Source organism: Ranitomeya imitator, chromosome 2 (assembly GCF_032444005.1).
Source record: "Ranitomeya imitator isolate aRanImi1 chromosome 2, aRanImi1.pri, whole genome shotgun sequence".
Taxonomy (NCBI): Eukaryota; Metazoa; Chordata; class Amphibia; order Anura; family Dendrobatidae; genus Ranitomeya; species Ranitomeya imitator.
Genome location: NC_091283.1, coordinates 335512531 through 336468795, shown reverse-complemented (window position 1 = coordinate 336468795; position 956265 = coordinate 335512531). Strand labels below are relative to the sequence as shown.

The 956265-nt window shown below is 45.7% G+C and overlaps 8 protein-coding genes and 1 long non-coding RNA gene across 12 annotated transcripts; 3 read left to right on the top strand and 6 right to left on the bottom strand.

The window, feature by feature from the left end:
* Nucleotides 1–29184: 29184 nt before the first annotated feature.
* LOC138666502 (zinc finger protein 721-like) lies at nt 29185–542814 on the bottom strand. The gene is made up of 15 exons (XM_069754718.1): nt 541887–542814; nt 117869–118033; nt 117663–117786; nt 117482–117579; nt 117193–117283; nt 100225–100272; nt 92995–94593; nt 82017–82324; nt 44255–44355; nt 43121–43199; nt 42818–42991; nt 42613–42736; nt 42432–42529; nt 42148–42244; nt 29185–30585 (listed from the first exon to the last, which is right to left on the bottom strand). The coding sequence occupies exons 1-15, from the start codon at nt 541956–541958 to the stop codon at nt 29309–29311; spliced, it is 4455 nt and encodes a 1484-aa protein (XP_069610819.1). The 5' UTR covers nt 541959–542814; the 3' UTR covers nt 29185–29308.
* Nucleotides 178877–249072, top strand: LOC138663615 (oocyte zinc finger protein XlCOF6-like). The gene is made up of 7 exons (XM_069749886.1): nt 178877–178921; nt 238497–238706; nt 238836–239015; nt 239098–239221; nt 239301–239398; nt 239595–239685; nt 245125–249072. The coding sequence occupies exons 2-7, from the start codon at nt 238635–238637 to the stop codon at nt 246648–246650; spliced, it is 2091 nt and encodes a 696-aa protein (XP_069605987.1). The 5' UTR covers nt 178877–178921; nt 238497–238634; the 3' UTR covers nt 246651–249072.
* Nucleotides 296746–335120, top strand: LOC138663616 (oocyte zinc finger protein XlCOF6-like). Of its 2 annotated transcripts, none has more exons than XM_069749887.1 (7): nt 296746–296786; nt 328225–328374; nt 328504–328683; nt 328774–328897; nt 328981–329078; nt 329599–329689; nt 333065–335120. In XM_069749887.1, the coding sequence occupies exons 2-7, from the start codon at nt 328297–328299 to the stop codon at nt 334501–334503; spliced, it is 2010 nt and encodes a 669-aa protein (XP_069605988.1). In that variant the 5' UTR covers nt 296746–296786; nt 328225–328296; the 3' UTR covers nt 334504–335120. The 2 variants fall into 2 exon arrangements, with proteins under 2 accessions (XP_069605988.1, XP_069605989.1); XM_069749888.1 differs by having other exon boundaries at nt 296750–297106.
* LOC138663614 (oocyte zinc finger protein XlCOF6-like) lies at nt 405170–443494 on the bottom strand. Its single transcript, XM_069749885.1, has 7 exons — nt 443367–443494; nt 411224–411374; nt 410915–411094; nt 410717–410840; nt 410538–410635; nt 410249–410339; nt 405170–407589 (listed from the first exon to the last, which is right to left on the bottom strand). The coding sequence occupies exons 1-7, from the start codon at nt 443414–443416 to the stop codon at nt 406058–406060; spliced, it is 2226 nt and encodes a 741-aa protein (XP_069605986.1). The 5' UTR covers nt 443417–443494; the 3' UTR covers nt 405170–406057.
* Nucleotides 542815–632288: 89474 nt separating the features above from the next.
* LOC138663631 (oocyte zinc finger protein XlCOF22-like) lies at nt 632289–633399 on the bottom strand. Its single transcript, XM_069749912.1, has one exon. It carries the CDS (start codon nt 633165–633167, stop codon nt 632331–632333), a length of 837 nt encoding a protein of 278 aa, XP_069606013.1. The 5' UTR covers nt 633168–633399; the 3' UTR covers nt 632289–632330.
* LOC138663633 (gastrula zinc finger protein XlCGF66.1-like) lies at nt 633301–663256 on the bottom strand. Its single transcript, XM_069749914.1, has 6 exons — nt 661740–663256; nt 661431–661610; nt 661224–661347; nt 661043–661140; nt 660761–660850; nt 633301–633433 (listed from the first exon to the last, which is right to left on the bottom strand). Exons 1-6 carry the CDS (start codon nt 661815–661817, stop codon nt 633401–633403), a joined length of 603 nt encoding a protein of 200 aa, XP_069606015.1. The 5' UTR covers nt 661818–663256; the 3' UTR covers nt 633301–633400.
* Nucleotides 663257–753883: 90627 nt separating this feature from the next.
* LOC138663620 (oocyte zinc finger protein XlCOF22-like) lies at nt 753884–823730 on the bottom strand. 3 transcript variants are annotated; one of them, XM_069749892.1, is made up of 8 exons: nt 823669–823730; nt 816950–817129; nt 805321–805470; nt 799257–799436; nt 799051–799174; nt 798872–798969; nt 798589–798679; nt 753884–755541 (listed from the first exon to the last, which is right to left on the bottom strand). In XM_069749892.1, exons 3-8 carry the CDS (start codon nt 805396–805398, stop codon nt 754271–754273), a joined length of 1842 nt encoding a protein of 613 aa, XP_069605993.1. In that variant the 5' UTR covers nt 805399–805470; nt 816950–817129; nt 823669–823730; the 3' UTR covers nt 753884–754270. The 3 variants fall into 3 exon arrangements, with proteins under 3 accessions (XP_069605993.1, XP_069605994.1, XP_069605995.1); XM_069749893.1 differs by having other exon boundaries at nt 823557–823697; XM_069749894.1 differs by lacking the exon at nt 823669–823730 and having other exon boundaries at nt 816950–817877.
* A 73806-nt stretch (nt 823731–897536) lies between these two features.
* Nucleotides 897537–901677, bottom strand: LOC138663632 (uncharacterized). Its single transcript, XM_069749913.1, has 4 exons — nt 901376–901677; nt 900871–901060; nt 899990–900332; nt 897537–899169 (listed from the first exon to the last, which is right to left on the bottom strand). The coding sequence occupies exons 1-4, from the start codon at nt 901412–901414 to the stop codon at nt 899076–899078; spliced, it is 666 nt and encodes a 221-aa protein (XP_069606014.1). The 5' UTR covers nt 901415–901677; the 3' UTR covers nt 897537–899075.
* A 2381-nt stretch (nt 901678–904058) lies between these two features.
* On the top strand, nt 904059–919777 carry LOC138663636 (uncharacterized). Its single transcript, XR_011318219.1, has 2 exons — nt 904059–904491; nt 919371–919777. It is a non-coding gene; the product is annotated as an uncharacterized lncRNA (long non-coding RNA).
* Nucleotides 919778–956265: the final 36488 nt, after the last annotated feature.

Here is a 956265-nt window from a genome sequence, read left to right as displayed (position 1 = left end):
TTTGGGGGTTAATCTTCCCTCCCTAACTATATCACTTCTTCTGACGAAGCTGCAGCAACCTCTCCCTATGCTACAATCAGCAGAAGTAAAATGGCGGTCAGCGTGCACGCCCCTTTACAGCCCCTGTGACGCCGCAGAAAGCAAGCCAATCACTGTCATGCCCTTCTCTAAGATGGTGGGGACCAAGATCTATGTCATCACGCTGCCCACACTCTGCGTCCTCCTTCAATGGCTGAGAAATGGTGCTGAAAGCCTCATACGAAATGCGACTTTGGCGCGAAGATCGCCGACCTCATGGCCGATCTCCCACATGAAACCCAACTTTGCCGAAAGTCGGCGATTTTTGAATATGTCCGATCCGTTTCGCTCAACCCTAATGACAACCAAAACATCCAAATAACCCTTATCAAAAGTTCACATACCCTGCTAAATTGGGCCTAATAACATGCACAGAAGTTGACACAAATAGGTTTGAATGGCTACTAAAGGTAACATCCTCACCTGTGGCCTGTTTGCTTGTAATCAGTGTGTGCATAAAAGCTGAGTGAGTATCTGGGATCAAGACAGACTTTTAAATCTTTCATCCAGACACTGACATTTCTGGATTGTGAGTCATAGGGAAAGCAAAAGATTTGTCAATGGATCTATAGGAAAAGGTAGTTGAACTGTATAAAACAGGAAAGGGATACAAAGATATCCAAGGAATTGATAATGCCAGTCAGCAGCGTTCAAACTGTGATTAACAAATGGAAAATCAGGGGCCATGTAAAAACAAAACTGTGGTCAGGTAGAAAGTCATTACTGCGCCATTGCCACAAATTATCTCGTCTACAATACGCAAAACAGCAAAGAGACAAGTCTCAAAACTTCTGGAAGAAGGTAAATTGTTGTGATGACACCAAAATTGAACTTTTTGGACACAATCATAAACGTTACATTTGGAGAGAGGTCAACAAGACCTATGATGTGTAGCAACTCTGCCAGGATCACTGCATGGCCTCCCATCCCTCACACACCATCTTACTCACTGCTCCAGGTCATGTTGTGATTTCTGTCTGCTGTCGGCTCCATGTTCTGTGCCTCTTGCTTTCTGGTTCTTATGGAATCAGGGTGCACCTGTCTAATGTGTTCCTGTCCAATTACCAAGAGGCCTCTAGTGTTTAGGGCAGCTCCACCCTGTGGAACTCACCTGTACAATGTGTTAACTCAGTGTCTTGCTACTGAGCTGCCAGGTCTTGCTCTGTGTTTTGTCTTCTCTGGAGGCTTCACTCCTAGCTTTGCCTTGTACTTGTCTGCCCACCCTCCAGGAGGCAGAATATCCTAGTCCCTGTGTCTTTGTTCCTTGTCTTGTACTATTACCTTGTCTGAACTTTATCCTACCTCTGCCGCCTTGTCTGTGGCTTCTTTCCCTGCCGTGTCCTCTCTGTCTGCTTGTGCCCCGTACTCTTGCAGCTCTGCTTATGTTACGCCCTCTTGCGGCTCTACCTGCTCAGTACTCTTGTGACTCTGCCTGTGCTCTGTATTTTGGCGGCTCTGCTCTTTTGCGGCTCTGCCTGCTCAGTAGTCTTGTGACTCTGCCTGTGCTCCGCACTCTTGCAGCTCAGCTTGTCCTGTACCCTTGTCTCTCTGGCTGCTCTGTACTCTTGTGGATTTGCCTGGGCTCCGTACTCCTGCGGTTCAGCTTCTGCTGCTGCAGAACCTCTTGCTGCTCTTCAGCTCTTATCCGCAACCTTGCAGTTCTCCTCCTGTGTGAACAGGTCCAAACCTGTTTCTTCATGCTCCATTTCTTCCTGCCTGTACCAGTACCTGTATTTGCTGTGTGAACAGGTCTCTACCTGTTTTTCCATACACCATTCCTTCCTATCAGTACCAGTATTTTATTATTATTAGACATTTTTATAGCGCCATTTATTTCATGGCGCTTTACATGTGAAAAGGGGGCAAATATACACAAATACAATTAAACATTAGCAAAAAACAAAGCACACAGGTACATAAGGAGGGAGGACCCTGCCCGCAAGGGCTCAAAATCTGCAGGGAATGAGTGAGGATACACTAGCAGAGGGTAGAGCTGGTTGTGCTTTGGTTCAGTAAGTTGAGGATCACTGTAGGCTTGTCGGAAGAGGTGAGTCTTCAGGTTCTTTTTGAAGGTTTCTCTGGTAGGCGAGAGTCTGATGTGTTGTGGTAGAGAGTTCCAGAATATGGGGGAAGCAGGGGAGAAGTCTTGGATGCAGTTGTGGGAAGAATAGATGAGAGGGGAGTAGAGAAGGAGATTTTGAGAGGATCGGAGGTTGAGTGTAGGTAAGTACCGAGAGACCATGTCACAGATATAGGGAGGAGACAGGTTGTGGACGGCTTTGTATGTCATTGTAAGGGTTTTGATCTGGAGTCTCTGGGCGATAGGAAGCCAGTGAAGGGCTTGGCTTAGGGGAGAGGCTGGGGAATAGCGGGGAGACAAGTAGATTAGTCGGATAGCAGAGTGTAGGATGGATTGGAGTGGTGCCAGAGAGCTAGAGGGGAGGAAAGAGAGTAGGAAGTAGCAGTAGTCAAGGTGGGAGATAAGGGCATGCACTAGTGTTTTTGTGGTGTCGCAGTCAAGGAATCGGCGGATCCTGGAGATATTTTTGAGTTTGAGATGGCAGGAGGAGGCAAGGGCTTGGATATGTGGCTTGAAAGAGAGGGCAGAGTCGAGGATTACCCCGAGGCACCGGGTGTGTGGGATTGGGGAAAGTGAGCAGCCATTGACATTGATGGATAGGTCTGGTGGAGAGGTAGAGTGAGATGGGGGGAAAGATGATGAATTCTGTTTTGTCCATGTTCAGTTTTAGAAAGCAAGCAGAAAAGAAGGCTGAGATAGCAGACAGTTGGGATTTTGGTAAGTAAGGAGGTGAGGTCATGTCCGCATAGGTAGGTCTGTGTGTCATTGGCATAGAGATGATACTGCATACCGTGGGATTCTATGAGCTGTCCCAGGTCGAAGGTGTAGATGGAGAAGAGTAGGGGTCCTAGAAGAGAGCCTTGAGGAACACAGACAGACAAAGGGTGGAGTGAGGAGGTGGTGGTGTGGGGGAGGGAGACACTGAATGTTCGGTCTGTCAGATATGACAAGATCCAGGATGGGGCCAAGTCTGTGATGCCAAGAGATGAGAGGATCTGTAGCAGAAGGGAGTGGTCCACAGTGTCAAAGGCAGAAGACAGGTCCAGGAGAAGGAGGACAGTAGTGTCGCTTGCTCTTGGCAGTTAGTAGATCATGGGTGACTTTAGTTAGGGCAGTTTCAGTTGAGTGATGGGTTAGCAAGTCAGATTGTAACCGGTCAAAGAGGGAGCAGGAGGAAAGGTGGGAGGACAGTTGAAGATGGACATGTTGTTCCAGTAATTTTCAGGCATAAGGGAGAAGAGATATCGGGTGATAGCTAGACACAGATCAAGGGAGGGCTTTTTGAGGATTGGTGTTATCATGGCATGTTGTGAGAGGTTGAAGAGGTGTGTTAGGGTTGGGATGAAGACCATGGCAAGGTTAGGGATGAGGTGGGATGAGAGCGGGTCAAGCGAGCAAGTGGTGAGATGTGATCTTGACAGGAGGGTGGAGAGCTGATCTTCTGCCATGGAGGAGAAGCTGGTTTTGGAGGAACAGGGTCGAGCAGCTAAGAGGGGCATTGGGCGCTGTGGGCCAAAGCTTTCTCTGATCGTATCGATCTTTTGTTTAAAGAGGCAAAGTCTTCAGCAGAAATGGAGGGGAGGGAGAGGGTGCGGGGAAGGACGGAGTAGAGAATTGAAAGTGTTGAAAAGCTGTTTAGGGTTGTGAGACAGGGAGGATATGAGAGATGAGAAATTTGTTTTGCGGCACTGAGTGTGGATTTGAAGCTGGCGAGGGACTGCTTGTATGCAGTAAAGTGGTCGGCTGAGTGGGATCGCTTCCATCTCTGCTCAGCGATCCTGGAAGTATGTTCTCAGTTCTCTGGTCAACCAGGGCTGCCTGTTGAGTGTACAACTTTTACTATGCATGAGCGGGGCAGCTGAATCGAGTGTTGCTGTTATTATGGTGTTATAAAAAGTGGCAGCAGCATCTGTGTCATGACGGGGGGGTTATGTCTGTAAGGGTATGTGTCCACGTTCAGGATTGCATCAGGATTTGGTCAGGATTTTATGTCAGTATTTGTAAGCCAAAACCAGGAGTGGAACAATTAGAGGAAAAGTATAATAGAAACATATGCACCACTTCTGCATTTATCACCCACTCCTGGTTTAGGCTTACAAATACTGATATAAAATCCTGACCATATCCTGATGCAATCCTGAACGTGGACACATACCCTAAGAGGGAGAAGGGACTCAAAGTGAGTGTAAATTGAGGTATTTGAGATTTCTGTGAGGGTGAGTTAGTTTGTGGAGTGGGGGTTGCACACTAGGAGAGGAAAGAGAATGTCAGTAAGTTGTGGTCAGACAGGGGGAGGGGTGAGTTAGTGATATTAGTAAGGGAGCAGAGGCGGGTGAAGATGAGGTCCAGCATGTGGCCATCTTTGTGAGTGGCCCCAGAGGACTATTTAGTGAGGCCAAAGGAGGCAGTCAGTGATAAAAGTTTAGAGGCAGCTGAGGTGGAAGTGTCAATGGGGATATTGAAGTCACCCATGATGATACTGGGGATGTCAGCAGAGAGGAAATGAAGTAGCCAGGTGGTGATGTGGTCGAGAAAGGTGGAAATGGCTAGTTCTGGGGGTGGTAGCTGACAGCCAGCTGGAGGTTGGAGGGGGAATAGATGTGGACGGAGTGCACCTCAAACGAGGCAAGAGTAGCGGAGGGTGGTAGCGGGATTGGAGTAAAGGAGCAGGTGTCAGACAGGAGCAAGCCAACTCCTTCACCACGTTTGTTGCTGGGGCAAGGGGTGTGAGATAGGTGGAATCCGCCATAGGAAAGCGCAGCAGGAGAGGCTGAGTCAGAGGGGGTGAGCCAGGTTTCAGTGATGCCAAGGAAGGAGTTTGTTGGTGAAGAGGTCATGGATAAATGGCAGTTTGTTGCAGAAAGAGCGTGCGTTCCTGCACCCGTTGTGGGCCTAATCCATACACCACTCCTGCCCTGTGTCTCAGCCGTGCTTGCCTGCCCTGTCTCTCAGCCGTGCCTGCCTACTCATCCGAGTTTCTGCCGTGCTCATCTGCCAGTCGTGCCTGTCATCCACACCTGTCATAGTGTTCCTGTTTCCCAAGTGAGATCAGCAGCCACAGCCAGACACCGCCTTGGAGTGGCACTTGGCAGCTGCCTGCCGCACAAGCCTAACCTCACCATCAGAGGCTCCAATGAAAACCAAGGCAGCTGTCCTTGTCACACCACTTCCAGGTTAGTCTGGTTTGTGGCACAGTGGGTCCACAACTCACTGGCTCACGCCCACCAGTCAGGGCGTGAGTGTGATATGATGAAAGGAACACCATTCCTACTGTAAAGCACAGAAGTGGATTGCTGATGTTTTGGGATGTGTGAGCTACAAAGGCACAAGAATATTGGTCAAAGTTGAAGGAAAGATGAATGCAGCATGTTATCAGCAAATACGGCAGGCAAATTTGCAATCATCAGCCTGGAAGCTGTGCATGGGACGTACTTGGATGTTCAAGATGACAACGATCCAAAACACAAGGCCAAGTCGACCTGTTATTGGCTACAGCAGAACAAAGTGAAGGTTCTGGAGTGGCCATCTCAGTCTCCTGATCTCAATATCATTGTGCTACTCAGGGAAGTTCTCAAGCTCGCAGTTCATGCTATACAGCCCAGAAATTTACAGGAACTGGAGGCTTTTTGCTAAGAAGAGTAGGCAGCTTTACCATCTGAGAAAATAAAGAACCTCATCTACAACTGCCACAAAAGTCTTCATGCTGTCATTGATGTTAGAGGGGGAAAGACAAGGTAATAAGAAATGGGGTATGTTAACTTTTGATCAGGGTCATTTGGATGTTTTGGGTTGTGATTGTGATTTAAAAAGTGAAAACAGTAGTTTGACAATAAATGGCTTCACCCAAACACCAACCATGAGTGGAGAAAAAGGTTTGGTGTTATCATTCATATTCTCTGAAAAAAGGCCAAAAAAAGCACAAAATCTGCCAGGGTATGTAAACTTTTGAGTACAACTGTACAGTGCACTTAATTTCATTTCAACCTTGATAGTGACACTCTCATAGTATACATTTTACTCTGTCACTTTTGCACATAGCCACTAGATGGAGCTACATTTGCCTAAATTTTTATATCTACACATGGTTTACACAGATTATATTTTCTTGTCTTAACTATAAACTATTTAACATAAGCGATGAGCGAGTGTACTCGTTGCTCAGGTTTTCCCGAGCACGCTTGGGTGACCTCCGAGTATTTGTAACTGCTCGGAGATTTAGTTTTCATCTCGGCAGCTGAATGTTTTACAGCTAATAGCCAGTCTGAGTACATGTGGGGGTTGCCTGGTTGCTAGGGAATCCCCACATGTAATCAAGCAGGCTAGTAGGTGTAAATCATTCAGCTGCCGCGATGAAAACTAAATCTCAGAACACTAACAAATACTTGGAATACACCTGAGCGTGCTCGGGGAAACCCGAGCAACGAGTACACTCGCTCATCACTATTTAACATTATAAACTGTGTTTTTGTAACTATTTGTATGTATACATGATTGATTACCACTTCTGTCTCTGTAAAAACAATCCCCTGTAATGCCTCTGTTACATCGGGCACAAATGTACGCCAATGTTTGACTCCCTCCCTTTGATGTGGGCTTCGGCGCTGAGCCCACAAATTTTCCGGCACGTCAGCTGTTTTGAACAGCGGATATGTGTCCCTAACAGCAGGATTTAACACGCACTTCCAGCAAGCGCACCGGAAATCCCGCCCATCTGTGACCCCGTCACATGATTGTGGGTCAATGATGGGTTGGCATGACAACCAGAGGTCTCCAGCCTCCAGGTCTCCGGTTGTCACTGCCGGATTGCCATGAGCGCCGCCCGGAGGGTTATGGCAGCTTCTAGTCTCCCATGGAGACTATTGAAGCATGCCTGTAGAGACATGGGGGAAAGAGGGGGTCGGCGTTCTCCCCGATCCGCTAGCCAAAACCGCATGGACCAGGGATTGTCAAGCCGCTCGCCCCCTCTCCTTTTAACATAGGCAAAGCGCTATTCAGACAACATAGGGTGAGGGTAAAACAGTGTGAATGCTTTATTGAATCACAAAACAGGCAGATAACACATAGAACAGTCCCAGCAAAATAGCCAAGATGGTGCACATTACAGAGTCTCATCCTTCCGCTGACTCGCTGGAATAATGGCAGCTGTGACGTCAGATTTTCAGGGTCATTCAGGAGGCAATGACTAGCGTAGGAAGCTGACAGTCTATTCAGTCCATACAAAGTCAGTTGATCCGAGGATCACAACCTGGTTTCATCTTCCAGGGTCAGTTACTCCACCTGTGGCATGCACATAGAGAGGAGGTAACGATAAGTGTAAGATGACAGTCCATTGAGTCCATACAAGGTACAAGGCCAGTTGATCCGAGGATCACAACCTGGCTTTTCCAATTGTATCCATGGCTCAGCGATGGCCAATGGAGCATATCTGTATTCTTCCAACAGAGGCAAAAAAAACCCTAGGTTGTTTCCTGTAAAATGATACATCCATGTCCCTCGTGATGGAGCCATGATGTAAAATGGCTGCTGTCCGGTCTCTGGTCCTTTGGATGCATCGATGTCTTGGCAGAATCTCTCTGGCTGTTTCTCTCTCTGTCTCTTTATACAGAATAATATTTTGAATTGAGAGTCCTCAGTGGTTGATAACTTTAATGGCTAACTAAAAAGATGGTAACAAATTGCAAGCTTTCGAGACTACTCGGGCCTCTTCATCAGGCATAGACTAGTCTATACTTGATGAAAAGGCTTGAGTAATCTCGAAAGCTTGCAATTTGTTACCATCTATAGTCTATACCTGATGAAGAGGCCTGAGTAGTCACGAAAGCTTGCAATTTTTTACCATCTATAGTCTATACCTGATGAAGAGACCTGAGTAGTTTCAAAAGCGTGCAATTTGTTACCATCTTTTCAGTTAGCCATTAAAAGGTATCAACTACAGAGGACTCTCAATTCCAAATATTATTCTATCTACTGGCTAACACGGTACCAAGATATATATCTTTCTCTTTATACAGAGGCATGTAACCTATGTTTAGACTTAACAAGTGTCCCTCATTCAGGGTTTACAAAAAAAAAGAAGGTAAGAATGATGATGAGATCAAGTAGCATTACTTGATTATTTAAACTATTTGCATAGTTTTTCCTCTCTGCTTACAAAGTCACCAAACCGGCTTAATAACACAATACGTAATTAGCATATCAGCAAACATCACTAGTGATCAAGGATAAGCGCACAATAAAAGTAAATATTACCGACTTAAACAAAAGTCTGTTTTCTTGACTAACGATACCTTCACACTGACCAACTTCACAACGATAACGATAGCGATCCGTGACGTTGCAGCGTCCTGGATAGCGATATCGTTGTGTTTGACATGCAGCAGCGATCTGGATCCTGCTGTGACATTGTTGGTCGGAGCAGAAAGTCCAGAACTTTATTTCGTCGCTGGATCTCCCGCAGACATCGCTGAATTGGCGTGTGTGACGCCGATTCAGCGATGTCTTCACTGGTAACCAGGGTAAACATCGGGTTACTAAGCGCAGGGCCGCGCTTAGCAACCCGATGTTTACCCTGGTTACCAGTGTAAATGTAAAAAAAAAACCAAACACTTCATACTTACATTCCGGTGTCTGTCGCGTCCCTCGGCGTTCTGCTTCCCTGCACTGTCAGCGCCGGCCAGCCGTAAAGCAGATTACAGCGGTGAAGTCACCGCTGTGCTTTACGGCCAGCCGGCGCTCACAGTCAGTGCAGGAAAGCACAGCGACGGGGGACAGACACCGGAATGTAAGTATGTAGTGTTTGTTTGTTTTTTACATTAGCACTGGTAACCAGGGTAAACATCGGGTTACTAAGCGCGGCCCTGCGCTTAGTAACCCGATGTTTACCCTGGTTACTGTTAAAAATCGTTATTGTGCAAAAATATCTAATCAAGACTTAACCAGGTGCGTTATTCTTAAAAGAAAAATGTCATGATATTCTGACGAAAGTATAGTGGTTTATTCACCATTGCAGCGAAACAGTTACGAACAGAGTGTCCATGTGTAAATATCAGCGCTTGTCTTGTTACTCATCTTTTCCAAGGTCCTGAATGGTAAAAGTCATCTGTCTGTGTGAAGTCTGAAGTCATCATGGCATGGAGTAGCTAACAGCTGTTGTTCCTCGTGTCTTGTCTCGTGTCCATGGAGAATGATGGTGAAGGCAGGGAGGTGACCGTCCCACGTGACAAAAAGCCCCCACACCCTCCTAAGAGACGTTTATATATGTTCAACACGGATCACGTGTCCTCTGTATATGGAGTTAACTTATACTCTGAGCTACATACACAGAAATAGCTTTTGATAGTGTCAGCAAGAAACCATGTGCTCGGTACAGAATAAAAATAAGAATAATTAATATTTAACAGTTACCAGGGGACTTCGCATAGTTGGTCACTGGAGAGCTGTCTGTGTGACAGCTCTCCAGCGACCACACAGCGACGCTGCAGCGATCGGGATCGTTGTCTAGATCGCTGCAGCGTCGCTAAATGTGACGGTACCTTAACAATAAACACTTTAATTTGAGAGCCAACAAATGGATAGCATTCTATTATTCTTCATTTGCTAAAAATAGGCGTCTGGTTTTAATTACAATACAATGCAGTATGTCTTCACAATGACAAAAGTAAAAAAAACAATTAAAATATAAAAAAAATATAAAAGTTTTAATCACCCCTCCTTTCGCCCCAATTCAAAATAAAGCAATAAATAAAAATCAAACATACACATATTAGGTTTTTCCGCATTCAGAATCACCCGATCTATCAATATAAGAAAATAATTAACCGGATCGCTAAACAGCGTAACGAAAAAAGTAAAAATGCCAGAATTATGTTTTTTTGGTTGCCACAACATTGGATTAAAATGCAATGACGCGCGATAAAAACATCGTATCTGCACCAAAATGGTTTTCATTAAAGGGACTCTGTCACCTGAATTTGGCGGGACTGGTTTTGGGTCATATGGGGGGAGTTTTCGGGTGTTTGATTCACCCTTTCCTTACCCGCTGGCTGCATGCTGGCTGCAATATTGGATTGAAGTTGATTCTCTGTCCTCCATAGTACACGCCTGCGCAAAGCAATCTTGCCTTGTGCAGGCATGTACTATGGAGGACAGAGAATGAACTTCAATCCAATATTGCAGCCAGCGGGTAAGGAAAGGGTGAATCAAACACCCGAAAACTCCGCCCATCTGACCCAAAACCAGTCCCGCCAAATTCAGGTGACAGGTTCCCTTTAAAAATGTCAGCTCGGCTTGCAAAAAATAAGCCCTCACCCAACCCGAGATCATGAAAATGGAGACTCTATGGGTATCGGAAAAGGACGCTTTTTTTTTTTTTTTTTTTTTAACAAACTTTGGAATTTTTTTTCACCACTTCAATAAAAAAGAACCTAGACATGTTTGGTGTCTATGAATTCTTAAAGACCTGGAGAATCATAGCAGCCAGTCAGTTTTAGCATTTAGTGAACATGGTTTAAAAAAAAAAAGCAACTATGGGATTGCACTTTTTTGCAATTTTACTGCACTTTTTTCTCATTTCCCAGTACGTGTTATGTTAAAACCAAATCGTCCCGCAAAACAAGCCCTCGCATGGCCATTTTGACGAAAAAAAACCTAAAAGTTACGGCTCTAGGAAGGTAGGGGAGCAGAAAATGAAAATGCAAAACCAAAAATACTTCGGGTGGTTAACCTCTGTTTTTAATTGTATGTTCTAATATGCTTTACCAAATAAATATGTTATTTTTAATGATAAATGTTTGTTTTGGGTAGTTTAATTTTCTGTTGGTATTTGGTTTATTAAAACACCCATATAATATTCCATCCTTGAATGAAAGCCACGCGCATCACATTTTTGTACAATTTGTCCATAGTATATCATATGTCGATAACCTATATAGTTTCTCCCCATCCGAGTTAGTTTTGATTGTCAATAAAATATGATTTTCCTGTAATTCATTTTTCACACACTAGATAATGACTTCTCTCTGTGTGGGATTTTTGATGTTTAAAAAGGCTACCCACTAGTTGGACAACCCCTTCTTGTTCCTAATGTCTGGTCCTGTTAAAATAAAACTACTTATACCAACCTCCCATGCTGGTACCGTTTCAGCGGTGTGGGCACGTGTGTTCTTTGAACTCTTTTGAGGTTTTTATGTCATGTGAGCCCCATTGCCCAATCAGCACTGGTGTCACTGTCCCCACCTTCGGACAAATAAAGCATCAAGAGACAATCAGAGACCAGCTGCGGCCCTGGCTTGCTGTTCATGTTCAATACGTCCAAAGGCGGGGACAGTGAAGCTGCCGCTGATTGGGCGCAGGGCTCGTGTGATGTAACAAACTCACATAAGCCCTGGGAAAGCAAGTCTCGACACCAATGAAGTGGAGCCGACAAGCCAGCGAACTTATGAGTGTGTGGCGCCCCTGGATCCTGGTTGTCACAGTGGTATTGCTTTCCTCCAGGGGAGGGTGATGCTACGTTTGGAGGCAAGGAAGGAACACTGCATTCAGGTACCACAAACATGCAACACATCCATACTCCAGGCCACCAGGGGGGAGCTTTTGATCTTATTTACTAGGTGACTCCCCATATACAGGGGTTGGACAAAATAATGGAAACACCTGGAAACATCAACAAGAGTTAGTTTAATATGGTGTAGGTCCACCTTTTGCGGCGATTACAGCCTCAATTCTCCGAGGTGTGGATTCATACAAGGTGTGAATTGTTTCTAAAAGAATTTTAGCCCATTCTGCAGTTAACCCCTTCATGACCTTGGGATTTTCCGTTTTTCCGTGTTCGTTTTTCGCTCCCCTCTTTCCCAGAGCCATAACTTTTTTATTTTTCCGTCAATATGGCCAGGTGAGGGCTTACTTTTTGGGAGACAAGTTGTACTTTTGAACGACATAATTGGTTTTAGCATGTCATGTACTAGAAAACGGGAAAAAAAATCCAAGTGCGGTGAAATTGCAAAAAAAGTGCAATCCCACACTTGTTTTTTGTTAGGCTTTTTTGCTAGCTTCACTAAATGCTAAACCTGACCTGCCATTATGATTCTCCAGGTCACTATGAGTTCATAGACACCAAACATGTCTAGGTTATTTTTTTATCTAAGTGGTGAAAAAAAATTCCAAACTTTGCTAAAAAAAAAAAAAATTGCGCCATTTTCCGATACCCGTAGCGTCTCCATTTTTCATGATCTGGAGTCGGTTGGGGGCTTATTTTTTGCATGCCGAGCTGGTGTTTTTAATGATACCATTTTGGTGCAGATACGTTCTTTTGATCGCTTGTTATTGCATTTTAATGCAATGTTGCCGCGACCAAAAAAAATTAATTCTGGCGTTTCTAATTTTTTTCTCTCTACGCCGTTTAGCGATTAGGTTAATCCTTTTTTTATTGATAGATCAAGTGATTCTGAATGCGGAGGTACCAAATATGTGTAGGTTTGATTTTTTTTTTTTATTTATTTATTTTTGAATGGGAGGTGATTTAAACTTTTATATGTTTTTTTTTTTTTTTTTACTTTTGCCATGCTTCAATAGCCTCCATGGGAGGCTAGAAGTTGGCACAACTCGATCGCCTCTGCTACATAGCAACGATCATCAGATCGCGGCTATGTAGCTGAATTGTAGGCGTGCTATGAGTGCCGACCACAGGGTGGCACTCACAGCTAGTCGGGATCAGTAGCCATAGAGGTCTCAAAGACCTCTATGGTTACTATGCAGAAGCATCGCTGACCCCCAATCATGTGACGGGGGGGTCAGGGATGCGATTATTTCCGGCCGGGTGGCCAGAAGGGCCGGTTAAATGCCACTGTCAGCGGCATTTAAGTAGTTAATAGCGGTGGGTGAATCGCGATTTCACCCGCCGCTATTGTGGGCACATGTCAGCTGTTCAAGACCTAAAATCATGTATCAAGTTATCCAAAACAGTCGGAAAACTAATCACATATTGGCAGATCCCAGACTTCAAACTATATACAGTACAGACCAAAAGTTTGGACACACCTTCCCATTTAAAGATTTTTCTGTATTTTCATGACTATGAAAATTGGTAAATTCACATCAAAACTATGAATTAACACATGTGGAATTATATACTAACAAAAAAGTGTGAAACAACTGAAAATATGTCTTATATTCGAGGTTCTTCAAAGTAGCCACCTTTTGCTTTGATGACTGCTTTGCACTCTTGGTATTCTCTTGATGAGCTTCAAGAGGTAGTCAACAGAAATGGTCTTCCAACAATCTTGAAGGAGTTCCCCGAGATGCTTAGCACTTGTTGGCCCTTTTGCCTTCACTCTGCGGTCCAGCTCACCCCAGACCATCTCGATTGGGTTCAGGTCTGGTGACTGTGGAGGCCAGGTCATCTGACGTAGCACCCCATCACTCTCCTTCTTGGTCAAATAGCCCTTGCACAGCCTGGAGGTGTGTTTGGGGTCATTGTCTTGTTGAAAAATAAATGATGGTCCAGCTAAACGCAAACCGGATGGAAAAGCATGCCGCTGCAAGATGCTGTTGTCGCCATGCTGGTTCAGTATGCCTTCAATTTTGAATAAATCCCCACAGTGTCACCAGCAAAGCACCCCCACTCCATCAGACCTCCTCCTCCATGCTTCACGGTGGGATCCAGGCATGTAGAGTCCATCCGTTCACCTTTTCTGCGTCGCACAAAGACACGGTGGTTGGAACCAAAGATCTCAAATTTGGACTCATCAAACCAAAGCACAGATTTCCACTGGTCTAATGTCCATTCCTTGTGTTCTTTAGCCCAAACAAGTCTCTTCTGCTTGTTGCCTGTCCTTAGCAGTGGTTTCCTAGCAGCTATTTTACCATGAAGGCCTGCTGCACAAAGTCTCCTCTTAACAGTTGTTGTAGAGATGTGTCTGCTGCTAGAACTCTGTGTGGCATTGACCTGGTCTCTAATCTGAGCTGCTGTTAACCTGCGATTTCTGAGGCTGCTGGCTCGGATAAACTTATCCTCAGACGCAGAGGTGACTCTTGGTCTTCCTTTCTTGGGGCAGTCCTCATGTGAGCCAGTTTCTTTGTAGCGCTTGATGGTTTTTGCAACTACACTTGGGGACACTTTCAAAGTTTTCCCAATTTTTCGGACTGACTGACCTTCACTTCTTAAAGTAATGATGGCCACTTGTTTTTCTTTATTTAGCTACTTTTTTCTTGCCATAATACAAATTCTAACAGTCTATTCAGTAGGACTATCAGCTGTGTATCCACCAGACTTCTGCACAAAACAACTGATGGTCCCAACCCCATTTATAAGGCAAGAAATCCCATTTATTAAACCTGACAGGGCACACCTGTGATTTGAAAACCATTCCCGGTAACTACCTCTTGAAGCTCATCATGAGAATGCCAAGAGTGTGCAAAGCAGTCATCAAAGCGAAAGGTGGCTACTTTGAAGAACCTAGAATATAAGACATAATTTCAGTTGTTTCACACTTTTTTGTTAAGTATATAATTCCACATGTGTTAATTCATAGTTTCTCTAGTAGCCTTCCACGACAGCCACCAGGAGGTTGTCTCCATTCCCTAATGGGGGACAGGAAGCACAAGAGGTTAAAAACCCCTCCCACCTCCCATTAACCAGTGTCTTTCCTGTCCCCCATGGGGCATGGAGAGGTTCCTGGTGCGCTGCTGCGGCGGCTCTAAGCAGAGTACCTGTGTTAAATTTCTTGCCGGGCACTTAAGGTTGGGCCCCCCGCGGCTTCCTCCTGCGCTGTGCCTCCCGTCTCCTCGGGATTCTGGGACCGCATTCCCCCGGCCTCCTGCGTCCTCTTGCGGGGATAAAGCTGGTCGGGGTGCCCGCCGGAGGCCTCCCTGAGCTCTCCGGCGTTTCCCCCTCCTAGCGCGCGCTGTTCGGCGACCCGGAAGTCAGGTGACGCTCCACTTCCGGGTCGGCGCTCCTGTGCAGGAGCGATACAGGCCAGATAATGGATTACCGAACGGCGTGCGAGGCACGCTGCATCCTCGCACGCCTGCCTGGGACTCTGGAGGGGGAGGGGCGGCTAATTGCCACGCGCTGGTGCAGGCTTATTTTCTACATAAGCTGCGAAGACGTCTCAGGTAAGCTGCTGTAAGCATGGATGCGTCTTGCCCTGCAGCTGCAGAGCCCAGCGCTCCCCAAGCCCTAGTAAGTACGGCAGAGGGGGTCCCATTTAAAGGCACATTTTTCAATATACCTTTTCTTACACGGCTTCCTCTCTCATTGCAGGGAGTCAAGCCTGGCCCTAAAAACATTACCAAGCGCAAATGTGCCACCTGTAATGTAAAAATGCCACCAGATTGGGAGAAAAAGTTATGCCAACCTTGCACGGATAAAATCGTCAGAGCGGAACACCCTTCTTTGATTGATGAAATTTGCTCCTTGGTTAGGCAGGAGGTTCAAACCTCTTTGGCCACACTCGCCCCACCTCCACCGCCACCACCATCCTCACCTGGTCCATCACTCCCTAAAAAGAGGAAAATCCAGGAGTACTCTGAGTCAGAGTCTGAGGGGTCTTATACGTCTTCCTCTGTCAAATGGGAAGATGCGGTACCACGTAAATCTGCGGAAATTAGGAAATACCTTTTTTCCTCTGAATATATTGAGGAATTGGTATCTGCAGTGAGGAACACTATGGGGCTAAAAGAGGAATCAGTTCCTCAGTCTATACAAGACGAACTGTTTGGCATACATACTGAAAAACAACCCGGGTTCCCCGTCCATAAAAGCATAATTGATATGATTAATAATGAATGGGAATTGCCTGAGAAACGGCTAACAACGCCTCCAGACTTTAAGCATCGGTTCCCTCTTGAGGAGGACCTAATAAAATGGGACATTCCAAAAATTGATGTCCAGGTGGCTAGAGTGGCTTAAAAGACGGCTCTGCCGTTCGAGGATTCCTCCCAATTAAAAGACCCCTTGGATAGGAAGATTGAGAGCCTTCTCAAAAAATCCTGGGAAACGTCTACCTCAGCCCTCAGATACAATATAGCATCCACCTGCGTGGCCCGCTCTCTCTTTCGTTGGATACAAGAGTTAGAAAGCCACATCTCTCAGGGTACCCCAAGAGAGGAGGTACTGGACTCTTTGCCTATCTTACACAGGGCAACAGGTTTCCTTGCAGATGCCTCACTGGAATCTATCCGGGTGGCCGCCAGATCCTTGGTCCAGACAAATTCAGCCAGAAGAGCTCTCTGGTTAAAGATGTGGAGCGGAGACGTTACGTCAAAAATAAAACTGTGTTCTATTCCCTTTAAGGGTGACTACGTGTTTGGGCCCTCCTTAGATGACATCTTAGAGAAAGCCACAGACAGAAAGAAAACCCTTCCTGAGCAGAGACCTCCCAGGAAGCGTTTTTTTCGACCCTCCCAGCCCCAGCCCTCCCAGGGTAAAGGGAAAGGAAAAACCGGGAGGTGGAGTTATGCTAAGGGGAAGCCTAAAAACATCCTTATTCCCCAACAAACACAACAAGAAAAGCAATGACTCCGATCCGGTGGGGGGGAGGCTTTCGAACTTCGTTCACAGTTGGCAGAATATCTCCAACAGCCCCTGGGTGGTGAGTGTAATCCAACAGGGTCTACTGATAGAGTTCGATGCGCCTCCTCCCAGGATCTTAAGAGTCACCTCCCCGTCATCTCGGGAGACTCAAATGTTGATGATGGCTGGAATACAGGACTTGCTAGACTCAAGAGCTATATCCATAGTCCCGGTGAACGAGCAAGGGGAAGGACACTATTCCCGTATCTTCATGATAAAAAAGCCTTCCGGGCAATCTCGTATTATAATAAATATGAAAGCTCTCAACAAATACATAACCTACCGCAAGTTCAAGATGGAATCAGTAAAAACAGCCATCCCTCTAATAGCTCCTCATTCATATATGGCAACAATAGACCTCAAGGATGCCTATTTCCATATTCCAATACATCCTCGGCACAGGAAATACCTGAGATTTGCGGTCCAATTCAACCAAAAAATCTTACATTTCCAGTACAATGTTCTCCCCTTCGGGATCTCCTCAGCCCCAAGGGTGTTTTCCAGAGTCATGGCGGAAGCAGTTGCCCATATCAGGAGCCAAGACATCGCTATAGTACCATACTTGGACGACCTGTTAATAATTGGTCCTTCCGCCGAAGTTCTCAATCAGAGAATTTCCAAAACTCTGAACATCTTACAGCTTTTGGGTTGGATTCCAAATCTAAAAAAGTCTCAGCTATCACCATCAAAGGTGAGGAAATTCCTCGGAGTCCTCTTGGATTCAGAAGGTCAAAAATCCTTCCTACCAGAGGAACATCGGATGAATCTAATTTCCAAGGTCTCACACTTCAGGAAACAACGTTCTCCGACCTTACGGGTTGCGATGTCTCTTCTGGGTTCGATGACGGCCTGTATACAATCAGTCCAGTGGGCTCAGAGCCACTCCAGAGTTTTGCAGGCGCACATTTTAGGGAACTGGAACGGGAATCCAAATTCCCTAAACAGAAGAGTTTACACTCCAGGGAAGGTAAAAGCCTCGTTAACCTGGTGGACGATCCAATCAAACCTACTGAAGGGGGTCGACTGGGTGCAAAATCCGCTAATTACAGTAACAACGGACGCCAGTCAAAAAGGTTGGGGAGCAGTGGTCTCGCAAATTCCATTCCAGGGTCTCTGGAATCAGAAGGAAAGCTCCGGTTCCTCCAACTCCAGAGAACTGTTGGCAGTGGAGAGGGCCCTTCTGGCAGCCAGCAGTCTCGTTATAGGTCAACATGTCAGAGTGTACTCGGACAATATGACGACTGTTGCGCATCTAAAACACCAGGGGAGTCCAAAGTTCAACCAACTGAAAGCAATTTCAAACAGAATATTTTGCTGGGCAGAGAAACATCTCCTCTCACTTTCAGCGATACACCTCAAGGGGTCGGTGAACGTTCAGGCAGATCGCCTAAGTCGTCACGTCTTACATCCAGGAGAGTGGAGCCTGAAGGCGGACGTTTTCAAAATGTTGACAGACAGGTGGGGTCTTCCCGATATAGACCTTCTAGCGTCCAGCCAGAATGCACAAGTCGAGAACTACTTCTCCCTAAACCCCAAGGACAGGTCTCAAGGAGTAGACGCCTTTGCTCATACTTGGAGGTTCCATCTAGCATATGGGTTCCCTCCAATACCGTTACTTGCGAAGACCCTCCGGAAGATCCGGGACGATCAGGTCCAGACTATCTTAGTAGCTCCAGCATGGCCGAAGAGGAGCTGGTACCACCTCATCGAAGAACTGAAGGTGGACGGTCCAGTCTTTCTTCAAGTATCAGAAGATCTCCTCTGCCAGGGCCCCTTTTATCATCCAGAACCACAGAAGTTCAAACTGGCAGCCTGGCTATTGAAGCCCAGGTACTAAGAGCTAGGGGCCTTTCAGAGTCGGTAATATCTACTCTACAGAAATCTAGAAAACCTATTACCAATGCCATATATGGCAAAATCTGGAATAGATTCTCCTCGTGGTGTCATCCTCATAAACCTGACCCTTTTCATCCTAATATTTCACAAATATTAGATTTTTTACAAAAAGGATTAGAGTTGGGGCTGAAGCCAAGTACCTTGAAAGTTCAAGTGTCAGCCTTAAGTTCCGTCTTTGATCGGGACCTTGCGGGTCATCGTTGGATAAAGAGGTTTATGGTCGCAGCATCAAGACATTGTCCAAGAAGACAAATTTTCGTGCCATCGTGGGACTTAACCCCTCTGTGACCTTAGACGTACTATCCCGTCGAGGTGCCCTGGGCTTATCTGACCCTGGACGGGATAGTACGTCATAGCCGATCGGCCGCGCTCACGGGGGGAGCGCGGCCGATCGCGGCGGGGTGTCAGCTGCTTATCGCAGCTGACATCCGGCACTATGTGCCAGGAGCGGTCACGGACCGCCCCCGGCACATTAACCCCTGGCACACCGCGATCAAAGATGATCGCGATGTGCCGGCGGTGCAGGGAAGCACCGCGCAGGGAGGGGGCTCCCTGCGGGCTTCCCTGAGCCCCCCGCAGCAACGCGATGTGATCGCGTTGCTGCGAGGGTCTCCTCACCTCCCTCCCTGCTCGAGCCCCGGATCCAAGATGGCCGCGGATCCGGGTCCTGCAGGGAGGGAGGTGGCTTCACAGAGCCTGCTTAGAGCAGGCACTGTGAAGGCTGCAGCGCTGCATGTCAGATCAGTGATCTGACAGAGTGCTGAGCAAACTGTCAGATCACTGATCTGTGATGTCCCCCCTGGGACAAAGTAAAAAAGTAAAAAAAAAATTTTCCAAATGTGTAAAAAAAATAAAAAAAAATATTCCAAAATAATGGAAAAAAAAAAAAAATATTATTCCCATAAATACATTTCTTCATCTAAATAAAAAAAAAACCAATAAAAGTACACATATTTAGTATCGCCGCGTCCGTAACGACCCGACCTATAAAACTGTCCCACTAGTTAACCCCTTCAGTAAACACCGTAAGAAAAAAAAAAAAAAAACGAGGCAAAAAACGCTTTATTATCATACCGCCGAACAAAAAGTGGAATAACACGCGATCAAAAGGACAGATATAAATAACCATGGTACCGCTGAAAGCGTCATATTGTCCCGCAAAAAAAGAGCCACCATACAGCATCATAAGCAAAAAAATAAAAAAGTTATAGTCCTGAGAATAAAGCGATGCAAAAATAATAATTTTTTCTGTAAAATAGTTTTTATCGTATAAAAGCACCAAACCATAAAAAAATGATATAAATGAGGTATCGCTGTAATCGTACTGACCCGAAGAATAAAACTGATTTATCAATTTTACCAAACGCGGAACGGTATAAACGCCTCCCCCAATAGAAATTCATGAATAGCTGGCTTTTGGTCATTCTTCCTCACAAAAATCGGAATAAAAAGCGATAAAAAAAGTCACGTGCCCAAAAATGTTTTCAATAAAAACGTCAACTCGTCCCGCAAAAAACAAGACCTCACATGACTCTGTGGACCAAAATATGGAAAAATTATAGCTCTCAAAATGTGGTATTGCAAAAAATATTTTTTGCAATAAAAAGGGTCTTTCAGTGTGTGACGGCTGCCAATCATAAAAATCCGCTAAAAAACTCGCTATAAAAGTAAATCAAACCCCCCTTCATCACCCCCTTAGTTAGGGAAAAATAAAAAAAAATGTATTTATTTCCATTTTCCCATTAGGGTTAGGGCTAGGGCTAGGGTTAGGGCTAGGGTTAGGGCTAGGGCTAGGGTTAGGGTTAGGGCTAGGGTTAGGGTTAGGGCTAGGGTTAGGGCTAGGGTTAGGGTTAGGGTTGGGGCTACAGTTAGGGTTGGGGCTAAAGTTAGGGTTAGGGTTTAGATTACATTTACAGTTGGGAATAGGGTTGGGATTAGGGTTAGGGGTGTGTCAGGGTTAGAGGTGTGGTTAGGGTTACCGTTGGAATTAGGGTTAGGGGTGTGTTTAGATTAGGGTTTCAGTTATAATTGGGGGGTTTTCACTGTTTCGGCACATCAGGGGCTCTCCAAACACGACATGGCGTCCGATCTCAATTCCAGCCAATTCTGCGTTGAAAAAGTAAAACAGTGCTCCTTCCCTTCCGAGCTCTCCTGTGTGCCCAAACAGGGGTTTACCCCAACATATGGGGTATCAGCGTACTCAGGACAAATTGGACAACAACTTTTGTGGACCAATTTCTCCTGTTACCCTTGGGAAAATACAAAACTGGGGGCTAAAAAATAATTTTTGTGGGAAAACAAAAAGATTTTTTATTTTCACGGCTCTGCGTTATAAACTGTAGTGAAACACTTGGGGGTTCAAAGTTCTCACAACACATCTAGATAAGTTCATTGAGGGGTCTAGTTTCCAATATGGGGTCACTTGTGGGGGGTTTTTACTGTTTAGGTACATTAGGGGCTCTGCAAACGCAATGTGACGCCTGCAGACCAATCCATCTAAGTCTGCATTCCAAATGATGCTCCTTCCCTTCCGAGCCCTCCCATGCGCCCAAACGGTGGTTCCCCCCCACATATCGGGTATCAGCGTACTCAGGACAAATTGGACAACAACATTTAGGGTCCAATTTCTCCTGCTAACCTTGGAAAAATACAAAACTGGGGGCTAAAATATAATTTTTGTGGAAAAAAAAATATTTTTTATTTGCATGGCTCTGCGTTATAAACTGTAGTGAAATACTTGGGGGTTCAAAGCTCTCACAACACATCAAGATGAGTTCCTTAGGGGGTCTACTTTCCAAAATGGTGTCACTTGTGGGGGGTTTCTACTGTTTAGGTACATTAGGGGCTCTGCAAACGCAATGTGACGCCTGCAGACCATTCCATCTAAGTCTGCATTCCAAATGGCGCTCCTTCCCTTCCGAACCCTCCCATGCGCCCAAACGGTGGTTCCCCCCCACATATGGGGTATCAGCGTACTCAGGACAAATTGGACAACAACTTTTGAGGTCCAATTTCTTCTCTTACCCTTGGAAAAATAAAAAATTGGGGGCAAAAATATAATTTTTGTGAAAAAATATGATTTTTTATTTTTTACGGTTCTGCATTATAAACTTCTGTGAAGCACTTGGTGGGTCAAAGTGCTCACCACACATCCAGATAAGTTCCTTAGGGGGTCTACTTTCCAAAATGGTGTCACTTGTGGGGGGTTTCAATGTTTAGGCACATCAGTGGCTCTCCAAACGCAACATGGCGTCCCATCTCAATTCCTGTCAATTTTGCATTGAAAAGTCAAATAGCGCTCCTTCCCTTCCGAGCTCTACCATGCGCCCAAACAGTGGTTTACTGCCACATATGGGGTATCAGCGTACTCAGGACAAATTGGACAACAACTTTTTGGGTCCAATTTCTCCTGTTACCCTTGGTAAAATAAAACAAATTGGAGCTGAAGTAAATTTTTTGTGTAAAAAAGTTAAATGTTCATTTTTATTTAAACATTCCAAAAATTCCTATTAAACACCTGAAGGGTTAATAAACTTCTTGAATGTGGTTTTGAGCACCTTGAGGGGTGCAGTTTTTAGAATGGTGTCACACTTGGGCATTTTCTATCATATAGACCCCTCAAAATGACTTCAAATGAGACGTGGTCCCTAAAAAAAAATGGTGTTGTAAAAATGAGAAATTGCTGGTCAACTTTTAACCCTTATAACTCCCTAACAAAAAAAAAAATTGGTTCCAAAATTATGCTGATGTAAAGGAGACATGTGGGAAATGTTACTTATTAAGTATTTTGTGTGACATATCTCTGTGATTTAATTGCATAAAAATTCAAAGTTTGAAAATTGCGAAATTTTCAAAATTTTCGCCAAATTTCCGTTTTTTTCACAAATAAACGCAGGTACTATCAAAGAAATGTTACCACTATCATGAAGTACAATATGTCACGAGAAAACAATGTCAGAATCACCAGGATCCGTTGAAGCGTTTCGGAGTTATAACCTCATAAAGGGACAGTGGTCAGAATTGTAAAAATTGGCCTGGTCATTAACGTGCAAACCACCCTTGGGGGTAAAGGGGTTAAACATAGTCCTAAAAGGTCTTACGGCTCCTCCATTTGAGCCATTATCATCTTGTTCCTCGCAACTTCTGTCCTACAAGACGGCCTTCTTGGTTGCAATTTCTACCGCAAGAAGAGTAGGGGAAATACAAGCCCTTTCAATAAGAGAACCTTATCTTACCATAAGAGATGATTCCATTGTGTTCCGTCCAGATCCTTGTTTCCTACCGAAAGTAGTGTCAGAATTTCATCGATCACAGGATATAGTCCTCCCATCGTTCTGTCACAATCCTTCAAATCCGGAAGAACACAGATTCCATACTTTGGATGTACGACGTATAGTGTTATATTACTTAGAACATACTAAATCATTTAGAATTGACAAAAATCTCTTAGTTCATCTTTCTGGCAGAAACAAAGGCAAGAAGGTAGCGAAGAGTACCATTGCCAACTGGATAAAAAAGGCCATTTCTGAAGCATACTCAACTCAGAATATTGCTGTTCCTGCGGGCCTAAAAGCCCATTCCACCAGATCTACTTCTGTCTCTTGGGCTGAAAGGGCTGGCACTTCATCGGAGCAGATTTGCAGGGCAGCAACATGGTCTTCCCTACACACTTTTACTAAGCATTATAGATTGGACTTCTGGTCCAATCGGGATCTTGCTTTTGGCCGAAAGGTTCTTCAAGCTGTGGTCCCTCCCTAAATACAGAATTGGTTGGCATTCCTCCTGGTGGCTGTCGTGGAAGGCTACTAGAGAAAATAGAATTATTCTTACCGTTAATTCGGTTTCTAGGAGCCTTCCACGACAGCATTAATTCCCTCCCGATGTTCTTGGATATTTTTCTGAGAACCTAAAGGTAACCGGTGCTATGGGTTCTGTTGTAAGTCACTGGTTAATGGGAGGGGTTTTTAACCTCTTGTGCTTCCTGTCCCCCATTAGGGAATGGAGACAACCTCCTGGTGGCTGTCGTGGAAGGCTCCTAGAAACCGAATTAACGGTAAGAATAATTCTATTTTTGATGCCTTCTGTGTGAATTTACAATTTTCATAGTCATGAAAATACAGAAAAATCTTTAAATGAGAAGGTGTGTCCAAACTTTTGGTCTGTACTGTACTTTGTAAGTTTATAAGCAACTGTAGTGTCAGGAATAGATTGTATGTGAAAATACAGTATATACCGCTCAGGGAACACTTAACTTCCAGAGACCATTTCCATATTCATACTAAATAGCACAGATATCCCAGACATTATGGTTGCACATATCCCTAGTCTTTATAATGATACTGCACTCATTCCTTGACAGACCGCAGCATGGCCATTAGTTAGAAGCTGCAAGTGATCTTCCATCCTCTGGAATTCCACACTTCAACACGTCCGATTATCCACCACCCTCGGATCCTTCAGACGGAACCTGAAAACCCATCTCTTCAGGAAAGCCTACAGCCCGCAATAACCATTCTGCCGCCTCACCAACCACCCGAGCTGCCGCCTCACCACCACCAGAGCTGCCGCGTCACCACCGCCAGAGCTGCCGCTCCCCGACCTTCTGTCTCTTCCCCATTATCGGCGTAGAATGTAAGCCCGTAAGGGCAGGGTCCTCTCCCTCTCTGTACCAGTCTGTCATTGTAAAATTTGTTTACTGTAAACAACATCTATAACTCTGTACGTAACCCGCTTTCTCATGTACAGCACCATGGAATTAACGGTGCTATATAAATAAATAATAATAATCTTTGGAGCAAGTAAGTTTTCCCTGAGTGGTACATATTGAGCCGTCTATAAACGGAGTTTAGTCTAGGACAATTTGTCTGCACTACTAATTGACAGCTGTTATAATTCCATACTAGGGCAGTCCCTATAGGAGAAAAACACAATAATTATACTTAATTTTCATAAACTTTCTATTCCTCACTGACCGCCACTGGAGTGGCTTATAAACTGACAAAGTATATAGTTTGAAGACTGGGATCTGCCTATATATGGCTAGTTTTCTGACTGTTTTGCATAACATGATACTAGGTTTTTTTTTTTGCCTAGTCTCGCTTAAATATAGGTCAATATTAAATAAAGTCTCCTAATGAGTCGCCTTTGGTGAGGACAGCGAAACCCGTAGAAATTAGAGACTTTGAGAGTGAGTGTGTATGTCACCTCAATACTAAAAGGTGGGGTATATGTTTTTTCTATTAGCTTCTGACTAACCTTCAGGGGGTGAATTATGGGTATAGTGTTACAATTGGAACTAATAAAGTTTAGTTTTATCCATTTGTCAGCAAACATGAATGAGGCAACCCATTTAAGAAGATCCAATTTTGGTTAATCCTGCTGTTGTGTTCGGGACATAGTGACCCGTAGAGAATTTGTGAGGCCCTGTAGATATTTTTCTATAAGTTTCTAAAACTTGAGGTAACTTGACTTTTCCTCATTTGGGGGGAGCTATCTATGAGTATTTTTTTGTGTGTGTGTGTTTACTTTTTGCTGCACGCCGATTTGTACACTTGTCATGTTAGGGTCATAGTGACCCGGCATCATTTTTTTACAGCTGTGATGCCATATTTTCAGTAAAATAAAGGAGTTATGACCTCAGTTGGGTCTATTTATTGCATCTACTATTGTATATCAGTTTATTTATTTCCTAAATTATTTCAATGGGGTCGTACACGCGCTCTGCCGGGTGTATGCATTGAGATCTGCGCACCATAAAAATGGCTTTATATTGATTAGTTTTGGTGCACAGTCTATACTAAAATGTAGACAGTTTGAACCTGTTAAACTGTAAAGCGCTGCGGAATATGTTGGCGCTATATAAAGAAAGATTATTATTATTATTATTAGAGCGCATCCAGAGAGATCAATAGGTGTGCACTACACGTGTATATTCTGCGCAGTACGCGCTGTGTAAGAGGGCCTTATTTTGTAAAGCTGAGCTCTAAAGGCCTGCAAATGATTTTTTTGGGCCAAGTAAGTCTGTCTTCCTGGCTTATCTCCTTGTTTTCTGAACGGAAGCAGCATCAGGCCTTGTACAGAGCATCCAGCAACATGCTCAGGAAAGTGAAGCCATGGCCTCCACAAGCACTTCTACCCCCATGGCCTCTACCAGCGGTGCTTCCAGAATAAAAAGAAAAAGGTGCAGCTATTGCCCTTATTCTTGTGATAATAAAACAAGTATTACATGTTCTGGATGCAAAAAATTCTTATGCAAAGCCCATGTTTATTGTTCTTCATGCAAGAATACATAAATTTATATTACCATGTAAATATGTTCAAATTGAAGTGTTTATTATCTTTAATTTTTTTTTCACAAAATGTTTGATTTGCTTGTTTTGGTTTGCTTTTTTTACCACATATGTGTAGTTTGCTATTTTTCGTTTTGCTTTTATTACTAAGTTTTTTTTAATAAAAAAATAAAGATTTCAATTTCATTTCTCTTATTTTTTTTAATTTCCAAACATGTTCCCATACAGTCTAGTAAGCAAAAGGTGTAAAAATAATTGAGTTAGAGTATCTAAAATCAAGATTTAATAAACCGGGTCATAGTGACCCAGGAGCAATACAAGTGTATAGTACATGGGAACAGAACAGCATGGTTAAACGATTCCAACATTCTGAACATAAAGAAGGCTTCTCCCCTATGTGACGTCTCTGATGTTTATTAGTAACATAGTAACATAGTTAGTAAGGCCGAAAAAAGACATTTGTCCATCCAGTTCAGCCTATATTCCATCATAATAAATACCCAGATCTACGTCCTTCTACAGAACCTAATAATTGTATGATACAATATTGTTCTGCTCCAGGAAGACATCCAGGCCTCTCTTGAACCCCTCGACTGAGTTCGCCATCACCACCTCCTCAGGCAAGCAATTCCAGATTCTCACTGCCCTAACAGTAAAGAATCCTCTTCTATGTTGGTGGAAAAACCTTCTCTCCTCCAGACGCAAAGAATGCCCCCTTGTGCCCGTCACCTTCCTTGGTATAAACAGATCCTCAGCGAGATATTTGTATTGTTCCCTTATATACTTATACATGGTTATTAGATCGCCCCTCAGTCGTCTTTTTTCTAGACTAAATAATCCTAATTTCGCTAATCTATCTGGGTATTGTAGTTCTCCCATCCCCTTTATTAATTTTGTTGCCCTCCTTTGTACTCTCTCTAGTTCCATTATATCCTTCATGAGCACCGGTGCCCAAAACTGGACACAGTACTCCATGTGCGGTCTAACTAGGGATTTGTACAGAGGCAGTATAATGCTCTCATCATGTGTATCCAGACCTCTTTTAATGCACCCCATGATCCTGTTTGCCTTGGCAGCTGCTGCCTGGCACTGGCTGCTCCAGGTAAGTTTATCATTAACTAGGATCCCCAAGTCCTTCTCCCTGTCAGATTTACCCAGTGGTTTCCCGTTCAGTGTGTAATGGTGATATTGATTCCCTCTTCCCATGTGTATAACCTTACATTTATCATTGTTAAACCTCATCTGCCACCTTTCAGCCCAAGTTTCCAACTTATCCAGATCCATCTGTAGCAGAATACTATCTTCTCTTGTATTAACTGCTTTACATAGTTTTGTATCATCTGCAAATATCGATATTTTACTGTGTAAACCTTCTACCAGATCATTAATGAATATGTTGAAGAGAACAGGTCCCAATACTGACCCCTGCGGTACCCCACTGATCACAGCGACCCAGTTAGAGACTATACCATTTATAACCACCCTCTGCTTTCTATCACTAAGCCAGTTACTAACCCATTTACACACAATTTCCCCCAGACCAAGCATTCTCATTTTGTGTACCAACCTCTTGTGCGGCACGGTATCAAACGCTTTGGAAAAATCGAGATATACCACGTCCAATGACTCACCGTGGTCCAGTCTATAGCTTACCTCTTCATAAAAACTGATTAGATTGGTTTGACAGGAGCGATTTCTCATAAACCCATGCTGATATAGAGTTAAACAGTTATTCTCATTGAGATAATCCAGAATAACATCCCTCAGAAACCCTTCAAATATTTTACCAACAATAGAGGTTAGACTTACTGGCCTATAATTTCCAGGTTCACTTTTAGAGCCCTTTTTGAATATTGGCACCACATTTGCTATGCGCCAGTCCTGCGGAACAGACCCTGTCGCTATAGAGTCACTAAAAATAAGAAATAATGGTTTATCTATTACATTACTTAGTTCTCTTAGTACTCGTGGGTGTATGCCATCCGGACCCGGAGATTTATCTATTTTAATCTTATTTAGCCGGTTTCGCACCTCTTCTTGGGTTAGATTGGTGACCCTTAATATAGGGTTTTCATTGTTTCTTGGGATTTCACCTAGCATTTCATTTTCCACCGTGAATACCGTGGAGAAGAAGGTGTTTAATATGTTAGCTTTTTCCTCGTCATCTACAACCATTCTTTCCTCACTATTTTTTAAGGGGCCTACATTTTCAGTTTTTATTCTTTTACTATTGATATAGTTGAAGAACAGTTTGGGATTAGTTTTACTCTCCTTAGCAATGTGCTTCTCTGTTTCCTTTTTGGCAGCTTTAATTAGTTTTTTAGATAAAGTATTTTTCTCCCTATAGTTTTTTAGAGCTTCAATGGTGCCATCCTGCTTTAGTAGTGCAAATGCTTTCTTTTTACTGTTAATTGCCTGTCTTACTTCTTTGTTTAGCCACATTGGGTTTTTCCTATTTCTAGTCCTTTTATTCCCACAAGGTATAAACCGCTTACACTGCCTATTTAGGATGTTCTTAAACATTTCCCATTTATTATCTGTATTCTCATTTCTGAGGATATTGTCCCAGTCTACCAGATTAAGGGCATCTCTAAGCTGTTCAAACTTTGCCTTCCTAAAGTTCAATGTTTTTGTGACTCCCTGACAAGTCCCCCTAGTGAAAGACAGGTGAAACTGCACAATATTGTGGTCGCTATTTCCTAAATGCCCAACCACCTGCAGATTTGTTATTCTGTCAGGTCTATTAGATAGTATTAGGTCTAAAAGTGCTGCTCCTCTGGTTGGATTCTGCACCAATTGTGAAAGATAATTTTTCTTGGTTATTAGCAGAAACCTGTTGCCTTTATGGGTTTCACAGGTTTCTGTTTCCCAGTTAATATCCGGGTAGTTAAAGTCCCCCATAACCAGGACCTCATTATGGGTTGCAGCTTCATCTATCTGCTTTATAAGTAGACTTTCCATGCTTTCTGTTATATTTGGGGGTTTGTAACAGACCCCAATGAGAATTTTGTTACCATTTTTCCCTCCATGAATTTCAACCCATATGGACTCGACATCCTCATTCCCTTCGCTAATATCCTCCCTTAAAGTGGACTTTAGACAAGACTTTACATAGAGACAAACCCCTCCTCCTCTCCGATTTTTACGATCCTTTCTAAACAGACTGTAACCCTGTAAGTTAACTGCCCAGTCATAGCTTTCATCTAACCATGTCTCGGTTATTCCCACTATGTCAAAGTTACCTGTAGATATTTCTGCTTCTAGTTCTTCCATCTTGTTTGTCAGGCTTCTGGCGTTTGCGAGCATGCAGTTTAGAGGATTTTGTTTTGTTCCAATCTCCTCACTGTGGATTGTTTGTTTATTAACAGTTGATTTCCAAGTAAAATATTTCCCACATTAAGAAAATGAAAAAGGTTTCTCCCCTGTGTGACTGCTCTGATGTTTAACAAGATGCGCTTTCCGGTTAAAACATTTCCCACATTCTGAACAGGAAAAAGGCTTCTCCCCTGTGTGAGTTCTCTGATGTCTAAAAAGATGCGATTTCCGGTTAAAACATTTACCACATTCTGAACAGGAAAAAGGCTTCTCCCCTGTGTGAGTTCTCTGATGTCTAAAAAGATGCGCTTTCCGGTTAAAACATTTCCCACATTCTGAACAGGAAAATGGCTTCTCCCCTGAGTGGGTTCTCTGATGTCTAACAAGATGCGTTTTGCAGTTAAAACATTTCCCACATTCTGAACAGGAAAAAGCCTTCTCCCCTGTGTGAATTCTCTGGTGAGTAACAAAATGCGATTTCCATGTAAAATATTTCCCACATTCAGAACAGAAAAAAGGCTTCTCCCCTGTGTGGGTTCTGTTATGGTGATCAAGATTTATTTTCAATTTAAAACATTTCCCACATTCTGAACATGAAAAAGGCCTCTCCCCTGTGTGGGTTCTCAAGTGGCTATCAAGAAACCATTTCCGGTTAAAACATTTCCCACATTCTGAACAGGAAAAAGGCTTCTCCCCTGTGTGGGTTTTCTGGTGGTTATCAAGAACCCATTTCCGGTTAAAACATTTCCCACATTCTGAACAGGAAAAAGGTTTCTCCCCTGTGTGAATTCTCTGGTGAGTAACAAACTGTGATTTACATGTAAAATATTTCCCACATTCAGAACAGGAAAAAGGCCTCTCCCCTGTGTGGATTCTCAAGTGGTTATCATAATACCATTTCCGGTTAAAACATTTCCCACATTCTGGACAGGAAAAAGGCTTCTCCCCTGTGTGGGTTTTCTGGTGGTTATCAAGAACCCATTTCCGGTTAAAACATTTCCCACATTCTGAACAGGAAAAAGGTTTCTCCCCTGTGTGAATTCGCTGGTGAGTAACAAACTGTGATTTACATGTAAAATATTTCCCACATTCTGAACATGAAAATGACTTCTTTGCTTTAGGAGCAGTTTGTTTTTTAATGCCTCTTTTGTGCCTTTGATTTCCCTTAGTAGTCGGTAATGAATCAGAAGATGGGTCCTGTTTCATAGGATCAGCTGACAGATCTTTGCTGTGAATAGATGATGTTATATCTAGAGTAATGGCACTCACTTCAGTTGTATCTTGTAGGATCTCAAGATCATCAGATTTAAAAATGGAAGATGTCAGCTGTCCCTCTGATCTCCTGGTACAGTCATCTGCTAAGATAAAAAAATATATATTTTTAATAAAATATCCTTGAGTTTTATATTTTTGAACATTTCCACTTAAACTGTCCATAAAATGGCAAGCTATGTACAAAAACTGTAATTATTTACCAAGACAATGACAGTTCACAGTCTAATGGAAAACCTTATTAGATGAACCAGTAGTACGTGGTGTTCAACTGCTTGTTCATTCTGTCTCCCAAATACAGAATAAAAAGAAAGTAATCAATGTTATGTAGGTGAAAATAATACCAATTCTCATCTCACAAAAAAACAAGTCCTCACTCAGATCAACATCTGTCAATGGAAAAACAGAGGTTTCAACACTATTAGTGGCTCAAAGACTGTTAAAAGCAAAAAGTTTTCTATAAACCAATCCAGCAAAATCCACTCTCACTTCTGAGTTTTGCAGTGTGCTCAAACAACCTTTAGGATCCCTGTATTTAGCAATACTATAGTGAGAAGAATCCACTTAATTAGCGGTGTGTACCCTGAAGCACAATCCAAGCACTTATGTGTTGGGTAACAAAACGGCAAATGTGTAATTTTCACTCTCCAACATCCACTGCGTGATAATTTCCGGAAAATGACTGTGGAGTTAAAATATTCACTCTCCCTATAGATTATAACCCACAGTAAATTTATTTATAAAATGGAATCACTTTGTGGGGATTTCAACTGTTCTGATTTGCTGTCATTTAGCTATATTAGAGCTTCTGCATATGGTGTGTCCAATCTCATCTGGGCTCTGGTCCTGTTGTCCAGCTGGAGTAATCTGCTCCCTACTTCAGCCAATTAGAAAGTACCACACCCTACTAAAGCTCAAAGCATATTTCCGGAATCTGCCTGAACCAGCGTTGTTCTCCTCTGGTTCAGTCCTCTAGTGCTCAGCTCGTGGCTTGTGTATTTGTTTCCTGTTGTGACTGTGGCCCCTTTACTGACTACTCGTGTCCTAGTTCTGACCCAGATACCTGATTACTCTTCTTGCCATCTAACACCACAGAATAGCAGGCAACACCATGGTCCAAGCCTAGGGGTCCCTGTGTAAGTCCAGATTCCATGTAAGGGTGTTAAAGGGCGATGAGCAAGGCAATCCTTGGGATATGGAAAGCAGAGAATATATTGCCAAGCATGTTCATGGTGGACATCTTTTGAGCTACCAGGTGACTAAGAAAAGTGCTCCCAATACATTGTGTCTGCAAAGTACTCCAGTAAGATCTGCATTCAAATAGCTAAATGGCACTCCTTCCCTTCTGAACCCTGCCATGTGCCCGGACAGTAGTGCACAACCGTATATAGGGTATTGTGCAAAGTTGGAAAATAGTTTGGAAGATCCATTCGATTTACTAGAAGCAGAAATATCAACAGGTAACTTTGACATAGTGGGAATAACCGAGACATGGTTAGATGAAAGCTATGACTGGGCAGTTAACTTACAGGGTTACAGTCTGTTTAGAAAGGATCGTAAAAATCGGAGAGGAGGAGGGGTTTGTCTCTATGTAAAGTCTTGTCTAAAGTCCACTTTAAGGGAGGATATTAGCGAAGGGAATGAGGATGTCGAGTCCATATGGGTCGAAATTCATGGAGGGAAAAATGGTAACAAAATTCTCATTGGGGTCTGTTACAAACCCCCAAATATAACAGAAACCATGGAAAGTCTATTTCTAAAGCAGATAGATGAAGCTGCAACCCATAATGAGGTCCTGGTTATGGGGGACTTTAACTACCTGGATATTAACTGGGAAACAGAAACCTGTGAAACCCATAAAGGCAACAGGTTTCTGCTAATAACCAAGAAAAATTATCTTTCACAATTGGTGCAGAATCCAACCAGAGGAGCAGCACTTTTAGACCTAATACTATCTAATAGACCTGACAGAATAACAAATCTGCAGGTGGTCGGGCATCTAGGAAATAGCGACCACAATATTGTACAGTTTCACCTGTCTTTCACTAGGGGGACTTGTCAAGGAGTCACAAAAACACTGAACTTTAGGAAGGCAAAGTTTGACCAGCTTAGAGATGCCCTTAATCTGGTAGACTGGGACAATATCCTCAGAAATAAGAATACAGATAATAAATGGAAAATGTTTAAGAACATCCTAAATAGGCAGTGTAAGCGGTTTATACCTTGTGGGAATAAAAGGACTAGAAATAGGAAAAACCCAATGTGGCTAAACAAAGAAGTAAGACAGGCAATTAACAGTAAAAAGAAAGCATTTGCACTACTAAAGCAGGATGGCACCATTGAAGCTCTAAAAACTATAGGGAGAAAAATACTTTATCTAAAAAACTAATTAAAGCTGCCAAAAAGGAAACAGAGAAGCACATTGCTAAGGAGAGTAAAACTAATCCCAAACTGTTCTTCAACTATATCAATAGTAAAAGAATAAAAACTGAAAATGTAGGCCCCTTAAAAAATAGTGAGGAAAGAATGGTTGTAGATGACGAGGAAAAAGCTAACATATTAAACACCTTCTTCTCCACGGTATTCACGGTGGAAAATGAAATGCTAGGTGAAATCCCAAGAAACAATGAAAACCCTATATTAAGGGTCACCAATCTAACCCAAGAAGAGGTGCGAAACCGGCTAAATAAGATTAAAATAGATAAATCTCCGGGTCCGGATGGCATACACCCACGAGTACTAAGAGAACTAAGTAATGTAATAGATAAACCATTATTTCTTATTTTTAGGGACTCTATAGCGACAGGGTCTGTTCCGCAGGACTGGCGCATAGCAAATGTGGTGCCAATATTCAAAAAGGGCTCTAAAAGTGAACCTGGAAATTATAGGCCAGTAAGTCTAACCTCTATTGTTGGTAAAATATTTGAAGGGTTTCTGAGGGATGTTATTCTGGATTATCTCAATGAGAATAACTGTTTAACTCCATATCAGCATGGGTTTATGAGAAATCGCTCCTGTCAAACCAATCTAATCAGTTTTTATGAAGAGGTAAGCTATAGGCTGGACCACGGTGAGTCATTAGACGTGGTATATCTCGATTTTTCCAAAGCGTTTGATACCGTGCCGCACAAGAGGTTGGTACACAAAATGAGAATGCTTGGTCTGGGGGAAAACGTGTGTAAATGGGTTAGTAACTGGCTTAGTGATAGAAAGCAGAGGGTGGTTATAAATGGTATAGTCTCTAACTGGGTCGCTGTGACCAGTGGGGTACCGCAGGGGTCGGTATTGGGACCTGTTCTCTTCAACATATTCATTAATGATCTGGTAGAAGGTTTACACAGTAAAATATCGATATTTGCAGATGATACAAAACTATGTAAAGCAGTTAAAACAAGAGAAGATAGTATTCTGCTACAGATGGATCTGGATAAGTTGGAAACTTGGGCTGAAAGGTGGCAGATGAGGTTTAACAATGATAAATGTAAGGTTATACACATGGGAAGAAGGAATCAATATCACCATTACACACTGAATAGGAAACCACTGGGTAAATCTGACAGGGAGAAGGACTTGGGGATCCTAGTTAATGATAAACTTACCTGGAGCAGCCAGTGCCAGGCAGCAGCTGCCAAGGCAAACAGGATCATGGGGTGCATTAAAAGAGGTCTGGATACACATGATGAGAGCATTATACTGCCTCTGTACAAATCCCTAGTTAGACCGCACATGGAGTACTGTGTCCAGTTTTGGGCACCGGTGCTCAGGAAGGATATAATGGAACTAGAGGGAGTACAAAGGAGGGCAACAAAATTAATAAAGGGGATGGGAGAACTACAATACCCAGATAGCTTAGCGAAATTAGGATTATTTAGTCTAGAAAAAAGACGACTGAGGGGCGATCTAATAACCATGTATAAGTATATAAGGGGACAATACAAATATCTCGCTGAGGATCTGTTTATACCAAGGAAGGTGATGGGCACAAGGGGGCATTCTTTGCGTCTGGAGGAGAGAAGGTTTTTCCACCAACATAGAAGAGGATTCTTTACTGTTAGGGCAGTGAGAATCTGGAATTGCTTGCCTAAGGAGGTGGTGATGGCGAACTCAGTCGAGGAGTTCAAGAGAGGCATGGATGTCTTCCTGGAGCAGAACAATATTGTATCATACAATTATTAGGTTCTGTAGAAGGACGTAGATCTGGGGATTTATTATGATGGAATATAGGCTGAACTGGATGGACAAATGTCTTTTTTTCGGCCTTACTAACTATGTTACTATGTTACTATGATTTCTATTATGCTTTGTGAATAATTCCAAAGTTATCACCACATAAAGGGACACATGTCAGATTTTAAAAATGGTGCCTGATTAGGAACACAAAGCTGGCTGCAGGAAGAGGTTAAATTAGACTATTTTGGACACTACTGTAGTCGAAAACTGTAGATAATAACACACCTACTGAAATGATCAAACTCAACAGTCTTCGTCAGAAATAAAGAGTAGCTAGTGCTGAAACCTCTCTGGGGTAATTAGTGTATGGGTCTCGGTGATTTCACAATCTAAACTAGTGTAAGGTCCAATATTTCCTGTCAGATGAGTTTCAAGAAGAAATATTACACATTTAAAGAGAACAGTGTATAATAGTGCAGAGCAGAGATGTCTTAAAGGGAACCTGTCAGCAGGATTGTGCACAGTAACCTACAGACACTGTCGGGTCGGCGTCAATACACTGATTACAATGATACCTTGGTTGATGAAATCCGTCTTGTGGTTGCTGTTTAATCTGTATTTGTAGCTTTCAGTTAATGAGATTCTCATGCTTTGGGGAGGGGCTGTAGGCGGCCTGTGGGTGGGTCTGTGGAAGGGGCTTTATGTGGTGCTCTGATTACATATGCATCTGTATTGGCTTATGACAGGTCACTGATCCCTCACTGACCTGCCCCCCATTTTTATATAATGCATATAATAGTGTTGATATTATTGTTGTTAATGCCTATAATATTGTGGCTATTGTGAGGCTTAGAAAAAAATTACGGCCAGCAAAATGTCGCGGTGGCGGCATCTGCGCAGTAGTACCTATAAGTAAGAGATAGATGCTACTGGACAGACGCCGTCGGTGCCATTTTCCTGGATGTAATTTCTTTTTCTACGCATCACAATAGCCACAACCCGCAGCTCCGCATACAGCCCTGCCCCAGAGCACAAGAATCTCATTAACTGAAAACTACAAATAAAGATTAATAAACAAATATGTAAAGTGGGCACCATCAGCTATTCTAAAAATATTATATGCATTCGTGGGATCACCTCAATGCATGAAAGACCTATATCCAATAAGCAAAGAAAAGCGCATGCATAAATACAGGATCACCACTATATAAGCAGTACAAAAAAGTTTTTATTACCAAACCAGAAAAACACTAACAAATTTAAAAACATTTAAAACATCCAAAAAGGTGCATACATAATAGATCCAATTTTGCAAAATATGAAATTCACAATAAATATGTATATAATTCAGCCACTGGCTACACAGATATTCTGTTACTATAGGTTTAATACAAGGGGTTACAAACAGGTCCTGCCGATCATAATACCCTCCATAATAGCTTTAGGCACAACAAAACCTAAATGCTCATGTTATTTTACAACCTGCAGTTCCATACATTTTTACTGGGGTATATATATATATACAGTTAGGTCCATATATATTTGGACAGAGACAACATTTTCCTAATTTTGGTTATAGACATTACCACAATGAATTTTAAACAAAACAATTCAGATGGAGTTGAAGCACAGAATTTCAGCTTTCATGTGAGGGTATCCACATTAAAATTAGATGAAGGGTTTAGGAGTTTCAGCTCCTTAACATGTGCCACCATGTTTTTAAAGGGACCAAAAGTAATTGGACAATTGACTCCAAGGCTATTTCATGGACAGGTGTGGGCGATCCCTTTGTTATGTCATTCTCAGTTAAGCAGATAAAAGGCCTGGAGTTGATTTGAGGTGTGGTGCTTGCATTTGGAAGGTTTTGCTGTTTAGTAAACATGCGGTCAAAGGAGCTCTCCATGCAGGTGAAACAAGCCATCCTTAAGCTGCGAAAACAGAAAAAACCCATCTGAGAAATTGCTACAATATTAGGAGTGGCAAAATCTACAGTTTGGTACATCCTGAGAAAGAAAGAAAGAAAGAAAGAAAGCACTGTGAACTCATCAATGCAAACAGACCTGGGCGCCCACGGAAGACAACAGTGGTGGATGATCGCAGAATAATCTCCATGGTGAAGAGAAACCCCTTCACAGCAGCCAACCAAGTGAACAACACTCTCCAGGAGGTAGGCGTATCAATATCCAAATCTACCATAAAGAGAAGACTGCATGAAAGTAAATACAGAGGGTTCACTGCACGGTGCAAGCCACTCATAAGCATCAAGAATAAAAAGGCTAGACTGGACTTTGCTAAAAAAAATCTTAAAAAGCCAGCACAGTTCTGGAAGAACATTCTTTGGACAGATGAAACCAAGATCAACCTCTACCAGAATGATGGAAAGAGAAAAGTATGGCGAAGGCGAGGTACAGCTCATGATCCAAAGCATACCACATCATCTGTAAAATACGGCGGAGACAGTGTGAAGGCTTGGGCATGCATGGCTGCCAGTGGCACTGGGTCACTAGTGTTTATTGATGATGTGACACAGGACAGAAGCAGCCAAATGAATTCTGAGGTATTCAGAGACATACTGTGTGCTCAGATCCAGCCAAATGCAGCCAAACTGATTGGTCGTCGTTTCATACTACAGATGGACAATGACCTAAAACATAAAGCCAAAGCAACCCAGGAGTTTATTAAAGCAAAGAAGTGGAATATTCTTGAATGGCCAAGTCAGGCACCTGATCTCAACCCAATTGAGCATGCATTTCACTTGTTAAAGACTAAAACTTTAGACAGAAAGGCCCACAAACAAACAGCAACTGAAAGCCACCACAGTGAAGGCCTGGCAGAGCATCAAAAATGGGGAAACACAGCTTCTGGTGATGCCCATGGGCTCAAGACTTCAGGCAGTCATTGCCAACAAAGGGTTTTCAACCAAGTACTAAAAATGAACATTTTATTTAAAATTATTTAATCTGACCAATTACTTTTGGTCCCTTTAAAAACAGGGTGGCACATGTTAAGGAGCTGAAACTCCTAAACCCTTCATATAATTTTAATGTAGATACCCTCAAATGAAAGCTGAAAGTCGGAACTTCAACTGCATCTGAATTGTTTTGTTTAAAATTCATTGTGGTAATGTCTATAACCAAAATTAGAAAAAAGTTGTCTCTGTCCAAATATATATGGACCTAACTGTATATATATATATATATATATATATATATATATATATACATATACTGTATCAGCCTCCAGACCCTATACAATAGAAACTGGGCTGGTAATAGCCCTAACACAGAAGATACATGGGTCCTATAAAAGACCAGTCAAGTAGAGTTATAAACTAAGGCAAGCTAATACTTCACCCTAGGCAGTCCTCAGAAGTCGCCCCATGTCCCTGCAAGCAGCAGTGTAACCTAGTGGAGAGAAAGGACCCACGCGTTCCGACACTCTCAGTGTCTTTTTCAAGGCGAGTCAACAACCACAAGACGGATGTCATCACCAAGTATCAATGTAATCAGTATAACGGCGCTGACCTGACACTGTGTGCAGGTTACTGTGCACAATCCTGCTGACAGGTTCACTTAAAATTTAGATCTTAGGCATTTGGAAAAGGCAATGGAGAGCTTTTTTTAAGACTATGAGGGAGTTACAGACTCACATAATTGTGGTGGGATTGATCTGCCTCAATCAAACTATCATACAGAATGAACAAGTTTTCAAACGTTTTTATTGGTATTTTCAATTTTAAACAGGTAGAAATAAGAGAAAGGGGAAGGAAATAAACATAGGGTAGGGAAAAGGAAAAGAATCCCCAAGTGAAATGGGGAATGAAATATCAGGCATTAGAAAACAGACCATAAAATGGTAGCTTAAATATACTACATATATATGTCACTAACAAAGGGACGAAAATTAAATTAGTCTAGCGATGCAGTATAGTAGAAATAAGCATTAGCAGTAAAGAAAAATGTTGCTTAATAACTAGGCCCAAGAGAATAGACAAAAGTATACAAGTCAGAATTAAAGTAGCCTGTGCGATGAAGTAGAATAATAATAAGCATTTACAGTAAAGAAAAATGTTGCTTAATAGCTGGGCCTAAAAGAGAAAACAACAATATACATGTCGGATTCAAAGTAGCCTAAGTATAGAGATATACTGTATGAATATGATGCCTACTTATAAACACAATAAGTGGAATATCAGATAAAGTCGCTGAAAAGTCAATATTATATGACGCTCAGTAATATTAGTATACACGTTTTTTATAGCCTGTGAGATAAAAGTAGATTAAAGGTCGCATAATGTGTGATATAATGCCTGCCCAAGTCCCAGAGTGCACATGACACCCCTAAGACCTAGTGGAGGAAAGTTCGGTTTTGATCCAAGAAACAAACAAGTAACGAAAAGAATTAAAAAAAAAACTTTTAAAGTGGAATTAAGTTGTTACAGCTAGTCAAATAACAGATCTTTGTAGATTGTTCAACCAGAACAGTTACCCTTCAAGTTGTTGGTAGGGAACTGGATGTGGCTTCAGAGGAGTTGATTCCAATGCGTTTTAAAAATTCAAAACCCTCGTCCGGAGAGGCAACATGAAATAAACCTGACGGAAGTCTCACCCGGAGGGTTGATGATCTTGTCCAGGAGTAAGAGAGGCCTGCACGCAGTAGTTCTCTTGTGGTATGGGAAAAAACTCTCCTGTTTTGGAGAGTGACTTTAGACAAATCCTTATAAAAAAACCAGTAGCTTGTAAGGGGAAGAGAGAAATCTTGGATTTTTTGAGATACCCAAGAGCGCGTTCCTGACCCAATTTGGGTAAAAAGTAACAATGACGTCACATGACAAATCCCTGGGAAGCGTGGGTGGTCTGCGTATTCTGACAACCTTTTCTATCAGAGGGCCTTCGGTAGAGTTAGGAAATACGTTAGAGATCATTGATGATACATAACTCTCCAACTGGGAAGCCTGAATTGAATCTGGTATACCCCTGATCTTAACGTTATTCTTCCTTCTAAAATCCTCAAAGTTGTTTAAATTGGCCTTTAGAAGATCCATTTTTTTCTGAATCCCCTCCAATAATTCTGAAGGCTTAGAGATTGCTTGAGATAAGTTTTGTTCATTTTTTTCAAGTTTGTTTTTATATGCAAATGATTCTTGAGCAAGTGAAGTTCCAGTAGCTATGGTAGGGGGGATTGACTCAGTGACAGAGTTTACAGATTTTATTATCTCTTGGAAAAGCTTTTTTATAAAAGCTTGGGAAGCCTTTGAATTAAATGATTGTTTAGGATCAGGGATGACATCTTTACCACAAATATTCATAGTGGTCAAAAATGATTTGAGGAGATACACCATAAAACCCTCAGTTGGATAGTCATCAGATGCTGGGATCCCTTCCAATGTTAATAAAGCAGGGGAAGAGTTTTTAAAGCTGCGCTTTTTAGGCACTTTAGATGACTCACAGGGAGCCTCACTTGATGTAGAATATCCGGAATAATTATCCGTTTCATAGTCAGAGAAATTAAAACCTTCACTATTCACAGATGACTCGTTTGATATTGAACGCTCTGATCCCTCTAAGGATCCATTACAGCTGTTAGATATATTAGTCATTACATCTTCTACTTCTTCCCCTTCCCCCTCCTACTTTCTTCCTGTAGCTCTGTTTCTATTAAAGTAAGTAATTAGGGACTCATAAAACTCAGAATTAAACCCAAGATCATCCATTATAATTTTTTGACTCCTAGGTATTTCTTCTAGTGGTGTTTCATTGGGATTCTCTCTCTGCAGCTCTAAGATGTTATGGCAGGGGGGGCTTACAACAGTAGGGCTGTGCTGTAATTGTACTTCAGTAGTGTCATGTTTCCCCTTAATGCTGGTAAACCCAGCTAAGCCCCCTGCAGTGCTGTTGTAAGGAGATGACTGTTCATTTAAAATGGGGTAGTGCAGCACATTGCTTACCCACGCAGAAGTCCCTTGATCCTCTCCATTCTTAAGTCCGTGTGTTTTATAATCCACTCCTGTAGTAGTAGCGCATTCTTCTTTATCCAGGTTCCCTTGGTTCAGCAACCTGTCACTCCTTTCCATATGCAGCAGCGCTCCCTCTTGTAATTCCAGTGTGAAACTCCCCTGGGGCGATCCAGCTCCCTCTTTCTCTGCATAGAGCGGCATTCCTTTCTGTGACCCCTGTTCAGCGGTCAGAGTCGCGGTCTCACTCCGGGTCCCGGCAGCTGTCAGTGTCTTCGGCACAAACTCCTGTGCCCTGTGGTATAGGCTGCTCCTCCGTGCTTGGCTGGGCAGCTGCAGCTTGCCGGGCACCTGTAAAGGATGAGTCATCTCTTTGTTCTCAGCTGTTGCTTGCTTCATCCCGGCGCCCAGTTCCACCACAGCTCCCTGCTTCTTTCTGCTGCCACTCACCAGTGACAGCACCGCTGGAAGGGGAGCTTTCTTGCTGGTCTGCACCCCGGAGATCAGCTTTACAGCTGTGCAGATATACAGAATGAACAAGTAAAAAAAAACCAAAAAAAAAAAAACATTTTTTTTTATTCTATGATACAGCCCCAAAAACCACATGTAAAAGGGGAGAACTCCAACAATAAACCGGAATTGCATTCATTTATAAACCATTGGAGCTACTATGAGTCCTCAACGGAATATTAGAGAAAATAATATTGCTCCCGATTTCAGGAGAGATTGTGCAGTAATCTGAATTCCTTAGGATAAAAAACAATGTAATTTATGACGTGGAGTGAAGCCATGAAACCAGGGCTCGAGCCAACACATCTCCTGCAGGCGTGAATTAATGTATATTACAGCCATCAGCCACACACAGCTTAGAGATATATAATGGCACAGGTGTAATGGTTTTCCTGTAGCTTTCTCACAATCCTCCTTGAAGTTAGTCAGTTTAAAAAGAAATTGAAAAGTCAGGATAAAGTAAAACACTGCTGTTATTATACAGAAATTCACACTTGGCCTCACTGCACATTTAATGTTGTCGATTATAAAAGTGAAGTTTGGCCACAAAGACTGGATCTGGTCTCGTAGGGACCATATGATCACATTCAGCAGCACAGAAGGGAGAGAAGGTAGATTCATCCAATAAGATATCAGGGATCTAGGAAGCCAACAGCATCATTACCCTCTGATTTCTCTTATAGGCCCATCATAATACTTTTCTTCAAGTGATTTTCTAACTACATTCTATGTACACTGTCGTTCGACTTTGTAGTTTACAGATCTGGGCAGGTAATGGCCAGCAACTTCTAATCACAAGGGTAGGTGGATCCTCCAGGTGGTAAGTTCTATAGAAAAGGGCTTTCAATGACCAAAGTCATTAGAATAGTTTTGGGAGAAGGAGAATGTTATGGTCTTGAGGCCAAATGGTGATCACATGATTGTGATACGACCGGAATACATCACCAATAAAGCAGCCACAGCCGATGACTGAGAAGAATCTGTGACTTCTCTGCATTTAGTGGTTACTACTCACCTGGGTAGTCATATGTAGCAATCTCCTCTTTACACCACTCATCACCCCTCACATATGTCTCTGTAGTATTAATATGGGTCAGATCTTCACCCTGAAACTAATATTGTAAAAGTCACAGAAGGAGAAGTCACATCAACGATCAGCTCTAATCCGCCATCTCCACCGTTCTCATTACACAAATATAAAACATATAATACTGGTGGATAAAACAAGACTGAGCACAAGACCTTCACAGCCGTCTACACATCATAGGGAAGATCTCATGACACCGTCTCTCCATCTACCTGATGATCCTGAGGAACATTGGGATCTTCTTGTTTACAGTCCTGTGGAAGAAGAGGACGGGGACATCTCTCTGGTGTTGTCATCTTACTGGGTAAAACTGGAGGAAACACATACAGGGACTGAATTTATTCTTTACATACAGATAATTATAGGCCATGTGTATTTAGTCCTGTCTATTACCTGGTGATGTGAGAGGCTGGGGATCCTCCATCATGACGTCCTTGTACAGATTTCTGTGTCCTTCTAAAAACTCCCACTCATCCATGGAGAAATAGACAGCGACATCCTGACACCTTAAAGGAACCTGACACATACAATGATACCGTCATCCCCGATCCCTTCATAGTGTTACTGTATAATGTCCCAGCATTCCCAGCAGTGTCACCTCTCCAGTCAGCAGCTCAATCATCTTGTAGATTAGTTTTAGGATCTTCTGGTCATTGATGTCCTCATGTATCAGGGAGGTAGATGGAGTGATTAAGCTCAGGGTTCCACGCCATCCCTCAGACACAGGGTCCTGAGAGCGCTCACTAGAAATCTTCTTCACTACTGTGTAATCCTGGTTATGGAGAGACACATTAATAAATCTCACTACAGACATTTCCAGAGTCCTCACCTCTCCAGTTCTGTCCATCTGTTATTCCCATAGACAAGAATGATGTAATGTGACGTCATCAGAATCTCTCACCTCTCCAGTAAGACGGAAGAGGATCTCTAGGGTAAGGTGTAATATCCTCTCCGCCATCTTGTCTCTGTCCATATCCATCCTTGAACGGTAATTCAGAAAAATTATTTTAATATACAAGATCTTCACTGAGAGGATCCGATATTGTAGAGACCTGAATGAGAAGAAGATGAGCCGATGTGACATCATAAAAATCCTGTGTAATAATACAATTACTGGAGATAATAAGGGAAACATATGAGATTTATTATTTTACAGTATTTAGTCTTCTTCTTTACATCTACTAATAAAACCTATATATTTTAGGCCACAGACAACAAGCAGTTTCTTCCTCGGAGTCGGCAGCTGAAAACGTTTCTAATAGACTCATCTTCCATAACGCTAATTCTCGTCTCATTTACCGACACTGGAATCGGCATTAGCAATACTGCAGGAGATAATCATTACACGTGACAGGAGAAATAACTACTTCATGATGAGGACGACATCTTCATCTTCTACTACGGCTCTAGAAACATATTTGTCCAGAGTCCGTCACTGACACCGGCCGTCTATATGCAGGTTTCCCGTCTTCCCCGCACTGTAATCTTCTATCACGTTAGATCTCAGCTCTGATTCACACACAGAAGTTTGAGGCTTTTATAAGAGATTTTTTTGTAAGAACCAAGACAGGAGATATTTGATGCCAATATCTACATGTACAGGGTTTTTTGTCTCTGGATATTATTTTTTTAGCATTTTCTTGTAGGATTCCATATATTACATGAAAAACACCAAAAGAAAAAAAATTGGGGGATGGAGATACTGTGGAAATATTATATAGTGTGGGGGAACAAAAAAAAAATGCACTGTATGGTATCAACAATGGGGATAAGTGAGAATGTGTTATCTAGTGGTATTGGTGGTAGCAGATTGTGTGGCATCTTGTATTATCATAATGTGGGGAGGATATCGATACTAGGGGAATATTATACTGTGTGTGGGGCGAAGAATGGGGCACCGTCCTATTAGACTAGACTTTCTTTCACCTCCATAAAGGGGCACTTTTCCGTGTTTGTCAGAACTGTCCGAGGATTATTAGAGGTGATAGTTTTTCCCCCAAGTAGAAGGGACACCTGTGGATATTGGGGTCTTTACCTGCTACAGTTCTGGTGTGGAGCCTCCACCCGCAAAGCCGCACTCCACATAGAGAATAATGGAGCCTCCAGCACCGACCTCGGATACCTCCACGGTAAATGCTAGACTGTATGGGCTCCTTCCAGGTGTGACGTCATTTCCAGGGGCGTGTTCTGACTTAGCAAAGGAAGGAAGAGAAGCCGTCATTACACATTTGTCTGAGCCGTCTAGGAGCCCATACAGTCTATCATGTTAGGAAGTCAGCTGGCTAGACTGTATGGGCTGCAGTCAGGGAACCCGGAAGGAGTCCATATCCATACAGTCTAGGCTCAACCCCACATATATGGCTGCTCTGTGCGCACAGGACCTGTGATGAGGTCACAGGAGGGGAGGAGTCAGGGGTCACATGATCAGGGGCCTCAGTAAATGATATCCGCAGTGCAGACACTACATGGAGACTTCTCCTCAGTCAGTGAGATTCCCGCCATTATTTCCCCTCACTACTGGCACAATTACCCCGCGCCGCCTTTTCTGCACAGTGTTATGTGTGGAATGTAACGTGTGATTTCTCTGGAGACAAATAGATCCCACACATGAGGGAATTATCACCAGTTACCGAACGTCTACTATATGGCGGTATATGATTGTGCTATCAACTCCATACCAGGAGCTAAAATGATGAAATGTCATTTATTTAACCTCTTCCTGAGTCTGGCTAAGCCTCATATTCAGACATCCACCTGTCCAGTCACAGTGGGTTTTTTCTTGTTAAAAGGTTGGATGTGTTAGGCATCGAGATTCTCCCACCACATGGGGTAGCTCACAAGCCTTTTCTGCCTCTGCAGTCTCCCATTCAGGTTCTGCCACTGCGGGTGCTGCTGAGTATAGACGTTGGTCCCAGCATCTTGCTCAGGCTTGTGCTGTTCATCTGGTTACTGCTGGCTCTCCAGCCAAGTCTATGGTAACCAGCGATAGGCAGCAGCGACCGGACGCTCTGGAGTCTAAGTCAAGAGATCCCCTTACTGAGCATGTCTGTTGTGAATTCTGCTTTTGGGCTCCCTCCGGTGGTTGTAAGTGGTAATGCAGTTGTCCCTGGGCTGCAGTCTTGGACTAAAATAGGAAAGGATAGGACAGAATACTGTGCGGTCAGTAAAAAACCCTTCCAAAAATATCCACAGCAGATTATACAAAAAATTCCTCCATCTAACTAAAGACGTGGAACGTATATCTGCAACTCCAGAGAATCCTACACACAGAGCAGAAATACAATCAAAAATCCAGCACACAGCATGTGTGCCAAAGAAAAAAAACAGACACTTATCTTTGCTGAAATGGCAGCTAAGCAGGAGAAACCAGAGGTCCAACACCTCCCAAGAACCATTGACAACTGGCAAGGACTAATGAATCCTGCAAACCTAAATACCCCAGTCAGAATTGCAATCAGCAGATACACCTGACCAGGACTGCAGCCCAGGGACAACTGCATTACCACCTACCACCGGAGGGAGCCCAAAAGCAGAATTCACAACAATGCTCCATATAACAATGTGCCACATATAATGCCCCATATTCAGTTCATTATGGCCCCATAAGATGCTCCATATAAAAATGTGCCCCATATAATGCCCCATACAGTTCATTATGGCCCCATAAGATACTCCATATAACAATGTGCCCCATATAATGCCCCATACAGTTCATTATGGCCCCATAAGATGCTCCATATAACAATGTGCCCCATATAATGCTCCATACAGTTCATTATGGCCCCATAAGATGCTCCATATAAGAATGCGCCACATATAATGCCTCATACAGTTCATTATGGCCCCATAAGATGCTCCATATAACAATGTGCCCCATATAATGCCCCATACAGTTGATTATGGCACCATAAGATGCTCCATATAACAATGTGCCCCATATAATGCCCATACAGTTCATTATGGCCCCATAAGATACCAGACCTATCCATCAATGTCAATGGCTGCTCCCTATCCCCAGTCCCTCACGCCCGATGCCTCGGGGTGATCCTCGACTCTGCCCTCTCCTTCAAGCCACATATCCAAGCCATTGCCTCCTCCTGCCGTCTCAAACTCAAAAATATTTCCCGGATCCGTGCTTTCCTTGACCGCAACACTGCAAAAACGCTAGTGCATGCCCTTATCATCTCCCGCCTCGACTATTGCAACCTCCTACTCTCTGGACTTCCCTCTAGCACTCTGGCACCACTCCAATCCATCCTACACTCTGCTGCCCGGCTAATCCACCTGTCCCCCTGCTATTCCCCAGCCTCTCCCCTGTGTCAAGCCCTTCACTGGCTTCCTATCGCCCAGAGACTCCAGTTCAAAACCCTCACACTGACATACAAAGCCATCCACAACCTGTCTCCTCCATACATCTGTGACATGGTCTCCCGGTACCTACCTACACGCAACCTCTGATCCTCTCAAGACCTCCTTCTCTACTCCCCTCTCATCTCTTCTTCCCATAACCGCATCCAAGACTTCTCCCGTGCTTCCCCCATACTCTGGAACTCTCTACCCCAACACATCAGACTCGCGCCTACAATAGAAACCTTCAAAAAGAACCTGAAGACTCATCTCTTCCGACAAGCCTACAGCCTGCAGTGATCCTCAACCTACTGAACAGCCGCACAGCCAGCTCTTCCCTCTCCTAGTGTATCCTCCCCCACCCCCTGCAGACTGTGAGCCCTTGCGGGCAGGGTCCTCCCTCCTTATGTACTCGTGTGCCTTGTTATCTGCTCATGTTTAATGTATTTGTCTATATTTGCCCCGTATTCACATGTAAAGCGCCATGGAATAAATGGCGCTATAAAAATGTATAATAATAATAATAAAAAAAAAAGATGCTCCACATAACAATGTGCCCCATATAATGCTCCATACAGTTCATTATGGCCCCATTAGATGCTCCATATAACAATGTGCCACATATAATGCCCCATACAGTTCATTATGGCCCCATAAGATGCTCCATATAACAATGTGCCCCATATAATGCCCCATACAGTTCATTATGGCCTCATAAGATGCTCCATATAACAATGTGCCCCATATAATGCTCCATACAGTTCATTATGGCCCCATAAGATGCTCTTATAACAATGTGTCACATATAATGCTCCATACAGTTCATTATGGCCCCATAAGATGCTCCATATAACAATGTGCCCCATATAATGCTCCATACAGTTCATTATGGCCCCATAAGATGCTCCATATAACAATGTGCCCCATATAATGCTCCATACAGTTCATTATAGCCCCATAAGATGCTCCATATAACAATGTGCCACATATAATGCCCCATACAGTTCATTATGGCCCCATAAGATGCTCCATATAACAATGTGCCACATATAATGCCCCATACAGTTCATTATGGCCCCATAAGATGCTCCATATAACAATGTGCCCCATATAATGCCCCGTACAGTTCATTATGGCCTCATAAGATGCTCCACATAACAATGTGCCCCAATATAATGCTCCATACAGTTCATTATGGCCCCATAAGATGCTCCATATAACAATGTGCCACATATAATGCCCCATACAGTTCATTATGGCCCCATAAGATGCTCCATATAACAATGTGCCCCATATAATGCCCCATACAGTTCATTATGGCCTCATAAGATGCTCCATATAACAATGTGCCCCATATAATGCTCCATACAGTTCATTATGGCCCCATAAGATGCTCTTATAACAATGTGTCACATATAATGCTCCATACAGTTCATTATGGCCCCATAAGATGCTCCATATAACAATGTGCCCCATATAATGCTCCATACAGTTCATTATGGCCCCATAAGATGCTCCATATAACAATGTGCCCCATATAATGCTCCATACAGTTCATTATAGCCCCATAAGATGCTCCATATAACAATGTGCCACATATAATGCCCCATACAGTTCATTATGGCCCCATAAGATGCTCCATATAACAATGTGCCCCATATAATGCCCCATACAGTTCACTATGGCCTCATAAGATGCTCCACATAACAATGTGCCCCATATAATGCTCCATACAGTTCATTATGGCCCCATAAGATGCTCCATATAACAATGTGCCACATATAATGCCCCATACAGTTCATTATGGCCCCATAAGATGCTCCATATAACAATGTGCCCCATATAATGCCCCATACAGTTCATTATGGCCTCATAAGATGCTCCATATAACAATGTGCCCCATATAATGCTCCATACAGTTCATTATGGCCCCATAAGATGCTCTTATAACAATGTGTCACATATAATGCTCCATACAGTTCATTATGGCCCCATAAGATGCTCCATATAACAATGTGCCCCATATAATGCTCCATACAGTTCATTATGGCCCCATAAGATGCTCCATATAACAATGTGCCCCATATAATGCTCCATACAGTTCATTATAGCCCCATAAGATGCTCCATATAACAATGTGCCACATATAATGCCCCATACAGTTCATTATGGCCCCATAATATGCTCCATATAACAATGTGCCACATATAATGCCCCATACAGTTCATTATGGCCCCATAGACGCTCCATATAGCAATGTGCCCCATATAATGCTGCTGCTGCTGCAATAAAAAAAAAAAAGACATAATCACCTCTCGTTGCTGCTCCTCAGCGTCCCGTCTCTCCGCAGTAACTGTTCAGGCAGAGGGCGGCATGCACACTAATACGTCATCGCGCCCTCTGACCTGAACAGTCACTGCAGAGGACATGGAAGATGGGCCGGCGGTGGAACGGGGAAAGGTGAATATGAAATACTCACCTGCTCCCGGCGCGGTCCCTGGCAGCTTTTTCAAGACAGATGTCTCCGGCGCCCGCAGCGCTTTCTCTGTTCAGTGGTCACTGGTACCGCTCATTACAGTAATGAATATGCGGCTCCACCCCTATAGGAGTGGAGTACATATTCATTATTTTAATGAGTGGTACCACGTGACCGCTGAACAGAGGACCAGACCATCTGTCTGGGAGAAGCTGCCAGGGACTGCATCGGGAGCAGGTGAGAATGTGACAGTCGTCGCTCCCCCTCACCCGCCAACCCCCCCTGCTGACCATGACTCATGTATAAACCGAGAGGTGTTATGACCTGGTGGTTAGGAGCACCCGGAATGACCTGATAGTTAAACCACATACAGGACGAACTCTGGGATGTGGGGACTCTGCTGACCGCAAGCCCTAATCCTATCACACACACTAGAAATAGCCGTGGAGCGCTCCTGACCAGACCTAGGCGCCTCGTCACAGCCTAAGGGCTATCTAGCCCTAGAGAAGGAAAATAAAGCCTACCTTGCCTCAGAGAAATTCCCCAAAGGTAAAGGAAGCCCCCCACATATATAGACTGTGAGTAAAGATGAAAGACACAAACGCAGAAATGAAACAGGTTTCAGCAAAGGGAGGCCAGACTTACTAAATAGACAGAGGATAGGAAAGGTAACTTTGCGATCAGCACAAAAACCTACAAAAGACCACGCAGAGTGTGCAAAAGACCTCCGCACCGACTCACGGTGCGGAAGGGGCCACTCTGCATCCCAGAGCTTCCAGCTAGCAAGACAAAATCATGATAACCAGCTGGACAAGAAAACAGTGAACATCTTATATGGCCCAATGAAACGAGGCTTAAGCTTAGGAGAGGAAACCTTCATAGGAACGTGACGAGATGACAACCAAACCAAATCCCCAACACGAAGTCGGGGACCAACACAACGCCGGCGGTTAGCGAAACGTTGAGCCTTCTCCTGGGACAATGTCAAATTGTCCACCACATGAGTCCAAATCTGCTGCAACCTGTCCACCACCGCATCCACACCAGGACAGTCCGAAGGCTCAACCTGCCCTGAAGAGAAACGTGGATGGAAACCAGAATTACAGAAAAAAGGAGAAACTAAAGTAGCCGAGCTGGCCCGATTATTAAGGGCGAACTCAGCCAAAGATAAGAAGGACACCCAATCATCCTGATCAGCAGAAACAAAGCATCTCAGATATGTCTCCAAAGTCTGATTAGTTCGTTCGGTTTGGCCATTAGTCTGAGGATGGAAAGCCGAAGAAAAAGACAAATCAATGCCCATCTTAGCGCAAAAGGACCGCCAAAACCTCGAAACAAACTGGGAACCTCTGTCCGAGACGATGTTCTCTGGAATGCCATGCAAACGAACCACATGCTGGAAAAACAATGGCACCAAATCAGAGGAGGAAGGCAATTTAGGTAAGGGTACCAAATGGACCATCTTAGAGAAGCGATCACAAACCACCCAAATGACTGACATTCTTTGAGAAACAGGGAGATCAGAAATAAAATCCATGGAAATATGCGTCCAGGGCCTCTTCGGGATCGGCAAGGGCATAAGCAAACCACTGGCACGAGAACAGCAGGGCTTAGCCCGAGCACAAGTCCCACAGGACTGCACAAAAGAACGCACATCCCGTGACAAAGAAGGCCACCAAAAGGATCTAGCCACCAAATCTCTGGTACCAAAGATTCCAGGATGACCAGCCAACACTGAACAATGAATCTCAGAGATAACTCTACTAGTCCATCTATCAGGGACAAACAGTTTCTCCGTAGGACAACGGTCAGGTCTATCAGCCTGAAACTTTTGCAGCACACGCCGCAAATCAGGGGAAATGGCAGACAAAATTACCCCTTCTTTAAGAATACCCACCGGCTCCGGAACACCCGGAGAGTCAGGCACAAAACTCCTTGACAGGGCGTCAGCCTTCACATTCTTAGATCCCGGAAGGTATGAAACCACAAAATCAAAACGGGAGAAAAAGAGCGACCATCGAGCCTGTCTAGGATTCAACCGTTTGGCAGACTCGAGATAAGTTAAATTTTTGTGATCAGTCAAGACCACCACACAATGTTTAGCTCCTTCAAGCCAATGTCGCCACTCCTCGAATGCCCACTTCATGGCCAACAACTCCCGATTGCCCACATCATAATTGCACTCAGCAGGTGAAAATTTTCTAGAAAAGAAGGCACAGGGTTTCATCACCGAGCCATCAGAACTTCTTTGCGACAACACAGCCCCTGCTCCAATTTCAGAAGCATCAACCTCAACCTGAAAAGGGAGCGAAACATCTGGCTGGCACAACACAGGGGCAGAAGCAAAACATCGCTTCAACTCCTGAAAAGCCTCTACAGCCGCAGAGGACCAATTGACCACATCAGCACCTTTCTTGGTCAAATCAGTCAACGGTTTAGCAATACTGGAAAAATTAGCGATGAAGTGACGATAAAAATTAGCAAAGCCCAGAAACTTCTGCAAGCTCTTCACAGATGTCGGCTGAGTCCAATCGTAAATGGCCTGAACTTTAACAGGGTCCATCTCGATAGTAGAAGGGGAAAAAATGAAACCCAAAAATTAAACCTTCTGAACTCCAAAGAGACACATTGACCCCTTCACAAACAAGGAATTCGCACGAAGGACCTAAAACACCATTCTGACCTGCTTCACATGAGACTCCCAATCATCCGAAAAGACCAAAATGTCATCCAAATATACAATCATGAATCTATCCAGGTACTCTTGGAAGATGTCATGCATAAAGGACTGAAACACAGATGGAGCATTAGAAAGCCCGAATGGCATAACCAGGTACTCAAAATGGCCCTCGGGCGTATTAAATGCCGTTTTCCATTCATCACCCTGTTTAATTCGCACAAGATTATACGCACCACGCAGATCTATCTTGGTGAACCAACTAGCCCCCTTAATCCGAGCAAATAAATCAGACAGCAGCGGCAAAGGATACTGAAATTTGACTGTGATCTTATTAAGAAGGCGGTAATCAATACAAGGTCTCAAAGAACCATCCTTCTTGGCCACAAAAAAGAACCCTGCTCCCAATGGTGACGACGACGGACGAATATGACCCTTCTCCAAGGATTCCTTTATATAACTCCGCATAGCGGCGTGCTCTGGCACAGATAAATTAAACAGACGGCCCTTAGGAAACTTACTACCAGGAATCAAATTAATGGCACAGTCGCAATCCCTATGAGGAGGTAGGGCACCGGATTTGGGCTCTTCAAATACATCCCGGTAATCTGATAAAAACTCAGGGACTTCAGAAGGAGTGGAAGGCGAAATTGACAGCAATGGAACATCACCATGTACCCCCTGACATCCCCAGCTGGACACAGACATAGATTTCCAATCCAACACTGGATTATGGACCTGTAGCCATGGCAACCCCAAAACGACCACATCATGCAGATTATGCAAAACCAAAAAGCGAATATCCTCCTGATGTGCAGGAGCCATGCACATGGTCAATTGAGTCCAGTACTGAGGCTTATTCTTGGCCAAAGGCATAGCATCAATTCCTCTCAATGGAATAGGATACTGCAAGGGCTCCAAGAAAAAACCACAGCACCTGGCAAACTCCAAGTCCATCAAATTCAGGGCAGCGCCTGAATCCACAAATGCCATTACAGAAAAGGACGACAGAGAGCAAATCAGAGTAACGGACAAAAGAAATTTAGACTGTACCGTACCAATGGTGGCAGACCTAGCGAACCGCTTAGTGCGCTTAGGACAATCGGAGATAGCATGAGTGGATTCACCACAGTAAAAACACAGCCCATTCCGACGTCTGTGTTCTTGCCGTTCAGCTCTGGTCAAAGTCCTATCACACTGCATAGGCTCAGGCCTATGCTCAGAGAACACCGCCAGATGGTGCACAGCTTTGCGCTCATGCATGCGCCGATCGATCTGAATGGCCAAAGACATAGACTCATTCAGACCAGCAGGCGTGGGAAATCCCACCATGACATCCTTAAGGGCTTCAGAAAGACCCTTTCTGAAAATTGCCGCCAGGGCACATTCATTCCACTGAGTAAGCACAGACCACTTTCTAAACCTCTGACAGTACACCTCCGCTTCATCCTGACCCTGACACAAAGCCAGCAAGATTTTCTCTGCCTGATCCACTGAATTTGGTTTATCATAAAGCAATCCAAGCGCCAGAAAAAATGCATCTACATCACGCAATGCAGGATCTCCTGGCGCAAGGGAAAATGCCCAGTCTTGAGGGTCACCACGTAGCAAAGAAATAATGATTTTTACTTGTTGAGCGGGGTCACCAGAGGAGCGGGGTTTCAAAGCTAGAAACAGTTTACAATTATTTTTGAAATTCAAGAACCTAGATCTATCCCCAGAAAATAAGTCAGGAATAGGAATTCTAGGCTCTAACATAGGATTCTGAACCACAAAATCTTGAATGTTTTGTACCCTTGCAGTGAGATGATCCACACAAGAGGACAAACCTTGAATGTCCATAACTACACCTGTGTCCTGAACCACCCAAAGGTCTAGGGGAAAAGAAAGACAAAACACAGTACAAAGAAAAAAAAAAGGTCTCAGAAGTTCTCTTATCCCTCTATTGAGATGCATTAATACTTTGGGCCAGCTGTACTGTTATGACCTGGTGGTTAGGAGCACCCGGAATGACCTGATAGTTAAACCACATACAGGACGAACTCTGGGATGTGGGAACTCTGCTGACCGCAAGCCCTAATCCTATCACACACACTAGAAATAGCCGTGGAGCGCTCCTGCAGGAGAAGGCAGGTCACCAGAGAGATCCAGGAGCGAACTGAACAAATGCAAAAACATTGACAGCTGGCATGGAGTAACGATCTGAGAGGAGTTAAATAGAACAGCCCACCAAAGGATAAACCACGTCACCTGTGTAAGGAACCTCAGAAGCCGCAGCTTCACTCATAGCCACCAGACGGAGCCCATAGACGGAACTCGCCGAAGTACCATTCACGACCACAGGAGGGAGCTTGACAACAGAATTCACAACAGAGAGGTGCACTTTCAGCCCACAAAAAATAGGCTGAAAATTTCGGCTTATACTCGAGTATATACGGTATATACCCCCTTAAGCCCCGGGGGTGGTTTGCACGTTAATGACCGGGCCAATTTTTACAATTCTGACCACTGTCCCTTTATGAGGTTATAACTCTGGAACGCTTCAATGGATCCCAGTGATTCTGACATTGTTTCTCGGGACATATTGTACTTCATGATAGTGGTAAAATTTCTTTGATATTACCTGCGTTTATTTGTGAAAAAAAACGGAAATTTGGCGAAAATTTTGAAAATTTCGCAATTTTCCAACTTTGAATTTTTATGCAATTAAATCACAGAGATATGTCACACAAAATACTTAATAAGTAACATTTCCCACATGTCTACTTTACATCAGCACAATTTTGGAACCAAAATTTTTTTTGTTAGGGAGTTATAAGGGTTAAAAGTTGACCAGCAATTTCTCATTTTTACAACACCATTTTTTTTTAGTGACCACATCTCATTTGAAGTCATTTTGAGGGGTCTATATGATAGAAAATACCCAAGTGTGACACCATTCTAAAAACTGCACCCCTCAAGGTGCTCAAAACCATATTCAAGAAGTTTATTAACCCTTCTGGTGCTTCACAGGAATTTTTGGAATGTTTAAATAAAAATGAACATTTAACTTTTTTTCACAAAAAATTTACTTCAGCTCCAATTTGTTTTATTTTACCAAGGGTAACAGGAGAAAATGGACCCCAAAAGTTGTTGTACAATTTGTCCTGAGTACGCTGATACCCCATATGTGGGGATAAACCACTGATTGGGCGCATGGGAGACCTCGGAAGGGAAGGAGCGCCGTTTGACTTTTCAATGCAAAATTGACAGGAATTGAGATGGGACGCCATGTTGCGTTTGGGGAGCCCCTGATGTGCCTAAACATTGAAACCCCCCACAAGTGACACCATTTTGGAAAGTAGACCCCCTAAGGAACTTATCTAGAGGTGTGGTGAGCACTTTGACCCACCAAGTGCTTCACAGAAGTTTATAATGCAGAACCGTAAAAATAAAAAATCATATTTTTTCACAAAAATTATCTTTTCGCCCCCAATTTTTTATTTTCCCAAGGGTAAGAGAAGAAATTGGACCCCAAAAGTTGTTGTACAATTTGTCCTGAGTACGCTGATACCCCATATGTGGGGATAAACCACTGATTGGGCGCATGGGAGACCTCGGAAGGGAAGGAGCGTCGTTTGACTTTTCAATGCAAAATTGACAGGAATTGAGATGGGACGCCATGTTGCGTTTGGAGAGCCACTGATGTGCCTAAACATTGAAACCCCCCACAAGTGACACCATTTTGGAAAGTAGACCCCCTAAGGAACTTATCTAGATGTGTTTTGAGCGCTTTGACCCACCAAGGGCTTCACAGAAGTTTATAATGGAGAGCCGTAAAAATAAAACAAAAATTTTTTCCCACAAAAATTAATTTTTTAGCCCCCAGTTTTGTATTTTCCCGAGGGTAGCAGGAGAAATTGGACCCCAAAAGTTGTTGTCCAATTTGTCCTGAGTGCGCTGATACCCCATATGTGGGGGGGAACCACCGTTTGGATGCATGGAAGGGCTCGGAAGGGAAGGAGCGCCATTTGGAATGCAGACTTAGATGGAATGGTCTGCAGGCGTCACATTGCGTTTGCAGAGCCCCTAATGTACCTAAACAGTAGAAACCCCCCACAAGTGACACCATGTTGGAAAGTAGACCCCCTAAGGAACTTATCTAGATGTGTGGTGAGCGCTTTGACCCACCAAGGGCTTCACAGAAGTTTATAATGCAGAGCCGTAAAAATAAAACAAAAATTTTTTCCCACAAAAATTATTTTTCAGCCCCCAGTTTTGTATTTTCCCAAGGGTAACAGGAGAAATTGGACCCAAAAAGTTGTTGTCCAATTTGTCCTGAGTGCGCTGATACCCCATATGTGGGGGGAACCACCGTTTGGATGCATGGGAGGGCTCAGAAGGGAAGGAGCGCCATTTGGAATGCAGACTTAGATGGAATGGTCTGCAGGCGTCACATTGCGTTTGCAGAGCCCCTAATGTACCTAAACAGTAGAAGCCCCCCACAAGTGACCCCATTTTGGAAACTAGACCCCCCAAGGAACTTATCTAGATGTGTTGTAAGAACTTTGAACCCCCAAATGTTTCACTACAGTTTATAACGCAGAGCCGTGAAAATAAAAAATCCTTTTTTTTCCCACAAAAATTATTTTTTAGCCCCCAGTTTTGTATTTTCCCAAGCGTAACAGGAGAAATTGGACCCCAAAGCTTGTTGTCCTATTTGTCCTGAGTACGCTGATACCCCATATGTTGGGGTAAACCCCTGTTTGGGCACACGGGAGAGCACGGAAGGGAAGGAGCACTGTTTTACTTTTTCAACGCAGAATTGGCTGGAATTGAGATCGGACGCCATGTCGCGTTTGGAGAGCCCCTGATGTGCCTAAACAGTGGAAACCCCCCAATTATAACTGAAACCCGAATCCAAACACACCCATAACCCTAATCCCAACAGTAACCCTAACCACACCTCTAACCCTGACACACCTCTAACCCCAATCCAACCCTATACCCAACCGTAAATGTAATCTAAACCCTAACCGTAACTTTAGCCCCAACCCTAACCCTAACTTTAGCCCCAACCCTAACGGTAGCCTTAACCCTAGCCCCAACCCTAGCCCTAACCCTAGCCCTAACCCTAACCCTAGCCCTAACCCTAGCCCTAACCCTAACCCTAACCCTAGCCCCAACCCTAGCCCTAACCCTAGCCCTAACCCTAGCCCTAACCCTAACCCTAGCCCCAACCCTAACCCTAGCCCTAACCCTAGACCTAACCCTAGCCCTAACCCTAGCCCCAACCCTAACCCTAGCCCTAACCCTAGCCCTAATGGGAAAATGGAAATAAATACATTTTTTTTATTTTTCCCTAACTAAGGGGGTGATGAAGGGGGGTTTGATTTACTTTTATAGCTGGTTTTTTAGCGGATTTTTTTGATTGGCAGCCGTCACACACTGAAAGACGCTTTTTATTGCAAAAAATATTTTTTGCGTTACCACATTTTGAGAGCTATAAATTTTCCATATTTTGGTCCACAGAGTCATGTGAGGTCTTGTTTTTTGCGGGACGAGTTGACGTTTTTATTGGTAACATTTTTGGGCACGTCACATTTTTTGATCGCTTTTTATTCCGATTTTTGTGAGGCAGAATGACCAAAAACCAGCTATTCATGAATTTCTTTTGGGGGAGGCGTTTATACCGTTCCGCGTTTGGTAAAATTGATAAAGCAGTTTTATTCTTCGGGTCAGTACGATTACAGCGATACCTCATTTATATTATTTTTTTATGTTTTGGCGCTTTTATACGATAAAAACTATTTTATAGAAAAAATAATTATTTTTGCATCGCTTTATTCTGAGGACTATAACTTTTTTATTTTTTTGCTGATCATGCTGTATCGTGGCTTGTTTTTTGCGGGACAAGATGACGGTTTCAGCGGTACCATGGTTATTTATATCTGTCTTTTTGATCGCGTGTTATTCCACTTTTTGTTCGGTGGTATGATAATAAAGCGTTGTTTTTTGCCTCGTTTTTTTTTTTTTTTTCTTACGGTGTTTACTGAAGGGGTTAACTAGTGGGCCAGTTTTATAGGTCGGGTCGTTACGGACGCGGCGATACTAAATATGTGTACTTTTATTGTTTTTTTTTTTATTTAGATAAAGAAATGTATTTATGGGAATAATATATATATTTTTTTCATTATTTTGGAATATTTTTTTTTATTTTTTTTTACACATTTGGAATTTTTTTTTTTAACTTTTTTACTTTGTCCCGGGGGAGGGACATCACAGATCAGTGATCTGACAGTGTTCACAGCACTCTGTCAGATCACTGATCTGACATGCAGCGCTTGTGCCTTCACAGTGCCTGCTCTGAGCAGGCTCTGTGAAGCCACATCCCTCCCTGCAGGACCCGGATCCGTGGCCATCTTGGATTCGGGCCTGGAGGGAGCAGGGAGGGAGGTAAGACCCTCGCAGCAACGCGATCACATCGCGTTGCTGCGGGGGGCTCAGGGAAGCCCGCAGGGAGCAACCTCCCTGCGGGAAGCTTCCCTATACCGCCGGCACATCGCGATCATCTTTGATCGCGGTGTGCCGGGGGTTAATGTGCCGGGAGCGGTCCGTGACCGCTCCTGGCACATAGTGCCGGATGTCAGCTGCGATAGGCAGCTGACACCCGGCCGCTATCGGCCGCGCTCCCCCCGTAAGCGCTGCCGATCGCATATGACGTACTATCCCGTCACTGGGAATTAAGTCCCAGGGCACCTCGACGGGATAGTACGTCATATGGGATAAAGGGGATACAACACACCTGTAGGAACAAATGCCCTGGTTCCTTTATTACCCCAGGCACTCTTTCTCAAAAAGGATCAAATAGATGATTTTTCCACCTAAAGCCAGGAAAAATAAAAAATTCATAAAGGGGATCCAGGGGAGGAAGAAAGAGAACAAAAGAAAGGGAAAATAACCCGCTCTTCCAACCACAAATAATTCAGCCTTCTAATATATATAATATATCAGGATATGTAAGGACGGTAGAATCCTCATTATTATCTAAAGGTCTCTCCTTTTGCCCCACTTTTAATCCTAAAGATTTTGACCTTTTTCTTGACCTCCAAGTATTCATTTGGAAAATGACACTGACACGACACTTAATTATTGCCATTGAAAAATCAAAATCCACTCTTCTCATACCACAGGATAATACTGGTTACCTGGTTAGGGAAGTCCAATTTTTATTCCACAGAGAATAAAGGTCATCAACTTAACACTTTCAATGACTTAGTCAATGACTTAGTCATGACTTAATCCGACCTGTGACGCATATGCTGTGTCACAGAATGATCGCGTCCCTGCAGATCGGGTGAAAGGGTTAACTCCCATTTCACCCGATCTGCAGGGACAGGGGGAGTGGTAGTTTAGCCCAGGGGGGGTGGCTTCACCCCCCCCCCCCCCCGTGGCTACGATCGCTCTGATTGGCTGTTGAAAGTGAAACTGCCAATCAGAGCGATTTGTAATATTTCACCTAAAAAACTGGTGAAATATTACAATCCAGCCATGGCCGATGCTGCAATATCATCGGCCATGGCTGGAAACACTTATGTGCACCCACCCCACCCCACCGATCGCCCCCCCAGCCCCCCAATCTGTGGTCCGCTGCCCTCCGTCCTGTGCTCCGCTCCCCCGTCCTCCTGTCCGCTCCCCCGTGCTCCAATCACACCCCCCGTGCTCCAATCAAACCCCCCCGCACTCCGATCCCCCCGCACAGCGATCCCCCCACGTGCTCCGATCCACCCCCCCGCACAGCGATCCCCCACCCCGTGCTCCAATCCACCCCCCCGTGTTCCGATCCACCCCCCATGCTCCGATCCACCCCCCGTGCTCCGACGCCCCCCCGTGCCCTGATCTTCCCCCCCCTTATACTTACCGAGCCTCCCGGGGTCCGTCCGTCTTCTTTCCTGGGCGCCGCCATCTTCCAAAATGGCGGGCGCATGCGCAGTGCGCACGCCGAATCTGCCGGCCGGCAGATTCGTTCCAGAGTGAATTTTGATCACTGAGATATAACCTATCTCAGTGATCAAAATAAAAAAAATAGTAAATGACCCCCCCCCCCCTTTGTCACCCCCATAGGTAGGGACAATAAATAATTAAAGAATTTTTTTTTTCCACTAAAGTTGGGGTAAGAACTAGGGTTGTGGGTAGGGTTAGGGGTAGGGTTAGGGGTAGGGTTAGGGTTAGGGGTAGGGTTAGGGGTAGGGTTAGGGTAGGGTTAGGGTTAGGGTTCGGGATGTGCACACGTATTCTGGTCCTCTGCGGATTTTTCCGCAGAGGATTTGATAAATCCGCAGTGCTAAACCGCTGTGGATTTACCGCGGTTTTTCTGCGCATTTCACTGCGGTTTTACAACTGCGATTTTCTATTGGAGCAGTTTTAAAACCGCTGCGGAATCCGCAGAAAGAAGTGACATGCTGCGGAATGTAAACCGCTGCGTTTCCGTGCAGTTTTTCTGCAGCATGTGTACAGCGATTTTTGTTTCCCATAGGTTTACATTGAACTGTATAGTAGAAATCGTGCCGGATTTTTTCTTACTACATTGAACTGTAAACTCATGGGAAACTGCTGCGGATCCGCAGCGTTTTCTGCAGCGTGTGCACATACCTTTAGAATTAGGCTATGTGCACACGGTGCGGATTTGGCTGCGGATCCGCAGCAGTGTTCCATCAGGTTTACAGTACCATGTAAACATATGGAAAACCAAATCCGCTGTGCCCATGGTGCGGAAAATACCGCGCGGAAACGCTGCGTTGTATTTTCCGTAGCATGTCAATTCTTTGTGCGGATTCCGCAGCGTTTTACACCTGTTCCTCAATAGGAATCCACAGGTGAAATCTGCACAAAAAACACTGGCAATCCGCGGTAAATCCGCAGGTAAAACGCAGTGCCTTTCACACACGGATTTTTCAAAAATGGTGCTGAAAAATCTCATACGAATCCGCAACGTTGGCACATAGCCTTAGGGTTAGGGTTGGGTTGGAATTAGGGTTGTGGTTAGGTTAGGGGTGTGTTGGGGTTAGGGTTGTGGTTAGGGGTGTGTTGGGGTTAGGGTTGTGATTGGGGTTACGGCTACAGTTGGGGTAAGGGTTAGGGGTGTGTTGGCATCAGAATTGAGGGGTTTCCACTGTTTAGGCACATCAGGGGGTCTCCAAACGCAACATGGCGCCACCATTGATTCCAGCCAATCTTTTATTCAAAAAGTCAAATGGTGCTCCCTCACTTCCGAGCCCCAACGTGTGCCCAAACAGTGGTTTACCCCCACATATGGGGTACCAGCATACTCAGGACAAACTGCGCAACAATTACTGGGGTCCAATTTCTCCTGGTACCCTTGAGAAAATAAAACATTGCTTGCTAAAACATCATTTTTGAGGAAAGAAAAATATTTTTTTATTTTCACGGCTCTGCGTTGTAAATGTCTGTGAAGCACTTGGGGGTTCAAAGTGCTCACCACATATCTAGATAAGGCACACAGGGGCTATCCAAACGCGACATGGTGTCCGCTAATGATTGGAGCTAATTTTCCATTTAAAAAGCCAAATGGCGTGCCTTCCCTTCTGAGCCCTGCCGTGCGCCCAAACAGTGGTTTACCCCCACATATGGGGTATCTGCGTACTCAGGACAAACTGGGCAACAACATTTGTGGTCCAATTTCTCCTATTACCATTGGCAAAATAGGAAATTCCAGGCTAAAAAATCATTTTTGAGAAAAGAAAAATTATTTTTTATTTTCATGGCTCTGCATTATAAACTTCTGTGAAGCACCTGGGGGTTTAAAGTGCTCAGTATGCATCTAGATAAGTTCCTTGGGGGGTCTAGTTTCCAAAATGGGGTCACTTGTGGGGGAGCTCCAATGCATAGGCACACAGGGGCTCTCCAAACGCGACATGGTGTCCGCTAACAATTGGAGCTAATTTTCCATTCAAAAAGTCAAAAGGCGCGCCTTCCCTTCCGAGCCCTGCCGTGTGCCCAAACAGTCGTTTACCCCCACATATGAGGTATCGGCGTACTCGGGAGAAATTGCTCAACAAATTTTATGATCCATTTTATCCTATTGCCCATGTGAAAATGAAAAAATTGAGGCGAAAAGAAATTTTTTGTGAAAAAAAAGTACTTTTTCATTTTTACGGATCAATTTGTGAAGCACCTGAGGGTTTAAAGTGCTCACTAGGCATCTAGATAAGTTCCTTGGGGGGTCCAGTTTCCAAAATGGTGTCACTTGTGGGGGAGCTCCAATGTTTAGGCACACAGGGTCTCTCTAAACGCGACATGGTGTCCGCTAACGATGGAGATAATTTTTCATTCAAAAAGTCAAATGGCGCTCCTTCCCTTCCGAGCCTTACCATGTGCCCAAACAGTGGTTTACCCCCACATGTGAGGTATCGGTGTACTCAGGAGAAATTGCCTAACAAATTTTAGGATCCATTTTATCCTGTTGTCCATGTGAAAATGAAAAAATTGAGGCTAAAAGAATTTTTTTGTGAAAAAAAAGTACTTTTTCATTTTTATGGATCAATTTGTGAAGCTCCTGGGGGTTTAAAGGGCTCACTATGCATTTAGATAAGTTCCTTGGGGCGTCTAGTTTCCAAAATGGGGTCACTTGTGGGGGAGCTCCAATTTTTAAGCACACGGGGGCTCTCCAAACGTGACATGGTGTCCGCTAAAGAGTGCAGCCAATTTTTCATTCAAAAAGTCAAATGGCGCTCCTTCCCTTCCAAGCCCTGCCGTGCGCCCAAACAGTGCTTTACCCCCACATATGAGGTATCAGCGTACTCAGGACAAATAGGATAACAACTTTCATTGTTCAGTTTCTCCTTTTACCATTGGGAAAATAAAAAAATTGTTGCTGAAAAATCATTTTTGTGACTAAAAAGTTAAATGTTCATTTTTTCCTTCCATGTTGCTTCTGCTGCTGTGAAGCACCTGAAGGGTTAATAAACTTCTTGAATGTGGTTTTGTGCACCTTGAGGGGTGCAGTTTTTAGAATGGTGTCACTTTTGGGTATATTCAGCCATATAGACCCCTCAAACTGACTTCAAATGTGAGGTGGTCCCTAAAAAAAATGGTTTTGTAAATTTCGTTGTAAAAATGAGAAATCGCTGGTCAAATTTTAACCCTTATAACTTCCTAACAAAAAAAAATGTTGTTTCCAAAATTGTGCTGATGTAAAGTAGACGTGTGGGAAATGTTATTTATTAACTATTTTGTGTCACATAACTCTCTGGTTTAACAGAATAAAAATTCAAAATGTGAAAATTGCGAAATTTTCAAAATTTTCGACAAATTTCCGTTTTTATCACAAATAAACACAGAATTTATTGACCTAAATTTACCACTAACATGAAGCCCAACATGTCACGAAAAAACAATCTCAGAACCGCTAGGATCCATTGAAGCGTTCCTGAGTTATTACCTCATAAAGGGACACTGGTCAGAATTGCAAATAACGGCAAGGTCTTTAAGGTCAAAATAGGCTGGGTCATGAAGGGGTTAAATCTATCACGGAAAAATCCGAGGAACAAAATAAAAAACACACATAGATACAATTATGCAAATCCATGTTCTGAACCTTGAAAGTCATCTCAGGGATACCTCTCAATTAATTCAAATATTGCAGGATATTGAATGGAAACCCACTTATGTTTTCATGACACTGGACGTGGCCTCACTGTACTCGAATACACAACATGATATTGGTCTTATGTGTTTCAAGAAATATCTGAATATGGATTTAAGACTTTCTGAACACCAAAGAGACTTTTTATATGAAAGTCCATCCATTATTTTCTATAGTAATTTCTTTACATTCCAAGGAAAATTCTACCATCAGTGACTTGGTACCGCAATGGGTAGGAAGGTTGCACCCATACACGCAAATTTATTTATGGGATTTTTTAAGAAGTATTTATTTATAATAATTTAAAAAAAAAACATAATTATTTATAAAAGATTCATAGATGACCTGGTTTTTATATGGGATAATTCTAGGGGGGATATTCAATCCTTCATCCAGGATATTAATATCAATGATTGCTCCCACCATCAATACTGAAAGCATTGACTTTTTGGACATTACAATTTTTATTTTGGATAATCACATCTGTACTCGTACATTTTAAGAAAGTGGATACTAGCAGTTATATACACTATACGAGTGGACATTACACCAAGTGGTTAGACAATATTCCTCAGAATCAATTTAAGAGAATTAGGAAGAATTGTACATTAGATTCAGACTGCAATGTTCAGTCTAATGTCCTAAAAGATCCCGGCGGCGGCATGTTTGCAACGGTGTTCCGTTGGTGGTACCGTGCAAGAGGCTGCGTATGGCGCATACAGTGTGTATGTGTGTGTATGGTGCGTACGGTGCGGGTATGTGTGTGGTGCTACGGTGTTCTGCTGGTGGTACCGCGCAAGAGGCTGGTACCACCAACACTTTCCATATTGAGACACCCATCACTTGGGTGTCTCAATATTGAGGTCGGTGAACTTCCGCAGCTTGGAATTCTGGGATTCGGATGTGAAGACATTACAAGGTAAATATATATTAAGATATTTATAGCATATATTTTACAACTGTTTTTACAATGATCGTATTTTTCATGAATTTTATCTGTTTTTTCTCCTTTCCACACAATTTTTATGTAATTAATTTTTTTAAACATACTGTTAATATTACAGACCTGTAATAGATACTAAAGGACAACATCAATATACAGCTCTCAAAGTAGGAGTTTTTTGATTGTGTTATGTAATGTGCAACTGCTAATACCCTTTGCCCCTTTTAAACATATTGTTTCATGGTCTGTTTTATTTATTTACTAGCTGTACTACCCAGCTTCGCCCGGGTTAATAACTGCTGTTAGCAAAATAGAATGTGTTAACAAAAATTTATTCTGCACACAAAAACCACAAAACAAATAGATAGAAATGTAATTATTAAAAAGGCAAAAACTAAGCTAATAGAAGCATTTCACAACATATATTTCAACACCAGAGATATTTCACACAGATTTAACTAAATTGGCCAAGTAATGTGAAGTAATCTTCTACTACTTATTCAAGAGCGTGTTGACAAACAACATTCTTAGTTTTTCCTTCAGGTGCAAAGATTAACAGATTTTTGGCTGTTCCAACTCTTGAACAGGCCACATAAAGTTGACCATGAGAAAAGCATGGAGATTGTAAATCGATTCCAACTACTTTCAAGGACTGTCCCTGAGCCTTGTTGATGGACATAGCAAATGCCAGTCGAAAAGGAAACTGGATGCGTTTAAAATCAAAAGGCAAATCAGTTGGAATTAGAGGAATTGTTGGAATGAAAACATCTCCTGTGGCACATCCTGTCAAATGGTTGCCTCAATTACATGTGGAAACAGGTTCTTAATCAAGAGTCTTGTTCCATTACACAGCTTTGGAGGATCCAAATTTCTCAATAGCAGAATAGGTGCTCCAGGTTTTAGAAAGAGGTTGTGAGGAGGAAGTCCTTGTCGCTCCAAGGAATAGATGAACTCAGTTGGATAAAATAATGCTTGAGCAGGGTCTATTACTGTATCCACTGACTTGTAGGTTGTGCACACACCTGGAAGGAGATTTAGAATTTGAAGATTGATCTTGTTGACGCTGTCATTTTTGGGAGCTAGAATAGCCCTTTCACACAGCCAGCCAGAATTTTTGAAGTGGAGTTGAATGTTTGGAAAAACCTTTGCTTTCAATTCCTCAATGGATGTCACAATGCAACAAAAGTTGCTTGGGAAGGTGGTCTGTCCAGTGGTTGAGTTTACTGGTGCCTTGCCATCTCCAATAGTCAACAGCTAGCTCAAAAACAGTCCAGCAGAAACATCGCCTGTGATGTAGACCCTCATGTTTGTGTTCAGTGAGATTTTCTTTACTTTTCTCCAAAGTTACGATGCTTTGAGACAGGCATTGAGTTCGTCTTCAGGGGTTGATCTTGGAATTTCAGGTAGTGTTTGGCGGAAGTCACCTGCCAAAACAACAACTACTCCTCCCATGATATATTTGTTGCTACGCAGGTCTTGCAGCAGTCAGTCCACTGCTTCCAGAGCCCTTTTGTGTGACATGGTGCATTCATCCCAAATGATGGCACTGCATTTTTGAAGCAATTTGGCCAGTCCTGATCCCTTGGCAATATTACACACGGGGCTGTCACTATGAGACAGGTTAAGTGGTAGTTTGAATGTCGAATGTGCTGTCCTGCCACCTTTTAAAAGCGTAGCTGCAATTCCAGAAGATGCCACTGCAAGTGCAATCTTTTTTTGTTGTCAAAATTTTGTCAGGAGCAAGTTGATTACAAATGTCTTTCCTGTTCCATCTGGAGCATCAAGGAAGACAATCCCACCTTTGTTGGTTTCACTGAAACTTAGTTATGTAGTTATAGGCGTCCCTTTGATCTGGTGCCAATATTGGCTCGTTCTGAGAAACAAATGCTGTCAGTTGATCAATATTGTAGTTTGTTTTTATGAAAATATCCCTACACATTTGGATGTCTTCAGGATTTCTTATTGGAGCAGGCAAACCAAGCAACTGTAAGGCTTTTCCTGACATTGCTATGCACTGATCTTCAAGGATCATTAAAGTATCATTGAACATTTCCTCAGTAAAGTTGATGAGTTGCTGAGGATTTTCCCTTCTAATCTGCATGAGGATGTCCTCACTGAGATCAGTTTTGTACTTTGTCCAAATCTCAAGAGGATTTGAAATGCTACAGGTTGTTAAAATAATAGCAAAGAGGTGTCTTAGTCGCTTTGGGGTTTGTGTGGCTGCTGCTTCACTGAGGGTCATGTCCCAGTGTCCATCATTTTCCAGAAGTCCTTTTCTTTGGCAAGCTTCCCTGAGTGTTTCACACACATGGCCTCCGACGGTCTTAAGGTCAGAAATTGATGTAGGGCCTTTGACAACATGAAGTAACATACGCAGGTAGAAGCACTCTGCATTTGGCGGATGAACAGTGTAGACGGGACCAAGAGTATCAGTTGCTTTCACCCCTGGATAGCCTTCAGTATCAAGCCCCCGTTTCCTCTGTTCCAGTATTTTTCTGGAGGCATTCCAAGTGTAGTACTTTGGTAAATCACAATAGAGAATTGTTTTTGCAAAAGGGTCTTGTTGACACAGCTCAAAAAATGCCACGAGGGTGGTCTTAGCTGCTGTTAGGAACTGCTGCTGCAAGTTTGCTGGGTTAAAGTAAATTCTCCGTCCATTTTCCAAGTGCACACTCAGATACATAACTGGTGGGTAGCGTTCATGAATGGAGAATCCTAGTATTCTCCAAACAGCTTCATTGCTGCTTATGTACCTGCCCATCTGGAATGCCTCCACTTCATAAATAATAGGTCCATTTTTCTGGAGTTCAAAAACTGCTTGATCACTTCCTTTGTGGACATATTTGCAGATATACTTGATTGATTTCACAGAGTGGCAAGATTCGACATTTATATGGACCTGGAAGATATTTGAGAGCAAAAGGTTGTAAGGCACTACCCACCTGTTGTCAATTTCTATCTCTTGGAGTGATGATCCAACATGCATTTTGAGCTTTGCTGTGAAACCACCATCCCCTGGCTTTCTTCTTTGGTAGACTGGATATCCATCTTGTCCTGTTTGGGTTTCTTGGACCAGGCATTGTGGGTAATGCTTTGAAAACCTGCCATCAATCATACTGGGAGAATTTTTGTTGAGACTCCCACACGGACCATGGATCATGTTTTTTGTGATGTGTCAAACAGCAATGGGTCAATTTGAAGGTCTGGCAATTCGGCACTGATGATATTGTCAATTTTGGTAGCCTGTATTTTTTGCTTCAGCCAGATCAAGATGTGGGCGTGAGGAAGGCCTCTTTTTTTGCCATTCAGCCGAATACATCTAGCACTGCGTCTCACCATAAATATGTGATTTTGTGATGAGAATAGTCATTTTTGAAAGTTTCTGTTTGAAAACCCGAGCAATAAGGTAATGGCGATTCACTGTTTTTTGGCCCGGCAACAGATGCCCTCCAATTTCCTCCCAGGCAGGATTGCAAGTAATAGTGATGAAAAGATCTGAACGGACATACTTTCTGACATAAGTAATTGCATCCTGTGTGTATTCATGCATGTGTCGTGGGCTTCCAGTGACAGTTGATGGAAGAATAACCATTTTCCCCAACTCTTTTGGATCAGCATCATTTGCAACAGCATCTCTAAGGTGAATATATTCCTCGGCCCTGAGCTTCTTTTGATTTAGTCGGATATATAAAAGACGTTCACTCTCAATCTTTGCATACATGTCAACAATAAATTGGTGGAAGAGGTGTTTGCATTTCAAGGTGTGATTTTCCTCTGCAAATCTTGTCATGATCCTATATGCATAGAAGTCAATGGCAGACACTTTTTTCCTGAAGGGTTGCCTGTTGTAGGATCTTTCTGAGGTATTCCAAAGTGATAGCCATCCTGTCCCTGCCAAAAGATGATTGGATATTGCAGACCATCATAGGACCTGTGAGTTTCTGCTACTCGTTGCAAACTATTGTTCCTTTTCTGAAGCACAATGTGACGGCTTTGAAAATCATTACCTACAATCAAGATAGCTACCTCATCAAATGTGGGAGAATTGAAACGTCACTGATATTCACCTTGTGGTGTTTTGTCAGCTCGAATGGCAACCTTGTAATCGTCATTTGGCATGCATTCAAGTGCAGTCTTGAAAAGTTGAACATATGGATTGATGGAGTGAAGGAACTGCTGCAAAATAGTGATAATATCAAGGCGAGTCTTAGGAATTAAAGAGCATCTCCGCTGAGCCTCTGCTTCTGCATTTCCCATGAAGAAGAGTTGAAGAAATTGAGGTTCTTCTTGTAATGGAAGCAGTGAGCCAATTGAGTGGTAACCCTGTCCTTGAACTTTAAATGTCGGCATACATATTGTTGTAAACATTTCTTTTGTTGCACCAAATGATGTCAGTTGGAAGCAGGAGTCGTACTTCCTGATGTTGTCCAAGAAATGCTTTGATATTATACTGGTACCTGTCATCAGAGACTTTAGGGGATCTGGTGGTGACAGGAGAGGTGGAAGTTTTATCTTGCCATTTGCACAGCATAGACCTGGCGGTTCATCTTTCCATTTCAGGGAACTGCAGTACATGCAGACCACATCCATTTTTCCTATCTGAACTTTAGGATTATCCTGATAGTTTATGTTTGACTGGTAACAAAAGGCAGCATGTTTCAAATCTCCAACCATTTCCTGTGCCCTGGTGGAAGAAATAGCAATTCTCTTAGGCTACTTTCACACTTGCGTTGGTACGGGGCAGTCGCCATGCGTCGGCCTGACGTACCGACGCACGTTGTGAAAGAAATGAACAACGGGGGCAGCGGATGCAGTTTTTCAATGCATCCGCTGCCCCATTGTATTGTCCGGAGAGGAGGGGGCGGAGTTTCGGCCGTGCATGCGCCGTCGAAAATGGTGGAATCGACGCACAAAAAAGTGTTACATGTAACTTTTTTGTGCCGAGGGTCCGCCAAAACACGACGCATCTGTCGCACGACGGATGCGACGTGTGGCCATATGTCGCAATGCGTCGCTAATGCAAGTCTATGGAGAAAAAACGCATCCTGTGGGCACATTTGCAGGATGCGTTTTTTCTCCAAAACGACGCATTGTGACGTACACCAAACAACGCTAGTGTGAAAGTAGCCTTAGTGGCAAGTCAGCCTTCTCTCTGCTGAGATGACTCATTGGACCTTGAGAAAGCAGCTCTTCTTCTCTTGTCTGCAAGCCTCGCTTCCGTCTCCTCAGAAAGTTCATTGGCCCTTGAGGAAGGAGCTCGTTTTCATGTCTGCAAGCCTCGCTTCCCTCTCCTCAGCAAGTTCATTGGCTCTTGAGGAAGCAGCTCTTGTTTTCATGTTTGCAAGCCTCGCTTCCCTCTCCTCACAAAGTTCATTGGCTCTTGAGGAAGCAGCTCTTGTTTTCATGTCTGCAAGCCTCGCTTCCCTCTCCTCAGCAAGTTCATTGGCCCTTGAGGAAGCAGCTGCTGTTCTCATGTGTTTCAGCCTTGTTTCTCGGTCTTCACATTTTTCATTGGCCCGTAATGCAGATTTTTTTTTCGCATCAGCTGACATTCGTACCATGGAATTCCTTTTCTTATGAGGCATTATTGTGGTAAAAATAGTCTGTAACTGGCAGTTTCTATATCCTCTCACATAGAGGTAATGTGACTGACATCAGCCTTTCCACCAACACACCCTAACTGTCATGGTGTTACCTCACACAAGCTTTGTTATACTGAGAATGTCCTTTGTTGCCTATATTAACCAATTAGAGCACAGATTAATTAACTGTAGCAAAATAGAAGCTGAGCTGTGATTGGTTGCTATTGGCAGCCTGATAAATCCTGTTGTGAATTCTGTGGCAGAGCTCCCTCCTGTGGTCACAAGTGGTACTTCGGCTGATTCTCTCTGTGAGCTTCCGTTGGTGGAGGAAAGTGGTACTGCGGCTTCTGAGTTTCCTCCCTCAGGTGATGTGGTGAGGTCATTAGGTACTGCTCTACTTAACTCCACCTAATGCTTTGATCCTGGCTTCCTGTCAATGTTCCAGTGTTGGACTTGTTTTTCCCTGGATCATTCCTGTGGCCTGCTGCTCTGCATAGCTAAGTTCTTCTTTGCTATTTGTTTGCTATTTTTTCTGTCCAGCTTGTCTAATTGTTTTGCTGGAAGCTCTGGGACGCAAAGGGTGTACCTCCGTGCCGTTAGTTCGGTACGGAGGGTCTTTTTGCCCCTTTGTGTGGTTTTCTTTAGGGTTTTGTGTAGACCGCAAAGTTACCTTTCCTATCCTCGCTCTGTTAAGAAAGTCGGGCCTCACTTTGCTGAATCTATTTAATCCCTACGTTTGTCTTTTCATCTTAACTCACAGTCATTATATGTGGGGGGCTGCCTTTTCCTTTGGGGTATTTCTCTGAGGCAAGGTAGGCTTATTTTCTATCTTCAGGCTAGTTAGTTTCTCAGGCTGTGCCGAGTTGCATAGGCAGAGTTAGGCGCAATCCACGGCTGCCTCTAGTGTTGTTTGGAGAGGATTAGGGATTGCGGTCTGCAGAGTTCCCACGTCTCAGAGCTCGTTCTATGATTTTGGGTTATTGTCAGATCACTGTATGTGCTCTGACCGCTATGTCCATTGTGGTACTGAATTGCCTTTCATAACAGTACAGGAAGCCCAAAGTGCTAATGATTCTCAATAGAGGGAAAAAAGAAGTTCTGAGACCATTTTTTTTTCTTTGCACTGTGTTTTGCCTTTTTTTTCCCCTAGACATTTGGGTGGTTCAGGACACAGGTGTAGCAATGGACATTAAAGGTCTGTCTTCATGTGTGGATCAGCTCACGGCAAGAGTTCAAAATATTCAAGATTTTGTGGTTCAGAATTCTTTGTTAGAACCGAGAATTCCTATTCCAGATTTGTTTTTTGGAGATAGAACTAAATTTCTGAGTTTCAAAAATAATTGTAAACTATTTCTGACTTTGAAACCTCGCTCCTCTGGTGACCCAGTTCAACAGGTTAGGATCATCATTTCTTTTTTGCGTGGCGACCCTCAGGACTGGGCATTTTCTCTTGCGTCAGGAGATCCTGCATTAAGTAATATCGATGCGTTTTTCCTGGCGCTTGGATTGCTGTACGATGAGCCTAATTCAGTGGATCAGGCAGAAAAAAATTTGCTGGCTCTTTGTCAGGCTCAGGATGAGATAGAGGTATATTGTCAGAAATTTAGAAAGTGGTCCGTGCTCACTCAATGGAATGAATCTGCACTGGCAGCTATGTTCAGAAAGGGTCTCTCTGAAGCCCTTAAGGATGTCATGGTGGGATTTCCTATGCCTGCTGGTTTGAATGAGTCTATGTCTTTGGCCATTCAGATCGGTCGACGCTTGCATGAGCGTAAATCTGTGCACCATTTGGCGGTATTACCTGAGCTTAAACCTGAGCCTATGCAGTGCGATAGGACTTTGACCAGAGTTGAACGGCAAGAACACAGACGTCAGAATGGGCTGTGTTTCTACTGTGGTGATTCCACTCATGCTATCTCTGATTGTCCTAAGCGCACTAAGCGGTTCGCTAGGTCTGCCACCATTGGTACAGTACAGTCAAAATTTCTTCTCTCCGTTACCTTGATCTGCTCTTTGTCATCGTATTCTGTCATGACATTTGTGGATTCAGGCGCTGCCCTGAATTTGATGGACTTGGAATATGCTAAGCGTTGTGGGTTTTTCTTGGAGCCCTTGCAGTGTCCTTTTCCATTGAGAGGAATTGATGCTACGCCTTTGGCCAAGAATAAGCCTCAATACTGGACCCAGCTGACCATGTGCATAGCTCCTGCACATCAGGAGGTTATTCGCTTTCTGGTGTTGCATAATCTGCATGATGTGGTTGTGTTGGGGTTGCCATGGCTACAAGCCCATAATCCAGTATTAGATTGGAAATCCATGTCGGTGTCCAGCTGGGGTTGTCAGAGGGTACATGGTGATGTTCCATTTCTGTCAATTTCGTCATCCACCCCTTCTGAGGTTCCAGAGTTCTTGTCTGATTACCGGGATGTATTTGATGAGCCCAAGTCCGATACCCTACCTCCGCATAGGGATTGTGATTGTGCTATCAATTTGATTCCTGGTAGTAAATTCCCAAAAGGTCGACTGTTTAATTTATCCGTGCCTGAGCACACCGCTATGCACAGTTATGTGAAGGAATCTCTGGAGAAGGAGCATATTCGCCCGTCATCGTCGCCATTAGGAGCAGGGTTCTTTTTTGTAGCCAAGAATGATGGTTCGCTGAGACCTTGTATAGATTACCGCCTTCTAAATAAGATCACGGTTAAATTTCAGTACCCCTTGCCATTGTTATCTGATTTGTTTGCTCGGATTAAGGGGGCTAGTTGGTTCACCAAGATAGATCTTCGTGGTGCGTATAATCTGGTGCGAATCAGGCGAGGCGATGAATGGAAAACTGCATTTAATACGCCCGAGGGTCATTTTGAGTATCTAGTGATGCCATTCGGACTTGCCAATGCTCCATCAGTGTTTCAGTCCTTTATGCATGACATCTTCCGAGAGTACCTGGATAAATTCCTGATTGTGTACTTGGATGACATTTTGATCTTCTCGGATGATTGGGAGTCTCATGTGAAGCAGGTCAGAACCGATTTTCAGGTCCTGCGTGCTAATTCTTTGTTTGTGAAGGGATCAAAGTGTCTCTTTGGTGTGCAGAAGGTTTCATTTTTGGGGTTCATCTTTTCCCCTTCTACTATCGAGATGGATCCTGTTAAGGTCCAAGCCATCCATGATTGGACTCAGCCGACATCTCTGAAAAGTCTGCAAAAGTTCCTGGGCTTTGCTAATTTTTATCGTCGCTTCATCTGCAATTTTTCTAGTATTGCCTAACCATTGACCGATTTGACCAAGAAGGGTGCTGATGTGGTCAATTGGTCTTCTGCTGCTGTGGAGTCTTTTCAGGAGTTGAAGCGTCGTTTTTCTTCTGCCCCTGTGTTGTGTCAGCCAGATGTTTCTCTTCCGTTCCAGGTCAAGGTTGATGCTTCTGAGATTGGAGCAGGGGCTGTTTTGTCGCAGAGAGGTTCTGATTGCTCAGTGATGAAACCATGCGCTTTTTTTTCCAGGAAGTTTTCGCCTGCTGAGCGAAATTATGATGTGGGCAACCGAGAGTTGCTGGCCATGAAGTGGGCATTCGAGGAGTGGCGTCATTGGCTTGAAGGAGCTAAGCATCGCGTGGTGGTATTGACTGATCATAAGAACTTGACTTATCTCGAGTCTGCTAAGCGGTTGAATCCTAGACAGGCTCGTTGATCGCTGTTTTTTGCCCGTTTTGACTTTGTGATTTCGTACCTTCCGGGCTCTAAAAATGTGAAGGCGGATGCTCTGTCTAGGAGTTTTGTGCCCGACTCTCCGGGTTTGTCTGAACCGGCGGGTATCCTCAAGGAAGGAGTAATTGTGTCTGCCATCTCCCCTGATTTGCGGCGGGTGCTGCAAAAATTTCAGGCTAATAAACCTGATCGTTGTCCAGCGGAGAAACTGTTTGTCCCTGATAGGTGGACGAATAAAGTTATCTCTGAGGTTCATTGTTCGGTGTTGGCTGGTCATCCTGGAATCTTTGGTACCAGAGAGTTAGTGGCTAGATCCTTTTGGTGGCCATCTCTGTCGCGGGATGTGCGTACTTTTGTGCGGTCCTGTGGGATTTGTGCTCGGGCTAAGCCCTGCTGTTCTCGTGCCAGTGGGTTGCTTTTGCCCTTGCCGGTACCGAAGAGGCCTTGGACACATATCTCTATGGATTTTATTTCAGATCTTCCCGTTTCTCAAAAGATGTCAGTCATTTGGGTGGTCTGTGATCGCTTTTCTAAGATGGTCCATCTGGTACCCTTGTCTAAATTGCCTTCCTCCTCTGATTTGGTGCCATTGTTCTTCCAGCATGTGGTTCGTTTACATGGCATTCCAGAGAATATCGTTTCTGACAGAGGTTCCCAGTTTGTTTCGAGGTTTTGGCGAGCCTTTTGTGGTAGGATGGGCATTGACTTGTCTTTTTCCTCGGCTTTCCATCCTCAGACTAATGGCCAGACCGAAAGAACCAATCAGACCTTGGAAACATATCTGAGATGCTTTGTTTCTGCTGATCAGGATGACTGGGTGTCCTTTTTGCCTTTGGCTGAGTTCGCCCTTAATAATCGGGCCAGCTCGGCTACCTTGGTTTCGCCATTTTTCTGCAATTCTGGGTTCCATCCTCGTTTCTCTTCAGGACAGGTTGAGTCTTCGGACTGTCCTGGTGTGGATACTGTGGTGGACAGGTTGCAGCAGATTTGGACTCATGTAGTGGACAATTTGACCTTGTCCCAGGAGAAGGCTCAACGTTTCGCTAATCGCAGACGCCGTGTGGGTCCCCGACTTCGTGTTGGGGATCTGGTTTGGTTATCTTCTCGTCATATTCCTATGAAGGTGTCCTCTCCTAAGTTTAAACCTCGTTTCATTGGTCCGTATAGGATTTCTGAGGTTCTTAATCCTGTGTCTTTTCGTCTGACCCTTCCAGATTCTTTTTCCATACATAACGTATTCCATAGGTCATTGTTGCGGAGATACGTGGCACCTATGGTTCCATCTGTTGACCCTCCTGCCCCGATTTTGGTGGAGGGGGAGTTGGAGTATATTGTGGAGAAGATTTTGGATTCTCGTGTTTCAAGACGGAAACTCCAGTACCTGGTTAAATGGAAGGGTTATGCTCAGGAAGATAATTCCTGGGTTTTTGCCTCTGATGTCCATGCTCCCGATCTTGTTCGTGCCTTTCATGTGGCTCATCCTGGTCGGCCTGGGGGCTCTGGTGAGGGTTCGGTGACCCCTCCTCAAGGGGGGGGTACTGTTGTGAATTCTGTGGCAGAGCTCCCTCCTGTGGTCACAAGTGGTACTTCGGCTGATTCTCTCTGTGAGCTTCCGTTGGTGGAGGAAAGTGGTACTGCGGCTTCTGAGTTTCCTCCCTCAGGTGATGTGGTGAGGTCATTAGGTACTGCTCTACTTAACTCCACCTAATGCTTTGATCCTGGCTTCCTGTCAATGTTCCAGTGTTGGACTTGTTTTTCCCTGGATCATTCCTGTGGCCTGCTGCTCTGCATAGCTAAGTTCTTCTTTGCTATTTGTTTGCTATTTTGCTGTCCAGCTTGTCTAATTGTTTTGCTGGAAGCTCTGGGACGCAAAGGGTGTACCTCTGTGCCGTTAGTTCGGTACGGAGGGTCTTTTTGCCCCTTTGCGTGGTTTTCTTTAGGGTTTTGTGTAGACCGCAAAGTTACCTTTCCTATCCTCGCTCTGTTAAGAAAGTCGGGCCTCACTTTGCTGAATCTATTTCATCCCTACGTTTGTCTTTTCATCTTAACTCACAGTCATTATATGTGGGGGGCTGCCTTTTCCTTTGGGGTATTTCTCTGAGGCAAGGTAGGCTTATTTTCTATCTTCAGGCTAGTTAGTTTCTCAGGCTGTGCTGAGTTGCATAGGCAGATTTAGGCGCAATCCACGGCTGCCTCTAGTGTTGTTTGGAGAGGATTAGGGATTGCGGTCTGCAGAGTTCCCACGTCTCAGAGCTCGTTCTATGATTTTGGGTTATTGTCAGATCACTGTATGTGCTCTGACCGCTATGTCCATTGTGGTACTGAATTGCCTTTCATAACAAAATCCCCAGCCAACAGAAAGCCCTCCCCCCTGGCAGTATATATTAGCTCACACATACACATAATAGACAGGTCATGTGACTGACAGCTGCCGTATTTGGTACATTTGTTGCTCTTGTCTGCTTATTAATCAGATTTTTATTTTTGAAGGATAATACCAGACTTTTGTCTGTTTTAGGGCGAGTTTCATGTGTCAAGTTGTGTGTGTTGAGTTGCGTGTGGCGACATGCATGTAGTGACTTTTGTGAGATGAGTTTTGTGTGGTGACATGCGTGTAGCAACTTTTTGTGTGTCGGGTTGCATGTGACAGGTTAGTGTAGCAAGTTGTGTGCAGCAAGCTTTGCGCATGGCAAGTTTTGCGCATAGCGAGTTTTATGTGTGGTGCGTTTTAAGTATGTGCAAGTTTTGTGTGAGGCAACTTTTGCAAGCGTTGCAACTTTTGTGCATGTGGCAATTTTTCCGTGTGTGCAAGTTTTGCGTGTGGCGAGTTTTCCATGAGGTGAGTTTTGCACGCGTGGCGACTTTTGCATGAGCCTAGTTTTGCCTGTGGCGAATTTTGCGCCTGTCGAGTTTTGAGTGGCGACTTTTGTGTTTCGACTTTTATGTGGCGAGGTTGGTGTATGTGTGATGAAATGTGTGCTGAGGGTGGTATATGTGTTCAAGCACGTGGTATTGCGTGGTGCATTTTGTGTGTGTGTTCATATCCCAGTGTGTGGTGAGTATCCCATGTCGGGGCCCCACCTTAGCAACTGTACAGTATATACTCTTTGGCACCATCGCTCTTATTCTTTAAGTCCCGCTTGTTCACATCTGGCAGCTGTCAATTTGCTTCCAACACTTTTCCTTTCACTTTTTTCCCATTATGTAGATAGGGGCAAAATTGTTTGGTGAATTGGAACACGCGGGGTTAAAATTTTGCCTCAACATAGCCTATGACGCTCTCGGGGTACAGACGTGTGACTGCAAAATTTTGTGGCTGTACAGACATACACACATTCAGTTTTATATATTAGATTTATTTTAATATTCACTGTCTCTTTTAGGAATTATCCCTAGAACAGAGGTCCCCAACCTTAATGACCTTGAGAGCCACATCCAACTATGAAAGAGGGTTGTGAGCCACAACCAGTTAGTTTCCCACTCATAGTAGTGACACCAAGAGCTTCCAATACTGGTATAATGACTACCAAAGCTTTCCCTCTGAAATCACATCAAGGCAGAATGACTAGCTCCACGGTTTCCTATCTCACCCCCATTCAGATCTGCTCTTCTGTACAGGGCTACACAAAAGTCACCAACTAGAGATCTGCTCTTAATAGTTATTTACACCTGGTGCTAATGCACCAAGCTGGCAAGCAACTGCGAGCCACACATCACGGTCTCGTGAGCCACATGTGGCTCCTGAGCTACAGGTTGGGGACCCCTGCCCTAGAATATAGAGATAACATACCAACAAAATAAGACCTCTAGATATCCTGTCTCTTCACTGCTCCCACAGGACTTTAATGGGAGTCTCTCTGTCGACACCGTTTGGAATATGAAGCAACTTCACTATATCAAAACCTTCTTTTTTCTTTCCTTATGTTTTTTCTTCCTCTCCATGGGATTTTTTATTTTTATTATGTTTTTTACTCACATCAAGGGGATATTCCAGGGTAAGCCGTTTTCAGTGGAGTTCAGCAGAGAGAGACTTTCCAGCTAACAGGTCACCTTGCTACGTCATTACACAGCCAGCACTGTTTGCAATTCACTCTGATTAATTCAGAACCCTTTGATTTTATTAAATCATTACGGCACATATTCACACATATTTGTTTCACTACTTAAAAATAGTCTTTTAATGAATGTATAATTATTAGGGTTCGCGGAACACACCAAATAATTAGGAAGATGGTATAAGGTGCGTTCGCAGCCCGGGGTCCACCGTGCAGCGATGGAACCTGCTGCAGAGTAATGATGGACTATATGGCGGTATAATGTGGATACACACACTACACAGACGGGTTAGCTTCACCCGGTATGAAGGAAGCGAACCCTGTTGCGTGACAGGGCTGCGTACCGCACAAAGAGCGCAAGCAAGAAGTCACAGAACTCTACCCCTAAGACTCAGGGAAAGAGTTCCTCTAGACCTCTTGTGCTTGACACCGCTACTGGGGTGTCATAGTTAAACAGAAATAATAATTTAGTGCACAAGAGTGCATGCAGTGCCGCTCTGGCGGACACCACTAACCACCCAGACTGTGGTCAGGAAAGCGCTCTATTGGTGCACGGTGCCGCACTGGCGGTCACTGCAATAAGACTCTGGATCGTGTGCTAGGTGTGCAGGTAGCACTGTTGGGTGCTAGATAGCAAGCATCCACCATTCACGAGCAGTCAACAACACTAGGAAGGGAATGATTAAAGAGCGACATTCACACATCTACACACACACATTATCAATTATCTACTAGCGCATGGCCATGCAAACCTTTTATAGCTGTAGCACTGAAGGACCTTCCTAGTGATCCAATAGGAGCTGCTACAGGACCTGAGTGTGTGACCCCCGACCTCCAATGGGAGGTTGTCCTGTGGGCATGCTCAGTATGGGAAAAGCAGGAATTTGTCCCTGAAATGCCTGCTCGCTGCTGATCAGTACTGGCTACAAAGGCAGAGCCTGGAAAGGCAGCAGTAACCAAGCGCACAGTATCAGCTTGAGCCAGACGCTCGGACCAACGTCTCTGCTGAACAGGCTCCACTGCGGCTGGAGGAGAATGGGAGACCACAATAGACATGGTTTGAGACTCCCCCTGTGCAGCGGTGGGAACTCAACTCCTATCATTACCCCCCAGGGCCCCCGCCTCGCTACGCTCAAAGGCCACAGTGAGCAGCGGAGCTCGAATGTGCTCTACAAGCTCCCAGGTCCTGTCCTCTGGGCCATGACCCTTCCAATACACCAGATAGAATTTTTTGCCATGTACCATTTTACACCCCATATCATTCACCTCGTAATCGTCTGTGGATGAGCCCGAAGTCCCGGCAGATGTTTCGGAAAACCGGGACATGTGAACGGGTTTTAGGAGGGACACATGAAAGGTGTTGGTGATACCTAGGTGTGGAGGAAGGGCCAACCGATAGACCGCAGGATTGACTTGTTCTGGGATCTTGAAGGGACCTATGTAGTGAGGCGCAAACTTAGTGGACTCAACTCGCAGCCTGATGTTACGGGCAGAGAGCCACACTAAGTCGCCAAGAGCAAAGGTCGGAGCAGGGCGCCGATGTGCATCAGCAGAAACATTCATTCTCTCCTTGGATGCCCGGATGGCATCCTGTGTGCGGCCCTAAAAGTCACGTGCCTCCACTGCCCAGTCTGCCACCCTAGAATCGATGGATGACACTGGCATGGGCACAGGGACACGCAAATGCTGGCCGTAGTTAAGGAGGAATGGGGTCTGCCCAGTGGAGTCGGCTACTGTGTTGTTCAATACAAACTCCGCCCATAGCAAGGATGCCCAGTCATCCTGCCTGGTGGAGACAAAATGTCGCAGGTATGTGACCAGAGTCTGGTTGGCCCTCTCTACCAACCTATTCATCTCGGGGTGGCACGCAGAACAGAGATTCAGCTCAATGCTGAGTAAACGACAGAGCTCTCTCCAGAACCGAGACGCAAACTGGGGACTCCGGTCACTGACAATTTTGTCTGGCATGTCATGTATGCGGAAAACATGTTTAATGAACAATGCCGCCAAGGCCCATGCAGAAGGTAACCGTGGAAGCGGCACCAAGTGCACCATTTTAGAAAAATGGTCGGTGACTACCCAGATAATGGTGCAGCTACGAGACTTGGGTAAGCCCATCACGAAGTCCATCCCGACCATCTCCCAGGGCCTGTCTGCCACCAGCAAGGGGTAAAGTAGCCCAGCAGGTCGTTGCAGAGGAGACCGATTCTTGGCGCAGGAGACACACGCCCGAATATAGTCCCTGATGTCACGGGCCATATGTGGCCACCAGTACATCCTCGCCAGAAACCCTGTCTCTTGGTCCCAAAATGTCCACCCACCCTAGATGAGTGAGCCCAAGAGAGAACCTCCGGTCGCAAGTTAGATGGAACAAAAGTCTTGCCTGGGGGCACAGACTCTAACAAAACCAGAGCCACAGTTCTCAGGCTCTCTAAAGGGACAATAAGCCGAGGCTCCTCCTCCTCATCTGATGACACAAAGGAGTGGGAGAGAGCGTCGACCCAAGTTTTCTTCTCCCCGGACAGAAAATGTAGGGTAAAGTGGAAATGGGAGAAGAACAGGGACCATCTGGCCTGGTGAGAGTTTAGCCGCTGGGCAGTTTGTAAGTACACCAAATTCTTGTGGTCGGTGAATACTTGGAAGGGGTAGCGAGCCCCCTCCAGAAAATGTCTCCACTCCGAAAAGGCCAACTCCATGGCTAGCAGCTCCCTGTCCCCGATGGAATAATTCCTCTCCACCGGTGTGAAGGTCTTGGAGAAGAAGAAGTAAGGATGTTTCTGACCTTGAGCATCCTTCTGGAAGAGGACTGCTCCAGCACCGACAGAAGAGGCATCCACCTCCAAGATAAATGGTTTATCAACATCGGGGCAATGTAAAATGGGAGCGCCAGTGAAATGTGACTTGATAGAGAGGAAGGCCTTGGAGACCTCCTCGAACCACAATTTGGGATTAGCTCCCTTCTTGGTGAGGACAACCAGGGAAGCTACCAAAGTTGAGAAGTGTGGAATGAACTGGCGACAATAGTTGATGAACCCCATAAAGTGCTGCACCGCTTTGAGAGAATGGGGTTCCTGCCAGTCCATCACAGCCTGTAGTTTGGGCAGAGATGATATAGCCCAGGAAAGGCAAAGACTCCTGCTAAAACACACACTTCTCCAACTTGGCATAGAGGGAGTTTGCTCGTAGGAGGTCGAAGACTTTGCAAACATCTCTCCGGTGGGAGTCAATATCTGGAAAGTAGATGAGAATATCATCCAGATAGTCTACAACCGAGGTGGAGAGCATATCCTGGAAAATATTGTTTACAAAGTCTTGGAAAACAGCTGGGGCATTACAAAGCCCGAAGGGCATCACCAGGTATTCATAGTGCCCATCCCTGGTGTTAAAGCAGTCTTCCATTCATCCCCCTTACGGATGCGAATCAGATTGTAAGCACCGTGCAGATCAAGCTTAGTAAATACCCTCGCTCCCCACAACCTATCGAAGAGCTCAGATATCAGGGGCAGAGAGTATTTATTCTTAATGGTGATGGCGTTAAGACCCCTGTAATCTATGCATGCACGTAATTCCCCGTTCTTCTTCTGCACAAAGAAGAACCCCGCTCCTGCAGGTGGCACTGACATCCTAATGAATCCTCTTGCCAGATTCTCCTGAATATACTGAGACATTACCTCCGTCTCCGGGAGAGATAACGGGTAGACTCGACCCCAGGGAGGCTCAGCACCAGGCAAGAGGTCAATAGGGCAGTCATAGGAGCGGTGAGGCGGAAGGGTCTCCGCAGCCTTTTTAGAGAACACGTCCGCATATGGCCAATAGTGCTTGGGGAGAGAGGAAAGATCTGCGGGTACTTCAGTTGTAGCAACCTGAGCACACTTTCTCAGACATCTACCCTCACAAGATTCACTGCATCCCAGAATTCTCTGAGGACCATTCTATATGAGGAGAGTGGTAGCGTAGCCATGGTATCCCCAACAGGAACTCATCAATTCCCTCGGGAATGACTAGCATGGAGATAATCTCCTAATGAGATGGAGACATGGATAGAGTAAATGGGATGGTTTTGTTTGTTATCTGAGAGGGCAGTGTCTACCCATTTACCACTCTTATGGTCACAGGTTTGGCGAGCATCACCAGGGGTATTGCGTGTCAAAGATAGATGACATAAAATTGCCCTCCACCCCGGAATCCACGCAAGGCTCTACCATAAGAGTGGATGGGCCTATGGTAATTGTCCCCTTAAAGGACAATTTGGAGGAAAACATCGCCGTGTCTAGTGTACCTCCTCCTACAACCACTAGACACTGACGTTTCCCAACTGCTGGGAACATCTGGAGGCAAAATATCCTGACTGCCGGCAAACATGACAGACCTTAAGTGCACGAGTGGTCAGGGACTTAGATCCCGCTCGTGACACCTCCATGGGCCCATGTGACTTGGCTGCCTGGACCAGAGATTCCAGAGGTTTGGTGAAGGTAGGAGCCAGCCGAAACCTCTGCCTACACTGGGCTCGCTCCAACCTTCGCTCGTTAAAACAAAGGTTGATGCAAGTTGATATAGCTATTAGCTCCTCCAGTGTGGCAGGAATCTCCCTAGTGGCCAAAGCATACTTCCCATGGTCAGCTAGCCCCCTCCAAAATACAGGGATGAGGGCTTTATCCGGCCACTCCAGCTCAGATGCTAAAGTCCGAAAGTGGACGGCAAAATGGCTGACCATGGACGAGCCCTGGGTCAATGCCAGCAGTTGGAGCGCCATATCATTGTTGACTCGAGATCCTAAAAAGACCTGTTTCAGAGTGCTCAGAAACCACAGAGCACTCTGCACCACATGATCGTCGCGCTCCCACAGCGGCGTAGCCCACTGCAAAGCCCTGTCCGACAAGAGGGATATAATGAATCCCACCTTTGCCCGCTCTGTGGGAAAACGTGCAGCCAGAAGCTCGAGGTGTATAGCGCACTGGCTCACGAATCCCCTACATGACTTGCTATCACCAGAATATTTATTTATCTGGCAGCGGGGGAGGCGGGATAAGGTCGGGACAGGGTTGGCAGTGGACAAACATGCTGCAGCCACGCTAGCAGCCTGAACAGCTACTGCGGTAACATCCACAGCTGAGGTTGAACGCTCGAGAGCCACCAACCTGCCCTCCAGCTGCTGGATGTACTGCTGCAGTCGCTGTTCATCCGCCATTACTAGCCAGATGCCAGTCTAGCCAGGCGCTAGTATAATGTTAGGGCTAATGGAATGCACCAAATAATTAGGAAGGGGTCCACCGTGCAGAGATGGAACCTGCTGCTGAGTAATGACGGATTATATGGCGGTATAATGTGGATACACACACGGTTTAGCTTCACCCAGTGTGAAGGAAGCGAACCCTGTTGTGTCACAGGGCCATGATAACGCACAAAGAGCGCAAGCAAGGAGTCACAGAACTCTACCCCTAAGATTTAGGGAAAGAGTTCCTCTAGACCTCTTGTGCCTCGGCACCGCTACTGGGGTGTAAGAGTTAAACAGAAATAATAATTTAATGCACAAGAGTGCGTGTAGTGCTGCTCTGGCGGACGCCACTAACCACCCAGACTTGGGTCAGGAAAGCGCTCTAGTAGCGCACGGCACCGCACTGGCGGTCACTGCAATAAGACGCTGGATCATGTGCTAGGTGTGCAGGTAGCACTGTCGGGCGCTAGATAGCAAGCATCCACCATTCGTGAGCAGTCAACAACACTAGGAAGGGGGATGATTAAAGAGCGACAGTCACACATCTACACACACACACACGTTATCAAGTATATACTAGCGCATGGCCGTGTGGCCATGCAAACCTTTTATAGCTGTAGCACTGAAGGACCTTCCTAGTGATCCAATAGGAGCTGCTACAGGACCTGAGCGTGTGACCCCAACCTCCAATGGGAGGTTGTCCTGTGGGCATGCTCAGTATGGGAAAAGCAGGACTTAGTCCCTGAAACGCCTGCTCGCTGCTGATCAGTACTGGCTACAATGGCTGAGCCTGGAAAAGCAGCAGTAACCACGCACACAGTATCAGGCTGAGCCAGACACCGGGACCGACATCTCTGCTGAGCAGGCTCCACTGCGGATGGAGGAGAATGGAGACATCAGCGGAGATGGTTCGAGATTCCCCCTGTGCAGCGTCGGGAACTCGACTCCTAACATTAATAATAGTTTTTTTTTGTTTAGTTATTTCTTTTATTTTCACATGAGGCTATGAATTCTTCTTGTTATCAGGGCACTCTGAGTTCAGTGCAACATAAGATTAGAACATTATCATGTCCTAAATTCAACTCCATTTTATCTACACAAATATATATTTTTACCTTTTAAATTCATATAAAACTTGTTTTTCTTCTTTGTTTCTTCTTCTGATAGAAATAAATACAAACGAAAGTATAAGTCTATACTACCAACCTGTAAAGAATCCTTTTTTCTCTTTTTCCTTGATGAACTTTGATGAACATTGACACATCAGGTGTCCATCATGTGTCTATCAGGGGTCCATCATGTGTCTATTTGGCTCCAAGATTTGCACTTTTATCGCTATAAATGTAACTGCATTGTGGTGTGAGCTCGGCTTTTCTTGTCCTGATGAAGAAGTCTGTAGTACTAAGAAACGCGTAGACTAAATTAAGAATAACCGCATGTACTTTCTGTCTGGATTTGGATTTATTATATGGGATACCAGCAGCGCAGATTATCCACAAACCCTCCTTATCTGTGTTTTCCCGATCTGAAGACCCGTTGGACCTGCAGCAGCTGGATGTATAAGTGATTGAAATGTTGTGTATTCACAACTAAATCAGGTTAGTATAACATTATTTATACAGCTTTACCTCCCTTGGATAAAACCCTATTGTGCTGTCTTTTTCCTCCTAGTATTTTTTTAAGTTTGAGCAATGGCTGTGCCCAGTGCCATATTTGGCATTCATGCTGCCCTAGGCTCGGTAACTGGTCACTCCCCCATTGGCTAGTCAGACAACAGTCTCATGCAGCCGTCAGTGTTACACGTACAAATTCTATCTGTATTTTTCACAACTACAGGTAACTATTATAGTCTATGAGGCAGTCCACATATCTGTGATTTTTTACAGACTGTGTCCCTGTGCAAAACTTATGAAGATTTGCCTGTTTTGTTTTACAGTACAACATATGAAAAGTGCTATTACAAATCTATGGATCCAGAAAAAAACCAAACATATCACACAGGTAGTATTAGCATACAGTCTGTGCGCTGTCCGTGCGCTGCCTGTGATTAACATTGCAAAGTATAGCAGAGGCTTCATCATTTATTTATCCATCTGTGAAAACCACTAAGGATAACTGATGGTAAATACGGGCACACGGACCGTACACTGATGATACACGGACTGTGTACTGATGACACACAAACCATAAACTGATGACACACGGACTGAGCACTGATGACACATGGCCCGTACACTGATGACATACAGACCGTATACTGATGACACACGGACTCTACATACACTGATGATGCACGGACCGTACACTGATGACACACAGACCGTACACTGATGACATACAGACCGTATACTGATGACACACGGACTCTACATAAACTGATGATGCACGGACCGTACACTGATGACACACAGACCGTACACTGATGACATACAGACTGTATACTGATGACACACGGACTCTACATACACTGATGATGCACGGACTGTACACTGATGACACACAGACCGTATACTGATGACACACGGACTCTACATACACTGATGATGCACGGACCGTACACTGATGACGCATGGACCGTACACTAATGACATACAGACCGCATACTGATGATACATGGACTCTACATACACTGATGACGCACGGACCGTACCCGATGATGCACGGATTGTACACTGATGACACCTGAACCATTTTACACATACGTGTTTAATCACAGACGAGTAAAAGATGCCGAAAAGTGCCCATTACCATTAAATAGTAGTTAATGTACCCATACACATTAGACTAAGGTCAGCCAAACCCGCAGATATCAATGTGCTCGGCCGACAATCTGATCCTAGATTAACACATCCATGTGTAACAATCTGAGAGAAGCCGAATGATTTTTTACTCAGTGGTCATCCAGGTTGCTTACATTTTTTTCTCCCGTTTTGTTTCACTGAAGAGGCGCTCACTTCCAGCCAATACAAAACCCTTGGAAGGTCACGCTTTTATTCAAGTTTATCACTAAGAAACAAATGCAATCAATTCACTTTTATTGAGAGAAGCCGAATACAACGAATTGGCATGTGACCCCAGGTCTGCAAATCACATGCATAAGGTCACAGGATCGCTTTCTTGTATCAGGGAATCGTAATGGTGTGAATACAGACTCTTTTTCTAAGTCTGGACTGCCCCTTTTTTGGTATTGGCTATATGTTTGGGCTTGTTGTCCTACTGCAAAATATGGAGCCAGATGCCTCCTTTCCACCTACCTGAACTAGGCGTATACAGCCAAAAATGATGCACGACAGAGCACGTGCTGACTCTGCATCAATGACCCCATCAGCGCATAACACTGAACGCTGTTTTGTGGAGGTTCAGATCTAAGCCCGACAGAGCCACCACATGCATTTACACAGAATAGACGGTCAGTCACACAAGGCACGAGCAAAATATTCATCCATTGAGTGAAATAAAGTATAAAATTGTTTAAAGAGGCCACTACTTTAACATTGATGACCTAAACATAGGACAGACCCTGTCCTAAGGGGATGATCGATGCAAAGCTGCCACTCCCATCAATCAAAGCTGCGTTTGTGCCAGCAAAAGGCGCGTCAGGTCTGACATCCGTCCTTGGAGTGACCACCTCTGTATCTCACAGACCTGGGTAAGCTTGTCCCCTTGCACTTTTTAGGTATTATCCTGTGTGATGTGTGTTTATTTAATTAATATGGGGGCATCCTTTTTCCGTGGTCTTGTTTTTGCATCATGACTATAATATTATGCCTGATACCTTACACTGCTGAGGTGGTTACCTCTCTTCCTGTCTGTACCTCTGTGGAGTATGGGTTCCTTTATTTAATGTGGTTTATTTGTTCTTTTTGATATTTAATAAAGATTTATACTGTTTTTTTTAGTAAAATTATCGCCTGTTTGCCATGTTTATTGGAGTTGGTGTAGCTGTTTTAGGGTGGTCCACCATAGGTGCCCCATTTTCTTAGCATTTGATATACAGCTGGGTTGGTTTCTATTCCAGTTAAGTTGGTAGACAGATCTTTTGGCCTATCGGTTAACTGGTTGATATGCGATGTGATGACACCATGGAATTCAACTCTGCACATGTTGCAGAGACTGTGGCAGCTGCGCCGAGACCTGGTCCAGTATGACAATTTGCACAGCCTGGCCCAACGCAGTACGGACGTGGTGCTATTCACACTTGCGGAGTAGACATAGATGAAGGACCTCTGAACCCTTCTGCACGTTTTTGAAATGGCTACTAAGATGGTTTGAATAGTCTGCAGAAGGAGGTTGTGGTGGTGGTTTCAGGGAAAGAGGAGGAAGCAGAGGAGGATGCGGAAGGGTTAACAATATCTCTAAGTTGCGGTCTGTCCTCTCACACGCGGTTGCCATGGGAGGAACAAATGGAGAAGGACGAGCAGAAAGGTGATGAAGAGGATAACTATTCCCTCTCTGTTGCCCATGCTTGCCAGGAGGGGATGGAGGAAGCAAACTTCAGTGTTATCTCACCATCAAAACACTATGGAATTGGACCTCATAAAAGAGACTAATCCATGACCGCCTTTTTGCAGCACTATCTGCAACATGATTGTTGCCTGTATTGTTAGCATTCAAAATAGTGCAGACTACTGGTTTGCCAGTCTGTTCGATCCAAGATACAAAAGTTAATTTTGCCAGTTGCTTTCCACCTGGAAAGGGATGCACCCATGCTGCAGTATCAAACATGCTTGAAGACAATTTTGACAGTGGTTTTCCCCAAGATGGCAGTAAGGCACAGAATGTACATCGCAGTGATAGGTTTCCAACCCCAAGAACATTGAGTCGTCAACGAGCAAACATGAGCTACCTTGCAATGCTAGAGTCCAGTGTTCCAACCCTACCAAGCATAGCATCTCTAAGGGTATGTGTACATGCTGCAGATTTTGCTGCGGATCTGCAGCGTTTCTTCAGCTGCGGATCCACAGCGGTTTCCCATGAGTTTACAGTACCATGTTAACCTATGGGAAACGAAATCCGCAGTGCACATGCTGTGGAAAAAAACGCGCAGAAACACAGCGGTTTATTTTCCGCAGCATGTAAATTCTTTGAGCGGATTCCGCTGTGGTATTACACCTGTTCCAATAGAAAACTGCAGGTGTAAAGCCGCAGCGGAAACCGCAATAAATCCGCAGGAAAAACCGCAGCGGTTTTCCACTGCGGTTTTTCCAAATCCGCTGCGGAAAAGTCTGCAGTCCTCCAGAATACGTGTGCACATACCTTAAAGAGTTTTTATGTTCTCCCCGTGTTTGCAAGGGTTTCCTCCCAGTACTTATTTGTCTACCCACACTCCAAAGACATACTGATAGGAAATTTAGATTGTGAGACCCATGTTTTTTTTTTACAATTTGTCAATAATATAGTTTGTCCCTGAGTTAGTTTTGAATGTCAATAAAATATGATTTTCCTGTAATTCATTTTTCACACACTACATAATGACGTCTGTGTGAGATTTTTGATGTTTAACCCCTTAGCGACCGCTGATACACCTTTTAACGGCGGCCGCTAAGGGTACTTAAACCACAGCGCCGTTAACTAACGGCGCTGTGGAAAAAGTAAATAGCACCCCCCAGAGTCGGATTTTCTCCGGGGTCTCGGCTGCCGGAGGTAGCCGAGACCCCAGAGAACATGATTCGGGGTTTTTTTTACCCACCCCGCTTTTGCGATCGCCGGTAATTAACCGTTTACCGGCGATCGCAAAAAAAAAACAAAAAAATGCGATTTCTTTTTAATTTCTCTGTCCTCCAATGTGATCGCACATCAGAGGACAGAGAAAAGGGGAGAAAAGGGGTCCCCGATACTCACCTATCTCCCCCGGTGCTCCTCGTGGCTCCCGGTGGGCGCCGCCAACTTCAAAATGGCGGGCGCATGCGCAGTGCGCCCGCCGGCCCCAGGAGAATCTTTGGGGTCTCGGCTACCGTGGGTAGCCGAGACACCAAAGAGCATGATCGGTGTCGGTTTTACCGACCCCTGTTTTGCGATCGCCGGTAATTAACGGTTTACCGGCGACCGCAAAAAAAAAAAAAGCTAAGTGTAATTCTCTGTCCTCTGATGTGATCGCACATCAGAGGACAGAGAAATAGGGGGATTCGGGGACCCTATTATACTTACCGGTGTCCCTGGGTCCTCCTGCTGCTCCTCCTGGCCGCCGGCGTCTTCTGGGGAAAAGAAAATGGCGGGCGCATGCGCAGTGCGCCCGCCATCTGTCTCCATCTGCCGGCCGGCAGGAGAAGAGCAGTTGGGGCTAAAATTAGGGGAAGGGGTAGGGTTAGGACTAGGGGTAGGGTTAGGGCTAGGGTTAGGATTAGGGTTAGGGCTAAATTTAGGGTTAGGGTTGGGGCTAAATTTAGGGTTAGGGTTGGGGCTAAATTTAGAGTTAGGGTTGGCGCTAAATTTAGGGTTAGGCTTCTTTCACACTTACGTTGGTACGGGGCCGTCGCAATGCATCGGCCCGACATACCGACGCACGTTGTGAAAATTGTGCACAACGTGGGCAGCGGATGTAGTTTTTCAACGCATCCGCTGCCCAAACTATGTCCTGGGGAGGAGGGGGCGGAGTTACGGCCACGCATGCACGGTCAGAAATGGCGCATGCGACGTACAAAAAAACATTACAGTGAACTTTTTTGCGCTGACGGTCCGCCAAAACACTGATCCAGTGCACGACGGACGCGACGTGTGGCCATCCATCACGATCCGTCGGCAATAAAAGTCTATGGGCAAAAAACGCATCCTGCGGGCACATTTGCAGGATACGTTTCTTGTCCAAAACGACGGATTGCGACGAATGCCAAACGACGCAAGTGTGAAAGTAGCCTTAGGGCTAGGGTTAGGGTTGGGGCTAAAGTTAGGGTTAGAGTTGGGATTAGGGTTAGGGTTTGGATTAGGGTTGGCATTAGGGTTAGGTTTGGGATTAGGGTTAAGGTTAGGGTTGTGATTAGGGGTGTATTGGGATTAGGGTTAGGTTTGAGGTTAGGGTTGGATTTAGGGTTTTGATTAGGGTTATGGTTAGGGTTGACATTAGGGTTGTTTTGGCGTAAGGGTTGTGATTATCGTTAGGGTTAGTGATTAGGATTATGGATCAGGTTGGGATTAGGGTTAGGGGTGTGTTGGGGTTAGGGTTGGAGCTAGAATTGGGGGGTTTCCACTGTTTAGGTACATCAGGGGGTCTCCAAACACGACAGCCAATTTTGCGCTCAAAAAGTCAAATGGTGCTCCCTCCCTTCTGAGCTCTGCCATACGCCCAAACAGTGGGTTACCCCCACATATGGGGCATCAGCGTACTCGGGATAAATTGGACAACAACTTCTGGGGTCCAATTTCTCCTGTTACCCTTGTGAAAATAAAAACTTGGGGGCTACAATATCTTTTTTTGTGGAAAAAAAAATATTTTTTATTTTTATGACTCTGCATTATAAACTTCTGTGAAGCACTTGGGCATTTAAAGTTCTCACCACACATCTATATAAGTTCCTTGGGGGGTCTAGTTTCCAAAACGGGGTCACTTGTGGAGGGTTTCTACTGGTTAGGTACATCAGGGGCTCTGCAAACGCAACACAACGCCCGCAGACCATTCTACCAAAGTCTGCATTCCAAAACGGCGCTCCTTCCTTCCGAGCTCTGCCGTGCGCCCAAACAGTGGTTTACCCCCACATTTGGGGTACCAGCATACTCAGGACAAATTGGACAACAACTTTTGGGGTCCAATTTCTCTTGTTACCCTTGTGAAAATAAAAACTTGGGGGCTAAAAAATCTTTTTTGTGAAAAAAAAAAAATATTTTTTATTTTCACGACTCTGCATTCTAAACTTCTGTGAAGCACTTGGGCATTCAAAGTTCTCACCACACATCTAGATAAGTTCCTTAAGGGGTCTAGTTTCCAAAATGGTGTCACTTGTGGGGGGTTTCCACTGTTTAGGCACACCAGGGGCTCTGCAAACGCAACATGGCGTCCGATCTCAATTCCAGACAATTCTACATTGAAAAAGTAAAACGGCACTCCTTCCCTTCCAAGCTCTGCGGTGCGCCCAAACAGGGGTTTACCCTCACATATGGGGTATCGACGTATTCAGGAGAAATCGCACAACTTTTGTTGTCTATTTTCTCCTGTTACCCTTGTGAAAATAAGAATTTGTGGGCGAAAAGATCATTTTTGTGTAAACAAAAGCGATTTTTTATTTTCATGGCTCTACGTTATAAACTTCCGTGAAGCACTTGGGGGTTCAAAGTGCTCACCACACATCTAGATAAGTTCCTTAAGGGGTCTAGTTTCCAAAATGGTGTCACTTGTGGGGGGTTTCCACTGTTTAGGTACATCAGGGGCTCTCTAAACGTGACATGGCGTTCGATCTCAATTCCAGCCAATTCTGCATTGAAAAAGTCAAACGGCGCTCCTTCACTTCCAAGTTCTGCGGTGCGCCCAAAAGGTGGTTTACCCCCACATATGGGGTATTGGCGTATTCAAGAGAAATTGCATAACAAAATTTATGGTTACATTTCTGTTTTTACACATGTGAAAATAAAAAAAATGGTTCTGAATTAAGATGTTTGGAAAAAAAAGTTAAATGTTCATTTTTTCCTTCCACATTGTTTCAGTTCCTGTGAAGCACGTAAAGGGTTAATAAACTTCTTGAATGTGGTTTTGAGAACCTTGAGGGGTGTAGTTTTTAGAATGGTGTCACGCTTCATTATTTTCTATCATATAGACCCCTCAAAATTACTTCAAATGTGATGTGGTCCCTAAAAAAAAAATGGTGTTGTAAAAATGAGAAATTGCTGGTCAACTTTTAACCCTTATAACTCCCTAACAAATAAAAATTTTGTTTCCAAAATTGTGCTGATGTAAAGTAGACATGTGGGAAATGTTATTTATTAACTATTTTTCGTGACATATCTCTCTGATTTAAGGGCATAAAAATACAAAGTTTAAAAATGGCAAAATTTTAAATTTTTTTGCCATTTTTCCGTTTTTTTCATAAATAATCGCAAGTAGTATCGAAGAAATGTTACCACTAACATGAAGTACAATATGTCACGAAAAAACAATCTCAGAATCAGTGGGATCCGTTGAAGCGTTCCAGAGTTATACCCTCATAAAGGGACAGTGGTCAGAATTGTAAAAATTGGCCCGATCATTAAGTACAAAATTGGCTCTGTCACTAAGGGGTTAAAAAGGTTGTCCACTAGTTGGACAACCCCTTCTTGTTCCTCGTTTGGTCCTGTTAAAATAAAAAACTTATACCAACCTCCCATGCTGGTACCGTTTCAGCATGTAAGTCCGCAAGGACAGGGTCCTCTTCCCTCTGTACCAGTCTGTCATTGTAAATTTTGTTTACTGTAAACGATATCTATAACCCTGTACGTAACCCCTTTTCTCACGTACACAACCATGGAATTAGTGGTGCTATATAAATAAATAATAATAATCTTTGGAGCAGGTAGGTTTTCCCTGAGAGGTAAATATTCAGCAGTCTATAAACTGAGTTTAGTCTAGGACAATTTGACTGCACTACTAATTATTAACAGCTATTATAATTCCAAACTAGGGCAGTCCCTATAGGAGAAAAAACACTAATTATACAGAATTATCATAAACTTCCTATTCCTCACTGACCGCTACTGGAGTGGCTTATAAATTTACAAAGTACATAGTTTGAAGTCTGGGATCTGCCTATATATGGCTAGTTTTCTGACTGTTTTGAATAACATGATACTAGGTTTTTTTTTTGGCTACTCTAGCTTAAATATAGGTCAATATTAAATAAAGTTTCCTGATGAGTCACCTTTGGTGAGGACGAAAAAACCCGTAGAAATTAGAGACTGAGAGTGAGTGTATATAGGTCACCTCAATACTGAAACGTGGGGTATATGTTTTTTCTATTAGTTAGCTTCTGACTAACTTTCAGGGGGTGAATTATGGGTATAGTTTTACATTTGGAACTAATAAACTTTAGTTTTATCCATTTGTCAGCAAACATGAATGAGACAACCCCTTTAAGATCCAATTTTGGTCAAACTATTCCAAGATTCTGAACATAAAAAAGGCTTCTCCAGTAATGTCTCTGATGTTTATTAACAGTAAAATATTTCCCACATTAAGAAAATGAAAAAGGCTGATTGCTCTGATGTCTAACAAGATGCGCTTTCCGATTAAAACATTTCCCACATTCTGAACAGGAAAATGGCTTCTCCCCTGTGTGGGTTCTCTGGTGTATAACAAGATGTGCTTTCCGGGTAAAACATTTCCCACATTCAGAACAGGAAAAAGGCTTCTCCCCTGTGTGGGTTCTCAAGTGGTTTTTAAGAAACCATTTCCGGTTAAAACATTTCCCACATTCTGGACAGGAAAAAGGCTTCTCCCCTGTGTGGGTTTTCTGGTGGCTATCAAGAACCGATTTCCGGTTAAAACATTTCCCACATTCAGAACAGGAAAAGGGCTTCTCCCCTGTGTGACTTCTCTGGTGAGTAACAAAATGCGATTTCCATGTAAAATATTTCCCACATACAGAACAAGAAAAAGGCTTCTCCCCTGTGTGGGTTCTCAAGTGGTTTTTAAGAAACCATTTCCGGGTAAAACATTTCCCACATTCTGGACAGGAAAAAGGCTTCTCCCCTGTGTGGGTTTTCTGGTGAGTAACAAAATGCGATTTCCATGTAAAATATTTCCCACATTCAGAACAGGAAAAGGGCTTCTCCCCTGTGTGGGTTCCCTGGTGTATAACAAGATGTGCTTTCCGGGTAAAACATTTCCCACATTCTGAACAGGAAAATGGCTTCTCCCCTGTGTGGGTTCTCTGGTGTATAACAAGATGTGCTTTCCGGGTAAAACATTTCCCACATTCAGAACAGGAAAAAGGCTTTTCCCCTGTGTGGGTTCTCAAGTGGTTTTTAAGAAACCATTTCCGGTTAAAACATTTCCCACATTCTGGACAGGAAAAAGGCTTCTCCCCTGTGTGGGTTTTCTGGTGAGTAACAAAATGTGATTTCCATGTAAAATATTTCCCACATTCAGAACAGGAAAAGGGCTTCTCCTCTGTGTGGGCTCTGTGATGGCGATCAAGATTTATTTTCAAATTAAAACATTTCCCACATTCTGAACAGGAAAAAGCCTTCATCCCTGTGTGAGTTCTCTGGTGAGTAACAAAATGCGATTTCCATGTAAAATATTTCCCACATTCAGAACAGGAAAAAGGCTTCTCCCCTGTGTGGGTTCTCAAGTGGTTTTTAAGAAACCATTTCCGGGTAAAACATTTCCAACATTCTGGACAGGAAAAAGGCTTCTCCCCTGTGTGGGTTTTCTGGTGGCTATCAAGAACCCATTTCCGGGTAAACCATTTCCCACATTCTGAACAGGAAAAAGGCTTCTCCCCTGTGTGAATTCTCTGGTGAGTAACAAACTGTGATTTCCATGTAAAATATTTCCCACATTCTGAACATGAAAATGACTTCTTTGCTTTGAGAGCAGTTTGTTTTTTAATGCCTCTTTTGTGACTTTGATTTCGCTTAGTAGTCGGTAATGAATCAGAAGATGGGACCTGTTTCATAGGATTAGCTGACAGATCTTTGCTGTGAATGGATGAGGTTATATCTAGAGTAATGGCATTCACTTCAGTTGTATCTTGTAGGATCTGAAGATCATCAGATTTAAAAATGGAAGATGTCAGCTGTCCCTCTGATCTCCTGGTACAGTCATCTGCTAAGATAAAAAACACAATTATTTTTTAATAAAATATCCTTGAGTTTTATATTTTTGAACATTTCTACTTAAACTGTCCATAAAATGGCAAGCTATGTACAAAAACCTGTAATTATTTACCAAGACAATGACAGTTCACAGTCTAAGGCCGGCGTCACACTAGCGAGTTTTACGGACGTAAGAGTGCATAAAATACATCCGTAAAACACGCCTAACAAACGTCCCAATTATTCTCTATGCCCCTGCTCCTATCTGCCGTATTTTACTGATCTGTATTATACGGCTTTCTACTGCCGTAGAAAATCGCAGCATGCTGCGTTTGTCACCGTATTGCGCAAAAAAACAAATCGCCAATGAAAGTCTATGGAAGCCAGAAAAATACGGATTACACACGGACCAGCAGTGTGACTTGCGAGAAATACGCAGCGGTGTTAGAGAGAAAAGCCGGCAATTCAGTGCGGTGTACAGTAAAGTTACACTGACAGCTTACAGTAGAATAAATGCCGGCTTTTGCAATCTTCTTCCTAAACCCGACATGATATGAGACATAGTTTACATACAGTAAACCATCTCATATCCCCATTTTTTTTTGCATATTCCACACTACTAATGTTAGTAGTGTGTATATGCAAAATTTTGCCGTTCTAGCTATTAAATTAAAGGGTTAAATGGCGGAAAAAAATTGGCGTGGGCTCCCATGCAATTTTCTCCGCCAGAGTAGTAAAGCCAGTCACTGAGGGCAGATAATTAATAGCCTGGAGAGGGTCCACGGTTATTGGCCCCCCCTGGCTAAAAACATCTGCCCCAAGCCACGCCAGAAAAGGCACATCTGGAAGATGCGCCTATTCTGGCACTTGGCCACTGTATGAAATATTAATATATACATATATGTGTCTACTGATATATATATATATATATATACACACACACACACACACACATACACACAGTATATATGTTTTAATGTTTTTTTTAACACTTGGATCCCTTGTATATCCGTATGTCGGTTTTTCAAGCCTGCGAGAAAAACACGCATGCCATACGGATTACATACGGAGGATGCCATGAGCAAAATACGCTGACACACCCTGCCTACGGAGGAGCTACGGACCACTATTTTGGGGATTTTTCTGCGTATTACAGCCGTAATATATGGACCGTATTGTCTTACGCCGAGTGTGACGCCGGCCCAATAGAAAACCTTATTAGATGAACCAGTAGTGCGTGGTGTTCAACTGCTTGTTCATTCTGTCTCCCAAATATAGAATAAAAAGAAAGTAATCAATGTTATGTAGGTGAAAATAATACCAATTCTCATCTCACAAAAAACAAGTCCCCACTCAGGTCAACATCTGTCAATGGAAAAACAGAGGTTTCAACACTATTAGTGGCTCAAAGGCTGTTGAAAAGCAAAAAGGTTTCTATAAACCAATCAATCAAAATCCACTCTCACTTCTGAATCTTGCAGTGTGCTCAGACAACCTTTAGGATCCCTGTATTTAGCAAGATTATAGTGAGAAGAATCCACTTAATTTGCGGTGTGTCCCCTGAAGCACAATCTGGGCACTTATGTGTTGGGTAACAAAACGGCAAATGTGTAATTTCCACTCTCCAACATCCACTGCGTGTTAATTTCCGGAAAGTGGCTGTGGAGTTAAAATATTCACTCCCCCTATAGATTATAACCCTCGGTAAATTAAGTTATAAAATGGAATCACTTTATGGGGATTTCAACTGTTCTGATTTTCTGTCATTTAGCTATATTAGAGCTTCTGCATATGGTGTGTCCAATCTCATCCATGCTCTGTTCCTGTTGTCCAGCTGGAGTAATCTGCTCCCTACTTCAGCCAATTAGAAAGTACCACACCCTACTAAAGCTCAAAGCATATCTGTTTTGAGTTAGGACAGGTCACTGATCCCTCACTGACCTGCCCCCCATTTTTATATAATGCATATAATAGTGTTGATATTATTGTTGATAATGCCTATAATATTGTGGCTATTTTGAGGCTTAGAAAAAAAAATTACGGCCACCAAAATGCCTGCGCAGTAGCACTTATAAGTAAGAGATAGATGCTACTGGACAGACGCCGTCGGTGCCATTTTGCTGGATGTAATTTCTTTTTCTAAGCCTCACAATAGCCACAACCAGCAGATCCGCATACAGAGCACAAGAATCTCATTAACTGAAAACTACAAATAAAGATTAATAAACATGTGTAAAGTGGGCACCATCAGCTATTATAAAAATATTACAAGCGTTCGTGGGATCACCTCAATGCATGAAAGACCAATATCTAATAAGCAAAGAAAAGCGCATGCATAAATACAGGATCACCACTATATAAGCAATACAAAAAAGGGAATTACACTTACCGGTAATTCGGTTTCCAGGTAGTCCCTCAGGACAGCACCCTGGAGGACGTCCTTCCTTGACCTATAGCGGGACAGGATCATAGAGAGGTTAAAAGGACCCTCCCACCTCCACCCTCCAGTGTTGTTTCAAAGTACCACCGAAGGATGGAAATAAATGGTCTATACATGCCCTTACAAACACGTGTGTAGTAAACCCTTTAACGCCTCCGTCTTAATTTCGAGCCACGGTGACCCAAAGGATGAACGATCTGCCGGTAGCTTAATCCCGTGCAAGCCTAAAAAGGGAACATAAGGGAGGGAACTATGGGTGCTGTCCTGAGGGACTACCTGGAAACCGAATTACCGGTAAGTGTAATTCCCTTTTTCCATTACGTCCCTCAGGCCAGCACCCTGGAGAATACCAAAGCAACTCTCCCAGGGTGGGTACAGAAGCCAGGAATCAAAGTCCAAGGCAAAAACCGGACTAGATGATAAATAAATGATCTGAAAGATCAGAAAAACCATAGATATCTAAAGAGATCCGCAAAGAGAAACACCGTAGTGTCTGATATACATCTATAATGGCCAATTTCAGTATGAAATGTGGTAAACGAAATAAGCATCAGAAGTAGAGAGTGAAATACACCCATTGTACTCCAATACCAATAATGAACCACAGCAAGTTATTTATTGTGATAGATACTTATAGCGGTGTTTTGCTGGTCGGCGTCCGAGCCGAGAGCCCCCCACTGGGAGGAGGCGGCTCTACCCAGGAGCCCGTCCGCTCGACTGGTCTCTGGGGCTGAGGGACTCCCCACCGGGGAGTTTCCACCCTGGGCTACTTGACAGGGGGGAAGGATTGGACCTGCCGCACGATCCCCCTAAGCCCATTACACAGGCTGTTGGCTGAGGAACCTCTCAAAGAGGAGTCAGCCATGGTCCGTCTGACCAGGAAAAGGGAAGGCTGAGACCCCCGAACTCTGAGTCCATCTGGTACAGCACTGATAGCTGAGGGACCTCTACCCAGTGAGGTGTCAGCCACGGACCACTTGACAGGGGGAAGAGAATCCACAGGCTATCTTCGCTCTAGGAGCAACCTCTCATACAACCGTCCCTGTAGGGACAGGAAAAACACTGGAGGGTGGAGGTGGGAGGGTCCTTTTAACCTCTCTATGATCCTGTCCCGCTATAGGTCAAGGAAGGACGTCCTCCAGGGTGCTGGCCTGAGGGACGTAATGGAAAAAGTTTTTATTACCAAACCAGAAAAACACTCACAAATTTAAAAATATTTAAAACATCCAAAAAAGTGCATAAATAATAGATCCAATTTTGCAAAATATGAAATTCACAATAAATATGTATATACGGTAATTCAACCACTGGCTATACCGATATTCTGTCATTATAGGTTTAATACAAGGGGTTACAAACAGGTCCTGCCAATCATAATACCCTCCATAATAGGTTTAGGCACAATAAAACCTGAATGCTCATGTTATTTTACAACCTGCAGTTCCATACATTTTTACTGGGATATATATATATATCAGTCTCCAGACCCTATACAATAGAAACTGGGCTAGTAATAGCCCTAACACAGAAGATACACGAGTCCTAGAAAAGACCAAGCAAGTAGAGTTATAAACTAGGGCAAGCTAATACTTCACCCTAGCCAGTCTTCAGAAGGCTATCACTTAGCGAACCTGTATATACAGAGGTATATGCGCCACAATATTGCATGATTTAGTGTTCACTTTTCCACCTTATTGGGTTGGCAGCAGTGTCATTTGTGAACATGTGCGACTTATGGACAGACAGAAAGGATAGGATCTCCAATATCCAAAGATTTTTTAACTCATCCCAACATCAAACAACTCCTAATCCTATAAAAGAAGACATCACCCACATTAAGGAATCACTTAAAACACTGGAACAGTTACTCCTAAAAGAAATGCGAGATATGTGGGAGGTGGCCACTTTGGAACGATATTTAACCTATGTTTGTATTCCTAGAGGCCTCAAAGTCTAAAAGGCGCTTTCAGGAGATATTGGGGATCCAGACACACTTTTACAATGGAACTCTATGTTCAGATCGTTTTCAATACAGGCAGTGGAGTGTATTAGAGACAAAAGGAAAAAACAACTGGTTAAAAGCAAAAAATCCATCTCTAAGCTCTTTGAAGATAATAGACCATTCAAAAAGCATCCAGAAATTATAAAAATTTCCAACAGTATTGGGATTAGGATTAAACACAAAGAACAGGAGATTATTGATAGAAAAAAAGAAAAAAATTGGGAGGGATGCTGTACCAGTATGTACCGTTAGATATACTCCACCAAATGAATCAGCCTTTGAAACCATCGATAAAATAGATGGTAGTTTTTGGGAATCCAGTTCTATTTTTGAAAGGTTTTCTATACATCCAATCCCCCCCCCCAATCTCCAAGGGTAGTAGTTTCTAATGCACCTCAGGAGACTAACAGCCCTTTTAATTCCTCAATAATTACACAGGAGGTTCAGCAACAACCCCAGGTAACTTTTCCCTCCACTTCCACAACTACCCATAATTGTTTCCAAACTCTAACTGATATATGTCAATCACCACTAGATTGTACGAATAGATCTCCAACTAATCCTGGAACAAGACCTAAAAGAGGTAGATCTGGAAACGTGACAGGCCGATTGAACAATAATACCAAGAAAAACAAAAATACGAAACATCCTTTTTTTCAATTAGACGGAAAAAACACGCAAAAGGGGTTGCAGAGGCGGGAAATTCGCCAAAAAGAACAAGACATTAGATATCCATACCACGAATGAACCTACTGTTTTTAATTTAAGTAAATATAACTTGAAGACTGAGGAACTTTTGTTACTTAAAAAAGGCTTAAAGTATGCTCCAGCAAGGGGGTTTAATAAATAAATAAATACATAGGCATTAAAATGTTTAAGAGAAAATTAGCAATCCAAAGGTATTATATAAAAAATCCCTACGTTAATAATTTAGGATCTGTGCAGGGTAAATCTTATATCCATACCAACTTGAGAAATAAATCAAAATTTCACCCTATGAATGAATATTCGGAGCAAATGGAAACATTTCAAACCAATGTAACAAATGAGATACGTAAAATAAGTGACAAAAAAATGTAGGAAATATAAATATAACTTAGCACATAGGGAAAGAAAAGCCATCATTTCCTTACAACAGAACAAAGATCTGGTCATTCGACCAGCCGATAAAGGGGGGGGGGTCATTTTGGATCAAAACTTACCATAAGGAAGTCCTCCGCTTGCTTGGTGATTCTCGAACCTACAAGAAACTGAAAAGAAATCCGACGGATGAATACATCAAGGAAATGAAGATTTTAACTAACAAGGGTCTTGATATGGGGTTCATTGACAAGCAGGAGTTTGAATTTATTAATGACGGACCTCCAAGATTGGCAGTATTCTATTATCTACCCAAAATACACAAGAATATCATAAATCCACCGGGTAGACCAATTGTATCCGGTATTAAACGTTTAACAGCCAATATGTCAAAACTGGTAGATTCCCACCTACAAAAAATTGTCCCGCTTCTGCCATCACATTTAAAAGATAGTTTACATATTTTACAACTTCTACAAAAGGTGGAGTGGGAGAAGGAATTTATACTGGGTACATTAGATATCACCTCTTTATATACAGTTATTAATCATGATATAGGATGCGAGGCTGCTAAATATTTTGTATCCAAATTTTCTGAGGTTCCCTCTGAACAAATTGAATTTTTAGGTGAACTTATGCAATTTATTTTAACACAATTATTTTTTATATAAGGAGGACTACTACTCCCAGCAGTGGGGTACTGCTATGGGGACCAGGTTCGCGCCCAGTTATGCCAACCTTTATGAGGGGAGGTGGGAAGAGCAAGCCATCTACCCGGGGGGCTGCCTGCGTGGGGGCCTGGTCCTCTGGCAGCGTTTTATTGACGATATTGTTTTTATCTGGTCTGGTGGGTGGGATTCTCTTAACCAGTTTTTAATGGACATTAATAAAAATCAGTATTTTTTAAAGTTTACATCCATCACCAGTACCACGGAAATTAATTTTTTAGATTTAAAAATATTTATTGAAGATTCCAAAATTCAAACGTGTACCTTTAATAAACCAACTGACACGAATAGCTACATCCCCCTGGACAGCTGTCACCTTCCTCGCTGGTTGTTAAACATTCCAAAAAGTCAGTATATGAGGATTCATCGGAATTGCTCAAGGCCTCAAGACTTTGATGTGGAGGCAAAAATACTCAATGATAAATTTTTGGAGAAAGGATATAACACAAAAATGCTTGAGGAATCAAAAGGAACTGTTCTGGCCAAATCCAGACAGGAGCTCATTAATCCAGTTTCTACATCTAGAGACATTATGAATATTATTCCCATAATAACACAGTATAATGCCAATTCTAACCTCCTTCGCAAGATAGTCAGCAAACACTGGCACATTTTGAAAAATGCTAAAATACTGAGGGATAAAATCACCAACCAGCCCCAATTTGTGTATAAAAAAAATCTCACAATTTGGGAAATTTGATTGTCCCTACAGTTCAAAATAAAAATGGTCTTAAACAGTCCTCTATTTTTCAGGGTAAACTAGAAGGGTTCTTCCCATGTAGAAAATGTAGTATGTATAAACAGACCATTGTGCATAAATGCACAAAAATTGGAAAAGGTGATAAGGTACTCCAAATTAACCCCTTCATGACCCAGCCTATTTTGACCTTAATGACCTGGCCGTTTTTTTGCAATTCTGACCAGTGTCCCTTTATGAGGTTATAACTCAGGAAAGCTTCAACGAATCCTAGCGGTTCTGAGATTGTCACGAAAAAACATATTGGGCTTCATGTTAGTGGTAAATTTAGGTCGATAATTTTTGTGTTTTATTTGTTAAAAAATGGAAATTTGGCTACAGTTTTGAAAATTTCGCAATTTTCAAATTTTGAATTTTTATTCTGATAAAAGAGAGAGTTATGTGACACAAAATAGTTAATAAATAACATTACCCACATGTCTACTTTACATCAGCGCAATTTTGGAAACAATTTTTTTTGCTAGGAAGTTATAAGGGTTAAAAGTTGACCAGCGATTTCTCATTTTTATAGCAAAATTTACAAAACCATTTTTTTTAGGGACCACCTCACATTTGAAGTCAGTTTGAGGGGTCTATATGGCTGAAAATACCCAAAATTGACACCATTCTAAAACCTGCACCCCTCAAGGTGCTCAAAACCACATTCAAGAAGTTTATTATTAACCCTTCAGGTGCTTCACAGCAGCAGAAGCAACATGGAAGGAAAAAATGAACATTTAACTTTTTAGTCACAAAAATGATCTTTTAGCAACAATTTTTTTATTTTCCCAAGGGTAAACTGGACACCAAAAGTTATTATACAATTTGTCCTGAGTACGCCGATACCCCATATGTGGGGGGAACTACTGTTTGGGCGCACAACAGGGCTCGGAAGGGAAGGAGCGCCATTTGACTTTTTCAATAAAAATTGGCTCCAATCTTTAGCAGACACCATGTCGCGTTTGGAGAGCCCCTGTGTACCTAAACATTGGAGCTCCCCCACAATTGACCCCATTTTGGAAACTGGACCCCCCAAGGAACTTATCTAGATGCATAGTGAGCACATTGAACCCCCCCGTGCTTCACAAATTGATCCGTAACAATGAAAAAGTACTTTTTTTTTTTTCACAAAAAATTTCTTTTAGCCTCAATTTGTTCATTTCCACCTGGGCAACAGGATAAGATGGATCCTGTTGTGAATTCTGTTATCGAACTCCCTCCTGTGGTCATGAATGGTACTTCGGCGAGTTCTGTCCATGGACTCCCTCTGGTGGCTGTGAGTGGAGCTGCTGCTTCTGAGGTTCCTTCCACAAGTGACGGAGTTTATGCTTTGGCTGGCTGCTCTATTTAACTCCACTCAGATCGTTACTCCATGCCAGCTGTCAATGTTCTTGTACTGGTTCAGTTTGCTCTTGGATCTTTCTGGTGACCTGTCTACTCCAGCAGAAGCTATGTTCCCGCTAGATAATTATTTGTTCATTGTTTTCTTGTCCAGCTTGCTATTATGATTTTGTCTTGCTAGCTGGAAGCTCTGGGATGCAGAGTGGCACCTCCGCACCGTGAGTCGGTGCGGAGGTCTTTTTGCACACTCTGCGTGGCCTTTTTGTAGTTTTTTGTGCTGACCGCAAAGATACCTTTCCTATCCTCAGTCTGTTTAGTAAGTCCGACCTCCCTTTGCTGAAACCTGTTTCATTTCTGTGTTTGTGACTTCATCTTAACTCACAGTCAATATATGTGGGGGGCTGCCTTTTCCTTTGGGGAATTTCTCTGAGGCAAGGTAGGCTTTATTTTCTATTTCTAGGGCTAGTTAGGTCTTAGGCTGTGAAGAGGCGTCTAGGCCGAGTTAGGTACGCTCCACGGCTATTTCTAGTTGTGTGATAGGATTAGGGGTTGCGGTCAGCAGAGTTCCCACTTCCCAGAGCTTGTCCTGTGTGAGTTTAACCATCAGGTCGTTCCGGGTGCTCCTAACCACCAGGTCCATAACAGGATCCTAAAATTTATTGGGCAATTTCTCCTGAGTACACTGATACCTCACATGTGGGGGTAAACCACTGTTTGGGCACACGGCAGGGCTCGGAAGGAAAGGAGCGCCATTTGACTTTTTGAATGAAAAATTAGCTCTAATCGTTAGCGGACACCATGTCGCGTTTGGAGAGCCCCTGTGTGCCTAAACATTGGAGCTCCCCCACATGTGACCCCATTTTGGAAACTAGACCTCCCATGGAACTAACCTAGATGTGCGGTGACCACTTTCAACCCCCAAGAGCTTCACAGAAGTTTATAACGCAGAGCTGTGGAAATAAAAAATCATTTTTCATTCCTCAAAAATTATTTTTTAGCCCGCAATTTTTTATTTTCACAAGAGTAACAGAAGAAATTGGACCCCAAAAGTTGTTGTCCAGTTTGTCCTGAGTACCTTGATACCCCATATGTGGGGGGGAACCACTGTTTGGGCACACGTTGGGGCTAAGAAGGGAAGTAGTGACGTTTTGGAATGCAGACTTTGATGGAATGGTCTGCGGGCATCATGTTACGTTTGCAGAGCCACTGATGTGCCTAAACAGTAGAAACCCCCCACAAGTGACCCCATTTTGGAAACTAGACCTCCCATAGAACTAACCTAGATGTGCGGTGACCACTTTAAACCCCCAAGTGCTTCACAGAAGTTTACAACGCAGAGCTGTGAAAATAAAAAAATAATTTTTCTTTCCTCAAAATGATGTTTTAGCAAGCAATTTTTTATTTTCACAAGGGTAACAGAAGAAATTGGACCCCAATAGTTGTTGCCCAGTTTGCACTGAGTATGTTGGTACCCCATATGTGGGGGTAAACCACTGTTTGGGCACACGTCGGGGCTCGGAAGGGAAGTAGTGATGCTTTGAAATGCAGACTTTGATGGAATGGTCTGCGGGCGTCACGTTGCATTTGCAGAGCCCCTGATGTGCCTAAACAGTAGAAACCCCCCACAAGTGACCCCATTTTGGAAACTAGACCCCCAGGGAACTTATCTAGATATGTGTTGAGCACTTTGAACCCCCAAGTGCTTCACAGAAGTTTACAACGCAGAGCTGGGAAAATAAAAAAATCATTTTTCTTTCCTCAAAAATGTTTTAGCAAGCAGTTTTTTTATTTTCACAAGGGTAGCAGGAGAAATTGGACCCCAATAGTTGTTGCCCAGTTTGTCCAGAGTATGCTGGTACCCCATATGTGGGGGTAAACCACTGTTTTGGCGCACGTCGGGGCTCGGAAGGGAGGGAGCACCATTTGACTTTTTGAACGCAAGATTGGCTGGAATCAATGGTGGCGCCATGTTGCGTTTGGAGACCCCTGATGTGCCTAAACAGTGGAAACCCCTCAATTCTAACTCCAACACGAACCCCAACACACCCCTAACCCTAATCTCAACTCTAGCCATAACCCTAATCACAACCCTAACCCCAACACACCCCTAACCACAGCCTAAACCCCAACACACCCCTAACCATAACCCTAACCCCAACACACCCCTAACCCTAATCCCAACCCTAACCATAAACCTAACCCTAATCCAAACCCTAACCCCAACACACCCCTAACCACAACCCTAACCCCAACACACCTCTAACCATAACCCTAACCCCAACACACCCCTAACCATAACCCTAACCACAAGCCTAATCTTAACCCTATTTCCAACCCTAGCCCTAATTCCAACCCTAACCCTAAGGCTATGTGCCCACGTTGCGGATTCGTGTGAGATTTTTCCGCATCATTTTTGAAAAATCCGCAGGTAAAAGGCACTGCGTTTTACCTGCGGATTTACCGTGGATTTCCAGTGTTTTTTGTGCAGATTTCACCTGCGGATTCCTATTGAGGAACAGGTGTAAAACGCTGCGGAATCCGCACAAAGAATTGACATGCTGCGGAAAATACAACACAGTGTTCCCACGCGGTATTTTCCGCACCATGGGCACAGCGGGTTTCGTTTTCCATAGGTTTACATGGAACTGCAAAGCTGATGGAAAACTGCTACGAATCCGCAGCGGCCAATCCGCTGCGGATCCGCAGCCAAATCCGCACCGTGTGCACATAGCCTAATTCTAAGGGTATGTGCACACGATGCGGAAAACGCTGCGGGTCCACAGCGTTTTCGCCGCTGCGGGTCAGCAGCAGTTTCCCATGAGTTTACAAAAAACGCTGCGCACATGCTGCGGAAAAAACTGCGCGGAAACGCAGCGGTTTACATTCCGCACATTTCACTTCTTTCTGCGGATTCCGCAGCGGTTTTACAACTGCTCCAATAGAAAACCGCAGTGAAATCACCAGAAAAACCGCGGCAAATCCGCGATAAATCCGCAGCGGTTTTGCACTGCGGACTTATAAAAACTGCTGCGGAAAAATCCGCAGAGGACCAGAATATGTGTGCACATTCCCTAACCCTAACCCTAGTTCTAACTGTAGTGGGGAAAAAAAAAATTCTTTATTTTTTTTATTGTTCCTACCTATGGCGGTGATAAAGGGGGGGTTTCATTTACTTTTTTTTTTATTTTGATCACTGTGATAGGGTTTTATCACAGTGATCAAAATGTACATGTAACGAATCTGCCGGCCGGCTGATTCGGCGGGCGCACTGCGCATGTGCCCACTGCGCATGTGCCCACCATTTTGGAAGATGGTGGCGCCCATGAAGAAGACGGACGGACATCGGGAGCCTGGGTAAGTATGAGGGGGGGGGGAGATCGGGGCACGGGGGGGTGGCATAGGAGCACGGGGGGAGCGGGCAGGAGGACGGTGGAGCGGAGCACAGGACGGAGGGGAGCGGAGGACGGGGGGGGGGATGGGGCTATCAGTGGGGTGGGGGCACATCAGTGCTTCCCGCCATGGCCGATGATATTGCAGCATCGGCCATGGCTGGATTGTAATATTTCACCAGTTTTTTAGGTGAAATATTACAAATCGCTCTTATTGGCTGTTGAAAGTGAAACTGCCAATCAGAGCGATCGTAGCCACGGTGGGGGGGGGGGGGGCTGGGGTGTTGAAGCCACCCCCCCTGGGCTAAAGTACCACGCCCCCTGTCCCTGCAGATCGGGTGAAATTGGAGTTAACCCTTTCACCCGATCTGCAGGGACGCGATCTTTCCATGACGCCACATAGGCGTCATGGGTCGGATTGGCACCAACTTTCATGACGCCTACGTGGCGTCATGGGTCGGGAAGGGGTTAAGGACTTAATCACATGCTCCACGAAAGGGGTAATATAGAATATACAATGCCCATGTGGAAAATTGTACGTGGGGAGGACAAAAAGGCCCCTGAAAACAAGGATTAACGAACATATACGTAACATTAAAAACAAATTTATGGGAAATCCACTTTCCCAACATTTTATAGAGCATCACAATGGACTGGCACAACATATGGCGATATCAGGTATAGCAGTGGTGCACCAACATTGGAGAGGAGGGAATTACATCAAAGCCATGTCGAGGGAGGAAACAAAGTAGATTTTTATGTTAGACTACATGGTGGCCCGATTCTAACGCATCGGGTATTCTAGAATATGCATGTCCACGTAGTATATTGCACAGCCCACATAGTATATTGCACAGCCACGTAGTATATTGCGCACCCACCTAGTATATTGCGCAGCCACCTAGTATATTGCCCAGCCACCTAGTATATTGCCCAGCCACCTAGTATATTGCCCAGCCACCTAGTATATTGCCCAGCCACCTAGTATATTATCCAGTCACGTAGTATATTGCCCAGCGACGTAGTATACAGCACAGAGCCACGTAGTATATTGCCCAGCCACGTAGTATATTGCCCAGCCACGTAGTATATTGCACAGCGATGTAGTATACAGCACAGAGCAACGTAGTATACAGCACAGCCACGTAGTATACAGCACAGCCACGTAGTATATTGGCAAATCACGTAGTATATTGCCCAGCCACGTGGTATATTGCCCAGCCACGTATGTCACAGGTTAAAAAATAAACATATACTCACCTTCCGAGGGAGCCCTTGTAGTCATGTCGCCTGTGTGCGGTGCACTCGGCAGCTTCCCAGGGTTGGTAGCGCAGGACCCGTGATGATGTCGCGGTCACATGACTGTGACGTCATGGCAGGTCCTTCTCGCGCAGGACCTGTGATGAGGTTGCGGTCACATGACCGTGACGTCATGGCTGGTTCTTGTCACATACCATCCTTGCCACCGGAACCTGCCGTTTGCATGGAGCAGTCACCGGAGCATCGCAAGGAGTGGGAAAGGCGCCGGAGGGTGAGTATATGATTTTTTTATTTTTTTTTATTTTTAACATTAGATCTTTTTACTATTGAGGCTGCATAGGCAGCATCAATAGTAAAAAAGTTGGTCACACAGGGTTAATAGCAGTGATAATGGAGTGCGTTACACCGCTGTTACCACCTCCGCCGCTGCCCTGCATCGCTGCTCTTCTGCTGCGGGGTCCGGGCGCGTCCTCTCTCTTTCCTCGCTTGCGGCGCCTGATGCAGTCGCTGCACGCTCCAGCCGCTCTGTCTCTGGGCGCGCCGGTCCTTCTCTCCCTGCTGCTGCGCGTTCCCGGCGCTCTACTTCCGGGTCTGGACATGTCAAGCCCTCTCCATCACTTCTGGTGCCTGTCTCTCCTGAGAGTATGCAGGGTCTGCGCAGGCGCTCTGGATTCCCCAGAGGGCGCAGGCGCATCTTTTCTGTTTCTCCTTCCTGGGGTCAGCCAGGTCAGTAACCTCTGCAACCAATCCCGCTCCTGCTATAATAGGCGGGTTCTCCTGTTCCTCTGCGCCCGATTGTCATAGCCCTTCCTGCTTTAGTATATTACTCTCTCCGTTAGGTTGCTCGCCTTCGTCTCTCCGTTCGTTCGTGTCCTCCTGGTTTTCCTTGCTGTTCCTGGTCGTTCCCTTTTCTTGTGTCTTATTTTACCTTTCGTCTCTCCCTCAGTCTCCCTCCGTTCCGGCTTTCCAGTCCTCCTGATCATCGTCTGTCTTCCTGGGTCTCCCACCAGCGCTTCCTCTTCAGCGTCTGCAGACTCTCCTTCTTCCTTCTTGGAGACGTCCCTCTTGGTACTCCACCGTGGGTAAGTGACCTCTGGGCCTGCTCCTGACGGTCCCTGTATAGGGGTCGGTTCTACTCTAGGTCCGCTCACCCAGGGGTAGGTCTCCCCACGGTCCAGAGGGTCCACTCTAGTGTTCTGTTCAGCCAGTTATATTACAATCAGGCCATGGATCCCGCAAGTACCCCTTTTTCGGCCCAGAAGGAATTGGCCCATTTACGAGATAACCAGCAGCGTATAATGGCCTTCATGAAAACTATGGAGTCACGCTTGACCTCTCTTCAAGCTGCAGACCCTGTAAATGCCGCTCAGCTGGCAAGCCTCCAACAGGAGCTCACTCAGCAGCGAGATACTCAGTCTCGCATGCTGAGTTACATGGCGTCTATTGATGATCGCCTGTTTAATTTACAGTCCGCTCCTGCTGCTTCTGTACAAGCATCCCCTCTTGACACCAGTCTTTTGTCCACTCCTTATCCTCCTCCTCGTCTGGGTAAACCTCCTAGGTACGGTGGCGATCCTAAGCTCCACAGAGGGTTTCTGAACCAATGCCATCTCCATTTTGAGCTCCTGCCCCAGCAGTACCCCTTGGATCGAGCTAGAGTGGCATTTATTGTGTCTCATTTGGAGGGAGAGGCTTTAGCTTGGATTAATCCTTTGTGGGAGCATGATGATCCCGTAGTCTCCCACTTAGAGGATTTTCTTGAGACCTTTCGTAAGGTTTTTGATGAGCCCAGACGTTTGGCTTCTACTACTGAGTCCCTCTTTAATTTACGTCAGGGATCCTTATCAGTCGGACAATATGCCATTCGTTTTCGTACTTTGGCTTCGGAGCTCGGGTGAAACAATGAGGCCCTTGTAGGAGCTTTCTGGTGGGGTTTGTCCAGCCAGATTAAGGACGAGCTTGCTGGACGTGATACTCCCACTACTCTGGAGGATCTTATCTCCCTCGCTACTTGGATAGACCTCCGCTTTCAAGCGCGGTCTCGTGAGTCCACTAGAGAGGAGACCTAATTCTTCTACATCCACTTTTTGTCAGCCTAGTAGTCCTCGTGTCCCCGTCACTACTTCTTCTATTTCTCCTATTCCTGAACCCATGCAAGTGGATCGATTAAGGACGGCAGAACAGCGCCGTAAGGAGAGGCGTACCCAGGGTCTCTGTTTTTATTTTGGTAGTGCCGCTCACTTGCTTCGCAGTTGTCCAGATAGAACGGAAAACTCCTCCGCCTAGGACAGGTAAGAGAGGCCTCCCTAGGTGATCCTGTTTCCTCTCAGCCTTTGACTCTTCCAGTTTTACTTGTTTCCAACCAGGATCGTTCCTCCGAGATCGCGTATGTGGATTCGGGCGCGGCAGGCAATTTTATCAGTCTTGAGGCAGTCCAGAGGCTTCGCATCCCAGTTATCTCATTGGACTCTCGTCGCCTGGTACCGTCGGTGGACGGAAGACCTCTGCAGGAAGCAATTTCTTTAGTCACAAGAGGTGGAATTACAAATCGGGGCTCTTCATCGTGAAAAGATCGCCTTTTATGTTCTGCCAAGTCTCTCGCCCGCCTTTTTGCTTGGACTTCCGTGGCTCCAAGTTCATGAGCCTACCCTTAATTGGCGTTCAGGAGACGTGCTACGATGGGGTCCTACTTGCCATGATCGATGTCTATGGTCCGTGCGCCCTGTGTTCCCTCTTCTATCCACTAGTGTTCCTGTTGGTTTACCGTCTTCCTATTGGTCATATGCCGACGTCTTCAACAAGAAAGAGGCCGAAAATCTTCCTCCACATCATTCCTACGATTGTCCGATTGATCTCCTCCCCGGCTGTCCTCTTCCTAGAGGAAGAATTTATCCTCTCTCGGCTGCTGAAACCAAGTCTATGTCTGAGTATATTCAAGAGAATCTGGTGAAAGGATTTATCCGAAAGTCTTCCTCCCCTGCAGGAGCAGGGTTTTTCTTTGTAAAGAAAAAAGATGGATCTCTGCGACCATGTATTGACTATCGTGGATTAAACAACATTACAGTCAAGAATAGGTTATCCTCTGCCTCTAATACCTGAACTCTTTGACCGTCTTCGAGGAGCTCATCTTTTTACTAAGCTTGACTTGCGAGGAGCTTATTTTAGTCCGTATGCGCTCCGGTGACGAGTGGAAGACCGCCTTTAACACCCGGGATGGACATTACGAATATTTAGTTATGCCCTTCGGCCTCTGCAATGCTCCTTAAGTTTTCCAAGAATTCATCAACGACATTTTCCGAGACCTTCTCTACACATGCGTAGTAGTTTATTTGGATGACATTCTTGTATTTTCTCCAGATCTTCCATCGCATCGAAGGAGTGTTCGCAAAGTTCTGCAACGTCTGCGGGATAATCACCTGTATGCCAAGTACGAGAAATGTGTCTTCGAGCAAACCTCCTTGCCTTTTCTTGGTTACATCATTTCGGATTCTGGTCTCAAGATGGATCCCGAAAAGGTGAATGCCATTCTTAATTGGCCACAACCCTGCGGAGTAAAAGCCATCCAACGGTTTATTGGATTTGCCAACTACTACAGGCAATTTATTCCGCATTTTTCTTCGGTAATCCATCCTCTTACTTCCCTCACTCGTAAAAGCTCCTGCCCCAAAGTATGGACTCCGGAGGCTGAGAAGTCCTTTGTTTTGCTAAAGAGTCTTTTTCCTCCACTCCCGTCTTCCATCACCCGGAGGTTAACAAGCCCTCCATTTTGGAGGTAGACGCCTCTTCCACGGGTGTCGGAGCTGTGCTCTCTCAAAAGACTTTCGAAGGTCGAATGGCTCCTTGCGGTTTCTACTCTAAAGCCTTTTCGACTTCAGAACGGAACAATACCATTCGGGATCGAGAATGGTTAGCCATCAAATTGGCTTTGGAGGAATGGAGGTATCTACTAGAGGGATCGGTACATCCATTTGTAATCTTTTCAGATCATAAGAATATTGCATATCTGCAAACTGTGCAAAGATTAAACCCCCGACAAGCCACATGGTCCTTGTTTTTTGCCCGTTTCGAATTTGAGCTACGCCTTTGGCCAGGCATTAAGAACATTAAAGCAGATGCTCTGTCAAGGTCTTTTCAGCCGTCTGATACTGAGGAAGATCCTACACACATCATTGATCCTTGTAAGGTCATAACTGTAGCTCCCTTACAGTTGATTCACCCTCCACCGGGTAAGACCCTAGTCTCGGACTCCGACACAAGAAGGGTGTTATCTTGGGGTCATTCTTCTAAATTGGCGGGGCACGCTGGTTCCAAGAAGACTTTCCTTCTCATCTCTCGGTACTACTGGTGGCCTACCTTACGTCAAGATGTCAAAGAATTTGTCGCTTCTTGTCCCTCTTGTGCCAGGAACAAGGTACCCAGACAACTACTATTTGGAAATCTGCTCCCTCTTCCTGTACCATCTGCACCTTGGCAACACATTGCCATGGATTTTATTACCGACTTACCCAGCTCTTCCGGATGTACAGTCATTCTTGTCGTGGTGGACAGGTTCTCGAAGATGGCTCACTTTATTTCGTTGCCTGGTTTACCCTCTGCTCCTGAGTTGGCGGACATTTTTATCCAGAACATCTTCAAACTGCATGGTTTCCCTCTACACATCGTGTCGGAAAGAGGAGTACAATTTACTTCTCGCTTTTGGAGAGCTCTGTGCAAACTCCTAAGGGTGTCTCTGGACTTTTCTTCTGCATATCACCCTCAGACTAACAGTCAAGCAGAAAGAACCAACCAGACCTTAGCCGCCTATCTGAGACACTTCACTAATGCTCATCATAATGACTGGGTTAATCTTCTCCCTTGGGCAGAGTTTGCCTACAATAACCATTCCAGTGAAGCCTCTGCGAGAACTCCTTTCTTCGTTGTATTTGGACAGCATCCTGGTGTGCCTCTACCCGTCTCTCCTGCCTCCGGCGTTCCGGCAGCCGATTCTTTAGCTTCAGAGTTTTCCACAATCTGGAGCGAAGTCAAGGAGACGCTTGACAAAGCATCTTTAAGAATGAAAAGGCAAGCTGACAAGAGGCGTTTAGATCCACCTTCTTTCTTGCCTGGTGATAAGGTCTGAATTTCTTCGAGATTCATCAGACTCAAGATCCCATCCTACAAACTTGGTCCACGTTTTATAGGTCCTTTCGAGATTCTGCGTCGAGTCAACGATGTCGCTTACAAGCTGAGATTGCCTGCCTCGCTCCGTATTCCCAATACCTTTCATGTCTCTCTTCTTAAACCTACAGTCTTTAACCGCTTTCATACTTCTTCTAGCACCACTTCTCAACCAGTCAGCACTGACAATGTCTTTGAGGTGAAGGATATTTTGGCTGTTAAGAAAGTTCGTGGTAAGGATTTTTTCTTGGTTGATTTTTTCTTGGCCCTGTGGAGAGATCTTGGCAACCTCGGGAGAATATTGATGCCCCTCGTATTCTTTATGAATTTTTTGCCGGTTTGCATAGGGGGAGTTGTAAGGAGGGGGGTACTGTTACCACCTCCGCCGCTGCCCTGCGTCGCTGCCCTTCTGCTGCGGGGTCCGGGCGCGTCCTCTCTTTCCTCGCTTGCGGCGCCTGATGCAGTCGCTGCACGCTCCAGCCGTTCTGTCTCTGGGCGCCCTGGTCCTTCTCTCCCTGCTGCTGCGTGTACCCGGTGCTCTATTTCCGGGTCCGGACGTGTCAAGCCCTCTCCATCACTTCCGGTGCCTGTCTCTCCTGAGAGTATGCAGGGTCTGTGCAAGCACTCTGGATTCCCCAGAGGGCGCAGGCGTATCTTTTCTGTTTCTCCTTCCTGGGGTCAGCCAGGACAGTAACCTCTGCAACCAATCCCGCTCCTGCCCCTGCTATAATAGGCGGGTTCTCCTGTTCCTCTGCGCCTGATTGTCATAGCCTTGCTATTGCGTCTGGCCCTTCCTGCTTTAGTATATTACTCTCTCCGTTAGGTTGCTCGCCTTCGTCTCTCCGTTCGTTCGTGTCCTCCTGTGCTTCCTCTCCAGCGTCTGCAGACTCTCCTTCTTGGAGCCGTCCCTCTTGGCACTCCACCGTGGGTAAGTGACCTCTGGGCCTGCTCCTGATGGTCTCTGTATAGGGGTCGGTTCTACTCTAGGTCCGCTCGCCCAGGGGTAGGTCTCCCCATGGTCCAGAGGGTCCACTCTAGTGTTCTGTTTAGCCCGTTATAACCGCGGTCCATTAGCGCTGCCGTTAACCCTGTGTGAGCGCTGACTGGAGGGGAGTACGGAGCGGGCACTGACTGCGGGGAGAAAGGAGCGGCCATGTTGCCGCCGGACTGCGCCCATCGCTGATTGGTCGTGGCAATAGTTGTGGGCGTTTTGCCACGACCAATCAGCGAGTTGGATTCCATGACAGACAGAGGCCGCGACCAATGAATATCAAGGACAGACAGAAGGACAGATGGATCGCCCCCATGTAAGGGCAATGGGGTAATCGGTATCGGGTCCTTCAGTTCCCTCAGAGAGGATGTCACGGTGGCCCGACCCGGACTGTGACCCTATGAGGGGCGCCCAATAAAAGGCAGAGTTCGTAGATAACGGCAGTGTTCGTGATGCCACCTGTGGTATTCGGTCAGAGTGCCCGACTCTGCTTGGGGATCCGCTGGGGTGATGTTATGGCAGCTAGATGGTGTACCTTCCCACAGGTGAAGTATTTTCCCAGGGCTTCCCAGAAGTGTAGATGTTGATGGTGGATGATGTAAGGCACGGCGAATAACGAGGACACAATGGGTGCAGTCTCTTTACTGAAGGCTTCAGCATCCACAGTCCAGAGTGCCAGATGACAGGGTAGGCAGGGTCCGGCCGGTCTGATGGCAATTCCAGAGTCCCCTTATCCAGGAGGAACTCAATAGCCTTCCCCTTGCGCACAGTAACGTAGTAGGTCCTTACTTGCATAAGCCACCATAAGATCCTCACTGTTGTTACTCCTCTCTGTCCCCCAGATGGATAGGACAAAACCCGTAAGATGGTGATGGCCTGAGGCTATTTTATAGGGACACTAGAGATGCCCCTCTTCCACAATTGCCACCGTGTCTGCTTAGGTGTTTAGGTCGGACAGCCAACTTGGAATTAACTGCCTTGCCGGTCTCTGAAGTAAAACGTAGAGTCTATTACTCCCTCGGTGTTCGGGCCACCGGATCTGCGCTTCAGATGGAGGCAGCCTGCTTCTAGCTGGTCTCCCACTGACGTTTCACTCCTGTTGCTATGACTTCTTTTCTCACTCACTACAACACAATTCCTTTCGTGTCCTTTCTTAGGATGCTGCCGCATGGGTTCAGTCTGGATCTGACTGTGGATCACTCCAGCCAGCTCGACCTGGAGACCTTTCCTCGTCGGCCTCCAGCCAGGAACTCTCCTCGTTCTGCCTGTTCTCACTAACTTCCTACCAACCCTCCAGTTTTACCCTATGTGAGGAGTGGCCTAATAGATAGAACCCTTAGCTCCCCCTGGTGGACTGGCGTGTGAAGTGTGTGTGTGTGTGTGTGTCTGTGATACCTGGTAAGGTGAACTCCTTTGGTGCCATCAGACGTAATATCACTCCCCCCTGGTGGAAGAACAACACTACTGCAACGACCAGGACTCTGGGGCGCTGCACTGACAGAAGGACAGACAGAAGGACAGACAGAAGGACAGACAGAAGGACAGACAGAAGGACAGACAGAAGGACGGAAGTGACCCTTAGACAATTAAATAGTAGACACTGTAGCCCCAAGAGGATTGAATATTGGTGCGAACCACTTACATTATGGAAAGCTGTATAAGAATAACCATCACGGGGTAAGGACCATCCCTGAGGAAGGAGACAGGTGTCTCTGAAACGCGTTGGTTGTTTGGTCCTTACCGTGTTCCGTTCACTCCTTCGGGTTTAGCAGCGGGCACATGATGCACTACGCCACGGAAGGTCCTGCGCACCAGCCGGAAACACCGCTAACACTACACACGGCGCCGGCTTTGCAAGATCCAGCTCTCACCCGAAGGTTAGTTTGCGGTGGCTGCTGCCAGCCGGGGCAGCCACCTGCTTAAAGAAGTTCTTCGTTCCGGACTCATCTTATCACAAGGACATTACACTGTGATTTATTAACCCTTGAATTAATCTAAGATTCTGCCATGTTGTTGTATCAGGACGCGATTTTTATTGGTTATCACTTAGCGCGAACCTGTATATACTATTCATTTATTTGCATTTTGCTGGACAATTTTTTGGTGGATAATTATTGATTTCGCTGCAAAGAGACAAAGCCATATTGGCACTTTACGCCACTATATTGCAAGATTTAGTCCTCAGAAGTCACCCCATGTCCCTGCAAGCAGCAGTGTAACCTAGTGGAGAGAAAGTACCCACGCATTCCGACACTCTCAGTGTCTTTTTCAAGGCGAGTCAACAACCACAAGACAGATGTCATCACCAAGTATCAATGTAATCAGTATAACGGCGCTGACCTGACACTGTGTGCAGGTTACTGTGCACAATCTTGCTGACAGGTTCACTTAAAATTTAGATCTTAGGCATTTGGAAGAGGCAATGGAGAGCTTTTTTTAAGAGTATAAGGGAGTTAGAGACTCACATAATTGTGGTGGGATTGATCTGCCTTAATCAAACTATCATACAGAATGAACAGGTAAAAAAATACATTTTTTTAATTCTATGTTACATCCCCAACAACCACATGTAAAAGGGGAGAACTCCAACAATAAACCGGAATTGCATTCATTTATAAACCATTGGAGCTACTATGAGTCCTCAACGGAATATTAGAGAAAATAATTGTGCTCCCGATTTCAGGAGAGATTGTGCAGTAATCTGAATTCTTTAGGATCGAAAACAATGTAATTTATGATGTGGAGTGAAGCCATGAAACCAGGGCTCGAGCCATGCCAACACATCTCCTGCAGGCGTGAATAAATGTATATGCCATCAGCCATGTACAGCTTAGAGCTATATCATAGCACAGGTGTAATGGTTTTCCTGTAGTTTTCTCACAATCCTCCTGGAAGTTAGTCAATTTAAAAAGAAATTGAAAAGTCAGGATAAAGTAAAACTCTGTTGTTATTATACAGAAATTCACACTTGGCCTCACTGCACATTTAATGTTGTTGATTATAAAAGTGAAGTTTGGTCAGAAAGACTGGACCTGGTCTTGTAGAGACCATATGAGAACATTCAGCAGCACAGAAGGGAGATTCATCCAATAAGATATCAGGGTTCTAAGAAGCCAACAGCATCATTACCCTCCGCTTTCTCTTACAGGCCCATCATAATACTTTTCTTAAAGTGATTTTCTAACTTGTCAGCACATTCTACGTACACTGTCGTTCGACTTTGTAGTTTACAGATCTGGGCAGGTAATGGCCAGCAACTTCTAATCATAAGGAGTAAGCGGATCCGCCAGGTGGTAAGTTCTATAGAAAAGGTCTTTCAGTGACCAAAGTCATTAGAACAGTTTTGGGAGAAGGAGAATGTTATGGTCTTGAGGCCAAATGGTGATCATATGATTGTGATACGACTGGAATACATCACCAATAAAGCAGCCATGGCCGGTGACTGAGAAGAATCTGTGACTTCTCTGCATTTAGTGGTTACTACTCACCTGGGTAGTCATAAGTAGGAATCTCCTCTTCACACCGGCCATCCCCCCTCACATATGTCTCTGTAGTATTAATATGGGTCAGATCTTCACCCTGAAACAAATATTGTAAAAGTCACAGACAGATGGAGAAGTCACATCTATGATCAGCTCTAATCCTGCCATCTCCACCGTTCTCATTACACAAGTATAAAACATAGAATACTGGTGGATAAAACAAGACTAAGCATAAGACCTTCACAGCCGTCTGCACATCATAGGGGAGATCTCATGACAGCTTCTCTCCATCTACCTGATGATCCTGAGGAACATTGGGCTCTTCTTGTTTATAGTCCCGAGGAAGAAGTGCACGGAGACAACTCTCTGGTGTTGTCATCTTACTGGATAGATCTGGAGGAAACACATACACTGACTGAATTCATTCTTTACATACAGATAACTATAGGCCATGTGTATTTAGTCGTGTCTATTACCTGGTGATGTGAGGGGCTGGGGAACCTCCATCATGACGTCCTTGTACAGATTTCTGTGTCCCTCTAAATACTCCCACTCCTCCATGGAGAAATAGAAAGCGATATCCTGACATCTTATAGGAACCTGACACATACAATGATACTGTCATCCCCCGATCCCTTCATAGCGTTACTGTATAATGTCCCGGCATTCCCAGCAGTGTCACCTCTCCAGTCAGCAGCTCAATTATCTTGTAGATTAGTTCTAGGATCTTCTGGTTATTGATTGGGGTAGATGGAGGCCCCGTGATTAAGCTCAGGGTTCCACGCCATCCCTCAGACACAGGGTCCTGACAGCGCTCACTACAGGTCTTCTTCACTACTGTGTAATCCTGGTTAGGGAGCGACACATTAATAAATCTCACTACAGACATTTCCAGAGTCCTCACCTCTCCAGTTCTGTCCATCTGTTATTCCCATAGATAAGAATGATGTAATGTGACGTCATCAGAATCTCTCACCTCTCCAGTAAGCCGGAAGAGTATCTCTAGGGTGAGGTGTAATATCCTCTCCACCATCTTGTTTCTGTCTATATTCGTCTTTGATGGGTAAATCAGGTAAATTCTCTTCTATAGAAGATCTTCACTGAGAGGACCCGATGTTGTGGAGACCTGAATGAGAAGATGAGCCGATACAACATCATAAAAATCCTGGAGATATATCTCCAGTAATTTATATATCAGGATCCTGTCAGCACCGGCACACAGCCACGGCTGAACAGGGTGACTCACCCACACTGCGGGAGAGCCCGGGGTCAGACACAGGGAAAGCTCAGGCAGACGGGACATGAGCAGCGTGCAGAGGATGGCAGAAAACAGAAGGACCTACAGTCATGTGACCACAGAGGGCGGGTCTTAGTGTCCTGCTGCTGGAGATGAGTGCAGGATTCTACAGGGACCCTGAAGTAGTGGAGAGGGGAACTCAGGTCAGACAGGCGGGGGTCATACACGGAGAGGGCAGCGCGGTACAGGAGGGGCGATCAGAGAATAGTCAGAATATAAGCAAGGAGTCATACACGTAGATAGCAGCGCAGTTCAGGAGGGACAGACAGAACTCTAAACGGGGACCGAACCAGATCAGAACCAGACAAGAATAAAGTTGCACAGGCACAAAGCACAGACACAGGCGTAATAGGGTCACACACAATCGGCCAAGGGTCAGAGTATAAGTGACGAGGAATTACCCCACAATGAGGCTATAAGAAGCCTCCCAGAATAGTGAGGCCATCCGGATTAACCTCTGAACTACATAATCCCACAAACTAAGCAAATCATGACAAGATAATAAGGGAAACGTATGAGGAGATTATATATTATTTTACAGTATTTTGTTTTCTTCTTTACATCTACTAATAAAACCTATATATTTAGGCCACAGACAACAAGCAGTTTCTTCCTCGGAGGCATCAGGCACTGTAATCTTCTATCACGTTAGACCTCAGGTCTGATTCAAACACAGAAGTTTGAGGCTTTTAGAAAAGCTTTTTTTGTAAGAACAACAAGACAGGAGTTATTTGATGCCAATGTCTACATGTACAGTGTTTTTTGTCTTCCATATATTACATGAAAATCCTCAAAAGCAAAAAAAAATTTGGGGATGGAGGTACTGTGGAAATATTATATAGTGTGGGGGAACCAAAAAAATGCACTGTACGGTATCAACAATGGGGATAAGTGAGAATGTGTTATCTAGTGGGTTCGGTGGTAGCAGATTGTGTGGGGCATCTTGTATTATCATGTGTGGAGGATATCGATACTAGGGGAATATTATACTGTGTGTGGGGGCGAAGAAAGGGGCACATTCCTGTTAGACTAACACACGTTTCCTTCACAAAAACCCCTAAATATAACATTCTATAACAACCCCACAATCTGTGACTCTTCAGGGTAAATCGCTCTCTCACCATTGGATTAGAGCTGATACTATGAAGCTAAAGTGACTAAACAGACTTTCTGTCACCTCCATAAAGGGGCACTTTTCCGTGTTTGTCAAAACTGTCCGAGGATTATTAGAGGTGATAGTTTCCCCCAATTAGAAGGGACACCTGTGGATATTGGGGTCTTCACCTGCTACAATTCTGGTGGGATTTACTCTGTAAAGTGCTGGAATCACTTTCTCCCAAAGGATAAATGGCGTCTGTAACTTCAATGTCTTTCTATGAAGCTTCTTCTCTGAACTTTCTTCCTCTGTTTTCTGCCGTATTTCTATTACTCTCTGGAATCAGGAATGTATTAAGTCCTATAGAAACTGCGGAGAAAGAAACATTTCTAATTCTGTGTTTCCAGGGAATTGGCTGAGATATCCCCTGTGCAATATATTCCTAGTATTAATGCGCCAGTAATGGGGAATCTCCACATCCCTCCACCTGCAGAGCCGCACTCCCCATAGAGAATAATGGAGCCTCCAGCACCTACCTCCACCCGCAGAGCCGCACTTCACACAGAGAATAATGGAGCCTCCAGCACCGACCTCCACCCCCAGAGCCGCGCTCCACATAGAGAATAATGGAGCCTCCAGCACCGACCTCCACCCGCAGAGCCGCACTCCACATAGAGAATAATGGAGCCTCCAGCACCGACCTCCACCCGCAGAGCCGCACTCCACATAGAGAATAACGGAGCCTCCAGCACCGACCTCCACCCGCAGAGCCACACTGCACATAGAGAATAATGGAGCCTCCATCACCGACCTCCACCCGCACTTCACACAGAGAATAATGGAGCCTCCAGCACCGACCTCCACCCGCAGAGCCGCACTTCACACAGAGAATAACGGAGCCTCCAGCACCGACCTCCACCCGCAGCGCTGTACTCCACATAGAGAATAATGGAGCCTCCAGCACCGACCTCCACCCGCAGCGCTGTACTCCACATAGAGAATAATGGAGCCTCCAGCACCGACCTCCACCCGCAGAGCCGCACTCCACATAGAGAATAATGGAGCCTCCAGCACCGACCTCCACCCGCAGAGCCGCACTCCACATACAGAATAATGGAGCCTCCAGCACCAATCTCCACCCGCAGAGCCACACTCCACATAGAGAATAATGGAGCCTCCAGCACCGACCTCCACCCGCACTCCACATAGAGAATAATGGAGCCTCCAGCACCGACCTCCACCCGCAGAGCCGCACTCCACATAGAGAATAATGGAGCCTCCAGCACCGACCTCCACCCGCAGAGCCGCACTCCACATAGAGAATGGAGCCTCCAGCACCGACCTCCACCCGCAGAGCCGCACTCCACATAGAGAATAATGGGGCCTCCAGCACCGACCTCCACCCGCAGAGCCGCACTCCACATAGAGAATAATGGAGCCTCCAGCACCAACCTCCACCCACAGAGCCGCACTCCACATAGAGAATAATGGAGCCTCCAGCACCAACCTCCACCCGCAGAGCCGCACTCCACATAGAGAATAATGGAGCCTCCAGCACCGACCTCCACCCGCAGAGCTGCACTCCACATAGAGAATAATGGAGCCTCCAGCACCGACCTCCACCCGCAGAGCCGCACTCCACATAGAGAATAATGGAGCCTCCAGCACCAACCTCCACCCGCAGAGCTGCACTCCACATAGAGAATAATGGAGCCTCCAGCACCGACCTCCACCCGCAGAGCTGCACTCCACATAGAGAATAATGGAGCCTCCAGCACCGACCTCCACCCGCAGAGCAGCACTCCACATAGAGAATAATGGAGCCTCCAGCACCGACCTCCACCTGCAGAGCCACACTCCACATAGAGAATAATGGAGCCTCCAGCACCGACCTCCACCCGCAGAGCCGCACTCCACATAGAGAATAATGGAGCCTCCAGCACCGACCTCCACCCGCAGAGCTGCACTCCACATAGAGAATAATGGAGCCTCCAGCACCGACCTCCACCCGCAGAGCCGCACTCCACATAGAGAATAATGGGGCCTCCAGCACCGACCTCCACCCGCAGAGCTGCACTCCACATAGAGAATAATGGAGCCTCCAGCACCGACCTCCACCCACAGAGCCGCACTCCACATAGAGAATAATGGAGCCTCCAGCACCAACCTCCACCCGCAGAGCCGCACTCCACATAGAGAATAATGGAGCCTCCAGCACCGACCTCCACCCGCAGAGCCGCACTCCACATAGAGAATAATGGAGCCTCCAGCACCGACCTCCACCTGCAGAGCCGCACTCCACATATATCGCTGCTCTGTGCGCACACGCCGCACAGGACCTATGATGAGGTCACAGGAGGGGAGGAGTTAGTGGTCACATGATCAGGGGCCTCAGTGAATGATATCCACAGTGAAGACCCTACATGGAAACTTCTTCTCAGTCAGTGACATTTCCGCCATTATTCCCCCTCACTACTGGCACAATTACCCCGCGCCGCCTTTTCTGCACAGTGTTATGTGTGGAATGTAACGTGTGATTTCTCTGGAGACAGATAGACCCCACACATGAGGGAATTATCACCAGTTACCGGACGTCTACTATATGGCGACATGATTGTGCTATCGACTCCCTACCAGGAGCTAAAATGCAGAAATGTCATTTATTTAACCTCTTCCTGAGTCCGGCTAAGGCTACTTTCACACTAGCGTTAACTGCAAACCGTCACAAATCGTCTTTTTTCAGAAAAAACGGATGCGTCAAAAAAAGTGGAAAACGTATGCAACGCATACAGCATTTCGACGGATCCGTCGCAAATCCGCTAAACGGTTCTGTCGAAATACTGGATGCGTTGCATCTGTTTTTACCATCCGTTGCATCCGTTTTTACGACGGATCCGTTTTTAAAATGGGAGGCACCCAAAATTGATTGGCTACTGGAAAATAAGGAAAACTATATACTGACTGTATTTACAGCCCATCTTTGAGGGTTAGTTTAGTGGCAGAGATGGAAGGTGTACTTGGTAGGATTGCAAGTTTGGTAACTGACGTTATATTTGAGACGAATCGCCTGGATATTATAGTGCGGGAGAAGGAGGCGGCAGGCTCGGGTCTTGCTTGCACGCTTCTTCTCTCTCTGTCTTCTTGTTGGCATATGTGGGGTTGAAGGCCCAGGCCAGGTTTATATAGATTTGGGGGTGTCTGGCCAATTGGCAACAAAATGCTCAGTGTAAAAAAAACGTATTGCAGCGCTGCATTGCGTCGTACGACGTGTCCCGACGCATCCGTCGCTCATAGGCTTCCATTGTAGACAACGACGCATGCCGCCCAATTTCGACACGTACGACGTACACGACGTATGACAATGCGTCGCCAATACAAGTCTATGGTGAAAAAGCGCATCCTGAAAGCACTTTTGCAGGATGCGTTTTTTCTGAAAAAAGACGTTTTGTAGTTAACGCTAGTGTGAAAGTAGCCTAAGGCTCATATTCAGACATTCACCTGTCCAGTCACAGTGTGTTTTTTCTTGCTGAAAGGTTGGACGTGTTAGGCACCGAGATTCTCCCACTGCATGGGGTAGATCCCAAGCCTTTTCTGCCTCTGCAGTCTCCCATTGAGGTTCTGCTGCTGAAGGTGCTGCTGAGCATAGATGTCGGCCCCAGCATCTTGCTCAGGCTTGTGCTGTTCATCTGGTTACTGCTGGCTCTCCAGCCAAGTCTATGGTAACCAGCGATAGGCAGCAGCGACCGGACGCTCTGGAGTCTAAGTCCAGAAATCACCTTACTGAGCATGTCCATGATGTGGCGTCTTCCTTTTGGTGGTTGGACATCTCCAGCTCTGGTGATGTGGCAGCTCCGGATTGTCCCGCGCGATGTCTCGCCCGAGTGGGCGTAAGTGTTTGGGATGGAGCCTTATGTATAAAATGCCCCCAGCAGCGCATGTGGGTGCGCTAGTATGATTTATGTGCAGCTATGTGAGTGGAGGCTCTACAACTCTGCACGTGTATGTCTATCTAGCTCTGGACTGTACACGTACGCGGGCAGCTAGCATCAGTGGGGGCAAATAGCCGCTTGGCTTAGCATCTGTTACCTACATGTGTTAGCACAGTAGAGTTTCAGAGCAAGCACAACCCTAGTCAGGGTATTGAGCTCAGAGCATCTGTTCCATTTCTGTGTGCGAGTGACACAGCTCAGTTGCAGAGCATCTCTTTCGTGTCTGTATGCAAGTGATACAGCTCAATCTTACAGCAGCTTTCTTTTCCGTGTGAGTGACAAAGCTCAGTTGTAAGCAGCTCTTTCGTTTCTGCATGCGAGTTACACGGCTCTCTTGCAGTGCGAGATTAGTCCATGTGCTTGTCCTGTGACACTTAATTGGACATAGCACTCTGTACCCGTTTGCTCTGTTCCTCTGGAGTAACAGAGCTTCGAACTCAGCCTCCTAGTCACACTGATTGGCAGAAACTCTGTGTGTACAAGAAATCGTTCGCCATGTGTTCCGTCATTGCTCACAAATCAACATCTCGGCACGGCGGACCCCGGATTGTGATTGCACTTTATTATTTATTTTATTTAGTGCAATCCGCCAACCCTAACAGGAGGTTTGCGTCCATGCTTGGATTTTAGAGAGATTAATAAAATCATGGTTCACAATCCCTATCCTTTACCCATTATACCTGACCTGTTTAACCAAATATCTGGAGATAAATGATTTTAGAAACTCAGCCTGAGTGGGGAATATAACCTTATACGTATACGCCATAGTGACAAATGGAAGACCGCATTCAGTACACCTGAGGGTCATATTGAAAATAAATTATATATTTCTCTCAATGGTGTGTAAATTTGCGGTAGTTTACCTGGATGATATAGTGAGTTACTCACGTACTCTGCAGGAGCATCATGAGCATGTCAGATAGCTGGAGTGGGAAAAAGCATTACCTAGCAATCCACTTTGACCTTTCAAATAGAGCTCCATCATTAAAAAATGTCCTAGCACCAAGAAAGATAAAAAAAAAGATGGAAGATTCGCTAAAAGTGGCATGTCCTCCAAATGAAATCATTAAATGCAATCTGAAAAATTGTCTGTTGTCACGCGATCTGCCATGATCTCTCTGAATTCACCCTTATTTCTATAGGTGAAATTTTCCCTATCAAAAGTCCCATGTCATGTTCCACCAGTTACAGTCATGGCCAAAAGTATTAACACCCCTGCAATTCTGTCAGATAATACTCAGTTTCTTCCTGAAAATGATTGCAATCACAAATTCTTTGGTATTATTATCTTCATTTAATTTGTCTTAAATGAAAAAACACAAAAAGGAATTGTCCTAAAGCCAAATTGGATATAATTCCACACCAAACATAAAAAGGGGGTGGACAAAAGTATTCACACTGTTCGAAAAATCATGTGATGCTTCCCTAATTTGTGTAATTAACAGCACCTGTAACTTACCTGTGGCACCTAACAGGTGTTGGCAATAACTAAATCACACTTGCAGCCAGTTGACATAGATTAAAGTTGACTCAACCTCTGTCATATGTCCTTGTGTGTACCACATTGACCATGGAGAAAAGAAAGAAGACCAAAGAACTGTCTGAGGACTTGAGAAACCAAATTGTGAGGAAGCATGAGCAATCTCAAGGCTACAAGTCCATCTGCAAAGACCTGAATGTTTCTGTGTCTACCGTGCGCAGTGTCATCAAGAAATTTAAAGCCCATGGCACTGTGGCTAACCTCCCTAGATGTGGATGGAAAAGAAAAATTGACAAGAGATTTCAACGCAAGATTGTGCGGATGTTGGATAAAGACCTAGACTAACATCCAAACAAGTTTAAGCTGCCCTGCAGTCCGAGGGTACAACAGTGTCAACCCGTACTATCCGTCGGCATCTGAATGAAAAGGGACTGTATGGTAGGAGACCCAGGAAGACCCCTCTTCTTACCCCGAGACATAAAGAAGCCAGGCTGGAGTTTGCCAAAACTTAGCTGAAAAAGCCTAAGACATTTTGGAAGAATGTTCTTTGGTCAGATGACACAAAAGTAGAGCTTTTAGGGCAAAGGCATCAACATAGAGTTTACAGGAGAAAAAAAGAGGCATTCAAAGAAAAGAACACGGTCCCTACAGTCAAACATGGCAGAGGTTCCCTGATGTTTTGGGGTTGCTTTGCTGCCTCTGGCACTGGACTGCTTGACTGTGTGCATAGCATTATGAAGTCTGAAGACTACCAACAAATTTTGCAGCATAATGTAGGGCCCAGTGTGAGAAAGCTGGGTCTCCCTCAGAGGTCATTGGTCTTCCAGCAGGACAATGACCCAAAACACACTTCAAAAAGCATTAGAAAATGGTTTGAGAGAAAGCACTGGAGACTTCTAAGGTGGCCAGCAATGAGTCCAGACCTGAATCCCATAGAACACCTGTGGAGAGATCTAAAAATGGCAGTTTGGAGAATGCACCCTTCAAATATCAGGGACCTGGAGCAGTTTGCCAAAGAAGAATGGTATAAAATTCCAGCAGAGCATTGTAAGAAACTCATTGATGGTTACCGGAAGCGGTTGATTGCAGTTATTTTGGCTAAAGGTTGTACAACCAAGTATTAGGCTGAGGGTGCCAATACTTTTGCCTGGCCCATTTTTGGAGTTTTGTGTGAAAAGATCAATGTTTTGCTTTTTGCTTCATTCTCTTTTGTGTTTTTTCATTTAAGACAACTTAAATGAAAATAATAATACCAAAGAATTTGTGATTGCAATCATTTTCAGGAAGAAACTGAGTATTATCTGATAGAACTGCAGGGGTGTTAATACTTTTGGCCATGACTGTATGTTATATATGTGATTATATGCTAATGCCAGAATTTATATGTGGGAAGGATTGAGGAGATTCCCCCACAGGTTCAGAATCGCATTGAACAACTAAATCAGAAAGAAATTGTTTAAATTTATAAACTAAACATCCTTACTCCACATGGACCACATGGTGGTTTATTTATAGAAGGATAGAAGGTTATATATATACTAGATCAGTGGTCCCCAACTCCAGGCCTCGAGGGCCGCCAACAGTGCAGGTTTTCAGGATTTCCTTAGTATTGCACAGGGGTTGGAATCATCACCTGTGCAGATGATCACATTACCACTGATGCAATACTAAAGAAATCCTGAAAACCTGCACTGTTGGCGGCCCTCGAGGCCTGGAGTTGGGGACCCCTGTACTAGATGGAGGCCCGCTGCTATCAAATTGGGAGGGCGGTAATGTCACCATGGGGGCAGGCTTTGCAGCATTGAGAATCTCCCCCCATGTGCTCACCCACCTATCCACTCTCTCTTTCCCCATGTGCTGACTTCTCCCTTCTATGTTCTACCACATGTGCTATCCCCCTTGTCTGCTGCCTGTCTCCTTCCTGTGCTGTGTTCTCCCCTCAAAGACAATACTGACATTACAGCAGGAGATCGCAGAGGATACATTTTGTGAGGTAAAATATTGTTTAAAAACAGTCAGTGACATATTTTACCTGACAAACGAAATCTTCTGTGATCCCTTGCTGTAATGTCAGCATTGTCTTTTGCTTCCTCCCTGCCCAGGAGATGTGGTATGCTCTGTACACGGTCAGGCACAGACAATTTTTAAAATGAACTTTTGTTTGTGGGAAAACCCCTTTTAAGTGACCAGCTTCCTCTGCCTGTAGACATGTCATGCATCTGCCGCTGGGATCAGCAGAATGATTCACTGACCACCGCCATCTTTGTGCAGACAGCGGCGGTCACTAGGGTTGAGCGACTTTTGTTTTTATAGGATCGGGTCGGATTTCACGAAACCCGACGTTTTCAAAAGTTGGGTCGAGTGAAATCGGCCGATCCTATGGAAAAGTCGGGGTCGGGGTCGGCCGAAACACGAAACCCAATGCAGTGCATTGGGTTTCTAATGGTTCCCAGGGTCTGAAGGAGAGGAAACTCTCCTTCAGGCCCTGGGATCCATATTAATGTGAAAAATAAAGAATAAAAAAAAAAATATTGCTATACTCACCCTTGGACGCGCCCTGGTTGTAACCGGGAGCCTTCCTTCCTAAGAATCAGCGCTTGAAGGACCTTTCGATGACGTCGCGGCTTGTGATTGGTCGCGTGAGCGGTCACATGGGCGTCACGTGACCAATCAGAAGCCGTGACGTCATCGAAAGGTCCTTCAAGCGCTGATTCTTAGGAAGGAAGGCTGCGGGTTACAACCAGGGCGCGTCCGAGGGTGAGTATATTGTTGTGAGTTCCGTTCTGGAGCTCCCTCCTGTGGTTGCTAATGGTATGTTTGCGAGTTCTGCCCTTGGGCTCCCTCTGGTGGTTTCGAGTGGAACTGCTGCTCCGTTAGGTAGCTGTAGCAGCTGCCTTCACTAATCACCTTGCCTGGGTTTATTATTTAAACTTGCTCTGGGCTTTAGTCCATGCCTGCTGTCAATGTTCTTGGTTGGATTTGATTCTTCCCTTGGATTTCTCATATGGCCAGTCCTTGTCTGCAAAAGATAAGTTTTGCTAGTTTGTTTGTCCATTTGTTTGGACTCTATTGCTTTGCATTTTGTCTCTTTTGTCCAGCTTGTCACTATGTCTTATTTAGGCTAGCTGGAAGCTCTGGGAAAGCAGATTTGCCCCTCCACACCGTGAGTCGGTGTGGAGTTCATTTTTGTAAACTCTGCGTGGATTTTGTAGTTTTTAATACTGACCGCACAGTATCCTTTGCTCTCTGTCTATCTAGTTTAGTATTGGCCTCCCCTTTGCTGAATTCTAATTTAATTTCTGTGTTCGTCATTTCCCTCTCCTTTCACAGTCAATATTTGTGGGGGGCTATCTTTCCTTTTGGGGGTTTCTCTGAGGCAAGATAGCTTTCTATTTCCTTCTTTAGGGGTAGTTATATCTTAGGCTGTGACGAGGTGTCTAAGGAGTGTCAGGAACATCCCACGGCTATTTCTAGTTGTGTTGTTAGGATTAGGGACTGCGGTCAGTAGAGATACCTCCTTCTCAGAGCTCGTTCAATGTTGTGTTTTAGCCACCAGGTCATTTCAGTGTGGCCTCTTAACCACCAGGTCATAACAGTATATAACTATTAGGAATATACTCACCCTCGGATGCGCCCTGGTTGTAACCCGCAGCCTTCCTTCCTAAGAATCAGCTCTTGAAGGACCTTTCGATGACGTCACGGCTTCTGATTGGTCGCGTGACGCCCATGTGACTGCTCACGCGACCAATCAGAAGCCGCGACGTCATCGAAAGGTCCTTCAAGCGCTGATTCTTAGGAAAGAAGGCTCCCGGTTACAACCAGGGCGCGTCCGAGGGTGAGTATAGCAATATTTTTTATTTTTATTCTTTATTTTACACTTAAATCTGAATTCCGATACCAATTCCCGATATCTTAAACATATCGGGAATCGGTATCTGAATTCCGATTCCAGTTCAGAAGATCGCCGACTTTATAGCCGACCCCACACAGGGGTCGGGTCGGGTTTCATGAAACCTGACTTTGCCAAAAGTCGGCGACTTCTGAAAATGGCCGACCCGTTTCGCTCAACCCTAGCGGTCACTTTAAAATTGCGCATGCACTCCTCCTGTACAAAGATGGCGGCGGCCAGTGAATCAATCGGCTGATCCCGGCGGCGGTTGGTGGTACTGTGCAAGAGGCTGCATACAGCATATACAGTGTGTATGTGTGTGGTGTGTACAGTGTGTGTGTGTGTGTGTGTGTGGTGTGACAGTGTTCTGCTGGTGATACCGCACAAGAGGCTGGTACCACCAGCACTTTCCATATTGAGACACCCATCACTTGGGTGTGATAGGGAAATCAGGGACCACCTTAATGTATTCTCATAATTCATACATATGTCTCTGAATATGTCCAGACATGTTTCACCTTGCTTAGACTGATTCTGCTGACTATTGACTAAAGTTGTTGACAGGGTAAGGACAATCTAGATGGGACTTAGGACCTCCAACACTACATGTCTATCCATAGTCCACTTCTGTGTAAGGATCACCTATCTACAGTTCTGCCCTCATTAGGAATAAACCTGATCAATTAAGAATGATCTCATATGTAATAAACAGCTGATTTGCGCACGAACATGATGTATACGCCTACTCAAAAGTGTATATAACTGAATGTCCTTCCTTGAATAAATTTACGGCTAATACAGATCCACATCTGTCCCTGTCCGTCATTTCTCTGGAGAAACTCACACATTTGGCAGCCATCCAATATCCCTGAGGGTCTGACTTGCAGACCACCCTAACATTTTTGGTGTCCCTTTGGGTGGGCGGCCAGAACGGCAGCTCACCAATATCTGATGCCGGGCACATCGCAGACCTGAGATCAAGGACACACAGACAATCCGCGGAAAAGGTAAGAACCAATAGATTCTTACAAAATCTCTCTATGTCTCCATCTGTCTCATAATCTGCAGCCGAGCCTCTAAGGTATGTTATAGTTAAGGTCTGTCTACAAAGCCGCCCATATTGTTTGGCAAAGAACCATAGAATATCCACGTGATATTTAAAAGGCATATTGGATTGGTCAATTTTATGTGCTGCTATCTCTGTTATATGTCTTGTTATATGTCTAGCATATGACTGAAGAGTGCATGAGTGTGTGAATTCACCCATGAGGAGACGTCCTTTTGGGCGAGTAAAAGAGATACGGTGTAAAAAGCTGGTTGAATCGGGATAGGGCATATGCAGTTCCCTCCGGCGACTCTTAAGGGGCACCCTGGGTCACAGGTCAGTCAGTCCGTCTGTGTTTGTCCTGCCTTGTATGTACGCACAAGCTGCCCCTCGTTTAGGAGGAGATTCTGACCACATCAAATCTGCCTGCGCTAGTTAGTTCTGTTCTCTGGTTAGTATGTAGGATTTCTGTGTTTGCCATAGTAAGTCTGAAGGGGGTGCCCTTAGATAGACCAGGAGGCCTGAGTGGGATTAGTGAGTGACGCTGCGGCGGTCACAAAGGGCCAAATCACTAATCATTATCCTATGCACGCCTATTGACCGTGTGTCGGCATAGGTTACGAAGGAGCAGAGAAGGGGAATTACGTTCCTAGCACACCAAACACCGCTACGTAGGTGTTGGTCAGGAAGTTGCTAATAGTTAAAGGCCGTGAGAGGTGGGCACAAAAGAGGTAACACATGAAAAGAATAGCGAGTTGTCAGGAAAGCCAGAGAACGCAGGGATAGGAGTGGCAGATAACAGAAAGTCAGTAGAAGACGCTGATGTGGTATCAGGCAGCAAGGAGAAGCAGGTCATAGTACACAGATAAGGACAGGCAATGAGAATCAGGTAGCTGCAGAAAGGGAATTAGTGTTATCTAAGTGAATAACTGTGTGTGACAGAAGGTGATTGATATATGATATTCCCTGTTTGATTTTTGCAAGACGTATGTATGAGAATTGAGGATTTAAGCATAAAAATCCTGCTTGTATAAGGGAATCCAATTAGGTGTGGTCCTTGGTCGACTGGTGCCAGGACAAACCTGAGAAACGCTAATAGTGAAACACATAGTCACATGTGTATGAGATAAGCTGAAACCAAATATTTGTTACTTGTCTAACTGATATTTGGGGAGGCTGCAAGTGAACAACTGTGCTGAATGCTTTGCAGGTTCTGTGTGGGTTCTGCAAGTTTTAGGAAGAGAACAGATGAGAATCGTCTTCTTTATGGCACGAGGGTACTATATAATATATATCAGACAACCACACGGCCACATATAACGTACGCTAAACGAAGAAATCTTCGGTGGGCATTCCTCTATCTGAATACCCATGTCCAGATCAGTAACTCTCATTTGCACTGTCCCATAGCAGAACTAAGAGAAGACGCCACATATATGCGTCAGAGTCCAGACGGTCAGGTCCTTCACGTCAAGCGTATATGCGTTAGAAACAGAGCTCCTTTCTAACACGCATACGTATATAGGTTCTGATGTTTTAGTCATATGGAATATAGTACCAAGTATTGTGAACAACCATTGAAGTACATTAATCTGTATTGTACTGAAGGGTTTGCTTTTGTTTTTCTGGGACTTTTTGTATTTGCATGGTTGATAGGAATTAGGATTACTTGGAACCAGGGGCTGGCTGGCACTTTTCAGCCTGGGGGGCAATCACAAGGCAGTGGCCCACCAGTTGCGGTGGACCACCCCTGCCCTGCTTATCTCTGGTCCCTGCATTAAAGCAGCAGAAATAACATGCTTTAAAAAACGGGATGGTATATAGATATGGGAACAGAACGGAGCTTGCTGAATAGATATGGGAACACAAGCAAGCTTACTACCTACATAGATACTGCAACAGAAGCAAGCTGACTGCATCAACATGAGAATGGAACCAAGATTACTACATACATACCTGAACTGAAATGAGCTTACAAAAAAGATATGTGAGCAGAATCAAGCTTACTACAAAGCTATGGGAAAAGAACAGAGCTTACTACAGAGATAAGGGAGCAGAGCCAAGCTTTCGCTTACTAAAGCCTCCGTCACACAAAGCGAGATCGCTAGCGAGATCGCTGCTGAGTCACAAGTTTTGTGACGCAACAGCGACCTCAGTAGCGATCTCGCTATGTGTGACACGTAGCAGCGACTAGGCCCCTGCTGTGAGATCGCTGGTCGTGTCGGAATGGCCTGGACCTTTTTTTGATCGTTGAGGTCCCACTGGGTAGCACACATCGCTGTGTTTGACACCTTACCAACGACCTCATGACAGGACATCCCTCATTGAGGTCTGTTAATCGTCATGAAATAGCTGCCATGTGACATCGTTGTACAGGTCGCTACAGGTCGCCGCATCGCTGCTGCGTCGTTGGGGAGATCTCACAGTTTGACATCTCACCAGCGACCACATAGCGACGCAGCAACGATCCCTGACAGGTCGTATCGTTGTCGGGATCGCTTTAGCGTCGCTAAGTGTGACGGGGCCTTAAGTCTACTACATAGATAGAGCAATAAAACCAAGACTCCTACGTAGATATGGGAACAGAACCAAGCTTACCGCATACATATGGTACCAGAATCTAGATTACTACATTGATACAGTACCAGAACCAAGCTTACTGCTTACATATGGTAACATAACTGAGCTGATTTACAAGCATACATGCAACTCCAGAAACACAGCCATGTAAAACACACAGTATGGCAGGGGTGTTGCTACGGTCATAAAAGATCAGGGGCCCAAGCCCCAAAGTGCATGTCTCCCCATACGACCCCCCCTATAGCTATTTAAAATAGCATCTATACATGTATAATTACAGTATATACTGTTGCTAACCAAAAACACACAATGCAATGACCAATATTATAAAATTACGGCTATAAAATGCCAAATAATACGGCTACACAATGTCAACTACCATAACCACTACATAGCGAATACATAACATTATAATATCACCATTACCTCTACATAACAAAACACTTTATATAAATACCAATGACACCACTATGCACCTTCTACTACATAGTGACTGAAACACATTAAACTGTTACTAAATAAAAAAAGAAAACAAAAATGCTACTAAAGAGCAATAATGCCACCTTATAGTAACCGTATATTGGTAGATCACAGTCCTGCACATACATGTGATTACAGTACAGTCATATATAGTAACTTACAGATGACGTTTTTTCTCATTCAGGTGCCGCTATGAAAACTATTAATTTCCCTATTTATAACAAATAATGTCCTCTGAGTTCCCACCCAGCTCTGCATACAGTGGGTACGGAAAGTATTCAGACCCCTTAAAATTTTTCACTCTCTTTCATTACAGCCATTTGGTAAATTCAAAAAAGTTTTTTTTTTTCACATTAATGTACACTCTGCACCCCCATCTTGACTGAAAAAAAAACAGAAATGTAGAAATTTTTAAAAATTTATGAATAAGGAAAAACTGAAATCTCCCATGGTCATAAGTATTTAGACCCTTTGCTCAGTATTGAATAGAAACACCCTTATGAGCTAGTACAGCCATGAGTCTTCTTGGGAATGATGCAACAAGTTTTCACCCCTGGATTTGGGGATCCTCGGCCATTCTGCCTTGCAGATCCTCTCCAGTTCCGTCAGGTTGGATGGTGAACGTTGGTGGACGCCATTTTCAGGTCTCACCAGAGATGCTCCATTGGGTTTAGGTCAGGGCTCTGGCTGGGCCAGTCAAGAATGGTCACAGAGTTGTTCTGAAGCCGCTCCTTTGATATTTTAGCTGTGTGCTTAGGGTCATTGTCTTGTTGGAAGATGAACCTTCGGCCAAGTCTGAGGTCCAGAACACTCTGGAAGAGGTTTTCATCCAGGAGATCTCTGTACTTGGCCGCATTCATGTTTCCTTCAATGACAACCAGTCATCCTGTCCCTGAAGCTGAAAAAACCCCCATAGCATGATGCTGCCACCACCATGCTTCACTGTTGGGATTGTATTGGGCAGGTGATGAGCAGTGCCTGGTTTTCTCCACACATAATGCTTAGAATTATCACCAAAAAGGTCTATCTTCCTCTCATCAGACCAGAGAATCTTATTTCTCATAGTCTGGGAGTCCTTCACGTGTTTTTTAGCAAACTATTGGGGCTTTCATATGTCTTGCACTGAGGAGAAGCTTCCGTCGGGCTACTCTGCCATAAGGCCTGACTGGTGGAGGCTGCAGTGATAGTTGACTTTGTGGAACTTTCTCCCATCTCCCTGCTGCATCTCTGGAGCTCAGCCACAGTGATCTTGGGGTCCTTCTTTACGTCTCTCACCAAGGCTCTTCTCCCACGAATGCTCAGTTTGGCTGGATGGCCAGGTCTAGGAAGACTTCTGGTGGTCCCAAACTTCTTCCATTTATAAGCGACTGTTCTATAAGGAACCTTGAGAACTGCAGAAATTCTGTTGTACCCTTGGCCAGATCTGTGCCTTGCCACAATTCTGTCTCTGAGCTCCTCGGCCAGTTCATTTGACCTCATGATTCTCATTTGGTCTGACATGCACTGTGAGCTGTGAGATCTTATATAGACAGGTGTGCGCCTTCCCAAATCAAGTCCTATCAGTTTAATTAAACAGCTGGACTCCAATGAAGGAGTAGAACCATTTCAAGGAGGATCACAAGGGAATGGACAGCATGGGACTTAAAAATGAGTGTCTGAGCAAAGGGTCTGAATACTTATGACCATGTGATATTTCAGTTTTTCTTTTTAATGAAATTAGCAAAAAGTTCTACATTCCTGTTTTTTTCAGTCAAGATGGGGTGCAGAGTGTACATTAATGAGAAAAAAAATTAAGATTTTTGAATTTACCAAATTGCTGCAATAAAACAAAAAGTGAAAAATTTAAAGGGGTCTGAAATACTTTCCGTACCCACTATGTATACAGGATACTATGTGACTACAGACATCAGATATTACACCAGTCACATATCCAGTATACACCATCAGATATCTGTGCACGTAGTATATTACATACAGTATACAGGATGGTATGTGACTGGTATACTGTGTATTATACTACGAGTACAGACATCAGGTATTTGACCATTACATACAATATTATCTACTATATAACATCTGATGTCTGTACACATAGTATAAAGGTATGTTTCCATGGTCAGGAAACGTAGCGCTTTGGATGCAGCGGATACCCCGCTCCGCCGAAAGTGCTGCCCCCCTTTGTACGCGTGGTGATTCCGCCTGTGTTCATTGAGCACATACGCATGTGGAATCACCGCATCCTGTACATAGAGTGGGTTATTTATCTTGCGGAGACGGAGCGTCTTCTCCGCAAGATAGACATGCTGCGGTCTAGAAAGACGCGCCGCATGTGCGTAAATGCAGGGCCGCCAGATGCGTCCCTGCACGCATAGTGGAGATGGAATTTCATAAAATCTCCTCCACTATGCTGTAATATCTGGACGCTGCGGATATACACAGTGTCCAATCCGCAGCAAATCCTGATTTATTATGCCACGTGGAAACATGCCCTTACACATATAGGATAATATATTACTTGCATATGAAACACTGTCATACAAACATCAGATGTTATACAGTATACACATGTGTATGTGTGTAGATACGTATACATGAGAGTGTGTATACTGTATAACATCTTATGTCTGTACGCAAAGTATAAGGCCATGTTCACACTTGCGCATCACATCTCATGTCTGTACACAAAGTATACAGCTATATTCACACTTGCGCATATTTGCCATGTTTTTTTCTGCGCAGATTTGTTAACAAAACCTAAAGCAAAACCTAATGTCAGCAAAGTGAATGAGAAACCTGAAGTGTCAGGCAGATGTTGAGTATTCTTGACTTAGTTCACACAGGGCTTTTCTACAATGTATGTTATTGATGCTTTTCTTATGCAAATTTTCAGCTGCATTTTACAGAACCAGCAAAGTCTATAAGATTTCAGAAATCTCATGCACACATTGTTTTTTTTTGGTCATCAGGATTTTGTGCTTTGCATGTTTTTTTGCACAATGGAGCATGTCACTTTCACCATTTGTTTACCCACTGAAATGAATGGGTGGTGAAAAAATGTTGACAAAACACACCAAAAACTCAGGTATCAGGTTTTGCTGCGTTTTTTTGTGCCAAAACCCTGATTCTATAGAATAGGACTTTTTTTTCAATACTAAACTTTATTAGCATGCACAAGAGACAAATCTAGCATGCAAAAACCTCATAAAAAAAACGCAGCAAAAACCGCAAGAAAAACATACTTTTTTCTGCAGCTTCTTTCCTGCCAAGAGATCAGGTTTTGCTGCAGAAAAACCGCATAGTGTGAACTTACCCTTTCACATTCGGTGCAGAGAATAATCTGCAGCATGTAAATTCTCTGTGCATTTTTCCCTGCGTTTTTCCCCATTGACTTCAGTCAAATCAGTTAAAAACGCAGGGATAAAAAGTACCGGTTTTGTAGCTGCGTGTTTCCTGCCAAGAAAGGCTGAAATTTTACTTTGTGCGCATACCCCAAGGGTATGTCCACAGTATTTGGTGCAGAAATTTCTGCCCCATTTCTGTCTTTCTTTGCAGGAAAAAGGCTGCATATAGTAGTTTTTGAGGTGTTTTTTTTACATGCATTTTTATTGCAGATTTTTCCCCACTTACAGGTCCTTCTCAAAAAATTAGCATATAGTGTTAAATTTCATTATTTACCATAATGTAATGATTACAATTAAACTTTCATATATTATAGATTCATTATCCACCAACTGAAATTTGTCAGGTCTTTTATTGTTTTAATACTGATGATTTTGGCATACAACTCCTGATAACCCAAAAAACCTGTCTCAATAAATTAGCATATCAAGAAAAGGTTCTCTAAACGACCTATTACCCTAATCTTCTGAATCAACTAATTAACTCTAAACACATGCAAAAGATACCTGAGGCTTTTATAAACTCCCTGCCTGGTTCATTACTCAAAACCCCCATCATGGGTAAGACTAGAGACCTGACAGATGTCAAGAAGGCCATCATTGACACCCTCAAGCAAGAGGGTAAGACCCAGAAAGAAATTTCTCAACAAATAGGCTGTTCCCAGAGTGCTGTATCAAGGCACCTCAATGGTAAGTCTGTTGGAAGGAAACAATGTGGCAGAAAACGCTGTACAACGAGAAGAGGAGACCGGACCCTGAGGAAGATTGTGGAGAAGGACCGATTCCAGACCTTGGGGAACCTGAGGAAGCAGTGGACTGAGTCTGGTGTGGAAACATCCAGAGCCACCGTGCACAGGCGTGTGCAGGAAATGGGCTACAGGTGCCGCATTCCCCAGGTAAAGCCACTTTTGAACCATAAACAGTGGCAGAGGCGCCTGACCTGGGCTACAGAGAAGCAGCACTAGACTGTTGCTAAGTGGTCCCAAGTACTTTTTTCTGATGAAAGCAAATTTTGCATGTCATTCGGAAATCAAGGTGCCAGAGTCTGGAGGAAGACTGGGGAGAAGGAAATGCCAAAATGCCTGAAGTCCAGTGTCAAGTACCCACAGTCAGTGATGGTGTGGGGTGCCATGTCAGCTGCTGGTGTTGGTCCACTGTGTTTCATCAAGGGCAGGGTCAATGCAGCTAGCTATCAGGAGATTTTGGAGCACTTCATGCTTCCATCGGCTGAAATGCTTTATGGAGATGAAGATTTCATTTTTCAGCACGACCTGGCACCTGCTCACAGTGCCAAAACCACTGGTAAATGGTTTACTGACCATGTTATTACTGTGCTCAATTGGCCTGCCAACTCTCCTGACCTGAACCCCATAGAGAATCTGTGGGATATTGTGAAGAGAAAGTTGAGAGACGCAAGACCCAACACTCTGGATGAGCTTAAGGCCGCTATTGAAGCATCCTGGGCCTCCATAACATCTCAGCAGTGTCACAGGCTGATTGCCTCCATGCCACGCCGCATTGAAGCAGTCATTTCTGCCAAAGGATTCCCGACCAAGTATTGAGTGCATAACTGAACATTATTATTTGATGTTTTTTTTGTTTGTTATTAAAAAACACTTTTATTTGATTGGATGGGTGAAATATGCTAATTTATTGAGACAGGTTTTTTGGGTTATCAGGAGTTGTATGCCAAAATCATCAGTATTAAAACAATAAAAGACCTGACAAATTTCAGTTGGTGGATAATGAATCTATAATATATGAAAGTTTAATTGTGATCATTACATTATGGTAAATAATGAAATTTAACACTATATGCTAATTTTTTGAGAAGGACCTGTATTAGTCTGAGTGAAATCTGCAGCAAAAGCACTGATAAAAGTGACATGCTGAAGATTTACATCTGTACCAAATCTGCAAGGAAAAAATATAAGGAATGTTTGCACGAGACATCAGCATTCTCAGTCACTTGCTGGCATTAGGAATCCCTTTAGGTTTGGTGAGAAATCTGTGCAGAAAAATCTGCGACAATCTGCAGCGTGTGCACAGGCCGCAACACATACAACATAACACATAACTGGCATTTGATATACTGTTAGGCCTGGTTCACATTAGCTTTTTAGTCCACAGCGTGGTGCTGAGAATCCAAAGAGAAAAGCATTACTGCAACAATTCGCACACCTGCAATTAATGAGCAACAAAATACAAGCTGATTTTATTGACAGATCAAAGAAAAAAAACACACCATAAACAATAAAAACATAATTAAAAACATATAAGCACCATCAAAAACACAGGAAAAGCGGACCATAATACAGTGTAATAAGGTAACCCAAAATTAACCCAAATGGCTCATGGGGTACAGCGCAAAATTGTAAATAGCGGGACGGTGCCAAAATAGTAAGGCAGGATGCACACAGTGCCAGGCCAACAAAACAATAGTAGGCACAACAATATGTCCCAAGCAGAAGTAAAAAGAGGTGAGCCCAAACAATGGCTAATGGGAAACCTATATATGGTGAAATCACTGGGTCACAGAAGGTAAACGGGAGATAACCTCCCACAAAGATACAACCTAATGTGGTGATGCCCCACGCGTATCGCCCGGCGGACCAGGCTTCGTCAGGGAAGATGTGTGCTTGAGCTATCACACAGCCTTAAATAGTGTGAGCCAAATAGCTAATTAGAAACCGGTGTGGGCAGTCAGCTAACAGGGAAGCGGCATTAGTAGATAATGCTGACTGCAAGCCTTAGCTATAGATGCGGACATGCACCATATTCAGGTGGACAATTACAGACCGGAAGAGGCAGGTGTCCATAGAGAATGTGTAAAGGGCATCGAGGCCATAATGTGCCGAAGATGTATGGTGGCACCGCTGGAACCCACCAAACAGCGGCAAACTGAAAAAGGCAGGCACTCACCATATAGGAATCGGGGGAGCCGCAGCCATATAGCGCACGCAAGCGCAGTGCGCAACAACACACTGCGCAAGCGCCGATCGAGCCCAATAAAGAAATGAGCAGGGCGCCTGCGTATAAGGCAGGGAACACGGCCACAGGTCCAAGAGATGCCTGCAGACCCGGATAAGGAGACCTAAGCAGGAGGAGGGGACGCAACACGGCAGAATGACCGTGACAAAGCTTATACAAAGCCTAATAATAATGAGTATTAAATACATAATAAACAGCCCTAAGTATATAAATATCGGCTATCTGCAAATAATGAAATAAAAATTGCAGATATAATGGGAGCCTGTGTGAGAGGAAAAAAAAAAAAAAAGGGATCATAGACATATATGAGCACTGAAGGGTAAAACCACTCTTAAATGCAAATATATAGCAAAGGGTAGATATAACTGCATGGAGCCAGGGTGGCAAAAAAATGCCAAAAGACTTAGTACGAATAACAAGGTGACCTGAGACCTGAAAAGATATATCAATTTTAATATATAGATAGGTCATGGAGCCCATATAAACCCAGACAACCATGCAGCCAGTTACTAAACACAAAGCATTCCCCCGGGGGCATACAAATACACACATTTGTACACGCTCTCATAATGTGAATAAAGTAGTAAAACATGCTGCATGATGACAAGACATAGTTTTATTAGAACAAAAATATAAACATCATGAATACATAATAGATCATATGAATGTTTAAATATAATTATAAACTAATCACATATAAATATAGTTATAAACTAGTCAGAACCTGCCAAGAGCCGAATTACCCATCATATAATGGAAATCCAAAAAAGTGGTGGAAATCACAAAGGAGGAGGACCATTATGGCCAATAACCACTGTGTTGGAAGACAGCACCCCCCATGAGCCAACACAATATTATGTGTCTTAGTGCAAAACCCCTTGAGCCATTATATAATACAAATAGAGCCGAAAATACAAAATATATATATATATATAAATATGCATATAAAAACATACACATGTATACACACATACATAAAACCACCCTCTCTCTATTACCCGGACTAATGGGAAAAAAAAAAAAAAGTGACAGTTCTGAGATGGACGACAACATGGACACCTCTACTCTTGGGCCAAGCACACCTGAAGGGATGCTGTGGAAACAATTTTATTCTGAAAAAATCAAATAAGACAATAAGATGTAATAAGCCCGCCGCTGATGTTAGAGGCAATACATTTCCAGTAAGGTCCATAAAAATTGCAGCCGGATAATGGTTTGTATACACGATTTCAGATGGAGAGCAGAAAATGTCCAGATTCTGCAGACACCCAAGGTACAATAGGTACATATCACTAGGGCCGATCCATGATGAAGCACAAGGAGACTTAATTATCCAAGAAATCCAGTAAATAACAGTTCTTCGTTGAGGCCTGCGGGAGCAATGGAACCGAGATTAAAGATCCATCTAGCCTCCATACGTAACAACAACTGTTTGTAGCAACCACCCCTATTCGAAATTCGTACTTTGTCCAACCCAATGACCTTGGTACCTGAAATCTGACCATCGTGTTGTGCCAAGAAATGGGATGCCACTGGAGTGAGTATTCTGCCCTTCAAAGAGTCACTGCGTGCCAAACTAATGGTAGAAAAATGCTTTTGCATTCTATGCCTTAACTCTTGGGAAGTCTGGCCAACGTAAACACGTTGGCATGGGCAGATAAGGGCATATACAACAAGGGTCGTCCTACAATTGATGTATGAAGCTAACCTATGTCTACTCTGATCGGTGGGGTTCACAAAATAGTCTCTAGTAGGGCACATATGTGAACAAATGCTACAGCTACCACACGCAAATGAACCATGAAGTACAATGCCCCGATTAAGCCTGATAGTCTGTCGTTTGTAGTGGCTGCTTGTCAAGAGATCCCTAAAATTAGGCGCTCTCCTGGCTGTAAGTTGTGGTAGGTCACCCACTATTCTAGAGGTAGAAAGGTCTGTAGTTAGAATGCCCCAGTGCCTTTGAAGAATGGTTCTAATTTGCGACCAATTGTTGTTAAAATTGGTGATGAATCTCGGTTTTGGGTCGCGTACCTTATTGTGAGGCACCAGCAGGGACTCCTGTGTATGGGCGTTCACCCGCTGAAAGGCTGCAGAGATACTTCTCCATGGGTAGTGCCTTTGTCGAAAACGATTAGTCAGTTTGAGAGCCTCATGGCGAAAGTCTCCATCTGAAGTGCAGTTTCTTCTGATTCTCAGGAACTGCCCAATGGGAACCCCATTCCTGGTGTGCATAGGGTGAAAACTCCTATAATCCAGGAGGCTGTTAGTCGCAGTTGGTTTCCGAAACAACTTGGTGTGGAGAAAACCATCTCTAGCCATAACCTGCAAATCCAAAAAGGTCACTGTCGTAGGAGAAAAAGAATAAGTCAGCACGATATTATGAGAATTCCTGTTTAGAGAGTTGATGAACTGCTGACACTCGTCAATGCTGCCAGTCCAGATAAAAAAATATATCATCGATATATCGACTCCAGTGGCAGACATGACGTCTAAATTCCTCCAAGGGGTAGACCATGGTGGCCTCCCACCAACCAAGAAAAAGATTGGCAACGGCCGGGGCACAGCGCGCCCCCATGGCCACCCCTGAGGTCTGGAGGTAATAGGCCCTGTCAAACAGGAAAAAATTGTGCTTCATGATAAACTCCAACAGATCGACCACTAGGGAATCGTGCATTCTGTCCGAATGCCCCAATTGATCAAGGAAATACAGAGTAGCAGAAATTCCATCATCATGGCTAATATTGGAGTAGAGCGACTCCACGTCGCACGTAACCAAAATAAAGTCAGTGGGCAGAGACACCTCTCGACATATGCGGATGAAATGCGATGAATCTTGTACAAAAGATGGTAAATTCCTAGTTAGAGGCTGCAGAAAGTGATCCACATACATACAAGCTTTCTCACAGAGACTGCTAATGCCGGCCACAATGGGTCGGCCGGGCGGTCTCTGTGAGTACTTATGAATTTTCGGCAGCATGTAGAAGGTTGCCGTAATAGGAACCTCTACCCACATAAAATCCAACTCATGATGACTAATTATTCCAAGATCCCTTGCCCTCTCTAAGAGCTGTCTAAACTTGCCCGCAAAAACAGCTGTGGGGTCAGACGGAAGTTTCCTGTAAAACCGACAATTCCCAAGCTGGCGATGTGCTTCCTCAAGATAAAGTGAGTGTGGCCAAAGGACCACATTGCCCCCTTTATCTGCTTCTTTAATTAAGAAGGTTTTGTTGGACCTAAGGTCTCTAAGAGCACGTCTTTCTTCCCCACTGAGATTGCCCAGGGTAGATGAACATGGACGCCACAATATCCCTTTTAGTGAGCTCAAAGAACACCCTAATGGCGGGAACTAGGGAAAACGGTGGGGCTACTTTAGACTTGTTCCTAAAAGGACGAGGATCCTTACCATCATCAGGACCATTTTCTTGCAGGAGTTGTAGTAAGTCACGAAAAACTTGCTGGTCGGTTTGATCAAGTCCCTCCGTCATATGTGGTCTAATGTGTAGTACCTGTAGTAAGAGACGCCTACAAGATAAGTAAAGGTCCTTAACCACAGTGAACTTATCTAGTTCATGGACTGGAGAAAAAGTTAGGCCACATTGTAATACAGATAACTCTATAGGAGACAGGACATGGTCAGACAGATTGACAACCTGTAACGTATCAGAAGGTACCTGAGCAGAAGTGGGAACATCCATCGAAGAATCCAAAACCATTACTTGCGTTGGGTCTTGTAGGGCCTCTGAGAGGTCGGTCGGCGACCCCCGTATCTCGTCGTCCGTGGTGGCAGGAATGCGGCGCCTCCGCCCCCTACGTGTCCGGTGTCGGGGTCGCTCTCTACTGACGATAAAAAATCGCTCTCTGAGATGCCGGTCATCCTTGCCACAGCAGTTTGTTTAGTATCGACAACTTTTTGAGGCTGAGAGCCGTCTCCTATTCCCCTGATGCCTCCATTTAAATGCCCTCTTAGAGTCGAAGTCGTTCCGATCCCTAGAAAATTTGGATTTCTTCTTTGACATTACTTTGCGGTCATATTTGTCCAGGCCCTCCTTTAATTTGATCCTAAAGGGCTGCACCTGTATAGTATTGTCAAAATTCACCAACTTAGCTCCTAAATCCTTGATGTCACCTTTTGTTTTGGCCAATAACTCACGGTCGTGCTCCAAAAGCATATTCATGATGATACTGGAACATTTTAAAAGACCTTGTTCCCATGTGTCCCGAAACCCAGAGGAGGGCTCCCATGCTGGATATATGGAAACTCTAAGGCCCCGAGGAGCAATACTGAGTTTAATATACTCCTCAAGGCTGCGGATGTTCCACCAAAGTCTGATACCTGCCCGATGTGCAGCTGTCAACTCCGAAGCAAGTTTATTAAAATCAGAGTCCGGAACCGTCTGCTCTCCTGATGAGAATACATCCATAGATTGAGCCCGCCATGCGGCTTCACGGGCATCCCAGTCCATAGCTAACCGTGCTGGCTGAACACTACCGGTAACTAAAAAAAAAAAAAAAAAAAAGCGTGGTGCTGCGGACTTCTCTCCTTAAGCTCTGCCTACTTCCACATGCGTCCTGCGTATCTATCTTTAACATTGTGTATGCAGGGACATGTGTTCTATGTGGTGCGTAAAGGTCAACTGGTTATACTCAGTGCTTACCATGGTCCGTAGAGGTGCCTCAGGGGTCTCGTGTCGCCATATTCCGGCAGCTTCCTTGGCTGCTTGGACCTCCTTACTCGTGCCTCGTGCCTTGTTGGTAGAGAGCTTCCTGTGTGATCTTACCTCAACTATGGCAACCTCTTTCGGGAGCAGTAGTGCGTCCATCACCTGCTTAATAAGGTGCCAGTGTTTGACAGGAATGCCTGCTGCTGTAAGAAAACCTCTTGCCCGCCATATGGGGCCAAACTGGTGTGTCACTCCAAAAAGATATTCTGATGTCACATTAATGTTGCATCGCTTCCCTTCAGCCCCTCTAAGCGCCTCAATGAGTGCTGTCAACTCCACTTCTTTTTTGGACATGTAAGAAGGGAGTGGTTCTGCTTCTATTACCTCATGCTGTGTGACCACTGTATACCCAGCGTAGAACCGTCCATCCTTCCCGATGCTCCTTCCACCATCTACAAATAGCTCAACATCTGCATTAATGAGAGGTACACGAGAGACATATGAGAAATCTGCAGTGGCTTGAGCCATAAGGGCTATACAATAACACCAAAAACACAATAATTTACTAGTACTCCTTGGGGGCTCATCATTGAGGCGCTTAGAGGGGCTGAAGGGAAGCGATGCAACATTAATGTGACATCAGAATATCTTTTTGGAGTGACCCATAAGTTTGGCCCCATATGGCGGGCAAGAGGTTTTTTTACAGCAGCAGGCATTCCTGTCAAACACTGGCACCTCATTAAGCAGGTGATGGACGCACTACTGCTCCCGAAAGAGGTTGCCATAGTTGAGGTAAGATCACACAGGAAGCTCTCTACCAACAAGGCACGAGGCACGAGTAAGGAGGTCCAAGCATCCAAGGAAGCTGCCGGAATATGGCGACACGAGACCTCTGAGGCACCTCTACGGACCATGGTAAGCACTGAGTATAACCAGTTGACCTTCAGTATCTTGCAGGCTCTGACTCGGGGATCCACCGGGAAGGAGTCAAAGGTCTGGTCACAGAGTGGTACTTGGGACCATGCAGGTTTGTGGAAGGTGGGACAGCGGGTGTGTCTGCCAAGATCTGTGTACTCTGTGACGACCCAAGAGGCTCACAACCCAATACACTGGTCTAAGAACATTTGTGCCACGGTAGATGAGAGGGTCACTTACAATTTCATAATGCTCCCTTTTGGATTCTACTCAGGCATATATCCCACTACACAACACAGGTAGTATAGGCAATGCACCATAGACACATGCCCAAGCCTCTCTACCCGTTTCAATGACTGTAGACTGCCTTCATACAACTACCGCCGGGTAGGAATGTATGTGCTCGTGTGTGTTGATCTCTTCCCAGGATGACCAGAAGCCTTCCAGATGCCAAGAAGCTACAACAACAGGGAGGTAATACGCAATGTTGTGTAACTGAGGTCACATAGGAAAAATGCCCCCTTCCAGGCAACCAAATAGCCGTGTCCAGAACCTCAGGGCGAGACTGTTGTTTATGCATGAATACGTTTTTGATTCTGTTCCAGGAGGTTGAGTAGTATTCTAAAGACACACAAGGAGACTTCTGGAGCCAGAATCTTACGGTCCTCCCGCTACTGCTACACCTGTACTGTTTGAAGGGAGACCCTGCTTGGAAGCATGCAAGCCAGAGTATTGTCTGTGAGTGGAACAATGATAATCCTGCTCCTGATGATGTTGACAGCCTCACAGCAAGAAGAAGAATGGACACCAACTATGCCTATGCTGACTAGGGATGCCTCGGGGATGCCAACAATTTGGTTTGATGCCTCTGAGAAAGTGGCTACTTTTAGAATTGACTTTTGTGAAATAGTAAAATGTCAATGGAATCTTAAATTTGGGAGAAAGAGCAGTAATCCCAGTTATAAATTTATAACGGCGCTTGAAGGGGCTGTGGTATATATATCTGTGTAACCAGGCCAGGGAATGAGAACTGTGCTTCATGGTCTGATGCAGCTTGGAATACAGGAAATCCATGGGGATATCAGCCAGAAGAAGCCAAAACTCGCCTTAGTGCATCAGGGAAGCCTCTCCTTGACAGACTGTAAATTACACTATGGGGAGCCAGGTGGGACTGCAAGGTAGAGGACCCCCGCAACTTTCCCTGTAACCCTCTTCTCGTAACGATTAGTGAACCCTCTCGGGTGGACAAAGGTCTTTATGTACTGGGACTACATTCCCTGGGTAAAAGGGCTCAGCTAGGACAATTTTGGCTAAGGGCTATCCGTCAACAGAATAAGACTGAAGGAAAGGAGCCCCAAGCAACAACAGTAGAAAGGCCAAAATTCAACATGTTTGGGGAGGTGAGCTACGAGGAGAAAGTGGCCATAGAAACAGGCTATACTGAAAGGAATGAATGGCTCATGTGGATGAGATTTACCGCAGGGCAGCATAACAAGTCTAACTGTATTGCATGTGCTACTGCCAGACCTCACTTGGGGACCATTCCTCTCAGGTCCTCAGAACCAGACCAAACAGACTTGCAGTGCATTTTAGCCTTGTATGATGCTAAATATGACCCCTCTGACAATGCTCTGTGTTATGCTCTTTCAGCTTTGCATCCACATGTAAAAATGGACCAAATACCCCCTAGAGTTTCTGCATATCCGGGAAATTACACCTGTTTCCAGAGACAAGGGACGGGAACGGGAAAAGCAGTATTCGTAGGAAACCTAACGTCAGAGTTTTGTGACACTACCATCCCCATAGATCATGATACAGGGAGCTTCAAGGCTAAATGGTTTCAGGGACAGACTGCAGCAAGAAGTGACATATGGTGGATATGTGGAGATATGCAACTTAGAGCCAGATTGCCAGCAGATTGGGCTGACACCTGTGCCCTAACGCAGATACTCATGCCATTTCAAATAATCTCATCAGAAGAAATACAAAGGGGTAAACTGAATGCTGATACTCTGCGTAGAAATAAGAGATCAGCACCGGCTGGATCCTTTGACCGAAGGATCTACATAGACAGCATAGGGGTTCCTAGAGGTGTACCAGATGAATACAAAGCTAGGAACCAGATCGCAGCAGGGTTTGAGTCAGTTTTCTTCTGGTGGGTTACACTTAATAAGAATGTGGATTGGATAAATTATATATATTATAATCAACAAAGGTTTATAAATTATACAAGAGATGCTATAAAAGGAATAGCAGAACAATTAGGCCCTACTTCCTTAATGACATGGCAGAATAGAATGGCTTTAGACATGTTACTAGCAGAAAAGGGAGGTGTTTGTAAAATGTTTGGCACTTACTGTTGTACTTTCATCCCGAACAACACAGACCCAGACGGGAGCATCACTAAAGCACTGGAGGGTCTTACATCACTGTCTGAGGAGCTGGCAGAGAACTCGGGTATCGACAACCCCATCACAGATTGGCTCGAGTCATGGTTCGGAAAATGGAGTCACCTGGTGTCCAGTTTCCTCATCTCCCTCGTCGTCGTCACTGCAATACTTGTGGTCGTCGGATGCTGTTGTATACCTTGCATTAGAGGACTCCTCCAGAGACTGATCGATGCTTCCATTACTAAGACTATGTACATGCAGATGAAACTCCTCAATGATGATTATGAGCAAATGCTATGATTGAGAATAGGATATTATCTCCCCATCCTATGGGGGATTCGGCCGAAGAATTGACAAGAAAGTCCGACATTGGCATTAGGCCAGTGACAGCACCTGTGGGTTAGGGGTAGAATCATATCTAATCTCAAAAGGGGGGACTGATAGGGAAATCAGGGACCACCTTAATGTATTCTCATAATTCATGCATATGTCTCTGAATATGTCCAGACATGTTTCACCTTGCTTAGACTGATTCTGCTGACTATTGACTAAAGTTGTTGACAGGGTAAGGACAATCTAGATGGGACTTAGGACCTCCAACACTACATGTCTATCCATAGTCCACTTCTGTGTAAGGATCACCTATCTACAGTTCTGCCCTCATTAGGAATAAACCTGATCAATTAAGAATGATCTCATATGTAATAAACAGCTGATTTGTGAACGAACTTGATGTATACGCCTACTCAAAAGTGTATATAACTGAATGTCCTTCCTTGAATAAATTTACGGCTAATACAGATCCACATCTGTCCCTGTCCGTCATTTCTCTGGAGAAACTCACACATTTGGCAGCCATCCAATATCCCTGAGGGTCTGACTTGCAGACCACCCTAACAGGTGTCTCAATATGGAGGTCGGTAAACTTCCGGAGCTTGGAATTCTGGGATCCGGACACATCTGGCCAGAACAGGATGTGAAGACATTACAAGGTAAATATATATTAAGATATTTATAGGATATATTTTATAACTGTTTCTATAATGAACGTATTTTTGCATGAATTGTATCTGTTTTTTTCTCCTTTCCACACAATTTTTATATAATCTTTTTAAACATACTGTTCATATTACAGACTTCTAATAGATACTAAAGGTCAACATCAATATACAACTCTCAAAGTAGGAGATTTTTGATTGTGTTATGTAATGTGCAGCTGATAATACCCTTTGCTGCTTTTAAGCATATTGTTTTATGGTCTGTTTTATTTATCTATTTAATTATTTATTTTAATCTTCACTTTCTCTTTTAGGACATATCCCTAGAACATAATGATAACATACACACAAAATAAGACTTCTGGATATCCTGTCTCCTCACTGTTCCCACAGGTCTTTAAGGCCGGCTTCACACTTGCGAGTTTTACGGACGTAAGAGCGCAGAAACTACGTCCGTAAAACTCGTAAAAAATACAGCACAATTATTCTCTATGCCCCTGCTCCTATCTGCCGTATTTTACTGATCAGTATTATACGGCTTTCTACGGCCGTACAAAATCGCAGCATGCTGCGTTTGTCACCGTACTGCGCAAGAAATACGCCAATGAAAGTCTATGGAAGCGTGAAAAATACGGATTACACACGGACAAGCAGTGTGACTTGCGAGAAATACGCAGCGCTGTTAGAGAGAAAAGCCGGCAATTCAGTGCGGTGTACAGTAAAATCACACTGACATCTTCCAGTCCAATAGGTAGAATAAATGTGTACACATAGAATAGGTATATATATATATATATGTCAGTGAAACATATATGTATATATATTAATATTTATTCCAGCGCTATACAGCTTGAAAGCCGGTAATTCAATTACCGGCTTTTTCTTTCTCCTTCCTAAACCCGACATGATTTGAGACATGGTTTACATACAGTAAACCATGTCTTCTCTCCATTTTTTTTGCAGATTCCACACTACTAATGTCAGTAGTGTGTATCTGCAAAATTTGGCCGTTCTAGCTCTTAAAATAAAGGGTTAAATGGCGGAAAAAATTGGCGTGGGCTCCCACGCAATTTTCTCCGCCAGAGTAGTAAAGCCAGTGACTGAGGGCAGATATTAATAGCCTGGAGAGGGTCCACGGTTATTGGCCCCCCCTGGCTAAAAATATCTGCCCCCAGCCACCCCAGAAAAGGCACATCTGGAAGATGTGCCTATTCTGGCACTTGGCCACTCTCTTCCCATTCCCGTGTAGCGGTGGGATATGGGGTAATGAAGGGTTAATGCCACCTTGCTATTGTAAGGTGACATTAAGCCTAATTAACCCCTTTACCCCCAAGGGTGGTTTGCACGTTAATGACCAGGCCAATTTTTACAATTCTGACCACTGTCCCTTTATGAGGTTATAACTCCGAAACGCTTCAACGGATCCTGGTGATTCTGACATTGTTTTCTCGTGACATATTGTACTTCATGATAGTGGTAAAATTTATTTGATAGTACCTGCGTTTATTTGTGAAAAAAACGGAAATTTGGCGAAAATTTTGAAAATTTTGCAATTTTCAAACTTTGAATTTTTATGCAATTAAATCACAGAGATATGTCACACAAAATACTTAATAAGTAACATTTCCCACATGTCTCCTTTACATCAGCATAATTTTGGAACCAATTTTTTTTTTTGTTAGGGAGTTATAAGGGTTAAAAGTTGACCAGCAATTTCTCATTTTTACAACACCATTTTTTTTTAGGGACCACGTCTCATTTGAAGTCATTTTGAGGGGTCTATATGATAGAAAATGCCCAAGTGTGACACCATTCTAAAAACTGCACCCCTCAGGGTGCTCAAAACCACATTCAAGAAGTTTATTAACCCTTCAGGTGTTTAATAGGAATTTTTGGAATGTTTAAATAAAAATGAACATTTAACTTTTTTACACAAAAAATTTACTTCAGCTCCAATTTGTTTTATTTTACCAAGGGTAACAGGAGAAATTGGACCCAAAAAGTTGTTGTCCAATTTGTCCTGAGTACGCTGATACCCCATATGTGGCAGTAAACCACTGTTTGGGCGCATGGGAGAGCTCGGAAGGGAAGGAGCGCTATTTGACTTTTCAATGCAAAATTGACAGGAATTGAGATGGGACGCCATGTTGCGTTTGGAGAGCCACTGATGTGCCTAAACATTGAAACCCCCCACAAGTGACACCATTTTGGAAAGTAGACCCCCTAAGGAACTTATCTGGATGTGTGGTGAGCACTTTGACCCACCAAGTGCTTCACAGAAGTTTATAATGCAGAACCGTAAAAATAAAAAATCATATTTTTTCACAAAAATTATATTTTTGCCCCCAATTTTTTATTTTTCCAAGGGTAAGAGAAGAAATTGGACCTCAAAAGTTGTTGTCCAATTTGTCCTGAGTACGCTGATACCCCATATGTGGCAGTAAACCACTGTTTGGGCGCATGGGAGAGCTCGGAAGGGAAGGAGCGCAGTTTGACTTTTCAATGCAAAATTGACAGAAATTGAGATGGGACGCCATGTTGCGTTTGGAGAGCCACTGATGTGCCTAAACATTGAAACCCCCCACAAGTGACACCATTTTGGAAAGTAGACCCCCTAAGGAACTTATCTAGAGGTGTGGTGAGCACTTTGACCCACCAAGTGCTTCACAGAAGTTTATAATGCAGAACCGTAAAAATAAAAAATCATATTTTTTCACAAAAATTATATTTTTGCCCCCAATTTTTTATTTTTCCAAGGGTAAGAGAAGAAATTAGACCTCAAAAGTTGTTGTCCAATTTGTCCCGAGTACGCTGATACCCCATATGTGGCAGTAAACCACTGTTTGGGCGCATGGGAGAGCTCGGAAGGGAAGGAGCGCCGTTTGACTTTTCAATGCAAAATTGACAGGAATTGAGATGGGACGCCATGTTGCGTTTGGAGAGCCACTGATGTGCCTAAACATTGAAACCCCCCACAAGTGACACCATTTTGGAAAGTAGACCCCCTAAGGAACTTATCTGGATGTGTGGTGAGCACTTTGACCCACCAAGGGCTTCACAGAAGTTTATAATGCAGAGCCATAAAAATAAAACAAAATTTTTTTCCCACAAAAATTATTTTTTAGCCCCCAGTTTTGTATTTTCCCTAGGGTAACAGGAGAAATTGGACCCCAAAAGTTGTTGTCCAATTTGTCCCGAGTACGCTGATACCCCATATGTGGCAGTAAACCACTGTTTGGGCGCATGGGAGAGCTCGGAAGGGAAGGAGCGCCGTTTGACTTTTCAATGCAAAATTGACAGGAATTGAGATGGGACGCCATGTTGCGTTTGGAGAGCCACTGATGTGCCTAAACATTGAAACCCCCCACAAGTGACACCATTTTGGAAAGTAGACCCCCTAAGGAACTTATCTGGATGTGTGGTGAGCACTTTGACCCACCAAGGGCTTCACAGAAGTTTATAATGCAGAGCCATAAAAATAAAACAAAATTTTTTTCCCACAAAAATTATTTTTTAGCCCCCAGTTTTGTATTTTCCCTAGGGTAACAGGAGAAATTGGACCCCAAAAGTTGTTGTCCAATTTGTCCTGAGTACGCTGATACCCCATATGTGGGGGGGAACCACCGTTTGGGCGCATGGGAGGGTTCGGAAGGGAAGGAGCGCCATTTGGAATGCAGACTTAGATGGAATGGTCTGCAGGCGTCACATTGCGTTTGCAGAGCCCCTAATAATAATAATAATTTTATTTATATAGCGCCAACATATTCCGCAGCGCTTTACAAATTATAGAGGGGACTTGTACAGACAATAAACATTACAGCATAACAGGAATACAGTTCAAAATAGATACCAGGAGGAGTGAGGGCCCTGCTCGCAAGCTTACAAACTATGGGGAAAAGGGGAGACACGAGAGGTGGATGGTAACAATTGCTTTAGTTATTCGGACCGGCCATAGTGTAAGGCTCAGGTGTTCATGTAAAGCTGCATGAACCAGTTAACTGCCTAAGTATGTAGCAGTACAGACACAGAGGGCTAATACTGCATAAAGTGTATGAGAACATGATGCGAGGAACCTTTTTTTTTTTTTTTATTTTTTTTTTTATTATAAATAGGCCACACAGGGATCGTTAGGTTAATGCATTGAGGCGGTAGGCCAGTCTGAACAAATGAGTTTTTAGGGCACGCTTAAAACTGTGGGGATTGGGGATTAATCGTATTAACCTAGGTAGTGCATTCCAAAGAATCGGCGCAGCACGTGTAAAGTCTTGGAGACGGGAGTGGGAGGTTCTGATTATTGAGGATGCTAACCTGAGGTCATTAGCGGAGCGGAGGGCACGGGTAGGGTGGTAGACTGATACCAGGGAGGAGATGTAGGGTGGTGCTGAGCCATGGAGTGCTTTGTGGATGAGGGTACTAGTTTTGTACTGGATTCTGGAGTGGATGGGTAGCCAGTGTAATGACTGGCACAGGGTAGAGGCATCGGTGTAACGGTTGGTGAGGAATATGATCCTGGCTGCAGCATTCAGGACAGATTGGAGCGGGGAGAGTTTTGCAAGAGGGAGACCGATTAGTAGAGAGTTACAATAGTCCAGACGAGAATGAATAAGTGAAACAGTCAGAGTTTTTGCAGAGTCGAAATTAAGAAAAGGGCGAATTCTAGAAATGTTTTTGAGATGCAGGTAAGAAGAGCGAGCCAGTGATCGGATGTAGGGGGTGAATGAAAGGTCAGAATCAAGGATGACCCCAAGGCAGCGGGCATGTTGCTTTGGAGTAATGGTGGAACCGCACACGGAGATGGCAATGTCAGGCAAAGGTAGGTTAGTAGAGGGAGAGAACACGAGGAGTTCAGTTTTTGACAGGTTTAGTTTCAGATAGAGGGAGGACATGATGTTAGAGACAGCGGTAAGACAATCACTGGTGTTTTCTAAAAAGGTCGGTGTGATATCGGGAGCAGAAGTGTATAATTGGGTGTCGTCAGCATAGAGATGGTACTGGAAACCAAATCTACTGATTGTTTGTCCAATAGGGGCAGTATACAACGAGAAGAGTAGGGGGCCTAGGACTGAACCTAAACAGTACCTAAACAGTAGAAACCCCCCACAAGTGACACCATTTTGGAAAGTAGACCCCCTAAGGAACTCATCTTGATGTGTTGTGAGAGCTTTGAACCCCCAAGTATTTCACTACAGTTTATAACGCAGAGCCATGCAAATAAAAAATATTTTTTTTTCCACAAAAATTATATTTTAGCCCCCAGTTTTGTATTTTTCCAAGGTTAGCAGGAGAAATTGGACCCTAAATGTTGTTGTCCAATTTGTCCTGAGTACGCTGATACCCGATATGTGGGGGGGAACCACCGTTTGGGCGCATGGGAGGGCTCGGAAGGGAAGGAGCATCATTTGGAATGCAGACTTAGATGGATTGGTCTGCAGGCGTCACATTGCGTTTGCAGAGCCCCTAATGTACCTAAACAGTAGAAACCCCCCACAAGTGACCCCATATTGGAAACTAGACCCCTCAATGAACTTATCTAGATGTGTTGTGAGAACTTTGAACCCCCAAGTGTTTCACTACAGTTTATAACGCAGAGCCGTGAAAATAAAAAATCTTTTTGTTTTCCCACAAAAATTATTTTTTAGCCCCCAGTTTTGTATTTTCCCTAGGGTAACAGGAGAAATTGGACCCCAAAAGTTGTTGTCCAATTTGTCCTGAGTACGCTGATACCCCATATGTTGGGGTAAACCCCTGTTTGGGCACACAGGAGAGCTCGGAAGGGAAGGAGCACTGTTTTACTTTTTCAACGCAGAATTGGCTGGAATTGAGATCGGACGCCATGTCGTGTTTGGAGAGCCCCTGATGTGCCGAAACAGTGGAAACCCCCCCAATTATAACTGAAACCCTAATCTAAACACACCCCTAACCCTAATTCCAACGGTAACCCTAACCACACCTCTAACCCTGACACACCCCTAACCCTAATCCCAACCCTATTCCCAACTGTAAATGTAATCTAAACCCTAACCCTTACTTTAGCCCCAACCCTAACTGTAGCCCCAACCCTAACCCTAACCCTAGCCCTAGCCCTAACCCTAGCCCTAACCCTAACCCTAGCCCTAACCCTAACCCTAGCCCTAACCCTAGCCCTAACCCTAGCCCTAGCCCTAGCCCTAGCCCTAACCCTAGCCCTAACCCTAGCCCTAACCCTAGCCCTAGCCCTAACCCTAGCCCTAACCCTAGCCCTAATGGGAAAATGGAAATAAATACATTTTTTTTTATTTTTCCCTAACTAAGGGGGTGATGAAGGGGGGTTTGATTTACTTTTATAGCGAGTTTTTTAGCGGATTTTTATGATTGGCAGCCGTCACACACTGAAAGACCCTTTTTATTGCAAAAAATATTTTTTGCAATACCACATTTTGAGAGCTATAATTTTTCCATATTTTGGTCCACAGAGTCATGTGAGGTCTTGTTTTTTGCGGGACGAGTTGACGTTTTTATTGAAAACATTTTTGGGCACGTGACATTTTTTTATCGCTTTTTATTCCGATTTTTGTGAGGAAGAATGACCAAAAGCCAGCTATTCATGAATTTCTATTGGGGGAGGCGTTTATACCGTTCCGCGTTTGGTAAAATTGATAAATCAGTTTTATTCTTCGGGTCAGTACGATTACAGCGATACCTCATTTATATCATTTTTTTATGGTTTGGTGCTTTTATACGATAAAAACTATTTTACAGAAAAAATAATTATTTTTGCATCGCTTTATTCTCAGGACTATAACTTTTTTATTTTTTTGCTGATGATGCTGTATGGCAGCTCTTTTTTTGCGGGACAATATGACGCTTTCAGTGGTACCATGGTTATTTATATCTGTCCTTTTGATCGCGTGTTATTCCACTTTTTGTTCGGCGGTATGATAATAAAGCATTGTTTTTTGCCTCGTTTTTTTTTTTTTCTTACGGTGTTTACTGAAGGGGTTAACTAGTGGGACAGTTTTATAGGTCGGGTCGTTACGGACGCGGCGATACTAAATATGTGTACTTTTATTGGTTTTTTTTTTTATTTAGATGAAGAAATGTATTTATAGGAATAATATTTTTTTTTTTTTTTCATTATTTTGGAATATTTTTTTTTATTTTTTTTACACATTTGGAAAATTTTTTTTTTACTTTTTTACTTTGTCCCAGGGGGGGACATCACAGATCAGTGATCTGACAGTTTGCACAGCACTCTGTCAGATCACTGATCTGACATGCAGCGCTGCAGCCTTCACAGTGCCTGCTCTGAGCAGGCTCTGTGAAGCCACCTCCCTCCCTGCAGGACCCGGATCCGCGGCCATCTTGGATCCGGGGCTCGAGCAGGGAGGGAGGTGAGGAGACCCTCGCAGCAACGCGATCACATCGCGTTGCTGCGGGGGGCTCAGGGAAGCCCGCAGGGAGCCCCCTCCCTGCACGGTGCTTCCCTGCACCGCCGGCACATCGCGATCATCTTTGATCGCGGTGTGCCAGGGGTTAATGTGCCGGGGGCGGTCCGTGACCGCTCCTGGCACATAGTGCCGGATGTCAGCTGCGATAAGCAGCTGACACCCGGCCGCGATCGGCCGCGCTTCCCCCGTGAGCGCGGCCGATCGGCTATGACGTACTATCCCGTCCAGGGTCAGATAAGCCCAGGGCACCTCGACGGGATAGTACGTCTAAGGTCACAGAGGGGTTAATAATGGAGAGGCGTCAATTATGACACCTATCCATTATTAATCCAATTGTAGTAAAGGGTTAAATAAAACACAAACACATTATTTAAAATTATTTTAATGAAATAAAAACAATGGTTGTTGGAGTATTTTATTCTACGCCCAATCCAGTCACTGAAGACCCTCGTTCTGTAAGTAAAAAAACATACTAAACCAACAATATCCTTACCCTCCGCAGATCTGTAACGTCCAACGATGTAAATCCTTCTGAAGGGGTTAAAACATTTTGCAGCAAGGAGTTCCGCTAATGCAGGCTGCTCCTTGCTGCAAAACCCCGGGGAATGAGGCTAAATATAGATCAATGATCTATATTTAGCTTCATTTGCGGTGAGGCGCCCTCTGCTGGCTGTTCATAGATCGTGGGAACTTACCTAGAAAGCTCCCAGGCTTATACAACTTGCAACAAATTGAATATGGACTAAATTATGTCCCAGGGCAGTAGATTGTGGCACAAAGCCAGCTAAGAGGAAGTCCCCTGGGATCAGGTTTCGTATAGGGACTATCAAAAAGAACATTGCTGTACTGAGGTATATACACACAAAATGTAAAAAATGCAGCTAGCACTGTACAAGACACCATAATACACTGACCTTGGGTAGGAGGAGTAGTAAGGGAGAGAGGATATACAGAAGGAGCGTCCCCAAAGACTAGAGGGAAGCGGAGAGAGCGGAGTTTTATATGTTTCGCGGTTTTTGCATAGGAAGTTTTGTGTTTTTTTGTTTCTTTCTTTATGGATTGCAGTTTTTTTCTGTGTTACATGTATATCTGTACAGCACACTTATATATTGCATTTGTTTCTGCAGTGAGGTTTTGAGAAAGACCGTGCCTGGTCGAAACGTTACCTCGTTGTCCGCTATCACTTGCCATTTTTCTTTAAAATTATTTGGTGGTGCCTGTGCACTTGAATAAAAACAAAAATTCTCTACATTGAAATCAAGACTTGAGTGCGGCTGTTTTTCTTATATATTTGACGTTGGATGTCCAGCCAGCGCCTCCCTCATTGAACTTTACAGTATGCCCATTATATCTTCTTCTGTAACTGTAATTGTAACTGCATTGTGGTGTGAGCTCCGCTTTTCTTGTCCTGATGAAGAAGTCTGTAGTACTAAGAAACGTGTAGATTAAATAAAGAATAACCACATGTACTTTCTGTCTGGATTTATTATATGGGATACCAGCAGCGCAGATTATCCACAAACCCTCCTTATCTGTGTTTTCTCGGTCTGAAGACCCGTTGGACCTGCAGCAGCTGGATGTATAAGTGATTGAAATGTTGAGTATTCACAACTAAATTAGGTTAGTATAAACTTATTTAAACAGCTTTACCTCCCTTGGATAAAACCCTATTGTGCTGTCTTTTTCCTCCTAGTTTTTTTTAAAGTTTGAGCAATGGCTGTTTCCACTGAACCTGGAGCCAGGGAAGGCCATGTGCAACAACAGCGCACACCTGGTGGCGGCCCTACACCGGGGCAACCTGACACACATGCCTTGCATGGCTCACATCCTCAACCTCATGGTGCAGCAATTCCTCCGCCACTGTACAGTACAAGCCTGAATGCGCTTGTAAGGATTTGGACTGTACATCTGTTCCTGTCTGCTGTTGCCCTCAGTTCGGTTACTTTTGCCCTTACCTAAGATGGAGTCACTGGCCTCATAGGGGCCATCTTGCTTCCTGTCAGACTTTTCCCTGTTCCTGTCTGTGGTGTATATAAGGGAGCTCTGTATATTACTCATTGCTTGAGTATCTTGTTCCTGGACTTGTGATCAAGCTGGAAGAACTGCTATCTTGCTGGTTTCTTCGTTACCTTGGGATACCCTGTCTGTCTCCGGATCTACATCTCTTCATCGTAAGACTTGTTTCCCTGGATCTGCTCTCTCTGCTGCTGGACTGCTCCCTGCTAGGAGGCCTGCTCTGGTCTCCAGGTCTCTGGACCTGACATACTTGGACTTCCACGGTCTGTACACGTGCTTACTGCTTATACAGCTCTGTCTGCTACTAACCTGCTGTGTCATAGCTGTTTACCTGCATACCATCATAAATATTCTTGAACTCTTAACCTGTTGTCTCTCGGCCTCTTTTCTGACCCATGATACTGATCTTGCACTTAGCACTAAGTTTATAACAGCGCTACTGCAGAAACCACTGTCGTTGTGTGCTCACTTCCAACATTACACTTATGTTGGTATAGAGATCTTTCAGCCTATCTGTTAACCGGTTGCCATGTGATGTGATGACACCATGGAATTCAACTCTGCACATGTTGCAGCGACTGAGGCAGCAGCGCCGAGACCTGGTGCAGTATGACATTTTGCACAGCCTGGCACAACACAATATGAACCTGGTGCAATTCACACTTGCAGAGTGGACACAGATGAATGATGATTTACATCGTGGGACATGACTGTACAGCGGACAGGTATGGGATATTGTTGCTTTTTTATTTTCCTTTTTTTACAGAAGAACGAGGGTCTTCAGGTGGATTGAGCATACAATAAAGATATTAAAACCCCATGTGTTTATTTATTTCATTAAAATACGTTATTCATAATGTGTGTGTTTTTTAACCCTTTACTATTATTGGATTAATAATGGATAGGTGTTTTATTGACATCTCTCCATTATTAACCAGGCTTAATGTCACCTTACAGTAGCAAGGTGACATTAACCCCTTATTACCACATATCCCACCACTACAGGGGAGTGGGAAGAAAGTGGCTAAGTGCCTGAATAGGCGCATCTTACAGATGTGCCTTTTCTGGGGTGGCTTTGGGCAGATGTTTTTAGCTGGGTGGGCCAATAACCATGGTGCCTCTCTAGGCTATTAATATCTGCCCTCAGTCACTGGCCTTCCCACTCTGGTGGAGAAAACTGCACGGGAGTCCACGCTAGGTTTTTCCATGATTTAACCCTTTATTTTAACACCTAGACCTCCCAAATTTTGCACACACAAACTACTAACATTATTAGTGAGGAATATGTTAAAATATAACGGATATGAAATGGTTTACTGTATGTAAACCATGTTTCACATCCTGTCGGGTTGGGTAAGGAGTTAGCAAAAGCCGGCAATAGAATTACCGGCTTTTATGCTATCTAGCTCTGTATGAAATATATATATATATGTATGTATGTCTGACCCCGGCCTTACTGTCATCTACATGCTGGAGCACACTTTGAATAGTCTACAGGAGGAGGTGGTTCCAGGGAAAAAGGAGGAAGCAGAGGAGGATGCGGAAAGGTTAACAATATCTCTAAGTTCCGATCTGTCCTCTTACAGGCGGTTGCCATGGGAGGAACAAATGGAGAAGGACGAGAAGAAAGAGGTGATGAATGCGCAACAATTAGGTGATGAAGCGGATAATTATTCCCTCTCTGTTGCCCGTGCTGGCCAGGAGGGGATGGAGGAAGCAAACTTTAGTGTTATCCCACCATCAAAACACTATGGATTTGGACCTCATGAAAGAGACCGACCATGAGCGCCTTCTTGCAGCACTGTCTGCAACATGACTGTTGCCTGTATTGTTAGCATTCAAAATAGTGCAGACTACAGGTATGCCAGTCTGTTCGATCCAAGATACAAAAGTAAATTTTACCAGTTGCTTTCCACCTGGAAAGGGATGCACCCATGCTGCAGTATCAAAACATGCTTGAAGACAATTTTGACAGTGGGTTTCCCCAAGATAGCAGTGAGGCCTATAATGTGCATTGCAGTGATAGGCTTCCAACCCCGAGAACATTGAGTTGTCAAAGAGCAAACATGAGCTGCCTTGCAATGCTACAGTCCTGTGTTCCAACCCTACAAAGCATAGCATCTGTAAATAGTTTGTATGTTCTCCCCGTGTTTGCGAGGGTTTCCTCCCAGTACTTATTTTCCTTTCCACACTCCAAAGACATACTGATAGGAAATTTAGATTGTGAGACCCAATGAGGACATTGTCACTAATGTTAGTAAAGCGCTGTGGAATTATTGGTGCTATATAAGTGAGTAAAAATATAAATAAATAGAAATTTATGCCACCTTTTAGTGCAATCTGCCCATAATTTTTGGAAATGTTTGGTCCCCAAGTTGGGTTTCCTTAATTTCTGTTGCCTGAATTTGGCAGAGTTCTCCGAGCACTAAGGCTGGGTTCCCATTGCGTTATGGGTCCGCGTTTAACGGACAGCGTTGCACGGCGAAATTAACGCCGTGCAACGCGTCCGTTAACGCGCCCATTGAAGGCAATGGGAACGCGCTTCACTAGCGCGTGCCATGTTCGGCACGCGCTAGCGACGCGCCGGTGATTCCTGGCGCGCCGCGGACGCTGCTTGCAGCGTCCGAGGCGCGCCCGCGGTCCGTTCCCCGCTCTCGCAGATCGGGGATCTGCGAGAGCGGGGACGTTACCGCGACCCCGACCGCAGCCCCATAGAAAACATTGTGTTAGCGCAATCCGCTAGCGCTAGCGCTAAACGGATTGCACTAACGCAATGTGACCCTAGCCTTAGTCTTCACCTGTCACTCATCCACCAGCTACTGATCAAACTTTAAGCCAGAAATACTGCTCCAAGCCCTGTCCAAGGCCTAGATGTGGCATGGTTTAAAGACCACGCTATGAGCACTAATCATTTATATTGTGAAATGTGGACTCCTGGCTGGAACACAATACCAGCTCAAAATAATTTAAAAAAATGTGGCTGCTTTATGTAGCACGGTAGTAACAGAAAAAAAATAGATTTTTTTTTTTACTGTGAATAAGCATTGGCTACAGCAGAATCTCAGTATAAAAGAATTACAATGTCAGCATGGGTTTATGAGGAATCGCTCCTGTCAAACCAATCGAATCAGTTTTTATGAAGAGTTAAGCTATAGACTGGACCAAGGTGAGTCATTGGACTTGGAATATCTTGATTTTTCCAAAGCGTTTGATACCGTGCCACTCAAGAGGTTGGTACACAAAATGAGAATGCTTGGTCTGGGGGAAAATGTGTCTAAATGGGTAAGTAACTGGCTTAGTGATAGAAAGCAGAGGGTGGTTATAAGTGGTATATTTTCTAACTGGGTCACTGTGAACAGTGGGGTACCACAGGGGTCAATATTGGGAACTATTCTCTTCATCATATTTATTAACGATCTGGTAGAAGATTTACACAGCAAAATATCGATATTTGCAGATGATACAAAACTATGTAAAGCAGTCAATACATGAGAAGATAGTATTCTGCTACAGATGGATCTGAATAAGTTGGAAACTTGGGCCGAAAGGTGGCAGATGCGGTTTAACAATGATAAATGTAAGGTTATACACATGGGAAGAAGGAATCAACATCACCATTACACACTGAACGGGAAACCACTGGGTAAATCTGACATGGAGAAGGACTTGGAGATCCTAGTTAATGATAAACAGGATCATGGGGTGCATTAAAAGAGGTCTGGATACACATGATGAGAGCATTATACTCCCTATGTACAAATCCCTGGTTAGACCACACATAGAGTACTATGTACAGTTTTGGGCAACGGTGCTCAGGAAGGATATAATGGAACTAGAGCAAGTACAAAGGATGGCACCAAAATTAATAAAGGGGATGGGGGAACTACAATACCCAGAGAGATTAGCAATATTAGTATTATTCAGTCTAGAAAAAACAAGACTGAGGGGCGATCTAATAACCATGTAAGTATATAAGAGGACAATACAAATATCTCTCCGAGGATCTGTTTATACCAAGTAAGGTGACGTCACAAGGGGGCATTCTCTGTGTCTGGAGGAGAGAAGGTTTTTCCACCAACATAGAAGAGGATTCTTTACTGTTAGGGCAGTGAGAATCTGGAATTCCTAGCCTGAGGAGGTGGTGATGGCGATCTCAGTCGAGGGATTCAAGAGAGGCCTGCATGTCTTCCTGGAGGGTAACAATATTGTATCTTACAGTTATTAGGTTCTTTAGAAGGATGTAGATCTGGGGATTTATTCTGATGTAATATAGGCTAAGCTGGATGGACAAATGTCTTTTTTTGGCCTTGCCAACTATGTTACTATGTGGCCAACTTTTTTGAGCACGGTAGTAACAGAACAAATTAATATTTTATCATGTGTACCCCTGTATTGAGAACAATATCTGCACCAAAGAATTAAAAGATGAAATGTAGCTTGCTTTAGGAAAGGGAGAAAACCAATTTGGATTTTATCATCTGTACCCCTGAATAGGGAACAATATCAGCACCCAAAAATTTCAAACTGACATCAGGCCTGCTGAATAACAGTATTAACAGAAAAAAGTATTTTTTTTTACTCTGGATGAGGGCTGTATAACATAGAATATATGCTCCAAGCAATTTCAAAATCAGATCTAGCCTGCTGTATCACGTTTGTCTCAGAATTTTTTTTTTACTCTACATGAGCTCTTCAGAAAGATGAATTTCACTTGCACTAAATGACAAGGTGATATATGGCTTGCTGAATCACGTTAGCAACTGAAAAAAATAGTTTTCTTACTCTGCAACAGCTCTGCACACAGATTAATTTCACCAACACAAAATGAGATGGTGGGATACAGTATGTCTTGCTTTATCACGTTTGTAAGAGAAAAAAATAGATTTTTTTTACGCTGCAACAGCTCTGCGCACAGATTAAGTTCTGCGGCACTAAATGACAAGGTGACATATGCCTTGCTGAATCATATTTAGCAACTGAAAAAAATAGATTTTGAAAGGTCTACTCGTGCAAAGAGCACAATAGAAGCAGTGCACAACACACTTGTACAACTTGTCCCCCGCTGTCTTTGTGGATCTCTCTCTCTCTCTCTAAAAACGGATCCGGTGCATCAGTTTCCATCCATTTTTTCACAATTTACACCGGATCCGTTTTTTAGCAAATTTGCCGGATTGTGCCTGAAACCAAAAACCTGATGTGTGAAAGTAGCCTAAGAAACAACTGCCGTGCTAACTAGCTAATATCTATCAGCAAACAGTCCCATCATCAGGAGCAGCTTCTTTGTGCTGATATAGAGACCAAATCGAGCTAAAACAAGATGTCTGCTCTGTGTTAAGACATTGTTGATGTTTCCTGCACTCTGATTGGCTAGTCACAATGTGCATATATAAAGTTAATTTTTTTTTTACAAGCACACCACTCCTCTCATCTCTCCCCAACCACTCCCCTCATCAAACATGTGCCCCCTGCTCATCATACATTACCACTATTCTAGGCAAAGTGCTAAAAATAGTTTTGTGGCAAAGCAAATGCAGCACCCCAGGTAGCCGGTTGCTGCAGTGATGTTGCCTTCCATTCGATGAGGGTGATATTACGCTTGGAGGCAAGGGAGATTCTTTCTATCAGGTAAGGCACACTCATTCAACATATCTGAATCTAGGCCAGGAGGGGGAGCTCAGGATCCGGATTCAGGGGAGCTTCCTTACACTTTATTTATCTTGGTCTGGAAGAGGAGTCAGACAGTCTGAGGGAGACAGTGGAGTGAGACATTTGGTCTCCAGGAGAGGAGAAGGACGTCTGGAGCAGACGTGGGGGCCAAGCAGCCACGATGGAGCTGCTACCCCTGGAAGGAGAGATATCATGAGGAGTTGAATTCTGGAGGAGCTTAGAGGGAAGAAGCACAGAGGAGGAAGAGGGTCAGCAGGGGAACAGCGGTAGGACACCCTGGGAGCCAGAGCGTAGAGCCGGGTGCCGGGAACCTGAGGCTATAGTGGGACTCTAGGACACTTAGTAGAACCGGAGGGCATAGGACTGTATAGCGATTGCCTGCATCAAGTCTGAGATGAAGCAGTAACTTTAGAGCCTGGGGCATGATAGAGTCCCTATAAACAGGCTCAAACTGCCTATCGTTCAGACATCTGTCTTAGGACAAGAGAGAAGGGACTTGCACTGAGCTTCAAGTGGCATGGACCAAACCAACTAAACAGGGCAAGTAGGAAAGGCTTACGGACCTCACCTGGGAGAGGGATCTCCTATTGCCTCCAAGCCGGCTGGACCACAGCAACCCTGCACTTGGTACCCTGGACTGAGGACTACAACTACCATCAGTAAACCAGGTAAAGACTTTGCAAACCTGTGTCCTCGTTCTTTGCTCATTTATCAGCTTACACCATCTTGCCATATACTTGGGAAGCCCTGGGGTCCCTGCTTCACCTGTGGGAAGCGTCACCATCTTGCTGCATACCATCACCCCAGAGGACCCCTTTAAGCAGCGTCAGTCCTCACTGACCGAAAACCACAGTTGGCGTCATGAACAATAGACATTACAAATTCCCTTAAAAGACCTTCCCCTTTAATTGGATGCCCAGGGCCACGGACCGGGTCACAGCCACGTGACATCCCCTTTAATACCAGACCGAGTACCCCGCTGCCCTGGTTGGGGCGCTCCACAAATATTTTCCTGCACTTTTACCAAATGTTACCAATTTTTCCAGATTTTATGAAAATTTGCTCTTTGTCACAGGATTACTGCGACAGAGAGGAGCCAGAAGACCGCAGCATCTGATTGCTCCTACTCCTGCACTGAAAAGAAGCACTTCATCTTCTAAACGGTATAAATTTCTTTTGACAGTACAGAGTTAATCAGCCATGTTGGGAGCTCTGGGAGTCTGGGCTTTCAGCTGGGCATGGTTAGCCACTCCTATCCTCTATATACTCTGGGTTCTGAATGAAACACATCATCACACACTAGCTTATGCTGCATGCCTATGAGGATAGTTGTTTGGTGGTTGTATGAGAGGGAGTTTGGTGGAATTATCTGTGACTGTTGCTTGGATTTGTAAGTGTGATCATTCCCTTTCCTTCTCCTACTTTGTTTTTTCTGCATCCTCCACACTCTGGTGTAATCCTCAGTTATATGTGAGTGAATATTTGTATGCCTGGAATTTTTAGTTATCCTTGTTCGTGTTTCCTTATTCATCTAGTTGGTGTACTGCAGTTTACAACTGCTGCCCTCTTCCCATTGTGAGGGAAGAGAACAGACAGAGGACGGATTTAGGAGATAAGGCAAGGTACGTGGCCCTGGCATCTTCACCTTCAGAAGTAACATCATAATGAAACAAAAACAATTGTTAACAGCACTTAAACAAACAACAAAGTAGACAAGCAATAGACAACAAACAACAGGTACTTTCTTTTACCTGAGGGTTTTCCCGTTAGAAATCCCCAAAGACTGACTCAAGAAAGCCTCCTTTCCCAGAGAGAAAACTGTGTGAGTAATAAATCTACTCACTTACCCGGGATCTGGTTTTCTGTTCAGGAGTGAGGCAGTCAATTGTTCAGTCTAAGATGAAAGTTGAAATGAGAAATTATATTCCACTGTAGGCCCCCAAGTTGTTAGAGAAGGGATTTCTAACCTATTCAGGTTTTCTGTCTTATAGGTACCTGTTATGACCTGGTGGTTAGGAGCACCCGGAATGACCTGATAGTTAAACCTCATACAGGACGAGCTCTGGGATGTGGGAGCTCTGCTGACCGCAAGCCCTAATCCTATCACACACACTAAAAATAGCCGTGGAGCGCTCCTGTCCAGACCTAGGTGCCTCGTCACAGCCGAAGAGCTATCTAGCCCTAGAGATAGAAAATAAAGCCTACCTTGCCTCAGAGAAATTCCCCAAAGGTAAAGGAAGCCCCGCACATATATTGACTGTGAGTAAAGATGGAAGTCACAAACGCAGAGATGAAACAGGTTTCAGCAAAGGGAGGCCAGACTTACTAAATAGACAGAGGATAGGAAAGGTAACTTTGCGATCAGCACAAAAACCTACAAAAGACCACGCAGAGTGTGCAAAAAAGACCTCCGCACCGACTCACAGTGCGGAGGGGCCACTCTGCATCCCAGAGCTTCCAGCTAGCAAGACAAAATCATGATAACCAGCTGGACAAGAAAACAGTGAACAAATAATGACTATCAGGAACTTAGCTTCTGCAGGAGAAGGCAGGTCACCAGAGAGATCCAGGAGCGAACTGAACCAATGCAAAAACATTGACAGCTGGCATGGAGTAACGATCTGAGAGGAGTTAAATAGAGCAGCCAACCAAAGGATAAACCACGTCACCTGTGTAAGGAACCTCAGAAGCAGCAGCTTCACTCATAGCCACCAAAGGGAGCCCATAGACAGAACTCGCCGAAGTACCATTCACGACCACAGGAGGGAGTTCGACAACAGAATTCACAACAGTACCCCCCCTTGAGGAGAGGTCACCGAACCCTCACCAGAGCCCCCAGGCCGATCAGGATGAGCCAAATGAAAGGCACGAACAAGATCGGCAGCATGAACATCAGAGGCAAAAACCCAGGAATTATCTTCCTGACCATAACCCTTCCACTTGACCAGGTACTGGAGTTTCCGTCTCGAAACACGAGAATCCAAAATCTTCTCCACCACATACTCCAACTCCCCCTCGACCAACACCGAGGCAGGAGGATCAACGGAGGGAACCATAGGCACCACGTATCTCCGCAACAACGACCTATGGAACACATTATGGATGGCAAAAGAAGCTGGAGGGTCCAAACGAAATGACACAGGATTAAGAACTTCAGAAATCTTATATGGCCCAATGAAACGAGGCTTAAACTTAGGAGAGGAAACCTTCATAGGAACGTGACGAGATGACAACCAAACCAAATCCCCAACACGAAGTCGGGGACCAACACAACGCCGGCGGTTAGCGAAACGTTGAGCCTTCTCCTGGGACAATGTCAAATTGTCCACCACATGAGTCCAAATCTGCTGCAACCTGTCCACCACCGCATCTACACCAGGACAGTCCGAAGGCTCAACCTGCCCTGAAGAGAAACGAGGATGGAAACCAGAATTACAGAAAAAAAGAGAAACTAAAGTAGCCGAGCTGGCCCGATTATTAAGGGCGAACTCAGCCAAAGGCAAGAAGGACACCCAATCATCCTGATCAGCAGAAACAAAGCATCTCAGATATGTCTCCAAAGTCTGATTAGTTCGTTCGGTTTGGCCATTAGTCTGAGGATGGAAAGCCGAAGAAAAAGACAAATCAATGCCCATCTTAGCGCAGAAGGACCGCCAAAACCTCGAAACAAACTGGGAACCTCTGTCCGAGACGATGTTCTCTGGAATGCCATGCAAACGAACCACATGCTGGAAAAACAATGGCACCAAATCAGAGGAGGAAGGCAATTTAGATAAGGGTACCAAATGAACCATCTTAGAGAAGTGTTCACAAACCACCCAAATGACCGACATCTTTTGAGAAACAGGGAGATCAGAAATAAAATCCATGGAAATATGCGTCCAGGGCCTCTTCGGGATCGGCAAGGGCAAAAGCAACCCACTGGCACGAGAACAGCAGGGCTTAGCCCGAGCACAAGTCCCACAGGACTGCACAAAAGAACGCACATCCCGTGACAAAGAAGGCCACCAAAAGGATCTAACCACCAAATCTCTGGTAACAAAGATTCCAGGATGACCAGCCAACACCGAACAATGAACCTCAGAGACAACTCTACTAGTCCATCTATTAGGGACAAACAGTTTCTCCGAAGGACAACGGTCAGGTCTATCAGCCTGAAACTTCTGCAGCACCCACCGCAAATCAGGGGAGATGGCAGACAAAATTACCCCTGTTGTGAATTCTGTGGCTGAGTTCACTTCTGTGGTCACAAGTGGTATTGCAGTCTCTGGGCTTCCTCCCTCAGGTGTTTTGGTGAGCTCGTTGGCTGCCTTGCTATTTAGCTCCACCTGAGTCTGTCTTCCTTGCTCCTTGTCAATGTTCCAGTGTTGGATCTGGGCTACTGCATCTTTCCTTGGGCCTGCTGCTCTGCTAGATAAGTGCTTCTAGTTTGTTTTCTGTTTTTTCTGTCCAGCTTGCTATTAACTTTTGCTGGAAGCTCTGGGAAGCAGAGGGGTGCACCGCCGTGCTGTTAGTTCGGCACGGTGGGTCTTTTTGCCCCTTTGCGTGGTTTTCGTTTTAGGGTTTTTTGTAGACTGCATAGTTCTCTTTGCTATCCTCGCTCTGTCTAGAATATCGGGCCTCACTTTGCTGAATCTATTTCATTCCTACGTTTGTCTTTTCATCTTGCTAACAGTCATTATATGTGGGGGGCTGCCTATTCCTTTGGGGTATTTCTCTGAGGTAAGTCAGGCTTGTATTTCTATCTTCAGGCTAGTCAGCTCCTCAGGCAGTGCCGAGTTGCATAGGTAGTGATAGGCGCAATCCACTGCTGCTTATAGTTGTGTGAGGATAGATCAGGTACTGCAGTCTACAGAGATTCCACGTCTCAGAGCTCGTCCTATTGTTTTTGGTTATTGCCAGATCTCTGTATGTGCGCTGATTACTGCACGCTGTGTTGCCTGATTGCCAGCCATAACAGTACAAGGAGCCACACCAATGATTCCCAATAGAGGGAAAAAAGAAATCCTGACATCATTTTTTTTTCTTAGCTCTGTCTTCAGTCTTTTTTTTCCCCTAGACATTAGAGTGCTTCAGGACACAGCTGTGGACATGGATATTCAGGCTCTGTGCTCCTCAATGAATAATCTCGTTGTAAATGTACAAAAGATTCAAGATACTATTGATCAGAAATCGATGCTAGAACCAAGAATTCCGATTCCTGATTTGTTTTTTGGTGATAGAACTAAGTTCCTGAGCTTCAGAAATAATTGTAAGCTATTTTTGGCCTTGAAACCTCATTCTTCTGGTAATCCTATTCAACAGGTTTTGATTATTATTTCTTTTTTGCGCGGCGACCCACAGGACTGGGCGTTTTCTCTTGCACCAGGAGATTCTGCATTGAGTAATGTTGATGCATTTTTCCAGGCGCTGGGATTGCTTTACGATGAGCCTAATTCAGTGGATCAGGCTGAGAAAAATCTGCTGGCTTTATGCCAGGGTCAGGATGATGTAGAAGTATATTGTCAGAAATTTAGGAAGTGGTCAGTACTCACTCTGTGGAATGAATCTGCACTAGCGGCTTTGTTCAGAAAGGGTCTCTCTGAAGCTCTTAAGGATGTAATGGTGGGATTTCCTATGCCTGCTGGTTTGAATGAGTCTATGTCCTTGGCCATTCAGATCGGTCGTCGCTTGCGCGAGCGTAAATCTGTGCACCATCTGGCGGTATTGTCTGAGAGTAAATTTGAGCCTATGCAGTGCGACAGGACTATGACTAAAGTAGAACGGCAAGAACACAGACGTCTGAACAGACTGTGTTTCTATTGTGGTGATTCTACTCATGCTATTTCTAATTGTCCTAAACGCACTAGGCGGTTCGATAGCTCTGCCGTTATTGGTACTGTACAGTCCAAATTCCTTTTGTCCATTACCTTAATGTGCTCTTTGTCATCGTATTCTGTCATGGCGTTTGTGGATTCAGGCGCTGCCCTGAATCTGATGGATTTGGATTATGCTAAACGTTGTGGATTTTTCTTGGAGCCTTTGCGGTGTCCTATTCCGTTGAGAGGAATTGATGCTACACCTTTGGCCAAGAATAAGCCTCAGTACTGGGCCCAGCTGACCATGTGCATGGCTCCTGCACATCAGGAAGTTATTCGCTTTCTGGTACTGCATAATTTGCATGATGTGGTCGTGTTGGGGTTGCCATGGCTGCAAACCCATAATCCAGTATTGGATTGGAACTCTATGTCGGTAACCAGCTGGGGTTGTCAGGGAGTACATGGTGATGTTCCATTTTTGTCTATTTCGTCATCCATTCCTTCTGACATCCCAGAGTTCTTGTCGGACTTTCAGGATGTATTTGAAGAGTCCAAGTCTGATGCCCTACCTCCGCATAGGAATTGTGATTGTGCTATCGATTTGATTCCTGGTAGTAAATTCCCTAAGGGTCGTTTATTTAATTTGTCCGTACCTGAACACACCGCTATGCGCAGTTATGTGAAGGAGTCCCTGGAGAAGGGACATATTCGCCCATCGTCGTCACCATTGGGAGCAGGGTTCTTTTTTGTAGCCAAGAAGGATGGTTCGCTAAGACCGTGTATTGATTACCGCCTTCTTAATAAGATCACTGTTAAGTTTCAGTATCCCTTGCCATTGATTTCTGACTTGTTTGCTCGGATTAAGGGGGCTAGTTGGTTTACTAAGATTGATCTTCGTGGTGCGTATAATCTGGTGAGAATCAGGCAGGGAGATGAATGGAAAACGGCATTTAATACGCCCGAGGGTCATTTTGAGTATCTGGTGATGCCGTTCGGACTTGCCAATGCTCCATCTGTTTTTCAGTCTTTTATGCATGACATTTTCCGTGAGTATCTGGATAAATTCCTGATTGTTTACTTGGATGACATTTTGATCTTCTCGGATAATTGGGAGTCTCATGTGAAGCAAGTCAGAATGGTTTTCCAGGTACTGCGTGCTAATTCCTTGTTCGTGAAGGGATCAAAGTGTCTCTTCGGTGTGCAGAAAGTTTCATTTTTGGGGTTCATCTTTTCCCCTTCTACTATCGAGATGGATCCGGTTAAGGTTCAGGCCATCCAGGATTGGACTCAGCCGACATCTCTAAAAAGTCTGCAGAAATTCCTGGGCTTTGCTAATTTTTATCGTCGCTTCATCTGTAATTTTTCTAGCATTGCCAGACCATTGACCGATTTGACCAAGAAGGGTGCTGATTTGGTTAATTGGTCTTCTGCTGCCGTGGAAGCTTTTCAGGAGTTGAAGCGTCGTTTTTGCTGTGCCCCTGTGTTGTGTCAACCTGATGTTTCTCTTCCGTTCCAGGTCGAGGTTGATGCTTCTGAGATTGGTGCAGGGGCGGTTTTGTCACAGAGAGGTTCTGGTTGCTCAGTGTTCAAACCATGTGCTTTCTTTTCCAGGAAATTTTCTGCTGCTGAGCGTAATTATGATGTGGGCAACCGAGAGTTGCTGGCCATGAAGTGGGCATTCGAGGAGTGGCGTCATTGGCTTGAGGGTGCTAAGCATCGCGTGGTGGTTTTGACTGATCATAAGAACCTTACTTATCTTGAGTCTGCCAAGCGCTTGAATCCTAGACAGGCCCGTTGGTCGTTGTTTTTTGCTCGTTTTGATTTTGTGATTTCATACCTTCCGGGCTCTAACAATGTGAAGGCGGATGCTCTGTCTAGGAGTTTTGTGCCCGACTCTCCGGGGTTATCTGAGCCGGCGAGTATCCTCAAGGAAGGAGTCATTGTGTCTGCCATCTCCCCTGATTTGCGGAGAGTGTTGCAGAAATTTCAGGCTAATAAACCTGATCGTTGTCCGGCCGAGAAACTGTTCGTCCCTGATAGGTGGACTAGTAAAGTTATCTCTGAACTTCATTGTTCGGTGCTGGCCGGTCATCCAGGAATCTTTGGTACCAGGGAGTTGGTTGCTAGATCCTTCTGGTGGCCGTCTCTGTCACGGGATGTGCGTGCTTTTGTGCAGTCCTGTGGAATTTGTGCTAGGGCTAAGCCCTGCTGTTCACGTGCCAGTGGGTTGCTTTTGCCCTTGCCGGTCCCGAAGAGGCCTTGGACACATATTTCGATGGATTTCATTTCTGACCTTCCTGTTTCTCAAAAAATGTCGGTCATTTGGGTGGTCTGTGATCGCTTTTCTAAAATGGTCCATCTGGTGCCCTTGGTTAAATTGCCTTCCTCCTCTGATTTGGTGCCTTTGTTCTTCCAGCATGTGGTTCGTTTGCATGGCATTCCTGAGAATATTGTTTCTGACAGAGGTTCCCAGTTTGTCTCGAGGTTCTGGCGAGCCTTTTGTGGTAGGATGGGCATTGACCTATCTTTCTCCTCGGCCTTCCATCCTCAGACTAATGGCCAGACCGAACGAACCAATCAGACCTTGGAAACATATCTGAGATGTTTTGTTTCCGCTGACCAGGATGATTGGGTGTCATTTTTGCCGTTGGCTGAGTTCGCCCTTAATAATCGGGCCAGCTCGGCTACCTTGGTCTCTCCATTTTTCTGCAATTCTGGGTTCCATCCTCGTTTCTCTTCAGGACAGGTTGAGTCTTCGGACTGTCCTGGTGTGGATTCTGTGGTGGACAGGTTGCAGCAGATCTGGACTCAGGTAGTGGACAATTTGACCTTGTCCCAGGAGAAGGCTCAGCTTTTCGCTAATCGCAGACGCCGTGTGGGACCCCGACTTCGTGTTGGGGATCTGGTTTGGTTATCTTCTCGTCATATTCCTATGAAGGTTTCCTCTCCTAAATTTAAACCTCGTTTTATTGGTCCGTATAGGATTTCTGAGATTCTCAATCCGGTGTCTTTTCGTCTGACCCTCCCAGACTCCTTTTCCATACATAATGTATTCCATAGGTCGTTGTTGAGGAGATACGTGGCACCTATGGTTCCATCTGTGGAGCCTCCTGCCCCTGTTTTGGTGGAGGGGGAATTGGAGTATATTGTGGAGAAGATTTTGGATTCTCGTGTCTCTAGACGGAAACTCCAGTATCTGGTCAAATGGAAGGGTTATGCTCAGGAAGATAATTCCTGGGTTTTTGCCTCTGATGTCCATGCCCCAGATCTTGTTCGTGCCTTTCATATGGCTCATCCTGGTCGGCCTGGGGGTTCTGGTGAGGGTTCGGTGACCCCTCCTCAAGGGGGGGGTACTGTTGTGAATTCTGTGGCTGAGTTCACTTCTGTGGTCACAAGTGGTATTGCAGTCTCTGGGCTTCCTCCCTCAGGTGTTTTGGTGAGCTCGTTGGCTGCCTTGCTTTTTAGCTCCACCTGAGTCTGTCTTCCTTGCTCCTTGTCAATGTTCCAGTGTTGGATCTGAGCTACTGCATCTTTTCTTGGGCCTGCTGCTCTGCTAGATAAGTGCTTCTAGTTTGTTTTCTGTTTTTTCTGTCCAGCTTGCTATTAACTTTTGCTGGAAGCTCTGGGAAGCAGAGGGGTGCACCGCCGTGCTGTTAGTTCGGCACGGTGGGTCTTTTTGCCCCTTTGCGTGGTTTTCGTTTTAGGGTTTTTTGTCGACTGCATAGTTCTCTTTGCTATCCTCGCTCTGTCTAGAATATCGGGCCTCACTTTGCTGAATCTATTTCATTCCTACGTTTGTCTTTTCATCTTGCTAACAGTCATTATATGTGGGGGGCTGCCTATTCCTTTGGGGTATTTCTCTGAGGTAAGTCAGGCTTGTATTTCTATCTTCAGGCTAGTCAGCTCCTCAGGCAGTGCCGAGTTGCATAGGTAGTGATAGGCGCAATCCACTGCTGCTTATAGTTGTGTGAGGATAGATCAGGTACTGCAGTCTACAGAGATTCCACGTCTCAGAGCTCGTCCTATTGTTTTTGGTTATTGCCAGATCTCTGTATGTGCGCTGATTACTGCACGCTGTGTTGCCTGATTGCCAGCCATAACATACCCCCTCTTTAAGAATACCCGCCGGCTCCGGAACACCCGGAGAGTCAGGCACAAAACTCCTTGACAGGGCGTCAGCCTTCACATTCTTAGATCCCGGAAGGTATGAAACCACAAAATCAAAACGGGAGAAAAACAGCGACCATCGAGCCTGTCTAGGATTCAACCGTTTGGCAGACTCGAGATAAGTCAAATTCTTGTGATCCGTCAAGACCACCACGCGATGTTTAGCTCCTTCCAGCCAATGTCGCCACTCCTCGAATGCCCACTTCATGGCCAACAACTCACGATTGCCCACATCATAATTGCGCTCAGCAGGCGAGAATTTTCTAGAAAAGAAGGCACAGGGTTTCATCACCGAGCCATCAGAACTTCTTTGCGACAAAACAGCCCCTGCTCCAATTTCAGAAGCATCAACCTCAACCTGAAAAGGGAGCGAAACATCTGGCTGGCACAACACAGGGGCAGAAGCAAAACGACGCTTCAATTCCTGAAAAGCCTCCACAGCCGCAGAGGACCAATTGACCACATCAGCACCTTTCTTGGTCAAATCAGTCAACGGTTTAGCAATACTGGAAAAATTAGCGATGAAGCGACGATAAAAATGAGCAAAGCCCAGGAATTTCTGCAAGCTCTTCACAGATGTCGGCTGAGTCCAATCGTAAATGGCCTGAACTTTAACAGGGTCCATCTCGATAGTAGAAGGGGAAAAAATGAAACCCAAAAATGAAACCTTCTGAACTCCAAAGAGACACTTTGACCCCTTCACAAACAAGGAATTAGCACGAAGGACCTGGAACACCATTCTGACCTGCTTCACATGAGACTCCCAATCATCCGAAAAGACCAAAATGTCATCCAAGTAAACAATCATGAATCTATCCAGGTACTCTCAGAAGATGTCATGCATAAAGGACTGAAACACAGATGGAGCATTAGAAAGCCCGAATGGCATAACCAGGTACTCAAAATGGCCCTCGGGCGTATTAAATGCCGTTTTCCATTCATCACCCTGTTTAATTCGCACAAGATTATACGCACCACGAAGATCTATCTTGGTGAACCAACTAGCCCCCTTAATCCGAGCAAATAAATCAGACAGCAGCGACAAAGGATACTGAAATTTGACTGTGATCTTATTAAGAAGGCGGTAATCAATACAAGGTCTCAAAGAACCATCCTTCTTGGCCACAAAAAAGAACCCTGCTCCCAATGGTGACGAGGACGGACGAATATGACCCTTCTCCAAGGATTCCTTTATATAACTCCGCATAGCGGTGTGCTCTTGTACAGATAAATTAAACAGACGACCCTTAGGAAACTTACTACCAGGAATCAAATTAATAGCACAGTCGCAATCCCTATGAGGAGGTAGGGCACCAGATTTGGGCTCTTCAAATACATCCCGGTAATCTGATAAAAACTCAGGGACTTCAGAAGGAGTGGAAGGCGAAATTGACAGCAATGGAGCATCACCATGTACCCCCTGACAACCCCAGCTGGACACAGACATAGATTTCCAATCCAACACTGGATTATGGACCTGTAGCCATGGCAACCCCAAAACGACCACATCATGCAGATTATGCAACACCAGAAAGCGAATATCCTCCTGATGTGCAGGAGCCATGCACATGGTCAATTGAGCCAAGTACTGAGGTTTATTCTTGGCCAAAGGCGTAGCATCAATTCCTCTCAATGGAATAGGATACTGCAAGGGCTCCAAGAAAAAACCACAGTGCCTGGCAAACTCCAAGTCCATCAAATTCAGGGCAGTGCCTGAATCCACAAATGCCATTACAGAATAAGACGACAGAGAGCAAATCAGAGTAACGGACAAAAGAAATTTAGACTGTACCGTACCAATGGTGGCAGACCTAGCGAACCGCTTAGTGCGCTTAGGACAATCGGAGATAGCATGAGTAGATTCACCACAGTAAAAACACAGCCCATTCCGACGTCTGTGTTCTTGCCGTTCAGCTCTGGTCAAAGTCCTATCACACTGCATAGGCTCAGGCCTATGCTCAGAGAATACCGCCAGATGGTGCACAGCTTTGCGCTCACGCATGCGCCGATCGATCTGAATGGCCAAAGACAGACTCATTCAGACCAGCAGGCGTGGGAAATCCCACCATGACATCCTTAAGGGCTTCAGAAAGACCCTTTCTGAAAATTGCCGCCAGGACACATTCATTCCACTGAGTAAGCACAGACCACTTTCTAAACTTCTGACAGTACACCTCCGCTTCATCCTGACCCTGACACAAAGCCAGCAAGATTTTCTCTGCCTGATCCACTGAATTTGGTTCATCATAAAGCAATCCAAGCGCCAGAAAAAACGCATCAACATCACGCAATGCAGGATCTCCTGGCGCAAGGGAAAATGCCCAGTCTTGAGGGTCACCACGCAACAAAGAAATAATGATTTTTACCTGTTGAACGGGGTCACCAGAGGAGCGGGGTTTCAAAGCTAGAAACAGTTTACAATTATTTTTGAAATTCAAGAACCTAGATCTATCCCCAGAAAATAAGTCAGGAATAGGAATTCTAGGCTCTAACATAGGATTCTGAACCACAAAATCTTGAATGTTTTGCACCCTTGCAGTGAGATGATCCACACAAGAGGACAGACCTTGAATGTCCATATCTACACCTGTGTCCTGAACCACCCAAAGGTCTAGGGGAAAAGAAAGACAAAACACAGTGCAAAGAAAAAAAAATGGTCTCAGAAGTTCTCTTATCCCTCTATTGAGATGCATTAATACTTTGGGCCAGCTGTACGGTTATGACCTGGTGGTTAGGAGCACCCGGAATGACCTGATAGTTAAACCTCATACAGGACGAGCTCTGGGATGTGGGAGCTCTGCTGACCGCAAGCCCTAATCCTATCACACACACTAAAAATAGCCGTGGAGCGCTCCTGACCAGACCTAGGCGCCTCGTCACAGCCGAAGAGCTATCTAGCCTTAGAGATAGAAAATAAAGCCTACCTTGCCTCAGAGAAATTCCCCAAAGGTAAAGGAAGCCCCGCACATATATTGACTGTGAGTAAAGATGGAAGTCACAAACGCAGAGATGAAACAGGTTTCAGCAAAGGGAGGCCAGACTTACTAAATAGACAGAGGATAGGAAAGGTAACTTTGCGATCAGCACAAAAACCTACAAAAGACCACGCAGAGTGTGCAAAAAAGACCTCCGCACCGACTCACGGTGCGGAGGGGCCACTCTGCATCCCAGAGCTTCCAGCTAGCAAGATAAAATCATGATAACCAGCTGGACAAGAAAACAGTGAACAAATAATGACTATCAGGAACTTAGCTTCTGCAGGAGAAGGCAGGTCACCAGAGAGATCCAGGAGCGAACTGAACCAATGCAAAAACATTGACAGCTGGCATGGAGTAAAGATCTGAGAGGAGTTAAATAGAGCAGCCAACCAAAGGATAAACCACGTCACCTGTGTAAGGAACCTCAGAAGCAGTAGCTTCACTCATAGCCACCAGAGGGAGCCCATAGACAGAACTCGCCGAAGTACCATTCACGACCACAAGAGGGAGTTCGACAACAGAATTCATAACAGGTACCTAAGCGATGAAGAAATATTCAGAGAGACACACGCTCATTGTCTGTCCAAATAGTCTCTTTATTTTTAGGGCTGGGCTTTTAAAGCCGCAAGATCAAAAGGAAATATAGGGTTACATAGGAAGCCCCTGTCTGGGGTCACTAGGCATCCGAGTCGTGACACTTGTGTTTCCAATCATGAATTCATGCTTTAAAAAGAGGTATTCACATCTAGTCAGAAATTCAGACTTCAGCCTAAGAGAGGTATTCATACTAGACATGTCGGTTCCCAGCAGTTTTGAGACCGCTTTATTGTTGGCTGCTGGGCATGCATGAATTGGTCAAATTATGTGCTAAACATCTTAATATTTTCAATTTGATGGGGGTAGTAGTCCCATCACTCGATGCCAGCAGCGGGCTCACCCAATCATTTTGCAGCTCTCTGACCAGTGGTTATGATTTTACCACCGATCGGAGGCAGTGTTTGCTGCGCTGTCATGTACATGACAGTGTGGTAAATACCGGATGTTCGGGCCCCCCTATTCAAGTGAAAGGGTTCCGGGTTCGGGTACTGTTTTTAACTGTTCGGTTGAGCACTGAACTTCCAGGGGTTCGCCCATCACAACTCAGGAGAAATTGCAAAACCAATTTTGAGGTTCATTTTCTCCTGTTAACCTTGTAAAAATAAAAGCTTGGGGCCAAAAAGATTAATTTTGTTGGAAAAATTTTATTTTTTTTGTTTTCACAACTCAAGGTTACAAACGTCTATGAAGCACCTGGGTATAGTGAGCACCTGGGTGTTTAAGGTGCTCACTATACATCTAGATAAGATCCTTGAAAGGTCTAGTTTCCAAAATGGGGTCACTTGAGGGAATTTTCACTCTTTGGGCACTTCAGGGGCTCTCCAAACGCGACATGGTGTCTGCTAATGATTCCAGCAAGTATTTTGGATTCAAAAAGTAAAATGGCGCTCCTTCCCTTCCGAAGCCTGCCGTGCGCCCAAACAGTAGTTTTCCTCAACATGTGGGGTATCGGCGTGCTCAGGAGAAAATGTACAACAAATTTTGCAATTTGATTTCTCCTGGTACCCTTGTGAAAATAACAAAATGGTGTCTAATGTAAAATTATTTGTGAAGAACAGTTAAATGTTGATTTTTTTCCTTCCACGTTCCATTTATTCCTGTGAAACACTGGATGGTTAAATAAACTTGTTGAATGTGGTTTTGAGCTCATTGAGGGGTGCAGTTTTTAGAATGGTGTCACTTTGTGGTATTTTCTGTCATATAGATCCCTCAAAGTTATTTCAAATGTGATGTGGTCCCTAAAAAAAGGTTTTGTAAATTTTGCTAGAAAATTGAGAAATTGCTGATCAACTTTTAACCCTTATAACTTCCAAACAAAAAAAAAATTATCTTTCAAAAATTGTGCTGATCTAAAGTTGTCATGTGGGAAATGTTATTTATTAACTATTTTGTGTGACATGACTCTCTGATTTAAGGGCATGAAAATTAAAAGTTTGATCATTGCGAAATTTTAAAAATTGTCACCAAATTTCTGATTTTTTCACAAATAAACGCAAGTAATATCGAAGAAATTTTACCACTGTGATGAAGTACAATAAGTCAAGAGAAATATGCCGCCATATAGTAGACGTCCGGTAACTGGTGATAATTCCCTCATGTGTGGGGTCTGTTTGTCTCCAGAGAAATCACACGTTACATTTCACACATAACACTGTGTAGAAAAGGCGGCGCGGGGTAATTGTGCCAGTAGTGAGGGGGAATAATGGCGGAAATGTCACTGACTGAGGAGAAGTTTCCATGTAGCGTCTTCAGTGCTGATATCATTCACTGAGGCCCCTGATCATGTGACCCCTGACTCCTCCCCTCCAGTGACCTCATCACAGGTCCTGTGCGCACCGAGCAGCCATATATGTGGAGTGTGGCTCTGCAGGTGGAGGTAAGTGCTGGAGATTCCCCATTACAGGAATTACTTCATAAGAATCATTGCGTTTTTGTTCTGTTTCCTGTAATAGATACATACGACCCAACTGTGGAAGACAGGAAGTGAGGGAATGGATTGTTCTCATAGTACAGGACCCCTTTCTTGGCTCCACACAGTGTAATGCTCCAACAGTACCGCCATACCCCCACACAGTATAATGCTCCCACAGTACCGCCATACCCCCACACAGTATAATGCTCCCACAGTACCGCCATACCCCCACACAGTGTAATGCTCCCACAGTACCGCCATACCCCCACACAGTGTAATGCTCCCACAGTACCGCCATACACCCACACAGTGTAATGCTCCCACAGTACCGCCATACCCCCACACAGTATAATGCTCCCACAGTACCGCCATACCCCCACACAGTGTAATGCTCCAACAGTACCGCCATACCCCCACACAGTGTAATGCTCCAACAGTACCGCCATACCCCCACACAGTGTAATGCTCCCACAGTACCGCCATACCCCCACACAGTGTAATGCTCCCACAGTACCGCCATACACCCACACAGTGTAATGCTCCCACAGTACCGCCATACCCCCACACAGTATAATGCTCCCACAGTTATCGCCATCCTCTCACACACAGTGTAATGCCCCCATTATGTCCCTGTATTGAGTGACCAGATACCACACATAAACACAAGGCAGAAGTAACCAATATCATTATTTATTTCCCTGATGTGACAGAATTGTGATCACTATGGCAACAGTATATTATGCAAAACAGGGTGATTACGAGGTGAAATATACAATATCATGGATACAATGAATTCTCCGACTCACTCTAACTGTAGAAGCAGCTGTAAGGGTTGGCGGATTGCACTAAATAAAATAAATAATAAAGTGCAGCCCAGGGTCCACCGTGAAGAGATGGAAAACTGCTGCTAGTGAGCAAGGACGGAAGAGAAAGCGAGCGATTACCTGGACACACTGTGTTATCGCCACACAGTGTGAACGGAACACTAAGCACCAAACTCCGTTACTCCACAGAGAGGTACTGAACAAATGTATACTGAGTGCTATGCCCTGTTAAATGTCACAGGGAGAACATGAGGAAAAAGCTTGCTCTGCAACAGAGGTGTGTCAATCACACACAGAAGCGAAACAGATCCTGAGTAGTGATGAGCGAACGTGCTCGCCACTACTCGTTACTTGCCCGAGTATCACGGTGCTCAGTGTACTCGGCGAGCACCGAGCATTTCTAGTATTATTCGGCGGGAGCTCAGTGCTCCACCATGCAATTTTGGCGCTCTTTAGTGTGCCAATGGACATGCAGGGATTGTCTGCCACGCACTGTAATGCCACAGCCATCTTTGTTGTGGTATTACAGTGATTGGCTGGCCGCACAGCATTATCAGGTAAGAGACCTGGCGCCACCCTGCTTGGCGCATTCAGCTCTGGATTCAGCTAGTGTAGGGAGAGCTGCTGCTGATATAGGGTCAGATTTGTTATTTTATTAGTTAGTGTGGGTCTACTAGTGTTCAATTCACAAATCCTGATAAACCAACAATCCTTTTTAGGGCTAAATAGGGGGTATATTGATTGCAGTGCAATTTAAAACGGTGTTTTTTGTCCCAAGCATCAGATGTGAGAGCGCCGAAAATTCTGGCCTTATTTTTTTGGTACTGTAGTATTTTTTGGAGTGTTTTACAACATACTTGGACACCATTTTGTTGTCCAAAAAAATCTTTAGCTGGCCAAAAAATATTTAGCTACAGTTCTTATATTTATCACTGTGTTTTTTACGTCAATATTTTACAATTTTAGTATTCCAACATTTTTTTTTAGAGTCATATCCTACTTATTGACAATTTTGATGGGCCAAACAAAATCCAGGCCACATATTTAACAGTGTTCTATCTCCATCAGACGCCAGATCTATCTGTGGTCTACAAATTGTGGCATTTCTGGCCTATATTCCACTGTTTTTGCTGTCTGTTCCCATAGGTGTATACAGTATTTTGGGGTAAAAAAACCCCAAAAAAACCTCCAGGCCACATAATGAACAGTCTATTGTCTCCGTCAGATGCTTGGTCTATCGGTGCTCTGCAAATAGTTGCTTTTCAGGCCTACATTCCACTTTTTTTGCTGTCTGCTACCCTAGGTCTATACACTATTTTAGAGTAAAAAATAAAAAAATACAGGCCACGTATTGAACAGTCTGGTATCGCTGTCAGACGCCTGATGCATTTGTGGCCTACAAAATGTGGCAATTCAGGCCTACATTCCACTCTATTTGCTGTTTGTTACCCTGGTTCTGTAAACTATTTTGGGGGACAAAATAAAAACACAGGCCACATTTTACAGTGTTTTATCTCTGTAAAAATACTTCTGTTTCAAGTTGTTATTGGAGCGCCCCCATACACAGGGCCGTGGATTACTCAGTACCGGTTCTCTCTATCTCGGTTCCAGGGGTGTCGCGGTGGCTGGACCCGGTCCGTGACCCTGCTAAGGGGCGTCCAATGAAAGGGGTGATGAAAGTCGGCCAAGGTTTCGTGATGCCACCTGTGGTATTCGGTCAGGATGACCGACGCTGCTTGGGGCCCACTGGGGTGGTGTTATGGCAGCTAGATGGTATACCTTCCCACAGGTGAAGTATATCCCCAGGGCTTCCCAGTAGTGTAGGTGGTGATGATGTGAGGCGCAGTTAATAACGAGGACACAGGGTTGCAGTCTCTTTACCTTTTACTGGAGACTTCGGGATCCACAATCCAGAGGACTGCTAACAGGGCTGGCTGAGACCGGCCGGTCCGAAGGCACATCCAGAGTTCCCTTTGCAGGTGGAAATCAGTACCTACCACTAGCGCCTGTGTGTTGTAGTTCTTCCCTGCTGAGCATTCGGGATAGTCCTCACAACTTTCGAATTCGTTCTTTCTCTCTCTCCGTCCCCCAAGTTTATCTGGATAGGATGCACCCATTTGACGGGAAGGCTCGGAGCTATCCTGGGACCCTAGAGACGCCCCCCTCCACGCTTGCCCCCCTATGTCTTCTTAGGTGATGTATGGTAGACAGCCAACCTATAATCAACTGTCCTACCGTTATTTGAAGTAATGCTTGGAGTCAGTTACTTCCTCGGTGTTCCGGCCACCGGCTACGCGCTTCAGTAGGATGTTGCCGTTCTCGGGGCATGACTCCTACTGGCTCTCCTTGGTGCTTTGATCTCGTTTCTCACTTCTCCACAATATCCTTCTCTTCGTGTCCTTTCTTAGGATGCTGCCGCAAGGTAGTGCAGGCGCGGCTCCGTCACTTTCTACTCTTTCTGCTAGGTACCTGCCAGGAACCCACCCCTGACAGGTCCTCCCTGGAGCTCTCGCAGGCTGCGTTCTCACTAACTTCCTATCCAACCCCCAGTTTTACCAAAGTGTGAGGAGTGGCCTAATACATAGTGCCTTTTGCTCCCCCTGGTGGCCGGAGTGTGAAGTGTAATGTGTGACTGTGATACCTGGTCAGATGAACTCCTTTAGTGCAATCAGACATAACATCACTCCCCTTAGCGGCAGAGTGACATTACTGCAACGACCGGGACTCTGGGGCGCTGCATTATGGCTGCTTCAGGACTGTTTCTTAAATGCACCAACTACTACCACCATCATACTCATCTGCCTAGAGGCAGTCACTGCGCAGATAGAAAGCCTGAGGAGCAGAGAGTGACTGCTTGGGTGGTGTTGTACTCTGTCTCTGGATTACGAAGGCAAAATCTTCTAGATTAAATCATGACTGGAAGAGCAATAGCACGGGGCCAGGACTCGCAACTACTGAAGCCTTGTGTTCCTGGGCCGGATTCTGACAATCCATCACCTACTAATACTGAAATTGTTGTCCAAGGATGTAAAAAAGGAACTCCTGCAGTTTCTAGAAAAGAAGCTAGACATTTTGACATTTCGGCTGTATTTCAAGATGTATCACATGGAGAGCGTGGTGGTCGTAGATGTGACTTCTACTATATGGGTGTTTCCAATACACAATCCATCCAACATGTTATTGAATCAAAATCTTTTTTTTTTCTCGGAACTCTGTTCAGCTGTACACAAGCTATGTCAAATTGGTAGCTAGACCCCAGTGGTCTTGTCACAGTGTCATGTTGACTACAGTCCACAGATGTTATGTACATCCCTAATCTCACCTCTGCTTTACCAGCATGATGAATTAATAGGAAAAGCACGTGGTATTGATGGCGCTGTTGTTTTCTTGCCAAATAAACAAAATAAGATCAATGATGTGGTTAGCTGCACAAGCAATGGAGAAAAAGTAAAGATGACAATTACTTTCACATTTGAGCTAACACACACTTCACCAACTTGCTTTCACTTTTACAACATTATGTTCCGAAGTTTTGAAGGAGAAGATAAATATATTGTCAGGCAAATAGGTATGAATAATTATCACCCAAATGATGTTACCGAAGTCAGAACATACACAAACTATCTGTGGGGAAATGATTTTCCACGGAAATTTTGAAGTATGAGACTAGTGTCATCTTGTGGATTGATATGAGCCACAAAGTCCTTCAAAGTGAAACTGTTCTGGAAGTAATGTTCAATTTGTTCTTGAAAATTATAACATGCCTTCTATGATGCTTGCATTAAGGAACTGATTGGCCAGATATGTACGGACTCAGGATGACCGGACTGTTGGTACCTGTGCTGTGCCGGGTCTGGAAATGTCAAGGTTGCGTCCCGTTTCCCAGGGGAAGGAATAGGGGAATGGACAGGCCTTATTACCCAGGAAGAGGGGGCATGTTTAGAAAGGGAACCTGGCCGGAATCTGAGAGAAAAAAACATGTAAAGCAGGAGTGAGTCCCCAGCTGTCAGCGTGTGAGCCACAAGGGGGGCAGTGCACTATGCACCCGAAGCGCCGGCGCTGCTGCAAGCTGCAGCAGACAGACCCGTGTCCTAGAGGCAGGGGGGTCAGCTTTAGAGAAAGCAGGCATGAGAGCAGAGATTTTTGGCGTGGACAAGCAGCGCATAGGTGGCTGAGCAGCATGCTCCATCATTAGAGCACTGGTGCTGCAAAGGACTGTTCCCTGTTGTGAATTCTGCTTTTGGGCTCCCTCCGGTGGTTGTAGATGGTAATGCAGTTGTCTCTGGGCTGCAGTCTTGGACAGGTGTATCTGCTAATTGCAATTCTGACTGGGCTATTTAGCTTTGCAGGACTCTTTAGTCCTTGCCAGTTGTCAATGTTTCTTTGGAAGTATTGGATCTCTGCCTGGCCTCTCCTGCTTAACTGCCAGTTCAGCAAAGATAAGTGTCTGTTTCTTTTTCTGAAGCACATATGCTGTGTGCTTATTTTCAGTGCTGATCTTTTGTTTCTATTTGTCCAGCTTAGACTGTGTCAGTTGTTTTTCTCAGTCTGGTTGGATTCTCTGGAGTTGCAGATATACTCTCCACATCTTTAGTTAGGTGGTGGAGTTTTGTATTTTCTGCTGTGGATATTTTTGTAGTATTTTTATGCTGACCGCTTAGTATCTTGTCCTGTCCTTTTCTATTTAGCTAGAAGTGGCCTCCTTTGCTAAGCCTGTTTTCTGCCTGCGTGTGTCTTTTCCTCTCCAACTCACAGTCATTATTTGTGGGGGGCTGCCTATCCTTTGGGGGTCTACTCTGAGGCAAGATAGTTTTCCTATTTCCATCTTTAGGGGTATTTAGTCCTCCGGCTGTGTCGAGGTGTCTAGGTTTTGTTAAGCACACCCCACGGCTACTTCTAGTTGCGGTGATAAGATCAGGGTTTGCGGTCAGTATAGTTACCACTTACTCCAGTGAAGGTTTTCATGCTGCTCCAAGCCCACCTAATCATAACAGTACAACTGGCCAATAATGAGTTAAATGCATCTCAGAAGAAGGGAAGAAAGGTCTTGAGCCATTTTTTTTTCTTCAGTCTACTTTGTCTACTCTTCCCTCTTAATCCCTGGGTGGCTGAAGAGCCTTGTGCTAGCATGAATGTTCAGGAATTAGCTTCTCGTGTAGACCAGCTTGCTGCTAGAGTACAGGGTATTTCTGATTACATTGTTCAGACTCCTGTTTTAGAACCGAAGATTCCTACTCCTGATTTGTTTTTTGGTGACAGGTCCAAATTTTTGAGTTTTAAAAACAACTGTAAACTGTTTTTTTGCTTTGAGACCTCGATCCTCTGGTGATTCCATTCAACGGGTTAAAATCATCATCTCCCTGCTGTGTGGTGATCCACAGGATTGGGCATTTTCCCTGGAATCTAAGGATCCTGCTTTGCTTGATGTAGACTCCTTCTTTCAGGCATTAGGATTACTGTATGATGAACCTAATTCGGTGGATCAAGCTGAGAAGACCTTGCTGGCCCTGTCTCAGGGGCAAGAGTCGGCTGAATTGTTTTGTCAGAAATTCAGAAAATGGTCTGTTTTGACTAAATGGAATAATGATGCTTTGGCGGCAATTTTCAGAAAGGGTCTTTCTGAATCCGTTAAAGATGTTATGGTGGGGTTTCCCACACCCTCCAATCTGAGTGATTCTATGTCTCTGGCCATTCAGATTGACTGGCGCTTGCGGGAGCGCAGAACTGTGCGCGCTATGGCGTTATCCTCAGAGCAAATTCCTGAGCCTATGCAGTGTGATAGGATTCTGTCTAAAACAGAACGACAAGGTTTCAGACGTCTCAATAGGTTGTGTTATTATTGTGGCGACGCTTCCCATGTCATTTCTGTCTGCCCTAAGCGGACAAAGAGGATCGCCAGTTCATTTACCATCAGTACTGTACAACCTAAATTTCTGTTATCTGTGTCCTTGATCTGTTCATTGTCATCATTTTCTGTCATGGCGTTTGTGGATTCAGGCGCGGCCTTGAACTTAATGGACTTTGACTTTGCTAGGTGTTGTGGTTTTCCCTTGCAGCCTTTGCAGAACCCTATTCCTTTAACGGGCATTGATGCTACACCCCTGGCTAAAAATAAGCCCCAGTTTTGGACACAGGTGACCATGCGCATGGCGCCAGCCCATCAGGAAGATTGTCGATTTCTGGTGTTGCATAATTTGCATGATGCTGTCGTGCTGGGTTTCCCGTGGTTGCAGGTCCATAATCCTGTTTTGGATTGGAAGTCCATGTCTGTGACTAGTTGGGGTTGTCAGGGGGTTCATAATGATGTTCCTTTGATGTCAATCTCCTCTTCTGAAATTCCAGAGTTTTTGTCTGATTTTCAGGATGTATTCGATGAGCCCAAGTCCAGTTTCCTTCCACCGCACAGGGACTGCGATTGTGCTATTGACTTGATTCCAGGCTGTAAGTATCCTAAGGGCCGACTTTTCACCCTGTCTGTACCTGAACATGCCGCCATGCGGAGCTATATTAAGGAGTCTTTGGAGAAAGGGCATATTCGGCCATCTTCTTCACCGTTGGGAGCGGGGTTCTTTTTTGTTGCTAAAAAAGATGGTTCCGAGGGGGCGTGTCCAGCTGCTGGAGAAGAAGGACGCATGGTGGAGATCTCCTCCAGCAAAGAGGAGATATAGGTCTTTCCCCAGACCTCAACCAAGAACGGACCACCAGTTATTACCTGGCAACACACCTGGATCAAGGGGGACCCCTGGCCGGTGATCTCCCGCGGCGAGGAGCTGGCACACCGGACCCTCAGGCACAGAGCGGCCCTGCAGCACAGCCGCACTAGAAACAGGCCGGCACAGCAAGGACTCCTCAGGTACGGCAGACGGCAAGGGGAAGTCCGGCAGACGGCACATAGTAAGGTGCGAGGAGGCAGTGAGAAGACTGCGGACCCCCCGCTGAGCTAAAGGGGTGGTGAGGGAGAGGCCCTCTCGCCCTTGGATCTCCCTTGGCTCCCGAGAGGAGAGCATCGCAGGCGCGCTCAGCCGAAGCTCCTGCAGGGAAGACCCTGAAGAGTGCGCAGACCGCACCTCACCTAGGAGAAAGGCGATCAACGTAGGACTGGTACAGGTGGGACAGGAGACCCCCCCGGGGCGCCCGCCATTGTGTCCCCTGTGCTGGTCGTTTTCCAGCCAGTGGGAGGGTGGACACCATCTTGGGGACAGATCCCCTTACAGAGAAACACCATCATAGTGCGGGCATACCCAAGACTCTCGGCACGCCAGCATACTGTCCTGCTCACCAGCCTTGCTGCAGAAGCGGTGCAGTCACCCTGCCATTGCTCTATACGGGGCTGTCATTGTGCCTTTCTTACATTAATATTGGAAACACAGACTACCAGCATATTACTCAGTAAGCCTGCATTCTACAAATCTAGACCTCTGGTGACACCTAGTGTTGGGATCGATTATAGCATCCAGAGGTTCCCCCTTCCTGGCTCAGAACATTGTACATGCCCCACTAACCCTAAGATCGTAATCAAACGCACCTCGGAGGGGGCTTGCTGATGGGGGGGCTGAGCCTAATGTGGTGAACACTGCACCCCCATGTTCCCCTGAACACTATCACGGGCAATTAATAGCAGCAGACATACATGGGTAAAACTAAAAGGATTTCTGGACAACCCACAAGCTTACACAAGGAGCCTTCTCTAGAGGACATGGAACGGTTTTTAAACCAGCCACTCCAAACAAGGAATACCAGATCAACAATGTCGCAAACCCCGCATAAAAATGGTTCCTCCTCCAAAGAGCCTCAGTCTTCACATATCTCTCCTAAAAAATCAACAGACAATAGTAATGGAGACAAAGACCTGCCTGAGGACATGAATATAGCTGAGCTGAGTAAATATATTAAAGCTCTCCCAACCAAAACAGATCTAGAAAGCTTTGCGTGCAGACTTGAGAACTCGTATAAAAAGGAGATACATAATCTGCAGATGGAATTCACATCGCGTATAGAGGACGTGGAAAAGACACAAGAAGATATCTCACAAGAACTCCAGGCTCACAGAGAAATCTTAATGGATCATACCAGGAAACTGGAGGAAATGTCATCTGGCCTTGAGGACCTGGAAAACCGCAACAGGCGTAACAATATCCGTATACGAGGCCTCCCAGAATCCGTCAGTCCTCAGGATTTAGACCGCACAGTCCAGAGAATATTCCTGGACATTCTCGGCGATCACGAGGACAACACCATTGAGTGCGACAGGATTCATAGATCTCTTGGTCCTAAACCCACGTCTGAGTCACGCCCTAGAGATGTCATCTGCAGGGTGCACTACTTTAGAATTAAGGAGGCCATCATGATAGCTTCTAGGAACAAGGGATCTCTCCAGTTTGAAGGCCAACCAATACTCCTGTCAGATCTATCCAGACGCACCCTATTCCTGCGCAAAGCCTTGAAACCCTTGCTGGCGGCTCTCCAGGAAAGAGATATCCCCTACAGGTGGGGGTTCCCATTTCAACTAACAGCATCCAAAGGCGGCAAAAGCGCATACTTTCGCCGGATCGGGGACCTGGCTAGCTTCCTAGGCACATTTGAACTCCCACTAATAGATCTTCCAGACTGGCCTCTAACTCCAACACTCCCAGATGCTCCTCCAAGGTGGCTCAAGGTCCCCCGTTCCAAGAATCGACACACCAATGATTGCTCCTCCGACATTCCATGAAGTTCTTTTCTTTTGTTCCCATTTTTTTTTCTCTAGTTTTAATTAGTTTCTACTCATTGCTGCAATATATTTAGACACTCTGCTGCAGTTGAGTGGTCCCATGGATACTTATTGTTAATTGATTGAATCTCCTGATGGGGCGGATGGTTTCACAGTGGGTTCGCCTTGGAGGTTTAATCTTAATCCCTGGACATTTGAGCGCGTGGTGTCTTGCTTGTCATCGGTGTTTTTGTTTCCCCCCCCCTTTTTTTTTCTTCACTCTTATTGTTCTCTGATGGCACGTGGGACATCTTGCTTATGCAAGGGTTATTGTTATGCTTAACTAGATTTTACACGTTTGCAAGTTTTTCTTCATGGGACCTAACAAGTTCGCGGGGGGGGGGGGGGGGGGAGCCAGTGTTTCCCTTGGCTTCCCTTCTCCACTAAAGGTGCACGGGCGAGGGGAGGGGGGGAAAATTATTCTTCTCCTTTCTTTTGCCCTAACTACACAGATGCAAAGTCAGATTGGGTGCGTCAACCCTAACGCACCTTCTTCTATGTTTTCTATGTTCTACTATTTCTTCTTCACCCTGTCTTTCTCCCCTCCCTCCCAGTGTGTTTTCCCTACTACACTTGGCTGTCGTTTGTTTCGGCGGATGGAGCGCGTGGTGTCGCGAGATGGCGTAAAAGTAATTGATAATGGATGAAATTAAATTTTGCTCCTTTAACGTGAAGGGGCTAAATATCCCAGAAAAGAGAAGGCGGGTCCTATTTGATAGTCACAGGCAACGGGTCTCTGTGCTACTGCTCCAAGAGACACATTTCAAAACTGGTGTGGTGCCACACTCTATCACGAAAAATTACCCCAAATGGTATCACAGCACAAATCCATTTTCAAAGTCAAAGGGTGTCTCAATAGCCTTCCACAAATCCATTATGCCTGAGATCTTGGACTCAATAATCGATAAAAATGGTAGATATATATCTTCCTACTTATCCCATGGGCAGCTCATAAACTTGTAATAGTTAACGTATATTTCCCAAACCAAGGGCAGCAGAAGTTTGGAGCCGATTGCAAAAGACGTCTCGGGGAGTTTGCTGGTTCCTCTCCTGTGATACTTGGGGGCGACTTTAATATCCCAATGAACCCTGCGGTGGATGTCTCTTTGGGTAAGTCTTCATATCCTGCATCTTCTATTATTAAAATAAGATCCCAGCTGCGCAGCATGAGACTAAAGGTACCGTCACACTAGACGATATCGCTAGCGATCCGTAACGTTGCAGCGTCCTCGCTAGCGATATCGTCCAGTGTGACAGGCAGCAGCGATCAGGCCCCTGCTGTGCTGTCGCTGGTCGGGGAAGAAAGTCCAGAACTTTATTTGGTCGCTGGACTCCCCGTAGACATCGCTGAATCGGCGTGTGTGACACCGATTCAGCGATGTCTTCGCTGGTAACCAGGGTAAACATCGGGTAACTAAGCGCAGGGCCACGCTTAGTAACCCGATGTTTACCCTGGTTACCATCGTTAAAGTAAAAAAAACAACCGCTACATACTTACCTACGCTGTCTGTCCTCGGCGCTCTGCTTCTCTGGTCTGGCTGTGAGCACAGCGGCCGGAAAGCAGAGCGGTGACGTCACCGCTCTGCTTTCCGGCTACCCAGCGCTCACAGCCAGTACAGAGAAGCAGAGCGCCGAGGACAGACAGCGGTAGGTAAGTATGTAGCGTTTGTTTTTTTACTTTTTAGGATGGTAACCAGGGTAAACATCGGGTTACTAAGCGCGGCCCTGCGCTTAGTTACCCGATGTTTACTCTGGTTACCGGGGACCTCGGGATCGTTGGTCGCTGCAGAGCTATCTGTGTGACAGCTCTCCAGCAACCAAACAGCGACGCTGCAGCGATCCGGATCGTTGTCGGTATCGCTGCAGCGTCGCTTAGTGTGACGGTACCTTAATAGATGTCTGGAGGGTTCTTAATCCAACAACTAAGGACTATAGCTTCTTCTCAAAAATACACAACACTTATAGTAGAATAGACTATTTTTTCGTTTCACATAAGCTGCTTGATATGCAGGTGAAGGCGGATGTGGGGTCGATATTGTGGTCAGATCACGCTCCTATTTACTTAACAATCTCACTTCATTCTGCCTCGAGACCAGGTTTCTCCTGGCGTCTGAATGAAAACCTGCTCCAGGATCCCATATGTAAATCCAGGATTGAACAAACAATCACAGACTTCCTGACTGACCATGAGGAAGACACCACATCTCCCACTGTGAAATGGGAAGCTTTGAAAAGCATAGTAAGAGGCGTTCTCATCTCCCATGGTGCTCGGTTGAAAAAAGAAAGAGCGGCGGAAATACTTAAGGCCCCTTCACATTAAGCGATGCTGCAGCAATACCGACAACGATCCGGATCGCTGCAGCGTCGCTGTTTGGTCGCTGGAGAGCTGTCACACAGACCGCTCTCCAGCGACCAACGATGCCGGTAACCAGGGTAAACATCGGGTAACTAAGCGCAGGGCCGCGCTTAGTAACCCGATGTTTACCCTGGTTACCATGCTAAAAGTAAAAAAAAAAAAACACTAGATACTTACCTACCGCTGTCTGTCCTCCAGCGCTGCGCTCTGCTTCTCTGCTCTCCTCCTGTACTGTCTGTGAGCCGGAAAGCAGAGCGGTGACGTCACCGCTCTGCTTTCCGGCTCACAGCCAGTACAGGAGGAGAGCAGAGCACAGCGCTGGAGGACAGACAGCGTTAGGTAAGTATCTAGTGTTTGTTTTTTTTACTTTTAGGATGGTAACCAGGGTAAACATCGGGTTACTAAGCGCGGCCCTGCGCTTAGTTACCCGATGTTTACCCTGGTTACCAGTGAAGACATCGCTGGATCGGTGTCACACACGCCGATCCAGCGATGTCAGCAGGAGTCCAGCGACCAAATAAAGTTCTGGACTTTCTTCAGCGACCAACGATCTCCCAGCAGGGGCCTGATCGTTGGTCGCTGTCACACATAGCGATTTCATTAACGATATCGTTGCTACGTCACAAATAGCAACGATATCGTTAACAATATCGTTATGTGTGAAGGTACCTTTAGTCTAACAGAGCAAATTCACCAACTAGAAAATAAACATAAAAGACCTTGAGGCCAGCACACTTGCTCAGCTCTCCTCGGTCAGGCAAAAACTACTAACTATTATAGACCAAAAATCCAAATGCCTCAGGGAGAGACTCAAAAGCCGCTTCTATCAGCTCGGCAATAAAAGTGGTAGACTCTTGGCCAGAGCTCTTAATCAACGCAATCCCAATACATACATCCCTTTTATTAAAAACAAAGAGAGGAAAAAAGTGTTTAACACCAGAGATATTCTTTCCAACTTTAGTGAATATTACAAATCTCTATATAACATAGCGGGACACTATAAAGACACACCACTACATTCTCTCCGTAATAAAATCAAATCATACCTACAGGAAAACAAATTACCCATACTGCCTGAAGGTGATCTACTTGATCTTGAAAGGGAATTCTCAGTGGAGGAAGTATCTGAAACTATTAGCGCCTTGAAACAGGGAAAGAGCCCGGGTCCTGATGGGTTCTCAGCAGGCTTCTATAATTCATTCAACACAATGCTCAGCCCAATATTCCCGAAAGCTTGTAATTTTGTCTCGCTTGGGGGTTCTTTCCCTACACAGGCACTCACCGCCCACATAACAGTACTCCCCAAGCCTGGTAAAGACACTTCTACGTGTGATAATTACCGCCCGATTTCTCTGATAAATTTAGATATCAAAATTTATGCAAAAATGCTAGCAAACAGATTATGCCCCCTTTTACCAAAATTAATAAACCAGGATCAGGTGGGCTTTGTTCCAGGACGAAAGGCGAGAGACAACACAATCCGAACTATCTCTCTACTTGATAGAGCGGGCAGGGAGGGGGACCCCCTGTGTATCATGTCAATCGACGCTGAAAAGGCCTTTGACCGGGTTCATTGGGAATTTATTTTTCAGACTCTAGAGGAAATTGGCCTAAAAGAAAATATGCTGCGTAGGATCTCCGCTTTGTATTCCTCTCCTAGTGCCCAGGTCAAGGTTAACGGAGCATTATCTAATGTGTTCCCGGTCAGAAATGGTACAAGGCAGGGGTGCCCACTTTCTCCCCTCCTATACAGTGGGGCAAAAAAGTATTTAGTCAGTCAGCAATAGTGCAAGTTCCACCACTTAAAAAGATGAGAGGTGTCTGTAATTTACATCATAGGTAGACCTCAACTATGGGAGACAAACTGAGAAAAAAAAATCCAGAAAATCACATCGTCTGTTTTTTTAACAATTTTTTTGCATATTGTGGAAAATAAGTATTTGGTCAGAAACAAACAATCAAGATTTCTGGCTCTCACAGACCTGTAACTTCTTCTTTAAGAGTCTTCTCTTTCCTCCACTCATTACCTGTAGTAATGTCACCTGTTTAAACTTGTTATCAGTATAAAAAGACACCTGTGCACACCCTCAAACAGTCTGACTCCAAACTCCACTATGGTGAAGACCAAAGAGCTGTCAAAGGACACCAGAAACAAAATTGTAGCCCTGCACCAGGCTGGGAAGACTGAATCTACAATAGCCAATCAGCTTGGAGTGAAGAAATCAACAGTGGGAGCAATAATTAGAAAATGGAAGACATACTAGACCACTGATAATCTCCCTCGATCTGGGGCTCCACACAAAATCCCACCCCGTGGGGTCAGAATGATCACAAGAACGGTGAGCAAAAATCCCAGAACCACGCGGGGGGACCTAGTGAATGAACTGCAGAGAGCTGGGACCAATGTAACAAGGCCTACCATAAGTAGCACACTACGCCACCATGGACTCAGATCCTGCAGTGCCAGACGTGTCCCACTGCTTAAGCCAGTATATGTCCGGGCCCGTCTGAAGTTTGCTAGAGAGCATTTGGATGATCCAGAGGCGTTTTGGGAGAATGTCCTATGGTCTGATGAAACCAAACTGGAACTGTTTGCTAGAAAGACAACTTGTCGTGTTTGGAGGAAAAAGAATACTGAGTTGCATCCATCAAACACCATACCTACTGTAAAGCATGGTGGTGGAAACATCATGCTTTGGGGCTGTTTCTCTGCAAAGGGGCCAGGACGACTGATCCGGGTACATGAAAGAATGAATGGGGCCATGTATCGTGAGATTTTGAGTGCAAACCTCCTTCCATCAGCAAGGGCATTGAAGATGAAACGTGGCTGGGCCTTTCAACATGACAATGATCCAAAGCACACCGCCAGGGCAACGAAGGAGTGGCTTCGTAAGAAGCATTTCAAGGTCCTGGAGTGGCCTAGCCAGTCTCCAGATCTCAACCCTATAGAAAACCTTTGGAGGGAGTTGAAAGTCCGTGTTGCCAAGCGAAAAGCCAAAAACATCACTGCTCTAGAGGAGATCTGCATGGAGGAATGGGCCAACATACCAACAACAGTGTGTGGCAACCTTGTGAAGACTTACAGAAAACGTTTGACCTCTGTCATTGCCAACAAAGGATATATTACAAAGTATTGAGATGAAATTTTGTTTCTGACCAAATACTTATTTTCCACCATAATATGCAAAAAAATTGTTAAAAAAACAGACAATGTGATTTTCTGGATTTTTTTTTCTCAGTTTGTCTCCCATAGTTGAGGTCTACCTATGATGTAAATTACAGACGCCTCTCATCTTTTTAAGTGGTGGAACTTGCACTATTGCTGTCTGACTAAATACTTTTTTGCCCCACTGTATATTTTAACAATGGAGCATTTGGCTGTGGCACTGAGAAATAACCCCTCAATTAATGGTATAATATTACGTTCTGAGGAACATAAGTTAGCACTTTTTGCAGATGACATCCTCCTATACATCACGTCTCCCTCTACGAGCCTACCAAACATTATTTACATAAATTTGGTCTCCTAAGCAACTTTAAAATAAACTCCCATAAATCCAAAATCCTAAACATTATGCTACAACTCCCCTTGGTTGATCAATTAAGAACGGCCTTTCCATTTAAATGGCGCTTTGACTTCCTCACTTATCTGGGTATCAAAATTACAAGCAAAACGTCTAAACTGTTTGAGGCCAACTTTACGCCAGCCCTACAAAAAACAAACTTGGACTTGGAGAAGTGGCACGGGCTCCAATTTTCTTGGCTGGGTAGGATCAATGCAGTTAAAATGGACCTCCTACCTCGCCTCTTATATTTCTTCCAAACAATTCCCCTATACCTACCAGCGTCCTTCTTTTCCCGCCTCAAACAAATAATCACTCGTTTTATCTGGTCCCATAGTCGGGCACGAATTTCATATACATCTTTAAGTAGATCTAAACTGACAGGTGGTTTGGGCCTCCCAGATCTGGCGGTTTACAGTTATGCTTCAATAGGATCATGTATCCTGGACCTTTATCACAGTAAAAATAGCAAAAAGTGGGTAAATCTAGAAAGTGACCTTAATGGATGCGACTCCCAAGTTGTTCTTTGGTCTGGAGGTAAGGGGGTGGGGCCAGGGGTCTACATACCCTTCCTCACACGAAACATATTGCTTCTTATTAAAAACAGGAACAAAGACCTTCAGATTACAACTCTCCCGGGACCCCTGATTCCAATCTATGATAATCCTGCTTTTCCGGCAGGACTAAATAGAGAGATGTATCTAAACAAGAGAAAAGATTCCAAACCCATCATTCATGACTATTTAAAGGAAACTGGGATGAAGTCTCTTCGGGAATTATTCCCAGAGGAGGAAACACACTCTGTTGATTGGTTCTTCTATGAACAACTAAAAAGTTTTATTCACACAATTTCTAAACAAACCGGATCATACTGTCTCGCTGCTATATAAAATCTTCCAAGAGGGGAGGGCTCCGCTGCAGGGTTGGCCAATGTTTTTCTCGAAATGGGAGGGTGATCTGGGAAGACCCTTGTCATCTGAAGATAGGGGAAAAATTCTTCTCTTCTCGTTCAGATCGTCATTATGCGCGGTATCACAGGAGAGGAGCTATAAGATTCTAGCAAGATGGTATAGATGCCCTTCCATGGTGCATGCGGTGTTCCCCACGACTCCTGACACCTGTTGGAGATGCCTAAAGGAAATAGGCTCTTACATGCATATTTGGTGGGACTGCCCCCCCATAAAGGATTTGTGGTTGGCCGTCTTTGAACTTCATAATAGGATGTCTATCACACAGATCCAACCCTCAGCAAGTCTAGCATTGTTGTCTTTGTGTAACCTGTCGATGTCTGAGGATGCCCCTCTTGAACCTAGATACTTTCTTACTGCAGTCAGAAATCTAATCCCACATTTTTGCAAACAAGAAAAATTCCCTTCCCGTGCGGAATTTGTGGCAGAACTTAATGACATTTATAGAATGGAGCAGCTGATAAATCAGTCTACAGGTAATGCGGAAAAAACCTACAACACATGGGCTCCCTGGATTGCTTTTACGGAAACCTCCGAATTAGATCGCTGGATTTCCAGAACTTGACGCATTTTGTAGCTCATTCGCGTGCACTCCCGAGCCGTTTCTCGACCTGCGCTCTGGCCGCTGGAGCGGGTTGGCAGCCACACTTTTTTCCCACATTCCCCACTCCCCCATCCACTCCTCTCCTTCTTTCTACCCCTCTTTCTTTCCCTTATCTTACTTTGTGGGTCTTCCTCTTACCCAGTTTGAACGTATATTATACTGTCAAATGATTACAAAGAAATGTAATAATGGCTATCTACTATCTCTGCTGTTTTTTTATTATTAACACCTCATAATCTCGGGATAACCAACAACATTATTTACCAGAAAGTTGAATTACAAGACCTAAACGTTGTCACAATGCCTCACTTGACTTACTTGTAACCATTGTTTATCATTGCACTGATTTACTAGTTTGTATTGTTTACCTTTATTCTTTATTGCTATGACCAATAAAAATGATTTATACAAAAAAGATGGTTCCTTAAGACCCTGTATTGATTATCGCCTCTTGATGGATCCGGTTAAGGTTCAGGCCATTCATGATTGGATTCAGCCCACATCCGTGAAGAGCCTTCAGAAATTTTTGGGTTTTGCTAATTTTTATCGCCGTTTCATTGCTAATTTTTCCAGCGTGGTTAAACCCTTGACTGATTTGATGAAGAAGGGCGCTGATGTGGCGAATTGGTCCCCTGCGGCTGTCTCTGCCTTTCAGGAGCTTAAACGTCGTTTTACTTCTGCTCCAGTGTTGCGTCAACCGGATGTTTCTCTTCCGTTTCAGGTTGAGGTTGACGCTTCTGAGATTGGGGCAGGGGCTGTTTTGTCTCAGAGGGATCCTGTTGGTTCCTTAATGAAACCGTGTGCCTTCTTTTCCCGTAGGTTTTCGCCTGCTGAACGCAATTATGATGTCGGCAATCGGGAGTTGTTGGCTATGAAGTGGGTGTTTGAGGAGTGGCGACATTGGCTTGAGGGAGCTAAGCACCGTGTTGTGGTCTTGACCGATCATAAGAATCTGATTTACCTCGAGTCTGCCAAACGGTTGAATCCTAGACAGGCTCGATGGTCCTTGTCTTTTTCTCGTTTTGATTTCGTGGTCTCGTACCTTCCGGGTTCTAAGAATATTAATGCTGATGCCCTCTCGAGGCGTTTTTTGCCTGATTCTCCTGAGGTCTTGGAACCGGTCGGTATTCTGAAAGAAGGGGTGGTCCTTTCTGCCATTTCTCCTGATTTACGACGGGTTCTTCAGGAATTTCAGGCTGACAAACATGACCGTTGTCCTGTGGGGAAACTGTTTGTTCCTGATAGATGGACTAGTAGAGTGATTTCTGAGGTTCACTGTTCCGTGTAGACTGGTCATCCTGGCATTTTTGGTACCAGACACTTGGTTGGTAGGTCCTTTTGGTGGCCTTCTTTGTCGTGTGATGTGCGTTCTTTTGTGCAGTCCTGTGGGACTTGTGCGCGGGCCAAGCCTTGTTGCTCCCGTGCTAGTGGGTTGCTTTTGCCATTACCGGTCCCTGAGAGGTCCTGGACGCATATTTCTATGGATTTTATTTCCGATCTTCCTGTTTCCAAGAGGATGTCGGTTATCTGGGTTGTTTGTGACCGATTCTCTAAGATGGTTCATTTAGTGCCTTTGCCTAAATTGCCTTCTTCTTCTGATTTGGTTCCGTTGTTTTTTCAGCATGTGGTCCGTTTGCATGGTATTCCGGAGAATATTGTGTCCGACAGAGGTTCCCAGTTTGTTTCTAGGTTTTGGCGGCCTTTTGTGCCAAGCTGGGCATTGATTTGTCTTTTTCTTCTGCATTTCATCCTCAGACAAACGGCCAGACCGAGCGAACTAATCAGACTTTGGAGACTTATTTGAGATGCTTTGTGTCTGCTGATCAGGATGATTGGGTGGCTTTTTTGCCATTGGCCGAGTTTGCCCTTAATAATCGGGCTAGTTCGGCTACTTTGGTTTCGCCTTTCTTTTGTAATTTTGGTTTTCATCCTCGTTTTTCTTCTGGGCAGGTTGAGCCTTCTGACTGTCCTGGTGTGGATTCTGTTTTTGACAGGTTGCAGCAGATTTGGGCTCATGTGGTGGACAAATAGATGTTGTCTCAGGAGGAGGCTCAGCGTTTTGCTAACCGTCGTCGGTGTGTTGGTTCCCGGCTTCGGGTTGGGGATCTGGTTTGGTTGTCTTCCCGTCATGTTCCTATGAAGGTTTCTTCCCCTAAGTTTAAGCCTCGGTTTATTGGTCCTTATAGGATTTCTGAGATTACTAATCCGGTGTCTTTTCGTCTGGCGCTTCCGGCCTCTTTTGCTATTCATAATGTCTTCCATAGATCTTTATTGCGGAAAAATGTGGAGCCCGTTGTTCCCTCTGTTGATCCTCCGGCCCCTGTGTTGGTTGATGGGGAGTTGGAATATGTTGTTGAGAAGATTTTGGATTCCCGTTTTTCGAGGCGGAAGCTTCAGTATCTTGTCAAATGGAAGGGTTATGGCCAGGAGGATAATTCTTGGGTTTTTGCCTCTGATGTCCATGCCGCTGATTTGGTTCGTGCCTTTCATCTGGCTCATCCTGATCGGCCTGGGGGCTCTGGTGAGGGTTCGGTGACCCCTCCTCAAGGGGGGGGTACTGTTGTGAATTCTGCTTTTGGGCTCCCTCCGGTGGTTGTAGATGGTAATGCAGTTGTCTCTGGGCTGCAGTCTTGGACAGGTGTATCTGCTAATTGCAATTCTGACTGGGCTATTTAGCTTTGCAGTACTCTTTAGTCCTTGTCAGTTGTCAATGTTTCTTTGGAAGTATTGGATCTCTGCCTGGCCTCTCCTGCTTAACTGCCAGTTCAGCAAAGATAAGTGTCTGTTTCTTTTTCTGAAGCACATATGCTGTGTGCTTATTTTCAGTGCTGATCTTTTGTTTCTATTTGTCCAGCTTAGACTGTGTCAGTTGTTTTTCTCAGTCTGGTTGGATTCTCTGGAGTTGCAGATATACTCTCCACATCTTTAGTTAGGTGGTGGAGTTTTGTATTTTCTGCTGTGGATATTTTTGTAGTATTTTTATGCTGACCGCTTAGTATCTTGTCCTGTCCTTTTCTATTTAGCTAGAAGTGGCCTCCTTTGCTAAGCCTGTTTTCTGCCTGCGTGTGTCTTTTCCTCTCCAACTCACAGTCATTATTTGTGGGGGGCTGCCTATCCTTTGGGGGTCTACTCTGAGGCAAGATAGTTTTCCTATTTCCATCTTTAGGGGTATTTAGTCCTCCGGCTGTGTCGAGGTGTCTAGGTTTTGTTAGGCACACCCCACGGCTACTTCTATTTGCGGTGATAAGATCAGGATTTGCGGTCAGTATAGTTACCACTTACTCCAGTGAAGGTTTTCATGCTGCTCCAAGGCCACCTAATCATAACAGTTCCCGTTGGCTCCCGCCACTAAAAGCGGTACTGCCAGAGAGCGAGTCACCATATGCCCAGTGACCGCCAGAGAGCGATGTGCCGTGCACTCCATGACCATGAGTACAGCACACATGCGCATTAGAGAGAGCCAGTTCATGCCACGTGTTCAGCTTTGCTAATTAATAATTATAAGGTACAGAGGAATGACAGAGGACATTGGTATGGTCAGCAAGGTACTCCCTCAGCATCTTCCCAAACTTTGCACTCCTTGTGAAAGTCCCCCGCACCTCAGGGCGAGGTATTGTGAATTCCGCTCTTGGGCTCCCTCCGGTGGTTGTAAGTGGCACTTTTGTGAGTTCTGCTCTTGGGCTCCCTCTTGTGGTTTCTAGTGGTATGGCTGCTCCTTGGAGTTAGCTGTCATCAGCTGCCTCCACTTATCTTCTCTTCTGCTCGGCTATTTAGGTCTGGCTCTGTCTTCAGCCAGTGCCACTTGTAAATGGTTCCTGGTTGGATTCACATCTCTTTGGAGTTCCCTGTTATCCTGACCAGTTCAGCTAAGCTAAGTTTTTGCTTGCTCTTTTCTGTCCATAGATTGTGGACTTATCCATTCCGTGCTTTCTATGTTTGTCCAGCTTATCAGTGTTAATTAATTCTGTCTTGCTGGAAGCTCTGGGAGGCAGATTTGCCCTCCACACCTTTAGTCAGGTGTGGAGATTTTTTGTAAACTCTGTGTGGATTTTTGTAGTGTTTTATACTGACCGCACAGTATTCCATCCTGTCCTATCTATTTAGCTAGACTGGCCTCCTGTGCTCATCCTGGTTTCATTCTGTGTATGTCTTTTCCCTCTCCACTCAGTCATTATTTGTGGGGGGATAATCTATCCTTTGGGGATTTTCTCTGAGGCAAGATAGTTTTCCTGCTTCTATCTTTAGGGGTAGTTAGCTCTTAGGCTGTGACGAGATGCCTAGGGAGAGTTAGGAGCATTCCACGGCTACTTCTTGTGTTGTGTTGAGCTTAGGGACTGCGGTCAGTACAGTTACCACATCCTTCAGAGCTCGTTCCATGTTGCTCCTAGACCACCGAATCATAACAGCCAGGGCAATGGGAGGGTCTGAGAAAACTCTCCCAGAACTTTGCCAGTGTTCCACTGCCTCTGCTGGATTGGAGTTGTGTCTCTCTCACCTGTACTCCTTGCTTTGCCAACAAACGATGTATGTGACCTCTGCTGCCAGCATTTTCAGATGAGAATTTTTTAAATAATTCCGCAAGAAGGGCCCTCTGGTCCTCCCAACATTTTAGTACACCTGTCTGCCTCTGGAAAAAGATATATAAAGTTCTCCTTGTAGCGTGGGGCTAGAAGTGTCACCAATCAGTATTGCCTGTCACCCAAAATTTTGAGAACGCAAGGGTTCCTGGAGCAGTGTATGCTGAACTTTGAATGGTATGCTTCTGATTTCATAAATACCATGAGATACGGCCTTCCCAAAACCCTGTCTGATGACAAATGCACACTTAGCAGGATGCAGCAGGCCTCCACTGATAAAGGCTAGGAGCGGCACAGGTGCAAACTACTTGATAAAAACAACCACCCCAAACAAACATTGCAGGGGTTGGCTGCCTAGCAGAAAAAAATGCACATTGATATAACTCACATAGGACGCCAGTCACACTGATAGGTGCGGTGCACAGTGTCTGTATGCAACCTATTGATGACGCCCCTTGTATTAACAGGCGGGCTGCCCAGCACTATAAAATGCAGCGCACAGTGAAAGACGCCCAAGAAAAACCTAGCCAACATAAAGAGGCCTGGCCACATCCTGCAGAAAAAGATATGATATAGTGCAAAAAAAATGCATGCATATGATAAATACATACACTGTATGAGGTATTGGTTTAATATTTTGGCCAAAATAAAGTAAGCCCGCAACCCAACGTCAAGGGTCCCCATAATATTGCGGGTCCTATCAGTGTGACTGGCGTCCTATGTGAGTTATATCAATGTGCATTTTTTTCTGCTAGGCAGCCAACCCCTGCAATGTTTGTTTGGGGTGGTTGTTTTTATCAAGTAGTTTGCATCTGTGCCGCTCCTAGCCTTTATCAGTGGAGGCCAGCTGCATCCTGCTAAGTGTGCATTTGTCATCAGACAGGGTTTTGGGAAGGCCGTATCTCATGGTATGTATTTTTTCTGAGTTTTTTCTATGTTAGCTGTTTTTGATATTAGTGTTAGGACCCGCAATATTATGGACTTGGAGGCCTTCCTGGTGGCCTTCCGTAGAGTCTTTGACATACCTCGTCCTGCTGCTCCTGTGAAGTCTTCCCCACCTAGATCCGTGAGGCGCTCCAGACGGACGAAACCTGTGAAGAAACCTCCACGTCAAGCCATGACCATCTGTGATCCTCCAGTTCCTCTACTCGTGAAAGCAGCTACCCGAGTAAAGCCTAAGAAGGTTGATGACAGTGGGCTGGCAAAGCAGCAGCCTGAAATCAGCCATAAGAAGGGCATACGGTGTTGTTGCAGTTGTGAGGAACACCTGGATGGACTTTGTCCAGGGGATCTAAAGTTCCAAAACCTTGGGTCAGTAGGAGAGGCTGCCCTTGGTGAGAATAACTCCCTTCCGCTAAAGTCTTTGTCTGTTTCGGTGCCTTGTGGGAGCTTCGGTCCTGCAGATGTGTTCAAGCTGCAAACCAGACGGAGTCTAAGTGTGATTCCTGTTCCCCTGCTCCAGAATCCTGTGAAGGTGATTGCCGAGTCCTACTTATGAACAGTCCAGTGTCGAAGGGACAACTGCAGCTCCAAATCGGAGCATTATATGTAAAGAAATTTGTCTTTCACTTGCTGACCAGTTTGCCAATCGGTCGTTCTGAGCCGGGTACTCTACTGTCCAGTCCGGTCCGAAGACCTAGCATGGTGCTGCATTTTGAACTACCTAGTCTCCAGAGGTCTCTAGTTCCTATAATGCAAGGTCAGTCTACAGTGTTAAAGAAGTTGTCCACTACTATAAAGTTTTTTTTTTTTTCATAAATCTTGCTATTATGTGCCACTGAAAACATCTACTGTGTTTATTTTAGCAATATTACCTGTTATCATGCTGTAGCAGCACATCTTCAGTGCTGGATTCAGCTCTCATGGAGTTAATCGACAACTTCCTTTCTCCTGAGTCATTGTGCTCTAATACTACAAGTTCCATGATGCTTTGCACTGCCACTAAGCCCGAACCTAGCACACCCACTCCAGAACACACCCAAACCCCTCCCTCCTCTCCCTCCAAAAAGATTTGTGATGTCATTTCTGTCCGATAGATAGATGTGGGATAGATAGATAGATAGACAGACACAGACAGACAGAATTAGATAGATATGGGATAGATAGATACATACAGATATATCTATATATCAATTTCCATAGATATGTCCATATCCATGTTTCTTAAACCCCTTCACCCCTGGACCTTTTTTTGTTTATCGCTCCCCTTCTTTCCAGAGCCATAATGTTTCCGTCAATATGGCCATGTAAGGGTTTGTCTTTTGCGGGACAATTTCTACTTTTGAACGACACCATTGGTTTTACCATGTCGTGTAACAGAAAATGTGAAAAAAAATTCAAAGTGCGATGAAATTGCAAAAAAAGTGCAATCCCACGCTTGTTTTTTTGCTAGGTTCACTAAATGCTAAGGCTGTGTGCACACGTTGTGGATTTGATTGCAGATCGCAGCGTTTTTTGCCGTACAGAATTGCATCAAATCCGCAGTGTAGTGCACAACCAATGTAAGTCTATGGGAGCCGCAGACTTGTTGTGCACATACTGCGGAAAAGGCCACACCGAAATGCAGTTTTTTTTTTTCTCCGCAGCATGTCACTTCTTTTGTGCTGAACTGCAGCGTTTCTGCACCCTTACGCCGGGATCACACACAGCGAGATACAGCCGAGTCTCGCAGGTTAAAACCAAGCTCTGGCACTCTGGAGTGAAGTGTGCGGCTGCATAGCAATACATGGAGCCGCACGCTCCGCTCCAGAGTGCTGGTGCCAGAGCTTGTATTTAACCTGCGAGACTCGGCCGTATCTCGCTGTAGTGTGACTCCGGCCTTAGACTTTCATTGAGATGTAAAAAATATCTGCAGTTTTGCTGCGGATGTGGGTCCGAGAAACGCTGCAGTTCAGGAGGAGGGAAGTGTGTGGGCGGAGACCAGGCCCGCTGCCAGAAGGGCCGGTGCCAGTAGTGGGCCACTGCACTCTTTCCCCCCTACTCCCACCAGTGCCGCCGCCGCATTCAACTATACCGGCGTCTATGACGCCGGTATAGTTCAATGCAATGATGGAGGAGAGAGCGTCCGCTGACGCTCCCTCTCCCATCATTCCCCGCTCTGCCTCTGACACTGCGGGTGCGCAATGACGTCATATCATCGCACACCTGCTGTGTCCCAGGCAGACTGCAGCTGCCGAGACAGGAGACAGGAGCAGCGCGGGCAAGAGGAAAGGTGAGGAGAGTGTGGAGCCATTATCGGGGGGATGAGATGTGGGCTGTGCTGTGTATATACCACTGTGTGGGCTGTGCTGTGTATATACCACTGTGTGGGCTGTGCTGTGTATACTACTACGCAGGCTGTGCTGTGTATACTACTACGCGGGCTGTGCTGTATATACTACTACGCGGGCTGTGCTGTATATACTACGACCCGAGCTGTGCTGTATACTACTACACGGGCTGTGCTGTATACTACTACGCGGGCTGTGCTATATTATGCAGGTTGTGCTATATACTATGCAAGTTGTGCTATATTATATGCGGGCTTTGATATATACTATGGGAGGTATATTATATTCTATGGGGGAGGCCGTGTTATATACTATGGGGCTGTGTTACATACTATTGCGGGGGTATATTCTATTCTATGGGGGAGGCTGTCTTATATACTATGGGGGGCTGCATTATATTCTATGGGGGCTACATTATATTCAATGGGGGCTACATTATATACTATGGGGAGGTGGGCTGCATTATATTCTATGGGGGGCTGTATTAGATTTTATGAGGGATGATTGCATCATACTCTTTGATGGGGCTGCATTATATTCTATGGGGAGGTGGGCTGCATTCTATTCTGTTCGGGGCTACATTATATTCTATGGGGGGCTGTATTATATTTATATTCTATGAGGGGTGATTGCATCATACTCTATGGGGGGCTGCATTATATTCTTTAGGGGTTACATTATACTCTGGGGTGGCTGCATTATACTCAGCAAATTCAGATGTAAGGCTACTTTCACACTTGCGTCGGTACGGGGCCATCGCAAACCTTCGGCCAGACGTACCGACGGACGTTATGCTAAATTTAGCACAACGTGGGCAGCGGATGCAGTTTTACAACGCATCCGCTGCCCATTGTAATGAGCGTGGAGGAGGGGGCGGAGTTCCAGCCACGCATGCGCGGTCGGAAATGGCAGACACGTCTCACAAAAAAAGTTGCATTGAACTTTTTTTTGTGCGTTGCGTCCGCCAAAACACGACGGATCCGTTGCTAATACAAGTCTATGGGTACAAAACGCATCCTGCGAGCACATTTGCAGGATCTGTTTTTTTTCGTCGGATCTTTTTTTTTTCTGCCGGATCTTTTTTTTTCCGCTGTATCCGTTTTTTTCCACCTGATCGGTTTTTTTCCGCCATATCCGTTTTTTTCTCATAGAGTTGTATTAGCGCCGGAGTACGTCTGATGGCGACACGTTTCTTCAATTTTTTGCTAGATCAGTCGCTGTGCATTTTTTCGACGTACCGAAAAACCGTTCCTCTGTATGTGTTTTCCGTCCGGCGGAAACAGCTTTTTTGACGGATCCTGCAAAAACGGATTAAACGTGTGGCCATCAGGCGCAATCCGGCGCTAATACAACTCTATTAGAAAAATACAGATCTGGCGGAAAAAAAAAACATCCGGTGGAAAAAAATGGATCCGGCGGAAAAAAACGGATCCGGTTGAAAAAAACGGATCTGGCGGAAAAAAAAGATCCGGTGCAAATAAACGGATCCTGCAAATGTGCTCGCAGGATGCCTTTTACCCATAGACTTGTATTAGCGACGGATCGTGACGGATGGCCAGACATCGCCTCCGTCGTGCTACGGATCCGTCGTGTTTTTGCGGACCGTCGGTACGAAAAAACGTTCAAATGAAAACATTTTTGGCCGTCTCGCCCGCCATTTTCTATCGCGCATGCGCGGCAGAAACTCTGCCCCCTCCTCCCCGCACTTCAGAATGGGCAGCGGATGCGTTGAAAAACTGCATCCGCTGCCCACGTCATGCACAAATTTCACAACGTGCGTCGGTACGTCGGCCCGACGCATAGCGATGGACCCATACCGACGCAAGAGTGAAAGAGGCCTTAATGAGCGTTGAATTTAAAAAAAAAAAGGAAAAAAACGGTGTGGGCTCCCGCGCAATTTTCTGCCCCAGAGGGGGAAAGCCAACGGCCGGGGCCAATATCTGTAGCCTGCTATGAATACCAGCCCCCAGCTGTCTGCTTAACCTTTACTGGCTATTAAAATAGGGGGACCCCCCAAAAAAAAAATGACGTGGGGTCCCCCTGTATTTTATAGCCAGAAAGGCTACGCAGACAGCTGCAGGCTGCTATTCATAGCCTAGAGAGGGGCCATGGATATTGCCCCCCCCCCCCCCCCCCGCCAATTCCGGCACTTAGCCTGTTATGTTAAGCAATTCAGTAACACAATGGACATAGCGGTCAGAACACATACAGTGATCTGACAAACACCCAAAATTAAAGAACGAGCTCTGAGACGTGGGAACTCTGCAGACCGCAATCCCTGATCCTATCAAACCACACTAGAGGCAGCCGTGGAGCGCTCCTGACCAGAACCTAGGCACCTCGTCACAGCCTGAGAAACTAGCTATTCCTGAAGATAGAAAAATAAGCCTACCTTGCCTCAGAGAAATTCCCCAAAGGAAAAGGCAGCCCCCCACATATAATGACTGTGAGTAAGATGAAAACACAAACATAGAGATGAAACAGATTTAGCAAAGTGAGGCCCGACTAGCTGAATAGAACGAGGATAGGGAAGATAACTTTGCGGTCAGCACAAAAACCTACAAATAACCACGCAGAGGGGACAAAAAGACCCTCTGCACCGACTAACGGTACGGAGGTCGTCCCTCTGCGTCTCAGAGCTTCCAGCAGGCGAGAAAAAACCAATAAAGCAAGCTGGACTGAAAAATAGCAACAAAATAACAAAAGCAAAACTTAGCTCTGCAGAGCAGCAGGCCACAGGAATGATCCAGGGAAAAACCCAGTCCAACACTGGAACATTGACAGGAAGCATGGATCAAAGCATCAGGTGGAGTTAAGTAGAGAAGAAGCTAACGAGCTCACCAGATCACCTGAGGGAGAAAACTCAGAAGCTGCAGTACCACTTTCCTCCACAAACGGAAGATCCCAGAGAGAATCAGCCGAAGTACCACTTGTGACCACAGGAGTGAACTCTGCCACAGAATTCACAACAGTACCCCCCCCTTGAGGAGGGGTCACCGAACCCTCACCAGAGCCCCCAGGCCGACCAGGATGAGCCAAATGAAAGGCACGAACAAGATCGGGAGCATGGACATCAGAGGCAAAAACCCAGGAATTATCTTCCTGAGCATAACCCTTCCATTTAACCAGATACTGGAGTTTCCGTCTTGAAACACGAGAATCCAAAATCTTCTCCACAATATACTCCAATTCCCCCTCCACCAAAACCGGGGTAGGAGGCTCAACAGATGGAACCATAGGTGCCACGTATCTCCGCAACAATGACCTATGGAATACGTTATGTATGGAAAAAGAATCTGGAAGGGTCAGACGAAAAGACACAGGATTAAGAACCTCAGAAATCCTATACGGACCAATAAAACGAGGTTTAAACTTAGGAGAGGAAACCTTCATAGGAATATGACGAGAAGATAACCAAACCAGATCCCCAACACGAAGTCGGGGACCCACACGGCGTCTGCGATTAGCGAAACGTTGAGCCTTCTCCTGGGACAAGGTCAAATTGTCCACTACCTGAGTCCAAATCTGCTGCAACCTGTCCACCACAGTATCCACACCAGGACAGTCCGAAGACTCAACCTGTCCAGAAGAGAAACGAGGATGGAACCCAGAATTGCAGAAAAACGGTGAAACCAAGGTAGCCGAGCTGGCCCGACTGACATCTTTTGAGAAACGGGAAGGTCAGAAATAAAATCCATAGAGATGTGTCCAAGGCCTCTTCGGGATCGGCAAGGGCAAAAGCAACCCACTGGCACGAGAACAGCAGGGCTTAGCCCGAGCACAAATCCCACAGGACTGCACAAAAGTACGCACATCCCGCGACAGAGAGGGCCACAAAAAGGATCTAGCCACTAACTCTCTGGTACCAAAGATTCCAGGATGACCAGCCAACACCGAACAATGAAGTTCAGAGATAACTCTATTCGTCCACCTATCAGGGACAAACAATTTCTCCGCTGGGCAACGATCAGGTTTATTAGCCTGAAATTTTTGCAGCACCCGCCGCAAATCAGGGGAGATGGCAGACACAATTACTCCTTCCTTGAGGATACCCGCCGGCTCAGATAAGCCTGGAGAGTCGGGTACAAAACTCCTAGACAGAGCATCCGCCTTCACATTTTTAGAGCCCGGAAGGTACGAAATCACAAAGTCAAAACGGGCAAAAAACAACGACCAACGAGCTTGTCTAGGATTCAAGCGCTTGGCAGACTCGAGATAAGTCAAGTTCTTATGATCAGTCAATACCACCACGCGATGCTTATAATAATAATAATAATTTTTATTTATATAGCGCCAACATATTCCGCAGCGCTTTACAAATTATAGAGGGGACTTGTACAGACAATAGACATTACAGCAGAACAGAAATACAGTTCAAAACAGATACCAGGAGGAGTGAGGGCCCTGCTCGCAAGCTTACAAACTATGGGGAAAAGGGGAGACACTAGAGGTGGATGGTAACAATTCCTTTAGTTATTCGGACCAGCTATAGTAGTGCTTAGCTCCTTCAAGCCAATGACGCCACTCCTCGAATGACCACTTCATGGCCAGCAACTCTCGGTTGCCCACATCATAATTTCGCTCAGCAGGCGAAAACTTCCTGGAAAAGAAAGCGCATGGTTTCATCACTGAGCAACCTGAACCTCTCTGTGACAAAACAGCCCCTGCTCCAATCTCGGAAGCATCAACCTCGACCTGGAACGGAAGAGAAACATCTGGTTGACACAACACAGGGGCAGAAGAAAAACGACGCTTCAACTCTTGAAAAGCCTCCACAGCAGCAGAAGACCAATTGACCACATGAGCACCCTTCTTGGTCAAATCGGTCAACGGTTTAGCAATACTAGACAAATTGCAGATGAAGCGACGATAAAAATTAGCAAAGCCCAGGAACTTTTGCAGACTTTTCAGAGATGTCGGCTGAGTCCAATCATGGATGGCTTGGACCTTAACAGGATCCATCTCGATAGTAGAAGGGGAAAAGATGAACCCCAAAAATGAAACCTTCTGCACACCAAAGAGACACTTTGATCCCTTCACAAACAAAGAATTAGCACGCAGGACCTGAAAAACCGTTCTGACCTGCTTCACATGAGACTCCCAATCATCCGAGAAGATCAAAATGTCATCCAAGTACACAATCAGGAATTTATCCAGGTACTCTCGGAAGAGGTCATGCATAAAGGACTGAAACACTGATGGAGCATTGGCAAGTCCGAACGGCATCACGAGATACTCAAAATGACCCTCGGGCGTATTAAATGCAGTTTTCCATTCATCGCCCTGCTTAATTCGCACCAGATTATACGCACCACGAAGATCTATCTTTGTGAACCAACTAGCCCCCTTAATCCGAGCAAACAGATCAGATAACAATGGCAAGGGGTACTGAAATTTAACCGTGATCTTATTTAGAAGGCGGTAATCTATACAAGGTCTCAGCGAACCATCCTTCTTGGCTACAAAAAAGAAACCTGCTCCTAATGGCGACGATGACGGGCGAATATGCCCCTTCTCCAGGGATTCCTTCACATAACTGCGCATAGTGGTGTGCTCAGGCACGGACAAATTAAACAATCGACCTTTTGGGAATTTACTACCAGGAATCAAATTGATAGCACAATCACAATCCCTATGCGGAGGTAGGGTATCGGACTTGGGCTCATCAAATACATCCCGGTAATCAGACAAGAACTCTGGGACCTCAGAAGGGGTGGATGATGAAATTGACAGAAATGGAACATCACCATGTACCCCCTGACAACCCCAGCTGGAAACCGACATGGATTTCTAATCTAATACTGGATTATGGACTTGTAGCCATGGCAACCCCAAAACGACCACATCATGCAGATTATGCAACACCAGAAGGCGAATATCCTTCTGATGTGCAGGAGCCATGCACATGGTCAGCTGGGTCCAGTACTGAGGCTTATTCTTGGCCAAAGGTGTAGCATCAATTCCTCTCAATGGAATAGGACACTGCAAGGGCTCCAAGAAAAACCCACAACGCTTAGCATACTCTAAGTCCATCAAATTCAGGGCAGCGCCTGAATCCACAAATGCCATGACAGAATACGATGACAAAGAGCAGATCAAGGTAACGGACAGAAGAAATTTTGACTGTACCGTACCAATGGTGGCAGACCTAGCGAACCGCTTAGAGCGCTTAGGACAATCAGAGATGGCATGAGTGGAATCACCACAGTAGAAACACAGACCATTCAGACGTCTGTGTTCATGCCGTTCAACTCTGGACAAAGTCCTATCGCACTGCATAGGCTCAGGTTTAAGCACAGGTAATACCGCCAAATGGTGCACAGATTTACGCTCACGCAAGCGTCGACCGATCTGAATGGCCAAAGACATATATTCATTCAGACCATCAGGCATAGGAAATCCCACCATGACATCTTTAAGGGCTTCAGAGAGACCCTTTCTGAAAATCGCTGCGAGCGCAGCTTCATTCCATTGAGTGAGTACAGACCACTTTCTAAATTTTTGACAGTATACCTCTATCTCATCCTGACCCTGACACAAAGCCAGCAAATTTTTCTCTGCCTGATCCACTGAACTAATCTCATCGTACAGCAATCCGAGCGCCAGGAAAAACGCATCAATATTACTTAATGCAGGATCTCCCGGCGCAAGAGAAAATGCCCAATCCTGAGGGTCGCCACGCAAAAAAGAAATAATAATTCTCACTTGTTGAGCTGGGTCACCAGAGGAGTGAGGTTTCAAGGCCAAAAACAGTTTGCAATTATTTTTGAAATTCACAAACTTGACTCAATCACCATAAAACAAATCAGGAATAGGAATTCTTGGTTCCAACATAGGCCTCTGAACCACCAAATCTTGAATCTTTTGCACATTTATAACGAGATTATCCATTGAAGAGCACAGACCCTGAATCTCCATGTCCACACCTGTGTCCTGAACCACCCAAATGTCTAGGGGGAAAAAAAAGACAAAACACAGTGCAAAGAAAAAAAAATGGTCTCAGAACTTCTTTTTTCCCTCTATTGAGAATCATTAGCACTTAAGGCTTCCTGTACTGTTATGTTAACCAATTCAGTAACACAATGGACAGAACACATACAGTGATCTGACAAACACCCAAAATTAAAGAACGAGCTCTGAGACGTGGGAACTCTGCAGACCGCAATGCCTGATCCTATCAAACCACACTAGAGGCAGCCGTGGAGCGCTCCTGACCAGAACCTAGGCGCCTCGTCACAGCCTGAGAAACTAGCTATTCCTGAAGATAGAAAAATAAGCCTTCCTTGCCTCAGAGAAATTCCCCAAAGGAAAAGGCAGCCCCCCACATATAATGACTGTGAGTAAAGGTACCTTCACACATAACGATATTGTTAACGATATCGTTGCTATTTGTGACGTAGCAACGATATCGTTAATTAAATCGTTATGTGTGACAGCGACCAACGATCAGGCCCCTGCTGGGAGATCGTTGGTCGCTGAATAAAGTCCAGAACTTTATTTCGTCGCTGGACTCCTGCTGACATCGCTGGATCGGCGTGTGTGACACCGATCCAGCGATGTCTTCACTGGTAACCAGGGTAAACATCGGGTAACTAAGCGCAGGGCCGCGCTTAGTAACCCGATGTTTACCCTGGATACCATGCTAAAAGTAAAAAAAAAAAACACTAGATACTTACCTACCGCTGTCTGTCCTCCAGCGCTGTGCTCTGCACTCCTCCTGTACTGTCTGTGAGCCGGAAAGCAGAGCGGTGACGTCACCGCTCTGCTTTCCGGCTCACAGCCAGTACAGGAGGAGTGCAGAGAAGCAGAGCACAGCGCTGGAGGACAGACAGCGTTAGGTAAGTATCTAGTGTTTGTTTTTTTTTACTTTTAGCATGGTATCCAGGGTAAACATCGGGTTACTAAGCGTGGCCCTGCGCTTAGTAACCCGATGTTTACCCTGGTTACAGGCATCGTTGGTCGCTGGAGAGCGGTCTGTGTGACAGCTCTCCAGCGACCAAACAGCGACGCTGCAGCGAACTGAATCGTTGTCGGTATCGCTGCAGCGTCGCTTAATGTGAAGGGGCCTTAAGATGAAAACACAAACATAGAGATGAAACAGATTTAGCAAAGTGAGGCCCGACTAGCTGAATAGAACGAGGATAGGGAAGATAACTTTGCGGTCAGCACAAAAACCTACAAATAACCACGCAGAGGGGACAAAAAGACCCTCCGCACCGACTAACGGTACGGAGGTCGTCCCTCTGCGTCTCAGAGCTTCCAGCAGGCGAGAAAAAACCAATAAAGCAAGCTGGACTGAAAAATAGCAACAAAATAACAAAAGCAAAACTTAGCTTTGCAGAGCAGCAGGCCACAGGAATGATCCAGGGAAAAACCCAGTCCAACACTGGAACATTGACAGGAAGCATGGATCAAAGCATCAGGTGGAGTTAAGTAGAGAAGAAGCTAACGAGCTCACCAGATCACCTGAGGGAGAAAACTCAGAAGCTGCAGTACCACTTTCCTCCACAAACGGAAGATCCCAGAGAGAATCAGCCGAAGTACCACTTGTGACCACAGGAGTGAACTCTGCCACAGAATTCACAACATTAGCCCCTCTCTTCCCACTCCCGAGTAGCGGTGGGATATGGGGTAATAAGGGGTTAATGTCACCTTGCTATTGTAAGGTGACATTAAGCCGGGTTAATAACGGAGAGGCGTCATTAATCCAATAGTAAGAAAGGGTTAATAAAACACACACACATTTGGAAAAAAGTATTTTAATATTCTTCATTTAACCATACTTACCATACTTCAGCGCCTGCAAAAAAAAGTAAAATAATAAACCGTATACTACCTGTCCGCCGTAGTCCAATTAATAACGAGTGTCCCACGACGATGTCCCCTATAGAACAGTGACATCGGGTGATGTCACTACTCTATAGGACCCTCAGTGACACACTGACAGGAGACAATGGCTCCTGCAGTGCATCACTGAGGTTACTCTAGTTCAAAGTCTCACTTTATGGCAATTGCTGCGTGGGAAAATGTCTCACCCAGCAATGCCAATAGTGAGACTAGGGACTATTTTCTCACAGGGGCGTAGGAATACCTTGTGAGGAATACATGATGGAAGGATACCTTCCATCATTGTGTTACTGGAGCCCCTGGAGAGTGGTCGCATCAGCTGATGCTCCTGCTCTCCACGGGAGATCGTCGTGGGACACTCGTTTTAATTGGATTTCTGCGGACAGGGAGTATATTGTTTGTTTATTATTTTATTATTTTTTACAGGTGACACTGGCTTCGGGGAACAAAGTGACAAGTGATGGTGAGTATGTACTCTATGTTATATGTACTGTATGTATGTAGTATGTATGTACTGTATGTCACATGTCGTTGCATGGTGCATGTCGTCGCATGGTGCATGTCGCATGGTGCATGTCGTCGCATGGTGCATGTCGTTGCATGGTGCATGTCGCCACATGGTGCATGTAGCATGTCGTCGCATGGTGCATGTCGTTGCATGGTGCATGTCGTCACATGGTGCATGCTGTCACATGGTTCATGTCGCATGTCGTCGCATGGTGCATCACCGCATCACCGCAGGCACGCCAGCACACCGGATCCGCAGCGCATACTGGGAATTTGTTTCCCCTTTCCTGACCTACCTTCTTTCCGCATTTGCACTATACGTTTTCGCCTGGATCCTGCCTCATATCATTATCTGTCCCGCAACTTTGGGGTACCCTCCACTTTTTTTTTTTCTACAACAAGTGAGGTTTGACAAATGCCCACAACAGGGCCGAAACGTTACCTCAGTACCTTGATATATGATTGTGGTGACCCCAGCTTCGCAATACCACTGTGGTGAAAATAATAAATTACTTTATTTGCATATGAAAAAACCAAATATCGAGTGCGGCTGTTGTTTACTTATTTGCATGGTGCATGTTGTCGCATGGTTCATGTCGCATGTCGGCGCATGGTGCATGTCGTTGCATGGTGCATGTCGTCGCATGTCGTAGCATGGTGCATGCAGCATGTCGCATGGTGCATGTCGTCGCATGGTGCATGATGCTTGTCGTCGCATGGTGCATGTCACATGGTGCATGTTGCATGTCGTTGCATGGTGCATGTCGTCACATGGTGCATGTCGCATGTCGCCACATGGTGCATGTCGTCGCATGGTGCATGTCGTCGCATGGTGCATGTCGTCGCATGGTGCATGTCGTCACATGGTGCATGCAGCATGTCGCATGGTGCAGGTTTTCGCATGGTGCATGTAGCATGGTGCATGACGTTGCATGGTGCATGTAGCATGGTGCATGTCGTCGCATGGTGCATGCAGCATGTCGCATGGTGCATGTCGGCGCATGATGCATGTTGCATTTAGTCGCATGGTGCATGTAGCATGTCGTCGCATGGTGCATGTCGCATGTCGTCGCATGGTGCATGTCGTCGCATGGTGCATGTAGCATGTCGTCGCATGGTGCATGTCGTCGCATGGTGCATGTAGCATGTCGTCGCATGGCGCATGTCGTCGCATGGTGCATGTCGCATGTCGTCGCATGGTGCATGCAGCATGTCGCATGGTGCATGTCGTCGCATGGTGCATGTCGTCGCATGGTGTGTGTTGTATGTATGTACTGTGTATGTTTTTTTTTTTACATTCATCACATTAGCCGGATGATGGGACTACTACTGTCCCATCATTGGCTAATGTGTCACTCACTGTCAGTGTAGCAGGCAGAGCCCGATGGGACTTGTAGTCCCATCGGACGATGCCTGCACACACACATACAGCGCCGGCACACACGCACACGCACAGCGCCGGCACACACGCACACGCACAGCGCCGGCACACATGCACACGCACAACGCCGGCACACACGCACACGCACAGCTCCAGCACACACGCACAGCGCCGGCGCATACGCACAGTGCCGGCACACGGGCAGACACCGGCGCCGGCACACGGGCAGGCACCGGCGCCGGTCCACAAAAACATCGGTGCCGGCGGGCAGACCCCCGGCGACCGAAGCACAGCCCCGCCCGCACATCATGATCCCAACAGCAGTGAGCTGAGCACACACAGCCCCGCCCGCCCCAGCACAGCCCTGCAGGCAGCCCCCAGCACCGCCCACAGCCCAGTCACTCTTGCTGAGTGACTGCCTACTGTGGGGGATGGTCACGCCTGCTGCTGACGTCACGTCAATTTCTAGAGTCTGGAAATTGACGTGACGTCGGCGGAAATGAGCGACGGCTGCAGTCTGGGGGTCACGTGACCCGGACTCAGCAGCCGGAATAGCGCCGCTCACAGGCAAAAACGGCAATGGAAGGTAATGGCACAATTCATTAGGGGCCCCGGGGGGGTACATTGGGGGGTTAATTGAAAGTAGTGGACAACCCCTTTAACATCCTCTCCATCTGAGTTGCTGGCTATTGGATCACGGTGTGCTGACTTCACTGAAGTAAAGGAAGCAGTGGCGTCCTCTCTGCACACCTCCAGTGTCAATACCAGTGACCAGTTCCCAGGAACATCCCTGTCACTTAAAAGTTTCTCTCTGAACTATGGGCAGAAGATGCTTCCTGTAAAGATGCCTTTAGACTCCATGTGGCAGGTGGATGAAGAAGCTGAAGCAGAGGCTCTTGTATCTCTGTTCTTCACCAATCCGGAGGAAGAGATGGTCCAGTTTTGTCAGAGTAACAGGCTGATGGGGCTTCCTGAATGTATGCCTTCTGCTTCCAAGTGGCTACTTGATATTAAGACAGAGACTTACTCATCTTCTAATCTAGAAGAGGAGGTCCAGTTTTTTCAGGGTACCAGGCTGAAAATGTTTCCTGTATGTATGCCTCCAGCTTCCATCTGGCTATTGGGTGAAGATTCCAAGACAGAAGTGTTCTCATCTCTGCTTTCCACCAGTTTAAAGGACGTTCAATTTTTTTGTGATGATGGGCTTAAGTTGGATCCAGTGAACGTGTCTTCAGTTTCCAAAGAATCAGATTATGTTGTGGTCAAACTGCAAGCTTCCAAGTTCCTGCTTTCAGTTAACCAGGTGAAAGAAGTCCTGGTCTTTGCATCTTTTGTGTGGGAAGCTGATCTTACTGGACTCAAAGAGACTGGGCAACCTGAGATCTCTATTGTCTCATATACCTCATTCTATCAGAGGAATGTTGTGATGGCTCTGACTATGTGTGCTCCTATCCTTCTTCTACAAGTTATTCTGGCGGGCTTGAAGAAGAGGGGCCGTAAAGGGGGGGGGGGGGGGTACTGTAACAACTCTGCTGGCATCACGGCATGGCCTCACATCTCTCACACTATCTTACCCACTGCTCAAGGCCATGATGTGGTTTCTGTTTCATGCCAGCTGCATATTCTGTCTCTCTGCTCTCTGCATGCTTCATGGCTATGTGTATAGGGGGCCGGCGCCTGAACTCTCTGGTTCTTATAGGAATCAGGTGCATCTGTCTAATCAGTTCCTGACCAATTACCAAGAGGCCTCCTGTATATAGTGCAGCTCCACCCTGTGGTCTGGGCCTGTGCAATGTGTTAGCTCAGTTACTGTTTAGCTTCTGAGTTTGCCAGGTCCTGCTCTGAGTTACTCCCTCTCTGGAGGCTTTTCTCTGTGCTATTGCCTTGATCTTGTTGTCCGCCCTCCAGGAGGCAGAATATCCTGGTCCCTGTGTCTTTGTCCTTGTGTCTTGTTCCAGTGCCTTGTCTGTACTTTGCCCTATCTCGGTCTCCTTGTCTGTGGCTTCCTTCCCTGCTGTGTCTTTCCTTGTGTTCTCAGTCTGCTTACGCTCCGCACTCTTGCGGCTCTGCCTGCTCTGTTCCTTTGTGGCTTGATCTCTACTCCGCACTCCTGCGGTTCTGCTCCATTCTGCTCTGCTCAGCTCCCATTGCTGCACTAATCTCTTGCTGCAGCTTCTCTCCGCAATCCTTGCAGTTCCACTCTGCTTAGCTTCTGCAGTATCTCTTGCTGCAGCTCCTCTCCACATTCCTTGTGGCTCTGCTCTGCTTAGCTTTTATTGCTGTGCTATCTCTTGCTGCTCTAACGATCCTATTCACAGCCTTGCAGTTCTCTTCCAGTCTGAACAGGTCCCAACCTGTTCCCTCTTACTTCTTTCATACTACATTTCCATATCTGCACCTCCTGTGTGAACAGGTCCCTACCTGTTCCTTCATATTTCATATCCGTTCCTGCACCTCCAGTGTGTACAGGTCCCTACCTGTTCCTCCTAACTACATATCCGTACCTGCACCTTCAGTGTGAACAGGCCCCTTCATATACCACATCAACCAGTCCTGTGTTCTCTGCCGTGCCTTCCAATCCTGTGTTCCTGCCAGTCCTGCCATTCCTGCCGTGCCTTCCAGTCCTGTGTTCCTGCCATCCTAGCCAGTCCTGTGTTTCCTGCCATCCCTGTTCTCTGCCAGCCCTGTGTTCTCTGCTGTCTCTGCAAGCCCTGTGTTCTCTGCCGTGTGTCTGCCAGCCCTGTGTCTCAGCCGTGCCAGCCTACTCGTCTGAGTTCCAGCCGTGCTCTTCTGTCAGTCCTGCCTGATGCCCGCACCAATCCTGGTGTTCCTGTCTCCCAAATGGTATCAGCAGCCACAGCCAGACACCACCCTGGAGTAGCACCTGGCAGCTGCCTGCTGCACAAGCCTGACCTCACCATCAGAGGCTCCAGTGAAAACTCAGGCAGCTGTCATAGTCACGCCCCTTCCAGGGTAGTTTGGTTTGTGGCACAGTGGGGCCGCAAACCCCCCGAGCTCACGCCTACCAGTCAGGGCGTGAGCGTGACAAGTAGTATGGACTCTGGTGTTGACTGGTGCAGGTCTGGTTCTCAGGCCTTGGCTGGCGTAATCTGGATTCTGGGACTCATCTGATGCCACCTGGGTACTGCTTCCCGGCATGCCACAACCCGCTGCCTTGGGCACTTTACCACTGCCTGGTGCTTCGACCTCAGTTTCTTCCCCGACACACGTCCTGCCCGTTCTTTGCTTGCTGCCAAATTTGCTCCTTTTTTTGTGCTGGCTTTTTATATCAAGAATCTGCATCATCAAGGTACCATCTAGACTCTTCCTTGCTGAAACTCTCCCTCTTCCCATTGATTTCTCAGGGTCCCGCCTGGATGGCAGATGGCAGTCTTCTTGTACAAATGCAGCACATTGCTGAGAATTTCCTCTTCCTATGGCATGCCTTTTTAAACCTCTTATGCAGTATGCATGATGCCATTCACACAGTATAATGTTCAGAGAGTGCTGACACCTTACACCATGTGAGTATGAAAGACACCACCGGAGGCAGATAGTGGCATCAGGGTGGAAGTTCAGTGATCACCTGAGCAGCTACAGCCACCACAACAGGAGTTGCCCCTGCAGTCAGAGGAAAGATGCCTGTCACGTCCTCATGAGAGAAGGAAGCAAGCACGCTAGCAGCCTCGCTGGGCCAGGGACTGGGCAAGTACACACATGGGAGACTTGCTGGGAATCCCTGGTTCCGTTGACATCCTTCCCGGTGAATAAGCATGTATAGAATCTTACTAAAGGGAGTGGGAAAGACCGGATAGAAAGGGACAAGGTTTGGCCTCCCTTAAAAGGAGCAAATTTGGCAGCAAGCGTCCTCCTCGTGGAATAAAGCCCCAAAGTTGAACATGGCAGTATCCAAGATTTCTAGAAGATTTTCTCTCCCATTTGAGAGCTTGGGGTCATTAAAAGAGTCATTGAATAGGAAGACTGACAGCTTCCTGGGAGTCCTCAGCAGGGGCCCTGAGACGAGACTGGCCATCGCAGCCACATACACGATCAGGTCCCTGAAGGTTTGGTTGGACTATTTGGAGGACCAGTTAGAGCAGCAAATACTGAGGGAGACCATCCTGGTTTCAATCCCAACCATCTCGGCAGACTCGGTGAGATTAGCAGCTAGATCAGCCGTGCTGTCCAATGCAGGTCGAAGAGCGATCTGTCTAAAGTGTTGGCCAGGACATGCAGGCAAAGATTAAGCTTTGCTCTCTTCCCTGTGAAGGAAAATTTCTGCTCGGTCCAGCCCTCGACGAGATCCTCGCATTAGCAATACTGCAGGAGATATTCATTACACGTGACAGGAGAAATAACTACTTCATTATGAGAACGACATCTTCTACTGTGGCTCTAGAAATATATTTGGCCAGAGTCCATCACTGACTACATCACCACTGGCAATCTATATATCCTTGAGGAAGCAGGGTATAGGAAGAAAGGTTTCCCTAGAGCACCCTTTCCATCCTTTCAGCGGTCTTTTCAAAAGGGTTGCTATTCCCAGAAGAAACCACTGAAGGACCAGGACAGACTAGTGAGACTGCCTAAATGAGGGAGAGGTTTCTTCTTCGGAAAGCCCTCCCAGGAGACCAAAAAGCCCTCCCAATAACTCTGTTTCCCAGGTGGGGTCATGGCTGTCTCTCTTAGGCTGGGTTAACATTGCGTTGAACCCGTCCGTTAGACAGTCTACGTTACACCGCCGCATAACGCAGTGTAACGTTGTCCGGTAACGCTGCCATTGAATGCAATGTCGGATGCATCGCTAGCGCACGCCCACAATGGGCGTGCGCTAGCGATGTGCCGTCATTGAGTGATGGACCCCGAGATGCGGGCTGTAGCATTTCCGGGTCCGTCACCGCTAGCGCAGATGGAGCTAGCAGATGCTCTATCTGCGCTAGCACGCTGCCATACCAGCACTTGCGTTACAGCAGCCCGTTTAACGTATGTGTTGAACGGGCTGCTGTAAACGCAATGTGAACCCGGCATTACTCCTGGCCTTGGATAATTTTTTTTCCAGTGCCTGGATCCTTCACATTGTAGCATCAGGCCTGAAATTAAAATTCCACACTCCACCCCATGAGAGACATTTGGAGACTCCGGAGCAACCATCTTCGCACAAACAACTAGTGCTGGAAAAAGAGGTCCTGTCTCACAGAGAGAAGAATGTACTGGAAGAAATTCCCCTATCGGAAAAAAAGAAGGAGTTCTACTCCCCCTCCGTATTTCTGATTTAAAAAAAAACATGCATTTCTGAGGACTATTATAAATTTAAAGGCATTAAACAAGTTCTTCGTAGTGCCATCATTCAAGATGGAGTCGGTGAGGACAGCAGTGGAGGTCCTGTTTCCAGGCTGTTACTTGGCAGTCCTGGACCTCAAGGATGCCTATTACTAGAGATGAGCGAATTTGATCGGAAAACGATCTCCAAACATAAATTCAGCACGAATGTGGCACATTCGGATTCGTGATTGGAAACCTGAGCAAAATTTTAGAAAATTGGTAACATTTGGTAAAAGTGCGGAAAAATATTGTGTTGCCTCCAAAATATTTTCAGCACTTTAGCAACAGTAATGGTGGTGTATCATGATCTTTTGTCACGTGTTTGATGATGGGAGGGGGTTTGCAGAGCTCCAAGGTGCGGTGTTGTTAGAGGCACAGCACAGCAATCATTTTTTCCCCTAACTTTATGTGTGCACATTGCGGCTAGCCAATCAGGGTGCAGGAAACACCCACAATGTCCTGACACCACGGCTTGTGTCATTGGCTGCTGAAATCACATGGTCGTCTCCATATAAATAGCGGGCATGTTTTAGCGCCATTTTGACACGGATCCTACCCCACTATCTGAGCAACATGACTGGGAAAAAGCGAAGCCGTGGTGGAAGGGGATTTAGGCTTGGTGTTCAAGGTGTATGTGGGGTAGGTGGTAATGTTGGTAAAAGCACTAGTGAAGCAACGTCACGTCCTATGCAAAGACAACTGACAACTTAAGTAACTGGACAGGCTACACCACTACCTTTCTTTGGCAGCCGCACAGCAGTACGCTTTGTTGATGATGCCCAGAAAGAGCATGTACTCGAATGAATGGCAAGCGCAGCTTCGAGTGGCCTCTCCTCCTCTTCCTCCACCTCAACATCACACCCAATATACTCCACAGAGGTGGCACCCAAATTCCCCTTGCTTCTCCCTGCTTCCCCACTATCCAACCGTTCAACTGACATGTATGGAACAACAGATGGGTGATTCTGAAGAGCTGTTCACACATTCTATGCCATGTTCATCAGAAGTGTACTCAAAAGCTTGGCAGAGTTAAGATGAGGAAATCTGCACTGGTGCCCAAAATTTTTTCAGCTTGGATCCAGGGCAGGAAGAAGTACGGTCCCAACAGCAGCCTGACCCTCGTCATCAGACGTTAACCCCTGGTGGGAGGTGATCCTGATGAGACTCAGATATCTGAGGCTCACGCAGACTGTACTGTGCTGTCAGGGCAAGAAGAGGAGAGTGACTCCAATGGCCAGAAATGTGATAACACTGAAGATGATGATGAGGTGTTAGATCAAAGTTGGCGTGAACATAGAGGCACACAGCTGAGTAGGTCATCTGAGGAGGAAGACGATGAGGTTACGTTGCATCGTCCGTCGTAGACACGTAGTGATGCAGCCACGACGAGTGATGCATCCTAAGCCACAACTGTGCCTCTGACCAGCAGTATCTTTGGGTTTGTAGCTCACAGGGGTGGCAAGGATTGCCTAGCCTGGGCCTTTTTTGACACTGCAAAGGATGAGCCAACTCGCATAATCTGCCAACTTTGCGATCGTGTTAAATGCTGCTGTCAGATTGACAGTGGCATTAAACAGCTTAACAGCTGCGGGTGGATCACAATTCCACCCGTGGCTGTTAGGGGCACATGTCAGCTGTTGAAATCAGCTGACATGAGGTGGAAAAGATGTTGTCTCAGTGCCGGAGCCCACATCAAAAGGGAAGACCAGATATGTGCCGTACATGGACGGCGCATGTCGTGAAAGGGTTAACATCTGTTTTTGGGGTTTTCCTTGTAATATAGGAAAGTCTAAGGGGAGAAATAAACCCCATAAAACACTGTATGTATAGACTTTGGTATCAAATAATTTCTGTCCGTGGTGTTTATGCAAACAAAAAAGCTTTTATAAAAGCCTCAAACGTCTGTCTGTGAATCAGACATGAGATCTGACGTGATAGAAGAGTACAGTGCGGGGAAGACAGGAAACATTCATATAGATTGCCAGTGATGATGGAGTCCGTGATGGACTCTGACCAAATATATTTCTAGAGCCACAGTAGAAGATGTTGTTCTCATAATGAAGTAGTTATTTCTCCTGTCACGTGTAATCAATATCTCCTGCAATATTGCTAATGCCGATTCCATTGTCAGGAAATGAGATGAGAGTTAGCATTATGGAAGATGAGTCTATGAGAAATGTATTCAGCTGCCAACTCCGAGGGAGAAACTGCTTATTGTCTGTGGCCTTAATATATATCGTACATACTCGAGTATAAGCCGAGATTTTCTGCCCATTTTTTTAGGCTAAAAGTTTCCCTCTTGGCTTATACTCGAGTCATTATCCCAGTGGTTGGCGGGGGAGGGGGAGCGACAGGAGTGGTGGCTGTCACATCATAATCAACCTCTCCTGATGCAGTCTCTGCTTCTCAGATGGTCTTCAGCACTGTCAGCTCTTCCTGTGTTCAGTGATCACGTGGTACCGCTCATTAAAGTAATGAATATGGACGCGACTCCACTCCCATAGGCGTGAAACGCATATTCATTACTTTAATGAGCAGTGCCATGTGACCGCTCAGTACTGGAAGGAGCTGCAGGCCCCGAGACGAAGCAGGGAAGCAGAGGTGTATTTAGGGACTATGGCACCCGGGGCAAGAATTCAGTTTGGTGCCCCCCTCTCCCGACCAAGGACATATGCGATTCGCACTTAGTCATGTACCCACGAGCTTCTCTCCCTTAGGCTTCTTTTACACATCAGGTTTTTTCTTTCAGGCACAATCTTGCAGTTTCAGGCACAATCCGGATCCGCTTTTTTCTTACGCCGGATCCGTTTTTTTCCCATAGAGTTGTATTAGCGCTGGATTATGCCTGAAGGACATGCGTTTCATCCGTTTTGTGCCGGATCTGTCCCTTAAGGCTTTTTTGCCGGTCTCTCTCTCTCTCTCTCTCTCGTCAAAGATCCATGCGCAGTAAAGAGAGCCGGATCCAGCTAAAAAAAAACGGATCCGGTGCATCAGTTTTTCACAATTTACGCCGGATCCGTTTTTTTGCAAATTTGCCGGATTTAGCCTGAAACCAAAAACCTGATGTGTGAAAGCAGCCTAATGCTCTCAATGTTCAGTGAAAAGTTGAGAGAAGCAGAAAGAGAAGCTCCTTGTACGGGACCATAAGTATGAAAATCGCATATGAGTGAAGTGTCCATGTGATGACTACTGGAACCTGCAGAGCTGAATCCTGGCATTGCAGGATTCCGAATTCTCACAGCGAATGCACTGCACACTTTTAGGATTCTCCCTTGCCGATGGACAGTCATGTCAGCACAAGTATGTGATTTGTATACTTCTGACCACATTCCCACTAGGCGTGTCTGACCTCGCTCAGTTCATTTTCATTGAGTGAGTGTGGCACCCCAGAAGTTCGGGTACCACAGTAATGCTGCCTTCCTCTCTGGGAGGGTATTGCTATGTCTGGAGACAAGTGAGATTCCCTTTGGTAGGTTATCACACACACAACACCTTCCAAATCCAGGGCAGGAGGGTGAGCTCAAAACCCTGTTTTAGGCGGAGTGGTGAGTTTAGTTAGTGCAGACACTCTGTGTGCAAGGACAGACAGGGATGGAGCACAGTGGAGATATAGTGGACAGACAGGGATGGAGCACAGTTGACATATAGAGCTCCAGGAGGCCACGAGTAGGCCTCTGAAGAGTCATAGCGCAAGAAGCCGGGTACCGGGAGCCCGAGGCTTATGTGGATTATAATACACAGAGCAGAACCGGAGGGCATTGAATTACATGGACTTTGCCTATATTTACCTGTGGCACAGCAGCACCTTGGTGCCTGGAGTCACCGGGAAAGGACCCCAGTAGGCACTGCTCAAGCTGCCTGCCATACAGGTACCTGTCCCTGGACAGGAGAACGAATAAAGACTTTGCTTAGGACACTTAGTGGCAGCAGGAACCTCAGAGACAGTGAGTGGAGAGTGGAAGGCTCCTACTTGACCTGCCAAGGGGATTCCACTTGTCTTTGGACTACCCGGACTTCTAATCACCTGTTGCCGGTGCCCTGGACTGTGGCCTGTCACCCACAAGTAAACCAGATAAAGACTTACAACCTGTCTCCTGCATTTATTTGTCGGCTTCACCATCTACGCACACACCATAGGACCCCTGGGGACCCCGCTTCACCTGTGGGAAGTGTAACATCTGGGCTACCGCAACATCCCCCAGGGGACCCCTCTAATGCATCGTCGGTCCCCCTATTGACCGAACCCCACAGGTGGCGTCACAATAAACTTTGAACATATAACCCCCTTTAACATTGATGCCCAGGGCCATGGACAGGGTCGCAGCCATCGTGACATTCCCCCTTGCGACTGGACCTGGTACCGAGTACCCCTCTGCCCTGTGGGCACGTCATGAGGCCATACATATCTAGTCGCCTCGGGGTAATCCTACTCAAATCTCCCCCACACATTAAATCCCCCCATCCCCACTACAAATCTCCCCACACACAATAAATAACCCCATCCCCACTCAAACTCTCCCGACACATAATAAATCCCCCATCCCCACTCAAATTCCCGACACACAATAAATCCCCCCATCCCCACTCCAATTCTCCCCACACATAATAAATCCTCCCATCCCCACTCAAATTGTTCCCCCTGTGCACTTAATCTTTGGTGTCTTCAGCTCCACTGGAGCACTTACCACCAGTGTTCGCCTCTGCAGCGCGAGTGAGTGACATCAGCAGCGTGATCATATAATCTGATCATGCTGCTCGAGTCGCTCTGACCCGGCAGTCAATTGTACTCGCTTCTCTAAGATGCGAGTACAATTGATCCCTGGACGGGGCAGACGCTGACAGCTTGGGGTCCCTGTGCAAGAACTGTGTCTGGCCCTCCCTCCTTTTATGGCAACAAAGCTATATACTGTGTATATATATATATATATATATATATATATATATATATATATATATATATCTATATATATAGATATATATATATATATATATACGTGTGTGTATATAGATATATATATATATATATATATATATATATATGTTCTGTTTGATGAATCCTGTCATAAATCACACTCTGAGTATCTCCAGGCTCTTTATTCACATCATGTCTCAACCTCCATTACATGAATTCTGAGTACAACAACATCCAACAAGTTCCAAACACAGAAGATAGAACACACATAAAAGTAGTGAGACCCCTAGAGGCCACATGAACATATAACATATTGCTACATCCTTTGTCTTTTAACTAGAGGAACAATAAAAGATACTAAACTAATGTATACTATGACAAAGTTAGAAATTAACCTAGTACGTCCAGTTAGATATAATCTTTGAGGTGCGCCGGCTTTTTGCTAATTCTGCCAGCTCTGGTAATATAAGATGTGTTACTTTCTACATCTGGTACATCTGGTAGTTCTTCTGATATTGTCTGTCTCTGGCCAGAGTCCTCACCCTGATGGTCAGCTGTCACTGTTGTTGCCTGACTTGTACTTGCTGCCTCGTTGTCTTGGGTGTCTGGATACTGTTCAAAAGGCCATGAATCATCTCTTTCTTGCGTTTTCCTCAAATATCTTCTATTCCTCCTTAGTCTTCTTCCGTCGTCTGTTAGAATTTCGTAAGACCGAGGTCCCAGTTTCTGGACAACCTTTGCCTTTTGCCAGTGTTTGTCAAATGTGGTGCTTGGCTGCAGCCGAATGTTGTCATTTCTCTGGAGCTCAGGCAGATCCTTTGCAGATTTATTGTAATAGAAAGCTTGCCTAGCTTGATTCTTCTGTAATTTAGCTTCGATGTTTCCCAGCAGCTTTGGCTCTAACAGATGACACGCAGTTGGTACTAGTGTCTTTGTACGCCTACTCATGAGCCTCTGTGCCGGACTGCTGTCTAGGCCTTGGGTGGGTGTGTTTCTATGATCCAGTATAGACAGATATACATCAGCACCCGCCTGGTTTGCTTTCTGCATGAGTCTTTTGGCCGTTTTTACTGCTGACTCTGCTTTCCCATTACTCTGAGGATATCTTGGAGAAGACGTCTGGTGTTCAAATTCCAATTTCTTACTGAAAGTTTTGAATTCTTCCGACGTAAACTGTGCCGCATTGTCAGAGAAACCGATATCTGGAATGCCATACCTGGCAAAATGGGCCTTGAGTTTTTTTTGTATAAATCATTTTTATTGGTCACAGCAATAAAAAAAACGAAGGCAAACATTACAAACTGGTAAATCTGTGCAATGATAGGCAGTAATTTTAAGTCGAACAAGAGGAGCATAGTTACAGCATTTATGTCTTATGATTTAACTTTTCTGATCAGCAATGCTCCTGGCTATCCCGAAATCATGAGCTGATAACAATAAAAAACAGCCGGGATAGATGGTACCAATTGTTAGATTTCTTTGTGGATATTCAAAATACAATATGTATAATCGAACTAGTTATGAGGAGGACAAACATAGAAAGTAAGGAAGGGGAAAGAAAAGAGGGTGGGAAGAAGAAAAGAAGGATGGATGAGGGTGTGGGGAATTCAGGGAAGGAGTGTGGCTGCCCCCGCATCCCAGCGGACAGGACGCACGCCGAGGAACGGCCTGGAAGCATACGAGAATAGGCTATAAAGTGCGTCGGGTTCTGGAAACCCAGAGATCTAGTTCAGGAGTTTCCCTAAAAGCGATCCAAGGGGCCCATATGTTGTAAGTTTTCTCTGCGCTACCTGGTGACTGATTTATCAACTGCTCCATTCTATAGATGTCATTAAGTTCTGCCACAAAATCTGTACGGGAAGGAAATTTTTCTTGTTTCCAAAACCTAGGGATCAGATTTCTGACTGCAGTAAGAAAGTGTCTGAGGATACCCCTCTTGAACCTAGATATTGATAGGTCGCATAGAGACAACAATGCTAGACTTGGTGAAGGTTGGATCTGTGTGATAGACAGCTTATTATGAAGTTTAAAGACGGCCAGCCACAAATCCCTTATGGGGGGGCAGTCCCACCAGATATGCATGTAGGAGCCTATTTCCTTTAAACATCTCCAACAGACGTCAGGAGTCGTGGGGAATACCGCATGCACCATGGAGGGGCATCTATACCATCTTGCTAGAATCCTATAGCTCCTCTCCTGTGATACTGCGCATAATGACGATCTGGAAGAAAAGAGAAGAATTTTTTCCCTATCTTCAGATGACAAGGGTCTTCCTAGGTCGCCCTCCCATTTTGAGAAAAACAATGGCCAACCCTGCAGCGGAGCCCTTCCCTCTTGGAAGATTTTATAAAGCAGCGAGACAGTATGATCTGGGGGATTTGCTGATATGCAAAGCTTCTCAAAGGGAGTTAGCGGCCTGTTGATGTTGGCTTGTTTAGAGATTGAGTGGATATAACTTTTTAGTTGTTCATAGAAGAACCAGTCAACAGAGTATGATTCCTCCTCTGGGAATAGTTCCCTAAGGGACTTCATCCCAGTTTCATTTAAATAGTCATGGATGATGGGTTTTGAATCTTTTCTTTTATTTAGAAATGTCTCTCTATTCAACCCTGCCGGAAAAGCAGAATTATCGTAAATTGGAATTAAGGGGCCCGGGAGGGTTGTGATCTGAAAGTCTTTATTTCGGTTTTTGATAAGAAGCAACAAGTTTCTCGTAAGGAAGGGTATGTAGGTGCCCGGCCCTAGCCCCTTGCCTCCTTTCCAAAGTACAATTTGGGAGTCTCGTCCATTGAGATCATTTTCTAAGTTAACCCACTTTTTGTTGTTTTTACTGTGATAAAGGTCTAGGATACAAGTTCCCATTGATGCATAACTATAAATCGCGAGGTCCGGGAGACCCAGTCCACCTGTCGATTTAGATCTACTCAATGTTGTATATGAAATACGTGCTCGATTATGAGACCAAATAAAACGAGTAATTATTTGTTTGAGGCGGGAAAAGAAGGAAGCTGGTAGGTATAGGGGAATTGTTTGAAAAAAATATAAGAGGCGAGGCAGGAGGTCCATCTTCACTGCATTGATTCTACCCAGCCAGGACAATTGGAGCTTGTGCCATTTCTCCAAGTCTGAGTTTGTTTTCTGTAGGATTGGCGCAAGGTTGGTTTCAAACAGTTTAGACGTTTTGTTTGTAATTTTGATACCTAAATAAGTAAGGGAATCAAAGCTCCATTTAAACGGGAAAGCCCTCCTTAATTGATCCACCAAGGGGAGTTGGAGTGATATGTTTAGGATTTCAGATTTATGGGAATTCATTTTGAAGTTACTTAGGTGGCCAAATTTATGTAGCTCCGAAATAATGTTTGGTAGGCTCGTAGAGGGGGACGTAATATATAGGAGAATGTCATCTGCAAAGAGTGCCAGCTTATGTTCTTCAGAACGTAATTTTATACCATTAATTGATGGGTTATTTCTCAGGGCCACGGCTAAATGCTCCATTGTTAGGATATATAAGAGGGGAGAGAGAGGGCACCCCTGCCTTGTACCATTTCTGATCGGGAACATTTCCGATAATGAGCCGTTTACCTTGACCTGAGCACTAGGAGAAGAATACAGGGCGGAGATCCTACGCAGCATGTTTTCTTTTAGGCCAATTTCCTCTAGAGTCTGGGAAATAAATTCCCAATGGACCCGGTCAAAGGCCTTTTCCGCATCAATTGACATGATACACAGGGGGTCCCCCTCTCTGCCCGCTCTGTCAATTAGAGAGATAGTTCGGATTGTGTTGTCCCTCGCCTCTCGCCCTGGAACAAAGCCCACCTGGTCCTGGTTTATTAGTTTGGTAAAAGGGGGCATAGTCTATTGGCTAACATTTTTGCATATATTTTAATATCCAGATTTATTAAAGAGATCGGGAGGTAATTATCGCACGTAGAAGGGTCCTTGCCAGGCTTAGGGAGAACTGTTATGTGAGCGATGAGTGCCTGTGTAGGGAACGAGCCCCCAAGAGAGACAAAATTACAAGCCTTCAGAAGTATTGGACTAAGCAATGTGTTGAACGACTTGTAGAAGCCTGCTGAGTACCCATCAGGGCCCGGGCTCTTGCCCTGTTTCAAAGCGCTAATGGTTTCGGACACCTCCTCCACTGAGAATTCCTTTTCAAGATCAAGTAGATCACCTTCAGGCAGAGTGGGTAGTTTATGTTCCTGTAAATATGATTTGATTTTGTTCCGGAGAGAATGTAGTGGAGCCTCTTTATAGTGTCCCGTTATGTTGTATAGAGATTTGTAATATTCACTGAAGTTGGAAAGAATATCTTTGGTGTTAAACACTTTCTTCCCCTCTTTGTTTTTGATAAAGGGAATATAGGTATTGGGATTACGTTGATTGAGGGCTCTGGCCAAGAGTCTACCACTTTTATTACCGAGCTGATAGAAGCGGCTCTTGAGTCTTTCTCTGAGGTATTTAGATTTTTGGTCTATTATAGATAGCAGTTTTTGTCTGGCCGAGGAGAGCCTAGCAAATGTGCTGGCTTCAAGGTCTCGTTTAGGGCCTTGAGTTTTTTAATCACTGTTCTCGCCCTTGTGTCCTGCACCAAATCAACCTCCCAGAAGTTAGAGAAATAGTCCACTGTAATCAGGTATTCTTTGTCATTCCATGTGAACAAGTCTGTTCCTATTTTTGACCAAGGCCTATGTGGAGTTTCATGAGGTTGCAATGTCTCCTTTGGTTGCTTATCATTGCAGGATGCACATATTTCACATTGAGCTATGTAATTTTTTATGTGGTCATTCATTCCTGGCCAATAAACTGATTCTCGTGCACGACGTAGGCATCCTTCCGTGCCTAAGTGAGAAGAGTGCAATGTCTTCAATATGCCTCTTCTGAGAACTTCAGGTATAACAGCCCTGTCTCCTTTAAAGATGATTCCTTGCTGCACTGACAATTCATCTCTTATGTGGAAGAATGGTGAGACTTCCCTCGGAGCATGCTGCTTGTATTTTGGCCAGCCCTGCAAGATGACAGTCTTTAAACTCTGGAGACTTTTATCCTTCTCTGTAAAAGTCTGGATTTGCTTGACCTTTTCTTTTGACACTGCAAGGTAGTTACACATATTGATGGTTTCAGTGTCTTCCTCCTCATCATTTGAGATAGGAAGGTAAGCTCTGCTTAGCGTATCTGCAATCAGTAAGTCTCTTCCTGGACAGTACCCGATGTCAACATCATATTTCTGAAGTCGCAACAGCATGCGCTGTAGTCTCTTTGGGGCATTTAGTAATGGTTTCTTTGTAATGCTCTCCAATGGTTTGTGATCCGACTGCACTGTTACCCGTCGACCATAGGTGTACTGGTGAAACTTCTCCATCCCAAATACCACAGCCAGTAGTTCCTTCTCAATCTGCGCATATCCCTGCTCTGTTGTTGTAAGGGCTCTGCTTGCAAATGTAATTGGCTGTTTGTTCTGCATTAATGTGGCTCCAAGGCCTTTTTCCGAAGCATCACATTGTACCACCACTTCTCGATCTGGATCGAAGTACTTTAGGGTTGCTGTATCAGCAATGGCATTCTTTACTGCTCGGAAAGCAGTCTCCTGGCTTTCTGTCCATTCCCAGCGCACATCTTTGTGGGATAGCTGTCTCAGTGGCTCACACATGTCTGACAGATGTCTGCAAAATTTTGAGAGATAATTCACCATGCCCAAAAATCGTTGTACTCCAGAAACATCAGTAGGGGTAGGCAAATCTTGTATTGCTCTCACCTTTTCAGGATCCACTTTGACCCCAGTTGAAGTCAGTCGATGACCACTATAGGCCACTTCTGTCATTTTCAATTTGAATTTGTCCAAATTCAGCTTTATGTTTTTTTCTCTGCATCTGTCCAAAAATTGTATCATCTTCTGATCGTGATCCTTGATTGCAGATTCCATATTTTCACCTTCTCCCACTACTAGGATATCATCCGCTATTGTCTTCACTCCAGTAAGTCCTTCCAAAGCCTGCATCAATTTCTGCTGGAATATCTCTGGAGCAGGTTTTAGTCCCATGGGCATTTTCAGCCATTTAAAGCGTCCAAATGGTGAAGAAAATGTTGTCAATAAACTTGAATCTTCCGTCAGGGCTACATGCCAGAATCCATTTTTTACATCACATACAGAAAATATTTTAGCCTTTGATAAATCTGGTAGAACATCATCTAATGTTGGCATTGGGTAATGATTTCGTTTCAGCGCCTTGTTGAGTGGCTTAGGATCAATACATATTCTTAACTTGCCCGATGGTTTCTGCACTATGACCAAACTGCTGATCCAATCTGTGCTCTTATGGACTGGTGCTATCATGCCTCTTCTCTGTAGATCTTGCAGTTTTACTTTCAGCGGTTGCATTAAAGCTACAGGCACTCTTCTTGTAGGTAATCTGGTGGGCTGCATTGTGTTGTCAATTTCTAGCCTATATTTACCTTCAAAGCATCCATCACCTTCAAATACATCAGCATACTCTGCTTTTATTTTCTGCATGTCCAAGTTGTGCTCTGCATTTAGTTTTGGATTTTGTATATCCTGGGCAACTTCAACAGACATAATGTTCTGAGACTGTACTTTTATTAAGTCCATTGCCTGAACTGCTTTTACTCCCAGTAATGGTACATGGTTACCACCCCGTAACACGGTAAATTCAACTCTATAACTCTTTCTGTTACATGGGTTTCGTATTTTTAGCTTACATGTCCCCATTGGTTTCAGAACACTTTTGTTGTACATCACCAGTACCTTGTCAGTTGGCTCAATAGAAACCTGTTTGTTTAGCAGATCAAATGAAATTACATTGCAGCTTGCTCCACAATCCAGCTGAAATCTAACGGGCTTCTCATCCAACAAGAATGTTGCATAAAGCTGCTTGGCATCCTTCACTACTGACTGCCCGACTACATTGACTTTCTCTGTTGTAGACTGCATTTGTAGCCACGTAATGTCCTCTGCACTGTCAGTGTCTGGTGTCACAGTGTGGAGCTGTCTGTACTGTTTGCCTCTTCCTTGCCTGCAGACAGCAGAGGAATGATTCTTCTTGCCACATGACCTGCAGGTTTCCCCATATGCTGGACACTTGGTTTTGTCTCTCTCATGTCTTTTCCCACAATACTTGCAGTGGACAGTGTTTATAGGGTAGTCTGGTCCTGTCTTTCCTTTCATAGATACTGCATGTACCTTGTCATCATCATTCTCACTGGTGCCTGCCATCATCTTCAGGCTGTGCTTTGTGAGCTCAGCAGCCCTTCAGATTTGCATACATTTCTCTAAAGTCATGCCTTCCTCTCTCAGTAATCTTTCTTTGAGATGACTGTCCTTTATGCCACACACCATTCTGTCCTTGATTAGACTGTCCCTGATCTCTCCAAAGCCACATGTTTCTGCAAGTCTCCTCAGCTCTGTCAGATATCTGTCCACATTTTCACCATCCTCCTGATGTCTTGTGAAAAACTTATATCTTTCCACTGTCTCATTCTTCTTTGGGTCACAGTGTTTATCAAATGCTTGCACAATGTCTGCTAGGAGGAGGTTGTCTGTGTCTGGGAGCAAGGTGTGGGCTAATTCTCTGCCATTTTCCCCAATTAGGTAATAAAGCAGCTTTACTTTCCGTTTGTCATCAGTGGGGCCCACAGTCAGATCCACATACAGTGTAAACTCTTCCTTCCAATGTCTCCAAGTCTGGGACAGATTACATGAAGTGACATCCAGTCTCTGAGGGGGCTTCAGACCAGTCTCCATTTTTCTGTACTGTCAGGAAATCTGTACTTACAGTTGCAGTGATCTGTGCAGTTCCAGCCTCATATAAGGTCTAAGAATTTGCAGGTTCTGTGCCCGGCTGCCACCATGTTCTGTTTGATGAATCCTGTCATAAATCACACTCTGAGTATCTCCAGACTCTTTATTCACATCATGTCTCAACCTCCATTACATGAATTCTGAGTACAACAACATCCAACAAGTTCCAAACACAGAAGATAGAACACACATAAAAGTAGTGAGACCCCTAGAGGCCACATGAACATATAACATATTGCTACAATATATCTATATATATAATTGTCTAAGGGGTACTTCCGTCTGTTTGTCTGTCTGTAACGGAAATCCCGCGCCGCTGATTGGTCGCGGCCAGCAGACCGCGACCAATCAGAGACGGGCACAGTCCAGCCGCGAATTCGCCCCTCCCTACTTCCATCCAGTCAGTGCCCGCTCCATACTCCCCTCGAGTCAGCGCTCACACAGGGTTAATGGCAGCGTTAACGGACCGCATTATGCCGCGGTGTAATGCACTCAGTTAATGCTGCTATTAACCCTGTGTGACCAACTTTTTACTATTGATGCTGCCTATGCAGCATCAATAGTAAAAAGATCTAATGTTAAAAATAATAAAAAGATCGTGCTATTCTCACCTTCCGCTGTCCACCGATGCGTGTGTGGCTATCGCCAGCTTCCTTTCCCAGCGATGCATTGCTAAATTACCCAGATGACTTAGCGGTCTCGCGAGACCGCTAAGTCATCTGGGTAATTTCGCAATGCATCGCTGGGAACGGAAGCTGGCGGCCGCATCGCGCGCATCCGGACAGCTTCGCTGGATGCCGGAGAGTGAGTATATAACTTTTTTATTTTCATTCTTTTTTTAACTGGAATATGGTGCCCACACTGCTATATAGAACTTGGCCTGTGTTATATACTGCGAAGCTGCTATATACTACCTGGGCAGTGTTATATACTGCGTGGCCTGTGTTATATACTGCATGGCCTGTGTTATATACTGCGTGGGCAGTGTTATATACTGCGTGGTCTGTGTTATATACTGCATAGGCTGTCTTATATACTACGTGGGCTGTGTTATATACTACATGGGCAGTGTCATACACTACGTGGGCAGTGTTATATACTACGTGGCCAGTGTTTTATACTACGCGGCCAGTGTTACATACTACGTAGGCTGTGTTATATACTGCGTGGGCTGTGCTATATATTACGTGGCTGTGTTATATACTATGTGGCTGTGTTATATACTATGTGGCTGTGCTATATACTATGTGGCTGTGCTATATACTACGTGGGCTGTGTTATATGCCTCCTTCTCTTCCCACTTACGGGCAAACTGGGCCTTGTAGTTCTCCAAACTTAAGACCTCCACAGTCTCTCCTTTTTGTTTAGTGGTCCCGGGGAACCCGATAAGGTCAGGGCCTGGGTTAACCCATCGGTACACAGTTCGCTCTGCATATAACCCGCCCGGCAGGTTGGTGGGCGCAATTGGGGCCTTCATAAACCGCACCATTCTCGTGGCCTGGTCCCAAGGCTCAAGATGTTGGAGCCGGCTGGTACCGCGGGGAGGTGGCGCTGCTACAGGGCCTATCAGCAGTCCCTTGGTCACCGGGGCAGGGTCGGCATCCTTACCTGCCACAGCGGTGTCTTCAGTGCTGGTCGGTTCCACTGGTGGCGGCGTCTGCAGCGGTGCTGGCAGCGGCTCTGGAAGCGATGCACAGAGCGGTGCTGGAGGTGGTGCTGGTGGATCCTCCGCAGGCGCCGTCCGGCATATGGCCTTGGTGCTCAGCCGCATCTGAAGGAGCTGGTCTATTAACTCCTCCACGCCGGCTTGCAGGAAGTCAGGGCCAACGGGTGATGCCTGGCTGCGGTGTCTCTCCAGGTGGCTGGGGGAGTCCACGGCCTCTACCCCACGGTCTGGTTCCGGACGGCTGGCCTTGGCGTCACCCACGTGGCTTGCTCCTTCCTCGCCCTTTTCCCGCTCTCTTCTGCGGGGGCGGTTTCTTTTTCTTTGTCTCCACCCGCCATTGAGGATCAGGAGGCAGATCTCAGCTGCTGACAGACACGTCCTCAAGGTACAAAGATATTTGGACTGGGCGGCCATTATTTTTCACGCTCTCAGACAGTTCACGCCCATGATGGCACACCCTTCTTCTCCTGCGCTCCTCGTGGCGGCGGTTTTGGCGGGAATTTTGGCGGCCTTTTTCAATACACAGTCCTTTCAATAAATCACAGTTCCAGCACAATTCTGGCACAGTTCTTAGGCGCACATGACCTGATTTTCAGGCTTAAGTAGATCCTATTCGTGAAGCCAAAAGATTGGAGCGCCCCAAGGGCTAGGGATACTCGGTACCGGGTCCTTCGGTTCACAAGGGAATGTCACGGTGGATGACCCGGTCCTTTGCCCTAGGGCCGTCCGTGAAAAAGGGGGGAAAGGTCTTAAAAGGGATATGTTCATGACACCACCTGTGGTATTCAGTCAGGGTGACCGACGTTGCTTAAAGGGGTCCGCTGGGGTGATGTTATGGCAGCTAGATGGTATACCTTCCCACAGGTGAAGTGTAACCCCAGGGCTTCCCAGTGTGTAGATGGTGGATGGTGAGAGGCGCAGTGAAGAACGTGGACACAAGGTTGCAGTCTCTTTACCTTTTTACTGAAGGCTTCAGCATCCACAGTCCAGAGCACAGATCACAGGGCAGGCAGAGTCCGGCTGGTTTGAAGACAAATCCAGAGTCCCCTTATCCAGGTGGAAATCAGTAGCCTTCCTCTAGTGCCTGGGTGTTGTAGTACCTTATTACTGAGCCTCTCATAAGGTTCTCACAGATGTTGTAGATGTTCTAGATGTTATGTCTCTCTCTCTGTCCCCCAGATGGATAGGACAACCCGTATGACCGGTGGCTTGAGGCTTTTTACAGGGACTCTATCATGCTCGGGCCTCTCGTGAGTGCCACCTTGCCTCCTGGGTATGGGGCGGATCAGTAACGTGAAATTAGCTGTCCTGCTTGTCTCTGGAGCAAGGCATAAAGGACTGTTGCTCCCTCGGTGTTCCGGCTACCGGATCCTGCGCCTCAGAAGGAGGCAGCCTGTGCAGGGCAGAACTCCTTCTGGTATCCACCCTTTGCTATGACTTCGTTTCTCACCCTCTCTACAATACAGTTTGCTGTTTGTGTCCTTTCTTAGGAACTGCCGCACGTGGGGCAGGCGCAGCTCCGTGACCTTCCGTCTAGGCCTCTGACAGGCTCCCACCCCTGTCAGAGACCAACTACCTGAGCAAAGCTCAGACAGCATCTACCTAACTTCCTCTCCAGGCCACCAGTTTTATCTAAATGTGAAGAGTGCCCTAATAAATAGGAGCATAGCTCTACTAAGGAACTGTCTTAGACATAATAAGCGATAACAATATCTTCCTCCACCTCCCCCTGTTCCTAAGTCCATTATAAGTCCCCCTTCCTCCCATCCCAATCACCAACACCCCTCATTGCCCTCCTCCCCCTGCATCCCATTATTTTCCTCTACCCCACCCCATCATTGCCCTCTTCACCACCTCCATAGTTGCCTTCTCCCCCACCACCCCATCATTGTCTTTTCCCCCACCACTCTCATCATTGCCCATTCCTCCTCCCCCACCACCCCCATTATTGCCCTTTCCACCACCACCATCATTGCATTCTCCCGACCACCCCATAACTGCCCTCTCCATCACCCCCATCATTGCCCTTTCCACCACCTCCATCACAGCCTTCTCCTCCACCACCCCATCATTGCCTCCTTCCCCACCTTTCCCATCATTGTCTTTTCCTCTACCACCTTCATTGCCTTCTCCCCCACCTCCATCATTTCCTCCTCCCCCACCAGCCCCATCATTGCCCTTTCCACCACATCCATCATTTCCTCCTCCCCCACATCCCCATCATTACCCTTTCCACCACCACCATAATTTCCTCCTCCCCCACATCCCCATCATTGCCCTTTCCACCACCACCGTCATTGTCCTTTTTCCACCACCACCATCCTTGCCTATTCCACTACCTCCATCATTTCCCCCACCTCCCATTTCTTGCCCTTTCCATCACCTCCATCATTTCTTCCTCCCCACCACCATCATTGCATTCTCCCCCCACCACGATCATTGCCCATTCCACCACTCCATCATTGCCATCTCCCACCCCCATCATTGCCCATTCCACCACTTACATCATTTCCTCCTCCCCCACCACCCCATCATTGCCCATTCCACCACTTACATCATTTCCTCCTCCCCCACCATCCCCATCATTGCCCTCTCCATCACCCCATCATTGCCTTGTCCCCATCAGCCCCATCATTGCCCTCTCCTCCCCCTGCACACCCAACAGCATTTACCTCTCTTCACATTCCCCCGCAGTACTACGCATGCACGCACACACATACACAACACACACACACACACAGCTTTCTCTCTGGCACAGCCGGCTGCTGAATGATGACGTCATCCAACGGCGCCGCTGTCTGTGTGAGAGAGAGGAAGCGCGGGCAGGAAGCTGCACATGCGATATGTCTGCCCATGTCCTTGGGAGCCGCTGCGCTGCAGCTTCTCTGTGACGGCTGTCAGCTTGACAGTCGTCACAGAAAACACCCGACTCATTCCGGGGGAAACACTGCGGACCACCGCATTAGGCCGCCCGACTGCACCCCCCTGCCAGCTGCTCCCGTGGCACATGCCTCAGCTGCCCCCCCAGATATGCCTCTGCAGGGAAGTGCAGAGACTGCGCCAGAAGGGTGAGTATAACGGGAGAGGGTGAGTCATGTGATATTCACCTGTCCTCATTCCACCACCGGGCTGTGTCTTCCGCGTCCTCTGGCTGTGATGTTCAGGTCAGAGGATACGATGACGGTTTTAGTGCGCGCTCTCTGCCTGAGCAGTCACTGCAGAGACCCGGAAAACACAGCGGCACATTGCAGTGGAACGGGGACAGGTGAATATCGCAAGTGCTGGGTGCCTGAGCCAGCGGCGACTCCGGCACCTGGTCCCCATAGCGTGCCAGGTCAGGTGAATATGTCATTTTTTTTATCGCAGCAGCATATGGGGCACATTATTCTATGGAGCATCTTATGGGGCCATCAACCTTTATGGAGCAGCATATGGGGCATATTATTCTATGGAGCATCTTATAGGGCCATCAACCTTTATGGAGCAGCATATGGAGCATATTATTCTATGGAGCATCTTATAAGGCAATTATTAACCTTTGTGCAGCATTATATGGGGCATATTATTCTATGGAGCATCTTATGGGGCCATCAACCTTTTCGGAGCAGCATATGAGGCATATTATTTTATGGAGCATCTTATGGGGCCATCAACTTTTATGGAGCATCTTATAGGATCATCATTAACCTTTTATGCAGCATTATTTGGGGTATATTTTAATAGGGAGCATCTTATGGGGCCATTATTAACCTTTGTGCAGCATTATATGGGGCATATTTTTTGTATGAAGCATCTTATGGGGCCTATCATGAACTTTATGAGGCATTATATGGGGCGTATTTTGTATGGAGCATCTTATGGGGCCCATCATGAAATGTATGGAGCATGATATGGGGCTCCTGATTCAATATGGATATTCTAAAACATTTAACCTACTGATGTCTCAATTAATTTTACTTTTATTGGTATCTATTTTTAGTTTTGAAATCTACCAGTAGCTGCTGCATTTCCCACCCTAGGCTTATATTCGAGTCAATACGTTTTTTTGTGGCAAAATTAGGGGTCTCGGCTTATACTCGGTTCAGCTTATATTCGAGTATATATGGTAGGTTTTATTGGTAGATGTAAAGAAGAAATCTATAATAATAAATCTCAAATGTTTCCCTTATTATCTCCAGTAATTGTATGATCCTCAGGATATTTATGAAGTTACATCGGCTCATCTTCTTCTCATTCAAATCTCCACAATATCAGATCTTAACAGTGAAGATCTTCCATATAAGACAATTTTTCTGAATCGCCCATCAAAGATAGATATGGACAGAGACAAGATGGTGGAGAGGATAATACACCTCACCCTAGAGATCCTCTTCCGGCTCACTGGAGAGGTGAGAGATTCTGATGACGTCGCATTACATCATTCATATCTATGGGAATAACAGATGGACAGAACTGGAGAGGTGAGGACTCTGGAAATGTCTGTAGCGAGATTTAATAATGTGTCTCTCCAAAACCAGGATTACACAGTAGTGAAGAAGAACTCTAGTGAGCGCTGTCAGGACCCTGAGTCTGAGGGATGGGGAGGACTCCTGAGCTTAATCACAGGGCCTCCACCTCACCCCCTGATACATGAGGACATCAACGACCAGAAGATCCTAGAACTCACCTACAAGATGATTGAGCTGCTGACTGGAGAGGTGACACTGCTGGGAATGTTGGGACATTATACAGTAACGCTATAAAGGGATTGGGTGATGACAGTATCATTGTATGTGTCAGGTTCCTATAAGGTGTCAAGATGTCGCTGTCTATTTCTCCATGGAGGAGTGGGAGTATTTAAAAGGACACAGAGATGTGTACAAGGACGTCATGATGGAGGTTCCCCATCCCCTCACATCACCAGGTAATAGACAGGACTAAATACACACGGCCTATAATTATCTGTAAAGAATGAATTCAGTCCCTGTATGTGTTTCCTCCAGATCTATCTAATAAGAGGACAACACCAGAGGGATGTCCCCGTCCTCTTCTTCCACAGGACTGTAAACAAGAAGATCCCAATGTTCCTCAGGATCATCAGGTAGATGGAGAGAAGGTGTCATGAGATCTCCCATATGATGTGTAGATGGCTGTGAAGGTCTTGTGCTCAGTCTTGTTTTATCCACCAGTATTATATGTTTTATACTTGTGTAATGAGAACGGTGGAGATGACAGGATTAGAGCTGATCATAGATGTGACTTCTCTATCTGTCTGACTTTTGCAATATTTGTTTCAGGGTGAAGATCTGACCCATATTAATTCTGCAGGGACATATGTGAGGGGTGGTGAGCGGTATAAAGAGGAGATTCCTACAGATAACTACCCAGGTGAGTAGTAACCACTAAATACAGAGAAGTCACAGATTCTTCTCAGTCACCTTCTGTGGCTGCTTTATCGGTCATGTAGTCCGACTGTATCACCATTTTCTTCTACACTACAACATTCTCCTCCACCCAAAACTATTCAAATTACATTGGGCATTGAAAGCCCTTTTCTATTTGACTTACAACCTGGAAAATTCTCCTACCCCCTGAAATTAGGAGACGCTGACAGTTACCTGCCCAGATCTGTAAACTACAAAGTAAAATGACAATGTACGCAGAATGTGCTGACAAGTTAGGAAATCACTTGAAGAAAAATATTGTGATGGGCCTGTAAGAGAAAGTGGAGGGTACTGATGCTGTTGGTTTCTAGAACCTTGATATTTTATTAGATGTGTAGCACTATGCTTGGCTCCCCTGCATGGTGTCTCCTTCTGTTACCATTCGGGGACCCCAGCTTACTCGCCACCCCGGCCCGGCGATTCTAGGCATGCTCCAGTCCCTCCTACTTCTTTTGTGCACACCGCACTGTGTTTCGGCGGAGTGCTTAGGGCACGGGTGCGCGCTCTCCCCTGTTCTTGAAGGGACAGTACACACATGTTAAATGCTCCCAGCAGGTGCTTGGAAGCATTCACTAAAGTGTGCTTGCATCTGCAAGGTGTTTCCCAGCCTATTTCTGGGAAATATCTTGTATTAAAGGCACCCTCCCCTTATAGGTGGTTGGTGGTAACTGTATGTTGCCAGTTCCCCTTCCCTAGTCTGATAGTGTCCCGTATCCCGTGTACCCGTGAGTCTGCAATAGTTGCCCGTGTATTTCTGTGACTGATTCGGCAGTGTCTGTACCCCGTATTCACATTTGTGGTACCTGTTTGACACCCTGGGGGTTGAATACTCAGGTCAGAACTGTGAACTTGTCCCCGTGGCTGTCCTGTGTGAACTTGTCCTGAGAGACTGTTCTGTCTAATCTTTCCCCAAGAGGCTGTCCTATCTGAACTTGTCCCAAGTGGCCATCCTGGCTCTATCCAAGAAGCAGGAGTAGCGTCTCTGCTCTTTGGGGTCAGCAGCTATGGCCCGATGTCGCCCTACAGTGGTACCTGGCAGCTACCTGCCCCACAAGTCTGACCTCACCACTGGAGGCTCCAGCAAATACCAAGGTAGCTGCTTAGTCAGGCCCCACCAGGATAGCTCCGGACTGTGGCACTGTGGGTCCACAAACCACGTGCGCCACCTAGGATTATAACAGGATGTTTCTTCCATCTCTTCCTTCTGTGCTGCTAAATGTGCTCATAAGATCCATAAAAGATCAGGTCCAGTCTTTCTGCCCAAACTTCGCTTTTATGATTTAATGTGCAGTGAGAAACAAGATTGAATTTCTGTACAATAACAACAGAATTTCCCTTTATACTGAATTTTCAATTTCTTTTAAAACCAACTAACTTCAAACAGGATTGTGATAAACTACATAAAAACCATTATACCTGTGCCATGATATATCTCTAAGCTGTGCGTGGCTGATGGCTGTAATATACATTTATTCACGCCTGCAGTACGCGTTGGCATGGCTCGAGCCCTGGTTTCTTGGGTTCACTCCACATCATAAATTACATTATGTTTTCTATCATAAGAAATTCAGTTTACTGCACAGTCCTTCCTGAAATGAGGAGCACTAATACTTTCTCTACTCTTCTGGCCAGCACTAATTGCAACTCCAATGGTCCACCATAAATGAGTGCAACTCCAGTTTAGTGTTTGAGCTCTCCCCTTTAACATACATTATTGTTGAGAATATGGTTTTACAGGTTCACTCTGTATGATACTTGCAAACACATTGGAGTAAACACAAAGTCTCACAAATCATTCTAAAACACTTCATTTATTTAACAAATGTTACATACAAATATGTCAAAGTACATAGTATAATAAATACAGGACAGGACAAGGAACAAACTAGTGGTATACCGGGGAATAAGTGGGAAAAGAAGTAAGATCCCTCATGGTAACAGCCTAAATTTCTTATCACTGCACAAAGTGTCCAAGACACAGCCTGTCAGTAACCTATTGCACAATAGCATAGTAGCATAAGTATAAGCATCGCCGGTCTCAACGTGCAGCAACCAGTCAAAAAACTTACCCATGATATGGGGTGAGTCCCACGAACTCCCTGACACCCCTGACACGCGTTTCGCGGTCCAGCTTTCTCCCCTTCGAGAAACATTGTATTACTGTCTGGGCACATGACAGGGTTAAGAAAGGAAGGAGAGCCATTTAGCTATTTGAATGCAGATCTTGCTGGAATAGTTTGCAGGCACATTGTATTGGGAACACTATTCATAGTCATCTGGCAACCCAAAAGATGGCCACCACAAACTGGCTTGGTGCTGTCTACTCCATTTTCCAGAGTCCCCTAGGCTAGAGCCACAGTGTTACATTATATTTGGTAGTGGGAGATGGCAGTAAGAATTCTCAGGTAGCCAGGTCAGGCCAGGAGAGCAGAGAAAATACAAAATCAGAGTATCCAAGATCAGTCAGTAAATGGGCCGGGGTCACAACAGGAAACAAATACACAAGTCGGGAGCTGAGCACAGAGGACAGAACAAGAGGACAATAATGCTGTATCTGTCAGCTTACGACAGTATGCTTAAAACTTTAGCAGGGTGCGGTACTTTACAAATGGCTGAAGCAGGGAGCACATTACTTCAGCTGGGCAGCACACACACTCACACTGCCAGACTGGATGGTGCTACTGGTCCCAAGCACCCTAATCTTTATGGCTGGACAGAAACTCTGTTTCCAATGTCTCCTCTATTACCAGTGCCAATTGCAAAATGAATAAAGCTACGTATCATAGAAAAATTAAAACCTATAATATATCTCCAGTGAGATTCCCCACTCCCCTCACAAATTAACATGTGGTGAAGAGGGAGAATTACATATACAGTGCCATGCAAAAGTATTTGGCCCCCTGGAACTTTTCAACCTTTTCTCAAATATCATGCTTCAAACATAAAGATACAAAATGTATTTTTTTTGTGAAGAATCAACAACAAGTGGAACACAATTGTGAAGTTGAACAAAATGTATCGGTTATTTTACATTTTTTTGGAAATTCATAAACTGAAAAGTTTTGCAAGGCACTGTAGCTAGGAAGTAAGCAATACTAATTAAGACATAGGAAGATCTGACAATTTGAACTTATTTTGTAGTAAGTCCTCACAATGAAACATATGGGAAAGTGAGAGAAAATGCTTTCATTTATTTTGAAGCAGAGGACCCCTGTAGTGTGCAGGTAATTAAACAGGAAATGTCTTTAAGGGGAAAATAGATGCCAAAAGCAGAGGTGTTTACTTGAGAATTGTGCTCTCCCAGGCTCAGCACTTCTATTCACACAGCACAGATAGTAGCCAGCTCAGCTCCGGAGTTCAGATATGAGTACTGGGGTTGGTATCAATCCGATATATATGGGATATAGATTTTCATAATGAAGAGAATGATGTGATGCATTAATTCACATCGCCGGGTGGCATTAGAATCCCTCCAGTTGAATATCGGTCTGATAGATGGTGTGACCTATGTCATATTTGGTATCTATGTACATGTAAAATCATGATAAAAATATGTTGTCAATATCTAGTGCCTGTGATCTTTATAGGCTAAGATATCTTATAAGTTGGGGATATTCTAAAATCCTGAAGAGCTGACAACATTCCCAGATGAGGTAATCAAGGTGAAGTGTTTGGGCGTAACTTAAGAGCTAATAAAGAAGCAGATCCTTGGTCTAGGTTATTGTCAGTTCGCTGTGCAAATTCTGTCCAATTAGCAATCAAAGTGCTTCCCTTCGCAAAGCTCTGAGCCATTTCAGTGACTAAGTTTAGTAATTTTCTTCTGTTTTCTCTTTTATTTTATGTACTTTTATATATCTTATTGCTTTGTTGCCATTTTGTATATTTTTTACACTGCCTATCTTTCTGGATTAAAGATAACATTTTATAGCGCTGTTGCTTTTGCTCTGTAAACCGCACTCTGAAGCCGTACTCCATTGCAGTGGGTGTCCAATCAGCCTGTATAAATGATTGGTGGTGGCAATGAGTAGTTTCTGTGTTATAGTGAAGTTAGAAGTGACCGTATGGGGTTATATACATATAATTCATGCTTTGGAATCGGGGGTGTATATACCACATGCTGCCTGTTAGATACCTAATAATCGGCCTAGTAGTGGAAGCGGCTGCGGTCTCGTCCATCAATCATTGGTCAATTTCATACTTTCCTGACAATTGGAGTCTGCAGAGTTGCATTCCCATAATGAAGTGATAACAGCGGGTGGATCTACGTGACCCTCCCGGATGTATATCTTTGACGCCGCGTCTAGTGACAGAAGCAGATGTTGCAGGAGCAGATCCCAGAGAAGATGTTACATACCATTTTCAGAAGCTCTATTATGACAAAATGGAAGAAAATCAGAGCAGTAGAAATTCCCATAAAGTGGCTCCATTTTAGAAAATAAAACCCTCAGTGAATTAATCTATAGGAGTAGTGACTATTTTGACTCCACAGGCACTTTCCGAAAATTAGGATGCAGTGGAAGTTGGAGAGTTAAAATTGCACATATGCTATTTTATTCCCCACACATAGTGCCCAGATTGTGCTCCAGTAGACACACACACCATAAATTAAGTGGGTTCTTCTTACTATAGTAATGCCAGATACATGGATGATAAATATGGTTTGGGCACACTGCAAGGCTCAGAAGCAAGGGGAAGATTTGACTTTGGGACAGCAGATGGATGGGGTTATGGATCTCGCTCCCATCCCAGCCTGGTGCGGCAGGTTTGGTGGTGCAGAGGGCTCCGGCGACATTTTGCCAAGATCTCAATCTGCACATGCGCCACCTCTGGCAGCCATTTTCCTGGAGGCCACAGCATTGAGGTAATAGAAGTGCAGGGCTCCGGGCTTTCATAAAATGTCACCGGAGCCTCCCATACCACTGAGCTCCGTCGAACCTGCCACACCCGGCTGGCTTGGGAGTGAGATCATTGCCCTGCAGCATCAGACTACTGGAAAAATCACCTGACTCCTGCTGCCAACAGTGCTGCCAATCTCCCCCGGGTAAGGTGATTTCAGGACAGTAAGATGGACCCCCCATTTGACGCATTCATTTTTTTCCATTTTCCTACTGAAAATTTGCGGTGCATCTTATGGTCCGATTTGTCTTATAGTCCAAAAAATGCTGTAATATTGTTTGGGGGCATTTTATTCCGTATTTGTGAGGCAGAATGAATAAACAGTTGATCACCACGCTCTACTGGTTCATGCTATGAGTTCTTTAGACTGTGAACTGCCATTGTCTTGTCAATTCAATTTTTTGCATAACCTGCCATTTTTACGGACAGGTTAAATAGATTCAATGATATGTTATTCAAAAATAATAATTGGTTTTATTCTTGGCAGATGACTGTACCTGGAGATCAGAGAGACAACTGACATCTTCAATTTTTAAATCAGATGATTTTGAGATAACACAGGATTCTATTGAAGAGAATGCCATTACTACAGATTTACTATCATGCCTTCACAACAAAGATCTGTCATCTGATCAATTGAAACAGGTCTCGTCTTCTGATTCACTACCCACTGCTAAGGAAAATCAAACTCACAAAATACGTATTGAAAAAATAACTGGTCCTAAAGCAAATAATTCATTTTCACATTCAGAACATGGAAATAGTTTTCCCCTCAAAAAGTGTTTTCTTAAACCTCAAAAAATTCACAGGGCAGAGAATAGATTTTCTTGTTCCATTTGTAGAAAATGTTTTAAACATAAATCAAATCTTGTTACACACCAGAGAATTCACACAGGGAAGAAGCTTTTCTCATGTTCAGCATGTCTGAAATGTTTTAGCGGGAAAGAGCACCTTGATAGCCACCAGAGAACCCACACAGGGGAGAAGCCTTTTTCATGTTCAGAATGTGGGAAATGTTTTGTAAATAAAGCAAATCTTGTTACACATCAAAGAACTCACAAAGGGGAGAAGCCATTTTCATGTTCTGAATGTGGAAAATATTTTGCGAAGAAATCCTCTCTTCTTAGGCACCAGAGCAGTCACACAGGGGAGAAACCTTTTTTCTGTTCAGAATGTGGGAAATATTTTACACAGAAATATAGTCTTGTTCTACACCAAATTGCTCACACAGGGGAAAAGCCTTTTTCCTGTCTAGAATGTGGAAAATGTTTTAACCGGAAAGTGTATCTTGATAGCCATCAGAGAACTCACACAGGGGAGAAACGTTTTTCATGTTCAGAATGTCTGAAATGTTTTAGCCAGAAAGCGCATCTTGAAAGTCATCAGAGAACCCACACCGGGGAGAAGCCTTTTTCATGTTCAGAATGTAAGAAATCTTATAACCGGAAAGCGCATCTTGATAGCCACAAGAGAACCCACACAGGGGAGAAGCCTTTTTCATGTTCAGAATGTAAGAAATGTTATAACCAGAAAGCGCTTCTTGATAGCCACAAGAGAACCCACACAGGGGAGAAGCCTTTTTCATGTTCAGAATGTAAGAAATGTTATAACCAGAAAGCGCTTCTTGATAGCCACAAGAGAACCCACACAGGGGAGAAGCCTTTTTCATGTTCAGAATGTGGGAAATGTTTTCACCGGAAAACTTACCTTGATGGCCACCTGAGAACCCACACAGAGGAGAAGCCTTTTTCATGTTCAGAATGTGGGAAATGTTTTAACCGAAAAGCGCATCTTGATAGACACCAGAGAACCCACACAGGGAAGAAGCCATTCTCATGTTCAGAATGTGGGAAATGTTTTAACGAGAAATCAGATTTTGTTCGGCACCAGAGAATCCATACAGGGGAGAAGCCTTTTTCCTGTTCAGAATGTGGAAAATATTTTGTGAAGAAATCATCTCTTCTTAGTCACCAGAGCAGTCACACAGGGGAAAAGCCTTTTTCATGTTCTTAACCCCTTTACCCCGAGGGTGGTTTGCACATTAATGACCGGGCCAATTTTTATAATTCTGACCACTGTCCCTTTATGAGGTAATAAGTCTGGAACGCTTCAATGGATCCCAGTGATTCTGACATTGTTTTTTTCGTGACATATTGTACTTCATTGTAGTGGTAAAATTTCTTTGATATGACTTGCAAATATTTGTGAAAATTTTGCAATTCTCCAACTTTTAATTTTCATGCCCTTAAATCACACAGATATGTGACACAAAATACTTAATAAGTAACATTTCTCACGTCTACTTTACATCAGCACAGTTTTGGAATAATTTTTTTTTGTTAGGAAGTTATAAGGGTTAAAAGTTAAACAGCGATTTCACATTTTTACAATACCATGTTTTATTTAGAGACCACCTCACATTTGAAGTCACTTTAAGACTATGTGCACACGTTGCGGAATAGGCTTAGGAATTTCTGGTGCGGATTCTGCCTCTCCTGGCAGAAAATACACCTGCGGTTCCGCAGCGTTTTTTGTGCGTTTTTGCTGCGGCTTTCTTGCGGATTTGCTGCGGTTTTTACCCCTGTGGTTTTCTATAATGGAATGGGTACGAAAACACTGCAGATTCACAAAAAAGAAGTGACATGCTACTTCTTTTAAACCGCAGCGTTTCCGCAGCGGATTTTCCTCAAAGTGTGCACATTTTTTTTTCTCATTGATTTACATTGTACTGTAAATCAATTGCAGATCTGCAGCGTTTCTGCACCTCAAAAAATGCTGCAGATTAGCAGAGAATCCGCAACGTGTGCACATACCCTAAGGGGTCTATATCATAGAAAATACCCAAAAGTGACACCATTCTAAAACTGTACCCCTCAAAGTGCTTAAAACCACATTCAAGCTTTTTATTAACCCTTCAGGTGCTTCACAGGAATTTTTGGAATGTTTAACCCCTCTGTGACCTTAGACGTACTATCCCGTCGAGGTGCCCTGGGCTTATCTGACCCTGGACGGGATAGTACGTCATAGCTGATCGGCCGCGCTCACGGGGAAAGCGCGGCCGATCGCGGCCGGGTGTCAGCTGCTTATCGCAGCTGACATCCGGCACTATGTGCCAGGAGCGGTCACGGACCGCCCCCGGCACATTAACCCCTGGCACACCGCGATCAAACATGATCGCGATGTGCCGGCGGTGCAGGGAAGCACCGTGCAGGGAGGGGGCTCCCTGCGGGCTTCCCTGAGCCCCCCGCAGCAACGCGATGTGATCGCGTTGCTGCGAGGGTCTCACCTCCCTCCCTGCTCCCTCCAGCCCCGGATCCAAGATGGCCGCGGATCCGGGTCCTGCAGGGAGGGAGGTGGCTTCACAGAGCCTGCTCAGAGCAGGCACTGTGAAGGCTGCAGCGCTGCATGTCAGATCAGTGATCTGACAGAGTGCTGTGCAAACTGTCAGATCACTGATCTGTGATGTCCCCCCCTGGGACAAAGTAAAAAAGTTAAAAAAAAAATTTCTAAATGTGTAAAAAAAAAAAAAAAAAAAAAAAATATTCCAAAATAATGAAAAAAAAAAAAATATTATTCCCATAAATACATTTCTTCATCTAAAAAAAAAAAAAAAACCCAATAAAAGTACACATATTTAGTATCGCCGCGTCCGTAACGACCCGACCTATAAAACTGTCCCACTAGTTAACCCCTTCAGTAAACACCGTAAGAAAAAAAAAAAAAAACGAGGCAAAAAACAACGCTTTATTATCATACCGCCGAACAAAAAGTGGAATAACACGCGATCAAAAGTAAAGATATAAACAACCATGGTACCGCTGAAAGCGTCATATTGTCCCGCAAAAAACGAGCCGCCATACAGCATCATCAGCAAAAAAATAAAAAAGTTATAGTCCTGAGAATAAAGCGATGCAAAAATAATTATTTTTTCTGTAAAATAGTTTTTATCGTATAAAAGCGCCAAACCATAAAAAAATGATATAAATGAGGTATCGCTGTAATCGTACTGACCCGAAGAATAAAACTGATTTATCAATTTTACCAAACGCGGAACGGTATAAACGCCTCCCCCAATAGAAATTCATGAATAGCTGGTTTTTGGTCATTCTTCCTCACAAAAATCGGAATAAAAAGCGATCAAAAAATGTCACGTGCCCGAAAATGTTTTCAGTAAAAACGTCAACTCGTCCCGCAAAAAACAAGACCTCACATGACTCTGTGGACCAAAATATGGAAAAATTATAGCTCTCAAAATGTGGTATTGCAAAAAATATTTTTTGCAATAAAAAGCGTCTTTCAGTGTGTGACGGCTGCCAATCATAAAAATCCGCTAAAAAACTCGCTATATAAGTAAATCAAACCCCCCTTCATCACCCCCTTAGTTAGGGAAAAATAAAAAAAAATGTATTTATTTCCATTTTCCCGTTAGGGCTAGGGTTAGGGTTAGGGTTAGGGCTAGGGTTAGGGCTAGGGCTAGGATTAGGGTTAGGGCTAGGGTTAGGGTTGGGGCTACAGTTAGGGTTGGGGCTAAAGTTAGGGTTAGGGTTTAGATTACATTTACAGTTGGGAATAGGGTTGGGATTAGGGTTAGGGGTGTGTCAGTGTTAGAGGTGTGGTTAGGGTTACCGTTGGAATTAGGGTTAGGGGTGTGTTTAGATTAGGGTTTCAGTTATAATTGGGGGGTTTCCACTGTTTCGGCACATCAGGGGCTCTCCAAACACGACATAGCGTCCGATCTCAATTCCAGCCAATTCTGCGTTGAAAAAGTAAAACAGTGCTCCTTCCCTTCCGAGCTCTCCCGTGTGCCCAAACAGGGGTTTACCCTCACATATGGGGTATCAGCGTACTCAGGACAAATTGGACAACAACTTTTGTCGACCAATTTCTCCTGTTACCCTTGGGAAAATACAAAACTGGGGGCTAAAAATAATTTTTGTGGGAAAACAAAAAGATTTTTTATTTTCACGGCTCTGCGTTATAAACTGTAGTGAAACACTTGGGGGTTCAAAGTTCTCACAACACATCTAGATAAGTTCATTGAGGGGTCTAGTTTCCAATATGGGGTCACTTGTGGGGGGTTTCTACTGTTTAGGTACATTAGGGGCTCTGCAAACGCAATGTGACGCCTGCAGACCAATCCATCTAAGTCTGCATTCCAAATGATGCTCCTTCCCTTCCGAGCCCTCCCATGCGCCCAAACGGTGGTTCCCCCCCACATATCAGGTATCAGCGTACTCAGGACAAATTGGACAACAACATTTAGGGTCCAATTTCTCCTGCTAACCTTGGAAAAATACAAAACTGGGGGCTAAAATATAATTTTTGTGGAAAAAAAAATATTTTTTATTTGCACGGCTCTGCGTTATAAACTGTAGTGAAATACTTGGGGGTTCAAAGCTCTCACAACACATCAAGATGAGATCCTTAGGGGGTCTACTTTCCAAAATGGTGTCACTTGTGGGGGGTTTCTACTGTTTTGGTACATTAGGGGCTCTGCAAATGCAATGTGACGCCTGCAGACCATTCCATCTAAGTCTGCATTCCAAATGGCACTCCTTCCCTTCCGAGCCCTCCCATGCGCCCAAACGGTGGTTCCCCCTCACATATGGGGTATCAGCGTACTCAGGACAAATTGGACAACAACTTTTGGGGTCCAATTTCTCCTGTTACCCTAGGGAAAATACAAAACTGGGGGCTAAAAAATAATTTTTGTGGGAAAAAAATTTTGTTTTATTTTTATGGCTCTGCATTATAAACTTCTGTGAAGCCCTTGGTGGGTCAAAGTGCTCAGCACACATCCAGATAAGTTCCTTAGGGGGTCTACTTTCCAAAATGGTGTCACTTGTGGGGGGTTTCAATGTTTAGGCACATCAGTGGCTCTCCAAACGCAACATGGCGTCCCATCTCAATTCCTGTCAATTTTGCATTGAAAAGTCAAACGGCGCTCCTTCCCTTCCGAGCTCTCCCATGCGCCCAAACAGTGGTTTACTGCCACATATGGGGTATCAGCGTACTCAGGACAAATTGGACAACAACTTTTGAGGTCCAATTTCTTCTCTTACCCTTGGAAAAATAAAAAATTGGGGGCAAAAATATAATTTTTGTGAAAAAATATGATTTTTTATTTTTACGGTTCTGCATTATAAACTTCTGTGAAGCACTTGGTGGGTCAAAGTGCTCACCACACATCCAGATAAGTTCCTTAGGGGGTCTACTTTCCAAAATGGTGTCACTTGTGGGGGGTTTCAATGTTTAGGCCCATCAGTGGCTCTCCAAACGCAACATGGCGTCCCATCTCAATTCCTGTCAATTTTGCATTGAAAAGTCAAATGGCGCTCCTTCCCTTCCGAGCTCTCCCATGCGCCCAAACAGTGGTTTACTGCCACATATGGGGTATCAGCGTACTCAGGACAAATTGGACAACAACTTTTGGGGTCCATTTTCTCCTGTTACCCTTGGTAAAATAAAACAAATTGGAGCTGAAGTAAATTTTTTGTGTAAAAAAGTTAAATGTTCATTTTTATTTAAACATTCAAAAAATTCCTATTAAACACCTGAAGGGTTAATAAACTTCTTGAATGTGGTTTTGAGCACCTTGAGGGGTGCAGTTTTTAGAATGGTGTCACACTTGGGCATTTTCTATCATATAGACCCCTCAAAATGACTTCAAATGAGACGTGGTCCCTAAAAAAAAATGGTGTTGTAAAAATGAGAAATTGCTGGTCAACTTTTAACCCTTATAACTCCCTAACAAAAAAAAAATTTGGTTCCATAATTATGCTGATGTAAAGGAGACATGTGGGAAATGTTACTTATTAAGTATTTTGTGTGACATATCTCTGTGATTTAATTGCATAAAAATTCAAAGTTTGAAAATTGCGAAATTTTCAAAATTTTCGCCAAATTTCCGTTTTTTTCACAAATAAACGCAGGTACTATCAAAGAAATTTTACCACTATCATGAAGTACAATATGTCACGAGAAAACAATGTCAGAATCACCAGGATCCGTTGAAGCGTTTCGGAGTTATAACCTCATAAAGGGACAGTGGTCAGAATTGTAAAAATTGGCCTGGTCATTGACGTGCAAACCACCCTTGGGGGTAAAGGGGTTAAAAAAAATGAACATTTAACTTTTTTTCACAAAAAAATTAATTCAGACAAAGCATTTTTTATTTTAACAAGGGTAACATGAAATATTGGACCCCAAAAGTTATTGTGCAATTAGTCCTGAGTACGCTGATACCCAAGATCTAGGGGTAAACCACTGTTTGGGTGCATGGCAGAACTAGGAAGGGAAGGAGCGCCGTTTGACTTTTCAATGCAGAATTGGCTGGAATTGAGATCGGACGCCATGTTGCGTTTGGAGAGCCCCTGATGTGCCTACACAGTGAAACCCCCCACAAGTGACACCAAGTGCTTCACAGAAGTTTATAATGTAGAGAAATAAAAATAAAAAATCATATTTTTTTCACAAAAATTAACTTTTCGCCCCCCCAATTTTTTATTTTCCCAGGGGAAACAGGAGAAAATGGACCCCAAAAGTTGTTGTGCAATTTGTCCTGAGTATGCTGATACCCCAAATGTGGGAGTAAACCACTGTTTGGGCATATGGCAGAACTCAGAAGGGAAGGAGTGGCAGATTTTACTGTTATGGTTTGCAGGTGCCATGACCCACTGGAAGAGCCCATGAGGTGCCAAAACAGCAGAACCCCCATAAGTGACCCTATTTTATAAATTACATCTCTCTCAATGATTTCTTCTAGGGGTGCAATGATCATATTGACACCATGGGTGTAAGTCCGCAAGGACAGGGTCCTCTCCCCTCTGTACCAGTCTGTCACTGTAAACTTCTTTACTGTAAACGATATCTATAACTCTGTTTGTAACCCCTTTCTCATGTACAGCACCATGGAATTAATGGTGCTATATAAATGAATAATAATAATAATGGGTGTGTCACAGAATTTTATACTATTGGGCAGTGGTACCACCAGCGGAACACCGTCACGAACACACTACCGCCGGGATCAGCCAAATGAATCACTGACAGCCGCCATCTTTGTACAGAAGCGCATGCGCAGTTTTAATGTGACTGCTGCTATCTGTCTGCACAAAGATGGCGGTGATCTGATTTACTGCGTCTGTGTGAATTCCGCGCAGGCGTAGTGAATCATTGGGTGATCCTGGCTGCAGATAAAGGGGTTTTCTCACTAACAAAAGTTCATTTAACCCTGCTGTTCTGTTTAGATTTCACATACACTTGTACTGTTCCCGGTCATTTTTGACTGTCCTTATAAAATAATCATTTTTAGCTAATCTAAGTGTTTTTTTTAAACAGTTTTTGCACTATTATATTGCTTGTGAAGATGGTTGTTCAAATACCAGAAAAAAAAATAAATACAAAGCTTGTTTTATATTTTTTTTATATCCAAAAGGGAACATGGTATTTTTTCGATTTTTGTAAAAATTGATTATTTTTGCAGATAAAAAAAAAATCTTGATCTAAATGTTAACTATAAGTAATAATATCAAACATTATGTAGATATACTTTTTTCAAAGGCAAAAAAAAAAAAAAAAAAGCTTTTTTCTCTATAAAATGGCAAAAAACGTTGTTTTTTATACACTTATACTGTTCCCGGTCATTTTTGACCGGACCTAACATCCTCGTCTGTATCGGAGTCGTTTATAAACTCCTCCAATTCAGCTTGGGTGAAGTGTCTTCTTCTCATGCTGTAAGGCATCACTGTTGAATGAAAAAATAAAATATATCCATAAACAATGAATGAAAAAAAAAATCAAAACAATTTCGCAACAATACACACAATAACGTCCCGTCACACATTGAGATATGCCCTGTGATTATGGTGCTGGAGCGTCGCAAACAAAAATGAGGCATGCACTCATTCTATCACAGCAGTGAGAATATGTACTCATAAGCAGACATTGAGTCTACACAACCCTAATGCTAACCCCCTATCATCCATTCTATCACAGCAGTGAGAATATGTACTCATAAGCAGACATTGAGTCTACACAACCCTAATGCTAACCCCCTATCATCCATTTTATCACAGCAGTGAGAATATTGAATAATTTTAGAATAAAAGAATAATTTATCTGTAACATACCTGTAAAAATGGGACTTCAGAGCTCTGACGTCTGAACCTCTGCTCACTCTGTGTTGTCTCCAGCTGAACTGAAACTCTACACTGCTATGTTATCTGTCTACAGATAAGATCAGAGCAGACACCACCCTGCAGAAGGAAAAAGCTCACAGTACAACACTTTAGGTGAATTCTGCTTAGGACAGCATTGCACAGTGTAATACTGTACAACCAGCAAACACATGGAAAATCAGAAAATCATGATTTACAATATGAAATGTTGACAACTGAATGGAACTAGATCTATATGAACAGCAGGGTAAATAAAAACCAGTGAAATAAATTGCGCATAGCTATACTGGAAGCGAATCCGTCAGCTGTATCGCAACTTGAAAATGTTGGTATGTGTAAATCTTTTCTGACCAAAAGTAGTCAGATACATTGATAAATAGTAGTAGATGCAATATATAGTTCAAAATGAGGTGATAGCACCTTTATTTTTGTCAAAAATTGTCTGGAGAGCTGAATAAAGGCCTATCGGTAATTTTTGACCGAACAGTACAAGTGTAAAAAAAATTGTACCAAATAAAGTAAACAAAAATTAAAAAAAAAAAAAATTCCCACAGAGAGTACCCCCCTAATGACGAAAAGTCAGGGAGCCTCAAGTCTCAGAATCACACGCTGAATTTTTATAACATTATAGAATTTCAAAAACGGTCATTTTTGACCTAACAGAACAGCAGGGTTAAAAAATTGAGTGTGTCTGAGGCGCATGCACGGGACTTGGCGACAGACAAGCGCCGCTGAGCTCCGCCCCCCAGCAGGCTCTTTATAGCCCCTTCAAGCCCTCGGATCGTGACAATTTAAGCACAGGTGAAGTCTATACATGCCAGGTAGCTCCAGGGTGAGAGGCCAAAAAAGGGAGGCCCTGTACAGCCGGTAATCTAGCCGATTACTGAACTCTTCACAGGAGGCAGCGCTTCAAAGATGGCCGCCACCACTACAGCTTCTCCTGCTTCTTCCGCTCCTTCATTGCAGGTAAACACTGCAGTCAGCTCAGATGACTTTTCCCCTCAGGGGGACACCACAGTACGCACAGCAGAGCTAATTAAAGCACTGCAGTAAACTTTTAAGGCAGAACTCGCCTCTGCTATGCTGATATTGCGCAACGGACATCTACATTGGAAGAAAAGGTGGATGCTATGGCTGATTCATTAGAGGAAGCTCAGGGGGCTCTTAAACAGCTCATGGAACTTATCAATTAATTAGAATTAAAATGTGAAGACATTGAAAATATATCCCATAGGGGTAAGTTGCGAGGTCTACTTGAGGAAATCTTAGCCCTTAAAAACATGGCCTCCTTGCTTTTTGCTGCCTTACTCCCACAAACAGATCCAGCTCTGCTACATATAACTAGAATACATAGACCTGTGGGAAAGCCCCAATCAGACAATAATCCTAGAGATGTCATTCTTAAACCACTTCATGAGGAAACTCTGGACTTGATCTTAACGGCGACAAGAGGACTTTTCACACTGCTCGTTCTACCAAACACAGTTCATATTTTTGCAGACATAGCACCTGCTACTCACAAGGAGGAGAAATTTAAGACCAGTATCTGCTGCCTTGCAAGCAGCTCAAATTAAATACCTGTGGGGCTTCCCCTTCACATTACTTTTTTCAGCAAATAACAAAACCTATATGTGTAGGTCATTAGAAGAAGGTAGGCTGGCCTTAAATCAATCTGGTATCCCAGAACCGGATGTCCCTCAACCATTACCACCTCGACAATCAAGGCCTACAAGAGAATGGACAGAAGTCCGTAGACTACTTGATTTTCATCAATCAGCACATAACTATCTTTAGGGTGAAAACCCTATCTTTTTGTGCCTGAAGGACTCTCATGGGCTTAGTATAGCCTACATGTCTTAGACATTTTTGTCATGCTTTTATAGTTTAGTCCTTGGCACATTTTTCCCTATTGAGTACCATATAAGTATGCATAGCCATGGATAACCCGTCGGGATTTATAACTGATGAACATCACTGGTCGTATTCGAATATTATCAGTTTTAGCTGTTTTGATCCGTTTATAATAATATATACCAATTGTATTTGATTTTGTTCTGTTTGCCTAAGCTGGTTGTAACTGCCATAGAAATTTAATATAAGCCTGGGCTTTGCTTGCAGGGATAATACATGTTGCCTAATGATAGTAATTTTTGGATTGCCCTCGTTAATAAGGAGCTCCAGATCACTATGTGAAATGGACTTGTTGTCCATTTAATATTAATTGTCTGTTATTTGTTAGGTGTCTTTGTTTGCCCTCCCCCTGTCTTTCCTAATTGTTTTCCCACAGGAACATTTATATCCCTTGCATTTATCATCATCAAGGTTGTTTTACGCATGCTGGTTCAGGATTCTAATTCCACATTTATGGGGAGAATATATGAAGTGAGTTATTATCTAGCGTTGCAAATTTAACTAAATATGTGTAGGGTCCTGTGGAGAAATGGGGTCAGTGGGCACTCTCGTCTGCTGGCCCGGCTGTCTTTAGCAAGACTGCATGGACCAGAGCTCATACCACTGAACGCCCGCTCTATCTCCCGGTGGGCAATACACTACACAGACAACACAGGGTTAAGGTAAAACAGTGTGGCAATACTTTATTGAACTACAACACACAATAGCAAACAGAAAAATCTCAGCAATTACCCCAAGATGGTGCACATCACAGGGCCTCACCCTTCCACTGACTCGCCGAGATAATGGTAGATGTTATATCAGAGCTCCCAGGGTCGCTATTCAACCTGTGATATACACACAGAGAAGAGATATCGACAAGCATAGGAAGATGACAGAGAACAGTCCATAAAGTCCGAACAAGGTCAAAAGTCAGTTGTCATAATGTCAGAGCTCCCAGGGTCGCTATTCCACCTGTGATACACACAGAGAAGCGGTAACGACAAGCGTAGGGAGATGACCAGAACTGTCCATAGAGTCCATACAAGGTCAAAAACCAGTGGACACGAGAGTCACCACTTGGCTTATCTGACCATCTCCATGGAACCAGGCGACCAGCGGGTCCCAAACCTGGCTTTCTCCAAACATATCCATGGTTCAGAGATGGTCATTGGATCAGATCTGTGTCCTTCCAACTCGAGCCTAAAACCCCTAGGCTGTTTTCTATAGAATCATAGATCAGTGTCCTTCTTGATAGTGCCATGATGAATTGGCTGCAGTCCTTTCTCTTGTCTGTTGGGTGGTTTGCAGAATGTCCGGCTGGTAGCTCTGTGTTACGTCAGTCTCCCAGGATGTGATCTCAGAGTCTTTTTATACCCAAGGCATGTAAGCTATTTTTAGAATTACCCAGTGTCCTTAAGACCAACTTCAAGATAAGGTAAACAATGGTGATGGGATCAAGTAGCACAATTTGACTATTCAATCTATTTGTACAGTCTTTCCCTCTCTGCTTTTGAAGTCACCAAGCTGGTTCCAGAATATAATGCACTATTAGAATATCATATAATGAATATAATGCACTATTAATGCAGAATATAATGCACTATTAGCATATTAACACACATCAATAAACAAAGCTTAACACATCCTATGTAGTCACTATTACAGACCTACACAGTATGTTATATAGTATATCAATTGGCAAGTCTGTCTTCTTGACTCACCAGGCATAAACACTTAAATTCACAAGCCAATATACAGATAAAAAAATCAGTTCTATTTGGTTTACAAAAACATGCTTGTCTGGGAAATTAAGATACAATCTGGTTTCTGCACAGGTCCTATCACATAATGTTATAAAAAAAATAGTCCTGATATTATTTGTCCAGGAGACCCATTTTTCTAATTCTTCATACCTGAAGTATTTTGGTTCCGCCTATTGTCGCTTTTCTGTATCCGCCTGGGACCATAAGATGAGAGGTGTAGCTATTTTCCTTAAGAATAGTTTTCCGTTACAACCCGTAAACTCTTATGCAGATCAAGAAGGTAGATTTTTCATCCTTCAGGGAACGTTACAGGACAGAATATTTGTATTGTAAACAGCTATCTTCCAGCATCAGCTCAACTCTCAGTTTTTAAGTTGATATTATCCAAACTCAACACACTCTCATTCCATCACTTAATTTGGTGTGGAGATTTTAATTTGACTATTAACCCAACTTTGGATAGCAGTGCCGTGAGACGCTTCAATGTCACTATAGTAGAGAGGAAAAAAATTCTTAGTCTTATGAAAGAGAATCATTTAGCTGGACCTTTGGAGGGAATTTAATGGTATGTCAAGGGGTTACAGATATTTTTCCCCAGCACATAAAAAATACTCTAGAATTGACCTTCATTTGACAACAGCTACCTCGCTCCCAGCAGTTTTATATACACGTCACGTACCTTTCTTGTGGTCAGACAATGAGGCGATTATTTCAGTTTTCAAATTTAATATAGTTACGTCCAGGCTATATAGATGGAGATTAAATGAGTCTCTACTGGCAGATCCTGTTAACACTACTTTTGTAAAGGAGGATTTAGCAATTTTTTTTTTTTTAAACTAATGCAATGGAGGAGTCTTCACATGGAGTGATATGAGAAACACATAAAAAATATATTATCGGCTCCTTAATTAAGTTAGCGGACAACAAAAAATAAAAAAAGGACTGAGCTATGGACTAGATTGGAAAAAAAACAGCTAAAACTAGAATTAGCTAACCAACTGTCTACATCTCTATATTTAACTAAACAAATCCAAGATACGAAATTTCAATTAGATGCTATCCTCATTACCAAGACAGAGAGGGCTTTAACCTGGACTAAAGCCACATTCTATAAACACGCCAATAAACCCAAGAAGATGTTGGCTCGTAAGCTTAGTATGAGAAGTGTTGTGAATTCCGTTCTGGAGCTCCCTCCTGTGGTTGCTAATGGTACTTTTGTGAGTTCGGCCCTTGGGCTCCATCTGGTGGTTTCGAGTGGAACTGCTGCTCCTTTGGGTAGCTGTAGCAGCTGCCTTCACTAATCGCCTTGCCTGGGTTTGTTATTTAAACCTGCTCTGGGCTTTAGTCCATGCCTGCTGCTGCTTGGTTGGATTTGGTTCTTTCCTTGGAATTCTCATATGGCCAGTCCTTGTCTGCAAAAGATACGTTTTTGCTAGTTTTTGTTTGTCCATTTGTTTGGACTCTATTGCTTTGCAAATATGTCTATTTTTGTCCAGCTTGTCACTATGTGTTATTCAGGCTAGCTGGAAGCTCTGGGAAAGCAGATTTGCCCCTCCACACCGTGAGTCGGTGTGGAGTTCATTTTTGTAAACTCTGCGTGGATTTTGTAGTTTTTATACTGACCGCACAGTATCCTTTTCTCTCTGTCTATCTAGTTTAGTATTGGCCTCCTTTGATGAATTCTGATTTCATTTCTTTGTTTCCCTCTCCATTCACAGTCAATATTTGTGGGGGGCTATCTTTCCTTTTGGGGGTTTTCTCTGAGGCAAGATAGCTTTCTATTTCCTTCTTTAGGGGTAGTTATTTCTTAGGCTGTGAAGAGGTGTCTAGGGAGAGTCAGGAACATCCCACGGCTATTTCTAGTGTTGTTGTTAGGATTAGGGACTGCGGTCAGTAGAGATACCACCTTCTCAGAGCTCGCTCCATGTTGCGTTTTAGCCACCAGGTCATATCAGTGTGGCCTCTTAACCACCAGGTCATAACAGAGAAGGTCACTTAATATATCATATCTTCCATAAAAGATTCTTATGGACAGACTTCAGCCCACCCTGACACCATTTATAATACTTTTCATACGTATTATCAGAGTTTGTACTCCGCTCCACAATCTCCCACTCCTTTACTACTAGAGTCATTCCTCCACAATCTTCATCTACCCAAAATTGCTGAATCCATGGCACAGCAACTTCAATTAGATATTTCAGAAGAAGAAATAGTTTCATCAATTAAAAAATTAAAAAAAGGAAAGGCACCTGGACCTGAGTGCAATTTATAATAAAAAATTTAGTGAGACGCTCATACCATATATAAAAAGCTTTTGTAACTCTCTTTTAAATGGTTCACAAATGCCCCCCGAGTTTTATGTGGTGCATGTAACCGTGATCCCCAAACCCAAGAGAGATCATCTTCTCCCAAAAAACTATAGACCTATATCTTGTAACAACCCTGCTGGCATCACTGCATGGCCTTCCATTCCCCACCTCCCTGTTACATCTACTCACTCACCCAGTGCCATGCTGTGAGATCTGTCTGCTGCTGGTTCCATGCCATGTGCTTCATGGCGCCCTGCTCTGTGTACACTTCCTGGCTGTGTGCATAGGGGGGCGGAGCCAGCCACTCCGGATTCTTATTGAGACTGTGTGCACCTCCCTAAGGTGCTTCTGGCCAATAGCCTTGAGGCCTCTGATACTTAAGGCATCCTCACCCATTGGAGGATGCCTGAGCAAACTATTCCCCTCAGTTTGCATTTGCTACTGAGCTGCCAGGTCGTGTGTTTCCTGTCTCTGAGGGCTGCACTATTGCAGGCCTTCATCTGTGTTCTGTTTGTGTATCCGTGTCCGTTCCTGTCTGTACTCTGGTCTGTGTCCGTCCCTGCTCCTTCTTTGTCATTAGTCATTTCCCACTCAGCTGTGTGTACCTCTGCCTTATCTTTCTGCTCTGTTCGCCACTGTCTGTGGCTCTGCTTCTCTCTGCTCAGTTCTACCACAACCTGTGGCTCTGTGTCTTTCAGCTTTTCTCTCAGCTCTGCTCTCTGACCTTGCTCCGCTGTCTGTGGCTTTGCTCTACGGCTCCGCTCCTTGCGGTTCCACCTGGCACCGCTCCTTGCGGTTCTACGTCTTTAGCTCTTGGCTCCGCCTCCAGCGTCTCCGCTCTTGGGTCCGCCTCCAGCGTCTCCGCTCTTGGCTTCGTCTCCGCTCTTGGCTCCGCCTCCAGCGTCTCGCTCTTGGCTCCGCCTCCAGCATCTTGCTCTTGGCTCTGCCTCCAGCGTCCCCGCTCTTGGCTCCGCCTCCAGCGTCTCCGCTCTTGGCTCCACCTCCAGCATCTCCGCTCTTGGCTCTGCCTCCAGCATCTCCGCTCTTGGCTCCACCTCCTGCGGCTCCGTCCTTGGCTCTGCCTTCTCCTTCTCTGCTCATAGCTCCACCTTCTACTCGTACTCCGCCTCCTGCGATTCAGCTTTTCTTCCACTCTTGCTCTATCTTAATTCTGCAACTTTCCCTACAGGTCTCTACCTGTTCCTTTATATTCTCCAGTCTGAACAGGTTCTTACCTGTTTCCACACATCCATCTGAATACCAGTTCCTACCAGAGTATCAGTCCTGTCTGCCAGTGCCAGCCGTGCCCGCCTGTCTGCCTGAGTGCCAGCCGCGCCCGTCTTCCTGCCTGTATCTCCGTCAAGCCAGTCCGCCCGTCAGGGCCTCTGCCATACCCGTCTGTCAGCCAGTGTCACAGCCGTGCCTGCCTGCCCGTGTCTTGTCCCCGGTGGGATCAGCATCCACAGTCCGACTCCACCCTGGAGTGGTACCTGGTAGCTTCCTATTGCACAAGTCTGACCTCACCATCAGAGGCTCCAGCGAACACCTAGGAAGCTACTTAGTTACGCCCCTTCCAGGGAAGTTCGGTCTGTGGTCCAGTGGGGCCACACCCCCAGGTGCCCGCGCCAACCAGTCTCGGTGCGAGCGTTACAGATTGCTCAGGCCATGGTCCCCGCTGAGTCCCATGAGCCGTTGCTCTCGGACCAAAATGAACTCTCTTCTAGCCTGTATTGGCCCCCAGAAGGTTTTTATACTCAGTTGAAAGATCTGCCTACACCTACTCCTGGTGGTCCACTCATAATCTCTAGAGAGTTGTATGATTACATTGCCAGTAGAGAAAAACTCCTTCCACCTAGATACTATGGGGATCCAGAGGAGTGCATGGAGTTCCTGGAGCGTAGTCTGATGTATATCGAAGCTAATCCTTCCGAATTTTCTTCTGATGAGTTCAAGGTAGGATTTATCTTGTCCTATCTAGCAGGAGATGCATTGAATTGGATGAACCCTCTCTGGGAAGCAAGGGATCCAATCCTCTCAGACCTTGGGGCTTTCCTGGAAGCCTTTGTTAAAGCCTTCAAAGCGCCTAAACCTGCTCCTCCTGCAAAGTCTTCCCTCACCAGATCCCAGAGGCGGTCTAGAAGAGTTAATCCCCCAAAGAAATCGTCACGTCAGACCAAGTGCATCCAAGTCCCTGCTTCTTGTCTACCCAGAGGAAATGGTCCAGTCCATTGAGGAGGCTAACCCTATTGGGTACAAAGAGCCTTTGCTATCCGAGATTTCTGATGAAGCTAACCCTGTTGGGCACAAAGAGACTTTGTCTTCTGAGATTCCTGGTGACCCGTTTGCCTTATCCTACTCTAAAGATGTTATGACTTGGACTGTGAGTGGTTTCTTTCTTCTTCTATGGATCATTTTAGCGGGTTTGAAGAAGAGGGGGCGTAAAGGAGGGGGTACTGTAACAACCCTGCCGGCATCACTGCATGGCCTTCCATTCCCCACCTGCCTGTTACATCTACTCACTCACCCAGTGCCATGCTGTGAGATCTGTCTGCTGCTGGTTCCATGCCATGTGCTTCATGGCGGCCTGCTCTGTGTACACTTCCTGGCTGTGTGCATAGGGGGCGGCGCCAGCCACTCCGGATTCTTATTGAGACTGTGTGCACCTCCCTAAGGTGCTTCTGGCCAATAGCCTTGAGGCCTCTGATACTTAAGGCATCCTCACCCATTGGAGGATGCCTGAGCAAACTATTCCCCTCAGTTTGCATTTGCTACTGAGCTGCCAGGTCGTGTGTTTCCTGTCTCTGAGGGCTGCACTATTGCAGGCCTTCATCTGTGTTCTGTTTGTGTATCCGTGTCCGTTCCTGTCTGTACTCTGGTCTGTGTCCGTCCCTGCTCCTTCTTTGTCATTAGTCATTTCCCACTCAGCTGTGTGTACCTCTGCCTTATCTTTCTGCTCTGTTCGCCACTGTCTGTGGCTCTGCTTCTCTCTGCTCAGTTCTACCACAACCTGTGGCTCTGTGTCTCTCAGCTTTTCTCTCAGCTCTGCTCTCTGACCTTGCTCCGCTCTCTGTGGCTTTGGTCTACGGCTCCGCTCCTTGCGGTTCCACCTGGCACCGCTCCTTGCGGTTCTACGTCTTTAGCTCTTGGCTCCGCCTCCAGCGTCTCCGCTCTTGGCTCCGTCTCTGCTCTTGGCTCCGCCTCCAGTGTCTCGCTCTTGGCTCCGCCTCCAGCGTCTTGCTCTTGGCTCCGCCTCCAGCGTCTCACTCTTGGCTCCGCCTCCAGCGTCCCCGCTCTTGGCTCCGCCTCCAGCGTCCCCGCTCTTGGCTCCGCCTCCAGCGTCCCCGCTCTTCGCTCCGCCTCCAGCGTCTCCGCTCTTGGCTCCGCCTCCAGCGTCTCCGCTCTTGGCTCTGCCTCCAGCATCTCCGCTCTTGGCTCCGCCTCCTGCGGCTCCGTCCTTGGCTCTGCCTTCTCCTTCTCTACTCTCTGCTCTGCCTTCTCCTTCTCTGCTCATAGCTCCACCTTCTACTCGTACTCCGCCTCCTGCGATTCAGCTTTTCTTCCACTCTTGCTCTATCTTAATTCTGCAACTTTCCCTACAGGTCTCTACCTGTTCCTTTATATTCTCCAGTCTGAACAGGTTCTTACCTGTTTCCACACATTCATCTAAATACCAGTTCCTACCAGAGTATCGGTCCTGTCTGCCAGTGCCAGCCGTGCCCGCCTGTCTGCCTGAGTGCCAGCCGCGCCCGTCTGCCTGCCTGTATCTTCGTCAAGCCAGTCCGCCCGTCAGGGCCTCTGCCATACCCGTCTGTCAGCCAGTGTCACAGCCGTGCCTGCCTGCCCGTGTCTTGTCCCCGGTGGGATCAGTGTTGTGAATTCTGTGGCTGAATTCACTTCTGTGGTCACAAGTGGTATTGCAGTCTCTGGGCTTCCTCCCTCAGGTGTTTTGGTGAGCTCGTTGGCTGCCTTGCTATTTAGCTCCACCTGAGTCTGTCTTCCTTGCTCCTTGTCAATGTTCCAGTGTTGGATCTGAGCTACTGCATCTTTCCTTGGGCCTGCTGCTCTGCTAGATAAGTGCTTCTAGTTTGTTTTCTGTTTTTTCTGTCCAGCTTGCTATTAACTTTTGCTGGAAGCTCTGAGAAGCAAAGGGGTGCACCGCCGTGCTGTTAGTTCGGCACGGTGGGTCTTTTTGCCCCTTTGCGTGGTTTTCGTTTTAGGGTTTTTTGTAGACTGCATAGTTCTCTTTGCTATCCTCGCTCTGTCTAGAATATCGGGCCTCACTTTGCTGAATCTATTTCATTCCTACGTTTGTCTTTTCATCTTGCTAACAGTCATTATGTGTGGGGGGCTGCCTATTCCTTTGGGGTATTTCTCTGAGGTAAGTCAGGCTTGTATTTCTATCTTCAGGCTAGTCAGCTCCTCAGGCAGTGCCGAGTTGCATAGGTAGTGATAGGCGCAATCCACTGCTGCTTATAGTTGTGTGAGGATAGATCAGGTACTGCAGTCTACAGAGATTCCACGTCTCAGAGCTCGTCCTATTGTTTTTGGTTATTGCCAGATCTCTGTATGTGCGCTGATTACTGCACGCTGTGTTGCCTGATTGCCAGCCATAACAGTACAAGGAGCCACACCAATGATTCCCAATAGAGGGAAAAAAGAAATCCTGACAGCATTTTTTTTTCTTAGCTCTGTCTTCAGTCTTTTTTTTCCCCTAGACATTAGAGTGCTTCAGGACACAGCTGTGGACATGGATATTCAGGCTCTGTGCTCCTCAATGGATAATCTCGTTGTAAATGTACAAAAGATTCAAGATACTATTGATCAGAAATCGATGCTAGAACCAAGAATTCCGATTCCTGATTTGTTTTTTGGTGACAGAACTAAGTTCCTGAGCTTCAGAAATAATTGTAAGCTATTTTTGGCCTTGAAACCTCATTCTTCTGGTAATCCTATTCAACAGGTTTTGATTATTATTTCTTTTTTGCGCGGCGACCCACAGGACTGGGCGTTTTCTCTTGCACCAGGAGATTCTGCATTGAGTAATGTTGATGCATTTTTCCAGGCGCTGGGATTGCTTTACGATGAGCCTAATTCAGTGGATCAGGCTGAGAAAAATCTGCTGGCTTTATGCCAGGGTCAGGATGATGTAGAAGTATATTGTCAGAAATTTAGGAAGTGGTCAGTACTCACTCTGTGGAATGAATCTGCACTAGCGGCTTTGTTCAGAAAGGGTCTCTCTGAAGCTCTTAAGGATGTAATGGTGGGATTTCCTATGCCTGCTGGTTTGAATGAGTCTATGTCCTTGGCCATTCAGATCGGTCGTCGCTTGCGCGAGCGTAAATCTGTGCACCATCTGGCGGTATTGTCTGAGAGTAAACCTGAGCCTATGCAGTGCGACAGGACTATGACTAAAGTAGAACGGCAAGAACACAGACGTCTGAACAGACTGTGTTTCTATTGTGGTGATTCTACTCATGCTATTTCTAATTGTCCTAAACGCACTAGGCGGTTCGATAGCTCTGCCGTTATTGGTACTGTACAGTCCAAATTCCTTTTGTCCATTACCTTAATGTGCTCTTTGTCATCGTATTCTGTCATGGCGTTTGTGGATTCAGGCGCTGCCCTGAATCTGATGGATTTGGATTATGCTAAATGTTGTGGATTTTTCTTGGAGCCTTTGCGGTGTCCTATTCCGTTGAGAGGAATTGATGCTACACCTTTGGCCAAGAATAAGCCTCAGTACTGGGCCCAGCTGACCATGTGCATGGCTCCTGCACATCAGGAAGTTATTCGCTTTCTGGTACTGCATAATTTGCATGATGTGGTCGTGTTGGGGTTGCCATGGCTACAAACCCATAATCCAGTATTGGATTGGAACTCTATGTCGGTAACCAGCTGGGGTTGTCAGGGAGTACATGGTGATGTTCCATTTTTGTCTATTTCGTCATCCATTCCTTCTGACATCCCAGAGTTCTTGTCGGACTTTCAGGATGTATTTGAAGAGTCCAAGTCTGATGCCCTACCTCCGCATAGGAATTGTGATTGTGCTATCGATTTGATTCCTGGTAGTAAATTCCCTAAGGGTCGTTTATTTAATTTGTCCGTACCTGAACACACCGCTATGCGCAGTTATGTGAAGGAGTCCCTGGAGAAGGGACATATTCGCCCATCGTCGTCACCATTGGGAGCAGGGTTCTTTTTTGTAGCCAAGAAGGATGGTTCGCTAAGACCGTGTATTGATTACCGCCTTCTTAATAAGATCACTGTTAAATTTCAGTATCCCTTGCCATTGATTTCTGACTTGTTTGCTCGGATTAAGGGGGCTAGTTGGTTTACTAAGATTGATCTTCGTGGTGCGTATAATCTGGTGAGAATCAGGCAGGGAGATGAATGGAAAACGGCATTTAATACGCCCGAGGGTCATTTTGAGTATCTGGTGATGCCGTTCGGACTTGCCAATGCTCCATCTGTTTTTCAGTCTTTTATGCATGACATTTTCCGTGAGTATCTGGATAAATTCTTGATTGTTTACTTGGATGACATTTTGATCTTCTCAGATGATTGGGAGTCTCATGTGAAGCAAGTCAGAATGGTTTTCCAGGTACTGCGTGCTAATTCCTTGTTCGTGAAGGGATCAAAGTGTCTCTTCGGTGTGCAGAAAGTTTCATTTTTGGGGTTCATCTTTTCCCCTTCTACTATCGAGATGGATCCGGTTAAGGTTCAGGCCATCCAGGATTGGACTCAGCCGACATCTCTAAAAAGTCTGCAGAAATTCCTGGGCTTTGCTAATTTTTATCGTCGCTTCATCTGTAATTTTTCTAGCATTGCCAGACCATTGACCGATTTGACCAAGAAGGGTGCTGATTTGGTTAATTGGTCTTCTGCTGCCGTGGAAGCTTTTCAGGAGTTGAAGCGTCGTTTTTGCTGTGCCCCTGTGTTGTGTCAACCTGATGTTTCTCTTCCGTTCCAGGTCGAGGTTGATGCTTCTGAGATTGGTGCAGGGGCGGTTTTGTCACAGAGAGGTTCTGGTTGCTCAGTGTTCAAACCATGTGCTTTCTTTTCCAGGAAATTTTCTGCTGCTGAGCGTAATTATGATGTGGGCAACCGAGAGTTGCTGGCCATGAAGTGGGCATTCGAAGAGTGGCGTCATTGGCTTGAGGGTGCTAAGCATCGCGTGGTGGTTTTGACTGATCATAAGAACCTTACTTATCTTGAGTCTACCAAGCGCTTGAATCCTAGACAGGCCCGTTGGTCGTTATTTTTTGCTCGTTTTGATTTTGTGATTTCATACCTTCCGGGCTCTAACAATGTGAGGGCGGATGCTCTGTCTAAGAGTTTTGTGCCCGACTCTCCGGGGTTGTCTGGGCCGGCGAGTATCCTCAAGGAGGGAGTCATTGTGTCTGCCATCTCCCCTGATTTGCGGAGAGTGTTGCAGAAATTTCAGGCTAATAAACCTGATCGTTGTCCGGCCGAGAAACTGTTCGTCCCTGATAGGTGGACTAGTAAAGTTATCTCTGAACTTCATTGTTCGGTGCTGGCCGGTCATCCAGGAATCTTTGGTACCGGGGAGTTGGTTGCTAGATCCTTCTGGTGGCCATCTCTGTCGCGGGATGTGCGTGCTTTTGTGCAGTCCTGTGGAATTTGTGCTAGGGCTAAGCCCTGCTGTTCACGTGCCAGTGGGTTGCTTTTGCCCTTGCCGGTCCCGAAGAGGCCTTGGACACATATTTCGATGGATTTCATTTCTGACCTTCCCGTTTCTCAAAAAATGTCGGTCATTTGGGTGGTCTGTGATCGCTTTTCTAAAATGGTCCATCTGGTGCCCTTGGTTAAATTGCCTTCCTCCTCTGATTTGGTGCCTTTGTTCTTCCAGCATGTGGTTCGTTTACATGGCATTCCTGAGAATATTGTTTCTGACAGAGGTTCCCAGTTTGTCTCGAGGTTCTGGCGAGCCTTTTGTGGTAGGATGGGCATTGACCTATCTTTCTCCTCGGCCTTCCATCCTCAGACTAATGGCCAGACCGAACGAACCAATCAGACCTTGGAAACATATCTGAGATGTTTTGTTTCCGCTGACCAGGATGATTGGGTGTCATTTTTGCCGTTGGCTGAGTTCGCCCTTAATAATCGGGCCAGCTCGGCTACCTTGGTCTCTCCATTTTTCTGCAATTCTGGGTTCCATCCTCGTTTCTCTTCAGGACAGGTTGAGTCTTCGGACTGTCCTGGTGTGGATTCTGTGGTGGACAGGTTGCAGCAGATCTGGACTCAGGTAGTGGACAATTTGACCTTGTCCCAGGAGAAGGCTCAGCTTTTCGCTAATCGCAGACGCCGTGTGGGACCCCGACTTCGTGTTGGGGATCTGGTTTGGTTATCTTCTCGTCATATTCCTATGAAGGTTTCCTCTCCTAAATTTAAACCTCGTTTTATTGGTCCGTATAGGATTTCTGAGATTCTCAATCCGGTGTCTTTTCGTCTGATCCTCCCAGACTCCTTTTCCATACATAATGTATTCCATAGGTCGTTGTTGCGGAGATACGTGGCACCTATGGTTCCATCTGTTGAGCCTCCTGCCCCGGTTTTGGTGGAGGGGGAATTGGAGTATATTGTGGAGAAGATTTTGGATTCTCGTGTCTCTAGACGGAAACTCCAGTATCTGGTCAAATGGAAGGGTTATGCTCAGGAAGATAATTCCTGGGTTTTTGCCTCTGATGTCCATGCCCCAGATCTTGTTCGTGCCTTTCATGTGGCTCATCCTGGTCGGCCTGGGGGTTCTGGTGAGGGTTCGGTGACCCCTCCTCAAGGGGGGGGTACTGTTGTGAATTCTGTGGCTGAATTCACTTCTGTGGTCACAAGTGGTATTGCAGTCTCTGGGCTTCCTCCCTCAGGTGTTTTGGTGAGCTCGTTGGCTGCCTTGCTATTTAGCTCCACCTGAGTCTGTCTTCCTTGCTCCTTGTCAATGTTCCAGTGTTGGATCTGAGCTACTGCATCTTTCCTTGGGCCTGCTGCTCTGCTAGATAAGTGCTTCTAGTTTGTTTTCTGTTTTTTCTGTCCAGCTTGCTATTAACTTTTGCTGGAAGCTCTGAGAAGCAAAGGGGTGCACCGCCGTGCTGTTAGTTCGGCACGGTGGGTCTTTTTGCCCCTTTGCGTGGTTTTCGTTTTAGGGTTTTTTGTAGACTGCATAGTTCTCTTTGCTATCCTCGCTCTGTCTAGAATATCGGGCCTCACTTTGCTGAATCTATTTCATTCCTACGTTTGTCTTTTCATCTTGCTAACAGTCATTATGTGTGGGGGGCTGCCTATTCCTTTGGGGTATTTCTCTGAGGTAAGTCAGGCTTGTATTTCTATCTTCAGGCTAGTCAGCTCCTCAGGCAGTGCCGAGTTGCATAGGTAGTGATAGGCGCAATCCACTGCTGCTTATAGTTGTGTGAGGATAGATCAGGTACTGCAGTCTACAGAGATTCCACGTCTCAGAGCTCGTCCTATTGTTTTTGGTTATTGCCAGATCTCTGTATGTGCGCTGATTACTGCACGCTGTGTTGCCTGATTGCCAGCCATAACAGATCAGCATCCACAGTCCGACTCCACCCTGGAGTGGTACCTGGTAGCTTCCTATTGCACAAGTCTGACCTCACCATCAGAGGCTCCAGCGAACACCTAGGAAGCTACTTAGTTACGCCCCTTCCAGGGAAGTTCGGTCTGTGGTCCAGTGGGGCCACACCCCCAGGTGCCCGCGCCAACCAGTCTCGGCGCGAGCGTTACATATCTCCTAAAGATTGACTTAAAATTTTAACATCTATCATAACTGATAGGATTAACAAAATTCTTCTTTATCTCATTCATCGGGATCAGGTTGGCTTTATACCAATGAGACAGGCGCCAGATAAGATAGACGGGCGTTAAATATAATTCACACAGCTAATTTCCACCAAAAGCGACTCCTATTATTAGCCCTGGATATCGAAAAAGCTTTTGATACATTGTCTTGGTCATATCTTTTTGCTGTCTTACCTAAATTTAGGTTTTCCCCTAAACTTATCACGTATCTCAAATTGTTATATGACAGGCTCTTTGCTTATTTAAAACTCCCATCGTCACACCACACCAATAGATATTCAGAGAGGAACTAGGCAAGCAGGGCTGCCACTAGAAATTTCAGGGCCCCATACTGGCAAAATTTTCAGGGCCCCCTTAAGACTCCGGCCAGGCTCCACCCCAGCCCCGCCTCCATGCTCCACCCCTCAAACTGTCCACAGTCCCACCGCTCTCTCTTGGAAAAACTCCACTTCTCACCTATCACACATTAACAGTTCCCATCATCAGATCACACATATAGCCGGCAGCTTTTGTTTTGCCCAAAAGATTTTTTAAGCCGCCACCATAACACGGTAGACACTTTTGGCCGGGCCCTACTCTACTGTAACCTATTAAATATTTGTTAAAATATGCAATACAATTTAGGTATATTTTTATTTATGATGATGTGTGCAAAACTGTAAAGCGCTGCGGAATATGTTAGCGCTATATAAAAATAAAGATTTATTTATTTCGTTTTACAAGTTTTAAAATGACCAATAATATCACATACAAGGAACAAATACCGCAACACCATGTCCAGACCACATATTACCACCAGTGACCGAATAATATCACATACAAGGAACAAATACCACCGCACCATGACCAGACCACATATTACCACCGCACCATGACCAGACCACATATTACCACCACATAGTGACTGAATACTACAATTCTGATCAGTAATAAAAAAAAAAAAAGCACCATACTATCACCATAAGTGCCAGTATTCGCAGGAGATCTGTTCTTAGTATGCAGTGTCTTTGTACAGATAATACAGTGATCACTGGTGACATTATATACAGGAGCTCTGTATATAGTATACAGTGTATAGTGTCAGTGTATAGGTAACACTGACTCACCAGTGACGTCTCTAGGTGAAGTCCTTCATCTTTCATCCAGCACAGACCGCCATCACTTCATCCAGCCAGGACTCGTCTCTGCAGGAAATAATACAGTTATCTCGAGCTCTGCTTGCAGAACACATTACTTAATTTTTCCCAACTTCTACATTACACCACATGAAGAAAAAGAGGCGACATAGTATCACTCTGCACAGTAACCGGACCGCCCCCTCATTTAAAACAGTATCCTCAAAAAATAAAATAAATACATCACTGCAGTAATAATATCCCTAAATTAGTCCCTATGGTAATAATAATATCCCCCATCCTGGCCACCGTGTGTCTCATTCCTGGTGTCAGCCATATGTTCTCCCATCCTGCCCTCATGAGTATCCATTCTGCCCCATATGATCTCCCCATCCTGACCCATCTGTCTCCATCATATCCATCCTGCCCCATGATCCTGCACGATCTGTCTCCAATTCTGCCCCCAGTGTCTCCAATCATGCCTCCAGGTCTGCAATCCTGCCACTTGTCTCCAATCATGCCTCCTGTGTCTCCATTCTGCCCCATCTGTCTCCAATCCTGCCCCATCTGTCTCCAGTCATGCCCCCATGTCTTTCATCCTGCCCAATGTCTCCAATCATACCCCGTATCTCCATTCTGCCCCTGTGTCCAGCATTCTGCCCCTGTGTCCAGCATTCTGCCCCTGTGTCCAGCGTTCTGTCCCTGTGTCCAGCGTTCTGTCCCTGTGTCCAGCGTACTGCCCCTGTGTCCAGCATACTGCCCCTGTTTCCAGCGTACTGCCCCTGTGTCCAGCCTAATGCCCCTGTGTCCAGCATATGCCCGTGTCCAGCATAATGCCCCTGTGTCCAGGATAATGCCCCTGTGTCCATCATTCTGCCCCTGTGTCCAGCATTCTGCCCCTTTGTCCAGCATTCTGCCCCTTTGTCCAGCATCTCTGCCCCTTTGACCAGCATCTCTGCCCCTGTGTCCAGCATAATGCCCCTGTGTCCAGCTTTCTGCCCACGTCCAGCTTTCTGCCCCTTTGTCCAGCATTCTGCCCCTGTGTCCAGCACACTGCCCCTTTGTCCAGCATTCTGCCCCTGTGTCCAGCATACTGCTCCTGTGTCCAGCATAATGCCCCTTTGTCCAGCATTCTGCCCCTGTGTCCAGCATTCTGCCCCTGTGTCCAGCATACTACCCCTGTGTCCAGCATACTACCCCTGTGTCCAGCATAATTCCCCTGTGTCCAGCATACTGCCCCTGTGTCCAGCGTTCTGCCCCTGTGTCCAGCATACTGCCCCTGTGTCCAGCTTTCTGCCCCTGTGTCCAGCATACTGCCCCTGTGTCCAGCATACTGCCCCTGTGTCCAGCTTTCTGCCCATGTCCAGCTTTCTGCCCCTGTGTCCAGCACACTGCCCCTGTGTCCAGCACACTGCCCCTGTGTCCAGCACACTGCCCCTGTGTCCAGCACACTGCCCCTTTGTCCAGCACTCTGCCCGTGTCCAGCATACTGCCCCTGTGTCCAGCATAATGCCCCTGTGTCCAGCTTTCTGCCCCTTTGTCCAGCATTCTGCCCCTGTGTCCAGCATTCTGCCCCTGTGTCCAGCATACTACCCCTGTGTCCAGCATACTACCCCTGTGTCCAGCATAATTCCCCTGTGTCCAGCGTTCTGCCCCTGTGTCCAGCGTTCTGCCCCTGTGTCCAGCGTTCTGCCCCTGTGTCCAGCATACTGCCCCTGTGTCCAGCTTTCTGCCCCTGTGTCCAGCATCTCTGCCCCTGTGTACAGCATAATGCCCCTGTGTCCAGCTTTCTGCCCATGTCCAGCTTTCTGCCCCTTTGTCCAGCATTCTGCCCCTGTGTCCAGCATCTCTGCCTCCGGCCCTCCACCTCGGATCGCCGCTCTCAAAAAACAAAAAAGAATTCTTACCTGGCCGTGCTCTTGCGGCGAGCGAAGCTCACTTCCTCCAAGCAGGTGAAGGACGCACTCGCCGGCGTCAGATGCCGGCGATGTGCGACTGCGCACTGCGGCCGCTCAAGTCAGCTGCCAGCCTCCGACTGGCTGGCGGCGGCTGTTAACTATTGACGTGCGGGCACGGGCCCGCACGTCAATAGTGTGCCACAGCGCATGCAGGGGGGGCCCGGTGAGCAGATGAGACGGGGCCCGATACGGGCCCCCTCTGCCCACTGGGCCCCATACACCAGTCATGGCCGTAATGCCCTGATGGCGGCCCTGTAGGCAAGGCTGCCCTCTGTCCCCAGCCCTCTTTGCACTTGCAGTGGAACCCGTAGCAGAGGCTATAAGGAGAAATCAGAACATGCTGGGCCCTGAAGATCTGGGAAACCAATACAAAGCTAGCCTCTTTGCGGACATTCTCCTTTTAACGCTAACTAGCCCTCATACTACACTTCTTCACCTATTTTCCCTTCTCCATGAATTTGAGACAATCTTAGGCCTAAAAACAAATAATGACTAATCTGAAGCATTATTTGTAAATGCTCCAAAAGTGGAGAAAAATAATATAGCATCCCAATTCGGGTTTATGCAGAGAGCATTATTTAACTTATCTTGGTATCAACTTTACAGTTAATAGGGCACCTTTGTTCAAGTGGAATTGCACTCCACTGATTCAGGGTTTTCAGTCTGATTTAAATATATGTTCATCCTCGAAGTTGTCTTGGCTCGGTAGAATACATGCAATAAAAATGGTATCATTACCCCGTTTTCTGTATCTCTTCAGATCCCTCCTGGTTATGATACCAGCCAGAACTTTTTCTCAGTTACACACTATGATGTCCAAATTCCTATGGTTAGGAGAAAAACGCAGAATTGCACAAAAAAACATGTTCCTCCACAGGAAAGCAGTGGGGACAGATTGCTCAACTAATCAATACTTGTTCATATAATAATAAACCCATATGGGTTCTTTTAAAATCTTTTCTCTCTAGGCCATCATCGCTCCTGGCCTAATGTCCACAGAGCAGTTTCCACAGGGTCTAATAACTATGGCGCCTTTTACAGTTCTATCATTACTTCTTTGGAGGAAAGTATGGTTTAAATATAAACTGCAGTCTAATCCCTCCCCACTGACCGCTATATTGTACAATCCTATGTTTCAACCAGGTCTTGAGTCACAATTTTTTTCATGGTGGACGTTCAGGCGTGTACTATGGAGGACAGAGAATGAACTTCAATCCAATATTGCGGCCAGCATGCAGCCAGCGGGTAAGGAAAGGGTGAATCAAACACCCAATAACTCCGCCCATATGACCCAAAACCAGTCCCGCCAAATTCAGGTGACAGGTTCCCTTTAATTTGAAATAAAACAAAACACTGTTTTCCATTTTTATTATTACTCCTAATTCCCCGAAAACCACTGGTGAATGAGATGCAGAGAGCGAAGTCTCACTGATCAGGGGTGATGTCATAGAGGTAACCTCCGGTCACTGAGTGGCCCCAGCCGGGCTGAGCTGCGGTGACTTCTGTGAGATACCCGCTAGCACTGTGAGCCTTGAGCGCTCACTGTGCTAGCGGGGATCTCACTGGATCTCATCACAGCTCAGCCCGGCTGGGAACGGAGCTCAGTGATGGAAGGTTACCTTTATGACGTCAACCCCAGTCACTGAGGCTGCGCTCTCTGCATCTCATTCACCAGTGGTTTTCAGCCAGGATGGTCCCATTTTAGCACAGTCCAGGTTGGAAACAAATTATCCCCCAGACATGGATTACTGCATGGGACAGAACGAAGGACAGGTATGGTAAATTGCTTTTTTATTATTTTACTATTATAAAAGGAGATCGAGGGCTTCGGAGAATTAGGAGTAATAATAAAAATGGAAAACTTTTGATTTTATTTCAAATAAAGGTCCTTATTCTTGCTGTGTCTTTATTTAACATGCAACTCTAGGATTAGTAATGGATAGGTGTCTTATAGACTCTTCTCCATTACTAAGCCTTGGGCTTGATGTCATCGGTGACATCAACCACACAACTATTACCCCACTTGCCACCGCTACAGGGCAAGAGGGAAGAGCCGGGCTAAGCACCAGAATTGGTGCATCTAATAGATGTGCCTTTTCTGGGCAGCTGCGGGCTGCTATTTTTAAACTGGGGGATCAATATCCATGGCCCTTTACCAGACCTGAGAATACTTTCTCAGCTGTAATCTTTAGCAAGGCTGGTTGTCAAAAATTGGAGGTGCCCCATGCTGTTTTTTAAAATTATTTATTTAAATAAAAAATATGGCGTGGGGACACCTCTATTCTTGATATCCAACCTTGCTGAACCTGACAGCTGAGGGTTGCAGCCCCCAGCTGTGAGTCTTGTCTGGCTGGTTAACAAAAATATGGGGAGAACTGATGCATTTTTTTTTAAATTACCGTATTTATTTACAGCGCAGGAGCAGACGATGAATACTCCCATCCGCCGCGCCTGCTGTCACTGTTATTAGCAGCAGTAGGGGTAGGCTTATGGGAGTAGTAGTCCTATCGGCCGCCGCCTGCTGTCTCTTTTATTAAATGTAACTCATCATTCTACTCTGCTCATGCCGATTGCCGGCAGAGCAGGGGAGAATGATGAGAGCCGTGTTCAGCACTCAGCGCCGGAGAACAGCGCTTAGGGCTCCTTCTCACTTGCGCGAAACTCGTATGAGTCTCACATGGCAATACCCCGACACTGCACTTGGTACAGAGGAGCGGACCGTGCGGCTGCATGTATAGCTATGAGGCCGCACGCTCCGATCTGAGTGCCGGTTGCGAGCCAGATTTTAAACATGCGAGACTCATTCGAGTTGCTCGCAAGTGAGAAGGAGCCCTTACTCTAAGGTTGCCGTCACACTAGCAGTATTTGGTCAGTATTTTACATCAGTATTTGTAGCCAAAACCAGGAGTGGAACAATCAGAGGAAAAGTATAATAGAAACATATGCACCACTTCAGGATTTATCACCCATTCCTGGTTTTGGCTGCAAATACTGATGTAAAATACTGAACAAATACTGCTAGTGTGACGGCAGCCTAACGCTTCTTCCCTGGCGCCCATCCTTGTGGTACTGATGCATGCCACACATGTGCCGCAAGTATTACACAGACGGACACTGACATCTCCGGTACCGGAAATATCAGGACGTGTGAAAGAGGCCTTATAGCGGGTTTTTATATTTCGTAGCTGTCACACACTTAAAGGCGTTTGTTATTGCAAAAAATAGTTTTTGCATCACCATATTTTGAGAGCTACATTTTTTTTTCATATTTCGGCTGACAGATTCATGTGAGGTCTCGTTTTTTGCGGGACGAGTTGACATTTTTTTGGTACCATTTTCGGGCACATGTAATTTTTTGATCGCTTTCTGTTCCAATTTTTGGGAGGCAGAATGAACACAACCAGCAATTCATGAATTTCTTTTTTCTTGGGGGGGGGGAAGGGGCGTTTACACTGTTCCATGTGTGGTAAAATTGATAAAGCAGTTTTAGGGTATGTGCACACGTCAGGTTTTTTTCCTGACAAAATCCTGAGAATTCTGCCAGAAATTCGCGTTTTTTTTCGCGTGGATTTCTCGCGGAATTTGCGCGTTTTTTGCGCTGATTTTTTGCGTTTTTTTTTTTTCCTGAATGTCATTTTTGCTATGGAATCCGCAAAAAATCCGCAAAAAGAATGAGCATGTCCGTTCTTTTTGCGGAATGCGTTTTTTTTGCGGAAAAAAACGCTAACATTTGCACAAAAAATGCAGAATGCATTCTAAAAGATAGGATGCATAATGTTAGCATTTTTTTACCGGATTTATAGCGTTTTTATAGCGAAATTCCACAAAAAAAACGCTAAAAATCCGGACGTGTGCACATACCCTTATTCTTCGGGTTAGTACGATGAGAGCGATACCTCATTTATATTTTTTTATGTTTTGGCGCTTTTATACAATAAAAACTATTTTATGTAAAAACAAATATTATTTAGCATCACTTTATTCTGAGAGCAATAACTTTTTTATTTTTCCATTGATGGAGCTGTATGGCGGCTTGTTTTTGTGGTAGAAGATGACGCTTTCAGCTGTACCATGTTTATTTATATCCGACTTTTTGATCGCGTGTTATTCCACTTTTTTTTTAGGCAGTATGATGATAAAGCATTGTTTTTGCTTTGTTTTTTTATGGTGTTCACTAAAGGGGTTAACTAGTGGTATAGTTTTATAGGTTGGGTCATTGCGGATGCTGCGATGCCAAATATGTGTACTTTTATTGTTTAGATTTTTTTTTCAGTCAAATATTTATTTAGAGATTATTTTTCTTTTATTTTTTTTTTATATATATTTTTACAATTATTTAATTTTTTTTAACTTTTTTCTGACTTTTACACTTTGTCCCACTATGGGATAATAATTTTTTGCAGGCTGATCGCTTCTATAGCCTACAGGTGAATCTGCATCTGCAATGCATGCTATAGAAGCTGTCATCGCTGCACTGACAGGGAGACCTGGTGATCATGCACTCCATATGATCACTAAGTTTCCTAGCTCTGGTGAGCCGGATGTCATCATCACGGCATCCGCTCACCAAGCTAACGATCGGTACCCTGTGTCACGCTGTGGGGTCTTCCATGCAAAGGCAAAAGGGATATCAGCCGCTGCGCCAGCTTCCGGAATGCTGTGATCGTGTTTGATCGCAGCATTTTGGAGGGTTAAAATGGTGGGAGCAGTCTGTGACCGCTCCTGGCACCTAGTGCGGGGTGCCAGCTGTCAGAATCAGCTGACACCCGGCAGTGATCAGCCGTGTCCCCCCTGTGATCACAGCCAGTCGCTGAGATGTACTATTCCGTCCATGGTCATAGGTGCCCAGGTCATATGGACGGAATAGTACGTCTGATGTCAGAAAGGAGTTAATGTGGGAAATGTTTTACTGGGAAAGCAACTCTTTAACCCCTTAACGCCCGTAGGTATTTTCGTTTTTGCGCTTTCGTTTTTTGCGCTCCTCCTTCCCAAAGCCATAACTTTTTTTTATTTTTCCATCAATATGGCCATGTGAGGGCTTGTTTTTTGCGGGACGAGTTGTACTTTTGAACGACAACATTGTTTTTACTATGACATGTGCTAGAAAATGGGAAAAAAATTCCAAGTGCAGTTAAATTGCAAAAAAAGTGCAATCCCACACTTGTTTTTGTTTGGCTTTTCTGCTAGATTCACTAAATGCTAAAACTGTCCTACCATTATGATTCTCCAGGTCATAACGAGTTCATAGATGCCAAACATGTCTAGGTTCTTTTTTATCTAAGTGGTGAAAATAAATTTTAAAAAAATTTGCGCTATTTTCCAATACCCGTAGCGTCTACATTTTTTGTGATCCCGGGTTGGGTGAGGGCTTATTTTTTGAGCACCGAGCTGACGATTTAATTATACCATTTTGGTGCAGATGCGATTTTTAGATCGCCTGTTATTGCATTTCAATGCAATGTTGTGGCGACCAAAAAAAGCAGAATTCTGGCGTTTTGACTTTTTTCTCGCTACGCTGTTTAGTGATCAGCCAATTCTTTTTTTTTATTTATAGATCAAGTGATTCTGAACCTGACAATACCAAATATGTGTATTTTTGATTTTTTTTTAATTGTTTTATTTTGAATGGGTTGAAAGGGGGGTGATTTCAACTTTTTTGTTATTTTTTTAAAATTTTTAAAAACATTTTTTTAAGTTTGCCATGCTTCAATTGTCTCCATAGGAGAGTAGAAGCTGCCATATCCTGATCAGCCCTGCTACATATAGGTGATGATCTCGTCGCCTATATGTACTGTAGCTGAATCACTCCCATTGACCACAGGGCGGTGCTCACAGCAAGCCAGCACTGACAACCATAAAGGTCTGCTGTAGAGTTCCGGTTGTCATGCCAACCCACCGTTGACCTGCGATCACGTGACGGAGGTCATCGGTGTGCAGATTTACGTCGCGATTACCGGAAGCGCATGTTAAATACAGTATTTAAGGGGTTAATAGCCACGGATGGATCATGATTCCACCCGCGGCTATTACGGGTACTTGTCAGCTGTTCAAAACAGTTGGCATGTGCTGGGAATGATGTGGGCTCACTGCCGGAGCCCACATCAAAAGGAGGGAGTTTGACATCAGCGTACTATTACACATGATGTAAGAAAGGGGTTAAAGGGAACCTGTCACCAGCAAAAAGTTTATTAACCTGCATATAAGGGCATAATCTGCAGGTTAATTGCATTATTAACTTGATTAGCGCCTGCAGAACGCTGCTGGGAGAAAATGAACTTTATTCTACTTGGCAGCATTCAGTTTTATTATGATTATTATTACACATTTTTATTCCATGGTGCTTTACATGTGAAAAGGGGGCAAATATTTTAAACATGAGCAAAAAACAAGGCACACAGGTACATAAGGAGGGAGGACTCTGCCCGCGAGGGTTTACAGTCTGCAGGGGATGGGTGAGGATACACTAGGAGAGGGTAGGGCAGGTTGTGCGGCGGTTCAGTAGGTTGAGGATCACTGCAGGCTCTAGGTTTGTTGGAAGAGGTGAGTCTTCAGGTTCTTTTTGAAGGTTTCTATTGTAGGCTAGAGTCTGATGTGTTGGGATAGAGAGTTCCAGAGTATGGGGGAAGCACGGGAAAAGTCTTGGATGTGGTTATGGGAAGAATAGTTGAGAGGGGAGTAGAGAAGGAGGTCTTAAGAGGATCAGAGGTTGCGTGCAGGAAAGTACCGTAAGGTAAGTTTTAGTCAAAGGCGTGTTTCATCCACCGCTCTGAGGCTGTAACCGTGCCCCCTGCCTGCCTGACAATGGCTTTGCATTGGTACGTGCGGCCAGACAGTGTTGGGGTGTGGTTATAGCCACTGCTCTGTGTAATCAGAGTGGTGACTGAACCAGCCCCGGCGCCTCCACTCTGACTGAAGCCGAATGCTGCCTTTGAGAATAAAGTACATTTGTTTGTAGAAGCTTTCGGCTGCGTACAGGTGCTGGGCAGGTTAGTAATGAGGCTTGAGAAATGGAAAGGTCCCCCAAAACATCACCGCAGGTGTGTTTCCCTCATCTTCGGTCAGTGTCTCTGCTTTCCTGCTCAAAGAGATCACCCACACCCAGGATCTGTCTGTAAATCGGAAGCTTAGGCTAGGTTCCCATTGCGTTAATGGGACCGCGCTAACGGACAGCGTTGCACGGCGAAATTAACGCTGTGCAATGCGTCCGTTAGCGCGCCCATTAACAGCAATGGGGACGCGCATCACTAGCTCGTGCCATTTTCGGCACGCGCTAGCAATGTGCCGGTGTTTTGTGGCGTGCAGCGGACGCGGTCCGTTCCCCGCTCTCGCAGATCTCCGACCCCTTAACATGACCCCTTTATATCACATTGCGTTAGCGCAATCTGCTAGCGCTAGGCGCTAAATGGATTGCACTAATGCAATGGGAACCTAGCCTTACTCAACCCCATATACAGTCTGGATGATTTGTTAACAGTCGTGAATGTACTGCAAAGTTATTTCTATTATTTATAAATACAATGGGGAAAATAAGTGTTTGATACTTTGCAGATTTTGCAAGTTTCCTCAAAATGAATGGATAGGTCTGTAATTTTTATCGTAGGTACACTTCAATTGTTAGGCCCCTTTCACACATCAGTTTTTTGCCTTCAATTGTTAGGCCCCTTTCACACATCAGTTTTTTGCCATCAGTTGCAATCCGTCGTATTTTGTAAAAAACGGATCCGTCGCAGATTGTGAAAAACTGATGCAACGGATCCGTTTTTTCAACGGATCCAACTAGGGGGGGCTGGCTAAAGGATCCTAAAAAAATTGGAGCATGCTCAGTTAAAAAAAAAACGGTGACCTTGTGTCTGATGTAGGAATAAATGATGGGTGGAGATATAGAAACTGATACAGAAGGAAGTGATGTAGGACCAGATGTACAAAGGCCACTAAAAATAGAAGACAACTTAGAAGTCTCAGAGGCCCAACTCCAAATTAAGGTTAGTACAAATCTGTTTTCATACGCAGGAATGATTTTGCATAATTTTTACAAAATCCATGTGTGCAGATATTTAGAGATATTTGAGAGTTTTGTTGATAAGTTTGATTTAACTAATGAGGAGAAGAATCAAAAATGTGGCTCCTGTGACTTTTTCCAGACGCTTAACATTAAAAATGCAGTGTGATATTGAGTCGCATGAAGGATTAAACGATACAGACAGACTAAAAAATCTGATCATCTGCGCAATGAAAGATGATAGTCCAGATATTGATATTCTTCAAAAATTAAGGACTGGTCGGAAACAGAGGCTTAGCTACGGTTTTCGCTCGGGGGGGAGGGGGGGAGAGGCGGGGGAATGAAACTTCTGAGTGGCCCTAACCAGGTAATCTTGATTACAGCTGGGTGACGCCCCTAATAGTGGAGGAGAACCTCAGCAGATGACTAGGCTGACTGAAAATAATCTCTATATCAAGACCAACACTGATATTACTGCCATATGGTCAGTGGTAGATACCAGTCCTACATAACACATAAGAGATCACAGCACAGTTATAGATGGTGATTTACCACTGATGGAATCGTTCACTTTTCCCATCTTTTCCATTTGGCCCAGACCAACATGACGACTTCTTTGAGCCAGGACTCTGCTGCAGAGAATACAACAAAGACACGTTTCACGTCTCATATTTTCAGCACTGTCCCCAGTGGAACTATTCCCAATTTGCACAACTTCTTATCCTGCTGATACCCCAATACTGAGCTGTTGCTGTCGTATGTGTCCCTATTACTGCACCTGATATCCCAATACTGAGCCGCTGCTGCCGTATGTGTCACTATTACTGCCCCTGATACCCCAATACTGAGCTGCTGCCGTATGTGTCTCTATTACTGCCCCTGATACCCCAATACTGAGCCGCTGCTGCCGTATGTGTCCCTATTACTGCCCCTGATATCCAATATTGAGCCGCTGCTGCCGTATGTGTCCCTATTACTGCCACTGATACCCCAATACTGAGCCGCTGCTGCCGTATGTGTCCCTATTACTGCACCTGATACCCCAATACTGAGCCGCTGCTGTATGTGTCCCTATTACTGCACCTGATACCCCAATACTGAGCCGCTGCTGCCGTATGTGACCCTATTACTGCACCTGATACCCCAACACTGAGCCGCTGCTGCTGCCGTATGTGTCCCTATTACTGCACCTGATACCCCAATACTGAGCCACTGCTGCTGCCGTATGTGTCCCTATTACTGCACCTGATACCCCAATACTGAGCCGCTGCTGCCGTATGTGTCCCTATTACTGCACCTGATACCCCAATACTGAGTCGCTGCTGCTGCCGTATGTGTCCCTATTACTGCACCTGATACCTCAATACTGAGCCGCTGCTGCCGTATGTGACCCTATTACTGCACCTGATACCCCAATACTGAGCCGCTGCTGCTGTATGTGTCCCTATTACTGCACCTGATACCTCAATACTGAGCCGCTGCTGCCGTATGTGTCCCCATTACTGCATCTGATACCCCAATACTGAGCCGCTGCTGCTGTATGTGCCCCCATTAATGCACCTGCTTTGTGGTTCTCTGTGCCCTCTACATTCTAAAGCAACCCTCTAGATCAGTGATGGCGAACCTTTTAGAGACCGAGTGCCCAAACTGCAATATAAAACCCACTTATTTATCGCAAAGTGCCAACACGGCAATTTAACCGGAATACTGAGGTTTTAGATTCGAAAAACAACTCCTACATTAGCGCCCTATAGCGTCTGTAGCAAAGAGCTTGTACGCGCTGCACTCCAAGCCTAAGATACTAGCCACCGATTGCATTGGAGGTCTGTTCTTGAGAATGAAGGGGATTTTTATTGAAAAGTAAAATTGCCAAGTTGTTTGATTTTTACAACCTCTTTGCAATTGTAACTCTTTATCATGATGAGAATATCCCTTTAAGCATGGGATGTCAAACTAAATACACAAAGGGTCAACATTAAAAGCTTTAACAAAGTCGCAGGCCAACCTTGATATTTGTTAAAATAAAGGTCTACAATTGAGGAAGTTTTTCCTTATCAAATAAAATGATTAACTTTTGGAATTATAGTAGAATAATATAATATGTAACAGCAGTAAAAAGCAAATGGCCCAATGGCCAGATATAAATATGTAAAGGATACATAAACACAGTATTCCTCCATGAAGAGTATGATGACCCTACATTATCCCCCTCCCTCAATTCCCGCAAAAAAGAATGATGACCCCCTTACAGTGTAATTCTCCAAGGTGATCCCCACACAGCTCTGCATACAGTGTCATGTGCATATAATGTCGTCCATACAGTACGATGGTTCCACATAGTCCTCCATACAGTGCAGTGGGCCTCACATAGTGCTCCATAGAGTGTAATGGGCCCTACATAGTCCTGCATAAAGTGTAATGGGCACCACATAGTGCTTTATACAGTATAACGGGATCCTGAATTGCCTTCCATACAGTATTATAGCTCCACATAGTGCTTGATACAGTAGTATGGCCCCACATGATGCTCCATTCTGTATATTGGCCACACATACAGTAGCACTCCATACTGTATAATAGTCCCACATAAGGCTTCAAACTGTATAATAGCCCAACATAATGCTCTGTACAGTACAAGGGCCCCACATAGTGCTCCAACTGTATTATGGTCCCACATAGTGCTCCATACTGTATAATGGTCCCACATGATGCTCCATTCTGTATAATGGTCCCACAAGATGCTCCATACTGTATAATGGTCCCACATGATGCTCCATTCTGTATAATGGTTCCACATGATGCTCCATACTGTTTAATGGTCCCACATGATGCTCCATTCAATATAATGGTCCCACATGATGCTCCATACTGTATAATGGTCCCACATGATGCTCCATTCTGTATAATGGTTCCACATGATGCTCCATACTGTATAATGGTCCCACAAGATGCTCCATACTGTATAATGGTCCCACATGATGCTCCATTCTGTATAATGGCCCCAAATGATGCTCCATACTGTATAGTGGTCACACATGATACTGCATACTGTATAATGGCCCCATGTGATGCTCCATACTGTATAATAGTCCCATATACTGCTCCATACTGCATAATGGTCTCACATTAAAAAAAAAACTACTCACATCTGCCCGTTCCAATGCTGATCTGGTCTCATCATATATCAGTCCTACCTGTGGGCATGTGCGCCATCTTGGCAATAGTGCTGCCACTCTCCTCAGCCCACGCGAGATCCCTGTCCTCAGCCCACACGAGATCCTTGTCCTCAGCCCTCGCGAGATCCCTGGTGCAAGTGCCCTAGAAAACAGTGCCCACAATTTGTCCCCTTTGCATTTAATAATGTCCCGAGTGTCCCCCCTGTACAGCTCCCCTACACGCAGTATGATGGTCTCTTATACACAGTATAATGCCTCCTCACTGTATATATACTGACCCCTTAATATCCCCCCTAAATATTTGATGGCTCCAACACCGCATGATGGCCCCATCACTGTAATCTCTACATTGTATGATGGCTCCCTAGATAGTCTTCATATAGCAAAATACACCAGATAGTCCTCAATATAGTATAATGCACTCCCCATTGGTCTCCATATAGTATAATGCACTCCCCATAGGCCTCCATATAGTAAAATGCACTTCCCATAGGCAGACTCTATGTTATATAATGCACCCCATAGGCAGACTCTAATAAAATGCATCATCATAAAAAAATACAGTACTCGTCTCCCTTCTGCTTCCTCTGCTATTCTGAGCACCCGCTCATCTCCAGACCGCTGGCACCGAGTAGTGATGTCTTTGCGCCTGCTGTCAGGGATGTCAGACGCTGAGAGGGGGATGATGGGAGAGGGAGTGTAAGGGTTCATACTCACTTGCGCGAGACTCGGATGAGTCTCGCACGGCAATACCCGGCACTGCATCTGGCACAGAGGAGCGGAGCATGCGGCTGCATGTATTGCTATACGGCTGCATGCTCCGATCTGAGTGTCGGCAGCAGAACCAGGTATTGCCGTGCGAGACTCATCCGAGTCTCGCGCAAGTGAGTTTGAGCCCTAATGTTCCTTCTCTCATCAATGTGGTCAGATGTATCAGCATCCAGCCGATACAATTGATTCTGCAATGACGGGCGAGGGGCCCACTGCTGGCCTCGGGCCCCCCAGCCTGCTCAGGTTGTAATAACTGCATGATTTTATACACCTAACGCTTAAAAGAAATAATATATAACTAAGTGAATCTAAATTTATTTTTTTGTGTGTTAACATTTCCCAGAGGAGCATTGCGGCTTTAAGTCTCCTCATCTCGGCATGCTTAGCATGTCAATCTCCACAAGGAGAACCAATACTTCTTGGATATCGGTCAGATGCCTCTCACACAGCCAAGCCAGATTTCCACTTTGCACTGACGAGGGGCAGCACCCCGAAACACAGTGTCTGCAAATTGAGATTCTGGTTTGGCTATTATCCTAAGTCATGTGACAAGGCTCGATAAAGGATCAACATTGACTGTTAGGATTGCTACCTTCCAATAGGTGGCACTAGAGTTCTAGCTCTCTTCCTCTCTGAAGAGACAATTTGCATAATTAATGTATCAATCAATAGTAGCACTAGATATAGAGTGCTCACACTGGGATAACCAAAATAGGAATCTTGTCGGTGTGATACCTTTTAATGGCTAACAAAATATAGCAAATGATGTTACAAAGTAAGCTTTCGAGACTGCTTACGTACGTTAATCAGGCTCGTACAACAAAATATTTGAAGAAACCTAATTATATAAAGTATAGAGCACAGGCAAAGTGTGATACATGGACATTTAAATAAAAAACACTAGAGAGTCCTTAATAACATAAGATTAGATAAGTGGTGTGAACGTTTCATGGACCCCATATGCATGTGGGATCAAAGGGCTGGTGGTGCCTTCATTGTTTTTGGAGGAATTTGCTCAGATTTGGTAGTGGACCATAAAACCTCATGCCAAATTGAGTCCTGTGTGAACAGAACCAAAGATGTTAATGAATTTGTATTCCCAGACCCTGCGATGTTTCTGTGATTTGAAATTACCTTTCAAAATGACAACTCTCATATTGTCTATGTTGTGTCCTGGACCACAGAAATGTGTGGCCACAGTTAAATGTTAGGATATGTGCACACGTTCAAGTTTTTTCACTTTTTTTTTCGCTTTTTTTCAGTTGTTTTCCACGGAAAAAGCGCTACAGCTTATATAAGCTTACATAAGCATCCCATCATTTTCAATGAATTCCACAATTTTTGTGCACATGCTGATTTTGTTTTCAGCAAAAATAACCATTGCAGTAAAAAACGCATCATGTTTGCCGCTATATTATTCCATTGGGAGGCTCCGGGAAAAAACGCCAAAAATCCGCAAAAAATGCGATTAAAACGCGAAAAAAAACGCGAGCGGATTTTCTGCAGATAAAGTCCGGTTTTGCTCAGGAAAAATCTGCAGACATCTCCTGAACGTGTGCACATAGCCTAATTGCATGACGATGAGACCTCATCCTTGCTCTCAGTCTCTTTCCTGTTTCTCCAACATAGAGGCCACCCACAGCACATATATTGCATGGAATTAAACACACCACTTGGAAGAGGAACATTTGAATGTCCCGGGGATCTTATAGTCCTGCTGTGTGTTGGGCATTTGGATCTTGTCGTTGGTCTCTATATGAATGCAGGTTTTGCATCTCCTCCCATTGCAAGGATATGTCCCTCTTGGTGAATCCATGGGCGGACATACTGCCGGTTCAACCTGTGCAACTGCAGGACCGAGAAAGCAAGGTGGCGAATGACAGCTAACAGGAGAAACAGGCTGCCGCTCTGCTGCACGCATGTGATATGAAGGTCAAAAGGGCCCCCCTTCTGACCTCACCTGTTATTATACATTATGCTGCTGTCCGGCTGTCACTGGTGCGGTAGCCGTGGTGACGGCAGATGCTGCAAGAGAGGAGCGAGGGAAAGGGAGGGGGAGTTTCCATGAGTCACTGAAGCTTCCGTTCTGTTTGTGAGTCCCTGCTGCTGCTGTGCGTGTGGGCACTCAGTGATCCTCGGGGTGGGATACATGAGAATGGGGGGTGAGGAGGGATCACTAGGTTAGGTAGGAGAAGGGCCGGGTACTAAAATGATCCACTATATAGGGGGATGGGATGGTGATCCCCTGGTGCAATGTCTAAGATTACATGGAGTGCACAGTGACATCTGTGCATCATTACCTCGGGGATGTCTGTGCTCTGGAGTCCGCAGCTTGGAGTGGGAAGCTGCTGCAGACTCGGTGCAGAGGACGAGTGTGGACCAGTGTTCTGTCTCCGCCATCTAATATTGTTGCCCTGATTATTTGCTTGCATAATTGCAGTTTCCTCAGTATACAGTATTGATATATTCATGCCTTTATTCATCTGTGATGCTTTGGCTCCCTCTAGCGGTCAGAGTTATCTTGGCAGTTCAATCTTGTTTTTGTATTATCCATGTCTGATTCTCCTCCTCCTTTGCAATGCATTATGGTAGCTCAGCCTCCATTTCCCTCCATTTTTCCTTTCACTTTCCTCAGTCTGCCTTCAAGGAAAGACGCTTCAATTCATCCCCCTTGCGATTGCATTGCCGGTATGTCTTTATGCTTCATATAGATATTCCTGCTCTATATTAGCTTAGTTTAACCAGTTGTACTCCCAGTTAGTCACTAGCTTTCTAAATGTTATGCATAATGTATATCATGTGTATTATGTATCTGTTCTATGCCATGTACTGATTCTATGTATATCATTGTTCACATTTTCACCGCATCAATATACCACTACGTTTAATAAAGCACAGACTCAACCACAGTCTCCTTATTAGACCCCGGTATAGCAGTTTAGCTGACTGTATAGCTACGTATGAGCCTGCCTCAGCTAGTGAGGACAGAACAGTGAAACGGCAGCCATCCAACTAGTGGGATTCAAGTCACCGGCTACTCAGAGACTAAATACAGCTACAGCAATCTCTGCACAGCCAAGCACTTTCCCAAGACACCATGTCTCACAAATCGCATAGGACAAGATCTGTTACTTCCGTCTCCTCAAAGACAACATCCATCAGCAGCGCTGTCGCCATTGCCCGCGCAAATGCTGAAGCTGCCAAAATACGAGCGAGCTTTGCTGACCAAGAGATGCAACTTAAATTAGAAAAAGCACGCATAGATGAAGAGAGGGCCGATCAAGAGAGAAGGTCGCGCTTAGAGAGAGCCGATCAAAAGAGAATGTCGCAGTTAGAGAAGGCACGTATGGATGCCGCCTTAGAAAGCCTAGCAGCAAAAAGGGAAGCTGCCGCAGCCCTCGCCGAAGCAGAATCGCTAGAAGCCGCGCAAAATCCCAAGCTGCATAGCCGAAGCAGTACGTCGAGTCTGGAGTTTCCACTGCAAGACTCACCACAACGCACATCTCAGTATGTTAATGACCTTCCTGATCCAAACTATAACCCTGAACCAGTACCAAAACCAGAATACGACACCTCCAGCGAAGTGAGCGAGAGTCGTCACGAGGCTCAGGACAGAAACAAACTCGAAAATGTGAGGCAAAACAACTCTGCTAATGACTACCTTGCCCCTCATCAGGTAACCAACGTGGATCACCCTGCTGACGCACCGTACATCAGGCCGAAGCAATACGACACCGGCTGGCGCCACCATGAGGACACTAACAGGTACGAACGCACCTCACATCACTATCAGGGCGACCCATCACCAGTATACTCTGCTGACAACCGGTTCACGACAGAATTTGCCAAGTTCTTCACACGACGTGAACTGGTTGCCAAGGGACTCATGAAATTCACTGACCGAGCTGAAGGTTGTAGCTTGGAAAGCTTCCTTCCAAAATGTCATTAGAGACTTGGGGCTACAACACAGGGAAGAGATAGACCTGTTAGTCAAATACCTGGGAGAAGAGTCAGTCAAACACGCAGTAAGGATCAGAGACATTAATATAAACCGCCCTGAGACTGGCCTCAAAGAGATCTGGAAAAGGCTGGATGAGTGTTACGGCTCAGCAGAAGTAATAGAAAGAGCCTTGTTCAAAAGAATCGATGACTTTCCTAAAATATCTAACAAAGGTCTCCAGAAACTTAGAGAGCTAAGCGACTTGCTAAAGGAAGTCCAAGTTGCCAAATACGAGGACGACCTACAGGGACTTGCATTTCTCGACACAGCCAGAGGTGTTAACCCTATAGTCCAGAAGTTGCCCTACAATCTACAGGAGAGGTGGCTCACACATGGTTCCACGTACAAATACAAACACAGCGTTCCATTCCCTCCCTTCTCCGTTTTTGTAGACTTCATACACCAACAAGCAAGAATTAGAAACGATCCCAGCTTTGACTTTGCAATACCATATGCCACACCATCACCACCTGCAAATCCACGCAGAACATCTGTGGAAGTACACAAGACTTATGTTTCTTCTCCAGGTTCTAATTACAGGTCTGCTGGCTGCTCCCAATCAGAGACAAAGGTGCAGGACCCTGGCAAGCAGTGCCCACTTCATCAGAAGCCTCATCCTCTCCTGAAATGCAGAGCCTTCAGAGGAAAATCTATACCAGATCGCAGAAGCTTCCTGAAAGAAAACGGTATCTGCTACAAGTGCTGCTCGTCCACAGCTCATCTCGCCAAGGATTGCAAGGTCAGTGTAAAATGCACAGAATGTGGCACCACAGATCATAACACCGCTCTACACCCTGGCCCAGCTCCATGGAGTACACAAAACACGCCAGCTGACAGTGAGCATGGCGGGGAGGAAAGGAACACTGATACAGCTACGCCAGAGATCACTTCACAATGTACCGAGGTCTGCAAAGGGACAATAGACAGTAGGTCCTGTTCAAAAATATGCCTCGTCAAAGTATACCCGAAGGGCCATAGAGACCAAGCTGTAAGACTGTATGCTATCTTAGATGATCAAAGTAATCGATCCTTGGCTAGATCAACGTTCTTTGACCTATTCAACATCAAAGGGCCAAGCACTCCCTACTCCTTAAAGACGTGTGCAGGTACTGTGACAACAGCAGGCGGGAAAGCTACTGACTACCAGATCGAGTCTTTAGATGGACAATTCTGCCTACCACTACCTACGATCATCGAATGTAACCAGATCCCAGACAATAGATCTGAAATCCCTACACCAGATGTAGCAATCCATCACGCTCACTTAAAACGAATAGCACACCTTATACCAGAACTCGACCATCAGGCCCAGATAATTCTGCTGTTGGGGAGAGATATCCTGCAGGTTCATAAAGTGAGACGTCATATCAATGGACTCCACAATGCTCCCTATGCCCAAAGGCTAGACCTAGGATGGGTCATAATTGGCAACGTATGCTTGGGACGCATGCACGCCCCATCTTCTGTGACAAGCATGCTGACAAATACATTGGAGAAAGGACGTCCATCTCTGTTTCAACCTTGTAACAATGAGTTCCATGTCAGGGAACTGCCACACAGCATCCAACTGCCCAACCATTTAATAGACTTTACTCACGACAGCAGTATAGTGTTGGGAAGCTATGAGGATCAGTTAGGGTGCACAGTCTTCCAGAGAACTAAGCAGGACAACCAAATGGCAATGTCGGTAGAGGACAAGTTGTTCTTAGAGGTAATGGACAAGGGACTCGTTAAAGATGAGACCAACAGCTGGGTCGCACCTCTTCCCTTCAAAACCCACAGACCACGTCTACCAAACAACAGAAATCAGGCATTACAACGTTTCTCCTCTCTCATTCGTAATCTGCAAAAGAAACCAGAGATGAAAAATCACTTTTTCTCCTTCATGTCAAAGATTTTTGAAAACCGTCACGCAGAACTAGCTCCCACTCTCAAAGACTCTGAAGAATGCTGGTTCCTACCCATGTTCGGAGTATACCACCCTAAGAAACCAGGCCAGATCAGAGTCGTGTTTGATTCCAGTGCTAAATTTAATGATGTCTCCCTGAATGACGTTCTGCTGACAGGACCAGACCTCAATAACAAACTACTGGGTGTACTTATGCGCTTCCGTAAGGATTCCATTGCCTTCATCGCTGACATCCAGCAAATGTTCCATTGTTTCCTTGTGAGAGAGAGAGAGAGACAGGAACTTCCTAAGATTCTTCTGGTACAGAGACAATGATCCTACTAAAGAAGTCACAGAGTATCGCATGAGAGTGCACATCTTTGGCAACAGTCCTTCACCTGCAGTCGCCATTTACGGACTCAAAAGGTCGGCTCAGGAAGGAGAAGCAGAATACGGAGCAGATGTCAGACAATTCATAGAAAAGGACTTTTATGTCGACGACTGTCTAAAAGCCATGCCTTCAAATGTGACTGCCATCAGTCTTCTCAGGAGAGCTCAGGACATGCTTGCCTGCTCGAACCTTAGGCTTCATAAAATAGCCTCAAACAGCCAAGAACTCATGGAAGCGTTCCCTTCTCAGGACCTATGTAATGGTCTCAGAGACCTGGACCTGGGGTCAGACCCCGCACCAATGCAACGCAGCCTCGGGCTTCTCTGGAATCTACAATCAGACACTTTCACATTTCAGGTCAGCCAGGAAGAAAGGCCTTTCACACGTAGAGGCGTCCTGTCTACCATCAACAGTCTGTACGACCCCTTGGGTTTCGCAGCTCCTGTTACTATACAAGGCAAGGCCCTACTAAGAGACTTAACTAGGGAAACATCTGACTGGGATGCACCTTTGCCACCTGATAAGAGGATCCAGTGGGAAGAGTGGAAGAACTCGTTAGTGGCACTCTCCAACTTGCATATGCCAAGACCATACACCCCTGTGCCATCTACTGAGATACAGAGCCAAAGACTGTACGTATTTGCAGATGCTTCTGTCAAAGCAATTGCCGCTGTTGCCTACCTCAAAACTGTAGACTCCAAATGTCAGTGCCACATTGGTTTCGTCATGGGAAAGGCCAAACTCGCACAACCAGAGCACACTATACCCAGGTTAGAGATTTGTGCCGCAGTCTTAGCCGTTGAGTTAGCGGAGTTCATCGCATCCAAAATGGATATCGACCTGACACAAGCCAAGTTCTACTCAGACAGCAAAGTAGTCCTGGGATATATCCACAACGAAACCAGGCAATTCTACATTTATGTCAATAACAGAGTGCTACGAATCAGGAGATCAGTTCACCCACAGCAGTGGCATTACATAACCACAGACCAGAATCCCGCAGATCATGCAACTAGAGCAGTTGACGCAAGTCGACTAGGAAGCACAACGTGGCTCTCTGGACCAAAACTATTGTACATTGAGGAATGTTTTCCAGACACCTTCGAACTAGTAGGACAGGACTCAGATGCTGAAATCCACCCTCAGGTGTCTACACTACATACAATGACCTCTGTTATCCAGCTTGGATCTTGCAGGTTCGACAGATTCTCAAGTTGGAAGTCACTTACTCGAGCCATTACCTGCCTGACACATATAGCTCGCTCATTCATGGCTACCAGAACTCGTGACATGGAAAAATCTAAAGGAGCAGCGAGGCTTACCCACGAAAGCCTAATCACCTTCATGGCTGAAGCTGCAGCTATAATCAATGCAAGACCCCTGGTTCCAGTTCCTAACGACCCTGAGGAGCCCTTGTTATTGACTCCAGCTACTTTACTTACCCAGAAAACAGGACTGTCCAGGGCCCCTCCAGGAGGATTCGACGCGAAGGACCTCTACAAGCGCCAATGGAGACAGGTACAAAGTCTTGCAAATACTTTCTGGGACAGGTGGCGCAAACAATATTTGTCTACCCTGCAGCCACGGACGAAGTGGCAATCTACTAAACCTAATCTGAACATAGGTGACCTTGTTCTTGTGAAAGACTGTCAGATTCACCGGAACCAGTGGCCACTTGGTCTAGTTACCACAACGTTCCCGAGCAAGGACGGCAACGTCCGCAAAGTTGAGCTAAGGATGACCAAAGGGAATGAACCTAAGACATTTTCCAGACCGGTATCTGAACTGGTCCTATTGTTGCCTTCGGAAGAAAGGAGTAGTGACATCCGTTGATGCCAGACGGGGAGTGTTCTGTCTCCGCCATCTAATATTGTTGCCCTGATTATTTGCTTGCATAATTGCAGTTTCCTCAGTATACAGTATTGATATATTCATGCCTTTATTCATCTGTGATGCTTTGGCTCCCTCTAGCGGTCAGAGTTATGTTGGCAGTTCAATCTTGTTTTTGTATTATCCATGTCTGATTCTCCTCCTCCTTTGCAATGCATTATGGTAGCTCAGCCTCCATTTCCCTCCATTTTTCCTTTCACTTTCCTCAGTCTGCCTTCAAGGAAAGACGCTTCACTTCATCCCCCTTGCGATTGCATTGCCGGTATGTCTTTATGCTTCATATAGATATTCCTGCTCTATATTAGCTTAGTTTAACCAGTTGTACTCCCAGTTAGTCACTAGCTTTCTAAATGTTATGCATAATGTATATCATGTGTATTATGTATCTGTTCTATGCCATGCACTGATTCTATGTATATCATTGTTCACAGTTTCACCGCATCAATATACCACTACGTTTAATAAAGCACAGACTCAACCACAGTCTCCTTATTGGACCCGGTATAGCGGTTTAGCTGACTGTATAGCTACGTATGAGCCTGCCTCAGCTAGTGAGGACAGAACAACCAGGCTGACAGGATCTTTGCTGCCTTGTGGAAACGTCGTAAGTTTACAGTTTTGTTTTGAAAAATGAAGAAACAACAATTTATATATGAACCATGTTGGGAGTAGTGATCAAGTCATAAGCGAGCATGTTTGGATAAGGCGTTATCTGAGCATGCTCAAGTGCTAATGGAGCATCTTCGGCGTTGTCTTATAATATGTTCGAGTTTCCGCTGCTGCACGATTCGTGGCTTGTTGACATCCGCAACACAAGCAGGAATGATTCCCTGTTTGTTAGGCAACCCCTGCATGTGTGGAACAGCCGCAAGACATGAAGCGGTGGGGAGTCGAAAATATTATTCGAGCACACCAAAAACACTCCGCACACAAGCATGTTCGGATAATGCCTTATCTGGGCATGTTCACTCATCACTAATGTCGGAGACCTAAGGAAAGTGACATATCCTCATATTCAGTGCACAGTGGCCCGCTAGTGACAGCACCAGCCTGGTCTTTGTCCGCTGCAATCTCACATAGACCATAAGGGTGTGTTTCCACATGGCGGATTTGCTGCGGATTGGACACTGCGTTCATCCACAGCGGCAGATGTTACAGCATACTGGGGGATTTTATGAAATCCCATCTCCACTATGCGTACAAAGACGCAGGTGGCAGACCTGTGCATACGCACATGCGGCGCGGTATATGTATCTATAGTGTATGTATGTAGCGTCCACGTTTGGCATTTCTGAAGCTATGAGAGCCCACCTAACTTACAGGTGCATGCCTCCAGAAGCACGGGCTGGGCATAATGTACTGGTGACTGCAGCGCACTGGTCACTGCAGCGTACTGGTCACTATAATGGCAGTTTGTAATTTTCACCAGGCAACATTCATTGCTGCTTGTTTCTGGAAAATACCCATGGAGCCAAACGGAGAGAGGAGACAGGAGCAACGGAGGAGAGAGAGTCCCCCGCAGTACAACACCAGAGCTGTGCAGCTGCAGTGCTCCGGGCTCCCTATTCCTCCCTCTCCCCCCTTTCCCTCTGGTGAGGCGGCATGAGGAGGAGTACCCCCAGGCCGCCCCCAGTGCGAGAGGCTCGGAGCATAGATGCATGACATTCGGCTCCCAGTTGCAGCAGAGCAGGAGCCGGGGGTCATTAGCATATCGTATCCGATGCCATACGCTCATCTGACGCCAGCCTACGCAGCATACCAGGCAGGGAGGGGGGCCCAGACACATTTCTTGCACAGGGGCCCCAAGCTGTTAGTTTCTGCCCCTGGGTGAATCTGAGGGCATTGAACTTCGTTTCATGATGTTTATTAAATTAGGAGGTTGCCTGTAACATAGCAAGGGGGGTCTTTGAATAATATTTTTAACCAGTCATCCTTGTGTAGGATATGGTGAAGTTTCTTAGCCGTTTTTCTCAGTATTTCAAGCTGTGGGTTGTAGGTCACTACTAGAGGTACACAAAGATTTTCCTCTTTTGTTCTGTATTGAAGTACTTGACTTCTAGGGATCCTTGTGGCCCTAATGATCTGATCATCAATGAAGGTGTAATGGTAACCTTGATTCAAAAGTGACATTTTAAGCTGGGTTAGATGTTCATCCCTGTCCTTAGGACTAGAACATATACAGTTGTATCTGAGACAATGGATTTTTTAATGTGTTTAGGATGGAAGCTGTCCCATCTGAGTTATGTGGGATGGTAAATTGGTTTCCGATACACTGATTTTTGGAACAAACCATTTTGGACTTTTACGGTGGTGTCTAGAAAGTATATTTTTGGTTTTGAGTGGTGCAATGTCAAGTTTATGGTAGGATGAAATTTGTTGAATTTGTCATGGAAATTTAGAAATTCTTGTTTGGACTCAGTCCAGATTACTAAGATGTCATAGATGTACCGGACATAGGCAAAGGGTTTGATGGAGCAGGATGTTAAAAAGTAATTTTCCAGTTTAGCCATGAAGAGGTTGGCGTACTGGGGCACCATTTTACTTTCCATAGTAGTGCCTGTGCGTTGTAGCTATAGCTCCTCACCGAAAGAGAAAAAGATGTGTGTGAGAATTAATCTGGTAAGTGTTATTACAGACTCGGAAGGGATCCCACTGGCCTCAAGAAACATTCGGCAGGTTAATCCATCTTCGTGTGGGATGTGAGAATATAAGGATTTGACATCCATAGTGGCTAAGATGGTGCTGTCGGAGAAGAGACCTATCGTGGATAGCTTATTCAGGTCTGTAGTCCTGTATATAGCTGGCTGTCTTCCTTACCAGCAGCTTAAGGATGTTTTTTACCCACCCTGAGATTTTTTCAGTGAGTGTTCCCACCCCGGAGAAGACTGGCCTCCCTGGGATGCCTGGATTATGAATCTTTGGAAGCATATAGAAAGTTCCCATCCTTGGATTCTCAGGTATTAAGTCCAGAAGGTTTATGGAGTCTGTACACAGACATTTGATGACCCTTTTCAACTCCCTCAGATATTTTAGAGTTGGGTCATGATCCAGTTTGGTGTAGTACTGTATATCCATCGGTTATCTGTGTGCCTCGTTGATGTAGTCAATTGTATTGAGGAGAACTATGGCACCACTTTTATCTGCAGGCTTAATAGTGATCTCCCTGTTGTTCTTCAGGCCATGAATCACCATTCTCTCCTGCAAGCTGATATTAGATGTTTCCTTTTTTTTTATCCAGTATCGTGGACTGCACCAAATGTCTAAATGAGTCAATGTATTGGTCCAAAATGGTGTTACGGCCAGAAGGAGGTGTCCAGTCAAAGTAACACTCTTAATAGCATTATGTTTACCAGCACCAGCTCCACCAGCCTTTGTGTAATGGGCAGAGATATTCTGGGAGAGAAAAACCTTGAGTTGGAAAAAGTGAAAGAATTTGTCCCAGTAAATAAGCCTCTTCTGGTTGATGACCACAGATCGGGGGATTTGGCAATTATGGCTCAGATTCCAGGTGGGAATAGGAGACTGTTTTCCTTGATGCCCCAGGAGGTTCCGGTAAAACATTCTCATTAATTTGCTGCTCTCAGAAATTCCCTCCATCAATAACATTGCTCCGGCCGCTGCATCGTCTGGGGTTGTGGCCGCTCTCTTAGATGGAGGCGCACGGCTCAGTCAGCACTAGGATCACCCCTGAATCCAGCGCTCTTGGAATCTCTCGTCTGTAATATCACTAAGGTCTATGAAAGATCTGGGGGGATCCAATCACTTAATGGGGGGAATTGTTCTGCTTTTTGCAACGTTACCTGTTCTAAAAGGAGCAGCACCAGCAGAGGAGCTGAATACTTGTCAGCACAGCAGAGTCCTGCATACACTGAGGCCCCTGATCATGTGACCCCTGACTCCTCCCCTCCTGTGACCTCACCACAGGTCCTGTGCGCAGTCGCACAGAGCAGCCATAGATGTGGAGTGCGGCGCTGCAGGTGGAGGTAGGTGCTGGAGATTCCTCGTTACTGGGCCCAGGGGGGACACATTAACCCCTTCAGCACTGAGACGCTTTTGGGGTCCCTGTGTGGTGTGAACAGTGATGTAACATCTGAGGACAGAATGCGGCTTCGCTGGTTCCACATTATTCCCAGTCAGACACCTGCAGGATGAGCGGACAGAAGCCCAGAGAAGTTCTCCCACAATGCGATGACTCCTCTCCTGGCTCCAGCACAATAATGTAGATACCAGTGATGAGTGACCGCTCTCCACTACTCGATCCGGCATCGGGGGCTCGGACAAGCTTGTTACTGGAGTATCGCAGGTGATGGAGCGCCGTGCTCGAGTTCCCAGCCAATAAACATGCGGGGATTGCCCGCCATACACGGTGATGCTGTAGTCATGTTGGCTGCTGGTATTACTGTGACTGTCCGGCCGCATCACGTTATCGGGTTTATAGAAGACCCAGTGAGGCGATGCTCGGCACACCTTCCTCAGGAAGCAGCTCAGGGAGAGTTGTTATAGGAGGGAGCGCTTAGATTATTGTCAGCCCCCTGAGTATTATAAAGTTGTATTCTTTAGTGTCTTTCATGTGGCGCTATAGGGTGTATTTAACCCCTTCACCACAAAGACTGTTTTCACCTTCCTGACCAGGCCAATTTTGACCAGTGTCAATTTTTGAGGTAATAACTCTGGACACCTCAAGGATCCCACTGATTCTGAGAGTTTTTTCATGATATATTGTACTTCATGATAGTGGTAACATTTCTTTGATATGACTTATGTTTATTTGTGAAAAATTGCAAATTAGGCAAAAATCTGGAAATTTTGAAACTTTTAATTTTTATGCCCTTTAATAAGGGTCATATCACACAAGTAGTTAATAAAATAGTAGTTAATAAATAACATTTCCCACATGTCTACTTTACATCAGCACAATTTTTGAACCTTTTTTTTTTTGTTACGAAGTTATAAGGGTTAAAAGTGGTTCAGTGGTTTCTCATTTTTACAACAAATTTTTAAAAAACATTTTTTTAGGGGCCACATCACATTTGAATTGACTTAAGCTACTTTCACACTAGCGACGCACGACGCAATGCGTCGTAGCGACGTACCAACGCATGCTGTTAAAGCGCAGCACAACGTGGGCAGCGGATGCAGTTTTACAACGCATCCGCTGCCCCATTGTGAGCTCCGGGGAGGAGGGGGCGGAGTTCCAGCCGCGCATGCGTGGTCGGAAATGGCGGACACAACACACCAAAAAACGTTACATGGAATGTTTTTTGGTGCCGACGGTCCGCCACAACACGACGCAACTGTCGCACGATGGTTGCGACGTGTGGCAATGCGTCGCAATGCGTTGCTAATACAAGCCTATGGAGAAAAAACGCATCCTGCAGACAACATTGCAGGATGCGTTTTTTCTGCAAAACGACGCATTGCGACGTGCGTCGTACGACGTTAGTCCGAAAGTAGCCTTAGATGACATAAAGTACCCAAAAGTGACACCATTCTAATACCTGCATCCTGCAAGCTGATCAATACCACATTCAAGAAGTTTATTAATCATTCAGATGCTTCACAGGAACTGGAGCAACTTGGAAGGAATAAATTAACATTTAACTTTTTAGTCACAAAAATTATCTTTTAGCCCCAATTTTTTTTATTTTCACAAGTGTAACAAGAAAAAATGGACCACAAAAGTTGAGCAATTTCTCCTGAGAACGCCGATGCCCTATATGTGGGTGAAAACCACTGTTTGGGCGCATGGCAGAGCTCGAAATTGAAGGAGGGCAGTTTGACTTTTTGAACGCAAAATTGGCTGGAATTGAGAGTGGACGCCATGTCGCGTTTGGAGAGCCCCTGATGTTCCTATACAGTGGAAACCCCCAACAAGTAACCACATTTTGGGAACTAGATCCCTCAAGGAACTTATCTAGATGTGGGGTGAGCACTTTGAACCCCCAAGTGCTTCACAAAAGTTTGTAATGTAGAGTCGTGAAAACAAAAAATCGAATTATTTCCACAAAAATCTTTTAGCCCTGATTTTTTTATTTTCTCAAGGCTAAATGGAGGAAATGTATGGCAATAGTTGACAAATTTCTCCTGAGTACGCCAATACCACATACAGATGCATCTCACAAAATTAGAATATCATCAAAAAGTTAACTTATTTCAGTTCTTCAATGCAAAAAGTAAAACTCATATATTACATAAAGTCATTACAAACAGAAGTGTTTATTTCTGTTAATGTTGATGATTATAGCTTACAGCCAATGAAAACTCAAAAGTCATTATCTCAGTAAATTAGAACAAATATAGGCTTCAGCATCCACAGTCCAGGGTGCCGGATCACAGGGTAGGCAGAGTCCGGCCGGTCTGATGGCAATTCCAGAGTCCCCTTATCCAGGTGGAAATCAGTAGCCTTCCCCTTGCGCACAGTAATTGTTATGATCCAGTGACTTTGGAGCTGCATGAGAACTTTCACTGGAGATGGTGGCCACTGTACTGACCGCAATCCTGAACTTAACACCGCAACTAGAAGTAGCCGTGGAGTGTACCTAACACACCTAGACACCTCGTCACAGCCGGATGACTAATTACCCCTAAAGATGGAAAGAGGAATACTATTTTGCCTCAGAGAAAATCCCCAAAGGATAGACAGCCCCCCACAAATATTGGCTGTGAGTCGGAGAGGAAAAAACACACACAGGCAGAAAACAGAATTTAGCACAGGAGTCCACACTAGCTAAATAGGACAGAATAGGACAGAGTTCTATGCGGTCAGTAAAAAACCCTTCAAAAACATCCACTGCAGAAATAACAAAAATTACCTACATCTAACTAATAGATGTAATAGCGTAAATCTGCAACTCCAGTGAATCCTACAATCAGAGCAGGAATAAAACTGAAACCAGCACACAGCAGTGTGCCACAGATACTAAGAACCAAACACTTATCTTTGCAGAATTTGGCAGCAGGCAGGAGAAGCCAGAAAGTGATCCAACACTTCACAAGGAACATTGACAACTGGCAAGGGCTAATGAATCCTGCACACTTAAATATCCCAGTCCGAACAGCAATTAGCAGATACACCTGGCCAAGACTGTGACTCAGAGACAACTGCATTCCCACCTACAACCACTGGAGGGAACCCAAGAGCAGAATTCACAACAGTAATGTAGTAGGTCCCTACGTGCATTAGCTCCCATAGGGTCCTCACTCTTGTTACTCTTCTCTCTGTCCCCCAGATGGATAGAACAAACCCGTATGACGGTGGTGGCCTGAGGCTATTTTATAGGGACCCTAGTGTCACCCCTCCTCTGCGTTGCCACCTTGTCTGCTTAGGTTCTTGGGTCGGGCAGCCGACTTGGAATCGACTGTCCTGCCGGTCTCTGAAGTAAAGCGTAGAGTCTATTACTCCCTCGGTGTTCCGGCTACCGAATCTGCGCTCAGTGGGAGGCAGCCTGCTCCTAGCTGGTCTCCCACTGGTGTTATACTCCTGTTGCTACGACTTCGGTGCTCACTCACTATGGCACACTTCCTCCTTTGTCCTTCCTTAGGAGTCTGCCGCATGGGTTGCAGGCGCAGCTCCGTGTCCTTCTTTCCTTCCTGGGCCGAGCCCAGTCTGCTCCTCTCTTCCTGACTATCTCCTTCTCCCTCCAGTCAGAACTCCTCTCTCCTCCAACTGACTTCACTTCCTAACCAAACCCCCAGTTTTATCCAAGTGTGAGGAGTGGCCTAATAGATAGAACCCTTAGCTCCCCCTGGTGGCTGGTGTGTGAAGTGTGGCTGTGATACCTGGCAGGATGAACTCCTTTGGTGCCATCAGACGTAACATCCCTCCCCCTGGTGGAAGAACGACATTACTGCAACGACCAGGACTCTGGGGCACTACATACCTGTATCAGCAGATGACATGGCTCCCCAAACATCCCTAATTGTGGAAACTTCACACTAGACTTCAATAAGCTTGGATTGTCTGTTTCTCCACTCTTTCTCCAGACTTAGAGACCTTGATTCCCAATGTCTAGTAATGAACATTGGAAATTCCCCACATGTAACCCCATTTTGGAAACTACTCCGCATTTGGAATTTGTCTAGAGGCATAGTTTTATAGTAATGATTATAATGCTTTTGGTTTTACTAGTGTATGAATTTATAATGTGGTGTTATGTGTAAGATGTGTTGTGAATTCTGTGGCTGAATTCACTCCTGTGGTCATAAGTGGTACTGCAGCTTCTGAGCTTCCTCCCTCAGGTGTTCTGGTGAGCTCGTTAACTGCTTCATTACTTAACTCCGCCTGATGCTGCTATCCTTGCTCCTTGTCAATGTTTCAGTGTTGGATCTGAGCTTCTCCTGATTGTTCCTGTGACCTGCTGCTCTGTATAGCTAAGTGCTTTTTGCTTTTTTGTTGCTTTTTTTCTGTCCAGCTTGTCTTTTGTTTTGCTGGAAGCTCTGAGACGCAAAGGGTGTACCGCCGTGCCGTTAGTTCGGCACGGTGGGGTTTTTTTTGCCCCCTTTGCGTGGTTTTGCTTTAGGGTTTTTTGTAGACTGCAAAGTTCGCTTTACTGTCCTCGCTCTGTCCTAGAATATCGGGCCCCACTTTGCTGAATCTATTTCATCCCTACGTTTTGTCTTTTCATCTTACTCACAGTCATTATATGTGGGGGGCTGCCTTTTCCTTTGGGGAATTTCTCTGGGGCAAGTCAGGCCTATTTTTCTATCTTCAGGCTAGCTAGTTTCTTAGGCTGTGCCGAGTTGCCTAGGTAGTTGTTAGGCGCAATCCACAGCCGCTTTTAGTTGTGTTTAGGATAGGATCAGGTGTGCAGTCTACAGAGTTTCCACGTCTCAGAGCTCGTTCTTGTATTTTTGGGTATTTGTCAGATCACTGTGTGCGCTCTGATCGCTAAGCACACTGTGTTTCTGGATTGCCTTCATAACACCTGTCATTAGCAAACATAACAGTACAAGGAGCCAAACTAATGATTCTCAATAGAGGGAAAGAAAAAGTTCTGACATCATTTTTTTTTTTTTTTCTGCTCTGTGTTCACTTTTTTTTTTCCCCTAGACATTTGGGTGATTCTGGACACAGGTGTGGACATGGATATTCAGGGTCTGTGCTCTTCAATGGATAATCTCGTTATAAATGTACAAAAAATTCAAGATACTATTGATCGGAAATCTATGTTAGAACCAAGAATTCCTATTCCTGATTTGTTTTTTGGAGATAGAACTAAGTTTCTAAGTTTCAAAAATAATTGTAAGCTATTTCTGGCCTTGAAACCTCATTCTTCTGGTAATCCTATTCAACAGGTTTTGATTATTATTTCTTTTTTGCGCGGCGACCTTCAAGACTGGGCATTTTCTCTTACGCCAGGAGACCCTGCATTGAGTAGTGTCGATGCGTTTTTCCAGGCGCTCGGATTGCTGTACGATGAGCCTAATTCAGTGGATCAGGCTGAGAAAAATTTGCTGGCTTTGTGCCAGGGTCAGGATGATATAGAAGTATATTGTCAGAAATTTAGGAAATGGTCAGTACTCACTCAGTGGAATGAATCTGCGCTGGCAGCTTTGTTCAGAAAGGGTCTCTCTGAGGCTCTTAAGGATGTCATGGTGGGATTTCCTATGCCTGCTGGTTTGAATGAGTCTTTGTCTTTGGCCATTCAGATCGGTCGACGCTTGCGCGAGCGTAAATCTGTGCACCATTTGGCGGTACTGCCTGAGGTTAAACCTGAGCCTATGCAGTGCGATAGGACTATGACTAGAGTTGAACGGCAGGAATACAGACGTCTGAATGGTCTGTGTTTCTACTGTGGTGATTCCACTCATGCTATTTCTGATTGTCCTAAGCGCACTAAGCGGTCCGCTAGGTCTGCCGTCATTGGTACTGTACAGTCCAAATTCCTTCTGTCCATTACCTTGATATGCTCTTTGTCGTCGTTTTCTGTCATGGCGTTTGTGGATTCGGGCGCTGCCCTGAATCTGATGGATTTGGATTATGCTAAACGTTGTGGGTTTTTCTTGGAGCCTTTGCGGTGTCCTATTCCATTGAGAGGAATTGATGCTACACCTTTGGCCAAGAATAAACCTCAATACTGGGCCCAGCTGACCATGTGCATGGCTCCTGCACATCAGGAAGTTATTCGCTTTCTGGTGTTGCATAATCTGCATGATGTGGTCGTGTTGGGGTTGCCATGGCTACAAACCCATAATCCAGTATTGGATTGGAATTCCATGTCGGTATCCAGCTGGGGTTGTCAGGGGGTACATGGTGATGTTCCATTTTTGTCGATTTCGTCATCCACCCCTTCTGAGGTCCCAGAGTTCTTGTCTGATTATCAGGATGTATTTGAAGAGCCCAAGTCCGATGCTCTACCTCCGCATAGGGATTGTGATTGTGCTATCAATTTGATTCCTGGTAGTAAATTCCCTAAAGGTTGATTATTTAATTTATCCGTGCCCGAACACGCCGCTATGCGCAGTTATGTGAAGGAATCCCTGGAGAAGGGACATATTCGCCCATCGTCATCACCACTGGGAGCAGGGTTCTTCTTTGTAGCCAAGAAGGATGGTTCGCTGAGACCGTGTATTGATTACCACCTTCTTAATAAGATCACTGTTAAATTTCAGTATCCCTTGCCATTGTTATCTGACTTGTTTGCTCGGATTAAGGGGGCTAGTTGGTTCACTAAGATAGATCTTCGTGGTGCGTATAATCTGGTGAGAATCAGGCAAGGAGATGAATGGAAAACTGCATTCAATACGCCCGAGGGTCACTTTGAGTATCTAGTGATGCCGTTCGGACTTGCCAATGCTCCATCTGTGTTTCAGTCTTTTATGCATGACATCTTCCGTGAGTATCTGGATAAATTCCTGATTGTTTACTTGGATGACATTTTGATCTTCTCAGATGATTGGGAGTCTCATGTGAAGCAGGTCAGAATGGTTTTTCAGGTCCTGCGTGCTAACTCTTTGTTTGTGAAGGGATCAAAGTGTCTCTTCGGTGTGCAGAAAGTTTCATTTTTGGGGTTCATCTTTACCCCTTCTACTATCGAGATGGATCCAGTTAAGGTCCAAGCCATCCAGGATTGGATTCAGCCGACATCTCTGAAAAGTCTACAAAAGTTCCTGGGCTTTGCTAATTTTTATCGTCGCTTCATCTGTAATTTTTCTAGCATTGCCAAACCATTGACCGATTTGACCAAGAAGGGTGCTGATTTGGTTAATTGGTCTTCTGCTGCTGTGGAAGCTTTTCAGGAGTTGAAGCGTCGTTTTTGTTCTGCCCCTGTGTTGTGTCAGCCAGATGTTTCTCTTCCGTTCCAGGTCGAGGTTGATGCTTCTGAGATTGGAGCAGGGGCGGTTTTGTCACAGAGCGGTTCTGATTGCTCAGTGATGAAACCATGTGCTTTCTTTTCCAGGAAGTTTTCGCCCGCTGAGCGTAATTATGATGTGGGCAATCGAGAGTTGCTGGCCATGAAGTGGGCATTCGAGGAGTGGCGTCATTGGCTTGAAGGAGCTAAGCATCGCGTGGTGGTATTGACTGATCATAAGAACTTGACTTATCTCGAGTCTGCCAAGCGCTTGAATCCTAGACAGGCCCGTTGGTCGTTATTTTTTGCCCGCTTCGACTTTGTGATTTCGTACCTTCCGGGCTCCAAAAATGTGAAGGCGGATGCTCTGTCTAGGAGTTTTGTGCCCGACTCTCCGGGTTTATCTGAGCCAGCGGGTATCCTCAAGGAAGGAGTCATTGTGTCTGCCATCTCCCCTGATTTGCGGTGGGTGCTGCAAAAATTTCAGGCGAATAAACCTGATCGTTGTCCAGCAGAGAAACTGTTCGTCCCTGATAGGTGGACTAATAAACTTATCTCTGAACTTCATTGTTCGGTGTTGGCTGGTCATCCTGGAATCTTTGGTACCAGAGAGTTAGTGGCTAGATCCTTCTGGTGGCCATCTCTGTCACGGGATGTACGTACTTTTGTGCAGTCCTGTGGGATTTGTGCTAGGGCTAAGCCCTGCTGTTCTCGTGCCAGTGGGTTGCTTTTGCCCTTGCCGGTCCCAAAGAGGCCTTGGACACATATTTCGATGGATTTCATTTCTGACCTTCCCGTTTCTCAAAAGATGTCAGTCATTTGGGTGGTCTGTGATCGCTTTTCTAAAATGGTCCATCTGGTGCCCTTGGCTAAATTGCCTTCCTCCTCTGATTTGGTACCTTTGTTCTTTCAGCATGTGGTTCGGTTGCATGGCATTCCTGAGAATATTGTTTCTGACAGAGGTTCCCAGTTTGTTTCAAGGTTTTGGCGAGCCTTTTGTGGTAGGATGGGCATTGACCTATCCTTTTCCTCGGCTTTCCATCCTCAGACTAATGGCCAGACCGAACGAACCAATCAGACCTTGGAAACATATCTGAGATGTTTTGTTTCTGCAGACCAGGATGATTGGGTGTCCTTTTTGCCGTTGGCTGAGTTCGCCCTTAATAATCGGGCCAGCTCGGCTACCTTGGTTTCTCCATTTTTTTGCAATTCTGGGTTCCATCCTCATTTCTCTTCAGGACAGGTTGAGTCTTCGGACTGTCCTGGTGTGGATTCTGTGGTGGATAGGTTGCAGCAGATCTGGACTCAGGTAGTGGACAATTTGATCTTGTCCCAGGAGAAAGCTCAACTTTTCGCTAATCGCAGACGCCGTGTGGGTCCCCGACTTCGTGTTGGGGATCTGGTTTGGTTATCTTCTCGTCATATTCCTATGAAGGTTTCCTCTCCTAAATTTAAACCTCGTTTTATTGGTCCGTATAGGATTTCTGAGGTTCTCAATCCTGTGTCTTTTCGTTTGACCCTCCCAGACTCCTTTTCCATACATAATGTATTCCATAGGTCGTTGTTGCGGAGATACGTGGCACCTATGGTTCCATCTGTTGAGCCTCCTGCCCCGGTTTTGGTGGAGGGGGAATTGGAGTATATTGTGGAGAAGATTTTGGATTCTCGTGTTTCTAGACGGAAACTCCAGTATCTGGTTAAATGGAAGGGTTATACTCAGGAAGATAATTCCTGGGTTTTTGCCTCTGATGTTCATGCTTCCGATCTTGTTCGTGCCTTTCATGCGGCTCATCCTGGTCGGCCTGGGGGCTCTGGTGAGGGTTCGGTGACCCCTCCTCAAGGGGGGGGTACTGTTGTGAATTCTGTGGCTGAATTCACTCCTGTGGTCACAAGTGGTACTGCAGCTTCTGAGCTTCCTCCCTCAGGTGTTCTGGTGAGCTCGTTAACTGCTTCATTACTTAACTCCGCCTGATGCTGCTATCCTTGCTCCTTGTCAATGTTTCAGTGTTGGATCTGAGCTTCTCCTGATTGTTCCTGTGACCTGCTGCTCTGTATAGCTAAGTGCTTTTTGCTTTTTTGTTGCTTTTTTTCTGTCCAGCTTGTCTTTTGTTTTGCTGGAAGCTCTGAGACGCAAAGGGTGTACCGCCGTGCCGTTAGTTCGGCACGGTGGGTTTTTTTGCCCCCTTTGCGTGGTTTTGCTTTAGGGTTTTTTGTAGACTGCAAAGTTCGCTTTACTGTCCTCGCTCTGTCCTAGAATATCGGGCCCCACTTTGCTGAATCTATTTCATCCCTACGTTTTGTCTTTTCATCTTACTCACAGTCATTATATGTGGGGGGCTGCCTTTTCCTTTGGGGAATTTCTCTGGGGCAAGTCAGGCCTATTTTTCTATCTTCAGGCTAGCTAGTTTCTTAGGCTGTGCCGAGTTGCCTAGGTAGTTGTTAGGCGCAATCCACAGCCGCTTTTAGTTGTGTTTAGGATAGGATCAGGTGTGCAGTCTACAGAGTTTCCACGTCTCAGAGCTCGTTCTTGTATTTTTGGGTATTTGTCAGATCACTGTGTGCGCTCTGATCGCTAAGCACACTGTGTTTCTGGATTGCCTTCATAACACCTGTCATTAGCAAACATAACAAAGATGTGTGGAGTACATCAGATTATAAAAGTATGCCAATTGGATGCCAATTTTTTTGTACCATGCTTTAGTTTTTCGTATGGTACTATATGGTTTGAGAACATGATCTGAGAGATCTACACCCCCCCATGTACCAATTGTAATCCAAGTTACAATCTGGCTTTGGGACTTGTGTTGTGGTACCACGAACAGTGACGAGGGAGCTGTTGTCATGGTGTATGGTGGTGAAGATAAGGACATCCCTTTTGTCCTCATACTTGACCACCATTATGTTGTTGCTGTATTGGGCTCTGCTGTCGCCCTTTCTCAGCATTTGTTCAAATAGTGGCTTAGGCAGGCCTCTCTGATTTTTTTTGCACGGTGTTGCATGCCAATATGCCTCTGATAGAGAGGGTGTTGAAGAGCGGGTAGCTGGTGTAAAAGTTGTCAATGTAGAGGTGACCCTTACCCAGCAGGGGGTACAGCAATTCCCACACAATTTTCCCACTCATCCACAGGACAGGGGGCATTCAGGGGGTCAATTGGGGTGTCCTTCCCCTCGTAGACCCTAAATTTGTGTCTGTACCCTGAGGTACTCTCACACAGTTTCTACAGTTTAATTCCGTACCTGGCCCTTTTACTAGGCAGGTATTGTCAGATCTTTAACCCTCTTTGAATTGAACCAGAGATTCATCTAGAGTGATGTCCCTTTGTGGGTTGTACGCCTTAGCAAATTTTCTGCTGAAGTGTTCAATTTTGTATAGATGATCAAAGTTAGGATTGTCTCGGGCTGGACACTGCACATTATCATTATAATGCAAAGATGTTTGGGTCTCTTCAAATCGTATCCTTGTCATGGCCATAGAGAATATCGGTGTACTGTAGAGAATATCAGTACTCCAGTATTGCCGAATCTCTGTTTTTCTAAATATGCCCATATGCAGCACTATTCCCCAATATGTAGTCATCTCTGCCGCATTTACAGGGGTCCATCTGGTGTATTATGACATGGGATTTTGGATGAAAAATTGATCGACATACAAGTTTGTCTGGGGCACCATAAGATTTATTATTTCCTCACTGAAAAGGAATTTAAAGAAGTCAATGTTAGTGAGAGCCAGTGGTGTCAATCTGGATTCCTGAGCTGCTGGTGAAATCCGTAATAACAGGCTGATAATTTTTTTGGGGGGGTGCAATCCATATGGACTGGCGTGAGTTGAACAGTACAGAACTTTTTCCTGAGGGAAGGGGGCAGAAGGCCTAATTAAAGGTAATTAAGTTAAGCTAGGATTCCTTATCTTAGGGTACCGTCTCACAGTGGCATTTTGGTCGCTACGACGGCACGATCCGTGACGCTCCAGCATCGCTCCAATATCGCTCCAGCGTCGTAGACTGCGGTCACACTTCGCAATGCACGACGCTGGAGTGATAATTTCATGACGTATTTGCGATGTAGAAGCCGTTGGTTACTATGCGCACATCGTATACAATATCGTGCACACCTTTGTTACACCATGCGATCATGCCGCCACAGTGGGACACTAGACGACGAAAGAAAGTTTCAAACGATCTGCTACGACGTACGATTCTCAGCGGGGTCCTGATCGCAGGAGCATGTCAGACACAGCGAGATCGTAAGGATATCGCAGGAACGTCACGAATCATGCCGTCGTAGCGATCAAAATGCCACTGTGTGACGGTGCCCTTAGACAAACAGGATTTAAGCAAACAATCATATATACTAGAGAAGAAGCTACAGTGTCACCAAACTGGGAAATGAGCTATCCTACAGAGAGTTAAAGATGGAATGCGATAGCAAGGAGTGTGTTTCCCTTATCGAATGGACTTTGAGAGTACTAGTAAGAAGTCGCACTGATGTGGAGTGCCTGCTAGGACCATGGGGTACTCGGTATCGGGCCGATTCTGTTCTTAAAGGGGTGGTCACGGTGGCAGTGACCCAGTCCGTGGCCCTGAGCGTCCAGTAAAAGGGGGTTAATGAAAATGGAAATGCAGTCTAATGTAGTAATGTTCGTGACGCCACCTGTGGTATTCGGCCAGGGGTGGCCGACACTGCTTAAAGGGGTCCTCTGGAGCTGATGGTTTTGCAGCTTAGATGGTATAGCTCTCCACAGGTAGAGCTTGGTCCCCAGGGCTCCCAGTGTAGTTGGTAGGAGGGATGATTGACGGTGGGGTGCAGGAAATAATTACAGGACACAGAGATAGCAGTTTCCTTTACCTTTTTAATGGTAGAATTCAGGTACAGTCCAGGGTACAGGTAACTGGTGATGGTGGGGTCTGGGGCTTGGGATCCACTTAGCCTTAGCCAGGTGGGTTCGGAGGCCTTCCTTCCAGGCTGTATGTCTAATCCTTGCTGCCTGAAATTCTGTACGAGTCCTCTCTGCGTCTGTATTCTCAACCTGTATGGCTGACAGCCTGAACCTTTCATGGGCACTGCACTCTCTTTGGCAGCCCCAGGCTCCTGACTTTCTGTGGTACCTGCAGGTGTTAGATGGGACAGGAAACTTGCAATCTTCTGCCCTCCGGGTTCAGTGGCTGGGTCTGCAATTCCCACACCACCATGGACCCCGGTGTCTTGTCTCTTGGTGCTTTCCTCTGGGGTGAGCCCACTCGCAGCTCCAGACCCCAGGCTCCTCTCCTTTTGCCTCTTCTCCTCTCACTGTCCCTAACCGACTGTCTAACCCCTCCCCCAGGCCAGAATTTTACCGTGACGTGCCCCTGAAACCAGGTTTAGAGCTCCCCCTTCTGGTCTGGAGTCAGGATGGTGTTGCATGTCAGTATTACCTGATTAAGGGATCCCTCCTTGTTTCCAGGCATGACATCACCTCCCCCATGAGGAAGACAATATCATTGTGGCATCCGGACTCCTGGGGTGCCACAGATGTACTTTAGACTGTGAGGTCCTCACAAATCAATTGGGAGTGGAGAGGAGCTCTGAAGGGCCAAAGAAACACATCTCAGCCCGTATGGTGCCAATAGGGATGATGGGTCTTCCCATAATGGTTTGCTGGACTGTTGTACCTAGTAACAAAAGTTATGTACCGCTACATGTAACCGGAAAGTTCCTGACTCTGCATAATTCAGAAGAAGCATTTATAAAGTGTTGTGTCTGCTATATGATGTATATGAGTCGCTCGCCAGAGCCAGGTCCGGTCTTTACAGGGGGATGTCACGGTGGCGGCGGCCTGGTTCGTGGCCCTGAGCGCCCATGTAAAAGGGGAAAGTCTTTAAATGGGTTTGGTGAATAAAGTTTGTTCATGACGCTACCTGTGGTATTCGGTTAGTGGGGATGACGCTGTTTTAAGGGGTCCCCTGGGGTGATGTTATGGCAGCTAGATGGTATAACTTCCCACAGGTGAAGTATATTCCCAGGGCTCCCGGTGTGTAGATGGAAGATGGTGAATGGTGCAGTAAAGAACGAGGACACAAGTTTGCAGTCTCTTTTCCTGGTTTACTGTAGGCTTCAGGCAACCACAGTCCAGGGCACCAGATCACAGGTACAGGCATGGTTCAGCCGGCTTGGAAGCGAATCCAGAGTTCCCCTTTACCAGGTGGAGATGAAAGCCTTCCTCTAGCGCGGTGGTGTTGTAGTCCCTTACTGCCTATGGCTTCTGATAAGGTCCTCACGTTTCTTCTCTGTCCCCCATATAGGGTCTCTATCATGACCCAGGCTCTGTGTCACTGTGCCTGCTGGGTATTATGGAAGACAGGTAGCTTGCTGTCCTGCCGATCTCTGCTGTAAGCCTTTGAGTCTATTACAACCCCGGTGTTCCGGCTACCGGTGATCTGCACTTCAGAGGGAGATAGTTCATTCGTTGCTGTCCTCCCCTGATGTCACTCTCCTGTGCTTCGCTCTCCTTCACGCTCACTGAACGATGTTCTTTCCTTCTGTATGTCTCTTTCTGCAGGGGTTGTAATACTTCAGACTACAGGGCCCCTTCAGGCCTCCTGACACTCTATGTCGGTCTGCACTGCTCTCTGTAACTCACTTTCTGATCCTTTTCCCTCCAAATCAGAATTTATATAGGGAAGCCACCAATAAACAGGGTGTGGGCTCCCCTTCTGGCCTGGAGGGTGAACATGTTGTGTGCATTGTGATTACCTGATAGAGATATCCTTCATTGCTTCCAAGAGTAACATCACTCTTCCTGTGAAGAAAGCAATGTCACTGTGATTACCAGGACCCTGGGGCGTTACACTCCCCCCTGTTAAATCCAGTACTCCCGGACTGGGAAAAGAAAATAACAGTTACAGGTTAACCCCTTTCTGACATGTGATGTACTATCCCGTCGAGGTGGGGTGGGCCCGTATGACCACCGACAGGATAGTACGTCATGCCCTTTAATGCGACACAGCGACTTAAGTCGCGGTGATCGCATTAAAATTCCAATGCCATATTACCTTACGGAAGATGGCCTCGGGATCTTGTGGTATGGCGCCGCTCCCCGACCTCCCAATCGCTGTGATTGGCTGTTCAATTCTGAACAGCCAATCACAGCCTTTCTCATTGTTTCAGCCAATCAGATTGTCTGAAACAGTGAGGTCCCAGGCTAGGATCGAGTACCGATGCCAGGCATCGGCCAAAACCCTCCGGATTCGCGCAATCAACGATCACATCGATCGCGCCGATCACAGGGCACAGCGGCGGTGTTACCGCTCTGTGCCCTGCCTGTAAGTACCTGCTCCGGAGCCTTTAGTGCCTGCCTCCAGTGCCCTGCCTGCTGTGCCCTGCTCCGGATCTTGCAGTTCTGATTGGCGCGATCGATGTGATCGTTGATCGCGCCAATCACAGGGCACAGTAGCGGTGTGACCGCGCTGTACCCTGATGGTGACCTGCCGGTCACCTGCTGGTGGCCTGCCGGTGACCTGCCTATGATCGGAGCTATGAGCTCCGATCATAGGTTGGTGCCTAGCAACACCGACGTCACCAGGGCCTCCTCTGATTGGTGAAATCGATGTGATCATTCGATCCCACCAATGACAGGCCACAGCAGCGGTATGACCGCCCTGTGACCCGTCTCACCTCTCCCTGACCTGTTTGACTGCTCTGCAGGAATCCTCACACTTGTTGAGGATTCCTGCAGAGCGGTCACGCTGACAGATCCCCTCCTGTGCTGAGACTTGTGGTGCCACAGTAGCCTGTGACACCATAATTATTGCTAAAAAAAAAAGAAAGAAGACAGAAGAAAGAAGAGAGACTACAAACGTAAGTGTTCATCCCCGATCCCGGCCCGATCTTTCTTTCTTTCTTTCTGTGCCTTTCTTTTCTTTTTTTTCCACATCCCCTTGCGCGCACCCAGCCGCTGCATCTAAACCCGTGCCTTTCTTTTCTTTTTTTTCCACATCCCCGTGCGCGCACCCAGCCGCCGCATCTAAACCCGTGCCTTTCTTTTCTTTTCTTTTTTTTCCACATCCCCTTGCGCGCACCCAGCCGCCGCATCTAAACCCGTGCCTTTCTTTTCTTTTCTTTTTTTTCCACATCCCCATGCGCGCCCCCAGCCGCCGCATCTAAACCCGTGCCTTTCGTTTCTTTTCTTTTTTCCTCCACATCCCGTGCGCACACCCAGCCGCCGCCGCAGAACTTTGATAAGTGACGCGGTTCACTTATCAGAGCTCTCGTGCCTGCCATTTTTTTTTCACATCCCCGTTCACACGCCCAGCAGCCGCCGAACTTTGATAAGTAACACAGTTCACTTACCAGAGCTAGGGTCTGCTGTTTTAGACTTTTCCTTTCACAGGTATTTTTTTCTCCCTATTTGCTTTTTTTTCCTTTAGCTTTTTCTTTTCAGAATAGTTTGCACCAAACACTATCCCCCCCACACGTACACATAGTTATCAATAAATTACACCCAAGCACCATACTCACAAAAAAAATGTCCCGTTCATCCCAGCAGCACTATTCAGCGGAGGAGACATATTCTTTCCTTGCCTCCGACACTGATAGCGAGAGAGAGGATCCCACATTCCTTTACTCTTCAGATTCTTTATCCTCTTCCTCCTCCTTCTCATCTTCCTCCTCAGGTCCTGCGGAACCACCATGCAGATGCCCCAGGATAGAAGATGGGGCAGCGCCCACTCCTGAAGATGAACCAACGTGCCCCTCTTCGGACCCCATATGGATCTCGCCCCCCAAAAATTACGAGCCGCTGATTCCTGATTTTGTGGCAGAATCAGGAATCAAGTTTGACACCACTGGCCTCACAGAAATAGACTTTTTTAAAGTCTTTTTCTCTGAGGATTTTGCTAACCTCATGGTGGATAAAACTAATTTGTATGTTCGGCAATTTTTGGAGCAAAATCCCGGTTCATCATTTTCTAACTGGTCTCCTGTAGACGCAGTTGAAATGATGCAGTTTTGGGGCTTGGTCCTCCACATGGGGATCCTGAAGAAGCCAGAAATTTGGTAATATTGAAGTGTTGATATTTTATATAACACTCCAGTGTTCCGAATGGTCATGGTTTGGACGCATTTTGAGGCCATCCAAAAGTTCCTGCATTACAATGATAATGCACAGTGTCCTGTTGTGAATTCCGCTCTTAGACTCCCTCCGGTGGTTGTAAGTGGCACTTTTGTGAGTTCTGCTCTTGGGCTCCCTCCGGTAGTTTTAAGTGGTATGACTGCTCCTTGGATTTAGCAGTCTGCAGCTGCTTCCACTGATTGTCTTTCTGCTCGGCTATTTATGCCTGGCTCTTCCCTTCAGCCAGTGCCACTTGTCAATGGTTCCTGGTTGGATTCACATCTCTCTTGGATTTCCCTGATATCCTGACCAGTCCTGCAAAGTTAAGTCCTTGCTTTGCTCTTTTCTGTCCTCATGTTGTGGATTTATGCATTCTGTGCATTCTATGTTTTGTCCAGCTTGTTAGTATGGATTAATTCAGTTAAGCTGGAAGCTCTGGGAAGCAGATTTACCCTCCACACCTTTAGTCAGGTGTGGAGATTTTTGTAAACTCTGTGTGGATTTTTGTAGTTTTTAATACTGACCGCACAGTATTCTATCCTGTCTTATCTATCTAGCTAGACTGGCCTCCTGAGCTACATCCTGGTTTCATTCTGTGTATGTCTTTTCCCTCTCCACTCACAGTCATTACTTGTGAGGGGCTTTCTATCCTTTGGGGATTTTCTCTGAGGCAAGATAGTTTTCCTGTTTCTATCATTAGGGGTAGTTAGTTCTCAGGCTGTGACGAGGTGCCTAGGGAGTGACAGGAGCATCCCACGGCTACTTCTAGTGTTGTGTTGAGCTTAGGGACTGCGGTCAGTACAGGTACCACCTCCTTCAGAGCTCGTCCCATGTTGCTCCTAAACCACCAGTTCATAAGTGTCCCGCACGAGATGACCCCAATTTTGACTGTCTGTTCAAAGTTCGGCCGGTCATCGAACACTTCAGGAAAAAGTTTGCTGAAGTGTACATGCCCAAAAGGGACATCTGCATGGATGAGTCCTTGGTTCATTTTAAGGGGCGGCTCAGATTCCATAAATACCTGCAAAACAAGAGGGCCAGGTACGGAATCAAACTCTACAAGTTGTGTGAGAGTACCTCAGGGTACACCTACAGCTTTAGAGTGTATGAAGGGAAGGACAGCAGGATTGAACTGCCTGAGTGTCCTTCTATCCTGGGAGTGAGTGGGAAAATCGTGTGGGATTTGGTGCACCCACTGCTGGATAAAGGTTATCACCTCTACACCGATAACTTTCATTCCAGCATCCCACTCTACAAATCCCTCTCTGTGCGAGTTACCGCAGCCTGCGGTACTGTCTGCAAAAATCAGAGAGGCCTCCCGAAGACGCTACTTGGGCAGATGCTCAGAAAAGGTGAGAGCAAAGCCCAATGTAGCGACCACCTGCTGGTGGTCAAGTACAAGGACAAGAGGGATGACCTTCTCTTGACCACCATACACGGTGATGGCAGTGCCCTCAGCAGTGTACGGGGTACCTCTACACAGGTCAGCAAACCGGACTGTACTGGGGTACAACAAAAACATGGGGGCGTTGATCTCTCCGATCAACTCCTCCAACCATACAGTGCTTTGAGAAAAGTCATGGTGTGGTACAAAAAGCTGTCCATATACATCGTACAAAAGGCAATTCTAAACGCTTTCCCGCTGTCACAATGTGCACAACACACTGATACGTCGTACCGTCAGTTCCAGGAGGTAGTGGTTAAGGCCCTGATGTTTGGCACGAGGGAAGGAGCGGGCCCCAGTACTTCCGGAACTGAGGGTGCTCGTATCGTACCAGGTCAGCATTTTCCGAGTGTGGTCCCGCCAACTGATAGAAAAGGTAAGCCGCAAAAAAGGTGCCGAGTGTGCTACAAAAGAGGAATACGCAAGGACACCATCTATCAATGCGACACCTGCCCAGACAAACCTGGCCTGTGTATGAAGGATTGCTTCAAATTGTACCACACCTCCATGCACTACTAATTTACTTAACAGGAACCAGTAGATTAGTTCCAAAGAGGGGGCACATCTAAGTAAGTTCCTTGGGGGTCTAGGTTCCAAAATGATGTCACTTGTGTTTTTTTTTTTTTACTGTTTAGGCACATCAGGGGCTCTGCATACGGAACATGACGCCCTCAGACCAGTCCATCAAAGTCTGCATTCCAAATCCTCACTGCTTCCCTTCTGAATCCCGAAGTGTGCCCAAACAGTTTTTTCCCACATATGGGGTACCAGCGTACTCAGAACAAATTGGACAGTACCTTTTGGGGTCCAATTTCTCTTGTTACCCTTGGGAAAATAAAAAATTGGGGACTGAAAGATCATTTTTGTGGGAAAATAATAGAATTTTTTATTTTCACGCCGGGCGTCATAAACTTTAGTGAAGCACTTGGGGGTTCAAAGTTCTCACCACACGCCTAGATAAGTTCCTTAGGGGGTCTAGTTTCCAAAATCGGGTCACTTGTGGGGGGTTTCCACTGTTTAGGCACATCAGAGGCTCGCCAAACGCGACATGGCATCCGATCTCAATTCCAGCCAATTTTAGCTTGAAAATGTCAAACGGCGCTCCTTTCCTTCTGAGCCCTGCTGTGCGCCAAAAAAGTGGTTCCCCCTCACATGTGGGATATCAGCATACTCAGGACAAATTGGACGACAACTTTTGAGGTCCATTTTCTCTTTTTACTCTTGGGAAAATAAAAACATTATTGCTGAAAAATCATTTTTGTGACTAAAAAGTAAAATATAAATTTTTTCCTTCCATGTTGCTTCTGCTGCGGTGAAACACCTGAAGGGTTAATAAACTTCTTGAATGTGGTTTTGAGCACCGTGAGGGGTGCAGTTTTCAGAATGGTGTCACTTTTGGGTATTTTCTGCCATATAGACCCCTCAAAGTGACTTTAAATGTGAGGTGGTCCCTAAAAAAAATGGTTTTGTAAATTTTGTTGTAAAAATGAGAAATTGCTGGTCAAATTTTAACCCTTATAACTTCCTAGCAAAAAAAATGTAGTTTCCAAAATTGTGCTGATGTAAAGTAGACATGTGGGCAATGTTATTTATTAACTATTTTGTGTCACATAACTCTCTGGTTTAAGAGAATAAAAATAAAAAATTTGAAAATTCTGAAATTTTCAAAATTTTTGCCAAATTTCTGCTTTTTTCACAAATAAACGCAAGTTATATCGAAGAAATTTTACTACTGTCATGAAGTATAATATGTCACAAGAAAACATTCTCAGAATCGCCAAGATCCATTGAAGCGTTTCGGAGTTATAACCTCATAGAAAGACAGTGGTCAGAATTGTAAAAATTGGCCCAGTCATTAACGTGCAAACCACCCTTGGGGGTAAAGGGGTTAAATAATGCAAACATTTTGAAAAACATTTGAACAATTATAAACTTTGGCTTCCCTTTATGGGAGGTACTTTTGGCTTTGAACGTTGCAAAAACAAAGTTACAAATGTACATCTGTTCTTATACCAGGGTGTCCTTTTTTATAATTGAAAGTGCCTATGCGAGGGAACAGTCATAACTAGGGTTGAGCGAAACGGGTCGGCCACTTTCAGAAGTCGCCGACTTTTGGCAAAGTCGGGTTTCATGAAACCCGACCCGACCCCTGTGTGGGGTCGGCCATGAAGTCGGCGATCTTCTGAATCTGGTTTCGGAATTCCGATCCCGAGTTCCGATATGTTTGCAATATCGGAAATCGGTATCGGAATCCATATTTAAGTGTAAAATAAAGAATTAAAATAAAAAATATCGCTATACTCACCCTCTGACGCGCCCTGGTACTAACCGGGAACCTTCCTTCCTTCGAATCAGCGCTTGCAGGACCTTGCGGTGACGTCGCGGCTTGTGATTGGTCGCGCGGCCGCCCATGTGACCGCTCGCGCGACCAATCACAAGCCGCGACGTCACGCAAGGTCCTGCATGCGCTGATTCTTAGGAAGGAAGGCTGCCGGAAAGAAGCAGGGCGCGTCCGAGGGTGAGTATATACCTAATAGGAATATACTCACCCTCGGACGCGCCCTGCTTCTTTCCGGCAGCCTTCCTTCCTAAGAATCAGCGCTTGCAGGACCTTGCGTGACGTCGCGGCTTGTGATTGGTCGCGCGAGCGGTCACATGGGCGGCCGCGCGACCAATCACAAGCCGCGACGTCACCGCGACGTCACCGCAAGGTCCTGCAAGCGCTGATTCGAAGGAAGGAAGGTTCCCGATTAGTACCAGGGCGCGTCAGAGGGTGAGTATAGCGATATTTTTTATTTTAATTCTTTATTTTACACTTAAATATGGATCGCAGGGCCTGAAGGAGAGTTTCCTCTCCTTCAGACCCTGGGAACCATTGGAAACCCAATGCACTGCATTGGGTTTCGAGTTTCGGCCGACCCCGACTTTTTTATAGGATCGGCCGATTTCACTCGACCCGACTTTTGAAAAAGTCGGGTTTCGTGAAACCCGACCCGATCCTATATAAGTAAAAGTCGCTCAACCCTAGTCATAACCCCCAACATACAGTCATGGCCAAAAACATTGACACCCCTGCAATTCTGTCAGATAATACTCATTTTCTTCCTGAAAATGATTGCAAACACAAATTATTTGGTATTATTATCTTCATTTAATTTGTCTTAAATGAAAAAAAAACACAAAAAGAATTGTCCTAAAGCCAAATTGGATATAATTCCACACCAAACATAAAAAAGGTGGTGGACAAAAGTATTGGCACTGTTCGAAAAATCATGTGATGCGTCTCTAATTTGTGTAAATAACAGCACCTGTAACTTACCTGTGGCACATAACAGGTGTTGGCAATAACTAAATCACACTTGCAGCCAGTTGACATGGATTAAAATTGACTCAACCTCTGTCCTGTGTCCTTGGGTGTACCACATTGAGCATGGAGAAAAGAAAGAAGACCAAAAAACTGTCTGAGGACTTGAGAAACCAAATTGTGAGGAAGCATGAGCAATCTCAAGGCTACAAGTCCATCTCCAAAGACCTGAATGTTCCTGTGTCTACCGTGCGCAGTGTCATCAAGAAGTTTAAAGCCCATGGTACTGTGGCTAACCTCCCTAGATGTGGATGGAAAAGAAAAATTGACAAGAGATTTCAACACAAGATTGTGTGGATGTTGCATAAAGAACCTCGACTAACATCCAAACAAGTTCAAGCTGCCCTGCAGTCCGAGCATACAACAGAGTCAACCCGTACTATCCGTCGGTATCTGAATGAAAAGGGGCTGTATGGTAGGAGACCCAGGAAGACCCCACTTCTTACCCCAAGACATAAAAAAGCCAGGCTGGAGTTTGCCAAAACTTACCTGAAAAGGCCTAAAACGTTTTGGAAGAATGTTCTCTGGTCAGATGAGACAAAAGTAGAGCTTTTTTGGCAAAGGCATCAGAGTTTAGAGTTTACAGGACAAAAAAAAGGCATTCAAAGAAAATAACACGGTCCCTACAGCCAAACATGGCGGAGGTTCCCTGATGTTTTGGGGTTGCTTTGCTGCCTCTGGCACTGGACTGCTTAACCGTGTGCATGGCATTATGAAGTCTGAAGACTACCAACAAATTTTGCAGCATAATGTAGGGCCCAGTGTGAAAAAGCTGGGTCTCCCTCAGAGGTCATGGGTCTTCCAGCAGGACAATGACCCAAAACACACTTCAAAAAGCACTAGAAAATGGTTTGAGAGAAAGCACTGGAGACTTCTAAGGTGGCCAGCAATGAGTCCAGACCTGAATCCCATAGAACACCTGTGGAGAGATCTAAAAATGGCAGTTTGGAGAAGGCACCCTTCAAATATCAGGGACCTGGAGCAGTTTGCCAAAGAAGAATGGTCTAAAATTCCAGCAGAGCATTGTAAGAAACTCATTGATGGTTACCGGAAGCGTTTGGTCGCAGTTATTTTGGCTGAAGGTTGTGCAACCAAGTATTAGGCTGAGAGTGCCAATACTTTAGTCTGGCCCATTTTTGGAGTTTTGTGTGAAATGATCAATGTTTTGCTTTTTGCTTCATTCTCTTTTGTGTTTTTTCATTTAAGACAAATTAAATGAAGATAATAATTCCAAATAATTTGTCTTTGCAATAATTTTCAGGAAGAAAATGAGTATTATCTGACAGAATTGCAGGGGTGTCAATACTTTTGGCCATTACTGTAGGTCTTTGGCGGGCTACAAGGAAGGCATATGCAGACCCAGGGTTCGCCACACCCAACGATTTTGCTTCGGGTCTGTGAAGAAACGAGCAAACAAGGCCCTGCCCACGCTGGCAATGTGGGCAGAACCAGGGTGCACCTTGAGGGTGCCAACTACCGTATGTACAAATACAGTTTTTGAGTAATTCACTGTCCATTACCCTATTGTCCATTTTAAACCTGTAACAAATGTAAGCAAGCAATTCAAACAGGTAACATAAATTATTGACATTTTTAATCCCTGTACCTGGCTGGGATTTGACCTTTGGTACTATGGGTAGACCTACGCAGTTCCTCGGCTAACATGTCTGCTATTACTGTAGTGGACCCACTAGTGTGTGTACTACTTGTAGGTCTGCATTGTACTGGCAAATTGGTCAAGCGCCTGCGTCTTCTTAGATTCACTATAGGTCTGACAGATTCACCAATAGTAGAGGGAGGATTCTCTGGTCCCACTGCTGGGGTGATGTTTGCTGCTTGAGCCTGCTGGTGTAAAGTCTCTTCTAATTTAGGATGGTCTGGAATCACATTTTGTTCTGGTATTTGCAGCAGGGGAAAAGTAAAGACAGGTATTACTATGGCCTGATGTATTTGAGTCCAACACTGGGGAAAATCTCCAAGAACGGTGTAGATTCTCTTTTCTTCTTCCTCCATTGGTTGTGAAGTTCCTGGATTTTCTTCTATGTTCCTCAGTTTGCCAGGGCATACTTTAAGGTGATCTCTGGATACCGCAGTTGAAGTTTCTCCTCCATCTTCACTTATACGGCATACTTTTGTGTTGTAGAAGTTTGAAGGTAGGATAGTATACGGTTCTGCTTCCCACTGGTCGTCAAGTTTGTGCATTCTTTTTTTACGTTTTAGCACTTGTTCACCTGATGACAAGGGAATTGCAGGGGCATGTTGATTATAGTCTCTCTCTTGTTTTTGTCTCACTTGTGATAGACTTCTTTCGAAGCACTCTTGTACTTGGCGGTACTTTTGTTGTCTCTTAGTATCCCAATCTGCATCAGGTGAGGTATTTTCTGGGGTTAGGACACCCATGTCTAGATCAACTGGAAGTTTACTAGATCTTCCTCTCATCAGGTATGCTGGAGTGCAGTTGGTGGAATTCACTGGAATGTGGTTGTACAAATCTACCAAGTCTGTTAACTTTTCTGGCCATAAGTTTCTTTCATGTAAAGGCAAGGTCTTCAGTAAGTCAATCACCACTTGGTTCATCTTTTCACACATTCCGTTGGTTTGTGGGTGGTACGGTGTTGTTCTGATTTTTTTATGTACAGGTTGCAGAACTCTTGAAACACTTCCGCTTCAAAGGCTGGGCCTTGATCAGTGAGTACCTTTTCTGGGTATCCGTGTGGTCGGCAAAAGTGTTGCTGGAAGGCTTTGGCTGCTGTCCTCGCTGTCTTGTCCTTGACAGGTACGACTACCAGGAATCTGGGTTTAGGGTATGTGCACACGATGCGGATTTTGCTGCGGATCTGCAGCGTTTCCACAGCTGCGGGTCCGCAGCATTTTCCCATGAGTCTACAGTTCAATGTAACTCTATGGGAAACCAAAAACGCTGTGCACTTGCTGCGGAAAAAAACGAGCGGAAACGCAGTGGTTTACATTCCGCAGCATGTCACTTCTTTCTGCGGATTCCGCAGCGGTTTTACAGTTGCCCCTATGGAAAACCGCAGTTGTAAAACCGCAGTGAAAACTGCAGAAAAACAGCAGTAAATCCGTCATAAATCTGCAGCAAAAACGCAGCGTTTTTGCCCTGCAGATTTATCAAATCTGCTGCGGAAAAATCCGCAGTGGCCAAGAATACGTGTGCACATACCCTCATGGTCCACAATAGTCAAAGCTTAGACATAGCCTGACCGGCTTGGAGTTAGCTTCACGTGGACTAAGGCAACCAGTTCAAGTGGCTGTTTGGTGACTATGGGCTGTAGGAGTGCCCTTTGACTGTCACGGTCCATTCTGCACAGGTTACATGGGCCACACTCTCGGCACCACTTTTCGATTACTTTTCTCGTGCCAATCCATTAGAACCTTCCACGAAGTAGGATTTCTAACTTCTTCCATCTGAGGTGTCCTGCTCCATCGTGGTACGCTTCCAGAACCATCGGCGCATTTTGTCTTGTGACCACTATCTGCCAGACCAGCTCGTGAGTGCATGGGTCAATACTCCTCCAACACAGCTTACCATGGTACATAAACAGTTTGCCTTTCTCTTTCCACAGCTGTTGAGTCTTTTGTGGAGCATCTGGAACAGGGTGTGAATTGGCTTGCGTCAGCAGCTCCTTGACCAGACGGACTGCGGGGTCACTATGCTGCATCTCCGCCCATCCATGATGAGGCAGTGGGTTCATCGTTGTTTCTTGCTTGACCTTGCGCCTGTTCCTCACATAATGGGAATACTGATTCAAAAAGAAAAAAATGTCCAGCTTCATGAGGTCATGATTAAGGGAGCTTAGTCTCCAGAAACGCGTTGAGATTTGTACGCATATGGCTTGTGCTCCGTGATTAAGTTTGTGAATAAAGAAAACTCTTTTCACGGATTCGGTGAAACTGGACATTTTTTTTCTTTTGGATTCTACACGCCTGGATACAACAGTTTCCTGCTCCCAAAGCTCTGCTTATGCATCACGGGTGAGCTGGTTTATATTCCTTCTTTTCAGAATACTGAGTCGCCGTGGGGTGATGGAAAGCTGGTAACTCTATCTCTTCGAGTGTTTCTGAATCTTCTCCCATCTCTGGCAAGTTGAGCATCCTGGACAATGCATCGACATGTGCATTCTTGTGTCCTGCACGGTACTTGATGGTGAACTTATAATTGGACAACCGGGCCATCCATCGTTGCTCCAAAGCACCTAGTTTTGCTGTCTCCAGGTGTGTCAGCAGATTGTTGTCCATGAAGATGGTGAATCTTGCCAAGGCCACGTAGTGCTTGTATCTCTCTGTCACCGCCCAGACGATAGTGAGGAATTCCAGCTTAAAGGAACTGTAGTTTTCGGGGTTCCTTTCGGTGGGGCGAAGTTTCCTGCTGGCATAGGCAATTACCCTTTCTTTGCCTTTCCATACCTGGGACAACACGGCTCCGAGTCCCATGTTGCTGGCATCCATGTACAGCACAAACAGTTGGTCATATTCAGGGTAAGCCAGTACCTCATCTCCCATGAGAGCCAACTCCAGCCTGGCGTCCCAGTCAAATGGGGTATTATTTCCCTTGGTTTTCTTGGATTGGCCCACTAACAGGTCTTGTAGTGGTGCAGCTATCTTGGTGAAGTCTTTGATAAATCTTCTGTAGTAGCCTAGCAACCCAAGGAACTGCCGGACTTCATGGAGGTTGATAGGCTTTGGCCAGTCTCTGATCACGGTGACCTTGTCAGGGTCTGATGCCACTCCTTCAGCGCTCACCACATGGCCCAGGTACTGCACTTTGGACAGATGGCATTTGGATGGTTTTACATTTAGGCCAAAGTTGGACATAGCTTCGAACACCTCGGCCAGGTGTTTCAGGTGGTCCTCATAAGTCTTGGAGAAGACGATGACATCGTCTAGGTACAGCAAGATGGTTTTGAAATTCTTGTGCCCGAGACAGCACTCTATCATCCTCTGAAATGTTACTGGTGCTTTGCACACTCTGAACGGCATGTATTTGAATTCACAGAGACCCCTCGATGTGGTGAAGGCCGTCTTTTCCTTATCTGCCTCTACCACGGGAACCTGCCAGTACCCACTGGTGAGATCCAAGGTAGAGAAATTAGCAGATTTTAAAGCAGCTAATGACTCTTCTATTCTGGGCAATGGGTATGCATCTTTGTGTGTAATGCGGTTTATCTGCCTATAATCAACACACATTCTCATTGTGCCATCCTTTTTCCTGACGAGGACTACTAGAGCTGCGCAGGGGCTACAACTATCGCTGATTACCCCAGCCTCCTTCATCTCTCGTAACATGTCTTTGGCACACTGATAATGAGCTGGAGGTACAGGCCGGTATTTCTTCTTAATGGGCGGATGATCTCCCGTGGGGATATGATGTTGAATCCCATTTACCTGCCCAAAATCTAGTGGGTGTTTGCGGACCACCCAATAAGCCCCACGTTTCTGGTGTGATGGGGTAGAGTCAGTGCCCACGAGTAACTTCTGACACCAATCCTCTAACTGTTCTGCAGAGCCATTGTCCTCCGCCTGGTCTGATGGGATCAAGGGTTTTGTCGCCTGTATTAAATTATTATCAACAGTAAACCGTTTGGCAAGTGTGGCATATATGGTTAGGTGGACCTCTTTCTCTCCACAGTTAAGGACACGTACTGGTACCCTCCCCTTGCGGACTTCAATTACCCCTATGGCTGTCAGGATTGTGGGCCTACTAACTGAATATACAGGTTCTACCAGGGCCTGGTAGTCTTTACCTCTGAGGCCTATTGCTGCCGGACACCATATTGACATTTCACTCCTGGGGAGTATTGTGATGGGGATTGAATCACACACTGTGGCACGGCCAATTTCTCCACCAGATAGTTCTACCTGCTATCTCTGCACCAGAGCTCTGATTTCTTTCAGCAGAGACACGTTGTTCACTGGAACCAACAGTTTCGGCCACCTATTGTAATAAGACAATAACCTCTACAAGACAATTTTCTATGACATTAGTACCAATGGTCATCATAGGGTTATGTTCACATCGGTCAATATCAACAATCACCATTCCTTGGGCCTTCAATTCTACCCGCCCCACCTCAGTGGGGACTTCTTTGTACCCCACCTGTGGCAACAGCTGACCGTTACTGGCTACTATTGTCAAATCATCATCTGGGCCCCGAGTAATGTCTGTGTCAGCCCAGTACCATTTATATAGAATGTAAGGCATAGTTGTCACCTGAGAACCAGTGTCCAACAAAGCATTCATCAGGATGCCGTCGATCACAATAGGGAGGACTGGTCTACTTGGCTCTCCAGTTTTGTGGCCCTGGTCGTCCTATTTCTGGGGGTTGACCCTCTGCCCCAGGGGTCGCTCGTTTAAATGATAGTACCTTGCGATGTGCCTTGCCTGGTCACAGCGGCGGCAGATGGGTCGTCCATCCTGATGATAGCGATCGTTGTCTCATCCTCTGGTCAGCGGGATCCTCTTCTGTCGTTGCCAGGGAACGTCCTCCGGTCTGGAAGCCAGCTTGGTCTTCTCCTTCGGAGATTCCTGCAGGGACTGCACAGTCTTAGCTAGTGCAGCTACGCTTTTAGTCAGTTACTGGACCTGGAGGTGCAGTCCTGCTGAGGGATCATCATCCAGGATCTGTGCATCGGCCTCAGCTGGGACCTGATGGCAGGGTTCCACCTCTTGGTTGTACATGAGGGCTGGATGCATAGGGGGCACTGTGCGGCTGGGCTGAGGTTCGTACAGCACCCGGATGGCCCTGTCCTTAAATTGTGCAAAGTCGAGGTCAGGGTTTTGCAGGGCCAGGAAGCACAATTGTGTCCTGTGGGTGCTGGCCAGGAGACCCTCAATGAACTGTTCCTTTAAGAGCTTGTCTCCATCCTGCACGCTGTTAGGGTCATGTGTCTGATGGCCCGCAGTGCCTCCTGGAGATTAAGGGCATAGTCCCGTATGCTATTCTGTGCTCTCTGTTTGCACCCAAAAAACTTCATTTCTGCAGCGGTGCGTGTGTCAAAGGTGGTTTTAACGCCTTGCGCAGGCGTGTACTATGGAGGACAGAGAATGAACTTCAATCCAATAATGCAGCCAGCATGCAGCCAGCGGGTAAGGAAAGGGTGAATCAAAAACCCCAAAACCCCGCCTCCATGGCTGAAGATTGTTCCCTCCAAATTCAGGTGACAGTGTCCCTTTAATGTATGGAATTTCCCGGAATATTGTGGAAGCCAGGCCGCTCCAGGAATATAGGGCATGAACAGCGGCATGATGGGCACTGTAGCTGCAGCGGGGTCCGGCCTGGGGGTAGAAGCTGCGGGGCCTGCGGGAAGTATGGGGCCTGCAGGTGTGTCTGCGGCAGCTGCGTACCCCACAGGGTCTGGGGGTATCACAGGGGCTGTGGCTGTGTCCACCTCGAGGTCTTGGGGCATCACAGGGGCTGCGGCTGCGTCCGCCGCCATGTCTCCCCCCTGGTTTGACATAGCTTCTTGCCCTTGCTAACCTTATAGGGGCCGGCACCTCTTCTCCGGAGCCTGTAGCGGTTCTCTTATCAGCGGTCTGCAGCAGTTCCTTTGCGTGTGGTTGGGCACTTCTCCAGGCCCTCCGTCCAGGGCCTCTGCACGGCACCTTCACTTCCGACCCTGCTGCACGGCGTCCTCACTGCTGCGTTTCTCTGGCAGCGCGGCACCCTTTTCCTTCTTCGCTCTCTTTTTTGGCTGGCTCCGCCCACAAAGGTATGTCCCTACTTCCCTCGCGCTCCTAGTGGTGCTATAATGGCAGCAGTTTTGGCTGCAATTCACAATGCACAGTCTCTCAGCACAACACAATCTTTTAGGCACACATGACCCGATTTGCTGGGTCAGTCCATCCTGTTCGTGATGCCAAGATGAGTCGCCCGCCAGGGCCGTGGGGTACCCGGTACTGGGTCCGGTGTTTACAGGGGGATGTCATGTGGCAGTGACCCGGTCCGTGGCCCTGAGCGCTCATGTAAAAGGGGAAAGTCTTAAAAGGGGTTTGGTGAATAGAGTTTGTTCGTGACGCCACCTGTGGTATTCAGTCAGTGGGGACCGACGCTGCTTTAAGGGGTCCTCTGGGGTGATGTTATGGCAGCTAGATGGTATAACTTTCCACAGGTGAGGTGTGTGGATGGAAGATGGTGAATAGTGCAGTAAAGAAGGACACAGGTTTGTAGGCTTCAGGCACCCGCAGTCCAGGGCACCAGATTACAGGTACAGACATGGCCTGGCCGGCTTGGAAGTGAATCCAGAGTTCCCCTTTACCAGGTGGAGATGAAAGCCTTCCTCTAGCGCGGTGGTGTTGTAGTCCCTTACTGCCTATGGCTTCTGATAAGGTCCTCATGGTTCTTCTCTGTCTCCCATATAGGATAGGACACAAACCCTTATGACAGGTGACTCAGGCCTTTTTATAGGGTCTCTATCATGACCCAGGCTCTATGTGTCACTGTGCTTGCTGGGTATTAGGGAGAACAGGTAACTTGCAGTTCAGCTGTCCTGTCGGTTTCTACTGTAAGTCTTAGAGTCCCTTACAACCTTGGTCTTCTGGCTACCGGTGATCTGCACTTCAGAGGGAGATAGTTCATTCGCAGCTGTCCTCCCCTGATGTCACTCTCCTGTGCTTTGCTCTGCTTCACACTCACTGAACAATGTTCTTTCCTTCTGTATGTCTCTTTCTCCAGGGGTTGTAGTACTTCAGACTACAGGGCCCCTTAAGACCTCCTGACACTCTGTCGGTCTGCACTCCACTCTGTAACTCACTTTCTGACCCTTTTCGCTCCAAATCAGAATTTATATAGGGAAGCCACCCATAAACAGGGTGTGGGCTCCCCCTTGTGGCCTGGAGTGTGAACATGTTGTGTGCATTGTGATTACCTGATAGAGATATCCTTCATCGCTTCCAAGCATAACATCACTCTCCCCGTGAGGAAAGCAATGTCACTGTGACGACCAGGACCTTGGGGCGTCACATATATACCTCTCATCAAGTTCTTTTTAAGTAAAGAAAAGTTCATTTTTGAATTTTTGTTTCTCTCATTTATCTATGTACAATCTGTTCCAGGCCTGCCAAGTAGAACTGCAGCATGCGGTCTGGAGAGTCAGGAGATATGACTCCGCCAAATATAACTAATTTTTTTTCCTTTTGATGTTTGGAGCCCAATTCCAGCTGTTGCTGTGGGACCTGTGATTTCTATCTACACCACTGTATATAGGAAAATAGAGTATAATAAAGTTGTTATGGACGTGACTTAACTAACATTGTACAGTGACTTCAGATGCTGACAGGGGGATGATGGGGAAAGGAGCGCGCCGATGCAGTTACAGTAGCGTAGCTCCGGGTGGGCCCCATCAGAGCGCTGGGCCTCAGGCGATGGCCCCCTCTGCCACCCGTTAGCTACGCTACTGTTCAGACCCCTCATAGAGTATAATATAGTCACGTCATAGAGCATAATGCAGCCCCTTAAGAGTATAATGCAGACCCCTCAGAGTGTAATGCAGCTCCCTCAGAATATAATGGAGCCCCACACACAGAGTATAATTCAGCCCCCCAACAAACACTCACACACAGTATAGTGCAGCACCCTCACATACACAGTATAATGCAACCCCTTTAGAGTATAATGCAGCACTTTCAGACTATAATACAGCCCTTTAAGAGTATAATGCAGCCCCACACACATACAGCATAATGCAGCCCCCCAGAGTATAATGCAGCCTCCACATTATAAAGCATCCCCCTCAGAGTATAATGCAGCCCTACACACATAATAATGCAGCCCCCAATCACACAATATACTGCAGCCCCCACACACAGTATAGTGCAGCCCCAAAATGCACAGTATAGTTCAGCTCCCACACACACACACAGTATAATGCAACCCCCCACACAGTATAGTGCAGTCCTCTCACACACCATATAGTGCAGCAGACACACACTCAGCATAGTGCAGTCCCCCCACACACAGTATCGTGCAGCAGATACACACACAATATTTACCTCTCCTACCTGTTTCCCCACTGCTCTGGCTTCTGCAGAGCATCTCCGCAGCTGCACTGCTGGCACACACTGAGTCAGAGGCAGAGGGCACTACTTTATGCCAATAAGTTGAATGTGCGATGTGTAAAATAATACATTTCCTCATATGTTTTCCTTATTCTCGCCAGTAATTGTATTATTACACAGGATTTTTATGATGTTACATCGGCTCATCTTCTTCTTCTCGTTCAGGTCTCTACAATATCGGATCCTATCAGTGAAGATCTTCTATAGAAGAGAATTTTCCTGATTTACCCATCAAGGATGGATGTGGACAGAGACAAGATGGCGGAGAGGCTATTACACCTCACCCTAGAGATCCTCTTTCGGCTTACTGGAGAGGTGAGAAATTCTGAAGACGTCACATTACATCATTCTTATCTATGGGAAAAACAGATGGACAGAACTGGAGAGGTGACGACTCTGGAAATGTCTGTAGTGAGATTTATTAATGTGTCTCTCCATAACCAGGATTACACAGTGGTGAAGAAGACCTCTAGTGAGCGCTGTCAGGACCCTGTGTATGAGGAATGGGGAAGACCCCAGAGCCCAATCACGGGGCCTCCACAGCACCCTCTGATACATGAGGACATCAATGACCAGAAGATCCTAGAACTCACCTACAAGATGATTGAGCTGCTGACTGGAGAGGTGACACTACTGGGAATGCTGGGACATTATACAGTAATGCTTGCGAAGGGATCGGGATTGGGGGAATGACAATATCATTGTATGTGTCAGGTTCCTATAAGGTGTCAGGATGTCGCCGTCTATTTCACCATGGAGGAGTGGGAGTATTTAGAAGCACAGACAGATCTGTATAAGGACGTCATGATGGAGGTTCCCCAGCCCCTCACATCACCAGGTAATAGACAGGACTAAATACACACGGCCTATAATTATCTGTATGTAAAAAATGAATTCGGTCTCAGTATATGTTTCCTCCAGTTCTATCCACTAAGACGACAACACCAGAGAGATGTCTCCTTTCTCTTCTTCCACATGACTGTAAACAAGAAGATGCCAATGTACCTCAGGATCATCAGGTAGATGGAGAGAAGGTGTCAGGAGATCTCCCCTATGATGTGTAGACGCTGTGAAGGTCTTGTGCTCAGTCTTGTTTTATCCACCAGTTTTATATGTTTTATACTTAGAATCATAGTTTCAGTTTCATTCCATTGATCATCGGGTTTCCATGTGTAAATTAGAAAAGGATCATCCCTCTACACTGTGCCATCCCTTCAGATATTTGTAGACAGTTATTAAGTTTTCTCTTTGCCTTCTTTTTTGCAAGCTAAACATTCCCAGATCCTTTAACTGTTCCTCGTAGGACATACTTTGTAGTCCGCTGACCATCCTGGAAGATCGTCTCTGTACTTGCTCCCACTTTTCAATGTTTTATTTTTTAAATATGGTGCCCAGAACTGGACACAGTATTCCAGAAGATATCTGACCAAGGAAGACATGATCTAGACTCTATGCTTCTCCAGTGTAGATGGCAGGATTAGAGCTGATCATAGATGTGACTTCTCCATCTGTCCGTGACTTTTACAATATTTGTTTCAGTGTGAAGATCTGACCCATATTAATACTACAGAGACATATGTGAGGGGTGATGAGCGGTGTAAAGAGGAGATTCCTACGTATGACTACCTAGGTGAGTTATAACCATTAAATGCAGAGAAGTAGCGGATTCATCTCAGTCACCAGCTGTGAGTGCTTTATTGGTCGAGTAGTCCAGCTGTATCACAATCTTGCAATCACCAGTTTTCTTCTAGACCACAACATTCGCCACAAAATTTTGTTCAAATGACTTTGGACACTGAAAACCCTTTTCTGTAGAACATGCAACCTGGAATATCCACCTACTTCAATTAGAAGATGCTGACCCTTACCAGCCCAGATCTGTAAACTACAAAGCCAAATGACAGCATGCGTAGAATGTGCTGACAAGTTAGAAAATCACTTGAAGAAAGATATTATGATGGGTCTCTAAGATAAAGCAGAGGGTAATGATGCTGTTGGCTTCCTAGAACCCTGATATCTTACTGGATGAATAAACCTCTCCATTCTGTTCTGAATGAGCTCATATGTTCCCTACAAGACCAGGTCCAGTTTTTCTGACCAAACTTCGCTTTTATGATCGACAACATTAAATGTGCAGTAAGGGTCAAATATGAATTTCTGAACAATATCAACAGAGTTTCCCTTTATCTTGACTTTTCAATTTCTTTTGAAACCGAACTGCTTCAAACAGGAGTTGGAATTGAGATTACTGCACAATTTCTCTTGATACTGGGAGCAATAAATAATTACAGAAATCAGTAGCTCCAATGTTCCACCCTAAATAAGTACAACTCTGGTTTAGTGATGGAGCTCTCACCCCAAACTTTTCTTTTATTCTATGTCTTTTGTACAGGTTAATTTTGTATGGTAGTTCGATGGAGGTGGGATCGGATTGCCTCACTGTGTGAGTCTGTAACTATCTGGTAGCTTTTAAAAGAAGATCTCCATTACATATTCCAAAAGCCCAAGATCTACATTTAAGACACCTCAGCTCTGCACTATTATAAAAAGTTCTCTATGAATGTCTAATATTTCTTCTTGAAACTCATCTGACAGAAAATATTGGCCCTTACAATAGTTTAGATCCAAGATCCACCAAGCTACATACTCTAATTACCCAGAGAGTTTTCACCAGGATCATAGGAAACCAATAAACTTTCCAAATTATTTTCCAACTTCTCTTAAATCCGACAATACCTTATATATGTGGTTATACACTACTGTCAGGGCACATGGCAGGGTTAAAAAGGGAAGGTGTGCCATTTATCTATTTGAACAGAGATCTTGCTGGAATAGTTTGCAGACACAATTTATTGGGAGCACTGTTCATGATCACCTGGCAGATCAAAAGATTGCCACCACAAACAGGCTTGGCACTCCATTTAAGGTACCTTCACATTAAGCGACGCTGCAGCGATACCGACAACGATCCGGATCGCTGCAGCGTCGCTGTTTGGTCGCTGGAGAGCTGTCACACAGACCGCTCTCCAGCGACCAACGATGCCGGTAACCAGGGTAAACATCGGGTAACTAAGCGCAGGGCCGCGCTTAGTAACCCGATGTTTACCCTGGTTACCATCCTAAAAGTAAAAAAAAACAAACAGTACATACTTACCTACAGCCGTCTGTCCTCCAGCGCTGTGCTCTGCTCTCCTCCTGTACTGTCTGTGAGCACAGCGGCCGGAAAGCAGAGCGGTGACGTCACCGCTCTGCTTTCCGGCTGACCGACGCTCACAGCCAGAGCAGGAGGAGAGCAGAGCACAGCGCTGGAGGACAGACGGCTGTAGGTAAGTATGTACTGTTTGTTTTTTTTTACTTTTAGGATGGTAACCAGGGTAAACATCGGGTTACTAAGCGCGGCCCTGCGCTTAGTTACCCGATGTTTACCCTGGTTACCAGTGAAGACATCGCTGGATCGGTGTCACACACGCCGATCCAGCGATGTCAGCAGGAGTCCAGCGACGAAATAAAGTTCTGGACTTTATTCAGCGACCAACGATCTCCCAGCAGGGGCCTGATCGTTGGTCGCTGTCACACATAACGATTTCATTAACGATATCGTTGCTACGTCACAAAAAGCAACGATATCGTTAACAATATCGTTATGTGTGAAGGTACCTTTACTCCATTTTCAAGATCCCAGGGATTGCCTTGCTCATCATCCACCCTCTACATGGATCTGTACTTACACAGATACCCCTAGGCTTGGGCCATGGTATTACCTGCTATTGTATGGTGTCAGATAGTAAGATGAATAGTCAGGTAGTTGGGTCAGAACCAGGAGCCTAGAGAAAGAACAAAATCAGAAGATGCTATAGTAGTCAGTAAGCGGGCTGGGATCACAACAGGAAACACATACAAAAGCCGGGAGCTGAGCAGAGGACTGAACCAAGGCTGTATCTGGCAGCTTCTGGCAATATACTTCAAGCTTTAGTAGGGTTTGGTGCTTTCCAATTGGCTGAAGCACGTAGCAGGTTGCTTCAGCTGGACAGCACACAAACCCATACTGCCAGACTGGATGGTACTACTGGTCTCAGACACTGTAATCTTAGTGGCTGGACAGAGCCAGCACCATCCAGAGCCTCTGGTTTCTCCTCTGTTACCAGCAATACCAGCAGAATAAATAAGGTACCGCTTGGTGATTGAAGCAGACATCGCAGGAGCAGATTCCAGTGGAGAGGGGACATGCCAATTGCAGATGCCCTAATGTACTCAAATTGCAGAGAACTAAAGCAGGAAAAATCCCCATAAAGTGACTCCATGTTGGAAATTATAACCCTCAATGAATTATTCTATGGGAGTAGTGACTATTTTGACTCCATAGCCACTTTCCGGAAATTAGCTCGCACTGAATGTTGCAACTGGAAAATTGCACATTTACCATTTTATTATCCTACTCATAGTGATCAGATTGTGATCCAGGAGACACACACACCGTAAATTAAGTGGGACTGTCTCACTATAGTAATGCCAAATATATGGATGCTAAATGTGGTTTGTGCACACTGCAAGTCTCAGAAGCAAGTAGAAATTTGACTTTGGGAGAGCGGATATTCCTGGATTGGTTTATGGAAGCCATGTTGCTTTTCAAGAGCTTTTGAGCCACTAATAATGTGGAAACCATTTTTTTTCCCACTGACAAATGATGGACCTGAGTGGGGACTTGTATTTCGTGAGATGAGCAGATGTTTTATTAGTATAATTTTCACCTACATAACATTGTTTGGTAGCTTTTTATTCCATGTTTGGGAGGCAGATTGAAGAAATCCTTGATCACCACAATCCACTGGTTCATGCTATGAGGCTTTCGATTAGACTGTGAACTGTCATTATCTTTGTAAATAATTAAATATTTTTACATTACTTTTTTAACTAATTTTTACAAACAGCCTAAGTAGAAATGTTCAAAAGTATAACATTTGATGATATTTTAATCAAAATTAATAATTGGTTTTACTTTTAACAGATGACTTCCCCAGGAGATCAGAGGGAATGCTGACATCTTCAATTTTTAAATCAGATGATCTTGAGACCACACAGGATATAATTGAAGTGAATTCCATTACTCCAGATATACCATCATCCCTTCACAGCAAAGATTTGTCCTCTGATCCTTTGAAACAGGTTCTGTCTTCTGGCTCATTACCAACTACTAAGGAAAAGCAAAGTCACAATATAAGACTTGTAAAACTAATTGATTTTAAAGGAAAGAAGCCATTTTCATATTCAGAATATGGAAATAGTTTTCTTGAAAAGACTTTTCTTAAACATGAAAAACTTCACACAGCAGATAATAGATTTTCGTGTTCAGAATGTGGGAAATTTTTTAACCAGAAATCAGATTTGGTTAAGCACCAGAGAACTCACACAGGGGAGAAGCCTTATTCATGTTCAGAATGTGGGAAATGTTTTAACCAAAAATCAGATTTGGTTGTGCACCATAGAACTCACACAGGGGAGAAGCCTTTTTGCTGTTCAGAATGTGGGAAATGTTTCAACCGAAAATCAGATTTGGTTAAGCACCACAGAATCCACACAGGGGAGAAACCTTATTGCTGTTCAGAATGTGGGAAATGTTTTAATCGCAAATCAGATTTGGTTGAGCACCATAGAACTCACACAGGGGAGAAGCCTTTTTGCTGTTCAGAATGTGGGAAATGTTTTAACCGGAAATGGAATCTTGTTATACACCAAAGAAATCACACAGGGGAGAAGCCTGTTTCATGTTCAGAATGTGGGAAATGTTTTACCCAGAAATTGCTTCTTGATATCCACCTGATAACCCACACAGGAGAGAAGCCTTTTTCATGCACAGAATGTGGGAAATGTTTTAACCAGAAAGTGCTTCTTGATAGCCACCAGAGAACTCACACAGGGGAGAAGCCTTTTTCATGTTCAGAATGTGGGAAATGTTTTAACCAGAAAGTGCGTCTTGATAGCCACCAGAGAACCCACACAGGTGAAAAGCCTTTTTCATGTTCAGAATGTGGGAAATGTTTTAACCATAAATCAAATTTTGTTAAGCACCAGAGAACTCATACAGGGGAGAAGCCTTTTTCATGTTCAGAATGTGGGAAATGTTTTAACCAGAAATCAAGTTTTGTTAAGCACCAGAGAACTCACACAGGGGAGAAGCCTTTTTCCTGTTTAGAATGTGGGAAATGTTTTAACCATCAATCAAATTTGGTTAAGCACCACAGAACTCACACAGGGGAGAAACCTTTTTCCTGTTCAGAATGTGGGAAATGTTTTAACAATCAATCAAATTTTGTTAGACACCAGAGAATTCACATGGGGGAGAAGCCATTTTCCTGTTCAGAATGTGAAAAATGTTTTGTAAAGAAATCATCTCTTCTTAGTCATCAAATAACTCACACGGGAGATAAGTCTTTTTCATGTTCCTAATGTGGGAAATGTTTTCCACCTAAATCAATTCTTAATGAACATCAGGGTGCTCACATAGGAGAAGCCTTTTTCATGTTCAGAATGTTGGAAATATTTTAACTGAAAATTGTATCTTCTTAAAGGGGTTGACCACTCCTAAGATAATTCTTTTTCATTCCTCATGTTTGGTCACGTTAAAATAAAAGCACTCATTGTACGAGAATGAGCAGTACTAGATGTGTTGAACAGCCATGTCGCACTGAGTTGCCATTTTGGAGAAGCTTTCGATAACTAACTTTGCCGCTATTGAGATGCCGTTATGGGAGTTCTAGCCAGAATGGAGACATAAAATGACATCAGAATCATTAGCAGGGATGGTTGGCATACACAAAGGTTAATAGGAGTAGCTACAGGGCATTGTGAGAGTAAATAAATGGTGTCATATGGTAGTAGGTAGTATCTGTGACAAGGATAATACAGTTGCCAATATGTGAAGAGTTATGTGAGTAACGACATTTATTAAAAGGGACATGGGGATTTATGGATTGTAATGGAGTTTGGTGAAAAACTCCTAATTATTGTCATGTTGTATTATCACTTTCTTTGTTGTTCTAAAATAAATGTATTTCCTTGCAGTATGAGGTTATCATGTATAAGTCTTTTGCCGCAATATGTAGTTCCTTTGTCCAGGTACGGACTGGGGCTGAAATTCAGCCCTGGCATTTGAAACCACACAGGCCCATGTTGTCCTCGTCCCCAAGAACCAGATGGGCTATATTACTAATATTACCCTGGATGGAGGAAAGAAAGATTTACTACATGACCAATATTTCAAATGATACCCATGCCATGTTGGGTAAGTGACGGAGTCAGTGACTTTGTGCTTCATCACAACTGTTAACAGTATGGGTGTCCTGAGAACATCGATTCTGTTAACAATGTAGCAGACAAAGCAGCCCACAACCAGACCGGCCCTTCTGGCATTTGCCAGAATTGCCCAATGGCCAGTCCGGCCCTGCCTTTGTCTAACCATATATAAAAAGCCCAAACAAGGTCCAACATATATTCAGGAGTAGAAATCAGTAACATAGCCTAGAAACGTTACTCCCATAAACACAATTTCAGTATGAAATCTATATTTATTTCAACAAAACACATAAAAATAAGACATTATACAGGGAAAAATCATTAGGTAAGTATATAAAACGTGTTTAAATCTATCCCAAAGTATAATTTAGAAAAATCATTTACATATATATAATTTTAGGTGGAAAACCCATATGGAAGAAGTATAATAATTATACACCATATCATCCTATATCTTTATCAATCTCAGATGTAAGGTCTCCACCGAGTGGTAAATAGCAATTCACAATAAACCCAGATACAAAAGCATACGTAGAATAATATACAGTGGGGCAAAAAAGTATTTAGTCAGTTAGCAATAGTGCAAGTTCCACCACTTAAAAAGATGAGAGGCGTCTGTAATGTACATCATAGGTAGACCTCAACTATGGGAGACAAACTGAGAAAAAAAATCCAGAAAATCACATTGTCTGTTTTTTTTATCACTTTATTTGCATATTATGGTGGAAAATAAGTATTTGGTCAGAAACAAACAATCAAGATTTCTGGCTCTCACAGACCTGTAACTTCTTCTTTAAGAGTCTCCTCTTTCCTCCACTCATTACCTGTAGTAATGGCACCTGTTTAAACTTGTTATCAGTATAAAAAGACACCTGTGCACACCCTCAAACAGTCTGACTCCAAACTCCACTATGGTGAAGACCAAAGAGCTATCAAAGGACACCAGAAACAAAATTGTAGCCCTGCACCAGGCTGGGAAGACTGAATCTGCAATAGCCAACCAGCTTGGAGTGAAGAAATCAACAGTGGGAGCAATAATTAGAAAATGGAAGACATACAAGACCACTGATAATCTCCCTCGATCTGGGGCTCCACGCAAAATCCCACCCCGTGGGGTCAGAATGATCACAAGAACAGTGAGAAAAAATCCCAGAAACAGGCGGGGGGACCTAGTGAATGAACTGCAGAGAGCTGGGACCAATGTAACAAGGCCTACCATAAGTAACACACTACGCCACCATGGACTCAGATCCTGCAGTGCCAGACGTGTCCCACTGCTTAAGCCAGTACATGTCCGGGCCCGTCTGAAGTTTGCTAGAGAGCATTTGGATGATCCAGAGGAGTTTTGGGAGAATGTCCTATGGTCTGATGAAACCAAACTGGAACTGTTTGGTAGAAACACAACTTGTCATGTTTGGAGGAAAAAGAATACTGAGTTGCATCCATCAAACACCATACCTACTGTAAAGCATGGTGGTGGAAACATCATGCTTTGGGGCTGTTTCCCTGCAAAGGGGCCAGGACGACTGATCCGGGTACATGAAAGAATGAATGGGGCCATGTATCGTGAGATTTTGAGTGCAAACCTCCTTCCATCAGCAAGGGCATTGAAGATGAAACGTGGCTGGGTCTTTCAACATGACAATGATCCAAAGCACACCGCCAGGGCAACGAAGGAGTGGCTTCGTAAGAAGCATTTCAAGCTCCTGGAGTGGCCTAGCCAGTCTCCAGATCTCAACCCTATAGAAAACCTTTGGAGGGAGTTGAAAGTCCGTGTTGCCAAGCGAAAAGCCAAAAACATCACTGCTCTAGAGGAGATCTGCATGGAGGAATGGGCCAACATACCAACAACAGTGTGTGGCAACCTTGTGAAGACTTACAGAAAACGTTTGACCTCTGTCATTGCCAACAAAGGATATATTACAAAGTATTGAGATGAAATTTTGTTTCTGACCAAATACTTATTTTCCACCATAATATGCAAATAAAATGTTAAAAAAACAGACAATGTGATTTTCTGGATTTTTTTTTCTCAGTTTGTCTCCCATAGTTGAGGTCTACCTATGATGTAAATTACAGACGCCTCTCATCTTTTTAAGTGGTGGAACTTGCACTATTGCTGACTGACTAAATACTTTTTTGCCCCACTGTATATATATATATATATATATATATATATATGAGTATCTTACCTCTCTGGTTTCCTGTTCATGCTGTTAGTTGTGAGCGGAGTGAATTCCCCGTATTGAACTGAGTTGACCTTACTCTTTGAGCTTGGCACTAAGGGGAATTCCATCCCAGAGCTTCCCCCCTGACGCGGCGGTCAGCTCCTTCTTTTTCTCTGTTCTCGGTGCCTGCTCTTCAGGCAGTGAAGTAAGAGCTCAATTTGCTTTTTATTTAAATAAGTGCTTTTACAGAATTTTATTAAATGTGAAATAAATAAAATGAACATGGATATAAATATTTATGAATCCACTAAAACACATATCAGAACACGAGGAACATCCATCCCATAATTTACACTATATTTAGCTACCAGGTCATTTCACCTAGTATCAACCCAAAAGCAAAAACTAATCACACCGACCTATAACTCTCTTCTTGGTTCTATTATTCTCTTATTACCAGATCGCATCTCAAAAAGGACATGACCTCGATACTAATGTACTGTAACTAGTGTTCAGCATTCCGATACTGAAATATCGGTATCGACCGATATTCGCTGTATCGGAGTTCCGATACTGAGTTCCGATACTTTTAGAATATCGAATACCGGAATCGGAAGTTCCCATAATGCAATGAGCCAGTTTGATTTTATTCAGCCAATGAGGATCCTAAGAAGTGTGGGCACATCCTGTTAGGCATGTTAACTAATGGCATGGCTGTGATTGGCTGCTGAAATGATGTCATGATGCACTATAAAAGCCGCCGCCATTTTGGGTTCACTCTGCTGTGAATTTACTTAGGGACAGGATGCTGCTGTTCTGACTCTGAGGGACAGTTTGAGCTAGTGATTTGCTTTATTGTGCTTTACCCAGGCTACTTTAGCAACCGCTGTGTGAGAAGCTTTCTTTTGCCTTGCAGCGCTGTTTACGGCTGTCTGCGAGGTCTCTGTGTGTGAGTGCAGCTCACACTGTAGTGTGTTCTGCAGCCACCTCTGGTTGTAGTCCACTCAGTGTGCGTCACTGCCTCATACATTGTCCTTTTTTGCATTAGTGCTGCTCATTTTTCCTGATTTCTCCTATTAGTGTGGTTCCATCCGTATTCAGCTAGATTGCTTGCAAACACTATATAGGAGTAGATAGAGGAGCGTTTCTGCAGCCTTGCAGCGCTAGTGCACAGTTCTCTGCCCTGTTCACGGCTGTCTGCAAGGTCTGTGTGTGTGAGTGCAGCTCATGCTGTAGTGTGTTCTGCAGTCACGTCCAGTTGTAGTCCGCTCAGCATGCATCACTGCCTCATACATTGTCCTTTTTTGCATTAGTGCTGCTCATTTTTCCTGATTTCTCCAATTAGTGTGGTTCCATTGGTATCCAGCTAGATTGCTTGCAAACACTATATAGGAGTAGATAGAAGAGCCTTTCTGCTGGCTTTTGCCCTGCAGCCCCAGCCAGATTATTAGCCTATTTTTTGGAGCCTCATCTATTGCATTGTAGGTTACCTTCCTGCATTGTAATAGCTACAAAAAGTTTGTGATACTATCGGTTTTACATCTTTGGGCACATCCAGTGTCTTTTTGTGAATAATAAAAGAAAATAAAGTTCACCAAACACTCCACTTTACAGTTGTGTAGGCCACATTAGCTCATATTAAAGTCTAGTGCACACTTTATAAAATTAGTATTTCTTATACCTGTTAGCATCTGTTCAGGAATAAGCACACTAAGCCCTTAGTACTTTTCTGCCTATCTTTATCCGTCTACCAAGATGAAGAAGGCAGGGAGTAAGGCACGTGGTCGTGGGCGTGGAGTTTCTGCAGGGAGAGGATGTGGGGATTCTGTACCTGCTGCGGGCACCAGTGACTCAGCATCCCCCAGTTTTACCAGGGAACAGTCCTTTATGCGCAGCTTTATAGGAGCTCGCCATACCCCACTGCTGCGGGAGGACCAAATTGAAGCCGTTGTCGGATGGATGGCAGCTAATGCATCGACTTCAATTAGTTCCAGATCCTCTCAGGTCCTGAGCACTGTCTCTTCACCACCTGCCAAATTGCCCAGGCAGTCAGAGAGCCCTGGTCATGAGCCATCTCTACTTCTGTTCTCTGATTCTCTTGGCTTAGAAAGAGGTTGCCAGCCAAGTAGCATTCTAGAATTTGAAGAAGAGGTTGTATGCAGTGATGCGCAACAGCTTTGTCTCTCTGAATCTGAAGAGGCGGGTGGGCCAGTGCCTATGGTCAGCACACCTCAGTACGCATCTGATGATGAGACTCAGGTGCCACTTTCTGGTGCGTACTGTGCTGTCGCGACTACCCAGGAGAAGCAGTCGATTGAAGAGGGTAGTGTAGATGATGAGGTCCTTGACCCATCATGGCATGAGGTACAGGAAGTTGGTGGGAGCAGCTCTAAGGAAGAGATTCCCCGAATGGCCAAAAAAGGAGGGAGAGGGAGGGGCAGACTCGGTTGCCTGTAGCCTCCACTTCGGCACCCGTTAGGAGCATGCATCTTCCAAAACCCAAAATGGGCATTCCCAAGACTTGCAGTGCCTGGTCCTTTTTTGACACAGTTGCAGATGACATTTGCTTTGTCCAATGCAAGCTGTGTGATCAGAAAGTGAAAAGAGGGAAAAGTGTCAGCAACATCAATACCACAAATATGTGGAAACATGTGCGGACCAAGCACGTGGTGGAGTTGCAAAGACACACTGAAGACCTAGGCCAACCTACAGCGCCACCTACCACCTCTTCACCTCGTGTTGTAGCCTCTTCCTCCAGCTCACACACAGCTGGGTCGACTTTCTCACAGGATCGCCATGGAAGAAGCTCTGGCACTGTTGTACAGACACACAGTGTCATTCCACCCACAGCACCATGTTCCCTGTCATCCTCACACTCCCAGGCCATTCTAAAGCCATCGGTAGCACAGGCATGGGAGAAAAGGCGCCCATACTCAGCAAACCACCCCCGAGCAAAGGCTCTGAATGCTGGTATTTCAAAACTACTGTCACTTGAAATGCTATCATTCAGGCTGGTGGAGACTGACACCTTCCGTAACTTCATGGCATTGGCAGTCCCACAATACAATGTGCCCAGCCGCTTTTATTTCAGCAGGCAAGCCGTCCCTGCCCTGCAAAAGCATGTGAAGGGAAAAATTAAACATGTGCTACTAAACGCCGTCAGTAGCAAGGTCCACCTGACCACCGATGCGTGGACCAGTAAGCATGGACAGGGACGATACCTTTCCCTCACTGCCCATTGGGTAAATGTTGTGGAACCGGGTACAGATCTTGAGAGTGGTGCTGTACGTGTTCTGACAACTCCAAGGATTGCAGGAATCCAGTCTGTACACATTGACTCCTCCTCATATTCCAGTTCCTCTGAATCATTGCTGCAGGAGCCGTCACGGTCTACCTCCACATGGACCCGTGAACGCTTACCTGTTACGACCAATATGAGCACAGCCGTGGCCAAACGTCAACAGGCCGTATTGAAATTAATTTCTTTGGCAAATCGAAGCCACAGCGCAGGATCTCTGGAATGCCATCAAGCAGCAGAGCGACGTGTGGTTTGCGCCAGCGAATCTCCAGCCAGGCATGGTAGTGTGTGACAATGGCCGAAATCTGGTGGCAGCTCTGGGCCTAGGCAACCTCACTCACATCCCATGTCTGGCACATGTGCTCTACTTGGTCGTGCAGAGATTTTTGAGGTACTATCCGGATCTTGATGCACTGAGCACAAGGTCCGCATAGAGAGCGCTCCCTTGCGGCGTTCCAGCATGGCAAGATCGCGCATTGTAGCTCTGCAGCACCGATTCCGCCTTCTGAAACATCACATCATATGTGCCCTACCCACCAGGTGGAATTCAATGTTATATATGTTGGAGAGGTTGTGTGAGCAGCAGGCAGCAATAATGGAGTACCAGCTGCATCAGGCGCAAACAAGTCACACTGCGCGCCGTTCACACTTCACCACCACTGAGTGGGCCTCTATGAAGAAGATCTGCCATGTTTTGCGTGCCTTCGATGATTCCACGCAGATGGCGAATGCAGATGATGCACTAGTCAGCATGACTATCCCCCTTATCTGCCTGCTTGAAAAAACACTGCAAGCATTAAGGGAGGAGGTTTTGGAAGAGGTAGAGGATGAGGAGTCACAAATGCCATCTGCTTCTGGACAGTCTGCGCAACGTGGTTCCTTACAAAGGCCTAGGCAGGGGACACTTTGTGAGGAGAATGAGGAGGAGTCAATGGAGGAGGAAGACATCTGTCCAGAGGAGGGAGGTACACAATGCTCTAGTAATCAGTATGTAGAGCGAGGGTGGGGTGATGCAGAGCAGGCAGAGATCACGCCTCAAGCAGGGGACAGCATTTCTTGGCCAGTTGGCAGTCTGCAGCACATGGTTGATTTCATGCTGCAGTGCCTGAGAAACGACCGCCGCATCGCCCACATTCTCAACACGGCTGATTATTGGGTGTTCACCCTCCTAGATCCTCGCTACCGGGACAACTAACAAAGCCTCATAACACCGTTGAACTGGGAGCGTAAAGTGTGGGAATACCAAGACGCACTGGTGCATTCCATCATGTTTTCCATTCCACCCGAGAGCAGTGCTGCTAGTGCTTTACAAAGCAGCTCAGTGCGTCGAGGCAATGGAGGAAGCTCTGCACAAAGAGGGAGCAGAAGCAGTGCCTCAGTACAAGGCAAGACCAGTATGGCCCAACTGTGGCAAAGTTTTGTGTGCCCGCCACAAATGTGTACACCATCACAGACGGCTACAGTCAGCAGGAGGCAATGTTTCCGTCAGATGGTGACAGATTACATGTCTTACCCTCTCAGTGTACTCCCAAACGGCTCTTCCCCCTTCAAGTTTTGGGTCTCTAAGCTGGATACATGGCCAGAGCTTAGCCAGTATGCATTGGAGGTGCTGGCTTGCCCTGCTGCTAGTGTATTATCGGAAGGCGTCTTTAGTGCCGCAGGTGGGGTACTAACAGACCTTCGCATGCGACTATCCTCCGATAACATTGATCGGCTTACTTTTCTGAAAATGAACAAGGCCTGGATCTCGCAGGAATTTGCCAGTCCTCTTCCAGATTAAATAATTGGTTGGCAACAGTATCCAGGTCTCCTGTTGTGTTCATGTTTCTACCACCTGAACTGTAATCCCTGGGCTCCAACACCGCCAGTTGCTGCTCAGAAGTGCCGTCTGCACAGTCAACACATGCTCCAGTGTTATTGGGTTCAGTAACATCAGCTGATCCCCTGTTGTGTGTCCGGTAATTTCTCCTGCTCTGTCCACATTCACACTACTACTGGTTTTAAACTTGCTCCAATTAGGACTCTGCCTCCACTCTGTTTCTAGTATTTACCCTGGGCTCCAGCACCTCCAGCTGTTTCCCGGCAGTGTCTTTGGCACGGGTACTCCCTCCTGTGCAGCCTGGTTCCAGCACGCCAGCTTTTTCCGGGTAGTGTCAACGTCACTTTGCCTCCAATACGTTGTCCTATCGTGTTGCGGTCGGGTTAGCCGACTCTATGGTGCCTGCAGTTTAGGTGCTTCCTATGTCGGCTGCGGGATCTGGCAATGAAGGCTGGTTCCGTAGTGCCAATAGGACAATCACCCCCTGTAGGACTGTGGGTTTCGGTAACTCTGGCCGGCTCGCGGGCTTGCAACTTTTTTTCATGGGTACCTTCTGCTGCCTATCTGAGTTCCAGTACCATTAGCTGGTTCTTTGGAAGTCAATCTTGAATATGTCCCCCTGGGTTCCAGTAACATCAGCTGGTTCCAGGCAGTGCCTTTAGATTAGGTGCCTCCTTCTCAGTATGCGAGTTCCACCAACATCTGCTGGTCCTTGGTAGTGCTTTCTGGCACTGGTACCTCCTGCTTAGTAACCGGGTTCCAGTACCATCAGCTGGTCCTCGGTAGTTCCATTGGCTCTTGTACCTTCTGCTACCCATCCGGGTTCCAGTACCGTCAGCTGGTTCTCGGCAGTTCCTCAGCCTTCTTGTACCTTCTGCTACATTTCCAAGTTCAAGCTTTTTGAAATGGTTTTTGGTAATCACTCTGGATCTCCCTGATGATGGCCCTAAAGACGACGACCCTGACGACGACCCTAAAGCCGACGACCCTGAAGACCACCCCGAAGACGACGTCCCCGAAGATGACAACCCTGAAGACGACGACCCTGAAGACCACCCCGAAGACTATGACCCTGAAGACGATGACCCTGAAGACGACGACCCTGAAGACCACCCTGAAGAAGACGAGGACCCCGAAGATGACGACCCTGAAGACCACCCCGAAGAAGACGACGACCCTGAAGATGACGACCCTGAAGACCACCCCAAAGAAGACCAAGAAAATGACCCTGAAGAAGATGACCAAGAGGACAAAGAACAAGAAGACAACCGCCAAGATACAGAAGAACAAGAGACAGAAGACCAAGAAGCAGAAGAACAAGAAGCTGCAGAACAAAAAGCAGAAGAACTAGGGTTGAGCGACTTTTACTTTTATAGGATCGGGTCGGGTTTCACGAAACTCGACTTTCTCAAAAGTCGGGTCGAGTGAAATCGGCCGATCCTATAGAAAAGTCGGGGTCGGCCGAAACACGAAACCCAATGCAGTGCATTAGGATACTATGGTTCCCAGGGTCTGAAGGAGAGGTAACTCTCCTTCCGGCCCTGGGATCCATATTTAAGTGTAAAATAAAGAATTAAAATAAAAAATATTGCTATACTTAGCCTCTGACGCGCCCTGGTACTAACCGGCAGCCTTCCTTCCTTAGAATCAGCGCGTGAAGGACCTTAGATGACTTCGCGGCTTGTGATTGGCCGCGCGACCGCCCATGTGACCGCTCGTGCGACCAATCACAAGCCGCGACGTCACCGAAGGTCATTCAAGCGCTGATTCTTAGGAAGGAAGGCTGCCAGAAAGAAGCAGGGCGTGTCCGAGGGTGAGTATATACCTAATAGGAATATACTCACCCTCGGACGCGCCCTGCTTCTTTCCGGCAGCCTTCCTTCCTAAGAATCAGCGCTTGAATGACCTTCTGTGACGTCGCGGCTTGTGATTGGTCGCGCGAGCGGTCACATGGGTGGTCGCGCGACCAATCACAAGCCGCGATGTCATCTAAGGTCCTTCACGCGCTGATTCTAAGGAAGGAAGGCTGCCGGTTAGTACCAGGGCGCGTCAGAGAGTAAGTATAGCAATATTTTTTATTTTAATTCTTTATTTTACACTTAAATATGGATTCCGATACCGATTTCCGATATTGCAAACATATCGGAACTCGGTATCGGAATTCCGATACCAGATTCAGAAGATCGCCGACCTCATGGCCGACCCCACACAGGGGTCGGGTCGGGTTTCATGAAACCCAACTTTGCCAAAAGTCGGCGACTTCTGAAAATGGCCGACCCGTTTCGCTCAACCCTAAGAAGAACATTAAGCATAAGACTAAAAAACAGAGCAAAAGATATTATCTAAATTATAAGCAGAAGAAGACTAAGTAGTGTATGGTGGTGAGTCCGTTCCTCCTCTTGGTGCCCCTGGAAAATACCAGCTGCTGCAGGCCAAACTGAACGCGGACAAATCCTGTTGTAAATCTTTTGTGACAGGCAGAACGGAAGGTGTAATCTTCAAACTTTTATAGATAACAACTACAGGAATGCCTGTCACAAATAAGAATATGATGAAGAAGAAGAATATGAAGAAGATGAAGAAGTAGAATATGAAGAAGAATAATAGTTGAATATGAAGAATGTAAAAAAAAAGAATAATAGGAAGAAGGTGAAGAAGAATAAGATGAATAAGGTGAAGAAGAAGTTGATGAAAAAGATGCTGCTGCTGAGGATGATGAAGGAGAAAGTGTGGGAGAAATAAAAAAGAAGGTGAAGAGCATGGGAGTAGTGAAACATAAATATCTGACAAAATAAAAAAAAAGCTTAACATAGTCAATATCTTTGTAACTCCGAACGTCTTAAAAAAAAATGTAATTCCTGCTATTCCATTTGATTGGGCTAAACCTCTACGCCTTTAATGTCTCCTCCACCTCCCCCAATACATCCTACATTATTCTTCGTTGTTTTCCTTCATGTAGAATTAACCTACAAGGAAAGAAAGGGCTTATTTTCATTCCAATATTTGTGTCCAGAGGCGTAGCTAAGCGTTCAGCTCAGGGGGGGCGAAAAATCTGAGTCGGCCCCTAACCGGTAACCCCGATTACAACTCAGGTGGCGCACTCTAGTCGTGGATATTGGGGAATATCAGCAGATGACAGAGCTATAAAGTGACAAAAATCTCTATACAATGGCCAAGACTGATATTACCACCACATGGTGACCATATACTGGTAGATAACAGTGCTGCAGAATATACAAGAGTTTACAATAGAGTTACACATAACTTACAGGTTACGTATTTTCTGATAGTCGTTCATTTTGACATCTTACTCAGACCGACATGACAACTTCTCCAGCCAGTACTTGTATGCACAGATTACAACAGACACATCTGACTAACATTTCCAGCACCATCTCCATCTATTCCCAACATGTACAAATGCCTTAACGTGCTGTCACCCCAATACTGAGCCGCTGCTGCCGTATGTGTTCCTATTACTGCACCTGATATCCCAATACTGAGCCACTGCTGCCGTATGTGTCCCTATTACTGCGCCTGACACCCCAATACTGAGCCGCTGCTGCCGTATGTGTCCCTATTACTACACCTGATAACCCAATACTGAGCCTCTGATGCCGTATGTGTCCTCATTACTGCCCCTGATACCCCAATACTGAGCCGCTGCTGCCGTATGTGTCCCTATTACTCCACCTGATACCCCAATACTGAGCCACTGCTGCCGTATGTGTCCCTATTACTCCACCTGATACCCCAATACTGAGCCTCTGCTGCCGTATGTGTCCCTATTACTCCACCTGATACCCCAATACTGAGCCACTGCTGCCATATGTGTCCCTATTACTGCCCCTGATACCCCAATACTGAGCCTCTGCTGCCGTATGTGTCCCTATTACTCCACCTGATACCCCAATACTGAGCCGCTGCTGCCGTATGTGTCCCTATTACTCCCCCTGATACCCCAATACTGAGCCACTGCTGCCGTATGTGTCCCTATTACTGCACCTGATAACCCAATATTGAGCCTCTGCTGCCGTATGTGTCCCTATTACTGCAACTGATAACCCAATACTGAGCCTCTGCTGCCGTATGTCCCTATTACTGCCCCTGATACCCCAATACTGAGCCGCTGCTGCCGTATGTGTCCCTATTACTGCCCCTGATACCCCAATACTCAGCCGCTGCTGCTGTATGTGTCCCTATTACTGCCCCTGATAACCCAATACTGAGCCTCTACTGCCATATGTGTCCCTATTACTGCCCCTGATACCCTAATACTGAGCCACTGCTGCCGTATGTGCCCCTATTACTGCTCCTGATACCCCAATACTGAGCCTCTGCTGCCGTATGTGTCCCTATTACTGCCCCTGATAACCCAATACTGAGCCTCTGCTGCCGTATGTGACCCTATTACTGCACCTGATACCCCAATACTGAGCCGTTGCTGCCATATGTCCTTATTACTGCACCTGATACCCCAATACTGAGCCACTACTGCCGTATGTGTCCCTATTACTGCCCGATACCCCAATACTGAGCCGCTGCTGCCGTATGTGTCCTTATTACTGCACCTGATACCCCAATACTGAGCCGCTGCTGCCGTATGTGTCCTTATTACTGCACCTGATACCCCAATACTGAGCCGCTGCTGCTGTATGTGTCCCTATTACTGCCCCTGATACCCCAATGAGCCGCTGCTGCCGTATGTGTCCCTATTACTGCATCTGATACCACAATACTGAGCCGCTGCTGCTTTATGTGTCCCTATTACTACACCTGATACCCCAATACTGAGGCGCTGCTGCCGTATGTGTCCCTATTACTGCACCTGATACCCCAATACTGAGCCTCTGCTGCCGTATGTGTCCCTATTACTGCACCTGATACCCCAATACTGAGCCTCTGCTGCCGTATGTGTCCCTATTACTGCACCTGATACCCCAATACTGAGCCGCTGCTGCCGTATGTGTCCCTATTACTGCACCTGATACCCCAATACTGAGCCGCTGCTGCCGTATGTGTCCCTATTACTGCACCTGATACCTCAATACTAAGCCACTGCTGCCGTATGTGTCCCTATTACTGCCCCTGATACCCCAATACTGAGCTGCTGCTGCCGTATGTGTCCCTATTACTGCACCTGCTGTGTGGTACAAGTGCTGAGATCCTCTTTCTGCCTCATACTAATGCCACCAATGTGCCGTATACATAGTAGAATGTCCCTTTTGTGCCCTCACAGTAGCTCCCACACTGTATATAGACCCCAGTTTATGACAGCCCCCACAGTAACTCCCTCACTTTATATAGGCCCCGATACTTTGATGACGACCCCTACAGTAGCCTTTAAACTGTACTGTATAATGGCCCTCACATAGCTTCAACACTGTATAATGGCCCCCGCCATAGCTATAATTCAGTATACTGGCCCCCGCATTAGCCCTCATACTGTATAGTGACCCCCACATTTGCTCATCCGCTGTATAACAGTCCCTGAATTAGTTCTAACACTATAATTGCCCCTGCAATAGCGATCACGTTGTATACTGGCCCCTGTATTAGCTCTCACACTGTGTAATGGACCCCGCAGTAGCTCCCACGCCTTTGATTCTGCTCTGTCTGTGTGCTACAACTTGCACAGGCCTGATATATATGACAAGGAGCTAAATAGAAGAAAATAGAAACAGCCAGTAGGTGCATACAGAGTCCAGGATATGGGTAGAGCTCCCCGAATGTATCCAGGTAACCCTAAAAAATACTCTTGTCTGGACAAGAACCCAAAGAGGGAAATGGAAATGAGGGAATTTGAAGAGGGGGAGGTAGAATGTTACTCATGTAAAGAAGAAAGTGCACCCCTGGTACATCTCTTTTTTCCTTTTTCTGCCTTTGGGTGTCTTGTTGTCCAGACTGAATATAAGTTCGGGGGTCTACACCTATATGTGAATATTTATACGCACCTACTGGCTGTTTGTATTTTCTTCTATTTGGCTCTTTATTATATATATCTATATATATAATTGTCTAAGGGTTTTTCCGTCTGTCTGTCTGTCTGTTTGTCTGTCTGTCCTGGAAATCCTGGCTCTCTGATTGGTCGAGGCCGCCAGGCCTCGACCAATCAGAGACCGGCACAGCATCGACGTAGAAATCCCGTGTCTCTGATTGGTTGAGGCCGCCAGGCCTCGACCAATCAGCAACGGGCACAGCGACGATGATGTCATAAAGGACGTAGACATCTCACGTTTCTGATTCAGCGATGGGAACAGTATCGACGTAGATGTCATAATGGTTGCCATGGCGACGATGATGTCATAAAGGTTGCCTCGACCAATCAGCGACGGGCACAGTGTGCCGCGAATTCTGGAATCATCATTGTCCATATACTACGGGGACATGCATATTCTAGAATACCCGATGCGTTAGAATCGGGCCACAATCTAGTATATATATATATATATATATATATATATATATATATATATATATGTATATATACATCCATCCTCAACTTTATTGGATTTATTTTAATAAAAATATTTGGGTTTTCATGCTTGCCACCCTGGATTTACAATATGACATCTAGGAGCCTGACCCCAACTACAGGACTACGTCACATGGCGTGTATATACTGTACACGTACATATACGATATATAATATATATATATATTATATATACATACAGCAAAGAGATGTGAAAGCAGCACTAGCAAACTGTGTATTATACGGCTGCCAAACCTTCCAGGCATTTACTGATCCTCAATATAGTAGCAAAAAAATGAAAGCAGCACACAATTTAGACAAAATGAAAAAATAGTGTTTCGGTTCTCTTGGAAAAAGGTTCTCAGTAGAACCAAAATGTCGCTGAGCCCCAATAGGCTATTAAAACACTTTTTTTTTCATTTTGTCAATGGTGTAATCTCTGCTGTGCTGCAGCAGGGGTCACGTCTGTCAGTGCAGGGCATGATATTGACTACTCATGTCAGTCTCTATCTGGGGCACAAAGATTTATGGCCGCTGGATTGAAGTCTTTAACACATATGGTGATGCTCCAGAGATTTAAGACCCCAAACACAAGATAAGAAATCATCCAGGACTTGTCAGGAGGTGATAAGCTTTCTGGCACCTCCTCACTGCACAGACACCTCCGAGCCCCCTGATGCGGGCAGCAGCCTGAGCTCCTACTTACAGCATCACAGTCTGTCTGTCCTTTCTCCTGCTCCTCTCAGCAGGAAGAAGCCGATGCCCTGCACTGTGAGGTCTCCCCTGCAGACACAGTGTGCAATGTGGGGTGTCTGCAGTTTGACCCCTGCAGCAGAGGTACACAGTTCCGGGCCGGCATTCAGCGTCCCGGTCTATAGAACAGACAGCTGTAGTGCAGGCAGATCATGTCTCTCTGCACTACAGTGGAGCTTACCTATATCGGCGTGCTGTGCATGCTGATATAGTTAACATTGGCAGTAGCTCCAGGTGGGCCCCTGTTGTGAATTCTGTGGCTGAATTCACTCCTGTGGTCACAAGTGGTACTGCAGCTTCTGAGCTTCCTCCCTCAGGTGTTCTGGTGAGCTCGTTAACTGCTTCATTACTTAACTCCGCCTGATGCTGCTATCCTTGCTCCTTGTCAATGTTTCAGTGTTGGATCTGAGCTTCTCCTGATTGTTCTTGTGACCTGCTGCTCTGTATAGCTAAGTGCTTTTTTGTTGCTTTTTTTCTGTCCAGCTTGTCTTTTGTTTTGCTGGAAGCTCTGAGACGCAAAGGGTGTACCGCCGTGCCGTTAGTTCGGCATGGTGGGTTTTTTTTGCCCCCTTTGCATGGTTTTGCTTTAGGGTTTTTTGTAGACTGCAAAGTTCGCTTTACTGTCCTCGCTCTGTCCTAGAATATCGGGCCCCACTTTGCTGAATCTATTTCATCCCTACGTTTTGTCTTTTCATCTTACTCACAGTCATTATATGTGGGGGGCTGCCTTTTCCTTTGGGGAATTTCTCTGGGGCAAGTCAGGCCTATTTTTCTATCTTCAGGCTAGCTAGTTTCTTAGGCTGTGCCGAGTTGCCTAGGTAGTTGTTAGGCGCAATCCACAGCCGCTTTTAGTTGTGTTTAGGATAGGATCAGGTGTGCAGTCTACAGAGTTTCCACGTCTCAGAGCTCGTTCTTGTATTTTTGGGTATTTGTCAGATCACTGTGTGCGCTCTGATCGCTAAGCACACTGTGTTTCTGGATTGCCTTCATAACACCTGTCATTAGCAAACATAACAGTACAAGGAGCCAAACTAATGATTCTCAATAGAGGGAAAGAAAAAGTTCTGACATCATTTTTTTTTTTTTTCTGCTCTGTGTTCACTTTTTTTTTCCCCTAGACATTTGGGTGATTCTGGACACAGGTGTGGACATGGATATTCAGGGTCTGTGCTCTTCAATGGATAATCTCGTTATAAATGTACAAAAAATTCAAGATACTATTGATCAGAAATCTATGTTAGAACCAAGAATTCCTATTCCTGATTTGTTTTTTGGAGATAGAACTAAGTTTCTAAGTTTCAAAAATAATTGTAAGCTATTTCTGGCCTTGAAACCTCATTCTTCTGGTAATCCTATTCAACAGGTTTTGATTATTATTTCTTTTTTGCGCGGCGACCCTCAAGACTGGGCATTTTCTCTTGCGCCAGGAGACCCTGCATTGAGTAGTGTCGATGCGTTTTTCCTGGCGCTCGGATTGCTGTACGATGAGCCTAATTCAGTGGATCAGGCTGAGAAAAATTTGCTGGCTTTGTGCCAGGGTCAGGATGATATAGAAGTATATTGTCAGAAATTTAGGAAATTTAGGAAATGGTCAGTACTCACTCAGTGGAATGAATCTGCGCTTGTTCAGAAAGGGTCTCTCTGAGGCTCTTAAGGATGTCATGGTGGGATTTCCTATGCCTGCTGGTTTGAATGAGTCTTTGTCTTTGGCCATTCAGATCGGTCGACGCTTGCGCGAGCGTAAATCTGTGCACCATTTGGCGGTACTGCCTGAGGTTAAACCTGAGCCTATGCAGTGCGATAGGACTATGACTAGAGTTGAACGGCAGGAATACAGACGTCTGAATGGTCTGTGTTTCTACTGTGGTGATTCCACTCATGCTATTTCTGATTGTCCTAAGCGCACTAAGCGGTCCGCTAGGTCTGCCGTCATTGGTTCTGTACAGTCCAAATTCCTTCTGTCCATTACCTTGATATGCTCTTTGTCGTCGTTTTCTGTCATGGCGTTTGTGGATTCGGGCGCTGCCCTGAATCTGATGGATTTGGATTATGCTAAACGTTGTGGGTTTTTCTTGGAGCCTTTGCGGTGTCCTATTCCATTGAGAGGAATTGATGCTACACCTTTGGCCAAGAATAAACCTCAATACTGGGCCCAGCTGACCATGTGCATGGCTCCTGCACATCAGGAAGTTATTCGCTTTCTGGTGTTGCATAATCTGCATGATGTGGTCGTGTTGGGGTTGCCATGGCTACAAACCCATAATCCAGTATTGGATTGGAATTCCATGTCGGTATCCAGCTGGGGTTGTCAGGGGGTACATGGTGATGTTCCATTTTTGTCGATTTCGTCATCCACCCCTTCTGAGGTCCCAGAGTTCTTGTCTGATTATCAGGATGTATTTGAAGAGCCCAAGTCCGATGCTCTACCTCCGCATAGGGATTGTGATTGTGCTATCAATTTGATTCCTGGTAGTAAATTCCCTAAAGGTCGATTATTTAATTTATCCGTGCCCGAACACGCCGCTATGCGCAGTTATGTGAAGGAATCCCTGGAGAAGGGACATATTTGCCCATCGTCATCACCACTGGGAGCAGGGTTCTTCTTTGTAGCCAAGAAGGATGGTTCGCTGAGACCGTGTATTGATTACCGCCTTCTTAATAAGATCACTGTTAAATTTCAGTATCCCTTGCCATTGTTATCTGACTTGTTTGCTCGGATTAAGGGGGCTAGTTGGTTAACTAAGATAGATCTTCGTGGTGCGTATAATCTGGTGAGAATCAGGCAAGGAGATGAATGGAAAACTGCATTCAATACGCCCGAGGGTCATTTTGAGTATCTAGTGATGCCGTTCGGACTTGCCAATGCTCCATCTGTGTTTCAGTCTTTTATGCATGACATCTTCCGTGAGTATCTGGATAAATTCCTGATTGTTTACTTGGATGACATTTTGATCTTCTCAGATGATTGGGAGTCTCATGTGAAGCAGGTCAGAATGGTTTTTCAGGTCCTGCGTGCTAACTCTTTGTTTGTGAAGGGATCAAAGTGTCTCTTCGGTGTGCAGAAAGTTTCATTTTTGGGGTTCATCTTTACCCCTTCTACTATCGAGATGGATCCAGTTAAGGTCCAAGCCATCCAGGATTGGATTCAGCCGACATCTCTGAAAAGTCTGCAAAAGTTCCTGGGCTTTGCTAATTTTTATCGTCGCTTCATCTGTAATTTTTCTAGCATTGCCAAACCATTGACCGATTTGACCAAGAAGGGTGCTGATTTGGTTAATTGGTCTTCTGCTGCTGTGGAAGCTTTTCAGGAGTTGAAGCGTCGTTTTTGTTCTGCCCCTGTGTTGTGTCAGCCAGATGTTTCTCTTCCGTTCCAGGTCGAGGTTGATGCTTCTGAGATTGGAGCAGGGGCGGTTTTGTCACAGAGAGGTTCTGATTGCTCAGTGATGAAACCATGTGCTTTCTTTTCCAGGAAGTTTTCGCCCGCTGAGCGTAATTATGATGTGGGCAATCAAGAGTTGCTGGCCATGAAGTGGGCATTCGAGGAGTGGCGTCATTGGCTTGAAGGAGCTAAGCATCGCGTGGTGGTATTGACTGATCATAAGAACTTGACTTATCTCGAGTCTGCCAAGCGCTTGAATCCTAGACAGGCCCGTTGGTCGTTATTTTTTGCCCGCTTCGACTTTGTGATTTCGTACCTTCCGGGCTCTAAAAATGTGAAGGCGGATGCTCTGTCTAGGAGTTTTGTGGCCGACTCTCCGGGTTTATCTGAGCCAGCGGGTATCCTCAAGGAAGGAGTCATTGTGTCTGCCATCTCCCCTGATTTGCGGCGGGTGCTGCAAAAATTTCAGGCGAATAAACCTGATCGTTGTCCAGCAGAGAAACTGTTCGTCCCTGATAGGTGGACTAATAAACTTATCTCTGAACTTCATTGTTCGGTGTTGGCTGGTCATCCTGGAATCTTTGGTACCAGAGAGTTAGTGGCTAGATCCTTCTGGTGGCCATCTCTGTCACGGGATGTACGTACTTTTGTGCAGTCCTGTGGGATTTGTGCTAGGGCTAAGCCCTGCTGTTCTCGTGCCAGTGGGTTGCTTTTGCCCTTGCCGGTCCCAAAGAGGCCTTGGACACATATTTCGATGGATTTCATTTCTGACCTTCCCGTTTCTCAAAAGATGTCAGTCATTTGGGTGGTCTGTGATCGCTTTTCTAAAATGGTCCATCTGGTGCCCTTGGCTAAATTGCCTTCCTCCTCTGATTTGGTACCTTTGTTCTTTCAGCATGTGGTTCGGTTGCATGGCATTCCTGAGAATATTGTTTCTGACAGAGGTTCCCAGTTTGTTTCAAGGTTTTGGCGAGCCTTTTGTGGTAGGATGGGCATTGACCTATCCTTTTCCTCGGCTTTCCATCCTCAGACTAATGGCCAGACCGAACGAACCAATCAGACCTTGGAAACATATCTGAGATGTTTTGTTTCTGCAGACCAGGATGATTGGGTGTCCTTTTTGCCGTTGGCTGAGTTCGCCCTTAATAATCGGGCCAGCTCGGCTACCTTGGTTTCTCCATTTTTTTGCAATTCTGGGTTCCATCCTCGTTTCTCTTCAGGACAGGTTGAGTCTTCGGACTGTCCTGGTGTGGATTCTGTGGTGGATAGGTTGCAGCAGATCTGGACTCAGGTAGTGGACAATTTGATCTTGTCCCAGGAGAAAGCTCAACTTTTCGCTAATCGCAGACGCCGTGTGGGTCCCCGACTTCGTGTTGGGGATCTGGTTTGGTTATCTTCTCATCATATTCCTATGAAGGTTTCCTCTCCTAAATTTAAACCTCGTTTTATTGGTCCGTATAGGATTTCTGAGGTTCTCAATCCTGTGTCTTTTCGTTTGACCCTCCCAGACTCCTTTTCCATACATAATGTATTCCATAGGTCGTTGTTGCGGAGATACGTGGCACCTATGGTTCCATCTGTTGAGCCTCCTGCCCCGGTTTTGGTGGAGGGGGAATTGGAGTATATTGTGGAGAAGATTTTGGATTCTCGTGTTTCTAGACGGAAACTCCAGTATCTGGTTAAATGGAAGGGTTATGCTCAGGAAGATAATTCCTGGGTTTTTGCCTCTGATGTTCATGCTTCCGATCTTGTTCGTGCCTTTCATGCGGCTCATCCTGGTCGGCCTGGGGGCTCTGGTGAGGGTTCGGTGACCCCTCCTCAAGGGGGGGGTACTGTTGTGAATTCTGTGGCTGAATTCACTCCTGTGGTCACAAGTGGTACTGCAGCTTCTGAGCTTCCTCCCTCAGGTGTTCTGGTGAGCTCGTTAACTGCTTCATTACTTAACTCCGCCTGATGCTGCTATCCTTGCTCCTTGTCAATGTTTCAGTGTTGGATCTGAGCTTCTCCTGATTGTTCCTGTGACCTGCTGCTCTGTATAGCTAAGTGCTTTTTGCTTTTTTGTTGCTTTTTTTCTGTCCAGCTTGTCTTTTGTTTTGCTGGAAGCTCTGAGACGCAAAGGGTGTACCGCCGTGCCGTTAGTTCGGCACGGTGGGTTTTTTTTGCCCCCTTTGCGTGGTTTTGCTTTAGGGTTTTTTGTGGACTGCAAAGTTCGCTTTACTGTCCTCGCTCTGTCCTAGAATATCGGGCCCCACTTTGCTGAATCTATTTCATCCCTACGTTTTGTCTTTTCATCTTACTCACAGTCATTATATGTGGGGGGCTGCCTTTTCCTTTGGGGAATTTCTCTGGGGCAAGTCAGGCCTATTTTTCTATCTTCAGGCTAGCTAGTTTCTTAGGCTGTGCCGAGTTGCCTAGGTAGTTGTTAGGCGCAATCCACAGCCGCTTTTAGTTGTGTTTAGGATAGGATCAGGTGTGCAGTCTACAGAGTTTCCACGTCTCAGAGCTCGTTCCTGTATTTTTGGGTATTTGTCAGATCACTGTGTGCGCTCTGATCGCTAAGCACACTGTGTTTCTGGATTGCCTTCATAACACCTGTCATTAGCAAACATAACAGTACAAGGAGCCAAACTAATGATTCTCAATAGAGGGAAAGAAAAAGTTCTGACATCATTTTTTTTTTTTTTTTCTGCTCTGTGTTCACTTTTTTTTTCCCCTAGACATTTGGGTGATTCTGGACACAGGTGTGGACATGGATATTCAGGGTCTGTGCTCTTCAATGGATAATCTCGTTATAAATGTACAAAAAATTCAAGATACTATTGATCAGAAATCTATGTTAGAACCAAGAATTCCTATTCCTGATTTGTTTTTTGGAGATAGAACTAAGTTTCTAAGTTTCAAAAATAATTGTAAGCTATTTCTGGCCTTGAAACCTCATTCTTCTGGTAATCCTATTCAACAGGTTTTGATTATTATTTCTTTTTTGCGCGGCGACCCTCAAGACTGGGCATTTTCTCTTGCGCCAGGAGACCCTGCATTGAGTAGTGTCGATGCGTTTTTCCTGGCGCTCGGATTGCTGTACGATGAGCCTAATTCAGTGGATCAGGCTGAGAAAAATTTGCTGGCTTTGTGCCAGGGTCAGGATGATATAGAAGTATATTGTCAGAAATTTAGGAAATTTAGGAAATGGTCAGTACTCACTCAGTGGAATGAATCTGCGCTTGTTCAGAAAGGGTCTCTCTGAGGCTCTTAAGGATGTCATGGTGGGATTTCCTATGCCTGCTGGTTTGAATGAGTCTTTGTCTTTGGCCATTCAGATCGGTCGACGCTTGCGCGAGCGTAAATCTGTGCACCATTTGGCGGTACTGCCTGAGGTTAAACCTGAGCCTATGCAGTGCGATAGGACTATGACTAGAGTTGAACGGCAGGAATACAGACGTCTGAATGGTCTGTGTTTCTACTGTGGTGATTCCACTCATGCTATTTCTGATTGTCCTAAGCGCACTAAGCGGTCCGCTAGGTCTGCCGTCATTGGTTCTGTACAGTCCAAATTCCTTCTGTCCATTACCTTGATATGCTCTTTGTCGTCGTTTTCTGTCATGGCGTTTGTGGATTCGGGCGCTGCCCTGAATCTGATGGATTTGGATTATGCTAAACGTTGTGGGTTTTTCTTGGAGCCTTTGCGGTGTCCTATTCCATTGAGAGGAATTGATGCTACACCTTTGGCCAAGAATAAACCTCAATACTGGGCCCAGCTGACCATGTGCATGGCTCCTGCACATCAGGAAGTTATTCGCTTTCTGGTGTTGCATAATCTGCATGATGTGGTCGTGTTGGGGTTGCCATGGCTACAAACCCATAATCCAGTATTGGATTGGAATTCCATGTCGGTATCCAGCTGGGGTTGTCAGGGGGTACATGGTGATGTTCCATTTTTGTCGATTTCGTCATCCACCCCTTCTGAGGTCCCAGAGTTCTTGTCTGATTATCAGGATGTATTTGAAGAGCCCAAGTCCGATGCTCTACCTCCGCATAGGGATTGTGATTGTGCTATCAATTTGATTCCTGGTAGTAAATTCCCTAAAGGTCGATTATTTAATTTATCCGTGCCCGAACACGCCGCTATGCGCAGTTATGTGAAGGAATCCCTGGAGAAGGGACATATTTGCCCATCGTCATCACCACTGGGAGCAGGGTTCTTCTTTGTAGCCAAGAAGGATGGTTCGCTGAGACCGTGTATTGATTACCGCCTTCTTAATAAGATCACTGTTAAATTTCAGTATCCCTTGCCATTGTTATCTGACTTGTTTGCTCGGATTAAGGGGGCTAGTTGGTTAACTAAGATAGATCTTCGTGGTGCGTATAATCTGGTGAGAATCAGGCAAGGAGATGAATGGAAAACTGCATTCAATACGCCCGAGGGTCATTTTGAGTATCTAGTGATGCCGTTCGGACTTGCCAATGCTCCATCTGTGTTTCAGTCTTTTATGCATGACATCTTCCGTGAGTATCTGGATAAATTCCTGATTGTTTACTTGGATGACATTTTGATCTTCTCAGATGATTGGGAGTCTCATGTGAAGCAGGTCAGAATGGTTTTTCAGGTCCTGCGTGCTAACTCTTTGTTTGTGAAGGGATCAAAGTGTCTCTTCGGTGTGCAGAAAGTTTCATTTTTGGGGTTCATCTTTACCCCTTCTACTATCGAGATGGATCCAGTTAAGGTCCAAGCCATCCAGGATTGGATTCAGCCGACATCTCTGAAAAGTCTGCAAAAGTTCCTGGGCTTTGCTAATTTTTATCGTCGCTTCATCTGTAATTTTTCTAGCATTGCCAAACCATTGACCGATTTGACCAAGAAGGGTGCTGATTTGGTTAATTGGTCTTCTGCTGCTGTGGAAGCTTTTCAGGAGTTGAAGCGTCGTTTTTGTTCTGCCCCTGTGTTGTGTCAGCCAGATGTTTCTCTTCCGTTCCAGGTCGAGGTTGATGCTTCTGAGATTGGAGCAGGGGCGGTTTTGTCACAGAGAGGTTCTGATTGCTCAGTGATGAAACCATGTGCTTTCTTTTCCAGGAAGTTTTCGCCCGCTGAGCGTAATTATGATGTGGGCAATCAAGAGTTGCTGGCCATGAAGTGGGCATTCGAGGAGTGGCGTCATTGGCTTGAAGGAGCTAAGCATCGCGTGGTGGTATTGACTGATCATAAGAACTTGACTTATCTCGAGTCTGCCAAGCGCTTGAATCCTAGACAGGCCCGTTGGTCGTTATTTTTTGCCCGCTTCGACTTTGTGATTTCGTACCTTCCGGGCTCTAAAAATGTGAAGGCGGATGCTCTGTCTAGGAGTTTTGTGGCCGACTCTCCGGGTTTATCTGAGCCAGCGGGTATCCTCAAGGAAGGAGTCATTGTGTCTGCCATCTCCCCTGATTTGCGGCGGGTGCTGCAAAAATTTCAGGCGAATAAACCTGATCGTTGTCCAGCAGAGAAACTGTTCGTCCCTGATAGGTGGACTAATAAACTTATCTCTGAACTTCATTGTTCGGTGTTGGCTGGTCATCCTGGAATCTTTGGTACCAGAGAGTTAGTGGCTAGATCCTTCTGGTGGCCATCTCTGTCACGGGATGTACGTACTTTTGTGCAGTCCTGTGGGATTTGTGCTAGGGCTAAGCCCTGCTGTTCTCGTGCCAGTGGGTTGCTTTTGCCCTTGCCGGTCCCAAAGAGGCCTTGGACACATATTTCGATGGATTTCATTTCTGACCTTCCCGTTTCTCAAAAGATGTCAGTCATTTGGGTGGTCTGTGATCGCTTTTCTAAAATGGTCCATCTGGTGCCCTTGGCTAAATTGCCTTCCTCCTCTGATTTGGTACCTTTGTTCTTTCAGCATGTGGTTCGGTTGCATGGCATTCCTGAGAATATTGTTTCTGACAGAGGTTCCCAGTTTGTTTCAAGGTTTTGGCGAGCCTTTTGTGGTAGGATGGGCATTGACCTATCCTTTTCCTCGGCTTTCCATCCTCAGACTAATGGCCAGACCGAACGAACCAATCAGACCTTGGAAACATATCTGAGATGTTTTGTTTCTGCAGACCAGGATGATTGGGTGTCCTTTTTGCCGTTGGCTGAGTTCGCCCTTAATAATCGGGCCAGCTCGGCTACCTTGGTTTCTCCATTTTTTTGCAATTCTGGGTTCCATCCTCGTTTCTCTTCAGGACAGGTTGAGTCTTCGGACTGTCCTGGTGTGGATTCTGTGGTGGATAGGTTGCAGCAGATCTGGACTCAGGTAGTGGACAATTTGATCTTGTCCCAGGAGAAAGCTCAACTTTTCGCTAATCGCAGACGCCGTGTGGGTCCCCGACTTCGTGTTGGGGATCTGGTTTGGTTATCTTCTCATCATATTCCTATGAAGGTTTCCTCTCCTAAATTTAAACCTCGTTTTATTGGTCCGTATAGGATTTCTGAGGTTCTCAATCCTGTGTCTTTTCGTTTGACCCTCCCAGACTCCTTTTCCATACATAATGTATTCCATAGGTCGTTGTTGCGGAGATACGTGGCACCTATGGTTCCATCTGTTGAGCCTCCTGCCCCGGTTTTGGTGGAGGGGGAATTGGAGTATATTGTGGAGAAGATTTTGGATTCTCGTGTTTCTAGACGGAAACTCCAGTATCTGGTTAAATGGAAGGGTTATGCTCAGGAAGATAATTCCTGGGTTTTAGCCTCTGATGTTCATGCTTCCGATCTTGTTCGTGCCTTTCATGCGGCTCATCCTGGTCGGCCTGGGGGCTCTGGTGAGGGTTCGGTGACCCCTCCTCAAGGGGGGGGTACTGTTGTGAATTCTGTGGCTGAATTCACTCCTGTGGTCACAAGTGGTACTGCAGCTTCTGAGCTTCCTCCCTCAGGTGTTCTGGTGAGCTCGTTAACTGCTTCATTACTTAACTCCGCCTGATGCTGCTATCCTTGCTCCTTGTCAATGTTTCAGTGTTGGATCTGAGCTTCTCCTGATTGTTCCTGTGACCTGCTGCTCTGTATAGCTAAGTGCTTTTTGCTTTTTTGTTGCTTTTTTTCTGTCCAGCTTGTCTTTTGTTTTGCTGGAAGCTCTGAGACGCAAAGGGTGTACCGCCGTGCCGTTAGTTCGGCACGGTGGGTTTTTTTTGCCCCCTTTGCGTGGTTTTGCTTTAGGGTTTTTTGTGGACTGCAAAGTTCGCTTTACTGTCCTCGCTCTGTCCTAGAATATCGGGCCCCACTTTGCTGAATCTATTTCATCCCTACGTTTTGTCTTTTCATCTTACTCACAGTCATTATATGTGGGGGGCTGCCTTTTCCTTTGGGGAATTTCTCTGGGGCAAGTCAGGCCTATTTTTCTATCTTCAGGCTAGCTAGTTTCTTAGGCTGTGCCGAGTTGCCTAGGTAGTTGTTAGGCGCAATCCACAGCCGCTTTTAGTTGTGTTTAGGATAGGATCAGGTGTGCAGTCTACAGAGTTTCCACGTCTCAGAGCTCGTTCCTGTATTTTTGGGTATTTGTCAGATCACTGTGTGCGCTCTGATCGCTAAGCACACTGTGTTTCTGGATTGCCTTCATAACACCTGTCATTAGCAAACATAACAGTACAAGGAGCCAAACTAATGATTCTCAATAGAGGGAAAGAAAAAGTTCTGACATCATTTTTTTTTTTTTTTCTGCTCTGTGTTCACTTTTTTTTTCCCCTAGACATTTGGGTGATTCTGGACACAGGTGTGGACATGGATATTCAGGGTCTGTGCTCTTCAATGGATAATCTCGTTATAAATGTACAAAAAATTCAAGATACTATTGATCAGAAATCTATGTTAGAACCAAGAATTCCTATTCCTGATTTGTTTTTTGGAGATAGAACTAAGTTTCTAAGTTTCAAAAATAATTGTAAGCTATTTCTGGCCTTGAAACCTCATTCTTCTGGTAATCCTATTCAACAGGTTTTGATTATTATTTCTTTTTTGCGCGGCGACCCTCAAGACTGGGCATTTTCTCTTGCGCCAGGAGACCCTGCATTGAGTAGTGTCGATACGTTTTTCTTGGCGCTCGGATTGCTGTACGATGAGCCTAATTCAGTGGATCAGGCTGAGAAAAATTTGCTGGCTTTGTGCCAGGGTCAGGATGATATAGAAGTATATTGTCAGAAATTTAGGAAATGGTCAGTACTCACTCAGTGGAATGAATCTGCGCTTGTTCAGAAAGGGTCTCTCTGAGGCTCTTAAGGATGTCATGGTGGGATTTCCTATGCCTGCTGGTTTGAATGAGTCTTTGTCTTTGGCCATTCAGATCGGTCGACGCTTGCGCGAGCGTAAATCTGTGCACCATTTGGCGGTACTGCCTGAGGTTAAACCTGAGCCTATGCAGTGCGATAGGACTATGACTAGAGTTGAACGGCAGGAATACAGACGTCTGAATGGTCTGTGTTTCTACTGTGGTGATTCCACTCATGCTATTTCTGATTGTCCTAAGCGCACTAAGCGGTCCGCTAGGTCTGCCGTCATTGGTTCTGTACAGTCCAAATTCCTTCTGTCCATTACCTTGATATGCTCTTTGTCGTCGTTTTCTGTCATGGCGTTTGTGGATTCGGGCGCTGCCCTGAATCTGATGGATTTGGATTATGCTAAACGTTGTGGGTTTTTCTTGGAGCCTTTGCGGTGTCCTATTCCATTGAGAGGAATTGATGCTACACCTTTGGCCAAGAATAAACCTCAATACTGGGCCCAGCTGACCATGTGCATGGCTCCTGCACATCAGGAAGTTATTCGCTTTCTGGTGTTGCATAATCTGCATGATGTGGTCGTGTTGGGGTTGCCATGGCTACAAACCCATAATCCAGTATTGGATTGGAATTCCATGTCGGTATCCAGCTGGGGTTGTCAGGGGGTACATGGTGATGTTCCATTTTTGTCGATTTCGTCATCCACCCCTTCTGAGGTCCCAGAGTTCTTGTCTGATTATCAGGATGTATTTGAAGAGCCCAAGTCCGATGCTCTACCTCCGCATAGGGATTGTGATTGTGCTATCAATTTGATTCCTGGTAGTAAATTCCCTAAAGGTCGATTATTTAATTTATCCGTGCCCGAACACGCCGCTATGCGCAGTTATGTGAAGGAATCCCTGGAGAAGGGACATATTTGCCCATCGTCATCACCACTGGGAGCAGGGTTCTTCTTTGTAGCCAAGAAGGATGGTTCGCTGAGACCGTGTATTGATTACCGCCTTCTTAATAAGATCACTGTTAAATTTCAGTATCCCTTGCCATTGTTATCTGACTTGTTTGCTCGGATTAAGGGGGCTAGTTGGTTAACTAAGATAGATCTTCGTGGTGCGTATAATCTGGTGAGAATCAGGCAAGGAGATGAATGGAAAACTGCATTCAATACGCCCGAGGGTCATTTTGAGTATCTAGTGATGCCGTTCGGACTTGCCAATGCTCCATCTGTGTTTCAGTCTTTTATGCATGACATCTTCCGTGAGTATCTGGATAAATTCCTGATTGTTTACTTGGATGACATTTTGATCTTCTCAGATGATTGGGAGTCTCATGTGAAGCAGGTCAGAATGGTTTTTCAGGTCCTGCGTGCTAACTCTTTGTTTGTGAAGGGATCAAAGTGTCTCTTCGGTGTGCAGAAAGTTTCATTTTTGGGGTTCATCTTTACCCCTTCTACTATCGAGATGGATCCAGTTAAGGTCCAAGCCATCCAGGATTGGATTCAGCCGACATCTCTGAAAAGTCTGCAAAAGTTCCTGGGCTTTGCTAATTTTTATCGTCGCTTCATCTGTAATTTTTCTAGCATTGCCAAACCATTGACCGATTTGACCAAGAAGGGTGCTGATTTGGTTAATTGGTCTTCTGCTGCTGTGGAAGCTTTTCAGGAGTTGAAGCGTCGTTTTTGTTCTGCCCCTGTGTTGTGTCAGCCAGATGTTTCTCTTCCGTTCCAGGTCGAGGTTGATGCTTCTGAGATTGGAGCAGGGGCGGTTTTGTCACAGAGAGGTTCTGATTGCTCAGTGATGAAACCATGTGCTTTCTTTTCCAGGAAGTTTTCGCCCGCTGAGCGTAATTATGATGTGGGCAATCAAGAGTTGCTGGCCATGAAGTGGGCATTCGAGGAGTGGCGTCATTGGCTTGAAGGAGCTAAGCATCGCGTGGTGGTATTGACTGATCATAAGAACTTGACTTATCTCGAGTCTGCCAAGCGCTTGAATCCTAGACAGGCCCGTTGGTCGTTATTTTTTGCCCGCTTCGACTTTGTGATTTCGTACCTTCCAGGCTCTAAAAATGTGAAGGCGGATGCTCTGTCTAGGAGTTTTGTGGCCGACTCTCCGGGTTTATCTGAGCCAGCGGGTATCCTCAAGGAAGGAGTCATTGTGTCTGCCATCTCCCCTGATTTGCGGCGGGTGCTGCAAAAATTTCAGGCGAATAAACCTGATCGTTGTCCAGCAGAGAAACTGTTCGTCCCTGATAGGTGGACTAATAAACTTATCTCTGAACTTCATTGTTCGGTGTTGGCTGGTCATCCTGGAATCTTTGGTACCAGAGAGTTAGTGGCTAGATCCTTCTGGTGGCCATCTCTGTCACGGGATGTACGTACTTTTGTGCAGTCCTGTGGGATTTGTGCTAGGGCTAAGCCCTGCTGTTCTCGTGCCAGTGGGTTGCTTTTGCCCTTGCCGGTCCCAAAGAGGCCTTGGACACATATTTCGATGGATTTCATTTCTGACCTTCCCGTTTCTCAAAAGATGTCAGTCATTTGGGTGGTCTGTGATCGCTTTTCTAAAATGGTCCATCTGGTGCCCTTGGCTAAATTGCCTTCCTCCTCTGATTTGGTACCTTTGTTCTTTCAGCATGTGGTTCGGTTGCATGGCATTCCTGAGAATATTGTTTCTGACAGAGGTTCCCAGTTTGTTTCAAGGTTTTGGCGAGCCTTTTGTGGTAGGATGGGCATTGACCTATCCTTTTCCTCGGCTTTCCATCCTCAGACTAATGGCCAGACCGAACGAACCAATCAGACCTTGGAAACATATCTGAGATGTTTTGTTTCTGCAGACCAGGATGATTGGGTGTCCTTTTTGCCGTTGGCTGAGTTCGCCCTTAATAATCGGGCCAGCTCGGCTACCTTGGTTTCTCCATTTTTTTGCAATTCTGGGTTCCATCCTCGTTTCTCTTCAGGACAGGTTGAGTCTTCGGACTGTCCTGGTGTGGATTCTGTGGTGGATAGGTTGCAGCAGATCTGGACTCAGGTAGTGGACAATTTGATCTTGTCCCAGGAGAAAGCTCAACTTTTCGCTAATCGCAGACGCCGTGTGGGTCCCCGACTTCGTGTTGGGGATCTGGTTTGGTTATCTTCTCATCATATTCCTATGAAGGTTTCCTCTCCTAAATTTAAACCTCGTTTTATTGGTCCGTATAGGATTTCTGAGGTTCTCAATCCTGTGTCTTTTCGTTTGACCCTCCCAGACTCCTTTTCCATACATAATGTATTCCATAGGTCGTTGTTGCGGAGATACGTGGCACCTATGGTTCCATCTGTTGAGCCTCCTGCCCCGGTTTTGGTGGAGGGGGAATTGGAGTATATTGTGGAGAAGATTTTGGATTCTCGTGTTTCTAGACGGAAACTCCAGTATCTGGTTAAATGGAAGGGTTATGCTCAGGAAGATAATTCCTGGGTTTTTGCCTCTGATGTTCATGCTTCCGATCTTGTTCGTGCCTTTCATGCGGCTCATCCTGGTCGGCCTGGGGGCTCTGGTGAGGGTTCGGTGACCCCTCCTCAAGGGGGGGGTACTGTTGTGAATTCTGTGGCTGAATTCACTCCTGTGGTCATAAGTGGTACTGCAGCTTCTGAGCTTCCTCCCTCAGGTGTTCTGGTGAGCTCGTTAACTGCTTCATTACTTAACTCCGCCTGATGCTGCTATCCTTGCTCCTTGTCAATGTTTCAGTGTTGGATCTGAGCTTCTCCTGATTGTTCCTGTGACCTGCTGCTCTGTATAGCTAAGTGCTTTTTGCTTTTTTGTTGCTTTTTTTCTGTCCAGCTTGTCTTTTGTTTTGCTGGAAGCTCTGAGACGCAAAGGGTGTACCGCCGTGCCGTTAGTTCGGCACGGTGGGTTTTTTTTGCCCCCTTTGCGTGGTTTTGCTTTAGGGTTTTTTGTAGACTGCAAAGTTCGCTTTACTGTCCTCGCTCTGTCCTAGAATATCGGGCCCCACTTTGCTGAATCTATTTCATCCCTACGTTTTGTCTTTTCATCTTACTCACAGTCATTATATGTGGGGGGCTGCCTTTTCCTTTGGGGAATTTCTCTGGGGCAAGTCAGGCCTATTTTTCTATCTTCAGGCTAGCTAGTTTCTTAGGCTGTGCCGAGTTGCCTAGGTAGTTGTTAGGCGCAATCCACAGCCGCTTTTAGTTGTGTTTAGGATAGGATCAGGTGTGCAGTCTACAGAGTTTCCACGTCTCAGAGCTCGTTCCTGTATTTTTGGGTATTTGTCAGATCACTGTGTGCGCTCTGATCGCTAAGCACACTGTGTTTCTGGATTGCCTTCATAACACCTGTCATTAGCAAACCTAACAGGCCCCTGCGAGCTCCTTCCCTTCCGAGCTCTCCAGTGCGCCCAAACAGAGGTTTACCCCCACATATGGGGTATCCGCATACTCAGGACAAATTGTACAACAACTTCTGGGGTCCAATTTCTTCTCTTACCCTTGGAAAAATAAATAATTGAGGGTGAAAAGATCATTTTTGTGAAAAAATATGATTTTTTATTTTTACGGCTCTGCAGGGCCGCGCTTAGTAACCCGATGTTTACCCTGGTTACCATCGTTAAAGTAAAAAAAACAAACGCTACATACTTACCTACCGTTGTCTGTCCCCGGCGCTCTGCTTCTCTGCTCTGGCTGTGAGCGGCGGGCAGCTCCCTGCGCTTAGTAACCCGATGTTTACCCTGGTTACCCGGGGACTTCGGCATCGTTGAAGACGAAGTCTTTCCCCTGATCGTTGGTCGCTGGAGAGCTGTCTGTGTGACAGCTCTCCAGCGACCAAACAGCGACGCTGCAGCGATCCGGATCGTTGTCTGTATCGCTGCAGCGTCGCTAAGTGTGACGGTACCTTTAGACAGTGTAGGACTGTCCCGATGTCTTCGCTGGTAACCAGGGTAAACATCGGGTTACTAAACGCAGTTACCGTGACGAGGTGTGATGGCTTTTGTGCTATTTTTTGATAAAAAAAATAGTATTACTGAAAACTCTGTGTTATTTAAATGCACTTTTGCTTTTTTACTTAGTTACATCAGGGTTTTCGTTTACTTTTTCTCTTGTAGGTTTTAATGTTTTGTGGCCAATTAACATGCGTTTAACCTCTGCATGTGTACCAACTCAAGTTAAGCTCAGTTTTGTGTTTTTTTTTCCCCTAAGGAACTTATCTAGATGTGTGGTGAGCACTTTGAACCTCCAAGTGTTTCACTACAGTTTAAAACGCAGAGTTATGAAAAGAAAAATTATTTTTTTTTTCCACAAAAATTGTTTTTTAGCCCCAGTTTTGTATTTTCCAAAGGGTAACAGGAGAAAATCGACCCCAAACGTTGTTGACCAATTTGTCCTGAGTACGCTGATACCCCATATGTGGGAGAAAACTACTGTTTGGGTGCATAGCAGAGCTCGGAAGGGAAGGAGCGCCGTTTGGAATGCAGACTTAGATGGAATGGTCTGCAGGCGTCACATTGCGTTTGCAGAGCCCCTGATGTACCTAAACAGTAGAAAACCCCTACAGGTGACCCCATATTGGAAACTAGACCCCCAAGGAACTTATCTAGATGTGTTGTGAGAACTTTGTACCACCAAGTGTTTCACTACAGTTTATAACGCAGAGCCTTGAAAATAAGAAATAATTTTTTTCCCACAATAATGATTTTTTAGCCCCCCAAATTTTTATTTTCCCAAGGATAACCAGAGAAATTGGACCCCAAAAGTTGTCCAATTTGTCCTGAGTATGCTGATACCCAATATGTTGGGGGTAAACCCCTGTTTTGGTGCACGGGAGAGCTCGGAAGGGAAGGAGCACTGTTACTTTTTCAATGCAGAATTGGCTGGAATTGAGATCGGATGCCATGTTGCGTTTGGAGAGCCCCTGATGTGCCTAAACAGTGGAAACCCTCCAATTCTAACTGAAAACCTAACCCAAACACACCCCTAACCTCAACCATAACCCTAACCACACCCCTAACCCGAACATACCCCTAACCCTAATCCAAACCACATCCCTAACCCCAACACACCACTAACACTAATCCCAACCCTAACCACACCCCTAACTCCAACACACCCCTAACACTAATCCCAACCATAACCCTAACCACACCCCTAACCCTGACACACCCCTAATCCCAGCTGTAAATGTAATCCCTAACTTTAGCCCCAACTCTAACCCTAACTTTAGCCCCAACCCTAACCCTTACTTTAGTCCCAACTCTATACCTAACTGTAGCCCCAACCCTAACCCTAACTTTAGCCCCAACCCTAACTGTAGTTCCAACCCTAACTGTAGCCCCAACCCTAACTTTAGCCCCAACCCTAACCCTAGCCCCAACCCTAACCCTAATTGTAGCCCCCACCCTAACTGTAGCCCCAACCCTTACTGTAGCCCTAATCCTAACTTTAGCCCCAACCCTAACCCTAACTTTAGCCCCAACCCTAACCCTAATGGGGGTGATGAAGGGGGTGATGAAGGGGGGTTTGATTTACTTTTCTAGTGGGTTTTTTAGTGGATTTTTATGATTGGCAGCCATCACACACTAAAAGACACTTTTTATTGCAAAAAATATTTTTTGCGTCTCCACATTTTGAGAGCTATAATTTTTCCATATTTAGGTCCACGGAGCCATGTGAGGTCTTGTTTTTTGCGGGACGAGTTGACGTTTTTATTGGTACCATTTTCGAGAATGTGACTTTTTGATCGCTTTTTATTCCGATTTTTGTGAGGCAGAAAAAACAAAAACCAGCAATTCGTGAATTTCTTTTGGGGGGCGTTTATACTGTTCCACGTTTGATAAAATTGATAAAGCAGTTTTATTCTTCGGGTCAGTATGATTACAGCAATACCTCATTTACATTTTTTTATGTTTTGGCACTTTTATAGGATAAAATCTATTTTATATAAAAAATAATTATTTTTGCATCGCTTTATTCCGAGGACTATAACGTTTTTATTTTTTTGCTGATGATGCTGTGTGGTGGCTCGTTTTTTGCGGGAAAAGATGATGTTTTCATCGGTACCATGTTTTTTTATATCCCTCTTTTTGATCACGTGTTACTCCACTTTTTGTTTGGCAGTATGATAATAAAACATTGTTTTTTGCCTCTTTTTTTTTTACGTGATTACTGAAGGGGTTAACTAGTGGGACAGTTTTATAGGTCGGGTCGTTACAGATGCCGCGATACTAAATATGTGTACTTTTATTTTTTTTATTTAGACAAAGAAATGTATTTATTGGAACAGTATTTTTTTTCTTTATTTAGGTTTTTTTTTTACACATGTAAATATTTATTTTTACTTGTTTACATTGCCCCAGGGGGAACATGACTGTATAGTGTCAGATCGCTGATCTGACACTTTGCAGTGCACTGTGTCAGATCAGCGATCTGACAGACACTGCAGGGAGGCTTGCCGACACGCGCTCTGAGCAGGCGCTTGCAAGCCACCTCCCTGCAGGACCCGGAATCCGGGCCTTCAGGGAGGAGGAGGTAGGAGACCCTCGGAGCAATGTGATCATATTGCATTGCTCGAAGGGTCTCAGGGAAGCACGCAGGGAACCCCCTCACTGCGCAATGCTTCCCTATGCCGCCAGTACGCTGCGATCATGTTTGATCAGTGTCTTGGGTCCGTGACCGCTCCTGGCACATAGTGCTGGGTGTCAGCTGCGATAGTCAGCTGATACCCGGCCCCGATCGGCCGCGTTCCCCTCGTGAGCGCGGCTGATCGGTGATAACGTACTATCCCGTCGGTGGTCATAAGGGCCCATACCACCTCGACGGGATAGTATGTCATATGTCAGAAAGGGGTTAATGTTATTATACCCAATAGTACCTTATTAATATTTCTTTTTTATTAAAATGTGTGAAGAAGTATTGATGAAATGTGATGATGCAATCAGGATCAAAAACACATTTCCCCCTTAATACAAAAAATATTATTTTATGAAAAAAATTCATTTGTAAAAACCAAAATAAAAAAATAATTATTTTATAACTGTCATATCAGCTTCATACCATTTATTTGTCTGAAGATGTGACCATCTATGTAACCATTAAAAAAAACACTGTGTACTGTATACTGTATGAATATGTAAATATATCTACAAAACTATAGAATTACAGAATTAGACTGTTTAAAATAATTACAAATTACTAAATAATACATTGTATAACACTTTTACACAATTCCTAAACCAAATCTTATCTCTGTCGATAATGTCCTGAAAAGCTCTATTTAAAATTGCCATTTTTAAATTTACAGATTCTTTGAAGAGCTCCGATAATGGAATCTTCAGCTTACCTCCCATTATGTGGCTCTCTGAAGCCATCTGCTTCTGTCTGTCAATTTCCGCCATTTGTCTTTTTACAGAGAGATCTGAACCTTCAATTTTTAACTCTTTATGTGCAACTCCTTTAGTGGACCCTTGGATCATTTGGTAGGGCTTATAACAAATATGTAATTTTCTTCGTACTTCATAGATTTGATTTTGGTAATAACTCAGTTTTGGAGATTTTGATTTTGGCTTCTGATAAGATTTTATTCTGTCTGTTTTCAAAAACTTAGTATAATTTATTTTCATTTCAAGATTCTCATGTTTTCTAGAAAAATCAAGGGATTGCGCACATTCAAAATAAAGAATCTTTTTGTGACGCAATAACACAAGATACAGAATTTAGGAATCCAAATTTGTTTACAAAATATTTTATCATTGATTGTGTATTGACATTTTTAATCACAGTTTTGTGCAACCTTTTAAATATGGACATGAATGTAAAATTACATTATTTCCAGCCAATGCTTAATTTTAGAAGAATATCAATATCTGGATCATTTTCTTTTAATCCACAGAATATCAGAATTCTTAATCTTTCTATATTGGTTAACCCCTTCACCCCAAAGCCTGTTTTCACCTAAGTGACAGGGCCAATTCTGACCACTGTCACTTTATGAGGTCATAAGTCTGAAACGCTTCAACGGATCCTGGTGATTCTGACATTGTTTTCTTGTGACATATTGTACTTCATGAAAGTGGTAAAACTTCTTCGATATGACTTGTATTTATTTGTGAAAAAAACAAAAATTTGTCGGAAATTATGAAATATTAGCAATTTTCAAACTTTTAGTTTTTATGCCCTTAAATTAGAGAGTTATATCACACAATATAGTTAATAAACAACATTTCCCACATGTCTGCTGTACATCAGCACAATTTTGGAAACATAATTTTTTTTTGTCAGGGAGTTATAAGGGTTAAAAGTTGACCAGCGATTTCTCATTTTTGCAACAAAATTTGCAAAACCATTTTTTTTACGGACCACCTCACACTTGAAGTGACTTTCAGGGGTCTATATGACAGAAAATGCCCAAAAGTGACACCATTCTAAAAACTGCACCCCTCAAGGTACTCAAAACCACATTCAAAAAGTTTATTAACCCTTCAGGTGCTTCACAGGAATTTTTTGAATGTTTAAAAAAAATTTAACATTTAACTTTTTTTTCACAAAATTTTTACTTCAGGTCCAATTTGTTTCATTTTACCAAGGGTAACAGGAGAAATTGGACCACAAAAGTCGTTGTACAATTTGTCCTGAGTACGCCGATACCCCATATGTGGGGGTAAACCACTGTTTGGGCACATGGCAGAGCTCGGAAGGGAAGGAGCGCCATTTGACTTTCCAATGCAAGATTTGCTGGAATTGAGATCGGAGCCCATGTCACGATTGGAGAGCCCCTGACATGCCTAAACAGTGGAAACCCCCACAAGTGACACCATTTTGGAAAGTAGACCCTCTAAGGAACTAATCTAGATGTGTGGTGAGCACTTTGAACCTCCACGTGCTTCACAGAAGTTTATAATGTAGAGCCGTAAAAAAAAATTCTTATTAATTTTCACAAAAAATGATCTTTTTGCCCCAAATTTTTTTCCCAAGGGTAACAGGATAAATTGGACCCCAAAAGTTGTTGTGCAATGTGTCCTGAGTACGCCGATACTTCATATATGGGGATAAACCACTGTTTGAGCGCATGGCAGAGCTCGGAAGGGAAGGAGCGCCATTTGACTTTTCAATGCAAAATTGGCTGGAATTGAGATCGGAACCCATGTCGCATTTGGAGAGCCCCTGACGTGCCTTAACAGTGGAAACCCCCCACAAGTGACCCCATTTTGGAAAGAAAACCCCCTAAGGAACTTATCTAGATGTGTGGTGAGCACTTTTAACCCCCAATTGTTTCACTAAAGTTTAGAATGTAGCGGTGTGAAAATTAAAAAATAATTTTTTCTTTCCACAAAATGATGTTTTAGCCCGCAATTTTTTTTTCGCCAAGGGTAACAGGAGAAATTGGACCACAAAAGTTATTGTCCAATTTGTCCTGAGTACGCTGATACCCCATATGTTGAGGGGAACCACTGTTTGAGTGCATGGCAGAGCTCGGAAGGGAAGGAGCGCCGTTTGAAATGCAGACTTAGATGGATTGGTCTGCAGGTGTCATGTTGCATTTGCAGAGCCCCTGATGTACCTAAACAGTAGAAACCCCCCACAAGTGACCCCATATTGGAAACTAGACCCCCCAAGGAACTTATCTAGATGTGTTGTGAGAGCTTTGAACCAACAAGTGTTTCAGTACAGTTTATAACGCAGAGCCGTGAAAATAAAAAATATTTTTTTTCCACGAAAATGATATTTTAGCCCCCACGTTTTTATTTTCCCAAGGGTAACAGGACAAATTAGACCCCAAAAGTTGTTGTCAAACTTGTCCTGAGAACGCTAATACCCCATATGTTGGGGGGAACCACTGTTTGGGTGCACGGCAGAGCTCGGAAGGGAAGGAGCGCCGTTTGAAATGCAGACTTAGATGGATTGGTCTGCAGGCGTCATGTTGCATTTGCAGAGCCCCTGATGTACCTAAACAGTAGAAACCCCCCACAAGTGACCCCATATTGGAAACTAGACCCCCCAAGGAACTTATCTAGATGTGTTGTGAGAACTTTGAACCAACAAGTGTTTCACTACAGTTTATAACGCAGAGCCGTGAAAATAAAAAATATATTTTTTTCCATGAAAATGATATTTTAGCTCCCAGGTTTTTTGTTTCCCAAGGGTAACAGGACAAATTGGACCCCAAAAGTTGTTGTCCAACTTGTTCTGAGAACGCTGATACCCCATATGTTGGGGGGAACCAATGTTTGGGCACACGGGAAAGCTCGGAAGGGAAGGAGCACTGTTTTAGTTTTTCAAAGCAGAATTGGCTGGAATTGAGATCGGACGCCATGTCGCGTTTGGAGTGCCCCTGATGTGCCGAAACAGTGGAAACCCCCCAAATTCTAACTGAAACCCTAATCCAAACACACCCCTAACCCTAATCCCAATGGTAATCCTAACCCTAGCCCCAACCCTAGCCCTAACCCTAGTCCTAACCCTAGCCCTAACCCTAATGGGAAAATGGAAATAAATACATTTTTTTACATTTTATTATTTTTCCCTAACTAAGGGGATGATGAAGGGGGGTTTGATTTACTTTTATAGCGTTTTTTTGGCGGATTTTTAGGGTTGGCAGCTGTCACACACTAAAAGACGCTTTTTATTGCAAAAAATAGTTTTTGCATCACCACATTTTGAGAGCTATAATTTATCCATATTTTGGCTCACAGAGTCATGCGAGATCTTGTTTTTTGCGGGACGAGTTGACGTTTTTAATGGTACCATTTTCGGGCAGATGACATTTTTTGATCGCTTTTTATTCCGATTTTTATGAGGCGGAATGAACAAAAAGCAGCAATTCCTGAAATTCTTTTAGGGGGGGCGTTTATACCGTTCCACGTGTGGTAAAATTGATAAAGCAGCTTTATTTTTCAGGTCAGTACGATTACAGCGATACCTCATTTATATCATTTTTTTATGTTTTGGCGCTTTTACACAATAAAAACTATTTTATATAAAAAAATAATTGTTTTTGCATCGCTTTATTCTGAGAGCTATAACTTTTTTATTTTTCTGCTGATGATGCTGTATGGCGGCTTTTTTTTGCGGGACAAGATGACGTTTTCAGCGGTACCATGGTTATTTATATCCGTCGTTTTGATCACGTGTTATTCCACTTTTTGTTCTCCTGTATGATAATAAAGCAATGTTTTTTGCCTTCTTTTTTATTTTATTTTTTTGCGGTGTTCACTGAAGGGGTTAACTAGTGGGATAGTTTTATATAGCGGGTCGTTACGGACGCGGCGATACCAAATATGTGTACTTTTATTGTTTTTTTTAATTTACATAAATAAATGGATTTACTGGTAAAAAATTTTTTTTTCTTTATTTGGGGATTTTTTTAATTTTTTTTTTATACATTCTATTTTTTTTTTTTTTACTTTCTACCATTATCCCAGGGTGGGACATCACTGTATTAGATCAGATCATTGATCTGGCAGTGTGCATAGCACTCTGTCAGATCAACGATCTGACAGGCAAGTTCAGGAGGCTTTCCGGCGTCTGCTCTCAGCAACTCTCAGCAGGCGCCGGCTAGCCAGGTCATCTCATGACCCGGAAGGAGTCCCGCGGCCATATTGGATCCGGGGACTCCTTCCGGGTCACCGGAGCAACGCGATCTCATTGCGTTTCTCCGGTGGGAGAGCGCAGGGAGCCCCCGTCCCTGCGCGATCCCCCTCAATGCCGCTGTCACTACTGACAGCAGCATCAGAGGGGTTAAATGCCCGCGATCGGCGCTACCGCCGATCGTGGGCATTGCTGCGGGGTGTCAGCTGTCATATTCAGCTGACACCCGCACCCGATCACCGCGGCGCTCAGCGCGAGACCGCGGTGATCGGTGCGCCGTACTAGTACTGCTGCACAAATGCAGTGCCGGCAGCGCAGTACTAGCAGGGCCGGCGTCAGCACCCGGCGCAGCGGGCAAATGCCGGGGCCCTGGGGAGAGAGGGGGGCCCACTCACGCTGTCATAGATACAGCTGGGAGAGCAGAGCAGGATATAACATGCTCTCTCCGCCCACAAAGTCACTGCTGGCTGCGTTCTCTTAACCCCTATGTGCCAGCTCTGACACAAGCATCTTCTCACTCAGTCAGTGCAGCCAGGCAGGCACACATAGGGGTTAAGAGAAGGCAGCCAGTGTGACATTGTTTGTGGGTGGAGAGAGTGCATGTTCTCTGCTCTGATCTCCGCCCCTGGCTGGCTGCCGTGCTGCTGAAGTTATGAGGCAGATTCAGGAGGAGCTCCTAGTCCTACCAGTGACTGAGTGAGTGGCGCTGCTATATACTACGTGGGCTGCGCTGCTATATACTACGTGGGCTGCGCTGCTATATAGTACGTGGGCTGCGCTGCTATATAGTACGTGGGCTGCGCTGCTATATAGTACGTGGGCTGCGCTGCTATATACTATGTGGGCTGCGCTGCTATATACTACGTGGGCTGCGCTGCTATATACTACGTGGGCTGCGCTGCTATATACTACGTGGGCTGCGCTGCTATATACTACGTGGGCTGCTATATACTACGTGGGCTGTGCTATATACTACATGGGCTGCTATATGCTACGTGGGCTGCTATATACTACATGGGCTGCTATATACTACGTGGGCAGTGTTATATACTACATGGCTGTGTTTATATGCGATCATGAAACGGGGTATGTGTTAAAGGGGGGGGGGCACTGAGACTCTTTCGCCCGGGGCCCTCAAAAACCTGGAGCCGGCCCTGAGTACTAGTACGGCGCATGTCACGAAGGGGTTAAATCTCCACATGAGTCGTTATCCTAAGACATTTTTAATGATAACCTTCTGGAAAAAGTTACAGGAAGCCACATTTTAAACAACTGATTTTTCTTCTCATTAGTCAAATCAAACTTATCAGCAAAACTCTCAAATATCTCTGAATTTCTGCACACATGGATTTTGTTATCATATGCAGGAATAATTTTGCATAATTTTAACAAGTTTTTCCTAACTTTAATTTGGAGTTGGGCCTCTGTGTGGTCTTCTATTTTTAGTGGCCCTTGTACATCTGTCCCTAGTATGTCATCTTTGTCAGTTCTCATGCCTCCTCCCATGTTTCCTCCATCTTTTTTTTTCATCATGAGACACAATGTCAGCTTGAGATGGCCATTACAGACATGTGTCTCACATCTTGTTCACTGTCCACATTACCAGGGGTGAACCTAGCCTCTCTGCCGCCTGAGGCGAACTTTAAAACGGCACCCCCATAGTAAATTTTTAAAATTGGTAGAAATTAATCTGGTTCATACAGATTTATATCTATCCTGTAAAAATTTGTACAATAATGGACATTCAAATTTAGAGAAACAGAAAATAAGATGTCCGAACACAAGTATCTTAGCGCCATCACTGCATATACAAGAACCACACAGAAGAATCCAGAACAAGGATCATTTATGGCAATGGCAGGCTTGGCACAAGCATACAGACACACAGTGATGGCTGCAGTGCCGTGGCACACGCCTACAGAACTCTGGATGTTACGCCGCTATCTCATACTTACCTGTCCGGCCGGCGCACTCCCGATGCTCTTTCCTGCTCTCCGTCTTCCAGCTTCTCCGGCGCTCGTCCATTCTGCGGTCCGCGCATGCGCAGACGTGCTCCTTTCGTCGCTGGGGCTTCTGGGAGGTCGTGACCCCGCGGCTCCACCTCCAATATGGTGGTGCCCGTCGGGTACTTCTTCCCAGCGCCTGCCCTGCTCAGACGCCTTTGCGTCTATTGTGTTTGCTGTTTTTTTGCAAGCATCTCTGTAGGTTCTTTGGCTCCGGTCTCTGCATCCTTGCTGTGACTCTTAGGCTATGTTCACACCTTGCGGCGTCCCTCTGCGGGTTTTCCCGCAGCGGATTTGATAAATCTGCAGGGCAAAACAACTGCGGTTCTCCCTGCAGATTTATCGCGGTTTGTTCCGCGTTTTCCGCTGCGGGTTTCCGCCTATACTATTGATGCTGCATATGCAGCAATATGCAGCATCAATAGTAATGTTAAAAATAATAAAAATTGGTTATACTCACCCTCTGACGTCCCGATCCCTCGGCGCTGCACCCGGCGGTCCGGTTCCAGAGATGCTGTGCGAGAAGGACCCTTCGTGACGTCACGATCATGTGACCGCGACGTCACCGCAGGTCCTGGTCGCACAGCAACTCTGACCGGACAGCCGCGTGCAGCGCCCAGGAGCTCCGGACATCAGAGGGTGAGTATAACCAGATTTTTTATTTTTTAACCCCAAATATGGTTCCCAGGGCCTGGAGGAGAGTCTCCTCTCCTCCACCCCGGGTACCACCCGCACTTTATCCGCTTACTTCCCGCAATGTGGGCACAGCCCCATGCGGGAAGTAAGCGGTTCAATGTATTCCTATGGGTGCAGAATCGCAGCGATTCTGCACAAAGAAGTGACATGCTGCGGGTTGTAAACCGCTGCGTTCCCGCGCGGTTTTTCCCGCAGCATGTGCACAGCGGTTTGCGGTTTCCATAGGGTTTACATGTTACTGTAAACGCTATGGAAACTGCTGCGGACCCGCAGCATCAAAATCGCGGCGGTTCCGCGGTAAAAACCGCTAAGTGTGAATATAGCCTAATTAATCCCAGTCCTGTGTTCCTGCCTTTCTAGCAAGTCCTGTTTCCTGCCGTGCCTACCAGTCCTGTGTTCCTGCCGTGCTTTCCAGTCCTGTGTTCCTGCCTTTCCAGCCAGTCCTGTGTTCCTGTCGTGTTCCGTCAAACGTGTGTTTTCATCTTACCGGTCAGTACTTTATCTTTGCTGCCGCCGTCCGTCTTATGCCTCCGCCATACTGGTCTCTTCTGTAGCTCCAACCTTCCCCCATCTTCTGTTCTCCCTCAGTCCTATCCTCAGTCTTCCCTTTGGCTCCGGCAGTTGTGGCTTCACCATCCTTGGGCCTGTCCCTAACGCTCCCTGTACAGGAGGTGGCTCCATCTGGTTTGCTCACCCTCGGGGGCTCTGACGCCGTGACCAAGAGGGTCCACTTCTCTAGTCCTCATACTGGACAGCTCCAATGTGGCCGCTACCTGGCACTAACTAGTCATCCCACCATGCAGCATCGTCCACACACCACATACAATGACCTGGAGTCTGAGCATGAACAAGCCACCACTGCACTAAGCTGGTAAAATGGCATGTCTTCTCCAACAGACCACGCCTCATTCTCTTAACCAATTGCAAGTGCTGCACACAGGGCTGTCCAGAGCTAATAGCAGGAGCCTTCCAATGGGGAAAAATGTGAAATGTTTTCATATAGTATAATGCACCCCCATAGTTCTTCATATAGTATAATGCAAACCCATAGCCTTCCATATAGTATAATGCATGCCATAGTTTTCAATATAGTCCTCCATACATTATCATGCCAATCCCCATAGTCTTCCATCAGTGTACTCACAGATTTACAATAAAAATACTCAACTCTCTCCTTGCTGCTCCAGTCTCCTCAACGTGTGTCTCTCGCTCTGCACGGCTCAGTAAAGGGGCTCTAAGTGATGACAGTATCGCTCCCCATCGTGCTGAGCTGCAGAGGTTAGACAGCGGCATCCAGCACCTGGAAGAATTCATTTAAACTATAGAAGCTGGAGTGGCATCCACGGGGGGGCACATACTACCACTAGACCCCCTGCGGATGCCGCCCTCTGTTTACCAGCAGGTGAAGCAGCCTGAGGCAACCAATTCAGGTCACATCATGATGAGGGCGCCCCTGTCTCCCAGATGCCTAGAGATTAGCAAATCCCACTGAAACCTGGTGGATTGGAAGAGGAAGAGGTGTGAGGATGGTGTAATTGAGGTATGGAGTGGAATGAAAAGAGGCAGAGGTGGATATACCATGGATGCTGCCTGTGCAGCTGCACAGCAGACCAAGAAGCATGGGGGTCCATGTCTATGACCAAAGCCAGAGGAATTGTGCATTATGATGAGTTATTGGGCTCTAAAGACCCCTTATATTGTTCTTGCATAGACTCTGCTTCTGTCTGTGTCTGCTCCTGAAAAGAGTTGTTTCTATGGGTAACATTTTGGGTGTCAAACTTGGACACTCAATCTCTTACCTCTTAGGATGGTTTCACACTTCCAATTTTTTCTATGTGTTTGAATCCATCGCAAACTGGATGCACACAGATCAGTTTTTGGCCCCATTGACTTTCAATGGAGACGGAAACACTTGCGTGTGCATCCAGGTGTCACCGTTTTACCCTGGATCTGTGTGGATCCGTGGCAAAATTTATTTTTCATTGAGACAAAATCTGCAACGAGATGTGTTTTTGGTCTCCGTGAAAAGTAACATGATGCTGTGGATCTACATTGATCTGTAGCACCATGTGAAAATTTACAATGGGTGTCTATGGGCACGGAAACAGCTGGACAGTACAGACCCCGGCGGAGCCGTACTTCCAGGCTTTGATGCATGAACTGTGCATGTGCAGAGATGCAGCTCTAAATGACACGCCCCCTAGGGGGTGTCATTATGGATCCTATGGATCCATGAAACATACGCAAACAGATGCTGCTTGCAGCATCCATTTTGTATAGTGCGTGGGAATCCGTGGGCATACTGGGCTTTCCGGTTATGGGCCAGGTGCGAACTTTCAAATGGCCCCCGCCAAAATATTTTCCACCCAAATCCGCATCCTGCCCATGATCCTGCCCAATGTGTCCCCACATTCTGCCCCATCTCACTCCACATTTTGCCCCATCTGCCCCCACATTCTGCCCCATCTCACTCCACATTTTGCCCCATCTGACTCCACATTCTGCCCCATCTGACTCCACATTCTGCCCCATCTGACTCCACATTCTGCCCCATCTGACTCCACATTCTGCCCCATCTGACTCCACATTCTGCTCCATCTGACTACACATTCTGCCCCATCTGACTACACATTCTGCCCCATCTGACTCCACATTCTGCCCCATCTGACTCCACATTCTGCCCAATCCGCCTACACATTCTGCCCCATCTGACTCCACATTCCGCCCCATCTGACTCCACATTCCACCCAATCTAACTACACATTCCGTCCAATCTGACTCCACATTCTGCCCAATCTCTCTTCACATTCTGCCCCATCTGACTCCACATTCTGCCCCATCTGACTCCACATTCTGCCCAATCCGCCTACACATTCTGCCCCATCTGACTCCACATTCTGCTCCATCTGACTACACATTCTGCCCCATCTGACTCCACATTCTGCCCCATCTGACTCCACATTCTGCCCCATCTGACTCCACATTCTGCCCAATCTGTCTCCACATTCTGCCCCATCTGACTTCACATTCTGCCCAATCCGCCTACACATTCTGCCCCATCTGACTCCACATTCTGCCCCATCTGACTCCACATCTCACCGGAAAGGCAGGAACCGGAAATCTGCAGCTGGCTGATACCAGAGAACATGAGCTGCACACAACCAGGATGGAGCTGCTGCTGAGAGCAGAAGGACCTGTGGTGATGTCATCGTCATGTGATCAGGAGGCAGAGCTGATAAATGGTGAAGGGCCTATGATAATGATAACATCACCACAGGTCCTTCAGCTCTTGCTCTCTAAGGGTACCGTCACACTATACGATTTACCAACGATCACAACCAGCGATACGACCTGGCCGTGATCGCTGGTAAGTCGTAGTGTGGTCGCTGGAGAGCTGTCACACAGACAGCTCTCCAGCGACCAACGATGCCGAGGTCCCCGGGTAACCAGGGTAAACATCGGGTTACTAAGCGCAGGACCGTGCTTAGTAACCCGATGTTTACCCTGGTTACCAGCGTAAAAAAAAAACAAAAAAAACAGTACATACTTACATTCCGGTGTCTGTCCCTTGCCGTCTGCTTCCCGCACTCACTGACTGCCGGCCGTAAAGTGAAAGCACAGCACAGCGGTGACGCCACAGCTGTGCTCTGCTTTCACTTTACGGCCGGCAGTCAGTGAGTGCGGGAAGCAGACGGCAAGGGACCTGACGGACACCGGAATGTAAGTATGTACTGTTTGTTTTTTTTTACATTTACGCTGGTAACCAGGGTAAACATCGGGTTCCTAAGCGCGGCCCTGCGCTTAGTAACCCGATGTTTACCCTGGTTACAAGCGAACGCATCGCTAGATCGGTGTCACACACACCGATCTAGCGATGACAGCGGGAGATCCAGCGACGAAAGAATGTTCCAAACGATCTGCTACGACGTACGATTCTCAGCAGGATCCCTGATCACTGCTGCGTGTCAGACACAGCGATATCGTATGGATATCGCTGGAACGTCACGAATCGTACCGTCGTAGCGATCAAAATGGCACGGTGTGACGGTACCCTAACAGTTCAGGTGTTGGGTGGTCAGGTGGAGGGCAGGTCTGTCTGTTGCCATGTGGGAGGAATCTCCTGCATGGCAACAGATTTTAACTTTTTGCTGGTGATGGCATGCCTCTGACCTGCCTGGCCCCTGACCCCCCTGGGCCCAGTTGCAGTGGTGACTGCTGAGACTGTGGTAGCTACACCCCTGCCTGCTCCACAGAACCTGCACTTCCAATATCTGTTTATAAAGATGGTTTGCTGGAACCTTCTCTCCTTTCTTCTCTATCCATTCAGAGAGGAAATTTGAATAAAATGACCCCTGGGATTCTACTGCAGAAACATACGGTAATCACACACAAATCAGTGGTATACACTGTATACTACACACACCGCACTGTACCCTACATAAAGCAGCCAGTATGTGAGCTGAAAAGTTACCTGAAGTTGCACTGAGGGCAGGAACTGGTGTTGTGCTTGGTCACCATGTCCTGTGAGCAGTGTATCCCTTCACAAAGCTGCCAGTGCAGACTATGAGGGCATGGTGTGTAAGGTAACACAACCATGGTGACTCATCACTACAAGGGAGAGCATGCCTGTGCCACCCCAGGAGAATAGAAGAGGGAGCATTTATCTTCTGAAGGTCAGGTATGTGATGAACACACAGTCACTTGCTTCAGAGAGGTAATATGGCCAATCACACTTTCAGGGCTGGAGGGGGTGGAAGAGGCAGAACCAACTGCATTTTATATTAAAAGTGAAAGTAGTCAGGCAGCCTCCTCCCAGTCCTCCCTCCCGAGTTCCACAGCTCTTCTCTGTTATCTTCTTCTCACACAGTGACTCACACTGACAAACTGGATTGCTGGATCCACGTTATCTGACTGCAGGGTGGCTGCCGCCCTCTGTCTCCCTGCCGCCTGAGGCCAAATGCTCAACTGGCCTCATTATAGGTGCACCCCTGCACATTACAGTCAATCTTGGGAACATCACTAATTTCCTTTGACACTCTTTCTACACAGTCTTTTGGATTTCCCTCACACAAACTTGTGAAATACGTCAGCCAAATGTAAAATATTTTTTCAAATTTTATTTTTCTCTATTGTACATTAGCTTAGAATCTGTCTTTAGAGTTGCTATCTTGCATTCTGCATACAAAAACTGAGCCAAATGACTTCTACATTTTTAGACTCTTCATTTAAAGATATACATTTCAGTTGTCTTGACTTCGAATACAAATTAATTAAATCCATTTTTCTTACCTTGAAATATCTCAGCTTGTAGTTCCTTTGTTGGACAACACTGGGCTCTGGTCATCAGCATGTCTATCTTCAGTATGTCTGGCACTTGTAGTACTTCTAGTACTTGTCAATCCATCTGGCACCTGTTAGTGTCACTCATAGGTTCTGTATGATCCTTGTGACTTGAAGTATCTTAGTGGAATTTCTGAAAACTTGCACAACTAACTTTAGCGAAGCTCTACTCTCTTCCCCAGTGTGCAAGTAGAAGCAAATTCACAAAAATAGCACACAAAAAATCAGGTCTGGCTGGCTTGGCCAAATGTTAAATATGCTTATTTTGCATATGTATTTAATCAGGACTCTTTACCAGATGTCTCATAAAAATGTATTGGTTTATTGGATTGTCCATCAAAAACACATCATTGCAGCAAAACATAAAGTAGGTGAAATAGTTACAAAGAGATCAACAAGAAGATCAACTCTCCACTCTACTCTCAAGATCGCATCTCACCACCTGTGCACTTGACCCAATCTCTTCCCACTTCATCCCAAACCTCGCCACAGTCTTTCTCCCAATTCTAACCCATCTCTTCAACCTATCACTAACAACTGGTGTTTTCCCCTCAAGCTTTAAACATGCCTCAATCACACCTATCCTCAAAAAGCCCTCTCTTGACCCATCCTCTGTATCTAGCTATCGCCCTATATAACTTCTCCCCTATGCCTCAAAACTACTGGAACAACACGTCCATCTTGAACTGTCCTCCCATCTATCTTCCTGCTCCCTTTTCGACCGCTTACAATAAGGCTTCCTGTCACACCACTCCACTCAAACTGCCCTAACTAAGGTTACCAATGACCTATTAATCGCCAAGAGCAAGTGACACTACTCTGTCCTCCTCCTCCTGGACCTCTCCTCTGCCTTTGACACAGTGGACCATTCCCTCTTACTACAGACCCTATCATCCCTTGGCATCACAGACTTGGCCCTATCCTGGATCTCATCATACCTAACTGACCGAACATTCAGCGTCTCCCATTCACACACCAGCTCCTCACCTCCTATCTGTCGGAGTCCCGCAAGGTTCAGTTATAGGGCCCCTGCTCTTCTCCATTTACACTTTTGGCCTGGGACACCTCATAGAATCTCACGGTTTTCAGTATCATCTCTATGCTGATGACACAGATCTACATCTCTGAACCAGATATCACCACCCTACTAACCAGAATCCTTCAATGTCTATCCGCTATTTCATCCTTCTTCTCTGCTAGATTTCTAAAACTTAACATGGACAAAACAGAATTCATTGTCTTTCCACATCTCACGCGACCCCCCCAATGAACCTATCCATTACAGTAAACGGCTGTCCACTTTCCCCAGTCCCACAAGCTCGCTGTCTCGGGGTAATCCTTGACACTGATCTCTCCTTCAAACCGCATATCCAAGCCCTTTCCACTTCCTGCCACCTTCAACTCAAAAATATTTCATGGATCCGTACATTCCTAAACCAAGAATCTGCAAAAACCCTAGTTTATGCCCTCATCATCTCCCGCTCGACTACTGTAACCTCCTGCTCTGTGGCCTCCCCTCTAACACTCTCGCGCCCCTCCAATCTATTCTAAACTCAGCTGCCCGAGTAATCCACCTGTCCCCCCGCTATTCCCCGGCCTCTCCCCTCTGTCAATCAATTCACTGGCTCCCCATTACCTAGAGACTCCAGTACAAAAGCCTAACCATGACATACAAAGCCATCCACAACCTGTCTCTTCCATACATCTGTGACCTCATCTCCCGGTACTTTCCTGCACGCAACCTCTGATTCTCACAAGATCTCCTTCTCTACTCCCCTCTTATCTCCTCTTCCCACAATTGCATACAAGATTTCTCTCGCGCATCACCCCTACTCTGGAACTCTCTAACACAATACATCAGACTCTCACCTACCATCATAGTAACATAGTAACATAGTTAGTAAGGCCGAAAAAAGACATTTGTCCATCCAGTTCAGCCTATATTCCATCATAATAAATCCCCAGATCTATATCCTTCTACAGAACCTAATAATTGTATGATACAATATTGTTCTGCTCCAGGAAGACATCCAGGCCTCTCTTGAACCCCTCAACTGAGTTCGCCATCATCACCTCCTCAGGCAAGCAATTCCAGATTCTCACTGCCCTAACAGTAAAGAATCCTCTTCTATGTTGGTGGAAAAACCTTCTCTCCTCCAGATGCAAAGAATTCCCCCTTGTGCCCGTCACCTTCCTTGGTATAAACAGATCCTCAGCAAGATATTTGTATTGTCCCCTTATATACTTATACATGGTTATTAGATCGCCCCTCAGTCGTCTTTTTTCTAGACTAAATAATCCTAATTTCGCTAATCTATCTGGGTATTGTAGTTCTCCCATCCCCTTTATTAATTTTGTTGCCCTCCTTTGTACTCTCTGTAGTTCCATTATATCCTTCCTGAGCACCGGTGCCCAAAACTGGACACAGTACTCCATGTGCGGTCTAACTAGGGATTTGTACAGAGGCAGTATAATGCTCTCATCATGTGTATCCAGACCTCTTTTAATGCACCCCATGATCCTGTTTGCCTTGGCAGCTGCTGCCTGGCACTGGCTGCTCCAGGTAAGTTTATCATTAACTAGGATCCCCAAGTCCTTCTCCCTGTCAGATGTACCCAGTGGTTTCCTGTTCAGTGTGTAATGGTGATATTGATTCCTTCTTCCCATGTGTATAACCTTACATTTATCATTGTTAAACCTCATCTGCCACCTTTCAGCCCATCGAAACCTTCAAAAAGAACCTGAAGACCTACCTCTTCCGGCAAGCCTACAACCTGCAGTAATCACCGATCGACCAAACCACTAATGACCAGCTCTATCCTTACCTACTGTATCCTCACCCATCCCTTGTAGATTGTGAGTCCTGGCGGGCAGGGTCCTCTCTCCTTCTGTACCAGTTGTGACTTGTATTCAAGATTATTGTACCTGTTTTTATTATGTATACCCCTCCTCACATGTAAAGCGCCATGGAATAAATGGCGCTATAATAATAAATAATAATAATAATGAGATTGACACTGTGTCCATATCCCAGCTTGTTCCCCATCTTTCCTGAGATTCTGAATGGTAAATGGTGTCTGTCTCTTTCATGGAGTAGAATTGATCAAGAAGCACATGGCTACCAGCTGTTCATTCTGTCTGTGTGGAGTCTGTAGAGAGTGGAGAAGGCCCAAATGACAGCCCCCAAGTGCCAGCCCCCCTCCCTAAGAGTCGTGAATATATATGTCCCATAGAGCACATGTTCTATCTATATGGTGTTAACTTTTTCTCTGAGCTAAATATACAGAAATAGCTTTTGTAATGTTAGTGAACCCTTCCATGAGGCTCAGTACTGTAATTGAGTGTAATAATAATAATGCAATAATTAATATTTAACACACAGATGCGTGATGAATGCTGACGTCATCCAGCCACATGGCTGTGTCAGACAGGAAGCGCAGGCAGGAACCGGAGGATGGTTCCCTGCAGCTCTGCTGCCATTTTCTCCTGTAGGCAGTGGAGCTACAGGGATTGCTCCCTGCCTGACGCACATGAAGGCAATCAGGCCAGGGGCTCCCAAGAACCTTGGGTCCGGAGAAATAGGCCAGATTGCCCTCAGTGTTAGCCACCCAGCAGGGGCTTCCCTCTACCTCCGGTACCAATGCAGCTGCACCGGCTGAACATGCGGAATGTCCGTCCCAGGAATAACCTCGGTACTGCCAAAAGAAATTTACACCATTTAAAAAGAAGGTGAAGTGCTTCTTGTCAGCGCAGGAGTCAAAGTAATCAGACGCTGCAGTCTTCTGTCTCCTCTCTATTGTGGTAACTCCGTGACAGTTCCCCCTTCTACAAGGGACCTCCAGAATGTCAGGACCAGGCTTATCAGGGTGTGCCACATGAAAAGACCAGATCAGTCTTAGGCTAGGTTCCCATTGCGTTAATGGGACCGCGCTAACGGATAGCGTTGCACGGCGAAATTAACGCCATGCAACGCGTCCGTTAGCGCGCCCATTCACAGCAATGGGGACGCGCATCACTAGCGCGTGCCATTTTCGGCACGCGCTAGCGATGTGCCGGTGTTTTGTGGCAAGCAGCGTCCGCGGCGCGCCCGAGGTCCGTTCCCCGCTCTCGCAGATCGGAGATCTGCGAGAGCGGGGACGTTTAACGCGACCCCTTTACAAACATTGCGTTAGCGCAATCCGCTAGCGCTAGGCGCTAAATGGATTGCACTAACGCAATCTGAACCTAGCCTTACCGCATGGACGTCAGATGTTGGTACCCATATCCTCTCCTCAGGACCGTATCCCTTCCAATGTACCAAGTACTGAAGTGACCAACGAACTAAACGAGCAACCATGATTTTTGCTATCTGAAATTCTAAGTTTCCATCCAGAGTGACAGGAGATGGAGATAACGGTGATGGTACCGAAGAGAAGACGCAACATGTTTTTTGAGGAAACACATTATGGATACTAAAGGTAGGTGGCAAAGCAAGGCGGAATGCTATGGGATTGACGATGGCTACGATTTTATAAGGACCGATAAACCTGGGACACAGTTTCCAAGATGGAGCCTTCAACTTAATGTTCCTAGAGGACAACCACACAGGTTTGGACCTACTAAACATCTCTGATTAGCCACACTCATATTTGAACCCTATCTTCCTCAATTTATTAGTAACCCCCTGCCATATGGACTTAATAGATGATGAAAACCGTTCTTCAGGTAATCAAGAAGAACGATTCTTATTAAATGAGCTGAACTAAGGATGAAACTCATACACCCCAAAGAACGGGGACTTACCAGTAGACTCATGTCAATTATTTACTGCGAATTCGGCTAGCGGTAAGTAGGTAACCCAATCCTCCTGATTCTCAGACACAAGACACCTAAGTCTCCAGATTCTGGTTGACCAGTTCAGTTTGCCCATTAGACTGCGGGTGAAATGCAGAAGAGAATGACAGATGAATCCCCAGAGGGGTGCAAAATGCCCTCCAAAACTTGGAAACAAATTGTACCCCCTCGGTCAGAAACCATATTGGTTGGGATCCAATATAATTTTACAATTTACCTGATGAAAATTTGTGCCAACGACTTGGCGTTCGGTAAAGCTGGTAATGCAATAAAATGAGACATCTTACTGAATCTATCCACCACCACCAATATTACAGTATTCCCCACTGACACAAGTAGATCTGTGATAAAATTGACCGATTAAATGAGTCTAAAGTCTACTGGGAATCGCCAATGGTTGGAGAGACCCAGAGAATGAGTATGAGATGTTTAAGAAAGCGCACAGACACTGCAGGCGGCTACGTACTCCTGAACATCCTGATGTACCTCTGGTCACCAAAAATGCCAAGTAAGAAGATCAGTGGTGGCTTTATTACCAGGATGTCCGGCCATCATGATGTTCACAAAAGATTCTTCGATGAAGATTCACAGATTTACCTAACAGACGGGCAGCAGGGGAGCCCCCAGTGCGTCGACAACCTCTTTTTCAAGATCAGAGCATATAGACGCTATAACCACCCCTTTTTGTAGAATAGGTACTGGTTCACAACTATTTCCTTCCCCAGGAAAACAGCGAGTTCAATGCGAGAAACTCGGGACCGGAACGTATGGCTGCATAGAAATACATGCAGCAGCACGCTTTGGTCCTGAGTGCCAGCGGCAGTGCCGGGACTTGATGCGAGAGACTCGTGTGAGTTTCTCGCATTGAACTTGCAAGTGTGACCCCGGCCTTAATGTTTTTGATCTCCGGTCTATTAGTGACATAAAAGTTAAACCTGGTGAAGAACAATGCCCATCTTGCCTGTCAAGGCTTTAGACATTTTGCATATTCTAAATATGCAAGATTCTTATGATCCCTGATCACCATAACTGGATCAACTGCTCCCTCTAAAAAATGATGCCACTCTTCAAAAGCCCCTTGATAGCCAAGAGTTCACTGTTACCTATGTCATAATTTTTCTCTGCAGATGACAGTTTTTGCCAAAAAAAATATACAAACAGATGCCATTTATCAGGAGACATACCCTGCAACAATAAACCTCAGATGTAACCTCAGATGTGTCAACCTCGATGTCAGGCTGTTTGAGGATTGGTGCAGATGCAAAACAGCTCTTCAAGGTATCAAATGCCTCCCTGGCTGGACTGGACCACTTGGAAAAGTCAATACTTTTCCTAGTCATATCCATCAGAGGTTTAGCTATTATCCAAAAGTTTTTGATGAACTTACGGTAGTAGTTGTCAAAACCTAAAAACCTGTGTAACGCCTTCAAATCCTCAGGACAATCCCAATGCAGAACCGAGCAGACTTTCGCAGGATGTATGCAAAAACCGGTGGATGATAACACATATCCTAGAAAAGGAATCTCCTCAACTGAGAGCCTACTTTTCTTGGGTTTGACAAATACTCAGAGATAGAGTTGAGCGACCTTGACCTTTTTAGAGTCGAGCCGGGTTTCGCGAAACCCGACTATCTCAAAAGTCGGGTCGAGTGAAATCGGCCGATTATGACGTAAAGTCGGGATCGACCGAAACACGAAACCCAATGCAAGTCAATGGGGCAGCATAGTCGGCAGTGAGTGGGGGCCAGGAAAACACCTAGAGTGCCCATTTTAATGTCAAAACCATCCATTCTTCTTAATGAAGCTTGTCAAGCGTAATTTACCTTATAATAATTGGAAGGCATTTGAAATTGGGGTTCATTTGGCTAAAGTTGTGGTGGGTAGGGCTGGTTCAAGTAATTAGTGGGCCCAGGAAATCTGGACCACGTCACGGCAGTGGAGCAGGGAGAGGTAAGTATTTCAACTTTGCAAGTGCTGTGAACCTGAGCAAGCAGGGGGGGCCCACTCGTTGGCATTGGCACTGGCACAGGGCCCCTCAAAGTACAGCGGTGTTTGCACGGCGGGGGCGCCTCCCACCGGCAGCAACACTTTTGCGTACTATGAGAGGCCCTGTGCCAGTGACGTTGCCAACTAGTATTCCTCCCCCCACCTGATGAAGGAACCTGCACTTTCATCTGCACCTTCCTGTTTGTCCCCGTGTAAGGTGGTATGGTATGCGGGAAGGGGGACCTGACTTTCAGCAGGGTCACAATCTTGCAGTGTAGCGTGCACGGGAAATGTTGCGTTATGGGTCAATGTACCAGCAGACTCATCTATCACTGGCTGGGCAATGGGCAGGATGAGGAGGAAACACAGATATAGGCCCAAAGAATAAAGTGGGCTAAATGCAGTTCAAAATTGGTAACACAGGACTAATCAGGGGGCATTGCAGTGGAGGACAACTGGAATGAGAGGCTGACACAGAGAGTAGGCCCAAATCAGTAAGTAGTCGAAATGCAGTTCAAAATTGGCAACAGTAGTAAACAGGCGGCACAGCTTTGTTCAGTGGAGGAGAACAGCAAGGAGTGGCAGACACCGATAGTAGGCCCCAACCCAACTAGTAGGCCAAATGCAGTCTAACATTAACAACTACTTAACGAGCGCCTGAAAACGGAATTTCAGGACAGGAAACCAGGAGAACAGCAAGGAGCGGCAGACACCGATAGTAGGCCCCAAACCAACTAGTACGCCAAATGCAGTTGTTCCGTTTAACCACAATTTAATGAGAGCCTGAAGATAGAAGTTCAGGAAAGGCAACCTGGAGAACACCTTGGAGTGGAACACACCATCTCTCTACACCCCATACCCAATTTGTAGGCCTAATGCAGCGTAGTTTCCAACAACTACTAAACGAGAGCATGATGATCGAAGCATTGGCGAGGAAACCTGGGGAACACCTTGGAGTGGAACACACCATCTCTCTACAGTGGAACACACCATCTCTCTACACCCCATACCCAATTTGTAGGCCTAATGCAGCGTAGTTTCCAACAACTACTAAACGAGAGCATGATGATCGAAGCATTGGCGAGGAAACCTGGGGAACACCTTGGAGTGGAACACACCATCTCTCTACAGTGGAACACACCATCTCTCTACACCCCATACCCAATTTGTAGGCCTAATGCAGCGTAGTTTCCAACAACTACTAAACGAGAGCATGATGATCGAAGCATTGGCGAGGAAACCTGGGGAACACCTTGGAGTGGAACACACCATCTCTCTACAGTGGAACACACCATCTCTCTACACCCCATACCCAATTTGTAGGCCTAATGCAGCGTAGTTTCCAACAACTACTAAACGAGAGCCGGAAGATCGAAGCTCAGGAAAGGCAACCTGGAGAACACCTTGGAGTGGAACACACCATCTCTCTACACCCCATACCCAATTTGTAGGCCCAATGCAGCGTAGTTTCCAACAACTACTAAACGAGAGCCGGAAGATCGAAGCAATGGAGAGGAAACCTGGGGAACACCTTGGAGTGTAACACACCATCTCTCTACACCCCATACCCAATTTGTAGGCCTAATGCAGCGTAGTTTCCAACAACTACTAAACGAGAGCCGGAAGATCGAAGCTCAGGAAAGGCAACCTGGGGAACACCTTGGAGTGTAACAAACCCTCTCTCTACACCGCGGAAGGGATGATTCTTAGGAAGGAAGGCTGTCGGAAAGAAGCAGGGCGCGTCCGAGGGTGATTATATTCTTATTAGGTATATACTCACCCTCGGACGCGCCCTGCTTCTTTATTTGTAATGAATGTTTATTTGCAATGTGGTTTTGACTTACTCTATTTTTTTGGTAAATAATGATTTTATTATTTTCATTGTTTTGCATCTTCTTGGCAATAATATAAAGAAGACGCGACAGGACAACACTCGGTGGATGCCATATCTGTGTTTAAAATTGAAAAAACCTTTCAGTTAACTACTTGCAGGAGAAAGTTACTGTAGCTGGTGGCCATTTTTAGTACTGTACCAGATTTTTGTTGTATGTGTTTGTTTTTAATGTTAAAATGTCTGCATTTGATATCTCTCCAGTATTTTCTTTTTTATAAGCAAAATACTTATTTTTATATTTTCTGATGTTGGTTCCAGGGGTACACGGGCAGCAGTGGTGTGGTCAGTGGAGGCCTAGTGGAAGGAGTGACCGCAGACAGGCATCGAAGGCCTAAAATAATAACACATGGCTGTAGGCAATTTTAAATTGGTTCCAGGGGTACACGGGCAGCAGTGGTGTGGTCAGTGGAGGCCTAGTGGAAGGAGTGACCGCAGACAGGCATCGAAGGCCTAAAATAATAACACATGGCTGTAGGCAATTTTAAATTGGTTCCAGGGGTACACGGGCAGCAGTGGTGTGGTCAGTGGAGGCCTAGTGGAAGGAGTGACCGCAGACAGGCATCGAAGGCCTAAAATAATAACACATGGCTGTAGGCAATTTTAAATTGGTTCCAGGGGTACACGGGCAGCAGTGTTGTGGTCAGTGGAGGCCTAGTGGAAGGAGTCACCGCAGACAGGCATCGAAGGCCTAAAATAATAACACATGGCTGTAGGCAATTTTAAATTGGTTACAGGGGTACACGGGCAGCAGTGGTGTGGTCAGTGGAGGCCTAGTGGAAGGAGTGACCGCAGACAGGCATCGAAGGCCTAAAATAATAACACATGGCTGTAGGCAATTTTAAATTGGTTCCAGGGGTACACGGGCAGCAGTGGTGTGGTCAGTGGAGGCCAAGTGGAAGGAGTGACCGCAGACAGGCATCGAAGGCCTAAAATAATAACACATGGCTGTAGGCAATTTTAAATTGGTTCCAGGGGTACACGGGCAGCAGTGGTGTGGTCAGTGGAGGCCTAGTGGAAGGAGTGACCGCAGACAGGCATCGAAGGCCTAAAATAATAACACATGGCTGTAGGCAATTTTAAATTGGTTCCAGGGGTACACGGGCAGCAGTGGTGTGGTCAGTGGAGGCCTAGTGGAAGGAGTGACCGCAGACAGGCATCGAAGGCCTAAAATAATAACACATGGCTGTAGGCAATTTTAAATTGGTTCCAGGGGTACACGGGCAGCAGTGGTGTGGTCAGTGGAGGCCTAGTGGAAGGAGTGACCGCAGACAGGCATCTAAGGCCTAAAATAATAACACATGGCTGTAGGCAATTTTAAATTGGTTCCAGGGGTACACGGGCAGCAGTGGTGTGGTCAGTGGAGGCCTAGTGGAAGGAGTGACCGCAGACAGGCATCGAAGGCCTAAAATAATAACACATGGCTGTAGGCAATTTTAAATTGGTTCCAGGGGTACACGGGCAGCAGTGGTGTGGTCAGTGGAGGCCTAGTGGAAGGAGTGACCACAGACAGGCATCGAAGGCCTAACATAACAAAAATGTCAATACAATGGTATTGTCAGTGGCAGGCATTGAAGGATGTCAGCGCATAGACTAAACATTGGTGGAGCTGTGAGATAATTTTGCAAGTGGTAGAGCACTGTTTGAGCTGGGGTGGGGGGAAACTGTCTTGTGGCCGGCGGTACAGGCCCAGGGCCCCTCATATTACAACGGTGTGTCTGACGTTGGGTGCGCACCACCACCGCCAGAGACACTTTATTGTACTAGGAGGGACCCAGTGGCAGTGCCGTCGACCAAAAGCGGGCTCACCCACCTCTTCAGACAAACTGCACTCTCACGGGTGCTGTCGCCAAGTGTCGATACCACGGCCCCGTGTGGGGAGTTTGGCCATTTAGTGAGGTGTAAACATGTCGTATGCTGGACAATCAGGTGCAGAAAATTACGAGATTGGAAAAGGCATTCAGAATAGTCCACAGGCAAGACCTTTTCATAGGAAAGCTAGGTGTCAGCCGGGCAAGGTGGGGCAAAAGATTTCGAAATCCAGTTGTGGTTCATTTTAATGAAGGTTAGATCATCTACATTTTGGGTAGCCAGACGAGTCCTTTTTTCTGTTAGTATTGAACCTGCAGCACTGAATACTCTTTCTGATAGGACACTAGCTGCCGGGCAAGCAAGCTCCTGCAATGCATATTCTGCCAATTCTGGCCAGGTGTCTAATTTTGATGCCCAGTAATCAAATGGGAATGATGGTTGAGGGAGAACATCGATAAGGGATGAAAAATAGTTTGTAACCATACTGGACAAATGTTGTCTCCTGTCACTTTGAATTGATGCTGCAGTACCTGTCCTGTCTGCGGTCATAGCAAAATCACTCCACAACCTGGTCAGAAAACCCCTCTGGCCAACGCCACTTCTGATTTCTGCCCCTCTAACTCCTCTGGTCTGCTGGCCCCTGCAGCTCGTGTGAGAACGATCACGGGCGCTGTGTGCAGGGAATGCCAGAAGCAAACGGTCAACAAGAGTTGATTGTTTGGTTGCTAATATTAGTTCCAAGTTCTCATGTGGCATTATATTTTGCAATTTGCCTTTATAGCGAGGATCAAGGAGGCAGGCCAACCAGTAATCGTCATCATTCATCATTTTAGTTATGCGTGTGTCCCTTTTGAGGATACGTAAGGCATAATCCGCCATGTGGGCCAAAGTTCCAGTTCTCAAATCTGCGGTTGTGCTTGGTTGAGGGGCAGTTTCAGGCAAATCCACGTCACTTGTGTCCCTCCAAAAATCAGAACCCGGCCTTGCCGCGCCACCAATTTCCAGTGGCCCCGGAAAAGCTTCCTCATTAAAAATATAATCATCCCCATCATCCTCCTCGTCCTCCTCCTCCTCTTCGCCCGCTACCTCGTCCTGTACACTGCCCTGGCCAGACAATGGCTGACTGTCATCAAGGCTTTCCTCTTCCTCAGCTGCAGACGCCTGATCCTTTATGTGCGTCAAACTTTGCATCAGCAGACGCATTAGGGGGATGCTCATGCTTATTATGGCGTTGTCTGCACTAACCAGCCGTGTGCATTCCTCAAAACACTGAAGGACTTGGCACATGTCTTGAATCTTCGACCACTGCACACCTGACAACTCCATGTCTGCCATCCTACTGCCTGCCCGTGTATGTGTATCCTCCCACAAAAACATAACAGCCCGCCTCTGTTCACACAGTCTCTGAAGCATGTGCAGTGTTGAGTTCCACCTTGTTGCAACGTCTATGATTAGGCGATGCTGGGGAAGGTTCAAAGAACGCTGATAGGTCTGCATACGGCTGGAGTGTACGGGCGAACGGCGGATATGTGAGCAAAGTCCACGCACTTTGAGGAGCAGGTCGGATAACCCCGGATAACTTTTCAGGAAGCACTGCACCACCAGGTTTAAGGTGTGAGCCAGGCAAGGAATGTGTTTCAGTTGGGAAAGGGAGATGGCAGCCATGAAATTCCTTCCGTTATCACTCACTACCTTGCCTGCCTCAAGATCTACAGTGCCCAGCCACGACTGCGTTTCTTTCTGCAAGAACTCGGACAGAACTTCCGCGGTGTGTCTGTTGTCGCCCAAACACTTCATAGCCAATACAGCCTGCTGACGTTTGCCAGTAGCTGCCCCATAATGGGAGACCTGGTGTGCAACAGTGGCAGCTGCGGATGGAGTGGTTGTGCGACTGCGGTCTGTGGACGAGCTCTCGCTTCTGCAGGAGGACGAAGAGGAGGAGGAGGGGGTGCGAACGGCTACAGCCAATTGTTTCCTAGACCGTGGGCTAGGCAGAACTGTCCCAAACTTGCTGTCCCCTGTGGACCCTGCATCCACCACATTTACCCAGTGTGCCGTGATGGACACGTAACGTCCCTGGCCATGCCTACTGGTCCATGCATCTGTTGTCAGGTGCACCTTTGTGCTCACAGATTGCCTGAGTGCATGGACGATGCGCTCTTTAACATGCTGGTGGAGGGCTGGGATGGCTTTTCTGGAAAAAAAGTGTCGACTTGGTAGCTCGTAGCGTGGTACAGCGTAGTCCATCAGGGCTTTGAAAGCTTCGCTTTCAACTAACCGGTAGGGCATCATCTCTAACGAGATTAGTCTAGCTATGTGTGCGTTCAAACCCTGTGTACGCGGATGCGAGGCTAAGTACTTCCTTTTTCTAACCATAGTCTCATGTAGGGTGAGCTGGACTGGAGAGCTGGAGATCGTGGAACTAGCGGGGGTGCCGGTGGACATGGCAGACTGAGAGACGGTGGGAGATGGTATTGTTGCCACCGGTGCCCTAGATGCAGTGTTTCCTACTACGAAACTGGTGATTCCCTGACCCTGACTGCTTTGGCCTGGCAAAGAAACCTGCACAGATACTGCAGGTGGTGCGGAAAATGGTGGCCCTACACTGCCGGAAGGGATGTTGCGTTGCTGACTAGCTTCATTGGCCGAGGGTGCTACAACCTTAAGGGACGTTTGGTAGTTAGTCCAGGCTTGCAAATGCATGGTGGTTAAATGTCTATGCATGCAACTTGTATTGAGACTTTTCAGATTCTGTCCTCTACTTAAGGTAGTTGAACATTTTTGACAGATGACTTTGCGCTGATCAATTGGATGTTGTTTAAAAAAATGCCAGACTGCACTCTTTCTAGCATCGGATACCTTTTCAGGCATTGCAGACTGAGCTTTAACCGGATGGCCACGCTGTCCTCCAACAGGTTTTGGCTTTGCCACGCGTTTTGGGCAAGATACGGGCCCGGCAGATGGAACCTGTTGCGATGTTGATGCCTGCTGCGGCCCCTCCTCCTCCGCTTCAGAACTGCTGCCGCCTGCACCCTGTTCCCCCAATGGCTGCCCATCGGGGTCAAGAACTGGGTCATCTATTACCTCTTCTTGTAGCTCGTGTGCAACTTCGTCTGTGTCACCGTGTCGGTCGGTGGTATAGCGTTCGTGATGGGGCAACATAGTCTCATCAGGGTCTGATTCTTGATCAGCACCCTGCGAGGGCAATGTTGTGGTCTGAGTCAAAGGACCAGCATAGTAGTCTGGCTGTGGCTGTGCATCAGTGCACTCCATGTCAGATTCAACTTGTAATGGGCATGGACTGTTAACTGCTTCACTTTCTAAGCCAGGGACGGTATGTGTAAAGAGCTCCATGGAGTAACCCGTTGTGTCGCCTGCTGCATTCTTCTCTGTTGTTGTTTTTGCTGAAGAGGACAAGGAAGCGACTTGTCCCTGACCGTGAACATCCACTAACGACGCGCTGCTTTGACATTTACCAGTTTCACGAGAGGAGGCAAAAGAGCTAGAGGCTGAGTCAGCAAGATAAGCCAAAACTTGCTCTTGCTGCTCCGGCTTTAAAAGCGGTTTTCCTACTCCCAGAAAAGGGAGCGTTCGAGGCCTTGTGTAGCCAGACGACGAACCTGGCTCCACAGCTCCAGACTTAGGTGCAATATTTTTTTTCCCACGACCAGCTGATGCTCCACCACTACCACTACCCTCATTACCAGCTGACAATGAACGCCCCCGGCCACGACCTCTTCCACCATACTTCCTCATTGTTTTAAAAACGTAAACAAACTAACGGTATTTGTTGCTGTTACACAAATTACACGGTGAGCTATAACTTCAGTATGATTTAGCTACCCCTTTACAGGTGAGTGAGACCACAACGAAAATCAGGCACAATGTTACACACTCTGTTGTTGGTGGCAACAAATGAGAGAGATGCCACACACGCAGGACTGTCACCGAAGCACAAATGTAAATATTAATCTCCCACTGATTTGATTTTTTTTTTTTTTAAGGGAGACTTTAGGAAAAAAAAAATAGAATAAAATGATTTTTTCAGGAAGAATTTAGAAACCAAATAAAATAAAATGATTTTTTCAGGGAGAATTTAGAAAACAAATAAAACAAAAAAAGGCTTTCTATGGCCCACTGAGTGAGAGATGACGCACACAGGAGTCAGGAGTGGCACACAAGCCCAGAGGCCAATATTTATCTCCCACTGATTGATGTAGTGATTTTTTCAGGCAGATTTTGGAACCCAAATCAAGCTAAAAAAATAATAGGCTTTCTATGGCCCACAATTGGAGAGAGAGAGAGAGAGATGGCACACCCAGGAGTCAAGACTGGCACACAAGCAGAAAGGGCAATATTAATCTCCCACTGATTTGTTTTTTTTTTTTTTTTTTTTCAGGGAGACTTTAGGAAAAAAAAAATAGAATAAAATGATTTTTTCAGGAAGAATTTAGAAACCAAAGAAAATAAAATGATTTTTTCAGGGAGAATTTAGAAAAGAAATAAAACAAAAAAAGGCTTTCTATGGCCCACTGAGTGAGAGATGACGCACACAGGAGTCAGGAGTGGCACACAAGCCCAGAGGCCAATATTTATCTCCCACTGATTGATGTAGTGATTTTTTCAGGTAGATTTTGGAACCCAAATCAAGCTAAAAAAATAATAGGCTTTCTATGGCCCACAATTGGAGAGAGAGAGAGAGAGATGGCACACCCAGGAGTCAAGACTGGCACACAAGCAGAAAGGGCAATATTAATCTCCCACTGATTTGTTTTTTTTTTTGTTTTTTTTTCAGGGAGACTTTAGGAAAAAAAAAATAGAATAAAATGATTTTTTCAGGAAGAATTTAGAAACCAAAGAAAATAAAATGATTTTTTCAGGGAGAATTTAGAAAACAAATAAAACAAAAAAAGGCTTTCTATGGCCCACTGAGTGAGAGATGACGCACACAGGAGTCAGGAGTGGCACACAAGCCCAGAGGCCAATATTTATCTCCCACTTTTTTTTTTTGTTCCAGGGAAAATTTATAAACCCAATAAAAAAAATAATAAATAGGCTTTCTATGGCCCACTATCTGAGAGACAGAGAGAGATGGCACGCTTAGGACTGGCACACAAGCCCAAAGGCCAATATTAATCTCCCTTTTTTTTTAAGGGAGAATTTATAAAACCAAAAAAAAAAAATAAATAGGCTTTCTATGGCCCACTATTTGTGAGAGAGATGGCACGCTCAGGACTGGCACACAAGCCCAGAGGCCAATATTAATCTCCCACTTTTTTTTTTTTTTTTCCAGGGAAAATTTATAAACCCATTAAAAAAAAAAATAAATAAATAGGCTTTCTATGGCCCACTATCTGAGAGAGAGAGATGGCATGCTTAGGACTGGCACACAAGCCCAAAGGCCAATATTAATCTCCCACTGATTGATTTATTGATTTTTTCAGGTAGAATTTAGAACCCAAATAAAGTAAAAAAAAAAAAAATGGGCTTTCTATGGCCCACTGAGTGAGTGATGATGCACACAGGAGTCAGGAGTGGCACACAAGTCCTGAGGCCAATATTTTTCTCCCACTGATTGATGTAGTGATTTTTTCAGGTAGATTTTATAACCCAAATCAAGCAAAAAAATAAATAGGCTTTCTATGGCCCACTGAGTGAGAGATGACACAGACAGAGATGGCACTCTAGCAGAAATGTCAATCTTAATCTCCCACAAAAAAAAAAAAAAAAAACAGGGAGTGTCCTTCAATTACTATCTCCCTGCAGTAATCTCAGACAGGTATGGCAGGCAGCAATAAGGAGTGGACTGATGCACAAATAAAATAAAAAGTGTGTACAAACCAAAAAGATAGCTGTGCAGAAAGGAAGGAACAAGAGGATTTGTGCTTTGAAAAAAGCAGTTGGTTTGCACAGCGGCGTACACACAGCAATGCAGCTATCAGGGAGCCTTCTAGGGCAGCCCAATGAGCTACAGCGCTGAGGGAAAAAAAAAAAAAATGTAGCTTCCACTGTCCCTGCACACCGAAGGTGGTGTTGGGCAGTGGAAATCGCTACAGCACAAGCGGTTTGGTGGTTAATGGACCCTGCCTAACGCTATCCCTGCTTCTGACGAAGCGGCAGCAACCTCTCCCTAAGCTCAGATCAGCAGCAGTAACATGGCGGTCGGCGGGAACGCCCCTTTATAGCCCCTGTGACGCTGCAGACAGCAAGCCAATCACTGCAATGCCCTTCTCTAAGATGGTGGGGACCAGGACCTATGTCATCACGCTGCCCACACTCTGCGTTTACCTTCATTGGCTGAGAAATGGTGCTTTTCGCGTCATTGAAACGCGACTTTGGCGCGAAAGTCGCGTACCGCATGGCCGACCCCGCACAGGGGTCGGATCGGGTTTCATGAAACCCGACTTTGCCAAAAGTCGGCGACTTTTGAAAATGAACGACCCGTTTCGCTCAACCCTACTCAGAGACAATAAATTATTTGTAAGATCTGACTGACATGTTCCAGGGAAAATTTATAAACCCATTAAAAAAAAAAAAAAAAAAAATAGGCTTTCTATGGCCCACTATCTGAGAGAGAGAGATGGCATGCTTAGGACTGGCACACAAGCCCAAAGGCCAATATTAATCTCCCACTGATTGATTTATTGATTTTTTCAGGTAGAATTTAGAACCCAAATAAAGTAAAAAAAAAAAAAAATGGGCTTTCTATGGCCCACTGAGTGAGTGATGATGCACACAGGAGTCAGGAGTGGCACACAAGCCCTGAGGCCAATATTTTTCTCCCACTGATTGATGTAGTGATTTTTTCAGGTAGATTTTAGAACCAAAATCAAGCAAAAAAATAAATAGGCTTTCTATGGCCCACTGAGTGAGTGATGATGCACACAGGAGTCAAGAGTGGCACACAAGTCCTGAGGCCAATATTTTTCTCCCACTGATTGATGTAGTGATTTTTTCAGGTAGATTTTATAACCCAAATCAAGCAAAAAAATAAATAGGCTTTCTATGGCCCACTGAGTGAGAGATGACACAGACAGAGATGGCACTCTAGCAGAAATGTCAATCTTAATCTCCCACAAAAAAAAAAAAAAAAACAGGGAGTGTCCTTCAATTACTATCTCCCTGCAGTAATCTCAGACAGGTATGGCAGGCAGCAATAAGGAGTGGACTGATGCACAAATAAAATAAAAAGTGTGTACAAACCAAAAAGATAGCTGTGCAGAAAGGAAGGAACAAGAGGATTTGTGCTTTGAAAAAAGCAGTTGGTTTGCACAGCGGCGTACACACAGCAATGCAGCTATCAGGGAGCCTTCTAGGGCAGCCCAATGAGCTACAGCGCTGAGGGAAAAAAAAAAAATGTAGCTTCCACTGTCCCTGCACACCGAAGGTGGTGTTGGGCAGTGGAAATCGCTACAGCACAAGCGGTTTGGTGGTTAATGGACCCTGCCTAACGCTATCCCTGCTTCTGACGAAGCGGCAGCAACCTCTCCCTAAGCTCAGATCAGCAGCAGTAACATGGCGGTCGGCGGGAACGCCCCTTTATAGCCCCTGTGACGCTGCAGACAGCAAGCCAATCACTGCAATGCCCTTCTCTAAGATGGTGGGGACCAGGACCTATGTCATCACGCTGCCCACACTCTGCGTTTACCTTCATTGGCTGAGAAATGGTGCTTTTCGCGTCATTGAAACGCGACTTTGGCGCGAAAGTCGCGTACCGCATGGCCGACCCCGCACAGGGGTCGGATCGGGTTTCATGAAACCCGACTTTGCCAAAAGTCGGCGACTTTTGAAAATGAACGACCCGTTTCGCTCAACCCTACTCAGAGACAATAAATTATTTGTAAGATCTGACTGACATGTACCTGATGTGACTCAAGGTCAGGTGAATAAATTAATGTCATCAAGATAGATTACAACAAATCTATCTACCAGGTGAATATAGATGTCAGTTACAAAGTGCTGAAAGACGGCGGGCGTAAGTCAACCCAAATAGTATCACCAAGTTCTCAGTGTACTTCAGGCGTATTGAAAGCGGTTTTCTACACAACCTCCTCTTTAATGCGAAGGAGATTATATGTCCCCATGAGGTCTAGTTTTGAAAACCAGTTTGCTCCTACAATCTGATTAAAGAGGTCTGGGATGGGAGGGAGCGGATATGGATCCTGGACTGTGATCAGATTGAGTTCGCAGAAATCTAGGCATGGACGTAAACCCCCATCTTTCTTCTTAACAAAGGAAAACCCTGCAGCAATGGGAGATGAGGATGGTCTGATATGACCCTTTGCCAAACTTTCCACGATATAACCTTTCATAGCTCTCCTCTCTGGACCAGAGATATTATACAGTCTGCTTTTAGGCAGCTTGGCTCCAGGAACAAGATTCATGGCACAGTCATAAGGACGAAGGGGAGGAAGTTATTGGCACCCTTGTTCTGAGAACACATCCCCAAAGTCAGACAGGTATTTAGGCACAGACCTAGTATCCACCCCAGCAAACCGGGTACCCAGTGTCTTTGACAATACTCACTCCACTTTACCACTTCCTAAGTCTGCCAATCAACCACAGGATTGTGCAGAGGGAGTGAAGAAAGTCCAAGAAATACAGTAGAGAGCAGACCCTTTAGCACATAAGTCTATTACTTCAAAGTACATTGCCCCTACCTGAAGATGTAAACTTTGAACAACTTGAATAAAATACCCCTGTTTAAGGGGCTAGAGTCGATGGCGATTATGGGTATGGGTCTGAACAGAGTATGTGGATTGAAGTCCCAGACGAAACTAGTGTCGATCAAGTTAAACCTCGCCCCACTGTCCAGAAATGCAGCCACAACCACTTTAATTTCACCCTTGTGAATCTCAGCTGGCCGAAAAAATTGTGTTCTACCTACCGAGGTGATAAGAACACCACAGTTGGTTACCTCTCCACAAACTGTGTCTCTTAGTTTTCCAGCAGTTGTTTTACTGTGAGGTTGGGAAGAACGCGTACACACGAAATTGCCATTTTTACCACAGTCAAAACACACTCCCTTTTGTGCCGAACAACAACTGTTTTCTAGGATGAGATGCCCCACCCACCTGCATTGGTTCCTCAGGTGACTCAGACTCGATCTCTCTTGGCCCAGGACCTCCCGCGCATTAGGATGTCTCCCTATGTCTCTGGTGAAGACGGCGATCAACCCAGATAGCCAGAGACATGGCCGCCTCAAGGGTGACTGGAATCTCATACAATGCTAAGACATGTACCGATGAATGCAACCATTTATCTTTTTTGGACATTGCTAAGACATCCTTCACTCCTACTGATAGCCCCTCACACAACAGGTTACGGAGTGTGGGGTCATTCCACTTAGTATCTGTGGACCACCTCTGAAACTAAGAGCGATACTCCTGTGCCGGTTGGTCTCCCTGCTGGAGCTGGCGCAGTGTGGACTGAGCCAAGAAAATGCAGTCAGGGTAGTCATATATAAGACCCAGAAAAAATTCCACCATCTAAAGCGACGAGGAGTCAGTAGAGAAAATACCCAGGCTTGGGGTCACCCTGAACGAGTAAGATTATTATCCCTACACGTTGATCCTCTGTACCTGAGGAACCAGGACGTAACCTAAAGAATAGTTTATAGGCCTCCCTGAAAACAACAGACTTGTCATGCCCCCAGAGGAACTGTCAGGCAAAGCAATCTTGGGCTCCACTACAGGTTGCCTGGGAGTCATGATTCCGACACCTGAATTATTAGGGTGCTGAAAAATGACAACCCATAAGTCTACCACCTCCAGAATGAGCTGTTACAGATGCCCTGTCAGAGCAGTGATAGGATCCATAATGGATTGAAAAAAAAACAGTAATGTCATGAGTCGGTTATCAGGTGACCCGGACCAGGGGCTCCTTCCCTGTCCCCAACGCTAGAGGACACCCTAGCTAGCCCTATTCTCCGGTTTACTTCTGAAGGTGAAGCTGGTGGGGCCATGTACCTTGCCTTATGCCCTGTATCCGCCATCTGTCTGTACCCTTCCCCCACCCAGGGAAGAGTGCAGCAGCCTTGCACCACAGTACACCAACTAGACAAACAAGGCAACAGAAACAAGGGCAGCTGAAAATACCAGGAATACAAATATTCATACTAATATTCAGTCACATGTAACAGGAATGCACTGGGAAGTGGAGGATGGGGAAAAACTAAAGTAGGAGAAGGAAAGGTAATTATCAAACTTACAAACCCAAGCAACAGTCACTGATAAACCCACCATACGCCTTCTCATATAACCACTAAACAACTCTCCTCCCAGTCATGCAGCATAAGCTAGCTCTGATGATGTGTGTCAGTCAGGATCCAGAATATATAGGGAATAGGAGTGGCTAACTGTACTCACCTGAGATCCTAGACTCCCAGAGCTCCCAACATGACTGATTAACCCCTGCACTGCCAAAAGAAATTAACAGCATTTAAAAAGGTGAAGCGCTTTTCAGTGCAGTAAGAGTAATCTGTGGTCCTCTCGCTCCTCTCTATTGCAGTAACCCCGTGACACATCCATGTCCACTCTTTAGTTTTTACATGCAGAGGCTGACCAGAATAGCCTGGCAAATCTGGCTGGACGCTTTGCTGGGACAACTTGAAATTGCCTGATGTTGGTGCATCATAATATGCAAGGACAAGTGCAGGGCAGGAGGCATCTGTGCCAGTGTCATCAACAGGGTATTGGGAAGCACCAAGCACAGAAGAGGCAGTGGTGTCACCCACTGGCATCAATCATGGACCCAGGTATTGGGTGCTTAGATGACATGTGCTTGATCATGCTGGTGGTGGTTAGGCTCATAGTGGTAATGTCTCAGAACTCTCTTTATTAAAGTCCCAGACTGGGGAACTCCTAACTCTTTGATGGAGAAATTCACGAGTGTCGATACTCTGCGGAACAGTTGCCCATCGTCTTTCTCTGGTCATCCCACTGCCTTTTTCTGCCTGTTTTGGTGCTGCCGATCCATCCCCATCAGTGCATCTTGCTCTGCATGCCACCTTGGGTCAGTGACTTCATCATCTTACACCACCGCACCCTGGTCCTCCTGATTTGGTGATTTAACAATAACCGTGCCTCATCATCATCTTCCTCCTTAGACAAAATATGGGTGCTCTAAGTTTTGTGCATCATTAAACAGAATGTCCTCTTGTCCCTCCTGGAACATGCAGGTTGAGGCCACAATCAAAAAATGATGTTTTAAAGAGCTTCTCGGAGTGTCTTAGTGTGGGATCACTAATCTCCTGGGACCCAACATGGAAGGAAGATCAGGGTGAGGATTAAGTGATCCAGACTATTGGTTGGCAAAACTGGACAGTGTGGAAGAATGGGTGGTGCTGCCAAGCAAGCACCATCCAACCGACCACATGATTGCACTGTTCTGGCTTGAGAAGTGGTGTACCTTACCTTCCTGCAAAGTGGGACAGGAGCCTAGAGACTGTATTCAGCCACTCCCCCTGCTTATGCAACAGTCCCTTGCTAGGCTAAATGCACAATGTATCTGATACAAACAACAAAGCACAAGATTAGCCCTTACAAGGACTGTTAATATGATGGTTCAGTATCAGCACCAGTATCAACACTACTGGACTCTGATTCATTATACTATGCAACCACTATCTTACTCCAATAAGAACTGTCCATGAACTGTGCAATGGCGTCAATGTGCAGAGGGTGGTGGAGCCCGGTCTTTAATAACCCCTGATTACATAATACGACCAGCCAATCACAGTAATGCCACATTTATTGGCTGTGTAACAGACACCATACATGCGGAGTGGGGATTAGAACTTCAGATTCAAGCAACAGCTAATGCTCACCAAGTACTTCCAAGCACCCAGTTACTCAAGTGATATCCAAGTATCACCGAGCACGTTTGCTCATCCATAGTAATTACCAATTCTCATTTAATTATACGACTGTTATGTTTTTGTACAATTTGTCAATAACATGTAGTTTCTCCCCGTCTGATTTATTTTTGATGGTCAACAAAATACGATTTTCCAGTAATTTATTTTTCACACTCTAGGTATGACAATGGTTTCTCTCTGTGTGGGGTTTTTGATGTTTGGAGGGGATGTCCACTACTTGGACAATACCTTCTCACTAGAAAGGAAAAGATTTATTCAGCTTCTACGCCACAATTCCAAGACATGTTTAAAATTATAAATTCTTTATTTTTTCAAAGTTAAAAGATAGTCATAGTAGTCTTTTTTTCTTTTTTAGTTGAAATATATAAGAAAAATATATTTAAGGATCATAGGGAAGAGACTAATAGAATACCAAACGCGATTTGAAAGCAAGTACGTTCTTAAACTTGGTTCACTGTCTTCACCTATGGACATATCGAACAATAAGAGTAAGGCTGGTTTCACACTTGCGTAGGGTAGAGCTGTGGAGGGCTGCGTAGTTCCTCCATTAAGCTCCATCCACTGCCACACCTCTTCCATTCATCCCCGCCTACGTCGGCATGAGTCCTGCGCACCCATCTTTAACATTGGGTACGCAAGCCATGTGAATGTATGCGGATGCCTCTGCATGCATCGTTTTGACACTGTGCCGACCGCAACAAAATGCAACATATTGCGTTCAGCGCAGTTCAGCACAGCATCAAAACGACGCATGCGGAGGCATCTGCATACAATCCAATGTTAAAGATAGGTAGGCAGGACGCATGCCGACGTAGGCGGAGCTGAATGGAAGAGGTGCAGCAGTGGGTGGGGCTTAATAGAGGAACTACGCAGCCCTCCGCAGCTCTGCCTTATACGCAAGTGTGAAATCAGCCTTAGTCAGAGAGCAGCTGCAACCCTGGCTTCCTATTGATGCTCAATACATCCGAAAGCAAGAACAGTGAAGCCAGCGCTGATTGGGTGCTGGGATCCTGTTATGTAACAACCTCACATGAGCCTCGGGAACACGATTGCTAAAACCACCTCAACAGTGTCGGCATGGAAAGTGAGTACGAGTGTTTTTATTTGAAATAGGCCAAACATGAGAAATGACAAAAGGTTGTTCTAGTAATAGACAACCTCTTTAAGAAATACAATTTGTGGATAAAACATTATGAACATGAAAAAGGTTTCTCCCCTTTGTGACTTCTCTGATGCTAAAGAGTTGATTTTAGTGTAAAACATTTCCTACATTATAAATATGAAAAAGGCTCCTCCCTTGTGAGAATTCTTTGGTGACTAAGAAGATATGATTTCTTTACAAAACATTTCCCACCTTCCGAACATGAAAAAGGCTTCTCCCCTGTAGGAGTTCTCTGGTGGCCAACAAGATGCGATTTATTGTTAAAATATTTGCTACATTCTGAACATGAAAAGGCTTCTCCCCTGTGTGGGTTATTTGGTGTATAACAAGTCTGCTTTTCTATTTAAAATATTTCCCACATTCTGGATGGGAAAAAGACTTCTCTCCTGTGTGGGTTCTCTGCTGCCTATCCAAATCTGATTTCTCATTAAAACATTTCATACATTCTGAACATGAAAAAGCTTCTCCCCTGTGTGGGCTCTCTGGTGCTGAAGCAAATTTGATTTTCGGTTAAAACATTTCCCACATTGCGAACATGAAAAAGGCTTCTCCCCTGTGTGGGTTCTTTGGTGTACAACAAGAATCCATTTCTGGTTAAAACATTTCCCACATTCTGAACAGCAAAAAGGCTTCTCCCCTGTGTGACTTCTTTGGTGACTAACAAGAAAAGATTTCCCTAAAAAACATTTCCCACATTCTGAACATGAAAAAGGCTTCTCCCCCGTGTGGGTTCTCTGGTGCCTATCCAAATCTGATTTCTGATTAAAGCATTTCCTACATTCTGAACATGAAAAAGGCTTCTCCCCTGTATGAGTTCTCTGGTGCTTAACCAAATTTGATTTCCTGTTAAAACATTTCCCACATTCCAAACATGAAAAAGGTTTCTCCCCTGTATGAGTTATCTGGTGCTTAAGCAAATCTGATTTCTGATTAAAACATTTTCCACATTCTGAACATGAAAAAAGCTTCTCACCTGTGTGAGTTCTCTGGTGCTTAACCAAATCTGATTTCTGTATAAAACATTTCCCACATTCTGAACATGAAAAAGGCTTTTCCCCTGTGTGAGTTCTCTGGTGCTTAACCAAAGTTGATTTTTCGTAAAAACATTTCCCACATTCTGAGCATGAAAAATGTTTCTCCCCTGTGTGAGTTTTCTGGTGCTTAACCAAATCGGATTTCTGTATAAAACATTTTCCACATTCTGAGCATAAAAAAGGCTTCTCTCCTGTGTGAGTTCTCTGGTGTTTAATCAAATCTGATTTCTCGTAAAAACATTTCCCACATTCTGAGCATGAAAAAGGCTTCTCCCCTGTGTGAGTTCTCTGGTGCTTAACCAATTCTGATTTCTGTATAAAACATTTCTCACATTCAGAACATGAAAATGGCTTCTCTCCTGTGTGAGTTCTTTTGTGTACAACAAGAATCCATTTCTGGTTAAAACATTTCCCACATTCTGAACAGCAAAAAGGCTTCTCCCCTGTGTGACTTCTTTGGTGACTAACAAGAAAAGATTTCCATAAAAAACATTTCCCACATTCTGAACATGAAAAAGGCTTCTCCCCTGTGTGAGTTCTCTGGTGTCTAACAAGATCTGATTTCTGCTTAAAACATTTCCCGCACTTGGAACAAGAAAATCTTTTCTCCATTGTGTGAAGTTTTGAATGTATGAGAAAAGACTTTTCGATGGGAAAAGGGTTTCCATATTCTGAACATGAAAATGGCTTATTTAATTTAGGAGTATTTCTGGGTTTTATGCTTATTTTGTGACTCTGATTTTCCTTAGTCGTTGCTAATGAATCAGAAGACAGAACCTGTGTCATAGGATCAGATGAGAGATCTTTGCTGCAAAGAGATGATGCTATATCTGGAGTAATGGCATTCATTTCAATTGTATCCTGTGGGATCTCAAGGTCATCTGATTTAAAAATTGAAGATGTCAGCTGTCCCTCTGATCTCTTGGTACAGTCATCTGCCAAGAAGAAAAACAATTATTATTTTGAATAAAATATCTTTGCATGTCATTTAACATTTCTACTTAAACTGTCTGTAAAAATGGAAAGTTCTGTAAAAATATTGAATTCTTCACCAAGACAATGACAGTTCACAGTCTAATAGAAAATCTCATAGGATGAACCAGTGGAGCATGGTGTTCAACTGTTTGCTCATTCTGCTTCCCACATATGCAATAAAAAGCCACAAAGAAACATTAAACATCTATTCATCTCACAAAAAACAAGTCCCCACACAGGTCCATCATCTGCCAGTGGAAAAACAGAGATTTCCACATTATTAGTGTCTCAAAGGCTCTTGAAAAAGCAACTTGGCTTCCATAAACCAATAATCACTCTCCCAAAGTGAAATTTCTCCCTCGCTTCTGAGCCTTGCAGTGTGCCCACACCACATTTAGCATCCATGTTTTTGGAATTACTATAGTGAAATGAACCCACTTAATTTATGGTGTGTGTCTATTGGAGCACAATCTGGGTATTATGTGTTGGGTAATCAAATGGCATATTTGCAATTTTTTTTCTCCCACATCCATTGCGTGCTAATTTTCAGAAAGTGTTTGTGGAATAAAAATAGTCAGTACTCCTATAGATTAATTCTCTGAGGGTTATAATTTCCAAAATGGAGTCACTTTATAGAGATCTCTACTGCTCTGGTTTTCTTAAATGTTGTCATATTAGGGCTTCTGCAGATGATGTGTCATATCTCTTGTGGGATCTGCTCCTACCACATCTGCTTCTGTCACCAGGAGTGTACTTATTCATATGGCAGGCGGCGCTTGTAATGGAGTAGACTTTGGAACCAGAAGCTCTGGATGATGCAGGCTCGGTCCAGCCACAAAAATTAGGGTGCCTGAGACCAGTAGTACCATCCAGTCTGGCAGTATGGGTGTGTGTGCTGTCCAGCTGAAGTAATCCTTGCTCCTTGCTTCAGCCAATTGGATAGCACCATATTCTACTAAAGCTTGAAGCATATTGAAGGAAGCTGCCAGATACAGCCTTGTTCTCCCCTGGTTCGGTTCTGTATGCTCAGCTCACGGCTTGAGTATTTGTTTCCTGTTGTGACCCTGGCCTGTTTGCTGACTACTCTTATGTCTTCCGATTTTGTATTTTCTCTGCCCTCCTGGTTCTGAGCCGGCTACCAGACTACTGTTCTTCCCATCTCACACCACCAAACAGCAGGCAACACTGTGGTCCCAGCCTAGGGGGTCTCTATGTAAGTCCATATCAATTCAGAGGGGTTAAAGAGTGATGAGCAAGATAATCCCTGGGATCAGGAAAACAGAGTAGACAGCGCTAAGCCTGTTCGTGGTGGCTATCTTTTCAGCTTCCAGGTGGTCACAAACACGGCTCCCAATACATTACATCTGCAAGCTATTCTAGTAAGATCTGCATTCAAATAGCTAAATGGCGCTCCTTCCCTATTGTCAGATTCAAGAGAAGTGGAAAAATAATTTGTGAGGTTCATCTGTTTGCTATTCCACTTTGTGAAAGTGAAAAATTGGGGATTATATTTTGTGAAGGATTCCAAAATTATCACCACATAAAGTGACACACGTCAGATTTGAAAAATGGGCCCTGATTAAGAACACAAAACCGGCTGCGGGAAGTGGTTATCAGAGTATTTTTGGAACTAACTACTGTAATTAAAAACTGTGATTAAAGACAATAAAACATCTACTGAAATGATCAAACTCAACAGTCTTCATCAGTAAAAAATGAGTAACTAGTGGTGAAACCTCTCTGGAGTAATTACTGCATGTGGCTCGGTGGTTCTTGGCAGCCTAAACTATTGTAACGGCCAATATTTTCTGTCAGATGAGTTTCAAGAAGAAATATTAGATAGTCAAAGATAAGAATAGAGAAAGTATCAATGCCTCCCATTTCAGGAGAGATTGTGCAGTAATCTGAATTCCTTAGGATTGAAAACATAATGGAATTTATGACTTGGAGTGAATCCATGAAACCAGGACTCGAGCCATGCCAACACATCTCCTGTAGGTGTGAATAAATGTATATTACAGCCATCGACCATGCACAGCTTCGAAATATATCATGGCACAGAGGTAATGTTTTTTTTTGTTTATCGTGATCCTGTTTGAAGTTAGTCAATTTTAAAAGAAATTGAAAAGTCAGGATAAAGGGAAACTCTGTTGTTATTGTACGGAAATTCACACTTTGCCTCACTGCACATTTAATGTTGTCAATCATAAAAGTGAAGTTTGGCCAGAAAGACTGGAGCTGTTCTTGTAGGGACCATATGAGAACATTCAGCAGCACAGAAGGGAGAGAAGGGAGATTCATCCAATAAGATATCAGAGTTCTAGGAAGCCAACAGCATCATTACCCTCCACTTTCTCTTACAGGCCCATCAAAATATTTTTCTTCAAGTGATTTTCGAACTTGTCAGCACATTCTAAATATGCTGTCATTGGGCTTTGTTGTTTACACAATTTCACAAAGTAGTTTCAACATTTCCAGATGGAGGAGAATGTTGTGGTTTAGAGTCAAAATGGTGATCATGCGATTGAGATACGGACGGACTACACCATCGATAAAGCAGCCACAGCCGGTGACTAAGAAGAATCTGTGACTTCTCTGCATTTAGTACTTACTACTCACCTGGGTAGCCATATGTAGGAATCTCCTCTTTACACCGCTCATCACCCCTCACATATGTCTCTGTAGTATTAATATGGGTCAGATCTTCACCCTGAAACAAACATTGTAAAAGTCACAGACAGATGGAGAAGTAAAATCTATGATCAACTCTAATCCTGCCATCTCCACCGTTCTCATTACACAAATATAAAACATATAATACTAGGGGAAAAAACAAGACTGAGCACAAGACCTTCACAGCAGTCTACACATAATAGGGGAGATCTCATGACACCTTCTCTCCATCTACCTGATGATCCTGAGGAACATTGGGATCCTCTTGTTTACAGTCCTCTGGAAGAAGAGGATGGGAACATCTCTCTGGTGTTGTCCTCTTACTGGATAGATCTGGAGGAAGCATACAGGGACTGAATTCATTCTTTACATACAGATAATTATAGGCCGTGTATATTTAGTCCTGTCTGTTACCTGGTGGTGTGAGGGGCTGGGGAACCTCCATCTTGATGTCGTTGTACAGATCTTTGTGTCCTTCTAGATACTCCCACTCCTCCATGGAGAAATAGACTGAGACATCCTGACACCTTATAGCAACCTGACACACACAATGATACTGTCATCCCCCCAAACCCTTCATAACATTACTGTATAATTTCCCAGCCGTGTCACCTCTCCAGTCAGCAGCTCAATCATCTTGTAGGCGAGTTCAAGGATCTTCTGGTCATTGATGTCCTTATGTATCAGTAGGTGAGGTGGAGGCCCCGTGATTGCGCTCAGGGGTCTTCCCCATCCCTCAGACACAGGGTCCTGACAGCGCTCACTAGAGGTCTTCTTCACTACAGTGTAATCCTGGTTATGGAGAGACACATTAATAAATATCACTACAGACATTTCCAGAGTTCTCACCTCTACAGTTCTGTCCATCTGTTATTTCCATAGATAAGAATGATGTAATGTGAGGTCATCAGAATCTCTCACCTCTCCAGTAAGCTGGAAAAGGATCTCTAGGGTGAGGTGTAATATCCTATCTGCCATCTTTTTCCTGTCCATATCCATCCTTGACAGGAAATTCAGAAAAATTCTCTTAATATAGAAGATCTTCGATGAGAGGATCCGATATTGTAGAGACCTGAATGAGAAGAAGAGGAGCTGATGTAGCATCATAAAAATCCTCAGTAATAATTACATTACTTGAGATAATAAGGGGAAACATTCAGAAATAGAAGAACAGTGCTTCTATTTCTGATTGCTGGGATTTTCCAAGAGGGTTCCTTGGACTTGGAACGAGCGCCCCAATCTAGTGAGTGCTGTCAGCTTTTCTCTTTATAAATAAGGGGAAATATATCAGGAGATAGAACATGTAGATGTTGTATTCTCTAGTCTTGTATGGACTGGAACACAAGCTGAATTGCTGACTAAGTTATCTCCTCCATGCTCGCAATCACTGGCTATGTTACTCACTGCTTCAGCAACTGATTAGCTGTAGGAATCACAAGTTTGTTAGGATTGACCAGGAAATATAGAGACTGGCGGGGCCCAAGCAGCAATGGTAAATTTAGTATTTTACACAGGGTCGGACTGGCCCACCAGGATACCGGTGAAATGCTGATGGGCCCCAGAGAGGAGGAAGAAAAAAAAATATTTAGGGACACGGGCCCTTTAAAACTGAATGAGGCAGAGGTGGGCGCATGCATGCAGTATGACCCACCGCTATGACCAGGGCCAGCAGCACCACCCGGCAAACCCAAATAAGCGCTGGGGGCCCTGGGCAAACGGGGGATGGGACATACAGTTTGGGGGCTGTGAGTCGGGGGGAGCCCGATGCCTGCGTGGGCATCGGGGCCCCTCCTAATACTCACATCTCCTCATTCTGACAGCTGCAGTGTCTTCAGTGATGACTCTGCGACGTCTCAGGGCAGAGGATGCGATGACGCCTCTCTGTCCTGAGCATTGCAGAGTCGGGAGAGACGCTGAGTACACAGGACCTGCGGTAGGAACGGGAGAGGATTTTATTTTTTTTCCTTATGTATGCAGCATTACATGGGCCCCATGATGTGCTGTATGGAGGAGCAGGGGGCCCATAATACTATATGGAGGAGCAGGGGGCCCTTAATACTCTATGGAGGAGCTGGGGGCCCTTAATACTCTATGGAGGAGCAGGGGGCCCATAATACTGTATGGAGGAGTAGATTGCCCATAATACTGTATGAAGGAGCATCGCATGGGGCCCGTGATGTGCTGTATGGGGGAGCAGTATATGCAGCCCGTGATATACTGTACGAATGAGCATTATATGGGGTCCATAATACTGTAAGGCGGACTATGTGGTTGCCCATAATAATGTATGGCGGACTATGTGGTTACCCTTTACTGTTAGGGCAGTGAGAATCTGGAATTGCTTGCCTGAGGAGGTGGTGATGGCGAACTCAGTCGAGGGGTTCAAGAGAGGCCTGGATGTCTTCCTGGAGCAGAACAATATTGTATCATACAATTAGGTTCTGTAGAAGGACGTAGATCTGGGGATTTATTATGATGGAATATAGGCTGAACTGGATGGACAAATGTCTTTTTTCGGCCTTACTAACTATGTTACTATGTTACCCATAATACTGTATGGCGAAATATATGGTGCCCATAATACTGTATGGCAGACTATGTGGTTGCCCATAATACTGTATGGAGGACTATGTGGTGCCCCTATATTGTACTATAACTGTATTTTGTATATGTGCATCAGGAATCATGGCATGTTTTAAAGGGGCACACTGATACTCTTTCGCCAGAGGCCCGTAAAAACCTGGAGCTGACCCTGGTGACAACGTACATCAAGATGAATGCCAGCTGAAAATATGACAGGGCACTCTGCTCTGTGACAGGCCATGCGTCGACATCACATAGCAGTTTTGTTAAATGACTCCTGCAGTCTTTGATAGGCCGGCAGCCTTTCAATGTTACTGCTATGTGACGTCAATGCGAGGCCTGGCAGAGAGCAGAGTGCCCTGTCACAGCGGCAGTGGGTAGCTATTGTAACAACCACACCAAATATAAAGCCACAAGAAGATGCCGGAGAGAGCAAGAAGGTGAGAAGAATCCCCTTTGTGATTGGGCAAGGCCCAATCACAAAGTGGCCATAGGGGCAGACATAGAGGCCCAGGGAGGGGACGTTATTAAAGCGGACATAGGGGCCCAGGATGAGGACAATATTACTGGAATGGGCCCAGGATAGGGACCTGATTAAAGTGGACATTGTGATCCAGGAAGGGGACATTAAATAAAGGGGCCCAAGATCTGGCACATTATTAAATAAAGGGGTGACAATTACTGTATGGAGGTCAGGATGAGGAACATACATTATTGTTTTATGGTGGCAAGTGGGGACATAATTACTGTAGGGGCCAACCAGGGGACAATTATTACTGCTGTAATTTACTTTTCAGGTTACTGTCTTACATGCGGGAGAACAAAAGGGGTCCTGCTACTGTGCAGGGGGCACTGTCTTTTTTTTTCTTCATCTGACAGTGTAGAAGTTGGGGAAAATAGTGGGGAATGTGCTCTGGAAGCGATCAGCTATAGATAGCTGTGTTATTTTCTGCAGAGACGAGTCCTTGCTGGAAGAAGTGATGATGGTCTTCACTGGATGAAGATGAAAGACTTCAACTACAGACGTCACCAGTGAGTCAGTGTGTTACATGTACACTTACACTATATACTGTATACTGTGTATAGAGCTCCTCTGTATAATGTCACTGGTGATCACTGTATTATCTGTACACTGACACGATATACAGAGCTCCTGTGTATAATATCACTGGTGATCGCTGTATTACCTGTACACTGAAACTATATACAGAGCTCATGTGTATAATGGCACTGGTGATCACTATATTACCTGTTGTGAATTCTGTGGCAGAGCTCCCTCCTGTGGTCACAAGTGGTACTTCGGCTGGTTCTCTCTGTGAGCTTCCGTTGGTGGAGGAAAGTGGTACTGCGGCTTCTGAGTTTCCTTCCTTAGGTGATGTGGTGAAGTCGTTAGGTGCTGCTCTATTTAACTCCACCTAGTGCTTTGATCCTGGCCTCCAGTCAATGTTCTAGTATTGGACCTGTTTCCTCCTGGATCGTTCCTGTGGCCTGCTGCTCTGCATAGCTAAGTTCCTCTTTGCTATTTGTTTGCTGTTTTTTTCTGTCCAGCTTGTCAATTTGTTTTTTACTGCTTGCTGGAAGCTCTGGGACGCAGAGGGTGTACCTCCGTGCCGTTAGTTCGGTACGGAGGGTCTTTTTGCCCCCTTTGCGTGGTTTTTGTAGGGTTTTGTGTTGACCGCAAAGTTACCTTTCCTATCCTCGCTCTGTTCAGAAAGGTGGGCCTCACTTTGCTAAATCTATTTCATCTCTACGTTTGTCTTTTCATCTTAACTCACGGTCATTATATGTGGGGGCTGCCTTTTCCTTTGGGGTATTTCTCTGAGGCAAGGTAGGCTTATTTTCTATCTTCAGGCTAGCTAGTTTCTCAGGCCGTGCCGAGTTGCATAGGGAGCGTTAGGCGCAATCCACGGCTGCCTTTAGTGTGGTTGGAGAGGATTAGGGATTGCGGTCAACAGAGTTCCCACGTCTCAGAGCTCGTTCTTGTTTTTTGGGTTATTGCCAAGTCACTGTATGTGCGCTGATCTCTATGTCCATTGTGGTACTGAATTACCTTTCATAACAATTACCTATACACTGACACTATATACAGAGCTCCTCTGTATAATGTCACTGGTGATCACTGTATTACTTGTATACTGACATTATATACAGAGCTCCTGTGTATATTGGCACTGGTGATCCCTGTATTACCTGTACATTGACACTACAGCTCTAGCAAAAATTAAGAGACCACTGCAAAATTTTCAGTTTGTCTGATTTTTCTCTTTATATGTATATTTTTGAGTAAAATGTAAATTGTTCTTTTATTCTATAAACTACTTACAACATTTATTGTCTGAAAATGAGAAATGGTCAAAATAACAAAAAAATGCATTGCTTGCAGACCTCAAATAATGCAAAAAAAAAACAAGTTCATAATCATTTAGAAACAAGAGTGCTCAGGAAGAGTTCAGAAATCAATATTTTGTGGAATACCTATTATTTTTAATCACAGCTTTCATGTCTTTTGGCATGCTTTCCACCAGTCTTTCACACTGCTTTTGGGTGACCTTATGCCACTCCTGGTGCAAAGATGTAAGCAGTTCTTCTTTGATGGCTTGTGACTAGGGTTGAGCGACTTTTACTTTTATAGGATCGGGTCGGGTTTCACGAAACCCGACTTTCTCAAAAGTCAGGTCGAGTGAAATCGGCCGATCCTATAGAAAAGTCGGGGTCGGCCGAAACACGAAACCCAATGCAGTGCATTGGGTTTCTAATGGTTCCCAGGGTCTGAAGGAGAGGAAACTCAACTTCAGGCCCTAGGATCTATATTTAAGTGTAAAATAAAGAATTAAAGCCTTCCTTCCTTAGAATCAGCGTGTGAAAGACCTTAGATGACCTCACGGCTTGTGATTGGTCGCGCGACCGCCCATGTGACCGCTCACGCGACCAATCACAATTCGCGACATCACCGAAGGTCCTTCAAGCGCTGATTCTTAGGAAGGAAGGCTGCCGGAAAGAAGCAGGGCGCGTCCGAGGGTGAGTATATAACTAATAGGAATATACTCACCCTCGGACGCGCCCTGCTTCTTTCCGGCAGCCTTCCTTCCTAAGAATCAGCGCTTGAAGGACCTTCGGTGACATCGCGGCTTGTGATTGGTCGCGTGAGCGGTCACATGGGCGGTCGCGCGACCAATCACAAGCCGCGACGTCATCTAAGGTCTTTCACGCGCTGATTCTAAGGAAGGAAGGCTGCCGGTTAGTACCAGGGCGCGTCCGAGGGTGAGTATAGCAATATTTTTTATTTTAATTCTTTATTTTACACTTAAATATGGATTCCGATACCGATTTCCGATATTGCAAACATATCGGAACTATTCAGAAGATCGCCGACCTCATGGCCGACCCCACACAGGGGTCGGGTCAGGTTTCATGAAACCTGACTTTGCCAAAAGTCGGCGACTTCTGAAAATGGCCGACCCGTTTTGCTCAACCCTACTTGTGACTATCCATCTTCCTCTTGATTACATTACTGAGGTTTTCAATGGGGTTCAGGTCTGGAGATTGGTCTGGCCATGACAGGGTTTTGATGTGGTGGTCCTTCATACACACATTGATTGACCTAGCTGTGTGGCATAGCGCTTGTCCTGCTGGAAAAAAGGTCCTCAGAGTTGTGGAACATTGCCTGAGCAGAAGGATTCAACTGTTTTTCCAGAATAAACTTGTATGCGGCTTGATTCATACGTCCTTCGCAAAGTTTAACCTGCCCAATTCAAGCCTTGCTGAAGCATCCCCAGATCATCAACGATCCTACACCAAATTACACAGTGGGTGCAAGACACTGTGGCTTGTATGGCTCTTCGGGTCTCCGTCTAACCATTGGACGACGAGGTGTTGGGCAAAGCTGAAAATTAGACTCATCAGAGAAGATTACTTTACTCCAGTCCTCTATGATCCAAACCTTATGGTCTTTGGCAAACTTCAGCCATGCTCTCCTTTGCTTATCATTGATGAAAAGTTTTTTTCTAGCTTTACGTGACTTGAGTCCCACCTCTAGGAGCCTGTTACGAACTGTTCTTGGCGTGCATTTCACCCCAGCTGCCATTTGCCATTCCTTTTGTAGGTCACTTGATGTCATCCTGCGGTTGCTGTGTGACATTCGAATAAGATGACGGTTATCCCGGTCAGTGGAGAGTCATTTTCACCCTCTGCCGGTCTGTAGCTTTGTTGTCCCCAATGTCTGCTGCTTGACCTTGTTGTAATGGACTGCTGTCTTTGAAATTTTAAGGATGGAGGCAACATGATGCTCACTGTGTCCCTCTGCTAGTAAAGCCAGAATTGAGCCATTCTTTTCCTCCCTCAAGACTTTTCTTTTCAACTCCTTTGTCATGGTTAAAAGTTATTTTTTTATTCCTATTACTTTTGGGATATTACTAGCACTTGTTTTGCCATCCACTGTGTCCTATTGCAAGATGATTGTGAACACCACAGCAGTGTTTTTTTATACATTCGTTTGTTAAATAAGATTTGGTTCAAGTGATCACCTAATCAAAAGCACATTAAGTACAATTAGGTGTACTCTGGTTGGAATTCAAATGACACTGGAATGGAATGGCTGTCATACATGTAGAGAAGCTCATTTTTATAAAACTGTGCAGTTGTCTCTTTATTTTTTCCAGAGCTGTATTTACAGAGCTTCTGTGTATAATGTCACTGGTGATCACTGTATTACCTTTACACTGACACTATACATAGAGTTCCAGTGTATAATGTCACTGGTTATCACTGTATTACCTGTACAATGACACTATATACAGAGCACTTGTGTATATTGTCACTGATGATCACTTTATTTCCTGTACATTGACACTATATACAGAGTTCCTGTGTATAATGTCACTGATGATCACTGTATTATCTGTACACTCCTGTGTATAATGCCACCAGTGGTAATATTAGTGTTATTAAAATTGTGGTTTTTATTAATGATCAGTATTGTAGTACTCTCATTATATGGTGGTAATATGTGATCTGGTCATGATTTGGTGGCATTTCTCTTGTATGTGTAAGTATTTAGCAACTATGTGGTCTGGTCATGATGTGACTGCATTAATCCGCTGTATGTGGTATTTTTCGGTCACTATGTGGTCTGGCATGATGTGTGTGTATTAACCAGCTGTATGTGGTATTATCCAGTCACTATGTGTTGGTAATATGTGTCTGGTCATGGTGTGGCAGTATTTGTCTACTGTATGTGATATTATTTGGTCACTATGTGGTCTGTTTATAGTATGGCAATATTTGTCCCCTGTATGTGATATTATTCAGTCAATATGTGGTGGTAATATGTGGTCTGGTTGTGGTGTGGTAGTATTTGTCTCCTCTATGTGGTATTATTTGGTCACTATGTGGTCTGGTCATAGTGTGGCGGTATTTGTCCCCTGTGTCATTATTTGGACAAGGGTTCATGCCCTGCCCTCTCAAGGTTAATTGTATCTGGCCTCCTTTTGGATCTGGGAGGGATATTTATACCCACTCTGAACCTGGATTCCTTGTCAGTTATACTTTCGTTCTGTCTGTGTGTCTGACCCCCTGGTGTGCGTGTGCATACAGTGTTTGTTTGACTGCTTTCTTTGGTTTGGACCCCCCAGCCTGGCTGTTTTGACTTTGTCACCTCGCATCTCGTTCTGTACTTCATTGCTTGGTTCGGCTTTCTGGTCTCCTACTTTCACCTGACTATCCTTCCGCCTCACCCCCAGTACCTTATTGACATCCTGGTTTTGACCTCGCCACATTTGACTTCTCTCTGGCGCCGTCCGGCTCCCCAACACTCCGGCGCCTGTCTCCAGCCTTGGCCACTCCTCCTCAATCACGTGTTTCAGGTCCTGCTCACTGCTGGTGAGTTCTCCGCCGCTCTGCTCGTGTCTTCCTTACTGCGGTGAGCTGCCCGCCTTGTGGCAGGTACACCCAGGGTTCGTGACAATATAACTGTCCGCACATTCTCTTCCCATCTGGTCGTGAGGTGGGGTGCTTGCTGTTATGGATCTGGTACGGGCTCTCTCAGATCAAGTAAGTGGGCTCTCTCAGTTAATGCAGAAGCTGTCTATGGAACAGGAAGCCCTGGCTCACTCACATCTACTAGTGCAGAGAGATGTGGCAGGAGCTTTACAAGGTCCTGTTCCGTCAGGGACTTGGGATGGGGGCCCCACTGATGTGTCTCTCGTGGACCCTCAGAACCGATAAAATTACTTGACATTTTATGGGGGGGATAAAAAGTTGTTTAGGGTTTTTAAAGAGGGATGCAAGTTGTTTTTTGAGTTACATCCCCGTGCTTCTGTAAATGAAAAGCAGAGGGTGGGGATTGTTATGTCCTTGTTAAGGGGCTCCACAGGCATGGGCTCTCTCTCTCTCTCCCTCCGTACTGGAATGTGTGTTGGTGAATCTGTTTTTGAGGGGGGCACATTTATGATGAGCCTGATAGAATGTGCCTGGCAGAGGATATGTTGATGAGTGCGACACAGGGAAAGCACTCAGCAGAATGGTTCTGTTCAGAGTTTAGACACTGGGCCGCTGAAGCATCCTGGAACGATACCGCCCTGAGGGAGTTGTTTCGCAGAGGCCTGTCCAACAGTCTACGGGACACTCTGGCATTTCATCAGCCCCCCAATACTCCGGAGGACGTCATGACTCAGGTTGTCCGCATGTACAGGAGGCTCTGTGCCAGAGGAGTGATGCGGCAAGAGTTTCCATTATACTCCAACCTGAGTGACATTGCGTCCGACCCTGAGTCCATGGAGGCTGGGGCGATCTTGTTGAAGGAAAGAGAGAGAAGACGCCATAGAGACAACCAACTATGCTTTTACTGTGGAGCCTCTGGCCATTGGAAAAAGGACTGTCCCTCCTATCCTTCAGCCAAGTCATCGGGAAATGCCTTATGTCAGGGTAATGATCGAAGAAGTTGCCCATACTACCAGGTACATTTTCCTCACTTGCTAAAATTCTTCCTTCAGGTAGATTTGGAACTTGCTGGCGGTCCTGTAGTGACCACTGCCTTTGTTGACTGCGGTTCTACTATTAACCTGATTGATGCTTGGGTGGTGACTCTTAATAAGATTGGCACAGTCGGGCTTAAAGATCCTGTTAAAATCATGGTTATTGACTCCACTCCTCTCACCCGTGATGGAATTTGCTCTATGTCTGAAGTTTTTTCGCTGAAAGTGTGTCTTACTCATGTGGAAAAATTAAGTTGTTTTGTTTGTTTTGTTCTGAATAATTTTCCTGCAGATCTGGTATTGGGGATGCCTTGACTTCAACATCACAACCCTATTACTGATTGGGTCACGGGGGAGATCATTCAGTGGGGATGTAAGGTTAACAGTTTGTGTTGTAACTTGGAACCTCTTGTCACCCCTGAAAAATCTGTGTCAGTGTCGCCTGTCGGTCTGGAGGGTATTCCGGAATACCTAAAGGACTTTAAAGATGTGTTTTCTGAAAGTGAGGCTAAGGCTCTTCAACCACATAGACCTTTTGATTGTGCCATTGATTTAGTTCCAGGAGCCAAGTTACCCAAGGCTTGTCTGTTTAATTTCTTCAGGCCAGAGCGTCAAGCCATGAAGGAGTACGTCACCGAGAGTCTCCGCAAGGGGCATATTTGGCCTTTTGTTTCACCTGTGGCAGCGGGGTTCTTTTTTGTAAAAAAAATGGTGGTTTGCGGCCGTGCCTCTACTTTCGGGAACTGAACAAGATTATGGTGAAAAACACGTACCCTCTTCCCCTGATCTATGTAACCAACTCACCGAGGCCAAATGGTTCTCTAAGCTTGATTTACAGGGGGCTTATAACTTTATAAGGGTCCAGGAAGGGGATGAATGGAAAATGGCGTTTCTAATGACTGAAGGGCTGTTTGAGTACTTGGTTATGCCCTTTGGTCTCACTAACGCTCCTGCTGTTGTTCAGAATTTCATTAATGTTATTTTCTCTGACCTAATTGGGCGTTATGTTGTTATCTACCTGGATGACATTTTGGTGTACTCGGCGGATAGTGAAACTCACTTGCACCATCTGCATATGGTTCTTATGAGGCTCAAGGAGAATCATTTGTATGCCAAATTGGAGAAATTTTAATTTTTCGTACAAGAACTGTCCTTTCTGGGTTTAATTGTGTCAGGGGAGGGATTCCGCATGTATCCTAAGAAGGTACAGAACATTACAGATTAGGTGCAGCCTCAAGACTTAAATGGCTTGCAGTGATTTTTTGGTCTTTGCTAACTTCTATAGGAAGTATACTAAGGGTTTTTTCACAGGTGGTAAAGCCTTTGACGGACCTTTACTCTCAAGGAGGCTAATGTGAAAGATTGGTCCGTGGATGCGAAAAATTGTTTCCTGTCGTTGAAAAAATGTTTTACTTCAGCTCCTGTGTTGGTACAACCCGATCCATCAAGGCCTTTTATCGTGGACGTTGAGGCTTCTGAGGTGGGTGTGGGGGCAGTTTTGTCTCAGGGTCCTTTCACCCTTAGTAATCTTAAGCTGTGCTCCTTCTTTTCTAAAAAATGTTCTTCTGCTGAGAGAAATTATGATGGCGGCAATAGGGAATTGTTGGCGGTTAAGCTGGCTTTTGAAGAATGGAAACATTTCCTGGAGGGGGCCATCCATCCCATCACAGTTATCAGTGATCATAAAAATTTGGCCTATATCGAGTCTGCCAAGAGATTGACCCCCAGACAGGCTCAGTGGGCGCTTTTGTTCTCGTTTTCATCTTACTATCACATTCCGCCTGGGATCTAAGAATATTAAGGCTGATGCTTTATCCCGAAGCATTGATTCTGTGTCCCCTCATCTGATTTACAGAGAGAAATTCTGGAGGCCCAAACTCGGGTTCCTAGTAATAAACCTTCAGGTAAATTGTTCATACCTGAACCTTTCCGTCTCAGTCTCCTGCAAGAGTTTCATGATTCTGTGTTAAGTGCTCATCCTGGGATTGCAGCTAAGCAGGGGGCAGTCGTGATGGGTTTCTGGTGGCCTTCCTAGTGGTCCAATCGGAGCCGCTACAGGACCTGAGCATGTGACCCCTGACCTCAAATGAGAGGTTGTCCCGTGGGCATGCTCAGTAGAAGAAAAGCAGGACTTTGTCCCAGGCACATCTGCTCGCCGCTGATCAGTGCTGGTAACAAAGGCTGAGTCTGGAAAGGCAGCAGTAACCAAACGCACAGTATCTGCTTGAGCCATATGCTGGGATCGAAGTCTCTGCTGAGCAGGCTCCACTGCGGTTGGAGAGGAATGGGAGACCGCAGCGGACATGGTTGGGGATTCCCCTTGTACAGCGGCAGGAACTCGACACCTAACATTACGCCCCCTCCTAAGGCCCCCATCCTTGGGCCTCGCTACGCTCGAAAGGCAGCAATGAGCGGAGGAGCCTGAATGTGCTCAACAGGTTCCCAGGACCTGTCCTCTGGGCCATGGCCCTTCCAATCCACCAGATAGAATTTTTTGCCACGTAACAAACCTTACACCCAATGATAGAATTCACTTAGTAATCGACCGTGGATGAGCCTGATGTCCTGACAGATGACTTAGAGAACCGGGACACGTGAATGAGTTTTAGTAGGGATACATGAAAGGTGTCGGCGATACCTAGGTGTGGAGGAAGAGCCAACCGGTAGACCACAGAATTGACTTGTTCCAAGACCTTGAAAGGACCTATGTAGAGAGGCACAAACTTAGTGGGCTCAACTCGCTGCCTGATGTTACGGACGGAGAGCCACAATAAGTCGCCAGGACCAAAGAGCAGAGCGCCGGTGTGCATCGGCAGAAATCCTCATTCTCTCATTGGATGGCATCCTGTGTGCAGTCCCAAATGTCACGTGCCTCCATCGCCCAGTCTGCCACCCTAGAATCGGTGGATGACACGGGCATGGGCACAGGGACACGCGGATGCTGGCCGTAGTTAAGGAGGAATGGGGTCTGCCCAGTACAGCGTTGTTCAATGCAAATTCCGCACATGATAGCAAGGATGCCCATTCATGCTGCCTGGTGGAGACAAAATGTCGCAGGTATGTGACCAGAGTCTGGTTGGCTCTCTCTACCAACCCATTTATCTCGGGATGGTACGCAGAAGAGAGATTCGGCTCAATGCTGAGTAAACGACAGAGCTCTCTCCAGAACCGAGACGCAAACTGGGGACCCCGGTCACTGACAATTTTGTCTGGCATACCGAGTAGGCAGAAAACATGTTTTGATAAACAACGCCGCCAAGACCCTTGCAGATGGTACCCATCGAAGAGGCACCAAGTGCACCATTTTGGAAAAATGATTGGTGACTACCCAGACAATGGTGCAGCTACGACACTTGGGTAAGCCCACTACGAAGTCCATCCCGACCATCTCCCAGGGCCTGTCTGCCACCGGCAGGAGGTAAAGTAATCCAGTAGGCCGTTACCGAGAAGACCGATTCTTCGCACAGGAGACACAAGCCCGAATATAGTCCCCGATGTCACGTGCCATATACGGCCACCAGTACATCCTCGCCAGAAGCGCAGATGTCATCTTGGTCCCAAAATGTCCTCCCACCCTGGACAAGTGAGCCCAAGAGAGAACCTCCGGTCGCAAATTAGGTGGAATGAATGTCTTGCTTGGGGGCAGAGACTAGCGAAACCGGAGCCACAGTTCTCTGGGTCTCTGAAGGAACAATAAGCTGAGGCTCCTCGTCCTCCAATTATACATCGGAGCGGGAGAGAACGTCAGCACGAATGTTCTTTTCCCCGCAGAGAAGATGGAGAGTAACTGAAATGGAATGAAACTGAAGCGGGAGAAGAACAGGAACCATCTAGCCTGGTGAGAATTTAGCTGATGGGCAGTCTGTAAATATACCAAATTCTTGTGGTCAGTGTAAACTTTGAAGGGAAAACAAGCCCCCTCCAGGAGGTGTCTCCACTCTGAGAAGGCCAACTTCATTGCTAGCAACTCCCTGTCCCCGATAGAATAATTCATCTCCGCCGGTGTAAAGGTCTTAGACAAAAAGAAGCAAGGATGCTTCCGACCTTGAGCATCCTTTTGGAATAGGACTGCTCCAGCACTGACGGACGAGGCATCCACCCCCTTCAGGTGTTTCACAGGAATTTTTGGAATGTTTAAAAAAAATGAACATTTAACTTTTTTCCCAAAAAAGTTACTTCAGATACAATTTGTTTTATTTTACCAAGGGTAACAGGAGAAATTGGACCACAAAAGTTATTGTGCAATTTGTACCGAGTACGCTGATACCCCATATGTGGGGGAAACCACCATTAGGGCGCATGGTAGGGCTCGGAAGGGAAGGAGCGCCATTTTGGAATGCAGACTTTGATGGAATGGTCTGCGGGCGTCACGTTGCATTTGCAGAGCCCCTGATGTACCTAAACAGTAGAAACCCCCCACAAGTGACACCATTTTGGAAAGTAGACCCCCTAAGGAACTTATCTAGATGTGTGCTGAGCACTTTGAACCTCCAAGTGTTTCACTACAGTTTATAAGACAGAGCCATGAAAAGAAAAATTCTTTTTTTCCACAAAAAATGTTTTTTAGCCCCAGTTTTGTATTTTCCCAAGGGTAACAGAAGAAAATCCACCCCAAAAGTTGTTGCCCAATTTGTCCTGAGTACACTAATACCCCATATGTGGGGGTAAACCACTGTTTAGGCGCACGACAGAGCTTGGAAGGGAAGAAGCACCGTTTTACTTTTTCAATGCAGAATTGGTTGGAATTGAGATCAGAAGCCATGTCGCATTTGGAGAGCCCCTGATGTGCCTAAACAGTAAAAACCTCCCATTTTTAAATCCAAACCCTAATACCAACCACACCCATAACCCCAACACATCCCTAACCCTAATCCCAAGCTTAACCATAACCCTAACCAAACCCCTAACCCTGACACACCCCTAACCAAAATCCCAACTCTAATCCAAACCATAAACGTAATCCAAACCCTAACCCCAACTCTAGACCCAAGACTAACTTTAGCCCTAACTCTAATGGGAAAATGGAAATAAATACTTTTTTTATTTTATTATTTTTCCCTAACTAAGGGGGTGATAAAGGGGGGTTTGATTTACGATTTATAGCATTTATAGCGTTTTTTTACAGCCAGTTTTTATGTTTGGCTGCTGTCACACGCTAAAAGATGCTTTTTATTGCAAAAAAAATAGTTTTTGCATCACCACATTTTGAGAGCTATAATTTATCCATATTTTGACCCACAGAGTCATGTGAGGTCTTGTTTTTTTTCACGATGAATTGCCATTTTTATTGGTACCATTTTCGGCACATGACATTTTTTGTTCACTTTTTATTCCAATTTTTGGGAGGCAGAATGAACAAAAACCTACAATGCAGGAATTGCTTTTTTTATAATTTTTTTTTATACCGTTCCGTGTGTGGTAAAATTGATAAGGCAGCTTTATTCTTCGTGTCAGTATGATTGCAGCGATACCTCACTTATATCTTTTTTCATGTTTTGGTACTTTTACACAATAATAACTATTTTATAGAAAAAATTATTATTTTTGCATCGTTTTATTTTGAGAGCTATAACTTTTTTTATTTTTCTGCTGATTGAGCTGTATCGTGGCTTGATTTTTGCGGGACAAGATGACATTTTCAGCAGTACCATTTTTATTTAAATCCATCATTTTGAATGCGTTTTATTGCACTTTTTGTTCGGCGGTATGATGATAAAGCATTGTTTTTTGCCTCGTTTTTTTACGGTGTTCACTAAAGGGGTTAACTAGTGGGACAGTTTTATAGAGCGGGTCGTTACGGACGCGGCAATATCAAATATGTGTACTTTTATTGTTTTTTTAGTTGCATAAATAAATTGATTTATTGGAAACATTTAGTTATTTATTTTTCTTTATTTGGGGATTTTTAAAAAAATATATTTTTATACATTCTCATTTTTTTTTTACTTTATAACATTGTCCCAGGTTGGGACATCACTATATCATGTCAGATCGCTGATCTGACACTTTGCATAGCACAGCGTCAGATCAGCAATCTGACAGGAACTTAAGGAGGCTTGCAGGCTCCTGTTCTCAGCAGGTGCTTGTAAGCCACCTCACTGAAGGACCTGGAAGGACCCCGCGGCCATCTTGGAGCCGGAGGTCTCCATGGAGACTGCCAAAACAACGCGATCGCATTGCGTTGTTCCGGTGGGAGAGCGCCTCCCTGCGCGACTGTTCTGGCATCAGAGGGGTTAAATGCCCACAATCGGCTCTGGCACCAATCGTGACAGCTGACACCCGTACGTGCTCACCGTGAGACCGCAGTGATCGTGCCTCCGTACTAGTACTGTGGCTGGCAGAAATGCAGTTCCTGTAGTGCTGTACTAGCACGGCGCACGTCGGGAAGGAGTTAATGCAAACTACCGTAATTGTACATCTCAGATAAGGTGGCGCACAGTAGATGTGCAGCAGCCGCCTGTGTTTTACAGTCGACGCTCCACAATATCGGGGATAAAGGCTATATGTTTGCATATAGCTGTAGGGTGTGCCCCTAGGGTCAATTCCCCCTGTGGACCCCAGACATCCCAGTCCGACCCTGATTTTATGACATTCTATCTTCTTCCCTGACATCTACTAATAAAACCTATACATTTTAGGCCACATACAACAAGCAGTTTCTTCCTCGGAGTCGGCAGCTGAATACGTTCCTCATAGACTCATCTTCCATAACGCTAATTCTCGTCTCATTTACCGACAGTGGAATCGGCATTAGCAATACTGCAGGAGATATTCATTACACGTGACATGAGAAATAACTACTTCATGATGAGGGCGACAGCTTCATTTTCTACTATGGCTCTAGAAACATATTTGGCCAGAGTCCATCACTGAATCCATCACCATCGGCCGTCTATATGAATGTTTCCCGTCTTCCCTGCACTGTAATCACGTTAGATCTCATGTCTGATTCACACACAGAAGTTTGAGGTTTTTATAAAAGATTTTTGTAAGAACAACAAGACAGGAGTTATATGATGCCAATGTCTCCATGTACAGTGGCTTTTTTCTCTGGATATGATTTTTGTTAGCATTTTCTTGTAGGTTTCCTGACCCTGGTATTGTCGAAGCTTCTTGGGAAAGAGGGAGATACCCCCTACTGACACTCTTACCATCCCTTACCTTTTTTCCCCCAGCGCGACCACCCGAACCCCTTCTCCCAATTAAGACAGAGACAAGAGTTTCTTTGGAATTATGTAGGCCACAGCAGCCTGTTTATTAAACAAAAACAACGGTTAACAATTAATGTAAAAGCATACATTTCAAAACTAGGGGAAGTCCTTGGAGCCCAAAAGAATCTGGTGATTTTAACCATACCGCGAACATAACTCAAACCATATTTTACTCCCAGCCGTTGTAAGCCTGGCTCGGGAGCACCAAAAACCCCGCAAGAGGGTTCACTGTTCGCGGTAAAAACATGAGATCCGACCACCCCTGCCGGAACTCCCCACCACCAATCACCAGATCCAAAACATAATAAACTTCAGAACAGAGGAGCCATATACCTATGGACCCCCCAAACCAATTTCCACCAACTCCAAGGACTCCCCCCAACCGCCACAACGAGAGGCCTTTGAAAACCTTAAAGGCCCGAGACCCCACCCGACCGAAAAGCTATGGCCTTCTCAATGCCCTCCTGTAACCCGAGAGCCCAAAAATCCATTCCTACAGCATTCAAATGCACGCCGTCCGCCAACCAATACTCCCCATTTCCAGATTCCAATTCAAAATGTCTGACCGCCGCACCCCCATTCCTAACCACAAAGGCAGACACCGCCCTGTTCACCTTTATGCGGGCCTTATCAATTTTTTGCAAAGACCGCATGTGCTTCCACCGTTTCCGCGGCACGATTTCGGACCAGACGACAGTCAATCCCGGGTACAAAACCCACAAACGTAAACAGTCCTGTTTGATGTCTCTAACCAACTCCCGAAAAGGTCGGACCCCAAGATCGTTACCCCCCACGTGCAAAACCAAAACGTCGGGAGCTCTGTCCAGTCTCACACTGTTCTGGATTTCCCGCAACACGCGATTCCAGGCCATACCCCGAAAACCGAGCCACCGGATGACTGCGACGCTTCGATCAAATCCGAGTTGCCTGCCCTCCGTCTGAACGTCGGCTCGCAGAGCTCCCCAGTGCACGTACGAGTGTCCAAGAATCCACACCAATAAACCTTGGTGACCTGGAAAACAAACACAAACTTAACAACTGTCCCCTACTGCAGCAAAACGCTCCATAAAGCCTATAAAACCCCATCGACCACCCCCTGTGGCCGCACATAACTTCTAAAGCGGTTGGAGCGCCACCTACCGATCCTACGAATGGCGGAATCCTCCAATCCCCCAATTGCCGCTTCAGTTGCGGCACCTATCCGGAAGGAGTGAGGGGCGAAACAAGCCCCATCCAACCCCACCGAGGAAATCGCCTTTTTGAAAACCGCCGTGAACTGGTATCGAGACAAGCAGGAACCATCCTGGTGACATAACAATGCCCCATCCCGCTTAGGCTGCAGGCCCCAAAAGTTGCTAAGGCAAGAGACTGGACACATAACGGACCCCGCAACTGAGCCCACCACAATTCTGCTGCCCCGCCCCTCCTGATCCGACTTTGACCTTCGCAACCATAACTCCACCTGGCCCCAGCCAACAATACGTCCCTGGCCAATAAACCCCCCGGCCCTTTTTTGTTTGGTGCCACCAACTCTCCTACTCTAAAGGCCCCAAAAAAGGCCAATGAAAAGGCCAGCCGAAATAAACAAAGCTCAAAAAACGAAGAACACAGTGATGACAATGCTTCGCCCAATTTTTCCAAAACGTTAAAAGACACCGGCCTCCTAGAATCTGTTCCTCTGGGCCGCCGCCTAAAACCTCTTACGGCCCTCTGCACCAAAAAGGACTTGGTGATATCGTCCTGACCCCGCAATTTGCAACCAAAGGCCAGGGCCGCCATGACTCTTGACACTTTTGCGGGAGACCAACCCGCTGATGCCCCCCGGCTCAACCATGACAACAGGATCCCGATCTGATCCTGGTAGCTCCACCCACCAGATTCCGCTGCTAGCAAAAACTCCCACTCCCGCCAAGTTGCCTGATAAGCCTCCCAGGTTCTGGGAGCCAACGACGCCTTAATCAATGCCTGAGCGTCCCGGACACCGCTAGCCAAAGTTCTGGAGGGCACTCCAAACCGACCATCTCCGCCTCCGGGGCCAATGACCGAAAACGATCGAACTGCAAACGAGAAAGAGAGTCAGCGATGGAGTTATGAACTCCCGGCACATGCGACGCTGTGACATGCGCGTTCAAATTCAAACACAACAGCACCAAACGCCGTAACACGCAAACCACCGGCGGCGAAGATGCAGACAAACTATTAATCGCGCAAACCACCCCCATGTTATCGCAACGAAAACGAACACGCCTGTTCCGAAAATTATCTTGCCACAAGTGCACCGCTACCAAAATAGGGAAAATCTCCAGGAGAGCAATGTTACGAACTAAACCAGTAGAAATCCAACTCGCAGGCCACTTTGCCGTGCACCATTGCCCTTGGAAATATGCTCCAAAACCCGAACCTCCGGCTGCGTCAGTGAATAATTCCAACGACTCGTTGTCAATCACGCCCGCCATAAACAACGACCTACCATTATATGACTTCAGGAACTCACTCCACACTGCCAAATCCTCCTTGTGCTCAGCTAATAACCGCACAAAATGGTGAGGAGCCTTAACTCCCGCCGTAGCGCTAGCCAACCTCCTAGAAAAAACTCGCCCCATTGGCATGACTCGACAAGCGAAATTAAGCTTACCGAGCAGAGATTGCAGGTCTCGCAAAGGCACCTTACGCAGGCGACCAGTTCGCACAACGTCTTCCCGTAGGCCTGTCAATTTGTCCTCAGGCAAACGAAACTCCCACCGCACGGTATCGATGACTATGCCTAAGAAACACAAGCACGTACTCGGGCCTTCCGTCTTACCCGGTGCCAGCGGGACCCCGAACCGCGAAGCCACCCATTCAATCGCATTCAAAATCCTTGCACAGCAATCGGACCCCGCCGGGCCGATGCACAAAAAATCGTCTAGGTAGTGTAGGACCGCATCGCAACCAGACACGTCCCGTACCACCCATTCCAAAAAGGAACTAAACGCCTCGAACAGAGCACAAGACAGCGAACAACCCATGGGCAAACATCTGTCAACAAAAAATTTTTTCTCCCAAAAACATCCAAGAAGTCTAACGCTAGACGGATGAACCGGCAACAATCGAAAAGCGGCTTCTATGTCCGTCTTTGCCAACAGGGCACCTTTTCCGCATCTCTGCACCCAAGCTACCGCTTCATCAAACGATGCGTAAACCACCGAGCACAAATCAGGATCAATGCCGTCGTTCACCGACCTACCCTTAGGATACGACAGGTGCTGGATAAGGCGAAATTTTCCCGCTTCCTTCTTAGGGACCACCCCCAGAGGGGAAACAACTAAGTCCTCAAACGGAGCATGGTCAAAAGGGCCAGCCATGCGGCCCAAAGCCACCTCCTTACGTAACTTCTCTGAAACCACCTCAGAGTGTAACAAGGCTGAATGCAGATTTTTCCTAACAACGGGAACCACAAAAGGAGGTGCTGGAATAACAAAACCTTCCGTAAAACCGGACAGTAACAGTGCCGCCTTTTCCTTATCCGGGTACCTACTTAGATAAGGGACCATCCTTTCCACCATCACCGGAGTCTCCCCCATGGGAATTACCTGGACCTGCTTTTGCCTTGCCCTTCTTAAAGCATTTTGCGGCTCCGTGGGAGGAACCACTGCAGTGGGAGCACAAATGTTTAAATCTACAATTGCTTCCAAATTTGCACTGTCCCTCATTAAATTGCCAGCAGACACCCAACTTCTGTCCTCCTGCCTGACCGGCGTTGCCTGAGGAGCTCCCTGCACCGGACTGAGATCCATGGCCGGACCCACCGGCCCCCCCTTGAAAGGGATGGCCGAACTTGTACTGCGCCATCACGCGCAACCAGAGACCAATATCTTTCTGGTCCCACCTAATAGCCGGCCGCACAGCTTTTCTCTGCCTAAACTGCTCATCGTATCTCAGCCACGCCTGACCGCCATACACCCTATGAGCCTCACTGATGGAATCCATGTAGCAAAATAGCCCCGAGCAATTCTCCGGAGCCTTCTCACCAATAACACTGGCCAAAATGGCAAAAGCTTGAAGCCAATTAGCAAAAGTCTGGGGAATCAAACGCCAACGCCGCTTTTCTTCCTCCTCCTTTTTTAAATCCTCCTTCTTCCCCTTGTCAATGTTAAATTTCTCCAAGGGGAGCAGTGAAAAAATTTCCACGTACTCATCCTTACTAATCTTTTCCCTGACCTCTTTCTTAAGATGCGCCCCCAACGGGCCCTCAAAACACACGTATACCTCGCCGTGCGCCCTATCATCTAAGTGGACCCTACACTCCTTCTCCTTCTCAGTCTGCACAGAAACCGAAACTGGCTCCGCAACCTCGGCCTGCGCTGCTGCTGCACTAACCGGACTCCGTGTTACACCAGACCAAGCACCCAAAAAACCCTGCGGAGCCACATCACGATCCAATCTAGCTAGCAGGTTCTGCACATTAACCAAAAGCTCCCGCACCCCTGCCGCTTCACCGCCGCCTGCTACCCCTGCCGCAGCTACGCCGCTAAGCGCTCCCTGACCACCACTAAACGCAGGCGCACTAGCATCATAAGAACAAGCACGAGACACAGACGCATACTCACCGGGCTGCAAGGGATCTGTGGTCCCTCCAGCCGGAGTGCTGGTATCCGGACGTCCACGAACGGCCCAATCCGCCACCGACCCGTCCAACGATGTGCCTTGGAGGTGTCCGTCAGACCCGCTGCTCCCGGACGCAGCTGGCCCGTGGGACACTGGATTCGGACTCCCCGCGATGGGGGGAGACGCCGCCTGGACCGGCGAGGGCACATCTTGCTGACCGGCGCCAGCCGCAGTCCAGGCCGCCGTAAGAGGCTGTCCGCTCCAAGGCCCTGGAGCAGGGGGACCCCCCGCCACTGTAGTAGGGGCCGACCCAGCGCCGTCCTGCCTCGGGCCGCCCGCCCCGCTTCCATCCACCGCTCCTCTGGGCCCCGCTCTCACCGCCGAGGCAGACCGCGCGGCGGAACCGGCACCGCCGCGGCCTCCCGCTGCTCTAGGCCCCAAGCGCTGCCCGGCGCGTCTTGGCTCCGCCCCCACCGCACCACGAGGTGAGGGCCTAGCAACTGCCGCTGCGCCCCCCCTGGCAGTCGGATTCCTCCCAGGCCGGGGCCTACTCGCCGCTGCTCTTACCGGCGCCCGGCCTGGAGGGTCCCGGGAGGGGCTCCTACGCCTGCGGGGGGCGCTAGGCCCAGGATCCGGCGATAGGCGCTCGGGGGGCCGTGTCCGCCGAGCCCGCCGATCAAGATGGGGGACCGCCGGCGGGGATCCGCTGCCGCCGGCGCCGCCGTCCAGCAGGTGGGCCACCTGCGCCTCCAGCCATCCGGGAGGCCGAGAGGCTGCAGCCGCCCTCAGGCTCTACAGCACAGCGTCCACACCTGACATGCTGCTGCTTTCAGTGCTGGTGAGCGGGAACTGACCGGCCCCCGCCCCCTGACACTTCCCTAACCCTCTCTTCAACTATCTCCCCCGCCCCCTATACTGTTAACCCTTTCAGCCCCACCCCCTCCTCTCCAACCCATTGTCATGCTGGCCTTCGCTTAGCCGTGGGGGGGGAGGGGGCGGCTCACTCCGGCCTGTCCTTTATATTACATGAAAAACATCCAAAAGAAATTGGGGATGGAGGTACTGTGAGAACACTATAGTGTGTGTGGGAACCAAGAATGTGTCACCGTACGGTATCAAGAATTGGGTTATGTGAGGATTTAATATCTAGTACAGGGCTGCCATCAGGGCATTGCTGCCTTGACTCCCACATCGGCCCCCTCTCTTCTGCTAACCGGGCCCCAGAGCAGGATTCTGCCTGTGCAGAAACTGAACCTGTAACATGGTGCAGGATGGAAACACATGGTGCAGGATCATGGCTCAGGATAGAGACAGATGGTGCAGGATCATTGGGCAGGATGGAAACAGTTAGGCAGATATGGAGACAGATGGGTCAGGATGAAGACATATGGTGCAGGATCATGGGGCGGGATGGAGACAGAAGGGACAGGATCATGGGGCAGGATGCGGACACGTGGTGCAGGATAATGGGCAGGATGGAGACAGATGCAACAGGGTCATGGGGCAGGATGGAGATACATGATGCAGGATCATGGGGCAGGATGGAGATACATGATGCAGGATCATGGGGCAGGATGGAGATAGGGAGGTAAAGACAGATGGGATAGGATGGATATAGATGGGGCAGGATCACGAGGCAGGATGCAGACATGTAGTGCAGGATCATGGGCAGGATGGAGACAGATGTGACAGGGTCATGGGGCAGGATGGAGATACATGGTGCAGGATCATGGGGCAGGATGGAGACACATGGTGCAGGATCATAGGGCAGGATGGAGACACATGGTGCAGGATCATGGGGCAGGATGGAGACACATGGTGCAGGATCATGGGGCAGGATGGATATGATGGAGAAAGATAGGGCAGGACCATGGGACAGATGGGGCAGAATGGAGACAGATGGGGCAGGACGGGGAGATCATATGGGGCAGGATGGGACAGATCAGTATTGTAGTATTTGGTCACTATGTGGTGGTAATATACAATCTGGCCATGGTGTGGCTGTATTTGTTCCTTGTATTTGCTATTATTGAGGTATTGTTGGTCATTTTAACCCCTTAACGACCGCCAATACACCTTTTAACGGCGGCAATTAAGGGTGTATAGCACCCCGCAGAGTCGGATTTTCTCTGGGGTCTCAGTTGCCGGGGGTAGCCGAGACCCCAGACAACATGATTCGGGTCAGTTTTTACCGACCCCCAGGTTGCGATCGCATAACCTTTTACCGGCAGCCGTAGAAAAGAAAAAAACGCGTTTTCCCATTTAATTTCTCTGTCCTCCGATGTGATCGCACATCAGAGGACAGACAAATCGGAATCCCGATCACCCCGGATACTCATCCGTCTCCCCGATGCTCCTCGTGGCTCTCGATGGGCACCACCATCGGAAAAAAATGGGCGCATGCGCTGTGCGCCCACCTGCCGGCACCCGGTAGATCTTTGGGGTCTCAGCTGCCGGGGGTAGCCGAGACCCCAAAGAACATGATCGGGGTCAGTTTTTACCGACCCCTGTTTTGCGATCGCTGGTAATTAACCGTTTACCGGCGACCGCAAAAAAAAAAAGCGGTGTGTCATTCTCTGTCCTCTGATGTGATCGCACATCAGAGGTCAGAGAAATAGGGGGATCGGGGACCCTGTTATACTTACCGATGTCCCTTGGTCCTCCTGCTTCCTCTTCTGGCCGCCAGCATCTTCTTCCAGGAATAAAATGGCGGGCGCATGCACAGTGCGCTCGTCGTGGTCTGCCTCTTGTTTTATTTTGGTCACTGTGAGATCCTATCACAGTGATCAAAATAGAAAAAAATAATAAATACCTCCCCCCCCTTTATCACCCCCTTAGTTAGGAAAAACAATTTAAAAAAGTATGTATTTCTATTTTCCAATTAGGGTTAGGGTTGGGGCTAAAGTTAGGGCTAGGGTTGGGGCTAAAGTTAGGGTTAGGGTTGGGACTAAAGTTGGGGTTAGGGTTGGGGCTAAAGTTAGGGTTAGGCCATGTTCACACGTTCCTGATTTCCCTGCTGTTTTTTCTGCACTAAAAACCGCAGCTCTTGGCAGAAAACGCAGGTGCGTTTTTTGGTGCGTTTTTGGTGTGTTTTTTTATGCGGTTTTTAGTGCGGTTTTTTATGCAGTTTTCTCTGCAGAGTCTGTGTGTTTTCTAGGAAGTTTTTTAGGGTTAAAATGGCTGAAAATACCTTAACCCTACCCCTAACCCTACCCCTACCCCTAACCCTAACCCTACCCCTAACCCTACCCCTTCTTTATTTTATTATTGTTACTACCTATGGGGGTGATAAAGGGGGGAGGTCATTTACTTTTTTTTATTTTGATCACTGTGAGGTTATCGCAGTGATCAAAATGTGCCTGGAACGAATCTGCCGGCCGGCAGATTCGGCGGGCGCACTGCGCATGCACCCGCCATTTTGGAAGATGGCGGCGCCCAGGGAGAAGACGGACGGACGGACACCGGGAGGCCCGGTAAGTATAAGGGGGGGAGATGAGGGCATGGGGGGGGGCGTCGGAGCACGGGGGGTGGCATCGGAGCATGGGGGGGTGGAATTGGGGCATGGGGGGACAGCCACACTCCGCCCACGCACTTCCTGCTGCAGCGGTTCTGCACCACAAACCGCAGAAAACCCGCAGATATTTTTTTCGTCTGCGGGTTTTACTGCGGGTTTGACCCTCACAATGGAGGTCAATGGGTGCGGAACCGCTGCAGTTCCGCACAAAGAAGTGACATGGTCCTTCTTTTTTACCGCAGCTATTCAGCGCGGCTTTTTTAGTGAATTTCCGCAATGTGGGCTGTTGTGAATTCTGTGGCCAAGCTCCCTCCTGTGGTCGGTAGTGGTACTTCGGCTGGTTCTGTCTATGAGCTTCCTTTGGTGGATGAGAGTGGTACTGCAGCTTCTGAGTTTCCTTCCTCAGGTGAGAGGTTAAGTCGTTAGGTGCTGCTCTATTTGACTCCACCTGGTGCTTTGATCCTGGCCTCCAGTCAATGTTCTAGTATTGGTCTTGCTTTCTCCTGGATCGTTCCTGTGGCCTGTCTATCCTGCATAAGCTAAGTTTTGCTTGTGTTATTTTTTGTTTGCTATTTTTTCTGTCCAGCTTGCTATATAAATTCCTATGCCTGCTGGTCTGAATGAGTCTATGTCTTTGGCCATTCAGATCGGTCGACGCTTGCGTGAGCGTAAATCTGTGCACCATTTGGCGGTATTATCTGAGCATAAACCTGAGCCTATGCAGTGCGATAGGACTTTGACCAGAGCTGAAAGGCAAGAACACAGACGTCAGAATGGGCTGTGTTTCTACTGTGGTGATTCCACTCAAGCTATCTCCGATTGTCCTAAGCGCACTAAGTGGTTCGCTAGGTCTGCCACCATTGGTACGGTACAGTCGAAATTTCTTTTGTCCGTTACTTTGATCTGCTCTTTGTCTTCCTATTCTGTCATGGCATTTCTGGATTCAAGCGCTGCCCTGAATTTGATGGACTTGGAGTATGCTAGGCGCTGTGGGTTTGTCTTGGAGCCCTTGCAGTGTCCTATTCCATTGAGAGGAATTGATGCTACGCCTTTGGCCAAGAATAAGCCTCAGTATTGGACCCAGCTGACCATGTGCATGGCTCCTGCGCACCAGGAGGATATTCGCTTTCTGGTGTTGCATAATCTGCATGATGTGGTCGTGTTGGGGTTGCCATGGCTACAAGTCCATAACCCAGTATTAGATTGGAAATCTATGTCTGTGTCCAGCTGGGGTTGTCAGGGGGTACATGGTGATGTTCCATCTCTGTCTATTTCATCATCCACCCCTTCTGAGGTCCCAGAGTTCTTGTCTGATTACCGGAATGTATTCGATGAGCCCAAGTCCAATGCCCTACCTCCGCATAGGGATTGTGATTGTGCTATCGATTTGATTCCTGGTAGTAAGTTTCCTAAGGGTCGACTGTTTAATTTATCTGTACCTGAGCACGCCGCTATGCGGAGTTACGTAAAGGAGTCCTTGGAGAAGGGTCATATTCGCCCGTCATCGTCGCCATTGGGAGCGGGGTTCTTTTTTGTGGCCAAGAAGGATGGTTCGCTGAGACCTTGTATTGATTACCGCCTTCTAAACAAAATTACGGTCAAATTTCAGTACCCCTTGCCGCTGCTGTCTGATTTGTTTGCTCGGATTAAGGGGGCTAGTTGGTTCACCAAGATAGATCTTCGTGGTGCATATAATCTTGTGCGTATTAAACGGGGCGATGAATGGAAAACAGCATTTAATACGCCCGAAGGCCATTTTGAGTACCTGGTTATGCCATTCGGGCTTTCTAATGCTCCATCAGTGTTTCAGTCCTTTATGCATGACATCTTCCGAGAGTACCTGGATAAATTCCTGATTGTATACTTGGATGATATTTTGGTCTTCTCGGATGATTGGGAGTCTCATGTGAAGCAGGTCAGAATGGTGTTCCAGGTCCTGCGTGCGAATTCTTTGTTTGTGAAGGGGTCAAAGTGTCTCTTTGGTGTTCAGAAGGTTTCATTTTTGGGGTTCATTTTTTCTCCTTCTACTATCGAGATGGACCCTGTTAAAGTTCAGGCCATTTATGATTGGACTCAGCCAACATCTCTGAAGAGTCTGCAGAAGTTCCTGGGCTTTGCTAATTTTTATCGTCGCTTCATCAATAATTTTTCTAGTATTGCTAAACCGTTGACTGATTTAACCAAGAAGGGTGCTGATGTGGTCAATTGGTCTTCTGCTGCTGTGGAAGCTTTTCAGGAGTTGAAGCGTCGTTTTTCTTCTGCCCCTCTGTTGTGCCAACCAGATGTTTCGCTTCCGTTCCAGGTCGAGGTTGATGCTTCTGAAATTGGAGCAGGGGCGGTTTTGTCGCAGAGAAGTTCTGATTGCTCGGTGATGAAACCATGCGCCTTCTTTTCCAGGAAGTTTTCGCCTGCTGAGCGAAATTATGATGTTGGCAATCGAGAGTTGCTAGCCATGAAGTGGGCATTCGAGGAGTGGCGTCATTGGCTTGAAGGAGCTAAGCATCGTGTGGTGGTCTTGACTGATCACAAGAACTTGACTTATCTCGAGTCTGCAAAACGGTTGAATCCTAGACAGGCTCGTTGGTCGCTGTTTTTCTCCCGTTTTGACTTTGTGGTTTCGTACCTTCCGGGCTCTAAAAATGTGAAGGCGGATGCCCTGTCTAGGAGTTTTGTGCACGATTCTCCGGGTTTGCCTGAGCCGGCGGGTATTCTCAAAGAGGGGGTAATATTGTCTGCCATCTCCCCTGATTTGCGGCGGGTGCTGCAAAAATTTCAGGCTAATAGACCTGACCGTTGCCCAGCGGAGAAACTGTTTGTCCCTGATAGGTGGACGAATAAAGTTATCTCTGAGGTTCATTGTTCGGTGTTGGCTGGTCATCCTGGAATCTTTGGTACCAGAGAGTTAGTGGCTAGATCCTTTTGGTGGCCGTCTCTGTCGCGGGATGTGCGTTCTTTTGTGCAGTCCTGTGGGATTTGTGCTCGGGCTAAGCCCTGCTGTTCTCATGCCAGTGGGTTGCTTTTGCCCTTGCCGGTCCCGAAGAGGCCTTGGACACATATCTCTATGGATTTTATTTCGGATCTCCCCGTCTCTCAAAGAATGTCGGTCATTTGGGTGGTTTGTGATCGCTTCTCTAAGATGGTCCATTTGGTGCCCTTGTCTAAATTGCCTTCCTCCTCTGATTTGGTGCCATTGTTTTTCCAGCATGTGGTTCGTTTACATGGCATTCCAGAGAACATCGTTTCTGACAGAGGTTCCCAGTTTGTTTCGAGGTTTTGGCGAGCCTTTTGTGCTAGGATGGGCATTGATTTGTCTTTTTCCTCGGCTTTCCATCCTCAGACAAATGGCCAGACTGAACGAACCAATCAGACCTTGGAAACATATCTGAGATGTTTTGTTTCTGCTGATCAGGATGATTGGGTGTCCTTTTTGCCTTTGGCTGAGTTCGCCCTTAATAATCGGGCCAGCTCGGCTACTTTGGTTTCGCCGTTTTTCTGCAATTCTGGGTTCCACCCTCGTTTCTCTTCAGGGCAGGTTGAGTCTTCGGACTGTCCTGGTGTGGATACTGTGGTGGATAGGTTGCAGCAGATTTGGACTCATGTAGTGGACAATTTGACTTTGTCCCAGGAGAAGGCTCAACGTTTCGCTAACCGCAGGCGCTGTGTGGGTCCCCGACTTCGTGTTGGGGATTTAGTTTGGTTGTCATCTCGTCATATTCCTATGAAGGTTTCCTCTCCTAAGTTTAAGCCTCGTTTCATTAGTCCGTATAGGATTTCTGAGGTTCTTAATCATATGTCTTTTCGTTTGATTCTTCCTGCTTCTTTTTCCATCCATAACGTGTTCCATAAGTCATTGTTGCGGAGATACGTGGCACCTGTGGCTCCATCTATTGATCCTCCTGCTCCGGTTTTGGTTGAAGGGGAGTTGGAGTATATAGTGGAGAAGATTTTGGATTCTCGTGTTTCGAGACGGAAACTCCAGTATCTGGTTAAGTGGCAAGGTTATGGTCAGGAAGATAATTCCTGGGTCTTTGCCTCTGATGTCCATGCTGCCGATCTGGTTCGTGCCTTTCATGTGGCTCATCCTGGTCGGCCTGGGGGCTCTGGTGAGGGTTCGGTGACCCCTCCTCAAGGGGGGGTACTGTTGTGAATTCTGTGGCCAAGCTCCCTCCTGTGGTCGTGAGTGGTACTTCGGCTGGTTCTGTCTATGAGCTTCCTTTGGTGGATGAGAGTGGTACTGCGGCTTCTGAGTTTCCTTCCTCAGGTGAGAGGTTAAGTCGTTAGGTGCTGCTCTATTTGACTCCACCTGGTGCTTTGATCCTGGCCTCCAGTCAATGTTCTAGTATTGGTCTTGCTTTCTCCTGGATCGTTCCTGTGGCCTGTCTATCCTGCATAAGCTAAGTTTTGCTTGTGTTATTTTTTGTTTGCTATTTTTTCTGTCCAGCTTGCTATATTGGTTTTTCTTGCTTGCTGGAAGCTCTGGGACGCACCGTTAGTCGGTGCGGAGGGTCTTTTTGCCCCCTCTGCATGGTTGTTTGTAGGGTTTTGTGTTGACCGCAAAGCAATCTTTCCTATCTTCGGTCTGTTCAGTAAGTTGGGCCTCACTTTGCTAAATCTATTTCATCTCTGCGTTTGTATTTTCATCTCAACTCACAGTCATTATATGTGGGGGGCTGCCTTTTCCTTTGGGGTATTTCTCTGAGGCAAGCTAGGCTTATTTTTCTTTCTTGGGGCTAGCTAGTTTCTCAGGCTGTGCTCGAGGTGCATAGGTCTGGTCAGGAGCGCTCCACGGCTACCTCTAGTGTGGTTGGATAGGATTAGGGATTGCGGTCAGCAGAGTTCCCACGTCTCAGAGCTCGTCCTATGTTTTTGGGTAATTGTCAGGTCACTTTGTGTGCTCTGAACTTCAAGGTCCATTGTGGTTCTGAATTACCTGTTCATAACAGTGGGCACAGCGGTTCCTGTTTTCCATAGGGTACATTGTACTGTACCCTGCATGGAAAACAGCTGCGGACCCGCAGCGGCAAAATCGCAGCGGTTCCGCAGTAAAAAACGCATTGTGTGAACATGGCCTTAGGGTTGATGCTAAAGTTAGGGTTAGGTTTGGAGCTAAATTTAGGGTTAGGACTAAAATTAGGGTTAGATTTGGGATTAGGGTTAGGGTTGGGATTAGGGTTTGGGTTGGTATTAGGGTTGGCATTAGGGTTAGGGTTGGCATTAGGGTTATGTTTGGGATTAGGGTTAGGTTTGGGATTGGGGTTAGGGTTGGCATTAGGGTTACATTTGGGATTAGGGTTAGGTTTGGGATTAGGGTTAGGGGTGTATTGGGATTAGGGTTGGGATTAGGGTTAGGTTTGGGCTGAGATTATGATTAGGGGTGTGTTGGGCTTAGGGATTTGATTATGGTTAGGATTAGGGTTAGGGGTGTTTTGGCATTAGGGTTGTGATTAGGGTTATGGTTAGGGTTGGGATTAGGGTTAGGGGTGTTTTGGGGTTAGGGTTTTGATTAGGGTTATAGATTTGGTTGGAATTAGGGTTAGGGGTGTGTTGGGGTTAGGGTTGGAGTTAGAATTGGAGGGTTTCCACTGTTTAGGTACATCAGGGGGTCTCCAAACGCGACAGCCAATTTTGCGCTCAAAAATATGGGGTATCAGCATACTCAGGACTAATTGGACAACAAGTTTTGGGGTCCAGTTTCTCCTGTTAACCTTGCAAAAATAAAAAAAAAATTGGGGCCTAAAAAATCATTTTTGTGGAAAAAAATGATTTTTTATTTTCACGGCTCTGCGTCAAACTTCTGTGAAGCACTTTGGCATTCAAAGTTCTCACCACACATCTAGATAAGTTAAATGGGGGGTGTAGTTTCCAAAATAGGGTCACTTGTGGGGGGTTTCTACTGTTTAGGTACATCAGGGGCTCTGAAAATGCAACATGAAACCCGCAGACCATTCCATCAAAGTCTGCATTTTAAAACGTCACTACTTCCCTTCCGAGCCCTGATGTGTGCCCAAACAGTGGTCCCCCCCACATATGGAGTATCAGTGTACTCAGGACAAATTGGCAACAAATTTTGGAGTCCAATTTCTCCTGTTACCCTTGAGAAAATAAAAAACTGCGAGCTAAAAAATCATTTTTGAGAAAAAAAAAAAAGGATTTTTTATTTTACACGGCTCTACGTTATAAATTTCTATGAAGCACTTGGGGGGTCAAAGTGCTCAACACACATCTAGATAAGTTCCGTAATGGGTCTAGTTTCCAAAATGAGGTCACTTGTGGGGGGTTTCCACTGTTTAGTCACATCAGGGGCTCTCCAAACGCGCCACTTGGCGTCCGATCTCAATTTCAGCCAATTCTGCATTGAAAAAGTACTCAGTGCAAATTGCACAACAACTATTGCAGTCTAATTTCTCCTGTTATCCTTGTGAAAATAAAAATTTAGGGGCGAAAACATCATTTCTGTAGAAAAAATGTGATTTTTTATTTTCACGGCTCTACGTTATAAACTTCTGTGAAGCACTTGGGGCTTCAAAGTGCTCACCCCACATCTAGATAAGTTCCTTAAGGGGTCTAGATTCCAAAATTGGGTCACTTGTGGGGGGTTTCCACTGTTTAGGCATATCAGGGGCTCTCCAAAGGCGACATGGCGTCCGATCTCAATTCCAGGCAATTCTGCATTAAAAAAGTCAAACGCTGCTCCTTCTCTTCCAAGCCCTACCGTGCGCCCAAACAGTGGTTTACCCCCACATATATGGTATCGGCGTATTCAGGAGAAATTGCAAATTTTGTCGTTCATTTTCTCTTTTTACACTTGTGAAAATAAAAAAGATTGGTTCTGAAGTAAAATGTTTGCCAAAAAAGATAAATGTAAATTTTTTCCTTCCACATTGTTTCAGTTCCTGTGAAGCACGTAAAGGGTTAATAAACTTCTTGAATGTGGTTTTGAGTACCTTGAGGGGTGTAGTTTTTAGAATGGTGTCAAGTTTGGGTATTTTCTGTCATGTACACCCCTCAAAGTGACTTTAAATGTGAGGTGGTCCCTAAAAAAAATGGCTTTGTAAATTTTGTTGTAAAAATGAGAAATTGCTGGTCAACTTTTAACCCTTACAACTTCCTAACAAAAAAATGTTGTTTCCAAAATTGTGCTGATGTAAAGTAGACATGTGGGAAATGTTATTTATTAACTATTTTGTGTGACATATCTCTCTGATTTAAGGGCATAAAAATTCAAAGTTTGAAAATTGCAAAATTTTAAAAATTTTCGCGACATTTCCATTTTTTTTCATAAATAATCTCAAGTCATATAAAAAAAATGTTACCACTACCATGAAGTACAATATGTCACGAAAAAACAATCTCAGAATCAGCGGGATCCGTTAAAGCGTTCCAGGGTTATAACCTCATAAAGTGACACTGGTCAGAAATGTAAAAATTGGCTCTGTCATTAAGTACCAAATTGGCTCTGTTACTAAGGGGTTAAACATTTAAAAATAAAAATATACCTAAATTGTGTTGGATATTTTAACAAATTATTAATAGGTTAGAGTAGAGTAGTGGTCGGCCAAAAGATTCTACCTTGTCGTGGTTGCGGATTAGAAAACAAAAAAACAAAAGCTGCCGGCTATATGTGTGATCTGGTGATGGGAACTGTTAATGTGTGATTGGTGAAAACATGGTGCAGAAATGGACTTTTTCCAAGAGAGGGCGATGAAACTGTGGACAGTTCGAGGGGTGGAAGCGGGGCTGGGGTGGAGCCTGGGCGGAGTCTCAAGGAGGCCTCAAAAATGTTGCCAGTATGGGGCCCCGAAATTCCTAGTGGCAGCCCTGAACTAGTGGTTTGGGTGGTAGCATATTGTATGGGGCATCTTGTAATATCATAATGTGTGTGGAGGATAATGGGGGAATATTGTACTGTGTGTGGGGGCCAAGAAAGGGGCACTATACTATGAGAGTAACATGTTTCAGTCACAAACCCCCTAAATATCACATTTTATAACACCCCCACAATCTGTGACTCTTCAGGGTAAATCGCTCTCTCCCCATTGGATTAGAGCTGATACTATGAAGCTAAAGTGACTAAACAGACTTTCTGTCACCTCCATAAAGGGGCACTTTTCCGTGTTTGTCAGAACTGTCCGAGGATTATTAGAGGTGATAGTTTCCCCCCAATTAGAAGGGACACCTGTGGATATTGGGGTCTTTACCTGCTACAGTTCTGGTGTGGAGCCTCCACCCGCAGAGCCGCACTCCACATAGAGAATAATGGAGCCTCCAGCACCGACCTCCACCCGCAGTTTCGCACTCTTCATATATGGCCACACTCTGTGCGCACAGGACCTGTGATGAGGTCACAGGAGGGGAGGAGTCAGGGGTCACATGATCAGGGGCCTCAGGGTATGCAGGACTGGTTGTCATGGTGCTGGATGAGGGGAAGTTTATGTGTGGGGTCAAGAGGGGTTTACAGTGTGGATGTAGCAGAGCCGTGTGTACTAGCTGTGCAGAGCCTTGTGTGTACTTAGTGGAGCCATCTGTGTATGAGGTGTATGGAGCAGAGCAGCGTGTGTACATAGTGGAGTCCTGTGTGTGTGCGAGGTTTGCGGAGCCATGTGTGTAGTTTGTGGAGCTGTGTGGGTATGAGGTGTACGGAGTGGAGCCGTGTGTGTACGGAGTGGAGCCACATGTGTACAAGGTGTATGGAGCAGAGTTGTGTGTGTACGAGGAGTACGGAGCGGAGCCGTGTGTGTACAGAGCGGAGCCGTGTGTGAGATGTATACGGAACAGAGCCCTGTGTGTACGAGGTGTACAGAGCGGAGCCATGTGTGTACGGTGGGAGCTTTGTTCCACCATGTTTTAGCTCGTTTAATATGTAGATTTTGTATAAAACAATGATTGGATCCATCTGAATATTCCATGTTTTGTTCTCCAATATTTCCTCTCTATTATTCCCATCTGTGTATTATCATCTTGTGTCTTTTTCCTTCTCCCTAATATTATACTCTGCTCCGCACATGGCGTCTTGCTAAAGACCATCGATTACAAAGCCCAGGAACGGTCTTGGCTCGGACAAATAAATCCAGTTTCCATTAACGAAGCACCAACAACTTTTTAAAGAACTCAAAATATGGTGGAACAGAGCTTTCCTGAAAATTATCTCCCCAAACAATGAATACTGAGACGATGGCGGATACGTGTGAGAATTTATTTTCTTATTGAGGACCAGGAGATCATCAATAACTGGGAAAGGATTTGCAATAACAGCTCAAAGAAATTCATGGAACTTCTCATTGAGTTTAATAGCAAGACAGTAATAATTATAAGGGATAACTGAGGAGTCTTTTTGCGAGGAAAAAGACCCCTACAGGACACAGTTTAAGTGGTAAACTCTATATTATATCACACGGTGATTCAAACAGGTGCAGGGAAAAACTCAAGTCGAAAATACTTGGTATAAATATTAAATGCAGCTTAAGGCTATGTGCACGTAGGAAATGTGGTGCAGAATTTTCTGCACAAAATCCGCATTTCCTGGCAGAATCCGCAGCTGCGGATTTGCCGTGGAATTGATGCGGATTTTGTGCGGATTTTCTGTAGCTTTTGCCACTGCGGATTTCTATCATGGAGGGGTGCAGAAACGCTGCAAATAAGCACAAAAGAAGTGACATGCACTTGTTTTAAATTCACAGCAATTCCGCACTGATTTTACCGCATGATCTGCACAACTTTTTTTTCTACTCATTGATTTACATTGTACTGTAAATCACAGTGCGGATCTGCAGTCTTTCTGCGCGGAAAAATCCGCTGCGGATACGCACAAAATCCGCATCGTGTGCAGATAGCCTACAGTCTGTAGGAAACTTCAGGGTGAAACTTGACACGAGTAAGTCCTTGTTTATTCCGTAGACAGATAAATATACTTATAAGCCAGTTCAAATAATGTCTTAACTCATTCAGGGAGGCCTGGGTATGAATCTCAGGTATTTGCAGAGCAGCAGCCGCACAGGTTGCACCAATGGTATGTCCGCCCATGAGCAACAGCTTACATGTCCAACAAATGCAGATGGGAGCAACACAAGCAGCCAGAAGCAGGAGGAATACTTGAAACCGGTGAATTCAGCAGAAACTCAGAGAGCAGAGTAGCAGGATCTCCACAAAGGTTCACAGGAGCAGGTAGAAAGCCAAGAAGCCACCAGGGTCAGGAGCTGGACATAGGCAGAATATACTAGCACAGGCTAAAGGCTGAGGTGGAGTTATAAAGCAGGAAGACATGGGGCACATGGGACAAAAGACACCATCTTGAAAGAGGGCAGGAGTGCCCAAAAGGTAATCAAAAAATGTTCAGAGCCCTGACATTACTCCCTCATTAGAAGCAGCCTCAGGATGATCCTGGACCAGGTTTCTCAGGGAATCCCTGAAGAAAACAAGAAATCTTCTGTTGTGCATTGATGTTTTCCACATGTTCCCAAGAGTCTTCCTCAGGGATATACCCCTGCCATCTTATCAGATATTGGAGCCAATTCCTGCGAATCATAGAATCAATAATTTCTTCCAACGCAAATTGTTCTTGCCTATCACCACAGGCTGCGGAGGTGGCACAACCCGTCCCTAGAAGGTGTTAGGAGATACAGAATTTAGTAAGGAAATATGGAAAACTGGGTGTACCTTCATAGTCCTAGGCAGCTTCAGACAGCAGGCCACAGAGCTCACAATACCATTGATCTTGAAAGGGCCGATGAATTTCTGTCCAAGTTTCTGTGAAAGAACGTTCAATTTCAGATTTTTAGTGGATAACCACACGGAAACTCCTACCTTGAACATAGGTGCCCGGTTTACGGAATCTATCAGCCGATCTCTGGTAACATTCCTAAGCTGTGGTCAAAGATTTCTTCAGAACATCCAGATTTTGCATCATCGTTGTCAGCCTTTCCTCTACAGCCGGAACCGGAGCATTAATTGAAGACCTAGGTAAGAAAGTATGATGGTAACCCAGATTGGCAAAGAAAGGTGTGAATTTAGTGGAGGCACTCTGAGAATTGTTATATGAGAATTCAGCTAACGGCAGTAACTCCAGCCAATCTGTTATGATCCGGTGACCTTGGAGCAGCATGAGAACTTTCACTGGAGAAGGTGGCCACTATACTGACCGCAATCCTGAACTTAACACCGCTACTAGAAGTAGCCGTGGAGTGTACCTAACACACCTAGACACCTCGTCACAGCCGGAGGACTAAATTCCCCTAAAGATGGAAATAGGAATACTATCTTGCCTCAGAGCAGATCCCCAAAGGATAGACAGCCCCCCACAAATATTGGCGGTGAGTCGGAGAGGAAAAAACATACACAGGCAGAAAAACAGGATTTAGCACAGGAGGCCACTCTAGCTAGATAGGACAGAGTTCTGTGCGGTCAGTATTAAAACCCTTCAAAAATATCCACAGCAGAATATACAAAAACTTCCTACATCTAACTAAAGATGTAGGAGCGTATATCTGCAACTCCAGTGAATCCTACAATCAGAGCAGGAATACAAACAAAAACAAGCACACAGCAGTGTGCCACAGAAACAAAAACCAAACACTTATCTTTGCTGAATTTGGCAGCAAGCAGGAGAAGCCAGAAAGTGATCCAACATTTCACAAGGAACATTGACAACTGGCAAGGGCTAATGAATCCTGCACACCTAAGTATCCCAGTCAGAATTGTAATCAGCAGATACACCTGGCCAGGACTGCGACTCAGAGACAACTGCATTCCCACCTACAACCACTGGAGGGAACCCAAGAGCAGAATTCACAACAGTACCCCCCCCCCCTTGAGGATGGGTCACCGAACCCTCACCAGGGCCCCCAGGACGATCAGGACGAGCCAGATGAAAGGCACGGACCAAATCAGCAGCATGGACATCAGAGGCAAAAACCCAAGAATTATCCTCCTGGCCATAACCCTTCCATTTGACCAGGTACTGAAGCTTCCGCCTCGAAAAACGGGAATCCAAAATCTTCTCAACAACATATTCCAACTCCCCATCAACCAACACAGGGGCCGGAGGATCAACAGAGGGAACAACGGGCTCCACATATTTCCGCAACAAAGATCTATGGAAGACATTATGGATAGCAAAAGAGGCCGGAAGCGCCAGTCGAAAAGACACCGGATTAATAATCTCAGAAATCCTATAAGGACCAATAAACCGAGGCTTAAACTTGGGAGAAGAAACCTTCATAGGAACATGACGGGAAGACAACCAGACCAGATCCCCAACGCGAAGCCGGGACCCAACACACCGACGACGATTAGCAAAACGTTGAGCCTCCTCTTGAGACAACACCAACTTGTCCACCACATGAGCCCAAATCTGCTGCAACCTGTCCACCACAGAATCCACACCAGGACAGTCAGAAGGCTCAACCTGCCCAGAAGAAAAACGAGAATGAAAACCAAAATTACAAAAGAAAGGCGAAACCAAGGTAGCAGAACTAGCCCGATTATTAAGGGCAAACTCGGCCAATGGCAAGAAAGCCACCCAATCATCCTGATCAGCAGACACAAAGCATCTCAAGTCTCTAAGTCTCCAAGGTCTGATTAGTTCGCTCAGTCTGGCCATTTGTCTGAGGATGAAATGCAGAAGAAAAAGACAAATCAATGCCCAGCCTAGCACAAAAGGCCCGCCAAAACCTAGAAACAAACTGGGAACCTCTGTCGGACACAATATTCTCCAGAATACCATGCAAACGAACCACATGCTGAAAAAACAATGGAACCAAATCTGAAGAGGAAGGCAATTTAGGCAAAGACACCAAATGAACCATCTTAGAGAACCGGTTACAAACAACCCAGATAACAGACATCTTCTGGGAGACCGGGAGATCAGAAATAAAATCCATCGAAATATGCGTCCAGGGCCTCTCAGGGACTGGCAATGGCAAAAGCAACCCACTAGCACGGGAACAACAAGGCTTGGCCCGCGCACAAGTCCCACAGGACTGCACAAAAGAACGCACATCACACGACAATGAAGGCCACCAAAAGGACCTACCAACCAAATCTCTGGTACCAAAAATGCCAGGATGACCAGCCAACACGGAACAGTGAACCTCAGGAATCACTCTACTAGTCCATCTGTCAGGAACAAACAGTTTCCCCACAGGACAGCGGTCAGGTTTGTCAGCTTGAAATTCCTGAAGAACCTGTCGTAAATCAGGGGAAATGACAGAAAGGACCACCCCCTCTTTCAGAATACCGACCGGCTCTAAGACCTCAGGAGAATCAGGCAAAAAACTCCTAGAGAGGGCATCAGCCTTAATATTCCTAGAACCCGGAAGGTACGAGACCACGAAATCAAAACGGGAAAAAAACAAGGACCATCGAGCCTGTCTAGGATTCAGCCGTTTAGCAGACTCGAGGTAAATCAAATTCTTATGATCTGTCAAGACCACAATACGGTGCTTAGCTCCCTCAAGCCAATGTCGCCACTCCTCAAACGCCCACTTCATAGCCAACAACTCCCGATTGCCGACATCATAACTGCGTTCAGCAGGCGAAAACTTACGGGAAAAGAAGGCACACGGTTTCATTAAGGAACCAACAGGATCCCTCTGAGACAAAACGGCCCCTGCCCCAATCTCAGAAGCATCAACCTCAACCTGAAACGGAAGAGAAACATCCAGTTGGCGCAACACTGGAGCAGAAGTAAATCGACGTTTAAGCTCCTGAAAGGCAGAGACAGCCGCAGAGGACCAATTCGCCACATCAGCGCCTTTCTTCGTCAAATCGGTCAAGGGTTTAACCACGCTGGAAAGATTAGCAATGAAACGGCGATAAAAATTTGCAAAACCCAAAAATTTCTGAAGGCTCTTCACGGATGTGGGCTGAATCCAATCATGAATGGCCTGAACCTTAACCGGATCCATCTCTACAGACGAGGGAGAAAAAATAAAGCCCAAAAAAGAAACCTTCTGCACCCCAAAGAGACACTTAGACCCTTTCACAAACCATTGTCACGGAGGATCTGAAATACCATCCTGACCTGTTGCACATGAGACTCCCAATCATCGGAAAAAATCAAAATATCGTCCAAATATACAATCAAGAATTTATCAAGATAAGGCCGGAAGATATCATGCACGAAGGACTGAAAAACAGATGGAGCATTAGAGAGTCCGAATGGCATCACAAGGTATTCAAAATGGCCTTCGGGCGTGTTAAACGCAGTTTTCCATTCATCACCCTGCTTAATACGAACAAGATTATATGCCCCTCGAATGTCAATCTTCGTAAACCAACTAGCTCCCTTAATCTTAGCAAACAAATCGGAAAGCAAAGGTAAAGGGTATTGAAACTTGACCGTGATTTTATTCAAGAGGCGATAATCTATACAGGGTCTCAAGGAACCATCTTTTTTAGCAACAAAAAAGAACTCCGCTCCCAACGGTGAAGAAGATGGTCGAATATGCAATTTCTCCAAAGACTCCTTAATATAGCTCCGCATGGCGGTATGTTCAGGCACAGACAGGTTGAAAAGTCGACCCTTAGGAAACTTACAGCCTGGAATCAAGTCAATAGCACAATCGCAGTCCCTGTGCGGTGGAAGGAAACTGGACTTGGGCTCATCGAATACATCCTGAAAATCAGACAAAAACTCTGGAATTTCAGAAGAGGAGATTGACATCAAAGGAACATCATTATGAACCCCCTGACAACCCCAACTAGTCACAGACATGGACTTCCAATCCAACACAGGATTATGTACCTGCAACCACGGAAAACCCAGCACAATAGCATCATGCAAGTTATGCAACACCAGAAATCGACAATCTTCCTGATGGGCTGGCGCCATGCGCATGGTCACCTGTGTCCAAAACTGGGGCTTATTTTTAGCCAAGGGTGTAGCACCAATGCCCCTTAAAGGAATAAGGTTCTGCAAAGGCTGCAAGGGAAAACCACAAAGCTTGGCAAACTCAAAGTCCATTAAATTCAAGGCGGCGCCTGAATCCACAAACGCCATGACAGAAAATGATGACAATGAGCAGATCAAGGACACAGATAACACAAATTTAGGTTGTACAGTACTGATGGTAATTGAACTGGCGATCCTCTTTGTCCGCTTAGGGCAGACAGAAATGACATGAGAAGCGTCGCCACAATAATAACACAACCTATTTTGATGTCTGAAACCTTGTCGTTCCGTTCTAGACAGAATTCTATCACACTGCATAGGCTCAGGAATTTGCTCTGAGGATAACGCCACAGCGCGCGCAGTTCTGCGCTCCCGCAAGCGTCGGTCAATCTGAATGGCCAGAGACATAGAATCACTCAGACCTGAAGGCGTGGGAAACCCCACCATAACATTTTTAACAGATTCAAAAAGCCCCCTTCCGAAAATGTCCGCCAAAGCATCATTATTCCATTTAGTCAACACAGACCATTTTCTGAATTTCTGACAATACAATTCTGCCGCCTCTTGACCCTGAGACAGGGCCAACAAGGTTTTCTTAGCTTGATCCACAGAATTAGGTTCATCATATAATAATCCCAAAGCATGAAAAAAGGAGTCAATATTAAGCAAAGCCGGATTCCCAGATTCCAGGGAAAACGCCCAATCCTGCGGGTCGCCACGCAGCAGGGAGATTACGATTTTTACCTGCTGAATGGAATCACCAGATGATCGAGGTCTCAGAGCAAAAAAACAGTTTACAGTTGTTTTTAAAACTCAAAAATTTAGACCTGTCACCAGAAAACAAATCAGGAGTAGGAATCTTCGGTTCTAAAGCAGGAGTCTGAACAATATTATTATTATTATTATTATTATTATACATTTTTATAGCGCCATTTATTCCATGGCGCTTTACATGTGAATACGGGGCAAATATAGACAAATACATTAAACATGAGCAGATAACAAGGCACACGAGTACATAAGGAGGGAGGACCCTGCCCGCGAGGGCTCACAGTCTGCAGGGGGTGGGTGAGGATACACTAGGAGAGGGAAGAGCTGGCTGTGCGGCTGTTCAGTAGGTTGAGGATCACTGCAGGCTGTAGGCTTGTCGGAAGAGATGAGTCTTCAGGTTCTTTTTGAAGGTTTCTATGGTAGGCGCAAGTCTGATGTGTTGGGGTAGAGAGTTCCAGAGTATGGGGGAAGCACGGGAGAAGTCTTGGATGCGGTTATGGGAAGAAGAGATGAGAGGGGAGTAGAGAAGGAGGTCTTGGGAGGACCGGAGGTCGCGTGTAGGTAGGTACCGGGAGACCATGTCACAGATGTATGGAGGAGACAGGTTGTGGATGGCTTTGTATGTCAGTGTGAGGGTTTTGAACTGGAGTCTCTGGGCGATAGGAAGCCAGTGAAGGGCTTGACACAGGGGAGAGGCTGGGGAATAGCGGGGGGACAGGTGGATTAGTCGGGCAGCAGAGTGTAGGATGGATTGGAGTGGTGCCAGAGTGCTAGAGGGGAGTCCAGAGAGTAGGAGGTTGCAGTAGTCGAGGCGGGAGATGATAAGGGCATGCACTAGCGTTTTTGCAGTGTTGCGGTCAAGGAAAGCACGGATCCGGGAAATATTTTTGAGTTTGAGACGACAGGAGGAGGCAAGGGCTTGGATATGTGGCTTGAAAGAGAGGGCAGAGTCGAGGATCACCCCGAGGCACCGGGCGTGTGGGACTGGGGATAGTGAGCAGCCATTGACATTGATGGATAGGTCTGGTGGAGGGGTAGAGTGAGATGGGGGAAAGATGATGAATTCTGTTTTGTCCATGTTCAGTTGTAGAAAGCGAGCAGAAAAGAAGGCTGAAATGGCAGACAGACAGTGCGGGATTTTGGTAAGCAAGGAGGAGAGGTCAGGTCCGGAGAGGTAGATCTGCGTGTCGTCAGCGTAGAGATGGTACTGCATACCGTGGGATTCTATGAGCTGTCCCAGGCCGAAAGTGTAGATGGAGAAGAGTAGGGGTCCTAGAACAGAGCCTTGAGGAACACCGACTGACAAGGGGCGAAGTGAGGAGGTGGTGTGGGGGAGGGAGACACTGAATGTTCGGTCTGTCAGATATGACGAGATCCAGGAAAGGGCCAAGTCTGTGATGCCAAGGGATGAGAGGATTTGTAGCAAAAGGGAGTGGTCTACAGTGTCAAAGGCAGAAGACAAGTCCAGGAGAAGGAGGACAGAGTAGTGTCGCTTGCTCCTGGCAGTTAGTAGGTCATTGGTGACTTTAGTTAGGGCAGTTTCAGTTGAGTGATGGGAACGGAAGCCTGATTGTAACCGATCAAAGAGGGAGCAGGAGGAGAAGTGGGAGGACAGTTCAAGATGGACGTGTTGCTCCAGCAATTTGGAGACATAAGGGAGAAGAGATATCGGGCGATAGCTAGACACAGAGGATGGGTCGAGGGAGGGCTTTTTGAGGATGGGTGTGATCTTGGCATGCTTGAAGGATGAGGGAAAGACACCTGTTGTGAGTGAGAGGTTGAAGAGGTGCGTTAGGGTTGGGATGAAGACCGTGGAAAGGTTAGTGATGAGGTGGGATGGGAGCGGGTCAAGCGTGCAGGTGGTGAGGTGTGATCTTGACAGGAGGGTGGAGAGCTGATCTTCTGTCATGGTGGAGAAGCTGGTTTTGGAGGAGCAGGGTTGAGCAGCTAAGAGGGGCAGTGGGCGCTGTGGGCCAAAGCTTTCTCTGATCGTATCGATCTTCTGTTTAAAGAAAGAGGCGAAGTCATCAGCAGAAATGAGGGGGGAAGGAGGAGGTGCGGGGGGACGGAGTAGAGAATTGAAAGTGTTGAAAAGCTGTTTAGGGTTGTGGGACAGGGAGGATATGAGGGATGAGAAGTAAGTTTGTTTTGCGGCAGTGAGCGCAGACTTGAAGCTGGCGAGGGACTGCTTGTATGCAGTGAAGTGGTCGGCAGAGTGGGATCGCTTCCATCTCCGCTCAGCAATCCTGGAAGCCCGTCTCAATTCTTTGGTCAGGCTGGTCAGCCAGGGCTGCCTGTTAATTGTACGAGTTTTACTATGCATGAGTGGGGCGGCCGAATCGAGTGTTGTTGTTATTGTGGTGTTATAAAAAGTGGCAGCAGCATCTGTGTCATGAAGGGAAGCTATGTCTGTGAGAGGGAGAAGGGACTCAGAGAGTGATTGTAAGTTGAGATGTTTGAGATTTCGGCGAGGGTGAGTGAGTTTGTGGAGTGGGGGTTGCACACTAGGAGAGGAGAGGGACGAGAATGTCAGTAGGTTGTGGTCAGACAGGGGGAGGGGTGTGTTAGTGAGGTTAGTAAGGGAGCAGAGGCGGGTGAAGATGAGGTCCAGCGTGTGGCCATCTTTGTGAGTGGCCTCAGAGGACCATTGAGTGAGGCCAAAGGAGGCAGTCAGTGATAAAAGTTTAGAGGTAGCTGAGGTGAAAGTGTCAATAATGGGGACATTGAAATCACCCATGATGATAGTGGGGATGTCAACAGAGAGGAAATGAAGTAGCCAGGTGGTGAAGTGGTCGAGAAAGGTGGAGATGGCTAGTTCTGGGGGGCGGTAGATGACAGCCAGCTGGAGGTTGGAGGGGGTATAGATGCGGACAGAGTGCACCTCAAACGAGGGAAGAGTAGCGGAGGGTGGTAGCGGGATTGGAGTAAAGGAGCAGGTGTCGGACAGGAGCAAGCCAACTCCTCCACCGCGTTTGTTGCTGGGGCGAGGGGTGTGAGAGAGGTGGAATCCGCCATAGGAGAGCGCAGCTGGAGAGGCCGAGTCAGAGGGGGTGAGCCAGGTTTCAGTGAGGCCGAGGAAGGAGAGTTTGTTGGTGATGAAGAGGTCATGGATAAATGGCAGTTTGTTGCAGATGGAGCGTGCGTTCCATAGTGCTCCAAGTAGGGGGAGCGGGGGAGTGGGGGCTGGATGAATGGGTATGAGGTTGTCGTGGTTGGGAAAACGTGCGGAGGATCGTGGCAGGGGGTTAGAAACGAGTGTGGGGATGAATTGGGGAGGGCCGGGATTTGGGGATATGTCACCAGCAATGAGGAGTAACAGACAGATCATTAGAAGGTGGGAGCAGGATAGGACATGATGTGGCCGTGTGTGTCTGGAGAAAAAGGATTGTATGTGGAGGAACAGTTCTGAGGGGAAGGTGAGATGGCTGGGGAGTATGGAGGAAGAAATGACTAGTTCCTTACTAGGTGGAGTGATTGCAGGAGATTGTAAGAAGGAAAGTAGTATGGGGGTGAAAGAGAATAGAAACCAAAACATTATAGTGGTTGGTGTTCTGTTACCTTCCAGTCAATTCCAGTCCAATTCCAACAATATAATCAGAAATACCCTGCACCCTAGCAGCAAGCTGGTCTACACAAGAAGCTAATTCCTGAACATTCATGCTTGCACCAGGCTCCTCAGCCACCCAGATATTAAGAGGGAAGAGAACATAAAACAGACTGGAGGAAAAAAAATGGCTCAAGAGCTTTCTTCCCTTCTTCTGAGATGCATTTAACTCATTGTTGGCCAGTTGTACTGTTATGATCCGGTGACCTTGGAGCAGCATGAGAACTTTCACTGGAGAAGGTGGCCACTATACTGACCGCAATCCTGAACTTAACACCGCAACTAGAAGTAGCCGTGGAGTGTACCTAACACACCTAGACACCTCGTCACAGATGGAGGACTAAATACCCCTAAAGATGGAAATAGGAATACTATCTTGCCTCAGAGCAGATCCCCAAGGGATAGACAGCCCCCCACAAATATTGGCGGTGAGTCGGAGAGGAAAAAACATACACAGGCAGAAAAACAGGATTTAGCACAGGAGGCCACTCTAGCTAGATAGGACAGGATAGGACAGAGTTCTGTGCAGTCAGTATTAAAACCCTTCAAAAATATCCACAGCAGAATATACAAAAACTTCCTACATCTAACTAAAGATGTAGGAGCGTATATCTGCAACTCCAGTGAATCCTACAATCAGAGCAGGAATACAAACAAAAACAAGCACACAGCAGTGTGCCACAGAAATAAAAACCAAACACTTATCTTTGCTGAATTTGGCAGCAAGCAGGAGAAGCCAGAAAGTGATCCAACACTTCACAAGGAACATTGACAAAGGGCAAGGGCTAATGAATCCTGCACACCTAAATATCCCAGTCAGAATTGTAATCAGCAGATACACCTGGCCAGGACTGCGACTCAGAGACAACTGCATTCCCACCTACAACCACTGGAGGAAACCCAAGAGCAGAATTCACAACACCAATCATCCTGGAGATGCCTGACGTAGCGTTGTAGATACTGTTCCAAAATCTGGTTGGTATGCTCAGTCTTTCCATTTGTCTGGGGATGAAAAGTGGAAAAAAGACAGACCCTAATAATGAGTGCAGAGCAAAACCCTTTCTAGAATCTTGAGATGAACTGCACTGCATGGTCAGAAATGATCTCATCCGGAGGCCCCATGCAGCCGAAAAACATTCTGTATTCCCAAGTTCACTGTATCCTTGGCTGAGGGGAGACCATTGCATGGAACAAATTGAGTGGCCTTAGTCAAGTGATCCACCACCACTAGGGTCGTATTTGCAGCGCCCCAGAGTCCTGGTCGTTGCAGTAATGTCGCTCTGCCACTAAGGGGAGTGATGTTATGTCTGATTGCACTAAAGGAGTTCACCTGACCAGGTATCACAGTCACACATTACACTTCACACTCCGGCCACCAGGGGGAGCAAAAGGCACTATGTATTAGGCCACTCCTCACACTCTGGTAAAACTGGGGGTTGGATAGGAAGTTAGGGAGAATGCAGCCTGGGAGAGCTCCAAGGAGGACTTGTCAGGGGCGGGTTCCTGGCAGGTACCTAGCAGAAAGGACAGAACGTGACGGAGCCGCGCCTGCACTACCTTGCAGCGGCATCCTAAGAAAGGACACGAAGCTAAGTATATTGTGGAGAAGTGAGAAACGAGATCACAGCACAAGGAGATAGAACCAGTAGGAGTCGTACCCCGAGAACAGCAACATCCTACTGAGGCGCGTAGCCGGTGGCCGGAACGCCGAGGAAGTAACTGATTCCAAGCATTACTTCAAACAGCGGCAGGACAGTTGATTACAGGTTGGCTGTCTACCTTAAATCACCTAAGCAGACATAGGGGGCAAACATGGAGAGGGGTGTCTCTAGGGTCCCAGAATAGCTCCGAGCGTACCCGTCCTACGGGTGCGTCCTAGCCAGATAAACTTGGGGGACGGAGAAGTGAAAGAACTGATACGAGAGTTGTGAGGACTATCCCGTGGTGCTCAGCATGGAAGGACTACAACACACAGGCCCTGCGTCTGGGGGCGCTCCATATTCATGCCCCCTGATTTAGTTAGCTCCACAAAGAAGTCCATCGAGATAGACCCCCATGGCCAGAACAAAACAGGTAATGGTTGCAGAAGACCTGTAGGTGACACAAGTTTTGTAACAAGCACATACCTCGCTAGAAAGAACATAGTCCTTAGAATCCTTCAGGCAAGTTGGCCACCAGAAAAATTGGCTTAGGAACTTATGTGTCTTCTGTACCCTCCTGTTACCAGCCAACGTAGAGTCATGGAGAAAGAGAAGCGTGCGCACCACTATATGAGGTACCAGGGTAGGCTCCAACACCATTATCAATAATAAGAAGAAACCCGGCACTCAACTTTGAAGTGATCAATCTGGTAATTTAATATGATTCACTGTAGTAGTCAAAAACAGTTTTGGTCTTACATCAGACCTTCTTCGGTTACTACAAAAATAACACAAATGATATTCAAAGAAAGTATATTCAACAAAATGACAAAATTCAAGGTCCAATAATAGAGGCAAAGAACATAAGATGACTGCCAAAACCACAGTAGCTTCTAACATAAACTTCATCAGAATGACATTTGAAATATATGAGAGAACAACAAGAGAAGAGACAACGGTGCAAGGGCCAGAGAAGTGAGACCAAGAGTATAATGGTGATAGTAATATTGGGGTAGCACATGCCAAGTTACAGTTTTCCTATTGGTTTCATAATGCCAATAGGTGCAGTAGCAGATCACTGGATCTAAAGTAAAAAAAGGTCCGGTTCAAAACAAGGAAAATGAAATAATGGTGCGGGATATAGAGAAATTTAACATACCCAGGGGACTGTGTATCCTGGAAAAACAGAGTAATAAAGCCTGCAAAGAGTTGTAGATTGTGGTGAGTAGTCGCTCTCAAAAAAAAAAAAAAGGCCATGTAAAAGTTCCTTAGCGGTGGTGGTAAGAGACCTGATGAGGTGACTAACCTGATTGCTGCTAGATGAGGAGTATGGCGTGCCGCAGTGGCTAGGAGAGGACGCGGTGTTACAATAAAGCCTGCAGGAATAAGACAACTCAGATATGAAAACACATTGTAAAAGAATGCTACAGTATAGCCATTAGTGTCTTTTTGACACGGACTGTCCCCCTAATAGTATGGTATATTACACAGGGCTGTGAAGTCGGTAAGCCACAGTTGCGACTCCGACTCCTGGATTTTATCAGGTTCCGACTCCGGCTAAGACTGTAATATACCATACTATTAGGGGGACACACCGTGTCAAAAAGACATCAAATCCTTTGTCATCACATTTCTTTGTCATGTCAATCAGCGGCCCTTCTGCCCACCCCTTCCCTTCCTAAGCACATGGATCACGCTCTCTCACATAGGACTAGCGCTGGACACCGCGTCCTCTCCTAGCTACTGCGGCATACCATTCTCCTCATCTAGCAGCAATCAGGTTAGTCACCGCATCGGGTCTCTTACCATCACCGCTAAGGAACTTTTACATGGCTATTTTTTTTAGAGCGGCTGCTCACCACAGTCTGCATCTCTTTGCAGGCTTCATTACTCTATTTTTCCAGGATACACAGTCCCCTGGGTATGTTAAATTTCTCCTCTATATACCGCACCATTATTTTATTTTCCTTGTTTTGAATTGGCCCTTTTTTCACTTTAGATCCAGTGATCTGCTACTGCACCTTTTGGCATTATCAAACCAATAGGAACACTGTTACTTGGTATATGCCACCCCAATTTTACTATCACCATTATACTCTTGGTCTCACTTTTCTGGCCCTTTGAAGTTTATGTTAGAAGCTACTGTAGTTTTGGCATTCATCTTGTGTTCTTTGCCTCTATTATTGGAACTTGAATTTTGTCATTTTGTTGTATATACTTTCTTTGAATATCATTTGTGTTATTTTTGTAGTAACTGAAGAAGGTCTGAAACTTTTTTTGACTACTACAGTGAATCATATTAAATTACCAGATTGATCACTTCAAAGTTGAGTGCCTGATTTCTTCTTATTATTAACTTAGGGTCATGGACCAACTTGAGGATCTGCAAACAGACTGCCTTGGGGACGTAGATACGTCGATCTTTGAACCACATGCTGCCCCTAAGGACATGATTGATTGTTGTGAATTCTGTGGTCAAGCTCCCTCCTGTGGTCATGAGTGGTACTTCAGCTGGTTCTGTCTATGAGCTTCCTCTGGTGGATGTGAGTGGGGCTGTGGCTTCTGAGTTTCCTTCCTCAGGTGACGAGGTTAAGTCATTAGGTGCTGCTCTATTTAACTCCACCTAGTTCTTTGTTCCTGGCCTCCAGTCAATGTTCCAGTATTGGTCTTGCTCTCTCCTGGATCGTTCTTGTGGCCTGTCTGCCCTGCATAAGCTAAGTTCTGCTTGTGTTACTTTTGTTTGCTATTTTTTCTGTCCAGCTTGCTATATTGGTTTTTCTTGCTTGCTGGAAGCTCTGGGACGCAGAGGGAGCACCTCCGTGCCGTTAGTCGGTACGGAGGGTCTTTTTGCGCCCTCTGCGTGGTTGTTTGTAGGTTTTTGTGCTGACCGCAAAGCTATCTTTCCTATCCTCGGTCTATTCAGTAAGTCGGGCCTCACTTTGCTAAAACCTATTTCATCTCTGTGTTTGTATTTTCATCTTTACTCACAGTCATTATATGTGGGGGGCTGCCTTTTCCTTTGGGGAATTTCTCTGAGGCAAGGTAGGCTTATTTTTCTATCTTCAGGGCTAGCTAGTTTCTCAGGCTGTGCCCGAGGCGCCTAGGTCTGGTCAGGAGCACTCCACGGCTACCTCTAGTGTGGTGTGATAGGATTAGGGATTGCGGTCAGCAGAGTTCCCATGTCTCAGAGCTTATCCTACGTTATTAGTAACTATCAGGTCACTTGTGTGCTCTTAACCACCAGGTCCATGGTGTTTCTGAATCACCAGTTCATAACAATTGATATCAACAGGTGGATTGGCCAGAAATGCATCACCGTCATAGGCCTCCTTGAACTCTTTTCACAAGTCCTGATCATGGATAACTCTGATGAATTTGGCATCAGATAGAATGGTTTTAGATGGAGCTCCAGGTATGGAATCCGCAGCATGGATTCGGGACAATGCATCAGCCTTCCCATTACGAGAACCTGGACGGTACAAGATGGCAAAATTAAATTGATTTAGAAATAAAATCAAACGAGCCTGACAAGGAGAAAGACATCTAGTGGATCTAATCAACTCCAAATTGCGATGATCAGTCAGCACTATGATCTGTTGTGCGGCTCCTTGCAGATGATGCCTCCTTTCCTTGAAAGCAGAAATAATAGCCAGCAGTTCCTTGTCTCCCACATCGTAGTTTTTCTCTGCTGAGGGAAGTCTGTAGGAAAAGAAAGCACAAGGATGTAGCAGACCCTTCTCTTCAGTTCTTTCGAAGAGAATAGCCCCGAAGAATTATCAGAGGTGTCCATCTCCACAATTAAAGGCTGTGCTGGGTCTGGATGGATCAACAGCGGCTCTGAAGTGAAACAGGTCTTAAGCCGATCAAAAGCTTCTTGAGCCTGTGATGACCACTTACAGGGCTTTTCCTTCTTTGTCAAGGAAGTAATCGGATGGACAATGTCAGAAAAATTTTGAATAAAACATCTATAGAAATGTGTAAAACTGATAAAAGTTGGACCTCTTTAGCGTTCTTGGGTACCAGCCAGTCAAGAATAGCCTGAATCTTACAAGATTCTATGTTCAGCTCCTGGGGAGAGATGACATAACCTAAAAACTGTATCTCAGAACGATGGAACTCGCACTTCTCTGGCTTGATATACAGTGTGTGCAGAATTATTAGGCAAGTTGTATTTTAGAGGATTATTTTTATTATTGATCAACAACTATGTTTTCAATCAACCCAAAAGACTCATAAATATCAAAGCTTAAAGGGACACTGTCACCTGAATTTGGAGGGAACAATCTTCAGCCATGGAGGCAGGGTTTTTGGGTGTTTGATTCACCCTTTCCTTACCCGCTGGCTGCATGCTGGCTGCAATATTGGATTGAAGTTCATTCTCTGTCCTCCGTAGTACATGCCTGCACAAGGCAATCTTGCCTTGCGCAGGTGTGTACTTTGAAGGACAGAGAATGAACTTCAATTTAATATTGCAGCCAGCATGCAGCCAGCGGGTAAGGAAAGGGTGAATCAAACACCCAAAAACCCCGCCTCCATGGCTGAAGATTGTTCCCTCCAAATTCAGGTGACAGTGTCCCTTTAATATTTTTGGAAGTTGAAGTGTTTTTTTTTTATTTGGCTATCTTAGGAGGATATCTGTTTGTGCAGGTAACTATTACTGTGCAGAATTATTAGGCAACTTAATAAAAACCAAATATAATCCCGTCTCACTTGTTTATTTTCACCAGGTAAGTCATAATAACTGCACAAAATTTAGAAATAAACATTTCTGACATGTAAAAACAACAAAAAAAAATTAGTGACCAACATAGCCACCTTTCTTTATGTTGACATTCAACAGCCTTCCATCCATAGATTTTGTCAGTTGCTTTTTCTGTGTACAATCAACATTGCATGCAGCAGCCACCACAGCCCCCCAGACACTGTTCCGAGAAGTGAAGACACAAAAGAGAATGGTAAAACCAAAAACACTCAGTTTGAAAAAATGTTTGCAGTAATCCGCAAGTGCTAGTAAAAGATGTAAATAACAGGGTATTTGGTTGATACGTTTTTTGCAAAAAATGTATACTAAGCTGCTCTACCAATCTTCACGGTATACCCATATCAGAGCAGTCCTAACTAATGTATGCAATCCCTATCTGATGTATTTAAAAACCTGATCATCTGTATATTACCTGTGTGAACAGGGTTCAGAGAGGAAAAATCCATGTGTGCATACAGGGCAGAACAGCTTTTGTGCAGCTAGCCCAAGAGGAGTGGTGGAACTCCCCAGTCTTGTAGACACAAGAGAACAATCATGGAAACAGGAACACATGGGCTACTTGCACAGTGAACAAGTCTGTAAGAACATGTTCACACACCACCAAGAAACCTGAAGACACAAAAGAGAATGGTAAAACCAAAAACACTCAGTTTGAAAAAATGTTTGCAGTAATCCGCAAGTGCTAGTAAAAGATGTAAATAACAGGGTATTTGGTTGATACGTTTTTTGCAAAAAATGTATACTAAGCTGCTCTACCAATCTTCACGGTATACCCATATCAGAGCAGTCCTAACTAATGTATGCAATCCCTATCTGATGTATTTAAAAACCTGATCATCTGTATATTACCTGTGTGAACAGGGTTCAGAGAGGAAAAATCCATGTGTGCATACAGGGCAGAACAGCTTTTGTGCAGCTAGCCCAAGAGGAGTGGTGGAACTCCCCAGTCTTGTAGGCACAAGAGAACAATCATGGAAACAGGAACACATGGGCTACTTGCACAGTGAACAAGTCTGTAAGAACATGTTCACACACCACCAAGAAACCTGAAGACACAAAAGAGAATGGTAAAACCAAAAACACTCAGTTTGAAAAAATGTTTGCAGTAATCCGCAAGTGCTAGTAAAAGATGTAAATAACAGGGTATTTGGTTGATACGTTTTTTGCAAAAAATGTATACTAAGCTGCTCTACCAATCTTCACGGTATACCCATATCAGAGCAGTCCTAACTAATGTATGCAATCCCTATCTGATGTATTTAAAAACCTGATCATCTGTATATTACCTGTGTGAACAGGGTTCAGAGAGGAAAAATCCATGTGTGCATACAGGGCAGAACAGCTTTTGTGCAGCTAGCCCAAGAGGAGTGGTGGAACTCCCCAGTCTTGTAGACACAAGAGAACAATCATGGAAACAGGAACACATGGGCTACTTGCACAGTGAACAAGTCTGTAAGAACATGTTCACACACCACCAAGAAACCTGAAGACACAAAAGAGAATGGTAAAACCAAAAACACTCAGTTTGAAAAAATGTTTGCAGTAATCCGCAAGTGCTAGTAAAAGATGTAAATAACAGGGTATTTGGTTGATACGTTTTTTGCAACGTTCTGCCCTGTATGCACACATGGATTTTTCCTCTCTGAACCCTGTTCACACAGGTAATATACAGATGATCAGGTTTTTAAATACATCAGATAGGGATTGCATACATTAGTTAGGACTGCTCTGATATGGGTATACCGTGAAGATTGGTAGAGCAGCTTAGTATACATTTTTTGCAAAAAACGTATCAACCAAATACCCTGTTATTTACATCTTTTACTAGCACTTGCGGATTACTGCAAACATTTTTTCAAACTGAGTGTTTTTGGTTTTACCATTCTCTTTTGTGTCTTCAGGTTTCTTGGTGGTGTGTGAACATGTTCTTACAGACTTGTTCACTGTGCAAGTAGCCCATGTGTTCCTGTTTCCATGATTGTTCTCTTGTGTCTACAAGACTGGGGAGTTCCACCACTCCTCTTGGGCTAGCTGCACAAAAGCTGTTCTGCCCTGTATGCACACATGGATTTTTCCTCTCTGAACCCTGTTCACACAGGTAATATACAGATGATCAGGTTTTTAAATACATCAGATAGGGATTGCATACATTAGTTAGGACTGCTCTGATATGGGTATACCGTGAAGATTGGTAGAGCAGCTTAGTATACATTTTTTGCAAAAAACGTATCAACCAAATACCCTGTTATTTACATCTTTTACTAGCACTTGCGGATTACTGCAAACATTTTTTCAAACTGAGTGTTTTTGGTTTTACCATTCTCTTTTGTGTCTTCAGGTTTCTTGGTGGTGTGTGAACATGTTCTTACAGACTTGTTCACTGTGCAAGTAGCCCATGTGTTCCTGTTTCCATGATTGTTCTCTTGTGTCTACAAGACTGGGGAGTTCCACCACTCCTCTTGGGCTAGCTGCACAAAAGCTGTTCTGCCCTGTATGCACACATGGATTTTTCCTCTCTGAACCCTGTTCACACAGGTAATATACAGATGATCAGGTTTTTCAATACATCAGATAGGGATTGCATACATTAGTTAGGACTGCTCTGATATGGGTATACCGTGAAGATTGGTAGAGCAGCTTAGTATACATTTTTTGCAAAAAACGTATCAACCAAATACCCTGTTATTTACATCTTTTACTAGCACTTGCGGATTACTGCAAACATTTTTTCAAACTGAGTGTTTTTGGTTTTACCATTCTCTTTTGTGTCTTCAGGTTTCTTGGTGGTGTGTGAACATGTTCTTACAGACTTGTTCACTGTGCAAGTAGCCCATGTGTTCCTGTTTCCATGATTGTTCTCTTGTGTCTACAAGACTGGGGAGTTCCACCACTCCTCTTGGGCTAGCTGCACAAAAGCTGTTCTGCCCTGTATGCACACATGGATTTTTCCTCTCTGAACCCTGTTCACACAGGTAATATACAGATGATCAGGTTTTTAAATACATCAGATAGGGATTGCATACATTAGTTAGGACTGCTCTGATATGGGTATACCGTGAAGATTGGTAGAGCAGCTTAGTATACATTTTTTGCAAAAAACGTATCAACCAAATACCCTGTTATTTACATCTTTTACTAGCACTTGCGGATTACTGCAAACATTTTTTCAAACTGAGTGTTTTTGGTTTTACCATTCTCTTTTGTGTCTTCAGGTTTCTTGGTGGTGTGTGAACATGTTCTTACAGACTTGTTCACTGTGCAAGTAGCCCATGTGTTCCTGTTTCCATGATTGTTCTCTTGTGTCTACAAGACTGGGGAGTTCCACCACTCCTCTTGGGCTAGCTGCACAAAAGCTGTTCTGCCCTGTATGCACACATGGATTTTTCCTCTCTGAACCCTGTTCACACAGGTAATATACAGATGATCAGGTTTTTAAATACATCAGATAGGGATTGCATACATTAGTTAGGACTGCTCTGATATGGGTATACCGTGAAGATTGGTAGAGCAGCTTAGTATACATTTTTTGCAAAAAACGTATCAACCAAATACCCTGTTATTTACATCTTTTACTAGCACTTGCGGATTACTGCAAACATTTTTTCAAACTGAGTGTTTTTGGTTTTACCATTCTCTTTTGTGTCTTCAGGTTTCTTGGTGGTGTGTGAACATGTTCTTACAGACTTGTTCACTGTGCAAGTAGCCCATGTGTTCCTGTTTCCATGATTGTTCTCTTGTGTCTACAAGACTGGGGAGTTCCACCACTCCTCTTGGGCTAGCTGCACAAAAGCTGTTCTGCCCTGTATGCACACATGGATTTTTCCTCTCTGAACCCTGTTCACACAGGTAATATACAGATGATCAGGTTTTTAAATACATCAGATAGGGATTGCATACATTAGTTAGGACTGCTCTGATATGGGTATACCGTGAAGATTGGTAGAGCAGCTTAGTATACATTTTTTGCAAAAAACGTATCAACCAAATACCCTGTTATTTACATCTTTTACTAGCACTTGCGGATTACTGCAAACATTTTTTCAAACTGAGTGTTTTTGGTTTTACCATTCTCTTTTGTGTCTTCAGGTTTCTTGGTGGTGTGTGAACATGTTCTTACAGACTTGTTCACTGTGCAAGTAGCCCATGTGTTCCTGTTTCCATTACTGTTCCGAGAAGTGTACTGTTTTCCCTCCCTGTAGATCTCACATTTTATGAGGGACCACATGTTCTCTATGGGGTTCAGATCAGGTGAACAAGGGGGCCATGTCATTATTTTTTCTTATTTGAGACCTTTACTGGCCAGCCATGTTGTGGAGTAGTTGGAGGCATGTGATGGAGCATTGTCCTGCATGAAAATCATGCTTTTCTTGAATGATGCCGACTTCTTTCTGTATCCCTGCTTGAAGAAGTTGTCTTCCAGAAACTGGCAGTAGGTCTGGGAGTTGAGCTTCACTCCATCCTCAACCAGAAAAGGTCCCACAAGTTCATCTTTGATGGTACCAGCCCATACCAGTACCCCACCTCCACCTTGCTGGCGTCTGAGTCGGAGTGGAGCTCTCTGCCCTTTACTGATCCAGACTCTGGCCCATCAAGAGTCACTCTCATTTCATCAGTCCATAAAACCTTTGAAAAGTCAGTCTTAAGATATTTCTTGGCCCAGTCTTGACCTTTTTTTCTTATGTTTTTTTTCATAGGTGGTCGTTTTTCAGCTTTCCTTACCTTGGCCATGTCCCTGAGTATCGCACACCTTGTGCTTTTTGGTACTCCAGTAACGTTGCAGCTCTGAAATATGGCACAACTGGTGGCAATTGGCATCTTGGCAGCTTCATGCTTGATTTTCCTCAATTCATGGGCAGTTATTTTGCGCCTTTTTGCCCAACACGCTTCTTGCGACCCTGTTGGCCATTTGCCATGAAACGCTTGATTGTTCGGTGATCATGCTTCAAAAGTTTGGCAATTTCAACACTGCTGCATCCCTCTGCAAGACATCTCACAATTTTGGACTTTTCAGAGCCCGTCAAATCTCTCTTCTGACCCATTTTGCCAAAGGAAAGAAAGTTGCCTAATAATTAAGCACACCTTATACAGGTCCTTCTCAAAAAATTAGCATATAGTGTTAAATTTCATTATTTACCATAATTTAATGATTACAATTAAACTTTCATATATTATAGATTCATTATCCACCAACTGAAATTTGTCAGGTCTTTTATTGTTTTAATACTTATGATTTTGGCATACAACTCCTGATAACCCAAAAAACCTGTCTCAATAAATTAGCATATTTCACCCATCCAATCAAATAAAAGTGTTTTTTAATAACAAACAAAAAAAAACAACAAATAATAATGTTCAGTTATGCACTCAATACTTGGTCGGGAATCCTTTGGCAGAAATGACTGCTTCAATGCGGCGTGGCATGGAGGCAATCAGCCTGTGACACTGCTGATATGTTATGGAGGCCCAGGATGCTTCAATAGCGGCCTTAAGCTCATCCAGAGTGTTGGGTCTTGCGTCTCTCAACTTTCTCTTCACAATATCCCACAGATTCTCTATGGGGTTCAGGTCAGGAGAGTTGGCAGGCCAATTGAGCACAGTAATACCATGGTCAGTAAACCATTTACCAGTGGTTTTGGCACTGTGAGCAGGTGCCAGGTCGTGCTGAAAAATGAAATCTTCATCTCCATAAAGCATTTCAGCCGATGGAAGCATGAAGTGCTCCAAAATCTCCTGATAGCTAGCTGCATTGACCCTGCCCTTGATGAAACACAGTGGACCAACACCAGCAGCTGACATGGCACCCCACACCATCACTGACTGTGGGTACTTGACACTGGACTTCAGGCATTTTGGCATTTCCTTCTCCCCAGTCTTCCTCCAGACTCTGGCACCTTGATTTCCGAATGACATGCAAAATTTGCTTTCATCAGAAAAAAGTACTTGGGACCACTTAGCAACAGTCCAGTGCTGCTTCTCTGTAGCCCAGGTCAGGCGCCTCTGCCGCTGTTTATGGTTCAAAAGTGGCTTTACCTGGGGAATGCGGCACCTGTAGCCCATTTCCTGCACACGCCTGTGCACGGTGGCTCTGGATGTTTCCACACCAGACTCAGTCCACTGCTTCCTCAGGTTCCCCAAGGTCTGGAATTGGTCCTTCTCCACAATCTTCCTCAGGGTCCGGTCTCCTCTTCTCGTTGTACAGCGTTTTCTGCCACATTGTTTCCTTCCAACAGACTTACCATTGAGGTGCCTTGATACAGCACTCTGGGAACAGCCTATTTGTTGAGAAATTTCTTTCTGGGTCTTACCCTCTTGCTTGAGGGTGTCAATGATGGCCTTCTTGACATCTGTCAGGTCGCTAGTCTTACCCATGATGGGGGTTTTGAGTAATGAACCAGGCAGGGAGTTTATAAAAGCCTCAGGTATCTTTTGCATGTGTTTAGAGTTAATTAGTTGATTCAGAAGATTAGGGTAATAGGTTGTTTAGAGAACCTTTTCTTGATATGCTAATTTATTGAGACAGGTTTTTTGGGTTATCAGGAGTTGTATGCCAAAATCATCAGTATTAAAACAATAAAAGACCTGACAAATTTCAGTTGGTGGATAATGAATCTATAATATATGAAAGTTTAATTGTAATCATTACATTATGGTAAATAATGAAATTTAACACTATATGCTAATTTTTTGAGAAGGACCTGTATAGGGTGTTGATCTCATTAGACAACACCCCTCCTCATTACAGAGATGCACATCATCTGATTTACGTAATTTGTACTTGGCTCTCAAACCTGAACAGCTTGGAGTAGGACAACATGTATAAAAAGTATCATGTGATCCAAAAAACAACTTGCCTAATAATTCTGCACGCAGTGTACAGATGGTTCTCTATCAGACATTTTAAAACAGATTTGACATGTTCTTCATGTTTCTGTAGAGTCAGAAAAAATTTGAATATTGTCCAAATAGATCACCACAAACTGGTCCAATAAATCTCTGAAGATGTCATTAGCAAGGTGGTGAAACGTCGCAGGGGCGTTACAAAGCCTGAAAGGCATCTCAAGATATTCAAAGTGTCCTTACGGGCATCTGAATGCTGTCTTCCATTCATCCCCGGAAAAAATTGGCACCAAATTATAAGCGCTATGAAGATCCAGTTTAGAGAAAACCTTAGCATGGCGGACTCTTTCCAATAATTCAGGAACCAAAGCAAAGGATAACGATTCCGTATGGTTACCTTATTGATCTCCAGATAGTCAACACAGGTCTCAGGGTCCCATCCTTCTTTTTTACAAAAAATATAGGTGCCTCTGCTGCTGAGGAAGAAGGACATATGAAGCCTTTGGCCAGATTTTAATCAATATACTGCTTTAAGGCTTGAAGCTCAGGTGCCGCCAAAGGGTTTATATTACCAAAAGGAATAGCTGCCTCAGGAAGCAGCTCAATGGGACTGTCATAATGCCAATGTGGAGGAAGCTGATCTGCTCTTGTCACAGATGTCAGAGAATTTTTTATATGCTGAAGGTAAAGTAAATATCTATACAGGAGCTTCCGTAGCCATAGAGCTTCAGTTATCGCTGAGTTGCTCCTTGTTGGAAAGATTATTTGTATTTCAAATGGCTCATTAAAAGCTAAATTTTACTTCAAGATCTCAGAATCTGGATTTTACCTACCTTCTCATCCACCATCTATAAAAAAAGCTGAAGTTGAAAAGAGTATGGCTTCTATAAAAGGATAATGATCCTAAGCACACATCAAAATCCACAATAGATGACATCAAAAGTCCCAAGCTGAAAGTTTCACAATGGCCCTCACAGTCCCCTGATCTAAACATCATTGAAAATATGTTTCTAGATCTCAGAATGCCAGTGCATGCAAGACGACCGAGGAATCTCATAGAACTGGAAGAATTTTGCAAGGAAGAATGGATGAAAATCCCTCAAACAAGAATTAGAACTTGGGTGGCTATAAAAAGCGTTTACAAGCTGTGATAATTTCAAAAGGGGGTGCGTCAAAGTACTAGCCATGCAGGGTGCGCAAACTTTTGCATCAGCAAATTTTCCTTTTTGTAATTTTTAAAATTTTGAAATGTAAAAAATGAAAATATTTATTGTTTTGTCTAAAATCCAAAGGAAATGTGTCACCTTTAACCTTAGGCCTTTTAGAGATCATGTCATCTACTTTCCACAATAATTTTGACCAGGGGTGCCCAAACTTTTACATGCTACTATACATCCGCTAAATCAGAATTATCAGCAGATGACCTTGAATCTATTAATTCCCAAATAGATAAAAGTATATACTTGGGTTAAAAACATTCAGCAGATTCAAGTTGCTAATGTGGCACCCCTAGGGGTATTTGCCACAAAAATAGTTACTGACAGTAAATGCAAATACTAAAATAGCAAGACTGCACTACCACCTCCGGCCAGAAGGGGGAGCTCCAGAGACTCCCCTTGATCCATTCTGGTCTGAGAGAAGAACTGGCAGTTGGGCTAAGGAGCTGAAAGTGAGAGGTCATACAGTTGAATCTCTAACAGCCCTGTGACTGTTACCAGGCCTAAATCACCGGCCTGAGGAGAAGAGGGATAGAGAAAAAGGACATTGTGAGAACCGGGTAGCATTAATCACTACCCAGAACAGGCGCAAAGACGGATACCGGATCCGTGGCTGTATTCATTACATATAATACAGCAACCAGAAAAACGTGAGGTGATATCAGCTTCACTAGGGTCGGACGCAGCAACAGACACAGAGTTCAGCGGTACTCCTGGAGGGGGTAAGCCGATAAAAGGACTCGGGTTGCCCGTCGAACCAGGACCCGGAGGGGACAGATTGGGCCGGCAGCCAGTTCACATACAGCAGCAGTACCACACAGATATTGCGTACAATAAGAGGCGAAGACCCCGGCAGGGTCAAAGTAACTCAGAGTTCCCATACAGACTCCGGTGACAGGACTGGTTGTAAATCTTTTTTTGTTAAAGTAAACTGGTTAAACGTTTCAGTGCCTCAGTCTTTCATTTGGACAATAGCCATCTATCCAGGATCGAGATCGTCACCGCTGGGAGAACCTGCTGCTGATCAAGTAAGTGCCTGTCCCCTCACGATACCCCTTACACTGTGCATTGCCTGAGGCCACAGCACCGGGTCAAGCCACCCGTGACATCCCCCTCAAGAGACAGACCCCATTGGTCCGGTGCTGGGTACCCCGGTCTCTTGGGCGTCACAATTGGCGTCACGAACAGGATCCTGCCAGCCCGTATACCGGGTATTGTGTGCCGTGATTGGAGCCCAAAACTGTGAAAACTTGGATGAAAAATCTTGAAAATTGACTTTATTAAAGAAAAATCCATTCTCCATTGAAAACTATTGAAAGTGACTTTTCCCCATTGGTTATAATGGAGTAAAGATGGCCGCCATCCCCTGAGGTAATCACTTCATAACCGTTAGGCACGAGACTGTTAATTGAGCTACGCCATCACCTGAGCCCCAGTCTAACTGAAAAACTTCAGAATCCGCCATTACAGAGCGCGCGGCCGGCAGGAGCAGCAGGGGGCGTGTCATTGTGGGCGGCACCAAGCTGAGCGCTCTGACATCAGAGCAAGGGGAAAATCGATCCTGCTGCACAGCGGAACGAATCTACACTATCCCGACGGAAGCGGAGGACCGGAAGGGTCCGGATTAACTAAGGGGGCACAGTATGTCGCAGCAAGGAGGCGCCGCAGCACCCGGCGACGCTAATGCAGCTGAAAGACAGAGTGTCGATAGAGAGTCCGGTAGCGCAGCGGTGCAAGGAGTGGCGCCCATCATGCCGGTGCTGATGCCATATACCCCGGGTGGCCCATGGCTTCCAATGTATGAAGGTGAGCCTAATACCCTTGACGATTTCAGAGAAAAGATGCTGGCCCATTTTGACATGTTCCCTGTGGGTGAAGTTCAGCGTGTTAGTCTCCTGATGATGCAGTTAAGTGGCCATGCTAAGCGAGAAGTCACAGCATGGGCAGCTGATCTAAAAGGCACTGTTGAACGCATATTTGCTGGATTAAAAGCTACATTTGAAACCACTGCCAGCAGCAAAGCTAAAGTACGATTCTTTAATTGCAAACAAAAAGTTAATGAGGGCGTGAGAGACTTTGCCTTAAACCTGCAGGAAGCCCTTAAATCACTTACACTGGCTGAACCCATTTTTAACACCGGAGCGGATAAACTGCTAAGAGATCAATTTATTGAGGGACTCTACACCCCTTCTCACCAGGGGCATGTGAGCATGCTTGTTTTTAAGAACCCTGAATTGACATTTGCCCAATTAAAGGAGAGCGTTATACGTCTCCAGCTGGCAGAGGCACCTCGGGATCAGGATCCTGCGCAACTCATGGCAGAGGCTCCTCAACAACATGGAGTACCAGTGACATCAGCTATGTCCGGGGCCATTGCTAAGCCCCTGGGGCCCAGTACTAATGAGGCTCTTCAACAAAAGCTTGACTCTTTAACTGATGTTGTTGCTTCAATGGCTAAAACCATGCAGGAGATGAGAGGACCCAAGATGGAGTTGTCAAACCGTAGAGAAGGTGTTCCATGGATGAGACCCCGGAGATACCCGACATGGAGAGGGCGACCCCGCGACCGCTACCAACCGGATGGACAGCCCATTTGCCGCCGTTGCCAGCAGCCAGGCCACTTTGCACGAGATTGTGATTTAAACGGGAATCCCCTGGGAATGCGGGCCGCTTCGCAGGAATGAACTTTCAAGGCCCAACACCCTGGCACGACAGGTACATCGGAGGACGACCCATTATCCCTATCGTGCTGGACGGAATGCCCCTCAACGCTTTGCTGGACACAGGTTCCCAGATTTCATCTATACCGTATATCCTTTATAAGAGGTACTGGGCTGATGCAGATATTGATAAAGGGCCCTCTGATGTTGAACTAGATATATGGGCCAGTAATGGTAAGTTGGTACCGAAACTAGGATTCAGGGAGATGACCATAAAGATTGGTAAAGTAGAATTGAAGAAACAGGGTATAATTGTTGTTGATGTTGACCGGCGGAACTGTGAACCAACTGTATTGATAGGAATGAATGTGTTAGAGAACTGCTTTTCCGAAGTCATTTCTGTCTTACAGCAAATTGCTGAAACTGCCCAATCCTGCCAGCAGAGAGTTCTCCGGAGGGAAATAAAAGTATTGATGTTAAGGCAACAGGTAGAAGTTGCAGGTGGAGAAATCGGCAGTGTGAGGGTAAGTGATCCAACATCTATTGTAATCCCACCAAAAACAGAAATGCTGGTATGGTGTAGAGCAGCCATTGGTACTAAGGGACGAGATTATCAAGCCTTAATAGAACCAGTGTACACCGACAGCAGGCCCACTATACTCACAGCACGAGGGATAGTCGAGGTACACCGGGGACGAGTGCCGGTACGACTTTTGAACTGTGGAGAGGAAGAGGTCACTTTGCCAAGGTATGCTACAATGGCAAAGCTATATACTGTTGACAACAATGCCATCACAACCATTGAGCCCTTAGAACCAACCTGTCAGGTGGAAGGCAATGGCTCAGATGGAGAAATGGAGGATTGGTGCCAACAGCTACACGTGGGCATAAATTCAACACCTACCCATCAAAAACAAGGGGTGTATAGGCTAGTGACGGAATATGAACAAGTCTTCAGTAAACACCCATTGGACTTCGGACGGATAGAAGGGGTAGAACACACAATCCCCACCAGTGACCATCCCCCAATAAAAGAAAGATATAGACCCATACCGCCCGCTCACTATCAATGTGCAAAAGATATGCTGAGGGAGATGAAACAGGCCGGGGTAATAAGAGACAGCTGTAGCCCCTGGGCGGCCCCTCTAGTGATTGTCAAAAAAAAGGACGGAACCATGAGAATGTGCGTAGACTACCGGAAGATTAATAACATCACCCATAAAGACGCCTACCCCTTGCCTAGGATAGAAGAGTCCTTAACTGCTTTGAAATCTGCTAATTATTTTTCCACCTTAGACTTAACAAGCGGGTATTGGCAAGTCCCTGTGGCTGAGCGAGATAAGGAAAAGACGGCATTCACCACACCAATGGGTCTATGTGAATTTAATCGCATGCCGTTCGGACTCTGCAACGCATCCGGTACCTTCCAGCGGCTGATGGAATGCTGCCTCGGACACAAGAACTTCGAGACCGTCCTCCTGTACCTAGATGATGTGATCGTCTACTCAAAGACTTACGAACAACACTTAATAGACCTGGCAGAAGTGTTCGAAGCCTTATCCAGGTATGGCATGAAAGTCAAGCCATCCAAATGTCACCTTCTCAAGCCAAAGGTACAGTACCTGGGACACATCGTGAGTTCGGAGGGAGTAGCACCAGATCCCGAGAAAATAAGCGCCATAAGGGATTGGCCAAGACCTACCAGCGCAAAAGAAGTGAGACAATTCCTGGGATTGGTGGGTTACTATCGCAGATTTATAAAAGGATTTACCAAGTTGGCAGCACCCTTGCAAGACACCTTGGTAGGGCAGACGAAGAAACCTTCAAACCGAAACCCTCCTTTTCAGTGGAACGACGAAAGGGAAGACTCCTTTGAACAACTAAAGAAGGCACTAACCGGAGAAGAGGTTCTGGCATACCCAGATTACCATCAACCTTTCATCCTCTACACCGATGCCAGTAATGTGGGACTAGGAGCGGTGCTGTCACAAAAGCAAGAAGGTCGGGAGAAAGTCATCGCCTTTGCAAGTAGAAAGCTCCGGCCTACTGAAAGAAATTCAGAAAATTACAGCTCCTTCAAATTGGAACTACTGGCAGTAGTTTGGGCTGTGACTGAACGTTTCAAACACTATCTGGCCGCTGCAGAATTTATTGTCTATACTGACAACAATCCGTTGACCCACCTGGACACAGCCAAATTAGGTGCGTTAGAACAGCGATGGATAGCCCGGTTATCTAATTACAACTTCAAGATCAAGTATCGAGCAGGTCGCAAGAATGGAAATGCCGATGCCCTATCCCGGATGCCACACTTGAGAGATGTAGAAGAAGAAATGGGGGAGCTTGAAGAAATTGAACTACCAGCCTTCCATCATCCCAAGGCAAAACATCATCAGTCAAGTACCTATCAGAAACAACAAGAGGTGAATTTAAATCCGTTAGCACACCATAGATGGGCTGACACCCAAGACAGCAATCCGGCTGTGAAGTTGGTGAAGGAACTGTTAACTGAGCAAAGTGCATATCCCGATGAGGATGCCCCAGAAGAGACGCATCAACTCTGGAAAGAGAGAGGCAAAATGTTCCTGTATCAAGGGAAGCTCTGTAGAAGGTACACCAATCCGAAAACACATGAATTGGTTTGGCAGATTATCGTGCCTAAACAAGATGTCAAGATGGTCCTCGAAGCTTACCATAATGGTGCTGGTCACTTCGGTTGGAAAAAGTTAGAAGTACTTCTAAGAGAAAGATTTTATTGGGTCGGGATGAGAAAATCAATCGAACAGTGGTGCAGAAATTGTGGCCCGTGCAACCTCAGAAGAAACGATCAAAAGAACCAAAGAGCACCACTGCAGCCCATAATCACCAAACAACCACTTGAACTTGTAGCCATGGACCACGTGAAGTTGACACCAAGCCGGTCTGGCTATGTCTATGCCTTGACCATCGTGGACCATTATTCACGCTTCTTGGTAGTAGTACCCGTAAAAGATCTGACAGCAAAAACAGCAGCCAAAGCGTTCTAAACGTACTTTTGTAGACCCCATGGATATCCGGAACAGGTTCTCACCGACCAAGGTACAGCCTTTGAATCAGAGATCTTCAGAGAATTCTGTAATATGTATGGTTGCAAAAAGATCCGGACGACGGCCTATCATCCACAAACAAACGGCTTATGCGAGAAGATGAACCATATTGTAATAGAACTACTAAAGACTTTACCTGAGGCAGAAAGGAATCAATGGCCAGAGAAATTGCCTGACTTGGTGGATCTGTATAATCATGTCCCGGTGAGTTCCACCAATTGCACCCCAGCTTACCTTATGCGTGCAAGACCCGGCCAATTACCAATCGATCTAGAAATGGGAATTCTGAAACCAGACGCAGAAGTCCAAGACTCCAATTGGGATACAGGAATTTTTGCCTGTAGGACATTATTGCAAGAGAGCTTGGCTGAGTAGATTACACAAGAAGGAAAACACACAGCAAGTCAGCAGGATCTAGGAGCAACATGGCAGATGTGACAACCTACATGGTGAGCTGCAGCATGTGCTACATGTTCACAGATCGACCAGAAGAAGAATCAAATTTCACCTGTCAGAAGTGTAGACTAGTGGCCCTTTTAGAAGAAAAGGTGCGGGGTCTGGAAGAAAGAATAGCAACTTTGAAACTCATCAAAGAGAATGAAGACTTTCTAGACAGAACAGAAGCATCTCTACTGGTCACAGAAGGTGCAAAAAGTGTCAGAGAACCTCCAAAAGCAGATGAGTGGAAGCATGTGACCAAAAGAAGCAAGAAGACCATGGAGAAATCACCAACCACACAACTGAAGAACCGATATCAAATCTTTGTAGAGGATGAAGATGGCACACCTAAGGATGAAGCAATACCAGCAAGCAAAAAAGAAAAGGGCACACAGCAACAAGTGACAGCAAAAAGTACAGCCAAGAAGCAACGAAGAGTGGTGGTGGTGGGAGACTCACTACTGAGAGGCACCGAAGCAGCCATCTGCAGACCGGACATAACTGCAAGAGAAGTATGCTGCCTTCCAGGTGCGATGATCAAGGATGTGACCGATAGGATACCAAAGCTCTTCAGCTCCAAGGACGTCCACCCATTTCTTCTGATACATGTTGGCACCAATGACACGGCAAGGAAGGACCTACCGACAATCTGCAAAGACTTTGAAGAGTTGGGGAAGAAAGTAAAGGAACTGGATGCACAGGTAGTTTTTTCTTCTATCCTTCCAGTAGACGGGCATGGCACCAGGAGATGGAACAGGATCCTTGATGCAAACAACTGGCTAAGACGATGGTGCAGACAACAAGGATTTGGATTCCTGGACCACGGTGTGAATTACTGGTATGATGGACTCCTCGCCAGAGACGGACTACACCTCAACAAACCTGGGAAACACACATTCGCCAGAAGACTCGCTACACTCATCAGGAGGGCGTTAAACTAGAAGAAGAGGGGACGGGAAGAAAAACATTAGACTTGAACAAAGGAAATCCAGGAAAACATACTCAGAAGGGAGGTAAGAACATTTCTAAAACAATCCACAGCGAGGAGATTGGAACAAAACAAAATCCTCTAAACTGCATGCTCGCAAACGCCAGAAGCCTGACAAACAAGATGGAAGAACTAGAAGCAGAAATATCTACAGGTAACTTTGACATAGTGGGAATAACCGAGACATGGTTAGATGAAAGCTATGACTGGGCAGTTAACTTACAGGGTTACAGTCTGTTTAGAAAGGATCGTAAAAATCGGAGAGGAGGAGGGGTTTGTCTCTATGTAAAGTCTTGTCTAAAGTCCACTTTAAGGGAGGATATTAGCGAAGGGAATGAGGATGTCGAGTCCATATGGGTCGAAATTCATGGAGGGAAAAATGGTAACAAAATTCTCATTGGGGTCTGTTACAAACCCCCAAATATAACAGAAAGCATGGAAAGTCTACTTCTAAAGCAGATAGATGAAGCTGCAACCCATAATGAGGTCCTGGTTATGGGGGACTTTAACTACCCGGATATTAACTGGGAAACAGAAACCTGTGAAACCCATAAAGGCAACAGGTTTCTGCTAATAACCAAGAAAAATTATCTTTCACAATTGGTGCAGAATCCAACCAGAGGAGCAGCACTTTTAGACCTAATACTATCTAATAGACCTGACAGAATAACAAATCTGCAGGTGGTTGGGCATTTAGGAAATAGCGACCACAATATTGTGCAGTTTCACCTGTCTTTCACTAGGGGGACTTGTCAGGGAGTCACAAAAACACTGAACTTTAGGAAGGCAAAGTTTGAACAGCTTAGAGATGCCCTTAATCTGGTAGACTGGGACAATATCCTCAGAAATAAGAATACAGATAATAAATGGGAAATGTTTAAGAACATCCTAAATAGGCAGTGTAAGCGGTTTATACCTTGTGGGAATAAAAGGACTAGAAATAGGAAAAACCCAATGTGGCTAAACAAAGAAGTAAGACAGGCAATTAACAGTAAAAAGAAAGCATTTGCACTACTAAAGCAGGATGGCACCATTGAAGCTCTAAAAAACTATAGGGAGAAAAATACTTTATCTAAAAAACTAATTAAAGCTGCCAAAAAGGAAACAGAGAAGCACATTGCTAAGGAGAGTAAAACTAATCCCAAACTGTTCTTCAACTATATCAATAGTAAAAGAATAAAAACTGAAAATGTAGGCCCCTTAAAAAATAGTGAGGAAAGAATGGTTGTAGATGACGAGGAAAAAGCTAACATATTAAACACCTTCTTCTCCACGGTATTCACGGTGGAAAATGAAATGCTAGGTGAAATCCCAAGAAACAATGAAAACCCTATATTAAGGGTCACCAATCTAACCCAAGAAGAGGTGCGAAACCGGCTAAATAAGATTAAAATAGATAAATCTCTGGGTCCGGATGGCATACACCCACGAGTACTAAGAGAACTAAGTAATGTAATAGATAAACCATTATTTCTTATTTTTAGTGACTCTATAGCGACAGGGTCTGTTCCGCAGGACTGGCGCATAGCAAATGTGGTGCCAATATTCAAAAAGGGCTCTAAAAGTGAACCTGGAAATTATAGGCCAGTAAGTCTAACCTCTATTGTTGGTAAAATATTTGAAGGGTTTCTGAGGGATGTTATTCTGGATTATCTCAATGAGAATAACTGTTTAACTCCATATCAGCATGGGTTTATGAGAAATCGCTCCTGTCAAACCAATCTAATCAGTTTTTATGAAGAGGTAAGCTATAGGCTGGACCACGGTGAGTCATTGGACGTGGTATATCTCGATTTTTCCAAAGCGTTTGATACCGTGCCGCACAAGAGGTTGGTACACAAAATGAGAATGCTTGGTCTGGGGGAAAATGTGTGTAAATGGGTTAGTAACTGGCTTAGTGATAGAAAGCAGAGGGTGGTTATAAATGGTATAGTCTCTAACTGGGTCGCTGTGACCAGTGGGGTACCGCAGGGGTCAGTATTGGGACCTGTTCTCTTCAACATATTCATTAATGATCTGGTAGAAGGTTTACACAGTAAAATATCGATATTTGCAGATGATACAAAACTATGTAAAGCAGTTAATACAAGAGAAGATAGTATTCTGCTACAGATGGATCTGGATAAGTTGGAAACTTGGGCTGAAAGGTGGCAGATGAGGTTTAACAATGATAAATGTAAGGTTATACACATGGGAAGAGGGAATCAATATCACCATTACACACTGAACGGGAAACCACTGGGTAAATCTGACAGGGAGAAGGACTTGGGGATCCTAGTTAATGATAAACTTACCTGGAGCAGCCAGTGCCAGGCAGCAGCTGCCAAGGCAAACAGGATCATGGGGTGCATTAAAAGAGGTCTGGATACACATGATGAGAGCATTATACTGCCTCTGTACAAATCCCTAGTTAGACCGCACATGGAGTACTGTGTCCAGTTTTGGGCACCGGTGCTCAGGAAGGATATAATGGAACTAGAGAGAGTACAAAGGAGGGCAACAAAATTAATAAAGGGGATGGGAGAACTACAATACCCAGATAGATTAGCGAAATTAGGATTATTTAGTCTAGAAAAAAGACGACTGAGGGGCGATCTAATAACCATGTATAAGTATATAAGGGGACAATACAAATATCTCGCTGAGGATCTGTTTATACCAAGGAAGGTGACGGGCACAAGGGGGCATTCTTTGCGTCTGGAGGAGAGAAGGTTTTTCCACCAACATAGAAGAGGATTCTTTACTGTTAGGGCAGTGAGAATCTGGAATTGCTTGCCTGAGGAGGTGGTGATGGCGAACTCAGTCGAGGGGTTCAAGAGAGGCCTGGATGTCTTCCTGGAGCAGAACAATATTGTATCATACAATTATTAGGTTCTGTAGAAGGACGTAGATCTGGGGATTTATTATGATGGAATATAGGCTGAACTGGATGGACAAATGTCTTTTTTCGGCCTTACTAACTATGTTACTATGTTACTATGTTATACGGCAAAAGCAGTATCGCCAAGTGCAAGAGAGTGTGGAAAGAAGCCTTCAGCAAAATAGAGAAAGACAAGAGCGAACTTTCAACCAGAATGCTCTAGCGACCCCATTAAGACCGGGTGACCAAGTGCTCAAGAGAAATCGTCGAACCAATAAACTGGACAATCAGTGGGAAGCCGTACCCTACACAGTTTTACCAACAAGAGTGGATAATCCTAAAATGTGTCTCATTAGCAAAAACGGAGGCTTAACATCTGTACTAGTGTCAAGAGACAATCTTAAATTGTGTCCGGAAGCATTGAAAGAGCCAGACGTTGTCCAGCCAGAACCAGAAGTTATTCAACCCATACAGGTTCAACCAGTAAAGGAAAAAGAAGAGGAAGTGTATCACACCTGTATAGGAGACTTTCCCAAAACCCTACTAACATACCATGGTGCAGTAGTGGTTCCCATGGTGGCCTTTTACCCAACACCGAACCCAATACCAGAAGTCCCAAGACAGGAAGAGGCTGACCCCGTACTACAGGAGGTTCCAGGCCAGGAAGAACAGATTCCTGGTCAGAGTAATCCCATTCACGGTGGACTTGCCAACTCCATAGTCGTGGAATTATCTTTAGCAGAGCGGGCAGATACTACATCCACAGTAGACAGTAGTACACCACATGAAGAGACACCGCTATTACGTAGATCACAGCGTAGTACCCAGGGTCAATTACCGGCCAGGTATGCAGATTACCAACTATAAAGCTCATAATGTGAATTGTATATATGTTATGCCGTATATAGTTAAACAGAAAATGTAGTATAGTCATTGTTATCAGTCTGCAACGTTTAAGTCCAGTGCCTACAGAGACTTGTCTGTATGAACTTCTTGCATATTCTTGAACTTTTTATCAGCCCGGAGGCACTAAATCAAAGCTCCGGAAAGACTGCTTTTTGAACTTTGCTCCTCGCTCTTTTTGAACTTTCTTTAGACTTTATATTGATAACTCCGTTGGAAAAATGGAACTAAATTCCTGGACACAAAGTGCAGTGCCTTTCCTAGTACCTTCAAGGATAGAACTGTATTAATGGACGCTATTTGAAGTGACTTTGTACAGAACTATATTTTTGTTTCCTCGAGTGGTTTTTGTAACTTTTCATTTTTAAGACTCTGTACATATTAATTGTTATTTCAAAATGTTATTGTCCCACAGTTCCGGAGTACTGTTCTTAACTAAGGGGGAATGTGGCACCCCTAGGGGTATTTGCCACAAAAATAGTTACTGACAGTAAATGCAAATACTAAAATAGCAAGACTGCACTACCACCTCCGGTCAGAAGGGGGAGCTCCAGAGACTCCCCTTGATCCATTCTGGTCTGAGAGAAGAACTGGCAGTTGGGCTAAGGAGCTGAAAGTGAGAGGTCATACAGTTGAATCTCTAACAGCCCTGTGACTGTTACCAGGCCTAAATCACCGGCCTGAGGAGAAGAGGGATAGAGAAAAAGGACATTGTGAGAACCGGGTAGCATTAATCACTACCCAGAACAGGCGCAAAGACGGATACCGGATCCGTGGCTGTATTCATTACATATAATACAGCAACCGGAAAAACGTGAGGTGATATCAGCTTCACTAGGGTCGGACGCAGCAACAGACACAGAGTTCAGCGGTACTCCTGGAGGGGGTAAGCCGATAAAAGGACTCGGGTTGCCCGTCGAACCAGGACCCGGAGGGGACAGATTGGGCCGGCAGCCAGTTCACATACAGCAGCAGTACCACACAGATATTGCGTACAATAAGAGGCGAAGACCCCGGCAGGGTCAAAGTAACTCAGAGTTCCCATACAGAATCCGGTGACAGGACTGGTTGTAAATCTTTTTTTGTTAAAGTAAACTGGTTAAACGTTTCAGTGCCTCAGTCTTTCATTTGGACAATAGCCATCTATCCAGGATCGAGATCGTCACCGCTGGGAGAACCTGCTGCTGATCAAGTAAGTGCCTGTCCCCTTACGATACCCCTTACACTGTGCATTGCCTGAGGCCACAGCACCGGGTCAAGCCACCCGTGACATCCCCCTCAAGAGACAGACCCCATTGTTCCGGTGCTGGGTACCCCGGTCTCTTGGGCGTCACACTAAGTTCACACAAGACCTCAAAGACCTGCAGACGAATAACGGATATCATTGGAGAAAACAACAAACACATGAAACTATGCGCAATTGATCAGCATCATTATCTTCTGCTACGTCATTGAGCAAAATTCCATAAACATCTTCGTCTGTAACAATTTTTAAAAGGATTAAACGTAAATATGATATTCGACAATTCCATAATAGAGGCCATCAAAATCTCTCACCTGACAATTAGTGGAACAAGGTCATTACTTTGAACACTCATGTATTATTTGATACTAATAATGTCGTCCTTATTATGGGTCTTAATTTTTGTCCTGAGAGTAAATCTGATTTATTTACAGTTATCAAATATCTGCAGCTTTTTGCACAATCAAAAAAAGTCCACCTAAATCTACCTGTCCTAATGTGGATTTATACATTCAGTTGGTCAGCGAAGACTTTGAGAAAATTCCTCATACAATTAGAGACAATTTAAGCAGAGATGAATGTAACAGTCTAAATAACCTCAACAATGTTGCCTTTCAACCTGTGGACAAAGGCGGCAACAGACTAATATTGCTGAAAACCATGTATGAGTCGGAGGCATTCCGTCATCTAAAAAATAAGGATTGTTGTAGAATACCCTGCTATCATATTAAACACAATTTTGTCATATAATAAAAGTAGCCAAAGAAAATGGAATCATTACAAAAGGGCATTGGCCCTACAATATGACAAACCAACTATATCCAGCCTCTACTTTTTACCAAAAATCTATAAAAATGAGAAAACACCACCTGGAAGACCAATCATTTCTGGTAGGGGTAATTATTTGGAGACCACAAGTAAATTCATTGATAAATAACTACAGCCTCTATTTGGATGTTACCATATTTTATTCAAATCAGTGCATGTGGATGGACCGTGTCCTCGAGGAGTTACAAAACTTTATGTAATTTCTTAACAACAATTGCCTAAACATTCATCTAACATATCAACCTGGCTCACAAATGATTGATTTTTTGGACATTATAATTATGTGAGATACTATGAATATGCTGCAGACTGACATTTACAGAAAAACCACATCAGTAAATGCTCTACTGCACTTTTATTCGTCTCATCCATGTTTCCTTATCGATTCCACTGGGTCAATTTTTGCTCCTTAAACGATTATGCTGAACTGAGGCGGATTTTGAAACAAAAACTAAAGTTCTTAAAACCAGACTTTGCAATTGTGTAGTCATATATGCAAAGAGAGCATATTATAGAGCTAAGAATACATTTAGAGAACAATTACTATATACCCCTCGTCTAAAATCACCATCAAATGTAATACGATTTATTACAAACCATCATTCACAATCATCCACGATGAGATAATGCCTAGAAAGATCGTGGCCTATTTTATTAGCTTTGACTTTATCCCAATATTTACAAAACTCCATAGCATTACGTTTCATCAGTCATAACATATTGGGACCACCTGGTTAGCAATCATTATACAAACGAAATGGCCATTTTTTGGGGAAAATGCACACCCTCCTCTTAGTTGCACACCATATGGTGTGTGTAGCGTGTCCAAATATTAAAAGAACTAATGTATTCTCGGACTCAACTGAACAAAAACTTTTGAGATACAACATGATATCACTTGTACTACTAGGACAGTCATTTATTACGCTACTTGTCCATGTCCTAAGATTTATGTTTGACTCACAATTAGACAACTAACGGAGAGAGTCTGGGAGCACATTCATGGGATTTCTGCTGCCAGACTTGAGGACTAGGGTTGAGCGAAACGGATCGGACAAATTAAAAAATCGCCGACTTTCCACAAAGTCGGGTTTCGTGAAACCCAACCCGATCCTAGCGTGGGATCGGCCATGAGGTCGGCGATCTTTGCGCCAAAGTTGCATTTCGTATGACATTTTCAGCACCATTTTTCAGCCAATGAAGGAGGATGCAAAGTGTGGGCAGCGTGATGACATAGGTCTCAGTCCCCACCATCTTAGAGAAGGGCATTACAGTGATTGGCTTGCTCTCTGCGGCATCACAGGGGCTATAAACGGGCGTGCACGCCGACCGCCATCTTCTGCCAGTCGTAGCATAGGGAGAGGTTTCTGCAGCTGCATCAGAAGAAGGGATATAGTTAGGGAGGGAAGATTAAACCCCGAAACTGCTTGTGCTGTAGCGATTTCCACTGTCCAACACCAGCTTTTCTTTGCAGGGACAGTGGAGTTTATATTTTTGTGCATCAGCGCTGTAGCTTATTAGGCTGCCTTATAAGGCTCCCTGATAGCTGCATTGCTGTTTGTACACCGCTGTGCAAACCAACTGCTTTTTTTTAAAGCAAAAATCCTGTTGCTCCTTTCTGCCCAGCTATCTTGTTTATTTGTCCACACTTTTGTGTGCAGCAGTCCTTTTTATTGCTGCTATACTTGTCCTGAGATCATTGTAGGGAGATTGAAATTGTACTAGAGTCCTTGTATTTTTTCATATATCTTCCAGCCACATTCTGCCACTTACATTGTGTAGTGTAATACACTGGGCCTGAGTTTTGGTGCAGTCTCCCCCCCCCCCCCCAAAAAAAAAAGTGAGATTCAAATTATCACAAAGTGGATATACTGCAGTCCTGTTAGTTTGCGGTATATCAGCCAGCCACTTTCTGACACTTACATTGTGTTGTGTTATACACTGGGCCTGAGTTTTGGTGCAGTCTCCCCTCCCCCCCAAAAAAAGGGAGATTTAAATTGTTACAAAGTGGATCTACGTCAGTTCTGTTAGTTTGTCGTATATCTTCCAACCACGTTCTGCCACTTACATTGTGTAGTGTTATACACTGAAAGGAAGAGAAAAACAATGGACTAATCCAGGCCTGCACAACCATATAGTGTAGAAAAATAGCAAACGTTTTTATTAGACACCACAACATGAACATAAAAACACTTAAAATACAACAGATGTGTACAAAACACCCCTATACATCCTAATAAGTCTGCAGGGAATATATGTAAAATATACACCATCAGGCTAACATGAATATATGACACCACATGCTGACAAAAATATGTATTGACAGAAAAACTCCGGCACACAATTGAAGTCAATGCAATTTACTTGTGAGTTTATTAGGAAATTCCCATCACGTGGTAAATGACTTTTCCAAATAACAACGTTTCAAATAATGTTAAATCCGTTGGAGGAAAAATATATAACACCGCATACGTAGTGAGATGAAGAAAACAATGCTATGCATCAATTCACAGGTAACTATTTCAACGTTTCGGCCTGTATGCCTTTATCAAGAAAACCTGTATATGAATCTGTAATGATAACAAAAGTGAATGCATTAAAATACATATAACACCAAGAAAGTGACAAAATAAGATAGAAAAACAAAACAGTAAGGTAATAAAACAGTAATGAAATAAAACAAAACAACACAGAACCTCAAAACATAAAGTCCCTTTGCAACACCCCTTGCGGATATATGGGATTATATGTCTATATTCCAATGCAAAGGCGGAATCAAAAGACAACAAATACACTGGTCAAACAGGAAAAACATCCTAAATCTAACAAAGGAAAAAAAGGAGGAAAAAAGGAAGAAAAAAAGGAAAAGAAAATAAGAAAACAAAAGGGAAGAAAACAAAGGATCACTGTGAGAAAAAACTCGATAGAACAAGATAACAAATATACATATATATGTACCCGCATTCAAACAGACACACTAGCACTCACACTCACACTCACTCACGTATATACAAATGCACACAAACACATATACTAATACCCTCATACACACTGCCACACAAACATACATACACACATGCACACACTCACACACACAAGCTCACACACACTCACACACACTCACACACACTCACTCACACACATTCACACACACTCACACACACTCACACACACCCACACACACTCACACACACACACACTCACACACACACACACACACTCACACACACTCACACACTCACACACACACAAATACCCACTCCCAAACACATGTATATATATATGTATATACAAGGAAACATATGAATAAGAGAATAAGAGATGACTGAGTAAAAACATGGCCAGAGGCTAAGATACATAGAGCCCGTATAAATATAAATAGGCAAGTGTCACATACAGGAGACACAGCGCCAGAATGGCTCAAAATAGGAAGCGGCAAGCATAACGGGCAGAGAAAAGAACAGGAACAATGAGAAAACATTACCCGTGACAGGAGTCTAGCAGTGCGAGGTCCGTAGTGCGGTGAGGAGGAGAGCGCTCAACCGCGCTTATAAGTACCCGCTTCCCGCAGTAAGTGAGGGAAAAGAAAGGACTTCCGGGTGCCCAGGAGGTCAGTGTCCAGAGTGCGCAGGCGCCGGGGGTTAATAGAGCGCCGATAGAAGACAGAGCTAGCTGAGCGATGAATAGGCTCGGCGCATGCGCAGTTAGCGCAAATCGGAGCTGACCTGAAAAGAAGAACAAAGTAAATACCAAGCGGGGCATTTTAAGACAAAAAACACAATAAATAAACAAACCAGAGGCCAGGAAGGGAAGGAACCATAAAGAAGAAAAAAGAGGGAAAAGGGGGAGAAAAACAGATAATAAATAGTACTAATGATAATAACAGTGACTCAAAGTAAAATAGGAGGAGGGAAGTCAGACCTCCGGATAATGGAATCCAGAAAGGGAAAAACTGGCAATCCAAAGGATGACATGCAAAAATGTAATACCTGGTGGCACAACAAATATTAATAAATAATCTCGTAATCCCTATTGAGACCTAAGGGAGAAAGCGTCTGCAGCTTGTGAATCCAATAAGATTCACGAGCTTTGAGTTTTTGGATTCTATCACCACCCCTCCTCGATAGAGGAACATGGTCAATGACCTGATAGCGCAATTGTGCGATAGTATGTCTACGTTCCAAAAAATGGGCGGGGATAGGTAACAGGGTACGTGAACACCTAATGGTAGATTTATGCTGGGAAATGCGGTATGCCATGACCAAGAGGGAGATCAGTATGATATATCTATAATATAACGGTGGGAGCGTCACTCTGTCCGAAGTCTTTATAGACTGCGCAAGTACAATGCACCGCGCCTGCGCAGTCTGGAACACACCCGCGTGTCCCTCCTAATATACCGGCCATGGAGGCTCCGTGTTCTGCAGCTCCAGTCAGGGTAGCTGTAGAGCCCAGCGGAGCTCCAGGACCTTCGATGATGTCACCACAGGCATGTGACCAGTGACGCGAGTGGGCGGAGTCAGCCCTTGGTGTGCTGCTGGCTGCAGGGGTGTATCTATTATTGCCAGCGCCGCACTCAGGCACTCACGGCACAGCGCCACCTGCACTCACGGCACAGCACCGCCCGCACTCACGGCACAGCGCCGCACTCACGGCACAGCGCCACCCGTACTCACTCACGGCACAGCGCCGCCCACACTCATGGCACAGCGCTGCCCACACTCACGGCACAGCGCCGCCCGCACTCACGGCACAGAGTCGCACTCACGGCACAGCACCGCACTCACGGCACAGCGCCGCACTCACGGCACAGCGCTTCCTGCACTCAGGGCACAGCACCGCACGCTTTCACGGCACAGCCACCTGCACTCACGGCACAGCGCCGCCCGCACTCACGGCACAGCCGCCCGCACTCACGGCACAGCGTCGCACTCACGGCACAGCGTCGCACTCACGGCACAGCGCCGCACTCATGGCACAGCGCCGCCCGCACTCACTCACAGCACAGCGCCGCACTCACCGCACAGCCGCCCGCACTCACGGCACAGCGCCACCCGCACTCATGGCACAGCGCCGCACTCACGGCACAGCGCCGCACTCACGGCACAGCGCCGCCCGCACTCACTCATGGCACAGCGCCGCCCACACTCACGGCACAGCGCCGCCCGCACTCACGGCACAGCGCTGCACTCACGGCACAGCCGCCCGCACTCACAGTACAGCGCCGCCCACACTCACGGCACAGCCGCCCGCACTCACGGCACAGCGCCTCACTCACGGCAGAGCCGCCCGCACTCACGGCACAGTGCCTCACTCACGGCAGAGCCGCCCGCACTCACGGCACAGCGCCGCCCGCACTCACAGCACAGCGCTGCCCGCACTCACGGCACAGCGCCGCCCGCACTCACGGCACAGCCGCCCGCACTCACGGCACAGCGCCACCCGCACTCACGGCACAGCGCCACCCGCACTCACCGCACAGCGCCGCCTGCACTCACGGCACAGCGCCGCACTCACGGCACAGTGCCGCCCGCACTCACGGCACAGCGCCGCACTCACGGCACAGCGGCCCGCACTCACGGCACAGCGCCGCCCGCACTCATGGCACAGCGCCGCCCGCACTCACGGCACAGCGCCGCACTCACTCACGGCACAGCGCCGCCCGCACTCACCGCACAGCGCCGCCTGCACTCACGGCACAGCGCCGCACTCACGGTACAGTGCCGCCCGCACTCACGGCACAGCGCCGCACTCACGGCACAGCACCACCCGCACTCACGGCACAACGCCGCACTCACGGCACTGCTGCCCGCACTCATGGCACAGTGCCACCCGCACTCATAGCATAGTGCCGCCCGCACTCACGGCACAGCGCCGCACTCACTCACGGCACAGCTGCCCGCACTCACGGCACAGCGCCGCCCGCACTCACGGCACAGCGCCGCACTCACTCACGGCACAGCGCCGCACTCACTCACGGCACAGCGCCACCCGCACTCACGGCACAGCGCCGCCTGCAATCACGGCACAGCGCCGCACTCAGGGCACAGCCGCCCGCACGCACTCGGGGCACAGCCACCTGCACGCACTCGGGGCACAGCCGCCCGCACGCACTCGGGGCACAGCCGCCTGCACGCACTCGGGGCACAGCCGCCCGCACGCACTCAGGGCACAGCCGCCCGCACTCAGCACAGCCGCCCGCACTCAGCACAGCCGCCTGCACTCAGGCAGTAGAGCCGGAGAGAGAAAGATGGGAGCAACATATGGCAGAATGGAAACAGGAACAGGCAGAATGGATGCAGCACATTACAACAGAATGGAGGCACAGGATGGGAGCAGCACATGACAGAATGGGGGTGCAGGATGGGAACAGCACATGACAATGGGGGTGCAGGATGGGAGCAGCATATGACAGAATGGAGGCGCACACATGACAGCATGGGGGTGCAGGATGGGAGCAGCCCATGACAGAATGGGGGCGCAGTATGGGAGCAGCACATGACAGGATGGGGGCGCAGGATGGGAGCAGTACATGACAGGATGGGGGCGCAGGATGGAGCAGCACATGTATATCAACCACAACAAGAAAACAGAGATCCCTAAAAAATAACTTTTAATAATGAATTTAAAAAGACTATATTTACCCACAAAATAAATAAAACAGTATTAAATGTACCTAGTGGACCCTAAATTGAACTACAATGAGTTCTACCTGGCAGTGGAGGTTGGCACCCTACTTTACTGCGGTTGGCGCCCCCACTCCTCGACGGCTCGCCCTTACAAGCCCTAAAAGGCCCTATATCATAGGAAAGGCTGAGTAGACACTACTCTCAATACCTAAAATGATAACCTGCCTATCAGTGGAGGTTGGCACCCTAATTTACTGCGGTAGGCGCTCCCACTCAACGACGGCTTACCCTAGGGTCCCTAATAATCCCTATAATACGGGATAGACAAAGAAAATTTTGTCCCACAAACACCACCGATACCCGTAGAAGAGAAAAAAAACAAAACAAAATAGAAAAATAAACCTAAACAAAATAATATAAGTAACGAAAAAAAGTTTCACTATACTAGACTGATGTATATATTGAGCAAGCAAATAATGCTATAATAGATAGAATACTATAACCCAAATACGGGTACACTGGGTGCAATAATATTTATGTCCACAAAATAGAGACCCAGCACTCAGATAAAGTCCACTCTTGTGACACTATATGATATACATATGCTTAATAACAAATAGTATATGTCCATAAATATGGCACAGCAACCATGGCAAGAAGTGGACAAAAGAAAAAATCTTCAAGGCAGCCAATATAACCACAGCCACCACTAGATGAACAATAATAACAACTCCTCTAAATATCTAGTATGAGGATTAGAGGACACGATCGTCCTAGTGGTGCAAGATAAACTGTCAGGATTATATATCACCAGTGTACTCATCCATTTACTGCGATTTTTTGGCGTGGATCCAGCTGCCAAGAATACAGAGCGGTTTCATGTGGATAAATACAACTAGCCCCACAAGGCAGCCCATGTGACCACAACCACTACTAGATGAAAAAAATGATAACAACTCCTCAGAAAATTAACATGAGGATTAAAAGGACACAATCGTCCCAATGGTGCAGAGTAGACAGTAAGGATTACATATCACCAGTGTACTCATCTATTTGCTGCGGTTTTCATGGCGTGGATCCAGCTGCTGCCAAGATTACAGAGCGGTTTCATATGGATGAACATAACCGGCATCTGTCAAATAGTCCCCAAGCAATGCCCGACGCGTTTCCCCCCATAGGGAATGGTGGGGGTTCATCAGGGGTATGCAGACACGCATAGGATGTAGGTGCTGTAGCGGCAAGCGCCACTTACCAAGTCCGCCTTTTTATACATCAGCAGGGAGCACACTGGAAGCGTCGGCAAGTACGCCGGAAATGACGCCGCCAGGACGCCCATAATGCACAGCGCCACATGATACGAGCCGGGCCACAAGAAAATGGAGGAGTGGCCAAAAGCCGCCCACACACAAATGGCCGATCTGAACTGCGCATGCGCATATAAGCGCTCTGCAGAAACAAAGGCAGCATACATACGGCTCCATCGAAATGGCCGACACAGCAGCACAAACGCCCTAGAAGGTCAAAGCTAATGCTGGGCAGTGAGAATACACCGCTGGAGGCAGACCAACTACGAGGATAGATATCCCCACACATATATTGTAATAGGGCGAACACTTTGGCCAATGATAAAACATATACAGCTGATAGGTGGTAAGTGGCCATATGGACAAGAACCAAATGAATAAATAAAGTCAAAGTAACAGAAAATGATGAAAAAAGGTCAAAATATACGACCTAGCTTGTAAAACAAAGTATAAATATACATGGCCATAAACACACATATAGAGACCCACCATATATGACTAGACAAAACTAGCAAAGGACAACTGCTCATTAAGACCCAGAGGGCTCACAGATCTAAGTAGATACGTCCACCTGGACTCCCGTTGTAGTATCTTTCTGTCAAAATCACCGAGTCTGACCGTGGGAGCAATAACCTCAATGACCTTAAACGATAAACATCCACTGTCACCTCCATGCTGCATGTTAACGTGTCTCGCTAAAGGTGTATCTCTGTTGTGTCTGATATCACCAAGGTGTTCGCTCATACGAACACGTAGTTCACGTTTGGTTTTACCAACATAATCCCTGGGACAGGAACACGTACAGAGATACACCAAACCCGTAGTTCTGCAATTAGCAAACTGTCTGATAGAAAAAATCCTGCCTGTAACCGAACTACAAAAAGTTTTGGACACGTCAATATATTTACAAAAGGAGCAATGCCCACATTTGAAGGTGCCCAAGGACCTATTGGCAAGCCACGTACTCTGTTTCTTAGGGGGGATAAAGTGACTATGGACGACACTGTCTTTAATAGACCTACCCCTTCTATAAGTAATTGACGGATGGGGAGATACAAACTTGCCAATTACAGGGTCAGATTTAAGTATCTGCCAATGTCGTTTAAAGACTTCATAGATTCTCCTGGATTGGTCATCAAAGGTACCAATTAACCGTGTAATGGTAGAACCCTCAGTTTTAATCTTAGGTACCAACAAAGATGTTCTATTAGATCTTCGTGCTACATGATAAGCAGAATCGATCACATCATGCGATCCATGGATCCATGGAGCATGGAGGTGACAGTGGATGTTTATCGTTTAAGGTCATTGAGGTTATTGCTCCCACGGTCAGACTCGGTGATTTTGACAGAAAGATACTACAACGGGAGTCCAGGTGGACGTATCTACTTAGATCTGTGAGCCCTCTGGGTCTTAATGAGCAGTTGTCCTTTGCTAGTTTTGTCTAGTCATATATGGTGGGTCTCTATATGTGTGTTTATGGCCATGTATATTTATACTTTGTTTTACAAGCTAGGTCGTATATTTTGACCTTTTTTCATCATTTTCTGTTACTTTGACTTTATTTATTCATTTGGTTCTTGTCCATATGGCCACTTACCACCTATCAGCTGTATATGTTTTATCATTGGCCAAAGTGTTCGCCCTATTACAATATATGTGTGGGGATATCTATCCTCGTAGTTGGTCTGCCTCCAGCGGTGTATTCTCACTGCCCAGCATTAGCTTTGACCTTCTAGGGCGTTTGTGCTGCTGTGTCGGCCATTTCGATGGAGCCGTATGTATGCTGCCTTTGTTTCTGCAGAGCGCTTATATGCGCATGCGCAGTTCAGATCGGCCATTTGTGTGTGGGCGGCTTTTGGCCGCTCCTCCATTTTCTTGTGGCCCGGCTCGTATCATGTGGCGCTGTGCATTATGGGCGTCCTGGCGGCGTCATTTCCGGCGTACTTGCCGACGCTTCCAGTGTGCTCCCTGCTGATGTATAAAAAGGCGGACTTGGTAAGTGGCGCTTGCCGCTACAGCACCTACATCCTATGCGTGTCTGCATACCCCTGATGAACCCCCACCATTCCCTATGGGGGGGAAACGCGTCGGGCATTGCTTGGGGACTATTTGACAGATGCCGGTTATGTTCATCCATATGAAACCGCTCTGTACTCTTGGCAGCAGCTGGATCCACGCCATGAAAACCGCAGCAAATAGATGAGTACACTGGTGATATGTAATCCTTACTGTCTACTCTGCACCATTGGGACGATTGTGTCCTTTTAATCCTCATGTTAATTTTCTGAGGAGTTGTTATCATTTTTTTCATCTAGTAGTGGTTGTGGTCACATGGGCTGCCTTGTGGGGCTAGTTGTATTTATCCACATGAAACCGCTCTGTATTCTTGGCAGCTGGATCCACGCCAAAAAATCGCAGTAAATGGATGAGTACACTGGTGATATATAATCCTGACAGTTTATCTTGCACCACTAGGACGATCGTGTCCTCTAATCCTCATACTAGATATTTAGAGGAGTTGTTATTATTGTTCATCTAGTGGTGGCTGTGGTTATATTGGCTGCCTTGAAGATTTTTTCTTTTGTCCACTTCTTGCCATGGTTGCTGTGCCATATTTATGGACATATACTATTTGTTATTAAGCATATGTATATCATATAGTGTCACAAGAGTGGACTTTATCTGAGTGCTGGGTCTCTATTTTGTGGACATAAATATTATTGCACCCAGTGTACCCGTATTTGGGTTATAGTATTCTATCTATTATAGCATTATTTGCTTGCTCAATATATACATCAGTCTAGTATAGTGAAACTTTTTTTCGTTACTTATATTATTTTGTTTAGGTTTATTTTTCTATTTTGTTTTGTTTTTTTCTCTTCTACGGGTATCGGTGGTGTTTGTGGGACAAAATTTTCTTTGTCTATCCCGTATTATAGGGATTATTAGGGACCCTAGGGTAAGCCGTCGTTGAGTGGGGGCGCCAACCGCAGTAAATTAGGGTGCCAACCTCCACTGATAGGCAGGTTATCATTTTAGGTATTGAGAGTAGTGTCTACTCAGCCTTTCCTATGATATAGGGCCTTTTAGGGCTTGTAAGGGCGAGCCGTCGAGGAGTGGGGGCGCCAACCGCAGTAAAGTAGGGTGCCAACCTCCACTGCCAGGTAGAACTCATTGTAGTTCAATTTAGGGTCCACTAGGTACATTTAATACTGTTTTATTTATTTTGTGGGTAAATATAGTCTTTTTAAATTCATTATTAAAAGTTATTTTTTAGGGATCTCTGTTTTCTTGTTGTGGTTGATATACTTTTTTCTGGGATTCCGCATTATTGTGCTTAGGTGTTTTCAGGTTTTTGTTTTGTGATGGCCAGTTTTCTTTCAGGACCACTGGACAATAAAAGATGGCTTGATGACGCTAGGGAAGTATTTTCTGACATTGAGGGTCAGAGTGGCTCTTTATCTACCCCTACTTTGAGGTCACTATTCTCAGATCTTTTGGCAGCATACAAGAATAATATTAAGTCTTGGTGGGAGGTCCAATCCCTGGACAACTACATTAAACATAAAATTGTACCACGTGGTCTTAGAATACACTTGTTACCAGCCCCCAGGTGCGTGTCTCCCACATTATTAGCTAAGTGGGAGGAGGAGTCAGTGGCCTCATCATTGAGGTTCATGCATATTCTTCTAGAGGAGGAGAAGAAGACTCTAGAAAACTCTTCAACTAAGTTAAAAGAACTTGTGGATAACATCTTGAAGTTCAAAAGTGATCCTGAATTTATTAATAAGGAGGAATCCCTTAAAAACTCTGTTGAGAAATTCCATCTAGAAATTAAGGAGAGGAAACATAAACGTTTTGTGAAGGATTGTTCGGAGTTTAAGGAGAAGAGGGCTTATCCTTCCTTACAGGTCACTACAGCAACAGGGGTGGACATCTCCTCCTCGGATATTGACTCTTCAGACTTAGATTCAGCACCAAGGGGGACAGTGTCCAGACAATTTTCTAGACAAAAGAGCCGTGGTCGAAGGGGTGGACGGAGATGGCAAAACTATGGATCGGACAGGGGTTATCAACCCTCTACCTCCTCGTCTTCCTCTTTTTTAGAGGATCGGGGGGGGCCTTTGTACCATCTACGAAACCGGAATCCCACCAGCCACCAAAAGTAGTGACACAGTTCGAACAGGACGATAACCAGATTATCAATTTGTCGTCATATTCACTTACTATGTCTGAGAAACAAGTGCTTAAAAAGGGTCTCACCTTTGTCCCAACAATGCATTTTGATCCGTTTACCTGGATCAAGGACCTCAACCTTTTCACTAGGAAGCTCAGGTGGAGGAATTTCTTTCATAAAAATGACCTACAGAAATGTCAACAACTGGGTATTTCGGCTGAGGACCTGAGTAACTTTGAAATTCTTACGGAGCTTAGTGAGGAAGGTAGTAGGGTCGCGGGTGAGGGCCCTTTCTCGGATCTTAAACCTACTAGCAGTAGAATGCCACCGTCTTGTGATTTTGGCAGCATCGATGTGTTCCAGAAACTGGTAACGGAAGAGATTAATAACATCATTCCGAGCCTTGACTCGACTCATCCTAATTTGACCTATTCAGAGAGGAAATCTTTGAATGATCTCAGGAATAATACATCTTTAATTATTAAGCCTTCCGATAAAGGCGGTAATACGGTGATTATGGATCATGAGAATTATACTAAGATGTGCATGTCTATTTTATCTGATGTATCATCTTATGAGATATTAAAGGGTGACCCCACGGCTGACTACACTGCTGAATTATCGAGGATGTTAACACGGGCCTTTGAGTCTAAACTTATATCTAAAAGTGAATTTGGTTTTCTTTTACCTAGGTTCCCTATGGTGTCAACCTTTTATGCTTTACCTAAAATCCATAAAGGGTACAGTCCCCTTAAGGGTCGGCCTATAGTATCAGGGGTAGATGCTCTATCTCAAAATTCGAGCATCTATCTGGACAGACTTTTAAGACCTTTTGTCACGGCCCTACCCTCTTATATAAGGGATACGAGTGATCTATTGACAAAATTGGAGGGGGTCGTGGTTGAACCAGATACTATCATCGCCTCCATTGATGTGGAGGCGTTGTATAGTAGTATTCGACACAGGGATGGACTTAGGGCAATTGAATATTACATCAGTAGCAGGGGTGTTCATTGTGGACGTCATAATATATTTCTCTTAGAGCTTCTAAATTTTGTGTTACAGCGGAACTACTTTCTTTTTGGAGGGAAGTACTACCACCAGCTCAGGGGCACAGCGATGGGGAGCCCTTGTGCCCCCACTTATGCTAATCTGCTCCTGGGCTGGTGGGAGGATACTTTGATCTTCAAGGATGAGGATGAGACATGGAGCCCCAGGATTATTTTCTGGGGCCGATTTATCGATGACATCCTGGTCCTTTGGAGGGGTGATGCCTGCTCTTTTTCCGACTTTGTAGCATATCTCAACACTACCATTGAAGGTTTATTTTTCACCTTTGAGATTGGGGGACAGAGCATTAATTTTTTGGATGTTAATATTTGTAGGCAAATGGATGGCTCTCTCAGTACAACTATTTTTCGGAAACCAACAGCTACAAACAGCTTGCTGAGATGGGAGAGCCACCACCCCCCTCCGTTAAAAAGAGGTATACCTAAGGGACAATTCTTGCGACTTCGCAGGAATTGTTCCTCCCTTAATGATTTTGAGAGGAAGTCGTTGGAATTGAAGGACCGTTTTAGGGCAAGGGGATATCCGCATGATGTGATCGATTCTGCTTATCATGTAGCACGAAGATCTAATAGAACATCTTTGTTGGTACCTAAGATTAAAACTGAGGGTTCTACCATTACACGGTTAATTGGTACCTTTGATGACCAATCCAGGAGAATCTATGAAGTCTTTAAACGACATTGGCAGATACTTAAATCTGACCCTGTAATTGGCAAGTTTGTATCTCCCCATCCGTCAATTACTTATAGAAGGGGTAGGTCTATTAAAGACAGTGTCATCCATAGTCACTTTATCCCCCCTAAGAAACAGAGTACGTGGCTTGCCAATAGGTCCTTGGGCACCTTCAAATGTGGGCATTGCTCCTTTTGTAAATATATTGACGTGTCCAAAACTTTTTGTAGTTCGGTTACAGGCAGGATTTTTTCTATCAGACAGTTTGCTAATTGCAGAACTACGGGTTTCGTGTATCTCTGTACGTGTTCCTGTCCCAGGGATTATGTTGGTAAAACCAAACGTGAACTACGTGTTCGTATGAGCGAACACCTTGGTGATATCAGACACAACAGAGATACACCTTTAGCGAGACACGTTAACATGGAGCATGGAGGTGACAGTGGATGTTTATCGTTTAAGGTCATTGAGGTTATTGCTCCCACGGTCAGACTCGGTGATTTTGACAGAAAGATACTACAACGGGAGTCCAGGTGGACGTATCTACTTAGATCTGTGAGCCCTCTGGGTCTTAATGAGCAGTTGTCCTTTGCTAGTTTTGTCTAGTCATATATGGTGGGTCTCTATATGTGTGTTTATGGCCATGTATATTTATACTTTGTTTTACAAGCTAGGTCGTATATTTTGACCTTTTTTCATCATTTTCTGTTACTTTGACTTTATTTATTCATTTGGTTCTTGTCCATATGGCCACTTACCACCTATCAGCTGTATATGTTTTATCATTGGCCAAAGTGTTCGCCCTATTACAATATATGTGTGGGGATATCTATCCTCGTAGTTGGTCTGCCTCCAGCGGTGTATTCTCACTGCCCAGCATTAGCTTTGACCTTCTAGGGCGTTTGTGCTGCTGTGTCGGCCATTTCGATGGAGCCGTATGTATGCTGCCTTTGTTTCTGCAGAGCGCTTATATGCGCATGCGCAGTTCAGATCGGCCATTTGTGTGTGGGCGGCTTTTGGCCGCTCCTCCATTTTCTTGTGGCCCGGCTCGTATCATGTGGCGCTGTGCATTATGGGCGTCCTGGCGGCGTCATTTCCGGCGTACTTGCCGACGCTTCCAGTGTGCTCCCTGCTGATGTATAAAAAGGCGGACTTGGTAAGTGGCGCTTGCCGCTACAGCACCTACATCCTATGCGTGTCTGCATACCCCTGATGAACCCCCACCATTCCCTATGGGGGGAAACGCGTCGGGCATTGCTTGGGGACTATTTGACAGATGCCGGTTATGTTCATCCATATGAAACCGCTCTGTACTCTTGGCAGCAGCTGGATCCACGCCATGAAAACCGCAGCAAATAGATGAGTACACTGGTGATATGTAATCCTTACTGTCTACTCTGCACCATTGGGACGATTGTGTCCTTTTAATCCTCATGTTAATTTTCTGAGGAGTTGTTATCATTTTTTTCATCTAGTAGTGGTTGTGGTCACATGGGCTGCCTTGTGGGGCTAGTTGTATTTATCCACATGAAACCGCTCTGTATTCTTGGCAGCTGGATCCATGCCAAAAAATCGCAGTAAATGGATGAGTACACTGGTGATATATAATCCTGACAGTTTATCTTGCACCACTAGGACGATCGTGTCCTCTAATCCTCATACTAGATATTTAGAGGAGTTGTTATTATTGTTCATCTAGTGGTGGCTGTGGTTATATTGGCTGCCTTGAAGATTTTTTCTTTTGTCCACTTCTTGCCATGGTTGCTGTGCCATATTTATGGACATATACTATTTGTTATTAAGCATATGTATATCATATAGTGTCACAAGAGTGGACTTTATCTGAGTGCTGGGTCTCTATTTTGTGGACATAAATATTATTGCACCCAGTGTACCCGTATTTGGGTTATAGTATTCTATCTATTATAGCATTATTTGCTTGCTCAATATATACATCAGTCTAGTATAGTGAAACTTTTTTTCGTTACTTATATTATTTTGTTTAGGTTTATTTTTCTATTTTGTTTTGTTTTTTTCTCTTCTACGGGTATCGGTGGTGTTTGTGGGACAAAATTTTCTTTGTCTATCCCGTATTATAGGGATTATTAGGGACCCTAGGGTAAGCCGTCGTTGAGTGGGGGCGCCTACCGCAGTAAATTAGGGTGCCAACATCCACTGATAGGCAGGTTATCATTTTAGGTATTGAGAGTAGTGTCTACTCAGCCTTTCCTATGATATAGGGCCTTTTAGGGCTTGTAAGGGCGAGCCGTCGAGGAGTGGGGGCGCCAACCGCAGTAAAGTAGGGTGCCAACCTCCACTGCCAGGTAGAACTCATTGTAGTTCAATTTAGGGTCCACTAGGTACATTTAATACTGTTTTATTTATTTTGTGGGTAAATATAGTCTTTTTAAATTCATTATTAAAAGTTATTTTTTAGGGATCTCTGTTTTCTTGTTGTGGTTGATATACTTTTTTCTGGGATTCCGCATTATTGTGCTTAGGTGTTTTCTGGAGCAGCACATGACAGGATTGAGACCATATACCAATATAAATGATCGCCACCTGGGCGTAGAACGGGTTCAATAGCTAGTAATATATATAATGTGATGGACACAAATAAGAGCTCCAAGGAAATATGTATTAAATCCCTATACTCCCCAAAGGTGGATAAATGCACCAAAATGGCATAGCAAAATACGGCTCTTGACAGCTAAGTGTCCAAGCAGAGCCAGCTAGATATCTCACATGTGGGATGTAGCCCAGATAGAAAACCAAAGCTCCCATGTAAACAATAGGAACGGCATCGCGCCAGAAAGATACTCAGCTGAATCTGAGGTGGAGCAGGATGGAGCCAAAAGGCTAAAAAGCTGCAATAGCACTGCAGATCCGCATGTCATAAATGATCAGCAAGTAGCAAGGAGGGGGTGTGAGGAGAAGACCCCACGCGTATCGCTGCCGCAGCAACTTGGTCAGGGGAAGTGAGTTGTGTGGTGAATAACTCATGTATAAATCAGAGCTGTAATTATCCTGATAACATACCGTTGTGCCACTCAGGAGTAGGAGGTGTAGGGCGGGAGTAGCGTTCCGGCCGCAAGTCGAAGGAAGCAGGGCGGAAGTGGAAGGAAGGATTCCCGCATGCGCAAACGCGGCTCAGGTATTGAGCCGTGTTGCGCACGCGCCGGGCACAGATGGCCCATAGAAAGAAAACAAAATACCGAAGCATATGTAATAAGGGGCAAGTGGTAAAACCGGGTAAAGGAAATAACACACATAAGCCAAAATGACAATGTGCGGCCCTTGAAAAACCTAAATGGGGGTGAAAAAAACAAATGTTAAATACACAAAACAAAATAAAAAAACAACATGGAAAAAATTCATTCATAGCAAGAAACTCCCACAGATCCAGGAGAAAGCGTGAGAGCTCAATGGCAAGAATAGCCAGAGACCTATGTGCCATGGTTATAGGTGGAAAGAACCATAGAGTACATGAAGATCTATCCATATATAAACATAATTCCCAGATGGGCGCTTCATGCCAGCAGGTTCATGGGACTCGGGTCCTGATGTCCCCCATTATTAGATATGTGGGAAGCTATTTACAAACTCAGAGAAGTCCAATAAAAGTCCATCCGTAATAGATGGCGGAGAGGGATCCACAGTAACCGCAGGTCATGTACAGGAGAAAGTAATGGATCCGACAACCAGCTTGTCACGGGGTCATACATTGCCCAGATCGAGCAAGTCCAATCCATATGTGTAGTCCCGAATGGAACACATCCACTGGCCACATCCCTCTTGGTAGAGAAGTCCACTATTGGTCTATCCTTAATGTATGGCAGATACGGATCCCAAGTTTCCCCAGGCACAGTGCAGGAAAAAACATAATATCAGGCACCCCTCTTATTCCAAGGTTGTGTGATACTCGAAACGGGCACATCCAAACCCAGTAGACGGCTAGAAATTGGGAAATGGAAAAAAGGAGAATTAATATCACAATAATGGAGGTCAAATAGCAATAATTCCCTTAGAGACTCCTCTATCCCAGGAATCCTGTGAAGAGAAGCTCTTCGTTCAAACCCGAAGGGGCTACCGATTGTAATTGGAAGATCCATCTGGACTCAATTTGTAGAAGAAGTTTGCGTCTATCTCCCCATCTCTCATTGGGGGTGAGCTTTTGCAAGCCCACCACCTTGAGGTTGACCGAGGAGCCTCCATGTTTAGCTAAAAAATGCTCAGCCACCGGGGTGAGTATCCTGCCCTTCCTCAGATCCGATGCCGCTAGATGGCTAGATGTGTTTCTGGGCCCGTTTCCTTAATTCTTGGTTGGTCTGCCCGACATACACCATCTTACAAGAACATATAGGGGCATAGACTACGTCCCTAGATCTACAATTGATGTATGCCCTTAAGGGATGTCTGCTAAGAAGGGTAGGGTGAACAAAGAGGTCACAAGTCAAAACCATGTGGGGACAGATATTACAATCCCCACACGGGAATGAACCCCTAAGGGTAATGCCTCTGTTCAACTTCACCGTTGATCTTTTAAAGTGGCTTCTAGTGAGAAGGTCTCTGAGGTTGGGTGCCCGTCTTGCTGTCAAAAGGGGTCTGTTGCTTGTGACCTCCAAAGTTTGTGTGTCCACTCGAAGAATTTGCCAGTGTTTAGACAAAATATCACTGACCTGTTTCCAGCTATTGTTGAAATCAGTGATAAATCTGGTTTGTGTCTCCTGGCTTTGCCTCCTAGAGGATAACAGTGACTTCTGATCTTGTCCCCTCGCTCTTTGGTAAGCTGTAGAAATAACACGTTTAGGGTAGCCCCTTTGTTGAAACCGATCCGAGAGCTCACGAGCCTGGATCGAAAAGTCACAGTCAAGGGTGCAATTACGCCTAACACGTAAAAATTGTCCTGTGGGTACACCCACCTTAGTATGCCACGGATGAAAGCTGGAAAATTCCAGGAGCGCATTTGTTGCCGTGGGTTTTCGGAAGAGCTTCGTTGCCAAGTACTGCTCGTGTGGGAATATCCTCAAGTCCAAGAAGGTGATATCACTAGCAGAAATGGAATATGTAAGAAAAATATTATAAGAATTGGAGTTCAAGTTGTCAAAGAATGTAATACATTCCTCCTCTGTACCCTTCCAGAGAATAAAAATGTAATCTATGAAGCGATACCAGGCATGTACGTGGGCAGCGAATGATGGTAAAGGGTAAACAAATTTTTCTTCCCACCAGCCTAAAAAGGTGTTGGCATAGGCTGGTGCACATTTCGCGCCCATCGCCATGCCTGATCGCTGTAAATAGTAGACCCTGTCAAAAAGGAAAAAGTTATGATGAAGAACAAAAGACATTAAGTCGAGAAGGAACGAATCATGACCCCTATCCGTGGAATTCTTCTTGTTCAGAAAGTAAGCTATCGCCTCTATCCCGTCCTTGTGGCCAATATTGGAATATAGTGATTCTACATCACAGGTGACTAGTAGAAAATTTGTGGGGAGTTCAACCTGACCACATATTTCAATAAAATGTGACGAATCACGGACAAACGAGGGGAGGGATGAGGCAATAGGCTGGAGAAAGAAGTCCATGGCACATAGGTCTCTGGCTATTCTTGCCATTGAGCTCTCACGCTTTCTCCTGGATCTGTGGGAGTTTCTTGCTATGAATGAATTTTTTCCATGTTTTTTTTTTATTTTGTTTTGTGTATTTAACATTTGTTTTTTTCACCCCCATTTAGGTTTTTCAAGGGCCGCACATTGTCATTTTGGCTTATGTGTGTTATTTCCTTTACCCGGTTTTACCACATGCCCCTTATTACATATGCTTCGGTATTTTGTTTTCTTTCTATGGGCCATCTGTGCCCGGCGCGTGCGCAACACGGCTCAATACCTGAGCCGCGTTTGCGCATGCGCCAATCCTTCTCCATGGAGACCTGCGTCACTTCCGCCCTGCTTCCTTCTACTTGCAGCCGGGACGCTACTCCCGCCCTACACCTCCTACTCCTGAGCGGCACAACGGTATGTTATCAGGATAATTACAGCTCTTATTTATACGTGAGTTATTCACCACACAACTCACTTCCCCTGACCAAGCTGCTGCAGCAGCGATACGCGTGGGGTCTTCTCCTCACTCCCCCTCCTTGCTACTTGCTGGTCATTTATAACATGCGGATCTGCAGTGCTATTGCAGCTTTTTAGCCTTTTGGCTCCATCCTGCTCCACCTCAGATTCAGCTGAGTATCTTTCTGGCGCGATGTCGTTCCTATTGTTTACATGGGAGCTTTGGTTTTCTATCTGGGCTACATCCCACATGTGAGATATCTAGCTGGCTCTGCTTGGACACTTAGCTGTCAAGAGCCGTATATTGCTGTGCCATTTTGGTGCATTTATCCACCTTTGGGGAGTATAGGGATTTAATACATATTTCCTTGGAGCTCTTATTTGTGTCCATCACATTATATATATTATATATCATACTGATCTCCCTGTTGGTCATGGCATACATATTTTTGTCAGCATGTGGTGTCATATGTTCATGTTAGCCTGATGGTGTATATTTTACATATATTCCCTGCAGACTTATTAGGATGTATAGGGGTGTTTTGTACACATCTGTTGTATTTTAAGTGTTTTTATGTTCATGTTGTGGTGTCTAATAAAAACGTTTGCTATTTTTCTACACTATATGGTTGTGCAGGCCTGGATTAGTCCATTGTTTTTCTCTTCCTTTTGGTTATACATATTATTGGACTAGGCATTGCACCCTCTTAACATTTGATATACAGCTAAAGTGCACCCTTTATCTATATTTAGTGTTATACACTGTGCCTGAGTTTTGGTGCAGTCTCCCCCCCAAAAAAGGGAGATTTAAATTGTTACAAAGTGTATCTATGTCAGTTCTGTTAGTTTGTCGTATATCTTCCAGCCACGTTCTGCCACTTACATTGTGTAGTGTTATACACTGGGCCTGAGTTTTGGTGCAGTCTCCCCCCCAATAAAAGGGAGATTTAAATTCTCAACAAGTTTATATACACCTTCTACCTTGTTTTACATTACCATATAACGGTTGTTATTTTGGTTAGATTTTCCCAAAAATGAGGAAGTCTGGTGGAAGAGGCCGTGGGCGGTTGTTGCCAGCTGGTACTGATGGTGGTGGTGGTGGAGCATCTGGTGGTAGTGGGAAAAGCAAAATAACACCAAAGGCTGGAGGTGTTGAGCCACCATCATCGTCTGGCTACACAAGGCCTCGAAGGAGGCTCCCTTATCTGGGAGTAGGAAAACAGCTTTTAAAGCCGGAGCAGCAGGAAAAAGTTTTGGCTTTCCTTGCCGACTCAGCCTCTAGATCTTTTGCCTCCTCTTCAGAAAGTTCGAAATATTAAAACAGCAAGTCGTCAGTGGATGCTCCCGGTCAGGAACAAGTCGCTTCCTTGTGTCCTTCACCCAAACCAAAAGTGAAGGATGTGGCAGGTCACACTACAGTTTACTCCATGGAGCTCTTTACATATACCATGCCTGGGTTAGAAAGGGAAATTCTTAACAGCCCATTACAAGATGAATCGGACATGGAGTGCACTGATGCACAGCCACAGCTAGATTGTTATGCTGTTCCATTGACTCAGATCACTACATTGCCTCGCAGTGTACTGAGCCAGAATCTGACCCTGATGAGACTATGGTGCCCTGTCACGAACGCTATAGCACCTTATACGGTGACACAGAGGAAGGTGCACATGTCATTGAAAAGGAGGTGATAGATGACCCAGTTGTTGATCCAGATTGGCAGCCATTGGGGGAAGAGGGTGCCGCTGCCAGTAGCTTAGAAGCGGAGGAGGATGATCCACAGCAGCCATCTACATCGCAACAGCTTTCATCTGGCAGGCCCGTATCTGGCCAAAAACGTTTGTCAAAAACAAAAAGTTTTAGGACAGCGTGACCATCCGGTGAAAGTAGCACAGTGTGCAATGCCTGAAAAGGTGTTCCATAGTAGGAAGAGTGTAGTGTGGCAATTTTTTAACCAAGATCCGAATGATCAGTGCAGAGTTATCTGTAAGAAATGCTCAAAGACCTTTAGCAGAGGGAAGAATCTCCAAAATTTAAATACACCGTGTATGCTTAGACATTTAACCAGCATGCACTTGCAAGCCTGGACTAACTACCAAACGTCCCGTGCCGTTGGTGCACCTGCTCAGAATGAAGGTAGTCAGCAACGCTACATTGCTTCCCTCACTGTAAGCCCACCGGTTAGGGCACCACCAGCAGCAAATGTGGAGGTATCATCGCAAGGCCAAAGCAGTCAGGGAATCACAAGGTTCTTGGTAGGATACACTGTATGTAGGCCAACATCAAGAATACCATCACCAACCCTCTCTCAATCTGCCATGTCCACCACCACCCCCCCTAGTTCCACCATATGCAGCTCTCCAGTCCAGCTCACCCTACAAGAGACTCTCATTAGGAAAAGAAAGTACTCAATCTCTCATCCGCATACACAGGGTTTGAATGCCCACATTGCTAGACTAATCTCGTTAGAGATGATGCCCTACCGGTTGGTTGAAAGTGAAACTTTCAAATACCTGATAGCCTACGCAGTACCACGCTATGACCTACCCAGTCGGCACTTCTTTGTGAGAAAATCCATCCCAGCCCTCCACCAGCATGTCAAAGACCGCATTGTCCATGCACTGAGGCAATCAGTCAGTGCAAAGGTGCACCTCACAACAGATGCATGGACCAGTAGGCATGGCGTTACGTGTCCATCACGGTGCACTGGGTTAATGTGGTGGATGCAGGGTCCACAGGGGACAGCCATAGTGGGACAGTTCTGCCTAGCCCACGGTCTAGGAAACAGTTGGCTGTAGGCATTCGCCACCCCTCCTCCTCCTCCTTCAGAAGCAAAAGCTCGTCCACAGAGCGCAGTCGCACGACCACTCCATCCACAGCTGCCATTGTTGCACATGAGGTGTCCCATTATCGAACAGCTAGTGGTAAGCGTCAGCAGGCTGTGTTACAAATAAAGTGTTTGGGCGACAACAGACACACCGCGGAAGTATTGGCCGAGTACTTGCAGCAAGAAACTCAGTCATGGCTGGGCAGTGTACATCTTGAGGCAGGCAAGATAGTCAGTGATAACGGAAGGAATTTTATGGCTGCCATAGCCCTTTCAGAACTGAAACACATACCTTGCCTCGCTCACACCTTGAACCTGGTGGTGCAGTGCTTCCTGAAAATGTATCCGGGGTTACCAGCCCTGCTCCTGAAGGTGCAAAGACTTTGCTCGCACATCCGCTGGTCGCCCGTACACTCCAGCCGTATGCTGAACCATCAGCGATCGCTGAATCTTCCCCAGCACCGCCTAATAATCGACGTTGCAACAAGGTGGAACTCCACACTGCACATGCTTCAGAGGCTGTGCGAACAGAGGCGTGCTGTAATTTATTTGTGGGAGGATACACATACACGGGCAGGCAATTGGATGGCAGACATGGAGTTGTCTGGTGTGCAGTCGTCGAAGCTCCAAGACCTCTGTCAAGTCCTTCAGTGTTTTGAGGAATGCACACGGCTGGTAAGTGCAGACGACGCCATCATAAGCATGAGCATCCCACTAATGCGTCTGCTGATGCAAAGTTTGACGCACATTAAGGAGCAGACGTCGGCAGCCGAGGAGGAGGGAAGCCTTGATGACAGTCAGCCATTGTCTGCTCAGGGAACTCTCCTGGATGAGGTGGCGGAGGAGGAGGATGATGGGGATGACTATTTATGGGAGGAGGATGCTTCTCAGGGGGCAATAGAAACTGGTGGCGTTGCAAGGTCAGGTACAGGGTTTTTGCGGGACACAAGTGATGTTGATTTGCAAGAAAGTGCTCCTCAACCTAGCACAAGCAGTGAATTGACACCTGGAACATTGGCCCACATGGTTGAGTATGCCTTGCGTATCCTAAAAAGGGAACCCCGCATTATCAAAATGATGACTGATGACGATTACTGGTTGGCCTGCCTCCTGGATCCACGATATAAAGGAAAATTACAAAATATCATGCCACATGAGAACCTTGAGCAAATATTGGCTACCAAACAAGCAACTCTTGTAGACCATTTGGTTCAGGCATTCCCAGCACACAGCGGCGGTGACGGTTCTAACACGAGCTGTAGGGGGCAACATGGCAGAGGTGTTAGAGGTGCACAAATCCGAAGTGGCATTGGACAGAGGGGTTTTATGACCAGGTTGTGGAGTGATTTCGCAATGACCACAGACATGACAGGTACTGCTGCATCGATTCAAAGTGACAGGAGACAGCATTTGTCCAGTATGGTTACGAACTATTTTTCCTCCCTTATCGATGTTCTCCCTCACAGGTCATTCCCCTTTGATTACTGGGCATCTAAAATAGACACCTGGCCTGAATTGGCAGAATATGCATTACATTACAGGAGCTCGCTTGCCCAGCTGCTAGTGTGCTGTCAGAAAGAATCTTCAGTGCTGCTGGTTCAATACTAACCAAAAAAAGGACACGTCTGGCTACCCGAAATGTTGATGATCTAACCTTCATTAAAATGAACCAATCATGGATTTCAGATTATTTTGCCCCACCTTCCCCTGTTGACACGTAGCTTGCCTGAAAAATGTCTTGCTTTTGGCCTCCTCTTACTGACTGCTACAATTCCTCCATTTGCAGCTGCTGAATGTCCACCATAGGCCATATTTATACCTCCCTAAATGGGCTGACTACCCCCACAGGGCCGTGGTCACCACTTGGCACAAGCACCGGTGCGAGTGCCGTTTGCCTGGACAGGTGGGTGTGCCCACTCTTGGGCGACGGCACTGGCACAGGGTCCCTCATAGTACAATGAAGTGTCTCTGACGGTGGTGGTGCACAACCAGCGTCAGACACACCGTCGTAATATGAGGGGCCCTGTGCCAGTACCGCTGCCCACGAGAGAGTGTTCCCCCCCAGCTCGAACAGTGCTCTACCACTTGCAATACTTACCTTTCCCTGCTCCACCACTGTGTAGTCTGTGCTGTTAAATCCTTCAATGGCACTGCCAATACAAATTTGTTGAAATGATAGATGATAGTAAAAATATACAGGGGCCCTGGCCTCCATTTAGACCAGTTAATACTTTGCACCAACTACCACTATCTGCCACTCAGCAGAGGAGCCCACCCCTGTACCTAGCTATGCCACCTGTTTATTTATGAACAATTTTTTGGCAGACATCTGGCCCACTTTATTATTTTGGCCTACTAACTGTGTCAGCCATTCATTACAGTTGTCCTCTGCTGAACAAAGCAATGCCGCCTTTTTAGTCCTGTTACCAATTTTGAACTGCATTTAGCCTACTTACTTATTTGGGCCTAGTAACTGTGTCAGCCACTCCTTACAGTTGTCCTCCACTGAACAAAGCAATGCCGCCTGTGTACTCCTGTTACCAATTTTGAACTGCATTTAGCCTCCTTTTTTATTTTGGGCCTACTAAGTCTCTCTGCGCCACTCATTACAGTTGTCCTCCTCCACTGAACAAAGCAATGCCGCCTGTGTACTCCTGTTACCAATTTTGAACTGCATTTAGCCTACTTTTTTATTTTGGGCCTACTAAGTCTGTCTGCGCCACTCATTACAGTTGTCCTCCACTGAACAAAGCTATGCCGCCTGTGTACTCCTGTTACCAATTTTGAACTGCATTTAGCCTACTTTTTTATTTTGGGCCTACTAAGTCTGTCTGCGCCACTCATTACAGTTGTCCTCCACTGAACAAAGCTATGCCGCCTGTGTACTCCTGTTACCAATTTTGAACTGCATTTTGTGTTGTGAATTCAGCTTTTGGGCTCCCTTCGGTGGTTGTAGAGGGTAATGCAGTTGTGACTGGACTGCAGGATTGGACAGTTGTATCTACTAATTGCAAAACTGACAGGGGTATATAGCCTTGCTGGACTCTTTAGTCCCTGCCAGTTGTCCATTGTTTTTGAAGGATTCACTTCCCTGCTGGTCTCTCCAGTTTGCTGTGCTTTTCTACAAAGATAAGTCCTGGCTTTGTTTTTGCTGTCCACCTGCTGTGGACCTTAAAGTTTTGTGCATATTCATGTTTTTGTCTTGTTCAGCTTTGTCTGTGTAGGATTTTTTGCAGTTAAGCTGTGTCTCTGGAGATGCAGATATACCCCCCATGTCTTTAGTCAGATGTGGTGATTCGTATTTTCTGTGGTGGATATTTTCTAGTGTTTTTATACTGACCGCATAGTACTCTGTTCTATTCTTTCTTTTTAGCTAGTATGGCCTCCTATGCTAAAATCTGATTTCATTTCTGCGTATGTTATTCCCCTCTCCTCTCACCATCATTATTTGTGGGGGGGGGGGCTATCTATCCTTTGGGGATTTTCTCTGAGGCAAGATAGGTTTCCTGTTTCTGTCTTTAGGGGAAGTTAGATCTTAGCTGTGTCGAGGGGTCTAGGGAGTGTCAGGTCCCCCCCACGGCTACTTTTAGTTGCGCTGCTAGGTTCAGGGTTTGCGGTCAGTACAGGGATCACCTTCTCCAGAGTCCGTCTCATGCTGCTCCTAGGCCACCAGATCATAACAGTACAACTGGCCAGCCATGAGTTACCGTATATACTCGAGTATAAGCCGACGCGAGTATAAGCCGACCCCCCTAATTTTGCCACAAAAAACTGGGAAAACTTATTGACTCGAGTATAAGCCTAGGGTCGAAATGCAGCATTTACCGGTGAATTTCAAAAATAAAAATAGATCATTATTTCCCCATAGCTGTGCCATACAGTGCTCTGCACCGTTCATATTTCCCCATAGCTGTGCCATATACGGTGCTCTGCACCGTTCACTGTGCCCCATAGATGTGCCATATACGGTGCTCTGCACCGTTCACTGTGCCCCATAGATGTGCCATATACGGTGCTCTGCACCGTTCATTGTGCCCCATAGATGTGCCATATACGGTGCTCTGCACCGTTCATTGTGCCCCATAGCTGTGCCATATACGGTGCTCCGCACCGTTCACTGTGCCCCATAGATGTGCCATATACGGTGCTCTGCACCGTTCATTGTGCTCCATAGATGTGCCATATACGGTGCTCCGCACCGTTCACTGTGCCCCATAGATGTGAAATATACGGTGCTCCGCACCGTTCACTGTGCCCCATAGCTGTGCCATATACGGTGCTCTGCACCGTTCACTGTGCCCCATAGATGTGCCATATACGGTGCTCTGCACCGTTCACTGTGCCCCATAGATGTGCCATATACGGTGCTCTGCACCGTTCATTGTGCCCCATAGATGTGCCATATACGGTGCTCCGCACCGTTCACTGTGCCCCATAGCTGTGCCATATACGGTGCTCTGCACCGTTCACTGTGCCCCATAGATGTGCCATATACGGTGCTCCGCACCGTTCACTGTGCCCCATAGATGTGCCATATACGGTGCTCTGCACCGTTCATTGTGCCCCATAGATGTGCCATATACGGTGCTCCGCACCGTTCACTGTGCCCCATAGATGTGCCATATACGGTGCTCCGCACCGTTCACTGTGCCCCATAGATGTGCCATATACGGTGCTCTGCACCGTTCATTGTGCCCCATAGATGTGCCATATACGGTGCTCCGCACCGTTCACTGTGCCCCATAGATGTGCCATATACGGTGCCCTGCACCATTCACTGTGCCCCATAGATGCTTCACATAAATCTCTGCCGCCGCTGCTGCTGCTGCAATAAAAAAAACAAAACACATACTCACCTCCCTTGATTGCAGCTCCCGGCGTCTCGTTTCGGCGCCTCCATCTTCCCGGCGTCTCTGCTCTGACTGATCAGGCAGAGGGCGCCGCGCACACTATATGCGTCATCGCGCCCTCTGCCTGAACAGTCAGAGCGCAGACGCCGGGAAGATGGAGGCGCCGGCCGGGAAGATGGAGCGACGCTTGGCGGCTGGAACGAGGACAGGTGAATATGCTATACTTACCTAGTCCTGGCGATCCTCGCGCTGTCCCTCTGCCTGGTCTTCGGTGCCGCAGCTTCTTTCTCTATCAGCGGTCACCGGCACCGCTGATTAGAGGAATGAATAGGCGGCTCACGTGACCGCTGAAGAGGGGAAGAAGCTGCAGCACAGAAGACCGTGGGACGGCAGGGACAGCGCGAGGATCGCTGGGACTAGGTAAGTATACCTCAGCGCCCTCTCCCCCTCACCCGCCGACCCTGCCACCCACCTTGACTCGAGTATAAGCCGAGAGGGGCACTTTCAGCCCAAAATTTTGGGCTGAAAATCTCGGCTTATACTCGAGTATATACGGTAATTGCATCTCAGAAGAAGGGAGAGAAGCTTTTGAGCCATTTTTTTTCCTTAGCCTGTTCCTCCCTCTTTACCTCTGGGTGGCTGCGGAACCTAGTGATAACATGAGTGTTCAGGAGTTAGTTTCTCGTGTGGATCAGCTTGCTGCTAGGGTACAGGGTATTTCAGAATATATTGTTCAGACTCCTGCCTTAGAACCTAAGATTCCTACTCCTGATTTATTCTTTGGTGACAGATCCGAATTTTTGAGTTTCAAAAATAACTGTAAACTGTTTTTTGCATTAAGACCCCGGTCTTCTGGTGATCCTATTCAGCAGGTTAAAATCATCATATCTCTGCTGCGTGGTGACCCACAGGATTGGGCATTTTCCCTGGAAACTGGCAATCCTGCTTTGCTTAATGTTGATTCGTTCTTTCAGGCATTGGGGTTGTTGTATGATGAGCCTAATTCTGTGGATCAGGCTGAGAAAATCTTGTTGGCCCTGTGTCTGGGTCAAGAAGCGGCAGAATCGTATTGCCAGAAATTTAAAAAATGGTCTGTACTGACTAAATGGAATGAGGATGCCTTGGCGGCAATTTTCAGAAAGGGTCTTTCTGAATCCGTTAAGGATGTTATGGTGGGGTTCCCCATGCCTACTGGTCTGAGTGATTCTATGTCTCTGGCCATTCAGATTGATCGGCGCTTGCGCGAGCGCAGAGTTGTGCACTCTATGGCGTTGTCCTCTGAGCGGAGCCCTGAGCCTATGCAGTGTGATAGGACTTTGTCTAGAGCTGAACGTCAAACATTCAGGCGTCAGAATAGGTTGTGTTTTTACTGCGGCGATTCTGCTCATGTTATTTCTGATTGCCCTAAGCGTATAAAGAGAATCGCTAGTTCTGTTACCATCAGTACTATACAACCTAAATTTCTGTGACCTTGATCTGCTCATTGTCATCATTTTCTGTCATGGCATTTGTGGATTCAGGCGCCGCTCTGAACTTAATGGACTTAGAATTTGCCAGACGTTGTGGTTTTCCCTTGCAGCCTTTGCAGAACCCTATTCCTTTGAGGGGCATTGATGCTACACCGTTGGCTAAAAATAAGCCCCAGTTTTGGACACAGCTGACCATGCGCATGGCGCCAGCCCATCAGGAAGATTGTCGTTTTCTGGTGTTGCATAATTTGCATGATGATATTGTGCTGGGTTTTCCATGGTTGCAGCTACATAATCCGGTGTTAGATTGGAAATCCATGTCTGTGACTAGTTGGGGTTGTCAGGGGGTTCATGATCAGGTTCCTTTGATGTCAATTTCCTCTTCCCCCTCTTCTGAAATTCCTGAGTTTTTGTCAGACTTCCAGGATGTATTCGATGAGCCCAAATCCAGTTCCCTTCCACCGCATAGGGACTGCGATTGTGCTATTGACTTGATTCCAGGTTGTAAGGGCCGACTTTTCAACCTGTCTGTGCCGGAACATGCCGCCATGCGGAGCTATATTAAGAAGTCTTTGGAGAAAGGGCATATTCGGCCATCTTCTTCACCGTTGGGAGCGGGGTTCTTATTTGTTGCCAAGAAGGATGGCTCCTTGAGACCCTGTATTGATTATCGCCTCTTGAATAAGATCACGGTCAAATTTCAATATCCTTTGCTTACTGATTTGTTTGCTAGGATCAAGGGGGCTAGCTGGTTTACTAAGATTGACCTTCGAGGGGCATATAATCTTATTCGTATTAAGCAGGGTGACGAATGGAAAACTGCATTTAATACGCCCGAAGGCCATTTTGAATACCTTGTGATGCCATTCGGACTCTCTAATGCCCCATCTGTGTTCCAATCCTTCATGCATGATATCTTTCGGAGTTATCTTGATAAATTCACACAGGTAGTTTTTTCTTCTATACTTCCAGTAGACGGGCATGGCACCAGGAGATGGAACAGGATCCTTGATGCAAACAACTGGCTAAGACGATGGTGCAGACAACAAGGATTCGGATTCCTGGACCACGGTGTGAATTATTGGTACGATGGACTCCTCGCCAGAGACGGACTACACCTCAACAAACCTGGGAAACACACATTCGCCAGAAGACTCGCTACACTCATCAGCAGGGCGTTAAACTAAAAGAAGAGGGGACGGGAAGAAAAACATTAGACTTGAACAAAGAAGACCCAGGAAAACATACTCAGATGGGAGGTAAGAACATTTCTAAAACAATCCACAGCGAGGAGATTGGAACAAAACAAAATCCTCTAAACTGCATGCTCGCAAACGCCAGAAGCCTGACAAACAAGATGGAAGAACTAGAAGCAGAAATATCTACAGGTAACTTTGACATAGTGGGAATAACCGAGACATGGTTAGATGAAAGCTATGACTGGGCAGTTAACTTACAGGGTTACAGTCTGTTTAGAAAGGATCGTAAAAATCGGAGAGGAGGAGGGGTTTGTCTCTATGTAAAGTCTTGTCTAAAGTCCACTTTAAAGTAGGATATTAGCGAAGGAAATGAGGATGTCGAGTCCATATGGGTCGAAATTCATGGAGGGAAAAATGGTAACAAAATTCTCATTGGGGTCTGTTACAAACCCCCAAATATAACAGAAACCATGGAAAGTCTACTTCTAAAGCAGATAGATGAAGCTGCAACCCATAATGAGGTCCTGGTTATGGGGGACTTTAACTACTCGGATATTAACTGGGAAACAGAAACCTGTGAAACCCATAAAGGCAACAGGTTTCTGCTAATAACCAAGAAAAATTATCTTTCACAATTGGTGCAGAATCCAACCAGAGGAGCAGCACTTTTAGACCTAATACTATCTAATAGACCTGACAGAATAACAAATCTGCAGGTGGTCGGGCATCTAGGAAATAGCGACCACAATATTGTGCAGTTTCACCTGTCTTTCACTAGGGGGACTTGTCAGGGAGTCACAAAAACACTGAACTTTAGGAAGGCAAAGTTTGACCAGCTTAGAGATGCCCTTAATTTGGTAGACTGGGACAATATCCTCAGAAATAAGAATACAGATAATAAATGGGAAATGTTTAAGAACATCCTAAATAGGCAGTGTAAGCGGTTTATACCTTGTGGGAATAAAAGGACTAGAAATAGGAAAAACCCAATGTGGCTAAACAAAGAAGTAAGACAGGCAATTAACAGTAAAAAGAAAGCATTTGCACTACTAAAGCAGGATGGCACCATTGAAGCTCTAAAAAACTATAGGGAGAAAAATACTTTATCTAAAAAACTAATTAAAGCTGCCAAAAAGGAAACAGAGAAGCACATTGCTAAGGAGAGTAAAACTAATCCCAAACTGTTCTTCAACTATATCAATAGTAAAAGAATAACAACTGAAAATGTAGGCCCCTTAAAAAATAGTGAGGAAAGAATGGTTGTAGATGACGAGGAAAAAGCTAACATATTAAACACCTTCTTCTCCACGGTATTCACGGTGGAAAATAAAATGCTAGGTGAAATCCCAAGAAACAATGAAAACCCTATATTAAGGGTCACCAATCTAACCCAAGTACAGGTGCGAAACCGGCTAAATAAGATTAAAATAGATAAATCTCCGGGTCCGGATGGCATACACCCACGAGTACTAAGAGAACTAAGTAATGTAATAGATAAACCATTATTTCTTATTTTTAGGGACTCTATAGCGACAGGGTCTGTTCCGCAGGACTGGCGCATAGCAAATGTGGTGCCAATATTCAAAAAGGGCTCTAAAAGTGAACCTGGAAATTATAGGCCAGTAAGTCTAACCTCTATTGTTGGTAAAATATTTGAAGGGTTTCTGAGGGATGTTATTCTGGATTATCTCAATGAGAATAACTGTTTAACTCGATATCAGCATGGGTTTATGAGAAATTGCTCCTGTCAAACCAATCTAATCAGTTTTTATGAAGAGGTAAGCTATAGGCTGGACCACGGTGAGTCATTGGACGTGGTATATCTCGATTTTTCCAAAGCGTTTGATACCGTGCTGCACAAGAGGTTGGTACACAAAATGAGAATGCTTGGTCTGGGGGAAAATGTGTGTAAATGGGTTAGTAACTGGCTTAGTGATAGAAAGCAGAGGGTGGTTATAAATGGTATAGTCTCTAACTGGGTCGCTGTGACCAGTGGGGTACCGCAGGGGTCAGTATTGGGACCTGTTCTCTTCAACATATTCATTAATGATCTGGTAGAAGGTTTACACAGTAAAATATCGATATTTGCAGATGATACAAAACTATGTAAAGCAGTTAATACAAGAGAAGATAGTATTCTGCTACAGATGGATCTGGATAAGTTGGAAACTTGGGCTGAAAGGTGGCAGATGAGGTTTAACAATGATAAATGTAAGGTTATACACATGGGAAGAAGGAATCAATATCACCATTACACACTGAACGGGAAACCACTGGGTAAATCTGACAGGGAGAAGGACTTGGGGATCCTAGTTAATGATAAACTTACCTGGAGAAGCCAGTGTCAGGCAGCAGCTGCCAAGGCAAACAGGATCATGGGGTGCATTAAAAGAGGTCTGGATACACATGATGAGAGCATTATACTGCCTCTGTACAAATCCCTAGTTAGACCGCACATGGAGTACTGTGTCCAGTTTTGGGCACCGGTGCTCAGGAAGGATATAATGGAACTAGAGAGAGTACAAAGGAGGGCAACAAAATTAATAAAGGGGATGGGAGAACTACAATACTCAGATAGATTAGCGAAATTAGGATTATTTAGTCTAGAAAAAAGACGACTGAGGGGCGATCTAATAACCATGTATAAGTATATAAGGGGACAATACAAATATCTCGCTGAGGATCTGTTTATACCAAGGAAGGTGACGGGCACAAGGGGGCATTCTTTGCGTCTGGAGGAGAGAAGGTTTTTCCACCAACATAGAAGAGGATTCTTTACTGTTAGGGCAGTGAGAATCTGGAATTGCTTGCCTGAGGAGGTGGTGATGGCGAACTCAGTTGAGGGGTTCAAGAGAGGCCTGGATGTCTTCCTGGAGCAGAACAATATTGTATCATACAATTATTAGGTTCTGTAGAAGGACGTAGATCTGGGGATTTATTATGATGGAATATAGGCTGAACTGGATGGACAAATGTCTTTTTTCGGCCTTACTAACTATGTTACTATGTTACTATGTATGTAAATTCATGGTTGTATATTTGGATGATATTTTGATTTTTTCCAATGATTGGGAGTCTCATGTGAAACAGGTCAGAATGGTATTTCAGATCCTCCGTAATAATGCTTTATTTGTGAAGGGGTCAAAGTGCCTCTTTGGAGTGCAGAAGGTTTCTTTTTTGGGTTTCATTTTTTCTCCCTCATCTATAGAAATGGATCTGGTTAAGGTTCAGGCCATTCATGATTGGATTCAGCCCACATCTGTGAAGAGCCTTCAGAAATTCTTGGGCTTTGCTAATTTTTATCGTTGTTTCATTGCCAACTTCTCCAGTGTGGTTAAACCTCTGACCGATTTGACCAAGAAAGGCGCTGATGTGATGAATTGGTCCTCCGCGGCTGTCTCTGCCTTTCAGGAGCTTAAACGCCGATTTACTTCTGCCCCTGTGTTGCGTCAGCCAGATATTTCTTTTCCATTTCAGGTTGAGGTTGACGCGTCTGAGATTGGGGCAGGGGCCGTTTTGTCTCAGAGGATTTCTGATGGTTCCTTGATGAAACCATGTGCCTTATTTTCTCAGAAGTTTTCGCCTGCGGAACGCAATTATGATGTCGGCAATCGGGAGTTGTTGGATATAAAGTGGGCATTTGAGGAGTGGCGACATTGGCTTGAGGGGGCCAAGCACCGTATTGTGGTCCTGACCGATCATAAGAATCTGATTTACCTCGAGTCTGCCAAACGGCTGAATCCGAGACAGGCTCGATGGTCCCTGTTTTTCTCCCGTTTTGATTTTGTGGTCTCGTACATTCCTGGTACTAAGAATGTTAAGGCGGATGCCCTCTCTAGGAGTTTTTTTCCCGATTCCCCTGGGGTTCTTGAGCCGGTCGGCATTTTGAAGGAAGGGGTGATTCTTTCTGCCATCTCCCCTGATTTACGACAGGTTCTTCAGGAATTTCAGGCTAATAAACCTGATCGCTGTCCTGTGGGGAAACTATTTGTTCCTGATAGATGGACTACTAAAGTGATTTCTGAGGTTCATTGTTCTGTGTTGGCTGGCCATCCTGGGATTTTTGGTACCAGAGATTTGGTTGGTAGGTCCTTTTGGTGGCCTTCTTTGTCGCGGAATGTGCGTTCTTTTGTGCAGTCCTGTGGGATTTGTGCGCGGGCTAAGCCTTGCTGTTCCCACGCTAGTGGGTTGCTTTTGCCATTACCAGTCCCCGAGAGGCCCTGGACACATATTTCTATGGATTTTATTTCCGATCTTCCGGTTTCCCAAAGAATGTCGGTTATCTGGGTTGTCTGTGACCGATTTTCTAAGATGGTTCATATGGTGCCATTGCCTAAATTGCCTTCTTCTTCTGATTTGGTTCCGTTGTTTTTTCAGCATGTGGTACATTTGCATGGTATTCCGGAGAATATTGTGTCCGACAGAGGTTCCCAGTTTGTCTCTAGGTTTTGGCGGGCCAAGCTGTGCCAAGCTGGGCATTGATTTGTCTTTTTCTTCTGCATTTCATCCTCAGACAAATGGCCAGACTGAGCGAACTAATCAGACCTTGGAGACCTATTTGAGATGCTTTGTATCTGCTGATCAGGATGATTGGGTGACTTTTTTGCCATTGGCCGAGTTTGCCCTTAATAATCGGGCTAGTTCAGCTACTTTGGTTTCGCCTTTTTTTTGTAATTTTGGTTTTCATCCTCGTTTTTCTTCTGGGCAGGTTGAGCCTTCTGACCTTCCTGGTGTGGATTCTGTGGTCGACAGGTTGCAGCACATTTGGGCTCATGTGGTGGACAATTTGGTGTTGTCTCAGGAGGAGGCTCAACGTTTTGCTAACCGTCGTCGGTGTGTTGGTTCCCGGCTTCGGGTTGGGGATCTGGTTTGGTTGTCTTCCCGTCATGTTCCTATGAAGGTTTCTTCCCCTAAGTTTAAGCCTCGATTTATTGGTCCTTATAGGATTTCTGAGATTATTAATCCGGTGTCCTTTCGCCTGGCGCTTCCGGCCTCTTTTGCTATTCATAATGTCTTCCATAGATCTTTGTTGCGGAAATATGTGGAGCCCGTTGTTCCCTCTGTTGATCCTCCGGCCCCTGCGTTGGTCGATGGGGAGTTGGAATATGTGGTTGAGAAGATTTTGGATTCTCGTTTTTCGAGGCGGAAGCTTCAGAACCTTATCAAATGGAAGGGTTATGGCCAGGAGGATAATTCTTGGGTTTCTGCCTCTGATGTTCATGCCGCTGATTTGGTTCGTACCTTTCATCGGGCTCATCCTGATCGGCCTGGGGGCTCTGGTGAGGGTTCGGTGACCCCCCCTTCCAGGGGGGGTACTGTTGTGAATTCAGCTTTTGGGCTCCCTCCGGTGGTTGTAGAGGGTAATGCAGTTGTGACTGGACTGCAGGATTGGACAGGTGTATCTACTAATTGCAAAACTGACTGGGGTATATAGCCTTGCTGGACTCTTTAGTCTCTGCCAGTTGTCCATTGTTTTTGAAGGATTCACTTCCTTGCTGGACTCTCCAGTTTGCTGTGCTTTTCTACAAAGATAAGTCCTGGCTTTGTTTTTGCTGTCCACCTGCTGTGGACCTTAAAGTTTTGTGCATATTCCTGTTTTTGTCTTGTTCAGCTTTGTCTGTGTAGGATATTTTGCAGCTAAGCTGTGTCTCTGGAGATGCAGATATACCCCCCATGTCTTTAGTCAGATGTGGTGATTCGTATTTTCTGTGGTGGATATTTTCTAGTGTTTTTATACTGACCGCATAGTACTGTGTTCTATTCTTTCTTTTTAGCTAGTATGGCCTCCTATGCTAAAATCTGATTTCATTTCTGCGTATGTTATTTCCCTCTCCTCTCACCGTCATTATTTGTGGGGGGGCTATCTATCCTTTGGGGATTTTCTCTGAGGCAAGATAGGTTTCCTGTTTCTGTCTTTAGGGGAAGTTAGATCTTAGGCTGTGTCGAGGGGTCTAGGGAGTGTCAGGTACCCCCCACGGCTACTTTTAGTTGCGCTGCTAGGTTCAGGGTTTGCGGTCAGTACAGGGACCACCTTCTCCAGAGTCCGTCTCATGCTGCTCCTAGGCCACCAGATCATAACAATTTTGCCTACTTTATTATTTGGGCCTATATCTGTGTTTCCTCCTCATCCTGCCCATTCCCCAGCCACAGCTGGTACATTGACCCAGACCACTACATTCCCCTTGGTCTCTACACAGCTAGAAATCTGACCCTGCTGAAAGTCAGGTTCCCCTTCCCGCATACTATACCACCTTACACGGGGACAAAGAGGAAGGTGCAGATGAAAGTGCAGGTTTCTTCATCAGGTGGGGGAGCATATTCATTGGCACTGGCACAGGGCCCCTCATAGTACGCAAAAGTGTCTCTGGCAGTGGGAGGCGCCACCCGCCGTCAAACACACCACCGTACTATGAGGGGCCCTGTGCCAGTGCAACTAGTGGGCCCCCTCTGCTTGCTCAGGATCACAGCACTTGCAAAGTTGAAATACTTACCTCTCCCTGCTCCACTGCCGTGACGTATTCCGCGTTTCCTGGGCCCACAAAAGTCTTGAGCCAGCCCTACCCCCCACAACTTTAGCCAAATGACCCCCTGTTTTCAATGCCTAACTATTATTATAAAGTAAATTAAGATTGACAAGCTTAAGAAATAAGAATTGATGTTTTTGGCATTAAAATAGGCACTGTAGGTGTTTTCCTGTCCTCCACTCACTGCCGACTTTGATTCCCCATTGACTTGCATTGGGTTTCGTGTTTCGGTCGGCCTCCGACTTTTCGCAATAATCGGCCAATTTCACCCGACCCGACTTTTGACAAAGTCGGGTTTCACGAAACCCGACTCGACCCTAAAAAAGTAAAAGTCGCTCAACTCTAGTGCCCACATCATGTGCAATATTAGAGAAAAGTGCAGTTACATCCATAGTAATAAATACATAATGTGGTATCCAAGTGACTTCTTGTAGTAAATACAAAAGATGAGTTAAGTCTCTGAGGTGACTTTTTAGATTAAACACATGTGGTAACATTATCCTATCAATATAGTGGGCTAAATTTGAAGTTAGAGAATTGTTACCTGCAATTATCGGTCTATCAGGGGGATTATGAAGACTTTTATGCACTTTGTGCATAAAAAACACTACATACTTACATTCCGGTGTCTGGTCACGTCCCTCGCCTTCAGCTTCCCGCACTGACTGAGCGCCGGCAGTAAAGCACAGCGGTGACGTCACCTCTGTGCTCTGCTTTACGGCCGGCCGGCGCTCACAGTCAGTGCGGGAAGCTGAAGGCGAGGGACGTGACCAGACACCGGAATGTAAGTATGTAGTGGTTTTTTTTTACATTTATAATGGTAACCACGGTAAACATCGGGTTACTAAGCGCGGCCCTGCGCTTAGTAACCCGATGTTTACCCTGGTTACCAGTGAAGACATCGCTGGATCGGTGTCACACGCAGATTCAGCGATGTCAGCAGGTGATCCAGCGACGAAATAAAGTCCTGGACTTTCCCCAGCGACCAACGATCTCCCAGCAGGGGCCTGATTGTTGGTCGCTGTCACGCATAACGATTTCGTTAACGATATCGTTGCTACGTCACAAAAAGCAACAATATCGTTAACGATATCGTTATGTGTGACGGTACCTTAACTCAATCCTCCTTCACTTTGCTGCCCTGTGTTCTCATGCTGTTGTTCTCTGTGAGCGCTGAGTGCTTTGTATTCATTCATTCATTCCCGTCCCTTTGCAATACTAAATTGTCTTTTGTTACATATGATATCTATCATTGGTCCTTGGACATGTGAAGTGTTACATTCACTTTGTTTCTGCGCTCACTTCGAGCGCTGGTTCGCTGCTTAAATTGCTTTTCTTATGTTGCTTTGCATAAGATTCTTCAGAACGTAATTTTAAACTAATTATAATTTTCATAATAAACTCTTTTTAGATCACCACAAATTAATCTTCATATATATTTATATATTTTTTAATGGAAAATAATAAAACATGATTTTATTCCACATTTAGTGGGAAGATTCCAATGGATTTTCTATGAGAGGAGGTAGCTTGTTGATTCCACACTGTGGTTCATCTGTAAGGCATTCGCTTTTGAACTGGATTAACTACTTTTTTTACAGGTTCTTGTCCATTTAAGTAGAGATCGCTTTTTTTGTTTTTTTTTCTTCTTTTTCTTTTTTTTTATTTCTTCTTAAATGCTGCAAATCTGGAACTATTATCTAGAAATATAAAAGAAGTCATTAATTTTTTCATTATATATATCTCTCTAATCGTTTGAACTGTTAATTGTGTGATATCATTGAACTTTGACACTGAGTCATCTGATCTGTTGGCGATCATTTTTTGTAACCTAGCGTCCTTTCAAAACTACTGTATATATACCTGTGATGCCTGTATATTCTGTGTGGTATTTCTTGATGAAGGAGGCATGAGACCCCTGAAATGCGTTGAATAAAACCACTGTGAATCAACTATACTCTCCTGAAATTCATCTCAGCGGCAGCGCAGAATTTTAACGAATCTCCCTCTGAAGACATTATTTTCTCTGGTCGGTGAAGACATGTGGATCTGCAGCAGCCGCTATCTATATGCTCTAATCTCATCCTAACCAGGTGAGCAAATTTGGTGTATATTCTCCTCTGTGTAACGTGGATAAGACCCTATTGCGCTCTTTGTCTCCCCATTGTTTTGCAATAATTTTTGCAAGCTAAACATTCCCAAATCCTGTAACCCTTCCTCATAGGACATGGTTTGCAGACCAGTCACCATTCTGGTTGCTCTTCTCTGAACTTGCTCCAGTTTGTTGATGCCTTTTTTAAAATGTGGTGCCCAAACTGGACACAGTATTCGAGGTGAGGTCTGACCAAAGAGGAGTAGAGGGCAATAATGACTTTGCGTGATCTAGCCTGTATGCTTCTGTTAATACATCCCAGAAATGCATTTGCCTTTTTTGCTGCTGCATCACACTGTTGACTCATGTTCAGTTTATAATCTATTAGTATACCCAAGTCTTTTTCACATGTGCTGTTGCTTAGCCCTATTCCTCCCAATCTGTATATGCTTTTTTCATTTTTATTGCCCAGATGTAGTACTTTGCATTTTTCCTTGTTAAAAACCATTCTGTTAGTTGTTGCCCACTTCTCCAGTTTATTTATATCTTTTTGAATCTTCTCTCTTCTCTAGTATTAGCTATCCCTCCTAGCTTTGTGTCATCAGCAAATTTAATTAGTGTACCCTCAATTTCTACATCTAAATCATTGATAAAGATGGTGAACAATACAGGGCCCAGGACAGAACCCTGTGGTACCCCACTTGAGACATTCTTCCAACTGGATGTGCAGCCATTTACGACCACTCTTTGGATCCGATCACTATGCCAGTTATAAATCCACCTAACAGTTGCCTTGTCCATTCCATACTTAGCCATTTTTTCAATAAGGATGGTGTGAGATACTTTGTCAAATGCTTTGCAGAAGTCAAGATATACTATCTACAGCATTTCCCTGATCCACCCAGTCAGTGAATCTGTCATAGAAGGAAATTAAGTTAGTCTGACATGACTTATTAGTTACAAACCCATGCTGACTCTGGTTAATCACTTCATTCTTATTCAGGCACTTACATCCATGTTGTTTAATAATTTGTTCAAAGATCTTTCCTGGTATGGAAGTCAGACTCACCGGCCTATAGTTCCCTGGGACCACCTTCTTCCCCTTTTTGAAGATAGGAACAACATTTGCTCTTCTCCAGTCTTCTGGGACTACTCCTGTTCTCCAAGAATTTTCAAAGATTATGGACAGTGGTTCAAAAATTTCTTCTGCTATCTCTTTCAGTACTCTGGGCTGTAATTCATCTGGACCTGGAGATTTGAATTCATTTATGTTAGCTAAATGTTTTCTCACTATCTTTCTGTTTATAGATATCCTGGATTCTTTCACTCCTTTAATAGCTCAGTGAAGATCAGTTGATGTTACATTTCCTTTCTGAGAGAAAACAGATGCAAAATAGGAATTTAAAAGTTCCGCCTTCTCAACATCCTTTCTTGCCATGTCATCATTTTCATCCTGTAAAAATCCTATAGCATCTTTGACTTTTCTTTTACTTTTGACATATCCCCCAAATCCTTTTTTACTGCTTTTGACGTCTCTTGCAAGCCTTAATTCAATGTCAGCTTTAGCTAATCTGATTCATGCCCTTCAGGTTCTGCAGACAGCATTATATTCTTCTTTAGATATGTCTCCCTCTTTCTATTTGATAAACATTTCTTTCATCCTTTTTAGCATGTGTTTAAGTTCTGTGTTCATCCATCCTGGTTTCCTTAAATGCTTTGTATTCTTCCCTCTTTTTAGAATTGTTGACGATTGTGCTTTGAGAATCTCATTTTTCAAGATTTCCCAACCTTGCTGGACCATTTTGTCCTTAACCCCTTCATGGCCTCCGCCGTACTATTACAGCGGAAGTCGGATCCCCCGCTTTGATGTGGGCTCCGGCGCTGAGCCCACCTCAAAGCCGGGACATGTCAGCTGTTTTGAACAGCTGACATGTGCTCGCAATAGTGGCAGGTGAAATCGCGATTCACCTGCCGCTATTAACTAGTTAAATGCCGCTGTCAAATGCTGACAGCAGCATTTAACCGGCGCTTCAGGCCATCGGATCGGAAATGAGCGTATCGCCGGCCCTCGTCACATGATTGGGGGTCAGCGATGCATCGGCATAGTAACCAGAGGTCTCCTTGAGACCTCTATGGTTACTGATGCCAGCTTGATGTGTGCGCCACCCTGTGGTCAGCGCTTATAGCAAGCCTGTAAATCAGCTACATAGGAGCGATCTGATGATTGCTGCTATGTAGCAGAGCCGATCAGGCTATGCCAGCTTCTAGCCTCCCATGGAGGCTATTGAAGCATGGCAAAAGTAAAAAAGTTTAAAAAAATATGAAAAAAATAAAAAAAATATAAAAGTTTAAATCACCCCCCTTTCGCCCCAATCAAAATAAAACAATAAAAAAATCAAACCTACACATATTTGGTATCGCCACGTTCAGAATCACCCAAACTATCAATAAGAAAAGGATTAACCTGATCGCTAAACAGCGTAGCGAGAAAAAAAATTTGAAACGCCAGAATTACTTTTTTTGGTCGCCGTGACATTGCATTAAAATGCAATAATGGGCGATCAAAAGAACGTATCTGCACCAAAATGGTATCATTAAAAGCATCAGCTTGGCACACAAAAAATAAACCCTCATCTGACCCTAGATCACAAAAAATGGTGACGCTACGGGTATTGTAAAATTGCGCAATTTTTGTTTTTAGCAAAGTTTGAAATTTTTTTTTACCACTTAGATAAAACGTAACCTAGACATGTTTGGTGTCTATGAACTCGTAATGACCTGGAGAATCAAAATGGCAGGTCAGTTTTAGCATTTAGTGAACCTAGCAAAAAAGCCAAACAAAAAACAAGTGTGGGATTTCACTTTTTTTGCAATTTCCCCCGCACTTGGAATTTTTTTCCTGTTTTCTAGTACACGACATGCTAAAACCAATGATGTTATTCAAAAGTGCAACTTGTCCTGCAAAAAACAAGCCCTCAAGTGGCCATATTGACGGAAAAATAAAAAAGTTATGGCTCTGGGAAGGAAGGGAGTGAAAAACGAAAATGCAAAAATGGAAAAGGGCAAGGTCGTGAAGGGGTTAAGGATATCCAGCCATTGGATCCCTCCGATTCTCTTTCTGAGTCCCTTAAAATCTGCCTTTACGAAATCTAACCTTGAAGTCTGAGTCTTCACAGGTCTTCCTCCTCTAGTTATCCAAAATTCTAAAATAGCATGGTCGCTACCTCCTAGGGTCCCAGCTACTCATATCTCCTCAACCATTTCCTTCCTGTTTATAAGGATTAGATCCAAGGTAGCAGATCCCCTTGTTTTCTCCCCTACCTTTTGGAAGATAAAGTTGTCAGCAAGAGAGGATAATAATAATTTTATTTATATAGCGCCAACATATTCCGCAGCGCTTTACAAATTATAGAGGGGACTTGTACAGACAATAGACATTATAAGTCTATTACTTACAGGATAAGAATTTGCTTGACCTGTTAGTTTTACCTGAGAGAGATTCCCAACAAATGTCTGGATAGTTGATATCTCCCATGACCACTATGTCATATTCTAACATACAATGCGACACCTCCTCCTCGTTTATCAAGTCTGTTTCTTGCAAATAAGTTGTATCCTTCTAGCCTTGTATTCTAATCATGTGTTGAACAGTGGAAAAGTTAAGTTTCAGCTCACCCCCATCAGCAAATCCATGAGAGTCCACAGGAACATCCGAGCAAGGAAAACGCCACCGCCCAACGTCCTCTGCTGAGTAAGTAAGAAAAAAATCCAGCTCCGGAGTAAAAGTCATCAATTTTATTTCCACAAATTCCACGCGTTCAGCTAACTTATGGCTTCTTTTCTGGAATAGTTGTGCAGCTACTTGTAAGCAGCTTTTTCCAAATTTTAAATTTGTGGAAATAAAATTGATGACTTTTACTCCGGAGCTGGATTTTTTTCTTACTCATTCTAATCATGTGTATCGTCCCACCAAGTTTCAGTGATTCCAATGACATCATATTTCTTCTCCTCTGTTAGGCTATGTGCACACGTTCAAATTTTTTTGCGTTTTTTTCGCGGTAAAAATGCTATAAAAACTCATTAAAAATGCATACATTATTCATCCTATCATTTAGAATGCATTCTGCATGTTTTGTGCACATGATGCGTTTTTTTCCGCGAAAAAAACGAATCGCAGTAAAGAAAGCAGCATGTTCATTAATTTTGCGGATTTTCTGCGTTTTTCCCACTATTCTAAGCATTTGGGAAAAAACGCACCAAAAACGTATCAAAAATGTATGAAAAAACGCATGCGGATTTCTGGCAGAAATGTCCGTTTTTTGTCAGGAAAATTTCTGCAAGAAATCCTGACGTGTGCACATACCCTTAGTAGTTCCAATTCTCCTTGTTTGTTGCCCATGCTTTGTGCATTTGTATAAAAACATTTTAGTTTATGATTGGTTTCTCTTCCTCCAATATTTTTATTATTTAGATTTTTTTGTCTTTGTTCCAGAAATCCAAATCCTTGCTGATGGCACCATCGACGTAGCCAGTTGTTCACCTGCAGAATCTTACTCCACCTCCGTGCTCCATGGCCATCCACTGGGAGGATGGAAGAGAAGACCACCTGAGCTCCCAGTTCTTTAAATTTCTTACCTAAATTTCTAAAGTCACTGCAGATGGTTTCCTGGTCATTTCTTGCGGCGTCATTTGTTCCCACATGTATTAGCACAAGGATATTGGAAGGAGATATAAAAAGGGAGACAAGGGGCGCAGAGTCTAAGTGTAGATGTATATTCACAGCAAGAAATATATATTGTTGCACTCACCCTTTGGATGTCTTGTATGTACATTCAATTGATCCGTATGATGGATCCACGTCTTATAATATTCCGGTATGCAGCACTATTGCAGGAACTATGCCAGCCTTGATCCAAGGATTGCATGTGAATACAATGGTTAGAAAAAAAAAAAAATTCCTTTCTAGGCGCTTCCGGAAGACAAGGATAATTTGAAGGTTGAGATCATTTGCTCAGTACCAAATTTATTAGGACACTTTAATAAGAACAAAACAAAAAAGAATCCTTTCTTAGGATGTACCAATACTTATTTAAAATCTGTCTTACTTGCACACTTCCCTGATTAAAAGCTGTGATGAAATTATATTCCCATCTAGTATTTTTTTCTATAGTGTTTTCATTTTCGTTTTTGCACATCTTCGTTTGTTCGATGTTTGAACTAGAAGGTTGTTTATTGTTTATGAGTTTCTTGTACAGACACTCATTTTGAGTTTTTTTCAAGTTTGTTTCATAAGCTTCTGCTATGAGTTTTTTCAGGTATTTTTTATCCAAGAACTTTTTTGTCAAAATTTTGGATTGTTCTACATAGTCTGTGTCTACCGTGTTATTTTTACGGATGCGCTGATATTGACTAAACGGTATATTCTTTTTCCATTTAGAATAATGTGCGCTCCGAAAATCCAAAAAACCATTAGAATCTGTTTTTTTAAAATGAGTTTTTGTTATAATTTTTTTGCCTGAATGACTGATTTCTAGATCCAAATAATGGATTTTCTCTTTATCTATATTGTATGTGAAGGAAATGCCCCAATTATTCTTGTTGAGTTCTTCTACAAGTGAGATTGCTAATTTTTCAGTGCCCTTCCAAAAGATGATAAGATCATCTATATAACGCCTGTATAGCAATATGTTTTCTTTATAAGGTGTTTGGCTGAGAGGCGATGAGGACTCGAATCGCCCCATAAAGAGATTTGCGAAACTGGGCGCGATCCGAGTCCCCATCGCGGTGCCAAATTGCTGCAGGAACAGCTCACCCTGGAATTCAAAAACATTATGCTCCAATATAAATCTTAAACCTGTTATGAGAAAATCTCTCTGGACTGGTGGCATATCTGGAATCCCAGATAAATAGTATGCTACTGCTTCAATTCCCATATTGTGTTCTATGTTGGAATATAGAGCATTCACATCTAGTGTAATAAAGAAATAATCTTTTTCCAATTTAGGGAATTACATTCCTTTATAAGTTGGTTAGAATCCAGTAGAAAAGATGGTAGTTTTTTTACAAGATCCTGAAGATGTAAGTCTATATAATGGGATAACTGGCTTGTCAAAGATCCGATACCTGAGATAATTGGTCTACCTGGAGGTGCTATGGGATTTTTGTGGATCTTTGGTAAGTGGTAAAAAATTGCTGTGCTTGGATTTTTGTTTGTCAGAAAACGTTTTTCTTTTTTATTGATAATATGTTGAGAATAAGCTTTATTTATAAATAGATGGTATTCTGAATTGTATGTTTTGGCTGGATCCATATTTACTTTTTTATAATATTTTTCATTTGATAAAATATTGTAGGCTTCCTGCAAATATATTTCTCTGTCTTGAATCACCACTCCACCTCCTTTGTCCGCTTGTCTTATGACTATTTTTTTGTTATTTTTTAATTGCTTGAGAGCTTGCTGCTCTGATCTAGAAATATTGTTTTTCATATAAAAAAATCTCTTTGCATTGTTTTTCTCTTTATTTATATATTTTTTTCTCTGTTTGACAAGGTTCGCTTTGTATTTGGGGTCAACGGATTTTTTTACACTTTTTGATGAATTTAAATTGCAAAATTCATCAGCTACTAATGTATAAAAAGTGTCCAAACTACTCCCCCTGTGATATACAGGGTTAAAGTTGGACCTCTGTTGGACTTCTTTGTGAATGCAATGGTCATTCAAAACAACAGGTTCTTTATCTGTAAGTTTATTTGTATCTACTGTTCGCTCCTGAATTGCAAAGTGACGTTTTAAAGTGAGTTTTCGAACAAATTCATTGAGATCCAAGAATAGGTCAAACTCGCTTGCTTTTTGTGTGGGGCAATAATTTAGACCCTTTGATAAGATTTTTTGTTCTGTTGTGGTCAAATTGTGCGCTGACAAATTGAATATTTTTATCGTGTTATTTTTGTCTGAATTTTCGTTTTCAAGAATGTTTTTGAAGCAATCTGAATGAATCATTTTGTTTTTGGTTTTTATAGATTTATTGATTCTGTATCTGTCAATGTTTTTTTTGGTGGTTCCTTTTCCCCTAGTGCCTCGGGACCTCCTTTTCTTTTTGCTGACTGGCAGGGGGTCCGTAAAAAATAATTTGTTATGGGATTGTTTGCCCGAGTATGTAGCGGTGTTGCTGAGAGAGAGCAACTCTCTAGTCTGGGTAAAAGCACCTCCGATAATGGAGGTGGGAGAGTGGGGCATATCTCTAAAAAAGATACATGTGAACTGCCAGGTGAAGGGGATGGAGTGGTTGCTTGTAACACTGTGGTGAATATGGATGATGATTCAGTAGTTTCATGTACTGTAAGATCACTGATGTTGAGAGATATATTGGAGGCTTCGTAAATGGAGGGGAGATTTGTGATAATCTTTGAAGAACATATTTCAGGATTTTTGACCAGAATCGCAGTGGGTGTTGAATTATTTGGTATGGTAAGACAAAGATATCTCACCCATACCAAATAATTCAACACCCACTGCGGTTCACATGTATCTTTTTTAGAGATATGCCCCACTCTCCCACCTCCATTATCGGAGGTGCTTTTACCCAACTCATGGAAACTCACTTTAAAACGTCACTTTGCAATTCAGGAGCGAACAGTAGATACAAATAAACTTACAGATAAAGAACCTGTTGTTTTGAATGACCATTGCATTCACAAAGAAGTCCAACAGAGGTCCAACTTTAACCCTGTATATCACAGGGGGAGTAGTTTGGACACTTTTTATACATTAGTAGCTGATGAATTTTGCAATTTAAATTCATCAAAAAGTGTAAAAAAAATCCGATGACCCCAAATACAAAGCGAACCTTGTCAAACAGAGAAAAAAATATATAAATAAAGAGAAAAACAATGCAAAGAGATTTTTTTATATGAAAAACAATATTTCTAGATCAGAGCAGCAAGCTCTCAAGCAATTAAAAAATATTATATTCCAACATGGAACACAATATGGGAATTGAAGCAGTAGCATACTATTTATCTGGGATTCCAGATATGCCACCAGTCCAGAGAGATTTTCTCATAACAGGTTTAAGATTTATATTGGAGCATAATGTTTTTGAATTCCAGGGTGAGCTGTTCCTGCAGCAATTTGGCACCGCGATGGGGACTCGGGTCGCGCCCAGTTTCGCAAATCTCTTTATGGGGCGATTCGAGTCCTCATCGCCTCTCAGCCAAACACCTTATAAAGAAAACATATTGCTATACAGGCGTTATATAGATGATCTTATCATCTTTTGGAAGGGCACTGAAAAATTAGCAATCTCACTTGTAGAAGAACTCAACAAGAATAATTGGGGCATTTCCTTCACATACAATATAGATAAAGAGAAAATCCATTATTTGGATCTAGAAATCAGTCATTCAGGCAAAAAAATTATAACGAAAACTCATTTTAAAAAAACAGATTCTAATGGTTTTTTTGATTTTTGGAGCGCACACTATTCTAAATGGAAAAAGAATATACCGTTTAGTCAATATCGGCGCATCCGTAAAAATAACACGGTAGACACAGACTATGTAGAACAATCCAAAATTTTGACAAAAAAGTTCTTGGATAAAAAATACCCGAAAAAACTCATAGCAGAAGCTTATGAAACAAACTTGAAAAAAACTCAAAATGAGTGTCTGTACAAGAAACTCATAAACAATAAACAACCTTCTAGTTCAAACATCGAACAAAGATGTGCAAAAACGAAAATGAAAACACTATAGAAAAAAATACTAGATGGGAATATAATTTCATCACAGCTTTTAATCAGGGAAGTGTGCAAGTAAGACAGATTTTAAATAAGTATTGGTACATCCTAAGAAAGGATTCTTTTTTGTTTTGTTCTTATTAAAGTGTCCTAATAAATTTGGTACTGAGCAAATTATCTCAACCTTCAAATTATCCTTGTCTTCCGGAAGCGCCTAGAAAGGAATTCTTTTTTTTTTTTTTTTTTCTAACCACATGTATTAGCAGTAATGGGTGGTCGTCTGTAGGTCTGAAGAGTCCTGGTATCCTGTCAGACACATCTTTAATTTTTGCACCTGGGAGACAGCACATTTCTCTTGAGGTTATGTCCGGTCTTCAGATAGCGGCCTCTGTTCTTCTCAATAGGGAATCCCCCATGACAACAACTCTCAGTTTCTTCTTCACAACATTTTTCTTTCTCCATCCAGGAGGACTCTGAGAGCGTAGAAGGTTGCTCTTTGTGGGTAAAGTCTTATCTTGATGTATTTCTTCATTGTTCTCCTGTGTGAGAGCCTGGTACTGGTTCCTGAGCAGTATGGGTGCTGACTGCCTCCCGATCCTGGTGCTTCTCTGTGTCACCTACTTCTATTTCTCTGTTTCTTCAGGTGCACTTCGAATTTCTTCTCTTTCTGTAACATGACAAGATAATTCTGCTCTGTCTAAGAACTCTTCACCTTCCTTTTAGTTTTCAATGTAGCTAACCTTTCTTCTAGATTTTGCAATTTTTCCTCCAACAGGGACACAACCTTGCTTTTTTGGCATGTGAAGTTTGGCTTTTCCACTGGTAAGTCTATGAACATGTAGCAAGAAATGCAGCTCACCAAATGGCTCCTGGCCTCTTCCATGTTCTTACTGTTAAAGAGATATTAAAGCGGTGAAAACTTGTCAAAATTTGCACGCTGCCAGGCGCGCGGTTTACCGATGTCCTCCTTTCAGCTGCAACAGCCAAAATCCAGTGTTCTTTGAGCTCGCGGAGACTCCACTTATCCCAGAATGCACTGGGAATATGCAAATTATCTCCTCAGGACTTCTCCCCTGGTTTTCAAGGGGGAAGACTCCGAGCCATGCATACAAGGGGAGGACGCCGAGCCATGCATACAAGGGGGAGGACTGGGGAGGATGCCGAGCCATGCATACAAGGGGAGGATGTCGAGCCATGCATACAAGGGAAGGACAGGGGAGGGCGCCAAGCCATGCATACAAGGGGGAGGATGCCGAGCCATACATAAAACTAGGAGACCGGAGGAGCCACACACAGCAGGAAAGGGATGAGGGGACAATGCACACCGGGCTTATACTTGAGTCAATAAGCTTACCCAGTTTTCTGTGGCAAAATTAGGTGCCTCGGCTTATACTTGGGTCAGCTTATACTCGAGTACATACGGTAATTATAATACTTCTTCCAGATGGGCTTTCCACTTAAAATTATATATATGTAAAGGATTTTACTAATCTATACTATGGAACAGATTTGAATATATTTTATATATTTACCCGATGATTTTTCTCTGCACAAAGTCTTCTTTTTACATGTTTTTACGTGTTTTGCTGAAATAAAGATATTGTATTTCATACTGAAATTTTGTTTATGGGAGTAATGTTTATAGGCTATGTTGTTGATTTCTACTCCTGATATATGTAGGGCCTCGTTTGGGCTTTTTATTTATTGATAGACAAAGCAACTACATATTGCAACAAAAGGCATATGCATGATATCCTCATACTGCAGGGAAAGACGTATTTTACAACAACAAAGGAAGTGATAATACAACATGACAATATTTAGGAGTATTTCACCAAACTCCATTACAATCCATAAATCCCCATGTCCCTTTTAACTAATGACGTTACTCACATAACTCTTCACATAATGGCAACTGTATTGTCCTAGTCACAGACACTACTTACTACCATACGACACCACTTTTTTCTTCTCAGAATCCCCTGCAAATACTGCTACTAACCTTTGTGTATGCCAACCATACCTGCTAATTGCTCTGCTGTCATTTTATGTCTCCATTCTGGCTAGACCTCCCATAACAGCATCTCATTAGCTGCAAAGTTAGTTAGCAAAAGTTTTTCCAAGATGGCAGCTCAGTCCAACATGGCTGTTCAACATATTTAGTACTGATCATTCTCGTACAATGAGTGTTTTTATTTTAATGTGGCCAAACATGAGGAATGACAAGGGGTTGTCCTAGTAGTGGTCAACCCCTTTAAGAAGATACAATTTTCAGTTAAAATATTTACAACATTATGATCATATAAAAGGATTCTCCCCTTGTGAATTCCCTGATGTTTATTAAGAGTTGATTTCCGTGTAAAACATTTCCCACATTAAGAACATGAAAAAGGCTTCTTCCCTATGTGAGTTCTTTGGTGACTAAAAAGAGATGATTTCTCCACAAAACTTTTTCCACATTCTGAACAGGAAAAAGGTTTTTCCCCCATGTGAGTTCTCTGGTGTCTAACAAAATTTGATTGATTGTTAAAACGTTTCCCACATTCTGAGCAGCAAAAAGGCTTCTCCCCTGTGTGAGTTCTCTGGTGCTTAACCAAATTTGATTTATAGTTAAAACATTTCGCACATTCTGAACAGGAAAAAGGCTTCTCCCCTGTGTGAGTTCTCTGGTGCTTAACAAAACTTGATTTATGGTTAAAACGTTTCCCACATTCTGAACATGAAAAAGGCTTCTCCCCTGTGTGGGTTCTCTGGTGGCTATCAAGGCGCACTTTCTGCTTGAAACATTTCCCACATTCTGAACATGAAAAAGGCTTCTCCTCTGTGTGGGTTATTTGGTGGCTATCAAGAAGCATTTTCTGATTAAAACATTTCCCACATTCTGAGCATGAAAAAGACTTCTCTCCTATGTGGGTTCTCTGGTGGCTATCAAGAAGCACTTTCTGGTTAAAACATTTCCCACATTCTGAACATGAAACAGGCTTCTCCACTATGTGATTTCTTTGGTGTATAACAAGACTCCGTTTCCGGTTAAAACATTTCCCACATTCTGAACAGCAATAAGGCTTCTCCCCTGTGTGAGTTCTATGGTGCTCAACCAAATCTGATTGCCAGTTAAAACATTTCGCACATTCTGAACATGAATAAGGCTTTTCCCCTGTGTGAGTTCTTTGGTGCTTTACCAAATTTGATTTCCGGTAAAAACATTTCCCACATTCTGAACAGCAAAAAGGTTTCTCCCCTGTGTGAATTCTCTGGTGCTCAACCAAGTCTGATTTCTGAATAAAACATTTCCCACATTCTGAACATGAATAAGGCTTCTCCCCTGTGTGAGTTCTCTGGTGCTTAACCAAATCTGACTTTTGATTAAAATATTTCCCACATTCTGAACAGGAAAAAGGCTTCTCCCCTGTGTGGATTCTTTCGTGCTTAACCAAAAATGATTTCTGGTTAAAACATTTCCCATATTCTAAACATGAAAATCTATTCTCTGCTGTGTGAATTTTTTCATGTTTAAGAAAAGTATTTTCGAGAAAACTATGTCCATATTCTGAATATGAAAATGGCTTATTTCCTTTAATATCACTTAGTTTTTGAATTCTTATATTGTGTCTTTGATTTTCTTTAGTAGTTGGTAATGAACCAGAAGACAGAACCTGTCTCAAAGAATCAGTAGACAAATCTTTGCTGTGAAGGGATGATGGTATATCTGAAGTAATGGAATTCACTTCAATTGTATCCTGGGTGATTGTCAGTGTTCCCTCTGATCTCCTTGTACAGTCATCTGCTAAAAATAAAACCATTTATTAATTTTGAATAAAATATCCTCTAAGTTTATACTTTTGAACATCTCTACTTAAGCTGTCCATAAAAATTACAAGCTTTTTAAAAATATTGAATTATTCACCAAGACAATGACAGTTCACAGTCTAATCGAAAGCCTCATAGCATGAACAAGTGGATCATGGTGTTCAACGGTTTGTTCATTGTGCCTCCCAAACATGGAATAAAAAGCAACCAAACAATGTTATATAGGTGAATATTATACCAATAAAACTTCTACTCATCTCATGAAATACAAGACACCACTAAGGTCCATCATCTGTCAGTGGAAAAACAAAAGTTTCCACATTATTAGTGGCTCAAAAGCTTGAAAGCAACATGGCTTCCTTAAACCAATCCTGCAATATCCACTCTCAAAGTCAAATTTCCACTAGCTTCTGAACCTTGCAGTGTGCCCAAACGATATTTAGTATCCATATACTGTATTTGGCATTATTTTAATGAAATGAACCCACTTAATTTACGGTGTGTGCGTCTCCTGGATCACAATCTGGGCACTATGTGTTGGATAATAAAATGGCAAATGCGCAATTTTCACATTGCAACATCAAGTGCGAGCTAATTTCCGTAAAGTAGCTGTGGATTCAAAATAGCCACTACTCCCATAGAATAATTTACTGAGGGTTATAATTTCCAAAATGGAGTCACTTTATGTGGATTTCAACTGCGAATTGTGTGTCCCCTCTCCACTGGAATCTGTTCCTGCAATGTTTGATTCCATCACCAGGCAGTACCATCAAGTCTGGCAGTATGGATTTGTGTGATGTCCAGCTACAGCAATACGCTACCTGCTTAAGCGAATTATAAAGCACCAAACCCTACTAAAGCTTGAAGCATATTACCAGAAGCTGCCAGATACAGCCTTGTTCTCCTCTGGTTCAGTACTCAGTGATCAGCTCCCTGCTGGTGTATTTGTTTCCTGTTGTGATTTCAGTATGCTTACTGACTACACTTGCATCTTCTGATTCTGTACTTTCTCTGCCCTCCTGGTTCTGACCCAACTACTTGACTATTCTTCTTAACATCTGACACCACAGAATAGCAGGAAACACCATGGCCCATGCCTAGTGGCCTCTCTGTAAGTCCATATCCATGTAGGATGATGAGGAAGGCAATCCCTGGGATCTGGAAAATGAAGTAGACAGTGCCAAGCCTGTTTGTTATGGCCATCTTTTGGTCTCCCAGGTGATCACTAACAGTACTCCCAATAAATTGTGTCTGTAAACTATTCCAGCAAGATCAAATACCTAAATGGCAATCCTTCCATTCTCAACCCTGCTATGTGCCTAGAAAGTAGTATGCAACCATTTATAAGGTATTGTTGGATTCAAGAGACATTGTAAAATAATTTGTAAGGTCCATTGGTATCCTATTATCCTGGTGAAAACTCTCTGGGTAATGAGAGTATGTAGCTTGGTGGCTCATGGCAATCTAAACTATTTTACGGGCCAATATTTTCTGTCAGATGAGTTTCAAGAAGAAATAATAGACATCCATAGAGAATTTTTTATAATAGTGCAGAGATGAGGTGTCTTAAATTTAGATCTGATGCATTTGAAAGAAGTAATGGAGACCTTACAGGCTATCAGGTAGTTGCAGACCCACATAAGTGAGGCAGGCCGATCCCAACATCATCAAAATACCATACAAAATGAACCTGTAAAAAACACATAAAATAAAAAAACACATTATATCCCCAACAACAACATATGTTTGAGGGGGAGCTCCATCACTAAACCAGAGTTGCACTTATTTGTGGTGGACTATTGGAGCTACTGAGTTCTGAAATTATTTAGTGCTCCCCATATCGGGAGAGATTGTGAAGTAATCTCAAATCCTTAGGCTCGAAAACATAATGTAATTTATGACTTTGGCGGATTCCATGAAACCAGGGCTCGAGCCATGCAAACACATCTACTGCTGGTGTGAAAAAATGTATATTACAGCCATCAATCACGCACAGCTTAGAGATATATCATGACACAGGTGTAATGTGTTTTATGTAGTTTATCACTATACTGTTTGAAAATAGTTTTAAAAGAAATAAAGAGAAACTCTGTTATCATTGTATAGAAATTCACACTTGGCCCTCACTACTCGTTTAATGTTGGCGACCATAAAAGGGAAGTTTGGCCACAAAGACTGGGCCTGGTCTTGTAGGGACCATATGAGCACATTCAGAAGCACAGAAGAGAGAGAAGGTAGATTCATGCAGTAAGATATCAGGGATCTAGGAAGCCAACAGCATCATTACCCTCCAATTTCTCTTACAAGCCAATCATAATATTTATCTTAAAGTGATTTTCTAACTTGTCAGCACATTCTAAGAATTCTTTGTAGTTTACAGATCTGGTCAGGTAACAGGCAGCATTTTCTAATTGAAGTAGGTGGATCTTCCAGGTTGTAAGTTCTATAGAAAAGGGCTTTCAATGTCCAAAGTCATTTGAACTGAGTTTCGTGGAGGAGAATGTTGTGGTCTAGAGGATAACTGGTGATCGCACAATTGTGTTACGGAAGGACTTCAAGACCAATAAAGCAGTCATCGCCGATGACAGAGAAGAATGTTACTTCTCTACATTTAGTGGTTACTACTAACCTGTATATTCAAATGTAGGAGTCTCCTTTTTACGCCACTCATCATCCCTCTCATATGTCTCTGTAGCATTAATATGGGTCTGATCTTCACCCTGAAACAAATATTGTAAAAGTCAAAGACAGATGGAGAAGTTACATCTATGATGAGCTCTAATCCTGCCATCTCCACTTTTCTCATTATACAACTTCTGGGATGTATTAACCCCTTTACCCCCAAGGGTGGTTTGCACGTCAATGACCAGGCCAATTTTTACAATTCTGACCACTGTCCCTTTATGAGGTTATAACTCCGAAACGCTTCAACGGATCCTGGTGATTCTGACATTGTTTTCTCGTGACATATTGTACTTCATGATAGTGGTAAAATTTCTTTGATAGTACCTGCGTTTATTTGTGAAAAAAACGGAAATTTGGCGAAAATTTTGAAAATTTCGCAATTTTCAAACTTTGAATTTTTATGCAATTAAATCACAGAGATATGTCACACAAAATACTTAATAAGTAACATTTCCCACGTCTCCTTTACATCAGCATAATTTTGGAACCAATTTTTTTGTTTGTTAGGGAGTTATAAGGGTTAAAAGTTGACCAGCAATTTCTCATTTTTACAACACCATTTTTTTTTAGGGACCACGTCTCATTTGAAGTCATTTTGAGGGGTCTATATGATAGAAAATGCCCAAGTGTGACACCATTCTAAAAACTGCACCCCTCAAGGTGCTCAAAACCACATTCAAGAAGTTTATTAACCCTTCAGGTGTTTAATAGGAATTTTTGGAATGTTTAAATAAAAATGAACATTTAACTTTTTTACACAAAAAATTTACTTCAGCTCCAATTTGTTTTATTTTACCAAGGGTAACAGGAGAAATTGGACCCAGAAAGTTGTTGTCCAATTTGTCCTGAGTACGCTGATACCCCATATGTGGCAGTAAACCACTGTTTGGGCGCATGGGAGAGCTCGGAAGGGAAGGAGCGCTATTTGACTTTTCAATGCAAAATTGACAGGAATTGAGATGGGACGCCATGTTGCGTTTGGAGAGCCACTGATGTGCCTAAACATTGAAACCCCCCACAAGTGACACCATTTTGGAAAGTAGACCCCCTAAGGAACTTATCTGGATGTGTGGTGAGCACTTTGACCCACCAAGTGCTTCACAGAAGTTTATAATGCAGAACCGTAAAAATAAAAAATCATATTTTTTCACAAAAATTATATTTTTGCCCCCAATTTTTTATTTTTCCAAGGGTAAGAGAAGAAATTGGACCTCAAAAGTTGTTGTCCAATTTGTCCTGAGTACGCTGATACCCCACATGTGGCAGTAAACCACTGTTTGGGCGCATGGGAGAGCTCGGAAGGGAAGGAGCGCAGTTTGACTTTTCAATGCAAAATTGACAGAAATTGAGATGGGACGCCATGTTGCGTTTGGAGAGCCACTGATGTGCCTAAACATTGAAACCCCCCACAAGTGACACCATTTTGGAAAGTAGACCCCCTAAGGAACTTATCTAGAGGTGTGGTGAGCACTTTGACCCACCAAGTGCTTCACAGAAGTTTATAATGCAGAACCGTAAAAATAAAAAATCATATTTTTTCACAAAAATTATATTTTTGCCCCCAATTTTTTATTTTTCCAAGGGTAAGAGAAGAAATTGGACCTCAAAAGTTGTTGTACAATTTGTCCTGAGTACGCCGATACCCCATATGTGGCAGTAAACCACTGTTTGGGCGCATGGGAGAGCTCGGAAGGGAAGGAGCGCCGTTTGACTTTTCAATGCAAAATTGACAGGAATTGAGATGGGACGCCATGTTGCGTTTAGAGAGCCACTGATGTGCCTAAACATTGAAACCCCCCACAAGTGACACCATTTTGGAAAGTAGACCCCCTAAGGAACTTATCTGGATGTGTGGTGAGCACTTTGACCCACCAAGGGCTTCACAGAAGTTTATAATGCAGAGCCATAAAAATAAAACAAAATTTTTTTCCCACAAAAATTATTTTTTAGCCCCCAGTTTTGTATTTTCCCTAGGGTAACAGGAGAAATTGGACCCCAAAAGTTGTTGTCCAATTTGTCCTGAGTACGCTGATACCCCATATGTGGGGGGGAACCACCGTTTGGGCGCATGGGAGGGCTCGGAAGGGAAGGAGCGCCATTTGGAATGCAGACTTAGATGGAATGGTCTGCAGGCGTCACATTGCGTTTGCAGAGCCCCTAATGTACCTAAACAGTAGAAACCCCCCACAAGTGACACCATTTTGGAAAGTAGACCCCTAAGGAACTCATCTTGATGTGTTGTGAGAGCTTTGAACCCCCAAGTATTTCACTACAGTTTATAACGCAGAGCCATGCAAATAAAAAATATTTTTTTTTCCACAAAAATTATATTTTAGCCCCCAGTTTTGTATTTTTCCAAGGTTAGCAGGAGAAATTGGACCCTAAATGTTGTTGTCCAATTTGTCCTGAGTACGCTGATACCCGATATGTGGGGGGGAACCACCGTTTGGGCGCATGGGAGGGCTCGGAAGGGAAGGAACATCATTTGGAATGCAGACTTAGATGGATTGGTCTGCAGGCGTCACATTGCGTTTGCAGAGCCCCTAATGTACCTAAACAGTAGAAAACCCCCACAAGTGACCCCATATTGGAAACTAGACCCCTCAATGAACTTATCTAGATGTGTTGTGAGAACTTTGAACCCCCAAGTGTTTCACTACAGTTTATAACGCAGAGCCGTGAAAATAAAAAATCTTTTTGTTTTCCCACAAAAATTATTTTTTAGCCCCCAGTTTTGTATTTTCCCAAGGGTAACAGGAGAAATTGGTCCACAAAAGTTGTTGTCCAATTTGTCCTGAGTACGCTGATACCCCATATGTTGGGGTAAACTCCTGTTTGGGCACACAGGAGAGCTCGGAAGGGAAGGAGCACTGTTTTACTTTTTCAACGCAGAATTGGCTGGAATTGAGATCGGACGCCATGTCGTGTTTGGAGAGCCCCTGATGTGCCGAAACAGTGGAAACCCCCCAATTATAACTGAAACCCTAATCTAAACACACCCCTAACCCTAATTCCAACGGTAACCCTAACCACACCTCTAACCCTGACACACCCCTAACCCTAATCCCAACCCTATTCCCAACTGTAAATGTAATCTAAACCCTAACCCTAACTTTAGCCCCAACCCTAACTGTAGCCCCAACCCTAACCCTAACCCTAGCCCTAACCCTAGCCCTAACCCTAGCCCTAACCCTAACCCTAACCCTAGCCCTAACCCTAGCCCTAACCCTAGCCCTAGCCCTAACCCTAGCCCTAACCCTAGCCCTAACCCTAACCCTAGCCCTAGCCCTAACCCTAGCCCTAACCCTAGCCCTAACCCTAGCCCTAATGGGAAAATGGAAATAAATACATTTTTTTTTTATTTTTCCCTAACTAAGGGGGTGATGAAGGGGGGTTTGATTTACTTTTATAGCGAGTTTTTTAGCGGATTTTTATGATTGGCAGCCGTCACACACTGAAAGACCCTTTTTATTGCAAAAAATATTTTTTGCAATACCACATTTTGAGAGCTATAATTTTTCCATATTTTGGTCCACAGAGTCATGTGAGGTCTTGTTTTTTGCGGGACGAGTTGACGTTTTTATTGAAAACATTTTTGGGCACGTGACATTTTTTGATCGCTTTTTATTCCGATTTTTGTGAGGAAGAATGACCAAAAGCCAGCTATTCATGAATTTCTATTGGGGGAGGCGTTTATACCGTTCCGCGTTTGGTAAAATTGATAAAATCAGTTTTATTCTTCGGGTCAGTGCGATTACAGCGATACCTCATTTATATCATTTTTTTATGGTTTGGCGCTTTTATACGATAAAAACTATTTTACAGAAAAAATAATTATTTTTGCATCGCTTTATTCTCAGGACTATAACTTTTTTATTTTTTTGCTGATGATGCTGTATGGCAGCTCTTTTTTTGCGGGACAATATGACGCTTTCAGCGGTACCATGGGTATTTATATCTGTCTTTTTGATCGCGTGTTATTCCACTTTTTGTTCGGTGGTATGATAATAAAGCGTTGTTTTTTGCCTCGTTTTTTTTTTTTTCTTACGGTGTTTACTGAAGGGGTTAACTAGTGGGACAGTTTTATAGGTCGGGTCGTTACGGACGCGGCGATACTAAATATGTGTACTTTTATTGGTTTTTTTTTTTATTTAGATGAAGAAATGTATTTATGGGAATAATATTTTTTTTTTTTTTCATTATTTTGGAATATTTTTTTTTATTTTTTTTACACATTTGGAAAAATTTTTTTTTACTTTTTTACTTTGTCCCAGGGGGGGACATCACAGATCAGTGATCTGACAGTTTGCACAGCACTCTGTCAGATCACTGATCTGACATGCAGCGCTGCAGGCTTCACAGTGCCTGCTCTGAGCAGGCTCTGTGAAGCCACCTCCCTCCCTGCAGGACCCGGATCCGCGGCCATCTTGGATCCGGGGCTGGAGGGAGCAGGGAGGGAGGTGAGACCCTCGCAGCAACGCGATCACATCGCGTTGCTCCGGGGGTCTCAGGGAAGCCCGCAGGGAGCCCCCTCCCTGCGCGGTGCTTCCCTGCACCGCCGGCACATCGCGATCATCTTTGATCGCGGTGTGCCAGGGGTTAATGTGCCGGGGTCGGTCCGTGACCGCTCCTGGCACATAGTGAGCGCGGCCGATCGGCTATGACGTACTATCCCGTCCAGGGTCAGATAAGCCCAGGGCACCTCGACGGGATAGTACGTCTAAGGTCACAGAGGGGTTAAGAGAAGCATAGAGTCTAGATCACATCAAGTAATTATTTTTGTTTACTCCTCCTTGGTAAAATCTCTTCTGGAATACTGTATCCAGTTCTGGGCACCATGTTTAAAAAAAAAATTGAAAAGCAGAAAAGCGGGAGCAAGTTCATAGAAGAACAACCAGGATGGTGAGCAGACTGCAAAGTATGTCCTACGAGGAACGGTTAAAGGATTTGGAAATGTTTATCTTTTAAAAAGAAGTCTAGAAGTCTACAAATATTTGAATGGATGTCACAGTGTAGAGGAATCATCCTTTTTCTAATTTACACATGGAAACCCAAGGAGTAATGGAATATAACTGAATCGATGATTCTAAGTATAAACATAATACTGGTGGATAAAACAAGACTGGACACAAGACCTTCACAGCCGTCTACACATAATAGGGAAGATCTCATGACACCTGCAATCCATCTACCTGATGATCCTGAGGAACATTGGGATCTCCTTGTTTACAGTCCTGTAGAAGAAATGGATGGGGACATCTCTCTGGTGTTGCATTCTTAATGGATAGATCTGAAGGAAACACATACAGGGACTGAATTAATTATTTACATATAGATAATTATAGGCCGTGTGTATTTAGTCCTGTCTATTACCTGGTGATGTGAGGGGCTGGGGAACCTCCATCATGACATCCTTGTACAGATCTTTGTGTCCTTCTAAATACTCCCACTCCCCCATGGAGAAATAGATGGCGACATCCTGACACCTTATCGAAATCTGACACATCAATGAAAACGTTATGAGCCCGATCCCCTCATAACATTACTGTATAATGTCCCAGCATCCCCAGCAGTGTCACCTCTCCAGTTAGCAACTCAATCATCTTGTAGGTGAGTTCTAGGATCTTCTGGTCATTGATGTCCTCATGTACAGGGGGGTGAGGTGGAGGCCCTGTGATTGGGCTCAGGGGTCTTCCCCATCTCTCAGACACAGGGTCCTGACTGCACTCACTAGAGGTCTTCTTCACTACTGTATAATCCTGGTTATGGAGAGACACATTAATAAATCTCACTACAGACATTTCCAGAGTCCTCACCTCTCCAGTTCTGCCCATCTGTTATTCCCATAGATAAGAATGATGTCATGTGACGTCATCAGAATCTCTCACCTCTCCAGTAAGCCGGAAGAGGATCTCTAGGGTGAGGTGTAATATCCTCTCCGCCATCTTGTCTCTGTCCATATCAATCCTTGATGGGTAAATTAGGAAAATTCTCTTATATAGATCTTCACTGAGAGGATCCGATTATGTACAGACCTGAATGAGAAGAAAATGAGCCGATGTAACATCATAAAAATCCTGTGTAATAATACAATTACTGGAGATAATATAATAAGGGAAACATATAAGATTCATTATTTTACAATATTTAGTTTTCTTATTTACATCTACTAATAAAACCTATAAATTTAGGCCACAGACAACAAGCAGTTTCTTCCTCGGAGTCGGCAGCTGAATACGTTTCTTATAGACTCATCTTCCATAACGCTAATTTTCGTCTCATTTACCGACACTGGAATCGGCATTAGCAATACTGCAGGAGATATTCATTACACGTGACAGGAGAAATAACTACTTCATGATGAGGACGACATCTTCATCTTCTACTACGGCTCTAGAAACATATCTGTCCAGAGTCCATCACTGACTCCATCACCACCGGCCGTCTATATGAAGGTTTCCCGTCTTCCCCGCACTGTAATCTTCTATCATGTTAGATCTCATGTCTGAGTCACATACAGTAGTTTGAGGCTTTATAACAAAAAATTTGTTTCGTCAAACACTGAGGACAGAAATTATTTGATCCCAATGTCTCCATGTACAGTGTTTTATGGGGTTTATTTCTGGCCTTAGGCTTTCCTATATTACAAGAAAAACACCAGAAAAAGCAGATATTAAAATTATTAAAAAGAAAATTGGCACCAACAATTCTTGTAAAAATAAAAAAACATAAAAAAGCAGAAGACACATTTTATTATTTTTTAACAAGTGAAACTTTTTTTTTACAAATTAACTCTCTTGGGCACGACAGGGACGGCACAGGTGTGGCTGCTACAAAAACACTGACAGTTTAACCACTTGCTGCTCTGAAAAGCAAACATGGCATCTAAGAAGGTGTAACAGAGTCCGGCTGAATGCCCCTCCGCCCCCAAGTACTCGATAGTATGGTGCAGCCTAGTTACTACGATACTTACATGTCTAATTATGGTACCTGGGCCTGCAATGTACGAAGGCCTATTAGACTAGACCAGAGGCAGCCAGGGGCGGATTATAAATAGGGTCAATCTGGGCGGTAACCCAGGGCCCAGTGGTGTGGGGGGCCCTGGGCTACCGCTCAGATTGCCTGCCGCCATCAGGGCATTACTGCCCTGACTGGCGTAGTATGGCCCCGGTGGGCAGAGGGGGCCCGCTTCAGGCCCCGTCTCATCTGCTCACTGGGCCCCTAACGGCACTGCGGCAGTTAAACGCTATTGATGTGCAGGCACACGCCCGCACATCAATAGTTAACAGCTGCCAGCCAATCGGAGGACGGCGTGTGATGTCATTGTCAGTCGCCGGTGAGTGCGCGCTGCTGGAGGGAGCTTCGCCGAAGGAGCGGCGGACAGGTGAGATGAACTCTTTTCTTTTTTTTTCTATTGCAAACGGGTGGCAATCCGGTGGCCCGGGCCAGTATGCTGGACACTGGGGGCAGAAATGCTGGACACACTGGGGGCAATATACTAGAGACAATGGGGGCAATATGCTGGACACACTGGGGGCAATATGCTGGACACACTGGGGGCAATATGCTGGACACACTGGGGGCAATATGCTGGACAGACTGGGGGCAATATGCTGGACACACTGGGGGCAATATGCTGGACACACTGGGGGCAATATGCTGGACACACTGGGGCAGAATGCTGGACACACTGGGGCAATATGCTGGACACACTGGGGACAATATGCTGGAGACACTGGGAGCAATATGCTGGACACACTGGGGGTAGAGATGCTGGACACACTGGGGCAATATGCTGGACACACTGGGGCAGAGATGCTGGACACACTGGGGTAGAGATGCTGGACACTGGGGACAGAGATGATGGACACACTGGGAGCAGAGATGCTGGACACACTTGGGGCAGGGCTGGAGACATGGGCAGAATGTAGATACAGCGCATGATTGGAGACACGGGGCAAAATTCAAGACATGGGGCAAGATTGGAGACAGATCGTGCAGGATCATGGGGCAGGATGGATACGATGGAGACTGATGGGGCAGGATGGGAAGATCATATGGGGCAGGATGGATACTCATGAAGGCAGGATGGGAAAACATATGGCTGGAGCCAGGAATAAGACACACGGGCCAGGATGGGGGATATTATTATTACCATAGGGGCTAATCAAGGGATATTATTACTGCAGTGATGTATTTTTTCTATTTTTTGAGGACACTGTTTTAAATGGGGGGGGGGGGGGGGTCCAGTTACTGTGTAGAGTGACACTATGTCTCCTCTTTTTCTTCATGTGGTGTAATGTAGAAGTTGGGAAAAATTAAGTAATGTGTTCTACAAGCGGAGCTCAAGATAACTGTGTTATTTCCTGCAGAGACAAGTCCTGGCTGAATGAAGTGATGGCGGTCTGTGCTGGATGAAAGATGAAGGACTTCACCTAGAGACGTCACTGGTGAGTCAGTGTTACCTATACATTGACACTATACAGTGTAGACTATATACTGAACTGAAGGGTAAATTGACTAGATCAATGGATGTTTGACAGGTTATAGTTTCACACAGCAACTATTTTTCTGGAATAATCTGGTTCAGGTATATGATGACCTCGTCGCATGACCCCGTCACATGACCCCATCACTTGACCCCGTCACATGACCGGGGGAACCCACAGTGTCTAAACAGCCCGGGGCCCTGGCTACCCTTAATCCACCCCTGGAGGCAGCATCCAATAAGTTAACTTTTAACCTCTGTAGAAGTTTGTACTCACTCGGCTGCGGTTGAGGTAGGCACAGACAGTGATATTGCTGCAATGTCCAGGCAAGTTTATTTAAACTTCATAAACCTCTAAGGATAGCAAAACAAATGAGCAGCCTTTTCCAGCACAAAGTGAAAACATAAAGTAAAAAATCCATACAACATACAGCGAGTCCGCCTGCTCAGGATAGTTTTGAGTTCTTTAGGCCTTAGTACAGACCAACACACAGTAGATACACATATCTCCAGCTCCTGACACTGAATGAGAGACTTGGACTACATTTTATCTGCCAAACCACGCCTCTGGGGTTGAGATATGCGATCAGTCATTCACACCCATCCCTGGAATGGATCAAATAACTCTTTCAGCACTATATGTGCTGGAGCATGTGAGTGTGAGGAAAATGTATATCATAAGTTAGTTTTCTTGCTAGCCTGCGTGGGCTAAGCCCCCCTTCTTGGAGTGATGCTGCAACAGTTTGTAGCTTCAAATTCCTGACTTTCAACTCCCAAATCCCCCATCACCCCTCGCCAAAGGTATTTACGACCGGCATTTCCTGCCGTGTAAGCTCTTGTCCAGCTATAAGTGAACTAGAAACTTCTAGGACCCATGAAAGTTCTTTGTTTGGGTTTTGTAAGATATTATGCACAATGTTTGCGTTACGAACACGAAAATATATATTCTTAATCCCACTCGGTGTATCTACCCATCGCTCGAAACACGGGCTTCTAACTCCATATGTTAAAGAAGTAGGGATTTCTCAGTAAATATGTATCACAGACAGGACATATTTGATCTCATTAGAATGCCCACGTTAATCCGAGATGAATGCTGGGTTTGTTATGACTGACATGTTTTGTAGTGAAGTTATAGAAATTAGAGAAAATAGTTTAAAGTTTACTCAGAATGTAGAGAGAGGAGGGTCTGGATATACCAGCCTTTCTGTGATGTCATGAGTAAAAATACCCAGAAAAACAATAAAATACGCACTGTCACAACCGGGTGCGCAACATACTCCAACAAGAATGTAGACAAAAGAGAAACAGGAGTACCAAACCACCAAAAAATAAAATCAATAGTTTATTAATATTAAATGTAAAGCATAAAATACAATATAATAAAAAATTATATACCAAAGGACAGACAAGTTAAAACATGTGAAGGACACAGAAACAACCAAGTTTACATAGTGCAAAAAGGGACCATGGGTGTATAGCATAATATACATATCACCATCTAACACTGGCTATACGGAGAGATCCAAGGAAAAGAAACGCATAGATCACCACAAGTGTGGCCCAAGGTTCAATATCCGCAGCCCAGTGTGATGTGAATCAAAGTAGCTAAATTTGTGTCTTACCCAGCAAGGTCCATTTACAAGGTTGAACGCAGCCCCAACGCAGGGGGCCCCCTGAGGAAGCCCACGCGAAACGTGCGTTGGGGCTGCGTTCAACCTTGTAAACGGACCTTGCTGGGTAAGACACAAATTTAGCTACTTTGATTCACATCACACTGGGCTGCGGATATTGAACCTTGGGCCACACTTGTGGTGATCTATGCGTTTCTTTTCCTTGGATCTCTCCGTATAGCCAGTGTTAGATGGTGATATGTATATTATGCTATACACCCATGGTCCCTTTTTACACTATGTAAACTTGGTCGTTTCTGTCTGTGTCCTTCACATGTTTTAACTTGTCTGTCCTTTGGTATATAATTTTTTATTATATTGTATTTTATGCTTTACATTTACTATTAATAAACAATTGATTTTATTTTTTTGTGGTTTGGTACTCCTGTTTCTCTTTTGTCTACTTTCTGTGATGTCACAGCCTTAAGGTTTTAAGTGTCTGGCAGGCTCTGAGGAGTCACTTCTTTTTTACTTCTTGTCTTCTCCTGAAGCCAGCAGCACGTCCACTGAGCTGGGACGTATGGTTGCCTGCCATGCTTTGAACATGTGAGTGTTACTTTTTCTCATTTAATCCCTGTTTATTTCAAAATTACCCTTGTACATATTTGCAATTGTCTCATTTGTAACATCTTTATAAAATATTTTTGATAAAGCACTGCCTAATTTTTATGGGATATAATATTTAATATTACTTCGTTCATCCTGTTCTAAACCGTACCCTAAGTCTTCTGAAGGGAAATACGCTACTGTTGTGTTGGGTTAGCTTCGGACCCGTTTAATCGAAGCTGGTGGCAGCGATAGTGTGCTGACTTTTGGATTATGTTGTAGCGACTGCGGCGTGGATAATTATTGTTCCCGCCTGAGTGGGAGTAGTTTATCGCGTCGCTGCAGCGTGCCCAATAGCCAGTACATAGCAGGCAGCCTTTCTGGCGACTATTACCCAGGGTGCAGTACCTAATCTGACCTGAGAGTAAGGGGGCGCCAGAGAGATGCAAGTGTTAAGTGGAACTGTAAGCGGGATATACATAAATCCCTGCAGTTCGTGGTATATGGAAAAGCAGTGGCATACCTAAAATAAGCCCCTGCTGTAAACTAAGAGGTCAACAGCCTTGGGTGTGTTGTTTCATCACATTGCGGAGGGGAGGGATAACTAAGATAAGCCCCCATGCACATGTGATAGCCGTCTGTTGGCCCAAAGTCACCCCGACCCGTGACGTAGGGGTGACGGTCACGGTGTGAATCGTGACAAATTGGGGGCAGTGGTCAGGGGAATCCTGACAGTGAGTCACCCACCAGGGCAGTGCGGTACTCGGTACCGGGTTCAGTCGCTCTTTAAGCGGATGTCATGGTGGCTGTGACCAGATCCGTGGCCCTGGGACTCAATGAAAGGGGAACGGTCTTTTAAAGGGTATTGTGAAAGTCTGTTTTCATGACACCACCTATGGTTTTCAGTCAGTGGGGACCGACGCTGCTTAAAGAGGTCCTCTGGGGTGGTGTTGTTGCAGCAAGATGGTGACGCTTCCCACAGGTGAAGCGGGGTCCCCAGGGCTCCCAAGGTGTGCGACAAGGATGGTGTATGCCGATGAATAAGTAGAGGACACAAAGTTGTTAGTCTTTACCTGGTTTACTGGTGGTAGTAGTCCACAGTCCAGGGTACCAGGCACAGGTGGTGATGTGGTCCGGCCGGCTTGGAGGCAAAGGTAATCTCTCTCCCAGGAAAGGTCCGTAAGCCTTCCTACTGCACTAGTATGCGAGGTCCCTTCTGCCTGAAGCTTTCTTGCAAAGTCCTCTCACTCCTGTCTTATCACAGGTACCTGTATTACCTGTATGATGGGCAGCTTGAGCCGTTTTACAGGGTCTCTATCATGACCTGGGCTCTTACTGTGCTGCTTCACCTCCAGGTGTGGTGCGGGCAAATTACATACAGTTCTAAGCCCTCCGATTCTGCTATGTGTCTTAGAGTGCCACAAAAGCCTCGGGCACCCGGTACCCGGTTTCTGCGCTTCGGCTCTGAGGATGCCCAGTCACAATTCCCCTCTGAGCGCTTTTCCACTCCTGTGCTTCTTCCCTCAATTGCTCCACTGCACACAACCCCTCGGGTTCTAGTCCTTTCCTGGAGCTGCAGGTCAGTCCTGGCTACATGGCTCTGTAGTCTGCACTCTGCTCAAGACTTCCTTCCTCCTCTGTCTCCCTCTCCAACTGAACTCCTTAGGTCTCCCTGGACCAACTGTCTAACTCCTCCTCCAGACCAGGATATATAAAGCTGAATCCGGGTCCTGAGCTCCCCCTCCTGGCCTGGATTCAGATTGTGTTGAGCGTAGGTGCTTACCTGGTAAAGCGAGTCCTCCCTGCCTCCAAGCATGATATCGTCCTCCCCGAAAGGAAGGCAACATCACTGTAACAACTGGTTACCTGGGGTGTTACACATGCTTCTGAGCTCACATCACCGCAGCTAATAGCCGCAATGATTCAAATCTCCCTTCAAGGACTCGTCTGGCGGCCATCTTACATACCCCCCTCTGCCCAAAGCCAGGGGGATTGCCACCTTTTGCCAACAAACAGCGGACTCTCAACAGAGCATCAGCATTGCCGTGCAGTTTCCTTGACCTATGCTCCACAATGAAGTCAAAATCCTGATGTGCTAGGAACCACCTGGTCACTCGGGCATTGTTCCCTTTCTTCTCCATTTTCCACTTCAGTGTGGCGTGGTCTGCCACTAGTCTGAACTTCCTGCCTAATACGTAGTACCTTAGAGTGTCCAATGCCCACTTGATAGCTAAACATTCCTTCTCGACTATGGAATAATTTTTCTTGCAGGATGACAACTTCTGGCTAAGATACATTATGGGCTGCTCTTCCCCATTCACCTTTTGTGATAAGACAGCGCCCAGCCTGACATCTGAAGTGTCAGATTGGACCACAAACACCTTGGAGAAATCGGGTGCTACACAGGGTTAGCTTCAGTTCCTGCAAGGCTGTCTCTGCTTCTGGAGACCACTTATCCATAGACGATTTTGTCCCTTTAAGGAAGTCTGTCAGAGAGTCAGCTACCATGGCAAAGTTTGGGTTAAATCAGCGGTAATAGCCCACAATGCCCAGGAATGCCCTGACCTGCTTCTTTGAGACGGGTTGTGGCCAACCCTGGATCACTTCAACTTTATTTATCTGGGGCTTTATTTCATCCCTGCTTACAACATAGCCCAAGTATTTCACTTCCTCGATTCCCAAGGCACATTTCTTCGAGTTTATGGTAAACCTCGCCTTCCGTAGAGCATCAAATATAATCTGAACCTTGCTCAGTTGGCTTCCCCAATCCTGGCTGAATTTCACAATGTCATCCAGGTAGCCTACTGCATACCTCTTATGAGGATCTAGGATCTCATGGCTCTCTGGAATTTGGCTGGAGCGCATTGTAACCCAAATGGCATCCTAGTGTATTGGAAGCATCCATCTGGCATTGAAAAGGCAGTCTTCTCTTTTGTGTCTTGGGACATGGTGACTTGCCAATGCCCTTTTGTAACATCAAGGGTAGTAATGTGCCGAGCTGGCCCTAGCCTCTCAATTAATTCATCGACCAGGGGCATCAGGCATGCATCAAACTTAGAAACCTCGTAAAGCTTCCTATAGTCATTGCAAAACGGCCATTCTCCATCAGATTTTGACAGTAAGACTATTGGACTGGACTTTTGTATTCCTCGAAGACTCCCAGGCTCAGCATCCACTTCACCTCTTTTGAGATCACCTCTCAGCGGGCTTTGGGAACCTCGGCGTGCTTTTGAGAACCTCATGCTCTATGACCTTTGCACAACCTGGCAGCTCTGAGAATAGGTCCCTGTTCCACTGTAGCAACTCTCAGCACTGTTGCTTTTGGGCACGTGACAGCGTCTCTGCCACCTTAATTTCATCCACATACGATTCAGGCTTGGCCAACAAACGTGGAGCTACTACAGGCTCCCTATCTCCCCATGGCTTAATCAGGTTGACATGGTATACCTGGTAGGGCTTCCTTTTCCCTGGTTCGTGGACTTTAGAGTTGAAATGTCCAACCTTTTAAACTATTTTATAGGGGCCATGCCACTTTGTCAGGAATTTGTTCTGCTTTGTCGGTATCAGCACCAGTACTCCATCACCCTCGTCAACCTATTGTACACCCTTGACTGCACCTCTTGTGCTTTGAGGAGGTGTTCTCTCACGAGGGACATCACTTAGGCAATCCTCTCTTGCATCTAGGCCACATGCTCGAGTACACTCCAGTAGGTTGTAGACTCTGCCTCCCATGTCTCTTTTGCTACGTCAAAGAGTCAACGGGGGTGTTGGCCATACAAGAGTTCAAAAGAGGAGAACCAAATAGAGGCCTGTGGTACTTCTCTGATGGAGAATAGAAGGTACAGTAGTAGACAATACCAGTTGTGGCCATCCTTCCCTATTCCCTTTTCAACATGGCCTTCAAAATTTATTGAACCTTTCTACCAAGCCATCCGTCTGTGGATGGTAGACTGAGGTCCAGAGTTGTGTGATTTGCAGGGTTTTTGTAGCACCTCTGCCCCGTGCCCAGTCCGCTTCCCGGTACTCACCTGGTGCCTCGGGGCCCTTGCTTCAGCGCAGTGCCCAGTGGGGACACCGGTCTTCTGGGGTTACTGTCCCTTGTCCCACGCTGCTGGCTCCTGCCTCTGCATCCTGGATGCTGCGCATGGCCGTAGGTCTCCTAGCGCAGCTCTGAGGGTGCGCGTATGCGCACCTCCGGTCTCTTAAAGAGACAGTATGCAATTTTCAAAAATAGGTCTCAGCGAATGGCTGAGTGTCCTGCATTATTTCAGGCACCTTTGCCCTTAGGGAGGGTTTGCTGTTGCTATTCCCAGGTTCTCTGCATCTGTGTACCTGTGCTCCGCTAGCATTTTGCTAATTCCGGTTTGTCTCCGCAGTGTGCCCGCCAAGTCTCTTCACATCTCTCCGGACTACGCCAGTACCTTCTATGCCAATGCCTGCCAGTTACAGCCCATTACCCGCTCCAGCCATTTGCCACCTGTCAAGTTCTCTGCCTCCTGTAGTTCCAGCCAGTCCACCTGTCCCGATGGGTCAGCTTCCACATGTTCGTGGTCTAACTGGATGTAGCACCGTACATCCCTTGGGCATTCCAACCTGTCCCTGTTTGAGGGGTCTTGCTACGTGTGTCTGGAGTTCACATAGTTACGTCCCCTTTGGAGCTTGTGGTCTTGTGGTTCCCTGAAAATTTCATTAAACAAATATTCGCTTTACCATCTGTGCCTCCGCTTCCATTCATTTTTTTCCACAACTCCTTCATCACCTTTGACATAAAAGGGTCCCTTGGTCTGTCAGGATTTCTTTAGGTAACCCTGTTCTAGAGAAGACATGGACCAACTCTCGGGCGATACACTTGGTGGAGGAGTTACGTAGTGAAATGGCCTCCGGGTAACATGTAGCATAGTCCAGTACCACCAAGATATACTGATGTCCTCTGGCGGACTTAACTAGGGGTCCCACTAGATCCATGGCTATGTGATCAAATAGGATCTCAATAATAGGCAACGGCACTAAAGGGCTATGAAAGAGGGCCACTGGGAAAGTCAGCTGATAGGTGTGACAGGACCTACAGAAATTCACAATATCACAGTGACAATCGGTCCAGTAAAACCTCTGGAGGATCCATTCCTGGGTTTTGTCTACGCCCAGTTGACCACCTAACACATGTCTATAAACCATGTCTAACACATGTGTATGGACAATGTCTAACAGTCTGTATCTGGCACCAGTAACTGCTCAATTACCTCCCCTCTCAGCTTGGTGATCCGATATATCATCTCCCCATTCATGGCAAAATATGGGAATCAGGTGTTACCCCCCAACTCTTGAGCAACACTATTAAGTACCGTCACATTATCAAATGCCCTTTTAGAGTTAATTCCCTGAGTTGGGCGGTTCCAAAGTTTCCCCCGGACACCTCCAGCTCAGGAATGTTGGACTCTGGAGATGCTGCCTCATCCTCATCGCCAACAAGCACACAAAACGTAAATCTGTCAGCTGCGGACTGCAACGAGGTTTCCTTAGCAGCAACCTGGCTGTTGTCTGGAAAACCAGACGTCCTCCCTTTCCCCCAAAAGTCCCAAAATAATGCAGTCCCCACTATTATAATAGGGTGCAATAGGTCCTTGACTAAGCCCACCTCCTGGGACTCGGTGCCACAGATTGTGTTTATGAACACTTGGGCCTCAGGGTAATCCTTAGCATCGCCATGGATACAGCGGATGCCCACCCTCTTTTAAGGAATCAGCCGATGGGGAATTGTGGCCCTCACTAGGGTTACCAAACTCCCCGAGTCCAACAGACCAGTCATTTTTATCACATTTACTGTCACGGGGCATGCCTGTGGTCCCTTGCTGGTTGAGAGACAGCACTACAGGTGGGATATGCAAAATATGAGCAGTGACCTCCTATGCTGCTGTCCATTGGCTCTGTAGTCATGGGGCAATGGGCGGCTGACTTGGGGTATGACACCAACAAATTACACTATTGGACGGGGCCTTTGACTATAACTCAGATGCCTCCTGGGCTCTTGGACGACCCCCAGATATAGCTCTAGCTTCCCTCTTTTGAGTGTCAGACCCCCTTTGGGAACCCCAGTATGGGGATGCCCCGACCCCTTGCTTCCCTAAGGAACTCTTGGCCGCCTGGTACCTATCCACCAGACTCACTAGATCATCGGCATTACAGGGGTTCTCCCTGGGCAACCCAGGAATGCACTGGCCTTGGAAGGGAGTGTATTAACGTGTCCATGACAACCTTCACCATCTGTGCTGATGACGGAGGATTCAGGTTGCAACCACTTTTGGACCAGGTATAGAGGTCAAACTTTTGGGACCGGGGAGGTTTTTCACTGTGATAGGCCCACTGATACACCCGTTGCGCCCTGACAGTCAGAATCACTCCTTAGCATGCCAAGATCTCAGCTTTTAACTTGTACTCTTTTGCGTCCTGCAACACCAAGTCATAATAAGCCTTCTGTGGTTCCCCTGATAAATATGGCGCTAGGACCTCCACCCACTGCTCCTGAGGCAATTTCTCTGGCTCCACCACCCTTTCAAACACCATCAGGAACACCTTGACGTCATCACCGGGGTCATCTTTTGCAAAGCACTTCTTACCGTCTTCCTCATGTGAGAGTTATCACCTGGATTTGGGGCTGGGAGGGTTGCCCTGCCACGGATAGCCTTGGCTAGGAGTTCCATTTGTTGCCTGTGCTGCTGCTGCATTTGCTGCTGTTGTTAACGCTGATACTGCCACATCTGTTGTTGCTGAAGATTAGCCTGCACAAGTTGCTTTATTACCTCCTCCATGTTGTTGGCTTTTGCTCCTGCAGTTGCTTTCACCCAGGACATATGGTATCTGTGCGGCAGTCACACTGCCCCTTGGGATTCGTGCCCGTGCTTCTAGCACCAATTGTACAGGTTTGTACTCATTCAGCTGCGGTTGAGGTAGGCACAGGAAGCGGTATTGCTGCAATGTCCAGGCAAGTTTATTTAAACTTCATAAAATGCTCAGGATAGCAAAACAAAAGAACAGCCTTTTCTGGCACAAAGTGAAAACATAAAGTAAAAAGTCCATACAACATACAGTGAGCCCGCCCGCTCAGGATAGTGTCCGATTCTTAAGGCCTTAGTGTGGTGCCCCTGAGGGTCCAGTCGCCACAGAGGTACTGCACCCCAGCCAGAGGTGTGGTACTCCGCTTTCAGGTAAGGAAGGGACACTACCCAGTACCCACACACTAGCACCCAACACTAGACCTCTCCAGGCCAGAGAGGGACTGGGTAGAAGGTGTGGGTGGATAGAGTGACAGTTAGAAGGGTTGCCATGGAAACAGGAGGGAGGAGTTAGAGAGACAGTGGAGAGAAGTGGAGCAGAGCAGACGTGGAGACGGAAGCACATGACAGAAAGAGGAGAAGGGGTACTAGGGGCACACGTAGTGAGGAATCCACCCGTGGTGCCCGTGTCCATGCCGACTGTAGTTGGGTAGAAAGACCAGGTCGCAGTGGGGGAACCGGCCCCCAGACTAGAGGAGTATTACAAGGCTCAGCTAGCAAGCCAGAGGCTATGGTATCTGTATGTGCCACAGCCACATACATTCGCTGAAAAGGCAGCCATATAGGATCAAGGGGACCAAGAGGACATCGCCCAACAGGATCCAAGGCTGCTGGCTTGGGACACTGTGTGTGAAGGCACAGGGCAGGAGAGGCGGTAGTCAGCACAGTGAGACGGCCAGCGAAGGAACACAAGAAGGGGGTTCTGGCAAAGTGTACTCCAAATTACCTGAGAGCTGTCTGGACCACAGACTCGGAGGACACAGCACCCAGCTGGGTCTGCTTTTATGAACTATGAGTAAAAGTGTGGAAACTGCTGTGTCCTCTGAACTATTACTGCGTCACCTGCCCTGCATCACAACATTCACCATCACTGACTGTAACACCTTACTGCCCTGGGGCCTAGCTCTACCCGTGGAGAGCTGAAACATCTCTGCTGTGTCATCATCTGCCCCAGAGGACCTGAACCGCAGCATCGGCCATTTCCCTATTTCCAAGCACCGCGGGTGGAGTCACGAACTATCCCCCATAAACTTTATTTCCCCTTGCATCATCATTTTTATTGGATGCCCAGGGCCACGAACCGAGTCACTGCTGCCGTGACAACCCCCTTAAGACCCAGCCCTAGCAGGGGCTCCATTAGCACAGACCAACAAACAGGAGATCCACACATTCAGCTCCAGACACTGAATGAGAGACTCGGCATCCAGTTTATCTACCAAACTGCACCCTTGGGGTTTGGATATGTGATCAGTCATTCCCACCCATCTCTTATGACTGCTCGTAAAACCCGGCCCTAAAATGTTTTAATAACTCTCTCAGCACTATATGTGCTGGAGCGTGCTTCCGAGCTCACATCACCGCAGCTTATAGCCGCAGTGACACATATTTCCCCTCATGGATTAGTCCAGTGGCCATCTTACACCCCTATACACGTTAGACTAAAGCTGAATGAAAGCACTGATTTTGGGGGGTTAGATCGACTATATAATGTATTTGGGGGCCCCTCGACAGATTATGTCAGGCTATAGAAGGATCTGGCATCCTGAATTTCAAATGCTAATCCATCTGTTCTTCCTGTAGATAATACTTCGCTAGAGGAGTCTGGAGACGACTCTCTCACACAGACCACAGGAAAGCTGGAATATTTGTGTATATGGGGGGAGTCGGGAGAGATAGCCGTCTGACAAATTACCGTTCAACCAACACTTATCTCATGTGTATGGGGCCGTTAGTATTACACTGACAGGCAGTGATGATACACGGCACTACAGTAGTACAGTGCATCACCCGAGCGATCAGAGGCTTGCATGATGTATGATCGCACTAATGAGAGATGTTTAAAAAAAAGGTTTAAAAGTAAAAAAAAAAATCACAGTTTTAGCAACAAGAAATATCTTTCACTGTATGGAAAACAGAGTCACTGCACAATGTTAGTAAAGTCACGTCCATAACAATTTTATTGTACCCTATTATCCTATACACTGTGGTGTAGATACAGTAGAAATCAAAGGTCCCAAAGCAAAAGCAGGAATTGGACCCCCTAACCTAAAGGAAAAATACATAAAAATATATAGCTATTGTGGTGCAGTGACCAATGTTACAGCCAGGGGGCGCTGCATGTGCACTTCAAGGTGCACGTGGAGACATAATTGTGATGAAACAGTGACTGGTCATGTGATTGATGGCCGATATGTGTCGCAGAGGGAGTCTGCGTGGTAAGTCTGATGTAATGTGGTTATTCTGGGACCTGTAGTCCCTCAACAGTGGGTCTAGTGTTGTATAATAGGCAAGGGAGACTTACTAGGCTAGTTGTGTGAGATGGGTGGGACAAACTAGCCACACATCCACACTCCCACCCAGGGGTGTGGTTTCAGGGTATATAATGTGACCAGGGTGTGGGTCACATGGTTGGTCTGAAGGTTCTGAAGTATGTGTTGGATTTCCTGGGAGTAGGAATCCTGAATAGCACAAGGTGGGACTTTGCTACTGGTGGCCTGGGTATTGGACGGTCCCAGCTGGGGATGGACATCCTGAATAGTACCCGGACTGGCCGCCTGTGTGATCCTGTGTAACCTGGGTGTTGGGAGGTCCTGGGAGTAAGACCGGATCCCTGAATAGCACAAGGTGAGGACCAGGATCTACAGAGCCAGTGACAGCTACTGTGTGGGGAAGCTACAGTCCTCCGATGGGTCTGGACTGACTAAGATATGCCGGCCAGGCAAGTTGGTGATCCCCGTGAGGCAGCTTTACCGGAAGAGACGACTGACAAGGAGTCAGCAGGTGGAGCAGGAGCTCCCGTAAGGTACCTCCATAAACTGTAGGTGCTTATTGTATCATGAAATGTAACGCAATGGACTGTACGTCATGTGGTTTATGAAGCTGAATAAACCAGATTTATGTGAGGTACCGTGCCTGAGTGCTTGAAACTTATGCCAAGCGAGTGTCCCCCAACACACTCAGGTAGTGTATCCCCACACTAAATATACACTGCTAAAAAAATAAATAAAGGAAACACTAAAATCCCACATCCTAGATATCACTGAATGAAATATTCAAGTTGTAAATCTTTATTCATTACATAGTGGAATGTGTTTAGAACAATAAAACCTAAAAATGATCAACGTAAATCACAACTAATATCCTCTGGAGGTCTGGAGTTGGAATGATGCTAAAAATCAAAGTGGAAAATGAAGTTACAGGCTGATATCCAACTTCAATGGAAATGCCTCAAGACAAGGAAATGATGCTCAGTAGTGTGTGTGGCCTCTACGTGCCTGTATGACCTCCTTACAACGCCTGGGCATGCTCCTGATAAGGTGGCGGATGGTCTCCACCAACTCCTGGACAGTCTGTGGTGCAACGTGACGTTGTTGGATGGTGCGAGACATGATGTCCCAGATGTGTTCAATCGGATTTAGGTCTGGGAAATGGGTGGGCCAGTCCATAGCGTCAATGCCTTCATCTTGCAGGAACTGCTGACACACTCCTGCCACATGAGGTTTGGCATTGTCCTGCATTAGGAGTTACCCAGGGCCAACCACACCAGCATATGGTCTCACAAGGGGTCTGAGCATCTCATCTTGGTACCTAATGGCAATCAGGCTACCTCTGGCGAGCACAGGGAGGGCTTTGCGGCCCTCCAAAGAAATGCCACCCCACACCATTACTGACCTACTGCCAAACCAGTCATGCTGAAGGATGTTGCAGGCAGCAGATCACTCTCCACGGCACCTCAAGACTTTGTCACATCTGTCACATGTGCTCAGTGAGAACCTGCTTTCATCTGTGAAGAGCACAGGGCACCAGTGGTGAATTTGCCAATCCTGGTGTTCTGTGGCAAATGCCAAGCTAGCATTGATGTGCCATGCTGGATGAGCTTCACTACCTGAGCCACTTATGTGGGTTGTAGAGTCCGTCTCATGCTATCACGAGTGTGAAAGCACAACCAACATTCAAAAGTGACCAAAACATCAGCCAGAAAGCATTGGTACTGAGATGTGGTCTGTGGTCCCCACCTGCAGAACCACTCCTTTATTGAGTGTGTCTTGATAATTGCCAATAATTTCCATCTGTGGTCTATTCCATTTGCACAACAGCATGTGAAATTGATTGTCAAACAGTGTTGCTTCCTAAGTGGACAGTTACTTTTCTTTACTTAAGAAGAACTTGATGAGAAGTATATACATGACATATCAGTCGTAACACTTTATGAATGCTTCATCTGCATTATGCAGAGTCAGGAACTTTCCAGTTACATGTGGCGGTACATAACTTTAGTTATAAGCCACAATAGTCCAGCAAACCTGAGCTAAGAACCTCACCCTACTCTTTGTCTCCACTAGGCTCCCTGCCTAGAATCCAGATCTCTGCTGCCATTATATCTTTTGCTTTCCTTCAGAACGTACTATCTGATGTCTCCCTCCTGGCACACAACACCACATCAATTCAAGTCTGCAATCAGATAGACCAAAGGTCTGTATTTCTCACTTTATATCTGACTCATCACAAGGATTTTGTTCTCCTGTGTGCCCTTGTAGCTCAGTATGAGATCTCCCATACAGTATGATGGCCCCCACAAACCCCACACAGTATGACAGCCCACACAGCACCTCACACAGTATTATGGCCATGACAACCTGCTACAGAAAATACGGACCCCCAGTCAGTATGGAGGCCCTTACTGTCCACCACAACCCCTTACGCAGTAAAATGGCCCCTGCCAGCCACACATTCAGTATGAGAGTCCCAAGAGCTCTTCTTTTAATACTAAGCCCCCACAATTCCTGATATTTAAAAAAAAAAAACAGACACACTATTCACCCAACCCTGTTCCCGAGGTGAATTGCTCCAGTCTGTGAAGTGTGAGTACTGAGGCTCCATACTACAGGTGTAAGATAGTGACTAGGGTTGAGCGACTTTTAGTTTTTTAGGGTCGAGTCGGGTTTCGTGAAACCCGACTATCTCAAAAGTCGAGTCGAGTGAAATCGGCTTATTATCGCAAAAAGTCGGGGATCGACCGAAACACGAAACCCAATGCAAGTCAATGGGGAAGCATAGTCGGCAGTGAGTGGAGGCCAGGAAAACACCTACAGTGCCCATTTTAATGGCCAAAACATCCATTCTTGGTAGTGAAGCTTGTCAATCTTAATTTACCTTATAATAATAGTTAGGCATTGGACATTGGGGGTAATTTAGCAAAATTTGTGGGGGGTATGGCTGGGTCAAGTATTTAGTGGGCCCAGGAAACGTGGACCACGTCACGGCAGTGGAGCAGGGAAAGGTAAGTAATTCAACTTTGCAAGTGCTGTGATCCAGAGCAAGCATGGGGGGGCCCACTCGTTCGCATTGCCACTGGCACTGGGCCCCTCAAAGTACGGCGGTGTGTTTGCACGGCGGGGGCGCCTCTCACCGGCAGCGACACTTTTGCGTACTATGAAGGGCGCTGTGCCAGTGGCAATGCGAACGAGTGGGCCCCCCACCTGATTAAGGAACCTGCACTTTCATCTGCACCTTCCTATTTGTCCCCTTGTAAGGTGGTATAGTATGCGGGAAGGGGAACCTCACTTTCAGCAGGGTCAGAAACTGGCTGTGTAGCATGCAAGGGGAATGTAGCAGTCTGGGTCAATGTACCAGCAGTGTCATCTAGCACGAGCCAAGTGAAAAGCACGAACCAAATCGGCGGCATGGACATCGGAGGCAACAACCCAAGAATTATCCTCCTGGCCATAACCCTTCCACTTGACAAGATACTGAAGCCTCCGCCTCGAAAAACGAGAATCCAAAATTTTCTCAACCTCATATTCCAACTCTCCCTCAACCAACACCGGGGCAGGAGGATCAACCGAGGGAATAACGGGCACCACATATCTCCGTAACAAAGATCTATGGAAAACATTATGAATGGCAAAAGAGGCTGGAAGAGCCAAACGAAAAGACACCGGATTGATAATTTCAGAAATCTTATAAGGACCAATAAACCGAGGCTTAAACTTAGGGGAAGAAACCTTCATAGGAACATGATGAGAAGAAAACCAAACCAAATCCCCCACACGAAGCCGGGGACCAACACACCGACGGCGGTTAGCAAAACGTTGAGCCCTTTCCTGAGACAACGTCAAATTGTCCACCACATGAGTCCAAATCTGCTGCAGCCTATCCACCACAGAATCCACACCAGGACAATCAGAAGGCTCAACCTGCCCCGAAGAAAAACGAGGATGAAAACCAAAATTACAAAAGAAAGGTGAGACCAAAGTAGCCGAACTAGCCCTATTATTAAGGGCAAATTCGGCCAACGGCAAGAAAGCCACCCAATCATCCTGATCAGCAGACACAAAGCATCTCAAATAGGTTTCCAAGGTCTGATTAGTTTGCTCAGTTTGGCCATTAGTCTGAGGATGAAACGCTGAAGAAAAAGACAAATCAATGCCCATCCTAGCACAAAAGGCCCGCCAAAACCTAGAAACAAACTGAGAACCTCTGTCAGACACAATATTCTCCGGAATGCCATGAAAATGAACCACATGCTGAAAAAACAATGGAACCATATCTGAGGAGGAAGGCAACTTGGGCAAAGGCACCAGATGGACCATTTTGGAGAACCGGTCACAAACCACCCAGATAACAGATATCTTCTGGGAAACAGGAAGATCTGAAATAAAATCCATGGAAATATGCGTCCATGGCCTCTCAGGGACCGGCAAAGGCAAAAGCAACCCACTAGCGCGGGAAAAAGTATGCACAAAAGTACGCACATCCCGTGACAAGGAAGGCCACCAAAAGGACCTAGCAACCAAATCTCTGGTACCAAAAATCCCAGGATGACCGGCCAACACTGAACAATGAACCTCAGAAAATACCTTACTTGTCCATCTATCAGGAACAAACAGCTTCCCCACAGGACAGCGGTCAGGTTTATCAGCCTGAAATTCCTGAAGCACCCGCCGCAAATCAGGGGAAATGGCAGAAAGAATCACCCCTTCCTTAAGAATGCCAACCGGCTCAAGGACTCCAGGAGAGTCAGGCAAAAAACTCCTAGAGAGGGCATCAGCCTTTACATTCTTAGAACCTGGAAGATACGAGACCACAAAATCAAAACGGGAGAAAAACAGGGACCATCGAGCCTGTCTAGGGTTCAGCCGCTTGGCCGACTCGAGGTAAATCAGATTCTTATGATCAGTCAAGACCACAACGCGGTGCTTGGCTCCCTCAAGCCAATGTTGCCACTCCTCAAATGCCCACTTCATAGCCAACAACTCACGATTGCCGACGTCATAATTGCGCTCCACAGGCGAAAACTTTCTGGAAAAAAAAGCACACGGTTTCATCAAAGAACCATCAGAATTCTTCTGAGACAAAACGGCCCCTGCCCCAATCTCAGAAGAGTCAACCTCAACCTGAAAAGGAAGAGAAACATCCGGCTGACGCAACACAGGGGCAGAAGTAAATCGGCGTTTAAGCTCCTGAAAGGCCTCAACAGCCGCAGAGGACCAATTCGTCACACCAGCGCCTTTCTTCGTCAAATCAGTAAGGGGCTTAACAACACTGGAAAAGTTGGCAATGAAACGGCGATAGAAATTAGCAAAGCCCAAAAATTTCTGAAGGCTCTTCACAGATGTGGGTTGAATCCAGTCATGAATGGCTTGGACCTTAACAGGATCCATTTCCATAGACGAGGGGGAAAAAATAAAACCCAAATAAAGAGACCTTCTGAACTCCGAATAGGCACTTAGACCCCTTCACAAATAAAGCATTATCACGAAGGATCTGGAATACCGTCCTGACCTGCTTCACATGAGACTCCCAATCATCGGAAAAAAATCAAAATATCATCCAAATATACAACCATGAATTTATCAAGATAATTGTGGAAAATATCATGCATGAAGGATTGGAACACAGATGGAGCATTAGAGAGCCCGAATGGCATCACAAGGTATTCAAAATTGCCTTCGGGCGTATTAAATGCAGTTTTCCATTCGTCACCCTGTTTAATACGAACAAGATTATATGCCCCTCGAAGGTCAATCTTAGTAAACCAACTAGCCCCCTTAATCCGAGCAAACAAATCAGAAAGCAAAGGCAAGGGGTATTGGAATTTGACCGTGATCTTATTAAGAAGACGATAAGCTATACAGGGTCTCAAGGAGCCATCCTTCTTAGCAACAAAAAAGAAACCTGCTCCCAATGGTGACGAAGACGGCCGAATATGCCCCTTCTGCAAAGACTCCTTAACATAACTCCGCATGGCAGCATGCTCTGGCACAGACAGATTGAAAAGTCGGCCCTTAGGGAACTTGCAGCCAGGAATCAAGTCAATAGCACAATCACAGTCCCTGTGCGGTGGAAGGGAACTGGACTTGGGCTCAAATACATCCTGGAAATCCGACAAAAACTCAGGGACCTCAGAAGAGGGGGAAGAGGAAATTGACATCAAAGGAACGTCACTATGCACCCATTGACAACCCCAACTAGTCACAGACATAGTTTTCCAATCCAGCACCGGATTATGTTCCTGTAACCACGGAAAACCCAGTACAACAACATCATGCAGGTTATGCAACACCAGAAAATGGCAATCTTCCTGATGTGCTGGAGCCATGTACATGGTCATCTGCGTCCAGTACTGAGGTTTATCCTTGGCCAATGGTGTAGCATCAATGCCCCTCAAAGGAATAGGGCTCTGCAAAGGCTGCAAGGAAAAACCACAGCGCCTGGCGAATTCTAAGTCCATTAAGTTCAGGGCAGCGCCTGAATCCACAAATGCCATGACAGAAAAGGACGATAATGAGCAAATCAGGGTCACATAAGAGAAATTTAGGCTGTACAGTACTGATGGTAACAGACCTAGCGACCCTCTTAGTACGCTTAGGGCAATCAGAAATAACATGAGCAGAATCACCACAGTAAAAACACAGCCTATTCTGACGTCTGAATTCCTGCCGTTCTGTTCTAGTCAAAATCCTATCACATTGCATAGGCTCAGGACTCTGCTCAGAGGACACTGCCATATGGTGCACAGCTTTACCCTCACGCAGACGCCGATCAATCTGAATGGCTAGAGTCATAGATTCGCTCAATCCAGCAGGCGTAGGGAAGCCCACCATAACATCTTTAAGGGCTTCAGAAAGACCTTTTCTGAAAATTGCAGCCAGAGCATCCTCATTCCATTTAGAAATTTCTGGCAGTATAATTCTGCCGCTTCCTGACCTTGACACAGGGCTAACAGGGTTCTCTCTGCATGATCCACATAATTAGGTTCGTCATACAATAATCCGAGCGCTTGAAAAAATGCGTCTACATTCAGCAATGCCGGATTCAAGGGAAAATTCCCAGTCCTGAGGGTCACCACGCAGCAAGGATATGATGATTTTAACTTGCTGAATGGGATCACCAGAAGAACGGTGTTTCAAAGCAAAAAACAATTTGCAGTTATTTTTAAAGTTCAAAAACTTGGATCTGTCCCCAAAAAACAAATCAGGAGTAGGAATTCTAGGCTCCAAAGCCGGAGTCTGGACAACATAATCTTGGATACTCTGTACTCTTGCAGCAAGTTGATCCACACGAGAAAACAAACCCTGAACATCCATGCCAGCGCCAAAATCCTGAACCACCCAGAAGTCAAGAGGAAAAAATGACAAAACAGAGTCCACAAAAAAAATGGCTCAGAATTTATTTCCTTCTTTTGAGATGCATTTAATTCATTTTTGGCCACTTGTACTGTTATGAACTGGTGGTTTAGGAGCAACATGGGACAAGCTCAGAAGGAGGTGGTACCTGTACTGACCGCAGTTCCTAAGCTCAACATAACACTAGAAGTAGCCATGGGATACTACCCCTAAAGACAGAAACAGGAAAGCTATCTTGACTCAGAGAAAATCCCCAAAGAATAGATAGCCCCCCACAAATAATGACTGTGAGTGGAGAGGGAAAAGACATACGTAGAATGAAACCAGGATGTAGCACAGGAGGCCAGTCTAGATAGATAGATAGGACAGGACGGAATACTGTGCGGTCAGCATTAAAAACTAGAAAAATCCACCACAGAGTTTACAAAAATCTCCACACCTGACTAAAGGTGTGGAGGGTAAATCTGCTTCCCAGAGCTTCCAGCTTAACTGAATTAATCCATACTGACAAGCTGGAAAAAAACATAGAATGTACCGAACAATGAAGTCCACAACATGTGGACAGAAAAGAGCAAAGCAAGGACTTATCTTTGCTGAACTGGTCAGGATATCAGGGAAATCCAAGCAGAGATGTGAATCCAACCAGGAACCATTGACAAGTAGCACAAGCTGAAGGGAAGAGCCAGGCTAAATAGCCGAGCAGAATAGACAATTAGTGGAAGCAGCTGCTGACTGCTAAATCTAAGGAGCAGCCATTCCACTTAAAACCACCGGAGGGAGCCCAAGAGCGGAATTCACAACAGTTGTCTGCACTAACCAGCCGTGTGCATTCCTCAAAACACTGAAGGACTTGACACAGGTCTTGTACCTTCAACCACTGCACACCTGACAACTCCATGTCTGCCATCCAACTGCCTGCCCGTGTATGTGTATCCTCCCACAAATACATAACAGCACGCCTCTGTTCGCACAGTCTCTGAAGCATGTGCAGTGTGGAGTTCCACCTTGTTGCAACGTCGATGATTAGGCGATGCTGTGGAAGGTTCAAAAACCGCTGATGGTTCTGCATACGGCTGGAGTGCACGGTCGAACGGCGGATATGCGAGCAAAGTCTGCTTACTTTGAGGAGCAGGTCGGGTAACCCTGGATAACTTTTCAGGGAGCACTGCACCACCAGGTTTAAGGTGTGAGCCAGGCAAGGAATGTGTTTCAGTTGTGAAAGGGCTATGGCAGCCATAAAATTCCTTCACTCACTACCTTGCCTGCCTCAAGATGTACAGTGGCCAGTCATGACTGAGTTTCTTGCTTCAAGAACTCGGACAGAACTTCCGCGGTGTGTCTGTTGTCGCCCAAACACTTCATTGCCAATACAGCCTGCTGACGCTTGCCACTAGCTGTCCCATAATGGGATACATCGTGTGCAACAGTGGCAGCTGCGGATGGAGTGCTCGTGCGACTGCGGTCTGTGGATGAGCTCTCGCTTCTGCAGGAGGACGAGGAGGAGAGGGGGGCGAACGCCTACAGCCAACTGTTTCCTAGACCGTGGGCTATGCAGAACTGTCCCAATATTGCAGTCCCCTGTGGACCCTGCATCCACCACATTAACCCAGTGTGCCGTGATGGACACGTAACGTCCCTGGCCATGGCTACTGGTCCATGCATCTGTTGTCAGGTGCACCTTTGTACTCACAGATTGCCTGAGTGCATGGACAATGCGGTCTTTTACATGCTGGTGGAGGGCTGGAATGGCTTTTCTCGAAAAGAAGTGTCGACTGGGTAGCTCGTAGCGTGGTACAGCGTAGTCCATCAGGGCTTTGAAAGCTTCGCTTTCAACTAACCGGTAGGGCATCATCTCTAATGAGATTAGTCTAGCAATGTGGGCGTTCAAACCCTGTGTACGCGGATGCGAGGATGAGTACTTCCTTTTCCTAACGAGAGTCTCATGTAGGGTGAGCTGGACTGGAGAGATGCAAATCGTGGAACTAGCGGGGGTGCCGGTGGACATGGCAGACTGAGAGAGGGTTGGAGATGGTATTCTTGCTGGTGCCCTACATGCAGTGTTTCCCACCACGAACCTGGTGATTCCCTGACTGCTTTGGCCTGGCGACGAAACCTGCACATTTACTGCAGGTGTTGCGGGAAATGGTGGGCTTACAGTGAGGGAAGGGATGTAGCGTTGCTGACTAGCTTCATTGGCCGAGGGTGCTACAACCTTAAGGGACGTTTGGTAGTTAGTCCAAGCATGCAAATGCATGGTGGTTAAATGTCTACGCATGCAACTTGTATTTAGACTTTTAAGATTCTGACCTCTGCTTAAGGTAGTTGAACATTTTTGACAGATGACTTTGCGCTGATCATTTGGATGTTGTTTAAAAAAATGCCAGACTGCACTCTTTCTACTATCGGATACCTTTTCAGGCATTGCAGACTGACCTTCTTTAACCGGATGGCCACGCTGTCCTACAACTGGTTTTGGCTTTGCCACGCTTTTTTGGCCAGATACGGGCCTGGCAGATGGAACCTGTTGCGATGTTGATGCCTGCTGCGGCTCCTCCTCCTCCGCTTCAGAGCTACTGCCGCCTGCACCCTGTTCCCCCAATGGCTGCCAATCGGGGTCAACAACTGGGTCATCTATGACCTCCTCTTCTATCTCGTGTGCAACTTCGTCTGTGTCACCGTGTAAGCCGGTGGTATAGCGTTCGTGACGGGGAACCATAGTCTCATCAGGGTCAGATTCTGGATCAGTACACTGCGAGGGCAATGTTCTGGTCTGAGTCAAAGGAACAGCATAGTAATCTGGTTGTGGCTGTGCATCTGTGCACTCCATGTCCGATTCAACTTGTAATGGGCATTGCCTGTTAACTGTTTCACTTTCTAACCCAGGAACGGTATGTGTAAAGAGCTCCATGGAGTTACCCGTTGTGTCGCCTGACGCATCCTTCTCTGTTGTTCTTGGTGAAGACAAGGAAGCGACTTGTCCCTGACCGTGAACATCCACTAACAATGCGCTGCTTTTACATTTAGCAGTTTCAGAAAAGGAGGCGAAAGAGCTAGAGGCAGAGTCAGCAAGGAAAGACAAAACTTGTTCTTTCTGCTCTGGCTTTAAAAGCGGTTTTCCTACTCCCAGAAAAGGGAGCGTTCGAGGCCTTGTGTAGCCAGACGACGAAGCTGGCTCAACAACTCGAGACTTAGGTGCTATATTGCTTTTCCCACGACCACCTGATGCTCCACCACCACTACCATCATTACCAGCTGGCAATGACCACCCACGGCCACGACCTCTTCCACCAGACTTCCTCATTGTTTTGAAAAACGTAACCAAACTAATGGTATTTGTTACTGTAAAACCAGTTACAAGGTGAACTCTAACTTCTGTTGGATTTATATATCCCTTTATAGGTGGGTGAGACTGCAGGGAAAATCAGGCCCAATGTATAACAGTACACAGCTTCAGTGGCAGACAGATATGCCACTAACAGGACTGACGCAGATGCACACACTACCAATAAAAATCTCCCCCTTTTTATTTTTTCAGTGAGAATATTGAAGAAATGTGGCCCACTCTTATACAGTATATGTTCTGTGGCATAAAATGAAAGACAGATGCCACACACAGAACTGGCACTGAGGCAGAAATGCCAATCTTAATCTCCCACTATTTTTTTTTTTTCCTGGGAGAATTGTCAAAAAATCTGGCCCAGTGTTACACACTAGGTTTTATGTGGCAAAAAATGAGAGACAGATGGCACACACTGGACTGGCACTGAGGCAAAAATGCCAATCTTAATCTCCCACAATTTTTTTTTTCCTGGGAGAATTGTCAAAAAATCTGACAAAATGAGAGACAGATGGCACACACACAGCACTGGCACTGAGGCAGAATTGCCTATCTTAATCTCCCACTATTTTTTTTTTATTTATGGGAGAATTGGCAAGAAATCAGGCCCACTGTTAGACTGTATGTTTTCTGTGCCAGAAAATGAGACATAGATGCCACACACAGGACTGCCACTGAAAAAAGGGACTGTACTACAATTACTATCTCCCTGCAGTTATCTCAGCAAAGTATGGCAGGCAGCAATAACAAGGAGTGGACTGCTGCACAAAAAAGTCAAAAGTGTGGACAAACAAGATAGCTGTGCAGAAAGGAAGGAGCAACAGGATTTGTGCTTTGAAAAAAGCAGTTGGTTTGCACAGCGGTGTACAAACAGCAATGCAGCTATCAAGGAGCCTTCTAGGGCAGCCTAATGAGCTACAGCGCTGAGGAAAAAAAATGTAGCCTCCACTGTCCCTGCAAACAAAAGGTGGTGTTGGACAGTGGAAATCGCTACAGCACAAGCGGTTTGGGGGTTAATGTACCCTGCCTAACGCTATCCCTGCTTCTGACGAAGCGGCAGCAACCTCTCCCTATGCTCAGATCAGCAGCAGTAAGATGGCGGTCGGCGGGAACACCCCTTTATAGCCCCTGTGACGCCGCAGAAAGCAAGCCAATCACTGTAATGCCCTTCTCTAAGATGGTGGGGACTGAGACCTATATCATAACGCTGCCCACACTCTGCGTCCACCTTCATTGGCTGAGAAATGGCGCTGAACGCGTCATAGAGACGCGACTTTGGCGCGAAGGTAGTGTACCGCATGGCCGACCCCACACAGGGATCGGGTCGGGTTTCATGAAACCCGACTTTGCCAAAAGTCGGCGACTTATGAAAATGACCGATCCGTTTCGCTCAACCCTAGTAGTGACATCATTGTGCCAGCAGTGCACGGAGTCACAGACTGACAAGCAAAGGCTGAATGGTGAATCAGGCGCTTTTAACTCCGATTGACTATTCTATTCAATGGTATCACCATCATGGGAGTGTGGAAATCGCTTAAATTGTGATGATGGGAAGGAGAGGATGACCAATACCAAACCCCATGAGCCCTCTCAATTCATGGGTATCATAGCGACCAAGTGGGCGACCTTTACGAATGAGACACTCCTGCCTATCCAACTATTGTATGCTAAATATTTCATTGATCCTGGGTTCATTAGTATCTGCACTAAGAATGAGGCTAAGTGAGTATTTCTTAATTAGATGTGAGGTTGTTGGTGGAGTGGATGGTACCATATTGTGCATGTAGGGGGCAGTACTGTGGGAACTCTAATAATCCAGGTCAGAGTTTGCTTTCTGTTTCTCCTACTCCGGCCTGGTCATGGTGGGGTTAACTATTTGTGCCTCTCTTTGATTTGGGAGTGGCTATTTCTTGGTGCTCTTGCTGGCAGCTTGTGTTAGTGATAGTTTTGGGCTTGCTGGGGTTGCTAACCTGTTAAACCCCAGTGTTCCTTTTGTCTCTGAGCTCCCTTACCGATGCCTGACTTGTCTCCTGTACCTGACCTACTGTGACTCCCCATTTTTTGACTCGGCTTGAACTCTGACTTCGTCTCCTGTCTCCCGTCTTTGTTACCACACGTCTGTCTGGCTTTTGACCTACTGGCTTACTCTGACTTTGTTCTCGGTCTCATGTCTCCAATACCTTTGCTCCTGGCTGGTTCTGACCCTCAGCTTGTATTTTGTCTACAAGTTCTGTTTTCCCTTTTAAACTATACGCTTACTGACCGTTACTGACTTGGCTCGTTTTGACCACTCTCTGTTGCCATCTAGTGGCACAGTGCAGTGTGCACTGTGCTGCGGTGCAGCAAGTGCGACCTCTTTTGCACCTCCCCCTCGTGGAGTCTGCCCATAACTGCATTGCTGCAGCGTGACATTATCACTAACCTGAAACATTTAAATGAGATTTCGCACCTTTTTTCTCTCTCTCTGGTCATGGATTCGCTGCATACCTTGGCGGATCAAATAACTAACCTGACACAGATGATGTAGACATTATCCATTGAGCAGAGGACCTTGACTACCTCTCAGAAGCAAGTGCAGAGGGAGCTTGCAGAGACAGTTAAGATAGTCCAGGGTGATTCCTCTTCCTCTGTCAGTAGGTCAGGTGAGATGACTGATGTTTCTCTGCACTCTCCTGAACCCTCTGTTAAACTACCTGACACCTTCTCTGGTGAGAAGGAAAAATTCCACTTGTTCAAGGAGAGTTGCAAACTATTAATTTCTGTTAGACCCCGATCTTTAGGGGATGAGAATCAGCAGGTGGGGATAGTTATACCTTTACTTAGGGAGGGTCCGCAGTCGGGGGTTCTTTCCTTACCTCTGACCGCCCCTGAAAGAATGTCTGTCAATAGGTTCTTTGATGCTCTGGGACTGATATATGATGAACCGGATCATGTTAGACTGGTAGAGGACACTATCCACCCAGCTCTCCTGCTTTGTCTGTCTATATGAAGTGCATATAATCCCCACCTGGTATGCTCATCCACCCAGCTCTCCTGCTTTGTCTGTCTATATAAAGTGCATATAATCACCAACAGGTACGTCACCCAACTTTCCACACAGACTCTTACCTCTGTCCCTAGTATTCACATGGTATGTCTTTCAACTAACCCCAGCTTTACCCCAGTGTTATTTATGACCTTGTTTACTTTGGCTTGATTATATGCATCTGGTCCACTCTTAATTCTCTGGCCAAGATGAACAGAGACCACTCCTCTCTGCTTCGTGTATCATACAAGTGTGAAGATCAGAATTAAAACCAGAAGGGATCTGAAGGTAACTGGATACAGTCACTGTAAACAATGTTTCTATTTGTTTTCACTCTCACCCTTATTATCCTTCACTTTCTGCTAACCCCCCTAATCCCTACACCTAGTAAGGAACTGGTCATCTCCTCTTCAATCTTCCCCATCCATCTCACCTCCTCCTCTGAACTGTTCCTCAACATACAATTCTCTGTCTCCAAACACAGACAGCCACCTCATGCCCTCTCCTACTCCCACCAGCTAAAAGTTTCTCTGCTCCTTCTCACTGCTGGTGATATCTCTCCAAATCCTGATCCTCTTCACCACATCCCCACAGTCACTTCTACCTCCCATCCACGCTCTATCACAAATTTCAATAATCTCTCTGACCTTATACCCATTTGCCCAGCCCCCGCCTCCCCAGTCCCACTAACAGGAGCTCTGTGGAATGCTCGCTCTGTCTGCAACAAGCTTTCCTACATCAATGATCTTTTTGTTACTACCAAACTTTCCTTCCTTGCCATCACCGAAACCTGGCTCACCCCTTCTGACACAACCTCTCCTGCTGCACTTTCGTATGGTTTATTCCACTTTTCTCACACACCCCACCCCAGCAGCAAGCATGGTGGAGGAGTTGGTTTTCTCCTGTCAAATAACTGCTCCTTCACCCCAATCCAACTACCACTCTCTGTTACCCTCCTTTCTTTTGAAGTGCACTATGTGAGCATCTGCTCCCCCTCCAATCTCCAACTGGCTGTCATTTATCACCCCCCAGGGTCAGACACCACTTTATTTGATCACTTCACTACCTGGCTACTTCATTTCCTCTCCACTGACATCCCCACTATCATCTTGGGTAACTTCAACATCCCCATTGACACTTCCCTCTCAGCTGCCACTAAGCTTCTATCTCTCACTTCCTCCTTCGGCCTCACTCAATGGTCTTCTACAGCCACCCACAAAGATGGCCACACACTGGACCTCATTTTCACCCACCTCTGCTCCCTATGTAACCTCTCTAACTCACCTCTTCCTCTTTCTGACCACAACCTACTCACATTCTCCTCCCTCTCCACTCCTTGTCTAAAACCCCCAACCCACAAACTTGCACACCCTCGCAGAAATCTTAAACACCTTGATCTACACTCACTCTCTGAATCCCTTTTCCCTCTTACAGAAATAAGCTCCCTATACAATGCAGATGCCGCTCTATATAACATCACAATAGCTGCAGCTTTGGAATCTCTTTCCCCTCTCACACATACCAAAGCTCACAAAATCAACAGACAGCCCTGACACACCAGCCTGACCAAAGAACTGAGGCGAGCTTCCAGGGCCGCAGAGCGGAGATGGAAAAGATTCCACTCCAACGAGCACTTCAACGCATTTAAGCAGTCCCTAACTACTTTCAAGGCCACACTCACCACAGCAAAACAAACCTACTTCTCATCATTCGTATCCTCACTATCTCACAACCCTAAACAGTTATTTAACACCTTCAATTCTCTCCTCCATCCCCCAGCACCTCCTCCTTCCCCACTCATCTCAGCTGAAGACTTTGCCTCAGTTTTCAACCGAAAAATTGATAACATCAGAGACAGTTTTGGTCGACAACCCCCAGAGCCCTTCTTCCCAACTGCCTAGCCCTCCACCTCCAAAACCAACTTCTCCACCATTACAGAAGATCGAGTCTCCACTCTACTCAAGATTGCATCTCGCCACCTGTGCATTGACCCGATCCATTCCCACTTCATCCCAAACCTCGCCAGTCTTCATCCCAACCCTATCCCATCTCTTCAACCTATCACTAACAACTCGTGTTTTCCCCTCAAGATTTAAACATGCCTTAATCACACCTATCCTCAAAAAGCCCTCTCTTGACCCATCCTCTGTATCTAGCTATCACCCTATATCATTTCTCCCCTACGCCTCAAAACTACTGGAACAACATGTCCATCTTGAACTGTCCTCCCATCTCTCTTCCTGCTGTCTCTTCAACAGCTTACAATCTGGCTTCCGGTCACACCACTCCACTGAAACTGCCCTAACTAAGGTCACCAATGACCTATTAACCGCCAAGAGCAAGCGACACTACTATGTCCTGGTCGACCTGTCCTCTACCTTTGACACAGTGGACTATTCCCTATTATTACAGACCCTCTCATCCCTTGGCATCACAGACTTGGCCCTTTCCTGGATCTTGTCATACCTAACAGACCGGACATTCAGTATCACCCACTCATACACCACCTCGCCCATCTATCTGTTTTTGTCCTGCAAGGTTCAGTCCTAGGGCCACTGCTCTTCTGCATTTACACATTTGGCCTGGGACAGCTCATAGAATCTCACAGCTTTCAGTATCACCTCTATGCTGATGACACACAGATTTATATCTCCGGACCAGATATCACCACCCTACTAACCAGAATCCCTCAATGTCTGTCCGCTATTTCATCCTTCTTCTCCGCTAGATTTCTAAAACTTAACATGGACAAAAGAGAATTAATCATCTTTCCCCCTTCTTGCGCGACCCCCCCAATGAACATATCTATTACAGTAAATGGCTGCCCAATCTCCCCAGTCCCACTAGCTCGCTGCCTCGGGGTAATCCTTGACACTGATCTCTCCTTCAAACCACATATACAAGCTCTTTCCACTTCCTGCCGCCTTCAACTCAAAAATATTTTACTGATCCGTACATTCATCAACTTAGAATCTGCAAAAACCCTAGTCCATGCCCTCATCATCTCCCACCTTGACTACTGCAACCTCTTGCTCTGTGGCCTCCCCTCGAACACTCTCGCACTCCTCCAATCTATTCTAAATTCAGCTGCCCGACTAATCCACCTGCCCCCCCCACTATTCCCTGACCTCTCCCCTCTGTCAATCCCTTCACTGGCTCCCCATTGCCCAGAGACTCCAGTACAAAACCCTAACCATGACATACAAAGCCATCCACAACCTGTCTCCTCCATACATCTGTGACCTCATCTCCCGGTACTTACCTGCACGCAACTTCCTATCCTCACAAGAGCTCCTTCTCTACTCTTCTCTTATCTCCTCTTCCCACAATTTCATACAAGATTTCTCTCGCTCATCACCCCTACGGCTACTTTCACACTTGCGTTGGTACGGGCCCGTCGCAATGCGTCGGGCCGATGTACCAACGCACATTGTGAAATAAATGAACGGGGGCAGCGGATGCAGTTTTTCAATGCCCCATTGTAATGTCTGGGGAGGAGGGGGTGGAGTTCCGGCCGCACATGCGCAGTCAGAAATGGCGGATACGACGCACAAAAAAAATTACATGTAACTTTTTTTGTGCTGACGGTCCGCCAAAACACGACACATCCATTGCACGACGGATGCGACGTGTGGCCATATGTCGCAATGCGTCGCTAATGCAAGTCAATGGAGAAAAAACGCATCCTGCGGTCAACTTTGCAGGATTCAGTTTTTCTCCAAAACGACACATTGCGACATACGTCACACAACACTAGTGTGAAAGTAGCCTACTCTGGAACTCTCTACCACAACATATTAGACTCCCGCCTACCATCGAAACCTTCAAAAAGAACCTGAAGACCTACCTCTTCCGACAAGCCTACAACCTGCAGTAACCACCAATCGACCAAACCGTTGCACGACCAGCTCTACCTTCACCTATTGTATCCTCACCCACCCTTGTAGATTGTGAGCCCTCACGGGCAGGGTAACATAGTAACATAGTTAGTAAGGCCGAAAAAAGACATTTGTCCATCCAGTTCAGCCTATATTCCATCATAATAAATACCCAGATCTACGTCCTTCTACAGAACCTAATAATTGTATATAGTAACATAGTTACTAGGGTATTGTTTAAGATTATTGTACTTGCTTTTATTATGTATACCCCTCCTCACATGTAAAGCGCCATGGAATAAATTGCGCTATAATAATAAATAATAATAATAATTATGGGGCTCTCGCAGGGTAAGCGCTCAGCTGAGTGGTACTGTTCGGAGTTCCGGCGGTGGTCTTCAGAGGTTTCCTGGAGCAACTCGGCTCTCAGGTGTTTGTTCCAGAGTGGACTGTCTGAATATTTAAATGATGCTCTGGCTCTCCATCCTCCCCCCAGCTCCTTGGAAGAAGCCATGACTCAGGCTGTCTGCATGGATCGGAGGTAACGAGAGAGAGGAGTCATGCAACGGGAGGCTCCTTTCCTTCCTGGTAAGCTGGAGTTTTTGCCACCTGTTGAGCCCATGGAAGTGGGAGCCATCACTCTCAAAGAAAAGGAGAGGAGACATCGGTGACTTGGCAAGCTCTGTTTTTACTGCGGAGATCCCGGACTTTGGAAAATGGACTGTCATTCCTGCTCACCGACTAACAAGCGACTGAGTCTGGGTGATTGACGTGGTGGTCACTCAGATTCGCAGGTACCTTTTTCTTAATTTTCAAAAATATTGTTGAAAGTGGAACTTGCTGTTATGGACTCTGTTTTTGCTACCTCGGCCTTTGTGGACTGCGGGTCCTCCATGAACCTGATTGACTCCAAACTGGTGGCCACCTGTAAGCTAGGGACAGTTAGGTTGGAGACTCCCATTAAACTTGTTACTATCAACTCTTCGACTCTCACAAAGAATGGTTTTAATTTAATCTCTGAGGAGTTTACCCTCAAGGTGGGGGCATTAGACCAGGAACGTATGTCATACTTTGTCCTGGACAATCTACCGGCCGAACTGGTGTTAGGTTTTCCAAGGTTGCAACTACATAACTCTGTTATTGACTGGAAGTTCCGGGATATTGTAAAGTGGGGACCTAATTATTTTAAATGTTGCCTTATTTCTGTGTCGTGTCATCCGTCAGTCTCGAGGGTATTCCGGAGTACCTGAGAGACTTTGAGGATGTGTTCTCAGAAAAAGAGGCTGAGGCTTTACCACCACACCGCCCATTTGATTGTAGTATAGACCTGGTTTCTAATGCTAAGTTGCCCAAGGCCAGTTTATACAGTCTATCTGGTCCTGAGAGATCTGCCATGAAAGAATACATCTCCGAGAGTCTTCGTAAAGGGCATGGATCGCCCCCAGATGCAGGGCCGCGGGTTACTCGATACCGGTCCAATGCTGGCTCAGTTCTGGGGATGACACGGTGGCTGGACCCGGTCCGTGACCCTGCTAAGGGGCGCCCAATAAAAGGTGATAGGAGTCTGTCAAGGTTTTGTGACGCCACCTGTGGTATTCGGTCAGGGTGACCGACGCTGCTTGGGGTCCACTGGGGTGATGTGATGGCAGCTAGATGGTGTGACTTCCCACAGGTGAAGTATGTCCCCAGGGCTTCCCAGTAAGGTGGATAGTGATGGTGTGAGGTGTAGACAATAACGAGGACACAGGGTTGCAGTCTCTTTACCTCTTTACTGAAGACTTCAGGATCCTCAATCCAGAGCATGATTAACAGGGCTGTCAGAGACCGGCCGGTCCGATGGCACATCCAGAGTTCCCCTTGCAGGTGGAAATCGTTGCCTACCAATAGTGCCTGTGCGTTGTAGTGCTACCCTGCTGAGCATTCGGTATAGTCCTCACAACTTCTATTCTAGTTCGTTCGTTCTTTCTAGTTCTATTTCGTTCCAGATGTTACTAGTTTCTCGTCCCCCAGGTATGTTATGGCTAGGACACACCCGTATGACGGGAAGGCTCGGAGCTCTTCCGGGACCCTAGAGACGCCCCTCTCCACGCGTTGCCACCTATGTCTTCGTAGGAAATTTAAGGTAGACAGCCAACCTATAATTAACTGTCCTGCGGAGTTTGAAGTAAGGCATAGAGTCTGTTACTTCCTCGGTGTTCCGGCCACCGGCTACGCGCCTCAGTAGGATGTTGCCGTTCTCGGTGCACGACTCCTACTGGATCTCCTTTGTGCTGATCTCGTTTCTCACTGTTCCACAATATCCTTCGCTTCGTGTCTCTTTCTTAGGATACCCCCACAAGGGAGTGCAGGCGCGGTTCCACAACGTTCTGTCTGTTCGCTAGGTACCTGCCAGGTTCCCACGCCTGACAGGGACCCCCCTGAATCTTCTCCCTGCAGCACCCCCTGCCACGGGATGCTGCCTGAATCCAACCCAGTCAGCTTCTGATCTAACTTCCTGTCCAACCCCTAGTTTTACCAGTGTGAGGAGTGGCCCAATAAATAAAGCCTTTTACTCCCCCTAGTGGCCGAAGTGTGAAGTGTAATGTGTGCTGGTGATACCTGGTCAGAGAACTCCTTTAGTGCCATCAGACGTACCATCACTCCCCTTAGTGGCAAAGCGAAGTTACTGCAACAACCAGGTCTCTGGGGCGCTGCAGGCACATTCGCCCCTCTGTATCCCTTGTGGCGGCTGGGTTCTTTTTTGCTAAAAAAAAAAAGATGGTGGTCTGCGTCCATGCCTCGATTTCTGAGAGCTAACTAAGATTACTGTGAGGAACACTTATCCTCTCCCGCTTATTCCTGATTTGTATAACCAACTGTCTGGGGCCAAGTGGTTTTCTAAATTAGACCTCCGGGGGGCATACAATATTATCCGTATACATGAGGGGGATGAGTAGAAAACTGCTTTTCTCACCTCAGAGTGACTGTTTGAGAATTTGGTTATGCCTTTCGGTCTGACCAAGGCGGCAGCAGTTTTCCAGAATTTTATCAATCATGTCTTCTCTGACTTCATTGAGCGCTTTATGGTAGTTTATCTCGATGATATTCTGGTGTACTCAGTGGATAAGCAGGATCATTAAATTGGCTTTTGAAGAATGAAGAAATTTTTTGGAGGGGGCTGTCCATAAAATCACTGTAATTACGCACCATAAGAATCTGGCTTATATTGAGTTGGCCAAAAGACTGACTCTGAGGCAGGCAAGATGGTCACTTTTTTTCTCTCGGTTTCAGTTCTCTATCACCTTTCGGCCAGGTTCTAAAAACATTAAGGCTGATGCCTTGTCTCATAGTCTGGACCCAATGTCACCTCCTGAGCCTCCTTCCTCCATTCTTCAGCACGGTGTGGTGCTAGCAAGGGTTTCCTCGGTGTTGGAGCGAGAGATTCATGGGGCCCAGTCTCTGGCTCTTCTGTCTATGCCTGTGGGTAAGCTATTCGTGCCCGTTCAACTTTGCCTCAGGGTTCTCTGGGAGTTTCATGATTCTGTTTTGAGTGGGCACCCTGGGATTGCGGCCACCCGTAGAGTGCTGGTCCTCATTGGCCTCAGATGTGGTAAGATTTGTGTCCTCCTGTTTTGTATGTGCCCATGCAAAGAACTCGCATAATCAGCCGGCCGGGGAATTGGTGCCATTGCCAATTCCTGATAGACCATGGACCCATCTGTCCACGGATTTTATCACTGATCTTCCTCCTTCTAATGGAAAAACTGTCATTTGGGTGGTGGTGGACAGATTTAGTAAGCAGGAGCATTTTGTGCCTTTGTTACGCTTGCCGAATGCTGAGACGCTTGCTAAATTGTTTGTGGAACATGTGGCGTGATTGCACGGTGTGCCTTTGATTGTGGTTTTGGACAGAGGGGTGCAGTTTGTGTCCAAGTTCTGGAGGGCTTTTGTAAAAGGTTGGGCATCTTTTTGACCTTTTCTTCTGCTTACCATCCTGAGACTAATGGTCAGATAGAACCAATCAGTCTCTGGAATAAATTTTGCGATGTCTGGTCACGGCTCGGCAGGACAATTGGTGTTCCTGTTTGCCTGTGGCTGGGTTTGCTTTTAATAATCGCATTAATCAGTCCACAGGTACCTCCCCTTTCTTTTGTAACTATGGCTTTCACCCTCATTTTGGGGAATTTTCCCAACGGGATTCGGGATGTCCTGGGGCTGATTTTGCAGTTCAACGGTTGGGGGAGGTGGGGCAGGAAGTTCAGAAGAATATTGGCGGGGCTCAGGGTTAATATAAATTCTTTGCTGACAAAAAACGATCTGTAGGCCCTGTATTCCGGGTTGGGATAAGGTATGGTTATATACCCGGAATATAAAGCTCAAGATTCCTTCAGCTAAGTTGGGGCCTAAGTTCATTGGCCCTTACGAGATTGTGGAGGTGATCAACTCGGTGACCTTTACGTCTTCCTCTGTCTTTCCGGATTTGAAACCAATGGGTCATTCCTCATGGGAGTCTCCTTCTCCTCCACCACCGGCGTTGGTGGAAGACCAGAATGAATTTGAGGTGGAACAGATTGTGGACTCCTGCATTGTCCATCGTTGCCGCCAGTATCTTATTCATTGGAAGGGTTACGATCCTGAGGACCGGTCCTAGGTTCCCGCGCAGTCGGTCCATGTGGATCGATTGGTCCGGGCCTTTCACATCTGCTATCCTGGGAAACCTAGGGGTCTGGTGGCCCCCTGTTATGAACAGGTAATTCAGTACCACAATGGACATAGAAGTCAGAGCACATACAGTGACCTGACCAAAACCCAAAAACATAGAACGAGCTCTGAGACGTGGGAACTCTGCTGACCGCAATCCCTAATCCTATCCAACCACACTAGAGGCAGCCGTGGATTGCGCCTAACGCTCCCCATGCAACTCGGCACAGCCTGAGAAACTAGCTAGCCTGAAGATAGAAAATAAGCCTACCTTGCCTCAGAGAAATACCCCAAAGGAAAAGGCAGCCCCCCACATATAATGACTGTGAGTTAAGATGAAAAGACAAACGTAGAGATGAAATGGATTTAGCAAAGTGAGGCCCGACTTTCTGAACAGAGCGAGGATAGGAAAGGTAACTTTGCGGTCAACACAAAACCCTACAAAAAACCACGCAAAGGGGGCAAAAAGACCCTCCGTACCGACTAACGGCACGGAGGTACACCCTCTGCGTCCCAGAGCTTCCAGCAAGCAAGAAAAACAAATAAACAAGCAGGACAGAAAAAAGAAGCAAACAAAAATAACACAAGAGCAACTTAGCTATGCAGAGCAGCAGGCCACAGGAACGATCCAGGAGGAAGCAAGTTCAATACTAGAACATTGACTGGAGGCCAGGTGGAGTTAAATAGAGCAGCACCTAACGACTTCACCACATCACCTGAGGAAGGAAACTCAGAAGCCGCAGTACCACTCTCCTCCACCAACGGAAGCTCACAGACAGAATCAGCCGAAGTACCACTTGTGACCACAGGAGGGAGCTCTGCCACAGAATTCACAACAGTACCCCCCCATTGAGGAGGGGTCACCGAACCCTCACCAGAGCCTCCAGGACGACCAGGATGAGCCATATGAAAGGCACGAACAAGATCGGGAGCATGGACATCAGAGGCAAAGACCCAGGAATTATCTTCCTGAGCATAACCCTTCCATTTAACCAGATACTGGAGTTTCCGTCTCGAAACACGAGAATCCAAAATCTTCTCCACAATATACTCCAACTCCCCCTCCACCAAAACCGGGGCAGGAGGATCAACAGATGGAACCATAGGTGCCACGTATCTCCGCAACAATGACCTATGGAATACGTTATGGATGGAAAAAGAATCAGGAAGGGTCAAACGAAAAGACACAGGATTAAGAACCTCAGAAATCCTATATGGACCAATGAAACGAGGCTTAAATTTAGGAGAGGAAACCTTCATAAGAATATGACGAGATGACAACCAAACCAAATCCCCAACACAAAGTCGGGGACCCACACAGCGTCTGCGATTAGCAAAACGTTGAGCCTTCTCCTGGGACAAGGTCAAATTGTCCACTACATGAGTCCAGATCTGCTGCAACCTGTCCACCACAGTATCCACACCAGGACAGTCCGAAGACTCAACCTGCCTTGAAGAGAAACGAGGATGGAACCCAGAGTTGCAGAAAAACGGCGAAACCAAGGTAGCCGAGCTGGCCCGATTATTAAGGGCGAACTCAGCCAAAGGCAAAAAGGACACCCAGCCATCCTGAAAAGCAGAAACAAAGCATCTCAGATATGTTTACAAGGTCTGATTGGTTCGTTCGGTCTGGCCATTAGTCTGAGGATGGAAAGCCGAGACAAGTCAATGCCCATCCTAGCACAAAAGCCTCGCCAAAACCTCGAAACAAACTGGGAACCTCTGTCAGAAACGATATTCTCCGGAATGCCATGTAAACGAACCACATGCTGAAAGAACAATGGCACCAAATCAGAGGAGGAAGGTAATTTAGACAAGGGTACCAAATGGACCATCTTAGAGAAGCGATCACAAACCACCCAAATGACTGACATTTTTTGAGAGACGGGAAGATCTGAAATAAAATCCATAGAGATATGTGTCCAAGGCCTCTTCGGAACCGGCAAGGGCAAAAGCAACCCACTGGCACGAGAACAGCAGGGCTTAGCCCGAGCACAAATCCCACAGGACTGCACAAAAGAACGCACATCCCGTGACAGAGATGGCCACCAAAAGGATCTAGCCACTAACTCTCTGGTACCAAAGATTCCAGGATGACCAGCGAACACTGAACAATGAACCTCAGAGATAACTTTATTCGTCCACCTATCAGGGACAAACAGTTTCTCCGCTTGGCAACGATCAGGTTTATTAGCCTGAAATTTTTGCAGCACCCGCCGCAAATCAGGGGAGATGGCAGACACAATTACTCCCTCTTTGAGAATACCCGCCGGCTCAGATAAACCCGGAGAGTCGGGCACAAAACTCCTAGACAGGGCATCCGCCTTCACATTTTTAGAGCCCGGAAGGTACGAAACCACAAAGTCAAAACGGGAGAAAAACAGCGACCAGCGAGCCTGTCTAGGATTCAACCGTTTGGCAGACTCGAGATAAGTCAAGTTCTTATGATCAGTCAAGACCACCACGCGATGCTTAGCTCCTTCAAGCCAATGACGCCACTCCTCGAATGCCCACTTCATGGCCAGCAACTCTCGATTGCCAACATCATAATTTCGCTCAGCAGGCGAAAACTTCCTGGAAAAGAAGGCGCATGGTTTCATCACCGAGCAATCAGAACTTCTCTGCGACAAAACAGCCCCCGCTCCAATTTCAGAAGCATCAACCTCGACCTGGAACGGAAGCGAAACATCTGGCTGACATAACACAGGGGCAGAAGAAAAACGACACTTCAACTCTTGAAAAGCTTCCACAGCAGCAGAAGACCAATTGACCACATCAGCACCCTTCTTAGTCAAATTGGTCAATGGTTTAGCAATACTAGAAAAATTGCAGATGAAGCGACGATAAAAATTAGCAAAGCCCAGGAACTTTTGCAGACTCTTCAGAGATGTCGGCTGAGTCCAATCATGGATGGCCTGGACCTTAACAGGATCCATCTCGATAGTAGAAGGGGAAAAAATGAACCCCAAAAATGAAACCTTCTGAACACCAAAGAGACACTTTGATCCCTTCACAAACAAAGAATTAGCACGCAGGACCTGGAACACCGTTCTGACCTGCTTCACGTGAGACTCCCAATCATCCGAGAAGACCAAAATATCATCCAAGTACACAATCAGGAATTTATCCAGGTACTCTCGGAAGATGTCATGCATAAAGGACTGAAACACTGATGGAGCATTGGCAAGTCCGAAAGGCATAACTAGGTATTCAAAATGGCCCTCGGGCATATTAAATGCAGTTTTCCATTCATCGCCTCGCTTAATACGCACAAGATTATATGCACCACGAAGGTCTATCTTGGTGAACCAACTAGCCCCCTTAATCCGAGCAAACAAATCAGATAACAGTGGCAAGGGGTACTGAAATTTGACCGTGATCTTATTAAGAAGGCGGTAATCCATACAAGGTCTCAGCGAACCATCCTTCTTGGCCACAAAAAAGAACCCTGCTCCCAATGGCGACGATGACAGGCGAATATGCCCCTTCTCCAAGGACTCCTTCACGTAACTCCGCATAGCGGCGTGCTCAGGTACAGATAAATTAAACAGTTGACCTTTTGGAAATTTACTACCAGGAATCAAATCGATAGCACAATCACAATCCCTATGCGGAGGTAGGGCATCGGACTTGGGCTCATCAAATACATCCCGGTAATCAGACAAGAACTTTGGGACCTCAGAAGGGGTGGATGATGAAATAGACAGGAATGGGACATCACCATGTACCCCCTGACAACCCCAGCTGGACACAGACATGGATTTCCAATCTAATACTGGATTATGGACCTGTAGCCATGGCAACCCCAACACGACCACATCATGCAGATTATGCAACACCAGAAAGCGAATATGCTCCTGATGTGCAGGAGCTATGCACATGGTCAGCTGGGTCCAATACTGAGGCTTATTCTTGGCCAAAGGCGTAGCATCAATTCCTCTCAATGGAATAGGACACTGCAAGGGCTCCAAGAAAAACCCACAACGCCTGGCATACTCCAAGTCCATCAAATTCAGAGCAGCGCCTGAATCCACAAATGCCATGACAGAATAAGATGACAAAGAACAGATCAAAGTAACGGACAAAAGAAATTTTGACTGTACTGTACCAATGGTGGCAGACCTAGCGAACCACTTAGTGCGTTTAGGACAATCAGAGATAGCATGAGTGGAATCACCACAGTAGAAACACAGCCCATTCTGACGTCTGTGTTCTTGCCGTTCAACTCTGGTCAAAGTCCTATCGCACTGCATAGGCTCAGATTTATGCTCAGATAATACCGCCAAATGGTGCACAGATTTATGCTCACGCAAGCGTCGACCGATCTGAATGGCCAAAGACATAGACTCATTTAGACCAGCAGGCATAGGAAATTGTTGTGAATTCTGTGGCAGAGCTCCCTCCTGTGGTCACAAGTGGTACTTCGGCTGGTTCTCTCTGTGAGCTTCCGTTGGTGGAGGAAAGTGGTACTGCGGCTTCTGAGTTTCCTTCCTCAGGTGATGTGGTGAAGTCGTTAGGTGCTGCTCTATTTAACTCCACCTAGTGCTTTGATCCTGGCCTCCAGTCAATGTTCTAGTGTTGGACCTGTTTCCTCCTGGGTCGTTCCTGTGGCCTGCTGCTCTGCATAGCTAAGTTCCTCTTTGCTATTTGTTTGCTGTTTTTTTTTCTGTCCAGCTTGTCAATTTGTTTTTTACTGCTTGCTGGAGGCTCTGGGACGCGGAGGGTGTGCCTCCGTGCCGTTGGTTCGGTGCGGAGGGTCTTTTTGCCCCCTTTGCGTGGTTTTTGTAGGGTTTTGTGTTGACCGCAAAGTTGCCTTTCCTATCCTCGCTCTGTTCAGAAGGTTGGGCCTCACTTTGCTGGATCTATTTCATCTCTACGTTTGTCTTTTCATCTTAACTCACAGTCATTATATGTGGGGGCTGCCTTTTCCTTTGGGGTATTTCTCTGGGGCAAGGTAGGCTTATTTTCTATCTTCAGGCTAGCTAGTTTCTCAGGCCGTGCCGAGTTGCATGGGGAGCGTTGGGCGCAGTCCACGGCTGCCTTTGGTGTGGTTTGGAGAGGATTGGGGATTGCGGTCAGCAGAGTTCCCACGTCTCAGAGCTCGTTCTTGTTTTTTGGGTTATTGCCAGGTCACTGTATGTGCGCTGACCTCTATGTTCATTGTGGTACTGAATTACCTTTCATAACAGTACTGGAGGCCAAAAGTACTAATGATTCTCAATAGAGGGAAAAAAGAAGTTCTGAGACCATTTTTTTTTTCTTTGCACTGTGTTTTGCCTTTTTTTTCCCATAGACATTTGGGTGGTTCAGGACACAGGTGTAGCAATGGACATTAAAGGTCTGTCTTCATGTGTGGATCAGCTCACGGCAAGAGTACAAAGTATTCAAGACTTTGTGGTTCAGAATTCTATGTTAGAACCGAGAATCCCTATTCCTGATTTGTTTTTTGGAGATAGAACTAAATTTCTGAGTTTCAAAAATAATTGTAAACTATTTCTGGCTTTGAAACCTCGCTCCTCTGGTGACCCAGTTCAACAAGTTAGGATCGTTATTTCTTTTTTGCGTGGCGATCCTCAGGACTGGGCATTTTCCCTTGCGCCAGGGGATCCTGCATTAAGTAATATTGATGCATTTTTCCTGGCGCTCGGATTGCTGAACGATGAGCCTAATTCTGTGGATCAGGCAGAGAAGAATTTGCTGGCTCTGTGTCAGGGTCAGGATGAAATAGAGGTATATTGTCAGAAATTTAGAAAGTGGTCCGTACTCACTCAGTGGAATGAAGGTGCGCTCGCAGCTATTTTCAGAAAAGGTCTCTCTGAAGCCCTTAAGGATGTCATGGTGGGATTTCCTATGCCTGCTGGTCTGAATGAGTCTATGTCTTTGGCCATTCAGATCGGTCAACGCTGGCGCGAGCGCAAATCTGTGCACAATTTGGCGGTATTACCTGAGCTTAAACCTGAGCCTATGCAGTGCGATAGGACTCTGACCAGAGTTGAACGGCAAGAACACAGACGTCTGAATGGGCTGTGTTTCTACTGTGGTGATTCCACTCATGCTATCTCTGATTGTCCTAAGCGCACTAAGCGGTTCGCTAGGTCTGCCACCATTGGTATGGTACAGTCAAAATTTCTTCTGTCTGTTACCTTGATCTGCTCTTTGTCATCATATTCTGTCATGGCATTTGTGGACTCAGGCGCTGCTCTGAATTTGATGGACTTGGAGTATGCTAGGCGTTGTGGGTTTTTCTTGGAGCCCTTGCAGTGTCCTATTCCATTGAGAGGAATTGATGCTACGCCTTTGGCCAAGAATAAGCCTCAGTACTGGACCCAGCTGACCATGTGCATGGCTCCTGCACATCAGGAGGTTATTCGCTTTCTGGTGTTGCATAATCTGCATGATGTGGTCGTGTTGGGGTTGCCATGGCTACAAGTCCATAATCCAGTTTTAGATTGGAAATTCATGTCTGTGTCCAGCTGGGGTTGTCAGGGGGTACATGGTGATGTCCCATTTCTGACTATTTCGTCATCCACCCCTTCTGAGGTTCCTGAGTTCTTGTCTGATTACCGGGATTTATTTGATGAGCCCAAGTCCGATACCCTACCTCCGCATAGGGATTGTGATTGTGCTATCGATTTGATTCCTGGTAGTAAATTCCCAAAAGGTCGACTGTTTAATTTATCTGTGCCTGAGCACGCTGCTATGAGGAGTTATGTAAAGGAGTCTTTGGAGAAGGGGCATATTCGCCTGTCATCGTCGCCATTGGGAGCAGGGTTCTTTTTTGTAGCCAAGAAGGATGGTTCACTGAGACCTTGTATAGATTACCGCCTTCTAAATAAGATCACGGTTAAATTTCAGTACCCCTTGCCATTGTTATCTGATTTGTTTACTTGGATTAAGAGGGCTAGTTGGTTCACCAAGATAGATCTTCGTGGTGCGTATAATCTTGTGCGTATTAAGCGAGGCGATGAGTGGAAAACTGCATTTAATACGCCCGAGGGCCATTTTGAGTATCTAGTAATGCCATTCGGACTTGCCAATGCTCCATCAGTGTTTCAGTCCTTTATGCATGACATCTTCCGAGAGTACTTGGATAAATTCCTGATTGTGTACTTAGATGACATTTTGATCTTCTCGGATGATTGGGAGTCTCATGTGAAGCAGGTCAGAACGGTGTTTCAGGTCCTGCGTGCTAATTCTTTGTTTGGGAAGGGATCAAAGTGTCTTCTTTGGTGTTCAGAAGGTTTCATTTTTGGGGTTCATCTTTTCCCCTTCTACTATCGAGATGGATCCTGTTAAGGTCCAAGCCATCCATAATTGGACTCAGCCGACATCTCTGAAAACTCTGCAAAAGTTCCTGGGCTTTGCTAATTTTTATCGTCGCTTCATCTGCAATTTTTCTAGTATTGCTAAACCATTGACCGATTTGACCAAGAAAGGTGCTGATTTGGTCAATTGGTCTTCTGCTGCGGTGGAAGCTTTTCAACAGTTGAAGCGTCGTTTTTCTTCTGCCCCTGTGTTGTGTCAACCAGATGTTTCGCTTCCGTTCCAGGTCGAGGTTGATGCTTCTGAGATTGGAGCAGGGGCTGTTTTGTCGCAGAGAAGTTCTGATTGCTCGGTGATGAAACCATGCGCCTTCTTTTCCAGGAAGTTTTCGCCTGCTGAGCGAAATTATGATGTGGGCAATCGAGAGTTGCTGGCCATGAAGTGGGCATTCGAGGAGTGGCGTCATTGGCTTGAAGGAGCTAAGCATCGCGTGGTGGTCTTGACTGATCATAAGAACTTGACTTATCTCGAGTCCGCCAAGCGGTTGAATCCTAGACAAGCTCGTTGGTCGTTGTTTTTTGCCCGTTTTGACTTTGTGATTTCATACCTTCCGGGCTCTAAAAATGTGAAGGCGGATGCTCTGTCTAGGAGTTTTGTGCCCGACTCTCCGGGTGTATCGGAGCCGGCGGGTATCCTCAAAGAGGGAGTAATTGTGTCTGCCATCTCCCCTGATTTGCGGCGGGTGCTGCAAAAATTTCAGGCTAATAAACCTGATCGTTGCCCAGCGGAGAAACTGTTTGTCCCTGATAGGTGGACGAATAAAGTTATCTCTGAGGTTCATTGTTCGGTGTTGGCTGGTCATCCTGGAATCTTTGGTACCAGAGAGTTAGTGGCTAGATCCTTTTGGTGGCTATCTCTGTCGCGGGATGTGCGTACTTTTGTGCAGTCCTGTGGGATTTGTGCTCAGGCTAAGCCCTGCTGTTCTCGTGCCAGTGGGTTGCTTTTGCCCTTGCCGGTCCCGAAGAGGCCTTGGACACATATCTCTATGGATTTTATTTCAGATCTTCCCGTCTCTCAAAAGATGTCAGTCATTTGGGTGGTCTGTGATCGCTTCTCTAAGATGGTCCATTTGGTACCCTTGTCTAAATTGCCTTCCTCCTCCGATTTGGTGCCATTGTTTTTCCAGCATGTGGTTCGTTTACATGGCATTCCAGAGAATATCGTTTCTGACAGAGGTTCCCAGTTTCTTTCGAGGTTTTGGCGAGCCTTTTGTGGTAGGATGGGCATTGACTTGTCTTTTTCCTCGGCTTTCCATCCTCAGACTAATGGCCAGACCGAACGAACCAATCAGACCTTGGAAACATATCTGAGATGCTTTGTTTCTGCTGATCAGGATGACTGGGTGTCCTTTTTGCCTTTGGCTGAGTTCGCCCTTAATAATCGGGCCAGCTCGGCTACCTTGGTTTCACCGTTTTTCTGCAACTCTGGGTTCCATCCTCGTTTCTCTTCAGGGCAGGTTGAGTCTTCGGACTGTCCTGGTGTGGATACTGTGGTGGACAGGTTGCAGCAGATTTGGACTCATGTAGTGGACAATTTGACTTTCTCCCAGGAGAAGGCTCAACGTTTCGCTAATCGCAGACGCTGTGTGGGTCCCCGACTTCGGGTTGGGGACTTGGTTTGGTTATCTTCTCGTCATATTCCTATGAAGGTTTCCTATCCTAAGTTTAAACCTCGTTTTATTGGTCCGTATAGGATTTCTGAGGTTCTTAATCCTGTGTCTTTTCGTCTGACCCTTCCAGATTCTTTTTCCATACATAACGTATTCTATAGGTCATTGTTGCGGAGATACATGGCACCTATGGTTCCATCTGTTGATCCTCCTGCCCCGGTTTTGGTGGAGGGGGAGTTGGAGTATATTGTGGAGAAGATTTTGGATTCTCGTGTTTTAAGGCGGAAACTCCAGTATCTGGTTAAGTGGGACGGTTATGCTCAGGAAGATAATTCCTGGGTCTTTGCCTCTGATGTCCATGCTCCCGATCTTGTTCGTGCCTTTCATATGGCTCATCCTGGTCATCCTGGGAGCTCTGGTGAGGGTTCGGTGACCCCTCCTCAAGGGGGGGGTACTGTTGTGAATTCTGTGGCAAAGCTCCCTCCTGTGGTCACAAGTGGTACTTCGGCTGGTTCTCTCTGTGAGCTTCCGTTGGTGGAGGAAAGTGGTACTGCGGCTTCTGAGTTTCCTTCCTCAAGTGATGTTGTGAAGTCGTTAGGTGCTGCTCTATTTAACTCCACCTAGTGCTTTGATCCTGGCCTCCAGTCAATGTTCTAGTGTTGGACCTGTTTCCTCCTGGGTCGTTCCTGTGGCCTGCTGCTCTGCATAGCTAAGTTCCTCTTTGCTATTTGTTTGCTGTTTTTTTTTCTGTCCAGCTTGTCAATTTGTTTTTTACTGCTTGCTGGAGGCTCTGGGACGCGGAGGGTGTGCCTCCGTGCCGTTGGTTCGATGCGGAGGGTCTTTTTGCCCCCTTTGCGTGGTTTTTGTAGGGTTTTGTGTTGACCGCAAAGTTGCCTTTCCTATCCTCGCTCTGTTCAGAAGGTTGGGCCTCACTTTGCTGGATGTATTTCATCTCTACGTTTGTCTTTTCATCTTAACTCACAGTCATTATATGTGGGGGCTGCCTTTTCCTTTGGGGTATTTCTCTGGGGCAAGGTGGGCTTGTTTTCTATCTTTAGGCTAGCTAGTTTCTCAGGCCGTGCCGAGTTGCATGGGGAGCGTTGGGCGCAGTCCACGGCTGCCTTTGGTGTGGTTTGGAGAGGATTGGGGATTGCGGTCAGCAGAGTTCCCACGTCTCAGAGCTCGTTCTTGTTTTTTGGGTTATTGCCAGGTCACTGTATGTGCGCTGACCTCTATGTTCATTGTGGTACTGAATTACCTTTCATAACAGGAAATCCCACCATGACATCCTTAAGGGCTTCAGAGAGACCCTTTCTGAAAATAGCTGCGAGCGCACCTTCTTTCCATTGAGTGAGCACGGACCACCTTCTAAATTTCTGACAGTAAATCTCAATCTCATCCTGACCCTGACACAGAACCAGCAAATTTTTCTCTGCCTGATCCACCGAATTAGGTTCATCGTACAGCAATCCGAGCGCCAGGAAAAACGCATCAATATTACTTAATGCAGGATCTCCTGGCGCAAGGGAAAATGCCCAGTCTTGAGGGTCGCCACGCAAAAAAGAAATAATAATTCTAACTTGTTGAACTGGGTCACCAGAGGAGCGAGGTTTCAAGGCCAGAAACAGTTTGCAATTATTTTTGAAATTCACAAACTTGGCTCTATCACCATAAAACAAATCAGGAATAGCAATTCTTGGTTCTAACATAGGATTCTGAACCACCAAATCTTGAATCTTTTGCACATTTATAACGAGATTATCCATTGAAGAGCACAGACCCTGAATGGCCATGTCCACATCTGTGTCCTGAACCACCCAAATGTCTAGGGGAAAAAAAAGGCAAAACACAGTGCAAAGAAAAAAAAATGGTCTCAGAACTTCTTTTTTCCCTCTATTGGGAATCATTAGTACTTTGGGCCTCCAGTACTGTTATGAACAGGTAATTCAGTACCACAATGGACATAGAAGTCAGAGCACATACAGTGACCTGACCAAAACCCAAAAACATAGAACAAGCTCTGAGACGTGGGAACTCTGCTGACCGCAATCCCTATTCCTATCCAACCACACTAGAGGCAGCCGTGGATTGCGCCTAACGCTCCCTATGCAACTCGGCACAGCCTGAGAAACTAGCTAGCCTGAAGATAGAAAATAAGCCTACCTTGCCTCAGAGAAATACCCCAAAGGAAAAGGCAGCCCCCCACATATGACTGTGAGTTAAGATGAAAAGACAAACGTAGAGATGAAATGGATTTAGCAAAGTGAGGCCTGACTTTCTGAACAGAGCGAGGATAGGAAAGGTAACTTTGCGGTCAACACAAAACCCTACAAACAACCACGCAAAGGGGGCAAAAAGACCCTCTGTACCGACTAACGGCACGGAGGTACACCCTCTGCGTCCCAGAGCTTCCAGCAAGCAAGAAAAACAAATAAACAAGCTGGACAGAAAAAACAGCAAACAAAAATAACACAAGAGCAACTTAGCTATGCAGAGCAGCAGGCCACAGGAACGATCCAGGAGGAAGCAAGCTCAATACTAGAACATTGACTGGAGGCCAGGATCAGAGCACCAGGTGGAGTTAAATAGAGCAGCACCTAACGACTTCACCACATCACCTGAGGAAGGAAACTCAGAAGCCGCAGTACCACTCTCCTCCACCAACGGAAGCTCACAGACAGAATCAGACGAAGTACCACTTGTGACCACAGGAGGGAGCTCTGCCACAGAATTCACAACAGCCCCCCTTGAGAGGAGGTGCTGTCATGATGGTCGGAGTTTGCTTTCTGTTTCTCCTACTCCGGCCTGGTCATGGTGGGGTTAACTATTTCTGCCTCTCCTTGATTTGGGAGTGGCTATTTCTTGGTGCTATTGCTGGCAGCTTGTATCAGTGATAGTTTTGGGCTTGCTGGAGCTGCTAACCTGTTAAACCCCAGTGTTCCTTTTGCCTCTGACCTCCCTTACCGGTGCCTGACCTGTCTCCTGTACCTGACCTAGTGTGACTCTGGTGTGCGTTCCCCTCCGTTTTTTTTTCCTTTTCCAAAGATTTTATTTGGATTTTAAAATAGCAGGCAAGAAAAGGGAATAAGGGCAGGATGGGGGAAGAGAAGGGGGGAGGGAGAAAAAGGGGGTAATAAGGGGGAGGGGAAAGAAGGGAGGTGCATAGGGAAAAATAGCAATGCAACATTATAGCAACAGTGATATACACTTATAGGATACATAATGTCCAGGTCATAAGGTTTAAACGAAACAACTGCGAACCAACGCATAGACAAATAAACAAACGAGAGATTGCAAGCCAATTAAGGCCAATCATATGTGAGCAAATATTTAACCAGGATTGAACCGTTAGATAGTACACGGAATATACAATTAAATGGTATTGCACCTAGAATTTGGTGGTGAGGGAATTAAGTAATGGGGGACGGAAAGGCCATGTCCCATTTGTTCCATTTTTTGTAAAATCTTGCAAACTGATTGCTAATCAAAGCAAATTTCAGTTCATGTGATCTGTGTTGCTGGATTAGGTGTAGGATAACCTCTGGATTTGGGAGTATTTTGTTTTTCCAGTGGAAAGTGATGAGATTTTTTGCTACAAGACAAAGATGAATAAAAATGGGTTGGAGTGCCAAGTCTAGTTCGTCCAAGTTAAGGGAAAGAAGGGCCATTTGAGGTGTGAGGGTTAAAGTTTTGTTAGAGAGTTTATTGAGAGTGGTAGAGATCCAAGACCAGACTATTTTGACTCTAGGACATTCCCAAAGCATATGTAATAGGTCTCCCTTGAAGCCGCAGTCTCTCCAGCAAAGGGGTGAGGATGAGTTTGAAGGACCGAAGTGTGCTAATTTTGCCGGGGTAAGGTACCAATTACTAATAGTTTTAAAGTATGTTTCTTGAAGTGGGAATGAGATTGTGGAGTTGTACGTTTTGGAGAGAGCTTCTTCCCATTGCTCAGGAGAAAAGGTGGATTTTAGGGTTTTTTTCCCAGGTGATCATATAAGGGCTTTTTGACAAACTATTGTCATTGTTGAAAGAGTCATAGAGAAAACCATGACTCCAGAAGATTTTATGGTGAGAATTGAGTAAGACTTTTATTGAGGAGTGGGTAAAGTTCATTTTTGAATTAAGAAAAGCGAGGACATTATCTTTTAAGAGGATGAATTCTAAGAAAAAGGAGTGAGGAACGTTAAAGTTTTTCCTCAGGGATGAAAAGTCTAAGAAATTGGAACCGTTGTGGATATCTCCCAATTTAGTGATTTTAAATTCTGGCCAAATTGTAGGGAGGGTTATATTAGAGAGACTAAAGATAAGAGTAAGGGGTATGTTTTTAAGAATGGAGAATTTGTGTGTCTGTCTGCTTGGTTTGGAGAATTTACGCCAAGATTGGGCAATGGCCTGGAATAGAGGGCGAGCGTTGAAGTTAGGAAGATGGTTTGAGATTGCTTGAGTGATGATATTACTTAACTGTTTGCCATTATTTAAAAATAATTCCAAGTCAAACCAGGCCGGAGGTTCACTTTGGGAAATCCAATGGACACTTTGTTCAATCAGAAGGGTTTGATAATGGGCAATAATGTTAGGAAGGCCCATCCCACCATTCCCTTTCTTCCTGTATAATGATGAGGAAGAAGTCCTAGCTTTTTTTCCTCCCCACAAGAAGGTTTTGAACAAGGTTTGGATATTTGTTAGGAGTATGACCGGGATAGGCAGAGGGAGGCATCGGAGAACATATAGAATTTTTGGAAGGATATGTGTTTTAAGGATATAATTTTTTCCCCACCAAGAGAGATTTTTTTCTTTAAAGGGACACTGTCACCTGAATTTAGAGGAAACAATCTTCAGCCACGGAGGCGGGGTTTTTGGGTGTTTGATTCACCCTTTCCTTACCCGCTGGCTGCATGCTGGCCGCAATGTTGGATTGAAGTTCATTCTCTGTCCTCCGTAGTACACGCCTGCACAGTGCAATCTTGCCTTGCACAGGCATGTACTATGGAGGACAGAGAATGAACTTCAATCCAATATTGCAGCCAGCATGCAGCCAGCGGGTAAGGAAAGGGTGAATCAAAAACCCCAAAACCCCGCCTCCATGGCTGAAGATTGTTCCCTCCAAATTCAGGTGACAGTGTCCCTTTAAAGATTAAGCAGTCTTTGCTTATTGAATCTGTCAAATTTCTCAGATTTATCTTCACCATAAGGTGGAGATTGTTACAGAGAGTAATACCTAGGTAAGGAATCTCTCTGTTGCACCAGTTAAGGGATGTTTTATCCTTTATTGCATCCGTTTGTTTAGTGTCAAGATTAAGGGGAAGGATGTTCGATTTTGACTGGTTGATTTTGTAGTTGGATAAATCTGAGAACTTGTCCAGCTCACTAAAAACCTCAGATGAAGAGTTTTGGGGGTCAGTTAAAGTCAAAATAATATCATCTGCGAATAGGCTTATTTTGTGTTCCTTGTGTTGGGTATGGATACCTTTAATTTTGGCATTGCTACGAATGTGTTCGGCTAGGGGTTCAAGGGCCAAGTTGAAAAGTAGGGGTGATAGGGGGCACCCCTGTCTGGTGCCATTTGAGATAGTAAAGGGGTTTGAGATATGGTTGTTGGAGGTTATTTTCACGCTTGGGTTTGAGTATAGTGCCATAATAGTAGTCACTAGTTTTTGATTAAATCTAAATTTGAAAAGAGTGTGTCTAAGGAAGTCCCAATTTATGCGGTCAAAGGCCTTCTCGGCATCTAGTGATATTAAAGTTGTTGGGGTTTTTGTTGAATTGGCGTACCTGATGGCGTTTATCAATCTCCTTGTGGCGTCTGCGGGTTGTCTCCCATGTGTGAATCAGATTTGGTCGTTGGCCAGAAGAGACGGGAGAAAATTACTCAACCTGTTGGCTAATATTTTGGAGAACAGTTTTATGTCTGTGTTGATGAGGGAAATAGGGCGATAATTGGTCAATAGTTCAGGGTCACCTTTAGGTTTCGGGATCAGGACAATCGAGGCCTCAAGCATTTCCTTTGGAAATAACCCCCGGTCGGCGGCAAAGTTGAATACTTCTGCAAGGTGAGGAGATAAAAGTTTACTGAAGGTTTTGTAATATGAATTATTGAAACCATCGGGGCCTGGGGATTTGTGGAGGGGGAGTTTGTTAATAGTATCTTCTATTTCAATAGGGGAAAAAGGGGCAGACATAAAGGCCAAGTCGTCGGTTGATAAAGAGGGAAGATTAATTGAGTTGAGGTAATCATTGATTGCTGACGAGTTGGGTTGGGAAGAGGAAAAAGTTGATTTGAGGTTATATAATTTTTGGTAGAAGTGGGCGAATTCGTTAACTATATCTTGGGGGTGGGATAAAATGCCGTTTTTAGAGGTGGCTACTATTCTGTTGATTCTATTGTAAATTCTTTTATTCTTTACCCTGTTTGACATGAACGAAGTCGGTTTATTTAGTGAGGAGTAATATTTATATTTTGAGGATTTTACTACAGCATCATAAGGACTGGTTATGAGTGACTTGAGATTTTGTCTCAAGGTCAAGAGTTCAGTTTGGAGAGAGGAAGATTGGGAATGATGGGCTAGTATTTCGGATTCTTTATTGTGGATTTGGGTTTGGACTTCCAAGATTTTCCTTTTATTTTCGTCAAAAATTAAAAAAGAAATGTCAATGAAAGTACCTCTGAGTACAGCCTTGTGAGTACACCAATTGTTGAAAGGATTGGTTGAGGAGGAATTGTTCTCTAGGAAGAATTGGGAAATGGCCTTTTCTATTTTTTGCTTGTGGATGGTGTCGTGAAGGATGCTGGAGTTACATCTCCACGTATTGGCTTTCTTAAGAGGGGGACCTAATTGAATAAGACTGTGTACTGGTGAATGATCCGAGAAAGATTTTTTGCCTATAGAGATCTCCTGGAGTCTGGGGAGAGTGAACACGTCCGTAAGGATTAGATCAATCCGGGATGCGGACTGGTGAACGTCTGAAAAGAAAGTGTACTCTCTTGACGACGTGTTTAGGCACCTAAAGACGTCGAAAAGTTCGTTTTTAAAAATCCACTGATTTAGGTTATCTGAGGGACTGCGGGTGTGTGAGGAGGAGTCTATAGTGCTATCCGGTGTAATGTTGAAATCTCCAGCAAGAATTAGTTCACCTTTCCTAGCCTTGGAGATGGTTTTCATAACGAATCTGGTGACGGTTGGGGCCATAAAGGTTTACTAGGGTACAGATTTGGTCATTGATTTTGCAGATCAAGATGAGGTATCTACCGTTAGTATCTTTATGTTTTTCTATGATTTCAAAAGGAGTTGAAGAACTTATCATAGTGATTACATGTGCTTTTTTCTGGGGACCACAGGATGTAAAAATGTGGGGGAACTTTTTGTGATAGAGGTGTGGGTGATTATTAATCATGAACTTTGACTCCTGAATGCATGCAATGTCTATGTGTGATCTTTCTAGTTCCTTCCAGAGGGAGAACCTCTTCCATGGGCTATTTAGGCCTTTCACATTGTAGGAGGTGAGTTTGAAACTCATGATGGGTCTAATTTGGAATAGGTGCGGGGATGATCAGTAGAGAGCTAAGTAACTTGGAACCTGGAACAGATGGATACAATGATATAGACTGAACCAATACTTGAATACAATCGGTGTATATCAACAAAAGAAGCAACCTGTAAAGAGAAAGGCAGATTGTTAACAGTAAACAATAAACATAAGCAGAACACTAATTAATGAACTGCTACTAGACGCTCGGGGTATTTCACATGGACGGGTAATAGTGAAACCCAAAGTAGGCATAAAGAGAACCTAGTAGGCAGTGAAGTTATTTCTCATGTTCCAGTATTTTGTCTTGGTCTGGAGATGGAACTTAAGATGTTGGCGCCTTCCTCTGGGGTGAAGACAGGGATAACTTTGCCCTGGTAGCGGATTAGGAGCTTGAGGGGGAACCCCCAATTGTACGGGATTCCTTTATCCCTGAGGGCAGAGGTGACGCCGGAGAAGGAGCGTCTAGCGTCTAATGTGAATTTTGACAAGTCAGGAAAGACCTTCAGATCACTATACGGGTCCGGGAAAGTTTTTTGGTCCTTTAGGTATTTTAGAATTTTTTCTTTCGTTTGGAAGAAGTGTACCCTCAGGATTGTGTCCCTTAGGACTTCGGCTGCTAATTTTGGGGGCTGCGGAAGTCTATGAGCCCTGTCTATCTCAAGGTCAGAAGAGGAGAGGTTTGGTATAGCTGTTTTGAAGATGTCTTTAATATGATCAGAGAGACGTTCTGGAGGAATGCTTTCCGGGATGCCTCATATCTTTAAATTATTGCGGCGGCTTCTATCTTCCACATCTGAGATTTTAAGCTTGAGTTTGTATACCTCAGCAGAAAGTTCCTCTAAGTCAAAGGACGAGTTAGCTGATTTTCGTTCAAGTTTTTGTAGTCTCTCTTCATGGTTGATAATCTTTTCAGAGAGCTTTTCAAACATTGAATTTAATTTAAGGTCAATCTGTTTACTTTGTTCTTTGAAGTTTTTGTCCATATCCCTTCCCATTTTTTCCATTTTTTCAGATAGTTTGGCCAAGTATGAAAGTACGTCTCCCTGTGGCGGTTCGAGACCTACTTTGGATCCCTTTAAAGATGGAAACTCTTCCTCATAGTTATAGCTTGGGGGATTTTTCTTGGCCTTGGGTTTCACGGGGGAGGAATTTTGAGAGATATCCTCTGACTCCTCGTCCGAGCCAGATTGTTCGTGTGAAGAGGTATAAACCTTTCCCCATGTTCCTGGAGCATTTCTTTTAAGGCTCTGAGAAGTGTCCATCTCCGCGAGGATCTGGTTGTTTTTACCAGTATTTACGGATGTGCGTTGGGGGTAGTAAGATTGCTTTGTGGGAGTGTTAAGCCTGCGTGGTGAGCGGGATCTGCTTCTATTAGTAGTAGTGGCTCTATCGCTGTTTACTTGGCGTTGTGGATGAGCTTTGTTGTTTTTTGGTAGGTTGGGGATTTTTGAGGTAGGAGAGGACCCTTTGTTTCTAGTGGTACTCATTCTGGAGATAAGGAGGGGTTTTGTAGGTGTATAAAGCGTTGTCCGGCTTACCCCCCTTGTTTGTTTTAATGTTTCCCCCTTTTTACTTGAATAGTAGTGGTTGATACGTAATAAGAGGTGGCAGGCTTAGAAGATATAGGTTTCACAGCGATTATGGGAAAAAGAGCTTCACCTTTATGATATAAGCCAGTAGGTGGTGCTGAGAGTTCCCCAGACCAGACTCTCTAATAGGATTTGTGAGCTTTGGGCTTATTGTTGTGGCAGCTTAGCTCTCTGTCTCTTTAATCCTGAAGGGAATGAGATTAACCCTTACTTGTATATTAGCACAACCAGGCTGCTCTCACAGACAGTGTGACTGCCCCCTCCTCGGATTCAAGCACTTCTTGGGGCTAGAGGAGTATGAGGGTCTATCAGTAACCTCAGTATATGCAACCACAGCGGCTCCCTGCTAGTAATGTTTATGGTAATTATATATTACTGTTCCTCTTCTTTAGCCCCCAACTGTTTATTTATGGAAGACCTCTCCCTGCCTTAAGCACTGATAATTCTACAGCACTGCTCACTGTCTCGCTGTGGGCGGTGTAATATGGCATCGTTGTCTGCCTGTTCTTACAGAGCAGCCTTGTAATTAGATCTCCTGGCGTCGGCAGCAGCTGCAGAGATGGAGCGTTTTCACTGCTCCTTTCTGCAGGGCAGGTGTTGGTGGCTGATTCCCTCTTAGCTGCAGCTGGAGAGGCGGGGGAGGGAGGGATCTCTGTCCTGCTTTCTCTGTCTGCGGTGAGGCTCCCTAATCTCCCGGCCAGTGATGCAGGAGTATGCAGGGCTGTGGAGGCTAGGGTCAGGGGAGATCGGTAATACAGTGGCTGTGAATCTAAGGGCTTACCCCAACTGAAGTGCCGCTCCAAAGGGACTGGATCTTTGCCTTTACTTGCGGTGGTGCAGGAGTTCAGCCTTGTCCTTTGTACAAGGAGGGCTTCAGCGGCTCCTTTCTTCTCAGGGAAACCCACTCAAAGTGCAGGAGGATATGGAGAGGACCCCTGTTATCTTGAGTCTCCAGTAGTTGCAGGACTCTTAGGAGAGAGAGGAGGAGGATCCAGGCCACATGTAAAAATTTAGTCCCTGGCTTCAGGCCTGTGAGGAGGTATAGGCCGCAAAGTCCTCAAAAAGTGCCAAAATTAGACCAAAATGATCTTGAAAGATCCAATAGCTTTTTAGGATGGTAATAAGGTGGAATTTAAGCTTAGATGGTTCAAAACCGTCGCAGATTGAGTTAGATTTTGTGGGTTTCACTGGAGCACCCGGTTCCTACGTCCTCATGGTACAAGGCATAGGCCACGCCCCTCCCCTCCGTTTTTTGACTCGGCTTCAACTCTGACTTCGTCTCCTGTCTACTATCTTTGTTACCACACGTCTGTCTGGCTCTTGACCTACTGCCTTCCTCTGACTCCATTCTCTTTGTCACGTCTCTGGTACATTTGCTCCTGGCTGGTTTTGACCCTCGGCTTGTATTTTGACTATGAGTTGTTTTCCCCTTTAAACTATACGCTTACCGACCGTTACTGACTTGGCTCATTTTGACCCCCTCTGTCGCCATCTGGTGGCGCGGTGCAGCATGCATTGTGCTGCAGTGCGGCAAGTGCGACCTCTTTTGCTCTCACCCACTCCCCCTCATGGGGTCTGCACATACCTGCATTGCTGCAGCGTGACAGGAACATTAGAAAATGTGGGAAGACAGTATTGTGAGAACATTATACTGTGTGTGAGGGGGATGCCAGTCCTGTTGAAAAATGATCCTGTGTGTATGGGAACCCGTTATTGTGGGAACATAATACTATGTAGGGGGATGGTGGTACTGTGGGAACATTATACTGTGTGTGATGGGATGATGATACTATGGAATCATCATACTGTGTGGAGAGAATGGCGGTACTGTGGGAAGATTAAACTGTGTGTGATGGACTGGTGATACTATGAAATTTTACTGTGTGTGGTGGGATGGTGGTACTGTGAGAAGATTATACTATGTGGGGGGGGTATGGCGGTACTGTGAAAATATCTTTTGTGTGAAAGATGCCAGTACTATCGAAACTTTATACTGTGTGAGGGGCATCATATATACTGCAGAAGTGGTGTAAAATGGTGTGTCATAAGAAGAACAATTCCTCAGGGCTGTGTGGCATTTGTACAAAAAGAGTGCCATATGCCGTCCAGACGGGACCCTGCGGAATCAATAGGAAAAGGGAGAGTTTCAGGAAGAAAGAGTCTAGAAGGTACACCAGGTCAGGTGACCTTGACAACACAGTTTCCTGTTATTATGAAGGCCATAGCCCAAAATCCAGAACAGATTTAGCACCAAGCAAAACAATGGGGTGCCAGGCAAGAATTTGAGGTACCAGGCAATGGTAAAGTGCCAGAGGCAGCTGGTTGTGGCGGCAGAACCCAGGCGGGAACAGATGAGTCCCAGACTCCATACTACGCCAGCCAAGGCTTAAGAACCTGACCTGCGACGGTCAAGACCCAGAGTGCTGGCTATGCCAGGCGAAAGCAGAGTCCCAGCTCTTATTACTTCTTATAACGGTCTGAACAGAAAACTAGAGTGGACCCTCTGGACCGTGGGAGACCTACCCCTGAGCGAGCAGACCTAGAGAACCGACCCCTATACAGGGACCGTCAGGAGCAGGCCCAGAGGCCACTTACCCACGGTGGAGTACCTAGAGGGACGGCTCCAAGAAGGAAGAAAGGAGAATCCGGAGACGCTGGAAAGGAAGTACTGGTGGGAGACCCGGGAAGACTGCAGACGATCAGGAGGACTAGGAAGCTGGAACGGAGGGAGACTGAGGAAAAGACAAAGGGTAAAAATAAGACACAAGGAAAGGGAGCGACCAGGAACAACAAGGGAAACTGGGAGGACACCAACGAGCGGAAAACGAAGGCGAAGAACCTAACGTAGAGAGTACAATACTCAAAGCAGAAAGGGCCAGACGTAACAGCATAGGCTATGACAATCAGGCGCAGAAAGACAGGAGAACCTGCCTCTTATAGCTGGGGCAGGAGCGGGCTTGGTGCAGAAGTTACTGACCTGGCTGACCCCAGGAAGGAGAAACAGGAGAGATGCGCCTGTGTCCTCCAGAGAATCCCGAGCGCCTGCGCAGTCCCTGCACACTTCCAAGAGAGCCTGGCACCGGAAGTGATGAAGAGGGCTTGACCCGTACGGACCCGGAAGTAAAGCGCCGGGAACGCGCAGCAGCAGGGAGAGAAGGGCCGGCGCGCCCAGTCCCAGAGACAGAGCGGCCGGAGCGCGCCGCGAGTGCATCAGGCGCCGTAACCGAGGAAAGTGAGCAGCGACGCAGGGCAGCGGCGGAGGCAGTAACACTTCTGGTACAAGAGACGGATGTGTCAATGATCTGAGAGGAGATTCTGCTCAGTAGTATATGCCTGCAGTAAAGAACAGGAGGTGCGAGTGAGCCGGGCCATTGATTCCAGCACTGATGTCAGTACAGGTATTGGCCCAGTGTAGCACAGCAGACAAGGTGAAAGCTGGTTGAAGTGAAGGCGGCCTAGCGAGCCAAGATAGACTTTGTTAGGAGGACTTATGGCCTAACCGGGAGAGGCAGAGACTCGACTATGGCCTGTGTTCACAGAGTAGAGTTTTAACGGCTATATGTGTCAGGAAAATGACCCTCAGCTAAAGTAACATGTGGTTAGAGGCTGCTATTACAGTTAGAGTGAGCCGGAGAATTCATTGTATATCTGATATTGTATATTTCACCTCGTAATCACCCTGTTTTGCATTATTCACTGTTGCCATAGTGATCACAATTCCCATTATCAGGAAAATTAATAATTATATTGGTTACTTGTGGTTTGTCTGTGTGTTGTATCCAGTCACCTGCTCACAGGGGGATAATGAGGACATTATACTGTGTGGGGGGCATCATATATACTGCATAAGGGGCATATTGGGGGAATTACACTGTGTGGGACCAACAAAGGGGCCCTGTACTAAAAGTACAATCTGTTTCCTCACTTCCTGTCTTCCATAGTTGGGTCGTATGTATGTATTACAGGAAACAGGACAAAAACGCAATGATTCTTATAAAGTGTCAACAAAAACACCAAGAGTCTCAATACTGAAGGGGTTAGTGTCCCTCACACTCAGTAATGGAGAACCTCCAGCACCTACCTCCACCTGCAGAGCCGCACTCCACATATATGGCTGTTCTGTGCGCACAGGACCTGTGATGAGGTCACTGGAGGGGAGGAGTCAGGGGCCACATGATCAGGGGCCTCAGTGTCAGTGACTATCTAGAGTGAAGAGGCTACATGGAAACTTCTCCTCAGTCAGTGACATTCCCGCCATTATTTCCCCTAACTACTGGCACCATTACCCCGCGCCGCCTTTTCTGCACAGTGTTATGTGTGGAATGTAACGTGTGATTTCTCTGGAGACAAATAGACCCCACACATGAGGGAATTATCACCAGTTACTGGACGTCTACTATATGGTGGAATATAATTGTGCTATCGACTACACACCAGGAGCTAAAATACCGAAATCTCTTTATTTAACACCTTCCAGAGTCTGGCTAAGGCTCATATACGGCCATCCACCTCTCCAGTCGCTGTGATGTTTTTTTGCTAAAAGGATGGAGGGCTGCGTCTGTGCTTGGATTTTTAGAGAGATTAATAAAATCACGGCTCACAATCCCTATCCTTTACCCCTTATACCTGACCTGTTTAACCAATCATCTGGAGATAAATGATTTGACAAACTTAATGTAAGAGGGGCATATAACCTTATACGTATACGACATAGTGACGAATGGGAGACCGCATTCAATACACCTGAGGGTCATATTGAAAATTTGGTGATGCCATTTGGATTAACAAATGCTCCGGCAGTCTTTGAAAAATTCATAAATTTTTTTTTTTTCTCAATGGTGGGTAGATTTGCGGTAGTTTACCTGGATGATATATTGAGTTACTCCCGTACTCTGCACGAGCATCATGAGCATGTTAACCCCTTAGTGACAGAGCCAATTTGGTACTTAACCCCTTTACCCCCAAGGGTGGTTTGCACGTTAATGACCGGGCCAATTTTTACAATTCTGACCACTGTCCCTTTATGAGGTTATAACTCTGGAACGCTTCAATGGATCCTGGTGATTCTGACATTGTTTTCTCGTGACATATTGTTCTTCATGACAATGGTAAAAATTATTTGATAGTACCTGCGTTTATTTGTGAAAAAAACGGAAATTTGGCGAAAATTATGAAAATTTCGCAATTTTCCAACTTTGAATTTTTATGCAATTAAATCACAGAGATATGTCACACAAAATACTTAATAAGTAACATTTCCCACATGTCTACTTTACATCAGCACAATTTTGGAACCAAAATTTTTTTTTGTTAGGGAGTTATAAGGGTTAAAAGTTGACCAGCAATTTCTCATTTCTACAACACCATTTTATTTTAGGGACCACATCTCATTTGAAGTCATTTTGAGGGGTCTATATGATAGAAAATACCCAAGTGTGACACCATTCTAAAAACTACACCCCTCAAGGTGCTCAAAACCATATTCAAGAAGTTTATTAACCCTTCTGGTGCTTCACAGGAATTTTTTGAATGTTTAAATAAAAATGAACATTTAACTTTTTTTCACAAAAAATGTAATTCAGCTCCAATTTGTTTTATTTTACCAAGGGTAACAGGAGAAAATGGACCCCAAACATTGTTGTACAATTTGTCCTGAGTATGCCAATACCCCACATGTGGGGGTAAACCACTGTTTGGGCGCATGGCAGAGCTCGGAAGCGAAGGAGTGCCATTTGACTTTTCAATGCAAAATTGACTGGAATTGAGATGGGACGCCATGTTTCGTTTGGAGAGCCCCTGATGTGGCTAAACATTGAAACCCCCCACAAGTGACACCATTTTGGAAAGTAGACCCCCTAAGGAACTTATCTAGAGGTGTGGTGAGCACTTTGACCCAACAAGTGCTTCACAGAAGTTTATAATGTAGAACCGTAAAAATAAAAAATCATATTTTTTCGCAAAAATTATCTTTTCGCCCCCAATTTTTTATTTTCCCAAGGGTAAGAGAAGAAATTGGACCCCAAAAGTTGTTGTACAATTTGTCCTGAGTACGCTGATAACCCATATGTGGGGGTAAACCACTGTTTGGGCGGATGGGAGAGCTCGGAAGGGAAGGAGCGCCGTTTGACTTTTCAATGCAAAATTGACAGGAATTGAGATGGGACATCATGTTGCGTTTGAAGAGCCACTGATGTGCCTAAACATTGAAACCCCCCACAAGTGACACCATTTTGGAAAGTAGACCCCCTAAGGAACTTATCTAGAGGTGTGGTGAGCACTTTGACCCACCAAGTGCTTCACAGAAGTTTATAATGTAGAACCGTAAAAATAAAAAATCATATTTTTTCACAAAAATTATCTTTTTGCCCCCAATTTTTTATTTTCCCAAGGGTAAGAGAAGAAATTGGACCCCAAAAGTTGTTGTACAATTTGTCCTGAGTACGCGGATACCCCATATGTGGGGGTAAACCACTGTTTGGGTGGATGGGAGAGCTCGGAAGGGAAGGAGCGCCGTTTGACTTTTCAAAGCAAAATTGACAGGAATTGAGATGGGACGCCATGTTGCGTTTGAAGAGCCACTGATGTGCCTAAACATTGAAACCCCCCACAAATGACACCATTTTGGAAAGTAGACCCCCTAAGGAACTTATCTAGAGGTGTGGTGAGCACTTTGACCCACCAAGTGCTTCACAGAAGTTTATAATGCAGAGCCGTAAAAATAAAACAAAATTTTTTTCCCACAAAAATTATTTTTTTAGCCCCCAGTTTTGTATTTTCCTGAGGGTAACAGGAGAAATTGGACCCCAAAATTTGTTGCCCAATTTGTCCTGAGTGCGATGATACACCATATGTGGGGGGAACCACTGTTTGGGCACATGGGAGGGCTCAGAAGGGAAGGAGTGCCATTTGAATGCAGACTTAGATGGAATGGTCTGCAGGTGTCACATTGCGTTTGCAGAGCCCCTAATGTACCTAAACAGTAGAAACCCCCCACAAGTGACACCATTTTGGAAAGTAGACCCCCTTAGGAACTTATCTAGATGTGTGCTGAGCGCTTTGACCCACCAAGGGCTTCACAGAAGTTTATAATGGAGAGCCGTAAAAATAAAACAAAAATTTTTTCCCACAAAAATTATTTTTTAGCCCCCAGTTTTGTATTTTTCCGAGGGTAAAAGGAGAAATTCGACCCCACAATTTGTTGTCCGATTTGTCCTGAGTGCGCTGATACCCCATATGTGGGGGGGAACCACTGTTTGGGCGCATGGGAGGGCTCGGAAGGGAAGGAGCTCCATTTGGAATGAGGACTTAGATGGAATGGTCTGCAGGTGTCACATTGCATTTGCAGAGCCCCTAATGTACCTAAACAGTAGAAACCTCCCACAAGTGACACCATTTTGGAAACTAGACCCCCTAAGGAACTCATCTAGATGTGTTGTGATAGCTTTGAACCCCCAAGTGTTTCACTACAGTTTGTAACGCAGAGCCGTGAAAATTAAAAAAAAAAATCTTTCCCCCCAAAATTATTTTTTAGCCCCCAGTTTTGTATTTTCCCGAGGGTAAGAGGAGAAATTCGACCCCAAAAGTTGTTGTCCAATTTGTCCTGAGTACGCTGATACCCCGTATGTTGGGGGAAACCAACGTTTGAGCGCATGGCAGAGCTCGGAAGGGAAGGAGCGCCATTTGGAATGCAGACTTAGATGGAATGGTCTGCAGACGTCACATTGCGTTTGCAGAACCCCTAATGTACCTAAACAGTAGAAACCCCCCACAAGTGACCCCATATTGGAAACTAGACCCCCCAGGGAACTAATCTAGATGTGTTGTGAGAACTTTGAACCCCCAAGTGTTTCACTACAGTTTATAACGCAGAGCCGTGAAAATAAAAAATCTTTTTTTTTCCCACAAAAAATATGTTTTAGCCCCGAGTTTTGTATTTTCCCAAGGGTAGCAGGAGAAATTGGACCCCAAAAGTTGTTGTCCTATTTGTCCTGAGTACGCTGATACCCCATATGTTGGGGTAAACCCCTGCTTGGGCACACGGGAGAGCTCGGAAGGGAAGAAGCACTGTTTTACTTTTTCAACGCAGAATTGGCTGGAATTGAGATCGGACGCCATGTCGCGTTTGGAGAGCCCCTGATGTGCCTAAACAGTGGAAACCCCCCAATTATAAATGAAACCCTAATCCAAACACACCCCTAACCCTAATCCCAACAGTAACCCTAACCACACCTCTAACCCTGACACACCCCTAACCCTAATCCCAACCCTATTCCCAACCGTAAATGTAATCTAAACCCTAACTGTAACTTTAGCCCCAACCCAAACTGTAGCCCTAGCCCTAACCCTAGCCCTAACCCTAGCCCTAACCCTAACCCTAGCCCTAGCCCTAACCCTAGCCCTAACCCTAACCCTAGCCCTAACCCTAGCCCTAACCCTAACCCTAGCCCTAACCCTAGCCCTAACCTTAGCCCTAACCCTAGCCCTAACCCTAGCCCTAACCCTAGCCCTAACCCTAGCCCTAGCCCTAACCCTAGCCCTAACCCTAGCCCTAACCCTAGCCCTAACCCTAGCCCTAACCCTAGCCCTAGCCCTAATGGGAAAATGGAAATAAATACATTTTTTTAATTTTTCCCTAACTAAGGGGGTGATGAAGGGGGGTTTGATTTACTTTTATAGCGGGTTTTTTAGCGGATTTTTATGATTGGCAGCCGTCACACACTGAAAGACGCTTTTTATTGCAAAAAATATTTTTTGCGTTACCACATTTTGAGAGCTATAATTTTTCTATATTCTGGTCCACAGAGTCATGTGAGGTCTTGGTTTTTGCGGGACGAGTTGATGTTTTTATTGGTAACATTTTCGGGCACGTGACATTTTTTGATCGCTTTTTATTCCGATTTTTGTGAGGAAGAATGACCAAAAACCAGCTATTCATGAATTTCTTTTGGGGGAGGCGTTTATACCGTTCCGCGTTTGGTAAAATTGATGAAGCAGTTTTATTCTTGGGTCAGTACGATTACAGCGACACCTCATTTATATCATTTTTTTATGTTTTGGCGCTTTTATACGATAAAAACTATTTTATAGAAAAAATAATTATTTTTGCATCGCTTTATTCTCAGGACTATAACTTTTTTATTTTTTTGCTGATGATGCTGTATGGCGGCTCGTTTTTTGCGGGACAAGATGACGTTTTCAGCGGTACCATGGTTAGTTATATCTGTCTTTTTGATCGCGTGTTATTCCACTTTTTGTTCGGCGGTATGATTATCAAGCGTTGTTTTTTGCCTCGTTTTTTTTTTTTTTTTCTTACGGTGTTTACTGAAGGGGTTAACTAGTGGGCCAGTTTTATAGGTCGGGCCGTTACGGACGCGGCGATACTAAATATGTGTACTTTTATTGTTTTGTTTTTTTTATTTAGATAAAGAAATGTATTTATGGGAATAATATTTTTATTTTTTTTTTCATTATTTTGGAATATTTTTTTTTATTTTTTTTTTACACATTTGAAATTTTTTTTTTTACTTTTTTACATTGTCCCGGGGGGGACATCACAGATCAGTGATCTGACAGTTTGCACAGCACTCTGTCAGATCACCGATCTGATAGAAGTGCAGGCTGCTTCACAGTGCCTGCTCTGAGCAGGCTTCTGTGAAGCCACCTCCCTCCCTGCAGGACCCGGATCCGCGGCCATCTTGGATCCGGGGCTGGAGGGAGCAGGGAGGGAGGTGAGACCCTCGCAGCAACGCGATCACATCGCGTTGCTGCGGGGGGCTCAGGGAAGCCCGCAGGGAGCCCCCTCCCTGCGCGGTGCTTCCCTGTACCGCCGGCACATCGCGATCATCTTTGATCGCGGTGTGCCGGGGGTTAATGTGCCGGGGGCGGTCCGTGACCGCTCCTGGCACATAGTGCCGGATGTCAGCTGCGATAAACAGCTGACACCCGGCCGCGATCGGCGGCGCTCCCCCCGTGAGCGCTGCCGATCGCATATGACGTACTATTGCGTCCTTGGGAAGTAAAGCCCACCCCACATGGACGCAATAGTACGTCTAATGGCAGAAAGGGGTTAATGACCGAGCCAATTTTTGCAATTCTGACCACTGTCACTTTATGAGGTTATAACGCTTCAACGGATCCCGCTGATTCTGAGATTGTTTTTTCGTGACATATTGTACTTCATGTTAGTGGTAACATTTCTTCGATATTATTTGCGATTATTTATGAAAAAAACGGAAATATGGCGAAAATTTTAAAAATTTTGCAATTTTCAAACTTTGTATTTTTATGCCCTTAAATCAGAGAGATATGTCACGAAAAATAGTTAATAAATAACATTTCCCACATGTCTACTTTACATCAGCACAATTTTGGAAACAAAATTTTTTTTTGTTAGGGAGTTATAAGGGTTAAAAGTTGACCAGCAATTTCTCATTTTTACAACACCATTTTTTTTTAGGGACCACATCACATTTGAAGTCATTTTGAGGGGTCTATATGATAGAAAATAATGACGTGTGACACCATTCTAAAAACTACACCCCTCAAGGTTCTCAAAACCACATTCAAGAAGTTTATTAACCCTTTACGTGCTTCACAGGAACTGAAACAATGTGGAAGGAAAAAATGAACATTTAACTTTTTTTTGCAAACATAATTCAGAACCATTTTTTTTATTTTCACAAGTGTAAAAACAGAAATGTAACCATAAATTTTGTTATGCAATTTCTCCTGAATACGCCAATACCCCATATGTGGGGGTAAACCACTTTTTGGCGCACCGCAGAACTTAGAAGTGAAGGAGCGCCGTTTGACTTTTTCAATGCAGAATTGGCTGGAATTGAGATCGGACGCCATGTCACGTTTAGAGAGCCCCTGATGTGCCTAAACAGTGGAAACTCCCCACAAGTGACACCATTTTGGAAACTAGACCCCTTAAGGAACTTATCTAGATGTGTGGTGAGCACTTTGAACCCCCAAGTGCTTCACAGAAGTTTATAACGTAGAGCCGTGAAAATAAAAAATCGCTTTTGTTTACACAAAAATGATCTTTTCGCCCACAAATTCTTATTTTCACAAGGGTAACAGGAGAAATTAGACCACAAAAGTTGTTGTGCGATTTCTCCTGAATACGTCGATACCCCATATGTGAGGGTAAACCACTGTTTGGGCGCACCGCAGAGCTTGGAAGTGAAGGAGCACCGTTTTACTTTTTCAATGTAGAATTGACTGGAATTGAGATTGGACGCCATGTCGCGTTTGGAGAGCCTCTGATGTGCCTAAACAGTGGAAACCCCCCACAAGTGACCCCATTTTGGAAACTAGACCCCTTAAGGAACTTATCTAGATGTGTGGCGAGCACTTTGAATCCCCATGTGCTTCACAGAAGTTTATAACGTAGAGCCGTGAAAAAAAAATTGCATTTTTTCTACAAAAATGATCTTTTTGCCCACAAATTTTTATTTTCACAAGGGTAACAGGAGAAATTAGACCACTAAAGTTGTTGTGCAATTTCTCCTGAGTACGTCGATACCCAATATGTGGGGGTAAACCACTGTTTGGGCGCACCGCAGAGCTTGGAAGAGAAGGAGTGCCGTTTTACTTTTTCAATGTAGAATTGGCTGGAATTGAGATCGGACGCCATGTCGCGTTTGGAGAGCCCCTGATGTGCCTAAACAGTAGAAATCCCCCATAAGTGACTCCATTATGGAAACTAGACCCCCCATGGAACTTATCTAGATGTGTGGTGAAAACCTTGAATGCCCAAGTGCTTCACAGAAGTTTATAATGCAGAGCCGTGAAAATAAAAAATATATTTTTTTTCCACAAAAAAGATATTGTAGCCCCCAAGTTTTTATTTTCACAAGGGTAACAGGAGAAATTGGACTGCAATAGTTGTTGTCCAATTTATCCCGAGTACGCTGATGCACCATATGTGGGGGTAAACCACTGTTTGGGCGCACGGCAGAGCTCGGAAGGAGCGCCTTTTTGGAATGCAGACTTTGATAGAATGGTCTGTGGGCATTATGTTGCGATTGCAGAGCCCCTGATATACCTAAACTGTAGTAACCCCCCACAAGTGACCCCATTTTGGAAACTAGACCCCCCAAGGAACTTATCTAGATGTGTGGTGAGAACTTTGAATGCCCAAGTGCTTCACAGAAGTTTAGAATGCAGAGTCGTGAAAATAAAAAATATTTTTTTTTTCACAAAAAAGATATTGTAGCCCCCAAGTTTTTATTTTCACAAGGGTAACAAGAGAAATTGGACCCCAGAAGTTGTTGTCCAATTTATCCCGAGTACGCTGATGCCCCATATGTGGGGGTAACCCACTGTTTGGGCGCACGGCAGAGCTCAGAAGGGAGGGAGCACCATTTGACTTTTTGAGCGCAAAATTGGCTGTCGTGTTTGGAGACCCCCGATGTACCTAAACAGTGGAAACCCCCCAATTCTAGCTCCAACCCTAACCCCAACACACCCCTAACCCTAATCCCAACCTGATCCATAATCCTAATCACTAACCCTAACCATAATCACAACCCTTACCCCAAAACAACCCTAATGTCAACCCTAACCATAACCCTAATCAAAACCCTAAATCCAACACACCCCTAATCCTAATCTCAACCCTAACCTCAAACCTAACCCTAATCCCAATACACCCCTAATCACAACCCTAACCTTAACCCTAATCCCAAACCTAACCCTAATCCCAAGCGTAACCCTAATGCCAACCCTAACCCTAATACCAACCCTAATCCAAACCCTAACCCTAATCCCAGCTCTAACCCTAACTTTAGCCCCAACCCTAACCCTAGCCCTAGGGCTACTTTCACACTTGCGTCGTTTGGCATTCCGTCGCAATCCGTCGTTTTGGACAAGAAACGGATCCTGCAAATGTGCCCGCAGGATGCGTTTTTTGCCCATAGACTTGTATTGCCGACGGATCGTGACGGATGGCCACACGTCGCGTCCGTCGTGCACTGGATCAGTTGTGTTTTGGCGGAGCGTCGGCACAAAAAAACGTTCAATGAAACGTTTTTTTGTACGTCGCATCCGCCATTTCTGACCACGCATGCGTGGCCGTAACTCCGCCCCCTCCTCCCCAGGACATAGATTGGGCAGCGGATGCGTTGAAAAACTACAGCTGCTGCCCACGTTGTGCACAATTTTCACAACGTGCGTCGGTATGTCGGGCCGACGCATTGCGACGGCCCCGTACCGACGTAAGTGTGAAAGAAGCCTAACCCTAAATTTAGCCCCAACCCTAACCCTAAATTTAGCCCCAACCCTAGCCCTAACCCTAGCCCTAACCCTAGCCCTAACCCTACCTCTAACCCTAACTTTAGCCCCAACTGCTGTTCTCCTGCCGGCCGGCAGATGGAGACAGATGGCGGGCGCACTGGGCATGCGCCCGCCATTTTCTTCTGCCGGCGGCCAGGAGGAGCAGCAAGAGGATCCAGGGACACAGGTGAGTATTGTAGGGTCCCCGAATCCCCCTATTTCTCTGTCCTCTGATGTGCGATCACATTAGAGGACAGAGAATTACACTTTACTTTTTTTTTTTTTTTTGCGGTCGCCGGTAAACAGTTAATTACCGGCGATCGCAAAACAGGGGTCAGTAAAACCGACCCCGATCATGCTCTTTGGGGTCTCGGCTACCCCCGGCAGCCGAGACCCCAAAGATTCTCCCAGTGGCGGCTGGCGGGCGCACTGCGCATGCGCCCGCCATTTTGAAGATGGCGGCGCCCACCGGGAGACACGAGGAGCATCGGGGGAGCTAGGTGAGTATTGGGGGGCCACCTGGGACCCCTTTTCTCTGTCCTCCGATGTGCGATCACATCGGAGGACAGAGAAATTAAAAAGAGATCGCGTTTTTTTTTTTTTTGCGATTGCCGGTAAACGGTTAATTACCGGCGATCGCAAATGCGGGGTGGGTTAAAAACCCCCCGAATCATGTTCTCTGGGGTCTCGGCTACCCCCGGCAGCCGAGACCCCGGAGAAAATCGGCCTCTGGGGGGCGCTATTTACTTTTTCCACAGCGCCGTTAATTAACGGCGCTGTGGTTTAAGTACCCTTAGCGGCCGCCGTTAAAAGGCGTATCGGCGGTCGCTAAGGGGTTAAACAGCTGGAGTGGGAAAAACATTACCTAGCTATCCCTTTTTTACATTTTGAATAGAGCTCCATTATTAAAAAATGTCCTATCACCAAGAAAGATAAAAAAAGAAGATGGAAGATTTGCTAAATGTCTTCCGAATAAAAGAACAGATCCTCTCAGGAGGAGGCCCATCGTGTCTGGGATAGGAAGTATTGGTCAAAATGTGGGTATTTACCTTGACAACATCTTCAGACCATTTTTTACCTCACTCCCATCCTATGTCCGGGACACAATGGAACTCCTCCATAGATTGGAGGGGATATCTATGGAACCAGGGTCATTCCTGGCGAGTATTGATGTGGAGGCACTATACTCCTCGATTCCACACTCCCAGAGAATTCGGGAGTGAAACATTTTTTGGGTACTAGGGGTACACACTATGCTCCACAATAACTAGTTTTGTTTTGATGGAAAGATCATCCACCATCCTCCAGAGATTTATCACATGTCTGAATAACAATGACATTGGGTTAAGATTTACCTCTGATTTCAAGGAAGATAATTTAGCATTTTTGGATGTGAATATCGCAAAGTCGAGGGAGGGGGGAAATATGGAGACTACTGTCTACAGGAAACCTACCTCCACCAACTCACTATTAAGATGGGAGAGCCTTCACCCCTACTCGTTGAAAAAGGGAATACCCAAAGGACAGTATCTAAGACTCAGATGGAACGGTTCCGACATGAGGGACTTTAAAAACAAAGCGGATGACCTCAGACTTAGGTTCTTGTCTAGGGGGTATCTGGACCGGGTGCTCAGGGAGGCTTTTCATTATGCAAGCAAACAGGTTAGAAGTATCCTTCTAACACCACGTAACAGGGAAGTGTGAACTATGGGAAAAACAAGACCGATATGTGCCTTTGACAATGGGGCCCCATTTGTCAAACAAATTCTAAAGAGGAACTGGGGTATTCTTAAAATGGATGAGGACCTTAAGGACATAAGAGAGTTCAGAAGACGAGTAGGGGACATAAGGAACCAGAGAAACACATCGATTGCCAAGCATGTTAATGGAATGCAGACCCTATCAGTGGCCCCCTTTTCCCCCCAAGGGAGGTGTAACAATATAACAAATAACAGGGTATACAGACAAGGTAACTAAAGTCTCAAACTCACCAAATGCTCAAACAACCACAGAGGAAACACAGAGAAGGGAAGAGAAGGAATAAACTAGGAAGGAAAACAGGTTTAACATGCAACCAAAATAGCAGATACCAATCTCTGTAAATAAACCTCCAACTCCAACACTAAAGGCCCCTTCACATTAAGCGACGCTGCAGCGATACCGACAACGATCCGGATCGCTGCAGCGTCGCTGTTTGGTCGCTGGAGAGCTGTCACACAGACAGCTCTCCAGCGACCAACTATCCCGAGGTCCCCGGTAACCAGGGTAAACATCGGGTAACTAAGCGCAGGGCCGCGCTTAGTAACCCGATGTTTACCCTGGTTACCATGCTAAAAGTAAAAAAAAAACAAACACTAGATACTTACCTACCGCTGTCTGTCCTCCAGCGCTGCGCTCTGCTTCTCTGCTCTCCTCCTGTACTGGCTGTGAGCCGGAAAGCAGAGCGGTGACGTCACCGCTCTGCTTTCCGGCTCACAGCCAGTACAGGAGGAGTGCAGAGCACAGCGCTGGAGGACAGACGGCTGTAGGTAAGTATGTAGTGTTTGGTTTTTTTTACTTTTAGCATGGTATCCAGGGTAAACATCGGGTTACTAAGCGCGGCCCTGCTTACCCTGGTTACCAGTGAAGACATCGCTGGATCGGTGTCAGCAGGAGTCCAGCGACGAAATAAAGTTCTGGACTTTATTCAGCGACCAACGATCTCCCAGCAGGGGCCTGATCGTTGGTCGCTGTCACGCATAACGATTTCATTAACGATATCGTTGCTACCTCACAAATAGCAACGATATTGTTAACAATACGTTATGTGTGAAGGTACCTTAAGCTCCTTGACCCTCCAAAGCCAGGCAGTAGAACTGATCACTGACAATAGCTGAAGTCAGGACTGGGTCTATATAGAGGATCAGATTACAAAACCCACTGCAGCTGAGAGAGACCCAGCTCTCAGCAACTCAGCAATAAGGTTAACACCTGCACTGCTGGCACAAAGCAGCCAGGTCAGAATACAGGTGAAGAGCTTCTGTTCACTGTGTGTGAACGAGGCCCAGAGCGCTGCAGTTCTCTGGAACCTCTCTGTCGCGGTAGCCCCGTGACAGGATGTCTGTGTAAACCTATGCCAAGCTGACCTAACGTGTCATCAGGGGGTGTGGAACATCACATTGCTCAAAGTGGGGAGACCGTACTATGTGATCACGCTGATGTAAGGCTGGTTTCACACTTGCGTTTAAAAAACGCATGTAAACGCGTACAAACGCAGCGTTTTTTAGACGCATGCGTTAACGCATGCGGCTAAAAAAACGCAGCGTTTGTACGCGTTTACATGTGTTTTTTCCTGCGTTTGCGTTTTTGGTGCGCAAGAAGAGAAATTTCACAAGAGAAAAATCCAGATAACCAGACACCACCAATGGGACTAGAGAGGGCGTATATGATGGGATCTCTATATATAGACCCTAGGGCTGCTGAAATTTTAACAGCTTGCTACTGTATCCTGTGTCATGATGGATCTTCGCATGGAGAGCTTTTATTTCAACCTGGATTTTAGCTTCAAGCTGTTTCTTGCCTGTGCTTTTGCTTGGGAGCAAGACCGATATCGCGAAAGATGGAGAAGGAGACAACATAGGTGTTTTTGGAGGTACCCCATTATTGAACTGCGTGAGAGCCGTGGAGCCTATCACACGCTCTATGCCGAGCTGAATGCCAACCCGGAGAAATTCCAGGAGTACACGAGAATGCTGCAAAAATCGTTCCGGGATTTGCTTTCTTGTGTCCAAGGAGCCATACGGCGACAGGACACCCAGCTCCGTAAAGCGATTCCACCCGAGGAACGTCTGCTGGTGACATTAAGGTACGTTCAAAATCTAAACCAATGACAGTCCAAATTTATGTTATTCTTACATGTATTTTTTGTGTATTTTCTGTTATGATCTGGTGGCCTAGGAGCAGCATGAGACGTACTCTGGAGAAGGTGGTACCTGTACTGAACGCAGACCCTGAACTTAACAACACAACTAGATGTATCCGTGGGATGTACCCAACGCTCCCTAGACACCTCGACACAGCCTGAGGACTAAATACCCCTAAAGATAGAAATGGAAAACTATCTTGCCTCAGAGAAAATCCCCAAAGGAAAGACAGCCCCCCACAAATATTGACTGTGAGAGGAGAGGGAAATGACATACGCAGACTGAAATCAGAATTTAGCAGAGGAGGCCATTCTAGGTAAATAGAAACAATAGGACAGAGTACAGTATTAAAACACTAGAAAATATCCACCACACAAAATACAAAAACTCCACATCTGACTAAAGACATGGAGGGTATATCTGCATCTCCAGAGATTCCAGCAAGGCTGAAGGAATCCTTACACAGACAAAGCTGGAAAAGACTAAACAAGAAAAAGCATTGAACTATTAAGCCCAGAGCATGTGAACTGCAAAAACAAAGCCAGAACTTATCTTTGTAGACATGGACTGCAAAACAGGAGAGACCAGTCAGAGATGTGAATCCTCCAAAAACAATGGACAACTGGCACTGACTAAAAAATCAAGCCAGACTAAATAGCGCAGACCAAATTGCAATAAGTGGACCCACCTGATGAATGCTGCGATCCAAAGACAGCAGCACTACCACTCATAACCAACGGAGGGAGCCCAAGAGCAGAATTCACAACAATTTTCCTCTTTTTTTTGTAACCATACCATAAAAAGAATAGATTGTAATGTTTTTTTGTTTGTGTTTTTCTTCTAGATTTCTTGCCACAGGGGAGAGTTTATCATCCCTCCACTTCCAATACTGGCTTGGAATATCCACCCTGTCCGGAATAGTTGTGGACCCCTGTCGGGCTTTGTGGAATGTACTCCGTGATGAGTTTATACCCCTACCCACCGCGGACATGTGGCGTGAAATTGCAGAAAAATTCTGGAATGTGTGCGATTTCCCCAACTGTTTAGGAGCGGTGGATGGAAAGCACATCCGCATTACCAAACCTGTCAGAACCGGATCGGAGTTTTTCAACTATAAAAAATATTTTTCTGTAGTGCTCATGGCAATAGCTGATGCGGACTGTCGCTTCATCGCCGTGGACATTGGTGCTTTTGGCCGTGGCAACGATTCCCAGACTTTCAAGAGCTCGGATATGGGCCGGCGTGTGTATGGCAACAATTTCAATTTTCCCCCTCCACAGCCTCTCCCCAACACTCAAGGTCCACCGCTGCCATTTGTTATGGTTGGGGATGAGGCTTTCCAGATGTGTGAAAATCTACTGAAGCCCTATTCAAGTCGGGACTTGGACCACACTAGAAGGATCTTTAACTACAGACTGACCAGGGCCCGAAGAACAGTAGAGTGTACCTTTGGCATTCTGGTCGCTAAATGGCGCATTCTTGCATCAGCCATAAATCTAAAAGTGGAAACAGTTGACAAGGTGGTCAAAACCTGTGTGGTTCTCCACAATTACATAATGACTAAGGAGTGTTGTGAATTCTGTGGCTGAATTCACTCCTGTGGTCACAAGTGGTACTGCAGCTTCTGAGCTTCCTCCCTCAGGTGTTCTGGTGAGCTCGTTAACTGCTTCATTACTTAACTCCGCCTGATGCTGCTATCCTTGCTCCTTGTCAATGTTTCAGTGTTGGATCTGAGCTTCTCCTGATTGTTCCTGTGACCTGCTGCTCTGTATAGCTAAGTGCTTTTTGCTTTTTTTGTTGCTTTTTTTCTGTCCAGCTTGTCTTTTGTTTTGCTGGAAGCTCTGAGACGCAAAGGGTGTACCGCCGTGCCGTTAGTTCGGCACGGTGGTTTTTTTTTTGCCCCCTTTGCGTGGTTTTGCTTTAGGGTTTTTTGTAGACTGCAAAGTTCGCTTTACTGTCCTCGCTCTGTCCTAGAATATCGGGCCCCACTTTGCTGAATCTATTTCATCCCTACGTTTTGTCTTTTCATCTTACTCACAGTCATTATATGTGGGGGGCTGCCTTTTCCTTTGGGGAATTTCTCTGGGGCAAGTCAGGCCTATTTTTCTATCTTCAGGCTAGCTAGTTTCTTAGGCTGTGCCGAGTTGCCTAGGTAGTTGTTAGGCGCAATCCACAGCCGCTTTTAGTTGTGTTTAGGATAGGATCAGGTGTGCAGTCTACAGAGTTTCCACGTCTCAGAGCTCGTTCTTGTATTTTTGGGTATTTGTCAGATCACTGTGTGCGCTCTGATTGCTAAGCACACTGTGTTTCTGGATTGCCTTCATAACACCTGTCATTAGCAAACATAACAGTACAAGGAGCCTAACTAATGATTCTCAATAGAGGGAAAGAAAAAGTTCTGACATCATATTTTTTTTTTTTTTCCCCCTAGACATTTGGGTGATTCTGGACACAGGTGTGGACATGGATATTCAGGGTCTGTGCTCTTCAATGGATAATCTCGTTATAACTGTACAAAAAATTCAAGATACTATTGATCAGAAATCTATGTTAGAACCAAGAATTCCTATTCCTGATTTGTTTTTTGGAGATAGAACTAAGTTTCTAAGTTTCAAAAATAATTGTAAGCTATTTCTGGCCTTGAAACCTCATTCTTCTGGTAATCCTATTCAACAGGTTTTGATTATTATTTCTTTTTTGCGCGGCGACCCTCAAGACTGGGCATTTTCTCTTACGCCAGGAGACCCTGCATTGAGTAGTGTCGATGCGTTTTTCCTGGCGCTCGGATTGCTGTACGATGAGCCTAATTCAGTGGATCAGGCTGAGAAAAATTTGCTGGCTTTGTGCCAGGGTCAGGATGGTATAGAAGTATATTGTCAGAAATTTAGGAAATGGTCAGTACTCACTCAGTGGAATGAATCTGCGCTGGCAGCTTTGTTCAGAAAGGGTCTCTCTGAGGCTCTTAAGGATGTCATGGTGGGATTTCCTATGCCTGCTGGTTTGAATGAGTCTTTGTCTTTGGCCATTCAGATCGGTCGACGCTTGCGCGAGCGTAAATCTGTGCACCATTTGGCGGTACTGCCTGAGGTTAAACCTGAGCCTATGCAGTGCGATAGGACTATGACTAGAGTTGAACGGCAGGAATACAGACGTCTGAATGGTCTGTGTTTCTACTGTGGTGATTCCACTCATGCTATTTCTGATTGTCCTAAGCGCACTAAGCGGTCCGCTAGGTCTGCTGTCATTGGTACTGTACAGTCCAAATTCCTTCTGTCCATTACCTTGATATGCTCTTTGTCGTCGTTTTCTGTCATGGCTGTGTGGATTCGGGCGCTGCCCTGAATCTGATGGATTTGGATTATGCTAAACGTTGTGGGTTTTTCTTGGAGCCTTTGCGGTGTCCTATTCCATTGAGAGGAATTGATGCTACACCTTTGGCCAAGAATAAACCTCAATACTGGGCCCAGCTGACCATGTGCATGGCTCCTGCACATCAGGAAGTTATTCGCTTTCTGGTGTTGCATAATCTGCATGATGTGGTCGTGTTGGGGTTGCCATGGCTACAAACCCATAATCCAGTATTGGATTGGAATTCCATGTCGGTATCCAGCTGGGGTTGTCAGGGGGTACATGGTGATGTTCCATTTTTGTCGATTTCGTCATCCACCCCTTCTGAGGTCCCAGAGTTCTTGTCTGATTATCAGGATGTATTTGAAGAGCCCAAGTCCGATGCTCTACCTCCGCATAGGGATTGTGATTGTGCTATCAATTTGATTCCTGGTAGTAAATTCCCTAAAGGTCGATTATTTAATTTATCCGTGCCCGAACACGCCGCTATGCGCAGTTATGTGAAGGAATCCCTGGAGAAGGGACATATTCGCCCATCGTCATCACCACTGGGAGCAGGGTTCTTCTTTGTAGCCAAGAAGGATGGTTCGCTGAGACCGTGTATTGATTACCGCCTTCTTAATAAGATCACTGTTAAATTTCAGTATCCCTTGCCATTGTTATCTGACTTGTTTGCTCGGATTAAGGGGGCTAGTTGGTTCACTAAGATAGATCTTCGTGGTGCGTATAATCTGGTGAGAATCAGACAAGGAGATGAATGGAAAACTGCATTCAATACGCCCGAGGGTCATTTTGAGTATCTAGTGATGCCGTTCGGACTTGCCAATGCTCCATCTGTGTTTCAGTCTTTTATGCATGACATCTTCCGTGAGTATCTGGATAAATTCCTGATTGTTTACTTGGATGACATTTTGATCTTCTCAGATGATTGGGAGTCTCATGTGAAGCAGGTCAGAATGGTTTTTCAGGTCCTGCGTGCTAACTCTTTGTTTGTGAAGGGATCAAAGTGTCTCTTCGGTGTGCAGAAAGTTTCATTTTTGGGGTTCATCTTTACCCCTTCTACTATCGAGATGGATCCAGTTAAGGTCCAAGCCATCCAGGATTGGATTCAGCCGACATCTCTGAAAAGTCTGCAAAAGTTCCTGGGCTTTGCTAATTTTTATCGTCGCTTCATCTGTAATTTTTCTAGCATTGCCAAACCATTGACCGATTTGACCAAGAAGGGTGCTGATTTGGTTAATTGGTCTTCTGCTGCTGTGGAAGCTTTTCAGGAGTTGAAGCGTCGTTTTTGTTCTGCCCCTGTGTTGTGTCAGCCAGATGTTTCTCTTCCGTTCCAGGTCGAGGTTGATGCTTCTGAGATTGGAGCAGGGGCGGTTTTGTCACAGAGAGGTTCTGATTGCTCAGTGATGAAACCATGTGCTTTCTTTTCCAGGAAGTTTTCGCCCGCTGAGCGTAATTATGATGTGGGCAATCGAGAGTTGCTGGCCATGAAGTGGGCATTCGAGGAGTGGCGTCATTGGCTTGAAGGAGCTAAGCATTGCGTGGTGGTATTGACTGATCATAAGAACTTGACTTATCTCGAGTCTGCCAAGCGCTTGAATCCTAGACAGGCCCGTTGGTCGTTATTTTTTGCCCGCTTCGACTTTGTGATTTCGTACCTTCCGGGCTCTAAAAATGTGAAGGCGGATGCTCTGTCTAGGAGTTTTGTGCCCGACTCTCCGGGTTTATCTGAGCCAGCGGGTATCCTCAAGGAAGGAGTCATTGTGTCTGCCATCTCCCCTGATTTGCGGAGGGTGCTGCAAAAATTTCAGGCGAATAAACCTGATCGTTGTCCAGCAGAGAAACTGTTCGTCCCTGATAGGTGGACTAATAAACTTATCTCTGAACTTCATTGTTCGGTGTTGGCTGGTCATCCTGGAATCTTTGGTACCAGAGAGTTAGTGGCTAGATCCTTCTGGTGGCCATCTCTGTCACGGGATGTACGTACTTTTGTGCAGTCCTGTGGGATTTGTGCTAGGGCTAAGCCCTGCTGTTCTCGTGCCAGTGGGTTGCTTTTGCCCTTGCCGGTCCCAAAGAGGCCTTGGACACATATTTCGATGGATTTCATTTCTGACCTTCCCGTTTCTCAAAAGATGTCAGTCATTTGGGTGGTCTGTGATCGCTTTTCTAAAATGGTCCATCTGGTGCCCTTGGCTAAATTGCCTTCCTCCTCTGATTTGGTACCTTTGTTCTTTCAGCATGTGGTTCGGTTGCATGGCATTCCTGAGAATATTGTTTCTGACAGAGGTTCCCAGTTTGTTTCAAGGTTTTGGCGAGCCTTTTGTGGTAGGATGGGCATTGACCTATCCTTTTCCTCGGCTTTCCATCCTCAGACTAATGGCCAGACCGAACGAACCAATCAGACCTTGGAAACATATCTGAGATGTTTTGTTTCTGCAGACCAGGATGATTGGGTGTCCTTTTTGCCGTTGGCTGAGTTCGCCCTTAATAATCGGGCCAGCTCGGCTACCTTGGTTTCTCCATTTTTTTGCAATTCTGGGTTCCATCCTCGTTTCTCTTCAGGACAGGTTGAGTCTTCGGACTGTCCTGGTGTGGATTCTGTGGTGGATAGGTTGCAGCAGATCTGGACTCAGGTAGTGGACAATTTGATCTTGTCCCAGGAGAAAGCTCAACTTTTCGCTAATCGCAGACGCCGTGTGGGTCCCCGACTTCGTGTTGGGAATCTGGTTTGGTTATCTTCTCGTCATATTCCTATGAAGGTTTCCTCTCCTAAATTTAAACCTCGTTTTATTGGTCCGTATAGGATTTCTGAGGTTCTCAATCCTGTGTCTTTTCGTTTGACCCTCCCAGACTCCTTTTCCATACATAATGTATTCCATAGGTCGTTGTTGCGGAGATACGTGGCACCTATGGTTCCATCTGTTGAGCCTCCTGCCCCGGTTTTGGTGGAGGGGGAATTGGAGTATATTGTGGAGAAGATTTTGGATTCTCGTGTTTCTAGACGGAAACTCCAGTATCTGGTTAAATGGAAGGGTTATGCTCAGGAAGATAATTCCTGGGTTTTTGCCTCTGATGTTCATGCTTCCGATCTTGTTCGTGCCTTTCATGCGGCTCATCCTGGTCGGCCTGGGGGCTCTGGTGAGGGTTCGGTGACCCCTCCGCAAGGGGGGGGTACTGTTGTGAATTCTGTGGCTGAATTCACTCCTGTGGTCACAAGTGGTACTGCAGCTTCTGAGCTTCCTCCCTCAGGTGTTCTGGTGAGCTCGTTAACTGCTTCATTACTTAACTCCGCCTGATGCTGCTATCCTTGCTCCTTGTCAATGTTTCAGTGTTGGATCTGAGCTTCTCCTGATTGTTCCTGTGACCTGCTGCTCTGTATAGCTAAGTGCTTTTTGCTTTTTTTGTTGCTTTTTTCTGTCCAGCTTGTCTTTTGTTTTGCTGGAAGCTCTGAGACGCAAAGGGTGTACCGCCGTGCCGTTAGTTCGGCACGGTGGTTTTTTTTTTGCCCCCTTTGCGTGGTTTTGCTTTAGGGTTTTTTGTAGACTGCAAAGTTCGCTTTACTGTCCTCGCTCTGTCCTAGAATATCGGGCCCCACTTTGCTGAATCTATTTCATCCCTACGTTTTGTCTTTTCATCTTACTCACAGTCATTATATGTGGGGGGCTGCCTTTTCCTTTGGGGAATTTCTCTGGGGCAAGTCAGGCCTATTTTTCTATCTTCAGGCTAGCTAGTTTCTTAGGCTGTGCCGAGTTGCCTAGGTAGTTGTTAGGCGCAATCCACAGCCGCTTTTAGTTGTGTTTAGGATAGGATCAGGTGTGCAGTCTACAGAGTTTCCACATCTCAGAGCTCGTTCTTGTATTTTTGGGTATTTGTCAGATCACTGTGTGCGCTCTGATCGCTAAGCACACTGTGTTTCTGGATTGCCTTCATAACACCTGTCATTAGCAAACATAACAAGGAGTGACCCAACATTGAACTGGATGAACCAGTTGTACACCCACTGCCTGATTTCCAGCATCACCCGCTGCGGTCAACTGCAGCCGTTGGTCTCATGCGAGACCAATTTGCTGCCTTTTTTGATTCAGATATTGGACAGGTGTCATGGCAGGACAATGTTGTGTAAATGTCCTGTTGTATCTTTATCAGTACCAGTAATTTTCTATAATGAAAATAATATTTCACATTAATAAACTTTAGTGTTGGTTGTGTTGACCGTGTCTCCTATCTTTTTCCTCTCTAAACCAAGGTTGTACAAAACCTGGCAGTATTTGATCGGTATTTTATATCATTTTTTGTAATACAAAACCAGGAGTGGGCGATACAAGCAGAGGTGCTAGTTATTATGTTATCATAATTTACCTATAATTGTTCCACTCCTTGTTTTGGTTTACAAATACTGTTATAAAACACTGGCCACATACTGCTAATAATGGCAGCCATGTTGCTTTATTGGTAAGCTTGTTGACGTCATTGCGTCATGATTGTCTTCTCATGTATCCATTGGACACAAACTGAAGAGACAATCACTGTCACGCTATCTATACTCATCAAGTCAGGTGTCAGAAATAATGAATTCATGATAAACATATACAGGCTCATGAATTCACTATTTCTGACACATGGGCAGGTGAGCATAGATATGTAGCGTGTGACAACCATTGTGCCCTCAATTTGTGTGTAATAGATTATGTACAAGGCAGTTATCTACTCAACAGGTCAGGTGTCATAACTAATGAGTTTTTTGACACCTGACTTGTTCAGTAGAGGACTGCACTGTATTTCCACCATTTCTCCATCGTCTCATTGGGGGACACAGGACTGTGGGTGTATGCTACTGCCGCCAGGAGGCTGACACTAAGCAGACAAAAAAAAAAAGTTAGCTCCTCCTCCATAGTATACACCTTGACACTGGCCCTGACAGCTCCAGTTTATGCTTAGTGTCCGTAGGAGGCACATCTCTGGGTTTTCCCAGATACATTCTACTTTGAGGATAAAATAGGGGCGACGGACCTTTTTGAAGGGGTCCGATCTCCCCAAACCAACAACGGGCGAGCACGTGTGAGTGTCGCATCCACGTATCCTCTCCCGCGACGTGGGATTGCCGGACTAAAAACCTGACCACCCTGAGGTAACGAAACCCTAGGTTGTACAGGCATTCATGCATTGTCCGTGCAGCCTCCACTTCAATCACCAATGCATTGGACTGCGGTGCTTAAAGGAGGCAGACGGTCCCTCTCCTCACCTTCTGAAGGGTGAAGGAGTTAGGGTGCCTGCACCGTCTTTTCCCATATATATATATATATTTATTTATATGTGGATTTACGTGTATGCCTCTTTTCTAACCTTGTGTGTTGTCAGAGGCTGCGGGGGGGGGGGGGGGGTTGCTCCTGCTTCATTGCGCGGTCTCATGTGGTAAAACGCCATGCTGCACCCGGTGCGGTGCCGGTTCCAGGATGTCTCTCCATAGCTAAAGCGCGGGTGGAAGTCCCGCCCCTAGCAACTTTCTTCCGGCGGCCCGCTGCATCATGGTCGCTGTAGTTTCCTGCAGGGTCATGGGCGGTAGTTCCGCCCCCTTCGGCGGCGCGTACTTCCGGTTTCGCGCACGTAGCGTTTCTAGGAGAGCGCAGGAATGGGGAAAATAAAGTCCCCTGCTTTGGCCTATGCACGATCCTTATGGCGGTATCTCCTCCCCCTTTCATCCGCTCATGATCTTCTAAATAAGGGAGGTTTCTCTGCTCAGAGCTCGGTTTAGTGTGGTGCTAAGAACCGACGGGACACAGGACTGGGGTAAGTGCTACTTCCCTCAGCCTGACAGCAGTTTTTTGTTCTAGACCCAGTAGCTCATAAGGGGCACGTTTCATAGCAGCAACAGCAGCAATAGTCATCATGTCTAGAAGGACTAAGTCTCACACAGTCCTGTATACCTCATGCATTACTTGTCGGGCTTCTTTTCCGCATGCGCAAATTAGCCATTTCTGTGAAACTTGCAATTCCGAACGCACTCAGGAGCCTGCCTGCTACCCCGCCTGCTATCCTGCCGGGTATGCCTGTATCTGAGACTGCGGCATCTCCCCCTGAGTGGGTCGTATCCTTAACGCAATCTATGGCGTCTCTAACAAAGGCGGTTGAGTCCCTTCAAGCCCCTGTGAGGGACGTTCATCCGTCTGTTTCGGAAAGATCCTCCGATTCTCAGGACCCTCCGGCCTGCAGGGGCCGTACTCCCTCTAGGCAGACGCGGGGGAAGCGTACCCATACAGCGTCTCCCGGTCCGTCGGGTGCATCTGCATCTTTGAATTCCGTCTCTCGGTCTCCCTCACCTGTGGGAGTGAGTGAACATGGTTCGGACTTTGACTCTGAAGGGTCTTTTGATTTAGAAGCTCCTGATTATCAGGAATCAGATGACAGTCTCATTGAGGCCGTTAACCAGTCTTTGGGAGTAGAGGATGTAGCCACCTTACCTTCAGGTCATAAGGTGTCTTTTAAAAGATTCAAGCAACCTCATAAGGTGTTTTCTTCTCATCCTGAGTTTGAGGATTTAGTTCAACGTCACATGGAGCGACCGGATAAACGTTTCTTAGGCCAGAGGGCCCTGGGTACAAGGTATCCTTTCGCACCCGAGATTTGTAAAAAATGGGCAGAATCTCCTTCTGTGGATCCTCCCGTGTCCCGTTTGGCCTCTAACACACTGCTGTCTCTTCCTAATGGGTCTGCTATTAAAGATCCAACTGATCGGCTCTTAGAGAGTCTAGCTCGGTCGGTGTTTGAGGCTTCAGGGTCAGCCCTCGCGCCGTCTTTTGCGGCGACATGGGTTGCCAAAGCTATGATAGCTTGGTCAGAGTCCGTCACTAAGGCTCTTCAGGATAGGGAGTTACCTATAGAAGTGATAGAGATGTCTAATCAGATATCCTTAGCTGGGAATTATCTGATTAATGCATCTTTGGATGCGGCAAATTGTTCAGCATTGGCAGCTGCAAATGCTATCGCTATCAGAAGGGCTCTATGGCTGAGAAATTGGCGGGCGGACTCTACTTCAAAAAAGTCCCTTACATCCCTTCCTTATCAAGGTGGCCAAATATTTGGCGCAAAGTTGGATCAACTTATATCTGATACCACAGGAGGAAAGAGTAATTTCCTTCCACAACAAAGGGTTAAGCAACCTTTTCGTCGCCAATTTCAAGCAAGGTTTAAGTCCTTTCGTAACACCCGGTGGTCTGCAGCACCAAGCTCAGGTCCTCCAAGTCGGTCTAACCAAAACAGGGAGCACCAGGTCTCATATAGAGCCAATCCATTGGCAAGAATGCAATATCAACCGTCAAGATCTAGGGGATCTAGATATCCTCGGTCTTCGGCTAAATGACTGGAGGCAGCCTCATGTCGTCTTCAACAGAGTAGGCGGTCGCCTACTACTGTTCCATCAGTCCTGGCTGTCAGTCGTTCACGACAGATGGGTGAGAGAACTGGTGGTTTCAGGGTACAAAATAGAGTTTCTCTCTCTCCCTCCAAGCCGTTTTTTTCCGTCCAGTCTTCCCAGTTCAAAATCCCGTCTAAGGGCTTTATTCAAAGCAGTCGAGTCTCTTCAGTCCAACGGGGTCATTGTCCCCGTTCCAGTGGTAGAAAGGTTCCAAGGATTCTATTCCAATCTGTTTACGGTCCCCAAAAAAGACGGGACTGTAAGACCCATTCTGGACCTAAAGTGTTTGAACAAGTTCGTCAGCACTCGTCACTTCCGTATGGAGTCGCTCCGCTCGGTTATTGCGGCTATGGAAAAGGGAGAATTCCTAGCTTCCATAGATATCCAAGATGCCTATCTGCATGTCCCCATATTTCTTCCGCATCAAAGATTTCTACGTTTTTCCATAGGCGAACGTCACTTCCAATTCACAGCATTACTTTTCGGTCTCGCCTCTGCTCCCAGGGTGTTCACAAAGGTGATGTCAACAGTTGTGTCCATCCTGCACTCTCGGGGCATAGTCATTTTGCAATACATGGACGATCTCTTGGTCAAGGGGCCAACTTTTCAAGCATGCAAAGAGAACATCAGCATCACTTTGGACACTCTATCCCGACTAGGGTGGCTGGTCAATTTAAAAAAGTTATCTCTAGTCCCATCTCGAAAGATTTCTTTTTTAGGAATGATCTTCGATACTTCTCGGGGTCTGACTATCCTACCCCAGAACAAGGTACTCTGCCTTCGGCAGGAAGTGAAAATACTGCAGCAGCCGAGTTTCCACTCAATCCGGTTTTGCATGAGGGTCTTGGGCAGGATGGTGGCGGCCATGGAAGCAGTACCATTCGCCCAATTTCATCTTCACCTCTCCAGCAAGCAATTTTGTCAGCCTGGAACAGGAGTCATGCTTCTCTCAACCTCTGGTGCCGTCTGTCTCCCCGGGTCAGGCAATCTCTCATATGGTGGATGAGGAGCTCCTCTCTGCTGCAGGGGAAAGCCTTTTCTCCAGTCCATTGGCTGGTAGTTTCTACAGACGCCAGTCTTCTCTGTTGGGGAGCAGTGTTTCACCAACACACAGCACAAGGTTATTGGTCCCCAGGGGAATCAACTCTTCCAATCAATCTGTTGGAGATCAGGGCAATTTGGCTGGCTCTGCAGCACTTTCACCATCTTCTGGCGGGTCACCCGGTCCGGATCCAATCGGACAATGCCACGGCTGTGGCTTACGTAAATCATCAGGGGGGCACCCGCAGCACGTCAGCCATGCGCGAGGTAGGGCAAATCCTCCGCTTGGCCGAGAACAACCACTCTGTGATCTCGGCAGTTCACATCCCGGGCAAGGAGAACTGGGCAGCGGACTTTCTGAGCCGTCAGGGTCTTGCGTCCAGGGAATGGTCTCTTCACCCAGACGTTTTTCGGCAGATTTGCCAACGCTGGGGTATCCCGGACGTGGATCTAATGGCATCCGGGTGGAATGCCAAGGTCCCCAGGTTCGTAGCTCGTTATCGAGATCCAAGAGCTCTCGCCGTAGACGCACTGGTCCTACCTTGGATCCAGTTTAGTCTTCCATATCTGTTTCCTCCTCTGGCGCTCCTCCCACGGGTAGTCAGGAAGATCAAGATAGAGGGAGTGCCGGCAATTCTAGTCGCCCCAGATTGGCCTCGGAGGTCATGGTACGCGGACCTAGTTCAGCTGATTGCCGGGGTTCCTTGGCAGCTACCAATGTGGCCAGATCTTCTGTCGCAGGGGCCGATATTCCACCAGAACTTAGGGGCCCTGCATTTGACGGCTTGGCCGTTGAATCTTGGATTCTGACCCAGGCTGGTTTTTCTCAAAAGGTAGCTTCCACTATGATTAATGCTCGAAAGAAGGTTTCTGCGCGCATTTACCACCACACCTGGAAAGTCTTTCTCTCGTGGTGCAGGAAGCAGGGTCTTCCTCCTCTACGGTTCTCCGTTCCTAATATTTTAGCTTTTCTCCAAGCTGGTTTAGACTCAGGTCTCGCTCCAAGTACCTTTAGGAGGCAAATATCAGCCTTATCGGTTCTTTTCCAGCGCAGGATTGCTACCATTTCACAGGTCAAGACTTTTTTGCAGGGAGTCTCTCACATAGTCCCCCCTTACAGAGCTCCGCTAGAAGCTTGGGACCTTAATCTGGTCTTGAGCGCTCTTCAGGAAGCCCCATTTGAGCCCCTCCAAGAAGTTTCTTTAACGTATCTTTCTTGGAAGGTTTTGTTTTTGGTAGCTATAACCTCCATTAGGCGGGTGTCGGAATTGGCGGCCTTGTCCTGCCAGTCGCCGTTTCTGCAATTTCATCAGGATAAGGTAGTATTAAGACCAGCTCCCTCTTTTCTGCCAAAGGTAGTTTCCTCTTTTCACATCAATGAGGACATAGTCTTGCCTTCTTTTTGTCCTGCACCTTCACACCGTGTGGAAAAAGCTCTCCACACTCTGGACTTGGTGAGAGCGCTGAGAAGATATGTTTCTCGGATCGCTTCTTTTCGACAGACGGATGTCCTGTTCGTTCTTCCTGTGGGTCATAGAAAGGGATTCGCAGCCTCTAGGTCGACCTTAGCCAGATGGATACGAGCCACCATTCAGGAGGCCTACCGCATCAAGGGTGCAGCCATCCCGGGTGGGATCAGGGCACACTCTACTCGAGCGGTAGGGGCTTCCTGGGCACTTCGGCACCAAGCTTCAGCAGAACAGGTTTGCAAAGCGGCAACTTGGTCCAGCCTGCACACTTTCTCTAAACATTATAATATCCACACTCAGGCCTCTGCTGATGCAAGTTTGGGAAGGAAAATTCTTCAGGCTGCAGTATCGCACCTATAAGCGGTAAGTGCCTAGGGGTTTATTCCAGTGAGTCTTTTTCCCACCCTGGGACTGCTTTGGGACATCCCACAGTCCTGTGTCCCCCAATGAGACGATGGAGAAACAGGGATTTTTGTGTTACTCACCGTAAAATCCTTTTCTCCGAGTCATTCATTGGGGGACACAGCTCCCTCCCTATTAATCTTGTTATTTTTCTACGGGGTTGTTCAGACTGTAGTATTATTCTAGACATGTTGTCTTTGCTCTAATGCTGTTTTGTTTTCTCTATCTCCTACTGCTTGTGCACCAAACTGGAGCTGTCAGGGCCAGTGTCAAGGTGTATACTATGGAGGAGGAGCTAACTTTTTTTTTTGTCTACTTAGTGTCAGCCTCCTGGCGGCAGTAGCATACACCCACAGTCCTGTGTCCCCCAATGAATGACTCGGAGAAAAGGATTTTACGGTGAGTAACACAAAAATCCCTGTTTTCTCTTCATACTGCCACACTAGGCATAGACAAAAAGAGAATATGGAGATACATCTTATATTTTTTGGCCCACCTCATATCTGTATACTAAAGACACATATAGCTGCAGTCTTGTATTTTTAACTACTGGAGATATGATGTGGCCCAAAAAGTAAGTGTGTGGCGACGTTTCTTGGGGCACGGTGTGTGTTGCCAGCGGCGATAGACACAATAAACCAAACATAATTGTGGCAAATCAAACTTTTTATTATTTTGTTAGCAAACAACTGAAAAAATTTATTTTTTACTGCGTCGGCTTGTGGTAGAGTGATCTAAAGGGGGGGGTTTTGAAGAACTGAGGCCTGGCTAACCGTGGACGACACAGAGGTGGCAGGAGAAGCGGCAATGAAACTAGAAGGGTCTGGAAGTTCGGGGATGGGGCTTGACACATGAGAGGCTTGAGACACACTGGAAGGGTGAGACAAAACTGACAATACAGACACATCGGTAGGTGATGGGGGAGGAATACTAAGAGGTTTTTTTTTTGTTTTTTTTCTGAGTTTTTTTTTTGGTTTGCCTGGTAGGGGGACGGCTTGGCGGGCTCATATGCTGTAGCGTGGTGGCGGGTGACCCGTCAGGGTCCAGCTGCACTGTCTCACAGTCCATAGTGCTTGTCGAGCGAACGGCCATGCCAGGGTCCTGCTGCGTCATGGTAGGGGGGTACATAAAGCCATGCCAGGGTCCTGCTGCGTCGTGGTGGTGGCGGTCCGGAAAGCCTTGCCAGGGTCCTGCTTCATCGTGGTGGGGCCGGTCCGTAAAGGCATGCCAGGGTCCTGCTGCATCGTGGTGGGGGCGGCCGGAAAGCCATGGCAGGGTCCTGCGGCACCGTGGTGGGGCCGGTCCGAAAAGCCACGCCAGGGTCCTGCGGCATCGTGGTGGGGCCGGTCCGAAAAGCCACGCCAGGGTCCTGCTGCATCGTGGTGCCAGTGGAGGAGGTCCAAGCCGGAGCAGCGGTTGTCACGGTGGTGGCGGTGGGATATCCAACTGCACTCGTCATGGTGTTGGCGCTGTAGTGGAGTCCGCCTGTGGAAGGAATTGAGGTGGCCGTGCAGTGGTATGCAGCAGAGGTCGGCATTGAGGTTAATCGTGATAGTGACGGCACAGTTGGATATGCCGCCACGGTCTGCTGGAAATACCGACTCTGCTGCATAGCCTGCATGTAAGCAGCATTGCAGGCCTGCATCACACTGAGCTGGAGATCAGGGGTAAGGTGTTCAGATATGCCCTGCTCAATTTGGTTAAAAAAAAACGATGAGCTGGCCTCTGGAGGTCGGCTTTCACTTGATCAAGGCTTTTGGTGACCTCCTGGATACGGGCACTCAAGAGGTTATGAGACACATCCATTCGGTCACCTAAAGCCTTGATTGCTTCGTGTAAAACTGAGCTCAAGTGAAAAAACTCGGGCATGAGTGACCTGTCCGAAGCCCTCTGTCGCTGCCGGGATGAGCCCCCAAAAAAATGGGGCAGTGGAAGAGGACTGCGCATAGGGAAGACCTGATGGGCCAGCTCCCTGGTCTCCAGTTAAGGTACTGTCACACTAGACGATATCGCTAGCGATCCGTGACGTTGCAGCGTCCTCGCTAGCGATATCGTCCAGTGTGACAGGCAGCAGCGATCAGGCCCCTGCTGGGAGATCGCTGGTCGGGGAAGAAAGTCCAGAACTTTATTTCGTCGCTGGACTCCCCGTAGACATCGCTGAATCGGCGTGTGTGACACCGATTCAGCGATGTCTTTGCTGGTAACCAGGGTAAACATCGGGTAACTAAGCGCAGGGCCGCGCTTAGTAACCCGATGTTTACCCTGGTTACCATCCTAAAAGTAAAAAAACAAAACACTACATACTTACCTACAGCCGTCTGTCCTCCAGCGCTGTGCTCTGCTCTCCTCCTGCTCTGGCTGTGAGCGTCGGTCAGCCGGAAAGCAGAGCGGTGACGTCACCGCTCTGCTTTCTGGCTGCCCGGCGCTCACAGCCAGACCAGAGAAGCAGAGCGCCGAGGACAGACAGCGGTAGGTAAGTATGTAGTGTTTGTTTTTTTTACTTTTTAGGATGGTAACCAGGGTAAACATCGGGTTACTAAGCGCGGCCCTGCGCTTAGTTACCCGATGTTTACCCTGGTTACCGGGGACCTCGGGATCGTTGGTCGCTGGAGAGCGGTCTGTGTGACAGCTCTCCAGCGACCAAACAGCGACGCTGCAGCGATCCGGATCGTTGTCGGTATCGCTGCAGCGTCGCTATGTGTGACGGTACCTTTAGTGTGGAAAGCCCACCTGCTGCTGCGCTGCTGGATGGCTGGGACAGGTCCGTGGCTGCCGGATGAAGGACCGCTCCAGAACCTGGGCCGACAGTCGTGCTGTGTGTGCTGTGAAAAAAGGAAACAGAAAATTAATACCAAAAAATAACCAGACGCTAAATCCTGTGGAATTTTAAAATACAGATGATGTCAATACAATACAACCGAAAGCATGTGACAAAACTTACGTTCTCTGGACAAGGACCGGTCTTAAAAATGACAGTACGCGATGATACTTGTACTTTCGGATCCTTGCTCCTGAACCACTGGCAGCACGACTCTCTTGGCGCACGTTCTTGTTGAAGCGGTCCTTCATCGAACACCAACGTGTTTTTACTTTGTCCACTGTTAAAAAAAAAAACAAAAAAAAACAAAACAAAACACATTATGGTCAGGAAATGGACTTTTTTCCGTGCACAGACAACTGTGTGTGATGAGAGAAACTCTGGAGAGTTTCTTTCATCACACACAGTCAAGAGAGCACGGCCAAGGTCTCTGCTGCTTCACACTGCAGTGCAATACTTACCAAATGCACTACGGACCCGTGGCGGGGCGTTGTCCCAGCCATCCCACATCGCTTGGGCCACCTCATTCCATAAACGGCGGAGCGTGGTGTTCATCGAATGCAGTGGATCCCGGCTGTCCCACAACGGAACTCGCTCCTGGACCAGTGTGATTAGGAGGTCGTTGTCGATCAGGTCATCGTCCCGTTGTGAAACCTAAATATTAAAGAAAGTCATTAAAGTTTGCTCAATTACATAAGGAAAAGAAAGAGAAAAGATGATGAGAAATGGCATGAATACGAAAGTCAACATACAAAAGGATTCCAGAAGAAAAAATTAAAGAAATACGAGTGTAAAGAAAGGAAGATTCAAGAATATTACAATGAGGACAGTCAGCCTTGTATACGTACCCGCTGCCGTCTTCCCACCGGAGCTTGACTCCGCTGCTCCTGCCCGGTCTGTGCCTCAGTAGAAGTGCTCTAAAAAAAAGGAAAAATCAAATTGTCACGTGTCGATGTGACAGTGAATACTTACCAAGCTGAAGAGGCAAATACTCACCTCACTGACATGCTCCACTTCCGACTGACGTGGCTCAAACTCCTCACCAGATGAAGACTCCGAAGAAGATATTCTGATGCATGTAGAAAGAAATAAATGGAAGAAATTAGGACATGTAGAGCCAAAAAATAGAAAATAAAGGCATTGGTTAGGATATACTCACATTGATCAGGGTCTTGTCCTCCAAAATGCGGCCTGCCAGTGTCTTGTCTTCTTGAGAGTCTGGTGAGAAGTGTCCTGAAACTGTCCCCAACCTCCCTTTTATCACCTTGATGGTAGGGGGTGGCTTATCAGTGTCTAGACATGGTTATCTTAATTGAAACGCATGCGTTCAAAAACGCAACCAAACGCATGTGCGTAAAAAGCATGCGTTTCCATAGACACCAATGTATTTTTTTTGACGCAAATCAAACGCAAACGAACGCATGCGTTTCCATGCGCCAAAGAGACGCCTCTGAAAATTACTACATGTTGCATTTCTGCGGCAGGACGCATGCAGCAAAAAAAACGCATGCGTCGTTAAACGCTGCCAAACGCGTACAAAAAAAACCGCATACGTTTTTAGTGTTAAACATAGAAAAAAAAAACGCATGCGTTTATATGCGGTACAAACGCTGCAGATCAAAACGCAAGTGTCGAACCAGCCTAATACTGACATCAGGCAGGGTGGCGAGGTGCGGGTTTGTCACAAGAAACAAATTTTGTAGTGCAATTTCTGTAACGGTTCATAATTTGCAATAGTGTTTAGATAAGTTTTAGCTATTTGAATTGTTGCTTAGTGTCCTCCAAATAAATATCAGAAAATTGGCGTAACAAAATATTCTGCATCTATATATTTGCAAAAATAATAATGTTTCAAAGTACCTAAAGTTATATGCATTCATTATATGTAGCAGTAAAATGAAAACTCTTTGGTTATCATAGAAACAAAAAATAAGGAAATTTTTAATTGTTAGATTTGAACTCCGGAGGTCAAAATCATTACGGAATGCTTCATTTCATGATCGGGGTTGGTTACAGGATCTGAAAGATCCTTGAGCTAGTCGGGTGGAAAGTTCTTCAGCTGCTCAATCAGGACATGCAGCCTCTGTGCAGGTCCTGGTACCTTCCTCTACTTGTTTGCTCAGTTAGATAAGATTGGCGCTGGAGGAGAGAGAGTAGTTTTCTCAGGGATCAGGAAGGACACTGTCGCCACATTCTCCTTTGTCACAGGAAGCTGCCTCCAGTCTATAAGACTTATTGGCAAGATTTTTTCTTGCTAAAAGTGTGTTTTGTTTTTTTTTGTTTTTTAAAAGTAAACCATTTCCCAAATTAAGAATTTAAAAAAGGCTTTTCCCCTGTATGACTGCTCTGGTGACAAATAAGAGAGGAATTCGTCATAAAACATTTTCCACATTCTGAACATGAAAATGGCTTCTCTCCTGTGTGGGTTCTCTGGTGTATAACAAAATCTGATTTCTGGTTAAAACATTTCCCACATTCTAAACATGAATATGGCTTCTCACCTGTGTGAGTTCTTTGGTGCTTAACAAAATTTGATTTCTGGTTAAAACATTTCCCACATTCTGAACATGAAAAAGGCTTCTCCCCTGTGTGAGTTCGAAGGTGTGCATCAAGATTTGATTTCTTTGTAAAACATTTCTGACATTCTGAACATGAAAATGACGTCTCTGCTGTGTGACTTCTCTGATGTTTCATAAGATTTGATTTCTCTGTAAAACATTTCCCACATTCTGAACATGAAAATGACTTCTTCCCCGTGTGAATTTTCCGGTGACTAACAAGATTTGATTTCTGGTTAAAATGTTTCCCACATTCTGAACATGAAAATGGCTTCTCTCCTGTGTGAGTTCTCTGATGTGTAAAAAGAGATGATTTCTCTGTGAAACATTTTCCACATTCTGAACAGGAAAAAGGCTTCTCCCCTGTGTGGGTCCTCTGGTGTCTAACAATATCTGATTTCTGGTTAAAACATTTCCCACAATATGAACAGGAAAAAGGCTTCTCTCCTGTGTGAATTCTCTGGTGTCTAACAATATCTGATTTCTGGTTAAAACATTTCCCACACTTGGAACAAGAAAATCTATTCTCTGCTGTGCGAATGTTTTGATGTTTAAGAAAAGACTTTGAGGGGAAAACTATTTCCATATTCTGAACGCGAAAATGGCTTATTTCCTTAAGGAGTAGTTCTTTTTTAATGCCTCTTTTGTGACTTTGGTTTTCCTTAGTAGTCGATAATGAATCAGAAGACAGGACCTGTTTCAAAGGATCAGATGAAAGAGCTTTGCTGTGAAGGGATGATGGTATATCCGGAGTAATGGAATTCACTTCAATTGCATCATGTGGGATCTCAAGATCATCTGGTTTAAAAATTGAAGATGTCACCTGTCCCTCTGATCTCCTGGTACAGTCATCTGCCAAGATAAAAAAAACAATTATTATTTTTGAATACAATATGCTTGAAAATTATACCTTTGAACATTTTTAGTTAAAATGTCTGTGGAAATAATAATAATTGCATTTATATAGCACCAACATATTCCGCAGAGCTTTACAATTATAGAGGGGATTTGTATAGACAATAGACATTACAGCATAACAATAATCACAGTTCAAAACAGATACCAAGAGGAATGAGGGCCCTGCTTGCAAGCTTACAATCTATGAGGAAAAAGGGGTATACAAGAGGTGGATGCTAACAATTGCTTTTGTTGTTCGGACAAGCCATAGTGTAAAGATCAGGTGTTCATGTAAAGCTGCATGAACCAGTTAGCAGCCTAAATATGTAACAGTACAGACACAGAGGGCTATTAACTGCATAAAGTGCATGAGAACATGATGCTAGGAACCTGATTATGGTTTAAGTTTTTTGAATGGGCCACACAGGGATAGTTAGGTTAATGTGTTGAGGCGGCAGGCCAGTCTGAACAAATGCATTTTCAGGGCACGCTTAAAACTGTGGGTATTGCGGATTAATTGTATTAACCTGGGTAGTGCATTCCAAAGAATTGGTGAAGCACATGAAAAGTCTTGGAGACGGAAGGTTCTAATTATTGAGGATGTTAACCTCAGGTCATTAGCAGAACGGAGAGCACGGATAGGGTGGTAGACTGAGACCAGGGAGGAGGTGTAGGGCGGTGCTGAGCCATGGAGTGCTTTGTGGATGAGGGTAATAGTTTTGTACTGGATTCTGGAGTGGATGGGTAACCAGTGTAATGACTGGCACAAGGTGGAAGCATCAGTATAACGATTGGTGAGGAATATGATCCTGGCTGCAGCATTCAGGACAGATTGGAGACAGGAGAGTTTGAATTACCAAAAACCCTTAAATTCTTATGATGACACAGATAAAATATCACTATTTAAATCCAATTAAAACCATACCACAACTACAACCAGATAGTCACACAAAACACACAACCGTGCACTCTGAATGACCCTGCCAAACAAATCCTATTCAAACTGCCTACCTATCAGTGGAGGTTGGCACCCTAGACACAGATACAAGAATGGCGCCCCCACTCCCTGTCGGCTGACCCTATGTCTCCTGATATGAACCCTAGTATAAGTGTCACACTTGGACCAGCACAGATACTGGACAGGAATGGATAGGCAGGTTTAATAACTGAATGTATATATATATATATATATATATATATATATATATATATATATATATATATATATATATGTATGTATATCCATATATACAGTTAGGTCCATATATATTTGGACAGAGACAACATTTTTCTAATTTTGGTTATAGACATTACCACAATGAATTTTAAACAAAACAATTCAGATGCAGTTGAAGTTCAGACTTTCAGCTTTCATTTGAGGGTATCCACATTAAAATTGGATGAAGGGTTTAGGAGTTTCAGCTCCTTAACATGTGCCACCCTGTTTTTAAAGGGACCAAAAGTAATTGGACAATTGACTCCAAGGCTATTTCATGGACAGGTGTGGGTAATCCCTTCATTACGTCATTCTCAATTAAGCAGATAAAAGGCCTGGAGTTGATTTGAGGTGTGATGCTTGCATTTGGAAGGTTTTGCTGTGAAGTAAACATGCGGTCAAAGGAGCTCTCCATGCAGGTGAAACAAGCCATCCTAAAGCTGCGAAAACAGAAAAAACCCATCCGAGAAATTGCTACAATATTAGGAGTGGCAAAATCTACAGTTTGGTTCATCCTGAGAAAGAAAGAAAGCACTGGTGAACTCATCAATGCAAAAAGACCTGGGCGCCCACGGAAGACAACAATGGTGGATGATCGCAGAATAATCTCCATGGTGAAGAGAAACCCTTTCACAACAGCCAACCAAGTGACCAACACTCTCCAGGAGGTAGGCGTATCAATATTCAAATCTACCATAAAGAGAAGACTGCATGAAAGTAAATACAGAGGGTTCACTGCACGGTGCAAGCCACTCATAAGCATCAAGAATAAAAAGGCTAGACTGAACTTTACAAAAAAACATCTAAAAAAGCCAGCACAGTTCTGGAAGAACATTCTTTGGACAGATGAAACCAAGATCAACCTCTACCAGAATGATGGAAAGAGAAAAGTATGGCGAAAGCGTGGTACAGCTCATGATCCAAAGCATACCACATCATCTGTAAAACACGGCGGAGGCAGTGTGATGGCTTGGGCATGCATGGCTGCCAGTGGCACTGGGTCACTAGTGTTTATTGATGATGTGACACAGGACAGAAGCAGCCAAATGAATTCTGAGGTATTCAGAGACATACTGTGTGCTCAGATCCAGCCAAATGCAGCCAAACTGATTGGTCGTCGTTTCATACTACAGATGGACCATGACCCAAAACATAAAGCCAAAGCAACCCAGGAGTTTATTAAAGCAAAGAAGTGGAATATTCTTGAATGGCCAAGTCAATCACCTGATCTCAACCCAATTGAGCATGCATTTCACTTGTTAAACACTAAACTTCAGACAGAAAGGCCCACAAACAAACAGCAACTGAAAACCACTGCAGTGAAGGCCTGGCAGAGCATCAAAAAGGAGGAAACACAGCGTCTGGTGATGTCCATGAGTCCAAGACTTCAGGCAGTCATTGCCCACAAAGGGTTTTCAACCAAGTACTAAAAATGAACATTTTATTTAAAATTATTGAATCTGTCCAATTACTTTTGGTCTCTTTAAAAACAGGGTGGCACATGTTAAGGAGCTGAATCTCCTAAACCCTTCATCCAATTTTAATGTGGATACCCTCAAATGAAAGCTGAAAGTCTGAACTTCAACTGCATCTGAATTGTTTTGCTTAAAATTCATTGTGGTAATGTCTATAACTAAAATTAGAAAAATGTTGTCTCTGTCCAAATATATATGGACCTAACTGTATAAGCTTGGGTTGTGGCAGGGTGAGATACACGGACAAAAGACCAACAATGTGCATAACAAAAAAGTGCTCGTGCATTAAAAATGGGCCTCACTACCTCTGTGCCCTGCTGCTGTGCACCCTGCCTGGCTGTGGGGGTTGGCACCCTACTTGTCAGCGGAAGTGGCGCCCCCACTCAACGAAGGCTGACCCTGGGATGCCCTAATGATTAAATCCCAGGCTGATGGTGGCCAGAGCTAAATGTGTATATACACAATACAGGCAAGGCACAAAATACCACAGCAAACAGAAATGCCTATCTTCGGCCGAAGATAGCATATAAATAAATACTGTACATGATAATCAGAGGGTGGGACTGATACTTATCAATATTGATGTTTCATACGCCTCTACGCGTTTCACCCCAGCGGATCGTCAGGAGGCCTTGATATGTAGATGCTGCATGGAATCACAATTGGTCCACTTATATACATTGGTTAATGAGTTAACAAGCATTAGGGCGGTATGTAAATTCAAAACACTAGAGCCTGGAACAGAGCCATGTTAAAGTAGCCCTCATGTAGTACCGAAGGTGCCTAGAGCTTATGGACTACCTAATGGCCACTGCCTGCTATTGCAGACATATTTGTTCAAGCGATATATTAAGTGGTTAGCCCCCTACCATTTTATGACGCACTGTTCTGATAGGGAGTTACAGCGTGCATTTCCACGTGAGGCACATTGTCACTGTGCATGTCCAGCATAGTGCGCCTAATATCGCAGGAGGACGTATGTCTATTAGCTGGTATGCCGCCGGCGCCTGCGTGCGAGATGACATCGCTCATCACACTGCGCCCATCTGCGCTCACATATGACGTCAGCTAGCTCACCAGCTGCGACGCTTAGAATGTGCTCATGCGCAGATGGGAGCCGCTTACACAGACACGTCCTCCTGCGTGCAGATGCCACGCCGGTGTGCGTGTCAGCCGAACCGCATAGGACCGCGCATGCGCCAGCACGTCCGAACCACAGCGCCGATGCATGTATCAGCCAAACAGCGCGGCACAGCGCATGCGCGGACGCACTCCACAGACATAGACACTGCACTGTGAACCAATAAGGCTAATACCAGTGCTATAGCCAGTACCACATAGACCACAAGGGGAGCAAGAAAATCACGCCCCTTGCATCCAAGACTTTATATGTAGACATATCGCATAACAGACTTATAATTATGCAGCCTGTCTCTCCAGATGATTTATCAGTAAGGCAGTATATTATTAAAAAACCGCCAGAATTAGGACCACTAATGATAGAGATATTGTGTCCTTTAAATCAAAACCATGTATATAGTGTATACTCAGATTAAGCAAAAAACTACCATATAAAGTACCCATGTATACGTCTACACATGGGATCTGATATCTTATATACCCACAGTCAATACCGTGAAACCCTGTGAAAACACAGGGAATATGGTGGTGGCATGGTCACCCATGATTTGTCTATAACGGTGCCCATATGACAGACTAGGCACAAAACAGAAGACACCAACCATTTGACAACACAGAAGTGGAGGGGAGGGGAGCATTGATGTAAAAATCATAAAAAGCATGCATAGGAGACATATTCATTGAGGCCTAGTGGGGCCATACAGTCAACCCGGTAGATCACAATTTGGTGATTTATATGGTGATTACAAAGAGCATATAAAATCATGGTGGGAAATTAAGGCCCTTGAAAATTATATTAAAAAGAGTAATACCTAATGGTCTGAGGATTAACTTAAATCCATCACCAAGAACTGCCTCTCCTGACTTACTGAATAAATGGATTAAGGAGTCAATCGACTCATCCATTAGATTTATGCAGCTGCTTCTTGAGGAAAGGAAACTCTTTGACCTCTCTACTATACAACTGAATAGATCAATAGATAACATCTTGCGGCTAAAAAGCGATCCAGATTTCAACAGACGGGAGGGCTTGCTGCAGACCTCAGTAGAGAAATATCAATCTTTCATCACAGAAAGAAAACAATCACAATTTCAAAGGGATCTGAAAGCCTTTAGTGACAATCAGGCTTATAGTTTCAATCAAAACAGTATCTCTGATATTTCTTCATCAGATATTGATAACTCAGATACTGAGCGTCTGCAAGTAAGTGCCTCCTATAGAGGTGGAAAACGGTTCAGGCAAAGATGGAGGGGCAGGGGCAGAAATTACAACAGAGGCCCTCAAAGGAATGGACAGCCACAATACGATGGCAGAGGACCCAATACTGTAAATGGCCCCTCTTCCTCAGCACCTTCTCCTGCTTCCTCCTCCTCTTTTTTAGAGAGGAGTGCAAGTACGGGGTACTACCCAAGGGCCAAAGTGGCTTAAATCAGGGCCAGATATTAAATCTGATTACGACCTATCAAGTGATGATTATAGTCTTCTCAGAAAGGGCCTTAATTATGTTCCAGTGAATAAATATGATAGCTTTGGTTGGACGAAGGATTTAAATCTGTTTTGCAGAAAGCTTAAATGGAAAAAAATTTTTGCACATAATCAGATCACGTTGAATCAATTGGGTCTTCGTGAAGATGACATGGATGGGTATTCAGCATTGGTTGGTCTGTTAGATGAAAACGCTCATAATGAAGGTGAGGGCCCATTCACGAACTTAAAAAACAAAAGTAAAAAAATGCCACCACAGGGGGACATTACCAGCATTGACATTTTTCTTATGCTGAAAAAAATTCCTATGGGCCAGAGAGACTTTAATCTAACCAAGGGTGAACATGAGGCCCTACAAAAACTAATGAAAAACAACAAACTGATAATCAAGCCCTCTGATAAAGGGGGCAACCTGGTTATTATGACAGAAACCAATTATATTAAGATGTGTAACGCCATCCTGAGTGACTCAACCACGTATGAAATCCTCAAGTCTGACCCCTTAACCCAATATAAAACAGAACTGACAGGTCTGCTAGAAGCAGCACACACTAAGAGGTTGATTTCCAAAAATGAACACGATTTTCTTCTACCAGCCCATCCCCTTATAGCTACTTTTTATAGTACACCTAAAGTACATAAGGGACTAGAGCCATTAAAGGGCCGTCCAATTGTGTCAGGGTCAGATTCACTGATCCAAAACTGCGGTGTCTATATTGATGAGGTACTTCGACCATTTGTATTAGCTCTCCCCTCATATATAAGAGATACATCTGATCTACTCCTGAAACTAGAGGGCATACAATTTGCTGAGGGCTCCTTCTTGGCCTCCATAGATGTGGAGGCCTTGTACAGCAATATTCCACATCACCTGGGACTCAAAGCTGTTGACCATTTTCTCAGATCAAGATCAGTCCAACATAAGGCCCATAGTAGGTTTGTACTGGACCTTTTGCAATTTACACTCACAAAAATGTTTTTTCTTTGACAGGAAGTACTTCCACCAGCTCAGGGGCACCGCGATGGGGAGTCCCTGTGCCCCATCGTATGCAAATTTGTTCCTGGGCTGGTGGGAGGAAACCATAGTCTTCACCGATGAGAGCAAATGGTGGCATCAATTTGTGGGTGTCTGGTACAGGTTTATTGATGACATCTTTGTCATATGGCAGGGTCTCAAACAGGGTTTCATTGACTTCATCCAAGAACTCAACACAAACAATATTGGTATGATGTTTACTGTTGTGAATTCCGTTCTTGGGCTCCCTCCGGTGGTTGTAAATGGCACTTTTGTGAATTCTGCCCTTGTGCTCCCTCTGGTGGTTTTGAGTGGAACTGCTGCTCCTTGGGTTTAGCTTTAGCAGCTGCTTTCACTAATCGTCTCTCCTGGCTCTGCTATTTAACCTGGCTCTAGTCTTCAGCCTATGCCACTTGTCAATGTTCCTGGCTGGATTCACTTCTCTGCTTGGATTCTCCTGGTTTCCTGACCAGTTCTGCTAAGATAAGTTCTGGCTTTGCTCATTTCAGTCCACATGTTGTGGACTTATTGTTCTGTGCATTCTATTTTTGTCCAGCTTGTCATTATAGATTTTTTCTGTTAGCTGGAAGCTCTGGGAAGCAGATTTACCCTCCACACCTTTAGTCAGGTGTGGAGATTTTGTAAACTCTGTGTGGATTGTTTTGTAGTTTTTATACTGACCGCACAGTATCCTTTCCTGTCCTATCTATCAAGCTAGACTGGCCTCCTATGCTAAAATCTGATTTAATCTCTGCGTATGTTATTTTCCCCTCCTCTCACCGTCAATATTTGTGGGGGGCTCTCTTTCCTTTGGGGATTTTCTCTGAGGCAAGATAGGTTTCCTGTTTCCATCTTTAGGGGAAGTTAGATTTTCCTTGTCTCATAAATCTGCAATTCATGCATCATCCACATCTTAGGTTGTGCCGAGGGGTCTAGGGAGCGTCAGGTACCCCCCACGGCTATTTCTAGTTGCGCTGCTAGGTTCAGGGTCTGCGGTCAGTACAGATACCACCTCCTTCAGAGCTTGTCTCATGTTGTTCCTAAACCACCAGATCATAACAGTTTACTTTTGACATCAACGAGAAGACCCTGCCATTTCTTGACGTATGTATCCAAAAAAATGATGGATGTCTGAGTACACAAATCTATCGTAAACCTACTAGTACCAACAGCCTGCTGAGATGGGATAGCCATCACCCTAGAGCCCTAAAACATGGTATCCCCCAAGGGTCAATTTATAAAGCTGAGAAGGAACTGCTCGGACATAGAGACATTTATTGAGCAATCAGGAGATATGAGGAAGAGATTCTTAGAGAAGGGGTACCCTAGAGGGGTGATTGAAGCGTCATATAAGCATGCTCTTTCACAAGACAGAAGTACTCTTTTACAATCACGTAAAAGACCCGCAGCTACCAATTCTGATCAGACTAGAATCATAGGGACTTTTGACAGTCAAAATGAGAGAGTTGTTAAAGTGCTGTCTAAATATTGGGATATTCTGACATCTGACCCTGACCTGAACAAATGGATTGGTCCCAGGCCCTTGATTACATACAAGAAGGGTAGGTCTCTGAAAGATAATTTGGTTCATAGCCACTTTAAGAGATCTACCCCAGTAGGCACTTGGCTGGACCGCAAGACGTGTGGCTTCTTTAGATGTGGATGATGCGTGAATTGCAGATTTATGAGACAAGGAAAATTTGTTATAAGTTCTGCAACTGGAAAAAAATTCTATATACGTAATTTTGCTAATTGTAAGACAAGTGGTCTTATCTACATGGCTACATGCAGTTGTCCCAAAGACTATGTTGGGAAGACCAGAAAGGAGTTTAGGAGGCGTGTAGGGGAACACATAGGGGACATTAAGCACAAACGTGACACCCCGGTTGCTAGACATATGAATGATCATCATGGGGGCAATGTTCATGAAATATCTTTTAGCATCATTGAGGTCTATACGCCGAATCCTAGGGGTGGTAATTTCGATCGACTACTACTACAGAAAGAGAGTGCCTGGATCTACCGGGTTGACTGTATGGCCCCACTAGGCCTCAATGAATATGTCTCCTATGCATGCTTTTTATGATTTTTACATCAATGCTCCCCTCCCCTCCACTTCTGTGATGTCAAATGGTTGGTGTCTTCTGTTTTGTGCCTAGTCTGGCATATGGGCACAGTTATAGACAAATCATGGGTGACCATGCCACCACCATATTCCCTGTGTTTTCACAGGGTTTCACGGTATTGACTGTGGGTATATAAGATATCAGATCCCATGTGTAAACATACATGGGTACTTTATATGGTAGTTTTTTGCTTAATCTGAGTATACACTATATACATTGTTTTGATTTAAAGGACACAATATCTCTATCATTAGTGGTCCTAATTCTGGCGGTTTTTTAATAATATACTGCCTTACTGATAAATCATCTGGAGAGACAGGCTGCATAATTATAAGTCTGTTATGCGATATGTCTACATATAACAAAGTCTTGGATACAAGGGGCATGATTTTCTTGTTCCCCTTGTGGTCTTTGTGGTACTGGCTATAGCACTGGTATTAGCCTTATTGGTTCACAGTGTAGCGTCTATGTCTGTGGAGTGAGTCCGCGCATGCGCTGTGGCGCGCTGTTTGGCTGATACATGCATCAGCGCTGTGCTGTGGTACGGAGGTGCTGGCGCATGCGCGGTCCTGTGCGGTTCGGCTGACACGCACACCGGCGTTGCATCTGCACGCAGGAGGACGTGTCTGTGTAAGCGGCTCCCATCTGCGCATGAGCACATTCTAAGCGTTGCAGCTGGTGAGCTAGCTGACGTCATATGTGAGCGCAGATGGGCGCAGTGTGATGAGCGATGTCATCTCGCACGCAGGCGCCGGCGGCATACCAGCTAATAGACATACGTCCTCCTGCGATATTAGGCGCACTATGCTGGACATGCACAGTGACAATGTGCCTCACGTGGAAATGCACGCTGTAACTCTCTATCAGAACAGTGCGTCATAAAATGGTAGGGGGCTAACCACTTAATATATCGCTTGAACAAATATGTCTGCAATAGCAGGCAGTGGCCATTAGGTAGTCATCTAGGCACCTTCGGTACTACATGAGGGCTACTTTAACATGGCTCTGTTCCAGGCTCTAGTGTTTTGAATTTACATACCGCCCTAATGCTTGTTAACTCATTAACCAATGTATATAAGTGGACCAATTGTGATTCCATGCAGCATCTACATATCAAGGCCTCCTGATGATCCGCTGGGGTGAAACTCGTAGAGGCGTATGAAACATCAATATTGATAAGTATTGGTCCCACCCTCTGATTATCATGTACAGTATTTATTTATATGCTATCTTCGGCCGAAGATAGGCATTTCTGTTTGCTGTGGTATTTTGTGTCTTGCTTGTATTGTGTATATACACATTTAGCTCTGGCCACCATCAGCCTGGGGTTTAATCATTAGGGCATCCCAGGGTCAGCCTTCGTTGAGTGGGGGCGCCACTTCCGCTGACAAGTAGGGTGCCAACCCCCACAGCCAGGCAAGGTGCACAGCAGCAGGGCACAGAGGTAGTGAGGCCCATTTTTAATGCACGAGCACTTTTTTGTTATGCACATTGTTGGTCTTTTGTCTGTGTATCCCACCCTGCCACAAACCAAGCTTATATATATGGATATACATACATACACACATATATATATATATATATATATATATATACATTCAGTTATTAAACCTGCCTATCCATTCCTGTCCAGTATCTGTGCTGGTCCAAGTGTGACACTTATACTAGGGTTCATATCAGGAGACATAGGGTCAGCCGACGGTGAGTGGGGGCGCCATTCTCGTATTGGTGTCTAGGGTGCCAACCTCCACTAATAGGTAGGCAGTTTGAATAGGATTTGTTTGGCAGGGTCATTCAGAGTGCACGGTTGTGTGTTCTATGTGACTATCTGGTTGTAGTTGTGGTATGGTTTTAATTGGATTTAAATAAATAGTGATATTTTATCTGTGTCATCATAAGAATTTAAGGGTTTTTGGTAATTCATTTATTGATCTTTGTGACCTTTATTTGGCTGTTACTACAGCCCAAGAGTTTTCTTTTGAGACAGGAGAGTTTGGTAAGAAGGAGACGGATTAGTAGAGAGTTACAATACTCCAGATGAGAATGAATGAGTGAAACAGTAAGGCTTGGTGCACACGTTGCAGATTGTATGCGTTTTGCCGCGGTTTTTTTTCGCTGTGAAAATGCATACACAAAACAACCCATTGAATTCAATGGGATTCCGCTATGCTGTGCCAATTCGTGGTGGAATCGCATTGCGGAAAAATACGCAGCATGTTCATTCTTTGTGCGGAGTTGCGACGATTCCACACACACAAAGGAATGCATTTATCTGCTTACTTCCTGCATGGGGCCATACCCACCATGCGCAAAGTAAGCGGATCATGTGCGGTTGATACCCAGGGTGAATGAGAGGAGACTCTCCTCCAGACCCTAAAAAAATAATTAAAATAAAAAACTGATATATACTCACCTTCTGGCAGCCCCCGGATCCAGCCCAGGCCTTAGCGATGATCCCGGCAGCTCCCGTTGCCAGTAATGCCTTGTGACAATGACCTGTTATGACGTAGCGGTCTCGCGTGATGCTACGTCATCTGGGGTCATTGTCGCGAGGCATCACTGGGAATGTGAGGTGCTGGGAGCATCGTGAGGATAGGGAATGCTGCGGGGGCCGCTGGAAGGTGAGAATACGATTTTTTTATATTTTTAACATTATATCTTTTTACTATTGATGCTGCTAAGGCAGCATCAATAGTAAAAAGTTGGTCACACTTGTCAAACACTGTTTGCAAAATGCTACTGTTTAGCGGGAATACGTATGCCAATTCCACATGTGTTTTAGCCGAGGCAGGGAGTTGCGGAATTTCCGCGGCAATTCCGCAACCTGTGCACATAGCCTAACAGTTTTTGCAGAGTCAAAAGTAAGAAAGGGGCAAATTTTAGAAATGTTTTTGAGATGCAGATAACAAGAGCGAGCCAATGATCGGATGTGTGGGGTGAATGAAAGATCGGAATCAAGTATGACCCCAAGGCAGCGACAATGTTGCTTGGGAGTAATGGTGGAACCATACACGGACATGGCAATGTCAGGCAAAAGGTAGGTTAGTAGAGGGAGGGAACACGAGGAGTTCCGTTTTTGACAGGTTTAGCTTCAGATAGAGGGAGGACATGATGTCACTAGTGTTTTCTAAAAAGGCAGGCGAGATATCAGAAGAAGTGTATAATTGAGTGTCATCGGAATAGAGATGGTATTGGAAACCAAATCTACTGATTGTTTGTCCAATAGGGGCAGTATACAAAGAGGAGAAGGGGGCCTAGGACTGATCCTTGAGGAACCCAAACAGTAAGGGAAAGGTGAGAGGAGGAACCAGCAAAAGATACAGTGAAGAGAGATAGGAGGAGAACCAGGAGAGAACGGTGTCCTTGTGGCCGATGGAGTGTAGCATAGTGAGGAGGAGCTGATGATCCACAGTATCGAATGCTGCGGAGAGATCCAAGAGTATTAGCAGGGAGTAGTGACCATTAGATTTAGCTGTTAGTAAATCAGAAACTTTAGTGAGGGCAGTTTCAGTAGAGTGTAAAGAGCGGAAACCAGATACCAGAGGGTCGAGAAGAGTTATCTGAGAGATAGCGGATAAGACGGGAGTGAACCAGGCGTTTGAGGAGTACAGAGATGAAGGAAAGATTAGAGACAGGTCTATAGCTAGCGGCACAGTTTTGGTCGAGGGATAGTTTAAGTAATGGATGCATGATGGCATGCTTAAATGAGGAAAAGATACCGGAAGAGAGAGGTTGAATATTTTTGTTAGGTGAGAGATGACAGCCGGGGAAAGGGACTGGAGGAGATGTGATGGAATGGGGTCACTGGTGCAAGTGGTCGGGCGAGAAGATGCAAGGAGCCTGATTACTTCTTCTGTAACTCTGTGCCGAGTTGTTCTATGTATAGGAGGTGCCATTTCATCCAGGGCACTTTGCAGGGTTTCATTGTAATGCTTCAGTTCAGAATCAGGACATGAGATGGAGGAGATAAGGGCCAATGAGGACTGCAAGTTCTCCTTAAGTTTCTGGGTGTTAATGGCCTGTATGTTTCTATAAAATATGGAAAGTGGGGGTGACCTGAGCGGGATGGCAGTTCTTGATAGAGAATGAAAGAAGGTTGTGGTCAGAGAGCGAAAGAGGGGAGTTTGTGAAATCGTCCACTGAGCAAAGCCGGGAGAAGACAAAGTCGAGGGAGTTTCCGTCTTCATGTGTTGGAGAGTTAGTATGGTGCGAGAGGCCGAAAGAGGAGGTTAGAGATAAAAGGTGAGAAGCAGATGGGGAAAGGGGAAAAGCAATGGGGATGTTGAAATCACCCATGATGAGGGTGGGGATGTCACAGGAGACAAAGTGTGGAAGCCAGGTGGCAAAGTGAACTGATGAGAGGGGCCTGGGAGGCCGATACACCACCGCCACTCGCATGGAGAAGGGGGATGTAGAGTCTGACAGCATGGACTTCAAAGGAAGGGAAGACAAGTAAGGGTTCTTGTGGGATAACTTGGAAAGTACATTTGGGTGATAGGAGCAGACCAACTCCTCCACCTGCTCTGTTGTCCAATCTTGGGGTATTAGAAAAGTGTAGTCTATCATATGAAAGAGCAGCAGCAGTGGTGTCTGACTGCTGGTCCAGGTTTCAGTAAGAGCCAGGAAGTTAAGAGAATTAGAAAGCAAGAAGTCATGGATGAAAGGGAGTTTATTACACACACAGAGCGAGAAAGCCAAAGGGCACAATTGAAAGAGGCAGAAGGCATGCATGGGATATTAATAAGGTTGGAGGGGTTTCTGAGTGTAGCAGTTGGGAGGTTAGACTTGCTATAACATGGGGGGCCGGGGTTGGGAGAGATGTCTCCTGCGACTAGGAGAAGGAGAATAGAAAGAGTGAGCAGATGGTTAAGTGATTTGTAAGAGCGTCTCTTGTGTTGGATGGTTGGACTGAATGGATCTACGCTGTTAAGCAATGTGAACAGAGTGTGAGTGCTATACATAGGAGAGGAAAGGGCAGAGGGGCCGATGTGGAGTGTTAAGAGCTAATGCAAGGGCAGTGAATGTGAGTGAATGCAGCAGCCAGGATATAGATTATACAAATGCATATGGTGAATATTTGTTCTGTTCCAAATGAACAGGGAATAGATTTTTTTTAATTGTCTTACCTGTCTCCTGCCCTTGTCTAACTGCTATGTTGTAACTACCAGTACTTTGATAAATGTACTTTGATTAAATGTGCACGAATGCTCCCCTGCATGAATGCATCCCCAAGCTATATCTAAATTTATAGGAGGCTAGCTCTTCCTTTTTTTTTTCCCTCTCGTTAGCAATGAATCGAACTAAGTTGAGACAGCAGCACACAATAAATGTAGTGAACAGAAACAAATGTCCAAGCCAACATGGATCATAAACCACTTTGAAAACAGTTATAGGACCACTCTGCATAAAGAACAAGCAGAAGTAAGTTCAATAGCTATACACCAAAATATACCAAAACCAATGCTTGCTAAGATGGCTAACAAATCTAGATACATGCAGGATTCAATGCCGGAGATAGAATGAGTTAGATACCATTTGGGTTGCTTGCTGACATTGAATGGAGTAAAAAGACATGCAAGGTAGTTCAGTTCAGAGGTTGAATGATATGTGTGCGCCTGTGATGACTCAGCATTTCTTCTTAATTGTACCAAATGTAAGTTCAGTAGGTCCAGAATCATAAACTGTTGCCTGAAGTATTGACTCTTCTTGCAGGTTAAAGTTGATATTTGTAAATGGACGAATGGTTGTTATTTACCTCTTATATCAGTTCCTACTGTTTATTGTACTGCCATCTTTGCAAAACAGGGATGCAATGTCACTCCCTTGAGAAGCAATATGTGAAACGCGTGTTGGAGTGTAGGGTGGCAGTGCCAGCACACGCAACATGAACTCCGGTTAGTATTACTCTTCCTCCTTTTACCTAAATGGAGATATACCTTCATACATACCCCACTATGCACTTTCTTTCATTGCAATATTACACCTAATTGTTATTGATTATACCTTTAATATTAACTCATATGACAATATTTAGGTGATTATAACCAATTTTCTTGCAATGCACTTTATATTGCTTAAATTGTATATCATTTACTGTTCATATTACGGAGTAAACTCTCCATTCTTTCCACATGGTATATATTGATTACATTTATTAGTGCTGTATGTGGGGACCGGCTCCCTTCGGTTTCATTATGTTTTTTGTGTTTCTTTTTTAAACATGTCCTGTCATTCTCCAAACCCAGTCCACAGCAGCCCAAATCCAGGAGTTTTTGGTTGCAATGGGACCTCAAGTGGGGAAAGGGCTTGTTTTTGGAAGTTCCAGTACCCCTATCGCCAGCGCCGGATCCCAACCCCATGATAGTCCCCCTACAATGAACTCATCTCCACTACAGAGATGTGCTAGTGTTTAATAAGTCCAAAACCGAAGTCGATGAACATCTGCAAGACTTTGAGCCTCTGATGCTGATGCACCAGGTGCCCACAGCTCATTGGGTTAAATACCTGTGGACTAGTTTGACTGGTTGGGCACAGATGCTGCCATTTTACTTGAGCCTTAGGACTGCCTGGACTATGTAGAAAGGGCTAGCAGGGCGTCCGTAATAATTCCAATCACCACCGAGAGATATCATACCAAGCTCTGGACATTGTCTCTCCAACGGGTTTTCTATGTAGAATTTGGCAGTCAACTCTGGCGTCACTGCAAACACTGGCTCGACGGTAGGGCTGCCCACAGTTCTGCTGCCCTTAGGGACATGATCATGCTCGAGCAGCTTATCTACAAAATGCCCCCCCCCCAAAAAAAAAAAAAAACACGAGACACACCCCCGAGCAAGTAGCCCAATTAGCTGAAGAGTTTACAGCCATTTGACCCCACTGGAGATCCAATATGCCCACCAATCCCAGAAGACCAATCAACCAAAGATTTGACCAGCCATCAGTCACTCAAGCAGAATTATCCCACTATCCAGCAGAAAACCCACCAGGACAAAGGGTTACCAACAGTACCCATGATTTGGCCAACCCATGGTACACGTGGGTGCTTGGACATGTTACCAAAGATTGTCCCCAGGGCCGGGGCTCCATGCTTGGAGACTGTCTGCCAGCCCAGCCAGTTAACATCTATAAAACAAGCCAACAGGCTCTGAGGGACACTAACCCCGTAGGAAGCAATATATCCCATCCATTCTCTATAATGGGTTGGCCACCCTACACCAGCCAACTTCCATTGCCACATCCAGCCAATCAAGGTCGGTGATATCCAGGCCCACGGACTTGGGGACACTGGGTTCTCCATCACCCTGGTCAGCCCAGATATTGTCACAATAGATCACTGCTTACCAGGTCACCAGCAGACCATCTCACTGACTGGAGGTCATTGCGCAGACATCCCTCTAGCACATGTGCAGCCGAACTAGGGTACCGACCAGAGAGAGGTCGAAGTGGGACTCATGGACGGCCTCCCCATACCTGTTATTTTAGTGAATGACCTAGGACCAGGACTGTCCAGCCAATTTGTCACAGTCATCACACGCAACCAAGCCAAACAGCCCCCTGATGTGGATCCTTCTGCCACCCATCCCGAGGAGAATCCACACTCCAAGCCTCCATCATCCTCCTCTGAGCTGACAGCAGTGAGTACACCTGACCAGATTGTGCCCATCGACTGGGGGGGGACAGATCGTAAGGAGTTTAGGGAAGCTCAACTCACGGACCCCACACCAAAGCTTGCCCGCAATACGGCAGCATGACATGGGGAAAGAAATCAGTGGGAGGTGTATAGATGGGAGAATGGATTGTTATATAGGGAAATGCCCGCATTCTGCCCAGAGAAACCTGTAACCATCAGCTCGTGGTGCCCAAGCAGTACCGACCCCTATTCCTGTGCTTGGCCCATGACGTCCCTGTAGCTGAGCATATGGGGGTCAGAAAGACCCAGGCCTGACTGCTGCATAGTATATTTTGGCAAAGGGTCACTGAAGAGGTGCAGAAATACTGAGCCTCTTGTCTGGTTTAGTCAAGTAGGGATTCCACAAGAGGTATTGACTGACCAGAGGGTCAGTTCCAAAGCAAGCAGATTCAAATCCTTTGGGAGAAACATGAGGTATGCCCCATGCGTACCACCCACTACCACCCCGAAACTGGAAGAGAAACCAGCAGCAGCACCTGTTCACCTACTGGAAAATGCCGCAGTATTCTACCCGGTTCTCTCTTTTTAAATTGCTGTATGGCAGAAAAGTACGAGGGCTGTTGGAGCTAGTAAGACAAAGTTGGGAGGGCAATTTTCCCCCAGAAGAGGTTCCCTTTCTGGAGCATATCCAAAAGTTTAGGGAAAAGATGCGGTATCTCATTGCCTTAACCCATGGGAACTTAGAAGTATCTCAGGAAAGGCAAACACTTTGTTACAACTGTGCTACCAGACTATTGAGAATTTACCTGTGGACAAAGGTTCTAGTACTAGTACCAGTATGCAAAGACAAGCTGCAAGCAATGTGGACGGGTCCGTTCACCATCACCAGGAAATGTGGGGAGACTGATTGCACCCGTCACCCTGGATCAAGAAGGTGTTCGTCAACAGACCTATCATGTCAATTGGATAAAAGCTTATGAGGAAAGGGAAGTTACCAACTTAGCAGTTTGTTGTCGCCAGTTAGATAACCCAGATATGGACCAGATCCAGGACTTATTGGTGGAATCCAAAGGAGGAATGGGGATAATGGATGTCCCATTGCGGGAACAGCTTGGTCCATCATAGAAGCAGCAGTTAACAAAACTGCTTGGAACATATGGCTCCCTGTTCACGAGTTGGCCTGATCAAACCCCCCTTGGTCCAGCATCTTGTCAACACAGGGGTAGCCACTCTAGTCAAACAACCCGCATACCGGAGAACACCTCCAGTGTTGGCGATGATGAAGGCCGAGGTGGATGACATGTTTAATATGGGGGTCAATTTTCCTTCCCGTAGATAATAGAAAGAAGAAGAAAAAAGGGAATGTGTAATTAAATTTAACTTTTATTCCATATAAATTTAGGATTATTTTGTAAAAACATCACATTGTGATGTTATAACCAGTGATAGATGTAGAATACTCAAATGGGATTCTTGACTATTGTCAGTTATGAACTATTAGTCAAGTTAATTCCCATATTATATACAGGTCCTTCTCAAAAAATTAGCATATAGTGTTAAATTTCATTATTTACCATAATGTAATGATTACAATTAAACTTTCATATATTATAGATTCATTATCCACCAACTGAAATTTGTCAGGTCTTTTATTGTTTTAATACTGATGATTTTGGCATACAACTCCTGATAACCCAAAAAACCTGTCTCAATAAATTAGCATATTTCACCCATCCAATCAAATAAAAGTGTTTTTTAATAACAAACAAAAAAACCAACAAATAATAATGTTCAGTTATGCACTCAATACTTGGTCGGGAATCCTTTGGCAGAAATGACTGCTTCAATGCGGCGTGGCATGGAGGCAATCAGCCTGTGACACTACTGAGATGTTATGGAGGCCCAGGATGCTTCAATAGCGGCCTTAAGCTCATCCAGAGTGTTGGGTCTTGCGTCTCTCAACTTTCTCTTCACAATATCCCACAGATTCTCTATGGGGTTCAGGTCAGGAGAGTTGGCAGGCCAATTGAGCACAGTAATACCATGGTCAGTAAACCATTTACCAGTGGTTTTGGCACTGTGAGCAGGTGCCAGGTCGTGCTGAAAAATGAAATCTTCATCTCCATAAAGCATTTCAGCCGATGGAAGCATGAAGTGCTCCAAAATCTCCTGATAGCTAGCTGCATTGACCCTGCCCTTGATGAAACACAGTGGACCAACACCAGCAGCTGACATGGCACCCCACACCATCACTGACTGTGGGTACTTGACACTGGACTTCAGGCATTTTGGCATTTCCTTCTCCCCAGTCTTCCTCCAGACTCTGGCACCTTGATTTCCGAATGACATGCAAAATTTGCTTTCATCAGAAAAAAGTACTTGGGACCACTTAGCAACAGTCCAGTGCTGCTTCTCTGTAGCCCAGGTCAGGCGCCTCTGCCGCTGTTTATGGTTCAAAAGTGGCTTTACCTGGGGAATGCGGCACCTGTAGCCCATTTCCTGCACACGCCTGTGCACGGTGGCTCTGGATGTTTCCACACCAGACTCAGTCCACTGCTTCCTCAGGTTCCCCAAGGTCTGGAATCGGTCCTTCTCCACAATCTTCCTCAGGGTCCGGTCTCCTCTTCTCGTTGTACAGCGTTTTCTGCCACATTGTTTCCTTCCGACAGACTTACCATTGAGGTGCCTTGATACAGCACTCTGGGAACAGCCTATTTGTTGAGAAATTTCTTTCTGGGTCTTACCCTCTTGCTTGAGGGTGTCAATGATGGCCTTCTTGACATCTGTCAGGTCGCTAGTCTTACCCATGATGGGGGTTTTGAGTAATGAACCAGGCAGGGAGTTTATAAAAGCCTCAGGTATCTTTTGCATGTGTTTAGAGTTAATTAGTTGATTCAGAAGATTAGGGCAATAGGTCGTTTAGAGAACCTTTTCTTGATATGCTAATTTATTGAGACAGGTTTTTTGGGTTATCAGGAGTTGTATGCCAAAATCATCAGTATTAAAACAATAAAAGACCTGACAAATTTCAGTTGGTGGATAATGAATCTATAATATATGAAAGTTTAATTGTAATCATTACATTATGGTAAATAATGAAATTTAACACTATATGCTAATTTTTTGAGAAGGACCTGTATATATAGCTGGGTCTTATACCATTGTAGGGTGAAGATCAATCTTAACAGGTGTTGATAATATGCTAGCCAGTATGGTATACTGGCTATTGGGCTGTTTCTGCAACATTTCCTTTAATGGTACAACCTCAGCTTGCAATCATCTGCTGTTTATCATCCTGCAACATTTCATATAATGGTATATAAAACAGTGCCTACTGAATCTTTGCGAAATTCACTTTTTTGCATTATACTCAATACTCACTGCTGTATATTCATGCTGGGGTTATTATAGATGTTATCTGGTGCAAGGTGTTATAGCATATAGATGTAGCCAGGCCCAGCACCTTTGATCACCTAACCTCCCCTGATGTGCTAATTTATCCAAAACCAGCTCCCACAATTCCTCTCACCTGATCCTCTGGTCAGTCCTATAAATTTAGTAGTGTTCTCAGGAGTGCACGTGTGTGGGTTCTGACACGCATCGTCCTGAAGCAAAGCATCACTGCAGCTAAGCATCGAGAAGCTGCAGTTATTTCAATGGCAGTTAGTCACAGCAGGAATCAGGACCCCACACTATGTATCTGTCTCTTTTGGGTATGTCTGCCAAGTAAGCATTTCTTATTACTTGGACCTAGCTTTTCTATTAACCCATCTTACTCCTTCACCATATTTACACACGCCCTTACAGTGTTTGCTCCACTAATCTTCACTCTCCTTCGCTATCTCCTAACCAAATAATAATGTCCCCTTCCCTCTTACCTCTCCAACTGACTTGCTCTATCAACCTCAGATCTCTCCTAACAAAACATAGAACAAGACGGCAACTCTCTTTCTCCCACCTTCTCTCTACTTCACTTTACTGCTGGCAACATATCCACCAATCCTGGATCCCCGCAGGTCACACCCCCATTACTACCCCCTCCTACTGCTCCCTACCTAGCGAACTACCGCAATCTTTCCAACGTAAAACCCGTGCCCCTTACGCCCACCCCCCCTGTGCCCTCTCTCTGGAGCACTCGAATGCCCACTCCATATACAATAAGCTTCATGTGATTCATGACCTTTTTCTCTCTCGCAATCTTGCCTTTCTCAGCCTCACAGAAACATGGCTGACACCATCTAACACCACCTCCCCTGCAGGCTCTGTGTTACGTCGGCCTCCAGTTCAACCACACTCCTTACCCCCACAACAGACACTTGTGGAGGAGTGGGTCTTCTCCTTTCTTCTAACTGCATCTTCATCCCAATCCCACCTCTGCCGTCCCTTATCCTCCTCTCTATTGAAGTCCACTCGGTCCGCATCTAATCTCCCTCCAACCTTCAAGTGGCCGTCTTATACCAACCTCCAGGCCCGGCCACTGTTTTTATTGACCAATTCTCTACCTGGTTTCTTCACTTTCTTTCCACTGACATTCCCACTATCACCATGGGTGACTTCAACATCCCCACTGATACCCTTCAGTCAACAGCCTCATAACTTCTGTACCTTACTTCATCTTTTGGACTTACTCAATGGACCTCCGTAGCCACCCACACAGACGGACATACATTAGACCTGGTCTTCCCCAGTCTCTGCTCTCTAACTTCACCACCTCCCCTCTCACCATCTACTCACTTTCTCATCCCTGTCCTCCTCATCTGTCACCCATGTCCAGCAACATGCGTTCCCCCGCAGAAACCTTGCACACCTAGACACTCACACGCTCTGACTCTATTCTACCACTGGCATCCATATCCTCACTCCATGACACAGACAGTGCCACTGCTTTCTACAATGCCACTCTCACATCAGCTATTGACACGGTCGCCCCTCTCGTTCACGGCAGAGTGTGATGTATCAATAGACAACCCTGGCACAATAATATCACTAAAAAGCTCCGAGTTGCAGAGCGATGTTGGAAGAAAATCCGTCCTTTCCTCAACCTACTAAAATGCTTGTGCATGCCCTCATCATCTCCCGCCTCGACTACTGCAACATGTTTTCTGTGGCGTATCCAGTTCAAATTACTAATACTGACCTACAAAGCCATCAGCAACCTGTCTCCTCCATATATCTCTGAACTAAGCTCCCGATATCTTCCCTCACATAATCTCCAGTCCTCCCAAGACCTCCTTCTCTCTTCCACCCTTATTCGCACCTCACCTAATCGCCTCCAAGTCTTTTCCCAAATATCCCCCATCCTCTGGAATTCTGTGCCCCAACACATCCGACTATCAACCACAACAGGCTTGTATATTCCTAGGGGCGGCAAACTTATCAAAATTTTATTCCCAATTTCAGTGCAGCAACAAAGTTCCTCACTGACCTTACCATCAAACGATATGCCTGCAATCTCATCTGGACCCTAGAATGCAAGTCAGCATTCCTCTAGTTGAAAACCCAGCTAGCCCAAAGCCCAGTCCTGCCTGCCCGACTTGATTGTCCAAACAGACACATCGGACACAGGACTTGGAGCCAAATTGAGTCAAGTGGGGCATGATTATTTGGATCACGAGAGCGTATGTCTCCCAAAAGCTGTTGGACTGGGAGAAGGCATATGCCACAATAGTAGAAAAAAAAATGCTTGACTATAGTCTGGGCCCTAAAAAAAAAAGGCAAGGAATTCACAATCATAACCGACCACAATCCTTTAAGCTGGCTAAATCAGACTTCTGGGGACAATGGACATTTGGAGTCTGGCCTTGCAGTCCTATAGTTTTTCAGTCTCCTATAAAAAGAGAATATATCATGGAGATGCCGATGCACTGTCCCGACAAGTGGAGGATGATCGGAAGCGTATCACATCTGGCAGCCCCGTCAACAGTGACCCTCTACAGGATCCAGCTGTCTTTGGGGCTAATTAAGAACAGGGAGAATTGTGATCACACAGCATTTCATCTTAATTAGATCAGATGTTACTTCAGTAAGTCTAGAATCATAAACTGTTGTCTGAAGTAGTGACTCTTCTTGTAGGTTGAATTGATATTTGTAAATGGACGAATGGTAGTTATTTACCTTTTATATCAGCTCCTACAGTTTATTGCACTGCTATCTTTGCAAAACAAGGATGCAGGGTAACTGGACAATGAGGTTTGCTGATATGTTGATTACACATTGTACCAAGCCATGCAGTTTGTTGACTTGCAAACATTGTTTAATTATTTATAGTTTATCCTTCAATGCGAGTTAACCTCATCACATCTTTCTCTTAACCTCTGGATACTAAATTGAAGGACAGTTGTGAACTATATAAGGAGATTTTGCCTATTTTCAAAGACAAGTGAGTCTAGAGGGTGTCAGCTTAGGGGACCACCACCCCAGCTGGAAGAGCACAAATCTGCTTCTGTGACAATCACTTTACCACCAGATATCTTGAAGAATCCAGGTTGGGACGCTCAATCCATGTGGCCACATATCTCACTGCTCTCGGTAAGCTTCCTAAGCTTGTTGTTACCTCCTCTCTGTGGGTGCCCGCCAAAAGTGGACTGTCACTGGTGGGGGGTAGTCGGCCCTGGAAGCAGCTCTAATCCCAGCGAGTCAGCGGAAGGCCTCATACCCATTTGCAAGAAAAAGGGATGAGTGCGATCAGATTTAAAAATAAAAAAATAAAAATCGGATTGCACTCGGACCAATGTTAATCAATAGGCGACATTCTCATTTGCGAGTTTTTTCTCAGTGGACATTGGACTGAGAAAAAAAAAAATTGCAGCATGCTGCGTATTGCTGCAATTCTCAGTTGAGACTCGCAAATGTAAGTCAATGGGTGCAAGAAAAAAAATCCGATTTAGGCGACTTGGAGAGATGGGTGGGTCCAGTCACCTACATACCCACCCAAAGAGGTGTGTCTGAACCCCTAAGATAGTTGTGTGTTTGAGGACCTACAGTGATGTTACGATCACCTGACTAGCCATGTGATAGGTACCTGGGTGTAGTTACACCTATGTAATGGAGGTGTGTTTGGCACATGGGTAGAGAGTGTTTGGGAGTCTGTCAGTGTGGACAGATTTCCATGTGTCCAGGCTGGACACTGCAGAGTGGTCTGTGTGCAGTGAAGGAGAAGTGTTCCTGCGTGTGTGGCTCCAGACCAAACATGCTTGCTGGACATCACACAGCCTGGGAAGCAGTGCTGGCTAGTCTGAGCCAGAGGAAGGAGGTTTGTGAGAGTGGACGGTCTGACAACCGTGAGTGATACTATTGGGGTCAGTGAGAACTGTTTGTGGGATACCTGTGAGGAGAAGAGGGAACCAGGAACCTGTGTGGCTGACACAAACAGGTAACGGACAGGAATCCGTGTTATGCTGACCGGGGTCAGTGAGAAACTGTTTATGCTATAGAGCCAAATGTGTAACAGACTGTGTACTGGCTGCCGCATACTAATTGGTTCCTGAGCAGCGGTTTATGCTACTTACTAATAAACCAAATGGACTTTTAACCCTGAGTGTCCCAGCATATGCCTCAGTGACAAGCAAAGCGAGTAATCCCTGTCCACAGATATCTATATCTTTTAACATTTCATAGAGTGATAGATAGCAGAATAGCCGATAATTACCGCTAAGTCATCTGGGTAATTTTGCAATGCATCTCTGGGAACGGAAGTTGGCATGGGATTTAAACCACGCTTCACTGATTGGTCGCAGCTGGCAACCCCCACTCACAGCGCGACGTATATACATACTCTAGAATACCCGATGCGGTAGAATCGGGAATATATATATATATATATATATATATATATATATATATATACACACCGTATATACTCGAGTATAAGCCGAGATTTTCAGCCCAAATTTTTGGGCTGAAAGTGCCCCTCTCGGCTTATACTCGAGTCAATGTGGGTGGCAGGGTCGGCGGGTGAGGGGGTGAGGGCGCTGAGGTATACTTACCTAGTCCCAGCAATCCTCGCGCTGTCCCTGCCGTCCCACGGGCTTCTGTGCTGCAGCTTCTTCCCCTCTTCAGCGGTCACGTGGGACCGCTCATTAGAGATATGAATAAGCGGCTCCACCTCCCATAGGGGCGGAGCCGCCTATTCATTCCTCTAATCAGCGGTGTCGGTGACCGCTGACAGGAAGAGCTGCGGCACCGAAGACCAGGCAGAGGGAAAGCGCGAGGATCGCCAGGACTAGGTAAGTATAGCATATTCACCTGTCCTCGTTCCAGCCGCCGGGCGCCGCTCCATCTTCCCGGCCGGCGCCTCCATCTTCCCGGCGTCTGCGCTCTGACTGTTCAGGCAGAGGGCGCGATGACGCATACAGTGTGCGCGGCGCCCTCTGCCTGATCAGTCAGAGCAGAGACGCCGGGAAGATGGAGGCGCCGGAACGAGACGCCGGGAGCTGCAATCAAGGGAGGTGAGTATGTGGTTTTTTTTTTTATTGCAGCAGCGGCGGCAGAGATTTCTATGGGGCACAATGAACGGTGCAGAGCACCGTATATGGCACAGCAATGGGGCACAATGAACGGTGCAAAGCACCGTATATGGCACAGCAATGGGGCACAATGAACGGTGCAAAGCACCGTATATGGCACAGCAATGGGGCACAATGAACGGTGCAGAGCACCGTATATGGCACAGCAATGGGGCACAATGAACGGTGCAGAGCACCGTATATGGGCACAGATATGGGGCACAATGAACGGTGCAGAGCACCGTATATGGCACAGCAATGGGGCACAATGAACGGAGCAGAGCACCGTATATGGGCACAGATATGGGGCACAATGAACGGTGCAGAGCACTGTATATGGCACAGCAATGGGGCACAATGAACAGTGCAGAGCACCGTATATGGCACAGCAATGGGGCACAATGAACGGTGCAGAGCACCGTATATGGTACAGCAATGGGGCACAATGAACGGTGCAGAGCACTGTATATGGCACAGCAATGGGGCACAATGAACGGTGCAGAGCACCGTATATGGCACAGCAATGGGGCACAATGAACGGTGCAGAGCACCGTATATGGCACAGCAATGGGGCACAATGAACGGTGCAGAGCACTGTATATGGCACAGCAATGGGGCACAATGAACGGTGCAGAGCACTGTATATGGCACAGCAATGGGGCACAATGAACGGTGCAGAGCACTATATGGGGCACAGCTATGGGGAAATAATGATCTATTTTTATTTTTGAAATTCACCGGTAAATGCTGCATTTCCACCCTAGGCTTATACTCGAGTCAATAAGTTTTCCCAGTTTTTTGTGGCAAAATTAGGGGGGTCGGCTTATACTCTGGTCGGCTTATACTCGAGTATATACGGTATATATATATATATATATATATATATATATATATATATATATATATTCTACTGTATCTATCTATCTAGAGATCAAAATTGGAACAGCATCTGATATTACCACAATTGTCGTGCAGCGCTTCCCAAACCAATGATCCAATGGTTTCCAATAATAAGAATAAAAAAGAAACACAGCACAAAAAATAGAAAAAAGTGGGCTTTAATGCCTGAACGGCGTGGCAACGTTTCAGCTATAGTATCCTTTCTCAAGACCACCTTTTTCTATTTTTTGTGCTGTTTTCCTTTTTTATTCTTATCTATCTATATCTAATATATATCAAATAAAATATCAATATATATAAATAAACACACACACACACACACACACACGCGCTATCCTATTTTATACTATACTGTAAGCGGCATCTGCCAGCTTTTAATCTATCCATCTACTATATTTGAAGATTTGGCTTTGAAACGGTGTATAGTTTTATTTTACAATGCGATTTTTAACATGAGCTTTCACATACTGAGAACTGCTGTATGTAGCACCTCATGTTAAAATTGCATTGCATACGCATGTCATACGGATGTTCTAAGGGGAAGAAAAAAAATAAATCGCATTACACTCGTCCGTTTTTTCAGTCTGGATATTGGACCGTTTTTTTTCTCGCAAATGGGTTTGTATCCAAAGGGTGAGACTTTGTACTCTGCACGGTCTTGGGTATTTGGCTGGGACTGTTCTCTATGCTGTTCGTTGGTGGTTCAATAAATTATTGCCACACTGTTTTACCCCCACCCTGTGTTGTGAGAGTAGTGTTCTGCCCATGGGAAAGGCATTCAGTGGTATTTACTGACTACTCTAGTGTCTTCTGATATTGTAATTTCTCAGTTCTCCTGGCTCTCACCTGACCATTCTTAAGCCAGCTCACATCACAGAACAGCAGGTACCACCGTGGCCCGAGCCTACGGATCCCTGTGTAAGTCCAGATCCATGTACAGTATATTGGTTAAAGGATGAAGTTGTGAATAAATGTATATTTCAGCCATTAGCCACTCACAGCTTAAAGATATATCATGGCACAGGTGTAGTGTATATTTTCATAGTTTATCCCGTTTAAAGTTAGTCTGTTTTAAATTAAATTGAAAAGTCAGGATAAAAAGGGAAACTGCTATTGTACAGAAATTCACACTTGGCTCTCGATGATGTCGATCATAAAAGTGAAATTTGGCCAGAAAAATTGTAGCTGGTCTTATAGAGACCATATGAGCACATTCAGCACAGAAGGTAGATTCATCCAATAACATATCAGGGTTCTAGGAAACCAACAGCATCATTACCCTCCACTTTCTCTTACAGGCTCATCGTATTTCTCCAGTGATTTTAATAATAATAATAATCTTTATTTTTATATAGCGCTAACATATTCCGCAGCGCTTTACAAGTTGCACACACATTATCATCACTGTCCCCGTTGGGGCTCACATTCTAAACTCTCTATCAGTATGTCTTTGGAATGTGGGAGGAAACCGGAGTGCCCGGAGGATCTGACTAGTCAGCACATTTTATGTATGCTGTCATTTTGCATTGTAGAGTACAGACCTGGACAGGTAACAGTCAGTCTTCTAAACCCATGGGGGGGTAGGCAGATCCTCCAGCTTTTAAGTTCTATATAAAAGGGCTTTCACAAAGTAATTTGAACAGTTTTGGATGAAGGAAAATGTTATGCTTTAGTGGCAAAATGTTGATCACATGATTGCGATACGGCCGGACTATACCACCAATGAAGCAGCTACAGCTGGGAACTGAGAAGACTCCGTGACTTCACTACATTAAGTAGTTACTACTCACCTGGGTAGTCATATGTAGGAGTTTCCTCTTTACACCACTCATCCCCCTCACATATGTCTCTGTAGTATTAATATGAGTTAGATCTTCACCCTGAAACAAATATTGTAAAAGTCAAATATTGATAAGGAAATCTAGGGTCAGCTCTAATCCTGCCATCTCCACAGCTCTTCATCACACATGCATAAAACATAATATTGGTGGATAAAACAAGACTGAACACAAGACCACCACAGCCATCTACACATCATAGGGGAGATCTCATGACACCTTCTCTCCATCTACCTGATGATCCTGAGGAACATTGAGATCTTCTATTTTACAGTCCTGTGGAAGAAGAGGACGGGGACATCTCTCTGGTGTTGTCCTCTTACTGGATAGATCTGGAGGAAACACATACAGGGACTGAATTCATTCTTTACATACAGATAATTATATGCTGTGTGTATGTAGTCCTGTCTATTACCTGGTGATGTGAGGGGCTGGGGAACCTCCATCATGACGTCCTTGTACAGATCATTGTGTCCTTCTAAATACTCCCACTCCTCCATGGAGAAATAGACTGAGACATCCTGACACCTTATAGGAACCTGACACATACAATGATACCATCATCCCCCCGATTCCTTCATTGCGTTACTGTGTAGTGTCCCAACATTCCCAGCAGTGTCACCTCTCCAGTCAGCAGCTCAATCATCTTGTAGAGGAGTTCTAGGATCTTCTGGTCATTGATGTCCTCATGTATCAGGGGGTGAGGTGGAGGCCCCGTGATTGGGTTTAGGGGTCTTACCCATCCCTCAGACACAGGGTCCTGACAGCGCTCACTAGAGGTCTTCTTCACCACTGTGTAATCCTGGTTATGGAGAGACACATTAATACATCTCACTACAGACATTCCCAGAGTCCTCACCTCTCCAGTTCTGTCCATCTGTTATTCCCATAGATAAGAATGATGTAATGTGACGTCATCAGAATCTCTCACCTCTCCAGTAAGCCGGAAGAGGATCTCTAGGGTGAGATGTAATATCCTCTCCGCCATTTTGTCCTTTTCCATATTCATCTTTGATGGGTAAATCAGGAAAATTCTCTTCTACAGAAGATCTTCCCAATGTAACATCATAAAATCCTGTGTAATAATACAATTACTGGAGATAATAAGGGAAACATATGGAGATAGAATGTGTAGATGTTGTATTCTCTAGTCTTTACGGACTGGAACATAAGTTGAATTGTTGACTGAGGCCCCTTTCACAAATCAGTTTTTTGCCATCAGTCACAATCCGTTGGTGACGGATCCATCGCAGATTGTGAAAAACTGATGCAACGGATCCATTTTTTGGACGGATCCAATTACTGGATCTGGCTAATTGAATTGGAGCATGCTCAGCTAAAAAAACAGAATCTGTTGCCGGATTTTGTCATTTGATGGATCCGGCGCCATAGGCTTCCATTCTAGCAAACGACGGACGGCGACTGATCAGTCGCTGTCCATTTTTAAAACGTACACAAAAGACGTTATTTTGTCAGTTGTCTCTGGCCGCCGGACAAGCAATTTTCGACAGATCCGGCAAATGACAGATGAAACGTGAGGAGATCCATCGCAATCCGTCGCTAATACAAGTCTATGAGAAAAAAAAAAAACAGATCCGGCGGTATCAGTCGCCGAATCCAGTTTTTTCAAAATTCGACGGATTGCGACTGATGGCAAAAAACTCATGTGTGAAAGGGGCCTAAGACATCTCCTCCATACTCCCAGTCACTGGCTATGTTACTCACTGCTTCAGCAACTGATTGGCTGCAGGAATCACAAGTTTGTTGGCACTAACCAGGAAATACAAAGACTGGCAGGAATCCAAGCAGCAATGGTATTTTTTTATGTTTTACAACATTCCTTTTTTCCCTGACATCTACTAATAAAACCTATATATTTAGGCCACAGACAACAAGCAGTTTCTTCCTCGGAGTCGGCAGCTGAATACGTGTCTCAAAGACTCGTCTTCCATAACGCTAATTCTCATCTCATTTACCGACACTGGAATCGGCATTAGCAATACTGCAGGAGATATTCATTACACGTGACAGGAGAAATAACTACTTCATGATGAGGACGACATCTTCATCTTCTACTACGGCTCTAGAAACATATTTGTCCAGAGTCCATCACTGACTCCATCACCACCAGCCGTCTTTATGAAGGTTTCCAGTCTTCCCCGCACTGTAATCTTCTATCACGTTAGATCTCAGGTCTGATTCACACACAGAAGCTTGAGGTTTTTATAAAAGATTTTTTGTAAGAACAACAAGACAGGAGTTATGTGATGTCAAATTCTCCATGTACAGTATTTTTTTCCTCTGGATATGATGGGCTTTTCAGCATTTTCGCTTTGACTTCTGTATATTACGTGAAAAACACAAAAATAAAATGGAGGTACTGGGGGAACATTATATTGTGTGGAGGCCCCGTACTATGAGAGTTAAGGTACCTTCACACTAAGCGACGCTGCAGCGATACCGACAACGATGTCGATCGCTGCAGCGTCGCTGTTTGGTCGCTGGAGAGCTGTCACACAGACAGCTCTCCAGCGACCAACGATCCCGAAGTCCCCTGGTAACCAGGGTAAACATCGGGTTACTAAGCGCAGGGCCGCGCTTAGTAACCCGATGTTTACCCTGGTTACCAGCGTAAAAGTAAAAAAACAAACACTACATACTTACCTTCAGCTGTCTGTCCCCGGCGCTCTGCTTTCCTGCACTGACTGTGAGCACAGCGGCCAGAAAGCACAGCGGTGATGTCACCGCTCCGCTTTCCGGCTGACCGACGCTCACAGCCAGTGCAGAGAAGCAGAGCGCCGGGGACAGACAGCAGAAGGTAAGTATGTAGTGTTTGTTTTTTTTACTTTTACGCTGGTAACCAGGGTAAACATCGGGTTACTAAGCGCGGCCCTGCGCTTAGTAACCCGATGTTTACCCTGGTTACCAGTGAAGAAATCGCTGAATCGGCATCACACACGCCGATTCAGCGAGAGATCCAGCGACGAAATAAAGTCCTGGACTTTCTGCAGCGACCAACGATCTCCCAGCAGGGGCCTGATCGTTGGTTGATGTCACACTGAACGATAATCGCTAGCCAGGACGCTGCAACGTCACGGATCGCTAGTGATATCGTTCAGTGTGAAGGTACCCTTAGGTCTGTCCCACACGTCCAGATAATTCTGGTACCGGAAAAATCGGTACCGGAGTTATCCGTGTCCGTGTGCTCACGTGGCACACGTGCGGCAGCCGTGTGCCGACTGGGTACCACACGCACCGTGCAGGAGACAGCGCTTTGGGTGCTGAATCCAGAATTCATTCCTTCTTCCCAGCAGCGTTCGCTGGAGAGAAGGAATGAAAAAAGCCGGATTACTCACCGGTAATGCTCTTTTAGTGAGTCCACGAGAGCACCCCACTGGAGAGAGGGATCCGCCCCGCAGGAAGAGGAAACCTACAGAGAAATAAAAGGGGGCGGTCCACCTCTCCTCCTCAGTTTTGATTTCAGAGTACCCGGAGGACCGCCAGTATTAGGCAAATATCATTTATTTCATTTTTCAAACTTATTTGCTTATGTTTGATTAAAAGAATTTTACTCAATAGTATGTACTATATTATTCTAGGGAGGGATGTAAGAGGGTGCTGTTGTGGACTCACTAAAAGAGCATTACCGGTGAGTAATCCGGCTTTTTACTCTTTGCCACGACAGCACCCCACTGGAGATCTTTCAGAGACCATCACCTAGGGGGGGGGACCACCGTGCTGAGGACAGTCCTGCCAAAGTCTAAGTTGACGATAGGTCAAGCCTATAGTGATTATAGAAGGTAGAAGGATTTGACCAAGTTGTGGCCTTACATATAGTCTCAATTGGGACCTCTCCCCTTTCTGCCCAAGAGGATGCCATAGCTCTGGTAGAGTGCGCTGTTATGCCTTCCGGAGGGTTTTCTTTCCTCGCGGAATAAGCCAGTCTGATAGACTCTCTGATCCACCGTGATAAGGTGCTTTTTGTTACTCCATGATCCTTCTTGTGACCCTGGAAGGAAATAAACTGAGCCCTACACTGTCGCCAGCTACTGGTCCTTTCAATGTATTTTAACACTACTCTTAACATCTAGAGTGTGGTACTTCTGTTCTTCAGGAGTGGAGGGATTACTGAAGAAAGTGGGCAAGATTATTTCCTGAGACCTATGGAATTTCTTTGCTACTTTGGGAAGGTAGGAAGGGTCTGGTTTAAGGCTCAACTTATCCTGAAAAGTTAACAGGAAAGGTGGATCTACAGAGAGAGCTTGGATGTCACTGATTCTCCTAGCTGAAGTCAGTGCTACCAAGAGGGCCGTCTTTAGTGATAGGCTTTTAATTGGTATTGAATCTATTGGTTCAAATAGAGAGTCTGTTAGGGCTTGTAAACCTAAATTTAGATCCCAGGGAGGAATTCTAGGTATATTAACTGGATTTATCCGTTTGCAGGCTGTAATAAATCGGGATACCCATCTATCCCCCGTAATGTTATGGCCATAGAGGGCTCCTAGTGCCGAAACATGAACCTTTAAGGTGTATACAGTTAAACCTAGTTCTCTCCCTTTTTGAAGAAATTCCAGAATAGATTGTATCGGAATTTCTGACGTGTTTGGAGATGTATGGAATTGTAGGAATTTCTTCCATATCCTTGTATAGATTTTTGTAGTGGAAGGTTTCCTACTTTGGAGGAGTGTGTCAATCAATCCCTCCGAGAACCCCCTTGATTTTAACATCTGCCTCTCAAATTCCAGGCCGTCAGATGGAGATTGTCCACCTGAGGGTGGAAAAACGGTCCCTGGAAGAGAAGATTGGGTGTTGAGGGGAGGACCCAAGGATCTGAGACCGACAACCGACATGGTTTGTAGCCACGAGAACCATGGTCTCTTGGGCCAGAATTGAGCTATCAGTATCACTCTTGCTCCTTCTTCTCTGATTTTGCGTATGACCTGGGGTAGTAATATGATCGGAGGAAAAGCGTATGCCAGACTGAACTGCCAAGGGGCTTGGAGAGCGTCCAGAATGTCCGGATGATCCGCTGGAGATAAGGAGGCAAATCTCCGGACTTTTTTATTTCTTCTTGTGGCAAAGAGATCTATTTGAGGACGGCCCCATAGGGATATTATGCCCAGAAAAATCTGCTGGTTTAGGCACCACTCCCCTTGTCTCAAGGTGTGTCGACTTAAGAAGTCTGCCTGCTGGTTGTTTTCCCCTCTTATGTGCAGCGCAGTAAGGGATGTTAGGTGACTTTCTGCTAGATTCAAGATTTCTGTAGCAGAAGACATCAGAGTCTCTGATCGCGTGCCTCCTTGCCCGTTTAGATACGCCACTGTGGTGGTGTTGTCGGAAAGGATTCTGACGTCTTTCCCCCGAAGCTGTGGGAGAAAATGGTATAAGGCATATTTTACTGCATTTAGTTCTTTAACGTTAGAGGAGTTGCAGCTTTCCTCCATGTTCCATAACCCTTGGCAAAAATCATTCCCCATATGAGCGCCCCATCCGTGAGGACTGGAGTCAGTGGTTATGGTATGAGATGGCGTTATTACCCATGGAACACCACTCATCAAATGATTTGAATCTAGCCACCACGCTAAGGAAGATAAAACCTCCTGTTACAAGGTTATTTTTGCATTTAGGTGACCAAATAACCGTCTATCTTCTTGTAAAATCTGGTGTTGCAGTGTTCGGGTATGATATTGAGCCCATTTTACTGCAGGTATACAAGAGATAAGGGATCCTAGCAATGACATAGCTTGTCTTAGGGATATACGTGGATTTTTTTTTGCGGCTAGGACTGTGTCTGATCAGTAGTATCTTTACCTGAGGCAGAAGACACTTTTGGGATATGGAGTCTAGATGGAACCCCAAGAACGCCTGACGGGAAAGCGGAGTGAGTCTGGATTTGTTGGTATTGATTATCCAGCCTAGATCCTGTAGAGAGGAAACTGCGTGAGCCAAACGATCAGCACATTGAGTAACTGAATTTCCTATGACCAAAAAGTCATCCAGATAGGGCACAATTAAGGTTTCCTTTTGGCGAAGATAGGCCATCACCTCTAGCATTATCTTGGTGAAGATCCACGGCGCTGTAGAAAGGCCGAAGGGCATGGCCGCGTACTGGAAAGAGGGATTTTTGGTTCTTACCGTAAAATCTCTTTCTTGGAGCCTTCATTGGGGGACACAGGTAACCATAGGTGTATGCTGCTGGCACTAGGAGGCTGACACTATGCAAATAAAGAAGAAGTAACTCCTCCCCAGCAGTATACACCCTCCGACAGGCACCAGGCAACTCAGTTGTTGCAAAAGCAGTTGTAGGAACAGGTAATATAAAACTCAACCTATGTACCAACCCACAACAACGGCACGTTGGCCAACACGGTACAACTTCAAGGGAGGGTGCTGTGTCCCCCAATGAAGGCTCCAAGAAAGAGATTTTATGGTAAGAACCAAAAATCCACCCCTAGGAACAGGAAACCCTACGGAGAGATAAAAGGGTGCGGTCCCCCTCGCTCCCACAGTTTGGTTTCCTGTTCCTACGGGAAAATCCACGGAGTGAAGAGGATGCCCAGCCTGGACGCCGCTTGCGCAGTTTACCTGTGAGGACGGCAAGGGCTCCAGGTCTGGAAGCAGCGTTGGGGGTCCTGGTTCAGTTTCCCCCCTCTGCTGGCAGACCCTGTGAGGCCAGGACGGGGGTTACTGGCTCACGGAAGATTCGTCCGACGGTCTGCGGGACGAGCGCCGGTAAGAAGCATCGCGCCGTCCTCGGCGGACGCTCAGGCAGCATGGAGCCCGTGTATGCTCCCGGAAGTGCAGGTAAGCTTCCGGGGTGCTGGAGGAGGGAGACGGCGCCTGCGCTGATGCCGGTGACAGCGCAGGCGCATACAGTATGGCTGCGACCCGGAAGTGGTTAGCACTTCCGGGTTCGACAGGAAGAAGATGGCGGCCCCCATGTGAAAAGGACGCCGGCGCTGACAATCCGGCGTCCAAGATGGGTTCTGCATGGGAGCCTGCGATGCCTTCTGAGGAAGTCATCGCTATCACCCCACGCAGCCGTACCAGCAGCAGCCGCTCTAGACAGAGCGGATCTTCTAGGAAGAAATCGGATCGACCTATTCCTCCACCTATGCCTCAGTCTCCTCCTCAGCCGGTACCTTGACAGACAGCTTCACTGGGTGAGTGTGCATCTACCCCACTAAGCTGATTATTGTCCCTCTCCCTCTACACACCTTAGGCAAAAAGAACAGAAAAAACGAAAACACAAACAGTGTGCGTTATGTCTCCAGTCCCTTCCGGATAGTCACACTAAGAGCCTTTGTAAATCATGTATTGATACTACGTTACGGGAGGAAGCCTCAGTTAAATCAGAAGATATCAGAGTCATGATTAGGGAAGAATTACGAGCCCTGCATAGTTCTGACAAAGAGCCGCGAACCAAGGGGAAAAGGGGATACGTTTCCCCTATATCTGACCAGTCTTCTGATATAGAGGATACAGACTCGGATAAATCCCAAGAGAATGTTTCCTCAGACGAGGATCAGGATACATGCTTTCCCACGGACAGTATTGATAACCTGGTGAAATCCGTTTGTAACACCATGGGCATTGAGGATTCTAAGGTCCCTAGAACACAGCAAGACATGTTTGCTGGTCTATCCGAAAAGAATAGACCCTCCTTTCCGGTAATAGCGGCAGTGAAAAATTTAATCAAAAAAGAGTGGGAAAGCCAGGGGCAAAGGGGTTTACCACCGTCTTCAAAAAGGCGTTATCCCTTCAATGATGAAGAATTCTCTACATGGTCAAAAGCCCCGAAGGTAGACGCGGCAGTGGCATCCACATCCAAAAAATCCTTACTGCCTGTGGAGGATTCGGGCTCATTACAAGATCCTCTAGATCGTAAAGCCGACTCGCTTTTAAAAAGAGCATGGGAGACTTCTACAGTGGCTTTTAGACCGGCTATATCGGCTACATGCACCGCGAGGTCCATGCTAGTCTGGCTAAGTGACTTGGAGGAAGGGCTGAAAGGAGGTCTCTCTCGAGAGAAATTGTTATCCTCTATACCCCTAATTAGAGGTGCCACAGCCTTTCTGGCGGACTCATCTGCTGATTCCATACGCCTGGCAGCCAAGTCGGCAGGACTGACGAATGCAGCACGTAGGGCCCTGTGGCTTAAGGGCTGGAAGGGTGATCCCCAAACAAAATCCAAATTGTGTGGCCTCCCATGTCAGGGTGAGTACCTGTTTGGTACTAAACTGGACGAGATTCTAACCAAAGCGGGAGAGAGAAAAAAGGGCTTCCCAAATAATAATAATTACCTTCCATTCTATAGGAGAGCATTCCGAAAGCCCGCGTTTAATAAAAGGAAGGATTTTAAGAACCAAGACCGTTGGGCCACAAGAGACACCAAACAGAGAGGTGCATTCTTTGGGAAGCACCCTTTCAAAGTTGAAGACAAACCCCATTAGAACAGATCTACCTGTGGGAGGTAGATTGTCCTCCTTTTCAAATCAGTGGCAAGCGATAACATCAAATGCTTGGGCAAATAGCCTTATCACCTCTGGCTTTAAGGCCCCTTCACATTAAGCGACGCTGCAGCGATACCGACAACGATCCGGATCGCTGCAGCGTCGCTGTTTGGTCGCTGGAGAGCTGTCACACAGACCGCTCTCCAGCGACCAACGATGCCGGTAACCAGGGTAAACATCGGGTAACTAAGCGCAGGGCCGCGCTTAGTAACCCGATGTTTACCCTGGTTACCATCCTAAAAGTAAAAAAAACAAACAGTACATACTTACCTAACGCTGTCTGTCCTCCAGCGCTGTGCTCTGCACTCCTCCTGTACTGTCTGTGTGAGCACAGCGGCCGGAAAGCAGAGCGGTGACATCACCGCTCTGCTTTCCGGCTGACCGACGCTCACAGCCAGTACAGGAGGAGTGCAGAGCACAGCGCCGGGGACAGACAGCGGTAGGTAAGTATGTAGTGTTTGTTTTTTTTACTTTTAGGATGGTAACCAGGGTAAACATCGGGTTACTAAGCGCGGCCCTGCTACGTCGTTGCTACGTCACAAAAAGCAACGATATCGTTAACAATATCGTTATGTGTGAAGGTACCTTAAGAGTCCCTCCGGACTCATTTCTATTGACTTCTTTAAAGTCTCAGTTGCAACAGGAGGCTTTGGAGCAGGAAGTAATGAATCTTCTATCCAAGGGAGTTTTGGTGGAAGTTCCATTCCTTCAGGAGGGAAAGGGATTCTATTCTCCGTTATTTTTGATTTAAAAACCGGATGGATCTTTCAGAACCATTATAAACCTTAAAAAGTTGAACATCTTCTTAGAAAATCAAACCTTTAAAATGGAGTCTATCCGTTCCACCATAAAACTCCTGTTTTCCCATTGCTTTATGACGGTTCTTGACCTTAAAGATGCGTATTACCATCTACCAATTTATATAGAGCATCAATATCTCCGTGTGGCGATTGTATTGAATGGGTGTATCCGGCACTTTCAGTATGCAGCTATGCCTTTTGGACTATCTATAGCTCCAAGAGTGTTCACTAAATTAATGGCGGAGGTAATGTCACACCTAAGGTTAAAAGACACCCTCGTAATTCCATACCTAGACGACATCTTGGTAGTAGGAAATTCTCCTTCACAATGTCAACAACGATTGTGTGATATGATAACATCTCTGCAAGGATTAGGCTGGTTAATAAACTGGGAAAAATCTAGGCTATTCCCAACGACTCGGCAAATTTTTCTGGGGATTATAGTAGACTCTACAAGCCAGAGATGTTTCCTTCCGGAAACTAAACAAATAACAGTTAGAAATAAGGTTCAGTCGGTAATAGATAAACCCCTAATTTCTTTGAGAGAAGGCATGTCCCTTCTTGGCTCCTTCACGTCATGTATCCCAGCGGTTCCATGGGCCCAATTCCATTCGAGGCATTTACAGTATGCAATTTTACATGAAGAGGGAAAATCACATGGCCGTTTAGATGTTAAGATCTCCCTTTCTGATGAAGTAGTCCAATCTCTGTACTGGTGGCTAGAACCAAAAAACTTGGTTAGTGGGGTCCCCTGGGTAGTTAAACCCTCAAACACAATATATACGGATGCCAGTCCTACTGGCTGGGGAGCACATTTAGGAGACCACCTAGTCCAAGGGCAGCACGGTGGCTCAGTGGATAGCACTGCAGCCTTGCAGCGCTGGGGTCCTGAGGACAACATCTGCAAAGAGTTTGTATGTTCTCTCCGTGTTTGCGTGGGTTTCCTCCGGGTACTCCGGTTTCCTCCCACATTCCAAATACATACTGATAGGGAATCTAGATTGTGAGCCCCATCGGGGACAGTGATGATAATGTGTGCAAAACTGTAAAGCGCTGCGGAATATGTTAGCGCTATATAAAAATAAAGATTATTATTATTATTATTATGGTCAGTCACGGAGTCAGACGACTCTTCTAATATAAGAGAGCTAAAAGCTATCTATCATGCTCTATGTGAATTCCGCAGCTACACGGGACACATACCAGAATTCAGTCAGACAACACGACATCAGTGGCGTATATCAATCATCAAGGAGGAACAAGATCAGGAACGCTCATGTCTATAACCGAAGACATTCTAACTATAGCTGAAGAACATCTTCTGTCCCTGTCAGCGCTACATGTCAGAGGAGTGGACAACTCAAGAGCGGACTTCCTCAGTCGTCATACCCTCCACCAAGGGGAGTGGGTTCTAAATCATCAAATTTTCAAAATGATAACCGTGAAATGGGGTGTTCCCGATATAGATCTCTTCGCTACAAGAGACAACAGGCAGTTAAGAAGATTTGCTTCAATGTTCCGGGCCGACAATCCCGATATTCTCGATGCCCTTCAGGTTCCTTGGACATTTCAGAAAGCATACGCTTTTCCTCCTCTGATTCTTCTTCCAACAGTAATCAGGAAGATAAGGGAGGACCGAGCAAATATAATCCTGATTGCCCCATTTTGGCCAAAAAGACCATGGTTTTCCCTGCTCAGGGCCATGTCCATCTCAGATCCGTGGATTCTCCCGGAGGATCAGGATCTTCTCTTCCAGGGGCCCTTCAACGACCCTCATGTGAAGGGTCTACGGTTGACAGCATGGAATTTGAGAGGCAGCTGTTAAAACTAAGAGGCTTCTCTGATAAAGTAATTAATACCTTATTGGCAAGTAGAAAGAAATCCGCTACTGCCATATATGTGAGAGTGTGAAAGAAATTTCTAAATCTCTATCCATCGGCCTTATCAAATGAAATTCCCGTCTCTACTATTCTAGAGTTTCTTCAGAAAGGACGTGATTTAGGCCTTTCAGTTAGTACTCTAAAAGTACAAGTTTCTGCTCTAGGGGCCTTGTATAGTCACAATGTTGCGGGTAATAGGTGGATAGCTAGATTTATTTCAGCCTGCCAGAGATCAGAACCAGTCCAGATTCCCCAGATACCTCCTTGGGATATTAATTTGGTCCTGGAAGCCTTAACAGGCCACCCGTTTGAGCCTCTAGACTCAGCTCACATTAAATGTATTTCCCTTAAAGGGACACTGTCACCTGAATTTGGAGGGAACAATCTTTAGCCATGGAGGTGGGGTTTTCGGGTGTTTGATACACCCTTTCCTTACCCGCTGGCTGCATGCTGGCTGTAATATTGGATTGAAGTTCATTTTCTGTCCTCCGTAGTACACGCCTGCGCAAGGCAAGATTCTGCAAAAAAGAGGAGTTAGGTAGGCCGGTCAGAAACCGCCGCCTGCAGTATCCTCCTACCCAGGCTCGCGTCCGCAGAAGCCTGAGTATGCACCTTGTAGAATTTGACAAAGGTGTGAATGGATGACCACGTTGTGGCCTTGCAAACCTGCAAGGCCGATGCTTGATGACGAACTGCCCAGGAAGCTACCACAGCCCGGGTAGAATGAGCCTTCACCCCCGACGGAGGACATCTGTCTTGAACACGGTATGCCTCCAGAACCGCCGAACGGATCCAACGAGCAATTGTGGACTTGGAGGCGGGGAGCCCCTTTCGCCGCCCTTCCGAGACGACGAACAGAGAATCGGCCTGACGAAAGGAAGTTCTGGCAAGATAAATTTGGATAGCCCTGACCACATCCAACTTGTGAAGAGATTTCTCCAAGGGATGAACCAGGGAAGGGCACAAGGAAGGGAGGACAATGTCCTCATTGATGTGAAAAGCCGAAACCACCTTTGGTAGAAAGGAAGGAACCGGACGAAGAACCACTTTGTCCTGATGCAGGACTAGAAAGGGAGAACGACAGGATAATGCCACCAGGTCCGACACTCTTCTAATGGAGGTGATGCTACCTTCCCGGATAGAAGCGAGAAGGAAATGTCCTGAATCGGTTCAAAGGGCGTACGCTGGAGGACGTCCAAAACGAGGAAGACGTCCCAAGGCTCGACAGGAGGACGATAAGGGGGAGCTGTATGAGCGACCCGCTGGATGAAGGTCCGCACCTGAGGCAGAGAGGCCTGGTCTCTTTGAAAAAGAATGGACAGAGCGGAAATCTGACCCTTCAAGATGCTAAGGGAAAGACCCGAATCTAGACCCGCTTGAAGGAAACTGAGAAGAGATGGAAGGGAAAAGGTCATAGGAAACAGATTGTTGTCCTGACACCACCGTAAAAAAGTCTTCCAACACCTGTGGTAAATACGCGAGGAAGCCGGTTTTCTCGCCCTTATCATAGTCTGGATGACGCTATGAGAAAAACCCACGTCCTTCAGGACCGCGGCCTCAACGGCCATACCGTTAAATTCAGAGACCGAGAATTCGGGTGGAAGAGGGGGCCCTGCGAAAGAAGGTCCGGACGATCCGGAAGCCTCCACGGAACGTCCGATAGCATGTTCACCAGTTCCGCATACCAGGCCCTGCGAGGCCAATCTGGAGCTACTAAGAGCACGGGAACCCCTTCGCATCCGACAGCCATCGGATCCCGAGATCTGGAGATGTACTGGGGAACCTTGTAGTTTGCCCCGGAAGCCATCAAGTCGACGTCTGGAACGCCCCACCGCTGGCAAAACTGGCTGAAGACTGCGGGAAGAAGAGACCACTCGCTGCCATGATGCCCTGACGACTCAGAAAGTCGGCTTCCCAATTGTCCACTCCTGGGATGTGGATGGCTGACAGAGCGGGAATGTGACCCTCCGCCCATCCCAGAATTTTTGCCACTTCCGCCATGACTTGCCTGCTGCGAGTCCCTCCCTGATGGTTTATGTAAGCCATGGCTGTGGTAATATCCGACTGAATGCGGACCGGTTTCCCTGAAAGGAGAGACTCCCAGCGGATGAGGGCTAGGAAGATGGCTCTGATTTCCAAGAGGTTGATAGGGAGCCACGCCTCCTGAGCAGTCCAGCGGCCCTGGGCCGTGAGGTGGAGGAAAACCGCCCCCCAACCTTGGAGGCTGGTGTCGGTGGAGATCACCTGCCAGCGGGGAGGGAGAAATGACCTCCCGCGCAGAATGGAGATGGACAGCGTCCACCAAGAGAGAGACTGATCCACCCTGGGCGAGAGGCGAAACGGACGATCCAGGGAAAGTAGGTTCCTGTCCCAGGCAGACAGAAGGGCCAGCTGGAGGGGACGAGAGTGGAACTGAGCATAGGGGACCGCTTCCATGGAAGCAACCATTTTCCCCAGAACCCTCATGGCGAGGCGGAGAGACCGAGGATTCGGGCTCTTTAGAGCTCTGACCCCCTCCCAGCGAAGGGAAAGGAACCCCTCTTTGGGAAGAAAAACCTGAGCCCGAGAGGTATCGAATTCCATGCCCAGGAACTCCAGGCGCTGAGTTGGAGTCAGACTTCTGATAATTGATTATCCAGCCAAGGCGAAAAAGCGTGTCAAGAGTAAGTTGGAGGCTCTGGCTGCAATCCTGACGGGATGGACACTTGATCAAGAGGTCGTCGAGGTATGGGATTACCAGAAACCCCTTCGAACGAAGAATGGCCATGATAGCTGCCATGACCTTCGTGAAGACCCTGGGCGCAGATGCCAGACCAAAGGGGAGGGCCGTGAACTGATAATGATGACCCTCGATCGCGAACCGGAGGAATCTCTAATGCCGTACGCAAATAGGAACGTGAAGGTACGCATCTCGGATATCCACGAAACACAGAAACTCTCCCTGTTCCATGGACGCGACCACCGAGCGTAGAGATTCCATCCTGAAGCGCCGAATCCGGAGATGGCGGTTCAGCTGCTTGAGATCCAAAATTGGACGGAGAGAGCCGTCCTTTTCTGGAACCACGAACAGGTTTGAGTAAAAACACGAAAACTGCTCATGATAAGGCACCGGAACTACGACTCCTGAGGCGAGGAGCGAATCGACGGCCTGGAGAAGTCCTGAGAGGTGGGAGGGCTGTTTGGGAGGACGAGAGAGCAGGAAACGTCTTCCTGGGGGCGAAGAAAATTCTATCTTGTAGCCTGAAGTGACGATCTCCCTGACCCAGGCATCGTCGACTACTGATAGCCAAACCTCTGAGAACAGAAGAAGCCGGCCTCCCACCCTGGAGGGATTTCCAGGTGGGGGCGACCAGTCATTTGTTAGAAAACCTGTGGCCCCGAGATCCCGATGGTTTTGCGGGGTGGCTCTTAGCCCTCCAGAGAGGTGGAGATCTGAAAGGATGTTTCCTTCGGTCTCCCTGCGAGGAAGAACGGTCCTGGTTGGAGTTTCCTGAGGCGAAGGACCGAAAAAGGGGGAGATTGGCCACAATGTTGCTGTTAGCCCTGGTGGAGCAGGCCGCTGCATCAAGGCAGGCATTCATGAGGTATTTTCCTGCAAGAGAAATCTGATCCGCTAAATCAGACAGTTCCGTCAGCAGGAGCAGAGGCCAAAATGCCCCTGCGCAGGGACTTGGCCCAGGCTGACACAGCCCTGGCAACCCAGGACGAGGCGAAACTAGGGCAGAGGGAGGCTCCGGAAGCCTGAAATGCCGATTTTGCTAATGCATCGATTTGCCTGTCCGTCTGGTCCTTAAGGGAAGCCGCGTCCGGGATAGACAGAACCGTCTGCGAGGATAGCCTGGAGATGGGCGGGTCGACCTTAGGAGACTCAGACCATTTGGAGACCAGGTCGGAGTGAAAGGGGTATAGCACGTGAAGCCGTTTCCTGCCAGGGAAACGCTTGCCAGGGTTTTCCCAGTGTGTAGAGGTAGTGTTATCAAACTCCTTGTGATTAGGAAAAACCCTAGAGGGACGTTTAGTCCGTTTAAACGCAATGGAGACGTCCTGAGAGCTTGCCTCATCCTCTTTAAGCTCAAGTGTTTGAATGATAGCTGAAATAAGGCTATCCACCATCTTCTGTGTTCCGGAAGTCTGATCTGCATCCGAGTCAGATTCCGACAGAGGATAGGTCAGACCTGACGTCCGCCTGCTAGGAGGGGGAATGGGCAGATAAGGGTATCCCGGTGTGGTCCAGGGAACTGGAAGAGGATCTAGATAAGGTCCGTTTTCTGTCTCTTTTGTCCGGTCTGCCTCTGTGAGGGTCTTGGACAGGTGCGAGCGAATCGCCGTGTGAGGCGTTTGTGGCACTGGTGGCATTAGAGAGAAGCGGGATACGTTCAAGTGCCTGGACCAGGGACTGAGAAACCTTAGTCAGGTCGGACACTGATTGAGACATAGCAACAGCCCACTCTGGGGGAGGGGAGGTGCACTCATCCCGGGACCTAGGAGCTTCCTGAGGGGCGGACATGATGGGAGGAATGCAGGACGGGCAGAAGGGTGAAGGCTGACCTGAGGCCCACTTTTTCTTACAGTGAGCGCAGGCGTAATGGATGGCCGTAGTGGCAAAGGCCGGAGTGGGGTCGGACATAGGTTGATATTACCTTGTCCTGGAGCGGAGAAGTACTGCCGGGAGGAGTTGAGCCCGAGAGAACAGTAGTGCTGAGCCAGCTGAAAAACAGCGACAGCGGAAGCCGCAGGTGCCTGTGTTCCCCTGAAATTCTTCTGTCCCACGCGGTGAGCCAAGCTGACAGGGAGCAGGAAGACACAGAAAAGAGCGCTGAGACAGCGCAACGCTGTGGGGGTGCACAGGCGCCGAAGGGGAAAGCAGGAGAAATGCCCCCAACTGCGCTGAAAAACTCCTGGCCTCAATAATGCAGGCCGCCACAAGAGGGCGCAGAAGCTCCGAAAGAAGGAGAAGAAGAAGAGAAAAAAATGGCGGGAGCGCGCTGTTTGGATACCGAGGAGGGAAGGAGAAATGATGGTGTGCAGCGATAGAGAAAAACCGGCGCCAGAAACAAAAGGTAGCGACCCTTCTTCCCTGATGCAGCCCTTTTACTCCCCTAATAAAGATGGAGATGTACCCCCATGTGATGACCCCCTTTAGAAGATCGCTTGCCGGGCGGCGTGCGGGCTGGGGGGTGGAGGGTTTCATACTGTTGCTTGAAGATCCCCTACCTGGGGTAGAGGAACGCATCAGGATCCCTTGTAGGATGGAGGGTCCTGGAAGAAGTCCTCCTTCCCACGCCACGAACTCCGGCGCAGAAGACGGCGTCGACCCCTAACCAGGGGGAGAGGGTCACTGGAAGTGACTGCCGTCTTCCTCTCAGCCCACTCCGAGGAGAGGGATGAGGAGGGGCACGGGCAGGACTGGCCACCGAGGAAAAGGGTCAACCTGAACACCCGAATGGGTGACAGGGGACAAGTCCTGCCCAGCGGGTCCGAGAGGGTGCGATGTGGGTAATACCACACTGCTCTCTCGGTCGCTCCAAGTGGGGAAAACAGGGAGAGAAAAACTGCACCCTGTTACCCTGAAGAAAAGAGTCTGAAAAAGAAAGGGGAAAAGATTAATAAACACAACAAATCCCTGTAAAAGAAATGCGGATCTGGTGTTAGATCCAGGTCCGCCTGCTACAGACACTAAGCAAAAACTGAGTTGCCTGGTGCCTGTCGGAGGGTGTATACTGCCGGGGAGGAGCTACTTCTTTATTTGCATAGTGTCAGCCTCCTAGTGACAGCAGCATACACCATGGTTACCTGTGTCCCCCAATGAGGCGAGAAAGAAATGATGAATCTTGCTGTTGATTATCACTGCTACCCTGAGGAATTTTTGGTATCTGTCATGAATAGGAAGATGATAAGAAGCATCTTTTAGATCAATGCCCCCCATCATACAGTTTGGAAAGAGGAGTTTTATAGTGGATCTAATGGATTCCATCTTAAATGTATGGTTTTCAATAAATGAACTGAGTTTTTTAAGGTTTATGATTGTCCTGAAAGAACAGTCGGGTTTGGAAATCAGGACTAAGGGAGAGTAGAATCCCCTACCTTCCTGTCCTACAGGAACCTGGACTAAAACCCGTTTTGATAATAGGGTTTGAATTTCAAGCTCTAGAGCCTATTGTTGTACAGGCGAGCTGAGGGATGTTATAATATATGACTCGTGGGGAACACGAGAGAATTGAAGATTAATTCCATCTCGGATGATTTTTAAAACCCACGAGCTAGATGTTATTTTGTTCCCATTGGGTGGCGAAAAATTTCAGTCTGCCCCCTACTGGTATATCTTCAGTATTTGTTCTCTTTTGGGGGGTTGGGTCTTCTAAACATGGTACCTCTTTGTTTGTCCTCTTTAGTGGTCCATGTTGTTGACCTATCCGTTTGCCTCCTTTTGCCAAACGGTCTGCTCTTAAAGGCTCTCCTGTAAAAGGGAATAGAGGAATCCGGAAACCCTTTTTTCCTGTCCTTTGCCTTATTGAGCATTTCGTCTAAGGTTTTACCAAAGAGGTACTCACCCTCACATGGGATTGTACATATCTTAGATTTAGACTGCGCGTCCCCTTTCCAGCTTTTCATCCATAGCGCTCGTCTTGCATTAATTATTCACGAGGCCTGCAGATCTTGCTGCCAAACAGAGAGAGTCGGTGGATGCGTCTGCCATAAAAGCTGCCGCTCCTCGTATTAACCCCTTCATGACCCAGCCTATTTTGACCTTAATGACCTGGCCGTTTTTTGCAATTCTGACCAGTGTCCCTTTATGAGGTAATAACTCTGTGAAAAAAATGGAAATTTGGCGAAAATTTAGAAAATTTCACAATTTTCAAATTTTGAATTTTTATTCTGTTAAACGAGAGAGTTGTGACACAAAATAGTTAATAAATAACATTACCCACATGTCTACTTTACATCAGCACAATTTTGGAAACATTTTTATTTGCTAGGAAGTTATAAGGGTTAAAATTTGACCAGCGATTTCTCATTTTTACAACGAAATTTACAAAACCATTTTTTTTAGGGACCACCTCACATTTGAAGTCAGTTTGAGGGGTCTATATGGCTGAAAATACCCAAAAGTGACACCATTCTAAAAACTGCACCCCTCAAGGTACTCAAAACCACATTCAAGAAGTTTATTAACCCTTCAGGTGCTTCACAGCAGCAGCAGCAACATGGAAGAAAAAAATGAACATTTAACTTTTTAGTCATAAAAATGATCTGTTAGCAACAATTTTTTTTATTTTCCCAATGGTAAAAGGAGAAACTGGACCCCAAAAGCTATTGTACAATTTGTCCTGAGTACGCAGATACCCTATATGTGGGGGGGGGAACCACTGTTTGGGCGCAAGACAGGGCTCGGAAGGGAAGGAGCGCCATTTGACTTTTTGAATGAAAAATTAGCTCCAATTGTTAGCAGACACCATGTGGCGTTTGGAGAGCACCTGTGTGCCTAAACATTGGAGCTCCCCCACATGTGACCCCATTTTGGAAACTAGACCTCCCATGGAACTAGCCTAGATGTGCGGTGACCACTTTAAACCCCCAAGTGCTTCACAGAAGTTTATAACACAGAGCCGTGAAAATAAAAAATCATTTTTCTTTCCTCAAAAATTAATTTTTAGCAAGCTATTTTTTATTTTCACAAGAGTGACAGGAGAAATTGGACCCCAAAAGTTATTGTCTAGTTTGTCCTGAGTACGCCGATACCCCATATGTGGGGGGGGGGAACCACTGTTTGGGCACAAGTCGGGCTCAGAAGGGAAGTAGTGACGTTTTGGAATGCAGACTTTGATGGAATGGTCTGCGGGCATCATGTTACGTTTGCAGAGCCCCTGATATGCCTAACCAGTAGAAACCCCCCACACGTGACCCCATTTTGGAAACTAGACCCCCCAAGGAACTTATCTAGATGTGTGGTGAGCACTTTGAACCCCCAAGTGCTTCACAGAAATTTATAACGCAGAGCCGTGAAAATAAAAAAAAAAATTTTTCTTCAAAAATGATTTTTAGCCCGCAATTTTTTACTTTCACAAGGGTAACAGGAGAAATTGTTTTCCAAAAGTTGTTATCCAATTTGTCCTGAGTACGCTGATACCCTATATGTGAGGGGGAACCACAGTTTGGGCGCATGGCAGAGCTCGGAAGGGAAGGAGCGCCATTTGGAATGCAGAGTTAGATGGAATGGTCTGCAGGCGTCACATTGCTTTTGCTGAGCCCCTAATGTACCTAAACAGTAGAAGCCCCCCACAAGTGACCCCATATTGGAAACTAGATCCCCAACGAACTTATCTAGATGTGTTGAGAGAACTTTGAACCCCTAAGTGTTTCACTACAGTTTATAATGCCGAGCCGTGAAAACAATAAATCTTTTTTCACACAAAAAGGGTTTTTTAGCCCCCCAAATTTTTATTTTGCCAAGGGTAACAAGAAAAGTTGGACAACAAAGTTGTTGTCCAATTTGTCCTGAGTACGCTGATACCCCATATGTTGGGGTAAACCCCTGTTTAGGCGCACGGGAGAGCTCGGAAGGGAAGGAGCACGGTTTTACTTTTTCAATGTAGAATTGGCTGGAATTGAGATCGAACGCCATGTCGCGTTTGGAGAGCCCCTGATGTGCCTAAACAGTGGAAACCTGTTATGAAAGGCAATTCAGTATCACAATGGACATGGAGGTCAGAGCACATACAGTGATCTGACAATAACCCAAAATAATAGAACGAGCTCTGAGACGTGGGAACTCTGCAGACCGCAATCCCTAATCCTCTCCAAACACAACTAGAGGCAGCCGTGGATTGCGCCTAACGCTCCCTATGCAACTCGGCACAGCCTGAGAAACTAACTAGCCTGAAGATAGAAAATAAGCCTACCTTGCCTCAGAGAAATACCCCAAAGGAAAAGGCAGCCCCCCACATATAATGACTGTGAGTAAGATGAAAAGACAAACGTAGGGATGAAATAGATTCAGCAAATTGAGGCCCGACTTTCTAAACAGAGCGAGGATAGGAAAGATAACTTTGCGGTCTACACAAAACCCTAAAGAAAACCACGCAAAGGGAGCAAAAAGACCCTCCGTACCGAACTAACGGCACGGAGGTACACCCTCTGCGTCCCAGAGCTTCCAGCAAAACAAATAGACAAGCTGGACAGAAAAAATAGCAAACAAATAGCAAAGAAGCACTTAGCTATGCAGAGCAGCAGGCCACAGGAATGATCCAGGTAAATACAAGTCCAACACTGGAACATTGACAGGAAGCATGAATCAAAGCATTAGGTGGGGTTAAGTAGAGAAGCACCTAACGACCTCACCAGATCACCTGAGGGAGGAAACTCAGAAGCAGCAGTACCAGTTTCCTCCACAAACGGAAGCTCCCAGAGAGAATCAGCCGAAGTACCACTTGTGACCACAGGAGGGAGCTCTGCCACAGAATTCACAACAGAAACCCCCCCAATTATAACTCCAACCCTAACCCCCCCAACACACCCCTACCCCTAATCCCAAACCTAATCCTAACTCTACCCCTAATTCCAACCCTAACCCTAAACACAACCCTAATTTTAGCCCCAACCCTAATGGGATAAACTGGGGCTGAGGGGTGATCAGCGGGGCAGGGGGGCGATCCACAGGGCAGGAGGGAGATCAGCGGGGCTGGGGAGGATATCAACGGGGCAGGTGTTGTGAATTCTGTTGTCGGGCTCCCTCCTGTGGTCATGAATGGTACTTCAGCTGGTTCTGTCCATGGACTTCCTCTGGTGGGTGTTTCTGAGTTTCACAGGTGACTAGGTTAATTCGTTAGCTGCTGCTCTATTTAACTCCACTTAGATCTTTGCTCCATGCCACCTGTCAATGTTCCAGTATTGGTCTAGTTCACTCCTGGATCGTTCTTGTGACCTGTCTTCCCATCAGAAGCTAAGTTCCAGCTTGTATTTCTTTGGTTTGCTATTTTTCTGTCCAGCTTGTTATTTAATTTGTTGTCTTGCTTGCTGGAAGCTCTGGGACGCAGAGGGAGCGCCTCCGCACCGTGAGTCGGTGCGGAGGGTCTTTTTGCGCCCTCTGCGTGGTCTTTTTGTAGGTTTTTGTGCTGACCGCAAAGTAACCTTTCCTATCCTCGGTCTGTTCAGTAAGTCGGGCCTCACCTTGCTAAATCTATTTCATCTCTGTGTTTGTATTTTCATCTTTACTCACAGTCATATGTGGGGGGCTGCCTTTTCCTTTGGTGAATTTCTCTGAGGCAAGGTAGGCTTTATTTTTCTATCTTCAGGGCTAGCTAGTTTCTTAGGCTGTGCTGAGTTGCATAGGGAGCGTTAGGCGCAATCCACGGCCATTTCTAGTGTGTTTGATAGGATTAGGGATTGCGGTCAGCAGAGTTCCCACGTCCCAGAGCTCGTCCTTATTATCAGTAACTATCAGGTCATTCCGTGTGCTCTTAACCACCAGGTCCATTTTTGTCCTGACCACCAGGTCATAACAGGCAGGGGTCGATCCACAAGGCAGGGGGAGATCTGTGGAGCAGGGGGGAGATCTGCGGAGCAGGGGGGAGATCTGCAGGGCAGGGGGGAGATCAGCGGAGGACATCAGCGGGGCAGGGGGCGATCCACAGGGCATGGGGAGATCTGCGGGGCAGGGGGGACATCAGCGGGGCAAGGGAGAACATCAGCGGGGCAAGGGGTGATCCACAGGGCAGGGGGAGATCTGCGGGGCAGAGGCGACATCAGCGGGGCAGGGGAGAACATCAGCGGGGCAGGGGAGAACATCAGCGGGGCAGGGGGTGATCCACAGGGCAGGGGGAGATCTGCGGGGCAGGGGCGACATCAGCAGAGCAGGGGAGGACATCAGCGGGGCAGGGGGCGATCCACAGGGCAGGGGGGAGGTCTACGGGGCAGGGGAAGACATCAGCGGGGCAGGGGGCGATACACAGGGCAGGGGGGAGATCCGCGGGGCAGTGGGGACATCAGCGGGGCAGGGGAGGACATCAGCGGGGCAGGGGGGAGATCTGCGGGGCAGGGGAGGACATCAATGGGGCAGGTGAGGACATCAGCGAGGCAGGGGGTGATCCACAGGGCAGGAGGGAGATCAGGGGGAATCACTGGGGCGGGGGCTGTCAGGTGCGATGCAGCAGAAGGAGGAAATGGAGCCGGCAGCAGCAGGGGGGTGATCTCCGGGGCAGGGGGGAGGGAGCGAAGGTCGGGGGCATGAGCAGGAGAAGGTCGGAAGCAGAGGGGAGCACCTGGCGGTGGCGGCCACTGCAGCGGCGGCAGCGATCGCTGTATGTGGCAGGGCAGTATACAGGCACCTCGCTGTTCAGCTTCCATGGAAGGCATGAAGCTGGACAGCGAGGCAGCCATGATTTTCTCCGCCCCCCCACATCTGAATGGAGAGCTAGCGTCACATGGACGCTGGCTCCAATCAGATCTGAGGGGTGGTGACAAAGTGGTCACCAGGGCGATCGTAGCCAAGTGGGGGCTAAGCCACCCCCCCTGGGCTAAAGTACAAGTTCCCCTGTCCCTGCAGGTCGGGTGAAATTTCAGTTAACCCTTTTACCCGGCCTGCAGGAACGCGATTCCGCCATGACGCATACGCTGCGTCACAGGTCGGATTGGCACCGACTTTCATGACGCAGCGTATGTGTCATAGGTCGGGAAGGGGTTAAGGGGATGGCCGCCCGCAGTTTTTCTCTTGAAACCTTACTTTCAATTTGCTAGTCTAACTGATCAATCCAAATGATCATTGACCGGGCAGCGCAAGTGCTGGCTACTGCAGGTTTGAATATTCCTGTAGTCGCTTCCCAAGAACGCTTAAGGGATGATTCAGCCTTACGATCCAAAGGATCGACCAGTAGTCCCGCATCCTCCACAGGTAGAGTAGATTGCTTAGAGGTAGAGGCTGCGGCTGCCGTCGACCTTTGGGACTTTAGTCCATGTAAGAAGCTCCTCGTCACTAAACGGATATTTTCGTTATGACGCGGAGGGTAAAAAACTTCTTTGATCCTGTTTCTCCCACTCTCTTTTAATTAATGCTTTCACTGCTGGAATAACTGGAAAACATCTCCTCTTTCTCTCTGCCAAACCCGCGAACATTATGTCCTGCGTGGTTTGCGCACCCTTTGTCTCCTCACACCCCATGGTATTTCGAATTGATTTTACCAAATTGTCCACACTGTCTAAGGGAAAACATGAGCGTCCCTCGATCTCTGATGAGGATGATAATGGTGATGATGATAGGGAGGCTTCTGAAAGTACAGTTTGGTCACTTTCGGAGTCTGACACAGGTGTCGGTGTTTTGGACCTAGTTTTACGCGGTTTTTCCTGGGCCATAGTTTTTAGTTCCTCCCTAATAATGGCCCGTAAGTCCGTAATGGACACTGCTGCTCCCTGTGTTGTTTCCTTAAAACAGTATTTGCAAAGTTTTTTGGGGTATGAGTCCGGAAGGGGCTGGCTACATAAGGCACATTCCTTATGCTTCATTTTTGTCGCTTTTTAGTCTAAGCATAATAAGTAGGGAGGGAAAGAAAAAAAAAAAGAGAAGTAGGGAGACCACGTCAGCTTAATAGGCAGAGTTTAAAAAAACTCACCCAGTGAAGGAAATCGTACCGGATCAGAAGGACGAGATCCTGTTCTGGATCTGTCGCTTTTACGAGCGGTCTCAGAGGATCCTCTGGTGTGATCTTTGGCGGGGGGTACTGGATCTCCAGCTGTGGGGTCCAAGGCACCTGGGGATGACATCTCTGCATCGCCGTATTACATGTTATGATTAGGTAATTCAGAACCACAATGGACCTTGAAGTTCAGAGCACACAAAGTGACCTGACAATAACCAAAAGACATAGGACAAGCTCTGAGACGTGGGAACTCTGCTGACCGCAATCCCTAATCCTATCCAACCACACTAGAGGCAGCCGTGGATTGCGCCTAACGCTCCCTATGCAACTCGGCACAGCCTGAGAAACTAGCTAGGCCTAAGATAGAAAAACAAGCCTACCTTGCCTCAGAGAAATACCCCAAAAGGAAAAGGCAGCCCCCCACATATAATGACTGTGAGTAGAGATGAAAATACAAACGCAGAGATGAAATAGATTTAGCAAAGTGAGGCCCAACTTACTGAACAGACAGAAGATAGGAAAGATAACTTTGCGGTCAACACAAAACCCTACAAACAACCACGCAGAGGGGCAAAAAGACCCTCCGCACCGACTAACGGTACGGAGGTGCTCCCTCTGCGTCCCAGAACTTCCAGCAAGCAAGAAAAACCAATATAGCAAGCTGGACAGAAAAAATAGCAAAACAAAAATAACACAAGCAAAACTTAGCTTATGCAGAGCAGACGGCCACAGGAACGATCCAGGAGGAAGCAAGACCATGTGTGCGTCATGGTCCTGCTGTTTGTCGTTACTAGCGTTTGTTTTTATGTTGGAATTTTTCTGCTATTGATGTCTTTTAATTATTGTTAATGAGTGGTGTTTTTTGCTGTGTGAATTTTGCTGTTTGCCTCTTGGTTCCTATCATGTGTGGTGATGGGAAATTGGTTTAGAGACTTTATGCAGTTAATAGCCCTCTGTGTCTGTACTGCTACATACTTAGGCAGTTAACTGGTTCATGCAGCTTTACATGAACACCTGAGCCTTACACTATGGCCGGTCCGAATAACTAAAGCAATTGTTACCATCCACCTCTCGTGTCTCCCCTTTTCCTCATAGTTTGTAAGCTTGCGAGCAGCAGGGCCCTCATTCCTCTTGGTATCTATTTTGAACTGTGATTTCTGTTATGCTGTAATGTCTATTGTCTGTACAAGTCCCCTCTATAATTTGTAAAGCGCTGCGGAATATGTTGGCGCTATATAAATAAAAATTATTATTATTATTATTATAAGACCAATACTAGAACATTGACTGGAGGCCAGGAGCAAAGCACTAGGTGGAGTTAAATAGAGCAGCACCTAACGACTTCACCACATCACCTGAGGAAGGAAACTCAGAAGCCGCAGTACCACTCTTGACCACAGGAGGGAGCTCTGCCACAGAATTCACAACAATTACAGTTGATCTGCGGTTTAAATAGTGCGCCCATTTTTTTTATTTTTTCCGGCGCAGTGCGCATGCGCGGATCGGCGCTGGCTCCCCTGCCCTAGATCCGGCCTAGGCGCCCCGGATATCAACCATCCACTTCCGGGGTAGCCTGTATTGCGGCGGTTGGCGCATGCGCGGTCTGTGATTCAGCACCGGACCGCAATAGGAGTACAGCCGCTCTCTTACCCTACTCCAACCGGCCTCCCCGCACTGCTGTACCGCCATTGCAGATGATGCCGGGCGGCCCTCCCCAGACCCGGCTGTCTGCATGCTCCACCAGACGAGGAGGGAGCCGTCTAACGTAACTCCCCCGACGCTGCTTCTGAGCTGCAGCCCCTGCCGTTCTCATGGATACCGCGCAGGCGGCATGCTAGCCCAGGTATGTCCGTGTAGTCATGTCGCTCCTGTACGTTCCCGCAGGAACAGGAAACCTAAATTGAGGAGGAGAGGTGGACCGCCCCCTTTTATTTCTCTGTAGGTTTCCTGTTCCTGCGGGGCGGATCCCTCTCTCCAGTGGGGTGCTGTCGTGGCGAAGAGTAAAATCATTTTTTTAATTTTTTTTTTGTTGCTAAAATAAACTTCCCGGTAATCTCCCCCTCCCACCCCCTGTGCGCCCGCTGGCATTAAAATACTTACCCAGCTCCCCCGATGCTTCCATCTTCTCAGCGTCGCAGCTCTTCCTGTATGAGCAGTCACGTGGTGCCGCTTATTACAGTGATGAATATGCGGCTCCACCCCTATGGGTGGAGCTGCATAAACGGGAAGTTCATTTTCGCAACAAAAAATAGAATTATTCTTACCGTTAATTCGGTTTCTAGGAACCTTCCATGACAGCATATGGAGGTTGTCTCTTTGCCCTAATGGGGAACAGGAAACACAGAGGTTTAAAAGGACCTCCCACCTGCCAGTGACTTACAACTGAAACCATAGCACCGGTTTACCTTCTGAATCCCAGAACTAGTCCAGGAATATGTATCGGGTGGGAATTAGTGCCGTCGTGGAAGGTTCCTAGAAACCGAATTAACGGTAAGAATAATTCTATTTTCTCTAGTCACCTTCCACGACGGCATATGGAGGAATACCAACTAATTTGGCACTAGGGAGGGACAACGGCCTGGAGAACTTTACGGCCGAAGACTAAGTCCTTATTGGACAATACATCTAATCTGTAATGTTTAGAGAAGGTATGGAGTGAAGACCACATTGCTGCCCTGCAGATCTGCTCTGGGGATGCACCTGCTCTTTCTGCCCAGGAGACTGACGTAGATCTTGTTGAATGGGCCTTGATCCCTACTGGAGGTATTTTGTTTTGAGCAAGGTAGGCTTCCGTTATGGCTTTTTTGATCCATGTAGCAATGGTACTTTTAGCTACTTTTTTACCCTTATTTTGCCCAGAGAGAAGGACAAAGAGGTTATGATCGATTCTGAAAGCACGGGTCTGACCCAAGTATTGCAGCAGAATATGTCGGACATCCAGAGTGTTAAATCTTCTTTCTTCCGAGTTTGCAGGGTTATGGCAAAAGGTCGGTAGAACAATCTCTTGGGAATGATGAAAGTCAGAGGCTACCTTCGGAAGAAAAGAAGGATCTAGACGAAGTACTATTGAGTCATCTCTCACTAGAAGATACGGCTCGCTTATAGATAAGGCTTGTAGTTCACCCACTCTTCTAGCCGAAGTTATGGCTACCAAAAACACAGTTTTATAGGCAAGATTTTGAAGAGAGCAGGAGGACAAAGGTTCAAAAGGTGGGCCTGTAAGACCTTGGAGCACCACATTAAGATCCCATGGGGGAACTATAATCTGTTTTCTAGGATTCATCCTAGTTGCTGATGTTAAGAACCTTTTGATCCAGCGATGACCTGCTAGATCTTGATCAAAAAAGGAGCTAAGTGCCGAGACCTGGACCTTGAGAGTACTGGGTCTAAGACCCATTTCTAAGCCTTTTTGTAAAAAATCTAAAATGTTAGGTATATTGGGCTTGAGAGGGTCTGGAAGGTTAGGCAAACAAAACGACGAAAACTTTTTCCAGATTTTGTTGTAGATGGCGTTGGTTACTGGCTTTCTCGATTTTTGGAGAGTAGCTATGACGGGGTCCGATAGTCCTTTTGCTTTCAAAACTTGGGCTTCAGTAACCACACCGCTAAGTTCCATTTCTGAGGGTCTGCGTGGAGAATAGGACCCTGAGAGAGGAGATTGTTTTTTTTAGAGGTAACATTACCGGTCCATCCACTTGTAGTTGGGTGATCAAGTTGAACCAACTTCTTTTGGGCCAAAAAGGAGCTATCAGGATAGTCGGAGTCCCTTCTATTCGTATCTTCCTTAGAACCTTTGCAAGGATTGGGATTGGCGGAAATGCATAGGCAAGCTGGAAGTGCCAATCTTGGACTAGGGCATCCACTCCTCTGGGATTGCCTCTTGGGTTCAAGGAAAAAAAGGTTTTGACTTTTGCGTTCTGGTGAGAGGCAAAGAGGTCGACTTCTGGAAGACCCCACTTTTGTACTAGCATGTTGAACGTTTGAAAATCCAGGCTCCATTCGCCAGGATGAATGTCCTGGCGACTCAGGTAGTCTGCTTGAATATTTGCAGTCCGTTTTAGGTGAATTGCCGTCAGGGACAGTAAGTGTTTTTCGGCCCAATAAAAAATTCGAGCGGAGATCTTTTTCAAACTGAGGAATTTTGTACTGCCCTGATGCTTGATATGAGCCACCGTGGTCATGTTGTCTGAATAGATCTGGACATGTTGACCAGAAATCTGACGGCTTGCTGCTAACAGGGCCTCTTCCACAACTTTGAGCTCTCTGAAATTTGACGATTTCTCGCTGATTGACTAGTTCCAAAGACCTTGGTAAGGAACATGATTTATTATGGCTCCCCAGCCCCTCCTGCTGGCATCTGTCTTGATCGTGGTTAGCGAAAGCTGAATCCAGCTCACACCCTTCAGGAGGTTTCTGGAATTCATCCACCATGTTAAGGATGCTTTCACTCGACCGGGTGTGTGAATCCTTTTTGTTAGAGTGCCAGGTCGACCATCCCACCTGTCCAGAATGTGGGTTTGGAGAATTCTGGAGTGAGCTTGAGCCCAAACCACCGATTGTATGCAGGCTGTCATGGAGCCTAAGAGAGACATTCCTTCTCGAAGAGTAGGAAATCTCGTCTCCTTGAATTTTCTGACTTTTGCTACTAATGGTAGCCTGTGATCGTCTGGGAGAAAGGACATCTGTTTTGTTGAGTCCAGAACCACACCCAAGAACTTTCTGGTTTTTGAGGGTTGAAGCTGAGACTTCTTCATGTTTGGAATCCAACCCAGAGACTTCAATATCTCCAAAGTGTTTGACACATGGGACATCAGGGTCATCTCGGTGGGGGCTACTATCAGGAGATCGTCCAGGTAGGGCACTATACAGACACCTTGACTCTGGATAAATGACACTGCCTCTGCCATGATCTTGGAGAATACTCTTGGTGCTGAGGAAATGCCGAAGGGAAGGACTCCAAACTGATAGCGCTCCACTCGATTACTCCCCTGTATCGCAAACCTGAGGAATTTTCTGTGTCTCGGGTGGATAGGAATGTGAAAATATGCATCCTTTAGGTCGATGGTTGCCATAAAGGAGTGATGTCCTATCAGAGGAATTGCAGATCTTACAGACTCCATCTTGAACTTGCGATATTTCACATGTTGGTTTAGACCTTTTAGGTTTATAATAATTCGTACATCCCCTGAGGGTTTGGGTACTAAGAATAGCCGGGAATAATGTCCTTTTCCCTGTTCCAGATGTGGAACTGGGGAGATCACATTTGATTCCATAAGATCCCTGAGACCCAATGTCAACAAATTGTGATCTCTTGAGGTCGGAAGGGTAGTAACTTTTAGACCCTGAGGGGGGGGAAGAGATTAACTCGATCAATAGGCCCTCCTTGATAACATTGAGGACCCAGTGGGAACTGGTGATATTTTCCCACTGACCCACATATTTTGAGTCTCCCCCCTACCGGGTCGGAGTCATTGCTTGTCCTGTTGGGACTGTTGCTGCTGCTGCTGGGAGACAAAAATATTTTTCCCTCTACCTGCCGGTTTTGCCTTTCCCACTTGCTTGAGGGGGCTGAGATTGTGGGGCACGAAAAAACCGTTTCTTCGGTGCTGGAATCACTTTCTCCCAATGGGTTAAAAGGTGTCTGTAACTTCAATGTCTTTCTATGAAGCTTCTTCTCTGAACTTTCTTCCTTTGTTTTCTGCCGTATTTCTATTACTCTCCGGAATCAGGAATGTATTAAGTCCTATAGAAACTGCAGAGAAAGAATCATTTCTAATTCTGTGTTTCCAGGGAATTGGCTGCGATATCCCCTGTGCAATATATTCCTAGTATTAATGCACCAGTAATGGGGAATCTCCACATCCCTCCACCCGCAGAGCCGCACTCCACATGGACAATAATGGAGCCTCCAGCACCGACCTCCACCTGCAGAGCCGCACTCCACATAGAGAATATTGGAGCCTCCAGCACCGACCTCCACCTGCAGAGCCGCACTCCACATAGAGAATAATGGAGCCTCCAGCACCGACCTCCACCCGCAGAGCCGCACTCCACATAGAGAATATTGGAGCCTCCAGCACCGACCTCCACCTGCAGAGCCGCACTCCACATAGAGAATAATGGGCCTCCAGCACCGACCTCCACCTGCAGAGCCACACTCCACATAGAGAATAATGGAGCCTCCAGCACCGACCTCCACCCGCAGAGCCGCACTCCACATAGAGAATAATGGAGCCTCCAGCACCGACCTCCACCCACAGAGCCGCACTCCACATAGAGAATAATGGAGCCTCCAGCACCGACCTCCACCCACACTCCACATAGAGAATAATGGAGCCTCCAGCACCTACCTCCACCCGCAGAGCCGCACTCCACATAGAGAATAATGGAGCCTCCAGCACCGACATCCACCCGCAGAGCCGCACTCCACATAGAGAATAATGGAGCCTCCAGCACATACCTCCACCCGCAGAGCTGCACTCCACATAGAGAATAATGGAGCCTCCAGCACCTACCTCCACCCACAGAGCCGCACTCCACAAAGAGAATAATGGAGCCTCCAGCACCGACCTCCACCCGCAGAGCCGCACTCCACATAGAGAATAATGGAGCCTCCAGCACCGACCTCCACCCGCAGAGCCGCACTCCACATAGAGAATAATGGAGCCTCCAGCACCGACCTCCACCCGCAGAGCCGCACTCCACATAGAGAATAATGGAGCCTCCTGCACCTACCTCCACCCGCAGAGCCACACTTCACATAGAGAATAATGGAGCCTCCAGCACCGACCTCCACCCGCAGAGCCACACTCCACATAGAGAATAATGGGGCCTCCAGCACCGACCTCCACCCACAGAGCCGCACTCCACATAGAGAATAATGGAGCCTCCAGCACTGACCTCCACCCGCAGAGCCGCACTCCACATAGAGAATAATGGAGCCTCCAGCACCGACCTCCACCCGCAGAGCCGCACTCCACATAGAGAATAATGGAGCCTCCAGCACCTACCTCCACCCGCAGAGCCGCACTCCACATAGAGAATAATGGAATCTCCAGCACCGACCTCCACCCGCACTCCACATAGAGAATAATGGGGCCTCCAGCACCGACCTCCACCCGCAGAGCCGCACTCCACATAGAGAATAATGGAGCCTCCAGCACCGACCTCCACCCGCAGAGCCGCACTCCACATAGAGAATAATGGAGCCTCCAGCACCGACCTCCACCCGCAGAGCCACACTCCACATAGAGAATAATGGAGCCTCCAGCACCGACCTCCACCCGCAGAGCTGCACTCCACGTAGAGAATAATGGAGCCTCCAGCACCGACCTCCACCCGCAGAGCCACACTCCACATAGAGAATAATGGAGCCTCCAGCACCGACCTCCACCCGCAGAGCTGCACTCCACGTAGAGAATAATGGAGCCTCCAGCACCGACCTCCACCCGCAGAGCCGCACTCCACATAGAGAATAATGGAGCCTCCAGCACCGACCTCCACCCGCAGAGCAGCACTCCACATAGAGAATAATGGGGCCTCCAGCACCGACCTCCACCTGCAGAGCCGCACACCACATATATGGCTGCTCTGTGCACACAGGACCTGTGATGAGGTCACAGGAGGGGAGGAGTCAGGGGTCACATGATCAGGGGCCTCAGTGTATGCAGGACTTTGCTGTGCTGTTGTCATGGTGCTGGATGAGGGGAAGTTTATGTGTGGGCTCAGGAGGGGTTTACAGTGTGGATGTAGCAGAGCCGTGCATGTACATGGTGTGAGGAGCGGAGCTGCATGTGTACGAGGTGTACGGAGCGGAGCCATGTGTGTGAGGTGTGAGGAGCTGAGCCGTGTGTACGAGGTGTACAGAGCAGAGGTTTGTGTGTCTGGTGTGGGTGGAGAGAAGCCACATGTGTACCAGCTGTACAGAGAAGAGCAGGGTTTGCAGGGCAGAGCTTTGTGTGTACGGAGCCCTGTATGAGTTTTTTATGCTTTAAATGAAATTGGTATCTCTTCAATCTGTTTTGTAAAAATTGTTACTTGAATGCAAAATCTGGATCTGAAGAAATGTTGTTTTTTTTAAATATTTTTACCTGTTCCTTCAAAGTTTCATTTCACTTAGGCTACTTTCACACTAGCGTCGTTCGACGCACGTCACAATGCGTCGTTTTGAAGAAAAAACGCATCCTGTAAAGTTGCCTGCAGGATGCGTTTTTTTCTCCATAGACTTTTTCTCCATTAGCGACGCATTGCGACGGATTGCCACACGTTGCATCCGTCGTGCGACGGATGCGACGTGTTTTTGCAGTCCGTCGGGGCAAACGTTGCTTGCAACGTTTTTTTGGCCGTCGAGTCCGCTTTTTCCGACTGTGCATGCGCAGCCGGAACTCCGCCCCTCCTCCCCGGACCTAACAATGGGGCAGCGGATGTGTTGTAAAACTGCATCTGCTGCCCCCGTTGTGCTTTTACTTCACAGCATGCGTCGGTACATTGGCCCAACGCACTGCGATGGGCCCGTACCGACGCTAGTGTGAAAGTAGCCTTAGACAGGGTAATACGCTCCTCATCCAATAAAATCCTTATATATTATTTCTAAACACTCATTTTCGGTGATCACTTTGTATCTCGGTTCATACTGCACCCACACACACAAATGTTACACTATTTGAAAGGTAAACTTGCCCCCTTCAGCAAGAAAATAGCCAAACAAACCACACATCCACAATGTGATCACAAAATACAGTTTAAACATTAATTTTCATAAACCTGCAGTAAGGAAAAGTGACCTGCAGGTGGCACCACACTACCACAAAGCATACTACCACAAAGCTGCTTACAGACATCACAAACAAATCCTAACATTTGCCTTGGGGTTTCTTCCAGCTTGCCGAAGTGCTTGCCCAGCCAATTTCAGGCACATTGGAGGATTGCACACTTCACTGCACAGTACAAAGGAGGGCAACAAAGTACAAAGGAGGGCAACAAAATTAATAAAGGGGATGGGAGAACTACAATACCCAGATAGATTAGCGAAATTAGGATTATTTAGTCTAGAAAAAAGACGACTGAGGGGCGATCTAATAACCATGTATAAGTATATAAGGGGACAATACAAATATCTCGCTGAGGATCTGTTTATACCAAGGAAGGTGACGGGCACAAGGGGGCATTCTTTGCGTCTGGAGGAGAGAAGGTTTTTCCACCAACATAGAAGAGGATTCTTTACTGTTAGGGCAGTGAGAATCTGGAATTGCTTGCCTGAGGAGGTGGTGATGGCGAACTCAGTCGAGGGGTTCAAGAGAGGCCTGGATGTCTTCCTGGAGCAGAACAATATTGTATCATACAATTAGGTTCTGTAGAAGGACGTAGATCTGGGGATTTATTATGATGGAATATAGGCTGAACTGGATGGACAAATGTCTTTTTTCGGCCTTACTAACTATGTTACTATGTTACTGCAGGTGAGTCACATATGCGAACACATTTGTATACATGCACTGCCTATTCAATTGCACACTTGCTCCGTTTATACTCCACCGACACACACAAACGATACACCATTTCAAAGGTCAAGTTACCTGCAGGTGGCATTTGCCTTGGGGTTTTTCCAGCTTGCCGAAGTGCTTGCCCAGCCTATTTCAGGCAAATTCGATGACTGCACACTTCACTGCAGGTGAGTCACATAGGCAAACACATTTGTGAACATGCACTGCTTTTTCAGTGATTACTTTGCCCCACACACACAAATACACCATTTGAAAGGTAACCTTGTCTCCTTCAGCAAGGAAAGACACAAACAAACCACACATTCACGTTTTGATCAATAAATACAGATTAAACATTTTCAGAAACCTGCAGAAAAAAAACAATAACCTGCAGGTGGCACCACAATCTCAAGACATTTTTTTAGCCTCTACTTATCAAACCAATTTATTGTATTACCAGTCTACATATATAAATACCTCTCTGTTCATCTCATTAAATATATTAACATTTGACCAGCTTTATTTTCCTGAAATTGCCTGCGCCCCCGACAACCAATGTGTGAAAATTTCGCACGGGCCAACTAGTCTGCATTAATTTCAAGGAACTATTTATGGTTTCCCTGTTCCATCTAGTGAGGCGGTCAGGGCTCTTGTATCTATAACCTGGAGTTAAAGAAATTCTCAGGCGGCGAGACACAATGTCGGCTTTTCTAGTTTTCCAAGCCGTGATCTTCCCAGAATAAATTTATTTGATATTTATACATTTTTGTGAGCTCCTTGAAAGCTGAAGGATTTAATGTACCATATATACTCGAGTATAAGCCGAGATTTTCAGCCCAAATTTTTGGGCTGAAAGTGCCCCTCTCGGCTTATACTCGAGTCACAGTCGGCGGATGAGGAGGAGAGAGGACTGTCGCATACTCACCTGCTTCTGGGGCTCCTGGCACTGTCCCTGCCTGTCCCATGGTCTTCGGGTGCCGCAGCTCTTCCTCTGTTCAGCGGTCACATGGTACCGCTCATTAAAGTTATGAATATGGACTCCACTCCCATAGGGGTGGAGCCGCATATTCATTCCTCTAATGAGCGGTAACAGTGACCGCTGACAGAGGAATTGGCTGCGGCACCCGGAGACCATCTGTCCGGGAGAAGGAGCCAGGGATGCCGAAGCAGGTGAGTATCTCATATTTACCTGTCCTCGTTCCACCCGCCGGGCGCCGTTCCGTCTTCCGCGTCCTCTTGCAGTGACTGTGCTGGTCAGAGGGCGTGATGACGTACTAGTGTGCGCGCCGCCCTCTGCCTTAACAGTCAGTGCAGAGAGACGCCGAGATGGGACGCTGAGGAGCTGTGGGCAGCAAGAGATTTTTTTTTTTTTTATTGCAGCAGCAGCAGCATTATATATTGCATAGCTTTATATGGAGTGTCTAAGGGGCAATAATCAACGGTGCAGAGCATTATATATGGCACAACTTTACATGGAGCATCTATGGGGCAATAATTAATGGTGCAGAGCATTATATATTGCACATCTTTATATGGAGCATCTATGGGGCCATAATGAACGGTGCAGAGCATTATATATGGCACAGCTTTATATGGAGCATCTATGGGCCAATAATGAACGGTACAGGGCATTATATATGGTACAGCTTTATATGGAGTATCTATAGGGCCATAATGAACGGTGCAGAGCATTATATATGGGGCACAGCTTTATATGGAGCATCTATGGGGCAATAATGAAATGTATGGAGCATTCTATATGGCAGTTTTATATGGAGCATCTATGGGGCCATAATGAAATGTATGGAGCATTATATGTGGCACAGCTTTATATGGAGCATCTATGATCTATGAGGCCATAATGAACGGTATGGAGCATCTATTGTTATTTTTGAAATTCACCGGTAGCTGCTGCATTTTCCACCCTAGGCTTATACTCGAGTCAATACATTTTCCCAGTTTTTTGTGGCAAAATTAGGGGGTCGGCGATCTCTAGAGCATCATGGAGGACGCAGCTAGAGCAGAGGGGCAGGAGTCAACGGCGCTAGTAAGTAGGGCAGGAGCCCTGGATTATGGATATTAGAAAAAAAAAAAATAGGATGCTAGTGTTTGCTTTATATTTTTTATAGGCAGCCTCCTTGTCCGAGAAATCAGTAAAGAAGCCCGGTAAAAATAAGAAGTGTCCTATCTGTGCTGTGCAGTTAAACTGGAGGATACCTGGCAGAAACCCCTATGTGAAGCATGCACCTGCAGAATCATAGGCGAGGAACAGGCTTCTCTTATGACAAATATGAGAGCCATGATAAGAGAGGAGGTTCAGGCTTCGGTTTCAAGTCTGGTACTCCCTCAAGCCTCACCTTCAGAGAGACCGAGGAAAAGACAGAGGGTCGATTACTCTTCTGAAGACTCGTCATCTTTTGGGTCGGAGGTAGAGGAGGAAGAAGAGAGTAGAGATCCACCGGAGAAAGGGAGAAGATATTTGTTCTCCGCCGCAGACACAGGAGAACTGTTGGAGGCGGTTCGGCATACCATGCAGATTGAGGAGCCTCAGCCATCTTGTTCGGTTCAGGATGAGATGTTCGGGGCCTTGCGCTCGCAGACCTCTAAGGTCTTTCCGGTAAACTCCCATATCAGATCCATGATTCTGGAGGAATGGGAGGAAGCGGAGAAAAGACTGACTATCCCTAAGGACTTCAGACTTCGTTTGCCGTTTGATCCAGACGAAGTCAAAGAGTGGGTCGATATACCTAAGATAGACATACCGTTGGCTAAAGTATCCAAAAGGACTGCAATTCCTTTTGAGGACCCTTCCAATCTAAAGGAACCCATGGATAGGAAGGCAGACGGCCTTTTAAAAAGGGCCTGGGAAAGTTCTTCGGCGATTATTGGAGCGAATATTGCAGAGAACTACATGCGGTTGGAAGGTCTTAACGGCGGCGCAACATCTTGTACAGAACAAACATGAGAACCACAACTTCATGAGAAGCATGCCCATATAACAGTAATAACAAAGTTAAATGTAATCAAAATTAATAATGGGCCATAAAGGATAAACTATGGGATAATCGCTATCCGAAGATACACTACCATAGAAAACAAACGATCAAACACCCAAACACTGTATAGTAGAAAATAATACTTTATTAGATACACATAAAACAGGGTATTCAGAAAAGGCCAGGGAGGGAAGAATGAAAACACTCAGGTCACAATGTGCAACATGAAACGGCCAGGGGTACAGGCATGAGGACCATGTAAAATAGAGCTAATCAATGACTAGGTACCAAAGAAGGACTCCTAAAAATCGCCATGGCAGGAATAATAATCTCAGATGAAGAGAAAAAGTTTTTTTAACAAAGTACACCATCAGCAATAGCTGCTATATACGTGAAAACATAGTTACCTGCGCAGGCACAAAAATCGACCACGGTCCTCAGCGTGCACCCACCCCAACGCACGTTTCGGCGTAATGAGCCTTTTTCAAGGCCAAACATGTAAAGGTCTTCTCAGACAACACGACATCCATAGCCTTCCTGCGGCATCAAGGGGGCCCAAGACATATGGCATTACAAGATCTGGCGGAACAGATCTTCATGTGGGCAGAATAACAGAACCGACCTATCTGGAGGGTTCCAAGAACCAGTTGGCGGATTTCCTCAGCAGGAAAAGTGTATCCCCTACAGAGTGGGAACTGAACAGCAAGGTATTCAGAGATCTTTGTCAACGTTGGGGGAAGCCGACGGTGGATCTATTTGCTGCAAAGAAAAATGCAAAGGTCAAGATTTTCTACTCCCTAGACCCCTGGGAAAGCCCAGCCGCGATCGATGCCTTCTCACAGCCCTGGAACCACGGTCTTCTGTATGCGTTCCCTCCTCTCGCAATGATCCCAAGAACACTCAGGAAAATCTGCGAGGACGGGGCCAAGGTCATCCTCATAGCTCCTTACTGGCCGAAACGAAGTTGGTTTCCATTGTTAAAGAAACTGTCAGTAGAAAAGCCCCTCCTGTTACCAGAAAGAGAGGATCTTCTTCTACAGGGTCCAGTTCTACACCAGAATCCAGGAGCACTTCAGTTGGCGGCCTGGATCCTGAACGGAAGGTCTTGAGGGCAAAAGGGCTTTCAGATGATGTCATTTCTACCCTTCAAGCCAGCAGGAAGCCGGTGACATCAGCTATCTATACAAAGATATAGAAGCGATTTTGTGGGTTTTGCGGGGAGATGACAGTTGATACTGACCATCCAAATATCCCAAAAATTCTTGACTTCTTGCAGTCAGGATTTCAAAAAGGTCTTAGACCGAGTACATTAAGGGTCCAAATAGCGGCCCTGAGTGTATTCTTCGATTCTTCCCTATCTGCCCATCCTTGGATTAGTCGATTCTCTAGAGCAGTCAAGAGACTAAACCATTAATTAGAAGATCAGTCCCACCGTGGGATCTGAATTTGGTTCCTGAATTTCCTATGTGAGCAGGCGTGGAATATATCAGGGGATATAGAAATTAACAAACTCTCCCTTAAAACCGCATTTTTAGTTGCGATCACGTCGGCAAAAAGATTGGGGGAACTACAGGCTCTATCGGTGCAGAACCCGTATTTACAAATCTTCGAAGATAAATTGGTACTTAGACTCGATCCGGCTTTTCTCCCTAAAGTCGTTTCAGATACTAATATGAAGCAGGAGATTGTTTTACCGTCGTTTTGCCAGTTCCCTAAGAACCAAAAGGAAAGATTTTACCACAACCTAGATGTAAGAGACACGGTACTCAAGTACCTTGATTTATCTAGACCCTGGAGACAGGACAACAGTTTGTTCGTTCAGTTCAGGGGTCCAAACAACGGGGGGAAAAGCATCTAAAGCGACTATCGCACGGTGGATAAAATCTACAATCAGTTTAGCCTATAAAGCTAAAGGGCAGAGTTTCCCGGTCAACATCAAAGCCCATTCATCTAGGACCATGGCCACGTCATGGGCAGAGAAAAAGGAAGCAACTACAGATCAGATCTGCAGGGCTGCATCATGGTCTAGCCTTAGTACCTTTTCTAAACACTATAAGTTAGATGTAGTATCGCCTCAGTGGCCTTTGGTAGAAAGGTACTTCAAGCAGTGGTCCCACCCTAAATACGATTCTCCTTTGGTATTTCTCCAGTGTGCTGTCAGGTGGTGACCTGGAAAACAGTAATTAGCCCTACTGGTAATTGTATTTCCAGGAATCCATCGTGACAGCACGATTATGTTCCCTCCCTATTGTATGATCTCTATACTCATGTGATGTAACATTTGTATGACTGATTATTTTGTTGGAATAAACCTTTGTTTTTGCATCCATCCAGATGTGTTACTTTGGAAAAGCACTGAAGGGTGGTAGGGGAAAGGTCCTTTTAACCTCTCGTGTTTCCTGTCCCATGAAGGATAAGAAGGATGTCCTCCAGTGTGCTGTCAGGATGGATTCCTGGAAATACAATTACCAGTAGGTCTAATTACTGTTTTTTGGTTTTCTAACCTCTCTCTCTCTTTCAATTTTCTTTTTATTGAAGTTTCAACAATTACAAGTGAATAGAACATCAAAAACTACGAATGAGCATAACCAAGTGTAAAATAGCAGGTGATAGATTAGCGATATAAACTCAGGCAAACTGACATTAATAAGTCCACATGCTTTTAAAAATAATGAGTCCAGCAGCTCATTCAAAATTATTGTTACGGAAGCAACTTTATAGATTTAGAGAGATGATAAGGTATAGGGGGAAGCAGAAGAAATGGTGGCTGAGAGGGGGGGGAGGGTTAGGAAGACACCTTGAGGGTGTGGTTTATGGCGTTATTGCAGAGTAAAAAGAATTTTGGGTCCTGAATTGGATCCATGCTTTCCAAGTGTTATAGAACTTATCAGTGGTATGGTTCACTCTTGCGGCTACTTCTTCTATGTGGAATAATTGCTCAATTTTGGAGTAAAGCTGGCTGGAGGTGGGTATATTTTTAGTGTTCCAATATGTCGGAATTAAAGATTTCCCAGCCGTTATAATGAACTGTGCCATCTTGGAGACGTTCTTTTCATTTGGCCAAAGAGGAAGGTTTAAAAAGACATTCTCCGGTTTCAGAATTGCCCGTTTTCCCAAGATCTTATATATAATAGAGTTAATCTCGCTCCAGAAAGGAGCAAGCTGCGAGCAGGACCACCACATGTGTATGTAGGAACCATCCGCTACATCACATCTCCAACAGTTGGTGGCTATATTGCGATGCCATCTCTGGGTGAGCTTGGGCGTTATATACCATCTGGAGATAATTTTATACGAATTTTCCTGAATCCGCACACATGTAGATGGGCCATGTGAGTTTCTATATATGTATTTAGTTTGTATTTCAGAAAAGGAGGTACCAATGTCTTTTTCCCATCTAGCTAGATAGGCACGTTTCAGTGGTGTATCTATGCTTATTAGTGATTGATATATTATTGAAAGGGTTCGGGTAGGGATTTTTACTCTTGCACATAAGATTTCAAAAGGGGTTAGGGATCTATTAGTGTCCGTCAACCGGTATTTTTGGTGAAGGAGATAGGAGAGTTTACTATGTTGCAAGAACGTTAGACCCGAGAGTCCAGGTATTTTGTTTAAATCTTGCAAAGACAGCAATACTCCATCCTTAAACAACTGCTCTATTGGTATGTGTGTAGCGGTATTGGGGAGTGAATCTAAAAGATCTGAAATTTTAGTCAGTGGAGATATGGGTGGGGCCAAGGACATACCCAGTTTCTCCCAAATTTTAATTGTGGCTTTCGTGTGTACATTTGCTATTTTGTATGAGGGCCAATCTTTGTTCTGCCCAAGTAGTATGGAGCGCAAAGGGAGAGGGGACATTGCTTCTTCTATGTTTAACCATTGTTTATCATCTGATTTTCTGATCCAATTGATCATTCTAGTTATATGCGTTGCTTGGTAGTATTTTACAATATCCGGGGCACCCATTCCTCCCAAATCTTTTGGTAGGGTAAGGGTCCTAGAATTAATGCGTGGTTTTCTTGTTTGCCAAATATAGCCAAAGAATAAGGAGTGTACTTTGGATAAGTAAGAGAGGGGAATTTGGATTGGGAGCATATTGAAGATATAAAGAAATTTTGGTATTATTAAGCTTTTTAAGATGTTTTTCCTTCCTATCCAAGACAGGAATGTGTCTTTCCAGGAGCGGAGTCGCGATGTTGTGGTCGTTAATAATTGACTGAAGTTAAGAGTAAAAAGATCTTTGTCAGATGAACATAGCTGTATGCCCAGGTATGTTAGGCTTTTCGTTTGCCAGGGAAAGGGAAATGTAGATTTAAGGTCGTTTACTATTTTGACTGGTAAACCTAGGTTTAGTAATTCAGATTTAGTTTCGTTTATTTTAAAATTAGATAGCTTGCTATAGATCTCCATAATATTCATTATGGCTGGAATGCTCCTCAAGGGCTTGGATATTATTAATAATAAGTCGTCTGCGAATGCCGCAGTTTTATAGTGCATGCCCTTAATTTGCAAGCCTTCTATACTAGTGTCTTGTTGAATAGCCTGCAGGAGAGGCTCTAGTGACAGTACGAAGAGTAGGGGAGACAACGGACAACCCTGCCTTGTACCGTTGAAAATTTGAAAAGTCTGTAAGGGCCCCATTTAGTCTAATTCTGGCTGTGGGCTCCGAGTACATTGCCATTATTGCAGTTGTAGTTGATAGGGGAAAGCCAAATTTTGATAAAGTTTCCTGCAGAAACATCCAGTCAACCCTATCAAAAGCTTTTTCCGCATCTATACCCATTAGTGCCATTGGTATTTTCTTCAGCTTCGCATATTGTATCAAGTGTAGTACTTTATATGTGTTATCTTTCCCCTCCCTGCCTTTCACAAATCCAGATTGATTTGGAGAGATTAATTGTGGTAGCACGATCGCAATTCTGTCTGCCATCATTCTCGCGTACAGCTTTAGATCCATGTTCAACAATGATATAGGCCTATAACTGCCACATTGTTCTGGATCTTTCCCTTCTTTATGGATCAGAGAAATTCTGGCTTCCAGAAACTGGCGTGGCGCTTTTCCACCTTTCTGTAGCGAATTACATACATTTAGGAGGCGAGGAAGTAGGATGTCTGAATTGGATTTATAATACTGAGTTGAAAAACCATCTGGACCTGGGGCTTTCCCTTTGGGACATTTTGACAGGGCCGTCCTTAGCTCCTCAAGGGTAAATGGTTTAGTTAATTGTTTTTGCTGGGGAGTGGAGAGTGTTGGGAGATTCAAGGTTTCCAAGAATGTCTGGATCTCTTGCTTTCTCTGGGTTTTCTCTTTTTCCCCCTCGTTTGGGCACAATTGATATAAAGATTTATAGTAGTTTAAAAACTCTTTTTCTATCTGGGAATAATTCTGGGTTGCGGGGCCAGTTTTTGTTTTAATGGAGTGAATAAAAGTGCGAGCCTGTCTCTTTTTAATTAGTGACATGGTTAGTTTAGAAGCTTTATCCCCGTGTACGAAAATGTGATTTTTCCAAGAGGTAAAAAGCTTAGCCGATTGCTCCCTAATGATATCTTTTAATCTCTGTCTTTTCCCTGTAAGTTCTAATAGTGTTTGCGATTGCAATGTTTTCTTATGTTGAGATTCTAGATGTATTATTTCACTATAGAGGGAATCTAATTCTTTATTTTTTATTTTCTTTAAATAGGACGCAATAGAGATAAGTTCTCCTCTTATTACTGACTTGTGCGCCTCCCACAATATTAGGGGAGATATCTCATCTGTATGGTTTAGTTCAAAATATCTTTTAATGGCTTTTCTAACACGATCTTTAGTAGTGGGGTTATCTAGTAGGGTATCATTAAGTTGCCAGGATCTACTAGGACTAAATTGCTTAGATAGAGTTAGCTCCATTATTACATATGAGTGATCAGAGAAGAGTGAGGGGACTATATCTGTTTGTTGTATATTGGGCAACAAGGATCGTGGAACAAACAAGTAATCAAGTCTATGATAAGAGCCATGCGGGTGAGAATAGTAAGTATAATCACGTTTGGCTGGGTGCATGTAGCGCCAGATATCAATTAAATTTAGTGGGAGAAGAGCTTGTTTCAGCCTAGTCAAATCTCTCAGAGAGATTGCGCTTTTTTTCTTAGTTGTATCAATAGATGGTTCAAGGGCCAGATTAAAGTCTCCTCCCATTATGAGCGTGCCCTCTCCAAAATCCCTTATTTTTTTAAAAATGGACCGAAGCCACTTTAATTGTTTCCTGTTTGGGACATACACATTGCAAATAGTAACAATCACTCCCGCCATGACTCCTTTTATCAGTATATAGCGGCCATTTGCATCTACTTTTTGGTCGTGTAGTAAGAATGGAACATCCTTAGCTATGGCTATCGATACTCCTTTTGATTTTGTCTGGGGGGAGGTGGCATGAAACCACCTGTCATAGTGCGATTTCCCAAATGAAGGAACTTTGTTAGTAGTGAAATGGGTTTCTTGGAGCAGTAGTACGTCAATACCTTGTTTCTTGAAGTGTGAGAGTGTTTGGCCTCTGGGGATCGGAGAGTTGAATCCGTTGGTGTTGAAAGTGGTTACTTTGAATATTTTCTGGTTATCAGCCATCTGGATGTATCACACGGCAACAATGGATATCCCACGGTGTCTGGGGGGAGGGAAGGAGGGAGTGGGAGGAGAGAGGGTAGGAGAGGAGGATAGAAAGAGAGAAAGAGAGAGAGAGAGAGAGAGGGGGGGGGGGTGTAGAAGATTCATGAAAATGAAACATTAACAGTTGATGGGTCATATCAAAGTACCCAACAGAATATACCAAATTAAGAAATAAAGCTGAAAGAGCTAATTCTCTACCAACTAGATGGAGGCAAATTAATTAATTATTGCAGTTTCAAAACTAAGAAAATGAACAAAAATTCTTAGTATATCATAGATTCACACAATTAGTTAATCAGAGCAGAACATTATTAGAAATTGCATTAAAGAAATTTCAAGTGCTGTCTAAACAGCCAATGTAGCTAACTTTAGTGTCTTCAGGTTTCCGTGTCCTTAGTAGGAGTCGTCTTGGAGGCTTTGCGTCTTGTTTTCTGGGATTTCGGAGTGGATACAGACTGCCAAGGAACAGGAATAGGTAAAGGTTGTAGTAGTGAGGCTGCATGAAAGGTCTCAATATCTGGGTATTGGTCAAGGTGAATGTCCAATTCTTTGCAAACTTTACGAATTTCAGCTGAAGACCTTGCTTGTAGTCTTCTATCGTCTGTGATAATCTGTATCCCAAACGGGTAAAGCCAGCGGTACTGGTATTTTCTCTGTAGAATCGCCTCAGTGACTGGTTTGAGTAGGTACCGTTTTTTCAATGTAATCGCAGACAAGTCCTGGAAGAGTTTGAGATGTGATCCTTCAAATTCGATGTCACGCGCCTCTCTTGCACGTTTTAGTATTAGGTCTTTGGTACGGAAATCCAGGAACCTACAAAGAACATCCCGAGGTGGATCTCCCTGCTTAGGCCTAGGACGGAGCGCCCTATGTATTCGTACAATCTCAATGTCTTGGGAGTCTTGCTCCAAGAGTAAAGATCGGAAGATTTCTGTTACTGCTTTGTTTAGCGCTTCTGAGGCGACAGATTCTGGGAGGCCTTTCATCCGAATATTGTTTCTGCGCTCTCTATTTTCATGGTCTTCCAGGGTAGAGTGGACAATGTGTAACTGTTCCTCCTGGGCTTTGATGCAAGATAGGATGGCATTGGAATATTCTGTTCCGCTGCTCTGCGCACCTTCCAAGGACTCCAACCTATGACCCTGTTGGGAGATTTCCTGTTTGATATCGGATAATTCTTTTCCGATAGGCTCCAAGGACTTAGATAGAATTCGTTTGATAAAAGAACGTGTCACTGTATGGTCCTTGGGGTCCGAGCCTATATCAGAGTCACTTTCCATATCTGAATCCGTTTCTCCTTCCAGGAGAGAATTTGGTGGGTGATTTGTTTTAGTAGTATTGGGATCGATGAGGCGATTTTTTAAGAATTTATCAAGATCCGATTGAGTGGCTAGAGAGGTTGATTTGGCTGTTTTGGGTGTTTTAGCGTTTGATTTAACCATTTTGTTGTGTGATGAGATATAAGAGATGCTTTTGATTCCTCCTCCAGGTAGTAGATGTGAAGGTTATAGTTTCATATTTCTCAGGCGCTAGTAAGGCAGTTGAATGATTTAGAAGCTGAAAATACAGCTATGTTTGCTAGAGAGCACCCGTTCTCAATTTAGCCACTAGGTGTCAGTCTAGGGTAACACAATTGCCTTCAGATACTAACAGGCCTCCTGTTAGCCAAACTTCACAAATGAAAAGAGTGTTTTTGCAGTTTTGCAGAAGTGAATAATTTGGGAGCAGCAGAGGTGCTTTCCTCCAGGGAAAGGGACCCAGTAGAAATCGGTGTCAGTGCCAATCCTCTCGGTCAGCAACGATAGTTGGAAGGGGTCACTTAGCTCACACTGTGTACTCTCTGAGGGAGCTATATGCACCGTTTATCTATGAGGGAGCTCGTCAACAGGGGAGGCTTTCAGCCACTGCAGTTCCAGATGACTCCCTGCAAGACTCTAGGTAGCAGAGGCAGTCTTAGATTAGGGAACACAGGCTTTCCACCCCCGGTTCGTCGCCACACTCTCTCTCCTCAGGTATGAGCGCCGGGGCTCTCTGTACACAGCTAGTTCCCAGCCGAGAGGGGCACCTCGGGGTCCAGCTCTAGTTCGCTCACCCCCGCGCCTCAACTCCGGGACAGCGATTCCTATGAGTGTCTCCCTCTCTTCACCTCCACCAGGCGGATCACCCCTGCCCGCATCGCAGGACCAGCGGCAGCGGCGGCCTCAAGGACTCGCGTCTGGAGAAGCGGCAGGAAGACGGACTCACTGCAGAGCGGCCGCCCCAGCCCCCGCGACAGGCAGGTATGACCAGCGGGTCTTCTGCTTTTCACCACCGACTCCGCACTAGGCGAAGCACGGTTAGGCAGGCACCTTGACAGGTGGCGGGCGGGAGGGACCGCGGCCCAGGGATCCGAGCGCGCACGTGGGATCGCACAGCTCACAGGGCTTCGCGACAGTGGGTGTAATCCTCACCGGGGTTGCTGTAGTCTTCCTTCAGACGAGAAAGAAGGCGTCTGCAGAGCCTTTCACTGTGTTCCTCTGACAGGGAATGAGAGAGGTGTGAGTAATCCCCAAGTAGAAGGCAAGCTGTGGCCGACTTTTTCAGGCCTCAGGCCTGTATGTAGGCCTCTGAGTTTCCCTTGGCTGTGGCTTGGCTTTATGACCAAGATGGTCAGAGAAGATAACCAGGGACTTAAGGCAGGTAGATAAAGCCTTTTATATGCGAGGATGAGCCCTCAGGATTGTCGGATTTAGTGGATTGATTCTGCAATCAGAGGAGCTTAAGGAGAACACGTCCTGCTCCCTCTGCAGCTAGCCACGCCCCCCCGGTTTTCTAACCTCATTGAACTTTGAGGTGTATGCAATCATGAGAAAAGCTACTTAAAGTGGCCACTTGCTAGTTGTTCTCCTGTTTGAATCTCCTCTGAAGAGTGGCATTATGGGCTCCTCAAAACAACTATCTAATGATCTGAAAACAAAAATTATTCAACATAGTTGTTCAGGGGAAGGATACAAAAAGCTGTCTCAGAGATTTAACCTGTCAATTTCCACTGTGAGGAACATAGTAAGGAAATGGAAGAACACAGGTACAGTTCTTGTTAAGGCCAGAAGTGGCAGGCCAAGAAAAACATCAGAAAGGCAAGAAGAATGGTGAGATCAGTCAAGGACAATCCTCAGACCACCTCCAGAGAGCTGCAGCATCAACTTGCTGCAGATGGTGTCACTGTGCATCGGTCAACTATACAACGCACTTTGCACAAGGAGAAGCTGTATGGGAGAGTGATGCGAAAGAAGCCGTTTCTGCAATCACGCCACAAACAGAGTTGGCTGAGGTATGCAAAAGCACATTTGGAGAAGCCAATTTCTTTTTGGAAGAAAGTCCTGTGGACTGAAGAAACCAAGATTGAGTTGTTTGGTCATACAAAAAGGCGTTATGCATGGCGGCCAAAAAACACAGCATTCCAAGAAAAACACTTGCTACCCACAGTAAAATTTGGTGGAGGTTCCATCATGCTTTGGGGCTGTGTGGTCAATGTTGGCTCCGGGAATCTTGTTAAAGTTGAGGGATGCATGGATTCCTCTCAGTATCAGCAGATTCTTGACAATAATGTTAATGAATCAGTGACAAAGTTGAAATTACGCAGGGGATGGATCTTTCAGCAAGACAATGATCCAAAACACCGCTACAAATCTACTCAGGCATTCATGCAGAGGAACAATTACACTGTTCTGGAATGGCCATCCCAGTCCCCAGACCTGAATATCATTGAACATCTGTGGGATCATTTGAAGAGGGCTGTCTATGCTCGGCGACCATCAAACTTAACTGAACTGGAATTGTTTTGTAAAGAGGAATGGTCAAAAATACCTTCATCCAGGAACTCATTAAAAGCTACAGGAAGCGACTAGAGGCTCTTATTTTTGCAAAAGGAGGATCTACTAAATATTAATGTCACTTTTCTGGTGGGGTGCCCATACTTATGCACCTGTCAAATTTTGTTTGAATGCAGATTGCACATTTTCTGTTAGTACAATAAACCTCATTTCAAGGCAGAAACATTACTGTGTCCAACAGTTATTAGATATATGAAACTGAAATAGCTGTTGCAAAAAAAAACAATTTTTATAAAACATTAAGTTTAAGATTAATAGGGGTGCCCAAACTTTTTCATATAACTGTAATTCCATTCTGTAAATATCATTTATTCTAGACAATTACTGTTGATGGGAAGGAGGAGAGGCCCGTTTCTAGTGAATGGCAACTAAGCACTTCGCTGCTGTAAGGATATGCAGAAGCAGTTTGAGTTTTTACTCATCCCCTTAGAAGGAATACTTATATATATATATATATATATATATATATATTATATATACTGTATATATATAAATGGATCTAACCCAACCTCGGCATATAGAACCTTATTTATTAGTACTCTCACTTCCTACCAAAAGCTTTTGATCGCTGAACAGGACCAAAAAATATAATAGGATCCCACCTCAGATCCACAATGCCAACATGACAGTAGGGGGATCAGTCTGTGTAAGAGGTCAGGTGTATGATACCAGAACATCAGAATTTTGTATTGATTTTCTTTAGGCTATGTGCACATGTTGCAGATTTGCCTGTGGAATTTTCTGTGCAGATTCTATCCTCTCTTGCCAGAAAACGCAGGTGCGGGTTTGATCCGTTTGTGATGCAGATTTGTGTGCGTTTTTGAAAGCTAAATAATGATCTATTATTGAACACAAAAAAAAAGAATTGTGATGTCATTTCTGGTCCAACCTCCTCTTTAACATTTGTCCAACCCACACTCCATTATACACAGATAGATAGATCTATAGACAGATACATATATCTATAGATACATCTATAGATAGATATATCTATCTAGCTATAGATAGATACATCTATAGATAGATACATCTATAGATAGATACATCTATAGATAGAAAAAAAATCTGCATTAGGCCGGGGTCACACTTAACGGGAAACTTGCACGAGTCTCGCACCTCAATACCCGACACTGCCGCTGGCACTTGGACCAGAGATTTCAGCTGCCGAGTGCCGGCGGCAGTGCCGGATATTGACGTGCGAGATTCTCGTAAAGTGTGACCCCGGCCTTAAACGCAATATCTGTTTAATTAAAAAAAATGGAAAAAAAATTAGTCTTGGCTCCCGCACAATTTTCAAGTCCAGAGTGAGAAAGTCCGTGACTGGGGGCCGGTGTTTATAGCTTGGGGAGCAGGTAATACCCATGGATCTTCCCACGCTATGAATATCGGCCCACAGCGGTCTGCATAGCCTTTACTGGCTATTAAAATAGTGGGATCCCCCCAAAAATGATGTGGGGTCCCCCTATAATTTATAGCCAGAAAAGCTACGCAGACTGTGGGCCGATATTCATAGCCTAGAGAGTGGCCATGGATATTGCCCCCCCCCCCCCGGCTACAAATACCAGCACCCAGCTGCCCCAGAAACGGCGCATAAGTATGATGCGCCAATTCTGGCACTTAGCCCCTCTCTTCCCACTGCCCTGTAGCAGTGGCATATGGGGTAATAAGAGGTTAGTGTCACCTTTGTATTGTAAGGTGACATCAAGCCCGGTTAGTAATGGAGAGGAGTCTATAAAATGCCTATCCATTACTAATCCTATAGTAGTGAAAGAGTTTTAAAAAAGACAGCCAGAAAAAAGTACTTTAATATTCTTAATTTCACCATATTTACAACTGGTAGAGCAGCTTAGTATACATTTTTTGCAAAAAACGTATCAACCAAATACCCTGTTTTTTACATCTTTTACTAGCACTTGCGGATTACTGCAACATTTTTTCAAACTGAGTGTTTTTGGTTTTACTATTCTCTTTTGTGTCTTCAGGTTTCTTGGTGGTGTGTGAACATGATCATACAGACTTGTTCACTGTGCAAGTAGCCCATGTGTTCCTGTTTCCATAATTGTTCTCTTGTGTCTACAAGACTGGGGAGTTCCACCACTCCTCTTGGGCTATCTGCACAAAAGCTATTCTACCCTGTATGCACACATGGATTTTTCCTCTCTGAACCCTGTTCACACAGGTTATATACAGATGATCAGGTTTTTAAATACATCAGATAGGGATTGCATACATTAGTTAGGACTGCTCTGATAAGGGTATACCGTGAAGATTGGTAGAGCAGCTTAGTATACAATTTTTGCAAAAAACGTATCAACCAAATACCCTGTTTTTTACATCTTTTACTAGCACTTGCGGATTACTGCAACATTTTTTCAAACTGAGTGTTTTTGGTTTTACTATTCTCTTTTGTGTCTTCAGGTTTCTTGGTGGTGTGTGAACATGATCATACAGACTTGTTCACTGTGCAAGTAGCCCATGTGTTCCTGTTTCCATAATTGTTCTCTTGTGTCTACAAGACTGGGGAGTTCCACCACTCCTCTTGGGCTATCTGCACAAAAGCTGTTCTACCCTGTATGCACACATGGATTTTTCCTCTCTGAACCCTGTTCACACAGGTTATATACAGATGATCAGGTTTTTAAATACATCAGATAGGGATTGCATACATTAGTTAGGACTGCTCTGATAAGGGTATACCGTGAAGATTGGTAGAGCAGCTTAGTATACATTTTTTGCAAAAAACGTATCAACCAAATACCCTGTTTTTTACATCTTTTACTAGCACTTGCGGATTACTGCAACATTTTTTCAAACTGAGTGTTTTTGGTTTTACTATTCTCTTTTGTGTCTTCAGGTTTCTTGGTGGTGTGTGAACATGATCATACAGACTTGTTCACTGTGCAAGTAGCCCATGTGTTCCTGTTTCCATAATTGTTCTCTTGTGTCTACAAGACTGGGGAGTTCCACCACTCCTCTTGGGCTATCTGCACAAAAGCTGTTCTACCCTGTATGCACACATGGATTTTTCCTCTCTGAACCCTGTTCACACAGGTTATATACAGATGATGAGGTTTTTAAATACATCAGATAGGGATTGCATACATTAGTTAGGACTGCTCTGATAAGGGTATACCGTGAAGATTGGTAGAGCAGCTTAGTATACATTTTTTGCAAAAAACGTATCAACCAAATACCCTGTTTTTTACATCTTTTACTAGCACTTGCGGATTACTGCAACATTTTTTCAAACTGAGTGTTTTTGGTTTTACTATTCTCTTTTGTGTCTTCAGGTTTCTTGGTGGTGTGTGAACATGATCATACAGACTTGTTCACTGTGCAAGTAGCCCATGTGTTCCTGTTTCCATAATTGTTCTCTTGTGTCTACAAGACTGGGGAGTTCCACCACTCCTCTTGGGCTATCTGCACAAAAGCTATTCTACCCTGTATGCACACATGGATTTTTCCTCTCTGAACCCTGTTCACACAGGTTATATACAGATGATCAGGTTTTTAAATACATCAGATAGGGATTGCATACATTAGTTAGGACTGCTCTGATAAGGGTATACCGTGAAGATTGGTAGAGCAGCTTAGTATACAATTTTTGCAAAAAACGTATCAACCAAATACCCTGTTTTTTACATCTTTTACTAGCACTTGCGGATTACTGCAACATTTTTTCAAACTGAGTGTTTTTGGTTTTACTATTCTCTTTTGTGTCTTCAGGTTTCTTGGTGGTGTGTGAACATGATCATACAGACTTGTTCACTGTGCAAGTAGCCCATGTGTTCCTGTTTCCATAATTGTTCTCTTGTGTCTACAAGACTGGGGAGTTCCACCACTCCTCTTGGGCTATCTGCACAAAAGCTGTTCTACCCTGTATGCACACATGGATTTTTCCTCTCTGAACCCTGTTCACACAGGTTATATACAGATGATCAGGTTTTTAAATACATCAGATAGGGATTGCATACATTAGTTAGGACTGCTCTGATAAGGGTATACCGTGAAGATTGGTAGAGCAGCTTAGTATACATTTTTTGCAAAAAACGTATCAACCAAATACCCTGTTTTTTACATCTTTTACTAGCACTTGCGGATTACTGCAACATTTTTTCAAACTGAGTGTTTTTGGTTTTACTATTCTCTTTTGTGTCTTCAGGTTTCTTGGTGGTGTGTGAACATGATCATACAGACTTGTTCACTGTGCAAGTAGCCCATGTGTTCCTGTTTCCATAATTGTTCTCTTGTGTCTACAAGACTGGGGAGTTCCACCACTCCTCTTGGGCTATCTGCACAAAAGCTGTTCTACCCTGTATGCACACATGGATTTTTCCTCTCTGAACCCTGTTCACACAGGTTATATACAGATGATCAGGTTTTTAAATACATCAGATAGGGATTGCATACATTAGTTAGGACTGCTCTGATAAGGGTATACCGTGAAGATTGGTAGAGCAGCTTAGTATACATTTTTTGCAAAAAACGTATCAACCAAATACCCTGTTTTTTACATCTTTTACTAGCACTTGCGGATTACTGCAACATTTTTTCAAACTGAGTGTTTTTGGTTTTACTATTCTCTTTTGTGTCTTCAGGTTTCTTGGTGGTGTGTGAACATGATCATACAGACTTGTTCACTGTGCAAGTAGCCCATGTGTTCCTGTTTCCATAATTGTTCTCTTGTGTCTACAAGACTGGGGAGTTCCACCACTCCTCTTGGGCTATCTGCACAAAAGCTGTTCTACCCTGTATGCACACATGGATTTTTCCTCTCTGAACCCTGTTCACACAGGTTATATACAGATGATGAGGTTTTTAAATACATCAGATAGGGATTGCATACATTAGTTAGGACTGCTCTGATAAGGGTATACCGTGAAGATTGGTAGAGCAGCTTAGTATACATTTTTTGCAAAAAACGTATCAACCAAATACCCTGTTTTTTACATCTTTTACTAGCACTTGCGGATTACTGCAACATTTTTTCAAACTGAGTGTTTTTGGTTTTACTATTCTCTTTTGTGTCTTCAGGTTTCTTGGTGGTGTGTGAACATGATCATACAGACTTGTTCACTGTGCAAGTAGCCCATGTGTTCCTGTTTCCATAATTGTTCTCTTGTGTCTACAAGACTGGGGAGTTCCACCACTCCTCTTGGGCTATCTGCACAAAAGCTGTTCTACCCTGTATGCACACATGGATTTTTCCTCTCTGAACCCTGTTCACACAGGTTATATACAGATGATCAGGTTTTTAAATACATCAGATAGGGATTGCATACATTAGTTAGGACTGCTCTGATAAGGGTATACCGTGAAGATTGGTAGAGCAGCTTAGTATACATTTTTTGCAAAAAACGTATCAACCAAATACCCTGTTTTTTACATCTTTTACTAGCACTTGCGGATTACTGCAACATTTTTTCAAACTGAGTGTTTTTGGTTTTACTATTCTCTTTTGTGTCTTCAGGTTTCTTGGTGGTGTGTGAACATGATCATACAGACTTGTTCACTGTGCAAGTAGCCCATGTGTTCCTGTTTCCATAATTGTTCTCTTGTGTCTACAAGACTGGGGAGTTCCACCACTCCTCTTGGGCTATCTGCACAAAAGCTGTTCTACCCTGTATGCACACATGGATTTTTCCTCTCTGAACCCTGTTCACACAGGTTATATACAGATGATCAGGTTTTTAAATACATCAGATAGGGATTGCATACATTAGTTAGGACTGCTCTCATAAGGGTATACCGTGAAGATTGGTAGAGCAGCTTAGTATACATTTTTTGCAAAAAACGTATCAACCAAATACCCTGTTTTTTACATCTTTTACTAGCACTTGCGGATTACTGCAACATTTTTTCAAACTGAGTGTTTTTGGTTTTACTATTCTCTTTTGTGTCTTCATATTTACAACCAAGCCTAATTCCCCGAAGCCATCGATCACCTGCAAAAAATAAAAAATAATACACCAACAGTATACTACCTGTCCCGACGTAGTCTAATAAATAACGAGTGTCCCACGACGATCTCCCCTATAGAGCAGTGATTCATGACTTCATAGTGAATCATGACTTCTGGTAGGCTGTCTCAATTTGATTTTGTAATGAATATAAATCAATCATGGCAAGCAACACATGTACATGGTTCTACATCAGGTACGGACTGGGGATGAAATTCAGCCCTGGCATTTGAAATCACACAGGCTCATGCTGTCCCCATCCCCATGAACCAGATGGGATATATTACTAATATTACCCTGGATGGAGGAAAGGAAGATTTACTACAAGACCAATACTAATGATACCCGTGGCCTGCTGGGGTAAGTGACAGAGTCAGCGACTTGGTGCTCCGTCACAACTCTTAACAGTAAGGGTGTCTTAACAAGACAGATTCTGCTAACAATGTAGCAGACAAGGTAGCCCATTACCAGACAGGCCCTTCTGGCATTTGCCAGAATTGCCAGATGGCCAGTCCGGCCCTGGTTCTACTTAATGGGACGGGTATATGAGGATATTTTTGTGTATTGTTCATATGCCTATGACTAAGAACTTTGTTCGAAACGCGTCAGGCGTTTAGGGGCTGCGTCCTCACATGATATTTTCTTTCTTGACATGAGAATAAAATACTGAAGCTTTTATGAAGAGACGCCTGGTGATGGAACTTTTTTCCTTTTTTGCTATTGCTACTGAGTGGTATCCAGCCACTCGTTCCTGGCACCTGTGTTCATTTGGATTCCGGTGAGGCACCACTAATCCCTTTCCCTGCTCCCTATATGATGTTGGTCTCTTACTCTGTTATTGCCTATGCAGTGAGTGGCTGGGCTGCCAAAAATTAGGACGTATCCCAATACCCCTTTCACGAGATGTACAGGAGGGCTTTCTGAAAAAATGTTGCACTGAATGCAAGGCCTGGCCTGCCCCAAAGTTACATGCAGTCCAATAACCGTTTCAGCATATGTGTTTGAGGGCCTCATGATCAAATTGTTCCCATTAGAAAAAAGTGTGTCTCCCATACTGTTTGCTTACACACTGAATGCAAGGCCTGCCCTGCACCAATGTTATATGCACCCCAATAACTGTTTCAGCAGACGTACTTGAGTGCTTTATGACAAAATTGTTCCCATTTGAAGAAATTGTGTCTCCCATACTGTTTTCTTATGCAATGAAAGCAAGGCCTGCCCTGCACCAATGTTACATGCACCCCAATAACCATTTCATCAGATGTCCTTGAGGGCCTCATGACCAAATTGTTCCCATTAGAAAAAAGTTTGTCTAGCATACCGTTTGCTTATGCAGTGAATGCAAGGTCTGTCCTGCACCAATGTTACATGCACATCAATAACCCTTTGAAACCAGGTACTGGATGGCCACATGAAACAAAAGTTCCCATTATTTTATTTTTTTTTATTGCCATAAATTTTGTCCATGAAGTGAATGCAAGGCTTGGTCGTAACTTGCACGCACCACAATCCCCTTGGAAGAAAAGTGGAGGAGGGTCTCATAAAAAATTTTTAACATTACAAAGGAGCACTTCACCTATACTTGGAATGCCCATACACTAAGTACATGTGCTGACAAACATTTCCCCATGGGGGGGTAAATTTTTTTAAAACATTTGTTTACGGCCATCATACACCCTTGCAAAAAACTAGAGTTGCTGTAGCATCACGGAATACCTTCACCCTCGTGTTCTAGTGGTGGTGTCTGAATAGACGTGGAGGATGTCTTCCTATGAATGTTATCCCAATTTAAAGGAGCGGGTCTCCTATACTTGGAATGCCTATACACTACGTGCATGGGCTGACAAAGATTTCCCCATGTGGGAAATAGACTGGCTGTAGCATCACAGAACATGTTCACCCTGGCGTTCGAGTGGTGGTGGATGATGAGGAGAAGGAGGAGGAGGACACATAATAGCCAAAATCAGGAAGCGTATACCCATGTGTATGTGTGAAGAGGTGCATGGGAATAATGGAGGTTATGTTTCGCTGTTATCATTTGGTGGTGTAGAGAAGTCTGGCCCAATCCAGCCCTTGTTCATTTTTATAAGAGTCAGCCTGTCTGCATTTTCAGTTGAGAGGTGAATGCGCTTATCTGTTATAATTCCAACAGCGGCACTAAAAACCCGCTCTGACAAAACGATAGCGGCAGGGCAGGCCAGGACCTCCAAAGCATAGAGAGCCAGTTCATGCCATGTGTCCAGCTTGGATACCCAATAATTTAAAGGCACAGAGGAACCACGGAGGATGTTCGTACGGTCAGCAAGGTACTCCCTCACCATCTTCCCAAACATTCCATTTCTTGTGATATTACCCCACGCCTCTGGGCCAAGGCGATGGGAGGGTCTGAGAAAACTGTCTCAGAACTTTGCGAGGGTTGCCCTGACACTGCTGGATTGGAGTTGTCTCTCTCTCACCTGTACTCCTTGGTTGTTCAACGCACTGTGATGTCTGCCGCCAGAGTTTTCAGATGGGAATTTTTTAAATAATTCTGCAAAAATGGCCCTCTGGTACTGCACCATTTTAGTACACCTGTCTGCCTCTGGAATAAGAGATTGAAAGTTCTCCTTGTAGTGTGGGTCTAAAAGAGTCACTACCCAGTAATGACTGTCACCCAAAATTTTTACAATACGAGGGTCATGTGAAAGGCAGCACAACATAAAGTTAGCCATGCATGCCAGACTGGTAACAGGAAAGCCTTCTGTGTCCTCAACAACAGGACGAGTGACCAAGGTGTCCTCCTCCCTGTCCTCAGGCCATCCACGCTGAACAGACGGTATGACAGTTGTGCTTGTAGTACTGTCTATACCACATGAAAGTAGCTCCTGTTCCTCCTTCTCTTCCTCATTGTCAACCAATCCACGTTGGAATGACATGACGCTGGGCTGTGTGTGATCACCCTGCATGGTTCTTTGCTCCATGTCCTCGTGCTACCCCTGCTATGCATCCTCTTTCCTCAAAGTTTTGTAGGATGGTACCGATGTCTGACATCCATGTCCACTCCTGAGGTCTTATGTGTGGAATCCAAACTGAATAATGACGGCCTTGTTGATGCCGGTAGTCAACAACTGCCCTCTTCTGCTCACAAATCCTTTCCAACATATGTAGTGTAGAGTTCCAACACCTGGGGACATCACACACCAGTCGGTGAGCCTTAAGCTGCAAATGCTGCTGAAGCACGCCAAGGGTGGCTGCAGCTGTAGCTGACTTTCTAAAATGGGCACACAGTTGGTGTACTTTCATAAGCAGATCCGGCAGCTCCGGGTAGCTTTTGAGAAAACATTGAACCACAAGGTTAAGCAAATGAGACAGGCATGGCACGTGTGTGAGCTCGCCTTGCCTCAGAGCCACCACCAGGTTCCGGCCATTGACACACACGACCATGCCTGGCTGTAGGTTCAGCGGTGTCAGCCACAGATCTGGCTGTTCTTTCAGAGCTGTCCACAACTCTTCAGCATTGTGCGGTTTGTCACCTAAGCAGATTATCTTCAGCACAGCCTGTTGGCGTTTGGCTGAGGCAGTGCTTCCAGCATCTGACTGATGTGCTACTTTCAGAGATGGAGGCTGAAGAGGAGGCGGAGGAGATGCAGGAGATTGTGGGGGCAACCCAGATTGACATAGGGCCCGCAATCCTCGGGGTTGGGAGAACATGCAGCATCCCAAAGTCCAACTGGGTCCCGGCTTCCACTATATTAACCCACAGTGCCATCAGCGAGATGTACATCCCTGCCCACAAGCACTTGTCCACGTGTCCATGGTTAGGTGGACTTTCCCAGTAACAGCATTGTTGAGGGCACGGCTAATGTTGTGGGACACGTGCTTGTGCAATGCCAGGACGGCACACCAAAATGGTGGTGGCTGGGGACCGAATACTTTGGGATGGCCACTGCCATCAGGTTGCGGAAAGCTTCCGCCTCCATGAGCCTAAAAGGCAACATTTCGAGCGCAAGCAGATGAGAAATTTGTGAATTTAGTACCGTGGCCTGTGGGGCGTTGGAGGGATACTTCCACTTGCATTCCACGGTCTGTGGTATGGACAAGTGAAGGCTGGGACAAGGACATGGATGTGCTCTATGATGGTGCTAGTGGAGTCTGAGTAATGGCAGATGCAGAGCAGAAGGCATCTTCACATGCATGGATTGACTTTCATGCACAACAGTGCACCACACTGCATATTCGTGGCTGTTGGGGAGCTATGCCTTCATCCCCGTGTGCTGCTGTCCTCGCTCTGCATGTCCTCCTGCCAGGCTGGGTCAGTTAGTATATCATCCACCACCTCCACTTCCGCACCCTGGTCCTCCTCCTGATTTGCTGGCAATTGTGTCTTATCACCGTCCACCTCTTGTGACATGTTAACACCAATGCCTTCATGTGACCGTGGCTTCTGAAATCTTTGGGCATCGCTACATGGAATCTCATCTTGCCTTGCTTCAAGTGGACCGGGAGAGAGGCCAGAATCGATAAATGGAAAAGTGAACAACTCTTCGGAGTGTCCAAGTGTTGGATCAGTTGCCTCAGGACACTCAGCATGGTGGGAGGAAGGAGGATTAGGGTGAGGAATATGTGGTCCAGAGTCACGGCTACTCAGACTTGACTGTGTGGAAGACAGGGTGCTGGCAAAGTGACTGGAAGCATTATCCACCATCCAATCAACTACCTTTTCACGCTGCTCTGGTGTCAAGAGTGCTGTTCTGCCGTGCCCTATGAATTCTGACAGTAATCTGTTGCGAGATGTGGGTGGTTGTTGTGGCCCACTTTCAGCTTGCCCACGGCCTCGACGTCTGCATGCACCATCACGTCCACTTCCCCGTCCCTTGCCACGCACCTTACCCATTTTAATAAAAAGGTGAATGCAAACCTCGACTCTAATTTTAATGACACAAGTTGTAGGCCACAGATAGAGACGTGTTACAGAAATACCAGACTGTTCAATACGTGCCCTGTATTTTATTTTTTAACCCAAAATAGTGTATAGACCTAGGGTAGTGGACATCGAAAAAAGTGGAATGTAGGCCTGAAAACAAACTATTTGGAGAGCACAGATAGACTAGGAGTCTGACGGAGATAACAAACTAATAAGCAGTTGTCCAGAAGGCACTGCACAATGACAATCTGATTGCAGCAAATATAGGGATGAAAACCACTCAGTTCATCCGTGAAATAAACAATATAAAAATATATATTTGCGCTAAAATATCAGTATAAATAGAAGCATAACAGCGTATGAAACTGGCCAAATAATTACTATATAGGTGCGGTAGTAAATGGTATTACCTCGATCTTATGTGCTGTATATGAATCCGCTCCCCTGTATCATGGAAGGTCCTTCGGATGGTGTCCGTTCGGTTCCAATGTTTCAGTTTAGACAAGTGCCAACAAGAAATAGTTAATGAATAGCTCAGCACCAAAATGGCGATAGTCTGGGGGACGCCGTCCCGGCCGGTGACAGGCGTACCTCCCAAAGAAAAAGCAATCTGCCGTGCACAGGCAGAAAGGGCTCTGTCCTAAGAAAGAGCCGTCAAGGCGCAGCATGGCTGCAGGACCTTGCGTGACGTCACTGACACGTCATAGATGACGTGACTGGCTACGGAGCGCACACCAAACCACTTTTCCAACGCATTTCGGAATCGGTGATTCCTTCTTCAGGGATGGTATGGTGTGCACTGTGTGCGCCTTTTATAGAGTGCCGGATCTCTTACTATTGCCTCACTGATTAAAAGCAAACAATTCTACCTCACTGTTTAAACCATGTGGTGCCAGGGTATTCATTTAAAAAATGCATTTGGTATCTGCCCGGGACATTTGATGAATGAAGTTACCACCACGTCCATCTTTTCTAACTATTTTTAGTCCCATCACCTTAATGTCCTTCAAAGAGCCTCCATTGTGTATTAAAAAATGCATAGATAGAGGATGTCCAGTGAACTTGTTACTAATGTTCCGTAAATGCTCTCCAATTCTGACGTGCATGGGTCGTATGGTTCGACCTATGTATAGTTTTCCACAGGGGCAAGTTATACCCTATATTATGCCTTTGGTGGAACATGTAATAAAATCTTTAATATCCATAACCGCTGATTTATTAGAGATTGAGGTCTGTTTTTTAATGTTCAATTTCTTGCATGGCGCGCATTTCTTGCAGGGAAAAAAGCCATTGAAACAATAAGATGGAGCGGAATTAAGCATTTTCTCAGACGTGCCGCTAGTAGGGGCTATTACCGTATTTTCCGCTTTGTAAGACGCACTTTTATTTCCCCCAAATTGGGGGGGAAATGGGGGTGCGTCTTACAATCGGAATAGTGAATAAAATGGTGAAAAAGTATTAAATATTTCTTACTGAGGGGCTGGCGGTGGCTGCGGAGCGGGCTGGCGGTGACTGCAGAGCGGGCTGGTAGTAAGCAGGGTCACCGGTGGGGCAATGGAGCAGGCCTGCAGCTGGGGGTGGCGGCGCGGTCATCCCCGGTGTTCGGCTGTGCGCGGGCGGCATAATGCTGGCCGGCGCCATTGCACTTCCAGAATTCTGAATCCGGAGTTTCCGGTTTCTAGAATGCGTGCCAGTGCCTGTGTCTACCACACAGGACTTCAAGAAAATGGCTGCCGAACCAGCGCATGCGCAGATAAAGCTCACTGTTACTTAGCTCTCGATCTGCGCATGCGCTGCAGTAGACAAGAAAATACCGGTAGCTGGCAGCAGGGAAAATTCTGGGCTCCGCTGCACACAGAGCCCTAAAGCCGAGGAGGGAGAGAAGCATGATTCTCTTCCTCCTTTGCAGGGAGAGATATCTGATTGGTGGAGGGAACTGTTGATGAGCTGTCTCCACCAATCAGATATCTTATCCCTGCACAATGTATAGTGTAACACTTGTTATTTACACTAGTCTGAGATTCGTGGGAGAGGTGAGCACACATTGAAGTTTATAAAGCACAACCCCCATCATCCTTCAGAATATACTGTACCAATGGGTGTATTTTGACGGATGATGGGGGTTGCAGCCATATGTAGTGTAACAAATCCCCCATAGCAGTGCGTCATCCGCAGATCCCCATAACAGTGTGTCACCACAGATACCCATAACAGTGTGTCATCCGCAGATCCCCATAACAGTGTCATCCGCAGATCCCCATAACAGTGTGTCATCCGCAGATCCCCATAAGTGTGTCATCCGCAGATCCCCCATAACTGTGCATCATCCACAGATCCCCATAACAGTGTGTCATCCACAGATCCCCCATAACAGTGTGTCATCTGCAGATCCCCCATAACAGTGTGTCATCCGCAGATCCCCATAACAGTGCATCATCCACTGATCCCCATAAGTGTCATCCGCAGATTTCCATTACAGTGCGTCATCCATAGATCTCCATAACAGTGTGTCATCCACAGATCCTCCATAAGTGTGTCATCCACTGATCCCCATAAGTGTCATCCGCAGATTCCCATAACAGTGTGTCATCCGCAGATCCCCATAACAGTGCGTCATCCACTGATCCCCATAAGTGTCATCCGCAGATTTCCATTACAGTGCGTCACCTGCAGTTCTCCCATAACAGTGCGTCATCCGCAGAACCCCATAACAGTGCATCACCACAGATCCCCCATAACAGTGCGTCATCCGCAGATTCCCCCAATAAGTGTGTACCCTGCAGATCCCATAACAGTGCATCACCACAGATCCCCATAACAGTGAGTCATGCGCAGCTCTCTCAATAAGTGTGTACCCTGCGGATTCCCCATACCAGTGCGTCACCACAGATCCCCATAATAGTGTCATCCGCAGATCCCCCATAACAGTGCATCACCACAGATCCTCCATAACAATGTTTTTCATTCATCATAGGTGTAGAAAAAGACATGGGCTACACATCTAAAATCATAAGTTGATCTAGGCAAAATGAAACTGAACATGAGGTTCTTAGTTTAACAATCTGATTAGACTATATGAAGCCGCTAGCACATGACGGCAAACCTTAGTGAGCATAAATATGCGGAAGCCCTCTTACAGTCTCCAGCCTTGCAGCATGGGTGCTGTGGGGCACCTGGTACCCACCCTCCTGGTTCATTGTCGCTGTGGTTGTGGTTGGCACATTACTCCCCACATTTAAGACTACAGTATGGTATTTAACGTTATTGGCACACTGAGATTTGCCGTGACTTGGCAGTAGGCTTTATAAGTCTGATCATAATGTTAAAGTAAAAACTTCTTGTTCAGTTGAATACACTACATTTTTGCCTAACACCACTAGACCAACTTGTGATTTTTGGATGTGCAGCCCATGTCTTTTCTACAGCAATAGTATTCATTCATGCTCTCAATTGCAATGCCCCCATAACTATGAAGGACAGAGCTGACAGTTGTTTCACTACTGTATTTTGTTGCAAAAAAATACCGTACAGATGGCTGCTGCATATTGCACATTTTTCAAGAATGTCAAAGCAGAAAAGGCATGCATATAAAATTCCCTTTAAACTGGAGGTCATAAAATACGCTGAAGAGCATGGGAACAGAGCAGCAGAGAGACATTTCGGACCGCCTCCAACTGAAAAAATGATGAGAGTGGAGGAAACAGGAGGATGAGCTGCAAAAAGCGGGAAAAAGCAGATCTGGTCTTCGTAGGCGTGGTGCAAAGTGGCCAGAGTTAGATGTGGACGTAAAAGAGTGGATCATAGGCCACAGAAATAATGGCCTTTCGGTCTCAACGAAAATGATCATATGCGAAGCCAAGCGGATTGCTGCTGAGAAAGGCATCAATGACTTCACTGGATCACCATCATGGTGCTTCAGATTTATGAAGAGATGTGGCCTTGCTATGCGCACCAAAACAAGAATTGCGCAAAAAATGCCACAAGAATATGAAGCTAAGATTCTGTCTTTCCACAAGTTTGTAATTGACAGCAGAAAGAAAAATGGATATGAATTAGGCCAGATTGGGAATATGGATGAAGTCCCTCTAACCTTTGACGTGCCATCCAACAGAACTGTTGAGGCAAAGGGTTCAAAAACCGTAACGGTAAAAACTGCAGGACATGAAAAAAACCACTACACAGATGTGTTGTCCTGCTGTGCCCATGGCACGAAACTGCCACCAATGTTAATTTTTAAAAGAAAGAACATGCCCAAAGAAGCTATCCCACGAGGAGTTGTTGTGCACGTTCACGAGAAAGGATGGATGAGAATGGAATGAGATTGTGGGTTGATAAAGTGTGGTCCAAACGTCCTGGAGGACTTCTGAAAAAAACAGCCCTGTTAGTGCTAGACCAGTTCAGGGCACATATTAGTGAAAACACAAAAAAAGTGTTTAAAGAAGTGAAGACCCATCTTGCGGTAATTCCAGGGGGGCTTACCAGCCAGCTGCATCCTCTCGATGTTTCTATAAACAAGCCGTTTAAAGTCTACATGCGAGAAGAGTGGAATAAATGGATGGCTGCTGGCAATCATGACCTGACACCAACTGGACGCATGAAGAGGCCCACTATCACTCAAGTTTGTGAGTGGGTGAAGACATCATGGCAATCAGTAAAGGATGAAACTGTTATACATTCATTCAAAAAATGTGGGATTAGCAATGCCTTAGATGGCACCGAAGATGGTATGCTATATGAGGACAGTGAAGAAAGTGGCACTAATGACTGTGTGGACCTGAGCTTCCTAAACTCTGACAGCAGTGATGAAGAATTCCTGGGATTCACTGACTAGAACATTATGGTGCCTGAGGATTAAAGTTTCTCCTCACTTGTTAGCCAGAACATGGCTTTTGTCGTTACTTACGGTACATGGGACTGTTCTAACATGTTACCCACAATGCTGCTGTTGAGTCTACTATGTTAAAATAATATTTTTTTATTTACTTAAAGGTTTTTGCACACTATTTGGCTCAAAATATTTTTTTTCTTATTTTCCTCCTCTAAAACCTAGGTGCGTCTTATAATCAGGTGCGTCTTATAAAGCGAAAAATACGGTATATTTCCCAAATTGTTAGCTTTTTTTATAAATAAATCTTGGACGTGCGAATAGTGATTCTCCAATCACTTTGTCCTCCCACAGGATGTTCCAATGTCCACTAACAATCCTGTTTAAAAGTTTACTATTGGAGTTATATTGTGTAATGATTGGAATTTCTCCAATTTCCCATTTTTTGTGGATATCTTTTTCTTTGTCCTTCGGAATCAGGAGTTCCGCGCGTAAATAACTTCCAACCTGCTCTTTGTTCTCCAATAGGAATTGTTTGTTTTATTCCTTGGCCTCAAATCTCTCCACTAACATGTTTGACTCCAAATCATAATCCTCCTGCCTCGAGCAATTCCTATGTGCTCTTATGAACTGACTTTTTGGGACATTCAATAACCAACTTGGAAGGTGGCAACTGTCTAGGGCAATATAATTGTTGGAATCGGTAGGTTTATGGTATATCTGAGTCTGGATTGTGTTATTCTCTATAAAAATTCTTAAATCTAAAAAGTTGATCTCTTTATTACTGGTCGTAGCCGTAAATGTTAAAAAATACTCATTTTTATTTAAATCCTGGATAAAATCTACTATATAATTGTCTAAAGGTCATTTCCGTCTGTCTGTCTGTCCTTCTGTCACGGTTATTCATTCGCTGATTGGTCGCGGCAGCCATGACAATCAGCGATTGGCACAGTCCGAAAGAAAATGGCCGCTCCTTACTCCCCACAGTCAGTGCCTGTCGCCCGCATAGTCCCCTCCGGTCACCGCTAACACAGCGTTAATGCCGGCGGTAACGGACCGCGTTATGCCGCGGGTAACGCACTCAGTTACCGCCGCTATTAACCCTGTGTGTCCCCAACTTTTTACTATTGATGCTGTGTATGCATCCTGACGAAGGAGTTAAATCCGAAACGCGCGTCGGGGTGCGTTACACAGGGACTTGGCTGACCCCATTCATTCGATCAAAGGTATTGTGTGTTTCTCCCTGGCTTATTTGTACATTATATGGTGGGCTCTTTGCTGGATTACTACTTGCAGCCACACTCGGTGTTTTAGTAAATGTGCACTGACACCGGTGTAGGAACTGTGGCTGGACTAATCATCTCCGTGCACACTATCTTCAGGTGCATTCAGCTCACTTTGCGGTTTTGCACATTTCCCTTTATATGAGCACTTTACAGAGCTTTATTCTCATCTCCTTAATGCTAGTTTTTGCACATAGCACTTTTTTATATAAACTCCATAACATATAAGTGTATAAATTTTTTTGCTCTTATGGAGTGGCATTGATTGAGTTTTATCACTTTATAATCTGGGTTATACGTCCCCCCCCTTTTTTTGCACTTATTACTTCAGGAATATGGTTCAGGTTTAAGGCTCTTTTTTATATATTATATAATTTTTTTAGTCACCACGAACTTTGTACCCAGAAAAATTATATATTTTCTTCTATTATATGCTGTTAGGGGTTACACCGACCTTACAACATAAAGACTTATATTTGGTCAGCCTTTTTCATTTTCCCTTGTTTTTATATATATATTTGTTTATATATTGGAATATAAAATAATAATTTTTGTCCTTTTGTGCGCACATTGTCACTTTTATATAAATTTATTTATATGTTTTTTGCCGTCCATATTTAATAAAGGCATTTTATATCTACTTCTTCTTTGGTGTACTTTTATGGTTTTTGTATCTATATATTGGCTGTGGTTGTCCCTGCTCCCTGTGTCTACCATGCGCAGTGTCATCAAGAAGTGTAAAGCCCATGGCACTGTGGCTAACCTCCCTAGATGTGGACGGAAAAGAAAAATTGACAAGAGATTTCAACGCAAGATTGTGCGGATGTTGGATAAAGAACCTCGACTAACATCCAAACAAGTTCAAGCTGCCCTGCAGTCCGAAGGAACAACAGTGTCTATCCGTCGGTGTCTGAATGAAAAGGGACTGTATGTTAGGAGACCCAGGAAGACCCCACTTCTTACCCAGAGACATAAAAAAGCCAGGCTGGAGTTTGCAAAAACTTACCTGAAAAAGCCTAAAACATTTTGGAAGAATGTTCTCTGGTCAGATGAGACGAAAGTAGAGCTTTTTGGGAAAAGGCATCAACATAGAGTTTACAGGAGAAAAAAAGAGGCATTCAAAGAAAAGAACATGGTCCCTACAGCCAAACATGGCGGAGGTTCCCTGATGTTTTGGGGGTTTGCTTTGCTGCCTCTGACACTGGACTGCTTGACCGTGTGCATGGCATTATGAAGTCTGAAGACTACCAACAAATTTTGCAGCATAATGTAGGGCCCAGTGTGAGAAAGCTGGGTCTCCCTCAGAGGTCATGGGTCTTCCAGCCGGACTGGAGACTTCTAAGGTGCCAGCAATGAGTCCAGACCTGAATCCCATAGAACACCTGTGGACATACCTCCCAACCGTCCCGGATCTAGCAGGACTGTCCTGATTTTGACAGTCAGCCCCGCGATCCCGGGCAGGACATTAATTGTCTCGCACTGGTTGGGAGGTGTGTGTATCACCCGGTCAGCTGAGAGCTCCGAGTCCCTGCACCCGGCCCGCACAGCAGCAAACCACATGATGGCAGCTCTGTGCACAGGACCTGTGATGAGGTCACAGGATGGGCGGAGTCAGGGGGTCACATGATCGGGAGGAGGACCTCCGTGTACAGGACGTTGCTGGTTGCCATGGCACCGGAGGAGGGTAAGGCAGCGTATGTGTGAGGTCAGGAGGTGTTTACAGTGTGGATGTAGCAGAGCCGTGTGTGTACGAGGTGTATGAATCAGGGCAGCGTGTGAAAGGTGTATGGAGCGGAGTCGTGTGTGTACGAGGTGTACGGAGCGCAGCCGCGTGTGTACGAGGTGTGCGGAGCACAGCCGCGTGTGTACGAGGTGTGCGGAGCACAGCCGCGTGTGTACGAGGTGTGCGGAGCACAGCCGCGTGTGTACGAGGTGTACGGAGCACAGCCGCGTGTGTACGGAGCACAGCCGAGTGGGTACGAGGTGTACGGAGCACAGCCGCGTGTGTACGAGGTGTGCGGAGCACAGCCGAGTGGGTACGAGGTGTGCGGAGCACAGCCGCGTGGGTACGAGGTGTGCGGAGCACAGCCGCGTGTGTACGAGGTGTGCGGAGCACAGCCGCGTGTGTACGAGGTGTGCGGAGCACAGCCGCGTGTGTACGAGGTGTGCGGAGCACAGCCGCGTGTGTACGAGGTGTGCGGAGCACAGCCGCGTGTGTACGAGGTGTGCGGAGCACAGCCGCGTGTGTACGAGGTGTGCGGAGCACAGCCGCGTGTGTACGAGGTGTGCGGAGCACAGCCGCGTGTGTACGAGGTGTGCGGAGCACAGCCGCGTGTGTACGAGGTGTGCGGAGCACAGCCGCGTGTGTACGAGGTGTGCGGAGCACAGCCGCGTGTGTAAGAGGTGTACGGAGCACAGCCGCGTGGGTGAAAGGTGTACGGAGCGGAGTCGTGTGTACGAGGTGTACGGAGCCCAGCCGCGTGTGTTCGAGATGTACGGAGCACAGCCGCGTGTGTATGAGGTGTACGGAGCACAGCCGCCTGTGTACGAGATGTACGGAGCACAGCCGCATGTGTACGAGGTGTATGGAGTAGTGCCGTGTGTACGAGATATATGGAGAGGAGCCGTATGTGTATGAGGTGTACGCAGTGGAGCCGTGTGTGCAAGGTATACGGAGCGGAGCAGCTTGTGCAATGTGTATGGAGCGGAGCGGTGTGTGTATGAGGTGTACGGAGTAGTGCCGTGTGTACGAGATGTATGGAGCGGAGCCGTGTGTGCATGAGGTGTATGGAGCGGAGACGTGTATGAGGTGTATGGAGCAGAGCGGAATGTGTACGAGGTGTACGGAGCGGAGCCGTGTGTGTATGAGATGTATGGAGTGGAGCCGTGTGAACGGAGAGGAGCCGTGTGTGCAAAGTGTACGGAGCGCAACCGCGTGTGTAGGAGTAGCTATGTGTGGCCATTATACGGTACGAAGTATCATGTGCGGCCAATATACATTATGGAGCATCATGTGCGGCCATTATAAGTTACGAAGTATCATGTGCGGCCATTATACAGTATGGAGCATCATGTGCGGTCATTATACAGTATGGAGCATCATGTGCGGTCACTATACACTATGGAGCATCATGTGCGGTCATTATACAGTATGGAGCATCATGTGCGTTCATTATACACTATGGAGCATCATGTGCGGTCATTATACACTATGGAGCATCATATGCGGTCATTATACAGTATGGAGCATCATGTGCGGTCATTATACAGTATGGAGCATCATGTGCAGTCATACAGTATGGAGCATCATGTGCGGTCATTATACAGTATGGAGCATCATGTGCAGTCATTATACAGTACGGAGCATTATGTGGGGCGATTATACAGTATGGAGCATCATGTGCGGTCATTATACAGTATGGAGCATCATGTGCGGTCATTATACAGTATGGAGCATCATGTGCGGTAATTATACAGTATGGAGCATCATGTGTAGTCATACAGTATGGAGCATCATGTGCGGCTATTATACAGTATGGAGCATCATGTGTAGTCATTATACAGTATGGAGCATCATGTGCGGCTATTATACAGTATGGAGCATCATGTGTGGTCATTATACAGTATAGAGCATCATGTGCGGTAATTATACAGTATGGAGCATCATGTGCGGTCATTATACAGTATGGAGCATCATGTGGGGCCATTATACAGTATTGAGCATCATGTGTGGCCATTATACAGTATGGAGCATCATGTGCGGTCATTATACAGTATGGAGCATCATGTGCGGTCATTATACAGTATTGAGCATCATGTGTGGCCATTATACAGTATTGAGCATCATGTGTGGCCATTATACAGTATGGAGCATCATGTGCGGTCATTATACAGTATGGAGCATCATGTGCGGTCATTATACAGTATTGAGCATCATGTGGGGCCATTATACAGTATTGAGCATTGTGGGGCCATTATACAGTATGGAGCACTGTGTGGCCATATTTTTTTGTTTATAATTATTCTTTATGAACAGTGTGATCAGCAGTGCTAAATGGGTGTGGTTGAGACGTGGATATGGGTGGGACTAGTGAATGGGTGTGGTCAGAGGCGTGGCCTAAAATTTGCCGCAGGCGCGAGTTGCGCGCCGCAAACTTTGTCCCTCTTTCCCAGCTTCAAAAGTTGGGAGCTATGCCTGTGGAGAGATCTAAAAATGGCAGTTTGGAGAAGTCACCCTTCAAATATCAGGGACCTGGAGCAGTTTGCCAAAGAAGAATGGTCTAAAATTCCAGCAGAGCATTATAAGAAACTCATTGAAGGTTACCGGAAGCGGTTGGTCGCAGTTATTTTGGCTAAAGGTTGTGCAACCAAGTATTAGGCTGAGAGTGCCAATACTTTTGTCTGGCCCATTTTTGGAGTTTTGTGTGACATGATCAATGTTTTGCTTTTTGCTTCATTCTCTTTTGTGTTTTTTCATTTAAGACAAATTAAATGAGGATAATAATACCAAATAATTTTGCGTTTGCAATCATTTTCAGGAAGAAACTGAGTATTATCTGACAGAATTGCAGGGGTGTCAATACTTTTGGCCATGACTGTACTACGTGGCTGGGCAATATACTACGTGGCTGGGCAATATACTACGTCACTGGGCAATATACTACGTGGCTCTGTACTGTATACTACGTGGCTGTGTAATATACTACGTGGCTGGGCAATATACTACGTGGCTGGGCAATATACTACGTGGACATGCATATTCTAGAATACCCGATGCGTTAGAATCGGGCCACCATCCAGTTGTTTAACCCCTTAGTGACCGAGCCAAATTTTTGAAATCTGACCAGTGTCACTTTATGTGGTAATAACTCTGCAACGCTTCAACAAATCCCAGTGATTTTGAGACTGTTTTTTCGTGACACATTATACTTTATGATAATGGTAAATTTTGTTCAACATTTTTTGTGTTTATTTATAAAAAATATCAAAAATTTTAGAAAAATGATAAAAAATTAGCAATTTTCTAAATTTGAATGATTATCCCTTTAATCCAGATAGTCATACAACAGCAAACCATTAATAAATAACATTTCCTACATGTCGGCTTTACATCAGCACCATTTGTAAAATGTTATTTTATTTTCTTAGCATTTTAGGAGGTTTAAAAATGTAGCAACAATTTTTCATTTTTTCAAAGAAATTTACAAAATTTATTTTTTTAGGGACTTATCCATGTTTGAAGTGACTTTAGGGGTCCCATGTATTGGGAAACCAACAAACGTGATACCATTTTAAAAACAGCACCCCTAAACATATTGAAAACTGCTGTCAGGTAGTTTATTAACCCTTCAGGTGCTTTACAGGAATTAATGCAAAGTGGTATGACAGAAATGAAAATGTGTATTTTTACCACCTAAATGTTGCTAACTTCTAAACAGATTACTACAGGCGTCAGACTCTAAGGCCACTATTTGGTCATGAATTGCCATGGCAAACATTAGGACAACAAAATCATGATCTGAGGGCGCCAAATGTGACAAAGAAGAAGCCCCCACACACTGTTAACCATTTATAATGATGTAGTCACTATTGACAGCAGCATCTAAGGGGTTAAACAGATTTAGATGGTGCAAATACTGATCGTGGCTGGTACAGCAAGTTGTCAGCTATAGTGTACAACCGACAGATGCTGAATTGTCATCTGTATGGGGAGGCTATTCTCTTATATCTCAGGTCAGTTAAAAGACGTATTGGCGGTCATTAAGGGGTTAATAAAAAGGGACCCTCAGACCATATAAATATAATATCATCTATAAATCTCTGCCATAGGACCAGGCCCGCCCGCAGGGTGCCACGATGGAAAATGGTTTCCTCTTCCCACTTAACCACGTACAGGTTGGCATAACTGGGGGCGAACCTGGTACCCATGGCAGTACCCCATTTCTGGGAGTAGTAGTGCGTCCCAAATGTAAAATAATTATGTTTCAATATAAAATCTATACAGTCTAAAATGAAAGAGGTTTGATCTGCCGGTGTTTGGCCATAGACATAAATTTCTTGCTGATTCGCACCCTTTTTTATGTTCGATAACGGTGTATAGGGAGGTGATATCTAGAGTACCTATGATGTAATGTGTTGTGAATTCTGTGGCAGAGCTCCCTCCTGTGGTCACAAGTGGTACTTCGGCTGATTCTATCTGTGAGCTTCCGTTGGTGGAGGAGAGTGGTACTGAGGCTTCTGAGTTTCCTTCCTCAGGTGATGTGGTGAAGTCGTTAGGTGCTGCTCTATTTAACTCCACCTGGTGCTCTGATCCTGGCCTCCAGTCAATGTTCTAGTATTGGACTTGCTTCCTCCTGGATCGTTCCTGTGGCCTGCTGCTCTGCATAGCTAAGTTGCTCTTGTGTTATTTTTGTTTTCTGTTTTTTCTGTCCAGCTTGTTTATTTGGTTTTTCTTGCTTGCTGGAAGCTCTGGGACGCAGAGGGTGTACCTCTGTGCCGTTAGTCGGTACGGAGGGTCTTTTTGCCCCCTTTGCGTGGTTGTTTGTAGGGTTTTGTGTTGACCGCAAAGTTACCTTTCCTATCCTCGCTCTGTTCAGAAAGTCGGGCCTCACTTTGCTAAATCTATTTCATCTCTACGTTTGTCTTTTCATCTTAACTCACAGTCAAATGTGGGGGGCTGCCTTTTCCTTTGGGGTATTTCTCTGAGGCTAGGTAAGCTTATTTTCTATCTTCAGGCTAGCTAGTTTCTCAGGCTGTGCCGAGTTGCATAGGGAGCATTAGGCGCAATCCACGGCTGCCTCTAGTGTGGTTGGAGAGGATTAGGGATTGCGGTCAGCAGAGTTCCCACGTCTCAGAGCTCGTTCTATGTTTTTGGGTTATTGTCAGATCACTGTATGTGCTCTGACTTCTATGTCCATTGTGGTACTGAATTACCTAATCATAACAGTAATGTTCCTCCCATAATATGTTTTGTAAAATATTTAAAATATGTGAACTATCCTTCAAATAAGATGGAAGCTTAGGGCATAATTTCTGCAAATAACAGTCTACGAATCTTGAAAGAGTCGATGTAAGGCCCCCTATGGCGGAAATAATTGGTCTGCCTGGTGGGATTATGTGGTTTTTATGAAATTTGGGTAAATAATAAAAATATGGAATTCTAGGATGAGTGGTATTAATAAAGTCAAACTCATTTTTATTTAAGAACTTCTTTTGAAAACCCGTTTTAATCAAATATTGCATATCCACTAAATATTGATTTGTTGGATCTACCTCAAGCTTTTCATAGGTACATGTTTCCCCCAATAAACGTAAAGATTCTTTATTGTAATCATCCGTATTCAAAACCACAACCCCACCGCCTTTGTCAGCCGGTCTAATGGTGAGAGCCTTGCGTTCTTGGTTAGATAAGTTGAATTTAAATTTTGAGCATTTCTTATCTGAAATGCCCCTAATGTCACGTGTGACATTATTCTGGAACGCATTAAATGCCTCTGAATATTCTTGGATAGGGTTAAAATTAGATTTTTTTTTCTTAGGGTGGCATGATTATACGGGTCAAATGTATCTACAGAACCATCATTTTCCTTAGTTTCTTTTTAATATGATATTTTTTAATTGCCAATTTCCTCATGAATTGTTTGATACCTATAAATGCTTGAAACTTGTCAAACTTAGTACTAGGTGCATATTTGAGACCCTTATTCAGTAGACATATCTCGTTTTCATTCAATACATGATTGCTTAAATTGAAAATCTTCTGTTCTACTTTAGTCGGGACACCGTCCTGATGTTGGCATGATTTCCTTTTTTTTTTTTTTGGTTGATTTCCCACCCCTACAGCCCCTTTTTTGTGTTTTTTTGGCCTAACTGAAAAAAAGGAGTTAGGTGACTTTGTTTAGTTTTCAACTTAGTATTCACTTGTGTTCGTGGTTTCTTTGATTCTACTGTACAAAGTGGGAACCTATTTGTGCATGATGATTGAGCATTACACTCTTCACGCGAGTTCTCAGGAGAGTTGTGGCTATCATCAAATATTACAAATCTATTCTGCACTTCAGTTGTAGATAAAGGGGTGGAGATGTCCGGTGCAATGTTGTAATTACTCATTTTGTTGTTATTAGTACTCACTTCTATAGCCCCTCCTTCATTCGTAGTGATGTTCTCCATATCTGATGTAAGATGAATGGAGAATCTTTCACTAGAAGATAACAGTTGACTGTTTTCACCAGCTGTTTCATCAACTGTAACCATTTGAGGATTTTGATGTTGTATATAGTATTGGTCTGAATTATACGTTTCCTCTCTCCTATTTTTACTCATACCAGATCCATCATTAGGATCTGTCTGTGGAAAACTATACATAGGTCGAACCATACGACCCATGCACGTCAGAATTGGAGAGCATTTACAGAACATTAGTAACAAGTTCACTGGACATCGTCTATCTATGCATTTTTAACACACCATGGAGGCTCTTTGAAGGACATTACGGGACTAAAAATAGTTAGAAAAGATGGACGTGGTGGTAACTTCATTCATCAAATGTCCCGGGCAGAAACCAAATGCATTTTTTAAATGACTACCCTGGCACCACATGGTTTAAACAGTGAGGTAGAATTGTTTGCTTTTAATCAATGAGGCAATAGTAAGAGATCCGGCACTCTATAAAAGGCGCACACAGTGCACACCATACCATCCCTGAAGAAGGAATCAGCGATTCCGAAACGCGTTGGAAAAGTGGTTTGGTGTGCGCTCCGTAGCCGGTCACGTCATCTATGACGTGTCAGTGACGTCACGCAAGGTCCTGCAGCCTTGCCTTGCCGGCTCTTTCTTAGGACAGAGCCCTTTCTGCCTGTGCACGGCAGATTGCTTTTTCTTTCGGAGGTACGTCTGTCACCGGCCGGGACGGCGTCCCCCAGACTATCGCCATTTTGGTGCTTAGCTCTTCATTAACTATTTCTTGTCGGCACTTGTCTAAACTGAAACATTGGAACCGAACGGACACCATCCGAAGGACCTTCCATGATACAGGGGAGCGGATTCATATACAGCACATAAGATCGAGGTACTACCATTTACTACCACACCTATATAGTAATTATTTGGCCAGTTTCATACAGTGTTATGCTTCTATTTATATTTTTACTGATATTTTAGCGCAAATATATATTTTTATATTGGAGATAACAAACTGTTCAATATGTGCCCTGTATTTTTTACCCCAAAATAGTGTATAGAGCAAGGGTCTCACACTGCATTTCTCGAGGGACTCAAACCATGCGTGTTTTCAAGATTTCCTTAGCATTGCACAAGGTGCTGGAATCATTCTGTGCAGGTGATTAAATTATCACCTGTGCAATACAAGGAAATCCTGAAAACACTACACTTACACTTTCGGCCTGTGACAGCTCATAGAATCCCACGGTATGCAGTACCATCTCTAATGAGATGACACGCAGATCTACCTATCCGGACCTGACCTCACCTCCTTACTTACCAAAATCCCACACTGTCTGTCTGCTATTTCAGCCTTCTTTTCTGCTCGCTTTCTACAACTGAACATAGACAAAACAGAATTCATCATCTTTCCCCCATCTCACTCTACCCCTCCACCAGACCTATCCATCAATGTCAATGGCTGCTCACTTTCCCCAGTCCCACATGCCCGGTGCCTCGGAGTGATCCTCGACTCTGCCCTCGCTTTCAAGCCACATATCCAAGCCCTTGCCTCCTCCTGCCGTCTCAAACTCAAAAATATTTCCCGGATCCGTGCTTTCCTTGACCGCAACACCGCAAAAACGCTAGTGCATGCCCTTATCTCCCGCCTCAACTACTGCAACCTCCTACTCTCTGGACTCCCCTATAGCACTCTGGCACCACTCCAATCCATCCTACACTCTGCTGCCCAACTAATCTACCTGTCTCCCCGCTATTCCCCAGCCTCTCCCCTATGTCAAGCCCTTCACTGACCTCCTATCGCCCAGAGACTCCAGTTCAAACCCTCACAATGACATACAAAGCCATCCACAACCTGTCTCCTCCATACATCTGTGACATGGTCTCCCGGTACCTACCTACACGCAACCTCTGATCCTCTCAAGAACTACTTCTCTACTCCCCTTTCATCTCTTCTTCCCACAACCGCATCCAAGACTTCTCCCGTGCTTCCCCCATACTCTGGAACTCTCTACCCAAACACATCAGACTCTCGCCTACCATAGAAACCTTCAAAAAGAACCTGAAGACTCACCTCTTCCGACAAGCCTACAGCCTACAGTGATCCTGAAGTTACTGAACCGCCGCACAACCTGTCCTACCCTCTCCTAGTGTTTCATCACCCATCCCCTGCAGACTGTGAGCCCTCGCGGGCAGGGTGCTCCCTCCTTATGTACCCGTGTGCCTTGTTATTTGCTCATACTTAATGTATTTGTCTATATTTGCCCTGTATTCACATGTAAAGCGCCATGGAATAAATGGCGCTATAAAAATGTATAATAATAAAAATAATAAAAAACGACCTGTTTGCGGCCCTCGAGGAATGCAGTCTGAGACCTCTGCTTTAGGCCGGCTTCACACTTGCGAGTTTTACGGACGTAAGAGCGCAGAAACTACGTCCGTAAAACTCGCAAAAAATACAGCACAATTATTCTCTATGCCCCTGCTCCTATCTGCCGTATTTTACTGATCAGTATTATACGGCTTTCTACGGCCGTACAAAATCGCAGCATGCTGCGTTTGTCACCGTACTGCGCAAGAAATACGCCAATGAAAGTCTATGGAAGCGTGAAAAATACGGATTTCACACGGACAAGCAGTGTGACTTGCGAGAAATACGCAGCGCTGTTAGAGAGAAAAGCCGGTAATTCAGTGCGGTGTACAGTAAAATCACACTGACAGCTTACAGTCCAATAGGTAGAATAAATGTGTACACATAGAATAGGTATATATATATATATATATGTCAGTGAGACACATATATGTATATATATTAATATTTATTCCAGCGCTATACAGCTTGAAAGCCGGTAATTCAATTACCGGCTTTTTCTTTCTCCTTCCTAAAACCCGACATGATTTGAGACATGGTTTACATACAGTAAACCATGTCTTCTCTCCATTTTTTTTGCAGATTCCACACTACTAATGTCAGTAGTGTGTATCTGCAAAATTTGGCCGTTCTAGCTCTTAAAATAAAGGGTTAAATGGCGGAAAAAATTGGCGTGGGCTCCCGCGCAATTTTCTCCGCCAGAGTAGTAAAGCCAGTGACTGAGGGCAGATATTAATAGCCTGGAGAGGGTCCATGGTTATTGGCCCCCCCCTGGCTAAAAATATCTGCCCCCAGCCACCCCAGAACAGGCACATCTGGAAGATGCGCCTATTCTGGCACTTGGCCACTCTCTTCCCATTCCCGTGTAGCGGTGGGATATGGGGTAATGAAGGGTTAATGCCACCTTGCTATTGTAAGGTGACATTAAGCCTAATTAATAATGGAGAGGCGTCAATTATGACACCTATCCATTATTAATCCAATTGAATGAAAGGGTTAAATAAAACACAAACACATTATTTAAAAATATTTTAATGAAATAAAAACAATGGTTGTTGGAGTATTTTATTCTACGCCCAATCCAATCACTGAAGACCCTCGTTCTGTGAAAGAAAAAACATAATAAACCAACAATATACTTACCCTCCGCAGATCTGTAACGTCCAACGATGTAAATCCTTCTGAAGGGGTTAAAACATTTTGCAGCAAGGAGCTTTGCTAATGCAGGCTGCTCCTCGCTGCAAAACCCCGGAGAATGAGTCTAAATATAGATCAATGAGCTATATTTAGCTTCATTTGCGGTGAGGCGCCCTCTGCTGGCTGTTTATAGATCGTGGGAACTTGCCTAGAAAGCCTGGGAGCTTTCTAATGACATATATATATATATATATATATATATATATATATATATATATATTTTTTTTTTTTTTTTTTTTTTTTTTTTTCTTTTTGGGACACATGGATCATTTCTATAGCGGTATGTTGGTTTTGCAAGCCTGCGAGAAAACCACGCAGTACGGATGCCATACGGATTACATACGGAGGATGCCATGCGCAAAAAACGCTGACACACCCTGCCTACGGAGGAGCTACGGACCACTATTTTCGGGACATTTCAGCGTATTACGGCTGTAATATACGGACCGTATTTTCATACGCTGAGTGTGAAGCCGGCCTTAGAGCTAGGGTAACACACAGCAAAAAAAGGTGAATGGAAGCCTCAAAAGCACACTTTGTAGCCCACAGATAGATGAGGCGTGTCACGGAGATACCACACTGTAATATATGTGGCCTGTATTTTTTTTACCCCAAAATAGTGTATAGACCTAGGGTAGCGGAGAGCCAAAAAAAAGTGGAATGTTGGTCGGAAAAGCAACTATTTGGAAAGCACAGATAGACCAGGAGTCTGACGGAGATAGAACACTTAAATATGTGGCCTGGATTTTTTGGGGCCCACCAAAATTGTGTCAATAAGTAGGCTATGACACTGAAAAAAAAAATGGAGTACTAAAATTGTAAAATATTTAGCGCAATGATATGTGATGCATGTGGTGGACAAAACAATGATAAATATAAGACATGTAGCTGAATATTTTTTGGTGAGAGAAAGATTTTTTGGTCAGCAAAATGGTGTCCAAAAATGTTGTAAGTCACTCCCAAAAAAAATGCTACAGTACAAAAAAAAAAGGGCAGAATTTTCTGCGCACTCAAATGTGATGCCTGTGACAAAAAAACTGTTTGAAATTGCTAGATTTTCACGCTGTTCAAATAAAATGACCTGGCTGTAGTCTGCAGTGTGACCAAGCAAATGTGGGGAAAAAAAGAGCTCTGGATTGCTTTATAATAAAATTAGCATGGTGCCAAAACGTTATTCCTAGCCACAGATACCTGCAACTAGGTATATAATAAATATATATATATATATATATATATATACACACACACACACACACACACACACAGTACAGACCATAAGTTTGGACACCTTCTCATTTAAAGATTTTTCTGTATTTTCAGGACTATGAAAATTGTACATTTACACTGAAGGCATCAAAACTATGAATTAACACATGTGGAATTATATACTTAAAAAAGCGTGAAACAACTGAAAATATGTCTTATATTCTAGGTTCTTCAAAGTAACTACCTTTTGCTTTGATAACTGCTTTACACACTCTTGGCATTCTTTTGATGAGCTTCAAGAGGTAATCACCGGAAATGGTTTTCACTTCACAGGTGTGCCCTGTCAGGTTTAATAAGTGGGATTTCTGTCATGGACTCCGAAAAACACCGTTAACCGGTGAGTAACTAAGACTTTATCAGTTGTCCATGACAGCACCACGGAGAGAATTACAGAGAGTAACTATTTAGGGAGGGACTACAGCTTGCAGCACCCTTACACCAAATGAGAGGAAGCACCCAGGTTCAATCTATAATGGTTATAGAAAGTGTTTGGAGAAGACCAAGTAGCAGCCTTACATACAGTGGGGCAAAAAAGTATTTAGTCAGTCAGCAATAGTGCAAGTTCCACCACTTAAAAAGATGAGAGGCGTCTGTAATTTACATCATAGGTAGACCTCAACTATGGGAGACAAACTGAGAAAAAAAAATCCAGAAAATCACATTGTCTGTTTTTTTAACATTTTATTTGCATATTATGGTGGAAAATAAGTATTTGGTCAGAAACAAACAATCAAGATTTCTGGCTCTCACAGACCTGTAACTTCTTCTTTAAGAGTCTCCTCTTTCCTCCACTCATTACCTGTAGGAATGGCACCTGTTTAACCCCTTCAAGACCCAGCCTATTTTGACCTTAAAGACCTTGCCGTTTTTTGCAATTCTGACCAGTGTCCCTTTATGAGGTAATAACTCAGGAACGCTTCAACGGATCCTAGCGGTTCTGAGATTGTTTTTTCGTGACATATTGGGCTTCATGTTAGTGGTAAATTTAGGTCAATAAATTCTGCATTTATTTGTGATAAACACGGAAATTTGGCGAAAATTTTGAAAATTTCGCAATTTTCACATTTTGAATTTTTATTCTGTTAAACCAGAGAGATATGTGACACAAAATAGTTAATAAATAACATTTCCCACATGTTTACTTTACATCAGCACAATTTTGGAAACAAAATTTTTTTTTGTTAGGAAGTTATAAGGGTTAAAATTCGACCAGCGATTTGTCATTTTTACAACGAAATTTACAAAACCATTTTTTTTAGGGACCACCTCACATTTGAAGTCAGTTTGAGGGGTCTATATGGCTGAAAATACCCAAAAGTGACACCATTCTAAAAACTGCACCCCTCAAGGTACTCAAAACCACATTCAAGAAGTTTATTAACCCTTCAGGTGCTTCACAGCAGCAGAAGCAACATGGAAGGAAAAAATGAACATTTAACTTTTTAGTCACAAAAATTATCTTTTAGCAACAATTTTTTTATTTTCCCAATGGTAAAAGGAGAAACTGAACCACGAAAGTTGTTGTCCAATTTGTCCTGAGTACGCTGATACCTCATATGTGGGGGTAAACCACTGTTTGGGCGCACGGCAGGGCTTGGAAGGGAAGGAGCGCCATTTGACTTTTTGAATCAAAAATTGGCTCCACTCTTTAGCGGACACCATGTCACGTTTGGAGAGCCCCCGTGTGCCTAAAAATTGGAGCTCCCCCACAAGTGACCCCATTTTGGAAACTAGACGCCCCAAGGAACTTATCTAGATGCATAGTGAGCACTTTGAACCCCCAGGTGCTTCACAAATTGATCCGTAAAAATGAAAAAGTACTTTTTTTTCACAAAAAAATTCTTTTAGCCTCAATTTTTTCATTTTCACATGGGCAACAGGATAAAATGGATCCTAAAATGTGTTGGGCAATTTCTCCTGAGTACACCAATACCTCACATGTGGAGGTAAACCACTGTTTGGGCACATGGTAAGGCTCGGAAGGGAAGGAGCGCCATTTGACTTTTTGAATGAAAAATTATTTCCATCGTTAGCGGACACCATGTCGCGTTTGGATAGCTCCTGTGTGCCTAAACATTGGCGCTCCCCCACAAGTGACCCCATTTTGGAAACTAGACCCCCCAAGGAACTAATTTAGATGCCTAGTGAGCACTTTAAACCCTCAGGTGCTTCACAAATTGATCTGTAAAAATGAAAAAGTACTTTTTTTTCACAAAAAAATTCTTTTCGCCTCAATTTTTTCATTTTCACATGGGCAGTAGGATAAAATGGATCATAAAATTTGTTGGGCAATTTCTCCTGAGTACGCCGATACCTCATATGTGGGGGTAAACCACTGTTTGGGCACTCGGCAGGGCTCGGAAGAGAAGGCGCGCCATTTGACTTTTTGAATGGAAAATTAGCTCCAATTGTTAGCGGACACCATGTCGCGTTTGGAGAGCCCCTGTGTGCCTAAACATTGGAGCTCCCGCACAAGTGACCCCATTTTGGAAACTAGACCCCCCAAGGAACTTATCTAGATGCATATTGAGCACTTTAAACCCCCAGGTGCTTCACAGAAGTTTATAACGCAGAGCCATGAAAATAAAAAATAATTTTTCTTTCCTCAAAAATGATTTTTTAGCCTGGAATTTCCTATTTTGCCAAGGATAATAGGAGAAATTGGACCCCAAATATTGTTGTCCAGTTTGTCCTGAGTACGCTGATACCCCATATGTGGGGGTAAACCACTGTTTGGGCGCACGGCAGGGCTCGGAAGGGATGGCACGCCATTTGGCTTTTTAAATGGAAAATTAGCTCCAATCATTAGCGGACACCATGTCACGTTTGGAGAGCCCCTGTGTGCCTAAACATTGGAGATCCCCCAGAAATGACACCATTTTAGAAACTAGACCCCCAAAGGAACTAATCTAGATGTGTGGTGAGGACTTTGAACCCCCAAGTGCTTCACAGAAGTTTATAACGCAGAGCCATGAAAAAAAAAAAAAAAATTATTTTCTCAAAAATGATCTTTTAGCCTGCAATTTTTTATTTTCCCAAGGGTAACAGGAGAAATTTGACCCCAAAAGTTGTTGTCCAGTTTCTCCTGAGTACGCTGATACCCCATATGTGGGGGTAAATCACTGTTTGGGCACATGCCGGGGCTCGGAAGTGAAGTAGTGACGTTTTGAAATGCAGACTTTGATGGAATGCTCTGTGGGCGTCACGTTGCGTTTGCAGAGCCCCTGATGTGGCTTAACAGTAGAAACCCCCCACAAGTGACCCCATTTTGGAAACTAGACCCCCAAAGGAACTTATCTAGATGTGTGGTGAGCACTTTGAACCCCCAAGTGCTTCATAGAAGTTTATAATGCAGAGCCGTGAAAATAATAAATACGTTTTCTTTCCTCAAAAATAATTATTTAGCCCAGAGTTTTTTAATTTTCCCAAGGGTAACAGGAGAAATTTGACCCCAATATTTGTTGTCCAGTTTCTCCTGAGTACGGTGATACCCCATATGTGGGGGTAAACTACTGTTTGGGCACATGCCGGGGCTTGGAATTGAAGTAGTGACGTTTTGAAATGCAGACTTTGATGGAATGCTCTGCGGGCGTCACGTTGCGTTTGCAGAGCCCCTGATGTGCCTAAACAGTAGAAACCCCCCACAAGTGACCCCATTTTGGAAACTAGACCCTGAAAGGAACTTATCTAGATGTGTGGTGAGCACTTTGAACCCCCAAGTGCTTCATAGAAGTTTATAATGCAGAGCCGTGAAAATAATAAATACGTTTTCTTTCCTCAAAAATAATTATTTAGCCCAGAATTTTTTATTTTCCCAAGGGTTACAGGAGAAATTGGACCCCAAAAGTTGTTGTCCAGTTTCTCCTGAGTACGCTGATACCCCATATGTGGGGGTAAACCACTGTTTGGGCACACGTCGGGGCTCAGAAGGGAAGTAGTGACTTTTGAAATGCAGACTTTGATGGAATGGTCTGCGGGTGTCACGTTGCGTTTGCAGAGCCCCTGGTGTGCCTAAACAGTAGAAACCCCCCACAAGTGACCCCATTTTAGAAACTAGACCCCCCAAGGAACTTATCTAGATATGTGGTGAGCACTTTGAACCCCCAAGTGCTTCACAGACGTTTACAACACAGAGCCGTGAAAATAAAAAATCATTTTTCTTTCCTCAAAAATTATGTTTTAGCAAGCATTTTTTTAGATTCACAAGGGTAACAGGAGAAATTGGACCCCAGTAATTGTTGCGCAGTTTGTCCTGAGTATGCTGGTACCCCATATGTGGGGGTAAACCACTGTTTGGGCACACGTCAGGGCTCGGAAGTGAGGGAGCACCATTTGACTTTTTGAATACGAGATTGGCTGGAATCAATGGTGGCGCCATGTTGCGTTTGGAGACCCCTGATGTGCCTAAACAGTGGTAACCCCTCAATTCTAACTCCAACACTAACCCCAACACACCCCTAACCCTAATCCCAACTGTAGCCATAATCCTAATCACAACCCTAACCCCAACACACCCCTAACCCTAATCCCAACTGTAGCCATAATCCTAATCACAACCCTAACCCCAACACACCCCTAACCACAACACTAATTCCAACCCTAACCCTAAGGCTATGTGCCCACGTTGCGGATTCGTGTGAGATATTTCCGCACCATTTTTGAAAAATCTGCGGGTAAAAGGCACTGTGTTTTACCTGCGGATTTTCCGCGGATTTCCAGTGTTTTTTGTGCGGATTTCACCTGCGGATTCCTATTGAGGAACAGGTGTAAAACGCTGCGGAATCCGCACAAAGAATTCACATGCTGCGGAAAATACAACGCAGCGTTCCCGCGCGGTATTTTCCGCATCACGGGCACAGCGGATTTGGTTTTTCATATGTTTACATGGTACTGTAAACCTGATGGAACACTGCTGCGAATCCGCAGCCAAATCCGCACCGTGTGCACATAGCCTAATTCTAAAGGTATGTGCACACGCTGCGGATCCGCAGCAGTTTCCCATGAGTGTACAGTTCAATGTAAACCTATGGGAAACAAAAATCGCTGTACACATGCTGCGGAAAAACTGCACGGAAACGCAGCGGTTTACATTCCGCAGCATGTCACTTCTTTGTGCGGATTCCGCAGCGGTTTTACAACTGCTCCAATAGAAAATCGCAATTGTAAAACCGCAGTGAAATGCGCAGAAAAAAACGCGGTAAATCCGCCATAAATCCGCAGCGGTTTAGCACTGCGGATTTATCAAATCCGCAGCGGAAAAATCCGCAGAGGACCAGAATACGTGTGCACATTCCTAACCCTAACCCTAGCCCTAACCCTAGCCCTAACCCTACCCCTAACCCTAACCCTACCCCTAACCCTAACCCTAACCCTACCCCTAACCCTACCCCTACCCCTAACCCTACCCCTAACCCTACCCCTAACCCTAACCCTACCCCTAACCCTAACCCTATTCTAACATTAGTGGAAAAAAAAAAATTTCTTTATTTTTTTATTGTCCCTACCTATGGGGGTGACAAAGGGGGGGGGTCATTTATTATTTTTTTTATTTTGATCACTGAGATAGATTATATCTCAGTGATCAAAATGCACTTTGGAACGAATCTGCCGGCCGGCAGATTCGGCGGGCGCACTGCACATGCGCCCGCCATTTTGGAAGATGGCGGCGCCCGGGAGAAGACGGACGGGACCACGGCTGGATCGGTAAGTATGATAGGGTGGGGGGGGACCACGGGGGGGGGGATCGGAGCACGGGGGGGGGAATCGGAGCGCGGGAGGGGTGGAACGGAGCGCGGGGGGCGTGGAACGGAGCACGGGGGGGCTGGAACGGAGCACGGGGGGGTGGAACGGAGCACGGGGGGGGGTGGATCGGAGTGCAGGGGGGGTGATTGGAGCACGGGGGGGTGATTGGAGCACGGGGGGAGCGGACACGAGCACGGGGGGGAGCGGAGCACAGGGCGGAGGGGAGCCGGAGCAGTGTACCGGCCAGATCGGGGGGGTGGGGGGGCGATCGGAGGGGTGGGGTGGGGGCACACTAGTATTTCCAGCCATGGCCGATGATATTGCAGCATCGGCCATGGCTGGATTGTAATATTTCACCCGTTATAATGGGTGAAATATTACAAATCGCTCTGATTGGCAGTTTCACTTTCAACAGCCAATCAGAGCGATCGTAGCCACGAGGGGGTGAAGCCACCCCCCCTGGGCTAAACTACCACTCCCCCTGTCCCTGCAGATCGGGTGAAATGGGAGTTAACCCTTTCACCCGATCTGCAGGGACGCGATCTTTCCATGACGCCGCATAGGCGTCATGGGTCGGATTGGCACCGACTTTCATGACGCCTACGTGGCGTCAAAGGTCGGGAAGGGGTTAAACTTGTTAATCAGTATAAAAAGACACCTGTGCACACCCTCAAACAGTCTGACTCCAAACTCCACTATGGTGAAGACCAAAGAGCTGTCAAAGGACACCAGAAACAAAATTGTAGCCCTGCACCAGGCTGGGAAGACTGAATCTGCAATAGCCAACCAGCTTGGAGTGAAGAAATTAACAGTGGGAGCAATAATTAGAAAATGGAAGACATACAAGACCACTGATAATCTCCCTCAATCTGGGGCTCCACGCAAAATCCCACCCCGTGGGGTCAGAATGATCACAAGAACGGTGAGCAAAAATCCCAGAACCACGCGGGGGGACCTAGTGAATGAACTGCAGAGAGCTGGGACCAATGTAACAAGGCCTACCATAAGTAACACACTACGCCACCATGGACTCAGATCCTGCAGTGCCAGACGTGTCCCACTGCTTAAGCCAGTACATGTCCGGGCCCGTCTGAAGTTTGCTAGAGAGCATTTGGATGATCCAGAGGAGTTTTGGGAGAATGTCCTATGGTCTGATGAAACCAAACTGGAACTGTTTGGTAGAAACACAACTTGTTGTGTTTGGAGGAAAAAGAATATTGAGTTGCATCCATCAAACACCATACCTACTGTAAAGCATGGTGGTGGAAACATCATGCTTTGGGGCTGTTTCTCTGCAAAGGGGCCAGGACGACTGATCCGGGTACATGAAAGAATGAATGGGGCCATGTATTGTGAGATTTTGAGTGCAAACCTCCTTCCATCAGCAAGGGCATTGAAGATGAAACGTGGCTGGGTCTTTCAACATGACAATGATCCAAAGCACACCGCCAGGGCAACGAAGGAGTGGCTTCGTAAGAAGCATTTCAAGGTCCTGGAGTGGCCTAGCCAGTCTCCAGATCTCAACCCTATAGAAAACCTTTGGAGGGAGTTGAAAGTCCGTGTTGCCAAGCAAAAAGCCAAAAACATCACTGCTCTAGAGGAGATCTGCATGGAGGAATGGGCCAACATACCAACAACAGTGTGTGGCAACCTTGTGAAGACTTACAGAAAACGTTTGACCTCTGCCATTGCCAACAAAGGATATATTACAAAGTATTGAGATGAAATTTTGTTTCTGACCAAATACTTATTTTCCACCATAATATGCAAATAAAATGTTAAAAAAACAGACAATGTGATTTTCTGGATTTTTTTTCTCAGTTTGTCTCCCATAGTTGAGGTCTACCTATGATGTAAATTACAGACGCCTCTCATCTTTTTAAGTGGTGAAACTTGCACTATTGCTGACTGACTAAATACTTTTTTGCCCCACTGTATTTGGTCGATCGACACCTCTAACCTCTCCGCCCACGAGGCAGCCATAGCTCTAGTGGAATGCGCTCTTAGACCTTCAGGCGCCGGCTTGCCCTTTGAGACGTATGCCAGCAAGATAGCCTCCCTGATCCACCTAGCTAGCATAGATTTTGATACTCTATGACCTTTCCTGCTACCCTGATAGGACACGAATAGAGCATTATCTATCTTCCAAGGATCAGTCACTGCTAGATACTCTAGGATACATCTTCTTACATCTAGAGTGTGTAGTTTACTTTCTTTTTCATTAGTAGGATTAGGGAGGAAAGATGGAAGAACCATGTCCTGTGTTCTATGGAATCTAGACACTACTTTAGGGCAGTCTCACACGTCCAGATAATTCCGGTACCGGAAAAATCGGTACCGGAATTATCCGTGTGCCCGTGCGTTTCTGTGGCACATCAGTGTGGCACACGTGCGGCACACGTGTGCCAACTGGGTGTAACACGCACTGTGCAGGAGACAGCGCTAAAGTTTAGCGCTGTCCCCTGCATCTGGTGCTGAAGCTGCCATTCATATCATCTTTGCAGCAGAGTGTGCTGTAGAGAAGATATGAATAATCGTGTTTAAAATAAAGATCTATGTGCCCAAACCCCTCCCACCCCCTGTGCGCCCGCCCGCTGTTCTTAAAATACTCACCCGGCTCCCTCGCTGGCTGGCGCTGCTCATTTACAGTAATGAATATGCGGCTCCACCCCTATGGGAGGTGGATCCGCATATTCATGACTGTAATCGGCGGCCCCACGTGACCGCTCATACAGTAGAAGGTGCGGCCAGGACAGGAAGCAGCGCCAGCCAGCGAGGGAGCCGGGTGAGTATTTTAAGAACAGCGGGCGGGCGCACACGGGGTGGGAGGGGGGGGTGGGCACATATTTATTTTAAACACGATTATTCATATCTTCTCTACAGCAAACGCTGCTGCAAAGATATGAATGGTGGCTTCAGCACCAGTGGGGGGACAGCGCTTACTGTAGCGCTGTCTCCTGCATGGCACACGGACTGCACACTGACAACGTCCGTGTGCGGTACGTGTTTTACACGGACCCATTGACTTTAATGGGTCCGTGTAATCCGAGCGCTCCCACGAACACTTACATGTCTCCGTGTTTGGCACACGGAGACATGGTCTGCAAAAAATCAATGACATCTGCACAGATGCATTGATTTTAATGTGTCTACGTGTGTCAGTGGCTCCGGTACGTGAGGAAACTGTCACCTCACGTACCGGAGCCACTGACGTGTGAAACCGGCCTTAGGAAAATATGCTGGATCAGGGGAAGGCATCACTCTATCATATCTAAGTTGCATGTAAGGGGAAAGCCTGGATGTCGCCTACCCTACAAGCTGACGTTAGGGCCACCAGGAAGGCTACTTTAAGAGAGAGGTTTTTAATAGAAGCCGAAGAAATTGGCTCAAATGGGCTTCTGTCATGGCCGTGAGGACTAAGTTTAAGTCCCACGGCATGACCCTATTCTTCACCATTGGTCTAGACCGTTTTGTCGCTTTGATAAATCTGCTGACCTAGTAATTTTCAGAAATGTTGCAGCCAAAGAGGGCCCCTAAGGCTGACACCTGTACTTTAAGAGTATTTGGGGATAACCCCATATCCAACCCCTTTTGCAAGAACTCCAAAATCTGGTCTATTGGTGTTGATTGACCAGCTACTACCCCAGAGTTTTGAAGAAATCTTTTCCAGATCCTGACATAAATTTTTGTGGGGATTTATTTTTCTGCTCTACAGCAAAGTGTTAATCTGGCCTGGAGAAAAACCTCTATCTCTTAACAGCGACCACTCAAAATCCACGCCGTCAGACGAAGGCCAACCGCCCGAGGATGGTAGACTGGGCCCTGGGATATGAGATCTGGGATGTCTGGTAAGACCCATGGGTCGGATATTGACATGATCCTGAGGCATGAAAACCACGTCCCTCTGGGCCAGAAGGGGGCAATTACTATAACTCTGGCCTTGTCCTTCCTGATTTTTCTCACTACCAGATGAAGTAGAGACAGGGGAGGAAAGGCGTAAGCTAGCCTGAAGTTCCAGTCTATGAGGAGGGCATCTACTGACAGAGGATTTTCTCTGGGGTTCAGAGAGCAGAATTGTGTCACTTTTCTGTTTTCTTTTGTGGCAAAAAGATCTACCTCCGGTTTCCACAATGAGATTGAAGATAGCGTCGTTTAGTGACCATTCTCCCTGCCTCAAGGTGTTGCGACTTAAGAAATCCGCCGTAGTATTTTCTATTCCTCTTATGTGAAGAGCTGTCAACGAGAGAAAGTGCTGCTCTTCTAGCTGGAATAGACTATTTGCCACGTTAATCAGGGATTTGGAATGGGTTCCGCCTTGATGATTGATATATGCCACGGAGACCCGATTGTCGGAGAATATCTGCACGTGGTGGCCCTGTAGACATGGAATTTTTTAACTACCTGCTCCATCGCCATTAACTCCTTCAAATTGGAGGACATTTCCGTTTGAAGGTGGTCCCAAAGTCCCTGGATTATAATCTCACCCATGTGAGCCCCCAACCAGAAGGACTAGCGTCTGTGGTGATTATACGGGTTACGTTGTATTCCCAGGTGTCACACTCACGCCCTGACTGGTGGGCGTGAGCTCGAGGGGTTTGTGGCCCCACTGTGCCACAAACCAGACTACCCTGGAAGGGGCATGACTATGACAGCTGCCTGGGTTTTCACTGGAGCCTCTGATGGTGAAGACAGGCTTGTGCAGCAGGCAGCTGCCAGGTGCTACTCCAGGGTGGTGTCTGGCTGTGGCTGCTGATCCCACTTGGGAGACAGGAACACCAGGATTGGTGCGGGCATTAGGCAGGACTGGCAGAAGAGCACAGCTGGAACACAGACGAGTAGGCTGGCACGGCTGAGACAGGGCTGGCAGAAGGTACAAGTAGGACACAAGTAGAAGGTGGAACTAAGAAAAGAGAAGAAGGCAGAGCCAAGGGCAGAGACGCTGGAGGCGGAGCCAAGAGCGGAGACGCTGGAGGCGGAGCCAAGAGCGGAGACGCTGGAGGCGGAGCCAAGAGCGGAGACGCTAGAGGCGGAGCCAAGAGTGGAGACGCTGGAGGCGGAGCCAAGAGCGGAGACGCTGGAGGCGGAGCCAAGAGCGGAGACGCTAGAGGCGGAGCCAAGAGCGGAGACACTAGAGGCGGAGCCAAGAGCGGAGATGCTGGAGGCGGAGCCAAGAGCGGAGACGCTGGAGGCGGAGCCAAGAGCGGAGACGCTGGAGGCGGAGCCAAGAGCGGAGACGTTGGAGGCGGAGCCAAGAGCGGAGACGTTGGAGGCGGAGCCAGATAGTACCGCAAAGAGCGGAGCCAGATAGAACCGCAAAGAGCGGAGCCACAGAGCAAAGCCAGAGAGTGCGAAGCAAGGTCTGAGTGCAGAGCCGCAAGAGTGCGGAGTGAAAGCAGACAGAAAACACAAGGAAAGAAAGCAGGGAAGAAAGCCACAGACAAGGAGACCGAGAAAAGAAAGTACAGACAAGGCAATAGAACAAGACACAGGGACAAAGACACAGGGACCAGGATATTCTGCCTCCTGGAGGGCGGACTACAAGAACAAGGCAAAAGCACAGAGAAAAGCTCAGAGGGAATAACTCAGAGCAAGGCCAGGCAAACTCAGCAGCTAGACACTAACTGAGCTAACACATTGCACAGGCCCAGACCACAGGGTGGAGCTGCACTATATACAGGAGGCCTCTTGGTAATTGGTCAGGAACTGATTAGACAAGTGCACCTGATTCCTATAAGAACCAGAGAATTCAGGCGCCGGCCCCCTATACACATAGCCATGAGGCATGCAGAGAGCAGAGACACAGAACATGGAGCTGGCATTAAAGAGAAAGCACATCATGGCCTGGAGCAGTGGGTAAGATTGTGTGAGAGATGTGAGGCCATGCTGTGATGCCAGCAGAGTTGTTACACCAGGGAACCCCCGTGGATAGATTATTTCGGTCTAGCCACCATTCGAGGGATACAATAGTGTTTTGGGACAAGGTCAGTTGGTGTAAGGATTTGGACTGTTCATCTGTTCCTGTCTGCTGTTGCCCTCAGTTCGGTTACTTTTGCCCTTACCTAAGATGGAGTCACTGGCCTCACGGGGGCCATCTTGCTTCCTGTCAGACTTTCCCTGTTCCTGTCTGTGGTGTATATAAGGGAGCACTGTATATTACTCATTGCTTGAGTATCTTGTTCCTGGACTTGTGATCAAGCTGGAAGAACTGCTATCTTGCTAGGAGGCCTGCTCTGGTCTCCAGGTCTCTGGACCTGACATAGTTGGACTTCCACGGTCTGTACACATGCTTACTGCTTATCCAGCTCTGTCTGCTACTAACCTGCTGTGTCATAGCTGTTTACCTGCATATCATCATAAATATTCTTGAACTCTTAACCTGTTGTCTCTCGGCCTCTTTTCTGACCCATGATACTGATCTCCACTGCACTTAGCACTAAGTTTATAACAGCTGGCTTTGTAGGTGACCCCCCAATTTTTTGTTGTAATAACACCTCGCTCTGAAGTATCCTTGTATGATATTGGGCCCATTGGACCTCTGGAATGCAGGAAGAGAGAGAGCCTAACAGAGACATCGCTCTTCTAAGGGACATGGTGGGGTTTTTAGAGGCGTTTAGCACTTGAAGGTGCAGGCGATCTATTTTTTCGTGAGGCAAACGGCATTCCTGATTCTGGGAATCCAAGGTCAGGCCTAAAAATCGCTGTACTTTCATGGGCTGTAACCGGGACTTTTTGACATTTAGTAACCATCCCAGACGCTCCAAGGAAGACATTACTTTTTGTAGTTGTTCTAAACAGTGCTCCTCTGGTTTACCTATTATAAGAAGATCGTCCAGGTAGGGGATTACCAGAATGTCAGACTCATGTAGGTGGGCCATTACCTCAGCCATGACCTTAGTAAATACACGGGGGCGACCAATATACCAAAGGGGAGAGCCCTATACTGGAAATGTCTGACCACCCCATCTAACCGGACCGCTACCCTCAGGAGTCTTTGGTGTCCTGCATAAATTGGGATATGGTAATAGGCGTCCTTTAAATCCAACACCACCATAAAACAGTTTTTAAACAGTAGTTTTATTGCGGTATTAACAGTCTCCATTTTAAACGGTTGTATGGTCAGAAAATTGTTAAGAGCCCTAAGGTTGATAATAGTTCTGAAGGAGCCATCTGGTTTACGTATCAGGAATAGAGGAGAATAGAATCCTCTACCCCGTTCTCCTTCCGGAACCTCTGATAGGACTTTCTTATTGAGCAGGTCATGAATTTCTGTTTCCAGGGCCATCTGTTCTGCTGCAGAGGACCTGAGCGGGGTAACCCTGAATAAATTATGAGGGATAGAGGAGAACTCTAACCGCAGACCCGTAGCTGTTATTCCCAAAATCCAATTGCTACTGGAAATTTTGGACCAGGCTGGGTAGAAGGCCGATAGTCTACCTCCCACCAGGGTGACTAGTCATTGGGGTGGCTTTTTGATCTCACGGGATGGCTCCTGACATCCCCCACCTCCAAACATGAATCCAGTACCTCTTTTCTTTTTATCGTCCCATCTGCTCTGGTCCCTGGCCGGCCTTCTGCGAAAGAATCTTTTCCCTGTGAAGGGACACCTATAAGAAGTGGTTGGTAGACTGGGAAATTTATTTTTCTCGTCACTGGCCTTCTCCAGTAGTTAGTCTATATCTGGACCAAACAGGTATTCTCCTTCGCATGGGATAGAGCAAAGACGGGACCCGGCCTGAATGTCGCTGGGCCAACACTTCAGCCATAGGGCCCTGCGTGCCGCATTCAATAACCCTGCAGCCCTAGCTGCCATCCTTGCAGAATCTGCAGATGCGTCTGCAAGAAAAGCAGCGGCATTCTGGATTGTCGGTGGGGATTTTAATATGGATTCCCTAGAGGCTCCATCTTCTAGATTAGACCCTAGTTGGTCCAGTTAGACCATCATTGATCTGGCTGCGCATGTCGCAGCTACTGCAGGTCTTAGAGCACCAGCTGACATCTCCCAAGTCCCTTCAAGAAACGAGTCTGCTTTCTTATCAAGAGGATCTTTTAAGGAAGCCATGTCATCGAAGGGAATAGAGGATTTCTTAGAAGCTTTAGCCACCGCTGCGTCTAATTTTGGTGCCTTATCCCACGTCGTCAAAGGGATATCTCCGCTTAAAGTCCGGTGGCAGGGAGCCCTTTTTTTCTGGCTTTTTCCACTCTCTTTTGACAAGGTTTTGAACCCTGTCATTAAGTGGAAATGATTCGTGATTTCTTGGGTCTAGACCGCCGAACATTAGGTCTTGTGCCGAAAGTTGTTTTTCGTCACCCACCCCCATGGTGGATCTGACTGATTTAACCAGTCTGTCTATCTGGTCTAGCGGGAAATATATATTTCCTTTACTCCCTACCATCTGTCGCACACACGACTGACATAGTCTTTTAGGGTAGGCATTTGGCAAAGGGCAACCACAGAGTGCACACTCCTTATTCTTTACTTTACCAGCGCACTTTTTCCCCTAAGGAAAAAACATAGGGAAAGACTGCATCAGGGCACGTTCACGAAGATCTCTTACCCAGGCAGCAGCGGTACTGGGGGAACGAACCAGATCCTTCAGTCTAGACGAAGTCCTGCGACTGGGCTGATCACTGCGTCCGCGGGCGTTCGGCTTGAGGATAGCAAGGGACCTTTCCGAGGCTCTCTCCTGCTCCAGCAGACCGACGGGAGCTTCTGGCTCATCCATTGCTGCAGATGGGCTCATTAGCAGCCCTGCAGCCTTCTGTGCAGTTATATATAGCCCTTCCCCTGGATCCGGATTGTCAGCAGGTGTGTAGCCAGCGGTACCGCCCCCTCCCCATGTGGCCGCCAGTCTCTCTATAGCCTCTGACCGCCCCCACGTCGCTGACTTCCGGTTTAAGCCCCGCCCCGTCACCGGAAAGAGCGCACAGGGACACATATGGAGGCAGAGGTCTGACCGGGGGCGACTGCCGCAGGATCTGCCGAGTCACCAGGCAGGCTGAATGGACCCCGGCGGGGTGGGGGTGGGGGTGAGGGGGGTTGAGAAAAATACTCACTGATGCTGGTCTCTGGAGACAGACATCCCCCGGACTCTGTTCCGCCTGCTCCGCTTACTTTCGTGGAGCCCTACCCAGACCCACCGTGGCGGTCCAGGGACCGCAATGCCTGAGGTAGGAGAACCCCTCGCTACCTGGGTCGGACAGCCGGCCTGGGTATTCTCAGATGAAAAAATGTAGAAATCTGTAGGGCAACCTGTCCTCCAGGAACAGGAAACCAACTGATGCGTGGGAGAGGGGAACGTTTTTCTGTGCATTGTATCCTGTTTTTCCGACTGCGCATGCCCGGCATGAAATCTCGCTCTGTCTCTTTCCTCCCCGGGACTGCAGACGGAAATGTGAAATGACACACTTCCGTCGGTACATCGCGCCGACGCTTTGTGACGGCCAAGTACCGACGCATGTGTGAAAGTAGCCTAAGACGATCCATTAAGGAGTTATGACCCTTCTTAGGTTTTAGAACTTTTAGCTGTTCAGGCATGAGGTTCAGCCCAGCGGGCAGGAGGGAAGTGAGCCAAAGGGGTTAAATGTTCCTGTAAAGCTTGGCTTGGTGCTTTTCCTCTGGGGAGGTCGCGATAACACATTGTGCGGGGAGAAGTCAAAGATAGATGGGAACACTAGCCTCCCATATGGCAGCCCCTCCCCCAAAAGCCTGGCCTTTCATCTACTGGTAACTGACTCACCTTTTACATACTTCTGTACTATCACTATTTGCATATCTGACCATTTTATCTGTATAACCAATGTGTACATAGTGTTTCGTGTAGTGTGCCTTTAAGGCGATTAAATATATAATTTATACTTAGTCTACTCTTATCTCGATCCGAGAATCCACATGCCCATATTTTCAACTTAACGTTCCATGCTATCGGGGCTGGATTCTGTCCAGATTTAATTACATTAACAGACCGGGTTTATAGCTAAATGAACAACTGATTGCTGTCAGCCTGGTAGGACTGCTAGCAATCTGTTTTACTGTGCTTGTGAAGGGGGCCTTCTAGCCTGTTAGTGCTGTGGGTGAGTGTGGTGCCATGTCAATGACTGCTTTGGCCACATCCTCTCACTCCACTATGTTTCCCTCGGCCCGTGTCGAAAGTGGATGTCTGTGTAAACCTATGCCAAGCTGACCATATGTGTCCTCAGGGGGTGCGGAACATCACATTGCTCAAAGTGGGGAGACCGTACTATGTGATCTTGCTGAAGTAATACTGACATCAGGCAGGGTGGCGAGGTGCGGGTTTATCACAAGAACCAAATTTTATAGTGCAATTTCTGTAACGGTTTATAATTCGCAATAGTGTTTAGATAAGTTTTAGTTATTTGAATTGTTGCTTAGTGTCCTCCAAATAAATATCAGAAAATTGGCATAACAAAATATTCTGCATGTTTATATATGCAAAAATAATAATGTTTCAAAGTACCTAAAGTTATATGCATTCATTATATGTAGTAGTAAAATGAAAACTCTTTGGAATCATAGAAACAAAAAATAAGGACATTTTTAATTGTTAGATTTGAACTCAGGAGGTCAAAATCATTACGAAATGGTTTATTTCATGATCGGGGTTGGTTATAGGATCTGAAAGATCCTTGAGCTAGTCGGGTGGAAAGTTCTTCAGCTGCTCAATCAGGACATGCAGCCTCTGTGCAGGTCCTGGTACCTTCCTCTACTTGTTTGCTCAGTTAGATAAGATTGGCGCTGGAGGAGAGAGAGAGTAGTTTTCTCAGGGATCAGGAAGGACACTGTCGCCACATTCTCCTTTGTCACAGGAAGCTGCCTCCAGTCTATAAGACTTATTGGCAAGATTTTTTCTTGCTAAAAGCGTGTTTGTTTGTTTTTTTTTTTTACAAGTAAACCATTTCCCACATTAAGAATTAAAAAAAGGCTTTTCCCCTGTGTGACTGCTCTGGTGACTAAGAAGAGAGGACTTCTTCACAAAACATTTTCCACATTCTAAACAGGAAAAAGGCTTCTCCCCTGTGTGACTTTTTTGATGTCTATTAAGATGTGCTCTCTGTTTAAAACATTTCCCACATTCTGAACATCTATAAGGCTTCTCCCCTGTGTGAGTTCTCCGGTGACAAATAAGAGAGGAATTCTTCATAAAACATTTTCCACATTCTGAACATGAAAATGGCTTCTCGCCTGTGTGAGTTCTCTGATGCGTAAAAAGAGTTGATTTCTCTGTGAAACATTTTCCACATTCTGAACAGGAAAAAGGCTTCTCCCCTGTGTGGGTTCTCTGGTGCTTCACAAAATTTGATTTCTGGTTAAAACATTTCCCACAATATGAACAAGAAAAAGGCTTCTCTCCTGTGTGGGTTCTCTGGTGTATAACAAAATCTGATTTCTGGTTAAAACATTTCCCACATTCTAAACATGAATATGGCTTCTCACCTGTGTGAGTTCTTTGGTGCTTAACAAAATTTGATTTCTGTGTAAAACATTTTCCACATTCTGAACATGAAAAAGGCTTCTCCCCTGTGTGTGTTCGAAGGTGTGCAACAAGATTTGATTTCTTTGTAAAACATTTCTGACATTCTGAACATGAAAATGACGTCTCTGCTGTGTGACTTCTCTGATGTTTCATAAGACTTGATTTCTCTGTAAAACATTTCCCACATTCTGAACATGAAAATGACTTCTTCCCTGTGTGAATTTTCCGGTGACTAACAAGATTTGATTTCTGGTTAAAATGTTTCCCACATTCTGAACATGAAAATGGCTTCTCTCCTGTGTGAATTCTCTGGTGTCTAACAATATCTGATTTCTGGTTAAAACATTTCCCACACTTGGAACAAGAAAATCTATTCTCTGCTGTGCGAATGTTTTGATGTTTAAGAAAAGACTTTGAGGGGAAAACTATTTCCATATTCTGAACGCGAAAATGGCTTATTTCCTTAAGGAACAGTTCTTTTCTAATATCTCTTTTGTAACTTTGATTTTCCTTAGTAGTCGATAATGAATCAAAAGACAGGACCTGTTTCAAAGGATCAGATGAAAGATCTTTGCTGTGAAGGGATGATGGTATATCCGGAGTAATGGAATTCACTTCAATTGCATCATGTGGGATCTCAAGATCATCTGGTTTAAAAATTGGAGATGCCACCTGTCCCTCTGATCTCCTGGTATAGTCATCTGTTAAGATAAAAAACAATTATTTTTTAATACAATATGCTTGAAAATTATAACTTTGAACATTTCTAGTTAAACTGTCTGTGGAAATAATAATAATTGCATTTATATAGCACCAACAAATTCCGCAGCGCTTTACATTTATAGTGGGGATTTGTACAGACAATAGACATTACAGCATAACAATAATCACAGTTCAAAACAGATACCAAGAGGAACGAGGGCCCTGCTCGCAAGCTTACAAACTAAGAGGAAAAATGGGAGACACGAGAGGTGGGTGGTAACAATTGCTTTTGTTGTTTGGACAAGCCATAGTGTAAAGATCAGGTGTTCATGTAAAGCTGCATGAACCAGTTAGCAGCCTAAATATGTTACAGTACAGACATTAAGGGCTATTAACTGCATAAAGTGCATGAGAACATGATGCTAGGAACCTGATTATGGTTAAGTTTTTTGAATGGGCCACACAGGGATAGTTAGGTTAATGCGTTGAAGCAGTATGCCAGTCTGAACAAATGCGTTTTTAGGGCACACTTAAAACTGGGTATTGGGGATTAATTGTATTAACCTGGGTACCGCATTCTAAAGAATTGGCGAAGCATGTGAAAAGTCTTGGAGACGGGAGTGGGAGGTTCTAATTATTGAGGATGTTAACCTCAGGTCAGTAGCAGAACGGAGAGCACGGATAGGGTGGTAGACTGAGACCAGGGACGAGGTGTAGGGCGGTGCTGAGCCATGGAGTGCTTTGTGGATGAGGGTAATAGTTTTGTACTGGATTCTGGAGTGGATGGGTAACCAGTGTAATGACTGGCACAAGGTGGAGGCATCGGTATAACGATTGGTGAGGAATATGATCCTGGCTGCAGCATTCAAGACAGATTGGAGAGGGGAGAGTTTGGTAAGAGGGAGACGGATTAGTAGAGAGTTACAATACTCCAGACGAGAACGAATGAGTGAAACAGTAAGGCTTGGTGCACACGTTGCAGATTGTATGCGTTTTGCCGCGTTTTTTTCGCTGTGAAAACGCATACACAAAACAACCCATTGAATTCAATGGGATTCCGCAATGCTGTGCTAATTCGTGGTGGAATCGCATTGCGGAAAAATACGCAGCATGTTCATTCTTTGTGCGGAGTTGCGACGATTTTGCACACAAAGAATGCATTTTTCTTTTTACTTCCCGCATGGGGCCATGCCCTCCATGCGCAAAGTGAGCGGATCATGTGCAGTTGGTACCCAGGGTGGATGAGAGGAGACTCCCCTCCAGACCCTAAAAAAGAATTAAAATAAAAAACTGTTATAGACTCACCTTCTGGCGGCCCCCGGATCCAGTCCAGGCCTTAGCGATGATCCCGGCAGCTCCCGTTGCCCGTAATGCCTTGTGACAATGACCTGTAATGATGTAGCGGTCTCGCGTGATGCTACGTCATCTGGGGTCATGGTCGTGAGGCATCACTGGGAATGTGAGTTGTCGGGAGCATCGTGAGGATCGGGAATGCTGCGGGGGCCACCGGATGGTGAGAATACGATTTTTTATTTTAACATTATATCTTTTTACTATTGATGCTGCAAAGACAGCATCAATAGTAAAAAGTTGGTCACACTTGTCAAACACTGTTTGACAAGTGTGACCAACCTGTCAATCATTTTTCCAAGCGATGCTGCAGAACGCTTGGAAAATGCTTGCAAAACGTTACTGTTTAGCGGGAATACGCATGCCAATTCCACATGTTTTACCCAAGGCAGGGAGTTGTGGAATTGCCGCGGAAATTTCCGCGGCAATTCCGCAACGTGTGCACATAGCCTAATAGTTTTTGCAGAGTCCAAAGTAAGAAAAGGGCAAATTTTAGAAATGTTTTTGAGATGCAGATAACAAGAGCGAGCCAGTGATCGGATGTGTGGGGTGAATGAAAACTCGGAATCAAGTATGACACCAAGGCAGCGGTCATGTTGCTTGGGAGTAATGGTGGAACCATACATGGACATGGCAATGTCAGGCAAAAGGTAGGTTAGTAGAGGGAGAGAACATGAGGAGTTCAGTTTTTGACAGGTTTAGTTTCAGATAGAGGGATGACATGATGTTAGAGACAGCGGTAAGACAAATCACTAGTGTTTTCGAAAAAGGCAGGCATGATATCAGGAGAAGAAGTGCATAATTAGGTGTCATCGGAATAGAGATGGTACTGGAAACCAAATCTACTGATTGTATGCTGCCCCTATTGGACAAACAACGAAGAGGAGGGGGCCAAGGACTGATCCTTGAGGAACCCCAACAGTAAGGGGAAGGTGAGAGGGTGAGAGGAGGAACCAGCAAAAGATACAGTGAAAGAGCGGTCAGAGAGATAGGAGGAGAACCAGGAGAGAGCGGTGTCCTTGAGAGAGGTTGAATATTTTTGTTAGGTGAGAGATGACAGCCAGGGAAAGGGACTGGAAGAGATGTGACAGAATGGGGTCACTGGTGCAAGTGGCGGGTGAGAAGATGCAAAGAGCCTGATGACGACTTCTTCTGTAACTCTGTGCCGAGTTGTTCTATGTATAGGAGGTGCAATTTCATCCAGGGCACTTTGCAGGGTTTCATTGTAATGCTTCAGTGCAGAATCAGGACATGAGATGGAGGAGATAGGGGCCAATGAGGACTGCAAGTTCTTCATAAGTTTCTGGGTGTTAATGGTCTGTATGTTTCTATAAAATGTGGAAAGTGGGGGTGACCTGAGCGGGATGGCAGTTCTTGATAGAGAATGAAAGAAGGTTGTGGTCAGAGAGCGGGAGAGGGGAGTTTGTGAAATCGTCCACTGAGCAAAGCCGGGAGAAGACCAAGTCGAGGGAGTTTCTGTCTTCATGTGTTGGAGAGTTAGTATGGTGCAAGAGGCCGAAAGAAGTGGTTAGAGATAAAAGGTGAGAAGCAGATGGGGAGAGGGGAAAAGCAATGGGGATGTTGAAATCACCCATGATGAGGGTGGGAATGTCACAGGAGACAAAGTGTGGAAGCCAGGTGGCAAAGTGAACTGATGAGAGGGGCCGGGAGGCCGATACACCACCGCCACTCGCATGGAGAAGGGGGATGTAGAGTCTGACAGCATGGACTTCAAAGGAAGGGAAGACAAGTGAGGGTTCTTGGGGGATAACTTGGAAGGTACATTTGGGTGATAGGAGCAGACCAACTCCTCCACCTGCTCTGTTGTCCGATCTTGGGGTATTAGAAAAGTGTAGTCCACTATATAAAAGAGCAGCAGCAGTGGTGTCTGACTGCTGAATCCAGGTTTCAGTAAGAGCCAGGAGGTTAAGAGAATTAGAAAGCAAGAAGTCATGGATGAAAGGGAGTTTATTACACACACACAGATCGAGAATTCCAAAGGGCACAATTGAAAGAGGCAGAAGGCATGCATGGGATATTAATAAGGTTGGAGGGGTTTCTGAGTGTAGCAGTTGGGAGGTTAGACTTGCTATAACATGGGGGGCTGGGGTTGGGAGAGATGTCTCCTGCGACTAGGAGAAGGAGGATAGAAAGAGTGAGCAGATGGTTAAGTGATTTGTAAGAGCATCTCTTGTGTTGGATGGTTGGACTGAATGGATCTACGCTGTTAAGCAATGTGAACAGAGCGTGAGTGCTATACATAGGAGAGGAAAGGGTAGAGGGGCCGATGTGGAGTGTTAAGAGTTAATGCAAGGGCAGTGAATGTGAGTGAATGCAGCAGCCAGGATGTAGATTATACAAATGCATATGGTGAATATTTGTTCTGTTCCAAATGAACAGGGAATAGATTTTTTTTTAAATTGTCTTACCTGTCTCCTGCCCTTGTCTAACTTATGTTGTAACTGCCAATACTTTTACAAACGTACTTCGATTAAATGTGCACGAATGCTCCCCTGCATGAATGCATCCCCAAGCTATATCTAAATTTATAGGAGGCTAGCTCTTAGATCTTCCTTTTTTTTTCCTCACGTTAGCAATGAATCGAACTAAGTTGAGACAGCAGCACACAATAAATGTAGTGAACAAAAACAAATGTCCAGACCAACATGGATCATAAACCACTTAGAAAACAGTTATATGACCACTCTACATAAAGAACAAGCAGAAGTAAGTTCAATAGCTATACAACAAAATATACCCAAAAAAATGCTTGCTAAGATGGCTAACAAATCTAGATACATGCAGGATTCAATGCCGGAGATAGAATGAGTTAGATACCATTTGGGTTGCTTGCTGACATTGAATGGAGTAAAAAGACATGCAAGGTAGTTCAGTTGGCAAGTTATGTAAAAAAGTTGAATAATTCACAAAAAACAATGAGAATTTACAGTCTAATAGAAAACCTCATAAGATCAATCAGTAGACCGTAGTGTTCAACTGTTTGAATCCCATATTTGGGAGACAGAATGAACAAAGCCAACAAAGCAATGTTATGCAGTCAAAAAGAATACCAATAAAAACTTCTAGTTATCTCACAAAAAAACAAGTCCCTACTCAGTTCCATCATCTATTAATAGAAAAACAGATATTTCCACATTATTTCACATGGTTAAAATAGTTGTCCAGACAATTAAAAAACATTGCCGATTCTGACCTAAGGCCTTCGTTATCGGGCTTCGGCCAGAAACGTGCATCAGAATGGACAATATTTTGTAATTGTCTGGACAACTTTTTATTAACCATGTGAAATAATGTTACATATTTTTATCCATACGGCCATGTGGATCCTTTTCTTTTGTCAATTTTCTCTGGTGATTAATGGTATTGGATCCATGCTGCTTTAACCCCTTCCCGACCTTTGACGCATACGCTGCGTCATGAAAGTCGGTGCCATTCCGACCCATGACGCAGCATATGCGTCATGGAAAGATCGCGTCCCTGCAGATCGGGTGAAAGGGTTAACTCCCATTTCACCCGGCCTGCAGGGACAGGGGGAGTGGTAGTTTAGCCCAGGGGGGGTGGCTTCACCCCCTCGTGGCTACGATCGCTCTGATTGGCTGTTGAAAGTGAAACTGCCAATCAGAGCGATTTGTAATATTTCACCTAAAAAAATGGTGAAATATTACAATCCAGCCATGGCCGATGCTGCAATATCATCGGCCATGGCTGGACACACTAATGTGCACCCACCCCACTCCTCCGATCGCCCCCCCAGCCCCCCGATCTGTGGTCTGCTCCCCTCGGTCCTGTGCTCCGCTCCCCCGTCCTCCTGCCCGCTCCCCCCGTGCTCCAATCAAACCCCCCCCGCACAGCGATTCCCCCCCGTGCTCCGATCCACCCGCCCGCACAGCGATCCCCCACTCCGTGCTCCAATCCACCCCACCCCGTGTTCCGATCCCCCTCCCCCCCGTGCTCCGACGCCCCCCCCCGTGCCCTGATCTCCCCCCCGTTATACTTACCTGGCCTCCCGGGGACCGTCCGTCTTCTTTCCTGGGCGCCGCCATCTTCCAAAATGGCGGGCGCATGTGCAGTGCGCCCGCCGAATCTGCCGGCCGGCAGATTCGTTCCAGAGTGAATTTTGATCACTGAGATAGGTTATATCTCAGTGATCAAAATAAAAAAAAATAGTAAATGACCCCCCCTTCCCCCCCTTTGTCACCCCCATAGGTAGGGACAATAAAAAAAAAATATATATATATATTTTTTTTCCACTAAGGTTGGGGTAAGAACTAGGGTTAGGGTTAGGGGTAGGGTTAGGGTTTCGGTATGTGCACACGTATTCTGGTCCTCTGCGGATTTTTCCGCTGCGCATTTGATAAATCCGCAGTGCTAAACCGCTGCGGATTTATGGCGGATTTACCATGTTTTTTCTGCGCATTTCAATGCGGTTTTACAACAGCGATTTTCTATTTGAGCAGTTGTAAAACCGCTGCGGAATCCGCAGAAAGAAGTGACATGCTGCGGAATGTAAACCGCTGCGTTTCCATGCAGTTTTTCCGCAGCATGTGTACAGCGATTTTTGTTTCCCATAGGTTTGCATTGAACTGTAAACTCATGGGAAACTGCTGCGGATCCGCAGCGTGTGCACATACCTTTAGAATTAGGCTATGTGCACACGGTGCGGATTGGCCGCTGCGGATCCGCAGCAGTGTTCCATCAGGTTTACAGTACCATGTAAACATATGGAAAGCCAAATCCGCTGTGCCCATGGTGCGGAAAATACCGCGCGGGAACGCTGCATTGTATTTTCCGCAGCATGTCAATTCTTTGTGCGGATTCCGCAGCGTTTTACACCTGTTCCTCAATAGGAATCCGCAGGTGAAATCCGGACAAAAAACACTGGAAATCCGCGGTAAATCCGCAGGTAAAACGCAGTGCCTTTTACCCGCGGATTTTTCAAAAATGGTGCTGAAAAATCTCATACGAATCCGCAACGTTGGCACATAGCCTTAGGGCTAGGGTTGGGTTGGAATTAGGGTTGTGGTTAGGGTTAGGGGTGTGTTGGGGTTACGGGTGTGTTGGGGTTAGGGTTGTGAATAGGGTTACGGCTACAGTTGGGATAAGGGTTAGGGGTGTGTTGGAGTTAGAATTGAGGGGTTTCCACTGTTTAGGCACATCAGGGGGTCTCCAAACGCAACATGGCGCCACCATTGATTCCAGCCAATCTTGTATTCAAAAAGTCAAATGGTGCTCCCTCACTTCCGAGCCCCGACGTGTGCCCAAACAGTGGTTTACCCCCACATATGGGGTACCAGCATACTCAGGACAAACTGCGCAACAATTACTGGGGTCCAATTTCTCCTGTTACCCTTGTGAAAATAAAGAAATGCTTGCTAAAACATCATTTTTGAGGAAAGAAAAATGATTTTTTATTTTCACGGCTCTGCGTTGTAAACGTCTGTGAAGCACTTGGGGGTTCAAAGTGCTCACCACACATCTAGATTAGTTCCTTTGGGGGTCTAGTTTCCAAAATGGGGTCACTTGTGGGGGGTTTCTACTGTTAAGCCACATCAGGGGCTCTGCAAACGCAACGTGACGCCCACAGAGCATTCCATCAAAGTCTGCATTTCAAAATGTCACTACTTCACTTCCGAGCCCCGGCATGTGCCCAAACAGTGGTTTATCCCCACATATGGGGTATCAGCGTACTCAGGAGAAACTGGACAACAACTTTTGGGGTCAAATTTCTCCTGTTACCCTTGGGAAAATAAAAAATTGCAGGCTAAAAGATCATTTTTGAGAAAATATTTTTTTTTTTTTTTTTTTTCGTGGCTCTGCGTTATAAACTTCTGTGAAGCACTTGGGGGTTCAAAGTCCTCACCACACATCTAGATTAGTTCCTTTGGGGGTCTAGTTTCCAAAATGGGGTCATTTCTGGGGGATGTCCAATGTTTAGGCACACAGGGGCTCTCCAAACGTGACATGGTGTCCGCTAATGATTGGAGCTAATTTTCCATTTAAAAAGCCAAATGGCGTGCCATCCATTCCGAGCCCTGCCGTGCGCCCAAACAGTGGTTTACCCCCACATATGAGGTATCGGCGTACTCGGGAGAAATTGCCCAACACATTTTAGGATCCATTTTATCCTGTTGCCCATGTGAAAATGAAAAAATTGAGGCTAAAAGAATTTTTTTGTGAAAAAAAAGTACTTTTTCATTTTTACGGATCAATTTGTGAAGCACCTGGGGGTTCAAAGTGCTCACTATGCATCCAGATAAGTTCCTTGGGGCGTCTAGTTTCCAAAATGGGGTCACTTGTGGGGGAGCTCCAATTTTTAGGCACACGGGGGCTCTCCAAACGTGACATGGTGTCCGCTAAAGAGTGGAGCCAATTTTTGATTCAAAAAGTCAAATGGCGCTCCTTCCCTTCCAAGCCCTGCCGTGCGCCCAAACAGTGGTTTACCCCCACATATGAGGTATCAGCGTACTCAGGACAAATTGGACAACAACTTTCGTGGTTCAGTTTCTCCTTTTAATTTTTGTGACTAAAAAGTTAAATGTTCATTTTTTCCTTCCATGTTGCTTCTGCTGCTGTGAAGCACCTGAAGGGTTAATAAACTTCTTGAATGTGGTTTTGAGTACCTTGAGGGGTGCAGTTTTTAGAATGGTGTCACTTTTGGGTATTTTCAGCCATATAGACCCCGTAAACTGACTTCAAATGTGAGGTGGTCCCTAAAAAAAATGGTTTTGTAAATTTCGTTGTAAAAATGACAAATCGCTGGTCAAATTTTAACCCTTATAACTTCCTAACAAAAAAAAATTTTGTTTCCAAAATTGTGCTGATGTAAAGTAAACATGTGGGAAATGTTATTTATTAACTATTTTGTGTCACATATCTCTCTGGTTTAACAGAATAAAAATTCAAAATGTGAAAATTGCGAAATTTTCAAAATTTTCGCCAAATTTCCGTTTTTATCACAAATAAACGCAGAATTTATTGACCTAAATTTACCACTAACATGAAGCCCAATATGTCATGAAAAAACAATCTCAGAACCGCTAGGATCCGTTGAAGCGTTCCTGAGTTATTACCTCATAAAGGGACACTGGTCAGAATTGCAAAAAACGGCAAGGTCTTTAAGGTCAAAATAGGCTGGATCATGAAGGGGTTAACAAGTAGCAATGCTACATTTATGACATGGTAAGGGGGTTTTTCCCACTTTTCGTTTTGGGTTTCCACATGCCTAGTGCTCAAAAGGTTATTGAAAAGCAGCATTACTTCCATATATCAGTTGAGCAATATCCGCTCTCCTAAAGTCAAATCCCCTCCCCCACTTCTGAGCCTTGCAGTGTGACCAAACCACATTTAGCATCGATGTATTTGGCATTACTATAGTGACAAGAACCCACTTAATGTATGGTGCGTGTCTCCTGGAGCACAATCTGGGCACTGTGTGCTGGGCAATAAAATGGCAAATGTGCAATTTTCACTCTCCAACATCCACTGTGTGCCAATTTCCAGAAAGTGCCCATGCAGTGAAAATAGTCACTACTCCTATAAATTAATTCGCTGAGGTTTATAATTTCCAAAATTGAGTCACCTTATGGGGATTTCTACTGCTCTGGTTTTCTGCCATTTTGTCATTTTAGGGCATCTGCAAATGGTGTGTCCCATCTCCTCTGGGATCTGCTCCTGTGATATCTGCATATGTCACCATGAGCCGCCATATTAATTTTGTAGGTGGTGCTGGTGATGGAGATGTCAGAACTAGAAGCTCTGGGCAGCGCGGCTCTGTCCAGCCAATAAGATTAGGCTGTCTGGGACCAGTAGTACCATCCAGCTTCATGTCAGATGCGCACATGTGCCAGAGCACAAAGTGGAGGGGGTCAAGGTAGCGCACACAGCCATGTCTTGTGGCCACCAACTCAGAGCTGCTGCAGGGCGTGCGCCTGTGATGACTCAGCATTTCTTCTTAATTGTACCAAATGTAAGTTCAGTAGGTCCAGAATCATAAACTGTTGCCTGAAGTATTGACTCTTCTTGCAGGTTAAAGTTGATATTTGTAAATGGACGAATGGTTGTTATTTACCTCTTATATCAGTTCCTACTGTTTATTGTATTGCTATCTTTGCAAAACAGGGATGCAATGTCACTCCCTGAAGAAGCAATATGTGAAACGCCTGTTGGAGTGTGGGGTGGCAGTGCCAGCACACGCAACATGAACTCCGGTTAGTATTACTCTTCCTCCTTTTACCTAAATGGAGATATACCTTCATACATACCCCACTATGCACTTTCTTTGATTGCAATATTGCACCTAATTGTTATTGATTATACCTTTAATATTAACCCATATGACAATATTTAGGTGATTATAACCAATTTTCTTGCAATGCACTTTATATTGCTCAAATTGTATATCATTTACTGTTCATATTACGGAGTAAACTCTCCATTCGTTCCATATGGTATATATTGATTACATTTATTAGTGCTGAATGTGGGGACTTGCTCCCTTCGGTTTTATTATGTTTTTTGTGTTTCTTTTTTAAACATGTCCTGTCATTCTCCCAACCCAGACCCCAGCAGCCCAAATCCAGGAGTTTTTGGTTGCATTGGGACCTGGAACCTCAAGTGGGGAAAGGGCTTGTTTTTGGAAGTTCCAGTACCTCTATCGCCAGCGCCGGATCCCAACCTCATAATAGTCCCCCAACAATGAACTCCTCTCCACTACAGAGATGTGCTAGTGTTTAGTAAGTCCAAAACCGAAGTCGATGAACGTCTGCAAGATTTTGAGCCTCTGATGCTGATGCACCAGGTGCCCACAGCTCATTGGGTTAAATACCTGTGGACTAGTTTGACTGGTTGGGCACAGATGCTGCCAGGTTACTTGAGCCTTAGGACTGCCTGGACTATGTAGAAAGGGCTAGCAGGGTGTCCTTAATAATTCCAATCACCACCGAGAGATATCACACCAAGCTCTGGACATTGTCTCTCCAACGGGTTTTCTATGTAGAATTTGGCAGTCAACTCTGGCATCACTGCAAACACTGGCTCGACGGTAGGGCTGCCCACAGTGCTGCTGCCCTTAGGGACATGATCGTGCTCAAGCAGCTTATCTACAAAATGGCCCCCCAAAAAAAACACGAGACACACCCCAGAGCAAGTAGCCCAAATAGCTGAAGAGTTTACAGCCAATCGACCCCACTGGAGATCCAATATGCCCACCAATCCCAGAAGACCAATCAACCAAAGATTTGACCAGCCATCAGTCACTCAAGCAGGATTATCCCACTATCCAGCAGAAAACCCACCAGGACAAAGGGTTACCAACAGTACCCATGATTTGGCCAACCCATGGTACATGTGGGAGCTTGGACATGTTACCAAAGATTGTCCCCAGGGCCGGGGCTCCATGCTTGGAGACTGTCTGCCAGCCCAGCCGGTTAACATCTACAAAACAAGCCAACAGGCTCTGAGGGACACTAACCCCGTAGATAGCAATACATCCCATCCATTCTCTATAATGGGTTGGCCACCCTACACCAGCCAACTTCCATTGCCACATCCAGCCCATCAAGGTCGGTGATATCCAGGCCCACGGACTTGGGGACACTGGGTTCTCCATCACCCTGGTCAGCCCAGATATTGTCACAATAGAACACTACTTACCAGGTCACCAAGAAACCATCTCACTGACTGGAGGTCATTGCTCAGACATCCCTCTAGCACATGTGCAGCCGAACTAGGGTACCGACCAGAGAGAGGTCGAAGTGGGACTCATGGACGGCCTCCCCATACCTGTTATGTTGGTGAATGACCTAGGACCAGGACTGTCCAGCCAATTTGTCACAGTCATCACATGCAACCAAGCCAAACAGCCCCTTGATGTGGATCCTTCTGCCACCCATCCCGAGGAGAATCCACACTCCAAGCCTCCATCATCCTCATCTGTGCTGACAGCAGTGAGTACACCTGACCAGATTGTGCCCATCGACTGGGGAGAGACAGATCGTAAGGAGTTTAAGGAAGCTCAACTCACGGACCCCACACTAAAGCTTGCCCGCAATACGGCAGCACGACATGGGGAAAGAAATCAGTGGGAGGTGTATAGATGGGAGAATGGATTGTTATATAGGGAAATGCCCGCATTCTGCACAGAGAAACCTGTAACCATCAGCTCATGGTGCCCAAGCAGTACCGACCCCAATTCCTCTGCTTGGCCCATGACGTCCCTGTAGCTGAGCATATAGGGGTCAGAAAGACCCAGGCCTGACTGCTGCATAGTATATTTTGGCAAAGGGTCACTGAAGAGGTGCAGAAATACTGAGCCTCTTGTCTGGTTTGTCAATAAATGAGGGGGGGGGGGGGGGGAGAGCACCCTTGCGTGCCACACTAGAATCTATGCCCTTGATAGGTGAACCATTCCGAAGGGCTGCCATCAATTTAGTGGGCCACTTAGTTGTCTCCAGCCGCAGCAGAAAAAGAGGTTCATCCTCACCCTGGTCGACTTTGCCCCGGGTACCCGGAGATCATTGCCCTATGAGCCACAGATGCAGAGCACGTGTCTCAAGCTCTGCTGGACATTTTAGTCAAGTAGGGATTCCACAAGAGGTATTGACTGACCAGAGGACCCAGTTCCAAAGTGAACAGATTCAAACCCTCTGGGAGAAACATGAGGTCTGCACCATGCGTACCACCCACTACCACCCCGAAACTGGGAGAAAAACCAGCAGCACCTGTTCACCTACTGGAAAATGCCGCAGTATTCTACCCGGTTCTCTCTTTTTAAATTGCTGTATGGCAGAAAAGTACAAGGGCTGTTGGAGCTAGTAAGACAAAGTTGGGAGGGCAATTTTCCCACAGAAGAGGTTCCCTTTCTGGAGCATATCCAAAAGTTTAGGGAAAAGATGCGGTATCTCATTGCCTTAACCCATGGGAACTTAGAAGTATCTCAGGAAAGGCAAACACTTTGTTACAACTGTGCTACCAGACTATTGAGAATTTACCTGTGGACAAAGGTTCTAGCACTAGTACCAATATGCAAAAACAAGCTGCAAGCAATGTGGACGGGTCTGTTCACCATCACCAGGAAATGTGGGGAGACTGATTGCACCCGTCGCCCTGGATCAAGAAGGTGTTTGTCAACAGACCTATCATGTCAATTGGATAAAAGGAAAGGGAAGTTACCAACTTAGCAGTTTGTTGTCGCCATTTAGATGGCCTAGATATGGACCAGATCCAGGACTTATTGGTGGAATCCAAAGGAGGAATGGGGATAATGGATGTCCCATTGCGGGAACGGCTTGGTCCATCACAGAAGCAGCAGTTAACAAAACTGCTTGGAACATATGGCTCCCTGTTCACGAGTTGGCCTGATCAAACCCCCTTGGTCCAGCATCTTGTTAACACAGGGGTAGCCACTCCAGTCAAACAACCCGCATACCGGAGAACACCTCCAGTGTTGGCAATGATGAAGGCCGAGGTGGATGACATGTTTAATGTGGGGGTCAAAGTTCCTTCCCGTAGATAATAGAAAGAAGAAAAAAGGGAATGTGTAATTAAATTTAACTTTTATTCCATATAAATTTAGGATTATTTTGTAAAAACATCACATTGTGATATTATAACCAGTGATAGATGTAGAATACTCAAATGGGATTCTTGACTATTGTCAGTTCTGAACTATTAGTCAAGTTAATTCCCATATTATATATAGTGCTGGGTCTAATACCATTGTAGGGTGAAGATCAATCTTAACAGGTGTTGATAGTATGCTAGCCAGTATGGTATACTGGCTATTGGGCTGTTTCTGCAGCATTTCCTTTAATAGTACAACCTCAGCTTGAAGTCATCTGCTGTTTATCATCCTGCAACATTTCATACAGTATAATGGTATATAAAACAGTGCCTACTAAATCTTTGCTAAATTCATTTTTTTGCATTATACTCAATACTCACTGCTGTATATTCATGCTGGGGTCATTAGAGATGTGATCTGGTGCAAGGTGTTATAGCATATAGATGTAGCCAGGCCCAGCACCTTTGATCATCTAACCTCCCCTGATGTGCTAATTTATCCAAAACCAGCTCCCACAATTCCTCTCACCTGATCCTCTGGTCAGTCCTATAAATTTAGTAGTGTTCTCAGGAGTGTACGTGCGTGGGTTCTGACACGCGTCGTCCTGCAGCAAAGCATCACTGCAGCTAAGCATCGAGAAGCTGCAGTTATTTCAATGGCAGTCACAGCAGGAATCAGGACCCCACACTATGTATCTGTCTCTTTTGGGTATGTCTGCCAAGTAAGCACTTCTTATTACTTGGACCTAGCTTTTCTATTAACCCATCTTACTCCTTCACCATATTTACATATGCCCTTACAGTGTTTGCTCCACTAATCTTCTTTGTAAATCAAGTTTATTGAATTGCATGTAAATAACATAGTAGTAATCAGATGTTCAAATGCAGTTGTAGGCACATACAGGATTGTAAAAGTGATACAAAAATCGACAGCTGAATACTAAAAGTTTTAACACTTAAACATTAATCGTCAAATCAATAAAGTTGTAACTTTAAGACAGAGGTAGTTTGTTCACAATCAGAGGTCTAATGGTTTATAAATATTGCTTATGATGTGTGTATCAGAAGTTCCCACCACTCAGCCAGCGGCCAGCTCCAGGTAGGGCTAAGCCGCCGGATGAAAGCAAGAGTGCCTAGGCTCGCCCGAGCACTCAATGTCGGTTATGGGGTCTATATAAGGCCGGCCAGGCGAAGAAAAAGTAATAAAGAGAGGTGGAGAAGAAAGAAAGAGAAGAAGAGAAGGGGGAGAAGAAGAAGAGGAGAGAGTGAGAGAAAAGAGAGCAAAGAAGAAGAAAAAAAAAAAAGGGGGGGAGGTAGGTGGGGGGGGGGAGAGGTGAGGAGGAGGGGGGGTAGGATAAGGGTAGGGAGAATCTGGTCTTCAGTCCCGACTAACTTGAGACTGTTGTTCTTTTATGCTAAGGTATGGCTGTTAATGCAAAATTTACTGCCTAGGGGAGTTATGGTTGCGGGCCGCAAGGGGGCTAATAGGATCAATTTAGCCAAGTGTTCAGTTCCTCAGATTCTCTGAAAGCGATCCAGGGAGACCAAGTGTTAAACACTTTATCTGCGGTTCTAGTATCCTGGCCAACCAGTTGCTCCATCCTGTAAATGTGATTTAGTTCAACCACGAAGTCAGCACGTGAGGAGGACAATGACTGTTTCCAGAAGCGAAGGATCACGTTATGTGCGGCTGTTAGAAAATGTCGTAATAGACCTTTCTTGAATTTGGCGATGGAGAGGTTGCATACAGACAACAGGGCTAATTTCATGGTGGGCTGGACTCTATGGAGAGATAATTTGTTACAAAGTGCAAAAATACCCACCCAGAAGTCGTGAATAGGCGGGCAGGACCACCAGATGTGGGGGTATGTACCTCTGTCACTCCAGCACCTCCAGCAAGTGTCAGGGGTGGTGGGAAACATAAGGTGAATACTAGACGGACATCTGTACCATCTGGCCAGGAGTTTATAACTCCTTTCCACTAATCTTCACTCTCCTTCGCTATCCCCTAACCAAATAATAATGTCCCCTTCCCTCTTACCTCCCCACCTGACTTGCTCTCTCAACCTCAGATCTCTCCTAACAAAACATAGGACAAGCCGGCAACTCTTTCTCCCACCTTCTCTCCCTCTCTCTGCTTCTCTTTACTGCTGGCGACATATCCACAAATCCTGGATCTCTGCAGGTCACACCCCCATAACTACCCCCTCCTACTGCTCCCTACCTAATGAACTACCGCAATCTTTCCAACGTAAAACCCGTGCCCCTTATGCCCACCCCCCCGTGCCCTCTCTCTGGAGCACTTGAATGCCCACTCCATATGCAATAAGCTTCATGACCTTTTTCTCTCTCGCAATCTTGCCTTTCGCAGCCTCACAGAAACATGGCTGACACCATCTGACACCGCCTCCCCTGCTGTGCTGTGTTACGTCTGCCTCCATTTCATCCACACTCCTCGCCCCCACAACAGACATGGTGGAGGAGTGGGTCTTCTCCTTTCTTCTAACTGCACCTTCAACCCAATCCCACCTCTGCCCTCCCTTATCCTCCTCTCTTTTGAAGTCCACTCGGTCCGCATCTAATCTCCCTCCAACCTTCAAGTGGCCGTCTTATACCAACCTCCAGGCCCGGCCACTGTTTTTATTGACCAATTCTCTACCTGGTTTCTTCACTTTCTTTCCACTGACATTCCCACTATCACATGGGTGACTTCAACATCCCCACTGATACCCTTCAGTCAACAGCCTCATAACTTCTGTACCTTACTTCATCTTTTGGACTTACTCAATGGACCTCCGTAGCCACCCACACAGACGGACATACATTAGACCTGGTCTTCACCCGTCTCTGCTCTCTAACTTCACCACCTCCCCTCTCCCTGCTCACCATCTACTCACTTTCTCATCCCTGTCCTCCTCACCTGTCACCCATGTCCAGCAACATGCGTTCCCCCACAGAAACCTCGCACACCTAGACACTCACACGTTCTGGCTCTATTCTACCACTGGCATCCATATCCTCACTCCATGACACAGACAGTGCCACTGCTTTCTACAGTGCCACTCTCACATCAGCTATTGACACGGTCGCCCCTCTCGTTCACGGCAGAGTGTGACGTATCAATAGACAACCCTGGCACAATAACATCACTATAAAGCTCCGAGTTGCAGAGCGATGTTGGAAGAAAATTTCGCAAGATGATTTCACTGCATTCAAAAAGGCAAGGCTCGCTTTCAAATCTGCCCTCACCTCTGCTAAACAAGCCTACTTCACAACCCTTGTAATTTCCCCTATCCTACAACCCCAAATAGTTATTCAAAACTTTTAACTCCCTCCTCCGCCCACCACTGTCCCCTCCAACGTCCCTCATCTCTGCTGAGGACTTTGCCACACAATTCAAATATAAGACAGACCAAACAAGGCAAGTCTTTATTGTTCAACCACCACAGCCCCCTTGTATACCAGACCAATGCCCAAACCGCATAATCTCCCTTTCCAACATCACTGAAAGGGAGCTTAATTGTCTCCTCTCCAAATGACACCTCACCACTTGTGCACTAGACCCCATCCCATCCCACCCCTTCCCCAACTTGACCACCACACTTATCCCATCCCTAACCCATCTCTTCAACCTATCACTAATTTCTGGTACCTTCCCTTCAGTTTTAAAACCTGCTACAATCACGCCTATCCTTAAAAAGCCAACCCTCGACCCAACTACTATTTCCAGCTATCGCCCAATATTGCTGCTTCCCTTCGCTTCCAAACTCTTGGAGCAGTACGTCCATGCTGAACTTTCCTCCCACCTCTCATCTAACTTGTTTTTTGACAATCTACAATCTGGTTTCCTTCCCCATCATTACATTGAGACTGCCCTGATGAAAATTACTAACGACCTACTTACAGCCAAAGCTAACAGACAATACTCTATACTCTTCCTTCTGGACCTGTCCTCTGCTTTCGACACAGTTGACCACTGCATCCTACTACAGATCCACACCTCCTTTGGCATCAAAGACCTCGCCCCATCCTGGAACTCCTCATACCTTTCCAACCACACATTCAACGTCTCCCACTCCCACACTACCTCCTCATCCTACCCTCTCTCTCTCTGTTGGAGTCCCCCAAGGCTCTGTTCTAGGACCCCTACTCTTCTCAATATATACACTTGGGACTGTGAGTTGTCCCAGGCTATGGATTCCAGTACCACCTGTATGCTGATGATACTCAGTGTCCATCAGCCATATCCTCCTTCTCCTCTCGCTTCCTCAAACTCAATGTGGACAAATCTGAACTCATCTTTCCTCAATCTCACAGATCTTCCTTACCTGATCCATCACAATTAATGACATCATGTTTTCCCCAGTACCGGAAGTCCACTGCCTCGGAGTAACCCTTGACTCAGCACTGTCCTTCAAACCGCACATCCAAGCTCTTTCCACCTCCAGCTCAAAAATATCTCCAGAATCCGTCCTTTCCTCAACCTTCAATCTACTAAAATGCTTGTGCATGCCCTCATCATCTCCCACCTCGACTACTGCAACATCCTTTTCTGTGGCCTCCCTGCTAACACTCTCGCACCTCTCCAGTCCATCCTAAACTCTGCTGCCTAATTCATCTCTCTCCTCACTACTACCCACTGCAAAGCTCTTCCCTGGCTCCCATTTCCTACAAAGCCATCCACAAACTGTCTCCTCCATATATCTCTGAACTAAGCTCCTGATATCTTCCCTCACGTAATCTCCAGTCCTCCCAAGACCTCCTTCTCTCTTCCACCCTTATTCGCACCTCATCTAATCGCCCCCAAGTCTTCTCCGAAATATCCCCCATCCTCTGGAATTCTGTGCCCCAACACATCCGACTATCAACCACAACAGGCTTGTATATTCCTAGGGGCGGCAAACTTATCAAAATTTTATTCCCAATTTCAGTGCAGCAACAAAGTTCCTCACTGACCTTACCATTAAACGAAATGCCTGCAATCTCACCTGGACCCCAGAATGCAAGTCAGCATTCCTCTAGTTGAAAACCCAGCTAAGCCCAAAGCCCAGTCCTGCCTGCCCCTGACTTCTGCTACCAGTTCATTGTCCAAACAGACACATCGGACACAGGACTGGGAGCCAAATTGAGTCAAGTGGGGCATGATTATTTGGAACACGATAGCGTATGTCTCCCAGAAGCTGTTGGACTGGGAGAGGGCATACGCCACAATAGTAGAAAAAAAATGCTTGACCATAGTCTGGGCCCTAAAAAAAGGCAAGGATTTCACAATCATAACCGACCATAATCCTTTAAGCTGGCTAAATCAGACTTCTGGGGACAATGGACATTTGGAGTCTGGCCTTGCAGTCCTATAATTTTTCAGTCTCCCATAAAAAGGGAATAGATCATGGAGATGCCGATGCACTGTCCCGACAAGTGGAGGATGATCGGAAGTGTATCACATCTGGCAGCCCCGTCAACAGTGATCCTCAACAGGATCCAGCAGTCTTTGGGGCTAATTAACCCCTTCATGACCCAGCCTATTTTGACCTTAATGACCTGGCCGTTTTTTGCAATTCTGACCAGTGTCCCTTTATGAGGTAATAACTCAGGAACGCTTCAACGGATCCTAGCGGTTCTGAGATTGTTTTTTCGTGACATATTGGGCTTCATGTTAGTGGTAAATTTAGGTCAATAAATTCTGCGTTTATTTGTGATAAAAACGGAAATTTGGCGAAAATTTTGAAAATTTCGCAATTTTCACATTTTGAATTTTTATTCTGTTAAACCAGAGAGTTATGTGACACAAAATAGTTAATAAATAACATTTCCCACATGTCTACTTTACACCAGCACAATTTTGGAAACAAAATTTTTTTTTGCTAGGAAGTTATAAGAGTTAAAATTTGACCAGCAATTTCTCATTTTTACAACGAAATTTACAAAACCATTTTTTTTTAGGGACCACCTCACATTTGAAGTCAGTTTGAGGGGTCTATATGGCTGAAAATACCCAAAAGTGACACCATTCTAAAAAATGCACCCCTCAAGGTGCTCAAAACCACATTCAAGAAGTTTTTTAACCCTTCAGGTGCTTCACAGCAGCAGAAGCAACATGGAAGGAAAAAATGAACATTTAACTTTTTAGTCACAAAAATTATCTTTTAGCAACATTTTTTTTATTTTCCCAATGGTACAAGGAGAAACTGAACCACGAAAGTTGTTGTCCAATTTGTCCTGAGTACGCTGATACCTCATATGTGGGGGTAAACCACTGTTTGGGCGCACGGCAGGGCTTGGAAGGGAAGGAGCGCCATTTGACTTTTTGAATGAAAAATTGGCTCCACTCTTTAGCGGACACCATGTCACGTTTGGAGAGCCCCCGTGTGCCTAAAAATTGGAGCTTCCCCACACCTGACCCCATTTTGGAAACTAGACGCCCCAAGGAACTTATCTAGATGCATAGTGAGAACTTTGAACCCCCGGGGGCTTCACAAATTGATCCGTAAAAATGAAAAAGTACTTTTTTTTCACAAAAAAATTCTTTTAGCCTCAATTTTTTTCATTTTCACATGGGCAACAGGATAAAATGGATCCTAAAATTTGTTGGGCAATTTCTCATGAGTACACCGATACCTCACATGTGGGGGTAAACCACTGTTTGGGCACATGGTAAGGTTCGGAAGGGAAGGAGCGCCATTTGACTTTTTGAATGAAAAATTATCTCCATCGTTAGCGGACACCATGTCGTGTTTGGAGAGCCCCCGTGTGCCTAAACATTGGAGCTCCCCCACAAATGACCCCATTTTGGAAACTAGACCCCCCAAGGAACTTATCTAGATGCATATTGAGCACTTTAAACCCTCAGGTGCTTCACAAATTGATCTGTAAAAATGAAAAAGTACTTTTTTTTTCACAAAAAAATTCTTTTCGCCTCAGTTTTTCATTTTCACATGGGCAATAGGATAAAATGAATCCTAAAATTTGTTGGGCAATTTCTCCCGAGTACGCCGATACCTCATATGTGGGGGTAAACCACTGTTTGGGCACACGGCAGGGCTCGGAAGGGAAGGCGCGCCATTTGACTTTTTGAATGGAAAATTAGCTCCAATTGTTAGCGGACACCATGTCGCGTTTGGAGAGCCCCTGTGTGCCTATGCATTAGAGCTCCCCCACAAGTGACCCCATTTTGGACACTAGACCCCCCAAGGAACTTATCTAGATGCATATTGAGCACTTTAAACCCCCAGGTGCTTCACAGAAGTTTATAATGCAGAGCCATGAAAATAAAAAATAATTTTTTTTTCCTCAAAAATGATTTTTAGCCTGGAATTTCCTATTTTGCCAAGGGTAATAGGAGAAATTGGACCGCAAATGTTGTTGTCCAGTTTGTCCTGAGTACGCTGATACCCCATATGTGGGGGTAAACCACTGTTTGGGCGCACGGCAGGGCTCGGAAGGGAAGGCACGCCAATTGGCTTTTTAAATGGAAAATTAGCTCCAATCATTAGCGGACACCATGTCACGTTTGGAGAGCCCCTGTGTGCCTAAACATTGGAGATCCCCCACATATGACCCCATTTTGGAAACTAGACCCCCAAAGGAACTAATCTAGATGTGTGGTGAGGACTTTGAACTTCCAAGTGCTTCACAGAAGTTTATAACACAGAGCAGTGAAAATAATAAATACGTTTTCTTTCCTCAAAAATAATTTTTTAGCCCAGAATTTTTTATTTTCCCAAGGGTTACAGGAGAAATTGGACCCCAAAAGTTGTTGTCCAGTTTCTCCTGAGTACGCTGATACCCCATATGTGGGGGTAAACCACTGTTTGGGCACACGTCGGGGCTCAGAAGGGAAGTAGTGACTTTTGAAATGCAGACTTTGATGGAATGGTCTGCGGGCGTCACGTTGCGTTTGCAGAGCCCCTGGTGTGCCTAAACAGTAGAAACCCCCCACAAGTGACCCCATTTTGGAAACCAGACCCCCCAAGGAACTTATCTAGATATGTGGTGAGCACTTTGAACCCCCAAGTGCTTCACAGACGTTTACAACGCAGAGCCGTGAAAATAAAAAATCATTTTTCTTTCCTCAAAAATGATGTTTTAGCAAGCAATTTTTTATTTTCTCAAGGGTAACAGGAGAAATTGGACCCCAGTAATTGTTGCCCAGTTTGTCCTGAGTACGCTGATACCCCATATGTGGGGGTAAACCACTGTTTGGGCACATGTCGGGGCTCGGAAGTCAAGTAGTGACGTTTTGAAATGCAGACTTTGATGGAATGGTCTGCGGGCGTCACGTTGCGTTTGCAGAGCCCCTGGTGTGCCTAAACAGTAGAAACCCCCCACAAGTGACCCCATTTTGGAAACTAGACCCCCCAAGGAACTTATCTAGATATGTGGTGAGCACTTTGAACCCCCAAGTGCTTCACAGACGTTTACAACGCAGAGCCGTGAAAATAAAAAATCATTTTTCTTTCCTCAAAAATGATGTTTTAGCAAGCAATTTTTTATTTTCTCAAGGGTAACAGGAGAAATTGGACCCCAGTAATTGTTGCCCAGTTTGTCCTGAGTACACTGATACCCCATATGTGGGGGTAAACCACTGTTTGGGCACACGTCGGGGCTCGGAAGGGAAGGAGCACCATTTGACTTTTTGAATAAAAGATTGGCTGGAATCAATGGTGGCGCCATGTTGCGTTTGGAGACCCCCTGATGTGCCTAAACAGTGGAAACCCCTCAATTCTAACGCCAACACACCCCTAACCCTTATCCCAACTGTAGCCGTAACCCTAACCACAACCCTAACCGCAACACACCCCTAACCACAACCCTAACCCCAACACACCCCTAACCCTAACCACAACCCTAATTCCAACCCAACCCTAACCCTAAGGCTATGTACCCACGTTGCGGATTCGTGTGAGATTTTTCCGCACCATTTTTGAAAAATCCGCGGGTAAAAGGCACTGCGTTTTACCTGCGGATTTACTGCGGATTTCACCTGCGGATTCCTATTGAGGAATAGGTGTAAAACGCTGCGGAATCCGCACAAAGAATTGACATGCTGCGGAAAATACAACGCAGCGTTTCCGTGCGGTATTTTCCGCACCATGGGCACAGCGGATTTGGTTTTCCATAGGTTTACATGGTACTGTAAACCTGATGGAACACTGCTGCGGATCCGCAGCCAAATCCGCACCGTGTGCACATAGCCTAATTCTAAAGGTATGTGCACACGCTTCGGAAAACGCTGCGGATCCGCAGCAGTTTCCCATGAGTTTACATTTCAATGTAAACTTATGGGAAACAAAAATCGCTGTACACATGCTGCGGAAAAACTGCACGGAAACGCAGCGGTTTACATTCCGCAGCATGTCACTTCTTTCTGCGGATTCCACAGCGGTTTTACAACTGCTGCAATAGAAAATCGCAGTTGTAAAACCGCAGTGAAATGCGCAGAAAAACCGCGGTAAATCTGCCATAAATCCGCAGCGGTTTAGCACTGCGGATTTATCAAATCCGCTGCGGAAAAATCCGCAGAGGACCAGAATACGTGTGCACATACCGAAACCCTAACCCTACCCCTACCCCTACCCCTAACCCTACCCCTACCCCTAACCCTAACCCTAGTTCTAACTCCAACCTTAGTGGAAAAAAAAAAAAATTCTTTATTTTATTATTGTCCCTATCTATGGGGGACAAATGGGGGGGGTCATTTACTGTTTTTTTATTTTGACCACTGTGATATAATCTATCACAGTGATCAAAATTCACATTGGAACGAATCTGCCGGCCGGCAGATTCGGCGGGCGCACTGCGCATGCGCCCGCCATTTTGGAACATGGCGGCGCTCGGGGAAGAAGACGGACGGACCCCGCCAGGATCGGTAAGTATAAGGGGGGGAGATCAGGGCACGGGGGGGCGTCGGAGCACGGGGGGGGAGGGATCGGAGCATGGGGGAGTGATCGGTGTGCGGGCGGGTGGATCGGTGTGCAGGGGGGGTGGATCGGTGTGCAGGGGGGGTGGATCGGAGCACGGGGGGGGGATCGGAGTGCGGGGGGGTTTGATTGGAGCACGGGGGGGTGTGATTGGAGCACGGGGGGAGCGGACAGGAGGACGGGGGAGCGGAGCACAGGACGGAGGGGAGCGGGCCACAGATCGGGGGGCTGGGGGGGCGATCGGTGGGGTGGGGTGGGGGCACATTAGTATTTCCAGCCATGGCCGATGATCTTGCAGCATCGGCCATGGCTGGATTGTAATATTTCACCATTTTTTTAGGTGAAATATTACAAATCGCTCTGATTGGCTGTTGAAAGTGAAACTGCCAATCAGAGCGATCGTAGCCACGAGGGGGTGAAGCCACCCCCCCTGGGCTAAACTACCACTCCCCCTGTCCCTGCAGATCGGGTGAAATGGGAGTTAACCCTTTCACCCGATCTGCAGGGACGCGATCTTTCTGTGACACAGCATATGCGTCACAGGTCGGATTGGCACCGACTTTCATGACGCATACGCTGTGTCACAGGTCGGGAAGGGGTTAAGAACAGGGAGGATTGTGACGACACAGCATTTCATCTTAATTAGATCAGATGTAAATTCAGTAAGTCTAGAATCATAAACTGTTGTCTGAAGTAGTGACTCTTCTTGTAGGTTGAATTGATATTTGTAAATGGACGAATGGTTGTTATTTACCTCTTATATCAGCTCCTACAGTTTATTGCACTGCTCTCTTTGGAAAACAGGGATGCAGGGTAACTGGACAATGATGTTTGCTGATATGTTGATTACACATTGTACCATGCCATGCAGTTTGTTGACTTGCAAACATTGCTTTATTATAGTTTATCCTTCAATGCGAGTTAACCTCATCACATCTTTCTCTTATCCTCTGGATACTAAATTGAAGGACAGTTGTGAACTATATAAGGAGATTTTGCCTATTGTCAAAGACAAGCGAGTCTAGAGGGTGTCCGTTTAGGGACCACCGCCCCAGCTGGAAGAGCACAAATCTGCTTCTGTGACAATCACTGAACCAGAGATATCTTGAAGAATCCAGGTTGGGACGCTCAATCCACATGGCCACATATCTCACTGCTCTCGGTTAGCTTCCTAAGCTTGTTGTTACCTCCTCTCTGTGGGTGCCCGCCAAAAGTGGACTGTCACTGGTGGGGGGTAGTCGGCCCTGGAAGCAGCTCTAATCCCAGCGAGTCAGCGGAAGGCCTCATACCCATTTGCGAGAAAAAGGGACGAGTGTGATCAGATTTTAAAAAAAATATATATATATAATAATAATAATAATAATAATAATAATAATATGGATTGCACTCGGACCAATGTTATTCAATAGGTGACATTCTCATTTGCGAGTTCTCAGCCGACATTGGACTGAGAAAAAAAAAAATTGCAGCATGCTGCGTATTGCTGCATTTCTCAGTTGAGACTCGCCAATGTAAGTCAATGGGTGCAAGAAAAAAGAATCCGATTTAGGTGACTTGGAGAGATGGGTGGGTCCAGTCACCTACATACCCACCCAAAGGGGTGTGTCTGAACACCTAAGATAGTTGTGTGTTTGAGGACCTACGGTGATGTCACGATCACTTGACTAGCCATGTAATAGGTATCTGTATCTGGGTGTGGTTACACCTATGTAATGGAGGTGTGTTTGGCACATGGGTAGAGAGTCTGTCAGTGTGGACAGATTTCCATGTGTCCAGGCTGGACACTACAGAGTGGTCTGTGTGCAGTGAAGGAGAAGTGTTCCTGCGTGTGTGGCTCCAGACCAAACCTGCTTGCTGGACATTACACAGCCTGGGAAGCAGTGCTGGCTAGTCTGAGCCAGAGGAAGGAGGTTTGTGAGAGTGGACGGTCTGACAACCGTGAGTGATATTATCGGGGTCAGTGAGAACTGTTTGTGGGATACCTCTGAGGAGGAGAGGGAACCAGGAACCTGTGTGGCTGACACAAACAGGTAACGGACAGGAATCCGTGTTCTGCTGACCGTGGTCAGTAAGAGACTGTTTGTGCTATAGAGCCGAATGTGTAACGGACAGGAATCCGTGTTCTGCTGACCGGGGTCAGTGAGAAACTGTGTTTATGCTATAGAGCCGAATGTGTAAGGCCTCTTTCAGACGTCAGTGTCTCCGGTACGTGTAGTGACAGTTTTCTCACGTACCGGAGACACTGACACACGTAGACCCATTCAAATAAATGGGTCTATGCACATGTCTCCGTGTTTTCACGGACCGTGTGTCCGTGTTGAAAACACGGCGACATGTCCGTTTGTCGCCGGCAGCACGTACCGCAATACGTGCCGCACACGTGCACACGGAGAACACTATGCACTCTCCTCCATGTGCACGTACCGCCCGCAGGAGAGACAGCGCTACAGTTAAGCGCTGTCCCCCCTGCGTGTGGTGCTGAATCCAGAATTCATCCCTTCTTCCCAGCAGCATTTGCTGGAAAGAAGTGATGAATCTTTTTTTTTTTTCTTTTTTTCACCATAAAAATAAAGTTTATTTGTCCCCTCCCGCCTCCCATCCCCTGTGCGCCCCCCCCCGGCTGGCCAGGAAATACTCACCCAGCTCCAAGCTCCAGCGATGTCTCCTCTCAGCGGCTGCAGCCTGTGCTGTGCGAGCGGTCACGTGGTCCCGCTCATTACAGTGGGGGAATGTGCGCATATTCCTCACTGTAATTAGCGGTCCCACATGACCGCTCACACAGGAGAAGCTGCAACCGCTGAGAGGACAGAGGAAACATCGCGGGAGCTAGGTGAGTATTTCTATGCAAGCGGCCGGGCGGCGCACGGGGGATGGGAGGGGGAGCTCAGCAGAACTTTATTTTTAACAAAAAAAAAAAAAAGGATCTTTCATCTCTTCTCTCCTGCGGGGGAGAAGTGATGAATGCGGCTTCAGCACCACACAGGGGGGACAGCGCTTAGTGTAGCGCTGTCTCACCTGCACGGTCTGTGTGGTCCTCAGGCGGCACACGGATGCCGCACGTGTGCCACACTGATGTGCTACGTGAGCACACGGACACATAATTCCGGTACCGATTTCTCCGGTACCTCCTCTCTGTGGGTGCCCGCCAAAAGTGGACTGTCACTGGTGGGGGGGTAGTCGGCCCTGGAAGCAGCTCTAATCCCAGCGAGTCAGCGGAAGGCCTCATACCCATTTGCGAGAAAAAGGGACGAGTGCGATCAGATTTAAAAAAAATAAAAATAAAATAATAATAATAATAATAATAATAATAATAATAATAATAATATTATTATTATTATTATTAAGTGCTACGTGATTTCTCTGGTACCGGAATTATCAGGACGTCTGAAAGAAGCCTAACAGACTGTGTACTGGCTGCCGCATACTAATTGGTTCCTGAGGAGCGGTTTATGCTACTTACTAATAAACCGAATGGACTTTTAACCCTGAGTGTCCCAGCATATGCCTCAGCGACCAGCAAAGCGAGTAATCCCTGTCCACAGATATCTATATCTTTTAACATTGCATAGAGAGATAGATAGCAGAATAGCCGATAATTAATTTGTTGGCTTCTGCATAATCATTGCAGAAGCTGACAGGATATGACACATGGTTTACATACAGATAACCATTGCAGAACAGTTAGATTTTTATATGTCCCTCACTAATAATGTAAGCAGTGTGTGTGTGTGTGTTAAGGTACCGTCACACATAACGATATCGTTAACGATATCGTTGCTTTTTGTGACGTAGCAACGATATCACTAACGAAATCGTTATGTGTGACAGCGACCAACGATCAGGCCCCTGCTGGGAGATCGTTGGTCGCTGGGGAAAGATCAGAACTTTATTTCGTCGCTGGATCTCCCGCTGACATCGCTGAATCGGCGTGTGTGACGCCGATTCAGCGATGTCTTCACTGGTAACCAGGGTAAACATCGGGTTACTAAGCGCAGGACCGCACTTAGTAACCAGATATTTACCCTGGTTACCGTTGTAAATGTAAAAAAACAAACACTACATACTTACAATCCCGGTGTCTGGTCACGTCCCTCGCCTTAAGCTTCCCGCACTGACTGAGCGTCGGCCGGCCGTAAAGCACGCTGTGCAGCGGTGACGTTACCGCTGTGCTTTCCGGCCGGCGATCAGTCAGTGCGGGAAGCTGAAGGCGAGGGACGTGACCAGACACCGGGAATGTAAGTATGTAGTGTTTGTTTTTTTTACATTTACAACGGTAACCAGGGTAAATATCGGGTTACTAAGTGCGGTCCTGCGCTTAGTAACCTGATGTTTACCCTGGTTACCCAGGAACTTCGGGATCGTCGGTCGCTGGAGAGCTGTCTGTGTGACAGCTCTCCAGCGACCAAACAGCGACGCTGCAGCGATCGACATCGTTGTCGGTATCGCTGCAGCGTCAATTAGTGTGACGGTACCTTAAAGGGACTCTGTCACCTGAATTTGGCGGGACTAGTTTTGGGTCATATGGGCGGAGTTTTCGGGTGTTTGATTCACCCTTTCCTTACCCGCTGGCTGCATGCTGGCTGCAATATTGGATTGAAGTTCTTTCTCTGTCCTCCATAATACACGCCTGCGCAAAGCAATCTTGCCTTGTGCAGGCGTGTACTATGGAGGACAGAGAATGAACTTCAATCCAATATTGCAGCCAGCATGCAGCCAGCGGGTAAGGAAAGGGTGAATCAAACACCCGAAAACTCCGCCCATATGACCCAAAACCAGTCCCGCCAAATTCAGGTGACCGGTTCCCTTTAAGATTTTGGAGCTGTAGGTGTTAAATTAAAGGTTAAATAGTTTACAACCTGAGGTGAACTTGACAGTGTGGGAAAATGTTCAGAAACTTTCCCAAGCTACAGAGTTCATGTCCGGTCAGGCAGGGAGGCTGCTTTTCATTCATTCCTCAGTGGTTTACAGCCGGGCCAGTAGCAATGGCACCGCTCCCTGTTGTAAACTATTTAACCCCTCGAGATGGATTGCAGCATGGGACTTGACTGTACAGCGGACAGGTAAGGGATATTGTTGCTTTTTTATTTTGGTTTTTTTACAGAAGAACGAGGGATTCGCTTGGATTGAAAATGTAATAAAGACGGAAAACCTGTGTTTAATTATATCATTAAAATACTTTAGTGTGTGTGTGTGTGTGTGTGTGTGTGTGTGTGTGTGTGTGTGTGTGTGTGTGTGTGTGTGTGTGTGTGTTTTAACCCATTCATACTATTGGATTAATAATGCATAGGTGTCTTACTGACACCTCTACATTAACCCCTTCATGACCCAGCCTAATTTTGACCTTAAAGACCTTGCCGTTTTTTGCAATTCTGACCAGTGTCCCTTTATGAGGTAATAACTCAGGAACGCTTCAAAGGATCCTAGCGGTTCTGAGATTGTTTTTTCGTGACATATTGGGCTTCATGTTAGTGGTAAATTTAGGTCAATAAATTATGCGTTTATTTGTGATAAAAATTGAAATTTGGCAAAAATTTAGAAAATTTCGCAATTTTCACATTTTGAATTTTTATTCTGTTAAACCAGAGAGTTATGTGACACAAAATAGTTAATAAATAACATTTCCCACATGTATACTTTACATCAGCACAATTTTCAAACAAAATTTTTTTTTTGCTAGGAAGTTAGAAGGGTTAAAATTTGACCAGCGATTTCTCATTTTTACAACGAAATTTACAAAACCATTTTTTTTAGGGACCACCTCACATTTGAAGTCAGTTTACGGGGTCTATATGGCTGAAAATACCCAAAAGTGACACCATTCTAAAAACTGCACCCCTCAAGGTGCACAAAACCACATTCAAGAAGTTTATTAACCCTTCAGGTGCTTCACAGCAGCAGAAGCAACATGGAAGGAAAAAAAATATAGTTCTTACCGATAACGGTATTTCTCTGAGCCCATGACGGCACCACGGAGAGAGGGGATCCGCCCACCAAGGACAGGAAACCTACGGATAAAAAGGCGGTACCACTCTCCTGCATCAGTTTGTTTACATAGAGAACGATGGGAGACTACTAAGGCATTTGCAAATTTTAACTGTTTAGCCTAATAAGTTACCGCGTGACTTTAACTATAAATAGATTATGAATAGACTATGGCACTCTTTAAATGTGCGCACCCATAAGTGAAGGGAGGGAATGTACGGGTGCCGTCATGGGCTCAGAGAAATACCGTTATCGGTAAGAACTATATTTTTCTCTGATCGCCCATGACGGCACCACGGAGAGAATTGCATAGATAGTACATTCAGGGAGGGACCACCGCTTCTAGAACCCTTTTACCGAAAGTAAGGTCTGAAGAGGAGATTAGGTCCAATCTATAGTGCCTATAGAATGTGGATGGTGAGGACCAGGTAGCAGCTCTACATATCTGGTCAATGGAAGCTCCGGCCTTCTCCGCCCAGGAAGTTGCTACTGCCCTTGTTGAGTGAGCCTTAACCTCCCCGGGAGCGGACATCCCACTTGCCGTGTATGAGAGACTGATGGCGTCTGTATTCCATCTTGCTATGGTGGCTTTAGATGCTTTTTTCCCCTTCCGGGGACCCTGAAAACACACAAACAGAGAGGAATCCTCCCTACTCTCTCTAGTGACTTCTAGGTAATGTAAGAGACATCTTCTTACATCTAGTGTATGTAATGTTTGTTCCTCCTTATTTTTAGGATTGGGACAGAAGGAGGGGAGAGATATCTCTTGAGACCTGTGAAATTTTGAAGCCACTTTCGGGAGATATGCTGGGTCTGTTTTTAAAACGACCCTATCCTCTAGAAATTGTGTGTGAGGAGGGTTGGCTGAGAGAGCCTGTAAGTCGCTAACCCTGCGGGCCGAAGTGAGGGCGACTAATAGAGCTGTTTTGAGAGATAGCGTTTTTATTGTAGATTCGTGTAATGGTTCGAATGGAGGATTAGTCAGGGCTTTAAGGACCAAGTTTAGGTCCCATTGTGGAACCACTTTTACTGGCAGAGGCCTCGATCTTCCTGCTGCTCTGATGAATCTAGAGACCCACCTATTTGAAGCTAAGTCAAAATTGAATAATGCTCCCAATGCCGCCACGTGAACTTTTAGGGTACTAGTGGCTAAACCCATCTCCAAACCTTTTTGTAGGAACTCTAATATGGAATTAAGGGGAATCTCTTTCCCTATTTTTGCACCTGAAGAAGACAGAAACTTTTTCCATATTTTGCCGTACTGTTTTGTTGTAACCGGCTTCCTACTTTTTAACAGAGTTGAGATTAACCCCGAAGAGAACCCTCTGCTTTCTAATATTTTCCTCTCAAGAGCCAGGCTGTCAAGTGCAAGTTCTTGACTCGTGGATGACAGACTGGGCCCTGTGACAACAGATCCTTGAGGTCTGGTAATACCCAAGGGTCGGATATTGACATCTTCCTCATCCATGAGAACCAAGGTCTCTTCGGCCAGAACGGGGCAATTAAGATGACCAATGCCCCGTCCTCCCGAATCTTCCTCAGCACTGCTGGAATCAGAATGAGAGGAGGAAAGGCATAGACCAGATGGTGACCCCAAGAAATTAGGAAAGCGTCCACAGCTACTAGGTTCCCCAGGGGAGATAGGGAGCAAAAGGAGGCTACTTTTTTGTTTAAATGGCTCGCGAAGAGATCTATTTTGGGAACACTCCATTTTTGTGTGATCTGGGTAAATATCACTGGGTTTAGTTCCCATTCCCTCTGTTTTAGGCTGGATCGACTGAGGAAGTCTGCCTTGTAATTGTCTACTCCCTTTATGTGTAGGCGTGTCAGGGATAGAAGGTTGCTCTCGGCTATTTGAAGGATCGAGTTGGTCACTTCCATTAGATTTTTGGAACGGGTACCCCCCTGATGATTTAGGTAAGATACTACCACCCGATTGTCCGACATCACCCTTACATGGTGAGATTGAAGGACTCCCAAGAATTCCTGAAGGGCAAATTTTACTGCCAGGAGTTCCTTCATATTGGAGGAATTGTTTGCAAGGGACGGAGACCAAATGCCCTGGGCTACTAGGTCGCCCAGATGAGCCCCCCACCCTGAGGGGCTTGCGTCCGTAGTTAGGACCTTCAAGATCGGGATTACCCATGGGACTCCCTGGGAAAGATTTTCCTGCAACGTCCACCAAGTCAGAGTGATTGGTGCGAGGAGACAATGTTAACTGCCCGTCTAAATGCTCTCCTAGAAGGATTTGTTCTGACAGTAGCTGCCATTGGAGATCTCTTGAATGTAGTTGGGCCCACTGGACCGCCGGGATGCAAGAGGTCATAGAGCCTAATAGGGACATGCCCTGACGGAGTGTTATGGAGGGAAGAGATTGTACTCTTAACACTAAACTTCTTATCTTTTGTATTTTGCTCTCTGGGAGCCGACATTCCATTTTTTTTGGAGTCTAGAGTGAGACCTAGGTACTCCTGAACCTGAGAAGGCACCAGTCTGGATTTTTCTAGGTTTAATAGCCAACCCAGATCCTTTAGAGAATGAATCACTAAATCTAGTTGACTCTTGCAATGTTACGGGGAGGAGCCTATCACCAGGAAATCGTCCAGATATGGTACGATCAGGGTGTTTTCTTCCCTGAGGTGAGCCATTACCTCCGCGACCAGCTTTGTAAAAACCCTCGGGGCTATTGCTAGGCCAAATGGTAGAGCTGAGAACTGGAAGTGGCTTAGGACTCCCTTGATGTGGACTGCCATTCTGAGGAATCTTTGGTGATCCTTGTGTATTGGGACGTGATAATATGCGTCCTTCAGGTCCAGGACCACCATGAAGCATTGAGGAAACAGCATTTTGATAGATGATTTTATCATTTCCATCTTGAATGCTTGAACCTCTAGGTAGTTGTTTAGGTTTTTCAAATTGATAATGGTCCTGAAGGAACCATCTGGCTTCTTTCTGAGGAATAGAGGGGAATAGTACCCTTGCCCTCTTTCTTGAGGGGGAACTTCCAGGAGTACTCCTTTTTTTACTAACCCGATAACCTCGTTTTCTAGCGTCAACTGCTCTTCTGCCGAGGATCTTGTGGATGTTATCTTGAAAGAGGGACGAGGGCACCTCTTGAATGTTAACCTCAGTCCTGATTCTATGATGTTTAGTATCCATAGACTTGAGGTAATCTTTTCCCAGGCTGGGAGAAAGAGAGGTAATCTCCCTCCCACCTGGGGCGAACCTTCATTGTGAAGGTTTTTTGTTGTCATTGAGGTTTTTGTTAAAGATAAACCCCTTATTTTTGTTCTTCATATCTTCCCATTTCCCCTGGCCTCTCCCTGGGTTCTTACGGAAAAACCTCTTGTTCCGAAAGGGCTTCCTATAAGAGGGGAGACCCCGAGAGGGGAAGGACTTTTTCTTGTCCCTTGCTTTTTCCAAGATGTCATCTAGGGTGGAACCGAACGGAAATTCTCCTTCGCAGGGGATGGTACACAGTTTTGTTTTCGTTTGCAGGTCGCCTGGCCAATTCTTAAGCCAGAGGGCGCGCCTGGCCGCATTAGCAAACACTGCTGCTCTGGCGGATAGCCTGATGGAGTCGGCCGAGGCATCAGCTAGGAAAGCCGCGGCCCCTCTCATTACTGGTAATGTGTCCAGCATTGAGTCCCGGGAAGTTTTCCCCTTTAATTGACCCTCTAGTTGGTTCAGCCAAATCATCAGGGAGCGTGAAGTACATGCTGCTGCTACTGCCGGCTTCAGGCCTCCTCACGCTGCCTCCCAGGAGCCTTTGAGAAAGGCATCTGCCTTCTTGTCCATAGGGTCTTTTAGGACCCCCATGTCCTCAAACGGGAGGGCGAATTTTTTTGAGGCTTTAGCAATTGCTACGTCTAATTTGGGGGCCTTCTCCCAAAAGGAGCAGGATTCCTCCTCGAAGGGGTATTTCCTTTTTGGAGTTAAAAGAGTCTTTCTCATGGGCTTCTTCCATTCTTTCTTAATTAAGGCTGCTATTGCTTCGTTAAGAGGAAAAGCTCTTCTCTTTTTCTGTTCCAGGCCCCCAAACATGATGTCTTGTACCGATTTTTTAGGGTGGGAGTCTACCAGACCCATGGTACTTCTCACGGCTTTTAGGAGGCCATCAGTATCCTCTAGAGGGAAACAGTTATGTCCCCCCGAGGAAGAAGTAGACGATGAAGATGAGGTGGAGCAGTCGGAGGACACTGAACTCTCACTATCGCTTTCGGATTTTGAGACTGGAGATGGGGACCTGTGTCTGGTCTGTCTCCTTTTTTTCCCACTTTTTAGTGATCTGAAGGTGTCCTCCACTTGCTCTTTAATCAGGCTTTTAAGATCTGTTGCAAACCCAGGAAGGTTTTCAGATACAGTCTGCTGAATGCAAGTATTGCATAGTCTCTTATCCCATGTAGGTGGAAGATCCTCTCTACAGATGGCACAACTTTTGTGCTTAGTTTTACCTATGCTTTTCCTCCCCTAAAAGAGACAAATAACAATCTTACTGTCTCTGACATTCACGAAGATCCACTTACCACCTCCAGGACCCATAAATACCGGTTGGGGATTCTCTGCCTCTGGCTTTTTCCCCCAACGCCGTACTGGACTCCTTACTGTGTTGGGACCTTTGGCGTTCTTTGCTGGTGTCCTGGTGCCCTTTCTGCTGTCGCCTTTTTTGCTGCTGCGGCGACGCTACAGGTGGAGGTGACTCGGGCTGAGGTGATGTCGGGTCGCTCATACTGCTGCTGGTCTACGGAAGCTGCCTTGACACTCGGCTGAGCTGGCGCTGCGGCACTATTAGCTCTTGAGGCTCCTGCTTATTACTGCAGAGCCACTGGGAGGATGTGGATTCCTCTATTTAAACCCTCCCGCCGCTTTGCTTTTTTTTTTTTTTTTTTTCCCTTTCTGCACTTGCGCAGTAGCGCCTGCTCCACGGAGAGGAGCGCCGAACGCCGGCACCTGCGCATTAAGCCCGGCGCCCGCATGAGCCCACATACCGCGCCAAGCGCCCTAGCGGCAACTCCGCCGGCGCCTGCGCAGACCGCGCTAAGCGCCCAAGTGGAAGCCCCGCCGGTGCCCGCGCAGACCGCGCTAAGCGCCCAAGCGGAAGCCCCGCCGGCACCTGCGCAGACCGCACCAAGCGCCCGAGCGGCAACCCCGCCGGCGCCTGCGCAGACCGTGCCCAGCGCTCGAGCGGCGATCCGCCGGCGCCTGCGCGGAAGCGTCCTAACCTCGCGAGACCAGCTTAGATCCCGGGCATGCGCCGAACTTTCAAGATGGCGGCCGGGAAGCAGATATGGCGCTGCTGACCGGCGCCCCCGGTCCTATGCAGTCCCTATAGCACGTTACTCTGCACGCCCGATGGCGGTGCAGCGTGCAGACTGATGCTTGTTTTAGGGAGGGTCGCGCTGCACCTCCCGCAACCACAGAGGGACCCCCCTGGATGTTGCCGCTGCTGCATCTTACCTGGGGAGGTGACCGCGAACTCCTTGTCACCTCCCCCGCACACCCTGTCGGCCCACTGGCTCCCAGCGGTGGCTCTTCGGGTCACCACCCTAGCCGAGGCAGAGGGACCCCAGCTGCCTGAATCGGACTGGTTGGCCCCGGAATTCCAACGTCGAACTGGTAAGTCCGTAGGTCTCCCATCAAGGACAGGAAACCAACTGATGCAGGAGAGTGGTACCGCCTTTTTATCCGTAGGTTTCCTGTCCTTGGTGGGCGGATCCCCTCTCTCCGTGGTGCCGTCATGGGCGATCAGAGAAATGAACATTTAACTTTTTAGTCACAAAAATTATCTTTTAGCAACAATTTTTTTGATTTCACAATGGTAAAAGGAGAAACTGAACCACGATAGTTGTTGTCCAATTTGTCCTGAGTACGCTGATACCTCATATGTAGGGGTAAACCACTGTTTGGGCGCACGGCAGGGCTTGGAAGGGAAGGAGCGCCATTTGACTTTTTGAATGAAAAATTGGCTCCACTCTTTAGCGGACACCATGTCACATTTGGAGAGCCCCCGTGTGCCTAAAAATTGGAGCTCCCCCACAAGTGACCCCATTTTGGAAACTAGACCCCCCAAGGAACTTATCTAGATGCATAGTGAGCACTTTGAACCCCCAGGTGCTTCACAAATTGATCCGTAAAAATGAAAAAGTACTTTTTTTTTTTTTCACAAAAAAATTCTTTTAGCCTCATTTTTTTCATTTTCACATGGGCAACAGGATAAAATGGATCCTAAAATTTGTTGGGAAATTTCTCCTGAGTACACCGATACCTCACATGTGGGGGTAAACCACTGTTTGGGCACACGGCAGGGCTCGGAAGGGAAGGCGCGCCATTTGACTTTTTGAATGGAAAATTAGCTCCAATTGTTAGCGGACACCATGTCGCGTTTGGAGAGCCCCTGTGTGCCTATGCATTAGAGCTCCCCCACAAGTGACCCCATTTTGGACACTAGACCCCCCAAGGAACTTATCTAGATGCATATTGAGCACTTTAAACCCCCAGGTGCTTCACAGAAGTTTATAACGCAGAGCCAAGAACATAAAAAATAATTTTTCTTTCCTCAAAAATGATTTTTTAGCCTGGAATTTCCTATTTTGGCAAGGGTATTAGGAAAAATTGGACCCCAAATGTTGTTGTCCAGTTTGTCCTGAGTACGCTGATACCCCATATGTGGGGATAAACCACTGTTTGGGCGCACGGCAGGGCTCGGAAGGGAAGGCACGCCATTTGGCTTTTTAAATGGAAAATTAGCTCCAATCATTAGCGGACACCATGTCACGTTTGGAGAGCCCTTGTGTGCCTAAACATTGGCGATCCCCCACAAATGACCCCATTTTGGAAACTAGACCCCCAAAGGAACTAATCTAGATGTGTGGTGAGGACTTTGAACCCCCAAGTGCTTCACAGAAGTTTATAACGCAAAGCCATGAAAATAAAATAAAAAATTATTTTCTCAAAAATGATCTTTTAGCCTGCAATTTTTTATTTTCCCAAGGGTAACAGGAGAAATTTGACCCCAAAAGTTGTTGTCCAGTTTCTCCTGAGTACGGTGATACCCCATATGTGGGGGTAAACCACTGTTTGGGCACATGTCGGGGCTCGGAAGTGAAGTAGTGACGTTTTGAAATGCAGACTTTAATGGAATGCTCTGCGGGCGTCACGTTGCGTTTGCAGAGCCCTTGATGTGGCTAAACAGTAGAAACCCCCCACAAGTGACCCCATTTTAGAAACTAGACCCCCCAAGGAACTTATCTAGATATGTGGTGAGCACTTTGAACCCCCAAGTGCGTCACAGACGTTTACAATGCAGAGCCGTGAAAATAAAAAATAATTTTTCTTTCCTCAAAAATGATGTTTTAGCAAGCATTTTTTTATTTTCACAAGGGTAACAGGAGAAATTGGACCCCAGTAATTGTTGCGCAGTTTGTCCTGAGTATGCTGGTACCCCATATATGGGGGTAAACCACTGTTTGGGCACACGTCGGGGCTCGGAAGTGAGGGAGCACCATTTGACAAGATTGGCTGGAATCAATGGTGGCGCCATGTTGCGTTTGGAGACCCCTGATGTGCCTAAACAGTGGAAACCCCTCAATTCTACCTCCAACACTAACCCCAACACACCCCTAACCCTAATCCCAACTGTAGCCATAACCCTAATCACAACCCTAACCGCAACACACCCCTAACCACAACCCTAATTCCAACCCAACCCTAACCGTAAGGCTATGTGCCCACATTGCGGATTCGTGTGAGATTTTTCAGCATCATTTTTGAAAAATCCGCGGGTAAAAGGCACTGCGTTTTACCTGCGGATTTACTGTGGATTGCCAGTGTTTTTTGTGCGGATTTCACCTGCGGATTCGTATTGAGGAACAGGTGTAAAACGCAGCGGAATCCGCACAAAGAATTGACATGCTGCGGAAAATACAACGCAGCGTTTCCGCGCTGTATTTTCCGCACCATGGGCACAGCGGATTTGGTTTTCCATAGGTATACTTGGTACTGTAAACCTGATGGAACACTGCTGCAGCCAAATCCGCACATAGCCTAATTCTAAAGGTATGTGCACACGCTGTGGAAAACGCTGCGGATCCGCAGCAGCTTCCCATGAGTTTACAGTTCAATGTAAACCTATGGAAAACAAAAATCGCTGTGCACATGCTGCAGAAAAACTGCACGGAAACGCAGCGGTTTACATTCCGCAGCATGTCGCTTCTTTCTGCGGATTCCGCAGCACTTTTACAACTGCTCCAATAGAAAATCGCAGTTGTAAAACCGCAGTGAAATGCGCAGAAAAACCGCGGTAAATCTGCTATAAATCCGCAGCGGTTTAGCACTGCGGATTTATCAAATCCGCAGAGGACCAGAATACGTGTGCACATACCGAAACCCTAACCCTACCCCTAACCCTACCCCTTACCCCAATCTTAGTGGAAGAAAAAAAAAAAAAAATCTTTATTTTATTATTGTCCCTACCTTCGGGGGTGACAAAGGGGGGGGGGGGTCATTCAGTAGTTTTTTTTATTTTGATCACTGCGATAGGTTTTATCGCAGTGATCAAAATGCACTTGAAACGAATCTGCCGGCCGATTCGGCGGGCGCACTGCGCATGCGCCCGCCATTTTGGAAGATGGCGGCGCCCAGGAAAGAAGACCACGGACCACGGGAGGCTCGGTAAGTATGATGGGGTGGGGGGAGCACGGGGGGGGGGGGGGTGGATCGGAGCATCGGGGGGTGGATCGGACTGCAGGGGGGGGTGGATCGGAGTGCAGGGGGGGTGGTTGGAGCACGGGGGGGGTGATTGGAGCACGGGGGGGAGCGGATAGGAGGACGGAGGGGAGCGGAGCAGCGTAAAGGACAGATCGGGGGGCTGGGGGGGCGGCACATCAATGTTTCCAGCCATGGCCAATGATATTGCAGCATCGGCCATGGCTGGATTGTAATATTTCACCAGTTATAATAGGTGAAATATTACAAATCGCTCTGATTGGCAGTTTCACTTTCAACAGCCAATCAGAGCGATCGTAGCCACGGGGGGGTGAAGCCACCCCCCCTGGGCTAAACTACCACTCCCCCTGTCCCTGCAGATCGGGTGAAATGGGAGTTAACCCTTTCAGCGGATCTGCAGGGACGCGATCTTTCTGTGACACAGCATATGCGTCACAGGTCGGATTGGCACCGACTTTCATGACGCATACGCTGTGTCACAGGTCGGGAAGGGGTTAATCAGGCTTAATGTCACCTTACAATAGCAAGGTGACGTTAACCCCTTATTATCCCATATGCCACAGCTACAAGGTGTATATAATATGAAATAAAATATATATATTTTTTTTTTTTTTTTTTTTGTCTAAGGGTCACTTCCGTCTGTCTGTCTGTCTGTCTGTCTGTCATGGATATTCATTGGTAGCTGCCTCTGTCTGACATGAAAATCCAAGTTGCTGATTGGTCGTGGCAAAACGCCCACGACCATTGCCACGACCAATCAGCGACGGGCACAGTCCGGCGTCAACATGGCAGCTCCTTCCTCCCCGCAGTCAGTGCCCACTCCATACTCCCCTCCAGTCAGCCCTCACACAGGGTTAATGGCAGCGTTAATGGACCGCGTTTTGCCGCGGTGTAACGCACTCCATTAATGCAGCTATTAACCCTGTGACCAACTTTTTACTATTGATGATGCATATGCAGCATCAATAGTAAAAAGATCTAATGTTACAAATAATAATAATAAAAAACAACGTTATTCTCACCCTCCGACGTGCGCAGTGTCCTCGGCAGTGCAAGCGGCACGCTCCGGTGCCAAGGATGCTATGCGAGAAGGACCTTCCATGATGTCACAGTCATGTGACCGCGACGTCATCACAGGTCCTGCGCTCATACCAACCCTGGGACCGGAAGCTGCCACGTGCACCGCACACAGGCGCCAGGACTACAAGGGGCCCCTCGGAAGGAGAGTATATGTTTATTTTTTATTTTAAGTCTTTTTTAACCTGTTACATATGCGACTGGGCAATATAGTACGTGGCTGGGCAATATACTACGTGGACATGCATATTCTAGAATACCCGATGCGTTAGAATCGGGCCACCATCTAGTGTGTGTAATATAAATATATATACTAGATGGTGGCCCGATTCTAATGCATCGGGTATTCTAGAATATGCATGTCCACATAGTATATTGCACAGGCCACGTAGTGTATTGCCCAGTTACGTAGTATATTGCCCAGCCACGTAGTATATTGCCCAGCCACGTAGTATATTGCCCAGTTACGTAGTATATTGCCTAGTGACGTAGTATATTGCGCAGCCACGTAGTATACAGCACAGACCCACGTAGTATATTGCCCAGTGACGTAGTATACAGCACAGAGCCACGTAGTATATTGGCCAGTCACGTAGTATATTGCCCAGCTACGTAGAATATTGCCCAGCCAGGTTTGTCACAGGTTAAAAAATAAAAAATAAGCATATACTCACCTTTCCGAGGGCCCCTTGTAGTCCACGGCAGCTTCCGGTCCCAAGGTTGCAGTGACGTCATGGCAGGTCCTTCTCCCATACCATCTTTGCCACCGGAACCTGCAACGGAAGATAGCGGCCGGCGCGAGCGACTATGGAGGGTGAGTATAGCAGTTTTTTTTTTTTATTATTATTTTTAACATTACATTTTTTACTATTGATGCCGCATAGGCAGCGTCAATAGTAAAAAGTTGGGGACACACAGGGTTAATAGCGGCGGTAACAGAGTGCGTTACCCGCGGCATAACGCGGTCCGTTACCGCTGGCATTAACCCTGTGTTAGCGGTGACCGGAGGGGACTATGCGGGCGACAGGCACTGACTGCGGAGAGTAAGGAGCGGCCATTTTCTTCTTCCAGACTGTGCCCATCGCTGATTGGTCGCGGCAGCCATGACAGGCAGCTGGCGAGACCAATCAGCGAATGAATAACCGTGACAGACAGACGGAAGTGAAACGAAAAAAACACTTTCTAGGGTTCTTTTGTTCCGGAAGGACCTTCTTCTTATCTGAGGCTTTGTCCAAGATCTCGTCCAAGACTGGCCCAAATACATAATGACCTTAGAAGGGAATACCACTAAGCTTTGACTTTGAGGTAATATCGCCTCCCCAGGATTTAAGCCACAAAGCCCTTCTAGCTGAATTGGTAAGGACAGCTGATCTAGCGGCTACTCGTACTGATTCCGTGGAAGCGTCCGTGAGGAATCCAGTCGCCTTCTGAAGCAGAGAGAGATAATTAAGAATTTCTTCCCTAGATGTACCTTGTACAAGGTGATTCTCCAAGGTACGCAGCTAGAGAAACAAGGATCTGGCTACACATGTTGAGGCCACGTTAGATCTCAGTAAATTAGTTGAAGTGTCCCAAGATTTCCTCAATAAGCTCTCAGTTTTCCGATCCATGGGATCTTTCAGCTGAGAGGAATCTTCAATGGGTAGGGCCGTTTTTTTGGTTACCCTTGACACTTGAACATCTACTTTGGGCATTTCCAATAGAGAACAGTCTCCCTCAAGGGGAAAACGATTCTTAAACTCTGATGGGACGTTTAACCCCTTTTCCGGAAGGCCCCACTCATGGAGAATAAGGCTTTCAATATTTTCGTGTATGGGGAATCCCTTCACAGATTTAGGTTTCAAACCCCCAAACATGTCATCCTGTACAGAATGGCCCTCATCCTCCTCTCCTCTTCAACCCCCATGGTGTCCCTCACCATGGACACTAACTCCTCCATATCCTCGGAGGAGAAGAGATTTTTTTTATTGTCCGATTTGGGAGCAGAAGTAGAACCCTCATTCTCCCAAATGTCCTCTGAACCTTAGGTATGTAACTCTCCTGAGTCAGAGTCAGAAACTACCGGGGCTATCTTCCTTTTCTTAGGAGGGGGAGGGTGCGGTTTTGGGGTTTGAGAAAAGGCCGCCATGAAGGACTGAACCTCTTGTCTGATGAGGGTTCTGATGCTGTCCATGAGTGAGGGCTGTTGACTACGCAGAACCTAGTCTGTGCATGGTTGACAGCTTCTTTTTATATGTGGAGGGAAGCTTGGACGCACATGCAGCACATTTGCGGCTGGGCATCTTATCCTTTTTAGGGGCAGGAACCTTGTCTCCCTAAAACGAGAGAGAAAGTCGGACCAAGTCACTTATTTTTAAATGGACAGCAAGGGACATCATCCCACTACTTACAGCAGAGGGGTGAACGCTGGGCTCCGCAGGAGGAGTGTTTGTCGCCGTCCATATGGTCAGTGTTCCCAGATTAGAGAGGGTCACAGACAGAAGGTCTTACCTGGAGGCTTCCCTAGCCAGGAATAAATAGTTTACTGAGGCTCCCAGCGAGTATGGTAGTGCTCCTCCTCGTTAAGAGTCCGTGGGGGGTCAGAGACGCCCGTCCTGGCTGCCGCTGGATGTCCTAGGCAGGGACGCTGGCCGGCGCGCGCGGGAGCTGCAGCGTATGGAGCCGAGGTAAAAACCGGAGGTTCGGGTGCGCGTCACTTCCGGTGCGCGCGCGCCACCACCAGCAGCAGCGTGGAGGAAGGAGGACGCCGGGGAGCGGCGAGAGGACCCCGGAGCACTGCACCGCCCTGCTTTGCCTCCCGAAAAAAGGCACGGGTAGGGCGGGTGAAGGTCCCAAATCGCGTGGTGAACACGGAGATGGGAGCGATCTAAAGGAGGAAGAGAGCGGAGCCCCCGACCTCGACTGCCCGGTTTCAAGGTAACAGCGCTCCCGATCGCCGGCCACGGCAGCACTATTAGAGAACCTCTTCATGCCCCATAGGGGACAGGAAAAAACACTGGTGGTTGCAGGAAGGGGAGGGGTATTTAACCTCTTTATTTCCTGTCCCCTATTAGGGCAGGGAGACATCCTCCGATACTGCTGTCGTGGAAGGTGACTGGAGATTATATATATATATATGTATATATGTATAATCACGCTATCCTATTTTATACTATACTGTAAGCGGCATCTGCCAGCTTTTAATCTATCCATCTACTATATTTGAAGATTTGGCTTTGAAACTGTGTATAGTTTTATTTTAAAATGCGATTTTAACATGAGCTTTTACATACAGAGAACTGCTGTATGTAGCACCTCACGTTAAAATTGCATTGCATACGCATGTCATACGGATGTTCTAAGGGGAAGAAAAAAAAATAAAATAATCGCATTACACTCGTCCGTTTTTTCAGTCTGGATATCGGACCGTTTTTTTTTTCTCGCAAATGGGTATGTATCCAAAGGGTGAGACTTTGTGCTTTGCACGGTCTTGGGTATTTGGCTGGGACTGTTCTCTATGCTGTTCGTTGGTTGTTCAATAAATTATTGCCACACTGTTTTACCCCCACCCTGTGTTGTGAGAGTAGTGTTCTGCCCATGGGAAAGGCATTCAGTGGTATTTACTGACTACTCTAGTGTCTTCTGATATTGTAATTTCTCAGTTCTCCTGGCTCTCACCTGACCATTCTTAAGCCAGCTCACACCACAGAACAGCAGGTAACTCCGTGGCCCGAGCCTACGGATCCCTGTGTAAGTCCAGATCCATGTACAGTATATTGGTTAAAGGATGAAGTTGTGAATAAATGTATATATCAGCCATTAGCCACTCACAGCTTAAAGATATATCATGGCACAGGTGTAGTGTTTATTTTCATAGTTTATCCCGTTTAAAGTTAGTCTGTTTTAAATGAAATTGAAAAGTCAGGATAAAAAGGGAAACTGCCATTGTACAGAAATTCACACTTGGCTCTCGATGATTTCGATCATAAAAGTGAAATTTGGCCAGAAAAATTGTAGCTGGGTCTTATAGAGACCATGTGAGCACATTCAGCAGCACAGAAGGGAGAGAAGGTAGATTCATCCAATAAGCTATCAGGGATCTAGGAAGCCAACAGCATCATTACTCTCATTACCATTAGTCAGCACATTCTATGTATGCTGTCATTTTGCATTGTAGAGTACAGACCTGGACAGATAACGGTCAGTCTTCTAAACCCATGGGGGGTAGGTGGATCCTTCAGCTTTTAAGTTCTATATAAAAGGGCTTTCACAAAGTAATTTGAACAGTTTTGGATGAAGGAAAATGTTATGCTTTAGTGGCAAAATGTTGATCACACGATTGCAATACGGCCGGACTATACAACCAATGAAGCAGCTACAGCCGGGAACTGAGAAGAATCTGTGACTTCTCTGCATTTAGTGGTTCCTACTCACCTGGGTAGTCATATGTAGGAATCTCCTCTTTACACCACTCATCACCTCTCACATATGTCTCTGTAGTATTAATATGGGTCAGATATTCACCCTGAAACAAATATTGTAAGAGTCAAATATTGATAAGGAAATCTATGGTCAACTCTAATCCTGCCATCTCCAGAGTTCTTCATCACAAATGCATAAAACATAATACTGGTGGATAAAACAAGACTGAGCACAAGACCTTCACAGCCGTCTACACATCATAGGGGAGATCTCATGACACCTTCTCTCCAGCTACCTGATGATACTGAGGAACATTGGGGTCTTCTATTTTACAGTCCTGTGGAAGACGAGGATGAGGACATCTCTCTGGTGTTGTCCTCTTACTGGATAGATCTGGAGGAAACAGATACAGGGACTGAATTCTCTTTACATACAGATAATTATAGGCCGTGTGTATTTAGTCCTGTCTATTACCTGGTGATGTGAGGGGCTGGGAAGCCTCCATCATGATATCTTTGTACAGATCTTCGTGTCCTTCTAAATATTCCCACTCCTCCATGGAGAAATAGACAGCGACATCCTGACACCTTATAGGAACCTGACACATACAACGATACAGTCATCTCCCGATCCCTTCATAGCGTTAATGTATAATGTCCCAGAATTCCCAGCAGTGTCACCTCTCCAGTCAGCAGCTCAATCATCTTGTAGGTGAGTTCTAAGATCTTCTGGTCATTGATGTCCTCATGTATCAGGGGGTGAGGTGGAGGCCCCGTGATTGGGCTCAGGGGTCTTCCCCATCCCTCAGACACAGGGTCCTGACAGCGCTCACTAGAGGTCTTCTTCACCACTGTGTAATCCTGGTTATGGAGAGACACATTAATACATCTCAGTACAGACATTCCCAGAGTCCTCACCTCTCCAGTTCTGTCCATCTGTTATTCCCATAGATAAGAATGATGTAGGGGGGCGTGTCCTAGCTGGCCATGTGAGTGGAAGCAGGGAAGAGTGCTCCTGCTGCCAGAAGTACAAAAATCCTGCTTTAACCCCGATTTTCGGGTAAACTCACCTAAATCCGGCTGGCTGAAGGTCCGGAGAGTGCAGCGGTGCGGAGCGGCGGGTCCAGAGTCGGCAGCGATGACCAGGAGGCGGCAGAAAGACGCTGGCACCAGCGATGCAGGAGCCGGCCAAGATGGTGCCGATGCTAGGGAGGACGCCGAGAAGGAGAACGCCGCATGTCAGCGGCGCATGGAGGTGGCCGCAAAGCTGCAGCAGTATGCCAGAGTGGAGGCTGCTGAGGAGGCAGAACCAGGATCTGGAGCTGGAGCTGACCAGGAGGAGGAGGAAGCAAGCAAGGCTGAGCAGCATGAGGTACAGAGGGGGAAGGAGAGAGGCAGCATGGCTGGGGCTAGTGGGGGACCTGAAGCCATATCACAGGGAGAGGAGCCGACTCTTAGAGATGTAATCACACTGATCTCTTCATGTCAGCAATCCCTGAACTCCTTGGCCCAGCAGATGCAGGAAGTTAAAGGGGACACGGCACAGATTAATGCGGCTCTGCAGAAAATGGACAAACGTATAGGAGTGGTGGAGGAGAGGGTGAGCACGGCAGAAGATCACATAGTTAAGCTACAAAAAGCTGAAAAGAAGTTCGCCCAAGCAATAGCCGAGCTAGCTGCTAAAAATGAGGATCTGGAAAATAGATCCAGAAGAAATAATATACGTATAGTGGGGCTGCCTGAAAAGACTGAGGGGAGAAATCCCACTGAGTTTGTGGAGAACTGGCTGTTGGAGAAGATTGGGAACACAGTGTTGACAAAAGTCTTTGCTGTTGAACGTGCTCATAGGGTCCCGCCGCAGCCCCCTGCCCCAGGAGCGAATCCCCGTACCATGCTTGCTAAAATACTGAACTACAGGGACAGAGACATTATCCTTAGAAAGGCTAGAGAGATGGAGGATCTGTCGGCTGGAGGTCAAAAAAAAAAAAAAAAAAAAAAAAAAAAAAAAATCGCCATTTATCCGGATTATTCCGCTGCGGTTCAGAAACAGCGGATGAAGTTTACTGGAGTCAAGCGGCGACTGAGGGAGCTGGGAGTGCAGTACTCGGTGATGTTTCCCGCCAAGCTGAGACTGGTGGCTTTTAATAAGACCCACTTTTTCTTGACACCGGAGGACGCTACCCAGTGGCTTGATACTCATGAGAAAAAAACTTAAGGGAATGGGCGACTGACATTTCGGCGAGATCCAGTTGGGATTTGTTTTCTCTGTCGATAGAGGAGAGTTCTGCGCTCGTTAGCAATGGTTAAAGAGTTGAGCAACTGTTGGGGGTTTTGCTGGGCCATATTGAAGGAATGGCCGGAGGGGACAGTACCAACTACTAAGTACGGGGGAGGAGGGTTATGCTGGGTACTGTGAACTGGTTTGGTACTTTTTCTATATGTTACTATAAGTTGAAATGTTAAGATACAATAAAGTGAAAGTTGGGGGGAAAATTGTGATTGCTATGGCAGCGGGACGCGAATGGAGAGGGTTAAGTAAGGGAGAGTGTTCGCAGTGGGCAGTGGAGCCCCACTCTTGATGAGAGGAAGAATGCGTTATATTGGGGGGGTTAGGGGGGCAAGTTGGGAGGGGGCAGGGGGGGTGGGAGGGTTGGGTCAGCTCATACTTGGGAAATTGGATACTTTAAGAAATGATGTGCCGCATTATGGGAGATTGTATTAAAATATTGAGTTGGAATGTGAGAGGTCTGGCGGATAAAACACGGCGGGCGGCAAGTCTGCAGTATGTCCGAGAACAGAAAATCTCAATGATATGTCTGCTGGAGACACATTTAGTGCGGGAGAGGGTAAACGTATTGAATAGGCGCTGGATACAGAGGGCGTATCATTCTACTTTCTCGACGTACTCTAGGGGTGTGTCTGTGTTAATACCTGCGGGGGTGCAGTATGAGGAGGTAATGGTAATAGAGGATGTGGATGGTCAGTATGTGGTGGTGAAATGTAAAATAAATGGAGTGTTGATGTGTATAGCGGCAATGTATATTCCGCCCCCATACTCAAGTAAGAAGATAAGAGAGGTGCTGGAGAGGGTAGAGCGTTGGGGACCGTTACCATCTCTAATTATTGGCGATCTTAATATCTGTGATGACTTTTGGGACAAAAACAAAAATCCCCAGAATAGAACAGGGGGACATATCACTACGTTTGGGACCTATGTCCGGGAAGTAGGTATGATTGATTTATGGAGAGTTAGACATATTGGGGAAAGGACGTACTCATGCTACTCGCCAGCTCATGGTACTTTGTCTAGGATTGACTTGGCGCTGTGTAACTGTTTACTGGACACGATGGTAGGGGAGGTGAGATATTTGCCTAGGGCTCTTTCAGACCATAGTCCAGTTGAGGTGGAATTTCGGCCGGTGGGGACACGGATCGGGAGCAGGAAGGAGTGGAAGATTCACCCTAATTGGCTACACAGTATGGACTTGGAAAAGATAAAGAAGGAGTTGGTGGAATTTTTTGAGATTAACGAGGGAAGTGTAGATGTTCTTACTGTGTGGGAAGCCATGAAGGCGTACTTGAGGGGACTGCTGTTCAGGGATATTAGCAGGTGTAAGAGGAAATCGAGAGAGGCAGAGAGGTTGGCGGTTGAAGGGCTGAGGATAGCCGAGGATGAGATGGTAATAGCGGGTACTCCGGAAGCTGGGAGGAGGCTAAAGGCAGCTCAGAGTCAGTTGGAGGAGGTATTGCTCGGTAAGGCTGAAAGGAAGAGGGAATTCATGAATCTGGCTTTTTACCAGGAGGGCGAATCTGTGGGTCATTTGCTATCGATGGTGGCTTCTGCCCAGATAAACACTTCCTTTGTTCATTCTTTGGTATCGGGGAGCGGTGTGGCTGTCTCTGAGACTTCAGAGATTTTGGACATTTTTGCGGATTTTTATGCAGACCTATATTCCTCTCAGGTAGATGGGTCGGTGGAAGACACGGTGGCGTTCCTTGAGGAATTGGAGCTCCCAAGGCTGAGTGACATAGATAGAGAAGATTTGGAAGCTCCCATTACGGAGGAGGAATTGGGTCGGGCACTGCAGTCTATGGCTAATGGGAAGGCACCTGGCATAGATGGATTTCCTGCTGAAATTTATAAAAACTTTGGGGAAGTGCTGATCCCTAAATTAAGGGCACTTCTGGAGGAGGCTAGGAGTGGCGGTCGTCTACCGGCATCTATGCGGGAGGCCATAATAGTGGTGATTCCCAAGGAGGGGAAGGACCCGACACAGCCGGATTCATATCGGCCAATCTCCTTGCTTACTACAGACGTTAAACTTCTGGCTAAGGTGTTGGCGATGAGGTTGACAAGTGTTATTTCCGGCCTGCACTCAGACCAGTCCGGCTTTATGCCTGATCGGTCCACTGCGATCAACTTACGAAGGCTGTATATGAATTTGCAACTCAGATCCGACAACTGTGGCCAGAGAGTTATTGCATCTTTAGACGCTCATAAGGCGTTCGATAGTGTGGAGTGGGGATATCTCTGGCAGGTGCTCCGGAGTATGGGGTTTGGACCGCAGTTCATATCCTGGATTCGACTGATGTACTCGATGCCGATGGCTAGGGTTAGGGTAAATGGGGAGTTATCACGGACCATACAACTGGCTAGAGGGACGAGACAGGGGTGTCCGCTCTCTCCTCTTTTGTTTGCTCTGGCTGTGGAACCACTGGCTGCTAAGCGTCGACGGTCTGATGAGGTGACTGGGTTTAAATATGGGGTGATTGAAGAAAGGGTGGCGTTGTATGCGGATGACATTCTGCTATTTCTGGCTGACCCGGGTACGTCCTTGGAGGGAGCCATTGGGATTATTGAGCGTTTCGGATCGGTGTCGTGACTTAGGATAAACTGGAGTAAGTCTGTCTTGTTTAAGGTGGATGATGATGGTGGGGAGCCACTGGAGGATGGGCGACTGGAGGTGACTAGCCAATTTAAGTACCTTGGAATATGGGTATCTATGCCTGTTACTGACTATATACATAGAAATCTGACTCCAATCTTAGGTGTTCTTAAAGCGAATGCTTGGCTTAAACTGCATTTATCTGTGGTAGTTAGGGTGAATCTTATTAAAATGATTTTGATGCCAAAAATACTGTATATTCTTCATAATGCGCCAGTTTGGATACCACGCGGGAGATTTAGACAGATTAACTCTCTGTTCAGGAATTTGATATGGGGGACACAGCATCCGCATATCAAACTGGAGACACTTCAGCGACCCAAGGAAGATGGGGGATTGGCATTGCCTAACCCTGAAATATATTTTCTTGCAGCCCAGAGTCAGCATTTAAAAAGCTGGGCGCATGAAGGGTCATCTGGGGCGGTACAGCGGCTGATGGAAGTGGTGACAAAAAGAAGGCCAGTGGTACAATGTTTGGAGGATGGATCCCTGGGGGCTCTGGGGAAATTATACCCGACTGTGTTGTTGATACGCAGGCTGTGGGGTAGGCTGAGACATATACGGGGGGTCACGGATTTGACTAGATTCTCACCGCTATGGCATAACAGCAACTTACAGGAGTTTGAGGCACTGGGGGTACTGACAGAATGGCAGGTCAAAGGGATTCAGTACGTGTATCAAATAATTGAGCGAGGTGAATTGAAATCATTTTCCCAATTACAGGCGGAATTTGGTCTTGGGACTGTGGGGGAATTTCAGTATTTGCGGATGAGGCATGCTTTTGGAGCTCAGAGTAGAAACGGAGGTATTGGAATTCAGAGGGATATAGTACTGGAGTATGTGTGTAATGAAGGGACTACTGGGGGAGTCAGATCTACTTTGTATAAAGATCTGTTGCATACTTTCCTATTGGGGTTTCCAATAATGGCGAGAGCTAAGTGGGAGAGGGATCTGGGTCCAATGGAGAATGAGACTTGGGAGTCGGTGCTAGAATGGGTCCCACGATTGTCACTGAGCGAACCGTATAGACTGTCACAGCTCTATGTGATACACAGGGTTTATAAGTCACCGATGGTGCTATACAAGGCTGGTTTGCGTGATGATTCTGAATGCCCGAGGTGTAAAACTGCAGATGCTGATATACTCCATATGATGTGGACGTGTTCGAGACTGGCTGCTTTTTGTGTGGTAGTTTTGAGTCGTATGGAAGGTGCGTATGGATGTAAGGTGCCAAGGGATCCACTTGTGTGCTTGCTGGGATGTGTGGATGAGATTGGAGTGGATAACAACCTAAAGATAGCTATTGCCAGATTGTTATACATGGCTAGGAAGGTAATAGCTCGAAATTGGATTAGGGAAGAACCGCCGTCAAGAGGAGAGTTCCTCCAGTATGTGAAGCAGGGCCTGACACTGGAAAAGGGGTTTTATAAAAAAAAGAGGGAAAATCGAAATGTTCAATAAAATGTGGTCTCCGTGGATTGCTATGGGATAGGGGCATTATAGAGGGAGAGTTAATTAAGGTTCCTAATTAATGGTAATGTTAAATGTGGCTTATATTATTGGCCGAGGGATTAGATAGTATATTGGTCTAATGATGGAAGTGCTAAGCAAGGTGAGCTGCTTTGTTGGGTGGGGTTGGGGGGTGGTGGGATTGAAGGGGAATGTTTGAAGGGGGGGAAAAAAGCTTTGTATTGAAAATGAGAATGTAACATGTCATTTATCTTGTTATTCTTAATAAAAATTTATTTGAATCAAAAAAGATAAGAATGATGTAATGTGACGCCATCAGAATCTCTCACCTCTCCAGTAAGCCGGAAGAGGATCTCTAGGGTGAGGTGTAATATCCTCTCCGCCAACTTGTCTCTGTCCATATTCATCCTTGATGGGTAAATCAGGAAAATTCTCTTCTACAGAAGATCATCACTGAGAGGATCCGAAATTGTAGAGACCTGAATGAGAAGACGAGCCGATATAACATCATAAAATCCAGTGTAATAATACAATTACTGGAGATAATAAGGGAAACATATGGAGATAGAACATGTTAATGTTGTATTCTCTAGTCTTTACGGACTGGAACATAAGTTGAATTGTTGACTGAGGCCCCTTTCACACACCAGTTATTGCCATCAGTCACAATCTGTTGGTGACGGATCCATCGCAGATTGTGAAAAACTGATGTGACGGATCCGTTTTTCGGACGGATCCAATTACTTGATCTGGCTAATTGAATCGGAGCATGCTCAGCTAAAAAGAACAGAATCTGTTGCCGGATTTTGTCATTTGATGGATCCGGAGCCATAGGCTTCCATTCTAGCAAACGACGGATGGCGACTGATCAGTCGCTGTCCATTTTTAAAATGTTCACAAAAGACGTTATTTTGTCAGTTGTCTCTGGCCGCCGGACAAACAATTTTCAACAGATCTGACAAATGACAGATGAAACGTGAGGAGATCCATCGCAATCCGTCGCTAATACAAGTCTATGAGAAAAAAACAGATCCGGCGGTATCAGTCGCCGAATCCAGTTTTTTTTCAAAATTCGACGGATTGCGACTGATGGCAAAAAACTCATGTGTGAAAGGGGCCTAAGACATCTCCTCCATACTCCCAGTCACTGGCTATGTTACTCACTGCTTCAGCAACTGATTGGCTGCAGGAATCACAAGTTTGAATACAACGAAGAAAAAAACGCGGCAGCACTCACCAGATGGCGTGGTTCAATCCTTTATTGGAGATATAAAATCCATAGTAGCGTGTTCACGGCTCGTGGGAGTGCGGACATAGTGGAAGTGAGCAGGGAAAGACAACAGCTGTTTCGCGCTATACCAGCGCTTCTACAGGTCTAGCAAACTGGGAAGTGACGCCGGCAGAAGTAGGTGAGTCACAAATGGACCCTCCCACTCACACCACACACACGTGACCCAGTATTGCCAGGTACACCTTGTGCAAAGACAGACAAACATGAATAAATGAATTACATCATGTTACAAACCACATTTACAATAAAAACCAAAAGTACAGAGGACCCCTGGACAATATTAATAAAAGGGCCAACTAGTGAAAAATCATCGTTCCCTATAGAACAGTCTAAGAGTGGATCCAAATTGATTATAAGCATTACAAAAAACAACTTGAATGCAAAGAAACATCCTTCTCCTGAATAGCCTAATTTCAACAAACATCCCATAAAGATGCATCACAGGGACGTTATTCATTTAGTAGCGGACATTTATATTTATCTGCTTATAAGAAAACAAAAAAGGCAAAGCAAACAAAGCAAAACAGGCGAAAAAGCAAAAAAATTCATCACAAAAAGCAGCAAGAAAGGCAAAGAAAGAGGGGAAAAAAACACATTAGGATGGAATAAACGGCACCCATCATAAAAACACAGTCATGTCAGTCCTCTCATTGAAACCGGCAGCGCCTGCTGCTTGTGTCTGTAGAATCCACCACGCCTCACGAGAAGTCTATGAAGATCACCACCTCGTGCGGGTAATCTAACCCTCTCTATCCCCGCAAACGTGAGGACATCAGACCTGCCATCATGTGTATCCTTAATATGATTAATAAGTCGAGGTACCCCCTTTCCTGTACGAATAGACCTAATTAATAGAGCCGGTTACAGGAGGGCCCACAAGCTTGTAATAATAAAAAAACTAATGAACCACGGTTTAATTTTTGCTTTAGGTATGGCCCACTAGATCAAGCATTACGAGCCTCTTTCCGTAGACATTGGCATATTCTAGAACGAGATAAGGATCTTGCAGGGAGGGCTGCAGGGGGCCCTCTGATCTCGAATAGAAGGAGTACTCGGATCAGAGATGTTTTGGTCCATAATCGGTTGTCGAATACACGGTCAAATTGGTTGGAGTAATTGCCTCCTAAAGGCAATTTTCGTTGTGGCCATTGCAATTTTTGCAGTTGTCACATTACTGGGCGATTTCTTAAAGGGAACCTGTCACCTGAATTTGGCGGGACTGGTTTTGGGTCATATAGGCGGAGTTTTTGGGTGTTTGATTCACCCTTTCCTTACCCGCTGGCTGCATGCTGGCTGCAATATTGGATTGAAGTTCATTCTCTGTCCTCCATAGTACACGACTGCACAAGGCAAGATTGCCTTGCGCAGGCGTGTACTATGGAGGACAGAGAAAGAACTTCAATCCAATATTGCAGCCAGCATGCAGCCAGCGGGTAAGGAAAGGGTGAATCAAACACCCGAAAACTCCGCCCATATGACCCAAAACCAGTCCCGCCAAATTCAGGTGACAGAGTCCCTTTAATGTGGGTCCGGTACAACACACAGTTCAGCAGTTTATCTCATGCAGGACAGACTATGTCGTTTACGCCGTTTTCTGTCCCTGCAGGAGATTTTATGTGGGAAAAACTAAACACCAGATGTTTGTACGTTTTAGAGAGCATCTTAGGTCTATTCGTACAGGAAAGGGGGTACCTCGACTTATTAATCATATTAAGGATACACATGATGGCAGGTCTGATGTCCTCACGTTTGCAGGGATAGAGAGGGTTAGATTACCCGCACGAGGTGGTGATCTTCATAGACTTCTCGTGAGGCGTGGTGGATTCTACAGACACAAGCAGCAGGCGCTGCCGGTTTCAATGAGAGGACTGACATGACTGTGTTTTTATGACCGGTGCCATTTATTCCATCCTAATGTGTTTTTTTCCCCTCTTTCTTTGCCTTTCTTGCTGCTTTTTGTGATGAATTTTTTTGCTTTTTCGCCTGTTTTGCTTTGTTTGCTTTGCCTTTTTTGTTTTCTTATAAGCAGATAAATATAAATGTCCGCTACTAAATGAATAACGTCCCTGTGATGCATCTTTATGGGATGTTTGTTGAAATTAGGCTATTCAGGAGAAGGATGTTTCTTTCCATTCAAGTTGTTTTTTGTAATGCTTATAATCAATTTGGATCCACTCTTAGACTGTTCTATAGGGAACGATGATTTTTCACTAGTTGGCCCTTTTATTAATATTGTCCAGGGGTCCTCTGTACTTTTGGTTTTTATTGTAAATGTGGTTTGTAACATGATGTAATTCATTTATTCATGTTTGTCTGTCTTTGCACAAGGTGTACCTGGCAATACTGGGTCACGTGTGTGTGGTTTGAGTGGGAGGGTCCATTTGTGACTCACCTACTTCTGCCGGCGTCACTTCCCAGTTTGCTAGACCTGTAGAAGCGCTGGTATAGCGCGAAACAGCTGTTGTCTTTCCCTGCTCACTTCCACTATGTCCGCACTCCCCCGAGCCGTGAACACGCTACTATGGATTTTATATCTCCAATAAAGGATTGAACCACGCCATCTGGTGAGTGCTGCCGCATTTTTTTCTTCGTTGTATTCATATTGGAATGCCTGTTTTTCCTCATGCGAGCACCTCCAGCTACTGAAGTCTAAACACCCACAATTGACTGTGTTTTATCAGTATCTTATTCACAGGCTGTGCAGCGCCACAATTTTCTCTTCATTGCCGGAATCACAAGTTTGTTAGCACTAACCAGGAAATGCAGAGACTGGCGGGGACCCAAGCAGCAATGGTATTTTTTTTATGTTTTACAACGTACTGTTTTCTTCCCTGACATCTACTAATAAAACCTATATATTTAGGTCACAGACAACAAGCAGTTTCTTCCTCGGAGTCGGCAGCTGAATACGTTCCTCATAGACTCATCTTCCATAACGCTAATTCTCATCTCATTTACCGACACTGGAATCGGCATTAGCAATACTGCAGGAGATATTCATTACACGTGACAGGAGAAATAACTACTTCATGATGAGGATGACATCTTCATCTTCTACTACGGCTCTAGAGACATATTTGTCCAGAGTCCATCACTGACTCCATCACCACCGGCCGTCTATATGAAGGTTTCCCGTCTTCCCCGCACTGTAATCTTCTATCAAGTTAGATCTCAGGTCTGATTCACACACAGAAGTTTGAGGCTTTTATAAGAGATTTTTTGTAAAAACAACAAAACAGGAGTTATGTGATGTCAAATTCTCCATGTACAGTATTGTTTCCTATGGATATGATGAGCTTTTCAGCATTTTCGCTTTGACTTCTGTATATTAAGTGAAAAACACAAAAATAAAATGGAGGTATTGGGGGAACATTATACGGTGTGGGGGCCCTGCACTACGAGAGTAATACATGTTTCCTTGGTTCCCGTCTTTCATAGTTGGGTCCTTTGTATCTATCAGCGGAAAATAACAAAACCATTGTGATTCTTATAAAGAGACAAAATATATAGTAAAAAATATAGAATACATTTTATTACAAGCAAAGACACCATACAAATATAAAATCAATTAAAAAACTGTACCAAAGTACACAACACCCCCATATAACAGCCTATGCAGGAAATACGAAATCTGCAAAAAAACACGCCAAATATACTGTACTAATAAACACCTTGTTCACAAGAAATACAATATGAGGTATACCAACATGAACGTTTATAACAAAGATACACAGACCAAGCCCTCTAAAAAAAACACACACACACACACTATAGGTGTCCCTATATGCGTCCTAAATGAAAACAAATGAAAGGGCATATAGCGTGTACATATATATAATATGCTGGTGGCCCTGAAAGGGTGAAAGGAATGCTGCAAATGAGTAAAATCTCGCAAAGTACGAGCCTGCAAATAAACCCTGGGAACCACAGAGAGTAGAGAGAAGCTCAAGTAAATCCGGCAATGAATACAACCTGGAGCCCGGTCATGTATCTGGCAAAGAAATGTGGACCACAGAGAGAGCAGGAAACACTGTGCAATGCTGAAAAGTGAAAGCAGCAAGGAAAACAGTCCACAAAACACTCAGGCATATCAGCGCCAAAATGTGGGGTGTGGGAAGATCCCACGCGTATCGCTGCTGAAGGGCAGCTTAGTCAGGGAAAGTGGTACACTTAAGCAAGTGTATATATATATATATATATATATATATATATATAAATATAATGAGGACATACTTTGCCAGTGTGCTGCGTCCATAGCCAGATACATGACCGGGCTCCAGGTTGTATTTATTGCCTGATTTACTTGAGCTTCTCTCTACTCTCTGTGGTTCCCAGGGTTTATTTTCAGGCTCGTACTTTGCGAAAGCATTAAGCTACTTACTGGTAGCGGCATTTCTCGGAGGCCCATGACAGCACGACGACGAGAGAGGGGATCCGCCCATTAGGAACAGGAAACCTACAGATACAAAAGGGCGGCACCTCTCCCTTGCCTCAGTTGTATTTCAGAGTCTTGAGAGGACTACCGCGGTTAGTGGTACACAAAAATATACACTATATACAGATTATATACAAAATATCAGACATCTATTGGAACTGGTATCGTATTGTGAAATATATACATTTATAGGAAGTGCAACCCCCAGTGAATAGGGAGGGAACTAAGGGTGCTGTCATGGGCCTCCGAGAAATGCCGCTACCAGTAAGTAGCTTAATGCTTTACTCAGACTCCCATGACAGCACGACGAGAGAATTACAGAGATGTAAGCTTCCTTAGGGAGGGACTATGGCCTGTAGCACCCTTAACCCGAATGTGAGATCAGAGGAAGCCCCCAAATCCAACCTATAGTGTTTAAAGAAGGTGGACGGGGATGACCATGTGGCCGCCTTACATATCTGGTCGATTGATACTCCAGATTTTTCCACCCAGGATGTAGCCATGGCCCTGGTGGAATGCGCCCTCAGATTCTGCGGAACCGGACCCCCACCTGCAGTATAAGCCAAAGAGATAGCCTCCCTAATCCACTTTGCTAGTGTGTACTTTGATACCCTGAGTCCCTTCCTAGGGTTTTGGAAAGATAAAAATAACACATCATCTTTCTTCCATGTGTCAGTAATAGAGATGTATTCTAGCAGGCATCTCCTAACATCTAATGTATGGAGTAGTTCTTCTTTAGGGTTGGAGGGATTAAGAAGGAAGGATGGTAAAACTATCTCCTGTGTCCTGTGAAACCATGATGACACATTTGGTAAATAGGCTGGGTCCGGTCTGAGGACTACTCTATCCGGTAGAAACTCTGTATAAGGGGCAAGCCTGGAGAGCGCTTGTATGTCCCCCACTCTACGGGCAGATGTAATTGCCACAAGAAAAGCTGTCTTAAGAGATAGGGCCTTAATTGAAGCTGATTGTAAAGGTTCAAACGGCTCTCTAGTCAATGCTGACAGTACTAGGTTGAGATCCCAAGGCATAGATCTATCTTTATGTATGGGTCTAGATCTAATAGATGCTTTAATGAACCTTGAGATCCAATAATTATTGGCGATGTTACATGAAAATAGAGCCCGTAGGGCCGAGACCTGTACCCTTAGAGTACTAGTGGATAGATCTAGCTCGAAGCCTCTCTGCAGAAATTCTAAGATTTGTTTTATAGGTAATCCCTCTTCTAAATTAAAATCAGAAGAGGCCAGAAATTTCCGCCAGGTTCTAGTGTAAATTGTTGTGGTTATTTGCTTTCTACTTTTCATAAGGGTCTCAGTTAGACTCGGGGAGAACCCTTTGCTTTTTAGCAACGCCCTTTCAAAATCCATGCCGTTAAATGGAGATTCTTTACTTGAGGATGGCTGATCGGACCCTGGTAGAGCAGATCTGGAATGTCCGGAAGTACCCAGGGGTCCTCCACTGACATGATCCTGAGCCAAGTGAACCAGGCCCTTCTGGGCCAGAATGGGGCAATCAATATAACTCTGGCTCGATCTTCTCTTATCTTCCTGACTACTAAGGGTAACAGGCCTAGTGGAGGAAATGCATACGCCAGTTGAAAATCCCATTTGATCAGAAAGGCGTCTACCGTCAGAGGATTTTCCCTGGGATTTAGGGAACAAAATTTTGTTGTCTTCCGGTTGTCCCTGGTAGCAAATAAATCTACTTCTGGATGTCCCCATTTGTGGACGATCTGATCGAACACGCAATTGTTTAGGGACCACTCCCCTTGCCTCAAGGTGTTGCGGCTTAGAAAGTCCGCCTTGATGTTTTCTTTTCCTCTTATGTGTAGAGCGGTTAGGGATAAGAAGTGATTTTCTGCTGTCTGGAACAGACGATCCGCCACTCTCATCAGTGACTCGGAATGAGTTCCACCCTGATGATTTATGTATGCGACTGCCACCTGGTTGTCCGATAGGATCTTGACATGATGACCCTGCAGATATATGAGGAATTTTTTCACCGAAAGCTCTACTGCCATTAACTCTTTCTGGTTGGAGGAGGCTGATGTTAGGGGAGGGGACCATAGACCCTGAACCATCATGTCATCCATGTGTGCTCCCCAACCCGAAGGGCTAGCATCTGTTGTTACCACCCGTGTTACCTGAGACACCCAGGGAACTCCCGCCGATAAATTTTCACTGACTAGCCACCACTTAAGAGATGTGAGTGCTTTTGGACTCAAGGTAATCTGACTCTGCAGGGACCCCCGTAAGATTCTGTCATTAACCAGCACCTTGGATTGTAACGGTCTGGTGTGGAACTGGGCCCAACGGACAGCGGGAATGCAAGAGGTTAAGGAACCCAATAGTGACATAGCCTGTCTAAGGGTCATGGATGCCCTAGACACCTGTTGTTGGATATGTAACAACTTGTCGGGTGGAAGACAACACTGTTGGGATTCTGAGTTTAACAATAGTCCCAAAAATCTTTGTATTTTCTGGGGCTGTAAACGAGATTTTTCATAATTTACGATCCACCCCAGATGCTCAAGTTTGGATGTGGCTGTCTCTAGCTGAGAAAGGCAATGGTCTGCAGAGCTCCCTACTATAAGAAAGTCATCCAAGTAGGGAATAATTAGGATGTCAGACTCTCGTAAGTGCGCCATGACTTCGGCCACTAACTTTGTAAACACCCTAGGAGCTGCTGATAAGCCGAAGGGAAGAGCTCTGAACTGGAAATGGCGAATCTGGCCCCCCATTGACACAGCTACTCTCAGGAATCTCTGGAAGTGTTCATGTATTGGAACATGATAGTATGCATCTTTTAGATCTACAACTACCATGAAACAGTGATTAAACAACATTTTTATTGCTGAATTGATTGTTTCCATTTTAAATGATTCATTGACCAGGAACTCATTAAGACATTTGAGATTAATGATCGTTCTAAAAGATTCGTCTGGTTTCTTAATCAGAAAAAGAGGAGAATAAAATCTCCTTCCTCTTTCTGATTCCGGAATTTCAATCAGCACGTTCTTGGAACATAAGTTCATAACCTCTGCTTCCAGAGCTGCTTGCTCAAGGGGGGAGGAACGTAAAGGGGTTAATTTAAATTTTTCACGAGGCCAGTGATTGAAGTCCAGTTTTAGACCTTCAGTAATGATGCCTCTGACCCATTTACTGTTTGTAATGTCAAGCCAAGCTGAGGAAAATGCTGACAGTCTACCCCCCACAGGGATCGCTAGTCATTGGTCCGGTTTTTTCTGATCCTTTGAGGAACGGCAAAACATATAGCCCGTACCTCTACCACGTCTGTCTTCCCATCTGAAACTTTCTCTAGTGGGAGAGGACCCGCGTTTCTTCCCGCGACCAAATCTCCTTCGATTGAAGGGTCGGCGGTAAGATGAATATAGATTGGGGAATTTCTTTTTGTCATCCCCTGCTTTTTCCAACAACTCGTCCACAGTTGGACTGAAGAGGTATTGTCCTTCACACGGAATGGCGCAGAGCTTAGTTCTAGACTGAATGTCACCTGACCAGCATTTCAGCCACAAGGCCCTGCGAGCCGCGTTAGATAGTCCTGCCGCTCTAGCCGCCATTCTAACCGAGTCCACGGATGCGTCCGATAGGAAGGCTGCAGCATTCTGGATTGTTGGTAGAGCCTTCAGAATAGTGTCTCTGGATGCACCGTCCTTAAGCTGAGACTAACTGATCTAGCCAGACCATTAATGATCTGGCTGTACATGTTGCCGCCACGGCTGGTCTGAGAGATCCAGCCGCCATCTCCCAGGTACCTTTAAGGAAGATATCTGCCTTCCTGTCCAGAGGATCCTTGAGGGTCCCCATATCCTCAAAGGGTAATGAGGCTTTCTTTGACGCTTTTGCTACAGCCGCGTCCAATTTAGGAGCTTTATCCCATGTATCCACAACCGGATCGTCAAAGGGATACCTGCGTTTTAATGCCGGTGGTAAGGCCCCCTTTTTTTCCGGTTTCTTCCATTCTCTAAGGATCAAGTCCTGAATCTTCTCGTTTACCGGGAAAGATCTATGTTTTTTACGATCAAGTCCGCTAAACATCAACTCCTGTTTCGAGGATTGTGATTTAGGTTCCTCTATACCCATCGTGCCTCTAACTGATTTGACAACCTTGTCAATTTTATCCAAGGGTAGACAGAATCGTCCTGACTCCTCATCTGATGAAGAGGAGAGAGGACTGGAGAGATAGGCATTTTCCTCTCTTTCTTCCTCTGAAGAATTAGAGTCCAAGAGAGTCCTATGCTTTGAGCCTTCCGCTTGGGATAGGGACCGTAGTGATTCACTTACTTCCAGCCGGATCATTTCCCTCAGGTTTGCCGGAGTTATGGACTCTTCTGCTACCTAGGGGAGGACAATATAGGAGATAACTAATATCTGACCTAATGTCACTACCACCAACCCACTCCTGTAGACCTCACCGTCTGCTGTATACAGGGGGCACATAATTTTTTTGAACAAGAGTCAGGTAGAGGGACTCCACAGAGGGCACACTCCTTATGTTTTGATTTTCCCGTACTCTTCTTCCCCTGGAATGATAAAGTATAAGGGGCCCGCGTCAGAGTGAACTTTCACGTAGATCACTTACCCGTGCGCCGAAGTAAAGTACCGGAATCCGAGGGGGTTCTTTGTTAGTCGAAGCTCTGGATCCTTGTTCGGAAGAGCTCTTACGACTGGGCTGGTCGCCTCTATCTTTCTGTTTGGGCTTCTGACGTACCTCGTCTGGCAGCTGCTGCTCACCACCACTCTCCATGACGAAATGCGACCAAAAGCAGGGATCTAACATCTCCACCTGCATAAATACCCCTTGGATCCGGTCAGCAGATGGGCCAGCGCTGTCCCTATTGGTCCAGGATACAGCAGAGGGCAGGAGATCTTGCGGTCAAAACCGGCACTCAGACGCGATGGGCGCCGCCATCTTGGAACGACTGCGCATGCGCAGACGTCCGGCGACCCGGAAGCGGCCGCTAACCCCGCCCCCTTACGTCACTGCACCCGGAAACGCTCCAGCACGCGCTGAGAGCGGTGCAGGATGCCGCCGATGGAGCGCAGCGCTTCGGGAGCTCACCCACACGCCTGAGCCCGGCACCCGCAGCCCCACCATACCGCTGCACCACCAATGGGAATACTTACCTGCGCCGACGCTGATGGAGGCAGGAAATCCTCCGGACTCCGCTCCCTGCTGCGAACGCCACCGCCGTGAAATCCAGCAAGGACCACCGTGGCGTCTCCAGGGATCTCCGCACCGGCCGAGGTAGGAGACCCCCCCGCTACCGTATTCGGCCGGCCGGCCTGGGCTCCTTCTGTAGGCATCCGTCCCCTTCAGGAACAGGAAACCAACTGAGGCAAGGGAGAGGTGCCGCCCTTTTGTATCTGTAGGTTTCCTGTTCCTAATGGGCGGATCCCCTCTCTCGTCGTCGTGCTGTCATGGGAGTCCGAGTAAATTTAACTCATTTGCAGCATTCCTTTCACCCTTTCAGGGCCACCAGCATATTATATATATGTACACGGTATATGCCCTTTTATTTGTTTTCATTTAGGACAGATATAGGGACGCCTATAGTGTGTGTGTGTGTTTTTTAGAGGGCTTGGTCTGTGTATCTTTTGTTATAAACATTCATGTTACCTCATATTGTATTTCTTGTGAACAAGGTGTTTATTAGTACAGTATATTTAGCGTGTTTTTTGCAGATTTCGTATTTCCTGCCTAGGCTGTTATATGGGGGTGTTGTGTACTTTGGTACAGTTTTTTAATTGATTTCATAATTGTATGGTGTCGTTGCTTGTAATAAAATTTATTCTATATTTTGCTATATATTTTGTAGCAGGTGTGCACGTTCTTTTTGGCTCTTTTTCTTCTTTGATTATATTTGCTGCTTTCATGCCTAATGTAGCACCCTGTTACCTCATTATATACTTGCTTATATTCTAGTGGTGCACCTGCCACTATTCTTATTTTTAGTCTTATAAGGAGACAACACAAAACCCCCTAAATATAACATTTTATAAACACCCCCACAATCTGTGACTCTTCAGGATAAATCGCTCTCTCCCCATTGGATTAGAGCTGATACTATGAAGCTAAAGTGACTAAACAGACTTTCTGTCACCTCCATAAAGGGGCACTTTACTGTGTTTGTCAGAACTGTCCGTGGATTAGAGGTGATAGTTTCCCCCCAATTAGAGGGGACACCTGTGGGTATTGGGGTCTTTACCTGCTACAGTTATGGTGGGATTTACTCTGTAAAGTGCTGGAATCACTGTCTCCCAAAGGGTTAAATGGCGTCTGTAACTTCAATGTCTTTCTATGAAGCTTCTTCTCGGAACTTTCTTCCTGTTTTCTCCCGTATTTCTATTACTCTCCGGAATCAGGAATGTATTAAGTCCTATAGAAACTGCGGAGAAAGAATCATTTCTAATTCTGTGTTTCCAGGGAATTGGCTGAGATATCCCCTGTGCAATATATTCCTAGTATTAATGCACCAGTAAGGCTACTTTTACACTAGCGTCGTACTCGGCCCGTCACAGTGCGTCGGGCCGACGTACTGACGCTAGCAGTGAATGCGTCGCACAACGGGGGCAGTGGATGCATTTTTCCAGCGCATCCGCTGCCCCATTGTGAGTTGCGGGAGGTGCGGGCGGAGTTCCGGCCGCGCATGCGCGGTCGGAAATGGCGGACACAACGCTGCAAAAAACATTACATGTAACGTTTTTTGCTGCCGACAGTCCGCCACAACGGCGCAACCGTCGCACGATGCGATGCTAATGTTAGTCAATGGAGAAAAAACGCATCCTGCAAGCACTTTTGCAGGATGCGTTTTTTCTACAAAACGACGCATGTGACATGCAGTGCACGACGCTAGTGTGAAAGTAGCCTAATGGGGAATATCCACATCCCTCCACCTGCAGAGCCGCACTCCACACAGAGAATAAAGGGGCCTCCAGCACCGACCTCCACCCCCAGAGCCGCACTCCACATAGAGAATAATGGAGCCTCCAGCACCGACCTCCACCCGCAGAGCCGCACTCCACATAGAGAATAATGGAGCCTCCAGCACCGACCTCCACCCGCAGAGCCGCACTCCACATAGAGAATAATGGAGCCTCCAGCACCGACCTCCACCCGCAGAGCCGCACTCCACATAGAGAATAATGGGGCCTCCAGCACCGACCTCCACCCCCAGAGCCGCACTCCACATAGAGAATAATGGAGCCTCCAGCACCGACCTCCACCCGCAGAGCCGCACTCCACATAGAGAATAATGGGGCCTCCAGCACCGACCTCCACCCCCAGAGCCGCACTCCACCTAGAGAATAATGGAGCCTCCAGCACCGACCTCCACCCGCAGAGCCGCACTCCACATAGAGAATAATGGAGCCACCAGTACCGACCTCCACCCGCAGAGCCGCACTCCACATAGAGAATTATGGGGCCTCCAGCACCGACCTCCACCCCCAGAGCCGCACTCCACATAGAGAATAATGGAGCCTCCAGCACCGACCTCCACCCGCAGAGCCGCACTCCACATAGAGAATAATGGAGCCTCCAGCACCGACCTCCACCCACACTCCACATAGAGAATAATGGAACCTCCAGCACCGACCTCCACCCGCAGAGTTGCACTCCACATAGAGAATAATGGAGCCTCCAGCACCGACCTCCACCCGCAGAGCCACACTCCACATAGAGAATAATGGAGCCTACAGCACCAACCTCCACCCGCAGAGCCGCACTCCACATAGAGAATAATGGAGCCTCCAGCACCGACCTCCACCCGCAGAGTTGCACTCCACATAGAGAATAATGGAGCCTCCAGCACAGTGGCGTAGGAAGGGGGGTGCGGGGGGGGCGGTCCGCCCAGGGCGGCACAATGCTGGGGGCGGCCGGCGCTGCAGGAGAAGAAGATAAAAAAAAAAAAAAAAAAAAAAAGACGCCCCTTTAAATCTTCGGGCGGCGCCGTCCGCCGCCACGACCAGGGCCAGCTCCCCCCACCCCCGGGTCCCGCCCCCGCCCCCGCCCCCTGCTCTATACTCACCTCTCCTGGTTCCTGCGGCTTCAGCGTCCTCTGACTCTGCGACGTCTCAGAGCAGAGGGCGCGATGACGTCACTACTGTGCGCGCCGCTCTGCCTCTCTGTCCTGAGCGTCGCAGAGCCGGAGAGACGCTGACTGCACCGGACCTGCGCTGGGAACGGGAGAGGTGAGGATTTTACTTTTTTTTTTTTTTTCTTTATGTCTGACTGTCTGGGGCTGGGGCAATGCTGGAGACCATGGGGCAGATTGCTGGACACACTGGGGCAGTACTGGAGACCATGGGGCAGAATGCTGGACACACTGGGGCAATACAGGAGACCATGGGGCAGATTGCTGGACACACTGGGGCAATACAGGAGACTATGGGGCAGATTGCTGGACACACTGGGGCAATACAGGAGACCATGGGGCAGATTTCTGGACACATTGAGGCAATGCTGGAGACCCTGGGGCAGATTGCTGGACACACTGGGGCAATACAGGAGACTATGGGGCAGATTGCTGGACACACTGGGGCAATACAGGAGACCATGGGGCAGACTTCTGGACACACTGGGGCAATGCTGGACACTGGGGCAGATTGCTGGACACACTGGGGGTAATATACTGGACACACCAGGGCAATACTGGAGACCATGGGGCAGAATGCTGGACACACTGGGGCAATACAGGAGACCATGGGGCAGATTGCTGGACACACTGGGGCAATACTGGAGACCATGGGGCAGAATGCTGGACACACTGGGGCAGTACAGGAGACTATGGGGCAGAATGCTGGACACACTGAATACTGGAGACCATGGGGCAGATTTCAGGACACATTGAGGCAATGCTGGAGACCCTGGGGCAGACTTCTGGACATACTGGGGCAATACTGGAGACCATGGGGCAGATTGCTGGACACACTGGGGCAATACAGGAGACCATGGGGCAGATTGCTGGACACACTGGGGCAATACAGGAGACCCTGGGGCAGATTGCTGGACACACTGGGGCAATACTGGAGACCCTGGGGCAGATTTCTGGACACATTGAGGCAATGCTGGAGACCCTGGGGCAGACTTCTGGACACACTGGGGCAATGCTGGACACTGGGGCAGATTGCTGGACACACTGGGGGTAATATACTGGACACACTGGGGCAGACTGCTGGACACACTGGGGAAAGGCTGGACACTGGGGCAGATTGCTGGACACACTGAGGGCAGATTGCTGGACACACTGGGGGTAATATGCTGGACATACTGGGGCAGATTGCTGGACACACTGGGGCAATACTGGAGACCCTGGGGCAGATTTCTGGACACATTGAGGCAATGCTGGAGACCCTGGGGCAGACTTCTGGACACACTGGGGCAATGCTGGACACTGGGGCAGATTGCTGGACACACTGGGGGTAATATACTGGACACACTGGGGCAATGCTGGACACTGGGGGTAATATGCTGGACACACTGGGGCAGACTGCTGGACACACTGGGGAAAGGCTGGACACTGGGGCAGATTGCTGGACACACTGAGGGCAGATTGCTGGACACACTGAGGGTAATATGCTGGACATACTGGGGCAGATTGCTGGACACACTGGGGGTAATATGCTGGACACACTGGGGCAGATTGCTGGACAACATGGGGGTAATATGCTGGACACACTGGGGCAGATTGCTGGACAACATGGGGGTAATATGCTGGACACACTGGGGGCAGGACTTGAGGCATGGGCAGAATGTAGACACGGGGCATGATTGGAGACACAGGGCAGGATTGGATCATGGGGCAGGACGGATACGATGGAGGCTGGTGGGGCAGGATGGGGAGATCATATGGGGTAGAATGGATACTCATGAGGGCAGGATGCGAGAACATATGGCTGGAGCCAGGAATGAGATAAACGGGGCCAGGGTGGGGAATATTATTACCATAGGGGATAATTAAGGGATATTGTTACTGCAGTGATGTATTTATTTTATTTTTTGAGTATACTGTTTTAAATGGGGGGGCGGTCCTGTTACTGTGCAGAGTGACACTATATCACCTTTTTTTCTTCATGTGATGTAATGTAGAAGTTGTGAAAAATTAAGTAATGTGTTCTGCAAGCGGAGCTCGAGATAACTGTGTTATTTCCTGCAGAAACGAGTCCTGGCTGGAAGGAATGATGGCGGTCTGTGCTGGATAAAAGATGAAGGACTTCACCTAGAGACGTCACTGGTGAGTCAGTGTTACCTATACACTGACACTATACACTGTATACTATATAGAGGTCCTGTGTATAATGTCACCAGTGATCTCTGTATTACCTCTACACAGACACTGCATACTAAGTACAGATCTCCTGTGAATACTGGCACTTATGGTGATAGTATTGTGGTTTTTTTTTTTATTACTGATCAGTATTGTAGTATTCAGTCACTATGTGGTGGTAATATGTGGTCTGGAAATGGTGCGGTGGTATTTGTCCCTTGTATGTAGTATTATTCGGTCACTATGTGGCCTGGTCATGGTGTGGTGGTATTAAGTCACAGGTGTGGCATGTGGGGGTGACACCATTAGGCCCAGTTTAAGTTCTACAAAACAGGAAAACCATTTTTGGTAACCTTTGTGTGTATTGAGCTGGGGGGGGGATGGGGGGGGGATGGGGGGGGGGGGGGATGGGGGGGGGGGGCGCCAAACTCGGGAACAGCCCCGGGCGGCAAAAGCTCTAGCTACGCCTCTGCTCCAGCACCGACCTCCACCCGCAGAGCCACACTCCACATAGAGAATAATGGAGCCTCCAGCACCGACCTCCACCCGCAGAGCCACACTCCACATAGAGAATAATGGAGCCTCCAGCACCGACCTCCACCCGCAGAGCCGCACTCCACATAGAGAATAATGGAGCCTACAGCACCAACCTCCACCCGCAGAGCCGCACTCCACATAGAGAATAATGGAGCCTCCAGCACCGACCTCCACCCGCAGAGCCGCACTCCACATAGAGAATAATGGAGCCTCCAGCACCGACCTCCACATAGAGAATAATGGAGCCTCCAGCACCGACCTCCACCCGCAGAGCCGCACTCCACATAGAGAATAATGGAGCCTCCAGCACCGACCTCCACCCACACTCCACATAGAGAATAATGGAGCCTCCAGCACCGACCTCCACCCGCAGAGCCGCACTCCACATAGAGAATAATGGAGCCTCCAGCACCGACCTCCACCCGCAGAGCCGCCCTCCACATAGAGAATAATGGAGCCTCCAGCACCGACCTCCACCCGCAGAGCCGCACTCCACATAGAGAATAATGGAGCCTCCAGCACCGACCTCCACCCGCAGAGCCGCCCTCCACATAGAGAATAATGGAGCCTCCAGCACCGACCTCCACCCGCAGAGCCGCACTCCACATAGAGAATAATGGAGCCTCCAGCACCGACCTCCACCCGCAGAGCCGCACTCCACATAGAGAATGGAGCCTCCAGCACCGACCTCCACCCGCAGAGCCGCACTCCACATAGAGAATAATGGAGCCTCCAGCACCGGCCTCCACCCGCAGAGCCGCACTCCACATAGAGAATAATGGAGCCTCCAGCACCGACCTCCACCCGCAGAGCCGCACTCCACATAGAGAATAATGGAGCCTCCAGCACCGACCTCCACCCGCAGAGCCGCACTCCACATAGAGAATAATGGAGCCTCCAGCACCGACCTCCACCTGCAGAGCCGTACTCCACATAGAGAATAATGGAGCCTCCAGCACCGACCTCCACCCGCAGAGCCGCACTCCACATAGAGAATAATGGAGCCTCCAGCACCGACCTCCACCCGCAGAGCCGCACTCCACATAGAGAATAATGGAGCCTCCAGCACCGACCTCCACCTGCAGAGCCGCACTCCACATAGAGAATAATGGAGCCTCCAGCACCGACCTCCACCCGCAGAGCCACACTTCACATAGAGAATAATGGAGCCTCCAGCACCGACCTCCACCCGCAGAGCCGCACTCCACATAGAGAATAATGGAGCCTCCAGCACCGACCTCCACCCGCAGAGCCACACTCCACATAGAGAATAATGGAGCCACCAGCACCAACCTCCACCCGCAGAGCCACACTCCACATAGAGAATAATGGGGCCTCCAGCACCGACCTCCACCCGCAGAGCCGCACTCCACATAGAGAATAATGGGGAATCTCCAGCACTTACCTCCACCCGCAGAGCCGCACTCCATATAGAGAATGGAGCCTCCAGCACCTACCTCCACCCGCAGAGCCGCACTCCACATAGAGAATAATGGAGCCTCCAGCACCGACCTCCACCCGCAGAGCCACACTCCACATAGAGAATAATGGAGCCTCCAGCACCGACCTCCACCCGCAGAGCCACACTCCACATAGAGAATAATGGAGCCTCCAGCACCGACCTCCACCCGCAGAGCCGCACTCCACATAGAGAATAATGGAGCCTCCAGCACCGACCTCCACCCGCAGAGCCACACTCCACATAGAGAATAATGGAGCCACCAGCACCAACCTCCACCCGCAGAGCCACACTCCACATAGAGAATAATGGGGCCTCCAGCACCGACCTCCACCCGCAGAGCCGCACTCCACATAGAGAATAATGGGGAATCTCCAGCACCGACCTCCACCCGCAGAGCCGCACTCCACATAGAGAATAATGGAGCCTCCAGCACCGACCTCCACCCACAGAGCCGCACTCCACATAGAGAATAATGGAGCCTCCAGCACCGACCTCCACCCGCAGAGCCGCACTCCACATAGAGAATAATGGGGAATCTCCAGCACTTACCTCCACCCACAGAGCCGCACTCCACATAGAGAATAATGGAGCCTCCAGCACCGACCTCCACCCGCAGAGCCGCACTCCACATAGAGAATAATGGGGAATCTCCAGCACTTACCTCCACCCGCAGAGCCGCACTCCACATATATGGCTGATCTGTGCGCACAGGACCTGTGATGAGGTCACAGGAGGGGAGGAGTCAGGGGGTCACATGATCAGGGGCCTTAGTGTATGCAGGACTGTGCTGTGCTGGTTGTCATGGTGCTGGATGAGGGGAAGATTATGTGTGGGGTCAGGAGGGGTTTACAGTGTGGCTATAGCGGAGCCGTGTGTGTGAGGTGTGAGGAGCGGAGTCGTGTGTGTACAAGGTGTACAGAGCAGAGGTTTGTGTGTCTGGTGTGGGTGGAGAGAAGCCACATGTGTACCAGCTGTACAGAGAGGAGCGGGGTTTGCAGAGCAGAGCTTTGTGTGTACGGATCCCCGTGTGTACGGATCCCGGTGTGTACGGATCCCGGTGTGTACGGATCCCGGTGTGTACGGATCCCCGTGTGTACGGATCCCCGTGTGTACGGAGCCCCGTGTGTACGGAGCCCCGTGTGTACGGATCCCCGTGTGTACGGATCCCCGTGTGTACGGATCCCGGTGTGTACGGAGCCCCGTGTGTACGGATCCCCGTGTGTACGGAGCCCCGTGTGTACGGAGCCCCGTGTGTACGGAGCCCCGTGTGTACGGAGCCCCGTGTGTACGGAGCCCCGTGTGTACGGATCCCCGTGTGTACGGAGCCCCGTGTGTACGGAGCCCCGTGTATACGGAGCCCTGTTTGAGTTTTTTATGCTTTAAATGAAATTGGTATCTCTTCAATGTGTTAAAAATTGTTACTTGAATGCAAAATCTGGATCTGAAGAAATTTTTTTTTAATATTTTTACCGGTTCCTTCAAAGTTTCATTTCACTTAGACAGGGTAATACGCTCTTTATCCAATAAAATCCTTATATATTATTTCTAAACACTCTTTTTCGGTGATCACTTTGTATCTCCGTTCATACTGCACCCACACACACAAATGTTACACTATTTGACAGGTAAACTTGCCCCCTTCAGCAAGAAAATAGCCAAACAAACCACACATCCACAATGTGATCACAAAATACAGTTTAAACATTAATTTTCATAAACCTGCAGTAAGGAAAAGTGACCTGCAGGTGGCACCACACTACCCCAAAGCATACTACCACAAAGCTGCTTACAGAAATCGCAAACAATTCCTAACATTTGCCTTGGGGTCCTTCCAGCTTGCCGAAGGGCTTGCCCAGCCAATTTCAGGCACATTGGAGGATTGCACACTTCACTGCAGGTGAGTCACATATCCGAACACATTTGTAAACATGCACTGCCTATTCAATTTCACACTTGCTCTGTTTATACTCCACCGACACACACAAATGATACACCATTTCAAAGGTCAAGTTACCTGCAGGTGGCATTTGCCTTGGGGTTTTTTACAGTTTGCCAAAGTGCTTGCCCAGCCTATTTCAGGCAAATTCGATGACTGCACACTTCACTGCAGGTGAGTCACATAGGCAAACACATTTGTAAACATGCAGTGCTTTTTCAGTGACTACTTTGCCCCATGCACAAAAATGGTGAGTCACATACTCACTGGGCAGTTAACTTACAGGGTTACAGTCTGTTTAGAAAGGATCGTAAAAATCGGAGAGGAGGAGGGGTTTGTCTCTATGTAAAGTCTTGTCTAAAGTCCACTTTAAGGGAGGATATTAGCGAAGGGAATGAGGATGTCGAGTCCATATGGGTTGAAATTCATGGAGGGAAAAATGGTAACAAAATTCTCATTGGGGTCTGTTACAAACCCCCAAATATAACAGAAACCATGGAAAGTCTACTTCTAAAGCAGATAGATGAAGCTGCAACCCATAATGAGGTCCTGGTTATGGGGGACTTTAACTACCCGGATATTAACTGGGAAACAGAAACCTGTGAAACCCATAAAGGCAACAGGTTTCTGCTAATAACCAAGAAAAATTATCTTTCACAATTGGTGCAGAATCCAACCAGAGGAGCAGCACTTTTAGACCTAATACTATCTAATAGACCTGACAGAATAACAAATCTGCAGGTGGTTGGGCATTTAGGAAATAGCGACCACAATATTGTGCAGTTTCACCTGTCTTTCACTAGGGGGACTTGTCAGGGAGTCACAAAAACATTGAACTTTAGGAAGGCAAAGTTTGAACAGCTTAGAGATGCCCTTAATCTGGTAGACTGGGACAATATCCTCAGAAATAAGAATACAGATAATAAATGGGAAATGTTTAAGAACATCCTAAATAGGCAGTGTAAGCGGTTTATACCTTGTGGGAATAAAAGGACTAGAAATAGGAAAAACCCAATGTGGCTAAACAAAGAAGTAAGACAGGCAATTAACAGTAAAAAGAAAGCATTTGCACTACTAAAGCAGGATGGCACCATTGAAGCTCTAAAAAACTATAGGGAGAAAAATACTTTATCTAAAAAACTAATTAAAGCTGCCAAAAAGGAAACAGAGAAGCACATTGCTAAGGAGAGTAAAACTAATCCCAAACTGTTCTTCAACTATATCAATAGTAAAAGAATAAAAACTGAAAATGTAGGCCCCTTAAAAAATAGTGAGGAAAGAATGGTTGTAGATGACGAGGAAAAAGCTAACATATTAAACACCTTCTTCTCCACGGTATTCACGGTGGAAAATGAAATGCTAGGTGAAATCCCAAGAAACAATGAAAACCCTATATTAAGGGTCACCAATCTAACCCAAGAAGAGGTGCGAAACCGGCTAAATAAGATTAAAATAGATAAATCTCCGGGTCCGGATGGCATACACCCACGAGTACTAAGAGAACTAAGTAATGTAATAGATAAACCATTATTTCTTATTTTTAGTGACTCTATAGCGACAGGGTCTGTTCCGCAGGACTGGCGCATAGCAAATGTGGTGCCAATATTCAAAAAGGGCTCTAAAAGTGAACCTGGAAATTATAGGCCAGTAAGTCTAACCTCTATTGTTGGTAAAATATTTGAAGGGTTTCTGAGGGATGTTATTCTGGATTATCTCAATGAGAATAACTGTTTAACTCTATATCAGCATGGGTTTATGAGAAATCGCTCCTGTCAAACCAATCTAATCAGTTTTTATGAAGAGGTAAGCTATAGACTGGACCACGGTGAGTCATTGGACGTGGTATATCTCGATTTTTCCAAAGCGTTTGATACCGTGCCGCACAAGAGGTTGGTACACAAAATGAGAATGCTTGGTCTGGGGGAAATTGTGTGTAAATGGGTTAGTAACTGGCTTAGTGATAGAAAGCAGAGGGTGGTTATAAATGGTATAGTCTCTAACTGGGTCGCTGTGATCAGTGGGGTACCGCAGGGGTCAGTATTGGGACCTGTTCTCTTCAACATATTCATTAATGATCTGGTAGAAGGTTTACACAGTAAAATATCGATATTTGCAGATGATACAAAACTATGTAAAGCAGTTAATACAAGAGAAGATAGTATTCTGCTACAGATGGATCTGGATAAGTTGGAAACTTGGGCTGAAAGGTGGCAGATGAGGTTTAACAATGATAAATGTAAGGTTATACACATGGGAAGAGGGAATCAATATCACCATTACACACTGAACGGGAAACCACTGGGTAAATCTGACAGGGAGAAGGACTTGGGGATCCTAGTTAATGATAAACTTACCTGGAGCAGCCAGTGCCAGGCAGCAGCTGCCAAGGCAAACAGGATCATGGGGTGCATTAAAAGAGGTCTGGATACACATGATGAGAGCATTATACTGCCTCTGTACAAATCCCTAGTTAGACCGCACATGGAGTACTGTGTCCAGTTTTGGGCACCGGTGCTCAGGAAGGATATAATGGAACTAGAGAGAGTACAAAGGAGGGCAACAAAATTAATAAAGGGGATGGGAGAACTACAATACCCAGATAGATTAGCGAAATTAGGATTATTTAGTCTAGAAAAAAGACGACTGAGGGGCGATCTAATAACCATGTATAAGTATATAAGGGGACAATACAAATATCTCGCTGAGGATCTGTTTATACCAAGGAAGGTGACGGGCACAAGGGGGCATTCTTTGCGTCTGGAGGAGAGAAGGTTTTTCCACCAACATAGAAGAGGATTCTTTACTGTTAGGGCAGTGAGAATCTGGAATTGCTTGCCTGAGGAGGTGGTGATGGCGAACTCAGTCGAGGGGTTCAAGAGAGGCCTGGATGTCTTCCTGGAGCAGAACAATATTGTATCATACAATTATTAGGTTCTGTAGAAGGACGTAGATCTGGGTATTTATTATGATGGAATATAGGCTGAACTGGATGGACAAATGTCTTTTTTCGGCCTTACTAACTATGTTACTATGTTACTATGTTACATAGGCAAACACATTTGTAAACATGCAGTGCTTTTTCGGTGATTACTTTGCCCCACACACACAAATGGTGAGTCACATATGCAAACACATTTGTAAACATGCACTGCTTTTTCGGTGATTACTTCACCCCACACACACAAATAATACACCATTTGAAAGGTAAACTTGTCCCCTTCAGCAAGGAAAGACACAAACAAACCACACATTCACGATTTGATCAATAAATACAGATTAAACATTTTCTGAAACCTGCAGAAAAAAACAATAACCTGCAGGTGGAACCACAATCTCAAGACATTTTTTTAGCCTCTACTTATCAAACAAATTTATTGTATTACCAATCTACATATATAAATACCTCTCTGTTCATCATCTCATTAAATACATTAACATTTGACCAGCTTGATTTTCCTGAAATTGCCTGCGCCCCCGACAACCAATGTGTGAAAATTTTTCGCACGGGCCAACTAGTCTGCATTAATTTCAAGGAACTATTTGTGGTTTCCCTGTTCCATCTAGTGAGGAGGTCAGGGCTCTTGTATCTATAACCTGGAGTTAAAGAAATTCTCAGGCGGCGAGACACAATGCCGGCTTTTCTAGTTTTCCAAGCCGTGATCTTTCTAGAATAAATTTATTTGATTTTTATACATTTTTGTGAGCTCCTTGAAAGCAGAGTTGAAGGATTTAATGTATTTTTTTGGTGTGAAATTCTGCTCGGAGAATATCTTATCCTTCCGTAAGCTAGTGGTTGGTATCTATCCCTGTTAAAAAATCCTGCAAAACCCAACCCATTTCAATCAGAAAAAAAAAAAACAATGTCCTATAAGGGGAATTATTCAAAATGTCCCAAAAATTATTAAAATGAAAATAAATTTAAAAAAAAATTTAACTGTAAATTTTTGTTAAAGTTTTCAAAATTTTAACAAAAGGACTTAAGTCCCAATATAATAATAATAATAATCTTTATTTTTATATAGCGCTAACATATTCTGCAGCGCTTTACAGTTTGCACACATATTATCATCACTGTCCCCGTTGGGGCTCACAATCTAGATTCCCTATCAGTATGTCTTTGGAATGTGGGAGGAAACCGGAGAACCCGGAGGAAACCCATGCAAACACGGGGAGAACATGCAAACTCCTTGCAGATGTTGTCCTTGGTGGGGTTTGAACCCAGGACTCCAGCGCTGCAAGGCTGCATTTAAATACATTTAAATTCAAAAGACATCTCATAAAAATAGAAAAAAGAAGTGAGGTTACAAAGACCAAGCCATGTGAGAGAGAACCTGGAAAGATAGTCCCTCTATTATTTAGAATACCCAAATGGGTGATAGTGCAGTAACTTCCATTTTTTCCACCGTAATCTAGGTGCACCCATACCCTTAACAACCTTTAACCATAATCATTCAACAATAAACAGAAAAAAAGGCATAAAAAATATTCTTGGGTATCCTATAATTATACCTCACATAGACAGACTTAACCCCTTAGTGACAGAGCCAATTTGGTACTTAATGACCAGGCCAATTTTTGCAATTCTGACCACTGTCACTTTATGAGGTTATAACTCTGGAACGCTTCAACGGATCCCGCTGATTCTGAGATTGTTTTTTCGTGACATATTGTACTTCATGTTAGTGGTAACATTTCTTCGATATTACTTGCGATTATTTATGAAAAAAACGGAAATATGGCAAAAAAATTTAAAATTTTGCAATTTTCAAACTTTGTATTTTTATGCCCTTAAATCAGAGAGATATGTCACAAAAAATAGTTAATAAATAACATTTCCCACATGTCTACTTTACATCAGCACAATTTTGGAACCAAAATTTTTTTTTGTTAGGGAGTTATAAGGGTTAAAAGTTGACCAGCAATTTCTCATTTTTACAACACCATTTTTTTTTAGGGACCACATCACATTTGAAGTCATTTTGAGGGGTCTATATTATAGAAAATAATGAAGTGTGACACCATTCTAAAAACTAACTATCCAAGGGAAGGGGGCACCACAATTTGAAGAGGGATCCAACCATTCTAAAAACTACACCCCTCAAGGTTCTCAAAACCACATTCAAGAAGTTTATTAACCCTTTACGTGCTTCACAGGAACTGAATCAATGTGGAAGGAAAAAATGAACATTTAACTTTTTTTTGCAAACATCTTAATTCAGAACCATTTTTTTTATTTTCACAAGTGTAAAAACAGAAATGTAACCATAAATTTTGTTATGCAATTTCTCCTGAATACGCCAATACCCCATATGTGGGGGTAAACCACTGTTAGGGCGCACCGCAGAACTTAGAAGTGAAGGAGCGCCGTTTGACTTTTTCAATGCAGAATTGGCTGGAATTGAGATCGGACGCCATGTCACGTATAGAGAGCCCCTGATGTGCCTAAACAGTGGAAACTCCCCACAAGTGACACCATTTTGGAAACTAGACCCCTTAAGGAACTTATCTAGATGTGTGGTGAGCACTTTGAACCCCCAAGTGCTTCACAGAAGTTTATAACGTAGAGCCGTGAAAATAAAAAATCGCTTTTGTTTACACAAAAATGATCTTTTCGCCCACAAATTCTTATTTTCCCAAGGGTAACAGGAGAAATTAGACCACTAAAGTTGTTGTGCAATTTCTCCTGAGTACGTCGATACCCAATATGTGGGGGTAAACCACTGTTTGGGCGCACCGCAGAGCTTGGAAGAGAAAGAGTGCCATTTTACTTTTTCAATGTAGAATTGGCTGGAATTGAGATCGGACGCCATGTCGCGTTTGGAGAGCCCCTGATGTGCCTAAACAGTAGAAATTCCCCACAAGTGACCCCATTTTGGAAACTAGACCCCCCATGGAACTTATCTAGATGTGTGGTGAGAACCTTGAATACCCAAGTGCGTCACAGAAGTTTATAATGCAGAGCCGTGAAAATAAAAAATATTTTTTTTTTCCACAAAAAAGATTTTTTAGCCCCCAAGTTTTTATTTTCACAAGGGTAACAAGAGAAATTGGACCCCAAAAGTTGTTGTCCAATTTGTCCTGAGTATGCTGGTACCCCATATGTGGGGGTAAACCACTGTTTGGGCGCACGGCAGAGCTCGGAAGGAAGGAGCGCCGTTTTGGAATGCAGACTTTGATAGAATGGTATTATGTTGCGTTTGCAGAGCCCCTGATGTACCTAACCAGTAGAAACCCTCCACAAGTGACCCCATTTTGGAAACTAGACCCCCCAAGGAACTTATCTAGATGTGTGGTGAGAACTTTGAATGCCCAAGTGCTTCACAGAAGTTTAGAATGCAGAGTCGTGAAAATAAAAAATATTTTTTTTTCCACAAAAAAAGATATTGTAGCCCCCAAGTTTTTATTTTCACAAGGGTAACAGGAGAAATTGGACTGCAATAGTTGTTGTCCAATTTATCCCGAGTACGCTGATGCGCCATATGTGGGGTTAAACCACTGTTTGTGCGCACAGCAGAGCTCGGAAGGGAAGGAGCGCCTTTTTGGAATGCAGACTTTGATAGAATGGTCTGTGGGCATTATGTTGCGATTGCAGAGCCCCTGATGTACCTAAACTGTAGTAACCCCCCACAAGTGACCCCATTTTGGAAACTAGACCCCCCAAGGAACTTATCTAGATGTGTGGTGAGAACTTTGAATGCCCAAGTGCTTCACAGAAGTTTAGAATGCAGAGTCGTGAAAATAAAAAATATTTTTTTTTTCACAAAAAAGATATTGTAGCCCCCAAGTTTTTATTTTCACAAGGGTAACAAGAGAAAATGGACCCCAAAAGTTGTTGTCCAATTTGTCCTGAGTATGCTGGTACCCCATATGTGGGGGTAAACCACTGTTTGGGCGCACGGCAGAGCTCGGAAGGAAGGAGCGCCGTTTTGGAATGCAGACTTTGATAGAATGGTCTGCGGGTATTATGTTGCGTTTGCAGAGCCCCTGATGTACCTAACCAGTAGAAACCCTCCACAAGTGACCCCATTTTGGAAACTAGACCCCCCAAGGAACTTATCTAGATGTGTGGTGAGAACTTTGAATGCCCAAGTGCTTCACAGAAGTTTAGAATGCAGAGTCGTGAAAATAAAAAATATTTTTTTTTCCACAAAAAAGATATTGTAGCCCCCAAGTTTTTATTTTCACAAGGGTAACAGGAGAAATTGGACTGCAATAGTTGTTGTCCAATTTATCCCGAGTACGCTGATGCGCCATATGTGGGGTTAAACCACTGTTTGTGCGCACAGCAGAGCTCGGAAGGGAAGGAGCGCCTTTTTGGAATGCAGACTTTGATAGAATGGTCTGTGGGCATTATGTTGCGATTGCAGAGCCCCTGATGTACCTAAACTGTAGTAACCCCCCACAAGTGACCCCATTTTGGAAACTAGACCCCCCAAGGAACTTATCTAGATGTGTGGTGAGAACTTTGAATGCCCAAGTGCTTCACAGAAGTTTAGAATGCAGAGTCGTGAAAATAAAAAATATTTTTTTTTCCACAAAAAAGATATTGTAGCCCCCAAGTTTTTATTTTCACAAGGGTAACAGGAGAAATTGGACTGCAATAGTTGTTGTCCAATTTATCCCGAGTACGCTAATGCGCCATATGTGGGGGTAAACCACTGTTTGGGCGCACGGCAGAGCTCGGAAGGGAAGGAGCGCCTTTTTGGAATGCAGACTTTGATAGAATGGTCTGTGGGCATTATGTTGCGATTGCAGAGCCCCTGATATACCTAAACTGTAGTAACCCCCCACAAGTGACCCAATTTTGGAAACTAGACCCCCCAAGGAACTTATCTAGATGTGTGGTGAGAACTTTGAATGCCCAAGTGCTTCACAGAAGTTTAGAATGCAGAGTCGTGAAAATAAAAAATATTTTTTTTTCATAAAAAAGATATTGTAGCCCCCAAGTTTTTATTTTCACAAGGGTAACAAGAGAAATTGGACCGCAGAAGTTGTTGTCCAATTTATCCCGAGTACGCTGATGCCCCATATGTGGGGGTAACCCACTGTTTGGGCGCACGGCAGAGCTCAGAAGGGAGGGAGCACCATTTGACTTTTTGAGCGCAAAATTGGCTGTCGTGTTTGGAGACCCCCGATGTACCTAAACAGTGGAAAACCCCCAATTCTAGCTCCAACCCTAACCCCAACACACCCCTAACCTTAATCCCAACCTGATCCATAATCCTAATCACTAACCCTAACCATAATCACAACCCTTACCCAAAAACAACCCTAATGTCAACCCTAACCATAACCCTAATCAAAACCCTAAATCCAACACACCCCTAATCCTAATCTCAACCCTAACCTCAAACCTAACCCTAATCCCAATACACCCCTAATCACAACCCTAACCTTAAACCTAATCCCAAACCTAACCCTAATCCCAAGCGTAACCCTAATGCCAACCCTAACCCTAATACCAACCCTAATCCAAACCATAACCCTAATCCCAGCTCTAACCCTAACTTTAGCCCCAACCCTAGCCCTAACTTTAGCCCCAACCCTAACCCTAGCCCTAAGGCTACTTTCACACTTGCGTCGTTTGGCATTCCGTCGCAATCCGTCGTTTTGGACAAGAAACGGATCCTGCAAATGTGCCCGCAGGATGCGTTTTTTGCCCATAGACTTGTATTGCCGACGGATCGTGACGGATGGCCACACGTCGCGTCCGTCGTGCACTGGATCAGTTGTGTTTTGGCGGAGCGTCGGCACAAAAAAACGTTCAATGAAACGTTTTTTTGTACGTCGCATCCGCCATTTCTGACCGCGCATGCGTGGCCGTAACTCCGCCCCCTCCTCCCCAGGACATAGATTGGGCAGCGGATGCGTTGAAAAACTACAGCTGCTGCCCACGTTGTGCACAATTTTCACAACGTGCGTCGGTATGTCGGGCCGACGCATTGCGACGGCCCCGTACCGACGTAAGTGTGAAAGAAGCCTAACCCTAAATTTAGCCCCAACCCTAACCCTAAATTTAGTCCCAACCCTAACCCTAAATTTAGCCCCAACCCTAGCCCTAACCCTAGCCCTAACCCTACCCCTAACCCTACCCCTAACCCTAACCCTACCCCTAACCCTACCCCTAACCCTAACCCTAACCCTACCCCTAACCCTACCCCTAACCCTACCCCTACCCCTAACCCTACCCCTAACCCTACCCCTAACCCTACCCCTACTCCTAACCCTAACCCTACCCCTAACCCTACCCCTAACCCTACCCCTAACCCTACCCCTAACCCTAACCCTACCCCTAACCCTAACCCTACCCCTAACCCTACCCCTAACCCTACCCCTAACCCTACCCCTACTCCTAACCCTAACCCTACCCCTAACCCTAACCCTAATTTTAGCCCCAACTGCTGTTCTCCTGCAGGCCGGCAGATGGAGACAGATGGCGGGCGCACTGGGCATGCGCCCGCCATTTTCTTCTGCCGGCGGCCAGGAGGAGCAGCAAGAGGATCCAGGGACCTAGGTGAGTATGCTAGGGTCCCCGAATCCCCCTATTTCTCTGTCCTCTGATGTGCGATCACATCAGAGGACAGAGAATTACACTTTACTTTTTTTTTTTTGCGGTTGCCGGTAAACAGTTAATTACCGGCGATCGCAAAACAGGGGTCGGTAATACCGACCCCGATCATGCTCTTTGGGGTCTCGGCTACCCCCGGCAGCCGAGACCCCAAAGATTCTCCCGGTGCCGGCCGGCGGGCGCACTGCGCATGCGCCCGCCATTTTGAAGATGGCGGCGCCCACCGAGAGACACGAGGAGCATCGGGGGAGCTAGGTGAGTATTGGGGGGCCACCTGGGACCCCTTTTCTCTGTCCTCCGATGTGCGATCACATCGGAGGACAGAGAAATTAAAAAGAGATCGCGTTTTTTTTTTTTTTTTGCGATCGCCGGTAAACGGTTAATTACCGGCGATCGCAAATGCGGGATGGGTTAAAAAACCCCCGAATCATGTTCTCTGGGGTCTCGGCTACCCCCGGCAGCCGAGACCCCGGAGAAAATCGGCCTCTGGGGGGCGCTATTGACTTTTTCCACAGCGCCGTTAATTAACGGCGCTGTGGTTTAAGTACCCTTAGCGGCCGCCGTTAAAAGGCGTATCGGCGGTCGCTAAGGGGTTAAAGATAGGACACACGCACTTATGGTAGGGAAGGGGTAGGACAACGGCTCCAGAAGAAACTGAGTAATCCAGCAAATTCTAATCATTTCTCTGAGACCAGTAGTAATCCCACGGGACCCATACGGAGTCGAACCCATCCACCCTCGCCCCCAAAAGAGCCGAAATATAATTCCATTCTGTAAATATCATTTATTCTAGACAATTACTGTTGATGGGAAGGAGGAGAGGCCCGTTTCTAGTGAAGGGCGACCAAGCTCTTCGCTGCTGTAAGGATATGCAGAAGCAGTTTGGTGAGTTTTTGCTCATACCCTTAGGAGGAATACTATCTAATATATAATTGCCTAGAATACTACTTCCTGCAATTTGTGCCAACTTCCGTGGCTTTGTCCGGAGCTAATGTCCGGAGCTAATGTCCGGAGCTAATGTGCGGAGCTAATGTCCGGAGATTAATTGCCTAGAATACTACTTCCTGCAATTTGTGCCAACTTCCGTGGCTTTGTCTGGAGCTAATGTCCGGAGCTAATGTCCGGAGCTAATGTGCGGAGATAATGTCCGGAGCTAATGTGCGGAGATAATGTCCGGAGCTAATGTCCGGAGCTAATGTCCGGAGCTAATGTCCGGAGATAAGTGACGTCAACAGTGTCCAGTGTCTGATTGGTTGCCGCCTGCTGCGAGCGACCAATCAGAAACGTGCCGTACTGTGACACACTCCGCCCGCCATTTTGGTGTGATTTTTGAATTTTTACCTCACAGCAAGTTTCTACTGCGTGGAGGCGGGCCCAGTGACGTTGCTCTTCAAGCTCCTGCCGAATTTCGTCAAAAAAATGATAATACCATTTACCAAAACTATATATATTTAGTTGTGAAGTGGTTCAGTGACATTTTCACACCAATTTTGAACTTTTGTTTGGTGTTTTCTCCATATACTGCCTATTATTTTTGTTCTTTCTTACTATTATTTATTAATTGTATTATTCTTACATTTGAATAAATAAAGTATATATGGATTCTAGACTCCCGATTCTTTAGAATCGGGCTGCCATCTAGTATATATATATATATATATATATATATATATATAAATATATATATATATATATATATATATATATATATATATACGGATCTAACACAACCTCGGCATATAGAGCCTTATTTATTAGTACTCTCACTTCCTACCAAAAGCTTTTGATCGCTGAACAGGACCAAAAAATATAATAGGATCCCACATCAGATACACAATGCCAACATGATAGTAGGGGGATCAGTCTGTGTAAGAGGTCAGGTGTATGATACCAGAACATCAGAATTTTGTATAGGTTTTCTTTAGGGTATGTGCACACGTTGCAGATTTGCTTGTGGAATTTTCTGTGCAGATTCTATCCTCTCTTGCCAGAAAACGCAGGTGCGGGTTTGATCCGTTTGTGATGCATTTTTGATGCGCTTTTTTCATGCAGATTTGTGTGCGTTTTTGAAAGCTAAATAATGATCTATTATTGAACAAAAAAAAAAGAATTGTGATGTCATTTCTGGTCCAACCGCCTCCTTAACATTTGTCCAACCCACACTCCATTATACACAGATAGATAGATCTATAGACAGATAGATATATCTATATCTATCTATAGATGTATCTAGAGATATATGTATTTGTCTATCTATATGCAGCGCCCAAGAGACCTGGTCGTTGCAGTATGGCCCCAAGGAGTGTAGCGGTACGTCCGATGGCACTAAAGAGTTATCCTGACCAGGTATCACCAGAACACATTACACTTCACACTCCGGCCACTAGGGGGAGCAAAAGGCTCACATTGGTAAAACTAGGGGCTGGGGAGGAAGTTAGTCAGAAGCTGACTGGGTTGGAACCAAGCAACATCCCGTGGCAGGGGGTGTTGCAGGGAGAAGGCACAGGGGGGGTCCCTGTCAGGCGTGGGAACCTGGCAGGTGCCTAGCGACAGAACAGAACATAACGGAACCGCGCCTGCACACCTTGCGGCGGTATCCTAAGAGAGAGACAAGAGGGGAAGAATACTGTGGAACAGTGTAAACGAGATCAGCACAAAGGAGAGCCAGTAAGAGTCGTGCCGAGAGAGGAAGGCAACATCTTACTGAGGCGCGTAGTCGGTGGCCGGATCACCGTAGGAGTAACTGACTTCAGGCCTTACTTCAAATTCCGCTGGACAGTTGATTATAGGTTGGCTGTCTACCTTGTACACCTACGAAGACATAGGGGGCAACATTGGGATAGGGGCGTCTCTAGGGTCCCGGAAGACCTCCAAGCCTTCCCGTCAAACGGGTGGTGTCCTATCCATAACATACCTGGGGACGTTAGAAACTAGTAACATCTGGAACCTACTCCGAATGCTCAGCAGGGTAGGACTACAACACACAGGCGCTATTGGTAGGCAACGATTTCCATCTGCGAGGGAAACTCTGGATGTGCCCATCGGACCGGCCGGTCTCTGAAAGCCCTGTTAAACGTACTCTGGATTGAGGATCCTGAAGCCTTCAGTAAAGAGGTAAAGAGACTGCAACCTTGTGTCCTCGTTATTGCCTGCACCTCACACCATCACCATCCACCTTACTGGGAAGCCCTGGGGACATACTTCACCTGTGGGAAGGTATACCATCCGGCTGCCATTCCATCACCCCAGCGGACCCCACAGCAGCGTCGGTCACCCTGACCGAACACCACAGGTGGCGTCACGAACCATTGATAGACTGTACAAATCCCTTTACTGGACACCCCTTAGCAGGGTCACGGACCAGGTCTAGCCACCGTGACAGCATCAGAACCGAACCAGAGAGGCCCGGTACCGAGAACCCACGGCCCTGTGTCTGGGGGCGCTCCAATCTGGCATCACGAACAGGATCATACTTAAGCCTGAAGAATTGGGTCATGTGTGCCTTGGAACTGTGATTGAAACGTGTTGGACTGTGATTTATTGCAAAGACTGTGGATTGCTATTGACGCATGATTCCCGCCAAAATCGCCGCCATTGCCGCGCCAGGAGCGCAGGAGAAGGAGGAGATCATGGGAGGAGATCGAGAAAACGGCGCGAGCAGCAGAACCCGCCCACTCCGACTACGGCTGCAGGAGGACGAGCTCAAGAATAAAGGAGCTCAAACCCCAGAAGCTGATGGAGCCTCGTGTGTGTGCTGCTGCAGACCCAGGAGCGGAGCTGGCGACCAGCGGGTACCGGAACGACGACGAAGGGACCCGGGAGCACCGCAGCACAGCGGCTTGCCGTCACAGGGGAAACCGGATCCCCTGGAGTTGCCGGAGGAGGCCTCGGACCATCCAACTCCAGACGAGGGGTCGGTGACGGCGAGGAAATGGAAGTCGGAGCTGTGCTGGAAGGCCGCCCAGGGGGAGCCGCGTCAGGGCCGCAGCGGATTCCAGCGTCCTCATCAGCGGAGCCGACCGACATCGGTGGAACCACATCAGACGCAGGTACCAACAGCGCCCCTGCCCTACCGACCGTTCCGGCTCCGGTGACCGCTCCCCAGCCCATTGATGACTGGTGTCCCGCTACTGAGATCGTGGTGGCGGCCCTTTACGCCATGAAGGGGATCCTGCCCCCGCTACCGACACCTCTGGGTATACCGATCGACATCAGCCCCCGGGGAGTGGTCTTTGAGTGGAATGCTCCCCAGTTAGAGCCAGACAGGTCCCGACAGGAGGGCTCCTACATCATCAGGCTCACCTGGGATCAGTATAGGCGAAGCCGGATCTCACAATGGGAAGATCGGGAGCGAATGGAACAGACTGTCCGACCCGAGGAACGAGTTCCCCTCGTCAATTGCTGCCCTGAGAGTTTGATAAAACGGGATTGTGTTGGCCTTCCACCGGGGGAGGGGTTGTGGCTTCATATTAGAGCCAGGGCTGCTGACTGAGGTCTATGTGACTAGTTGCAACGTGCAGTGCTGTCCTGCAGTGTACCTCCACTCCGAAACTTGTACAGAGGGGACCATGTAACCTACACCCGCCACTGGAGTGAGCGGGGGTGGTATGCCAAGAGAGTCAAACGCTGTGCGCTAGTGGTCGCACCATCTACGATCACGACTGAAACTGGTGGTGGGACTCCACTGACCCCTGACCCCACAGGACACAGCACTGCCACTTTGGCGCGTGGTGTCCTGCTTGCGGAGTCTGCCACCGGCATCACCGCTGCTGATCCGACAACGACGGTACGGGACTGTGACACGGAGCCAGACCTTCCCCGGCCGGGACGTGGTCACCACCGGCTGATGACGTGTCACCTACTATAGCACTAAACCTCGAAAACCTGAAAAGTGTAAATAGTTAACTGTTTCCTGATGTTGCTGCTGCTTTAAACCCGTCCAGGGTTAACTCTTAGGGATCCCTTTGTTTACCCGGGGTCCCTATTGTCTTCCATCCCTTTTTTCTATTTTTGTACAAGTTCATCATTGTTTAAAGACTGCCGGATCATGGACGGTGAATGATTCAGAACTGCTTTGTAAATAGTTTGCACCTTCTTAAAGGTGCTTCCTACTGGTTTTATAAGCCAAAGAAGACTTTGCGAAGACATGATGCAGAAAGACTTGCTTGCTGTGAACTTGCTGGCTGAAAGAGAATCTGCACCAGAGACTTGGGTCCCTCTTAAAGGGAATGTTTGATGATTGCTTTGATAAAGGTTGAAACGTTAATAATGTTGAAGAATTTAGATAGTTTAACTAGATGGGTATTTCCTGAAGGAACTACAGATAGTGCTTTGGAATGATGCCCGGGCTGCCCCTGCAAGACTTTCACATTTGGGTGCCCCTCAGGCACCGGTTTGGTTTGCGGGGTCACTCTGGGGCCGGTTTGGTTTGCGGGGTCACTCTGGGCCGATTTGGTGGGCGGGGTCACGCTGGGTCCGATTTGGTGGGCGGGTCACTCTGGGTCCGATTTGGTGGGCGGGGTCACTCTTGGTCCGATTTGGTGGGCGGGGTCACTCTGGGTCCGATTTGGTGGGCGGGGTCACTCTGGGTCCGATTTGGTGGGCGGGGCCACTCTGGGTCCGATTTGGTGGGCGGGGCCCCTCGGCCTCCTATTTGGTGGGCGGGGGCCCTCGGCCTCCGATTTGGTGGGCGGGGGCCCTCGGCCTCCGATTTGGTGGGCGGGGGCCCCTCGGCCTCCGATTTGGTGGGCGGGGCCCCTCGGCCTCCGATTTGGTGGGCGGGGCCCCTCGGCCTCCGATTTGGTGGGCGGGGCCCCTCGGCCTCCGATTTGGTGGGCGGGGCCCCACGGCCTCCGATTTGGTGGGCGGGGCCCCCCGGCCTCCGATTTGGTGGGCGGGGCCCCTCGGCCTCCGATTTGGTGGGCGGGGACCCTCGGCCTCCGATTTGGAGGTCGGGGCCCCTCGGCCTCCGATTTGGTGGGCGAGAACCCTCGGCCTCCGATTTGGTGGGCGGAGACCCTCGGCCTCCGATTTGGTGGGCGGGGACCCTCGACCTCCGATTTGGTGGGCGGGGCCTCTCGGCCTCCAATTTGGTGGGCGGGGCCCCTCGGCCTCCGATTTGGTGGGCGGGGCCCCTCGGCCTCCGATTTGGTGGGCGGGGCCACTCGGGGGTCTGATTTGGTGGGCGGGGCCACTCGGCCTCCTATTTGGTGGGCTGGACACCTCAGGTAACAATTTGGTGGTTCGGTCACTTTAAGAGCTGATATTATCTGGCAAAACTGTGTCCTGGTGGGGTAATGTAGAGTTCGTAGGCGTTGGCATAGTAACTGGGTCTGACTTCGCATATCAATGAGCTAATCAGCCAGGTGGCAGTTGGCAGTTATTTTGAAATTGCCTCAGAAATCAGCCATTATACCTTATTGGAACAATTTCCCCATTGAAATGCATTGAGACGAAATTTTCAAACGCCAATTGCGCCAAAACTACAAATCCGATCGACACGAAAAATACTTAGCACACCTCCCAGGAACGCTGGCTTCGAAGTGACACCTCACTGGAGTCTGTGCGTGCAGCGGTTCGGGCCACATTAATTGCGGACTGAATAATAAGAAGAAGAAGTTGACTACGGTGGAATAACAATATAGTGCTTTTTACAAAGCACTATAATAATGTTAATAAAGATTGAGGAAAGGAAAGCTGGAAGAGAACCCGTAGGGGTTAGGCCGGCGTCACACTCAGCGTATGCAAATACGGTCCGTATATTACGGCCGTAATACGCTGAAAAGTCCCGAAAATAGTGGTCCGTAGCTCCTCCGTAGGCAGGGTGTGTCACCGTTTTTTGCGCATGGCATCCTCCGTATGTAATCCGTATGGCAGCCGTACTGCGTGTTTTTATCGCAGGCTTGCCAAACCGACATACGCCTATACAAGGGATCCATGTGTTAAAAAAAATAAAAACATATATACTGTCTATATATATATATATATATATATGTCAGTAGACACACATATATATATATATATATATATTATTCCTTCATACAGCGCGAGATAGCAAAAAGCCGGTAATTCAATTACCGGCTTTTTCTTTCTCCTTCCTAAACCCGACATGATATGAGACCTGGTTTACATACAGTAAACCATCTCATATCACCATTTTTTTGCATAATCCACACTACTAATGTTAGTAGTGTGTATCTGCAAAATTTGGCCGTTCTAGCTCTTAAAATAAAGGGTTAAATGGCGGAAAAAATTGGCGTGGGCTCCCGCGCAATTTTCTCCGCCAGAGTAGTAAAGCCAGTGACTGAGGGCAGATATTAATAGCCTGGAGAGGGTCCACGGTTATTGGCCCCCCCCTGGCTAAAAACACCTGCCCCCAGCCACCCCAGAAAAGGCACATCTGGAAGATGTGCCTATTCTGGCACTTGGCCACTCTCTTCCCATTCCCGTGTAGCAGTGGGATATGGGGTAATGAAGGGTTAATGCCACCTTGTAAGGTGACATTAAGACTAATTAATAATGGAGAGGCGTCAATTATGACACCTATCCATTATTAATCCAATTGAATGAAAGGGTTAAAAAAAACACACACACATTATTAAAAATTATTTTAATTAAATAAAAACAAAGGTTGTTGTAATATTTTATTTAATGCCCAATCCAACCACTGAAGACCCTCGTTCTGTAAAAGAAAAAACATAATAAACCAACAATATACTTACCTTCCGCAGATCTGTAAAGTCCAACGATGTAAATCCTTCTGAAGGGGTTAAAACATTTTGCAGCAAGGAGTTCCGCTAATGCAGGCTGCTCCTTGCTGCAAAACCCCGGGGAATGAAGCTAAATATAGGTCAATGATCTATATTTAGCTTCATTTGCGGTGAGGCGCCCTCTGCTGGCTGTTCATAGATCGTGGGAACTTACCTAGAAAGCTCCCAGGCTTGAACAGCCAGCCAATTTTTTCCGCCATTTAACCCTTTAATTTAGTAGATAGAACGGCCAAATTTTGCAGATACACACTACTGACATTAGTAGTGTGGAATCTGCAAAAAAAAAGGAGAGAAGACATGGTTTACTGTATGTAAACCATGTCTCAAATCATGTCGGGTTTAGGAAGGAGAAAGAAAAAGCCGGTAATTGAATTACCGTCTTTCAAGCTGTATAGCGCTGGAATAAATATTAATATATATACATATATGTGTCTCACTGACATATATACAGTGGGGCAAAAAAGTATTTAGTCAGTCAGCAATAGTGCAAGTTCCACCACTTAAAAAGATGAGAGGCATCTGTAATTTACATCATAGGTAGACCTCAACTATGGGAGACAAACTGAGAAAAAAAAATCCAGAAAATCACATTGTCTGTTTTTTTAACATTTTATTTGCATATTTTGGTGGAAAATAAGTATTTGGTCAGAAACAAAATTTCATCTCAATACTTTGTAATATATCCTTTGTTGGCAATAACAGAGGTCAAACGTTTTCTGTAAGTCTTCACAAGGTTGCCACACACTGTTGTTGGTATGTTGGCCCATTCCTCCATGCAGATCTCCTCTAGAGCAGTGATGTTTTTGGCTTTTCGCTTGGCAACACGGACTTTCAACTCCCTCCAAAGGTTTTCTATAGGGTTGAGATCTGGAGACTGGCTAGGCCACTCCAGGACCTTGAAATGCTTCTTACGAAGCCACTCCTTCGTTGCCCTGGCGGTGTGGTTTGGATCATTGTCATGTTGAAAGACCCAGCCACGTTTCATCTTCAAAGCCCTTGCTGATGGAAGGAGGTTTGCACTCAAAATCTCACGATACATGGCCCCATTCATTCTTTCATGTACCCGGATCAGTCGTCCTGGCCCCTTTGCAGAGAAACAGCCCCAAAGCATGATGTTTCCACCACCATGCTTTACAGTAGGTATGGTGTTTGATGGATGCAACTCAGTATTCTTTTTCCTCCAAACACGACAAGTTGTGTTTTTACCAAACAGTTCCAGTTTGGTTTCATCAGACCATAGGACATTCTCCCAAAACTCCTCTGGATCATCCAAATGCTCTCTAGCAAACTTCAGACGGGCCCGGACATGTACTGGCTTAAGCAGTGGGACATGTCTGGCACTGCAGGATGTGAGTCCATGGTGGCGTAGTGTGTTACTTATGGTAGGCCTTGTTACATTGGTCCCAGCTCTCTGCAGTTCATTCACTAGGTCCCCCCGCGTGGTTCTGGGATTTTTGCTCACCGTTCTTGTGATCATTCTGACCCCACGGGGTGGGATTTTGCGTGGAGCCCCAGATCGAGGGAGATTATCAGTGGTCTTGTATGTCTTCCATTTTCTAATTATTGCTCCCACTGTTGATTTCTTCACTCCAAGCTGGTTGGCTATTGCAGATTCAGTCTTCCCAGCCTGGTGCAGGGCTACAATTTTGCTTCTGGTGTCCTTTGACAGCTCTTTGGTCTTCACCATAGTGGAGTTTGGAGTCAGACTGTTTGAGGGTGTGCACAGGTGTCTTTTTATACTGATAACAAGTTTAAACAGGTGCCATTACTACAGGTAATGAGTGGAGGAAAGAGGAGACTCTTAAAGAAGAAGTTACAGGTCTGTGAGAGCCAGAAATCTTGATTGTTTGTTTCTGACCAAATACTTATTTTCCACCATAATATGCAAATAAAATGTTAAAAAAACAGACAATGTGATTTTCTGGATTTTTTTTTCTCAGTTTGTCTCCCATAGTTGAGGTCTACCTATGATGTAAATTACAGACGCCTCTCATCTTTTTAAGTGGTGGAACTTGCACTATTGCTGACTGACTAAATACTTTTTTGCCCCACTGTATATACCTATTCTATGTGTACACATTTATTCTACCTATTCTACTGTAAGCTGTCAGTGTGATTTTACTGTACACCGCACTGAATTACCGGCTTTTCTCTCTAACACCGCTGCGTATCTTTCGCAAGTCACACTGCTTGTCCATGTGTAATCCGTATTTTTCACGCTTCCATAGACTTTCATTGGCGTATTTCTTGCGCAATACGGTGACAAACGCAGCATGCTGCGATTTTCTACGGCCGTAGAAAGCCGTATAATACTGATCAGTAAAATACGGCAGATAGGAGCAGGGGCATAGAGAATAATTGTGCCGTATTTTTTGCAAGTTTTACGGACGTAGTTTCTGCGCTCTTATGTCCGTAAAACTCGCAAGTGTGACGCCGGCCTTAGAGAGGGAGTCCTCCATAGAGATGTAGAAAGATGGTCGGCACAATGGCAGTAGGCTCAGCCAAGGAGCTAGGCGGTCCTGCATTGGTGAAGTGAGAACGGAAAAGAAAGTTGAGTTGTAGTACTTGATAGTAGGCCTTTAGTGGGTTCAGCCTATACGCCCTTAAAGGAAAAGTTAACCAAAGTTTGCACTTAGTAGAATACCCGGCTGGGTACTGAGAGTTATTTATAGTCATAATGTTATTTAAAAATATTTAACTGTTATTTTTGTTTGTAACGTTCAAGTGTTCTTACCCCCTTTACCCCCAAGGTTGGTTTGCACGTTAATGACCGGGCCAATTCTTACAATTCTGACCACTGTCCCTTTATGAGGTTATAACTCTGGAACGCTTCAATAGATCCTGGTGATTCTGACATTGTTTTCTCGTGACATATTGTACTTCATGACAATGGTAAAAATTCTTTGATAGTACCTGCGTTTATTTGTGAAAAAAACGGAAATTTGGCGAAAATTATGAAAATTTCGCAATTTTCCAACTTTGAATTTTTATGCAATTAAATCACAGAGATATGTCACACAAAATACTTAATAAGTAACATTTCCCACATGTCTACTTTACATCAGCACAATTTTGGAACCAAAATTTTTTTTTGTTAGGGAGTTATAAGGGTTAAAAGTTGACCAGCAATTTCTCATTTCTACAACACCATTTTATTTTAGGGACCACATCTCATTTGAAGTCATTTTGAGGGGTCTATATGATAGAAAATACCCAAGTGTGACACCATTCTAAAAACTACACCCCTCAAGGTGCTCAAAATCATATTCAAGAAGTTTATTAACCCTTCTGGTGCTTCACAGGAATTTTTTGAATGTTTAAATAAAAGTGAACATTTAACTTTTTTTCACAAAAAATTTAATTCAGCTCCAATTTGTTTTATTTTACCAAGGGTAACAGGAGAAAATGGACCCCAAACATTGTTGTACAATTTGTCCTGAGTATGCCAATACCCCACATGTGGGGGTAAACCACTGTTTGGGCGCATGGCAGAGCTCGGAAGCGAAGGAGTGCCATTTGACTTTTCAATGCAAAATTGACTGGAATTGAGATGGGACGCCATGTTTCGTTTGGAGAGCCCCTGATGTGGCTAAACATTGAAAACCCCCACAAGTGACACCATTTTGGAAAGTAGACCCCCTAAGGAACTTATCTAGAGGTGTGGTGAGCACTTTGACCCACCAAGTGCTTCACAGAAGTTTATAATGTAGAACCGTAAAAATAAAAAATCATATTTTTTCACAAAAATTATCTTTTCGCCCCCAATTTTTTATTTTCCCAAGGGTAAGAGAAGAAATTGGACCCCAAAAGTTGTTGTACAATTTGTCCTGAGTACGCTGATAGCCCATATGTGGGGGTAAACCACTGTTTGGGCGGATGGGAGAGCTCGGAAGGGAAGGAGCGCCGTTTGACTTTTCAATGCAAAATTGACAGGAATTGAGATGGGACGCCATGTTGCGTTTGAAGAGCCACTGATGTGCCTAAACATTGAAACCCCCCACAAGTGACACCATTTTGGAAAGTAGACCCCCTAAGGAACTTATCTAGAGGTGTGGTGAGCACTTTGACCCACCAAGTGCTTCACAGAAGTTTATAATGTAGAACCGTAAAAATAAAAAATCATATTTTTTCACAAAAATTATCTTTTCGCCCCCAATTTTTTATTTTCCCAAGGGTAAGAGAAGAAATTGGACCCCAAAAGTTGTTGTACAATTTGTCCTGAGTACGCTGATAGCCCATATGTGGGGGTAAACCACTGTTTGGGCGGATGGGAGAGCTCGGAAGGGAAGGAGCGCCGTTTGACTTTTCAAAGCAAAATTGACAGGAATTGAGATAGAACGCCATGTTGCGTTTGAAGAGCCACTGATGTGCCTAAACATTGAAACCCCCCACAAATGACACCATTTTGGAAAGTAGACCCCCTAAGGAACTTATCTAGAGGTGTGGTGAGCACTTTGACCCACCAAGTGCTTCACAGAAGTTTATAATGCAGAGCCGTAAAAATAAAAAATCATATTTTTTCACAAAAATTATCTTTTCGCCCCCAGTTTTGTATTTTCCTGAGGGTAACAGGAGAAATTGGACCCCAAAATTTGTTGCCCAATTTGTCCTGAGTGCGATGATACACCATATGTGGGGGGAACCACTGTTTGGGCACATGGGAGGGCTCAGAAGGGAATGAGTGCCATTTGAATGCAGACTTAGATGGAATGGTCTGCAGGTGTCACATTGCGTTTGCAGAGCCCCTAATGTACCTAAACAGTAGAAACCCCCCACAAGTGACACCATTTTGGAAAGTAGACCCCCCAAAGGAACTTATCTAGATGTGTGCTGAGCGCTTTGACCCACCAAGGGCTTCACAGAAGTTTATAATGGAGAGCCGTAAAAATAAAACAAAAATTTTTTCCCACAAAATTATTTTTTAGCCCCCAGTTTTGTATTTTCCCGAGGGTAACAGGAGAAATTCGACCCCACAATTTGTTGTCCAATTTGTCCTGAGTGCGCTGATACCCCATATGTGGGGGGGAACCACTGTTTGGGCGCATGGGAGGGCTCGGAAGGGAAGGAGCTCCATTTGGAATGAGGACGTAGATGGAATGGTCTGCAGGTGTCACATTGCATTTGCAGAGCCCCTAATGTACCTAAACAGTAGAAACCTCCCACAAGTGACACCATTTTGGAAACTAGACCCCCTAAGGAACTCATCTAGATGTGTTGTGATAGCTTTGAACCCCCAAGTGTTTCACTACAGTTTGTAACGCAGAGCCGTGAAAATTAAAAAAAAAAATCTTTCCCCCCAAAATTATTTTTTAGCCCCCAGTTTTGTATTTTCCCGAGGGTAAGAGGAGAAATTCGACCCCAAAAGTTATTGTCCAATTTGTCCTGAGTACGCTGATACCCCGTATGTTGGGGGAAACCACTGTTTGAGCGCATGGCAGAGCTCGGAAGGGAAGGAGCGCCATTTGGAATGCAGACTTAGATGGAATGGTCTGCAGACGTCACATTGCGTTTGCAGAACCCCTAATGTACCTAAACAGTAGAAACCCCCCACAAGTGACCCCATATTGGAAACTAGACCCCCCAGAGAACTAATCTAGATGTGTTGTGAGAACTTTGAACCCCCAAGTGTTTCACTACAGTTTATAACGCAGAGCCGTGAAAATAAAAAATCTTTTTTTTCCCACAAAAAATATGTTTTAGCCCCGAGTTTTGTATTTTCCCAAGGGTAACAGGAGAAATTGGACCCCAAAAGTTGTTGTCCTATTTGTCCTGAGTACGCTGATACCCCATATGTTGGGGTAAACCCCTGTTTGGGCACACAGGAGAGCTCGGAAGGGAAGAAGCACTGTTTTACTTTTTCAACGCAGAATTGGCTGGAATTGAGATCGGACGCCATGTCGCGTTTGGAGAGCCCCTGATGTGCCTAAACAGTGGAAACCCCACAATTATAACTGAAACCCTAATCCAAACACATCCCTAACCCTAATCCCAACAGTAACCCTAACCACACCTCTAACCCAGACACACCCCTAACCCTAATCCCAACCCTATTCCCAACCGTAAATGTAATCTAAACCCTAACTGTAACTTTAGCCCCAACCCAAACTGTAGCCCTAGCCCTATCCCTAACCCTAATCCTAACCCTAGCCCTAACCCTAGCCCTAACCCTAGCCCTAACACTAACCCTAGCCCTAACCCTAGCCCTAACCCTAGCCCTAGCCCTAACCCTAGCCCTAACCCTAGCCCTAACCCTAACCCTAACCCTAGCCCTAACCCTAGCCCTAACCCTAACCCTAGCCCTAACCCTAGCCCTAACCCTAGCCCTAACTCTAACCCTAGCCCTAATGGGAAAATGGAAATAAATACATTTTTTTAATTTTTCCCTAACTAAGGGGGTGATGAAGGGGGGTTTGATTTACTTTTATAGCGGGTTTTTTAGCGGATTTTTATGATTGGCAGCCGTCACACACTGAAAGACGCTTTTTATTGCAAAAAATATTTTTTGCATTACCTCATTTTGAGAGCTATAATTTTTCTATATTTTGGTCCACAGAGTCATGTGAGGTCTTGTTTTTTGCGGGACGAGTTGACGTTTTTATTGGTAACATTTTCGGGCACGTGACATTTTTTGATCGCTTTTTATTCCGATTTTTGTGAGGCAGAATGACCAAAAACCAGCTATTCATGAATTTCTTTTGGGGGAGGCATTTATACCGTTCCGCGTTTGGTAAAATTGATAAAGCAGTTTTATTCTTCGGGTCAGTACGATTACAGCGACACCTCATTTATATCATTTTTTTATGTTTTGGCGCTTTTATACGATAAAAACTATTTTATAGAAAAAATAATTATTTTGGCATCGCTTTATTCTCAGGACTATAACTTTTTTATTTTTTTGCTGATGATGCTGTATGGCGGCTCGTTTTTTGCGGGACAATATGATGCTTTCAGCGGTACCATGGTTATTTATATCTGTCTTTTTGATCGCGTGTTATTCCACTTTTTGTTCGGCGGTATGATAATAAAGCGTTTTTTGCCTCGTTTTTTTTTTTTCTTACGGTGTTTACTGAAGGGGTTAACTAGTGGGCCAGTTTTATAGGTCGGGCCGTTACGGACGCGGCGATACTAAATATGTGTACTTTTATTGTTTTTTTTTTTATTTAGATAAAGAAATGTATTTATGGGAATAATATATATATTTTTTTTCATTATTTTTGAATATTTTTTTTTAATTTTTTTTTACACATTTGAAATTTTTTTTTTTTACTTTTTTACTTTGTCCCAGGGGGGGACATCACAGATCAGTGATCTGACAGTTTGCACAGCACTCTGTCAGATCACTGATCTGACATGCAGCGCTGCAGCCTTCACAGTGCCTGCTCTAAGCAGGCTCTGTGAAGCCACCTCCCTCCCTGCAGGACCCGGATCCGCGGCCATCTTGGATCCGGGGCTCGAGCAGGGAGGGAGGGAGGTAAGACCCTCACAGCAACGCGATCACACCGCGTTGCTGCGGGGGGCTCAGGGAAGCCCGCAGGGAGCCCCCTCCCTGCGCGGTGCTTCCCTGCACCACCGGCACATCGCGATCATCTTTGATCGCGGTGTGCCAGGGGTTAATGTGCCGGGGGCGGTCCGTGACCGCTCCTGGCACATAGTGCCGGATGTCAGCTGCGATAGGCAGCTGACACCCGGCCGCGATCGGCGGCGCTCCCCCCGTGAGCGCCGCCGATCGCGCTGGACGTACTATCCCGTCCATGGTCATAGGGGCCCACCCCACATGGACGGGATAGTACGTCCGATGTCAGAAAGGGGTTACCTCCCATAAAGGAAAGCACCTTTTCTATTTACTTGTTCTTAGCATTCAAAATTTTGTATGTCTTTCACTGCATTATATTGTTGTTCTTCTTCCCAGTCCAGGAGTACTGGAATTAGCCGGGGGGGAGTGCAGCGCCCCAGAGACCTGGTCGTTGCAGTATGGCCCTGAGGAGTGTAGCGGTACGTCCGATGGCACTAAAGAGTTATCCTGACCAGGTATCACCAGAACACATTACACTTCACACTCCGGCCACTAGGGGGAGCAAAAGGCTTTATTTATTGGCCCACTCCTCACACTGGTAAAACTAGGGGCTGGGGAGGAAGTTAGTCAGAAGCTGACTGGGTTGGAACCAGGCAACATCCCGTGGCAGGGGGTGTTGCAGGGAGAAGGCACAGGGGGGTCCCTGTCAGGCGTGCTCAGCAGGGTAGGACTACAACACACAGGCGCTATTGGTAGGCAACGATTTCTATCTGCGAGGGAAACTCTGGATGTGCCCATCGGACGTGCCGGTCTCTGAAAGCCCTGTTAAACGTACTCTGGATTGAGGATCCTGAAGCCTTCAGTAAAGAGACTGCAACCTTGTGTCCTCGTTATTGCCTGCACCTCACACCATCACCATCCACCTTACTGGGAAGCAGCCCTGGGGACATACTTCACCTGTGGGAAGGTATACCATCCGGCTGCCATTCCATCACCCCAGCGGACCCCACAGCAGCGTCGGTCACCCTGACCGAACACCACAGGTGGCGTCACGAACCATTGATAGACTGTACAAATCCCTTTACTGGACACCCCTTAGCAGGGTCACGGACCGGTTCTAGCCACCGTGACAGCCTCAGAAGCGAACCAGAGAGGTCCGGTACCAAGAACCCGCGGCCCTGTGTCTGGGGGCGCTCCATATAGATATATATATATCTATAGATGTATCTATAGATATATGTATCTATCTATAGATTATCTATCTATAGATCTATCTGTTGATAGATTGATCTATCGATAGATCTATCGATAGAAAAAAATCTGCATTAGGCCGGGGTCACACTTAACGGAAAACTTGCATGAGTCTCGCACCTCAATACCCAGCACTGCTGCTGGCACTTGGACCGGAGATTTCAGCTGCATAGAAATATATGCAGCCGCACACTCTGGTCCCGAGTGACGGCGGCAGTGCCGGATATTGATGTGCGAGACTCGTGCAAGTTTCTCATAAAGTGTGACTCCAGCCTTAAACGCAATATCTGTTTAATTTAAAAAAATGGAAAAAAAATAGTGTGGGCTCCCGCACAATTTTCAAGTCCAGAGTGCGAAAGTCGGTGACTGGGGGCCAGTGTTTATAGCTTGGGAAGCAGGTAATACCCATGGATCTTCCCACTCTATGAATATCGGCCCACAGCTGTCTGCATAGCCCTTAGTGGCTATTAAAATAGTGGAATCCCCAAAAAAATGATGTGGGGTCCCCCTATAATTGATAGCCAGAAAAGCTACGCAGACAGCTGCGGGCTGAAATTCATAGCCTAGAGAGTGGGCATGGATATTGCCTCCCCCCCCCCCCCCCCCGGCTACAAATACCAGCACCCAGCTGCCCCAGAAATGGCGCATCTGTATGATGTGCCAATTCCGGCACTTAGCCTCTCTCTTCCCACTGCCCTGTAGCAGTGGCATATGGGGTAATAAGAGGTTAGTGTCACCTTTGTATTGTAAGGTGACATCAAGCCCGGTTAGTAATGGAGAGGAGTCAATAAGACACCTATCCATTACGAATCCTATAGTAGTGAAAGAGTTTTAAAAAAGACAGCCAGAAAAAAGTACTTTAATATTCTTAATTTCACCATATTTACAACCAAGCCTAATTCCTCGAAGCCATCGATCACCTGCAAAAAATAAAAAATAATACACCAACAGCACACTTCCTGTCCCGACATAGTCTAATAAATAGTGAGTGTCCCACGACGATCTCCCCTATAGAGCAGTGACATCAGGAGATGTGACTGCCCTATAGGCCTTCAGTGACAGACTGACAGGAGGCAATGGCTCCTGCAGTGTTGTCACTGAGGGTTCAATGAGTTAATTGCTCTCACTATACGGCACTGCTGCGTGAGAATTTTCCCACGCAGCTGTGACGCAAGTGACAGTATGAACTATACTGTACTTATAGCGGTGGAGGGATACAGTGTGGAAGGATACATTCTGTCATTGTATCCTGGAGCCCCTGGAGAGCAGTCATATCTGCCGATGTGACAGCTCTCCACGGGAGATTGTCGTGGGACACTCGTTATTACATGGAATACATCAGGTCCGAAAGTATACTGTTGGTTTATTATTTTTATATTTTTTACAGGTGATCGATTGCTTCAGGGACTAGATGATTGGTGAGTATGTACTGTATGTTGTATGTACTTTCTGTATTGTATATGTGTGTATTTTGTTTTTGTTTTTTTACACTTGAACACAGTAGCTGGATGATGGGACTATACTGTCCCATCATCCGGCTACCTGTCACTCACTGTAGCAGGTATAGCCAGATGGGACTAGTAGTCCCATCGGACGATGCCTGCCTACATACAGACCTGCACACACACACAGCCCCGCACACACAGCCCCGCACACACCCACACAGACACACACAGTGTTAGGGTTGGCGGAACGCACCGAATATATATTTATTAGAGGAAATTGGTGCGTTCGCAACCCGGGATCCACCGTGCAGGAAAGCACCTGCAGCTAGATATGGCGGTACTATATAGTGGTATAAACAGACTCTGTTACTTCACAGAGTCTGTTAACAAAGATAACGCTGTGCCCTGTTTGGCTCACAGAAGCACACAGCTACTTAGTAGAGCAGATGGTGGTCATGCAGTCAAATGCAAACATAAAACTCCTCGCCGGAGGTGCCAGCATTCTATGGGCTTATTTCAGCCGGGTCCCTGACTGCATACAAAACATGACCACACTGGCGCTGAGCTCATACATAAATTGACACTAGCGCATGGCTGTGCAGTCATGAGAACCCTTTATAGCTGTAGCACCTACAGGACCTTCCAAGAAGGACCAATGGAAGGCTGCCACAGAACTTGATCAGGTACAGGGCCTTCCTGGAGGACCAATGGAAGTTGCTGCAGTACCTGAGCATGTGACCCTTGATCTCCATTGAGAGATCTTGCCCTGGGCATGCTCAGTGTGTGCAAAGCAGGACTTAGTCCCAGAAAAGCCTGCTCGCCGCAGACCAGTGCAGGGTACAATAGTAAAGCCTGGAGAGGCAGCAGTAACCCTTTGCACAGTATCAGATTCAGTGAGACGCTGGCACCGACATCTCCGCTGAGCAGGCTCCACTGCGGCCGATGCAGAATGGGAGACCGCAGCAGACATGGTTCGAGATTCCCCCTGTGCAGCGGCGGGAACTCGACTCCTAACACACAGCCCCGAAGACCACCGGTGACACACACAGTCTCTGCCCACACACTCCTCCCCCTCCCAATCTGTAGTGTTTCTCGCACACAACACTGCAGATTTGACTGAATCAATGGAATTCAATGGGTGCAGAAACGCTGCAGATCTGCAAAAAGAAATGACATGGTCCTTTTTGAATCTGCTGTGTTTTCAGTGTGGAAATTTCCACATTATTAGCACAGCATTTTTTTCCCCATTGATTTACATTGTACTGTAAATCACTTGCAGATCTGCAGCGTTTCTGTGCGGAAAAAACGCTGCGGATCCGCAGGAAATCTGCAACGTGTGCACATACCCTTATAGAGAGTGCAAATGGAGGTCTTGGCAGCCCTCTCCCAAATAATATGATGGTATGATGAAAAGAGAAAGATCTCCAGCGTGGATTTTCATGGTGTTGAAAGAACAATTTTATTGGAGACGTATTTTAACCCCTATCTGACCTTGGACGGGATAGTACGTCCAAGGTCAGATCCCCTGCTTTGATGCACGGCTCCGCGGTGAGCCCGCATCAAAGCCGGGAAATGTCAGCTGTTTTGAACAGCTGACATGTGCCCGTAATAGGCGCGGGCAGAATCGCGATCTGCCCGCACCTATTAACTAGTTAAATGCCGCTGTCAAACGCAGACAGCGGCATTTAACTACCGCTTCCGGCCGGGCGGCCGGAAATGATGTCATCGCCGACCCCCGTCACATGATCGGGGGTCGGCGATGCATCTCCATTGTAACCATAGAGGTCCTTGAGACCTCTATGGTTACTGATCGCCGGTGGCTGTGAGCGCCACCCTGTGGTAAGCGCTCACAGCACACCTCCATTTCTGCTACATAGCAGCGATCAGCAGATCGCTGCTATGTAGCAGAGGCGATCGAGTTGTGCCTGCTTCTAGCCTCCCATGGAGGCTATTGAAGCATGGCAAAAGTTAAAAAAAAGTTGAAAAAAATGTTAAAAAAATAAATAAAATATAAAAGTTTAAATCACCCCCCTTTTGCCCCAATCAAAATAAATCAATAAAAAAAATATCAAATCTACACATATTTGGTATTGCCGCGCTCAGAATCGCCCGATCTATCAATTAAAAAAAAGCATTAACCTGATCGCTAAACAGCGTAGCGGGAAAAAAATTCAAAACACCAGAATTACGTTTTTTTGGTCGCCGCGACTTTGCATTAAAATGCAATAACGGGTGATCAAAAGAACTTATCTGCACCGAAATGCTATCATTAAAAACGCCATCTCGGCATGCAAAAAATAAGCCCTCAACCGACCCCAGATCACGAAAAATGGAGACGCTACGAGTATCGTAAAATGGCGCAATTTTTTATTTTTTTTTAGCAAAGTTTGGAATTTTTTTTCACCACTTAGATAAAAAATAACCTAGTCATGTTAGGTGTCTACGAACTCGTACTGACCTGGAGAATCATAATGTCAAGTCAGTTTTAGCATTTAGTGAACCTAGCAAAAAAGCCAAACAAAAAACAAGTGTGGGACTGCACTTTTTGCAATTTCACCGCACTTGGAATTTTTTTCCCGTTTTCTAGTACACGACATGCTAAAACCAATGATGTCGTTCAAAAGTACAACTCGTCCCGCAAAAAATAAGCCCTCACATGGCCAAATTGACAGAAAAATAAAAAAGTTATGGCTCTGGGAAGTAGGGGAGTGAAAAACGAACACGGAAAAATGAAAAATCCCACGGTCATGAAGGGGTTAAAATCAATGTTAAGCTTTATGCATCATGGGAATGGGGTCCCTGGTGGTCCAAACCCACACGTTTCGACACAGCTGGTGTTGAATACAAAAAGGCATGCAGGAAACAGGTGCATTGATTAAAAACATCAGGAGAGTAATCAGAAACTCCCCAAATATTTAACCATTTAGAAACTACATGAAATTTAAGAATATAACATTCACTGACAAACCTTGTAATATTTAAACAGTAAATTACCAAATCCGCACTAAGGCTAGGGTCACATTGCGTTAGTGCAACCCGTTTAGCGCTAGCGCTAGCTGGTTGCGCTATCGCAATGTTTTTAATGTGGCCGCGTCCCGGGGTCGCGGTAACGTCCCCGCTCTCGCAGATCCCCGATCTGCGAGAGCGGGGAACGGACCGCGGCGCGCCTCGGACGCTGCAAGCAGCGTCCGCGGCACGCCAGGAAACACCGGCGCGTCGCTAGCGCGTGCCGAACATGGCACGCGCTTGTGCTGCGCGTTCCCATTGCCGTAAATGGGCGCGCTAACGGACGCGTTGCACGGCGTTAATTTCGCCGTGCAACGCTGTCCATTAGCGCGTTCCCATTAACGCAATGGGAACCAAGCCTAACAAAACCAGCAAGCGTGACAATGGTGGTAATTTTTGTTGGTGAGAAAACCTGTTGGGAAAACTGGAATTAGGACTAACAAAAAATAACAAATAAAATTATTCTTACAGAGTCTAAACCGTGGGAAAAATTAGTCAAGCTGCAGTATTAAATCCAGCCGTTTGTTTAAACCTAACGGCACTCGCATCTGCAGTCTAAAAATCTAGATTATGTGCTTCTTTGGCATCCAATTTCTCATGGGCATCTTTTATATACCTACTATTACAAACCAAAACTCCTACAAGCTTATAAAGGCAAAAAAGGGAGAAAATGAGTATCTTATGCCAAGTAAATAAATGTATTAATAATTAACAATAAATATTTAAAATATTTTACAGAATATCGCCAACAAAGCAGGAATAAGGGGATCCAAAGTTAAACATATTATTAACCAGTAGTAAAGGCCCAAAATTACAATAACCACTAAATCTGAATACAATTAGCTTATATTAAAAAAAAATCAAACTATTCAGATGTGCAATGGTCACATAGATCAAAAGGCTAAATTAAGCTAAAAAGTTGCAATTTTTATGCAAAAGACCTTTCAAGAAACCAGATACATATGTACAAATAAAGTGCTATATTGCCCTATTTGCTTGTAAGTTAATAGTGGCAGCATATGATCATAAGTGTATACATATGTAAAGATAAAGTGCTGCAAGTGCAAAGGCCGCAGTGGGCATAAAGTGCGCAGAAAACAAAGGTAATGCAGCGGCTTATTACTTACTGGTAATACATACTGTAAGGTCCCCAACCTGCCGCCCCTACACGCGTTTCGAAGTATCTTGGCGAGATGTTATTTTCCTGAAATTCTGTGCTCTTTTTTTCTCCACACATACCTTTGATTATTGTGGCCAAAAAGTTCTATTTTATCCTCATCGGTCCACAGAACTTGTTTCCAAAATGCATCAGGCTTATTTAGATGTTCTTTTGCATATTTCTGTTGATGAATTTTATAGTGAGGATGCAGGAGAGGTTTTTTTCTGATGACCCTAGGTGTCACTACCGCTGCCTAGGGGGCGCTGATGGGGGGGCATGTGAATAAATGTAGGGAGTGCAGAAACAAAGCACGCCGAGCTTAAGAACCTTAAACTAATGCAGTGAGCAGGACCTGGCACTGAGCAGTCAGGTGACCAGGGGCGGAGACACCGCACTGAATGCAGGTAAGATAGAGAACACGCAGAGTGCAGGGCACCGACAGAAAAAACATAGTCAAGGATAGCCGAGGGTCAAAGCCAGGAGGGAGCGAAGTACCTAAGGATAAGACAAAGAGTAAACAGGGACAAGGGGTCACGGGGTCTGATTACCGGGAGAGACAGAACAGTACAAAGCAGAATGCAAAGGCAGAAGTCAGGGAACAGAACCGAGTCATACACAGCAAGGCACACAAGCACAGAGGCACAAAGTTTACGTACGAGTAAACCTGGGTCAGCAACCACAAGCCGAGTGTACAGAAGCATCGCCGACACACAATCCAGGAACTGCTGACATTAAATGGCCGCCCTAGAACCAAAGAGAGGCAGACTAAAATGAACCCTTACCAGGATGGAGGCGGCACCATCCTGTCCAGAGTCATGACAATGATTCTTCCATGAAGGCCATATTTGTGCAGGTGTCTCTGAACAGTAGAACAATGTACCACAACTCCAGAGTCTGCTAAATCCTTCTGAAGCTCTTTTACTGTCAAGCAGGTGTGGAAGGTCAACTCACTTAGCTGCTCCCTGAGGTAGACACAGGAAAACATTTGGTTAAAGTCTCTGGGTGGTTTATTGCATCATAAACCAAACAGCCCAAACTGGTAACAGAAAACAGCTTTTCTGGCTCAAATGAAAGTAAAAAGTTCATATAAAGTCCTCCCCCATATGACTTCCGCCTTCTGGGACAACACATATAGCAGCTCTCGCAGGAGTGTCAGTCTGGAGGCTTCCATCCTGCACACAACACAGAGGAAAATAAAAATGGCTGGACATTCAATTCCCCAGCCATAGCCTTGAGGTGGAGATATCCCCCCATCCCCTGAGGTCATCTTTTGCATGGCTCGTCTTAAGGTACCTTCACACTTAACAACTTAACAACGATATCGCTAGCGATCCGTGACGTTGCAGCGTCCTGGATAGCGATATCATTATGTTTGACGCGCAGCAGCGATCTGGATCCTGCTATGACATCGCTGGTCGGAGCAGAAAGGCCAGAACTTTATTTCGTCGCTGGATCTCCCGCAGACATCGCTGAATCGGCGTGTGTGACGCCGATTCAGCGATATCTTCACTGGTAACCAGGGTAAACATCGGGTTACTAAGCGCTGGGCCGTGCTTAGTAACCCGATGTTTACCCTGGTTACCAGTGTAAATGTAAAAAAAAACAAACACTACATACTTACATTCCTGTGTCTGTCGCGTCCCCGGCGTTCTGCTTCACTGCACTGTCAGCGCCGGCCAGCCGTAAAGCAGAGCACAGCGGTGACGTCACGGCTCTGCTTTACGGCCGGCGCTTACAGTGCAGGGAAGCAGAACGCCAGGGGACGCAGCAGACACCAGAATGTAAGTATGTAGTGTTTGGGTTTTTTTAAATTTACACTGGTAACCAGGGTAAACATCGGGTTACTAAGCGCGGCCCTGCGCTTAGTAACCCAATGTTTACCCTGGTTACCTGGGGACTTCGGAATGGTTGGTCGCTGGAGAGCTGTCTGTGTGACAGCTCTCCAGCGATCACACAGCGACGCTGCAGTGATCGGCATCGTTGTCTAGATCGCTGCAGCGTCGCTAAATGTGACGGTACCTTTACCACTTTTCAGACACACGAGTCATCACCTTGATGTGGGGAAGAGGCGGTTTCTCTGCTGCAGAGATCCATCTGCCTCTGTTGTTGTAGGATCTGCTGCATCAGGAGTTTATTTGTCTCCTGCTGTACCTCCTGCTGCTCACGGAACTGCTGCTACTGGCACTGCTGCTGTTCACAATGCAGTTGATGTTGCTGCTGTTGACTCAAAATCAGGTGCTTAATTAACTCCTCCATTTTGTCCGACCGTTGTTCCATCTTCGCAGCCACCTTAAACCAGGACATACAATTGTCCACAGCTGCTACCCGTGTTCCTGGAACATTTGCCCGAAACCCCATTTGTAGACGGTCGACTCACTTGGCTGCTCCCTGAGGTAAACACAGGAACACGTTTGGTTAAAGTCTCAGGGTGGTTTATTGCATCATAAAACAGCCTTTCTGGCTCAATAAAACTAAACAGTTCATATAAACTCGTCCCCAGTATGGCTTCCACCTTCTGGGACAACACATACAGCAGCTCTCGCAGGAGTGTCAGCCTGAAGGCTTCCTTCCTCCACACAACACAGACAGAGGAAAAAAACAGGCTGGGCATTTAATTCACCAGCCACACCCTTACGGTGGAGATATGGTGAGTAGGCATCCTTCCCATCTCTTACCCACTCACCTGAAAACCGTCCCATCTCATGGCTAACACCTTCAGCACATAGCATGCTGTAGAGAAACGTATGGGTTTCTAGATCACGGAGGAAAGCAATCTCTGTGACACATATCTCCCCTCATATGCTGTGCCAGTGAACCTGTCACATATTTTCCCCCTCTGCCCAAAGCCGGGGGATTTGGCACCTTCAGACACCAAACAGGGAATTCTGGAGAGGGCAACTGCGTTATGATTGGACACAAGTTTGAACCTTCGGCCTAGTAGATAATACCTCATTGTAACCATGACCCATTTTATGGCTAGACATTACTTCTTGATGATGGCATAGTTCTTCTCACATGAGGAGAGTTTGCGGCTCAAATACAGGATGGGGTGTTCTTCTCCATTTATCACTTGAGACAGCACGGCTCCCAAGCCAACTTCTGATGTATCACGTCTTCAGATACTTACCTGTCCAGCCTGTATGCTCCCGACAATGTCACTCGCTGTTTTCTGCCCGGATTCTCGGGCTCACGGCGCTCTGGCGGCTCGCGCATGTGCATAGTAACATAGTAACATAGTAACATAGTTAGTAAGGCCAAAAAAAGACATTTGTCCATCCAGTTCAGCCTATATTCCATCATAATAAATCCCCAGATCTACGTCCTTCTACAGAACCTAATAATTGTATGATACAATATTGTTCTGCTCCAGGAAGACATCCAGGCCTCTCTTGAACCCCTCGACTGAGTTCGCCATCACCACCTCCTCAGGCAAGCAATTCCAGATTCTCACTGCCCTAACAGTAAAGAATCCTCTTCTATGTTGGTGGAGAAACCTTCTCTCCTCCAGACGCAAAGAATGCCCCCTTGTGCCCGTCACCTTCCTTGGTATAAACAGATCCTCAGCGAGATATTTGTATTGTCCCCTTATATACTTATACATGGTTATTAGATCGCCCCTCAGTCGTCTTTTTTCTAGACTAAATAATCCTAATTTCGCTAATCTATCTGGGTATTGTAGTTCTCCCATCCCCTTTATTAATTTTGTTGCCCTCCTTTGTACTCTCTCTAGTTCCATTATATCCTTCCTGAGCACCGGTGCCCAAAACTGGACACAGTACTCCATGTGCGGTCTAACTAGGGATTTGTACAGAGGCAGTATAATGCTCTCATCATGTGTATCCAGACCTCTTTTAATGCACCCCATGATCCTGTTTGCCTTGGCAGCTGCTGCCTGGCACTGGCTGCTCCAGGTAAGTTTATCATTAACTAGGATCCCCAAGTCCTTCTCCCTGTCAGATATACCCAGTGGTTTCCCATTCAGTGTGTAATGGTGACATTGATTCCTTCTTCCCATGTGTATAACCTTACATTTATCATTGTTAAACCTCATCTGCCACCTTTCAGCCCAAGTTTCCAACTTATCCAGATCCATCTGTAGCAGAATACTATCTTCTCTTGTATTAACTGCTTTACATAGTTTTGTATCATCTGCAAATATCGATATTTTACTGTGTAAACCTTCTACCAGATCATTAATGAATATGTTGAAGAGAACAGGTCCCAATACCGACCCCTGCGGTACCCCACTGGTCACAGCGACCCAGTTAGAGACTATACCATTTATAACCACCCTCTGCTTTCTATCACTAAGCCAGTTACTAACCCATTTACACACATTTTCCCCCAGACCAAGCATTCTCATTTTGTGTACCAACCTCTTGTGCGGCACGGTATCAAACGCTTTGGAAAAATCGAGATATACCACGTCCAATGACTCACCGTTGTCCAGCCTATAGCTTACCTCTTCATAAAAACTGATTAGATTGGTTTGACAGGAGCGATTTCTCATAAACCCATGCTGATATGGAGTTAAACAGTTATTCTCATTGAGATAATCCAGAATAACATCCCTCAGAAACCCTTCAAATATTTTACCAACAATAGAGGTTAGACTTACTGGCCTATAATTTCCAGGTTCACTTTTAGAGCCCTTTTTGAATATTGGCACCACATTTGCTATGCGCCAATCCTGCGGAACAGACCCTGTCGCTATAGAGTCCCTAAAAATAAGAAATAATGGTTTATCTATTACATTACTTAGTTCTCTTAGTACTCGTGGGTGTATGCCATCCGGACCCGGAGATTTATCTATTTTAATCTTATTTAGCCGGTTTCGCACCTCTTCTTGGGTTAGATTGGTGACCCATAATATAGGGTTTTCATTGTTTCTTGGGATTTCACCTAGCATTTCATTTTCCACCGTGAATACCGTGGAGAAGAAGGTGTTTAATATGTTAGCTTTTTCCTCGTCATCTACAACCATTCTTTCCTCACTATTTTTTAAGGGGCCTACATTTTCAGTTTTTATTCTTTTACTATTGATATAGTTGAAGAACAGTTTGGGATTAGTTTTACTCTCCTTAGCAATGTGCTTCTCTGTTTCCTTTTTGGCAGCTTTAATTAGTTTTTTAGATAAAGTATTTTTCTCCCTATAGTTTTTTAGAGCTTCAATGGTGCCATCCTGCTTTAGTAGTGCAAATGCTTTCTTTTTACTGTTAATTGCCTGTCTTACTTCTTTGTTTAGCCACATTGGGTTTTTCCTATTTCTAGTCCTTTTATTCCCACAAGGTATAAACCGCTTACACTGCCTATTTAGGATGTTCTTAAACATTTCCCATTTATTATCTGTATTCTTATTTCTGAGGATATTGTCCTAGTCTACCAGATTAAGGGCATCTCTAAGCTGGTCAAACTTTGCCTTCCTAAAGTTCAGTGTTTTTGTGACTCCCTGACAAGTCCCCCTAGTGAAAGACAGGTGAAACTGTACAATATTGTGGTCGCTATTTCCTAGATGCCCGACCACCTGCAGATTTGTTATTCTGTCAGGTCTATTAGATAGTATTAGGTCTAAAAGTGCTGCTCCTCTGGTTGGATTCTGCACCAATTGTGAAAGATAATTTTTCTTGGTTATTAGCAGAAACCTGTTGCCTTTATGGGTTTCACAGGTTTCTGTTTCCCAGTTAATATCCGGGTAGTTAAAGTCCCCCATAACCAGGACCTCATTATGGGTTGCAGCTTCATCTATCTGCTTTAGAAGTAGACTTTCCATGGTTTCTGTTATATTTGGGGGTTTGTAACAGACCTCAATGAGAATTTTGTTACCATTTTTCCCTCCATGAATTTCGACCCATATGGACTCGACATCCTCATTTCCTTCGCTAATATCCTCCCTTAAAGTGGACTTTAGACAAGACTTTACATAGAGACAAACCCCTCCTCCTCTCCGATTCTTATGATCCTTTCTAAACAGACTGTAACCCTGTAAGTTAACTGCCCAGTCATAGCTTTCATCTAACCATGTTTCGGTTATTCCCACTATGTCAAAGTTACCTGTAGATATTTCTGCTTCTAGTTCTTCCATCTTGTTTGTCAGGCTTCTGGCGTTTGCGAGCATGCAGTTTAGAGGATTTTGTTTTGTTCCAATCTCCTCGCTGTGGATTGTTTTAGAAATGTTCTTACCTCCCTTCTGAGTATGTTTTCCTGGATCTTCTTTGTTCAAGTCTAATGTTTTTCTTCCCGTCCCCTCTTCTTCTAGTTTAACGCCCTCCTGATGAGTGTAGCGAGTCTTCTGGCGAATGTGTGTTTCCCAGGTTTGTTGAGGTGTAGTCCGTCTCTGGCGAGGAGTCCATCGTACAAGTAATTCACACCGTGGTCCAGGAATCCGAATCCTTGTTGTCTGCACCATCGTCTTAGCCAGTTGTTTGCATCAAGGATCCTGTTCCATCTCCTGGTGCCATGCCCGTCTACTGGAAGGATAGAAGAAAAAACTACCTGTGCATCCAGTTCCTTTACTTTCTTCCCCAACTGTTCAAAGTTGCAGATGCGTTTCTTCCGCCGCTAGGGTTCCTGGGAGGTCATGACCCGGTGGGTCCACCCCAACATGGCGGCGCCCACCGGGTATTTCTGTCCGGCGTCTGCTCTGGTAAGACGCTTGTGTTTCTATTGCGATTACGTTGGCATCTTTGCTGGTGCTCACCCTCGTTCTCAGGCTCCTTGTCACTGTTTTCTCTACTTAGTCTCAGCTGTGCCTTTTTTGAGTCTCAGTCGTTCCTGTCCTGTGTCTCAGCCGTGCTTGTGCCCTGTGTCTCAGCTGCGCCTGTCCAGTGTCTAGTCTTGTCTGCCAGTACTGCCCATACCTGCCAGTCATTACTGTTTTCATTTTCCCTTTTTTGCAGCATCAGTCACTGGTCTTCCTGGTTCCACCTGTCTCCCATATTCCTCTGTTTGCCGTTGTACTCTGTTTCCTATCCATTCCGTCTATACCCCGGTCTCTTCTCTTCCTTGACCTGCCCTTAGTCGCCCCTTTGGCTCAGGCAGCTGTGGTTTCATCCCCCTTGGGTCTACTCCAAACACTCCCTGTATAAGGGGTGGATCCATCTGGTCCACTCGTCCTCAGGGGCTCTGGAGCCGTGACCCAGAGGGTCCACTTCTGGGTTTTTCCCATAGAACCCTATCATGATGCATCTGTCTGGACCATGAGCTCTTTGCTGAAGTTTAATGAGACCATAACAGGATGTTTATACAGCGTCCTCTTCAGCTAATGGAACACCATCTCTTTGTCATCAGTCCATTTACTTAACGATCGTCGATTTAGTGCCTTTAAGAAGACCTATCAATGGTGTGGCTATCAAAGCGAAACTTGGAATAAATCACGATAGTTCTCCACAATTCCAAGAAATGCCCTCACTTGCTTCTTGGAAAGCGGTTGCGGCCACTCTTGAATCGCTTCGATCTTGTTTATTTAATTTCGCCCCTCCCGATGACATAGCCTAGGTACGTGGCATATTTTTTCAGAATTATGGTGAACCCCACATTTCTTAAAGCATCCAGAACCTTCTGTACCTTTGACAGATGACTAGCCCAGTCAGGGCTAAAGACCACAATGTCATCGAGGTACGCAGCGGCATACTCTTTATGTCAGGACCCCATCCATGGCCTTTTGGAAGATTACTGGGGCCTCCTGCAGACTGAAAGGCATTCTGCCTTGACACTATTGGCATGGGGATTTGCCAATAGCCCTTCATCAGGTCTAGGGTTGTAATGTACCTAGCGGGACCAAGTCTCTCAATGAGCTCGTCCAAATAAGGCATCAGGTATGCATCAAATCTTTATACTTCATTCAGCTTGCGGTAGTCGTTACAGAACAGCCATTCACCGTCAGGCTTTGGCACGAGGATGATTGGACTCGACCAACCACTTTTCGACTCCTCTATCACCCCGAGATCTAGCATCCTCTTCACCCCATTTGAAATCACCTCCCGACGTGCTTCCCAGAATTCTTTAGAGCTTGAAGTTCACCCTGACATGCTGTTTTGTCAAGACGTCATGCTCTACCAACTGAATATGCCCTGACAGCCCCGAGAACAGGTCATGGTTCTGATGCAACAGCTCCTGACACTGTTGCCTCTGGGCAGGTGTTAGAGTCTTCGCAACAGTGACATCGTCCATTGTGGCTTTGGGACTGGCTCCCAGGCAAGGGGCGTCCAGCGATTCTCTGTCTCGCCAAGGTTTTAGCAAGTGCACATGATAGACTTGGTGCAGCTTCCTTCGACCTGGCTGTGTACCTTGTAATTAACTTCACCCAGTTTTTCCACCACCTCATATAGGCCTTGCCACAGCTAGGAACTTGCTCTCCACCGTACAGCTAAGCACTAGCATGGGGTTCGCGGGCTGGAACGGCCTCAGCCACGCTGATTGGTTATAGACGCTTGCCTGTGTCTCCTGTGCCTGGAGGAGATTCTCCTTCATGATAGGCATTACTTTCGCCATTCTCTCCTGCAGCTGCTGAACACAGAATAATATTAGGAAGAAGGAAAAAGACACAAGACGATAATACACAGATAGTAATAATAGAGAAGAAATATTGGAAAACAATACATGTAATATTCAGATGGATCCAATAATTGTTTTATAAGAAAAATCTACTTATTAAATGAACCAAAACATGGTGGAACGGAACATGGCTCCGCTCCGTACAAACATGGCTCCTGTCAGTACACAAACAACTCTGCTCCGTACATATTGTACACGCATGGCTCAGCACCGTACACCCCATACAAACGCAGCTTTACTCCATACACCCTGTACACAGATGGCTTCGCTCCATATATCCCGTACATGCAGCTCCACTCTGTACACCCCATACACACATGACTCCGCTCTGTACACCTCATACACACACGGCTCTGATCTGTACACCTCATATACACATCTCCACTCTGTACACCTCGTACACACACACGGCTCGGCTATATCCACACTGTAAACCCCTCCTGACCCCACACATAAACTTCAGCTCATCCTGCATCATTACAACCAGAACAGCAGAGTCCTGCATGCACTGAGGCCCCTGATCATGTGACCCCTGACTCCTCCCCTCCTGTGACCTCATCACAGGCCCTGTGCCCAGTGGCATAGGAAAGGGGGTGCGGGGGGGCGGGACGCGGGCACTTTAAATCTTCGGGCGGCGCCGTCCGCCGCCAAGACCAGGCTCCCCCCACCCCCGGCCCCCGCTCTAATACTCACCTCTCCTGGTTCCTGCGGCAGCTCCAGCGTTGTCAGCGCCCTCTGACTCTGCGACGTCTCAGGGCAGAGGGCGCGATGACGTCATCACTGTGCGCGCCGCTCAGCCTCTCTGTCCTGAGCGTTGCAGCAGAGCCGGAGAGACGCTGACTGGCTGCACCGGACCTGCGCTAGGAACGGGAGAGGTGAGGATTTTTTTTTTCTTTATGTCTGACTCTGGGGGCAATGCTGGAGACACTGGGGCAATACTGGAGACCATGGGGCAGATTGCTGGAGACACTGGGGCAATACTGGAGACCATGGGGCAGATTGCTGGACACACTGGGGCAATACTGGAGACCATGGGGCAGAATGCTGGACACACTGGGGCAATACTGAAGACCATGGGGCAGAATGCTGGACACACTGGGGCAATACTGGAGACCATGGGGCAGATTGCTGGACACACTGGGGCAATACTGGAGACCATGGGGCAGAATGCTGGACACACTGGGGCAATACTGAAGACCATGGGGCAGAATGCTGGACACACTGGGGCAATACTGGAGACCATGGGGCAGAATGCTGGACACACTGGGGCAATACAGGAGACCATGGGGCAGATTGCTGGACACACTGGGGCAATACTGGAGACCCTGGGGCAGATTTCTGGACACATTGAGGCAATGCTGGAGACCCTGGGGCAGACTTCTGGACACACTGGGGCAGATTTCTGGACATACTGGGGCAATGCTGGAGACCCTGGGGCAGATTTCTGGACACTGGGGCAGATTGCTGGACACGCTGGGGCAATGCTGTGCACGCTGGGGCAGATTGCTGTGCACGCTGGGTCAGATTGCTGTGCACGCTGGGTCAGATTGCTGTGCACGCTGGGGCAGATTGCTGTGCACTCTGGGGCAGATTGCTGTGCACTCTGGGGCAGATTGCTGTGCACACTGGGGGCAATGCTGGACACACTGGGGGCAATGCTGGAGACCCTGGGGCAGATTTCTGGACACACTGGGGCAATGCTGGACACTGGGGCAGATTGCTGGACACTGGGGCAGATTGCTGGACACACTGGAGGCAATGCTGGACACACTGGGGCAATGCTGGACACACTGGGGCAATACTGGAGACCCTGGGGCAGATTTCTGGACACATTGAGGCAATGCTGGAGACCCTGGGGCAGATTTCTGGACACACTGGGGCAATGCTGGACACTGGGGCAGATTGCTGGACACTGGGGCAGATTGCTGGACACACTGGAGGCAATGCTGGACACACTGGGGCAATGCTGGACACACTGGGGCAATACTGGAGACCCTGGGGCAGATTTCTGGACACATTGAGGCAATGCTGGAGACCCTGGGGCAGATTTCTGGACACACTGGGGCAGATTTCTAGATATACTGGGGCAATGCTGGAGACCCTGGGGCAGATTTCTGGACACTGGGGCAATACTGGACACTGGGGCAGATTGCTGGACACGCTGGGGCAATGCTGGACACTGTGGCAGATTGCTGTGCACACTGGGGCAGATTGCTGTGCACACTGGGGCAGATTGCTGTGCACACTGGGGCAATGCTGGAGACCCTGGGGCAGATTTCTGGACACACTGGGGCAATGCTGGACACTGGGGCAGATTGCTGGACACGCTGGGGCAATGCTGTGCACGCTGGGGCAGATTGCTGTGCACGCTGGGGCAGATTGCTGTGCACGCTGGGGCAGATTGCTGTGCACGCTGGGGCAGATTGCTGTGCACTCTGGGGCAGATTGCTGTGCACTCTGGGGCAGATTGCTGTGCACACTGGGGGCAATGCTGGACACACTGGGGGCAATGCTGGAGACCCTGGGGCAGATTTCTGGACACACTGGGGCAATGCTGGACACTGGGGCAGATTGCTGGACACTGGGGCAGATTGCTGGACACACTGGAGGCAATGCTGGACACACTGGGGCAATGCTGGACACACTGGGGCAATACTGGAGACCCTGGGGCAGATTTCTGGACACATTGAGGCAATGCTGGAGACCCTGGGGCAGATTTCTGGACACACTGGGGCAGATTTCTAGATATACTGGGGCAATGCTGGAGACCCTGGGGCAGATTTCTGGACACTGGGGCAATACTGGACACTGGGGCAGATTGCTGGACACGCTGGGGCAATGCTGGACACTGTGGCAGATTGCTGTGCACACTGGGGCAGATTGCTGTGCACACTGGGGCAGATTGCTGTGCACACTGGGGCAATGCTGGAGACCCTGGGGCAGATTTCTGGACACACTGGGGCAATGCTGGACACTGGGGCAGATTGCTGGACACACTGGGGCAATGCTGGACAACATGGGGGTAATATGCTGGACACACTGGGGGCAGGACTTGAGGCATGGGCAGAATGTAGATACGGGGCATGATTGGAGACACGGGGCAGGATTGGATCATGGGGCAGGATTGGATCATGGGGCAGGACGGATACGATGGAGGCTGGTGGGGCAGGATGGGGAGATCATATGGGGTAGAATGGATACTCATGAGGGCAGGATGCGAGAACATATGGCTGGAGCCAGGAATGAGATAAACGGGGCCAGGGTGGGGAATATTATTACCATAGGGGATAATTAAGGGATATTGTTACTGCAGTGATGTATTTATTTTATTTTTTAAGTATACTGTTTTAAATGGGGGGGCGGTCCTGTTACTGTGCAGAGTGACACTATGTCACCTTTTTTTCTTCATGTGGTGTAATGTAGAAGTTGTGAAAAATTAAGTAATGTGTTCTGCAAGCGGAGCTCGAGATGACTGTGTTATTTCCTGCAGAAACGAGTCCTGGCTGGAAGGAATGATGGCGGTCTGTGCTGGATGAAAGATGAAGGACTTCACCTAGAGACGTCACTGGTGAGTCAGTGTTACCTATACACTGACACTATACACTGTATACTATATACAGCGGTCCTGTGTACAATGTCACCAGTGATCACTGTATTATCTATACATTATATACAGAGTTCCTGTGTATAATACCACCAGTGATCTCTGTATTACCTCTACACAGACACTGCATACTAAGTACAGATCTCCTGTGAATACTGGCACTTATGGTGATAGTATTGTGTTTTTTTTTATTATTACTGATCAGTATTGTAGTATTCAGTCACTATGTGGTGGTAATATGTGGTCTGGAAATGGTGCGGTGGTATTTGTCCCTTGTATGTAGTATTATTCGGTCACTATGTGGTCTGGTCATGGTGTGGTGGTATTAAGTCACAGGTTTGGCATGTGGGGGTGATACCATTAGGCCCAGTTTAAGTTCTACAAAACAGGAAAACCATTTTTGGTAACCTTTGTGTGTATTGAGCTGGGGGAGGGGGGGGGCGCCAAACTCGGGAACAGCCCCGGGCGGCAAAAGCTCTAGCTACGCCTCTGCCTGTGCCATATATGTGTTGTGCAGCTCTGCAAGTGAAGGTATGTGGAGATTCCCCATTACTAGCGCATTAACATTAGAAATATATTGCTTGGTCTTTCAGACCTTATCTTGACCTCTACTGTTCCTGTTAACTGCTATTTCTTAATTACATTTTGAACCGAGAAAGGGCAACTATCTTCTTATCTCCTTCACATGCTTTGTGGGCCTCCACCATTTTCATTTTCAGATTGCTAGGCAGCTGCTTAGAACCCATGGCTGCTGCTTTCTGGCACAAGGTTAGAGAAGGCTGGGTTTTTATAAAGCTGGGAAATTTGCATCACCTGGCCTTTCCTAACAATGTTAGTGACCAAGCCATAACCCTAATAAGTTAATTAAGGTGTGAAACCTGGGTCAAAGTTATCTGAGTGCACAAATCTCCAAGCGTGCCCAAACTTTTTCATCAACCCCTTTTCCTTTTTGTACTTTTTAAAACGTAAAAAATGCCTATATATATCTACTATATAATTGTCTAAGGGTTACTTCCGACTTTCTGTCTGTCTATCTTTCTGTTTGTCTGTAACAGAAATCCCAAGTCGCTGATTGGTCGCGGCAAAACAGTCACGACCAATCAGCGACGGGCACAGTCCGACGGAAAAATGGCCGCTCCTTCCTCCCCGCAGTCAGTGGCCCGCTCCATACTCCCCTCCAGTCAGCGTTCACACAGGGTTAATGGCAGCATTATCGGACCGCGTTATGCCGCGGTGTAACACACTTCGTTAACGCTGCTATTAACCCTGTGTGACCAACGTTTTACTATTGATGCTGCCTATGCAGCATCAATAGTAAAAAGATATAATGTTAAAAATAATAAAAAAAAAATAAAAAATCCGTATATACTCACCTTCTGGATCTAGCCCAGGCCTTTCCCGCTCCTCACGACACTCTGGTGACCGGTCCCTGCATTGCGGTCTCGCGACATGATGACGTAGCGGCCTCGCGAGACCACAAGTCATCATCTTGCGAGACCGCAATGCACTCTTGGGAGCGACGGGCACAGTCTGGCCGCTCCCTACTCCCCTGCAGTCAGTGCCCCCTCTATACTACCCCCCCAGACATTGGCGCGGGATTTAAATCCCGCTTCGCTGATTGGTCGCGCCTAGTCGTCGCGACCAATCAGCTGCATTGGCGCGTGATTTAAATCCTGCACGACCAATCAGTGACTGGTGCGGGGTTTAAATCCCGCTTCGCTGATTGCTCGCGCCCAGCTGGTGCGACCAATCAGCGACATCGGCGCGGGATTTAAATCCCGCTACACTGATTGCTCGCGCCCAGCCGGGATTTAATGTTAAAAATAATAAAAAATCATTATATACTCACCTTCCGGATCCAGCCCAGGCCTTTCCTGCTCCTCGCGACGCTCCGGTGGCCGGTCCATGCATTGCGGTCTCGCGAGACCGGAGTGCGCGAGGAGCATCGGTAAACGCTTTGCTTGGATCCGGGGGCTGACGGAGGGTGAGTATATAACTATTTTTTATTTTAATTCTTTTCTTTAACAGGGATATGATGCCCACATTGCTTTATACTATGTGGGCTGTGCAATATACTGCGTGGGCTGTGCAATATACTACGTGGGCTGTGCAATATACTACGTGGGCTGTGCAATGTACTACGTAGGCTGTGCACTGTACTACGTGGGCTGTGCAATGTACTACGTGGGCTGTGCAATGTACTGCGTGGGCTGTGCAATATACTGCGTGGGCTGTGCAATATACTACGTGGCTGTGCAATATACTACGTGGCTGTGCTATATACTTTGTGGGCTGTGCTATACACTACGTGGCCTGTGTTATACACTACGTGGCCTGTGTTATACACTACGTGGCCTGTGTTATATACTGCGTGCGTGGGCTGTTATATACTACGTGAGCTGTGTTATATGTTACGTGGGCTGTTATAAACTACGTGGCTGTGTTATATGCTATGTGGGCTGTTATACACTCCGTGGGCTGCGCTATATACTAGGTGGGCTGTGCTATATACTACGTGGCTGTGCTATTTACTACGTGGGCTGTTATATACTACGTGGCTGTGCTATATACTACGTGGCAACAGGCGAATCCTGTGTATTCAATATATTATTCTAAAATCTTCATAAATAAACTACATACATATTCTAGAATACCCAATGCGTTAGAATCTTCATAAATAAACTACATACATATTCTAGAATACCCGATGCATTAGAATCGGGCCACCATCTAGTATATATATATATATATATATATATATATATATATATATATATATATATATATATATATATATACTGTATATATACAGTACAGACCCAGACCAAAAGTTTGGACACACCTTCTCACTTAAAGATTTTTCTGTATTTTCATGACTATGAAAATTGTACATTCACACTGAAGGCATCAAAACTATGAATTAACACATGTGGAATTATTTACTTAACAAAAAAGTGTGAAACAACTGAAATTATGTATTATATTCTAGGTTCTTCATAGTAGCCACTAGAGGTGAGCGACTTTTCCTTTTTTTAGGATCGAGTCGGGTTTCGCGAAACCCGACTTTCTCAAAAGTCGGGTCGGGTGAAATCGGCCGATTATTGCGAAAAGTCGGGGGGCCGACTGAAACATGAAACCCAATGCAAGTCAATGGGGAATCAAAGTCGGCAGTGAGTGGAGGACAGGAAAACACCTACAGTGCCCATTTTAATGCCAAAAACATCAATTCGTATTACTGAAGCTTGTCAATCTTAATTTTCTTTACAATAATAGTTAGGCATTGAAAACAGGGGGTCATTTGGCTAAAGTTGTCACGGCGGTGGAGCAGGGAGAAGTAAGTATTTCAACTTTGCAAGTGCTGTGACCATGAGCAAGTAGGAGGGGCCCACTAGTTGGCACTGGCACAGGGCCCCTCATAGTACGGCGGTGTGTTTGACGGCGGGCGGCGCCTCCCATTGCCAGAGACACTTTAGCGTACTATGAGGGGCCCTGTGCCAGTGCCACTGAGTATGCCCCCCCACCTGATGAAGGAACCTGCACTTTCATCTGCACCTTACTGTTTGTCCCCGTGTAAGGAAGGTGACTGTTTGCAGTCAGTAAGAGGAGGCCAAAAGCAAGACATTTTTCAGGCAAGCTACATGTCAGCAGGGGAAGGTGGGGCAAAATAATTTGAAATCCATGATTGGTTCATTTTAATGGTTAGATCATCAACATTTCAGATAGCCAGACGAGTCCTTTTTTCGGTCAGTATTGAACCAGCAGCATTGAAGACTCTTTCTGATAGCACACTAGCAGCTGGGAAAGCGAGCTCCTGTAATGCATATTGTGCCAATTCAGGCCAGGTGTCTATTTTAGATGCCCAGTAATCAAATGTTGTCTCCTGTCACTTTGAATTGATGCAGAAGTACCTGTCGTGTCTGCGGTCATTGCGAAATCACTCCACAACCTGGTCATAAAACCCCTCTGTCCAACGCCACTTCGGATTTGTGCACCTCTAACACCTCTGCCATGTTGCCCCCTACAGCTCGTGTGAGAACCATCACCGCCGCTGTGTGCTGGGAATGCCGGAACCAAACTGTCTACAAGAGTTGCTTGTTTGGTAGCCAATATTTGCTCAAGGTTCTCATGTGGCATGATATTTTGTCATTTTCCTTTTATATCGTGGATCCAGGAGGCAGGCCAACCAGTTATCGTCATCGGTCATCATTTTGATAATGCGGGGGTCCCTTTTTAGGATACACAAGGCATACTCAGCCATGTGGGCCAATGTTCCAGGTGTCAATTCACTGTTTGTGCTGGGTTGAGGAGCACTTTCTTGCAAATCAACATCACTTGTGTCCCGCAAAAACCCTGTACCTGACCTTGCAACGCCACCAGTTTCTATTGCCCCCTGAGAAGCATCCTCCTCCCATAAATAATCATCCCCATCATCCTCCTCCTCTTTGTCTGCCACCTCGTCCAGGAGAGTTCCCTGAGCAGACAATGGCTGACTGTCATCAAGGCTTCCCTCCTCCTCGGCTGCAGATGCCTGCTCCTTAATGTGCGTAAAAATTTGCATCAGCAGACGCATTAGTGGGATGCTCATGCTTATGATGGCGTCGTCTGCACTTACCAGCTGTGTGCATTCCTCAAAACACTGAAGGACTTGACAGAGGTCTTGGAGCTTCGACCACTGCACACCAGACAACTCCATGTCTTCCATCCAACTGCCTGCCCATGTATGTGTATCCTCACACAAATACATAACAGCACGCCTCTGTTCGCACAGCCTCTGAAGCATGTGCAGTGTGGAGTTCCACCTTGTTGCAATGTCGATTATTAGGCAGTGCTGGGGAAGATTCAGCGATCGCTGATGGTTCAGCATACGGCTGGCGTGTACGGGCGACCGGTGGATGTGCGAGCAAAGTCTTTGCACCTTCAGGAGAAGGGCTGGTAACCCCTAATAATTTTTCAGGAAGCACTGCACCACCAGGTTCAAGGTGTGAGCCAGGCAACGTATGTGTTTCAATTCTGAAAGTGCTATGGCAGCCATAAAATTCCTTCAGTTATCACTGACTACCTTGCCTGTCTCAAGATGTACACTGCCCAGCCATGACTGAGTTTCTTGCTGCAAGTACTCGGCCAGTACTTCCGCGGTGTGTCTGTTGTCGCCAAAACACTTCATTTCCAACACAGCCTGCTGACGCTTACCACTAGCTGTTCCATAATGAGACACCTCGTGTGCAACACTGGCAGCTGCGGATGGAGTGGTCGTGCGACTGCGCTCTGTGGATGAGCTTTCACTTCTGGAGGAGGAGGAGGGGTGGCGAACGCCTACAGCCAACTGTTTCCTAGACCGTGGGCTAGGCAGAACTGTCCCACTATGGCTGTTCCCTGTGGAGCCTGCATCCACCACATTAACCCAGTGCGCCGTGATGGACACGTAACGTCCCTGGCCATGCCTACTGGTCCATGCATCTGTTGTGAGGTGCACCCTTCCACTGACTGATTGCCTCAGTGCATGGACAATGGGGTCTTTGACATGCTGGTGGAGGGCTGGGATGACTTTTCTCGCAAAGAAGTGTCGACTGGGTAAGTCATAGCGTGGTACTGCGTAGGCCATCAGGGCTTTGAAGGCTTCGCTTTCAACCAACCGGTAGGGCATCATCTCTAACGAGATTAGTCTAGCAATGTGGGCGTTAAAACCCTGTGTATGCGGATGAGAGGATGAGTACTTCCTTTTCCTAACGAGAGTCTCTTGTAGGGTGAGCTGGACTGGAGAGCTGCATATGGTGGAACTAGCAGGGGTGGTGGTGGACATGGCAGATTGAGAGCGGGTTGTTGATGGTATTCTTGATGTTGGCCTACATACAGTGTTTCCTACCAAGAGCCTTGTGATTCCCTGACTGCTTTGGCCTTGCTGCTGGTGGTGTCCTAACCGGTGGGCGTACAGTGAGGGAAGCAATGTAGTGTGTGCACCAACGGTACGGGACGTTTGGTAGTTAGTCCAGGCTTGCACGTGCATGCTGGTTAAATGTCTAAGCATGCACGTTGTATTTAAATTTTGGACATTCTTCCCTCTGCTAAAGGTCTTTGAGCACTTTGCACTGATCATTCGGATCTTGGTTAAAAAAATTCCCACACTGCACTCTTCCTACTATGGAATACCTTTTCAGGCATTGCACGCTGTGCTACTTTCACCGGATGGCCACGCTGTCCTAAAAGTGTTTTTGGTTTCGACAAACGTTTTTGGCCAGATACGGGCCTGCCAGATGAAAGCTGTTGCGATGTAGATGGCTGCTGCAGATCATCCTCCTCCGCTTCTGAGCTACTGGCAGCGGCACACTCTTCCCCCAGTGGCTGCCAATCTGGGTCAACAACTGGGTCATCTATCACCTCCTCTTCAGTGTCATGTGCACCTTCCTCTGTGTCACCTTGTAATGTGCTATAGCGTTCGGGACGGGGTACCATAGTCTCATCAGGGTCAGATTCTGGCTCCGTACACTGTGAGGGCAATGTAGTGATCTGAGTCAATGGAACAGCATAGTAATCTAGCTGTGGCTGTGCATCTGTGCACTCCATGTCTGATTCTTCTTGTAATGGGCAGTTTACAATTTCCTTCTCTAACCCAGGCACGGTATGTGTAAAGAGCTCCATGGAGTAACCTGTAGTGTCGCCTGCCGCATCCTTCACTTTTGGTTTGGGTGAAGGACACAAGGAAGCGACTTGTTCCTGACCGGGAGCATCCACTGACGACTCGCTGCTTTTATATTTCAAACTTTCTGAAGAGGAGGCGAAAGAGCTAGAGGCTGAGTCAGCAAGGAAAGCCAAAACTTTTTCCTGCTGCTCCGGCTTTTATAAGCGGTTTTCCTACTCCCAAAAAAGGGAGCCTTCGAGGCCTTGTGTAGCCAGACGATGACGCTGGCTCAACACCTTGAGCATTAGGTGCTATTTTGCTTTTCCCACTACCACCAGATGCTCCACCACCACCACCATCATTACCAGCTGGCAACGCCCGCCCACGGCCTCTTCCACCAGACTTCCTCATTATTGGGAAAATGTAACCAAAATAACAACCGTTATATGTTACTGTAAAACAAGGTAGAAGGTGTATATAAACTTGTTGAGAATTTAAATCTCCCTTTTATGGGGGGGAGACTGCACCAAAGCTCAGGCCCAGCGTATTACACTACAAATACACAATGTAAGTGGCAGAACGTGGCTGGAAGATATACGATAAACAGAGATGACGTTGATCCACTTAGTGGCAATTCAAATCTCCCTTTTTTGGGGAGGAGACTGCAACTAAACTCAGGCCCAGTGTATTACACTACACAATGTAAGTGGCAGAACATGGCTGGAAAATATACGACAAACAGAACTGACGTAGATCCACTTAGTGCCAATTTAAATCTCCCTTTTTTGGGGAGGAGACTGCAACAAAAATCAGGCCCAGTGTATTACACTACACAATGTAAGTGGCGGAACTTGTCTGGAAGATATACGACAAACAGAGCTGACGTTGATCCGCTTAGTGGCAATTCAAATCTCCCTTTTTTGGGGGGGGGAGACTGCAACTAAACTCAGGCCCAGTGTATTACACTACACAGTGTAAGTGGCAGAACGTGGCTGGAAGATATACGACAAACAGAACTGACATAGATCCACTTAGTGCCAATTCAAATCTCCCTTTTTTAGGGGGGAGACTGCAACAAAACTCAGGCACAGTGTATAACACTACACAATGTAAGTGGCAGAACGTAGCTGGAAGATATATAAAAAAATACAAGGACTGTACTACAATTTCAATCTCCCTACAATGGTCTCAGGATAAGTATGGCAGGCAGCAATACAAAGGACTGCTGCACACAAAAGTGTGGACAAATAAACAAGATAACTGCAGAAATGAGCAACAGGATTTTTGCTTTTAAAAAGCAGTTGGTTTGCACAGCGGCGTACAAACAGCAATGCAGCTATCAGGGAGCCTTATAAGGCAGCCTAATAAGCTACAGAGCTGTTTCACAAAAATATAAACTCCACTGTCCCTGCAAAGAAAAGGTGGTGTTGGACAGTGGAAATCGCTACAGCACAAGCAGTTTCGGGGCTTAATCTTCCCTCCCTAACTATATCCCTTCTTCTGATGCAGCTGCAGCAACCTCTCCCTATGCTAAGATCAGCAGAAGTAAGATGGCGGTCGGCGTGCACGCCCCTTTATAGCCCCTGTGACGCCGCAGAAAGGAAGCCAATCACTGTAATGCCCTTCTCTAAGATGGTGGGGACCGAGACCTATGTCATCACGCTGCCCACACTCTGCGTCCGCCTTCATTGGCTGAGAAATGGAGCTGAAGACATCATACGAAACGCGACATTGGCGTGATGATCGCCGACCTCATGGCCGATCCCACACTAGGATCGAGTCGGGTTTCACGAAACTTGACTTTGCCGAAAGTCGGCGATTTTTCAATTTGTCCAATCCGTTTCGCTCAACCCTAGTAGCCACCTTTTGCTTTGATGATTGCTTTGCACACTCTTGGCATTCTCTTGATGAGCTTCAAGAGGTAGTCACCGGGAATGGTCTTCCAACATTCTTGAAGGAGTTCCCAGAGATGCTTAGCACTTGTTGGCCCTTTTACCTTCACTCTGTGGTCCAGCTCACCCCAAACCATCTCGATTGGGTTCACGTCTGGTGACTGTGGAGGCAAGGTCATCTGGCGTAGCACCCCATCACTCTCCTTCTTGGTCAACTAGCCCTTACACAGCCTGGAGGTGTGTTTGGGGTCATTGCCCTGTTGAAAAATAAATGATGGTCCAACTAAACGCAAACCGGATGGAATAGCATGCCGCTGCAAGATGCTGTGGTAGCCATGCTGTTTCAGTATGCCTTCAATTTTGAATAAATCCCCAACAGTGTCACCAGCAAAGCACCCCCACACCATCACACCTCCTCCTCCATGCTTCACGGTGGGAACCAGGAATGTAGAGTCCATCTGTTCACCTTTTCTGCATCGCACAAAGACACAGTGGTTGGAACCAAAGATCTCAAATTTGGACTCATCAGACCAAAGCACAGATTTCCACTGGTCTAATGTCCATTCCGTGTGTTCTTTAGCCCAAACAAGTCTCTTCTGCTTGTTGCCTGTCCTTAGCAGTGGTTTCCTAGCAGCTATTTTACCATGAAGGCCTGCTGCACAAAGTCTCCTCTTAACAGTTGTTGTAGAGATGTGTCTGCTGCTAGAACTCTGTGGGGCATTAACCTGGTCTCTAATCTGAGCTGCTGTTAACCTGCGATTTCTGAGGTTGGTGACTCCGATAAACTTTTGCTCAGAAGCAGAGGTGACTCTTGGTCTTCCTTTCCTGGGCCGGTCCTCATGTGAGCCAGTTTCTTTGTAGCACTTGATGGTTTTTGCCACAGCACTTGGGGACACTTTCATTTCTTAAAGTAATGATGGCCATTTTCTTTACTTACCTGCTTTTTTCTTGCCATAATACAAATTCTAACAGTCTATTCAGTAGGACTATCAGCTGAGTATCCACCAGACTTCTGCACAACACAACTGATGGTGCCAACCCCATTTATAAGGCAATAAATCCCACTTATTAAACCTGACAGGGCACACCTGTGAAGTGAAAACCATTCCCGGTGACTACCTCTTGAAGCTCATCAAGAGAATGCCAAGTGTGCAAAGCAGTCATCAAAGCAAAAGGTGGCTACTTTGAAGAACCTAGAATATAAGACATAATTTCAGTTGTTTCACACTTTTTTGTTAAGTATATAATTCCAGATGTGTGAATTCATAGTTTTGATGCCTTCAGTGTGAATGTACAATTTTCATAGGCTAGTTTCACATTTGCGTTTAAAAATGCAGCGTTTAAAACGCAAATGCAGGTGGTGAAAAAAACGCATGTAAACGCATCCAAACGCTGCGTTTTTTAGACGCATGCGTTTTTGCATGTGGAAAAAAAATGCGGCGTTTTGACGCGTTTACATGCGTTTTTGTCTGCGTTTGCGTTTTTAAAACGCATGCTGAGAAGTGTGTGACAGCTGCCAATCATCAAAATCAAGTAAAAAACCCACTATAAACAGAAATAGCTAGGGTTAGGGTTAGGATCCCTAGGGATCCTAACCCTAGGGATCCTAACCATAACCCTAACCCTAGGGATCCTAACCCAACCCCTAACCCTACCCCTAACCCTACCCCTAACCCTAGGGATTCTAACCTTAACCCTAGGGATCCTAACCCTAACCCTAACCCTAGGGATCCTAACCCTACCCCTAACCCTACCCCTAACCCTAACCCTAGGGATCCTTACCCTAACCCTAGGGTTAGGGGTAGGGTTAGGATCACTAGGGTTAGGGGTAGGGTTAGGGTTAGGATCCCTTAGGGTTAGGGCTAGGGTTAGGATCCCTAGGGTTAGGGTTAGGATCCCTTAGGGTTAGGGGTAGGGTTAGGGTTAGGATCCCTAGGGTTAGGGTTAGGATCCCTTAGGGTTAGGGTTAGGTTTAGGATCCCTAGGGTTAGGGTTAGGGTTGGGGGGTGGCTTATCAGTGTGTATTCTTGTGTTTTTCTATGAAAATGCATGCGTTTTTAACGCAACCAAACGCATGTGCTTAAAAACGCAATACGTTTTTTTTTGCCGCAAAAAAACGCCGCTAAAAATTACTACATGTTGCATTTCCGCAACAAAACGCAAGCATAGTAACGACGCATGCGTCGTCAAAATGCAGCAAAACGCATGCAAAAAAAGGCATGCGTTTTAATGTTAAGTATAGGAAAAAAACGCATGCTTTTTTTGCGCTAAAACGCAGCGGCAAAAAACGCAAATGTGAAACCAGCCATAGTCATGAAAATACAGAAAAATCTTTAAATGAGAAGGTGTGTCCAAACTTTTGGTCTGTACTATCTATATATATATTATATATATAGAGAGAGAGAGAGAGAGAGAGAGAGAGAAATATATATAGATATATATATCTATATATATATATATAGATATATATATATATATACTAGCTGAAGAGCCCGGCGTTGCCTGGGCATAGTAAATATCTGTGGTTAGTTATAGCACGTCACTTCTCTTATTTTCTCATCACGTCTCTCATTTTCCCAATCACATCTTTCATTTTCCCCCTCACATCTCTCATTTTCTCCCTCACACCTCTCATTTTCTCTCTCACTCCTCTCATTCCCCCCTAACACTTGTCATTTTGACCTCACATCTGTCATTTTCCGATCACTCCACTATTTTTCCTCACTCCTCTCATTTTGCACTCACACCTTTTCATTTTCACCTCACACCTCTCATTTTCACCTCAGTATATACATGTTTGTCATCTCCCTTATATATAGTATACACCTGTATGTCATCTCCTGTATATAGTATATACCTGTATGTCATCTCCCCTGTATATAGTATATACCTGCTGTGTGTCATCTCCCCTGTATATAGTATATACCTGTATGTCATCTCCTCCTATATATAGTATATACCTGTATGTCATCTCCTCCTATATATAGTATATACCTGTATGTCATCTCCTTTTATATATAGTATATACCTGTATGTCATCTCCTCCTGTATATAGTATATACCTGTGTGTCATCTCCCCTGTATATAGTATATATCTGTGTCATCTCCTCCTGTATATAGTATATACCTGTATGTCATCTCCTCCTCTATATAGTATATACCTGTGTGTCATCTCTCCTGTATATAGTATATATCTGTGTGTCATATCCCCTGTATATAGTATATACCTGTGTGTCATCTCCTCCTGTATTAGACCTCGTTCACACGTTATTTGCTCAGTATTTTTACCTCAGTATTTGTAAGCTAAATTGGAAGCCTGATAAATCCCCAGCCAACAGGAAGCCCTCCCCCTGGCAGTATATATTAGCTCACACATACACATAATAGACAGGTCATGTGACTGACAGCTGCCGTATTTCCTATATGGTACATTTGTTGCTCTTGTAGTTTGTCTGCTTATTAATCAGATTTTTATTTTTGAAGGATAATACCAGACTTGTGTGTGTTTTAGGGCGAGTTTTGTTTGTCAAGTTGTGTGTGTTGAGTTGCGTGTGGCGACATGCATGTAGCGACTTTTGTGAGATGAGTTTTGTGTGGCAACATGCATGTAGCAACTTTTTGTGTGTCGAGTTGCATGTGACAGGTTAGTGCAGCAAGTTGTGTGCAGCAAGTTTTGCGCGTGGCGAGTTTTATGTGTGGTGCCTTTTGAGTATGTGCAAGTTTTGTGTGAGGCAACTTTTGCATGTGTTGCAACTTTTGTGCATGTGGCAATTTTTGTGCGTGTGCAAGTTTTGCGTGTGGTGAGTTTTCCATGAGGTGAGTTTTGCACTTGTGGGGAGTTTTGCGTGAGCCTAGTTTTTGCATGTGGCGAGTTTTGCGCGTGGCGAGTTTTGAGCGGCGACTTTTGTGTTTCGACTTTTATGTGGCGAGGTTGGTGTATGTGTGGTGAAATGTGTGCTGAGGGTGGTATATGTGTTCAAGCACGTGGTAGTGTGTGGCGCATTTTGTGTGTGTCCATATCCCCGTGTGTGGTGAGTATCCCATGTCGAGGCCCCACCTTAGCAACTGTACGGTATATACTCTTTGGCGCCATCGCTCTCACTCTTTAAGTCCCCCTTGTTCACATTTGGCAGCTGTCAATTTGCCTCCAACACTTTTCATTTCACTTTCTTCCCCCATTATGTAGATAGGGGCAAAATTATTTGGTGAATTGGAAAGCGTGGGGTTAAAATTTCACCTCACAACATAGCCTATGATGCTCTCGGGGTCCAGACGTGTGACTGTGCAAAATTTTGTGGCTGTAGCTGTGACGCCTCTAACACTTTTCCTTTCACTTTTTCCCCATTATGTAGATAGGGGCAAAATTGTTTGGTGAATTGGAAAGCGCGGGGTTAAAATTTCACCTCACAACATAGCCTATGACGCTCTCAGGGTCCAGACGTGTGACTGTGCAAAATTTTGTGGCTGTAGCTACGACGCCTCCAACACTTTTCCTTTCACTTTTTTCCCCATTATGTAGATAGGGGCAAAATTGTTTGGTGAATTGGAACGCGCGGGGTTAAAATTTCACCTCACAACATAGCCTATGACGCTCTCGGGGTCCAGACGTGTGACTGTGCAAAATTTTGTGGCTGTAGCTGCGACGGTGCAGATGCCAATCCCGGACATACATACATACATACATACATACACACACACATTCAGCTTTATATAGTAGATATATATATATATATATATATATATATATATATATATATATATATATATATTTGCCTAAAATACAAAGGAAATGTGTCATCTTTAACTTTAGGCCTTTTAGACATCATTTAATCTGTAACTTGCTTAACTGTTCACAATAACAGCAAAAAATATCTTTTACAGTTGGGATAATGTTCAGTTTAGTACTTAGCAGCACATCAGCACTTTTATTATTTTAACTTTTGCACAGTAATATTGCATGCAGTAGTCCCATATTTTCATTTTTCTTAAGTGTTTATCCACACTTTAACACTTTACAGCTCACGGCTAATATTTAGTGATGAGCGAAAATACTCGTTACTCAAGATTTCCCAAGCACGCTCGGGTGACCTCCAAGTATTTGTAAATGCAAGGAGATTTAGTTTTCTTCACCTTAGCTGAATGATTTACATCTCTTAGCCAGCTTGATTACATGTGGGGATTTCCTAGCAACCAGGCAACCCCCACATGTACTTATGCTGGCTGACAGATGTAAATCATTCAGCTGCGGCGATGAAAACTAAATCTCCGACCACTAAAAAAATACTCGGAGGACACCCGAGCATGCTCGGGAAAACCCGAGGAATGAGTATATTCGCTCATCACTACTAATATTCTCACACATTAATAGGTTGCTCATAGAGGAAACATTTTCTTCACCACTCCCCCTCTATATGTATAATGCGTCTTTTTTCATGTTCATCTCCATACATATTAGGCCCAGCACCCATTATACATTCCCTTGCCATTCTATTTACTGACAGCACATTATATATCCAGGCTTGGGATAACGGAACGCACGCGTCTTTGGACCACACCTCTTGACCTGCTTGTCTTCGGCTATCGGACCCCGCTGGCACGCAGTGCGGTCGTTACCATGAATTCGATACTGAGCACTTTCACCGCTCATAACTATCTACCTTCAGAGCTGACATAGTTGTTCTTCTATCTTTTCAGTATATGTAGCGGTTCCCAAGTTGGTTGCCACTTGGAATGATTCATCCATTCATTCACTTAACATGGACAAAACAGAATTCATCATCTTTCCCCCATCTCACGCAACCCCCCCAACGAACCTATCCATTACAGTAAATGGCTGCCCACTCTCCCCAGTCCCACAAGCTCGCTGCCTCGGGGTAATCCTTGACTCTGATCTCTCCTTCAAACCACATATCCAAGCCCTTTCCACTTCCTGCCGACTTAAACTCAAAAATATTTCACAAATCCGTACATTCCTCAACCAAGAATCTGCAAAAACCCTAGTCCATGCCCTCATCATCTCTCGTCTTGACTATTGCAACCTCCTGCTCTGTGGCCTCCCCTCTAACACTCTCGCACCCCTCCAATCTATTCTAAACTCTGCTGCCTGACTAATCCACCTGTCCCCCCGCTATTCCCCGGCCTCTCCCCTCTGTCAATCCCTTTACTGGCTCCCCATTGCCCAGAGACTCCACTACAAAACCCTAACCGTCATGTACAAAGCCATCCACAACCTGTCTCCTCCATACATCTGTGACCTCGTCTCCCGGTACTTACCTACACGGAACCTCTGATCCTCACAAGATCTCCTTTTCTACTCCCCTCTTATCTCCTCTTCCCACAATCGTGTACAAGATTTCTCTCGCGTATCACCCCTACTCTGGAACCCTCTACCACAACACATCAGACTCTCGCCTACCATCAAAACCTTCAAAAAGAACCTGAAGACCCACCTCTTACGACAAGCCTTCAACCTGCAGTAACCACCGATCGACCAAACCGCTGCATGACTAGCTCTATCCTCACCTACTGTATTCTCACCCATCCCTTGTAGATTGTGAGCCTTCGCGGGCAGGGTCCTCATTCCTCCTGTACCAGTTATGACTTGCATTGTTTAAAATTATTGTACTTGTTTTTATTATGTATACCCCTCCTCACATGTAAAGCGCCATGGAATAAATGGCGCTATAACAATAAATAATAATAATAATCCATTCATGGTGAATACAATTTCTTGTTCTCCATCCTATGCTGCAGGCTGTTGGCAGCGTGTTGTGTTACACTTTTTATGCAAGTTAATCAGCTCTTCTATTACCACAGTATTACATGATCTCACTGGAGTTAAAGTGAACCTGTCACCAGATTTGCCCGACATAAGATAAGGCCACCGCCTTTCAGGGCTTATACACAGCATTCTATAATGCTGTAGATATGCCCCTGGTCCGACCTGAAAGATAAGAAAAATAAATTTTATTATACTCACCTGGGGGGGGGGAAGTCTGGTCCGATGGGTGTCGCAGGTCCGGGTCCGGCGCCTTCCATCTTCTCATGCTCGCCGCCTGCCTTCTTGCATCATGGCTCCACAGCATCGTGCTCCTGCGCAGGCGTACTTATCTGCCCTCTTGAGGGCAGAGCAAAGTGCTGCAGTGTGCAGGGCCTCTCTGACCTTTCACAGCTCCTGTGCACTACAATACTTTCCTCTGCCCTCAACAGGGCAGATAAGTATGCCTGCAAAGGAGCACGATGCCGGGGAACCATGAAGCAAGCAGTAGGGCGGAGATTGTAAGAAGATGGGAGGCGCCGGACCCAGACCTGCGATATCCATTGGACCGGACCGCCCCCTGGGTGAGTATAATTATTATTATTATTATTTATTTATATAGCACCATTGATTCCATGGTGCTGTACATGAGAAGGGGTTACATACAAGTTACAAATATCACATACAGTAAACAAACTAACAATGACGGACTGATACAGAGGGGCGAGGACCCTGCCCTTGCGGGCTTACATTCTATATATATATATATGTATAATAAAACTTATTTTTCTCTTGTCACCTTCCACAACAGCATAGGAGGTTGTCTGCACACCCTAATGAGGGGCAGGAAGCACAAGAGGTTAAAAGCCCCTCCCACCTCCTATTCACCAGTGTCTTTCCTGTCCCCCATGGGGCATGGAGAGGTTACGTTGTATGTTGTAGGGCCAGTGACTGCAGCATACCTTCTAATTTTACAAGCTGGGCAGTGGTGGTCGTGGGTTCGTCTCTCCTCCTCCGTTCTGCTCCCATCGCCAGCCTGGCTTCGGGACCTTCCCGGCCCACCTGCATCCACACATGAGGGTAAAGCAGGCCAGTGATCCCCGACCAGAGGCCTCCTGTAGCTCTCCGATCTTTCTTCCTCCGTTGCATGCTGTTCAGCATCCCAGAAGCGACGTTGTTATGAGAGGCTAATCACTTCCGTGCCTTGCGTTCCAGCGGTGGAACGCTTGCACTTCCAGGTCTGGACAGCTGAACGGCTCGCTGAGCACATGAAGGTTTGCCAAAGCCTGCTCCTGGACCCAGGGGGGAGTAGGGGAAATGCCAAATGAGCTGGGGACAGGGTTTATTACTATTTAAAGGGACTCTGTCACCTGAATTTGGCGGGACTGGTTTTGGGTCATATGGGCGGAGTTTTCGGGTGTTTGATTCACCCTTTCCTTACCCGCTGGCTGCATGCTGGCTGCAATATTGGATTGAAGTTCATTCTCTGTCCTCCATAGTACACGCCTGCGCAAAGCAATCTTGCCTTGCGCAGGCGTGTACTACGGAGGACAGAGAATTAACTTCAATCCAATATTGCAGCCAGCATGCAGCCAGCGGGTAAGGAAAGGGTGAATCAAACACCCGAAAACTCCGCCCATATGACCCAAAACCAGTCCCGCCAAATTCAGGTGACAGGTTCCCTTTAAACCTGCCTGAAGACACCTTCCAAGTAAGACTGATTCCCAGTATGGATGGTGCTTCCTACCCTGCGTCTGCAGAGCCCAGCGCTGCCCCTGATCGGATATGGGGTGGGTCCCAGGCTAAGGGCTTGGTAGTTTAGGTGTCCCTCTAGTTACACTACTCCAAAATGTGCTATCTGCAGTAAGAACCTTCCCTCGCTATGGGAAAAGAATCTCTGTCAAGCATGCACAGACAAAGAGGTGAGGGCAGGCAGCTGTCTCTCATCGAGGAGATCCGTACACTGGTCAAGCAGGAGGTTCTCCTTAGCCACCTTTATCCCTCCTCCGCCACCACCTTTTTTTTTTTTTTTTTTTATAAATTCTTTATTTAAGGTAAAGGCTGGAAACGATACATGCATTTTATGTTAGAGTAAGTAAATAAATCATAACTGTTTTGATAATGACAATAAGCAACTCCAGACTAACAACATTGGGGAATGGTAGGAAAGGAAAGGGTAAAAAAAGGAAAAAAGGGGGAGGTGGTGGGAAAGAAGGGTTAGGAGAGGGGGGGGGAGGGGGAGGATGGTCTGAGGGATAATAGTTGGGGAGGGGGAGATAGGAAAAAAGGGAAGGGGGAACAGTAAACAAAACAGTTCAGTACACTTGAATATAGCACTTGAAACAAACAGTGCGGTAGCATAAATTCTCAATATAGTAGGGACATGAGAGTAGCAAATTAGGAAGCATTGGATCGAAACATTCTCCATGGGAGCCAGTTTGCAACAAAACGTTCATGGGCATGCACTTCCCAACTTGATAATTCCTCCAGTCTATAAATGTGGTCAATTTTATTAAACCATTCACTTAGCGTTGGGGGGGACACACTCTTCCAGTGAGTAGTTATTAAGTGTTTTGCAGCACTGAGCATTAAAGGTAGATGTCTGGAGGGTTTGAAATTATTTGTCGGGCATGAAAGGATGGCCTCATCCGCTAGCAGGTCAGTTTTAATTAGTTTTAACTTTTTAAGCGTTGAGTTTATTCCCTCCCAGAAGTCTTTGATCATAGAACATTCCCAAAATATGTGTGCATGGTTCCCCCGGGCGACCCGGCAACGCCAACACAAGTCAGAATCCGACAAGCCCAAGTGCTGGAGCTTGACCGGTGTCAAATGCCATCTGGTTAGTATCTTATATGCGTTTTCCTGCAGCAGAATGCATCGGGAGAAACCCCTGGCAAACTTCAACATCATTGAGATCTGGTCGTCTGAAAAAGTAAAATTAAGATCAGATTCCCAGGAGTAAACAAAGGATGGTTTAAAGGGTTGAGGGGGAGTGACAAGTCTGGAGTACGAGCGAGATATAACTTTGTATCTAGCTGAGCCCATTTTAAGCATGAGGTCTAGCCATGACCAATTGGACCTATGTGGGAACCGCTCTCTAAATTGCTGAAGAATACGTTTAGTATGGTGTTCTTGCAAAACATTTTTTGGAGACTTCATGGTGTTACCGGGCCAGATATTGTTTTTAAGAATTTTACCTTCATAAAAGCTAGTAAGAGAATCCCTAGGGAGTTTCGACCACAAATTATATGAGTCCTTGAAATCAGGGTTAACTAGATAACGAATGGCTGCAATAGGAGTTAAGGATGATGGGTATGAATCTGGTGGAAGTTCGTTCAAAACAATTCTTCTAATATATAGGGTAGCTAAAGTTATATCGTCTAAACCCAACGAAGTCGCTGGTTTCGAGCGTGACCATAGGAGTGGAATTCCCTCATTGCCCAGTAAGACCACATCCAACATGTCTAGCGTGCCTTTTTCGAGGCCAATTACAATTCTCAGCCATCTACCTAGGTGTATAGCTTTGTAATATATATAGGGGTCAGGTAATCCTAAACCACCATAGGAGGTGGGGTATGCTAGCAATTTAAAGGGCAACCTAGCTGGTTTATTTTTCCATATAAATTTAATTATTAAGGACCTTATGTTTTTGAAGAAGGTGAGGGGAAGCCGAATGGGCACCATGCTCATAGAATACAATAAAATAGGTATAAGGTAAGCTTTAAATACGTTGATACGTCCTATCCATGATAAAGTGGGAAGACTGTACGATTTCATCAATGCTTCTAGCTTTTTTTAGTAAAGGTGAAAAGTTAGATTCGAATAGGTCTGTGGGGTCCCTAGTAATCCAGATACCCAAATACTTTATGGAGGATGTGGACCAGGAGAAGGGAGTTAGTTTACGCAAATTGGATAGCTGGGAGTCTGTTAGAGTAATATTAAGTGCTTCCGATTTGGTATTGTTAATTTTAAAATTTGAGAGCTTGCCAAAATAGTTAAGTATATTGAGGATAATGGGAAATGCTTTAAAAGGATTAGAAATAAGGAAAAGCAGATCATCCGCGAATGCCAATGTTTTTATCCCTAGTCTACCTATCTGTAATCCCCGAACCTGGTCCTCCTGTCTAATTCTCTGTATTAGCGTCTCGATGACCAATACAAACAAAGAAGGGGACAGGGGGCATCCCTGCCTGGTACCGTTATTAATATTAAAAACATCAGATAAAACACCATTCACCCGGACTCTGGCAGTGGGAAAGGAGTACAGGGAAAAGACCGCTGTAATAAACTGGGGAGGGAAGCCAAACCTATGCAGAACCCTCTCCATACTTACCCTATCAAACGCCTTCTCGGCATCAGTAGATAGGAGAGTTAGCGGCAGATTCCGCCTTCTAGCATACATTATGGATTGAAGAGCTTTAGCCGAATTGTCCCTGCCCTCCCTCCCACGCACAAAACCAGCCTGGTCCGAGTGAATCAATCTGGGGAGTATATTACCTAGTCTAGACGCTAAGAGTTTTGCCCATAGCTTCATATCTGTATTGAGGAGGGAAATAGGTCTGTAGCTGGAGCAGAGATTGGGATCTTTACCCTCTTTTGGCAGCACTGTGATAAAAGCTTCTAAGGCTTGTTTCAGGGGGGATTGCCCTGACAGAAAAGAGTTAAATAATGTTACTATGTAAGGTAGCAGGGATTTGATTAATTTCTTATAGTAGGTGATGGGGAGGCCATCAGGACCCGGGGCCTTTCCATTAGGAACACTAGATAGAGTTTCCAGTACCTCTTCAGGAGTAATTGGGGCTGTTAAGCAAGAGATGTCTTCTGGAGACAATGAGGGGAGCCTCAAAGAGGAGAGGAATGCATCCATCGCTTCCAAAGCTGCCCCGGGCTCTCCCATGTCCTCCGGAACATCTAAATTATAAAGGTTCTTGTAAAAGTGTTTGAATTCTTTAGCAATGTCCTTGGTCTCAGAAATAATTGGGCCATTCGCACCTTTCAATTGTGTGATGAAAGTACGCCCACCACGCTTTCTCAGAAGAGATGTCATGAGTTTGCTCCCTCTGTTGCCATGAAGGTAGAACTTCTGTTGGCTTCTCATGTATATCTTAGCGGAGTGTATGTTCAAAAGATCTTTCAGGGATCTTCTGAGTGAAATGAGTTCTGTCTGGGCTTTATCTGTCTGAGAGCGCTTGTGCATCTTTTCCACAGAATTAATCTGGTGCAGAATAGCCACTACCTCTTTAGACCGTTCTTTTTTCAAATATGAGCCCAAGGCTGTGAATTCTCCTCTCAAGACAGCCTTGTGTGTCTCCCAAACCAAAGGCACGGGAGAGCCCGGAAGGCAGTTCTCCTTAAAAAAAAGATTAATGGAAGTGGAAAATCTAGACACATAGTAGCTAGTACCTAGCAGGGTTTCATTTAGCGTCCAAGTAAAAGAAGCAAGGGGGAGTGATTTAATGTTCATCTCTAAGAAAATCGGGGCATGGTCTGAAAGGGAAATAACGTCTATTTTCGCGGATTTCACTAGTTGGAGGTCTGGACTGGGTCAAGAGGTAGTCTAGTCTGTGGTAATTATTATGAGGTGAGGAGAAGAAAGTGAAGTCTTTAGTCGTCGGATATAATGTTCTCCATGGGTCAATTAAGTTTAAGGATTGTAAGTTGATATGTAGTTTTCTTAGTGCTTTTTGTGATATAGAAGATTTCCCTGATGATGAATCTATCGCTGGGTTGAAAGTGACATTGAAGTCCCCTCCCAATATTATGATCCATTCTTTGAATAATCTAAGGGTGTTCAATACTTGACATAGCCAACCAATTTGGTTTTGGTTTGGAGTGTAAATATTACAGAGGGTAACTTTTGTGTTGGCTAATAGCCATTTTATCATTATATATCTCCCATCAGCATCAGATAGGGTATCTTTCAAGGTAAAAGGAACATTTCTCTTAAATGCTATACTGATTCCTCTCGAGGCTGTGGTGCCAGTACTATGGTACCATGTAGGGTATTGTGTTCTTGACATGTCAGGGGTCCTATCTTTTTTAAAGTGGGTTTCCTGGAAAAATGCGATACTAGAATTTTTAGATTGTAGAAATCTCATCAGTTGCCCTCTTTTCCTTTGGCGAGCGCATGCCCTTCACATTATATGAAGCCACCACTACAGTGGCGGATTTTGAAACGCTACCGGTCATGAGTTATACAAGAGAATAGGGTGACAACTGTACACATGTACTGAACAAACAGAACAACCATAAATGTAGTAAGAACATTTTTGAGAAAAGGATGTAACATAAAACCATCAAAGATCCCGTCTATAGCAGAGGTTGGAGCCCAGAACATCCTCCTAAGACAGACAGGACAGTCCATTGCAGGCACACAAGTGGTAAACAGTATATCAACATTTACTTCCAATAAAATCTATAATAAAAGCAATGTGAAAGGAAAAATTCCATTGACCAATCGAACTTTGAACAATACCCGATCCGGTCACAGCAGAAAGATCAGGCTTATCCGTCGGTCTAAGGCAAGAGGAAAAAGCGACACGAGTGCCTCAAGGGGGTGGTATCTTTTTAGTTCCCGATTTGCTTTGTTTCGGAGATGCAAACCTCTTGGCTGGGGACCATTCACCATGATCCGGCAGAGGGTGGAGACTGGGAGGAACATTTAGCGTCATATCCAAAGGCAACCAGGAAGGGACATCCACTGCCTCAATGTTGAATGTGGACCAAACTTTGGCGAGGTCATCTGGGTGACGAATTATGGCTTGCTTTCCTCCGCCATGTAAGGCCAGGCCAAAAGGGAATAACCATTTGTACAATATCTTATTTGCACGTAATGTGTCCAGAAGAGGCTTCAAGACCCTTCGTTTGGCAAGGGTCGATGGTGCTAGATCCTGATATAGTTGGATTGATGAACCTTCGTAGGATAAGTTTTTATTATCTCTGGCAGCGTTTAGAATTGCCGAAGTATCCAAGTAATTCAGAAGACCACACATCACGTCCCTTGGGGGATCTGTGGGTTTAGGTTTGGGCCTGAGCGAGCGATGTATCCTCTCAATGACCATTTGGTCGCATCGTTCCTGAGGCAGTAAGGAAGCAAATATTTCTTTGGCTGATTTTTCAAGTATCTCGTTAGAGACACTTTCGGGTATCCCCTTAATTCTGATATTTTTTCGGTGACTCCGGTTTTCTTGATCCTCTATAGCTAGGGATACCGTGTTTAATTGAGACTTGTGGAAGTCTAGGTGGTCTTTAATTTTATTAGAGTGACTTATGAGAGAAGACTGAGTGGCTTCTAGGGACTCGACCCGACTGCCAATTTGTTGAATATCTTCTCGTAGGCCAGAAACTTCTGCGATCAGTGGTTTCATTGCTTGAATTAATGCCTTTTTGAGGAAAGACTTTGAGATTCCTCCAGAGTCCATCTGAGTGGTGTCACTTCCCGAAGCCTCATCACTTGAGTCCAAGTCATCTACGGGGTCATCCGATTTGGTGTTGGAGCGAGAGATCTTATGAGCAGACCGGGCCAGCGAAGGTTTGTGTTTTAGGAACTTCTCCATATCACTTTGTTTGTCTTGTTTTGTAGCAGGGAGAGAAGATTTGCAGCGCTCTTTATTAATTTTAACCATTCTAACTGAATATAGCGCTTGCTTTGAAGATCACCACCTGTGCGCCAGTGTTATGTTTAGGTCAACATATCTGTGGATGTGGTTGGAGGGAGCTGAACATTTTCACAGTTTTAGTAATGAAATAGATTGTCTCCAGGCCGTCTATAGTGTTTGGTTAAGAAGAGAAATATATCGTAGGTTTTTTATGCCACCACTAGATGGCGTAGTAGTACCACAAAATCTCTCCTTTATTGCTGGCTATCATAGGTTGCCTTCATATAGGAAGCTTTCCTCACAATCAATATGTGAGGTGAAATGTGGTAGTTTGGGCAGTAGGTGTCGCTTTTGCTTCAGATTTGAGTCTATGTGATAAGTCCAATAAAAAAGCAACAAAAGGGAGAAAGAAAAAACTGAATAAAATAAAATTATATTTAAGGATGGCTTGAGCACAGGGGTCCAAGACAAGGGACTGTGAGTCTCAGGACGTTTAGCTGTGACTTTTTCAAATGTGTGGTGGTGAACAGATCAAATAGTCATGGTTGCTCGCATGAGGGGGGGGGCCCACTCCCCAAGGGATCTCTCCTTCCCAGACAGTATAGCGCTGCTATTATCTTGCCCACTATGTTAAATTTGCTCCTGGTTATTGTGTGGCAGCCCAGAACACTGCTGTCTGCAGGAATGGGGGGGGGGGGGACAGAGCCGATCCCCCAAGGGACCAAGGCAGGATTGGGGTGATCGCTATATGGAAGGTGTCACAACGATCGCCACCCCGCACCCCCAGTCAGTAACAGGGGAGGAGGACCAACAGGAGGTAGTAAAGTTGAAGCGGTCCTTGCCTGGCTGATAGGGGCCTCTCCCTGCGTCCCGTGAGGGATCCAAGATGGCGCCGGGCTCGGCGGGAAATCCCCAGGTCCGTCTCCTCACCTTCAAGATGCGCTGTCACGCCAAGGCAGCCGCTGGGCCGGGGAGGGCTCAGAGCGCCACCGTGGACGGTAAGCGCACCCAGCGACAGATCCTACAGGCGCGCCCGGTCAGTTCAGCAGGCACTCCGGGTACAGCGCAGCGGCCGGTCTGCAGCAGCGACGGACCCGCACACCGCAGAGGACCGCGGCAAACACCGGACCACGGGGGACTCCAGCGCCTGGAGCGGTAAGCTGTAGGAGCGTTGAGCTGGGGTGGGGAAGTGTGTCTGGGGAGCGGGCAGCTCGTACCTCTCTGTAGCTGCCGAAGCACGCCGCACAACCGGTCCGTAAGCTGCTCAAGATGGCGGAGTCTCCCTCTTCTCTCCCCCTAACCTCTGGAGTCCACGGGTCCCTTGCTGGGGCGAGGTGTACCACCCACTGTCTATTTCTTCTGGGGACAGTCACAATGTTATAAACTGTTCGAGGAGCTGTTATTGACTCCGTGGGGCCAGGGAATTCGGTGTAAATTCAGAGCCAGGCAGGAGCTCCCGAGACGTGCGACCGTTCCCTCTTGCAGCTAGGCCACGCCCCCGCCACCACTTTTTCTTCTAGGGCCATCTGCCTCTAAAAAAACAAGATTGAAACAATTAACTCTGACTCCGAGTCCGAACACTCTTATCCCTCATCCTCTGAAAAATGGGAAGAATCTTCATCGCCCAGAGTTTCGGAGGCTAGGAAATACCTTTTCTCAACAGAGCATATAGAAGAAATGGTGATCGATGTGTTTTTACTATGGGGATGGAGGAGGAGTCAGTCCCGCAGTCTATCCAGGACGAAATATTTGGGGGCTTGAAAACAGGGAAACGTATCGGCTTTCCAGTTCACAAAAACATTCTGGATCTGACAGCTCAGGAATGGGAGCTTCCAGAAAAACGCCTTTCCACCCCCTCAGAGCTGAAACATAGGTTTCCCCTTTATGATAATTCCCCTGCTTGGGAGATTCTTAAAGTAGACATTCAGGTGGCTAGAGTGGCTAAAAAAAACGCACTCCCCTTTGAGGATTCTTCACAATTAAAAGATCCAATGGATAGGAAAATAGAATGTCTGCTGAAATCCTGGGAAACGTCCACATCTGCGTTAAAATCTAATATAGCCTCCACCTGTGTAGCCAGAGCTCTCTTCCAATGGCTTGACAAATTGGAACATCATATATCCCAGGGTACCTCAAGGGGTGAGCTACTGGATTCCCTTCCTATTTTTTAAAAAGCTACAGGCTTCCTGGCTAATGCATCTCTGGAATCAATCAGAATTGCCTCTAGGTCCCTAGTTCAATCTAACTCAGCCAGAAGAGCTCTCTGGCTCAAAATGTGGATCGGGGATGTCACCCCAAAAGTTAAATTGTGCTCAATCCCCTTTAAGGGCGAATACATTTTTGTCCCTGCTCTTGATGAAATTTTAGAGAAGGCCACTGACAGGAAAAAAGTCCTTCCTGAGCAAAAACCTCCCAAGAGAGTATTTTTGGCGCCTCCCAGTCCCAACCCCCCAGACAAAGGGAAAGGGTAAAACTGGAAGATGGAGTTATTCGAAGGGCAAGGATAAAAATATCCTTGTTCCCCAGCAGTAGCCCCAGCAGGACAAACAATGACTACGACCTTGTGGGGGGCTCGCTAAATTTTTTCCCCTTTGGCGGGCCATTTACAACTCTCAGTGGGTCTTCAATATCATCAAGGAGGGCCTGCTGATAGAGTTCGTGTCCTCTCCTCCTCGGGGTCTGAGGGTCACCTCCCTTCCATCTCCGGAAGCCCAAATAATGCTGATGTGAGGCATTCAGGATCTTCTAAGTTCAAATGTTATCGCCCCAGTACCTCCGGAACAATGGGGAATAGGCCACTATTCCCGTCTTTTCTTAGTTAAGAAACCTTCAGGGAAAGCTAAAAAATCTCAATCACCTCATGCTCTATCGCAGATTCAAAATGGAATCAGTGAAGACGGCCATTCCCCTGATAGGCCCACATTTCTTTATGGTGACCAGAGATCTCAAAGATGCCTACTTCCATGTTCCAGTCCATACACGACACAGGAAGTACCTGAGGTGTGTGGTACAGCAAAATCAGCAGGTGGAGCACTTCCAGTTCAAAGTGCTCCCCTTTGGCATTTCTTCAACGCCGAGAGTTTTTTCCAAAATAATGGCAGAGGCCGTTTCATATATCTGGAAACAAGGAGTCTGCATAGTTCCTTATCTGGACGATTTGCTAATTGTAGGTTCCTCTGCTCAGATTCTCATGAACCATGTGTCAAAAACTCTCGATATCCTGCGATGGCTGGGGTGGCTGCCTAATCTTAAAAAGTCCCAGCTTCCAGCCCTCCAAAATAAGTTTCTGGGAGTTCTGTTAGATCCTGGAAAGCAGATGTTGTTTCTTCCAGAAGACGATCGCCTGGTTATAATGACAAAAGTCACAAGTTTCAGAAAACAAAGATCCCCTACTCTTCGGGAAGCCATGTCAGTGCTAGGCTCCATGACAGCCTGCATTCTGTCTGTGTCCTGGGCACAGGCCCACTCCAGCGTTCTCCAAGCCCACATCCTCAAGGTGTGGAATGTGAGCCCCAGTTCTCTGAACAAGAGAGTACACACTCCAGGACATGTAAGAACCTCTCTAGCATGGTGGTTGAGCCCCAGAAACCTTTGCAGGGGTGTAAATTGGTCTAAATCCCCCCCTAGTTATGGTGAAATCCAATACCAGCAAACGAGGCTGGGGTGCCACAGTGTCTTGTACTCCTTTTCAGGGTCTTTGGAATCAGAGTACAAGCAGCAAATCCTCCAACTTCACGGAACTGAAAGCAGTGGAGTAGGCTCTCCTGGCTGCAAACGATCTAGTGTCCGGATGTCATGTGACAATTTATTCAGACAACATTACTACAGTAGCCCACCTCAAGCATCAAGGGAGCTCAGTGTTCAACAACTTAAGGGGCATTTCAGGTCGAATATTTTGCTGAGCCGAAAAACACCTTCTGTCCCTGAAAGCAGTTCATCTAAAGGGATCCTCCAATTGTCAGGTGGATTTCCTGAGCTGACAAGACATACAACCAGGGGAATGGAGCCTGAACAAAAGGGTCTTCATGATGTTTGTAAACAGATGGGGCCTACCTGAAATCGACTTACTTGCTTCAGGTCAAAACACACAGGTTGAGGCCTTTTTCTCCCTGAATCCCAGGGACAATGCCAGGGTAGTGAATGCCTTTGCCCAAAAATGGAGCTTTTGGTTGGCCTACGCCTTTCCACCAATCTCAATGTTGGCAAAGACTCTTCGGAAGATCCAGGAGGATCGGGTCCATCTATCCTGGTGGTCCCAGTGTGGCCGAAGAGAAGTTGGTTCAACCTCATTGTCGAGTTGCATATAGATGGCCTTATCGTTCAAGGACCCCTTCTTCATCCAGAACCTCAGATATTGAATCTAGCCGCCTGGTTACTGAATCCCATGTGCTGAGAGCTAGAGGGCTTTCAGACTCGGTAATTTTTACCCTACAGAGATCTAGGAAGCCAGTTACGAATGCTATATACAATATGGTATGGAAGAAGTTTTCATCCTTCTGTCACCCAAATCTACCTGATCCATTCGGTCCAAATATCCCACAAGTGTTGGACTTCTTACAGAAAGGGCTAGATCTTGGCCTTAAACCTAGTACTCTGAAAGATGAGGTTTCCGTGATAAGCTCTATGTTCGATCAGTATTTGGCCAACCAACGTTGGAAAAGAGATTAATATCTTCAGCTCTCAGATCACATCCCAGAAGGCAGACTGTTGTCCCTCCTTGGGACTTAAATATAGACCTCAAAGGGCTCACACAGCTTCCCTTTGAACCTCTGTCTTCCTGCACTCATCAATTTCTGGCATAGAAAGCCACCTTTCTTGTAGCCATCACCTCAGCAAGGCGTGTAGAAGAATTACAGGTGCTTTCAGCAAGAGCATCTTGTTTAATAATAAGGGATGACTCTATAGTAGGGTTGAGCGAAACGGATCGTTCATTTTCAAAAGTCGCCGACTTTTGGCAAAGTCGGGTTTCATGAAACCCGACCCGATCCCTGTGTGGGGTCGGCCATGCGGTACGCGACTTTCGCGCCAAAGTCGCGTTTCGTATGACACGCTTGGCGCCATTTTTTTTCAGCCAATGAAGGGGCGTGGGCAGAGTGATGACATAGGCGTCCACGCCCCTAAGACCTATCGTCATGTTGTCGCTTGTGCGCTGTAGCGATTTGCACTGTGTAACACCAGCTTTTCAGTTCAGGGACGGACGGAGGGGAGAGAGAGAGAGAGAGAGAGAGAGAAAAAAAAAATCCCATTGGCTTTGCATTGGGTTTCGTGTTTCGGTCGATCCTCGACTTTTCGCCATAATCGGCCGATTTCACTCGACTCGACTTTTGAGATAGTCGGGTTTCGCGAAACCCGGCTCGACCCTAAAAAAGTCAAGGTCGCTCAACCCTACTCTATAGTCCTTCATCTTGATCCATCCTCCATTCCTAAGGTTGTGTCCGATTTTCACCGGTCCCAGGAGATCATATTTCCCTCCTTCTGCCAGTATCCACGCAATCCAAAAGAGGAGGAATTCCATGTTCGGTGTACCATCTTATTCTACCTAGAGTAAACCAGTCCTTGGAGAATTGACCAGAACTTATTTACACATCCATCAGGTCAAAATAAGGGGAAAAAGGTGTCAAAAAGCACCATCTCAAGTTGGATCAAAAAGCCATATCCGAAGCGTATCTGGCCCAGGGCATGACTCCTCCGACCGGGGTCAAGGCCCACTCTACAAGGTCCACATCAGTCTCCTGGGCAGAAAGAGAAGGCGCCTCCATCTAGCAGATCTGCAGAGCTGCAACATGGTCTTCACTGCATACCTTCACAAAACACTATAGATTGGACTTATTGTCCAAAAGGGAACCAAGAAACAATGGACACAAGAGCTCAAAAAATAACAGCTTTATTAAGACAAATTCAAAACATTACAATAAGTACATAAAAAACAAATACGCAAAAGATGAGAGAAGAGGCGAGCCTAGTGCCACGCACAAATACACTAATCCATTTACGAGCAAATCAAATGGTAGCTATAAGGTAGAAAGGCCATGTATAAGAGCATGTAAAGATGTAATCAGAGTCATGAAATAAGTATTAGCCCAATATTCAATATAATTGTAGTGTATACTAATACCAGAAAGTGGGCAGCTACACAGGAGATAAAGCTCCAAAGTACCAAGCAAGCAGCAGGAAGGTAAAAAGGTATATAGCCAAATAAACGGGTGTCACGTTAAAGTATTATATATAGAGACTGACCCCTTATGGCTTATCACAACTATCTGTGCAGAAATATAAGCATTATAGATTAGTTCCCCCTAGTGGCTCAGTAAGCCATATATTTCACATAATCCCGGGAAGTCCCATGCAAAAGAAGGGGGAGACTAAACAGATGCGAAAATAATACGTTACCAACCTGCTGCTGCCGTGCGTGGAAGAGGAGGCCCCGACGCGCGTTTCGCAGGAGTTGCTTCCTCGGGGGGCACTAGTGAGGAGTGGAGTGAGGGTCCTTAAATACCGAACTGCTAAAACCTCCAGGCGGCAATGGCGGCGCTTACCCAGGCTCGGCCGTGGATGGAGGCGGCGTCCAACGTCACACAGCCGCGCCCCACACTGACGCGTCAGTAGGAGGGGCCAGATGTGCGACGCAGAGAGGACGCGTATCCACGGCAACCAAGCCACGCCTACCCGGGGAAGCGCACGCCGCTCAGAGGGCAGGAAAGCGACTGACATAGAATAGGCACCAAGGAGTCTACAGAGAGTCTGTGCACATACCTAGCTTGTACGGTGAATGTGATAAAACAGGAGGGAAGGTGAGATCAAACAGAGGTGCTCGCATAGAAGCCGGACACAGCTGTGATAAAAGAGAATAATATAATGAGAGAAACTAAAGAGATAAAAAGTATGCTAATAATTTACATAGACATAAGTGTCAATAATGAAAGATGCTAGTCAAAATAGCGTCAAATAGTGCCATTAGCTAATATAAATTGTAACGAGATAATGCACATGGACAAGGAAAAGGCAGATGAAAAAATGATGATGATATTATTGATAGTGAGGTGAAAAAGTCCATATAAATTACATACACGAAAAAATGGACTTAAAAATGGATGTGAAATCCAAGCAATACTAAAGACTGCTGAAGGGAAATCCTAAAAAAGATAAATAGTGAGAGCTGTACAGTATATTTTTATTTGTGCTGGAGAATCTGACGGCACCCAATAATGGTGACACAATAGCTAATATTAATACGTATGCAAAAATAGAAAATTTAAAAAGACAGTGCACTTCTATTAACTAACAGACACTCAACATATGGGTACCTATATATTAGACTAGAGATAAAAACCACCAAAGTGGTTGGTAACAAATAAAGCTGAAATGGAGACATAAGCAGGGGAATGTGAGAATCACCAACAATTATTTATAAGTGTGGACTCTTGGCTTCTTGATAGCTGAATCTGTCAACGCTTCCTGGATCATAAAGGGAGAATAATGAAAGGACGTAAATAGTCTGTTAAATAAATAGAAAAAAAGAGATATGTGAGTAACATTAAAACAAAACAACTGTTAAAAAACCACTAACACTAGATAAAAAGTTTTTTATAGACTAAGTAAAAATCAATACAGAACTATAAAAAACTAAGAAACTACAAGAATGGGACAAAACTCAAAACCTCATTAAGCCCTTTAGGGCGAATGCAATCTATGCGGACAATCCATTGGGCTTCCAATTGGGCGAGGCGTTTCTTCATATCACCACCTCGTCCATCCATTAGGACACGATCTATACCACGTACTCTCAAGAGGTGACTGTTACACCCGTGTTTTTCTTTGAAATGCCTTGGAATCGGCTTTAAGAACTCATCAGCCGATGAATTCAAGGCTGCTTTGATGTCCTGGATGTGCTCTCTGATTCTGATGCGCAGTTGGCGTGATGTGAGGCCCACATAAATGAGGCCACAAGGGCAAGTGGCATAGTATACCACATGGTCCGTGGAGCAGGTAATATGCTGGGTGATCCGAAATTCTTTAGACCCATCACTGGATAAACATGTAAAGCAGCGTTCCAAGTTTTTACATGCCGTATAATCATGGCATGGGAAAAAAAACCATCTCGGGCCTTTAGAGCCAAACGCACATTTAGATTCTGGTCCCCTATAGTGACTATGGGTAAGGAGGTCTCTTAGATTCTTATTCCTCCGGTACGTAACAGAGGGTATGTTTGTAAGACATTTTGTCAATACGGAATCATGTTTGATGATGGGCCAATATTTGCCCAGTATTTCTCTAACCTTTGTTGACTTGTTTGAGAAGGTTGCTATAAATCTCACCTGAGTGGGTGCTTGAGATTCCCTCTTGGTCCCAAAGAGGCTTGCTCTATCAATTCGTGAAGCCCTCCTCCTGCAGCGTCTGATTGTCCTTGACGAGTAGCCACGATCCATGAAGCGATGGGAAATATCTTCTGCTTGTTTTTGATATAAGGTGTCCTCCGAGCATATCCGTTTTGCTCTAAGGAGTTGTCCATATGGGATACTGTTCTTAAGATGTCTTGGATGAGCTGATGTGGAGTGTAACAAACTGTTAACTGATGTTTCCTTCCTATGTAGATCACTCTGGAGGAAGCCATCTCCATCCCTGCGGATACACACATCCAAGAAGTCGACCCTCTCTCGGCTGTAATGGCAGGTAAGTTTAATGTTAGAGTCATTGACATTAAGTTCATCAATAAACTTCAAGAGATCTTTTTCAGTACCTTGCCAGATAGCGAAAACATCATCTATATATCTGGCCCACATAAGTACATTAGATGAAAGGGGAGTGGCATCAGTGATGAAAATGTTTCTCTCCCACAGCCCCAGGAACAGACATGCATAGGACGGCGCAAAGGCCGCCCCCATGGCTGTACCCTGGAGCTGTAGGTAGAGTGCCTCCTTAAAAATAAAAAAGTTATGACTCAACGCGAATTCCAGCAGAGATAACAAAAATCTACAAAAATGGTCATCAATATCAGTATTACTCAAAAAGAAGCTCACCGCTTCCATGCCATCTGCATGCCGGATAGACGTGTAGAGAGACTCTACGTCTAATGTTACCAACAGCATGTCTGGTTCCATATTAATGTTTGAAATTTTTGACAAGATGTCCCCCGTGTCTCTCAGGTAAGAAGGAAGGGTTTCAACAATAGGTTTGAGGTAAAAATCAAGCATCTTACCCACATTCTCCGTAAGTCCTCCATTTCCGGACACAATTGGTCGACCAGTAGGGCACGTCAAGTTTTTATGCACTTTGGGTAAAAGATACAGACATGGAGTCCGTGGTGCATCAGGGACCAAGCCATCTCTCAAATCTTTGGTAATTAATCCGTCAATAAATGCTTCCTCAAGTATATCCAACAGCTCTACCTGAAAAATAGAGGTAGGATTGAAACTCAATTTCCTGTAGGTGTCTTAATCACGCAACTGTCGGAAGGCCTCTTTTTCATACATTTCAGTTGGCCACAGTACGATATTACCGCCTTTATCGGCAGGCTTAATTAATACTCGATCTATGGAGCGTAATTCAGTCAGGGCTCGTCGTTGTTCACGGGTCAAAATTATCATGTTGCAAACCAATTGGGATTTTCTTAAGATCTTCAGTAACCACTTTAACAAAAAGATCAATCTCGGGGAAGAGGTTAAGTGGGGGGAAGCGTTTGGGCTTAGGTAATACAAACTTACCCTTGGAGGCAGTTGGTAAAGATTCCTCACAAAGTTCATTCAAAATGGCAATTGTTTCCTGCTCCTCAGTAGTCCATTGTGTGTTATCCGGATTATTTCTCTGATGTAATTTATGCAGTACCAACTTTCTCGCGAATAAATGAAGATCCTTTATTGCTGTGAAGAGATTGAATGAAGTAGGGGAGAAAGATAAACCCAGACTTAATACTTCCAGCTGTGCATCAGTGAGAGAGACAGAAGAAAGGTTAATCACCTGTAGTTTAGATGGTCCTGCGGTGTTGGTATAGGCACGTTTGGAAGAGTTAAGGCCCCTTCACATTTAGCGACGCTGCAGCGATACCGACAACGATCCGAATCGCTGCAGCGTCGCTGTTTGGTCGCTGGAGAGCTGTCACACAGACCGCTCTCCAGTGACCAACGATGCCGGTAACCAGGGTAAACATCGGGTAACTAAGCGCAGGGCCGCGCTTAGTAACCCGATGTTTACCCTAGATACCATGCTAAAAGTAAAAAAAAACAAACAGTACATACTTACCTACAGCTGTCTGTCCTCCAGCGCTGTGCTCTGCTTCTCTGCTCTCCTCCTGTACTGTCTGGGAGCCGGAAAGCAGAGCGGTGACGTCACCGCTCTGCTTTCCGGCTCACAGCCAGTACAGCAGGAGAGCAGAGCACAGCGCTGGAGGACAGACGGCTGTAGGTAAGTATGTAGTGTTTGTTTTTTTTTACTTTTAGCATGGTAACCAGGGTAAACATCGGGTTACTAAGCGCGGCCCTGCGCTTAGTTACCCGATGTTTACCCTGGTTACCAGTGAAGACATCGCTGGATCGGTGTCACACACGCCGATCCAGCGATGTCTCCAGGGAGTCCAGCGACGAAATAAAGTTCTGGACTTTATTCAGCGACCAACGATCTCCCAGCAGGGGCCTGATCGTTGGTCGCTGTCACACATAACGATTTCATTAACGATATCGTTGCTACGTCACAAATAGCAACGATATCGTTAACAATATTGTTATGTGTGAAGGTACCTTTATATTTCCGGTTATAGTTCGTACCCTTTCTTTTATTTCTACCAGTAGAGGAGAAGCATTGTACATCCAGAGTCTCAGTTTTACCTTCAGCCGAAGACAGGGAGGAAATTGAGGAGGATCGTGTTGACATCCGTGGTTTATACCACTTGTACACGGAATTAGTTTTGAAGTCTTGTACATCTCTCATAAATTTACTGGTTTTTACCTCCTTGATCTCCTTTTCCCAGATGACAAATTGTCCATCAAGGTCCTTCTTGAATACATCCATATCCGCTGAACTCACGGACTCGGTGAGTTTTTTCTGTAGAGTTTCGATTTCGATCTCCATTGATTCCAGGCTTTTTTTATTCAGTCCAATAAGTAATTCAATGAGGGAACGTGAGCATATGTTGCAAGCTTCCTCCCATCGAGAGCGAAAAAAAGGATCCTCAACGGGAAATGAAGGTAAAATTCTAACCCGAAGGCCCCTAGGGATCATGTTTTTAGATAGGTAGCTCTCCAGAGTAGCCTTATTCCACCAGATACGCATTCTTTTTTTCAACATAAATGTCAAATTGGTTTTAATTTCCATTATAGTCCCATTCTCTGTTTCACCACTAGGTGTCGCCTCACTCTTAAAAATTGCATCGATATGTGCCAGCCAGGATTGATCCCGTGCTTTCAGATCCATAGCCCAAGAAAGATGTGCTGAAACACACAAGCTAGATCAGTAAACCTATAGGGAGGGCAAACAATTTAAATGCTCCGCCATCATAAGATATAAGAGAACCAAGAAACAATGGACACAAGAGCTCAAAAAATAACAGCTTTATTAAGACAAATTCAAAACATTACAATAAGTACATAAAAAACAAATACGTAAAATGCAAAAGATGAGAGAAGAGGCGAGCCTAGTGCCACGCACAAATACACTAATCCATTAACGAGCAAATCAAATGGTAGCTATAAGGTAGAAAGGCCATGTATAAGAGCATGTAAAGATGTAATCAGAGTCATGAAATAAGTATTGGCCCAATATTCAATATAATTGTAGTGTATACTAATACCAGAAAGTGGGCAGCTACACAGGAGATAAAGCTCCAAAGTACCAAGCAAGCAGCAGGAAGGTAAAAAGGTATATAGCCAAATAAACGGGTGTCACGTTAAAGTATTATATATAGAGACTGACCCCTTATGGCTTATCACAACTATCTGTGCAGAAATATAAGCATTATAGATTAGTTCCCCCTAGTGGCTCAGTAAGCCATATATTTCACATAATCCCGGGAAGTCCCATGCAAAAGAAGGGGGAGACTAAACAGATGCGAAAATAATACGTTACCAACCTGCTGCTGCCGTGCGTGGAAGAGGAGGCCCCGACCGGTCCCAGGAGATCATATTTCCCTCCTTCTGCCAGTATCCACGCAATCCAAAAGAGGAGGAATTCCATGTTCGGTGTACCATCTTATTCTACCTAGAGTAAACCAGTCCTTGGAGAATTGACCAGAACTTATTTACACATCCATCAGGTCAAAATAAGGGGAAAAAGGTGTCAAAAAGCAACATCTCAAGTTGGATCAAAAAGCCATATCCGAAGCGTATCTGGCCCAGGGCATGACTCCTCTGACCGGGGTCAAGGCCCACTCTACAAGGTCCACATCAGTCTCCTGGGCAGAAAGAGAAGGCGCCTCCATCTAGCAGATCTGCAGAGCTGCAACATGGTCTTCAGTGCATACCTTCACAAAACACTATAGATTGGACTTATTGTCCAAAAGGGATCTAGTCCTTGGCCGAAAAGTACTCAAGGCCGTGGTCTTCCTAGTACCGTATTAGTTGGTATTCCTCCTATGCTGTTGTGGAAGGTGACTAGAGAAAATATAATTAGACTTACTGGTAATTTGGTTTTTAGGAACCTTCCCTCCCTATGTTCCTTGGAGTATTCCGGGGACCTTAAAGGTAACCAGTGCTATGGTGTTCGTTATAATAAGTCACTGGCGAATAGGAAGTGGGAGGGGCTTTTAACCTCTTGTGCTTCCTGTCTCCCATTAGTGTGTGGAAACAACCTCCTTTGCTGACGTGGAAGGTTCCTAGAAACCGAATTACCGGTAAGTTTAATTCTATTTTCCTGTCTCTCTGGTCAGATTGGGGGCTTATCTACAGCATTATAGAATGCTGTAGGTAAGCACTGTGTAACAACTCTGCTGGCATCACGGCATGGCCTCACATCTCTCACAATCTTACCCACTGCTCCAGGCCATGATGTGGTTTCTGTTTCATGCCAGCTCCATGTTCTGTGTCTCTGCTCTCTGCATGCCTCATGGCTATGTGTATAGGGGGCCGGCGCCTGAACTCTCTGGTTCTTATAGGAATCAGGTGCATCTGTCTAATCAGTTCCTGACCAATTACCAAGAGGCCTCCTGTATATAGTGCAGCTCCACCCTGTGGTCTGGGCCTGTGCAATGTGTTAGCTCAGTTAGTGTCTAGCTGCTGAGTTTGCCTGGCCTTGCTCTGAGTTACTCCCTCTGAGCTTTTCTCTGTGCTTTTGCCTTGTTCTTGTAGTCCGCCCTCCAGGAGGTAGAATATCCTGGTCCCTGTGTCTTTGTCCCTGTGTCTTTGTCCTTGTGTCTTGTTCCATTGCCTTGTCTGTACTTAGTCTTGTCTCGGTCTCCTTGTGTGTGGCTTCCTTCCCTGCTGTGTCTTTCCTTGTGTTCTCGGTCTGCTTGCACTCCGCACTCTTGCGGCTCTGCCTGCTCTGCATCTTGGTGGCTTTGCCGCTGCTCCGCACTTCTGCGGTTCTGCTCCGTCTTGCTCTGCTCCGCTCCCGTTGCTGCAGAAACCTCTTGCTGCAGTTCCCCTCTGCAATCCTTGCAGTTCCACTTTGCTTAGCTTCTGCAGTATCTCTTGCTGCAGCTTCTCTCCACATTCTTTGTGGCTCAGCTCAGCTTTTGTTGCTACGCTACCGCTTGCTGCTTTTCCATTCCTATCTGCAGTCTTTCACTCCTCTCCTGTGTGAACAGGTCCCTACCTGTTCCTCCAAACTATACAGTGGGGCAAAAAAGTATTTAGTCAGTCAGCAATAGTGCAAGTTCCACCACTTAAAAAGATGAGAGGCGTCTGTAATTTACATCATAGGTAGACCTCAACTATGGGAGACAAACTGAGAAAAAAAAATCCAGAAAATCACATTGTCTGTTTTTTTATCATTTTATTTGCATATTATGGTGGAAAATAAGTATTTGGTCAGAAACAAAATTTCATCTCAATACTATGTAATATATCCTTTGTAGGCAATGACAGAGGTCAAACGTTTTCTGTAAGTCTTCACAAGGTTGCCACACACTGTTGTTGGTATGTTGGCCCATTCCTCCATGCAGATCTCCTCTAGAGCAGTGATGTTTTTGGCTTTTCGCTTGGCAACACGGACTTTCAACTCCCTCCAAAGGTTTTCTATAGGGTTGAGATCTGGAGACTGGCTAGGCCACTCCAGGACCTTGAAATGCTTCTTACGAAGCCACTCCTTCGTTGCCCTGGCGGTGTGCTTTGGATCATTGTCATGTTGAAAGACCCAGCCACGTTTCATCTTCAATGTCCTTGCTGATGGAAGGAGGTTTGCACTCAAAATCTCACGATACATGGCCCCATTCATTCTTTCATGTACCCGGATCAGTCGTCCTGGCCCCTTTGCAGAGAAACAGCCCCAAAGCATGATGTTTCCACCACCATGCTTTACAGTAGGTATGGTGTTTGATGGATGCAACTCAGTATTCTTTTTCCTCCAAACACAACAAGTTGTGTTTCTACCAAACAGTTCCAGTTTGGTTTCATCAGACCATAGGACATTCTCCCAAAACTCCTCTGGATCATCCAAATGCTCTCTAGCAAACTTCAGACGGGCCCGGACATGTACTGGCTTAAGCAGTGGGACACGTCTGGCACTGCAGGATCTGAGTCCATGGTGGTGTAGTGTGTTACTTATGGTAGGCCTTGTTACATTGGTCCCAGCTCTCTGCAGTTCATTCACTAGGTCCCCCCGCGTGGTTCTGGGATTTTTGCTCACCGTTCTTGTGATCATTCTGACCCCACGGGGTGGGATTTTGCGTGGAGCCCCAGATCGAGGGAGATTATCAGTGGTCTTGTATGTCTTCCATTTTCTAATTATTGCTCCCACTGTTGATTTCTTCACTCCAAGCTGGTTGGCTATTGCAGATTCAGTCTTCCCAGCCTGGTGCAGGGCTACAATTTTGTTTCTGGTGTCCTTTGACAGCTCTTTGGTCTTCACCATAGTGGAGTTTTTTGGAGTCAGACTGTTTGAGGGTGTGCACAGGTGTCTTTTTATACTGATAACAAGTTTAAACAGCTGCCATTACTACAGGTAATGAGTGGAGGAAAGAGGAGACTCTTAAAGAAGAAGTTACAGGTCTGTGAGAGCCAGAAATCTTGATTGTTTGTTTCTGACCAAATACTTATTTTCCACCATAATATGCAAATAAAATGATAAAAAAAACAGACAATGTGATTTTCTGGATTTTTTTTTCTCAGTTTGTCTCCCATAGTTGAGGTCTACCTATGATGTAAATTACAGCCGCCTCTCATCTTTTTAAGTGGTGGAACTTGCACTATTGCTGACTGACTAAATACTTTTTTGCCCCACTGTATATCCCTACCTGTTCCTTCATCTCACTCACAATTGGACTGCACTCGGGTGTCATCTGAGTGCAGCCTGATTCTAATATCTCATTAGCAAGCCCTGTGTTCTTTGCCGTGTCTCTGCCAGCCCTGTGTTCCAAACTACATATCTGTACCTGCACGTCCAGTGTGAACAGGCCCTTACCTGTTCCTTCATATACCACATCAACCAGTCCTGTGTTCTCTGCCGTGCCTCCCAATCCTGTGTTCCTGCCAGTCCTGCCGTTCCTGCCCTGCCTTCCAGTCCTGTGTTCCTGCCGTCCTAGCCAGTCCTGTTTCCTGCCGTGTCTCTGTCAGCCCTGTGTTCTCTGCCGTGTCTCTGCCAGCCCTATCTCAGCCGTGTCAGCCTACTTGTCTGTGTTCCTGCCGTGCTCTTCTGCCAGTCCTGCCTAATGCCCGCACCAATCCTGGTCTTCCTGTCTCCCAAGTGGGATCAGGAGCCACAGCCAGACACCACCCTGGAGTAGCACCTGGCAGCTGCCTGCTGCACAAGCCTGTCCTCACCATCAGAGGCTCCAGTGAAAACCCAGGCAGCTGTCATAGTCATGCCCCTTCCAGGGTAGTCTGGTTTGTGGCACAGTGGGGCCACAAACCCCCCGAGCTCACGCCCACCAGTCAGGGCGTGAGCGTAACACACTGAAAGGCGGTAGCGGCATGTTATCGACCATACCTGGTGACAGGTTCACTTTAATAGAGTACATACAGTTAGGTCCATATATATTTGGACAGAGACAACATTTTTCTAATTTTGGTTATAGATATTACCACAATGAATTTTAGACAAAACAATTCAGATACAGTTGAAGTTCAGTCTTTCAGCTTTCATTTGAGGGTATCCACATTAAAATTGGATGAAGGGTTTAGGAGTTTCAGCTCCTTAACATGTGCCACCCTGTTTTTAAAGGGACCAAAAGTAATTGGACAGATTCAATAATTTTAACTAAAATGTTCATTTTTAGTACTTGGTTGAAAACCCTTTGTTGGCAATGACTGCCTGAAGTCTTGAACTCATGGACATCACCAGACGCTGTGTTTCCTCCTTTTTTATGCTCTGCCAGGCCTTCACTACTGTGGTTTTCAGTTGCTGTTTGTTTGTGCGCCTTTCTGTCTGAAGTTTAGTCTTTAACAAGTGAAATGCTGCTCAATTGGGTTGAGATCAGGTGACTGACTTGGCCATTCAAGAATATTCCACTTCTTTGTGTCATGGTTTGTCTGTTTCAGTTCCTTTAGGGTTAACTCCTGTAGCCTCACACTGATCCTGGGTGGACTTTTTATAGCCTCCATCTGGGAGTTTCCTTTGTCAGTGATACTTCCGTCTTTGGCTAAGTGTGTTGACCCCTGAGTGTGTTTCGCGCTGTGTACCTGGTTTGCTTGATTTCTTGGCTCTTTGACTCGGTCTGTTCTCTGGACACTGTGTATTGGATTCCCTCTCTGTACTTTCTCTGCCCGTTCGGTATTGATCTCGGCTTGGCCCCTACCCTCCTTTTGTCTTGTCCCTTGGTACCGTTATGCTATCCCGTGCTCTGACCCCGGCCTGATCTGTTTACGTCTCTGTCTGTGCCCCTAGGTAGCTCTGTTTGGTAGTTACCTTTCTAGGAGTTTTCCTTCAGCTTCTAGCTCCCTGAGCTTAGACCACGCCCATCACCAGTCAGGTGATTCAGGTCCTGACAGGACTGAAGCAGTGTCTCTCTCCAGTCTAGCTTGCCCTGCGTTACTGGGAGTCTGTGGCTATCTCCAGGTACTATTTCCCCAGGAGTTAGCATCGGTGAGAGTTACTCATATCTCCCTGCCTGACATTATCACTGAACCACTAAGTTATTTTTGTTTCACTGCTCTGTTTGGGGTGTGTGTTGTGGGGAGGGTTATGGATCCCATACAGTCTTTATCTGAACAGATGAAAAAACTGAGCCAGATGTTTCAGGCTTTGACTCTGGAGCAGCAGGCCCTTGCTCGTTCTCAGCGGCAGGTCACTGAGACTGTGCAGGGGGCATTGTCTTCTGGTTTTCAGGGGGCTATGGCGAGTGATGTTGCACTGGTGTCTCCAGAACCCCCTGTAAAATTGCCTGACCTTTTTTCTGGGAACAAGAAAGAGTTCAGGGTTTTCAAAGAGGGTTGTAAACTCTTTTTCAATTTGAGACCACGGTCCTCTGGGGTTGAAAGTCAGAGGGTAGGGGTTGTCATGTCCCTGTTAAGGGGGTCCCCGCAGGCTTGGGCATTCTCCCTTCCTCCCACCGCTCCTGAGAGAATGTCGGTAAATGCGTTCTTTGAGGCCCTCGGGCATATATATGATGAGCCTGACTGAGTGCGATTGGCTGAGGACATGGTGATGAGTGTCTGTCAGGGGAAACACTCGGCCGAATGGTTCTGTACGGAGTTCCGCCGCTGGGCCACGGAGGTTTCTTGGGATGATGCCGCGCTTCGAGGACTCTTTCGTAGAGGCTTGTCCGAGCGGTTGCAGGATGCCCTGGCATTACACCCCCCAACTAACACTCTCGAGGACGCCATGACTCAGGCCGTCCGAATGGACCGAAGGTTACCGGCCAGAGGGGTGATGCAGGTGGAGACTCCGTTGTTTTCCAGTGGAAAAGAGACTGTTTCTGAGCCTATGGAAGTAGGCGCTCTCACCTTAAAAGAAAAAGAGAGAAAACGCCGGCGGGAAAAGCAGTTATGTTTCTACTGTGGTGAAGCTGGACATTGGAAGAAGGAGTGTCCTTCCTGCCCATCATCGACCCGGTCGGTGGGAAACGACTAGGTCTGGGTAGTTATCGAGGAGACTACTCAGACCCCCAGGTACATTTGTCCTCATTTTCTAAGGTGTTGCTTCATGTGGAGCTGTTAGTGGACGGTTGTTCGTCTTTCTCGACAGCATTTGTGGACTGCGGCTCATCTATCAATCTGATTGACTCCCAATTGGTCACACGTTGCAAGATAGGGACAGTTAGGCTCAAGACTCCTGTCAAGGTGGTGGCCATTGACTCCTCCCCCCTTACAAAAGAGGGAATCCTCTTTATGTCTGATTTGTTTTCGCTCAGAGTGGGCGCTGCTCACGAGGAAAAATTAAGTTGTTTAGTTATGGACAATCTGCCAGCGGGGTTGGTGTTGGGTATGCCCTGGTTACAACGCCATAATCCAGTTATTAATTGGAAAACGGGGGAGATTGTTCAATGGGGGTCTAATTGTTCTAAGTTGTGTTATAAATCTGCATTGTTGGTTAAACCTGTCAAATCTGTGTCTGTATCATCTGTCGAGCTGGAAGGTATTCCGGAGTACCTGATAGACTTCGAAGATGTGTTCTCAGAAAGCGAGGCCGAGACGTTACCGCCACATAGACTTTTTGATTGCGCCATTGAGTTAGTCCCGGGGGCTAAACTGCCTAAAGCCCGTCTATTTAATTTGTCAGGCCCTGAGCGCTTAGCTATGAAAAATTACATTGCAGAAAGTCTTCGCAAGGGTCATATACGTCCCTCTGTCTCACCTGTGGCTGCAGGGTTCTTTTTTGTAAAAAAAAAAGATGGCGGTTTACGTCCCTGTCTCGACTTTTGGGAACTTAGTAAAATAACGGTTCGGAATACGTATCCCCTCCCGTTGATTCCTGATTTGTGTAATCAATTATCTGGGGCTAAATGGTTCTCCAAACTGGATCTTCGGGGAGCTTATAATTTGATAAGAGTCCGGGAGGGGGACGAACGGAAAACTGCGTTCCTCACATCTGAGGGACTTTTTGAAAATTTAGTCATGCCATTTGGTCTTACCAACGCCCCCGCCATTTTTCAGAATTTCATCAATGTTGTGTTTGCTGATCTCATTGGTCGATTTGTTGTGATTTACTTAGATGATATCCTGATATACTCATCAGACAGTCAGTCTCATCTGATTCATGTACGAACCGTCCTCCAAAGACTTAGGGAAAATCATCTGTTTGCTAAGTTAGAGAAATGTTTGTTTTTTGTTCAAGAGTTATCTTTTTTGGGGTTGATTGTTTCTGGTGAGGGTTTTCGTATGGACCCCAAGAAAGTGCAGGCCATTGCTGATTGGGTGCAACCCCGAGATCTTAAGGGGCTCCAGCGCTTCTTGGGGTTCGCCAATTATTACCGTAAATTTATTCGTGGCTTTTCGCAGGTGGTCAAACCACTCACAGATTTAACATGCAAAGGTGCCGATGTGAAAAATTGGTCCTTGCCCGCAAAAGAGGCCTTTGCTGCTCTGAAGAAATGCTTTTCTACTGCCCCGGTTTTGGTACAGCCAGATCCGTCCAAACCTTTTATTGTGGAAGTGGATGCCTCTGAGGTGGGGGTTGGTGCTGTGTTGTCCCAAGGGCCCGCCACTCTGACCAATCTCAGGCCATGTGGGTTTTTTTCTAGGAAGTTCTCTGCTGCTGAAAGGAATTATGATGTTGGCAACAGAGAGCTCCTTGCAGTAAAATTGGCGTTTGAAGAGTGGAGGCACTTTTTGGAGGGGGCCAATCACCCGGTCACTGTGATTACCGATCATAAAAATTTATCGTATATCGAGTCTGCCAAAAGACTTACCCCCAGACAAGCCCGTTGGTCACTTTTTTTCTCTCGTTTTCAGTTTACTATAACGTTTCGTCCGGGGTCAAAAAATGTTAAGGCTGATGCCTTGTCTCGTAGTTTTCATCCGGTGTCTCCCCCTGAGCCACCGTCCTCCATTCTTCGCCCTGGGGTAGTGTTGGCAGGAGTCTCGTCTGAGTTAGAACGAGAGATTGAGGGGGCCCAGTCTCTGGCTCCTGTTGCCAAGCCGGCGGGTAAGTTGTTTGTCCCGTTGCAGCTTCGACTTAAACTCCTGCAGGAGTTTCATGAATCCAAGCTTACGGCTCACCCTGGTATTTCGGCCACACGTCTTGCGGTGGCTAAGATTTTTTGGTGGCCTACTCTTGGTTCTGATGTTAAAAAATTCATTTCTGGTTGTGGGGTCTGCGCTCGTTCTAAAAACTCACACAGCCGGCCGGCCGGAGAACTTATGCCCTTGGCAGTTCCTGAAAGGCCATGGACTCATTTGTCTATGGACTTTATTACCAATCTTCCCTTGTCTAGAGGCAATACAGTGGTATGGGTAGTGGTGGACAGGTTCTCTAAGCAGGCTCATTTTGTACCTTTGACCGCACTACCGTCAGCTGAGACTTTATCCAGATTGTTTGTGCAGCATGTGGTCCGGTTGCATGGGGTACCCCTGAATGTGGTGTCTGATCGTGGGGTGCAGTTTGTGGCTAAGTTTTGGCGTGCTTTCTATAAAAAATTGGGGATTTCTCTGTCTTTTTCATCTGCCTACCACCCAGAGAGCAATGGTCAGACAGAACGCACTAATCAGTCTCTGGAACAGATTCTCCGATGTCTGACTTCCGCAAGACAGAATGACTGGTGTGATGTACTGCCGTTGGCGGAGTTCGCCTTCAATAGTCGGGTGAGCCAAGCTACCAGTATGTCTCCTTTTATGATCAATTATGGTTTTATTCCACATTTCGGTAAGTTTTCTCGTTTGGATTCTGGATGTCCCGGGGCTGAGGGTTCTGTTCAAAGATTAAAGAATACATGGGCAGAGGTTCAGCGGAATATCTCCAGGTCTCAAGGGAGATATAAATTTTTCGCTGACAGGAAAAGAACCCCGGGTCCTGTGTTTCGGGTTGGGGACGAAGTTTGGCTCTCCACACGAAACATTAAGCTGAAGGTTCCATCAGCCAAGTTGGGCCCCAAGTTCATTGGCCCATACAAGATTGTGGAAAAGATCAATCCAGTAGCATACAGGTTGTTTCTACCAGTCTCATTCAAGATCCCTAATGTCTTCCATAAATCCCTACTGAAACCTTTTGTGCCAGTTCGGGGGGAGTCTCCCGTTTTGGTTGAGGGTCACATGGAATATGAGATTGATCACATTGTGGATTCCAGGTTGGTGCGGCGGTCTGTACAGTATCTGGTTCATTGGAAGGGGTATGGTCCTGAGGACAGGTCCTGGGTTGCTGCCCGCTTGATACACGCAGATCGCTTAGTTCGTGCATTTCATTCTAGGTATCCGGGTAAGCCTGGGGGTCCAGTGGCCCCCCGTTGAGAGGGGGGTACTGTCATGGTTTGTCTGTTTCAGTTCCTTTAGGGTTAACTCCTGTAGCCTCACACTGATCCTGGGTGGACTTTTTATAGCCTCCATCTGGGAGTTTCCTTTGTCAGTGATACTTCCGTCTTTGGCTAAGTGTGTTGACCCCTGAGTGTGTTTCGCGCTGTGTACCTGGTTTGCTTGATTTCTTGGCTCTTTGACTCGGTCTGTTCTCTGGACACTGTGTATTGGATTCCCTCTCTGTACTTTCTCTGCCCGTTCGGTATTGATCTCGGCTTGGCCCCTACCCTCCTTTTGTCTTGTCCCTTGGTACCGTTATGCTATCCCGTGCTCTGACCCCGGCCTGATCTGTTTACGTCTCTGTCTGTGCCCCTAGGTAGCTCTGTTTGGTAGTTACCTTTCTAGGAGTTTTCCTTCAGCTTCTAGCTCCCTGAGCTTAGACCACGCCCATCACCAGTCAGGTGATTCAGGTCCTGACAGGACTGAAGCAGTGTCTCTCTCCAGTCTAGCTTGCCCTGCGTTACTGGGAGTCTGTGGCTATCTCCAGGTACTATTTCCCCAGGAGTTAGCATCGGTGAGAGTTACTCATATCTCCCTGCCTGACATTATCACTGAACCACTAAGTTATTTTTGTTTCACTGCTCTGTTTGGGGTGTGTGTTGTGGGGAGGGTTATGGATCCCATACAGTCTTTATCTGAACAGATGAAAAAACTGAGCCAGATGTTTCAGGCTTTGACTCTGGAGCAGCAGGCCCTTGCTCGTTCTCAGCGGCAGGTCACTGAGACTGTGCAGGGGGCATTGTCTTCTGGTTTTCAGGGGGCTATGGCGAGTGATGTTGCACTGGTGTCTCCAGAACCCCCTGTAAAATTGCCTGACCTTTTTTCTGGGAACAAGAAAGAGTTCAGGGTTTTCAAAGAGGGTTGTAAACTCTTTTTCAATTTGAGACCACGGTCCTCTGGGGTTGAAAGTCAGAGGGTAGGGGTTGTCATGTCCCTGTTAAGGGGGTCCCCGCAGGCTTGGGCATTCTCCCTTCCTCCCACCGCTCCTGAGAGAATGTCGGTAAATGCGTTCTTTGAGGCCCTCGGGCATATATATGATGAGCCTGACTGAGTGCGATTGGCTGAGGACATGGTGATGAGTGTCTGTCAGGGGAAACACTCGGCCGAATGGTTCTGTACGGAGTTCCGCCGCTGGGCCACGGAGGTTTCTTGGGATGATGCCGCGCTTCGAGGACTCTTTCGTAGAGGCTTGTCCGAGCGGTTGCAGGATGCCCTGGCATTACACCCCCCAACTAACACTCTCGAGGACGCCATGACTCAGGCCGTCCGAATGGACCGAAGGTTACCGGCCAGAGGGGTGATGCAGGTGGAGACTCCGTTGTTTTCCAGTGGAAAAGAGACTGTTTCTGAGCCTATGGAAGTAGGCGCTCTCACCTTAAAAGAAAAAGAGAGAAAACGCCGGCGGGAAAAGCAGTTATGTTTCTACTGTGGTGAAGCTGGACATTGGAAGAAGGAGTGTCCTTCCTGCCCATCATCGACCCGGTCGGTGGGAAACGACTAGGTCTGGGTAGTTATCGAGGAGACTACTCAGACCCCCAGGTACATTTGTCCTCATTTTCTAAGGTGTTGCTTCATGTGGAGCTGTTAGTGGACGGTTGTTCGTCTTTCTCGACAGCATTTGTGGACTGCGGCTCATCTATCAATCTGATTGACTCCCAATTGGTCACACGTTGCAAGATAGGGACAGTTAGGCTCAAGACTCCTGTCAAGGTGGTGGCCATTGACTCCTCCCCCCTTACAAAAGAGGGAATCCTCTTTATGTCTGATTTGTTTTCGCTCAGAGTGGGCGCTGCTCACGAGGAAAAATTAAGTTGTTTAGTTATGGACAATCTGCCAGCGGGGTTGGTGTTGGGTATGCCCTGGTTACAACGCCATAATCCAGTTATTAATTGGAAAACGGGGGAGATTGTTCAATGGGGGTCTAATTGTTCTAAGTTGTGTTATAAATCTGCATTGTTGGTTAAACCTGTCAAATCTGTGTCTGTATCATCTGTCGAGCTGGAAGGTATTCCGGAGTACCTGATAGACTTCGAAGATGTGTTCTCAGAAAGCGAGGCCGAGACGTTACCGCCACATAGACTTTTTGATTGCGCCATTGAGTTAGTCCCGGGGGCTAAACTGCCTAAAGCCCGTCTATTTAATTTGTCAGGCCCTGAGCGCTTAGCTATGAAAAATTACATTGCAGAAAGTCTTCGCAAGGGTCATATACGTCCCTCTGTCTCACCTGTGGCTGCAGGGTTCTTTTTTGTAAAAAAAAAAGATGGCGGTTTACGTCCCTGTCTCGACTTTTGGGAACTTAGTAAAATAACGGTTCGGAATACGTATCCCCTCCCGTTGATTCCTGATTTGTGTAATCAATTATCTGGGGCTAAATGGTTCTCCAAACTGGATCTTCGGGGAGCTTATAATTTGATAAGAGTCCGGGAGGGGGACGAACGGAAAACTGCGTTCCTCACATCTGAGGGACTTTTTGAAAATTTAGTCATGCCATTTGGTCTTACCAACGCCCCCGCCATTTTTCAGAATTTCATCAATGTTGTGTTTGCTGATCTCATTGGTCGATTTGTTGTGATTTACTTAGATGATATCCTGATATACTCATCAGACAGTCAGTCTCATCTGATTCATGTACGAACCGTCCTCCAAAGACTTAGGGAAAATCATCTGTTTGCTAAGTTAGAGAAATGTTTGTTTTTTGTTCAAGAGTTATCTTTTTTGGGGTTGATTGTTTCTGGTGAGGGTTTTCGTATGGACCCCAAGAAAGTGCAGGCCATTGCTGATTGGGTGCAACCCCGAGATCTTAAGGGGCTCCAGCGCTTCTTGGGGTTCGCCAATTATTACCGTAAATTTATTCGTGGCTTTTCGCAGGTGGTCAAACCACTCACAGATTTAACATGCAAAGGTGCCGATGTGAAAAATTGGTCCTTGCCCGCAAAAGAGGCCTTTGCTGCTCTGAAGAAATGCTTTTCTACTGCCCCGGTTTTGGTACAGCCAGATCCGTCCAAACCTTTTATTGTGGAAGTGGATGCCTCTGAGGTGGGGGTTGGTGCTGTGTTGTCCCAAGGGCCCGCCACTCTGACCAATCTCAGGCCATGTGGGTTTTTTTCTAGGAAGTTCTCTGCTGCTGAAAGGCATTATGATGTTGGCAACAGAGAGCTCCTTGCAGTAAAATTGGCGTTTGAAGAGTGGAGGCACTTTTTGGAGGGGGCCAATCACCCGGTCACTGTGATTACCGATCATAAAAATTTATCGTATATCGAGTCTGCCAAAAGACTTACCCCCAGACAAGCCCGTTGGTCACTTTTTTTCTCTCGTTTTCAGTTTACTATAACGTTTCGTCCGGGGTCAAAAAATGTTAAGGCTGATGCCTTGTCTCGTAGTTTTCATCCGGTGTCTCCCCCTGAGCCACCGTCCTCCATTCTTCGCCCTGGGGTAGTGTTGGCAGGAGTCTCGTCTGAGTTAGAACGAGAGATTGAGGGGGCCCAGTCTCTGGCTCCTGTTGCCAAGCCGGCGGGTAAGTTGTTTGTCCCGTTGCAGCTTCGACTTAAACTCCTGCAGGAGTTTCATGAATCCAAGCTTACGGCTCACCCTGGTATTTCGGCCACACGTCTTGCGGTGGCTAAGATTTTTTGGTGGCCTACTCTTGGTTCTGATGTTAAAAAATTCATTTCTGGTTGTGGGGTCTGCGCTCGTTCTAAAAACTCACACAGCCGGCCGGCCGGAGAACTTATGCCCTTGGCAGTTCCTGAAAGGCCATGGACTCATTTGTCTATGGACTTTATTACCAATCTTCCCTTGTCTAGAGGCAATACAGTGGTATGGGTAGTGGTGGACAGGTTCTCTAAGCAGGCTCATTTTGTACCTTTGACCGCACTACCGTCAGCTGAGACTTTATCCAGATTGTTTGTGCAGCATGTGGTCCGGTTGCATGGGGTACCCCTGAATGTGGTGTCTGATCGTGGGGTGCAGTTTGTGGCTAAGTTTTGGCGTGCTTTCTATAAAAAATTGGGGATTTCTCTGTCTTTTTCATCTGCCTACCACCCAGAGAGCAATGGTCAGACAGAACGCACTAATCAGTCTCTGGAACAGATTCTCCGATGTCTGACTTCCGCAAGACAGAATGACTGGTGTGATGTACTGCCGTTGGCGGAGTTCGCCTTCAATAGTCGGGTGAGCCAAGCTACCAGTATGTCTCCTTTTATGATCAATTATGGTTTTATTCCACATTTCGGTAAGTTTTCTCGTTTGGATTCTGGATGTCCCGGGGCTGAGGGTTCTGTTCAAAGATTAAAGAATACATGGGCAGAGGTTCAGCGGAATATCTCCAGGTCTCAAGGGAGATATAAATTTTTCGCTGACAGGAAAAGAACCCCAGGTCCTGTGTTTCGGGTTGGGGACGAAGTTTGGCTCTCCACACGAAACATTAAGCTGAAGGTTCCATCAGCCAAGTTGGGCCCCAAGTTCATTGGCCCATACAAGATTGTGGAAAAGATCAATCCAGTAGCATACAGGTTGTTTCTACCAGTCTCATTCAAGATCCCTAATGTCTTCCATAAATCCCTACTGAAACCTTTTGTGCCAGTTCGGGGGGAGTCTCCCGTTTTGGTTGAGGGTCACATGGAATATGAGATTGATCACATTGTGGATTCCAGGTTGGTGCGGCGGTCTGTACAGTATCTGGTTCATTGGAAGGGGTATGGTCCTGAGGACAGGTCCTGGGTTGCTGCCCGCTTGATACACGCAGATCGCTTAGTTCGTGCATTTCATTCTAGGTATCCGGGTAAGCCTGGGGGTCCAGTGGCCCCCCGTTGAGAGGGGGGTACTGTCATGGTTTGTCTGTTTCAGTTCCTTTAGGGTTAACTCCTGTAGCCTCACACTGATCCTGGGTGGACTTTTTATAGCCTCCATCTGGGAGTTTCCTTTGTCAGTGATACTTCCGTCTTTGGCTAAGTGTGTTGACCCCTGAGTGTGTTTCGCGCTGTGTACCTGGTTTGCTTGATTTCTTGGCTCTTTGACTCGGTCTGTTCTCTGGACACTGTGTATTGGATTCCCTCTCTGTACTTTCTCTGCCCGTTCGGTATTGATCTCGGCTTGGCCCCTACCCTCCTTTTGTCTTGTCCCTTGGTACCGTTATGCTATCCCGTGCTCTGACCCCGGCCTGATCTGTTTACGTCTCTGTCTGTGCCCCTAGGTAGCTCTGTTTGGTAGTTACCTTTCTAGGAGTTTTCCTTCAGCTTCTAGCTGCCTGAGCTTAGACCACGCCCATCACCAGTCAGGTGATTCAGGTCCTGACAGGACTGAAGCAGTGTCTCTCTCCAGTCTAGCTTGCCCTGCGTTACTGGGAGTCTGTGGCTATCTCCAGGTACTATTTCCCCAGGAGTTAGCATCGGTGAGAGTTACTCATATCTCCCTGCCTGACACTTTGCTTTAACAAACTCCTGGGTTGCTTTGGCTTTATGTTTTGGGTCATTGTCCATCTGTAGTATGAAATGACGACCAATCAGTTTGGCTGCATTTGGCTGGATCTGAGCACACATTATGGCTCTGAATACCTCAGAATTCATAAAGCTGCTTCTGTCCTGTGTCACATCATCAATAATCACTAGTGACCCAGTGCCACCGGCAGCCATGCATGCCCAAGCCATCACACTGCCTCCGCCATGTTTTACAGATGATGTGGTATGCTTTGGATCATGAGCTGTGCCACACTTCCGCCATACTTTTCTCTTTCCATCATTCTGGTAGAGGTTGACCTTGGTTTCATCTGTCCAAAGAATGTTCTTCCAGAACTGTGCTGGCTTTTTTAGATGTTTTTTTAGCAAAGTCCAGTCTAGCCTTTTTATTCTTGATGCTTATGAGTGGCTTGCACCGTGCAGTGAACCCTCTGTATTTACTTTCATGCAGTCTTCTCTTTATGGTAGATTTGGATATTGATACGCCGACCTCCTGGAGAGTGTTGTTCACTTGGTTTACTGTTGTGAAGGGGTTTCTCTTCACCATGGAGATTATTCTGCAATCATCCACCACTGTTGTCTTCCGTTGGCGCCCAGGTCTTTTTGCATTGAGGAGTTCACCAGTGCTTTCTTTCTTTCTCAGGATGTACCAAACTGTAGATTTTGCCACTCCTAATATTGTAGCAATTTCTCAGATGTTTTTTTTTCTGTTTTTGCAGCTTAAGGATGGCTTGTTTCACCTGCATGGAGAGCTCCTTTGACCGCATGTTTACTTCACAGCAAAACCTTCCAAATGGAAGAACCACACCTCAAATCAACTCCAGGCCTTTTATCTGCTTAATTGAGAATGATATAATGAAGGGATTGACCATATCTGTCCATGAAATAGCCTTGGAGTCAATTGTCCAATTACTTATGGTCCCTTTAAAAACAGGGTGGCACATGTTAAGGAGCTGAAACTCCTAAACCCTTCATCCAATTTTAATGTGGATACCCTCAAATGAAAGCTGAAAGTCTGAACTTCAACTGCATCTGAATTGTTTTGTTTAAAATTCATTGTGGTAATGTCTGTAACCGAAATTAGAAAAATGTTGTCTTTGTCCAAATATATATGGACCTAACTATATTCACTATGCACTGTAACTTTCTTATTGCTGGATTTGACACCATGTTTGGGCCCTTCCCTGCCATCTATATTTGCATCTCGTCTTACTGTCTCCATTTGTAGCACTGTATTCTGTAAGTAGGGAGACACTATTGTTGTGTAGGATGTCATTGCTCACATGCGCTGGGTACAATTTCCTTGTGTCTATCACACTAGAAGCTCCTGATTTTATCAACCATTATCAGTGTCTGTTATGTTCTTTATGTGCAGATTTTCTCTTCATGTTGTCACTGTGGTCACCTGCTCTATGTGATATAAGACCCTTCCAGATGATGCACTTTAGATTTACATATTAGTTTTGTGTCACCCTATTTGATGAGGACCAATCGTCTATTGACATCACAGTACAGTGTAACATCCCCCATCCCCCACACATAGTGTATAGTGTAGTAAACCCCCCATAAGGCCCCTTTCACACATAAGTTTTTTGTCGTCAGTCACAATCTGTTGGCTCGACGGATCCGTCGCAAATTGTGAAAAACTGATGCGACGGATTTTTTTTTTTGGACAGATCTGACTAGCGGATCCGGCTAAATAAATCAGAGTATGCTCAGTTAAAAAAATGGAATCCGTCGCCGGATCCGTCACTGTCCGTTTTTTCGACGTACACAAAAAACATTACTTTGTCCGTTGTCTTCAGCCGCCGCACAAACAATTTTCAATGGATCCGGCGAACGACGGATGAAACGTGAGGCCATCCGTCGCTAATACAAGTCTATGAGAAAAAAAACAGACCCGGCGGCATTAGGCGCCGGATCCGTTTTTTTTCAAAATTCGACAGATTGCAACTGATGGCAAAAAACTGATGTGTGAATGAGGCCTAACATTCATGGCCCACCGGCCTCTGCCCATACGCCAGTCAGGGCAGAAATACCCTGATGGCGGCCCTGCCCTTCCAGATGATACACTTTAGATTTACATATTAGTTTTGTGTCACCGTTTGACAGAACAGTACAGTGTAACATCCCCCACACCTAGTGTATAGTGTAGTAAGCACGAAGCTGAAGTTGGTTTCTTATTCGTCAGTTTCTTATTCGGAGCTGAAGTTGGTTTCTTATTCGTCAGTTTCTTATACGGCATTTTTTTCATTTCTGTTTTTTATAGGGTTAACAACAAAAAATGATCATCACAATAATAAAAGACAATGCAGCGAGGAGCCCTGATGTGAATACACTTAAAAACGGCTACAAAAACAATAAAACTGGCACAAAAATGGGCATCAAAGTGGGCACCAAAGAGCGCTGAAGAAAGGGTTAAATGCCTTTGGGCCACTGATCTAACACTGCAGACATATAGAACAGGGCGCCCCACATCCAAACCAGTTATTTCCAGCCTGGCCCAAATGGGTTCTGGGCATCAAAACTGGCATCAAAGTGGGCAGACAGTCAATTTTGGACATATGAATAAGTAACTGATGTTTTTAAGGGGTTAAATGCCTTTGGGCCACTGATACGACACTTAAAATATACAGACAGTGATGCCCTGCATCAAATCCACGTCCCTCCAGCCTGGCCCAAATGGGTTCTGGGCACCAGAACTGGCATTAAAGTGGGCAAACAGCCCATTTCCAGAGATTTGAATAAGTAACTGATGTTTTTAAGGGGTTAAATGCCTTTGGGCCACTGATACGACACTTAAAATATACAGACAGTGATGCCCTGCATCAAATCCACGTCCCTCCAGCCTGGCCCAAATGGGTTCTGGGCACCAGAACTGGCATTAAAGTGGGCAAACAGCCCATTTCCAGAGATTTGAATAAGTAACTGATGTTTTTAAGGGGTTAAATGCCTTTGGGCCACTGATACGACACTTAAAATACACAGACAGTGATGCCCTGCATCAAACCCAGGTCCCTTCAACCTGGCCCAAATGGGTTCTGGGCACCAGAACTGGCATCAAAGTGGGCAAACAGCCCATTTTCACATATTTGAATAAGTAACTGATGTTTTTAAGGGGTTAAATGCCTTTGGGCCACTGATCTGATGCACAAAATACACAGACAGTGATGCCCTGCATCAAATCCACGTCCCTCCAGCCTGGCCCAAATGGGTTCTTGGCACCAGAACTGGCATCAAAGTGGGCAAACATCCCATTTTCTTAGATTTGAATAAGTAACTGATGTTTTTAAGGGGTTAAATGCCTTTGGGCCACTGATCTGACACTTAAAATATACAGACAGTGATGCCCTGCATCAAATCCACGTCCCTCCAGCCTGGCCCAAATGGGTTCTGGGCACCAGAACTGGCATCAAAGTGGGCAAACTGCCCATTTCCACAGATTTGAATAAGTAACTGATGTTTTTAAGGGGTTAAATGCCTTTGGGCCACTGATCTGACACTTAAAATATACAGACAGTGATGCCCTGCATCAAAACCAGGTCCCTCCAGCCTGGCCCAAATGGGTTCTGGGCACCAGAACTGGCATCAAAGTGGGCAAACAGCCCATATCCACAGATTTGAATAAGTAACTGATGTTTTTAAGGGGTTAAATGCCTTTGGGCCACTGATCTGATGCACAAAATACACAGACAGTGATGCCCTGCATCAAACCCAGGTCCCTTCAGCCTGGCCCAAATGGGGTCTGGCCACCAGAACTGGCATCAAAGTGGGCAAACAGCCCATTTTCACATATTTGAATAAGTAACTGATGTTTTTAAGGGGTTAAATGCCTTTGGGCCACTGATACGACACTTAAAATACATAGACAGTGATGCCCTGCATCAAAACCAGGTCCCTTCAGCCTGGCCCAAATGGGTTCTGGGCACCAGAACTGGCATCAAAGTGGGCAAACAGCCCATTTCCACAGATTTGAATAAGTAACTGATGTTTTTAAGGGGTTAAATGCCTTTGGGCCACTGATACAACACTTAAAATTCACAGACAGTGATGCCCTGCATCAAACCCAGGTCCCTTCAGCCTGGCCCAAATGGGTTCTGGCCACCAGAACTGGCATCAAAGTGGGCAAACAGCCCATTTTCACATATTTGAATAAGTAACTGATGTTTTTAAGGGGTTAAATGCCTTTGGGCCACTGATACAACACTTAAAATTCACAGACAGTGATGCCCTGCATCAAACCCAGGTCCCTTCAGCCTGGCCCAAATGGGTTCTGGGCACCAGAACTGGCATTAAAGTGGGCAAATAGCCCATTTTCTTAGATTTGAATAAGTAACTGATGTTTTTAAGGGGTTAAATGCCTTTGGGCCACTGATCTGACACTTAAAATATACAGATAGTGATGCCCTGCATCAAATCCACGTCCCTCCAGCCTGGCCCAAATGGGTTCTGGGCATCAGAACTGGCATTAAAGTGGGCAAACAGCCCATTTTCTCAGATTTGAATAAGTAACTGATGTTTTTAAGGGGTTAAATGCATTTGGGCCACTGATCTGACACTTAAAATACACACAGAGCGATGCCCTGCAAACAACCCAGGTCCCTCCAGCCCGGCCCAAATGGGTTCTGGGCACCAGAACTGGCATCAAAGTGGGCAAACAGCCCATTTTCTTAGATTTGAATAAGTAACTGATGTTTTTAAGGGGTTAAATGCCTTTGGGCCACTGATCTGACACTTAAAATATACAGATAATGATGCCCTGCATCAAATCCACGTCCCTCCAGCCTGGCCCAAATGGGTTCTGGGCACCAGAACTGGCATCAAAGTGGGCAAACAGCCCATTTTCTTAGATTTGAATAAGTAACTGATGTTTTAAGGGCTTAAATGCCTTTGGGCCACTGATCTGACACTTAAAATATACAGATTGTGATGCCCTGCATCAAATCCACGTCCCTCCAGCCTGGCCCAAATGGGTTCTGGGCACCAGAACTGGCATCAAAGTGGGAAAACAGCCCATTTTCTCAGATTTGAATAAGTAACTGATGTTTTTAAGGGGTTAAATGCCTTTGGGCCACTGGTCTGATACTTAAAATATACAGATAGTGATGCCCTGCATCAAATCCACGTCCCTCCAGCCTGGCCCAAATGGGTTCTGGGCACCAGAACTGGCATTAAAGTGGGCAAACAGCCCATTTTCTCAGATTTGAATAAGTAACTGATGTTTTTAAGGGGTTAAATGCCTTTGGGCCACTGATACAACACTTAAAATTCACAGACAGTGATGCCCTGCATCAAACCCAGGTCCCTTCAGCCTGGCCCAAATGGGTTCTGGGCACCAGAACTGGCATCAAAGTGGGCAAACAGCCCATTTTCACATATTTCAATAAGTAACTGATGTTTTTAAGGGGTTAAATGCCTTTGGGCCACTGATACGACACTTAAAATATACAGATAGTGATGCCCTGCATCAAATCCACGTCCCTCCAGCCTGGCCCAAATGGGTTCTGGGCACCAGAACTGGCATCAAAGTGGGCAAACAGCCCATTTCCACAGATTTGAATAAGTAACTGATGTTTTTAAGGGGTTAAATGCCTTTGGGCCACTGATACAACACTTAAAATTCACAGACAGTGATGCCCTGCATCAAACCCAGGTCCCTTCAGCCTGGCCCAAATGGGTTCTGGCCACCAGAACTGGCATCAAAGTGGGCAAACAGCCCATTTTCACATATTTGAATAAGTAACTGATGTTTTTAAGGGGTTAAATGCCTTTGGGCCACTGATACAACACTTAAAATTCACAGACAGTGATGCCCTGCATCAAACCCAGGTCCCTTCAGCCTGGCCCAAATGGGTTCTGGGCACCAGAACTGGCATCAAAGTGGGCAAACAGCCCATTTTCACATATTTGAATAAGTAACTGATGTTTTTAAGGGGTTAAATGCCTTTGGGCCACTGATACAACATTTAAAATTCACAGACAGTGATGCCCTGCATCAAACCCAGGTCCCTTCAGCCTGGCCCAAATGGGTTCTGGGCACCAGAACTGGCATTAAAGTGGGCAAATAGCCCATTTTCTTAGATTTGAATAAGTAACTGATGTTTTTAAGGGGTTAAATGCCTTTGGGCCACTGATCTGACACTTAAAATATACAGATAGTGATGCCCTGCATCAAATCCACGTCCCTCCAGCCTGGCCCAAATGGGTTCTGGGCATCAGAACTGGCATTAAAGTGGGCAAACAGCCCATTTTCTCAGATTTGAATAAGTAACTGATGTTTTTAAGGGGTTAAATGCATTTGGGCCACTGATCTGACACTTAAAATACACACAGAGCGATGCCCTGCAAACAACCCAGGTCCCTCCAGCCCGGCCCAAATGGGTTCTGGGCACCAGAACTGGCATCAAAGTGGGCAAACAGCCCATTTTCTTAGATTTGAATAAGTAACTGATGTTTTTAAGGGGTTAAATGCCTTTGGGCCACTGATCTGACACTTAAAATATACAGATAATGATGCCCTGCATCAAATCCACGTCCCTCCAGCCTGGCCCAAATGGGTTCTGGGCACCAGAACTGGCATCAAAGTGGGCAAACAGCCCATTTTCTTAGATTTGAATAAGTAACTGATGTTTTTAAGGGCTTAAATGCCTTTGGGCCACTGATCTGACACTTAAAATATACAGATTGTGATGCCCTGCATCAAATCCACGTCCCTCCAGCCTGGCCCAAATGGGTTCTGGGCACCAGAACTGGCATCAAAGTGGGAAAACAGCCCATTTTCTCAGATTTGAATAAGTAACTGATGTTTTTAAGGGGTTAAATGCCTTTGGGCCACTGGTCTGATACTTAAAATATACAGATAGTGATGCCCTGCATCAAATCCACGTCCCTCCAGCCTGGCCCAAATGGGTTCTGGGCACCAGAACTGGCATTAAAGTGGGCAAACAGCCCATTTTCTCAGATTTGAATAAGTAACTGATGTTTTTAAGGGGTTAAATGCCTTTGGGCCACTGATACAACACTTAAAATTCACAGACAGTGATGCCCTGCATCAAACCCAGGTCCCTTCAGCCTGGCCCAAATGGGTTCTGGGCACCAGAACTGGCATCAAAGTGGGCAAACAGCCCATTTTCACATATTTCAATAAGTAACTGATGTTTTTAAGGGGTTAAATGCCTTTGGGCCACTGATACGACACTTAAAATATACAGATAGTGATGCCCTGCATCAAATCCACGTCCCTCCAGCCTGGCCCAAATGGGTTCTGGGCACCAGAACTGGCATCAAAGTGGGCAAACAGCCCATTTCCACAGATTTGAATAAGTAACTGATGTTTTTAAAGGGTTAAATGCCTTTGGGCCACTGATACAACACTTAAAATTCACAGACAGTGATGCCCTGCATCAAACCCAGGTCCCTTCAGCCTGGCCCAAATGGGTTCTGGCCACCAGAACTGGCATCAAAGTGGGCAAACAGCCCATTTTCACATATTTGAATAAGTAACTGATGTTTTTAAGGGGTTAAATGCCTTTGGGCCACTGATACAACACTTAAAATTCACAGACAGTGATGCCCTGCATCAAACCCAGGTCCCTTCAGCCTGGCCCAAATGGGTTCTGGGCACCAGAACTGGCATCAAAGTGGGCAAACAGCCCATTTTCACATATTTGAATAAGTAACTGATGTTTTTAAGGGGTTAAATGCCTTTGGGCCACTGATACAACACTTAAAATTCACAGACAGTGATGCCCTGCATCAAACCCAGGTCCCTTCAGCCTGGCCCAAATGGGTTCTGGGCACCAGAACTGGCATTAAAGTGGGCAAATAGCCCATTTTCTTAGATTTGAATAAGTAACTGATGTTTTTAAGGGGTTAAATGCCTTTGGGCCACTGATCTGACACTTAAAATATACAGATAGTGATGCCCTGCATCAAATCCATGTCCCTCCAGCCTGGCCCAAATGGGTTCTGGGCATCAGAACTGGCATTAAAGTGGGCAAACAGCCCATTTTCTCAGATTTGAATAAGTAACTGATGTTTTTAAGGGGTTAAATGCATTTGGGCCACTGATCTGACACTTAAAATACACACAGAGCGATGCCCTGCATCAAACCCAGGTCCCTCCAGCCCAGCCCAAATGGGTTCTGGGCACCAGAACTGGCATCAAAGTGGGCAAACAGCCCATTTTCTTAGATTTGAATAAGTAACTGATGTTTTTAAGGGGTTAAATGCCTTTGGGCCACTGATCTGACACTTAAAATATACAGATAATGATGCCCTGCATCAAATCCACGTCCCTCCAGCCTGGCCCAAATGGGTTCTGGGCACCAGAACTGGCATCAAAGTGGGAAAACAGCCCATTTTCTCAGATTTGAATAAGTAACTGATGTTTTTAAGGGGTTAAATGCCTTTGGGCCACTGATACAACACTTAAAATTCACAGACAGTGATGCCCTGCATCAAACCCAGGTCCCTTCAGCCTGGCCCAAATGGGTTCTGGGCACCAGAACTGGCATCAAAGTGGGCAAACAGCCCATTTTCACATATTTGAATAAGTAACTGATGTTTTTAAGGGGTTAAATGCCTTTGGGCCACTGATACAACACTTAAAATTCACAGACAGTGATGCCCTGCATCAAACCCAGGTCCCTTCAGCCTGGCCCAAATGGGTTCTGGGCACCAGAACTGGCATCAAAGTGGGCAAACAGCCCATTTTCACATATTTGAATAAGTAACTGATGTTTTTAAGGGGTTAAATGCCTTTGGGCCACTGATACAACACTTAAAATTCACAGACAGTGATGCCCTGCATCAAACCCAGGTCCCTTCAGCCTGGCCCAAATGGGTTCTGGGCACCAGAACTGGCATTAAAGTGGGCAAATAGCCCATTTTCTTAGATTTGAATAAGTAACTGATGTTTTTAAGGGGTTAAATGCCTTTGGGCCACTGATCTGACACTTAAAATATACAGATAGTGATGCCCTGCATCAAATCCATGTCCCTCCAGCCTGGCCCAAATGGGTTCTGGGCATCAGAACTGGCATTAAAGTGGGCAAACAGCCCATTTTCTCAGATTTGAATAAGTAACTGATGTTTTTAAGGGGTTAAATGCATTTGGGCCACTGATCTGACACTTAAAATACACACAGAGCGATGCCCTGCATCAAACCCAGGTCCCTCCAGCCCAGCCCAAATGGGTTCTGGGCACCAGAACTGGCATCAAAGTGGGCAAACAGCCCATTTTCTTAGATTTGAATAAGTAACTGATGTTTTTAAGGGGTTAAATGCCTTTGGGCCACTGATCTGACACTTAAAATATACAGATAATGATGCCCTGCATCAAATCCACGTCCCTCCAGCCTGGCCCAAATGGGTTCTGGGCACCAGAACTGGCATCAAAGTGGGCAAACAGCCCATTTTCTTAGATTTGAATAAGTAACTGATGTTTTAAGGGCTTAAATGCCTTTGGGCCACTGATCTGACACTTAAAATATACAGATTGTGATGCCCTGCATCAAATCCACGTCCCTCCAGCCTGGCCCAAATGGGTTCTGGGCACCAGAACTGGCATCAAAGTGGGAAAACAGCCCATTTTCTCAGATTTGAATAAGTAACTGATGTTTTTAAGGGGTTAAATGCCTTTGGGCCACTGGTCTGATACTTAAAATATACAGATAGTGATGCCCTGCATCAAATCCACGTCCCTCCAGCCTGGCCCAAATGGGTTCTGGGCACCAGAACTGGCATCAAAGTGGGCAAACTGCCCATTTCCACAGATTTGAATAAGTAACTGATGTTTTTAAGGGGTTAAATGCCTTTGGGCCACTGATCTGACACTTAAAATATACAGACAGTGATGCCCTGCATCAAAACCAGGTCCCTCCAGCCTGGCCCAAATGGGTTCTGGGCACCAGAACTGGCATCAAAGTGGGCAAACAGCCCATATCCACAGATTTGAATAAGTAACTGATGTTTTTAAGGGGTTAAATGCCTTTGGGCCACTGATCTGATGCACAAAATACACAGACAGTGATGCCCTGCATCAAACCCAGGTCCCTTCAGCCTGGCCCAAATGGGGTCTGGCCACCAGAACTGGCATCAAAGTGGGCAAACAGCCCATTTTCACATATTTGAATAAGTAACTGATGTTTTTAAGGGGTTAAATGCCTTTGGGCCACTGATACAACACTTAAAATTCACAGACAGTGATGCCCTGCATCAAACCCAGGTCCCTTCAGCCTGGCCCAAATGGGTTCTGGGCACCAGAACTGGCATCAAAGTGGGCAAACAGCCCATTTTCACATATTTGAATAAGTAACTGATGTTTTTAAGGGGTTAAATGCCTTTGGGCCACTGATACAACACTTAAAATTCACAGACAGTGATGCCCTGCATCAAACCCAGGTCCCTTCAGCCTGGCCCAAATGGGTTCTGGGCACCAGAACTGGCATTAAAGTGGGCAAATAGCCCATTTTCTTAGATTTGAATAAGTAACTGATGTTTTTAAGGGGTTAAATGCCTTTGGGCCACTGATCTGACACTTAAAATATACAGATAGTGATGCCCTGCATCAAATCCACGTCCCTCCAGCCTGGCCCAAATGGGTTCTGGGCATCAGAACTGGCATTAAAGTGGGCAAACAGCCAATTTTCACATATTTGAATAAGTAACTGATGTTTTTAAGGGGTTAAATGCATTTGGGCCACTGATCTGACACTTAAAATACACACAGAGCGATGCCCTGCAAACAACCCAGGTCCCTCCAGCCCGGCCCAAATGGGTTCTGGGCACCAGAACTGGCATCAAAGTGGGCAAACAGCCCATTTTCTTAGATTTGAATAAGTAACTGATGTTTTTAAGGGCTTAAATGCCTTTGGGCCACTGATCTGACACTTAAAATATACAGATAATGATGCCCTGCATCAAATCCACGTCCCTCCAGCCTGGCCCAAATGGGTTCTGGGCACCAGAACTGGCATCAAAGTGGGCAAACAGCCCATTTTCTTAGATTTGAATAAGTAACTGATGTTTTTAAGGGCTTAAATGCCTTTGGGCCACTGATCTGACACTTAAAATATACAGATTGTGATGCCCTGCATCAAATCCACGTCCCTCCAGCCTGGCCCAAATGGGTTCTGGGCACCAGAACTGGCATCAAAGTGGGCAAACAGCCCATTTTCTCAGATTTGAATAAGTAACTGATGTTTTTAAGGGGTTAAATGCCTTTGGGCCACTGATACGACACTTAAAATATACAGATAGTGATGCCCTGCATCAAATCCACGTCCCTCCAGCCTGGCCCAAATGGGTTCTGGGCACCAGAACTGGCATCAAAGTGGGCAAACAGCCCATTTTCACATATTTCAATAAGTAACTGATGTTTTTAAGAGGTTAAATGCCTTTGGGCCACTGATACGACACTTAAAATACATAGACAGTGATGCCCTGCATCAAACCCAGGTCCCTTCAGCCTGGCCCAAATGGGTTCTGGGCACCTGAACTGGCATCAAAGTGGGCAAACAGCCCATTTTCACAGATTTGAATAAGTAACTGATGTTTTTAAGGAGTTAAATGCCTTTGGGCCACTGATACAACACTTAAAATACATAGACAGTGATGCCCTGCATCAAACCCAGGTCCCTTCAGCCTGGCCCAAATGGGTTCTGGGCACCAGAACTGGCATCAAAGTGGGCAAACAGCCCATTTTCACAGATTTGAATAAGTAACTGATGTTTTTAAGGGGTTAAATGCCTTTGGGCCACTGATACAACACTTAAAATTCACAGACAGTAATGCCCTGCATCAAACCCAGGTCCCTTCAGCCTGGCCCAAATGGGTTCTGGGCACCAGAACTGGCATCAAAGTGGGCAAACAGCCCATTTTCACAGATTTGAATAAGTAACTGATGTTTTTAAGGGGTTAAATGCCTTTGGGTCACTGATACGACACTTAAAATACATAGACAGTGATGCCCTGCATCAAACCCAGGTCCCTTCAGCCTGGCCCAAATGGGTTCTGGGCACCAGAACTGGCATCAAAGTGGGCAAACAGCCCATTTTCACAGATTTCAATAAGTAACTGATGTTTTTAAGGGGTTAAATGCCTTTGGGTCACTGATACAACACTTAAAATACATAGACAGTGATGCCCTGCATCAAACCCAGGTCCCTTCAGCCTGGCCCAAATGGGTTCTGGGCACCAGAACTGGCATCAAAGTGGGCAAACAGCCCATTTTCACAGATTTGAATAAGTAACTGATGTTTTTAAGGGGTTAAATGCCTTTGGGCCACTGATACAACACTTAAAATACATAGACAGTGATGCCCTGCATCAAACCCAGGTCCCTTCAGCCTGGCCCAAATGGGTTCTGGGCACCAGAACTGGCATCAAAGTGGGCAAACAGCCCATTTTCACAGATTTGAATAAGTAACTGATGTTTTTAAGGGGTTAAATGCCTTTGGGCCACTGATACGACACTTAAAATACATAGACAGTGATGCCCTGCATCAAAACCAGGTCCCTTCAGCCTGGCCCAAATGGGTTCTGGGCACCAGAACTGGCATCAAAGTGGGCAAACAGCCCATTTCCACAGATTTGAATTAGTAACTGATGTTTTTAAGGGGTTAAATGCCTTTGGGCCACTGATACAACACTTAAAATTCACAGACAGTGATGCCCTGCATCAAACCCAGGTCCCTTCAGCCTGGCCCAAATGGGTTCTGGGCACCAGAACTGGCATCAAAGTGGGCAAACAGCCCATTTTCACAGATTTGAATAAGTAACTGATGTTTTTAAGGGGTTAAATGCCTTTGGGCCACTGATACAACACTTAAAATTCACAGACAGTGATGCCCTGCATCAAACCCAGGTCCCTTCAGCCTGGCCCAAATGGGTTCTGGGCACCAGAACTGGCATCAAAGTGGGCAAACAGCCCATTTTCACAGATTTGAATAAGTAACTGATGTTTTTAAGGGGTTAAATGCCTTTGGGCCACTGATACAACACTTAAAATACATAGACAGTGATGCCCTGCATCAAACCCAGGTCCCTTCAGCCTGGCCCAAATGGGTTCTGGGCACCAGAACTGGCATCAAAGTGGGCAAACAGCCCATTTTCACAGATTTGAATAAGTAACTGATGTTTTTAAGGGGTTAAATGCCTTTGGGCCACTGATACGACACTTAAAATACATAGACAGTGATGCCCTGCATCAAAACCAGGTCCCTTCAGCCTGGCCCAAATGGGTTCTGGGCACCAGAACTGGCATCAAAGTGGGCAAACAGCCCATTTCCACAGATTTGAATTAGTAACTGATGTTTTTAAGGGGTTAAATGCCTTTGGGCCACTGATACAACACTTAAAATTCACAGACAGTGATGCCCTGCATCAAACCCAGGTCCCTTCAGCCTGGCCCAAATGGGTTCTGGGCACCAGAACTGGCATCAAAGTGGGCAAACAGCCCATTTTCACAGATTTGAATAAGTAACTGATGTTTTTAAGGGGTTAAATGCCTTTGGGCCACTGATACAACACTTAAAATTCACAGACAGTGATGCCCTGCATCAAACCCAGGTCCCTTCAGCCTGGCCCAAATGGGTTCTGGGCACCAGAACTGGCATCAAAGTGGGCAAACAGCCCATTTTCTTAGATTTGAATAAGTAACTGATGTTTTTAAATGTCACTGTGAGACGGTACCCTTAGAAGGAGACCCAGCCAACATGATTTCTGTTTCTTATACTGCAAACATTGTTTTTAGATGTTTTTAATTTGTTTTTTTTTGTTTGTTTGTTTGTTCTTGCACACCCAAATAAAATTGACTTTTTAAGATATTATCTATAGATTTGTTGGTCCCTACTTTATGACATGTCTCTTCTATATTCTTTTGAAAGTAGACCCAACCAGGAGCATACACATTTACAACAATTAGTGGCAGACACCAACAAAGTGGCATCAATTGCAGTAAAGTATAATTAGTATAGCGGGGACCGACACCTCTTACACTACAGCCAACACAGCAGATTGAGACTGTAATGGGAAAGGTGGTGGAATCACTGTTCCATTTCCCTCTGAAAGCCTGGAAGGGGTGTAACTAGGTGGCCTACCAAATCCCTACTCGGACAAGTGGCAGCAGGGGAAAACTGTGACCCAAGGAGGTACAAAGAGGTGGCACCAGGTGCTACTCCATAGCTGACCTACAGAATGTGGCAGCTGACCCCCTAGAGCGGTTAAGTTGATAAGGCCCAATGAATTGATGAAAAATGCAGTCAGGCACTGTAGGGACTCTGGAACCACGGGTGCAGATGTGACTGGCTGAGGAACAGAAAAGTACTGGCAGGTGCGCTCTGGACCGGGAGTTAGGACAGATGAGTGCTGGCAGGTGCGATCTGGCTCAGCTGATGGACAGAAGAGCGCAGACAGGTATGAGCAGTTGGGCACAGGCAGGTAATAGCAGATGGGTACAGGGTAGACAAGCAGACAGACTGACCTGGGGAACCTGACAACTAGCAAGCATGCAAGGAAAACTAACAGTGTAGCTCTGGCACCTCCATAATCAAGGAGAAGCCCTTTAAATAGAAGGTGTCACCAAGCTGTAGGTAGGGAATACCTTAGGTTGAGGTGTGTGGTCACATTAATAAGGAGAGTGCGAGGGTGACCTCTAAGCAAAGTTCACAGTCAAACAACTAAACCTTGGTGGAAACTGACACATAGGGGGCGAGATGAGGAGGTGGTGTGTGAGTGGGAGTTACTGAATGTCCTGTCTGTTAGGTATGAGGAGATCCAACTAAAGGCCAAATCTGTAATGTCAACAGATTAGAACGTCTGTAGTAAGAGGGAATGGTCCACTGTATCAAAGACAGATGGCAGATACAGGAGGAGGACAAACTCGTGTTGCTTTTATTTGGCAGTAAGGCTACGTTCACATTTGCGGTGCGTTTGGTGCAACCGCGGCGACCCATGCGCCCCTATATTTAACATGGGGGGGCGCATGGACATGCGTTTTGTTGCGTTTTGTGACACATGCGTTTTTTTGGCGCAAGCATCAGGGCGCAGAGGACGCAGCTTGTTGTATTTTTTTGCGCTATAAAAATGAACGCATGCGTCACAAAACGCAGCGTTTTGCATGCGTTTTTGCATGCGTTGTGTGTTGCGTGGCGTAGGGGAGTAATATGGGGCAATAGGTGAACACAGGATGGGTCAAGGGCGTGCTTTTTGAGGATGGGTGTGATTGAGATATGTGTCAATCAGGAGAGAAGACACAGGTTATTAGTGACAGGTTGAAGAGGTGGGTTAGGCTTGTGATGAAGACTGTGTTAAAGTTTGGAATGAGGTGGGATGTTATTGTGTCACGTTCACAGGTGGTGAGGCAAAGTATTCAGATGAGAGGAAAGTGTGAGGGAACTGGTGAACGCAGAAACGAATTGAAATGACTGAATAGCTGTTTAGGGTTGTGAGACAGGTATGATATGAGGGCTGAGAAGGCAGTTGGTTTTGCTTCATTCATAATTTCAACAGAATTTTTACTACTTCTGTTACTGGATGGGTAACTCCTCTCACTTTCTTTGCCAGCCGTACAATGGTACGCTTTGTAGATGATGGCCAGAAAGAACATGTGCTCCAGTATATGGCAACCGCTGCATCAAGTGGCCTCTGCTCTTCTTCCTCCACTTTAACATCACACACAGTATAGTCCTCAGTGGTGACACTCCAACTAAACTTTTTTTCCCCAACATCACAACTCTCCAAGCTCCCAACTGACTGTGGGGAACCACAGATGGACGATTCTGCAGAGCTGTTCACACACTATATTCCATAGGAATCATATAGCTGCTCTAAACATTCACAGAGTCAAGTTTATTAAATAATCTGAACCAATGGGCACATATTTTCACACTTAGATCTATGGCCTGACATATTTTATTCAGAGCATAAACCAAACCCTCTTGAACAGACGTTAAATCCATTGGGTGAAGGTGATCCATTTGTGACAAGACTCAGATATTTGAGGCGTCCATAGACTGTACTGTGCTGTCAAGGCAGTAAGAGGAGGAGGGTGCCTCTCAGGGTGAGGAATGGGAGAACAGAGAGGATGACGATGAGGTAGTAGCTCACACATGTTGTAAACCCCGAGGCATGCAGCTAACTAGCTCAGCAGAGGAGGAGGATGAAGATGAGGTTGCGTACACAGAGTTATGCAATCACGACAACCAATGCATCCTGAGGCCCAACTCTTGCAGTGGACAGCATTTTTCGCGGTTTTGCATTTGCCTAGCATGGGTCCTTTTTTGCACACTTCAACCCCTTCCCGACCTTTGACGCCACGTAGGCGTCATGAAAGTCGGTGCCAATCCGACCCATGACGCCTATGCGGCGTCATGGAAAGATCGCGTCCCTGCAGACCGGGTGAAAGGGTTAACTCCCATTTCACCCGATCTGCAGGGACAGGGGGAGTGGTAGTTTAGCCCAGGGGGGGTGGCTTCACCCCCTCGTGGCTACGATCGCTCTGATTGGCTGTTGAAAGTGAAACTGCCAATCAGAGCGATTTGTAATATTTCACCCATTATAACGGGTGAAATATTACAATCCAGCCATGGCCGATGCTGAAATATCATCGGCCATGGCTGGAAATACTAGTGTGCCCCCACCCCACCCCTCCGATCGCCCCCCCACCCCCCCGATCTGGCCGGTACACTGCTCCGGCTCCCCTCCATCCAGTGCTCCGCTCCCCCCCGTGCTCGTGTCCGCTCCCCCCGTGCTCCAATCACCCCCCCGTGCTCCAATCACCCCCCCTGCACTCCGATCCACCCCCCCCGTGCTCCGTTCCACCCCCCCGTGCTCCATACCAGCCCCCCCGTGCTCCGTTCCACGCCCCCCGCGCTCCGTTCCACCCCTCCCGCGCTCCGATTCCCCCCCCGTGCTCCGATCCCCCCCCCCCCCCCCGTGGTCCCCCCCCACCCTATCATACTTACCGATCCAGCCGTGGTCCCGTCCGTCTTCTCCCGGGCGCCGCCATCTTCCAAAATGGCGGGCGCATGCGCAGTGCGCCCGCCGAATCTGCCGGCCGGCAGATTCGTTCCAAAGTGCATTTTGATCACTGAGATAGATTATATCTCAGTGATCAAAATAAAAAAAATAATAAATGATCCCCCCCCTTTGTCACCCCCATAGGTAGGGACAATAAAAAAATAAAGAAATTTTTTTTTTCCACTAATGTTAGAATAGGGTTAGGGTTAGGGGTAGGGTTAGGGGTAGGGTTAGGGTTAGGGGTAGGGTTAGGGGTAGGGCTAGGGTTAGGGTTAGGGGTAGGGTTAGGGTTAGGGGTAGGGTTAGGGCTAGGGTTAGGGCTAGGGTTAGGGTTAGGAATGTGCACACGTATTCTGGTCCTCTGCGGATTTTTCCGCTGCGGATTTGATAAATCCGCAGTGCTAAACCGCTGCGGATTTATGGCGGATTTACCGCGTTTTTTTCTGCGCATTTCACTGCGGTTTTACAATTGCGATTTTCTATTGGAGCAGTTGTAAAACCGCTGCGGAATCCGCACAAAGAAGTGACATGCTGCGGAATGTAAACCGCTGCGTTTCCGTGCAGTTTTTCCGCAGCATGTGTACAGCGATTTTTGTTTCCCATAGGTTTACATTGAACTGTACACTCATGGGAAACTGCTGCGGATCCGCAGCGTTTTCCGCAGCGTGTGCACATACCTTTAGAATTAGGCTATGTGCACACGGTGCGGATTTGGCTGCGGATTCGCAGCAGTGTTCCATCAGGTTTACAGTACCATGTAAACATATGAAAAACCAAATCCGCTGTGCCCATGGTGCGGAAAATACCGCGCGGGAACGCTGCGTTGTATTTTCCGCAGCATGTCAATTCTTTGTGCGGATTCCGCAGCGTTTTACACCTGTTCCTCAATAGGAATCCGCAGGTGAAATCCGCACAAAAAACACTGGAAATCCGCGGAAAATCCGCAGGTAAAACACAGTGCCTTTTACCCGCAGATTTTTCAAAAATGGTGCGGAAATATCTCACACGAATCCGCAACGTGGGCACATAGCCTTAGGGTTAGGGTTGGAATTAGGGTTGTGGTTAGGGTTAGGGGTGTGTTGGGGTTAGTGTTGTGGTTAGGGGTGTGTTGGGGTTAGGGTTGTGATTAGGATTATGGCTACAGTTGGGATTAGGGTTAGGGGTGTGTTGGGGTTAGTGTTGGAGTTAGAATTGAGGGGTTACCACTGTTTAGGCACATCAGGGGTCTCCAAACGCAACATGGCGCCACCATTGATTCCAGCCAATCTCGTATTCAAAAAGTCAAATGGTGCTCCCTCACTTCCGAGCCCTGACGTGTGCCCAAACAGTGGTTTACCCCCACATATGGGGTACCGGCATACTCAGGACAAACTGCGCAACAATTACTGGGGTCCAATTTCTCCTGTTACCCTTGTGAATCTAAAAAAATGCTTGCTAAAACATAATTTTTGAGGAAAGAAAAATGATTTTTTATTTTCACGGCTCTGCGTTGTAAACGTCTGTGAAGCACTTGGGGGTTCAAAGTGCTCACCACATATCTAGATAAGTTCCTTGGGGGGTCTAGTTTCTAAAATGGGGTCACTTGTGGGGGGTTTCTACTGTTTAGGCACACCAGGGGCTCTGCAAACGCAACGTGACACCCGCAGACCATTCCATCAAAGTCTGCATTTCAAAAGTCACTACTTCCCTTCTGAGCCCCGACGTGTGCCCAAACAGTGGTTTACCCCCACATATGGGGTATCAGCGTACTCAGGAGAAACTGGACAACAACTTTTGGGGTCCAATTTCTCCTGTAACCCTTGGGAAAATAAAAAATTCTGGGCTAAATAATTATTTTTGAGGAAAGAAAACGTATTTATTATTTTCACGGCTCTGCATTATAAACTTCTATGAAGCACTTGGGGGTTCAAAGTGCTCACCACACATCTAGATAAGTTCCTTTCAGGGTCTAGTTTCCAAAATGGGGTCACTTGTGGGGGGTTTCTACTGTTTAGGCACATCAGGGGCTCTGCAAACGCAACGTGACGCCCGCAGAGCATTCCATCAAAGTCTGCATTTCAAAACGTCACTACTTCAATTCCAAGCCCCGGCATGTGCCCAAACAGTAGTTTACCCCCACATATGGGGTATCACCGTACTCAGGAGAAACTGGACAACAAATATTGGGGTCAAATTTCTCCTGTTACCCTTGGGAAAATTAAAAAATTCTGGGCTAAATAATTATTTTTGAGGAAAGAAAACGTATTTATTATTTTCACGGCTCTGCATTATAAACTTCTATGAAGCACTTGGGGGTTCAAAGTGCTCACCACACATCTAGATAAGTTCCTTTTGGGGTCTAGTTTCCAAAATGGGGTCACTTGTGGGGGGTTTCTACTGTTAAGCCACATCAGGGGCTCTGCAAACGCAACGTGACGCCCACAGAGCATTCCATCAAAGTCTGCATTTCAAAACGTCACTACTTCACTTCCGAGCCCCGGCATGTGCCCAAACAGTGATTTACCCCCACATATGGGGTATCAGCGTACTCAGGAGAAACTGGACAACAACTTTTGGGGTCAAATTTCTCCTGTTACCCTTGGGAAAATAAAAAATTGCAGGCTAAAAGATCATTTTTGAGAAAATAATTTTTTTTTTTATTTTCATGGCTCTGCGTTATAAACTTCTGTGAAGCACTTGGGGGTTCAAAGTCCTCACCACACATCTAGATTAGTTCCTTTGGGGGTCTAGTTTCTAAAATGGTGTCATTTCTGGGGGATCTCCAATGTTTAGGCACACAGGGGCTCTCCAAACGTGACATGGTGTCCGCTAATGATTGGAGCTAATTTTCCATTTAAAAAGCCAAATGGCGTGCCATCCCTTCCGAGCCCTGCCGTGCGCCCAAACAGTGGTTTACCCCCACATATGGGGTATCAGCGTACTCAGGACAAACTGGACAACAATATTTGGGGTCCAATTTCTCCTATTATCCTTGGCAAAATAGGAAATTCCAGGCTAAAAAATCATTTTTGAGGAAAGAAAAATTATTTTTTATTTTCATGGCTCTGCGTTATAAACTTCTGTGAAGCACCTGGGGGTTTAAAGTGCTCAATATGCATCTAGATAAGTTCCTTGGGGGGTCTAGTTTCCAAAATGGGGTCACTTGTGCGGGAGCTCCAATGTTTAGGCACACAGGGGCTCTCCAAACGCGACATGGTGTCCGCTAACAATTGGAGCTAATTTTCCATTCAAAAAGTCAAATGGCGCGCCTTCTCTTCCGAGCCCTGCCGAGTGCCCAAACAGTGGTTTACCCCCACATATGAGGTATCGGCGTACTCGGGAGAAATTGCCCAACAAATTTTATGATCCATTTTATCCTACTGCCCATGTGAAAATGAAAAAATTGAGGCGAAAAGAATTTTTTTGTGAAAAAAAAATTACTTTTTCATTTTTACAGATCAATTTGTGAAGCACCTGAGGGTTTAAAGTGCTCACTAGGCATCTAAATTAGTTCCTTGGGGGGTCTAGTTTCCAAAATGGGGTCACTTGTGGGGGAGCGCCAATGTTTAGGCACACAGGAGCTATCCAAACGCGACATGGTGTCCGCTAACGATGGAAATAATTTTTCATTCAAAAAGTCAAATGGCGCTCCTTCCCTTCCGAGCCTTACCATGTGCCCAAACAGTGGTTTACCTCCACATGTGAGGTATTGGTGTACTCAGGAGAAATTGCCCAACACATTTTAGGATCCATTTTATCCTGTTGCCCATGTGAAAATGAAAAAATTGAGGCTAAAAGAATTTTTTTGTGAAAAAAAAGTACTTTTTCATTTTTACGGATCAATTTGTGAAGCACCTGGGGGTTCAAAGTGCTCACTATGCATCTAGATAAGTTCCTTGGGGCGTCTAGTTTCCAAAATGGGGTCACTTGTGGGGGAGCTCCAATTTTTAGGCACACGGGGGCTCTCCAAACGTGACATGGTGTCCGCTAAAGAGTGGAGCCAATTTTTGATTCAAAAAGTCAAATGGCGCTCCTTCCCTTCCAAGCCCTGCCGTGCGCCAAAACAGTGGTTTACCCCCACATATGAGGTATCAGCGTACTCAGGACAAATTGGACAACAACTTTCGTGGTTCAGTTTCTCCTTTTACCATTGGGAAAATAAAAAAATTGTTGCTAAAAGATAATTTTTGTGACTAAAAAGTTAAATGTTCATTTTTTCCTTCCATGTTGCTTCTGCTGCTGTGAAGCACCTGAAGGGTTAATAAACTTCTTGAATGTGGTTTTGAGTACCTTGAGGGGTGCAGTTTTTAGAATGGTGTCACTTTTGGGTATTTTCAGCCATATAGACCCCTCAAACTGACTTCAAATGTGAGGTGGTCCCTAAAAAAAATGGTTTTGTAAATTTCGTTGTAAAAATGACAAATCGCTGGTCGAATTTTAACCCTTATAACTTCCTAACAAAAAAAAATTTTGTTTCCAAAATTGTGCTGATGTAAAGTAAACATGTGGGAAATGTTATTTATTAACTATTTTGTGTCACATATCTCTCTGGTTTAACAGAATAAAAATTCAAAATGTGAAAATTGCGAAATTTTCAAAATTTTCGCCAAATTTCCGTGTTTATCACAAATAAATGCAGAATTTATTGACCTAAATTTACCACTAACATGAAGCCCAATATGTCACGAAAAAACAATCTCAGAACCGCTAGGATCCGTTGAAGCGTTCCTGAGTTATTACCTCATAAAGGGACACTGGTCAGAATTGCAAAAAACGGCAAGGTCTTTAAGGTCAAAATAGGCTGGGTCTTGAAGGGGTTAAAAAATAATAAAAAGCATGCTGTAAAAATTTGGTAAAAACAGAGTAAAAAAAAAAAATTTTCAGTACTACATGAGGGGCCCAAAGGCATGTAACCCCTTAAAAACATCAGTTACTTATTCAAATCTGTGGAAATGGGCTGTTTGCCCACTTTGATGCCAGTTCTGGTGCCCAGAACCCATTTGGGCCAGGCTGAAGGGACCTGGGTTTGATGCAGGGCATCACTGTCTGTGAATTTTAAGTGTTGTATCAGTGGCCCAAAGGCATTTAACCCCTTAAAAACATCAGTTACTTATTCAAATCTGTGGAAATGGTCTGTTTGCCCACTTTGATGCCAGTTCTGTTGCCCAGAACCCATTTAGGCCAGGCTGGAGGGATGTGGATTTGATGCAGGGCATCACTGTGTGTGTATTTTGTGCATCAGATCAGTGGCCCAAAGGCATTTAACCCCTTAAAAACATCAGTTACTTATTCAAATATGTGAAAATGGGCTGTTTGCCCACTTTGATGCCAGTTCTGGTGCCCAGAACCCATTTGGGCCAGGCTGAAGGGACCTGGGTTTGATGCAGGGCATCACTGTCTGTGTATTTTAAGTGTCGTATCAGTGGCCCAAAGGGATTTAACCCCTTAAAAACATCAGTTACTTATTCATATGTCCAAAATTGACTGTCTGCCCACTTTGATGCCAGTACTGATGCCCAGAACCCATTTGGGCCAGGCTGGAAATAACTGGTTTGGATGCGGGGCGCCCTGTTCTATATGTCTGCAGTGTGAGATCAGTGGCCCAAAGGCATTTAACCCTTTCTTCAGCGCTCTTTGGTGCCCACTTTGATGCCCATTTTTGTGCCAGTTTTATTGTTTTTGTAGCCGTTTTTAAGTGTATTCACATCAGGGCTCCTCGCTGCATTGTCTTTTATTATTATGATGATTATTTTTTGTTGTTAAACCTATAAAAAACAGAAAAGAAAAAAATGCCGAATAAGAAACTGACGAATAAGAAACCAACTTCAGCTCCGAATAAGAAACCAACTTCAGCCTCGTGTAGTAAGCCCCCCATAACATACCTGGTAACATACATCAATCACCTCATAATACCACCATATCCGTACATACTGTATAATGTTTCCACAGTACCGCCATCATCCCACACGCTGTACACCTCATACACATGCACCTCCGCTACGCACGCCTTGTACACATGTAACGCCGCTCCGCACGCCTCATACACACGACTCTGCTCCGTATGCCTCGTGCATAGCTGCTCTGCACACCTCATACACACGCAGCTCCGTTCCATACACCTCGGACACACACAGCTCCGCGCCGTACACCTCATACACACACACGGCCTCTGCTCCATACATCTTGTACCCACACGGCTCAGCTACATCCACCCTGTAAACACCTCCTGACCCCACACATAAACTTCCCCTCATCCAGCACCATGACAACCAGCACAGCAGAGTCCTGCATACACTGAGACCACTGATCATGTGACCCCTGACTCCTCCCCTCCTGTGACCTCATCACAGGTCCTGTGCACACAGAGAGTACAGCCATATGTGTGGAGTGGGTTGTGGCTAAATCCCAGTCGGCTATAGGACCAGGTCCCTCTGTGCACTGGGATTTCGCTTTCTCACATAGAGTCGGCTATTTCCCGGTTGCAGAGGGACCAGGTCCTTTAGTGACTTGGATTTATCCTGCTCTATATAAGAATGCTAAATCCCAGTAGACAGAAGGACCCTTATTGTATATAGATATATATCAATACTGTCATGTGGTTTTTTTGAGCTACAGACTAAATATGACATCTGATCACACATTTATTTATATGTGACAATTACACGCAAGAATTTTCCCCTTAATCCCAGTGTGTACAATATTCTGCGCCAATCTCATCCGCGTCCCGTTTTATTTACTGGTGATCATTTTTGTAGATTACACGACCACAGATTTTTTTCCATGCATGCACCTAGGAGTGTTTTAACCCTCGGGCGATTTTCCGTTTTTTAACATTTTTTTTTCCTTCCCATAACTTATTTTTCCATCCACATCGCCAATGGGACTTTTTTTTTTTATTTTGGCGGGACGTTATTATTGATACCATTTTGGCGCGGATACCATGTTTTGATCACCTCTTATTTCATTTTATTGCAATGTTGCGGCGACAAAAAAAAACGTAATTATGCCGTTTCGAGTTTACTTCTCGTTATGCCGTTTACCAATCAGATTATTTTATATTTTCATTGGTCAGACCTTTCTGAACACATCAATTCCCAATTTATTTATTTTTTTTAATGGAGCAAAAGCGATATTTTTTTTTTCTTATATTTTTATGATATATGACGTAACTTGTAGATCACACAACCACAGATTTTTTTCCATGCATGCACCTAGGAGTGATTTAACTCTCCGGCGACTTTCATTTTTTTAATATTTTTTTTTCCTGCCCATAACTTATTTTTCCATCCACATCGCACATGGGATTTTTTTTTATTTTGGCGGGACGTTCTTATTGATGCCATTTTGGCGCGGATACCATGTTTTGATCACCTCTTATTTCATTTTATTGCAATGTTGCGGCAACCAAAAAAAAGTCATTATGGTGTTTCGAGTTTTTTTCTCGTTATGCTGTTTACTGATCAGATTATTTTACATTTTGATTGGTCAGACCTTTCTGAACACGTCAATTCCAAATTTGTGTATTTTTTTAATTGAGCAAAAGCAATGTTTTTTTTCTCATATTTCTATGATATATGATGTAACTGCATCATGCGTTGTGAAGGGGTTAATACTATAATTATTGGCCAAATGGACCAGGTCCTTCTGCCAACTTGGATTTAGCCTGCTCTCTGTGAGAAAGCTAAATCCCGGTCGGCTAAAGGACCAGGTCCCTGTGAGTGTTTTAATACTAGATCTAGCAGACTGAAGGACCAGGTCCCTGTGAGTGTTTTAATACTAGATCTAGCAGGCTAAGGGACCAGGTCCTTCTGCCAACTTGGATTTAGCCTGCTCTCTATGAGAAAGCTAAATCCCAGTCGGCTAAAGGACCAGGTCCCTGTGAGTGTTTTAATACTAGATCTAGCAGGTTAAAGGACCAGGTCCTTCTGCCAACTTGAATTTAGCCTGCCCTCTGTGAGAAAGCTAAATCCCAGTCGGCTAAAGGACCAGGTCCCTGTGAGTGTTTTAATACTAGATCTAGCAGGTTAAAGGACCAGGTCCTTCTGCCAACTTGGATTTAGCCTGCTCTCTGTGAGAAAGCTAAATCCCGGTCGGCTAAAGGACCAGGTCCCTGTGAGTGTTTTAATACTAGATCTAGTAGGTTACAGGACCAGGTCCTTCTGCCAACTTGAATTTAGCCTGCTCTCTGTGAGAAAGCTAAATCCCGGTCGGCTAAAGGACCAGGTCCCTGTGAGTGTTTTAATACTAGATCTAGTAGGTTAAAGGACCAGGTCCTTCTGCCAACTTGGATTTAGCCTGCTCTCTGTGAGAAAGCTAAATCCCAGTCGGCTAAAGGACCAGGTCCCTGTGAGTGTTTTAATACTAGATCTAGCAGGTTAAAGGACCAGGTCCTTCTGCCAACTTGAATTTAGCCTGCTCTCTGTGAGAAAGCTAAATCCCAGTCGGCTAAAGGACCAGGTCCCTGTGAGTGTTTTAATACTAGATCTAGTAGGTTACAGGACCAGGTCCTTCTGCCAACTTGAATTTAGCCTGCTCTCTGTGAGAAAGCTAAATCCCGGTCGGATAAAGGACCAGGTCCCTGTGAGTGTTTTAATACTAGACCTAGCAGGCTGAAGGACCAGGTCCTTCTGCCAACTTGGATTTAGCCTGCTCTCTGTGAGAAAGCTAAATCCCATTTGGCAAAGGCCTCTTTCACACTTCCTTTTCTTGCAATCCGTCGCAATCCGTCATTTTGGGCAAAAACGGATCCTGCAAATGTGCTCGCAGGATGCGTTTTTTTACCACACGTCGCGTCCGTCATGCTACGGATCAGCCGTGTTTTGGCGGACCGTCGTCACAAAAAAATGTTCAATGTAACGTGTTTTTGTACGTCGCGTCCGCCATTTTCGACCGCGCATGCGCGGCCGAAACTCTGCCCCCTCCTCCCCAGACTGCAGAATGGGCAGCGGTTGCGTCGAAAAACTGCATCCGCTGCCCACGTCATGCAAAACTTTCACAACGTCCGTCGGTACGTCGGCCCAACGCATTGCGACGAAAGATGATCTACTAGATCTAGCAGGCTAAAAGACCAGGTCCTTCTGCAAACTTGAATTTAGCCTGCTCACTGTGAGAAAGCTAAATCCAAGTGGGATAAAGGACCAGGTCCCTTGAAGTGGTTTAATACCAGACTTAGGCTAGGGTCACATTGCGTTATGTTGTATTGTATATTGGGCGTGCGCTAGCGATGTGCCGTCATTTGAGTGACGGACCGCGAACACTGCTTGCTAATGCGATCCCTTTTGGGACATTGCGTTAGCGCAGTCCATAGCGCTATGCGCTAAACGGACTGCCCTAACGCAATGTGACCCTAGCCTTAGTAAGCTAAAACACCAGGTCCTTCTGCCCACTTAGATTTAGCTTGCTGTATGTAACAAATTCTAGTGGGCAACGCAGTCCAACAGTGATTCACCATCTGATGCACTGTAATGATTCCACTGGTTCACTGTCGGACTTCCGTACTGTAGTGCCCCTGTGTCACGTAGGGGGCAGTCCGGCAATCCAACCTACTACAATGTTTCCGCCAGGTTATGCATATTGCCAGTCACTGTACTCCTTGAGTTCACCTCAAGTGACAGTTGACAGCTCAGAGGGTTCTGTGATAACCGCAAACTGTAATCTCCAGTGACCTCACAGGTGGTGGCTTCCATGCCACCCTTAGGCCGGCGTCACACTCGGCGTAAGACAATACGGTCCGTAATTTACGGCCGTAATACGCAGAAAAGTCCCCAAAATAGTGGTCCGTATCTCCTCCGTAGGCAGGGTGTGTCAGCGTATTTTGCGCATGGCATCCTCCGTATGTAATCCGTATGGCATCCGTACTGCGAGATTTTCTCGCAGGCTTGCAAAACCGACATATGGACATACAATGGATCCATGTGCTCAAAAAATCGTAACAACATATATACTGTCTATATATATATATATACTGTATATATATATATATATATATATATATATCTATAATATAACGCTGGGAGCGTCACTCTGTCCGAAGCCTTTATAGACTGCGCAAGCGCCGGCGCAGTCTGGGCCTCACAGAGTGACGCTCCCGGGAGATCGCGGTATGCGTTAACACTGAACGCACACCGCGATCTCCACCGGAGAGTCAGGGACCGCCAGGAGGGTGAGTATCGGCTATATTCACCTGTCTCGTTCCACCGCTGCGCGCCGCCATCTTCCCGGTCCTCGGCCTGTGACCTTCAGTTCAGAGGGCGCGATGACGCGCTTAATGCGCACCGGCGCCGCCCTCTGACTGAACAGTCACAGCCAGAGGACCGGGAAGATGGTGGCGCGCAGCGGTGGAACGGAGGACAGGTGAATATAGTAAGTGCTGGGGGTCCTGAGCTAGCGGCAATACCAGCACCTGACCCCCACAGCACGCCGGTGTCCCCGCCTGCTCAGGCCCCCCAGCACTCGGCACCGAGCGGGTCAGAGGCAGCGGGGCCGAGCGGGTCAGAGGCAGCGGGGCCGAGCGGGTCAGAGGCAGCGGGGCCGAGCGGGTCAGAGCAGAGTGTGGCAGATGTAGCAGGCAGGGTGTGGCAGATGTAGCAGAGCAGAGTGTGGCAAATGTAGCAGAGCAGAATGTGGCAGATGTAGCAGAGCTGAGTGTGGCAGATGTAGCAGAGCAGAGTGTTGCAGAAGTATTAGAGCAGAGTGTTGCAGAAGTATTAGAGCAGAGTGTGGCAGGATGGGAGCAGCCCATGTCAGAATGGGGGCGCAGGATGGAGCAGCCCATGACAGGATGGGGACGCAGGATGGAGCAGCACATGACAGGATGGGGACGCAGGATGGAGCAGCACATGACAGGATGGGGGCGCAGGATGGAGCAGCACATTCCAGGATGGAGACCATATACCAATATAAATGCTCGCCACCCGGGCGTAGAACGGGTTCAATAGCTAGTATATATATATATATATATATATGTCAGTAGACACATATGTGTATATATATTAATATTTCATCCAGCGCGAGATAGCAAAAGCCGGCAATTGAATTACCGGCTTTAAAGCTATCTCCTTTCTAAACCCGACATGATATGAGACATGGTTTACATACAGTAAACCATCTCATATCCCCATTTTTTTGCATATTCCACACTACTAATGTTAGTAGTGTGTATGTGCAAAATTTGGGCGCTCTAGCTATTAAATTAAAGGGTTAAATGGCTGAAATAATTGGCGTGGGCTCCCGCGTAAATTTCTCCGCCAGAGTAGTAAAGCCAGTGACTGAGGGCAGATATTAATAGCCTGGAGAGGGTCCATGGTTATTGGCCCCCCTGGCTAAAAACATCTGCCCCCAGAAAAGGCACATCTGGAAGATGCGCCTATTCTGGCACTTGGCCACTCTCTTCCCATTCCCGTGTAGTAGTGGGATATGGGGTAATGAAGGGTTAATGTCACCTTGCTATTGTAAGGTGACATTAAGCCAGATTAATAATGGAGAGGCGTCAATTATGACACCTATCCATTATTAATCCAATTGTATGAAATGGTTAAAAAACACACACACACATTATTACAAAGTCTTTTAATGAAATACAAACACAAGTTGTTGGAATATTTTATTATCCTGGTAATCCACCTGAAGACCCTCGCTCTGTAACAAAGGAAAAATAAAAAAACAATATCTCATACCTTCCGATGATCTGTCACGTCCCACGATGTAAATCCATCTGAAGGGGTTAAAATATTTTACAGGCAGGAGCTCTGCTATAATGCAGCTGTGCTCCTGCCTGTAAAACCCCAGCGAATGAATGGAAAGTAAGTCAATGACCTGTAGTTACCTTCATTCGCGGTGATGCGCCTTCTGCTGGTTGTCCTCATAAGACCTCGAGGCTGGGAAAATATTCTGAAAAGTTCCCACGCTCGAGGTCATATGAGGACAACCAGCAGAAGTGTCTATCAGCCATATCCTCCTTCTTCACCTCTCGCTTCCTAAAACTCAATGTAGACAATACCGAACTCATCATCTTTCCTCCATCTCGCGTATCCCCCCTACCTGTTCTATCTATTATGGTAAGCGGCATCACGCTCTCTCCGACACCTGAAATCCGCTGCCTCGCGGATGGGAAAATATTCTGAAAAGTTCCCAGGCTCGAGTTCATATGAGGACATCCAGCAGAGGGCGCATCACCGCGACTCGATGTAACTACAGGTCATTCCCCTACATTCCATTCATTCCCCGGGTTTTTACAGCCATGATCACAGCTGCATTAGCAGAGCTCCTGGGTGTAAAATGATTTAACCCCTTCAGATGGATTTAAAGCGTGGGACAAAACTGAACGACGGAAGGTATGGAATATTGTTGTTTGTTTTGTTTAACTTTGTTTCAGGTGACAAGTGTCTTCAGGTGGATTAAGAGTATAATAAAATACTAAAACAACCTGTGTCTTTATTTAATTAAAATTCTTTGTAATAATGTGTGTGTGTTATTAACCATTTCGTACTATTGGATTAATAATGGATAGGTGTCATAATTGACGCCTCTCCATTATTAATCTGGCTTAATGTCACCTCACAATAGCAAGGTGACATTAACCCTTCATTACCCCATATCCCGCCGCTACACGGGAATGGGAAGAGAGTGGCCAAATGCCAGAATAGGCGCATCTTCCAGATGTGCCTTTTCTGGGGGCAGATTTTTTTAGCTGGGGGGGGGGGGGAAATAACCATGGTCCCTCTCCAGGCTATTAATATCTGCCCTCAGTCACTGGCTTTCCCACTCTGGCGGAGAAAATTGCGTGGGAGCAATGTTTTCCGCGATTTTACCCTTTAATTTAATAGATAGAGCCCCCAAATTTTACACCAAGACACTTCTTACATTACTAAAGAGGAATATGTAATAAAAGAAGAGATATGAGATGGTTTACTGTATGTAAACATGTCTCATATCATGTCGGGTTGGGGAAGGAGATAGGAAAATCCGGCAATTGAATTACCGGCTTTTCTGCTATCTAGCGCTGCATGGAATATTAAAATATATATATATATATATATATATACATATATATGTATATATATGTGTGTGTGTCTCACTGACATATATATATATATCTATCCCTATACTATGTATAGACATTTATTTTAGCTATTCTATTCTAACCTGTCAGTGAGATTTAACTGTACACCGCACTGAATTGCCGGCTTTTCTATAGAACACCGCTGCGTATTTCTCGCAAGTCACACTGTTGGTCCGTGTGTAATCCGTATTTTTCTCGCCCCCATAGAGTTTCATTGGCGTTTTTTTTTGCGCAATACGCTGTCAAACGCAGCATGCTGTGATTTTCTACGGCCGTAAAAGACCGTATAATACGGATCTATAAAATACGGCAGATAGGAGCTGGGCCATAGAGAATCATTGTACCGTGTGCAATCCGTATTTTCTACACCTCTCATACATCCGTAAAACTTGCTAGTGTGACGCCAGCCTAACTCTCGACTCTGCCCTGTCCATCAAACCGCATGTTCAAACTCTTGCCACCTCCTGTCGCCTCCAACTCAAACATATTGCCAGAATCCGTCCCTTCCTCTGCCCTCAATCTACTAAAACGCTTGTGCATGCCCTCATCATCTCTCGCCTCGACTACTGCAACACCCTCCTCTGTGGCCTCCCTGCTAACTCTCTTGCACCACTCCAGTCTGTCCTCAACTCTGCTGCCCGGCTAATCCACCTCTCTCCTCCCCTCTGCAAATCCCTCCACTGGCTCCCAATTCCCCAACGAATCCAATTCAAACTACTAACACTGACCTACAAAGCCATCCACAACCTGTCCCCTCCCTATATCTCTGAACTATTCTCCCAATATCTTCCCTCACGTAATCTTCGATCCTCCCAAGACCTCCTACTCTCCTCCACACTTATTCATTCCTCACACAACCGCCTCCAAGATTTCTCCCCAATATCCCCCATCCTCTGGAATTCAACACCTCAACACGTCTGATTAGCCACCAGTGCCACCACCCTCGGATCCTTCAGACAGAACCTGAAAACCCATCTCTTCAGGAAAGCCTACAGCCTGCAATAACCATTCTGCCGCCTCCCCACCACCAGAGCTGCTGCACTCCCAGCCTTCTGTCTCTTCCCCATTATCCCATAGAACATAAATCCACAAGGACAGGGTCCTCTCCCCTCTGTACCAGTCTGTCATTGTAAATTTGTTCACTGTAAATGATATCTATAACCCTGTATGTAACCCCTTTCTCATGTACAGCACCATGGAATTAATGATGCTATATAAATAATAATAATTCATGCCAGGCTGCCCAGAGGCAAAGACAAACTGTCCTCTGTGGGAGGTATATGGTCTATGTCCTCCCTGCCATGCTCCAGTGATGCCCGTGAGCTACTTTGAGTGCCACCCTGTTGTGTTCACGACATGGTGAAGTGTTGTTCCACAGAGCTACTCACCCGTGCGTGCTGCAGCTGAAACTCCAGTATTGCTTCTGCTCGCACAGCCTCTACAGCGTATTCAACTTTTGAGTTCCACCTTGTTGATATGTCGCATATGAGGCGCTGATCGAGAAGGTAGAAGTGAAGCTGCAGCGCAGACCATCGAGCAGCTGCAGGGTGTGAACGCCATAATCGTGCACAGACGACCTCTCACATATGGGTAATTTTTAAGAAAGATTTGCACCACTAAACTTGACACATGTGCCAGGCAAGGGATGTGGTCAAACCAGCTAGGCCTAGAGCTGCTACCAGATTTCGCCCGTTATTGCACACCACCAGGTCTGGATTTAGGTCCAGCAGCACCAACCACTCATGAGTCTCGTTTATTCCTTGTCCACAGCTCTTGCGCAGTATGGAACTTGTCCCCCAAAATGATGAGTTTGAGAACAGCCTACTGTCTTTTCCCCCTGGCTGTGTTGAAGTTGCAGGTGCTAGTCTTACTGCTAGGTGATGGAGTAAGTGGAGTAGGCCACATGAGCAGAGCAATGTCCAACAATAGATGTAGGACATGCGCTAGAACGCCTTCCTCCTCTGTCCCAGCTGCCACATTTACCCAGTGTGCAGATAAGGAGATGTAACGTCCCTGCCCATACTTACTGGTCCACGTATCGGTAGTTATCTGGACCTTGCCACTGATGGCGTTGCACAGTGCACACCTGATTTTGGTTGCAACATCTGTGTGCTGGACAGGGATGGCCAACTTGAAACATTAGTGGTGGATGAGAACCACGTACTTCGCAACAGCCACCATCTTTTTTTTTAAATGGTTTTTCTCCATCAGCTGGAATGGCAGTGTTTCAAAGGCCAGGAATTGGTAAATGCTGTTATTCAGGACCAGGGCCTGTGGGCGGGTAGTGGGGTATTTCCTCTTTATGGGGTTTGGGTGATGGAGAGATGAACACTTCCATGGGAAGGGGTGGAGATGCTTGGTGACACTGCTGGTGGTGGTGCTGTCACATCCTGTCTTTGCGGGTAGGCTGTTGTTCGTGAGCTGGATGAAGAGGTCAAGACCACAGCAGAAGAGGGAGCAGGAGGAAAGCTCACATCTGTCATGTTTTTTAAGGTGTCTACTCTACTGCAGCTCGTACTTAGAACTCAGATGCAGGTGGTGCTCAGGTTAAGAAAATGTTAAAAAAAAAAAAAAAAAAAAAAAATCAGAAGAGACTGCTTCATGACTTTGGGCTGATACTGCTTGGCCGATTTGCAAGGGGGTGAGGTGGTAGAAAGATGCCCACGGTCCTCAGGTGAAAACTGCGCTTTCAGCAGTGGACCCATTGGAAGGAACTAGAGGAGCTCTCAGCCATCCAATCAAACACCGTCTGCACATGTTCTTGCCTCACTATCCATCCAGCGGTGCTCGTGCCTAGGATATGGTGCACAACATCCCGTGGACTGCATGCACCAGAGGAACGTGTTTCATGTAGACACGTAACGGGCCAGATCAACTATGTCACCTCCACCACAACCTTCATTTGATGCTCTCCTCATGTGACTCCCCCAACAATAATTCCCAGTAGAGAAGAGGCTGAATTAGGGCACTCTGAACCATGCTTCATTACTGGCAGCATGCATCAGGTTATTACAGCATGCTGCACAAGGGTGGTAAATAAACAGTATAAGGTAATTGTGTAAATTTTTCTATTAAAAAAAAAAAAAAAAATTTAAAATTTGAGAATCATTAGTGGTTGATACCCTTTTAAAGGAGAAGTGTAACAATGATTGCAGCCAGCGTCTTGGGAGTCTCCTCCGGTCTTTATCAGGCTCAGTATAGGAGGAGGCTGTAAAGAAAATTGGCGCGCACTCAGGATAATGAGGGAGCGAGGTGCTGGTGTAGTGGGCTCTGTAAGCCCCACGTGTACAAAGGATATAGTACACCGCACACTCTATGTGATATTTGCAAAGTAGTGGAGAATTTATTTACAAGTGAAACTGTGTTACATGGAAAAGCGACCAGAGGTAATTATAATGACGTTTCGGCCCTACCAGGGCCTTAATCATACAATCGCTATGGAAAAAAATAAAAGAAAAAAACAAAAATAAACATACAGTATATACAATAAATCATATGACTCAACAAAATAAAGAGTTCCCAACCTGGAAGAAATAAAACAAGGGAATGGGTAAAATAAAATAAAACGGGGAAAGATCATAATAATAGTGACTTAGTATGATACATATGTAGAACGACACCATGTAAGATCCCAGATGGGGACCTAGTCAAAAGCGAGGCTGCAGGGTAAGGCTAAGATATCAGAAGCCAGTTCACATGACAATCAATATGAAAATTCAATGTACAATTGCATTACCTTAGATGTGCACAGAGAAGAGGAGAGGAGAAGGTCCTTGTAGATAAAGGCATACACTGCAGTAAAGATATTGCAGACACGTGAGGTTAAGGAAGTAAATAGATGGTGGGATTTGGTAATGGTATGAGATGTACCTTAGATGCCTATCAATTGTGCGTGTAGTAACGCTAAGGAAGCCCAGAGGTGGGTACTGTGGAGATGAGAGAGATAGCCATGTAAGGGGCATGGAGTAATAAGCATAGTAATATAGCGGTGCCTGTGGCAGAGACAGGGGCTAATAGGGTAAGATACCTGCTAAGTGGAGAGGCTTACAGCAGTGGATACAGAAAGCGCTCCCACTCTCATCCAGAACGGATCCACGATTTGTTCCCACTTCTCATTGGTGTACTAGCCCAGTTTTTATTAATCTTACAGGACCATTTCAAGTTTTCCATATTACAGAATTGTATCTTTATAAATGTCGCACTGATGGGCCGTACGGCATCCTATGTTTTCTGCTCACACCCATCTGATCTCAGTCACATTGCAGCTGAATACAGATCTGCCCGGCCTGATAGAAGAACATTGCTCTGAGGGCAGCCGACATTTACAGGATTGCCCTCATCAGATTTTTATGCTAACAAAAGCGAGATAAAATGTGAAGAGTCACATATTATACAGAACTGGCCATAAATAAGACAAGTGATGCAGAACTATCAATATGGGAGGGGGAAACAGTTGTGGCCAGAAATATTGCAGCAGTTCATAGATGAGGAGGGTGAGGTTTTATTGTCCTGTGATTTAGGTCTGATCCAGGAGGTCTAAGGGAAACATTCCTTAATTGATAGAGCAAGACAAATACATGCGACATATTCATTCCAGCTGTGTCACAGGTCGTCAGAATTTTGTAAACCATTAGTACAAAAAAAATTAAAATATGAATATTGCCTAACATTCCAGAGATACATTATTCCTCTGGAAAATGTCACAGCCTGTCCCATCAGTACCAGCAGCAGTGAAACCCTCATAGAAAACCAGCTTATGTATTTTAAAGAAAAAACAATTATGGACTTAAAAAAAAAACAAAAAAAAAAAACATACAGCTAGTCCGGCTGTATGGGCTACATGGAAGTGCGGGTCCGGTCTACTGGTGAGGACGTCCCTACAGATCGTTTCCCCAATAACCTGCAATGTGTAAACTCAGCCTGATACAGATCCAACTGCGTTACCCTCCACTAATATCACCCCGCGCTTAAGAATTATAGAAATGAAAATGCAACTCATAGCTGTCAAACTAGTTTATTACAAGTCAAATAGTTAGAAATAAAGAAGAGATATATAAATATATGCATACATACAAATGAATAATAAAGAGATTAAGAAATCAAAACAATAAATTAAACATTAAAGACAGATTAATGACAAAAAAGCAAAACACATTTTGTACCAAAATCCCCTGTGCTTTAGCTGCAAAAATTGTATTGTGGTGCTTAAAAGGAACCTGTCACCCCCGGGGCCGGGGAGGCGGAGGGACCCGACGGGGCCGGGGAGGCGGAGGGACCCGACGGGGCCGGGGAGGCGGAGGGACCCGACGGGGCCGGGGAGGCGGAGGGACCCGACGGGGCCGGGGAGGCGGAGGGACCCGACGGGGCCGGGGAGGCGGAGGGACCCGACGGGGCCGGGGAGGCGGAGGGACCCGACGGGGCCGGGGAGGCGGAGGGACCCGACGGGGCCGGGGAGGCGGAGGGACCCGACGGGGCCGGGGAGGCGGAGGGACCCGACGGGGCCGGGGAGGCGGAGGGACCCGACGGGGCCGGGGAGGCGGAGGGACCCGACGGGGCCGGGGAGGCGGAGGGACCCGACGGGGCCGGGGAGGCGGAGGGACCCGACGGGGCCGGGGAGGCGGAGGGACCCGACGGGGCCGGGGAGGCGGAGGGACCCGACGGGGCCGGGGAGGCGGAGGGACCCGACGGGGCCGGGGAGGCGGAGGGACCCGACGGGGCCGGGGAGGCGGAGGGACCCGACGGGGCCGGGGAGGCGGAGGGACCCGACGGGGCCGGGGAGGCGGAGGGACCCGACGGGGCCGGGGAGGCGGAGGGACCCGACGGGGCCGGGGAGGCGGAGGGACCCGACGGGGCCGGGGAGGCGGAGGGACCCGACGGGGCCGGGGAGGCGGAGGGACCCGACGGGGCCGGGGAGGCGGAGGGACCCGACGGGGCCGGGGAGGCGGAGGGACCCGACGGGGCCGGGGAGGCGGAGGGACCCGACGGGGCCGGGGAGGCGGAGGGACCCGACGGGGCCGGGGAGGCGGAGGGACCCGACGGGGCCGGGGAGGCGGAGGGACCCGACGGGGCCGGGGAGGCGGAGGGACCCGACGGGGCCGGGGAGGCGGAGGGACCCGACGGGGCCGGGGAGGCGGAGGGACCCGACGGGGCCGGGGAGGCGGAGGGACCCGACGGGGCCGGGGAGGCGGAGGGACCCGACGGGGCCGGGGAGGCGGAGGGACCCGACGGGGCCGGGGAGGCGGAGGGACCCGACGGGGCCGGGGAGGCGGAGGGACCCGACGGGGCCGGGGAGGCGGAGGGACCCGACGGGGCCGGGGAGGCGGAGGGACCCGACGGGGCCGGGGAGGCGGAGGGACCCGACGGGGCCGGGGAGGCGGAGGGACCCGACGGGGCCGGGGAGGCGGAGGGACCCGACGGGGCCGGGGAGGCGGAGGGACCCGACGGGGCCGGGGAGGCGGAGGGACCCGACGGGGCCGGGGAGGCGGAGGGACCCGACGGGGCCGGGGAGGCGGAGGGACCCGACGGGGCCGGGGAGGCGGAGGGACCCGACGGGGCCGGGGAGGCGGAGGGACCCGACGGGGCCGGGGAGGCGGAGGGACCCGACGGGGCCGGGGAGGCGGAGGGACCCGACGGGGCCGGGGAGGCGGAGGGACCCGACGGGGCCGGGGAGGCGGAGGGACCCGACGGGGCCGGGGAGGCGGAGGGACCCGACGGGGCCGGGGAGGCGGAGGGACCCGACGGGGCCGGGGAGGCGGAGGGACCCGACGGGGCCGGGGAGGCGGAGGGACCCGACGGGGCCGGGGAGGCGGAGGGACCCGACGGGGCCGGGGAGGCGGAGGGACCCGACGGGGCCGGGGAGGCGGAGGGACCCGACGGGGCCGGGGAGGCGGAGGGACCCGACGGGGCCGGGGAGGCGGAGGGACCCGACGGGGCCGGGGAGGCGGAGGGACCCGACGGGGCCGGGGAGGCGGAGGGACCCGACGGGGCCGGGGAGGCGGAGGGACCCGACGGGGCCGGGGAGGCGGAGGGACCCGACGGGGCCGGGGAGGCGGAGGGACCCGACGGGGCCGGGGAGGCGGAGGGACCCGACGGGGCCGGGGAGGCGGAGGGACCCGACGGGGCCGGGGAGGCGGAGGGACCCGACGGGGCCGGGGAGGCGGAGGGACCCGACGGGGCCGGGGAGGCGGAGGGACCCGACGGGGCCGGGGAGGCGGAGGGACCCGACGGGGCCGGGGAGGCGGAGGGACCCGACGGGGCCGGGGAGGCGGAGGGACCCGACGGGGCCGGGGAGGCGGAGGGACCCGACGGGGCCGGGGAGGCGGAGGGACCCGACGGGGCCGGGGAGGCGGAGGGACCCGACGGGGCCGGGGAGGCGGAGGGACCCGACGGGGCCGGGGAGGCGGAGGGACCCGACGGGGCCGGGGAGGCGGAGGGACCCGACGGGGCCGGGGAGGCGGAGGGACCCGACGGGGCCGGGGAGGCGGAGGGACCCGACGGGGCCGGGGAGGCGGAGGGACCCGACGGGGCCGGGGAGGCGGAGGGACCCGACGGGG

Coding starts and splice junctions, on each gene's coding strand:
- LOC138663615 (XM_069749886.1), top strand. CDS start 238,635: ATGGACAGAGACAAGATGGTGGAGAGGATAATACACCTCACCCTAGAG. Junction 239,222..239,300: donor CCATCCCCTCACATCACCAG/GTAATAGACAGG, acceptor TGTTTCCTCCAG/ATCTATCTAATAAGAGGACA. Junction 239,686..245,124: donor TCCTACAGATAACTACCCAG/GTGAGTAGTAAC, acceptor TATTCTTGGCAG/ATGACTGTACCTGGAGATCA.
- LOC138663616 (XM_069749887.1), top strand. CDS start 328,297: ATGGATGTGGACAGAGACAAGATGGCGGAGAGGCTATTACACCTCACC. Junction 328,375..328,503: donor TCTTTCGGCTTACTGGAGAG/GTGAGAAATTCT, acceptor CTCCATAACCAG/GATTACACAGTGGTGAAGAA. Junction 328,684..328,773: donor TTGAGCTGCTGACTGGAGAG/GTGACACTACTG, acceptor TGTATGTGTCAG/GTTCCTATAAGGTGTCAGGA.
- LOC138663614 (XM_069749885.1), bottom strand. CDS start 443,416: ATGTGGAGTGCGGCTCTGCGGGTGGAGGCTCCACACCAGAACTGTAGC. Junction 410,841..410,914: donor TTGAGCTGCTGACTGGAGAG/GTGACACGGCTG, acceptor TGTGTGTGTCAG/GTTGCTATAAGGTGTCAGGA. Junction 410,340..410,537: donor ATGTTCCTCAGGATCATCAG/GTAGATGGAGAG, acceptor TGTTTGTTTCAG/GGTGAAGATCTGACCCATAT.
- LOC138666502 (XM_069754718.1), bottom strand. CDS start 541,958: ATGGACAGAGACAAGATGGCGGAGAGGATATTACACCTCACCCTAGAG. Junction 117,580..117,662: donor CCAGCCCCTCACATCACCAG/GTAATAGACACG, acceptor TGTTTCCTCCAG/ATCTATCCAGTAAGATGACA. Junction 42,245..42,431: donor ATGTTCCTCAGGATCATCAG/GTAGATGGAGAG, acceptor TTACAATATTAG/TTTCAGGGTGAAGATCTGAC.
- LOC138663631 (XM_069749912.1), bottom strand. CDS start 633,167: ATGGAAATAGTTTTCCCCTCAAAGTCTTTTCTTAAACATCAAAACATT.
- LOC138663633 (XM_069749914.1), bottom strand. CDS start 661,817: ATGAATATGGAAAAGGACAAAATGGCGGAGAGGATATTACATCTCACC. Junction 661,141..661,223: donor CCAGCCCCTCACATCACCAG/GTAATAGACAGG, acceptor TGTTTCCTCCAG/ATCTATCCAGTAAGAGGACA. Junction 660,851..661,042: donor ATGTTCCTCAGGATCATCAG/GTAGATGGAGAG, acceptor TATTTGTTTCAG/GGTGAAGATCTAACTCATAT.
- LOC138663620 (XM_069749892.1), bottom strand. CDS start 805,398: ATGAATATGGACAGAGACAAGTTGGCGGAGAGGATATTACACCTCACC. Junction 798,970..799,050: donor CCAGCCCCTCACATCACCAG/GTAATAGACAGG, acceptor TGTTTCCTCCAG/ATCTATCCAGTAAGAGGACA. Junction 798,680..798,871: donor ATGTTCCTCAGTATCATCAG/GTAGCTGGAGAG, acceptor TATTTGTTTCAG/GGTGAATATCTGACCCATAT.
- LOC138663632 (XM_069749913.1), bottom strand. CDS start 901,414: ATGAACTTTGTGAGGAATCTTTACCAACTGCCTCCAAGG. Junction 901,061..901,375: donor TTTACCAACTGCCTCCAAGG/GTAAGTTTGTAT, acceptor TCTATTTTTCAG/GTAGAGCTGTTGGATATACT. Junction 900,333..900,870: donor AGGACTTACGGAGAATGTGG/GTAAGATGCTTG, acceptor CTGCCATTACAG/CCGAGAGAGGGTCGACTTCT.